This window comes from Mustela putorius, unplaced genomic scaffold, assembly GCF_011764305.1.
Source record: "Mustela putorius furo isolate JIRA1106 unplaced genomic scaffold, ASM1176430v1.1 tig00003909_pilon_pilon_pilon, whole genome shotgun sequence".
Taxonomy (NCBI): domain Eukaryota; kingdom Metazoa; phylum Chordata; class Mammalia; order Carnivora; family Mustelidae; genus Mustela; species Mustela putorius.
In genome coordinates, this window is record NW_025422057.1 from 5,421,721 (window position 1) to 6,575,153 (window position 1,153,433).

At 46.1% G+C, this 1,153,433-nt stretch overlaps 9 protein-coding genes, 5 long non-coding RNA genes, 1 other non-coding gene and 2 pseudogenes across 27 annotated transcripts; 10 read left to right on the forward strand and 7 right to left on the reverse strand.

Annotated features, from left to right (window-relative positions):
- The first annotated feature begins 215,299 nt into the window (after positions 1-215,299).
- CUNH10orf90 (chromosome unknown C10orf90 homolog) lies at positions 215,300-290,110 on the forward strand. Of its 2 annotated transcripts, XM_004751725.2 has the most exons (9): positions 215,300-215,516; positions 222,115-222,206; positions 229,513-230,593; positions 268,134-268,424; positions 271,475-271,674; positions 273,758-273,935; positions 286,710-286,773; positions 289,789-289,888; positions 289,978-290,110. In XM_004751725.2, the coding sequence occupies exons 1-9, from the start codon at positions 215,471-215,473 to the stop codon at positions 290,014-290,016; spliced, it is 2,091 nt and encodes a 696-aa protein (XP_004751782.1). In that variant the 5' UTR covers positions 215,300-215,470; the 3' UTR covers positions 290,017-290,110. The 2 variants fall into 2 exon arrangements, with proteins under 2 accessions (XP_004751782.1, XP_044924802.1); XM_045068867.1 differs by lacking the exon at positions 268,134-268,424.
- Positions 290,111-323,230: 33,120 nt separating this feature from the next.
- On the forward strand, positions 323,231-660,837 carry ADAM12 (ADAM metallopeptidase domain 12). Its single transcript, XM_045068602.1, has 23 exons — positions 323,231-323,932; positions 365,659-365,795; positions 419,985-420,058; positions 533,509-533,587; positions 550,028-550,104; positions 568,387-568,573; positions 575,646-575,711; positions 576,799-576,870; positions 580,844-581,013; positions 583,498-583,582; positions 589,037-589,185; positions 604,495-604,672; positions 609,348-609,437; positions 610,881-611,076; positions 623,683-623,791; positions 623,899-624,097; positions 626,189-626,266; positions 629,196-629,304; positions 632,543-632,678; positions 633,303-633,411; positions 635,224-635,403; positions 653,687-653,817; positions 655,836-660,837. Exons 1-23 carry the CDS (start codon positions 323,845-323,847, stop codon positions 655,894-655,896), a joined length of 2,760 nt encoding a protein of 919 aa, XP_044924537.1. The 5' UTR covers positions 323,231-323,844; the 3' UTR covers positions 655,897-660,837.
- LOC123388664 lies at positions 555,091-555,848 on the forward strand (annotated as a pseudogene).
- Positions 654,538-660,121, reverse strand: LOC123388665. Its single transcript, XR_006603145.1, has 3 exons — positions 659,987-660,121; positions 657,136-657,287; positions 654,538-655,470 (listed from the first exon to the last, which is right to left on the reverse strand). It is a non-coding gene; the product is annotated as an uncharacterized LOC123388665 (long non-coding RNA).
- A 3,115-nt stretch (positions 660,838-663,952) lies between the features above and the next one.
- Positions 663,953-766,848, reverse strand: FANK1 (fibronectin type III and ankyrin repeat domains 1). The gene is made up of 12 exons (XM_045068872.1): positions 766,836-766,848; positions 765,927-766,611; positions 694,481-694,645; positions 682,718-682,842; positions 676,058-676,139; positions 674,957-675,031; positions 674,070-674,135; positions 669,011-669,176; positions 665,147-665,290; positions 664,527-664,604; positions 664,307-664,351; positions 663,953-664,212 (listed from the first exon to the last, which is right to left on the reverse strand). Exons 1-12 carry the CDS (start codon positions 766,846-766,848, stop codon positions 664,159-664,161), a joined length of 1,698 nt encoding a protein of 565 aa, XP_044924807.1. The 3' UTR covers positions 663,953-664,158.
- On the forward strand, positions 760,897-817,516 carry DHX32 (DEAH-box helicase 32 (putative)). Of its 2 annotated transcripts, none has more exons than XM_004751735.3 (12): positions 760,897-761,043; positions 780,396-780,914; positions 792,310-792,503; positions 796,684-797,056; positions 801,910-802,155; positions 803,396-803,495; positions 803,583-803,741; positions 811,792-811,983; positions 812,613-812,762; positions 814,770-814,957; positions 815,858-816,039; positions 817,142-817,516. In XM_004751735.3, the coding sequence occupies exons 2-12, from the start codon at positions 780,633-780,635 to the stop codon at positions 817,311-817,313; spliced, it is 2,238 nt and encodes a 745-aa protein (XP_004751792.1). In that variant the 5' UTR covers positions 760,897-761,043; positions 780,396-780,632; the 3' UTR covers positions 817,314-817,516. The 2 variants fall into 2 exon arrangements, with proteins under 2 accessions (XP_004751792.1, XP_044924534.1); XM_045068599.1 differs by lacking the exon at positions 760,897-761,043 and adding an exon at positions 766,296-766,432.
- On the reverse strand, positions 814,069-817,209 carry LOC106005699. 3 transcript variants are annotated; one of them, XR_006603143.1, is made up of 5 exons: positions 817,125-817,209; positions 816,423-816,647; positions 816,170-816,318; positions 815,851-816,037; positions 814,069-815,453 (listed from the first exon to the last, which is right to left on the reverse strand). It is a non-coding gene; the product is annotated as an uncharacterized LOC106005699 (long non-coding RNA). The 3 variants fall into 3 exon arrangements; XR_001179263.2 differs by having other exon boundaries at positions 816,523-817,142; XR_006603142.1 differs by having other exon boundaries at positions 816,423-817,142.
- Positions 817,473-831,703, reverse strand: LOC101688359 (BRCA2 and CDKN1A interacting protein). The gene is made up of 7 exons (XM_004751733.2): positions 831,505-831,703; positions 827,452-827,526; positions 826,711-826,791; positions 822,346-822,435; positions 821,068-821,255; positions 819,398-819,572; positions 817,473-817,928 (listed from the first exon to the last, which is right to left on the reverse strand). The coding sequence occupies exons 1-7, from the start codon at positions 831,670-831,672 to the stop codon at positions 817,758-817,760; spliced, it is 948 nt and encodes a 315-aa protein (XP_004751790.1). The 5' UTR covers positions 831,673-831,703; the 3' UTR covers positions 817,473-817,757.
- Positions 831,704-831,716: 13 nt separating this feature from the next.
- On the forward strand, positions 831,717-861,939 carry UROS (uroporphyrinogen III synthase). 6 transcript variants are annotated; one of them, XM_013055713.2, is made up of 12 exons: positions 831,910-832,222; positions 841,096-841,267; positions 841,388-841,476; positions 841,670-841,753; positions 843,721-843,817; positions 846,548-846,622; positions 851,702-851,776; positions 856,718-856,798; positions 857,129-857,214; positions 858,192-858,290; positions 860,572-860,672; positions 861,623-861,939. In XM_013055713.2, exons 3-12 carry the CDS (start codon positions 841,414-841,416, stop codon positions 861,657-861,659), a joined length of 798 nt encoding a protein of 265 aa, XP_012911167.1. In that variant the 5' UTR covers positions 831,910-832,222; positions 841,096-841,267; positions 841,388-841,413; the 3' UTR covers positions 861,660-861,939. The 6 variants fall into 6 exon arrangements, with proteins under 6 accessions (XP_012911166.1, XP_012911167.1, XP_012911165.1 ...); XM_013055712.2 differs by lacking the exons at positions 831,910-832,222; positions 841,096-841,267 and adding an exon at positions 831,717-831,845; XM_013055711.2 differs by lacking the exon at positions 841,096-841,267 and having other exon boundaries at positions 831,912-832,222.
- A 2,140-nt stretch (positions 861,940-864,079) lies between these two features.
- On the reverse strand, positions 864,080-865,956 carry LOC123388663. The gene is made up of 3 exons (XR_006603144.1): positions 865,597-865,956; positions 864,724-864,856; positions 864,080-864,453 (listed from the first exon to the last, which is right to left on the reverse strand). It is a non-coding gene; the product is annotated as an uncharacterized LOC123388663 (long non-coding RNA).
- On the forward strand, positions 865,948-877,941 carry MMP21 (matrix metallopeptidase 21). The gene is made up of 7 exons (XM_045068601.1): positions 865,948-870,136; positions 870,665-871,127; positions 871,938-872,077; positions 872,326-872,467; positions 873,483-873,740; positions 875,605-875,777; positions 876,028-877,941. Exons 1-7 carry the CDS (start codon positions 869,975-869,977, stop codon positions 876,325-876,327), a joined length of 1,638 nt encoding a protein of 545 aa, XP_044924536.1. The 5' UTR covers positions 865,948-869,974; the 3' UTR covers positions 876,328-877,941.
- Positions 877,942-878,054: 113 nt separating this feature from the next.
- EDRF1 (erythroid differentiation regulatory factor 1) lies at positions 878,055-920,931 on the reverse strand. Of its 4 annotated transcripts, none has more exons than XM_045068597.1 (25): positions 920,627-920,931; positions 919,428-919,636; positions 917,631-917,697; positions 916,841-916,966; positions 915,760-915,884; positions 915,372-915,528; positions 912,050-912,151; positions 911,663-911,784; positions 910,849-910,960; positions 907,936-908,083; positions 907,751-907,859; positions 907,344-907,455; positions 905,565-905,825; positions 902,896-902,967; positions 902,473-902,623; positions 899,770-899,958; positions 899,228-899,428; positions 897,624-897,842; positions 895,491-895,714; positions 893,352-893,510; positions 893,043-893,192; positions 891,693-891,846; positions 889,631-889,746; positions 888,605-888,756; positions 878,055-878,899 (listed from the first exon to the last, which is right to left on the reverse strand). In XM_045068597.1, the coding sequence occupies exons 1-25, from the start codon at positions 920,732-920,734 to the stop codon at positions 878,743-878,745; spliced, it is 3,702 nt and encodes a 1,233-aa protein (XP_044924532.1). In that variant the 5' UTR covers positions 920,735-920,931; the 3' UTR covers positions 878,055-878,742. The 4 variants fall into 4 exon arrangements, with proteins under 4 accessions (XP_044924532.1, XP_004751794.1, XP_004751796.1 ...); XM_004751737.3 differs by having other exon boundaries at positions 878,055-878,902; XM_004751739.3 differs by lacking the exon at positions 912,050-912,151 and having other exon boundaries at positions 878,055-878,902.
- Positions 920,932-921,044: 113 nt separating this feature from the next.
- LOC101689392 lies at positions 921,045-934,446 on the forward strand. The gene is made up of 4 exons (XR_001179264.2): positions 921,045-921,263; positions 931,953-931,981; positions 932,373-932,577; positions 933,652-934,446. It is a non-coding gene; the product is annotated as an uncharacterized LOC101689392 (long non-coding RNA).
- A 75-nt stretch (positions 934,447-934,521) lies between these two features.
- LOC123388704 lies at positions 934,522-948,806 on the forward strand. The gene is made up of 3 exons (XR_006603196.1): positions 934,522-939,349; positions 939,821-939,944; positions 947,621-948,806. It is a non-coding gene; the product is annotated as an uncharacterized LOC123388704 (long non-coding RNA).
- Positions 948,807-953,200: 4,394 nt separating this feature from the next.
- Positions 953,201-964,091, forward strand: TEX36 (testis expressed 36). The gene is made up of 4 exons (XM_004751740.3): positions 953,201-953,604; positions 958,138-958,269; positions 959,098-959,178; positions 963,490-964,091. The coding sequence occupies exons 1-4, from the start codon at positions 953,554-953,556 to the stop codon at positions 963,784-963,786; spliced, it is 561 nt and encodes a 186-aa protein (XP_004751797.1). The 5' UTR covers positions 953,201-953,553; the 3' UTR covers positions 963,787-964,091.
- A 47,188-nt stretch (positions 964,092-1,011,279) lies between these two features.
- LOC101690545 lies at positions 1,011,280-1,012,731 on the reverse strand (annotated as a pseudogene).
- A 75,319-nt stretch (positions 1,012,732-1,088,050) lies between these two features.
- Positions 1,088,051-1,088,158, forward strand: LOC123388811. The gene has a single exon (XR_006603314.1). It is a non-coding gene; the product is annotated as a U6 spliceosomal RNA (small nuclear RNA).
- The last annotated feature ends 65,275 nt before the right edge of the window (positions 1,088,159-1,153,433 follow it).

A 1,153,433-nucleotide genomic window follows, 5' to 3' on the forward strand; every position in this document is an offset into this window, starting at 1 on the left:
CCCCCAAGTTTACAGATGCCACAGAAGTATAAACTCTGTGAACGGGAGGGATTTTCGTCTCTCATTCACTTGTCTATCCTTAGCAGCCGCAAATACCCGCACGGGTAGTTAACGCGCCTCAGAGCAGAGCCAGAGTTTAGACCCGTCCTTCCCTTCTCTTTCTGTTCCTATGTGACTGTCACGAACATCTCCCCCTTCTGCAGGAGTGGCTGTGTGGCTGGGTTAGATGCATTCCATCCCCCCCCAACCCCCGGCAGATGCTATGACTGAGAAGAACCGCACGTAAAGTGCGGATCCAGTGGGAATGATTCTGCTCCGGGTTTTGGACGGGCTCTGTTGCACAGCTGGCCCTGGAGGCTGGAGACGTTACTTCCTCACTTTCCTGGTGGTGACCCGACACTTGTGGCCCATCCTGACGACCCAGGTAACACAGAAAGTCTGCTCCCGACCGGAGCCCACCTGGTACCTGGCAAGGGTCCTGGATGAGCCTGGGGTGCATGGGTGCGCGTGCCACATGTGGCAGCTCCCGGCTTTTCTGTGCCCCTTTGGCCTGGACAGTGCCAGGCTGGCAGGTGGTGGAGGATGTAAGACTCAGGGGAAGGGTGAGCCATGTGTTTGGGGCAGAGTCCTGTCCTGGGTCCGGAAACGTGTCCTGACTGGTGGAATCCCTGAGGCCTTGGCACTGCCCCCTCTCTGGAGCGGAGAGCAGCTAAGCAGTTGGGGGTTGGGTGTGCAGCGTTCACTGGGCTGTAAGTGCGCAGCTCATTACCTGACCGAATTCAGAGGAGAGGGAAAGAGTCTTCACTGGGAGAGTCAGGTGAATGGAAACCCAAGTGATTTGCTTCCTGATGATACTCAGTAAGAGGCCAGGCTCAGGCATGCGGCCACACGGGGCCCCCCATAGGGCCGTATGGACAGCATCCTATCCCAGCGCTAGAGCTGCCCGGTCACCCTGACTTCTTGAGACAGCAGAGTGAAAGAGATGGGAAGGGTGCGCTTCCTCGCCTGTGTCCCGAGCACTTCGGGCTCCTGGAACACGCCGCCTGCAGCACGACTCAGGTCTTCAGAACCATCCACATGGGGCTATGTGTTAAGTGGGGCTCGCTTTGGAACACTTACTCAACAAGGGGCAACCTCCTTGGGGGGTCGGGAGCACACACTTGGGAGCCCGGCAGCTCTGGTTATAGTCCTCCCTTTGCCATCAACATCCCTGCCCCCCATCCGCCCGTAGTGAGGTAGGGGTAATACCAGTTCCTCCCTTAAGGGTCTTGTGGGGATAACATGAGACCAGGCATAAAAGATGCTTTGCTCCGTGGCTGGCACATAGTAAGCACTCAAGAAGTGCTGTCTGTTATTTTTATTTATTTATTTATTTTGGAAAATAATGGTGTTAAGCAATGTCATCTACCAATGACCTCTAAAGCTTCCATTATCATGAGTCATGAAGTTTTCAGACGTTGGATTTCACAAGATCTCTCCAACTCTTACACTCTGTGGTTCACTTAGAGTGTGCTCGGTTCTGAAAACCACCTTTGCGTTTGTCAAGCATTTTAGGAGTGTGAAATTCCTTAGCTCCTTGTTCTTTGGGAAAAGCTAGCGCCATACCCATGCCTCCCCAGCTTCTTGGAAGCCCAGAGATTTTTGAAGTTACATGGGAAGAGCTCCACTGGCTTTGCTGTCGTACCTATAGACCCAGAAGAGGCACATGCTGCTTGTTTACCACGCCGTGTGCCTATGGCATACAACTAATATTTAATCTTTCATTGCTTGATTTCTTTTGGCATTTTTAAGCATCTCATTCCTTGTGACTTTATCTGTGTTTGGGATTATTTTTCCCAGATGCTTTACCTGGCATTTATCCAGCTGGAATCTCATTTCCTTATTTTCTGACTCTGTTTATAATCTCCTTAGGGCCATGTTTCTTATTTGTCTTTCTTCCCTGGTGTTCTTCAAACTGCCCGATTTAGTTATAAGGATGCCACACATCAGCAGCACAGCATTTGAACTTCCATTTGCCTGGCTCTGTGTGGATTAAGCCCGCATGCAGGGCTGGATTTTCCTGCTCTGATTTCGTATTTTAAAAAATAAGCCACTCATTCTGTTAAGATGTTATCCCCAGCCCATCTGAGTCTTGAATAGTTTCGTATGTATCTGAATCTTGCCTGTAATTGGATGTAGCCCAGAATCAAGTTGTATCAATCAATGATATTGTTATGATGGACATACTGGTACACTTTGAATTATTATTTTTTTTTCAAATGGGTGCCTGGATTTCAGAATTCTATGAGTTCCTTCAACTTTGACCTCTGCTTCCTATCCCTTTGATTTTTTAAAAAATCAACTTTTATAATAACAGTTTTAGATTACCGAAATTTGGGGGGCACCTGGGTGGCTCAGTCATTTACCTGTCCGACGCTTGGCCTCAGCTCAGTTCTTGATCTCAGGGTCCCAAGTTCAAGCCCTGTGTGGAGCCTACTTTAAAAAACAGTAAATAAATAAATAGATTCACAGAATTAGTACCAAATAGTACAGACAGTTCCCAAATGCCCATATCAGCACCCTCTGTTGTTGATATCTTAGATTAATACAACATGTTTGTCACAATAATGCACCAGTGTTGCTATATTATTCTTGGTTAAAGTTCATTGTTTATTAGATTTCCTTAGTTTTTACCTGATGTCCTTCTTTTTGCTCCAGGATTCCATCTATGATCCCACATCACACTCAGTTGTTCTCTTTCCTTAGGCTCCTCTTGGCTGTAACAGTTTCTCAGATTTTCCTTGTTTTTGATGACCTTGACAGTTTTTAAGGAGTACTGGTCCTATATTTCTGAGAATGTCCTTTAATTGGGATTTGTCGATGTTTTTCTTATGATTTTAATGGGTTACGGGTTGTGGGGAAGAAGACCGCAGAGGTGAAGTGCTGTTCTAATCTTGTCCTATCAAGGGTACACACTATCAATAGGACTTGATATTGATCTTGACCACCTGGCTGAGGTCATTCTGTGTATCTCCATAGTTTGCCTTTTCCAGAATATAACTGAATTGGAATCACATAGAATGTAGCCTTTTCAGATTGGCTTGTCTCACTTAGCAATATGCATTTAGGATTAATTCATGTCTTTTCTTGATCTGATGGCTCTGAATAGTATTCCGTTCTATGGCTATCCCATAATTTGTTTATACCTTCACCTATTGGTGGGTATTTTGGTTACTTCCAGTTTTTGGCAATTCTGAATGAAGCTGTCCTAAGTGTGTGTCCACAGTTTTGTGTGTGTGTGTGTGTGTGTGTGTGTGAGAGAGAGAGAGAGAGAGAGAGAGAGCATAGGTTTTCAGATTATTTTGGTAAATACTTAAGAATGCAATTGTTAGATCTTACGGCAAGATAGTGTTTAGTTTGTAAGAAACTGCCTTCTAAAGGAGCTGCAACATTTTGCATTTCCAACGGCAATGAGTAGGAGTTACTGTTGTTCTGAATTCTTCCCAGCAGTTGGTATTGTCAGAATTTTTGGGATGTTAGCCATTCAGATAGGTGTGCACTGGTATCCCGTTGTTGTTTTACCTTACAATTCCCTAAAGAGAGATGACATTGAGCACTTTTTTATACGCTTATTTGCCATCTGTCTATATAATTTTTGTTGTGGTGTCTGTTCAAATCTTTGGCCCATTTTTAAATTGGGCTGTATGTTTTCTTACTGCTGAGTCTCACAGTTCTTTGTATATTTGGATACAAATCCTTTATCATATATGGATTTTGAAAATATTTCCTTCTACTCTGTGGCTTGATCTTTTCACAGCATGTTTTAGTTATAATAAAGGCCAACTTAGCAGTTTTTTTCCTTCGTGGATCATTCCCCTGGTAGTGTATTTAAAAACTCAGCACCAAACCCAAAGTCTTATAGATTTTCTCCAGTGTGTTCTTCAAGAAGTTGTATTAGTTTTGCATTTTGTGTTTAGGTCCATGATCCATTTTTAGTTAATATTTGTGTGAAATGTAAGGTCTGTGTCTGGGTTATTATTTTTGTATCTAGTACTATTGTTGGAAAGGCTATTTTTTTCCCACTGACTTGTTTTTGCTTCTTTGTCAAGGAGCAGTTGCTGTACTTGTGTGGGTCTCTCTCTGAGCTTTTTATTTTGTTCTACTGATCATAGTGCCTATTCTCTCACCAATATCATGCTGTCTTGATTACTGTAGCCCTGTAGTCACTCTTGAAATCAGATACTGTGACCCTTTGAGCTTTGTGCTCCTTCAGTATTGTGTATGCTACTCTAGGTCTTTTGCTTTATTTCTGTAAACTTCAGAATTATCGAGATCTACAAAATAGCTTGCTAATATTTTAGTTGTGATTAAGTCAAATCTATACAACACATTGGAAAGAATTCACATTTTAACAGTATTGAGTCTTCCATTCCATGAATGTGGAATCTCTCTCTCTTTATACAGATCTTTGATTTTTGTCAGTGTTCTGGATTTTCCACATGTCGCTCCTACATTTATTTTGTCAGATTTTTACCTGCATATTTCATTTTTTGCACAAGATTGTAAGTTACTTCCTTCTTCATCTCAAATTCTGATTGTTTTTGCTGTTATGAGGAGAGCAATTGACTTTGGTCTATGAACCTTATAATGTTATTATACTCTCTTACTAGTTCAAGAGTTATTTTCTGTTTTTTTTTTAATTGTTTTGCATTTTCTACTAAGAACAAAGAAGTTTTCTTTCTTCCTTTCCAATCTGCATACCTTTTACTTCCCTTTCTTATTTCATTTTGTTAGTTTACATTTATAGTCTGATGTTGAGTAGGAACGGTGGTAGAGAATGTCCTTGTCTTGTTTGTGGTTTAGAGAGAAATTGTTCAGTTTCACACCATTCCGTATGATATTAACTATATAGTCTTTTTTAGATGTTCTTTACCAGATTAAGGAACTTTCCTTCTATTCCTAGTTTGCTGAGGTTTTTTTTTTTTTTTTAATCATAAATATGTGTTGGATTTTGTCAGATACTTTTTGGTGTCAATTAATAAGACAGTGTGATTTTTCTTTAGTTTTTTATGTGGTGAATTACATTTATTGAATTTCAAATGTGGAACCATCTTTGCATTCCTGGGATAAATCCCACTGGGTTGTGGAATTTATGCATTGTTGGATCTGATTTTCTTGTTTTTTTTTTTGAGGATTTTTGAGTCTCTATTTAAGAAAGATACTGGTCTGTAATATTCCTTCCTTGTAATGTCTTTATTTGATTTTGTTCTTAAGGTAATGCTGACCTTGTAAAATGAATTAGAAAAGGTTTCCACTGCTTTTATTTTCTGGAAGATATTGTGGAGAAGTGGCATTATTTCTTTCTTAGGGCAAAGTTCACCCATGAAACTGTGTGGATCTAGTGCTTCTTTTTTGAAAGGGTATTAATTAATTGAATTAATTCAATTAAGGGTATTATTAATTCAATTTTTTTAAAGATTTTATTTATTTATTTGACAGACAGAGATCACAAGTAGGCAGAGAGGCAGGCAGAGAGAGAGGAGGAAGCAGGCTCCCTGCTGAGCAGAGAGCCCAATGTGGGACTCGATCCCAGGACCCTGAGATCATGACCTGAGCCGAAGGCAGCGGCTTAACCGACTGAGCCACCCAGGTGCCCCATTAATTCAATTTTTTAAAAAGATATGTGGCTACTCAGCTTGTCTGTATCTCCTTGTTTGAGTTTGTTTTTTACAAGGGATTATCATATTTTACCTAAATTATCAAATTTGTGGGCATAGAGTTGTTTGTATCTTCCTTTGTTGTAATATTCATGTTGATAATATAAAATATCCACATAATAGAATATCATGAGATATTCATGATATTGACAATTTGTGTTTTCTCTTTTTTTCCTTTGTTAGCTTGCCTAGAGTTTTATCAATTTTATTGATCTTTGGCTTACAGATTTTTCTTTTACTTTTCTGTTTTCAATTTTATTGATTTCTGCTCTAATTTTTATTATTTCTTTTCCTTTCCTCCTCTAGGATTAATTGGCTCTTCCTTCTCTAGTTTTTAAAGATGAATGTTTCGATGGATTATTGAAATTATAGTTTTCTTCTTTTTTAACAAGTGCAGTTCAATGCTGTATATATTCCTCTAAACATTGATTTCACTATATCCCACAAATCTTGATAGGTTGTATTCTCATTTTAGTTTAAAATATTTACATTTCTCCTGATACTTCCTCTGGGACCCATGTATTATTTAGAAGAATATTGCTTAAATTTCGAAGTTTTGAGAATTTCCTGCTATATCCAGATAGTTTAATTCCTTTGTGGTCTGTGATTTTTTTATTCTTTTAAATCTATTAACATGTGTTTGGTGGCCCAGAAGGTGGTCCTCTAGGCATTATTTATTTATTTATATTTGTTTATTTTTTGAGAGAGAAAAAGAGCGTGCATGTTGGAGGGAAGGGAGAGGGAGAGAGAGAAAATCTTAAGCTGGCTCCCTGCTGAGCTCGTAGCCCAACTCAAGGCTTGATCTCAGGGCCCTGAGATGACCTGAGCAGAAATCAAGAGTTAGAGACTTAACCAACTGAGCCACCCAGGGGTCCCTCCTCTGGATATTTTAATTACATATTTGTTACATCTTTTTAAATTGTGCTATCACTCTTAAGATATTCTACTTATCTCATTCTGCATGTTTTAGTTTGGAAAGCTTCTATTGACGTATTATTAAGCTCACTGATTCTTTACTTGGCCATATCCATTCTGGAGATGAACCCATCAAAGACATTATTCATTTGTTACAATTTTTGATTTCTTGCATTTCCTTTTACTTTTTCTTAGAATTTCTATTTCTCTGCTTACATTTCCCATCTGCCGCTTGTATATTGTTCATTTTTTTCCCCATTAGAACACTCAAACATTAATGATAATTATTTTATATTCTGTATCTGGTAACTCTAACAGCTGCATTATACCGGAGTTTGGTTCTATACTTACTTTTTGTCTTTCAGACTGTGTTTTGTTGTTGCTGTTGTTTTACCTTGAGTTTTAAGATAAAAGTGAACCATTTTAAAGCGTAGAGCTCACTGGCATTCCATGCACCCACAGTGTCGTGCAGCCATTGCTGGGCATGGAGAGGGTGGGCACGTGCAGGGTGCATGAGAAGGTGACATAAACGAGGCAGGAGTCTGCGGGGTGGGCTTGGCACTGCATCTCCAGGCCCAGCAGAACCCAGCATAGGGCGGGAAACAACTGAGTCTTGAGTAGATAAATGGAAAGAAGCAACATGTTTGCTTTTTTTTTTTTCCTGATATTTGGCTAAACTTTTTCAAGACTAGAGTGATGAACCTTGTGACTTAGCCTAGGGGTGTCTCAAACTTGATCAATCATCAGAGTCCTTGGAATTATTAAAACTGATTGCACAAGTCTGGACTGGATTCTGAGATTTTCTTCTTCTTTTTTCATTCTTTCTCTTTTTAAAAATTAACATATAATGCATTATTTGTTTCAGGGGTACAGGTCTGTGATTCATCAGTCTTACACAATTCATAGCGCTCACCATAGCACGTGCCCTCCCCAATGCCCATCCCCCAGCCACCCCCCCTCCCCCCCCTCCACTCCAGCACCCCTCACTTTGTTTCCTGACACTAAGAGTCTCTTACGGTTTGTCTCCCTGTCTGGTTTCATCCCGTTTGATTTTTTCCTCTCTTCCCCTATGATCCTCTGCCTTGTATCTCAAATTCCTTATATCAGGGAGATCATATGATAATTGCCTTTCTCTAATTGACTTATTTTGCTCAGCACAATACCCTCTAGTTCCATTCATGCTATTGCCAATGGCAAGATTTCGTTTTTTGATGGCTGCATAGTATTCCATTGTATATATAGACCACATCTTCTTTATCCGTTCATCTGTTGATGGATATCTAGGTTTTTTCATAGTTTGACTATTGTGGACATGGCTGCTATGAACACTGGCGTGCTCTAACCACTGCCCAGGCACTACTCATGCTGCATACACTGGGACCACCTTTGGCCTGGCTCTCAGCCCATTCTCTGGCTTTGTGCTGAATGCCCTTCAGAGTTGGGTGGTTTCCTGGGTACAGCAGCTGCCCCATGTCTAGTCACCAGGCTTTCCCAGGTGCATGTGCCCTGCAGTTGGAGTGGCAGCAGAATTAAGCATGTGTCCCCCTCCCCCCCACTTAGGCTGCAGTGGATTTCTTACACCCTAGGAGAGGTTATTAAAACCATAAATGTAAGTGGCTGGCACCCTGCTGGGGTGTACACTGCGAGTCCGAGGTCTTCCCAAGATCAGGGCGGTGTAAAGTCGGAGGATGACATCTGTGAGGCTGTTCCTCTCTCCACGCCCCGAAAGGACCAGCAAAAGGAATTTCACTCCATGAACTTGGGAAGCTGCATTGTTGTAAGAAGCAGCCTGGAGTCAGTGCGTCACGTTTTTACCCCTCTTCTCTCAAAAATCTCCCTCAGCAGCGGGTGTGTCGCTTAGGTGGTCGGTCCCAGCGTTTTGGCATCAGCCTCTCTTCCCCGTGACAGGGACCTGGACACGGCATCTCATCTTGAAGAGTCTTCTGGGTGAAAAGTTCCACTTCCCAGAAGGGATTATTCAAATCAGGTGCAGCTGTGATCACAGACAGCCGAGAGCGGCGGACCCGGGGGAGCGGGGCGTGAGCTGGCGGCCGTGGCGGGAGCCCTCCATGGCTCTTTGCCCCCCGCGCATACGCCGTCGGGGCTTGGAAGACTTAATATTCGAGAACAATGCTGGTAGTTCCATCAGGCTTGTTCTGGGTAAGAGGCTAAAATATCACATGTGCTGGCGAGAGGAATTCAGATCAGGAGCACAAGTCACTGGGACTGAAAATGCGTTCAGAAAATCGGAGCAGCCCCCTCCGTCCGTTAGGGCCGTTCCACCAAACGTGGACCGTGGGAGCTTTGTTCCCGTTGTCGCCGCGTGACTGTTCCACAGCCGCGATGCTCAGTGTGTTCACGATGGTCTTGTAAACGGTGAAAACCTTCACGCCCTAAGATCTTATGCTCCAAAGAAGCAATTACAATTTCTAACGTATATTTTATTAACCTCAAAAATGGAATATGTGACCTGTAGACTCTGGGCATTTGTTTGACAGGTCTGTGAGTTTTTATAAACACGTGCACACATGAACCAAACTTGCTCCTCGCTCCGGCTGGGTGCCGGCTTCTGCCCCCCACCTCCCCCGCCGTGGCGGTCTAGACACGATTCCACAGGCTATGCAGAGGAATCCGGGGGTGGGGCTGACTGGGACCACTGGTTTTCTGTGATAAAGGACTTCCCATGGAGTTCCAGGATACCTTCCGTGTCCCAGACTCCCCTCCCCACCTGCAACCCGGAGTCCCCCGAAGTGTCTAGCAGTGGGTGACAGTCATGGTTCTATCTGGGAGGCTAGATCAGGCCCACAGTCACGTAGGGTCTAAAAGTCACTTCATCTTTCTCAAGAGCCTGTGGGACTCTGGATTCCAAGTGCTTTTTGGAAGATTGAGATTCACCTGAACCCCTCTTCGCAGGCCCCAAAATTTCAGTTCGCTCTAAAAGCTTTAAAACACAACAGCTCTTCTCTGCAGGATTGAAAATCATTTTATGTTTGAGTCAGGTTCGGAAACTTGTCCTGTTTTAGAAAGTGAGTGACTCTTCTCGTCCCCACCCTGAGCTGTTAAATTTATTGCTTCTCTTTTCCTGTAGGTGTAAGGAATTAGCATACAGCTCTCTCCTAATTGCTTGATTCTAATTAATTGCCTTTGTGTGTCTGAGTGCTATCTTTTATGTTTGAAAGAATGACAGTGGAAATAAATGGGGTGGCTGCTTGGGATTAAAAAAAAAACACAAAACTTTCTTCGATGCTGGGAGGATCCAGCAGTACCCTCAGTGCTCATCACCACAGACAGTCACTGATGGCGTGGGTTTCTATACTTAGAAAACTCCCTGTGACTGGCTGTCTCGTACACTGTCAGACTGCCCTATCCAAAATGGAACCCAGCAGCTCTGTGTGGCAGTAGGCGCTGGAAATGAGGCTGCTCCCGGTGGAGCTGGGCTGTAAGTGTGAAATACACTCAGGGCTTGAAAGACTTAGTGGGAAAAGAATATAAAAATAGGTCATTAAGATGGTGTCTATCGATTACATGCTGTAAGAATAATGCTTTGGATATGACGGGTGAAATACAGTATACCGTTAAAATTAACTTTACCTGTTTCTTTTTCTTTTTTCTTTTTTTTAAAGATTTTATTTATTTATTTATTTGTCAGAGAGAGAGAGAGAGAGAATACAAGCAGGCAGAGCAGCAGGCAGAGGCAGAGAGAGAAGCAGGCTCCTGCTGAGCAAGGAGCCTGATGCGGGACTCGATCCCAGGACCCTGAGATCATGACCTGAGCCGAAGGCAGTAGTTTAACCAACTGAGCCACCCAGGCGTCTCTCTTTTTATTTTTAATTGTGGCTACTCAAAATTTACAATTATATGACTGAGATCACTTCCGTTGGACAGGGATAGTCTAGACCATTCAGGTTTAGGTCAATTCAAGCAAGGATATATACTCTTCCTGGGGCTTTCTCACATTCTGGTTGTCCACTGCGTAGGAAAGCTTCCCTGACATGACAGTTGATACGAAACTCTTTTTAACACCCAGCCTATCCTGCTGTTTGAAGAGTTCTAGCATTTTACAAAAGACTTCTGGGAATTTTCTAGTGCAGAAAGAATACAATTGATTATAGTGTTAGCTCGAGCTTGTACATGTCTAAGAGGGACTTTGGTAGTCAGTCATGAGTTTGACTGAATGAGCTGCATGTCTGTTTATTGAAGGCAACAGGTTGCGTCTCTGCTTTATGAAAGTAAAAACCTGAATTTGATTCGCTCATTGTAATAACTTTTTAAAAAAGATTTTATTTATTTGACAGAGAGAGATCACAATTAGAGAGAGAGAGGAGGAAGCAGGCTCCCCACCTAGCAGAGAGCCCGATGTGGGACTCGATCCCAGGACCTTGAGATCATGACCTGAGCCGAAGGCAGAGGCTTAACCCACTGAGCCACCCAGGCAGACCGTAATAACATTTTTTGAAATACATATTTAGTACTTGGGAAAAACTGGCCAAGGTTCCAAAATGTAGAAGACCTACATTAGAAAAGACAATGAGATTAAGACCATGGAAGTATTAATGTTGAAATAAGAAAGTATTAAGGGAGTTCTGATTGCAATTTATAAAATCAGTGCGTTCTGTATGTAGTGTAATTGCGATAGCAAACCTCTCCAAGGGTTTCATCATAGGACATTAGCTCCCTTGAAGTACTTCCCTTCTAGAGGCTGTGAAACTACTTCTGTGAGTTCCCCAGTGGTTTTTAGATTTAACAAATAGAAATACAGGACACCCTGTTAACTGTGAGTATCAGATAAACCATGAATCATCTTTCGTGTCAGTATGTTCCGTGTAGCATTTGGGTTTTGCTCTTACTGAAAGTGATTTGTTGTTAATCTGAAATGAAGAATGTCAGGAAGCTCCCCCTGATCTGTCACCCTGGTCTCCTATAGTTTGGGGCTCTGCTGCCTCTGCCCCTGGCAACACTGTCCCCTCGAGTGAGGTCCTAAGCAGGGCGTAGCTGTGAATGCTCCGTGGGGCCCCAGGGAGGAAGGCTGGGGTAGCCTGAATCATGTCACCAGGTGTGGTGCTGCCTTGTTCCCTGGACCCCATGAGTATGTTATCCTACATGCCACAATGGACTTTGCTAATGTGATTAAGATCATGGCCATGGGGAGCTTCCCCTGGAAAGCCCAACTGGCCTCAGCATACTCACCGGGGACCTCAGAAAGGAAAGTGAGAAGGTCAGAGTCAGAAAAGCAGACGTGAGGATGGAAATGAGCTTGTCGTGATGCAGCCGTGAACCAAGGGATGCTGGCGCCCTCCAGAAGGTAGGAGAGGTGGGGAAACTGAGCCTCTGGAAGAAGCACCAGCCTTGGTTTCCGCTCCCAAAGGCCCATTCTCGACTTCTGACCTGTGGAAATGGAAGAATGGCTTTACCTTGTTTCAGCCTACTAAGCCTGTGATCATTTGTTACAGCAGCAAAAGGAAACCAATACCAGGGATGAGCTGGCATTCTCCTTGGCTCCTCGGGGCCCAGACAGCACAGCAAAGACCAAGTTTTGGCTTTTAGGAAAATAGTAATGGTGGGTCCGTGATCATAGGAGGTGAAAGAATCCTACTGCAGAGAGCCCTCTCCCGGCCCTCTCCCTCCCTGGTTTCAAAGCTTATGTCTGCCTTGTCACTGGTGCACAGCCACAACTAACTGGCCCCAGACCCCGAGGCTAAGAGGATATTTTCCCCTTTTACCCTGGTAAGGATAGAAAGTCCATCTAGGTTGATTTCATCAGGATCATTGATTGGCCTTACCACCAGCCATGAGCCAGGAGTACCTTCTCCAAGCCAGAGTACTAGGTCATTTTTTAAAAAAATTATTAATTAATTAATTAGACAGAGATCACCAGTAGGCAGAGAGGCAGGCAGAGAGGGGAGGGGGAAGCAGGCTCCCTGCTCAGCCCTCCCAATGCAGGGCTCAATTCCAGGACCCTGGGATCATGACCTGAGGCGAAGGCAGAGGCTTTAACCCACTGAGCCACCCAGGTGCCCCCCAGAGTACCAGGTCTTGAATCCTACCTGCCCTCCAGGCTGGGCTGGCTGAGGTGAGCCCCCTGTTCTTCTGAGCCTCTCTTGGAGGGTGGTGATGTATAGGCTGCACGTCCTTCCTGCAAGCCTTGACACCCCATCCAGGCCTCCCCAAACAGTATGTGGTGGGCGAACTCCCGCCACTCTGTAAGAAAGCGCAAGAATGTATGGATAAAGGGCAGGTAAAATCCTTACTTAGGAAAGAAGCATTTTTCCATCACTAACACCCTTCAGAGTCAGCAGCTCTGTCTGTCCACAAAAAAATAACATCCTCTTGGAGGACCATGCAGGGGGGCATGGTGTAGCCAGAGCCACGTTTTCTCAAACCCTTTACCGGTGGAGTCTTTTTGCTTTGCAAATACTGAAGGCTCTTGGCTGGTTTCCCTTCAAGTAAGGCACAGACTACATCAATATGCAAATTCAAGCAACTCCTGCTTAGAAAGGAAGCTGCTCACAAATGTGCATAAGTTTTCCTGATTTCTCTTCATCTGGGTTCAGAAAACTTGAGTGACTCATCTCACATCAGGCTGCCAGGCTGTGCAGTTCTGGAGTGAAATGCACTTGGTTGTGGTCTTCCAGATCCTAGAGGGAGGACTCCTCCAGAAGCCAGGCGAAGTGGTTTTGGAATTGACAGGCAGGTAAGCCCTGGGTTTACGGAGCAGGGACCTTGGCCTCAGCTGTGAGTGACAAGTGTGTATGACTGGTGGTTAATTATGTGGTTTCGCTACTCCAGTGGGTGCATTTTCCCAATATTTTTGCCTTTTTACAGACATTTCTTGATTTCTTGCTAACGAGGGAAATAATTGCTTTTAAGCCAGGCTGCCTATGGGTTGGTACGTGACACAGCTGATGCTTAGAAAACACATTTGAAGTGGATGACGGTTGAGAGGGAAGGCAGGGGGAGGAGTGAGTATGTTGTAAGATTTCCGGTGTGTGGCTGGCGAAGAGGAGAGAGGGGAACGCAGAGCCCCGGGGACTCGTAACTCCCGCAAAGATGCCACCAGTGGCCATTGCTCCGGTGTCTTCTGCAGAGCATTCCCGAGAATTGGGAACACTGGCGGTCTGACCATCTTGTAGTCTAGTCTGTACTGAGAAAGGAGAGGAGAAAACACCCAACAGAGGAGGCGCACTTTCATTGTTTGTCCTTTATGTGCATGGCCCCAAGGAAAGCCTTTTGGGGGCAGGTTTGGAGTTGGGGGTGTCTCTGTTGAGAGTCATGCTGGATCTTCTAAATCAGGAAATAATAAGTATGGGAAAAAAATTCCAGGGCAAAACATTTTCTTTTGGAAAATTAATGGTAATATTAAAAAAAGAGACTTTCATATTTTTTAAATGATTTTGTTGATTGATTGATTGATTGATTGGGGGAGCGGGAGGAGAAGACTATGTATGTACCGAGCACAGAGCCAGACTTGGGGCTCAGTCCCATGACCCTGAGATCATGATCTGAGCCAAAATCAAGAGTCAGAGGCTCAACCGAGTCACCCAAGCGCTCCCCAAAAAGAGACTATTTATTTAGTTATATTTAAATTCAGTTGAATTAACATATAGTGCATTATTAGTTTCAGGGGTAGAATTTAGTGGGTCATCAGTTGCATATGACACCCAGTGCTCATCAGATGACCTCCTGAATGTCCATCCCTTGGTTACCCTGTTCCCTGCCCCACTGCCTTTCCAGCAAATCTGCAGTTTGTTTCCCGTGGAGACTGGTAAATGCAGGGGACCCCCAAGGGCCACCCAGAAGTCCACTCGTGCTCCCTCTTACAGCCCATTCACAACTGCACTGAGTCTCTGGGTGCATTCAGCTTTTGTCTCTGTCAGACCCATGGTCTCTCTGCTCCGTGCCGAACTGCCCCTTCCCTAGCTTTCTGCACAGGAGGCACTTGAAGGGAAGTTAGGGGGCTGGCACTGATTGGTAGCTCACAGGTAAGTGCTAACTGTTGGTCTTTGTTTTAAAGATGTGTTTATTTATTTTTTATTTTGAGAGAGCAAGAGAGCAAGTGCAAGCAGGGGGAGGCACAGAGGCAGAGAGAGGGAGAGACTGAGAAACCCTAGCAGACTTCCCATTGAGCCCTATATGGGGCTCTATCTTATGACCTATGAAATCATGACTGGAGCCGAAACTAAGAGTCAGACACTCAACCCACTGAGCCATCAGCGCCCCAACCACTATGTTCTTAAAAGCTTCAGGGACCTACTGTTTCAACCTCTCTGTCTCCTCTCCTTGGCCCCCTCAGCTTGACACATATTTTGTTGTCTTGTTTCCAGCCCAGTGGACAGTGAGTCTCCCTCAGTGGAGCATGGGGGTATCTTCCTAAATAAACAGAACAACCAATGTCCCTAAAAGAACGTTGGTGCTCCCATTAAGGTAATTTTAAAAGCCTCTCTATAAAAATAAATACCGATATCTGCACTTTAAAATCAGATATAACAAACTACATTTTTTGGTAACACATGTGAAAATTCAACCTTATGTTAAGGTTAGTAAAAAATTAATATTATTTCTATAATTGAAATAATGGATTAAAGAGATTCAATGAGAAAGTGCTGTAGTGCACCAGATTATCTTATTATCTTCGTTAAATATTTCCTGCGAAAGCAGTAATTACTGTAGTCAAACCATCAAAGCCAAAATGAACCACAAGACAAATATTGTAGTTAAACCCTCCAGTTCCTCCAGCGTAGGCAAAAAATACAGGTTTCTGAGTTCTTCTAATTAACAGAGGAGTTCGTTCTTAGGTGAGATGGAAATACGATCCCTCCCCAAGATACTCGATTTAAGAAACTCTCAAGTTGTGGATGTAAACTATTTATGGTCATGTAATATCATTTTCTAAAAGGGAATTAGAAACGTACTTCAGAAAACCAGCAGCCAGCGGCATGATTTGCAGTAAGGACCTGCTACCCTGGAGTATTTGTCAGCCTACTTATTAACATATATGCCAGAGACATTTGCATATTATAATTTTTAATTGGTCTGATAATTCCACATGCAAAGTTTCAGTTGAAAATTTTCATGGGAAATTCAACTTCCTGTTCTTCGGGATAGAAGAAAAAAATTCTGAAAATGCCTTCAGAGACTGGCTTACAAAAGAGAAAAGTGTCTTGTGTCATCTTTCCTAGCAAAGGTGAGACTTTCTCCGGGAGAGGAAGCGTTCCCCTCTCTGTCTAGCAAGTGACATTTGACTTGTGGTGTCTCGATGATGGAGCCACTTTCTTGGCATTTCTAGGTCTTCTGCTCTTCTGACCTCAGGGGCCCCAGGCCAAGATCAGTCATGTAATTTGTGGGACTTCTTATTCAAAAATTAGTAATTGCAAGATGGCTCTGGGAGAGCCCGAGAGTAAGTTCAGGGCTCCCTATGGCAGCCTGGGTCACACCCCCTTGAAGCTGGCACACTGAGATCTTGTTTGGCTCTCTCTACCCTGTCAACCTGTTCAGACTTGCCAAATCTACTTTAACTCCCCAAATCTTCTAGTTCAACTCTGGAAACAAAATCCTCTCTTCTCCTGGCCATGAAAACAGTACCCCCCAATCTTTCGGGGAATTGAGACATCAGGCGTTGTTCTCCTTGTATTTGGTTCAGTTTCTGTCAATCACTACTAATTCAGTATTCAGATGGCATTTCTTTCTTTGGGCATGTTGTTGTTCACAAACATAAACCCTTATGTAGCATTGTTATGTTATTCCGTACGAATCTCACATTATTACTCTTTAATGAAGTTGCAAAATGAATGTGTGGTTGCCAACTAAGCCCGTCCATCTAGATGATTGGGAATAGAAACCTCAAGTCTAGGGGCAGAGTTCTGAACATTTCAAGAGGATGAACATATCAGGAGGCAGCAAGGTTCATTTCAAAGGAGGTATTGAATCCACTCCTGGGGAATTTATTTTAACAAATGCATTTATCACAGCAAAGAACTATGGCATGCTATTGAGGGAGGGATGCTGTGTGGCCTTCATCAAGCAGCAAGACACAGCCTGCTCCCTAAAGGAATTCATGATCTAGTGGAGAGAGTGGGCATGTAAGCCCCTGGTTCTGAGAAAGGCAGCAGAAAAGCACATTCCGGGAAGCTTTCCTGGCAGGTGGATTGCAGCTGGGCTCAGATGATTTTGCCAAGTAGAGATGGGAGGTGGGGAAAGGGCTCCAGGAAGAGGAACCTGAGTGAACAAAGGCCCAGAGCAGAGAAAGCCCAGGCCGTGCTTGGCCAGTGGAAGATACTCTGGTTATGAGGGAAAGTGCAGTAGGTACAAGGGAGGAGGTGGATGAAGTAAAGCTGCCAGTGTTGGCCAGGACGAGGCCAGAAAGGGACTTAAATGCCACACTGAGCGCATTCAGCTCTACAGAGAGCAAGGTGAGAGGTGGCTGTGAGAGCCGGAGGCTTTTAAATTTGGAGTTGAAAAAAAAAATCTCTCTCTTTTTTTAAAATTTATTTTCAGCATAACAGTATTCATTATTTTTGCACCACACCCAGTTCTCCAGGCAATCTGTGCCCTCTCTAACACCCACCACCTGGTTCCCCCAACCTCCCACCCCCTGCCGCTTCAAACCCCTCAGATTGTTTTTCAGAGTCCATAGTCTCTCATGGTTCACCTCCCCTTCCAATTTCCCCCAACTCCCTTCTCCTCTCTAACACCCCTTGTCCTCCATGCTATTTGTTATGCTCCACAAATAAGTGAAACCATATGATAATTGACTCTCTCTGCTTGACTTATTTACTCAGCATAATCTCTTCCAGTCCGGTCCATGTTGCTACAAAAGTTGGGTATTCATCCTTTCTGATGGAGGCATCATACTCCATAGTGTATGTGGATCACATCTTCCTTATCCATTTGTCCGTTGAAGGGCATCTTGGTTCTTTCCACAGTTTGGCGACCGTGGCCAAGGATGCCGACTCTCACCACTCTTGTTCAACATATTATTAGAAGTCCTAGCAACAGCAATCAGACAACAAAGAGAAATAAAAGGTATCCAAATTGGCAATGAAGAAGTCAAACTCTCTCTCTTCGCAGATGACATGATTCTTTATATGGAAAACCCAAAAGACTCCACCCCCAAACTACTAGAACTCATACAGTAATTCAGTAACATGGCAGGATACAAAGTCAATGTACAGAAATCAGTGGCTTTCTTATACACTAACAATGAAAATACAGAAAGGGAAATTAGAGAATCGATTCCATTTACTATAGCACCAAGAACCATAAGATACCTGGGAATAAACCTAACCAAAGAGGTAAAGGATCTGTACTCGAGGAACTACAGAACACTCATGAAAGAAATTGAAGAAGACACAAAAAGATGGAAGATCATTCCATGCTCTTGGATCGGAAGAATAAACATTGTTAAAAGGTCTATACTGCCTAGAGCAATCTATACTTTTAATGCCATTCCGATCAAAATTCCACTGGTACTCTTCAAAGAGCTGGAGCAAATAATCCAAAAATTTGTATTGAATCAGAAGAGACCCCAAATCACTAAGGAAATGTTGAAAAACAAAAACAAAACTGGGGGCATCACGTTACCTGATTTCAAGCTTTACTACCAAGCTGTGGTCACCAAGACAGCATGGTACTGGCATAAAAACAGACACATAAACCAGTGGAACAGAGGAGAGAGCCCAAATATGGACCCTCAACTCTATGGTCAAATAATCTTCGGCAAAACAGGAAAAAATATACAGTGGAAAAAAGACAGTCTCTTCAATAAATGGTGCTGGGAAAACTGGACAGCTATAAGTAGAAGAATGAAACTCGACCATTCTCTTACACCGTACACAAAGATAAACTCAAAATGGATGAAAGACCTCAACACGAGACAGGAATCCATCAGAATCCTAGAGGAGAACATAGGCAGTATTCTCTTCGATATCAGCCACAGCAACTTCTTTCAAGAGATGTCTCCAAAGGCAACAGAAACAAAAGCGAAGATGAACTTTTGGGACTTCATCAAAATCAAAAGCTTCTGCACAACAAAGGAAACAGTCAAGAAAACAAAGAGGCAACCCACGGAATGGGAGAAGATATTTGCAGATGACAGTACAGACAAAAGGTTGATATCCAGGATCTATAAAGAACTCCTCAAACTCAACACACACAAAACAGATAATCATGTCAGAAATGGGCAGAAGATAGGAACAGACACGTCTCTAATGAAGACATACAAATGACTATCAGGCACATGAAAAAATGTTCATCATCACTAGCCATCAGGGAGATTCAAATTAAAACCAAAGTGAGATACCACCTTACACCAGTTAGAATGACCAAAATTAGCAAGACAGGAAACAACATGTGTTGGAGGGGATGTGGAGAAAGGGGAACCCTCTTCCTCTGTTGGTGGGAATGCAAGTTGGTGCAGCCTCTTTGGAGAATAGTGGGGAGATTCCTCAAGAAATTAAAAATAGAGCTTCTCTTTGACCCTGCAATTGCACTATTGGGTATTTATCCCAAAGATACAGATGCAGTGAAAAAAGAAAAAGTCTCTTAGGGAGACCTGCTGGGCATCTGGGTCAGGAAGAAGAGGTGGGAAGCACGGGGCTGAGCGGCAGGAAGGCTAGTGTCCTGAGCAAAGGTGGCAGCAGAAAGAATGGGGGAGAGGAGTTAATAGGGCTGGTAAGGAATAGGAGGGAGCACTCAAGAGGGATGCCAAGGTTTTGAGTCTGGATGACCGGAATAATGTTGGCCCAAATGTTGAATTACAGAAGTTTGAAGTAGGAGGTAGTCTGAGGAGGAAAGTGAAGATTTGGTTGGGCCTGGAGTGAGCATGGGTGTCTGCTGGGACATTGAGGTGCGGACACCCCATAGACGGTGACAACGTGGACCTAGAACCTGGGAGAGGGAGGCTCCGGGGTCACAGGGAGGGGTGAGCTGCAGGTTGGTGGACAAGGTTAAGGAAAGAAGACGTGGGGAGATGGGAAAGACTTGTGCCAAGAGATGGGTCTTCACTTAGGAGGTATGGGGTGGGGGGCAGAAAAGATGGAGAGAAGAAAACACTTCTGCTTGGAAGACCACATGATAGGAGAAAGTATTTTCTGCTCAGCGAGGTCTAAGGACTTCTGTGGCTCGGAGCTAGTAGAAAACAACCCGTGTGAGCTGGAGAACCACAGTGGAACAGGGAGTAAGTGCACGTGGGAAAAGATGCTGGCGAGGAGGCCAGGTCTACGGGAATGGTTGTTTGAGTCAACGCTCTTCTCTTTGCCATACAGAGGCCACAGACGTGATCTCTGGGAGATGTGGGTTAGATTAACGGGTGCTGCCATGGTAAGACTTTGCAGCGTATGGCTCTGTCCAACCATCAGACCTACCTGGTGAGGCCATCAGTCCCGGGGATGGCGGAAGACCAGCATCACCTTGGGGGAAGTCGGGGATTGCATCCCGTCTGGAGAATGGACAAATTTCCTTAATCCATTTTGCTTTCTTTTTGCTCTGATGCTTGATGTCTCTATAACCACTGCCCTGGCATCTAAATATGGATGATATTTTTTGTGTATTGGAGACTGTTTTACGTTCATAGTTCTTCCCCATGTATTTGCTCCTCATTGCAACCGGCGGTCAGGGTAATTACTGGTTTCTACTGGTCTGACCAGCAAGCCTGAGCTTGGAGACTGGGTGACTGACCGTGGTCACACAGTGACTGAGCTGGGGCCAGGAGGGGACTCTATAACATGACACGTGGGATTAGACTTTCCCAGCAGTCACTTGACATCTCTGCGATGCTCTGCTTTGAGATGGCAGAATCTAGGCCTTCAGTGTGAAGGTAGGGTTTGGGGTCATGCCTGCAGCAGCCCTGCTGAGTATGGTCTCTTACTGATTACTCCAAAGAGTGGGGCTTCTGCTTCTGGGGGTGTTCCGGTCCTGATGGTGTTGGGCAGGTTTTGTGGTGGTCTACACGATGGTAATCATACACAGGGTCATGGGAATGGACCATCGGATGCAAGAAGCCCCAACAAATACGGGGAAGGCAAAGCAGAGGGTGGTTGGGAAGAGGGAGATAAATTGTGCCAGATGTGTACTTAGCATTACAATAGGGGCAGTGCCGAGGAGTAAATCCAATTTATTTTTCTGATAAATAACTGCTCTTTTGTCATCCAGCGGTGATATCAGGTTCCCTTCATGCCTTCACTTCTTTATAAAGAATCCATTAGTCTTGCATGGATCTTCAATTATCCCGCTACACAGTCTGCAGGAAGCAAAGTTATTGCAGCTGATGGAAAATCTCCTTTTTACTCTTCTATTTAGACAGGGATCAGACCCTAGAACACTAATAATCTTTTCTAACATCACATGAAATATTGAAGAAAAATTTTTATGGATTTTCTGTACAATCAACACTTTGATGCCTGTGTGCAGGATCCATCCCTAGCCATTTACTCATTCCAGAAACTTCTGTAGAGTACCTACCATGTACCAGGAATTGGGATAAATCCTGGGTACTTTGACCCATTTGACAAGGGGTTTTTCTACCTTGTTGAGGAGATTGGACACGTTCAGGGCTATCAACCCTAACAAGAAGAGCCTTACTAATAATACCATGGTCAAGTTGCCTTTACTGAGGACAAGCCTACCAAAGAGCTTAGACTTTTTAAATTTTTAATTAAAAAAAATTTAAAATAATTACAAAGTTATAGAGAAGTTGCAAGTGGAATAAAAGAACGTATTTTTCCTGGGCGATTTGAGAATAAGATGCTGAGTTGATATTCAGCTTCTCTGAATACTTCAGGGAATTTTTTATAGAGAAGGCAGCATTTGACCTCTAGCTTGAAAAATGAAAACACTTTGGATATCTGGGGTGGGCAAAAGCATATTGCAGAGGGAGGGATTAGTTTGACCAAAGCCAAGTACCTGGAATATTACAAAGCACACATGAAATCATGAAAAACAAGATCAGATTATGCGTCACTTAAGACTCTTGTTCGGAAATGACGAGATCCAATGCCAGTCAGCTAAAGATCAAAGAAACCTATTGCTGGGGCGTCTGGGTGGCTCAGTCGTGAAGTGTATGTCTTTGGCTCAGGTCATGGTCCCGGGGTCCTGGGATTGAGCCCCACATCAGGCTCCCTGCTCAGTGGGAAGCTTGCTTCTCCCTCTCCCACTCCCCCAGCTTGTGTTCCGTCTCTTGCGGTGTCTCTCTCTGTGAAATAAATAAATGAAATCTTAAAACAACAAAAAAAAGGAAACCTATTGTTTCACTTAAGGGAAAAGTCAAGAATACCTTTAGACCTGGCTCAAAAAACAACAACAAAAACCCTGTTTCTCCACATCTCGTCACTTGGCTTCATTGATGGACTTCATCCCAGACAGGCTTGCTTTTTATGATTACAAAAGGGCTGCAACATCTCCAGACCTCACATTTTTCAGGAGAAAATAGTGTGTCTTTCCTAGGACACCTGGAAAAAGTCTCATTGCCCCTGACCAGTTATGTGCACATCCTGAACCAAGCGGGTGTCACAGAGAATGTGATTACCCACTGACTGACTTAGATCTTGTTCTTGGGCTTCACCATGGGAGCTTATCCCAGGGGATGCAGGGGATTTGGATGAGTACTGCAGGGTAGGACTCTTCTGTTAAATAGGTGTTCACTGAACTACAGAAATTGGAATTATTAACTTTGATGACCTCAGTTAACAAGTCCAAGGACAAACTTGTTCATTACCTTATTGGTATTAACTGGGAGTGAGTTGCTATTATGTCAGATTAGATGCTGAGGAGAAGCCCGGGAGTGCAAAGAAGAGGCTGCTAGCTAATTTTGATATTGTGGACAGCAGGGGATCAATAGGCAAAAGCTGTCAATGAGGAGGAATTAAAGAATTATAAAATGGTGTTTGTATAATGGTAACTACTTTTACAAAAATAATTCCTAATTTCCAAAAGATAAAGGACAGAAAGAAAAAACCAAAGAGAACACATACTGGAAGACTATTATATGTAATTCTGTTTGTGTATAGGTGTGTATACATGTGTGTAAATATACAAATACACAATATGAAGATGAGACAGAATTTGTTGATTATAATAAAAATGGGTTAACCTATTAAAAGAAAGATTTACAGACCTGGCTACCAAAGGAGAATCCCAACACTATGCCCATATAAGAGACACTCCTAAAAAAGATCTAGTGAGGTTAACAGTTAAGGAATGGACAGATGTATACTATGCAAAATCATGCATAAATAAAGAGAAAGATAAAAATGCCAGAAAGAAGACTTGGTATCTGGCGAGGTGGAATTCAGATCAGAAAGCATTATAGAAGACCAAGAAGACAGTTTATGGTGTTAAGGCTTCAGTTCATAATGCAGATACCATACCTACTAGTATCTGGGCTCCCAGTAACACAGCAACAGTGTTATAATTCAGAATCTAGGAAAGATTCAAAGAGAAGTCATCAAACATGTTAATATTAGACTTAACTCCTTTCTCTTGATTAAAAGTCTACCATGTGGACAAAGACTTAGTAAGAACATAGAAGCCCTAACCAGCATGAGCAATAAGCTAAATCTTATGTATGATCTAAAGAACAAGGTAAGGGAAAACACCTTATTTTATTTTATTTTTTTAAAAAAGATTTGTTTATTTGATAGAACAAACTGGGAGAGGAGCAGGCCGTGGGAGGGGGAGAAGTAAGCCCAACTCAGGGCTTGATCCCTTGACTCTGGGATCATGACCTGAGCCGAAGGCAGATGCCTAACTGACTGAACCACCTAGGCACCTCTATTTTATTTTTTTTAAAGACTTTATTTATTTAGAGAGCATTCCCATGTGGGGGAGGGGCAGAGGGAGAGAGAGAATCCCTCCAAGAGAGACTCCCACCAAGCATGGAGCCTAACACTGATTTGATCCTACAACCCAAAACCGTTGTAGGATCTGACTCAACTGATTGAGCCACCCAGGCACCCCAAGAACCCTTCTTTTATTTATTTATTTGTTTGTTCATTTATTTATCATGTAATTTTATTTTATTTTTTCAGTGTTCCAAGATTCATTGTTTATGCACCATACCCAGTGCTCCATGCAGTAAGTGCCCTCCTTAATACCCACCACTGGGTTTACCCATCCCCCAACCCCCTCCCCTCCAAAACCCTCAGTTTATTTCTCAGAGTCCACAGTTTCTCACGGTTTGTCTCCCCCTCCCAACACGATTTCCCCCAACACCCTTCTCTGTTCCATCCCCCATGTCCTCCGTGTTATTCCTTATGCTCCTTATGCTCCACAAGTAAGTGAAACCATAAGATAATTGACTTTCTCTGCTTGACTGACTTCACTCAGCATAATCTTCTCTAGTCCCCTCCATGTTGTACAAAATTTGGGTATTCATCCTTTCTGATGGAGGCATAATACTCCATAGTGTATATGGACCACGTCTTCCTTATCCATTCGTCCATTGAAGGGTACCTTGGCTCTTTCCACAGTTTGGCAGTTGTGGCCATTGCTGCTATGAACATTGGGGTACAGATGGCCCTTCTTTTCACTACATCTGTATCTTTAGGGTAAATACCCAGTAGTGTAATTGCAGGGTCATAGGGTAGCTCTATTTTAATTTTTTTTTTTAAGGATTTCATTTTATTTATGACAGAGATAATGAGAGAGGGAACACAGGCGCAGGAGAGCTGGAGAGGGAGAAACAGGCTCCTTACTGGGCAGGGAGCCTGATGGGGTTTGATCCCAGGACGCTGGGATTATGACCTGAGCCTAAGTCTGACTCCTAGCAACTGAGCCACCCAGTTGCCCCTCTATTTTTAATTTTTTGAGGAACCTCCACACTGTTTTTCAAAGTGGCTGCACCAACTTGCATTCCTACCACATCCTCTTTCTCCACATCCTCTCCAACATTCGTTGTTTCCTGTCTTGTTAATCTTTGCTATTCTAACTGGGGTAAGATGGTATCTCAATGTGGTTTTGATTTGAGTTTCCCTGATGGCTAGTGATGATGAACATTTTTTCATTTGTCTGCTAGCCATTTGTATGTCTTCTTTGGAGAAGAGACACCTTTTAAAGTAGATTTGTACATTAAGAGAATTGAAAGCATTAAGAAAATCTTATCCCACAAGAAAGATCTCAATGAATTTCGAGGAATAGAAATAATACAATGAGATTCTCTGACCACAAGCCGGAAATTGATAACATTAACAAACAAGAACATCCTTCCACAACAAGCTCTAGTAAGAAAAGCTAAAATCAGAGAGCGGGGCTACACCAGACTAAAGGAGTTCTGCACAGCAATTGAAACAGCAACCTACAGAATGGGAGAGAATATTTGCAAACCATATATCTGATAAGGTGTTAATAAACAAAATAAATAAAGAACTAAAAAAAAAAAGGGTGCCTGGGTGGCTCAGTGGGTGAAACAGCTGCCTTCGACTCAGGTCATGATCTCAGGGTCCTGGGATCGAGCCCCGCATCGGGCTCTCTGCTCAGCAGGGAGTCTGCTTCCCTTTCTGTCTCTCTGCCTGCCTCTCTGCCTACTTGTGATCTCTCTCTGTCAAATAAATAAATAAAATCTTTAAAAAAAAGAACTAAAAAAAAAAAAAACCATAAAAAAAATCCACCACCACCACCAAAAGAAAAACCAAAAATTCCTCTGTTAAACAACTCTTGGGTCAAAGGAAAAATGCAAACTGAAATTGCAGGAGTTCTTAAAAGTCAGTACAGGTTGGGCCACCTGGGTGGCTCAGTTGGTTGGGCTACTGCCTTCGGCTTGGGTCATGATCCCAGAATCCCAGGATCAAGTATCACATCATGCTCCCAGCTCCATGGGGAGTCTGCTTCTCCCTCTTAACTTCTCCCCTCTCATGCTCTCTCTCTTTCAAATAAATAAATAAAATATTAAAAAAATAGTACAGGTTAAAATATGACCCATCAGAACCTAAGGGATACAGTGAAAATAGTTACCAGTGAATAGCTTGTTAACATTAAATTCATATGGCAATAGTAATTAAAAAGAAATAAGCACCAATGCAAAAAGCTAGAAAAAGAGATATATAGCAAACTAAAAGGGAGGGGAAGTTTTGATAACAAACCATAGAGAAGTCAGTACACCAAGAAATAGAAAAGCAGGGGGCTGCCTGAATGACTCAGTTGCTTAAGCGTCTGACTCTTGATCTCATTCAGATCAGGTCTTTATCTCAGAGTCATGAGTTCAGTCCCTGTGCTAGTCTCTATGTTGAGCAGGGACCTACTTAAAAAAAAAAAAGAAATAGAAAATGCAGTAGAGATCATAAGGAAATTGAAAAGTGGATTTCTTTAGGTAAAAACCAATAAAATGGACAGGCCATTGCTAATCAACTTAAGACTTGGAGAAAGAAACTTAAGAGTAGAGAAAGCAGAAATTCACAACTTAGGAGTGACAAAGAGTGAAACTCACAAAAAAAATCATGAATAGTTTTTACAACTCTTTGGGAATAAATATGAAACCCTAAATAAAATAGAAAAATTTTTAGAAAAATACAACTTACTGAAATTGGACCTAGTAAAGACATTAAGTCTGAACAGATTGATTACCACAGAAGAAATAGAAAAATAAAGAATTGCCTCCCCAAGTAACGTCAGGTGTAACATGTACCTTGCAAGTTCATATAATCCCAATACCTCCCTAACTATTCTAGAGGGTAAAAAATGAAGAAAACTTTGTTATAAAGTGAGTCTGTCATTAATCCTCAAATGTGAAAAGATTTCATTGAAAAATAAAACTTCTGATTTGATCTGGCTTAATAAATATTGATGATAAATTTTAAATAAAAGTTATACGCAACTAATGAATCATTGAACACTGCAAAAACTAATGATGAACACGCATCAAAAACTAATGATGTACTATTTGTTGGCTAATTGAATTTAAGTTAAAAAAGGTTATCCAAAAGAACCCAATAGCATATTAAAAGAATGATGCATTAGGAGTAGGTGAGATTCATTCCAGAATGCAAGGATGGTCCAATATTAGGAGATATATTGACATGCCATACTGGTCATAGTATGGGGCTAAGTCACATGGCCATCTGCATAGATATGGAAGAGGCACTTGACAAGACTCCGCACCTGCAGTAGTCTGCTACAGGTGTCACCACAAGAACACCACAGTCTGGGTGGCATAAATGATGGATATTTATCTTCTCACAATTACGGATGCTGGAAGTCAAGTCCAAGGTCAAGATGCTGGCAGAGGGGGTTTCTTCTGAGGCCTCTCCCCTTGGCTTGCACAGTCACCTCCTTGCTGTCTCATGTTGTCTTTCCTGTGTGTGTGTGCACTTCCAGTGTCTCTTGGTGTGTCCAAATTTCCGCTTCTTACAAGGACAAGTGTCAGATTGGATTAGGACTCATCCCAATGGCTTCATTTTAACTTCTCACCTTGCTAGAGGTTTTTTCTCCAGATATGGTGACATTCTGATGTCTTTTACTGCTTCATTATATGAATCTTGGGGGCCACAATTCATCCCATAGCAACACTCACTCCCTTTATCAACACTTCCCACCGTGCTGATACAGGAATTGATGGATGCTTTCACCACATGTAAAACATCCTCAGAGCAAAGTTAGCTCATTACTTAATGGGAAAACACATGGGAATTTGCTGCCAGGAGCTGGAACAAGAAATAATGTCCACTCTCTTTGTTGCTGTCTAATATTGCATTATTAGCCAATACAACCAGACACAGTAAAGCACTTACAGAGTAGATATTAGAAAAGAATAGAAAAATATTTCTAGTTATAGATAATATGGTTATGTGACAACCCAGGGAATCAAGGAGAAGCTGTTATCATAAGAAACTTTGGGAAATTAACAAGTGATAACATCAACACACAAATCAGTAGATGCCCTATATATAAACAAAGACCAGCTCAGATAATGGAAGACAAGACTGCATTTACAACAGCAAGAAAGACAGTGCAATGTGTAGGTGTAAATCTGGAGAGAAATGTCTAAGACCTATGTGGAAAATGGAAACACCCCTAGATGATACAAAGGGGCCATGAGCAAATGGGAAAATAGCTGATGTTTCGAATGGGAAAAAAACAAACAAACAAACTCATTTTCACAAATATGTCAATTCCTTCTAGGCCAATTTGTAAGGTAAATGCTGTCTCAGAAAAAATCAGTCATTATTTTTTAAACTGGACCTAGGTAAGTCTCTTGTGAAGTTTATTTAGAAGAACAAGCAAGTAACATTCACTAGGAGAAGTGGCAAAAGGTGAGTTACAGAGGCGACGAGCAGAAGTTAAACACACTATGAAGTTTCTAGAATCAAAATATTAAAAGATGATCTAAAGCCTCTGTAACTAGAGTAGAACTGACACATGCATAGACCAATGGAACAGAGTAAAAAAATCTGGAAATAGACCCACCAGCACATGGAAATGCAGGGCTTGATTGAGTTGGGATCTTACGCCAGATTCCTCAAGGAGGACATATTTATGCTTTGGTCAGAAGAGTTTGCAGTTATGGAGTGTCTTAGGTTGGATATTGTTCCCCCAAATTTGTGTCCTTCCCCGAACTTCAGAGTGGGATGTTATTGAGAAATAGTCACATGAGTAGAATTCATGTAATTCGTTGAGCTGAGATCACATGGACTAGGTGGACCCTTAACTGAATGTGACTGGTATCCTGATATGAAGAAATACAGACACACATAGGAGAAAACGCAATGTGACAATGGAGGCCAAGACTGGGTGACATGTCCGCAAATCAGGGAACCCAAGGATGGCCAGCAACCACCAGAAGTGGGAAGAGGCAAGGAAGCGTTCTTCCCTCAAGCCTTTGGAGAAAGTGTGGCCCTGATAGCACTTCGATTTCAGGTTTGTTGCTTCCAGAATGGTGGGAGACCAGGTGTCTGTGGTTCCAGGTCACTCACTGTGGGGTGCCTTGTTACATGTGGCAGCCCCAGGACAGGAATGCACAGGGCATTGAGACAGACAGCCTGCTCCACGGGAGCTGGGACTTGCTAGCCAGTGGAGACCTTGGGAGGCAGCGAGTTAGGGGCATAAACACTCTGATCTTACTCCCTTCCCCTGTGCTGGTTGGAGCTACTCAGGATGGTGACCATCACCACAGGGACATGAAATCTGGTCAGTGGCAACTGAGATGCTGTGTGGGACATACACACGGGGTCTTGAAGACTTAGAAAAAAGATTATAAAATATTTCATTAATAATTTTGTAATATTGCAAATTGACATGGTAAAGCTTTAGATATGCTGTGCTAAATAAGATATATTATTCAAATGAATTCTGGCCATTTATTTTTACTTGCGAAAATGTGGCTACCAGCAAAATTGAAATCACATGTGGCTCACGTTGGTGGCTTGGCTTCCGTTTCTGTTGGACAGCAGTGCCGAGAAAGGTGGAGAGCAGGCCGTTCTGCTGAGATGTTCCATTGGGCCAGCTTCCTAGGCCCAGGATAGGGAGGCTGGGCACGGAACGAGATGGCATTGAAGAGACAAATACGAGTTATTGAACACAAGCGCCTACTATGTGCCGGGAATCATTTAAAGGCTGGGGAATAAAGCAGCAGAAAGTCCAGATGAGAGGTGGCATTGCCTTAGAGTGGGAGCCATGGGGATGGGGAGGAAAGGACAGATTTAAGAAGTATCTAGAAGGTAGAACTGATGATACTTGGAAATCCGACTGGCGGGGAGAGGGAAGCCAGGTTTGTAGATGGAATGAATAAGTGTTGATGCCATTTTCTGAGCCTGGAATAGCTACAAGGAGTGAGTTTGGTGCACGAGCAGAGAGACGCTTGCTGTTTTGGAAATGATGAGTTTGTTTGTGAAGCCTGGTTGAATGTATAGAACCAGAGCTTAGGGAAAAAGAGGGGCTAGAGATTCTGATTTGGGAATTATCAGCAGTGGCTACAAACCGTTGCAACTTTAATGCCTCTGACATTAGTTATGTGAGACACAGACACTGTAGCCTCAAACCACCCCGTTCTACCTTTTTAGTTGAAGGAACACTTTTTTAATAATCACAAAATTTCACTGTCTAAAGATACTCTGAGATTATTTATAGAACAACAAAATCACATAGCATATTTATGATTATATAATTATCTATAATAACATCTCACAAATCTTGGCAAGAGGCATCTGAAGGGTTCATATTTGTACCATTACACATTGTCCTAAATCTGGGCCCTGGGAAATTATGGGCCAAAGATGCTGTCGATGCTAATAGGCATCTCATTATATAGCAAACCAAATAGCTTGCAAGAAATTAAAGTGATAATGATGAAGTCAAATGAATAAAGGTTTCTAATTAAAATGGAATAATCGCAGCAAGTACTAACCACAACAACTCAGGACAGTGTTGACAATGCATTAATGACAAAGCATTATCCCTGAAAATTCCAAGGGCTTATTTGCACAGGAAGTAGGAGAGAGGCAATACTGTCAGGCAAAATCCTCAGTAAATTCTAATACAGAGCTGATTTTCGTTTAAGAACTCCAAATTTAGAAACACATTTCATGGGTAACTCTCACTCCTATAAAAATAAAAGACTTTGAAACTATGCGCCATTTGCCTATTAGAAAAGAAAGTGATTTGTATAAAGCCATTTGCACTTTAGTATTTTCAACCTGCCCCATCCCCTTCTGAGGGGGACCCTGGTGTTTGGTTTCTTGGTTTCTGCTGTGCTCATCTGCGTCGTGAGTGAAGGAAGGAGGAAAGCTAGATTGGTTATGCAAGAAAAGAGGGGAGAGATTTGTGGAGGAAAGATGGATCTCTAAGGCCAAGATGGGTGAGGGGTTTTTGGAGGAGGGTGAGGAAAAACTAGAGAAAGGGGGAAGATTCTCGGGAGGGTACAGTGGGGCCCAGAGGGGGATGGCTTTGAAGGAATTCAAATCGTCCGACACAGAGCCATGCAAAATTGTTCACTCTTTTGGCTCATGTTTGAGAAGCTTCACTAGCAAGCGAAATGGCTTGTCATGTCTTGGCTGTTGTCTTGGTTCTATTGCATTTTTACTGGGGTAACCAGAAGGGATTTCACAGCCTCTCAGGGACAGGTTGCGAAAACCTACTGTGGGTGGTGGTTGGCTGGCTGTGAGTTGATGAGATGGCTCAGGGTCAGGACGGAGCATAGAGTTCTTCTGGTCCACACACCCTCTGCCCATGGATCCTGGAGGACCACTCTCAATGGCTCTTAGATGTGGCATCTTTGGGAAGATCATTGTTCTCTCCGTGCCTTGATCAAAGTTCTTCGATATATAACTTCTAGTGTGTTATACTGACTCAGAAAAGGGAAGCCCATTTGGCATGAAATCTCTAAGTCTACCAACTTGTTTTCAGGGTCTCAACTTCTTCAAGAACTCAGCTTCGTGAGAGCTAGAACCTTGTTCTTGAAACCTGTGTGAGAACCAGCATCCCTGTATCTTTAGTGGTGGCAGGGCTGGTCGGGCTGAGTGTGGCATTGGTGTGTCTCAGATACTCCTAGCAATTGTTGTGAACTCTGAAGAACTTTTGTTCATTTGGGTTGTGTCTGTTGAGATGATCCACATTAGAACTTAACTGAGACATTAGAAATTACTTATTAATTAATTAATTAAAAATAAGAATAGACCCATTATATGTTAACATAAATAACATTGAAAAGAATTGCATCTCCCAAGAAAAAAACAATGAGAAGAGTGGCATTGTTTTATATTTTTGGAAATCTCTTTAATGTTTGGCTTCCTAGAAGTCAGTGCCATTCTCACATCTCCTTCCTCATGAAACATCTTGTGATAGGTTTGATAGGAGCATAGGAGGAAAACCTGGCCTCATACAGGTGTGTATTTTGAAAAAGGATGGGTTTTCTAATAGCCTTTTCAAGTAATTGTGGATATTCTTCTTCTATACAATATCAAATCTTGAAGGTAGTTTCTCAAAAGCTAGCTGCAGTGGAACATGGAATGATATCAATGAACTTTTCATTCTCTGTTATAATAAAGTCCACTTTTCTGTCTTGTACTTTAAAAGGATCTTTTACCTATGCATGATTTCATAACATTGTGCACTGGTTGCTTGGAAAATGTTGGCTCACCTCGTTAGCTCTGTTGAACATTGATGTATTTCATTAGCTGCTATCAAGAATTACATGTTAATATCAGCACCAATCACATCAGGAAAGTGTTTAAATATATTGAAAGACTCTCCAGCTTATGGTGGCATAGGCAAGTTTTCCAAAATGTAATTTTCACTTGAAAGCTTGAATGTTATTATTGGCAACAAATAGTATCCATTGCTTTCCTTGATGTGACAGACTCATTTCCTTCACCCGGGAGAAAGTGCTGCCAGTTACTCAACTTTGAATGACCATAGTTTGTTAGAATTTCTTTCAAGCAGAAACAGTGTTCATGAAAAACTGGCTAATTCTGTGTGTGACTCAAATAATTGCTCCAGAACTTTTACTGGAGACAACCATCCTACAGGATGCCGCAGAAATACTCTACGCGCAGGTCCCAGTTTGTCCCCATGGGGACCCATTTTAGATGTCTCTACCGGTTCTTACAGGTAGAGCCAAAAGTAATAATTTTTACTGCTTCACATTTTGGGGTGAAACTGGCTTGTTTTGTCTCTGAGTGCTGATGGTCACAAACACGGTGAACATGCTCTGGGTGGTGGCATTTGGTGCCACTCCTCACCGGTTGCTGACACACCAGTATGTTTTACTACTATTGTTGGCACCATTGGTGCAAGTGTCAATACAGACGAGAAGGCAGATGACCTCTTGGTGGTACTTTGCAAATTGTCTTGATCTCACGGACTCTCTGAAAGAGCCTGGACATGCTTTGGATCCACAGACCCCACTGGGCGAGCTATTGGTAGAGTCGGTCTTCGTTATTCATGGATTCCGTATTGTGGGTTCATCTGCTTCCTGAGGTTTGCCCCCAGTCGGCACTCACTGCGTGTTTGGAGCTGTTTGTGGGCAAGCACATGCACGCAGTAGCTTAAATTGGAGTAGCTCAAAGCGCACCTTCCCAGCTGGGTCGGAGCAAGGTGACACTGCCTTCTCGTTTTGGCACTCATACCGTAAGCAAGTGTCCTTTATGCAGTTAACTTAGTTCCACTTTTTTAGCTTTAGTTTTGTACTTTTTGTTGGTAATTTCATCATTTAAAATGGCCCACAAGGGTAGTGCTGGAGTGTAGTCTAGGGTTTCTGAGCCCAGGAAGGCTGTGATGTGCTTTTTGGAGAAAATATGTATGTTAGATGATAAGCTTTGTTCAGGCATGAATTATAGCGCTGTTGGCCAGGAGCTCAATGTTAGTGAGTTAACAAAATAGATTAAATAAGGTGTCTTTAAACAGAAACACACATAAAGCAAGGTTGTATATTGATTGGTTAATGAAAATGTTGCAACCAAAGAGACCAGGTACTTATTTGTGATTTAAAATAAAATTAATGGAAAAAAAAAAAAAACTAAAAAAAAAAAATAAAAAAAAATAAAATAAAATTAATGGGCACAATGTTCATGAACTTTACTCCTTGAGATACTTTGGATGGACTTGAGCAAGTAGGGTTGTTTAAAATAAGAATTCTCTGACTTTGAAGTAATCTGTAAGAGTTTTTAAAGGCCTGTTGAGGTCTGCTGGTTTTAGAATGAGGGCTAAGAAGAGTAGAGAGACTGAGGAGGGGAAAGTAGAGGACACGCATGATTATTCCTATCAGATTCTTCACATTGTTTGATTCCATCCTGAGAGACAAGAGGCCAGCCTTATTGCAACATCTGTGATTTAGAAATGTCCCTTGTTTCCTGCATTCTCCTCAAATTGCGTGAAGCATCTAAGACAATGTGTGGAATTACGCCATGCTTTAGTGACACTTGCCGTGGAGGGACCACACCGTGACATAAGCCGTGGCGCCCATTGTCTCGTTTGCTTGGACAACGACCTCGTGGAGTGGGATTTCTTCTTCCCATTTCACAGATAAGAGAACTGAGGAGCAAACTGTGGAAGCTCAGTGACTTGCCCTGTGTCCCTCAACCGGCATATGACCAAGCAGGGTCCCACACCCAGCTTCTCTGACCCCCAAGTCTGCGTTCTCCCAATGGGCATGCTGTTCCTCTTCGCGGCTGGGCATTTTTCCAACAGATCTGCCGAAGCCACCAGAACTTACACAGCCAGTTGCCTTGTCTAAGGTGCTGGTGCTGGGTATGACACGCAGGAGCCAGACCTGCACCTCCTAGTCACTCCCATTTCTACACGCTGGTTGCTCACTTTCAATTTCAGACCCGCTTCCTCTGGGCCTCCTGTTCCCGAGCGCCCTCCGCGGAATGGGGTTGCCTTTGTCTGGGGTGGGGCCGATTAGGGAAGTCAGCCATGGGGCAGTGCGGGAAACAACCGCCACCAGAGGGCACTGTGACCCTTAGCGGTCGCGACCTGGACGACAAATGGCCCCAGCCACGTTCCCAGCAGAGGAAGGTGATTTCTCTGAGATTTACATTCTATTTTGGCTCAGACAGTGCCTCATGAGGATAAATCACAGTGGCTGCTGCACGTTATAGAACCCTTATGTGCCTGCTGGTATATTGCAGTTGAAAGAAAACGGGCCACTTTGACGCATTTTCCCTTCCACCTAACAATGATGGATGAACATGGCTGAGGCTGCTTTATCCCAAAGCACAGATGTATTCAGTGGCGCTCTTTAGAACCCAGCATTCAATTGACTCCAACACTAAAATATAATGAGTGGTGTCAGAGAAAGGTCAGCAGATTGCTTGGGATCAGAAGCGAAATCCTAGGCCGTCCTGGCCCTTGTTGATTTTAGTTAAATGCCACGTTGAGGTGCCAGTCAGAAGCTCAGTCAGCTAGAAGGGGAGTTAGAGCTCAGGATGGGGAAAGATTCCTCTTTGTAATGGGAACTACAGTTACTTCTCATTTCAAGCAGCCCCTATGTACCTGGCTTACGTTCTTCTGGCCAAGTAGAGACTGTGACGTGTAAAAATATAATCTGACTTGAACATTATGGAAGGGAAGACAGGCATGGGGTAATGGGCCAGTGCGTTTACAGTTTGGTCCATTGGTTTTCACAGACTGTGCACAGGCAGCATCTCAGAGGAAGGAAATCCTTGGCAGGGACAGGACACAAGGTGACTGAAGCTGGCCAGCGCTGTATCACTGTCCATCCAAGAAGGAAGGCAATGCTCTTGGGCAGCCTCCACACTCCCAGCTGTGGCCTCGTACTCTTCCTGGTCTATAGGCAGGGGGTTGCCCCAGACAGGGCACCCTCACCCTGTGGCCTCTGCCTGGGCTCTGCCACCCCTTCTCTAGGAACATCCTTAGGCTGGTTCTCAGCAGATTGTGTAATAAATGCTCTGTCCCATGGCTCACCCAGGCTCCAGTTAGGATGCTGGCCCGGCAGCATGGAATGACCTTCCAAAGAGATCTGCATTTTAATAGGAGATTGAGGATTTTTAAAAATTACACAATTAGTCCATTCTAATAAAAGAATGAAAATCTCCTTCATCAGCTGTATTCTCCAGGTATATTCACTCTTCATAGTCTGTGTTCCTCTAGAACTTTTTCTGTTTACATGGAAACATCTATTATACCCCGGTACATAATCTTTTCCTTTGTTAACAAAGTTGTGTCTGGATGCTCTACAGGGATCCCCCAGTAACCAATCAGGCACGGGTACCCATCCAGGTGACACAAGCAGCTGCCGTGTTTAAGGTAGCTGCTGCACAGAGCTCCACAGCATGGGCGTGTCGTAGTCTATGGACCGATGTTTTTTTCCCGTGGGCTTTTGGAACGTCCCCAAATTTTTGCCATTATAAACAAGACTGTAGTGAACATCTTCTCACAAACAGCCTTGACTGCATGGCATCGCTCTTACTAGGTCTCACAGAAACAGTCCCAGTTTATTTCAGTAAAGGAATTTTGAAGAGGAAAAGTTTTAATGCCGAGAAAAATGACTATGAGACAGTGAGATTGGGGTTGCTGAGCGCCTAGACTGGGGGAGGCCGGTCCTGCTGGTGAGGGAGGCGTTGAGGGGCTGCTCATCCTGTCTAGGCCTAGAGGAAGGGCGTCTGTTCCACCGTGATGATGGACTCCACAGTGTGCTCCCTTTGTTTATGACGGAAAACATTACACATCCACACACACATCATCTAGCGCCTTGATTGGAAAAGATTCATTAGGAACAAAAGCAGCATCGAAATCCCCCTTCCTGGGGCTCCTGGGGGGCTCAGCCAGTTAAATATCTGACTTCAGCTCAGGTCATGATCTCAGGGTCCTGGGATGGAGCACAGCGTGCGGCTCTCTGCTCACCGGGGGGTCTGCGCGTCCCACTCCCTTTCCCCTTCCCCCTACTGGAGCTCACTCTCTCTCACACACATAAATAAAAATAAATAAGTAAAATTCCCCTTTCCATGTTTGTAGAACTCAGATTCTATACAAGGAAGTAGAAGCAAGGTAGGGAGAATTGCTCACCCCCACTGATGTGGAAAAGGTCAGTTCTTCTAGAGAAGGACAGTATTTCTGTCCTTCCTTGGTCCTGTCTCTTGCACACAGCCACCCCACCCCCGAGACTTGTACACACACATACTCTTTTTTAAAAATTTTTAAATTTTATTTTATTTTTTCAGTGTTCCAAGATTCATTATTTATGTACCACCCCCTGTGCTCCGTGCAAAGTATGTGCCCTCCTTAATACCCACCACCAGGCTCACCCAACCTTCCACCCCCCACCCCTCCAAAACCCTCAGTCTCTCATGCTTCATCTCCACCTTTGATTTACCCCAATTCACTTTTCATTTTCTTCTCCTGATGTCCTCCATACACTCTTGTTCCATCATTTCAAATCAACCATGATACTTTTCAAACCACACTTTGCTCTTGTGAATTTCTACAAAACATGCACTCCTCTTCTTTAAAACAGCCGCCTATTTTCTTTCCTCTTCCGGTAAACAGTCAGCATCCAGAATCCTACCTCATCCCTAATAAAAGGCCCAAGGGATGTCACATTTCTGCATTTTTTTAATTGTAAGAACTGCTGATGCTACAATTCTGGTGAACAAAAATGGCTTTCCAAGATGGCACCTCCCAATGGCATGACACCAACAGGAAAAGTTGAACGGAGAGCAGTCAGTTTAAATCGTGTCTGGCGAAGACTGATGAATATGTCAATGAAACCATTGATGGGACGCCTGCTCAGGGCCACACAGGGTGACGTGCTGGCTGGGCAGTGATGAAGACCGTCTGTGTCCTCGAGCAGACAGACAGACCACTGTGGTACAACACATTCCTCTAGCTGCGTGGTGCCCACCCAGTCTCTCTCGCACGTGCCTTCACCTGTACAGACAGTGCCATTGTAGATGGCGCTTGTCTTTGCATCTGGCAAGAATGTCTCCCGGTGCGGGGCCAGGCAGAATGTTGACTAGACCCCAGCTGCCTGCTCCAGCGGAATCACTGCATACCTGGGCTGAGGGAAAAGTTAACGGCGTGTGAGAACCGCCCAGTCAGGCTATTGTCAGGTGGGCACAGACGAGCAAGGACTAACCAGGAAGTCAAGTTGAGTGGTCGCTGGCCTCTGGCGGCCTCCGGGCTTGGCTGCTTCTCACAGTGTTCACCCATATGTGACAAACCCCAGGCCACTTGCGTACGAACCTCCCAGGACAACTAGTTAAACGTGCAGATTACCGGGCCCGACCCACGGGGCTTCTGATTCGATGGGTCTGGAGTGGAGTCTAGCCATCCATGTCTTGAACGACATCTCAGGTCACTCTTATTAAGGTGGCATGCGGTAGAGGTGTCCCGCGTCAGCAACCAACCCAGGGGCTGCTTGTGACCTCCACGTTCTTCGTCCCTAAATTGCCAAAGAATATAATAGAATTGACTTCATTACCATGTTAAAAAATCAGGATTTTGTCTTCCTGGAGTCTGGAAGTGGGGGAGGGGTGGAAAGTGACTGAAAGACAGTCAGAGTGCGCCCAGGGACCCCTCAGTGCTCAGGACTGGAAAGCCCCAGGCTCTGGGGGGGGGGGCACAGTGGGATATTAGGATTGACTGAAAGTCTGGACCAGAGCAGTTGGCTCCATGGATGGCTAGGAAAATCATTCTCTGAAGAAGCTGGGACAGAGCACATCTAGGCCACAGACGGCAGGACGGAGGCACAGAGCTGCACATCAGGGATTATGTGAAAGTCTGCATCCGGAGCCTGGACAGCCAGCTCCCACACTCTGCCTTTTCTCCAGAATGTCGTAGTCAGGATGTGTCCCCAGAGGGGTCCCTGGAAGATTCTACTCCAGGGACATAGGAAGAGCTCTGGAGAAAAGCCCCTGATCCCCTGGGCTGAAGCCCATCAGCCAACAATCCCAACCCCCAGGCAGAGCTTTTTCAGGCCTTCCTCTTGTATGAACAAAGAGCCAAGGATGACCAGAGCTTGAGGAGGAAATCCTGCCCCAGGAAAGTGAGAGAAATAAACAAGTAGAAGAAAGAAATCCCAAGGAAATATGATTGTAGCAAATAATTTCCAAGTTTATTTATTATTTTCAGAGAGATTGGAGGACACAGTGCGTCCAGAAACCCAGAGCAGGATGCTGATGGCAAACAAACCATCAGGGAAATAGAATGAGCTCTTGGAAATTGAAAATGTAGTCGCCATCAATAAGCTTGGAGGAATTGGACAATATAGGTCCAGGGAATATCAGAAAGTAGACGACTACTAAGAAACGGTGATGGAAAATATGAGAAGGTGGGAGAGGAGAGGGGGAGTCTTGGAGTCCGAGATCTGACTGGTGGGGATTCCAGGAAACAAGAAGAGAGGATGTGGAGAGAAGGAGTTACTGAAAATCCAACTCAAGGGGATTGACGGGGTGGCTTAGTCATTAAGTGTCTGACTTTGGCTCAGGTCGTGATCCCAGGGTCCTGGGATTGAGCCCCACATCGGGCTCCCTGCTCAGCGGGAAACCTGCTTTCCCTCTCCCACTACCTCTGCTTGTGCTCCTGCTCTCGCGGTCTCTCTCTCTCTCTCTCTCTCTCACGCGCGCACTGCCAAATAAATAAATAAAATCTTTAAAAAAAAAAAAAAAGGAAATCCAGCTTAAGAAACAAGTGTGAAGGACACAAACCATCTACTGAAAGCAGAAGCAAAACAAATAATGAGGAAGGTAGTATCATTAGTCATAAAACCTGATATTCTTTGGCTGTGCGCTCAGTGCCAAGCCCTGTTCTGAGGGCTCTGATGTATTGTCTCGTTAATCTGCACCCCACTTACAAGAAGGGTGCTCACGTCTGTTTGACGGAGGCACACTGTTAAGTTACACGCCCCAGATGGCGTGGTTCATAAATGGCATCATGGGGTTTTAGACACAGGTGTTCTGGTATCTGCTTTTGTCACCATAACGTGTCACAGCACCATGCATGAAGAGAAAACCCTAAAGGTTGCAAAAAGAGAGAAGCAGGACACAGCCAAAGGCATGTGAATCGGAGAGTATGGGTTTATCTAACGCAACCCTGGAAATGGGAAGACCATGGCGAGATGCTTTCAAAATTGTGAAGGAAAATGGTTGTCAAGGCAGAAATCTCTACCAGCCAAATTTCTCAAGCAAGTGGAAGTGTAGAAGACAGACATTTCCAACAGATGAGACCTCAAACCATTTACCTCTCAAGCAGCATTTTTAAGAAGCTCCTGGAGCTGTGTTCCAACAGAACAACAATCAGGAAAAACATGGAATCCAGCAAACAGGGAACCCAGCTCAGGAGGGGGCCTGGGAGTGCCTGGGCTGGGGGAGGGGGAGACAGAGGCTCTGGGCCGGGCGCGGGGGGGGGGGGGGAGATGAGCTAAAAAATCCTCAACCTCTGTGAATGCAGGAAATCAATAGGTAACTAAACTAACAAAGAACTGAATAGGCATATTTTTCAGTAATATAGAAGAAAATACCGGAAGAAATAAGGAGTTAAAAGTGTTACTTACTGAATGGGCCTAGTGCTTAGAGGGGTCAGGACAAGGAGGCGCTGTTGTTATGTGCCTTTGCTTTGTTTACATTTTTCTTTTCTTTTGATTTTTTTTTAAGATTTTATATTATTTTGTTTTGCATGGGCACATGAGTGGGGGGCAGGGCAGAGGGATCGTAAGCAGGCTCCACGCTCAGCACAGAGCCCAACGCTGAGCTCGATCTTACAACCCCTGAGATCATAACCTGAGCTGAAATCCAGAGTCGGCGCTTCACTGGCTAAGCCACCCAGGGGCCCCTTTTCTTTCAATGTTTTCGTGCAGTTTTAGGTTCACAGCAAAATTAAACAGAAGGTCCAGAGGTTTCCTCTTTACCTTCCCTTCTCACAAAGGCACAGCTTCCTCCACGATCTGTGTCCCCCAGCACTGGGTACATATGTTACAACTGGTGAAGATGTGTGGACCCATCGTCATCACCCGTGGCCCATGAGTGGCACCAGGCGTCGATGGGTCCACACATCTTCACGTTTCCATAGTTTTTCAGTCTTTGATTTTTCTAATGATATACATGCATTAACTTGATTGAGAAAATCAACAACTTTCACCTTAAAAAAAAACAGTAAATCTTTTGAAAACCCAGTAAATTCTGGCAGCTCGGTGCATACGGCTTTGGATGGAGCTCCACAGCAGTGAATCCTTTTAGATAGGATTTTCCCTTCCTAGTTTGCTGTCATCCCAAACAGGTCAGTTTCCCTCATTTCTTTACTTCTGTTCCGTGTAGGTTTCAAGTGTGTGCCTTAGAGTTGAGTCAAGACTCTCCTTTCATAGCCTGCTCAGCCATCAGCCTGCTAGGAGTCGATATGCAGAAGGGTCATTCCCCACAGGGACAGGTTCTCAGGTGCCATGGCTGAGGCTGACACTGGCAGTTCCCTTGTACTGGAGTCCCGTTCAGTACCCCAGAATAGCTTCTTGCTGAGTCGAGCCGTAGATTACGTAAGTGGGATTAACACTGATTTAGTGAAATCCCACATTGAGAGGCTCGTCTTTCAGGCGAATGCATTCAAGCCCAATACCTTAAGTGGGGGTTGTCTCCACTGAGCAGATGGCAGATGGCCCATCCGTTCTGCTTCCGGGAGCTTCTCCTACAGCAAATCCACCAGGATGACAAGGACAAAATCGTCTAGCCGGAATGTTGTCAGTAGGAATTATGAAAAGTGTATTTCATGCCCCCAGGAGTCGACACTCTGATTTTAGTGAAGTGCCACACAGATCTTTGATCTTTCGGTGTGTTGTTTAAAGGACGATTGTCATTCTCATAAGAGGAACAAGAACTCATGGAGCCCTAGATCAAGGCGGTCCTGGCATTCAGAAAGAGCAGTAGGGATTCCTTTTTGTTAAGACAGAGGGAAAGACAGGGAATGTTTGCACAAAAGAGCAGCTGTTGCAGAAGCCAGTTCAGTGTGTGGGAGTCTCCCTCTGGAGAGGTCTCAGGTTAGGAGCTGGTAGGTTAATTTCTCCTTTCAGATCCCTTGTCAATAACGCCAAGAAGGCTTCAGGCTAGAGGCAACTTTGATGGACCTTCCAAAGCTGCGAGCCCTTCTTTTAGTTAAGTCGGCTGCAACCAGCCATTCCACCTGGACATGAGTTTCATTTAGAAAATGTCAAGAACAGGAACCACTATGGGAAAGACTTTTAAAAGCTGGTGATGGGAACCCACAGCCCTGGGCATCCCAGTAGTGAGTCAGCGAGTGCAAGTCTCCCTGGTACCCCAAGAAATGCCTTCCACCAGTACACTCAGGAAATACTAACAAATGACAAAGTACAACCAAAAGGTTTGTCAAACTCAATATATTTTAAATAAACTTTTCTGCAATTATATCATGTCACTGGCTTAGTATTTGAGATAGTGGCTGATCACATCGACTTGGGGAAATTTTTCAGCCGCTACTACACAGGAAATTTCCCCACTTTTGAGCCAAGCATCCCCAGAGTTGTAGATGTGATCGTTCCTCAACTTCAGCTTTGCCTTGGATGTTTGGGAGCTGCTAATCATCACTCTTCTTCTGACTTTCTCTAACCTCCTGACTCTCCTTACAGAAGCCAGCCTGGGAGACAAAAGTTATGGTTTAGCCACACAGTGAGTGATTTACTAAAATTAGTTCACTTCTGTTCTGAAGTGCTGGTAAGGAATTTGTTGGGAGATGAAATAAACAGATGTGTATGATATTAACCTCATATGTCACGTCCTGTGTAATGAGCTGTGGGACGAGGAAGACTATAGCATTGCTCAAAACCTGGGAAGAGCTCACGCTACTGAGTTCTCTTTCATTTGGGTTTGTTTTCTCTATAAATCGATGCTAAGTATGAAACGTTTCTCAGGCACTGATCAGGTCAGAGGTAGCAGAGTGGGTGAGGGACATCCCTGACTGGAACCCTGCCCCCCCCCATTATTCAGTATTTTCCAATTTTTTTCTGTGGGACATCCACATTAGCATTACCTGTAGACTGTGTTAAATATTTAGACTGTGGTGCCCACCTCCTGTCCCCAGACCTGATAAAGGAGTATTCTGGGGCAGAACTGGGATATTTCTTCTGTAATGCATACATAGCGAATGTAGCAAACACCCCAGATGCTTCTCAAACATGTTAAAGTTTGGGAATCCTTGGATACGTCTGAAGGTTCTATGTGGTGTGATGCTGTACGTTGTGGGAATGATAAAGAACTAATAGCAAGTTCAAAGTATTCAGTGTCTAGTCTGGTGGACAGAGACATGGGGTCAACATGTCACCAAAGGCTGAATGATTGGAACCCTCAGACGTTTAAATGGTGAAAAACATGTATTTGTTTCTACTGAATGCCTCATGTTTCAGCTTCACCTCAATTGACATAAAACGAGTTATTTAATCTACTTCAAACCCAATTTTGTTTTTCTCATTAAAGAAGGCAGTGGTGGAAACAGTTGAATTTTAATCCTCACCTTCATTTAGTATGAAGGCCAAGGACAAGAGGGTCACTTTAAAAGATGAACATTTTGCTAAAGTGTAGATAATTTAAACGCAAATGCACAGCAACCTTTTGAGAAGAGAAACTCAGGTATGAGCCAAGAGTTCAATGGGGAAATGGATGAAATTGGAAGATAAGCAAAGCAATGAAGTGAAACTGTCAGAATGATGGGAACTACTCCGAGTTCTACCGCCTTTTCCTGCTCCTCCCGCTGTCTCACTCTCCACCAACCCGCAATTCTTCTCTGAACCCACTGGCATTTTGGAAAATAGACGTTTTGGAAGGGGGGGAGAATGAGATCCAAGGAGGGAAGTATGGGAGAAATGAATAGGGAGAAAAAGAGGCACGTGTCTGTGGGGCACAAAGCTCATGTCTCCAAAAAAGTGAATGGGAGTTAAGTGGTCAGCAATCCTTGGGCTGCCATCCTTCTGGCCCCAAGTACTGCGGACACGGTATGGCCTGAAGTCTCTTCACTATGAATTATTACCTGCTTTGTCCATGTTGGGCTGTTCTGCTTTAAGAACAAATTGGATGAGTAAAAATCCTCTGCTCAGGGTGAAAGAAAATGCATTTCTGGGGAATCTGAGTTCGTAGACAGCTTCAGTGACTTACCAGGTAACCCATGGAAACTTTGTTCATGAGTAGACTTCTGTGCTTTTGCTTGATAGGTTCTTGCCTTTCCATTTGATTTATGTATTCTTTCTCTGCAGAGAATAACAAATACTTGAATATTGATCATACATGTAGTAAGTACGAGAGTCAATATAAGGAATCTTCCCTTGCTTGATGGAGGCACTAACAAAATTTTGGGAGCAGTGGTGATAATGATTAGCCAAGGCCATTTGGGAAAATAAATATGCTTTGCCTATTTTTTTTTTTAAATAAGCATGTTGTTTAGCAGGGATTTCAGGAAAATGTATGTAATTAGTAGTTACAACAAGCTTAAGACCATTATTTTTAATAATAGATCTATACAACTACAACTCTTTTACTTAACCAATGAATACAAGTAGTAATTGCTCTTGCTGGAATGTCATCATGATTTTGTCAAGTACATTATTAACCTTCATGACAGCATGGGAAGTGATTATCATTCTAACCATTTTTGCAGATGAGAATATGAGTAATAGAGGTTAAATGACTTGACTGTTGAAGAAGAAAGCTTGTTTTACCAATCTAAAGACTTTTTCTATCACACCTGTCACATTTCATGAAAGAAAATCATTAGAATCCAGTATGGGGGTGGGGGTACCTGGCGGGATCAGTCAGAAGAGCATGTGACTCTTGATCCTGGGGTTGTGAGTTCAAGCCCTGGGTGGGGTGTAGAGATTACTTAAAAATAAAATCTTAAAAAATCCAGTACAGGGAAGTTTGTTATTTTTATCAAGTTATTATGGCTGAAACAATTGTCTTGGGGAAACTTTAAAATGCACTAATGCATGTGTTTATTGCATATCATTGATTTCATCTTGCTATCTGCTGTCTAATATTGAGAAAACCCAGTGAAAATCTAGGTCAGAAGAAACATCTACATCCTTTTGAATATTAATCCACTGAGATCCTTACCTAATCGAGGGAAAACACATAATGAAGTGTGCCTGATCTTTTTCCTTTCTTTTCCATAATGAGCTTTCATGATTCCTTAAAATAGAAGATAAATGTCTCTTAGATTGAATGTGTAGATAATGGTGTGTGTAATAGGGTATCATTGGGGACCCAGGACAAGTTTGATTTCCCAAGAAGAAAGACATCATTGTCCAGGTCTAATTCCGTCCATTTCTCATGCTACATTACTAGCCTGAGAAGATAGACATTTTCAAGTTAATGGTCTCGTACCCTAAATTGGGATTCAATATGGCAGTCACTTTGTTGATGCTAAGTATCAGCAGTGAGTCCTGGCCAGTAAGGGCTTAAGGGTGTGGAGGGCATGTGAAGCCAAACACATAGAGTCCAACTGGGTGCTGGCTACCAGGTGTGTGGTTTGGAGCTTCTCTGCAAGTGGAACACTTCACAAGGGGGTTCTTTCATTCCTTCTCAAGCTCTGGTCTTTTCCAGGGCTCTATGCTTCCATTCAAGGCACTGACACCCTCTGCACCATGCGTTGTTCATTTCTTATCCCCATACACCCGTGTGGTGTCTGACATGAAGTTAGCACTGAGGCATGTCTGCTAATAAATGGTCACATCCCTGCCACCTCCTGCTCCTTTGTCCCTAAAGCCTCCTGTGCGTACTCACATACTCTTGGTGCTGCCAGTAGCTTTAGATATCCCACTGTCCTGCCCTCTCTGTGCCTACTGAGTTCAGGCTTGTATTAACTCTCACTTGAACTTAACCATTCCAGAGCATAGTTGAGGACCTATTGTTGGCTAGGCAGTTTCTAGACACTCAGATGTCCAGGTATAGTAATGCTCAAGTTCAAATCACAGCAGCATCATGACAGATGATGTTGCTTTCCCGAAACTGACGTACTGGTGTTAGGTTGCCCGGTAAAAAGGTGCATTTTCATATTTTTCTGTTTGTTGTCTAAATGATCTTTAGAACATGTTTTCCATTGATCCCAGTGGGCCTCTTCGCACCCTACCCTGAGACTAGAGACATGGATAGCGTGTTCAAAGGCTGATGGAAATGGTCCTGCAGACAGAGGAGCAAGAGATCATGATTTATGTGACCAGCCCCATTCTAGTCACGCCGTAGTGAGCAGCCCAGGAGGCCCCACCTGGTCTCCCTACTTCTGGAGTTTTGCTTTCTCACCTGTTCTTCACATCGCTGCTGGATGACCCTTCCTTGAGCCCAGCTCTGATTACATCACTGCCTCTTTTGCTCAGAAGTCATTGGCGGTCTCACTTCAAATCAAGTCCTCATGTCTTAGTCAGCAGTCATGGTGCTGTCATCTCTGGTCCCAGTGGAGCTTTCTGTGGAATGCGGTGGGTTTGTGAACATGTCCAAGTTGTGTCTGTTCATGGTTCAGAACCACGCATCATCTTCCACAAATCCCTGTCCTTTACCCTGTGTCCAAGCCACTCTGAGCTTATTTCTGTCCTAGGAAGCCAGGGGACAAGTCCTCCATGGTCTCAGCTCCTGGTTTGACTTCTTTTCACATGGTGCCTCCTTGGGTGTTGGGGTCCTCAAATACCACATCCTATTCTATGTTCTGGAGCCCCTCTGCTGGCTGTTAACGGCTTTCTCACATTGCATCTGTTACGTGGGCCCCAAGCTGTAGGTGTAGTTTTGTCCTCCTTTTTCTAGACCACTCCACTCCCTCCATGGCTTGCCCAGTCTTGCACTCAGCTCAGAGTATTAACAGCGGAGCATAGCATCCATAGGACAACATGGTGCTATGCTCGTTGCTTCACGCATTATATAATTAGTCTTTGAAGAGCGTCCAAAGAAGGTGCTTTAAATGGAGGAGATCCTTGCCCAAGATGAAACATTTGGTGAGCAGCAGAGCTGGGATTGAGCCTGGGTGGGGAGCTTTCACCATGCCATACTGTCAGGTCTTTGTTGTAGACTTCCTGGATGAACGACTGAATGAATGAATGGTGCAAAGGATACCTGATTGGGAAATGGAGAGTTTGATGAAAATCATCATCTGTCCTAGGAAACAGCAAAAGATATGCCTTCTAATGGACGGAGAAGCTCCCGTGTAACGTTTTGGTGGCATGGCAGTAATGCTGTGGTGGGTGAGAGCTGCTGAAATGAGACAGAGGTCACAGGGCTGGGTTCTAAGGTGCTAATAGCTCACATTACAAATGTATATTCTTGCCCACTTGTATAGATCATTGAGTATTCTAACCCAAATATTCTGTAGAATTAAACACTATCCGGAAAATATTTCTTGTCCTCTTGGATACAGCATCTTCATTTTGAAAGAATCAATAGCCTTAAAATGAATTTTTTAAAAGACCTTTTTAAAAGTCAGTGTTATTTCAAAAGGGGAAGGTGTCCTGTCTTTCACCTGCAGATAAATAAATACAATCTGTGGTTCTCTGTGTTTCATCCATCCAGACTACAAGTTATCAAATGCTTAAATATTTAAAGCCTCAAATTAACTTCAAGATAACACTAAAATGCACCAATGTCCTTTACCCTGATAAGAAGAGCAATGAATGATTTTAAATTAATGCCAAGTGCACATGCTCGGAATATGTTAAGAAAACCCTGTAATTTGTATGCCTGGCTGAGCCTATGCTTGCTCTCTGCAATCAAGGAGGGCTGGTTGATGCTTATTTAACAATACTGGTGACAGACGGCATGGTGGCTTCCAAGCACAGGCAGGCAATGGGAGCAGGTGGGCTGCAGCTCTGGCCACCCAGCCCAGCGGCCCTCGAAGTCCCTTGTTGTGTCATCCCCAGTGTTGTGCCCCGTGCCGTGTGGTTAGCAGTAAGGACCTGTACTCTGTCCAGGTTGATTCTCACCAGCATCCTGGGGCGGGGGGCAGGAGATGGATTACTAATTACCTTTTTGTAAGTCAGGAAGCTGAGGCACAGGACCTTTGAATTGTTTACCAGAGTTGAGTGCTATTTGTTACTTCTGTCCTGTGGGATTTTTGGAGGTCAAGTTGATATTGTCTTTCAGAATTAAAATAGGCACAGACTTTGACCATGCAGTTGCTTCTTAGATCTTATCCTGTATATACGGACATGGGAAGGTCTTGCAGGCGTATTACGAAGAGGAAAACAAAAGGCAACAAATAATATAATGTTTACATAAAAAAGAATTCTGTGTATTTCCACGTGTAGAGATTTATGTTTGCAAGTGCTAAGGAAACAGAGAGCCGGCAGTTGTCAGCAGTGTTTACATCTGGGGAGGAGTGTGGCGGGGAGTGTTTCAGGGGAATTTACCTCTATAATAATATTCTTTCCACTGTTAGCAGAGGGAGTAGACGGCTGGGGCTTTAGTGCTAGTAGCCTCGTTGTGGGAATTCTCGGGTTTTTGATAGCGTGAATGCTGCAGCCGAAAATAAAAAAAAAGCTTAGTATATCTGAGCTTTGTGCTACTCTGCCATCCCTCATGCTTCAGAAACGGCCCTAGAGGAAGCAAGCACATGTGTGGGTTTGTATATCTTCAAAGGATCATGAGAGCTACTTGATGCCTGGTATTTAACCCAAAAGTCTGCAACTATCTCAGGTGTCCCTGTTGAGAGTCGGATGAAACCTTGTACTTCTTTTTTTCCCCCTAGTGCTCATTATAGTTGAAACCAGCTAGATTTCCTAGTGTGTAATTATTTCCTAAGTGCCTGTTTTATCCTTTGGACTGTGAGCTTCTTAGGTGAGGACGATGACTGACTGACTGAATGGCAGAAGGGATGAATGACGGAGATCTTGCCATTCGTTCCGCCGTTCAGTGTTAGTTTCTGGAGCTGCCATGACCAATTGCCACAATCGGGGGGGGGGGTAATATAACAGAGACTTATTCTACTGCACTTCTGGGGTCAGAAGTCTGAAGTCGGGGTGGTGAAAGGTCCATGCTCTCTCTAAAGGCTCAAGGGAAGAATCTTCTGGTGGTCGCTGGTGATCCTTGGGGTTCCTTGCCTTATAGGAGCATCACTCCACTCTCTGCCTCCCTCTTCCCATGAATTTGGGGGGAGGGGACATTATTCAATCCAGTAGAGAAGCTAGAAAGCAAAAAAAAAATTAGATAATTCAATGGATATTGGGGTCAAGTATTTCACTGTTGGAAGAGTAGAACAGAAAAGGAGGCTAAAGCAGAAGCAAGAAGGGAAGGACATGGACAAGGAGAGGGCGGAGGACACTGCTTTGACTGACTTTTATGGTTCCTTTAGCATCTCTGCAGTTTAGCCAAGTGTACTGAAATATTTACCTAAAAATTCATCTGCTTTGCTTTTGTCCTCATCACCGAAACTACCATTGCCAGCGCTGGGTTGAACGAGGCTGTCGGCTTGAGGACCCTGGGGATGCTGCATCCCTGGTGGGGGTCCCACTTCCCTTTCAGGGAATCTTTAGAACCTCAGCATTTCCAAGACAAAGCTACAGTTTGAGAGTGTCTCAACTCGGGCTGTTCGTTAGAACCTTCTGGAAATCTTATGAACTACAACATGGATGAGTGGGTCCCATTCCCCAGAGATTCAGATTGAAGTCATCCCCTAAAATGGCCACGGCGTCAGTGTGTTCTAAAAGTTCTCTGGGCGACGCTACAGTGGAACCAGGAGGGAGAACTCTGAGGGGAGAGATGGTAACACCTCAGGCACTCCTGGGCTGTGGAGACAGCTGAGGTGAAAGCAGAGCCGGGCCCACCTGTACCTGGGCTGTGGACATGGGGATTCTGTGAGCTGCTTGCAGACTTGTGGGGTTCTTGTCTCATGGAGCCAAAGAATAATTCTCCTGGACAAAAGGGTGAAGAGATGTGAAAAAAAATTTTTTTTGAGATTTTTATCTACTTATTTGCCGGGGGGGGTGGGGGGGGGGTAAGAGAACACAAGCAAGGGGAGCAGCAGGCAGAGGGAGAGGGAGAAGCAGACTCCTTGCTGAGCAGGGAGCCCACTGTGGGACTTGATCCCAGGACCCTGGGATCATGACCTGAGCCGAAGGCGGATGCTTCACCGACTGAGCCGCCAAGACATCCCAACATGAAAGTTTATTAAACTTTTAAGGGAAGGGAAGGTGAGAACAGAAAGGAAAGGAGCTCTCTAGAGTGAGACGGGTCCCCAGTGAGTTGTCACTGAGTGCTTTTCTGGTCGGTCTTTTATAGAAAACTGGCCAGGGAACTTGGGTAAATATCTTGTCTACAACATTTAAGACAGAAGGCGGATTTGTAAATATTACCAAAATATCTCATCTATATTTAAATAAATAGGGTGGGTTTGTTATGTTCCCTTCTCTCTGGTTAATACCTGGTCTGTAACATTTCCTCTGGATCTGGGATTTCTGTGAGCCTGGTTGTGCAGCCTTCTGTTTGAGCCTGGTCATGTAGTCCCCTACCTGTCTCTACCTAGCCTTGCCTGTCCTTTACTCAAGCTGACCCCACAGTTGGCTGAAGTGTGGCAGGAGAAGGAAGCTTGGGCTTCGGGCCGTGAGGCAAAGCAGTCTGCCTCAATACCAGATATCGAGGAGTGAGTGAAGATTTACCAGATACCAGTAGGTGATGCCCTCCAGGTGTGGGCAAAGAGCCTGTCTTCCTGCTCCCTGCAGATTCAAGTGAGAAAGAAGCCTTGCTGCAGAGAGCAAATGGATTTGCCACGGTGCTGGGGAGTGAGGTCAAGGGCACCAATGGGCCAGTGCAGGACTGGGGGTTTGTGGCTCTGGAGAGGGGTTCCAGACTCCAGCAGCTCTTTCAGCCCAAAGCACCTCTAACAAGTCCCCTGTTCGGTTGTCATAAAAATAAATAATAATTACCATGAGCAACAGCAAGAGCCCATAAGGGCTTAGGTGGCAGCCATTCTGCTAAGTGCATTATTTTGTGCATTATTTTATTTAAATATCCGTAAATGGTGTGATTTGGCTTCCTCTTGCTCAGATCAAATGCATGATGGGATCATTTTTTAAAATGAGATATAATTGACACAGAACAGTAAGTTTAAGGTATACAACCTGTTGATTTGATACCTACTGCAATATGATGACCACCATATTGTTAACTAACATCTCCATCCTGTCACGTAACTGTCACTTCATTTTTGTGATGGGAACATTTGCGATCTGGTCACTTAGCAACCTTGAAGTGTGTGATGCAGCACTGTTGACTATAATCACTGTACTCTACATCAAATCTCCCCTACTTCTTCATCTTCTAGTTACAAGTTTGTGTCCTTGGACAGCATCTCCCCAGCTGCCCCTGTTTTTAGCCCCTGGTGACCACACTGTTTCTACTCTGTGTCTATGAATTTCACTCTCTCAGATTCCACACATAAGTGATGACATGCATTGTCTTTCTTTGTCTGACTTATTTGACTTGGCAATGCCCTCAAGCTTCATCCGTGTTGTTGCACTGGCAGGATTTTATTCTTTCTCATGACTGAGTAATACTCCTCGGTGTGTGTGTGCATTTCACATCTTCTCTATCCATTTGTCCAGTGTTGGATGCTTAGGTTGTTTCTGTATCTTGGCTACGGTGAATCGGCTGCAGTGAATATGGGAAGGAGATGCCTTTTCAATATCTTGTTTTCATTCCCTTTAAGTACCTACTGAGAAGTGGAATTGTTGGATTGTATGGTAATTCTAATTTTAATTTTTCGAGGTGCCTCTGTACAGTTTTCCCAAGTGACTGAACCAGTTTACATTCCTGCTAACAGTGCACCACCTTCCCTGTCTCCACCTCCTCACCAACCCTTGCCATCTCTTGTCTTTTTGAGGATAATTGTTCTGATAGGTGCAGCACCTCCTTGTCGTTTTGATTTACATTTCCCTGATGATTAGTGCTGCTGAAGGCCTCTTCATGTACCTGTTGATCATTTGGAGTCATGCTTGATTTTCCTTTTACTCAGAGTCCTGACCTGATCCTGGGGCATCTGGGTGGGTGTCTCCTGGGTTTGAGGCCTGCATCAGGCTCCATGCTCATTGAGGAGTCTGCTTGATAGCGTCTCTCCCTCCGCCCCTCACCCCCTCTCTCAAATAAATAAATCTTAAAAGAATGAAATGAAATGAATTGAAATGAAAGAATCCTGACCTGGTCCATTAGCATGTTCTGTCAGCTTTAACTTCAGAATATATTCCCCTTTGGACTATTTCTCATTCTCTTCCCCAATGTTACTTGTATCTTTTGCCAAGAACTCTGTAATGATACCCTAGTTGCTTTTCTTATTCCCAGTCTCTTCCCCTTTCTTGTGTTCCCATCCATTCATTGCACAGCAGCCAAAGCCATTTTTCAAAGCATATAAAATTCATTGTGTCATTCCTTTGTTTAGCCCTACCCCACACTCTCTCCCCAACAGCATATCCTGTAATATTTCTTATATGTCAATTAGGACACGTTGATTGTGTTGTTCACATCATATATACAGGGTCCTCATTACAGTTTCTTTTTCTTTTCTTCCCCTATAAACTTAAAGAGCAATGAGTGGAAATTTTCCACTATAAGTTTAGATTTATCTACTTCTCTTTTAGTTCTTTACATTTACATTTTTGCTTTATATGTTTTGACAGTATGTTACTGAGTGCATATATATTTAGAATTGTGACTTGTTTGCCATTATGAAATGTGTCATGGGTTTCAGGACTTAAAGTTTGTTTTGATACAAAGAGATATTTGATATAGTATACTCCATCATCTTTCTTCTGGTTATTGTTTGTATGACTTATCTTTTCCCAACTTTTCTCTTTCAGCCTTCCTACTTATATTTTACTCGTGGCTCTTGTAAACAGCAGAGTTATTTTTTAATAATATTTATTTATTTTTAAAAGATTTTATTTATTTTTATTTGAGAGAGTGAGAGAGAGCATGAGAGGGCAGAAGGTCAGAGGGAGAAGCAGACTCCCCATGGAGCTGGGAGCCTGATGTGGGGCTTGATCCTAGGACTCTGGGATCATGACCTAAGCCAAGGGCAATGCTCAACCAGTAACTGAGCCATCCAGATGCCCCAGAGTTATTTTTTTAAAATTCTTCCTAACAAACTTGTCTTTTAATTGAAAATTTTATTCATTTATGTTTAATTTAATTATTGAATTTTGGGTTTGTAACTATCATTTTATATTTATACTAACATAAACAAAGCCCACATGTTATATATCTCTTTTTCTCACCTTTCTTGTCCTCTTTTGGATTAATAAAATATTCTTTATCATTTCATTTTTCCTCCTATTAATTATACATTCTTCTGTTCTTTTAGTAGTTATCTTAAAGATTCCAACATGAGTCTCGTCTTATTCCTTTCTAAAACAGATTTTTAAGTTTACTATTTCTCCAGTAGTGGTAGAAACTTAGAACACCTTGGCTCCAATTACCCCCTTCATCTTTTGCACTAGTGATTGTCATATAACATTACACATTTTAAAAAAAATTTTAAAAAGATTTTATTTATTCATTTGAGAGAGAGAATGAGTAGGGAGAGACAGAGGGAGAGGGACAAGCAGGTTTCTGCTGAATTCAGAGCCCAATGTGGGGCTCAATTCTGGGACTCCAGGATCACTACCTGAGCCGAAGGCAGATGTTTAACCAACTGAGTCACCCAGCTGCCCCTACACATATTTTTTAAAAGATTTATTTATTTTTATTTTTGTTTAATTTAATTTAATTTTTTTTCAGTGTTCCAAAATTCATTGTTTATGCACCACACCTAGTGTTCCATGAAGTACATGCCCTCCATTATACCTACCACCAGGCTCACCCAACCTCCCCCCCAAAACCCTCAGTTTGTTCTCAGAGTCCACAGGCTCTCATGGTATATCTCCCCCTCTGATTCCCCTGCCCAAACTCACTTCTCCACTCTATCTCCCCATGTCATCCATGTTATTCCTTGGCTCCACAAGTAAGTGAAACCATATGATAATTGACTCTCTTTGCTTGACTTATTTCATTCAGCATAATCTCTTCCAGTCCCATCCATGTTGATACAAAAGTTGGGTATTCATACTTTCTGTTGGAGGCATAATACTCCAAAGTATATATGGACCATATCTTCTTTATCCATTTGTTTGTTGAAGGGCATCTCGGTTCTTTCCACAGTTTGATGACCATGGTCATTGCTGCTGTGAACACTGGGTTACAGATGGCCCTTCTTTTCACTACATCTGTATCTTTGGGGTAAAAACCCAGTAGTGCAATTGTAGGGTCATAGGATAGCTCTGTTTTTAGTTTCTTTTCTTTCTTTTTTTTTTTTTAAAGATTTTATTTATTTATTAGAGAGAGAGAGATCACAAGTAGACAGAGAGGCAGGCAGAGAGGGGGGGGGAAGCAGGCTCCTGCTGAACAGAGAGACCAATGCGGGGCTCGATCCCAGGACCCTGGGATCATGACCTGAGCCAAAGGCAGAGGCTTAACCCACTGAGCCACTGAGCCACCTGTTTTTAGTTTCTTAAGGAATCTCCACACTGTTTTCCAAAGTGGCTGCACCAACTTGCATTCCCACTAGCAGTATAAGAGGGTTCCCCTTTCTGTACATCCTCTCCAACATTCTTTGTTTCCTGTCTTGTTAATCTTTGCCATTAAGGTGGTATCTCAATGTGGTTTTGATTTGAATCTCCCTGATGGCTAATGATGATAAACATTTTTTCATGTATTTGTTAGCTATTTGTATGTCTTCTTTGGAGAAGTGTCTGTTCATGTCTTCTGCCCATTTTTTGACATGATTATCTGTTTTGTGTGTGTTGAGTTTGAGGAGTTCTTTATAGATCTTGGATATCAGCCCTTTGTAGTGCCAGTTGTGAATATCTTCTCTCATTCTGTGGATTGCCTCCTTGTTTTGTTGATTGTTTCCTTTGCTGTGCAGAAGATTTTGATCTTGATGAAGTGCCCAAAGTTCATTTCTGCTTTTGTTACCTTTGCCTTTGGAGAAATATCTTGAAAGAAGTTGACTTGGAAGCTAAAGACCACCCTGCTTAAGAATGTTTGGATCAACCAAGAAATCAAAGAAGAACTTAAACAATTCATGGAAACCAATGAGAAAGAAGACACTTTGGTCCAAAACCTATGGGATACGGCAAAGGCGGTCCTAAGGGGGAAATACATAGCCATCGAAGCCTCCCTAAACAAATTTTGAAAAATCCAGAATACACCAACTCTCTTTACACCTTAAAGAACTGGAGAATCAACAACAAATTAAGTCAACCCCACATATAAGAAGGGAAGTAATCAAGATTAGAGCAGAAATCAATGAGATAGAAACTAGAGATACAGTAGAACACATCATCGAAAATAGAAGCTGGTTTTTTGAAAGACTCAATAAGCTCAATAAACTTGGCCAAAGTAATCCAAAAGAAAAGAGAGAGGACCCAAATTAATAAAATTATGAACGAAAAGGGAAAGATCAGGACTAACACCAAGGAAATAGAAACAATCATCAGAAATTATTATCAACAGTTATATGCCAATAAGTTAAGCAACCTAGATGAAATGGATGCATTCCTGGAAACCTATAAACTTTCAAAACTGAATCAGGAAGAAACTGACAACCTGAATAGACCAATATTGAGATTGAAGCAGTGATCAAAACCTCCCCAAAAATAAGAGCCCAGGACCAGATGGACTCCCTGGAGAATTCAGCCAAACATTCAAAGAAGAAGTAATACCTATTCTCCTGAAGCTGTTCAAAAGATAGAAACAGAAGGAAATCTTCCAGACATTTTTTTGTGAAGCCAGCATTACCCTGATCCCCAAACCAAGCAAAGACCTGATGAATATTGATGCCAAGATTCTCAACAAGATCCTAGATAATAGGATCCAACAGGACATTAAAAACATTCTCCACCATGACCAGGTGGGATTTATACATGGGATGCAAATGTGGTTCAACATTTGCAAATCAATGCAGTAGAACAAATCAATAAGAGAAGAGAGAAGAACCACATTGTCCTCTCAATTGATGCAGAAAAAGCATTTGACAAAATCCAGCATCCATTCCTGATTAAAACCCTTCAAAGTATAGGGATAGCTTCATAAAATCTATCTACAAAAAAACCATAGTGAATATTATCCTCAATGGGGAAAAGCTGACAGCCTTCCCTTTGAGATCAGGAACATGACAAGGATGCTCACTCTCACCACTCTTGTTCAGCATAGTACTAGAAGTCCTAGCAACAGCAATCAGACAACGAAGGGGAATAAAAGGTATTCAAATTGGCAGTGAAGAAGCCAAACTCTCCCTCTACATAGTTGACATGATACTTTAGATGGAAAACCTAAAAGACTCCATGCCCAAACTACTAGAACTCATATAGCAATTCAGTAATGTAGCAGGATACAAAAATCAATGTGCAGAAATCAGTTGCTTTCTTATACATTAACAATGAAAATATAGAAAGGGAAATTAGAGAATCAGTTCCATTTACTATAGCACCAAGAACCATAAAATACTCGGGAAAAAACCTAACCAAAGATCTGTACTTAAGGAACTACAGAACACTCATGAAATGAACTGAAGAAGACACAAAAAGATGGAAGACCATTCCATGCTCATGGATCGGAAGAATAAACATCGTTCAGATGTCTATACTGCCTAGAGCAATCTATACTTTCAATGACATCCCAATCAAAATTCCATCAGCATTTTTCAAAGAGCTGGAGCAAATAATCCTAAAATTTGTATGAAACCAGAAGAGACCCCCGAATTGCTAAGGAAATGTTGAAAAAGAAAAACAAAACTGGGGGCATCACGTTGTCTGATTTCAAGCTTTGCTACAAAGCTATGATCACCAAGACAGTATGGTACTGCCATAAAAACAGACACATAGACCAGTGGAACAGAGTAGAGAGCCCAGATAAGATTTATTTTAGAAACACAGAAAGAGAGAGAGAAAGTACACACATAAGTGGAAGGGGCAAAGGGAGAGAGAATCTCAAGCAGACCCTGAGCCTGACACAGGGCTTGATCTCACGATCCTGAACTCACAACCACAGCTGAAACAGTCAGGCCCTTAACCAACTGAGCCACCCAGGCACCTCTACACTTCTTTTTATTCTTTATATGTTTTGAAACCCACAAGAAATCACTATAGTTGTTTTGTACACTGCATTTTCAGTCAGCATTTGTATTTGTCTGCATGCTTACCTTTTCCCGTTTTCTTGGTGTGCCTTTGCAATTGTATGTTTCTGGAAATCATTGTCCTTCTGCCTGAAGGAATCTCTTTAATACTGCTTTAAGTGACGTTCGTCAGGTTTTATTTGTCTGAAAACTTTATTATTTCACCTTTGTCTTTGAAGGAATTTTTCCCTCTGAGTTTTAAATTTTAGATTGGCAGTATTTTCTTACAGAATATCAAATATTTTTTATTGGCCCTAGAATCCATGGTTTCTGTTTGTACCTCAGCTATTAATTTTTCTCTTGGTCTTTTGAACAAAAATTGTTTACCCTTCTCAATTGTTTGAATGATGTTCTCTGTATCTTTGATTTTTATTACTGTTATCATGATATGCCTTATTCGAAGTTTCTTAATATTTATGTAGGACATCTTGGATACTGGAGTTGATATCTTTCATCACTTTTAAAAATTTCTCTGCCACTCTGATTTCAGCTCTTGCTTCTCTCACATTTTTTTTTCTCCTCTCCTTCTAGGCCACTAATCATATGTATAATTAGATATTTTGATTGTGACCAACCCACATACTTAAATGTGTCTTTCTGTTTATATTCTGTCTCTGTTTCCTTTCCATGCTTTAGTTTGGACATGTTCTGTTGATCTGTCTTCTAGTATAGGTCAACAATGTTGTATTCTGTCATGTTTAATCCAACTAACAAGTTTGTAATTTCAAACACCATCCATGTCAGTTGAAGAATGTCCATTTATTTTCTCATAGGCTATAGTTCAGTGTAAAAATGATCTATCTTATCATGCCTGGTATCCATTTTTATTATCATAAGCTTGTTAGTTAGGGTTATTTTATAGAGTTTGTCAGCTGATTTCAGCGTCTAGGTCCTTGTGGGTATGATTCTCTTGTTGAGGTTTTCTGAAGAGTATTTTTCCCCTCTTGCTATACGATCATGTGATTCTGTCGTTTGAACTAGTAATTTTTCAATTTAGAGCACCCAAGTGGTTCTGTTTTCCTCTGGATAGAATTTAACCCTTTTCTCTGCTGGGAACATAGAGCAGTGACTGGGTACCCCAGTGTAGTCAGGGTCTGTTGGAGTTGACGATGGGTTGTAGCATTAGTAAGACTCAGGAAAGTTCTGAGTGCAAAATCTTTGTCTCATGGAACTGTGCTTCTCAGAAGTTTCCATCGAAATACCTGGTTTGCATTCTGCTTAGCTCCAAAATTCAGTGAATGTTCTAAGGAACCAGGCCCACATTCTTGAGAATGCCCAGAGGCATGCCAGAACTCTGCTGGGGATTTTTTTTTGTCTCCCTTGCAGGGGCCCTCTACCTCGTTTTTCACTGGTATTACACAAGATGTTTAGCCTCCTCTTTGTACTCAAAACTGGGACACATCCCACAGTAACAGCAGCCGGTGATGGAAAGCTTTTGTCTCAAATTCTTCCTTTTCTAGAATCTATTTCGAATTCTCATTGTCCTAGCAGCTTGCTCCTGCTTCAATCCCTTCCAAGGGATGCGGTGGACATGGAATGAGCCTCACACTCCTAGAGTTTCAAGGAGCCCATGTGACCAAGAGCCCAGCAGCTGACCTCTAAGACCCATCGCTGTTTCCATACCAAAGCTGTACTCTCCAGTGGCTACTCTTAGCCAGCAATGCAGGGTACCAAGGCAGATGCATTCCTGGGAGGCACAAGACAGCTCTGCCTCAAGACTTTGGCTTGATGGGCCGCTGCGGGCTTGGCCCAGCTTTCCTCTGCGTGCTCCACAGCCTGGGCTGTGTCCTTCTCTCTCTTCTTCCCTCACTTGCCTCTCCTTGCATCACAGTTCGATGACTCTTCCCGCCTTTTCCCAGCTCCCCCGGATTTCCTCGTAGAAAGCGTCTTTTCCTAATGAAGTCATTCCACAGTCTCATCTGGTACCTTCCTTTAGGAGGACTTGGACTCACCCAGGTCTTTTCTGGGTTTTATCAGCTTGTGGCTATTCTGGGGGAGCAAGCATAGGTCAGTCACCATTTACCCCAGCCCATTTGAAAGCTGGTGTGTCAACAGTATTTTGACTTATTCATCTGTGTCTTTTTTGAAAATCAGAGTTTTTTTCTACTCTCTTTAAATGTGTGGTCTTTAGGGGAGGGCTGGTAAGGTTAGTTTAGCCAAAATACAAGGTAAGGAAGAGAGGCAATTGTATTTTACTTCAGAAGTTGAAGTATAGATAGAAGAGAAGATGTGGAGAATTACCTAAGGAATCCGTGTCCTTGCTCTAGAGGAGAAAAGCTCTTTCCCTGGGTGGTACCAAGGACCTCCCTCCTCTTATTTGCTTGACATAAGATCAACTCCACTCCCCAGTTTAGAGGGTACCCTGCAAACAAGGGAGAAGCCTTAGTTGATCGGACTTACCTTGAACAATCTAAAGTCCAATTCCTGCCACTGGTGAATAGAATTTTAGAAATAAAGTTCAAGTGTGAAAAAACAATATTAACTGACAGAACCACCCAGGGATCCCTCTCGTGGAAATTTGTCTTTCTGCCTGTTTTCCCACTGAACAGAAGCCCCTTAAAGGCAGGAGCCCACCTGGGTCCTGCCCAGCTGGACTCAAAGAGCTCCTCAGCCTTCACCATCGAGTCTGGCCATTCTGTGTGGGAGTCAAGCCAGAGTTTTGAACCAGAATCACACATTTGGACTCAATATTTGGGTCCGTAACTGTTCCCTTAGGATCTGGAGGATCTGGTTCTCTCTTTGTCAGAAGGCCTGGCTTTGTTTATGCCAACAGTCATGCGTGGGGTCTTTATCTAGGCTGTGCCCAGAGCACAGGAGAAGTGAAGATGAGCAGGTCTCTATTTTAAAAGGGTTTACTTCCGTGGAGAGCCAGAGAGGTAAATGTTAGTAAGAAAGCTCAGCCAGCACGGTAACAGGATGTGCTCTTGGTTCCAAGGCAGCTCAGTGGAGGGAGCTACCCCTTCAGCCAGGGGAAACCCAGGTGGACTTCTTAGAGGAGAGGCCATCTGAGCTGGCCCTTGATAGCTGAATTGAATTCTCCCAGCTAGATATGGGGACAGGTGGAGAGGAGAATTGGAGGAGAGAAGAACGTGTGCGAGGGGACAGGAGGGCTTTGTTTCAGGAGTGCTGAGCCCCTGGGGCCCCTGGAGCCTCTCATGTGAGCCTGGATGTCTGAATCTGAATTGCCCGATGCTGGGGGTGGATTTCTGGCTCATGTTTTCAAGTGTCAGATAAAAGATATTAACTTTGTTTCTGTAATTAAATAATTATGGTGTGATTGCAGCCTCCTTGATTTTAACTCCGTTCACACCTCTGCGTATTCCCAACATCTGGTTTATGAAGATAGTGTGTATTCAGGCTGTGTAGAGTGTCTGTCTGTGGGGAAGCCCTTGGAAGGTCAGGAGCTGCCTCAGGCAGGAGAGAGGGAAGTTCTCTGTGACCTTCAGAAACTCTGTTAACACTCTTGAGTGTGAAGACCCGGGAATAGCTCTGCATAATGCCGGGTCTCGGGGATCCCAACACAGCAGATGCTTCCAAATCTGAGGGGTTTGGCTGTGTTGAGCTAACTAGACTGGGCCCAGAGTAGCAGGAAATCATGGGGGACCCAGAAATTCCTGCCTGATCTCAGAAGCAAGGTCCTTCACTGCAGCACCCCAGAGCCCCAGGTTCGTAAGGGGAGAGAGCATTCCCTTGACAAGTGTATGAGGAGATGGAGCTGCCAGCAGACATGGGGTGTGAGCGGCCCAGCGGGGGTTTTGAGGGAGAGCAGGGCAGATGACAGCCCTGGGCCAGGTCCTGCCACATACTGAGCATTGGCTGAGGGAGGCAGCCGGCAGGGGGCACCGGGGAAGCTGGGAACTTTAACTGGTACTGATTCAAGTACCTGGACACCCAGGGTTGACTTCTGGAGGAGTGGGATCAAAGGGGAAGGTCTCGGCCATCTGCTCTGTGAGCCTGGGTTGATGGAAGCAGGGGCGGAGCGAGTACAGTGCAGAAGGTCTCAGAAGGATCACCGAAGGAACACAAAGAAAGCCCCGGGCGCCGTCTCCATCCTGGGCTCTGTCTCATCTCCCCTCCCCTTTGCCCACTGGCCGTGGAATTAGTGCTCAGGACTGAGCTCAGGCTGTTCGCGTTTGCCCCTGCACTGTCTGAGAAAACTGTGTAACATTCCTGAGCCTGAGTTTCCTTCTGTGTGAAGGGGAGGAGGTAGTTCATAGGAGAAATAGCATGAACCAAGGTTTGAGTGTCATAGTCATTTATTCCGAGAAGGCTCCGCTACTCCTGTTTCTGCCATCTGTCCTCTAAGACAAGGGCCCACAGAGATGGGCTGAGCAGGTGGCTGTGGGTGCTGCAGAGGTGCTGGGAAGGTTAGAATGTTCTCCTGGTTTCCACACACCTTTTTCTGATGGTTTGCTTTGGGGTATTGCTGAGGAGGGAGCCAACAGATCTCCCCCTCGCTCTTTGCCTCGAGGTCAGCAGGGACAGGATGGCCAAGTATGGACGGGTACAATCCCGTCCAGAGCGCATGTGCACCCTGAGCTCTGCTCACCCAGATTCTTTCCTCATCATTCCCCACCTTATACTCTGCCCCTCCAAATCCCCTGAAAGATGCTAAGACACTTTTTACGCTGGACCTCTGCACCTGCTGGGATGTCCCCTACTCTCTGCTCACACTTCCGCCCTGTATCCCCAGGTCCCAGTCCAACTAAGGCCAACATGGCCTTCCCCCCGCACCCTTTGTTAAGATTTTATTTATTTGACAAAGAGAGAGAAATCACAAGTAGGCAGGGAGGCAGGCAGAGAGAGAGAGAGGGGAGGAAGCAGACTCCCTGCGGAGCAGAGAGCCTGACGTGGGGCTCGATCCCAGGACCCTGGGATCATGACCTGAGCCAAAGGCGGAGACTTTAACCCACTGAGCCACCCAGTGCTCTGGCCTTTCCACTTTGAGATCACCGCCTCCAGGAAGTCTTCCTAATTGACACCCTCCCTCATCCCAGTTACAAAACCCTTTTCTGTGGCCACACTCTCTGGCCTTCCCCCTTTGATGCCTTTATCACACAGACTGGCCTTGCCAGTTTCTCTTTTGTTTCTCTCTTTAAAGCACAAACTCTCTCGGGAGGCTGTTAGGGCTCTTCTTTTTCTATTTATTGAAATACGCATAATAGCATTTAAAGCATTCTAAAGCATACAATCTCCGGCATGTAGGATATTTGTAGTGGTGTACAACCGTCATGTCTAGCCGCAGGACGTTTCCATCATCCCAAAAGGAAACTGCACACGTGACGCAGGCACTCCCCACTTCTCCCACCACCTGCCCCAGCCCTTAACAGCCACCAGTCTACCTCCTGTCCATTCGGATTTGCCTATTCTGGACATTCCGCAGAAACTGGAGCATATGGTATGTGGCCTTTGGGGTCTGGCTTCCTTCACTCAGCATATCACCAAGGTCCACCTGTGCTGTGGCCTGTATTGGGACTCGATTTCTTCTGATGGCCGGATAATTGTCCGTCGCTGGCATCCGTGTTATTGACCTGCATCCGGTCGTTTCCACCTTTTGGCTCTGGTGACTAATGCTGATTCCTGTAGAAGGTTGTGCTTGAACACCTGTTTCCATTCTTTCGGGTGTGATCGCGGGAGTAGAATTGCTGTGGCAAAGGGTCACTCTGTGTCTGACTTTGGGAGGAATTCTCGACTGCTTTCCACGCGGCCATGCCGTTTCACAGTCCTCTCAGCGATGGACGAGGGTCCCCGTTTCTGGACATCCCTGTCAATTCTTCTTATCCGCATGCTTTAAAGAAAATTATAGCTACCCTAATGGGGGGATGGACGTGTTCACAGTGGCATCCCCAGGTCCCAGGACACGGTCAGGCAAGTACCAGGACCTCAGGAAGGATTTGCCCAAGAAACAAATCATTGTTTCCCTCACTTGGTCTATGAGAAGCCACCTCATGCTCTGTCAGACTCTGAATTGTGGGGGTGACTTGGAGGACAGCCACCTTCCTCCCCTCTGTCCCACAGCGCTCTGGAAGCCCACCCCCTGGTTCCCATGGGTGGGGATAGCTCTTACTGGGGTCTCCAGCCCAGGTGTCTCCTCTATTCTAGGTCCCGTCTTGCGGTCACCAAGCTGACATCCACCTGTCGGACGCGAGGTCTCACCCCTGTGCTGGTCTTTTGGTCTCTAATATGCCAACTGCTGGCAGAAGAGCTGTCCCGTGGTGCCTCGGCCAACGGCTGTCTGCTCTGTGCCCTCCTTGCTCTCTTAGCGGCGGCACACGTGTCACACGTGTCCGTCCTCGCTCAGCCTCTCTGGGTCCTGTTCGTCCTCTTCAAACGCTGCTCACAAGAGGCAGGTCTTTGCCTTCAAGGGCTGCGATTTCATGTTAAATCATCTGGAAGCAGCGTGAATATTAATAGCTGTTATTGTAGAAACCAAGAACATGACACTGGTAGGTTTTTCCCTGTTTTTTGTTTGTTTGTTTTTTGTTTTGTTTTGTTGTTGTTGTTTGTTTGTTTGTTTTTGTCCATTTCTATTTCGGAGGCAGTCCTTACTGAGAGGCCCTCTTGGCACAGACCTATCACATTCCTGTCCACGGTGCCGGAGCTTGGGCCCAGGTCCTGCAGCAGCGGTTCAGGTGTTTGTCTGTGAGCAGATGAAACTAACATCAGCTGGCATCAAACCGAGCATGGAATTTGCTGGAAGCGGGGCAGGGCGGCTCACAGACAATCAGAAAGCTGAAGAACCTGCCTCAGAGGGGCTGTGGTGCCCAGCTGGAGAGCAGAAACGAGGGGACGGTCTGTGCAGGGCGGTTCAGGGCCGGCGCCGGCTGCCGGGCCGTGGGGCTGGGAGCCTTGACCGGAGGCCCACCGTCACACGCCCTGGGTTGAAGGGGACGTCTGAAGGCCAAGTGCGGTGCTCCTGCAGCTGGAGGGATGGGACAGGCCGTCCTTGGCAGGTGTGACTGCGACTCAGAAATTCTTCAGCCTTTAGTGGGGAGCTCATGCAGCCGTCCCGCGTGACTTCTGTCAAGACATCCAGTGAGAGAGGACAGAAGGCTCATGATCCGGGGGTCTTCTGAGGTGGTCTCTGGATGCAGGCATCAGCGGGGCCTGGGGAGCTTGTGGACCCCGTGGAAGCAGGGGTAGGTGGGCTCAGAGAGAAGCCGGTGCGTTCCCCGGCATTTTCTGCAACCTTCGTCGGGACTCAGCGCGCCTTTCAAACTCTGTGATCTTGAGGCCAGCGCACGGGCTGTCCTCCAGCTGCGAGAATCAGGTCCCAGGAATCTTCACGTGTGAAGCAAACCGCATCCAAAGACAAGGAGCCACGGAGGCTGGGAGGTGAGATGAGGGAGGGGAGGACCTGAACCAGGACCACGCGCTCCGCAAGTCGTCAGGCGGGCCTGGAGGGTACAGACACGTTTTTCTCCATTAGCGACAAAAGCTGAGAGTCCTGTGTCATTTTTGGACTGTAAGAAAAGTAAAGACTTCTTTTAATGGGTAATAAATAAATGATACATATCCTTTATGGAAGGCTTCATCTTTGCATTTTATCCTGGCAGCTCTGAAATGTAGATGCTTTCTAACCTGCTCCTCGGGCTATAGGTCAGGAAAGGGAGGCACAGAGACATCCCCAAACCTGCCCCCGGCCAGGCAGCTGGTGGCGACAGAGCTGGAGGGCGTCCAGAGAAGCCGGCGGCAGAGCCAGGCTCTTGACCCTGTGCTGCCCCCAATTTGTTGACGCAGAACTTTTCCAGATGGTGAAAGATCTGCTAATGTGGCCGATGGAGTCGTGTCTTTGTGGTATTTTTTTTTTTTTTTCCAATTTCATTCTTTTAGGACACCACTGACTAAGGGCTAGGCCCTGGGGAGTGAGAGGTGGCCAAGACGCTGTCTTTGCCTTCAGATTGTCGGTTCTGGGGAGGGCTATCCCGAAACAAACCCACAGTGCTGAAGTAACAACACAACACATGAGTGTTTTCGGTCAGGGGCCCTTTCTGTGTGGCATGGAGCAGTGGGGAACAGGAGTGGAATCAAGGAGGGCTAGGGAGGAGATGACCTTTGAGCTGGGCCTTGCTTAATGAATAGGAGATCGGCACATAGGTTGGGAGAGGAGTGGGGAGGTCCAGGGCATGGCAGGCCCAGGGAAGGCAGGCCAGTGCCTGAAGCACAAGAACTCCAGGCCAGGTGGGTAAGTGGACATTGAATGGGGGGAGGGAGGTGTGAAATGGGGTGGTGGAGAGTTGGAGATGGAAGGGGTTGGATGCTGTCAAGCAGGCAAGGTATAGAGTCCTGCCTGCATTCCTAGGCAGCTTTCATTAGCCTGTGTGTACCTTTTCTATGATTACTGTAACAAATGACCCCCACTTAAGTGATACATTTTATTAGCTTAAGTGATACATTTTATTATCTTAGAGTTTTGGATGTCAGAATCCAAAACAGGTTTTTCTCAGCTGTAGTGGGCAGGGCTGCCTTCCTTCTGGAGGCTCCGGGGAAGACGGTTTTCTTGCCTCTCCCAGCTTCTAGAAGCTGCCCTCATTCCTTGCCTCCTGACATCCTCCTCCATGTCCAAAGCCAGCAATGGTCGGGGGACCTTGTCATGCTCCTCCTATCCACCTCTCTTCTACTTTTAAAGACTCCTGTGATATGTTTGGATCACCCAGTAATTTAGGACAAATTCTCTGTCTTAAGATTAGCTGATTAACAGCACTGATTCTATCTGCCACATTAATTCCCTCTGCCATGTAACTTAACATAGTCATGGGTGCTGGGGACCTGGATGTGACTATCCCCAGGCCATCGCTCTGCTTACGATGTCCTATAATGACTGGGGCTTCTTAAACTGAGCAGTAACATATCGGAGTTTGAGAAGGATGATCTGGAAGTTTACAAGTATGCAAATAGGATCACGGATTTCCTCTTTCCCTCATGTTGCTCAAGACATCATTTGTTTTTTTATACTCTCATTTTAATGTCACTATATGACATTTGCAGAGAAATATGGAATGGCAAATCTAGATGTTTACACTGTGATGTTTACTTACCTGTGTTTTGTCCATATTTTATTTGTATTTTGCTTCAGTCCACAGAGGATTTGCTGTAACTTCCAAAAATGTAAGTAATAGAAGATGTTGGAATCAGTAGTGAGGGAAAACAGGTAAGGAGAATTTTAAGTAGAAAAAAATGAAGCTAGGGAGTTTGTTCATTGCTGACTGAGTTAGTTCATGAACTTGGCCCCACATGTCTTAGTCCACAAAGCAAGGAAAGAAACAGTCACCCTAGCAGGAAGATAAATGCAAGTGAGTTGTTCAGCAGATGCCCAGCCTTTTCAGTGGCTGAGAAGACTTTCTACTGCAGGCCTTCACAAGCAGTAGTGTTAGTTGTTGCAAACTTCATCCTTGGGAAAGCTCTCATGGACACTGTCATGACCTTTGTATGACCATCCATTTCTCACAGTGTCCCTTAATGGAAGCAGATGACCATTACCAAAGCACCTGTCCGTGAGAGATACCACGAAGGGGATGGGGATGGGGGGAGTGTTTCAGTTATCTCTTGCTGTATTAAAACAGCCCAAACTCAGCGACTTGACACAACAACCACACTTTATTATCTCTCCCAATATGGTGGGTTGATTGGGTTCACGTGGGCAGTGGCGATGTGTGTCTCCTGGGGCCAAGTTGTCTGTGAGCTTGGCTAGGGCCAGAACATCAACGTGGCTTCTTCACACGGTTGTTGGTGGTGCAGGCTCTCAGCTGGAGGCTTAGCTGGGCTGTTGACTAGGATGCCCGGGTTCTCAAAACATGGCACCTGGGTTCCCAGAGAACCATTCTAAGAGGGAAGGGGAAGCTGTAGACATCTTGGAATGTGTAGCGCTCTCAAGGCCCAGCCTTGGAAGTTGTATAAAGTCATTTCTGCCACCTTCTACTGGTCAACACAGACCCTTGAGCTGATCCAGCTTCCAGGGAATGGGAAGCCGACTTCACCTCTTGATGGGAGAAATAGCAAAGAGCAAGTGACTAAAACGATGGCCAGGTGTGGCAGTCCCTGATCACCTGACTCGATGTAGGAGTGAAACTTGGACAAGCTTGAGGAGTGGATGTTTCAGCCTCTCTTTCCAGCATTCCCCCCAAATCTCAGTTATGGAAAATGGTGCTCTTGCTGAAAGTCAGAGAACAGAGGGTCGTGTATGTATGTCGCAGGCAGGATGTGGAATACAGTGTGCTTTGTTGCCGATTGATGGAGTTTTGTGGTTTCACAAAACCGATTGAAGGAGTTCTTGTGTTTCAAGAGCCAAGCAGTAGGATACTTTACTCCCTATCTGTGTTTGTCTACTCTTCATCCTGGATTTTAGTTTTGCCGGTCGCAAAATGCTGCTCATCTAACAAAACTGGGTCTAGTTAGTCCTAATAGGCCACGTGCTGTTGGTGATCATTCTGCATGCTGTCAACTTGGCCAGGATGGGGCTAGGTTTCTCCACACGCTGCTGTGTGATCCTGAGTTAGGGTTGGTCGAGGAACGTATGTGTGAGATTGGAAGGTTTCGATGAGAAATCCAACTCTGTTTTTTGATGTTTGACTGCCTCCAGAGTCTAAGCCTCATCCCTGCCTTGTTCCTCTGCTCAGTGTCTGGGTGAGCGGAGGAGAAAGCCACGTGCTCCCTCCTTGTGGTGTTGGTGGGAGATTCGAGCCACAGAAGCTGTTGCCTGGGCTCTAGAGCCCCCCTCAAGCCCAAGTCGGCCTCCCTTCTGGGTTCTCTCAGACCATGTCCGCCACCTCCCCCAGAGACCTCAGCGGTGTGAGTCCTCAGCCTCTCCACAGCCCCTTGGTGTGAACGGGGCCTCTCCAGTCTGGACATCTGAGTGAGCTCTGGGGGCGGAGGGTCCGTTCTGGCTGCCTTTGTTCTCTCTGCCCCTTTCCAGCTCTTTCCCCTGACTCCTGGACTTGTTGGCGAGTAGCAACCCCCAGCAGAGGCGGCACCTTCCAGAGCTTCTCTGCTTGCTCTCCAGGCCTTTGTGGCTCTCTCCTGGCAGCAGGCTGTGCCCGGATTCAGGGCGCTGGTGTGAGCACATGTCATCTCTTCTTTGCACGTGTGGACAGTGGAAGAAGCTCTGGTGTCTCCTCCTCTTCTAATGAGGACACTAATCCCATCACGGGGCTCTACTCCCATGACCTCACCTAGACCTAATTACCTTCCAATGGCCCTACCACCACACACCATCAATGGAGGGGGGGCTTCGACATATGAATGGGGGGGGGGCACAAACAGTCCATGACAGCTCTTCCCTTCCCAGGAAGGGAGATCTGAGACCCGTTGCTCTGTCACGGCCAAGCACGAAAGTCTCAGTTTAGTTTTTGTTTAACACCTTGAAATGCTGCATTCACATGGGACTGTCCTGTATTTTAACTCTTGGTCACATCCCCAGCCCGGTAACATGTTGGTGGAATAGATTCAAAACAGCATAATTTGGGACTTCAAGGCAAGAGGAAAATCAATTCTGTATTGTGAAAAGCAGAATAAACTCATTTCTTTCAGCATCTCGTGGAGCCTTCAGGCATTCATATTTACTCATTTTATCCACTTGTGATATCTCTCAGAGAGCAGCGTAATTAGCAATTCCAAATCACCAGTGGCCTTCTCCTGAGTGATTCGTTGTCTGCAGGTCATGAAAACACTGATATTCCTGTATTTGTTTGTTTCGCCCTGACTTATAAAAGCCCGACATAGCACTTTTTACAAAATTGGGAAAATAACATGAAAGTACGAAGAAGAAACTTAAATCCCTGATAACGTCACGGACAGATAACTACGGTCGCCTTCAGATTTCCCAGTGTGTTTGAAATCGGCACACCTTACTTTCTAAAAAAGCTGATTATTCAGAAACCCCAACATACACGTGAATTGTTGAATGTGAGAGAGGAAACGACCTTCAGGGACCTCTTGTCTCAGCGCCTAATTGTGCAGCAGGGTAAATCAAGGCACCGACTCAGGCTCTCTGGACTATGTTGTGTGTGTGGCACAGATTACACCACTTCCGTACTGTTTTCTCAGCATTATCAGAATCTTATATCATAGTAATCACTTCTCCTAATAGTGCCTTGTACTAAGATTAGAACATTTGCTCACGCACTGTCCCCAGTTCTCTGAGGCACCCTACCTTGTTCATTGTCCCCAGCAGCCAGTGTGAGCTGAATTAGGGAAGGATGTCTCTAGAACTCCCTCAGTCTCTTGCAGGGATCTCTTCATAAATCCGAAATTATGAAATGCATTGAGAAAATCGTACAGTCCTAGGATTCTCATTTTTTAACTTGTTTTTTTAAATAATTCCGAATGCACAGAAGGGTTGTGAAGACAAGAGAGGGTCCCCTTGACCCAAACGTCCTCCACGTGTGTCAAAACTAAGACATCAGCATCGGTACAATGCTATGATCTACGGGCTTCTCTGGGTCTCCTCAGACTTCCCACGGGGGTCCTCTTTCTGTCCTGGGGTCTCATCAAGAATCCCACATGGCACGGAGCCCTAATGTCTCCTCAGCCTCCTCCAACCTGCGACACTTCCTCAGTCTTCTCTTGACCTTCAGAATCTCCATTCTTCTGAGGAGTAACGATCTGTCGTCTTGTAACGGGTCCCTCAGTTGGAGCTTCTCTGATGTTTTCTCTTCATTCCATCACAGTGATAGATTTGGGGGACGAGAGCCACAGGGGTGATGTGCTCTCCTTGTCACACAGCACGAGGAGGCATGTGACACCACGTGTCTCATCGTGGCTGGTGCTAACTAACCTTGACCTCCTGTGGAGGCGGCGTCCACCAGCGTGTCCACTCTGCCTCCGCCGTTGTCCTCACTTTCAGGACTGCATGGGTCAGGTAAAGCCGAGGCACAAAGGACCCATCTAAGGTCCTCCTCGCTGCCTCCCTTGGTAATGTGAGACCCTGAGTAGAGGCACAGCCTCGAGTCTCAGGGCTGGCTGCAGACCCCGGGGAGTCCTCGGTCCTTCCTGAGAGCAGTGCTTCTCCCAGGGTGGTCCCCAGACCAGCAGCATCCATGTCACGGGGAACCTGTTGGAAATGCAAATTCTTAGGCTCTACCCTTGACCTTGATCGGAAACCTGGGGCGTCAGGGCCTGCCTTTTCACAAGCTCTCCAGGTGGTGTTGACGCACAGTGTGGAGAACTTCATAGAGTTTCTGGTGTCCTTGTGGCCTGATCACAGGAGGTTTTCAGAACTTCTCAGGTGATTCCCACGTGCGGCCCCGTTGAAGACTGACAGCCGGAGCCCTGTGCAGACTCCGGGCCTGTGTCTCAGGCAAACTGCCTCCTGCAGGCGGCTCTTCAGCTGAATAATGGCTTTTTCTATTGTTTATGGCAGAGTTTTCTTCATCTCTCTAATCTGTATTATAAAAGAGTCAAAATGTAATTTCCCAGTTAGCTTCTATTTTACATGAAAAATGGCTAGTTTGAATCAGACAAAAGGAAAGACATCTTTCAAAGGGTAATGACCCCTGTTTATTCAAATGGCAGCTCTCCAGTTTCATTGCAAGAGGAGGGAACAATTCATTTTCCCTCAATTGGTTTTCTTCAGGGGAGCTTCCCCCCTGCAAAGGAATACTTCTGAGAAAACCGTCTAGTGGGTAGAACAGGGACAGCCATCCCCAGGGCCCTCTGGAGAGTTGATCACTTTGTTCATGGTGTGAGGGGGGATCAGGACCTTTGCACAAGCTTGGCCCGCAGACCTGAGATTCAGAGCAGACACCGGAGGAAGGCAGACACCGTGGCGATGTGCAAACCGCAGAGAGGAACATCGCCACTGGGCACTGGGAACTTCTGGTTGTCGGGAGCCTTTCGGCTTGTGGGTCAGGAAAATCCTCAGGCGTGGCGGCTGTTCTGCACATTGTAGGATGTTTGGTTGTGTCCCTGGCCTCTCCTCACCAGATGCCGTGGCATGTCCTCCCAGCTGTGATAGCCACAAGTGTCTCCAGACATCACCAAGGTTTCCCCAGGGGTGGGAAGGACAAACTGGTCCCAGTCATGAGCGACTGGTCTCAGGAGACAGCGGTCATGGGGACTTGAACCAAGTTCCAGCCCCGAGGTCCAGCGGCCCCACCAGTGAGCTCCTCTGCTTCTTTGGGCCCCTCCTGGTCTGACCCTGGGGGTTCTGCCCCTGGAGCAGCCCCAGCTCCTGTTTTAGGCCCACCTGGCTCAGACTCTGTCTCTGCCTGTCTGACTCTGAATGTGGTGCTCACTGGCCGTGGACTCCAACCAGGTCACCTCTGACTGTGAGGGACAGCCAGACGGCCTCGCCAGTCTGTGGGTAGACTGTAATCTTTAGGCTTCTGGAGCGTGGAGGACACCAGACCCCCAGGTGTGGGGCCCTCGAGGAGTCCCCCCCACTCTGCGCAATGCTCTTGCTCTCCCCACACGGCGGAGCGTGGTGCCGGGTCTGTTACGTTCCCTGACTGCAGGGCCGTGGTCCTGCCTGCTTCCCGAGGGACAGGTTTTTTCCACTTTTGTATAAATATTTGTGTTGCCTCTTTTCAAAGCCAGGTTCCTTTTATTAGATGCAGCAGATTAATGGGATAAAGCCTTCAGTGTTCCAAACTATTCAAAAAACCATATCCCTCTTTTGTGCTGGTCTCTAGCTTCCCGGGGGACTTGGTGCTGTGGGACCAATGGCCACTGGCCTCTGCCGGTTTATTGAGTCCAGAGAGCACACATCTTTCAGTGGGTTACATGGAGTATTTCATTCCTGCTCCTCAAGGCAAGTGCACATTTCCTCTTTTGGCTGTTCTACATCTGGAAGGAAGAAGACTCTCCCCAGTAGGGAATCCCGGCCTTCCTCTTCCCAGGAGACAGGCAGGCAGAGAAGTAGGGACGCTGAGGCCTGGCTTTGAACACCTCCCATTTTAGCCTCAACACTAAGCAGGAGCCCTCCCTGTTCACATCTGAAGGCTTTGAGGGACCGTCACCTGTCTGCAAACAGTGGGATTCTGGAGGGAGCCTCCCAAAGGTTGACTGCTCTGACGGGTTGATTGGAGCGGCTGGTGTGACTTCCACGTGCTCTTGAGGGCTGATGCTCAGGTCATGTGCAGGTGGAGTGAGAAGGGGGAGTGGCGTGGGGGCCCTTCAAGATCCGTCTACATTCTGTCTTCTCAGAGAGGTCAGGGCACACGGATTTGGGCACTGCCAAGCTCCATTTGCTTTAGGTGAGAGAGTCTGGCTTCTCACCTTATTTGGAGAACCAAAGGGAAGGGAAGACAGGGAAAAGAGGTGCTGAAACATTGACTCCAGCGCCCACAGGAGAAACCAGGGTAAGGAGCTCTTCTGCCCCCCTGTCCAGACTCAGAATGACAACAAATAGACCTGCTCCAGAGCTGTTTCTGGTCCACCCGCGGTGTCTGCCTGGGGGAGGAATCGAGGATCCTGAGGCGGTGTCCTGGGTCAGTAGAACCTCTGCCTTGATTGACTCAAAGTTCTCAATAAGTCCTCAAAGGAAGCGGAAGAATATGGCGGGTGGGACAGAAATCACCACAGAACTAAACAGATGCAATGAGTTGAAAGAGCGGTTGCAGAATCGGACGCCCGAGTGAGTGAGGGCAAGTGTTGAGTTTAGGAGTCCCGGAGGACTTCACTTAAAGGTGAGATCTTGTTTTCTACCTCATGTGTCTGTAAGGGTAGTCCGCCGTGAGCGTGAGGGCCTCCGGAGTCTGTGATCATGATTCATTCCCCAGGGTCGCACCAATGGGCAGCCCTTTGATGTGCATGTTTGAGGAAGCAGAAGGTAGACGCCTTGGAGGGAAGAAACCATGTGCTCATCAGGCAGAGGAGGAAGGTCCCGGGGCTTGGCTGGTTCACCTCTGTGGGGTCTGTGTCGGGCCTTCATTGATCTACCCTTGGTCTGAGTGTGCATTGCAGGATGCTCCCTTCCAGGTTCCCTAAGTTCATGGGCTGCTCTACTTTGGGGCACATAGACAGGAGGCCGTGCGTGGAAGGAGGCCAGCCATTTGGCCAGGTGGTCTCTTTCCTAGGGATGTTTTCAAATCCGTGAAACAATTTGAAGTCCCCTCCCCAGATCCTGGCAGATAGTAAATAGCATCTTTAAAATGACTAGGAAGCCTTGATACACGATGAGGAAGGTCCTCTCAGAGTTTTCGTTTTGCTTTTGTTTTCTCCCAGACTGCAAGTGCAGGATTAGCACAGCCCTCCCGGGGCTGAACTCTGAGCCACATCCCAGCTGCACAGTGCGAACCCTCCCACCAGGCTCATGGGCGAGGGGCGGGGCCCGTCCCTCAGATGCCTGGTAGGACCAGCCCCCACCGTGGCCCACTGGCTACTTGGCCATTAGCTATGATGATGGTGCAAAAGATGAGCCAGATGGTCATAACATCACTGGCTTGTGAGATTTTGTTTTGTTTCGCAGAGTTTCCAGAGCCTAAAGCTTGTGTGCTTGGTTTGATTAGACTTGAAATGCCAACTGTGTGTGTGTGTGTGTGTGTGTGTTACCATCTATTAAACACAAATTATTTCTAAATAATTATCATAGCAAATGACTACAGGGGCTGGAAACATAATGTGAATCATTCTTTATGGCTCCCCCAGTGCACAGGTTATAGAGTATCTTGTCTGAGTCTTGTGGCTTGAGAAGACTCTACTTGACTTACCTTCAGGCTCCTCTGATGACTCTTTTCCTCCGGGTCTTGGGTGGCTCCTGCCCTGTCTTTGGGCTGCCCGGTCCCTCTTAGTGAGTATCTCCCTCCCCTTGGTATCTGACCCTTGTGGCCCGCCTTTGGCAAAAATCCTCCTGACTCTTGATGTCTCTCTTAGGAATTTTCCCCCCGCTGAGCCCCGCTCGCTGCTCCTCCGCCTTAATTCCCCGTGTGTCCGTCATGCTCAGGTGGATTGGATCTCCCCCTGCTGCTGTGGTCGTGAACAAAGTCTTCCTTCCTGTAGTGACAAGCGTCAGAACAATCCTTCTCCAAGGCGAGGGAAGCAAACAGGCCCCTGATTTACTGAAAGAGAACCCGGGGCCCCTAGTGCTGAGCTCCCTGCGGTTGACACAGGACAGTACCGGTCACCCGGACTTTTTCTGGCTTTGAAGACTCTACAATCTGCCCTTAGCCCTTCAAGCCAGAAATCTGAGTTTCCTTACTTGATTTTTCTCCGTGTGCCCAGGAAACCCCATTAGAACTATGTAGGGGAGAAAGGGACCCATCACAGAAAGGACAGGGAGGGAGAGGTTTGGAGGGTGGGCTCTGAGTCAGGCAGGTTCCCGTCCACCTCTGGGCGGGGCTCTGCCCTGGTGAGTCAGGTCACTCCCTTTCTTGCCTCACTTGACCTTGCTGTCAAGGGCAGGGAAGTGTGCTGTCAGCCTCAGGTGGTTGTGAGCCACTGCTCTGCTTTACACACCCTGTGTGGTCCCGGGCACACCAGCACGCCCAGTGAATGGGTGTTCATTCATGTTGAGTGTGAACCATGCGTGCCGTTGGCATGTCACCATCCGACTGACGCTCAGCTACCTTTCTTCACGCTTCAGTGTGATCTCTGAGGTACCTCTCTTCAGCAATGAGAGAAGTTATTTTGAAAAGTTTTCCCAAAATTGGTTTTCATGAAGAAGAATGCGTAGTCACTACTGAGAGGAAAAGCAGTAAGCACTGTGATCTCATCGCACAGACAGACCACGGTTCATGTTTTGTCATGTTCCCTTCATCTGGTTTTCTGTGTGTGTATAGCTTTGGTTTATGACTTATAATTTGATTTTTTTTTTTTTTTACTTAGATGTTCCAGGTTTTTTTTTTTTTATATTATAATTAGGAACTTTTCTATTGAAAACAGAAGTCTGTTTCCTCATTTCAGATAATTTCCTTCAGATGTCACCTCAGGAAGGTCTTGCTTCAGACCTAGCTAGGTGGGTGGGGGCAGTTCTGTCTGGGATCCTTTTGTATCTTCTTCTGTCTCCTTCAGTTTTGGTACCTGTAACTTACTAATCGGCCTTAGTCAGTGCCATTTGCTTTGAGAGTGCTCACTTTTATTTTTAAAATCAATACTTACCTGCCAATTCCAGAGAGTTATCAGTCCAAATTTATTCTTGAATCTACAGAGATTTTTCTGAATCAGCTCCATGCACCGTATAAGTACATTTTTATTTTTCTAGCTCTAGATGTTCCATTTTAATATTTTATGTACCTCTGCATTTGCTGGAAACTCAGGAGGTGTGGCTTCCTTTGTGATAATGGTTTCTTCAAGATACTTTCCTCAACTCTCCTGGGAGTGGGAGAAGTCTCTGGTTTTATGAGGAAAGAATATCTCTCTTGGACTCAAAGATGTCAGGTAACAAATTATATGTTCTGGGGCTTTCCTCCATTTTGGTCCCCACTGTTTGATAATTGCCAGGAGACACTTATAAGGGGAAATGGGGAGATTGATTGAAATTGATTGAGCTCCTCCTTTGTATCATTCTAGGCATTTCCCTGAGGTATTTAAAATTTAATCTTTGCCTGAGCCCTCTGTGGGAGACATTATCTTCCCACTTCCTTGGTAAGTAAGCTAAGCCTCCACGGTGTAGGCAACAGGGAAATCCACGCGGAGAATCCAGTTGTTCCTGATTCCCGGGAAATCCTTACCCTCTGGCAGTTTGATTTTTTGATCTATCCTTCGATTCCTTGAGCCATTGTGCTCCTCTCTTTGTTGATGCTGGTGTAGGAGGGTTTGTGTCATTTGTAGCCCCAAGGAAACCTAACACACTGCCCTTGTTTAACCTTCCACTAGATGGTGACCTCGTCAAGATTAGCTCCTGGGGCCCCACTTAGTCTCTGATCTCCAGCAGAAGAAGGAAGGAGAATATTTGCTGAAACAGAAATAAGAATAGATTGGCTGAACGTTGAACAGAATATTTGAAATCGGGATTATCTTGCAAATTGGGGCCATATGGTTCTTTAATATAAAGTTCCTTTCAACTTGAAAATTCTATTAGTTATAACCAAAGCATGAGTGCACTAAGCCTTGGACGTTCCCATCATGAGGACTTGGGCTTCTTCTCAGAAGATAATTGGCAGTGTGTCCCTGAAACCCTCTCTAGAGGCCGCTCACGACTAGCTGGTAAATTAGAAAGAGAGAAAAAAGGAGTCAGAGCTTGAGAAGCTGACTGCCTGGGAGAAGCCTCCGGTAGTGAGCAAGAGGAGTTGATGAGAAGCCCCTAGATACTCAGGCTGCATCCTCCAAAGCATCCCAGCCAGCGTGACTGCTCGATTCCAGGATGCAGAAGTCTACTCATGAGGGAGCAAGAGGGTGGGCTTTATGGTTAGAAATGTATTCCTTGGATCCTAAGTACAATAAGGACAGGCAAGCCTGAGTACAGTGTCCTGGTATCGCTTTCATCTTTGTTGCTGGTCTGCTTTTCTCTGCTCTATGCAGGCCAGCTTCTCTGGGCATCCCCATGCACGTGGTTCTGTCTGGCCCAAAATGGTGGCGCTCAATCCCATCACCTTCCTAGTGGGTCATGCCTAAGCAGTTGACTCTGTCTCCTTGTCCCGGATCACAGGGCTTCTCTGGGGAAACCTAATTGGCTAAGCTTGAATAAAGCCCTCATCCCTTACCCGATCATTATCTGCAGCCAGTGGGATTATGTGACTTAAAGAGCTCTCTTTGGAGAGAAAAGCTGTCAGTCAGCTAGAATCTGCTGGAGAGAACGTAGCAAGGACAGACTTGGGAGTGACGGTGGCAGGTAATTAACACTACCGTAAACATTCTTCACGGTAGAAAGCAACTCCCGTTTATTTAAAAGAAAATTCCAGGACCTTTTATGTGTTTCAAGAATTATACGATATTCTTGGTTTACAGTGGGTTTTCCAGGAAGACACCGGTGGTGTATGGTGCGGCCACCCTGAACTCCACCTGCAAGCCTGTTTTGTCTACAGTGGCTTGAGGGGCGTCAGGGGGCAGTATTTTATGCAAATGCAGCTCCTTTTCACAAGGTTGTATATTTTTCTAATTTAACACACGTGAGTGTTCATGTAATCCTCGAAGGAAGTCGGGGAGGAGAGAACAGCAAGATAAATGAGACCAGGATAAACGAGTTGGGGACGAATAAGCTTCTGTTATGTTGGTTTGATTTCTTTCTACACAGTAACGTGATTGATAGAACAAAAGCAGGACAAGACAAGATAACATAAAAATGGGGCTTAAGCCTATTAATCAGATTAAAGATCACAGGGTAGGAAGCATCCTGTGACCACACTTGGCTGAGATCTAAGAAAACGTAGAAATGGCCTGCGTCCCCTAATAGACAGGCGAGATAGGAAGACAATGAGTGAGCTCTGGGGACCTTAGTGACAGTAACAGGGATGCCTGGAGTCCTGGCGCTCAGCCCCACCCCCGCTCCTAGTAGATACATGTGGTCTTGTCTTCCCTTACTGTTGTCCCTTGTGTGCGGGCTTGGGTCCATCTGTAGCAAGCCGTGGTGCTGGAGTCGGAAGGGTCAGTGATGACAGCGCGATGAAGGACGGCTCCTGAGAGAGGGCGGAGCCCGGAGGCCGACGAGAGGGCGGAGCCCGGAGGCCGACGAGAGGGCGGAGCCCGGAGGCCGACGAGAGGGTGGAGCCCGGAGGCTGACGTCTCCCTCCTTACTGGAAATAGTAAGAGGCTGAGTGAGTTCCAAGGACGTTGTAGGCCATAAAAATGCAATGGAACCAAATCAAAGATCATGCAGTTGGGATGCTTTTGGGTGCCAATAGTGAATTCAAACGGAGGTTAAACAGTGTCGTAACTCGTCTGTGTGTGAGGCTGGCAAGTCCAGCGTAAGGTGGGCTCTCAGGATACTTGGATTTGGCTGCTCCCTGCCATCAAGGATCTCGTTGCTTTCTGTGTGTCCTTGCTGGGTTCCCTGCTGTTAGCTTGTCGCCAGGGGAGAGATGGCCACAGGAGTTCCAGACTTCATGGCCGCCTCCTGTTCCATGCACAAGGAACGAGTGTCTCCCGGTGTGATCAGATCAGGGATGAGCATCTCTCTTGGAAGCCTGAGAAATTCCTCCTCCCTCCAGGGTAGATCCGGGATTCACCCAAGACGGAAGATGGTCAGTGGCGGGGCCATGGACAGTCTTGAGGGCTAGCGGGAGGCTAGCAGGAGGTAGCCCCAGGCAGCGCCATCCACCTCATCCCAGAGGAGCATGTCACACGTTCCTTGAGAGTAGGGGCTCCAAGAAGATCAACCACAGTAGGACACCTAATGACAGGCTCTAATCCCGGTGGGGGGAGAGCCCATCCCATCACTTTGGGGCAAGTATGCAAGCCTGGTACCAGGACCAGAGGTGGTAATGATGTGGCAATGGCTCTGCTAGGCTCAGCTGCCCACAGTTTTGCAGAGTGACAGGCAGGCCCTGGAGCAGCAGCAGAAGCCCCCAGAGAGAATAATGCATGAAAGCTCCATGACTCCCCAGCAGAAAGGGGGGCGGGGATAGGGTCACTGTTCTTAAACCCTCCACTGCCCTTCCTGGTTGGGTTTGGTGGTCTGGGGGCCACATCCCATTTGCCACTTGTGCTTGTCAGGACAGTGTGGATTATTATCCTGCTCCCCCTTACCCAGCCTGAGGAAGAGAGAATTCCAATTTTGGGAAAGGTCTACCTGCTCTCTGCAGAGGTGCAAAAGCCCATCCTTGTAAGACAGTGGGCTCCAGGCAGCACCCAGTCAATCCGCCTCACCAGGAAGGAATTTTTAGTGCACTCAGCATAGACACCCAATTTTTGTCTACAAGGTGTAATCATGCACTATATTGTACTAATATAGTACTTTATGGAACCAGTTCTGTACAGATATTTCAAAAGATGAGTTAAAAGTAAGCACACCTGAAGTTGCCATCTTGTCTTTCATCCCCGCTGTGGACCAGAGAATAGTATTTGCAGAGGTGCCTAGACCAGCTTGGGAGACCACTGTCCCGGAACTGCCAGATTTCAACCGTCTCAAAAGAGGGGATTACTTTAAAAAAAAATATTATTTTTAAAAAGATTATTTATTTGAGAGAGAGAGTGTGTGTGTGTGCACATGCAAGAGGGAACAAGGGTGGGCCAGAAGGGGAGAGAGAGGGAAAGACTCTCCAGCAGACTCCTGGCTGGGTGTGGAGTCCGACGTGGGGCTCCATCTCACAACCCTGAGATCATGACCTGAGCCGAAACCAAGATGCTCAACCGACTGAGCCACCCAGGCACCCCTAAAATTATTTTTAATTGCAGTAAAATGTATCTAACAAAACGTACTATCTTAAAACCCTTTTGAGGCATACAGACCAGCAGCAGTAAGTCCGTTCCCACCAGGGGATGCAGTCACCTCCGTCCATCTCCAGGACCCTTCTCATTTTGCGAAGCTGGAACTCCATGACCGTTAGGTAATAACTGCCCTCTCCCGCCTTCCCCAGCCCCTGGAAACCCTCTTTCCACCTTCGTCTCTGTGAATCTGACTATCACAGGTACCTCAGGCAACTGGAATCCTAGCGTGCTTTTTGTTTTGTATCCGACTCATTTCACTTGGCATCATGTCTCCGCGATTCATCCTTGTCATACCACGTGTCAGAACCTCATTCCTTTTTGTGGCTGAGTAATATTCCACCCCCATTTCGTTTATCCGCTCAGCCATTGCCGTACACCTGGGCTCTTTCTGCTCTTTGGCTGCTGTCAATAATGCTGCTGTGAACGTGGGTGCACAGAGACGTCTCTGAGACCTGGCTTTCCATTATTTCGGGCGCGTTCCTGGAAGTGGAGTTGCGGGGTCACATGGTAGTGGCATGTTCAATTTTTTGAGGGTCCACCATATTGTTTTCCATAGTGGTCGCACCATTTTACCTTCCCACCAGCGTGTGCGGATCAGGAGCCATGTTTTGCCTGACTTGGAATTCCTACTGCCAAGAGCTGTGCCTGCCATCGGGGCGTGGGGTGGTCAGAAGTCCCGGGCATGAGCCCACGAGCGAGAGGCAGCACGGCCGAATTTCCAGTGAGCTCGAGGCTGTGAGGGGTGAGGCGGAGCAGGAGTGGGAGAGCCTGGACCCCGTCGTCAACGGGAGGCCCCAGGAAGAGCCGCCCAGTGGGACCTGGGCTTGGACGCTGAATGACGCCTTTTGCAATTAGGACGCCCAGAGGGCTGCCACACCCTTCTTCAGACGACCCAGGCTAGAACTTTTAAAACTCTTAGCTCTTCCACTTGGCTGGCAGGATGAATTCTTCATGCAAAAAAACCAAAAACTCTCAGAATTTCTATTTTCTTCTTTTCAAAGAGGGTACTGGCCTGGTCAGGGCCTGTATTCTGTGTTCATTTTGGTTCCCCAAGAGAAGGCTCTTCCCTTTGCTTAAAAATAGGGCTGTCATCCGACTTGAATTTTAACTGCAGGGTGAGGAACCCAGAGGGAAACCGAAGCCGGGTCAGAGAAAGCAGGCAGGAAACCTGAGGAGGGAGCCCTTGTGGTCAGCCCACAGGGAGGAGCGATGGAACCCGAGGTCTGTTCCCCTTTGGTGAAGTGTCTGGCTGGGGACGTGGGCAGGGCAGAGAGCCACAGGGTGAGAGCCCGGGGGACTGTGAGACCGGAGAGTGCGGATTTGCACAGTGCGGTGGCCTGGCCTCGTCCCGTGCAGGGTGCCAGGCACAGGAAGTGGGCAGGGGGATAACATGCACTGGACAAATACCGGACAGATACTGGACAGACTGGTCCCGCGGGTTCCACTCTCCTGCCAGTGAGGGCGCTGCAATTCTTTAGTGCTCCTTGGCTCATGGAGGCCTCTTTGGTGGTGTCTGGGAGAGGTTGGCCCACCGGGTGATTAAGAGGGAGCACCGTTGAGGGAGATGATGCAGGTGTCCTTGTGGGTTTCCTAGCAGGGTGTGAGATCTCCTCAAACATAGCGTGGAAAGGGAGTCCTGTTCTAAAGAGATGGTACTTTGCTGTGTTATACCCAAACCTGTTAATAGTCCCCAGTAAGGAGACTCCTGTAATGGGAGAGCGGTTATCCACTCAACAAACATTTACTGTGCCCCACCTTATAGTAGGCATGGGTCTAGAAAAGCCTCAAGGTACCCATGCTTGCAAGATTTGGAGAAACAGTAGGAGAGAGGAGCTCCCCATTAGGGCGTCTGTGTTTTTGCTGGTGCCCAACAGTGAGGTCCAAACAGTGATGGCCAAACAGTGGTCCTCAGGAGCGATGCCCAATACTGATGCCCCGTGATGCCCGACAGTGATGGCCGCAGAGGCAAATGCTGCTCCGTCTGTATTTACCTTTCCCTTCATCTGGTTTTGAATAGTGGCAGCGGCCTTCTACTCTTTTGGCATGTGTTTAAAAATAACCCCTTGGGGTGTTTTGTTAGACAGGTTGGAATCAGGAAAACCTAGAGGTTGGCGTGCGGCAGCTTCTTCGTGATCTGCGGAGTGTTTGGCAGTCTTCATTGGGGTGGCCCAGGGGAAAGACAGAAACCCTCAGGTGGGGCCCTGGAAGGTGTTCCTGGACTTCTGAGTCACCCCAGGTACTTTTCATGATGGTGACTCATGGCAGTATCCTTAGACACAGGATTTATCCCTTATTCCTGTATGTGGCTCGTTTGTTACTGTGCTGTTGTGCGTAACAAATGTTAATTGGGATTCAGTTATAAGCAAGGCATTGAGCTAGATGTTTAGAAGGACCTTCTGTATGGAGGTCCTTCTAAATGGGATCAGTACAGACTGATCCCAGTGAGAGTATAATGGGCACTGCCAAAGAGTCTGGACACTAGAGTTCAAAGTCCAGGGAGGGACTGGTCACTCAGTGAAGAGGTCCCTGAGCCATCTGGGGTGTGGTGAGGGGGCGCCATAGGTACGTTGGAGTTGGGCTCAGCCTGGTTCTCCGGAGAGCAGAGTCTAGCAAACCACTTGCAGTGGCAGCCGACCTGGACGGTGTACCCCAGGAATTAGAGCAAGTGAGGACCCGGGGTGAATGCAGCTGGGAAGCTGGAAAGGCCAGGTGAGGCGCGCTGGGAGGCCGGCCAGCCCCGGCAGCTCCCGCCGCACCATGGGCCCTGCTGACGGAACTTGCAGAAGTGCATCTTAGGCCTGTCCCTGGGATCTGCCCAGCCCCAGACCCTACCGGCCAGGTGGACCTGCTGACCGAGGGCCACATTTGGCTCACAGGTCAAAGTTTGCTGACCTCATATGCCTGGATGGACAGGTGAGATGCCTAGAAAATTCTTACATAAATATGAAGTGACTTAAAAGGCAGATTGTACTGGGCCCATTTTACTTTTAGAAAATACACAGAATATTATACATCTTTGTGTGTGTGTGTGCGCGTGTACGCATGCATGTACATACGCAGATGGTCATGGATATAGAACCATTTTTTATCACGTTTGGGAAGTAAGTAATCGGCCCCTACTGGCTGTTGGTGTCGGCGTTTGAAGATGACTCAACCGGCCACATGTGTGGGGAGGGAGCCACCTTCATACCGATTCAGTGGATTCTCCGGGGGCTCAAAGAAGGCCCCTCCTCTGCCTGGGCCAGGACCACCTAGGCTGGGACATGAGCCAGACTGACTGCTGGGTGTATAGGTAGAAAGCCATTGTCTTGAGATAAATGCCAAGTGAGGCCTGGGATCTGGGCCGCGTCTCCACAGGCGCCGGTCACTCTGCATTGAGCGTGACAGTCTGGGTGCCCCCCAAGCCGCCGTCTGCTCACTGCCCCACTGGCGAGGAGGGATCCAGGCTGAGCAGACCGGGAGGTTGGCGGACGCTACACCATGGGAGGCACTAGTTTTGTAGTTTCCTGTGGGGCTCAGGTATGTGACTGATAAATACTGCATTTTAGGGATTTGTTCAACCGGTCAATCTGTTTTCTTTCATTGAAAAATTAATCCATACCGGAAAGGAAACACGCTGGTGTGACAATGAAAGCATCTACGAGATGTGCACGTAGAGAAAGTGGAGCGTCTATGCTCAGGTCATAGCAGTAGACCTGCCACTAGCTGGCCCGGCCCCACCTGGCATCCCTGGTTCGTGGGAGGGCAGTGACTGGTGCCAACACTCCAGGGCTTCCTTCTGGGTTAAAACTGACCCGGGATGTTAATGGCAAGTTGAGTTTGATGTTTCCCTAAAATTTCAACCTAATGTTCACCCCTCTTTGCTTGCCAAACCATGGCTTTAGAACAAGGATAGTTTCTTAAAAAGTCATTGATTTTCTTTATTCAAAACCTGTTCACTCACTGGAGGGAAAATATGAAAATACCATTCATTGTCTTCAAATCGCACACTCCTTTCAGTGAGCTTGAAGGAGGGATATAGGATCTCTCCCTAAAGGTGTGTTGCTTTGGTCTTACAAGTGGCTTTGACTGTGTAATCAGAGTCGTTGCCGCGGAGCTGAAACCCCAGTGGGTGCCAAGTGAATGATGATCGATCACTTGCTGAGGGGGGAGGACCACGCGCCGTGGGGGTGAATTGACAACATTGTCTGGGCCCCCATCTCCAGTTTTCTCCTTGGTTTTGCCACTCCTTTTTGGAAAGCTGGCGGACGTATCAAATCATTGTAGTTTCCAGCGTTGTCTACAGAAGTAGAAAAAGAAGTTTTCCACTGATAGACAAGGGAGAGGCATGCCGGTAAGAGAAGCAGCCGATACATTTTCAATCATACACCGAACAAATATTTATTGAGTGCCTGTGACTGACCACAGAAATGACTCCTTCTCCGTCACTATAACGAGTGCACTAGTCCAGCACAGCTGGATGACTTGCAGGGCAATGGCATTCATCGAGCAAACTTGCGTTCTCTTCCTGACTGGGTTCAAGGGTACAAGATCCCATAATCAGCCCTTCTCAGCCTCCTGTATTGTCCTAGACCCCCAGCGGGTGGGAAGAAAGAGGAGGACACATACACTGCGTCAGTCCTATGTCCAACAGCCCTCTGAATTCCCCACTTCTGTTTTGAGAGGCTGATGGTTTAGTTCCACCTACGGTGCGCACGGTGCCTTTGAGAAGAGAGAAAACTTCAGCTCCCACCTGATGAGTGAAGCACCCATAAATAAAAATGCTGTTTCTCCTCCACCCCCGAAAGGAAAACCAAATTATGAATTCAGAAATTCATAGTCATCCGGTTTTATTGTCGCCTAATGCTTTTTAGGTCTGTGCAGGCCCTGCAGAAAATCAACTCTGAAACTCTGCATAATTAGGACATCTTTCATAGTTGTAAATGCTAATCCCATTGGAGAACATATTAAGAATTCACAGGTGTGAATTTCTGGCATCAGGTACCTGCAGTTCCTTTTCTTTTTGAATAATTCATTATTTAAATACTTCACTGCGCATTCTGTGCAGCCCTGCGTGTTGTGTCAGGGGCAAGGGAGAAATAAGAGATTAATTTCACATATATTTCATCACTAAACACATTCAAGCCTCGTTTGTGTTGATGTGGTGTCATTGGATAGCAATTGCTGATGATGTTACGGTTTTCGTCAGCCACCTTAGGGACCAATTTGGGGAAATTAAATAGAATTTCTGCAGGACATTAATAAGGTCAGAGATCTAACTTTTATAGTTGACTGAGTGATTTGGTTTAAGGAAAAAAACAGGAAAGGATTCAGAAAGTTGTTTTCCGTGGAGTGATGATTATTTGTAATAAATATGGTTTCGGTTAGTGCTTCCCCGTTTTTGGCCTGTGATTTATGACCAAATGTGTGAACAGAAAGGGGAAAGGGTGACTTTGATCCAGACATGGGGGGGGGCGAGCAGCACACCCCTTACCCTTCAAGACTCCGTGCCCTATCATTTCCTTCACAGGGTCTCTGGAGGTCATCCTCAACTTGGTGCAAACCTTCCTCCTGGGGGGAGGGAGGTTTGTCCCCATCTGTCCCACTGCTGAGCAGCGAGCTCCTCGTGAAAATAGTGTGAGTTTCATCTGTTTGTCTCTGCTGCTGGCAATGCCTGGTACCCATGAGGACTTGGTTTGTGTTTGTTTAATACACGAATTAATTTTCAATGACTTTGCCCAAACTCTGTTGGTCGTAAGAGACAGAAACTCCATTCAAATATCTTAAACCTACAGGACAAAGTAGTAGAAAGATACTAGAGTCTCTCTTTGGACCTATAGGCGGGAACGGGGCTCCGAGCCCTCAGGATGCTTCCAACCTCTGGCCTCTGCCTCACTCTGTGACCACTGCCCCCTCCACCAACAGTGACTGGCGTGCACCGTCCCGTGGCCTCCGCCCCTACTCTTGCTCAGTCCCAGGATGTGAGATCCTTCAGGATGGGCTCTGACTGGCCCTGTTCCAGCTGTGTGCACACTCCTGATCAAGCCAGGTGGGGTCAGAGACAAGGTGCTCTAATAAGACAGGCCAGCCTCCATAGGGTGGGGATTGGGGGAGAATTCACAGAACAGTGTTCCGTGTCCTTGGGTGGTATGGGCCCAGGAGATGGCATCCCAGTGTCCGATGCATTCTCTCTGATGGTAGATGCGACTGGCTTTCTGTCCTTGGGTGAGAATTAGCTCCGTGTGGATTTGTGCCTGGTACTTCCTCCTTCCACTGGGTTTTGTTTTGTTTTGTTTCTATCTCACATGAAAACTTGCATTTGAATAGTTCTTAAAAAATAGATACTTCATAAACGTTTCACATGCCCTGACCACCTAGCATAGGGCTCATCCGGGTCTGCTCTGGCAGCACGGTCTCCATGCTGCACCGGAATGCGTCAGGGAGGGCCCCAGACCCCCTTCTGGGCACCACTGCATGGTGGAGGGAGCCCTGGGATTCAGGTCTCCGGTGCCAGGCCAGTCCCTGTTTCCTCCGGCCCGTGTCCTGCCTTACTAAAGTAATGTGTCTGGGAGTTGACTACCTTGAGAGTGCTGGCCCTTTCAGGGTGACAATGGTTGGTGGTTGCCAAGAGTGCGGCCAGCGCCAGGCTGTCCCAAGCCCTTTACATGTTCCAGTTCCTTCCATCTTTATAGAAACTCAAGGAGCAAGGTCCTGTTGTCATCCTCTCACACACACGGGGACACTGAGGCAGAGGGAGGTTTCAGTTCACCCGAGGGGGCAGGGCCAGCGCTGTGAGCACCTGAGGGAGCAGGGGCTTCCAGCTTTGAGACTGAGCTTGGGTGATGCAGTGACTAGACTGTGGGGTGGGGGGTGGGTCCTGCTGAGAACGAGGAGCGCTGGTTCCAAGGTTGGACGGCAGGCGTGAGCTGCACGGCCCTACCGCCCCCCTGCAATCCCCCCTCAGTGGCCCAGGCAAGAGGAGGCCTCCACCTGCAAAGGATCTGCTACCTTTCCTGGGGAGGCCTGTCCTGGGCAGGGAGCTGCTGGCTGCTCTGTCCACATACAACCTGGATCGACAGGCCCGACAGGGAGCAGCCGGGAGCTTGGTGGCAAAGGAACTGAAGGCTAAAGGGAAGGGCTTGTCTGTACTCACATGCCAGTTTGGGAGTCTGTCTCCCCAGCTATGCTCTTTCCTTCCCCCTGGGCCTCTGCTTCCTGCTTCGTGGGATGAGGGAACAGGTCTTATCCTTCCAGGGCTAAGGACCAGGAATTCTGGAGACCTATGGAAGGTCACAGTATGGCTGTCTCTTGTGGCTGCAGTGGCTGCTTGGAGCCCAGATCCTGCCTGTGGCCTTGGGAGAGAGAAGAGCCACAAACAGCCGTGGGGTCTTTGGAGTCTCCCCAGCCACTGCAGCTGACGCAGCCTGTGGCATACGGCTGTCCCCAGCAGCCAGCCAACAATTAGTCAACCACAGGGTGGAGGCTGGGGGAGGGAGGGGACACACTGGCTTCATGATGGCTCTGGTCCCAAGCCAGCCATGGGTTCGGGTCTCAGTGCAGTGGGATGGGCAGTTCCACGGGCCCTGCATTATACAGTGTCCTTCTGTGTGCTGTGCTGATAGGAAAGACCTTCTCTTCCACCCACCCTTCCTTCCTTCCTTCCTTCCTTCCTTCCTGGCTTGAAGGAACTGCTGCTTGGAGACAGGCATCAGCAGGAGCCGGTTCAAATGGTGACCATCTAGACCTAGGCAATGGCCTTCACAGCCCCCAAAGAGCCAAGTGGATACCCTCTTCTCTTGGTGTCCTTGTTTAATCTTACTTCTTTATTGCTCCAATCTCTTCCCTGGCAGTCTTTATCACAGAGCTTCCAAATTGAAGATGGTGCCCCATGGTGTAACTCACTGGGGAGTGTCCAACATGGCTCTCAGGCTTGAATCCTGGTGGGCTGCTCTTCCCTTGGGAACCATACTGCCATCTGTTGGGTCCTGACGATGTCCTTGACATCCTGGGAGAACCACAGGGAGAACAGACTGTGCTTTGCTTAAGGAGCAGAAGCCCCACTTCACTGTGTGGGTCACAGCGAATGACTATGGGTCTCATGTCCAAACGCTGGAATGAGAGTATTGGCCTCAGTTCTCTCTGAAGTCTCTCCCTCTCCCTTGTTTTTGTTCTCAGCTTCAGCATTCCCATTGCCTCAAAAGGTGGAAGTTCAACATTCCCCGTCCAGGTCCTAGCTGCTGACTATAGCAGGAGGGGGTGTGGTTGTGGGCCAGGGGCTGTTGGCCTGTTTCAGGAAACAGATTTGGAGGCATTTCCTCATTTAGCATCCCCCCCACCTCCTCCCCAGCTTTCAAGTGGAGCGGGGGCATCGTTCAAGGGGCTTCCGTGCTGAGAGCCAAGAGGGAGTCATTTGCAGAGGAGAGTGCTGTGTGAGGACTCGGAACACGGCCACCGTGCCTGTCATCAGCTTTCTCCTGGCCCAGCCCTTGATCCCAGGCTTGTAATTTTCACCCTCTAAATTACTGGGTTAACAGATATGGTAGCAAAACGTGAAATGAAATGAATAGGAGCACATCATGCACCTGCATTTCCAAATGATTCACAAGCCAGTGATTCTCAGCATCGTGTCCATCCCTGCGACATTGTAGGTGTCAGGTGAACTGTGCAAAGTAGGTTGGGCAGAAGACACGCAACCATACCTTGAAAATGCTGCCTCTGTGATGTGTGACACACGGCTCTTTCTTTGCTATTTCACTCACCTGGCCCTCCTGATGTACCTGGGAGTGGCAGGTATGATTATTCCAATTTTCCTTGTGTAAGACTGAGGCTCAGCATGGTGACAGGACTTTGCATGGTTGTCTTGGGACCAGAGCCGTCACGAAGCCAGTGCGTCCCCCTCACCCCCGCCCTCTGGACACGGCGCTTCCTAACAGAGCCCTGCTTTCCATGCCTGCTTGCAGCCATCCCTCCTTTTGTGTCAGGCTCTCTTCTTCACTTGAATGTGTTTCTTATCTTCTCCAGGGCTGAGGTCACTCTTTGTGTCCGCGGGAGTCTGCACTCGCTCCTTTCAGCCTTGGCAAGAAAAAGCAGGAATTCTAAAAAGCAGCAGTGATCACTCCTGGCTCCTTTGTAGAGTCCAGTAAATAATTCATCTGGATTTGAGGGGTCTGACACTGAGAATGCATATTGAACCTCACGGTCACGGGCAAACTCCACGTGCAGAACTTGAATACAGCGGGAAGGAGAAATGGGCCTTTGAAATCAGAGACGACTTTGAGTGACCTGAGAACACAGGTAGAAGCACTGGAGACGGATGGACAGCAGCCAGACAGAGTATTTTTAAGGCACGTAAAGGTCATTCCTGGGGTTTCCACATATACACATCCCTCCCGGTTGACAGCTGGGATCTGGGAAAAAACAGCTCTGGACTTGGAAACCACTAGGCGAGGTCCTAGCGAGGGCCCTTCCCAAGTCCCTCCTGCTGCACTCGATACCTGAATTCAACAAAGAAAATTGTGTCTGCCAGGCTCACTGGCTGAAGTCACAAGATTCCGAGTATCATGCAGCACTCCGGAATTCCTGCAAAAACTCGTCAGAAGGGGTCCACTGGCCGCCACACGGAAACGGCTGTGCCCCGGACTTTTCAGATCAAAACATTTAGCACCGAGTTGAAAAACCATGTGATGGTCATGGATTTCGTGAAGAGTAACTGCTTCCCCTCCCAGAGAAGAGCCAAAGTCTGCATCATCCGTGTGTATCAAGGCCTGAAGACAGCTGAGCAGACAGCTAGCCGCTATGAGGTATGGCTGAACCCGGGCAGGGAGCGGGGGCACACAACCTAATTCAGGGAGATGGAGCCACTTCTCATCAGACACACCGTTCAGGTGTTGTCTCTGGTCCCGTGAATTAACCATCTGTTGGTCATGTTCCCCCAACAAATTTGGAAAGGACATTTTCATCTCTTCTCTCTGTTTTTGACATAGGGGATGGGGGAAGCCTGTCAGATGAATGTCATTTACACAGGACACACATGTGCATTTGCAAACATTCAATAGTGACTGCCAAGTTAATTTGTAGCCACATTTAGGAACAGCAGTATGTTTCTTGCGAGTTAAATATTCCTAGCTCTGTAAGTTTGTAATCATCTGTCTTTAAAAACAAATTCCCATTTGTTTCCAGACGTGTTATGTAGAAAAATTATCTAGGACTTGCCTTGATCGAATTAAAATAAGTAGGCCTGTAAGAATGGGCTTTTCTTTTTTGCGAGTGAGTTCTAATTCTTAAACAGAAGCTACTTTGTGGTGGTGGTGGGGAACTTTGGAGTTTAGAATGTCAAAGTGAGATAAACATATCACTCAGACATATTTGTATGCTGTGGCTAGGCTTTGTCACTGAGCAGTTATCCTTCAGAGTAAACACACATGAAATCTGACCAGATCTTTGTCGTATATGGAATAAATTATGAATGTCATTGTAATTGAGTCCTGTATAGCTCACTTACCTATCTCTTTGGAAAAATGTAGCATGTAAATTACTAATGTTTTTGAAACGGTAACCTTTTTGAATGTTGATGCTGTTGGGAGAGGCTTCGGCTTGAATGCTGGCAGAGACTCCAGATCTTTTGTCCCCCACCCTGGGCTTCCTTATTCCAGGGCAATGCGAGAACCTGTTCTGCAGGGTTCAAGGCTGGCTTCTTCCAGTTCCAGCCTTGGGATTGTGAATTTCCATGTTCACAACAGAGATATAAAGGCCACAGAAATAAGGGTGTTAATTAAATTCAGTAATAATTGTTCATTAGTTCATTGCCCAATCAACCAGAGCAAAAGTGTGCAATTAGAATATAATTGAAAGAAACCACAGATATTATTATTCACAAGTAATTAATCGGATGGGACAGAATTTTATCATTGTATAATTTCCATTCAGGTTAGTTTTTGATCCTCCCGAGAGAGTAAAACTTGTTGAATTATACCATCTTGCATTTTACAGGAGTGTTCATGGCTCCAATTTAAACCTTAAATGACAAAGAGCAGCTCTTGTGTCCTCATTTTTTTAAATGAATAAAACTTCATTTATTCCCATAGCAACAGTGAAGATGGCAATGTGGAAAAGTACATCTTTGCAGGAGAAAAAGCTTTAAGTATGCTGATAGTCACAGCTGTCCTTTTTTGGTGGCCCCTCCCCCACCCCCCAATTACCAGTTCTAGTCAACAAGTGGAAGTTGGGTGCCTGCTGCTTGATAGTAACTTGCAGTCTTAATTCTTACATTAAAATGAGTCTGAGACCCTCCCATGGCTCTCAGGCCCTCAGCTGGGCGGTCCTCTTTGTCTATGATTTGGGAAGTGGTCTAGACAGGGCCCACTTGGCTCAGGGGCAGGCCAAGTTGGAAAACCCAACATCTGCTTGTGCCTCCTATCCCGCTCTGCTCTTTTAGAAGCAAACATTTTAAAATTTAAAATATTCTGTGTCCATTGAGTTGTCCGTATTATTCCCACTGGGGCATGTCAGCACCATTTAGATTAGGAATTCCAGGAAGAAGTTAACTTCCTGCTCAGTTTCCAAGCTGAACTGATGATAGAGCCCAATTAACAGCCTCGGGGCCCTGTTCGACTCTCACTAGCTCCAAGGCCATGGGTTAACCTGCCCGGGCTGTGACCACAGAGAACCTGATGGGTGAGAAATGAACAAGGTCGCAAAATGAACTCTCAATGCACAGAGGTACTACTTAATGAAACTAGATGGTTTTTCAGTGAAAGTGGGTTTTGGAAATTTTGTTTCTGTAAAAACCTTATGAATTTCAAGTCCCTCCCAGGAGGACCTACAAATCTACTTGAGTTGAGTTTAATGTATAAAACCGGCATTTCTCTAATGTGGTGTTAGTCCTGGGCCCTGTTCACCGCTTGGAGATGCTGCTTCTCATCGGATGTGAGAGGTGATTTGGCCTAACTCTGTCCCAGGGGCGGTCCAACTGTACTCATTCCCTTAGCTGAATTGTCTTTTAGAAGAATGGCAGACCTTTAATGGGACACCAGGCCTGCTGTGTGCGATGTGAGTAGGACGGCAGAAGGCGACCAGGGCGCTGAAGATCTTGCTTGCGAAGCCTTGATCCCTGCTGACCCCAAACTCTTAAAAACACAGTGAGCTAAGGGCCTTTCTCTCCCCTTGCGGGTAGATATCTGATAAACTTCAGACAGTAACATAGCTAGAACTGAGTAATGGGGCTGAGATCTGTTTGAGTTCTGGCCGCTGTCCACATTGCATACATGGCCACATCCCCAGGGTCCTTCTAAAGCCGAGCAGGGATGGTGTCGCCATTGCTCCATGGAGCGAAACCACGTGGAATTCAGAGATGTGCTTGTGTCTTCCGGAGTGTGGATATGAGCCGGCACCTCCTGGTTGATTGCTGAGAACTTTCTGATGATGGGCACAGGCTGAGGCATGCAAGTCAAGTCTCACCCGCCGGTCTTCTCTTAGGGGATAGTTTCTCATACATTTCATCATTAGATGAGCCAGAGAAAGTTTCTGTATGTAATCATCACCTTTTAGCTGTGCTTTTTAACACTTTCCAGAACTTATATCATTTCTATCTCTCCTTCCTACTCATCCTTTTTTTTCCTCTCCCCTTTGGATTTGGCAGTGATGCTCTATTCTGGCTGACTGTAGGAATCATGGCAAACTGTTATTTTGTATTTTTTTGATATGCAAAAATTACACACATTTAATGAATACATTTTGTTGAGTTTGGCGTATGCCCTCACCCATGATACCATCCCCATAATCAAGGCGCTACACAGACCCATCACTTCTGAACATTTCCTGTGTTCTGTGCGTGTTACGTTTTTGTTTGTTTGGTTGGTAAGAATGCTCAACTGAGATCTGTTCTCTTAACATACTTTAAAGTGTGCAATCCCATGGTGTTAACGATGGGCACTTCTGTTGTACATCAGAGCTCTGGGTGTGTTAAACTCACATAACTGAAGCTCTACACCCACTGAGTGTAGAGTTCCCCTTCCCCAGCCCCTGGCAACCACCGGTCTATTTTTTGCTTCTAAGATTTTGACTAGTTTAGCTACCTCGTGTCAGTGGAATCATGCACTGTTTGTCCTTTTATGCTAGGCTTATTTCACTGAATGGGATGTTCTCCAGTTTTCTCCATAAGGTCACAAATAACAGGAGTTTCTTCATATTTAAGCCTGAATAATATTCACTGCATGTATATACTACATTTAAAAAAATGTCAATGGACATTTGGGTTCTTCCCTTATGGTGAACTTTTAAAACCGACATATGCCTACAGCCCAGCGAAGGCCATTGTGACCCAGAGCGCATGTGTGGTTTCGCTGTATTCCTTTAAAGAGCATTGAACGTGGTCCTGGCATGAGGTGAAGTTACTTGAAAACAGACTGATCCTTTTTGAGGCTGACTTTTTAACACTTTAGGGTGTTAGTTCTCTGTAGATGAAGATCTTGGCCCCAGGTGACGTTTGGGAAGTCAGGAGACCTGGTTGTGACAATGCGGGAAAGGCGCTTCCGGCACGTACTGAGGAGAGGCCCGGGTACTGAAGACAGTACCCAGGAACAGTACTCAGGGCAGGCTTCTGTCCCCACCGACAAAGAATTGCCCCACCTGAAATGTTCACAGCATGGAGGCTGAGAAGCCCTGGACAAGGGCTAACTTAGCCCCATTGTAGAGGCATGACCCTTGTGAGGGCTCTACTTAATGTCCCATGTATGTGAGATCTTTCCACCAGAGCCAGGGGAACATGAATTGTTTCCAGCTCTGGGCAAGGTCTCAGATGTGACTGACTTTCTACTTCCTTGTCGTTCCTTCTCTGGTCTTCTGCATGCAAAAATCAGTATTCAGCTAAAGCCTGAGGGACCCGTTGCTGGTCGCTAGGACTCTCTTTCACCCCTCTTCAGTATTTAGCCCCAAATTGTAGCTGGCTCAGCTTCTCCAGTTCCTGATCTCTGCCTTCTCTGCTCAATGAGACACCAGGCTCTCTTGATCTTCCCCTTTATACTCTGCAGCCTGAAAACTGCCTTTTGGTGGGGACAATTATAGGGCTCCCTTCTCTCACGCCCCCTCCCTCCAGGATCGCAGACCCCCGTTGCTTTTCATTTGGTTTCTGGACACCATGGCTTCCTAGCTTTCATCTGTCTGTCTCATCATAGCTGGAAGGAGAAGGAGCTCCCTGGGCAGGTTTGATGTCCCTCCAGGGTCAAGAGATACCACTCTGGGCTTAGCAGAATGTTTTCCTGCTGTTGGAGTGAGCAAGTGCAAGAGGCAAAAGATGAAATAACCACTCTCGGGTCTCGGTGCTGCCCACTGGCCACATTCTTCCAGCTCCTCACTGCCTGGGTCAGTGGGAGGCTGGACGTCAGAGGGCAGGGTTCTCAAGAGGTACAAGGGGGTCAGAGGACTGAAACAGGTTTTGTTGCCTCAGGAGGCACAGCTGGTGACTGAGGTCTCCAGATTAGCTGTACTCTGAGTGTTTTGTTGTGGGTGACCTTCAGCTCGACCCAGAACACTTGTAGTCTCTTGAGATCAATCTGACACTGTTACGGCCGGCGTCCATCAGCACGTTGGGCATGGGTGGGGGACCTGCGTCATCTTTCAGCCAGACCAAGGGAGGAGCTATGGCAGGTGAATGGTGGTGATGTGCCTAAGAGTGAGGGCATTGGGTTGCATCTTTCTGGGGTGAGTGACCCCGGTTGTTAGGTGAGTGACCTTGGAAAATTTCTTGACCACTTTGAGCCTTAGTTTCCCCATCTGTGTCCATGTGAACCAGGATGGTGTCTACCGCCTGGGCTTGGTGCAGTGATTAAGGGAGGGAATCTCTACAAAGGGCACAGCCGCAGGACTGGCAGAGGCAACATCTCATAAAAGTGGGCTGCTGCTGTTCAAGTTCCAGTATACCTTTTTCTGCCATCCCCAAGCCTGCCCTAATGCCGTGGCACAGAGACATGACCCCTGGGACCAGGCTAATTGTAACCCGGGCTTTAAGGATGCTGCTTCTGGACCTGTAGTCCTGTTTAAATTGGTGCGAATATCTGTCTTTCTCCTTTCTCACACTCAGAGTGCCGAGGAACAGGGTCCTGTGACCGTCTGTGCTCTTGGCTCCGGGTATTCTCCATTTCCCAAGCAACTCAGACATTAGTCAGCAAACTGGCCCTGAGCTGAATGCACGGTTCCCGGTTAGAACCCACCTAGTTCTTATGGTCAGCTGCAAAGTCCACCTTTGAGAAGGGACTGTTAAGAACATGAGTTTTTCCACATCTGGTTCCTGCCTGAGAAAGTCAGAGAGAAGGTAGGAAGTATTAACAGGACATTTTTTCCATGTAAGACGCACCCTCCCTTGGAAGACTCACAAGGATATAAAGGAGTTTACCGCCCCAGGAAGGTGTGAATGGCCCTCACACTTTAGTGTCCTTTAGAATCCTCAGGAGGATGGTCTAGGAATGTAGAGCCCTGGGCTCTGGGAAGGGTGGGATCCAGAAATTTCTGTTTTTAACATGAAATCCAGGTCATTCTGATGCAGCTCTAAAACCCCGATCTGGAGCGTCCAGACGGGTATTTTTCAAAAGCATGAACCAAGGAGGAGATGGAAGTGAAGCCGGAATGACGGGCCTGTGTCGAGAAAGCCAGAGCCAAGGGGCATGGGGAGGGGGAGGGGCGGCACGGTCAGAGAGGAGAGTGGCTGGGCCACTGTGTGCCGGGAACGCTGAGCGATAGAGATGGAACAAAAGGGGCTCTTGTTCGATCCCTGAATTGCCTCATTGATCCTCACCACAGCTGTGTGAAGCACATGAGCCCTATTTTTCCAAAGAGAAAGTTCTGTGAGGCTCGATCCCTGGAGCAGGCTGCATGGGGACGAGGGAGCGGCGGAACGAGGGTCCGTCTCCGTCATGTCCTCGTCTGGGGTTGTGCTTCCGGCTGGTGCTGGGGCCTGGGGAGACACGGGAGCAGCCCTGGTCCTGGCAGCAGCAACTGGGAGCCCAGGGCTGTTCAGGTTGGCTGTAGACAAAGCCATCTGTGCCAGGATCGGACGGTGAGAGGCATGATACCCCTGTGCTGACTTGTCTCTCCGTCCGCTTCAGGAAGATTTCCTTCCCGTAGTTCTTGCACCAAGCGCCTCCTCCTGGTCCTTGGGTCCCACCTGGGTGCTCGCTTCCCACCGTCGGTCCCACGTTGTCCTCCCTCTCCTGCGGAGCGGAAGGCTTAAAGCTGACTTATAAGAAATCATCAAGGACCAACTCTGTGCCAGGAACTGCGCTAGGTGCTGGGGACATGGAGGTCCTAAAGGCAGGATTCCTGGCTCTGCTTGTCCTCCGGGGAGGGAGGCCGGCATCCCAGGGAGTGCCAAGTCAGGGCGTCGACACTGAGCTGTAGGCCGAGAAAACTTGGCAAGGCTGCACAGGGAAGGGGACATCTGGACATGTTTTTCATAGAAGGTTGGGAGTTTTCCGTGACTGGGAGGAAAGGTGGGAATATGGGATACACGTGGAGAAGGAGAAGGCATTCCAGGCAGAAGGACTGGCAACTCCTGGGGGGAGGAGTGAGAAAACCATACCTAAGTAGGACCCAGTGGTCTCTAGAATTGCAGCTAACACTTGCAGGGAACCATACCTGAAAGGAGGCAGCCAGGCAGAGAAGAAGTTTCAGAAATTGGGTCTATGGCTAAATATTCATTTGTACCATGAGGCCAGACACAGAACAGCAGACAAAGCAAGTACAGTTGCTGGAAAACAATAAGGTGAACAATTCTTGGAGCTCACTCAGGGCCATGCATCGTTTAAGTTGCTCACCATCCAGAATAGAAAGATCTCACTGAGTAGAGGGTAAATTCAGTAGAGATTCTAGAAGGGTCACACCTTGGAAAGATGCTAAACGAGGTCTCAAGTAAAGGCTACTCTATATCCATCCCATAAGAATTTTAAAAACAATTCTTGAAAGAATCAGTTTCCTCCACAAGTCGTTTAATTGCCTGCCCAAACAATGTTCAACACTCTTTAAAGGATTACAGTGAAATTCAGCAAGCGATAATATAAAATTAAAAAAATCTAACATCCAGACCAAGTTCCCTAGACACTCAAAGGAACAGGAAGGTATGATTCTTAACCAGGAGAAATCATGATTAATAGAAACAGATTTATAAATACAGTGATGATGGAACTAAAAAGCAAGGATTTTTAATTTATTATTTATTTATTTATTTTTTAAAGATTTTATTTATTTATTTGACAGACAGAGATCACAAGCAGGCAGAGAGGCAGGCAGAGAGAGAGGGAAGCAGGCTCCCCGCCAAGCAGAGAGCCCCATGCGGGACTCGATCCCAGGACCCTGAGATCATGACCCGAGCTGAAGGCAGCGGCTTAACCCACTGAGCCACCCAGGCGCCCAAAAGCAAGGATTTTTTAAAAAAGCTGTTATAAAACTATGGTTTTCCCTTTCGATTCAGGGGTTTAAGGGAAAATATTACCATGATGGGGAAAGATATGGTTGATATAAAAATGAACCAAATAGAACTTAGAAGAAAGAAAAAGACTCTGTCTGAGGGGGGAATTTTACAAGATGGGATTAACAGGAGATTGGATGTTACAGAAGAGAAGGTCAGTGAAATTTCTAAATGGAAGAGAAAAAGAGGAGAGGAAGGGAAGGGGGAGGGGAGAGAGAGTCAGAGAGAGAACCGAACCCGAGTGACCTGCAGGACAACAATATCAACAGATCCAACATACATATAATTAGAATCTCAGAAAGTGAGGAGGGGAGGAGGGTAGAAACACGCTTTGGAGAAATAATAGCTGAAATGTTTCCGAATGTAATGGGACATAAGTCAAAGCATTGCTTGTCAAGTACGCGTAAATAGCTTGGCCCAAGCTGTGTTAAATAGTATATATTTCCAGGTTTCCCAGTGGTGGCCACTGGGTTATCAATCAGCATTCTCTGGTGCAAGGAATATGTTTGTTTCTTTGTGATCACACTGCATCATTAACTGAGGCAGTTTTTTAATTTCTTTATGGCTGAGATAATATCATTTTAGTGTAGGATTTTTTCAGCTCTGATGGACTAGGAGAAAAGGGGAAAGAAATCTGGCAGAGGCTCTCTGTATGATTTTTCTGTTCCTATAAAACAACTTATATAATTGGCTTACGGTGACACCTATTTATTATTTCACAGTTTTGTAGGTCAGAAATCCCGGTGTGGGGTAGCTGGCCCCTCTGCTGAAGTCTCCAGGCTGAGCCGAGGTGTCACATGAGGCTGTGAGGCTCAGGGCCCTCTTCCGGTATCACTGGCGATTGTTCACACTCAGTTCCTTGTGGCTGGGGAATGGGTCCCCATTTTGTAGGTGGCCTTCAACTGGCACTCTCAGCTCCTGGAAACTGTCCTCAGGTCCTTGCCGCGTGACTCCAGTCATAGGCAGGTCGCAACATGTTTGCTTAATTTTTTCATGGCCAAAAGGACAATCTGCTGCTTTGAATCTCTCGGACTTAATTTGGAGAGACACCTGATTATGTCAGGCCCACCTGGTATCATCTCCCTTTGATGAACTCAACATCAGCTGATTAGCATCCTTAATTATACAGGCAAAACCCTTCTGTCAGAGAATATAACTTAATTGTGGAAGTGAGAGCCCTCACGGGCTCTGCTCACACTGAAAGGAGAGAGAATGTATGGGGCATGTGCACCGAGGGGTGGGAAACTAGGGAGCTATCTTAGCATTCTCCTACACTATATTTAAATTTTTGTATCTGTGCAGAGAGGGAAATAGAAGGAGGCCTTGGAATTGTAAGCACATAGTTGGAACCTCTGTCTAGGAGGTCCAGAGGACAGGTGCCCTTAATTGCCTCTAGCTTACCACTATGCCCTCAGCACCAGGTGACCTTTAGGAGCATTGTGGGATGCATGTGTGAGTGGATGCATCCATGGATGAATATGATACACAAAAGTGTGAGATGTGTTTGAGATGAAAATCTGAAGCCGTTATGAGTGATGGTTGCTGACCTTGTGCACGCAAGGGATCAGCCTCTGATTCGATTCCATGCTTGTATCAGGCTCCCTCCAGACTCCCTCCAGCCTCCGTCATTTGCGGTGATCAACAGACAGACCTTGGCTTTAGGTAGCCCAAGTGAAGGTCCCTTGTTTCATTACCCTTTTCATTAATCAAATTCCAAATAGAGACATTATCTAATTTTCCCTCTGGGGTTCTAATTTATATCCCTTCTCCATCCAGGAAGGACTTCAAGACAGCTCCAAAAATAAGTACGTTGGAGAACATCCAGAGTTTAGGAATAATAATTTGTCAAGAGAAACAAATAGGGCTGAAGACAAATGGGGGAATTATTTTCTTAAAGGAGACAACAAATTGCTTGCCATTTTCTATTGAAGACAAGAAGCTTCTTCCCAGCAAAGCAGCCTGCAGCCAGCAGTGAGCTGGTCAGCCCCAAAGAGTTACTCTCTAACAGGACTCAGATCCTCTGATCCAGCCCTCTGGTCACACAGACTTTGTGAAACCCATGATTTTAGCTACAGAGGTGCTCAACTCCTCAGTAATGAGCTCTGGACACTGCTGGCTTCTAGGCACTTGGTTCTGGTTAGTGGCTTTGCTTTGCTCCCTGGAGTCGGAGGACACCTTCTGCGGTGATGGTGACCTGGGCCCTTTGTGCCAGAGGGATCAGGTCGTGACTGATGGATATGCAGAGAGGGCCCCAGGATCACAGGGGAGACTCAGTGTGCTCCCATGGGCGTTGTTTGTTCCTCACCACTGACGTCCTGTTCAGGGAAGATGCCTCATTGTATCTCCAGGGCCCATGTGCTGCCGTGCTAACCACCAGACACCCAGGAAACAACAGTATGAAGACTTTCTGGGGAAGAGTTCCACAATAAATGGCCACTTTCTCAGTCTTGGCTATGTAGTTTGTGGGGCCCAGTGCCAAAGGAACATGTGGTCCTTACGTTAGGATGTCAGGGAGATATATAGTCATTCAAGGTACTGAAGTGTCTTTTTCCCTCCTTCCACTGTCTTCTCTTGATTTGTCCTGGTGGTTTTTTTTTTTTTTTTAAGATTTTATTTATTTATTTGACAGACAGATCACAAGTAGACAGAGAGGCAGGCAGAGAGAGAGGAAGGGAAGCAAGCTCCCTGCTGAGCAGAGAGCCCGACGTGGGACTCGATCCCAGGACCCTGAGATCATGACCTGAGCCGAAGGCAGCAGCTTAACCCACTGAGCCACCCAGGCGCCCCTGTCCTGGTGGTTTTTAATGTGTTCTTTAATGTTGGCTTAAGTAAAGAAAAATTAAGATCTTAAATTATTATCATGAATTTAACGGTCATCTTTATACTTCATAATGCCATTTTAGCACAAATATAAAAGCATTTAACTCATGTGGAATCACTAAGATGGTGGTTTTTATTGCACTAATCCCATACGTGCCAGTATGTATCTCATTCTCCCTAGAACAATGGAAACACTGCAAAAATCAACTCAAACTTTTATTTCATTCCATGATATAATATCATTTTTTAAAAAAGATTTTACTTATTTATTTGACAGAGAGAGAGAGATCACAAGTAGGCAGAGAGGCAGGCAGAGAGAGAGGAGGAAGGAGGCTCCCTGCTGAGCAGAGAGCCCGATGCGGGACTCGATCCCAGGACCCTGAGATCATGACCTGAGCCGAAGGCAGAGGCTTAATCCACTGAGCCACCAGGCACCCCCATGATATAACCTTATTTGACCAACACTCTGTAGCTTCAGTTTCTTGCTGGGCAAGGAAGGGCTGAGAGAAAAAGGGGCTAAGAGGGTCCTTCTCTCCGTCTCCTTCTGAGGTGTCGTGTGCAGCGCATGCGGGTGGCTAACATGCATGCAGATGCAACATGAGTAAGAGAGGCTGTGGTCGGGTTGCTCGGTCACACGTGTTCCTAGAAATCCACTGCCTTCTTTCTGCATTTGAAGTAAGTCTGTTTCCAGTAGGGAGCGTGGCCTCTTGGGGCTGTCATCATTCAGCTTATTCGATCCTAGATGTGATTTGCTTACCCTGTATTCCCTTCGAGTCTGTTGAACTTCCATGCATGGTAGGCTCATTAGAATCCCATGAGCGAGGGGCACCTGGGCGCTGCCTGTGACCGGAGGATCAGGGAAATCAGCAAGCACACACCCTGCACCTGTCTTCTGCCCACAGGTGTCCTCCGCTGTCCTCTGGGATTCCACGTATGAAACACAAGTTCAAAGATAAGATTATTTTAAAATCCAGAGTCCATAAATTGGACTTCATCAGCATGAAAACCTTGTGTGCATCAGAGGACATTACCAACACAGCGAAAGGAAGACCACCTACCTGGTGGGTGAACCTGGAGTGTGTGAGGCTGAGTGAAAGAAGCCGTCGCAAAAAGACAAGTGTTGACTGACCCCACTTTCACGAAGTCAGTGGAGTAGTGAAATCCACGGAGACAGGAAGTACACTGGTGCTGCCAGAGGCTATGGGGGCAGGGAGAACAGGAAATGAGTGTTTAATGGTACAGGTTTGCAGTTTGTGGGGGTGGAAAAGTTCTGGAGACAGACGGTGGTGATGATCACGCAACATGATGAATGTACTTGGTTTTACTGAGTTATGCACTTAAAATGCTAAGTTTTATGCTACGTATATTTTACCACAATTAAAAGGAATTCAAGATGACGACCTCAGACCTGCTTGTTCCTCTGAGTATATGCTACCCTGTGCTGCCTGCATCTCGCACCTGTGAAGCTGGTCCTGTGCTAACTTGTGTTTATAAATGCATAAGGTGGGGCGCCTGGGTGGCTCAGTTGGTTGAGGCAGAGCTGGGGGAAGGTATTGAGTACAAAGGGCACCAGGGAATTTTCTGGGTTGTGGCTATGCCCTATATCGTGATTCGGTGCTGGTTACATGACTGTATGCATTTGTCAAAATAAAATGAATGGTACACTTATAAAATGTATGAATATTAATGTATGTAAATTATACATAAGGCTCCATGTTTTTAAATGTATGACTGTATGTATGACTGTCTTCGACTCAAGTCATGATCTTGGAGTCCCGGGATCAAGTCCCGCATGGGGTTCCCTGCTCAGCAGGGAGTCAGCTTCTCCCTCTGACCCTGCTCCTTCTCATGCTCTCTCTTAAAAAAAAAAAAAATGCATAAGGATGCATAAGGTGATTCTCTTTCACTAGATGATGAGATCTCTGAGGTCAGGGTCCCTGTCTTATTTCTCTCAGTAACTCTGTGTTGAATTGAAACTCTAACCTCCACTGAAGTTTGTTCATGATACATTTAAAAACATGGAGCCTTATGTATAATATACATACATTAATATTCATACATTTTATAAGTGTACCATTCATTTTGTTTTGACAAATGCATACAGTCATGTAACCAGCACCGAATCACGATATAGGGCATAGCCACGACCCAGAAAATTCCCTGGTGCCCTTTGTACTCAATACCTTCCCCCAGCTCTGCCTCCGGCAGCCACTGAACTGCTTTCTGCCACTTAACTTTTGCCAGGTCTGGCATGTCTTTAACTGAAATCATGCAGTATGCAGTTGCGTGTGTGTGTTTGTGTGTATGTGTGTGTGTGACTTGTAGTAAGTTTCCATTACAACTTTCGGCATCTTAATTAAATGGATCATGTTGTATTGGGACAGCAGAGAGGCGAGGGCTCAGGCCCTGATGCAGGTGCACGTAAAATTTTTATCTTAACTCTACCCTTTCTTAACTCTTACCTGGACTTTGCGTGAACTCTCATCTTCTCCAGGATCAATTGCTTCCTATACAAAGGGGAGTTAATAATAGTCCCCTGCCTTCATCCCGTGCATTTGCAGGGGTTGAAGAAAGTGGTGGACAGAAAGCGCTCAGGACAGAGCTGGGCTTATAGCAATAGCTCAGTAGCACTTAGCTGTTTATCATCCTATCATTGATGCCATCATGAACAAGAATCCCAGGCATGCCGGTTGCTCAACCCTAGCATGGCAATATCATGGTACCTTCCTTCTGGTGTTGCCATGGAGATTACTTAATGCCTGTGAAGCATTTTGTACAGTGCCTGGCACAAGGTAAGCACTCTCTCGAGTCGCTGCGGATATCATTCCGTTCTGTAGCCATTAAGGACCCAATTCTGCTATTCCTCACTAAGTAAAAGTCATCACCTTCTCTAATTGTGAGATGGTGTGAAAGGGCCCCATTTAGACTGCTTTCTGCCGGTCTAGGTGAAAAACACTGTTGCAAACAGCAGCCACGGGTATGAGATAGTAAGGTCTTTCTCCCACAGGCCCAAGGGAGGAGCTCCACGTGAACAGGGGAGCCAAAGAACAGGAAATACCCTAGTCCCTTTTTGTTTGTTTGTGTCTGTTCTATTGAAAGAAGAAAAATGGCAGCGATTGAGTTAAGAGTCAGAGGGTGGAGTGGGCAATCGAATCCTCCCGACTCCCTGAGGTGTTCAGAAGGGAAGTCGGGGTAGTGCTCAAGTAGTTTGGGGCTCTAACTGAGGGAGAGTAGTCAGAGACGGCAAACAGTTCCTGGGGAAAAAGGTTTCTACCTGGTACAAGAAATGGATTCGGCTTCTGGCCTCATCAGCTCACATTCGAGTAAGGAAAGAATGTTGCAAATAATAGGAAACATAATAGAACATGCTGAAAGGAATACTTAAGGAAGCAGGGGAAATCTACCTCTTTGATATACAAAATAGTTCAGCTCAATTTGACTTTGTGAGTGGGTAATTAACATGCCCATATTACGGCATTATTCCCCCCACCCCTCGCCTGATGTTTGCATAGACATCTCCAGCCAAGTGCCTCGTCATGGCTGTTCTCATTTATCCCTGCAAACAGACAGGGGCTGAAGTCACCCTAGCGGGAAAACGGAGAGTGAACTCTCCGTGGACCACTTCTCATTAGGCAGCTGGGGGAAGCTGCTTTCCAGGAGTCTCACAAGAGGAGGAACGATCAAAATAATGCATCTTCCTTACAGCCTGTTTTGCCTTATTTCCAAACCAGAACCCCACCACACACCACCCTTGACAGCAAAAGTGAAGGAGAAGCAAGGAGAGAGGGAGGCATCTTCCTGCAGATCCTAACAAGGGAACAGTCCCGCCATTTGCAATCAGATAAGGGATATTATCTCCATAATAAAAGGCAATTGAGAATCTAAATGAAAAATCTAAAGCTTTTCATGCTGATTTATTTTAGATTAGAAAAAGTTAAACCAGATGTAAACATGAAGAGATGAAGCATGAAGAGGGAACCATGGCAGAATGATACATCTCAGTTTTGAGTTATGCTAGGTGCAGAGCGGTGTTAACCAGAAAATACACTGTTGATCCCTAAACTGCTCTGACGTTAATTACTGTTGCAGAAGAGAATTCCTAAGATTGAGTACAAACGTGCAGAGCTGGCAAAGATCAATCATGCATCCAGATTAGCAACGGAGAGTATGTTCCAGCCCCCAAAGGCTGCGTTAACCTGGTGGCACTCGATGCTGGAACGTGCCCTGTACGGTGCTGTCTGCCTTCTAGTAAGATCGCCAACACTGGATGCTGAAAAGAAATGGCCCTGGTGTTTTTTGGAGCCCGACAACGTCTGCCATCATCTTAAAGAGAAGACCCAGCCAAAATCCACCCTTGGTCTTTGATCCTTGGGCTATAAACAGATTTGGCATCTCCCCTCTGTTTTCTCTGTAGACCCTGCTTGTGTCCAGCAGAGGCAGAGTGAAGAGGTATTGGAGGCAGGGTGCTGGGTAGACTAGAAGTTCCCGGCTGTTTCCTCTTTTCTCTTCTTTCCTTTCTCTTCATTTGGTCCCTATTTTACTTGCTCAGTGCTTTACAAAGCCCTGATCACCCCTACACACACACACACACACACACACACACACACACACACATGCATGAACTACGCACCCATGCACATGCACACCCACACCCCCACACACGCATGAACTACACACCCATGCACATGCACACACACACATGCACACACATGTGCTAACATGGGCAATGTTGAGAACAGTGTGTTCTAGTTGGAGAGGGTCCTGGCTCTGGCATTTCGTAGCTCTGTGACCTGAAGCAAATTACTGAATGTCTCCATGCTCCAGGGCCCGTATCCATAAAATGCAAAGATACCAACGATCTCCTGGGAACTGGATGAGGGACTAGATATGGAAAACCTGAACCCAGGGATCGGCAAGTTTATTAAATGTCTGTTGTACCAACCCACAATTCTCCACCCAGAACTCTTGGGGCCAAATGTGATTCAACAATGATTTCTTAATTTTATTTCTGCAGGTAACGCTGCACAACATTTCTAGCGGGATTTGAAGTAGCACCCTGTAATTAAGCTCACTGATGTTTTTGCAATATAATGTATGAATATTCACACTAAGTGGAATAAATTAATATTATAAATAGCCTCAGGTTAGTTCAGGTAAGGTTTGGCTGTCAGATTAGTTTCCTACAAACTCAGAGAAGAAAAACCTCTCAGAGTTCAGAGCTTTATGAATTTTAGAATTGCAGATAAGGGATTATGGATCCATAATGAGGACTCAGCTATCTCGAAGGGCGAATTGGTAAACAACAGAACCAGCAAAAACGATAGCCTATTTGCTCATTAGGGCCCCGCTATTATGGCCGGACTTGGGAGGATCAAGGAGGAAAACATGAGAGCTGCCTTGGAAAGGGTGTCGTCTTCTGTAAGTGGATGGTTCTAGTATTACTGTATCCATGATGTTCAGCTCTCGCTGGTGCTCCAGCTCCTGATGGAATCCGTAGATCCTTTTGTGGTCAGTGTCGTCCGTGTCCCCGTTGGTGTCAGACAGAGTTTCTGCTGGTAGTGGTGCTGGTAAGTCTGGACCCTGTACGGATAGCAAGCGGTGAGGTGGTGTGGAAGGACTGCCAGCCCAAGGGCCAGGAGGGCTGGTACTGGGGGTCAGAGCCCCGTTTTCTTGTCCGTGGGCACTGAGGTCTCTCACACTCTCTGGATCTTTGTTTCTTTATGAAATAAGAAGTCTGCGTGTTCTGCCCACCTCTCAGGGGCTTTGGAGAGTCAAAAGGAGGGAATAGGTATAAAAGAGCTTTGCGAGCTGGAACATCCCTTATGAGTGTGAGGGGTCATGTTTCTTTTAATGTCCTTGACCCTAATCTCAGTGTTGCGTTCTCAAGGAGTGTTCTGATCGCCTCATTTCCAGTCTGGTCTCCTTCCACTTGCTTTACTTTAACTGAACATCAAGCACTCACTGGCCTTGTTCAAAAATCACTAAAACTTCCCCATCACCTAGGAAATAATATCCAAGTTAGCATAGCATTCAAGGCTGCCCGTGACATGTTGTTATGGTCTGTAGCTGTGGAGACCGCAGCTCGGACCGTGAACACTGTTATCATGTTAATGGATGCATTAACACGTGTGCTCTGACCTACAGAGCTATTCCCTGGTGTTGGATATTTCAGGAGCCTCTGACGCTTAGCCATTATGAGCCACGCTGCAAAAATGTCTTTGGGGATAGAGCTTTAACTGTGTGTAGGATGGGTAAAAACTCAAGGATTTTAAGCTGGGAGGGACATAACCAGCTTTGCTTTATGGAAACATGGCTGGTGATGAGGTGGAGGCCGGAGGCCGCTGGGCTGAGAATGGCTGAGAATGGGGAGGTTGCGTGGTCTGGGCCTTTAGGACGGGGGGGGGGGGCTGGGGAGAGGGAGCTGGAGACCGAATGGAGAGGCATTTCAGGAAGATGACCAACCGGGGTTGTGGATACAGCCACGGAGCGGGCACTGAGGGGGCCACTGGAGAGCACACTGAGAAGCGTTTCAGGGACACAGATCACAGCGGCTCCGTCTAGATTGTGGTAAACTGAGGACGGATGGGGGGTGGGGACATGGGACGGAGTCAGTGTGGCCACATCTCCTCCAAGACTTGCTGTGAGTGAGAAGGCGAAGGGAGGAAGGTCGCGTGTGTGAGAGGGAGGTTTGGGTTGGTTTGTTTTGTTTTGTTTTTGTGTTTTCGAGGGGAGAGCGGGGGGAGAGGGAGAGGAGAGAGAGAGAGAGAATCTTAAGCAGACCCACGCCTAGCCGTGAGTCCGACGGGGGGCTCGATCTCACAACCCTGAGATCATGACCTGAGTAAAAGTCAAGAATCAGAGGCTTAGCCGCCTGAGCTACCCAGGTGCCCCTGGTTTTGTTTTTGAGAAAGGTTTGGACATAGTTAGAAATGTGAGGAGGGCAGAGTTGAAGACCGAGGACAGGATGAGGATCCTTGAGGGGTGTGACCTCCAAGAAGACAGGAGAGCAGATTCTAAAGGGCGCTGCACAGAATCTATCCCGGAGAAGAGGCTTGCTTTCATTCGTTTGTTTGGTCCTTCCTTCCTTCTGCCGTCCCTTTTTTCCCAGTAAATATTTATTGAGAGTTTACAATATATCTGGCCCATACTAGCAGCTAGGAATACATTGGCAAGCACGGCTAAATAATTTTATTCTAAGAGTGGTTAGTACCTAAGACAGAAGCAGACATCAATTATAGGTTCACATGAATTCATGTAGATTTACAACCCAAGGTGCATGTGCTGAAGGACGGGCGTGCTTCTAAAATCTTAAAAAACAGGAAACTGGTTTTGAGATGGGTGTCTACAGATACTCCCATGATCAGGTCATGTGAGCCAAGATCCAGAAGAGGACCAAGGAAACAACATGCTTTGCAGCTGAAGCAGCATGTGCAAAGGCCCTGTAGTCAGGGGGAGAGTTTGTATTCAAGGGGCCAAGGGAAGCTCTTACAGAGTGTGTGTCTAGAGAGAGGTGTCTGGTAATGCCACAGAGATTCCCTAGTGTAGACCACACAGGGCCCTCTTGTTACTTTGTCCTTGGGGCAAAAACTGTTGCTATTCTATAGGAAGCCAGTACAATGAACAACCAGCAGAAAGCAGAGTCAAAGCCAAGTCTTCCCAGGATGTCACTATTGGATTGAGACCTGTATTGATGACAGATTCCTGAATCCGCCGTCACTGGGAATTCTTGGATTGGTGGTACCCCGCTCCAGTGTACAGGGTCAGCCTATACAAGATGATTTCAGGTTTTGTTCCCCCTTCTCCCAAGGTGGGTTCCAGACCCACCTGCTTGATCATATTTAAAGCAACAGGGAGATGCTGCTTCTGCTGAATTTGGGGTTTAAATCATTTCTCATCTTGGCCTCTAATGTTGCTGCACTTTTACTTCCTTCCTGGAAACTTTTCATGGGTTTCCGGTATTCCCTATGACACGTCCATTATAAGAACTCATAGTTCATGTCGCTCCTAGGCAACCACAGAGCAGAGAAGCCCAGGGAGTGGCAGAGAACCGTGCCTGACTCCCCAGATCTTAGCCCCACTCTGCTCTGGGTCCCACCGCTTTTCTCTGTCCCCAGATCGGCTGCCCATCGGATGCTGGCGATGAGAAGGGCCAGCATGGGAAATGTACAGTGGAAAGCTTAACTCCGCTTGGGACTAAGAAGTTAACTGAGATTCAGAATGGGAGACGGTGCTTGCCGCAGGGGTTGGCCAAGCTACTCCTCGGCGCTAAGGGAGAGTCCTGGGGTGAGCCGCGGCTGGTGGGGGTGGGGCAGACCCAGGCTGGAACGAGGCGCTCTGGAGTCCGATTGTAGACTGGAAGCCCAAACCAGAGTTCTCGCCCACAGCCAGCTGCTTTCAGAATAAACGTACAAAACAAATCTTTGCCTTTTGGCAGAGAATGTCCGCATCATAATCATACTTGCAGAGAGCAGAACACTTTTGTATATATTAATCTTATTTTCATTGGGCCTTGAAGACTAATTCCTGAAATTTGATTGCTTGTGGTTAATCAATTCATCAATATTTATTGAATGTCCAATTTTAGCTCAACACCCATTCAGCATTATGATGGGAGAGAAAAGAAATATTAGATGTGGTCCTTTGCTCTACTGGCAAAATCCACGGCAAAATCTGCATTAGGTGATTATGGTTTTTCTCCCTCCCCTCCTCCTCCTCGTGCATTTTGAAATCGTCAGAAACCTACCCTTTATTCATTTGCAGAGTTAACACAGGAGAAAATGGAAATAAGTCTTCATTAAAACCCGAGTTCTTTCTTAGGAGATGGGAGAGATTCTAGAGACGTTTCTGGATGCTTTAAAAATAATAATGCACATTATTGAAGATTTTGTATCTGGCAAATAAAAATATAAAACTGGGAAGGATTCTGTTTATCTTCCAGATCCACAGTCGGCTCTTCTCGTCCCCCAAAGATCATTCTGCTTGGGAAAGAAATGAAGGTCTTTCAAACGCAGGTAACGAGCTGGGCTTGACCGGGTGGCATTCCCATTCAAGCTTTTATTTGCTGTCTCTCTCTTTTATTTTTATTAATAACGAAATGTGCTTTGGAGCCTCATCTCTCCCCACCCCAAGATGATAGCTCAGTGGCTCTGACAAGATTTGAAGCTGATTTGAATTTCTAAACACCCAGGCTTTTAGGTTGGCCGTCTCTGAAAAAGCAAACAATGCAGAAGAAATATCGGTTGCCTCAGGTAGTGCGTTTGGGACCCAAGATTGCTGCAGACGGTGGGGGTTCGGGCCAACGTGGTGCAGGGTTCCGCCAGGAATGAGTAATGGGACAAATACAGAATATTCTCGCAACAGAGCAGCCACAATTTAAGTGTAGGCATCGTCTCTGCGCCTTCATAAATCATTTGTCGGGAAGCTTCAGTTCACAGCCCCTACATGGTTCCCACACCAGCGAGGTGGTTACAGTTCATAACTTTTATTAAGTTTGTTAATATAAGTGGTGTGGAAACAAGCTTGTTTTTCGCGTGTCTGTGAGAGGAATCAGATGGTAGTTTAGGTCCCATTTTCTGATGACACTGTAAAAAGACTGAGCTTAACAGAGTATTTCAATTCAGGGACTCCAGCAAAAACCAAGTTCTAAAAGCATGTTCTCATAGACCAAATTTTATTTTTCATCCTCATCTTATTAATTTGTAAATGTGGTAGGTGACTTGGTTTCTATGAAAAATATCCATGTGTACATGTGCATGCTTGTGTGCGTGTGTGTGTGTGTGTGATTATACACATGCATAGCTTCTCTCTTCCGTTACCCCTTACTGCCCGCCCATATCAAAGGTATCAGGGACCTGATAACTCTCCGTAATGGACACAGTAAGCCCAAGACAAGGCTATGATTTGAAAGAAGCTTTCCTGGAGTTGATCCTTCCTGGAGCCCCAAAGCATGGTTTCTAGCTTATTCTTTAATAGTGTTAAAAATTTTGTTTGGGCCCTTTGAAAACCTAGCCCAGAAATTGCTTGTGGTGAGAACATGAGTCCCCTGGCAGGTGTTTCTGGTGGCCTGATGGCAGGCTTGTGAAGCGGGTCTGCCCACCCGCGCCCCACAGTGGTGGTTGGGGACGTTGAGAAGGATGTCGTATTTTCCTCAGAGCACTCAAGGTCGTGGAGAGAACAGTCTGTCCCGGGTGACCTAGGTGTGCACATGTCAGTCTGCTTTTCCTTAGGACGAGCTTAGCTCGAAATGGGCCTAACTGGGCGCTTCTGCGGTGGACGTCCCGCTCACGAGGTATTTAGCCGCTTAATGACTTAGAAACTTCACATGTGCTGGCCCAGGGGCCCCAGGTTAACGTCCGGGCTGCAGGGGAGGTGCCCAACACGCCCGGGCGAGGAGGCGAGGAGGAGATGCAGATGTTCGAGGAGATGCAGATGTTCGAGGAGATGCAGATGTTCCGGCTTCTCCCTCCTCTCTCCCTCCCTCTCCTCCCCGCTTCCCTTGCCTCGTTTCTTTCTTTTTCTTTCTTTCTTTTTACATCTGTATTTTCCAAGTTTTAATTGTAGAAAGATACTTAAAGGTTGTGATAACTCTCGGGCATTCTCGTATAGGAGACAAGCAGTTGTTAAAGAAAAAAAATCACTCATAACGCTGATTAAAGAGGGTGAAGGAGAGAGATCTTATTCAGGGAGACCACTACGTGGGGTCTTTGAGGAGGGAAGAGAGTCTGGCCCCGCCTTCGAATATAAGGAAAAGTAGGAATTCGCCGCCAAGGAGCAGGATGGGGGTCCATGGATGGAAAAAGTCTACAAGGTAAGGGGGGGGGCTCAGTTGGCTTGACAGGTGCGGGAGGAGGAACTTGATCAGATATCAGGGGTGGGGGATTTTTTTTTTTAAACGAAACCAGCAGGATTCTTTCTAAAAGTGGACTAAATAGGCCAAGGACAGAGCCCAAGGGTGAGGCCTCGTCACATCGAGTTCTCGGAGAAGCCTGACGCTGGGTGGATCAAGGCAAGTGTCTGTCAGAGTCAGGCTCCTGCTTCCCCGGCTGGCCGACACTCCGGGGGGCCGTCCAGGCTCTGTGTGTCTGGCTGCAAGGCCATTCCCATCTGTTAAAGAAAAATGACCCTGTTAACTGGTCTCAAAATGACCAGACTTGGGAGCTACTGCAGGACAGAATCAACCCCGGTGGAGAACTGAGCTCAACTCTGAAGGCAGCCGGGGCAGTCCGGGGTCTGCTGCCGGTCATTGTGGGGGACTCAGTGCCTACAACATTACCAGGGAGAGCTCGATCGGTGTCAGGGGTGCGGGAAAGTCCTTTAAACTGGCTCAGCGGGGTTCTCTCTAAATCTGGGCTCAGCAGCATTCTTTGCTAAAACTGGACTTGACAGGCCCCCGGAGGCTCAGAGGAGCCTGGCTCAAGTTAGGTCAAGGAGGTCACGTGGACACATTTCTTTTCTGAAAACTGGCCCGAGCAGCCACCTGTGCCCTCGGGGCTCTCTGTGGTCCAGTTTGGTGGCTCAGGGAAGAGCAGGAGTTTGCTTCGGGCATGAGAGTCCCTGCCCCACCGTCCTGAGAGGGGCCCGGCACAAGGTGAAATCTGGATCGGTCTTCTCTGTGGCCTTGGGGCCCCGAGAGAGCAGAGTTTTAGATCAAATTAGGTGTCACAAGGACTAGAAACACACACAAGAGAAACCACGGTTAGGAAACCAGTGAACGTAGTGGAAGGTGCTCCATCAGGTTGCAGAAAGCCCCAGAACCTAGGGGACTCCGTGGGTTCCGGCAGCGAGAATGTGTGGGCCCTCCCCTGGAGCTACCGGAATAGGGCTCGATGCCTCTTGCCTGCGCCTGCCGCTTGTGTCTGTCAAATCACCTTCTCAGGCTCTGTCCTGATTCAGTCACCTCAGGTCAGGAGCCAAGGTCAAATGTTAGAAACGTGGCTTCTGAGGATCTGATCCTCTGCGTACCTGGCTAGCAGGGCAGTTCTTCCAGAAGGAGCCCACGGGCCAGGCAGATATCAGCTCCCAGAATCTCAAGTCTGGGAAGGGCCAGTGGGTCCTTTTGTCCAGGTTCTTCCTGATGTCGGAAGCCCTCCTACTCTTTCCCATGCAGAAGCGGGGTCGTCTCTGCAGAGGAGGCTGACCCCATACAGCCCCACGGAAGAGGGGCTTACTTTCTGAAGGAGGCTCAGGACCTGCTCCCACTGCTAGAATTTTTAGAAAGCCTTTGAATTGTGTTGAGCTAAAATAAAATAAGTTATTATTTGTTTTCAATCTGTACTGAGAAGCCAAAGAGGACTCAGTAAATACCGAGTTCCTAGAATGCACGACCTGACCCACGTTCTAGGACGTCTCCTCGGTGTGCCGGTCCAGGCAGGAGGTGATGAGGGTTTTGTCCAGTGCAGGAGCGGGGGTGTTGGATCACTGGCGCGCTGGGGAAGTGACAGAACATTTGCAGTAAGGGGAGGTTGAAAGATGTTTCCGGGCAGAGAGTGCTGGCATTCGTGGGGTAGGGAATTCAGGGTCCAGGAGGTTCATAGAGTCGGGGTGGGGTGCTCGTGGGGGGATCCTGAATTTGTGGGGTTTGCATCCTCTCCTCATGAGAGGCCACCTGCCTTAGATGGCCAGGAAACATTCGGCAATTTCACGTTGTGATCTGAAGACGGGTTAGGGTTGTAGAGCCTGATGCGACCATTATTTCCAGGCAGGGTGTGAGAAGCCCTGAGAACAGCTGGGATTAATACAAAAGAAATTGTGTGAGCGGGGTGGACAGAGGACGAAGCTTCAAAACCTGCGGAGCCCACGTGTGTGGGGTGGCGGCTGGGGGGGTGGCAGCGGGGGACAGGGACGAGCAGCCGAGCAGCGCTGTCCTGGGACACACTGGTGTCGGGGGTTTGTTTTCTAAGGTGAGGTACTCCGTGCACGGCCGACTTTGTCCTCACTTCGCTTTGTCTTCACTTTATCTTTAGAGAAGTCTCTCTACTTGCTCAGGTCTAATTTTGCTCTCCGGTAACCGTGGTTCTGGGCGCCGCATCTCTACCGGCCACTCTAGCACTCAGCGTGTGGGGGGTACGCCCCTGTTGCAGAAGCTTAGGTCAGGGGAGTATCTGGTGCAAACAGGGCTGAAGTGCTCATGCACGAAATAGGAAAGGAACATCGTCTCCGGATTTTCCTGTTTGCTTCCTTCCTTCTCAGTTGCACGCTGCAACTACCCACGGTTTCCGACATTGGAAATTCCAAGAGTGGGAAGGGCAGGGAGCCGAGTTTTTAATGGTAAAATCGTCCCATTGGCAAGACCTTTGGCATCTGGTTGGCCTGTGTGAAACTTCAGATTGCAGTGATTAATAGGATCCAAACACCAAAAGAGAACAAAAATGCAGGAGGGGCGACGGTGTCTGCCCAAACTCACATCTGTTTTCAAAATCGGAGGAAGGTAGGAAGTCGCTTTGAAATTTCCCTTCTGTGTGTTATAAAAAGATTCCTTTCACTGGTTCCCCCATCACTGAGCTACCTGTCTGCAGACAAGGCTGCTTAATCTAAGGACTGAGCAGCGGTTGAAGGTCCAGGTGCTTCGTTAAGCCATTGCTGGGGCATCCTTTACGGGAAATGTATGGAAGGGTAATTGATGAAGGTCACCGGGAGATTTTAATTACTAATTCACTTGGCTTAGGAAGGAAGGTGGGACAGCATAAAATTTTCTTCCTCCTGATCAATTAAGCCCGACCTTTATAACTGGCAGTTTTTAAAGGGTGGGTCTTTGATTGATGAGTGGGATGGAGTCATTATATTTCACTTAAAACTCGAGGGTCACTGTTTCTCTTCTCCAGCTTTTATAAGAGCAGTGATTTGCTCCCTTCATAACCATACCTTTTCACATTCATTAGCATCGAGTCAAACAGCTCCCGACACAACACATACCCTTGACTATCCCTCAAGGAAGGGTTGGTCTGTTGCCCCTTAAAAACCACCTTGAGAGGTTGTGAGTTGTATTTTGTTTCTCTTTGCAATCTGTAATTGCAGTTTCTCTATGAACAAAGTCTAGCGGGGATACCATATTTATGTTTTACCTGAAAAACCTGGTTTTTATTCAGGCTCTAATTGTTGAGGCAGAAACATGTGTTTTTTGTTTTTTGTTTTGTTTTGTTTTAAATGCAGGAGGCGTTTTGATCATGTTGTATCACCATCTGCCTCATTCTTACACATCCCTCCCGGCCTGTGAGGAGAAGTCATCTAGGGGACAGGGTCTAGGAGTAGCTTTAATCAGGGTAACTTCTCTGCTTAGAAATCACACCAGTTCTCAGAGGGCACAGCATTTGGTGCCACTCCACATCCAACCCTACACTTGCCCATCACTCTCCTTGCCTATGGGGACTCTTCTGAAACCACCTTCTAGATCTTTTGAGTGTGAACATCCTTCCTTTTGTCAGATGCGTTCCCTGATGCAACTGGCCCATCCTTGGTGCTTACGGCTTTGTTTGTCCCAGAATTAGAGTCCTTCCTGCATTGTCTTGTTTCCCTTGTAGATTTGTCTCCTCAAGACTGTTGGTTTGGAGGGCAGGGGCCTTCTTTCACTCTATGTTCCCAAGGTCAGGGACCAGCACACACAAGTTCTTCACTGGCTTGCACAGGATTATTTGTCTGAAGGACCCATGTGGAGCCAGTTCTATCTCCAGGGACCTTCCTTGAGTTTCCCAGGAGAGCGTGCAGAGCAGCCTGGGAATTGGATCTTGTGACAGCAGTTGAGAGCCTGTGAAGGGAAGCAACTGCCTTTGGGTTTCTCTAAGACTCTTTCAAGTGCTTTTCCTGTTCTGCTACTCAGCTTCCTTTGTGGAGGGGGATGGAAGCCTCCCTCCACCGAGGTGGCTCCTACCTGGGCTGCGTGGTGCCCACTCTGCCCAGGGCCCAGGTGGGACAAGGCAGCATCGCTTCTCTGACCACCCACGAAGAAAGGACATTTATTCCTGTTTTTCTGCGAAAGAGGAAAGGGACACATTGGGGTCTGTTGTGCCGACTTGCGTAGAACATCATTGGGGCAAATAGAGAACAAGTGGCTTTGTCACAGGGGTGTGTCACAGTTCTCTGCTTGCTCCTGATGGAGAACCATTATGCTCCAGCCCCATCCTGAATTCTGCCTGTGGCTGCTGGGTCTTGGCCCTCCGTTTTGTTGTGATCACCTATACATAGTGCCAGAAGCAACTTTTCCCCCTGACATGAATTTCTGCCTCTGGCCCCATCTTTACCCATCACCTGGTTGTAAGCTAATTTAAAAATAATTGGGGGTGCCTGGGTGGCTCAGTGGGTTAAGCTGCTGCCTTTGGCTCAGGTCATGATCTCAGGGTCCTGGGATCGAGTCCCGCATCGGGCTCTCCGCTCTGCGGGGATCCTGCTTGCCTCTCTCTCTCTCTCTCTCTGCCTGCCTCTCTGTCTACTTGTGATCTCTGTCTGTCAAATAAAAACAAATCTTTAAAAAAAATAATTGGTAAAATAATGGGCTAAGCAAAGAGCTCGGCTGAAGATTTGCCAATCTGTGTAGCTCTGTGTCAGAAAGACGTGCACCTGGCCAGAGTTAACTGTCTCCTCTCCAAGGCCTAGAAGCTTAGTCATTGCCTCTTGGGTACCGAGAAGCAAGAGGGGCTCGTCTAGAAGTGTGGGAATCAGCTGCTGGGGGAGACAGGGGGTACCAGTAGGGGTCCGTGAGGGCCGCTGTTTCTTATTCTCAGGAGGACGAGGAGGACCACTCATCATGTCCGTTCACCTTCCCCGAAGCATGTGAGGCCTTCTGCCTTGGCTATCAGGGCGGGCCTCTGTGGGTATCAGGATTCTCACCTGAACCAAGGGACTGGGTCTGAGAGACAGGCGTCCAGCGTCCTGCTTCTGCTGGAAAGGAGCACCTGTCGGTGAAAGGGCATCCAGAAGCCCGAGTCCCGTGGCTAAGCAGCAGCCCCACCCTCTCCAGCACGGAGACAAGATTGTATGGAAATCACGGCGCGGGGAACATGCTCTGCTCTAGCAACGGTGCCCGAGTGGAAGAGGGCGTCCGAGGGCTTTGTGGAGCCTGAGCCAGAAACAGGTCTCTTGGCTCCCCCCAGGCCTGCAGCGGCGGAGTCTGTGGGTGTGGAGCCCAGGAAGCTGTCACCGGCATCTCATGAACCACCACTGTGGGTCTTTGGGAGTTTGCTGTGTTTTTAAGAAATGAACGGGGTTGTCCTTCCTTCACGTGTAGGGGTCACTCAGCACGGAGCTCTTTGATAAGGGCTGTTTTAATTGCCTCGACTTTGTCCTGTGGGTCAGGGAGGGGTTCTGGTCCCCGTGTGTTGGCCGGGGCCGGGCACAACACCTGACCCCTGGCAGGTGACTCAGTGGCAGTTCATGGGTCACATACAGCTCATAGCCCTGGGGCCCAGCATGCCACCTGTCACCTGCAGGGCCACATGAGGCTTGCACTGCAGGACAAAGTGAACGAGTGCAGGCCTTGTACTGTTGTGGGGGGGGGGTGACCCCTGCCTCCTGTGGGAGGCTGTAATAGGATAGTTTGAGTAATTCCATGAGTCGGAAGGGAAACGAAGCTACAGCTCAGGGACAAGCAGGAGCTGCTCCTGCTCCCCGTGATCAGGAGGGTTGTGTGGCCGGGCTCTTGTCTGTGGGAGCAGGGCTGGAAGGGGAATTTGCCATTTGGCCAGACGAAGCCTTCTTAGTTTCACCGGATGTCAAAACAGCACACAGTATGGGGTCTTAATTGTAGGCCTTACACCACGAGGGCCTGGCGTGGGGAGAGCGAAGATGTGGAGGACTGGCCAGAATGACATGGTCTGGGAGCTGGGGGGTTAACACACCTGCTGGCGCAAGGGAGAGCTTGGACTCAGCTTCTGAGAGTGTGGTGAGAGCCAGGTGCGGACTGTAGCTGGGCACGAGGTCAGTGTGGGGACATGCAGCTAGAGGACACAGTGTCCTCAGATGGAGGAGCACATCACGGTGCCTGGGAATGTAGGGCGGGGGCACGTGGAGAGAGAAATGGGCTGCATCGGACTCAGGGTAGGTCCTGCCCAGAGTGCCTAGGATCCCAGCATCAGGTAAGGAATCGGAGGCAAGCCAGGAACTCATTCCCCAGCAAGGCAGGAACTGAGGTTCTAGACTGGGTTCAGGTTGGGCACGAGATGCAATGGAGCTCTAATATCTCGCTAAGCTAAGACGGCTGTCCCATCTCGGTAATGGCACCGCCATCCATGTGGCTGCTCAAGCAGGAGACCTAAGAGTCTTTCTGCCCCTGCCACACCCCCATGTCCAGTCCATGACCATATCTTTGATTTACCTCCTAATCATCTCTGAGACACAGCCCTGTTGCCGTGTTGGTCTGGACTGCTGCAGTCGTCCACGCTTTCTCTGTCTAGTCCCTACTCACGGCCAGCACGAGCTGGGGGGCCCTGCTTTTCCCTCCTTTCAAGTCCTTCCACGTCCTTCAGTTGCTCATGAAGATGATTCTATGGTCTGAGAGGCCCTGGGGGCACCAGTCCCTGAGCTCCCTCTCTCCCTCTCTCCCCATCTCTTCCACGCCGTTCTCCATGTGTGCCTCCTCCGTGGGGCCCTGTGCAAGCTGATCTCTTTGCTTCAACCAGGCTGCCTTTCCCCTTCCCCCTAAGCGACCGAGGCTACAGAGTCTCACACATACGTCCAAGGGAAGAATCCCTGATCTCGAGACCAGTGCTACTCCAGGCACTTGGAGTCTCCCTTCCTCTTACTTGCTGCGCGGGTGATGATCACGTGGTATTTGTTTGTACTTGATAAACACCCGCTCCCCCATCCAGACCGTGAGCTGCTCGGGAGCTTGGATTTTGCCTGCCAGCCCCTGTTACCAAGCTAGGAGTGCCGTAAGCAGCTGTTGGGGGGGGTGAGCCAGGTGGGGGGAAGAAAGAGCTAAGTCACCTATGGAGCCTGGAGCGCCCTGGGGACGGGGGGTCAGGCACATCCCCGGGGCTGACTTAGAAGGACTTTAAGAGGACACTCTGGGACACTGTGTACGCGCCCCTTTCCGCCCTGTCTTCTTCCTCCTCTCCGAATTGGTGCGACGCTCCCTTCCAGCCTCGGGTTTCTGAGTCTCCTTCGTCAGACGTCACCCATCTCTCTCCTGGTGGAATCCCGTGCCTGCCGCAGAGCCCTGAGGCCGGGGGGCTGATGCACGATTGTTGGTGGGATGTTCACCTGCCTTAAGTTAAAGAAGCTCATCAGTTTCTACTTCCTTACTGTTACTTGTATGTCCAGAGCCCCCGAGAGAAAAAGAACATTTACAAAATAACTGTCTAAGTCCCACACTCCTTCCAAAGGGTTGATGTCACTAGGGAAAGGTTACAAATAAAAGGCCACCCCCACCCCCAGCTCCGTGGTCCCGGTCGCACCGAGTGCTGTGTGTTGCCATGAAATTGTGTGAAATTCTGTGAATAGGGCTTGGAGAGAACGGACCTGCTGAAGAGCTGACGTGTTACAGGTCTTTTGTTTTTTTAATATTTTATTTATTTGACAGAGAGAGAGATCACAAGTAGTCAGAGAGGCAGGCAGAGAGAGAGAGGAGGAAGCAGGCTCCCCGCTGAGCAGAGAGACCAATGTTGGGACTCGATCCCAGGACCCTGAGATCATGACCTGGACCGAAGGCAGAGGCTTTAACCCACTGAGCCACCCAGGCGCCCCATGAGCTGACGTGTTACAGGTTTGAGTAGCTTCGTGCCCAGCTGGCCATCTAAAGAAGAGATTCTTTAAAAGAAATAAGTACATAAATAAAGGCAGCCCAAATTGAAAGTGACGCGTGGAATTAAATGTGTTTTTGAAGCTTCTCATGTTATTGAACATAATGGTCATGTTAGTGTTCGGCTTTGCAGCACGAGAGGAGAATTTCTCTGGCAGCTGGACTGTGGCTGAGCGGAGGAAAGGGCCTCCCGAACAGAGCAACCCCATCTACCCCCACTGCCCGTTTGACCTCTTGGTACAGGCAGTAAATACACCAGTGCTGGCCATAAGATGGTTCTTGCAAAGCACCTGCTTTGGAACACAGTGTCTCCCGACTCACTTCCTCCTCTCCTGCTTCCTGCCGGCGGTCTGTCTCTGTTTCTGGGTGCGGGTGCAGGCGGCCCCTCGCCCTCAGGGCCGGTGGTACTGGGCTGGGGGCGGGTGGTCCATGCCCAGCTGAGAGGGAGCTCACAGTCAGAGGTGACAGCTGCTAGAAAAAGAAAATCCGCGCCACTACCCCATTCCAGCTTCCAGGGGAGTGCAAAGACGTGGTGTTTCCTGGTAAAAACTGCGTTTCTGTGTTGGAATAATTTGACAGGTAGGAGCTGGTTTCTGCGTTCAAAGAGGCCGTTGTTCTGGAAAAGGCCTCGGCTTCGTGTCATGTGCCTACCGTGGGCACAGGAGGAGACCTTATGTTTATGAAACCTCCTGGAACATTTCGGCCTTAGGCTGGCATCTGCCAGCGCCGCCTGACCTCTGTGCTGAGGAGCGAGCTCCCGAATCTTATTTTAAGAGCTTCCGAGGAGAACTTGCTGTTCTCCCCAAGCTACCTTGACCGCAGAGGGCTGAGTTTCCTTAAAGCGGCTCAGGCTATTTTTAAATGGGGCTCTTCCTTCAGATGGAACCTCGTGGGAAGCCAGTTTGGGAGACAGACCGAACAGAGGCACCCTGGCTGTGGGGGGTCCTGTCCCCCGGGAGGGGGTCTGCAGGTCCCGCCAGGCTGCCTGCCTCGGAGCAGGATTTGAAAACCACCCTCCGCAGGACTCGGGGGTGGGGTGGGGTGGGGGGGAGCGCACCGAGCATTTGGATACAGATTGATTGCTTCCTCTCTGAACGTGGAGGCTGCCCATCGTTAACCCGGAGCCCCGTGGAATGAGCAGGTTATCACCGTGGACAGGCCATTTCCACCCACAGCCCTCCCCCGTGTCTCTATCGATCGGCTGTCGCGTTCCTAAATCCCGCCTCCTGGAGGGCGCAGCTCTGGGTGCCTCTGAGCGTCAGCGGCTGCTTCTGCAGGTGGAGGGCTGGCCCCTGGCCCCGCGAAGGGAGAAGGGGTGGGAGTGCGCCCTGGGTTTCAGCTGGAAGAGGGGATGTGGCCGAGAGTATAATGGGTCGATGCTTTTAAAATTCCCTTCCCTTTCCGGTATTAAATGGCTTTGCTTTAGTGACCCTCAGCTCGTGGTTTCTTTCAGTTCCTTCATGCCGGCCCTGGCGGGACTCCAGCCACTCACTCAGCTGCCAACGTGGCCCTCTCTAATGCCTTGCGTGTGCCCCGGGTGGATTTGTTCTTTTTATGGGACTGAGGAGACAGTCTCAGGCGGTGATTAAACATCGAGACTGTCAGCCTGCCGAGGGGGCCGAGCCTCGTTCCCGGACAGCTCTGGATGCAGGCAGGGCCGGGGTCAGGGCGTCGCTTCCAGAAAGCTGTGCCCTGCGCCGGGATTGGGTAGGCGGTTTCCGAGCGCAGGTGTCTGAGGGTGAATTACAGTTGGGGTCAGAGGATGATGTCCCTGCCCTCGGGAACAAGATTGGAGTCAGCGTGGGGGTGGGGGCGAGACTCGAGGGCTTTGGGCGATCCCAGCTCCTTCCCTCTTCCCTGTTTGACATTGGACAACCTGACAGAGCTCTGTGAGACTCAGTTTCACCGTTTGTAATGGTGGCATAACACCTACTGTGCGTCGTTATTTCAGGGAGCAGTCATCTTAGATGGAAAACACTAATCCCAACCATTTGGTAAAAGCTTCTTTTACTGTGGTGAGAAGACTTAACATAAGGTCTGCCCACGCGACAATGTGTTAAATGAACCCTGGCCGAGCACTGATGACGGATACGGGGTCGCACAGCCGATCTCTTGCGCACACTGCTTAACCAAAACCTCGTGTCCACTGATCAGTAATTCCCCATCTTCCCCTCCCTGTCGCCCCTGGCCGTCACCACCCCTGGCTCTGATTCTAGGAATCCAGCCATCTCACACATGTTACAGACGTGCAATCGTGCAGGGTTTGTCTTTCGGGGACTGGCTCGCTTCACTCGCCTGGTGTCCTCCAGGTCCCTGCGTGTTGTTGCATACGGTAGGATCTCCTTCCTGCTGAAGCTGAGGAGAATCTCATCATGCACATTTCCCACATGGTCTTTATCTGTTCATCCGCTGATGGATGGGTCGTTGGGGCTGTTTCCACATCTCGACTTCTGTGAATGTTGTGCTGCGGGGACCATGGGGCTGTGAGTATAACTTCCAATTCCTGATTTCAGTTCCTCAGATAAATACCCAGAAGTGGGATTGCTGGATCCCAGGGTGGTTCTGATTTTTAACTTTTGGGGAAAAAACCCATACCATTTTCTGTGGTGGCCGCACAATTTTGCATTTCCAACAATGGGAGACAAGGTTTCCAGTTTCTCCACATCCTTGCCAGCATTTGTTACTTTTTTTTTCTGCTAGCTTTTTTTTTTTTTTTTAATTAACATATAATGTATTATTTGGTTCAGGGAAACAGGTCTGTGAATCATCAGTCTTACACAATTCACAGCACTCCCCATAGCACATGCCCTCCCCAATGTCCATGACCCAGCCACCCCGCCCTCCTACTCCCAACCCCCAGCAACCCTCAGTTTGTTTTCTGAGATTAAGAGCCTGTTATGGTTAGTCTCCCTCCCCGGTCTCATACTGTTTAATTTTTTCCCCTCCCTGCCCCCAAGAGCCCCGTGTCCTGCCTCTCAAAATCCTCATATCAGAGAGACAAGGGGGGGGGGTGAGTTTAGATCTCTCATTGTAGTTTTGATTTGCATTTCCCTGATGCTGAGTGACTAATGTTTGTTGTTGATATTTAAATGAGCATTGCAGACTCACAATGCCTACCACTGCTAAAAATATACTGGTACTTACAGGTTATGCTCTTATATTCTTTCTGGAGCATTCTATTTGAGCTGCGTGTTGGAGGAGGAGAGAGAAGGTGAGGCTGGGGGCCATAAGAGCGGGGGAAGGGTGAGGTAAAACGCAAGGATAGAAGGACAACCTGCCGGATGACCTGTGGGCTCACTCCAGGTCAGCCACAGCTGGACATCTCTATTCATAAGTGACCCCACAGTTGGTCGCCATGCTTAGCCTGTCCCATTGGCTTCCTTCTCCTTTATCCCCACAGCTTTATCCCAGACAGGGGGTGCTCTTCTCCTAGCTTATCCCAGAGCCTTGTGCCCTATACATACCTTCCTTGGCCAGGAGCCCTGCAGTGACCAACTTTGTCCCTGTCCTAGGCCATCTGGGAAGGCCACCTCAAAGATGGGTCAGGCTATACCCCTGGCCTGTGCTTCTGAACCCTTCAGCAGGTGTCTGCAGACTTCGCTGCCCTGGGTGCTGCTCTATCTCAGGCAGACACTACTGTACCTTCCCCAGGGAGTCCCCTGGCAATTTGTGGAACGTCCTCCATCTTCTCTTCTGTAACGTATCCTGTCCAACAGCAAAATTCCGTGTGGGACCTCATGGGTCTCATGGGTCTCTGGGAAATTATTGGAAGATGATGGAAAATGCCTGCAGAGCTGCGATGTTGTACCTTCCCAGAAAGGTTTTATCATGTGGGTGACAGTAGTGAAGGCCACATCTGGGTGTTGGCTGCAGGTCCTGGTGTCAGACCAGGCTCCATGGAGTTCCAGAAAGGCCAGTTTGTCAGAGAACCTAGAGGGAGAGAAGGTATAAACACCAGCAATAGGTTTCACATGCCCGTGACCATAGTCATGCCAAAAACATACCATCTCCAAGACTCATTGGCTCATAGAAGCATAAACATTTCTTTGGCTCTTAAAGCACTGGTTGACAATTCTGGCTCCTGGTTCTCGTCTTTGGCTTTGGTCTTGTCTGGGCCTGCTTATGTGGTGGGGGTCAGCAGGCTGTCCACAGAGAGGGTGGCTCAAGCAGGCTGCTTGGGAAAGCTCCCAAGGTGAAGGCCGCGGACAAGACAGAAACCGAAGTGCAGAAGAATGTCTTCAGGCCAGAGCAAGTCAAATGATGGAACTCAGAATCTAGAGGTGAGAACTTCAACTCTGAAAAGGGAGGGCTATGGGTTGCATGGACTTGGAACTCTTAATGCCATCCATCTACCAATGGTGCACCTCACAATCTAGCAGTCCAGCATCCATCCACCAATGATGCATGCGGCAGTCTAGCACTCTAGCATCCGTCTAGCAATGATGCATCTAGTAATGGGCATGGACAGGGTTTGTGCTCTTTTTTTTTTTTTCACTCCATGGCAAAGGTACTTTTCTGCTCATTCAATAGATAAGATTATTGCGATTCAAAGAAGTCTAGTTACATATGAGGTTGCTGAACTGTTCTTCCCTAAGATGGGGTTCTACTCTGAGTTTTGTGATGGGAGTTAATGCAGTGGGGCACATTCATGCTAAGTGCACCTGTGCCTGGCCCTTGGTGAATGCACGATGAATGCTGGCTGCCCACAGGTCTGGGGCCACACGTGTCTAGGGACCACACACATCACGTGTGTCATTGCAGCCCAGTGCCTGGCACAGGGTCTGGAACCCAATCAATAGCTGTTCAATAGATGCATGACAACATGTAGAGTCTTGGGAACGTAATATCTCCTGGTCAGTTGGCCAGATCTGGGTCTGAGTCTGATTAGTCATTGATTACCTATAGGACCGCTAGTTTTGGAGTCCAGGATACTTGATGTCTCTTCAAGGTCACCCTTGAAGGTTTCCAATCCCATCTCTTTCATGTGAATTTTGCCTGTTTATATGCCTTGGGATTCTGCTCCCTAGAATGTCGGCAATTCCAGCTCTGTTGGGGCCCCTGTAGCCACATAAACAAGGACAGTGTCTGGTCCCTCATGGACATCTGCCCCATCTGTACTTGCCACTAAGCAGGGGCTTAGTCCTTGGCCTGTGGCAGAAGCGCTACTTCGTGACAGTTTCATAATCTTCGTGCTTCTGTTTCTACATCTGCACCTTGGTCTTGGTACTTGTGCTACCTGTCTTCCATTTCAATCATTCACTGTTCAAAACCCTGCCATCCAGGAAGTTCAGAGATCTCAAAGGCCTGGAAGATAGAGATTGGATCAATCGGGATGGCCGTCCCCTTTACTGAGCACTCGGCATGTGCCAGGAACTGTGCTGGGCACGGGGTGTGCAATGTTGAACATGACACCAAGCAAACTTGCCCTCTTAAAATTTATATTCTAGAGGTTCAGGATGGACCAAAATCAAGTAGACAGACAAATAAGCAAAATTATTGCTTGATGCATAAACAATGAATCTTGGAAAACTGAAAAAATGAGACTGCTTCATTCAGGTCCAGAAGGGTGGAAAGGAGTCTGCCATATGGGGAGCTGCGGTGGGGACTGTTTCAGGTCGAGGAAGCATGATGTGCAAAGTTCCTGAGGGAGGGAGGAGCCTGACATGTTCAGGATGGGAAAAGGAAAGCTGGTGTGGTTTGGTCATAGCGAAGAAGTAGGGGAGAGGAGACAAGGTGGGAGCGGTGATCAGGCAGAATCTGGACGGCTGGCCAGCCCGGTGGGTTTCTGGGTACCACGGACCCAACCGAAGGGTTGAGCCTTACGCGTCCTGAGTCATTTGGCTTTGTGAGAAGGCCACCTGCATGTGTGAGGGCAGATTCAGGTGTCATGGGGCCACAGGGAGGGTGAACTTGTGTGGGACATAGAGTGCAAGAGTGTCGAGTACAAAAATGGCAGGACCCCTGCCGGAGGCGTGGACGAGTGTCACAGGGGCGAGGAGCCGGAGGCTTCTTCCACTCCTTGATGGCAGGGGAGGGGGGCAGCCTTGAGTGCAGGAAGACAAGTTCAAGGCCCACAGCAGCTGTCTGGAGAAGGGAGCATGTGATGAGAGTGGTGGCCTGGGGGCGCTGGACGTGGCCACGCAGGGCTTGGAGCAATGGAGTCTCCAGGTGGTGCCTAAGGGTTGGGGGCGGGCGGCGAGAGAAGGGAGGAATGGAGGAACGGAGGATGCTGCCTCCCCAGCGCCCCCTTTAATCCTCTCGTTCCTCCGCGGCGGTACTGTTGGTCACCCCAAGTCCAGACTGGGGAAGCGGGCCCTGGGCGGTTAGGAACCCGCCGTGATTCAGGACCACCTTCATGTCAGGGTTGAGCCCAGGCCGGCTGCCTGCAAGCTGGCCGTCATCGCGTGCTCGCGGGGGCCGCAGGGCCGGGGAGGCCGCTCACGGGGTTGTCCGCCTCAGAGTAGACAAGCGTGGCACCTGTCAGGTAGACGTGAGCAAAGGCTTTGCCCTTCCTTCTCCTCTTTGTCCTCGGCCTGTGTGCCTTCCTCCTGCCCATTCATCATCCCAAACCCCGGGACCCCTCTGCTCCTTCTCAGAAGCCTGCCAGGCCGCCTCGTCTGAGACAGTCACCTCTGCCTCCTCCTCGGCTTCCCCACCCCAGCGCCATCAGCCCTCGCCCAGGGCGACCACACTGGGGCCGCGCTGGGACCTCTGCATCTCAGCGTCTTAGACTCCGCACTCTGTGGGCACCCAGTCAGATTTTGTTGAATGAAGGTCTTTGACATAAAGGCAGAGTAGTGAACAGGTTATCTGCAGGGGGCCCGGGGAATTGGGGGCTCTTTGGCCAGTGTTCTTGTTACGGAAATGGGGGCAGTGTTAGTCCCTGCATAGCAGGGCCATTGAGGGCATTAAACAAGGTCATGTTGACACCCTCCATACCTAGTATAAAGTACACGCATGAGTGATTGCTCCTTTTACTATCTGCATTTGCAGAGGAAAGAGGCACAATTGTATGAAGGGAGTGTAAGATAGGACTCTGAGAAATATTTGCAAGTTAAAAGAGCTTGGTGAATGCAAAAGGAAGGCTCCCTAGCAGAGAGGTTCCTGGACCGTGTCTGGGGTCTGAGACCCCTCCCGCAGCTGGCACTCCTCAAAGCCGGCACTGCCTGGCCCCAGCCCTGGACAGAGCTCCGCAGGGTGGGCGGCTCCTGTCTTTGCTGAATACAAAGTACGTGCATTTACTGACGGGAAAGTGTGTCCTAGCCACACTGAATACCAAGCACGCCGAGCCCTGTTATTTATAAGCCCATTTTTCTACAAATGGCTTCTCATCCCTTGTGAACATTGGGTTTTCTGATAAGTTTAACGAAAATTTTAAGTATGTGGAATGTAAAATTACTTTGAAAACTTTCCCCCTTTCAAGCCATTGCATAAAGAAGGATCCCTTCAGATGTCTGCATCTGTCGGGCAGCTGGAAGCTGCCTCTCCTGCTCTTGCTGTTAACACCTACCATTTGTCTCTGTGCAGACTTTCCTTGATAACTGAGATGTGTTGTGCGCAAAGCAGGGGTCTTGTTTGAGGATGCCGAACATGGTCTCTGGCCAGATGTTTCCCCTTCATTAGAGTGTGTCCATCAGCCATCTTTGCTGGAGGGTGTCTGCTTCTGCCGTCCTAGTAGCTGGGATAAGTTGGGCTTCTCCTTCCTGCACCGAAAAGATGAAATTAGCATTTAAGAAGCTGTCATTATAAAAGTTTTCACCCTTCACAATTAATGCAAGAAGAGGTCAATGATGGTGAATTAATGCTGCAGAAATCAGCCTTCATCATTCATGAGCAGTTGGGGCCCTAAATGCCATCCCCGAAGGCTGCCTCTGCCTTCTAGTCTCAATGAGGGTGTAACGCTATGGAACGCTGGCCTGTGTGTGGAATCTTAATTTCTGTATCAGGAGCATCGCGGAGAACCCTGCTTAGACCGCAGTTTCTTCCACAAGGGCCACTCACAGGTCTCTCCGGGGGTCAGGGTGTAGCAAGTGGTAGGACAAATGTAAGAGACAGACGCTGCTACTTCTGCGGGTGAGGGTGGCCCGTGGAAGGAGCTCGGTGTTTGTAAGGAAAGATCTAGTCACAGCCCAGCCCTCCCTACTGAACTGGGATCGCCAGTCGCACTCCGGTGAGGATACCCGAGAGTGAGCGGTGGGTAGGTAAGCCTGGTCTCAGAGGAGCTGCGGGGGCCGGAGGAAGGACAGGAAGGGGACAGTACACGGCCAAGGAGACTCCCAGCGTAGCAGCGGCGACTGCCAACATTCGGAACTGTCCACTCGGCAGATCAGTCCCGAATTACTTATTATTGAGCGGTTGGTTCTCGGTGCTGAGAGGCAGGGGCCGATGAAACTCATCTTGAAGGCTGACCTCTAGCAAGATCAGCACCCCTCGCCTTGGCTCAGTGTTCCCAGTGATGGTCGAAACTCAAGCCAAGGGTGCATTTTGAGAGCTAGAAATCTCCACAAATAAGGAACAACTGAACGAGTGACAAAGCCTCCAATGACCCAACACCATCCTTTCCTTTCCCCCAAGACTCACCCCTCCCCCCCTTCCCCCCTCCCTCCCCCCTCCCCCCTTCCCTCCCTCCCCCCCTTCCCCCTTCCCTCCCTCCCCCCCCCTTCGTCCCCCCCTTCCTTCCTAGCTTCCCTTCTTCCTTCTCTCCTTCTTTCTCTCCATCCAAACGTTTGACCTTCCGTCCTGCCCCCCCCCCACCCCCACACCCAGCACTGAATAGGCACCTACTTTGAGAAAGGCCTGAAAATACATAAACAAGTAAGATGCAGACCTTGGGCATCTGGAGACGCCAAGAATGTGAAAGCCAAAGAGATCTTTTAGGGACCCCCTTGCCTTATTTGACCAATGAAACACCCAAGCAAAGACTTGATGAATGACCCGATCAAGTTGGGCTGGGACCCAGGCTTCGAAAGTGCCCCAGAAGGAGTTCTCGTGCATCAGGCTGAGGAGCCTGTCTTCGTGACAAGAGCCCACCTAGGCTTTACAGACTGGGTAAAATTCCCTGCATTTTCCTGAGAGACAACTGCTAGTTTTCACAAGAACAGGCAGGCCCCCTCTTCAGAGAAAAGTAGCCCGGCATGCTCAGAAATATTCATGAGCCGATATATTCTTGTTGACATGAAACCAGGCTCTGCCGAGGAGCTGGAATCGGAGTTTCCTCTTCGCTGGGGGTGCTGAGAGGAACGAAAGTGCATGACCTTGGCCCCTTGGACATCTTCTGTCTTACCTGCAACTGTCAGGCACAGACGTAAACTCGCAGTGACTTTTCTCCAGTCGTGGGTGTCCCTCTGCCCCACGCCTCACCTTCTGTTGTTTCACTTGGAGCAGCCAGAATTCTGGAGCTTCCGTCTGGCTTCAGAACTGGAGGCATGAACCACACGGAGATGAGAAAGGGCTAGACTGCCTCACGGCTTTGATTTAAGCAGAACTCCCGGCGAATCCCAGGCCCTTGTGTGGCCATTCCACGAACACGGGCCACGGTGAGGTTTTTCTAATCATCCACGTGGGGCAGTAAACTGGAACTATTCCCCAGAACTTAAAGTTTATCTCCATTATTTATTTTTTTTTAAATCACTGCTCTTCTATGGCCAACCTGGTTTCATTGAGTTTTATTCCTGTTTAGCAAGATGGCCTTCGTCATGGCCGCTGGGTGGGGATGTCCTTGCAGAGAGCCAGGGGAAAGCTTGGCGGTGTTGACAGCCCCAAGGACAGTTACCCTTTCACTTAGAAATCAAGGTTACGTACTCCTGGTGAGGCGGTTTTAAAGCCGGCCCCGTCTCTTTCATTGCGAGCACCAGCCCACCTGGGAAGCCGCAGCCGCCCCACTGATGCGGCTCAGTTATTGATCCCTGTGATTCAGTGTTTCTGCTCAAGGCATATCTCAGCAGTTTTAACAGATCAGCACAATAGTTCAAGGATCAATCATTATTTCTCCCTCCTGATCCATTTTAATTGTGATATCAAAGATGCAGTAATCCTTTCTTAAGTTGGAAGAACGTATCTAAAGCCAGGAGAAGATTTTATTAGCACAGGAATGAGCCTTTCCCATCACAAGTTGGGACGCTCGATCAGTGCCTGACCGGACGCCAGGAATCCACACCCCTGAGCTTACCTGAAGCTGCTGTTCTCTGTGACTCAGCCAGCCAGGTGACCTCTTTCCCTCCTTCCTCACCAGGGTGAGGTTGAGGTCCGCTTTCCATGATAATCTGTCTTTGCAACAGAGGACAGTGCATTGTACACTGGGAAGAGAAGGAAGTCTGAGGCCTTTCCATGCTTTGAGAAGTAACCCAGCATTCCGTGGAAAGGCTCTGATCTCAAAACCACCCACTGTAGGAACTCAACATTGCAGTAAAAATTCTGGTGAACAATGTAAAGGAATTAAGCGGCTGAATTTCAGTCCTCAAGTTAAAGTTTGCATTGCCTACTCTCTACCTCATTTTGAGTCCTTGACATCTTCAGGGAAATTAAAGAGTTGCCCAAATAAGGTCAGACTATTGAAAAAGGACTTACACTGTGTTGGCCTAGTACTGCTTCCCCCACACTCCTGCCCTCTGAATATCTCATCTTGCTCAGAATACTTGGAACCAGTCTCATGTGGGATGGATGATAGAGGAGACACACAGCCCAACAGACCACTGGGTTCTGGGTCAGGTTTCCCAAATGGTATTCCAGTGTTTACCATTGACGTGGGATGTCAAATACTTATTGTATTTTATAAAAACATCACTTGGTCAAGTCCTCTTGGGAAACAGGGGGTTACCAGGGTGAGGTGTTTTATTTAGGGTGCCCAGGGCATGTTTGTGCGGGTTCTGGAAGCCTGCTTGACCTTTGCATGATGGGCACCTTGTGGGACAAGTGTCAAAGGGAAGGTGGATGAGGAAGTGCTGCTCTGACTCCCTAGACATTTCCTGAATTCCTGTTCTAGAAGGCTAGGCCCTGAGGCCACATGGGAAGGGGTAGAACAGTGTCTGCTTAAATGTAATCTCTTTACTCCCCATAAGGAAGAGTGTCTGGGGATTCTAGGGTCCCATCAGGCACCCTCCTCAGAACCTCTGCCTCTCTCTGTGTCAGCATGGCCATTGGGCCCTTGAACTTGATGCATCTGTCAGCTGTGATTGAAGAGAAAACACTGCCAGCTCCTTGAGGGCAAAGGTAGAGTGGGTACTTGCCCATCTTTTGCTGCCCAAGGTCCTTTTCTGTCTCCTACCAGCATGCAAAGTTCTTTCCAGGGGATATTTATTCCTACTGCACTCAGCCTTGTTGGAAATAAATATGAATGCCTGTTCCCCACTGTGGAAAGTCAAGTGATCCCTAGGCAGATTTCCTGTCAGGCTCTTCCTCTTCCTGCTCCAGACTTTCAGCATAAATCCTAAATGTGAGCCACCAGAAGCTCTTTCCTAAAATGTTGGCCCTGGAATGAGAACCATAGGGAGAAAAGAAACCATCACAGGTGATGTGACTTAAAGTTCTTACCTTAAATGCATGTGTGGCTATAAGACCAATCGTGACTCTCTGCTGTTTAGTTCCCAGGAGCCCTCTTTGTTCCTGCCCCGGTTCTCAGTCTTCTCAGCAATTCTGTGAGCTCCCCCAGTGGGATTGATTTAGGTTAGCCAGAGGCAGTTCCTGCTAGGAACTCTGAATGGAAAACAAAAAAGGACCCAGGTTTATTATCTTGTAATCATTTTCCAGTGCCCCCGCCAGGGAAATACCTAGTAAGACTTCAATACCTACTTGCTGAGTTGACCAGTGATGTTCCTCATCTCTTTGTATCATGGGAGTAGACCTAAAAAGTGCAATGTTGGGGTTACTCATTAAACAAATGCTTATTAGATAAACACTGTATTTTAGAAACCATTCTAGGGGCTGGGACTATAGCCACAAGCAATCAAAGACCTTGCCACACAATGCTCTCATCCTACTTGGGGGAGAGGGGGGCAGGCAAACAAAGATATAGATTGCCAGGTGGTGGTGTGCTCTGCAAAGAAATATAAACTGAAGGAAAGGGGTAGAATGGAGCTGTTCTGCCTTGTATAGATGGCCAGAGAAGACTTCTGGGAAAAAGGGACATTTGAGAGACATAAAGGAAGGAAAGACATGAGGTATGAGAAATTTGGGAAAGAACAAAATTCCAAGTCTGGGATGTGTGGAGGGTGTTTGAGAACAGCACAGAGGCTAGTCAGGAGCTGATGAATGAGGGGACAGTGGGGGATGGCATCCCAAGGGAGAGGATACTGAAGCCATGGTAACTCACGGTGAAGTCAGGAGCCCAGGGGAGGTTTTGAGTAGGGGAAGGCATGCTCTGACTTGGGTTTTAAAAGTATTACTCTAAGGTCCACAGTGACATCCAGCTGTGAGCTTATCTAAGAGCACATAGAGTTGCTGGTCAGGCAGGCATGGGGGCCTGAAGCCTTGGGCTGTGCTGTTTGCTCTAACTTCTGTGTCTCCCACAGAGGACAATTGCATAGTACATTTTGAAATCAAATTATGTGGTTAATATTTCATGTGAGCCTTTCCAGTATTGCTACTTAATTTGTGGCAATGCTAAGTATGTATGGAAATATGTGCTTGCACATGTAAATTAAATAATTTTATGTCAAGTAGCTATCTGAAGGGTTGTTGAGGTTCCTTTGCATAATGGGAGTGTGTGCACCTTTCTAACTAGAGCATGGTTAGCACTGTTGGAGCCAAGGACCATTGCCGCCTGCCAGGGCACTCTGGCCTCCTCCAGTAAAATCCTCCCTTGTCAGTCAGTCTTCTGGGGAAACAGACTTCTGGGTGCTAGCTATTTGGGGTGCTGAAATAATTGGAAAGGTCTTCCTTGAGCAGGGTGGGTTTGTCCGCCTCAGCACTGCTGATATTGGGGCAGATAATTCTCTGTGGTTGGGGCCATCCTGCTAGAAGGGTAGTTGCATCCTTGGCTTTTGCCTACCAGGTGTTAGCAGCACCTTCTCCCCCATCATGAAAACTAAAAATGTCCCTAGACATTGACTTCTATCCCCTAAAGGTAAAATGGCCCCAGTTGAGAACTGTGGTTAGACTTAAAAACAACAGGAAGAGGAATCTGGATTTTTTTTTTCTTGGTCACAGGAGGAGTTGGCTGAGCCCACTGATGGGCAGGAATGATAAAGGGTGGAAAGTAGAGCTTGGATCCCTTTCTAAGCCTGATCAAATCATTCATCGGTTGAGCTAGAGAAGGTTGATATCCGTGGAGCTTATTTTAATTATTTTTTTTCACTCAACAATAAATCTGGTTACTGCTATTTCCCAGGGACTATGTAGGTTCAAGGGTGAAGTGGAAGTGAGTATAAGAACGAACCAGACACAATTCTGCAAATTCTAATATCTGAGGCAAAGTGATATTATAAGGAAAAATTTGGGGATTCTAGGAAGAAAATAGGGAATAACACCCCAATAAGCCCATGGGGCAGAGAGATGGGGAGGATGTTTGCTAAACTGGAGGTCGGAAGGAACTGAATATAAGCCAATTAGGGGATGGAGATGGTACAGGGTGGCAGAAATGGTGGAAAACATGTTCAAGGCCAAGAAGCCAGAGTGTAGTTCATTCAGAGGACTGTAGGTAGCTCAGTATCATGGAAATGCAAAGTCATTGTAGAGTATAAGTAGATGGGTCTTGATGAGTTAAAGCAAAGAGAGAGAATTTGCTCTAGATTTTCCTACTTTTGTTACATTAACTGTATGGAGGAATTTTTATTAATATCAAGAATGAGTGAAATGGTTTCAGAAAAAAAATCTGTAAGATTGCCACACTGAAATAACTAAATTGGGGGCTCTTATTCATGACAGATGCCACTAAAAATAAATACACCATATGTCATCATTATCATAATAAACAATCAACAGTTATTAATTCCTTCCATGCACAAAGCACAGATGGCAACAATAGATAGGGGAGAATACTTGAAACAAATATGACTTCATTCACTCAGCAAATATTGATTGAGCACATGCTGGGTGCCTGCAGCGTGTTAACCCCTGAACATACACAGATAAATTCCACACCATCCCCGACCTAAAGGAGTACAAGTTTAAGACAAAAGACAGCTAATATTTTTGTCACCTAGAGAATGTGTCACACAAATTGAAAAGGAAAATATTAAGACCTCACTAGGTCGATGCACAAAGGACAAAAAAGAAGGTGAAGCTAAAAAATATATAGAAAAATATTCAACCCCATTAAAATGTAAATTAATTCACAATGTGTATATTGAAACTGAACACTGCCCATGGTCATGTAAAGTAGTAAAACCCACTGGGAAGAAATAATTCAATAGAAAGAAAACAGCCATATTCTTGAAGATGTTCATTGTAGTATTATCTATCTTAAGAAAAATCAGGACCAACCTAAAAGCTCAATAGTAGGGAAAAGGTTGTGTAAATTTTGTAATTTGCAATAGAAGTTATGAATAGGTTACAATAGTGCAAAACATGTAAAGCATTTTCTATCCTTCTGGAGGGCTGTTCTGCAAGAGGTCAGAAGGGACCTCATTCATTATAGGCACTCAATAAATATTAAGCATAATACCTGGCACAAATTAAAAAGCAATGACTAATTAAGCACATGACATAAAGGACAGGGGGCGCCTGGGTGGCTCAGTGGGTTAAAACCTCTGCCTTCAGCTCAGGTCGTGATCCGAGGGTCCTGGGATCGAGCCCCACATCGGGCTCTCTGCTCAGCAGGGAGCCTGCTTCCCTTCCTCTCTCTCTGCCTGCCTCTCTGCCTATCTGTGATCTCTGTCTGTCAAATAAATAAATAAAATCTTAAAAAAAAAAGGAAGAAATAAAGAACAGGCAGGGATGCATTAAATTTGTGTTAGCAGTGTGCTAAGTGAAATAGATCAGATGGAGAAGGACAAATACTATGATGTTATTTATATGTGGAATAAAACAACAACAAGCAAACTCATATGAGTTGAGATCAAACTTGTAAGTGCAAGGTTGGGGAGGGGTAGGCGGTGTGGAATTGGAAGAAGGGGGTCCAAAGGTACCAAGATAGATAAGTACTAGTGATGTAATGAACAAGATGGCTATGGCCAACCCGGCTAAATGAAGCATAGGGATGTTGCTTAAGAGAGTAAATCCTAAGGGCTCTCATCACACAGAAAACCCCCCCCAATTTTTCTTTTCTTCCTTCTTTTCTTTGTATTATATCTATGTGAGAAGATGGATGTCTCCTGAACCTGTTGTGACCATTTCATGGGATATGTAAATCAAGTCATCGTGGTGTACGCCTTAGACTTACACAGTGATGTATGTCAATTACTTCTTGATAGAACTTGAAAGAATTTGTAATTGTTGAGTTCATTGAGAATATAGATTATTCCCCTCCTCCTATTTCCCGAAATTTACAAAATATCTATATGGGTTCTATAAGTTTAAAACCAAAGGAAATTAAAACAAATGATTAACAGTGAGTCTTTCCAGCATTTCCTCCCCCACAACCAGTCAAAAGAATCTGAATTTGCTGAATTGTTCTTCCCTCTGCCCCTTCCATCCTCCAGGGAGGGTCCCCTATCTTTTCTGACTTCTGTAATGGAAAACAGGGGAGTGGCCTGAGCTGGGGAGGAGGAAGGTGCTCAAGAAATACAAATAATGCTGTTGAATTATTTTAAAATTCCTTTAGTTTCAGCAAACTGTGTTCTTTTGATCAATACACTGTCCTGAGGATGAGTCACATGGGTGACATTTTTATAACATGAATTTTTAATGTGGTTTAATTTTTTTTATTAATTAAAGCAATAAAGCTAAAGTAGTCAAGACATTTAGAATTGGTAATGGGATAGAATACAGAGCCCAGACATAAACCCACCGTTGCCTGATGAGTGACAAAGGGGCCCCAGCAATGATGTGAGAAAGAACTTGTCCTGAAACATTTGGAAATATAGAAATTCCATCCCAGGTGGATTGTAAAAAACAAAAGAAGTAGGTTCTATTATTTTTTTCAGAGGTTTATTTATTTATTTGAGAGAGAGAGAATGGGAGTAGGAGGAGGTGCAGAAGGAGAGGGACAAGCAGACTCCAGGCTGAGCATAGAGCCCGACGTGGGGCTTGATCCCAGGACCCTAGGATCATGACCTGAGCTGAAATCAGGAGTTGGACACTTAACCAACTGAGCCACCCAGGTGCCTCCAAACAAGTAGGTTTTAGTAGATAACACAAAAAAATATTTTTAGGATTATGGGGTGGGTAAAACATAAAATGCTGACTATAAAGGAGAAGATTGCTCCATTGGATTATTTTAAAATTAAATTAAGGGCACCTGGGTGGCTCAGTTGGTTGAGTGACAACCTTCAGTTCTGGTTGTGATCTTGGAGTCCTGGGATTGAGTCACACATTGGGCTCCCTGCTCAGTGGGAAGTCTGCTTCTTCCTCTAACCTTCTGTGCTCTCATGCTCTCTCTCTCTCTCTCTCTCTCTCATTCTCTCTCTCACATAAATAAATTAAAACAATTAAAATAATACAATTAAATTAAAATTGACGATTGCTGCTCATTCATCAAAAGACACTGTGTGAAGCAATAAAGAAGCACTCCAGAGAGAGGCAGAAGGTAATTATGATAGACGGATAGATTGATAGATCCACCTAAGAAAGGATTTGTGTCTAGTATCAAATATATAAAGGATTTCTATAAATTCCATAAGGAAAAGCCACACAATTTTTAAAAGGGCCAAAGACTTAAAAAGATCCTTCACAAAAGAGGAAATCCAATAGCCAAAAAATATGTGAAGAGGTTCTCAAGATCACTAGTTATCAGGGAATTGCAAATTAAAAGTGCAGTGAGGTATTACCCACCAGCATGGCTGAAATGAAGTAGACACAACCAAGTGTTGGTGAGGATGTGGAGCAGCAGGAATGCTCATGCATTTCTTATAGGAACATGGAATAGCTCAGTGACTTTGGAAAACTGAGTTGTCAGTACTTGAGTTGAGCACACTCAAACCCTATGGTTAAGTAACTCAACCCTTATGTGTATTCCCAACAGGAATGTATGCCTCTGTGTCTTGGCAGACATGTATAAAAATATTATTTGTAAAAGGCATTAGTGGGGAACAACCTAAATATTCATCAAGAGTGAATATGTTGTAGAAATCAAAAGGAGGAAACCACTGCCACACACTGAGAGACGGTGTACAATGTTGAGCAGAAGAAATTGAACACAATGGATTATATACTGTACACTTTTCTTTACATACCGCTTAAAACAGACAGAATGAATCTCTGGCTTTGACTGAAGTCAGAATGATTAACTTGGGGGTGGGTGAAGGGGCAAGGCATAAAGGAGGCTCATACTTTTAAACAATCAGAATGGTGATTCTGCAGATGTGTTAATTTTGTAAATCTTACCAAGCTATACATTTGTTCATTTTTGTATGTGTATGTCATACTTTCTTAAGAAGGAATTGAAATTGACCTATAGGAGGAAAGACTAGGTGCTCAATTGTTGTCTTCAGGCAAATACAGGATTGTATTTAAAACAAGGACAGGAAGTCTAGCTTATATCCCGGTAAGTGGAAAATCAAACAAATATAAGTTAAAGCAAAAGAGAATCTGGCCAGGCAGGAAGAAAGACTTGTGAAAAATAAGGCTGATCAAATACAAACATGGTTTGTGGGAAGATGGGAAGGGTTTGTCCTAGAATCTTCTAGAAGAAAACAAATGGTGTCCCAACACCAAGGAGATTCCATGTCACAGTCATGAACAAAGCTAGATAAAATAATTATTTCTTTGATTCTAAGATGTACATTTTGTCACATTTTAACATCTCTGAGATCTAGATGTGTCATGGAGTCCATGGCACTTGGCAGTTAATGGTAGTATCTCTTTAGGTCCAGAAAATAATGGTGCATCAATATAAGATTGTAAGATTGAAAGGCACCTTCAATTTGTTGAAATATGGTAATAAAACCCCTTCCAGCTTTAAGATTCCCATGTGAGCCTCATAGTGAGGGAGGTTTATTCCCTTAGGAAAGCGTTTTTTATCCCTCCTGAGGGTTGTTGCACGAGAGGGTCAGAAGGGACATCATCCATTATGGGCACTCAATAAATATTAAGCATCAGCTGTGGCCCACAGCCAGCTCTGAATAAAAATTGGCATACGTTAACATTTATTGCTCATGGACTTTGTGACTGATGGTCTCTCTCTCTCTCTTTGTATAATCCACATTTGTAATGGCAAACCCCAAGGTAGAACAGAGGGAGAGCCCATGGTAGATGATACTTTCCTCTGCAGAGTTGGAGGCTGGGATGTGTGAGAGCAGCCTGTACGATACAGAGGTGCCCAGGACACAGGCAAAGACAAAAGTCTTGATATCAGAGCTTGTTGCCTTAGCAGGGATCTCAGAAGCCATTCCCATAAAAGAAGTGCAATGTTGGGGAGTGTTTCTCTGCAGGGAATGAATTGAGGGGCTTGTATATCAATGTGTGTCCATACCCAGAGACTGAATATCTGTCCATGACACATACACTTGTGAAGAAGACCGGCTCTGAGCTGGCAGAGTTTAAGAAGCCAAGCCTTGCTGGCAGAAGAATCCAAACCAGTCGTCATGAGTGGAAGGCACAGCATCTCTGTGTGGGTACGCAGATGGGTGGTGTTGTCTGGCTGAGGTGCTTGCTTTTGCCCATCAACCAGCAGAACATTCTTCTCACTTGCACCCCAGGGAAAGGAGTGGAGATCTTGTGTCACTCCCTGTTGGGGATCAAATTGGAAGCAATGCCCCAAGTCTCCTCATTTGGTGTGGGGTGTAGATGGATAGAGTGTTTGGGGGAAGTTCAAGAGGAGGCAGCTTATAGGAAATTAACCTAGCATACATCGAGGAATTTGTACTATTTGATTGCACTTTGTGTTTTTGACTCTCTCCTGCTCTGGGCTATCAGAAAGAGTAGATAGTTTCCATGGGGAGGAATTAAGTCATCTAGGTTTTCTCACAGCAGAGGATACCTGAAAGATTTAGTAGAACCACCATGTGGGGTTTAAGTCTCTCATCATCTTTCAAGCTTGATTAAATAGCTCTGGCTATAAAAGGGAGATGCAGGAAGCAAGGCACTGAGTCCCATCAGGGTTGCAGGCCCTGCTTGGCCGGGGCACTGAAGGTCACTGGATCAAGAAGGGGAGACTTGCTGTTATTTTTCTTCCTGCCCGAGATTTGGTTAGGAGGAGACAAGCAAAGAACAGAGATCAAAGGTTTTGCTCTTCCAGGGGCATGGATTGCCCCAAGATTGGCTTTAGCTGTGAATGGCCATTCATTTAAGGAGATGGATTGCACAGACTGCAGAGACAGAGCTCAAATACCTGAAAGCCCTGCCCTGCCCTCTAGAGTTAAGTTAGTGGATGAAGAGCCACCATGTTGCTGCTCAAGGGATTGATTCCAGAAGCTGCCAGGGGACTCACACCTTTGCTCTTTGGGCATAACCACAATGCCTCCCTGCCTCTTAAAATCCTCCCATGGCCCTGCTCCCCATTCACCTCCTACCCAAACAAATGCCACCTGCATGCAAGACTCTGGTAGATTCCACGGATGGGTGGGATCATATTAAAATGATTGTGTGGTGTGTGTCTCCCCCACCGCCTACCCCTATGTTCATCCAAGATGGGGCCTGAAAACCTTTCTCCTAGGACAGCTAGACATGAGTCACCTACTGCCTGTGGAAAGAGGGTTGTTACAGAAATAGAAGCATAGATGGGGGCGAGTACTTGATGACTGAGTTCAGTAGCCATTGGTTTAAGTGTGAGGCAGATAGATTTGGGTGTACATTTGCACAGCTAGTTTATTCCACTCCCAGATTAGATAAAAGACTGACAGGCATGGGAGGAGGGCACGCTCAGATAGGAACACAAAATCAAGAGATGATCAGCTTCTGGCCTACCACACACATTAGAAGTGTGTGTCGGGGGGTTGCTGTGTATCAGTTCCCTGGCAGAAATGTGCTCAGTCATGCTCCAAAACACAGCTCAGCCCCATATCCAGCCATCCTGGAGGACAACCCTCTGTCCAGTGGTCTGGGACATTCGGAAGTCCCCTATCACTGATGCCAGTAAGGGTGGTAGTGCCTGATGGGAGGTCTCCAGCACTTGGCCAAGTTGGAATTAGATGGAGGGTGTTTGGAATTTCATGAAGTTATAACAGTGAGATATACATAGGCCTGAGCTTGACTCCACTTGGACTTTCATCTGACTCTATTCTTGTGATGTTTTCTCCCCTCTTATGATAAATATTATAGTGATCTGGGTAGAGACTCTATCTCTCCTGGTGGGATAGAGATTATATGCTATGAATCTTTGGAGCTTCACAATGCTTTAGACATCATAGGTACTGTAAAAAAGATATTTGCAGAAAACTGGAGGAAATCTTAAGGAGATATGGTTAGAGAATAAAATATAAGTAAATTAAAAGTATGAGTCAAATCATATCTTTGTATTTCAGATTTCATACTTTGTGGTCTTGCTTCAAGTGCATCTTCTCTCACAGATTATGGTTGTTGCTGATGTCCTATTATGAAATATTACCATGAAGTGTAGTAATTTGGCTTAGATACTATTTCCTTCTTCTCTGTGTTTCATTCAACAGAAGACATGACCTTTGCTAGTTTATGGCACTCATCTCATCTGGAGTAATTTGTTATGGATTGCTGAAGACATGACCCCCAGTGAATTGTGCTTCCCCATAGCCATGCCCTAGTGCTGCTCCTCCCATCTGACTGTGGGCTGAGCCCATGTGACTTGCTTTGGCCAAAAGGACATTAGCAGCTGGAAGACAAGCAGAAATTTGGAAAGCCCGTGTGAAGTGGGGTTCATCCCCCCTAGTTTCTGGGAAACTTTGTGCCTCTGTATGAAGAAGTGCCAGCTAGACAACTAGAGGAAAATGCTTGTGGAGAGTCTCTCAGGATACCAGCTGAGAGGTGGACATGCTGGTGAGGCCCTTCTAGACCCTTGAGCCTCTGTTGGGCCAGCCTAGATAAGAAGCATCCTGTCCAATATGCAAAATCATGAGAAATAATAAATATGTTGTTGTTTAGGACACCCAGTTTTGTAGGACTTTGTGGTGCTATAAGTACCACCTGATACATGATTGAGCCTAAGAGTTGGCATAGAAAAAAGTATTTCTGTTGTTTTGTTCCACAGATGATTTCAGATACTATCAAAGCATGTGAATATATTAAATAGAAGCTAATACCATGTCTCTTTCTGGTTCTATGCTGCGCCTTCTAGAGGAATGATGGCCTTCAAGGTTACTGAGCAGTGATCCTCCCTACTGACTGATGGGCATCAAGTGTGAACCTTTACTAATGTTAGAAGGCTGAGTTGAGGATAGGAAACCATGGAGGAGTATCATATTGGGACCTACCTGATACAGCTGGTCTTCTATCCAAATCCCCCATGTCCACCCCACACGATAACCTCAGTTCCAACATGGGAAGGAAAGGGGTTGTCTGGAGTTAACACCTTAGCTTCAGGACTGAGCAGAAGGTGTTACAAGGCTCTCTGGACTTCTCTAACCCTGCATCCATTCCACAGAGACAAGTTATGTCTATCCTTGCCCTTGTCATGTTCTTGGAGGTTCTTGCCACATTTTGTGAATGTTTTTATTCCCTTTATGGTGAGCAGACACCTCAATTCTCATCCCACCCCAAGGACTTTCAGTCAGTCTTCCAATTTCTGGGGCCTCCTCTGTAGAGTGGGGATAAAAAGATACCACCTCCTCAAAAGTGGGCAGGTAGAGCTGTGGGAGTTCAGGGCAATGACCTCTACAGTCTCACAGCTTGTCTCTGTCCCTAAAAGATGTTAGATTGTAGCTGTTCTTGAACCTGCTCTACAATTACATCGACTTTGCCTGATACCTTGTGGCTGCTTTGGGGGCCCATGACACAAAGGAATGTGTGATGGCACCATAGGACCGGCCCGTGTATAATGGAGAACATACACTTTTAAGGAGAATCAGCTTCAGCAGAGCCCATAGTCTCCTTACTGCCTTTCAGGGAGCACAGGGCTGGGCTGCCCATTCACATTCACTGGACAAGTGGTGGGTGTCAGGCCATCACAGTTGGCAACTTCTCCCAGGGTACCACATATATTTGTTCAGATGTAAAATATTGAAAACCTTGGCTCAGGTATAAACTGGAGGCCCATTTCCAGAAAGAAGGAGTTCCCCAGGAATCCTTCAGTCTTCACTTAAAGTTCACATAGGTTTTCTTTGTCTTGAGTGAGAAGTTCCTTGTTGCTTCTTTAAAACAAGACCTGGCAAGAACTAGTTTGCCTACAGTGATTTAAAGGGAGAGGAAAGTTCTGTGAACAATTTTGACTCTTAAATTGCTTTATATAGTTTTTCAGAACTGAATTAGTTATTGTGAACTTTTATATAAGTGGATTGAAATGATCACCTGTAGCTTTGGTCCTTGGATTTCATTGAAATTGTGGCAAAGTATAGTATTATGGCTTTAGAGATAAGGCCAGTACCCATTGATTTATACTAATAGTAAGGAGCATTCGCCCGCCTTTCAAGGAATAATGAGTATACTCTTTGAATATTAATAGTCATAAAGATGGGTGAAATCCAGCATTTGGTATGCCTCACCAGATACCAGCCCCCAGAATTCCAGGCTGACTCTGCTTTAGTATGTAACACGCCATTTCTGCTTCGAGGGCAAGTTTTTCTCCTATGAGCCGCTTGGTTAACATTTTTAACATGCTGGAAGCTCAAAAGTGTTAATTGACTGCTAATTATTAATAGCACATATGCAGAAAATTCTTTGTTTTAGAAATGCATGAATTTGGCAATCCTTTAGAGAGGAGTTTTCAGAAAGGGATCATTTTAGATGTTAAATATTACTCATAGGAGGCATTGAGGTTTGGGGAGTTGGACTCTGAGGAATGCAAAGAATAGCTTGAGGTTGTTGAACTGACATGAAAACATAGTCATCCATCTGTAAGGTCTCAAGGTCGAAATCTCCATTTCTACACCAAAATACATACCCATCTCCCCTTTCCCTAGCATCACTGAGGATTCTGAGCGTCTTTGGTTGACTGGCAAAATGGGAGTGTATGTCATGGGGTGCTTGAGAGAAGGGGGTCTTGAGACAAAGCCACTCTGATGAACATTTTTCACAGGGTGGTGATGTGTAGTGTCTTCTTTTGTCTTTCCTCTTTGTTGCGATCCCATAGAACTTTCTACAGTGATGGATATGTGCTGTATCTGCACTGGCCAATATAGCTGTTGAGAACTTGAAATGTGATCAGTGTGACTGAGCAACTGAATATTTAATTTCTTTTCATTTTAATTAATTTAAATTTGAATAGACACATATGGTTAGTGGTTATCGTATTGGACAGGACAGCTCTAGAGTATGCAGAATTCATGCTGTAGTAGAATTTGTCCAGACTCTCAGTGTGCCACTTGGGGCCACATCTACTCAGTGCCCTTGGAACCTGGGTAGGACTCCAGAAATTGTGAGGTGCTGGGGAAGCACTTCCAGACTAGCCCCTTAAACATGATCATTTTAGTGAGAGGTCCAGAGAGCTGGTTGAAGCCCCATTTAACAAAAATCCTTTCCCTTGGAGTGTTTAAGACTTATAGAGCTATCATTTAAAAAAAAAAAAAGATAATAATATATGTTGACAAGGGTGTGGAGAAACTGGAAGTCTCATCCACTGCTGGTGGGAATGTAAAATTGGGCAGTTGCTTTTGAAAACAGTCTAGCACTTTCTCAAGAGGTTAGACGTAATGTTACCATATGACCCAGCAGTCTTACACAAGAAAAATGGAAACCTATGTCCACATAAAACTTGTACACTGTTTATAGCAGCATGATTCGTAAGAGCCAAGAAGTTAGAACAACTCAGATGTCCATCAGCTGATGAGTGGATCATGAAAATGTGGTATACCCATACAGGGGAATATTATGGGGCAATAAAAAGAAATGAAACACCGATACATATGACAGCATGGATACATCTTGAAAATACTAAGCTAAGTGAGAGAAGCCATTACAAATGAACACATACTGTGTGATTCCATTTATATGAAATGTCCAGGTAGATACAGTGGTTCCTAGGGCTGGGGGGCGAGAGGAAATAGGGAGTGACTGCCAGTGGGTGTGGGGTCTGTTCTGGAAGGGATGCAGAAGTTCTGGAATTGTGGGTATGGTTGAACAACTCTGTGACTGTACTAAAAGCAATTGATTTGTGCACTGAAATGGGTAAATTGTATGTGGTTTTCTGTGAATTATGTCTTAATCAAGTTGTTGCACTTAAACTATCATAAATTAGATGCAAATGGAAACAAAGAAAGAAAAACAGAACAAGTATAGAGACTCCCACCCCTCCCCCAGACACAAGAATGGTGCGGGGGCACATGTAGAGTCCTCGGCGAGATTCCAGATGGGGCTTCCTCTGAGCTCTCCTCTCTGCTGCCTTGTTAGGGGTCTGGTTTTCATTTAATGACTGTGGGTGGGTAGAGGTTTGATTATATCTATGGATTAAAATAATGACTAGGAGACACAATGAATTCCTAATCTAAAGTGTTTTGAAGCATTTGATTGAATATGTGGACAAAATTAAAATGGAAATTCATTTCTCATTCACTCCTCCAGCAAATATTTAGTAAGTACATACTGTGTGCCTGGGACACTTCTCAACCCCAGAGAACAGCAGTGAATAGGACAGAGGAGACTCCTGCCCTCCCAGTGAGCCATCTAAGCTCTAGGTGCTGGGTTGGAACCAGGCAAGTCCTTTGGTCGGGTCCGAATTGGAGACTGATGGCACACTCCATTTGAGTAATTTTAGAAGAGATTTAAAAGGGGCCATTTAAAACATATGAACAGGGGATGGTACAGAACCCCAGGACTTGTGTCAGCAGCTTCTCCCTGCTGGAAGTGGTGAGGCGAGGCTCGGTTACAGAGGGTGGAGAGTGGGGGGCTGGGCAGGGAGGGAGGACCACCTGCAGGAACTGAGCTCAGCCCATAAATGGCCCAAAAGGAGGAGTCCGGGGAGTCAGGACCCCAACTTCCCTCCTTTCTACATCCCACCTGTGGTCCCTTTTGGATGAACCCAAGTGGAAGCCAGAAACGAGGGAACCCTGTTGGCACAGTCCATGCGAGTCATCCTGCCAGGGTAGAGCACAGGTGGGGAAGGATGGAGTGGATCTGGAGAGGTGGATGGGCGATGTCAGGAAGAGGTGGGTACAAGCTTGAGAAGGATGAACTTCTAACCCACACACTTGTGATCTTTAGGACCCAGAGGTGAAGCCAACGTATTTCTTGGCTTCTGAGAAGACTCCAAGTCTGGGTCCAATGGGAGCAGTCCTTGCTTCTCTCAGCGGAATGTGAACACCATAGGGGTGGGGATCTTTGTCTCTTTTGTTTGCTACTGTTTCCTCAATTCCCAGAACAGTGTTGGCACTTAGTAGATGCTCTATGAGTAGTTATTGGGAAAACAGTAACAGCTAACACCCTCTGCGGGGGTACTAGGGGCTAGGTGCTACACTAAATTATTTACATACATTGCTTTGTTGTTACTCTCATTCTACGAATAAGGAAACTGAGGCACAAAGGATTAAGTATCTTGCCCAAAGCCACACAACCTGTCCATGGCAGAGACATAATCTTTTAAGCTAGTAGTTCTTTAAGATTTTGGTTAGGACTCCTAGACCCTCTTCAAAATTATTTAGGAGACCTTTGGCTGATGTAAGCTATATCTATTTGTATTTATTGAATTAGAAATGAAAACTAAGAAGAGTTTACAACATTAATTTTTGGGTTCATTTAATAGAGCAGTAATCTATCTATTACCTGTTGACATAATACCATTTTTTATTAAAAATACTATGTGGAAAACAAAAATCATATGTATTTTTGCACATTTCTGTCAAGTCTGGGTTAATAGAAAACAAGTCGATTTTCACATCTGCTTCCTGTGTAATAATCTGTTACAAATGTGTTGTTTGAATCAAAGTACATGAGGAAAATGAGAGGTCATACCAATACACAGCTGGGAAAGGAGGGATATTTTAACAGTCTTTTCATGTAATTGCGGATTTTCGCCCTTGATACTATGCTACAGCTTGTCAAGTGATAGTTTTCCGAAGGTCAGCTATAATATGGAATGTGAAACCCTATCTGTGAACTTTTCTTACTTTGTTACTTTAAAACTTACTTGCTGACCTGGCACTTGAATGGGTCTTTCATCCATGTTTGATTCTGTAATATCATGCATGGGTGATCTGGAAAATTCTGATTCCTCAAGTTATGCAGATCTTCTAAATGTTGGCACATTTTGTCTTATATTAGAGAAAATGAATTCACTGGTGTCACCGTCAATGTTATTGGAAAAGTCTTTAATTATTGAGAAGATTTCAAGGTCAAGGCAACATGACACAAGTTTTCAAAATTCTACTTCCACTTGGAAGTTCAAATTTTATCTTTGACAATGAAGACTATCCACTTGTTTTCCTTGAAGTAACAGGTTCTGTTTGTTCATTGAAAAAAAAAAAAGTCTGCCAAACACTCACGTCTGAAGGACTATAGCTTGTGAGTCAGTGGTTCATTCAAGTTAAAATGGCATATCATGAAAACAATGGCTAGTTCCATTTGCAGCTACAACAATGAACAGTTGTACAAGTGCTGTTCCGTGGGACAACCCATGGACTATAGCCACAGTGAGTTTCTCTTTTTGTCACACAGAATACTAAGAAGTGGGTCCCCAAGTATGGCTCTATGATGAAATCAGTCATTTCTCTGGTTTTATCAAAGACATACCAAAGGACAGTGGCATTTCTGTTTTGTTCCATACCATGAGTGTGCACTGGTGGAGAATACAAGACTGTTAGCAGAGTTTGGTGCTACTGCCTTGATTCGTGGTAAAGAAGCAGCTGTTTTATCCACCATTACTCTGACCATCAGTGCAAATGTTAGCTCAGTAGGGGAAGGCAAATAGCATTTTTTAAGATTATAGAAACAATTTAAACTTGTGGAACTCTAAAAGGATCATGACGATCCCCATATTTTGAGAACTACGATTTTGAGCGATGCCTCCTTTTGAATAGCTCCTCCTTAAACCTTTAGGTCATTGCCTTGACTATTCTCATGCCTATTGTCCCAGATTCTCTTCTTCATCATACCATTGAATACGAGGTTTAGAAAATGAAATTCTGGACCCATATTGCTTCATCATGGAAATGCAGTTCTCCAGTATTTGTACAAATAGTCCAGGATAAACACCCCAACCAAAACAGCTACATCGTAGAAATTTTTGAACCTGATTCAGTTAAGTTGTACGAACCTTACTTCCACTTCCATCCATTCCCTCACTCCCAGATTCTAAAAGGATATTATATTGCTGACCTGTCTCCTAACATTAGAACCCCTCAAAGTTCTTGGAAGTAATCTCTAGAGCAGGTGGAATGCCTAGACCTATTTGTTTCCCTGGTAGTAGGTTAGCTAATTTTACTTGCCAAGAAAGTTGATATTGGACAACCCACTCTAGGATAACCTTCAGAAGTGACAGAGATGAGCTGTAGTATCTTCTTGTTGTTCAAAGAGAAAAGAGAGATGAGATAGTCACAGGTCACGGCCAGTATGTGGCAGCCCACAGCCACTAGTAAGAACCAGAAGGACCAATGATGTTAAGGTAGTGGGCTATACTTGTTTTCTTCTCCAAGTGTTTTAAAACCAAACCAAAATCATTTATCATACTGATTATAACCTACAAGAGTGACATTATTCATTTTTTAATATCATTTTATGTCTCAAAGGACATTCTTTTAATCATAACATCAATACAATCCCTGATGAGTGTTCTCCTGTCTTGAAAGTTGCTTTATGTACTGCGGGCAGAACTCTTAGGAATCCGGGGGCCCCCTGGGCTCTGTCTTCACAGACTCTAACTTAAAACCGCATTGCCCTTGAAGAGCTACTCTGTAGTCTGAGCTGTTTCTTCTACTTAATTTCAAAGCTACTAATTTGGGTCTCAATAGTGGCCATCCTCTACTTCAATATATAGATGGAAATTTAGAGGTCTTTTTTATTTTATTTATTTATTTACTTATTTGATAGAATGAGAGAGCACAAGCAGGGAGAGGGAGGAGCAGGCTCCCCACTGAGCAGGGAACCCAACGCGGGGCGTGATCCTCGGACCCCGGGATCATGACCTGAGCCAAAGGCAGATGCTTCACAGACTCAGCCACCCAGGTGCCCCTATAGATAGAATTTTAAAATTAAAGATCTTATTTATTTAAAGTCTTTTTAAAATATATGCTGCAATTGAACGTTACTTTATTATTATTATTTTAAGTTTTCCTCTGTACTCTATTGTAACTCTGTTTCTTAAGGATCCCCATTTTCTGGGTTTCTCTAACCCCAGGCCCTAGTAATTTTTGGCTCTGGGTCCAGAGGCAGCCGTGTCGCCCCTGGCAGGATGCTCAGCAGGCTCCATCTCTAAGGGCAGGTGTTGTCGAGACACCAGCAGGAAACCAGGAGACCCGGAGGCCTACTTTGCTCCTTGGCTAAATAAGGCTTTAGGGTTGAGTGCTCTTCGGGGCTGTGGGCTAGGGTACGGGTACAGACCATCTTTTCCCTTCTCCTGGATGTCTTTCCAGGCCCATGGACACGGGCGGCTCCCAGCAGGGACCTGGGATCCCCATGGAATGGCTATTTTGCAGGGACATTGGGACCTTTCCAGAGTCTTCCACAGTCAACCCCCAGAGGGAACAGAGTCTCACCTTGTACCCCGCAGGGCTGGCCCTGCCCATCACCCCAGGCCCAGCGGCTGTGCTTTTCATCAGAGAGGCCTGAGCTCATGCCAGAGTCGGAGGGGAGAGGTCTGGAGTCAGAGAAATGCCTTCCTGCCTCTGCATCTCTGGTTTGGCACATCAAGGGCCATGCTCCTTAGACGGTGTTTACGCTCATCCATATTCATGACCCGTGGGCCCACATTCTCTCTACGAGAATAAATATGAAGCCATTTTCCAGAATGAAGCAATTTTTCCCCCCATGTCTTAGTTATAAGGTTAAAAATGGCCATTAAGTGATTAGCGTGACTGAAGTCATGGAGCAACATTCATTTGAAAGTCGAGTTCTCTTTAATGTGCGCAATCGATTTCATTATCAAGTGTCCTTTACAGCCAGTTTCGCCTTTTTTTCCCGAGCTTTCCTGGTGTGGCACCAGATCAAAAGGGTACGCTGGAAGGAAACATCTACATTTTATGCTGCGGCTACGTGACCAAATCCCAAGATCCATTAATGGAAAAATATGCATCCCTCTTGTGCCCTATTATGAAAATACACCTTATCTTACCTGATTAAACTGTCAGCTCTTATTAAAATGGATTCTTGTAGCTGAAGAAACTCAAGCTTGGTGGAACTTGCAGAGAAGTATAGAAAAATTGTTACCTCAGCAAACTCTGAGTTTATTACCACAACTTCAGCCTTTCTGCCCCTTCGGATGTTGAGCCATGTGGCAAAACCCCTTTGTCTCACTCTGTGACTTCTGAGGAAAATTTAAAAAAAAAAAGAAAGAAAGAAAAAGCCCTAAATGAACTTTGCTTGTCTGTTGTCTGGGGAACCAGGGAAGACTCCACATCTGCATTTTGCATTTCTGTGTTTTATAGATTATCTTTCTTATCTTGAATAGTAGAGATGAGATTCTCCGTGAAGACTAGGGACTTTTTGTTCAAGCAATTTCTCTCTTTTAAAACAACTGCATATATACAGATTTTTTTTTTTTCCCTTTCAACTAAAGATCGAGTCTGAGAAAGGAAATAAAGGATCAAGACAGCCAAACACTCAGGCAAAAAAAAAAAAAAAAGTATTGGATAAATTACCCGAAGGCTTCCTTCTTCCCCTGTGAAAATGTGGCACTGGAATGGGCTCCCGGGTAACACAGAAGGTCTGTGTTTTCTGTTGTGGCTCAGTTTTACTTAGATATCAAGGAATAATCAGGCAGAAGGTCAGGGCCAGGCTGCCACCAGGAGAGCCGGGAAAAGCCTGGTGGCTTCTCCGAAACTGCATTTCTGGAAAGAGCCGGGGTGGCTTCAGGAGGGGTGGGGAGAAGAACGTGAGGGAACGGAGAACGTGGAGAGCCACGTTCAGGGACAAGGAGGGCAAGCATTTCTGCTCAAGCTCATCCAGTCTGATTTCATCTCATTTGTGAGTGTGTCTCCCCCGACTTTGAGTCAAAAGAACAGGGCGACCCTGGAGCATCTTCTGATGTCAGGCTTCTTGGATGGCCTCGCACCCTTCCCCCACATTCCTCTGCTTCTGGTTCCTTTTGGCATCCAGCAGGCGCTTCCCCCACATCCTGATAATGTGTGGATTCAACCGTGCTTCCGGCACTGCCTTTTAGGTCTGGAAACAGTATAAGATTTTTTTCCATAGCTAAAATACAGATGAATGAACTTAACCTTCACATTAACCTGGGAAGTAGGTGCAACTATTAGCCCCCTTTACAGTAAGGGAAACTGAGCCCTAGAGGGCTTAAGCAGCTCATCGAAGGTCACACAGCAAGTGGGGGCAGCCAGCAGTCAAACCCTGGGATATTGTCTTGTTCAACATGACAGACGGCATGGCTCATGCCCTGACTTCCACCTCAGGCTGCGGCGCTCCACTGTTTCTTCAGCGTGATGGCTGTAAAACCTCATCCCCTACCCTGGAACCTGCCATCTTCTGTGTAGTGTCCCTCTTGTCCCCTCACTGTGACCCTCTCCCCGATTTCCTACTCTGCATCACTCCTAACACCCATGGTTTGTTATTCTGAATTTTGAAAACCACCCTGGGGAAAGCTCCGTCTTTCTACAATGGAGTAAGTAGACCTTACCATATTTCCTCAAATCCAAGGTCCACCGTGGTAAGATGCGCCATTGTTTTATGTGTGACTAAGAAAGACCAAAAAAAAAGAAAACCAAAAACCTGTCAACTTAACTATGACACCATCCCTCGGAAGACACTTCCTGACTTTGGAGAGGTTCAGCTGCCTCCAGAAATTTGGGCTCATTTGCTTACCCATAAGCATCTGCACCTTTATGTTGAAGGGCTCTGACAAACCAGGAAGACAGTGATGGGCACAGCCCTTACCCTCAAGGGGCCAGATGCTCCTGGGACCTGGCTGTGTACCCCAGAGAGCGTGTTGGAGCTGGAGGTCTGCAGCCCGACCACTCTAGGTTGAGACCCAGGGGTGGTGCCCCCTCACAGCTGCCTGAGCCTGAGGGGGCTTGCCCTGGCTCCGCCTCCCCAGGTGGGTAGGAGATGAGGTATTCTGAGACAAACACGGGGCAGGGAGCAGAGCAACGGCTCATCGCCATTTCCGTCAGTGTTTGTTGACTGTGCTCCCAGCAGTCTGCTCCCCAAGGCGGACGCTCAGGGCTTAAGGGAAGAGTTAGCCCAGCAGGTGCATACAGCACCTTCACTGTAGCCCCGAACCCAGGGAACACAGACTTGTATCGCGGCTAAAACGTCTGCCAGAACGTGATTCATCCGAAAGGCTCCTCCCGAAATGCGTGCAGATCGTCCAGGGGACATTGTTCCTGGAGCTAGGTCCGTGGGCCTCGTTCAGAAGAGCTCATCTGCTCTCCCGTTCAGGACGAGGCTGGCCGTGGGATGGACATTTGTATAGCAACCTGAAAAATAGTGTTTAGCAATGCATTTTCCTTCTGTGAAGTGCGTGCTCGTGTCTATTTCTCCTATAGGACATTTTGTGGCATTTGAAGTTGAAACATTTGAGGGAGAATTCAGTGTGGGAAAGTGGGCTGTTTTCCTGCTTCCTGAAAGCCCCCCAAGGCCATGCTCCCCACGTGGCGAGTGTGGTGCCCTGGCCTGGGCATCATCAGATGTCCTTGTCGTTCCTTAGGAGGGCAGTTTGCTGGCTCTGCTGGGTCCCCAAAGAGCATCTGTGCGGTAGGAGCCTCAGAACACGTAACTTTTTTCAGCCTCTGAATCCTGGGGTATAACTAGAAAAGTCATTTTATTTTATTAAAATTTAAAAAAATAAATCAGACGAGATAGTTGGTGCACACATGCACCAGAGGGGCAGGAGACTGGAAGAACTGGTTGGTTGAGGTCGGGCATCATATAGGATGCTTCGGCAAAGTGGAGATATACGTAACACATCCCTGGCTTCACTGCCCCTTAATTAATGTAAGATGTCGATTTAAGCACAGACACGCACATACACACTCTCTCTTTTAGTGTGTAGCTGGGCCTGCAGTACGTCTTGTAAATTTTCTGGTTTGAACAAAAAGGAGAATCTAGGTATCTTTCTTTTTTCTTGGTTTGCAATTCGGTGGGTGAGATGTATTTTCTCCCATCTGGGTGATGATGTGTTTCCTGCCTCTCCCAGTGCCTTCTGAGTCTCGGCGTGTGGTTGTCTTTGCTTTGGTTGTTGTGAGTTTGCTCATGAGCTTCTCGCTGCATCTGCCTTTTGTTCCCTGCGTGTGTCTTTCCTGCACACAGAGCAGGTTTCTGCACAAACCAGGGCTCAGTGAGTGTGTTTGTCCGAGGGCCACAGGAGGAGATAGTGGTGCTGCCCTTGGGAAGGTCTATGGCGTCTTCTCCATGGCGTCTCCTTGGGGAAGTGGGGTACCTGCAAAGCTCAGAAGGCTAGACTCAGCATGTCAGCTGTGGGGAAGCTGGCCACCTGCTGGGCCTCTTGGGCCAACTGGAGAGTCACCCAACTGCACACACCCCCCCACACCCACACCGTGACACCCACTAGCGGAGCCCGCTCTGTGCTTTTATCTAAATAATTTGACTGCAGTGGCCAAGGAGACAGTTCTTAGGGGAAGTGATTAGGCAGTTAACATCTTGGAGCTTTCAAAATATCTCATCTAAGGAATGGTGAAAAGAAAAGAAAGTGCTGTCCTCTTCCTCCTCCTGTGTTACACCTCCGTCCCAAAGCTTTGTTCTGAGAATGAAAACAAGAACATATTGCTTTCCTGGCTGGAAAACCCAAGCAAATGTTACCCTCCCAAGTCGCATTCCCTGGCTTGTCCTTTTAAAGGAGTATGAGTGTTTGTTGCATACTGAAGGAGAGAAAGCTCTTTAATGAATATTAACAATGGGAAAGGGATTAGTGCCCAATCCCCTATGATTCGTTTTTCGAATCCACCTCTAATTGTGCACAGCTATTCGTAGACCACTTAAAACCCTACAAAGCAGAGGGGACAACCAGAGGGTGGTGCTTCTCCCCGGAGTCTCAGAAGGGCATCCATAGGGGCTGTCCAGGCTCTGTCTCCTTATCTTTCCCTTAGGGCTGCCCTTTCATCCACTGACTGGCTCCAGGAGCTGCTTCCAGCCTTCCTTTCCAACAGTGGAACACCAGCGGGGCCCAGCATCGCATCTCTGTAGCACACAGAGTTCTGTTCCACGTGTAGGGGAGAGTTTTACCGGAAAGAGCAGAGATTGGGGAAGTGGGCAACAGGCTTAGGCAGAGGCCCACTGGCCCCAACAGACATGTCTTCATGCTTCCAAGTTATTGTCAACAAAATAGCAACTTGAAGTTTGCCAGTAGATACGTGTGAAGGTTTGTTTCAGAGATAGAGCAGCACCAATTATAGACGACCGCAGCCAGGAGATCCTTCATCATTTAATTAGAAGGAAGAGAGAGAGGAGAGCAGGGGGAGGGGAAGGGCGGGCGGGCGGGCAGGGATGAAGGCCGGAAGGAGGAAGAAAGGCAGGGGCAGGAGGAGAAACAGTAGGTTCCTGTTTTCATCCCCACTCCACACCCCAGTGCCAGAGCTGGGGACGCTCTCTGGTAAACTCATTAATTGCACTCAGTTTTGACAGCCTGCTTCAATCAGTTCAGAAATGCCACCACTGAATAAGCCCATCCGTGAGCCGATAACTGTTTCCTTCCTAAAGACCAGCTCACGCGCCAACTGCAAGGGAAATGGCGTGCTGACACAGTAGCTTAATTACAGGTCTGGCAGAGGAGGACCCAGGAAACGTGCAGGAACCGGGGAGAGTGCAGGCAAGGGGCGTGAAGTCGTGCAGGTGTGATGGATGTTTAAATTGTAACCTGTTGGATGGCGCAGCTGGAGAACAAGGTGGGTTTTGTGCTCAGTATCCGCTTCCAATGGACTTGGGTTCGAAGATATTAATTCCCCTATGGTCAGATTATAGGATATTCGGGAAAGAAAGATGTCAAGAGGATATTTGCTGTTTCTTTCTCTCTACCAAGAAAAGCACGCCAGATGGAATTATTCACCTGAGTTTATAGGCACCGCACAGAAGGGTCAAAGGTCAGCTCAGCTAGCTCCTCTCAGCGCTGGAGCTGCTGGAGAAGGGGCAGGAGTGACTAGTGCTCAGGGTCCTGGATGTGGGACTAGCTCTGCCACCGGTCGGTGATCGAAGACCCCAGCCAAGTCCTTGGAGATCTCTAAGGGTCTGGGCTGATTTCCAAAAGAGTAAGCCATGTTTTCCTCTCCTTCTTTCTCTGATGTGCTTCCGAGAGCTGCGGTTCAGAGGAAGGGCAAGTACTGTGGGTGCTCATGGGGCATCGGACCAGGTCCTTCATGATATTGAGGGAAGAGCAGAGAAGTGTGGGCTCCGTGCATTCACGGTGGAATAAAGACCATTGTTCCAGCTCAGCGTGGAGGGGAGAGTCATTCGTGCTATGATGTTCCTTGTCTTGTTTCAACATTTGTGACAATGACTCAGTTGACACAAGTAGTCACTGATCAGATTTGCAAGGAATGGCTTATGTGCTGGACGACGAAGCCAAAGGGAAAGGCAGAAGCTAAGACGATGGAGATTAACAGGGTAAGTACCGCCGTTTCTCCAGACCCAGTTAGTCGTTACGTTGTGCTGGAATGTTCTCTTAAAACAAACGCACCTGCCTCTCCGTCGTCAGCACATAACCCCAGCCACGGTCATCGGGTGCTCCTAGCCAGTCTCTCCCCTCTTCCCCTGCCCCTTTCCAGTTAATCTCCTCCTGGTAGCCAGACCGTCTCTTTCTTTTTTTTTTTTTTTTAAAGATTTTATTTATTTATTTGACAGAGAGAAATCACAAGTACACTGAGAGGCAGGCAGAGAGAGAGAGGGAAGCAGGCTCCCCGCTGAGCAGAGAGCCCGATGCGGGACTCAATCCCAGGACCCTGAGATCATGACCTAAGCTTAACCCACTGAGCTACTCAGGCGCCCCGCCAGACCGTCTCTTAATGCACATCTGACCAAGCTAGTCAGCCCCATCCCTTTTCCTCAGAACCAGTCCAGGATCAGCGCTCCCCAAGGCTGTGTGGCATCCGGCGCCAGCCTCCTCCCAGCCTCCAGGCTGTTGTCTGGCCTCTCTGCCCCTTGGACACACTGTGTTCCCTCACCTGAGCTCCTGAGCACTTCAGCCCCGCTGCCTAGAACACCCCCGGCTCCCTTCTTTACTGAGTAATATTCCATTCCTCTCCATTGCGTGGATGGACCACGGCGGTGATGAATGCAGTTACAGACACTTTGATACTGGATCGTTGTGTGGACATATATTTTCTTTTTTGGGGGGTGAAGGGACTGAAATTTTCAGTTGTGTATTAAACCTTTGTGGTTTATCCTTAGAAGAAATTGCCTTTTTCCCAAAGTGAACTTCACCGCCTCACGCTCCCCGCAGCGATCCGTGAAAGTTCGGATTTCTCCACACCCTCATCAACATTTGATATTGTCCGTATTTTTAGTGTAAACCATTGGCAGGTGTCTGGGGATATCTCATTGTGGTTTCACTGTACATTTCCCTGATAACTAAAGGTGTTGAGCACCTTTCCATGTGCTTGTCATTTATATCTTTTTTTTAAAAAAAAAGGTTTCATGTAGTTATTTGAGAGAGTGAGAGAGAGCGTGGGCATGAACGGCGGGGAAGGGAGGGGCAGAGGGACAGGGAGAAGCAGGTCCCCACTGAGCAGGAGCCCAACATGGGGCTCGATCTGGGGACTCCAGGATCGTGACCTGATCCGAAGGCAGGTGCTTAGCCGACGGAGCCACCCGGGTGCTCCTTATTTGTCATTTTTCTGTCTTTAAGAAGAGTTTAAATGGAGTTGTCTTCTTATCAAGTTAGTTATAAAAGTTCTTTTTTTTTTTTTTAAAGATTTACTTATTTGAGAGAGACAGCATGCATGAGGGGGGTGAGGAGCAGACGGGAGGGAGGGGGGCGAACCCCTCTAGCGAGAATCCCCTCCCCCTAGGAGTAGTCGACTACTAGTGGTAGACGAGGAGACTCCGCACTGAATTCGGAGCCCGGCCCGAGGCTGATCTGACAACCCGAGATCATAGACCTGAGCGGAAGCCAAGAGTCGGACGCTTAACCAACTGAGCAACCCACTCACCCTGTGACAAAAGTTCCTTATATAATGCAGGGACGAGCCTTTTGCCAGATATAAACGATGCCAATATTTTCTTCCAGTCTGTGGCTTGCCTTTCCCTTTTCTTCATGGTGTCTTTTAAAGGCCAGATTTTAATTTGGATGAAGTCCCATTATCATTTTATTCTTTTATGGTCAGTATTTTTGGAGTTCTAAGAAATTTTTGCTACTGTAAGACATTGAGATTTTCTCTTATGTTTTATTCTGTACGTTTTATAGTTTTAGCTTTTATATTCAGATCTGTAATCCATTTCAAATTATTTTTTGTGTATGGTACAAAGTAAGGGTTGAGGCTCATTTTTTTTTTTTAATCCCTATAAGGGGAGAGTCTGGTGGGTTATTTTCTAAATGGTATTGTCCAGTGAGCTTGAATACTCCCAGAGCTTAAGATTTGGAGCCATGATGGGTTATGTGTCCGTGGAAAGGTAGGTCTGGGGGATCTTGGATTGCCCCCATCCCAGCATGGCTCCTCCACTTTTATCCATTCTTCACTGGTCTTCCGCATAGAGTTTCATCTGAACAGATGGTTCCACATCTGGAAAGTGTTAAAGATCAGTCTGTTCCCTAGGGTATGAGATGGGGAAGCTGGGCCTGGGAAAGGTTGTGGTTTGCCCAGGTGAGTCTGTGTCAGGCTGGAGCTGGAGGCTGGGTCTCCCCTGACCTGCACATCACCTCCCCTCCTCCCCTGTGCAGCCTCTGGTTGAGAGCTGCTGGAGATTCCACAAAAACCCTTATTCGCAGTTTGCCTTTTTGGCATTTTAAACATCGAGAATGGGCAACCCGTAAAGCTAAATAATTTAGATCCTCTTTTTCTGATGCTGTCACTTGCAGGGGAGATAAAAGATGGGTTTGTCGGGAGGGGTGGCAGCCATCCAAAGGCTATGCAAGCACATTCTGCGTCTCGGTGGAAGAGCCCATCTATCAATCGGTGTGGAGCAGAGGTCCGCTTCGTGGGTATCAATTAGAATTTTTTGGTCCACTTTGCGCAGTGCAGCCTGACATTCTAATGATCCGCTTGGGTTTCCAAAGACTCTGCGTTCTTGCAACCTAACTAATGACCACAAGTGCAGGTGGAAGCCCAGTAAGGGCCGAGTTCCACGGTTCAAGAACAAGGCCAGAGAATTCCGGGAGCCCTTCACGAGGCCTTTTGGATGGCAGATGAGAACACGACCCATTCTCTATGTAGCCCACTTTGACCCAGATCATCTTTCTCCCACCACTGAACCCACCATGGTTCCGGCATCAGGGACGGCCGTGTTGTCATATCTCTGCCTCACTATGCCCCCGGCTCAGGGGCATCTGGGACAGCAGGTCACTTTCTCCCTTCATGAACTCATTGCTGCCCTAGGCTTCAAGGCCACTCTGTCACCCGCAGCCCCTTTTCTTTCTCTGTCTTCTTCAAAGGCTCCTTTCCCTTGCTCAGACTCTGTATCTTGGTGTGCACCTGAGCTGCATTCTCTTATCTACCTGCTTCATCTCCCCAGGTGATATCATCTTGCCCCATAGCTGGGATACCCTCTGGGGCTAATGAGAGCCTCTCTCGGTCTCGGCCTCAGTCTGAACCTTCTCCCATGGCCCACCCCTGCCTACAGGGCTGCCCACTTACATCTCTTGGGTGGCACCTCTGCTGATCTTCCCTCCAGTCTTGCCCCCACACCCAGTCTGACCAATCTCAACAGGGAAACCATCTTCCACGGAGTGGCTCAGGCCTTCCTTCAAGGGATACAGTGGGCCTTCTCTTTTGCCACATCCCACGGTGCATGCATCTGTAAATCCTGCCAAACTGTCCTTCAGAAACAGATCTTGAACCACCACCACTTGGCACCATGTCTACTGCCTGTCCCCTTGGCAAACCACGTCACTCTTCGCCTTGGCTACTGGAATATTCTCCTCATGAGACTGTCTCCCTGCCTCTGCAGGAGCCAGTGTGAACTTTCTTGGTACAAACCTGATCACGTCTGTCCTCTGCCACCTGCGGGCTCTCCAGAGTCTTCCCATTGTGCTTAGAATACAGTCCAAGCCCTTGACCATGCTGTGAGGCCCCCGCCTAGCTTGTGGGGTCCCTTTTCACCTCTTTGTTCACCACTCCCTGCCCCTGTGGGTCTGTGTTTTATCTCTTGAACATGGTGAGCTCTTCCTGACTGAGGACCTTTGCTCTGGTTGACCCTCTTGCCCAGGATGCTCTTACTCTGAACCAGCCGCCATCTCCTCTGTCACTTAGCTGCTCAGAGAGGACTTCCCCACCCCTACCTGCCACTCTCTGTCATCCTCTCCATGGCGCTGACCTGCACCTGATTTTACCCATTTGTGGGTTTGTTTATTGTCGCCTTCCCTGTGAATGTCACTGTCTGGAGGGCCCTGTGTCCACATCTGGTTCACTTCGTGGATGTGGCATGGAGAATGGTGGCCGGCCCGGATGAGGCGTTGACATGTGCTGTGGCTATAAAAGACTCAACAGTCCACTTGCAGCCCAGTCTTCCCAAGCTCCCTTCCCAGATGTGATCCTGGCACACATTTTCCTGCATTTCCTTCCAATACTTTGGTGAACATTTACATATGTATGGATGTATTTATATTGGACACACACAGGATTTGTGTGTTTTGGGCTTCTTTTCTTTTCTTTTAATGTAAATGAGATCTTTCCATTCATACTGTCCTGTAGCTTGGGCTTACCACCTACGAAGGTATGTAGAGGAAACATATCCACTTCAGCATGTAGAGACCTACTTCATTCTTGGTAGCGTCTGCTTCACTGTCCGCAGTTAGGATACTGTCCAGCTATCAGGGATGAATGGGTTATTTCTGCTCTCATGGTTCCAAAACTTCACGTGCATTTCCTTCCAGGGGTTCATGCTACTTTTTAGCCTTCATTTTAACTTTCCCCGGGTAAGCTCCTTCACAATATGGCCCTCCCTGCAGTCTTTCCTGCCCTCCCCATGCAGAATCAAGGCAGATGGTATCTTGCGCAGAATGCCAGGGATGTTATTTCTGGAACATAGTTATTGTAAAACCTCCTGGCCCAACACAGTGTTTGAGAACAAAAAAGGACTTTTTTGAAGACTATAGAGTAGCCGAGGATACAGTGTGTGGTAGGAAATAAGTATCTTGAAAATGACGTACATCTTAGAAAACACCATATTCCTGATGACGTTGAGCTACCCCTACCCTGTGATCTCTTCAGTCCCTTCTGAAACTCTGCTCTTGTTGTCACTTCCTCCTCCCTGGAAATACTGTGTCTGCTCCACTTGGCAACTCATCTCCTGTGCAGACCGAGGGCTGGGCTGTGACATGTGCAATTCACAGTCGCAACTCACTAGGGCCCTTCCTTCCTTTAGCTTCTGTAGCCTTCACAGCTTCAGCCTGACTGCTTTTCAGAGCTCTGTGAGATGTTCGGGGCCTAAAAAAACTCCACATTTTAATGACTCCAAAATGTGAAAAGAAAGAGCATAAAGTTCCTAAGTGCTTGATTAAATGTCTACGAAATATCACATGGTCTCAACTGATCAAGCACATCTCTTCTCAACTCTTAAGGTTCTCTAGCACCTGACTCACAGAGGTCTTAGGACACCCGGGATCTTATCTACGCTCTAAAACACTAATTATCCAATAAAATATAAATGTGGCCAGGAATGGTGAGGCCTCCCTGATGTCACTGCTACTGTCATTGGACTGTGACAACCCAGCAGTCATAGCTTGGTGGCTTCTGTCCTCCACAGGCATGCAACCTCACAGCTAACCCTTCCTCTCCCCTTACAGTGGCTTGAGTGAAGGGTGGAGAATTATAGAATCAGCTTTACAATCCTGTTGTTTCGATGGTGCCTCCTTTGTTCATCAACAAGGAGCCTTGTGGGGTCCCTTCCTACTGGCCTCTGAGAGCCACTTCCCCTTAGACTTTTGTCTCAAGGCTTGGGGTGGGAGGTGGGGTAATGGGACCTTGCCCAGGAGCAGAATCTGAGGTTACAGGAGGAAGTACAGATTTTAAACTGAAGAACTTCCTCTCTGAGCCAGTGTTTTGATCCCTGCCTTGATGTTTTACCCTCTCCCCACTCCTATCCAGGAGCTCAGTCTCCAGAGTCACCCTCCGCATCTGACACTCCCTCCTCTGGAACTCCCTCCTCTTAACTTTTGGGGGTTAGGCAGCCCAACTAAGAGAACAGCTCTATAGGCATTTCCAAGCAGCTTGGGCCATGTAAGCACTGCAGGGAAGAAACAGATGCAAATGACCCTTTGGAAGGATGGGTCCGGCAGCAGTCACTGACCTGGTGTGTTCTATGCTCTGTTGGAAACAAAGCAAAAGGCAAAGAAAGGCATCTCCAGCAGCTCACAAAGGCAAAGGCTGAATTAACCCACGAAGGGACGGGACGGGATGTTGTGGCTGATTTTTCTCTCACCTGACCTCCCCTGTCAGCGCCTGGCCAGGCTTCTTTGCGGCCCTGCTCCACCAACACTTTCTTTTGCTTAATGAAAGCGAAGGTCTCAGGGCCCCACAGCGTGCAGCTGCCGGCCCAGGGATGCTAAAGGCTCCGGTTTCAAGACTGTTCCTCACTTCTCCTTCTTTCACTCTTCACGCCTGGCTATTGCTCTGGGAAGGCGGTTTCCGCGCTGTCAACATTAGGGTAGCAGAGCTGTCCCTGAGACAGGAGAGGCCTGATGTTAGACGATGTGCTGAAGGCAAAGGTCTGGAATGAGGGCCTGGAAGCACTTACCCTCAGAGATTGCCGTTCTTGTCTGAGAGGCTGGAAGAAAGTGAGTTGCTTCGGTCTTTAGGACAGAGAGAAGGGGCTCGTCTGCCCAGTCATCTTCACTGATTCCCTGTTGCTCACAGCAGTGGGTCTCAGGTGTTAGAAAGCCTCAGAATTACTTGGGGGTTTTCTTAAAACTCAGCTGGCCCAGCCCCATGGTAGGGGTATCTGGAGGCAGGAGGAGGTCCCTTGAGAATTTGCATTGTAATCTAGTTCCTGGGTAGCAGTGCTGAAGCTGAGGCTGATGCTGTGGTCTGGGGACCCCGCTTGGACAGCCACAAGGACCAAGGACTTAGCTGGCACTGGACTCTCTCCCTTATCTGGCCCTAATATTCTTTTCCCAATGGTCCCCAACTCATACATCCTTTATTTCACTGGAATAAATGGAATGGAATTTTGGGATGCTCCCTGGTCTTTGTCCTTGCCCTAGGCCTGCGGATCCGGCCATTCCTCCTTCCTTCCCTTCCTCCCTCTCTTTGACTCCTTCTCCCTGTCTTTCGCCTTCTCTTCTTCCTTCCTCCCTCCCTTTCTTCCTTTTCCTCCAATGCTCAAATCCCACCTTCAAGATTAAAAGATCACTTTAATGCCTATTTTTGTTATCTTTGTCCTGAGCAGCTGGAGACTAGCATCCCAATAGGGATCCTCCTATTTGCCTATAATGCCTATAATTGCCTATAATATTTGCCTGTTTGCCTGTAATGCCCCCAGTTTGGTGCCCCTTTTCCATCCTCCCAGCTGCTGGGAGAAATACCTTCCAGACGGAAATCCCATACCTTGTGCTCCTCTGTAGCCTTCTCCAGAGGCTGTGTTGGCCATAGGCAACGTTTGCCATCCTGGGAGGGGTGTGTGATGTGTGTGTGTGTGTGTGTGTGTGTGTGTGTGTGCACCTGCAGGAGATGAGAGGGGGAGGGGACCCACCAAGGGAACTACCCAAACACACAACCATCATACTTTCTCAAGGACTGATGTGGATGGTCATGAAAATTGTGAAAAACTGTAAAAAAGGAAATAATATTCTAAAATCCAAAAAGCAAAATAAAATTCCAGAATTCTAAAAAGTAATAATAATCCTCAACCATCATTTCTGGGTTCTAGAACTATTAGCTACTCCCAAATCAGCTGGATTCTGAGAAGGGGCTGTGGGGGTCTCCTGTTCTATTACCACGAGGAGAGGGACAATACTTGGGGCAAACAAAAACCATGAATTCTCCTACAGGTGGACAGGTCCAGGCAGCTTCGTGGGGGCATTTCCCACATAGCACAGAGCACAGCCACAGCCTGCACATGGCTCCATTCACGCTCCTGGCCTCACCTAGTAGTTGGAGACTTTCGTTAGCTATGGCGGATGTATCTACAGGTGCTGCTATTGCTGCCGGGGGTGCTGGGGGTGGGGGTGTCCCTTCCAGGTCAGAGCACTGCCCGCTTATCCAGTTTGGTTGATGATTTCCATTAGCCTATGAGGCACTGGGGAGGTGAGCAGCTGGACTGTCTTTCCTGAGAGAGTAGGGTGGGTGAGCCCTGACAGCTGGAAGGGCTGGAAGAGTTGGAAGCGAGTCATTCGCAGGAACTCTGCCCAGAGGTGGTGAGTTTGGATGCAGAGCCGGTTTGAGGGCTCTGTCCTTCCAGGACTAGGACTTTGGCAGGGCACCGCTCCTTCCAAATCCTGAGAGAGACTGCCCACGGTGCCAGGCTTGAGCCTGAGCAGAATAATGCCAAGAAATGATTATTTAAAAGAACAGAACTGATAATGTTCAGCCTCATAAATATGAAACAGAATGAAATTCAAGAATATAAATTCGATGCTTTTAAGCCTGAAAGGTAAAGTTGGATAAGGGATCTTTTAAACAACCCAGGATCTGTTTTCGATATCAAATCTCAAATAGAGGGAATGACTTTGAGGTTGAGAGATTTTTGAGCTCTTTGTATTAGAATTCATAATGATTTTTCCTCTCTAAATGTTTTAGAGATAAAGGAAAATTACCTTGAGAGTTAACGTGTAACTCTTGAGTTTTTGACTGAAAAACATTATTCCTGAAGCTAAAACATTTGTGCGTGTGCACACATGCGTGCAAACACACACACACACACACACACACACACACACATTGCCATGCTTTGGCAAAGTGGCCTATGGTGCCCAGCTGCGGAGTTGTCGTTCCCAGGTAGGGGTGATTTTGTCCCCAGGGACTATATGGCAATGATGTCTGGACACATCTTTGGTTCTTACAGTTGGGGGGTAGCATCCTTGTGGGTAGAGGCCAGGGATGCCCAGGACAGTGCCCGCAACTGAGCGTGACCCAGCCCAAAATGTTGGTAGTGTCAGCCAAAGTTGGGAAACCCTCCTGCAGAATGACGTTGAGCTGTTGGCAGGAAGAGTCTCTTGATCCGTGATTTTGCGGCCTCCCCACCACTTCCTCAGTGTGGCGCATGGTACATATTTTCACAATTTAAGTAGTCCAATACACCTTTTAATTCAAGACTTTTGGCTCACTGCTTGAGATCATGGGAGGTATCGTGGGATACTCTGGGTTAAGCCATTTTTGTGATGTTTAGAAAACAGTCAAGAAATACTCATGCAGAGAAAATAAAGAGAACTGATTTGGAAGATACCCATCTCCTCATTCATTTCCATAATAAGTTGATATCTAGGTGCCCTCCCCTCTCCCATATGAATTGAGGGGCTTTGTCTCACTTGTAACTATGGAAATGAATATGGGATCTCGAGACACCTGCCCTGTTACCATTCTACAGCAGATCCTTCTCGCAGTGAATGCTGGTGTTGTGCGCATCCACATCCCGCCTTGTTTCACACACCTTCTATGTAGACCTAGTACGTGCCCTTATAGTTCATCAGAATTGTTGAAAAGGATGAAGAAAAAGGTGGTCGACCAGGGAAGCAGAGGAAGGTAGACAACTGCCTGCTTTGGATCAAACTAGACACTGTTGAGGGGTTGGGAGTCGGGGGGGGGGGGGGGGGAGAAGCCCTGTCCTTTGAAAGCGTCCTTGATATACACCAGCACAGACCTGGGGAATTGGCCGGTGTTCTTAGTTGCAGACCACAAAGCCCTGTCCTTTGAAAGCGTCCTTGATATACACCAGCACAGACCTGGGGAATTGGCCGGTGTTCTTAGTTGCAGACCACAAAGCCCCCTGCTGCTAGTTCAGGGGACGTATTAAGGGGCATCCCTGGAGGGGCTCTGGCAGCAGGCCTTAGGCTTACTCCAGGAACTGGTTCCCAAGCCTCTGAAGAACAACCTGGCCGAGGAGATGCCCCTGACCCAGGATTATGTTGCCGGTACCACAGCCAGGAAGCTGCTCTGTCCCCAGGCTCCCTTCTGGGAGCCCACAGTCCCTGCCGCAACCAGAGGTTGGCACTACAGCTGCCAACCGCAGAATCACATTGCCCTCTGAGACTGGGATGCTGCCCTTGTGTCCCAGTAAGAAGCCCCAAGAGCTTCCACCAGTAGTGGTTTCTGAACCAAGGTCCTGCAGGGGTGCCTCTGATTGGTGGATCTCTGAGTCACATGCCTGCACCCCTAGTGGCAAAGTATGCTGGGAAATGTAGTTTTGTCTGTTTCTGTATAAAGATTCTATGCTATGAGTTTAGGAGTCACAATGTGGGGAATTTTCCAAATTTGAAGGTGTTTATCGTATTTTATGCTGCTGCATGTGATAGCTGTCCACAAGTCCACAGCAAATGTGAGCTGCTGTTCAGTTTAAACCCTGGCCATCAGTTTTGTGCCTGTGATCCAACCATCCTATGAAAGAGCAGAGGGCAAAGTCGGTCTGTAAGGAGGGCGAAGGGAAGAAGTGTGGGTGACGCGATGAGGGAGCCCTGCAGAGAGACCTCGGGACCTCTGCAGGGCTTCATGGTGCAGACAGAAGGCTCTGGGGCAAGACAGGCTGGCAAAGGACACCACACCATGTGATGGACCCCTAAGATCTCTCTTCTGGCAATCCCGACTCAGGGATGTGCTCCTAGGAAGAGGGCCAGCGGGTCTGTCTGTCTGTTCTCCCCTGGTATGCTCCTGCTGGTCAAATGAACTCTGGGGCAGGAATTCTCACTGTAAAAAGGCTTTTTCCTTTCAGTTCCTTTGAGTTCTTTAGAACAAAAGTCCCAGCATGAATGTTCCTGCTGCTCTTATTTTGCAGAAGGAGCTAAGTGAGACAGAGGAGGGAGAAAGTTGATCCAGTATGGTCCTAGCTATGCAGCAGCGGAGGATGGAGCCTGTATTCCCAGGATTTTCACTCTGCAATGCAGCTAGTCTAAGTGGGTTATTTCGCAGCCAAGCTGTGAGTGAGTTCTTTGACTGGACACCTGAAGTTTTGCCTTGTTAGTGTAATTTATTTATTTATTTCTAAAAAAGCTTTATTTATTTATTTATTTGAGAGAGAGAGAGAGAGAGAGAGAGAGAGAGAGATGGAGAGAGAGAGCGCAAGCGAGCGAGAGCACACAAGCAGGCAGAGAGAGAAGGGCAAGCAGACTCTCTGGTAAGCAGAGAGCCCGATGTGAGGTTTGATTCCAGGACCCTGAGATCATGACCTGAGCCGAAGGCAGAGGCTTGACCCACTGAGGCACCCAGGTGTTCCTCCTTGTTAGTGTAATTTAATGCCTCTTGTAACAACTGTAAATGTTAGTCATGACTGTTGGAGAATTAGGATGGAGAATGTGGGAGAAAAAGGACAATAGAGCTAGCCCCTTATGGATGGGACAGAGCGGGGGTGGAAATCTGTCCAGAAACATGCACACACACACGCACACACATGCACTCACACGTTCTTGTTTGTACCATGGGCAAGAAGAAAATTAACATCTTGTTTTAGGAGCCTCTTTCTTGCTCTTCTCTTCTCTTCTCTTCTCTTCTCTTTTCTTTCTTTCTTTCCTTCCTTCCTTCCTCCCTTCCTTCCATTTCACTATAGTGAGAGAAACCCACTTGAGTTAGCTTTTGGAAAACTAGGTTTATTAGAAAAGGCATAATATCTCTTAGGATCTAAAGACAAGTTACAAATCCAGGTCGCAGGAAGAGAGTTGGGGCATCCTGAGACTCTAGCTGAAAGAATTCAGGTAGGTATTCACTTTAGTGCATCTCTCTCCCTCTCCTCTTACTTGGTAGCTTTTAGATCAGATTATGAATGCAGGCTAGCAGATGGATCAGTACTCACCAATCAGGGGTCTATACCTAGGAAATCTGCCGTGGTCCAAGGGAGACATGCTGATACAACACCAAGACCCACAGACTCATGTTTGTGGGTAAAGATCATTCCTGGGTAGAATCATGAGTATGGGAGTCAGGCACGTGGGTTTGATTCTCTTTGGCTTCATATAAGAGATCTGTGATCATCAATAAATGGTTTAACCACTTAGCTTCCCCATCTGTAAAATGGAGTAATGATAGCCCTGCCTTATGGGGTTGTCCTTGGGATAACTACATGTTTCTGCATGCAAATAACTGTAACTACATCTTCCATATGATGCTTGGTAAGAACTGACTCTTTCCCCCATTATTTCACCAATGTATATTTATATGCAAAATATTTTGCAATAAAATTATGGTAGATTTCAATAAGAGACCACTCCTGGAAAACTTCACTTCCATTGTTTTTGTCATTTCTAGCTACGAATAATATACATGCTATACTTTTTACAAGTTTCAAACAGTCTTTGCATTGAACACAGTTCAGTGAAATTGGCTTAGTGTAAAATTGCATCATGAAATACAGATGTGTGAAGCCCTTTCAGAATGAAATCTGCCGGAAACACCTGTATGCAAGTGGTTGATAAGACTGACCCGGTGGCATTGTCTCCTTAGAGAAAAGAATACTGGTATTCCCTCACTACCTGGGCAGTCAGCAATAGACACCTGCCAAGAGCAGAACTGACTCTTTTTAAAAATTTTTAATTGAAGTATACTATCTATATATAAAAATGCACATATCATAAGCATCCAGTTCCAGGCATTTTCACAAAACAAAACACATCTATCTAACCGGGGCTCGGATCAAGATGTAGAAACTGACCCACCCCCTGTAAGCTCCCTTGGGTCTCCTTCCTGGGATCAACACCCTGACCAGATGGTTGGCCTGTTCTGTGCCTTGTGCCAGGGGGTTTGCAGTACGTGCTTCGTGCGTCTGGCCTCCTTCATACGTTGTGTCTGTGAGTCATCCAAATCATTGCACGTTGTTGTGGTCCCTTATTCTCATTTCTGAGTAGAATTTCTTTGTGCAAATGTACAATTTACCAGTTCTGTTGTTGTTGGGCATTTGAATAATTTCCAGTTTGAGGCTATTACGGACATTCTTATACAGGTCTTTGGTGAAACATACGCAAGGATTTCTGTTGAGCATATACCCAGGAGTAAATGGGTGGCTCAGAGGACATGCCAAACAGTTTCAAAGAGTGATTTTACTAATGCACATTAGCAGCATCCCTGTGTGAGAATTCCAGTGGCTCCATGGCCTCTCCAACACGTGGCACCTTGCAGTTGTTTTCCATTAGCCATTCTGATGGGTGTCTAATGGTTTTGATTAGTTTTCCTTGTTGATTAATGACGTGGAGCACAGTTCCCTTTGTTTATTAGCCATTAGGATATTTGCTTCTGTGGAAAGCCTGCTTAAGTCCTTTGCCCATCTTAAATTGGGTCGTTTGTCTTTTTCTTACTAATTTGTAGGAATTCTCTATGTATGCTGGACGTGAATTCTTTGTTGGCTGTATGTATTATAAATACCTTTTTCTACTCTGTGGATTCTATTTTCACCCTCTTACTGATGTTTTTTCATGAACAGTTCTTAATTGAATATGGCTCAATTTATTAATGCTTTATGCATTCTGAACACATTATAAGTAATGCAGTTTTTTTTGACACTTTTTTGCCTACTCTGATGTCACAGAGATATTACTGCCTGCATTTTCTTCTAGAAGCTCTATTTATTTCTACCTTTCACATGAAGATCTTGACCATCTGGAATTGATTATTGTATGTGGTGTGAGTTAGGGGTCCAGACTTGTCCTGTCTCCTTGGATATCCATTTGATCTGGTCCCTTTCATTGAAAGAACATCCTTTCACCACTACATTATGTAGCGCAGCCGTCATATATCAGGTGATAGTCTGTTTCCAGACTCTTCATTTCCACTGGTTTGCCCATTCTTTTATCAATATCACACATTTTTTATTTTTGTAACTTTATGATGAGTCTTTATGTCTGATAATGTAAATTTTCCAGCTTTGTCCTTCAAGCTCACCTGGAATTTCCATATGAATTTTAGAATCAGCATGTCTATTTCTATAAAAAAAAATCTTGCTGGAATATTAATGGGATTATGATGAGTCTATGGGTCCTTTTAGGGAGAATAGACATCTTTGCAATAGAGGGTCTTCTATTCCATGGACATAGTATATCTCTCCATTTATTAGTGTCTACTCTATTTCAATAATCTTAGAAATTTTTAGTCCAGATGTCTTACACAGATTTTTGTTTAGATTTAGTCCTAGGATTTAAAAAGGGCTATTATACAGAACAGAATTTTTAAAAATTTGTTTTCTATTTCTTTGTTGATAGTAAATAAGAACACAGTCAAATTTTGTATCCTGCTCTCTTACACTCAGACACTTTACTACTTTCACTTATTAATTCTAATAGTTTAAAGAAATAGTAATTCTAATAGTTTTAAAAATTCTTTTGGGTTTCTAGTACATAAACATGTTTTACCTCAAAATAATTAGAGCGTGTTCTTTTTTCTTTCTAATCCTCTGCATGTTTTCTTTTTCTTGACTTATTTTACTGAGTTGGGCCTCCAGTACCATGTTAAATAAAGGTGATTGTAGGAAGCACATTTATTCATTCTGATCCTCAGAGGGAAAGCTTCTACTGTTTCACCATAAAGAATGAAACTTGCAGGGCCTTGGGTAACTCGTTCAGTTAATCATCCAGCTCCTGATTTCGGCTCAGGTCACAGTCTCAAGGTTGTGAGATTGAGACCCACAAGAGGCTCTGTGCTGGGTGTGGGGCCTGCTTTAGATTTTCTCTCTCCCTGTCCCTCTGTCCCTTTCCCCCACCTGCTGTTCCTGTGTGCTCACTACTCACTCTCGAAAGAAAGAAAGAAAGAAAGGAAGAAAGAAAGAAGTTTCCTCTGGATTTTTTTATACCACTTGGCACATTATTTTTACATCTTCAAGATGTTGTGTCATTTTTTCCTCTTTCTTTCCTTTTCTGATGCTGTATATTATGTAGATTGATTTATTAAATGTTCAGCTACACTTGCATTCCTGCAACAGACTTCACTTGATCTTGATGTATCGTTCTTTTTACATATCATTGCCTTTGATTTGATAATATTTTGTTTAAGATTTTTACATCTATGTTCAAGAGAAAGACGGCTCTTTAATTTTCCTGTCTTGCAATATTCTTTCCAGGCTGTCATAGTTTTTATTTCTTTTTTTAAACTGCATCTAAACATATTTCCATATGTTTAAGAGCCATTTCTAATTTTCTTTTTCCTGTGAACTACCCATTTATGTCCTTTGTCCATTTTTCTCTTTGGTTTTGAGCCCTGACTTATTGATCGTAGGGGCTCTCTATGCATTAAGGAAATTAATTTTTTGCCTACCAGATGAATGTTCAATATCTTTCTGCCAGTTTGTCATTTATCTTTTGACTTTGTTTGTAGTATATGATTTTGTCACCATGCAGCAGAACATTCTAATTTTTCATATAGTCCGAGTTTCAGTTTTTCATGACTTTTGGATTTGCAGTCTAGCAAGAAGGGTGTTCATGCTCAGATTATTAAAATATTCCTCTTTTCATACTCGGAAGGCTTCATTTCTTACTGTTGAAGTCTTTGAATACTAGCATTTGTATGGAACAAGGAACATAATGCATTTTTGCGAAAACAAAAATATATAAAAAAAAATACTTGGACTTAAAAAACTAAAAAATAAGTTCTCCCAGAGCAGGACTGAGCCCGTTTTCTTCATGCCCCTATCCTCATGCACTCTCCTTCCGTCAGGCAGAATTTGAACAAATCTTTCAAAATGGCAATCACCATTTATTAAGGGGTAGAAAGGCAATTTTTAAATTAAAAAAAATTTTTATTAATGTATCATGTATTATTATTCCCAGGGGTACAGGTCTGTGAGTCGCCAGGCTTACACAGTTCCCAGCACTCACCGTAGCACACACCCTCCTCAGTGTCCATCCCCCGCCCACTCTCCCCCTGCCCCCCACTCCCCAGCAACCCTCAGTTTGTTTCGTGAGATTAAGAGTCTCTTATGGTTTGTCAGAAAGGCAGTATTTTTAATATCCTTCTTCTGTTCGTGAGATGCTTCCTAGGTGCTTCTGAGCAAACTTGGTGTTGGGTGCAGAAGGCAGGCTGGGAAACAGCAGAGCTTCCTGGGCTGAGCTGCGGCTCTCTGGGGAATTCTGGAGGGGGTCGTTCTCCCTGAAACTCCTCAGAGCAGGAGTCTGCACGACAGAGGGGCCCCTGGAAGAGCGGTCAAGGCAGGGGCAAACCAGGGCTCTGGGAGGCTTCTGAGAGCTCAGAGGTGGGCCAAAATGTAGTGTGAATGTGGGTATGTTTCTGGAGCTGAGGCTGTTGACAGAAGAGGCCGGGTGGGGGTCCACCTCACAAAGCCCATCCAGGTTATCTGGTCTACCACCTCCAGCAAGGTCTTCCTCTGAGGGCTGCAGGGGGGCTGGCTCTTCAGCCAGGAGCACGCAGGCGCGACGACTTGTGCTGCAGTGTGTGGCTGGTGCCTCCTCGTTTTGGTAGACAGAAGCTTGAAACCTGGATTTATTTCTGCGTCTGGTCTGAAGTCCCTTACCTCCACTCTGCAGCACGGTTCCTTTCAAGTCTCTGGTAGTGAAGGGTCCTGCTCCTGCTCAGCGGGTGGCTGGGGTCTTGGCTGGGCTGCCGGGGGCTGGGTCCAGCCGTCTCAGGTCCCATCTCTCATCTCCATCCCAGGAGGCAGAGGCGGGGGCTCTCATTTTAAGCCAGGAAGAGAAATGGATACTTCCCTTATGTGGCTTAAATAGAATACTAAGAAGGGAGGGAGAGCCTGTTCATTATTCACAGGTTGCCTCCTACCTGGGCCTCCTCCCAGGTGGAGCCACAGGTGACTGCCCCACCCGGAGTCTCCGCAGCAGGGGCTGTGGGACCAGTCCCTGTCCTTGGTGGCTCCTGGGCTCCAGGGCTCCATCCCAGCCAGCCCTCCTGCCCTCCTGAGAAAGCCCTCACCCTGGTGAGTCTCATCTGCCCCTTGGTTTGCGGGAAGTTGTGGGAGCCCCTGTCAGGGTGAAATGCAGGATTTCTGTGTCTAAAAAGTGATCACTCACCATCACTTCTACAAGAAGTCTCAAGGTCCCCAGAAGGATGTCGCTGGTGGGAGCCCGGTGCATCGCCCTCACCGGCTGCATCTTTGAATAGTGTTTCCCTTTCCCTTTCTGAGTCTGACTTCTTTCGAAGCGACTGGCACCACACCCAACGTTTATTTCCAGGACAACCCCCTGCAGGCAGGCCCATCTATTTTAATGGAAGTAGATGAAGTTGCTCACCAAGGATGAGTTTGTGTCGAGGGAAGGGAAGGGACAGAGCCCTGAAGCTGTGGTCTGTGGGTTCACCACTAGTCATGGGCACGGGAGGATGTCCCTAGAGTCTTGGTACAGATTCTGTTAGGGCTCAAATAGTCTTACTTTTCTTTCCTTTTATTTTTTTTATTTTCTTAAAAGGTTTAATTATTTTAGAGAGAGAGAGAGAGCGCGCGCACGCGTGTGCACGAAAGCATGAGTGGGAGGGGCAGGAGGAGAGGGAGAGAGAGAATCTCAAGAAGACCCTCCTTCCTGTTGAGCGCAGAGCCCCACTGCCCAGGCTTGATCTCATGACCCTGACCGGAGATCATGACCAAGAGTTGGATGCTTAGCCAACTGCACCACCCAGGCGTCCCACTTTTCTTTCCTCTCAAATGAGATCAGGTTAGTTTGTGAGACTGGAGAGAAATGGGAAGTGTGGAGAGGAGCACAGACGGGTCCGGTGACATGAAACATGCAGGACGGGCAGGGATCTCCCCGGAGACCTTGGGAGGAAGATGGTAATATGGATTCACTTCTCAGAGGAATGGGCATTCTTGTCTGGTTTCTCATTTCTTTTCAGTAAGATGCCTTTGGTGCAACTGGGAGAAATAGCACCCTTGAGAATGATTTTTACAACAGCTCACAAAACCCTTTCTGGGATTTCCATGAGATAAATCTCAGGAATATCAGTGCATACTTCCAAGTTTTCAGAAATTCAGTAAGAATCCTATATAGTCTCTAAATTTTCCTAATTAAGTTTTAAAGTAACTCTTTTTATTGCCTAAAAAAAATCATTGAGCCTTACATTATAGTACCATGAAACAGAACTGTGCTAACTGGGTAATAATATATTAACTTCCGGGGGTCCATTTCAATGCATTGGATTTCTGAATCTTAAAGCACAAGCAGGCATGGTGGGAAGTTCCAGGAGGAAGGGAAGGCAGTGCATAAAGTTCCCGGTGCTGTTGAAAATGCACATAGCTCTCCCCTGATTGACACAAACCTTAATGAAGTCCCTGCCCTAAGGAGTTTCTGCATCTGCAGGCATAAAGTATGCTGTGCCCGTGAATTATAAGAAGGGAGATAATGCAGCATAAACCAGGGTCTCCAATAAAGTAGAATATGACTGGTGCCGAGCTCGCCCGGCAGGGTAACACCAGGAATCATGGAGAGCTTTCGCTTGAGTTAATTTTTAAAGAAATATTTCTTTTGGTTGCACGCTGTTGCCTCTGGTTCACAAGGGTTACCGTGAATCACTGAGCACAGTCATCACGCAATGCACTGGGTCACCATCTCCAAAGAAGCATCTCTTTCCTTCTGTTAGTTTCTTGCCTTTTTTTTTTTTTTTTTTCCCTCTTAAAGCCTGAAGGTGGCACGTATCTGCTTTCTCTGTGGTTCAGAAATACATCAGGAGTTTTGGGGTTCCTCCTAAAATTGGATTTCATGAGCCAAGGGTTGATTTTTGTGGGGACAATGAGGAGACTGTCTATTGTAATGTTGTTTTGGCGAAGCGTTTCTGACACTCGGCCGTTAGGAGGGGTTGGCCACAGACACCCCCCAGGCTGCGCTGAGAAAGAAGCCTTCACACCCCCCATAAACTCCCTCTGCTTGCCGTTTCCCAAGACACACTCTTCTCTCTGTGCACTCTGCCCTTTACGTCTAATTTTTCATATTTTCACGCCTCGTCCCGGACTCTTTGCAGGATGCATACGTGGTTCCTGCTCCTCTTGTGGTCCGTCGTGGTCTCATCGTTGCAATGATTCTCTTCAGGTCGGTTTGCATCAGGCTGTGGCATCCTCAGAGAAAGGACCAGAGTCTCTGTCCTGTCTGTAGTGGACACAAAGCATGGCACGGGTGGTGGGGGGTGCCCTTTCCAGGCTCTGAGGAACAGAGACATGTGCAAGTTCCTTCAGAGAAAGACAGTTTATTAAAAGAATTCATGTTACAGGAGTGGAGGCAGGGACCTCACTGGGTCGCAGGAAGAGCTGTTGCCTTGTTTTGTATTTTTGTTTTGCATCTCGTATAGTCCTGAGGACACTTTCTCTTATTATTCCAGAACCTTAAGCATTCCTAGCCCTGCTCCTTCCCATGGCTGCCCGTTGGCTTCTGCGCCCCTGCAGCCATGATTTTTCTCCTACACCGCTACTCCCAAGGTTAGAGGAGGTTCCTTGATCCCCTCTGTGCCCCGCTACTACCACTACTACCACTACCACTACTACTACCACTACTACTACTACTGGACAGTTTTTTCTTCCCTCTTTGCAAAGCCTGGCTGTAATGAAGTGCCCGCCACTGTGTTGGCCGCACAACCCGTTCCCAGCAGCCAGTAGCCGCAGCACCCATTATGCCTTCCAGCTTAGCGCCGCCCAACCCAGTCCTCCTCCTGCCGGTGGGCTGCTGTCTACCCTCTTCCATCTTCCTGAGCTCACCCCGCCCCCTCCCTTGCAGACAGCACGCCTCCTGTTGCCCTGGGAAACAGACACTGTGGGCTGCAAGACTGTCTCCCCCCTTCTATGCTCTGCCCTTTACCATCAGAATTCCAAGACTCCTGTCCCCTTGGATGTGTGCCCTGTAAGAGCCCCATATGTGTGGGCCAATCCTGAAAATGGGATGGAATATCGCTCCCATGATGAGGATACTGACCAGTTGAATCTGAGTGAATCAAAAGGAAGAGCGTCTAGATGGGCCTGGCCTAATCAGGTGAGTCGGTAAAAGGGTTCCTTCCTTCTAACACGAGGAAGGACGTTTGTGATGACTTTGAATAAGAAGGGGTGTTGTGGCGAGGAGTTGAGAGCAGCTCTTAGGAGATGAGGGTACCCCGCAGCCAACGGTGACCTCGGTCCTACCCCTGCAAGGAACCAGTACCTTTCTCTTCCAACCCGAGTGAGCATGGACGAGCGCCTCAGGCTCCCGAAGGGAACACAGCCCTGCCGATGGTGTGATTTCGGACTCGGGAGGCCTCGAGCACAGAGCCCAGTTGAGTTCTGCCCTACTTTCAACCTGGACAGCTGTGAGGTCCTAAGGGCTAAATTTGTGCTTGTCACACAGCCACCGACAACTAGCACATTCTGTCTCTGCCTGGGGCAGCTTGCCCACCCCCGATCTATGGCCAAGCCTCCCTCTCTCTCCACCCCCACCTTGTCAAGAGTGTCTTTGCTGGCCCTCTTCACACACCCGCTCACATGCCACTCCTCTTTTCTCTCCTGGGCTGTCTCCATCAGCATACACACATCCGTCGCGTTTAAAAAATATTCTGTCTTGACCACACATCTCTCCCAAGATCCACTCCAGGCTCTGCTTCCCTTCGGGCTAACGTGCACACTGCCCCCAGCCTCACCCCTGCCCCTGCTGTGGTCTGGGGTTTGCTCTTGGTGGCCCAGCAACACAGCCCCGCTCTGCCCGGAGCCGTGTGACCTCTTAGCCCCGAAGGACAGGGCACCTCCCTCTTCGAGCTGAAAATGCCACTTTCTTGGGTCGGCTTCCCCCACCCACCAGCCACTGCTTGCGGACCGGCTTTGCTGGTCAGTCCCCTTTATCCAACCCAGGCCTGACCCTGCTCTGCTCCATCGTCTCTCACACACTCCATGGACGTAAGGTCCCCTTTGTGCCGAGGCTTCCAGCGCCATCTGTCACCCCCCACCCCCAGCCCAGCAGGCTTTCCTCTGGGCCGCACTCGCTCAGTTGCCCACTCTATGTCCCCCTTAGGGTGGATAATGTGCATCTCGGTCTGCATGTGTCTGTGATGTCTCCTACCTTCAGTAGGGAATCTGGAGGTCATCCCGCCCCCACCCCCGCATGTGCTCCCTCGGGCTCTCCCTCCGTCGCTCCTCCTCTCTGTGCCCACTGAGTCCTCCCCACTGTCCAGCCAGCTCTTCAGAGACGCCAGCCCTGCTCTCACCCACCGGAGCTGTCCTGTATCCTGTACTTCAGCCCCTTGGGATTTCCATCCTGGAACTTTCGAAACTTAAAAGTAATTCTTAGGTTTCCCCCCATCCTTTTTTCTTTCCTTCTTGCCTCCTGAAGGGCATGGATTCAGTCCAATTTCATCGCTCTTCTATCTTAGCACAGAGCGCAACGCCTGACACACAGGGGCCCTCAATTAATATTAGTTGAATTAAAAAAAAATAATGAACAACATCAATTGTTGGCTTGCTATCTTTCAAGCACAGATACTCCATTTGATCCGCTCAGTAAGCCCGTCACGTAGGTATTATGATCATGAATATTTAAAAGGTAAAGAAACCAGACCCAAGTGGGTAAAATAATCTCCCCGAGGTCATGCTTGTGTGAGTGCAGGAGCCGGCGTGGGAGCCTGGTTCTGGGCTGCCTGTCCGTCCTGCGTCCGGCTGACAGGGTCACCACTCGCAGGCTATTGAGGGAATGACTGATAATGACCACTGAGAAGTTTGATAAGACATAGAGACGCGAGAAGGGAAATGGACTTCGATGTGGATATTGAGCTGGTGGGAGGCGCGGAGGGGCGATACTCATCCTCACCAGCACCTTTGTCAAGGTCACGGCCACAGTGTGGCGTCAGCCGCCCCTGCGTGCTGGATGGGGCTGTTGTCCGCAAGGCTGGATTTGCTCAGTTCCAAACAACCAGGGGAGCTGGGGGGACCAGTGTCTGGAGCTTTTAGGGAGGAATGTGACCACAGGGCCACATCAAAGGCTGCCGGGGCTCTGCTTCTCTCCGGAATGGAGAGTGCTGGTGTGAGGAGGGCTCCTTTCTCATCCCTTTGTTTTCTGTTTCCAATTTGTCCAAATGACAAGGAGCTTTGAAGTGCCTTCAACAGGCCCAGTGCAGGGCCTGGGAGCCCTGAGTGGCGAGAAGTTTCCCCTTTCGCTGGAAACATGCTAGCTTTCCAGATGCTAATACAGAAAGACGTTTTTTATTTTTATTTTTACTTTTTTTTAGAAAGACATTTTTTTTTTAAAGCAGAGATTGGGGCTCCTACAAGGGCCCTGTTTTTAGGGAGAGTGACAGTAAAAGGATTGATTTACTTAGTTTGGAAGATGTCTACATCTTTCGTATGTGTGTTTGTGTGGGTATGTGTGAAGACATATATATATTTTTTATAAATATTTTACATTTTATGTATTTATATATTATATATACTATATGTTTATATAAATATATTATATAAATATATATTTTAAGCATATATATATATTTTAAACCTTGAGTCAAGAGTCTTATTTCTAAATTTATTATGGAGTCAACACAAGGATGTCTTTGCTTTGATATTGAATTGGGTGACTTGGTGGGGGGTGAGGGCAAGTGAAGGCCCCTTCACAGTCATGCCACACACAAGTGGGAGGTGGAGAAAAGGAAGAACAAAGCCAATCTGCGTGCCAGCGTGGATGAGGGACGAGGCTGGCCATTCCTAGTGAGATGGGGGAGGTTGCTATGGTTTCCATCAGCTGACTCAGCTGACTTTTCCAGGCTGCGAAAGGCAGGCCCTGTCTTTCCAAATGTATCTAGAAGGTCTTTCAAGCAGAGTTGAGGGTGAGGGGCAGCTGGTGGTACACACCTAGATTGGGCAGCTTTCTGTGTCAGACCCTCCTGCCATGGGGCCGTTCTGGTCCATCCCCTCATTCTTCAGTGGGTAGTTACGTGGTTCAGGGTCAGGAATGTGGCCTCTGCTTTTGTCTCACATTCAGCCCCGGCTCTTTCTGTCTGGGGCCGTTGACAGAGTCACTTACACCGTGGGCAGTGGTGGTCCTCACCCCGTACCTGACTCACTGGGGGCCTGGGAGATGAGATGCAGTGACATTCTCAATTCTTGGCCTAGCCCCGCCCCTTGGCCAGTGCCTGGGGAGGTGGCTGTTGGGGGGGTCATTATTCTTTTCCTGCTTCTTAACATTGTCTGTGGCTGACATGTTCTGAGACGTTGGGAGAGTCCCTTTTGGGACCACAGTGTCCCCACCTGAGCAAGGGTGGGGAGGTTCATTTGAACAACAAGGTCTGTGTATAGTGAGCAGGCATTGGCGGGTACCTGGGACAGAAGCCCTGGTGGGACTCAGTCTCCCTGCTGCCGGGACTAGCCTGGGCCCCTCTGAGAGCCAGGCTTCTTGCACACTGACGGTCTTAAGGTTGATTGTTGGCTTGTGATTGGGACGGAGGGAGGGACTCTGTCCCTGCTGCCACCCCATGGAGGCCACACTTGCTGCCTGGGAGGCCTTGGCCTTTAGGACCCGCGTCTGGTCACCAATTTCTTGTTGGGCACAGGGTTGCTTACAAAGGCCAAACGACAGTAAAATGGTCAGTTTGGAAAGGAATGTCACTGCTGACACTGGGTGATGTGTTTCCAGATTCCTTCTGGGCTTGGGGCTCTGCAGACCTGGCGACTCAGAGCCCTGTCCTCACAGCCGCTGGAGCAGAGAGCCATCGGTCTCCACCACAGGTCTCCACCAGAGCCAGTGGGCCTCGTCTGGAGACAGTCTGGGTTGCCAGACCTAGGATGGATAGAGTGGGTGGGTGGAGGCCAGAGATGATGCTGGGTACCCCACAGAGTGTAGGATGGCCCCCCACAGCGAAGGCTCTGGCCCAGAGGTCAGCAGTGCTGGGCTGGAGAAAGCCTGTTCTAAGTTCTGCTCCTGGCTGGAGGGTAAGTCACGTGAAGGCAGGGACTGTGTCTGGCTGATCCTCAGCACGTGTCAGCAGAACGAATGATGCTGGTACGTATCCTAGTGTGTTTGCCGCGGCAGCGGCTTCTCTGCTCTGTGGACCAAATAGTGTCACTGCAGGCAAGTGCGCGAAGTCTGGGCTGAGTTTTTTCTGTTCTGCGCTCACAGATCGCTCAGCAATGCAGGCTCCCCTCCCCACAGCCCCCCTGCCGCACCCATTAAAGTGTCCTGAGCCACACTGACTCCTCACAGCAGTGCTCTAAGGAACTGGGATTGTCCGCCTTGTACAGATGGGGAAATGGGTTCAGGAGGTCGGAACTCTTCTGTCCACAGCTGGACATCTAGTGAGCATGAAAACCTACATTTGGGCCTATGTGGCTCCCAGTCAAAATCCCGGTGAAGCCAAGGCAGGACTTTACCTGTGCTGCCTTGGCTGGTTTGACTGTTCATTTGGAGTGAAGGCTGGGGCCTCGGGGCCTGTTCTGCCACAGGGTGGATGGTGGATATGGGGGTACGTGGAGGACATGCCATGGACCAGAGTCTGCCTCTCTGGCCACGTATGGCCATGTTGCTGGCTGAGCTCCGGCATGTGGGGCAGTGCCCAGACAGGTGCAGTGGTCTACTGGGTCAGTCTTTCCCAACAACCGGGGAGAAGGAAGGAGTCACCCTGAGCTATAGCTCTTGTCTCTTTGTGTGGTGCAAACGCTCCCATCATGGCCAGTTTCAAAGCATCAACGTGATGCCACGGGACCTAGAGTCAGGAAGAGGTGCAGACGCTGCCTCTCACGTGTGCTCCGGCGCACCCCTGCACGTGGCCAGGAGGAGTGAGCTGCGTCAGACACCCGCCTCACTGGAGGCTCCGTTTCCACTAAGGGAGGAAATGCAGCCTCACACTGGCAGATGGCATGACGTGCATTTGGTAGATTGCAGAAGGAGGGGTGTTCCTGCACTGCCCTGGGTGGGGGGCTCCGGCAGCTCTGTTCCCTGGGTGTTACTGACGCTCACATGGGTTAGGGGGCTCTCCGCGGCAGGCTCTGGCCACATTGGCTGTAACCACGCACAGATTCCCATTAAAGCTGAAGGTGACTTCGCAGGGGAAGGGACAGCAGCCACTGACAGCTCCTGCGAATGGCTCTCTGCCCCTTTGACAGGTGCGGCGTGTGCATGTCAGCAAGGTCACTTGGCCCACCCAGGGTGGCTCAGGCATTCCCGTCTGGTGTGTCTGGGGCTGTTCTGTCTCATGCAGAAACCAAAAGTGTTCTCTTGAGAAGACTGTCTCCCATGGTTCCAATCCTGGGCTAACGCTTTGGGCTTCTGGAAGAAGAATGCGCGGAGCATGAGTTAAAGGTGTCCCTCCCGAGAGCTCCCGGCTGTCCAGCTTTCCTAGCGTTGTGCTGGGGGCGGGGAAGGCAGTGGCCAGGCACACCCCTCAGAATCCAGCAAGCTGTGGCCACCAACAGAGCAAACAGTGGGGGGCAGGGCCCCCTTCCCTCCCAGCCTCTGGGCCGGCAGGGCTGTGCTCCGGGCAGTGCCGGCAGAGGGGCCCTGCTCTCCCTGCTTCTCCTGGGCAACCTGTCCTACTCAGAGGGGGCGAAGCCAGCCAGCACCGCCGCTGGGGGGCGCCTCTCTGGCTCTTCCCCTGCCAGGAACTCAGGCTGCCTCCCAGGCCTGAGGTCCTTCATGCCTGTCCCTGATTGCTGGGACTTTCCAGGGCACAGCTTTCACCCTCCTCATTCAGCTCTCAGTGGGAGTTTCCTTCTCACTTAACTTCCAAATTTACACCTCTCTGGTCTCTTATCTGGAGGTGTTGATGGGTGCTTAGCGGGCCCCTGCGGGAGCCTGGGAGGGGGCCGGCTCCCCGCATCCTGCCCCGGCCTCTCCCCCTGCCCCGTCTCCCCCTGCTCTCCGCAGGCGACCAGGCATTGTTTCTCCCAGACTGTCCCTGTTTACTTTGCAGCTGCGGTTCCAGAAGGTGACATTTGTCAGTCACAGCAAGCCTCATTGCCCTGCACCCACTGGGCGGTTCTCCGCAGCGCAGAGCGGCAGGCAGAGCGCGAACGTTTGCCTTTCTGGTTTTCCTGCGGCACCACCGGCACTGCCCCCCGCCCCCGGCCCCCCGCCCCCGGCCCCCCGCGCCCGGCTCCTGGGCCAAGAGCACATTTTAATGAACCGGGCGGGCGGGGCAGCGTGGGGGAGTGAGATGCCGCAGGATCACACCCCCGCTCCCTGGCCGGCCACTCTCACACCGCCCGGTGAGCTGGTCCAGCCTCACACGTGTTTGATGAGATCCGGTGAACTGTCGTCGGGATTCCGTGAGCAGAAGCCGGCGGTGCTGCCGGTACGATTAATTAGAGGGTGAGGCCCGTATTTTGGAACCGGGGCAGGCTATGAATTGTTCTTCGGGCACTTGTCATAGTCTTTCTTCCACATCTCCCATTTTTTTTCCCCAGCCGTTCTGCTATCTTTGACTACATACATTGACTCAATTTTTGTCCACTCCTAACACGTCTTTGAGAGCAGCCAGGGTAAAACCCAGTAGATCACGCTGGTGTCCTAAATTATCAGCAGGAGTTTCATTTACTCCAGAGGGCTGGAGGGATGCATTTTCCATGCAGACTTTGGACCATGGGTACAGTCCTCGTACAGGACCCGTGGATACTGTTCTAGAAAATTATTCTGCCTGTGCTTTTAAGCTCTCTGAGCTAAGAACTTTTTTTTTTTTTTTAAATTCTTAAATGGTGGGAAAAAAAATAAAAGACATATTTTGCGGCATGTGAAAATGATACGAAACTCACATCTCAGCATAAAGTGTTAGCAGAACACAATGTTAGGTCCATTTGCTTTCATGTTGTCTGCGGCCCCAGGTCTGTAGTAGGGGCAGAGTTGAATGGTTGTACCAACGACTGTGTGGCCTGCAAAGCCTTCGATCTTTACTCTCTGGCCCTAAGCAGAAATCATTTGCTGGCCCAGGTATGGAAGAACAGGTGCCTCAGTGGGCCTGGTCAAAGACCTGTTGTGCTGGTCTCTTATTCAGTGATAAGCTGCATTTTTGGTGTTGTCCGTGAGGTTACTCTGGTTTGAGACTCTGGCGCTCCAGTGTCACCGAAGGCCTTAGCAAGTCGGAGCCCAACATGGGAAGGCCACGTGACTGTGCCCATTAAAGCAAAGTTGAGAGGCCTCCAGCCAGGCATTGAGAGCACTGGCGGCTTATTATTTGCCATTTATCACTGTGCCTTGAACGTTCAGCAAAGTGAAAAATAGTTTGCCCATGAACTAAAGTGGAAAATTAATTTCAGTTTTCCTCCTGTTACACGTAAATGCAGAAATTAAAAATGAAGGCTCTACTCACGGGCATGTTTTCATCTTGGGCCGAGTCTCCCCCACCTTGTCGGGGGGGCCCTTGCTTCTTTCATTCAGAGAGTAATTCTTACTGGCCAGTGAGGACTGTCCAGTGAGAAGGAAAAAGTGATCTTTTATGTGTGGCTTTTTTTTTTTTTTTAAGATTTTATTTGTTTATTTGACAGAGACACAACAAGAGAGGAAACACAAGCTGGGGGAGTGAGAGAGGGAGAAGCAGGCTTCCCATTGAGCAGGGAGCCCGACACAGAGCTTGATCCCCAGGACCCCGGGATCATGATCTGAGCCGAAGGCAGATGCTTAATGGCTGAGCCACCCAGGCGCTCCTGTGTGGCTTTGTTCAAGAATGTTTGGGGAAACAAATGGAGTAGTAGTGTAGAAATATGACATTTATTGTTAAGAGCAAATTCCGAAACTTGACCTTCAGGCAGCCTAACTTCATATAAGCTGCTGTCATGAGAAGATCAGAAAAGAACCAAGAACATTTTTTTTTTTTACGACTTTGTTTATTTATTTGAAAGACAGCAAGCATGAGTAGGGGAAGGGCAGAGAGAGGGAGAAACAGACATCCTACTGAGCGGGGAGCCAGGTACAGGATTTGATCCCAGGACCCCGGGATCATGACCTGAGCCAAAGGCAGATGCTTAACTGACTGACCCACCCAGGCACACTGAAAAGAACCAAGAACTTTACAATCCAAATATCATGTAGTTCTTCGGTTTCTTACTTCACCTGGTTTGTCAAGTGGGGATAACACACGGCTGCATTTCCCCTGAAATTGCTGAAGGTCTAATTTCAGTCAGATTCCCACCACTTATTTTGAGTATTACCAGGAGCTCTTAATAAACTCTAAGAAAAATATCTCTGACTTGCTTACTCAAGGAAATCAGCTCTAGATTATGCTGTTGGGTTAAATATCCTAACTTTGCCAGTTGGCATCAGGTAGGAGCACGGTAAGCCTTGTTGGTGGGTTGGGTGGTCGGTTGGTTTGTTTTCTTAAGCCAGTGGGCTGGTGCTGAGGTACAGAAGAGAGGATTCACTGCGCCTTGTGCCCACCTTCAGATCAGTCCCACCAGCCCTGAGTGAGGGTGACGGTTACAAACTCCCAAGGTTCTGGGCAGAAGGCGGTGGTGGAGGGGACCTGCCGCCGTGCCAGGGTGGGCGGCGTTCCCTTGCTGCCCTCGGTTCTGTTCCCGTGGCAAGTCTGAGCAGCATAGCGAGAGGCATGGTGCAAGCACGGGATGTTCCCATGTTGACTGAGCAGTGACAGTGGACAGTGATGGCCATTGGCAGAAGGGATATCAACTGTCCGTGTCCAAGCTTGGCCGTAGGGGGCCCGTTGATGTAGGGACAAAGCCTCGGGTGGATTCCACCCCTCCAGGATGGATACTCGTGATAATAGAGCATCGGGAAATGATGGAAATCTCTTTATTGGTTACTTAAAAAATTCAAGGAAGCAAATAAATCAGGAGTGATTTTTCAAAATATTTAGCAAGCGTTGGGCACAGGCGCTGATGTATAAGAATCAATGTGGTTGGAGAGTATGGGTCCAGGTGTACCACGGAGTAGGGGCCAGGTATCAGTGGCATTTATCATTTTTAGAAAAATCTCCAAATAAATGACCAAATAAAAGTATTTCTGGTGCAGACAGATGAATTTCAGTTATGTAGAAATTTCACTGTTCGAGAGGGCCACGTGTCCCGATAATGCAGGGTCTCTGTGGGCACGTGGCCCTCATGTACCCTCGGGTGTGGGTTGAGCTGGGTCCTGGGGAGTCAAGGTACAGGGCACAGCCCCGGGCGCCCGGCTCTGTGAGAGCAGGGATCAGTGTGGGCAGCTGGGGGAGGCGACAGGAAGGGTGCCAAGGGTCACCGGGTGGGGGACCCCGCTGGGACGGAGTGAGGGGTTAGAGAAGGTGGCCCGTGGTGGCTCAGAGGGCTAGTGGCCAGCACTGGCTGGGCAGGGAAAGGAGAGCAGAGAGCACAGACAGAAGAAACTGTAGGAAAAGTGAGGGGTGTGCAGCCCGTCTGGAGAATTCCAACAGCAACTCATGGTGGATGTGGTGGGCGAGCGGCGGCGGGCCAGGTGGGCAGAGATCGCGTTACAAGGAGTCTCATACGTCATACTTCAACGTTTGGATTTCATCCCAAAGACAATGAGAAGTCGCCGAAGGATTTCTAAGGCAGAGGGGATGGTTTGATAAGGCTCAGGTTTCTGTTTTAGGAAGGTACTTCTGGCAATGAAACAGGGGGCAGGAGCCCAGTAATGCAGCTGGTAAAGTAATACAAGCACGAGAGGATGGAAACCTGACCCGGGATATTATCAGTTGGGGATTAATAAAAGTGGATTGAACTCGGGCAGAGCAAGGAGAAGGCTGGGCAGACACATCACCTCAGACCAGGTTGAAAGGGGATGGGTTCCTGATATGAAAAAAAGCGGGTTAAGCGAGGCATCTGGGGGCGCTAGGAGAAGCAGACCCCAGGCCTGGCCATCGGCTGGGGGGTTGGAGGATGGTTCTAAGTTCCAACACCGCTGTTCCCCGCGAGAGAGCTTGGAAGAAGGAGGCGTGGGAGAAGTCCCGAGGAGCTGCCTCCCCGAGCTGATCTTTGTTCCTTGTCTGATGGTGAAAGTCAGGCCTGTTGGATGTAGGAAATCTGGAAAGAGAAAACCCAAAGTGAGGGGAGCAGCAAATCGGTTGGAACTACATGTGTCAACAGGGGCAAATCTCAAAATATTGAGCAAAAAAGCAAGTTCTGGCTTGATAGAACACTGTCCACATACATTCGACAACATTCGAAACAAAACCACACTTTGCTGAAAGAATCATACATTTGTAGGAGCCTACGTCCTGGGAAGGCTGCGCATCAGCAGTTTATCCGAGAAGGGGGTGTAACTGGGGAAAGATATAATTACAGAAAAGACATCAACTGTTTTGATAACATTTATTTCTTTAGCGGTCGTATGTCATTGTACAATTTATTATTCATCATACCCCTATGTGTCTGAAATATATCACAATTTTTTAAAGGCATCAAAAGCCCATCACCCCCGTCCATCCTTTTAATATATTCCTAGGAATAATACAGCACTCCTTTCTCTCTCTCTCTCTCTCAATCTCGTTTTTTTTTTTTTTAAAGATTTTATTTATTTGACAGAGTGAGAGAGCACAAGCTAGGAGAACAGTAGAGGGAGAGGGAGAATCAGGCTCCCTGCTCAGAGCTTGATCCCATAACCCTGGGATCATGACCTAAGCTGAAGGCAGATACTTAACCATCCGAGCCACGAGGTGCTCCCTGCACTCCTCTCCTATCCAGAGCCTCCACAGAGATGTCCAGGTGCTATGGCCCTGCCTGCCCACCTCAAGGTCAGGGTTTCTGGCTTGTGCACAGGTGCCCTGTCTGGGGTCACAGGTGGGGTGCACCAGTGCGCCCATCCATGGTATTTGACCATCTCGGCTTCTTCAGGATCTCTCATGCTCTTCTTTTTAGATTACATGATAGGTTGAAGAAATGGGGTGTCTGAGTTGCCACAAGTGGTTAAGAATCCACAATCCATGATTCAGCCCACTGAGAATGACCTTGAAGACCACCTTTCCCCTTAAAGGGTTGTCCTGGCCTTGGGAGAGAAAACACACCGTCCGAGGGCCCAGTCCTGCCGTTAACAGCATGCCGCCGGTGCGTTGTGCTCAGCTGGTGTTCCGTAGACTGGCTTCTAAATTGGATTTCATTTTCAAGACCAGGGTGAAATGAAGAAATAATTTCACATACTGTACATTTATTGAAATCATATCAAAATAAGCAATGAAGGAAAATTTCTCTTGGTAATATAATTTCAAGGATCATTTCATGAGTTTGCAGCTAGGAAAATATTGAGGTGTGATAACCACGAGGAGAAACCGTCCTCGGTCTATTTAGAGCATAAACGAAGACGATGGGGTCACCTGGTTCCCTCTGCTGAGTCCGTGCAAAGTGTCGCCTTCCAGTCCCTGCTTCCTCCATTTTGGTACGTCTTTGCTACCTGCAGTTGATTTTTTTGGGTTGTTTTTTGTTTGTAATCTTCCATATCACGAGTCAAGTATCATCTCTTTATCATGCTAGGGGACCTGAAATGATTATTATTGTCACTTTGGCCCATGCATTGCTTTGACTAAGTGCCAGGTGGCCAGCTGGTTTTGATCATATCAGAAAGCAAAGATTCATTTATGATCCGATGCAGGCTGAGCCAGACATTTTTCACCAATTTGGGTTAACCTGAGGACGACTCACTTCACAAATTTACAGGCATTCACCAAAATTGTATAATTTCACAGGAGTTTTATGGCAGGTTAAAATGTGAAATTGACTCAGGCACAGGCAGAGTGATATCTTTGTGAAATGTAATCATTTCTCTCTAAGAGTGAGCAACTTCTGAAGTGAGCTAGCTGCTGAGGTAGAGAGAGACTCCTATCAGCTCGCTTCCCTCGCCGCCTCTCTGTGATGCTGATTTCACTGACGCTGACCCAAGTGTGAATTTGAAGGGTCTGATGAGCTTATTTTTAACAGCGTAGGATGCGACGGTAAGCTAATGTGTCAGTCTCCTCCAGTTTCGTTTCTGCAAAGCTGCTGTTTGGCTACTGCTGAATTTTATATTTCATTTATCATTCGTCCTCTCCCTCCCATCCCCAAGCCCAACCTGTTTATCCTGTACACATTCAAGGTTAACTCAAAGTCGGGTAGTGAATTAGTAAGAAATGAAAGGCTGAGAGCTAGGTGGGACGGGCTGTCACCACCCCGGGACAGGCTGTCACCCCAAGCTTCCTTCTTTAATTTCTGGTTCTGAGGCGGAGTTCCAGGGTCTTGCACAGATGACGCCACTCTGGAGAGGTTGCTTCTCTTGTGTGGGACACAATCAGACTGTCTTCCCCGAAGGAAAGGGACAGTCAGCGGGAGATTTGCCAGTATTTTAAGACTCCCGAGGCAGGCAAGCACTGTGACCAGTGCTGCTGCTGTTCCCAGCTTCTTAGATGCCTCTGATAATCAGAGTCTGCTTCCCTGTCTTCATGCCTGCTTGATTGTGCCCCACGTTTTGCTGACTGTCTCAGCGAGGTGCAATCAGCAGGAGTAGTCATTTACAATAAAGGTGTCTGACTTTCCTGCACACTTCGCGAGACGACAGGGAAAATGGAAGTAGTTCAAAATCTGCGATGTTAAAGCTTAAAACATACTGTATTGTTCCGGCAGTGTTTCTGAAGAAAACTGGTAGCAGAGCAGGGAACGGGGCTGGGGAGGAATCTCTCATTATGACAGTAAATTAACAGTAATTTTATGTCAATACATTTTTGGGTGGTTACTATGTGTCTTGCACTGTACCGTGTGGAATTTCATCATTATGTTTAACGGGCCGTCACAGACACGGAGCAGAGCGCACAGAGGCTAGGTGTGCAGCGTGCTCTATTTTTACATGTGTGTCTGCTCCTATAACCACCGCCCGCCGCACGATAGAACACGTCCAGCAAGTCAGAATCTCCTTCACGTTCCCTCCACAGCCACACATACCCCCTCCATACCTGCCTCGCCAAGCCACTATTCTGTCTTCCATTGCAATAGATTTCTTTTGTCCATTGAACTTGATGGAAAGGGAGTCAGGCATCCTCTGCCTTGGTATCTGGCTTCTTTTGCTTGATAAATGTATGTCTGAGATTTATCCACACCCTAGTGTGTTTCAGTGTCTTCGTAGTGTTGCCTTTAACAGCTACATAGTGTTCTATTATATGAATGGACCAGTGTTTATTTATCTGCTCTATTGTTGGTAGACATTGGGTTGTTTCCAGTGTTTGGCTGTTACCAACAAATCTGCCACAAGCATTCCTGTCCGTGCCTCTAGTGGACATGTGACGTGTTCATCCATTTCTCTGTGATATATACCTAGAGGTGGAATGGTTGCCTCATAGGTCGGCATAGGATTTTGTTTATTTGTTTAGCTTTGTGGATAACATCCACCAGTTTTTCCAAGTGCCTCAATCGTTGATCCACATATTAGTCATAGGTGGGGGCTGTGGTCGCTCCACCATCTTCATTAGCACTTGGTGCTGTCAAACATTTACATTTTAGCTTTCAGCGATGTTTTCCTAGTTTAGTTGTTCTGATGACTGATGGTGTTGAGCACCTATTCATAGGTTTGCTATTCCTCCTTTTTGAAGTACCTTTTGACGAACGTACTAGAATGTGGATAAATCGCAGACAATGTCAAAGTTCCTTGCCCAATTAAAAAAAAATTGTGTCTTCTGTCTTTTCCTTTTTGGTTTGTAGGAGCTCTTTATATATCTAGCACAGACACATGTGTATATAGACATCTTTTCTCCATCTGTGGCTTGATTTTTTCATTCGCTTAATGGTGTCTTTTAATGAAGTTCCTGATTTTTCTGAAGTCCAGTGTATCCATCTTTTCCTTTAAAATCAGAGTTTTTTGTACCTTTTTGTTTTGTTTTGTTTTGGTTTTTTGTACCTTTTTAAAGAAAATTTTGCCTGCCCCAAAGTCATGAAGGTATTTTCCTATGTTTTCTTCTTGAAGCATTATAGTTTGATCTTTCTTTTTTTGGCTTATAATTTATGTGGAATTGATTTGTGTTTATGGTGTGAAGCAGGGGTCAAGATTTGCTTGCTTCCCCTCCCCCAAACTGGTGTCCATTTGGCCTGAACCATGTTGGAAATATTTTCTTCCTTCTCGTACATGCAGTAGTATAGTATCCTCTTCCACACCTAGCTGTGCAACAAGAGTATAAGCCTTAGAGCCTCACTCTCTCTGCCTTTGCAAAACATGCCACATTTCTTTTCATGCTGGGTAAATGGTCTGGAAAGTGGGCAGGGAATGCCACTTAATCAGCCTGCAGGGCTAGTGGATTGCGTCACATCTCAGATGAGTGTCCTTTACCACAGTGTCTCTTGGCAGGGGTCAGTCCAGACTCAGGTCAAAGAAGACCAGGAGATTTCTCAACATGGGAGAAGTGAACAATGGTGCATCCTGAGGAAGAATCTGGATAACTGGGTTCCACCCTTACAAAGTGACATCTGGGTCGAGGACCAGTTGTGCAGGAAGACTTCCCGGACTAAACATGCCCAGTTCTACCGCAACTCTGTGTCCTCAGGTTTTATGAAGGAAGGTCCTGGACCAATGTAGAGATGTCAGGATGGAGCCTTCCATCCTCTGGCTTTAACAGAGACAAAGGCAGACTGCGTTCAGTGCTGCCATCAGTACCCCGAGGCACTTGGAGGTAATCAAGGGGAGCCCTTCATTTAACAAATATTTACTGAGTGTGTACTGTGTGTTTCCAGGGACTGGCGGTGAGCAAAAGGGATGGGAGTCCCTATTCCCAAGGAGCTTATGTTCAGAGAAGAATAATATTATAAAGGTGCTTCAGGCAGATGTACTGAGAGCTGCTTTCCTTCAAAGATGAGTTGACCTCCAGCAAATTCCTTCTCTCCTCTGCCAAGCTTCTCCACTCTCAGACATTTGAGAACCCAGTATTTCCAGGCTGTAACCATAGGCATCTTTCAATCCCTTACCTATTTTCTAGTAATTTCCACCTTATCTCCACTTGATGTGCCTTGGAAGGGTGGTGGGTCCTCTCTTGTTCTAGTGGATGAATTCAGGTGTAGGCATTGCTGTTTGTGCTTATCCCACTGACCAAGTGACTCACATCATCATTCTGGAGACCTTTTCAAAACTGCCTTCAGCAAGAGTACAAGCCTCTCCTTATTAATAAGGAAATCAGTTTTGGACTTAATTCTCCAAATCCCTGGTTTCTCTTCTTCTGGGCCTTTCTCCAGTGGACATTATATCTAATGATCTCAAATGCGTCCTGTGGCCCAAGATAGGAATTTAGACAAGTTGTGCCCGGTGTAGGAATCTTATGCTCCTTGGATCTGCTGAGATACAGTAGGTTGCATTTAACAAGGTTGTTTCCATTCTCTTATTGATTTTCAGTTTTTCTGTCACTTTTCCCCCCCACATCCCCCCTACAGTACTTTATTCCACGAATTCAGTCCAACATGCATTTATGATGTATTTACTGCATGATAGATGTAATATGTACTGGAGGAAAAATGACTGAATAGAACTCAGTACTTTGTGCAAGGAGTTTTCAGCCTACTGCTGGAGGAACTCCTGTATCATGAACTATTGCACGAACAAAACGGAATAAACCCGCATAGAGGTGCTGATGGCAGTAGAAGCATTTACTAGTTATTAAGCATTTATCATGCATGAAACACTCCATTTGCATGTTGCAAATATTCTCTTTAACTTCAGGGCAACCCTTCAAAGTAGATTTAATTATCCCTCTTTTACGGAATTGAGGCTTGGAGGGGATGAATGACACACTCAAGGTTTTGCAGCTGGCATATGAAGATCAAAGACTTAAATCCAGGACCACCTGGCTGCAAGGCTGGCTCTGCCCACCCCTTCCCGCCCCTGACCCCAAGAGGGAGAAAACAGAGGAGAACCAGATGAATTCTCATTTAAGGAAAGTCAGTGATATAGGAGATGTTTTTCATCGAAATTTTTTTTTACTTGGAAATATTTGGAGGTGCTCACATAGTTTTAAGAAATAATACAGACATGCCATGTAGCTTTTACCCTACTTCCCCCGCTAGTAACAGCTTACACAACTACAGCACCTGGGTGGCTCAGTCGTATAAGCCTCAGACTCTTGATCTGGGCTCAGGTCCTGATCTCAGGTTTCTATCTCAGAGTTATGGCCCCACATTGGGCTCCACGCTGGGTGTGAAGCATAGTTAAAAAAAAAAAAAGTAACAAAACAAAACAAAAAACAACCGACAGTGCAATCACAACTAGTATGATGAGGTTGATACAAGTCAAAACACAGAACATTCCCACCCCGTAAGGACGGGAGGACTTTTATAGCCCCGCCCACTTCCCTCTTGATCCCGCCCCTCCTTAATCCCTGGCACACACTTACCCGTTCTTCATTTCTGTCATCTTGTTGTGCCAAGAACGTTATATAAATGAAATCAAACAGCATGCAGGGACTGGCTTGGGGACTGGCTTTTGCACTCAGCATAATTAACTCTTCAGAGACTCATTCAGGGCTTCCATGTGTAAATAGTTCATTCCTTTTTAATGCTGAGTAGTATCCCATGACATAGAGGTTCTACAATTTGCTTTACTGTTTGCTCATTGAAGAACATGTAGATTTTTCCCAGTTTAGGGGCCATTATAAATAAAGCTGCTGGAAACGTTCATGTACAGTCATTTGTGTGTGTGAACACACGTCTTCATTGTTCTGGGATGAGAGCCCAGGAGAGCAATGGCGTGTTGTTTGGTGCTTGCATGTCTGGCTTTTCAAAACACTGCCAAACTGTTTTCCAGAGTGGCTGCACCGTTTCCCATTCTCACCAGCTAACGTATGGGTGATGTAGCTTTTCTGTTTCCTTGCCAGCCTTTGGTGTTGTCCCTGTGTTTTCATTTTAGCCATTCCAATAGACAGAGAGGGATGTCTCACTGTGGTTTTCATTTGCATTTCTGTGATGGATAGTGAAGTGGAGCATCTTCTTGCATGCTTATTTGCCGTCTGTATATGATCATTGGTGAAATATATCTTCATGCCTTTTGACCATTTTCTAATTGGATGTTTGTTTGTCTTACTGCTGAGTTTGACAGTTTTTTAAATATATTCTGGGTACTAGCCCTTTGTTGGATATGTGGTTTGCAAATGTTTTCTCTCATTCTGTAGCTTGCCTTTTCATCCTCTGAATAAGGTCTTTGCAGTGAAAAAAAATCTTAATTTTGATGGGGTCTGGTTGGTCAGTTTTTCCTTAATGGCTCATTCTTTTAGTTCAAGTCTAAGAAATCTTTGCCTAGCCCTAGATCCTACAGAGATCCTCTTACTTTGTTTTTCCTGTAGTACTTATAGTTCAAATTTTCCATTTAATTCACACCCCATTTTGAGTTAATTTTTATATAAGCTGTGGGACTTAGTTCAAGGATAATTTTTCAACCTTTTAGTGTCCAATTGCTTCTGCATCATTTGTTTTAAAAGATATCTTTCTTCCACTGAATTGCTTTTGCACCTTTATCAAAATCAGTTGGACATATCTGTGCGGGTCATTCTACTCTGTTGTTACAGGTGTCCAACAATCTGCTAGGACCACCTGGTCTTGATTATTGAAGGTGTATCATAAATCTTAAAATTGGGTAGATTGATCTCTGCCAGTTTATTCTCCCTTTAAAAAATAATTTTAGTACTCCAGATCCTTTATATTTCCACATAAATTTTATGATCATTTTGTCTGTATTTATAAAAAATCTTGCGAGAATTTTGATAGAAATTGTGTTAAACCTGCATATCATTTAGGGAGAACTCACGTCTTTACTATATTGAATCTTTCAATCCATGAACATGGGATGTCTCCCCATTTATTTATATTTTGATTCCTTTTGTTCATGCTGTGCCATTTTTAATGCACAAGTCCTGTGCATATTCTATTAGATTCCCACCTCGTATTTTATTTTTTGGAACAATTATAGTGCATGATATCATAATTGAACTTTTGACATCCATGTGTTCACTGGTACTGTATATAAACACAATTGATTTTTATCTGTTTATGTTGTCTCCTGCAGCCTTGTTGAACTTACGAGTTCTAGGAAATTTTTTGGAGACATTTGGGGGTATATTCCATGTAGACAGCGACATATCATATAAGAATAAGGACACTTTATTTCTTTCGTCCCAGTCTGGTTTTTGGAGTAGGGTAATACTAGCTTTATATAATAATGGGAAGTATTCTCTTTTCTGGATGGAATTGTGTAGGATTGATGCTAATTCTTCCTTAAATGTTTGGTAGAATTCTCAAGTGAAACCATCTGGGCCTGGGAATTTGGGGGAGCAGAGGGTTTTTAAAAAGATATTATTTATTTATTTATTTATTTGACACAGAGAGAGCGCAGAAGCAGGGGAGCAGCAGGCAGAGGGAGAAGCAGGCCCTCTTCTCAGCAGAGAGCCCAGTGTGGGACTCGATCCCAGGGCCCTGAGATCATGACCTGAGCCGGAGGCAGATGCTTAACCCACTGAGCCACCCAGGCGCTGCAGGGAAGCAGAGGTTTTAATTATATATTTCATCTTCTTGATTGCTATCAGGCTAGTCAAATTATATATTTCATATTGGGTGAGTTGTGGTAGTTTGTGTTTTTAGGGAATTGGTCTATTTTATCTCAGTTGTCAGATTTATGTGCATAGTTATTGGTAGTATTTACTTACTTCCTTTTTAATGTCTATAAGGTCTGTAGTGATATTCATTCCTGTTATAGTAATCTGTTTCTTCTCTTTTTCCTTATTAGAAGTTTGTCAACTTTATTTATACTAGCTCTGTTCTATTGATTTTCTCTATTGTTTCTCTGTTTTTGATTTCATTGATTTGTTTCACCTTTATAATCCCCTCCTTCTGCCTCCTCTGGGATTCCCTGGCTCTTCTGTTTCTAGCTGCTTGAGGTGGAAGCTTAGGTTGCCCATGTGAAACTTTGCCTCTTCTGCATTGTTTGCAGTTAGTATTAGACACGCATTGCTGGAACTATGTCTCACAAATGGTGGTACATTGTATTTTTGTTTTCATTCTGTTCACTTTTTTATTTCCTTTGAGATGTCCTCTTTGACTCATTGATTACTTAGAAGTACGTTGCTTAGTTTCCAAGTGTTTGGAGATTTTCCTATTATTGATTTCTCATCTAATTTCACCGTAGTCAAAAAACACTCTGTACGATTTCAACTCTTAAATCCATTGATGGTTGTGTTATGGTTCAGGATATGGTGTGTTCTGGTATGTTCCATGGCCACTTGGAAATAATGCATATTCTGCTGTAGTTGGGTGTGGTGTTTTATTTTATTTATTTATTTTTTTTTAAGATTTTTTTTTATTTATCTGACAGAGATCACAAGTAGGCAGAGAGGCAAGCAGAGAGAGAGGAGGAAGCAGGCTCCCCGCAGAGCAGAGAGCCCGATGTGGGGCTCGATCCCAGGACCCTGGGATCATGACCTGAGCCGAAGGCAGAGGCTTAACCCACTGAGCCACCCAGGTGCCCCGGGTGTGGTGTTTTATAAATGTTGATCAGATCCTGCTGGTTCATGGTGGTGGTAGGCTCTTCTCTGACTGTGCTGGTTTTGTGCCCATCTCTTCTATCAACACCTGAGAAAACGGTGTTAAAATTCTCTAAGTATAATTTCAGATTTGTCTGATTAATCCTTTCAGTTCTATCCGTCTCCGCTTCCCATGTTTTCAACTCTGTTGTGTGAGACATGCTCAGTTCTGATTCCCATGTCTTCTTGGTAGACTGACTCTTTTACCATTATGTATTGTTCCTCTCTTACCCTGGTAATTTCCTTTGCTCTGAAGTCTACTTTGTCTGATATTAATATAGCTACTCCTGCTTTCCTTTGATTAATGTTTCCATTCTTTTACTTTCAACCTGCCTATATTGCTGTATTTAAAGTGAGTTTTTTGTGATAGCAAATGGTTGGGTCATATTTTATAAACGAACATGTCTTCTCCTTTGTGTATTGAGACCACTTGCATTTAATGTAATTATAGATAAGTTGGGGCTTAAGTCCAACCCTTTCATTTGTCGCATTCTGCTTTTTCTCTCCGTTTTTCATTTCTCTGTTCTCTAGTTTCTTTTCCTGCCTTCCCATGGCTTGCCTGAACAATTTTTATAATTTCATTATGATTTAATGATTATGTTTTTCAGTATATCTTTGTATAGATTTTTTACAGGTTATTCCAGGGGTGAGATAACAGATGTAAAACTCTAGGCATCACATTACATACATACATGATATATACACACATAACATAAATATATATCATGCATGTACTATAAATGTATGTACGACATCATGTATATATACTATTTACATAAACATACACGAGATATAGACCATAATATACATGCATGATATATAGAACACATCATATATTTATGTGTATATTTATGTATTTATACATCTCATGTATGTATGTAATGCAAAATGTACAAATTAAAAGACAAAAGCTTGTGGATTAGATTATAAATCGTGACCCAGCCATTTGCTAGCTCCATGAAACTCACTTTAAATACAGCAATCGAAGCAGGTTGAATGTAAAAGGATGGAAACAGGGGTGTCTGGGTGGCTCAGTCGGTTAAGCATCTGCCTTCAATTCAGGTCACGATCCCAGAGTCCTGGGATCGAGCCCCGCTTCTGGCTCCCTGCTCAGTGGGGATCCTGCTTCTCCCACTCCCCCTACTTGTGTTCCCTCTCTTGTTGTCTCTCTCTGTCAAATAAATAAAATCTTTTTTAAAAAAAGAATGGAAACAGATATATCATACAAACATCAATTGAAGGAAAGCAGGAATAGTTATATTAATTATATATATATAATAATACTTGAACTAGTATATATAAACAAGTATATATATATACTTGAACTAGCAAAATGATGACAAGAAACTCTGATTATATATATAATTAAAAAATATATTAAAACTCTGATTTTATATATATATAAAATAGGTTTTATATATATATATATAAAATCAGAGTTTCTTGTCATCATTTTGCTAGTTCAAGTGAAGTACAGAAACTCTACCTCCCTGTACCTTCTTTTCCCTTCCCCCATTTATAGTACAGTGATTTAAAATACTTCCTCTATGTACATTTAAAACCATAGACAGTGTTGTGATTTTGCTTCAATCATTAAACATAACTCACAAAATTCAGGAGGGGAAGAAAACCTTTTCTGTTTATCTATACTTTTGCTCATTGTGCTCTTGCTTCCTTCCTGATATTCCAGTTTTTTTCTTTTATCTCTTCCTTTCCATTTGGAGAGAACTACCTTTAGCATTCTCTTAGGGTAAATCTGCTGGCCACAGATTCTCCTAGTTTTTTCTTTTTTCTATCTGATTTCCCCTTCATTTCTGAATGATATTTTCCCAAGGTGTAGGATTCTGGGTTGAAATTTCTTCTTCTTTTCCTCCCCCTCCCCCTCCTCCTCCCCCTCCCCTTCCCCCTCCTCCTCTTCCTCTTCTTCTTCTTCTTCTTTTTAAGCAGTTGAGAAATATTGTATCATTTCTTCTGGCCTCTGTGGTTTCTGGAATTGCAGTAAATGTACTTGCCAAAGGGAGAAAGAGAGAGAGAGAGACAGTGCTGTTTAAACATTGCGACAAGTTTCTGCCCCCAGGTTCCTCAGCCACCTTGGGATCCCAGGCAATGGAGAGATTCAGCTTGTAATAATCATAGCACATTGGTAAGAGTAAGTGGCTACTTTTAAAGGTTTCTTTATCAGTGACCATAAAGATTGAGGCACTGTTGTCATTCACTTGGCCAGTTGTAGAGGTCATGATGCCTTCCTTTACATAATAAAAGGTAAGAGACAAGGAATAAAGTCCACAGAGACAGTTGAACCAGGAGTTGGGGTATTAAAAAACCCACCATAGCTAGTACATTTTGTACCCAAATGGTAGTTTATGGGAGATTTTTACTGTGCTCAATGTGATCTCGGGTCCCGTAGGTCCCGTGGGTTCTTGGAGGGGGGGCGGTGCTGGCTCTGGATGAAAGAGGTCAGAGGGCTGGGGTATGACGAGGTGGAAGAAGGTAGAAATGTCGTCGTCCTCCTCCGTGATGTGGCGGGAGGGTGGGGGTGAAGGTATCTTGTGCTTGACTTCAGCTAGGCTGTGAGTCACTTTCAGACAGAGGATAACAGGCACGATGTCTTTTAAATAATGGGTTGGCATTTATCTCTTCTGGAAATGAATGTAGTGTTTAGAAGTCATTTGCCCTTGTCAGATATGGGAAATCTAGCCTAGAAATTGTCTTCAAAATCCATCACCCTGCCAGTGCTGATCAGGAAGGAGGGAAAGATACTGAAATCACCAGACAATCAAAGGTCCTCTGCTCTTCTGGCCATGCCTGCTGTGGGATCAATAGGGCAAGGCAGGGGCATTCCACCGTCTGGGAAAGAATGGGTTTCAGAGGAGCTCTCCCAGGCCGTGCTTTATGCCATTATTCACTCCCCTCAGTCAGGGAAAATCAATTCTGCTCTCACGTTGCCTGGTGTCTCTGTACTTTCCCTTCCCTGATTCCATCATTCCCTTTACATTCATTTAAGATAATCTTTCTAAAAGCTCCACTGACAAAGGGGAGGTGCCAAATGTCACAAATTCTGTTGACTTTTCAGGGGGAAATGAAGATAAAACTCAGTGTGCTTTCTTGGGAGAGATGGGTCTTGTGATTTACTTTTGTTAAGCGAGGCGTATGTGCCGCCATGCACGGAATGACAGGGGTTATTCGAAATGATGACCCCCAGCAGGGGAATGTGGTATGGATAGAAGATTGGGGCGGACTCCTGGAGGCAGATGACTGACAGGCTGGGGATGGGAAATTGACTCACATCCAACAGGGGGTTTTGCTGGACCCAAAGAACAAAGCAGATTGTTTTCCTACGACATCCACAGCCACGGTCTATGAGCACCTTCGGATGCCCGGTTTCAGACCCGCCAGGGCAAGTGCAGGCCACTTGCTGGGGCCCCTGGGCTAGGTTCATCCCACAGATTTGGTTGGGCCCCAGAGGGTCTTGTTGTTTACTTTGAATATTTAAAAAGAAATGGGAGGTTTGAAAAAATTCAGGCATAGAGTTTCTCTTTAAAAACTGGGTTGGGCGACCCAGTCCTGTGCTTCCAAACGGCTGAAGTGAAGGGCACTCAGCCCTGAGGGGAGGGCCTCGGGTTAGCCCAGCCCCACCCAGCCTGCCGTGTTCTGTTGGCCTGTGGTCTCTGGATGCTGGGTCAGGACCGAGGGAGAGAAGACAGGGTTGAGGCTCGAGGCAGCAACTCACTCAGTCCCACGGGGAAGGTCAAAGTGACACCAGGTTTTGGAGTGTCCTCTACCACTTTCATTTGAAAAAGGATTTTCCTGAAAGTAATAGTACTGCTAATGAAAATCAATTTTTCTTTCCAACAGTTTATTTTCTGGAGAACAAACACAGGGAATTCTTAAACACGTGTGCTAATGCTAGATAGCACAGGTGTGGAGAAATGAAATCCGTGGCCACCAGGGAAAACCATGTTCATGTTGGTCAGTATCAGGAAGTGGGTTCATAGCCAACTTTCAAACAGAGAGAATGGACCTACCCTCTGTGTGGTCAGCCTGCCCGCAGTGCTCCTGCTCTATTTCCCACTGTACCTGGACCCGCAGCTGCCGGAGCCCTCATCACACCCTATGCTGTACAGTTGTGATCTACCTCCCCTTCCAGAATGTCAACACCTTGACTGCCTAGAAACACCCCCCATTTACTGCATGCTGAAGATATGCCAGCTACGGCGCTGGGCTCCTTATCTGAATTAACTCCACATGTCTTCTCGGTGACCCTTTGAGCGTGTGTCGTATCCCCATTTTTCAGATGAAGGCACCAAAATGCGGGGACAATTTATTATTCACCTGCAGGAAGAGCTGGCAAGTTTGAATATTTACAGATTTGTTGAAGTGTGTCTAAGCAGTGTAGCACTTGAATGATTCAATTTTTATTGCAACTACTTTACGGAACTACATAGTATACATTACCGTGTAAATGACGTATTTGTACATTCTTATTGCTGTGCCGAGTTGTTTACACAAATCACATATATGTAATTTCTGGGTGATTTAAGGGATGTTCAAGGGCAATTTGAGACCAAATGGTGCTTCTGTTTTTTTTTCTTGGAGGCTCTCAGTAAAACCAACAGCACCCATTTGCCAGATTTTTTTGCTTCATTTTTTCAAACAACTAAACATCAGTGAACGTACACATCTTTCTTGAGACACATGTGGAACTGAATTTCATTAGTGAAACTGATGGGTCACAAGGTATATACATTTTAAAGTTTGATAGATATTTCCAAATTTCCCTCCCCAGAATGCTCTACTGGTTTACATTGGAGACAAATGTGTAGACAGAACCCACTTTCCCACACCCTAACACTGGATTTTTATAGATGTGTGTATGTATGTGTATGGGCGCGTTTGCCAAACTAAGAAAAAGATAAAGTATCTTGCTTTAGCTAGGTGAAATCCACATGACAAAAAATTAACCATTTTGAAATGTACATGGCAGCAGCATTTGGGGCATTCGTGATGTTATACAACCAACACCCCTGGCCAGTTCCAAAGCATTTCATCACACCGACTGAACACCCTGGACCCCTTTAGCCACTTCCTACTCATGCCTCCCCCCACAGTTCCTAGCTATTGCTAATCTGCTTTTCATCTTTGTAGGCTGATCTATTCTGGACATTTCTTATGAAGAGCATCAGATAATATACGGTCATTTATGTGTCAGGCTTCTTTTGCCCGGCTTGATGTCTTTATAGTTCATGCATGTGGTGGCTTGTGTCATGGCCTCACTCCTTTTGCAGCAGAATCTTTTCCAGGGCATGTATGTGCATGCAGATACAACCCATGGTATGACATAGAACTGCTTGTGGATGCATTCATTTGTGGATGGACATTTGCGTTGTTTCCACCTTCTGACTGTTGTGACTAGGATTGATACAAACATTTGCGTACAAGTATTTGGCTTTTTTCAATTCTTTTGTGTATATGTATATACATGTATATACATATGCGTGTACATATATGACAAGATGATCAAATGCTAATTATATTTGACTTTTTGAAGAACCACCAAGCTGTTTTCCATAGCAGCTGTACCATTTTGCATTCTCACTAGCCACGCTGGGAAGTTTTCTACTTCTTCCCGTCCTCACCAGTACGTGTTACTTTCTGGGTTTTTGGGGGTGTGTTTGTCTTGTTTTGTTTTGTTTTATATTTGATTATAGCCATCTTTGTGGGTATAAAGTGGTGTCTTATTGTGGTTTTGATTTGCATTTCCCTCATGGGTGATAACGTTGAGATTCTTCTCATGTGCTTGTTGGCCATCGTGTAGCTTCTTTGGAGAAATAGCTATTCTACTTCTTTGGCCATTTTATTTTTTTTTTTATTTATTTTTTTTTTTAAAGATTTTATTTATTTATTTGACAGAGAGAAATCACAAGTAGACAGAGAGGGAGGCGGAGAGAGAGAGAGGGAAGCAGGCTCCCTGCTGAGCAGAGAGCCCGATGCGGGACTCGATCCCAGCACTCTGAGATCATGACCTGAGCCGAAGGCAGCGGCTTAACCCACTGAGCCACCCAGGCGCCCAGTCTTTGGCCATTTTAAATTGGGTTGTTTGTCTTTTTGTTGATGAGTCGTAGAGTACTTTATATATGCAGGATTCTGGATTTATCAGATATATGATCTGCAAACATTTTGTTCCATTCTGTAGATTGTCTTTCTGCTTTCTTGATAATATCCTATAATGTATAAGGTATTATTTTATTCTATTAAATGTTGTTTTAATTTATACTTTCCAATTGCTCAAAAGCTCCAGAATCTTTTTAATGGGATATTATCCCATTGTATTTATTTTTCTGTGAAATCCATGTTCAAATCATTTACTTACTTTTATAAAGTATGTTCTTCTAATATCATCCTGGAAGTTACTTTTATATCCTGTGTATTTTTCCTTTTAATGATTTCTTTCAGTCTGTTGCTTGTCATTTAATTTTGCATGTAATAGCATTTGTCATATAAAAGTTACTCATTATTTCATACTTCAGTTGTTAATCTTTTACAGCCTCCAGGTATTTTGTCTTCTTTAAGAAGAATTCCAGTATTATACAAATTTTAATTCATTTTGTGAGTGGCTTTAAATAGGGCCATGAGATTATTTTATCCTTAAATGGGTTACCAATACCAATCCTATTCCCCTTGATAGGTAACGTCTCATTGATAGTAAACTCCGCAATGCACATGCGTGTCTTACTCTCTGTTCTATTTCATTGCTCTATCCATCTTTTCCTTAGCTGGGACCACACTGTCTGAATTGTAAGTTTTGCTACGTATTATGGCAATATCGCACTCTTATATTCTTATATTCTCAAAATTGACCTGAGTGCGCTTATGTATTCTCTCTCCCACATACATTTAGGAATCACGTTTTCAATTTTTTATTTAATCTTTTACTTATTTATGGTCCGTTTTGGTTTTAGATTAAGTTTGGAATTTATAAATGAATTCGGGCGGAACTGACTTTACAATTTTGACTTCTTCATCCAGAGATGCGGCATGCTCCCCCGTCCACTTGGCCTTTCTTTTGTTTCCTTCAATATAACTTCATGATTTCCTTGGTGTAAGCATAGCAGATTTCTTGTTAGATGCATTCCAGGGTGTTTCATAATTTCCTTGCCATCTTTAATTTTTTTCTTCTGATGATTTGTAAATAATTTTTGCTGCTCTTTGTGAAAATAGTTGCTCTTGGAAGAAGGTTTTGATGGTTCTTTAACCACTCAGCTCTGCCAGTGGTTCTGACCATTACAGCTTAGACCCCAGGGTTCCCAGGTAGACCATCACATCGTCTGAAGTCACGAGAGTTTTGTCTCTTCCAGGCCAATTGGTCTCTTCCTTCCGGATCTTACTGTGTCAGCGGCACTCCTGTGATCTGGGGAATGCTGGCTTTGTTCCCAGCAACCAGGGTTTTCTTATTTGGGACTTCATATTTTATCACAAGAAATCTCATTATTTTTTTTTAAGTGCAAAAAACCAAGAAGTCCTCTGATATGTTTAATAAGCATCAGCTGGGAAATTTTAATTTATAAGCTTTTCCAAATATAGTGGTTTAGACATTTTGCCCATTTTATAAAAACCACAAAATAAGCATTATATTTCTTTTGCTTCATGAAAACATTTTAATCAGATTTTGATATTTGATCATTTCATGTATGCCGCATTTATGGAGTGAATTTATATCTGTAGCATTTGGCTGAAGGTTTGTGTGACTGAAGAATCACTAAGTGGCATTTATTTATATGATTTGGCCCTTTAAATAATGTGGTAGATGGAGATGGCTTCTTTGATGGGGAACCTTTGTCAGGTTATAAGATGCTACTGCAGAGATTCCCACTAACCATAAAGATATTTCCACACCTCCCCCCACCATGGGTTTAGTTTTCCTGAACATCGTGATCTTGCTTATGATACCAATTTGCCTTCACTTGCCTGCAGTGATTTTAGCCTCTCTTTGTCGTGGAGCAGAGGCCTACGTGGGTTTTTACTCTGTGCATGGAAGTTTGCCTTCCCTGCTAAATGCATGTGTTGCAGACGTGAAAAATACCTTGTTAAATGCCTCCTGCTTTGCCATTGTGGTGGGAAGGTCCCTCTGCACTGCCTTGCCCAGCGCTATGACTTCAAGTCCCCCCCAGGCTCATTCTCTCCAAGGCTCTTGAGACACAGAGGTTTAATAAACTTCAAAGCTAACTTTGCTCCAGGCTCAGCTTGCTGCAGCAGAAATCTCTTGCCCATCAGCCAAGGACCAGTTCCTGGCTTGAGCTCAGCTGGCAAAATGCCTCCCATCGACATGTTAAATATTTCATAGCACCTTGGTTTTCGGGTTTCCCTGCCCTGGTTATCAGTCAGCTTTGCTGTTAGGTACTTCTGGGGGAAGCCCCTCACTGCGGGGTGAAGGAAGCCACCCCTAGAATGAGCAGAGGGAGACCAGCAAGGGGGTTAGCAGCGTGGTCTTTGGAGGACCTGACGTGACTGTGAATTTCAGCTCCTGCTCTTGGGAGCTGTGGGTGTCAAGTCACACCATCTTGCTGAGCCATGGTTTCCTTGGGTGTTAACCATGGTGAATCATACGTGGGGAGCTGTAGGGGAGGCTCCGTGAGAGAGGGAGTGACACCTGCAGCAACATATCACACGTAGGGAACGGCAGTGTGGGTTTTCTGCGCCCCCCAAACAAAGGACTGCACATCGGGTGGCTTAGACAGCAGAAGCGTGTTGCTTCTCAGCTCTGGAGACCTGAAGTCCAAAATCACAGTGTCCTCCGCAGGGTTGGTTCCTTCTGAATCCGTTCCGTCTTTCTCGTCCTCACTTCTGGGGGGATGCTGGCCACCTCTGATGTTCCTTGTCTTGTTCATGCATCACCCTCCCCTCTGTCTTCGTCTGCACGTGGCCTTCTCTCTGTGAGCGCATCTGTAAGGACACTCACCATATGGGATCAGGGCTCCCCCGCGAATGACCTCATTTCAGCCCAACCACCTTAGGACCTCCAACATGTGAATTTTGGGGAGACACGGTTTAACCCATGACCATATTCAATAAATCATTTTGATTTCAAGATTTCCAATACCAAATCGAAACCCAGAGAATTACCTCCAGCTGAGAGAGACTGCAGGTTCTCTGCTGGGCCATGCAATTTCTTGAGCATCCAGAGAACTCTTTAGACAGAAAAAAGTAAGTTCTGTTGAGCTGAGCTGCAGGAGACCCTAAGTGGGAAAGAATCTGAGGATCTTCATCTCGGAGGGAAACAACTAGGGAAGCTCAGACGTGGGGCTCTTTTGCCCTCTGCATCGCTGTATGGGAAAGCCCCTTGGGTGGAAAGAGGGGGTGCTCCCTTACCTAGTGCTTTGCTTTGGCAGCTGCAGGCAAGACCTGTGTCCTGTTAAAGATGTTCAGTTGTCACAAGACCCAGGTAACTGGCAGGAGTTTGGGGGGGGGCGGGGTTGCTAGGCAACAGCTTCCTCCCTCTGTGGGGAGGCCACGAAGCATCTCATTCCCCTCGTCCAGATGTCTCTTCTCTGGTAAAGGCTGCACATGTAGAGAATCGATGATGTTTAAAGACTTTTTGGGGGGTGGTGGTGAAGGGGGGCTGCGTGTGTATATGTGATCAGTTAACAACATCTACACAGAAAGCCCTCGTGTTGGAGATGACATGGCTGACATTTCCTTTGCTGCTTCTTGGTTCTTTTTCTTATTGAATTATATACGAGCATCAGGGTTGTTTGACTGTTGGTCCTCAGCAGAAGTGGAAGTTAAGGATCAATGGACTGCCAAGTTTGGTGTGATATCAAGCCTCGCTCCTTCTTTACTTTCAAATTTCAAGTGCTAGTGATAAAAAAGCAATTACCTGTTATCTTTTGTTGGGAAAAAAGATAAGCACCAAACCCACTTATATTTCTCTTTATTTTTATGCCCTGTGTTTGTTTAATCTTGGGCATTTGTATTCCAGCTTCTGAAGACTTGGCAGGGGAATGGTTGACTTGCCGAGTCCAGCCCTTGGAAGCTTTGTTTTAGGGGCAACACAAAGCCAGTGATGAAGGACCCCCAGCCTCCTTACCAGGTCCGACTTCTTGCTGTCGGATTTTCAGGGCAACTTTTGAATGGCAGGCATTTTTATCAGACTCAGGGCGCTGAAAGTGTTCAAGGGCATTTTTGTCTGTAAGAACACACATACAGCTTTATGCGTTGTTTTGTGGTGGACGGGCTCAGTATGGAGAGCACAGGTGGAAACTACTTCGTTGTAGCCAGGGCAGCTTGGTGGGGAAGCTTTGGCTTGGTGTCAGGCAGGACCGGCTTTGCATCCTTGCCACACTCAGGAAACGGGGGCGCTCTTTACTCTTTCCTGATCGTGGGTGGAATCGGGACTAGGGCAATGTGAGGGTCTCGGGCATGTTTGCCAGAGTGCGCTTACTGAGCCCTGCCTGAAACCACCACCACCCCAGGCGCCCCTCTCCCAAGTTCAAAGTAGTATCAAACCCTCTCATGCTTCTATAGGCAGAGGGTGTCCCGTGTGTTACAGCAGGACTGCTCATCCCAGATCAGAGACCTGGTTCTCATGTCAGGGCCCCCTGATGCCCTGGGCAGTACCACTGAAGAGGCCCCTTTCAGAACCCATAATATGCCAAGGGTGGGCTTCCTCCCAGCCACGTGCCTCCTGTACCCCAGATGGCTCTTTAGGGGCTGCATCTTTGTGCCAACCCAACAGGGAAAAAGAGTAGGAGTCAGGATTCTGCTCTACTTATCGCCTAATCGTGGTCCTTGAAGTGAGAGCTCAGATTGTCCTTGGAGAAGAGGAACCACGGGCAGGGATCATAGCATCCTACGGGGCGTGGGCACGAGCCGGCGGAGCCATTTGCTGTCCTTGCGGCGCGCGCTCCGGCCACTGCAGGACAGCTGTGCTGCACGCAGGGGTTGGTATAGAGCATTGTTTTCCGTGCCACGCTCCCGGACACAGAGGTTCTGAGGGGAAAGGCCTGACTGCGTAGGCAGAAAGTGGAGAGTGCTTGTCCGTTGAGCCTGAAAAAAAAAAAAAAAAAAAAAAAAAAAAGCAAGAAAGAAAGAAAGGAAGGAAGGAAGGAAGGAAGGAAGGAAGGAAGGAAGAAAGAAAGAAAGAAAGAAAGAAAGAAAGAAAGAAAGAAGCCTGCTTTTAGTTCTAATGGCAAGATCCAAAACACAGTAAGGGAAAATGAAAAAAAAAAAAAAGATCTATAGGATCAGAATCCCTGCTGTGGGGGGTTTCTGTTGTAAATATCTTTCTCCCTGTTACCTTTCCACCCATGGATTTCCAACAATGCACATGATTATTCCAGGTCTGTAGACCACACATCATGTTTTCCCATCTGGGTAGCGGGAATCTATTATGAATGTAGGGATATATTTGGAGATCTGTTTTAAAATTTCCTGCGCCTGAAATGAAAGTACGTGGCTCTTCTCATGAGCGGGCGGGACCTCAGAGGCTTCAAGCCAGCCACCTGGGCATCAGGTCCTTCTCAGCAAGGTGGGAGAGGCTGGTTTCTGCTGCCATGGGAAGTCTGGAGCTGATGGGGGCAACTGGGACCCCACAGACACTGGCCAAAGGAGACAACCCTGTGCAGACCCTGCCAGGGTGTGGAAAAACAGTGTTGTGTCCCCAAAATATGTGTGCCAGGTGAATGGGAGCCTGCTGGGAGTTTCCAGATTTACCGGTTATGCCCCATTTCTGTCGCTTTGCTGAGGGAGGAGGGAAGCATAACCAGAAAACAACAGCAACAAATAAACTGGGAATTCACTCTAGGGATTTTGATATTTATCAGTAGAAAAAGAAAGGTTGTGTAGACCCTGTGGCATCATAATCTTTTCTTCCCTGGGGAGTGAGCAAGAGATGCGGGAAAGCTACCTCTGTAGGCATTGCTAAAGACCTGGATCTGCTTCTTGGATCTTGGTTTGTGACACCAGTGATACTCCCTTGAAAGGGGGGATCGTGTATCCCGAACACTGCAGTAGCTTCCAGCCAGATCCAAAGGACTGGGAGATTAGGAGAGGAAAATGTCCTGTTACAACCATAAGAGCATGCACAGTGGGGAATGGAAAATGCAACACCCCATTTTCTCAGGCTCAGAAATTCTCTAGTGACAAACCCAGAGTAGCTGTTTGGAGTCCTGCATGGGAAGCACAGATTTTCAGATACCAAATGAACTGGGTTTTGCACAAGCAGGTAGACCTGGAATCTCACATAGATGGTAGGGGGCTCAGTGGGTGAATAATGAATAGGTCTTCCCCAAGGAAGCTGATCTCATGGGGCTAAGAAGGATACTCTCAGCCAACAGCGGCACCCTTACTCCAAGTAAGGGTGTAGGGAGGGAGAGACATCAGATGCCTCCTGTTCTCGAAGAATCCTTGCATTTTCTTCTCCCTTTTCTTTATTTGCAGATACACCTTGGGGGCCCTGGTCTAACCTAGTCCCAGCTCTTATGGGACTCTTAGCTCTCAGGGAAGGTGCCAGTGGACACACTGAACCAGGCCCACCCTTGCGGAACCAACACTTGCACTTCAGCCTACTTGAGCGAACTTTTCATTTGCTTTTATACTCATTGGCAGCTGCCATTCTTAACCTCTGCTGTGGGCTGGGCACTTGCAGTTAGCGATTCCCTAAAGTGAGTGGGCGCATATTCCCACACCACAGATGGGAAGTGGGCTGTGAGAGGTTAACTTTGCCAAAGTCAAAGTTGGTGTCAGGTCCTCCAACGTCTGAGTTCGTTTCTCATGACTCCCCAAGCGTGAGATTAGGCAGTGGGGATGCCAAGGGGGAGGCTTCTGTCCTTACGAGATCCATCCCACCTAGGAAGCAACTGCTGACCATGGCAATACGTTGGGGAGAATGCCCGGGAAACACCGAAGAGTAACTGATTTTTTTCCCCTAGGGGCAGATCTTCCAGAGGGAAATAGTTTGAGCTGGGCATTAAATGGTAAGACAGATTTTCCCTGAGTTGAAAGGGACTTACTCCAAAATGGCACTATTGCAAATCCTGCTGGGTTTAGCCATATAGTGGCAAGCAACCCCCCCCCCCGCAACCTTTATTAAAGAATGCTTGCTTTTTGCTCACTCTGCATATGAGTCCTGACTCCACTTATCGGGGTTTGATTTGGGGTCACTGTACTTTGATGGAGCCCAGTAAAGGCTCCAGGACCAAGGTCTGAGAGTTCCTAGGGATGAGGGAAATGCAGAGGCACCAGACAAAGAAGTAGTTGTGATGCCAGCCACTCAGAGCCCAGCCTCCATGGTTTCTTGGATAGGAACACCTACAGTAGCGAGTAGCACCTGCTCTTCCAGGAGTGACAACCAGAGACTTCTGCAGGTAGTGCCAGATGTCCCTTGGGAGGCAAAATTACTCCAGCTGAGAACCACTGATCCATGTTCATGAGGGATATTGGTCTATAATCTTTCTTTGTATATATATATATTTGTAATGTCTTTGTCAGGTGTTGCTGTTGATCTATGGTTGGTTTTGCTGGTCGCCTCTAATTTCTCAAGAGTTTTGCAGTATTGGCATGACTTTTTTTCTTAACGTCCATCTTTCCCATATATATCTACAGGCTGCCTGAGCTAAGACTTGGTTTTCTTCCATCTCATTCTATTCCTTGTTTTCAGGGAAGGCATCTGTGCCTGGAGTTTTCCTTATGAAAGGGTTTTTAATAATGACTGGATTCCTTTACTAGTTAAAGGACGCTTAAGAGTTTCTGTTTTATCTTGTGTCAATTTTGGTAAATTATACTTTTCTTAAGCAATTTGTACATCTTTTCTATGTTGTTGAATTTATTCCCATAAAATGAATTCATAGTATCTACTCATTATCCTTTTCTTCTTCTTCTTCTTCTTTTTTTTTTATTGTGTTCCTTATCCTTTTCATGCCTGAAATTTCAACATATTTCCTGACAGTGGCTGTTTGTAGGTGTTTCTTTCTTTTTTTTTTTTAAAGATTTTTATTTATTTGTTAGAGAGAGATACAGGCAGACAGAGCACAGGCAGACAGAATGGCAGGCAGAGGCAGAGGGAGAAGCAGGCTCCCTGCCGAGCAAGGAGCCCTATGTGGGACTCGATCCCAGGATGCTGGGATCATGACCTGAGCCGAAGGCAGCCGCTTAACCAACTGAGCCACCCAGGCGTCCCTGTAGGTGTTTCTAAAGTTTCTCTTGATTGATTTTGTTTTCCCCTCAAAAAACCCAATTTTGACTATGTTAAGTTTTTCATTTTTTTTCTGTTGTTTCATTAATTTCTGCTCTTATTTTGATTTGCTTTTTGTCATATTAATGACTGCACTATAGCTTGTTTATTTTCACTGCTGGATTGTTGAATATCTCTCTGCTTATAAGTTCTATATAAGTACATTTGGTTGTTTTCAGGTTTTTGCCATTAAAAACATTGATGCTATTGTCAGTCTGGTAAACCCTAGTGTCAATGAATAGGTTTCTTTTACATATATGCCATATTTCTTTTATCCTAAAATGTTTTTTTAATATTATAATACATCTGAAATCAGAATGTGTCTTCAAATTAGTGGCATCTTGGAATCTTTTTTTTCTTTCTTGGTGATACAGAAAATAATGGTACATCTTATAATCAATACGTGAGACTTTGATGAAATACTGTAAATAAGAGCTAAACTGTTCATCTTCACCTTCACTAACTGACTTTCATTGTGGTTTTATCAGCTGGTACTCACCAGCCATGTGCGGGAGTCTCTGTTGCCCCTTGCCTTTACTGATAACTAGTACTATTATTTTTTACCAGTTGGGTAGATATGATGTGATCACCTATTATGATTTTTATTTTCATTTCTCTATTTACTAATGAGGTTATTCAGCCTCATGAATAACTTCATGAATGAGGCTGAATAACCTCATTTCATACGGTGTTGAGTTGCTAGTCTTTCTCTAATTAATTTACAGAAGCTTTTAACTTTTTTATTTAAATTCAATTAGTCAACCTATAGAGTATCATTAGTTTCAGATATAGAAGTTTATTTAATTAGTTTTGATACTCTCTGTTTTGTGGGTTACAAATATCTTTTTCTAATTTGAGGTTGCTTCCTCTTTTTATCACAATGTTAATGGTCAGAAATTCTTAATTAAAGATACTTGAATTAATCAAACTTTATTTAGTAGTGTTTGTCTTGGGAACATTTTAAAAATAACATTTCTGACCTAAGATCATAAAGATATTAGTTATTTTATCTCTTAACAGTCTTTTTTTTTTTAAGATTTTATTTGTTTATTTGACAGAGAGAAATCACAAGTAGTCAGAGAGGCAGGCAGAGCGAGAGAGAGGGAAGCAGGCTCCCCGCTGAGCAGAGAGCCTGATGCGGGACTCGATCCCAGGACCCTGAGATCATGACCTGAGCCGAAGGCAGCGGCTTAACCCACTGAGCCACCCAGGCGCCCTCTTAACAGTCTTTTTTAAAAAGATTTTATTTGTTTATTTTTTGATACAGAGAGAGAGACAGCTGGAGAGGGAACACAAGCAGGGGTGGGAGAGGGAGAAGCTGGCTCCCTGCTGAGCCAGGAGCTTAATATGGGGTTTGGTAACAGGACCCTGGAATCATGACCTGAGCTAAAGGCAGATCCTTAATGCTTGAGCTACCAAGGCACCCCCAGATTTTGGATTTTTTTTATTATTAACATATAATGTGTTGTTAGCCCCAGGGGTACAGGTCTGTGAATCATCAGGCTTATACATTCACAGCACTCACCATAGCACATACCCTCCCCAATATCCATAACCCAACCACCCTCTCTCTACCACCTCCCCCCAGCAACCCTCAGTTTGTTTCGTGAGATTAAGAGTCCCTTATGGTTTGTTTCCCTCACGATCCCATCTTGTTTCATTTTTTCCTTCCCTACCCTCCATGACTCCCAGTCCTGTCTCTCAAATTCCTCATATCAGTGAGATCATATGATAATTGTCTTTCTCCAGTTTCTTATTTCGCTCAGCCTAATACCCTTTAGTTCCATCCACATTGTTGCATATGGCAAGATTTCATTTCTTTTGATGGCTGCATAGTATTCCATTGTGTATATAGACCACATCTTCTTTATCCATTCATCTGTTGATGGACATCTAGGTTCTTTCCATAGTTTGGTTATTGTGGACATTGCCACTATAAACATTGGAGTGTACGTGCCCCTTCGGATCACAACATTTGTATCTTTGGGGTAAATACCCAGCAGTGCAATTGCTGGGTCATAGAGTACCTCTATTTTCAACTTTTTGAGGAAGCTCCATGCTGTTTTCCAGAGTGACTGCGCCAAGCTTGCCTTCCTACTTGATAACTAGTTGTCCCAGCATCATTTATTATGGTTTGCTTCTACCCATACCACCTCATTAGTTTTCACATTTCATAGATGGGAGTGTCTCTTTCTAGGTTCCTTATTCTTTTCCACTAAGAATTTTTTTGTTTCATCTGTTTGTTTATTTGTTTATTCCTATAGTTACGCATTGATGTTTTCTTTACATCTTTAAATTTTTATATCTGATAAAACATATTCCCCTCTCCTATTTGTGTGTCTGACTTTCTCTAAAAAGCAGCCCATTGATATCACTGTCCTCCTAGGTTTGGCATATCCCCTCACACACAAAGAGGCTGCGGTCATCTGGGCATCCTGAAGAATCTCACAGTAAGCCAGGCGTCAACAGCTAGGCTATGCTAAAAGCCTCCCATCCCAGATGGAGGGAATGTTCTCTTAGAAGGACTCGAGTCGAACCTGCTGGATGAGGTTGGAATCCAGGAAACCATTTTGCAGATGAGGAAATCAAAATAAGGCAAGCAACTTGTTGGGTTCACGTGGCTAGTCCATGGTGAACCTGGCCTTGAGTACAGGCCTTCCGTGTGTTTCCCCTGACCTCCCAGCAGAGGAGGGTTTCCTGTGACCCTGCACCCATATTTGCTCAGGAAGGTTTTCCTTCCAATGCCCAAATGAACTCTCAGATGTTGCCCTTCATTTAGTTTCGGGTTCAGCCCCACTTGGCCCTACCCCACCTGTTTTTCAAGAAGCAAGAGCTTCTTGAAAGAGCTCTGGTGGCTCTTTCTGCCCAAGAATGCTTCTCATTTTCTTTGTTAGCCCATTTTTTAAGAAATGATCTGTTCTTAAGCTTCTAAATCTCCCTCAGGTGGTAAGTGTGTTATGCTTCTCTTTGCTCAGACACCTAGAAATGCTAATTCTTGGTGTTTGCTCCTTTTTTCGTATTCCTAAGACCTGGTGGACCCACTGGTGGGTGTTTTCCTAGGCATCTCTCCTTCATGTCTCTGTGCAAGTATAGAGGAAGGAAAGGCCCTTCTGGGAAGCTGGCAGGAGAGCTGTAATTACTGAAACTAATGCTTCATCTCACTCTAAAGTTCAAGTTCATTAAGGAAACTTTATCTTGTCATTCTAGTTTCTGGTTTCTGATGAGCTGGTACTTATTTGGCAATCAAGAGTAAAAATGTTGAATTATAATAATAACTAGAATCATTAACTTTTGCTAAAATGTTAAGCTGCATATAAGCCCCTCAGAGGCAGAAATTTTCTATTTTGCTCATTGCTGTGACTTCAGGGCTGTACCTCTCCAGGTTGATGCTATAGAAATATTCACTGAATAAATAAATAAATCTGAGAATAGTATTGGGAGCTTCCTGTACACTAAGCCACGTCCACAGGGTTTTCAGTGTGTCTTCTTTCTCATTGCTCGTTAACATTCCAGTGAAACAGACATCATGATCCCTGTTTTACAGTTGGGGAAGCCGAGGCAGAAAGAATTAGGTGACTTGTCTAAGTCAAAAACGTTTTTTGTTATTTATTTTTTATTGAAGTATAATTAAGAATATACAGTGTTATATTAGTTTCAGGTGTGCATATAATGATTCAACATTTAATTTTTTCAAGTTTTTATTTAAATTCCACTTAGTTAACATACAATGTACTATTAGTTTCAGGTGAGTCAATATTTCTATACATTACTATGTGCTCATCCTGGTGAATATACTCTTATTCCCCTTATTTTACCCCTATCCACCCTCCCACTTCATCTCTGGCAACCACTTGTTTTCTGTATTTAAGAGTCTGGCTTTTTGTTTCTCCCTCGAAGTGATGCAGTTTTTACACGGTCAAGCTAAATTCAAGCTCTTCTCTGCAGGATACCAGAGAACATTCTCTTTGCCTCCATGTAGCGATGCCCCTCTCAGTGAAGGTACATGGACATGAGATGCTGTCTTATGGGAGTCTGTGAATCACTGTTGTTCCGTTCACTCATCTGTGGGGGTGGGAGAAAGGGAGGCATCATTAAGCAACTTTGTCCTAGCATAGCTATAAAAAGACAAGTTTGCAATTGTGGCCGTTGCTGCTATGAACATTGGGGTACAGATGGCCCTTCTTTTCACTACGTCTGTATCTTTGGGGTTAACACCCAGTAGTGCGACTGTTACACTGAAATAAATAAAATTAAATTAAGATGTAAAAAAAAAAAAAAAAGACAAGTAACCCAATTTGAAAATAGACATTTCTCCGAAGAAAATATACAAACAGCCAATAATCACATGAAAAGGTATAAAATATTTTAGTCATTAGGAAAATGCAAATGAAAACAACAATGAGAAGGCACCACACCCCCACGGGGATGGCTCTAGTCAAAGGATGCGGGGGCGCCTGGTAGCTCAGTCAGTTGAGCATCTGACTTTGGCTCAGGTTATGATCTCAGGGTCCTGGGATTGAGCCCCGGGTTGGGCTCCCTGCTCACAGAAAACCTGCTTCTCCCTCTCCCTTTGCTCCTCCCCCTGCTAATGCACTTTCTGTCTCAAATATATAAAGAAAATCTTTAAGAAAAAAGTGGAGAGGAACTAGTCTTGGCAAAGATGAGGAAAGAGTGGAACCTTCCTACATTGCTAGTGGGAATTAAAGATGGTGCAGTTTAAACATGGAGTCACGGTAGGGCCCAGCAATTCCACTTCTAGGTATACAACCATGGGATGGAAAACCTATATCCACATGAAACCTTGTGCATTAACGTTCATAGTAGCATTTTTCATTAAAACATAAAGTGGAAACAATTCGAATGTCCGTCAGCTGGTGAACAGAGGCGCGGTATGTGCTGAGTCATTGGAGCGGGTTGCTATTCAGCCCTAGAAAGGAATGAGAGCCTCATGCATATAGGAAGTGTCCAGAATAAGCAAGTCCAGAGAAAGATTGGTGGTTTCCAGAGACTGGGGTGAAGAGGTGATGGGGAGTCACGGGTAGGGGCCTCCTCCTGAGGGCGATGAGCGCGTCCTGGAATCAGATAGTGGTGACGGGTGCATGGCTTTGTCAATATACAAAACCATCGACTTGTACATGGTAAAGGCTAAACTTCATGGTATGTGAGTTATAGCTCAATAAAGCGGTTATTTAAAAAAAAAAAAATCAGCTGCAGAAAGGGAAGGTCAGTCCAGCCGGGGGGTTGGGGGGCTGCAGTGAAAGACAGTGTGAGGGAGAGCCTGAGATCAGGGATGTCTCCTAGGAGCAAGCCTGGCTCCCCCACTGCCGAGCTGGAGCTGCTCCCGCAGGCCCTGCCCCTCACCCAGCCTCGGTTTCCTGTTTTTGCGAAGTGGCAGGTGTGGACAATGGGTATCCCTCCACGCTGAGGTGCCTCCACATTTCAGGGGGTGGTTTTCCTGGCTCTTGCCTGCGTTCAGGATCTGTTAGAACAGGAGGGACGAGTAGGGAACTTGGAACTCTGGATCTTCTCTCCATTAAACGAGCAACCAGGATAGCAGCGATGACGAGAACTCACCCCACTCAAAACCCGAAGCACACCCCATGAGCAGAGAGACTTTGTCTACCTGCCGCTCAGCTGTCGGAGGGGAGAGCTATGTAGGGAGGCCACCCAGACCCTCCCTCCCAGGGCAGTCTGGGCGTTTCCTCCAATGTGGGGCTCCCAGACATGGGTCCAGGCCAGTGTCTCTGTCCCTGGTGCTGCCCGAGGCCCTTACTCCGGAGGTTTGCAAAAATGAGAGATGGGCAACTAGGTGCCCTTGGGGGCAGCACCATTCGTTTCTGGCCAGTGCACAGGGCAGCCTGGTTTCCTCTCCGTGGGCTCCCACTCCAGGCTCAAGATGGGCCCAGGCTGAGTCCGGCAGTTGGCAGTGAGGAAGAAGTTCGCCGGACCAGAGTCACATTGCTCCTCTGGGAGGCAAGGAAATCCAAGCTGACATCTTATGAAAATCCTTGTTTTGCTTGTTTGCATAACGAGCTGGAGCTGACAGGTTCTGTTGAGGAGAGTGTGGCTTTGGAGTGTGTGGCTTTGCAGCTTGGCCAGACGTAGCTCCAGGTTCTTTGGCAGGAGGCTTCCGAGACGGCCCATTTTTCTTCCTTGCCTGTTGGTTGCTCTCCAGGCCTGAACTCAAAGGAAATGGTTCATCCACACTCATCCATCCTACAGAAAGCTGCCTTGGTGGTGAGTCTACAGAGCAGGTCCTGTGGCAGCCTGGGTCACACCAGGGGGAGTGTGGGGGTCTCTTTCTGATCCTCTTGTCAGTACCAGGGTCCCATTTTTTTTTTTTTTTTTTTTTTGCCACCACCTGTGAAGGCAGAAGGGACCCTCTGAAATCAAATCGCTCGGTGATTTTCAGTACCAGGTAATAATGACCCTTGTTCAGCAAGCTTGGTATTCCTTGAAGCAGAGGAGGCAGTGATGCTGTTTTCCATTCCACACACACACCTTCACATGTCCTCGACACCATGCAGCTGGCTGTCTTGGGACAGGGCCGCATGGCAGAACTAGATGGTGTCCCTGAGGCCATTCCACATGTCACAGACGGGGAAGCTGAGCCTGGAAGATGGGCTGACCTGCTCAAGGTCAGAGCTGAGTGGCCAGGGATCTGAGCCCAGTGTCCTTGCCGCCCGTCTGGACTCTGCCCTCCATGTCATGCTGTGTCCCTTTTAAAGCCAAAAGGAAGGAGGGAACACTGCATTGTTTCAGCCTCTTACACTGTTCCTTTGTGCTGCCCAGACCCAGACCCGCTGCTTAGGTGAGCCTGCACATTCCCAGGGAGCCCAGCAGAACCGCTGCCCACCCCCCACTTCCAGGCCCTGGTTCTCTCTGCCTGGGCTGCACACCTCCACCCCACTCATGGAGTTATTGTTAAGAGGGGAGGCGTGTTCTCTCCCTTTCAACTGGAGCCCACAGTGAAGGTATTTGGGTTTCATGACAGAGAATGCCTCTGCTTGCTTACTTCTGTTGAGGACTTAAAACAAGATCCCCCCCCCCCGCCCCGTGTCTCTCCCCACTGTGCATGTGGGTACAAAAGGGGAAATGATAATTTTTTGAAGATAATTTTTTAAAAGGTTTTATTTATTATTGGGAGAGACTGAGAGAACATGAGTGGAGAGAAGGAGAAGCAGACTTCCCACTGATTAGAGAGCCCATTTCAAGGCTTGATCCAAGACCCTGAGATCATGACCTGAGCCAAAGGCAGACACTTAGCCAACTGAGCCACCCAGTCGCCCCTCAAAGATGCTTTTAAGAGGACAACTGAAATGATCTCTCCATGCATCTCTTTGCCCTAGCATCCCTTCAAAAAAGAACTCTAGTGTTTGCTAAGAAAAGATTAGGTAATAAGATACAAGAAATCAGAATGAAAGGCAGGTGACCTTCAGAAAGAATTGAAAGCAGGAACTCGAAGCAATATTTGTATGGCCATGTTCATGGCAGCATAATTGACAATTGTTGACATGTGCAAGCAACCTAATGTCCGCCAACACACGAACAAAGAAACAAAATGTGCTCTAGACATACGACGGAATATTACTCAGCCTTGAAGTGGAAGGAAATGTTGACACCAGCTACGGCTTGCAGGAACTGCAAGGACATGTTCAGTGAAACAAGCCAGGTGCCAATAGACAAATGCATATGATTTCATGTATGTTAGGTATCTACAATAGTCAAATTTATACAGATGGAGAGTAGAATGGTTAGTTCCAAGGACTGGGGGATGGGGAATAGGGAGTTCATTTTTTTTGTTTGTTAGTTTTTTCATTTTTTTGTTTTTAAGATTTTTATTTATTTGACAGAGAGAGAGAGATAGATAGATCACAAGTAGGCAGAGAGAGAGAGGTGAAGCAGGCTTTCCCCGGAGCAGAGAGCCCGACGCAGGACTCAATCCCAAGACCCCGAGACCACGACCCGAGCCGAAGGCAGAGGCTGAACCCTATGAGCCACCCATGTGCCCCAGGAGTTCATTTTTTATGGGGCCAGAGTTTCAGCTGTACAAGATGAGAGAGCTCTGGAGCTGGATGCTGGTGGTGGTCGCACAACAGTGGGAATGTACTGTATGCCACAAACTGGACCCTACAAGTAGTTGAGATGGTCACTCTCTACCACTCTCTACCACTCACTCTCTACTGGTGTATGTCACACCAGTGCAGCAGTGAAAAAGAAGGCAGTCCATAAGAGGAAATGATCAAATCCACACCACATGGAAAGAGGTCTAGTTTGGGGTCTCCTCCTCCCACTGGGAGAGGAGCTTTTCAGAGATGGGGACTTCAGTGCCCTATCCATTTTTGTTACCCCCCACCGAACTCAGGCCCTCACAGATGTTGGGTTCTCATCAGACATTTGTGGCTCCGAGGTCATGGTGTGATTGTATGGATACCGTGCACACGGCTCACAGACAGGTGTGCACACGTGATCGTACTTGGTGCCCAGTCCTCACGCTGTGCACCAGGGAGCCAGCCCCCACCCCAAGGGCCAGAGAGACAGTGCCTCAGATTCCAGGCATCTCAGAAATCAGATACAAAATGGCTACAAAACCAGTGGGTAGACTTTGAAGACATCTTTATTACCTTAATTTTCTGAGATACAGCTTGTTCCCATTTCTACCTTTTCTACAGGTGCAGTGATCATTAATATTGCAAAGTCTTAGCTTGAGGCTTACTGAGTGGGTGACCCTTGCAGGTTATATAAATGAGGCACAGCTTCCTCACCTGTGAAACGGGGGTGATACTAGAACCTTCCTCCCAAGGCCTCTTTGATCATTGAAGGAAATTATGCTGTATCCAACGTCGATTGTCTTACAGAGCGGGAAGAAGAAATTTTAGCCATTAAGATGTATTAGTGACATTGACCAGACTCAAAGCCCTTTGGGATTATCCAGTGAAATGTTCATAGGTTTGGTGTTTATGAACAGGCTGACAGAGGTACTGTCCACTGCTGTAATGACTGGGCTTTCAGTGTCTTATCCCAGGGGATGAAACCACTTTCCTTATGAAACAGCATATTTCATTTGAAAGGCAATAACTTACGCAATTTATCATGACCCCCTTTGGCCTTGGCTGTTGCAAACACTCCCTTAAGTTGTGATGCATCACGCCAGTGTCATCTTTCGTCCAGGCCTTATGGGTCAGGAATTCTCCAGCTCATCACTCGCTTCTTTTATCAGTTTTTACCTTTTTAAAAAAACAAAAACAAAAACAAAAACCCTGTTGCTAATTTTAAGCTACCTCAAATGTGGTCGGGCATAAATTATAAAACAATGTTCATTATAATTTAGTGTCAAAGGTGTTTTATTAAATTGTATGAAAACCAATTGTTCTTACAATAGCTTGCATGGTAAACAGACTATCATATTGCCCAATATTCTAGATAATCTGGTCTGCAGAATTTGGTAACATATTCAAAGTGGGCTGAACAAATTAATATTGTGATAGTTTCTGAATGTATTTTCATACTTAGGGAAATTTTAAATAGTAAAAATGCGGCTTGGCAAGTATGCTTAGGCAAGCGTGATGAACCAGAATCGTTGAAACCAGGCAAAAAATCAAGTAGTGACACAGTGGGGAGGAAGAAGAGAAGTTGGTATCTCCCTGTAGGCAGGAGAGAGAAGAGCTCTTTGTCTCGAATCTCAGTGCTCTGCAGAAACCTTTTAAATAATGGTCCTGGGAACTTTTCTGACTTGTCAGAGAAGCCTCAGATAGAAATATCAAAGTGATGACTGCTGCTGCTGCTGCTGCTAAGGAGAAATGGAACCCAGAGGGGACTTCCTGCCCCCTGCCCCTGGTTGTCATGTAAACACTCTGGTGATGTCATCACAAGTAGAACACTTGGGTTCTTCAGCCCAGGGCCGACGGTGGGAGCCTGACTCATTCCAAGAGTACTTATAGATGTAAACTGTGCCTGATTTTTCCTCCTTCTCCTCCTCCTCTGTCTTCTTCTTCTTCTTCTTCTTTTTTTTTTTTAGCCAAAAACGTCCTTGTCATTAACAGACCTTTGGAACTGAGTCAAATGTCTTTGAAATGCCAGTGGAATATGATAAAACTGTCCGAGGAAGGTATGTTGTGATTTATTCCCCCGTAGATGTAACTCATATCAAAATATAAAATAATTGGTTCCCTTGGTCAACATTCCCGAAAAAGCGTCCTGGCCAGGTGCTGGACTAGGCACGGGAGGAAGGAGATGAATAGGGCGCCCCCTCCAGACCTCGGTCCACCCAGGGAGACAGGATTGTGAACAGTTAGTTACAGACGGGCGGTGACGACAGCCCGTCAGGGGCACAGATGCAGGTTGAATTGTGTTCCCCCAAAAGATATGTTGGAGTCCTCACCCCCAGTACCTGTGAATGTCACCAAGGAAATGGAGTCCTGGTAGATAGAGTCAAGATGAGGTCAGACTGGCTTAGGGTGGGCCTTAAATGCAGGGGCTGGTGCCCTTGTACAGGGGGATTTGCAGACACAGAGACATGTGACAATGGACACAGTTGTGAGAGTTCTGTTGCCATAAGCTAAGGGACACTAAGGACAGCTGGCAACCACCAGCAGCTCACGAGAGGTGAGGGAGTGTTCTCCCCTGGGTCCTTCAGAGACAGCATGGCCCTGCCAACACCTTGATTTCAGATTTCTGGCTTCCAGAACTGAGAGAGAATAAATTCCTATTGCTACCTCGTTTGTGATCATTAGTTATGGTAGATACACCCTGGGAGAGGAGGACAGGCACCAGCACAGACTGGAGGAGCCATGCTGGGTAGGGGCAGCCCTTTCTTAGCGGAGCGGCTCCCGAGCTGAATCCAGGGGTGAGGAGTGAGCTGCGCAGGACAATTGGAAAGGTGGCCCTGAGTTCAAAGAGACACAGAAGCGGTCCAATCTGGGATGTAGCAGCAGGCTTGTTTTAAGGATTTTTAGCCTGGTCTCCGGGAGCCCCAGGAGCCCGTGCACACAAGCGCAGGTTTTTATGTGTATGTTTCCCAGGCCCTGTTCGGGGGTCGGAGGGGGGTAAGGCAAGAGCGACATCCTTTCCTGAGATATTTCAACGGAACCACTAGGTCACAAACTGGGGATGTCAAGGGGATTTGGGGGAACCAGACATGAGACGGGGCTGGTGGGGTCACCAGCTTGACTGTGACCTTGCCGAGACCAGGCCGTACTGGGGAGATTAAACAGATGGATTGAGCAGAGCCTATTTCCTGAGAGAGAACAGGCCGTGGCTTTCCGCTGGACATTGGAGAAGAGAGAAAGGAGGGGCGTGGAAGGGGACACCTCAGTTTCTATTGTGGGTGACAGGACGATGGGGACCACTGGCCGAGATACAGGATGCAGGGTTGGAAGGGGGAGGGGTGGAAGAGTTCGGCGGTGGCGGCGACTTTGGGTGAGTCGGCTGCTTCCCTTTCAAACTAGCTGAGTTTGAGGCAGGTTCGAGCTGATGCTGACCGATGAGATCCGCATCCTTCCTTGGCATTGGTTTATAGATCAGGCAAAGGCCACGATGTGTCTGAGGTTTGGCACCAGAGCCCAGAAGGGTAATAGGGGGGTCAAGAAGAGAACCCACAAAGGAAAGCCAGAAGGGAGGAAGATGGAGGACCCATCCTTCTAGAAGTCAAAGATGGAAAGATCTTCAGAGACACTGGGTAGCTCACAGCGTCCGGTCCCACAGAAGCACTAGTTCCGTTCAAATGAGATGAGTGATTCTGAGAAACATCTATTTTAAAATATCTTCAGAGGGTATTGTACGAGCATGGTGAGGGCTCTGAGCCAACGGTGGCTCCCGTAAGTCTAGAAATGAGGAAAGGCACTTAGAGTCCCGGAAGTGGGCAACCGGCTGTGCCGTCTCTGTCCCTGATGCGTGACAGAGGAAGGCAGACTGGGTGCCCACGTAGCAGACGGACGACTGGTGCCCCTCGGGGGCACGTGACTCTGATGGGGTGACCTGCAGGGCACTGTGCGATGGTGCCTGTGAGCCGTGTCCACAGTGACGACTCGAGCATCACTGGGGGCTGTGTGGGGACTGGAGGGGGTCCCTCACTCCCACCCTGTGCCTCACCAGTGGGCCACAGGGCATTCTCCAATCTGCCATGTTTTCCTGCTCATAGACTTTTCCTTAAGCCACTCCCACTTCACGCTCTTTTGCCTCAGCTGGGTCTGTGTCACCTTCCCTCAACCCCACTTCCTCCTCTGTCCAAATGCACCCCATCCTACAGGGCCATTTCAAGTGTCCCCGTCTCAAACCCTGCCAGGGTCCCTCAGTGGGCTGGGCTCTCTCGGCGGCTGGCTGAGGCCGTGGGCGGAGAGCTGCTTCCGAGCTCCCTCGGCCCCAGTCCCCTGGGTGCTTCATCCATTCCTGCTCTGGGTTCCATGCCTGACGCACATCTTCCTCCAGAGAGGAAATCTGGATTCCAGGGGTTCCAGGGTTGTCAGGCCTCATGAGCGACCTGATGCTTGCGGTCTCTGGGAAGGGGCTGGGTGGCTTCGGATGAGTGTTTCAAGCTGATGGAGACAGAATCACGTACAGTCCCTCAAGCATCTCAGCAGAGAAAACCTCTCCAGACATGCTTACGTGCTGACGACTTGCTCCCTGGGGCCAGAGGACCAGAGCTCTGGGCACCAAACACAACTGATCTGTAAATCGGCAATGAATTGTTGGCTAATTGGGATGATTTTTAAGTTTATTTGAAAATAAAAGCATGCTGGCATCCTTGGTGGCTTCATTTTAATTGAAGCCATTGGTCAAAAGTCCACTTAGATCCTCTGGAAACGGTTTTCTAAAAGCCATGGGCTGGTTTGCATCAAAAGCATGTGGTTTTCTCCTGGGGCCTCAACGTCATCACTTGTAGAAGAGCTTGTTGGCCTAAGACCAGCAGTATTCTTGGACCTGAGCTGCATCGAGTGTTCTGTAGGGCTTGCTAAAACACTGATAGCCAAGACCCACCTGAGTTACTATTCAGTAGATCTGTAGGTCAGCGGGGGGCCCTGAGAAGTTTATTTCTAACAAGCTCATCCATGATGCAGAGACGGGTGGTCTAGTAGCCCCACTTGGAAAGCCCTCACTCTTGAACAGCACTGTGAGATAGGACCCCACTGGGTTTCCAAGAAGCAGAGCCTGAGGCAGGGGTTGAAGGGCATGTGGGAGAGGGCGCTGTCCAGGAAAGGATTGTGAGAGAATTAAGGAGCCCTGACAGGGTCTCAGGTACAGTCTGGCCCTTGGGTTATACTTGGAGCATAAATAATAGAGCTTCCCTGGCTTTTGTACCCATTTTGTGCCCTTCTCTGGGCTGCTGGGGCTGTGATGACATACGCCTGCCTGGAGTATATTTGGCAGGTGCTCAGGGCTTGCCCACCCTCTGCCAGTTTCCTTTTAACCCGGACAATTTCTTGAGGCAGAGTGGACTTCATCTGCACCTGTGAGAGGTCAGGCCCAGAGCAGCTCCCACTGTGGAGAGGAGGAGGAGACCGTTCTGGACTCCTCCCGTCCTTGCGCCAGGAGGAGGACCAAGGCCAGGCGCGATCCATTCTGGTCAATGCGTTTCCTGTATTAGGGTCAGGAATCATTTTCCCGTGAAACTGTTGTGTCCCAGCTACGGGAAAAGCCAAGACTGTTGCTCTGGTTCTTGCCGACCTGCTCCTAGTGTCCCTCTCGCCCCCGGTTTTGCCTTCCTCAGAGACGCCAGTGCAGGTCACCTGAGGATGGTGGCCTTTATCGATGCTGACCACTTACGTGGTCGGCTGGGAAGGCACGGGGTGGGGGGCCGTGTCCTCACCACATGCTGGGCGCTCTGCTTAGGTCTTGACATTCACCGTCTCATGATTTCTTTTCACCACCCTAGCAGACAGGTCTTGCTTCCTCTGACACGTGAGAACAGAAGACCCTGGCCATTAAAGTAACGTACTCCAAGTTACTTAAATGGACCAAGTGGTTAGTGAAAGAGACGGATTTGAATCAGGGTCTTCCTTTCCAGATTCTATGCATTTAACCATGCATCTCACTTCCTCATATCTTTTGAGGTCGTTATGTCAGGTACCCTCCTGTATGGCTTTAGTCCTACCTCATTTTCACTCAAAACTCGGTTCATGGCTCTGAGTTACACGTTTACTGGTTTTGGAAATTCTCACACATACTGAAAATTTTCTTTTAATGTTGCAATCATGTGGCTCATAAGTTTTTGTTTCCTTTCTTTCAATAAACAGCCCATTGTAAGTGCTTATACTTGTTTGCTACATAGACTTTATAGTTGTTGTTTTAAAGGCCCTACATTTCATCCAGTGCCTCTACCTCAGTCTCCCCAGGTGGTCTGTGATGGGCATCACAGTGGTGCCCCCAAATCTGTCCATGTCCCCGGAATCGGTGGACATATCACCTTTCATGGCAAAAGGGACTTTGCAGATCAAAGAACCTCGAGATGGGACAACTCTCCGGGGTGATCCGTGGGCCCAGTCGAGTCACAGTGGTCTCAGGAGGAGGGAATATGGAGGGTCAGAGAGAAGAGATGGTGGAAGCAGAGTTTGACGTGGGGCCGGGAGCCTAGGAAAGCCAGCTGTCCCTTGAAGCTGGAAAAGGCAAGGAAACAGATCTTCCTTAGAGCCTCCCAAAGAGTGCGGCCAGCTGAGACCTTGCCCTGAGCCCCGTGAGATGTGCCCTGGGCATCTGACCTCCAGAACTATAAGATATCACGTCTGTGGTGTTGAAGCCTTCAAGATGGTGACCACTGAGGCAGCAGCCACAGGCCACCAATGCACAGCCCCTGCTTTTCTGACCTCGGTGCCATTCCTCCTCCCCACAGGGGTGAGGCCACTTCCCTGGAGCTGTTGTTCACCCCATGTCGTCGTGCGCTGGGTATCATGCTGAGGGCTAGTGAGTTAGGCCTGTTCGTCTTTTCTAGCCCCTCTATAAAGGTGGCTTCCTTGTCATCTCCACATCCCAGCAAGGAGCCAAGGGATGCTGAGGGACTGGCCCAAAGCCACAGCTGTCGCTAGAGATGCTGCAACTGAGTGCGGTCTGCCACTAGTGACCCTCTGGGCCCGGGGTGGGAGGTGGTGTCACCTTGGTGATGCACACGAACAGTCACAAGCAGTGTGGTTTGTCAGGTATTAACCCCAGGTCGCTCCCCGGGCCACGGACTTTACCCACACGTGCCTCAGTGCCTTAGAGACAAGGCTGGGCAGGAGCAGTTCCCTGCATTTTGTGGCCGAAGAAACCCCGAGACGATGAGTAACCCACGAACTGCATGTGAACTTGGGGCTGGGCTGGGCTGGGCTGGGCTGTAGCCGGGGCCTCGCTGGCCCCTAGCCGGTGCTGACTTCAGAGTTCTTAGCACGATGCCACCTGACTGGAGCCAGGAGATTTCCATCTTCATCAGCTTTATTGTCAGCTCATCATGACATATCGACTCTGCACAAAATCCATGGGATCTTTCAGGTCTCGTATTGGCGCTTCATGGAAAGTAATCTGTGTCCATCATCTCGGATGCCGCCCGCTGTCAATCAGTAACGGGCAGAGGGAGAGGCACAGGCACACGTGCGGGGTGAAGCTGGTGGGGGCTCTGTCGTCACCCAAGGGCGAGGGGAGACAGGAGAAGCCTTTGGATGGGTCAAGAGGGACCCTTGAAATTCCCACAAGCCATGTCCCGACTCCTTGCAAACCTGCCAAACATAAAAATACTATAGCCTATCAGTTCTTCCAGAAAATGCTTTGAATTATTATAAAATGCTTTAAATTGAGTTATTTGAATCTAGGTAAAATTTTAATGAATATTCTCATGAGTTGATGAAGACAGAACTCTAACTTACGGATGTACTTCTTAAAGCTCCTTTTTGTAGGCTCTGGAAAATTCACTTTCCCCAAAATATCCATGTTATGAGGACGGCATTGTCACCAGGGCTCCAGAGAACGGGCCCCACAGACTCTGCTCTCTACCTCCTGTGTTTGCACACATCCCTGCATTAGCAGCAGCAGGTGTCCAGGCGGATCATAAGGCTGCTGGGTTGTGGGTCCTAGCCAGTGCTCCATGAGGAGTGCAAGGTGGGTTTGTTGGATCAAGGAGTCCACATCACCCATCGTTAGGAACTCGTGGGTAGTAGGGTGGGAACTGGAATCCAGGTTCATAATTCTTGGCCACCAGCTGTGTGCCCTTGGACCTGATGATATCCTGGGCATTCAGGGAGGCAGGTGTCTCTGTGGAGGGCTGTCCACAGGGTCTCACTTATCCCTGTAGTATGATCACAAAATTATCCCCAGCTCTTCCAAAGCAGCATCAATATCCACGTCCGGGCCACTCATGGCTCCTTCAAGTACTGTGGGATTAAGAGATTGGATGAAAGTTGGTCTTATGTTTCAGCCTTTCTTAATTCTAGTGGTGTCGGGAACCTCTTCGATGTGATTTTCTCTCCTGCTGGGATGAGGGAGAATGTGAGCAGTCCAAACTTGTTCAACTCTTACTGAATCTAGGAACATAAACAACTGTGTGGAAGAAGGAATCTTGCAGCTTAATTGTAAAATAATAATAAAATCAGAGAGCCCAAATCAGGGAGTGGAATGCATGAGGGAAATGTACGAGGATTCACCCCATACCTGAGTAGGTGACCTGAAACTTTATAGGAGAGTTATAGATTCCATTGTATCCTTTCTTATACTAAAAAGTAGCAATATTGTCTCCTTTTGTCTAGGATTACGGGACAAGCAGTACTGTACAAACAATCAGATTGCCCTTAAAAATCTTCAGTCTGATGTTACAGAGAAGAAATCTGACTTCACCGAGGTAACTTTTTTCTAACTTTTTCCTAACTTCTCAAGTAGTCAGCAAAATGCGGCCAACTATAAAACACAATCATTGGCCTGTTTATGATGTGTTTGCATTTTATTTTGTTTAGTCAAAACCGAATTAAGGCAGCAGAAAATCTAACCATCGATGACTAAGACTTGTTACATTAAAATATGCACTGTAAATTTAATTATTCTTTTAGAATCTTCATCAACAATTTGTAAATTTGCAGTATCGTACGGGAGCATGGTGATTGAATCTCAATTTTAAACTAAAATTAATCTGCTGGAGAGAGACAGAATGATGCCATGCAGCACTTGGAAGGTGAAGAAGAGATAATTGGAAATCTAACAAGCTAGTGTGCATTGTTGTAGCTGCGAAAAGCATCACTTGTCTGAAATAGGGAGAAAATTAGAGGTCATATTTATAAAAGGAAGAGTTTCTGATTCCAGAGAACAAAGCACTCTGTACGCAGGGGTTAGTATTGCCGATGCGTCCCACGCCAGGTTCTGGCGCATTGACCGCCTCATTGCACCCCTCCCACAATGCCGGGAAGGAGGTGTTATCATTAGACCCATTTTGCAGGTCAGAAAAGTAAAGCAGTAGCTGCAGTAGTTGACTTGCCCTGAAGCTCCCAGCTCATTAGCTGTCAGGCTCCGGAGCTTCTGTTGTGGTTCTTCTTCTTCTTAAGATTTTATTTATTTATTTATTTATTTATTTGAGAGCGCGCGTGAGAGAGGGCGGGCCAGCGGGAGAAGCGGCGGAATCCATCCCTCGACTCCAGGATCATGACCCGAGCCAAAGGCAGACCCTTCACCGACTGAGCCACCCAGTTGCCCCAGAGCGTCTGTTTGTATCTTGCTCTAAAGGGCTGGTGTAGAGGAAGGCTCATTCCAGTTAACAGATTGTGAAATGTGGACTTTCTGCCTGAAGGAATCATCCAGGGGACAAATGGATAATCTGCTGCCATCTTCTATGATTCTGAGAGATTGTGGGATTAGAAGAGTCGATGCCTCATGACAGATAAAAGTGGCAAGGATATCTGTAAAAAACTGTCCCCCCAAAATGCTTGTCTTGGGTATTACCCTTTGATTTAGCTCTGCATTTAGTGAAGCCCAGAGACCCCAGGCCTGAACTCCCACACGTTGCCGAAAAGATGCTATTCTGGGTGTGAGATCTAGTCATCAATACTTAAGATATTTCTGTCAAGCTCTTTCGTTGTGGAAGCACCGAGCTCACTGTCTGAAGACGTAAAGATGCCCGGCTATGACTCATCTGTTTCCAGGGAGCAGGAGCCAGACTCTCAGGTCGCGGGGGGGTGGGGGGAATGAGCAGGAGGAACAGTGGGCCCCTGAGAACCACCCCTGGAGGGAGGTACCCAGTTAAGAAGGGAACGATAATGATGAAGTTGATTGCTACTCTATTTTTTAAGCTTTTATTTATTTATTTGAGAGAGAGAGAGTGCGTGCAAGAGAGAGTGAGCAGGGGGAAAGGGAGAAGCGGACTCTCCGCTGAGCAGGCTTGATCCCAAGACTTTGGGATCACGATCCCAGCCAAAGGCAGATGCTTCACCACTGAGCCACCCAGGTGCCCCGGTTGCTGCTCTTTTTAAGAAAGATGCCAACTGAAGGTCTTTCCCACTTGTTTTTCACACTGAGCTGACAAGTTCCAGCATTTTCCTGTTGATGTTAAAATTTGGTTATTAGTGATCTAGATCTTTGGGGCCATGCAGCTGGGTCTCTCGAACACACACACACACACACAGAGTCATTTTCTGTGACTGAATTAAATAACTCCCAGAAAGCACACCTTCTAAACTTCTGCTTTGGAATGATCTGGACCATCTACTTCGATCGTGTCAGTACTATGACTTTCAAATTTCCCTCCTAACTTTGAGCTTTTAAAGCTCGTCCCCGTGTGTGTGTTATAAGGATGCTGTAAGATGATGAAGCGCTCGGAATGGATGCCCTTCGTTTGTAACTGCCATAAATCTCCGCCTCTCCGTGCAAGCCCGTGCACGATTGATCACTTTTTCTTTCAAAACTCTTCGAAGCTGTAGAAATGATATGCAGGCTCTTCTTCAACCAAGTGATTATTTAAAAGGGATGAAATATGGAACAGGGTTTTCATCTTTGCAAAAACAACGTTTAAATCTCCTGATAACAAAAGTAATGGCATCTCCACGTGGACACTTAGGAAAATATAGAAATATACAAGTAAGAAAATTTATATATATTTCATTCCCTTCTTTTTCCCATGCAATTTTTTTTACATAAAACTATAGTGTTTATCAACTTTTACAGCTCTCTTTTATTACATAACATTCCATCACAAGCAATTTCCCATGGCATTTAAATTCTTTGTAATCTTTATTTTTAATTTCTATGGAATACGATGCAGTTGTGCCTACCATGATTTACTTGCCCGAACCCCTTTTAAAAGACATTTGGATTCTTTCCAGCTTTTCACTGTTGTGCATGACACTGCACTGAGTCCTTTGGTTTCTGGTAAGTGCATGGAAAGAGACAAAAGTTTCAGAACAGAGATGGAGAAAAGCTCCAATTCTTCCATCGGTCTCAAAACGGTCTTCCCCTAGTGCTACGTATCAGAGTGAACTCACACATTTGAAAGCACTCTTACATGCATGACGAAATGCCACTAGGTTGACAGATTGCTTAGTAGTGATGATGATGCTGGACGTACTAAAAAGGAGTCAAGCATGCTTGCAGCTCGTGCGGTGGGGACTGGAGAGAGGATCTGGGCAGACAGGGGGCCAAGGAATCATCTGGCAAACATAGTTGTGGGCTGCAGAGTGACCACGGAAAAGGGAAGAATTGTCAAGTGGAGAAAAATATAGATTTCAAAGCCACAGGTTGGATTAGATGCTTATCCTTTCGAGAAATAAATTGCTACAGAAATGGATGCGTCCTCATCCCAGTGGCTCAGGATCTGATTTCTCCGACCATCCGCCGCTTATCTCTTTCTTCCTTCAATTTATGAAATGGTGCCTTTATAGTAAAATACCATAAGGCATAAATATAAAGTTAAAAACAGTCAATAAAATGCATAAAACTAGGAAAGCGGTTACCAGACTCACACAATCATGTCTGAAACATTTAAAAAAAATCAATATCTTAAAGCGGCATTTATGAGAAAAAATGTACATAGGCGAGTGCTGTATGAGGATGGTCAGGAAATGGGTGATTTATTGCCACGGCGAGACAGAAAATCCCACACTTCATTTGACCTTCTTCTGACCTTGAATGTTCTACGTTAAATGCAAGATTATTTTCTTTTTAAATCAAATCTTCTATCAGCTAATCTTATTTTAGATAAAAGATACCTTTCTTCCCCCCCACCCCCCCAAAGCTGTGTTCAGTTAACCCAATAGAAAGAACAGATGGAGGGGCATCCTGAAATAGCTTCATTGGGAAAGATATTTGATGTGAAGAAAGTGATCTCTCTCTTTTTTTTAAAGTTGCCCGGCTTTAAAAGTAGTGGGCCAAGTCGGGGACATCAAACAGATCCTCTGTCTCTTCTCTTTCTTGGCGTCCCAGCCCCAGAAGAAGAGCAGGACACAAAGTGCTACATTGTAGTTTGCCGTGGGCCATCTCCCCCACTCCGAATGCATGTGTGGATGTCCTGACTCCCAGCACCTCAGAGTGTGACTGTGTTCTGAGCCAGAATCTTTAAAGAGGTCACTCCGGTTAAATGAGGACATTAGGGTGGGCCTTATCCAGTATGACCGATGCCCTTACAAGAGGAGGACGTTAGGACATGGTCACACACTGAGGGAGAAAAATGTGAAGCCACGGGGAGAAGACTCAGAGGAAGCCAGTCCTGTCGGCTCCTTGATCTCCGACATCCGGCCTCCAGAACTGGGACAAAATAAAATGTCTGTTTTTAAGTCACCCAGACTGTGGCACTTTGTTCTGGCAGCCCAGAGTTTTAAGAGGTTGGAATTTATCTGTCATGATTTAATGGATTTTGATGAGAAAATAGGATCTGATTAACAGAACTTCCCCTACAAGAGTAGGATTCGTGTTTTGACGAGCAAAGCATACAGTGTTTCCTTTTTAATTTCTCTCAGTCTGTCGGTTGGGGCTTTTTCCAAAACCGAGTGTAAACATCTCAGGAAAAAAACCGCAGTAAAATGTAACCAGTAATCCCAGTCCTGACAATTTGGTTGCCTGCTTGGCGTTCTCTCCCACTTAACTCCGTGGGGCCAAGAACTTGCCTCCGTTTCCTGTAGTAGGAGCTCAATAGATCTGATGAGTTCATGGATAAATGGGTTGATGAGGACTCTGTGCTAGAATGACAGAATTTACATCTCGAAAGCTTCCGTTCACAATGACAAGATTTCAACGTCATTGGGTATGGAACAGGCCATTTCCATTTGTGTAATTCAAATAAACACAAATGTGTTCATTGTAAATACTCCCTCACTCACCCAGAGGTTTGAGTCCACCAGACATCCTCCGATTTCTGCTAAATCCCAGAAAGAGTCATACCCTGCCGTGACGTATCAAGTCCATGTTTTGGGAGGTACTTTTGCGTCCTTCCTAGTTTCTGGTTTCCAGAACTTCCTGGTAAGGTGGGGGAGGTAAACAGACTTTCCTTCAGGACTGGGCTTCTACCTGCATCTCCTCCCTCGGGAACAGCTTCAGGACTGAGTTCAGATGGAACTCAATTCCCCCGCTTCAGACTTGAGTTCAGATTCAAGTCCTTGTTGTTCTTCCTTCGTCTGTTTGCATGTGATGGACTCAAAGTCCGCTACACCAGCCAGGCCCAAGGCGATGAGATGGTGGGTGAATCCCTATCCTATCCTTCCGGGCCTCTAGGGCCTCCTACACTGGCGCCTGAAACCGCCAATGGGGCCCCAGGGCGTCCCTCCGGCGTGTGCTCAGGGAGAGACTCCAGGAGGTCTGAGTCCTGGCCTGGCATTCCTTCTTCCCTATCTGCAGAAAATCACCTGGAAGGTGGTTAAAAACAGAGCTGCTTGGCCTTATCCCAGAGATCCTGATTCACCCTAGGTCTAGAGGAGGGGAAGGAAGGGTCCAGAAATCTGCATTTTTAACTCTCCCTGCACCAGGTTTTTTTTACGCAAGTGGCCACTGGCCCAAACTTGGGGAAACATTACTATACAGTATAAAATAAGACCAACACAGCACACTTTCCAAGAGGAATATTTGCTTTTTCTTTCAAAGACCTGTGTCAAAGGAATTCCTACCAAGTGCAATTATGCACCTGGTAGGATACGCGGGCAAATTATTATCAGAACTAAATTTAACGAGTGAGGGACTGTGTACCGAGTCAAACTGCCTGGGGTAGATGCCAGGTGCCTTTCACTGTTCTCCATTGTAAAGCACAGCCGTGGAGAGCCTCCTAGAAAGGAGAGGGAGGTGCCTCAGAAGCCCCTGGGGCTGCTTCACCTGCCTGCTGTAATCACCCCAGAGGAGAAAATGGGATGCCTGGCCCCACCCCAGGGCTTCTGATGCCCTTGGTCGGGGGCTGAGGTTCTACAAGCTCCCACGTTGTTAGTGTAATGAGACACGCTGAGGGGAGACGCTCCCATCTTGAAAGAGGCTTCAAGCAGAGCCTGGCACTCGCTAGCCACCTGGGAAAGGGTAGCCCGTGATAGTCAGATTTTTTTTATAAGACGAAGGGACATTTAAGACGACTCTCTTTCTTCTTCACCCATCTCTGGGTATCTTTTGAATTTGCAACTTCCCATGTACCTTAAAAATCTCACCGAGTGTCAGGTGATAGGGATTTTGATGAAAAACAGGACAAAAAAAAAAAAAAAAAAAGGAAAAACTGAGAAGTTGACCACCTTCCCGTGGCTAGGAGTCAGAATGCAGTGCGCCTTGGCTGCTAAGGTCCCATGGGCCGGCCACCCATCACATGTCCAGGTGGAGGAAAGCATGACCTTAGTGGCATAAGTGAGTGCTAATCCTTCTCTGAAGAAAAGAAAAATTTGTGCTTTCGCATCACATCTAAGGAAAAGAGAACGATTATCTCTTCTCAAACACAAGCCCTTCCCCTCTTTCGAAAGACCAGCAGCTGGAGGTTTTCAGAGTGGGCTCACTGGACCGCCTGCATCTGAATCACCGGATCTTGGTTAAAACGCAGTTTGGAGCCCCAGCCACAGGCCTACAGGATCAGAAGCCCTGGAGCCCCGGGAACCTGTAGTTGTTAACATTCCAGGTGGTTCTCAGGCCCATTATGGAGTGAGAATTCCTTCATCCTTGCCGAGCCTCAGTTAAGCCTCCAGGCTTCTCCTGAAGGCTCTGCTCCCGGTGGGGCTCCTGGTGAGGGTTGAGCTGTTCCCCGGTTATTTCCGGTCTTGTGCTGTTCCAGGCAAGAGTTTGTTTTAAGCAGGTAGAATACTGAGATTCAAAATGGGGGCCTGCTACCCTGGGAGCATTCTCCGTTCAGCCGCCCGTGTGGCTTCCTGCAGTGTCTTACACATACATGTACAAAAAACAAAACCAGGAGGAAACAACTCGTCCTCCCGGTGCTGACCTGGTCAGAGGCTTTATTAAAAGTCTCAGCACACTGTTTTGGACACACTAGCAGTTTACTGTTAGGACACAGATCTGCTGATAAGGGAGCATGGAACACCTCGATCCCTCTACTGGACAGAAGCCGTGGCTGTGCCCCTGAGCGTTGAAAGGCAAACCACATCTGTCCCGTCCAGCTGCTTCCTGATTCTGATTCTCCTGGTCTCTGTGTTAATTTAGTTCAGCCTGGGTGTTTGATTGCCTGTGTGCCACTACCTCGGATTCGACCCCCACCGTGGCAGGCACGGGGAGCCACTGAACCCTACTGTGAATCAGCAAAGGTAGAGGATTGTGTTAGGGGGTTGGGGACGTAGGCAGAGAGGCCTTGGCTGACCTCACCACCAGTGCTATCTCATCTCCCACAGAAGCCCTTGTCCCAAGTCCCAGCCCTGCTCCAGAATTCCCCTTCCCTCCCCCTTGAGGCTGTGGACCTGTTTTCAGGTGCTCCCAGGCCTGGTGAAGGTGATTATTGGAATCTGATGGCCCCCCTCGACACAAACATCGTTAAATAAACCGAGAATAGACACCCAGCGCAGAGAACCAATCCCTGGGTCAGAAGAATGCTTCCAGGTGGATCCGGGTTTCCCGCCGTCCGAGCGCGCGGAGGTGGAGTCAGCTGCGGGGTAGAAGGCCTCGGCCGAGCACAGGGTTCTGGGACGTCCTCTTGGCCCTAGAAAGGGAGTTGGCTGCCTGCCTTGCGATAGGCCGTGTGCGTAACTGCCGTCTTTTCCCGTTTGCAGGGGACTCTGGCATCGCAAAACACAGAAATGATCTCCTCCCTAGACATCTCACAGCTGATTGATGAGAGTAAATCGAAGGTGGACCGGGCCGCGCTGCTCGTGCCCTGCACCCCGGCTCTGCACGCGCATCCGGCCCGGCCGTCGCGGGGGAGCCGCCCCGGGGTCTGCATCGGCCGCGCGTTCGGCCTCCTCCCGGGCGGGCTGGGCACGCCGACGCCGGCCGCGGGGCCAGGACCGGACACGGAGCCGCCGCGCAGCCCGAAGCCGGGCAGCGGCCCCCAGAGGGGCTTCGCGTCCATCACCATCACCGCCAGGCGCGTGGGCGCCCCGGCCAGCCCCGCGGCGTGGGCGGCCGTGCGGGACCCGCGGTGCCCCGAGTGCCGGGCCCAGGGCGCTCCGCGTCGGCACCAGGGACCGTTCGCCTGCGCGGATTTCTCCAGAAACGGCTCAGTGATGAGGCTGAGGGTGCCCGAGACGGACCCCCGGCTGTGCGGGGGTCCCCAGTACTGGATCGCCGATGTGGACAGCCGGGAGAGCAGCTTTCCTCCGGGCGCCGCGCGGTCGGGAGAGGGGCCGCTGGTGTTCAGCTCCTGCGTCCAGGTCAGGGTGACCCAGCCGTGCCCGAATTCCACTTACTATCTAGACCGGTCCCTCTCCGTCCCCGTGGAGCAGCCCCAGCTTGCGGGCCCCCAAATGCACAGGTCGGTCCTGTCGCTCAACCTCAAGTGCAGTTCACACGGACCGACAGCAGATGGCGCAGGCGGCCCGGCTAACGCGGGGCCCCGGAGCGGCGCCGGGGAGCCCGCAATCCCGGAGGGAAACCAGAGCCCTCTAGGCCCTCGCTGGAACCCAGGTCTGCAAGGAAGCTTCTTGCAGGAAATCCCGTCCTTGGAGCAGGTGCCTCTGGGGCCCCGCACCTGTCCTTGGAGGGGCTCACGTCTGTTGGAAAAGCAAGGATTCTCAAGTGCGGCCGTTCACCAGGTCACTGGAAGAAAAGGGAGAGAAGACGACAGGACCACTACCGGTGGTGGGGGCGGCAGCCAACTGTCCATCCACATTCCCGGCTGGAGTTACACAGCAGGTGAGTGACAGTCTTGGGAAGTGGGGCCGCCAAATACAGACCCCCAGCCGGCAGGTCGTCTGTGCGAGTCCCCCCCGCCCTGCCAAGGTGGACGGTGAGTTTCTTCTGCATGACTTATTCCAAGAGGCCGTTCTCAGAAGCATCCTCTCTCTGCTCTGCTCTGAATTGGCCATTGGCAGGTATAGATTCTGAGGGACCTTCCCTCAAGGTTTTGTTTCCAACAATAGCTCCAGATCCTGTAATGTCATGAGCAGGAAACTATGGCCCCACATGAAGTTCTTTTAGGCCCATATGACTCCAAAGGAGGGAGAAGAAGAAAAAGTGCTGTCCATGCCCAGAGGTTTCGTGTGTCTTGTCTGAACATCTGGATGTCTGGAAGGGTCCACAGTCTTGCTCTGCTTTGCCTTTCCCTCCAACGGCTGGCATTAGGGATCGCTCTTAGAAATATTGTGTAAATGGAGTTTACGGGTCTGGGGGGCGATGGTTCATAATTATGGGAAATTTTCAAAAAGAGGCGAGTTGGCAGGGAGAGCCAAAAAGCAAAACAGCAGTTTTCTGGGGCATCTGGACTAGAATTTGTTGCTGTTTTTGTCATTGCCAAGACAAGGCAGACTTCCCAGGGTGAGCAGCCCTGGGCACCCTTTACCTTTTTTAGGAGACCAGGATGAGGGAAGCAGGGCTGAACCTGAACCCAGGTTCCTTTCTCTGGATAAACTTCCAGTTTTCAGTTCTACTTTCTAGAAGAGACTGTGATTTATGAATTAGTGACTTTCCATTTGGGGGAAATATTTAAAGATAATAGCAGTAAAACTGGAAATGCAGCATACGTACAGTAATTTCATAGTGTAATTTTTGTCCATTAAGGCTTTATTAATTAATAAAAATGACTGTAAAACATTTTAAGCTATAATGTATGTAGAAATGGTCAGTGATGTAATTAATTTTAACAAGTGTGTATATATTGAATGCGCAGAGATTTTTAAGGCAATTTGACATGGCTTTCAGGTTGATTAGACCATTGAAATGCCTCGGAGTCCTACAAGACTTCATGCAAAAAAGGAGGATGTGAGCCCTTCTCAGTGTTGCAAAGATGGGCCTCAGTCTAGTATTTTTAAGAAATCGCTCAAGTCTGCCACTCTCTCTTCCTCATCGATGAACATTCTGGAAATGTACAACCGACATTGTTGTATGCCTACCACCCCCACCCCCACTGAAGCCTATCCTCATCTTCATGTTGGGTTCCATGGTGTGAAATAATCATTTGGATTTACGGCACTTTGACCAAAGGATCTTTAAAAATCACTAGAGTTGGGTCCCAAACATTGATTTCAGAGGAGAGGAACATGAGCAGAGAAAATCCCCACCCCACCCTAACTTATTTTGGCTTTGGTGCAGAGAATATACTTGATTTTGATTTTGTGGAACGACTGGCCATGTAACTGGTGTTCTTAGGCAGAGTACTGAATTCATTCTACTTCCCATGGGCCGACTTCCCTCAGAATCACTCCAGATCCCAAGGATTCCATGAGGAGGATTCGAGTGGTTCTGAATCGTGTGGGTCATTCTATCACTTGAGGAAAGATATTCACCAAGGCCAGGCCACCTTTTTGAGAGTTGCTGATGCATGATTTTCTCGTGCCATTAGGGTGGACAAGACAACCCTAATTCTCGGAGCCTGTTTCCTCATCTGGGCGGCTAGAGAACCAGTGTGTTTGGGGTTCTCGAAGGTCCTCTCTAGCTTGAAGAAAGCTCTGCCCCATTTGCCTGAGGTGAATCTGTGAGGGAGAGTGTCCGTGTGACGGTGGGTCCTCAGTCGTCAAGCTCAAGACCACGGAAAGCTGGAACTCACCATTTTGGGCACACGCCTCAGATGCGTTCGTACACACACACACTCACACAGCCCTCCCTGGACTTTCAGACCTTCTCACTCAGAAACTCATGGGCAATGAGATGTATTTCTTCCCGGTGACAAAAATGCCCTTTGTGTCCACACTACTGCATTCTTGCCTGAGATTTCTAAGCACGACTCCTGGGGTTTGACCACCACAGACTGTCCTGGGCTAACCTACCCAGCACTCCGAGGGTGAGCTTACTGACCTTCCGTCCTGACACAGCACTCTAGCCTTATTGCAAGTACTTTCTGGAAGGGGCCGTGCTCATTAAAACTCTGAGGAGCTGTTTGTGTTTCCTGTCTGGCACTGGGATCTTGTGGGAGACATTCTTGACAGCCTCCTGTGGTTACACATGCTATTAGCCATCGTCATATTTCATTGTTACTGAATCTGATTCTTTTTATCTGAAGGATCCCCAAATCCTGCATGAGCAACAGCCTCTCTAGCCGCCTTGCTGACATTCAGCCCCAAGGGAGGTGCAGTCTGGAAGATTCTACAAACAGAGGCAAGGCAGTTTCAGTTCTAGTCATTAGGTCACCAGACAGGAAGTCCTATACATCATATTCTAGAATGGACATGCACGCAGAACGGTCACTAAGATGAGGGAAGAGGGGAGACTTGCAAACAGTTGGTGCAGGGTCGATAGACCGTGTCTACCTCGGTCATGTCTACCGTGTCGCGTTCTAACGGACACACAGGGACCTGTTCTCTTTCTAGAGACTGAGCAATTGCTTCCTCCTTTGCCCTTCTCCTCAGTCCCCATAAGTTCATTCTTTGTGTCTCCACTCTGGGCACACCTCCCGCCAGCACCCACAAGACGGGCATTGTTCAGCTCCCTGGCCTGCTCCGAGGAAGTGTCACATTGTCTTCAGCACTCATCCTGCCAACGACCCCAGCAGCGATGGAGCAGGTCCTAGATGCCAGGCCCCGGCTGACGTCGGTCGTGTCCATCACTTGGAATCCTCCCTTCTGTAAAGACAGCCTCATTATCCCTACTTTGCAGCTAAGACAAATGAGGCTTGAAGATGAAATGATCTCCTCGAGCCCACATGGCCATTCAGTGCCAGAGCCGAGAATGGTCCGTGCCCTTGGCTCCGGCCATACCGTCTGAGTGATGGCTCTAAGCAGAGAAGTTTGATTGGTGGGGAGTCTCTCGGGGGTGGACCCCTTCTCCATGGTCACCACAATGGGAATGTTTGAAGACCACTCGTGGATGTATGGAGTAATAGTAGTCTCTGGTGGCCAGAATCTATCAGGAGAGTGATGTATACAGTGAATTTCTAATTAAATGTAATAAGCCACGTCCTTTAGTGTACAGTTAGGATTTATTGCTCGGAAATCCTTCCCAGCCTGAAATCCCATTCTTTGTGCTGTTCTGTGGGATGTGCAGTATTGGTCCAAGTCGTTCTCTCTCTGCCGGGTGTTGTGTGCCTAAAACAGCATTGACTTTGATACATGACTTATTGCTGGTTTCATCTGGCATCTGTGGCCTAGATCTGAAGCTTTCCCCTATTTCCAAGACATCCATGAAAGTTCATTAGATGTTTTTGGAGAAGAGACTTACGAATGCACTTTTTTGATTTGCCCCAAACATTGATGTTCTGTGATGGGCTCTCTGTCTCCCTGTGCCCCGGCCAGCATTTGGGCTGCTGGTGGCCTTGGTCTGAGAAGTCTCCAGTGGAGCTTAGTATCACTGGGGATCAAAGGTGTGCGTGGCTGGAGAGGACTCCCTGGAGAGGAGTGACGGGACCCCTGCAGGTTCACGAAGTGACCACTGTGTCTGCCAGTGTTCTGATGCGCTAATCTAATGCAGGTTTAGTGAGGCAGCTTTATGTCCTGAAGAAAGACCTTCCATTGCTCAAGGGAAAATGACAGACTCTCTGCATACACATGCCTACCAGAACAATCTGCATTAGGCTCTGCTCCTTCAGAACTTCTTACTAGAGGAACCAGAAGACATTTGAGGAGCCCTTATTTTACAAATAGGACTTTTCTTTAATGATCTAAAACTGAGGTCTGTGAGCTTTCTTTTTGGTAAAGAGCCTGATGGTTTCCATAGCAACTGCTCAACTCAAGCAGCCCCAGACAATGCATAAATCAGGGAGTGTGGACATGCTCTAATAAAACTTTATTCCCAAGAACAGGCAGTGGCCTGATTTGGCCGACTGGCTGAAACTGGCAGATTCTGAATCATTCATCCTCCAAAACAAACTTTACCCTGTTTGCCAGTTGCGCATGTGGGATCCTCTGGAAACCCAACTCTGAGGTGGAGGTTAACGGACATTTATTGGGGAGCAGTCTTGGCCTCTGTATATAGGGAAGAAAAAAAAAAAGCAGGAATAAGCAGAGGGAGAAGTACTCTGTGATGCAGGCGGGGGTTAGCAAGAAGTTTCTGAGGGAGAGGGTTTTAGAGCGATTCTTGAAGCACAAGTGGGGCAGCCTTCGTGTGCCAAAGCTTTGAATCGTGGCACTTCGGAGTGGTCGAGACGGTTCTTGCATCTTACCCCACGTGGTCAGTGGGGCCATGAGGCTGGGCGGTGAACTTGGATCACAGTTATGGTCAGGGTTAGGGGCTGAGAGACCAGAATAAGGATTTAAAACTTTATCCTAAGTGTAGCGCGATGCTGTGATGCAGCGTATGTAAGAAGATGGTCCTGCTTCTCAGAGGGTGAGAGATGGAAGCAGGTGAGGCCGTTGCTGTGGAGAACGTGAGGGCTGGACTGGAAGCTGGGGAGGGAGAAGTCCGATGGGGAATTCGCAAGCCTCGGGGAGTTGGTGAGCTCGAGAGGAGGGAGGCAGAGTGGGGGCAAGGTGGACTCTAGATTTCTGACTAAAGCATCTAGAGGAGGGCTGTTTCGTGTATAGACTATTTCTTAAAGCAGATTTAGGTTCACAGCAAGTTTGAAAGAAAGGTACAGAGATTTCCCACGTATCTCCCGTCCCACACACGCACAACCTCCTGCCTATGCACATCCCCACCCGAGCGGTTCATCTGACACAACCGGCGAACCTACGATGACAGGTCATCATCACACGAAGTCCGTCGTTCACGTGAGGGTTCACTCTCGGTGCTGGGCATGCTGTGGGTTGGAACAAACGTGTAATGACACGTACCCGCTGCTGTCGTATCAGAGAAGAGTTCCACTGCTCTAAAAACCCTCTGTTCTGCCTGTTCATCTCTCCCTCCCACTAACCCCTGGCAACCACTGATCATTTTACGGTCACCATGGTTTTGCCATGTCTGGAATGTTCTGTAGTTGGAATCGTTCGCTATGTGGTCTTTTCACATCATCTCCTTTCACTTAGCAATCTGCATTTAAGATTCCTCTTTGTTTTTTCTAGACTGGATAGCTCATTTGTCTTTAGCGCTGAATAACAATACTCCATTGTCTGGACAGACCGGCCTTTCTCCGCTCACCTCCTGAAGGACATCTTGGTGGCTTCTAAGTTGGGAGATTAGGAACAAAGCTGCTATAAACATCTGGGCAGAGGTTTCTGTGTGGATGTAAGTTTTCAGCTCCTTTGGGGAAGCACCAAGGAGTGTGATTGCCAGATCACGTGGTCAGAGTATGTTTAGTTTTTGTTGGTTTGTTTGTTTACTTCTACAGAAAGCTTTCCCAGAGTATGTTTAGTTTTGTAAGAAGCTGCCGCGCTGTCTTCCAGGGTATGACTGTGCCATTTTGCTTTCCCACCAGCAAGCAAGGAGAGCTTTCATTGTTCCAGAGCTCACTAGCATTCGGTGTGGTCTGCCTTCTGGATCTGGGCCATTCTAATGGGTGCTAGGTGATATCTCACTCTTGTTTTACTTTGCAGTTCCCGGATGACATAGGCCACAGAGCATCCTTCCGCAGGCTTTATTTGCCCTCTGTGTCTTTCCTTTGGTGGGGTGCCTGTTAAGGTCTTGGCCCATTTTTTAATGGAGCTGTTTGTTTTCTTCTTGTCAAGCTTTAAGAGTTGTTTGTGTATTTTGGATAACAGTGGAGAAGAGTTTTATCCAGATGGGGAGGATGTGAAGACAAGCAGAGAAGACTCGAGTGCCACTATGAGGTTAGGGTACGTTTGAAGTGCAGTGGGACCTTCCAGCACAGTCGGCAAGCTGGAGGTTGGGCCCGTGAGTCTAGAGCTCAGGAGAATGTTCTAGGCTACAGGTGTGGTTGGGAGGCTTCTTCCTAGGGCCAGTGTTTTATGCTGCAGGAGAGTTTGAGAGTGTCTAGAGAAAGAGAGGGACAGGCACTGAAAAAGGTCGGGATGCAAATATTTGAGGTCTGGCAGGAGCAGCAACATTTCCGCTCCGTGGTGGTGCTCAGACCGCCCCGATTTTCTGTGCTGGGGTCTTAGCGCCCCCTGAGCTGGGCCACGTGCTTCATGGCTTTCATCCCTTTACTGCTCCCTCAAGGGCATGAGGGGGAGGTAAACAGGTACAACAGGTAAATAGATTTGCCCCAGCCGCTGCTAGTTGTGGGGGAGGGGCAGGCTTCATGCTCACGCATCTGGCTGTGTCCCCCAGGCCTCCTGATGCCATATCCCAGACCACCGTTGTCACCGTTGCCCTCAGATTCCTTTGCTTCTGCTCTTGGTCATGGCCATCTCATCTCCTGGACCCCAGGCTCAGAAGTCTGGGGCCTCTTTGAACTCCTTCCCTGTCCCTTGCTGCCCTATTCAGTCACTGGCAAAACCCAGAGTCTCCCTCAGCCATCCGCTGTCCCCTACATCCACACCCCCTACCCCGACCCAGGCCTGTGTTGCCTTCATGAACTTCTGTGCCCAGATAGATTTATTTTCCTGACCATAAAACTAATACATTATGGGCAACTGGGAATAGTAAAATACAGAATAAAAAGTTTAATAATCATGGTTGATACTTTGGTGTATTCGTTCCATTGTTTTTTATGCATTTATGTTTTTTCTTTTAAATAGTTGAGGTCCTGCTACATATGTGATTTCCCTGTGGGTCTCTGCCACTTAGCGGTATGTCATAAATATTTCCTGGTATTAACAGTACTTTACAAAGAACATATTATTGACTGAGATGGTGTGTTTTCTGGACATGCCATGGTTTATTTAACTATTTCTTCACGCTTGGCCCTTAAAGTTGTTACTCCTTTTTCACTTTTTGGACCAATATTAATGTGGATACTGGTGTGTAAGGCTTTGCTAGGTTATTTCCTTTTGGAAAAAAATCTTTTAACTGGCATTTCCAGATCAGAGCATATCAACCTTTTTAAGGTTCTTGGGGCATGGTGCCAAATTCAACTGCAGGAGAAGCCTCGTTGGAAGCTGCTTTTCTTAGCGAGGGCCCTTTCCATATGTGCTTGGCCAAGACTAGATACTGGTCTGCTAAGTTTTGCTAATTGCAGTTCAGCCTTGCGGTTTTAGCTGACGACTCTGCGATGGCTGATGGGTGTTCATTCCGGTTTCTCACCTTGACCTTGGCTGTGGCCGTCCCGGTGACCCCGGCCCTCCTGTCCTCTTCCTCTAGGCCTCAGCAGCTGGACATTTGGGGGCTGATCATGCTCTATTGCGGGGGGCTGTCTGCACACTAACAGGTGATTAGCAGCCCCCTGGCCTCTGTCTCCTTGGTGCCAATAGCCCCCCTCCCTGTTGTGACCAAACCAGTATCTCCAGACATTGGTTGGTCGGGGCACATCAGAACCCTTTGTGGCTGAGAGCCGTTGGCCCACACTGTGCCCACACTGTGCCCAGACCTTCAGCCCGCGGCGATCGTGGACCAGCCGCTCAGCTGTGCGCTCTTTGTTTACGGACTGAGACGCAGCCTCAGTGCCAGGTCCAGCTGGATCTCTCAAGTGCTCAGCTCCTGGACTTTCACAGCCTGTTGATACGATGGGTTTGCTCTATGGCGTGGACTATTTCCTTCCTCTAGATTGCATGGCCCTTGAGGTCAGGATCCAGGCCTGAGTCTTGGCACTGACCTCTCCAGGGTCAGCAGAGAGTCCCAGAGCACAGAGCCCTCACACAGGATGTGTGTGCTGGGTGGAGGGCAGTCATTTTGGTGACCCAACAAAGCCTTGCTGATGTCAGGGTCACTTAAAAGCCAGCTGCCTTGTCTTCCCTCAAACCACCTCTCCCCATGGCCGTATCTAAAACCTCCCTGGCCAGGAAAGGGTGGGGAGCCATGTAAGATTCACTGTCCAGAGGCAGATTGTAAAAAAGCGAAGTGAGAACTATTATAGTCCCACTTGGTTTTAAAATTTAGCAGGAAAAAGTTTCCAACTATCGTTTCTCTCCAAGAACTCAATAAGAGTAAGTATTATCATGGAACAACTCCTTTATTATCCTTTAGATAGCCAAATTTAATATTAAAAGAGAAAACATATGGACAGAGTTGCAAAAACATTTTGAAGGGTGTGTGTGTGTGTGTGTGTGCGCGTGTGTGTGTGCGTTTTCATCTATCTCTTGGTAAATCTTGATAGGCTTTGGTGTTTTCCCCATAATCTTGACTGTGATGTTCCCATCATCTCCTAGAATATATGATCACTAAAAATTGTTCAGGTCAGCTACCCCAACTGAATTTATGGAAAAAAAGTCCCCGAGTAATTCCCTTAGTTGAATGAGTGGCTTATGTCCTCTTGTTGTTTAGGAAGTGGTCATTCTAATGGGCCACTGGCTTAGGTTTGCCTAAGGGACCTGGGTTCAAGGGCTGCAGCAGGGTGATGGGATACATGATCTGATCTTTTAAATTAGGTGACGGCAAAGCCAGCCTCTCTACCTGTCTGAGAAATAGGGATCATCAGGGGACCTCGTGGAAGAAAGACCACAGGTGTGCTGAGACCCTCTGTGTTTCGGTTCAGGCTGTGCTCGCTGCCGACCTGCCACAAGGAGCGCTGAGCGTGGTGGGTGTGCAGCGGGAACTAACTATCTTCAGACCTTAGTGCCACCTGAGCTGTCTGTGGGAAATTCATGTGGACATGATCTTGGAAAAAGGAGTGGTCATAATGGTGAATTCTGTAAGGTAAAAAGGTCCAGAAATGGATGATCCTGAAAAAAAAGGAGAGAAAAATATGAGAAATGGGTGGTGTGCTTAACTCCTTCGGCTTCATGGGTTTTGCTATTTTCCCCATTATCTTAAGGCAGAAGCTCAGGTCTTTCCAAAAAATGTAAATGTATTTCCCATGTTACCACCTAACTTTGGAAGAAGGCGAGGTGAGTGCAGACGGGAGGACCAGCCTGGAAAGTCATCTTAAGCCGTGTTGCCCCAGTAGCTTGTGCTAAATGCAGAAGCTGTTCCCACATGGTTACACGGGGTCTTTTATATCCTGGATTAGGTCAGAGCCCTGTGAGGGCGTCACTGTGGATGAAGCACCACGGTCCTCACAGGGGGCATTCTGCTGAGCTCGTGTGGCTTAGGGGCTACGTCACAGTGTGGAGAACGTGTTCCCGGCCAGGGGAGGGCATCACACACCCCAGAGATACTTTTTCCAGATGCCTGCCCTGGACTATCTACTGAAATCCAGTGTCTCCTGGGCTCTGAAGCTGTAGGGGAGGGAAGATAATTATCCCCGCACCCTCCTATGTGCTCTCTGGGTCCCTAATGAGGAAAAAAAAAAAAAAAAAAAAGCAGATTACCAAGAGAAATGCAAGTCAGCTTATTGACATGCATACATGGGAAAATGTGTGGGAAGACTGACTCTGAACTGGGGCTGAAGGGTCCCAGCTTAGATGTAGACCTTCAACAAGAGCAATGGGTCTGTGAAGAAATGCCAGAACAAAAGAAAGCCAGCAGTTTGGGGCTTCCAGAGTCAGCAAAGCAGGGAGGAAACCACTGGCAGATAAAGGCTGACGTTTGTTATGTCGGTTCCTCTGGTGCTGTCTCCTGGCTGATGGGTTTAAAGTTGTTTCTGGTGATTAACTTCTGTCCTTCCTGGTGGAGCAGGGAAGAGGGACACCTTTGTGTACATCGATGTCCTGCTTGTAGGCAAATAGGGAGAGGGCAGAGAGCTGTTCTTCTGTCTGTCTTAGTTGCTTTCAGCTCAAAATACTCCTCACGCAAAGTGACATATTTTGTGGTGGCATATATGCTTCTACCCTTCAGGAACAGTTCTGTCTGGAGGACAGCATGTCCCTTCTACTGGGCATCGTGATTCTCGGCTCTTAGGGCTAATGACCAAACTCTTCAAGTTTGAGGTTCTCCAAGGGGTCCTGAAGGGCAGATGCACAGCACAGGGGCTCTCTTTGCAAGAGCGGAGCCTTTGTCATGCCAGGTAGCGTGAGAACCCTTTTCCCCAAATGCCTGGCCTTGTCCACTCCCGTTCTTGTGATAAGTGCCCCGTAGGAACTCAGAGTAAAACTCAGTCTGGGTGAGGACTATATAAACTGGCCTGTTAAGTGGTGGTTTTCTATAGACTCAGCTATAAAAATCCAGGTTTTCTTAATTAGCTGAAACATTGGGGATACAAGGCCTGCATCGTTTTGATCTTCTGTAGAACTGCCTTTGTCTTCATGGTGCTTTGCTGTGTTGTGTCATGTGCCTACATGATGGGTATGGATCAGTCATCGGGCGATGCTATTTATGTGGGCCCCATGAGGAATAACACCTGCACGTTCCCTGCTGCCAGAGCTCTGTGTCTTCTGAGTGGCTCTTACGTTTCAGGGCATTTGGTCCACACAGCCCCTGAGGTTTTCCCTCTTTGGGCAGAAGACTAAATGGAAGGCCTGAGCGTGCATTGCAAGGCTGGCATGTAGTCAGCAGATGAGAAGCTCTGGTGTTTTAAGAAGATAGAGGCTTGTCCATTTTTTGCGTAAATATGGACTGTATGGCGGTGATTTTGATTGGATGGCCTGTGTAGATGGTGAAACTGACCTTGGGTTCCAGCCGCATCCTGTCCTGCACCCCCATACATACACACGTAAGACAGAGTAACCGGCTTCGGTTCAGAAGTGATCGCGAAGGAGCTGTGAGCAGCAGCGTGGAGGAGACGTGGTCCTTAAAACGCACTGACCAGCCCAGGGTCGTACATTTGGGAGATGTCGCTTACCTAGACATCAGTGGGAATTCGTGCTGAGGTACTTGGTGTGGCAAAGCGCACCCTCACTGTCTCCATCACAAGCCCTCATTGGCTGTTGGTATCGTTAGGAACTGGGTGGTTTCTCCCCACATCTCCCAGTGTCCACGTGAATGTTTAGAAAAGGCTGTAAATCTAACGTTTCCTCTTCAGTTCTTCTGCTGTTGTAATGTTTTCTTTCTCACTTGTTTAAAAAAAAAATGTGCACCAGAAAAGTTAAAATGTAGACAAGCAAAAAGAGGAAAATGAGCAGCCGTAGCCATGCTACCCATAGGCAACATCACTGAACGTTCTGTAGATATTTCCAAATAGATTACTTGGGTGCAACAGACTTTTTTTTTCTTTATTCTGTTTTTCTAGTCTTTCCTTAACTGAAAGGGGACCATGTAAATCATCATTCTTGGAGGCTGCTCCTTCTCAGCAGTGGACTGTGAAGTTCATTTTCGTGTCCTACAATAGTCCTGTTAACCATGTAATGGGTACCCAGGCTTTCGTTGGGTGGATTTACCTTGGTTTGTTGCTGCTATTGTTGTTTGGTTTTATTTATTTATTTATTTATTTTAAAAAGATTTTATTTATTTATTTGAGAGAGATGACAAGCAGGCAGAGAGGCAGGCAGAGAGAGAGGAGGAAGCAGGCTCCCTGCTGAGCAGAGAGCCCGATGCGGGGCTCGATCCTAGGACTCCGAGTTCATGACCTGAGCCGAAGGCAGCGGCTTAACCCGCTGAGCCACCCAGGTGCCCCTGTTGTTTGATTTTAAAACCTTGTTGAATAGATTGTCTCCATTTTTACATTTTTGTAACAACGTGTTGATAAGTGTCCTTGTATAGACATCTCTGTGGGCACATCGTATCATTTCCTTAACCTTGATTCCTGAGAATTTCTGGGTCAAAGGATAGGCAGAATTTCAAGGTCCTCTGCAACAGGTGTATGAAGTGACACTAACAACACTTAAACGCCAGCTTCCCTGAATGTGCATGAACATTCAGTGCTGGCATTACAAAAATTTCCATGCCATTTTGATAAGTGAAAAATGATATTTATGATAATGCCTAGTTTTTGATGTTGAACTTTTCCCATGTGACCTATCTATATTTTTGCTTTTGTTAATTGCCTGTATATTTTCTTTGTCCACTTCAGTCTTTTCTCTTTTGACTTTTTATTTTTGTTAAAATATCCTTTTGTGTTTTTGAATGTCATTTATCCTAATTTTTTCTACTTTGAATTTTGAGAGAATTTAAATGACATAAGAGTTTCAAAGGTAATACAGAGGGTTCCTGGATAGCCCAAGTATCTAGCTTCTCCTTATGTTACTCTCCTTCATAACCACAGCACTTTTTTCCAAGATAGCCTTTCTCAACCTTGACACTGTAGCAGCACGTACCCCCCCCCAGCTGTAAAGGGGAAATGTCTCTGGACATTGTCACATGTTCCCCAGGGAGGAAAATCACCCACAATTGAGATTCCCTGACCTAAACCAGGCAATCGATATCGCTACAACGCGATTAAACTCCAGACTTCACTGCGATTTCACCAGTTTTTCCACTAATGTCCTTTTTCTGTTCCAGGATCTCATCCAGGGTACCACGTTGCATCTAGTCACCAAGTCTGTTTAATTTCTGACAGTCAGTAATTTTTATTATTTTCCTAAGCTCATTCTCCAGCTCCTTTTTGTAAATCTATAATTCCTCTGGACGGATATCCTCAGATGGTGGAAGCTTGGCGTCTCTTTTCCCTAAATGGTTTGCCAATGGTCTGTGGACTATTGATGAGGTAATCCATTACATCTCTACTGGCTGGAAATGTCGATCCTGTATCAAATTTATGTTTATATGAGGATTTCCCTGACTCATGCAGTTTCCTTCTAGAAATTTCCATGCCTTTCAAATAGTATGTGTCTCACAGTACCTGCTCTGTTGCCATGTAGGGATTTGAGAGGTGGGGAATCTTTTCATATACTCCTAAGGGTAAAGTCCTGTTGACATTTGAGGTGTCATGTCACTGCAGGGGTCGGGTGTGGATGGGCTCTGGCTGCCATCATACTTTCTCAAATTTTGATTTTATATTTTAGAAAAAGCCCTCTCAGTTTGATCCCACACTTTGTTATTTGCTTTTAATCAGCTATATGGAGGCTTAACTTACTTACCTTAAAGTACACACCTTTACATATGTGCCCATGTATCCGGCACCACAGTGGGATGCAGAATATTTCAGAAGAACATTTGGCTCCTTCCCAGTCAGTCTTCCCCCTGCTCCTGTACCAGAAAACTGCCGATCTTCCCTTGGTCTCTGTTCTAGAATCTATATAAATGGGAGCAGATTGGGCTTTCTCTGTGGAAGGTTTCTTCCACTCAAACTAATGCTTTCAAAATTCTTCTACATGACAACATCTTTCTTGAATTTCCCTCCATGGTGTTTTGTAGTTTTCATGATAAAGATCTTTCATGTATTTTGTTAAATGCATCCCTACTTATTTCACATTCTGAATGCTCCCTAAGATGAATAATCGTGATTTTTAGACATTTTGTTTCCTTTCCTTTTTTTTTTTTTGCTTGCACATAGACACACACACATTGTTTTTTGTCAGGTGACCTTGAATCCTGCAATGTCATTGGAAGCACTTAATAATTATAACAGTGTTTTTTGTAGATTTCCCAGGATTTTGTATGTATACAGTGGTATTATGTCTGATTAAAATTTTACTTACTATTTTCCCATCTTGATGTCTTTACTTTCTTTTCTCTTGCCTTAACGCACTAGGTTAAGACTTACCAGTAAAATGTGGAATGGCAGTAATGGTGGTGAGCATCCTGATTTATTCCCTCGTCAGCTGTAGGGGTTTAAAAATATAGATAGGAAGGTAGGTAGGTAGGTAGGTAGATTCTGTCTGCCAGTTTGAAAAAGATTCGTCCTATTCTGATTTTTTCTCTCTTTTAAAAAATTCTGATAAAAAATAATACTGAATAATAGTCCGCTGTATGGACGGACCCCATTTTGTTTTAGTCATCTGTCAATGGACACTTTGTTGTCCGTGGACCCACCTTCCGGCCATTGTTAATTACGCTGCTGTGGACAGCGGTGTACAGATATTTCTCTGAGTTTCTTGTTTTTAACTCTTTTGGGTATATGCCAAGAGGTAGAATTGCTGAGTCATATATATTTTTGTGTTTAAATTTCTAAGAAACCACCATATCACTTTCCATAGCAGCTATACCACTTTATATGTCCACTAGCAAAGCACAAGGCTTCCAGTTTCTCTAGATCCTTGTCCATAGTTGTCATTTTCTGATTTTTTTTATAATAGCCATCCTAATGGGTATGCAGCAGTATCTCATTGTGTTTTTTTCTTTTTAAGGTTTTATTTATTGATAGAGAGAGAAAGAGAGAGAGAGAGCACAAGGTGGGGGAGTGTCAGGCAGGGGGAGAGGGAGAAGCAGGCTCCCCACCCAGCAGGGAGCTGGACCTGGGCTCAATCCCAGGACCTTGGGATCATGATCTGAGCCGAAGGGAGACACTTAACCCATGAAGCCACCCAGGTGCCCTCATGGTGTTTTTGAGGTGCATTTCCTTAGTGATTTCCTAAATGATGTTGAGCTTCTTCTCATATGCCTACCAGCTATTTGTAATGTCCCCTTTGGAGAAATGTCTATTTGAGTCTTTTGCCCATTTTTTATTCTGCTTGTTTCATTGTTTCTATTCTTAATTTGATAAAAGCTTTTATTATGGTGGAATACTTAAATGCTTTGTATGTACCTATTAGAATAATAATAGGGTTTCTCTCCTTTATTTTGTAATGGGGGAATTATACAAAATTTCATGACAAATTATATGTTCTAGGTTCAACTCTAGTCATGATACATTTACCCTTTTAAAAATAAATGTATTGCTGCATTCTGTTTGCTAATATTTTTAGGAATTTCTTTTAATTTGTTCTCAAGGAATAGTAATGTGTCCTTTTTTGAAATGTTTTGGTTTTGGTACCAGGAAAATACTTGTTTTATACAAAGAACTGGGAAGTGTTTCCTCAAAGTGTTTGGTAGAAATCACCAATGAAGTCATCTTGGCCTGAAGTTTTCTTTGTGGGAAAGCTTTAATTATGAATCCAATTTCTTTAATTCTTTGTAGGACGAGTCAGTGTTTCTACTACTTCTGGAGTCTGTTTGCTAATTTTGTACCCTTTGGGGAATTTGCCATTTCATCAAAGTTATTGAAATTATTGCCACAACGTTGTTCATTGTATTTTGTTAGTATCCTTGGATCTGTAATGATGTTTCCTCATTTTTTCCTGGTACTCATAATTTGTGTTTTCTCTTTTGTCCCTATCAGTCTAGCTAGAGGTTTATCCATTTTGCTGAAAATTTTCCAAGGATCTAGGGTTCGCTCCATTGATTCTTCTTGTTTATTAATTTTCTGTTACACGGATTTCTGCTTTTAGCTTTATTCTTTCTCTGCATCTGTTTACTTTTTCCTAAGTTTGTTGTTCTTCTGTTTACTTTTTTAGCCTAAGGGTGAGACTTTGTTCAAATGTTCCTATCAGATATTTTCACATAATTATTTCAAGATATGAATTTCCTTCTAATATTCATATACATTTTTCTCTTTAATTCAGTTTGAAGTATTTTCTGCATATCCTCCACCAATATCACTTTGTTTTATGTATCTTCATAATGGGATTTAATATCTAACATTTTTCCAGAATGTTATTGGCTATTCTTGCTTAAATAGAAAATGTGGGCCACTTACAATTATTTTGTAATAATTGTAACTTTGTAATTATTTTTTTTAAGATTTTATTTATTAATTTGACAGAGAGAAATCACAAGTAGACAGAGAGGCAGCCAGAGAGAGAGAGAGAGGGAAGCAGGCTGAGCAGAGAGCCCGATGCGGGACTCGATCCCAGGACCCTGAGATCATGACCTGAGCCGAAGGCAGCGGCTTAACCCACTGAGCCATCCAGGCGCCCCACTTTGTAATTATTTTGATTACTGGTATATGTGGATTTATTTCCATCATGCTATTTAGTCTTTCTCTTTGTCCTACCTTTTCTTTTTATCTCTTTCATAACCTTGTAATGAATTAATTTTTTCTATTCTAATTTTTTTCTCTGCTATTTGGAGGCTAAGCTACTTTTTATTTCTATTATTTCATTCACCAGCTGCAAGTTGTAACGTGAATTTAACAAAGTTGAAAGTTAATATTTTAATCCTCTCTTTAGAATCTAAACTCCCACTACCCCCTCCTATTATTATGTTTTAGTTCTTTTTTTTTTTTTTAATTTAAATTCACTTAGCCAACATATAGTGCATCATTAGTTTTTGGCGTAGTGTTCAATGATTCACTCTTTGCATGTGACACCCAGTGTTTTAGGTCTATTACATGTTATAGTTCTATCTTCGTTTGTTTTGTGACTCCTACAGATCTGATGTTACTTTTACACAGTGTTTGATTTACCTCATGGTTACCACTGCCTGGGCTCCCCTTTTCTTTATGTATGCCCGATCTTTGCTGCTGACATCAATTTTCATCTTCTAAAATACATATTTGAGGTGTCCCTTTTGGTGGAACATCAAAATGGAGGGACTTTTGGTGATAAAATCTCCAAATTTGTCTGGGGTTGGGGAAGGTGGGAATTCTAAAAACACCTTTATTTCATCAGATTCTTGAATGAAAACTTTGTCAAAGGTATAGGCTTCTACGTTAACAATTATTTCTTCTCATCCTTTTGAAAGTGTTATGCCCGCACTTTGGGCTTCCAGTTGTAGAAGGCAGCTGTAGGTCTAGTTGTTGATCTCTGTATCTTTTTTTGTTTTCTTTTTAATTTTTAAAGATTTTCTGTTGGTTTGGGGATTATGCTTCACCATGATGATTTTGGATGTGGATTTCTTTTTTGTCATTTACAGGGTTGGTTGTGTTCATGAATCCGATGACTCTTTTTATCAGTTTGGGAAGTTTCTCAGCAGTTTCCTTGTTTCTTCTCCTTCATTTCCTCTGTTATCTCCTTTCAGGTCTGCTCAGATGAATTCTGTACTCCGTCCATCCTCTTTTCTCCTGCCCTGCCTTTCAGTTTCCATTTATTTGACTCTCTATGATGCATTCATTAAACGTGCTTAGGCTAGTATTCCATTTCACTAGTTCTATTCTCAGCTCTATCTAAATTCCTCTGAGTCTTAAATTTCAATTAATGCATTTGTGTGTGTGTGTGTGTGTGTGTGTGTGATGCTTTAAAATTTTTTTAAAATCACTTTGGTCAGTTTAATAGTCTCTTATTCCTTACTGATAATTTTGATTAATTTTTTTATTCCTTCAAACATGTCAGTTATTTTATGTTCTCTATCTGATATTTCTAATATCTGAGTCACATATAAGTCAGAATCTGTAGTTCAGCTTATCTGCTGGTTTTTGCTAATGGAGGTTGTTTCTTGCATATATTGTGATTTGGGGTTCGTAGATGGGTACTATGGTAACCGTGGTCACCATACATGGTTCCTCTTTGGTTACTGTGATTCCGAACACATGTCCTTCAGAACTTTATCTGTGGAAATTCTGCATCCTAGATTGGGGATACGTTTCTTCAGGGATTTTCATGTTTCTTTCAGGTGGGCTCAGATTATGCTAAAATTCCAACTTGTGGTTGTTCATACTGGGCAGGTTGTGTGAATTTTGGCCCCAAGCCTGAGAGGGGATCAGCTTGGGATTATGTCTTGGTGTTTCATGCAGGACTTTCCACCCCAAATTCCCACAGTCTCTGTTTCCAGGTTTTGTCTGCTAGCTTGTTTGTCCTTAAATCCAAAGTTTTAGGTGACCAGAAATCAGCAATTGCCCTTAGGGAAGGTGGATTGGTCTCCAGTTTTCTTCTTGAGCTCTGAAGGGTTTCCATACTTTCCTGCAAGCTGAGCCATGTATATGTATTTGTGCTTATGTCCAAGGTTTTTAGTTGCTTTTTAGCATAAGGGTGTTTTGAGTATCTAGTTGCTGCAAGTAAAATATTTCACTCATTTTTTTTTTCATTAGAATTTTCTTAAGTTGGCCATCCATTAAAAAAAAAGTTGGGATTTTGGGGTATGTTTAAAAATTAAATTTTTAGACTAATGGTCATCATTACAATACTAATTTTTAAAGCCTGTTTATCGTATGCCTCTTCATTTACACAAGGAGACTTAAGTGGTGCTTCTTTTAAGTTGTTTTTTTTTTTTTATGACCTGATTAGGCTTTATCTAACATCATTAGTTTTTCTCAAGCTATGAATCCCAGTGACTTGTTTTCCATGTTATTAAAAATTCTCTGTAAACATATTAGTTTAATATTCAGATCATATAACTTTTTAACCATATTTCTCATGTTGGGCAGTTTGCTTGTTTCTTAATTTTTCACCCCTATAAATGATACTTAATACTTACTGTGTATCTTCATGTGTACATCTTTGGCCATACTTCTGCTTGTGTTCTTTAACTATATTCCTGGAGGGAGGATTGTTGGATAAAGTATTTGGACATTTTTAAGGCATTTGATACCATATTACCAGTTGTTTTACAAAATCTTGCCACAGCATGTAGCCATTGGCATTGCAGAACTGCTCTCCTTGTGTTCTCTTTAAAATTGAGTGCATATATATATATATATATATATATATATATATGCACTTTATATATATATATATATATATATATATATATAAAGATTTTATTTATTTATTTGACAAAGAGAGACACAGTGAGAGAGGAAACACAAGCAGGGGGAGTGGGAGAGGAGAATGCAGGCTTCCTGCTGAGCAGGGAGCCTGATGCAGGGCTCGATTCCAGGACCCTGGGGCCATGACCTGCGCTGAAGGCAGACACCCAATGACTGAGCCACCCAGGTGCCTGAGTGCATGTGTTTTTGTGCTTTGCTAATTTGCTAGGTGAAAGAGTATCTTAGTCATGTTTAATTTCAAATGATGTAGGATAGTTTATTGGCCATGTATATTTCCTGCTTTGGAAACTGTCTTCTATTCTACTTCCCCTTCAGCTCCTTGACCATTAGGGTTTTTCCTAGGAGTCTTTAAGGTACTAACTCTTTTATGTCACCAGGGACCATGATGATTAGCCTGTACCATTTGGGTCAGTGTAGAGTCACCCCTACATCATTTTGAACTTCCATTTTACAGTTCTACTACTATATTCTGACTTCTTCGTCTTTAGGGAATTGAAATTCTTGTGACAACACAAATAATGATGGGTTTTCAGAGAACAGGCATGTGTCTGAAAGACCTGAATGCAAAAATAACTCATTTCAAAGTTTTATTGAGAACAGAGTGTAGATGAATGACTGTGTTTGGTGCCATTGGTGGTATGGTGAAGGGAAAGAGAACTTTCTCTGTCTCAAGATGTTCACAGGCGAGAGGGAAAGAGAGGCATGAAAGAGGAGTCAGAGTCAGGCCCATGGGATAATCCACACCCCGTGCTGAGCTGGCAGAGTGAGGGGGGATGGATTTCCGAAGAGAGAACTAGCAAAGTTTCAGTGGCATCAGTGGGAGGGAGATGGCATCCCAGGGGCTGGACAGCAGCGCGCGGCAGACACAGACGTTCGGAAGATCTAAGAGAATGATGAATGGAACATGTGCTTCGATCCCTGAGGACTTGATGAGTTGCAAACAGGATATTAATGGAAAGAAGTCCTGGACCCCAGGTGGAGGGCTATCCACAGCAGGGATTTCAGGCCTCACTCTGGGGACACTGTGAAGCTCTCCCAGGCTGCAGGGAGTCACGTGGCAATACCTGCATCCGGTTGGAAGGGAAGACATGTTTGTGGAGCTGATGTAAAAGTCTTCTTCTGAAGATGGCCTACCTACTACCCTAGGATTTTCTTATAAAAACATACCCGATCTCAGCTCACAAACTGAAGGCAGGCATGTGTTTGACCAAAGCACCGGTAAAGATCATCCCAGGCTCACCTCTGTGCTTGCAAATGAGCTTTCCACTTTCCTCCTGAGTGTTGATCAAGTCAGCACGCAGGCACTGAGTCCAGGATTAGTAGAGAAAGGATTGGAAGGAGGTTTTTAACATGATGTAATTGGATGTGAATCGTTAATTACATCATGGAAGTTAACGTACGAAAAACAGTCTCTCTGCAGCTGAGTTGAATTAGTTACTCAACCAAAGGAAATTAGACTACAAGTCAAAAGACTAGCAAAGACCAGAATGCTAAGTGTACTGCAGTGTCTTTCACTGGGGCTCCACCTGCTAGCCCCAAAATGCTCTTTAAAGTGCAGCCCCCACCTGTGCTCACCTTGTTCACAACCTGCCAGCCACATGCCCTAACAGGTGGGTGAATGGTCCTGCTTTTTTTGAAGAGTGATTGAATAACCGCTTCATTGGGATTTAATCCACATACCATAACTGTCCTGCATCGTGTTGTCTCAGCTAGCAATATCTTCCAGACTGTAACTTTAAAAGTAGTGGATTTCTGCACATCACATATTGCTAGGTATTATTCAGCAAGAATAATGGAACAGGTGCCGGGAACTAAAAAGTAAGAGAACCAAAACCGAAGTTGTTCCTTAATTCCTTTTCAGAAGAGAAACTGCCCTTTAAAATTTGAACTATTTTTCCCATAAGGAAGTGCTCATCTCCTGCTAATCTCAGACAGAACCTGACCATCTTGCTCTCCCCGGGGACACACCAGTATTTACTGTCTGGTCTCTGTGGCCCACAAAGCTGATCAGCTGCTTCCTTCCTGAAAATTGCCCTCACGTGGCTAGACTGGTGGTCTTGTCAGAAGTGGGAAATGTGTAATTCCACATCATGGGGAAAGCCAGAGTGATGTCTTCTAGCTCTTTAGGACGTTAATGATTTCAGTCAAGGTGTAACGGAGCTCTCTGCTTCTCTGTCTCCACTCTTCTTCCAGCTGGCTCTTGTCTAATTTTCTATCCACCCGTGCTTCTGCTAAGAAAGTGTGCAGAAATCCTGAATTAGAATTGGTGAAGTGTGCCACTTGGTTTGTAAAAGTTTTGGACTAGAAATGGGCAGGAACTGTTGTCCATGATGACGTGGTTATAATAAGTTCTGTACATTTGAATTTAGCTAAAGTCCAGTTCCCGTCAGACAGGGACGCGCTCACGCCAGATTCTCCACTCTCCACGTCCCTTTCAACCAAATGGATTTGCAGTGCCCGCCAGTAGAGTTGTCCAGGTAAGGACAAGCAAGGCTTCCAACACCTTCCTGAGTGGAGTGAATGATTCAAAAAAAAAAAAAAAAAGAAAGAAAGAGAAAGAAAAAGTTGTAAGCATGCAGAAATGGCTCTATTCAGGAATTAGGCTTAGTCTCAAAACAATTTTCCTTTCCTTGAGGCCACTGGAATGGAAGGAACCCAGGTGCTTCTAGAATTACCTGGTTTTGTTACCATAAGAGTGAGGATGGAATTAACTGTCCTTGGGCTGAGGCATCTATCCTTTTGTCACAAATACCCCAACTTGGCCACTCTCTAGGGCCAAGAACTTTGTGTCTGTTTACAATCTATCCTTCATTCATAAGAATCTGGACTCTACAAGGTACCTAAACAATACTACTGAATTATTGAATTCTTGTTCCTACATAAGAAACCATCAGAACTCCCCTGACAATACTTTTGGGTGCAGCCCCTGTATCTCTTCATCATCTCCTCGTATTTGGTAGGCAAGTCTGTCTTCACTGGACTCCTCATGGACCATAAGCCCTTACTGAAGACCTGAGCCATTACCTAAATGATGTGAGTCAGGTGACAAAGGCTTAGTGACGGTGCGAGGTATCCTCTAGGTGTGTTAGGTGTTGCAGTAAGCAATGTGACGTCCCTGCCCTCAGGGACCTTACCTAGCGAGTGGTTAGAGACCAAGGCAAATAGATGATGCATCTGCATGAGAAATTCCCAGCGGAGAGAAGAGCTTTAGCCGAGCCCTGGAATCAGGTGGTGTGATTGGGTCATTGGCTTGGCTTGTTGGCTTCTTCAGATGGGGTGGTCTTAGCAGGCGTCTCTGAAGAAGGGATGTCTCAGTCAAGAGCTGTGTAATAAGAGCCTACTTTGTGGAGGTGGAGAGTCTGAGCACTTTAGACAGAAGGAACAGCTGGTCAGGAGCCCCTGATCTGACACAGAATGAAGCTGGTTCATCTGAGAGACAAGACCAAGGCCAATGAGGGAGTGCAGGGGGGCGGGGGGCGGCCACATGAGCGCGAGAAGGTAGGCAAGAGACAGATCGTGTTGGGAGAGTTTGTGATTTATTTTAGGCGGGGTGAAAGCTGTTGGAGAGATTGAAGCAGAGGATTGTCATGATGTGACTTATGTTTTTTCCAAGATCTCAGGTGGAAGCAAGACAGTCAGGAGCGCAGGAGTCAACCTGAGCAGGAGCTGAACGGTTCTTGGTGTTACAGAGTTAACACAACTTGCTGCTGGACTCCTTATGGGGTGGGGGAGGGAGGGAGGGAAGGAAGGAAGGAAATGCCTAGGCTTGGGAGTAATGGACTCACTGAATTACGGGGAGTAATGGACTCACTGAATTACGGGGCAGCATGGCTGGCTTAGGGCCCACTTCCGTTTCTTTTCAGATATATGAGACAGCTGACTGCTGTCCGGTCCCTGTTCTTTGGGGGGAGGCATCCATTGCCAGGCCCAGACTGGATGCATCTGTGGGTTCCCAAGCCCTGGACCAGACTGTCCGTGGAGGCGTGGCCGTGTTTCAAGATGGCTGCAAACAAGTGTTGGGAAAAACAAAACAAACAAAGGGTCCTGGATGGAAAACTAGAAATGTTCATGCCAGTAGAAGGCTGAGCAAAGGTAGCCAATTTTGGCTTATTAATCCTACACTTATGTGAGACAAGGCAGGTCAGAAGTTTATTTTCAGTTGTTGCGATTTTGTGAGATTTTGAGATTGGACCCTGGCACAGTTGGTGTTAACGTTGTATTAGCATCGTCTCTTTAAATGTGTTAACTTGAAAAGGATGTTTTGGAGTGTTTACGTTTTGAAGTGTAATTTTGTTCTATCCAAGGGGTATTTTTTTTTCATCCTTGCCATATGTAATTACATGTGAATAATGCAACTCATTAGGAAAACAAAATTCCCTATTTAGGAATTTCCTTTACAGCAGACTTTTCTGGAATGTAGGTCTTCTGAGTGTGAACCACAATACAGGACTGTTCCACAGTCCATTAACGAACAAAGACCTGCCGGTGTCCTGGTCCTCAAAGTGAAGACGGGGTGTAGTGTTCAAGGGATACAAAGAGCATTCATCAAACTGTGCTCACGTAACACATTGAGCAGGATTTCAGATGAGCTCGCATCCAAACTGATTTAAGGACAAGTAACCTCCCAGCCTTCTAACCAAGAAGGAACGGGACCTCTTGGACACTGAATTTCTCTGGTCCCTTTTTTGTTTGTGTTTCTACAGTCCCAAATAGAAACAATACATATGTTTCCCTTTTCCACATTTTATTTTTAGAAAAGCGGGAGAATGAAATGCCTTCAGTTCAGCCACATGAGTCCCATTAGCTTTAATAGGAGAAAGGCATCTTCATGAAGGAACAGAATCATCCAGAGTGTATAAATAACAGTGGGCCCGTGACCGCAGAGAGGCCTCACGACAGCGCACATCAGCTGTGTCCTCAGAGGCAGGTCCTGTCCAAGTCCAACCTTACTTGGGATGAGTTTGGACCGAACCATCAAGGTCCCTTGGGAGCTCAGCTCTCAGAGGCTCCGGCCCCGGGCAGAGTGGGATCGGCCGTGCTTGTTGGGAAACCCCGTGCATCACTGATTCTCAGTGCTTTCTCCTCCTCAGTTCCAGGGCGTACCTGTGTGAGCCTAGAGTGGGTCCCTTTGTGACTAGACTTTTCTGAAAAATACCAAATATTTTTATGCAGCAGTTGACCTTGAATGACTGTTGTTGCCCCTCAGGGCCTGGGTCAGGTGGAGGTCTGGGCACAGATCTCACTGCATGTTCCTCTCCCCTTTCCCCACCCCAGTGTCGACGTTTGTATCCAGCTCAGTCTGGTTGAGTGGTCAGGGCACCAGGGAAAGGGAAAGGTATAGAAGGGTCACGGGCTGGTCATGACCCTTCTACCTGCTTCTCATCTGAAGATCCCCAGAGGGTCTCAGATCTTCTCCAGTCCCTGCAGGTGGTGCCTGCACAGCATCTTCTCTGACCTGCTCCCCAGCAGAAGAGCTCCGGACATGGCATAAGGAGGGGAGGTGGCACGTTCAAGGGACAGACCAAGGCCAGTGGGTCTGGAGAGCAGAGTCCATCCCCAAGAGCCCTGCACACCCAAGAAGGTGGCTCAGTGTGCCCCACCAAAAGCTCATTGGTTATCCTGCCATATAAAGGGACCACAAAGCATAACCCACATTGACCTTCCCTGGCCTTCTAGTAAGTTTGGCACAATAGGCAGGAAATAGCAGTCTGGGCATGGGGGTGGGACATGGGTCAAAGATTGAGCTGTCTTCCTGCCTCTTTCTGTGCCCTTGGGTATATATTTTCCCCCTTGGATTTGAAATAAAGGACAAAGTCCATGCATATCCCTTTAAAGTTTGTGCCTTAGATGTGGGCCACCTTAGGGCCGGGTAACCAACAAAGGCTCCCCTTGCACTGTTTTCTGCGTAATTCTCCTTGAGTACGCACATTTCCCCGTCTCACCCTCACAAAGCAGAATGGTGCTCACTGGAGAGATGAGTGACTTAAGGCCAGATGGGCTGGGTCATCTGTGGAGTCACACAGTTCATGGGAGGCAGACCCAGGCTGGAGCAGATCACAGGTCTCTGGGGTGCATTCCAAATCCTTCCTGTCATTGGTATTCCAAAGGCCTGCCATCTCTCTGAAACGATACCGCCTTGCAAACTTGGCCAGCCTGGGAGAACTTAGGCCATGCCCTGCGGGACCATGCAGCTACCTTGTTAACAGAGCTGACCTTGGTGGGATTCTCAGCAGCTCATGAACCCATCTCCACTCACCAGCAGATTGCCGGAAACTGGAAACTGAGCTGAGATGCATCGGATGTTTTAATAAACACAGAACAGGATTTTACAAACATGCTTATGCCCCTTCTGGGACATCAACAAATATAGACATCGAGAGGCACATTGCAGAGTTACTGAGAAGTGACTTTCAACTGTCTGAAGGCGGCAACCCTGGGAGGAAGGTTTTTCAAGTTCCCACAAATGACCGTTTTTAAAAACATTCAAGTTTAAACTAATTCTAGACTTTTCGGAATGGTGTGGATAGAATACAAAGAGTTTCCAAGCACCCCTCACCCTGCTTCCCCAAATGCTCACAAGATGTTGTCCATGACCACTGAAAAAACGAATTTCTTAAATGAAGTCCCAGTGCACCCCATAGGCCCCTGCTTGAAAACCCACATTGTAAATGGTCCTGTAGTTACTCTACAGCTTAACCTTAAAGACTTCTTGGAAAGCCATCAAGATGAGAAACTAAGATGGCTGAGAGTTTGTAGGAACTGCATAGAACTGTGGGAAAGGCAGTTTCCCTTCCTAAGAGAAGCTTTGGAAAGCCCGATGAGAGGTTTAAAAGCCCAATGAAAACCAATCAAACGTCTTTTTTTTTTTTCCTTACTCTTTTGAAATCAAGAATGAGTTGAATATCCTGACCAAAAAAAGAGGGGGACGCAGTGGTGTGGGGAAAGAAGACATGAATCCTAACACTAATTCAGTATGATTCACTGCCAGGGTTGCAAGTTTATGTAGAACAATGCTCAGCTGCTTTAGCTGAAGACTTGAAATGGTCAGAAGGAAGTTACTTACTTTGCTGGCCAACACGAGACAGCTAGAAAGAATGAAAGTGCATAGGGTCTCTCTCTCTCCTTCCCCCAGGCTTGTATATTAGACATCAGCTCAGAAAAATCTAGTCATTTGTAACAATTTTGCCTTTCCCACTTTGCTCTAAAATGATGATTTTTAATAAGACAATGATAAGTTTATTTTCACACACACACATATATCCGCCCCCTCTGTGGCATAAGGAAGATGCTCACTAGCTACAAATCCTCCCTGTGGCTTTTAAAGACCAGTTAAGCGTATTTCCATTTTTCTGTACCTAAGTGATCTCCCGGGGCAAGCCCATAAACTAAATATGTTTTGTTTCTTATGAATTACTCCCAGAGACGAGAAATAAATAGCTCGGGAAATCCACATTAAATGGGAGTAATGGGAAAACAGAGCGTTTGTCTGGTGTGACACCACCTGTTTATTTCATTGGGCGATGATGGTCACTCGGGAGGGAACAGGGGAGGGAAGGTCGGGACGTGGAGACGCCTGGTACCTGTGAGCTGAGCTGAAGGCAGAGAAAGCCAGCCGGCATCGGGGTCTGTCCACGTGTTGACTGCGGTCCGCCCGGCCCGGATTCAGGCTCTTTGTGTTGCTTGATTTATTCTTCGTTACTATTTTCGGGTGGCATGTGCTGCTCTTCAGAGGCCCTGGGGAGCCTCTCCAATTCTGATTTTCAAAAATAGTTCTTCAAAGGGCACAGCGTTCTTAGAAGAAGACACACACAGGACCATGTGTTTCCGCTGAGTTTGGCTTGACATGATTGAGGTTTGTGCAAAGTCTGAGAAAACCAGAAAAATGATGTCAGCCAGGCAAGGAAGTGCCTCTGGCGGTCCCAAGAGCACTGGGAAGTAGAGCCCGGAGCCTTTTCCACGGGAATCCTCCAGCTCTGGTATTCCCTTCCCTTCCTGACATGGAACCCTTGGAGGTATTTATATCTTCCCCAAATGATGTTTCCAGATCTTGTCATGGAGACGAGTGTCTGACTGGGGTTGGAGGGAGAAACGGGACCGACTGGGCAAGGCAGGAAGCGGAGGTATTGTGTATCAGGCCAGCCTGTCTCCTTCCTGGCCCCAACCCCACTGAGGCAGCAAAGCAGGGATTCCTGACCGCCGGGGTCCTGGGAGCGCCCGTGGCCGTTGCCTGGGAGAACTGGAAAGCGTCTTGGGGAAAGGGGGATCCTGCAGGCAGAGCCCTCGGCCCTATTACAGGACCTCCAACCTCATACCCCAGACCTTCGGCCCAGGCTTTCAGCGTGTACGTTCACCACTTCGCACCGGCTCTTTAACTCGCTTATTTCCTTCACAACTCGGCACCGAGTCAATCCCTTTCTGGCTCGAGTCCAACGACCGCAGAGTGAAGGTTAAAGATTTGCTGCTTTCGGGACCCGATGATTCCCGGCTTCATCATAATTGTGTTAAATGAGTCCTAAGCAGGTTCAGGCAACTATTTTTAACTCCTTTTTTGTAAAGCAGGGATGGTGTGGCTGGCATATGTTTAAACTATGGCTGGAAAAGAGCAGTGCAAGCCGCGTGGCTATCGTGCTGGTGCCGGAGGCAAGCATCGCCCCGTGGGGTTCTGTTTGTCCCCTGTGGTGCCAACGCTTAGCCTGCAAGTGCAGACGCTGTTGAGGGGTGCTCTAAAATGTAGGAACGTCAGGGCACCTGGGTGGCGCCGTGAGTTAAGTGTCTGACGCTTGGTTTCCACTCAGGTCCTGGCGTCTGGCCCCACATCGGGCTCCGCGGTCAGCGGGGCGTCTGCTTGGGTTCTTTCTCTCCCTCTACTGCGGGTGCTCCCCCCCACCCTCCCTCCCTCTCTCTCAGACAAATAAATCTTTAATAAATGAATAAATAGAATAGAGGACTGTCAAGACCTGCCCGTGTGTGGACTGCCCAGGCGCTAACACCAGAGCTCTTGAAAGGGATTAAGCCCTAATCTAGTCGGAGGAGCCTTCGCCCGCTGGTTTAGCTGACATCCCCCCACGCCCCCTTGGACTGCCTGGAAGCGTTCGTGTCTTTAGAGGTGCTTCGTGTTTTGCTGCCTTTGGCTTTCAGATTTTTTTTTTTTTTCCTACATCACTTTGGCCACATTCACTAGCTGGAAGACCCTGCTGGGCTCTGTCAGCCAGCTCCCGCACATCAGGTCCTTGCACTGTTTGGTTGGACTTCTCAGAACAGGTGCTCAGTTCAGCACTGGCATCAGGACTGGCTGTTTACGGGGCGCCTGGGTGACTCGGGTGGTTAAGCGTCTGCCTTCGGCACAGATCGTGATCCTAGGGTCCTGGGATTCAGTCCCAAGTCGGGCTCCCTGCTCAGAGGAGAGCCTGCTTCTCCCTCTCCCTCTGCTGCTCCCTCTGCTTATGCTGTTTCTCATTATCTCTCTCATCAAATAAATAAATAAAATATTTTTTTAAAAACCTGGCTCTTTGGGGGGGTGTTTGACCTGTGGTCTACCCAAACACAAATCCAAGTGATGTCTGTGCATTCTACAGCAGGGCTCTTACTCCCTCCAGGCCCGAGATCTGTCCCTCTTGCCCTGGGTTTGGTTTCTCTCCTCTGTCTGACAGGGGCAAATGGGCCAGTGTTAGCAGCAAGGTCTGGCCAGACTGTCTCATGAGCTCACTAGAGTGGTTTCCTAGTGGGGGAAGTTCTCGGCTGAAAGGCAGGTTCATATGTGGTTCCGCTGGGTATTGCCAAGGTTCTCATTTTGCTGGTCTTTGTGTTGAAAGTCTTCTTCTTTTAATAAACAAATTAAACCCATTTTCATTTATTGATAGGACTGATATTTGAGTCCATCTTCATCATAATTTTATAATTATTTGTATTTTGTTATTTTTGCTGAATTTCTTTTTCTCTAAGATATACTCTTTGCTTTCTTATTTGTAATTTTCTGGGGGGATACTTAAGACGGTTTGTATCTTTGTTCTAGTGGTTACATTTGTACTTATGCTTATTAAAATTTCCTTGGTCCCTACTCTGAGAATAGTTGGGCAGGGGGAGGGGGGGCGTGGAAAATCTGGGAAACCAGGAGGCTGACCGTGGTTTCATCTTTAAGATATTGTTTCATGTTCTTGTTCTGATGGGCACATGGCTGGACTGCATGTCCCCCACTCTGACATCACACTTTGGCTGATGAAAATCCGAGTGATTGGAGGGCTTGTGAGTAAAAGCCCTGATGGGCCAGTGCGGACTGTCTGCCTCCGCAGTCACACAGCATGTGTCAAGGTCCTGAGGACAGTGATAGGCTGAGTCTGGTCATGAAACTTGTGCTGGACATGCTTGGGGATTGCTTCAGAGGCAGATTCTGAGTCAGTAGGTCAGAGGCAGGGTCTGAGGCTCCGTGTCTATAGAGTTCCCAGGTGATGGCGTTCATTGACCACATTATTAGTGGTAAGGTGCTGAGCTGTAAAACGTTGTCTTTGCTTTTTGTTTAACTAATCTAGTTGCTCTCAAAGTGTGGTTCCTGGAACAGCAGGCTCCGTATGATGGGAACTAAAAAATGCACATCTGGGCCCCAATCTGGACTTAGTGGGAAATCCTGGACCTGTGCCCCAGATTCTGGGTTTTAACACAACTTCCATGAGATTCAGAGACGGGCTACCACGAACCCAGCCACTCAAGATTCATGCCATGATAGATGGGCATTGTATCCTTTAGGACTTTTGCGTAGCTTTGAGTAACTAGATATCCATAAAGCTGTGGCTGGAAAATGTAAGAGTTTATTTTTGTTGTAAAAGAAGTCCAGAGATGGGCAGTCTGGGGAAGACACGGCCGGCTGACAGTGTCATCGGGACTCCAGGCCTCTGGTTTCCTGCTCTACTTTCCTTCAGATCTGACCCCTTATTAAGTTCATAGGATGGTTGCTGGGACCCCAGCCCTCACACCCCCGTCCCCAGTAAATACCAGCTGAACAGTCAGTCCTTCCTGAGACCTTATAGAAGTTCTCCCAAAGGAATTCTGCTGTTAGGTCACTGGCCAGATCAATAGCCTAGGAGACCAAAATCTTTGTTTTAGCTGGGCTCATGGCCATCTTGAACAAAATGAGGATCTTCTAAGAAAAAAGACAAAAATGGAGATTGGGTAGGGAGCCAGCCATGCCTGCATGGGGATGGTGGGGACTTGAGGTGTCAGTGATGAAGAATGAACAGCCTGGAGGAAGTAGCATTCTGTGAGCTGGGGGAGTTAGCAGATCGAGTCAGAGAGCGGCAGGTTTCCATTTACCAATTCTGAAGAACAGCAGCTCTGGGTGCAGATACATTCCAGGTATGGAATGTGGTTGTGGGAGTGGGAGCTCGAGTGGGGGTGATGTCATTAATTGTGGGAGTGGAGGTGATGGTCATTGGCACTAGGAGGGGCGTGGCAGTGGAGGTGATGGTCATGATCGTAGGAGGATGTTGTAGGGGAGGTGATCTCTTTCATTGGTTGCTAGGGTAGAGGGCACAGTGGAAGTGATGTCATTGGTTATAGGAACGGGAGGGGAGGTGACAGTCAATAGTTGCAGCAGTGGTCCCTGGCTATAGGCGTGGTAGGCTCTAGTGGGGGTGATGTTGCTGGTTATAGGCACGGAGGTGACTTCACTGGCTGAAGGAGCAAGAGTGATGTCACTGGCTATAGACGTAGGGGTGACGGTCATTAGGTTGTAGGAAGGGGGCTGACATGGATGGTCCGTGGCACGAGGGCAGGAATTCTGTTGTTTTCACTCTTGTATCCCAAGTGCCCTATGACAGTGCCTGGCACATAGTCGGTGCTCAGTAAAGTGTTGTTAAAGATCAAGAGGTCAGGCATTTTCTTTGAGAGGCAGGAAAGACCAAAAGCAAACCTTGCTTTCTCACTTTCTGGAGTACTAAAACCTCAGATGAAGATAATGGGGTAAAACCTAGAAGCCCCGGGCCGTGTGTCTCACACACACGCGCACATACACACACACGTGTGCCCATGTGGACCTACACACACATGCACACACTAACACACACACGCAAACATGCACAGACATACCCAGCAGGTGTTTCACTCTGCAGGAACCTTGACTAAGATTCTCCTCTCTCGTTCCCTTTAACACCTGGCCGATGGGCTGGATTTTTTTTTTAAATCAATTTTTAATGTGCGGTATTACCTGCTTGGTCATTGTCGGAGCAGCGAGGAAAACCAAGAGGAGGAGGTGAGATGAAAGTCTGCCAGAATCATCAGGCAAAATGGGAAGAGTGGCCATCACCAGACATAACGCTCTCCCAACAACAGCATGTTAAGGAACCCGGCTTTGATGCATTACTGGTGGAAGTGGGGGATCCTGTCTTGTCATAAGTGATATCCGTAATGGAAGTGAAAGAAATAAAGGGAAAAGTGGATTAGTCCGCAGGAAATGGGCCCTTCTTCCCAGAGCAAATCACTGGGAGCATTTTTGAGTGACAGCTTGTCAATGATTTTAATTTTGTATATGCTTTCCTGTATTTCAAATTTAATTATTTATTGCCTTTGTAATTTGAAGAGAGTTTTTTTGTTTTTGTTTTTGTTTTTTTTTTTTTAAAGAAAGTGCACCTTAATGAGAAAATTATCTTCCCAAATGCTTGCTTTGGGGAATGTTGGCATCAAGTTGTTTTTTTGTTTTTGTTTTTTTAAGATTTATGTGTTCATTATTATAGAAAAAGAGAGCACAAGTGTGAGGGGCAGAGGGAGAGAGAATCCCATGCAGCCTCCACACAGAGCCTGGTGCAGGGCTCATCTAACACTAAAACCAAGAGTCCAATGTCCAACCCACTGTGCCTCCCAGGCACCCCTAGCATCAGGTTTTAAGAAGAAGCTTAAAATATGCTTCTCCTGTACTTCAGGAAGAGAAGTCACATTTTGGGATCAAAGATTACGGACAGTGCAGTAACCTGGGACTGTCTTTCCCGAGGGTAAGATAGAAGGATCTGATCTGTCCCTGGACTTGTGTCTCTCGACCACCACTTGGAATGTGTTCATGGTAATCGCGTTACGGAAAACGGACGGGCGTACGTGTGATGCGTGCATGGCCGTGCACGTGTGTTTTAGTTCTGCCTTCCAAATACTTTTTGTATGTTCTAAGACTTTTGTTCATCAGCCTTAAGACCTCTAGGATTATGACATAGTTGGAAAAACAGCTCTATTTATCCAGTGTCCTTGCTCGACGGTCTCTGGGAGAGGACGGCTATCACTCATTTCTCTTCGCAGGAATTGCATATATGCACTTGTGTGCATTGCTTCCCACGTGGTATTTTGCAACTTGACCCTAGAACAATAGCAACGGAGAGACCGCATTTCCCCCTTGCTCTCTGAATACAGAGCTCTTCGGATCCCTGCACGGGTGTATTCGCGTCCTGACATCATCTAGACATCTTAACAGCATCACCACTCTCCCCTCCCCGCCGTGTGCCGACGTTCCAGAAAGGGAAGGCTCTTTTCGCAGATTTTTAGGGGAGAAATGGGGCTCTGGTGTCTGATGCCTATACCAGAAGAGCCCTGTTTACTGTCTAGGAAGGGCTGGCACGGGCAGGAAGTCTCATTTCCGGAAAGGGCTCGCTCCCCACGTGTTTCCTCTGGCCCAGCTGCCTTGGGGCGCCCTTTCATCTTTACCCTCTGATTCCTGGGTTGCCTGCCTGTTCCCCTGGGGTCGATCATTTCTTCCCTTTTCTCTTCCCCAGGGCGGCAGCTCGAGCTCAGCGCCTGCTGTGTGGCTTGGTTCTGGGGCTGGTGCCCCCATCCTCTCTGCCCAGAGCTGTTCATCCCATTTGCTGCGGCCCCTCTCCTCTTCAGACTCCCTTCCCAAGCGCCACAGCTCCTCATAGAAACCGAGCAGAAATATGCTGAAACAATTATGGGCTGATTTTAAACAGAAGTCTGGACTGGGTGGGATGCGGGGTCCCACGTGGAGACCCATTTCCACATGAGCTTTCACTGGCGGCCCAGAGATCAAGCCTTGACACGTAAAAAGGACAAAACCTCCACCGACCTTGCTCATCGCAAAACACTCTTCTTTTTTCTCTCTCTCAGTGGTTCCTGGGTGGGCTGCCAATTGACGTTCTTTGATTTCGCCTTCTGCATATGGTACTTGGAGGTGGTTGGAGGTTCTCTCTCTCTCTGAACAGAGCAGAGCCCTTGCTGAAGAAGTTCGGTGCCACGGAGCATCTGTGGTCCTGCATCTTCTCTCCCTGCATCAGCCTCCGTGTCCAGAAATTAGCATGCCTTGTGCAGAGCAGGCCCCGTCTTCCCCCTCGGCGGCAGCCTCCTGGCTCCCTGTGCCCAAACTGGGGACAGCGAAGTCCTGCCGGAAGCGAGGAGAATCTGCCGTTGACCCCAGGATGCCGCCGAGAGTGTCTTTCTGACTGACTGACACACACAGTCCTGTCAAGCTCACTTCTTTGGTTTCCAGTGAGATGCGGGGCTTCTGGGATTTGCTGGAAGGGTTAGGTAAACTGTACAGAAAATGCAGACGTGAAGGCTTTAATAAGGTGGTGGCGGGAGAGGGCAGTCAGGACTGCAGGGCAAGTCGCATCACCCTCTAGGAGCTCCTCAGGCTCGCCCTGTAGTTTAGAGACTTGTATTTATATCGAGACCCAGAAACATTCAGTTACTCTAAGACCCGGTCATTTGTAAGATGGTCCAACTTTCAAGGGGGGAGATCCCCAGCAGGAACACTGAAATGTGGGAGGAAATAAATGTATGCCTTGGATTCCGGGAAGCCGGCTTTGTTCAGAAATGTCTCTCTGGCTCATTGGCTGGGTTCGGTCTGTTTTAAGAAGGCAGGAAGGTGCACAGAGGTAGCCCCCACCCTCAGGACCTTGCTAGGAGCTGAGTTCCATCTTCAACGCCGAAATACCTAGAACAAAATCTAAGCTAATCTGGGGATAAATGACTCTAAAATGTATTCTGCCGGTGACTCGCCCGCCTTGGGCTCTTCAGCACCCCCAGACGACCATCCTCTCTGGCTCATGCGTGGGTTTCCCTGTTTTGCTTTTGTTCCCCACCCCCTCCCCCCACCCTGCTCTCCCTTGGCGATTCACTGACAGACTTCCGCTGCTGGGCCGGTCCTTCTTAGCAACCATTGTGCATTTCCTAGCTTCTGTTTGAGCCGGGTTGTCACAGGCAGGACTGGAGGCCAGAGGGGGGATAATGGCCCACTAAGAACATACAAGATTAGAGGGGCACCTGGGTGGCTCGGTTGGTTAAGTGTCTGACTCTTGATTCCTGCTCAGGTCATGATCTCTGGGTCCCGGGGTGAAGCCCGTGTCAGGCTCTGTGCTGAGTGTGGAGCCTGCTTAAGATTCTCTCTCTCTCTGCCTCTCCCCTTCTCCCCCTACCCCTACTTGATTCTCTCTCTCTCTCTCAAAGAAAAAAAAAAAAAAGAACATAAAAGATTATGCATTGCCTTGATATTTGGAAAGAATCAGTGAAATATCTTTTTCTATCAGATTGGTTCATTATATTTTCCGGCCAATGAAGGTAAAGTGTCTTGGGGAAGGGGTGCCTTGTCCTCATTTTGTGTTAAGGACCTAGTGGCAGCCTCGCCTGGTCCAGGTCCATGGATCTTGGTTGGCTGAGATGCTGTGTGTGTGTCCCGGAGGTTTTCACTCCCTTCCCTGCCCTGTGCTTGGGTCAGCAGAGGCCACATCTCACCGCAGAGATGTGTCGCGCTGTCAAACACGGTGAGGGCAGGAACACAAAGTCCAGAGCAGCCCACTCCCTTGGCTCTCTTCCTGCTGGCCAGCCCGGCCTTCTCCCCAGACTGTGGTCAGCCCCTTGTGTTCCAGACTCATTTGTGGCTTACCTCTGTCTTTCCCAGAATCACGCCCCATCAGCTCTCAGGGAAGCTGTGGTCGAGCCCGCCTGCTGACTGATCTCCCTCCTCCCGGAAGCTTTTGAGTAACAGGTGCAATGACATCCTCACCTGAAAACAACTAGCTTTGAGCTTGCTCTTGGTCTTGGAAATCTGTTGTTTATGGATACTGACGTAGATGGGAAAATTATATACAAGATACTCATTGGGCAGGATCTCTGATTGCTTTCTGTTCACCTCCCGGAGCATGGCACAGTTTTGGATAGGTGAGTTTGCTCAGTACTAGAGCTATAGAAGACCAACCCATAGGGTAATGCATTTTATTTTATGTAAGATTTTATTTATTTATTTGAGAGAAAGATAGAGTGCGTGTGCACAAGCCAGGGGGAGGGGCGGAGGGAGAGAGAGAGAGTAGCAGATCCCTTTGCACAGGGAGCCAGATGTGGGGCTCGATCCCAGGACCCTGGGATCATAACCTGAGCCACAGGCAGATGCTTCACTGACTGAGATGCCCAGGATCCCCCAGGGTAATGCATTTGAGAAGAAGCAACAGAGGGAACCTTACTATTTCAAGGAAACCTGAAGGGCTACAGCTCTTCCAAATTCAGGCTTGGGAAGGAAGCTTTGAGTTTGAGTCCAAGAAAGAAATGCCTGTCAGAGGCGGCTGATTTACTCACGCTTCTCTTAAGGTGCTCAAGACGGGCAGAGCCGGCAGTGCAATGGGCCATCACTGGGATGATTGAGTTTCAAATTGGGGGCACAAATGGAGAACTTTCAGTCCAACCCACAAACTTAATGGGGGAAATGATGGGCACATTTTTGCTTTGCGAGGCCCACCTGAGGATAATTTCGTGGCTGATGGTTGTACTTTTCAGAATCCACAAAAGGAGATCTGATCAATAACTTGTCAGGGAGTCCTTCTTGGACCGAGTATCTTTCTCTTCTGGAGCACACCAACCACGTTCTACTTTCTGGGAGTCGTTTTAACTCTTCCACGACATGAGGGGACCCATCTGACCTTCACCGAAAGCGTCACCTAAGAGTTTCTATGAAACCAGATTGATGGGTACCTGATAGGTAGGGCCGTAGGTGTGTCTCCCTTAAAGAGCCCAACACCAGTGTGGGAGGAGCAGACTGGGACTGCCCCACTGTTCACTGATTTCATTTCCGATTCTTAAAAAGAGAGCTTCTCATAAATCGAAGCAACATAGAAAGGAATAACTATTTTGAGACTTTTTGCTTATGGCATTTCATACTTAAACAGCATTGGCAGTTTCTGAAATAAAGGTTTAGAAAGATATTTTCTGTACAAATGAGCAAAGCCCAACCTTTACTGGAGGAGACCGTATGTCCTCTCCAAATGACAGGACCAAAAATAACTGCCATTTTCGTAGTACCCCCAATGTGCTGGGACCCACTAGGTGCTTTCCTTCATTTTGTCTGTTTGTTTATAAGAACATGGAAAGCCGGCTTTACCCCCTGTGGATTCCCTTGCCCCAGATCCCCGAGCCAGGGAACACACTTGAGAGGGTCCTCTGTGTCCTCTGTTCTTCCTACTGCTCTGCACCGTATCGCCACTCTCAACCTGTTCTCATTGTGGGGGACACCAGGGCTCAGGGACAGAGGGGCTGGAGCAGTGCAGACAGCTGAGGTATTTTAAAACAAGTCCCCGTTCTGAACAATGCCAGGTGCCCGTAGGCTCATTCCCTTGTTGCACAGGACATCTGAGAATATATTGCAAGTATCTTCTAAGTGTCCGTATTTATTGCAGCGGTCCTTAGGAGTTTTTTTCTCCCCAGTTACCCAAGGAGGTTGGGGACACAAGCTCCTGGCAGCAGGGACTCTCTCCCCCATGTGGGTCCCTACCCCATAGTGGGTATTAACATAGGAGATGATGCCTGGTGAGGAATCACTAACTTATTTAAAGTGAATAACCTTTAAACATTTATAGAGTATCCCCCCCCCAAAAAAACCCCCAAGAGTATAAAAGAGGCAAACAGTGAGAAGGAAGTCTCTCCCTCCATCCCAGCGCCTAGTCCTGCACTGCCCTCGAGGTCCCGAGGTGTCCAGCACCTTCTGGATCCTTCTGGGGATGTCCTGAGTATATCAGCACTTAGCAGTGGAAGCAGACCTGATACACGGTCCTGAATTTTGCTTTGTTCACCTGATAACACATCCCCAAGAGTACTCCACATCTGCCCAAGAGCATTTGCCCTATTCTGTTCTTTTGCTGCGGAGCGTGGGAGCCCTAGGATCTCGTAGTCTCCCATGGATGGGCAGCAGGTGCTTTCTAGACTCTTGGTAGGACAATGGGGCAATAAGCAACATGTTGTATACATTTTCGATCCACTGCTTTATGAGAAATCTGCACCGTGACCTCGTAACTTAACTCCTACCTCTGTACTTGCCGTAGTACAGACCCTCCGTCAGTATTTCTGCGTTAATAATGATGGGTAACATTCATTAAGAGCTTACTGTGTATCAGGTGCTGTGCTAAACACCTTACACAGATCATTGTTGTTTCATATTGCCTCAATTTTAATTGATATGTTATTCTGTGAAAATTACATAAATTATATGTGTTGCTACTTATATGAACACCTTATGAAAATAGACATAATAATAAATAAGTAATATTTAATGTGATTACCTCAGTTTTATAGATGGGACCAGATAACTTAGAAGTGGTAGAGGTAGGATTGGAACCCAGGCACTCTGGCCCCATAGTTGGTGTCTGACCCACCCACTCTCTTGCCTAGTGTTGAGAAAGTCATCTGAGTTTCTAAGGGCACTGGCGAGCACAGTCTTTAGACCGGATGCATGAGAGTGGTGTATACAGTGGAGCTCCTCAGTGAGCTGGGGGAGGTCCTACCCGGTATGTGATCACGTGACGAATGCTGCCCAAGCCCATGAACGTTGCCCCCCACTCCCCTGCCATGGATCAGGCCTTCTGGAGGAGTGCTACAGCCCATGTCCCATCTCCAGACGAGCAAGGTGTGCCAAAGTCAGGACCTTTGAGGTGCGCTCGTCAGATGTTTTGAGCACAACTCTTGTTTTATTTTTAGTAGAAGCAAAAGTATTTTCTGGAAGCAGTGAGAAGCAACAAGGAGAAGCATGTGGGACTTTGTCTGCTCCCCCAGTGGAACAGAAGCTGATTAAAGAGGTCCTTCCCGATGGGTATAGCTCTCCAAGCAACAGCTGTCAGTCTAGCAACTTCTCTGAGCTCTCAGAGAGTCAACAGCAAAGCTTCCTGAAGTCTGGAATCACTTTATCTGGGTTTCTTTGCCCCTTACAAGATTTATGCACATCTCCACAGGAAGACAGTGATGTTCAGATAGAAAGAGAGATCCCCACAGGTAAGGAGTGAGGGCGGTAGGGTGGAGGTGATTCCTCCTTGGTATTTATAGGGAAAATGGTCTGATGTCTTCCTGAGGTCTGGTTCCCACAAGCTTACCTCATAAAGCTGTCCCTTCTGGACCGCGTGAGTCATCAGCAAGCAGAACCTGCAGCATTCCGGGGTGGGTGAGTCCTCCCTCCCAGGCAGGGAGAAGATACCCCTGTGTGGGTCAGCGATCCTAGCTCTGCTGTGCACCAGCTCAGTATCCACCATGGCCAAAAGGAAGGCCACTCCCAGCCACATGGCAGGCTCCCAGGCCTACCTGAGGAAGGTTTGAGATGCTGGTGTGGCTGCTCTGAGGTCAGGCTGCCCGTGGTCTTCTGTGCCTGACTAGCAAGGATCACGGCTGAGAGCTGCAGGCCCCACAGTGTCCTCCAGGCAGGTCCCAGTCTGAGCCTCACACCGAGGAAGGAACCAAGAACTCCAACCCAGCCATCCCTTCTCTAAGGCCAAGCCCCTGACCCCTACTAATATTGCAGTGAGCACCGATATATAAAAGACTATAGAGGTAGAATAGAAAAGAGATCTGTGGTGCCCAGTTTTCAGGGAGAAAATTTAGATTTCCTGTCACTGAAGACTTTCCCAAACAGCTACGGAGGAGGACAGAAAGAAACACACCAGGTTATAGATCTTTGGGATACAAAGGTTAAAATGGCTATGGTACTTGATAAAACTAATTTCACTTGGGAGCCAAGTCAATTTTTAGCTCTTCATCCGTTAGTACATTAAAGAAGCATTTATTAAACACCTACTATATACATTCCTACTGTGTGTCAGTGACCATGCTTGGTGCTCCCTGCCCGCCAATGCTGGAGACAGCAGGGTCATACCTGTGTCTGTGGAAAGCTGTTAGGAAGCCACAGGTGGCCACAGGGGTCCCAAGGCGGGGCCGGACAGAAATGCCCTCGAGGAAATGATTCTGAGTAGGGACTTGAAAGCTGACTAGGAGCTTATAAATCAGACCTGAGAGCATGGAAGACTGAGTTGATAGACAGGGTACGATTGATTTGAGATCCAGAGCGGCCAAAGTCTTAGGAGGCTGGAGGGGGCTTAATGAGAGTCTGAGGTCATGTGGTCAAGTTGGAAAATCCTTAAAACCCGCTCAGGGGTGGACTAAAGGTGGGGCCGAGCCCTTGAGGGGCAGACCGCTAATTAGATTTGCTCTGAAGGAGACTCTGTCCTGGATGATGGGGCGTGGGGTGGGACAGAAGGGAGAGGCTAAGGCCGGGGGCCCAGGCCCTGCCCAGGAGCACAGGCTGGAGGGGAGGCCGCAGTGGTGAGACTTTGAAGACACAAGGGAGCACTGAGGGGAGCACTGGTGCACACGGGCTTGCCTACACCGCCCTTGGGTTGGGGGCTCTGGTGGTGGAGCGCAGGAGGGAAAGGATGCGAGGCACCGCGGTGTCCCTGCGGTTGAGGTAGAGCAGAGGGAAGTCCACGGCAGGAACGGGGGACAGCATGGTCCGAGGTGTGTAGTAACCTCTGGCTGCAGGGGACTTGGGGGCGGGTATCTGGACCGGCTGCGTAGGCTGGAAGCAGAAATTGGGGAGCAACAGGGCCACCCTCCAGAAAGAGCAAGAGCAAATGCCTGTGGGAAGGAGAGAGAACGATCTGGGAACCTCTACGTCGTATGTTGTTGGGCCCCAGTGCAGGGCAATAGCTGGAAATGGAACCGCCGCGGACAAGCTGCGGGACCACCGGGGCTGCCTGCGGGACCTGAGGGTCTCAGGGGACGGGGTGGACTCGTGTCAGAGCGAGGGCCGCTGGCTCAGGCCAGAGGGGCTCCAGGCATGGACGGCGGGTGCTCTAGCAGGGGCTTCGCATAAGAGATTCAGGGGACCACGGAGATGCAGCCCACGGGCCCGCAGGCCTCCTGAGGGCCCCTCTCCACTCCCAACAGAGCCCGCTCCTGGCAGGCTCCTGGGCTGCCCCCCTGGAGAGATGCACGGTGACTATGACGCGGTCCAGCCCTCAGAGGAGGACAGGCTTGCGGTGTCAAAGCATCCCGTTATGACCCTCTTGTGTAACCAGTGCTGCTGGGTGTGTGACGCGTGTTCTGCTGCGCAGACACACGGCAGGCAGGATGGAGCCTGCTTTGGGAAGAGGGGCACTTCCTAACGATTGGGGACTGGGGCTCAACCTGTCGGTCGGAGGACGCTGGGTCCAGGAATCAAAGGGGCTTTGTGGCAAGAAGAGGACATATGGGTGAAGAGTAAGATGCTGTTGAGTTTCAGGGCTGGGGGTGGGGGAGGCTGTGTTGGGTGATGGTGCGGAAGGAGGCAGGGGAGCTCACCTAGGGAGAGAGGGCCGGCCCAGATGGAAGGGACAGTGTGTTCCCGGCAGAGCAGCTGCTCACTAAGGGGTCAGTGAGTCTGTGTTAATCCATCCTTCCACACGCCAGAGGCCGCCCTGCCCAAAGTGCTGTTGATTCCATGTGCTCCCGGACCTTTTCCACAAGGGAAGGTCAGAATGGCATTGGGAAGTGGCCAGATCCAGCACTGAGAGAGAAAGTGAGAGAGAGCGAGCGAGAGAGAGAGAGAGCATTCCAATTATACACGTAAAGCAGGGGTGGCCACTGGCAAATGAAGAGATGAATAATGGAGCACCGTCCTTCGGTCTTACATCATCAGTGCAGCAAACGTAAGATAAATTAATATGTGGCCCCAAACAACTGAGCTGTAATAATTGTACAGGGCGCATGTAATAGGAAGCCAGGAGCAGAAAAGCTTCTTTTCATTGTGAACAAAGGCATTTTGAACCCTGGAAGCCGAGGGAATACGTCCGTGGCGCAAGTAGCCGGTCGCGAAGTCCAGCGGCCCACCGACATTCCTCCCCGTGACCAGGGGGCGGGGAGTCTATTGAGGCAGGATCTTATCGGCTTAACGAGGCCCATTAATAAGCCATGGGGGTTTCTATTTTCCAAATTGTCTTCTGTGTCTCATGGTACTGAGGAGCCGGGGGGAAAACCTTGCCGCCCCTGTAAATGGAATTCTAAATCTTCTCTCCCAGGGGACTACCAGGGCTGTGACTTGGTTGTAAAAATAAAGGAATGCAGGAAGAGTGAGGAGCCCGAGCCAGCGGCCCCCAAGCCAGCACCCCCCAAACCAGTGCCCCCGGAGCCGACGCCCCCTGAGCCACCAGAGACCCCCGGCCTGTCCGAAGACTGTTCTGAGGGTCCACGAACACCTGCAGGCTCCTTGACCTTGCAGGTAAGGCCCTCACCCTGGCCGGACCCCCACGGAGAGGGCGCCTCTCTGGGCAAGTCCACGTGGGCGTCATCTTGCCCTCACCTCGGAGCCTGGAGGCTTAACTCCCTCCGTAATGGCTGTGTGACTCTGGGCAGGTCCCCCGACCTTTCTGGGCCTCTGTTTGACAGTGCGAGTGACGGAGAAATGATGTCTACTCTGGCTGGGTTAGATTGAGGATCCTGTGGTATCCGTAGTAACCGTGATCATAGCAGGGCCAGCATTTCTCGAGAAGTGACGGGTGACACTGGGCATGTCACCTCATAGGCATCAGAGCCTTCTGCCCGCACCGCCCCACTCTGGGCCCCGGCCCCTATGATCCCCTCTTCGAGCGAGGATATTGAGTTTTGCAAAGATGAAGGAGGTTGCCCTCAATCACATGGCCATGAGCTCAAGGATATGAAATCTTTCACTTGGTGTCTGTTCCTGATCATAAAAGGAATATGTGCACATTCCTTAAAGTTCAGAATTACAGAGGTATATAAACGAGAAGAGCAGACAACCTCGAGAAAGCTCCCGCCAGCAGGATGTTGTATACTCAGGCGTACCGTCCAGGAAAGTCCCTGCAGGTGTGGACATGGTGCCATTGGTCGGTCCCTGCATCCCGGCGGTCCTCGGTCAGTCCCTGGTAAGAGACTCTTGATGCCCCCAAGGCAGCCATGCTGGGCCAGTAGGCTGTTCCCAGGGTCTCTGTGCAGCCCTAGTGTGTCTGGGACCAAGGGATGGTGCCATGGAGACCAGGTGGCCAAGAAGACTCCTTTCCTGGCGCAGCTGCCGAGGCCACTTCCATGACACAGGTGGAGTCTGTGCTGCCCTCCCCACGGGAACTCTGAGCTCCCAAAGGGCTGGGCAAGGAGTGAGGCTGAGGAACAGGTCTGCCATGGTGGCGTATCCAGAGGCCTTGCTAAGCACCTACTATGTGCAGGGCTCAGGGTAGTGGAGGGAGGGATACTGAGTGGATGGGCCGTGGCCCACGCCGTCCAGGAGCTCACAGCCCAGCATGGCTGTCAGTGTACATGAATCCCTTGTGCAGTGTGGTCTGTGAGGTACCACGAGGCTCAGGCTGAATGGGGAGCCCCGACAGAGCTCACTGGGAGAGCTGGGATTCTCACTGACGGGTGTGACTCGGGTCTTACTCCAGGCAGTGGAATAACCCAAACAGAGGTTTTCAAGGAATGGCGAGTTAAGACCACAAAAGGCAGTGTGGAGAAAACATGGGCGTCGCTCAGATCCACCAAACCACTACAAGGCTTGGGTTTTGCATCCGTCAAATGGGGAGAAGTATATATGCTGTTCAGAATCTAGGTGGAGATTCCCAGAGATGAGGAATCCACATAAGGCACGTAGCCCAGGGTCTGACACGGACTGGAATACCTCCGTGGTGGTTTCTCTTTATCAGTGGACCAGAGTATGTGGCTTAGTGCAGGGGTTGGGGGGGGGTGTATATTAAGGGACGTGGCTGAAGTGGAGGTCTGGCCGTGGAGACCTCCCCTATAAAGCTTGGAGAACCAGTTTGCATAGGCAAAGCTACTTGGCCAGCTTATTCTCCCTGAGAATAGACACTCCTGTTAGTCAGGATGACAGTTTCTCCTGAACAGGCATGAATTTCATGCTGGGTGTGTGATCCGTGTCTGCGTGAGGCTTCCAGCCCCCAGCAGAAGCAGGTGACTCATGATGCCTTCATTCCCTCCCCACCCCATTTCTCTGGACTTTGGAGCTCAGGGCACTCAGAGTTCAGGCTGTTGGAAACCGAATGGATGGACAGTGAGGAAGGGATGGGTAGAAGTTCGCCTCCTCACTGTCAGTGGCTAGGCAGTCACACTGCAGCAGGGCCCTAGGGGCTGGCTGGGACCACCAGCAGGACCTACATCATCATCATGTCCGTCACAGTCTCCACAGGAGGCAGGGGCAGGAAATCTTGGGGTGCAGGTGCACTGTGGCCGCTCGTCCTTAAAGTTTGTGCTTTTGGTCAGTTTCTTGCAAATCAGAGGGATGCATTACTTGCCCGCATCACTTCTGTTAAAAAATATCTTCTTGCTGCCCTCAGGAAGCGCTGGAAGTCCGGAGACCCCAGTTCATTTCTCGTTCCCAAGAACGGCTGAAGAAGCTGGAACACATGGTGCAGCAGAGAAAAGCCCAGCGGAAGGAGAGCCTGGGGCAGAAGCAGAGTCTCTTTCCTGTCCGTGCCAACAAGAAGCAGTTCACCGTTCCCCACCCTCTTAGTGGTAAGCCACAGGGGGCTTGAGAGGGCAGGTGAGACTGGGTGGGGGGTGTCTGCGGGGCTGGGACCTTCACCCCCGGCAGTGGTACAGATACCACCCCTGACATGAGGCAGACTTGGGTCACACCGCGCATCCGGATCTCAGTATCCCAAAGCCTGCCCCAGAAGCCCGCCATTGTGGGAGCTTACCGAGGGCACTGAATTCTCTAGAACTAGCTTGGGACACAAATTTACCACCGTAGCTGGGAAAGAAGCCATACAAGTGTAGCAGGCAGGGTAGCAAGTTCAAATTCTTGGCTCCTGACAGACATTTGCAAGAGATCCCCTTTGCCCTTTATAGATTGCAAAACAGATCTCAGGGTGAGAGGTTGACTCCAGCTTGTCTGTATCAACATTCGTCATCTTGAAACCCCTTTCCTGCTGCGAGCTCAGAGTGTGGCCGGTCCGCTCTCCCAACACTGTGCAGCCAGGGTTGAGCTGACCCCGTGAGGGGCCGCACGCATGTGCTCACTCGACAGGGAGTACTGAGGAATCTTCTCGGGGCCGGGCACCAGGCCAGGAGCTGGGGATAGCACCGTGAGCCAGACTGGCCTTGGTCCTTTCTTCATGGAGCTTATAAACAGACTATTAAAGCAGCAAGAATAACAAGAAGAGATGAGAGCAAAAATGGGGACATGGGAGCACATACAGACGGGCTGCCAACCCAAATCTGAAAATCTGGAGGCCTGGGGAACCTCCCTTTTATTCCTTTGGATAGAGGAACAGGATCTTTCTTCCTAGGAAAATGTTCTCACCCCCAGGAGGTGAAATCATAGGTATAAATCAGAATAAAAGTCCTCTAGGGAAATAACCATATTCAATAAAATGCAGCTTAGCAAACATTACAGACATTGTAGGGGAGCCTGGGTGACAGAGGACAAAGGGTGTTGTTCCAGAATTCCTGCTCACTTCCTTGGCCCGTGGGCTGGCTGTCTCCTCATCCACCCGTGGTGCTGCAGGTCAGAAGACCTTGAGCCAGGGAGCATCCTTCTCGTGGTGCAGGATTTGGCAGGACACTTGTTGTTCCCTCCCAGTGACATTGTCCAGTATGCTTAAAAAAATTTTTTTTAAAAAAAGGAAATCAACAAAATGAACATGCAAAGACTTTTCCTCTTTGAAAATGCATCTCACCAGTGTCTCGAGCTGTGTGGCAGATCCAGGCTCAAGTTGGGGTGTGTCTTCCTGGGGACTAAAGTCTCTTGCTCAACAACGTGCAGTTCAAGTTGTTCAAGTCACCACGAGGAACCATCGGTCACACGTGGGAGCCCCCCGGGGAACGTGGACATCTGCGCTTGTCCCGGGAAGGACTACGAGGGTGCTTATGATGTGTGGGCCCCTGGGCCTTGACGTTTTTGAGGATCCTGCCTGTTAATAAATGGTTAACAAATGGGCTGTCAACAAAACAATGCCGCTGTGGAGCGCCACGGCTCCACATATGAAAAATGGCATCTGATTAGCTTCCTTTTTAGTCTGATGCCTTTGTGTGGGAAGAAATGGGGACCCAGAGACACTCAGGAGCATCTTCTGTGTGGGACCGTTTCTCAGCGGCAGGTGCTGGGCTCTCCATCCCCCGGGCCAGCTGCCTTCCAGCTGTGCCCTCGGTGGGTGCCGGGTACTCCAGGATTTCCACCATCGCCAATATTAGAGAGATGCCCGGTGGTCCTCCCTAGGGCTGCTTTAGCAAGTGACCATAGGCCAGGAGGCTAAAATAATGGAAATTTATTCTTTCAGAGTCCAGAGGCCAAATATCCAAACTGAATATATCTAAATGGTTGGTTTTTTTTCTGGAGGCTCGGAGGGAGAATTCACACTCTGGCTGCGTTCTTGCTTCTGGTGGCTCCAGGTGGCTTCTGATGGCTCCTGGTGGCTTCTGGCAGCTTCTGGTGGTTTCTGGCAAGCCGTGGTGTTCCTTGGCTTCCAGATGCATCACTGCATTCTCCGTCTCCCCTTGTCTGCATGCCTTTGTTCAAATTTCAGTCACACGAGATCAGGGTCTAGCCTTATCCAGTGTGAACCATTCTAACTCACACACATCTGCAAAGACCCTGCTTCCCAGGGAGCTCTCCATCACAGGTTGGGTTGGGAGGTAAGGACTTGGACTTGTCTTTTTGGGGAGACATATTTCTACCCACTACATTGTCCAACCATGGCATTTCCCCTAAACAGATCTTAAAAGTTCACATTCAGTGACATCTTTTAATGAAGTTGACTTTAAATGGACATCTTCAACTCATCTATAACAAAGTGTGATCAGACCTAGTCAGTACTTTTAAATAACCGAGGTACCTTTGTAGGTCCCCAATTCTGAGGTAGCCCCAGCAGCTAGGGTGCTGTGGGTGGGACTCTATGGCCACTCTGCCCATCCCTGCGGTATTTATGTGTTGATGAGAGCTTTATGCTTCTGTTTGTTTGTGTAGGTCAGTGAAATCAGACAGCGTCTGGAGCCCGAGCCTTGTATGAGCTGTGGCAAGGGAGAAGGGAGCGTTTAGGGCCCCATTAAACAAGTCTGCAGTACACATCTTGTCTTCAGCCTGTCTGCTGGCAAGATGATAAAAGCGAAATGCAGATGTTTTTCTTACATGCTAAATTAGTTAATAAATCATACATGTGAATGAGCTCTGGCCACAGTGTCAAGACGTCAGTCAGGAGGAAGATGGGGCTGCTTTCCGAGTGGGGCTAGCTGCCTCCCAACATAGGGGTCTGCCCAGCAGTCTCGTCTTCAGCTCAGGTGGGCACTCTGGTGGCCAACAAATGCCTCGTGGGGCGCGGGCTGCTGGGACAGCAGGCACCCGCCCTGCAGGGACAAGAACAGCGAGGGCCATGGGGCCACCTCAGCTTCCTGTTGACTCATGAATTCTGAGCGGTTTTCAAGGCTCAGGGCAGGGACACGTGTGTACGTGTGTGCATGTGTGAGTTCACTGGGCTCCCTCTTTGTAGATGGGCATTTGCATGAACAACTGAGACTTCAGAGAGACTAGGAAGTAGCCTGATGAAGTTTCTGTCTACCCTACCTGCCCCACCTGCCTTTATGGTCTTGCCGCCTGTAGTTTGAATCCCCAAGGTCTGTCCACAGGGTGCCTCTCTTTCCTTGCCCGGAGCCACCCGGGCCAACCTTGCGTGCTCATGGCAGTGACCCGGGAGCCTTCTTAGCAAGCCTTCCTTGCCTTAGCAAGCCTTTCTTGAGAACTCACTGTCAGGTACAGTCCCTGGTCTCATGGACTCCCCCGCCTCATGGGGAGGCTATTGCCAGGAAGACCCCCAGATCGCGCTGGGATGAAGCTGTGCGGGTGCATCGTGGGGCAGGGTGGGGGGAACGGGATGGGGGGGGGCGTGAGGGTGTCCGTTCAGCTTGGACTGAACTGCAGAGTAGGGGCCAGAGAGGCAGACAGAGGGGCCACAGATGAGCCCCCGAGGGCTAACAGGGATTGTGAATGCTGCTTCCAAATGTAACCTTATTCTGAGGTCAAGAGCCGAGGCAAGATTGGCTCCAGGCTGGACCGGATGGGACGGGTTGGCATCAGGCAGGATGTGGCAGATGTGACAGGTTTTGTGGTTGTGGAATCAGTAGGATGTGGCGGCGGCTGCTGACTTGTGGAGGACAGAGGGAAGAGAAGGAGGAGGAGGGGGAAGGAGCGGGAGCCAGGGAAGCGGAAGGAGAAAGGTCGGAGGCAGGCTTTGCTGGCCTTCTCTGAGGTCAAGGCCTCTGCAGTCTGAGGGCCTGCCTCACGTCCGCACATGAGGGCTCTTCCTGCTCAGTCCACCACAGTCACTGGGCGGTAGGCAAGCCTTCCCCATCATCCCAGCACGGCTCCCGGGGTTCCAGGGGTTGGTCGTGATTAAAGGCCGCCCTGACCTGGGAATTGGAATGCTTCAGAGTTAGGCCTTGCGTCTGCCTTACAGAACGAGTCTGGGCGGGGTGAACGGAAAGTGTGGGGTACAGCACCCTCAGGGGCAGGGGTACAGACCTGCCGGGAGCAGATGGCTCAGAACCCACGGGGGTAGGCTTGTCCTCGCTATACCCCGCTGGCTGGTGTGTGGCTCTCATCTGCTCCCGCTGCCGCTCCCAGCCTTGCCCTCTTCATCATGGGGAGTCTAGCCCAGAGCCCCCCTGGCTTCCATCCCACCCTGTGACCTGGACCCCTCCCGTCCTGACTCTGCCCCCTCCCCTGGCCAGGTGGTCTCCTTAGATGTCCCTCCTTAAGTCCGGGTCCCTAAACCACCCGATAGATGCCTTATCTGTTCTCCTTGTCTCTGCCTACGGGATCCTGCCTCAGCTCACTGGCCCAGCCCAAGCCCAGCCTCTTCCCTCATCTCCTGCTCCCAAGGCTGTTCCTTCTGCTTCCCGTAGGGCCTGACCTGGACCATGTGGTGTTGGGGGCTTCGCCTTTTCTGAATCGCGGTTGCTACCGCAGCCCGTCCAGAGCCCAGCGATGCTCCAACGCCGCCCTCTCCACTGTGCTTCTGCCTCAGCTCTTTCTTCTCTGCCTGAAGGGATCCTCCTCGTGGCCCACCCAGGTTGTCCCCCTAACTTGCGAATGTGTAGAAAACCCGTGAAGGATATCCCCTTCCTCCAGGAAGCTCTCCCTGATGATCCCATCCTGTGCCCTGCCCCCTCCTTCTTCCATCTGAGCGCTCCTTACCCTTGCATCTCTCTGGATCCCCAACCTTCCTAGCTTCTCCACTTTGGATTATGGTCGGTGGGGAAGCCAGTCAAGTCTCCCCAGATTGTGAGTGCCGACGGGCACGTGCCGCACTACGCCGCTCTGGGCAGCCCTGCTGCACGGCGCCGCAGACTGGAGTCATCTGAATTGCATTATCCACACTTCCCAAGGTGATCCAGGTCAGAGCCATTCAGATCACGGACCAGTAGAGGAACGGAATTCTCCTGAAGGCACTGCAGAAATCCTCCTCCAGCAGATCTGCCTTCAGACTGATGATCTTGGCTAGAGCGAGTATTCAAATGAATTTGCATTCCCAGAGCATCGAGCCAGAGAAGTGACCCAGCAGATAGGAGATGGCAGGGAAGTCATCGCAGTAATAGAAATGTGGTGTGCCTCAGCCGCATTGTCCCTATTATTGCCTGGTCTGATCTTGGGAATGTTTTCCCATAAAACATCTGAATAAATATTTGGAGGTAGTTCTCCCATTATTACTCACAAAGGAATTTTTTAATGTGCTTATCAGATAAAAGTAATTGTAAATTTACTTCATCAGCCTGCAGAGAAAACAGCAGCATGATTTAGCTAAAAGACTGTTTCTCTGATTCAGAGTTATTTACACGTACACTGTTATGGTGTCCTTCACAGACTGATGATAAAGGTGTTTTTTTTCTAAGAAACATGGAAAGAAAAGACCAGTTTATGTCTGTTGATTCAAAGGACAGTGTTATTTCCAATTACAATCGTTCAAGACGGCAGCAGGGATTACAGAGTGGTACAGGGAAAAATAACGTGATGGGAGATTCCTTCTCCCAGTTGCCTGGATTCTATTTTCCAAATGATCTCCCTTTTATCTCGCAATGCAGCTCAGTAGTAAACCTTGCAGTGACACTGAGGATATAAATCTACTTGGCAATGAGAAGCAAAGTTTATTCATCATCTATAAATCACCATGTTTTGTGGTTCTCTTAAAAATGCTGGCAAACCCTGGAACTGGAGCAAACAATGACTCTCATATCAATAGTTAATCTTTCAAATTTTCACTAACTGTTGCTGTTTTATGGTGAAGTGGGTGATTTCAGCCATTGTTAAAGTTCTTTTAAATGAGTAATTTAAACTTGCCATTTAACACCCACACATTTTTTCAAAAATATGGGGAAAATACACCACATTTTCTTTTTAGGATAGATTAAATCTTGTTCTATAGCTATAATAGTAACTTTGAAAACTGATGATTATAACTGTTAAAGGCACTGATAAGTTGTGCAACCAAGAAGGCTGCTTACATTCATTTGACTGTGTTTGCCCTAAGATTTTTTGACCTTGGAATGATTTTATCCAATTCTTGAGAGTCCAATATTTGGAAATATTGCTGTAGGAATCTTTGCTTATGGAAATAGCTGCCATGCTTCCCTAAGGAAACCCCAAGCAGAGTTTAAGTCTGCCATTTCCCACAGAAACCTGGGACTATGGAACAGAGGTTTTACTCACCTTACTTGTATCCCTTTGGCCTAGAAGTGCCAGGAAGCAAGGGTTGAGGATCCTGGGCCCCTCTGGGCAGTAGATTGGCGCCAACTTCCTGGTCTTTGGTTGGGTTTGCCTCATTGGAAGCTTGTCCATTGATAGGTCCATTGATAACAATGCCACCATGCTGTACCCCGTACAAAGTCCATCAGAGGAAAGGAGCCAGTCACAGTTCCTTTGGAAAGTATGTCACAAATGGGACAGCATGAAATAATGGGAGAAGGAATGTCCTTGTCTATGCCAAGCACTTAGGTAGGAGCAATGCAGAGGAGAGGTGTGACTGATACAGCTCACTTTCCTTTGTGTCTTTGTGGCTTTTATGAGAGCTAGCAGAGAGGCTTGGATCCCTTCTTCCTTTGCTGGGTCTTTGAGGAGTAACCAGGTAATACAAGAAATACTAGCATTTGTTGTCTTTGGCCATAGAGATGGAGTGTGGATGGAAAGGAGCCAGGTGTGTGGGGTGGGGGAGTGATGAGGAAGCAAAAAAAAAAAAAAAAAAAGAAGAAATACCGCCCCTCATCCTCTAGGGGTTCCGTGCCACTTGGGAAGAGAGCTGGCCTGGCAGGTAGCTGAAAACCAAGCCTAGAATCACACAGGGAAAGACCTGACAGAGTGGGGAAGGAAGGGCTTGGGCAGCTGCTCTTGGTCTGATGGCAGGATAGAACCAGGGATTGTGTAAAGACTCCATTTCTCTCCAAAAATGTTGTTCATTGACCTGTGGGACTTGGGGACCTGGTTCCTCTAGCTGGGGTAGCTGAAGTGTCCGTTCCTGGGATCCGTTTGCCCCAATGGCACACCAAGGACTCTCCCATTATGAAGATCTATGGGGGGTGTCTCATGGGCTGCTAGTGTTCTTGACGGGCTGTTCTTACCACCAGCACCCCTGCCCCGGCCCTAAACTCAAGGACAACTCTCTGAGCAAGAGGTGAGCTCTCCATGGAGAGACCAAGTCACTTCCTGAACCAGGAGACTTCATACCTTGCTTCTCAAACTGAACATGTGAAGAGAGAAATCAATATCCCTGGGGACCTCTGGTTTAGTCTTCATTTCCTTTTTTTAATTTTTAAAAAATTTTAAAATTTATTAAATAGAATGAGTGGGGGTGTGGAGGGGAAGAGGGAGAGAGAAGCATTCTCTCCACTGAACAGGGAACCCGACGTGGGACTCAATCCCAGGACCCTGTGATCATGACCTGGGCCAAAGGCAAGCACTTACTGGCTGAGCCACCCAGGCGCCCTGTTCTTCATTTCTTCATGGTACATGCCTTCACCGGAAGGCTCCGAGAGCCTCCCTGCATCTCTGCCATCAGCATCTCCCTTGTGTAGCTGGATGGCAATTGGCATGAGCATCCTTTTCACATCAATGTCAACATCTCTGCCGTGTCCCCCACCTTCCAGACCCCAGAGTTGGCTGCCCAGTAGGTGGAACTGCCATTCAGAGCAGGATTCCTCGGAAGCCTACAAGTGATCTGAGAAAAATGAGAACGTTTACCCAGCACAAGATTTTACCATCGTTAAGAGCACATCAGAGTCAGACAACCCAAGCCTTCCCACTTGCCTTCGTACAGGGCAGTGGGTACCGTTTCATTTCTGGAGAGCTAATGAGTCCAAGCTAGACCACTCTGCGCTTGCCCATGTCCAGCAAATTCATGGTCCCTCCAAAGCAGGCTGAATAGAAATCAGGTGCAAGTTACTGGATTTAACTCTTGAAAACTATGATGTAATTACTCCGACGACAGGATGGTCAGCTTCTCCCTGGCTCTGAATCTGGTATAATGAACAGTCTTGTGATCTCAGAATACACAGATACTGGGGTCCTTTTTTAGGGGAAAACCTTTAGAAACTTTCCCCCAAAACCCACGCCCCATCTCTGTTCGTTTTGGGAGGCCTGGTCTTTAATAGAAGAGGCTGAGTGGTGTAGACTTGTTGACCCTCCAAAGTAGTTGGCTGTCTCCCTGCTGGATTCTGTCTAACAGGCATCTCTTGGTTTTGGTGTTTCTAAGGGCAGGGGGTAGGGGAAGTAAGCACTTGATGATTCTTCCAAGTGTTCAGGGTGACTGTGAGATTGAGCTTCTGGGAGGGCACTGTAGTTACAAATCCAGTGTGAACTTGATCATTGAGATGACTTGTTCAATAGGGAAAGGAAGCTTTGCAAGCAGAGCTGTAGATCGAGAGGGCTCTGTGGAGGGAGAAGAACCCGGGCCCCATAAACAAGTGATCCTACTGGCGTGTGGGTGACCCTTGCTGCCTCCTGGTGGCACCGACTGTGGAGGCCACGTGTGTGTGTGTGCGTGCACACACAGGACGTGAGGGTCAGTAAACACCCATGTGTGTTTACTGAGATCAAGGGGGTCTCCAAACTCAGCCTTTGCTCAGCTGCTCGCCCACAACAGCCTCAGAGGCCCTAAAGGTTTGGTAGCTGGTTATTGGCTGACCTTGAAACAGGCAAGGGCTTAAGCGTGTTTGGCCTTGCCAAATTAAATTATCAACAGGCCCCGTGGCTTGGATACAATCATGAACCAGACACACAACAGATTTGGGGGGGAGGGGGAGAAGGATTTTCCAGAAATACAGAAATGGGCAATTTACCTCTGTAATTTTATTGAAAACACTGAAAACCAACCCCAAACCTCCTCTATGCTGCATTTCCCCCCCAGGGACACCCTTCCTCCAGCCCACTGGCTCCTCCACCAGAGGGATGACCCCTCCCCCAGGAGCCCTCTACCCCATGCAGACTGTTGCTCCTGGCATCCAAAGGCCTTACTTATCTGGCTCTCACCCTGGGCTTTGAGTCCTTTGTCTTAGCAAGCTTTGTGTATCTACTGCAGAGCACCAAAGAGGCGAAAGCCTACCAGTCCTCAAATGAATGGTCCCTCCCGCTGCCTGGAAGTCATCCCGATCCTCTCCAACCCACAACTCGCTTTGCCCACAGGCAGTGTCGCTGAGGCTGGAGTCCCCCCACTTCACCCTCTGAACACTGCTGTCTCTAGGATCCCCCCCCACCCCGATGCCTGATCTGCCTCTCCACGGACTATGTGTAGCTCCTCCACCCAAGTTTGTGTGTGAACAGCCGCTGGTCATCTTTTAACAATGCAGATCGGCTCTCCTGTTTAAAACCCCACATGGGGGCACCTGGGTGGCTCAGTGGGTTAAAGCCTCTGCCTTGAGCTCAGGTCATGATCTCAGGGTTCTGGGATCGAGCCCCATATCGGGCTCTCTGCTCAGTGGGGAGCCTGCTTCTCCCCTCTCTCTCTGCCTGCCTCTCTGCCTACTTATGATCTCTCTCTCTCAGTGTCAAATAAATAAATGAAATCTTTAAAAAAATTAAAAAAAAATAAAACCCCACATGGCTCTCCATCTCTCTCGCTCTGAAGGAAAACTCCTTAATGGGCTTGCAGAGTTCCTTAAACAGGCTTACAGAACCCAGTTCAGGTGGCTCCCAGTCTTGGTGCCCAGTAGCATAGTCTAGACATTCTGGGTCACGTTTCCGGGGCCCGCACATGTGCATCGTGGTCAAGGTCCCCAAGCAGTTGTCAAATGTACCTGGGTGGAGGACGTCGCTGTCTTTGATCTGGTGTCACCTGCTGGCCTGACTCCGCCTTGTGCCGCGTGCCCGCCTTCCCTCGTGCTGCAGCCACCGCGGCCCTCGCTGGCCTCCGTTCTCCGCCCCCTGCCCCCAGATCCTCCCACACCTGGTCCCATGGTCATTTGGCTTGTGGTTTAAATATCTCCTCCCTCAAAGGGCCTTCCCGACCTTCCCAGTCCCCCTTTACTATGTGGCCGTGTTTCGGTTTCTTCAGAACACTTGCCTGATACGTGATAGCGATAGCCGGCTCTTTGATGATCTGATCCCCACCCTCCCCCCCCCCCCCCCGTAAGGAAGTTCATGGTGGCAGGATCTTATCTACTTTTCTTTCTTCTGAGCATTCTCTAATGAGCTGCTCATTAGATTCAGGAGGGAGTATAAAATAAAGAAACTGGGGGTCGGTCTCTTGGGAAGTGGACGGATGCCCGTCAGGGCCTCCAGATACAGATTCTGCAATACGAGTGGGGGGCCGTGGTCTGAGGTGAAGGGTGTGTGTGGACGGGGCTGGACTAACTCATGCTGAAATCCAGCTCTTTCACTCACTCTTGCGTTTTGTGAGCCTGAACAGGAAACAGCCCTTCGAGCTCAAGTCTCCCCAATCTTAAAATGCAAACAAATCATGCACATGTCCCAAGGTTGGTATGAAGATCGTGTAGGGAAACATCCCACAGATGCCAGGAGTATTGTTATAAGTAGTAACACAGACCCCTCAGGTCTGACATGCCATTCCTTCCCCGTAAGTGCCAGATAGGGTTCCGTGTGCTCTGAGGAGGTTGCGCACCATTGGCAAGACACTGCTTTACTTCAGACAGTTTCCTCCAGGAGGGTAAAACCACTGTCTCTCTTTCCTCCTCTCCAGAAAGGTCTCACTACTCATCAGATGGGTTTGGTGCTGTTACCAAAACTGGAAGCCAGCCACCAAGGAGCAAACACTTTCTGCGAGTGTGGGTGGAGCCCACCAGCTGTGGAGGGAGGACCTGGCCTCTTGCATGCAGACCAGCTTGCTTGGCACCTAATACGGGCTTTTGCGCCCCGAATTTAAATTTCTGCTGAGGCCCAGCAGGCCACGAAGAATTCAGAAAACAAAACAGTGGAGGTGCCAAGGAGCTTGCATTTGCTTTTGTTTCCTCTTGGAAATAAAACCAAAGCTTCATTGCCGTATCAGGGGCTCTAAAGAAAAAATCTTTAAAAAAAAAAAAAAAATCTAATGTCCCAGAGTAGACAACATACAATTGGATTAAGAGTTTTAAAATGTTACAAATATATTTCTTAAATGTTACAAACTATATTTGTAACATTTTTATTCCCTCGGAGTACCATTATCTCTCTGGGTTGGCGGTGCCCTGATTTTGAGTAGCTCCTGAGGAATGCTACTCCAGACTTGAATCTGATTTTTTTTTTTTTTTTTTTTTTTTTTTTTTTTGTAAATGTCCCTTCTTCTTGCCTGAGTAGGAGTCTTCAGGCAGTCACAGAACTGCTTCCCCAAGACCTGGCTGCCTGAAGGCGGCATCCTGTTTCTTTGGGAAAGTCATCAAGATGTTTCTGAGGCTCTCCACGCTGGGCTGGCCCTAGTGGGAGTGAAAGCCAAGGGTGGGCACTGGGAGGCATCTTGGAAATCTTCACGGTGGTGTTGACTACTCCTTTCTCTCCTGCCTTTCCAAACACTGAGGGACATTTCCCCTGAGCTGGGAAAATTCCATTAATTTTTTTTTTTTGTCCTCTCTCTTATTTCTCCTTTGAATCTGGTCTTTGAAGTTAAGTAATGGTCCCATTTTTTTTCTTTTATGTTAAATAATTAGGCAGAATACAAGTCAGCTGTTGTGATGTTTCCAGTGTGTAAATCGGTAGCTGTGTTTTGTTTCTCCAGAGAGAAGAAGTGTGTTTTATCTCTGTCTCTTCCCCGCCTTTGTGCATATTCGTGGATAATTCTGCAAGCCTGAGAAGCCTCGTGGGGCTCTGCTGGAGTGCTGAGTGAGGGCACAGGCTGACGTGGAGAGATTAATGGAAGTACATGGGGTCTTCACTGGGGATCACAGGGAGTCCATGTCAACTCTGTGATGCTTCGCTAGGGTGCTGGCTTGTCTGTCTGCTTATGTGCATGGAGGAGGTGAACTGGTCAGTGTCCAGGTGTTCCAGAAAGTGTGGCAGCTTCTCAGATGTACTCCATGTGACACATAGCCCCAAGAGCTTTTTGTGTGACAGACTCTTGGCTGGTCTTATAGGGCCGAGAGCCATGAGGGAATTTGAGTTATTACAAAAGGGTATACACTATTAAAAAAAATACATATTATTTCTGAGTGTGCCATCTGTAAACATCATTGTGGTTACTAATGTGTCCTTTCACTGGAAAACGTTCCAGACTCATAGTGATTTTTCAGTCATGCTATACTCTCAAGGGACACAAGACAGACATTAGTCCTGTGTTGCTGTCCATTGCATTTTCTGATTTGGATAGGGCTGGTCCCCCGTGAGAATGGATGTGGAGGTTGAGAGTCCCTGATGGAGGATCCCAGTTATAAACATCAACTCCTGCTCTCAAATTGCTCTCATGATAGCTGGGAGATGTCCTTATCCTCAGGAGCATCAGAAGTCTCGTGGGGAGATCTTCCACCTGACACCCAGGGACCTGCTCCCACGGTGACCGTGAAGCAGAGTTTGGTCACTGCCCTCTGCACACGATGACAGTTGCTGCCTGAAGCATGCAGAAGGGTCACTGTCTGCAAAGTATGTTAGATGTCAGCCTTGTACCTCTTGCCTGTGCTTAGACCTGTAATAGACCAATCTTGGTTGTCAGTTTCAATATAAGCGTTTCTGATGTATGAGTGTCTACTGAGTCCTGCACCGTCAGTGGCAGGTTGGGCCTTAGACTAAGGATCAATAACAAAATGCGTACAAAGTCCGCTACAGTGTTTCTCTAGAAATGCGTGATATCCAAACCTTCCCAAATTAATCCTCTTTCTATTTCATTCCAGATAACTTGTTCAAACCCAAAGAAAGATACATTTCAGAGAAGGAGATGCACATGCGATCTAAAAGGTACTTGGTTATTGTGTGAGGTCGAAAAATGTGGGGAGGGGGTGGCTGCTGCATCCATTCGCCGTCCAGAGGGGTCACTATTCCCAGGTCCACCTCTAATGTCTGAGGTCCTCTTGGCTGTGAATGTGGAATGCTGGCTAAAAGAAGTTGTTCAGTTGCACCTCTGAATGTTAATGCCGTTCTTGGAAAAGCGTTAGGAAAGTGGCGGGTCTTGGATTCTGAGCCGACCCAGTAATTGGTCTCTAAGAGATCCCCAGACTCATAATGGGAAAGCTTCTGCACATTCTCATCGTCTCTGTGGGCAGGTGCTCCTTGTCACTGTGCACCTTTGAAGGTGATTTTATGAGGAGGAGCGAGATGGTTTCTCCTGAGGGCCCTGCCAGTGGCAGAGCCTATAGGAACGACTCCAAACTTGGAAGCCCGTGGCATGTGGGAGCCAGCAAGCCTTCCTGACGCTCCATCCCCGGCGGGCTTGGAGGCCTCGCTGCCCACAGACTCTCCCTGTTCTGCCTGGCTGGTTGCTAGTCTCGACTCCAACTAATTCTCACCCACCTGATCACACAAAGGCGGCCATTCTTTCTGAGCCCTGGCCTCCTAACCAGAAGGTAATAACTCAGCGATGTTGGCCAAGTTCATGCAAGAAAATGTCATTAGTTTATAATAAAGTATCTAGCACTGGGAGGAATGGTAATAATTAAACCCAATTGATAGAACCCTTAGAGAAGCCACTGAAATGAGAAGAATATGTTTCTCCACAGTCCAGGCACAAAAATCTCTGCTTTTAGGATTGTTTCCATGATAATAGGCCAACTTTGATCATGGGCAAGGAGCCTCTTTGTAAGTCCAAGAGTGGAAGTGAGAAGGGGAGCATCCCATTACTGATCTGATTCACAGCATTTTAATTGGGAGTTCTGAGGGGCCACTGGGTTTTCAGACTTGCTGTTTGAGATGTGCAGGGTTGTGTGTCCCTCATGCCTGAAGTATTCCTTTCTCAATTTAGCAAAAAATTTCAGCTGGATTTTCCCTTTGCTGTCCGCAAACCCAACGTTGCTATTATGGAGACTGGCAGTTAAAGTACTAGATCTCAAAGCAGCATTCGGGGTCGACAGGATGGCCCCAGGTCTTTCCAGAAGCGGAAAGAGAGGCTCAGGGAGGATGCAGGAGCTAGGTCACGGTGCGACCCCGGATGGAGTCCGTACTTGGGTTTTCACTCTGCGTCCTGGGTGGGCTCTGACTCTGGCTCTCTCACTCACCCACAGTCATGCTGGAGCTTTCTTTTCTTCCGTATTCTTTGTTATTAGTTGTATGGTTGAATTACATTTTCATTTTAAATACTCAAACAGCAGAGATCAGGCTAAAGGCCCTCCTAGCTGATGGTCTTCCCTCCCCCACATTTCCCTGGGCCCGGTCCTTTCTCCAGAGACCCACAGTACTCAGCCTTCTGTGCATCCTTCCAGGACCTTCTGTCTGCCTGAAGATAGACTTACACCTGTACCTCAGCAGTTATCTATTTGTTAATCATAAATGGGATCATACTGTATATATTATTTTTCTGTAGCTTACTTTTATCACATGAAAGATACAGATAATAGACCATTTTCCTCATTGGTTTTAACTATTTGCTGTGCAATGTATCCTAATTTATTTAGGAAGCCCCTGTAACAAAATACCACATCAGGAGCTCCAAGAGTGAGACCTGGGAATTTTTATCTTAAACTGCCCGTATATAGTTCAGATGGTCAGTGTCAGGAAGATGGTCTCTGTGCATCTGGGGATTTCCACTGTGGAGTTTTGGGACATTCAGCTCTCTTGCTGATTCCTTGTGGTCCTCTCCCTGGCCCTTCCTGGAATAGTTCCTAGATATGGCAAGTCTGTGTTCATGGATTCATTCAAACCATGGAACAAGTATCTCCCAGACACTTAATACTATGGGGTTAGGGGGCCGTGTTGTGTTAAGAGTCCACGGTTCGAGCCCCAGCCCACCATGAGTCAGCCTGGGGACTTTGCAAGAGCCTCCTGACCTCGCTGGGCCTCGCGCTCCTCAGTCACATTGTAGAGGACACTACGTGCCTCTTCCAACTGCTGTGAGGGTTGACAACATTTATGCCTGGGGATTAGCCTCGTGCTCAGTAACCAAGAAAACGTCATCTGCTAACAATGTCATTTATATTTTTATACTTTGTTAATTATTATTTTAAAAGTAGAACCTATTAAACCAATTTTGTCTGGCTTTCGGATGTGGGCAAAAATGAAAAAAAAAAATGAGTTTACCCACAGGCCATGTATACAGCAACCCCACAGCTCAGGCTACTGTTCCTCCACTGTGTCTGTGGACTCCGCCGAAATATCCTTCAGCATCTGGACACAAACAGTTTCTATTAAGAGACAGGAAAGAAGAGTCCAGAAGAAGGTCTCTTTCTTGGGCCCTGCTTGTTACGTGAAAACTCCTAATTTTACACTAGGACAAGACCGTGATACCAACGTCTGAGATGTATCTGGAAGCAGTTTAATTAGGAAGGCAACAGGTTAAGAGGGAAACACACATTTACGCGTGTGTTATCCCCGTAGAGTTCCTGCTACTTCCTCCATTTATTCGCTGCTCTTTTTCTAAGTCGTAGGAAGGCTTAAAAAAACATGTAGCAAAAAGGCGTCTGGGCAAGTTTACAGAGTGGGAAAGCAGTAGGTATGGAATCTCCCACTTGATGTGAGCAAGTCATTAATTTATCTCCAAGAGTGGAGGGGCAGGGAAGTGCCCACCCAGTAGACAACTGGCCTCTGAGCTTTGCTCTGGGGCGGGGAGGGGACCCCTGACTGTTGGCGCCGACCCAGCCTCGGCAGCCCGTCCTGGAGACTGTCAGGCAGCCCTGGGTCTTGCGTCTCACCGATCTGGGATGACCCGTCTGCGGCTGGTCTTGTCTTTGAAATGGAAGAGCCTGCTGACAAGACAGGACACAGACCCACCCCAGGCACCCGCTGTCTCGCTCCCCTTCAGAGTGTTTTCTGAATCTGTTTCAGAATCTATAATAACTTGCCGGAAGTGAAAAAGAAAAAAGAAGAACAAAAGAAAAGAGTGATCTTACAGAGCAACAGACTCCGCGCTGAAGTCTTCAAAAAGGTAATGGCCTGGCCGCCAGCAGGTGTGACGTGTGTGTGGCACGCAGATGCTGAACCTGACCTTGACGTGTCTGTCTCCTGCCTCCCTAGCAATTACTGGACCAGCTCCTTCAAAGGAACGCTGTCTAACCACAGGCTGCGCGGCTGACCCACTCCCGGGACCTGAGATGGCTTCAAACGCTGGGTTCACCATTAAACTTACCGCTATCTTCATGATATGAAACACTTTCTTTACTTTTGATTTGTTTTGGTTTTTTTTTTTCGTTTTTTGTTTTGTTTTGTAAAGGAAAACACAGCTCCTGAGTTGCTTCACAAACCACACCGACACAGTAATCCTTGAGGAAATGGGCCAGCAAGCCACGGAGGGGTGACCCACGCGATGTAAATCACGAGGTCTAGTCCTCTCAGTTTTCCACGTTGGAATTTACCTTTTGCTTCTGATTCCCCCACCCGCTGCCACCATTTCCCCCGAGGCAGAAAAAAGGCCTAATACGTTCACACGGGCCCAGATCCCAGGGGGTTATTTTCATTCGTCAGAGTTTTGGGACGTACATCTGCCCCTTTTTAAGTATCAATCCCAACTTCTGCCAGTTCTGCAAACTCCAGACTTTGGGTCAGCACCCAGTATGTTCAAAAAACCCTCTGGATGTGTGGGCCAAGTGATGCTAGAAGCTGACCTTGGAAGAAGGTGGGCACTCGGGCAGGAACGAGGGAACGTTCAGTCTGGGTGTCCGCAACCAGAGTGGGGAGAGCTGTCCTCACGACCCCACCCCGCTCTGAGAGCTTCTCTTCATTTAGAAAAAAGGGTCTATGTCCACAGAAGCTGTGAGGACGGGATTGGTGGGAACAAAAAAACTACAGGCGCCTCAGTGTTTTCTGCAAAGCCCCTCCTCCCAAGCCAAAAGCCGTGCGGCTGAACGTGGCCGGGGCTCCCGCTCAGCCATGTGCTCTTCCAACTCCGATGACGTTCAGTGTTCATCAGTGTGGGTTTGGGAAGCAAAGAGCTAACTAGTTTTTATCAAAAATGGAAATAAATGCAATTATGACAAAAATGGAAGTTCCGCTCTGCTCTGTGTTCCGCACCGTGACTAAGGCAGCTGCTGTGGATAACAGTGAGAATGCCGTCCCGGCCCAGCGGGGGCCTCAGGAACCCTCTTTGGGCACCTCCTCACCACCACGACACCCAGGGCCAGAGCCCTGTGCGCCCCGATGCCCCGGAGAGCAGGCGTGAGAGAAGCAGGGAAACAGAAGGGCAAGGTTTAGGATCCTGAAGGCCTCCCGCTCACTAGGAATCGCCCCAGAATGAGAAGGAGGTTTGGGGGGTTCAGCAGAAGCCCTGTTGACACCTCTGTCCCCATCCCGAGGCTGTCACTCACCTTCCCTCCTTCCAGTGCTGCATACGCCATCCCTTTTCTGGAACACCTTTTGTTTATGTGTCTACCGAAAAACCGTTTGAAAACTCAGCCTGCGGGTTCTCTCCTGACACCTTCCCCGCGGCCCTGTCCTCCAGGATGAGTCAATGCCGTGCCCTTGGGGCACATGGTCTCAGATCCTGCGAGCTGGTGGTGATGGACAACGTGGTCCCCTGCAGACTCCAGATTCCGGTCTTGGCCGCATTGCTCCCCAGTCTGTGCCCGGAAGGCAAGGGTATCGGTCTGGATCCAATCAGGAGAGAGAAGCCGCATAGTAACTTGCCCTGGGAAGTGTGATGTACGTAATTATTTACCATACCGGGAGTGCGCAAGGAGGGATGGCTAGTGAGAAGGAGAGGGAACTCGAAAGCAAGCGGGTGTGGGCAGCACGGAGCAGCACGTGGGGAGCGTCCCGGGAGCCAAGATCCCACAGGATGGAGAGGGAACAGTTGTGGCTCAACAGGTGACCAGTGTTCCTGTGATCTCATTGAAAACCCACCCTCTGGAATTTGCTGGAAGCCAGGTCTCTAGGATGCTTTGGGCCGGGGGCACATAATTTTGCTGCAGTACCACCCGAGGGGGCAAAGGGGCGACCCCAACCCTTAGGAGCCTGCTGAGCAAACTGTCCCAGACCTAGGAAGAAGGGCCCTCTGTCCCACTGTGTCTGTTCCGTCTATCAGCAGAGCGTAGCCTTGTGCCGGCAAGCAGAGGGAACACATTTGGGGGCCTGGATCTGTTTCAACAGAGGAGGGAAGCAGGGCAGCTTTGCTAGGGCCAGATCATACCACCCAGCACTGGCCCAGCGGCTCCTTAGCCATGTCCCTGTTCCCTCGGCTGTACAAGGGAGACCATTCTAGCCCCTGCTCCCAAGGTTGCTATGGGAATGGAATCATCCGTGTGAATCTGGTGTTTGGAAGTGTGCCTGGCCCAAAGCAAGCACACCAGAGTGTTTCCTCTCACACAGACGCAGAAGTGGAGGCTGAAGTGTCTTCGGGAGCCCTTGGGCCCAGGGGCCGTGAGTTGTCCATTCCCGTCATCCCTCAGCTCGGCACTGAGAACACGCGCCCAAAAGACCATTGACCCTGTGGATGTTGCCGCAGAAAAATCCGTCCTACAAGCAGGATGCTCTGCAAACATCGTTTTGCTCTCGAGCTCTTCTCCCTCTTAGAAACAAATTCAACTATCGTTTATGCTTTTACCCTGAAGGTTAATCCCAACTTTCTTGAACTTCCGAGATGGTATGCTGAATTTCTATTCAGATTTTTCATGCGCTCTTAAATTGTTTAAGTTGAATCTATCATATGCGTTCAGGCTAGTCTTTCTCAGGTAAAGATCCTGCCACACATTTTCTTCACTATCTTCAGAGAGTTTCAAAGCTGTTCCTAAACAATAATTTAAATTCAGGGCCCAACCACTTCTAGACTGTCCTGTGATGCTTTCTAAGAAGTGGGTTTATGTCACCTAGCAACTAAATATCTCAGAATTCCTGGATGTAGTCACCTTCCCAAAGTTGCCCACGAAGAGCTTACCCCCGTCGCAAAGCAGATGCCAAGTCTTAATGCTGATAAGTGACTTTAGATGCCCAGCATTTCTTTTATCTATTTATAAGGTTATAATAGAAATACAATAGTGTTATAATAAATATGGAAGAAAAGGCTTGAAACGTATATTTCTCTCAGGAAGTGGTGGCCCAGTTGCTGGATTCTCTTAAAATCAGACTTCAGGAAAGACTTCAATGATTTTGAAATTCTAAGTAGAATCTACTTTTGTAACTTTAATAATCAAATTCACTCGGGAGCCGACTTCTCATCTGAGTGGGTTTGAGCTCCGGTGTTGGAATGACTCTCCAGTGACAGGAGCAGAGAGCGGACATTGCGGATTTGCCTTGGCCGCTCGTGAGCTCAGACCAAGCAACATTTGAAATCATTTGAGATGGGCAGCCGGTAACAGGACCGGCCTGTTTCACTGTGGTCTCCATGACTTCATGTCAAAGGAGAAATTCCTATTTTGGTATTTATCCTCTCTGCCAGCTGGTAATGGAATAATGGAAAAACAATTGCCTCGGTTTTCTTAGCCAGCACGGGTTGCCAACCAAACTTCCTGGAAGCTGTGTGCTCCCTGAGTGAGTCAGCAAATGCTTGCTCACATGAAACGAGGCTCTTTGAAAGAACTATTTGTGAAATACCAGTTGCTGGAGAGCGGTTGAAATGCCGTTGCTTAGGAAGTTCTCCCGTTTCAACGCCTGGCGTAGAGATTGTATGCTGTGGACCTGGTCTCTGCCTCTCAGATGACCAGCGGTCTGAGTAGGAGGCAGGCCAGATGCAGAAGGACGAGATGGTGTGACCGGCCTTCGGGAGGCCATCCGACAGTGGGGACCCAGGCCTTCTGGGTTAAGGGACTAAGAACGAGGTACAGAAATGACTCACGGTGGCTTTATGTGAGAGCGCTGCCATGCACATTAAACGTGAAGGAAATGATCTGTGATGTGATTAAAATGAGTCTATCAGCAGTTGCTTGGGTTCTGTGCTTTTTCATGCACACTTGAGAGGTGCCCATGAGGGCCATGCTGAATGGCAGCCTTGGGGAAGGTACTGGCCCCAAGCTGAACCGGCCCACACCAGGGACTCACATGCTGTGTCCAGCTCTCCAGGTTTTTCTCCTTGTCTGTCTGCCACAAGCTGCCAGGATGTCTCCCCACTCATCGGGAGAGCAGGCTGTCAGAAAACTCTGGGATTCCACGAGGGGCCCCCTTTCTCCTCGAAGTCGGGCTGCTCCTTGACGCAAATGTTTTCTCCACATGGAGCCTAGCAACAACTTTGGCAGGTCTCCCCGAGAATCGAGGGTTTGTTTTTTTTCAAGTCCGTCTGCTGCCTCAGGCACAGTTCTGATCCAGAGACCCCAAGAGACTGTCTGAGGTAGTTGTCTAGGGTGTGTGTTGGGGAGGAGACATTGAAAAAATGTCCAATTTTTCTCATGTCTCTAGAAGCTTCTTGAGTCCCCATGCTGAATGCTGCTGGTCCCAGCCAGGCTGCAGCCAAACCATGACTCCAAGCGGTGGCCCCTCTCTCTGATCTTAGCATGTCAGGAGCTTGAAGCCGGGGAGGGAGGGGAGAGCCTTTACTTGCCTCTAAGATCTTCAAAATGCTGCTTTATTCTTATCCAAGCCTACAGAGGAAGAGAATGCAGTTTATGGTCCAAATGGCAGCTGAGAAAAAACAATCATGAATTTCTTTCAATCTTTTTTATGAAGCCGCACTAAGAGTGAGAGGCACAGGAAAAGCGTCCTGTCGATGACGGGCAGAGCCTGATTCCTTTGTTCAGTGTCTTTGCTTTGCTGACCTGCCTGAAACAGGGCAACAGCTGGAATGACATCAGGGAAAAGATATTACAACCGTCACCCGCGTTAAGTACATTCGCTGTGTAATATCCTTTCATCAAAGCCAACAAGGCTGCCTGTTTACTGGCCCACTGATGTCAGGGAGAGGGAAATTATAAATCTTTTCACTGCTGCCGATTGGTAAGGAAGCAAACCCACGGCTTGTGTTGTATCCATTGTGGCTTCTTGTGACTGATGTTACTCCATGGATACCAGAGGAATTAGTGACGACGAGCCACTTAATGGTTACGTGTTGCCAATTATGTCCTTAACATTGAAATCTAGTGAGTGCACGTACAGAATTTTTTGTGCTTGTTTTTGTTGAAAAGTATGCAGTGAAGGCTGGTTAGGTGGATTTAATTATTATATGCCGATATAATTATAATTCCAAGTCTTGCTCGCTTGGCTGAAACCTTTGTTAAATCAAAATGACCAAAATGATTCAGGATAGTTTTCCGGGACTTTGGTGGCCTGTGACGTTTCATTAGCAAGGCCATGCCTCTGTCTCTCCAATGGACAGTGAATATTTTTGCATGGGCGACTGGGTTGTGTGGATGTTGGTTCGTTTGAGACGTGAAATCAGCTCAGATTGGGGGAAATACAATGAAGCCTTTTTTCAGATTGGGGTGTTTTGACCCTAATTCTCAGCTGGTGATTGAGTGAGATCTCCCCCACTTCCCATCCCCCTGATGGATGAAATGGTTTCTGATGGATGGGGTCAGGAACAGACCAGATGAGAAGCCCGGACAGAGACCTGCTGAGCCCAGGACCCAGTTCGAATGTCTCTAAAAATAAAGGCTTAGGGTTTTGTGTTTGTCTTGAGTGCTGGTCACATGCCACATGCTTGCCACGTGCTGTATACTGTAGGCATGGAGAAACTTTTCCTCTCTCTGACCAAGGCCCTCAGCTAAGGCATGAAATAAAGGACAAATTAATAAAAAATGAACATAAATTTATCGATTTGTGCATTTCAGGTCTCATCTGCAGACATGAGGCGAGGTCAGGGAGGAGTAAGACCGTTTGCACACCTGCTTCCAGGGTCCTGGAGGAGTAAGGCCGTTTGCACACCTGCTTCCAGGGTCCTGGAGGAGTAAGGCCGTTTGCACACCTGCTTCCAGGGTCCTGGAGGAGTAAGGCCGTTTGCACACCTGCTTCCAGGGTCCTCGAGGAAAGGTCCTGTTATGGATTAGGTGTTTGTGTTCCCCACAGATTCACGTGTTGAAACCCAACCCCCTCCCTATACAGCCGTGTTTGGAGGTGGCACCTCCAAGGATGTCATTAAGGCCAAGTGAGGTCATGAGGTCACGGCTCTGAGATCATGCCGTGAGTCTGAGGCTCCTTAAAATGCATAAAGAGGTCACATGAGCACGCAACAAAGCCAGTAGCTGTCTACAAGCCAAGAGCGCAGATCTCAGAATGAAACGAAGATTGCTGGCACCTCAGTCTTGGACTTCCAAGCCTCTGGACCATGACATCCCACGTGGATTATGTCTACAGCCCATGCACTCTCTGAACTTAATGACTTCCCTCTGGGCCACCTGGAGGAAATAGATTTCTCCTCTGGGTCGTCTCCTGGATTCTCTCTGTCCCTGGCATATTATCCCTAGGATCTAGCTCCTTCTGCAGAGTGCTTGATAGACTCATGAAACTCAAGGAATTTAGAACATTACTTCCTCGTCCCCCACAAAGCTTGGTTTCAAGGCCACTGTCTCATGGAAGACATCAGGAAGCTGAGGTTTAAGGCTCAGAGCTATTCAGTGGTCTCTTTTATTTTCTGAGATATTCCCTTTGTTGTTTGTTTTGAAGTCAGAAAGTCTGGACATTTACAAGTCATGCCCATGTCATATTCATTTCCCTCAGAATAGTGCACACAGGTGGAAGGTAGGTAGGCTCTGGACCGGCTTCCTTTTCATAAGAGCTAGAGCTGCGATGTATGAGCATAAGGGGGGATTAGAGCTTCTACGATAAGAACAGAATAGTATTATTTCAGAATCATTCTTGAAAACTGCTTCAGTACCATCTTGAGACAGACTAACTTCTCTCAGTAAAGGTCTGCAGCCTCTCAGTGTTTCCTCCAGCTCTGAAACAGATCAGCTGAGCGTCAGATGAAGAAATTGACATGTTTAGGTACTTGATGTGCCCCTGAAATTTCTTTTAAAGTACTAGACCCCATTCAGCACAGTGAGAAGGTTGTACTTTGAGAAGCAAGGGATGACAGATCCTACGGCCCCTCTGGTCCTCAGGGGCTTCGAGTGGGAAGAGGAGCATCCCTGAATTTCCTGCCGCCTGGAGGAAAAACTTGTCTCTGACCCTCTTAGGGTCCCTGGCTGGGTGCGAAAATCAACAAAAAACAGATTCACAGGAGACAAGCAGGCTCACCTGTTGATATAAATTTTCTATGACATGAGCTGTCATTAAGAAATGAACACTTAAAGGGGCATCTGGGTGGTTCAGTCAGCTAAGCATCTGCCTTTGGCTCAGGTCATAATCCCAGGGTCCTGGGATTGAGCCCCTCATTGGGCTCCCTGCTCGGCAGGGACCCTGGTTCTCTCTCTGTCTGCCATGCCCCCTCGTGCACACATACTCTCTCTCTCTGACAAATAAAATCTTTTTTAAAAAAAGAGAAATGAACGCTTTAAGAAATGTTTAACATGTTTTTTAAAAAATATTTTATTTATTTATTTGACAGATCACAAGTAGGCAGAGAGGCAGGCAGAGAGAGAGGGGGAAGCAGGCTCCCTGCCGAGCCAAGAGCCCAATGTGGGACCCGATCCCAGGACCCGGAGATCATGACCGGAGCCGAAGGCAGAGGCTTAACCCACTGAGCCACCCACATGCCCCTAACGTGTTTTTACACTAACTCTGGTGAAGATTGGACAGTCATGGGAAAACATGGTAGGACCAGGTATGAGCAAAGGGCAGGAAACTTAGGAAGTAGGACCAGGTATGAGCAAAGGGCAGGAAACTTAGGAAGTAGGACCAGGTATGAGCAAAGGGCAGGAAACTTAGGAAGGCCTGCTTACCTGTGGTCCTCTTGGTGTCCCTTTTCTCCGGAAGTAAGGAATTCCTTTCCTCCGAGCACAGGGAAGCACCTCTCGCACGAAATCTTACAATTGCTTCAGGGAGAAAGCAGTTGAGGGAGTCTTCCCTGCACCTGCATTTCTCAAATTCCTTCAGTTTCACATATGCTTAAAACATGGTAACACGCCATATTTGGGGACTGCGTGTTCTGAACTCCATCAGACTTAACATATGGACGAGGATACCTCAAGACTTAAGGGAAATAAAACGAGAAAATATTTGCCTTGGATACTTGCATCCTTAGCGGCGAGATGTCAGGGCTGCCGAATAAGGAATTAAGTAGGTTCATCAAGACGTGAGAATAATGGAATCCTGTGATGATTCAGCTAGACTGAGAGCCCCCTGGGGGCAGGCGTGATGCCGTGCTTCTCCTCCTCAGCACCTGGCAGGGAGCCTGGCACCCACGGGTGTCAGGATGTTCTCATTTCATGTCACCAGCTGCGTTTTCACTACATCTGGGCCTCACCAGCTGCTTCTCGCTTGTCTTCTTTTCCTGTCTCGCTCCCTCTGGGAAAGTGAACGTTGCGTAACTCGACTCTTCAAACTCAAAGGTAATGGGAGAGACAGAGGCTTTCCAGTTCTGAACAAAAATCATCTTTAGGCTGAAATCACATTCTGAGGTGAGATGAGTTCTTACATATTCACATAGTAAGGGCCATTCCCATGCCCCAGCTTGAGGCTTCAAAGCCCCCCATTTTGGCATTGGCGGTTCTCAGAGCCGTGGCCGAAGTGCGTGATGGGTAAGGAGGGGGCAGGGGTGCTGTCAGCAGCAATCTTAGCCAGAAGCAAAAACAAACTTCTGAATTCTGAACCTTCCAGTTTACATCAATGAAGAAACTTTATTCTCGATACAAAATAATGGCAAGTTTTCATCCAATATAGGTCACACAACTGCGCTGCGATCCAAAGATGTGAGATTCACGGTTTATAACTTTCTCTTCCTTCTATAGAATATATGCATTTCCCCAAACCCATATATTATTAATAGACCATAAAATATTAACTTCATCTAAAAATGCATTATTAACGGCATAATCCGTGCGGTACGCATACTGGTTTTCTCCAGAGGCTTTATTTCGAAAACTCAAGTTCCCTTTTCCTTGATGTTGGTGAAAGAGATGATTCTACAGATGTTGATTTGTAATGACCAAGAGAGTTCATGATCTTGTAGTCAAGGAGTCAACACAGAATCAACAATTCTGTCCAAAAAAACCCCTCAAGATTTCAAACAAGAGATTGCCCCCCACACCCCGCCCAACGTTGCAAAGGCTCAGGGCACTATGGGAGAAGTTCGTCTTTAGAAGTGTACCACATGGTTTTGGTTTTGGTTTGGTTTTCTGTGGGCACATTCTAAAATGAGGCCCAAAGTCCTGGAGCCATAAGGGGGCCCAGCACAATGACTTTGTTGTTGCCATGTATGTACTTAAAGACATCGTGAAAAGACTTGTGATAATTGTCACCTCCTGGCCTCGGGCTTGTGGACACTGCCTTCTACTTTAAAACAAGGCATTTGTCTTGCTCCTTGCAGATGAGCCCTGTATGACCAGCTCTATGAATTTTCAGAAATCATTACTGCTGGGAGGTACACCTCATCATCCAAATCTCGGAAGGGAGAAAAGGAAGACATTGACTTCAGCCTTCATTTGGTCCTGTTATGGGACTCCCAGGCTCTGGAAAGCTAGCTCCTGAGAATATGGTCCTGGGAAACACAGCCCCACATATGGTTTGAATTCAATTAGCCAGATCTTCTGAGAGGCACTAGGGTACCATTTAGGACATTGCTGCTTGAATTCTCATTTGCAGCCTTACATATAATGCTCAAAATCATTAGACCGTAAAGAATTTTCACTCTTCACCCTTCACTCAAGTCCACAGCAGCCATGTACTGATTGGACGCTTACTTGGGCTGCCTGGTAGGGACCACATAGGTAGGTTAAGAGGGCATGCGGTACAGAGCTCCAATGCCTGAGCATACGGAAGGCAGACCTTTCTAGCAAAAGCAAAGAAAGAAGCATTTCTATTAAGTGTTGAGCTATAGTGAAAAACAAAACAAACCCGCTTAGATTTGATGATACAAAGAGGAGAAATTGCCAAATGTCAAAAGGCACCGTAAATGCTGTAAAAAGTGAAATAGAAAATGGGACGGATATTCAAACTCTATGACCAAGGGTGATGTCCTTTATAAAGACTTCGTGCGTGCAGCTCAATGAAGGAAAAAAATGCTCAAAACATAGATGATGGAAGGACATGCACAAGCCTTTCCCAGAAGAAAGATAGTTGGTCAACAAACACGCACAAATACTAAACAGCACTAACACCCCAAGAAATGCAATTAATGAAATGTTTCAAACTATTAAACTTTCCATTTTCTCTCTCTCTCTCTCTCTCTCTATCTTTTTTAAGAGTGAAAGAGAACTGTGGTAAAAGGCACAGGGAACCGTGTGAGTTGGAGGTGCGGGCCATTGCCTCTCTGGTCCTGCTCCATTCTAAGACATCTGTGCTCTGACCACCCCACGCCCAACACACATGCTACCCAACCTGCACAAACCGTGGAGAGCTGCTCAAACTGCAAGGTCCAGAAGTGGGAGCCAGAGTGGACACCACAGGGAATCAGAGGCTCCCTCAAGTGGGAGTGAGGGAGGGGTGAGAACACAGAGCTTTGCAAACAGGCATTAACCGGGAGTTGGTTGGGGCAGGGGAAATGCTGCCCAAAGGGACACACCGGGTCCAAAATGCCAGGCTGTGCTTCCCAAGGCTGGAGCCCCTGAAACCCGCTGCAAGCCTGCGGGAGTGCCTGCTTTCCCCCTAAGCAGCTTTGAGCCAGATTCTGTTTTGGGCACCTGACAAAGCATGGCAAGTGGTAGAACGAATTAGCGCAACTTGTCCAGCAGCATTTGGCAATTTGCATTAGCAGCCTTTCCCAGTAAAGAAATTTCCCAAAGACATGTTTAAAGATTTGTGCCCAGGGACACTTACTGAATTATTATTTTTAATAGTGACAAATTGGAAACAACTTACAGGTTCCACAGGAAGGCGACTGCTTACATCCATAAGGGGATATACCAAGGTCAAGGCAACATATTTATGGTAGAGTGGGGCTATGAAGCTGCTGCTAAAAAAAAAAAAAAACAAAATAGTCTGAACACTTACATTAACAGGAAACAGTGTTTTATGCATAGGAAAAAAAATCCAAAAAGCATATTATCCAAAATCAATTAATGTTTTATTTTAGAATAGTATCCTATTTATAGGTAAGTTCTGAGAGTAGGACAAGGAATGCTCACGTACCTTCGCAGACCTTCACCCAAGACTCACCAACTGTGTGTTAACATTTTACCACATTTGCTTTATTTCTCTCTCTTTCTCTCTCCACACACACACACACACAAACATATACACACTATATATTGTGATTCTGTCCATAAAATAATATATATTATACGTAATATGTATGTATATGTAAGTGCATTATATAATCTATATATGATTGTATAGATGTGTGTATATAATATGTGTGATATTTCTGTTTCCTACATATGACATAAAATATGCATGTAGTATATATATATTATATACATATAAACACATGAGTATATATGTTATATGTGTCATACTGTATGTGTTATGTAAACCTGTATATATTATTTTTCTGAACTATTTGATATTAAGTTGCAGACATCATCTCCTTCTCCCTAGAACTGGTGATCTTCACACTTTATTTTTATTTTCTTTCACTTATATTTACCAAATTTTCTACCTTTGTAATTAGATTAAAAACAGTTTATGTTATCTTAAGATATAAATCACAACTGTTTACTTCTCAAATTTTTAAAGTGATTTTATTTTTTTAATTTAATTTAAAAATTTTTCAATGTTCCAAAATTCATTGTTTATGCACCACACCCAATGCTCCATGCAATGCATGCCCTCCACAATACCCACCACCAGGCTCACCCCTTCCCCAACCCCAGCCCTTCAAAATCCTCAGTTTGTTTCTCAGAGTCCACAGTCTCTCATGGTTCATCTCCCCCTCCGATTTCCCCCAACTTACTTTTCTTCTTTATCTCCCAATGTCTTTTGTGTTATTCCTTATGATCCACAAGTAAGTGAAACCATATGATAATTGACTCTCTCTGCTTGACTTATTTCACTCAGCACAATCTCTTCCAGTCCCATCCATGTTGATACAAAAGTTGGGTATTCATCCTTTCTGATGGAGGCATAATACCCTATTGTATATATGGACCATATCTTCTTTTATCCATTCGTCCGTTGAAGGGGATCTTGGTTCTTTCCACAGTTTGGCGACTGTGGCCACTGCTGCTATGAACACTGGGGTACAGATGGCCCTTTTTTCACGATATCTGTATCTTTGGGGTAAATACCCAGTAGTGCAATTGCAGGGTCATAGGGTAGCTCTATCTTTAATTTCTTTTTTTTTTTTTTAAGATTTTATTTATTTTGACAGAAATCACAGGGAGGCAGAGAGGCAGAGAGAGAGGAAAGGAAGCAGGCTCCCTGCTGAGCAGAGAGCCCAATGCGGGGCTCGATCCCCGAACCCCGGGATCATGACCTGAGCCAAAGGCAGAGGCTTTAACCCACTGAGCCACTCAGGTGCCCCTATTTTTAATTTCTTAAGGAATCTCCACACTGTTCTCCAAAGTGGCTGCACCAACTTGCATTCCCACCAACAGTGTATGAGGGTTACCCTTTCTCCACATCCATTCCAATACTTGTTTACTGTCTTGTTAATGTTGGCCATTCTGGTAAAAGGTAGTATCTTAATGTGGTTTTGATTTGAATCTCCCTGATGGCTAATGATGATGAACATTTTTTCATGTATCTGTTAGCCATTTGTATGTCTTCTTTGGAGAAATGTCTGTTCACATCTTCTGCCCATTTTTTGACATGATTATCTGTTTTGTGTGTGTTGAGTTTGAAGAGTTCTTTATAGATCTTGCATATCAGCCCTTTGTACTGTCATTTACAAATATCTTCTCCCATTCTGTGGGTTGCCTCTTTGTTTTGTTGACTGTTTCCTTTGCTGTGCAGAAGCTTTTGATCTTGATGAAGTCCCAAAAGTTCATTTTCGCTTTTGTTTCCTTTGCCTTTGGAGACATATCTTGAAAGAAGTTGCTATGGCCAATGTTGAAGAGGGTACTGCCTATGTTCTCCTCTAGGCTTTTGATAGATTCCTGCCTCACATTGAGGGTTTTTTTTTATCCATTTCAAGTTTATCTTTGTGTATGGTGTAAGAGAATGGTCAAGTTTCATTCTTCCACACATAGCTGTCCAATTTTCCTAGCACCATTTATTGAAGAGACTGTCTTTTTTCCTACTGTATTTTTTCCTACTTTGTCCAAGATTATTTGATCATAGAGTTGAGGGTCCATATCTGGGCTCTCTACTCTGTTCCACTGGTCTATGTGCCTGTTTTTGGGCCAGTATCATGCTGTCTTGGTGATCACAGCTTTGTAGTAAAGCTTGAAATCAGGCAACTTGATGCCCCCAGTTTTGTTTTACTTTTTCAACATTTCCTTGGCAATTTGGGTTCTCTTCTGGTTCCATACAAATTTTAGGATTGTTTGTTCCAGCTCTTTGAAAAATACTGGTGGAATTTTGATCGGGATGACATTGAAAGTATAGATGGCTCTAGGCAGTATTGACATTCTAGCAATGTTTATTCTTCCAATCCATGACTGTCTGGACAATAAGCTGATACAACTCTTCTGAAATCAAATTAGAAATACATATCTAAGCTATAAAATGTACGATTCTTTTGAACCAACAATCCTACTGCTAACATTCTAGAAACTTCAAAAGTTTTGAAAGTGCATATGTAAGAAATTAAATTACAGTTTTCTTTTTAAGAGGAAAATAATGTGAGGGGCACCTGGGTGGCCAACTGGTTAACCCTCCAACTCGGTTTCAGTTCATGATCTCAGGTCCAAGATTGAGCCCCACTTTGGGCTCTGTGCTCAGTGGGGAGTCTGCTTGAGATTCTCTCTCCCCCTTTATGCTCCCCCCATACCAGCTTTCTCTCTCTCTCTGTTTCTCTCAAATAAATAAATAAATAAATAAATAAATAAATAAATAAAATCTTTAAAGAAAAAAAGAGGGGAGAATATGAGTAAGGCAAATGTCCAAGAACAGAGAAACGGTTACAGAAGCTCATACATCCATCTGAAGAAATCTGACATGCCCATTAAAAGGTCATGTATTTACTACCACTGGAAAATAGATAGCAATGTTACGGACTGAAAGTTTGGGTGGGTGGGATGTGGTGTCTGGGAGGGGTCATCCTGAAAAAGCTGTAATGAAGCCCCATAAATAGGGAAGCCCTCTGGTCTATAGGCCAGCCTGACCTCTCCTGATGGGAAGAGGGAGTCTGGAGTCTCAAACACCATTTGCCAGAGGACACCTCTAATAGGGACCGTGAACACAGAGTGACTCCCGAGGAGTATTGCAAAGAGCACTTAACTTTCTCCCCATTCTATGCTCAATACCATTCCATAACCAATAGGTGCCTTCTCTCCTCCTAAGTCCACATTCAACCTAGGACTCACTCTGGAAACTATTGCACCACCTGGAAGTGACTATATGAATAAAGCTGCTCCCCTGAGCCAAGACTTGGGGGTAAAAAATATGCAAATGGAGATGCATGGGCCATTAAGCTTGGGGTGGAGCAGGTTGGGGGACAAAGGAGGGAGTGAGTTGATCACAACCAGAGCAACCAACACCTAATAATGAAGACTTACCTCCAAAAAGGTCAACTTTCAGAAATAATGGCCCCCTACCTGGGGAAAAGTGTCCATGTTGACATTTGGTGACTGGTCATTTTCATTGTCATATCACTTGAGGTCATGTAGACCCACAGCCTGTGCCTTTGGGCCAAGGATGACTGTCTTCCAATGTCCTGAGCATAGACTTCTGGTTTGCTTGGTAGAAGTTTTGCTCTGTGTGAACATGGCGGGACCTAGCATTGACCTTGAAAAGCAGGATGCTGTTCTTTACCAGCCTTCTTGCCAGAGTCCAGGATAAATTCAGGCTCTACCTTCTGAGCAGGGGACAGACAGAACTGATTGTCCCAAGGAGCAGGAAGACTTGGCTGGCATAAGTCTTGTGGACACCAGTCCAGGACAAGAAGGAACTGGTCATTCTCTACTAAGATCCATCCTATCTCACAGAAACAACCATTTCTAAGGTGAAAACAACCATAACGGCTGCTTGAAGAGACAAGCAAATCATTGAAAAATAGCCATCTTCTCAATGCCAAAATGCACAGTCACAGCAGTGGTACATCCTTGGAGATGCCTCTTTAAGTTCAGATAGGAGAGATTTAGAAACTACAAGAGATCCAGAATTTGCCTGAGCGCCCTATACATCTATGTCAGGATGTCAGACCCCAGGGCTGAGCCAGCTGAAAATCAGAAAGACACACAATCCCTAGGAATTAAACCTCCAAGTGCAAGTTTTAACTTTAAAACCAGTTTCATTTATACCAAATGAAATCTGCAAGGAAGTGACATTTTAAAGGTTCCAGTCCATCAGGGATAACAAAGACAACCATTATGTCCAAGGGAGCAGCTGTCCTTTGATGTTTTAAAGAGTGCCCAGGTGGAATTAGGGCTGGATTAGGAGGCAGGCGAGTTGAGAGAAGAGGCTGGGAGAAAGTGTTCTACAGTTTCAGGCTTTGGTCTGCAGACAGTGTGACACACGGACACAGAAAACACTCTCAGGCCCCAGAGAAAGCCAGGACCATGGCAACTCATGTCTATCTCCCTTGCTTGAGAAGATGCTTTGCTGGGGAAAAAGAGGAGGGCGTTGCTCAGCATGACTCATCCCCTCCAGTCTGGAGACAAGAGTGGGAAGTACTTCATTATTCTGGGATAAAAAGACTTGGAACCTTTGTGAGTAGACCCTGCTGTTCCCATCTTCTGCCTGGGAACAAACAGGGCAAGGTGAACCTCAGTGCTGAAGCTCTTGCCGAAGATGGGCCAATCTGGCCGGGGACAGAGGGAGTGTTTGCCAAGGATCCCTGAGAGTCTTACTTATGTCCCCGAGGAGGAAAACAGACTCCCCACACAACTCTCTGCTGCCCATTTAAGCAGCTGCTTGGAAGTCAAGGGACTTTTATAAGAATAGCCTGACCAGAAAATGCAGTTTCTGAATGTGTGGGGTGGGCACATTGTACCTGCTGAGGTCTTTCTGCCAAGGCTTATTTGTATGTTAGTAGTAATTAAATGTGTCTATTTCTGTGTCAGCCATTTCAGTTCTGCAGTGGGTTGCTGTCAAGAGATTAGCACAATCTCCACTTTCCATAAAGGCTTCAAGGTAATAACTATGTTGAAGCAACTCTCATTGAATGAGGTTTTCGGGTGTTGGAGCATTGTTCTAGGAAAATCCAGTTTGCATAAATCTTACTTGGAGTAACGGTCACAACTCTTTTCCAGAGGGAAGCCCTAAGTCAGTTGTCCACAAGGCATCTCCTTGAAAGAAACAGCGACAGGACCCAGATAAGAGGATGGTCTTTCAGAGGATGCTTTCCCAGAGGTTAGGCACATCAGTGTTGAGGGTCAGGGTCAGGGTCCCCTGAGTTCCCTCCTGCCCCCCTACAGCCCCTGCTGTACCCTCTGGACTAGAAGGGCAAGCATGCTTTGGGCTCATGTTTCCACTTCTTTGTCCCCACCATTCCCCCTGCTGGGAAAGTCACCCTAATGTCTTCACCTACCAAACTCCTACTCACTCTTCAAGACTCCCTGTCTTCCAGGAAGTGGCTCCTGGCCACTACTAAGTTCCCATATGCTGTGTGACCTCTCCAAAATCACTTCTAAGATCTGATTAAAATTCTGTTTTCAGGGGGCATCTGGGTGGCTCAGTTGGTTAAGCATCCAACTCTTGATTTCATCTCAGGTCGTGATCTTAGGATCTTGGGATTGAGCAGGCTCTGCAATCAGCAAGGAGGAGCCTGCTGGTCTTTCTCTCTTTGTCCCTCCCCTCACATGTGCTCTCTGTCCTCCCTCTAAAATAAATAAATGAATCTTTTTAAAAAATACTACTTTCAGGGATGGAGAAAATCCATCGACACAGGATACTCTCAATATCTGTTAAAAACAAAAAAACAAAATGAATTATAAAATATATGTCCAATATGCTCTCATATTGGGTTAAGATAGCTAAATAGATAAAAATATATCTCAAGTGAAATGTGGTTAGCCAGAGATAATAATAATATGAATGGTTTTTACTTTTTTTCTTTGTGTTTTTATATAGTTTCTAAAATTTATATCATGAACCTGGCACTGGTTTTCGACAAATAACCACAAACTTAAAGCAACACGAATTTATTATTTTATAGTTCTGTAGGTCAGAAGTCTGGTAGGGGTCTCAATAGGAGAAAATCAATGTGTCTGTAAAGTTGGGCTCCTTTCTGGGGGCTCTAGGGATGAATCCACTTCCAAGCTCATCCAGGCTGTTGGCAGAAGTCAGTTCCTTATGTGTGGTTTCCCTTGGGGTCCCCGTGTCCTTGCTGGCTGTCCACGGAGAGCCATCCTCAGCCTCTAGAACACACTAGCACTCATTGGCGCATGGCTACTTTTCCATCTTGAGAACCAACAACAGCGAGTCAGAGCTCCATGAAACCTCTAATCCCTCCTGCCACGTCACCCTGTGCATCTCTCTGTCTCTCCTGCCCATCCAGAAAATCAAGATGATCTCTCTATTTAAAGGTCAGCTGATTAGCGACCTTAATTCCATCTGCAAGCTTCCTTCTCTTCTACCTTGTGACTTAACATTGTCACATGCATAAATGCTGGGGGATCAAAATACTGCCTCCTACAAACATTTATTTTTAATTAATGAAGGAAAAGTCCCTGGCAAAGGAACCATTTGAAATGAAGTGAAGGACCATTCATCATCTCTTTTTAAAATAAATAATAATTGATCTTGGCCATAAATGACTCACTAGTTCTATGAGCTTCTCATATTCTTAGAAACCTCTGGCTTCTTGAACTCTTAACCCAAATTCCAAATCTTTTGACAAAAATTTCTTCTATCCTTTCTTAAAGAATGAGCTTCTTTCTTCCTGATTTCAAATGTTGTGTGTGTCCTCCCACATGGACATGGGTTTCCTCCCTGGGTGCCTGGCCTTTGCCACATGGGGCGGAGTCTCATCTACCCTGCCACTCTGGGTGGGCTTGTCACTTGCTTTGGACAACGGACAAGAGCAAGTGTGGTCCAAACAGAAGGTTGGAAAGATCATTAGTCATAGGACTTGACCTTTCTTCATGCTCTTTGCACCCCTGAGACCACCACACTCTGTTGGCCCACAGAAAATGAGAGCCAACTCCATGTAGAGATGTCCATCCCTGAAACCAACCAACTTGCCAATCACCAGAAATTTGAATTCAGTCACATGAGGCCATCCTGACCCAGCTTCACTGTCAGCTGACTGCAGAGACCCATCAAGCCAGCCCAGACCCAATGAACAGTCCACTGACTCACAGAATCGTGAGGAATAAGGTTTCTTGTCTCTTGTTTGAAACAGCTAAGTTTTGGAGTTTATTTCACAGAAAAGGCTAATTGAATATAATTTAAGAAAAATTTGAAATTGCAAAACATTTTAATAAGGAAAACAAAAGTAACCTACAGTCCCATCAACCAGAAGTGACCAATTGTGAATATTTTGGAGTATTTTCTATCAATGTTTATATTTAGTTGCATGGCTATAGAGAGGGAAATTAAATGATGATAGAAACACACAGAATTGAATTTAAATGAGTTAAAACAAATAAGATACAACACCAAGACAAATTTTAAAAAGAGAAAGAAACCCACAGAATTCATACAATAAGGATCTTAAATCTTGCTTTCTCCCCCCATCCCTACTAACTAGCATTACTTTGCATCCTTGGTTCTTTCTGGAAAATAGGATGTTCGTTGACTTGGAAACGTCTTTCGAACACGGCAATTTCACTCATAGCCAGTCATGTGTGCAGGTTCCTTCATCAACCTGTGTACCCATGAGTCCAGAGGCATAAATAGTCAGCCTCGTTGGGCTAAGATGAAGTAAGCCCAACTGCCCATCAGATGTTGTTCAAATTTATCTGAATGAATGACTAGGGCTTGTGCTTCGATTGGTCATGTGAGTCACTGGGGACAGAATGCAGTTCTTGTGAAATGGACTCTTTCCAGGGCTACAGAGCCAGCCTGGGTGGACAGGAAGAGCTGTTGGCTGAAGCCCTTCATGGATGTTTATTTCTGTTTCAGCTTCACCCCAAGCCTCACTCACTGAGGAGACACTGGCCTGGACCAGCAGCCTCCTGCACAGGACTCATCCTGAGGGAAGAGATAGCCCTCTGGCTGCAGGTCTACTAGGAGGGCCTGGTTTATTATCAAAGAGGATGGGCCATTCTGAGCATGCAGGCTGCCCCATTTTTACATTTGTGCACCTCTCAGTCCTAGGAAGAGGGGTCTTGACCTACTCAGGCCACCGCTGGGCTCACTCAAGGACCATGGTTCAAAAGACACACACAAATTAGTAGGAAGTCCAATCTTTTGAAAGGCTCCAAATCAAAACATGTAGGAACTTGCACCCCATTATTTGGAATCCCCATTTTTATTCATCCCACCTCAGCTGTTCTCTGCCCTCACATCATGCACCTGTTACTCTATCTTCCCAACCCCTTAGCTCTACCCTACTCTTCACCTTTCCTATGTAAATGTTCCCTAATGCCATCACCCTGGACTTCAAGAGAAGTCCTCACCTCTCTTGCTGGCCTTTCTCTGGTGTCTCCTCTGCACCCCATTATTTGGAATCCCCATTTTTATTCATCCCACCTCAGCTGTTCTCTGCCCTCACATCATGCACCTGTTACTCTATCTTCCCAACCCCTTAGCTCTACCCTACTCTTCACCTTTCCTATGTAAATGTTCTCTAATGCCATCACCCTGGACTTCAAGAGAAGTCCTCACCTCTCTTGCTGGCCTTTCTCTGGTGTCTCCTCTGCCCGTCCTCTCTTCCTGGATCACAAAGCCGAGGAGTCAGCCCAGCAGAAGTAAACTGTCCCCAGGAGGCCGGAGAAACGAGGGCCATCCATACAGGGCTTTTCTTCCTTGGGCCAACAGGGGAGGTATGAGAAGACTCCCATGACAATATCTTTTTCAGCTTGAACTGACAAGTACCATCTTTGCTAAAATTCCCAGGGGACATTTGCAAACAAGGTGGCCTGACTGGGGTCCCATGTCACCAGGCTGTGGGAGCCCAGTGCAGGTTATCTGGCCCTTGTGGTGGTCCCTTGTATGCAGCTTTGGGAAGATGGGGCTTAGGGCTGTGCCTAGCTGGGGAGGGAGACAAGGGAGGCCAAGGATGTCTGCACCCATCACACATGTGACAGTCCCGTGGATCACCTGGAAGTAAAGGGCTGAGTCCTACGCATTCATGGGCACAAGAGCCAGTTGAGAATGCAGTGGAGACCCAGATAAATGTAATAAAGCACAGCATCATCCTCACCTCCAGGCTGGTGTGACTGGAAGGAATGAAGCCTGGCGACATGAGAAGCACATCCGTTCCAGTCTCCTCAGTCTTCCTTGTAGCCCTGCTTCTGCCAGCACGCAGCCTCTAGGATTCCTATTCTCCTTCTGCAGCCCCCTCCACACACAGATGCTCAGGAAGTGTTCACCACTGAAGTTGCCGATGTCAGTCCGCTGATGTAATCATTTTGCGGAAGTCAACAAAAGCCTAAATGATGGACATTTTCCTTTAAGTGCTGGTGGTTATAATATTCACCCAGCAGTGGATTCTCAATCTTGCATCCATCCTAATGGCAACCTTTAATTTACATAGACCTCTCTGTCCAAGCTGACCCAGATAGCATCTCCGGGATCATTCTCCTCTTGGTGTGTGCATCTGGACCATGAGGTCAATTTGGAGAATTTCTGAACCCAGAGATGGGGTCAGGAGGGCTAGCGTTTGCATCTCATGAAACCTCCACAAAGAGAAGATTACTGGTCTTGGCAAGGACTGAAAATGTGAGCGTGGGAATGCTGTTTTCTGTGCTTCTGGCAATATGGTGGCCAGCGGGGAAGAGATGGACTTCTCAGGAAGAGATCCACACTGTCTACGCTTGGAGCCAACCCTGGCAGCTCCCTCTGGCCGCTGAGTCCTGCTTCTCTCTGTGCCTCCAGTCCTGCAGCACATGAGGACTTTGAGATGGGAAACATTTCTAATCCCCGAGACTTCTCTGAATTTCAAGCCAAACGGATTTTCTCTGTGTGTTACAGCCATTTAAATAGGTTCACGTGGTCCAAAGAGTTTAATTGTTCATGTAAACTGTGTATCAAGTCCTTCCAGGAAAGTAGGTTTTAGGTTTTTAAGAATATTGACTGACTGGTTCATTTATTCATTCATTCATTCATTCATTCATTCACTCAGTGAATCAAACATTGAACAAGGACTAAGCACCAGGCCCAACATCTTCTTGGGATATGGAGAAGAAAGGATACTGCCCTATGCTTGAGGGATCTTGATCTTCGTGTCAGTGACACCCAAAAAACAAATGGTCTCACAAAGGTGGTAAGGAGTTGCAACTGGGGGAGAAGATGCCATGCGAGCCAGGCAAGAGACTCGAATCCTGCAGAAGAAACAGGACACAAGCCCAGCCGATGACATTTATGAGAATGTTCGTTGATGGTTTACTCACAATAGTTAAAAACTGGAAACGTCTCGCACTCCCATCAAATAGGATGGATTCGATAATTTCGATAATTTGATAATTTGATAATTTCTTTCATCAAGGGAATAGTGTGCAGCACTAGAAGCTAGTCTACTGTTTCCTGCAGCAACACGTGTGAATCTCAGGGACATAGAGATGAATGAAAGCAGTCGACGCACAGACCACTGACTGGGAACCTGTTTGTGTCCATGTGGTGGGAGTCAGCAGAATCCTTACCCGGGGGCAGGGTCTTGATTCAAAAGGGGCTCGGGTGATGGGGTGCTGCAGTATTTTAGATCTTGATCAGGGCGGCAGGACTTAAGTGAAAGTTTACATAAATGAAACTCATGAAATAGTATACTTAATATTCACACACTGTGTGTAACTCAGTAAACATTTTTAAGTAAAAAAAAAACCCAACTAACAAATACACAAACAATGTTACCACTTAATGTCCCAGGATACGTAAAGGACCCCCAAGCTTGCAGGAATTATAAACAGATGCACTGGGGAAAAGAGTTTTGTTCTCAGATATTCTAATTCCAGCAGGGAGAGGAGTAGGAAGAGCCCTGAACTGGACAGAGACAAAGTGGAACCTGACCTTGAACTCAGCATGGTGACCCCAGTCAGTGCCTCCCTGGGCCTCCCTTCCTGCAGTCTTAAATTGATGCTAGTCACACTCAGTAACACCTGAGACAGTGTCATAATAGAGTGCACACGAAAGTGGAAAATACTGTTTGAAGAAAATCTGTGAGTTTCCTACAGTGATGCCAACTTTTTAAGCACGAGAACCTACCTCAAATTGTTTCTGATGAGGGTTTTTGTTTTTACGTATGAACATTTTCAAGCATATAGAAAAGCAGAGAGAAAAGCTTAATAACCAGCCTAATATATCCATCAATCCATGTAACAATTGTAACATTTTGTTATATTTACTGTATTATTTCCCCGAGTTAGTCCTTGTTTAAAAAACCATCTTATTATAGAAAGTGTGAAATACTAACAAAACAGAGAGAGAGAGAGAGAGAGAGAGCGCACACACGTGAATGGTGTGAGCAGCTCCCATGCACCCGACACCCAGCCTCAAGAATTATGAAGTCATGGAAATCTCATTTCTGTCATAGCCTCACTTGTTTCTGCACATCCCACCCCAGAATTATGTAGAAACAAATCTCAAATACTGACACCGTTTCCTGCCCAGTGTAGGAGTATTTTTTGCTTAAAGAAAGGACTCTTCAAAATACAACCATGAGACCAATATCATCCCTTCAAAAATTAACAGTGACTTCTTAATATCAAATATCAAGTCATGTTCACATTTCCCCATTTCCCTTATAAAAGATTTTTACAGATTGTTCAAATCAGGAGCCACACAAAGGTCACGGACCCCATCCAGAACTTTTCAGTGCATAGAGCTAGAAAATAAGTTTTTAAAATGAAATGTGTAATAAGTTTGCAAGAATACATTTTACTTAATCCCGTCAATCTGAAATCTCAGAATAACAGCTCTAGCCCTCTCGTCCATAATATGATCCTTAAAAGCCCTTTGTTTTTCCTTTAGTGTCTTCTTTTTGTTCTTAGCATATGTCTAAGGATGTACAGTCAAATGAACGTTTTGAAGTCACGTGGGATAGTTTCTATCTTTGTGGCAGAGCCATAAATCAATATATAGCTATATTTGTTTCATTTTGCTTTTTACTTTAAGGGACTGATTTTTAAAAATATTTTAATTTGTCTTATAAATGTGTAAATGTTTTCATGGTTTCAAAAGCAAATGTACAAACCGAGGTGTATTTGGAGAAATCTAACCTACTTCTCCCTGCCCTGCCATGATCCTTTCCTCCCCTTACAAGGAATGATTTTTAAAAATTATGGTTTATCCTTTTGTTTAAAAATCAATATAATAATAGCATAATATTATACACACACACACGTATTTTCATATCATATCTTCTTGGATAAATGGTAGCATGCTATCCACACTTTTCTCCTAGCTTTTGAGGCTGCTTTATATTGTCAAAAATGTTTACATTAAATAGATCCACTTTGGGAATTTATTAAGAAACTATACAAGGACAAAAAAAACTGCAATGCATTTCACTGCACTTTTAAAGAAACAAATTTAAATAAATGTGTTCATCCCGATGCGCTGACATATAATTGAAAATGTCAGTCCACGTCTCCATCCAGCCTACAATAAATACTTGGTTCAAATCTCGACAATCAGAGACCGCAGGAAGAGACCTACTATTTTTCCATTCTTTTCCTTTTATTTATTTAGATGTCTCTTTTTAAAAAAATAAAAGCTTAAATTTTGGAACAATTTCAGACTTACAGAAAAGTTGCAGAGATATTACAGAAAGTTCTCACATACTCCTGACCCAGTTTTCCCCACTGTAAACATCGAAAATAACATCCTACATTTGTCAAAACCAGGAAACCGACCCTGGTACATGACTATTAACTAAACTCCAGACTTTATTCAGATTTCACTAGATTTTCCACTAATGCCCTTTTCCTGTTCCAGAATCTGATCCAGGATACCACGTTGCATTTAATATCTTTCCCTTTTAATTGACCTAAAAAAAAAAAAAATATCAATGCTAAAGAGCACTCCCATTTTATAGGTGATAAGGGACAGAAACCAAATGGCTTCCTGGCAGGGGGATGATTGCAGGATTTAAAACTAAATGCAGACACTTTCATCAGGCAGACATGGTGGGAGTCCTTGACTGGGTTCTTTTAGTAGGTAGGAGGTTTTGGATAATTTAGCGTCACCGGGCCTTTGTTTTTTCATACGTGAAATGGGAAGCTAACTAAAATATGCCTCCCAGCGTAATAGAGAAGCTTATAGGTTGTGTAGGGGAGGTGTCTGGACCACAGGAAGCCGCGAACGGCGATCACTGTTACCGTCGCATCGTTGTTGGCAGACCTAGACCCGGCCCTGGGGGGCCAGATGCGGGTCATCGGCTACCCAGACGGTCTTTCTGTTATGAAACAGATACGTAGTGTTGGCCCCCGCTTACGGTGGGCGTGAAACTCGGGTGAAAGCGACGCGAAGCCGGGCGCGTGTTCGGAGGGACTGCGCGGCTCCACTGTTCGTGGCTCCTCCGTCAGTTGCTGGTTTCTGTGCGGACAAGGCTGTGTGCCCGCACGCGGGGGCAGCGCCCTGCCGGTATTTTCCCGGAGAACAAGCCTCTAGTAAATACACACACATGTATTTTTACATCTGAAAGGACTGTTGACACTTTTTAAAGTGCTGGCAAAGTTTTTTTGTTTGTCTGTTTTGTTTGTTTTGGGGTGTGTGTGTGTGTGTGTGTGTGTGTGTGTGTGTGTGACGGGAGAAAAAAGCTCCCACGTGACAAACTGCCGTGGCCTTGATTTGCAGGGTGTGCACACGTGTGCGCCTGTGCATGCGGCTGTCCTCCTGCGTGGGGTACAGGAGACTTCTGTGTCACTCTCCAAATTAGAACTCCAAAGTAGGTCGGTAGGAGAGTGGCAAAATAGGTCAGTTGCCACAAATCTAAGCAGAAGGGGGGTGTTTTCAGCTCGAGAGAGATTTTACATGTAGACCCTTGGTCTAAACCCTGTTCTCTTAAGACCTAAAGGACCATTCTTTGGAGTGGGGGGGATGGTAGAGTGACACGGATACTCTCTTGTGTCATTGTTGACTGCCTGCATTTTCCCTCTCTGGGACAGCCCCCTCTGGGGTGGAGACCACAGTTGCCAGGCATGGAGACCGAGCAGGCAGTTTTTTTTTGTTGTTGTTGTTGTTTGTTTGTTTGTTTGGATTTTTTTTTAAGATTTAATTTATTTATTTGACAGACAGAAATCACAAGTAGGCAGAGAGGCAGGCAGAGAGAGAGAGGAGGAAGCAGACTCCCTGCTGAGCAGAGAGCCTAATGCGGGGCTCGATCCCAGGACCCTGGGATCATGACCTGAGCCGAAGGCAGAGGCTTTAACCCACTGAGCCACCCAGGAGCCCCTCAAGTGGGCAGTTTTAGGCCTGATGTCATGAGGATGCCCAACACGGGACTGGGGACAGTGTTCTATGGGGGTATGAACCAGTGGGGTGGTTTCCTGCCTCCATGGAGAGGTGGACACGCAGCTGGTTTTGAAATAGCGAAACCCCACTATGGGTAAGGCTTCTGGTGTTCCAGTGCAATGCAGTTGGATATGGAGTCTTGTTGCAAATCTCCCCCACCAGCGCGCTGCTGGAAATGTGCCTAACAGGATTAGGCCGGAGCGGTGGCTTTTACCCTACTTTAATGGTCCCCTCTCCAGTGATACATTGCTTCCTCACCACTGTGGGTCATTTTTCCATATGGCACTCAAGACTGTCTGCATCCGCCCCCCAGAGAGACAGCATTTTCCTGATGGTGCAGGATTCTGATTTCCCAGTACTAGATTTCGTAAGGTTTCTTGGCGCTCTACCAGGTAGAAGGGGCTCCTTAATAGATTATAATTTTTTTAAAAAATCAAAGTTGATTTTGTGACCAGGACTCTTCCACGTGACTTTCTGAGTTATTACCAACACACATTTCTGGTTTCAGATTGTTCTGACTCATGTTCTTATTTATTTTTTCCATTGTTGGCAATATCTCCGAGGAACCACAATCTTCATCCATTGTCTGATTACCGGAATAAAACACAGTCTGAGGTTGTTTGGAGTTTTAAAAGAGTTTGGTTTTGTTTCTATTAAATTAAAAAAATAGTACCAGAAGTCACAGAGTTGGTCAAAAATGGAAGATTTTAGAAAACAAAACTTGTCCTGGTACAGATTGTTAGCACTGTGGAAATCAGTCCTAACTTGATTTGCACTGGTAATGGGCCTTAACAGGAGTAATTACAGAGGTTATTGGGGGAGTGGTCTGGGAGAGAAATGAAATATTGCCTACTTATCTTCTTGGACCTCAGCAATACATATGCTCACATGGAATCACTATCCTTGAGCCCATATTGGAAGGCTGTGTGGAGAGAAAAAGTTTTAAAGACCCAAGTGGGAATAGGAACACATTGGTTCGTTTATCCCCGGAACCAGAAATTGCTGTCCCTTCTTTTTGCCAGGCTCTGGGCTAGTCACGGGCATATCAGATATAATAGGTCAAGGGACCCAGCTTCCAAGGGGCTCCCTGTAGAGTTAGGCAGGCAGGCTCACACACCGATCCTCGGAGTACAAAGCGGTAACCCCCCATACCAGCCCTGGAGGCACAGAACTGTGCAAGTGAACAGAAGTCTCCAGTTTGTCTGGCGTCGTAGAAAAAGCCATGGGGAGGAAATGGTGTCCCTCTGGGCTTTGGAGGCAGGTCAGAAAGGAGGAGAAGGGCATTCGATGCTAAGAGAAGCATGGAAAAATGGCAAAGCATTGGACACTTTGCAAATGTCGAGCGGTCCCATGTGGCTAAAGGATGGGGTTGTACATGCGGGGGGAGAGGAGGTGAGAGATGAGATTGGGGACGTTGGTTTTGGTCGGTTCCAAATGGCCTTGTGGATCCCATGAAGGAGAATCCGTGTATCACGAAAGGCCATGAGGATTTAGCGAAGATTTGGCAGGTTTTCATTTTCAAAGTGCTGTTGCAATAGCAGTAGCTGGAATGGGAGCCACACAAGGTCCAAGGGCCTGTGACTGTCACCGAGGGGAGGCGTCATGGTGGCCCAGGCCTGCCGCTGGAGCAGTGGGGGAGGAGGCAGAGTCAGGAGCCATTCCTGAGGCCGAGGAGATGGGATTTATGAATTGCAAGCACAGGGTCAAGGGAGAGAGAGGAAGGGGTCGCCAGGGAGGAAATGACATGGGGGAGCTTTGGAGTCAGACGACCTGAGCTCACCTCATGGAGGAAATGACATGGGGGAGCTTTGGAGTCAGATGACCTGAGCTCACCTCATGGAAGTCTGTGACCAAGTCACTCCTCAGACCCTCCATCTCCTTCAAAAGAGGGAATGGACAGGATTCGCAGGGTTGATGAGATCGCAGAGGCCTGGGGCGCAGCGGGCAGATTCAGGACGAGGCTGTCCGTTAATGGTAACTTGAGGCAGGCTCCGATCCACACTCTGCATCACAGGGGAGCGGGGTCGGGAGAACAGGGGCGGTCGTCGGTTCCTCACCTCCAGCAGGGCACAGAGGGGCTCTGGGGGTGAGTGCTCAATTTCTTATGTTCCAGCTCAGTCTAGGACAAAGAAAGCTGAAACTCCTTGGGGAATGTTGCCTAAGACTATGCCGGGAAAGGAACGCTGTGGGTATTTCTACCCAGGGAGATGGGGGGCGGGAAGCCCCTTCCCACGGATAGGTGTTGGGAGGCTTAGGGCAGCCAGGGCTCTGCTGGGCCAGGATGTGGTGGTGATGACAACAAGGGTCAAATGTTTGGTCCCTGCTACAAAACCAAATCTCCATCACATTCTAGACCAGATCTCGGCGCGGGACCCCCAGGCCCTAGAAATCTGAGTTGGCTTTTCTGCCTGAGTCCTGTGAGGGGAGAAAGAGGAGAAAGGAGACCTGCCTAAAAGTGTCCCTCAAAGAAGCCGAGACCCTGAGATCCAGGGAGCGGGCTGAGGACGTGCCGCGAAGGAGGACTGCGTGTGTTGCCAGCGAGGCCGGGCCGTGATGGGATGGAGGGCCGGGCGCTCCCAGGTCAGAGCAGCCCACCTGCCCAGAACCACCCAGAACTGTTCCTCACGCCCGAAGGAGAACGTAGTCAGGCCCCCAAGAGGAGTTAAGAGTTTCAGCTGCAGAGAGAGACCCCACTGCCCGTAAAGCCGAGGCAATAAAGCAGCCTCTCCTCCCCGTGGCCCCGTGCAGACCCTTCTGGGAGCTCTCCAGCCACATTTTGCCTCTACAGTTTAAGAGAAATCAGGAAACTGGAGAGGGTCCAAAGGAAAGCAAAAAACATGATTAAAGAGAGCAAGAATAGGACCCAGGAGACGAGTTAAAGAAATTGGGGTTGATTTGCCTAAGACAGTAAAGACGAAATGGGGCCCGCATTCAAGTACATAGAGAGGGCGCAGAGTCTGGTGACTTCGTAATGTCACGAGTGCAGAAGACGACGCAAACGGCCCAATTCGCCGCCAGAGAGATCAGGTGAAGAAGGAGTTTCAAAAACATACGCACCTCTTGGAGTGGCCTTCCCTGGGGTTATTGCCAAATAGGGTTGGCCGCTCTGCGGGAGGAGAGCTGCTCGGGACCAGGCCAGTACATAGGGAGGGCCTGGCTCCCCCCCAGAGGTCCCGCCCATCCTAGCTCTCCCGGCTGCTGGGAGCCCGCGCCTCTTTTTGGAGCAGGACTCCAAGGAGGGAGCGGCTGGCCTTGCCAGATGGGAGCATCTTTGCTTCTGGTGGGTCCCTCCGTCCAAGGACAAGCATGGCCTTTAATCACATTTTTGCTTTGATGTGTTCAAGATACAGTCCACAGCAAATGCCTGTGGGTTCTTTGGCAGCTGGTGAAAAATGTATCACCGTGTCCGGAAGTGGCAGTTTAGATCAGATCGCTGCGTGACTGGCTCGCTGGAGGAGTGAAAAGACTCACAGAAAGCGCGTGCAAGTCCATGTCCCTAGACAGTTTGCTTGCACTGTGCTATCCAGGACCGTACGTTCAGTCCCATGTTCAACCAGAGTCATAGGAGGAACTGGGTCAAGATGTAGAACCAAGCTTGAGGGCTGGCCTCCTCCTTCTGCCCCCTAACACGACACAAAAGATGGTAACTTGCAGATAGGATAGTGGTCCAATTTGTTCAGAAACCGTGATGCTTGTGACAGTGAGTGGAGGATACTGCTGATAATTAGGCTGGTACGTAGCTGAGGCCTGTGGCCATCTACCTATAAGTTTTTTGTTTTTTTTTTTTTAAGATTTTATTTGTTGATAGAGCTAGAGCAGGGGAGGGACAGAGGGAGAGGGAGAGAGAAACTTCAGCAAACTTTGTGCCTAGTACAGAGCTGGACATGGGGCTTGATCCACGACTCTGAGATCATGGCTTGAGCCGAAACCAAGAGTCAGATGCCCAACCGACTGAGCCACCAGGTGCCCCCCCTCCATTTATAACTTATATTCGGAGTTCACACAAGAAGGCAGGTGGCCTTGATATTAGACTCCTTGGAAACTTTCCGGTGGAAATAGGATGTTTGCTTTGTTAAGTGCATTAGTTATCTAATACTGTGTAAAAATTACCCCACAGATCAGTGGCTCAAAACAATAAATATCATTTCATGCAGTTTCTGTGGGTGAGGAATTAGGGAGCAGCCTTGCTGGGTGGGTTGGCCATGGGGTCTCTTCCCGGGGCTGCCAAACCTTGACTGGGTGGGCAGCTCTGCTTCCAAGACGGCTCACTCCCATGGCTGATGGCAGCAGACCTCCACGTCCCACCTCCGCCCACCCCCATTAGACTGCTGGAGCGTCCTCACGGCAGCTGGTTTTCTTCAGAGTGAGTGACCTGAGTCACTCCTGCCTTTCGTGATTTAGTCTCAGAGCTCACTCACGGTGACTTTGGCCATATTTTATTCATTAGAATGAGCCTCCCAGCCCAGCCAACACGAAAAGAGAAGGAGATTAAGCTTTATTTCTTGAATGAAGGAGGATCTTCAAATATTTGGTCATTCTTGTAAGTTCATGTTTGTTTTTGAGATTCCCAGTTTGCCTTTTTCGGAGTACTGCCTGTTTATTCAGCCTGCCCCAAAAGACAGGCAAGTACAGCCAGTGGGGCTATCTCTGTGACTGGCATTCTGGCTGTGGGGTGGCTCTCTGTTCCTCCTGGGTATTGTCAGTCCCCTGGGACACTTAAGAATGGGCTCTCTTGAGTAAGGAGTTCCCCATCACAGTAGGTATACAAAGAGATATGGGATGGTCAGTTGATAGGGAGCCACAGGTGAGTATAGATGGGGTTGGAGGGAGATGGTCTAAATGATCTTCATGTCCCTTCTGATCCGGAGCACCCATGAGCCCCTGATTCCCCCAAAGCATTCTTCTTCTTTGGGTGCCCTTGAAGTGAGTACTGAGAAACCTCATGAAGTGAAGCACGGATTCTGGAAGTGAGATCTGTGAAAAGAAAATGGAATCCATGTTATCAAGGACTGAGTGGGTCATGAGTTTCAAGCCCCCCAAGAGATGGAATTAAAAAGATTTCCATGAATCTTCATCATGGAGCAGGCGATTGTGTTTGTTGACTTTTACAGCGAGCCTTGCTTAGATAGAGAAAAGCTGTTCCATGAGCCTGTGTCTGAAGCTCCATCGAGGGTCAAGCTGCAGAGAGGCTGACCCATTCCAGAAGTCAGGAGCGGCTACCTGTAAAATCCCAACTTAGGAAAATCTGCCTCCATTTCTCATCGGCTTGTCCTCAAAGTGGCTTGATGGAAATGTGAGCTGGGCTGAGCAGTAAGTGCCCTGCTCATGAATGCCCAGGCTGTTCAGCAAAAATAGCCCACAGGAAACCGTATCGCAAAGGTCAATTCTTCTGGAAAGGAAGGGACAACAAGCCATCTATCTGAAATTTTAATGAGCAGATCCTGGCCTCTGACCCCATACCATGACCTAACAATCCAGTATTGAATGCCATGTTAGCTTCCATTTCCTGTGCACGAGGAGGCAGAGCTCCCGTCCAAAGGCCAACCATCTGCCGGATGGAAGATTGTCTCTGCCTGGCCGTCTGTTATGGTTGAGCATGAAGTCTTTATGGACAGACTGTCAGTCCTGACTCCTTGCTTCACAGAGATGGGGAGTTAAATGGTTGAGGCACCAGGACGGTGGCTAGGATTTTCTTTCCTGCCTTATTTTTTCCCTCCTGCATTGGCTGTTTTCTTTCAGTCAAAAACAAACCAAGGACAATCTTGAGGTACATTTAATCCTTTGGAAAGAGCCTTGCAGCTTTTAGGTTAAAAAGCAAACAAACAAACAAAAAAACTGGACTTCCATAGTCAAAAGTAACAGCTGAATATAGAAGAGCAAAAAGAAATGGATCATCAGATGAGAAAGTAGGGAAAGCCCCCAGCCCAGTGTATAGCACATATGAGGTCCATTATGAGTAAAAAATTTGCCTAGTCAGAGAGATTCAAGAGGCCAGCAGCTAGACTCATCTCCAAACTAGTCTGTCCCACTGAGTTCAAAGGAAACAATTTTTTAATTCCTCTGCACAGTGTTGCTGAATGTTCTGGGAACCAAAGTATAAGAACCACTTGAGTACTTGTTGAGACTTCCCAGACCTTCCTAATAATAATGTCCGGTGCAAATACCAGGGGATTTGAATTCTTAACAAATGGTTGGGAATCCCGTGGGTTGGGGGCGGGGCACTGTATTAGCTTATTTAATGGTCTCTGCCATCTGGGAGGTTTGTCTTTTACTTTCACTTAACAGATGCTGAACCTGAAGCTTAGAAGTCAAGAGTTAAAGACACAGGCTGCGTTTGCTAAGATCTGGTGTGGGCTCTGACCTGCTCCTCTGCCCTGTGGCCATGGGGAAGCCTCTTAACCTTTAGACACTGGTTTCCTCATCTGTATATTCAGGATTTTAAATGGAAATAATGCACTGGCTACATTACTTTAGTACAATACTGCGATCCTATGAAGTCCCATAGTAAATAATGTGGTAGGTAACTAGCAACGCAGTGATTATTAAGTAGGTTCAGTAACCAATCACCCTGTTCAACAGGCCTGATTTACCAGTTTGTCCTACAAGACAGGAAAGACTTTGAAAGCAAAGGCTCTTCTCTTTCGTTTGGTTTCCCAAGGCCCTCACACAGCGTTGCTAATTGTTGATTGAGGAAGGAATGAAGGAATGGAGAAAGGCCAGGCAGAGGAGTGACGGGGTACACAGGGCCGGATTTAAACTGGGGCTCACACCCAGACCTTGTTTCCGGATGGAGTGTTGGGGTGCTCTGGCCCAGAGAAGGTGGGGCCTTTGGCCAGTGCCTCTGGCTTTCAGGGCTTTTAGTTTTTAAATGCCCATACTTCTGTGAGAGGGTTGTCCTAGTTCTTGAGAAGTTTGCAAAACCCGGGGTGGGGTGGGGGGGCTAGAAAAGGCGCTTTCCTGGACGTAGCAGAAGCCGGTAATGGGAGTTTTCTCACACACTGGTTCACTGGCCCGCGGAATGCGGGCTGTGTCAGGACCTGGTGAGAAGTCACAGGGCAGAATTCCGTGTTTGGTGGGTGTTGGCCACCGTCTTTAATACACCCCGCTCCTTCAGTGACCGTAGCTGCGTCGCTGTCAATCCCCAGGGTCTTGGAGAGGGCGACAAGTCCTGTTATCAAAACGGACATCATGGCTCTGCCAGGCTCTCTGGCGGGAAGGGCGGAAGCCACCAAGAACTAGGACTCAACTAAGGCAAGGCCCCCGCGGAGTCTCCAGCCACAGGGAGGGGCGCCCGGGAACCTGCATTTCCAACAGACGCACTCAGATGCTTCTCATGACCGGGAAAGTACACCCTCTCCTGGGTCCCATGCCTCGCGTACACAGGGAAAGAAACGCGAGCCAACCTAGCAACGTACACCCCAAAGCAGCACATCAAACACGTCCTGCCCAGACGTCGTCGCGTGCCTGCGAGTCCAGGCTTCCCTCTGAGGCCCGAGGTGTCCTTGTGGCGGCGGAGGGCACAGGCCCGGGGACGCGCGCCCGGGCGCCGGACCGCCTTTCAGACCTGCTACCCGCGTTGCGCGGGCCCCCGGCGAGCCGGGGAGCGCGCAGCCGAGTCATCATTTCCAGCCCCAGCCTGGAAAGCTGGACCGTGCAGCCGCGTGTGCTCTTGGCAGCCGGACGCCCGGGGCCCCGCGGCCACATCATCCCGGGGCGGGGATGTGTGCGCTCCGGGCGCCCGCGCCGCCACCGAGCCACGTCTGTGCCGCCGGGGCGCGCGGCCGGCGAGGCGCCCGACACCGAGCCGCCCCCCTCACCCCTACCCTCCTCACCCCACCACCCCCGGGAGTGGGCGAGCGCCGGCTCTGGGCGGGACCCTGGCGGGGGCCCCCCGAGCGGTCTCTAGGACCCGCGGGACGCCGCCGGCGGGCGGGGGTGCGGGGGAGACGATAATTTGTTCCGTGGTAATGAGAAGGGCGACTGCTGGCCGTGGATCCAGTTCACAGGCCTGCCCTCTCTCCCGAACGCTCTCCCTCGTCCCCGGGCCAGCTCGGACAGTTCGCTCCTGTACTGCAACGGTCAAGGCTGGCTCGTGCCAGCGCCGCGCGCGCGCGCACACACGCACACACCGGGGGGAAACTTTTTCAAAAAAAAATGAAAGCCTAGACTCGCTCCTCGGAGGCGCGGGCGCTGCGCGAGGGCTCCGGGGCTGAGTCCCCGCGGCAGGAAGTCCCCCGGGTCGCGCCGCCCGGCCCCCGCTCGGCGCCCGCGTGGGATGGTGCAGCGCTCGCCGCCCGGCCCCGAGAGCTGCTGCACCGAAGGCCGGCGACCATGGCAGCGCGCCCCCCGCCCGCGCCCCCCGCCCGCGCCCTCCTGCTCGCCCTGGCCGGGGCTCTGCTGTCGCCCCCCGCGGCCCGAGGTAAGTCGCCGAGCCCCGGCAGCTCCCCCGCCGGACCCTGGCCCTCCTCTCCCGCCCGCAGCCCGGGGCCGTCCGCGGGCTGGGGGTCGTCCCCCGGGGGCACCTCGCGCCGCAGGCACCTCGTCCCCCCCTCGTGCGGAGGGACGGCGAGCGGCGGGGCGGGGCGGCGCGCGGGGACCATCTGGGGGAGCCCCTCCTCCCTAAGGTGCTAATTCCCGGGGGGTGGGGGGGGGGAGGAGAGGAGGAAACGCTTGGCCCGGGGCCCGCAAGACGCCGGCGCGTAGCCCGGACGGCACAGCCTCGGGTCCCCTCCCCTCTCGGGTGTCCTTCGCCACGGTGTCCAAGCCTTGACAGTTACAAGTGTGCGTCGGGTCCTCTTCCTGACACCCTCCTTAGCGAATCCACTCCCCACTTCCCAGTCCTGGGGCAGCCCTGCAGGAAGTTTCCTTCCCACCGCGCCTCCCCCACGGACTTGAAGGAGACCCCGTAACCACACAGGTGAGCGGTCCGCTCCTGCACAGGTGCGCCTGCTGCGTTCCCCAGCGGTCTCCATTTTTTGAAAAAATGGACTCTTCACCTACTTCTTTAGTTTTCTTCCCCACTTTCTTTTTTTTTTTTTCTTCTTTCTATTCCGGATCGCTCCCTCGTTGTGTGTGGCGGCCAAGCTTGAGCAGAATTTTTCCGCCTCCCGCCACTTCGTCGTTTCTCGGCTATAAATAATCCTTAAATCAACCTGTGTAAAGTGACAACTCATTTCAAAGTTAAACTGAAATGTAGGTATTATAGCTGTTTTATGGGTCTAGATTTCCTCAAGTCGTATCCCCTTCAAATTGGGCACCTGTGGAGCTTTTGTTTTTTGCATAATGAGGACTCACCCAGCAGGTGCCTTTTTAAAAATTCAGAAGCTTCCCCAGGACGCCGTCAACGCGGTCTTTCTGCCGCTAGAGGCGCTGTCAGCCTACCAATGAATGGCTTGCCTTGGCCTCCCAACTCTAAATTTCTATGGTTCTCTGTAACAGGCATTTATTTTTCAACAACTGGCCTCAATCATGAGCCGTTACCACTTTATGGTACGTTTTATTTTGCAATTGCCACTGCTACCCTCCACCCCCACCACGTCTACTGTAATGTGGCTAAAACCCAGCTCTTGTTAAAATCCACACAACAATGAAGACCAATTGGGGAATTAATGATTAAATTAAAGCATCGCACAAAGCAGTGAAAAACAATGGGGAAGCCAAGAAAGAATACTGCTGACTGTTGAAAGACCTGCGTTGATAGTAGTAAAAAAAAAAAAAAAATAGTAGTCAAAAGTGCTTTTGAAAGACTTTTGTACAAATTGGTCTTTTTGAATGTTTATTGAGAAGGAACTTTTAAAAACTCAAACAATCTCAAAGTGTGCCTGTGGTGGTCCTTAACTTGGTATATGCTCTATACCATAGAAGTCCCTTGAGCATGGAGAATATTAATTCTTTGTTTTATAAGAAAACGTTTAGTAAATCAAGTTAATGGAAATTATTCTTGGAGTAGGGGACTTTTGGTGGAGAGAGATTTTCCTAGGGGTAGATCTGGCTCCAACAGAAAACCAGTTAGACCTAAACATTTTGTATGGGGATAGGTTGTGATATCCCAGCATTCACTGCTTATCTTTGGATTCTCAGTATCAATTCTTAAATCAATCAGTGCCCCAAATCATAGCATTGAAGTTGCTTAAAAACCCAAGCGTATGATAAAACGTGTCTTTGTGTTGGCAAGAGAAAAGGAGGAATTAAACTTGTTGAAGGCAGAGTATATCCTGGGGTTTTCTCCCTGTGTTTTACCCCTCTGACCCAAAGTGGTTGCCTACTTGGTACCTAACAGGTCCAAAACAGCACCCTAGACACCAACCCCTCTACTCTTCAATCCTTCCTCCTCCAGTCTTCCCAACTCAGTAATAACACCCTCTGTCTCTCCAGATGTCTCATGCTAACATAGAAAGTCATCCCTTTCTCTCTAAACACCACCAACCTCCAAGATGTATTCCCATCTGCCCTCTTCCCACCATTTTGAAGTATGCCTTCTCCAACCTAGCCCTCCTTTTTAATTTATTTTTCTCTCTTCCCTAGAAGCTTGATATCCCTGCTAGAGTAGCCTCCTAACCGGCCCACTGGCTCTCCCCCCTCCTCCTGCACACTGTATTCTTCCCAATACTACAGCCAAAGTCATCATTTTCAATCATGAGTTGGATCATGCTGGTTTCCTGTTTAAAACTCTCCAGTGGCTTTCTATGGCTCTTAGGAAAGAAAATTCAAACTTCTAGATAACTTCATCCCTGTTTTCTTCTATGATCTCCTTTCTTACCATTCCCCCACTTGCTCATTCTACTTCAGCCACACTGGCCTCTCTTCTCTCCAACTTTCCAGTATAGTGGTGCCATAATTTCTAAAAAACAATTCAATGTTTATACTATAAAGACTTTGCAAATATTGTTCACAGTCGAGCCACACAGTGTTCTATGATTCCATTTCATACCTCTTGCAACTTTTTGTTTTTCCTAGAGTTAATAATTGCTTTTTTTTTTTTTTAAGGCCTCCCCCCCCCTTTATTTCCTGTGTACCAATCTCTACCTTCCAGACTATCTGGGAGAACTGTTAAATTCCTTTCAACATGATCAAACACATCAGGTAATCTATCCATTATTTATTAATATTTAGTGTTCTCTCTCCTGGAGCGTGTTATCCTTTTGTTCCAATATAAACTACTTACTTTTTAGGATACAGTAACAGCTGTGGTCTCAAGACTACCCTTATTACTAAGATACTTGCAATTCATTTTGTATCCTTCCTCTCTGGGATCACCTGTTTTCTGAGCACTGTAACTTTCTCTTTCTTACTTTAGTTCCTTATTTTTGTGGAGCACATTTCTAGTAACTTCCTGAGGAAGGGTGCATGGGAGGTAAAACCACTTGATAACTTGCTAGGAATATTCAGCAGCAAATAACAGAAAACCTGACTACAGATTTTTTTTTTCTTTATCTTTATACAACCTGCAGTTGTGAAATAAGCCATGTAGTAGCTGGTGTAGTGGGTCCATGAGACCATCAGGGACCCAGGATTTTACTTTTGTTTGTAACTGGTATCTTTACATGTTGGCTTTTGCCTTTATGTTTCTGGCCCCTGATGTCATGACATATGCTCTACCTTTTAGCTTTGTACCTGAATTCTAGGCATAATAAGGCAGAAGAGGTGAAGAGCAGAGACAGCCAAATCTCTTTTAAGAGGAAAATATGATTACTTCCAGAAACCTTTGTAGCAGATTTTCTGTTAATCAGCCTGAGACACGGGACCACTGCTAACTACATGGGAAAATAGAAAAGTACATATTTTTAGCTGTGCACATTGGTATTTTAAACAAAACAGATTCTGTAAGGAAGGTCAGAATGTGTGCCTGCCAGACATTGCGTAAAAATCTGGGTATATGTTCCACGCTTGACTGCTAGTTTGTTTAGGTATAAAATCCCAAGGCAGAAGTCCCATTTCCTCAGGGTTTGATAAGATATTCCCTTACTATCTGTGTGCCCCTTGCTGCTTGAGAACTCGATAGCACTCTGTCAGTCCTTTCAATGTAGACTATTTTTTCCCCCATGGAAGCTATTATCATATTTTTACTCCTAGTATTTTTACGTGTCATGATGATTCACTTTAAGTTCTTATCAGTTATCATGGTGGGAACTCTATGGCCCTTTCGGTTTGAAAATTCATGCTGTGGAATTCTAGTCCATTTTCTTGTAGTATTTCTTCCTTCCTGGTTTTTTTGTCATGCTTTCTATGAAACTGCTATCAGCTGAATGTCTGTCCCACTCTCCTGGAGATATTCTCTAACCTCCTTATTTATTTTTCATCTCTGCATTTTTGTTCTATTTTCTGAGAGTTTAGTTTCATTTTCCAACCTTGCTATTGAGTTATTCATTTCTACCAGACAGTTAACTTCCAGATGTTTTCTGTTCTACGAATGTTCCCTTTCTTTTCTTTTTTTTTTTGTAGTTCTGTTGTTTTTATTTTTTGTGTGTAAAAAATATAAGATACTGATGAACTCTTAGAGTATTTTAATTATTTTTTGAGCATTTTTTGTTCACTTCATGGTCATCATTAGCCCTGAGATTCTTCCCTACTCCCATTTGTTATAATCTCTGAATTTTGGTTGTTTATGTTTAATAATGAGACACTAAGAGGCAGATTGAAAGGTCTGTGTGCTTCCAAAGCACCGCTCTGTTGCGGGGACCTTCATAATCACTGACCATATCCTCTTTCTTAGGCTGCTCCATTTTTCCCAGAGGAGAACTGTGCATCCTCTTGCTGAGGAGATTGAAGCCTGACTAGATGGTCTGTGAGCTGAGCAGAGGGGAAAAGGGTTATAGTGGATGTCTCATTCTGAAGTGTGCTTTGCTTTTTCTTGTTTGTTTGTTCTGTTTTAATTCATCCTTTTGTTTTTAATTTGGCACCTTGCTTTTCCTCCCTCCCTCAGCTAAGCCTGAGGTCCTTGAGCATGGAACTTCTCTGCTTCAGTGTCTCCAGAAAATACATCTCCTCATCTGTCAGAGAGGGAGGGGTCATCGCCTCACCATGGTGTCTTTGCAAGGGATCTAGGGCTCCTAACTTCTTGGATGATATTTCAGCTCAGCCTATATTAGCAGTCAGAGGTGGTGTTCGTGTCTCCTGTTCCCAAGCACTTTCATATTCTGCTCATCTATCTCCCCTTCTCGATAGCTTCCCTCCTCTCCAAGCAGCAGGGTTCCAGCCCTTTCTTCTCCACTAAGTAAGGAACCACTCATCTATCCTCCTTCATCTTGGAAAGCTTTGTTGTTCTCCCTTACCTGTTATCCTCTCTCCAATGTATTGTTTTAAAAATTATTGTTATTATTCCTGTTGTGGGGTTTCAAGAGGGAGGGCAGGTAAACACCTGTGGGTCTGCCATGTCTGTTAAGAAGTCAGCCTGTGCTTCTGGGCTTACCACTCCCTACATAGAGACATGCTTGCTTTCTTTCTCATTTGGCTCTTTCTGTTCCTTCCTTGTGGAAACAAAAATTACATCAATTTTTAAATGTTTTAAAACTTTCTTTTAAAATCTACAAATGCCAGAAGTCAATATATACCTAATTAGATAGATGTTGGAGCTGTGGAAACTGTGAAGAATTTTTTTTAAAGCAATACAGCTGCATCATGTAAAGATGCTAACCATCTTTCTTCCTGGTATGGATGACGCCTTAATGAACTCACTACAATTGAAAAAAAAATTTTTTTGTTTTGTTTTGTTTTGTGTTCCAAGAGCCGTTTTAAGCCGAACTGTTCCTGTGGTATCTATGATTTATAAAGACAGGTGTGAGAAACATTTTCAGATGTTTCTTGTATACCAAATGGCCAGCACTGTAGCCCTTTGGCTGTGTACCCACTGAGATCTGTATTAAACAACTCTGTGGTATGTACAATTCTTTAATTATCAACTCCCTGGGATTGAGAAAGTGAAGTTGATATGATCTAGACAGAATGTTTCAAGAAATAGTTTCTATGCATTTCAAGTAGCTCTTTCTTTATGTGTCTGTTTAGTATTTTATTAAACCCAAAGTGTTTATACCGGCACAGACTTACTTAAAAAGGCATTTACTGCGTGCGTTGGTGCCAGGGGCAGTTCTAAGCTCTTTGCTCCCACCATCTCATGAGTGTCTTGCAGCGGGTCGTGCTATTATCCTCGATCTACAGAGGAGGAAACCATGGTGGCAGATGGTGAGTATCTGCTAAGTTGCCAATGTAGGGCAGTGTTGGGGCTGTCTCATGATGGAGACTAGGTCTTAACCTAGCCTCGGGGAACATTTTGTAGTCCATGTGCTCTGCACTCTGTCTTTGCCATAATTTATAACATCGAGAGCAATGAGATTATAATTGAGCTTAGTTTTAAGCAGAATGGCAGTGCAGTTCAAATAGGCTTTGCCAATTGAAATGTGCCCATTGAAATTCATGCTGTCTGACAGGCTGCCATTTCAGTCTTCGTACTTCTTCCAGCTCATTTTTCCTTCTGCATCCTTGTGTGTTAATGCCCAATATACCTTGCCTCCAACTGACAGATAGGATGGAGAACCTGAATAACTCAGCATCATATTGACATTTTTTATCTTTTAAAATTTTATGTCCTCCCAAGTCTATATTCAGAGCTTAGCTTCTAGATGAGTGCCTAAAAAATTGGGCAGTCTCATCTGCTACCCATCTCTAATCAATATTCAGTATTTTTTGTATTTAAATATTATGCGAACGGTACCCTACTGTATACAATTGCCTTCTGCAACTTTGTTTTTAAATCAGTATTTTTAAAGTCTTGTTCATGTTCATACATGTGCTTTCTTCATTCCTTTTAATTGAATGAGCCATACATTGCGCATTCCTATTGATAAATCTGTTTTCTCCAACTTCTGATACTGCAGTGGAGCAGGGATACTTCCACTTGTCTCCTTAATACAGGCGCGAGTTCTAGGGAATCTATTACAAATGAATTGGGCAATATGTACAATTTTCCATTTTTACGTGTTTTGCTCCATTATTTTCTAAATTGGTTGTACCAATTGACATGCCTCCTTGTTAGAAAGTTCTTGTTACCTTTCTGCAAATACCTGGCAATTTCAGACTTTTAAATGTTGACAAGCTGGATGTGAACTATTTCATTACTTTTATTGTCAATATCCTGATTGCTAGAGACTCTGACTCTTTTTGTGTGTCCATATTGTTTCTTCTTTGAGTTATTTAGTCTTATCATTTGCTCACTTTTCTAGGTCTGGTTGAACATTTTTCTCTTTCCTAAGCTCCAACAGAGATTTTAAAATAATTTCTTCTAGGGGCACCTGAGTGGCTCAATCAGTTAAGTGCCAGACTCTTGATTTCAGCTCAGGTCTCAGTCTCAGAGTTGGGAGTTCATGCCCCACATTGGGTTCCATGCTGGGTATGGAGCCTACTTAAAAGAAGAGGAAGGAGAAGGAGAAAGAGGAGAAGAAGAATTATTTATTTTAAATTTTAACTTTTCAGTGTTCACTTTTAGTATGACTAGACTTTATTTTTTTATTTGTCATATGAAGTCAGCATCTATTTTTTTCACATATTGGTAGGATAACTAATCATCTGGGTTAAAATTTATTGACTCCTTTCTCCTTTCTGATAAATACCAAGTATAGACAGATATGCTTCTGGGTTCCTTGTTCTGTTGAACATTTATTTATCCTATTTCCAGCATCCTCCTGTGTTCAGGCTCCCATAAACTTTGTAATCAGTCCTAAGTATTTAGATTGGTTGGCACATGGTGGTGTAGAGGGCAGACACTGAGGTCAGCTTGTGAGTGTTTACATATCAGTTCTGCCATCCAGTTAACAGACATGTGACCTTGAGAAGGTGGTCAATATCCTATGTTGTCAGGAATTTCCCAGTTTTAGCACATTGAATCCCATGTTGCAGGAAACCCTTGGTACTGGGCAAACCATGAAGATTGATCATTCTAAACCTTGCACAAATCGTACAAGTTTTTTCCCCCAGTTTTTCCTTCTTTGAAATGGTGACAATAAAGTATCTGCCCCCACAGGAGTGCAAGGAGGAGTAAATGAGATAATGCATGGAAAGTATTGGACAGCTCGTGCTAAATGCTCAAAGAACATTAATTTCCCCTCTTACTCTTCCAACTCTACTTGATAGTTCTCTGGACTATTCTTGAAACATTAATATTTTATATGAACTTTAGAATAATCTTGATAATTTCTGCAAGATACCCTCTGGGGACTTACAGATTAATTTGAGGGAGAATTGACTAACTCACGACATCGAAGCTTTGCTTTATGAATATGGGCAGTTTTTTTTTTTTAATATTTTTATTTATTTATTTGTCAGAGAAAGAAAGAGCACATGAACACAAGCAGGGGGAGTAGCAGCCAGAGGGAGAAGCAGGCTCCCTGAGCAAGGAGCCTAATGCAGGACTTGATCCCGAGGACCCTGGAATTGTGACCTGAGCCAAAGGCTGATGCTTAACCAACTGAGCCACCCAGGCATCCCTGGTCACTTCCTTATTCATTGTTTTTTAATGTTATTCAGTAAATTTTAAATCATTTTCTTCTTTAAGCTCCTGCACATCTCTGTAAGATATATTTTGAGGTACCCTAGATACCTAATAGATTTGTTATTCTGAATGTTATCATTGTTTTTATTTTTAGGTTTTCACTTTTTAGTATGGAAAATTTAAAACACATACAAATGTATTTGTATGTGTCTATTTCTCAGCTTCTACAAATACGAGCTTATGGCTATTTTTGTTTTACTTGTGGAATTATGTCTTTTTTTAAAAAGGTTGTCATAGATGTTTTCTGTTCAGTGTAAATAAATATTACTGATTTTTGTGCTTTGTTTTTGATTTCAGTAAATTTGCTTGATTTTTATTCTGATAGTTTGTAAATTGGTTTCATAGAAATTCTAAAAGAATTACCACCAGAAAATAATAGTAAGTTCTGTTTTTTTTTTTCTTTACAGTTCTTATTCATTCTATCCCTCTTATTTTTCTTCTTTCATTGGTTAGCCCCTTCATTACAGTGATAAACAAAAATGGTGACTGAAGTATCCCTGGGTTTTTTTCCTCAACTTCAGTGAGAATAACTAGCTTTTCACAATTATGGTGGTCATTGTAAAATTTTGTTAGATATGTTTTATCATGTTAAGAACATTTCCCTGTATTGCTGGTTTACTAAACTGTTTTCTTTTTAACATATATATATGGTTGTTTAATTTTTTTTTAAGCTTTTCCTAAACATTTTTGGATAGAACACTTTTTCATGTGTTGTTGTTTTCCCCCTCTTTCTTCTGTTATTAGTGTAATGTATTGTGTTAATAGATTTTATATTGTTAAACCATCCTTGAATGGCTAGGATAAATCCTCTGTGATTTGGGTGCATTTTTAAAATATAATGTTGAATTCCACTTATTGATTTTATTGATACTTTAGCCACTCTAGGGCAATGCTCATGACCAACTTTAGACTCTAATTTTCCTTTCTCTAAATGTCTGTTTTATTTTCATTTCAGAGCTTTACTGTTAGCCTCAGAAAGGGAGCTAGGGTGCTGCTTCTTTTTTGATTCCTAGGACAGCTGTAGGTATATGAGGTGATTTTTTGTTTAATAGATTCTGGCACTTCATACCAGGGTGTGGTGCTTTTTCATGAGAAATTTGAGTTGACTTCTTCTTTCGTAGATCTCTTTTGTTTTGTTTTCCATTTCATGAAATCCTTGTCCTTTTCTTCTACTTTCTTGGAGTTTATACTGTCCTGTTTCTTACTTCTATTACAAGCTTAGCTCTTCCATCTTCAGGCATCCTCTAATGTTATAGTCACAAAGGGTGAAAGCACCCTCTCTGATTACTCCTTTCACTGTTGCACACATTTTGCTTCCAGTTTTGTGTTATCATTCCATCCCAAATAGTCTGTAATTTGTATTATGGGGTTTTGTTTTTGTGTCTTTTTTTTTTTTTGAAGATTTTATTTATTCATTTGGAGTGAGAGCTCATGCAAACATGAGCAGGGGGTGAGAGGAGAAGCAAAGGGAGAAGCAGACTCTCTGCTGAGCAGGGGGCCTGACATGGGGCTAGATCCCAGGACCCTGGGATCATGACCTCAGCCAAAGGCAGATGCTTAACCATCTGAACTATCCAGGTGCCTTGTGTCTGTTTTTTATTACTAAGTTATTTAGATATATCTTTTGATTGGTCTGTGTGTGTTTTACCTTTCAAATGCTGGAGGAAGGGTAGTTTTTTTGCTATTGGTATCTGATTTTATTGCGCTTATGTCAGAAAAAGTCATCTGTGTCCTATTTACTCTCATCCATTTAAGGTTTTCTTTATGAGCTCATGTATGGTTAATTTTTGTAAAAATTACGTATGTGTTTGAAAATAATGTATTTAATGTATTGGGTATAGGGTTCTAGATATGTAAATTAGGTTAGCTTATTAGCTGATGTCACATCATATTATGACAAATAGTTTTTGTTCAGTATTTCTGCTTCTAAGAGAGGTTTTAAGAATCTAATGGAGTCATGGGTTTTCCATTTCTCCTTGTAATTCTGTCAGTTTTTGCATTATTCATTTTGAGATTAGTTGGTTGCATCCATTCAACATGTACAACCTTAGATTTGTCTAAGATAATTTGCTATATACCACATTATGTACTCCAAATTATTATATCCATTTTCTTTTGGCTAGAGTTTTTCTGGTGTATTTATTCCTATCTCTTTACTTAAAAATTTTTCATCTTATATTTTACAAGTGTCCATCATAAAGAAAATACTCCTGGATTTTTAAAACTTTGTAATTGCTGCCTATTAACCAACTAATTTTACCCACTTACATTTATTGTGACTTTTGAAAATTTTGAACGCTACTTATTATTGATATTTTTAGATACTTTTAATTTTCTGTTTCCTATTATATTACTGAAGGATTATTTACACCTACTTCTGTCCAATTCTGTTAATTTGGAGGTTATATATTGCATTTCCACAGTTTTAGTAGTATTGCTAAATTTTTAGCATTTGCACCTCAGGCACCAAAGTATAAAGGTGGTCAGTAACTCTGGCCTCCTCTCAAACTGTACTACAGGCTAAGAGTGCTTAATGCCTTTCATCTCTTCTCTAACTGACTGTTGTTATATAGTATTTTATTCTATCATTTTGAAACACATTATCAAATAATGTCATGGGTCAGTGGTAGGCTTTTTTTTTTTTTTTTTAATTTTATTTACTCATTTGACAAAGAAAGAAAGAAAAGGGAGGCAAGCAGCAAGTGAATAGATTCCCTGCTGAGCATGGAGCCTGATGAGGGACTTGATCCCAGAACCCTGGGGTTGTGACCTGAATGGAAGGCAGATGCTTAACTGACTGAGCCATGCCGAGCCCCTGTTTTTGTTTATTATGGTCCTGGATTATTCAGATTGTTCCAGTGTAACCAGTTCCTCTCTTCTATCATGGTTTCTTACAAACTACTTCTGCCTCCTGGATTTAGTTTGCTTCTTTTCAAAGTGGTCTTTCATTGAAGATCTATAAGTAACAAATCTATGAGTAACAGATCTCTGCATTTGCCTGAAAAATGTTTGTTTTCGCTTTTTCGTGAATGTTATGTTACCTGTGTATAAAATTCCAGGTTGATGATTATTGCTGCCTAGCAGATATCATGTATTGTATCCTGGTCTCTGCTTTTACTTTGGAGGAGCCTTTAGTTTAACAATGATTCCTTTGCACTAAATCTGCCTTTTTCTCTGGTTGCTCTTAAGATTGTTATTTGTTTGTTTGTTACGTGGTTCTGAAGTTTTTTATCATGTTTTTTGATATGGATTTATTTTTAATTTGTGTATTTCTGCTTTTGACATGTGTCTTGACTCCAATTATTAAAAACTCTCCATCATCATCTCTTCAGTTACTGTCTTGTCTTTATTTTCTCCATTACCTTCTTTGGACTTTTATTATATGTAACAAGAATTTATCATTTAGTCATGCTGCTTTTAATTTCTCTTTGTTCCTATCACTCTGCTTTATAACTCTGGGTCGTATCTCTAGGCCTAAAGCTCATTGCCTAGTTCTCTTCCAAGAAATGTCATTTTGCTGTTTAAACTGTCTGTGGACTTACTCTGCCTTTCCAATGTCTTTTACTTTTCATTTATAGGAGCTTTATTTTTTTTATATATATATACATACATATACATACATACATATATATATTCACACACATATATATACTTATATGTATTATATATATACACACATATGTATGCAAATATATGTATACCTCTTAGATTATTCTATTATTTTAATTTCTTAGGGTGCTGAGTCTGTATAGTTATGGGCTGTCCCTTCTTGCAGTTTTGAATTGTGAACTCTTTCAGTTTTTCCCATCTATGATGACTGCTTCTATGGGGAGTCTTATGCACCTGGAATTATGAAAGGTCTAGTGGAGGAATTCATTTACTTGTGATGGGTGTTTCAAGGATTTCACTCAGTTGAGCTCAGTTTTTATGTTAATTTCTCATTTTGGGAATTATGTGCCATATTTTTTTTCTGTTTTGGTTTTTTTGTTTTGTTTTGTTTTATCCCATTTTTTAAAATTTATTTTCAGCATATTATTATTGTAATTTTGGTGTCTACACCCACGTGATGAAGGTGAAGTTTTGATTTCTCCTGGGAGACCCTCTAACACTTATGAGCTCTCTGAGTATACATGCCACTTTGCAGTTTCTCTGGAGCATTTGGTAGAGTTTTTCTAGCCCTTTGAACTTGGATCCCGCAGGGGTCTTGGCTGTAGTTCCCCATCTCCTATGGTAACAATCAAACTGCCCATCGTTAAACTGACAGTTCCTAGACTGCAGCCCTGTATCTGCTGGGTCTCGATGGCATTGATGGCATTGGCAGAGTGTGAATGCACTGGCTATGGATTCTTTTTTTAGTTTATGGGTCCTGGTAATTTCCTTTCCTTTCTTTCTAGTTTAGTTATGTATATACTCTAACCCCCCCCCCATTTTATTTAACATTTTTATGTGCTTGTCTTGAGAAAGTTTTCTATCTGAATCAGCTCAGTCCACCATGTTTTCAGAACGGGGAGTCCCCAACACTGGGTTATCTTAGTCAACAAGTTTATTTGCCTACAGCAATCTCATATTTGTGCCAGGAACTGGGGATATGATGGTGAGAAAAACAGACACAGCTGCTCACCTCCTGGCATGTAGAGTGAGTAGACCCTACAGATGTACAAAAAATGAGTTGAACCCACCTGGCACCCTGGTTCTCAGCTTCCAATACGCCAAAGCTTGGTCAGAAACGCAAGTCAGCTGCTTTCCTGCTGGCATGTTAGACTTTGCCTTGGCAGCTGCAGGGGTGAGATGTGCTAATGATGGGGCCAAGCTGAGCTTTGGGGGTGAAGCCGTCAGCTGTTCCCATCTTCCTCTGGCTGAGGTAGAATGTGAACAGCTGGGAAACAAGGCCAGAATATGCTCCCAGAAGCCGCTTTTCTGCTAGCAGAGGTGTCAACAGAATTCCATTCTTGTGAGCCTTCCAGGACGTATATTGAATTTGTTCCATACTTTCAAGTTCTAATATAGAGAGCAGATTGTATAATGGGGCAAGCCGGTAACTGAAAGACTCATCTGTGTATCTTTGTAACTCTTGGAATGAATAACACGATCTCGTACAGAGTGATTTCTCTACTGATTTATCTAAAAAAATCAGATGCCTGATTTGTCACTGAAATGTGGATTTAGTGTACTCAATGCATGGAGTCTTACTTCCAGTTTCTTAGTAGGGAAAGTCTGTTCCTTAGGGCATAGTTTACTCAGCTGGAGGAGGTGGTTCCCCGGAAGCTTCCTGTCCCAGTTCCGCGTGGTTCAGCATCTCTCCTCTTTCTTCGTATCTCTGCTCGCCCTGAGAAAGTGCTCTCAACCTTCTCTCTTATTCAGCCTTGCTTAGGGGTCACGGTGTTGATGACAGAGTTTCAGTAGGAGAGTGATTTTAAAGGAGTGGCAGAAGGGACCAGATAGGAAAGAGTTTGCAAGGCCAACTCAAGACAATTCTTTTAAAGCATGAACAAAACCCTAATAGAGGCTTCTGCTCCTCTTATGGGCACACATGACTTCACATAAGGAGGGCTCTTTAACTTCTCTCCCCTGATGTCACCTCCACGTGCAGTTAGCTGAGGGAGCTGTGTGTTCCCGTGCTGCAGTGATGACACTGAGGAGCGCCGGGGGCATGCTAGAACTCGGACTTGGACTGAGAAGGCCTGGCTTGGACTCTTTACAGCTTTGTGGCCTGAGGAAACTGCTGAATCTTTCTGAACCTTGGTTTCCTTATTTGTCAGAGAAGAATTAAGGATCCAGGGGTGCCTGGATGACTCAGTTAAGTGTCCAACTCTTGAGTCCAACTCTGGCCTTGATCTCAGGATTGTGAGTTCAAGTCTTATGTTGAGCTCCATGCTGGGCATGAAGGCCTACTTAATTTTTTTTTTTTTCTTAATTAAAAAAAGAGAAAAGCACACAGCCTACCTCACTGGGATGCTGTGAGCACTGAAGTAGGGGTATATTGGGCAGAGGGTTCTGTAATTTGAGTTCTTCCTTCTGATTGGGGGGCACACGGTAGGTACCACTGTCAGTTCAAGACCGTAGGTTTGGGCTCATGCCTTGGGAAGCCCAAAGTTCTCAGCTTCTATGAGCGGCCGTCCCTCCTGCTGCTGGAAGATGGGTGTGCAGGTCCCAGAGGTCAGCACAGGGGAGCAGAGATTTGGGGAAGTAGGATGGCTCTCTTTCTTTCCTCCAGCCTTTAATCTCATGTTTCACTCTTCATTTTTATTGGTCTCAGGCTGGAGTATCTCTTTGTTAACCAGGACCATTTGAGATTGTCCTAATAATGTCAGATATATTTGGTTATAGCAAACAAAATGATCATTAGTGTCCTTCTCCACTTACGGGACATGCTGTGGGCTCTGCAGAGGGCTGGAAAGAGCACGAGTGATGGCAGAGACTGAGGCCAGGGGTGTGATTTTCCCAGCCTTCACCTTCTACCGGCTTGTTGAGAAAGAGGTTTGGGAGGAGGCCACAGAGTAGAATTACAAGCAAAGTAAAATGTAAAATACAAAATGCTTATCATGGTGCTGGATAGGTGTTTTTAGGATTTCAGTAGAAATAGGAATCTTTTACGTTTTATGGATAGAACATCCATTTAGCTCTTTTGTGCTAATTACCAATTAGAGTATGGGATTTCTGCAGTATAGCTATTTAAAGGCTCTGAATCCTTGTGCTTCTAGTCAATAAAATTTGGAACATTCCAGACTCCAACAAAAATTTTCCACTCTAAGACTGAACGTGGATGTTATTTTTCCCTATTTGTAGAAAAAAAATAAGTGGAAAGATATTTTTTCCCTCACTACCAAGATTGTTTATCTCCTGAATCTTAAATTACTGATTCTGGCTACCTTTTCCCTTGAGTTGCAAAGAAGCAAGTGAATTTTCAAAAAATAACCATTTAGTCTTAGTTCAACACATTACGAGACCACACTTGACTCCTAGTTTTTACAGTCTTACCTGCGTGTCTGAACAACAGCCATATTTCCTGAGGGTCCTTGCTCTTACTTTGAGGATAGAATGAAGGAATTCCATAAAGGAGTGTTTGCTTTTGTAAATGTGTATCAGTGTTGATCCAAGAGCTTCTGAGCATCCTCAGGGCACAGTCTGGGAAGGAGATACTGTGACTGCTCTCTTTTCCTGATGTGAAAGCCACAGTTAGGAAGTTGAATGTGTACAAGGTTACACAAGCAAGCAGGTGGCACAGAAAGATTATGCCCAAGAGGTATGGTCCAGATAGGCAAATAGGCAGTAGAAATGGGCATTCTAGTACCAGTCATTGTGAAAACCCTGGCATGGAACCTACCATTCAGTGCATGCTGGACTCTACGTGAACCTTCTCCTTAAAACCTCACTACATCCTGGGACGGTCGTGCTCTAATTATTTCCATTTTCCAGATAAGACCACTGAGGCATAAGGCACTTACAATTTGCTTCAGCTCCATCTTATAGGAGGCTGAGCAACAACCAAACTAGAGGGTGGGTTTCACAGCCCACAGTGGCTCACTATGTGGGCATCTTGGAAGGAACCATGACTTCCAAGTGCCCTTCCAGATTTGGAACCCTTTGCAGCTGTCCCATCTTGTGTTGATCTAGAGGATTGAGTATTGGGGTTCGAGGAAAGAGCAGCACATCTTTCCAGAAAGATGCTGGGTAGAATGATACTTGAGATGTTCACTGTGTAGATCCTAGAACTTTCCCTGAGATGGGTCCTTGGCCCTCAGGGACTGACAGGAAAGAGAGGTCTAGGGACCCATAAAGAGACATGTGTGGATTTAGCTAAAATAGGTTTTCTCTGCCAGGGAAATGGTTGGTTTAATAATTATCTGTCCTCTGTTCTCTTTCACACATAAAATGTAGGACTTCCCCAATCACTTTTGTCCATGATGACTGTAGAAAATACTTAAATTATGAATGCACATACACGAACGCATGTTATCGATTGCTGTGTACCAAGTGACCACAGCTCAGGGGTCTAAGGTAGCACAGCCTATGACCTCGTAGTTCCTGTGGGTCAGGAATGTAGACTCCGCTGGGCCCTCTGCTTCAGCTTCCATAACAGGCTGTCATCAAGGTGACCCCTGGGCCACACGCCCATCTGAAGTTTGCACTGGGAAAGGCTCTGCTTCCAAGCTCACCTGGTTACAGGCAGAATGTTGTTCCCTGAGAACTGATGGCCTGAGGGTCTCCGTTCCCAGCGGGCCCTTGGCAGGAGGACTCCCTGCCTTCCCTGTCCAACATGGCGGCCAGCTTCAGCCAAGCCAGCAAGCAAGCTTAGATGGCAGCCGGGAGAGGCTGCTAGAAAGACACAAGGCCCAGGTTTTGTAATAAACTCATGGAAGTGTTGCCGTATTCTGTCGGTGAGAAGCAAGTGAGCAGGTCAGCCCCCTCTCCGGGGAGGAGATTGCACAGGGATGGCAGTCCCGGGCGGCAGAGGTCATCAGGAGCCACATCTTAGCCGTCTGTCTACCGCACGCGTTCATTAGATACCGAGCTTTGTTAGCACCTGGTGTGGCTCTGACAGCTGGCAGCCGGCTGGCAGAGGTGTCAGAATTGGTAGCAGCATCTTGTTAGGGAAGGTGGTTCTGTGTGGCTGCCGCTGCATTCCTTAACTGCCCATGTCCCTTTCAGGGCAGAGCTCTCACCTGAAGAAGCGCTCCAGCTGAAATGTCACTTCTGCAGGGCAGGTGGGTCTCGGTCCTTGTCACCCCCCTGCTAAGTGCTATCAAAGTGCCATCGCCCCTCCAAGGGCTCATCATGTTGGATCACTTGTTTGTCTCTGTGGCTAGTATTTAAGTGCCAGGATGACATATCCGTGTTGTTCGCTGTTGTCCCCTGTACTGAGCACATCCCAGCGGCTCAGTATATCCTGACACCGTGAGCCAACTACCCTTTGGTGAGCTGCTTTTCCTTTTCAACTGACCTGGTTCTCTAAACTCTACCCTCTACTTAAACTTTTTGTCGGTGTACAACCTCTCATGTAAATGCATCAGCATATTTGGAAATCTTCTTTAAAGAGACCATGTATCCTAATATTTGGTACAAAAAGTGTAGTTAATGTCTTTTTTAAAAAAATTATTTATTTATTAGAGAAAGAGCAGGGGGAGGGACAGAGGGACAGGAACAAGCAGACTCCATGCTGAGCACAGGGCTGGTCTGGAGCTCGATCCCATGACCCCCCAGACCATGACCTGAGCTGAAATCAAGAGTCTTTCGCTTCACTGGCTGAGCCACCCAGGTGCCTGGTACTTAGTATCTTTGAGTGATCCAAAAGAAACATCCCGGGAAATCTATGCAGTTCTACTTGGGATATTATGTTTATATTGGGTAGAAGATATGAGCTGATACTTTAAATAAGAAATCAGAAGAGGTCTCTACCAGCTTGTTCCCATGACTTCCCTGAGAAACAGCCGGTGGACAGGTGGGTGTGAATGAGTGTATGCTGCCTTGGGATGAGTGTTTTCTAGCCAGCACGTAGTGACCAGGTGAAAGTAAACTCAGATATATATTCACGGTTTTCTTTTCATTCTCTCTTGATTCCATTTTAAACCTTTGAAGTGAAAATTCAACAGGGGGAGAAAAATGACTCAAACAGAACTTAAGTGCAGCCAACTACAAAAAACATAAAACCGCCCATCAGGCTAATTTGCAATTCACAGATTTTACTTTGTTTCTTATTGTTTCCTTCTGTTGACCTTGGTTATCCTTTTACTTATGTTCACACTGGATGATTTCAGCAGTTTGGGTGAAAACCATTTTTATATACAACTGTTTGGGAACATCAAAGTTCATTGTTGATAAACTCACAGTAATTTTAAAGTACATTTCTTAAGATTGTGCCCTATTTATTTTTCTAATACATTTTTCTCTTGGTGGTTTGCCATCAGTCCTTTGTAGAAATAGCCTAAAAACTAAGCCCAGATCACGAAATACTGAAGTAGGTTATCAAAGGAATAGTGAAATCCACTTGGCTGAAGAGTTTTAAATAAATAAGAGCAGGGTGGCCTAATTAGGTTAGTCCTGGGAATATGGACAATTTAGATCCACAAGTGAACTGCTCATTCTTCTCGCGCGCGCGCGTGTGTGCGTGTGTGTGTGTGTGTGTAAAGAGAGAGTACTGGGTTTGATTTCCTAATATTAAGGATTTTAAGTCTGTGTTCAAGAGATATTGGTTTATAATATTTTTCTCATTATATTCTTGTCTGATTTTGGTATAAGGTTTAGGTTGGCCTCGTAATGAGGTTTAGGAAGATTTTTCTTCCTCCTGTATTTTGGGAAAGAATTAGTATAGGATTGTTATTATTTCTCTCTTAAATGTCTGACAACAGCCGTCCGGGTAGTCATCTGGCCGCTGAGAGGGTTGGGTGCGTGTGTGTGTTGGGAGGAGGGCATTGGTCATGAATTCAATTTTTTTAGCGGGTAGAGGGCCACACAGGTATTTCTCGTTCTTGTGTCAGTCTGGTCATTTGTGACTTCTAAAGAACATATCCATGTCATCTGAGTACAATTTATGGGTATACAGTATTTCATAGTGTTTTCTTATTGTGATACCCAAATTCTCTATAACAACGTCCTTTTCTTTCATTCCAGAAATTGTTAAGTTGTGTGCTCCTTCACCTTGCTAAGGGTTGAACAGTTTTACCAGTATTGCAAACAGCTTTAGTTTCAAAGACTTTCTCTTTTACCATCTATTTCCAGCCTTCTGCCTTTTTGTATTCCTTTCTATTTTGTCTTTGGTTTTGCTCTTCCTCTAGCTTCTTGTGGTGACCCTTAGGCTATTGGCCCAAAATCTTCTTTCTTTTCCCACAGAACCATGTAGGAATAGAAATATCCCCAGAAGCACATCTTTAGCTGCATATTGCAAATTTTTAAGGGCTGAGTTTGTATCATTGTGTAGCTAAAAATATTTTAAATTTCCCCGTCGCCTAATTCCTTGACCTATGGCTTACGTAGAAATGCATTGCTTAATTACCACATACCTGAGAATTTAAGAAGGTATCATTTTGTTTTTAATTTCTCATTTCATTTTGTGATCAGTTCTTTACATCTGCTGAGACTAGTTCTTCACCCAGCGTGTGGTCGGCATTACAAGTGTTCCACAGCCGCAGGGAGAGAGCGGTTCCTGCAGCTGTTGGATGAGTGCTCTATACGCGACAGCATTGATGGATGGTGCGACTGAATCTTCCAGAAGCTCACTGGTTTGTTGTTCGCCAGTGCTCTTGGTTGCTGAGAGAGTAGTACAACCTTAGCTAGAAACTTTTTCTGCCTTCAGTTCTATGCATTTTTTTCTCAATGTGTTTTGAAACTCTTACTAGGTTTTGCATCTCGTTAATGTCTGCTTATGTCCTTTCATCATTACAAAATCCTTCCGTATCTCATGTAGTAATTCTTTTAGGTTAACTTTGGTGTTCATTCAGCCAATTCAGCTCCCTTATGCTTAGTGATACATATGTATGCTTGGAGCATCTTTTTCCATTATATTATTATTATTGTTGTTGTTGTTTTTACTTTCAACCTACCTATCATAGTTATACTCAAAGTTCATTTCTTGTAAGCAGTAACTAGTTGGTCTCACATTTTAATCCATTCTTGGGGTCTCTTCCTTTAAAATGGAACATTTCATCTAATTACATTTAAACTAATTATTCACATGGGACTTAAATTCATTATCTTTCTATTTCTTTTATACATGCCCAATATAGATTTCTTTTTCTATTTTCTTTTGGATGGAGCAGGTTGATTGATGGATCAATTGATTGATTTATGAGAGCTCTTGCATCCGTATATGTGTGCATGGGGGAGGGGGCAGAGGGAGAGGGAGAGAGAGAATCTCAAGCATGCTCCGCATTTGGCTCCACCAAGCCCCTGATATGGGCTTGGTCCCATGACCCTGAGATCATGACCTGAGCCAAAATCAAGAGTTGGACGCTTAACTGACTAAGACACCCTGGTGCTCAACTTACGTTTTCAATGGTCATTGGGGTTTGGGAGTCTAAGAAACAGCACGCTCTTCCCTTCTTAGATTCAGAGTACATTGATTGCTCAGGAGCTGAACATTGGGGATCAAAGTACCAGCTATTACGTGGAAGCTGGTGGGAGAATTTGGCTTTTGTGGTTGAGTGGGCTTGCTTGAGGTGGGGTCACTACCCTTTCCGCAGGGCAGAGGGCAGGCCAGAATGAAAGTGCTGCGGGCAGATCCAAGAAGAGAGGGGGTTCCAGAGGGAACTGAGCCACAGCAGGCCGTTCTGCCTCCCAGTCTCCTGGATCACAGATGTTACGGTCCCTTCCCTGGGGAAACGGCAGGGAGGGAGGCCAAGCATAAGTTCCTGCTCAGAAGCAAGGGCGAGGGGCAGGTTGGAGAGCTGGGAAAGGAGACTCTGTAAATACCTACTTATGCAGTTGAATCCCCCCCCTTGTGTTTACCAACAGCTTATGATTCCTTTTTTACTCTGTCCGTTCATATCCTGGGGTCACCTTGTTATTGAGGCATTTGTCCTCTCTTACTGATTATGTGTCATGACACTACCCTGTTGTGACGCATAATTTTGGATGAACAGCATCATCATCCATTTCTCACAAAGGATTTTTTAGGGTTTTTTTCCCCCTCTTGGTTATTTTTCTTTTCATGTCATTATAAATGGGATCCAATTTTCAATTTTATTTCAGTAATAGTATTTTTGTATTGATTTATATATATACATCCTGGGACTGGCCTGTTTATTAAAATATCTTGCTGGTTTTAGTAGAAGTTCAGTTGATTTCCTTGGGTTTCCTAGGTAACTGATCATATCACCTATAAATAATTTCTGTTACACTTATTTCTCTGAATTTCTTTTCTATTGCTTTATTGCAGTCTCTCAAATATAAAGAAGTTTCAAAAACTTGTGCAAATAGTAGGAATCCCTCTTATGTTTTGGGCTTTAGTGGAAAGGCCCCTGGTGTTTTTGGCACTGGTTATGATATTGACTGTGGATTTAAGATGAAGTTTCATTATTTTAAAGAAGGATCTATTTCTCGTTTTCAAATAGGATTTTTAAAAGAAAAAATCAGCAATGGATATTGAATTTTATTAACTGCCTTTTAGACACTGAGGTACCACATCTTTTCCTTTTTTTTCTCTGAATCCTTTGATCTACTGATCCAAATATTCACTGACTTTTTGATGTCATTATTCATTGATGGATTTCCCAGTATCAAAACATCCTTGCATTTAATGGACATAGATTAACTCTTTCAAGGTGTATCATATTTTTAATATGGTATTGAATTCAATTTCCTAGTGTTCTAATTAAGATTTTTCACATTTAATTTAAGAAGGCAAAGTGGTCTTCCGTTGTTTATTGATACAACAATACTGCTTAATAAATTGGCCCCAAATTCAGTGGCTTAAAACCAGAAAGCAAGTATGGAATCTGTGTGTCAGGGATTTACACGGGGCAGTTCTGGTCTTGTGAGGCCCGTTCACACAGTGAGTGTGTTTGTGGGCACACTGACTGGTGATGTGGTGATCGGGTTTTCTCTGGGTGTCTGTCGTCCCTCCAGGAGGCTAGCCCAGGCACCTTCTTGTGGGGCCGGGAGAGGCACAAGGGCTGACAATCTCGAACGCTCAGACCCAGTTCTAGCCTCTGCTTGGGTCTGACCCTCTAGCCAAACCCAGGAAGGAGGCATGTGGGCTTGGCAAGAGGAGCTGCTGAGCTAAATCTCTGCCCTGAAGCGAGCGGCTCACCGGGGCTCAGACTGGGGAGGTAAAGTATCAGGGCCATTCCAGCAACCGACCATAATCCTCAAGTTTCCTGCGTCCCGCCTTGGAGTGTGTGTGTGTGTGTGTGTGTGTGTGTGTGTGTGTGTTTGGTGTTTGGGGACAGTAAAAATAATAAGAGAATAATCTGTCTTTGGGCTTTCAAAACTTTCCCTTACCGCTTTCTGGGCCGAGCATCTCTACGGAACATAAATCTCTTGCCGATTTTTCAGCTACTTACATGGCCATTGGTTTTGCTATTTCTTTATGGAGCCAATTTTGGGAACCTCTTTCCCTGGAAAATCTTCTACCCACGTTTTCAGACTTATTAGTATAAAGAATGTGGAGTACTTGATCATCATTTAAATCCTATACCTACAAATGTACCTACTTCTCTGTCTTTACTATGGATCTTTCTCCTTGTTCGGACAGATCAGAGTCGGGGATACGGACGGGCCTGTCTGACGAATGAAGCCTTGGATTTAGTCATTGAATCTATTGCTTTGATTTATGGCTTCTAATTTAATGATTTCTACTTTTAATTTTTTACTCCTTCCTTTTATTTTTCACAGTTAGCTTTTTGTTTTTTGTTTTTTGTTTTGGCTAGCTCTTTTCTGTTCCTATCTTTTGATGATAAACACACTTAAAACCATACATTTGCTTTTTAGCAAATTTTTGGCTCCCTCCCTTCTATTTTGATGTGTAGTATTCATTAGACAGAATTTAAAACATTTTCTATCTAAAAAGTAGTTCCTTTTTCTGCAGAGAATTTCTGTTTGAAGATTGACCTCAAATCTCCATGGGGCAAATTTTCTCTGAATGTGAATTCCAAGACCAGTGCAAGGTTTTCTTTCTTTTTTTTTTTTTTTTTCATTTTATTTCTTTGACAGAGAAAGAGGAAGCATACATGAACAGGGGAGGGGAAGGGTGCAGAGGGAGAGGCAGAAGCAGATTCCCCACTGAGCGGGGAGCCTGACACGGACTCGGGGCTCAATCCCAGGACCCCAAGATCATGACCTGAGCCAAAGGCAGACGCTTAACTGACTGAGCCACCCAGGGACCCCAGACCAGTGCAAGTTTTAATATAAATATGTGAAAAACTTCCATCTCCTCATGGTGCCACCACCCCAAAATGAAGAATGTAGATTTAAAATTTTACTGATTGACTATCTTTTTTGAATATTCCACTAAAAAGCAAAATGTCTTATCAATCGTGACTGGAGATCTTGCCTCTATTGGTTCTATGCCACTCACTTCACAAACAAACATGTTAGAAGACTTGGACATGCTGAGTAATTTTCTCCCCCAGAGACTCCTCCCACAGAGCTTTCTTTTTTTAATAGCCAACCAGTTTGTTTTCAGCATTAAGTGATTTTTTTTTTTCCATTAAGGACCTACTTTAAAAAAAATTAATTTAAACTGAAATGTTATTTGCATGTACCAGTGCTAGTAAGGTGCACAGAATACGGGATTTCAGAGATGCATGCAAAACTAGAAACTCACCCAGTTTATGGCCACTACCCTTTCCACCATCCCCTCCCCAGATGCTCAGGGAGTGCCTCCTGTATGCCCGAGACAATGTGTATGTGCAGTCCCTCCTGAGTCCTTTCTCTGCCCTCCTCCCAGAAGAAAGGACCACTAGTTACTCAAAATCCAAAGGTTGATGGAGAGCAGGAGGCAGGTGCAATAAACCAGCCTTATGATGGGACACACTCTGGGGATTTTCCTTTAATAAAAATGACTCCTAAAACCACAATACTACATTCTTGGGACTTCAAAAAGTGGTAGGGACAATCCATAAATCTGTCATTTTTCTGATGAAGAAGGTAAGGCTGAAAAGGTCAAATGACTTGTCCAAAGAGGGCTACAGTCTAGGGAAGGAGCAGGATTTCATGGAGGCACCGATGAAGGATCAATGGAAAATAAGAACGTACATGCATATCTTTTTAAAAAAACATTCATTTAGGGCGCCTGGGTGGCTCAATGGATTAAGCCGCTGCCTTCGGCTCAGGTCATGATCTCAGGGTCCTGGGATCGAGTCCCACATCGGGCTCTCTGCTCAGCAGGGGGCCTGCTGCCCTTCCCCTCTCTCTGCCTGCCTCTCTGCCTACTTGTGATCTCTCTCTGTCAAATAAATAAATAAAATCTTAAAAAAAAAAAACAAAAAACATTCATTTAATCTCTGTCCCCAACCAGGGGCTCAAACCCATGACCCCAGGATCAAGAGCCACATGTTCCACCGACTGAGCTGGCTGGGCGCCCCAGACATCTTCTTCTTTTAAAGAAGTTTTTTTTTTTTTTTTTTTTTTTAAGATTTTATTTACTTGAGAGAGAGACAGTGAGAGAGAACTTGAGCGAGGAGAAGGTCAGAGAGAGAAGCAGACTCCCCGTGGAGCTGGGAGCCCGATGTGGGACTCAATCCCGGGACCCTGGGATCATGACCTGAGCCGAAGGCAGTTGTCCAACCAACTGAGCCACCCAGACATCCCAAAGAAGGTTTTTTTTTTTTTTTTAATCAGTATAAAAATTACTTAAAATATGTCATCTCAGATTTACATAGACTACCTTCCTTTGATACTACATTTAGGCCTGCAGAATGTGCTGTGAGTCCCCTGGCTGGGCTTAACAATATTCTGTAGACTTGCAAAGGGACATGATCCCTGGGGAGTGTGTTTCCCAAGTAAGGGCAGCTGGAAGCCTAGGGCTGGCTGGCCCAGAGCAATCAACTGTCACAGAAGGCAGTTTCCCAATCTTTTTAGGAACTCTGGGTACGTTATGAAATCTCCCAAAAGATATATGAGCAGGGTCGGGCTAGAGCTGGGTTCCATTACCTTTGTCCATTCAAGCGTTGGTTAGCTTTAGAACTCAAGCATATCCTGTTCAGTTCATTTAGCTAGCAGAAGCCCTCCTAGAACTTGGGTCTTTAGTAAGCAGGTTGAGGTCCTCTACAGATGAAGTGAAAAGCATGACATGCTAATGTAACCCCAGGGCCTGCCCCGTTTCATCATCCATGTGACTACTTACTACATATGTTGCTTTCTCAGCCCTGGATGCTGTTCTGCATGCCACCCCCTTTGTGCCTGTGATCCTCTGTCCCTTGGGACAGCTCCTTGACTACTGTCATCCCACCTCTACCTCCAGTTCTTTTCTTCAGGTTGTGGTAGGCATTGTCCCTGGGTGCTCCGCCATCTTGTTCTGACACCATTGTCTGCTCTACTTCATACTGTGAAGGCTTTCAGAGTTGGACTTGTGGCCTTTGACTCTCATCCCAAGGGCTTGTAACATGGCTGGTGCTCTGTAAAGGCTGGCAGACTCAGTAAGGGCCTCATGATGTTGTGAGCTCATTGGTATTGAAGTTTATGTCTCATACTCCTCTACTTCTTAGGTATCGCTTCCATGTGAACATAGGGAGTGGGTGGTAATTCCCTTTCAATCTATGGGCTGTATTGTGTGTGTAGGATATGCTCGAATGTCTCATGGATGAAAAGATAGATGTTCTGGAGTAGTAGAACAAAGCCAGCTTTGATCATAGCAGAGATCACCAAATAGGGACATTCCTATCATAAGAGGAGACTTTATGCTTTGATTTTAGAGTGGTGGTCAAGGATTATTGATTCAAAGCCAGGGTCTCTGAGACTGCTGATCAACCAGATGGCCTGCATTGGAATCATCCACGGAGCTTGTTATGAACTCAGATTCATACCCCACTTGGTACTGTACCCTGAATTAGGATCTCATCTCTGCTGGGGTCAGGGCCTGCTTATTTATTGAGCCGCTTCAGTAATTCAGCACATAGCAGTGTGGACCAGCTGTGGTCTAAGCAGTCCATGTACTACCAAGTTTCCCACCTTGGCATTGACAACTCCATGATTTTTTCAAATGTGGATGTCACCTGTGCTATCATTTACTTAAGTAACATCTTTTCTTAATTTATCTTACATTTTCCTTTAAGTCAATACATACACATTCTACTTCAATTTATTTAAGGAGGAAAGTGTACTTCCATATTATAAATGGAAGGCCAGTGTCACTTGTCACAAAGAGTATAGAAACAAATAGAAGGAAAACACAGCAGGGTGATTACATTGTTCCTAGCCACTGGCCCCTGTCGATGTCCCTGAATGAGAGCCCTGCTCCCTTTATGCAGAAGGGTGGTCAGCAGAAGGATGGGGGCAGTGTTAGGTCTATTATACCAAACAGATGCTGCTCTAACTAAAAGACTTGGAAGGGGTCTGGGAAGGGAATACCATGTTTCCGTGATCAGTGTCCTGTCTGAGAGCATCTTGCCCCCCGCCAGAAGTGGTACTAATGAGCCAGGGTCCTGAGACCCTCGAGGTCTGAGTTCCTTCAGTGAAGATCCCAGAATAATTTCATGACCCTTTATCTAGAGGAGAGGGGAGAAGGACCAGAGCCTTCCAGTGACCTGTGTGTGCTTTCAACCATCCACTCTTAGGTATGAGTTCAAAGACCTGGTGAGGGTTAAGGCCTGAATCATGGGACATATGGATGACACCTGAAACCAACTAATGCCCCGGGGTGCTCAGTGCCCTGTTATAAGAGAGGATGCTGGGAAAGCAGTCCACATATGGAGGTGTTTTCTTGTTGATGAGGAGGTTGGCATTTTCCCTCTGGACCCAAACTGTTAGCTAGGCCATTTGCACACATCTCCCTTGACAATTTCTGGACCTCATCCCTTCTATCATATCTGTTCAACACACTTATTTAGCATGTGGTAGGTCCTGGAGGTTGGGAGTTGGGGCTCAGAATAAAAGCTTCTGTTAAGAGGCCATCTCCCATATGGCCCGGTCATGACCACAGGCTGTGGCATGAGATTCCACATCAGGAAGACTATACACAGTGCCTGGCCAGGGTGTATGGGGGGGTGGGGGCTCGAGGGAGGCTCTGGGCAGCTCTCTGGGTGGGACAGGGATCTGTTGTACCTCGAGGGAGCAGAGTAATTTCTAGAGAGAGGGACAACTGGCCTGGGCATCAATTTGGAGAGCCTGCTAACTTGTATGGGGCTGGTAGAGGGTAGAGCCGGCAGGAGCACTGGTTATAACTGGGCCACATTTGATGAGGTCTAAGTCATGCAGGAAACCTGAAACTGGAAGGGAGACCAGGGGACAGACTGAGGGGTCAGGGGGCTCAGTGCTCGGCACCAGCTTCTGCTGAGAGTGGGGCCTGGATCTCAGGATGCACCTTGCCTCAGCCTAGCTTCTGCTGAAAGCCTGGCCACTGCCTGCCTCCTAGCCCTGCTTCGGCTAACTGAAGCCCCTAATTCGGGCATACCCTACGGAGGGGGAGTGTGGTGTGAAGAGACCCTGAGTCTTAGGTGACCAGGGCAGGTGAAGCCCCAGATTTGAGCCAGTCCTCTGCCACCTGCTGGGGGGTTGAGCTCTGGCAAGGCTCACTCAAGGTACCTGGCCTCTCCAGGGCTCACTTCCCACCCATCCTGTTCCCATTCCTGCACATGGGGAGAATAGGGTGCGGACAGCCCACCATGGCAGTCTGCGTCGGGTAAAGCACTTTGTGAGCACCTGGGAGTTGTTGGCTACAAAACTGCCTCCAAGGACACTCCCGCTCCTTTTTGCACCCAAGCCACCGTGCAATGTCCTCCAAGAAATGCGCACAGTCAGGCCCTGGGGAAGCAGCTTCCTAAAATTCTGGTCACCTTGTGGGGCCAGATGAGCCTCGTGATGGGGATGACCCCACTAGCAGCTGTCCCTGTCCCCCTCCCTCTCTCAGAGTCTGTCCTCTAGAGCCCTAAGGTGTGCACATGCCAACGTGTGTGCGAATGTGCGCCCGTGTGCGGGAGGAGCGTTTCTCTCCCCGTGGCTCTGATTTCTGCTAATACTGTCAAGTCAAAAAACATAAATTGTATCATTTCTCAGAAAATCAATGTGATGACTTCCTTGCTCCCCACTCAGCCCTCATCAGAAAGCAATCTGCGGGAAAAGTTAGGAGAATTTCAGCAGGTGCCAGCGTGGGGACTGTGCTTGCTGACAGTTTCCATGTTTCCATTTCACTCTTGGGAGCGGGGAGGGTATGGAAGTATTTACGAGAACACCCTGGCCAGCCAGGGGCGAATAGGGTCTGCTGCCCAATGTGGAAGCTGTGTCTCCAGCTACCACACAGGCAGAGGAAAACTGAAAATGATGAAGACAGGAAAGTCTACAAACATGTGGCTGTTTGACTCTGAAGACAAAATATTTGTCTTTCCATAATTTTCAGTTCGATCTAGAAATTGGTCGTCAGGAAAAGCCACTTAGGGCCAGGCAGTACGCCTGAGCTCGCTCTCCTGCCTGGAAAGCCATTATGCTAAGTCTTTCTGCCTTGGGACAGCAGGAGCGAACACCCCATGTGCCCTGTTACAGAGGAGACCTTCAAGCATTTTCCTAGAGGGAGCGTGTACTCAGAACTTTTCAAACATGAGCTAAGTGTCCTTGGTAAGTTTCATCCCGAAGCTGGAGCTTCAGAGAGCAGCTCCCTCTTTGTGTAAGGAATTACGCAAATATTTAGCTTACTGTGGATGTGTGTGGATTCTGCTCCCTTCTAACAATTGCATACTAAAGCAGGCATCTCTGGCAGCCGCCCCCTCATACACTTAGCTTTCTTTAACATATTTAAAAAGCAAATAATTTTGGTATTGTGGTCTGCTGCAGACATTATTTGTAGTTTAGCCAGGATATGATCTGAGAACTGAAAAGCTCTCTAGGTATTACATCCGTATATAAACCATGTGTTAGAAAGATATAAATTCAGTTTTGAAATATTTGTTAGACTGCTTTTGGCTTTCAGTCCGTGCCAAACATGTGCTTCGGTGACGGATGGAGTCATGCGGACCCCTGAATGAAACTCTTTATTGTGTATAGATTTTGTCTCCCAGCAGCTGGGTTACACGAGCTTCGAGATTAAGAGGATCCAGTTACTGAAGAGGTGGGCTCTTGAGTGGGCATCCCATCTCTCTTTCCCCTTTGAAATATGTCAGCTGGGTTACTTGGGCCCCGTTCTGTGCCACAGTAAATGTGGTCGCCCACTCTGACTTGACGGAGCAGAATGACGTCCCAGGCATTCTCGCGGTCACCTCAAGTTCTGAAGCTAGAATGCGCTCCTACGAATTGATTGAAATGTTTTGGCTTTGTGGGCCAGCGAACTATTCGAGGAACCTGGATCTGAGGCTGCCAGATAAAACAGAGGATGCCCAGCTCAGTCTGAACTTCCGATCAGGGTCTCGTAATATTGCAGGGGGTGCCTTCTGTTGAAGACCCGTTGTTTATCTGAGATTCAGATTGAGCTGGACGTCAAGGTTTTGTTTCCTACGTCTGGCAGCCCTACACGGATCCTGATTTATTGTCTGTTCTCATAAATGGAGACTGTCAAAGAAAATTCCTCAGTGATGAAGGTTTTGTGAGTTTGAAATTCCAAGGGGAAGAGAGATGGAAGAAGCGTTTGTCTGTCCGCAGCGTAAACATTAGAATGTCTGTTAGAACGAAGTCTAAGAGCGGACCAATAGAGCACATGGGCTGCACTAGCGACTGGACCCGAGGTAGCACCTTTTTCTCCTGAGAGACATCCACGTCCTCACAGGTCCCCCTCTGCAGCCCAGGCACACCTGGGACGTGGTCCTGGCCTCCCTCCGTCCCTGCGCATGTGAGTGCCCTGAGCGCACCTGTCCGAAGCCTGCCACCTCCTGGACCATGTCAACTGCAGCCCGTTTCCCACTTGGACTCAGGTCGCTCTCGCAGGCGCTCAGCTTCCCGGCCTTCTTCACGGGACCTCGTGCTCTCTGAGGGCAGAAGCGAGTCTGAATGGAGGGGGAAACCGCAGCGTGGAAGCTGACGGGAAACGGACCCTCAGCGCAGCTCGCTTCCCTTCCTTTCTTCCCTCCCAGATGCTTACTTCAGATGGAGCTCAGCCACGGACTAGGTGTTAAGTCAAAGGCTTTCTCTCCACAAGTCATCTCCTATGGTCTCCTTGGCTCTCCCGGGGGTTAACTTTCGTGTACTCTGTTCTGTGCATCAGAAGGGACCCCGGAAGGCAGAGGCTGCCTGTGGTCTTGAGCCATGTGGAACCCTACACCACCTGCTGGCCGCTCCTGGGCCATAGAGGGGGGATCCCCCAGTGGAGGGGACAGACACCTCCACTCTTGGGGAAGATGCTGGTTGACTCAGGTGTTGTCTGGTGGCGTGTTCATTTTAGAACTAAGCCTGTTTAATATTCTTAGCACATAACATTTCGTAGAAATAAATTCGAAGAGTCAAGAATGGGCAAGAGATAGGGAATCATAATCACTGAATTAAGAAATGAAAATGATACAAACATGAAAAAGTTTAACTTCAGGGACAAACGCACACTAAAACAACAAGGAAATTTTTTTTTCTTTACAAATGCTCAAATTTTTATTTATTTATTTGAGAGAGAGTGGGGGGGTGGGCAGCGGGAGAGGGACAAGCAGACTTCCCACTGAGCAGGGAGCTCAACGTGGGGCTCTATCCCAGGAGTCTGAAGTCACGACCTGAAAGGAAATCAAGAGTCGGATGTCCAGTCCACTGAGCCATCCAGGCATTCCACAAATACTCAGATATTTTTGAGAGGGCTTTTAAAGAACTTTTGGCTACTGAGAACTGTTGGCTATGATTGGCTACTGAGATGTTGACCTGCCAGAGCCTGGTCCTGCTGAAAGGACAGAAAACAGTCATGCTTCATATTCTGCAAAGGGCAGGAGGGGGCCCAGCCCACTTCCTGCCCATTCTCCCCTGCCCCCAACATTCCATAGAGCAGGGAGGCCATGGAACCCCATGCCTCCTCTTGTGGATGCCACTGCGCTCCCCTGTGTGACCAGCCGGGAGAGGGAAAGACAGGGCAAGCTCCTGGGTAGTGACTGTGGTCCCCTCACAGCGATGGCGCTTGGACGGCTTATCAGCGCTAATTTTATAGAGGATCAAGAATCCATTTAAAACAATTAATGCAGCGCTAGCATGAATTTTAAAGCAGAGCAATGACACTCTGCCCACAAAAGCACTTGCTCTGGTAAGATGCTTGTTGGCTAGTACAGTATTGGCCAGTTCTGTTGTCTCATGGGACTAGATCAGAATAAAGATTTGTATTATTGAGAGGAAATTGTTTGAAAGTTCCTAACCTGGACAAAAACTGAGAATGAAAGTGTTTCTAATTGAAGTTACTAAAAGTGCTCCCTAGTCATTCTGTGTACCTAGTAAATATTTATCAAATCTCAGAGAAGTGAAACATCTCTGAACACAGGACTCTAGCACTGTGTCATAATAGTTTTGTTTATCCTATTGGACTATTGATGTTAGGATTCCCATTGGGGTCCTTCCAATTCAACCAGCAAAGTCAACACATGGAATATTAATTGTTGTAAAATACTCCCTGCCCCTGCCTCCAGAGAGCCACACTTTCCCCTGGGCAGATGTGTGCTAGCTAATTCCCATTATCCCCCATCCTGACTTCCTCCAGGTACCACCTTGAAGCCAAGGCCCCCAGTCCTGCCCGGTCCCCCCCCCCAAACCGCCAGAGCCACAGGAGTCCCCACAGTTGAGCGTCCGGCAGGTAGAGAAGGGGGGAGGAAATGCTCTGTAGTAGGGGCGTGAGGCATAGGTTATTCCCCTGGTGTTGCATTCTGGAATTCTGAATATATTTCCGCAAAAGCACACATAGGGTATCACGTCCATAAACTATTATCTGAGTTAAAACTCAAAGTGGGTTTTTCTCATAAAGAAGATGATGTGTCCAAATGGCGGCAGGAGAGTCATCTACACTACAAGTTACAAGGTTTGGGAGCTAGCCTTCACGGGCTCCTGGAGTCCGTAGAGTCAAGTTCAAATAATCAGCCTACGCCTGCTTCCTTTGGGTGTGCAGCACACCTGCTGAGGTCCTGTTCTACCTCTGCGAGCATGGCAGGTACACACTCTTGAGTGGAAAAGGAAATACTGGGCTTTCATGATCACAGTTTCTATTATGGTCCCTCAGTTCTCTGTCCTGATCTTAATTTGGCTTTTCAAGGAAGAGTTCCTGCTGGGAAGATAATGAGCAAAGTGCTTTGGTTGAGGGCTCTGGTTGACTTGCCAATTCTTTCTCATTAAAAGTAAGTAAATGGGACTCCTGGCTTATGAATAAGACACATGTGAGTTTGGTTCTGTGCACCTACCTGCCAGGGACCAGACATCGCTGGGTGAGCTAAAAATCACCTCTCAGAACCTCCACGCTGAGAACCAAGCCCCAGCTCCCTCCCTTATGTCATTATGATCACAACAGGCTGTGGCAACTTTTCATTTTTTGGTAATAATTCACTAAATAAATACATGTCAGCACATGAGGCTATAACAGTGAATTTGATAAACAAGGCCCCTACTTCTTGTGACTTTATCTTATTATTTTTATTTTTTAAAGATTTTATTTATTTGACAGAGAGAGAAATCACAAGTAGGCAGCGAGGCAGGCAGAGAGAGAAGGGAGGAAGCAGACTCCCTGCGGAGCAGAGAGCCCAATGCGGGGCTCGATCCCAGGACCCTGGGATCATGACCTGAGCCGAAGGCAGAGGCTTTAACCCGCTGAGCCACCCAGGCGCCCCTCTTCTTGTGATTTTAGATTGAGGGATAGAGAGGTGGGGACTGACAATAGAACGAGTAAGATGAGGTGGCCAGGGGATGGAGTTCTAGGAGTTTAGGACACAGGGAAGGATTCAGTCTTACTCCAAGCATCTCCAGGCCCGAGGGACTGTTCCTGTATCGTGCAATACGGCTGGAGCACAGACCCGAGAACTTAGCCATGGGGACTGGCCTCCTGGCGTCTTGATTTGCTTGGTCGTGGGCTGCATTTCTCTGGGCCTCTTTTGTCATGTATTAAATGAAGGTGAACTTCGTGGGTATAGTGAAGTTTAAACAAGTTAAAGATTCAAAGAGTTTGAGTGGGGCTTGGTGTGTAGCTGCCGTTCAGTTAGTGATCACCATTGTGATCAATATATGCTTATTGATTATGTCACCTATGATAATCATAATCATAATCTTTTTCAGTACAATTATTTTAGTTTTTAAAAAAGACAAGTGTCTAACATGCAGCTTACACATACTACTATTCTGCCTTAACACCAAAAGTAGATCACACAACACTTTCAGGAACACATCGGTTGCTTTTAAACAGCAAAATGACAGTGATGTACAACTACAGTTTAAGGCATGTCAGCAAATTTTAAAATTAAGAAATACACAACGTTCTAAGGCAACACTGCATTTGGGGCCTACGAATGGTTCTTGTTTTTCCATTCTTCTCCAGCCTTCATACTCTCCTCTCTCATACAGAGAATGTTTCTAATACGGATGATTTACTCTGCCTACGACCCCACTCCAGAATGTCTTCCCACTGCACCCCACACCAGACCCCGCCTTGGAGGCGCGCCGAGAGCCAGGCCTTGTTTGCCTGCCGTGCTTCTGCCCACAGCTCTCTCCGTCCCAGTCACCGACTGCACTGTAGCCCTACTGACCGCCACACTCGCTGCAGCCTTAGGACATTTACGCTATGTTCTCTTGATGGACAACAATGCTGTAGGGTTTTGCTCTTCTCAGATGGACCCTCCTTGAAGACCGGAAGAGGGAGAGCCTGCAGGTTCTGAGGCTATGGAGAAGGATCCACTTAAGAAGTAGGAGAGTTTTCAGAAAACGGGAGACAAAAACAAAGCACCATTAAAAGCTCCTTGGAGCTGTTGACCGTGGGTCATAAGACAAGGACTATGTCAGATCACCCAGCCACGTGACCATGTGACTTAAGGAGCAGGGAATGGTGGTGGCATTAGCAAGACAAGGGTGATACAGAATGCTCTGTTGTCTGACTGGGGAATGGAATGAAACCTTTGATTTTTGCAGATGCTGAGTCTGAGGTGATCGTGGTGACAAGACATAGGAATCAAAATGCCCAGTAGGTATTGTAATATAGACTGCTCTTGGGTGAGTGGGCCAGATGGGAAAATATTGATTTGGGCAACATCAGCTTAATGTTAATGAGTTCTGTGGGGGACAGTCAGAGTAGAGAGGGAAGATGACCCCGATCTGGGACTTGGGGGGCTGTTCCATCCCTCAGGGAGAGAAGGTCAGAGGAAGGGGGATGAGTGGAACAGGGCAAGACCTGGTCAGAGAATGGTCAGGTGCTGCTGAACCAGTGTTCAGAATTAGGAAGGGAGAGAATGTGCTTCCTGTTCTGCAGAAAGCAGAACCTCAGAGGTGGGCTTGGAGCACGGAGATCAGGGGACTCAAGGCCAGAGCTGAGTCTTGTGGCTCCAAGATGCTCATTGTTCACTGTCCCAACTAGCAGAGGTTGGTCAGTGGTGACAAATGGTGCACCAAGGATGTTAGAAATTGCCCTCAGATGGAACTGAGCTTCTAGTAGGGGAAAGTGGTCGCTCCCTCACTGTTGTGGACTTCCATTTGCTGAATTTATAATAGTGAGTGAAATAAATTCATTTTTATTCTTGTCCTTTTGCTGTTAACTTTCAAAAATGGATCCTAGAGTATAGATTTTAGTCATTGGTTCTATTTTTTCCCCCTTATATAATTTTTTTTACAAGGTAAATTTTGGAAAACTCTGACCGACTCCAACCCCCAAGAGTAATCAAATGAGTTCCTATAGCAGGACTTGGTCCCTGTAGTGAATGGCAAATTGACTGAATGTATTTGAAATGCAAAGCGCTTGGGTTTTGTCATTAATTCTGCCATTCGTTGTTAGGCAACATTAAGAATAACCCATATAATCCCGTAATTCAGGCTGGCCATTTGTAAAATGGTCCTTGCATTAGCTTCCACTTTCCACTGACCAGCAAAGGGTATAAACTTATTGTTAATGTTGTAAATGATTTTGCTCCCTGCAAACAGATACACTACGGGCAGGGAGAATTACTTTTCTGTGTAGTAGAGACAGTGGATGCTTGGGATATGAATCCATTTGAAACATTTACGAGAAGCCATAACCAGCTTTCTTTGAGTTTGGAAATGACATATAAAACATCTTTTCAAAATTGTAATTGTTCCATAGTGCTTGATTGCTTTTATTTCCAAATGGGCTCTGTCCTCCGGCATGCCCAAGTCTGGTATCTGTGATGCCAGGAAAGCTGGTAAGAAAGTAAAACATTCAAGCAGTTGGTTTGTTGTCACGAGTCCAAATGATTGATATTTTTTTAAGTTTATTTTTTATTCATCATAAAAGTTTATCCATCACAAAAGCAATATGTACTGATTATAGAAAAATCAGAGATACATATAAACATAAAGAAGAAAAACAATGAATTCATGGCCCCGACACTCAGAACAAACCTGGAAGAGCTTTTTCGTGTATTTCTTTCCAAACACTGATTCTAAAAAATCTAAGCTAAATGACACCCAAGGACACTTTACATCCATGATCTCACTTGGGGCCTCCTGCCAGCCTTGTGTAGTAGACGATGGTCCCATAACCTCCAGGACACAGAAAGAATCAGAGTGTCAAGCAGGAGGAACTTGCCCAAGAGCATCCAGAAATGGCCTGTGATGGGTGCAGGACGTGTCTTCTGACTCGACACTGTGGCGCCTTCCTTCCTTCGTCTTGATAATTCATCCTGCCAGTGTGGATAAGTAAAACCTTAGGCTCTGATAGGATCTGGTTCTGTTTCGACATCCTTTTATCGAACTGTTTATGTGACTGTCACTTGGTGTCACCTTCCTAAACCAACTTCTTACTTCTGTACTCCCCCAGAGCCTTGGAGCCAATCATCCCAAAATGTAGAAGTGTTTACAGCAATTTGTTCTTTCTTTGTCCTCTGGAGTATCTGGGGGCACGTAGGGGGCCTTTCAGTTGCTGGGGGAATCCTCTGCTCTCACACACCTCTGCCTTTTCCTGCTCTAGAAAACCGTATCACTTACTTGATGCTTTGCACTTGACTGCTGCCGCCCTGTCTTTTCTTCCCCCTGAATGAGGAGCGATGAGAGCAGAGAGGGGGAAGTCCTCCAGTTTGCGGGTGTTTGGAGCCCTCCGTGGTCACCGGCCATCTCCGAGCTTTGGATACTGAATGGCTCCACAATGACATTGCTCCTCCAAGATTCAGATTAAGTTTTAAAAGTGATTATCAACAGACTTTAAAGGACAGTTATAGATGTATAAGAAAATTGAGAAGAAAATATAGATCGTTTCCATATTCCTGACACCCAATTTCCCTTGTTAAAGAGCTTACATTCATATTATTCTTTTATCATAACTTATAAACCGAAGTTAACATTTTTTCAACCAAAGTTCATACTTCACTCAGATTTCCTTACTTGTTATCTCCTCTCCCTTGCTGTTTATCCATTCCATCAGCATGTGACCCTGAAGGACATTTGTCTTGCCTCCCTGGACTCCTCTTGACCGCGAGCGTTTCTTAGAGTGCCCTTGTTTTTGACCTTGCCTATTTCAAAGTCTGTTGGTCATGTGTACTGCAGGTCATGGCTCTGTTGGCATTTGTCTCAGGTTAGACTGGAGCCATGGGTTTTGGGGAGTAAGGCGGCTGAAGTAAAGCGTCATTCCTACCATATCCTTTGAAAGGTACCCACAGGCAGTGTGACATCGCTCTTCATGTTGCCTTGATCATCTGGCCAAAGTAGTATTTTTCAGGTTTTTCCACTCTGAAGTTACTCTTTTTCAGATTAACCATGGTTCTTTTGAGCATCCCAGAGCTATGTCATTTTAAAATCACATTCCTAATTTCCACCCGGGGAGTCTGCAGATGAAATGAAAGAGTGACAGCGTTATTTGGTAAGACTGCAAATAGGAATCTGAACCTAGGAAACACATCCGTCCTTTATGGGAGCACTGCAACCATATTTTCCTGAAATAAGGAGCAGTTCGGTCAGTTCTGTAAGATTGTCTTTTGCTTTCACATATGTGGGGCTAAGGAAAATGCTTTATGAGTTTCCAGAGCCTTGTCCCCAGATTGGTTTGTGGTTCATAATGGCTACCTCAATTTTTTTCCCCCCAGCTAGATTTTCAGAAGATTATTTATCTTAATCCTACTTCTAGTGCCTCAGATCGGTTCTCCTCTCTTAGGTCTGCGCAGGTGTTCATATTGGTTTCCCTTTAAAGCCAGAATTCCAGATGTGATGTGTAAGTTTTATCTTGAGTTTTTCTCTCATCAGAGTTTGCTTCCATAGTGGCCCACTGGGTAGCCTGAGTGGATACACACCAGTACTTAAGCCTGGCATTTTCTACTGATGGATGGACCATGGTCACATTCACACCATTAGTGTGGTTTGGTCAGATGAACCCTGTATAGAAGTTTGGGAAAGTGGATTCGAATATCCTAAACTAGTTCCATGCATTAAAGCTTCCTCTACCCTGTAAGAACTAGGAAGGGGGAGAATGTGCTTCCTGTTCTGCAGAAGGCAGAACCCCAGAGGTAGGCTTGGAGCAAGTAGATCAGGGGACTCAAGGCCAGCGCTGGGCCTTGTGGCTCCAAGGTGTCCATTGTTCACTGTCCCAGAACTCCACGTCGGTCTGTCTCTGTGCATAACTGATGCCCATCAATGGACATCATGTTGTTGTTCTTAGTAAGACAGGCAAAGGAGGGTTGGCCAGAGCAGGGATAGGCAGGACTTCCATGAGCAGCCAGGCTCTGGGGGGCTCTAATGGGGGGAATCCTACATCTCTTCAGGCAGGTGTCTTTATTAGTGGCTTTTCCAAGACTGTAAAGCCATTGCTGCAAAGATTCTTGCTTGCTTGCGGAATTGGGTCTTATACCTTCCCTGTTGGCTGGTCACAAGTCCAAAGGTAAAAAGCTCCGGCGAAGACAAAAGCAAAATAGACATACACATTTCCCATGGGAAAGTAAAGCTCATTATTATAGATGAAATCTTAATAGAAACCAAACTATCTAATATGGTTTTTTCCCCACTATAAGACTGAAGCAAACTGACCATTTTATCAAAATGGCAAGCAATGTATCTGGTTACCCAGCAGGAAAAAAAAAAAAAAAAAGCCAGAAGCTCCTTCCTAATATAAGTTATTCACATTTTTTTATTTAGGCAACTGAATTTTGTTGATTCCCAAATACTAGGAGAAACAAAATGTATGCAAACTGTATATTTTATAAGGTCGTATTTTTTCCCCTGGGCTTCTAAGGACTTAGATGTACACATCATTCAGGACCTGCTTTTATGGATTGTCAACAAGATCCTCCATAAAATACACTCTGATATCTCACAGCTGTGTATAATTTATTCTGTCTATCCATGCAGCACAAATGAAATTTTTATTTGCATCATCTAAAAGAAATACCAGTGTATAAATACATAAGCAGAGCTCATAAGAAACAGTCTCCTGACTACAGATACTGCTAGGGGTATTGTGCAATCAGTTAAAAAGCTGAGGGACAGCTTCATTATCCGTGTACGTAAATAATAAATACTGTATTTGGCAAACAGGGCAGTTACTCAGTTTCTTAAAAAGGTTGCACAACATTCTCCAAGTGCTGGCACAGTCTGCCTTGAAATTCTCCTTGGAATATTCAGAAATAAAGCCTCTTAGACAAAAAGAATTCAGCCAAAAAGGACTTCTTTTGGATTAAGATGATGGAATATGTAGGTGAAAAGGGGAGTGTTCAGTTCTTGGAACATTTTGCCTTCAGGAGAATAAATAACTCTAATTTTCTACTACCAAGAGTCTTGGAGGAAAAAGGTTCAGAGAACTAAGAACGTTCCTTGTCTTTGGTTTGTGCAGCTGCAGCCTGATTGTCATCTAGGAGGCCCCACAAAGGTTCTCCAGCTTCCCCCAAATCAAGGATATGAACTTGCTACCCCTCTCCCCTGATGGCAGAATCCTGCTAAGGATTCACCCAGGAGACCCGGACCTCTTAGTGCCATCTGCTTCCTTCTAAGACATGTGGCTTCTCAAGTGAGTTTAGTTGTATGTGAAGGTTGTTTTCCAATGTCTGAGGCTGAGTGAAGATCTCCTAGGTCTTTGAGAGCATGGCTGCAGTGCCCCTGGAAAGCCTCCTGTCTTCCCCGTGGCAGCTGAGTGGTGGGTGAGGCAGAGCTCCTGTTTTGGATTTTATAAGCCCTTGGACAACTGGATTTGTGGCTAACTGCTCAAGTGAATAATCCACTTGTGTTGGAAATTTAACTTCCAGAACTGCCAGGAACAGCTTAGAATCAAATTGGTTTGTTTTTGTAGAGAACATTTTTAAATGTTTGCAATCACTTTCTTAACAGTTTCACCCAACTTTTGAAAAGTGAAATACTGGCCAAGGTGACTCTTGGCCTGTGGTGTGGTTTTCATTGGTTTAGGGGAATGTTCAGAAGATCTCTAATTCTTATTCCATAATTACTGGTATTTCAAAGCCTTCTTGGTCCAATTCGAAGAACACACCTGCTCTCTGTTAAGATACACTCGGCTAATTGCTTTCCATAGTCTGGCTCTGCACGAGCTATATGGCTGGCTCAGCATGAACTTCTGGTAAATTCCACCATAGGAATCCCACTGAGAGTCCTGAGCAAGAGACTTGAGTCTTGGCGAGAATGATGCTGGTAAACCAGTGGACGCTGCTCTCTGCTTCACGCCTATTTTCTCTTGGCATCCCCACGCTCTGCCTCATTTTATGGAAGAGGAAAGCACTTGCTGTCCCTCTGCTGGCTCATTCTCCCTGTGGTTCTGTGTGGGACTGGCAGGTTCCCATCTTCACATCTGTGCTAATGGGCACCCCTCCCCCAACAAGTAGTGGTCTTTCCTGGCCTTTCCATCAAGAGTAGCCCTCCCCATGACTCTACTGTCACCTCGTTTTTCTTATTATCTTGTATTTAGAAAGTACTGCAGATTGACAGAAGCAGAACAAGGCTAACACTGAGCCCCCATAGCCCTGTTCTTTCATGGTCCTGACCGCCCTCCGAAATGGTCGCGCTAGTCCTCTTTCTGCCAATTCAAGAACGCAAGTCGTGAGGGCAGCTTTACCTGGGACCCTCTCTCAGATACACAGGATGGAGAGAACGGAGTCTTCTGGGGTTAAGCTGCATTTCCAAGATGAGGGTCCTGGCTGTGGAGGCAGAGGGGCTGTCTCCAGCCAGGTGACATGAGCGCACACTGACCCAAAGCAGAAAGGATGGGCTTTTTGAATGGAAGACATCAGAGTGCCCATCAGAAGGCAGACAGGGAATACATGGTTGTTGAATGAGTACGTGAAGGAGTGGACAAACAAGCAGGGGGAGAACAACTGGCTGAGAGACCCGCAGCTGACCCGCGGAAGAGCGGGAACAGGTGCTGGCCTGTGTCTCCCCCGAAGCCCCCACTGTAGTGATGGCGCACTACTGGGGAGCGCAATGAAGGCTGTGAAACCACGCCGGTGGTCAGGGCTCATCTAACCATGATCTCTGTGTGCCAGTGGCCACCCCCTCTGCAGCCAGGAGAAGGGCTTTGGCATCTTCCATTCAGATACCTAGTCTTCCCACTTCTATCAGGCCCTCCCCCAGTGTCCGCAGATGTCACGACCCACACGCATCCCTTCTGGTGACATGGCTAGAACCCTCATCACTCGAATGTGGGTTCATCCCAAAATGCTTAGCTAGTCCCAGGCCTGAGCCCCGCCCCCCACTCTCCTCTGCTTGTTCATGTGGCTCATGGTCCTTCCCCCCACAACGCTTTGCCCGGGCCCCTCGTGGCCAGTGGACCCACTCACCTCCTCTGCCATTGGCCATATCCCTAACTCTCTGCTCATCCCTGTTCCCGTGGTCCCTCAATAACTGGGAGTTTTAAATGCTTTGTGACCAGCTTGAGAATTTTCTGGAGCAGCTATGTCAGACAGTTAATACTCAAGGAGTAATCCTTTTGTAACCTGAACATAACGGCAGACTTCCACATCAAGAGTGATAAAATGGTGTGGATTTAAAAGTATTTGGGGAACTGTAAAATGTCTAGGATTAAAATTTCAATACCATTTGTGCCCAATAAATGTGAACTCCTTAGTAACTTAAAACTGTGCTATTATGACTCAGGTCTGAAAATTATGAGTCCTGGTTGAAGAAATGGGAATAACATGTGAGGGACTCTGCTCCCATCCTTGACCTCGAGGGACAGGCTCCGGTCATACCAAACAGCAGGAACGTGACCTCATAGGAGAGCAATCCCAGAGAAATTACCTGACTTGTTAGGAAAGCGATACACTGTCCAGAAGAGAAAAAAAGTTATACTTTCCATTAGGACTGTTTATGGAAATGGGGCTAAGTTGAACCTGTGTCGGGACATTAACTGGTTCGACAGGACCCCAAGAAACAAGATCATATAATAGTTTATTGAGTGACTTAATTTTTTTTTACATAAACCAGTCTAGTCAGTCTGAACTGGCCGATTAATTTTGTCTATAGAATCACTCAGTGAGGCATATAAAATTAGCCTCTGTAAGTACAGAGAGTAGAATTGGCATTGTGTTGAGCTGATTCACTGGGACTTAAGTAAATGGATTTAGTCTTAATACAGCTAAAGCCTTGAGATGTTTAAGAGAGAGCTGATTTAAAGCAAAGCATTAATTCATCATTTAAAAAGTTACCACTTGTGTGATTTTTGTTGCTTGTTGAGGACAGAATTATATACTTGGTCTTCCACATCACCCAGCACAAGCCATAGGACTTGAAGGGAAAAGTTAGCTTTTGTTTAAGTCACAGAATTCTTGGGTTGGATTGACAAGAGTATTCATCACTTCTAACCTTGACTGTGGCTTCATAGATAATGCTGTTTCTCTGGCTTCCTTGGCCTTCCAGATATTTTCACTGAGTCATTTAGGTCATACGTGTCTGATGCCAGAATCTTCCTGACAAGAATGAAGACCCGGGCTGTTTTCTTTTCGATGCAGCGCTGAGCCCGGGAAGCAAGTTAGCCCCCACCATGCAGCCGGCAGGAAGAAGGGGCCGCGGGGGAGCTTATGAAGTTGTCCGTGTTTCTCTCTTGAATGGAGATCTCTGGGACCCGATGGAGAGCGTCCACGCAAAGGTCAGTTGTTTCGTTTTCTGGACTTCTCGATGGCTCAAGTTTAAAAAATCACATTAACTGCATTCGTGATTTTCTGTACAAGTTTTGTTTTTATTTTAATGCTGACCTTTTTCTTCGAAAGTGAAATCTTGATTCTTAAGAAAATACATACCAGTTTTGATGTGACAGTCCTAATGAGGGGCCTCGCGTTATTTACACCTGTTGGAAGTTATTCGTGAGACACACACTGGGGCTAACATTTTCAGATACACATTTTCTCTGTGTGTTGTACTGGAGTGCTGGGTATTTTTCTGTTGCATCAATATTTTGGTTTTATTGATTGATAATTGGTGGAAATATTAATGTGATATTTAAGAAAGTCTGCCATGAGTTTTAACACAGTTTTGTGCTTTGTTTACTTTGATACATATTTGATTTGAACCTTCTATGATGTATAAGAATAACATAAAATAATTGCAATATTAGTGATTAAATTTAATACTTTAATGAGTTTTAGCTGCCAAATCTACATGACTTTCTTAAATTTCAGAACTTGTTGGAACAGTTGGAAAGTGATAAAAATCTATAGAAATATGAGCTCTTTGGAGAGATCATACAGATGGTTTTATCCTTGTGTTATATGGAACTATTTTTAGATTATTTTTCATAATAGAAAACAGATTTTTTTTTTTTAAAGAGCAGTTGAGATTGCAAAAATCCTCTGTAGCTTTCTGGAAGGGCAGCAATGGGCCACCTTTATGTGAGTAATGATAATATGATTTACATCATTATTTTCTAGAGACACTTTCAGTTGAAAGTGAGCATTCAGAATGGTTGGAGGTTTGGGGAAAGGATCCAAATGCTAAATCTGCACTTTTTGAATACTTGTGTTTCATGGAGACTGTTGCAAATTTAGCATACAAAGTATAAGTCACTCATGGTGGTACTGGTGGTGGTACCTGGAAGAAAGACTTAAGACCTTAAAGGATAGTCCATCATGTCCATAGAAATGATGTGATAGATGCAAAACAGAGAAGAATCCAATTTCAGAAAGTATATCTTCCAAATATTTATAGATGCTAATCAATGATACAAAAATATGGAAAAATCTGAAGTTTCTTGGGTAGTAGCAACAGTTATGGGAGCTTTCCCTGATAGGAGGGTTGACAAATTTAGTAAATGAAAGTCCAGCATGTCCCTTGAAACTCAGACTTCAGATAAAGGTGAAGCGGTATCTGGGAGATGGTTAATTATCAAAGTGCACATTTAACTGGTGTCCTGTGTTTTACTGGGCAACCCTACCCGGGAAGTGTATCAGAGAAACAACCAGATGAGGGTTCTTGGCATGCCCCTGGAATGGACCAGTTCAGGTGGGCTCTGGTTTCTGACCTCCAGCTTCAGCCTTCCTGCTTGCCAGCCATCTTGTAGACCACAAGAAGCATCTCACAGATATGTTTCTCGCCAAGCTTAAAACCTGATGACTATGAGTCACCAGCGCCGTCTTTATAGAAAACTTGGAAAACCGTTATTATCTGATGACTGTCTTAGCTCCTCTGGGATTTTGCCTCCCAGCTGGAACCATGCAGGTAGTAGGCACATACCTAGTACGCCAAAATAACTCCAGATTACTGATATTGCTTAAGGGAATGGGGACTTAGGTGATTTGGGGAACAGCATTTTGTCTTAATGCCATGGGGCTCATGACGTCAGCATGTCAACGTCTGTTAATGTGCTCGTACACGTGTGCCATAACCCTCCCGGAGGCAGATGCATTTGCCTGTCGTGAGAATAGGGATTCTGGCTAGTGATGTGTATGTGTGTGAGTCTTGTTTTCAAATTGAAGAGTCAACATTTTAATTTTAAACTACTTTAATGGGTATATCCTCAAGTATGCCTTACATTAATGACTATTTTTCCTACACAACTGTGCCTGCTGTATTTTAGAATACAGTTTTAGATATACTTTCTTGATTTTCTGCTCTACTATTTTATTCTTTGCTCTCCTATATGTTTCTGGTCAACCAGTCTTTTAAGAGTTTGATTTACTTTTGGGGAAGGCCCAGGCATCTTTCTTTTTAGAAAGTGCCCCCAAAACATTTTAGTGAGCACGCAGGAGTAGAACCATAGCAATGGCATGACTGGAAATTGCTGGAGTGCTGGTCAACCTGACTGAGCTGATTCAGGCAAAAGTACTGTCTCATGGTCTTGGATGCCTGGGTGGCTCAGTTGGTTAAACAACTGCCTTCAGCTCAGGTCATAATCCCAGAGTCCTTGGATCAAGTTCCGCATCGGGCTTCCAGCTCCATGGAGCATCTGCTTCTCCCTCTGACCTTCTCCCTTCTCATGCTCTCTCTCACTCTCCCTCTCTCTCTCAAATAAATTAAATCTTAAAAAAAAAAAATAAGTACTGTCACACTGTCACATAGTCTCTCCCTCTCTCTCGTTCTCTCTCTCTCTCCCACTCTGTGATTGTAATATATCTGGATGACGTATTATTAGGCCCTTTACAAACCAAGTTTCAAGCCTTCATTGTCGCCGATGATTTACTTGAAAGAATAGGGGATGGGAAAGCATGTCCTTACAGCTTCCAGGATTTTGCTTGTTTGTTTGCTGTTGTTTTGGTCTAGAACCTGAGGATAAGCTTATCTGCCTTTCTTCCCCCTTTCGTCCCTGTAAGAAGGAAAAGAAACAATGACTATAAAAATCCATTAGGAACTAAAACTCACCTACACAAGTATAAGGTGATATTGCAAGTTTAAAGTGTTTCAGGGACCCCCTCTCCAGTTTCATGTCTTGAAAAAACTCAGCCCTGGACCCAGACCCAGGGAAGACATGTCAGGACATGACTCGATCAGGAGATGATCTCTGCTGAGCCCAGCCTTTGAATGCTCCTGGAAATTTCCAACTTCCAGCTTCCTCCCAGGAGAATGAATGTATAGAAACAGTGTGCGAAATGGAAAGTAAAAAGGCAGCTGGATGAGAACATGAAACCAAAGCTTCCCTTAGCGTATTGTGGGTCTCAAATATCAAATATCAGACAGCACGTAGTTAAAATGGCAGAAGTAGATGCCCTGCAGGCATCGGAAGAAGCCCCACATTTCCTTCAAAGGACCATCAGCTTCAGCTTTTCCAAGGGGACTTGTCATGGGGTTCCCCACCCAGCGCTCCCTCGCTCTGCATTCCCACCCCCAGTAGCAACCTCTTCTCCCGGCACTCCGTCACAACAAAGGCCCTTGCCAAAGTCATAGGCAGCCTCCCAGCTTGCGAGGCCAGCCCGTGCCCTTCACCCCTTATCCCACTTACCTTCACACGGATTCACTCTCCTTTGAAATTCTCGCTTCCTCTGGCTCCTCAGACCCTGTTCTCTCTTGTTTCTCCTCATATGTTTTTGATTCTTGCTTTTCATTCCTCTTTTTTGGCTTTGTCTCTGAAATGTTGGTTTCCACTGAGTTTCTTCGGATGGAAGGCTCCCTCTGGCCGTGTCATTCACTTCTGTGGCCTCACCGTCCTCCAGAGCAGTGGGCGGTGGGGGGGCTGCTCCCAGGAATGACTATAGCGACACCAGCCACCATACCTGAGCTCCTGCCATGGGGAAAGTACCCCGCCAGGCACCTTTCATGCGGTGATCTCACCATCTGTCCTCCAACATACGTGGACTTAAAATCCACATCACTCACTGCGCTTTGATTTCTGAGACGCGCTCCTGCTTTCCGGGGGATTTCTGGCACCTCCAGCTGAAAGGTCCCAATTATTTTAAATGCGTTCCACTCCAAAGTGGACCCAGCCCCCTGTCCATCTCCTCTACTTTACTTAATAGCTCCTAGGAGATAAAATGGTCAGCCCCCTTCCCCCCTCAGATCATGAGGTTGAAGACGTCGTGAGGTCGAGTCCACCAGCCGGGTATGTCTAACACATGACCCTGTCCCACCATGCCTCTTTAGGCCTTCTAGCCTCTAGATATTCTACAAATGTAAGCAGGGCCGTTTGTCTAAGACAGATCTAGTCCGTTGCTTTCCTGCTTCCTAGCCGTCGTGTCTGACTTCAAAGCTGGGCTCCTTGTGTGATACTCAGGATACTGTATAGGCTGGGATGTCCTGATCTGGAAGGTCCCGCTTCTGTCTCCCAGCCACTGAGCTCATCCTGGTCCACTTACTGCCCAGTGACACCGTGTTCTTTACTGCTCTGTGCTGCGTGCCTGACACCTGAAGCCCCAGCTTAGATGGTACCATCTGTTGCGAAGCGCATCTTGAGCTCCCCCAGACAGCTCGGTCCTTCCTGTGTCTTTGTCCTCGTGGTCACACGCATCTCCCTGATGTGCAATCATGCCGGGCACACAGTTGACTCGTGCAGCTGGAGCCTGGTCACACGGCGCCGACAGATGCTGCAGACACAGGGCTGCATCCGCCCGACACCCCCAACCTCCCCCCCGAGCAGCAGGGGTGGGCGTGGGGGGCAGCTGCATCGGCCACTCCCTCAGGTCGGTCCACCTCTTGCCGGACAGGCTGCTTACGGCCTGAGAGCAATGCTCTCCGACTACCGTAACTTTTAGATGTTGCTGACCTCCCTTTAGCAACTACAGCGGCTTTTAAATCTCGTAGAAGTCTTTTATAGTTTAGTACAATGTTACATTTTTCACTTTTGTGGTTACTAATGTCTTACCTGGAATAACTGCCCACATTGCCTCCCCGTTCCGGGAGGGATGACCAGCCCTCTACAGAATGACTTTCCCCTTCTCTAAAAGATTATTCTGGTAATTGTAGGGTTGCTGCAGGCCAGCCCGTGTTGTCTGCTTCTTGGTTGAGTGAGCTCAATGGTTGGCCTTCCCGACTTATGGAACATGGAGCTTACATTAGCTTACAAGCTGACCCATAGTGCGTCCTCTTAAGAATATAATTATTAAAATACCGACTGTGAGGTTTTTCCTAAGAAACAGCTTCTTGGGACGCCTGGGTGGCTCAGTGGGTTAAGCAGCTGCCTTCGGCTCAGGTCATGATCCCGGCGTCCTGGGATCGAGTCCCGCATCGAGTCCCGGGCTCCTTGCTCCGTGGGGAGCCTGCTTCTCCCTCTGCCTCTGCCTGCCACTCTGTCTGCCTGTGCTCGCTCTCGCTCTCTCTCTCTGACTAAATAAATTAAAAAAAAAAAAGAAGAAAAGAAAAGAAACGGCTTCTTTCTAGACTGTACGGTCTCCTAGGAAGTCCTGTTTCCCCAGCCCCCAACCACTTAGCTCCCACTGGCCCCCCAGCCTCATGCCTTGCTTGACGGTCCCTCTGCAGCTACGTGGGCACATAGGCTGCTCCTGCTTCGGCCTCACACAACCCAGCCAGCCAAGACCATGCCCACCCTTCTGGGAGAGCAGGACCAGAGAGGGAAGAGCTGCCCACCCCCCCCCCCGGATCTTTGGGACCCAACTGCCTTCAAAAATCAGTGCTGAGTATAGCAGAAGGAGAAAGGTGTTGGAACTCGCCAAAATGGACTCAGACTCCTGCACCACCTCTGCCTTGCTGTGTACTGTGGGTCTGGGGACGGGCCGTGGTGGAGCCTGGTTCCTCGTCTGTGAAGGAGGTGGTAGTGGTCGCCTCGCTGCCTGACATCACACCCTCAGCACGCTCCGTAGTGTGTCAGCCTCTTGTCCTTTCTCTTAACTTACTCTGGACCTTCTGGCAGGGTTTCTAAGCTCGGCACTGCTGCCCAAGGCTGGCTCTCTCTGTGCTGTGTGTACAGTCAGGGGGCCGTCCTGTGTGATGGGGGCTGCTTGGCAACCCTGCCCTCTGCCCACCAGATGCGAGTAGGGCCCTCCCCAATATCTTGTCAACTCCATATGTCCCCAGAGAGGGGGAGGGGGGAACTTGACCCTGAAGAGCCATTGCCCCAGGGGAAAGACCAGAAAGGCTCCGTAGGGTCCCTGAGAACCTTGCCTTGACTTTGGGTGGAGCCAGACCGGAGGCTGGTAAACCTTCTCTGCCCAGAGCTCAGCTGGGCTTCATCACTTTGGGCCCAGCGCTGCCTGCCTTGGCCGCACAGCTCTGGCCCTTGTGGCCTAAGGGCAGCCACAGACAATACCCAAACAACGGGGCATGGCCATGTTCTAATAAAATGTATCTATGGGCGTCAACATTTGAATTTAATAGAATTTTCATGTGTCATGAAATAAGCTTTTATTTTTTTTAAATCATTTAAAGATGTCAAACCATTCTCAGCTCACAGGCGGGGTGCCGGACGTAGCCCGAGAGCAGGCTGTAGTTTGCTGCCCCTGAACTAGATGTCAGTACTGTAGAGACACCCCGCACCCGGGATGCCCCCCCCCCCGCCATGCGCAGGTGGAAGCCAGCGTGGGGCAGTGCCCAAGTAGGAACCAGAGGTGGCCACTTCGGCCACTGAGCCCAGGGCCATCACATTCTGAAGTCTTCAGCTCTTTCCGTAGTGCCGTGCTGCTTCCCAGGAAAATCTTTAGCTTTTCTGCCCTTGTGCATGTATCAGGACGGGCTCAGAAATCTGGACTGCAGAGGCATGGGCTGGAGGGCAGGCGTGCTGTCCCCGTCTTGCCGCCAAAGCAGTTCTTTCTTAAGCAAGATGTGAGTGCCTCTCCCATCCCTCCACGGCCTTTCTGTTCTGTCCACCTCTTTGGCCAACAGATGAGAAAGACAACACAAGCCAAGGTATTGTGCTGGGTTCAGCTGTGACCCCCGCTTTGGGACCGTGTCTCCCCATCTAGGAGGGGCTCTGGGGCCACATCTCCACGTGGCTCACCACTAACTCTTTGATTGCTTGGGACTTCTTAGTGAGGCCCTAATGCCATATATTTTAAAATTGGCTAGTGAATTAGGTCTCCCCACGGTTTCTGCAGCTCTGTCCCCATGCTCCTGCCCCACCAGGCCTCTAGCATCATCTTGGAACTGGGACTTTTAAAAATATATTGTAATGTCCCCAATAGCCAAACTATGAAAAGAACCTAGATATCCATCAACAGATGAATGGACAAAGAAGATGTGAGATATATATATATATGTGTGTGTGTGTGTGTGTGTGTGTATCTATATACAACTGTGTGTATATACACACACACACACACACACACACACACACAGTGGAATACTATGGAGCCATCAAAAGAAATGAAATCTTGCCATTTGCGACGACATGGATGGAACTAGAGGGTATTATGCTTAGCGAAATAAGTCAATTGGAGAAAGAAAGTTATCATATGATCTCCCTGATATGAGGAAGTGGAGTTGCTACATGGGGGGCGCTTGGGGGGGTAGGAAAAGAATAAATGAAACAAGATGGGATCAGGAGGGAGACAAACCATAAGAGACTCTCAGTCTCACAAAACAAACTGAGGGTTGCCGGGGGGAGGGGTGTAGGGAGAGGGGGGGTGGGGTTATGGACATTGGGGAGGGTGTGTGCTATGGTGAGTGCTGTGAAGCGTGTAAACCTGGTAATTCACAGACCTGTACCTCTGGGGCTAATAATACATTATATGTTTATAAAAAAATTATTAAAAAAAGAAAAAAGTGCCATGAGAGGGTTTTTCTCTGAGCTTATTTCAAAACAAAAGACATGGGAGAATATATACCAGCTTTTCTGGAAATGAAGCCATTTTAGAACAGAATAAAAATAAATAAATCTGAAATAGTTAATCATCTAGTAGCTAAATAAATAAACTTTTCCAAAAAGAAAAAAATATATATATTGTAAAATAACAAATGTAGGTAATGCCAGATCGAGTGGTTTGCAGTGTTTAAACAGAGTTATAATTTTTTCTTCTTTTTAATACTTAGGAGAGTCTCTCCACGTTTGACTGAGAAGGAGAGCATATAGTTGCTTGATAGTAGGAGAAAAGGAATCTAATGAATTCTGTTTTCAATTTCCCAAGCATTCATCTAAGCACAAGTGAGCACTTGCTGCATTTCAGGTCCTAGGTCAAGTTCCTATGGCACAGGATAGGTGAGCCTCCATCTACCCTGGAGAAGCTCACAGTTTAGTGAACTAATGATTGTAATAAATTTAAATAAGCACTTCATAAGAGACCTGTGTTTTTTAAAATAAGTGACTTTGGAGTCGTTTTTGATTTACTGATACATTGCAAAGATAGTAGAGAGCCTCATACACCTGACACTCAGCTTTCCCAGTTACTTTCATTTACAATAAAACAAACATATATATGGCACATTTGTAACAGTTAATGATACATGGTTTTTTTATATTTTAACCTGAACTTTTTCACTAAAAGAAAAAGGTTTGGGGAGTTGGGAATATTTCAAAGAATATAAAATTTCTGGAAAGCCGAATGATTTTTAAATCTTGGTTCAGAGGAAAAGAGCATACCTTCCCGAGAGAAACATAGTATGTATCAATGTTGCATTTAATAATTTCACATCCTGTGAAGGCCAGGGAAGCCCTCACCTATGCATTTACTCTGGAATTTCTCACAAGTCAACAACATAACCAGTGAGATGGGTTCCTTCCCTGTTGTTTAATAAACAGTCATGTTGGTGATGATGCTTCATTCAACCAGAGCTCAAAGTTCAGATTTTTTAAAAATTCTGTTTTTCCTCAAAAAGTGAGAAATCTTTTAAAATCTATGACAAGAGTTCCTGCAGCCAAGTATGTAAAATCATGTTAAAAACAGTTAAAAACTATAGGGTAAAGCCTGTGTAGAGCGCTTGTGTGCGATTTTCCTCCTGTATTGATTTAACATGTTCCAGACCCCCCCCCATTTCCTTGCACACTTCCTTATAAGCATAAGGTGTGTGTTTTTGAGCAGTGTACACAAGTATCTTATAGCCATGTTTTCATTATTGCCTGCCTTAAAAGAAATTTAACTTTAATTAATTTTAGTTAAATTTAAATTACTTTAAATTATATTTCTCTTTAGGGAGAAATTAAATACTAAGAAATAAGATTTGTTAGCTAGAGTTAAGCTCCAGAGGAATACAAATCATTGTAATATCTAAGAATTTTCAACCCCTCCCCAAGTACCACTTTTTGCCCCGTTAAGGTCACTATCCACTTCCTGAGAATGCATGACGGGCACCAGATGTAAACGGGCAGAAGGAAATGTCTATCTTCCAGGACTACATGTATGCGCAGAAATCTGCCTGCGGGAGATTTGGGGCAAGTATGAAGAAAAGTTGATTTCTCCCTCTCTCAAAGTCTGTTCTTACTAGATATTTTAAAGGATGTATTTTATGTGAGAACAGTTTGAGATTTACAGAAAAGTTGTAAAGCTAGTATGGAGTTCCCTTACACCTCACACAATGTCTCCCCTGTTGCTGACTTCTATTATGCTGCCTTTGTTGCCATTAGGGAACCAATGTTGGTACATTATAACTAACCAAAGTCCATACCTTATTTCCATTTTCTTAGTTTTTACCTAATATCTTTTTTCGAAGATCCCACCCCGAATCCCACATTACATGTAGTCATCATATCTTGCTACTTGGTTCTGACAATTTCTTCGACTCTACATTTTTGACAATATTGATGACATTGAGAAGTACTCATGAAGGATTTTGTGAAACGTTCCTCATTTGAGATTTGTCTGATATTTTTCTCATGATTGAGCTGAATTTACCTGTGTTGTGGAGAAGACCGCAGAGGTAAAGTACCATACTTGTTACACCATAGCAAGTACTATCAGCAGAACTCATCACTGTTGATGTTGACCTTGATCGTCTGGCTGAGGTCATGTTGGCCAGGTTTATCTCCTTTCCATCTGTGTTCTTGGGAAGGAAGTCATGGTGTACATCTCATGCTCAAAAGAGTCATGCTCTACCCCCTAGAGGATGAAGCAGCTACGTAAAATATAATTCTTTTGCAAGTAAGATTTTATCTACTCTCCCTCTGTACTTATTTATTCAATTAATTATCCATATCAGGATGGACTCATGGATATTTATGTTTTGGGTTGTTATCCAATACTATTTTTTAGTTTTACTATTATTTACTATTTACTATAAATTTTACTATTACTATAAATTTACTATTATTTAGTTTTGAAAGATTTTATTTATATTTTAGAGGGTAAGAACATGAGAGAGAGCATGAGAAGGGGGGAAAGGGGCAGAGGGAGAAGCAGACTCCCCACTGATTAGGGAGTCCGATGCGGGGCTCGATCCCAGGACCATGAGAAAATGACCTGAGCCAAAAACAGATGCTTAACTGAGCCAGGCAGGCACCCGCCCCTCAGTACTATTTTTTTTATGTTATTTAAATCGGCCACTTGGAACTCTTTCAGTTGGCTTTGTGTCCCTTTGACATACCCCCATGACGTGTATATAATCATTTCCTTACTTTCTGTCACTACAAGAAGCACCAGGTCCATTTTGTATATTTCCTGCCCCAGCCCTAAAATCAGCCATTTCTCTGGGGAACCTGTTTTCCTGGAGGTTGGTGTTAGACATCAAGATCTGAGTGCTAGCTGGGCTCACCAGCACTGCAACGATACTTCTGGGTCTCCTCAGGTGACAGAGTAAGGAAATATATGTATGTGTTCTTACCAGATTTGAGAGAAACAAACTTCAAATGCTGGTTCATGGCTGAGATACACTGTACATTTTCAAACAGTATTTTTTTAAAAAGAATTTATTTATTTGACACAGAGAGATCATAAGTAGGCAGAGAGGCAGGCAGAGAGAGAGAGAGGAGGAAGCAGGCTCTCTGCTGAGCAGAGAGCCCGATGCGGGACTCGATCCCAGGACCCTGAGATCACAACCTGAGCTGAAGGCAGCGGCTTAACCCACTGAGCCACCCAGGCGCCCTCAAACAGTATTTTTAATTCTAAAAATTCTAGGAAGAGAAAATATACCAGGAATTTGACTTTTTTATGGCTATACCTCAGGCAAATATGAAGAATGGCAATTTTCTGTAACCTAAATCAGTTCTTGAGAATCAAACCTAATCATTAAGTTCCTTTCCCTAAAATGTTATTTTAAAAAATTAATACCCAACTTTCCAGCGCTTGACCTAACTCTGGCTTTTCAGATTCCCTGAGTTGATCCGTACCTCCAGGCTGCCTTTCTGCTAATTACTGGAAATTAATCTGACCTTTTTCCTAAAAGTGGCACGCAAAAAGATTTTATTCAGCTGGTATAACCATTTTCCTACACAATTTTTACTCACTGAAGGTACTAAGGGTCTTTTGCTTGAACCTACTCATTTTCCGAGCATGTAATTTAAAGACATGGTCATAAACCCAAAACAGAGTTGGTGAGAGCAGAGAACTAATGAGACTAGGGTCGCACATTATGTCTCTGTTAGGATTCCCCGTTCCCACAGGAGCCATTAATTTGGCTCAGTTCCCTTCCTTGACATGTCTGAGCCCCATAGCATCCCACAGGGGGACACCCCTGAACGTATGAGGGAAGACAGCCCAAATTCGGAAACATGTCACATGCACTCTTCCCCCTCACTGCTGGCTTAGCAGTTTCTATATGCCAGTGACATAGTTCACATCCGTGTTTCCCAAACATCAGTCACCCAGGGTCCCCAGGGAAGATTTCAGCCTAATTATAGAAGCAGCTACACTTAATAGTTTATATGTGCTTGACATACTGATTTTTGCTCCAACACATAAAAGGAATATAAATGATGGAAACAAAATATGCTGTTTCCCTCTCTAAACGCATCTGTCATTGGGGAAGACGTTATATCATTTGGAATCAGCCCAAGACCTTTCAGGGTTTCTTTCTTTTTTCCATCCAATAGATGATCATTGAGTTGCTTACCAGGGATGCTCTGGACAGCTGTGCAAATTAATCCCTGCATCCCTTGGAGGGCAGGGTCAGTTGGATCCCCAGATGAGCTGTGACACTGTGCTCAGCCGTTGGGGGGGAGCTGGGGTGCCCCAGCCAGGACCAAGCGCTGTCCGGTAGAGCTCCATCTACGACTGGCGACATATCACTTTCCAGTGGAAAAGTTTCACTGACTCAACAAGACCCTCCTTTTCTTCTGACTTCTTTCCGCATGCTCATTTAAGCAGCCAGCAGTTACCGTGAGCCCTTCATGTTCCAGGCCCTGTGCTGGATGCTAGACATACTTTGCCCTTTTTAGAAAAATGCATAAAACCCAGCAATTTCCTTCCAGAACGACTTTGAAGCTTGCTCAGACAGAGCTCTAGGGAATGGCAGCTCCTGCCGTCCCAACAGCAGGAAGAGCCGAGAGCCCACGAGGGGCAGAGAATTCTAACGTGGGCTCTTTTGAAATCCGGTCCCTCCTTTTACAGCTGGAAACAAGACCACTGGGCATGTAATCTCTGGTGGTGCCTATTCAGCTAACAGGAATGTGTTTGCCAGATTCTTGCTGGTCTCAGTGTCTTCAGTGGGATCCGTGGGAAGGCGTCAGATCCTGGGTAGTTGGCAAGGGAGGAATTCCGGGCCTGTGGACCGCCTGGCCCCCCAGCCTCAGTCAGGGGACAAGGGACCCTTCGCAGGGCCATCTGCAGTGAGAGCCGCGCCAGTGCAGTCCCAGAGCCGAGTATTTCCAGCCTGTGTTTCACTGGCGGGTCCCGGGCCTGGTCTGCCTCAGTCTGGAAGCGTCTCTGGGAAGGCAGCTGCTGCAGGAAATGCCTGCATGGGTAGAACGCAAAGCAGGTGTCCCCCCCCCATCCCACCCCCGACGGCCTCTGACGCCCAAGGCTTCCGATCTCTGTCCCACGGACTGCGGCCCCCCAGCTAGGCCGAGAAGAGGCCATCAGGCAGGAAGGGCAGCAGCAGCATCCTGAAGTCGGAGGCAGAAATGTCGAGTGCGTTTTTGTCTGGGCCTAACGGACAGCAGCACCGAGCTGTTCTGGCCCCGGCCAGGTTCGCTGGGGGAGAGCCGGCCAGAGCAGTTGGCAGGTGGGGAAATGAGTTGGAGAGGCTTTAAAGAGCTTTTCCTATAAAATAAATGTCCAGAAGCCGTGGAAATGTATGTCTTTAGTTAAGTAAATACGCCTGAAGACAACACATGGACATTTTTCAGTGAAACGTTACCAGTTACAACTGCCTGTGTTTGCAGATTCCAGGAATCAGAGCGCACGCAGAACTGGCCTCTTACACCCATTAGCCTTGGGGGCACCTCCTCTCAAGAAACTCCTACGGCCGTGACAGCAAATTAATGTAGCTGTTTTATTTGAAGCAGCTGAGGCTGGAGAGCCCGCCGTTGGGTTTCCTGGCTGGCGTTTTGAATCCGACGGGAAGAAACGGGAAGGGATGAGTTCTAGCTCCTCTGCAACCGAGGCGGCCCGTTGGAACCCTCCCCGCCTTGGTGTCCTCATGTGCGAAGGGTCCTAGCTGAGATCTGGAGCCACATTCTGCCCTGTCCGCGCCCGGGGTGGCAAGTTGTAGTGTTGTCGGCTCGTGTTCACAGGGGACAAACACCTATGACGGCTAAGGCACTCTTAGGATTGGAGCTTTCTGGTAGAGCAAGGCCTTGAATATCACGCTAAAGGGTTAGAATTCCATTCCAAAGGCAGTGGAAAGCCACGGAAGGTTCTGAGAAGTGACATTTGTGGCAGTGGTTTTAGAAGCAATTTGAGATGGAGCATCCATTTTAGGAAGGGAAGTGGTGGCAGGGCGGTAGATGGATTATGTTAGGGATGGAATGTGGGTGTCAGGCCTGTGAAGAGACCCCAGCAGGAGCTGGTGAGGCCTCTTGTTTTCTGCAGACCCCTCTCCAGCACTGAAGTCATCAAAGCGGACTGCTCACAGAGGGTCAGGCCTGCACACCACTTCCTTTCTCTGTGACCTTTGGCAAGTTACACAACCTCTCTGAACCTCTGCTTCCCCATTAAAAAAGGGAACCCCAAAAAAGTACCTGTTTCAGAGGGCTGTTGCTAAGATGGTGTTTAAGTGTACAGAACATGCTGAGAATCACTGTTTATTACTGTTGTTACTCACACTCCCTGGGCCACAAAGCATTTCTCAGAAACCCTGTTTTTAACGGTGTCTTAGTGGATCCTTCCCTCTCTGGCCCCTCAGAGACACGCTTACTGCGCAGAATCGCAGAATGAGTCTTTCTTCAGCAAGTCTGGCCAGGTCTTAGAACTGTTTAAAAACCATCAATGATTCCCAATTTCTCTCAGAATAAGACCCAGACCTTGAACATGGGGCCTGTGCACCCTTCAGTGAACTAAACGCCCTCCGCCTCCCTCCTGCTGTGCCTCCCCCATGCCTCCTCTCCATCCCGCAGAGGCTCAGTCCCACTGCGGCTCTGCATGCGCTTTCTCCGTGCTCCTACCTTCCCTGGCTTCCCTCTCCCTCACCCTCCACATCCTGTCTCCGTTTTCCTGGGTTCACCCCGGAAGTCACCTTCCGTGGTTGGCATTAGAAACTGGATGTTTGTTTTCCCCCCAAATTTGCGTGTTGGAGCCCTAACCTCCAAGGTGATGGCATTTGGAGGTGGAGCCTTAGGGAGGTGGTTGAGGTTAGATGAGCTCCTGAGGGTGGGCCCCCAGGATGGGAGCAGAGTCTTTATAAGAGGAAGAGACCAGCGTTCTCTTTCTACCGCACGAGAAGGCGGTGATAGTGTGACGGTCTGCCAGGAGGAGAGCCCTCACCAGGACCCAGCCACACTGGCACCTTCAACCTGGACTTCCAGCCTCTGGAACTGTGGGGTACTCTGTGTGTTGTTCAAGCACTCCTGGCTCTAAGCAGACCAGGCAGAGGTTTTCCCAAACTGCTCACATATACCACCCCTCGTCAACATCTGGTTAGCTGCCAGGTAGCCAGTCATTACCTCCACAGTGCTGCAGTGGACCACCCAGTCAGTACCTCCAGTGTGGGCCATGCTGCCCGAGCACCTCGTTCAGTACTTCCAGCATGGCGCATGTTACCCAAGCACCCAGTCAGTACCTCTATCACGGCGGGTGTGATCCACACAGAACAGTTGATTTTCTTCTTGGTTTCTTAAGGAAGCTGCAGTCTTGAAGGGCAAATACCATGAAATGCTCACCTCAGTATCTTCAGAGTCAGTTGGTACTTGATACATAGGAGGTTCCCAAAGATGTCTGAGTTGATATTTATAATAATCCCTCATTTTTTCAGTTATTTCATTTCATTTACTTTTATCTTGGCTTTTGTTTTGGTCTAGTGCTTTTTCATTCAATTTTGATGAATGCTACAAAAAACTTAAAAAAAAATCACTTTCATAAATAGTTTCACAATCAAACATTTCCCTCAGGTACTTGCATTTCAAATTATTGAAAATGTTACTATAAACAGTGGGCTCTTGGGCAGATCTTCTTTCCCAGAGATATATATGTCATATCTTTTGATCAACTTGGGTGTGTCCCAGTTTGTAAGTAGACAGTGCTCCCAGTTTGTCCAGAATGAAGAGGGGAAACTTTCACTGTGCAGCCCCACTGAGGTGCAGCTCTAAGCAGAAGCCAGACTTTGGCCTGCAGCACCAGAGCTTGTCCGCGCTCTACCCTCTCTGCATCAGCACTTCCTTGAGAACACTCACCTGCCACCACATCCTGCCCTCACACCACCCTCACCTGCTTCCTGCTGTGCCTCACATGGGACATCGGACTGGCTTTCCCTCCATACTGCGGGGACTTCTGTTCCCACCCTCCTTCCAGGCTTGGCTCCTTCCCCACCTGTACCTCCTTGAAAGGCCCCAAGGCAATGTCACAAATGCAGCCCCTCTGTTGGGAGCTGCTTAGGACAGTGTTGGTGGTCTCATCTGCCACACTTCCTTCTCCTCTGGAATTCTGTCCAGAAGAGCTCTAGGAAACCTCCTGCCCGTTCCTGACTTCCATCTCTGAGTCCCTTCATTGCCCTTCTGATCAATGCTGGAAGAGACTTTCCTCAATTCTGCCTCAAAACCACCTCCTTAGGGAAGCCTTCCCTGGCCATCTCATTTAGGCAGGTACCGACTCTGTTGGTTACCACAATTCTTCTCTGTTTCTTTTACACTCTGCCTCACCATTTTATTTATCTGCTTGTATGTTTGTCTCCCCAACTGGACTATCTATTACAAGAGGATGGAGACATATCTCTCTTGCTCACCACTATTCCCCAGAGTCTAGCACAGCAGTTTGTGTGGTAAATATCAGTGGTCTCTGGGTGGGTAGGTGAGGGATGTGGGGTGGATGGCTGCAGGGTGAATGGATGGGGCAAGGCCCAACCCCTTGAAGCAGATGCTACTGATGAGGCCTCTGTGTTCTCTGCTTCCCTTTTGTGTGTTTTTTGGGGGCATTTGGCTATTTTTTATAAGATCTTAATGTCCTCCTATTTCTGGGATGGGAGACATTGCCCAGTTAGCATATTTTTGAATTTTCTAAGTTGAGTTTCCTAAACTGGTTTTCCGATGGCCCATTTCTTATATTATCCTGAATCCTCCTCCCAGATGAGTCAAGGTTAGTCTGTGCCACCAACAGAATAAGGCAGTAGAGACAGCATACGACTTTACACCTTTCACCTTGGTCTCATGGTTCTCTCACTTTGGAGGGAGCCAGCTCCCAAGATCTGAAAGTATTTAAGCCATCCTGTGGAGAGGGCCATGTGGAGAGTTGAGTTGTCTGGTTGACAGGCTGCACCAACTGCCGGGTATGTGAGTGCGCCATCTTGCCTGTGGTTCACCATCTTGCCGCGGGTCCTCCGGTCTCAGACCAGCCCTCAGGTGGTAGCAGCCTTTGCTGACGTCTGACTGCACCCTCGTGAGACACTCCAGGATAGAGCCCCTCAGCTAACCTGAGCCAAGTTCCTACCCGCAGAAACTATAAGCAAAATGGTAAGCTAAAATGCTGTCTTCAGTTGAACGAAAGTGGTTGCCTCCCACATAAAACAGAGGCAAGTAACTAACAAAATGCCAGCTAAAAGTAAAGGAAAGAAGGCAACACGAAGTCCAAAGACTTGACTCCAAGTGCCTGTTCCCCGACAGTGCCTCTCCACACAGGGGCACGTATGTGTGTGAACGCGGCCTGCAATGACGGGGCATAGTTCACAGTCTGTCGGAAACTAAGCTGTACTGATCTCAGGGTTGATGAAACTCTTGTCTGCTTGGCGAAGAGAGGGAAGTCACTTGTTGCTGAAGCAGGAAAAAGGCTAGAGTAACAAACAAACCAAGTGTTTAAGGAAGACAGCCACAATCTTGATCTCATGTTTGGCTTATGTTTTAGTTTTAATTACAAAGAATTCAGAATTAGAACCTAAGAAGAGGTTTCTGCCTGTTTGTGTTTTCTTCCTTCTTGAGGGCCTTACCACAGGCACGCCTCCTCCCTGAAGCCTTCCCTGACCACCCAGGCTCCACTGACCCAAGAGTCTCTGGATCCCTCAACTATGTGGTCAAGACCACCCAGCTGCACATAGTACTTCTCCTTTTAGTTTTTGTGTGTTGAGGAAAGACAATGACCTAAATTCAACCACATTCATCCAGAGGCACAGCCACGCTCTAACATCAGGAGTTGTGATCCTGGGGGTGGGAGAGGTGGGGGAACAGATCTATCCAACGACATGGGGTCCCCCAGTTGGTGTTCCCACTGCAGGTTTCTCAAATCTTCTCTCGTTTCTTCTTCTTATGGTCATAAGTGCACTGCTAGTGTCTTACCTCTGGCATCATGCTATTTTTAAATTAGCATTTTTGGAGAATGGGTTTAGGAGGAGTTAATTGTCCTCTCCACATCTCCTCCTCCAGATACACTTTTGCATTCATTCAGGAAACACGGATGGAGTGTGTAGAGTTGCCCCATAAACACAGGATGCCCACTGAAATTTGAATTTCAGATAAGGAACCAATAGCTTTTGAGTAAAAAGTATATCCCATGCAGTATTTGAATTTGCAACCCAAGTTTAACTAGATTTTATTTTTCTCTTTCTTCCTAAATCTGGTAACCCTAATTGTCTACTCTATTCCAGACTGTGTGACATAAAGATGAATAAATATAACCCCTGCCCCCCAGGAGTTGTCAGCCCAGTCTAAGAGACAAACACCTGTGTAGAGAAAGCACTTCCTAGAGGCGTGTTGGAACCACACCCAGCACGGGCACAGCAGGAAGGGCCCCACACCCAGTGCAGGTTGGGATCTCAGTATTTCAAGGGCCTAGTTCAGAGGAGGCTTCCTGGAGGTTTTATCTTGCACTGACCCTCAGTGTGGACTGCCACCCCTTAAAGGCAGGAGCCTCATCTTTTTAGGATCCACTATACACCGTACACAGTAGATGCTGGGCTAAATCATAGTAGTTTTCCTTTTGTCGCCCACAGTTTTATATTTTTGTCCCTTCTCACCAAACAGGTAATTCAGTTCTTGATAAATTTCCTGGGCATGTGCTACTTTGCATCATAGCCTTACACATTTATTTAGAGAGTCTGTTTTTAATAGCTTCCTTTTGAAAACAAGCATCCCAAGTGGTGATTTACAATGGAAGACAATTTCATGGCATTTATATATTTTTGGAGTTAAGCCCCTAGCTTCTGCCTTTCTACCCCTGCTTTATCCACCAGTCACCTCAAAGGCAGCTGATGGCTCCTAGGGTCTACTTTTTTACCGTGGATTTGATGGGTAACTATTGCAGCTTGTGTTCCACCCTACCACTTGCCTGGAACAGCTTTTGGCAAGGTCAGCAATAACCTTGGTGAATTCCTTGCCCTCCCCTCAGTGGGATTTTCAAGTTCTGGGTATTTGTCGTTGGTGATGTCTTTCTCATTTACCTGCTGCCCCTGATTTCCTGGTCCAGGTTTTCCCCAATTCTCCTCCTACTTCCCTGACTCTTACTCACCATCCCCCATTCCTATACTCCCCCACCAACCTTCTAAATCTAGCGAACTCATAAGGTTTTGTCTTCTACCTACTTCCTCTTATGGCATTCTCTCTCTAGACCCCTTCACCCCCTCAAGGGTTGCTACCCTCACCTCGATAAACATGACAAAATCCTCACCACCAGCCCTGATGTTTTGCAAGATTCAGGTCCATATTTACAACTGTCTTAGATCATTTTGGTGTGGACGTTATACCATTCTCTCCAGCTGCTAGTCCTTAAAAGTGTTTTTCTGTGCTTTTCTTTGAAAGCTGAATGGCTTATTCAAGTTCATATTTGGTTTGTGACACGACCAGTTCCTGAGCATGGATTCCCACCTCGTGTAATACAGTAGGGGCACTTTAACTCCTCCCCCCATCCACCAAGCTCACCAGGTGGCCTGTCTTAGAATGGACTCTAGCTAGAGTGCTGATCCATTATTGCAAATTACCCAGTGTCAAGAGACTCCTGGTTATCAGTGATGAAAACCAACTAGAGCCTACTTATGTTAAATAGGGATTTTTGCTTTCTGTTCACAAAACTGAAAATTCCTGGGGCATTTCCTGGTTTAGACATGTTAGGCTCCATCCAGGGACTCAACCGATGTCCTCAAGGCTGGCATTTATTCTCTACATCTCTTAATTCCTCCCTGTTAGCTCTGTTTTGAGAGAGGCCTTAACTTCATAGTGGCAAGACGGGTGCAATAGCTCCAGTCTTATACCTCCTCTGTAAGCCCAGCTGTAGACATTGTAGTCCTCTGCAATGTAAACAAGCATCCTCAAGTTGAGTCTCTAAGAACTAATTTTGCGTTACGTGTCAGCATAACAGAAGCATGGAATAAGTGTCTGACAAAGCCTGGGCCATATGCCCACCTTTGACATGGGGATGAGGAGAGAGTCAACCATAATTACAAGGACCAAGTGGGAGAGTGGTGATTCCCCCAAAGAACTCTGGATTCTGGGACTGTATATAAGGAGAATGGAAGGCGAGCAGGAAAAATCTCTACTCAACTGTACAAAGGCATCTCGGCAGTTATCCCAGATGAGGCTTCATGACAGCTGACACATGCATCATTCCTGGACTGCTAAGTGATAAGGTCTGACCTTCAGCTGGATATAATATCAAAAGACTTCAACATGTCACAGCTGTTATTTGCAGTTGCTAACTACGAGATGATAATGCTTCTTATCTGAAAAGAGATGTTCCAGTATCCTTCACTACAAAGCACACCAGGCGTCAGTCAATTTGCAGAGAATATTTTTAAACTTCTAGGATATAGTCTGAAGGCATTTCCTCATATAGAAAATCAATATTTTTGAAAAGTCAAAATATCGCTTACTCAAAACTTGAATTAATTTTAAATAGTGATTTTATGGAAGTTCACGTTTGTACTATCTGTTAAAAATATTAAGTAGGGGGTCCTTGGACAGCTCAGTTAAGCATCTGACTCTTGATGTCAGCTCAGGACATGATCTCAGGGTCACGAGATTGAGCCCCATGTTGGACTCCATGATGGGCATGGAGCCTGCTAAAATCTCTCTCTCCCTCCGCCTCTCCCTCCTCACCTGCATGCTTTCTCTTTCCCTCAAAAAATTTAAAAATAAAACCCTATGACCCAGCAATTGCATTACTAGGTATCCCAAAGATAGAGATGTAGTGAAAGGCAGGGGCACATGCACCCCAGGGTTCATAGCAGCAATGTCGATAGCCAAACTGTGGAAGGAGCCAAGATGCCCGTCAGCAGACAAATGGATAAAGAAGATATAGTATACAATGGAATATTACTCAGCCATCAGAAAGGATGAATACCTACCATTTGCATCGACATGGATGGAACTGGAGGGGATTATGCTAAGTGAAATAAGTCAAGCAGAGAAAGACAATTATTATATGGTTTCACTCATATATGGAACATGAAGAATAGCACAGAGGACCACAGGGGAAGGGAGGGAAAACTGAACAGGAAGAAATCAGACAGGGAGACAAACCACAAGAGACGCTGGACTCCAGGAAACAAATGGAGGGTTACAGGAAGGAAGAGGGTGGGGGATGGGGTAAGGGGGTTATGGATACTAAGAAGGGCATGTGTTGTGATGAGCATGTGTTGTGTTATACACAACTAATGAATCGTTGAACATTATATCAAACATTATATCAAAAAGTAATGATGTACTATATGCTGGCTAACTGAACATAAAAAGTTAATTTTAAAAAATTAAAGTGTTAAGTAAATCAGTAGCGAAAGTAAGATTTCTCTGGGGATGTTTAAAGTAGTGCAGAAAAGGTTTGTGTTGTTGAAATTTTCTTTGACTTCAGTAGTATACATTTACATATAAGTTCTGGCATAGTTCAGGAGGTTTGGGTGATGGGTTGGAAAGGCAGAGTGAAATCTTCCCGGTACTCATGTTTCTTGGAAGACAAGATGCAGTAAGAAGAATGAGGCTTGCAACAGTCACATGACTGTTTTCACTCTCATGCCAGATTTAAAATTTCATGGGTAAGGAAACTAAAGAGTAAGCTTCAGACCTCCAAAAGGTAAAACTAAACCTTTTCTGCAGTCTTTTGAATTGAGAGGACAGGGATCCTCCAGACTCTGCATCAGAAGCCTAGGAGGGTCACTCTCAGCTGGAGGGAGGCTGAGTCTTAGTAAGAATGCAGCCCAACCTTGACCCAGCTCAATTCCTGGCAGGTGAGGGACTGATTGCATTGATCGAATCTTGCCATAGAGGAAAGGCTGCCCTCTTCCTGGTGCAAATATCATCAGGAACCTCTATGGTACTTTCATATACAATGACTGTCATGAAATAAAAATTGACTATATGTGCAAAAAGAAGCCAGAAATTGTGACTAACAACCAGAGAACTACAACAACAAAAATATAGTAATAGAAGCAGTGTAACAAATGATCCATATATTGGAATTAGTTGAGAAGGATTTAAAAATAATTTGGGTGAGTCTTAATCTCACAGAACAAAGTGAGGGCTGCTGGGGGGAGGGGGGTTAGGAGAGGAGAGTGGGGTTATGGACATTGGGAGGGTATGTGCTATGGTGAGTGCTGTGAAGTGTATAAACCTGGCGATTCACAGACCTGTACCCCTGGGGATAAAAATACATTATAAGTTTATAAAAAAAATTAAATATTAAAAGAAATTTAGGACAAATAAACTGTCAAAGGTTACTAAAAATAATTTGGATTGGTATGGCTTTTTAAAAAGCTGAAAATGGAGAAATATATGTAGAATTTCAACAGTAGCTTGGAATCTACAACATAAATTAAGTGAACATCCTTTAACTGAATAAAACAATATCTAATGTTAAGTATTCACTGGAAAGTTTAGCAGCAGAATGTAAACAGAATAATTTAGGAATAGTGAACTTGAAGACAGCAATAGAAGAAAATAAAACACAGATAAAAACAAATTGAAAGAACATACTTAAGCATATGGAAGAGTCAGAAGTCTAACTTACACATACTTGGAATCCCATAAGGAAGGGGGGAGATTGGAACAGAAGGATCCTCTAAAGAAATAATGCCTGAGAATTTTTCAGAAGTGATGAGAGGCAGTCAGCTCATACTTTCAAGAAGCTCAATGAATCCCATTTAGGATAAATAGAGAGAAAATCCCATCACACTATTGAAAATTAAAGTGCAAGAAAATCTTTCAAAGATCCAGAGGAAAAAAGACATTCAAAGGAGCAAAATTAAGACTTACAGCTGACTTAGCAATGGAAATACACTACCAGGAAGAAAATGAGACGATAACTTGAAAGGGCAGAAAGTAAGAAAAACTGCCAACCTACAATCCAGCTCATTCATTCTTCAGAAATGAACGAGAAATAAAAATGTTTAAAGACCAAACAGGGGTAATGAAACTCATCTGCAACAAATTCAGACTCAGACTCTAAGAGCTATGAAGGGATGTGCTTCAGGTTGAAAGGAAATGAATCCATATGGAAGCACAGAACTGCAAAATAGAGCAAAGAGCATGAAAAAGTAAATATGTTGGTAAATCTAAAAAATATTGATTGTTAAACAACAGTAACAAGATGTTTAAGGATTTACAACATATGCAGAAGTAGAATATATGACCCCAATAGTACAAAGGGAAGAACAAATGAAATTAAATTGTCGTAATATTTTTGTATTGTTCTGAAAGCAGTACAGCTTCTAATTTAAGATATAGTGTAGTAAATCTGGATTGCAGATTTTAATCTCTAATCACTACAATAAATATAAAAAATATAAGAAGCTATTAGAGGAGAAAAACAGAATAGGAAAAATACATGATTTTTTTTAAAGGAAAGGAGAAATAGAGGAACAAAATATTAATGGGAAAAAAATAGGATGGTAAACTTAAACTTGGCTGTGTCAGCAATTACATTAAAATTAAATGGGCAAATTTAAAAAGAATGTCAGATGGAGTTAAGAAACCAAACTCTCTATATGTGATTCACAAGATCACTCTGTAAGTATCAATACATATAGAAATATAGAAAATTCTATAGAAATAAAGGAAAAGGATGAAAAAATATATATGCTATGCAAACGGTACTCGAAATAAAGCTCAGCAGTTGTAATAATATCCAATATACTAGATTTAAGACAAGAAGCATTAAAAATAAAGAGAGATATTCAAGGGGCACTGGGTGGCTTAGTCAGTTAAGTGTCTGCTTTGGCTCAGGTCAGGGTCCTGGGATCAAGTCCCACATCAGGCTCCCCCGCTCAGCTGGGAGTCTGCTTCTCCCTCTCCCTCTCTTCTCATGGCTCATGCTCCCTTTCTTTTTCAGATAAATAAAATCTTTAAAAAAATAGAGATACTCATAATGAAAAAAGTGTCAATTAACCTGCCATAATTTTATTTCTCTTCGATCTGAAAATTTTTATTAGAGGAGAGCATGTATTGCATGAAGCACTGGGTGTGGTACATAAACAATGAATCTTGGAACACTGGAAAAATAAAATAAAATAAATTTTTTAGAATTTATTCAAAATACATAACACAAAAATTAGTGGAACTTAAAGGGGAGATAGACAAAACCATATCAAAATGGAGATTGTTTTTAAATAAACTTTGAAATAAAACAATTAAATAATACAATGTACCTATTTTAAGTATACAGTTTAATGAATTTTGACAAATGTGTGCGCCCATCATCCCCCAAATTTACTTTGTAGTCAGTTTCTCCATTAACCCTGGCTCCAATCTATTCTTTGATCCCTAAAGGTTATATATTTCTTTTCTAGAAATTCATATCTGTAGAACGAAACAATATATACCCTTTTAGGTCTTCTTTTGATTAACATAATGTTTTTGAGACTTATTTGTGTTGTCATTGGTGTCATCAGACCATTCCTTTTTATTGCTGAGTAGGTACTCATTGTTGGATATGCCACAGTTTGTTGATGGACATTTGGATTGACTCAAGTTTTGAGCTGTTAAGAAATGGGCTGTTATTGGGACGCCTGGGGGGCTCAGTCCGTTAAGCCGCTGCCTTTGGCTCAGGTCATGATCCCAGAGTCCTGGGATTGAGTCCCGCATCTGGCTCCTTGCTTGGCATAGAGCCTGCTTCTCTCTCCGTCTCTGCCTGCTTGTGTGCTCTCTCTCTCTCTCTCTCTCTCTGACAAATAAATAAAATCTTGAAAAAAAAAAGAAGTATGCTGTTATGATTATCTCTTTATACATTGTTGTGTGGACATATATTTCTATTTTTATTTTTTTGAAAAATATTTAGGAATGAAATTCTCATTTCAAATGGTAAATACATGTTTGGATGCCCAAGTTGTCACATTGTTTTCCAAAGTGGTCACACCATTTTGCTTTCCCACCAAGTTATGTGTATTCTATTGATCTGACTCTCACTTTTAGTTGTGGTCATCCTAATGGAGGAATATTTGTGCTTGTTGTGATTTTATTTCCTTAACAGCCAATAAGATTGGCCACTTTTACATGTACTTATTGACCATTCAAATATCTTTTGTGGGAGTTTGGAGGGTAAATGTTCAAAATGTTTTGCCCATTTTTATTTGGGTTGTTTATGCTCATCTTCTTGGGTGGTAACAGTTCTTTTTGTATTCTGGATACAAAATCTTTGTATTGAAAGTATTTTCACTCATGCCATGGCTTAACTCTGTATTTTCTTAATGATGTCTTTTAAGGAGCAGAATTTTTAAAATTTAAAATCCAGTTTATGAAATAATAGCATCTCACTTTCTATGCCCTGTCATTCTCCATCCTTTGACTTTTAACATATCTGCGTCTTTAAGTCTACTTCTTGCTGACAGCATGTACTTAAGTTTTGCATTTTCAGTAGGGCCACCTCTGCCTCCTATTGCAGTGGTTGCTATTTATTTTCTACTTTTCTGTTTGTTTTTATGCTTATTTTCCTTGCTTTTTTAATGTAGTTTTGTTTTGGGCTTGTGTTTTGTTTTGTTTTGTTTCCGTATTCTGTTTTTTTCCTTCACTGTTGGTTTCCGAGTTCTTTGCCTTCATCAGGGCCTTGTTTATTTATTTCTGTGTGTTTGTGAGCAGCACAGTCTTTCTCAACCAGAGTTCTGAACCAGAGAAGACCAAAAAAAAAAAAAAAAATGACTTCAGTGTCTGTTTTCTCAATTCTCCCAGGAATGGCATATAACCAGCACTATTCTCAGAGTATAGAACAGAAACGAATCCATCATGTATAATGGACATCTTAAGGCATTACAACTTAATCTCCAGAGGCAATCTGATTGAGAAATCTGTGGAAATATCAATGTACTTCTTTAACTTATTCATAGTCCTCTGTCAAATAATATAGAGAATTTAAACCCATCCTTTGGCCTAGGATCTTTACCCTTTATGACCAAGCCACTTTGAGGTATAATATAATGGTCTCACAGTTCGGAGAAGCAAGGTGAGGCATTACCTTGGGGTTAATGAAGGAACCTCAGCCACCCCAGGGAAAGATGCTTGTTATGCAGTTAGTTGTCTCAAGCTGTGTGTGTGTGTGTGTGTGCGTGCGTGTGTCTGTGTGTGTGTGTGTGTGTGGTGGGGGAGCAATATTCAACCATACGGCTTGTTTCCCTGCTCTGCTGTATAGAAATAATCTCCCTTTACCAGTGTCCCTAGTTTTGCTCACACCATCATACCTTGCCTCAGAAGTTTCCCAAGAACTAGGAATAGGGTAAGACCTTCTTAATTACCCTGAGTTATCTTGAAGAGAAAATGCTGTATGTGAATTTTCTCTTCTTAGGGAGTAACCTAACAACCTGTCTTGGGAAATAACCTGGGACCCTTGTGTAATCTGTACATTATTCTTTCTAATCAGGTTTCTGCAGTTATTTAACTATTGCCACTAATCAAGACCAATTTAATAAAAAGGAAAATGAGAGTTTTGCTTGGGAAAGCTGTTCAAAGATGCTTGTATTTTTCCAAAAACAATGACAACAGCTGCTATTATATTAGGGACATATATAGGTTACTATGAGCAGCTGGAAATACCAAAAGGATGAAAAGCACATTGTGATGAATGGGGGTTTTATCAAGTGACACATGAAAAGGAATATCTGTGTTGCCTGAAGCAGCAGTGGGTCCCCATGTACTTAAAGAAACATTAATTTCACACTTAGCACATTAAATACAAGAAATGATCAGACCAACGCCCCTTCCCACTCTCCTATTCCTGCCCCCACACCAGGGTCCAGGCACTCAGCTTTCCACTTTGTCCCTCCCTGGGCTTCTGTTCTCCTCTTACCCTCAATGTCCAGCCCGTCCCACAGGAGTTCCTCCCTCTCCTTGTTCCTCTCTCTCACAGATCACCTCTACCCGAGCAGCTAGCAGAAATTGGAAGCCATGAGGATTTCATTGCATTAAGACTCAAAAATAATTTCAGACATTTATAATTCTGAAAACATGTATTATTTGGTAATGGTGTGGTGTGTATGGCCTATTAAAAGACCTTTGTCCTGGAGAACCTGGGTGGTTCAGTGAGTTAAACCTCTGCCTTCAGCTCATGTCATGGTCTCAGGGTCCTGGGATTGTGCCCTGCATCAGGCTCCCTGCTCAGTGGGGAGTCTGCTTCCCCCTCTCTCTCTGCCTGCCTCTGTGCCTACGTGTGATCTCTCTCTCTGTCAAATAAATAAATAGAATATTAAAAAAACAAACAAACCTTTATCCTTTTTTTTTTCTAAGAGTTACTTTTCAGTGGTGATTTATAATTGAGCATAACAGGATCTTCTTCATTGGTGGTTTCCTTTTTAAAAACAACTGGATACAAGCTGCCTTCAGATAGGAGACAACTGTGCTTTTACTTGAATTTATAGAGGTCATTTCAAACTCTCAAGACCTCTTCAGCCCTCCTGTACCTTGGGCCTCTACTCATTATCCTAAGTGTCCTCATGCAAGGGATGAATTCTTCCCATCTATTGGCATTCTGTTTTATCAAAAATAATTTCTGTTTTTGCTGAAACTCATTTGTCATTCTCCAAATTATCATAAAAGACCAATTATTTTCTAAAAAATGCTAACTTGCAGTCTTCAGCCCAGACTTCATAAGATTGCGTGTAAAAGGAAGACAGGTCCAGAAGCACATCTGCGATCACAAGAACAAGTTAGTGGGGATTAATCTGAGCTCCCATCTTACAGAAAGATAGTCTGCAGGCTGGAGGCCGAACTTTCCAAGTTTGGCTCAGGAAAAACATGGAGAAGCAGCACAAAGAGCTTAGAATGATGAAAGCATGTGGGGTTAGAGTCTGAGGAAGAATAAAAGAATTACGCCAAATGATTACTTGATTTAAGCATCAGAATTGGACGACCCTGAGAAACTCTCTGGAGAACATACTACAGACTGTTGCTTCTCTAGAGAATGTTGAAATTTTAGATAAGACCAGGATGTTTTTGTACACTACTACTTGTACTTGAAATTTTTCTTAAGTGGCTCAAGCTGTCCCATGGTCATGACACATGGGATCCACGTATGTTCCTTAGATTTGAAATAGATTAAGTGATTAATTCCTGGTCACAGAGTGTAAACTAGGATTAAAGAGGCACAGTATTAACTGTGCCTTGAAAGTAGGAAAGACAAGAGTGTATACAAAGGGCGATATTGTCCACTTGGATGATAAGAGTGGACCCCAGTGTATTTTCATCTTCTGAGTATTTATTTCTCGGTGGAACCCACAATGGTCCCTGGCTTTCTGTTGCTCAGGATTAAAAACAAACTTTTGGTGATTGTCCGCCAATCTTCCTGCCAAATGATCACACCCTACAAGTCTTGATCTGAAATAAAACACTTCTGTCTCCAAAAATCCACTCTTCCAAGTATATCAGCCACCCCACTCCTCACCCCCGTGTTCCTTTTGCCTGTCTCCAAGTTTCTGCACATTTGACTCAGAAACATGAAAGGTTTTCTTCTGCCCTCCCAGCATGCCCTGATCTTTCTTTAAATGAGAACTGAAGGCTATATCTTACAGAAAACCTCCCCCAATTAAATACACATTAATCTCTCTTCTAGTGTACTGTCATTTCTAGGGCTGAGTGAAACTTCGTTCACACTGATATAGATTGAACATAGCTATATTTTGGCAAGTTTTCTGCCATTCAAAGGTGATCTTAAAAATACATAACACATCTGTTTGCATATAGAAATAAAATAACGAGAAAGAGTGCTATGTTGTGCAGTAGGTTATTAGTACTTATTAAGCTATAGACCATCTGGTCAAATCCAACTCTTCATGAAGAAGACTTTAATACCAGAGTTTCTCAACTGTGTCACTGTTAGCATTTTGGACAGGATAATCCTTTGCTGGGTGGGGGGCGGGGGCTGTGTTATCCTTGGTTTTGTAGGATGTTTCCCAGCATCCCTGGTCTCTATGCACTAGACGCCAGGAGCACCCCTTACCTAGTCATGAGAACCAAAAATGTCTCGACACGTTGCCACATGTCCCCTGGGGGCAAAATCACCCCAGGTTGATAACCAGTGATTTCAACCTACTTATTGAAAAAGGCGCTTGTTTTGAATACTTGTTTTTTGTTCAGAAGATGAAAAGGGAAAGACCTGTTAACAAAAACCTCTGGGCTTCCTCAGAAGTTGGTCTTTCCACCAAGATATGGTTGCGGACGCTCATGAAATATACTAGCAATGTTCGTATGTGCGCAACACTTAATCTGTGGACGTGTGGAAAGAATTATACACTCAACCTGTAGAGACTGTTACATCAGGTTATTTTTACTTGAATGTTATTTTTCTGTTGAGAATTTTATTCTCTAGTCAGGTCAGGTTTTTTTTCTCCTTCCTATTAATAAAATATGAAGTCCTTTATTAATAAGTTCTGTAGTAACTAAAATCAGGGTCTACAGTACAGATAGTGTACAAAAACATCCTGGTCTTATCTAAAATTTCTACATTCTCTGGAGAAGCAACAGTCTGTAATATGTTCTCCAGAGAGTTTCTCAGGGTCGTCCAATTCTGATGCTTAAATCAAGTAATCATTTGGCGTAATTCTTTTATTGTTCCTCAGACTCTAACCCCACATGCTTTCATCATTCTAAGCAGTTTGTGCTGCTTCTCCATGTTTGTTCCTGAGCCAAACTTGGAAAGTTCGGCCTCCAGCCTGCAGACTATCTTTCTGTAAGATAAGGGCTCAGATGAAATCATCGAAGCAGTATTTCAATCTTATAAACCTATATCTTGACCATACATTCTATACAAACATGTGGCTGATCATTGCTCTATGAAAATAATCTTTCCCTCCACGTTATTAAATTGTGATACAGAGACGTGCTGAAGTTATTGTCTGAGTCAGGAGGAATAACTCGCAGCTCCAAGGTACTGAACTGGGTGACTGAGAAACAGGAAGGAGCCCCACTGATAACACCAGCACTGGCCTCCTCACCTTTGTATTTTACCAGGGCACCTGTGCCAAGGTTAATCAGATGGGATGGGGTCAGGCAAGAGAAGGAGAGAAGAAGCAGTTTTCTGCCATCCTCTCTAGGCCACCGTGGACCCTGACCTCTGCTCTCTGCCAGGGAGAGAGGACAGCAGCTGTGTATAACTGATAGGCATTAAATGGTTAGAAATCCCAGTGAAATTCTTCCAGTTAGAGAACATTGCATGCTGACATCTTAAACAGAAGATTGCACATTGCACAAATAAATTCAAAATATTTTATTCAACAAAGGCATAGGAAATAGTCAAGAGCATTAAAGGGAATAATTAGAAGATGGTGGAGAGAGTGATAGTGATACAGGGATATGAGAGAAAAAAGCTGAGTGTCGATGGCAACAAAACACGGGAGAGAAAGAATAACATGCATCAATTCCAGTTAGCATTCATATATGTGGTATTTTTAAGTAAGAGTCAGGGCTGCTTAGTAAAAAATTTATGGCAGAGAAATAGAACCAGAGTCCAGCTCTGTCCCTTAGAAGCCTGGTGACCTTGAGCAAGTTGCTTCATCTCCCTGAGGTCTTCTTCTCCATCGATGATGTGGGTATCTTTATCTCTGTGGTCCAGTACCCTACACAGTGTGAGGCATGTATTAACACGCTTAGTAGATTTGTTGAATAAACGCATGACAACAAAAAAATAGGTGTAGCCAGAAGAAGTCTGGACTATATCTCTACTGACCAAACTTCCATGTATAAACACGAGGACCTGGGGTCATGAAATCTGCTTCTTCCGGTTGAACAATACGTCTCTGGAAATGAAGTAGTTGAAACTGTGTAAATTCATTCATTGGGTTATATTTGCTTCCTGTCTCTTTTGTTATTGTTGTAACCTGCCTTTAACTTTCTTTTTTCTTTTATTATGTTCAGTTAGCCACCATGTAGTACATCATTAGTTTTTGATGTAGTGTTCAGTGATTCATTAGTTGCATATAACAACCAGCCTTTAATTTTCATTTAAAGGTTCCCACACATTAAATTTTATCTCTTCATTTCTTTCTGCATCTCCAAGCAACTGTCAAGGGCAATTTTCCTTTTGCCTGAAGAAGACCTTAGTATTCCTTTAGTGCAGTCTGTTGCTTTTGACTTCTTTCAATTTTTATCTTCTGAAAATGTCTTTATTTCACTTTCAATTTTGAAGGATATTTCATGCGATGTAGAACTCTAGGTAGGAACTATTTCCTTTAAATGCTATCATATATTCCATTGTTTTCTGTGATGCCATCTGCCAATTATTTTTGTTCCTTTTAAGATGCTCTATTTTTTCTTCATTTCTGTTTTTCAGAAATCTTACTATGTTAAGTCAAGGTGTGGTTTTTCCTTTTATATAGTGCTTAGAATGCATGGTGTTATAAATCGTGGGTCTTGATGTCTTGCCAATTTTGGAAAATTCCACATTATATTTGATTCAAATATTGCTTCCACTGTGTTTTCTCCTTTCTCCTTTTCTGTGCCTCTGATTGCAGGCGCATAGATCATTCACCAGATCCTATAGGTCTCCTTTTCTAAATTCTTCACCCTTTGTTTCTATGCTTTAGTCCTGCATATTTTCTTCTGACCTATTTTGCACTCTATCATTTTTCTGTCTTCAGCTATGTTAAACTACTATGGAACTTTTTCATTGAGTTGTACTTTGCAGTTGTAGAATATCCAGGAAATTCTAGTTCTCTCCTGAAAGTTTTGTTTTTTAACTTCCTGAACATATTAAGCATAATCATTTTCTAAATTTTTTTCGGTGTTCCAAAATTCTTTGTTTATGCACCACATCCAATGATCCATGCAATACATGCCCTCCACAATACCCACACCAGGCTCACCCATTTTAATGTCAGTTTCTGTGGGCTCCACAACCAAATCTCCTGTAGATCAGTTTCTATTGCCTGTTGTTTCTCCTTATTTACAGTGTCCTCTTCTTGGTGTCCACTTACACCTGGTTATTTTCTGAGTGTCAGACGTTGTGTATGAGATTTGTAAAAATAGTTTGAGACACTGTTTATGGCTCACGTCTAAGCTGGGACGCTCAAGATCAGGGACTGAGCTGGTTTCAGTTTCTGTGAGGATGAGTCTACTTCTGATTCTCCCTTTCTCCTAGAGGATAGCACATAAAATCCCAACCCAAAGTCCAGAGTCTGGGGTATTTATCCATATCACCTTTTAGCAAACTCTGGTATCCAGGTTCCCATCACCCTGTGAATCTGGTGGATGTTTGTTCAAGTTTCAGACTGAATTGCCTCTTTTAATAGCTGCAGATGTCATAAGCAGAAAAATTAACCTCCACTTCTGGTATCACCATGGGCTTCCTTTTCTACCGGAGTCATGGTCCTATAATTCTTCCTTATTTTGGAAACTCTGCATTGTCTTCAAATAGAATTTTTATACGTTTTACACACCTTCTCTAGTTGTTTTCAGTGGGAGGATGAGTACAGATGATTCAGAGCATCATCACCAGAAACAGAAATTTCCCATTACCATTCCAGCAACTTAATGACTTTGTATTATCATTTCCTGTGGTTCCTGTGTCAATTTTGTAACTATTCCCCTGGGGTAAACACATAGATATTTTCTGACTTTTCAATATGAACTATGCTAAGTGTCTTTCTGCTTATATCTGTGCATGCTTTTTCTGGTTATTTCATTTAGATTAGTTCTTAAGAGTAGAATTATTGAATCAAATATATGTACATTTTAAAGGAGTATTATAACTATTTCCAGATTGCTCCATGAAAGGCTGTACCAGTTTACACTTGTACCAGCTGCGCATGAAAGTGCCCATTTCTTGGCACTTCACCAACGCTGGAATATCATACTTTAATAAGCCTGGCACAGCCCCAGGTAGCTACCAGCTTAGGCAAAAGAGGGATGACTTTTAAAGTTCTCAATAATTTGAAACTATAGGTCAAAATTCATAAAATAAATCAATAAGTAAAATAACAAGGCCTGAAGTTAAAAATATATATATAAGTAAGTGGTTGTAGGATGGGGAATGTAATGTAAGAGCAGTTGATAGGGTAAAGAGGATGGGGAGCGCAGTGGATGAAATGAAATGTAATGTAGTCCTGAATCAAATTTATAGACCTTGATGGTAAAAATCAAGGAGGTCAAGGAATCTCACCAAACTCTAAATTAGGTGGCTTACATCTGAAATATTACAACCACGGTTGCATTTTAAGAACCTGACCCACTTGACATTCCAGAATAGAGTCGCACAATGGCGATTGGTCCCTAACCATATCAGGTAGAGAACAGTGGAAGGAGCAGGGGTGTGTAGTTCCTGCAAAATGTGTATTTGGGGGAAGGACCAATAATTTTGCCCAACTTTGAAAATGTAGTTTTTTTCAACAGGATATTTAAAATTAAGGAATAGGAAGTTACCTGCCAAGTATTTTATTTTCAAAATCGATTTGGCACGTTTCCTGAGGATTCTCACAAACAGGAAGGGATATGAGCCTGCTGTTCTCTCCACCCACTGCCATCATGGAACCTACCTGCCAGGACTTTGAATCATTTATAGCAGACACCGTGTGTAGATGTATGGTTTAACCATGGAGTGTTTGTGTTTTCACCTGTTATTCCCTGCTTTATCACTCTGGTTTCTTTTTAGCTTTTATTGTCAGATGAAAAGAGATTGGCTTGCCTTCTGTCCCCTCCACATTCCATGGTTTTGTTTTGTTTTCTTGACAAACAGCACCCTTCTGGATAGGTAGGTAGGTAGGAAAATAAATAAATAAAGCGCAAGTGGAATGGCGGTGGGAACGTGTGTGTAGTTTTGTGGGGAGGAAGAGTCCCCTAGAGTTATTGAGAAGGGATTCGCTAACCTTCCTTTTCTTAGTAAATAGCTGTGACTGACCATTTGGGTGAGGTTCTTGTGAATAATTATTTTTTTTCAACAATTCCAGTAGAAGAATGAAAATAAATACATCTCTTTGTGTGTTTTTGTGATAAGATGTTATGGTTTATATCAAAATGGAAACTAGATTGTAAGAACAGGAATGTTTGCTGCATTAGCAGGCAAAAATGTGTTTTTGGACGAAGGAAGCAGAAGTGTGATCAATATGAACGGCGGTGTGGTGTCCTCCTTGTCGTGCGTCACACGGGGTGCTCCCCGGGTGCCAGCCCTGTCCAGCTGTTGACATAAACCATGCCACTTAATCCTCCCAGCTGGCGTTGTTATGACTTACAAGCAAGGAAACGAGCTCAGAGAGGCTTCACTGTGACTAAGTCATGGAGATAGTTAGTCATGGGTCTCGGATTTGACCTCAGGACTTGCGATCCGAGTTTACTTGGGGAGGTGAGGAAGCTATAATGAGAAAGTGAGTTCTGCTCAAAGGGGAAGCTTCTGGTGGGCTTAATTGGCCACTTCCCCTTGTCTTCCACTAAACACAGATTTTCTATTTATAAAAATGAGCAGGAAAGCTTTTACCTTAAACCTGATAACTGTGCAGCAATTTTTACATTTCCTTATTTCAGTGTGCCTGAGTAAGATCTTGTTTTATACTTAAGAAAAATATAGACACACACCACTTTGTTTATACAAAATTTCTTCTAACTAGTAACTCCTCTGAAATCTTTTCTGAACTACTTTCTTTGAAATTATTACAAGTAAGATTTTTCAGCAGGACTTTGGGTATCCCTATATGACATTCTGTCTCTAGAAAGCAAGGGGATTTTGGCTTTCCTTGGTTAAAAGTCTGTGGGTCAGTCATAAATTATTCATACCTATGTGTTATATCGGTTTAGCTGAGTTATCTCTTTTTTTCTCTTTCACTTTTTGTCAGGTCAACATTACTTAGTTTTAATGCCCAGGTAAGTTGACTATTCATCCAGCTTTGGATAGTTGTTGTAAGGTAGCTGATAGTAGTGTAGCCACTCTTTCCTCTTCCCACAGGACTGGGAGGGGGCCCTGTGCACTCCTGGCTGTCCTCCCAGAGGCAGAGCCATGGCCAGCCCCAGTGATGGAAATGATAGCACTGACTGTGAACTTCATTTTCCATATCCACTTGAAGGCAGCCAGTATTGTCCTGGTAGAAATCCTACAGTTTCCACGGTGGCCCTCTCATTTACACTCTTATGATTTACTCTAAGATGGGCTAAGGGAGGCCCAAAGTAGATTAAGGATCTGGTGGTCATCCCTGTGTGATGTTTCCAGACTCATTCCTGGCAAGGACTAGGTTTTCTATTTTGGTTTGAAAATAGTGTGTATCAAGGATGAATTTAAATACCTCACTCTGTCAACACACTATCAACAACAAAATAGCCAATATATTCATTTGTTCAGCAAAATAAGGTATTTAATAAACTTAAGCTTTGTAGCAAGGGTCATGATCGGCTAGCAGGGCAGATAGCCTATACTTAAGACATGTAAATATTCGATGAAGGAGTGAGTCGGCAATGCTGTTTGACGTGTTGATCCGGGTAATCAAATAAGCATTCGTTTTGTATTTTGTGTGTTCAAGAAGGCAGTGCTCGAGGCATCTCGATGGGTTGAGTTGGGTCAGGCTTCAAGGAGCTTATAGCCCTGTGAGCATAAAGCCAGTGGACAGAAACCGCTGTACCCCAGGCAGAATGTGGATGTGTAGTCTCAAGTGAAGAGAAGAGGGTTCTACCTGAGCTGCCAGGTCAGGTGGATCAGGAGCATCTCAGGAACCCTAGGGGATGGGGCAGAGTTCAGCAAGTGGAAGGGAAGGCAAGAAAAGAAAAGGCGTGCTCCTCCAGCCTCTCCGTGGTTCCCACAGACGTCCTCTTTCTGTCCTCATCCTGTCTCACTTCAGACCAGAGACTCGAGTGAACTCGAATGCCACCGGGAGCCAGGCAGGTGCTGTGAACGAAGGAGGCCAGCCAGGCATAAGACGGTAGATTACTTCTGCCCCGTGGCCCCCGTGGCCCCCGTGGCCCCCGTGGACAGACACACTAGGGCATGGCGGGCTAGGAAAACTGGCAGCTTCTCTTTAGTTTCAGCCAGTTGTCGCCACCTGATGCGCAAGCTCAGGGCTGCCATTTCCCCCCGATTCTTCCCCTCCAAGAAGCTTCATGTCCAGATTTGTCTGAGAATTCTCCTGACTGTTAGATGTTAGCAACTAACTCAAACTGACGACAATGAGTGCGCATAGTTGGGGCCAAACCATGGAGAGTTGCCGGCTGAGGGGACCACGTGAATTACCACCCTGTGAAACCACCCTTTCCTAGCCCAGCGGTGTTGAAAACATGGTGCCCACATGGGCAGAGTCAGCATCACCTGGGAACTTGCTAGAATTGCAAATGCCAGGGCTTGGTCCCTGAACTGTGGAAAAAGAAACTCTGTGATAGGCCCTGCTGTCGGTGTCAATAAGCCCTCCAGGTGGTTTTGGTGCTCACTCAGGTTTGAGAATGTTTTTTTTACATTTTTTATTGGCTGGAAAAAAAAATCCAGAGAAGAATAATATTTTATGATACATAAAATTATATGAAGTTCAGAATTTAGTTTCCATAAATAAAGTTTTACTGGCATATAGCCTCGCTTGTTCATTTACCTTTGGTTTCTGGCTGTGTCTGCACTGCAACAGCAGAGTCGAAGCTTCGAGGCAGGGACCCTGGGGCCCATGGAACTCAAAGTCTTTATTTAAAATATGGATTCCTTATTATCTGGCCCTTGCCAGAAAATGTTTGTCAGCCTGCTCCTGCACAGGGAAGAGGTGTGGAGGTGGTGGGGTTTTGGAATCCAGGTCAGGTTGGTAGGGTAGATTCCAGACCAAGGACAAGAGAGAACTCTTGAGACATTGGTGCAAAATCGTGGTGCAGAATCGTGGTTTATTAAAGCATGGGGACAGGACAGGACCCGTGGGCAGAAAGAGATGCTGCCCGGGGTTGGGGGGGGGGCTGATTAGATATTATGCGGTTGGGGGAGGTAAGGAAAAAGGGAGGTTTCAAGAAAGAACTTTCATATGCTGAAGAAGACTCACTGGATACCTGAGTCCTGGCCATTGTCAAGTTAAGATTGTTTACCCCTCTAGGAAGGCATTAACAAGAAGGTAGTTGGGAACTTCCTGGAGGAACGTTACACTCTGTCCCTTCAAGAGTCTGTAGATGGGCTGCAGGTTATAAGGACATTTAATGGTATGTACGCTCCCTTCTGGAAGCTAGGTTATTGACGGAAATGCTTTGTTCTTGGAGATTGCTGAATTTGTAAACTGAGGGAGACTCGGGTCTTGCAGGGTTGTGGTCTCTATAGGTTAACTAGTTGTTTTTCCTTTCCTTAGATTAGGGCAGCCGGAGTGCAGGAGGAATTGGGGGTGGGGAGCGGGGTTGTGGGGTGTCATCTTCTGCTTTGTCCTCAGCTTGCCTTCTGTTCCCTCATCAGAGGGAGAGTCAGGGCTGCTGAGGAAGTTCCCCAGCATGTCTTAGTCAGGATGGAGGAGAGAAGTGTAATTAAGCCATGCAGTCCTAGAGCAGCCAGAGAACAGTGTGGACATGGGCTGTGGAGGGGGTGGCCAGAGCAGAGCTGGGTGGGGGCCACCAGCAAGCACAGAGTCACAGAGACGCGTTGGGGTAGGGGGGAGAAGCCCAGAGTTGGGCCACTAGCTGGACGTGGGACCAAGAGGAAGGAGGGAGTCAGAGGAGGGGGTCTTCTGAGGATGATCGCAACGGCACAGGTGGGGGCGTCACGGGATGCGGAATGCGCTCAGCAGGGGAGAGGTGAGACCAGAGTGGTTTTCTCTCTTGGACAAGACACGTGGGGCATTTGCAACCCATCTGGGCTTAAGAGAGAGGTCGGAGCCGGGGATTTGGAATTGGGAACCTTCAAAATAGAGGACAGTCGGCCATAAGTGTCACTAGATTGACGACCGGTTGGTTTCACTAATATTTTTAACAGGATGAGAGTTGGACTTGAATTTTCCTTCAGGGGAAAAAAAAAAAAAAAAAAAAGTGTACCAATTGAGGATCTCTTTGTCCCAGAACAGAGCTAAGTTGAGGAAAGAAAGCGATATCCTCCAGAGGATAAAGTCCTGCGCGCCCAGGGAAGGGAGGCTCACCTGGCAGTGCCCAGAGGCTACTTGAGTCTCTGGCTTGCTCTTCCTGCCTGCTACCACCCCAGCCCACAGCCCCGGCCCCACCGTCCTCCTCCTGACTGGGAGCAGCTTCTGCTCTATCTGACGCCCCTTTGCTCCTGCTGCTCCCACGCCCTCCTGATTCTGAGGTTCAAACACCCCAAGAATCTGTGTGACAGGCACGTGATAGGGAGATCTGCTGAGAGTCCCACTCCAGTTTTTTGTCTGAAGTTGTGAAATGCAAATTCTCCTAGATCGCTGCATGGCTTCCAGCGAGGGTTTTCATGGAGCACTTAGAGCGTGTTTTATATTTAAAAAAAAAAAATAGCAATTAGCTGTAATTCTGTTTGTAATGGAAAAACTTGTTTGCTCTGGGCTTTCGTTAGGACGCAGTGACTCTGCAGTGCCTCTGATCGATAGCAGGGTTATTTTTTAAAGGGCTTATTATATTCTGCTAATGTTTATTTGGAAGAGATTACAGTGATGCTTTATAAATGGCCCTCAGTCAACATATGAATGGGATATTCTCCCCGGAAGACAGCTTGCGTGCAAACAAACCAGCAACTTAAGCTATTAACTTCCTCTGACTGACAGTTTTGAAATGGTGTTGTAGAAAAATATGGTACATGAATGTTTCCAGACATCAAATTAGTTAGATAAATGAACTTGGAATTGAAAACCCAGCTTTCCAGTTAATAAACAGAGTGCATGTTATTCTACGGCTGTGTCTTTCAAGATGTGACAAGTCATTCCAAACAGCAGTGCTCTGTGCTGCTTTCTAATAGTATGCCCTGATATCAGTAAGCCAATCTCAGAAAGTGCTTCCTTTAGAATATTTCCCCTCAAAACGAAGGGCATTCAGTGTCTTGTGTGGTATCTCCGGGGGTCCTGCAGAATCTTCTGTCCCTTCTATACCTATGATCAGACAGGTGTAAGATCTTCCCAAATGGAACTAGGTCATACTGGCTTATAACTTTAGGCCCCCAATTGACGAATATATAATATTTATATTTGAGAACTTATTAACTTAAAAAACCTTACTTAGGGCACCTGGGTAGCTCAGTCCTTAAGCATCTACCTTCAGCTCAGGTCAGGATCCCAGGGTCCTGGGACCAAGTCCTACCTCACGCTCCTCCCTGCTCATTGGGGAGCCTGTTTCTCCCTCTCCTGTTCCCTCTGCTAGTGCTCTCTCTCTCTCTGTCAAATAAATCAATAAAAATAATAATAAGAAGAAAAAATAAATAATAAATGAAATCTAAAAAAAGAAACACCAAAAAGCCTTATTTAGATCTAAATTCAAAAGACCCAAAAGAGTTGCGATTTGGATAAATGGCAGTAAACAACACATGACAGGGCATTTGTCGCAGTCGCTCTGTGAGGGAGTGGTCTCACTGTGATGGATGTCTAGCGCAGACCAGTGCTTTCCATTTATTGTCCATGATGGTTTCCCAACAGACGTTTTCCCCTTGGAATCTCATAGCGACCTCTCCCGAGTCCATCCGATTCCTGGTGCTGCTGTGACAAACGACCGCACCTTAAGTGGCGCAGAGCAGTGCTCGGACCAGTTCTCGGGTCTGAGGATCAGAAGTCTGGTTGTGTTTATGCTTCAGATCTCGCCGGGGTGACAGCAAGCACTTCACAGGACAGCTGGTTTTGGTGGAGGTACTGGGGCAGGATCTGTTTCTGGCTCATTTGAGGTGTGGACAGAATCCTGCTCTTGGAGGCCGTAGGGCTGGGTGTCAGGGTTCTTGCTGGCTCTGAGCTGATGGCCATTCCCAGCTTCTCGAGGCCGCGGCACGTTACATCTCTCTGACCCCAGCAATGAGAGGTTCTGGGCTTTCAAGGAGCCTCATCACTGCACTGGGTCCCTCTGAGTAATCCAGGATAATCTTCCTCTTTCAGAGTCCTGCCCTTAGTCACATGAGTAAAGTCCCTTTTTCCAAGTAAGGTAACATGTTTGCAGGTTCCAGGGATGAGGACGAGGCCTCGTTATTCTGCGACTGGCCAGCGGTCCTTTGATCTGAGTGGCAGCTTGCAGCCAGTCCGAGGGCAGATCTCCAGCCCCTGCTCCCACCGCCCCACCGCCCCCTCATGTTTGCAGCTTCCTAGGTGGAAAAACACCATTTCTAAGATGAAATTAAATAGCTCATTTTTAATTTAAATTTATTATTCCTGGGGAGAGGAGCCAAGATGGCGGAGAAGTAGCAGGCTGAGACTGCTTCAGCTGGCCGGAGATCAGCTAGATAGCTTATCTAAAGATTGCAAACACCTGAAAATCCATCGGCAGATCGAAGAGAAGAAGAACAGCAATTCTGGAAACAGAAAAACAACCACTTTCTGAAAGGTAGGACCGGCGGAGAAGTGAATCCAAAGCGACGGGAAGATAGACCCCGGGGGGAGGGGCCGGCTCCCGGCAAGCGGCGGAGCAACGGCGCACAAAATCAGGACTTTTAAAAGTCTGTTCCGCTGAGGGACATCGCTCCAGAGGCTAAACCGGGGCGAAGCCCACGCGGGGTCAGCGTGGCCTCAGGTCCCGCAGGGTCACAGAAGGATCGGGGGTGTCTGAGTGTCCCAGAGCTTGCGGGTATTGGAACGGGAAAGCCGGCTACAGAGACAGAGCCGACAGTAAGCTCGCAGCTCGGGGTGACCTTGAACCGGTCGCAGGCTCGGTGAGCTCGGAGCGCGGCCGGAGGTCAGGCAGACGGGAGTGACTGGGCGCGGTTCTCTGAGAGCGCACTGAGGAGTGCGGCCCTGGGCTCTCGGCTCCTCCGGGTTGGAGACCAGGAGGCCGCCATTTGTATTCCCGTCCTCCGGAACTCGATGGCAAGCGCTCAGGGAACAAAAGCTCCTGAAAGCAAACCCGAGCGGATTACTCACCCCGGCCCCGGGTAAGGGCGGTGTAATTCCGCCTGGGGCAAAGACACTTGAGAATCACTACACCAGGCCCCTCCCCCAGAAGATCAACAAGAAATCCAGCCGAGACCAAGTTCACCTACCAAGGAGTGCGGTTTCAAGGAGAGCAGCAGAATTCCAGAGGAGGAGAAAGCCAAGCACGGAACTCATGGCTTTTTTCCTGTGATTTTTTTTAGTCTTGCAGTTAATTTAATTTTTTCTTTTTCATTTTTTTTTTCTCGCCTTCAGGTAAAAAATTTTTTTTAACTGTTACCTTTTTCTTTTTTAACGATTTTTTACTAGTTTATCTAATATATATATTTTTTCTTTTTTACATTTTTCTTAGGTATTTTCTTTTTTTAAAAATTCTTTTCTTTTTGTTTTTTTTTTCTTTCTTCCTTTTTGAACCTCTTTTTATCCCCTTTCTCCCCACTCACGATTTTGGATCTCTTCTAATTTGGTTAAAGCATATTTTCCTGGGGTTGTTGCCACCCTTTTAGTATTTTACTTGCCCCTTCATTTACTCTTATCTGGACAAAATGACAAGACGTAAAAATTCAACACAAAAAAAAGAACAAGAGGCAGTACCGAAGGCTAGGGACCTAATCAATACAGACATCGGTAATATGTCAGATCTAGAGTTCAGAATGACAATTCTCAAGGTTCTAGCCGGGCTCGAAAAAGGCATGGAAGATATTAGAGAAACCCTCTCGAGAGATATAAAAGCCCTTTCTGGAGAAATAAAAGAACTAAAATCTAACCAAGGTGAAATCAAAAAAGCTATTAATGAGGTGCAATCAAAAATGGAGGCTCTAACTGCTAGGATAAATGAGGCAGAAGAAAGAATTAGTGATATAGAAGACCAAATGACAGAGAATAAAGAAGCTGAGCAAAAGAGGGACAAACAGCTACTGGACCACGAGGGGAGAATTCGAGAGATAAGTGACACCATAAGACGAAACAACATTAGAATAATTGGGATTCCAGAAGAAGAAGAAGAAAGTGAGAGGGGAGCAGAAGGTATACTGGAGAGAATTATTGGGGAGAATTTCCCCAATATGGCAAAGGGAACGAGCATCAAAATTCAGGAGGTTCAGAGAACGCCCCTCAAAATCAATAAGAATAGGCCCACACCCCGTCACCTAATAGTAAAATTTACAAGTCTCAGTGACAAAGAGAAAATCCTGAAAGCAGCCCGGGAAAAGAAGTCTGTAACATACAATGGTAAAAATATTAGATTGGCAGCTGACTTATCCACAGAGACCTGGCAGGCCAGAAAGAGCTGGCATGATATTTTCAGAGCACTAAACGAGAAAAACATGCAGCCAAGAATACTATATCCAGCTAGGCTATCATTGAAAATAGAAGGAGAGATTAAAAGCTTCCAGGACAAACAACAACTGAAAGAATTTGCAAATACCAAACCAGCTCTACAGGAAATCTTGAAAGGGGTCCTCTAAGCAAAGAGAGAGCCTACAAGTGGTAGATCAGAAAGGAACAGAGACCATATACAGTAACAGTCACCTTACAGGCAATACAATGGCACTAAATTCATATCTCTCAATAGTTACCCTGAATGTGAATGGGCTAAATGCCCCTGTCAAAAGACACAGGGTATCAGAATGGATAAAAAAAACAAAACCCATCTATATGTTGCCTCCAAGAAAAACATTTTAAGCCCGAAGACACCTCCAGATTTAAAGTGAGGGGGTGGAAAAGAATTTACCATGCTAATGGACATCAGAAGAAAGCAGGAGTGGCAATCCTTATATCAGATCAATTAGATTTTAAGCCAAAGACTATAATAAGAGATGAGGAAGGACACTATATCATACTCAAAGGGTCTGTCCAACAAGAAGATTTAACAATTTTAAATATCTATGCCCCCAATGTGGGAGCAGCCAACTATATAAACCAATTAATAACAAAATCAAAGAAACACATCAACAATAATACAATAATAGTAGGGGACTTTAACACTCCCCTTACTGAAATGGACAGGTCATCCAAGCAAAAGATCAGCAAGGAAATAAAGGCCTTAAACGACACACTGGACCAGATGGACATCACAGATATATTCAGAATATTTCATCCCAAAGCAACAGAATACACATTCTTCTCTAGTGCACATGGAACATTCTCCAGAATAGATCACATACTCGGTCCTAAATCAGGACTCAACCGGTATCAAAAGATTGGGATCATTCCCTGCATATTTTCAGACCACAATGCTCTAAAGCTAGAACTCAACCACAAAAGGAAGTTTGGAAAGAACCCAAATACATGGAGACTAAACAGTATCCTTCTAAAGAATGAATGGGTCAACCGGGAAATTAAAGAAGAATTGAAAAAAATCATGGAAACAAATGATAATGAAAATACAACGGTTCAAAATCTGTGGGACACAACAAAGGCAGTCCTGAGAGGAAAATATATAGCGGTACAAGCCTTTCTCAAGAAACAAGAAAGGTCTCAGGTACACAACCTAACCCTACACCTAAAGGAGCTGGAGAAAGAACAAGAAAGAAACCCTAAGCCCAGCAGGAGAAGAGAAATCATAAAGATCAGAGCAGAAATCAATGAAATAGAAACCAAAAAAACAATAGAACAAATCAACGAAACTAGGAGCTGGTTCTTTGAAAGAATTAATAAAATTGATAAACCCCTGGCCCAACGTATCAAAAAGAAAAGAGAAAGTACCCAAATAAATAAAATCATGAATGAAAGAGGAGAGATCACAACTAACACCAAAGAAATACAAACTATTATAAGAACATACTATGAGCAACTCTACGGCAATAAATTTGACAATCTGGAAGAAATGGATGCATTCCTAGAAACATATAAACTACCACAACTGAACCAGGAAGAAATAGAAAGCCTGAACAGACCCATAACCAGTAAGGAGATTGAAACAGTCATTAAAAATCTCCAAACAAACAAAAGCCCAGGGCCAGACGGCTTCCCGGGGGAATTCTACCAAACATTTAAAGAAGAACTAATTCCTATTCTCCTGAAACTGTTCCAAAAACTAGAAATGGAAGGAAAACTTCCAAACTCATTTTATGAGGCCAGCATCACCTTGATCCCAAAACCAGACAAGGATCCCACCAAAAAAGAGAGCTATAGACCGATATCCTTGATGAACACAGATGCGAAAATACTCAACAAAATACTAGCCAATAGGATTCAACAGTACATTAAAAAGATTATTCACCACGACCAAGTGGGATTTATTCCAGGGCTGCAAGGTTGGTTCAACATCCGCAAATCAGTCAATGTGATACAACACATCAATAAAAGAAAGAACAAGAACCATATGATACTCTCAATAGATGCTGAAAAAGCATTTGACAAAGTACAACATCCCTTCCTGATCAAAACTCTTCAAAGTGTAGGGATAGAGGGCACATACCTCAATATCATCAAAGCCATCTATGAAAAACCCACCGCAAATATCATTCTCAATGGAGAAAAACTGAAAGCTTTTCCGCTAAGGTCAGGAACACGGCAGGGATGTCCATTATCAACACTGCTATTCAACATCGTACTAGAGGTCCTAGCCTCAGCAATCAGACAACAAAAGGAAATTAAAGGAATCCAAATCGGCAAAGAAGAAGTCCAATTATCACTCTTCGCAGATGATATGATACTATATGTGGAAAACCCAAAAGACTCCACTCCAAAACTGCTAGAACTTATACAGGAATTCAGTAAAGTGTCAGGATATAAAATCAATGCACAGAAATCAGTTGCATTTCTCTACACCAACAGCAAGACAGAAGAAAGAGAAATTAAGGAGTCAATCCCATTTACAATTGCATCCAAAACCATAAGATACCTAGGAATAAACCTAACCAAAGAGACACAGAATCTATACTCAGAAAACTATAAAGTACTCATGAAAGAAATTGAGGAAGACACAAAGAAATGGAAAAATGTTCCATGCTCCTGGATTGGAAGAATAAATATTGTGAAAATGTCTATGCTACCTAAAGCAATCTACACATTTAATGCAATTCCTATCAAAGTACCATACATCTTTTTCAAAGAAATGGAACAAATAATGCTAAAATTTATATGGAACCAGAAAAGACCTCAAATAGCCAAAGGGATATTGAAAAAGAAAGCCAACGTTGGTGGCATCAGAATTCCGGACTTCAGGCTCTATTACAAAGCTGTCATCATCAAGACAGCATGGTACTGGCACAAAAACAGACACATAGATCAATGGAACAGAATAGAGAGCCCAGAAATAGACCCTCAAATCTATGGTCAACTAATCTTCGACAAAGCAGCAAAGAATGTCCAATGGAAAAAAGACAGCCTTTTCAATAAATGGTGCTGGGAAAATTGGACAGCCACATGCAGAAAAATGAAATTGGACCATTCCCTTACACCACACACAAAAATAGACTCAAAATGGATGAAGGACCTCAATGTACGAAAGGAATCCATCAAAATCCTTGAGGAGAACACGGGCAGCAACCTCTTCGACCTCTGCCGCAGCAACATCTTCCTAGGAACAACGCAAAAGGCAAGGGAAGCAAGGGAAAAAATGAACTACTGGGATTTCATCAAGATCAAAAGCTTTTGCACAGCAAAGGAAACAGTTAACAAAATCAAAAGACAACTGACAGAATGGGAGAAGATATTTGCAAACGACATATCAGATAAAGGACTAGTGTCCAGAATCTATAAAGAACTTAGCAAACTCAACACCCAAAGAACAAATAATCCAATCAAGAAATGGGCAGAGGACATGAACAGACATTTCTGCAAAAAAGACATCCAGATGGCCAACAGACACATGAAAAAGTGCTCCATATCACTCGGCATCAGGGAAATACAAATCAAAACTACAATGAGATATCACCTCACACCAGTCAGAATGGCTAAAATCAACAAGTCAGGAAATGACAGATGCTGGTGAGGATGCGGAGAAAGGGGAACCCTCCTACACTGTTGGTGGGAATGCAAGCTGGTGCAGCCACTCTGGAAAACAGCATGGAGGTTCCTCAAAATGTTGAAAATAGAACTGCCCTATGACCCAGCAATTGCACTACTGGGTATTTACCCTAAAGATACAAACGTAGTGATCCAAAGGGGCACATGCACCCGAATGTTTATAGCAGCAATGTCCACAATAGCCAAACTATGGAAAGAACCTAGATGTCCATCAACAGATGAATGGATCAAGAAGATGTGGTATATATACACAATGGAATACTATGCAGCCATCAAAAGAAATGAAATCTTGCCATTTGCGACAACATGGATGGAACTAGAGCGTATCATGCTTAGCGAAATAACTCAAGCGGAGAAAGACAACTATCATATGATCTCCCTGATATGAGGAAGTGGTGATGCAACATGGGGGCTTAAGTGGGTAGAAGAAGAATAAATGAAACAAGATGGGATTGGGAGGGAGACAAACCATAAGTGACTCTTAATCTCACAAAACAAACTGAGGGTTGCCGGGGGGAGGGGGTTTGGGAGAAGGGGGTGGGATTATGGACATTGGGGAGGGTATGTGCTTTGGTGAGTGCTGTGAAGTGTGTAAACCTGGTGATTCACAGACCTGTACCCCTGGGGATAAAAATATATGTTTATAAAAAATAAAAAATTAAAGTCTAAAAAAAATTAAAATAAATTTATTATTCCTTTGCAATCAAAGAAAGAGAAATTGTTACCTATGTGCAAACTTCCAGAGTAGGATGCCCTTAGGAGAAGGACTCAGTGACCTTCTGCGGTGTTGGAGGTGGTTGGAGGATGCAGACGTGGAGCTGGGCCCTGGCACCCAGCCCGGGCCTTCTTCACCTGACAGCGGTCCCCATCACAGGTCCCATCGCTGGAGCTGCAGACACTGAACACTCATCAGGGGCCAGTCCCCGTCGGTGGGGATGATGGACACATGGTGCCGGGGCTGCGGATGGCTCTGCGAGTTGTTCGGGTGCAGGGCTGATGGGTAAGTCCCGTTGTAGCCACTGGCCTCCTGCCTCAGGTGTCCTGCTGTGCCGGCGCCATCAGCAGGCAGAGAGGTCAAGGATGATGTATTCCCTCCTTCAAAGAGACAAGTCTGAAGGCAGAAGAGGAGAGGGGACAGCAGAGATCTGAGGACGTGGTGCTGCAACTGGGTGGGGTCCGGCGTCTGCTCAGCCCTGCTCAGAGGCGAATTGCCGTGGTCTGATCTCACCACACTGTCACCCCATGGTTTTGTCCCCAGAGGTACCATGTCGCCACCCAGTCCTGCTCCCAGGCCGCCATGTCACTGCGCATCTGGAATATGGTCCCCACACCCGGGACAGTTAATAACCGATAAGTTATTACCAGCAAAACAAGTCTTCCTCGAATCCCTCCTTCTCGGACTTTGCTCAGCACCCGCCCCCGGCCTGACATGGCTCTGATTCCTGCCTCTCCCTGCCCCGGCTCTGATGGTCGGCCTCACACCGCACAGTGACTGACACTTGATCACATGCCCTCCTCCTCCTGCCACCCGCTCTATGCCCCTCTGCCCTGATTTGGATTCTTTATCACTAAGGTCCAAAGACACTGAGCAGGAGGAGCAGGAGGGTGCCAGGAACGAGACATTCTTGTCAGTCCCAAGGATAAATGTAAAGAATTCGGCTTCCAGGAGCCCTTTCCCCAGAGGAACGGAATGTAAGTCATAGTCAAAGCCCAGTTCCTTGTTCAGTGTACAGGGATCCTCTGTATGGCCACTTGGGCCCATGAGGGACATCAGCCTCCAGGGGTAAAGCAGGCAGCCCATGGGGGTCAGAGGAGCAGACTATAGGCTTCTGCTTGGGGATAGCTCCCACGGGGTAGGAGAGTCCTGATGTCTCTTTCATACCTTCTGAATTGACGTGTGTGGCTTTGGAGTTTCTTTGCGACCCCTCAGACTGTGATCCTTCTGCTACTTCCGATAGCCTCTGGATGCTGTTTCCATCATCCTGCAGATGTTTCTTAGTGCTCCTGTTCTGGGTGTTGGGGCCAGAATGTGGAACGAGGCCAGAAAATTCCCTCCGCCTGCAAAGTTTCTGTTTTCCTAGGCGATACACAGTCAACAGGTAAAATAAACACACCAATAAATGATCACAAATGAGGAAATCTAGGATGGGTGGGAGCTGGGTGTGCAAGAGCAGAGCCCCACTAAGATGGCCGCCACTTCTCTGAGGCAGTGATGTCCAGCCTGAGACCTGGCAGTGGAACCCAGGGATGACCTCCATGCACAGGGTCATCAAGTGGAGAGACCTGGAAGCTGGCCGGAGCTTAGCCAGAGCCAGCTCAATGATATGCTGAAAGTCTGGTAAACAGAGGCCAGATTTTTCATGGTCTGAAGGCCATGGTTTTATTCTAAGTATGATGGGCCACTGATGAAGGTTGTTTTTCTTTTTTTTTTTAAAGATTTTATTTATTTATTTGACAGAAAGAGCGAGATCATAAGTAGACAGAGAGGCAGGCAGAGAGAGAGGGGGAAGCAGGCTCCCTGCCAAGCAGAGAGCCCGATGCAGGGCTCGATCCCAAGACCCTGAGACCATGACCTGAGCCGAGTGCAGAGGCTTAACCCACTGAACCACCCAGGCGCCCCTGATGAAGGGTTTTTAAGAGAGAGCATTGTCACTGGGCTAGCTCTCCGCCAGAGCCAGTACTGATTTGATTTTCTCCAAATTCCTCTTTGGAATGGATGGAGGGGACATAAAATAAAAAATGAGTTTTAGATGTGTTAATTTTGAGAAACCTGCATTGTAGGGTTTTCCAGCTTGCTTTCTATTAAGGCATGTTGTCGCTGTCCTCTTAAACCTAGTAGTGAGCTCCAGGAGGGAACAGATTCTGCTTCAGAATTAGCCATTGTCGTCAGCCAGAGCGGAAGGTGCCCGGGGGACTCCGAGCCCATCATGTACAGATGCACATGGGGGATGTATGGATGAAACATGGCAATGTTTCAATGAATAAATAAGGCTTTTAAGATGTTTTGGCTAAAACATCTAGTAATGTAAATTGAAAATAAAAAAATTTTGCTGCAAATGTAAGCATTAGTGGTCACTCCAGCAGCCACAGGATAAGAACTCTGAGCGTCACACATGCTGGCGGTGGTGGGGGGGTGAGTTTTGTCATGGGAAGGCAGAAGCAGGCTGAAAATCTGTAAACTCCTCATGTCACGATAACTTAAGGAGAGTCCGCACTAAAGATAATCCAATATGCTGACCCTCAGAAACCTTAGAAATGACATTACCTATATTTCAAAACAGTTTTTACCTGAGATTAATATGGGCCATTCTGCATATTTTAACAAGGTGTTTGCTAAGGTCAGTTTCTGTCAGAAAAAAAATTGTCAATGACTCATGAATAAACATTATCATCATTTATGTAGTAAGTAATAGGCCCCAAGCCAGGGACACCCCATTATGGCACTGCAATGCCTTTGCCCCTTCCTGTGCTATCCTGCAGTTAATTCATTTTGCCCTCGCGCAGTTCCACAGTGTGCGCATCTTCCCGGCTGTGGAGCTGGCCACTCATATTAAAGTGGTAATCAAGATTGCCTCTAAATAGTCATAGCAATAAATGACTCCCTTGTGCCCCACGAATGCCACGGCTGTAGTCTGAAGCACGTATCTAGTGCTGGAGAGAGATCTAGTTATTTCAGAGTCCCTCCAATGCAGTTATCTTAATACTGTTTTTCTGCTTGAAAAATTAGATCTCTCTGAGCTTCCGGTATCAATGTCCGAGATGAGTGAGTCTGGGTCAGAACCGACTGTGATCTTTGAGAGAGTAACCTAGAAGCCAGTGTGGGAGTGGACTCGGCGGTGGACCCGGCGTCATATTTTCTCTCCTGTGATTCCCTTCCTTCTGGGGGCTCACTGCAACCTTATTTCAACTTCATGATCTGGTTCAGATTTTTTCTAAGTTGCTGAAGATGGCTGTTTTTGAAAGACAAGGAAACACCAAGGATATGGTGCTGTGTATCATTCCACCCATCAGAGAAGAAGCAGTCAGAGGCATCCCTACATCTTTGAGAAGCTATGTGGATTGACTAGAGAGATTTTGTAGCCAACATGGGTGAAATAATTTAAAGTCAAGTTTGGGGGACCCCCAATTACACAGATTAAAGGAAAGCAAGACAACATGAAAGAACTCGCAGCTAATTAATAAATCACTTTTACACATCTGCTCAGAATTCCAGTTAAGTAGAGAGTGCTGGGCAGATGGGCTCAGAGGGAGCGCAGGGCAACTGAAGGTCCCAGAAACGGGTGGTGGGGTCCTGGCTGCAGCTTTTCTTGGCAGAACTACCTGAGCACAGCCCCTGGGGGAGGATGCCCACATAGTTTCCTTGAGGAGTTCACAAGAGGAGGGGCCTTAGAAGAAACCAACCCTGCTGTACCTTGACCTTGGGCTTCTAGCTTCCAGAACCATGCAAAATAAATCTCTGTTCATTAAGCTACCCAGCCTGTGGCATTTGGTTATGACAGCCTAGCAAACTAATGCAAGGGACTTCTCAGATTCTGGTAATGTTTTGATTTTTCAGCTGAGTGATAGGTACTCTAATAATTATTATTTTTTAAAATTGTAGTGGGGAGCCTGGGTGGCTCAGTCAGTTAACCATCCAGCTTTTGATTTCAGCTCAGGTCATAACCTCAAGGTCATGAGATTGAGCCCCGTGTCATCAGGCTCTGCGTTCAGCAAGGAGTTGGCTTGAGATTCTCTCTCTTTCTCCCTTTGACCTTCCCTCCCATAATAAATAAATATGAAAAAAATTTCAAATTAAAATTGTAGTGATACATTTTGTACATTCTTTCTTGGGTTTACTTTCCCCAGTGAAAAAGGTGAAATTAGAATAGTGCCAAAACATTTCTGGCCTATTGATTAGCATTGAATTGACTAAGCAAATGCAGTTCTTTAAGCATTCAATAAAAGACACAGTTCCATTTAGGTAATCAATATATCATGTTTAAGAAAAGGAATGCTATATTTAACCAGCACTAGTTTATTATCTTCGATGTATAAAAATCAGAAGAAAATGGAATGAATACATGCATTTAAACTGAGCAATCTAATGTAATTAGTGGTTTTGAATGAAAATAGCTCTCTGTTCTTTTTCCCCATTGATTTCTCCTGTACCATTAAATCCCAACTAAAATACACAGATAAGATCTTTTTTTGCCTCCCTAGGGAAAAATGTATTTGTTTGAAAGATGTTGACTTTGGAATATTATAACAGGTCCTGGAGGGACTTCGTGTGGAATTAGCACAAAAGGTCATGTTTTGACTAGCTAAACTGGGGGCGAGAGGTACTGCAAATATTTTATCTTTATTCACTAATATAATTGCCAGGATTCATCTTTAAAATGTGATACATGTTTCAGTATTTTAAGCAAAGACAATTTGTAATTAAAGGAAATTATTTATACACACACATATATAAAACAAATTCAAATATGCATACATGTACATACATCAGGCACATCTTGACAAAATATCTAGACATTTATTTGTTCTAATATTTTATTGTAAACTTAATAATCCCATTTTTTTCTAAGAAATCATGGATAAGTACAAGTTGCAAACCCTGGAGAGAACATTCTATGTGTATTTGTAATTAACTCTCGGTCTCAGAAAATATAAGCAAATTTGGGCAAAAGTCCCCCTGACAGACTTGATAGCAAATCTAGGACTTATAAGCACTTCTATGCACTATATTAAAATTTAAAGACATAATGTATGTCTAATGTTGCATAGGATAGAAATAGTAATATTTGAAAAATTCAGCAAACACTCAGAAACCTATAAAATTCTTAGAAACATCAGATAGTGCCCAAATAAGTCAATTACGGTGTGTGGTTTTTACAAGATCGCTAGATGTTTGTGTCATCATTTGCTAGAATGAGTCCGTACAAAACAAGTTCTGTTTAAACCCAGAAAATACAGATAAGCGTTTCATTTATATGGAAATTTACCAGTTTAACTCTCAAGCTTAAGTAACTCCTTAAAAAATAATATCACTCATCAATTAAAATTGAGAAGAGTTTTCTTAATGTGCACTTAAAAAAACCCACTTGGGTTTGCACCTAATTATATCCCCTGAAGGCACCGATATTTAAAATAGTCTGTTACTCAGGCAGCAGTCGAATGATGCAAATCTTAGGTCTTTATTATTGACTCCAACCAGCTCAATGAAGATGGAATTGTCTGAACTTTCTGGGAAGGTAGGAATGTTGTCGCTCTACATTGCCCGACGGGGCTGCTTCTAGCCACATCTTGCTCTTGAGTCTGAAATGTGTCCAGGGAGACTGATAAACTGATTTTTAAATTTTATTTCAATTCATTTAAATGTAAATTCATATATGGCTAACAGCTACCATATTCGACATCAGAAACTATCCAGATGTGCAAAGGGCAGCCATGAAAATAAAAGAAGCAGCATTTCGCCCTGTGTGATGCTGTCCCAGTCCCATGGCTCAAGGACACGCCTATTTTAACCTTTTCCCAAAACTCATGTGACTTCTGTTGTTAGGATTTTTGCTTAAGTTTCATTTCATTTGGACTAAGGTTGGATGTTGGAGCTTACACTCCATCTTCTCTCATAGTAACATGTGATTAGTTGATCCATAGTACAGATGAAACGCTATGTTGTAGGAAAAGTCTCTTGAACTCTTAATGCTGGAATACTGGAACACTACATATGAACATCTTATTTTCACAAGGATAAATCCGAAAGAACTTTCAGAGCAAAGGCGGGAAAACCCACACCAGCTGAGGGGGGCAGCACTGATTTCCTGCGGTGATGACTTATGAGCAGGGCTGAGCCACTGCGCGGCTCTCAGATGCAGCGCTGACCGCGGGGAGCCGGGCGCCCTTGACTTTGCGGTGCCAGCTCCACATGATGACCCAGCTCTCTTCTACTTGGCTCCTTTCAAGTCCCCAAGGAGCCTTAATTCCTGCCCTGGGCTTTGATGGCCTTTGGCCCTCCCTTAGTTTGCATCATTTGTGAATTAAACCCTTCTTTGCCCTTCACACATCCCCTGGTCCGTCAGGTGGCACTGCCAGTCTCCTGCCTGAGTGCTGGGGGACTGTCTTGACAGGTCAGAATGAAAATGCAGCGTTGGTTTTTAAAAAATCAATTGTTTTTTTAAAAAACTGAAATTTTCAGTTCCCCTAGTGAGAACTGCCCCGTGGATACATAGAACCCTTATTTGACACATGCTGGTCTGGATAAGGAGGGGCTGGAAGTGACTGTTCCCAGATCACTAGGGGTACATAGCAGGAAAGGGGATGGGAGGTTCACAGAATACCTTGGAGTTGGCAAGTAGAGTATGGCTTGGGTAAGGACTCTAAATGATTGGGCTCAAAGGTAGGAGGGTGGCGCACATGACCACCCTGGGTTAGTGGGAAGGGAACTTGTGTAAGGTTGTGAGTTGAGGGACATTGTCACATAGGTACATTTTCAGGGCAGGGCAAGAAACTCATTGGGATTTCCACGGCACAGCAGAAAGTGTACTTGCCTGCTTCCCACTGACAGATGGGCACACATGAGCTGGGTTCCCTGGAGCTCAGAGAAGAAGGAGTATGTTGCCTTGCGAGAAGGAGAAGAGATTGGTAGAGACATTTACCCTAGTCATTAATCCCTTCATTCACCAAATATTAATTGGGCTTCTATTACTTGTCTGATACCTTTGTGGACATAATAAGCAAGTGGACCCACAAATCAACATACTTAGTTACCACAAGTAGGAAAGAAGTTCTTCCTTCCACGAGGAGGGAAAGGATAGGAGACTGGCAGAAAGCTTGCCTGGGAAGAGGGGTATGCAATGAGATTGAGGAGCAAGGTAAGGGTTCCCTGACTTACTGACATCAAAGCTGGTACTGAGTTAGGGGAGTCTGAGGGGAAGCATTCCAGGCAGAAGGAACAGCATGTGCAAAAAATGAGCACTACAGAGGAGCTCGGTGTGTTTGAGTTGCTGGCAAGGTCCATGTGAGTGAGGACCAGAGCCGTGTGGGCACCACTGACCACGTTAAAGGGTTGGCATCTTATCGCTGGATACCAGGGCAGGCTCCTTATAAGTGCAGTTGGGTTGATGAAGAGGTAGTTTTGATGTTGAACTTCTGCTGCCATTGGAGAACAAATGGGAGGAAAGCAAAGGCAGATATGGAGGAACCCAGCTTAGGAGGGTGTTGCGGTATTCCCGATGCGAGGTGACTGTGCTTGGAACTGGAGTGAGGTGGTGGGGTGTACGACGTGATAGGAGCTGTGGTTTTGACAGCGACACTGCAGGACCTCCCATGGATGGAGAGGAGCTGGAGAGGGAGCAGGTTTCAAGCAGGACTTCACATTTCTGACGTGAGCAGTTGGGGAAGCGAAGGGGCTATTTATAGAGACAGGGAAACTGAGGGAGGAGGTCATTGGGGAGGTGGGGGTAGTCAAAAAGGATCTCGGGGCTCTGTGGCCAAAGGAAAGGGGTACAGGCCCCATTTGTGCCATCTAGGAGCGTGGTGCTTCCTCCAAACTCTGGTCCTGGTTGACCTGGTCTCCTCTACCCGGGATCTCAGAATGGTCCCAAGAAGAAAACTTATTTTTCTCTCCCTCCATCGAATATGTCTTCAGAACATTCAGATGTTGGCAAGTCAATGTGAAATGTGTTTCAGCTGATTTCTCTTATTTATCTTTCAGAATCATCCAGAAGTGTTGAATTTTCGAATACAACTGGGAAGCAAAGAACTGATCATACATCTGGAAAGAAACGAGTAAGTCACATTAATTCTTGGATACTGTGCCATGGGAGAAAGAAAGGAGCTGTGGGCTCAAAGTGCTGCGTAATCTACATTGGCATTTAGAGAAACAGAATGAAATGCACAGAGTCATAATCCCAATTTGGGCCTGAGGCTGGAATTAACTTGAAAAAAATGAAGTGGAAAATGAAGAATTTTATCACTCTAAGAAAAAGCTTTGTAAATCAGCAGGTTTTTCCTCATAGTTCTGATGTTTCTCATTTCCAGAGCCTGATTTGTCAAGGATAGAATTCAAGCATCTTCTGTTCAACTAACAGCGTTCCATAATTAGTTGACTTCTGGCAATTCCTGGCTTATATAAGGAGAAATAGCTTCAAATGAATAGAACCTCTTTTTTCCCTGAGAAATACCAAGGGTTTATTTATCTTTCAGAGCTTGCCTCCAGTGGTACAAAGTATTTATTTTATCTTTTTATTTAAAAATTTGACCTTTTTTTTTTTGGCAAAATTATATGAATTTCCAAAAATGGTATTACTTTTTTTCCTGAATCAGATGGATATTTTTACATATTTTGTATGACTTTCCAGTAGAAAACTGTCTGCTTCAAGGCATAAGGAACACAAGCCCTGTTCCTGTCATCCTTTATACCCTGGCTAGCCCCCTGGGTTCCTTAGACTGAGAGGATGCAATACTCTTCTTTCTTATTAGTACCAAAAAAGATCTGTGTGCTTGTAATAAGTAATCTGTATTTAGAGATGTAAATGAAGTTACCATGTCCTGCTTGATTTGAAACAGGAGTTTCTCTCTTCTAGGTAGATAGATAAAACCTCTAGAAATTTCTAACTTCGGAACTACTGGTTCCTATTCCTCACCCATCCGTGACATGCTGACTTTTTCCTGATGTGATCTTGTAGAGAAGAGAGCATCACTGGAATGAGTTCTGCCCAAGAGAGATGTCACAAAACCTGACTGTGTCCATGTGGACAAGTCAGATCACACATGGTTTCCGCGCTTTGATTTGAGGGCCCCAAGCGAGTCCAATCGATGAGATTGTCATGGCCAGTTCTCACCTTCAGTTTCTAACACCGCAGCCAACAACAATTTTTAAAAAACAGAGAGATCCATCTCAATATATACATTTAAAAAATAAGTACACTTAACATGAATATATGTAAAATAGGATAGCAGCTTGCCTCTTCCTATATCTTGTAGTTTACCCCCGACCATTAAACGGATTAAAAGCTTTTTTAAGCAATAAATGATGTGTTTTTAGCTTTCCTCATGCCTTGATAGTCTTAAAGTAGAGGTCTCGGGTGCCCGTTTTAAATGAGCAGGGAGCTGAACAGAAACCTCTATGTTGCCTTTGGTATGTCTCTCTCAGCCAAGTAAATATATTCATGCTCTCTTTTTTTCTTGTTCATGTAAGAATACCATGGGGCATTTTAATTTTTGTAGACTGCTGTTTGCATGTGGTTTTGAAATATCTCAACAGACGAAACTGGATATTTCCTGAATGATCAAAAGGGACTAGGGTTTCTGGTGGAGATGCATGGCCTTGACGGTGCTTTAGGATTGCTACTGGATTCGGGCGTCCGCTCCTTTTGTCAGAGTGTTGGGGGATGTGGTAGACAGCAGGAATGATGCCAATTCCAGACCCACAGATGGTAGTCAGACAGCAGGTAGATGGATAGAAATCAACTTAACAAAAACCTTAATCTACTTGTTTCTACTCTAAAAGGAATACATGTCCAGTGCAGAAAACTGAAAATTGTAGGGGAAAAAAATCAAAGAGGCAAAAGAAAATACTTCTGTTACCAAACAACATCCTGATGAATATTTTAGTTGTGGTCCAAGGTCATGTTTTCCTTACAAGTAAGCTTTGCTTTTTTTGGTCTTCCTAGTGGATATTGGGTCTGTGCATTTGATAACCTGCTTCTTCACTTAGCTTTATACTGGACATGCTTTTCCTTATAGAAATGTAGCTCTTAGTGCCCTTCTGGTTCTCTGAGTCTCTGAAGTGGCTCAGTAGCCTCATTTCTGGTTCTTTAGAAAATGGTTTCCTGTCTACTATGGCAGATAGTATAATACACAATGACGAACAGTCATTCGACCGTGGCTCATCTGTATAAAAGATCCTTTTACAAGGTTAAAAGGTGCCTTAATTTGCTCACTTCCAATTCTGGGCCTTTCACAAAATAATCTCAAAATTAGAAAAGTCAAAAACATAAAGCTATCTCTTCTCAATTCGTTTCTCTCTTCCCAACCTCACTGTCAACCTTCATGTTAGAGATTGTATGGAGAGTGTTTGATATGATCCTACGACGTTCCGCGGCTTTATTTGAATTACACTACTTACACCACTGTAGAGATTCTACCCTGCTAAGGATAACATTTTCATAATTAGAGCATGCCAGTATTACTATTTTAATGTTGTACTTCTCCAAAATACTTGAACATAAAATTTAAAAAAAAAAAAAAACTACCTGCCTATTCCATATGGCTTCATTTTGGGGACCATGAATACCAGAATTCCAGAGTTTTATGGGTAGAGTGAAATGCTCGTGTGCTACCAGCTCTTGAAGCTGTCAAACACAAAATATAATCCTTTGTCCAGGAAAAAGTAGAACTTTTAATTCCTATAGCTTTTGGCCCAGTAGATCCAATTAGAGAATTTATTCAAATAAAGGTATTAGAACTCAAATGTTCAAGCAAGGTGAATGTGTATATTTAACCAGCACAGTAGAGATCTTGGCTAACCAGAAGGTAACCTGTCGGTGCCCTACATCATGCCTGCAGGTCCTGTGTTCAGGGATGTTCACTGCAGAATATTTTATCTAAATCGATAGGAGATTGATTAAATTATGACTTAGCCATATAGAGCCAATAGAGCTCTATTTCACAATTAAAGGGGATGATGGGGATCTTCATCACTGTGAAAAGCACTCATGATATAATCAATGTAAGCAGCATGTTAGATCATATTTTACACAACATTGAGTTTTTATTTCAAAATTATATACATATATATGTGTATCTCTGACTAGTAAGATTATGGAAGACATTTATTCATGTTTTAGAGCAAGAAAATATTGCTATTGAGATGAGGAAAACTTTTAACACTGAAGCAAAAAAATCTGTAAAAACTTAAAAATCATTGAGAAGAAGGATATTGGAGTATTTATTATTCATAAAAAGCAAATGTGTTTTAGAAGGACCTCCACCAACTTCCAGAGGGCTAAAGAGCTCTGCCCATTGAATACTGGGTCTTTAAATATCCAGAAATCTGTTTTAATTAAAAACCTGCTTGGAGATCATAACCAAAATAAAGGTGGCCTCATTGCCTTAAATCATAGGAGCCATAATCCAAAGTTAATGCTGAAAGAGGGTCACCTAATTAACCCTGCTCAAAAACTCATCACATACACCAATTCTTCTTGGAGCTGGATGGAATTTGTATTAAACAGTTGTTTCAGGGGCTTTCTTCTATTTGCCTCTGAGCATCCCTAATTTGTGCAAAGATCGGATGCTGTTCACTTAAAATCTGTGTTTGTATAGCCATAATTGAATGTTTAAAGAGACTCAAAGCTTCCCTGGAGAAACATTTTTCACAGTGTTGCTGTCTGCCTACGGAACTGCAGGGACCGCTTTATGACTTCCATAACTCTCCTGGGTCCCCATGGGCTCTCAGGCCATCCCTCAAACAGGTGCTCTGTGCAATTGCATCTTTGATCAAAATGCTTTATTAGACAGGCTGGCCAGCTCAGACATCCGTTTTTCCAGTTTAGGATAATTAGAAGTGATGGCAGTAGATCACACCCCCCACATCTCTCAAACCCACCGAGCTTTCTGTTTTCCAGCCTTGGCCCATCACTGACAGAAGGCGGGGGTTGGGGGAGGTCTATGGCCCGCTGAATTTATATTTGCTGGGTCTCTGCATTGGAAGAACTCAGGCGTTGGCTTTTATTCTGTCTGGGATAATTCCAGACATCTCTGAAGGGACAAATCTAATTCATATTCGCTCAATCGGTAGCAGAAAGGACATTTTAAATTGGTCAGACGTGGGCATCAGTATCTGGGGAGGTGTTTATTTGATGACATCTCTTGGAGTATGGTGATGCAGGAGGGATGATGTAGCTGGTGTAGAGATCGTGCTGGCTAGGTTAGGGTTCGGCCGAGTAACCACCCGAAGATATGAGTCTCTTGTTCGTGTTGACCCAGACTGTGCTGGACAACTGGACTGAGATGCAATCATTGGCCCTAGGGCTAAGTAAAAGGCCTTGTTATGGTCCACAATTTCCAGAGCCTTCTCTATAAAGACATAAAAGGTGCACCGATCACACTTCTTGGCAATGCAGTACTGGAGGGGGGAACTTGTCTGCGTCGCAGGATCTGGATTAGAGAGGTTTCAGCAGTCTGGATCAATGGGCCAAGACTAACAAGATGAGATTTAATGGGGATAAATGTAAAGTCCTGTGCTTGGGTTAACAGAAAATAAACGTTGTAAGCTCAGAAGGAAATTTCCTCGTATTTCTCATGAATGGGACCCACAAACTCAACATGAGCCCCTGAGGTGGTGCAGCTGCTAAGGTGACTGTCACCAGTGTGTGTGCATAAGTGCCCATAGCCCTAAACTGAAGTGGCTGGCGTCAGGCTGTGCAGTGACCCTGTCGGGCCATATCCAGAATAGTCCCCCTGTGCTGCTGCACACACAGTCCTAGAGAGCTGCTTGCCACAGTTCTCCTTCCCGCCATTGGACTTCCCTTCCCTCTTCCACAACAAGAGATGCCCGTAAGGCCAGGGCCAGGGTCTCAACTTGCCCTCCACCCACTTCCCAGGATCTGGCTGGTAGTAGGCCCTCAACAAGCACTCACAATATGAGTGAATCATGGAATGATGACAGCCTGGACCAACCAGAAATGAGTCACCAGGAAGTCGAAGGTGCATCTTGGGTGGTGTGAGACACTAATTGTTCAAGGAGAAAGCTTAACTCCAAATACAGGTTTGGAGTCAAGAAACGGGGCTTCAAAACCCGGTTTTGCTTCCGACAATAAGCTGTTTACGTTCTCTGTTTTCTCATCTGCGAGAAAGAATAGAAGTCCGTGTATAGTGAGTGCCGAAAGATTCGAGCTTGTGTTGTTTTTGATAATCAGGTTTGAATGACTCAGTGCTTTATACCTGTGGACCCAATGACATGTGTTGTTTCACCAAAGTATACCCTTGGGTTCACCAAAACTATGTCCTATTTCAAACTTCCTAAATTAGTGGAGATCAGATTATGTCTAGTCTTTGCCCATGAGTCTTGAAGATGGCCAGAGTAGAATTCTGAGAAGAGCTGGAAAGGATTAGCTAATCCTCTGGGTTCCTGTTGCCGCAATAGTCTTAGTTTCACAATGTTGACATCTTTAGGGATTAAAAATTTTTAAGTTTTTGTGTATAGAGTGCTATTTTTTTCCCATTTCTACTCTTGCAGAGGAATTCCAGCCTGCCTGTTAGAACCTCGAGCTTTCATCTCTCAAGTGGTTCTAATTATTGACTGAACTAGCAAGGACAAAACCACATCTCAGCAATTCTACTCTATTTCATGGTTTTGTCTCTCCACTTCCCTTATATCATCCACAAATCTCTATTACTTCAAATGATTAGTAATAAGTTAATCAGTAGTAATTCTTTAACCTTTATTCACTTAGTCATTTGTTCACGGATATTTATTTAATACCAGATACTTGTGGTTGGTGCTGGAGAGAGAGAAAACAAAGTCAAGTCCTTGTCTTCTTGGAGGTCAGTCAAGGGCCTCAATGCCAAACGGGCCATCACAAAGCTATAATGTAAGAGCTGAGAAGGACTAGTGTGAGACCCAGTCTGGCCTAGGGAAGGAAGTTGTGTGACGAAGCATTTGAGCGACACAGGAATCAGAGCGAGCCAGGTAAAGGACGGCGGAAGGTAGATGGTGCCCCAAGAAGGAGGAGCATGCGCGAAAGTCCTGGGAGAGGTGGAAGGAGCTTTGAGGTGTTTCAAACACTAAGAAAGTTGGTGTGCTAGTGTGCAGGAGGGGGATAGTAAGAGAAGTGGAAGCCAGCCCATGCAGGACCTCGTGCTCCATGAGGACCTAAGTATTTTCTCACTGGGACAATGGTATCCCATGGGAGCAGGACCTGTAAGCAGGGCAATGACAGGATAAAATTCAGTTTTTAAAATAGCATTCTGGCTACATATGAAGACAAGATTGGGGCAGCAAAAAGTGGGTGGGATAAGAGGCTCTTTATCACTGGTGCATAGGGAAGCACTTGCAATAGTTTACATGCTTCTTGCCACGGATGGCTGTAAACACTTCCATCATGGCAGAAAGTGCTGAGTGGTGCTGGGACTGGCTGGGAAATGCCACCCACTGGATCCTTCTAGTCCAGGGTTTCTGCCTTAGCTGATGCATTCCCTGTGGGAATGGTCTTTCTTGCAGGAAGTGACCACACCTTTTCAGGTTGTCTGATTTCTACACCAGGGTCAGCTCTGACCCCTTCTTTAGGACATTGGGTTGTATCAGCGAGATCACCTTTGATGAGGTAGGGAAGGACAGTTGAGAATTTTCTGAATGTGACTATAGAATGGGACTGTTGATGGACTTCAGCCATCTTCTAACTAGACCAAATCCCTTCTGAATTCAGTTATAGTCTCTTAACATTTAAGTTCTTTCTAATTGGGCTTAAATTTTGTTTGCTGAAGAGAACTGCATTCCCTTGAGCTTTCTCCTCATTTCAGTCTTTGAAGTTTATCCAGGCATTGGAAAAGGTCAGAATGCCATTTTTAGAGTTTTTGTTCCCCAACCTGACTTAACTTTAAAGTGCCTTAACTGGTTAAGATCAGCCTTTCCATAACGGTGCCTCTCTGCATTCCAGTTGGAGAGTATGGTGTCCTTGAATTGACTGCTTTAAAGTTTAAAGGGTTTGACAGGATCTTTGATATGGAAGTGGATTTCCAAGTCCAATTACATCACCTCCCATCCTTCATTTGGGTTTATGGTTTTCTGATGAAAATCCTGCACATCCTCAGTGCTCCTCCTCAGAACAATGCATCATAAATGGATAAGAATAGTTGTCCTAGCTATGTGTGGGTGGTCTCTGGTGCCTGGGGAGCAAGTCGATGTTGTCATTGTGGTTGTCATCTGACCACCCCTTCCTTGTGGTGTGGCTGCCACGGCGACACACAGAGGCTGGTGTTGCGTATGACAAGTCCCTTCCTTTTCCAGTTGTCTCATCCTCAACAGAAAGGCCATAGCGTTTCTGTTTGTGGGACGCTATGACTCTTCCTTGATCCGGTAAGATGTAAGACTAATTCTCCAGAAAGCTTGGAACACTTTTTGACGGTTAGATTACTTGCATCTGGGTATAAACACAGCCCCCACATTACATTTGATTACAGGTACGTCTTTTTTAATGGTCTCTCCTTTTAAATTCTGCCTTCTAAATCTTGCAATCCCTGTGGATGAAACCAGGTCGCTGCCCAGTAGAATTTTGGTGGATTGCTTCCCTACCATGTCACTAGCCCATTCCTCTGGCCCCTGTGTTTTCTATTAACCAGTAGTTAGAGCTACAGCCTTGAGCAGATTCAGGTTCTGGTTTCTTGGTAGGACTACATTGCGGTGATGCTGTGTCCTCTTGTACACACTGGGAGTTTTATGATGTGGGACTGAGCACTGGGTTTAAGAATCATCCTGAGGCTTCTGTCAGAAAACCCCATGTGAGACTTTACCTGCCAGGGTCAGTGGCCATAACAATGGATGTGTAGATCAGTTCTTTCTTTAGGTCTTGCAAAGTGGTGATATTCTAACTCTATTGTCCCTTCTTCATTGGTTAGATGGAATGCTTCTGCAGAGAAGAACTTTCTCTCATCTACTGTTGGTTACCCTGAAGTTTGAGAAAAAGACAGGAACACCTGTAATCATTGCTCTGCCGTTGCTCATTGGTTGCTACTGTGTTTCTCAAATTCAGCACCACACACTTGGGACTTTACTCCATGGTCCCCTGTTGAGCACACGCATTCATGACAGACTCTACCGGGATGCAGAGGTGTGTCAGAGCCTGTCTCTGAGGTGCTGCTAGAGTGCAGGATATAAGCCTGACTCTGAAGTCTCTCTACAGAGACCCTAATTTTCTTGTTCTTTTAAAAACACACATGTCTCTTCATGGAAGCGGATACTCAGGGGTCAGAATAGGAGGGCAGGAACGGGCCCTAGCCTTGCTGGTATGAAAACCAGGGCTCTGAATTGGAGTCCAGACATCACCTGTCCCTCAAAGACTATCTTCATGTCAATGACAATGGCAAGTTAAGGCAAGTGTTTTAGTGAGACTAAAAGAAACTGGCAGCAAATTCTTCAAAGACCCACAGCCCAAAAGGATGCCAAGGCCAGCCATCCTCATGCAAGTACACCTGACAAAAATAGAAGAAAGGCATTTATCTAAAAATGTTATGAAATAGTCACTTCTTTTAGTGCTGGTGGATTTCACTGTGGATTGAAGTGGGCTTAGCATAAGCGGAGAACAGAATTTCTTTATTTTTTAAGATTTTCTTCCTTATGAAAAACAGGTGGGCAGATAGACGATGCTGTGAGAGCAAGCCCCGCAGCAGGAGGGTTATTATGGGAGATGACATACTTATGCAGAGTTATTTTCACCGCACTTCTGAGGCTACCTCTTCAATCTTAACTGGCCCAGAGGGTTTTGTTGATCCGTTTCCTGGTTTTCTTTAAAAATCTGACAGACTCTAGGGGAGAGTCCCTCTATGCTGTTAGTGACCAAGCCAACACCCAGTGACAAATCTCAGTGCCACAACAGCTCCCTTAGGAGTTGTGGGTATGGCTGTATAGTGCTTCTTACAAAGCAATGAATTATTAACATTTTTAGTAAAGTCCTGGTGGTATTATGTATTCATATTGATAAAATACATATACTAGGAGGTTGGTTAAGTAGAAATATGTATATATATAAAATTTCACATATATATGAAAAAATGACATTAAAAACTTACTAAAAGTACTATCCCTACAATTTAATAAATATATTTAAAATACACTTAAATTTTGGGTCAAATTTATTATCATACCAAATACCATCATGCTTATGACTTGATTACATCACTTCTTATGCTCCATAAATACTTCTTCATTTAAAAGTCTGTATTTTCGCATTGGACCATCACTTACCTGCACTGGCATTACACAAATCTCTTTTTTGTTTAGAAAGTTATTTATTCAAAATTGATGCTTTTTCCAAAATAACTTTTGAGTGTAGAACCTACATGTAATATTGATGGCAAGTGGCCATATATTAGAAATTCGTTAAGTAATTGGTTTGTTCTCTATCATATCCCAGAAATGATTCAAGTTTGTGAAAAAAGACACACAAATTAATGGTTTTCCTCCAGATCTGTAGAATGTCCCCACCACAAACCAACTAAAGCGTCTATATTTTATTCTGTTTTCAGAGCTAACCCATATTGATCAAGTCCTGAGATGACCACTTAGGGAAGTATGACGTACGCTTGTCACTGCTCTTTAGTTTAGTTTAGTTTAGGGGTTTAGTTTATGGGTGAAGCATTGAATCAAGATGGAAACATGAAATTTCTGGTATTTGTAACCTTGCGACTTTCAGCAAATTAATTAACCAGATCTCTAGTTCTGATTTTCTCAATTGTAATCTAAAAATGAATGAAGGGGATAAAGACATACAGACTTCCAGTTGTAAACTAAAGAAGTCACAGGGATAAAAAATACAGTGTAGGGAATATAGTTGATGCTACTATATTATTTTTATTGTGGCAGACATTTCACAATGTATATGCTTGTTCAGTCACTGTGCTATACACTTGAAATAAATTTAATATACAGCGACTACACTTCAATTAATACATTTAAAAACAAGATATTTCCCAAATTAAAAAAAAAAAAAGAAAACAATGGCTTATCAAGTTAGGAACTGGGTTGGGTGGTTGTCAAGGGGCACACTTCCCCTCTAAGATGTATGGCCTCTGTAATTTCCTGAATTAGAATACATTCTTACTTGTCCCAGAGGAATTCTTGAACTGGTCATACTGGGAGGAATTGTATGTACAATACTACATGAGGAATCACGTGTCGCCTACTGTGTTTAAGCATCGAAACCAATCAGGCAATTCCTGTAAGAACCAAGGGTTCCATTTAGCTGTATTTTAGTGAATGAGGAAGCCCTGAGTGAGTAACTCCTTCCATGTGGCTCTGACCTCTGCTCTCTGGAGACCCAAGAATTCTGTTCTGTTGGGAGATTTACATATGTGATATTGTGTAAGGGAGATGTGTGTGCTCAGGGGAAGCTCAGAGCCAACACAATAAAGAAAACATGGGATACCACTCGTGGGAGAGTCACGACAAGAAGCATCAGCTCTTGACCTGAGGCATAGGTGGCATTTGTTAGAAGTTGGAGAGCCTTGATGAATCCCCAATAGTTAATTTTTTCCTTTGCACCCCAAATTTCATAGCAGCCATGTCCACAATAGCCAAATTACAGAAAGAATGCAGATGTCTATCAACAGATAAATGGATAAAGAAGATATGGTATAGATACACACAATGAACTGTTACTCAGCCATCAAAAAGAATGAAATCATGCCATTTGCAATGACATGGTTGGAACTAGAGGGGATGATGCTGAGGGAAATAAGTCAGTCAGAGAAAACCAAATGCCCTATGATCTCACTCATATGTGGCCTTTAAGAAACAAAACAGAAGAACATAGGGGAAGGGAGAGAAAAACAAAATATGAAAACAGAGGGAGACAAACCATAAGAGATTAAGTTTGGGAAAGAAGCTAAGGCTTGCTGGAGGGGAGGAGGGCCGGGGGATGAGGTAATGGACGATGGGCATTAAGGAGGGCACGTGATGAAATGAGCGCTGGATGTAACGTGCAACTGATGAACCACTGAATTCTACCCTGGTAACTGATAATATAGTATATATTAACTAAATTGAATTCGAATAAAGAATTTAAAAAGGGGGCACCTGGGTGGCTCCGTGCGTTAAGCATCTGCCTTCGGTTCAGGTCATGATCAAGGGTCCTGGGATCAAGTACTATATTGGGCTCTCTGCTCAGCAGGTAGTGTGCTTCCCCCCCACCCTCGCCTGCCTCATTACCTACTTACAAGCTCTCTCTCTCTGTTAAATAAATAAATAAATAAAATCTTTTAAAAAAAGGAATTAAAAAGTTGGAGACCCTTCATGACACAATGATACACGTGATCATTGCCTTAATCCCCTTCAAGTCTTTGAATATAATTTTTAAAACAAACACGGTGACAGAAGCAAGGAACAAGGTGTCTCCAGGATGCTAGTTATGTTCTATTTCTTAGACCCAGTGATGGGTGCACCAGTGTTCATTTTTTCACATTCTTAGGTACACGATAGGTCATAAAAATAAAACATCATCTTTTTCATGGCAAAACCTAACACAGTTTTTTTTGTCCACAAAGAGCAATTGCTCTAATCCTTTTGAACCCAGTTGCATGTTTCCTTCTTTCCCTCTGACCACCTTGGATAGAAATCCTGATTGATTTGCAGAGGATACTGTCATTGGAATGTGTTTAAGGAAAGTGAGCCCCTCTGGTTGCCAGTGAAAGGAGCTGAATAAATATTTCAATGAATCAACACCATTTTCTTTTCTAATCATTGTCATGGTATTCCTATAAGTGGAAATATCACAACTATTATATAAAGAATGGGATTTCTCAGAATATATTTGTCATTATATTTCTATATTGACATTAACACATAGAAATATACTTATATCTCCTAATGTATTATACAGTTACAGTATTACATAAATATTAGTCATTATAGTACTCAATCGTTCATTTTTGTTAAGTGGAACTAGTAACCTATATGCTATGTTTAGAAAAGCCTGTTAGTTCAGGTCATATTTTCAATGACTTAGTAAAAAAAGTTGACAGCAGCATAAACTTGATTTATGCCCTGAAAATCATCTACAGGTTTTGATTTAAACACAGAAAGTAGGGCTCCTTAGAAGGTAACATTTGAATGTCAATCCCTTCAAAATTTTCAAAGTGGAGCATTAAAAACACCCGATTAATAAAAAGGATCGCCAACCCTGCTTGTTCATTCATGATCCTTTTTATTCACAAAGAGCTTTTAATCTGAGTTATTTTTTGTCATTTTTATTTTTTGTATTTTGATATTAAGGTACTTGATTTCCATGTCATGGATCTGCTCTTTCGTTCATGTTTGCTCATCCGTGCGTCCGCTCTACAGACTGCGTTTCAGACTCTGTGCGGGTGGTAGCATGTGGAGAGAAGTCCTGTGGGGTCCCTGTTCTTCGCAAGGCTTAAACCAGCCCCATTTTCCAGAATAGCAAAGGACAGGCTTGTCTGAACTGATTTAAAACAAATACTCACAAAGGGGTATTGATAAGATTTCTGATTAATGTCTAGGGAAAATTAAGTTAATGATATACTTTTCTTCCACTTTCCATCTTTGCCCTACCTTCTTCTCCAAATTTATTTTTTGCCTTTTTTCTAAGTACAATCTAATTGCTTTAAACTCACAAATACATTTGTGTATATCTGTATATATGCACGGGTGTATATATCTCTGTAAATGAAACACACATCACATGTTACACAATTATCTGTTTCCCAGCGCGATCTGTGGATGGTCTGCTTCTGCCTTTGAGGTGGACTGACTGAGGCAAACATCGGCCCCACCACAGCTCTGCCATAGGGACTCAGTCCATCTTAAGACTGATGGTCCCCGCTGCTGAATGACAGCTCTTCCCATGGGGACTGTGGCCGTCATCACTAACCCTCTGTCAGCTTTCCATGTCACCGCCCCAGACCCCCCATCCTCCTGCCTGACAGGTTATCCAAACAATTAACCAGTGTTTGGGAAAGGGTAGGATTGTATCAATCTCTACGTGTTTCTGAATGGGTGATCCGCTGGCCTTTAAAGATTTTTTTTTTTTGCTTCCAATTTTTATTTTTACCCTTTTCCCCAGTAGTCCAATTTTTCTGAATGAGAAGCAGATGAAAAGTGGGCCTGTTAGTTCTTCCAGTCTCCTGTCTTCAGATGAAGTGTTCTTGGTTCCCATATAGAATTTTTAAGTGTTTGGGGCTCTCCCAGCAGCTCTTCCTTTGGACTCTGCTGTAAACACTGACTGTGTTTGATTTATGAGAATCCCAGACAGGAGCAGAGATCAGCCTTTCAAATGCAGATTCGCATCCAGGTTTGCCTGTAAGGCCAGAGGACAGCGCTGGCTGCTGGCCATCGGTCCCGCCTTCTCAGGACAGACCTGGAGAGCGGCGTGTAGAACGGCGCGTGTGTGGCAGACACCCCAGTGTCACCTGGTCACCTGGGCCGGTGGCTGGCCTCCAAGGCAGGGCCATCACCTCCGGGAAGGCGTCCGGGAATTGTACAACCAGAAGTTATCCAGAGGCCTGAATCGCAAGGACCAAACTCACTGCTGACGGACAGCGAATCCGGAATTTATTGGAAGGTTAGATGGGAGGTCCCGCAGTCCCTGTGCTTTGTGCCGTGCTAGTCCAACACTGAATTTCTCCGCGCCTCAGCCCCCTCATCCATAAAATGGGGATAATAACTCCTAGAATGGAGCGGATGGAATCTTTCCCTGTGCCGGGCCGGCAACAATGCTCAGAGCGTGAGCTTTACTCAGCGCAGGGACGAAGGACACGCGAACAAATCCTGCCCACAGCAGGCCCCGTTCTATGGAACAGGAACTTGGTGGCCTCCATAATCCATGTTTTCCTCTACATAGCTGTGTTAGATGAACCCCCTTACTCCTTGTCTGTTTCACTGACATCCCACTTCTGCCATCCATGGGGAGAAGCCCTTTCTGGTCCTAGCTCTTCCCTGGGCCACAGTCGTCATGCCCATTGGGCCCCTGCTGGCCCGGGATTTCAGCCAAGCCTCTGAGGTCTCCAGCCTCACCTTCCAGTTCCAGACCCTGGAGTTAGCGTGTTATGTAAGGGGACTGCAGTGTCCACCAAAATGCCTGTTTTTCATGGACACGACTGGTTTAACCTACAGAGTTAATGTCTGTTTTCTTTAGTTCTGTGTTCTTACAGGGACCCTTCATGGTGGCGGGTCCCCACTTCTACCACCATGAGTAGGCTGGCTCTGTTAACTCTCGGTTATCTTTAAGAAAAAAAAAATCAGTATTAGGTGTTTAGCCCACCAAACTGTACTATGAGGGTTTTGAAAACTTTTCTACAGGTAGATGTTAGCTAACTGGGTCACTTGTACTGACTTAGTCCTCAGAAGGTGACTTTATTCCCATAGAGGCTGAGGGAGACCCCCCTCCCCCGCCAGTGTAGGCAGTGCCCAGAGAGTACTCAGAGCCATTGCAATGGAGAACAGAAGAAACCAGAATGTCACACGGACATGTAAAAGACAAATGTTAGAATTGCATTTTCCCATAGTGGAACATTTAGCTATTTCAGACCAGACCATGTGTCTGAGAACGTTTAAGGGAACAACCACCAAAAAATATGAGTGACTTGCCGCTTTTGTTATTAAGGAAAGTGTGCGATACCTCTTTCAATAAACAAACTGTACAAAACTCAGGAACACCAGGGTTTTTGGAGACAGTAGCCACAGCTTATTTTATAAACTTATTGTTTGACTCTACAGAGCTTGATTTGTCCTCTTCGGTCTTCTGTGAGCCTTTTTAACAAAGTATTTCTCTTCCGTGTCCCATTTGCTCAGATACCCAAGAAGGCTATTTGTTTTACTAGATAAACTGGAAGCATCAGGCAGGATGTGATCATCTTGATGAAGGCCAGGCTGTGCTGTGTGAATTTAGGAATTAACCTCCGGAAGCCTTGGCTTGGTGTCGGCAAAATGGGGATCATTGAGACTATCCTGTTGTTTTTAGAATTAAATCAATAAGCCATGAACAGGGTTAGTGTAGAGCTTGAGGCATAATAAACATCCCTTAAAGCTAGCGGGTGCTGCTGCTAGTCATTCAGTATCTTTGACCTGCTACCGTACTGTAAGCACGGAGCAGACCCTGGGGTCCAGTGTGGGATGGAGAAGGCTTTGTGCCCCCCCGAAAGCTTGCAGTCTGATGAGGCAGTGAGATGACCAAGAGAAGAGGCTACAAACAATGCATTCTGTGGTTATAAGCGTTGGACACATCTAAGAGAGTGTGATCGAGAGGAAGGCTTGAGTGTGTCTCTGCCAGGTCACCTGTGGGAGGAGCCACGTGCAGGGCGGGAAGGCTTCAGGGAGCAGCAGGAGGCTCACAGGGACAGCGGGGCAGAAGCCATTGGCAGAGGGCCGGACAGAGGTTTGGAGGTTGACCTCGCCCACTGAGCACCCACAAAGAGTGCAGCCACCAAGCCTTGGATGGGTTTGGGGCTCTGTCCTGCACACCATGGGAAAAGAGAGGGTGAAATCTGCGTCTTAAAAAAATGACACCCTGATCACTGCACAGTGAGTGACGTGGGGGACGTCAAGAGCAGGCGTCAGAGGCCCCAAGGGACATGACCGAGGCTCACATGCGAGCCCGTGGCGCTCAGCGTGGAGACCGTGACCGCTGAGGTCGAGTTTGAGAAGTGGTTATAGGGGACGGTTGTGGAATTCTGAACTATTCAGATGCAGGTGAAGACACCGAGCCTGGAAAATGGTGAAGTGACTCAGAAAATCTCCCAGCAAGGACAAAGATTTCAAGTAAGTGTGTTGTGAGATGTGAGAATGGGAAAAAGGAATATTAATAAAGAAGCTAATGCAGTACATCTTAAGTATGTAACCAAACTAACAAATGCTGCAAGTGGACAGTTGACTCTTGCCACAATGTGTGCAGGTATCTATATAAATTGTATATAAGTAGATACATGATCAGAGAACCTTCTGGTATCTCTCCATTGTGACAACTGAGAAGCTGTTTTCTCTTCGGGAGTGCCTTTATCTTGGGCAAATATGACAGATGCCTCATTTCCTAGCTGTCGCAGGCACAGTACTCAAAAGGACATCTCCCTTTGCCCAGGAATCCGTGACTTCTAATCCCTGCTTATAAATGTCCAGCATCATTTGCTCAGCTGAGTCTTTCCTGAATCCTTGGAAGTACTGATTCATTTTTATTCTAACCTCTGCATTTATATATTTTTAGCTTCGTTCTCGCCTCTATAAAATGAGGACAGTTCTATTTCCCTGCCCATCTCCACAGCTGATGGATGAAAGTTATTTTGTGAAGCAGTTCTAGTGTTTTATAAGAGATGTAATTCCTAATGACAGGCCATATTTCCCCATTTTTCTTTTATTATTGTGCATAGAGTTTTATTTAAAGAGTCAGTAAAATATTTTTTTTTTTTAAAGATTTTATTTTATTTTACTTGACAGAGATCGCAAGTAAGCAGAGAGGCAGACAGAGAGAGAGAGAGAGAGAGAGAAGCAGGCTCCCTGCTGAGTAGAGAGCCTGATGTGGGGCTCGATCCCAGGACCCCGGGATCATGACCTGAGCCGAAAGCAGTAAAATATTTTTTAGTGCAGCATAGAAGTACGTTATCACCTCTCCATGCCTGAGAAATTTGGAGAAAGTAACAGTTTCTCGCGTACCTAAAGAAGCCTTCCTTGCTTCTAAATTTTATTTGGGTCAGAAAGAGCTGCTTTGTTAACATCAGTGCAGCTTCTGCTTCCTCTCAGCAGGGAAAAGGCCATCTTTATTCAAGTGGCCCCTCTTGATCCCAGAGCTTTGGCTGATGGAGATGTTCTGGGGTTTCTTACTCAGGAGGTTTTGGGGGGGAAGACTGGAGTGGGCACAACTGGCGTCCCGGCTTGAGGACAATGTTGTCGCACATCTGTCCTTGCTGGTCTGTCTGAAGGTTGACTATTGTGGGTCATTGCATTTTGCAGGCATGTTGTAGGTTAGGTGGCTGCTCTTGAGGACAGAAGAAGCCCTTCTGGGAGCACTTGTGCAGGATGTGGAATGTTGGGGGAAGAAGGGGCAGCGTGGGAGCTGTAGACGTGGGACAGGGACACACAAGCAGGTTGGGGAGTATGGGGCAGCCAGCGTGCAGCTGCCAAGAGCGGGTGAGTGAGCGCTTTGCAAAATGTGGAAAGTACAAAGCCACAGAAGTCCCTTTGTGGTCATGATTGTCATGCCCACCTCAAAGCCATGGGAACAGGACTTGTTAGGAATAAATACACTGAAATGGTACTTTAGAACTGGCCTTTGCCGTGTTGATATTAATAAGAGATTTCTGGATAGATCCTGCCTGCCCATCCCCTGTGGCTCCTACTTAACCTCATCTCTGTCAGCCCTCTGGGACTCAAGGGGACACTTGCTTTGGTTACTTTTACTTGGTATGACCTCTGCTACTCTGAACTGGGCTATTATCCAGATAAATGAAGTAAACTTCTAGATTTGGAGAGCATCCGAAGTGGAAAGAGAATGGACTACAAGCTCCTGGAGGGGCAGGTGCTGCTCTGGCCTCTGGTGGAAGCCCCGCCCATGGAAAAGAGCCGCACACACAGTGGGCACTCATGGTGTGCGCAGTGAATGAAGGTACCTCAAGGGTCATCTTGTCCAAGTGACCCATTTTGCAGATGCAGATGCCAAGAGCGAAGAGGCACATGCCCACGTTCACCTAGGTCACTAGAAGCTAGAGTTGGAATTGAAGCAAAGCTCTAGGTGACAAACCCAGAGCTGGTGTTGCTTCCTAGTTCACTGAACATGCCATTAACTGTGACAGGGTCATGTGACTCTGTGCTTAATGCCTATCCCTTCGTTCATTCAGACAATATGATTTTTGTATGCCAGACCAGTGGTTGTCCATCGTGGTGGCCCATTGGAATCACCTAGAGAGGTTTAAAAACAGAAACAAGAGTCCCTAGGTCAACTGATAGGATTTCTCTCTATCTGTGCATCGTTGTTTTGGTTCAGTGTCCCAGGTGAGCTGATGAGGCGGCAGGGCTGAGAGCCACTGGGGAGGGCCAGGCTGGTGTAAGCAGACAGTCTCCAGGAGATACTGACTGCAAAAGGGCTGCTCTTGGGCCAGGTGCTAAGTGCCTGGTAGAGCTTGCCAGTGCCCACCTCAAAGCCATGGGCCCTGCTCCCCTTCCATGCTCTGGACTCAGGAGGCCCTTAAAGCATTCCACACTATGTGGGTTTGGCTCCTGGTAGAGGTGTCCAAGACAATGCCACCATGCCCAGGCTCATGTACTCCTAGACATCTGTTGGCTGTGTGCAGACCTCTCTTTGAGCTTCAGGTTGGGTGGTTAGCAGGACATTGAGGGCTGGTGGGCCCATGTGAGTAAGGAAACAGGGAAGGCTTGGGACCTACCTCACTCATGTGTAAAGCTTCTCTCACCACCCCTGGACAAGCCCAGGCTGTGCAGGAACCATGGCTGTGCACGGCTTATCCCACCCCATATGGTGCCTTCACCCAGGAGCCCCTCCTCAAGGACGACCTGGATGATTGTGAAGTCTCTCACCATCCTTCCCCCAAAGATGTTCTAATGGAATGTGAGTCCAAAGGCTGTCAGAGGACCCAGAGTTCTCTCCTGAGGGTGGGCTGTCCCCTACTTATCCAGTCTACCCTGTGACAATAAGCAGGTGTAGCCTTCTAGTCTTCCAGTGGGTTCATTTGTGGACAGCACATTAGCCGGTTTCCTTAATACGAGGAGTTGGCTGGTTCATGATTATTCCTCCGTGGGCTGGTCTCGCTTGTAGCATAGCCTCCCCCTGGAGTACACGGGAATGATAAGCTAGAATAAATCATGCTGAAAGGAACGAGCCCTCATCGTGAGTCATTAGGACAGATGACACACTGGCAAGCAGATGAAAAACCCTTTGATGAAGACCAGTTGTAATAGCATGAGTAACACCACAGAAATGCATCGTGGTGACTTGAAAGTTTAATGTATGCATTCCCCCCTTTCTCTGGCTCTCTCTTTCTCTCTCTCTTTTTATTTGTAAGAAATTTTTATAGTAAATGTCAAGAGTGGTAGAACAACATTCCCAGTGCTTGGACCCTGGGGAGAGAGGTTCAGGGAAGGACAGACTTGAAGCGATACGTTTAATCATGGACTGTTAGATGTCGTTTGGCAGAGGACTTCTGGAATAGCATTGGAAACAGGAGTCAGTCCTAGCGAGGCATGTTCTGTGCTGAGAAAATAGCCCTAACCGAGTATCCACTCTGGACTTCACCATCTAGAAATACCCCAAAGAAGGGATTGTGGAGTCACAAACGTCACCTCCGCCCAGCTGTACAAGCTGTAAGAAGCAGTAAGCCCAGTGGCCAAGGCATCAGCTCTGATACCGGCAGGCTGGTCTGTGTCCACGCTCAGCCACTTCTCAGCCACGTGGCCTGGGCAAGCTCCCTAACGTCTTCAGCTGGCTTCCTGCTCTAAAGAGAGACTCAGGGTCCCAGCACACACTCCGTTGACGGGCTTGACTGCAGGAAACAGAGCAGCCCCTGCCCACTTTAGAAGGGGATCTACAGGAAGGCTGTGGAGTAGCTGACAGAAGAAAGGATGAAGAACCAGGTCTCAGACAGGTGGGGACAGGGCCCCTCAGGTCCTGCTGGGAGAACCAGTGGACAGCTTGTCAGGGTCTGATAAGGACAGTCCTTTCGTCCTCCTGCCAGGTGAAATTCTAGAGAGATGGTCCCTTAAAACATGTCCCCACCTCTTGGCTGGAGGAAAACAAGGCACTTCCTTTGGCCAGTGGGGGAGACAGAGTTTCTATTACCAGAAGGGAAGGCAAAAATGTCTTAGGGATTAACGGACATCAGCAAAGTAAAGTTCTTGGCACCATGCCTGCCACATGTTCAGAGCTGGAAAATCAGATGTGTATTAATTATAAATTGGGATGATTGATGGCAGATCAATACTACCAGCTACTCCAAGTAAAAAGCTAATGATGTGTGCACAGGAATGAGGACAGTTAAGACGGGAATTCTGAGTAGGGTCGGTGTGTTGCATCAATGTCACCATCCTGGTTGTGATGTTGTTGTACTAGAGTTTTGCAAAAATGTTACCACTGGGAAAATTGGGCATACTGTACAGAAAATCTCTCTGTGTTAGTTTTTGATAACTGCTTATAATTCTACAATGATTTCAATAAAAATTTCAGGAAGAGGAAGAAGAAGGAGAAGGAGAAAGCTAATCACTTCAAACTCCCAAGAAGTTTTTTATCCCTGTTGGAGTTTATTCTTCCAATTCCCCATGCACACACCACCTCCATCCACAAAAAAAAAAAAAAAAAAAAAAAGCAAAACAAAAAACGGTTTAAATGTAAGAGTCTTGACAGATTAAAAATTATTTTTAAGCATTTGAGTAAAAGATATGATACAATGAAAGTGCAAGGCCAGGGCAGAACATACCCTTTCTAAAAATACTCATTGCTGGACATTTGATAAACTCACACACACACACAGAGCCCCCCCAATAAATATGTGAACAAAATGTCAGCCTGGGTTGTCCCCACTGGTTTATCTTAGGGCTGTTTGTTCTCAAATCTTGTCTCCTAAATGTTAGTTTATTTAAGTAAAGGTGGGCCCCTTCGATTACAGTGGGTGCCAGCTCATGAGGACTGGTCGTTAGGCCTCTTGACTCATTAAATCCCCATTTACACATTCTGGAAATATGCTGCATGAAGGAATGTTGGCCGGAAACTTTGAAGAGCCCCTGGGTCCATGTGCTTGGCTTCCTGCTTGCTGTGGTCATCCTGGAATGGGTTGGAGCCCTTACCCTTATTATAGTGGAATCTGGCCATGCACCACTCTCTTGCTCATTCATTCTTTCTCTTTCTGGTTCCTCCAGCCAACATTTGTCAGTGATTTACTGTGCATGAGTCCCTGTGCTAAGCAGAATGGACACCAAGACCCAAGTCCCAACTTGAAGAAATATACAGCATGATATAGGACCATGATAAATGGCCCAGCGTCACCAGTCAAGGCAGACGGTCTCTATGTCCTGGGCATATAACAAAGTGCTAGATGAGTTCAGGAGGAGAAAAGCTAATGAGGCCATGGAAACATTTAGAGTTCCTGCAGTTTAAATTATGTTGTGGGCAAAGGCTACATACAGATAATGGTTTTCCAAAGCACCTCTACAGAGTCGTAAGCTCTCTATGTCCCCTTGCAGACAAACACGCCATGCCCCCACCCCCCAACCACCATGAACCCCCACTCAGAGCACCTTCTTTGTAGTTTAAAGGTGGTGGAAACCAGAGTGTTTGCGTTCGACTCTACTAACCATCAGATGTAGCCAGGTTTTAGGAGAGGAAATTGATTATAGAATAAAAAAGGTCTCCCAGAGCTAACTGGAAAGAGAGGAGGCAAGGACCACACTCAGGAGCTGTGTGGCCTCAGGCAGACTATTGAACTGCTCTGTGTCTCAGGTTCCTTAAACTGTAAATGAGTGAGAGTTCATTGGACTCAGTGGGTGGTTCTGCGAATAAACTAGGTGGACACTTGAGAATCACTTATGGAAAGACCTAGCTTGTGAAACAGACTCAGGAACGGTCCCAAACACTGAAAAGTCTTTACCTGTTGGTGACCCAGTCAGAGGACACAGGTGTCTGCCAATTGGCCACGGACAAGCAGCAATGGACCAGCAAGTGGAAGATAGGAAGGACAGGTGGGGAAGCCAAGGGAAGCATCCAAGAGAGCCTAGTGGTGACACAGTGGCATGTGTGTGTCCTAGGTGGGAGTGGCAAGCACAAGGAAAGACAGAAAAGATCATTCACGATGCACCAGGCTCTGTGTGCGTGCTCTCATGTGGGGAGCTTGGCTTGTTCCATTCATCTGCGTCCCAGTGCTGAGGTGAGCACCTGGCACATAGAACCAGGCCTTATTTTGAGAAGAATACATGAGTTATGGCCTTTGATTCTTTTCATAACCCGACAGCATGTAGTCTATGGTTGCCATCCTCATTTCGTGGATGACGATGTGAAGCTGGAAGAATGGGACTCGAACCCACAACAGATGCTCTCTCCTGCAGCCCTCCACCAGGGCCTGCTGCCCTCATGGCCCTCAGAGAACCTTCTGATTCTCAGGTCTTTGGTTTGGAGAGATTACCAACTTCCAAGAGCCTGTTGCTGAGCCATTGGACCCCTGTGGGAGCTCAGGAAGCGGGCCTCATTTTTATTTCTTGGAATTTTAGTGAATGGCCCGACGGAGGAGGAGTTGAAATTCTGGCCACTGTGTGCTGACTGTATTATTTCTTTGTTGCCACCAGGCTGATTTGGGTGGTATTTTTAGAGTCACATATTCATTATTTCTGGTTGATGTTTTTACAAGTACCAAAAACTAGATAAGAGCAAAGAATTCCTGCTTGATGACTTATTTTCAGCATCCAGCCTTGTCTTAAGTAATTCCCTCTCTTCTTGGGCTATGGAACGCCATCAGTTCCTTATGACTTGGGGCCAGGAAGCACATGAGTTTCTCAGGACTGATCCAGACGCCGTGATGGCCCATGCGTCGCTGACGACAGGCTCCCCCACCCTCCCGGTATCGCAGTGACAGGCAAGCGGGTGACGGCTTCCAAGTTCCTGCTGCTGCTGCAATCCGTGATTGGAATTTGGTTAGTGGGATTTTCCTCACTGCTGGTGTTGTCGACATTGTACTTGGGTGGAATCAAAGCTCTTTCGTCTAGGAGAAATGGCAAGAAGGGTTAATACAATATGCAAGCATTTTATGTGATGGTGTCTTAAAACCATCTCCCAAGATGGGAATGCTTAGAGCAAGCATGCACTTGATTCTTCTTGAGCTTCCCGATGTTCTGACTTCCTATGCAGCACAGTTGGCTTGAGATGGACAGTTTGAGGTTCAGCACTTCAGGGTTTTCTTAGGAACTGCGTTCAGATCTTTTAAAGGGTAATTGGAGTTATTTTCCAAGGAGAAATGATCTTATACAATTTGGAAAGCCTTTTCACTGAAATATTAAGTGGCATTTCTTCTTTCCTGTAGAAAACCAAAAGCATAAATAAGTATCTGCCGGGATGGCTGGATATCAGCAGAGTTTACCCAGGGTTGTCCGTGGGCATTTTCTTGAGGACAGAACTGTGAAATCTGGGATGTTTCCCAAGAGCTTCAAAATGAAGGGACGAGTTGAGCAATCACTCTCAACTTTAAATCAGTAGATCAGCAGCCTGCAGATGCCTTTCGGTCCTCCCACTTTCTAAGAAAGAGGGGTAACATTTTGTTCACTGAGCCATTTTATTTTATTTTACTTTGTTTTGTTTTGTTTTGTTTTTTTGCTTGTGACCGCCTCCAGAATTCCAGAATTTTGTGTCCCGGTTTATTGTCTTTTCCTTTACCATCTTTCTTAGGCTCCCCCCGTCCATTCCCTCCTTTCCGTCTCTAACACACTGTGATCTCTCCATTGTTAAAGAAGAGTCTATGTCCACCCTCCATCAGTTCTTCCATCCGTCCACCCTGCCCCAGGCCGATTTTTCTCCTTCGTCGTGCAGGCACACGCACAGAACGGTGGCCCCTGCCGCCCGCCTCTTGCCCCTCCATCCATCCCTCCTCGCCTTCCTCTTCCGTGGACCACCGAGGAAGGGCCATGTTCTTGTCGACTCTAGAACCTTTTTCCTCAGTCCACTTCCTCCTTGCCTTCTGGCTCTGTTGTGATCTTGTCCTCGAAGGACCCGCTTCTCTGGCTTCCGTGGCGATCCATACACCACTCATGTTCTAACGGACACCACCGGCATCACTTTCCAAAACTTCTCCTGATCGCTTTGCTCTCCCGCACCTCTCTGCGCCCTCAGCTGGAACTGTACCTCCTCTTTGGCTCCTTACAACCTGGTCACAGTCTGTGCATTCCATGGGGTCTGTTCCTTGCTCTGCTTGTATTTATGGAGTGGGAGCTACTTGGGGTTTGACACATGGTTTCTTCTCTGAATCCCCAGCACGAGACCTGTAAATCAATAGATGCCAATAAATATGGATTGAGTGACATGTTAAATGACACTTGCAGGGCTGGGTCCCTGGGTCTTGGCTCACCAGGGCAGACATTCCACCATTCTTACGGCGATTCTCCAACTCACTGTCGGCTCAAGTTCTCCGGAAAACCCTGGGCCCATTCACACATGAGGGCGTGTTCCTTGTGCCCGGTCTGCTCTCTGCCTCGGGAGCTCGTCCTTCTCCCTCACCCTCGGTCCCCTCCTCTGTCCCACGCGTGCGACGGTGACCGTTCACCTGCAGCCGGTTCCCTGCGCGGCTAAGTCTGGAGCGTGTTCTCCAGCTGTCTTTCACCAAATTTGTCTTATCTCCCAGAATCGTGTGTAAGCGGAGCGCAGACAGAGGCCATGCTGGACAGCTTTGGACCCCGCCAAAGCCGGCTGCCTGGCACGCACACAGCCGTACATCAAATACTTGATGCGTTGTTTAGATATCTCGTGCTCCGTTTCCAAGTACGCGAGACCATCAGAGCCACAGCGTAAATTCTGAACCCTTATGCTCTAACCCCAGAGCTGCCAAAACATGAGTAGGAGTCTGGAAATGACTAGAATTTGAGCAATAGAATCCTCTTGCCCCCAGCCTGATCCAGTTGGTGTACGGTGCCCTTCACGAGACTGTAGCCGAGCTGCAACCTCTTCTAAACTAGTTTGCTCTAGAATTTAAAAGAGCTCAGCTGTAGAGGACAGTCACGATACGGAGCCTTACATTATGCGTCAGCAGTGTCTGCACCAGGCTGGGCCGGCCAGAAGCCCTCTGAGCTCTGCAGAGCTGCCAGGGTCTGACGCCAGGACAGAAGATGTTAGAAGCCGCTTTCACTTGGCAGCTTCTCAGAAACGCCGAGATTTTTGTCTAAAATGCAGAGTGTTTTTAAAACCAGCATTCTTCTCTTCCTAAAACAGGTGTCTGTACAAAGACCACTTTTATTGCACCCCAAGAACAAGTCAGTAAAACTGTATTCACCCTGGAAGTAAGAAGCGCATCCCACCAATGTTTGCACTTGGCCTGAACAACCTCCCCCCACACGCAGACACAGAGAGCTGCTCCCCACTGGTCCCCATGGAGGGCGACCCTAGTCTCTGCCTCAGAAAGAACCAAGAGAGTTGCCTAGGATGAGGTACGAGCGGAGCTTAGCGCCATGCAGGGCTCACGGTGAGCGGTAGGTAGAGGCGTGGCTGGGTGACGATGACACACTCAGGACTGCGATCTTCATTACTCCCCGTCGTCCTTCCGTGTCGCTTGAGCGTCTTAGAGCTGGGCCCAGGTCTGCTGCTGAGGATCTGGTGCAGGGCGGCAGAGTCCGCGGGGCAGGAACCCCACGCCCGGGCTCTCCCGTGGTAGACGGTGGCCGGATGCTGCCTGCTCGCCCGCTGCCTGCTATGTCACGCGGTCGTGCTGGCCTCCTCCTGGGACATGATGCAGCTGTCACAGTGGCTCTGAGTGTGCAGATGGGATGAATGTCTAAGGGAAGAAGGAGAAGGTTGGAGTCATCTGCAGTCCCACACGGGTGGGTGAGTGTGGCCACGGCTTGGGCTCGCCCGTACGTCTCTGTGGGTCCCGGCCTTGGCTGGGTCACATCCCTTTGGGGGACAGCTTCAGTGAGGAAAGCAAAGGAATGTGCCCTTCTGTAAGAGCCTAACAGTCCACAGCGTTTGGCACCGGGTGTCCAAACCAGGCATGCGAAGGAGCGCACGGGAGCGCCTCCCCAGCAAGTCTAGGGCCGAAGCCGGGACACACTGTGTCTGCTCCATTCTTCCCGGACGTAGGCATCCCGAGGCACCTGGGACCCCGGAGCCGCTCCCCACTACACGGGTTTGCTGGGCGTGTTCTCGGAGGGCTAGCAGGGACCCACTGTGGACAGGGGCGGGCTGGGGGGGAGCCCCTGCTGTGTTCCCACGGTCTCACCCTTGCCCCTCCCCCACACGATGCCAAGCTGCCTACATTGTCATTCAGTCTACGTCAGTTTCCCTTGATTTTGAAAGCCTTGGGTGGATTCCATCGAGTAAGCGAGCCTGCTTGGTGTTTACTGCTGACCGGGAAGTACAACTCTATCCCCTGCTTGTGGGAAAGCCTTCACACTGAAGGTCTGATTTTAGAAAATAGGTGAGTGGGGGTTCCTTCAAATGTCAAGGGTATTTTAAAGTATGTTTTTACAACTTGACAGAGTCTGGGGAGAAAAGAGGCTTCAAACTAGAGTGTAGGGAGCTGCTGCCAATCGAAAACGAATCACAAATTAAGATAAATCACCCCTGAGCATAGAATGTGGAACAATGGGAAAATATTATCAGAATTGTAAAAATGTGATTTGCATGCAACTTCTCAGAAACACAGCTTTGCAAACATAACTGAAGCAAACAGATGGACTCACATAATGGGGGGAAAATCAGTCTAAGATTCCAAACATGTATGTCAGGAGATGGCTATTGGATTTGAAAAAGAAAAAACACTGTTTTTCAAAGTCTACCCCACCAGCTTTTTCTTTGCTGTGGGGGATTCCAGAGAGCATTTATAAAATGCACTCCCTGCCAGGATGCTGTCGAGTGTATCAATAAGACTATTAAAAACACAGTTTTGTAGGTATCTGTTGCTTCTGTGCGTTCCCTGCGCACATTACCTCTACTCCTCGCAACAGTCCTACAAGCGCTCTGTCCCCATTCTAGGGACGGGGACACTCTTCACAGTGTTTACACAACTTGGCCCAGGCCACATACATAGCCAATGAGGGACAAAGTCAACGGCCATTCATTTACTCTGCTCTAAAACATACCTGCGCCTCCTCAACTTCCCAGTGCCCCTCCAGGCAAGTGAAGGGCAGGAAGGGGCAACTTCGCCTTATGGCCTCAACCTGCCTGACAGACAGCAGCCCTGACCTCGGCCCGACCTCCGCGTTATACTTGTCGGGCCAAAGAGCTGTCAGGCAAGATAGAGATTCTGCAGGTCGGAGTAAAGTCACATGTTCTAAGAGATGGGGAAGAAACAATTGACCGAATGCCATTTTTTAAGAAGTCAGTTTCATTTCCTAGTTATGATTTTTTAATTGAGGCATAATTCACGTAACATAAAACTCAGCATTTTACAGTGTATAATTGCTATGGTTTTTAGTACATCCACAGTGTCATGCAGCCATGGCCACTGTGTAATTCCTGAACATTCCCATCATCCCCAGAAAGAGAGCCCATAACTAATAAAGTCACCGTCTGGTCGCCATGCTCCCTCTCCCTGACCCCCTGCCGAGCACTGATCCTTCTGTCTCTATGGATTTGCCTGTTCCAGACATTTCCTAAAAGGGAGTTATGTGTGGCCTTTCATGTCTGGCTTTGTTGCTTAGCGTCATGTTTTAGGGTTCATCCACATCACAGCGTTTGCAGACACCCTGTTCCTTTTTCTGGCTGAATACTATTCCACTGTATGGATATGCCACACTTTGAGTGTGCTTTCATCAGCTTCTGAATGATTTTTTGATGCCACTTGAAATTTCATTCCAGGCTTAGGTGCACGTGTTTGACCAACAAGGTCAAATCTGTCCCTGTCAAATACAGGCCTGATGGCCGTTTGGCTAGGCACCCAGTGGCTTCTTGTCGCTCGAGAAATAACACAGAAACTCCTGATCAAGACCTTCCTGGCCAGGGTGTCCCCCTGTCAGTCTGGCTCTCTCAGCGGTCTGGCTGTCTCGGTGCTCAAACAGGTTTCCTTTCCCACCTCAGAGTCTTCATTAGTTCTGTCCTCTGCCTAGAAGGTTCTGCCTCCTCGTCCTGCCTGCCTGGCTGCCGCCTGCTTGGCCTTCAAGCCTGAGCCCGAATGGGGAGAGAGCGTAACTTCTAGCCACCCCATTCTTTCCCCTAGTGCTCCCTTTCCTCCTGCTAACAGTGCATTTCTTACTTGTAACTGTGTTTGCTGTGTGGCCATGCACTTCATGCGGGGCTCCTCCACCTCCCTAATCACCATGGACAGGCTGCCTTGGGATTTGTGTTGCTGTGTCTCTGGGGCCTGTATGTGGGTTCAATGTCCACACGGTCCCCTTGCGTCAAGAGTAGTGCTACCCAGAGTGAGCTCCCCACACTAGCAGCAGCACCTGGGGACAAGTTGGAGATGCCAGTTCCTGGGCCCCACCCAAGACTTCCTGAATCAGAAACCCCCAGCGGATGGGACTCGGGAGTCCGAGCCCTTACGGACTGCTGGTGCACACTAGGTGTGAAAAGCACGGATGTTGGAAATAGCCCCACATTTACTCTTTTTACCGCACACGGTTGAGCCCCGGGGACCCAACAAAGGAGATTCCCAGAGATGTCTGAGCATCACCGGCCTGAGGGCCACACCGCTTACTAAGTGCACTTGAATGAGGTTTTACAAAGCGTGGGTGACTTGGCCATGTACCTTTCTTCAGCAAAGGAGGAGTCCTTAGAAATGCACACTCCAGGCGTAGGCCTGAGTGGGAGGTAAAGAAAACATTCAGCCACGTCTCTGTCCTTGGGATGTCCACTGGGCCACCAAGCATTGCATGTGCCACTGGCAGTGTAGACACATGGCAGAGCAGGCCCAGCAAGGGAATCTGTGTGGACTCAGGGCAGATGCTGTGGCAGGTGCTACAGAAGTGTGCGGGCTCAGGAGGACAGGGGTAGGGATGCTCGGCATAGCAGTGGACACCCAGTCACTGAGTATAAAGTCTTGACTTGAAAACTGCTCAAAGAGGAGCCCCCCAGGACTCCCACCGTGATATGGACAGTATGTCACCTGTCCACCATGGGTGGAGATGCTGGCCTTTCTTTATAAAGGGACCAAATACAAAAATTTGTATTATACATATAGCTTCCTTTATTTTATTGTAGTTTTTCCAGCTTTATTGAGGATTGACCCCCCTCACACACCAAAATATATATATTATGGTTATACAATGTGATGTTTTAAAAAAAAAAAGTGTACAATATGATGATTTAATGCATGTGAACATTGTGAAATGATGACCACAAGGTAATGAACACACCCAGCAACGCTTCATTCTTAAACCTATGTTTGTTCAGTTTTTTCGAGAAATGATTGACACACATCACTGTGTAAGTTTAAGGCACAGAGCGTGATGGCTTGTTTCCATCTCCTGTGAAATGATCACCAACAGGTTCAGCTGACTCCCATCTTCTGGTACAGATACATTAAAAGGAAAAGAATAAAGGCGGAAATTTTTCTCCTTGTGAGAAGAACGCTTCAGATTTGCTCTCTTAATGACGCCCCTATATGTCATCTGGCCGGGTTGGCCATTGGCGTCCTACCGTTCGTGACATCCCGGGTACCCATTCCCATCAGAGGACCACGGACACAGGATCAAGTAGTTCCTGATGAGGGGAATGGCTCCCTGCAACCCCCAGGCTTTCTGAGACCTCGTACCGAGATTTGTAATCAAAAAGTTGTAGTCGTCACTGCATTAGTCCTCGGGTCCAGCAGGTGAGGAGTTCTGCTTGCTGCTTCTTAAGAGGGTCTCTTTCTCCTCATAGAGAGAATGCAGAGCTGAGTAAATATTGTATGCTTTACATTGGTTTCCAAAAAGAACGTGTCACCCCTGCAGCTGTTTATTTTAGAAAGGGGGAGATCTGTTCCCTGTGAACCAGAGCTTTGAGCTAGCCATTTGTCTAGACATCCTCAGTGACTCAGAACACTGATGGTTAGAAGCCCAAGAAGTTGCTTTTTTTACAAAAAAGCAACAAGGAAGAGGGCTGCTGACCTTGCAGGGGTGACGTTTCCAGCCGATTCGCTGTTAGATCACATCTCCTAGAAAGGGTTGACTCCGCATAGGGCCCGTGATTACATCTGAGCTCCAATGGAAACAATGTGGTTTTTTTTCCCTGTGCACCTTTTACTTGAGCAGTTTTCATCCCCTACCTGTAGAACGGTATGTACATGCAATGCTCTTTCAATTAGTTCAGCCTCAAAAGTCAGTCTTTATCATGGACATTATTGCTGGAAGTGGTTTTCCATTCCTCCCACAAAAATTAATAAAATGTTGACACAGTTTTTACTTCTTAATTTTGGTTTATTTCAGCTCCCAGGGTGCCCACGTAGTCAATGTGATCAGACTCCTAGAACCGGAGACCTAAATATTTCAGTCCCTGAAACCTTCTCTTTTATCTCTTTGTCATTGAATAATTCATTTGTCTGTATAGCCTCTGCCGCAGATCCTCTTTATACAAGAAAGGGGGGAGGAGTGTAATAGAGCAGAATAAGTGGAATTTCAGGTTTGCCCTTGGAAACCAAGCTAAGATTTGAGAGAGAAAATGAATTTCTGGTTCTTGTGTCTCTTTAGCAGGCACAGAACTATGGATTTCTTTCTTTCCTTTTTTTTAAAAATTTTTTTTAATGAGCTATTGACTGGAGGTAATAATGACATAGATACTTAAGCATAATACCACATAAATTCCTATTCCAGAGATTAAATTCCGCCTTCTTGTGTTAATTTCTAGAAGGTTCTCCGTAGTTTTAGATTTATCACTTACAGTCTCAGGATATAACTTAAAATACCACGGTAGCAAGAGCTTGGGGGACCTCAGTTTACACAACACATGTACTCATCAGAGAGAATGAAATAATTCTTACAAATAAAAACTGTTTTAATCACTTTTTAAAAGACATGTTTTGGATGGTTTCTGCATCACCGGCGGCTGGTCTTTCAGATCAGCAAACAACCCGACAAAAATGCCTCTAATGTGGCAAAAATGCCTCTAATAAGAACACGAATAGGTTAGTGGGTTCCGTATCTCTCAGAGTCCAGAAAAGGAGGCATAACAGTTTTAAAGGCAATCTCCAAATTAAGGAGACCATGAGGGTACTTATTTAAAGGGCGCTGGGAAACGTGTTAATAAAGGCAGGCGCGAGCGGCCGAGGGCTGTGAGGTCGGGAGGAACGTGCTGTCCCTGGATCTGCTTATACTTTCTCACACTGGCTGGGGTCAGTTTCGTGCTGTTTCAGATTCTCTGCAGAGGAGGCAGCGCACTGTCCGCCCCAGGGAGGACACTCCCACCACCACCGCTGCTTCCAGGGGCCGGTCCCCTGGCCTGGGCAATGCCACATCCAGGGCTCTTGTCGGTCTCCTGAGATCTCACCACTCCTGACCTTCCCCGGGCGTCTCCTTGCTGGTGCTCTTCCCTCCCCACACGCTTCCACCCGACACACAGCTGAGTCTCTAGCTCTGATTGCTCTGGAGTTCCAGATCGGTCTGGTAGTTTCTAGAGACCAGAATGTCGATGCCCAGCCATCCCAGAGCATCTCAGACTCAGTAAATCCAAAACTAAGCTGTAGTCTTGCCCTCCTTAACGGCCGTTGTCTCTCGGGCTCCGCATCTCAGGCTCCACGTCTCCACCCACCCAGCAGCCGGAGTCAGACCCCGGAGAGTCCCCGGAATTGCCTGTGCGTTGTCTCCGTGCACCAGGACCTCCTGATGCTGGCGTTAGTTCATCTCCTGATCCCCTTGATTTTCTCACCTCCATTACCACTGCCCCGGCCCACCTGCACGCGCTCCTCTCTAGAAGCAGGACAGCCGCCTGCGGGTGGCCTCCACCCCGGGGCAAAAATGTTCCCTCCGATCACAAACATGTCCTTCCTCCTCCCTTGTGGAGGCCCTGCCCCTCTTAGGATGAGACCTACCCCACCCCTTCTAGAACAGCACTCACCCCTGCACCCCAGCCCTCCCCTCCCTGTCTGACCCTGAACTGGGGACGTCCCCTGGGCAGCTTGTACTCCCAAGGCCCCTGATCTGGCCAAGTCCTGCGAACACACAGGCGAGCCACCACCTCCCCGCACTGGCTCACCACCCCCAACACGTCTGCCTGGTCCACATCGTACCTCCTCCCGCCCAACAGAGGGCCCAGCCCTGGGGTTCCACCCTCATTCCTGAGGTCACCACCCTCTTTGAACATCTCCATTATTTCTCATGTAAACCAGTTGCTTTTGAACATTTTTAAAACAATGGAGTCCCTTCCTTCCAGAGACACCCAGAGCAGAACGTGGGGGAGGGGCGGTGACAGGAAGTGGCTGGGGGAGAGGAGCTAAATCGTACATGGCTGCATGTTTACTGAACAGCACCTGAGCTCTGGGCCCCGGCCCTTCAGAGCCCCCAGCCCCGTGAAGCAGCAGAGCCCATCTCCCAGATGACGACACGCTGTGTGGGAGCGGACAGAACCCGAGGAAGGGCAGAAGGTAAAGAGGGCAGAGCCACGGCTGCATCTCTGTGGCCTGTCACCTTGCCTTTGTCTGATGCTTCTTGCTCCCCGAGCTTGTCCCGTCTCCCCACCCCACCGCCCCCCAGGTATGTCTTCGCTTGCCTTTGACTGCATTTGTGCTGCTGTTGTGTGTCCCTCTCGAGGTGACAGCCTCCTCAGGCTTGCCCTTGGCCTGTCACCCACTGGGCAGTGTAGCCTGGCCTGGATTCAGTGGCCCTGTGGAGCACGGACACAGTCTTCGGTGCTTCCTGTCCCAGCCTCCAGCTCCGCGCTGACCCTCCTCGTCCCCCCCCATCCTTCTGGTCTTACTCACAGGAGCACAGCCTTAATGTCCCACACAGCCTGGTGCCTTGTTAACATCCCACTGCAGTGAGTGCGCCGGCCATGTGCCTCTGCAGCCCTGAGGCAGGGGGCTTCCTCCAGGGTACTTGTGGTCGGACTGTCCCCGGTTGTTTGCTGGTATGAACGTTAGTGTCATCAACCCTCCCATTTGGGGGAATTATTCCCGGTTTCCAGTGCTAGCTGGCTTACCGCCAGTCTTGGATCTCTGTCCTTATTTGCATGGATGGAGGCAAATGCAGATCTGGACATTGAAGACTAAGCATCCAGAGGGGCCCGCAGAAGCCCGGACACCTACGCATGTTTCTGTTTCCCCCAGGCCAGGCGTGTCTTCAGTTTCAATATTCTGCCATGTTTTTTATATCCTTTATGGCACTCAGCTCAGTCTTTGGCACCAGACTAAGCTACTCAATAAGCAACGACAGACCCATCCTGTTGAACTGTAAAGCTTGTCATCTCATCTGCTTTCTGAGCCTGTGTTTGCATGTGGGGTCATGCGGCTTACGTGCTGTGTAATAGTAGAAAATATTTATATTGGTCTTTGCCCCAGTCCCTCACACAGGCTCTTAAATGCTTGGTAATTTCCCATGTGATAAGAGCACTAGAAGCATCTTTTGTTATAATATTTTTTTTAAGATGTGATTGATCGATTAATTGATGAGAGAGAGTGAGCACGCGCTGGGGGAGGCGCAGAGGGAGAGGGACAAGCAGACTCCGTGTTGGCAGCAGAACCCCATGCGGGACTCCATCCCAGGACCCTGAGGTCATGACCTAAGTGGAAATCAAGAGCGAGATGCTCAACCGACTGAGTCACCCGGGTGCCCCTATAATATTTGGTCTTTGGCTCTGGTTCCTGGCATTGAGCTCCCAAATCCCTTTGGATTTCCCAGGTGAGGGAATGTCTCCTGTTCTACTGAGGATCTTGTGGATGGACTCCTGGGTTGGGGCTGGTCACTAGAAAAACTAAGCCATGATTAGAAGCCTGGAAATTTTAGCCTCACCTCTCAGGGGAGAGGCGCTAGAGATGGAGTTACTGATCGATCAATTGTGAGTACATGATGAAACCTCCGTAAAAGTCCCACCAGTACGGGATTCACAGAGCTTCTGAGTTGGTGATCACATCCATGTGCCAGAAGGGTGGTGTGCCCCAAGTACGTGGAAGGAGGTCCTGAGCTCCTATGGACCCAACACTGTGTACGTCTTCATCTGTCTCTCCATCAGCACCCCTCATCCTCCCTTTATTATGATCAACTGCTAAACGTATTTCCCTGAGTTCTGTGAGCTGTTCCAGCAGATAAATCACGGGTGGGGGGTTGTGGGAACCTCTGATTTGTCAAGTTGGACAGAAGCCGTGGGTAAGCTGGGGCCCTACTGCTCACAATCGGCCTCCGAGGTGGGTGGCGGTGTTGGGGGTCTGAGCCCTTCTACTGTGGGGTCTGCATTCACTCTGGTCACTGTCAGGGTTGAATTGAATTCTAGGACACCCAGCTGGTGGCTCCAAGTGTGGGAAGGGACCCACATATCTGGGGTCAGATGCGCTGTGAGTGTGGTTGTCACGGAAGGGTGAACAAGAAACAGGAGTGTATTTTTCTCTCATACATGCCAGTATTGGTCAAGAGGACCGCCATGGCAAAGTGTCCTCTACGTTTCTATATTTGAGACTTGGCAACAGCAACCCGACCAGCTTTCAAAGAAACACAAATCACCAAGCTACTTTAATGTCTGCCTAAGGAACAGTGTTGAGTTTCTATTGACATGTACATTTTGTCACAACTGCCATTATCTTTTATTGTAACTGTGACTCATGAGAATTATATAAACTACAGAAAACACAGATAAGCAAAAAGGAAAAGGAAATAAATGGCACCTAATGTCATCACTCTTTGCTTATTTCCTTCCAGTCTTTTTTCGGTGACTCACCTGAACTTCCAACTAGCGGTTTTCCTTGGGTAGGCCTGGCACTCGTGCTGATTAGCGGGGGAGTCTCTGCTCTGTGCAGCCTGCTGTGTGTCACCAACCCCGTCATCACTCCCCGCAGGAAGGACAGCTACAGCAGCTTCTGCTTTCTTTACTGCAAGATTGGTGTGTGTTTACTTTCTCATCTGATGCACGCAAAGGCAACAATGATTTATTACCCCTCGCTTCATCTCTTCTCGTTCCCTTTATGGAACCTGTGGGGTATGGAATTATGTATACAGAGGACGTAAAAGACCAGGTGCAATGTCTACATGCAGTCGCCACTTGCCTCTTTACCTGGGCGCGTAAATCAAAGAGCGCTTTCCTGCAGTGAGTGTGGTTCTCATAGAGGCGGCCGATGGCACCGTATGCGTGTGAAGGGAGCCCCCCATCTGGAAGCATCGAACTCACGAATGTTCAACAACGACAGAATGCGCCCCTTTCTGCCAGACTTCTGAGACTCTTGGGGGGCCGGGCTTCCTGTTCTGATACCTCTTGCCTGGTGGGTCTGGTCCCCGGGTCTCCGACCTCTCCCTCCTAACCAGCTCCTATGTGGCCCGTAAAATACACCAGCCTTGAAACTCCGCCTCCTTCCTCCGCCCCCCCCCGCCGGCCGGCCCCCCCCCCCCCCCCCCCCCCGGCCCTGGTGTGCTCACCCCCCTCCCCCCAGCCCGCCCTCATCCCTTCTCGTCCACACCAGCCCCGATCCTCCGTCTTTGCCACTTCCATTCCCTTGACCCCCATGACCTTTTCTGGTGCCAGCCCACGGGAACTGTGTTTGGCCTGGTTCCTCAGTTTCTCCTTCTTTAGTGCCCGCTGCACCTGATGCCATGACCTTGGGCTTTCCTAGCGCCCTCTGGCCAGCCCTCAGGCTCCTTTCCTGCCTCTTCCCGGGCTGTACCTCCTCTTCCTGGATCTGAAGTGATGGTCCCGTGGGAGCCCCATCCTCTGGGATGATCTGAACTCCTGCCGTTCGGCTATTGGGGCCCAAATCTGCATCTGAAGCTCGTGTCTATCCCAGCACCTTGGCCCCGGGCCCTGGAAGGGGAGTCTTGGAGGTCTCTGGCTGGGTGTCGTCCGCAGGCAGGAAGTGTCCAGTCTCCACGGCTTTGCCCCACAGACCCCTTCCCCTGGGCTCTGTGGCTCCACCACGGGACCCGGCCCCCACCCACCCACTCGGCCCTCTGACCCCCTCATTTCCTGACACCCCGTGGACTCTACATCCTAAGTATCTTTCACGTTCCTTACCCACCCCCCGCCCCGCCGTCCTCCTGCAGTTTTCCTAGTTGTGACCTTGGTCACAAGGGGGTAAGTGTCCCCTGGGGCCACGGTAATAGCCATATAGCGATGGGGTGAGCAGTTCTCCCATGACGTTGGCAGTAGGCTGGTCGGTGGGTGAGCTGCTGGACGGACAACACGGAGAGTAAAAGCCACGGAGAGCTGACCCCGGAGCCGCAGGGCAGCGCGGCTGAGGGAACCTGCAGGCGCTGCTTGAGATGAAGGAGGAGGAACATTTTTGTTTCATTTTGGTGGACGTAGACGCGTTGGTTTTGTTTCATTTTGGTGGAGGTAGACGCATTGGTTTCCTACTGCAGCTTGAACAAATTACTGTGCATTTAGTGGCCTAACGCACCAGAGATTCCCGCGCAGTTCTGGATGTGGAAGGGGGAGTCCTTTTTCTTGCTTTCGCCCGCTAATGAAGGGCACCTGCGTTTCTTAGCAGTTGGCCCCTTCTCCAGCCGTGAAGCCAGCACTGCGGAGTCTTCTCGCCTCTCTGACTTGGGCCTCCCTGCCCGTCTCGCTCGCAAGACCCTTTGGGATTGCGCTGGGCCCGGCCAGAGGGTGCAGGGCCGCCTCGCCCACCACAGAGCCCTTCATCACATCCACCGAGAGCTGGCGTCGGGGGAGGCAACATGTCCGCATGTCCCAGGAACTGGGACGTGGACATCTATGAGGGGCCTTTATTGAGTCCCTGACAGGGCAATACGGGGTGAGGGGCCACTAATACCATCGGGATCTTTTGTGCCTACGAAGCCCGCGGTGTCTGCTAGACCTTCAAGTGGAGATGCTGAAATGTCAGCCTCGAATTCAGAGCCTGAAGAAAACAGTTGGGGATCGAAAGAACAGAAATTAAGGCTAAATCGAGGCACTGAAGGAAAGAAGGTGCAGAGGAGAGGCCGGTCAAAGACGGAGCCCCGGATCCCTGCGTGGCGCAACATGTTGAGGTTGGGAAGAGGAAGATCTTTACAAAGAAGGAGAAGCAGCAGCCAGCAAGGTGGGAAGGAAATCCCGACGGAAGGCGGTGTCGCGAGGAGGAGGAAGAGAAGAGCCCCTCAGATTTGGGGGGGGCTAACGGGTGACCTTGGCTCCCTGTCAGGGAAGGCAGGAGTCACACCGCAGCAGGTGAGGAGAGAAAGTTAGGGAAGCAGATGCAACACACGGGGCGGAGTCCCTGGGAACCGGACGGCAGCCGGACTGGAGATGGGGCCGTTTTGTCTAGAACATGAGGTTACGGAAGCACATTTGCACGACGGGAAGGACCTATTCAGTGAGAGCTATTTTTTTTTTCCTACTCATCTCCTCTTTCTGTCCCCCTGTTTTCTCCCTCTTAAGATTTTTAAGTTTCCAGAAAAGCATTACTATTATAAAATGCTGGGAGAAGGAGGTCAAGATTTCTAACACAAAAGCAAGCGCAGTAATTATGTCACCTGCAAACATCCAGTGGCCGCAGTTTGGTGGAGCAGGACGTGCTCTTCCAGCAAACCTCAGTTGAAGGTTGAAGGAATCATTTTTTGAGCTAAAGCTATTAAGATATAGAATATGCAGATTTACTGCAGATGGCAGGCAAAAGTCCCCAGAGACTTGCAGAAGAATGCTTCCATTTAAGGAACAATGCACCAAAGAATCCCTTTTAAACTGATGTCTTACGTTTTTAATATAATGATTTTGGTTGCTAAAATTCAACTTAACAATCTTTTAAAATGCAATCTTTTGCAACTTACAGAGGACAGAATCTTCCAAGATTTTATGTATGTTCTTCCTCAACATAACAGTAAAGGAAAAAAGCAACTCTGAAGGGTAAGAGTTTAATATTAAATGAAATAAAAACTTGAAACTTACAGATATTAGAATATAAAATCCAAGGACAAAGAGCAAATGATACACTGGAAAAACTATGGTCAGTATAAATATTGTCAGTATAAAGTATTGTCAGTATAAATAAATACTATAAATAAATACTAGTTAATTATATATAAAGAACTTTTTTTTTAAGATTTTATTTATTTATTTGACAGAGAGAGAGAGGTAACACAAGCAGGGGGAGGGGAGAGGGAGAAGCTTCCCGCTGAGCAGGGAGCCCGATGCGGGGCTCGATCCCAGGACACTAGGATCACCACCAGAGCTGAAGGCAGACGCTTAATGACAGAGCCACTCAGGGGCTCCTATATAAAGAACTGTTCTAAATCCAGAAGCAGAAGATGTTCACACTAAGATAAAAATTGCTTAAGACAATCACAAAGCACAAATGACGAATGAATATGAAGAAAGACCCTTAAACTGATGTATATAAAAATGCATTCTCAAATGAGGGGCAAATTTTTCACTTATCAGATTGGCAAAAGTAAAAAAAGACTACTATTCAGTGTTGATGAGGTTTCTGAAATGTGGGTAGATTCGGACACAGTTCAGAAGAATGGAACATTGGGCACCGTGAGGTAGAACAGTTTGGCAATAAATATTAAACATATTTGTATCCTTTGAGCAATTTCACATCAGGGATTTACTCTAAGGAAGGTAGGTAATACATTACAAGGTATATATGCATTGCAGTCTGGTTATGATAGTCACTGAGGATATATTTATCGCGTATCAACTAAGAGGCAGAAGCAGTGTGACGTGCCAGGGGGGACCTGGGGGATGGTGTGAAACTGACTTAGCCCTTGCCCTTCCTCCCTCTGTCCCTGGTGTCTGAGGTACAGACAGGGCAATCAGCCAGGACAGCCCAATGCCACGAGTACTTGGAGGGCTGGAAAGAGCACACAGAGCTCATCCGCACCTACTCCGGGCTCGGAGGGACAGTTACATCTCAGTCACGATGAGAAGAATCAGGAAGAATTAGCCACGTAGAAAGGACAGGTAAGAATTGGCCAGACCCAAGGATGTAAGCCAGCATGTTGGAGATAAAAATGATGCTACAGAAAAGCTCTGGGATGCTGTGTGTAGGGGTGCCCCAGAGCCAGGTCGGGAAGGCTATGGAAGGCCTGCTTTCACCCTTCAGTAATAAGAACAAAAGAATGAAACCACTAAAAGATTTAAGATCATACCTCTGCATAGTTACTAGACTAGAAGGCAAAACTCCCCCCAACCGTGGGTCCGCGGGGGAGAAGGGGTGTGGCTCCCAAAGGAAAATGTGAGCTTGACAGTTGGAAGCAGAGAGGGTGAGTGGTCGGGGAGCTCGGAGAGGAGGGAGGAAGGAAGAACAGGCTCATAAATAGGAAAAGAAAGGAAGGAAATGTATGCAGTAAAGTGTTGAAGAGTGTTCTCTGGAGTGTGTTCTTAGGAACTTGAAATGTCTTTTTTATAATTTTCTGTAGTTAACATATATTGCTTTTCTAGTCCTAAATTTTTTTAAAGAGCCCTACTTATGAATTCATTAAAATGAATAAAAGTTTTAATGCATCTAACATAATCTATCCTTCAACATGCTACACCATTAAGAAGCACCCAACCAACCCCAAATTGAGGGCACGAAGCCACAGAAACAAGGCAATACTTGGATTTGGTTTCCAGAGACTTTTGCTCAAAAGGAAAAGTAAGAGCCTATGAATCAATTAATAGCATTTGGCCTCCACTGTGCTTTTCTTTCCAACCCCAAACTCTACCTACCTCCAGGGATGTGGGGGGGATGAACCAAAGACATCCACATGTATGATCACTTGAATAAGGAAACCTCTGGGCCCCTATGTTTCCTATGACCTATGGTCATCCTAGGTTGTTTTTTGTGTTTTGCTATTATGGTGGTGGTTGTTGTGGTGGTTTTTTTCTGGACAAACAGGGTAATCACAAGAATATTTTGGATTTTCTTTCCATCTGTACCCACCAATTTGCTATGGGTTCTGACAACTCTTGTATGCACTGCCAATATGATTTTTTTATCCTAAAAATATTCTATAAAGTCTCACCCCACATAGTCACTGGATTTACAAATAGATTTACTATTACTCAGAAGAGAAACAGTATTTTTCATTTAAAGAACAGAGGAGGCTTAGAGCAGAATAGACGATGCATGGGCGGGACCTGTCTTTACTAGAGATCATGATTTATGGACAGAGAAACAGATACAAAGTTCACCCTTCCTCTTGATAACCAGAACTTGGGAGTGCTCTGGGGAAGGGCAAATATGTCTAATGAAGTATTTCATTTAGTGCGGAATTGTCCTGCACCCGTGGAGTGTAAAAATACCTACCAGAAACATGATTTCCAATTATCTGGTTTCATTCTAGTATGAAATAGACTGGAGTAGAATGGTTTCCATTTAAGTATTTCTAAAAAACATGTGTCTTAAAAATTTTAACTAAACCTTCTTAGGGTTTAATAAAAATTAAATCCTTCTATCTGAGCCCAACATTGTACATTTGAAGTTACTTTTTGAAAATCTGTTTCGCTTCTGTTCCTCCAGCTGCCAGTTCCTGGGCTTGAATGAAATGATCTCTGGGAATCATGCCTTTCATAGAAGCTGAATGAAGGAGAAACCCTAGGGCGTACTTTAATGTATCAAAAGCTCTCCCATTCTAAGTGTTAAGCTTTTATTAATAGCAATTATTTGCAGGCACACTGGGGCACTCTTAAGACTTTGGGAACTTTAAGTAAATGTTGATTTGCCTTTGCCAAGAGGAACTGGGCAATGTTGGGGTGTGCACGGCCCCCAAGTGGCCAGCTGGTGGGCATCCCCCCATTAGGCATCCTTCTGTCTACATTTGGAGGGAGGACTGGAACTGCTAGGGCGGTCCTTGGCCCTCCCTCCTCTGGCCTGTGGAAGCTCCTCTCCTCCCAGACCACAGGCCCTGAGTCAGGGATGTCACCACAGGAAGGCGCCCACCCACACTTCCTCCAGGGACCTCAATGCTCAAGGCTTGGGGGAAATGCTGAGGGTGGGGTTCTGTGGGGGCCGCCAGCCCTCTGCCTGGGACTCTTCCCTCCCTGCTTCCAGCTTTCTTTTGGCCTCATAAAACTATTGTGATTTTTATTTTCCTGTCCCTTTGGTTTCTTCCTTAACTTTGTGAGATCATCAGAATTATATGGTGGGGCTCCTAGGAAGGAAGAGTGGAGAGTCACTTTTTACCAAGAGATGGCCGCCTTCATGAATCAGTGCTCTTCAAACCTGAATAAGCCTCCGAGTCACTGGGGATGTTGTAGGAATGCAGACTACCAATCAGTAGGGCTGAGGTAGGCCTGAGAGTTTGTTTCTGACAAGCTCCCAGGTGATGCACAGATGCTGACCCATGCTTTAACTGAAAATCAATGCAAGAACCCATGTAAGGGGCAGAGCAAAAGGTCTCATATGTAGTAAGTGCTTAATAATGAGCTTGAAGATGATGAAGAAAATAATGGTGATAGCGATGGTGATGATGGTGGTAGTAACGATGATGAAGGTGATGATGGTGGTGATGATGGTGATGGTGATGATGGTGACGGTGATGATGATGATGATGATGGTGGTGACAGTGATGACGATGCTGATGGTGATGATGGAGGTGACAGTGATGATGATGGTGATGATGATGGTGGTGGTGGTGATGGTGATGATGGTAGTGATGATGGCAACGATATTGGTGGCAGTGGTGGTAGTGATGGTAATTATGCTAAGAATAGCAGGAAACACTTATTTTAGCGGAAATAACATCATTGACTGTGCCATAGGATGAGGAGTTATTGTCAGAGAACAAGCATCAAAGAAAACAGAGCAAGGAAATTCATTCATGTTGGCTGATAAATATGTGCCCATATTTATACCAGGCATTTTGTACAGTTTGTGAACCAGCCCTAGTTCTTTAGACTGTAAGTTCTAGAGGCAGAAACGAAGTCAGTCTTTGTTATCCCTGTGTCCTAGCACCTGGCAAAAATGCCTGGCACATAGCAATGCTCGATAAATGTTGCCTACGATCTTCATTTGTTGAGCACTTAGTATTTGCTGAGCACCCTGTATGTATTTTGGTGTGACAAGACTTGGGAGGGTGTAAGTATTAATTCCATTTTCCAGATGTAGAAACTGAATCTTGGCCAAAGTTGCTCAACAGGTTGGGGCAAAGCAGAATTCAAACTCAGGTCCATCAGATTCTGCAGCCCAAACTTCTCCCTCTGACCATCCTGGTCCTGCTATGATAACATAAGGGTTTTGGAAGCAGAGCTGCTACCATGTGTGCCTCAGCCTTGCTGAAGGGGCCCTTAAAACCTTTGCCCATGAGACGCCTGGGTGGCTCAGTTGGTTGGGCAGATGCCTTCGGCTCAGGTCATGATCCCAGCGTCCTGGGATCGAGTCCCACATCCGGCTCCTTGCTCAGCAGGGAGCCTGCCTCTCCCTCTGCCTCTGCCTGCCACTCTGTCTGCCTGTGCTCGCTCGCTCTCCCTCTCTCTCTCTCTGATAAATAAATAAAATCTTAAACAACAACAACAAAAAAAACCTTTGCCCGTGTGGTCGGCAGGCAGGAAAACTTCCCTCTTCACATGGAATCTACTGGTAGATTCACTGGAATCTACCAGACCGCAGTGTTCATCACCCATGTCCATGTGCACCCTTTTCCTCCTCTTGCTGCTGTCCTTGAACTCATCCTTCCTTCCCACATGGTTCTGATTGTGTCCTGGAGAGCTGTGTTTAGGCAGACATCCAGGGGCTGAAAGAACAGCCTCAGACCCCCGGGAATCACACAGAGCTTATTGTTCCATTGTCCGGCTATCCTCTCTAACCCATCTGTACATGTGCACAGAGCATGATCCTGACTTGCGTGGATTGTCGGTATTGGCTGTCTTGGGTCTACAGCTGGTCCACAATAAGACGCTTGTCTCTGCTGCCCCCTGGGGGCACTAGGACCACACCCCAGGTGACCATTTCAGGTTTCAAGGGGAACTTTGCTCCACATCCTCATTTCTGGTAAAGTTATGAAAAGCTTCAACATCATTCCATTTGGGAGATAGCTAGAATTACGGTGCAGTGGACACTTACATTCTGTCGTAAGGTTATTTTAACAGTCACTTTGGGACCCTGGGAATTCCCAGTTGCAATTCCAGAGAGCTCAGAGAGGAGTGATGTTTCCAGCCATATTTCCATGAACTGTTCATATTGAAGTCCTTGCTCATTTCGGTGCTAAAAGATGAAAATGGTATGTACTGAAATTTCAGCTGGTTATCAGACTGGCAGCCAAGACCAGCCTCCATGGTGAAGGGGAGCTCCTCCACCCTCATTCTGCATCCTGAATGTGTGCTCATTCTGCAATCCCATGTCTTAAACCTACATGCCTCCACCCAGTAGTTCATAAAAGTCTGGCTCCCAGGTGAAAAGTAAAAGCTCACTGATTTTTCAAATGATCAGGCAAGATAATAAAAGGATCAAGGAGGTGCTCATGCTGCCCTTACACTAATTTGCTGTGACCCTGCAAAAGTCTTTTCACCTCTCTGGGCTTGTTTCCTCACCTGTGAAATGAAAGCATTTAACTAGAAAACTGTGCAGAGCACATTCAGCTTTGAAATTCTGTGACTGCCAGATTGTAGTCCTTGAGAGTGTAAGTATTTTTAAGTAATTCTTGTCATTATTTTGCCTCCACTTTCATGCTTTGTAACCTTGGAATGTGACCCATAACAAGGAAATGGTGCTTTAACAAATGCAGCCAACTCTCTTCCTCCCTTACCAAGGGGCCAATACATGTGAGTTGTGAATAGCTAGGAGTATGGTCCATCCCCAGAGAAGCATTCTGCCTCCGCCAATCAGAACAGCGACATGCGATGAGATGCCTTCTCCATCACCTGGGCATACTTCCCATAAAAGAGCTGCTTCTCACCCCTAAGCCTGACTCACAGGTGGCAGGAACCTATCTGTGCCCCCAGACAAAAGCCATCCTTGTGAAGAGGGAGGCTGGCGGGGGCCGGCTTGGCTTTGGTGCTTCCTTAATGCCCAGAACCCCCTCCCCCCAGCAATTGCTTCCTTATCTCCTGCTGCAGCAGCCTGCTTGGGACCTGGTAGGCATATACCTTTGTCTGGGCTTGACGTGGCCACTCTCCTACACTATAGCAGCATTAAGAAGGGAGCATGTGGGCTGCTTTTCTTGTATTTGTAGGGTGCAGGTTTCTGTTGCTGCTGGGGAAATTCTTCTAAAACCACTTTCTTTTATTGCTCTTTCTCAAATTTGAATTATGGTCCTTTAAAAATTTTACATACATACCCAGTAGGTTCTCAACTCTTACATTCAAGGACATTGAAAATGAAATGTTCTTCTCCATTGTAGTACATGTGATATGTCTAGCAAAGATAGACAACAAAGTGATTTCCATGGAGAAATAACACCCATCCTCAAATAGTGGTCATATTCTTGGTACTTATAATGTTGACTGATTTGAGAGAGCAGAAGAATGTGGCAGGCAGAAGCTGAAATGTGGAAAATATTTCTTTGAAATTAAGTTTTATCTCTGTTAGAGTATTATACTTTAGACATATTAAGGAAGTAAAAGCTACTGGATTCACTTACACAGGGTTATTTAGAATTTTGCTTATTACAGGACAAATACCTCCCCCTTAAACTTTATTCTTTCTAAATGGAATGGCTTGAGAGATTTACACAAGATGGTGGCCTAGGAAGAATCTGAACTCACTTCCTCCCATGAACACACCAAACCTACAGCTACACATGGATCATTTCTGTCTAAAAGAGATCTAAAAACAAGATGAGCTGTTTCCCCATAACAAAGGATCAAAAGACAACATCAAGACAGGTCAGACAGTGGTCATCAAAACCCTGCCCCCAGAACAGAGACACGCAATAGGAAGGGATCTCATAGACTAGGAGATCTAGAGGTGGGACAGGGGTCTCTCCTGGAGAAGCAGAGCAAGGGATGGATGCCCCACATCTCCAAACCCCTGGGATCTTCACCAAACAGATGAGCCCCTAAAACATCTGGCTTATGAAGCCAATGGGACTGATGTCCAAAGCTGTAGGAAACCAAGTAGTCTCACTTGCCCAAGAACCCAGCAAAAAAATAGAAAATTGAAGAGCACCTAAGACTGTGTGTAAAGGAAAAGTCATTTGCTAATCTAAAAGTATCTGCTGGAGAGCCAGGGAATGGTTGAAACTCTCCCTAGAGATGGAAGGGCTGGCAAACTTGGAAGTGGCACCCTCTTACCACCTTGCTGAGATAAACTTGGGCAAGTGGTTGCAGCACTATCCTACCATCTTTCTGAAACCAGAAAACACAAGTAGTTGTGATACTTCTCTGCTCGCTGGCCAGGGCAGGTTAATAATACAAAGAGTTGCTGCAATCTCCTGTTGGCTAGCTGAAGTCTTTTAGCTTGGACAGTTATGACACTTCCCCTGCTCCCTGGTTCCAGCTGACAAGTGGAAGCAGCGGTGGTCGCATCTTCCCTGTCTCATCTCACAGACCAGACTCTCTCCCGCTGCATTCCTAAAGCCCAGGGGTGTGCATGGAATCAAGACATTTATTTTCCCACCACCTTTCTGAAGGTGAATGTCCCCCACCTTCCACACTCTCCTGCTCCCCAGCTAAAGCTAGTGTGTGTATGCAGTCCTCACAGAGGATGGCCCTGGATTGCCTGGCCCTGGTGACCAAGATGGCTGGCATTCCTTAGCTCCCCTGGGAAAGTAATAATTGTAAAGATAGTTCCTGACAGTCCACCACCCCCAGGACACCAGACAGACAGCAGACTGAAACACAACCCCAGTCTTCCTGTGGGAAAAAAAAAAAATATTTACTTAGCCTGGAGCTTCTGCCTAAGGGACAGCTTTAGGTTTCCCACACATCTACAGGCTTAGGAGGCACTCCCAGAGAATGTAAACAGAGATACCATCCTCTCTCACTGCCTTGGCCTTGCTACAACTCGACAAGACCTCCCAGAAAGGAGCTTATACACTCATCTAGAGTGCTGATTTTTACAACTATCACTCAGCAGACACCTCTAGATCTCCTGGTATATAGGCCAGGAGGGATTATGATTATGACCTCACAGGACTGTATATATTTGCCTGTATTAAAAGCTGCTGCCTGAGGGTCTGGCTTCCAATCAGCCTGAAACTAGGAGCTAAATGAGGTTCCTACCCTTGGAACATAAACAAGTTTTGGCACATCCTCAAAAATGAGGACGTATCAACAATAAGTTTAGACAATAACAGAGGTGAGAGAGAAATTAAGAACTAGGGGAGGGTCTAATGAAAAGGTCCATGACCTACACAGGTTCGCTTTTTCAAGAGATAAAGAGGTGCCTCTTTTACCTATTACAAACAAAACATAGAGAATCAAGCAATATGAAGAAACAAAAATATGTTCCCAGTTAAAGAACAAGACAAGACCTCAGAAAAACAACATAATGGTAAGAAGATAAGTAATCTACATGAAAAAGAATTCAAGGTAATGATCCTAAAGGTGCTCACTGAATTTAGGAGAATAGATTAATACAGTGAAAACTTCAATGAAAAGATGAAAGACATAAGAAACTACTGGACAGAACTCACAGAGCTGAAGAATACAGTAATGAACTGAAAAATACACTACAAGAACTCAGCAGCAGACTGGATGAAGTAGAACAGATCAGTGAGCTGGAAGACAAAGCAATGGAATTCACCCAGAAAAAGCAGCAAAAAGAAAAAAGAAGAATTTTTTTTTAATGAATGTATTCCCAGAACTATGGGACACCACCAAGCCAAATAACATTTGTGAGAAGAGAGAGAAAAGCAGAAAACTTATTTGAAGAAATAATGGCTGAAAACTTCCTTAACCTAGGGAAAGAAACAGATATCCAAGTCCAGGAAGCCCAGGGTGTTTTAAAGAAGATGAGCCCAAAGAGATCCACACCAAGGCACATTATAATTAAAATGTCTGAAGTTAAAGATTCTTAAAAATAGGGAGAGAAAAACAAATTGTTATGTACAATGGAAACTCCATAAGACTCTCAGCAGATTTCTCAGCAGAAACTTTGCAGGTTATCATTCAGAATCAAAGGAGAGTTAGAATTTTCTAGGCCAGCAAAAGCTAAAGGAGTTTAACACTACTAAACCAGCCTTAAAACAAATATTAGAGGGACTTGTTTAAGCTGAAAAGAATTGGCAAGAAAACACAGAAAAGTAAAAATCTCTCTGGAAAACGTAAATATATTGTAAAGGTAGTGGATTAATCACTTATAAAGCTACTATGATAGCGAAAAGACAAAAGTACTAAAATTAACGGAAGCCATAATAATTAGTTGAGGGATACATAAAATAAAAAGATGTAAAAGGTGACATCAAAAACATAACATTGGGGGAGAAAAGTGTAGTTTTGGAATATGTTCAAATTTAAGTTGTTATTAACTTAAAAGGGACTATTGTATACATAAGATGATGTATGTGAACCTCACGGTAACCACAAAGTAAAAACTTGTAGTAAATACACGAAAGAAAATGAGAAAGGAATGTAAATTTAATACTAAAGAAAATCATCAAACCACAAAGGAAGAAAGAAAGAGGAGAAAGTAATGGAGAGAAATTACAAAAGCAGCCAGAAAACAATTAACAAGATGGCAAAAAGTACATACCTACCAATAATTACTTTAAATGTAAATGGACTAAATTCTTCAATCAAAAGACATAGAGTGACTGAATGGAAAAAAGGACAAGACACATCTATATACAGCCTACAAAAGACTCATCTCAGATGTAAAGACACATGGACATTGAAAGTGAATGGGGTGGGCAATGTGTGTCATGCAAATGGAAACAAAAAGAAAGCTGGTATAGCTATACTTGTATTAGATAAAATAATCTTTCAAAGAAAGATATAATAAAAGATAAAAATAAACATTGCATAAAGCTAAAGAGGTCAATACGACAAGAAGATATAACATTTATAAATATAAATGCATCCAACATAGAAGCACCAAAATAAATTAATCAAATGTTAACAGACCTAAAGGGAGAAAGTCACTGTGATACAATAATAGTAAGGGACTTAAACACTCCACTTATAACATTGGATAGATCATCCAAACAGAAAATCAATAAGAAAACATCAGCCTTAAATGACACATTAGACTGGATGGACTTAGTAGTTACATACAGAACATTCCATCCAAAAGCAGCAGAATACACATTCTTCTCAAATGCACATGGAGCATTCTCCAGAAGAGATCACACGTTAGGTCACCAAACAAATTCCAAAAAACTCAAGAACTTTGAAATCATGTCAAACATCTTTTCGAACAACAATTGTATGAAATGAAAAGTCAATTATTAGAAGAAAATGAAAAACTACAAATATGTAGAGATTAAGCAACATGTTACTGAGAATACTACTGGGTCATCGATAAAAATAAAAAAGTACCTAGAGGCAAATGATAAAAGAAATGTGACATATCAAAATCTGTGAGATGCAACAGAAGCAGTTGTAAGAAAGAAGGAAGCCTAGCATAAGAAATGAGAGAAACCCCAAATAAACTATTTGACTTTACATGTAAAGCCTCTAGAAAAAGAAGAACAAATGAATCCCAGAGTTAGTTGAAGGAGGTAAATTATAAAGATCAGAGTGAAAATAAACAAAAGAACTAAAAAGACAGTCCAAAAGTTCAATGAAACTAGACCTGGTTCTTTGAAAAGATTAAAAAGAAAAATTGACAGATCTTTAGTTGGACTCACCAAGAAAAAAGAGTGCTCGAATAAATAGAATCAGAAATGAAAGAAGTTACAGCTGATACCCCAGAAATGCAAAGAATCATAAGAGACTACTATGAACAATTATATGACAACAATGAACAACCCAGAAGAAATGGATTACTTCCTATAAGCTTATAATCTTCCAAGACTGAATCATGAAGACATAGAAAATATGAGTAGACAAATAACTAGCAAGGAGATTGAGTCAGTCATCAAAAACTTCCTAACAAACTACAGTCCAGGGGGCGCCTGGGTGGCTGGCTCAGTGGGTTAAAGCCCCTGCCTTCGGCTCAGGTCATGATCCCAGGATTCTGGGATCGAGCCCCGCATTGGGCTCTCTGCTCAGTGGGGAGCCTGCTTCCTCCTCTCTCTTTGCCTACCTCTCTGCCTACTTGTGATCTCTGTCTGTCAAATGAATAAATAAAATCTTAAAAAAAAACAAAAACAAAAACAAAAAACTACAGTCCAGGACCAGATGGCTTTACTGGTGAATTCTATGAGACATTCAAGGAAGATTTAATACCTATCCTTCTCAAACTCTTCCAATTAAAGAGGAGGTAGTGCTTCCAAACTCATTTTACAAGTCCACCATTACCCTAAAAGCAAAACCAGACAAGGATAACACCAAAAAAATTATAGGTCAAAACACCTGATGAGCAAAGATGCAAAAATACTCAACAAAATTTTGCCAAACCAAATTCAATGGTATATTAAAAGGATCGTACATCATGACCAGGTGGGATTTGTCCCAGGGATGCAAGGATGGTTCAATATCTGCAAATCAATCAATCATTGTGATACATCACATTAACAAATTGAAAAATAAAAAGTGTATGATCAGCTCAGTGACTATTATCAAAAAAAGACAAGAAATATTAAGTGTTGTTGAGGATGTGGTGAGAAGGGAATCCTCCTGCTCTGTTAGTGGGGATGGAAGCTGGTTCAGCTGCTATGGAAAACAGTATGGAGATTCCTTTAAAAATTAAAAGTAGAATGACTATATGATCCAGCAATCCCACTACTGGGTATCTATCTGAAGAGAACAAGAACACTAATGTGAAAAGATATATTCACCTCTATGTGCATTGCAGCATTATTTATAGTAGCCAAGATACGGACACGAACGAAGTGTCCATCAACAGACAAGTGGATAAAGAAGATGTGGCATATATATTCAATGGAATATTATTCAGGTATTTAAAAAAAAAAAGAATAAAATCTTACATTTACAACAACATGGACAGACCTTGAAGTTAGTGAAATAAGCCACCCAGAGAAAGACAAATGCCACATGATTTCACTTAAATGTGGCATCTAAAAAACAAAAGAAACAAACCAAACAAAACCCAGACTCATAGATACAGAGAACAGATTGGTGGTGGCCAGAGGAGAAGTGGGAATTGGGGGAGGCTGTGAAATGAATGAAGGAGATCAAGAAATACAGACTTCCAGCTGTAAAATCAGTAAATCTTGGGGACAAAATCTACAGCATGAGGAATAAAATCAATAATATATTAACTTTGGTGACATATTATGATTATTTCACAATGTTTACAAATATGAAACCATCACATTGTACACCTGAAACTAATATAATATTGTGTCAGTTATGCCTCAAAAAATAGATAAATAAGTGAGATTGTGATAACCGATAAACTGTAAATTGATCAGAAAAATGACAGAGGCAAAATGAAAATTGTTTTTTATTTGAATGAGACATTTGCATTCGATTTGGTGGAGCTGAATCTGAATGTCTAGGAAGCAGGAGGACAATTAACGAGCGTGATGAATCACTGGCAATGACTTTGTTCCCTTGGCCCTGTGTGAAGTGATGGAAAATTTCCTGCTGCCAGTCTAATTTCCCAAGAAATTGGAGTATGTATGGAAGAAAGGCTGAGGTCTCTCAGGAGAGTGAGAAATCCTTGGGAGGGTGAACACATGAAAATGGGAAGAGAAGGCCAGATTGTCTGCTGCCTTGGACACTCTGACAGTGTGAGGTTACAGATTCTCAACAACTTCCACTTCCAATGGCTGTTTCTGAAAATTGAAGTCACTACCATGATGACTGTTTTCTTTATGGTTAGAAAACAACGGGGTGCCTGGGTGGCTCAGTGGGTTAAAGCCTCTGCCTTCGGCTCAGGTCATGATCCCAGGGTCCTGGGATTGAGCCCCGCATTGGGCTCTCTGCTCAGCAGGCAGCCTGCTTCCCCAGCCCCCGCCTGCCTCTCTGCCTACTTGTGATCTCTGTCTGTCAAATAAATAAACAAAAATCTTAAAAAAGAAAGAAAACAACCCCAAAATGCAAGATGAGTCCTAAATGGAAGCTTTAGGGGAGTGTCTAGATCAAAATGCCTGACAGACCCATTCTGTGGCCTGGGCCCTGGGAAAAGCACTTTGCAAGAAGAGACTTCATGAGCCTGTGTGCTGAGTACTTACTGTGCGTGGGGCTGTACTCAGTTCTCCCCCCTAGCACCCAGAGCAACAAACGCTAGCCTTTTGCCCATTTTCACATGAGGAAACAGACTCACGGAGGCCTACGAGATTTGCTCAAGGACACATAGCTAAGACTGGGGCCACGCCTTGTGAACCTGCCAATTCAATTTCTTCTAAGCCTTCAGAGGCAAATTGCCCTGAACACAGTGCTTTTTATGAGGGAGATGGCCACGCTGCCGGGATTTTCAGACCTGGCATCCTCTCTCCAAGCTGAGGCTTTGTGCAGAAACCGAGAGCTCACCATCGGTAATCCAGGGGGCTAGCAGTCTGTGAGCTGTCTCTATAACTGAGTGCTGCCCCTTTGTTTAAAGAACAGCATGGCCCATGATTCCATCTCATGTGTGTGTTTGCATGTGCTGGGTGAGCCAGCATCACGGCTCAAACGAGGCTAAACTCCTCTGCTGAGGATCCTAAGAGACAGCCTTCTTCAAAGGGGACTTCAGAAGGATGGTGGGGGGGAGGGAACATCCAGTGGGTCGCCCAGGACAAGATGACCTCTTGAGACCCAGTCTGGGTTTCTAGCTCCAAGGGTCTGTGTGTGTTCCATGATTCAGAGAGGAAAGCTGGCGTCAAGAAGAGTAAAGATACTGCCATTTTTCACATTTGGTCTGTGACAGCTCTGCTGACCTGGTGTCTCGTTATATGATAGTTTCATAGCATCTGGGTCAGCCCACCTGCTCTTTGGGGAGAATGAGGGAGATCTAATCTGCCTTGCAAAGGGGAGGCTCTGGGTCTTTGAATTTCAGACCTGCCCCCCATTCCCCCACTAAGATGGATTTCGGCACCTCTTTTTCCTCCCGTTGGATGTGAACGATGAACAGCCACGTGTAGCCAAATTCCTTTTCCTTAAGTGAGAGAGAAAAGACAGATGGTGAAGAGTTTACTTTAGGTATTTTAACCTTGTCCACATGTTGTAACATTATAAAAAGAGTGGAAACTGGCACGTATTAAAACCGCCCATAATCCAATAACTTAAGCACAATAATTGTTATTTTATATGTCCCTTCCAGAGCTCACATAGAGTTGCGTTGCCCCGCCGTGTATATGAGTCGTAGGCTTGGTCTCCACGGAGGTTTGCAGACTTCCTACTTGGTATATGGCAAGGTGCTGTTTATTACCGCGGCAAATTCCAGAATTATCGAGCCCCTGTCTCTCCATTTGTTCGTCTTATTTCCAGTTCCTCATGGCCTAGTTTTGACAACTATGATCCAGGTCAATGCCCATTAATTATCTAATTTCAGTGGAAAATTTCCCTATAAGCTGACAAAAATTTTTCTGTCACCTAGGTTTTTCTGGTAATAGCAACAAGAAAGAGAGTCTATCAGAAAAAAAAAAATTTAATGGAGTTAATTATCAAACCTGTTATATTGATGATTTAACTGACAAGATGTATTGATTAGCTCATAGAACCTAGAGCTCCGTGAGAAAAGATGACTTTGAGAAACAGCAAACTGTCTGTTTCTATTGTGAGCTACTATATTTGACTAAGGTCATTCAGCTACACAAGGATTTTCACCAGACTCCTCTGAGTTGTTAAAATATAATATCATAGTAACACTTACAATTGGATTTATGGACATTCCTTTTCTCTATAAAACGTGGACATTTTATAGCTCTCCAGTCTTAGAGAGAGAGAGAGAGAGAAAGGAAAGGACCTATTTGCATCTCACAGTGCAAAGAGGTGAATGTATGTCCAGGTTAGCCAAGGCTCCGGGCCTGCCCGCGGGGGGAGAGGCCCGGGGGCTGGGGTGGGCTATTATGATGATAGTTCAGCCTGAGCACAGCCTCCCTGAAGCTCTCCAGGAAAGCCATGGAGAGCATGAGGGACAGCAGCAGGCCTGGACCTCAAAGCTACAGCATCATACCTGGGTCACATCTGGAGTGATAAATCCTTCTGAGGCTTGCGGCAATGGCTTTGGTATTGCTTCTGCTCTTTTTCATTCAAGGGCAACCCTAAAGAGGCTGGGCCCTTAGTGTTGCTCAGCTGGGTTCTGGAGTTTTCCGTACGTAGCTGCTGCATCCTAGCCCCATAACTTACCTGTGGCCTCTGCATCTCATTTTCCTCACCTGTGAATTTCCGATTCGTCTCATTTCTGATCGACGCAGGGTCGGGAGGATTGCCTGTAATGTCTGTAAAGCCTCAGGCACAAAGCCAGGCCTGGAGCAGGTGTGGAATTGATGGAAGGCATTGATATCAACATTTATGGCAAATGTCTGAACTACTTGCTTTTATTCATCACCCCCCAATACCTCCTCAGATCCTAATTCGTCAGATGCCGTTCTCTTGCTGGTGACATGTGAGAAATGGAAGAGAGCAGGATACTCCCTTTGGAGGATTCATTTCTGGGGTTGGCTTTTGGGCTCAGTTGGACGTTAGATGAGGGTATTGTTTGAACAGCGGGAAAAGAGAGCAGGTACAGATCCAGTGCTGCTGTGGGGTGAATGAACAAAGACTACAAGAAGGCAGCCCATGTGCCCAGTGGCCTTCATGCCCCCTGCCCATAACACCCATTCCTGCGCACTTTTACAGAGCCCGAGAGTTTTCTCAGTATTCTGCTTCAGCCCTTCTAACAGACACTAAGCACCAAGATACCCCCAGTGTGTCTCTTATTGTCTGAGAGTCTGCCCAGAAGAGCCAGGACCTTGAAATTAGTTCTAAACCCAGCTCCAGTACTTACTGGCTGTGTGACCTTGAGCAAGCCTTGGTGTTCCTGTCTGTAAAATGGGGATAATAATTCCTACCTCAGTGAGTAGATGTGGAGTTAGCAGGACGACACAGTGAGGGGGACCACATGTCTCCCTGGGGACATGTGCCTGGGACAGTCTGGTTTATACCTATCGTCAGGTCGTGTTTACTGATTTCACTCTTTAGATGTCTCAAATTGGAAGATGGTCACCCTAAAGATATAGGTACCCAGCAATCGATTCTGCTCTGATTGTTAGTAAAGATTAATGATTATCATAATATCACTAAACCAAAAGAATCCCTTTATATTATGCTTCCATGGAATTAAAAACTTCTAATTTTTCTTATAAGAAAATATAGTAATTTATGTGGATCCAAAAATATGCCAAATATAGAAGAAGCTCTTGCTATTTTCCTATGATAGCTTCATAGATTGGGGGTACTTCCTTTCTGTAGAGACCTATAGGACCGATTTTTTTTTTTTTTTTTCCTCAGTAAGCTAGGCTATCTTCTGGATAAAGTTTGGTCCATCATTTCCAAGATCACATTCATTTAGGACATTCATTAGGTACATAAAGTCTAGCCTTTTGTAGTCATTATTATAAATGTGCCTTTATCTTACCCCAGCTTCTCGATTGTGAAAGATACTTGCACTTACTGTCATTATCTTATTAATTAAGCTCCTCTAATGCACGAAGATGGGTTTGCTAGCATCTCTGATTCTTGCGCTCAGAGTCTAAAAACAGAACACGAAGAGAAGAGTGGGGGAAAAAAATCTTTTCCTTCATCATTACATGGGATTTCAGGTGAAAACCCAGTATATGGGAACTTATAGGGAAAAGGCACTGGGCTTGAAGATCCAGCATGTGGGTGTGGATGAGGACCTGGAACCCCTCTGGGGACATCTCCAGGATCATCTTTCAAAATCTGGAATTCTCTCTTTGGCCCAAGGCGGTGCCCTCTGGCCTCCCACCAGGGTCATCCTGGCTTCCCGGCTGGGATCCAGGGAAGGAGGCTGCCTCCCCAACCCACTGGGCCCTCTGGTTTTTTGATAAATGTTCAGCATTCCAAACGGTTGAAGCAACAGGCACTGTGACTAAAGGGCGGGTTGGAAGTGGCACTGGGAGCAGTGCGGTACCTTCCCATTATGGTAAAAAAAGAAGATTTATCATCCTCGGGGCTCAGCCCTTCCTGGGGCCACTTGGGCCTCATGGCTCCTTGAGGCTGAAACCAGGGGCCTGCCACCAGCCGCGGTTTATGGAGCAGGCGCTGACGGAGCACAGCTGGCCAGGGGCGAAGCTGGGAGCCCGTAAGTGCGGTCACAGCTGGAGAACAAACGGCTCAGCCTCAGCGGGCTGACGGGTGCTCGGGTAGGGTTTGTGTTTTAATCTTTATGAGAATCCTTTTAACTTCTGAGTGGGATTTCCCGCTTCAGGAAAGGCCGTCTTGTCCTCACTGGGTGGCGTCCAGGAGTCCAGCCTCCCCCCCACCCGCCCCCAGTGCCGTCCGGTGTCTCCCACGGGGTCAGGAGCCCCAGACTGCAGACCAGGAGGCTCAGCCGCCAGATGACAGGATACCTCGGTGTGTGACGGAGGGTGACGCTACCTTCTCTCTCATCATTCAAACTATTTAAAAGAACAAGCTGTAGCCAATGTTTTTAGCACTGAACAGCCCAGCCAGTACGGGAACGGGACAACAAAGGCTGAAATCTGACGACTGGGGGAGAGCCGTCACCTCCGCCGCCGCCGCCTCCAGGTGGGGTCCCGTCCGGACGCAGCTGCGGCTGTCCCGAGGGCATGCCGGCGGGGACACGTTAGCCAGAGAAGCAGGGCTGCTCGTGAGCTCTCTCTGGTCAAAAGATCGATGTGTTCACGGATACTGCGGCCCTCGGCTGACACACCTGATCTGACCCGTTTACACAAGCACTTTAGGCTGTGGTTGTGTGGGGGGTGACCAGTAGACAACTTGCTTTCATGGGCACACACTCTGCTCTTGAAGAATGGCCTCGTTTTCACAGTGGACTTGAGGCTCACCCCCAAGCAGAACCCTCTCTTTTGCCTTGTGAGTCCTACCCCTGCCGTGGGCAGCTCTGGGCTGGGCCTGCCGAGGGATGCCCCTTCTGTGGGATCCGTCCCACTCAGCCCTAACGTGTCAGCTGCTAGTGAAGCCTTCTCTAGCCACCGGGCCTCCGTCCCCCTCTCTCCCCGGTGACTGCCACGCAGTCCCAGAATCTACATCCCTCGGTCAGTCACTTCACTATGTGCTGTGATTTTAGGTGACCCTGAACTGAACTGCACAGCCTGCTAGGGGACGGCCCTGTTCTGGGATCCACCCCGCCCCCCCCCCGCCTCGCCGTATGTAACACATGGAAGTGAGTCAATGGAAGGAGAAGGGGGGAAGCATCCAGAGTCAGGCAGGGGGCAAGAGGAAAGACAAGCCCCGTGGGGCTGTCCCTGAGCCCAAGATACAGTGACTCTGCTCACCCTCCAGCTAGTGGTGCCCAGGGGTGGTGTCATCCCTGGATCCCATGGGGAGACTGAGGCCCAGGGAGGGGAAGGCACCTGCCCAGGATGCACAGCCAGACCTGGCAGTGACAGAGTGACATCTAGATGCAGGTGGCCTGGACCGGAGCTAGGGGCCACATGATCCCTCCCCGAAGGTGCTGGAGGGAGTGGTGAGGACAGGGGACAGGTGAGGCTGGCCTGTGTCAGAAGGGCAGGGCACATCAGGCTGGACAGACGGACAGTGGTCAGACATGCCAAGAGACCTCCACGGCCAGGTCCAGGAGTTTGCACTGTGGGACAGGGGTGTAGACAAGCGTTCTGAGCAGGGAGATGGCCCAGTGAGGGTCTCAGCCAGACAGGAGTTGGCAAGAGGAGGAGGAGGGGTGGGAAGTGGGAGGCCCGCGGAGGAGCAGTGGCCTCACCCACACAGCTGCCACGGAAAGTGGGCTCACGGCCCATGGTAGGGCTGAGGGCCCCCTCCCGGGAGTTTGCTCTTCCAGGGCCAAAAAGGGCCTATGCATGGCCACCTGCACTCAGCGAGGAGTCCAAGTTGAGTCATTATGAACGTCATAGACACTCATCTCAGAAACATTTGCTCCTGTCAGGGGCCCTATTTCTTCATTTTTTAAAAAAATGTAAGGCTTTTTGTTAGGTCACAAATGCACACAGTGAAAAGAAAATATCCCTCCAGACGCTCCAGAACCTTCTCTCAGACACAACCCCTATTTCCAGTCCCTCGAATACGTTTCCAGCAGCGATCCCTGTGCACGTTAACAGGTCTGTGCATGGGGATGAGCAGAGCGGCCCATACTTGCGTGATGTTTACAGGATGTCCCATCCGAAGTGCTTTACAGATACCATCTCATAGGAACAGCTCTTAGCAACCATCTACGTAAGAACTACAACTGTCCCCTGGTTTTCCAGATGGGGGACCAGAGGAGAGAAGGACTTCCTGAGTCCTGTCGCTGCTGCAGGGCGGGGCAGAGATGTGCCCGGTGCCGGTGTCTCTGCCTCTGGCTTCCTGCACTCACCTGCTGGCGGCCACCCTGTGACCAGCCACACACTGGTGGTTTTAATGCTGCACGGAATGCCATGGTCTGGATGAACTCAAATCCCCCTAGCCAGCTCCTTCTTATTAATGGGCATTTAGGCTACTTCCAGTTCTGTGATTTCATCATATTTGTGAAGTGATTCGTTGGTTCAAGTCATACATTTGGACTTTCATAGTCACTGTGCCATTTTCTTAAGAGTCATAATGAGGCATTTGTGAAGCTACTTATCACTGAACCTAGAATTCACCTGAGTTCAGAAAGCTGATTTTTAGAAGGAGCCTGCTTTGATTTGCTTTTGTTCTATGCGTGGAGAGGAGCAGCAACAGAGGGGCTGTGCTTTAAGGTAAGCCAGCAAGAGTTCATTCTAGTGTTTTGGCTGGGAAATTTTGTAACATTGTTGAAACACCATCCTGGGGCTCTACTTCCATCTGAGTGCTTTCGGCATCCTGGGAGCTTTTCAAACTATCGATTACCAATCACAACAATAATTAGCGTCAGTCACATGGAGATTTAATATTAAGAATAAATATGCAGTTTCATGTTGGCAGATAACTTAGCCTGCACATACTTTCATACTTGGCAATTATTCTGCAGCCTTGGTAGAAAAAATCTTTGAGTGTGATCAGTGGGCGGTTTATTTATTTATTTGGTAAAACCCAGCATGTTATTTCACAGTGTGCTGTTGAAACAAAGACTCGATCGATTATTGGTTGTTTCTTCCACCTGTCTGCCTGAAACACTTTAAAAATCAGTAACGTTTGACGAATTCCCTCCCGCCACTTCATCGGGACATCAGCTCTGAAGTGTCCTAGGCTAAAGTTAGCGAAGGAAACTGGAGGAGATTCTGCTAAGTGAAATAAGTCAAACAGAGAAAGACACTTATCATACGGTTTGACTTATTTGTGGAACATAAGGAATAACATGGAGGACATTAGGAGAAGGAAGGAGAAAACGAAGGGGGGGGGCATCAGAGGGGGAGACGAGCCATGAGAGACTCTGGACTCCAAGAAACAAACTGAGGGTTTTAGAGGGGAGGGGTGGGGGGATGGGGGAGCCCGGTGATGGGTATTAAGGAGGTCAGGGATTGCATGGAGCACTGGGTGTGATGTGCAAACAATGACTCATAGAACACTGCATCAAAAACTAATGATCTACTGTGTGGTGATTAACATACCATAATAAAAACTAAATAAAAAAATAAAGAACAAACACATACAAACACATCACATCATACACAGTCGAAAATTCTAAATGGCCAAGATAACCTATAGCATTTTATTTTCTGTCACATCCTGATTTGTAATACCATTGCTGGAACACCAAAGTTTCTGTATATAGTTGCTCTTTGAGCTTAGCCTGCCTCTACAGTCATGGACTATTTTTTCCACAAGTACTTACTGGGCACCTCCTTTCTGCCAATGTGCTGGATACTGTAGGAAGAAAAGGTAAGCAAAATGTGGATCTCGCAGCTTTTGTGGGGCTTTAAGGTTGGGGATGAGAGCTGACACATGTTGTGAAAAAGATCCCTTCTACAACTCTGCAAACATACTAAAATACCACTCACCTGCATACTTTAAAGAGGGTGAATTTTACGGCATGTGGATTATATTTTAATAATGCTATTATTTTTCTGCTTATGGCTGTCCAATTTTTCCAGCACCATTTATTGCAGAGACTTTTTTTCCATTGGATATTCTTTCCTGAGTTGTCAAAGATTAGTTGACTCTAGAGCCAAGGGACCATTTCTGGGGTGTCTGTTCTGTTCCACTGATCTATGAGTCTGCTTTTGTGCCAGTACCACACTGTCTTGTTGATCACAGCTTTGTAATAGAGCTTAGCCCCCAGCTTTGGTTTTCTTTCGCAACAATCCCCTGGCATTATGTATAACCAATGGCATATGACTCAGCCATCAGAAAGGATGAGCACCTACCGTTCGCATCGACATGGATGGGACTGGAGAGCATTATGCTGAGTGAAATAAGTCAAGCAGAGAAAGATGATTTTCTCATGGTTTCATTCATATTTGAAACATAAGGGATAACCTGGAGGACCACAGGGGAAGGAAGGGCAGACTGAATGGGAAGAAGTCAGAGAGGGAGACAAACCATGAGAGTCTCTGGACTCTGGGAACGAAAACTGAGGGTTGCAGAAGAGAGGGGCTTGGGGGGATGGGGTAACCAGGTGATGGGCAGGCATGTGTGGTGATGAGCAGTGGGGGTTACACACAACTAATGAATCGCTAAACACTACATCAAAAACGAATGATGTGCTATATGTTGGCTAATTGAACATAATAAAAAAAATAATGCTGTTATTTTAAAAAGTCCCTCTGGGTTCATACAGGAAAATACACAGGAAGCAGATGGTGGGACTGACCTCAGAGGTCGACATGCATTTATGAGTATTTGATCATGACCAAAGAAAAAATGTCCTTTGCCTACTATTGCAGTAAAATTGAAAAGAATCAATCTCCTCATAATCAAGACTGCTGTTAAGTTCAAAGCCCCCAAATGGTTATGTTCAGGAGCGACCTAGAACAGATCCCTGCGCCAGATACAATTCAATCAGAGAGCTAGCCTGAGGCCTCCTGGTACCGGAGACACCAGGGTAGCCCGATTCTCTTCGCATGTACAAGAAGAGATGGATGGACCAAAAAAACAAACAGAAACAAACACAAAAACAAAAAAGAGAGAGAAGAGCTGCCACTTCACTTTCTTTTCTTTTGAAGATTGTTACCAAAAATAAACTAATACTTAATCAAGACAAGTATACCTTAGTCTTTCAAGGCTGGGGAGTGGGGCACACGTGTGCTCAGAAAATACCTTTTATTCTGCAGCCCAAGGTAAAGTTGGAGAATTTAGTCACTCGGAAAATACAGCATCCTGATCATTATTAGAACAAATTATTTTTTCAAAATTCTAGGTAACGAGCTTGAGCTGAGTTATGTTAATATCGACACCATATTCTCAGAATGAATTTTCACATCTGTGTGAGCTTTTTTCCCAAGTCTGCAGAAGAGCACACATCGAAGATGAGAAAGTCCTCATTTGGAAGACAGGAATCTGAGCCCGAATCCTGGTCCGCGTCTGCGTCGTGCCTGCAGGTCACAGGGCTCAGCCAGGCTCTTGAGCTGCGTGGCGGTGGGGCTGGGAACACATGGGAATCAACTTCCATCTCTTAGGATGGTATTCAAGTCCCAGTAACTCCTGTTCCTTTCCTGTCTACTAAACCCGGCATTCCACATTGGACTTCACAACTGCTCCAGCCTGAGAATATTTGGTCTAATTTGTTTCAAATAATAGAAAACCTAACTTAACATAACTTATGTGCAAAGGGTGTTCACCAGCTCCCGTGGTCCCCCTCGTTCAGTACTTTGCTCTCTGTGGGCTTTCTCGGTCTGCCTCTGCCCACAGGAAGTGTGGAGGCTGTCGGCAGGTCCAGAGTCATGTGGTCTTAGGTCCCCTCCCCTTTGAGAATATGTCAACTCTCTTACACAATCTCTGTGACAATCAGTGAAGGAAAAAGAGCATAAGCAGGGCACCCATCCCTTAAGGACCACTCACTGTGCCCAGGAGAGTGGGGTGTTCTGCATGGCTGGCCTGGGTGTTCTGCATGGCACGCCCTGGGTTAGGTTGTGCACGGAGCCCCACAGGGTCCCTCAACCCTTGTCTAGAAGAGAAGTTAAGCACCTCCATCTCACCCTGCAAACAGCAGTGGAGAGGAAGCAAGACCACAGCAATAACCCCCTGGCCCCATCTATGAAAGGAGCTTGAGAGGAAACATCTTTCAGAGGTGTGGAGACAGTTATGTGATGTCACAGGGATGAGTCCTCCCCATTCTCTCCAGAACCTCTTCCTAGACAGCCCCATGTGCTTGCAAATCGTGGTAGCAGCTCCGTGCCTTCTGTTGTGCTATCACAGCTGCCCCGCAGGGAAGAGAGGAAGTCCCTCCTGTCAGAGGAAAACCGAGATCCACCATTGGTGGAGTCAGTTCCACCAAACCAACAAGACTGCGAATGGGAAAAGGGTAGTTGGCTGAAAGAAAATATGGGCCCACTGGCGGGAAACAGGGTCCCGAGTGCCACGTGCCTGGAAGCCATGCACGAATGTCCACGGCAACCTTTCCATGAGCTCCCAGACTGTCCAACCGCTCATGAGTTTTTTTGCTCCCTATCACCCTGTTCCTGGTTTCCAGAAGAGCTCTGATTGGGGATCAGCCTCATCCTCTGCTCTCACCCTCTGCCCCCCAAACGGCAGGGTGCCCGTGGAGAGAGATCTCTCCTCCCTGTACAGATGTCCACATCTCGTCCCTGGTGACCTCCATGACCTAGTCATCATTTCCCATCCCAACCATTTCAAATGTATGCCTCCTCCCACCATCCTCTTCACTTGACTCATTGATTCAGCCGTTAGGAGAGACTCGCCCACACATGCTGTCACCAGACTATTTCCCAGGATGCTCTCCCTTGTGCCCCTCCCTCCCCCATCATGCTTTGTTCTTTCCCAACTAGCATGCGGCCTGCCATGTGATATTGCCTCTCCACTAGTCTGGGATCTGCTGGGGCCAGGCGCTAGGTGACTCGGTGGGCCTGGCACCCAGGAGTTGGAGGGAGGAACTAGCTGCCTTTCTTTAGGAGTTGAGAGTAAAAGGCAATATTGTTTGTAAAACACCCAGCACAGCCCTGATACAGAGGAGACCATAGTCAATGTCAGTTGCCATTATGTTGGCTTTGTCATGTGCTGTTTCCGGAAGGATGAGATGACATTCACCAGACACAGATGAAGGGAAGGATCTTCCCTATAGCGGGTCCCCCAGGAGGAAGCTAGCAGGCATGGATGCACCCCTTAGACAGGGAGAAGATAAAACATTTCTGCTATAGCCACAGAAGGCTGAGAAGTAAGCCTATGAATTAAGTCAGTATCTGGAGACCCCCAAGATATAGTTTGTGTTAATAAAAATATCAAGGAATAAGTTACACATACATTATTTTGAATAGAATATCCAACAGTGAAGTTGGGTGCTCGGTAGGATAACTAACTGCATTTTGAATTTTCATGGACCCAGACCCCTCCATCTATTGAATCGTGCATTCTGCTGTTGAGCTCAGTGCTACCTGGATGGGAAGCTCTAGGAAAGGTTGTATGAAGAGCTTCTTGTTTTAGAAAATCCGTGTTTTGGAGCCTCTCTGGCTGAAAGCTTACATCTGGTGTAACAAGACAGTCCTTGCTTGATCCTTGCTTCTTAAATAGTTCTTGGGAGGAGTGCAACTCAACTATCTGCGTGATTCCGATAATAACACGACCGCGGTCTCCAACTCTACAGTTGTGAAATCTGACTGTTTCATTTGTCCTAGTCTAAGGCACAACAAGTCGTCATAGCATGATGTCAAATCCCAATAAATTCTGCATGAAAATAGACACCCCAGTATTTATCTTATCACCACAAATTGCCTTATGGAGTCTAAAGGGGAATCACAGCTAAAGGCAGCTTTGACTTTATGCCAAGACAAGAAAGGAGCAGTACTGTCCATCAGGTCACTTCTGTTCACTTCTATCAGTTTGGAACAATTTTCCCATGTCCAGCAGAATTCTATAGCGATATCTGAAAAAATTGCACCCAAGGCTGCTACCATGAAAGATTTCAGAAGCTGCCTTTTTCCCCCACTCTCTTCATCAAGGTGGGAACACCCTGCATTTTCTGGAAGTGGCCATGAGAAGCAGTTAAAGGATGAAAAATGTGCGTCCTCTGTTGATAGGACTCGGCTTCCTTGCCAGAATTCCTGACTGAGGATTGACAATGTTCTCGTCTTCAGAACTCCAGCTTTCGTTGCTGTCTCGCTGCTCTCACTTTTGACAGCGCTATAATGAGTAATAGGAAAGTTTCATTAATCCTTGAAAAGAAACGTTCTGTTATTTGACATTTCTCAGACAATATTCCTATGACAAAAAGTTGGCACAGAATAGAGGAGCGCTCCCTTTGTAGGGGCGAAGGGACGTGATCGCTGAGAACGCCGTGGGAGGGAGCAGTGAGAAAATCTCTCCCCTTTCTCTTCTCTCGAAGCTGCAGTGCCGGGATTTCTGACGGATGAGATTCAGAGAAGTTGACTCATCCCACTGGGCCTCATACACTTTCCTTGCAATGGTCAGAGGATCATTTTAGCCAGACTGCTCAGACCGTTCTCTTTTTCTGCTCAGTCTTCCTGTGCTGTGAGTTTTGATTTTTTTTTTATCTGCATTTGAGGTGTTGATTTTATCCACCCAATAAGCATGTATTATATTTCCTGTTGGCTGGTCACCTATCATGGAAAAGCAAAGAGAAATTCTATTTGATTTCTTTCTCTTTACTGTAACTTTTTCGAGAACTCTGTGTGTGGGAGCCTCACGTATCTATTTGTTCTGGTGCATAACTACATATGAATCTTTTTTTTTTAAGGTTTTCTTTATTTATTTGAGAGAGAGAGACTGAGTGCAATCAGGAGGAGGAGCAGAGGGAGAGGGACAAGGACAAACAGAGCGCAGGTCCCCACACAGGGCTGGATCCCACGATCCTGAGATCATGACCTGAGCCGAAATCAAGTCAGATGTTTAACCGACTAAGCCACCCAGGCGCTCCTGTGATGCTTTAAGAGCTCGGAGAGCCGTCCAGATGACCAAGAGCTACAGCTTGATGAAGTTGGGGCAGGTTTTTGGACCTCAGGACTAGTGACTTTTGCTGAGGAGGAGATCATTCCCTCCCTGACCCCTGCCCATCATCTGCCCTCTCCACTGTGACAGCCAAAAATGTCTTCCCAGATTACCAATGTCCTCTGTGGGGCAAAACCACCCCAACTGAGAACCACTGATTTAAAATAAGAATTTGAGAGCAGCATCTTCACATGCTCCATGGGTTTCCATTCCCGGTCTCGGGCAGCAGCTAGAAGTATTTCTTCTTCAGAGCAGCAGGAAGCCCACATCAAGAAACACCGAGTCCCACACCCAGGATGCAGTTCTGGGCATACTAACCGTCTTTCTGTAAAATGTACGTTACCAGGGAAAAAATGGACAGAGACCATTGAAATCTATTAGCTTACATGGAAGTCTTGATGGCCACTGTTTTTCCTTTTAGTGTTATTCGTGGTAAAATATGTAAGGGTCTGGGTATATTTGTGTAATCTTATCTAACAATAGACTCTGGGATTTTATCTCCGATTCCTGAGGGATGATGATTAGGAGATGAGTGGGATAAGACTATCGGTATTTCAGAAACTATTTAAACAACAGCAGCTCTTAGCATCAGTAAATAATCCAGAGTAGTATCAACTTTGAAAGGTTTGCAGCCTTTTGCAACTTTGAAAGATTTGCAGAATCATAAAAGGAATTACATGTTAGTTACCAGTTGTCATGTGAGTTAGTACAATTAGCATGGAAATGATCGATCATGGTTTGTATGGGGTCTGTTACTGGCAGACAAGAGCTGAGACCAAGTCCTCAATGCCAAGAGCATTTCAAATCCAGTGAAACAATGCCCACAGTACACAGATGTGTGTCGAGTGAGCTCTTCTCGGAGAACTGTTTCTTAAATTATCATTTTAATGCAATTCCATGTGCACTATCTAACTCAAACCGAGTTGTAATAATTTACGTATTCTGCTGTAACACAATTTAGACTGCAAGGAAGGATTTTAATGCATCATTATTTCTTACTTATGAAATCAAAAGTCTATCAACTCTGCTCGGATCTTTGGCCCCGCCAGCAGCTTTCTGCAGACAAAGAAGTGTCATCAACCCTCCCCCTTTTCTTCTGTGCCTTTGCCCCATTCCTCCTTTTCCCCAGGCTCTCTGATCCAGGGTCACAAAATGTCCATCTGAAGTGACTTTCAGTTCATATTCTTCATCCCTGTTTTCCTTCCTCTGTGTGCGCTGAGAATTGCAAACCCTTTGGGAGAAAGAAAACCCACATACAGCAACGCACTAACTTAGAGCGTGATTCTTGCATGTTTCTTTCTTTAAATATTGGTGTTAGTCAGAGAGTCTCATAATTGCCCCTGTCAGGTCTTAGCAGATAGAGACAAACATCCCCCAATAGAAAAAAGATACATTTTTTTGGAGCGCAGACAATTAGCCTGTTTGTCAACATTAGCTATGAATACGTATGTTCTGGAAGCAGGAGCCTGTGTTTCTCTTGATTCATGAGATGTTATGATTAACTTAATTCCCTGGCTGAGTGTTAAGGAGTCAACTCTTTTACTTTAATGCTAACATTTGAAACTGTTTTCCGAACTGGATTAGTCTGTCTCCCTAGACCAGTAGGAGAGTGTCCCAGCTGAGTGTAACTTAATGGCACATTGCTGGTTTTTGAATTTAGGGTCTTGAAGTCTCTTAGGCTCAGTATTTCTGGCATGTGTGGCAAGTACTTCTTGAGAGGGTAAAAAGAAATTCAAGGTCCATGCACTCGTTCTATAGACCAGTGGAAGACTTGCTGGATGGCCTTGTTTTTTACATTCCATTTTCCCCCGGTAAGGAGAGTTTAACAACATCACAACGCCAGAGATTTCTGAGGCTCAGTTATTTGAGTTCAAGTGTGACCCTGTTTTGCTGTACTTGTTTAGATGCTGCTGGAAAAAAAAAAAAAATTAGGCATTTCTCTAGACTCCTGAAATCTTGCTGGGAAGGCGAGATTATAGCCTTCCCACCAAAATTTTTAGACTATGATGTGTTGGTTTCTTTTTTTTTTAATGTAGATGAGTGTACATATTAGTGTGTGTTATTGGAATTCACCCAGATACCAGTGATGTTTTTACTCATAAAACTGATCATCTGGTGACCAGAATATTCCAAATTTTTTAAAGTATCAACAATAAGAAGTTATCACCATGACGTACTAAACAGCATTTCCCAGGGAGTAACATTCAGGCACATTCTAGGACCTCCAGCAAGAGTCGAAAATTGACAGGAGGAGCAGAAAGACAAGCGGTTTGCAAAGTCTGAGAGAAGGTATCTTAGCCTGGGTTTGTCTTTACTTCTAGAAAATACAGCGTGAGTTTGCTTCTCACCTGCCTGATGCCAGGAGTCCGCTTGACCTGTGAAAGCCTGTTCTTTTGAAAGGATTTTCTACTTGAAGGACAGGTCACGTTTAACAAATACACCGAACAGGCATTGGTATGGACGGACCTCAGACTTAAGAAGTGGGGTAACAGGTCAGTGGAGGTGGCTGGTCCCATCATTTCCAGTTTCATAGTTATTACTAACATTAACTCAAATCTTCAGCTATCCCATGTAAAGTGGGTTCTTGTGATTAATTTAATGTAAGAGGATGAAGCTGGTTCAAAGTACAGAGGGAGTTTGTTTCTATAGAGTTAGGATCTTCTGCTTATAAGTGACAGGAAGCCAGCTCAGACTGCTTGATGAAAATGTCAAGACATTTCTGCATCACATAACTGGGAAGCAAGGTACAACTTGCTTCAGGCCTGGCTGGAGCCAAGGGCTGAGAATGTCACTGGGGCCCTGTTGCCCTGGCTGTCTTTTGGTCAGGCTCTTTCTGTGACCGTCGAGAAGGCCATCGGCATCCCTTGCCTCATACACTCTGAGCTTTGAAATTGCAGGCGAAAAAGACCACCTCTTTCAAGAACCTGCAGCCAAATCCTGTGACGGTGTCCACTTGGCCTTTCATGATGTGCCTGTCCCCTGAGCTCGTCACTGTGGCCGGGAAATGGTGATTAATGTGGGAACTCGGTTTTTCAGGCCTATCCCCATGACTGCGGGTAATGTCTTAGCTAATCCCCCTAGAATGGGCTGTCCACGGGAGACATGACCAGACGGAGGGGGAAGAGCTGATAGACGGGCCGGGAGGGGGTGGGGGAGATGACAGGAGCAGCAAGGGGAGCCGCGTAAAAACAAATCTGGATAAGAGGCATTTAGAAGATCTTAACACTTACTTAAGATCTCTAATACAGAAGGCCCTTTCCTAGGAAGACAGACGCCTCGAAGATACTAGAAGTATCAGGAGTCGTTCCTCCCTCTTGAGAACTTGCAACCTAGTGAAGCCATTCAGCAGATGAGTTTGGGGCTCCTATCATTAATTCGCATTTCTGAACATGTATTCCCCAGGGCGGGGTGCTGCTTACACGGTGCTGGTGAGCGGAGCAGGTCCAGTTCCTGCCGTCATGGAATTGGGACTCTGCGGGGGGCGTGAGGGGGGACTCTCTTCGGGGGGCACTGACCACAGAGAGCAATCCCATGGTTCACCCTCCAGGCTAAGCCACTGTTTCTCAGACATGACCGCACTTCCCAGAACATGGTGCCTGGGAGCTTGTGAATTCGGATCGGGCTGCACGAACACTCCATACCGCTGAAGCCGCCTCCACAAGATCCTCAGGTGACCCGTTAGGTGACCCTCACGTACACACCGAGGTTGAAGAGCCTCTGGTCTAGAGCAGTGCGAGCCAGCAAGGACCCCTGGGCCAACTTCCCATCAATACAGTCTTATTGAAACACAGCCGTGCCCGTTCCCTATGTGTTCTCTGTGGCAGCTTTGACACCACCAGGGCCAAGTGGGGCGGTTGTGACAAAGACCGTGTGGCCTGCAAAGCCTAAAATACCTGCTACCCGGACATTTCCAGAAAAGATTTGCTGGTAAGCGGACCGGTTCCGGGAGTGTGCAAACGGAGGCCTCCCCCCGCCCCCGGGGCCCAGCCTGGTTTATGCTCCGCGGTTGTTGTCTTGAAATTCTTGATGACCTCTAAGCAAGGGGCCGCCACATTTTCCTGGGCCCTGGGGCCCACGAGCTCCGAGCTCGTCCTGCTGGCGAACACGAAGTCCTGTCCGCCTCGCGGGCCGAGCCACGGGCGTGCCCAGGGCGCCAGGGAAGGAGTGACCGCGTGGCCTCCGCGGGGCAGGCCCGGCTCCCTCGAGCTGCTGGCGGGTAAGGCCGGAGGGACGAGCGGGATTTCCGGGGGCCCGTGAGGGCCGGACAGCCCCCCGGGGCCGCGGCTCGCTGCTTCCCCCGGCTTCCTCCCTGCAGCCGGAGGCGACGCGGCAGCGGCAGGCGCCACAGCTTCACTGAGCAGCGTCCACGGTCACACACGAGAAGGAAGCCCTGTTGCCTCCCTCCCGCTGCTCTTCCCAGTGGAGGAGAAAACCTTTCCCGAAATCCTCACGGCAGACCCCGGAGCAGGCCTAGATCAAAGGGGCGGGGAGACGGCCACCTCCAGCCTCGGTGGCAGGAGGGAGCTGCACCACGGGGAGGACAGACAGAGGGACACTGGCAGCTGGAAGCTTGCAGCCCGGCCCGGCCGCCCGTCACAGGCCGAGCCCCATGACTGTCGCTGTCACCCACAGGTCGCTGTGGACTCCCTGCCGCGCCCGAGCAAACGGCTGAGGGCACTGAGAGGACGACTTGGTTCCCCAAAAATAACAATAACAAAAGCGAAAGTCTAATTTACTCGATTTTTCCAGGAACCCATGCACCACGGAAAAGAAGGCCCGTCGGGAATGGCCAGGCTCCCGCGGGAGGGCTGGGCCTGGCGGGTGGGTCAGACCCGCTCGTCGCCCGGATTAACGAGACTTTTTAAAGCGCTTCTGAATAGTTTCTGAGGAATTTGTGGAGTGGGAAGGAAAATGGTACCTGGAAAGATATTTAGTCAGATCCTGTCAGAGGAGTAAATGATATTCAGGGTATGTTTGTGAAAAAAAATGATTTCTTATCTAAAAATTGAATGGCTCTTCAGTAAAATGGTATTTGATGCTTTGATAGAGTTTATGCCTAAATCGTTTTTCTCACTGACTTCTGTGTTTCCGCATGTTTATGTTTCTATATTTGTTCAAAAAAGAACGTCTGAAATCTGTAAAACATAATTTTTCTTGGCTGAAGCACCCACATTCCACACAGGAATTCCACTATACTTGCTTTTTATAAAGTAAAGTTAAAACGTCTGTTGCAGTATTTACCTTAAATATGATTTTAGTTACAATTGAACGGAGGTATTTTTTCCTCCCTCAAACTGTAATTCTTTTGAAAAGACGTTGGAGGATGGCATATAGCATTCATATAGATATCAAACAAAGAACGCTTGCCTCCTCCTTCTAGAAAAGCACGACTGTGATTCCTCCAGATTAAATCAGATGCATTCTCTTGGTAGGTTTTAAGGTACAAAACTTTAAATTTAGACATGAATGTTCTGCATGGTTTTTCCACCCCATGAATGACTTGTCTGTCCATTTCCCATTACACCGATTCTCTGTGCTCGCCTCTTACCTGATTAAAACTGAGAACTGCTTAACACCTGAACTTTGGCAAAAGATGTCTACTTAAGGATGTCACAGGGGAAGAACCATTCCCCCGTGAGGTTTGAAAAGTTGTGATTTACCATGGCACATTTAAAAGGAACCAGGAGAAAAGCGGATACGTAGTTCCCTTGCATTCTACCATCTGCAACAATGGGAAATAAAAGTGTGTCGCGCAGAGACATGTTTTTCTTTCCAGTGGTTTGAAGATTGAGTGTCAAGGTGACCTTCGGGAAAATGTTAGAAAGGCATTTCAGAGATACCTAGGTATGCGAATCTCCCTCCAGTCGTTTGGGGACTTCATACACCCTGAAGCCACTTGAATTCTGCAGACACTTCGAGACGAGAATTCTGTTGAAGCAAAGTGCTTTTTCCTCTTGGCCCCAGCCAAATTGCACGGTGCGAGTAGCTTGTATTTTTAGTTGAAGGTTTTGCTTTGGCTTTCAACTGCAATTTTACTTTCCTTGTCGTCTTAAATCTGTAATTTTGAGAGAAAATTTTTAAAAATATCTTCTCTCCACTATAGCAATTATTCTGACTAGAGAATGACCTTTATTTCTTCTGGTTAGAAAAGCGAGAGAAAGGGAGGAGAAGAAACAGAGCACTTTGGGGTTTTTCAAGCCCTGGATTACAGGGAGGGTCACCTCAAAATGAGAAAGGAAGATTTTCAGACTTCGCAATGTCATTTGATAGTCATTAAATTTACACAAAATTATAGTTCCGTGAACTTAAGGGTGGGCCAAAAAAGGTGAAAGTGGCAATAGTCAGCTCGAAATCTGGAATCGCTTAACTGAAAACAAATTAACCAACAATTATGGTATGCCTTGTTTATTTTTCTAAAAATCTTTAAATAAAGCAAACGTTCTCCACAGGTACTAATAGCTGCAAACCCCCGCGAATGCATTCTGGAGCTGAGTTTCTCCACATGGGGTGGGTCCCTAGGCACGTGAGACCATAGCGGCCCCCGATGTTCCAAGGCTGTGATTTCCCAGGGGGGCAAGTCATCGAGAGGGGCAAATGTGGCAAGTCAGGGGATGCTCAGACATCGTACGGATTTGTTACTTCTCCACTGGACTGGATGAGTTCTGCCGTTACAAATAAAGAGCACTCTCCTTCTTCTCCCAGATGACCTTCTGGTTAATTCCGTACTTGTTAGACCAGTGTCACACCGCCACACCCAATGGGTCTCTACCCACCGCCCAGTGCAGCTCCCAGAAGCAGTGCTCTCACTCCTGGTCTTTCTTGACATTGACGGAGGCCTCCTTGGCCCTCTGTATCTTTACAGCTTCCCTCTCCTTCCCACCACATAGTTGTTGAGTCTCCACATCTTGCTGATTTGCCTTTACTCTGTCCGTTGTCACCACCACCGTCCTATCCTGTGATCATGCTCAGGTCCTGTTCTGCTCTAACATGCCTGGCCCTATGGTTATTCATTTCCCGGAGCTGCCATGACAAAGGACCACAAATTGTGCTTGGCTTTAAGTAACAGAAATGTATTCTCTCATCGTTCTGGCGGCCGGAACTCTAAAATCAAGGACTTCTCCAGTAGGACCATGCTCCCTCCAAAGGCTCGAGGGAAGAATCCGTGTTTGCATCTGTCTCCATAGGAGGACGCCAGTCACTGGACGAGGGCCTCCCCACTCCATCGTGCTGTCGGCTCCACTTGAGTCCACCTGCTACGACTCTGCTTCCAAATAAGATCACGATCATGAACCCTTGGGCTTGGAGCTTCCACATATCTTTCTGGACTGACACAATTGAACCCACAGCATCTAGCATGTTGTTCCCTCTCAAATGTCCCTTTTCCTATCACTCAGTTGCTCAGAAAACTTCTTGCCTGTGGGAGAGATTCCGGCTATGTTTGCTGAGGCTTCCTACTCTTCCCCAGCCCGGCCAAGCCGACTTCTCCAGTCTTCCTTCCCATCATCCCCATTTGAGAGCCCTCTGCCCCCCCTAGAATGACCTACTCATGTCTCCAGAACACCGCACATGCATTTGCAGGATCTGTGTCTTTGCTCACAGCACCTCTCCCTCTTGCTTTGAATTAACTACCATCCCCCCTTCCTCCATCTCCCCACATCTAAGTCCTCAGGCTCTCCAAGGTCTGTCTCAAAGCCACACCCTGGGGTCTCTTTCTCTGGAGTCTTCCAGACTCCAACCCGCTGGGAGACCTGTCTGTCTTCTGAATTTTCTGAGCCATTCAGAGCTTATCACGCAGTGTTTTCCTGGTGACGGTATTAGTCTTGCTGCGAACTAACGTTCTCGGAGACCTTACTCAGCATATACTGAGCACTTTGCACGCATTTTCTTGGGTAAATCCTATAACAGTTCCCCAAGGGAGGTTTATGTCCCTGCCTTGTGGATTAACATGCTGCAGTTCATTATTATTATTATTTATTTGACAGACAGAGATCACAAGTAGGCAGAGAGGCAAGCAGAGAGAGAGGAAGGGAAGCAGGTTCCCTGCTGAGCAGAGAGCCCGATGTGGGGCTCAATCCCAGGACCCTGCGATCATGACCTGAGCTGAAGGCAAAGACTTTAACCCACTGAGCCCAGGCACCCCAGCACACTGCAGTTTAGAGAAGGGAGCACTTTGCCCAGGATCTTACAAACCCTTGATAGGTAGAGCCGGGAGTATCAGCCAATTTCTCTGACTCCAGCAGCCTCGCTCTTGACCTCCACACTCCACTGTTCCTGCAGGTGTCAGTGCCTTTCCCGTGGGCAGGGCTTCGTGTCCATAATTTGAGCATAGATGTTTTGAGTGTTGATGCTACTCCAGAAGTGGTGGTGATTCAGGAGGCATCTGATCCGGCTGGAGGGTCAACATTCTGGCTATTAATAAGTTGCTCAGACTTTTCAAGGATGTGAACTTTGGGTTAGCCGAAGCCCCAGCTTAGGTCCAGTGTCCTTTCTGGGCTCTCTTTGCCCCCCACCACCCGATTCCCAGGGAGCCATACTTCACTCCAGCCTACACCTGGTACCTGTTCTAACCGCCTGTGGCTCAGGTTGGACCCCTCATGGAAATGCCAATTAGCAAAATATTGAAATTAATAGAACAGTGATTATTAAGGAGTGTCTTATGGGTGGTAGCGTTCTACTTGCAAGCGTATCAGCCCTACTGCTGACGGAGGGTATGGGTCATGATGGGTGTGGAAGACCTGACCGTGTATCATTTGTGACCCCGTCAAGTGCCTGTATTTAGTGCGAGGATCCGGTAGTGAAACTTCTGCTTTTATTCGTCAATTGTCTGACCACAAAGCCTCCCTTGATCAGATGATCACTGCCTATGTTTGTCAGTGGGACAGACTTTAATTCTTGTCTCAAGATCATGTACCATCTCTGTTCACTAGAGTGAAAGGAGCATAATTTACTTTAAAAGAATGCATCCTCTGGGGCATCTGGCTGGCTAGGTCCCGGAAGTGGAGGTCATGATCCCAAGGTCCTGGGATCAAATGAATAAATAAAATCTTAAAACAAAATAAAAGAACGCATTCTCCTTGTTTCATTATCAGGAAATATTCATGGCATGTAGAGAAACAGTGTTAATTTTTTTTTGTATTTCATTTATAATTTAAAATATTTCGTTTCTTCTGACTTCATGAAAAATAACTCCTCGAGGTCTAAAAAGGGAACGAGTCAGCTAAGCCCATCAGACACACCGTGTATGAAACCAGCTCTGCACTAGTACGTTTACGAAGTAAGTTCACATCGACCGGGGGATACTGGAGACTCGTGTGACAGCCTGTGGGGCAGAGGTTTTCTGTGGTAAAGAGGGTGCCCGGGGGCTGGCAGGGAGTAGCTGTGGGCAGGATTTAAAGCCACCGACCCTGGCGCCCAGAGGTGAGCCGGCGTGTTCGCTGGCAGCCAGGCCGGCCGTGCACCCGACAGCACGCCGAGCAGTCACTAAGGAGACTGGCGTGTGTCCTCATACCTACGCCTCCCGCGGCTGCCCGGGCAGGTGGTGTGACTCCGACCCGGGCTGTTTCCTCCAGCGGACTCGCTTCTGCTCCTCCGGCCGGCAGGGGTGAGCGGGTCGCTCTGCCGGTGTCGCTGGGCTGCCTCACCTCACTGACAGACAGCATCCCGGCCCTCCAAGTCCCTTGTTCTTACGTCCTTGCGTCCGACTGAATCTTCCAGATTCTGACCCCAAACTGAGGCTTCGTGGGCTCCGTCTGAGCACCGCGGGGTCCTTGGCCTGGCAAGGAGGTCGTTCCACAGGCGAGGCAGGCGTGGACTTCTTCCCAGGGCAGCAGAGCAGAGAAGCCCGCTGTGCAGAGGGACAGGCGCCCCTGAAGGAAGACTCTGGAATCTGCCGCCTGCCTTGTTGACTCCGTGGTATCAGACGGATGGTAATAAGATGGGACACATCTCTGATACACCGGGAAACTCATTTCTTCCCCTCCTGGAAACTGTGCTCATCTTTTCTCACCACAGCTGGGAGTTTTGAACGTGAATAAATCGCCAGGAATTTGGCAGTAACAGTAGATTCATAAATACACATGAGTTTTGGTGGGGTTTAAAGAAAAATAGGATTGAAAGAGCATATTGTCAGGTGGAAGCCCAGACGTACCTCGAGACCAAAAAAAAAAAAAAAAAAAAAGCAAAACCGAGTTTGTTTCTAATGGGTTGTTCATTGCTTTGCAAGGCTGGATGCCAGGTGCTGGGGCCCTGATGTGGGGGCACATGCGGTTTGGGGCCTAGGTCGGGGGGACTCTAGTCTTCAGGTCTGGAAACCCGAATGATGGTGGTAACATCCGGCAAGGGGGCTGCAGACTCTGTCTCGGCCAACCAGACGGCCCATCTTGGGCTGCCCGGGCCCCTGAAACCCAGAACATGTGGTCCCTCTGTGGCTTCCTTGCAGGGGCTGGGAACAGAGAGGCACGTGGCACACAGAGCTCCCCAGGGCCCTTCTGGTCCTTGTCCCGGTCTTATAGATTCTGTCATCTGACACCTCATCAGACCTTCCTCCAGATGGTGTGACTTCTCAGCCACCACAGGGGTGAGGTCAGATCTGGAAAGCGTGTCTGCCGCTGGACATGACATGGCATGGGCCCCAGCCCCCTCCTGTCCCCCGTTTGTGGGTCCTCTGGGCTCACCGGGGAAAGCCCCAGAGCCGCCCGTTCTCATCGGGTGCTCGGTCTGTCTTTCGAGCTGGTGCTGTCACAGGAAGGGAAGCTTCTTTCATATCTTCACGTTTCTTGTGAACCAGGCATGTCACATGTGAGCTGCACCTGCACGTGGAGGCCCCCGTCCCTTCTGCGTCTCCTCCAGTAACTCACGGAGGGTGATGTCACCTCATGCTTGGCAGAGAACTTCAGGGTCTTCTAGGTGCCCCCCTCTTTCCGAGGCTCTCAGGCTCATGAGGACTGTTCTTCTCCATTGGTATCCTCCCCAGCTCCCCAAAGATGTTCCCACCAACACAGCTCTGTCTGTAACTGCCCCCTACACGTGTACACACATCGCCCTGTCCCCTGCTCACCCCAGGTGAGCCCCTTGGCGCCTCAATCTCTGGAAGCTGCTGGCCCTTCCTGTTGCACCACTGCCCACATCTGGGAGGCCCTGCTGTGTTTCCTAGCCCTTCACCCTGTCCTCAAGCTTCCACAGTCTCCATCTCCTTGTCCAGCCCTACTTATGTCTTGGTCTGGAAGAGCTGCTTCCTTGGTTTGTGGTCCTGTGCACGACCTGTGCAACGGTCCATGGCCGAGCTGCCTGTGCCGAGTCCCGTCCTCTTCCACCTGCAGGACAGCCTCTCCACCCCAGCTCCCTCCAGCATCATCGGGTGTACGTTCCATCCTAGACAACCCCTAACGCTCTGAAACCCATCTTCTTAGAAATGAAACATCCCTTCCCTTCACCTCCACCGCAGCGACCGCTCCCACTTACAGCCTGCCTCCCGATTTGTCTCGCTCCTTGACGACTCCTTGCCTCCTCTTCTCTTCTGTCCCGGTCATTCTACCAAATTAGCTCTTCCTGGGTCACTGCTGACCTGTGGGTCGTTAAATTAAACAGTCAGTGCTCAGTCCTGACCTTTTATAACCACGACTCAGAAACACCTTCTGTGCTTGTCTTCTCGGCAGCCCGTGCGTCCTCGTCACCCTCTGCAGTGCACCTGCTTGTTCCTCCTGGGCACCCAGCCTGGGTCTGCAGGCCCATCATGCTGGTCTGCACCCTCACTGTTCTGTGACCTCCTTCAGTCCCTGCCCTGTACCTCCAGCTCATGGATGGAGCATACGTTGGCACCAAAGGTGTGCAGATGCCAAATAGGCAAGTAGGTTCTTGTGCCAGCCAGGGACCTTTCTGTGGCTCATCTCTGTCCTAGGGTGCTCAACAGACCAGCCTTTCTCAAGGTACATCCTGTTGCCACACTCCCCTGGTTCTTGCCTGACCTTCCTGATGCTCCTCTTAAGATCCCCAGGTGATTTTGCCCCCTCCTCACTCCTGCTCTTCCACTGAGACTACTCAAACTTCCATGACTTTCTGAGAAGAGAAGTCCCCTCTTTCCCATTGAAACTAAGGCAACTCTTTGTGCTTTTGCTAGTTCTTTCATCTTTAACTTTGGTAAAATTAAAATCCTCCCCCCACCTTTAAAAAAATTTTATAAGAAGCAACAGGTGCTCTTTATAGAACCTACAGAAGCATGGAGAAAAACCTTACTTATAATTTTACCTTGCAGTAACTAATTATAACTAAGCAGTCATGATTAACTATGGCATTCACTGCACACATTCTTTTCGGAACGCACACGACTGATGTATACTAGTTACGGAGAACCGGTTAGTTCTCCACGCTGTTCCATCAATGCCCATCCTCATTCACTTTTGTATCCTACATGGCTCCCTGTGTTAGCACTTCTGCCTAGAAAGGGCTCCGTTGGTCATTGGACCCGTCTGGGTTGTGCCACCGATTGAGTGTAAACAGGTGAGGAATGTGCAAGCGCACATTTCAGAAAGTTGAAGACTTGACTCAGAGGAAACATACAACGAGCATCTGTGAGAGGCGTGAGTGGCTGGTCAGCGAGGGGAGCAGCAGGGCGGCCGAGCTGGCTCGTGGGCGTGGGGAGTGGGGATGGCTGATCAGAGCCCTGGCTTAGACACAAAATCCAGTGTGCATCCTGCTGGGTGGTGAGACCCTAACTTTAGGGGATTATCTTTTCTACCAGAAGAAATTGCTTGTAATTTCTGAGCCTTCTACAAGTTAGCATCTAACTCTACAGAATGTGGTCCCTAATCAGGAACCAATAGTAAACCAACTGGTAGCATCCCCTAGTAGGAGGGTCAGCCTGTGCCTTCTGTGAAGGGCCCCAGAGTAACTGTCTTGGGCTTTGCAGGCCGTGTGGCCTCCGTCACGATGACTCGACTGGCAGAGCACAGAGCTGCTGTCGGGGACATGTCCATGACTGTGTTCCTCTAAAGCTTTATTTACCAAAAGTGGCAGGTTGCTGACCCCTGTCCTCATTAGCCACGGGATCCTAAGGTGGCCTGGTCAGTGTTCTGGTTTGACTTGGAGAGTGCACACAGCAAGCTTTGCGTCTTATTCTCAAGTTTAAGGTCATTTTTCTTCACAATTTCATGGACCCTCCATCTTTTAGATACCAGTTCCCAGACGTTTATCATTGGTCAATAGAATAGAGAGAAAATGTTTCCTTGGAGTGCAACAATATTTAAGATCAGTCCATGTTTAATGCAGATTTTCCACATGACAGTCCTGAAGCTTTAGCTTCCAATAATAAAGGGATTGGTTTCCACCTCGGGGACACAGGCGTGCAAGGACTGCTTCCTGGCAGAATTTCAGAGACAGATGAGGTCTGATTATCCGATTCAGGGAACCGAAGCTCTCAGGATTTTCATACCATTCTGTATCCCGTAAGTATGCAAATGACCGCTGTGTGCAAGGGTGTTATTAAAATCAAATACAGAAACATTACATGTAGAAACAGAACCAGGGTCACATATTTTGGAAACTCAATGGGAGCAATTTTGTTTCTACAAAACCACATTACCCATTAGGTTGAATTAATATCGTTCAATTGAGCCTTCTTGGGTTGGCAGTCCAGCGCTTAGAAATCTGCTTTGCTTGGGAGAAGAGCTAAAAGCAAAAGGGTATACCTTGTTTCATGCTTGTATACATTTAAATAGTATTAGAGTAAAAATAATTTGACTCAGCTTGGGGGGGGGTTGTCTTAAAATTAGGAGAATCTTTGCCCACCTGTGGGAGATGCCTCATCCGACTCTGTTTCCTCTGTCACCAGCTCCACAAAATTACCTGAGTCTCCTTCCCCATAAACGGCAAGGTGTATACTTCCATTTCTCCCTTTGCCTTTGATTTGTCCCTGAAAACTTAAAGCATTCTTTTCCAGTTTTCACACAGATGGCCTGACAGCCTCCAGAAGGCCTTTTTTTTCCCCCGGAGTGTGTGAGCTTCTTATTAGGTGCCTGCAACTTTTGGCAGAGACAGAAGCACCAAGGATACTTCCCGGTTGGAAACTGGGTCACTCTGATGTTCGATTTAACGTTTGCCCCCCCAACACTCTGTAGCATTCAGAGCCTTTTTTCTTTTTATTCTTCTCCTGATAAGCACCTAGGCTGCTTATTAAGTAGTTTTCTCTTCCTTTCACAAATGTAAATGCTTCAGGAAGAAAAGCACTAATTTTAAAGCATTCCAGCCTGAGGTACAGCAGAACCCCGGGCCCGCACCTCCCCCCTTTCCAGATCCATCTTTCCATGCTAGCTTTGTGTCTCTAGCGTTCCCCCGCATGCCTAAGACATGCTAATGCCATGGTCGGTCATTCCTTGGTGTTTTGAAAGAATCTGGCCCTTTTCTGGGTTACATGATTGAGTTTTGTTTTGAGTGTCCAGTTTTAGGGTGAGCAGTAAGTACATCCAGGAAGTGCATTTTCTGAAGAAAATTAAGCTGTGGCAGGAGTTAGAGAGGGTGCCTCCTTCCCAGCCCTCTGAGTGCAGCGACTTTGCAAATGAATGGGAGCAGGTCCTCTTGGTCACTTGAATTCATTGTCTTCTGGAATTTTATTCACCCTAACCCCAATGGTGTATGTTCTGCCTTCCTTCCTTCTTCTTTTTTTTTTTCTTTTTCTCAGTAAACTGTTACAGTCAATCCTTTGGCAAAGTTTGCCCACTGTTTCCTTTTGGAAGTGGGCGAATGTCCTTCCGTCTTGCAGAACCGCATGGGACAAACAGCTCGAGACTGGTTAAGCTAATGCCATTGGAGCAGGACCAGATAGTCCCGGGCTGAAACGGGCCCTTGTCAGATGGTACAAGATGCCACTGGACTCCTTGCTTAAATTTGATCTTTTTAAATGTTTCACGACCACTTCAGAAGTCATGAGATCAGCCGTGGGAGACAGGCAACCTTAACATTTCTCTAAAGAGGGTCGTGTCTACTGAACTGCAAAGGGAAGCTTTGAGGCAGAAGAGTAAAGAGCGGGGTGGTATAGACGGATGGGTGGCGTTGATTCCCTTGTCACGTTTGCTCGGGATCCTGATCATCTTCTTTGCCTGTAGTAAGTGGCCATCGGGGTTACAAGGTGGTAACTGAAGGTGCATCTAACACACTAATGTGTGTTTGGTGATAGCACGGAAGCCCCTTGGAGGTGAAGCCGGTCCACCCAGAACGGGGTGCCTCGTGCAAAGCGGGCGCTCGTCCTGTGTTTGCTACTAGTCATGGTAACTGTCAGTGGTTGGGTTGCTGTGTGTGTGTGTGTGTGTGTGTGTGTGTGTCTTAACTGTCAATGGTTGGGTTGCTGTGTGTGTGTGTGTGTGTGTGTGTGTGTGTCTACCTGGCACTTTTCTTAAGCACCTTGAAGATGTCAACTTATGTAATCCTCATAAGGACCACAAAAAGTGTATCTTTCTTTTTAAAATGAAAAAACCAGGTCACAGAGAAGTTACTCACCCTTCCCAAAGACACACAGCTTGTTGTTAGCAGATCCAAGGTTTAAACCCAGGCCGCTGGCCCCCATCACCCCCACCCCCAGCCTCCTCTGACTCAGGAACGGGTCATTACAATGTGGTTCCCACCAGAACATCGGAAACCCTGGGTGCTTCCTCCTTCCTCACACACCCCCCTCCAACCTGCAACAGCCAGCACACGGTGGGCACTTGGGTGGAGGCAGGAGTGGAGCAGCCCTGGTTCAGTCCCCTCCACCCCAACCCAAGCAGGCTGGAAGGTGGGCAGAGCATCTCAGCCGGGGCAGGGAGGAGGGGGATGTCAGGCTGGTGGGGGAGGCAAGCCCCGGGTCCCTGCACCTGCCTAGTGTAGCGACTGCTGTCCTGCAGCCATTTGGAAGAGAAAGCTGGCCTCCCTGCTCAGAATGCCGTGCCTTTAGCAGCCATCTGATGAGAGAGGGAGGGCGACAGGATGCTAAGAACTGAGGGGTACATGGGTCTGAAATACAGAGTGAAACGGGCCCCACATCTGGCCGTCAGAGGAGAGGAGGAGTCACCATGGTGCCATCTTCAGGAAGGTTCCGCAGGCGTGTCAGCCTCACCAGTGGCTTGCAGCAGGCTGGCTGTGGGTCGGTTCCAGGGCCACCGAGGACCAGCCGTCTGGCCCAGGACAGGGAGCCCCATCTGTCCTCACTTTGCCAGCTACGAAGTGAGAAGAAGTATAGGATCTACCCAGAGGTCACCGAGAGAAGCGAACGAGTAATGCACACGTAGCACGTGGCCGGCTCGGTCAGCACTTGAGAAATCGTCAGAGTACCGTGGTATCCGGAGCAGAGCAGACGTGGTTACGGCTGCTGATGTCATGATGAGAAAATTAGGATCCCGGAAGGGATAAGGAAGACCGCAGGGTGCAGACTGACCCTGGCCTTCGGGGCCCCCACATTCTGCCTCAACTTGTCCCTTGGTGTCAGTTGTTCCTTCCGCTGTGCACCGTGGCTTCGTCCCAGCTGAGCTCCTCCCCGTTCGGCAGATGCTCCCTGCTCTTTCCTGCTTCATTTCCATACTGTGTGCTGCTCCCGCCCACTCCTCTAGACTGGTGAGTCCTTCTCCCTTGTGACCTTCACTTGGCATTTGGTCTGTGGAGCCTTCCCGAATTTCTTGAGTAAGTTCAGGGCTTCCTCCTTAGTGCTCCTAAAGCATGTGTGTGTTGCTGCTCTAGGCTGCAGGCTTCTTGAGGACAGGGACCTTCATGCAACCTGAGCTCACACTGTACCTGGCATACAGAGTATGTGCCTGCATGGATGGGTGGATGAGGGAGGGGCAGAAGATGGATGGACGGATGGATGGATGGACGGATGGATGGACGGATGGATGATGGGTAGATGAGGGTAGATATATGGATGGGTGGATGGGTGATGGGTAATGGATGGATGATGGGTGAACAAAGGTAACAGAGACGACAATCCAAATGCTGTTGAAAAAAGGATCCGAAAGAAGTTCCTGGGTGGCTCAGGGGGTTAAGCCTCTGCCTTCGGCTCAGGTCAGGATCTCAGGGTCCTGGGATCGAGCCCCGCATCGAGCTCTCTGCTCAGCAGGGAGCCTGCTTCCGCCTCTCTCTCTGTCTCCCTCTCTGTCTACTTGTGATCTCTATCTCTCTGTCAAATAAATAAATAAAAATCTTTAGATAAATAAATTTTTTTAAAAAGGATCCCAAAGATGGAATGGGAGGTTAAAAGGTTATAAAGAGATGTCATGGGATCAAATATAAGAGAAATGCTTGCATACACAGAAGATGCTTATGACTGCTCCGGCTCCCTGAAGTAGAAGCTAGGAAACAAGAATGTTCTTTAGCACCAGATTGTGTGGTCACACACAGGTAAGGCTTCTTCGAGAAGAATGCCTGATACATACTTGGACTAAAGTAAGCCTGAGTGACAGATGCATTGACAGACTGATACGCCGATGTCCTATTCAGTGCGTTTGGATGAGAAGCTGTGATAAGCATTTTGTTGTGGGAAGTAGTATGAGATCACCCTGAATCCTGAAGACTTGTGCAACGGTGACGGAGCTGAGAAAACTAGGCTCGCACAGCGGCACATGTGGTGTCTAATAAAGGTCCACAGAGGAGGGTTTGATTTGGATTGTAAACTCAGAAAGCATTCAACTTTTGGTTCTCAGAATCTGCTTCCCAGAATCTGCTTTTCCTTATGAGCCAGCCTAGATGGGGGGAAGAAACTGAGTGTGATAGGGAGGCTTGGGTTGGGAGGAAGAAGGGGACAGAGAACACTGAGAACAGATCACGTGTTCATCAAGTAGCTCTTGCTAAATATAGGGCAGTGGCAGCTGGACTCACGGATCCCTTCAGTCTGGCTTTTTAAATGACGTCACTCTCAGAACTTTAAACCTCCTCTGTGGAGACACGATCCGCCTTGGTTAGGTGCCTGATCTGAGTCCAATAGGCTCTGAGGTAGACCAGATGGAAGCCTCTCCGTGGGTCCTCACGCTGCTCACCTGGCTGCCCCGGCTCCAGCCATTAGCAGGAACAATGGACTCCGAGCTTGGAGGACGGTGTCAGCAGAGACCCAGGTACAACATGGCTACCGAATGCACATTTACTCTGACCCAGAGGAACAGGAAGGGAGGGGTCTTCAAAGCGCCTTTAACTTTAGCTCCAGTAGGAACTTAAAACCCACGACGCCAGCAGCTGTGCGCTGTCTGCCTTACTCCCGCCTGCGCATGGGTCAGCTCCCTTCTCCGGTACATGGAGTCTTTGAAGTCACTTTCAAGTGACTTGGGCCCAGTGGTTTTACCACTGCCTCTAGGGACAGGAAGGCTGTTGCCTTGGGGGTGGAGCTTCTGGCTGGGGGCGTGCCAGGGGGACCCCTTGGGCACCTGACCCCAGCTCTGTGTGCAGCTCAGCCGCTGGCTGAGCCCCCAAATGCCTATGTGTCAGCATTCTGGTTTCCTCGGCTTTCAAAAGGAGCTAGAAGGAAGGTCAAAACCATTTACTGAAATGCCCCCAGCAGCAAAAAGACACTTGATACTTCGTTTCCTTCACAGTTGGGGAGAGCTTAAAAAAGAGAAGGAATGAGAACAATACAATCCTGTGGAGACTATCGCACCGAAGAGGGCCATTTCTCAGGGGACGCCTGTCCTTTGCTGTATCTGTAATTTGGGACGAAACAGAAAACGTTTATCAATGTAGCAATTCCCGTGATGCAAAAGATTTGTAAACGTCAACAGCACCTAGACATTGGGATGAATGAAGTAGTGAATCATGACATCACTCACATCATTAGCTTAAACACAACACGGGGAGCAGCCACCGAGTCAGGGAAGGTGCTGGTACTGAGAGCAGACCACACGGTTTGGCATCGAAGGTCAGGCAGGGATTGATCTGCCCACAGCCGGTGACTATGGTCTTTGTTAAGCATGTTTGCCCACTGAGCCTCAGTTTCCCCATCTATAAAACAAAGATGGCGGTCCCTGTGTCTCAGAGCTGTCTTGGAGACGAAAGGAAGACAGGACATGGATGAAGGTGGATCTGTGCGGTTGGTCCTATCAAAATGTCAGCTCATCTAACGAGACTGTGTTTGAAGCCTGAGGGATTGTGCCAGGGAAATAAACTCTCCCTCACTCGGATGGCTGCCCAGCCAGACACATCACTTGAACTTTTCCACTGACAAAGCACCATGTCACGGTTCTCCAGTCACAGCTGCTCGTTTGTTCATGACTGGCCAGATGACTCCCCAAAGGTAATGGTTGCTTAAATACGTCAACAGAATTTTGCTGTCCCGGAAGGACTGCCGCGTGGGGACCTGTGGCAGGCACATGTTACGTACTGACAGTTGGAAGAGAGAAGTCAAACACAGTTGCAGAGATGAGTTTCCTGATCCAGGCCTGGCTGGTGTCCACGAACAGACTCTCAGTGCTGCCAGAATCCAGGGGAGTGGAGGGCAGAAGCAGCAGCTCTCTCCAGGCTCCTTGTCCCTGGTGGGGCCCAAGCAGTAACATTCCAGACAGAGGTCACCGGCTCGCCATTACAGAGCAAATCCAGACAGAACATTTAAACACAGCATCATCGAACTTCAGATTTACAAGGGATATTGACGGTCCCTCAGTTCATTCCCCTGGCTGATCTTTGGATATCTTCGAAAACTTTCCATCCAGGGTTTCATTCGTCCCGGAGACAGGGAGCTTGTTCTCACTGGAGATGGCCTGTTTCATGAGACACTAACAATGCCCATAAAATGATCACTTGAGATGAATTGACGGGACCAGAGCAGTTCCCAGCCCCTGGTACCCGGCTGCTCTTTGTCACTCACATCGTCTGTGTTTCCCTCACCGTCCCTCACAGGTGGCACCTGGTGCCTCTGCCCTCCTAGATGCTCCCCTTCCTATGTGCTCCCATGAGCCAGTCGGACCACTTGGGAAGGCTTTCACTCTACCTTCCCCTTGCAGGCCTCACCTTAAGCATGTAATAGAGCACCATTGGCTCCGTTATGTATTTTCTAAAGACTACTTTCCTCCATCCTGAAAAACACACGGGACTAGACCCTAGATGTTCCGGCAGCCCTTGGCTCTTGCCAAGCAGGAGCACTGTGTCCAGAGAAAGGTGTTATTGTTTTCTTCTCTATCAAAGTCATTTCATTTAGACCACAGGGCACAGCCCTGGCTGGCAAACAGATGATCCAAAAACAAAAGCTCAGGAGTAGACTCAGAATTTCTCCATTTTGCACCACGGTTAAGAAACGTAGTATGTTTGAAAATGCGGTACAGTTGCAGCATCCTGCAACATCCTCCATCATCACCCGGGGACGCGAGCTAGCGCTCAGCTCTGCCTTGTCAGATCCCGACCATTGTGTCAGGCGGTCCTGAGTAAGAGGAAGGCTCAGAAAGAGAAAAAAGATGAGAGCCCAGCTCTGCTTTATTAGATAAGAGGATTTAATCCAATCGAAGATTATGTGCAGGCTGCAGTGTTGGCTTTTGTCTGTAAATCTTTTCCGGTATCCCTCCTTGCCCACGGCCCAGCAGGTGGGATGGTGTTGGTCGCTGGCACGTGTGTTCTGATCCTCACGTGACCCTGGAAGGACGGCAGGATGATGCCACCTTGGTACCCACTGCTGTGCCTATGCAGAGGGCAGGGGGGTGGCTGGGCAGGGCTCGAACTCTCGTCTTCCCAGATGGATCTCCTGTACTTTCTGCTGCCCAGGGCTGCCCTGGGGGTTGTTTTTCCTGCAGGACAGTTGTCAACACACAAAGCACAAATATTGGAAAAGATGACATTGATGAGTGGTGGCCAACAGAAAGGTCACTGGGTTTTGGATACTATATATTTTTTAAGATTTTTTTTTATTTGAGAGAGAACATGAGCAGGGGAGCAGATGGAGAGGTAGAAGCAGCCTCCAAGCAGGGAGCCCGATGAAGGCTTCGATCCTGGGACCCTGAGATCATAATCTGAGCCAAAGGCAGACGCTTAACCGACTGAGCTGCTCAGAGCCCCTGGATACTATATTTTTGACAAAACCACATGCTATAAAATTGAAGTCCCATGCTGAATCCTCTTATTCTAATCTAGAAAATGTCATTCCTAATTTGTGAAATATGATAGAGCATTTTCCATTTCTTCATAAAAACTGGGTGTACTTAAATCTAAATAAATCATATTTCAAAGACTAATGTAATAATGAATGTTTAAGCATGGAATCTGAGCAAGATTAATAAGCTTTGTGTCATTAAAAATTTGAGACCATTTTTATGTAACATTCAAGAGCTGTGGGTTTTCTGTAGAGAATAACTTCAATGCTTAGGAAAAATAATAAAGCCTGTGGTAGGTTAATTTGTTGGTATGATCTAAAAGTTGCTGATGTATCAAAACAGTTTAATGGCACAGAAATATAGTTGAGCAGTTTCACTTGTATCTGGTAGTTCGATTCTGCTATTCCTGGATTGGGGCAGGGGTGGGGGGAGACACTGGGGAGGAGGGACAGAGGATAAATCTTATAAAGAGCTGAGATGTATCCCTTCCATGGGACAGAGTTCTGGTTCTGAGATAGGTTTGGTAGGACTAAATCCTCATCCCCCAGCTCATGAGTTATGGTGTTAAATAAAGATTTCATGGCCTTTTTGGAGAAAAACAAGCATCATATAAGGATAGCAATAATGCAAGTCTCAAATATTCAATAATTCATTATGCTCTACAGTATTTCTTAAATGTGGATTTAGGAACATTTTGTGATGCCAAGTTTTTGAGTGTTAGTCACAGGACTCAGTACTAGATTTTTCTATAGTTACGTGTAAATTGTAGATGTAAATAACATCTCTGTGTTTGGATTTCAAAACCTGCTATCACTTATCCATTTTCCCATCCATCCATTTACTGAACTTTTGTTGGACGCCTGTCGTGTGGGTTCTGGGAGAACAGCTGTTGCCCCTGCCACTGGGGGAAAGATGAAACCACATCTTATTCTTTATCTTTGCCATGTCCTCAGCACTTAGGATAGTATGTGGGAACAGAGGAGACATCCAAGAAATCGTTGAGTATGTTAATAAAAGTAGACTTCTTAAAAGTATGAAATAAATGTGTAAATGTAGAGACTATCACATACTTGCCAGATATTTTAGTGTTTACCCCCAAATGCCTTTTTCGCTTCTATTTCACTTTGCTAACAGGGTGTTTCAATGGCCAGGCAAGAAACCAAACTCAAAACCACAACACTGTACTACCTCACACCTGTTAGGAGGTGCTCTTCTCAATGAAACAAGATCTCTGCACTCCGATGTTCATTACAGCCTTATTCCCAATAGCCAAAATACAGAAGAATGTAAGTGTCCCTCAGGGGTTGGGTGGATCAAGAAAGTGTGGTGTGTGTACACAATAAGTATTTTTCAGTCTTAAAAAAAAAAAAAAAGAAGAAGAAGAAGGAATTTCTGTCATTTGCAACAACATGGATGAACCTGGAGAAAATTATGCTAAGTGAAATAAACCAGACAGAAAGAAACAAATCCAGTACCACAGGGTATCACTCCTATGCGGGATCTAAAAACAAACAAACAAAAGGTCAAACTCAGAAACAAAGAGTAGAAAAGTGGTTTCCAGGGGCTGGGGAGGAGGGGGAAATAGGGAGAGGTTGCTAAAAGGATACAAACTTTCAGTTATAAAATAAATAGATGTGAGGATCTAATGTGTATAGGGAATGGAGGCAAGAGCAAATGCAAAGCTGCAATTCTAACCAGATAAGAAATGGGGATTAAAAAACTCCACAACCCAGCCCTCTCCTGGCTCTCTTCTACCTTGGACTGTCTCTTTTCTGACTCCCAGGTGTTTCACTCCCCAGCTCAGAGCCTGATACCCAGTGGCCGTTATTTAAAGTTTCTTGAATAAATAAATAAGTGGATGGATGGTCATACAAATGCCCACGTACTGATGAAACAGGAGCTATAGGTGTTATATAACGTAAATCAGTATTACTTTTGGAATTATTTTGAGGAATAAGGAGACCCGGAACACAATCCCAAGATAGCATAATCTGCTTTGATATTTATTAGATACTTTATTTGTTCTTATGTTAATAAGCTATGATAGCTTTGTCCAGGAAATAGTATCCACGAGTTAAATTAGCAGGCAAAAAATAACCTCTAAAATTTCCTCAATCAAACTGTATTTGTACTTCTTCCTCTTCCAGAATGTTTTTGGCTAACTATTCTATAATGCAAGCATGCTAAGTATAATTACAATAACAATGGCCCTCTCTCCAGAGCTATAATGCCACACTGGGAAATGAAAATCAACAGAATAACAAATTTACTCTTCGTTAACTTTCTTTTTGAGAGGCTGCTTTGTACAGGATAAGGTTTTACAATTGAATAGGGAAAAGGATCAATAACTTCCAATGCGAAAGCAAATTAAAACTTCATAAATATTTATGTGAGAATTACGAGGAACTTTGCTACTTTGCTTTAAATTCTTTGGGACCAGGTGCTGCACATATGAATACTTGGTTTGTTACTATTATTTGAAGAAAAGATTGATACATACTGCTATGGATATTTGTATCTTCACCAAATTCATGTTTAAATCCTAACCCCCAAAGGCGATGGGGTTAAGAGCTGGGGGTCTTTAAGAGGTGACTCGGTCATGAGGGTGGAAACTTCATCATAAAAGGAGTTTGTGTTCTTATAAAGAAGACCCCAGAGAGCTCCCTAGCCTCTTCCACCAGGTAAGGACCCGTGGAAAGGCACCAGCTATGAACCAGGAAGGAGGTCCTCACTGGACCATGCTGGCAAGCCTGGTCTTGGAACTGGACCCTCCAAACTATGATATCTACAACTTTCTGCAATTTATAAGGCACCGAGTCTGTGGTATTCCTTTACAGCCATCCAAACAGACTAAGCCCCATATTGTCAGAATTACTAAGCTTACCTTTTATATTCAGATTCGCCGTATTTTTCCTGTTTATCATTTCAGTGCTGTATCTTTGCTTTTTCCTGAGTATGAGAATCGCCTCACACGTCACCCACATACAGGCACACGTACACACCTGCAAGGGCCAGACCGATACAATGATGGCTGAGCTTGTTGCTGGCGTGTCCCTCCAGAATCAAAAAGCCTGGTTCTTGAATGCAGAACACTCAGAAAGGTTTTCCTTGCCTAAGCCTAGCTGTGACTTAGACCTTAAGCCCTGACGTCAACACAGTCATCTAATTTCAGCTGCTAAGTACAAGTATGACATTTACAATGCTCTTCACCTTTCCAAGCATACGTTTTCTCATGCAATTAGGATAAGATTAGTGCCTGGGGTTATTATGAGGATAAAAAATGCTTAATATAACACCTGGGACATGGAAATCAGCCCAAATAATTTCTTTTATTTATAGTAATACCCTCTATATCACATCTGTATAATTTAGATGGATATTATATGAACCTTATAGCCTAGAGAATATTTCTCCTTGAAGAATAATTTCTGCGTGGGGGATGGGGGTGTAGAATATCTTGAAAGAACTTCTCTGAAGGCAAACAGTAAGACCGAGGGGTGCATCAGGGTCAAGCTTACATCCTTGTCCCTATCCTACCCAGTAAGAGATGACACCTTCCTCTCCCAAACTTGACAATGTCCTGCCTGAGCTTCTAGCGTGGCCTCCACAACACCCTATTTGTCTATGTATACATCTAGACTAAAAGCATCCTTGAGTCCATGAACTTGTCTAATTGATCCTTGTATCCCCAGCATCCCCAGAGTGGCATTTGGAGGCACTCATTGTTTCTAGATTTAATACTTAAGGTCGAACATGGTCAAAAGACAGAGTATCTGTGACTCAACACTTTTTAGCATTCAAAGTATGTCCTGTTTTTTTTCCCACAAGGTCAAAATATTTCTGAATCACTTCGACTTTCTCTCCAGGATTGGTTTTGTGTGTTCTATCCCACAGTCCTTGCCACTCTTGATAGGTGGAAGACTGTGATTCTGACCAATTCAGCCAGCTCATTTTGAGGCCAATGGATAAAGAAAGCAGTGCTGATTGATTGTATCTTGTGGAATGACTTGATTACAGAAAAGAAGCCAGAAAAGAAACAGTTTGGGACATGGCAGATGGAAGACATAGTTACTTGCTGTGTAATAACTACTGTGGTGCCAAAGTAAGCAGCTGAGAGGAAAGAAGAGCTGCTAAACCCATTTCATTTGTTACTGAGATCTAATAGGACATACCACATTGTGTAAGTTTAAGGTGTATAGCCTGTTGCTTTGATACATTTACGTACTGCAATACAATTACCTCCATAGTCCAACACGTCACATAGTTATAATTTCTCTTTTGCAGTGAGATCTGGTCTCTTAGCAACTTCGAAGTTCACAACACAGTATGGTTGACTATAAATCACTAAGCTCCACACCAGATTTCCAGGACTCACCCATCTACTAGTTGCAAGTCCTACCCTTGAACAACATCTCCTCAATCCCACCCCCACCCACTGCTTTGTTTTTATGGGTTCAGCTTTTTAAAAATTCACACGTAAGTGAGATCGCGTGGTTTTGTCTGTTGCTCTCTGATTTACTTTGCTTAGTAGAATGCACTCAAGGCATGTTGTCACAAACGGCAGGATTTCCTTCTTTTCATGGCTTTCTCCTGGCTGAATGATATTCCAGTGTGTGTGTGTGTATGTGTGTGTGTGTGTGTGTGTGTACACCATACCTTCTTTATCCATTTGTTTACTGACAGACACTTGGGTTGTTTCTGTGTATTGCTATTGAGGATAATACTGCAGCGGATCTGGGAGTGCAGATGTCTTTTGCATATCCTGTTTCATTTCCTTTAGATATATACCCAGAAGTGGAATTGCTGGATCCGATAGTATTTCTATTTTTAACTTCTTGAGGAACATCCATACTATTTTCCATAATGGCTGCACCAATTTACATTCCCACCAGCGGTGCGCAGTGCTCCCTTTTCTCCACATCCTTGTGAACACTTACTATCTTACCTTCTGAGCAGTAGACATTCTAATAGGTGGGAAACAATGTCTCCCTGGGGTTTTGATTTGCCTTTCCCTGATGATTAATGTTGTTTTCGTGTACCTATTGGCCATTTGGATGTCTCCTTTGGAAAAAATGTCTATTTAGTTCTCCTGCCATTTTAAAATTAGGTTGGTTTTTGAGTTGTATGAATTCTTTATATATTTGGGGTATTAACCTCTTTTTTGATATATGGTTTGCAAATATTTTCTTCTATTCTGCAGGTTGCCTTTTCATTTTCCTGATTGTTTCTTTTGCTATGTGGAAGCTTTTTTGTTGTAGTCCCACAGGTTGATTTTTGCTTGTGCTTTTGGTACCATATGCAAAAAAAACAAAAAAACAAAAAAACCAACAACATTACCAAGACCAGGATGTCAACGAGTCTTTTCCCTATTTTTATCTAAGAGTTTTATGGTGTCACATCTTATATTTAAGTCTTTAATCCATTTCTAGTTAATTTTTGTGAGTGGTATAAGAGTCCGGTTTCATTTTTCTGCCTGAGGTTGTCTAGTTTTCCGACCACAGTCTATTAAGAGACTATCTTTTCCCCACTGAGTGTTCTTGGCTCCCTTGTCAAATACTAGTGGACCGTGTATGGGGGCTTATTTCTGGGTGTCTATTCTGTTCCACTGGTCTATGTGTCTATCTTTATGCCAGTACTAGAGTGTTTTAATTACTACAGCTTTGTAGAATAGTTTGAAATCAGGAAGTGTGATACCTTCGGCTTTGTACTTTCTCAGGACTGCTTTGGTGATTGGATTTTGGGGTATTATGGTTCCATATAAATTTCAGGATCACTTTTTCTATTTCTGTAAAAAAATGCCCTTGGAATTTTAATAGGGATTGCCTTGAATCTATAGATGGATTTAGGCAGTATGGATATTTTAACAATACTAATTCTTCTAATCCATGACAACAAAGTATCTTTCCATTTGTTTGTGACTCCTTAAATATCTTTCATCAAAACCTTATAGTTTTCACTGTACAGTTCTTTCACTTCCTTGATTAAATTTATGGCCGAGTGTTTTATTGTTTTTGATGAAATTGTAAATGAGATATTTCATTGTTAGTATATAGAAACATCACTCATTTATTTTATATTCTGCAACTTTATTGGATTCATTGATTAGTTCCAACAGTTTTTTGTTTGATTCTTTAGGATTTTCTACATGTAAGATCATATCATCTATAAATTTTACCTCTCCTTTTCTGATTTGGATTTTTTTTTGTTTATTTGTCCTGCCTGCTTGCTCTAGCTGGGACTTCCAATAGTACATTGAATAAAAGTAGTGAGGCTGGGCACCATTGTTTTGTTCCTTAAGGGAAAAGCTTTCAGTCATTCATCGAGTGTGATGCTAGCTATGGGCTTGTATATGACCTTTATTATGTTGAGGGATGTTCTTCTATACCCAATTTATTGAGGGTTTTTAATCATGAAAAGATGTTATATTTTAACAGGTTTTTTTTTTTTCATCTATTGAGATGACCATGTGTTTTTTTTTATCTGTTTAGTAATGAGGTACATCACATTTATTGATTTGAACATCCTTGCATTCCAGGGACAAATCCCACTTGGTTATGATGTATAATCCTTTTAATATGTTGTTGAATTCAGTTTGCTAATATTCTGTTGAAAATTTTTGTTTCTTTCTTCATCAGGGATTTTGGTCTCTGGTTTTCTTTTCTTACGGTGCTCTTCTCTAGTATTTGGCTTTGGCTTTGGTATCAGGGTGATGTTGGTTTTGTAAAATGAGTTTGGAAGTGTACCTTCCTCTTCAATTTTTTTGGAAGAGCTTGAGAAGAATGGGTGTTCATTTTTCTTTAGATGTTTGGTAGAATTTGCTGGTGAAACCATCTGGTCCTAGGCTTTTCTGTGTTGGGAGATTCTTTTTTATTAGGGACTTAATCTCTTTGCTCATTATTGGTCTGTTCAGAATTTCTATTTCTTCCTGATTCAGTCTTGGTAGGTTGCACATTTCTAGAAATGTATCTGTTTCTTCTAGATAGTCTAATTTGTTGGCATATAATTGTTCATAGCAGTGTCTTAGGTTCCTGTGTATTTCTATAGTGTCCATTGTAATGTTGCTTCTTTCATCTCTGACTTTACTTATTTGAGTAAGTAAATAGTCTAGTCTAGTTCAATTTTTGTCAGTTTTGTTTATCTTTTGAAAACTAATCTTAGTTTCGTTAAACTTTTCTATTGTTTATCTGGTCTCTATTTTATTTATTTTCATGTTGATTTTTGTTATCTCATTCCTTCTGTTGACTTTGGGCTTAGTTTGTTCTTTTTCTAGTTTCCTTGAGGTATAAAGTTCTTTATTTTAGATCTATTTTCTTAGTATATGCATTTATCACTATAAACTTCCCTCTCAGAACTGCTGCATTTTTAATGGGTATTTATGACAATTTTTGGCAGGACTAATGAAACATTTCCACATACACGCCACTTATGTTCATGAAATAAATGATACAATCATGTTGATTGGGTGCTTCCTAAGTAGATATTGACAGTTGCATGTTGTGCTTTTCACAGGCAATGGAGACATTTTCTCTTTTACTTTACTACAAGGTATCCACAGGAACATTCTTTATCAAGTGTTCTAATCTTTTTATTTCCTTTAATTTCTTTTTTCTGTCTGAAGCCTTGTTGTGTTGTGTTCTAGTACTTTTGATATCATGGAAGAACAATAAGAAATAAAGAATTATTTTTATGAGCATGCAAAGAATGTGTTGCCTTTTTGTATATTACTCTTGTACATAAGAGACTGACACTTGTGTAAGTTTTCAATTGCTGTTTACAGAAACATCTTAAAGATGTTTATAGGGGGAAAATGATCTTTCAGTAAGCACTCACATGTGCCAAAAGAGAGGCATAATGAGTATTTCTCAGGTTTTCTAAAATGTTTGATTAATTTGAATTTTAGATTTAAAAATCTTTTAAATCCATGAAAATATGAATTGATAACAGTACCATGTTCTCATGAACAAAAATCCTCTAATATGGATTTTTATTAGTATAACTACAGTGGTGTTTTTTCCTTGACTGCTTGAAACTATGTTTATTCTCTACCTAAGAGAGTAGATCCCGTTTATATAGAAAAGATTTTTGAAATATCTGTAGTGTTTGACTTTATCTAATATAGATGCTGAGATATTAGCAAAGCCATTTTCATGTCAGTGATAGTCATAAATAAGACACAAAAGCTTAACCAATTATTAATAGCAAAAAATTTTCCAAAATTAGAGACTAAATTTTTTTTCAAATTAAGGTTAACAAGTTAAATTGGATAAGCGCATACAGATTCTTCTTATTTAATGAATGAATAAAGATGCCGAAGACTTGATTGGCACATTGCTCGTATCCTAGTACCTCCAGGTTAAGTGCAGAACTTTTTTCCTATTGGCCAAAAGCCTGGTGATGAAGGAATTCTGCAGCAACTGAATCCCATCCCCTGTTACAGTATAATCAAGCATGAGGTAACTCTTGATTTTGATATTTTATTTCCTTCATTTTATCATCGTTTTGTTTGTTCACAGCTTTGTATCTAGGTTCTCCCCAGGCTTCCTTCTCACATTCTTAAGCCAAAATGGTGTTTATTTTTGTTTTTTTGAATTACCAGTTGAAAAAAACCTACTCCTATCAGAGTCTCAAATCTTCATAGGAAGTCTTGAAACATGGTCTGGAGTCAGACTGATCTTGGTCCCAATCCTATGCCTTCTATTCACTACGAATAAACTAGTGATCTCTCTGTTCCTTATTTGTCTCTTCTGTAAAATGGGCGGAATTATGAGACCTTACGGATCTTTTTAAGCAGTAAGTGAGAGTGCGCTTAGCACCCTTCATGACACATGGTGGGGGTTGGATGACTAGTGACCGGTATCGTTATATTAATATGTTAGTAATCAGTAATTACCATTGGTCCACACCTCACCAGCATCAGATCTTCAATCTTCTGATTTTTGCTCTTTTATTTTTTTTTTTTTTGGTATTTATAATCTGATGTTATTTTAAATTTTCCTCCCAGGTAATTCTACATTTTCTTGACAATCCGCCCTATCCTTTGTAAAGGGCTTTCGTAAGCATCTCCCGTAATGCAGTGGCAGCCACGTACAGACTTGAATGACAGACGCACTCAACCAGGCGGTCCCCTCTCTCTTCCCTCTTCCTCCCCGTCTTTCTCTCTCTCCCTCTGGCTTCCACGCGCCCCTCCCCCTCTCTCCTCACTTCCTACCTCCCTCCCCCCTTCCCTCCCTCTGTCTCCTTCTCTCCTACTCTGTCCCCCTCCCTCTGTCCCTCTCTTTGTCCCCCTGCCTCTCTCCCCACTCCCTCTGTTTAGCGCACCCCTGCTCTAAAAACATGATACCATGACAGATTCACTGTTGCATTATACAAGTAAGGCGGCTCTTTTTAAAATGAAAGGAGCCCTTTTCTAAAAGATTAGGAACCACAACTGCAGATTTCTTTCTGTAATTTCTCCTCTCGGGGGGTTTGCTCATAAATACTTGGAGGAAAGATTGTATGGTCCACTGATACACACTGAAGAGCCACTTACATTTAGCCGTGTAACCCTCCACACTTTAGGAGACAATAAGAGATTTTGTTAAAAGCCCTTATGAATTAAGTTTTTATTCCAGTTTCTTTTTATAAGGTCATTATTTTTAGACCCAAAGGTGATGCAATAGTTACACCATGGCTTCCTATGCAATAGAAACAAAAGAATCATATTACTCTGAAATAAAATAATATGAGATGTACTTAATTCAGCCGTTCACTTATTCTGAACACCAGGTAGAATGTGCCCCAGATCATGATTCCGAATTCTCCTCAGAATTGTCATGTCTCACCATTTCTGGTTTTATGTTCTTTCTCCCCTTTGTAGGCCTTACATTTCATCCAGTGTCTTTATTTAAAATGACAGTAAACTCTACTTTATGTCATATATAAGTGAATCCCCTACAAGGCCTTGTGATAATTAATCCCACGCTGAAGGGCAAGAAAGCCAGAATTTTGAATCATGGCTTTGGGCAGAGAGAACTGTTTATCCTTCTCACTTGAGCTGTGAATCTTTGACGCAAAGGGCAGAGGGGCCCACCGAGGCCTTGAATGCACATGAACTCATCATGCTCTTTCTGATGGGTCCCCGACAACTTTTTTCGCTTTCCTGGGATTGTTCTGCAATTGCTGTGCGTGACATCAGTGAGTGAACCCAGTGCGTGGTCTGTTTTATTCGCCACCCAGTTCCTTGACCCTAACCCTGGGGACCGCCGTGAGCTGACTCCCTTGGAGAAGCTCTCTGCGGTGTGTGGGGTGAGGGTGGGGACAGCCATTTCTTTGTGCTGAGCTCGCACATCGGGAGTGTGGATTTCCATCCCACAGCTTTGGGGAGAGACCCTCCAGGGCCCATAGGTCAAAGGGAAGGGAATAGACTCTCTTGCCTACTTCTGGGGATTGAACGCCTTCTGGGGTCCCTTACATGACGCCGCAGCCCCCAGGGAATTCTAGAATGGGAAGGGAGAGCCTTTCCTCTCCCTCCACTGCCAACATGCAGGGCAGCCAAGTGGCTGGGCTGGTTTTCCAGAATGCTGTGCGATGCGGTGCCTCTTCTGGGCGAGCTGGAGGGGCGCGTTCTCCTGACTGCCCCCGCCGCAGCTTCGGTCCGTGTCACACAAGCATCACTTCTCTCGCCCTCCACGCAGCGAAACGAGTAGATGACGCCTCAGAACTCCGTGTCCTGTTCCTCAATTGTTTTTGATGAGAGAAAAAGTTTCAGGGCGTTTATAGGCAGTTTCCAAAGTAAATCCTGTACACAGAAAAAGGAAAACAGACTCGACGCTGTGTTTTTGGCACTCCTCACGGGCTGTTTTAGGAACATATGTTTAAAATAAAAACCCTTAGAAATCTCCTCTTGGTGTTCCAATGGTTTGCCTGTTTTGGTTTTTATTTTCTGAGCAATTGTTATTGTTACAATTAAACAATAATAATATTTTTTAACGTTGCCCCGCGAGCAGGCAGGCCAAGGCCAAGGCCAGTTGAAGTTCTAAGCACCTGGCTGTGTGGCCTGATGGCCTCTGGGTAAAACGGCCTCCGGGAGGCTGCGTTTGTTCCTCGCCGGTGTTCGTCCCCCGCCTGTGAACACACCGTCTGCTCTCGTGTGCCGCTCGGTCTGCCCGTGGGGCTCCCTGAGGAGTCGTCGGAGGCCGGGCTGTCATGTTTCCGACCGTTCCCGCGGGACTCCCGCCCGAAGGGGGTCTCCAGCTCTCCCTGTGGCTCTGCCCGGCCCCCACCTCGCCCACGTGTCTTGGGCAGAAATGCCCTCCCCGCCCGGGCCAGGCCCTCAGGTCTGGGGCACTCGGTTGTGTCAAGCACAGCAAACAGGACGAGGTTTGCCTTGACCCTGATAGACCGCGAGAGCACGTGAAGCATCCGTTGTATTTTGTCCCCCTCGATGTCCTGCTCCCTGTTGGTCCATCAGAGGCTCGTCCCGGGCCCCCTTCCCACCCTGGAGGAGAAGACGGGCAGGTTCCCTAACGCGGCCTCCATGGCCTGTGGAGGTTCCAGGAGCCGAGAGAAAGGCCTGAAGCAGGGCCATGAGACGCAGCCGCTGCGCGGGTAGCTCGGGCCCAGCACGGCTGAGCTGAGTATCTCAGGGACGTGGACTCCGAGGCCCCCCGGCCGAGAGCAGCCTGGCAGGCCGGGTCCCCATCCCCACGCATGAGGTGCCGCCAGGGAAGGTGAGGACTGCCTTACTCCTTCCGGAAATGTGTTCTTTTCCTCGCTAGCTCTGGAGGGACTACGAAAATCCACACAGAGAGTGAGCCGTGCTCCGGGGACCAGGCAGCCAGCCTCGGGGTTGAATGGGCAGGACGGTTGGCAGGGCTAAGCCTGCGCCCCTCCGCCTCCCCGGGCAGGGGCCGTGCCGCGAGCAGGGAGGCGGGGAGCGCCCGAGTCGATGTTCGCTCTCCTCTCCTTGCAGATCGTGAGCTGTGAGGAGACTCGCGTAAATACCGTGTTCCTGGGATGCCTGGGTGGCTCAGTTGGTTGAGCAGCTGCCTTCGGCTCAGGTCCTGATCCCAGCGTCCTGGGATCGAGTCCCACATCGGGCTCCTTGCTTGGCAGGGAGCCTGCTTCTCTCTCTGCCTCTGCCTGTCATTCTGTCGGCCTGTGCTCGCTTGCTCTCTCTCTCTCTCTCTGATAAATGGATGAAATCTTTAAAAAATATATATGTATATCGTGTTCCTGGTCCAGATGTCCCCCTAGATTAGCACCCTGTGGAACTGTACAGTGCAGACACCCCACAGCGCCTCGGCCAGGTGATGAGCCTGGAGGGATAGACGGACAGCACGTGTCTCCCCCTGGGACACCCTGAGAGAGACATGCCATCAGGTGGGAGGTGGCTGCTTTGAGAATGGACCACTTCATTGAATCCCAAGGAAATAGCAGGCAAAGGCCACACGAGGAGAAGTTTATTAAATATCATAAAAGTAAAAGAAAAGCAGTAGAAATGTTCTAAATTCAACACTGTGAATAGCCTAAAACTGCCATCCTGAGTGGGTAGATCATACAGATGCGAATTGTTTCTCAGAACTGCTATAGTAAAAAGTGAAAACAGGTAAAGGGACATGAGCACCCAGAGCAATGTCTAGACAAGATCTTGTCCTGGGTGGGGGGGGGGGGCAGGGCTAATGCTCCAAAGAACATCGCTGAGTCCACGGACGACGTGAGGATATGAACCCAAGAGCGGGGTCGCTCCTCACGTGGGGGAGCCGCACCACGATCTGTGCGGGACCAAGTCAGCTTGTAGGAAATACACCACAGTGTGCATCAGGGTGAAGGGCCACCACCTGGGACACTTGCCCTCACTTGGTTTAGAAAAAAAATGTGGGGGGAGTGGGGAGGGAGATAGTGAGCCCCGGCCAGCCCATGTCGGCACAAAGGATAAAGCAAACGGAATACAACCTAACGAGGGACAGATGCTGCTTTTTTCAACGTACCTTCCTGGGCCCAGTTCCCCCGAGGGGCTAAATCCCTGACCTGAGGTGGGTCCGACCCCTTCACCCCCCACCCTGTGTGTTCAGGTCCCCCCGGTGTCTGCGTCCCAAACCGAGATGGCCATGTTCCTCAGGAATGTTCTCCAAACAGCCCAGGAGACTCACCTGGCACCATGATTTTTCATACTTTTATTCCTCCAAGAACTGCAAAGCCTTTCATTCTGAAACCTTTTAAGTGTATTCAGGAGCAGAGAAAACAGTATAATAAGAATCCTCCTGCATCACAGTGCTTCTGGGAATCCCGCCCTGCAGGGGAGCTGGGGCAGTGGCCGGCAGTGGCCGGAGGCAGTTTGGGTCCTCACAGCTGGGGATGGTTACTGTCCTGTGCAGGCCAGGGACAGCCTCCACCAGAGTTCCCCAGTGCCATCTGTCAGCAGAGCCGGGCTTGAGAGACCTGCCCACACTGCCACGACCCAGGGTCAATCGGTGTAAACATGTGGCCACACCTGTTTTTTCTACCAGGCCCCCCGCTTCTCAGAGGTCATTTTAAACCAACACCAGATACCATGTCATTTCGCCCCTCAACATGTCAGTAAGCGTTTCTGAAATAATGTGGAATTTTCTTATGAGACCACAGTGCCACTGTCACACCCAGCAAAATGAATAATAAGTCCCCAGGGCTGGTACAGATAACAGCTGGTCCAGATTCACAGGTCTTGGGGCCAAACAGAGACCCCCCAGGGAGCCGAGGTGGGATTGATTCCTTCTGGAAACACCCACACTTAAGGGGGAAAGTCAAGAGCACTGACTTGACATTTTACACATTTCCTAGTTTGATACATTTCTGTAGCTTCTGACATACAGGATGCATCACTGTTTTCTGACCCCGAGAAACGCTGATTAACTCAATAAAACTTGTAGGTGATTATAGTATTTTTTTCTGTGAAACTATTTAGGAAAGATTACTGAAGCAGATCGCCATAAATTACATTTTTTAATCATTAAGTTGTGCCTTCCTCCTCCTCAATATAGTCCACTGTTTCTTTCCCCAGACACATGGAAAGATTTCAGCTTTTAATGAAGAACTCCTTTCTGGAGCATGTTTTTAGAATATGAGTTTAGTAGCACGTATGATGTAATCCCAATCCCCAGCTTTGCGTGCAAGATTGTCGTGTAAAAACGAAACCATAAATCCCATGTGAATTCTAGTTGCCGGGTTCTTTATAGGAAGTATTCTTCTGTGTTCCTTTTTTTTTTTTTTTTTAAAGAAACCACAATACTGTCATCTGAGAAACAGATCCGTGACTGGGCAGCCAGATATGTTGGAAGTATGTTTGTCTTTTCTCTGCCCAAAGTCTGTCCAGAGAAGTGAAGTAATGGTCTGGGTCGGGTGCCCTGTGCCCAGGACAGCTTGGACACTCAGCGGTTACAGAGGTATATCCAGGGGAGAAGAGCTGTGTTAGCTGAGCACGGATATGTGTTGTCATGGCTCTGATGCCAACAGCCTTTTAAAAGAGCACCAAGCAGGTCATCCACTGGGAAGGCTGGTGGCTTATGAGCTCTGAACTTTTCCTAAATGTAGTGGGTCCTGGCTTCCATCAGATAAGAGCCAGCTCAGCACCCCCGTCGTGGTTTTTAACCAGTTGTACAGTTTGAGTCTGGGATGCTCGTTAAAGGCCTCTATTAGTCATGACCTAGGGTGCTAGTTTGCCATGTATGGTGTTAGCTAACGAAATCAACAAGGTATTTCCCGTCACCCCGTGGTACAACGATGGCAGGAACCAATATCCCCAGCCATGTTCTGACTCAACCACTTAAGTGCTCGTGGAAAATTAGCTGTTAGAATTAGCCAAACTCTTCATAAACCTGGAGGCTGCAGTTGAATAGGAATTAAGGCACCATGAAAACTGCTCCTTTACCCCTGGAGGGCCCACGTGGAGGAGGCAAGTAGTTCAGAGGCCCAGCTGTGGGAATATTGATCGGTGTGGCCTCTGTCCTGGAGAGAAATCCATCACTGGCCCATTGTCCCTGGGGTCTGCTCTTTGGTTCTTCCCTGGGGGTTCTCGAAGGCATTAGGTGAAAATGCAAAACGCTTCCAGATATTAAAAAAAAAAATTGCTAATCAGGTAAGTTTTGAGAGAATAGCTCCTGGGAATCAGAAGTATTCACCTTGAGTATTACAAGGACTTCTTATTGTGGTTGCTTTTAAAAAAAGAAAAAAAAAGTGGGGGAGAAGAGAATACTTCCTACGAAGAACACAGCGACGGGAGTTCAGATGGGACTTATGGTTTCATTTTACAGTTTCACATTTTACAGCCCTTCGCTGCCCCAAAGATCCGTTCTTTTCAACCAGATCTCTCACAGACATCGGTGCCTGTTGGTGCTGGCAGAAATCTGTGGCTTTTTCGGGATCTCTGTGACTCAGCCTCGGGGACGTGAGCAGGCAAGGGCAGCGGGCCGTCCCGGGAACGAGGGTGTGCTTTCCCTGACCGTGGCTCTGAGCACGCGGCTTCACAGCCAGTAGGCCCTTTTTAAAAAAAAAAAAAAAAGAGCAAGACCTTCATTTCAGAACCACAGCCTGTTGCTCAGCAAGAAAGTCTGAGGAGTTCAGTGGCTGGTGGAGAGAATTCGAGAAAGCGAGGGGTCTTTTCCCCTTGCCATAGGTCACTCCTGGCATCTCTCTCTTGGCACTGAGGCGATGGAAATTTGCAGAGCAGAACTGTCTTTGAGTAAGCAGAAAGGAACAAATTTGATCTAACACACATTCTATGAGCTTGGTTCAACGCAGGTCAGTTTTTAAGAGCGCCCAGCTGGCCAATCTGCGCGTCTGCCTGGGAGCTGGCTGGCCGGCTTCCTCTGGGGCCAAGAAAATCCCCTCTTTCGCCTCAGAGCAATTAATAAAAGTTCCTCACCGAGCAGTGTGGGTGAGGAAGACAGGCTGAGCAGCCTCCAGCTTTCTGCGGAAGAGCTTACGGGTCATCAGACCTGCAGCGTGGCCGGACTCCCCGCCTGGGGCTCCGCGGAAGGTGCCGGGTCCCACCAGCCGCCGCCTCAGACTCCCGCTGCGGTGGGGGGGCTCCGCGCGCACCGGAGTCATTTCGTTTTCCACTTAAAGCTCTATGTCCATGGAGGAAGAGGTGTTTTGATTTGGTGGTTCCGAATCTGGCTCACCTTTTTTTTTTTTTTAATATTAAAAATTGAGAAACTGATCTTTGAAGATTAAAAATAAAAAGCAATTTATTCGCTCCACAGTATGAACAAAAAGCCAGATCTGTTCTAGGTGATGGAACCTTTAAGTATCTTTTATCTGTTAGGTTTCATGTGGTTTTGGTGGTGGTAGGGTTTGTTTTGGGAGGTAGGAAGACACGCCTCCCACCCTAAAAAACCAGCAAATCGGTAATGACTGTATTGTCTATGAACATCTTTGATGTATTTTTCTCATTCTTGATTATTAGGTTCCTTCAAAAAATGTTTATTGAGAGGCACCTGGGTGGCTTAGTCAGTCAAGCGTCTGCCTTCGGCTCGGGTCATGATCCCAGGGTTCTGGGGTCAGGGCCCGCTCGGCCTTTCTGCTCAGCAAAGAGCCTGTTTTCCCCTTCTCCCTGCTCGTGCTCTCTTGCCATCTCATTCTTTCTCAGATAAATAAATAAAATCTTTTAAAAAATGTTTATTGGATACCTGTTAGGGTGTAGGCCCTAGTCTAAGGCTGAAGACACAGAGGGAATCAGAGAGTTGGGCCACTGTCCTAATGAAGGAGGCATAACGTCAAGCAAGTCATAGAGCCAATTAGCAGGGAAGGGCAGTGAGCATTATGGGAACAGGGCAGGTCCCTGCCAGAGGGGCTACGAGAAGAACCAGATGTGGAAAGGGGCAGGCAGAGAAGGCTGCTCCAGAAAATGTCATTCAGGGCGAGGGTTACTATTAGCTGGCCAAGCAGGGAAAGAGGGAAGAATGTTCCAGAGCAAGATAAGAAGGGCGGAGGCCTTGAAAAACCAAAGGAAGGCCCCAGAGCGTTAGTGAGGTGAGCTGGGCCTGGGGACCGGGAGGCGGGTCCCGGCCACGTGCCAGGATTTCTACTGCCCTCCAGGCTCTGTCAGAAGGGAGTATAGGCTTTTAAGTGGAAGAATGACATGATCTGATTTTTGTTTTAAAAATTTGACTCTGGCTGTTGTGTGGAAAGGGATGGGGACGGAACAAGAGTGAAAATAGGAGTGTGGTGTCGGAGCCGTCGTGGAAGACTGAGCCCGGGAAGAGGGTGACCTGGATCTGGGAGCCGGGGGAGAGTGAGACAGAAGCTCGTGAGTTTATGAATCCTAATAGTTGCTCCCATCTATCGAGCACATAATCTAGGCCAGGCATGTGTGTAAGCATTTAGTATATATTGTCTTCGCAAGAACTTTAGGAAGTAGGTCCTATTATCCCCATGTTAGAGGAGGAAACTGTAATACAACACAGGTCAAATGTTATCCCCAAGGTCACAAAGAAGAAAGAAGTGGAACCAGGTTTGCCCTTAACCACTGTTACCACACTGCTGTCAGCAATGTATTTTGAGGGTAGATTTGTCTCCTGGTCTGAATTTGTATTACTCAAAAATATATTAGCCAAAGCATCCTGCAAATATTGACTGGAAGCCTTTTGGGAGCCAGGAACTAGGCGGGAGACAGGACCTCCAAAGTCAATAAGAAGGACCCGCCCCAACCCTTGTAGCACTTGGAGGCACTTCCCTTGGCTTTCCTCTCCTTGCACACCGTATTTGGTTGTTCCATTGGGTCCTGCCTTCCTTAAAATCATTCGCCAAGACTTTTGTTGGGCTGGAGGAGATAGAAGCATGCGTGTTTTTCCATGTGCAGGTGATGGCCAAAGGCTGAGGATAAGGTGTGACAGCATCTAGGAACCGCACTCAATGTCTACTCGATCCCCCGTGACCTTGGACAAACTTCTCAACACCTCTGAGCCTCAGTTTCTACGTTTATGAAATGGTCACAGTAAAGATTTAAAGAGCCACTTGTTAGAACATGTCCTGCCCCATCACAGACCGTGTGGATGCTTGGGGAGTTGCAGCCATAAATACCACTGGCATTATAGGGCACGATGGGCAATCTGGACATGAGTCAAGACTGACTTTATTTCGGGTGTCAAACCTCCTCGACTGTTTTCAGATGATGTCTAGCACCAACAAAAAAATATAAATGGGCTTCATTCTTCATTCACTTACCTTACAGAACTTTTCACCTTTCCGTATGGACTAGTGACAACCTTTCCTAGGCCAGTACACATAAAACAGGAAATTATTCTTCAGACTAGAGGTGAACAGAACCCTGATTCATACTTCCCCCTAATTCCTCCTTTCATTTCAAATCTGTAGCAGTAAACGGGAAATAGACCCAAACTACAATTCCTTTTTTGGAATTGTAGTTTGGATCTACAGAACAAACTAACTACAAACTAACAAAACAAACTACAATTATTTTCAGAGTCAGGAATTGGCATATTAAATGGAATGTCCCTTGAAAGAAAGATGACCAGTAAAGGCAAATGAAAGCATAGCAATATGATCTTGGGCTCTGAAGTCAGACAGTCTGCCCGGTTCCGGCTGGGCAACCCTAGAACACGTCACTGAACCGCTACATGATCCTAGTTTCCTCATCTCAAAACAGGAATCGGCCCACTAGGATTGTTGTAAAAATTAAATAATGCATCTAAAGTGCTTTAGCTTAGTAGGAGTTCAAACGAATGTTAGCTACTGCTTCTGCTGTCACAACCAACTTAGTTTTCAAAAGAAGAAAAAATTTTAAAACTTTAAAAAAATTAGCTTTTTTACCTGTGTGGGCAGAAATGTTCGAAGGGGACCATGTAAGCTAACTTAAGAAATCTATTCTTGCAATCTTATCTGAAAAATGTGACTAAGTGTCTTTATTTACCTTCAGAATGGATGGTTTGCTGGGTTTCCAACTTTTCCTATTTAACAACCTATTTTTCTTAAAAAAAAAAAAAAAGGTTAATTAAACTGGGGGCACCCAAGTGGCTCAGTGGGCTAAGTGTCTGCTTTTGGCTTGGGTTGTGATCCCAGGGTCCTGGGATCGAGCCCTGCATCTGGCTCTCTGCTCAGAGGGGAGCCTCTTTCTCCCTCTCCTTCAGCCTGCACTCTGCCTATTTGTATTCCTTTCTCTGTGTCAAATGAATAAATAAAATCTTTTTTAAAAATATGTTAATTAAGCTTGATAAATCTCATGCTATGAAGACAGTCCTATCCCATCAAGAACCACCCCAAGCAGTTAATAAGCCCACATTCAAAATACATTGAGGGACGCCTGAGCCGCTCAGCCAGTAAGCATCCAAATCTTGACTTCGTCTCAGGTCACGATCTCGGGGTCCTGGGGTCGAGCCCCATGTCAGGCTCCATGCTCAATGAGGAGTCTGCTTGAGATTCTCTCTCTCCCTCTCTCTTTGCCCTTCCCCTCCCCCACTGCTCCTCTCTAAAATAAGTAAATAAATCTCTATTTTTTAAAAGATTTTACTTAGTTATCTGATAGAGAGACAGAGAGAGAGATCACAAGTAGGCAGAGAGGCAGGCAGAGAGAGAGAGGGAAGCAGGCTCCCAGCTGAGCAGAGAGCCCGAAGCAGGGCTCCATCCCAGGACCCTGGGATTATGACCTGAGCCAAAGGCAAAGGCTTAACCCACTGAGCCATCTGGGCACCCCATAAATAAATCTTTAAGAAACAAAGACCCACTGGAACCACAGGTAGCCACGTAATAGAGGAGAAGAGTAGCCTGACAACTCTTCCAGCCCAAGTAGAATGAAGCTGGGGAGCAGCAGCGGCAGGTGCCCTTCATCCTTCCCCTGCGCTTGTGTCTCACCTGGAAGCCACGCCTCCCTCCATCCTTGCACACGTCTCTGCCGAGTCTACAGCCGTCCCTGGTAGCTCATGTAATCCATTCACTCTGTGGGTGGATGGCGTCATCTGTGATGGGAATCACATACCTCAGAGTCAATGCCCCATGATTTGACCCAAAAGTCTGTGTATTTGTAACAAAATGGAAGCAGTACATTAAGGATTATTTTGCAAGGAACTTAATTGTCCCTTACAGTTTCTGAAATGCTGTCTCAACAGTTTTATTTATTATAGTTAGTGAAACTAAATGAGAAAGAGCTGGGGAAAGGGATTTTTTTATTATTATTACTCTAGGGGGAAAACGTTGCTTAATCATTCTGAGTATTTTTGCAAATAGAGAATAACAAAAGAACATCCGATGTAAATGCTTCTTTGTTCTTACAGTTGTACAGCTAGAAATAGTTAGGATCCCAAATACCAAAATTATAACCAAAAATAATTTGAATTTTGTAGCTAAATTGAATGAAGTGCTATGAGAAACAGCATAAGCCCCATTTTGTAGGGTGGAAACAATTATTTCAGGAGAAGATACAATATGATTTGCTGCTGCTTATTTTTCAAACCTTAAGAATCGTGTGCTGAGATTTCTTCCTGGCAAAGCAGGGTTGACCATAGTTAGGATGAGGGGGAATTTGGAGCCAAAGAGAACCAAGTTCAGTCTCCACTGGTGTGGCTGTGTGGCTTTGGACAAGTCCCTTAACCTTTCTGTGTGTTAACGTCCCTACACTACAGGGTCTCTGCCAACATAAAGTTCTTGATGAGCGAACATCAGCAGGGAGATGGCACTGCTGGTGAAGATGACAGTCATGAATGGCCATGCTGATGGGGCTTTTCTTCCTTTCACTCCCCAAATCAAGAACTGAGAGCATCATTTGTTTGCCAGGATGACTTTTCCTACAAGGAAAACAAAAAGCCTAAGTATTTGCAAGGACGAGGCTCTGAAGGACGTTCGAGCAGAGCTGAGACAGAAGATGGCAGGTCTTGGATTCTTTTTCTTGGTTTTCATTTTCCATCTCTTGCTTCATACCTCAGTGCACTGTCTTTATCAAGAATTATTCAGTTGTCTGATCTCTCCACCAAAGAGTCCAGAAGAGCCAAGGCTATGAGCATGGGGAGTCCCGTGACTCCAGCCACCGTGGGGTTTTCACTGAAGACTAGAAGGAGTTCTTTCCATGTCTGAAATATCCAGTCTGGGTACATATTGGTTTTCCTCTCGATCTTTTCTATTTACTTAGCTCTGGTTGAGGAATAGATCATTTTCAATAAAGGATATTCATTTTAGTAACTGGGAAGATCCTGATCATGGTTTTTAATTATGGTTTCTATTACGTGTTATATCCTGTTGAAGCTCCAGATGGTTTATTCCTCATAAGAACGTATTCAGAGCTGTATTTTCAAATTCTTGTAAAGAAAACCATTACCCAAATTTATATATGAATCATTTGGTAATTTGCAGAATAATAACTTGTAGCAAAGTAAATCTTCAGCAAAAGACCGAGTTGGGTGCTATGAATACCAAACGGGTTTGCTAGAGAGACCGCAAGTGCGTGTGCGATTTAACTGCAGAATGTCTGTGGTGCCTGCGAGTGCAGCCCACACAAGAGCTGTCTTGTGATGCTTTCGCATGACTATGCTGCACACCATAATTAAACCCTTAAACCGTATGTATAGTCTTCAAAGAAATAATAGAAAAAAGTTGACGTGTCATCAGCGGGTTTTTCATGTTCTAAATAATTGATGCCAATCTCTTAGATTCTCTTCCCTCATTTAAGTGGTCCTGAAATTGAAATTGGTGACAAGTTGTCAGGATTGGTCTTGATGACGTGACGGCATTTAGAGTTCTTGAAATAACAAGGGAGTGAGTGTGACTGTCCCTCACCCCAGACCCCCTCCAAGATCAGTTACCACAATTTAGAGCCATTTTTCTTTTCTTTTTCATTGATCCAATTAGTCTAAACACATTCTGTCCAAATGGGTTTCTTCTCTGTTCTAATGATTCTGTGTTTGCCACCGTTTATTTATTAAGTACTTCCGGTGTGCTAGGCTTTATGCTAGCTTAGGGATATAGTTTCTGCCCTTTAGCTCAACCCAAAGTGGGAGAACACGAGTCACCGAGAAACAAAGCTGAGCAAGGAAAGGCCCCTAACAGAGTCCCGGCGGAACACCGGAGAGATGTTATTGGAGGAAGGACGGAGAAAGTGATTCCAGAAATAAAAATAAGCAGGTGTTTCTTACTGCTCTCTTATGCTTTGGGGAATAAAATGTGCCATTTTGCTGAAATTCATATTATTCAAACTACAGAATTAAATTATATAATAGTAAATTTAGAGTGGAATCATTTCAATCCTAACTTAAAAAGGCAATTTTGGGGTAATTTTTAAACTTTCAATATACAAATCATTTCAGAAAGGTAAGACATTTTATAAGATCACTATATCACAGTGCTCTAATGTAAATCATAAGTGATCATTTCTAGCCAGATATACCCAAAGACTTTGAACTCAGAAAATAGAGTGCTTGGCTGGAAAATACAAGATTATACCCGTTCTCCGATCAACAGAGCATGTGCTGTCTAGGTGTTTCCATCTCCATCTTGGCTCCCAACCACTTCCTAAACCTTAGACTCAGGGAGTCAGCTGCTGGGGGGACATGCACGACCATGACTTGACATGGTCAAGACAGACCTCACTGTCTCCTTTCCCTCCTGCATGAACTACCCATCTCACTGGTCAACTCAAGTTCCTAATTCTGTGCCCTTGTCTGAATTTCCCATCCTCAAGTCTCATATCTTGGTCTGCTCATTGGTTTGATGGCTCACACTAGCTTCCTGCTGCCTTTGTTTCTTTCTTTCTTTTTTTTTCCCCCACGCCAAGTGTGGAGCCCAGTGTGGGGCTTGAACTCCCAACTCCGAGACCAAGACCTGAGCTAAAATCAAGAATCGAATGCTTGATTGACTGAGCCCCCAGGCGCCCTGTTGCTTTCCCCCAGTGGTATGTACATGGCTGTCAGAGTGACCTTTTTCTCCAAAGCTTGTGTCTGCTCAGATCACAGCCACTTGTAATGGCTCTCCGTTGCATGGAATAAAGTCAGCAACACTTGCAACTTGTAGGATTCGTCCCCAGCCTGCCCCTCGGAGCACAGGTGTCTCCCTACTACAGACTCTCCACCCCAGCCCCTGCAACTCCACAAAGCCGCTTCCTGTGCCCATCCCCCACTAGCACGCGCCTCCTGTGCTCTCTGTGCCCTTGCGAATGTGGCTGCCCGTATCTCCACTCGTCTCTTCCTCATTCCTCTCCATTTCCCAGGTCACTACCCTCTCGCGACTTGATTTCCTCCTCCCCATCTTCCCTGCGGTACCACCTCCCTCAGGCTGGCTTCTGGGTTGGAAGCCTTTCCTGGAGCTCCCCCAGTGCTTTGGGCGTTATCTCCCATCACCCAGCTCTCATCACTCTCTGGGTCTGTCCTTCACCAGATGGTGAGTTTGAGGGCGGTCTCATTCCCGATGTCCGGCACAGTACATATTAAATGCGAATATTGAGGAATCACTTATAATAGCAAAACGTATGGAAAATACCAAAATCAACTCCTGGCATTTTATTTTCTGGTGTAGGGAAGAACAGAATTCCATGTTAGATCAGTTCATCTAACAACCAGAGAAAAGGAACATTCTCATGAAATTATGCATTCGCCTTCTGTTTTCATTTGCTGACACAGAGCATGCATCTAATTGGATTTTCTCCTTGGGGAAATCTAAGGGGAATGGGCCCATTGCTATTGCATTTCCAATATGGCCATCGTCCTACTGTCTCTCTGTTTTCTCAAGGGACCTTTGACTTCTAGCCCTTTTAAATTAGACACACATCTTAGAAAGCCTCGAGTGAGCACATTCTCAGTTTTAGCTATGGTTCCTCAGGAAGTCATGGTCGCTAAGAAAGACATGAAACACAAACACCTGGGTTGGGTGGGGGTAGCCCTAGGCAAAACGACTGCCTGCAGCAGCCTCCTGAAATCCAGTCATTCGCCCGCCCGGCCAGCCGTCCGTCCGTCTCTTTTTCCCTTTGACACGCGCTTATCCAGCGCTCAGCCCAGCACCTGCGGCCGGTCCGTGCGCCGTCTCCAGGGCGGCCTGTGAAGACAGTGCCCCATAGTGGTTAAAAGCGCAGGTTCGCACCAAAACCAGGTGTGCTCCTGGGTGGGTCACTTAAACTCCCAGTGTCTCAGTTTCCTTGTTTAAATTGGGGTAAAAATGGGATCGAAACCACAGAGCCAGATACTAGGCACTATCAGGATTCAATGAGGTGCATATAGAGGGCTTGGCACAGGGCCTGGACCGGGGGACATAGACAAGTAAGGAAACCAGAGGCGTTCTTTGATGTGGGGAGTGGTGAGGATGGAGGCCACTTCCAGGGAGATGGTCAGGAAAGAACCCCCGGCAAGACGCTGAACTAATACCCGAACGATGAAAAGGAGCCAGCCCCGTGAAAAATCACGTGGAGGATGGTTCAGGCACAGAGCAGGACAAATACAAAGGCCCTAAGTGGAAGAGGGTGTGAAATGTTCTAGAACATGCCAGGAAGCAGCATTGCCTGGGGTAGACTGAGTCACAAGCAGTCACGGTGTGTCGGGGGGTAAGGTGAGAACTTGGGAGAGCGTGGAAGGCATGGGGGGGAGGCATTTCTGGCTTTAAGCGGGGGAGTGCATGACCCCAAAGTGGGCTCGGGACTGGCCCATCACTGCCCTCAGCTCCTCGCAGCCTGAGGGAAGCATGAGGTGGACGGTCCGGCGACGAGAGGAGGTCAGCACAGAGAGTGGGATGGGTCCGATTGTGCAGCGTGTGGCCCAGGGACACCCAGTTCCTCGAGCCCCATGTGGAAGCAAAGACCCATGGCTTGAGCATTGCAGAGGGGCCCAGAGGCCATGCCAGCTGGCAGCCCTCCATCTCCTATCCCTCCCTCATGGGAAACTGAGGCATGAGCCGGTCCCGCCCCCCCGAGCTCAGGGCGCCGGCCACGCCTGTGGAGCCTGAGCGTCTGCTCTGTGTGCCGCCCTCCCTTTGAGAAGGTTAACAACCACGGTGCTGTCCCTGCACCGGCACCGGCGCTCCAGGCCATTTCTTTCCCAGATTCTATGAGAAAAAACTCAGAAAGGAGGGTCATCCCTGTCCTAGCTTCAGGGGACATGCTTGGGCACGACTCAGCAGCCAGCTCTCCCTCTTTCAATAAAGGGAACCGCAGTGACACAGTTCAGAGCTCAGAGTACGACTGAGGTGGTATTTCCGTTTAAGTGACATCAGGACAATAAGGAAATGCAGTAGCATTTTAAAAAATTCTTTATATAAATTCAATTTAGTTAACATGGTATTAGTTTCAGGAATACAATTTAATGACTCATCAGTTGTGTATGACACCCAGGGCTCATTCCATCACGTGCCTCCTTCGTGCCCAGCCCCCAGGGACCCCATCCCCCACCCATCTCCCCTACAAGCCCCCAGTTTGTTCCCTGGAGTTCAGCACCTCTTATGGCTTGCCACCCCCATTTCATCTTATTTTATTTTTCCTTCCCTTCCTCTACGTTCCTCTGTTTTGTTTCTTAAATCCCACACATGAGTGAAATCATATGGTATTTGTCTTTCTCTGACTGGTTTATTTCCCTTAGCACAATGCCCTCTAGTTCCATTCACATCGTGGCAAATGGCAAGATTTCATCCTTTTTGATGGCTGAGTCATATTCCGTGGCGTAATACACCTCATCTTCTCAATCCATTCGTCTCTCGCCACAGTGTGGCTATTGTGGGCACTGCTGCTGTCATCACTGGGGTACAGGTGCACCTTTGAATCGGTACATTTGTATCCTTTGGATAAATACCTAGTAGTGCAATGAAGCAGTAGGTTTTTAAAGAGAGAAGTTGTTCATGGGCCTTTGTATTACTGTAAGGAGTCACGTTTTAAAAACCTTACAATTAATCTTTCTGCTGGTATACCCCCAAATCTCTCTGGTCCCCAAGACTGTTTCATAGACTGCTGTCTATGAAAAGCTCATCTTCTCCAATTCCTGGCCTTCCTGGCAGATTTTCCATGTCTCTCATACATGAAGTGAGTCTTCTCCTTGGACATTCATTCAAACCAGCTTTCGGTTAGAAAGCCTTAAAATTATATCTCTTTGGATTAAAAATCCCCTCTCTGCAAATTCCTATGTGTGTGACTCCTCTTAGCATTAGGTTCCTTCAAAATAGGGATCTGGAATTACTAAAATACTAACCAATGTAAGCAGAATAATAAAATGATGAGCAAACAGTAAATAATGTAAGTAATAATAAAATAACTTGAATTATATTATGTTTTTCTTTTTCTCCTCTCTCTGTGACTTGGAGCCAACCAAGCCCCTCCCTCACCAGGAGCACTAGGCTGCTACAGGCCCGATCTGAGGCCGGCTGGGCTCCTCCTCACTCACGCCTGTGCTCTAAGCATCTTCCCCCTGACTCCCGAGGCTTTGCTCTGCCTCCTCTCCATCCCCATTTCTCCAGCCCATCCCTTTAGATAACGCTCTCCCCTCAAGCCCCTGCCTCTTGACTTCACATCCCATGTCTCTGCTTCCCTTCAGAACTATACTCTGGAAAGATTCATTGACCTTTGCTGTCCCCATGCCCTCGGCCTCCCCTACAGCTCCTGGTCTAGGCCACCAGCCTCCCACAGCTCCCCCACCTGTCGCTGCCCATCCCAGCAGGGCTGCAGTCTCCCTGGCAGTGAGCCTGTCCAGAGGGTCCTCTGACAGCTCACAGGAGGGATACTTAGAGGATGAGGACTTGAGACCAAAAGCAGCAGGGGGTTAACCTCGCCCAGCATGATCTGTGCAGAGTAGGGGGTGGGGAGTCGGGGGGGGGGGGGGACGTACAGAAGGATCCACGTACCTTTGTCAGTGAGTGTGAGAGATCGTCTGTTTTGTGTTTTGGGCACACACTTCTCCAACATTCACTGGTAAGTAGAGCACAAATCAGACCACTCTATGGGTTTCACTGATTGAGGCTGGGCCTATCCTAAATATGTCAAAATTCACGTGGAACAGGGAGATTGCTTTCAGTTCTGGGCGTGGCTGTGAGAGAAGCTGGGGAGACGCACTGTGAGGAAGTGTTCCTCATCTGTTGCGTCCACAGCTTCTGACTTCTGTCTCTTCCCTGTTTGTCTCTTCCCCGTTTGCTCTGGTTGCAAACCCCAACTCGAGCCGGCTGAACCCAAGGGCAGGGCTTTACCGGGGAAGGGGAGAGACAGTGTCGGTCCCCGCACACCTGGAAAGCCTTCCCCTTTCTCCGCTTTGCCAGAGCCGAGTGATGGCTTGGTCCCCTGGGCAGGATCCTCAGAAAGCAGGGGACCCGGCTGAGGGAAGCCCAGTGAGTGGATTGCTGGAGTTTTGCGAACAAGGAGGTGAGACTGCTCCCCAGAGGCCCCGCTTCTGGCATGCTGTAGGGAAGTTTCCCGAATGGCTCACTTGGATCCCAGGTTTATCTCTGGACGGGAAGTGGAGTGACTCCCAGCACAACCAATGGGGCGAAGTGCATTTTCTGAAGGCTGGGGGGCAGGGAGACAGCCCCCCCCCCCGCCGGCAGGCACCGCACCTCCTGCAAAGTCCAGTACACACGACAGTGCTCAATCCTCATCACCCCAGCAGGTACCACCCAGGCTCCATGTACACGGACCCTTCCCCGTCTGGCACCGGCTGGGCTGGGCGGATTTCAGACCGCAGGTCTCCTGGCCTTGCCGACCCCCACCTGGAATCCCCCTGTCCTCCCACGCCTCCTTTGTCTGGGCGGCCGCAGCGTCAGGGCGTCAGGCTTCCTGTGCCAACTCTCCTGCGGCCGCACCCCTGCCATGTTGCGTTCACCCGGTGAGACTGCCTGCCTCTGCGGCAGCCCTTCCCACGCTGGGTGGTGTCTCCTCTGTCACCCACCAGGCCACCGTGTTCTTATTTACCGATGTACCCTCACAGCTAGCACAGCACCTCGCACACAGGAGGCGTACAGGGACTATCTGTCACAGTTCTGTTGAAAAAGAATAAAATAGCGCATATTACAAAAGAAATCGCTAAATAATTGAAAACCTAAAGAAACTCAGGCTTTACTCTCATCGATGAAGATCTAGCAGACCACGTACAATTTTAGTTAGGATAAAGAGGGCTTTTTCTCTGCCTTTCATTTATCTTAAAAATTCAATATTTCAGTGTGTCCGAAATCATTTTTCCTCAGCCTCTGTAGCAACGCTTTGAGCATTTCATTGTTGCTCTGAACTCTTCTTCTCTTCTTTGACATGTTCCCATCAATAGCTGTTTCTCTCGCCCCAGGAGGTATCAGCAGGCGCAGTATTGTGGACCCAGCATTATTTTCCCAACAGGTGGTGCCGCCATTGATTCTAGATGGGAGAGCCTGCTGGCTGCCAGGCAGGTTAAGTCCCCCAGGCTGGAAATCTGCACGTGTGATTTGCAGAAGAGTGTGTGTTCTGTGCACCTTCCCGCTGCGTGTGCACATGTGTGCTTCTGTTCCTGGGGATACACATGCCTGGGAGTGTTTGGGAGGAATGAGGTAAGAGAGTGAGGGCTCCCCGTGTCGTGTGCACATGTTGTTCCGAGCACATGTCTGGATCCCCCTGTCTGGGTCTCCTGACTCCTTCCTGCATAGGTGGAAGGTCCTTTGGGACTGCATTGGGTCATCTGTGAAATGAGGATGGGCCAGATGCCAGCCGCCCTGTGGCCTAGAAACTCACAAGCAACATACCAGTACGATGCTACACTCATCTTTTCCTGTTGTTTTTATTTTTCCACAGAGGTCTCATTGCCAGCAGTTTCACAGAAACTCATTATCTGCAAGATGGTACTGACATCTCCCTCAGTCGAAATCACACGGTAAGTCCAGCAAGTAGACCCCCGTGATCTTGCGCTATCCAATCTGGGTTTGCACTTCGCAGCTCTTTCCTCCTAGCAAAGTCACACGCCCGGATTCTTCACTTAGATCCCACCAAGAGCCTGTGCACCACTCAGGGTTTGGGCACTGCGTCCCAGCTCCAGGAAAGCTTGGCCTTGGCCAGCTTTGTGCCAGGAAAGGCCTATGAGGTGTTGCTGTCCTTGAAACCACCTTCTTACTCACCAGGGGGAATGCTCAGTTAGGCAAACCCTTTCTAGAAAGCCTCGCTTAAGTTCAAGGTGGCTTGAAAAGCCTAAGTTCGAGGTAGCCTGGGCTGAACTTCACTGTGTTACACTTTAAGTGTCTTCAAGACATTCAAAGGAAAATTGATTCTAGTGAACCTATAAATGTATCCTACTTATTAGAAATGTAACCTACCTCTTATAAGTGTATCTACCATAAATAAAGGTATAAGCCATTTATTTATATAAACGATAAATCCTCCATAAACAATATGGTTCTATATCATGATTCTTACTATAATATGACCTTTATCACCTTTTAGCTTCCCTGGTATTTGGAGTTTTACATGTAACTGAGACAAGAGGCTACTTCTATCTGATCCTTTAACAAGTGCTTCCTGGGTACCCTCTGTGCTCGCTCAGCCTGTGTGTGTGAGTATAGGGATTTAAAGAGAGTTGAAGCCTTCTGAGAACTAGGAAAATTACTTTTAAAAAAATCTGGATATTTGTTTTAAAAAGAAAGCTTAGAGGAAGGCTTTACATTTGCATTGAATTGTTGTCAAGCAGCCCCGAGTAGCGAGTAGCGGCAGGGATCTCTCCCTTCTGTGAACGATGCCAAGGCTTGTTTTCTTTATCACATGTTTGGCACAAAGCAAGTACAAATTGATACCTTCAGACTCATAGCAATTTGGTGGAATGACCTGATACTGACCTTCCAGCCCGAAGAAAGCACATAGAAGTCCTGGATAAAATATAGCCATCTATGAACTTTTTTTGAAACCTGGTCAAGCTTAAAAGAGAATCCTAGAAACCCCTGGAGGCAGAAATAAGGAGGGGACATGAGCTCGGAGCAGTAGGTTGGTGAGTTGTGGCGACCTGTGCTTGGAATTTGGGGCAAGAGAAGTGGGAGCACCTACAGCTGAGAGTCCCACAGAAGCTGGGCCCCAGAGAGATGCTTCCTCTGTGAAAAAGGGAAAAAGAAAAACTCTGGTCCAGAGAAGGGACAACAAAGAGAATTGTCTCAGGGTATCCCGAATTGAAGAAAATGCCCATAAAAAATAGAGAAATTAAAACCCCAGCTAGCCTTGTAAGTATATGTTTGTGGTGCAGTGGACTAGTGTCTCATTTCTAATACCTGTATGGAAATGTAGTTCCCAGTCAATATATTGACCTCAAAAATACAATGGAATCAGTTAGGCTACAATTGGCCCCACATTAGCAATCTGGGGTCCCCTGGGCTGAAGCCACCCAAAATAATTCTGTAGAGATATTTCTACAGCTCAGACCACGAGACCCCAAAACCAAAGAACAATGATGAGTCCCAAATCAAAATTACAAAACACACAGTGAGAAAAACCTCTGTAAGTGAGCACTGGTGAACAAGAGTAGCAAGAGAATCGGCACCTCTGACAATGCAAGATAATGGAGAAATCAGAGAAAATGCTAAGTATTTTAAAGACAACAGAATAGGCCTAATAGAAATTCCAGAGTGAAGGTGCACCTGGGTGGCTCAGTCAGTGGAGTGTCCGACTCTTGATTCTGGCTCAGGCTGGGATCTCAGGGACGTGAGATTAAGCCCTGCCTCCAGCTCTACGCCCAGGGCGGAGTCTGCTCGGGATTCTCTCTCTCTCTGCCCCCCTCCCACTCGTGCACTCTCTCTCTAAAGTAAATAAGTCAATAAAATCTGTTTTTTAAAAAAAGAAACTCCAGAGTGAAGATACAGAAAGAAAGAAAGTGGGAGAAAAGCCGCAGTGTTTAAACAGAGTGTGATGAGGGTGTCCTGGAATTGAAGAAAGATGTGCGTCCCAAGCAGGAAGAAGAAAAATAAATTCCCTCCAGGAAGGCTTGTGCTGAAACTGCACGCCAGCAAGGATGAAGCCGTAAAACCGCCTGAGAGAAAAGAGACGTTTGTGCGAAATGACAGTCGAACCAACAGCAGACTTGTCAGCAACGACAAAATTAGAATTCCAGAAAGCCGACGGAAAATCACAAAAATAATAGTAGGATGCACTTGCACACAAAAATAAGAGAATTTACTGCTCTTAAATTCTAACGAACTATCTATCAAAGGCTTTTGCAGGAAGAAAGAAATGGAACACAAGGGGTAAGGGTGGGACATCAGAGGCCACAGTAAGCAGAATGATCGAATGTGAGTAGATCTAAGCAAGGTATTTGGGATAAAAATTGCAACAATAGTGACTAAATTTGGATGTTTTAAGACAAGATGAGCAAATAGATTTAAAACAATTTAAGAATTTGTATTGTACTTGAGAATAATACAGATCCATGTTTACTTTAGATTTTGATAAATAACTTGCAAATTTAAGTATGACCCTTAAAGGAATGGAAAAGCAAAATATTTAATCCCAAATAATCAATGATGAACAAAAATAGTGTATCAGCTCAGTAGAGGTCAGGAAAGAAGCAAAAGGATTTGAAAAGCAGAGTAAATGTAAAACAAAATAAGTTTATAAAAATGAGCAAACATATTAATCTAATTATATGTAAATAGAATGAATCTGTTTGTTAAAGTAAAAACAGATTATCTGCTTAGAACTTAAAATCCAGCGACATAATTTTTACAAGATTCACACTCAAAATACAAAATGGTCGTGAAAGGAATAGAAAATAAATAGTAGGAAAATATTAACCTAAAGAAAGTTGCTGTTGTAGCAATAATATCTGATGGGCTAAATCCTAAAGCAAAAAAATAAAAAGGCGTTATTATGGATAAAGGGGTTGATTACGTAATGATAAAAGGAACAATTCCAAAGAATGGTAAAATAACTGAATAACTGTGAACTTATGTGTACTAATAAAATAGCCTCAAAACCTGTGAAGCAGTAATCAAAAGAATTATAGTAAACTGACAAATCCATAACTAGAGAGGGAGAGTTAACCATACCGCTCTCAGAAAGGAAGATTTTGAAGGATAGGTTTAAATTAATGAAAAGGAAGACCCTCCCCCCAAAATTGAGAGAATCAAGCCAAAAGATGGTTCTTTGAAAAATATTAATAAAATGAATAAAACACAAGTCTAATCAAGAAGAAAGAAGAATTCCCAAACAGTGGAATTAAGAACACCAAGACGGGCGTAACTCTTGCCATACAGAGATTTTTGAGAATCACAGGAATGCTATCAACATTACTAACCATTTTCTTAAAAATGTAAATTCTTAATGCTGTTCAAGGTGAAACAAAAATGTAAATATAACTATATAAAGAAAATAAATAAAAAATAAAGTTTTAAAAATCCACCCTCCTCAAAAAAACATCAGATCCAAATATTTTATCAGGTAACTTGCCAAACCTATTAACAAAAAATAGTCCCTTTGAACTTTTTAAAAAATTTTTAAGGGAGAAGAGAGGAACTACAAAAGTCAGAAAAAGACCATCCACAATATGAATATTATATTATGAACATAGTTGCAAAAATCCTAAATAAAATATTTACAGATCATATCCAGCACATATTTTGAAAACTACTTTGTGACCAAATGGTACTCATCTAAGGAATGCAAAGAGAGTTTGACATCTATGTATCTGATAATGTAATTTATTGTATTACTATATCTAGATGAAAAGTATTATTATAACTGATATTATTTCTTCAAATATAATCCATAATATATTTTACAAATATTATAAGAACTCTTATGGCTGGAGAATATTTCTTATATCTATTTTCTATTCCCATAGAGCCTCACGCAGCACCTTGCACAGACCAGACTTTCTAAAACATTCACGCAGCCACTGCAGCGTCGTGGTTGATGCCCCCAGAATCCGTTCATCCATTTGCCCATTTGCTCATTTATTAACCACCTTCTGCATGCTGACAGTTGGGCTTTGGGGACTTGGGTTGACTAAAACATATTTTTCAGCATATATATTCTACTATAGAGTAGAGTGCTTTAAAAACTTGGAAATACTTATGTGTTAATAAAATTGCTACCATTGGAACATTATCAAGGCCGTGGTTAGTTTTAGCTCATTGGAGGCCACTTCATTAAGAAAATGACATTTAAGTCTCTAAAAATGAGTACAGAAGAGAAAAGTTGGTATAAAACCCTTTGGTGCTAAAGAGTTTTGACTTGACCTTACAGAAAATTGGAAGCTTTAGAAGGTTTTCGTGCAGGGGAATGGCATATTCAGTCCTGTGCTTTAGAAAGGGTCTCTGATGGCCGAATGGAAGTGAGATTGGCAGAATCGCTGATAGACCAGAGGCGAGAAAATCTGTTAGGGATCTCAGGTAGCTGATGAAGGTTTTCCCCACAGAAGTGGCCTTGGAATGGATGGAACTGGCCAGAGTGAAGAAAACCTGAAGAGACAGAATAGACAAGATAGTGGATGAGGGGTTGTCACCAACATCAGGCCTTGTGTTGTCACCAGCACCATTAAGGAGCTGTTGTTGGTTTGGGAACGCAGAGGGGTCAGTGAGGACAGGTTTGTCCCCACTGAGTCTGTAATGGGACAGCCAAGTAAAGGTGTTCAGTCGGCAGCTGGGTATATGGATCTAGAGTCCAGGAGAAAGATGGGGGTCAAAATTGAAGACCTGAGAATCAACCTCGGACAGAAACGTGGGTGCCGTCATTTCACGCGTGACTCTCCGGTTTTTCCTCTTCTTTCCTCCTCGGATGCTCTCATTTAATACATGTTTTATGGTGATCATGAAGGCTATCTTCACAGTTGTAAGTGCTGTTCCAAGTAGAAACAGAAAGAAGAGCGTCACAGTGACAGGAGGCTTCAGTCCTCCCCTTCCCTGTTGTACGTGGGGGTGAGTGGCCGTCCCCTCGCACAGACACAGCCAGAATGTGTAAGATACACTCCCAAAGCTGTTCTGCCAGATTCGTGGTTTTGGTTTCAACCCCCCTTACTAATTTTCCTTTTCTTGGGCAATTTTTGTCCTTTTTTCTCATGTGGGAAGACAAATATGATAAGAGAGAAGAAGAGACAGAGTACTAAAGCAGCTGCTGGGTCTGTTAGGGTCTCGGACGGTGCAGGCTGTAGGCTACAGAGGTATCCATCTTAGAGACAAAGCCAGAGGGAAGCATGCCAGGGTGCTAACAGTGGCCATCTCTGTGTGGGGAGGCTCTGGATTTTTCTATTTTCTGTGATTTCTCTGTGTATATGGCGAGTGGGAGGATTATGTTTTTCTTTCTTCTTGTTTCTCTGCAAGGTCAGCAGATAGACAGGTGAATGTCTACTCCGTCCTTCTACTCATCCCCCACTCCTCTGCATGGAAGCGTCTTTTTTAGGAAGAAGAGGGCAGGAGTAAGCAGGCCCAACAACCCTAGTCCCTGCTTATTGGGGAGCGGGGAGATCCCATGCCCGGAAGGGCCATGAGTCGAGCCTTGGTGCCCTCCCTCAGTCAGTGGTGGCTGGGGCTAGCCCGCTGCCTCCATGGAGCATTCTCAGCAAAAGTGTTCTGCAGCCCCAGCCTCCCTGAGATGAGCCCCAAGGCTTGACTAGCAAGAACGGAGTGGTAGGGATGAAGGTTGGAAATTGCCCATGCCTCAGTTCTAACCAGACCTAAGTGGTAGCCTTTAACAGAATATACCAGAAACCCCTTTCGCTGAAGGTGTGTTATGATCTTCTTCTGACCCTGAATCTAGCTCCTGTAGGCAAAGCAGTTGGAGGGTAGGCTAACTGGCACCCCCAAGCCCCCAGAAGCAGCAAGCACATATCGCTCATACAATCAGAATGAGAACAACTTGTCCTGTACCCCAGCAACAACTTGGTCCCCTTCCTTTGCTTCCTCTGAGCCTTCGGCCATGTTACTATGAAGATAAGGAGTGAAGAGTCTTCCCCACGAGAGAACCCACAGCCCTGGACAGCCTGTCCTTCCAGCAGAAACCCCTTGAGCAGAGTCCATGACCTCGTCTTGTCTTTCATGGTGAGGAGACAGACTCAGCCGTTGGGGTTTTGTTTTTATTGAATCAGGCTGGAGAACAAAAAAAGAAATGTGCTGACTCATCTTCTTATCCCCTGAAGTCAGCACACAATGAATTTTCCTAAATTTAAGATTATATAAAAATAAGAACGGCTTTTGGCTATAGTACCTTCTTTTTAAAAAATTTCATCTCTCCACCATCAGTCTAAGCTGGTTGACAGGCTGAGTAGTGGCTGATTTTAATTTTGGAATTAATAGCTTGTCTTTTATCTCTCTATTGTCCTGACAGGCTGAAATATTTGTGGTTTTATCCTTTGCTGGCCACATCTGAGGGAAGATTATCTTTTATATTGTTACTTATAATAAGGCCTGTGGGAGACAGCGCACATGACATTTGTGCTACGCGCATCTCAGAAGACAACTCTAGGAGAGGCCAGCATAACCATCCAGAACGTCTCCCGAGTGTTTTGGGGGCTCCGGTGGGAAGGCCCCCATCTGCCGCCCATGTGCTGAGAACCGCCACTATGCCAGGCTCTGTGGCCCCCACTGAGGGTACCGCAGGGGTTGAATGTAGACGAGGGGCCCACATGGGGCCAGAAGGAGGAGACTGACATTTTTCCAAGAATCTCACACCTAGTCAACATCCGTGATAAGTGCGCTGAAGGGAAGGCTGAGGGGCCTAATCTGGTCTGAGGGATCATGGAGGTCTTCCTGGAGGAAGGAGTGTTTGAACTGAGATGGGAAGGTTGAGGAAGCAGGAACCAGGGGGTGGTAAGGGAGGGACAGTCCAGGCTGGGACTGAGCTTTGCTGGCAGGCAAAGGGCTGTGTTTAAATTTGACAGGGGCTGGAATGTGGAGGCTTTGGAGGCCATGGTGATACATTCAGTTGTCGGGGAGGAACACTGGGAAGGCATAAGAGGTCTCCACCTCGGGGGTGTCAGGACCAGTGTAGGCTTTGAAGGACCCGCCGGTGACAACACCAAGAGTAATCAGAGAAAGCAAGAGCAGGGATTTGGCAAGATCAGGCAGCTGGCTCTTCTGGAAAAGTCTAAAAGCCCAGGGGAGAGGACATGGCTGCTGAGGTCAGGACCATGGAGACGGAGAAGGGAGATGTCTGACCTTAGACGCACGAGCCATGCCCAGAAATTTCCATTTGTTGTATGTGTTTCTCTTGGAAAGACTTATGAAAACATTTGCTTGGCAGGTGCCAGTAGGAGACTAGTCAGTGGTAACTGTGGCTGACCATCAGATCGGTGTGAAATCCAGTATTCTGATCAAAAGTACTGTTTGGGTGACACCCCATCCATTTCCATGGCAAATCCTTCCTATCAAAAAGGAGTTGGGGCCACCTGCGGGGCTCAGTCAGCTAAGTGTCTGACTCTTGATTTCGACTCAGGTCATGAACTCAGGGTTGTGGGGTTGAGGTCAGGGTCAGGCTCCACGCGCTCCACAGAGTGGACTTGAGATTTTCTCTTTCCCTCTTCCTCTGCCCCTACCCCCCAGCTCTCTCTTCCTTTCTTTAAAAAAAAAGGTGGGCGGGGGGAGTCAAATCTCTGCAGTTGGCTTGGACTAGACATGTCAAGGCAAGTGGATTAGGAAGTCAACCTTATTCCTCAATGGTTAGCATCAGAAACGTATGAAAAGGTGACTCTGGATATAGGAGGAAATTCACAGGTCATTCATATCCCGTAAATTTAGCAGGTGGGAGCAAGGCTCGTAATTACACTCCTAAGAAATGCTTTAAACTGGGTTGAATTTCCCTGCCTTCACTGTGGTCTACACCTGTCCAACCTGTGTACTCTTCCCAGAAGGCTGCCCTGTTCTTCCCCTGACCGAGGCACCCCGGTACCCCACAGAGACACCGCCCCACTCCCCTTCCCTCTCTTCCCCTTCCTTGTCCAAGGACCCTTCTGAGGTTCTGCCGCAGGCCCTGCCTTCTGTCCAGCCAGAAGGCGTCACAGCCACCTGACCTCTTCTTTCCATTTCCAGTCTCATCTAGATTCAGTCCAGCCCCTACTCCTGCAGTTCTTCCAGAACATCTCTCTAGGTGTGCTGCTCCCTGTTGCCCTTATTCTGATTCCGATAAATCATCGATAGCTTCCTGAAACCCCCTCACTCAAACCCGGACTTCTTAGACCAGTCTGCACATTCCTCGGTGGTGCCACACCTCCCTGTTCATGTGTGGGGCACCCACGCAGATGCTGGCCCCACGACAGGGGTGTGCTGAGTGCCCGTATGCCAGCTTGAGTCAAGTCGGCATCAGCTATACGCAAGGCATGAGTAAAGTGCTTTTCAGACGTTTTGTTGTTTGATCCTCCCAACAAATCAATGTTTGCTATTTTTATACCCAGATAAGGAATCTAAGATAGAGGGTTAAATAACGAGAGCAAACCCACAGCTGATAAGATTCAAGCCTGTGTAGCCAGACTCTAGCATCAGAGCTCCTGGCCACTGCGATCCTGCCTCTGATCCACTCAGAACAGAACACGAAAGGGTCTCAGTTACATGTTCCTGGCTGGGGCATCTGTAGTTAGTGGAATTAGTCTAGAAAACTGTAACAAGCTGGATTAGGGAAGGGCCTAGCATTCGTCTGCAAGGAGGCCCCCAGCGTGGGCTTCTGGGGGAGCACAGGGCGCCTTCTGCTACCCTCAGTCCTGGAGCCCGGGAGAGGAAGCCCGACCGGCCCGCTGGGAGTTGGCTAAGCACATTGCTCTGGAGCCCAACCGAGTGCAGCTCAGTAACGGTCCCAGGCTTTGTGGCAGTCTACAGAAGGGAGCAGGACACAGCCCCTGTCCTCAGGGAGCATGCAGTCCAACTACAGATGACACGATGCGCCCATGGTAAGGAGACTTTAGGAGCCACACCATGGAAGCGCCAAACCCAGGTAGAATCTGGAATGAGTCCACAGAGGAGCGCAGGTCTGGGTGACTTCCCTTTTCCAAAGTTGTCGGGAAGGGATGGCTCTGAGTGAAACCTTCTGTCTAGAGGCAGGATCACAAGCCAGGGAGGCAGATGGCCCAGGTTCAAATCCCAGCTGAAGCACTTAACCATCCGTGAATGTGAACATGAAACGGACATCTGAAGCTGACACACACTGAGGCCTTTAGAAAGGCGAGCCAGCTTTAGCCACTGCCTACAGCAGTTCACAGCCGCCCGGGACCGTCCTCGCTTTGGAAGTCCCTCCTCTCAGGATGGCAGGATGAGGAAGTGGGCCGCGGCCGGGAAAACCGGTGAGGCGCCGTGCTGCGCCGTGTTCTTAACACGCGTGTGTCCTGGTGAGACCGTAACTGACCCACATCTGCTCTTCCGACCTGACTCCCCTCAGGCCCGCCCTGCTCGCGTTCACAGTCCTGCAGAGCCCCAGCCAGCATGCGAGCGGATTTGGAGCTGGGAGTTAGGAACCCACATGGGAGTGTGAGAAAATCAGCCCCCTCCTCTCCAGTGTGTCCGTTGCTCTCACACACTCACTTATTCAGCAAAACCACACGGAGCTAGGGTTTAGCAGAGAGGAAAGTTGAGTTGATGGCACAGTGGGTTTTAAAGTGTGTATTTTCATGCTCGGGATCTATGGCAGTGCCTTTCCCTGTGTGACGTTTCTTTGATCCCTAATGCCCTGGACAGTCAGGGTCACTCCCATTTCACAGATGAAAACCTGAGACCCGACGTCTCAAAGTCCAAGATTTCCGACGTGGGAGCCATGGCGCGCGCTCCCTCCTGCAGACATCCTGTGTCCAGGCCCAGTGTGCTGGGAGGTCCCCAGGAATGTGAACATGATTTCTTAAGCATGTGTTGCCTGATGTAGAATTCCAGCACAACGAAATAATGCGAATGGCCCCTGAGGCTCGTCCTTCACAGTCGTTTAACCAGACATGGTTCTCGTTAGAGCTGAGAGCGGAGAGAGCCCTGGGAGTGTGGGCGTGGTGGCGCGTTTCTCAGCCCTCCTGTCCCACACACTCTCAAGGCTAAGCGTAATGTAGCTCAGCCAGGGAAACATGCGGGGCTGCGAAATCACTTTTTCCTTGGCTCGGACGCACCACCACCGTGTTTCAGCCTCCAGCAAACCGTGCGGTGTGGGGGGCCTGAAGGGCCGTGGGAGGGAGCTCAGTCTAGACCACGGTCATGCTGGAATCTGCGTGCGGGCCGGCAGCTCACAGGCAGGTGCACACGTGCGCACAGATACGCTCCCACACACGCGCGCACGCTTCCATGCGGACCCACACGCGCGCACGCTCCCACGCGGACCCACACGCACGCACGCTTCCATGCCGACCCACACGCGCGCACGCTTCCATGCGGACCCACACGCGCGCATTCACCCTTGTGTCCCTTCTCTCTGCAGGGCTCTCTGCCGGCGTGGGCATCACTTTCCCGGGGCTCCCTGAGCGGCCTTGCGATAGGCTCTGTGGTCCTTGAGAAGGCATCCCATCTAAGTGTGGGTTTCACCTGATAGCTTTGGTTTCGGAAAAGAGAGACCCGTGAGGTCACATGTTTGTAGCAGCAGGGCCTGGGGGTGGGGGAAGCCGTCTGGCCCGGAATCAAGGCCTTAAATATTAGTCCCCGCTAAATGTTAGCCAACTGACCAGCTCTGTGACCTTCGACAGTCGCTTGACCAGTCAGGGCCCCGTTTCCATATCTGCTCGGGAACGGGGTTGCCTTAAAAGAGGAAGTTTGGCCTCAGATGGCCTGAGCTTCTCTCCAGCTAGAACATGGTGTGATTCAAATACTAAATCAGTTCGGCACGGTGCACGTGGTGCGGCTGGGCGTGGGGTGGGGGAAGCTACAAACTTCCCGAGGAGAAGCTGCGTCGAAAATAATTTTCGCTCGGCCTATTCCCTAACAGACTTTGTCTGCTCCCAGTCCTTTTGAATCACAAGGTCAGGCCGGTTTTGTTAGCAATTTAGCAGATAAAATTCCTCCCGTTCTAGTCCGTGGAGAGTTGGAGAACAGAATTTGTATTTGACTTCCCGTATGGCAGTCAGTGGAGGGCTCGTCTCGAGTTCAAGGGTTTTCATTCCATCTCCCTCTTCCCCACCATTACATTTGATTGATCGTATTAAACAGAAGGAAAATTTATTTTATTGGAGTGGGGAAATGCATTAGGTTAAGTAATAAGTATATAAAATACATGGTTAGAGGTTTTGCAAAGGAAAAGATGTAATTTTGTGGTTATGCATGTTTGGGACTGTTTTCTAGGTTATGTTTTGTTGGTAGAAATAGAATGTACTGGATCAGGAGGACAGGCAGAGTCAACGGGCTAACGGAACAGTGTCTTGTTCAGCAGTGCCTTTGCAGACATGGGTGTGATAAAAAGAGACAGTAGTTGACACTCTTGAGGCTGCGGAAGGGGATGCTTTGGGACCATTTGCAAAGGAAAGCAATAGGATCAGTAGCACAGTTGTGCCCTGGGCACACGACCTCCCTCGGCATGATGGACGCCTGTTGTGTCTCTCACTGGTGTGGTCACCTCCCCATCCAACAGTCTGGGCATTTGCAAGTCCACAAGGCCTGGAGGACTCCTGCCTCTTAGCATCAGTCCACGGGAGGTGATCTGGCTCTTGGGTGTGGTGGCAAGCCCTCGCCTAGAGACCCCAGAACGGGCGCTTCTCCCACTGCCTCCACCACCAACAAAGGGGGCAAAACCGCCCAGAGAGCGGGAGGCTACGTCTCTTCATAATCAAATTCCCCTCCTCATAATCAAATTCACAACCAATTATGTGGCACATGGTGGGATGAGTATGTCTTTCTGAGTTTGAGTTTATCCATATGATTGACTGTGTCCTAAAAATGAAATCACATTTCTGGAAGCATGCAGTGCCTCATATTGAAAAAATTAAAACTTTATGACATTTGAATTGTCCTGGAAAATCTGGAATTTGGAGTTCTAGTAGTTATGCTTGGTGATCTAAGAAGTTAAGAGCGAGCGGTGGGCTTGTTGGGCTGTTGGAGAATGAACCTCACGCAGTTTTAGCGCTAGGAAATGAGCTATGAACTCTGTTAATGACGGAGAGAGACGGGATGGCCTTGGGACCGTGACAATGAGGATCTCCCCCCCACCCCCGCCTCTGTTATCAGCACTCCTTCCGCCTAACTGGTGAACTAGAAATTAATTTTATACTAATTTGTTCTCAGCTCATGCTTTAATGAGCTTATATTTCTGGGTATTTAATTTGAAAGTACGTTTGATAAATACTCTATTAGAAATAAATTGAGACTGAGAATAAATGAATTTGAAATTTCAGAGGTCAGTAATTAAGATTTTTGTCACTATTTGGTTTTTCACTGTCTAACCAATACCCAGCTGCCAATGCAATATTTCATATTTCTCTAAAATGAGGCAAAATCTGTGATGCATGATGGGTACCAGACAAAAACCATGATTTTGAGCTCTCTGGTCAGCCTAAACTCTTCTGCTTTCTGGGTCTGTTCCATTCTGATGTGCCTGCTGGGCACCCAGGACTGAAATCCCCCCACGGGATCCTTCTGGTGCCCTGGGCCATTATGACCCAGTTATGTAGCCTCCTCGTAATTAGACACTTGTTATCACAACTCCCTTAAGTACCCCGGCCCCCTTATCTGGGGTGGGGGGACAAGGAGCCTTTCAAAGTAATTTCACATGGAAGCTAAAAAGGCACATGGCAGCAAGGTCTGGACACCTGACATGGCAGACTGGGCTTGTGTCCCCTGCCACTGTCCCGATACATCCCTTCCTGAGCCACATGCTTACTGGAGAGGTCAGCTTCCCGTGCCCTGCTCCTGCCATGGACTCCTCCAGCCAAGCAGAACTAACCCTCGTCCCTGAACTACCAGCCCCTCTCCTGTTGCCTCCCATCTCTGCACATGCTTCCCCTCTGTGAGCGTCCCCTCTCTTGCCTTCGCCCCTGGACAACAAGCCACCCTACTCCCTGACATTGCCTGGGGGCCAAAAAAGAGCCACAAATTTCTCTTGTTTGCAGTCAGTATAATCAACAACATAAACCATCCAAGATAGGCTACTAAGTTTGGACAAACTATAAACTAATCCGATAAGATGGTCTGCTATGAGATAACTTAAAAAAAAAAGTTTTCCTTTACATTAAAAATAACCATGTATAAAATGCTATCTGTGGTACCAGCAGACCTACCCAATACCTAGGAATAAGCCTAATGGAAAATTTTTTAATGGCAACATGAAAAAAAATCCAAGGCTAGGCTGAAGGACATAAAAATAACATTATTAATGGAAACATACCATGTACATGAATAGGAAAATGGATCTTGATGGATTATAACAATGGATTTTTACTTTTTTAAAGATTTCATTTATTTTATTTGAAAGAGAGAGAGAGAGCATGAGCAGGAGGGAGGGCCAGAGGGAGAAGCAAACCCCCCACCAAGCAGAGAGCCCAATGTGGGACTCGATCCCAGGACCCCAGGATCATCATCTGAACTGAAGGCAGATGCCTAACCGACTGAGCCACCCAGGTGCCCCTATTACAGTGGAATAGTAACCACATTCTTAATATAATTTCAGTGGATTATTACAAAGCTTAAAATTTGATTCCAAAATTCACCTGGAAGAGAAAATAGGTAACATTATCCTAGAAACATTTGAAGAAAAGAACAGAACCAAAGAACACCTGCCATCCACAGGGTTGCCAAGATAGCCCTTGAACAAATAGCTCTGGGTCATGCTCCTCAGCACATGCCCAAGAATGAAACTGGAATCCTGCTTCAAGCCGCAGACAAAAACTCATTCCATATAGACCGAAGATCTGAGTATAAGAGTTAAACTTGTGGAACTCCTGAAGGAAAGCATAGGTGGAAATCTTCAGCGCCTTGAGATCCTGGTTTCTTAGGTATAGCACCGCCGAAAACACAAGCAACCAAAGGGAGAAGTGGACCTCATCAAAGTGATCAACGTGTGTGCAGAAGAGATGCTTAAAAGAATAAAAGGACAACCCACAATGTGGGGGAGAATATTTGCAAACCCTATACTATAGCACGTACCCAGGAGAACCAAAACTGCAGGGAGCTGCATACGGTTGTTCACGGCGGCACTATTCACAATTGCTAGAAAGTGGAGACAACCCAAGTTCCCCTCGACTGATGAATGGAGAAACAAAATTGGGCATTTCCAGGCCGTGTATTATTATTCTGCAATAGAAAGGAATGCAACCTGAATGAGCCTTGTAAGCATTATGCCGAAGGCAGCCAGACACGAAGGGCCACGTTTTGTATGAATCCGCTGCCACGAAAAGAATGAACAGGCAAATCCCTAGAGACAGGAAGTAGCCGAGCCGTTGCCAGGGGCTGAGGCAGGACGGGTGGGTCCGGGGAAGTGAGGGCTCCCGGGGACGAGGTTTCTCTTCGGAGTGGTGAAAATGTTTTACAATTAGACAGTGGTGACGGCTGTACAACATTCTGAACCTGCCAAGTGTATGCTTTTAAAAGGTGAATCCTGTGGTGTGTGAATTTAATCTTAGTCAAAACAGAGAACATGTTCTGTCTGCCCTCCAAATGTGGGATGGAACAGGAGGAACTAAACAGTGCGGCGCTCTGGGCACGGAGATGGACAAACGCAGGCTGGTCTCACGTGGGACAGCTCCTGGAGGAGAACAGCAGAGCCGCGGGCACCCTGTAGGCGACACGTAGCACCCCCCATCACCAGGAAAGCGAAAATGGTGGCAGAGGACAGCCAGGTCTCAGTTTGTGGGGGACAGATTCTAACCTCGCCCCCTCAAAAAGTAAGTTCCAGGTCGATTAAAGAGCTAAGTGTAAGACTATGGAAATGGAATAAAATAAAGGACGTCCACGTAACCTTGAGGAAAGCCACCCTGAGCAGTGCGTGACATTCGTAAAGAGAAAGATGGAAAATTTGACTTTATAAGAATGGGAAACTGTACAACCAAAGATACCATAAGTAGATTTTAAAAAATCACTTCTCCCATAGTACGTACACCCTGAATTTTTGAAGAACTTCTAGAATTGCTAAGAAAAGTCAAAACAACCAGTGTCCAGAACTCTCCTCTTCCTCCTTGAGTTGCCTTTCAGGTGGCCCCAGAAGTCTGTCCTCCACTGAGGGACAGATGAGCTTGACCCCTTTACTGGGGGTTGTTGGATGCCACTGGCCATTCAATCCCATCCAGTCCTCTTTCTTTCTTTCTTTCTTTTTTTTTTTTAAGATTATTTATTTGTCAGAGAGAGAGAGAGCACACAAGCCGGGGGAGCGGCAGGCAGGGGGATAACCTGGCTCTCCACTGAGCAAGGAGCCTGACGTGGGACTCGATCCCAGGACTCTGAGATCATGATCTGGGCCGAAGGCAAACACTTAGCCGACTGAGCCAGCCAGGTGTCCCAAGCCAGTCCTCCTTCTTAGCAAAGTCAGAGCGGTCTTGGGATCGCATTTTTGTTGAGCAGAACGGCTGGGCACCAAGCTCTGCCCTGGGAAAAGTGAATTCACCAGCACCGCGTGAATAAAGGGGCCGTGTGCTGTCGGGGACACCGCAGGGATGGGCTAAAGCCCATTGCCACTGGCCCTGTTCCTTCCACGCCACCTCTGCTGCCGGACCACGCGGCTGGCATGCAGAGGCCATGAATGCGGCGAGCGGAACCCGCTTAGCATTTCTTGCCTGTCAGCCGCTTCGTGGGGGCTACCCTGTGACTCTGTTATGTGGATTCTGGACAGATCTCTGTCTCGGGGTGGGAAGTCTGTGCAGTGGGTTCTTGTTGCACGTGACCACCTTATTCAAGAAATGGAATTCTGCAGGCATCATGCGGGGACTTCTGTCGTAGACCGAGAGACCTTCCTATTTTTCTTTTCCTGCTAAGAGAGATCGTGAGCTCCCGACTGGGCAATTCAGGATGGTCCCCTCAGCTGCCGTCTCTGCTGTTCTGTTTCCAGAAGCCATTGATTTAGGCCTCATTCTCTTCCATTTCACAATGTGATTAAATACGCCGCGCGGGTCGTCATCTTGTTAGAAAAGACAGCTCGCGGGAGGGTAAGGTGGTGACGTCCCCGGGGTCTGTTCTGCCGCTGGGTTTGGGGAAACCCTCAGCATCAGAGCTTTTTTGAAGGGTGTCAGAGAGACAAGAGTGGGACCGGGACGCTTCTTAACACCGCATTGATCATCTCTAAGTAAATCAGACCTTCCTGCCGGAGGTCCTGGCCGGGTCAAGCCAGACTTGGCATTAAATATTAAGACCGCCGGTTCAATATTTTATGCCAAGAGGGAATCCCGTAGGTGAAAGCAGGAGAAGCAGATCGGAGGTGGTCGGCTTATTGTGAGCAGGCAAGAAGCTACGTGACTGAACCGACTTTCTCCTCTTTATAGGGTCACTGCTACTACCACGGACACGTGCAAGGACACTCTGGTTCCACCGCCAGCTTCAGCACTTGCTCTGGCCTCAAGTAAGTGACCCTGACGGGGCCGGCTCCGGTCCCCAGCATGACTGCCACCTCCTTCTTCCCCCCATTCGCTCTCAAGGATCAACAGTAAATGGTGGGGCCTGAGCCCCCCCCCCCCCCCCCCCGTGAGACAGAGAAGCCCCTCCAGACACCTCAAGGGAGCACAGCGTGCCCGGGATCTTAGCTTCTCTGCCCCAGCAGCCCTTTCTAGAAGGTTCTTAGGCCTGGTGGGTTGAGAGCCATGGATGGGGCTGAGCTTCTACATCCGAGGATTTTGTGACGATCTTTCGCTTATGTGGCTCTTGGGCTTAATAATCCTGGTGTTAAAAGGTAGGAGCTCGGGTCCTAGCGTTCAGGCTGTCGCTCGGGAGACACGCAGAGGCGTCCCCTGCCGGGAGGCGAAGCAAGCACCCAGCCGAGCCGAGCGAGGAGAGTGGAATCCGGGCGTGGGTCGCAGGGGCTTTCGCTACGCGGCTGCGCACGTGTCAGGAAACTGCTCCCTTCCGGGGCTGGACGAGCCAACCCGCGCGGCTCGCCCTGCCAGGTCTCACTCGTTGGCCACCAGCTGGCTCTCCTGTGTCTCCATGAGGCGCCTCAGCCTTTTTGCTGGATCCATTCGCCGGGTTTGTGAACCAGCCGCCTGCATCCCCCAGGCGCTGTGAGGCCCCAGGCTCGGTGAGGAGAGGGACGAGGGCCTGGGAGGCGCGCCGGCTTGAGTGAGACCGGGCCGCCCTCTGGGACCCGGGGACGCCGCGTCTCTGAGAGTCCCACGCGGGACACTGTACACTCACGACACACGGCACCGCACACAGACACAGTGTGCCACACACGCTACCACACACACAGACATCACCCACGCTACAGCATGCACAGCACAAACACGCACCACACACACAATATACTCCATGTGACGTACCACACACAGCACACAATGTACCACGCACCACACACACACTACAACATACACAGCACAAACACCACATACACAACAAACCACAAGTGACGTACCACATACAACGTACAGAATATACCAGACGTGACACACACACAATGTACCATACGTGACATCTCACACACACACACACACATCTCACACACACACAACATCCATAGCCCAAATACCGCACACACACAATACACCAGAAGTGACATACCACACGCAGACACACACACACACACACTCACACAGGTCAGTCAAGTCCTGCGAGTGTGAGGGGAGTGGCGGCCGCCCGGCCTCCTCAGCGTGTGAACGGCTGTGGACGAAGCCGGGCGCTCACCGAGCGCTGACGGGACACGGACTCCCAGATTCACGCTGACACGCGGCGGCCGTGGAACCCGCGTCAGTTAATAAGGAATCCCGTGGGCCGCACCTCCTGGGCCGCCCGGGCTCTGCGGGTCACCCCCCAGGGGACCGCGGCCCGGAGCGCGGCTGCGGGAAGCCCCCGCCAGGGCAGGCGGCGGGCGGGCGCCGGCTGCGGGAGCCCCTCCCCGTGTGGGGCCGGCGCCCCCCAGACAAGGCTCTTCCGTCAGCCCCTCCTCGGCCGCTTCTCGCTCTCGTTCCCCTTCTGTGGGCTCCTCTGTCTGCACTTGCGTGTCCCGGGCGCAGCGCAGGGCCGTCCCTCAGCCGCGCGCCGCAGAGCCCGCTCCTCCCGCCGCACCGACGACTCCGTCTCGGTCCGATCCGGTCCCCGCCCCCGGGGACGGGCCCCCTTCCCAGCTGCCGCGGCCCCGGTCGCCCGCACAATGTCCAGGCGTCAGGAGAGGAGGGGGACATCCCGCCCCGCTCGGCAATCTGCTTTTGTCTCGGGCGTTGTCTTGACATCCTTCCTCCGTGGCTCACGTGCGACTGGCTCGCTCCTCCGACGGCGCGCCTGAGTTCGCAGCGTCCTGTCTCGTCCCCCCTCCATGGTGCCCCTTTAGGCGGTTTCCAGCCTCGCTCATTTACAGACTGCGCTGGCCGCGCGGGTCCTCAGGAGGTCTCAGGGGGTCCGTGGCTCGGTGCACAGGGCCCGGGGAGACGGGGGAGAAGAGCAGGTGCTGGGTGGACGCCCCAACCTTTCACCAGCAACAGTTCTGCCACCTCCTCCTTCCAAGTGCTGTCCCAGCGCCCGCGCTGGCCGCCAAGCTGAGAGTCTCTCCTCACATCCTCCCCAATCCCAGACATCTGGCTTATTGTCAGTGTTTACAGCTGGAATCCAGCAAAATGTACAAAAAGCTAACCTTTCCCTCCTCACGCTCCTTCCACTCCTCTCAGGTGGAACATGGCAGCAGCGTGGGGGTCCCTCCAGCCTGCCTCCTCGTCCTGGGCACCAGGCCTGGGCAAGGCCCCGTGCATGTGCGTTTCTCTATTTTTATAAAAATAGAGTCACGTCATACTCTTCACTCTACCCTGATTCTTCTGTCTCTGCAAGTCAAGAGACAGAGACTTAAATCTCTCTGTGGTTCCCTCCCTTGAGGGTGTACGTGTTTCTGCACACTGTTGCTCTCATGAAACATTTCGATATCCCATTTATAGGACACTATTTAACTTTGAAACATCTGCTAATCCGGTATGTGAGCAGAGTGATCTCGCTGCTGATGGATTTGCTGCTCTCCTGTTGCTAAGGGTTCCTCCGGCAAACATTCCTTGAGCGCTTCCTCAGTGCGACACTGAAGGAGGCGGGGCGAGCTGTGCAGACGTCTGCAGGAAGCACGTTCCTGGCAGAGGGAACAGCATGTGCTAAGCCCCTGACACAGGAAAATGCCCGGGGTTGGCAGAGCAGCAAGGTGACCAGTGTGGCTGGGGCAGAGCAGGCAGAGGAGGCAGAGGAAGCTGAGGTCAAGGAGAAGGAGAAGGGCCTTGGCCTCTCCCTTGTCTATGACAGGGTCACAGGAACTTTGCGCTGAGGGATGTCTCACTTGACGTTGACAAGGTCACTCTGCCTGCTGGGCTGAAACTGGACAGTAGGGGGAGCAGGCAGAGGCGCAGAGCTCAACGAGACACCTTCCCAAGAATCCTGCCGGGTTACCGGAGCCTGGGTAGAGGGGGCACTTGCAGACAAGCAAGAATCCAGAAACTTCTTCAAGGGTTTAGAGATTTTGGTACCCCTGACATCTACATAAGCTTCTGACCATTGCCTTCTCCACCACAAGTGCTCTGTGTCTAAAACTCACTCCCCCAGGGTAGTGTGGGGCACAAATACACGAAGGGGCCAAGCTCCTGCCGCTGAGTGAGAGGTTACTGAGGAAGCCGTGGGAAAGCCCTTCAAGAGGCAGGGCCTCCCAGGCATGTGCGGGCCCAGCAGGCGTGCTGGGTGCTCGGTGGAGGAGGAGGGGGAGGAGGACATTGTTTGCAAGTGACGGTACACACAGAGAGGACATCAGCTCTCCGTGGACTGAGGTGCACGAGGGAGGGACTTGGAAAGAGTCTTTTGTCTTTTCAAAAGGCTGTCGGCTTACATCCTCAGAGACCAAGTAGAAGTATGAGGACCCCTCTTTCAAGTTCAGCAGAGTTCCTCTAAAATACCTCTGGTTGGCCCTGACTGGGTCATTGGTCCCTCCCTGAAACAATCACAGTGGCCAGTGGTGGGTGTGATGCTCTGGTTTAAGTCCCTGGGTCAGGCTGGGGGTGAACCCCACCCAACCCCAGGGATGGGAAGTGGGGAGAGTGAGTGCTCCAAGGAAAACCAGGGGTCTTTTTGCCAGAGAAAGGGCAAATGAGGGCCAAGACCGTAAGCAACAAACAGGCCTCTTCCAACAATGGCTTCTACACATCTGTGAAGAAGTTTTAGACCATCGAAACTGAGAACAGGCATTAAGGGAGGCATCGGGATTGGTTTGGTAAGTTTCAGGTGATTTTCATAGGCATTTCAAGCTCTTGGTAGATAAAGAGAAAGGGGTCTCTCCAAGGTATTCCATTTACAAACCAGTGACTTTAGTTAATTAGTTTTAAAAAATGAAGAGGAAGGGGGCACCTGGGTGGCTCCGTCAGTTAAGCATCTGACTCTTGGTTTTGGCTCAGGTCATAATCCCAGGGTGGTGGGATCAAGCCCCGTGTCAGGCTCTGAGCCCAGCTGCCATCTGCTTCAGATTCTCTCTCCCTCTTCCTCTGCCCCTCCAGGTTGTGCTCTCCCTTTCTCTCATACGAATAAATAAATCTTTAAAAAAATAGAAAATGAAGAACAATTGGATAGCGTATTCCCGGAGTAATATTCGAATAGGATAAACCTGCCTTCTGTGCTTGGCCATGTCCCTCGGTCATAACACCCACCCTTCCACCAGGGCTGTCCACAAAAGGCGCAGGTACCTGTCCTCCCACACGGAGAGGCCAGCCTCTCTGTCCGGTTTGAGGAGCATCTGCTTCTCAGCCTCTACCTCTCATCTCCAGCACCTGGACAACGTTCCGTCCAGGGTACATCACACAGACCATAATCGGGCAAAGGAAAGCTGTGAAGTTACTCGTAGCTGGGGTTTCAGGAAAAGTCAGAAGAGCACGTGCTGCATGTCGTCTGGTGTCCACCATCAAGATGGGTGGGGACGATGATGGGAGATCCCAAGGAGGGTGGCGCTCCTGAGAATTCGGACGTACCAGCTCTTTGTGCTGTTGTGACAAAAGCAGCAAACTGTGCATCCATGGAGAAATTCTGGAGTTAAGGAGTCAACCTCGTGACCTTGCAAGCAGAGAATCAGAACAGAGAAAAAGCTCTGCTGAACCAACTACCCACCGGAAGAAGAATCGATTGAGCCTGGAGATAAAGGGGAGAGTCAGCCCTCATGGCACCAGCCTAGCAGATTTAGGCATTGAAAATTCTGTTCAGCCGCCGGCGGAGCCCCTGGCCACTGCGCGACCGCGCTTGGGGGGGCGGTCGCTCCAAGGTGACGCGCGGCCGCCTCCGCCCCCTGGAGGCGGGGCTGGCGGGCGGGGGTCTAGGAAGTCGGACGGCGCGAGACGTGCCCCCGCCCCCGGCGCGTCCCGGCCGTTTCTGCGCATGCGAGCGGCCGTTTCTGCGCATGCGAGTGACGGCGGCGGGTCCCGGCAGGAGCCGCTACGGTTGTTTCCCACACAGAGGAGCTCTCTCATGGAGTGACTCCCTGGGTCTTCGTGCAGCCATGGAGGATAAACCGTCTGTCTGGGGCTCTCTGAAACAGCGGACCAGGCCTTTGTTAATCAACCTGAGCAAGAGGAGGGTGAAAACCCGAACAAGCCCCTAGGCCTACGGGCCAGGCGTTCCCTGGACCGCCACCTCAGCCTCTCTGTCTGACCTCTTGGAGGCTGAGGCCTTGGCCCCAGAGGGCAGGCCTTAACTCTGGGCCCTAGTCGTCGTACACCTCGGTGCCCAGCAGCCTGTCAACGGCGGGGATCTTGCCCAAGAGCAGCAGTAGCTCCTTGAAACAGTCTGAGGAGGAATTGGACTGGAGCCAGGAAGAAGCCGGCTACCTCCGTGTGGTGGAAACGGACCCCGAGGAGCCTATGCCTCTCCCGCCGAGGACAGGAGGCCTTCCAGCAATGGCATCCTGGATCTGCTGCAGAAGACGCCGGCTGGAGACGAGGCCCTGGAAGAGCCAGAGAAGCTGTGCGAAGTGGCGATCTGAATGCTTCTCTGACATCCCAACAATGTGAAGAACAATCTATGTTTGGGGAAGCCAGTGATGGCTTGAGTAACCTGCCCAGTCCTTTTGCCTACCTCCTCACCATCCACCTGAAGGAAGGCCGGAACCTGGTCATCCGGGACCGCTGTGGGCAAAGTGAGAGGGCAACTGTGTCCTAGAAGCTGGCTGGCCTCCCCATCCCCCAATGCAACTGCCGTGCACTGGTTGTCAGGCAACTGTTTACCTTAGAGGTAGAGCGTCCCCAAGGTTCTGAGCCTTCAGTTGAGACCCAGAGAACACTGGCCTTTGGAGGCAGAGCTAGGGAGCTCTCCACAGCCGTGGATGGCCTCCTGCCTGCCATTGATCCATTTCCACTTGGTCCTAGACCACCTGTGCGGTCCTCCGCTGGTGATTTCTGAACGCTGGAGACACGTTTCAGGTCTCCGTGGATTTCCCTGGGAGATCCTGGTATAAACTGTGATACTGGTTTTACCAGTGAAGAAACAACACATTTTAGAGAAGTGTGAAGGTGTCGGGCAAAAGGTGTTTCGCCCACGCTGAAGTCTGTGGAAAAGGCAGTGAGAATATGGAACCGCTGACACAAGCTGATGATGCCCGAGGTCTGCCCGGGGCGGAGGCCAGTCTTCCCAACTTAAAATCCTCGTGCTTATCAGCAATAAATACAGACCACTGTAGGCTGTCTCTTCAGAATACTGTTGACTTTCTGAAAAAGTTACTGAAGGGCCAGCCTCCTCAATCGTCTCAAGAGACTGGTGACAGACCCATCTTCAAAGCCTCAGAAGAGAAGGGAGAAGACTTTTGGGAGAAAACCCTGGGTGATCTGAATGAAAACCCTCCTGATCTCCAGAGTCCAGAACGGCTCGCCCAAGAAACTGCGAGATGGAAGCAGAGACTCCAAGAAATGCAGCAGGAAAAAGAAAGGCTTGAACAGTCAAACGCAGGATTCCAACAGGCCCTGAACGAGAAAGTCAGCCAGTTAGTACCGGTGGGTGAAAACTTGCTGAAGACCTTCCCCGGGCCCACTCACCTTGGAGATCATTTGGGTCATGTCAACTGTGAGGTCGAGGAAAAGAGGGAAACAGAAAATGATGATGGCCCCATCCACGGGTCAGAGGGTGATCTGAAGGGTGTCACTGATGATGCTGATTCCAACGTGTCCCTTCAAAGTGCTGAAGCGAAAAAGCAGGAACTAGCCAGACAATTGCAGGAAGGAAAGCAAATGAATGAGGAGCTTATGGGACAAATAACAGATCTTCAAGCCAAGGAGGCCTCTTTGCAGCGTGAAAATTCACAGCTTGAAGAGGAGATTCAGCAGCTGAAACAGAAGCTTCGAACTCTGCCTATATTATATCAAGAATGCATCAGCCCCATTGAGAGAAAATGGTCTGAGGCAGAAGAGCAGTGCGCAGACATTAAGTGGAATCTTTCCTGCACACGTAGAAACATCAAGGCCATGTCTCAGACTCGAGACTTCTACAAGGAGATCGCTGAAGACACCAGGAGACAATTGGAGGAAAATGCCATACACTATCAAAAGGGGATCCTCTTCCATGCAAAGAGAGCTCAGGAAAGCTGGATGGCAGCTGTGCTGACCGAGAGAAGCCTCAAGGAGCTAAAGAAAGAAAGTGATTACAACAGGCAAATGTTGGCCAAAGCAGAGTCCAACTTCCAGCTTTTCCCAAGTGGCCCTTTTACTCCTGCTCCTCCACCAGCTGCCCACAGAGGCCCAGTAGTGTCAGAGAACCCCTGGATCATCAGCACCTCCAGGAAGGAGAAGAGCCAGGACTTGAGGGCCCAGGCAGCTGGGCCACACCAACAGAGACCCCTGCGGATTTGACTGAGCTCACCACAGGCCAGTCCTGAACTCCCACAACCACAGCATAACATCTGCATGTGTTTTCTGTCTTTAAAGTTATTTTGACTTATCTCTTTTTAGTTTAGGTATTATTTAGATAGTTAGATAGTTATTTAATTGATAGTACAATTGCTTTTATTCAAGTAGATTTAGCATTATAGTTTTCAGATAGTATTTTTCCATTAAAGTGTCATTTCCTATAATTCTTACAGATGTATTATTTTCACCAGACCCTCTAGAACTAGAAAATATTAAGTTAAAGATTTAAGTTAAAGATCTCCAGTTACTTTAACAATTATCAAAATTTGGCATGGATACAAACATTTAAAATAATCAACCTTTTTTTAAGAACGTTTTTCTATGACATGAACATTTTTGTGTGCTGTTTTCATACACATAAGCTTGTATTAGACATCTGCACAAGTAAATTAATATGTATCTGAATAAATTTTGATTTGAAAAACTGGGGAAAAGAAAACCCTAAAACAACAATTTCCTATTCCAACTTCATAAAATTTTGATTATCTTAGCAGAGTTTAAAATTACAATTTTTTCTCCCTTTGTTAACTTTTTAAAACTCTTTTCCTTTTGTTTAAGATATTGTTTGCTAAATGTTTAGACAGTTCTCAATTTTATGTAGCGAAAATAAAAGTTTTTCAGAGATGGCAAGCAAAAAGACCTCCCCCATGCGGTTTACAAGGCACTTTTAGTCAGTTTGGCGGTAACAGAGAGTAATAGAACCGTAAAGAAAGCTGCCAATTTTTAAAACAATTTTAAAGAGAGAAAGAAATGATGTTCACACAGTTTGTATAATATGCAAAATATACCTAGCTCGTATATACACAAAAGGAGAATTGCCCAATATATCAGATAGATGCTCTGTTCCTGGGGGCTGTGGAAGCAGAAAGCAAGGCAAAAAGCAGAGGGAGACTCCCAGATGCTAACAACAGGGGGAGCTGTTCCCACTCTTGGGCCTGCCTGGAGGGAGGAGGGGGAAATTGGTGCCATCAGGGCCCAGGGCAGGCAGATTTAGTTCCAGGCCACCACAATAATGCAAATGTCACCATAAAGCACATAATTCATTAATTAATATTTTTTATGGAAATCATTTTTTTTCACGTTTCCCAGTGCATATAAAAGGTGTTTATCCCACGACACTGCAGTCTTGTGAGTGTGCAATAGCATTATCTCTAAACAAATAAAAATTAAGCCTTGTTTAAAAAAAAAAAAATTCTGTTCAGTATGGTGTGATCCAAAAGCATACTCAGATCTAGGAATGTGTGGGGGAAACCCAAATGTCCTAGGGGACACATTCATTAGAGCCCATCAGATTACAGCTTTGCAGAGAAAGAGCCGGGAAGGAACGTCCTGCACAGCTTCAGAAAGACTGGTTCACACGTGGGCAGCTAGGAAAAACTCGGTCCTGGAAGAGACAAGAGAGGAAGGAAGCAAGCAAGTCTGCCTTCTTCATTTGAAGCTTGAGGTGGAGAAGATAAGGAGAAAGAAAAGCATAAAGATCCCAGCAGGATTAAAGAGGGAACAGCTCTTTACTAGAGGGGGTGATGGAGTGCAACGTGGAAAAAATGAGTGCAGCCGTGGAGTCTGTTCTTACTTTGAGAGGACTCCAGGTCAAAGGCAAAGTTCAGGTGTAAGTTAATTTTCTGCTATTTCACACGTCTCTCCAGAATGCTCAGTCCTCATTAGCCTATGTGTCCCCAAAACGCTCAGTCCTCGTCACATGGTTCCAGTGCAAAGACACATGGTTCTCCTTTGACATTCTGGACTCTCATTTGCTCTCCCTGCTTCGTGCCTCACGTCCCCTACCCGTAAGCCCTTAACCCACACCATCCCCGCGGGCATCACAGACTCCCCCACACAGCACTGCACAGGGACCCAGCTGGGGACAGAAGTCTGCTCCCTCCCTAGAGGTGCCACCCTGCTGTGTTCGTGTTCTGTCATAGGACAGACGTCTGGTCCCACTTCTGGGATTAGCCACGTGTTCTCCCATCCCCGGCAGGCTCAGTGGTTAAAAGGAGGTGGAATTTCTGAAGGAACCTCTGGTGGTTTAACAGACTGAAGCCAACGTTCCCTCCATAGTTGAGACACTGGTATCTCGAGTTGTAAACTAGGACGGGTTGTAATACTGATTTCACTCTTAAATGGGGTTGAAGCTGCTTGAGCACAAAGCGTGCACGCACTCGCACTCACACCTCATGCCTGCACTTCCGTCCTCACGTGCAGGCACACTTACACTGTCGTTCACCATCGTCCCGTGGCTGGCACACTCGCACTGGTGGACTTACACACACATACTAACACTCTCTCAGATGCATGTACACACATGTGCACACACACGTGTCCCCTGGGGTAGTGGTGACACACGGTGGGGGCCAGACCTTCTTCCTCATCATCCTTACGGTTTCTGCTTCCCTGAGGGTGGGGCGGTGTTACTACCACCATGGTGAGAGCTCCTGACGGAGGCTCCGCCATCGGCAGCCTGGTCCCCACACCATGCGACGCTGTTCCAAGGCACAGCTTCTGTCTCAAGAAAGAGGCATCTCCCGCATTTACGCGCCTCTGCGTGTTCTCCTGTGATGCTCACCAGAGCCACGGGAAGGCACAGCTCTACCTTGAGGAAGCCCCCCCACCCCAATTCCACTGTTTTCTAGCTGTTTCCAGAGCATTCCTCATGCATCTCCTCGTCTTTGTCCCTGCTGTCCTTCTGCCTGGGACATGCTTCTCTCTCTGCCTTCCATTTGGCTTTAAAAGCTTCAACAAATCAAATGATGTGTCCTGCATGAAGGCCCGTCCCTGCCTCCCAAAGATTCTCCCCATGCAGATCAACCCTGCCTCGTCTGCACCGTCACAGGCAGCCCTTTCCTGCCACGGAGCAGGTGATTTATAAACATCTCTTCACACCCCTGCGTTAAGGCTCCTCGCTCTGTTCGTATACCTTGTTGTAAGGACCTTCACGATGGGGAACATTTCTGATACATTGCTTGTAGTGCCTGGAGCTCTCAGCACTCGCCTTCGATGTGAGAGACAGCACAAAATGTTTTCAGAAATTCAGGTGCATATAAATATTCAGATGTAAGTCTCTTTGTTACCCCAGTGAGGACATATATTATTATGTTCCTTTAAACTGTATAATAAACAAAGTTTGCTGCACCAAATTTTATATGATGAAATCAAATATCGCACAGAATGTAGGAATGAATACACTTGTCCCATACTACTGAAAAATAGTCAATTTATTTTTCAAAAGAATTAACCAGCGTTATGGTCCATGGAGTCAGAAATAACCATTATAATGAAAATAATCATTTGCAATTTAAGGGAAAGGCAACCATTGTAAAAGAAAAAAAAAAGTTCTGCTTTTATACTGTATTATTATTTTATTATTTACAATTTAACAGACAAGTTGAATTGACCCATTTGAAAAACTCACCCAGAAATCTCCGCTGATAAAGTAAGAGGAGGAAGGAACCTAGGAGGAAGAGCAGACAGAGGGAGCAAGGCAGGCTGGAAACTGAGCCGCGGGCTTCCCGCAGGCCCCCACGTCCAGCGCCATGGCTCACCGCCTTCCTGGCCCCTCACGCCTTCACTCCAGGTCCCTCACCTGGATGGGTGTGGTTTTTTATCAGATCTCACAGCTCAACCTAAATGGCCTGCCGCCAAGTGGCCTAACGGGCCAGAAAGTCAGGCGCACAGAGCTGACCTTGCATTCCCTTTCCTGTCTGCCAGACCGTGAGTTCCAGGCAGGCGGGGCACTGGGCTCAGCCTAAAACCTGGAAAGTTATAGGTGCTCAGGCAACCTCAGTGGAGAAAACATGCTCTCTCCCCAAGTCATTAAGTGGTCAGTGACAATCTTTGCCAGTCTGAATTTTTTTTTAATTAATTCATTTATTTGAGAGAGAGAGAGAGAGAGAATGGGGAAGGAGCCGAGGGACAGAGACAAGTAGACTCAGTGCTGAGGGCAGAGCCAGATGTGGGGCTCGATCCCACAATCTTGAGATCATGACCTGAGCCGAAGTCAAGAGTCAGAAGCTTCACCGACGGGCACCCAGGCATTCCTTGGCCAGTCCAAATTTTTAAAACATCTCTAAGGTCATATTAAGGAAGAAATGGGCTAGAGAGGAGGTAAAGTCAATTCGGCCTTGAGCTCTGCACTGAGACCCTCTGCTCCCTCAGCTTCTAGGCTAGGACCTGGCCTCTGCTACCTGCCCTCAGCCCTCTGGCCACACCTGCCACCTCTGGCCCTGCTTCTTGTCCTGGCCTCCTCCGAAGGAGGAGGAGACGTGCGTTCGTGGTCCTGTGGGAACATTGGTGGAAACCAGTGCTGGGATCACAACTGATCTGTCTGCTGGTCTGCCCTGGTGTCCATCCTGAAGGTCGCCCAAGGTCAAGTGTCAGCGCTCCCTGCCCCACTCTGCCTCAAATGCCAAAGCGTCCAAATCTGAACTCCTCAGTCCCCAGATGGGCTCTCCTCTACCGCTTTTCCACGGAAGGTCCAGCCCATCTCTGGATCCAAAGCTTGGCCCCTGGTGACCTTTGATGACCCCGCTGGTGCTCCCGCAGACCCCGCAGACTTCCGCGTTGCCCCCCCCCCAACCCTTGCTCCGAGACTGTTCAGCTGCCTCCCACCCGTGCTTCCTGCCTCCTCCCTTCCCTTCACAGCCATCTTGCACATTCCAGAAGGTCGTGTTTCAGAAACACTGCCTGCTCATAACAGAAGTCCTGCCCTCACCCCCGCACGCGGAGCCACAGGGCTTCCTGCAGCCTGCGATCAGAGCCTCTTGCTCCCTCACACCCGTGTGCCACCGTTCCCACTCACACGTGTGTGCAACCGCTCGCGGGCCGGCTTCTCGCGTCCCGATCCCCCGCCGGTCATGCCAGTCCTGGTGCCGGGCCGGGAAAACCACTGCGAATGAGGAAGATCCTCCCTGGGTGTGGAAAGCAGCCAGAAGCCATGTGGGCACCGTGTCGCGAGAGCTGCGACGTGGGCGTGCGCAGAACCGGAGACCCGCGGAAGGGACCGGGATGCCGGGCCGTCCTGAAGGTCGGCTGGGCGGAAGCTTGCATCGGCCTGGAACGTCGATCCCGCCAGGGGGCTGCGGCAGGAACGGTGCGAGGCCGTTGGGTGGGAGCCCGGAGGAACAGAACATGGCCCTAGCCTGGAAGCAGCTGCATCCCACAGGCCAGAGGGCCGGGCACCCCCGGTTCCACGGAAGGAGCCTGCGGATCCGTAGAGACCCCCCCCCCCCCGGGTCGGGGAGGGGAAAGGCCGAGGAAGGAGCGGACAGCAAGGGCAGAGCATGGGCGGCGGGAGTTGGAAGTGTGAGCAAGAGGCACCTTAAGTCCGCATGGAGGGTGTGGAGCCTGCAGTGAGGCCGCAGGGCAGCCAAGGCCAAAGCCAAGGTGAAGGGTGGAGACAGAGGAGGAAGCCCAAATGCTGTGCCCACCTTCCTTCCACGGCCCCCACCGGCCATTCGCCCACACCCTCGTGTGCGTGGGGTGTTTGCGCACTCTGCACTTTCTCCTGGCTCCTGCTCCTTCAAGGCCGCTCACCTGGACCTTCGTGCTCCCCACCCTCCAGGTCCCCATCCTCCAAAACTCCCCGCAGGGCCCCCCATTTTGCATGGGTGGTGGGTGATGCTCCTTCAGTCAGCACCGAGCTGACCGTCCAGCCCGTGGGCAGACTTTGCATTCAGAACTCAGCCGTGCCCTCCTCAGAGGGAGTCCTTGGTGCGGAGGAGAGAGGGCCCACCCTAGCGTGGCCGTGGAGGAGGGAATGGCTCGGGGCCGGGTCCACAGCTGGGCGGTCCTGGCTGTGCTGCTGACCAGCTGGGTGACTGTGTGAGAGTCCTAGAGCCACCAGAAGAAGTCACCACATGCTTGGGGGCCAAGAGCCACAGAAATGTATAGTCCCCTTTCTCGAGGCCGGGAGTCTGAGGTCAAGGAGTCCTCAGCATTGGACTGAGGCTTCTCCCCATGCCTGACTCCTGACTCCGAGTGGCTACTGGCCACCGCCGGCCTGCCCTGGCTGGTCACCCCGTCACAGGTTTCTGCTGTCACCTTCACGTGGCCTCCCCACTATGTCTCTGTCTTCTCCTTTTTCTCGAAGGGGGCACATGTTATTGAATTTAGGGCCCACTGTCAGCCCAGGAGAAGCTCATCTTGAGATCTTAACAAGACCCCATCTGCAAAGACTATTTCCAAGGGTCCCATTCACAGGGTCAAGGGCTGGGAGTCAAACATATTCTTTTGGGCAACACGATTTCACCCATCACAGTGACCTCGGGCTCTTAGCCTTGGTATCCTCTTAGTAAAAGGGGCTTATGATACCTGCTCTGAAAGGATTGCTGTAATTATTAGAGAAAACAGAGGATTCAGAAGCCGGGCTCATGGGGCAGGAGAGCCCATGGAGTGACAGATAGCGGGGACATGGTTTTTGAAGAGGTGATGAAAATGTTCTAGAGTCAGTGGTGATGTTGGCACATCTCATCGAATGTATTAAAAGTCACTGAATTGCCTGCTTTAACAGTGAACTTAATGGTATTTGAATCATCTCTCGATCAACTGTTCTTTTTAAAAAGGAGCCTGGCTCAGCGGGCGGTGCCTCCATAAATCCAAGCTGCTGTTATTATTATTATTAGTATTGATGTGCCAGTCCCAACTACTATTAGAATCTTTTATAATAGTCTAACATTTTACCTCTCTTGTCATATGCCTCCCAAATTACATTTGAAATGAGAACCGTGGTGAGATGTCTTTGTGGTTCTACCAGAGCCCGCCCAGGGCTTCCCACGTAGTAGGGGACAATGCAAATTTGTCTTGATCGTCCATGAGTCGTACCCATGGAAATTACTTGCTGGCAGTGAGCCCTCCAGTGCCTGCGTGTTCACTACTAACCGCCGCCATCGCTGTAGCCAGCGTAAGTGCGGTGGGAGATTATGTTTACCCCTGGGCTCCCCCAGGAAAGAGCTGAAATTAGATTTCATGCCAACCGCATTTCCAACTGATGATTGGCAGCCTGGTATTGAGACCAAAAGTCTTTTTTTTTTTTTTTGTAAGAAAATTCAATTAGCAATTGAACATGGAGCTAGTCCGGGTAATTCATATATTCTAATCATTACCTTATTACAGGTAGTCAAAATCCATGCCTCTCTCCAGCTTGCCTTGGGGTAGCAAGAAAAATTGTAATAAGGACAGCCACATTAAGCCATGTTATTGCCTGATGCACTGTTGCTTTGGAGATTAAAAACTGAATTTTGAGAAAAACAAAAACTTATCTCGAGGAAATACAGGCCTCCTGAGTTTTCACTTTGAAAGCTCACAAAGTCAATTTAAAATTTTAATAGATTCCCCTCAGTTTCTATTGAAGGAAAAATGATAGGATTTTACAATGTAAAGGAAGGCTACCTGTTTCCTCTGACTTTTTTCTCCCCCGTTGTGCTCCTCCTTGTACAGACCCCTCTCAGAAGAGCGCTAGGGGGAGACCGGAGCGCTGGATGGCTGAAAGGTGCAGGGCTGGGGCACACAGGTCCCAGCTCTGCCTCCAGCCTCCCACCAGCCTTGGACAGTGGGGACAATCCCCAGAGCTGCAACCGTGTGCAGATCCACTGGGTGATTAGTGCAAGGGGCACAGCCCGGGCAGAGCACCATCGGAGTGGCCCTCGTCACCCCCAACCCCCGTTTTCTCTTCTTCCACCATGAACTACACCCAGTCCACTGCCCGCCATGCTGGCCGGTCCCGTACCCTCCAGCATCCTCCCAATCCTCCCAACTTCTCCTAATGTCCCCCTAGAGAAGGTACCTGGGGTCTTCATTTTTCTGCCCCACTCTGGCAAGGGGAAAGAACCCCAACTTCAAAGTCTGCTGGGTTTAAATTCCATACTCTGAGATACTTCCAAATCTAAGTTTACAGCTAAATATCTTTGACATTCCACTTAAATTACACTCGCTTATCTAGCTTGGGGCCAGCAAGGGCTGTGAGAACATCAAAATTTTACATCTCAGCAACCCTGAATCCTTGAATTTTGTGTCCACTGTTGTTTCCAGCAATCTCTAGGGCTAAATGATTAATTATACCCACGACAGTCCAAAGCAATTATTTAATTAAGTTGTCCTACAGGCTGCCAATTGTTCTGAGCGAAGGGAGAGCCTTCACCCCAGTTTCTCAACATCTGGCCTTTGGATGACTTGAAAGATAAAAGGAGATATGAGAACATTTTTATGACTAAGTAACAATTTCTAAAAATTTTCCATTAAGTAGAAAAACTTTTTCAGTAATTTGTTTCTCATGATTACAACTTAGTGACATGTTTTACTGTGAGCGTCCAGCCTACTTAACGCTAACGCAAAAGAGAAAACGTTGCGGTATCAAATGAAATGTTGGTATCATCTTTGTTTTAGGACAGGAAGGTCGATTTTTTAGCAAATCCATATATTCCTTTCAAGGGTGTCTGTCTTCCACATTCCCTTGGCCTATCATTTTTAAGTACTCTTTCTTAATTGAGGCTATTTAAAATGAACTTTAATAAACAAAAATCCCCTGTTACCCATTCCAAACTGAGAAATCTAAGTCTTATTTCACAAAGAACTTTTTAAGAAGAGATACAAGCCACCCCAACAGAGTTGATGGCCAAAGTCATGTCCATGTGATCTGCTAGAGACACACAAAGACATGAGTTGGGGCACAGGCATCCCGGGCAAGATCTTTCTCTTTGCCTTTGTCTATAACTTCATTACATAGGACTGATAGAGCAAACCAGCTGAATAACAATGAACTGAGTAGAGAGGATTTGCTCACCATTTGTATTCCAAATACACACTTGACTCCTTACTCTTCCTTCCATACTATTTGAGTATTGAAATCCCATCATTCTATTAAAATTTAAGAGCAACTAAATAAAATGGGCCTTCAAGAAACATAGGACGGTGCTTGCTTCCACAGCACACAGGCTAAACTTGGAACGATAGGCATAACATGAGTGAATGACTGTAATAAACAATAATGAATGACAAGGGAACATTTCACAAGGTCCCTGTTTTGGAAAAAGGCTGAAATTTTCTGAAGAAAACTGATGGAGAAACCAACTTTTTCAGCTATGTCTTAAGGACAAAGGCAGGCTCAAGTCCTTGGGTTGATGCAATATAAATTATTTATTAGAGCTGCTGCCCTAAACCTGGAGCCCCTGAACCTCATCCATAGTTCCCAGTCTTCAGACATTATCTGCAAAATATTGCAATATACACACATGTGTATTTTTCAAGGGAGAGTGTAAAAGGGTTCATGTCTCAAAAAAGGTTAAGGTTTACTATGTTAGACATGTCGGCTTACAGTGCAATAAGTCTCACTCGAAAATGTGAGGCATTTCTCTAGTGGAGAGATGGTGGTTGCCTAAAGAATGGAAGTTCCCTAGAAGCTTCCGTTATTATGTGGGAAGTCTTAAAACTGCCAGTTTACTATTACTCAAATTGCCATTTCTCCAAAGAAAATCCATCTTTCAATATCAAAAAGAGCCTTTTAAGTTAAAATACTTTACTGTCTCACTCTGGAAAAGAGAGAGACAAAAACCATCAAGTAGGCCAATGTTCCCCATCACTTGAAGGAGGCTGACACCTCTGGGTTAGCTCTGCTCGTTTCTGGGAAGCAGACACTGCCTAGGTCAGACAAGCACTGTGGTCCATGGCCTGATACCACTGTCTGTCTCTACAAGGTGGAATGTTCAGCACATTTGTCTATTTTTTTAAAAGAACTTAAACTTTTATACCCAAATCTAAAAGTTACTTCAAAGGTTTTTTATTCTCATTCCAAGAAGTGGATTTATCATACTACTGCTCTGTTTCACGTCAGGGAGTCATGAATGGCTCGTCTGTGGGCAGACGTGTTATCAAAACACAAGATCTTCCTGAAATTGTCACGAGTTTGGTATTTGGAATAACATGTTAACAGCAGCCTCATCCATGGATGTGCCCTTTTTAATGACAAAGAGGACTTAAACTCCCATTTAAACACTGACTTATGGCCTCCACAGGCTAAAAGTTTTAACTGGATGACAGAGCAGCCCTGAGAAATAGGTATTACAGTCCCATTTTCCAGGTAAGGAAACCAAGCTTCAAAGAGGTCAAGGTCACGGACCTAGAGCTTACCCCCAGACTGCCAGACTCTGAAGGCTGCCTCGCCAACCTCGGGGCTGGGACATCTCCCAGTAGTCGTGGTTCCTATGTGGAGTGATCCAACTTTAACACAGAGCAGAGGGCAGAGCTCAGCCTTCCAGAAGCAGTTCTAATGCTTTGTGCGCCTACACAGCTTCCTTTATTCACGGCTCCCATAAATAAGTGTAGGTTTATACTCAACCTCCTATCAGAATCCTTTCAAATATTTAGGAAGCGTAGTTGATCGGGCTGAATAATTCACATGCAAGGATTTTCCTTTAAAGAAAAAGATTTCCCTTCCCATCTGCTAACTCAGATAGAGTTACTTTCTAAGCAGATGAAACATCTCTCAACTCTTTTCCCCAGAAATATATCTTTGAGAAGAAAAAAATTATAAATCAAAATTTAAAAAAAAAAACACATAGAGGCTAAACACAGTCAACTCTTTACAGTAAAATACTTGAAACAAAACATTTCCCAGACTTGTTTTCAAAACATTTGCAAGATGAATCCATGCAAACATGTGGCTCAGAAATGTCCTTCCCAATTAAAAACCTGAGAATATAAATAAATTGGCTTTTCTCCTTGTATTTCTTCTCTCATTAAGACCAGAGCCTTGGCCATAAACAAGAAACTACGCTTAAAATTATATATTTTTTTTCTTATTTCTTCTTCAACAGGGGACTTATTACATTTGAAAATAGCACCTATATCTTGGAACCAATGGAAAGTGAAACAAACAAATACAAGCTCTTCCCGGTGGAGAAGCTGAAGGGCACGTGGGGGTCCTGCGGGTCACATCACAGCACGTCTGCGCTCCCTGCAGGGAACTGGCTCCCACCACCCTCCCGGATGTGGCCAAGAAGGGTAGGGGGGAATCAGGGTCATGCTTCCGGGGAGTGGGGGCTCTAGCTAGGGGGCTCCAGGGCGAAGACAGCTGGAGAAGTTTCGTTGTCTGCATGTTGTGTGGGGGGATCTGGAGTGGGCGATATCTTGTGCGCACAGCATCCATCACTGTTACCGAAACCTCCATCACTGTTTTTGCAAATGGCTGCCTCAGACTCCTCAGACTGTGCTGCGTAAAGTCTGGCTCAGAGGCCGACAAAATTACCACTCACTGTGGTCAGTGAGAAGCTACTGTGGAATAGATCCAGGGTCGCACCACTGCACCCACAATGATAAACAGGACAAGAATGCAGCTCCCCTTCCTCAGCAGGAGAAAGACAATGTGGAGCCTTCTATATTAGCAAGTCCGTTGTACAGCTGGGGTCTTTGTTATGATTTGCATAACATCCCCAGTCTTTGCCTGCGTGCCCCTGCCGAGGTGAACGGAATCTTGGCCACACGGTGTGGCTAAGGAGGGTTGCTTACTGTCCCTGCTGCCCGTGCCTGTCCTTCCTTGCTTCCTGAGACTGTCCAAACACTCCCGTGTTTTCTGGCCACCTGCTCCTGGCTCTGCTCATCAAACTTCTCTCCTTCTGCCGCAGAAGGGGGAAGAGTCGTTGCCTGGTGAAGCCCGGGCCACAGATCTTCCTGCCTGCTAAGCAGACAGAAACACAGGGGCTCTGGTACTCTCTGGTACATTATCAGGAAACCTCCACCCCAAATGGCTGCCTGACCTTTCTATGTCCAGTATTACTTGGGTGCCACAGGCCACAGCAGAACACTCTTGTTTTTGTTTTTGTTTTTTTTTAAGATTTTACTTATTTGAGAAAAAGTGAGTGAAAGAGCTTAGAGCACACGCATGAGTGGGGAGGAAGGGCAAGGGATGAGGGAGAGGCAGGCTCCCCACTGAGCAGGGAGCCTATGTGAGGCTCCGATCCCGGGATCTGGGACTATGACCTGAGCAGAAGGCTGAGCCCACTGAGCCACCCAGGCGCCCCAGCCGTAGAACACTCTAAAAAAGGAGTGAGGGTAGCCACATTTGGCTGGGGGCCCTGACTTGGAATGAGTGCAACCAGATAGGAAATTCTGAACAATTTCCTGATTTTCGTCTCTGGCTTTCCTGTTCCTCTGTTGACAAGGCATCAGGATTTCATAGATACGATGTCAACTGTGCTAACACTGGGTGGTCTAGAGACATGTTCTTCAAGGTTCCACTTAAAAGACAGCACATTTCCTCTTTCCTGACTTAACACTCAGTACGGCGTACAGAGTATTCCTCTTTGTTCATTCCTCATCATTTTTATTCCGCGTTCAAACAGGAAACATGATCCTAAATGTTTTCTTCTCATTTGTAAAACTTCCCTCGCACCTGTGAATTGTGTTTCCCTAACCTTCAATTCCGTTTCGTTGTTTCTCCCTGTCCCGGCGATCTGCCTGCGTGACCCTGCTGTCCTCTATTTCCTACTTTGCTCACAAGGTTTCCGACGGCGGGTGCGCACTGCCTCCGTGCCCTTCACACGGGAGGGAGAGACCCGTCTGGGACGGTGACCCACCTTGACACAGATACTCAGGAGTGGAGACCCAGGGATCAGAGCTTGAACCCCCCCCCCACACACACACACGTGAACAGAGCTCGAGAGAGTTTCGTCCTGCCTTTCTCCCCCCTCCCACCCATTTTAGAGCGACAGATTGAAGACTTGGAATCACAGAGACCCGCCTCCACGGTCCCAGGTCATGTTTATTTTACTCTTCCAACACTCTCGCCTTCATCCCAGACCTCAGAGAAGAGGTGATCACGCTGTAGGTTTTCCACTCACAAACAAGGAGGACATTCGCATTTTGTTTTCAAGGCGCTTGTCTTGGATCACCTTGTTGAATGTGCGGGGCCCACGTTGTGAGATTTATAACTTGACAGTTTAAGTGACACCCGAATACGTTTGCCGTTTCACGCAGAAGTACAAGGCTCCGTGTCTGCTTGCCAGCCGTATTTTAGTTCCTTAACGAAGCCTCTGGCTGTCTGGGATGGTGGCTGGCACCGTAATTTCCAGTCCCGACTCAGAGAAGAGAGCGCAAAGCCTGAATAACAATGTTGTTTTGTTAATAACGCACATTGGGGTGCAAATGAACCTTTAAATTGAAAAGGCAAGGCAACAGCTCTGTCCTCAACGTTTTTCTCTAAAACTCCTTGTGATTGTTTCAGTGGAAGAGAAAAATATGACACAAAGTACAACTACACAACGAAAACGATATGAAACGTGATTCTTAAATAAGGGGACTCCTTGGGGATTGGAATGGGAGACCACATGCTTTGGGACAGCGACTCCAGTGAGCGTAAGGAGGCCACGCACCTGCCTCACTCCCACCCCCTGATTTTACACTCAAAAAAAAAAAAAAAAAATCAATGTAACTGCTGCGGCTGCTGCGGGCTCCTCCTGTTCCCGCGATGCAGCAGCCGTGCCCGCCTTCCGCCCGCATCTTCTGCCCCCGCGGAATGTTCACCAGGGCGAAGCCTGGTTTGCAGGCTGAGGTTTTTCTGCAGATATTTGCGTTTCCTTTCACAGAGCAGCAGGAATAAATCAGCGCTCGGGGTTTGCACCGGCAGTAATACAGGCTCGAGCTATGCTTTGTCATTTTTACAAGGCCCTACGTTGGGTTTGAGTGAGAACCCAAGTGGCTCCTGGAAGGGTGCCTGCGGTCACATGGCCTTGTAATGTGACCTCGCCTCTGCAGGGTCCCGGAGTCCCCCCTCCCCACCCCTCCCTAGTGCCCTGCCCCCCACCCCCAGCCGCCCTCTGACTCTCCATGCTCCTTCCTTCCATCAAGGAGCCGGGCCAGAAGGCAGACTGATTCTAACACTGGCCTGAGCCAGAGAGAGGCGAAGGCTTGGGAAATTCACTGCGGGAGAAAAATCACATAATGCCTCCCAAAGGCAAATGTAAATTATGTTTGAATTACCCCTTCTTTGGGGATTATCTGTGCTGTGGTTCCCCTCCATTAGCGTGGGTAATTATGAGTCAAATGGAAAAGGCAATACTTCCTGTAGGAAGCCGGGTTCGCTCCGGCTGCCACGTGTCCCCAAACACAGCCCTTCTGCGATGGGCCTATGCGATGGCTTCCGATTCCTAGACAGCCTCTCCCGTTCGTTCGGTGGAAGACAGTCACGGCAACGGGAGTCTACAGCCTGTGCCAAGCCTGAGCAGAGCTGAGCATCAGGAAGGGGCCGGAACCACGTGGCCTCCATCTTTCCAGCGGGCACGGCTGCCACCTCTCGCACTTGACCACCTGCGCGCCCACACCTGCCCCGAGCGCCCGAATCAGCTCCTCGCGCTGCCTTGGCTGCCCCTTCCCAGACCTTGCTCAGTGCCATGGCCTCTCTGGCCCTGAGCTCCGAGCCTCCCTCCGCGTGAGTTGAGCCCCCAAACTGTCCAGGTGCAGATTCCTGTTGACACTTACGTCCCCTGAAACTCTGAATCAATGAGTAACAGAGCTGCCGCTGCCATTGGCTTTGCGGACCACCCTGCAGTGTGCTGCCCGCGCCCCTGTTCGCACTCAGTCCGTCAGGCGGAGCCCGTCCTCCCGCTCACTGTCTCTCTTGCCGGTTGCTTGTGCAGCTCGCCCATCAGTGGGGCCCCGGGGGCCGTATCCCACGCGGGTGTGATCCGTGTGTTTCACCCCCACCCCACCCCCGGACCCCTGCACAAGCCAGTGGCAGGACGGCAGAGAGGGCCTGGCAGGCAAGGACCAGGGATCAGCTCATAAATATTCACAAAGTGGCCTCAGAGGAGGCCTCACGGGAGCCGACAGAGACCCTTTTTCACTCAAAGGAAAATCAAACCAAACTGGATTCATTTAATTTGCTGATCTGGCCACCTACAGAGGCATGGGCCCCGGCTTCATTGTTGCGGTCCTTGTGTTGCTGGTTGTATCACACCCAGCTGGAGTCTGTTTGCCGATCTCCACGGTTCCTGTCCCAAACTGTCACCGGCAATCACCCGCACTCCTGGCTTCCACTACTGTCTTCCCATGATCCGTTCTCCCAGCAGCCAGCGTGCTTCTGTGCAGGGGCTCCCCGTTGCGCTCAGGTCACTGGAGGATGCTTCAGCCTCCTTGTCCTGGCCACAGTTTCCCCATCCGTAGCTCATCTACACTCCTCCCTCCCTCCCTAGACTATGCAGCCATCATGCCTGTTGCCACGACACTCCAAGGCCTCCCAGCCTCAGAACTTCTGCAGCTGCTGTTCCATCTACCTGAACACTGATCCCCGCACACATCCAGACCTCTCATCCTCGGGCTGCAGCTGCCTTCATCACACGCCCCCATCTTTATTCTCCTTGCACACGCTGTTTATGTCTATTGTTGCCCCTTCTACAGACTAAGCTTTATTTTTGTTGATTTTTTTATTGTCACCCTGTCTCCTAACCCCTCCTGGAATGCGAGCCTCATGAGTCCGGGACCTTGGGTTTCTCGTCTGTCCCTCTGTCCCCAGCACCCGACCTAGTGCCAAACACACAGAGAGAGCCATCGTAGATATCTGTGGGGTGCATAAAAGATACACAGAGTCTGGTCCAGAGGAGGGAGGAGGTATGATAAGCGTTTATTGAAATCCTAATCTCGACTTGCTTTTCTGACTTGAGTTGGGCTGGGTTAAGGCCCCCGTGCCAGAGTTTCCTCTGCAGCCTGTCGGGGGATAGCCTGTCTTTGGGAACTTGGCTGTGATAACTTTGAGAGGCCTGGGAACTCGTTCCTTCTTGAGCAAGACTCCGAGAACGCCTCGGTCTCCGCCTTGGAACGGAGACCACTGGGCCATCCTCAGACGCTATTGCTCCTATCTGTTTGGGGAAGGGCTTTTGTTTATAACCCCAAAAATGAAAATTCAGTCAAGCCACCAGTTTCAAATGTTGCTCTGCATATCAAAAATTTTAAATACGATTTCTTTTTTTCTTTTTAACCGGACAGCCCAGATAGGTCGAAGTCATGTGGAGGTAATTTAAGCCTCTCTGTGTGCCGCTGATGGAAGAATGAATGTTCGCGGCCATGAGCCGGCCCCTCCCCCATGGTTTTTTATTATTATGTGGTTAGGCTGCTCTCTGAGCTTGCATTTCTCTGAATTCATGAGAAAGTTTGGACTTCTCTGAAAACTGCAGAGACAGGAAAATTGTGTTCATGTGTTTGTTTTCATTATCTGGAATTGTGTATTTTCTAAACGGTGATCCAAGGTCACTTGGAAAAATCCCCCAATCATTTATTTCACCCCTTCGTGGTCTGAAAGGTATAAACATCTAAACAACCAAGGCCCTTTCAGCGGGTTTTTCAAGGGGAGATTAATTGGGTTTTTTCTGCCACAGAGCTCTATGTTCTTTTGTATGATTAGCTGTATGTGTTCATGGTTAATCGGGAAGTTGGCACGGGGGGTGGGGAGGGGACAGACAGAGACATCAGCTTCTTTCACACCTCGAGAAGGAAAAGGGGTAAGATCTTCGCCCCTTTTAAAGGTGGCTCATTCTGTGGACACCAGTGGGTACCACTGGGGTTCATCTTTCTTCCTCTCTGAGTAGGCGGTTATCACCAGGAAGCAAGCCTGCACCACGTAGTCACTAAGCTTGACTTTTTTTTCTCATAACCTTGTAAAAGTATGAGAAATTATACCTTTTCTGGTGCTTTATTTTTCCCTTCTCCATAAGGTTTCCAGATTTCTTGAGGGATCCCTAAATTCATGAATCAGCACGGTTGGGCAGTGAACAGGAACACTGCTATGATACAAACATTTTTCTTGTAAAACTCTGTTTGGAAGATCCCGGACTGACAGGGATTTGTTTTATAAAAGATGTGTCCCTCAGGATTATGTGACTGGAAAGCTGATTCAAAGCATGCCTCGGTCATTTTTGCTTTTGTCTGAAAGCGTGGTTAGAGCATGAGAGTTTTAAACGTGAAACAGTGCCGTTAACGCAGAAACCAGGCCGTCGCCGGCGAGGACCAAGCCCACCTCAGCCCCCCGTTTCCTCCAACCACATTTTATTGCAGAAACAGAAGGCTTTGTTTTTTTGTTTTTAATGTTTGCTTTTTGAGACCACCCTCCATGAATTGCTCTTTTTCTCCTAAAAATGCCTTTGGGATTCTCCCAGTAATTCATGGAAGAGTGCAAATGTTTTTTTGAGGAAACTTGATTAAAATGTAACCCACTTCAGAGGCTGCCTTTAGTTCAGGGGGAGTTCGACATCTTCTCCATCCGTGCGCCTTGATGTGCAGCTCCCTCATTCCTCCCAACTGTCCCACTCCGCCTCCCGCCCGCCCTCTGCTCCCATGGCAAATAGTTCAGTCTTTCTAGTTTTTCTTGACTCTGTTTCTTTCTATTCTGTCTCTTCCCTTTCCTTCTGGTCTTACTGCTAGCACCACCTCTTCATCTGACTCTGTTCCGTTTATCAGCTTGGCTGTCCCCTGGTCTCCAGACCGCCATCGTCCTTTGCTCCTGACTTGATGTTTACATGATCGGCCACAAGAAATCAGCTGCCTGAAGCGGGTTAGTTAGTGTTTCCCCAGGAGGGTCATGCAGTCTCTCCTCAAAATACATTCTCTTTCACTTTCCTCAATCCCAACACTCGATCGTAAAGGGGAAAGCAACACAGAGAAGACACTGAATCCGTCATCTTCTGGAGGGATCTGCTCTGTGCCACGTGCCACCCGAACGAGCCGCCGTCAGCCGGCTCCTGTTCCAGAGGCTTTGTCTTGTTCGTCATGTGCCTGTTTCATTGACTAATGGTCTTGACTTGTTCTGATCCCACCGTCAGCAATTCAGCAGGCTCACCAGATTCCTTTCTTAAGGATTTCCCACGTGGAAAGGGAAACCAGTCACTCATGGGCAGGAGGTTTGACAGAGGTCGTTGGGGTTGGAGATGAACTTTTAGAGGGAACGGGGTTGGGGGGGGGGATGCTGCCGGTGGCGGTGGTGAAGATAGTCTCCCCTTGGGCAAAGTGCTGGGGTCCAGAGTTACAGGCAGTGTGCTGGAAGCCCCAGAGAGGTGTGAAGGGAAATCAAATCTGTGTTTGCTTTTGGCAGCATAAAAGAGAAACCCTCAAGATGACCAAGTACGTAGAGCTGGTTATTGTAGCAGACAACCGGGAGGTAAGAACTTTCTCAAACTTCTCAGTACAGTTGGTTAAAATAAGTAAATAAATAAATACAGAAACGAAAAATGTGTAGCAGGTTATTACTTGTTCTGATTAACTCCATATTCCATGAGCCCTTAAAAACATTGCAACAACCCATTGAAAAAAGTGGTTTTTGGTATTAGAGAGCACCAAATATGGTAAATGTATCTGATATTACCAAGTAAAAACCAGGACTTCAGGAAAAGCAGAGCTACTCTGTAGCTAAGGTCTCCAGAAGAAGTTACTTGAGGGAAATGGCAGATGACTTTAGAATATATTCTGACACATTTGGGAGGAAAGTTTGGTGCAAAATTGTCCATCCCTCCTGACCCAAAATGAATTGAAGAATCCAGGCCGCGGGGGTATACAGCAGAAAACCCTACCTTCTGAAGCCTGCTTTGATGCTAGGTTAGTTTTCTCTCCAGTTAGTTTCCAATTCCATGACCATCATTTTAGACGATCTTCTCTGCATTCGTTCCTTGCCTCCAGTCCATGTTGTGAATCAGGCCACTTCTTCTCGGGAAATCAGCCGACACCCGTGAATGACACCGGCTTGACAGTTGCTCAGAGAATCGTTCCCATGCAGGAAGGTCAGATGAGGGGAGAAGGGGATTCATTAACATTCCCCCCTTCTCCTCCTTGCTGTTCGACTCGGTGCCATGAGCTTCTATTACTTTTACTGTTTAGTTTTTAAAAAACAAATATAAAGGAAATTTCTGAGGAAGTTAAAATCAAGTTGATGATATGAAAAATGGCTTTGGACTGCCTTCTCATTGTCTGTTTTCTCTGCCAAAACATGTCACGGCCTCCATCATTTATGAGGCTGGAAAAATCGCAGAAGTTACTGTCTTCTGAGCACTTGGCTTGGGCAAATTTCAGGGAGTTGCAGAAAGTCCCCAGACAGGGAAATTACTCGTCAGGATGGGAACTCATTTCACCGTAAGCCGTGGAGGGTCCCGGGTGGTTTGGGAAGCTTAAGACTTCACGTTTCCAGGAGCAGGGAAGATGAGATTTGATTGATATTCTTGCTCTTGTTAATGCTGACATTTAAAATTATTAAGTTTCAGAGGCAAGGAAAAGATCTGGAAAAAGTTAAGCAGCGATTAATAGAGATTGCTAATCACGTTGACAAGGTAAGTTCTTTTTCGGGTAATTAAATCATTCAAAGCATGTAAATGTTTAGAAACAGGGTGGAGGGAATGGAACACACCTCTTCTGACTTGGCAGGGAGACCGGGTTCTGGTCCTGGGCTGGAACAATGACTTGCCCTTCCTCTGAGCACAGAATTCCCAGCCTGGAGCAGCTCTGGGAGATGCTAACCCATGCACACGGTCTGGACTGGGGTAGCCTTGGGCTACATCTCCCTCTAGGCTCTCTTCTGGCCAGAATCCCAGTGGTTTTTTTGGGGGGGAGGATTTCTCAGTATCCCCAGTTAGAGTCAAAACCCCAGTAGGATGAAACTGACCCTCTAGAGAACTCCCAAGAGGCCTCTTAACCCAGGTATCCCCGGGTTGTGTCCAGAGTCCCCCTGAGGGCAGGCTGTCATTTACAAGTGACACATCGGCTCCACCGTCCTGAGACACCAAAATTGGCTTTTGGTTCAATCAACTGTTGGAAGATTGCTCACCGAGAATGAGGAGATTGGGAACTCACCCTTGGCAAAGATGATCCAGACCAGGAGGAAACCCCAGAAGTCTGGGCTAATCCTGGGAGCAGGAAAGCAACAGCACTGTTTGCCTGTTTGCAAGGAGAGCGTGAACCTGTCTGAGCTGCTGGCCCCCAGCTGCACCCCCGAGGAACAAAGCTATCCGTCTGCCTGGGGCTGACCGCCCTCCCTCTAACACAGGGCTTCGCACACCTGCCCGCACGTTGGAGTCACAGGGAAACATTTAAAGGCATGGCTGCCCAGGTACCTTGGCAATCGGGGGGTTGTTAATAACTTGCACTCGTAATTAAAGGACCACATACTTCAGGAAAGACCTGATGGACTCCATAGAGTTTGCCAGCCCAGCAGTTCTTGCGTTTCTGGCCAAGAGAGAGCTGAACGGCCGAGCACACCCATCCAGCCACCCCCACCAGACCCTGAAGAGCGTGCTGCGGGACCCGGGCTCCTCCAGATACTCTGCACACCCAAGTCTGCCACCTGACCAGCCGTGGGTTCTGGCAGATGTTCAAAAGTTCACCTCTGTCTCTCTCCAAGTCGGAGTGTCTCGGCCCCAAAACAATGACGGTTCCAGAGGCAACTTCCTCATTTGCAGAAAGCTTGGCTCTCCTTGGCCATTGTGAAATAACCACTGCTTGGCCGGCTGGGGTGTCCTGAAAGGAAGGGGGAGAAGGACATCCCGGACTGAAAGACCAGGGAGTCATTGAGTACAAAGGTGACATTCTGAAGCATCCTGGAAACCACCCCCCCCTTAAGTAAAACATGGAAAGCAGGTCCGATGCTCATAGCCGGAAGCAAAGCTCATGCCTAGGAACTAGGAGGCGCTCCCGGGTCCTGATTCACTTGCAGGGTGGGGCGCTGGACGTTTGTGATCGCCCAGACTTCGCCGCTGTAACCTTCCACCCCCCACCAGTCCCACTTCATATCCAGTAAGAGCTTAACACCAGTGGCAGGTTCGCTGGCGCGGACCCTCTGTGACCTGCTTCCGAACAGGCTTATCTTCTGTGCTTTTAATTTCTTCAGGTATTTTCCAGCTCATGGGAGTCTCCTTTCTCCTCTCCCAAGCTGGTCGCCTGAAGGGTAGCGGTTCTCGTCGGATCCCACCGGGTCTGCTCTTCCCTCCACTCATTTTTTCTCAGACCCTCTTCTTCCAGAAAGGTTTCGTTGACCCTCAGCACAGCACCCTGTGAACCTCCTGTTCACGCCCTTTCTTGGTCGTTCAGTCTGTTGGAGTGGACTCTCTCAGTAGCTAGGTGTCCCCAGCGTTGATCCTCTTGCTGACCTCTGAGCATTTGGGAGCCAAGGACAAGGGTATCCTAATCCTTGTTCACGCTGCCAAGGCCAAGCCTGGTATACAGCAGGAGCCAAGCAAATGCTCATTGCCGCGGTGTCCGTGGGTGAATCATTGCCGCCGCTCTCAGGCTGCACCCCCACATTCTGGGGTGCGTGGGCTGGGCAGGCTGCTGCCAGGCCCCCGCCCAGCTTCCCTCCTGTCATTCCACCATAAGCTCCTTTGTTGGCCAGCACAGAGGCTAGCTCTGAGGAACAGTGCTTTTTTATAGACCTTAGTCAACCCGTCCTTGTCAGAGGCAAACTCAGTGTGCCCTTCACAGATGACCACGTGAAGCCCACACGGGGCATCTGGCTCTGAGTTAGGGCTTAGCGCGCCGGTGTGGACCTCGGCCCTGGAGCTCGGACGTTTCCGCCTCCTGATCACTGTTACCTCTGCCTGACCCAGTGCAAAGTGTGGTCTCCCGGCCAAAGGGCAGCAGCCGGACACGGGCAGCCAGAGCTCCAGAAGAGTCCGGGAGCTTCATTCTGCCCAGGAAGCCTAGGCTGGGAGCTTGCAAGTCCATACCACGAAGCAAGCAATTCTTGATTAAAAACAAGCTGTTGGGCTGCATGTAGGTCAGAGAATTGTCTCATTAACTTATTAATGTAATGCCTGTAATTGTGATCTGCTTGAAGCCTGGTGGGACCACTGCAACCAGCTTACATTCTGTGACGTAGTGTGCATTCCAGTCACAGCCTTGGGCTAACCTAATGCTCGCCAGATGACTGCGGGGAGATAGGCAGGGGAAGCGATGAGCCTGTCCCCGGTGGGTCAGAACGGGCGTCAGATGCTCGGACTTGGGGACCGTATGGCCCACTAACTCGCCACATTCAGATGGGACTTAACCACCCAATGAGAAGCCTCTGTGACTTTTGCTACTTGTCCCAGATGCGTGTAGCATAAAACAGGACCAGCTCACATCTGAAGCCTGACTTGGGCTGCTACATCTTTCTCCTGGGCTACCTGGAGTATCAGAAAATGAGGACATGCCCATTGCCCACTGCAACTCGCCTCACCCATCACAGGCACTCGATGAGTTTACACCACCCCGGTGATCCCATGTCCTCACCCCCTGGGCCCCGAGCGCAGAGCCACCTCCTCATTGTAATGCACATGGCGGGCAGCGGGAGAGTTGGAGGCAGTGGGTAGATCCTCCTTCTGTCCTGACCGGTCGTCTTGTCCCCGACCAGACTATCCCTTAGCCATCCGAAGAGCTGCTCCTCCCACCTCTGCCCCGGGATGATCTGCTTGTGGAGAAAGGGCTGTAGTTTGAAGTCAAGTCGGGAGTATATAAAGACAGGAGACACACAGGCAATGAGAAGATGCTTTGGTGTATATCTGAAGCTTGATTTCACAAGCCTATGAAACAGGAACTTCCTCTGGAAGATCCTTCCCGTAATGCCGCTGGTGAGCTAACTTAAGTCCGGCTGTGAAGAAGATGGTCACTGAAGTTCCAGAAGAAGGGTTCTGCGTATGGCTTTATTGTTCCAAAAGACTGATTTGTGCATTTAACTAAAACTTTCTAGGTAGATCATAAGTGATGGGATGTGATCACATCAGCCAGGTCTGAGTCTTTGTTGAAAAATTACTGCAGATTCATTTTCAGTAACTCCTAGGTAGAACATTTTGCTTTAAAGGAACATATTATTGTCCTTGGCAGAGTGTTCTGAAAGATTCTAATTCCCTCATTGTTTTCCCCACAGTAGTTACTCACGGGCAGTCTTTAGGTATAATGTAGCTACTTTAGGGATAGTACACATTTATCTGCACATTTTCAATCGCCAGCGAACCGTGTGAACTGCGTGCTTCCATACAAGTAAGGGCAGACATCAAAAAGCCTGTGAACTTTATGTGCTCGCTTCGGCAGCACATATACTAAAAAAGCCTATGAACTTTGGCATCTAACTAGTCAACAACATTGGAAATGCAATGAACACATCACTTTGCATCAGACACTGCAAATACTTCTTAAATTCCAGTGCCGCAGGAAAGACGGAGCACAGAGATCTTTTCTCACCCATGTCAGTGAAATTCAAAACATGCAAATACGTTCTACCCTGCCTTTTGAGCTCTCATGAATGTGATCCCCAGAGGGTGTCTGCTTGGTCAGTTTTACAGATCCCTGAACATTCGGATAGTGCTGGTGGGCGTGGAGGTGTGGAATGACATCGACAAATGCTCCATAAGTCAGGACCCGTTCACAAGCCTCCATGAATTTCTGGATTGGAGAAAGATGAAGCTTCTACCTCGCAAATCGCATGACAATGCCCAGCTCATCAGGTAGGGGGATCCATTGTCTCTGCTTTGCTTAAAGAGTGACCCCAGCAATCCCGTCTCCTCTTAGCATCACCTGGCAGTCCCCAAAACTGCAGAGCACCCTGACTTGTACCAGGGTGCTTTCCAGTCCACATCAGTGGGGCACTGATCCTGACCAAACTGGGGGTCCATCAGGAAAGCCTTCCTTTGAACCCCTGAGGAAACCTATCCCTGTAAGAAATCTCTTATTTTCTTTTTTCATCACCTGGACATTTTCCTCTCTGCAAATCTTTCTAGTCTTTGTCTTAATATAAAATTGTCCTGAGTAGGCTATTAAAAAAAAAAAAGCTCATTTTCTTTCACTATTAGTGAAAAATGTTTATGCAAGATGTGAAGATGATGCATTAGGATAATTATTGCCAGATGCCTGGAGAAAGGAAATGTTCATTCCTCCTCCTGTTTCGCCATGACTCTGGCTTTCTAGATCAGAGGACCCTAGGGGTCTGCGTTCTTTCAATCAGTGTGTATTGAGCACCAGTCAGGAAGCAAGTATGTTTTAGGTCCTTTGAACATAGCGATGGCCAGCACGGTAAGCCTCCCTACTCTCAGGAGTCCCCAGTCCGCTGGGAGAAGGCAACAGTAGTATCAGGTCATGAAGATAATAAAATGAGGGAAAGTAGAGCTATAATATAATATATTGGAAAGATATTCAAATACCTTTATATTTGAAAGAAAAACATTCTTATCATCATCCACATTGGTAAGGAATAGATTTTCCCCAAATTGAACAACTTTTTATTAAGACCCTTAAACAGTTGATGCTATTATTCCCATGTTCTCATGCAGCTCGTTTCACTGAATTGGAAGCTTCGGGGTCAGACATTTTTCTTTGGCAAGTTATATCTAGTTCCTTAAAAAATTATAGGAAGATGGGACACCTGGGTGGCTCAGTCAGTTAAGCATCTGCCTTCAGCTCGGGTCCTGAACTCAGGGTCCTGGGGTCAAGCCCCACTCCCTTCTTGGGGGGGGGGGGTCTGCTTCTCCCTCACCCTCTGCCCCTCCCTCTGCTTGTGTGCATGTGCTCTCTCTCTCTCTCTCTCTTTCTCTCAAATAAATAAATAAAACCTTTGAAACAAAAATTATGGGAAGTTAAAAACCATTCTCACCCCATCCTCACTTTAGAAAATGCCTACGTATGGGACGCCTGGGTGTCTCAGTTGGTTAGAAAATGCCTACGTATGAACTAAGGCTGTTGGCATTCCCTGATAATTTACTCTGGCCATTTTCACGGGGTTGTTTGTTTTTGTTCCCACCCTGGATATTTGCGGTTGCCTCATATTTTATGCATTGATTAATCCCAAACTACTTAAAGTACATTTTAGAAATTTTGAGTCAGAGTATTTTGTTTTAATTCTTTTTCCCAAATGGAGTCTGTCCAACTTGAACATCTGGAAATAAATTGGCCTCTTATTATATATATATATATATATATATATATACACATATACACATACACACACACATATATATATAATTGTATCTGTTAAAATGGTCTATATAAATGTAAATATAAAACCTGTAACCCCAACTACTGCACATATGAGTATGATAGGAAGGGATGGATGGATAAACATATACATATATACACAGATAAGATTTTATATAGACTTCCTTCCTTTTGTCGAACACTGTCAAAATAACTAACTTCTCAAACAGAGTATGTATAGGCTATGTATGTATGTGGTCAAGGTAACATGAGTAAGTCATTTAAAGGAGATTCAACAAATACGAACAATGTTTCATTTTTAATGCACGAGGGTCGCATATGAGCACTGGCATTAAACAGGGCTTCACGTTATTAGACTCCACATTAAGAATCCACATGGGGGAAGCCTGCACCTAAGCCACAACATCCCCTACTGGAACCTTCCTCCAGGGGTGCGGAGGCTTCCTCCCGACGTGGGTTTTCATTCTGCATGGGCTCCAGAGGATCAATCATTTCTCCACCAACATCATTGTTGCCAGCTATGTTAGCAAGACACTTGAAAGAGTTTGGGTTTCTGGATTAATTGTAATTGTCCACAGGAAACCAAGTTCAGCTAAAACAGAAAATCTAGTAAATCACCATGTGCATTTCATTTAGTTGCCAGTGATTCTCTGTGACTCTTCCTAGCACTTCCATCAGCACATGTTTCAAAGGAGCAGGATCCTCTAATCCGTCGGAAATAGGCAGGATACAACTCATAAGTACAAAGGTCAGGACTGGTCATGGCCTCAGTGTTGCAAACAAAAATCTGAAGGGATTATGGGACCACAATGCAAAATACATTTGAGAGGAATTACGGACACAAATCACCTGTAAACATGCCCCCCGTGGCTCTCTGCCTTTTTGCACGTGTCTGTGCTCTTCTTTTTGGAATGCAAGAATGACCAAAATGATTTCTAATGTTAGGAAATGTCCTCATTCTGTATTAATTTAAGAAAGTTGTTTTGTTTTTTGTTTCTCAGCGGGGTTTATTTCCAAGGGACGACCATTGGCATGGCCCCGATCATGAGCATGTGTACCGCAGAGCAGTCGGGAGGGATCGTCATGGTAAGTCGAGGGCACCACGGGGCTGACGGCAAAGTGCCACTCACCTCCCTGCAGTTCTCCAACAGCTCTACTTCTACCAACTTTGTAAAAGTAGGCCATTACCTTTCATGCTTCTTATATGTAACTCGACCTTTTTCTAGCTCTATTTATGGTCTTCTAGATCCCATAATATTTTAGGGACTATTTATAAAAACCAAACCACGCATCAAGTCGTACACAGGTTAGGTGAGTGTGTGAAAAATAACCCAGTGGAAGCCTGTCTACCCCTTTTATGGAGAAAAAGTTTCAAAGTTTTGGTCAAATCATTACAATCCAGGACTCCCCCCAGCACTGAGATGAACCAGGGCACTGGGGCACTGGGGTTGCCGTCATCACTCAGTTTCTTAGATGAACTGCGGTCTTACCAAACATTTCTACTAGAATGATTTTCCAATGGTCCTGCCTCCAGCCCCAGCAGCCAAAAGTCTGAGCTTTTTAACTATTTACCACTGCAAATGCTTGATCGACCTCCTAGCCGCTATCCAATTTGTCTTCATAATAACATTAACCTTGGAAGGCAGATACCTAGGTTTATTACTCTATAAGGATAATTTTTTTTTTCATTTTGGGGCTCTACATGTTAATAAAGGGAACAAAATTGGAAGAATATTTAGGACTTATTTCTTATGAATTTAAGAGGGAAATAGCTTTGATACACTGCCCCACAGGGGACCCCTGCTCCATTCTATCAATTAAAGAAGAGGTTTCACCTCATTCTGGCACCATCCCTGCTCTGAAAATGCAGTGTCCCCTTTGCCCCAGCCCTCAGACAGGGGGTGGTCTCGAACCTACTCTGGCATCTCCATTAAACAAACAGAACGTTGCCCTTCTAAGAAACCATGACCTCCTCCACAGTTTTTGCAAACGGAACCTGGCTGAGTACTCCATTGTATTAAGGAGCTGAAGGAGTAAGGTTCTGCTGACTATGGTTTTCTCTCCACATAGTACCTGACCTAATCTTCTTAGAGAATATACACAACAAATGTTTTCCTCTTTTCTGGTAAGTACTGGTAATTCATATAAACAGGCACTAAACGAAGAAGTGGGAGTGGCCGTCTGGGAGAATGGCACCCACTCTGGATTTCTGGCTCGAAGGAGCTGCCCTCTGGTTTTCTTTGAACCTACAAGCCCTCTATGTGATCCCCGCTATGGAAGTCATTGGAAAGATTGGTTTTTTTGCTGCCAGGTTAATTTCAAGTCAGATCCTGACTGTATTTTTACAGAGCAGCCTGTAAAACTTTAAGAGGGAGTAATTTTCTGTTTTATGGTTCCATGGTCAGTGGCTACTGACTTTGCCACTTAAAATGGGTGTAAATATTTTTTAGAGCTGAAACTAAATTCCTTATAAGTATGGCAGGTTCTTCTGTTTGGCGTGTTGAAACATTTTTATAACCATCCTGATCACATTAAGTGGCTTTCTTCGGTTCATATCCCTCATTCTGTTTCCATACAAGCACTTGATCAAGATTCCTTCTTTGAAAGCACACAGAGCATGTGCTGTGATGAGCTCTGGGTGTTCTACTTAACTAATGAGTCACTGAGCACTACATCAAAAACTAATTATGTGCTATACAGTGGCTAACTGAACAGAATAAAAAAAAAACCATACAGAAAAGGCTGTATTTTTAAGTGGGTGAAAATGAACGTGGGAAAATATAGGCAAATATGTGTACTGCGGTGGTGATCAAGTCAAGACCAAAGTTGATCGACAGGAAATATGTTTGACCAACTTGGCAGCAGTTAAACACATCCTTTGTCTATGCCACACACGAGAGAAGCATCAAGTAGGACACAAGTCTACAGCTCCTTTAATTCTATAAAACTCATGAGATCAATGAGATCAATCTCCTGACCAGACCTAAAACTTCTAGACTTCTCCTGTTATGTCTCTAAAATTAAATTCATGGGTGTTCATGTGACCATGCCCCATTCAAGGACTCACAAGTTAAGAGGAAGGAAATTGTGTAGCAGGGAAGCAGGAATCCCAATCAAATTGAAAAGATGAGTTCCTCTTCTGGTTCTCTATTTTTTTTAAGATGGAGCAAATATTTGCTTTAGTAACTTAAAGCCATGCCCTTGTATCTAACTGGACTAGAACAGCCTTGGTTTGGGAATAATACTATAAATAAAGAAGTATGGGGGGGGAAAGAAGTAGAGTTTTTTTTTCTTATTAGAAATGTAAATTGTTGATCAGCGTCTCTTGCGAGATATTCTGTTCATAATCACCTATCCGTGGAAGAATGTAAAACAATTTGGCAATTAAAAACAAACCCAAGAAATTCAGTAATACAAAAAATCAAATAAAGAATAATTTTTAAAGGATGAAGTCCTTGAATTTTGTGCCAAAGCATGCTAAATTCAACCCTTCACATTCTTAGGTTGGCTACATTCTGTTGCCAACCTGTGTTATTCTTGAGAATTGATTTCCTGAAACATATTTGTGAAGCTTCCTACAACAGGAAACTGTAAAATCTAAGCAAAGTAATTTATTAGGAATTTCATCTATTCTAAGAATAACTTCGTCCCTTGATACGCTATTCTCTTGTGAGACTCGGGGCTATAGAAGGAGTCAGCTGCAGCTGTAGCAAGCAAAAGCCTGTATAACCATTTATCTACATGCCTTTAGAAGAGACCCCACAAAGATGTTCTGTGTCAGGAATGATGCTTTCTCCAAAACCCAGGGTGACTCTTTCTTGGAAGTGTTTTGGAAAACCTCTTATCTCTTTCCTGGGTGCCTTTATTGCTCTGTGGTTGGCAGGCCTTTTTAGAAACATCACTGATAGCCATAGCTCTATGGTCAACTAATCTTTGACAAAACAGGAAAGAATATCAATGGAAAAAGAGATAGTGTCTTCAACAAATGGTGTTGGGAAAACTGGACAGCCACATGGAGAAGAATGAAAATGGACCTCTTTCTCACACCACACACAAAAATAGACTCAGAATGGATGACAGACCTATGTGTGAAGTAGGAATACATCAAAATCCTAGAGAACACAGGCAGCAGCCTCTGTGACCTCGGCTGTAGCCATGTCTTACTTGACACATCTCCAGAGGCAAGGGAAACAAAAGCAAAAATGAACTGTTGGGATTTCATCAAGATGAAAAGTCTCTGCACTGCGAAGGAAACAGTCAACGAAACTAAAAGGCAACCTGGATATTTTCAAATGTTGTATCAAATAAAGGGCTGGTATACAAAATCTGTTAAAAACTTATCACACTCAACACCCCAAAAATAAATAATTCAGTTAAGAAATGGGCAGAAGACATGAACAGACATTTCTCCAAAGAAGACAGACAAATGACCAACAGACAAAGGGAAAAATGCTCAGTATCAATCATCATCAGGAAAATACAAATCAAACCACTGTGAGATACTGGCTCACACCTGGCAGAATGGCTAAAATGGTCAACACAGGAAACAACAGATGTTGGCGCGGATGTGGAGAAAGGGGGACCCTGTTACACTGTCGGTGGGAATGCAAGCTGGTGCAGCTCCTCTGGAAACAGTATAGAGGGTCCTCAAAAAGTAAAAAATAGAGCCACCCTCCAACCCAACGACTCACTACTAGGTATTTATCCAAAGAATATAAAAATAGTGATCCAAAGGGGCACATGCACCCCAACATTGATAGCAGCACTATCAACGATAGCAAAATTATGGAGAGAGCCCTTATGTCCATCAACCAGTGAATAGAAAAAGAAGTGATGTGGGGCGCCTGGGTGGCTCAGTGGGTTGACCCTCTGCCTTCAGCTCAGGTCAGGTCTCAGGGTCCTGGGATCAAGCCCCACATCGAGCTCTCTGCTCGGCGGGAAGCCTGCTTCCCCTTCTCACCCGCCTGCCTCTCTGCCTACTTGATCTCTCTCTCTCTCTCTCTATCAAATAAATAAATAAATAATCTTTAAAAAAAAAGAAAAAGAAAAAGAAGTGATGTACAGCAATATACAATGGAATACTATGCAGCCATCAAAAGGAACGAAATCTTTCCATTTGCAACGACATGGATGGAGCTAGAGTGTATTATGCTCAGTGAAATAAGTCATTCAGAGAAAGACAAATATCATATGATTTCATTCATAGATGGAATTTAAGAAACAAAACAGATGAACAAAGGAGAAAGGAAGGAAAAATAAAATAAGGCCAAAACAGCCTCTTAACTATGGAGAAAAAACTAAAGGTTGCTGGAGGGGAGGTAGAGGGAGAGATGGGCGAAAGGGGTGATGGGCATGGAGGAGGGCATTGGATGTGGTGAGCACTGGGTGTTATAGGTAAGTGATGAATCACTAAATGCTAAAAATCACTAAATTATAAATAAATAATAATAAAATAAATATAATATAAAATAAATAGATATTTATTTATCACTAAATTCCAGTTGAATAAGTTATTTATTTAGCTGGAATTAGAGTATTTATATAATAAAAAAAGTATTATTATTTATTTATTTTTCACTAAATTCCTGAAACCAAAAAAAAAAAGAAAAGAAAAAAAGACCACTGATAGGCACAATCAATTTCTGCAAATTACCTTTAGTAATTAGTTAATTTTAGTTTGTTCAAGTTAAGTAACAATATTTTAATAATTAGTATTTAGTAATTTAGTAATAATATTTTAAGTAACAATAATCTCTAATATCTACTTAGCCAAACCATCCATGTAGTTCATTAAGTTAGGAGTGGCCGCACAGTGCTCCCTGAATGGAGAAACCACCTTCCAAAACCCATCAAAGAGTTGAGTGAGCCCCCAGCAGCAGCCGTCACAGAATCAGGGTGCTTCTACCCATCTCTCAAATTGACTTGACAAAACAAGGGACAGCAAGAGTGACACATAATTGGATTATAATGTTAATGCAGTTGAGTCTTCAAGCAGATTACTCAATGTGGCTTGCTTTTTTTGTGAATTATTGTGAATTTTCCAAGTATCCTTCTCTACCAAGTAGATAGGGCAGGGTGACGGCGGGGGGGGGGGCGGATACTCAGTAGCCCCTGCTCAGGTCTTACTGAGAATGTCACAAAGTATCCTTCCCCTGCTAACTTTTCATCAGCCTCATCTCCGTCTAGGGTAAAATAGTACTTTTTTGGAGCCATCTATGTGCCCTAAGAAAGATGTTTTGTAAGAGACTACAGGAAACAGAATAGAGATGATTGCCTTGAACATCTCATGTAAAGACATAAGGAGTGCTACATGTGTGCATTCCTCTGCAGAAGGGCCCATGAGCTGGTTTCATAAAATAGGTCACATCTCTGACTTGTGTTTGAACTAAATAATGGGGCTCTGTGTTTTGTTCCTTATAGGGGATTGGATTGGGTCAAATGTTCACAAAAGATGAATGGTGGGGGACAGAGGTGGACAGGGGCTGGGGGAAAAGCCAAGGAGATGTGAACTATACGTTGTGCTCTTGTGTTTGCTTTGAGGACCATTCAGACAGCCCCCTTGGTGCCGCCGTGACCCTGGCACATGAGCTGGGCCACAACTTCGGGATGAACCACGACACGCTGGAGCGAGGCTGTGGTTGCAGCGTGGCTGCGGACAAAGGAGGCTGCATCATGAACCCCTCCACAGGGCAAGTACCAACATTCCAGCTGCTTTCAGAGTTGCCACAGGTTGAATTGCTTGTTGGGAAATTGCTAAGCAAAAGTCTCCCTGGTTTTCTGACCAGACCACCCATAGAAACTTCTAGAAGGAGATCCCTTTCTAAGTAGCAAGAGCAGCCTGGGCTCATCTGAGAGGGTGGGTCACAGGCAAACAGACTGCACTGCCACAAGGCAGGAGGGCTGACCTCTTCCCTGAGAAGTGGCGAGTGGGGAGGGATGGACGTGTCTTTGTTTAGAAATTGCGAATTATCTTACTGTCTGAGCACTGGTTTTCTATTTCAGCCCATAGCCCAGGGCTGGGAAAACTCACTTGGCAAAGGGGGCAGGGTGAGATGGGTCACATGGCCTTCAGAGCATGCTGGCTGGGGAGAGCTTCTTCCATCGTCGGGGCTGGCCCTGCGGCCCGTGTGCCTGACGTGTATCATTAGCGGGGGCTGGGGGGTTAGCAGCATCCCCACTTCTGAGGCATCACCTTATCGAATTTGAGAGGTTTACGTGAAGTGACATCTCTATGTCAGTAAATCACGCTGTTCTTCCCTCTGAAATGCCTTTCTGAAACCCGAGACTCGTTCGTCCAGGGGAAAAGGAAGGTAGTTTCATTAAGGGAGCATCCAAATGAGGTGGGAAGAGATGGCACGTGGACTGATCGAGCACAGATTCTGATGAGATCCTCATGCCTCCAAGGCCCCATCCCAAACTAGAGGACTGTGCTCGTGGGGGGAGATGTTCATTAGGAAAGGAGAACACACGCTTGTTACAATTGTCTTTTTTTATACCTAAGTGAGTCCTTCCCAACGCTTCTCTTTGTGGTCCTTCCCAGGTGAAGCCTGCTCTCTGGGTTTGCTGGAAGGAAATGCTAGAGCAGGAAGCAAGTCCTGGCTGGCAGCCCCAAGACTGGCCTCTGTAGAGGACTGCTGGCAAGGGGCCGGCCCTGGGCGGGGCAGGTTGGGGGGCAGGGGCTAGAGGTGTAAGGGGCGGGCTGTTACGGAGGGAGGTTCTGCTTCTGCGAACAGCAGCTTTGGGAGGCTCCTATCGAATGGCTCCTGGGGCTCTGTGTTGCCCCTGAAACCCAGACTGGGCAGAAGGGCACAGCTCATATCCTGGACATTGCCATGCCTGAGGGATGTTCCTGCGGCACCTCCTTGTCACCTGATTAGCAAGTGATTGCTTGTCTTCACTGCCACCACTCACAGAGCCTTCACGGGCATCTTTTTTGCTCCTAGTTCCGTCTTAAACACAATTCAAGGGTGTTATCAAGACCCAGTGGAGGGATCTGTTCCGTGTCTGTGAAAACTGAAGCCAGGAACCAGAGCCCAAAGCGAGAGCATCTTAGGCCAACACCAACAGGAAGTGAAATATTATAAAACCCTACATGCAAACCAGGGAGCTCTCCAAAGGGAGGCAGGTTCCTCCGAGAAAGCGTGTCCTCCTTCTCATTTAAACTGTCCAGGCAGAGGTAGGATAACAATTTGGGGGGCATTTGGGACGAAGAATTCCTTCTTAGGGTGTGAAGTTGGGCCAGTGGCCGGTTAGGTGTCTTCTTTTTCCAGTATCCAGGCAGGCCCTACAGGGCCCAGCATCACTGGCCAGTGCACCGTGAGGGTCTCAGACAATGAGGTTTGTAGGAAGTTAACATACAGCTGAGTGGTGTTCGTGCTTTCTCCTTCTTGATGAACTCCAAGTGGCTACAGAAAACTCACTGCTTACTTAATTTCCTGCTTATCATATAGACACAAACGTATCAGCTTACATGCCTCCGGAAGTGGTTCCCAGTGACCGGTCTCGTGAACGTTTCGGCACTCTTGATAAAATTGGCAAATGGAAGAGAAGAAAATCTAGGATGGAAACACTAGAGTAGGACTGAAGTGCCCTGGGAGCCCCTATTCTGATACCAGTTGTTTTGGGTAATATAGGCGAGGGAGTAACCCCTCTGGCGTTAACCATTCTTCATCAAGAGAATGAGTGAGTTTGTCTTCTTCCTTCCTGGCTTCCGTCCATCTGTCCATGCACTGATTCATATTCACTCCGCCCAAGCACTGGCTGTTCACGCCATCCATCTACCTACCCATCTTTCCATCGGACCTTCTGTATCCACCCAACCTTCCCCCTACTTGTTCACAAAGTCACTGAATTGTTTGGACCCTCCCCCCACCCCCGTGCTCACGGTCCTGGGGAAGGCTCGGACGAGGAAGACCCTACAGCTCTAAGAATTATGTGATTCTGGAGGTACAATTTCTGACGCTCCCCGTAACTTTGTGTAAAGTCCTTCAAATTGGAAGGTCTTCGAGGCAGTGTTTAAGGATATGAGCCAAATTGCCCCAGAGATATTTGAAAATCATAGGTAGAAGCACTATTGTTAAGAGCTCAGCAAATCATTTCAAAGGTGTATTTTTTCCCTTTACCAGGGGTTTGCTAATAGCCTTTACTTGATTTATACCTTATTAGCAATTTCTAAGTTTTCTCTTTTGCTGAGTTTGTGCTTTTGTGTAAACCTTTTCTATTTGGTTCTCATTTATGATCTCACATTCCCATCCAGAGAGTGGTGTTTTTAATTTTCTCAGATGGAAAGAAACTTCCTAAGCAAGTGGGTGAATTAATCACAAAAACCCACAGCGAGGGGGAGGTCAGGCCGCCCAGGCAACCCTCAGCCATCCATCACCCACTGCAGAACTTCCAGGCTGCTTTTAATCTGCCATATTATCCCAATGTGGTCTCTCCCTTACCTCTTGGGGTCCCCTCGAGAGGGGTGAGTGGATTAAATGAGATCACATGTCTTTGTAAATTGTAAATCACTCCACAAATACACAGCAGCGCCAGTACTGTTGTTACTTAGCTTGCGGGGTCTAAATCGTGGAGGGCCTCTTCCAGAACCCCTGTTCGGAGTTGCTGGAAGGAAGCACTGCCAGTGCCACAGAACAGTCACTGAGCAATGCACCCACAGTCTCAGTGTGCACGGCTCGGCGTAGACCAGACGCCCGTCTTCCCCCAACTTCCTCCGTACTCCTGGCTTCAGGCATAAGGAGCAAACGTTCAAAATGTTGCTCAAGTCTTAGCCTCGAAGGGGACCCAAAAAGAGGTGAATCCTGATTGCTCTCATGATTTTCAGGTCTCCCCAAATCAGAAAGAACCGATTCTAGATGGTGGCAAGGAAGAAAGCATAGCCTTTAGCACGCCTTGTGTCTTCTTTATCGAGACTTCCCAGAATCCGAACTCCAGAACCTTCAGCACCTGCCTGTCGTTGACAGATGGGACCCGATGCCCGGGGAGAACCACGCTGGTGCCCACGCCGGCTTCAAGGCGGCGGCGGGAGGTCAGCAGCACCTTGCAGGGATGGTCCGAGGGGCTTCCTGACAGGTCGTACCGTTAATGACCGCGACGCCTGGAAAGGTCTGGAAGCGTGCGTGAGCTTGTGTTGTCTTCCCGTAGTTCACGTGAAGACCTGCCTTGGAAAGCAGTCTTGGGCAAAAGCAGTATCTGGGGGTTCGAGTGGGAGTTAGACTCTGGGGTCCACTGGCTCGTCAGCTGCTTGGAGCATTGGGACTAAAAGCGTGGCGGATGAAGCCACACTTAAGGGAGTCAGAAAAATGTGAGTCGTTTGAACACATGCAGAAAAAGATGTTTAGCATCATTGTAAATGTCACTTCCAGAGCGGATCCCCAGGAAGCGGTGCTGGCATTCAAAAAGTGCTCTTGGGGCTTCCTTTATTTTTTTGCGGGAAGTCCTCTGTTGGGAAGAGCTGGAGGAAGGGAGCCTGCCGTGGGGGGGAGGAGGCTGAGTCTGGGACACGCGCTAACCCGCAGCTGTGAGGTTTCACACGCTCTCGTAGAAGTGGGGGTGACGGCCAGCAACAGGACATTCTTCTCGCCTCGTGGAACTTGTACTCTCTGGGCGAGGACAGAGAGTTAAAGAGCTTTGAAAGACACAAAGAGGATGGAAAGGAAACACATGGGCGAGGGGCCCCACTTGAATTAGGGGCTTGGGGAGGAACTCTCTTGGAGGTGACCTTGAAGTGAAGACCAAAAGGAAGGGCGGGTCAGAGAGCCTGCAAGGGTGGGGGCGGACCTGGGTTTGGGCGGAGGAGATGTGGGGGCGGTGCTGACAGCAGGCCACGGGCTTGTTGGGGGCTGAGTCAGGATGGGGGTGGGGCCTGGGGGGCACAGGTTGCTGGTGCTGCTGGAGAGAAGGAGGGTTGGGAGGAGTAGGAGCAAGCAAAGCGCGGTCCACAAGGTTGGAAGGAGGTTTTGTCTCCAGGGTAGTGAGAAGTCTTTGGAGGGTTTAAGGCAGGGCAGTAATCTGATCTGACCTAACCTTTCAAGCTTTCTTCCCTTCTAAGATCACCAGTGTCCAAGCTAGGATCACTTGCCAAATTAAGGAGTTTGTGTCTATTTTTAAAAGGCAGGGTGTGCTTCTTATTTAAAAAAAAAAAAAAAAAAAAAAAAGACACCAAAGTGATAGGCTATAAATTCTAGTTCTATTTTTGTGTAATTAATAGGCATTTGGAAGTCAGTGACAAGGGTCTTGCTTCAGCACATGGGGCAGAGCACTCCCCCCGCCAACACCCTCGCTTCTCCAGCCTTGCATACGTGATGTACAAAGGAGTTCACTTTGCTGTCCCTACAGTAAGCATCCTTTAAGGCCTCGACTTCAAAGAGCCGTGGAAGAGCCCTCTCGCACTCCGTGTGTGCATGAGTGTATGTGTTTGTGTGTGCGTCTGTAAGGAATTACTGCATAGTTTTCAGGCTGATGCTAAGATTAGGGGTTTGGAGCTGTTTGGGTTTGTTTTGTCCAGACTGGCAAATGGCTCTGAGCAAAGAATGTTCCGCGGCTGCCAGCAGAGAACAGAGAGCAGCGTGTTGTGCGCCCAGGATAACACAGGTGAAGGAAATCAGAGGACGATGGCCCCTCACTCTTCAAGTGGTGTAAATAGTTTACATTAAGACGAGGTTGGACATTCAGGAGTAACATCTCCAACTGGATCAAAGATGCACGTTTAAGCTGGAAGCATCGCCATGCTGTGTCCTCCAAGGTTGATATCGTCGGTTCATTCAGTCCCATTGAGTTCAACTCAGGAAACATTTGTTACATACCTACTTGCTACACAGCTGTCTGGACGCGGAGCACATCTGGATGGACTCCACCCGGGTTCAGCCTTCTCTGATGAAAACTAAGAAGACATCAGGACTGCCTCTGACTCAGGACCAGCCCACTGCAGGAAGTGGGGTTAGGCAACCAGTCATCACAAAACCACTCATTTACTTAGCTCGTATTTACTGTGCCCCTGTGTGCCAAGTCCTGGGGAGCAGAGTGAGGGCACAGACACAGAAGGCAGGAAGCTTCTGGAAACTCATACTGTGGTGGGACGACAGGCAAGTAAACCGTGCTGACTATGTGCTAGAACCTCAGAACTCTGCCGGGGGACATTTTTGGGGCCATGAGGCTCCCTGCAGGGTCACCTAATCTAGTCTCTTTACATGGTCCTGGATTTCATAGCATCTCACCGATAAGTATTGCTGCTGCAAGATAAGGAGACATTTTTTGACATAACCATTATACCAATTCACACTTAAAAACCACGGTAATTCATCATGAACAAGGAGCAAAACATTGAAAGGGATGGCGGACAGGGAAGACGCCCAGGAACTCAGTCCGGTCTGAGCCTTGACGAACTGAATGGGGTTGGGCAGGCTGCCCAAGGTTTTCTAGCTCACGTTACTGGAAAACTGGTTTTCTGCTTGAGAAGACCTCTATCTGAAAATGTGTTTCAAGGAACTAAAGGGAGCTTTTCAGTGGAAGATTCCTCAGAGTTTGGGATGTGATTAGGAATAGATAGAAATTAGATGTATTCGGGGAGTCGGTACTCTTTGTAGACCTCGCATTCTTGAAGAGTGCAAAATACACATAATTAAAACTCACCCCCCTCTTTTGAACGCTGAGGAACAGAGGTCATGAAATACATTTATCATAAGGGGATTTTAAAAGAACAGATTCGTGGGACACCTGGGTGGCTCAGTTGGTTAAGCAGCTGCCTTCGGCTCAGGTCATGATCCCAGCTTCCTGGGATCGAGTCCCACATCAGGCTCCTTGCTTGGCAGGGAGTCTGCTTCTCCCTCTGCCTCTGCCTGTGTTCGCTCTCTCTCCCTCTCTCTCTCTCTCTCTGACAAATAAATAAAAAATCTTTAAAACTTAAAAAAAAAAAAAAAAAGAACGGATTTGTGGGAAATCATTTTCCCATATTAACTCTTCATTTAAAGATGATTATTTCTTTTTTTCAGTGAAAGGTTAAAGAAAAGCTTTGCATCAGTCTTCAAAGTGTAGGGGGGGGGTGGAAATCTTTATCCAAGGAAGGGACAGAAGGAGGGACTCTAGTAACACTTAAACACTGCTGCTCAGAATCGGCTTAATTATCCAGCCAGAGTTATTCTGTTGGCTATATCCTGACATTATCATAGTGGGGAAAGGAACTGGCAGGAGAGATTCTTGAAAAGAGTTCAAGAGAGCACACCGATACAGAGAACGTTCTTACTCCTCTCTATGTCAACAGCTGGTACTCTCTGAAAATATGGGCATTTGGCTACATTTAATGCAGTACCCCAATACTGAAAGTCACTGCCCAAGGGCATAGTAGAATCCTCCTCCTCTCTTAAGCTAGACACAAAACAGAGAGGTCAAGCTGGAGAGCTCCGTCGGCATAGCCCCTGCTTCTTAAATAACCCAGTTTGGGGGAAATGCCAATGACTTTGCCCCTAGAGGATTGCATTCCAGTGTCCTAGTGCGTTCGTAAACCATGTGGGTATTACTGGGTACTACCCAGTAAACTGTGCGTATGGCTATGTCTGTTTTAAAGAGAAGAGAGCTGGGGCTCAGAAAGTTGAATGAACTGCCTACATTTTCCAAAACTTCCCAACCGGAAGTTCCAGGACATAAGGCTGAGTCGCCGGGTGCGACTGAGCCCCTGCCTTCCCACTTTGCTATGACTTCCCTCAAATAAAAATTTGCAGCAGCTAAGCATCAGGAAGAGGAGAGGGCATGTGTCCTGGGGTAATGGTCAGAGGTAAGCATGCTCACCTTCCAGAGGGAGGCTTCGAGGGACCTCCTTGCTGGGCTGTATGCATTAAGGTTGAGGACGAGTGGTGGGGAACTGGGCCATTCAGCCTGTTTCTGGGTTTGCCACAGGGACACGGCCCCAGCCATGTTTGGGTTTCGTGTGAGGACTGAAGCCTTCTCGGTACAGATCAATGTCCCTGGATGACTTCTGGGAGGCAGGCGAGCTGCCCCAATTTTAAAACATTTAGTTCGTCAGACTCCCTTCAACTTATGTTACAACAGCAAAGAATTATTTCCTGTCATTGCTCGTTAACCCAGCATTTTATTTGTGGTAGAACATGTGTGAAAACATTATAGCTGAAACTCTGCCAATGCTTCCCTCCCCCTCCTACGCACACAGACACACACCCGTGGCCTCCTCCGCTCCCCAGGTCATACGGCACGGAGGCTCCAGGGTGAGGTCAAGGGTAAACGCTTAGGCCTCTCTGCCATCAACGATATCCAGCAGAACCCACCTCAAGCTCCGCTAGGTCAGAAACTCTGTGTATTTTGCCCTTGCCCAGGTCCCAGCCCCTAAAACAGTGCCTGGCACGTGGTGAGGCGCAGTAAGTACTTCCTGAACGAAAGGCTGGATTGCTGGAAGGACGGGTGCTTGGATGAGTGGAGCGTGACAAAGGGACAGAAGCAAGGACAGTGGGAGAAGGGATCGTGGTTGTGGACGGAAGGACCGGTGGATGGCTGGGAGAAGGATGGATGGGTCAGCGGATGAATCAAGAATGAATGGTGGGTGGAATGACGGACGGACGGACGGACGGACGGACGGTGATCGCCGCACAGTCAGATACACGCAGAGTGAGGCCGTCTTTCCCCTTTTGTATAATGGCTGGACCTCTGGAGAGAAGGCTCTGAGATGGCTGTCTATTTTAGAGTAAGAGCCGAGAACCCCCAGGGAAATGGGCGGTGAATAGTGACGGAGTCCACTGCTGCTTTTTCCGACGTACTCTGGAGAGCAGGGTGGCAGGAGCAATTCGCTTCCAAAAAGTGAAGTTCTTCTCAAAGCGGCTTCTCCTGAAAGCCTTTGCTTGACTTAGCTGCAGTGGGAGGAGAGGGCTCAGAAATATAAAATCTGAAAGTCGTGGCAAGAGGAAGGCCCTATAGACTTCACAGACCACTCCCTGGTCTGCAGAGAACTTTCTTATCTCCTTCCTCATTCAGTCGCGCCTATGAGAAAAGAACAATATAATCATCTCCATTTTACAGAGGAGAAAACCGAGATTTGGGGAGCCTACCGGCCCATAGGTAGTGTGGATCAGACTCCAGATGTCAGCCCACAGCTTCTGGTTCTCAGCCCGTTCCTCGGTGCCTCCCCATGGGTGTCTGAGCGAAGGAAACTTCGGTTCCAAATCACTGGGTGCAGGGGTGCAGGGTGGGGTGGAGCCGGGGCGGGCCCAGTGTCGGGAGCTCAGTGGGACAAGGACAGGACTCAAGCTTCAGTCCTGGCGGGGTGGCTTGGAGGTATCCGGCATGACTACTTCTTCTACCATAATTGATTCAAAGTGGCTTCCCCGTGACAGACTCTAAGAGGCAGCAGCGACTGGCAAAATCTGCCTGCCACGACGGGAAGGTCTGACTGCTCCGGCGCGAAGAGGCCAGCGTTCTCTCCGGCATGCATCCTGCCCCGACTCACCTCGGGGTCTGTTTGCATCTGCCAGAGCTCAGTCCCTGATGAGCCCCACGCAGAGACAGGGGCCTTTTCTTACAATGAAGCTGAGAAACTCACCTGAGACAGTCTCTGATGGGCCAGGTCCCCTGCCTTGAGCCCCCCCACTCTGCAGGCCTGGATTCAGGAGGAAACCGCCATCAGCACACAGAAGTGAGAGGTCTGATTTCTGGAAACGTCCAGAGATCTCCCCTGTACCTCTCAACGGACTGGTGGAGCGCAGTTGGCCTCTTTCCTTATTAAAAATTCTAGGAAATTACATTTGTGCTTTAATTGTTTTCCAGGGAGGAGGAGCAGAGGTCAAAGTTCACATGTAAAAACATGAATTATAATGTGCCGCAGATGGCTTCCTTCTGAATCCCAGGTGTTTGCTATTAACAATGGAAATGTCCTACTAAGGACGTTTTTGATCATTTGCTCCTGGCCTTGTGCTTTCTTTCGCCTTCTGCGGCCCATCTGGTAGGCCCACTGGGTCAGCCTTTGGCCCTAATGCAGTCACTTTCTGTTCCTGGAGCTGACAGGAGGAATTCCTTTCGGTCACTCCGGGTTTCGTTCTGGCGCACGAGCCGGGGTTCTCAGGGTCATGCCCCATGCCCCCACGGGTGGGCAGAAGGCAGACTCAGGGTCACTTCCGCCCCCATCCACACAACCTGGCAGGGTCTCCCAGCAGAGCCATGCTGCTTTCCAGGTGGAAGAGCTCTTCCTTCCTCTGCCCACAGCTTGTTGGGGCCGGAGCAGGCTCCCCGCCTCCCCCAGGCGTGTGCCTTCTCGATAAATCCCAAGACGAGGCCTCTGCTTCCCATTATACCAAAGACGTTCAGGGAGGTCCCTGAAGGTACGTTTGGGGTAACGTGCAGGATCTTGGGGTTTTGCTTCCTCCTCTACCTGACTTCAGGGAGCCCAGGCCTCAGGACAGCTACCTATCCATGCGCGCTGATGGTCCTGGCTCAGTCATCTGTTCCAGGTCCTGCTTGAGACTGCCTTGAGGCCGCCGCCCTGGGAGTAACTTCTAGAAGCCGCTCCCCAGGCCTCCTGACTGCCTTGGAGGCAAGGTGGGCTGCCCGTGCAGAACATGGGACATCAGGTCAGAGAACTGTGTTCTGTGACCTGAGGTGACTGTGCAGAGGTACATAAGCTCTCAGAGCCTCGTGTCCCTCTCTGCAAAATAGAAACGATGTAATCTGACTCGTGGGGGTATGGGTGAGCGAGAAGGCCCCCGGGGCCCCTGCCCACAGCGCGGGCTCGCTGACCATTCGTATCTATGCTCATTACCCCTGACCGGGGCGGTGGGGGGGAGAACGCTTGCAACGGGCCGACCTCCCTGAGCGGCACCTCCATCCTGTCAGGCGGCCGGAGACCAGGCCGGTCCCCACAGCACCGCCTTCTTGCTCCCTCGATTCCAGACTCGCTGATCGAGTTTTCAGTCCTGGGCACAACTGTGAGAAAACTAAAGGTTTGGGTTTTTTGAAGACGGTCCTAGAATCTTTGGTCTGAAACTTGACCAGGTTATCGGTGACCTCCTGCACCCACTTGCTGTACACAGGCCTCGGGCTCGGCTAGGAAGGGGCGCTGATAGCCACGCCGGGTTTGCACTCCGAGAGGGAGGAGGAACGCGGAGGCAGCAGCTCTGAACTGTTAACTAATGCGTTGTTTTTGAAAAATAGGTCTTCGGGCTCATTGTGGAGGGAATGCTCCAGATTGAGTCATGAGATGTTCCCTGAGCATGGGGGCCAGGTGTGCTATGTTCGGGCCTGGCCTGGGCTGTGGAGGGCAGGGTCAGAGGACCGGGGAGAGGGTGCTCCCGTGACCCGAGCTTCGGGAAAGCCTCGGAAGGAGCCTCCAGGGTCCGCGGCCGAGTGCGGCGGGTAAAAGGGGTCCAAGTGCGTCTTCGTTTGTTGCTGCCCCTCAGTCCCTGCTCCGGTCCAGTGAGAGAAAACCCAGCCCTTCCATTCTGGAGCTGGGTCTTTTCACTCCTTTCACACTGTGTATGCATTTAATTGAGGGAGCATACTTAACTGCCTCCTATCTCTTGGCCTCCTGAGTCATTTTCCTCTCAAGCTGACATGTACTTGTGGTTTTAAAGTCTAAAGATTGCTATGTTTGGGCCACAATTAGGATAAATTCTGCATCCTGTCGAAATGCTTCTAGGTCCTTGAATGTACAAGGCACTTGTAGTCAGTAATTTGAAGTAGCAAAGCAGCGATTCTAAAAAGAAATACACAGCTGCTTCCTATGAACACGGCACTCAGACTCTCTGCGTGCTCCGAAGGTAAGTGGAGGCTCGCCCCACTTCTGTCGGAAGCTCACTGACCCTGACCCGTGGCATGTAAAGTAGTTGTGGTACCCCGTTCCTACAGATGCGAAAAAGAGGCTCAGTTTTAAAACGTGGCTTTAGTTGTGATCGATGGGGTGCTCAGACTCCGTCTTCCACTTAAGATTTTTCTCCCGGCTCCGTGCAACATGCGCCCCCACCCCCAGGCCTGCCGAGTATGTCACTTCTCCTGTCAGGAGGAAGTAAAACTCCACTCTAGTCTGCAAAAAGAGACCAGCAGGAAGCAGAATGTCGGCACCACATTTTCTAGAACCAGCTATGCCTTAATCATTTATCAGCTGTGGGAGAAGTGAGGCGGTGGTTGTGGTTTTTTCTTTTCCAATCGATTTAAGCAAATCTGGAAGGCTTCCCATCTGTCCCAACTTCCTGCGATGCTGGCTTTTCCTGTCACACGGTTGTGTCACCTCCAAGGGGTTCCTAGCAGCTGTGCAGGCCACTTCCCCTCCTTCCTCGGGTCACTTCTGTGTCTTTCCTGCAGTCAGCACAGACTGATGTCACCCCCAGAGCTCGGAGCTGGGAACCCGGACACTGGGACCCAACCCACATTTATTAGAAGCGAGGACGTCTCAGGAAACCTGGCGCACAGTCCCCTCCCTTCCCCCTCAGTCCAGCCCGGTCACACCTGCTTTCCCCGGCTGCCTCGTTTCCAACAAGAAGAGCCATTGTCTCCGGATAATACCCGGAGAGCTTTCGCAAGGCAGATAACTGCCGACTTCTACGGTCAGGGCTGATAAATTGGCTTAGTGTGGTTCTCCCCACGAATATAGCAGGGAAATGCACAATAGGCACCTGCAAGCAAAGAATTTTCTGACCACATTTGTCAAAGTAAAAGTAACCCCTAATAATGTTTTACTTGGCAGCTTTGTGACGGCTACAGTAGGAAGCTGGGTAACATTTACAGTGAGAAGCCTTAAGCGGTGTTCCTCTTTCGAAAAGTGGGTTTTGTGTTTTGTTTTTCCCCCCATGTCTGCAGCTGCCTGTTTTGTCCACGTTTTATTTCTGACCTTGCACTCTGTGTGGTGAATTTGCTCCCAAGTGCCCTTGGTAGTGAAAAACTTGAGGCAGAGGAAGATGTAACAGCAGAGGTCACGTCTGAGCAGGGGAAGGTCACTCCATGTGGTGTCTGCCTGTGAGCCGAAGGCAGCAGTTTTTCTGGGTCCGACGTAGAATCGCTGGGAAGCATTCTCGTGTGGAGGACAGGTGTCTTGCAGAAGGCCTTCTTTTCCAAATAATGTGCCCGTCTTATTGCTTTGCACCCCTCTCTCCTCGCTATATGTGCATTCAATTAGCAGCTCTCCTGACATATTTGGCATAATTTACGAGAAGTGTTAAAAAGCACTTCATGGGGTGCCTGGGTGGCTCAGTGGGTTAGGCCGCTGCCTTCGGCTCAGGTCATGATCTCAGGGTCCTGGGATCGAGTCCCGCATCGGGCTCTCTGCTCAGCAGGGAGCCTGCTTCCCTCTCTCTCTCTGCCTGCCTCTCCATCTACTTGTGATTTCTCTCTGTCAAATAAATAAATAAAATCTTAAAAAAAAAAAAAAAAAAAAAAAAAAAAGCACTTCATGATGAGCTTCCCGAAAGCTCTGGAAGGAACTGAAGCTTGTCTTTGTAAGCCACTGACCCTGGGCTACAGAAGACCTCCCATGGTATGGGCAACAATGTAGCCCAATGTAGTGCTGTTTTCATCTGTGCTGCGGGGAACACGGCTCCCCCATGAGGCAGGAACAGAACCAACCAAAGGCAGGCAGAATTCCCACACTGCGGAGTTGGAAGCGAGAGGAAGGAACTTGCTTCAGACAGAAACCTCGTGTTCCATGACCAGAACCTTCCGTGGCACTTTAATTAGTATATAGTGATGATTGGTTCGTCATTCTGGTGCAACACTGAAGGATATCCGAAAATGTATTCATGATTTTAATTTGGCTTTAAAAGACAGGTAGATACCCATGGAATTTTTTAGCATCTTCCTAAAAGTACATAATGTTTTCAAAATGCTGTACATTTGGGCTTTTTTCCCTTAGAGAATGGAACCATGGTGTAAAACAGAACAATTTCTAATTTGAGTGCATGGAAGGTGACCTTTGATGCACCTAGATTGTATTTCTTATTTTCTGACCCAAGTAGATGTGGGTTTATCCCTATTACCTGTATGACCTCTCAGTTTTAAATCTAGGTCTGTTGTTCTCAAACCTTAATTTTGATAAATAATGCCAGAGCATGGATGAACCTTGAAAACATTATGCTAAGTGAAAATAGCCAGATATAAAAGGTCACCTTGCATGATTACATTTCTATGAAATGTCCAGAACAGGCAAATCCAAAGAGACAGAAAGCAGGTTGGTGGTTGACAGGGACTGTGGGAGGAGGGAATGAGAAGTGATGGCTTAATGGGTATGGGGTTGGTTTGAGGGCTCAGGAAAATAAATGTTCTGGAACTACTAGTAGGGACAGTGGTACAATATTACAAATGTTGTAGCAGCTACTACATGGCATTCTTTTAAATGGAGGACTCTGTTATGTGAATTGTACCTCTATCACCTGGAGGGCTTATTAAAACACAGGTTGCTGGGCCCCAACCCTGAGTTCTTCTGAATCAGTAGGTCTGGGTGGGGCATGGGCATTCGCGTTTCCAGTAGGTTTCCAAGTGATGCTGATGCGAGGACCACACTTGGAGAAATACCGATCCAGGCATATGGTGGGCAGCGGGAGGTTATGTCCTTCATGTTTAAATTAGCACATCAAGGGTGTATTGATCACTGGCCATGTTCTGGCCATCCCCTCCAGGTAATGCAGTGCGCACGGACCTCCGTCATGAGGAAAATGGGTTTTGAAATAACTGAACTTGGAATCAAATCCAGGGTCTTCCATCCCCTAACTGTAAACTCACAAAGCAACCCTTCGCCTTGCTGGCAAAATGAGAACAGTCCTACATGTCTCATTGGATTGCTTAGAAGTTTTAAGTCCAAAAGAAAAAAAGTATAAAAAGGAGAAAGAAATATTACCGAGAAAGCACCCAGTATGCCACCCAGCTTAAAGAAGGTTCTCAATATATAGTTATTTTTGAAAATATGTAGATATGTTAACCGAATATAATTATAATTTTTATATGAATCCTATGTTATATGGATAAGCATGCGTGGTATATTTTATGTATATGTAAATATGCATCCATGTTTTATTTCTATGGATAGAGAGGTGGTGTGGGGCATAGGTGTGTCCCGTACCTCCCTTGGCAAAGGCCCTACAGGGGGACAGTGGGAAGGGCTCCAACCATATTTGGGATCCTCCTCAGAGCTTGGATTATCATAGACTCTTAGAGACTCCTTCTTGAGTAACGAAGTGGGTAAGTGATACCATGAAAGAGTAGTGAACACACTACCCAAAAACTTTAATTCTGCTGTCACCCAAAGCTCAGAGGCAGAGTTGGCACCTAGGAAGTAGGGTGATGAGCTTGGCTGTGCCAAGCATCTTCCTGATGTCATTCTTTTCCTTGTGACTGAATTGAAGAAATCGCCATCTTAGTAATCACTGGGCTGATAGATACATCCTGTCCGTGGGTTCTTGACACCGTGCTGGGAGCCGCTTCTATACCTCGTTCCTGGTCCATTGGCACATTTTTCATCAAGATAAATGAACCGATCTTTGACTCCTTAAGCCAAGACCTCAACCGTTCACTGGACATTCTGCAACCAGTGGCTGTTTAGATGGAAACATTTTAAAATATATGTCAATTCGAATTGTATTGTATCAGAGGAATCTAATATTTGGTGCCATCAAATTCCCTTTGGAGATTTGTAATCATTTTAACTCACTGATTACTGTTTATTGGTGGAAGGGCCATTGAGTTAAGTATAACTTCAGATATTCTCTATTTGCTTGTCATTCAAAAATAGCTTGCTTGGGGCAACTGGGTGGCTCAGTCAGTTAAGCGTCCAACTCTTGGTTTCTGCTCAGATCGTGATCTTAGCAGATTGAGCCTCATTTTGTGCAAGGTTGTTAAGCCTTTGTTCCTGGAGACCAACAGTGGACATGTGGGCAGATTGAGCCTCATATTGTGCGAGGTCGTTAAGCCTTTGTTCCTGGGGACGAACAATGGACATGTGGGCAGGTGTCGTCGGCGGGTGCCACGAACACCTGCCCGCCCTGTGCCTTGACAGCTGACTGTTCCAGCTCTTTCCACAGGTTCCCGTTCCCCATGGTGTTCAGCAGCTGTAGCAAGAAGGACCTGGAGGTCAGCCTGGAGAAGGGCGTGGGGATGTGCCTCTTCAACCTGCCGGAAGTGAAGCAGTCTTTTGGGGGCCAGAAGTGTGGGAACGGCTACGTGGAACAAGGAGAGGAGTGTGACTGCGGGGAGCCTGAGGTAAGAGGCTCGCCCTGGGACCGTGGTCTTGCGGCCGCGGCTCACAAAGCAGTGTGTGTGCGGAAGAAGGATGCTGCGGACGGAAGTGCTAGAAACTCGGGAGGCAAAGTCCTAAACGGCCACCTCGAGCAGCCACACAAGCCAAGGTAGCACTCTTGAATTGTGACAATGGCGGCTCTGGTTGGAAATGTTAAAGAATCTTCTGTGTTGAAGGATACCATGTAAGTGAGGGGAGCTGAGGACAAGAACAATGGAGAAGCATTTAGCTTTGAGTTTAACAGAGAAGCAAGCTTAGGAATGCTAGCCTCAGATGGCTAATAAGCATCATTTCTTTCTCTTTGTAAGGCGAGGGACCAGAGGGGAATTTGAATAAGCAACATTCATTTTGAACCAAGAGCCTCCCTCCTCCCCCGTTACATCTCTGCCTGATGCGCGGCCACCTTTGTATGCACGACTCCTCCCTCGTTAGCTTTCAGAAGCAATAAGCCAAAGCAGGAAACAACAGATTTATCCAGCAAAGGGCTTACTTAACCCTGTTTCCCAGCCAATGTCAAGAAAATTTCTTGTTTCTGTAGGGCCCAAGATAAAGTTAATCAATGTAAAAATTATAACAGCCACTTTCTAATCTCTGAATGATCTTGAGAAGGAAAGAGACGGGATACAGTGAGACCTCCTGGTAAAAGCAAGTGCCTCCTGGAAGCTCGGAGGAGGTTGTGTTTAGAATAAATCAAAGCGAGCTGTTTGTATTGCAAGATTTCTGCATGTGGGATCCCCTCCCTGAGAGCTGATGCCAGCTGGAATGGCAGACGGGTTCAAGGCGGGCTTCACTGGATGGACAGACAGGCTTGGCGAGGGCTCAGGAAGAGCATGTTTGGGAGAGCTGCTCTGAAAGGGGGTGCTGAGGTGGAAGGAAAGGTGCAGAAACCTTGGATTCCTGGGTTTATCAGACAGGCAACTGGTTGTAAAATCTCCTTCATCTGCTTAATCTCCCAGTCTCTGTGGTTTCGCAAACCAGTGGGACCCATCTGGGACTCAGTCTGGCCATTTCTGCAAGAAGGTCAGGAGTGAATAAGTACCAGGGGATGGGGTTGGTAGGGCTGGTCCCATCAAATGCTGTGTGCCCTTTCCAAACCCGGGATTCATCTCTGAGAGCAGCTCTGGTCCAGAGCAGCAGGAATTGTGGTCACCAGGTGCTGGGGGGGATGGCTGTGCCGGAGCAAGACCTCATGCATGGGGCTGTAGAAACTCTTCTTCAGATTAGTGGAGGAGCACTTGAAACTCTCATGGGATGGGGCATGCAAAGGGGAAATTCCATAGGGATTTTGCTAATTACCTGAAGAAGAAAAACAAAATTAGTTTAAATTACCCGTGGTTCTCAGGAGAGGCCATGTGGACTTCAAACGGTTTGTCTTTGATTTGAACTCCTCGTAAGTGCTTGTTTAATCTAAGTAAATTCGACAGCTCTTCTTAGAGTCATGAACTCTCAGGTCTAGAATGACCATTAGCAGTCACTTGCTCCACATTCCAGTACCAACACCGGCCCTGCTGCCACCCTCCCCGTCACCGCCATGGCCACCGTCCCGTATCACCCTGCCATAACCACTGTCATCCCCGTCACTGTCATCCGTACCGGCCCCAGCACCACCGCCGCCCCCACCACCAGCACGTCAGCAAATGTTTGAGTGCCCGCAACTGGCCAGCCACGGCCGTGACCCTCAACGTCACCTCCATCGAGGAGGCGTTCGGCTTTGGGAGGGTGCCTACCGTCTCTCCAGGCAGGATGCGGTATCGCAGGGCAGCGCTGATCAAATCCGACTCCTTCCTCGTGGAGAGCCTCATTCCACCTGCACAGAGTTCCCAACTGGATATGTCTGGGGTTAGGGTCCTTACTTCACAGGGTAATTTCTTGATATTTGAAGAGAACTGGCATTCTCCTCATCCAAAATCCTCTTGTCCAAGAACTCTTTCAAAGTCATGGACGAGACTTTTGCTTCGATTTGCAGTGCTACAGTTTCTGCGTTTCAAACTGCGTCTAACACTGTAGCAACCCACAGTACCCAGTTTCCAGACCGCTGCGGCCAGAACTTACAGCCACAGCTGGGCTCAGTTCACTGGGGCTCTTTGTGTCCATCCCCAATGCTCAGGCACTGGAAGTACTTGTTACCCCCGTGCTTCTCTTGGCCCACGTACCCCCTCACCCATAGAGGGACTTGGTGTCTCACCACATCAGCGAGCAAATGGGATCAGAACAACTTCCCCAGCTCACAAGTGGACCCGGCTTCTGCCCCCTTGCTCCCAGAAATAACCTCCACTGTTTTCAAGAAGCAGCACCGTAGACACCCCAGTGCGCTGCAGTGAAGAACCGGGTCCACCGCCCCCAAACCGAGAATGACGGGGTCTTTGCAGCGTCCTCTAATGGCTTCATTATTCTTTTTTTCCTTTGGAGACCTAGTGTTCATTGGCTCTGTTGAACTTTGCTATTGAGTGCTAGGATAATACGTGTATCAGCAGAGGAAGAATGTTTCTCTTCTGATAAGTACAGTCCTGTGGAGGAAAGAGATCCTGGGTTGCGACAAAGGCAAGTGGCTGCTGAAGCCTTCCGTGCAGGGCATGGATTTACATCCACCATAAGGATGTCCTGACAACTCACTCCTTCATCTGGCTAACAGGGTTGGGAAAGCAGCCCTGTCTCCTTGTTTAAAGTCAATAGAATGCCAGTAGCCTGCAAATATCCATTAAACTTAGTTATCTTTCTCACATTATCAATCCCCTTTGAAGTCAAAGCCATGCCGCTTGGCTGCGTTTCCATTTGAGCGGCTGCTTATAGTATCTGGTGGTTTGATCGGAGGTGGGGGGAGGTAGTTCTCAACGAATCTTAGGATCCAGTTTTCAGAGGGCTGATTTAACTTAGAAGCTCGGGGAAATTTGTGATTGGGTTAGTGTGTCAGTAGAGCCATTTAGACCTTAATGTGCAGCATGACACTGCTGTATATTTGATGACACTGATCAGGAATGCAATCAGTTGACTCCTTTAAAAAAAAAAAAAAAAACACCCACTTCCTAAATATTGTAAGATTGTAAGTCCATGAGTTAGAAACCCTTGCTGTCTTGAAAATTACAGCTATGACTTCTGGTTGGCACTTTTATCTTACTGTATATGTTATATACTCCGGATGTTTATAAAGTCCTTGAACGAATTTAAAATTTAATAACTCTGGATGTATGTGTAACAGGGGCAAATGATAAACACCACATGAGAGCATAATTCACAGTCTTATGCAGGTTACAGTTCAGAGATCTAGGATAGTCCTAAACCTTCTGGATTATCAACAAAATGTTGTTAATTGTGTTTATAATCCTAACAATAAACTTATTTGCAGAAGATGGTTTTCAGGACTAAACGACTTTACTTTTAAAACAGTACATGGTTGGCTTCCCTCTAGCTAATAGTGTATACATTCTTCTGCTCATGTCATATAATAAATAGAAGGACATTGATAAATTAATCCAAAGACCCTATGGCCTCTTCCTTCTTTGTATTTTTTAAAGATTTATTTATTTATTTATTTATTTATTTATTTATTTGACAGGTGAGATCACAAGTAGGCAGAGAGGCAGATAGAGAGAAGGGGAAGCAGGCTCCCCGCTGACCAGAGAGCCTGATGCAGGGCTTGATCCCAGGACCCTGAGACCGTGGCCCGAGCCAAAGGCAGAGGCTTAACCCACTGAGCCACCCAGGTGCCCCTGACCACTTCCTTCTGATAATTCAATTTCTTCTAAAATGCGTGAAGTCCAGGTTATTGGGATGTCCTAAAGTCCTAGGACTTCATGCTTACCCTAGGCACTATGCGTAGAGCTTTTGTAGACAGCTAAGCAAAGATGTCCATGCCCTGTAGGGTTTTTGTTAGAAAAAAAAAAAAAAAAGCAGGTTCTTATGAAGAACAGCTAAGCAAAGATGTCCATGCCCTGTAGGGTTTTTGTTAGAAAAAAAAAAAAAAAAGCAGGTTCTTATGAAGAACAGCTTGGCAACGGAGGTTTTCTCTCATTTCAGAGAGAACAATGCAAGTAGTATTTGATCTAACTGTTTAAATCCCTTGCAAATCAGCGGGCACAGGACCTTCTGGTGATCTAGGTCATTGTGCATTTCCGACCTGCAAGGTGCCTTGTTGGGCCGAGCAGGAGTCTTGGCTACAGCATTTGGTGGGATCGCAGGGAACGGTGGTCTGAACACAACCGGGGGACTTCACGCCCTGCCGGCGTGCTCCAGATGAAGAGGGCCAGTCTTTGAAAGAGTTCCGTTGATGCACGTCTCTGTGTGTTTCTAAGTCAGCTCCAAGCTTGCTGGTGATCCCGATAGAGTTCGCTGTGGGGAGACCTGCCACATCTGCGAGCTTGGCCCGACGCGGTAGCCAGGCTTCCTGCAGGCTCCCTGCCCTCACCCCCCGCCAGAGGCACTGAGGGCCACGGACTCTTCCTGGCGGCTCACCCCATCCATTCAGAAGCACTTCCCAGAGGCTGGGCTTTGTCACAGATGAAGTCACTCTTGGCCACGCTGGTTTTCAGCTCAAGGGCCAGGCCCTCTGGTTCTTCCTTCCCTTTATGGGTCCCGCCTTCTGTGAGTAGTTGTCCCCTACGACCTGCGGCCGTGTCACACAGAGCCCACTCCCCTCTGCAGGGATGTCTGAATGTTTGCTGCAACGCCAGCACGTGCACCCTGAAGCCGGACGCCGTGTGTGCCCATGGGCTGTGCTGCCAAGACTGCCAGGTGAGTTCTCTTGGCCCGAGGCCACCCCCGGGCTCCGCCGGTTCCTCTCTGGGGCAGGACACAGGACACCTGGGCTGTGAGAATGGTGGCCCCTGACCGCACAAGCCGGTGTCTCCCACCACCTCCTCCCACCGTCACCCTGGCACACTTAAGGGCTACATCAGCTGTGATGAGTTATTTATTAGTGGGGCGAAAGCAACACAGCCAGAAAAACTCCGGCTCCGTGTTAAATGTGCCTGCTGTGCCATTGGAGGTGCGTGACGTCCCCAGTAATGGGACCAACTGGGGAGCCGGGCCCGACCCTTGTCACTCCACCCCTGCGGGGCCGAGAAGCCGTGTGGGCTCCTCCAGGGGTGCGGCGTCAACATCTGGATCCTGCGGTCCTCCTAACACAGGACACCAGCCGGCCGGCCCAGCCCACTGCACCCGTTTCCGGCTTTGGCTCTTCCTGCCACCAGGACTGGGTTCATTTTGGCAATTCCAGGGCCTGTCCCGTTACTCAGAGCCGAGATCTGGAAGCCCGAGATTTTGGTTCAAGGATTCCAAGGGTGGATTTTATATCCTTCCAAATTAAGCAATTGATTTTGGCTTTCTGCTTGCAGGAAACTCCGTCTTAATTCCCCCGCTAGAGCCCGGTGGGTCACAAGGGCGTGACACAGTCTTACGACCGGCTTGACATATTCCTCCTGCCCTTTTTACTTGTGACTAATTTCTGGGGGATTGTTCAAGGAAGCGGGCGCTCCTGGCACAGAGCTCCTGGCAGGGAAGAGTGTCCGGGACGAGCAGGGGGGAGGTCGCTGGCTGTGCGGCCTCCGAGCAGCCACTCTTCACCCTCGTGTCTTCAACCACATAACGGTGAGGCGGTGGCCGACGGTTCCCAGCCTCTCCTGTTGCTGCCTTGCTTCGTCCCTTCTCTCCTCCCCCACCATGGAGTCTGGCAGACAGGTTTCCAGCTCCGCGATTTGATGACAAAGTGAAACGTTATTGTGACTGAGCCCTTGGGATGTTTTCTGTCATCGGGGCACAGCGCTAACACCATAGGTGCCCACGTCATCAGAGAACACATAACAGTGTTGGCCACCAGAGATCCTCCTTCCAAACGAAGGAGCCCATCAGCCCGCACGCCCTTCCCGCCCCTCCTCTGAGAGAGCAGGTGCCAGCTAGCAGCCCGTCCGCTCAGCAGAAAACCCGAATATTGCGTGACATTAAAAAGAAGCAACTCTTGACTTCATGCCCCTCCACCCCCATAGAAGGCGAACCCCAGAGCGCAGGACGAGGTTCTGTTTATTTAATGACTCTCGGGGTCTCTCTTGCTTTGGAATCCTTGCCCTTTTATTGAGGCTTCATGAGGATGGCCTTGCTCCGTTCTGCCCCAGGGGCGCTGCTGGGCAGTCGCTCCCGCTTCCCCGCAGCGCACGTGCTATAAACAGCCTCTCCTTCCAGCTCAAACCTGCGGGAACAGCGTGCAGGGACTCGAGCAACTCCTGCGACCTCCCAGAGTTCTGCACGGGGGCCAGCCCGCACTGCCCCGCCAACGTGTACCTGCACGACGGGCACCCGTGTCAGGGGGTGGACGGCTACTGCTACAATGGCATCTGTCAGACCCACGAGCAACAGTGCATCACGCTCTGGGGACCAGGTAGGTGGCTGCCACCAGTGGGCTCAGAGCGGTGGGGTTGGGGAGCTCACTTGGTTTCCAGAAGCACCACTCCTGCCGTGTTCCATCTACAAAACTTCCTTCCATTCAGCTGCAGTGACTGGCTCCCTGGTAGGTCTGGGGCCATGCTAGGCACTGGGCAGGCTAAAATGGGTGCTTCCCAGAACCTCTCCTGAGGGCTTACTGTGGTCCAATGAGGAGAGACGTGTCAGCACTGACTGTGTGCCCTAGGGAGTGACAGGGGAGAATCAGCTATGAACCCTGGCCTCAGATAGCTTAACAGTTAGACAGCTAGACTGACAGCTAGAACCTTCCATCCACTCTGATTATGTGTAAGTGCTTCTTGGTGCTCAAGCAAGGACCCCAACCGGAGTCTGGGGGTGTCAAAGAGAGTCACTGAAGACTGGATGCATGAGTTGTCTGTGACTAGGAGGGACAGGGAGAGGTTGTTCCTGATGCAAGGAACCGCAAACTGGCCATGGGTTGGGAAGGGACACAGAAGGCACTGCTGGCATGGGAGGCCTGGATACCGGAACGCAGAGAAAGAACATGGACACAGGTGTTTAAGATCTTTGAAAGCCATTTTGGTTCTAAAAGCTGAGTGATGGACTTGTGTGTTCCAAAAAAGGCCCCCAGGTGGGCAGGTAGCTAGGAAGCAGCTGCTGGGGTAATTAGAGGCTGTTGACTCACTGCGTCCTGTGTAGGGGAGGCCGGGCTCGATGGGCAGTATGACTTGTCCCTTCTGACTCCCAACTTAGAGATAGGGACAATGGCTACAGTTTAGAGAAACCGAAGCCCCAATTCAGAGACTGGAAGACAGTTTCGTGAAGTAGTGACGCTGGGATTTGAACTGAGGCCAGATGACCCAAAGGCCACAGACAATGCACACATGTAGTCACACCAAAGACCAGGCCTAGAACAAAGCTCTACTGTCCCAACAGATGCTTGGATGCAAAAGGGAATAATCAGTCCCCGGACACGTCTCTCCTCTGTTGACCCATCTTCGGGGGCCAGAGGTCCAGGGCCCTGAGGGAAGCCAGGGCCCAGTGGATTTCCCATCGCAGGGTTTGCTGCCTCTGTCCAGCTCCAGGATTCCAGTAGTAAATCCCATGGAGAACACTTTCTAAGAGTGCGGTCCCCACCCTGCCTGTCATTGTCCCTCCCGCCTTGCAGACATGACCTCAGCACTGGCCAGGGACACCAGCCATGGCAAGATGACTGTGGTCAGCCAGGCAGGGAGCCAGGCAAGCTCCAGAGGCAGGGAAATCTGATATGGGCCTCTGTCAGGCGTTCATTGTGAGGTTTTGGTTTCAGGAGTGAGGAGAACAGTAAACTAGGACAGATACTCATAGCTTGGGTTTTCAGTGTGATGTGAAAGCCATGAGCAAGCCAGGAGAACGGGGACAGAGGTTTCTGAGGGCCAGGCCTGTCACGGAGCCCACTGCGCCACCAGCCAAAGATGCCCCTCCATACTTGGGCCTCCTTGAGGGGCGAGAGGAGCGGCACAGATGCAGCATCGAGGGCCTGAGGCGGCCTGTTCGTCGTGTCTGTGGGGCGTTCTCCCAGTGCTCCTCAGATTTCGTGGGTCCACGGGCACAGGAGGTGGGGGACCTGTGGTATCTGGGGCCTTACGCTTCATCTCTGGACCCTGCCCAGCCCTCTGTCCTGGCCTCCTCACTGGCTGGGCCAGGGGACCCCAGGCCAGGGTGGAATCTCTCCATCTCACACTGGGTGAAGGCCTTGCGATGACAAACACAAAGAAGGCACTCACTATACACCGTCAGGTGGCTGGATGGGCTCTGAATAGTTTCGTGACTTCAGACACCTTTCTGCCAAGTGAGGTCACTTTGGGACAGTGGCTACTGCTTTAGGCCAAGTCCTTGAGGCCTAAAGCCTCCCTCGGGGCTAGTCCTTCCTAGCCTTTCTCCGGACTCTGCAATCTCCTGCTTCTTGAGTTACAGGGGATGTTATAATGCTCCCTTCCAAAAAAGTGTTCTGTAGCCAGAGCACACACAGCACTTGGAGCTTTTGGAGTAAAATATGCTCTTTGGTGCCCTGCTGTATTACGGCGTCTGGCCCCGTTTCCCAAGTGAGGTCAGATGGAACTCCGCGGTTCTCTCCGCGCCACCGCCACTGTGTGACTCAGCTGGCCACATGCCTCAGATTCCTGGTGACCAAGGCTGGTATTTATTATCTCATCAGATTAGTCCTTCTCAAGCTGCTGGACCAGAGAGAGCGAGCCAGACGGGCAGGAACACTGACAACCTGAGTCATGCCTGAGCTTTTCAAAAGCAAGAGCACTGGGACGTTACCTCCTTTGAATTCTCAGCCTCCCTGTGGCGGCTGGTGAAGGGGGTAGCCTGACCTCCTGGGGGCCTGCACCAGCTGCTGTGGAGGGCTATGGATTCACAACTCCCAGCCTGCCTTTTCTCTCGCCAGCCTCCCCCAAGGACTGAGAGGGTCACGGCACATGGACTAAGCCTCCCTGGCATCAGGGGTGCTCAGAGTTCCTGGAAGTGTTGAGCTTGGGGTCCTACCTCAGCCCCGTGACTTCCCAGGTTCGCTGTACTTCAGCCAATCCTTTCTCGGTCCTTCATATCACTGGACACACTTCCTCGGGAAGGTCAGAACCAGTCGCGGCCCCCACAGTCCTCAGAAGGGCCTTTGACCACCTCCTCTGGGAATGCAGCGTGCTCTTTCCTTCTGTGTCCGTGCAGCTGCCCGTTGTCTAGTCCAGAGGCACAGTACGAGTTTCCCGAGGCTGCTGGAATGAATTGTCACAAACGTGGTGACATACACCAGCACAAATCTGTCATCTTCCAGCTCTGTGGCTTGGAAGTCCTCACATGATGGTGTTGGTGACGCAGTGTTACTCTTGCAGCCCCGGGGGGAGAGGACACTTCTCTGCCTCTTGCGGCTTCCTGAGGCCCATGCTCCCCCGGGCTCACAGTGCGCCTCCATCTACAAGGCCAGCAGCACGCACCTGCCGACCGTGGTCTCTCTCCGGCTGTTCCTTCTGCCGTGCCATCTTCTTCTCTGCGTCGGACCCTCCCGTCCCCCTCTTAGAAGGGCCCCAGGATCCTGTTGCTCTGATCCAGACCCTTCAGGAGAAATGCTCCTCCCCAAATTGTTAACTTCACCACATTCTCAAAGTCCCTTTTGCCATGTGAGGAGACATACTCACAGATTCTGAGGATTAGGACGGGGGACTCTTCGGGGGCCGTTATCTGTCTACCACGGGCGTTGAACAGACCCCTTGCTAATGAGGTGACCTTCAACAGACTACTTGACCTCGGGCCTCAGCTGTAAACTGGGGATTGTAGTCAAGCTAGCCCACGGGTATCCTGTTGTCCTCGAACACACCCCGTGACCTCTCGTGTGTGCGGCATCACACGCAGTCGCGTGTTCGGTGTGCGGCACCTCGGAAGTCTGAACTCTAGAAGGAGGCTCTGACTCTGCCCACGGAAAGCTCACGGACCAGTGAGCCAGTGTCCTGGGGCTGGCGTGAGTGCTGGGGAGTGGCGGGGCATGGAGTGGGGCGTCCTAGATGAGGTGGCCCTGGAGACACCGTTTGGCAGGGGTGAGAGGGGAAGGGTACTTCCTGCATGCGGAACGGCAGGGGTCAAGGCACCCAGAAACACCAGCGGGGTAGGGGGGGCATTCCAGGGAACTGCAGGCAGTTGGGCTTGTCCAGAGCTTGGATTGTGACCTGGAGAGCAGAGAGCCTCACTTCTCACCCCGTTCTCTCATTTATTACATATTCCTTGGTGTCCAGCTCTTACCAGATGCTGCTGACTCGAGAATGTGATTCTGCCAGAGGAACAGACTTCCCAGGGTCCCTCTGCGCTCTTGCTTGGACCTGGAGGAGAGTTGGGATGTGACCCTCATGATCCCGGGGGCGGGGGTGACTTCCGCGGCCAGGCTCCCAGCCAGCGAGATGCACCGGGCTGAGAGCCTTCTAACGCTGCGTTACGGTGCTTGGTTTAAATTAGCTTCCCATGATTCAGAGAGGGAGAACTTCTTGTCAGGAACACATTTGCCATATTTCATTTCCCCCACGGTTAGCAAATGCTCTGGGCTCTGGACCACGTTTGCTGGAGGGCCATTTTCGTTCCCCTCTGAGGCCCGATGACTCAGAGCTCTAGGGTCACTGGGCTCCTGCTTGCTGGCCCGTGCCACACGCGCCCCAGTGACTGGACCGAACTGCCGAGTCATCCGGAAACGTCCAGTTATGCTCAGGATGTCCGTCCGTCTCCAGGCCTGGCTGCCGGAACGCTGGCCGGACAAAGCCTTGCCTTCCAGCTCACTTATTCCCTTTTGAAATGGACTTTTCTCAACCCGGCGTTGGATTTCAATAAACTAATCCTGCTTCCAAATCTTTCTACAAATAGAATGATAGAAAATTCAAAACATATGCCTGCAACCAACTCTTTGCTAGCAATGTAATACCCTTTTAGAATACCTTTTGGGGTTTTCGTTCATTTATTTCTTTTCCTAAGTAGTGTTGATAATGTTCTTGTTGGCGAGGAGTTTAAATTCTTCCCCTCCCCACCGCTGGCCCCCCGATTCTTCTTCCACAAATGTTGTATCTCAAGGCCTTATGGGTTGGTGTCAGGCACAGAACTCTTATCTGCAGTTCAGACTGTGGCCTGTGCTAACCCCCCCTTAGTCCAGTTTGGTTTTAATAGCCACAAAGATTTTCTGTCCATGTGACATGACCTTTATTCCTTCTGAAATACAGCTGGATATTTTTCTTCAGGCAGAAAATTTACTTTTGCCAACGTTGTTTATCTGAACCATGGTTACTGAAAGCGTTACTTGGAAATTAATCTTACGGATAACTACATGTCTAGAGCCACAAACAATTTGCATCAGGGAAGTCCTGAAATATGTTAGTTTTATCTATTTTATCACTCACCAGAAAATAGTGTCGCTTGATTTATGCAGTGCGAGCCGACCAGACAGTTTTTATGGGCTGGTAAATATTCAGTGTTTATCTGCAAGGCTGGTTTAAATGAGTTTGCGTTATTATGATACACCTGGGGCAGTACATTTACTAATCAGCCACAACTCTGGTGACGAGCGATGGGAAGAGAAGAGACTTTTGCCAAGAGCCCTCTTGTCTCGAGGCAGGAGAGTCTCCCCTTCTTCCCGCAGCATGAGAAGGACGTGATAAAACTTGTTCATTTGGGCTTCATTTTCCGTTGAATGCAGAGGTCAGTTTGGAATAGAGAAAGGGAGAAGTACAACAACAATGGGACAGCCTTCAGTTGTGCCAAAGAAGGGCTTTGTCTGTGGGTATGAGAAGCGGGGGCGGGACAGTTAGTGACAGAGAGGGAGGAGCCCATGCGCCCAAACAGGAGAAGTGCATTTGCATAATAGAGTCATTTTAAGGAAAAGATTAGATCAAGTAAATTGTGAGCTTAATGCAAGATGTCATCATCTCTCTTTCAAAAGACATAATGACATTGGAACTTGCAAACTACAATTACAAATATAAGTTTTATCCCTCTGAAGATAAAACTAGTAATTAAAATCCTTCACTTTCTGTGTAATTGTAAAATACAGGGTGATGTCAAAATTCCCTCTGAAAGGCTAAATTTTATCTTTGGATAATGGCAAAACATCTAAGTGTTCTGTTATTAAGAATTCAAAGGCTGTAAATTGATGCGCTATGGTAGGGACGAGAACCCCGTTGTCATTTTTTCCAAGAGACAGACGTGAGGTCTCTTCGTGAAAACGTGAAGACAGACACTTTTAAGTGTGGCAACTTTGAACCCCAGTCTCTATGCATTCCTAACCTCTCCCCAGTGGGGAGAAGTCATTTACGCTTCTGAAAGTATCGACCATTCTGTCTCTAAGTGAGAGAGCCCCATGAAACACTTGGCTGGCCCCTGCTCCACTCTTGGAACTGGCCTGAGCCGAGGTGCTCAGGACTTGTCTCTGGGGGCTTGTGTCCTTCTTCCTTAATGATGTGTCCTTGGAATGCAAGGCTGTTTCTGCTCCCAAGGTCAGCGCCAAGCCCTCTTTCTGGTTGTCTTGCCCATACGGTTTCTTCCTTTGCCTATATTTGTAAAACCTGTCTCCTGATGACCTTCTATCTTCTTTCCTCACTGGACACGTGGTAAGACTTCCTTTGATGTAAGTGTGTAAGTGAAAATCCAGAGCCGTGGGGAAGATGAGCCAGAGGACAGGATTCACCTACCCAAGATGCTTTGTTCTACAGAAATTGCAAGTGGCTTCCTCTGGGGAGGGCAGCTGAGGCAGAACATGCTTTCCCCAAACTCTCTCCCCAGCGGCCCGTCACTTACTCATTCTTGGCACACATCTGCTCTGTGCAGGCCTGAGGGACCACCCCTGTCCACTGGGTTTTGACAGTGAGGCCATAGACTTGGGACATCACAAGATTAAAAAGAGAGAGAGAGAGAGAAGCTAGTGTGGTAAATACAAGGAGGGGACAGCCCCTACGGCATGGACAAGAGAAGGATGGTGGACCCCAGTCTTGTGGGATGGGAGTGATGGAAGCTGGCCCCAAGGGATGCAGTCAGCAATGCCAGGCAACACAGTCGCCCAGGACCCTCAGCCAACCAGCTTCAGCAGTCAGGCTCTGAGGGAAATGTGAATTTACCTCGCCCTGGGCACGTAGCCACCATGGACCCAGTCTATGGCCTGCGGCACAGAGCCCTCTCTGCCAGGAGCCTCTCCCACTGCACGGGCTGTCCTAGGAGGGGTCTGGCCAGAGTGCGGTGGGTTGGGAGACTATTATTCTCAGTCCTAGACCCTCGCTCTTCGAACTCTGCAGCCCGGCTGGTTATAGAGACCAAAGTGGGGGCGGGGAGCCTTCCAAAAGCACCTGAAGCGTGATGAACGTTCATTGTTTTCCTTAGATCCCGTACATGCCCGGATACAAAGCGTGGAAACCCCCAAAAATCTATGCATCAGAAAGAATGGCTTATTACTGACCTCTTAGTCTCTCGATCCTGCCTTTTGATTCTCACAGCCCAGTCAGAAAGGCACAGCGGACCTCATGAACGTCTGTCCATGCTTTTTAGAAAGTTCATGGAGGTTGACTGACAAAATTGGGTTTAAGAAAAGACAAGGGCGGGACGCCTGGGTGGCTCAGTTGGTTAAGCAGCTGCCTTCGGCTCAGGTCATGATCCCAGCGTCCTGGGATCGAGTCCCCGCATCGGGCTCCTTGCTCCGCAGGGAGCCTGCTTCTCCCTCTGACTCTGCCGTCCACTCTGTCTGCCTGTGCTCGCTCTCACTCTCTCTCTCTCTTACAAATAAATAAATAAAATCTTAAAAAAAAAAAAAAAGAAAAAGAAAAGACAAGGGCGTTTATCACCTGTTTAATTATGCCTAGGGTGTGACTTCATGCCTCCACTTTTTTTTTTTTTTTCATTCTGGTAAAAAAGCTTTTAAAAGATCACTTTGACAAGCAACAGGACGAATGATTAGGCTATGGAGATCATGAACATACACCTGCTGAGTGGATAGAAAAAAGCAAAATCAGAAGACTCCCTGTTGGCAGAGTGGGTAGTTGTACCTAAAAATAAGATTTCCAGTGACAGCATCACAATAGAATAAAAAGGTCAGCATTCTAATGAGCTAGAAGTACAGAGGATGTGCTGTGGAAACAGACTTGTTTTTAACTTTACTCAACTGGACTGACATACAAGAAGCTGTAGGTATTTAATACATACACCTTGATGAGTTTGGAAATACACACTTATCCAAGAAACCCTCACCATGGCCGATACCAGAAACATATTCTTCATGTCCAAAAGTTTCTTCCTAGCCTCTTCATGTGTGTGTGTGTGTGAGAGAGAGAGAGAGAGAGAGAGAGATAACACTTAACATAGGATCTACCATCTTGGCAAAATTTTAAGCATAGCATAAGAGTATTATTAACTGTAGACTCTGTTGTACTGTAGATTTCTAGGACTTTGTGTAACTGAAACTTTGCACTCTTTGACTAATGCCTCCACCAAGCACCTCCCTTCCCCCAGCTCCTGGCAATCACCATTCTACTCTCTGCTTTTATCAGTTCAACCTTTTCAGTTTCCACATATAAGGGAGATGGTGCAGTATTTGTCTTTCTGTATCTGACTGATTTCTCTTAGGGTAATGCCATCCAGGCTGATCCATGTTGTCTCAAATGGCAGGATTTCCTTCTTTTTAAGGCTGAGTCGTCTTCTGTTCTGTGTGCTTACTATGTTTTCTTTATCCGTTTGTCCATCAGTGGACACAGTTTGGCTCCATGTCTTGGGTGTTGTGAATAAAGTTGTAGTGAACACAGGAGTTGAGATATCTCTTCCAGATTCTGATTTCAGCTCCTTCGGATGTATATCTAGAAGTAGGACCACTGGTGATATGATAGTTCTTTTTTTTTTTTTTTTAATTTTTTGAGGGATTTCCATACTGTTTTCTACAAAGGCCGTCTCAGTTTGCATCTCCACAATGTACGGTACAAGGGTACAAGTGCTTCCTTTTCTCAACATCCTTGCCAATACTTGTTATCTTTTGCTTTTTTTATTTATACTAGCCATTCAGACTGATATGAAGTGATGTCTCATTGTGCTTTTGATTTGCATCTCCCTGATCGTCAGAGATGCTGAGCGTCTTTTCGTATAACTGTTGGCCCTTTTATGTCTTCTTGGAAGACTTGTCTATTCAGTTCCTTTGCCCATTCTTTAATCTGGTTATTTGGGACCTTTTTTTTTTTTTTTCCTATTGAGTTCTAGGAGTTCCCTATGTATTTTGTGTATTACCACCTTGTCAAATAGATGGTTTACAAACATTTCTTCCCATTCTGTAGGTTGCCTTCCATTTTGTTGATTATTTTTCCTTTACTGTAAGGAAGCTTTTTAGTTCAATGTATTCCCATTTGTCTATCTTTGCTTTTGTTGCCTGTGCTTTTTGTGTCATGTCCAAGAAATCTTTGCCAAGACCAATGTCAAGGAGCTTTTCCACTATATTTTCTTGAAACTCTAAGTTTTAAGTCTTATATTTAAGTCGTTACTCCATTTTTTACTTAATTTTTTGCAGCAGTAGAAGATAAGGGTCGGGCTTATTCTTTTGCATATGGATATCCAGTTTTCCCAGCACCATTTGTTAAAGAGATTATTCTTCCCCATTGGGCTTTCTTGGCACCTTTGTCAAAGATCAGTCGACCAAAGACCTTGAGACCAAAGAGAAATGTAAAGACGTTGAGCAGCTTTGTTTCTTGATATAGGAGAGTAAAAGAAAAAGTAATATTTCTTTATTAAAATGGGACTTTTCAATATTTTTCACCAAGTTAATGGATAGTATGTTGTAATACTTTGGACTCTGTCATCCATGTTGCTAAAAATTCACATATTCAAATTTGCCATCAACATTTCTGGGCCTTTTCTCTGTGGGAAAATGGCAACTCTCTTTAAGTGTGTTGTGACCTTCTACTGGGGCATGCACAACACTTCACAGTTATCAGAAAACTGTAATGCTGTTCTATAGCCCCTAGGGATTTACACACACACCTGGTTTTCAGGCCATACAACCCACTGACATTTGGGGCATTAGAATCCCAAAGTCCCCTGCCCTAGAAGACCCAATTTTGTCAAATTTCCAGGTCCAGGTTCCCAAGCAGTGACCTAGCATTGGTTTTCTCTTCTAAACATTTTATTCTTGCTTAAATACGATTTGTACCCCCTTGCTTGACTTCCTGTTTTAGCCACTTTCTGTGGTATTCCTACATAAAATGTGCCCCTTTATTTTAAATCGTGGTGGCAACCAGTCTCTTTCTGTCTTCGTCTTACCCTTCCACAAACTCCAGTCCAGCCCTCCTCCAGTCCTGCCTTCTAGCTATTCGCAAGCTCGTGAGTTTGAAACGGCTTGGAAATCTCTACACACACACACACACATAAAATCTCTTTTATCTCTACCAGGAAAACAAATTAATCAATGAACACATTCAAAGAGCAGCAAGGTTTGTTTGTTTGTTTGTTTTTTAAGTGGCCGCATTTCCCAGTGGATAAATTACTTGATAAGAACAAGCACGACAGACCCTATGAAGCATCAACCCAGCATCAGTAGCAGAGAGATACCAACTCTGCCTCCCCAGTTCCAGAGCTCAGCATCCGCCGGGACCTGCTGGCACTCCTTTATCCTGGCTGGTCTTCCAAGGCAGGGAAAGAAGGACTGAAGCCTTTTCCATTGGCCTTACAGCACGCAGAAGGAGCTCCCTATCTCACATTGGCCTAAGTCTGGGATCACTTGGGCGGCATGAGAGTATCCATTACAGCTCTTGCCCTGTCTCCCCACGCATACCAGCATGGCTCTCCACTCAGCAATGGGGGCGGATGCAGTTCAGGTCTTTTGCTCTCTATCCCCAAGGCCCATGCAGGACCTAGTCCAGGTGGGGCCTTGATACACCTCAGAGCACCAGAGAGGACAGGCTGAGCTCCAACCTCCGGCAGTCCTGTTGCCTGGCTTTAAGCCACATATTTAACCTCCTGGGTTCTAGTTTTCTTGTCCATAAAATGGGATAATAAGACCTGCCTCTTAGGATCCCTGGTAGGATTGAGGTGTGGAATTCAGCCCGTTGTCCCCCCTCTACGAGTTCTTTCCTGACCAGCCTGCTTAACACAACAGCCCCCTGGGCCCTCCAACTTGGTTGATTCCTTCATAACACTCCCCAACCCAGGACTTGAGAGGAAGATACCCATTTGCTTGCACTTTTTTCCTTGCAACTTGAGAGCAAGCAGGAGGCTTTGTCCACAGTGGTCAACCCCTACACCCCCGGGGCCCGGCAGACAGAAAGGGCCAAATAACTGTGTGTGTGAATGAAGTCTGCATCAGGATGGACGGACGGACGGACGGACGGACAGAAGGAAGGAAAGAATAGAAAAAGAAAAGAAGGAAAGAGAGAGAGAGAAAGAGAAAACCAGACAGGTAAGTAACAAGTACATTGAGTCCATGTGAATACACAATCAACCATTGAGTTGTTGGTATATTCTAGATGCCAGTTTTTCTAAAACTGATCAATTAGATCCAGGTATTTTGATCAAAGTACCATCAAACAGAAACAGGCTCGACACTGAGACGCGCCCTCCCCGTCTCTTCACCTGCAGTGGGTAGAGGAAAAGAATAAGGCAGGAGGACACGGAGGAAATGGACTGTAGTAGTAGGCAGAAGCTGTGCGGGTCAGTGGTGTACCCACGCTGCGAGCGGAAATAGGAACCCGGGGTGCCAGGAAAGGACTGTGATGCTCCCGAGCCAGAGACCTGGTTTTTTCCCATGATAGAAAACTGTGTCCAGTTTGCCGTCATGCCCTTAAAAATGAGTTGGAGAGGTGTCTCAACATGGTTTTTAAAAAAACAGAGAATGAGCAAGTGAGAGGTTCGGGACTCTGATACCTCACCGCAGAGGCCAATGGCTGAACCCACAGCCCATCTCAAGTGTTGCAAGGGTTTTGTTTGGTTTGATTTGTCTGTTGTTTTTTTAAATGAGAAGGGGATCGTGTCTGCTCCTGCCTGATGAAGAGGAATCAGGTGCAGGTTAAAGAAAGAGAAATTTTTAGAAATAAGAAGGTCTTCTGTTCCCTTGTCCATCGTTAGACTGGTATTTTAAATGAGTCAGTTGCCACCTTGGGAAGTGCAGGGAGCTTCCCCAGAGTTGGGTGCAGAGAAAGGCGAGGGCCAGAGTGAGGTCTGGGCGGCGGGCATCTGGCGGTTGGAAGGGTTACCGGAAAGAGCACCCACCTGGACACCAGTATAGGAAAGAAGGTGGGTCAGGCCCACACCACAAGGCACAGTTTATTCTGAAAAGTATGGACCGTTTCCCTGAACTTCTCACATCGTCTTCAACAGGTGTCCCTATGCCTAGGATCTAAGAACCCTCCAAAGCTTTGGCCGTGTGAATTCCAAAGCACAAGGTCACTCTTTCCCTGGCCAGAAGATGTGCTAGGAATGCCTATGTCCTCCGCTCTCTGGCTCTCACATGCCTCTCTACTGGGCACTGTCATTCCGTGCAAAATGACTGTGGGGGGTTGTCCCTCCCTGGCCTCTGAGAGCACTCTCTGCCTTGCTAACATGGGCCCTAACTGAAGCGAGGGCTTGCTCTCGGAGGGAGCTTTATAGGACTGAAGCTGCTGTGTAAGGTATCTCTGCTAACTGTTGGCTCCCTCCCTCTCTCCCTGCACCCCCCATAGTCATCGTTATTCCTTTGAGCCCGCTCTAGCGTGTGTTTTCTCACCAGAATTGTAGGAGATGCCATTAAAGAGAGCGCACTCCCTTGCACCCGAGGCCAGCTAGCTCCCTTCTTTCTGCACTGGCTCAGGTCTGGTCCCATAGCCAGGCCACATCTCCTAGAAGGCTGCATGCCCTTGGCCCGGAGAGCCGCCCCAGAGAAGAGTGAGCTAGCAGATGCAGGCTTTACCGCGAGTGACGCCCGGGGAGGGTGCTAGGTGGCCCCAGGCCTGCTCATTTCAGGAGTCAGCCAAAGTGCAGGTGTGATTTCTCTGCACACCAAACCCATCTCCCCTTAACCTGAAATCCCAGCGCCGGTCAGCGACAAACCTTAGAAATCCTTGCTTGGCTTCTGTTTCAGGTGCTAAACCTGCCCCCGGGATCTGCTTTGAGAGAGTCAACTCTGCAGGTGACCCGTACGGCAACTGTGGCAAAGACTCCAAGAGTTCCTTTGCCAAATGCGAGATGAGGTACGGAACCCATGGCCCGAGCACGTCATGGCTTTGAACTTCCCATGTGGCTCAGAGCTGGTTGCAGACTTGCCCTCTTCGGGGACTGTTTGTTCTCACCCTTGCAGAGATGCTAAATGTGGAAAAATCCAGTGTCAAGGAGGTGCCAGCCGGCCCATCATTGGTACCAATGCCGTCTCCATAGAAACAAACATCCCACTGCAGGAAGGAGGTCGGATTCTGTGCCGCGGGACCCACGTGTACTTGGGCGATGACCTCCCGGACCCCGGGCTTGTGCTTGCCGGCACCAAGTGTGCAGATGGAAAAGTAAGACCCAAATGTTCACTCGCATCATAAATGTAAGTCTGGAAGGGGCCTGTGGAGAAACGTCCTGTCCAAGAACTGACTCAGGAGGTTGGTTTGTTTTCCTAAATCCGCTCCTTCCTAGAACTTTGTCTCTGGAATCCAGTTCTTTGCACCTAGAAGGCAAAGTTAATAAATCCTAGATCCTGGCCTAACCATGGAGATGCAGATTTGGGAAAATCAAGCTCGGTTTCTCAGTCTTTGAGTGTTAATAAGTCATTTCTACACTCTGGGCGTCAGGAGTGTTTCCAGCCAGGAAATTACTTTGGAAGCAAACACAGTAGCCTATTATATTGTTTTTGGAAATGCGGCCTTGGTTTTTGGCACAGTGACGGCTTGTTCTCACCTGGACGGAACGGGAAGTCATATGTATTTTCAGAGACCCCCATAGAGAGAATAGGAGAGGGGAAGAGAGAGAGAATCAGCTTGAAACCAAAGGGAGGTCTTTTGGAGAGGAGGGGGAAAGCAGACAAGGATATTTGGGGGTTTAGAAAGAAAGTCAACAATGAAAAGTCAAAACAAGAAACTGAGGTTTCTTTTTAACATTCTGCCGCATTGATTTTTCTCAGCAGACTTTCTCGTCAGGCGAAATGAAGGCAAGTTAATAAAACATTTTAGGAAAGAGGATTAATCAGCATGCCTTTTTTTAGGACCCCCACCCTCAAAAGGATTATGAAATCATTCACCAACATGGAGGTCACAGAATAGAAAGTCATAAAATAGAAAGATAGATTCAGCTCCATGGCCAAGTCCCCAGGGTAAGAATTCTGTGCCCTCAGCCCCGTCCGGTCATATACTCTGAGCCACAAGTGCCTCGTCCCGAAGGAAATGGGAAGATGGTACGTGAAACACGATGTATATTCCTGGGGTCTCCTTAACCACACATGTCAGCTGCTCCTTTTCTGGCTTTGACATTAGAATGACACTGATATTTTAAACTGTAGTCTGAACAGCCAGAAGCCGGAACCGGGTGCGTCTAAACACTGAAATTCCAAGGCCTCGATTTGTCAATGAGTTTTTTCCTCTATGTGCAAGAGTAAATGCACTTCCCTCTCCGTTCCCGCAGAACATGGGTTCTTTGAAAGCTGTCCTTGGCCTTCATTGCTCGTGGGTTAAGAGGAGAGCGGCCCCCATATGCAGGGCTTCTGACCCGGGTCCTGCTGCGTTCTCTGTAGCCTCAGTTTCTTTTGTCAGCTGGAATGTGACAGTCCCCTTGGCCAAGATTCCCAGCAGCCCTGGGAGTTGTCCTGGGCAACTGGCACTATTTTCAAAGTGCGTCACTGGTGCAAACTTCCCGTAGGGAGGTTCTACTCGATCAGAAATGCTTCTGCAATCTAAAAATTAGACTTCTCTTTCTCTGCCCCCACTAATTTGTAACGTCTTAGAGGAAATAAAGGGCCTGATCCTTTGAGTCTGGAGTATGTTAGGCACCTTTAAGATGAGACTACACTCCTGCAACCAGCATGGTACGGTTTAGGAAACTACCACCCCTGCAAAGGCTTGATAAACACAAGGGAACTGTCTGTTTTCCTCCGTGGGGCCTTTCCGTTAATGGTATGTGGCAGTGACAGTGCTTGTGGGTCAGTAATTTGGAAACGTTCCCATGTGTCAGTATCTCCTTTAAAAGGTTCTTGGACCTGGATTCTTGGAGTCTCTGAGTCCGCACAGGCCCCAGGCTGAGGGCTGGTACATTTCTTCTCTCTTTATCTTTCATGGAAGGAGCAGATAGGGGGGTCAGTGCGGGGCTGGGGGGATGCCGCAATTCATAGGTTTTGTTGCAAGCTCTAAACAAAAATCAGTTATCCTCATCTCCTAATTGATGAAACCATATGAAGCACCACATTGACCTGAGTCCTGAAATGTGCCAAGTCCGTAAGCAGGTGCTCAAATCCAGGTCAGAGTTAGCTGGAAAGGGCATCGCTGTGCTGCCCCCGTAGCAGCTGAAGGAAAATCATCTTCCTCGAACTTTCTTGGCTTTCCCTTTTGAGATCACAGATGCGGTGCATGTGGTTGGAAAGGGGCTGAGACGTTCACCACGTTTTCCTTCTTCCACAGATTTGCCTCAATCGTCGCTGTCAAAACACAAGCGTCTTCGGCGTTCAGGAGTGTGTGAAGCAGTGTCACCAAAGAGGGGTGAGCGGCCCAGTGGGCTTCCTGTAGCCAGTCCCTAGCAAGCAAAGCACCAGTTTGTTCGTTTGTAAAGGATTCTGCAATCCGCAACTTCTAAAAAAATATAGCTGTCGCTTCCATGCTTTCTTCTAAAGACACTAATTTTCTCTGACCTTTACGTAGCAGGAGAAATGTGACTTTTATTTAGCAAAGAAAATCAGATGGAGCCATAATTATCTTTCAGATGAGCATCCTGTGATTTTTAAAAAAGGACTTTGTCATCTTCAAAGTAGTTTTAAAACACACCTTCCTGCATAAAGGATTTTGCCTTAAGGTTTCGAACAGAGCTGTTCCTCTGTTCGAAACCTTAAGGCAGGACCATGATTCTAAGGCAGTACCAAGAAATCTAAGGACCAAGATTCAGAGCATGGGTCTGAACGGAAACACTTCCAAAAGCAGTTAAACCAAGGGAGACAGAACATACTGACGACGTGTTCTTGAAATCTCACACAATGCATTTCAGCTAAAGAAAGTGGTTACTTTAGTTCAGAGAATTGTTTTAGGAGAGAAGAGGACTCTAACTGTTTAAAACATAATCTATTTTTTCTGATGGGCTTAATTATTTCCAATGGAATCATATTAATCTTGATTAGCCATGCCAGGGGTTCATTTGTTTTTCTGAAACATTCTCTGCAGAAATCATGCTCCCAATTCTATTTTTAAAACTCGCAGACACTCACCAATGATTCTAACATAGAATTATGGGGTTTTCATAAAATGGCGATTGTGCTGTAACTATGAAGGATTGCAATGCCATCTCTGGCCGGTTTGTTGACTGCAAGTATAGATAACTGTCAATATAAAACAAAATCCTTTTATGTCTTTGTTGGATCATAGATTTCTTTCTAATGGCCCTAAGAGATGGTCTGGTGCAGCTTCATTATGAAGGAGCCCAGGACCGAGAGGCAGTAGTGCCTGTCCAAGGTCATGGGACCAGGTAGCAGGCATGCTGGGGGGCAGACCCTGGGCTCCTCACCTTGCAGCATCCCTGGGCTCCCATCCACATGCTGGAGAGGAAAGGCCCACACTCACGGAAGAGTTGCCGTGACTTGGTGACGAGTCACTTGACCACAGCCCTTCCCCGAGTGAGACCAGGCTCACCAGCTGTGCCTCCAAAGGGGATAGCAAAGCTGCCAGTCTCTCTGCTGCCAGTGCAAAAAGGGCACCGGACTCCAGTTTGCATTGGGAGACCGTGCAAAATGGAGTAGGCAGTGCTGGGCCCGAATCCTCGCAGGTGCGTGGCAGGTAGTGGTCAGCAGCAGTGTCTTTGAGAGACAGGCAAGACACTCAGTGTCCGCACAGGCTGGGCCACTCGGTCATCAGTGCCGCAGGGGGTTAGTGTTACAGGAATATAGCTTCCACTTATCATAGGTTGTCTGGACTGTCGGTCTTATTTTAAGGAATTGGGGCTTTTTTTAAAAGATTTTATTTATTTATCAGAGAGAAAGAGAGAGATCACAAGTAGGCAGAGAGTCAGGCGGGGGTGGGGGGAAGCAAGCTCCCTGCTGAGCAGAGAGCCCAATGCAGGGCTCGATCTTCCTGAGCCTTGAGATCATGGACCCTGAGGCCCTGGACCTGAGGACCCTGAGATCATGACCTGAGCTGAAGGCAGAGGCTTAACCCACTGAGCCACACAGGTGCCCAATTGGGGTTTTTGATGGCTGGATCATCAACAACAACAAAAAAATCAGTGAAAGCAGGAAAACATCACAAATGAGACATCTACACCAAACATTTTATTTTTGCCTTAGAGAAGTACGTGTTTGGCCCCATCTAGCATAGTCGGATGCAGGGCTGAGGCCTTTGGGATGAGTGTCTGACTGTAGGTCTGCACCGACTTATATAAACCACACAAAGCCCATCACCTGCGATGCACAGTTCCTTTCTGTAAGCGGAAGAGAACCTGGGATGCTCAGAAGCAACCCGACTGCGGAATCCTTCCTGGTCCGAGCAGCCCTGCGGGGTCATTTGCAGGCGACCCATTCCAGATGGGCCAGAAGCTCTTCTTAGCTACTTGCCCATATTCAGTGTGCCCACGGCATGCCCCCCATTTTCAGAGAAACAATACCCTCTTGTTTCCTAGCTCCTGTGCCCCTTGCACATGCAGGAGCTCCGTAAGTTCCGTAGTAATGGCAGCGGGTCTGACAGTCAGCTCAGGCTAGGGGCGCCTCCTCCGTCGGTCACCGCTAACCAGGTGAGCTGGAGCTGGTCCTTCCCTGGGGGGCTCTGGCCCCCGATCCCAGAGTGAAGCCCATCCTCCGGCTTTCTCAGCACCCCTTTCCCGCCACGAGGACCCCAGGGTTTAGTAGGCTGTGGCCAGCCCGCGGGGCTGGGAGGCAGGGAGGGGCCGCTGGGAGACTCCCCAGGCAGGTGGGCGTTGCAGGCACGAGACGTCAGAGCAGGTCTGCCGCCTCTCCGAACTTCGTGTCTGCAGGAGGCACGGCTGTGCCCATGGGTCGGGCCTGGGGTGGCCGAGGGCTCAGATTCCGCAGCCCTGAAGCAGGGTCGTTGCTCACCATGGAGGGGGCTTCTCATTGTGGTTTTTTTTTTGGGGGGGGGGGATTCTGAATTGAAAAAGAGGACACCAGAGAAGGAAAAGGAAAAAAAGAAAACGAGGACCTGGCCGTTGATGGAGGGAAAGGGGTGGGAGGCAGGGGATGCCCCCCGTCCCCAGTACTGCCCTTACAGCAGCGAAGAGGCAGATTGTTACGTTCGCAGCCTTGGGCTCTGGTCCCACCTGTGTATTCAGTGCTCGAGGGAACTCTGACCACAGGGCCTTTGCTGCCGTGTGGCAGCCAATTAGAGCTCAGAGATTTAGCACCGCCCCACATGGAGGGCGGGCGCTAACGCTGCTCCTCTTTCTCGGTGTCCCCCTCCCCCGCCGCCCGGACAGGTGTGTAACAACCGCAAGAACTGCCACTGCGAGGCCCACTGGGCGCCTCCGTTCTGTGACAAGTTTGGCTTCGGGGGAAGCACAGACAGTGGCCCCATCCGGCGAGCAGGTGAGCAGGGACAGCATGTCCCCAGGAGTGGGTGCCGAGTGACCGGGGGGACTGTGGGAAGGCAGGTGCAGATCTTCCCAACAAGACGAAGGGCTCACCAGCGGTCCGTGGGTGTGCAGGTGTAACCACCCCCAGGGGGAAGCCCAGGCACCCCCACAAGGGCCCGACACAGTCCGAGGCCCATGTCCAGGCTCTGTCCCGTCCTGACCTTTGCCAAGAGTCCTCACTCCGCTCTGGCTGAGTGGCTGACTCTGTCCCTTGTTCACCTGTGACACTTTGCTTAGCCAAGGTCATTTCGACAGCGCGTTGCCAAACAGGTGCGAACTTGGGTGTGGGATGAAAGGACTTGGTAAAGCCCCGCGTCGGTGCATGGGCGACCAAGAGGTGCGAGGCCAAATGTCTCCTAAAACGCCTACTGGAGAGCCACCTCCTAGCCTGGGTGGGCGGCCCCGGCGGCCCCGGGGGGAGCAAGAAGGCTTCAGCGCGGAGCAGCCGAGCGGCGCCGTCACCGGGCTGCGCGTCAGCGGCGTTTGCTCCATCTCCTCCGACACTTGCCTCACGCCCAAGCCACTGTCATTCTTCCTTCTTTACAAATAAAGGACCTGGGGCTTGGGGGAGGCCAGTAACTTCCCCACAGCCACACAGCTACGAGTGAGACCAGGTCCCTCTCCCCCTCAGAAAACCCTCCTCGCACCAGCGCTTGCTCCCCACTGCTTCTCTCCCGGGGTGACCTTGACGCGTGGTCTCCGGGCGCCTTGCGGCTCTCGCTGAGCACCTGTCAGGCAGGGAACAGGCGAGTCTGAACGACGCCCCTTGTAAAGGGAAAGAAACAAAAAGGTGCAGAAGGCCGGCCCGAGCCCACTTGTGCTGACACTCAGTGCTCACCCGAGCCCCGGCACGCTCAGACGTTCACTCGGTGGCTCGTGCTGTACAGGGGACACCCCATGTCCTCACGTCCTGATGTAACTGGCGGTGGCATCACCACATCTTGAAGACGACAGACATAACGTTGCTCTGCGGGGCCAGGCGGTGACGGCAGTGCTGGGATGGGGGAGGGGAGCACCTGCCCCAGGGCCACATCTGCAGACAGTGTCAGGAGCTCCTGGTCGTCCTTCTCCTTAAACTGGGTCAGGTCTCAGCGTCCCTCTCAGAGACTCCAGGCGACCCCGCCCTCGGGTCCAGGCCCCGCAGCAAGGACAAAAAGGACCAGAAAGTCTTGCTGTCTAGTGAGCGGTCCTTCCGGGAGGTGTTGGGGGGTGGGGAAGCAGGTCTGGGCAAGTGTACCATCTGCTCGCTGACGTCTCCGCCCTGACCACGGCACATTCGCTGCCCCGCGGTTGACATCTGGAGCCAGTGGGAAGCGTGTGTCGTGCTCACCTGGCAGGATGCTAGCTTCTGCTCGGACAAGGGCACAGGCCCCCGTTCCCCCCACATGGGGGTTGGAGCGGATTGGCCAGGACGCTCTGGTACTGACCGCGGTGCTCGGGTGTGGGGGCTCCCCCACGCCTGTCCTTCACTGGAGCAAGGAAGCATCCGTGCCTCTGTCCCCTGCCGCCACGACTGCGTGAAAGTACACCTAAACGCACACAAAGAGGCAGGCATGGGGAGCTCTGTCCTGAGCCTCCCTGCCCCCACTGCCCCCCAGCCTGACCGTGACTTCTCGAGCACCTGCCACGCGCCAGCCACTCTTCCAGGGCCCAGAGACACGGAGCAGGCCCAGCGGGACCCTGCAAGAGTGCGGCCGAGGGAGGGGAGACCAGGGGACTTGGGGAGGTGGGCCAACGTGGCAGCCACATGGGGCCTGGTGTTTGCACCGGGTGAGGGGGCCAGGGGGCCCCGGTTTGCCAGCTCGAGCGGCATGATGGCACGCACTGCGACAGACCAAGGCAGGTGGCCCAGATGGTGCAGCCGAGTTCATTGCGGGGCCTAGGAACTATTGATCAGCTTAAGACTTGCGGATTGATTGCGAGGAGCTGGAAATTGTGGCTCGTGCTATAGCTGCTCACTTCATTCATTGGCTTTGTGAAGACACAACAGCACTCTAGCCAGAGCCCTCGTCTGAAAAGAATGACATTTTGGCCAGAAACCCAGAAGCAGGGCTTTTCCAGTAACACTAACAAGGGAATCAAGACTGTCATATGTTGATTGTCTTACTTAGGCTGAGACACATCCCTGATAGGACTTGTCAGTTGGGGACGAAGTCCAGAAACAGGGTGGGAGGCGTTCTTTCCCAGAGCGGGAGCGGGCCGGCGGGGCCTGGCGGTCAGCCCCTGTGAGCACCGTAGCCAGCAGCAGTGTGGGGAGAGCCGGGGGGACCAGCACCTGCACAGCTGTCCCCAGCAGCCTGAGGGGGCTGTGGCTCACCTGCCAGGGGAGGCACGCCCTGCTTGTTGCTGGCAGGGGGACAGAGACCCGTGAACCCCACATCTGGACTCTCAAGGACTCCACAGAGCAGTGGGAGCTGCCAATCCAGCCCCTCTTCAGCCTGGCAGGGTCATCCCCGGGGCTCTTTCTGTGGCCAGAAACCAGCCTGAAGCTTTGACTTTCCCTTCTCTTCCACACCCTTCAGGGGGGCTTCTCAGTGTCTTTGTACTGAACAAAATGGGAGCAAATCCCAGAAAAGGGATGTTCCCTTGGAGAAAATAAAAAGCCCCCTCCCAGAGAAAGGGCTTTGCTGCCCCAAACCTGTAACTTGAGTCCCTAACGTCACAAACACAATGAAATCTAACAGAAGCAAACCCGTGGGCCTTTCCTTTTAGCTATGGGTTTTGTGGGGTTTTCTCACTTATTTTGACAATGTCCAGAAGTAGAGTCTTGGTCTAAAGACAATAAACACAGACCCCAGAGTTAAAGAATGAGAGGGGGAGAGCACGGGAAGGAGCTTATCTGTGAGGGGGCTGGAGAGGTCACTGTCCAGGGAGGTAGCGGCTCCCTGCCACCATCTGTGGCCACCATGTCCACGGGGCAGCGGGAGGGTTGGCGGCGACATGTGGTCAGGGCTATGGTCCCACCCGCCAGACAACCTTCCCGTTTATCAAGAGCTATTAGAAATGCATCACTGGTGATGCAGACTGAACCTCAGACATGACCTTTGAACTAAGACCAACATATCAGTACGTCCCCTCACGGCATTCCTGCTCCTTCCTTCAGAGCGCGCGTGGCCGTGAGGGCCACGACCTGATACTTCCCGTATTTCATCATGACTCTCTTTGCCTGAGCAAAATGTGTTTTGTTTCAGATAACCAAGGTTTAACCATAGGAATTCTGGTGGCCATCCTCTGTCTTCTTGCCGCTGGATTTGTAGTTTATCTGAAAAGGAAGACATTAATTCGCCTGCTGTTTACAGATAAAAAAACCACCATTGAAAAGCTAAGGTACGCTGGGTTTGGGTCATCTTTTCCAGAGACGGCATTTGCCATCAACGCACGGGCAACGGCTCCTCTTCTCACTTTGTTTTCCTTAGCGAAGAAAGAGGTCAGATTTTTAGATAGTAAAACCGTTGTTTTGGTTTTTTAAAATCTTTGCCAGACCAGCTGCCTCCTTTCCGTTCCCGTCAGACTGTTTGCTGCTCATTGCATGAGTAAGCAGGCGGAATCACACTGATACGTTGGTTCCCACCCTTATATCAGTAATTTTTACAAGACACAGGATCTTAAAATATTTTCGTCAGCTGGGGTAGCTTTGGATCTAAATGTATTCGAAGACAATCTTGCTGAAATGCCCTCTTTCTACCAAATAACTCCCAGGGGTCTCAGAGCCACGTGTCTATGAATTGCAAAAACTAATTTCACAGAATAGTGGCTTTGGGGAGAAAAAAAAAATCAATATATATTTTTTAATCTCATAAGAATGTTAGATAATTTTTCCTTTGCATGTTTACCATATTGAGTTAAAATAAGTCAATTATTTTTTTGAGCGTGATTGTGAACAGATCAGAAAAAGTCGAGTCAACCAGAGGGGAAACGCACCTGTTCACGTGTAACGCGATTGTGTTGCAGGTGTGTGCGCCCTTCACGGCCGTCTCGCGGCTCCCACCCTGGTCAGGCTCACCTCGGCCCCCTCAGCAAAGGCCTAATGAGGAAGCCGCCACATTCCAGCATGTCGAAGGTAAGCTGTCGACAAACGTGAGAAGTTCGTGGGCACCTTGTGACATGGGTTTCTCAACAGAGCTTGAGTAGGAATAGATCCCAGAGATCTACAGATAGTTTGTGATGGGACCAGATCCCTGAAATGTGGAGTCCACCCACTTCGTGACGTAATGGCTGGGGGCTCCTTCCACTCCCACTGTGCCCCATGGAAGCTCTCCGAGATCCAGTTGAGGCGATGTCCCCGGTGTGATGTACTATGTGGTACGTCATGGGCCATGATCCCTCCAAGCACCCAGACCTAATTCCCAGGAGGCCCACTGGGTCTGCCTCCCAAGCAGGTTCCTGCCTCTGGGCCCCTCCTATGGTTTCAGACGCTGCCAGCAAGGTCTGAATCATCTTTGGCCCTATACCTCCCCATGCATTTCTAAGAGTTACAGGGAGCCCATGACTGGGCCCCTTTTGCTCCAGCTCTGGGCTGTGTAAGCTCTGTCTACTCTAGCCTGTGGTTTCAAAGAGCTGGTCCAAACCCCAAGTCCCTAACTTGCTGGCCGCCTCCTGGCTCTGACCTTTCCTGCTTCCTTGTGAATTATCACCAGAGTCCACTCCAATATTTAGGTGTCCCCATCAAGTATTTCTGCCATATGCATGAGAATTTTTGAATATTGGACTCATTCAACAAGAGTCCAAATTATGCGTGACAGTGTTGGTGTCAAGAAATGACAAATGATTTTAAATAGAACTATCACTTATTTGATAAATCATAAGCTATTTTATCTCCGTTGCTATAAAAAGTTTAGAGAACTGGGTTCCTAATACGCTTTACCACCTCTCAGCCCCAAATGTAGGACTATATAGCAAGAACCACCAGCTTTGCTGGTGAGAGCCAAAGACACAGCTTTCTTTCGAAGAGCCAAAAAATGGGAAATGACCCAAATTTCCAACAACAGGTAAAAGGATAAACAAACTTTGGTCTATTTACACATGGAATGCTATTCAGCAATAGGAGAGAATGAACTATTAATATATATGACATCATAGATGAATTTTGAGATAATTATGCCAAGTAAAAAGAAGAGTCCACACTCTATGATGCCGTTTCTGTGGAATTCTAGAAAATGCAAACTATTTCACGGTGACAGAAAGCAGACCAGTAGTTGCAGGGAAGGGGAGGCAGGGAGGAGTGGGAGGCAAGGGTGACGGTGGGCGTATGTCATTACCTTGCGCGTTGTGATGGTTCCACTGGTGTGGACACATGTCAAAGGGTCCCACTTCACCCGGTTCCACTATGTGCAATTAGCCGTCTTTCTGGGAACCTCAATAAAGCTGTTTCTAGAAAAAGAGAAAGGAGGAAAAGAGGGAGGGTGGGGGCGTGAGGCATCTGTTCTGATCTGCCCTAAAAGCAGGAGCACCATGTAGGAGGTGACCCTCCAGGTGCAGGCCCCTCACCTCAGCTGGCTTCCAGAAGCCTCCATCGTCCTTCCCAGGGGTTCCCTTGGTTCTCCCTGAGCCTGGAGGGCACCACCCGCTGCCTCAGTTCATAACTCCTCCATCCTTTCCTTCAGATGTGGTCTGTGTCGTCATGCTTGTTGGTGCCTGCCCAGGTGTCCTGGGCCTATTTGTTGATGAATTTGTTGATGAACCAGTTTTTAAAACTCCTGGAGAAATGGATCCCGCTATTCCAGACTGGGTCAGAGGGTGCTTCTGCTCCAGCTGTGAAGTTTGCACAAGTAGTGATGGGCTCCCTCTCGGGAGAATGGACGACCAATAAGCACCGCCCCCTCCCGGGGAATGGTGACTCCCATGACACCATGGCTTTTGCTCCCCTCTACAGGAAAATACCAGGAGATGGCCCCCATGTCAGAACGTGGACATCAGCGGGCCCCTCCGAGCCCATGACGCCCCTCCACCCAGTTCTCCTCAGCGAGTGCTCCCGCCTCTCCAGAAGGCTCCTCGTGCGCCCCTCGTCCCCGCCAGACCCCTGCCGGCCAGCCCTGCACTCCGGCAGGCCCAGGTATGCCCTCGCGGCTCTTGTGATAGATGTCATTCAAGTCCAGACCCGCCCACATGCTGACCTCTGGTTGGTCTGCTTGCCAGGGCCTCCGTGAAATGCAGATAACTCAGCTCCTTGGATGGTTAAACAAGATAAGCCATGGCAAGCATTTAGTACAGGGCTCGGTATAGTCACAATATGTGTGTTTTATCAGGAATATCTGTGCATTCAGAATAGCTGAGGCAGCTGCCCCACTTACCACCTAATCCAAACTCTCAGAAGAACAGGACGCTGCTACTAATAGGGCCTGCACAATAAATCAGAGATGGTCACCTCAGGGGTCGCAGGGTGGTCGCGGGTCTTCAGCTCGGGTCATGATCTCAGGGTCCTGAGCCCCACATTGGGCTCCCTGCTCAGTGGGGAGTCTGCTTCTCCTCCCTCTGCCCCTGCTTGGTTGTGCTCTCCCCCACCCCAAGTAAGTAAAATATTTAAAAACAAAAAGAGATGGTCACTCAGGAATATTGGTGGGCATACTTTCTTACCCTTTTTTTATTTTCAAAATGACTCACAAGACTTTTACCATCCATTAAGTCTCTCCCTCCCAGATGCAGCACAGTATTACATCCTCCGTATCTGTCATCTATCTCATTTTTATGCTGTTTTAGAAGTTGATGGTTTCTGTTTGTTATGACCATGAATAAGACATCACTTCGGGATTAAAATTTGAGGTGGGCAGACAGTAAAAACAAGCACATGAGAAACACAGAGACATAATCCCTGATAATTTTTCCCTATTATCATTGTCATACTTCTAGTAATTGTTGTATTTAAGAATTTCATGTATTTTTAACATAATTTAGATTATTATGTATATACATTGTTTTACAGACTCCTTTTTTGCCTGAAAATCATTCCTATTTACCACAGCACTAAAAATTCTTAAACATGTCTCTTTAAAAATAGCACTATATATGTAGATAGAATAGTTTTTTTTTTTTAAAGATTTATTTATCTGACAGAGAGAAATCACAAGTAGACAGAGAGGCAGCCAGAGAGAGAGAGAGAGGGAAGCAGGCTCCCTGCTGAGCAGAGAGCCCGATGCGGGACTCGATCCCAGGACCCTGAGATCATGACCCGAGCCGAAGGCAGCAGCTTAATCCACTGAGCCACCCAGGCGCCCGGTAGAATAGTTTTTTAAGCACTTGCCAATTAGTGGGCAAGTTTGGATGTTTTTAAGTTCTATTCTAAATAGTTCTGTTGTGAAGATGCAGACAGATAAATTTTGGGACACTTTAATTATTCCCTTAAGAGATCTTCCTAAAAATGAAAATATTGGGTTGAAAAGTGCTATAATCCTTTTAATCCTTTTTTCAGGACCCCTATGTATATTTGTATTTCCAGATTATTACAGAGCATCTCTATCTCCATGACTTTGCTGGTTCTAAGTCTTACCATTTCAAAGCTTTGTCAAATTGATATATAAAAAAAAAAAAAACTCATTTTTTTCTGTCTAGTGGTTCCGTCGCTTACTCAAAGGGGATGTTGATGTCTTCAATGATGAATGTGTCTCTTTTCAGTCCATCAGTTTTTCCTTCGTGCATGTTGAAGCTCTGGTGTTTGTGGTACACAGAGTTAAGACTGTTGTTTTTTCTTGGTGAATGGACTCTTTTGTCATTATGTCCTGGCCCTCTTTGGTTCTGGTATTTACCTTTGTTCTAAAGTCTACTTTATCTCATCCTCATATACCCACTTCAGTTTTCTCTTGATTCATGTTTGCAAGATGTGTCTTTTCCCACCTTTCTACTCTTACTTTTCCTATGTCATTGTATTAAAAATGAGTTTCTCAGAGACCACATGTAGCTGGGTCATCCATTCTGTCAGTCACTGTCTTTTAATAAGTGTGTTTAGATCATTTACTTTTAATGTAATTATGGCTGTGTTAGAACCTACCATTTTAATGTTGTTTGCTCCGTCTGATTTTTGTTTATTGTGCTCCTCTTTCCTGAATTCCTGTAGGTCGGTTGAACATTTTTTAGTGTTCCCTGTTGAGTGATCTACAGTGTTTTAAGATATGTCTTTGTGTAATTTGCCATAGGGCAGGCTTTCACAACCTCAGAATTGTTGGCATTTGGAGCTGGGTAATATTTTGTTCTATGGGACTGTCGTGTATGTTGTGGAACACTTAGCAGCATCTTCGTTTCTACCAAGATGGCAGTTGCACATGGAACCATGTCTTTGAACTTCACCAGATGTCCCCAGGTGGACAAAATCACCTGACTGAAAAACTGTCTCTCTAAAGGTTATACCATATGGATGTAATTTATCACAGTCTACTAGTATCGGTACGTTGTCACTTCAAGTGACCACCTTTGAGGTCTCTTTATCCTTCTCCATTTATCACATAGATGTCTTAAGTGTTGCCTTTATGTGCACTGAGAACCACTTCAGGTGCTATAACTTTGCTTGCAACCATGAAGCAGAGTTGCTTAAAACAAAGTTCTAAAACTGAAAACTGGTCTACTACCTCTACTCACTTATCCACCCGTTCTCATCTTCCTTTCTTCCTGATATTCTCAGTTTCTTTCTGTTATCAGTTCTTTCCTGTATGAGAAACATTAACTATTCTGTTAAAGCAGGTCCAATGGTGACATGCTCCTTTGGTTCTCCTTCATCCAAAGATGTCTACTTCACCTTTGCTCCTGAAGGATATTTTCACTGGATATAGAATCCTGGGTTGACTATTCTTTTTTGACATATGAAAAATGTTCCACTTCCTTCTCGCCTCTATGGTGATTGGAAATCTACTGAAAAGTTTAGCCCACAGTCTCTGTTCCAGGGAAGAGATGTGGCCTGTTATAGTAAGCAGGATTGGGAAGCAGGGCTCTGCCATCTCCAGGATGTGGTGACCAATTGGGGGGCAGAGGAAATGGCTTTTTCTGCTTCCCACCTGGAACTGGAGTAAGGTCGGGTACAGTCAAGATGTTTCGCTCTTACTGAGTTACCCTGTTCCCCAACTATTGGCTGCAGCCAGAAGGCCTTTTAAAAAAAACAAAAACAAGAGCTCACTCTTGGGTAGTTCCTTGAGTTCTGAGGTCTGACAGCCAGTCCATTTATTTTTTTCTCCAACTTTCAGAGTCTCAGTTGCTCTATGGACTTTCTCCAGACTTTTGTGTTGTAATTTGTGGGAGGTATGGTGTGAAGGGGGCTTATTCCGTCTTGTCCAGACCTCATCTCATTCTGTATCTCTCTGATTACTGGCACACTTAGACTGCGTTTTACATAGCTGTTAACTAATGGTGTAACATTAAATTGCCCCCTCAAAAAACAAAAAAGCCTTAATCTGTCAGTGATTTCTCTGCTGCAAAAAATCCCACCGTGGCCAATTTCAGGCCATCAACGTAATCTCACCAAACAAGGAGTAGAGAATTGGCTGACATGAGCTTGGACCAGCTAGCTCCAGCATGGAGCTGCTACTGACTGTATTTGTTCCGTGAATTGTTCCTGCCCTTGGCCTACATTCTTCTATTTGGGAGAGACTTGCTCCTCCCAATTCATAAGAGTTCATCCTCTTACCAAGAGCATTTTCCCTCTTGCGGTATTTATTGCAAACCTTTCCCTGGCTTACCTTTAAATTTTACTTATGATATTTTAGGGTGTAAAAGGAATTCCAGTTTTGCCTGTTAAATGTATTTGTCTTTTGTGTGAATTCTCCCCTTTCTTTGTGCTTGCAAAGTCCCCTTCCATTTCACTATCAGTCAAGGTCTACCTCTAGTCTCTTCTGTTTATTTTATTGGCTGTTGAGAGTTCTTTACAGTTGTTTTTCTGACCTGTCTCGGATTTACATTGGGGGAAGGCAGTAAACATGCCCTAAACTTTTCTAGGTGATGGACTTATTCGAGAATCTGATGAAAGCTATGAACCCCCAGAAAATGCACCCATACTCAATACTTTGCATGTAAATTTCAGATATCTGCAGAGCCTGCCAGCTCTTTTCCCATGGATTCCCTCATGCTGAGGCTTTTTATGTCTCTCTTTAAACAACTTGCCTATGCACCACGTCAAACTGGGACTGTCTTTAGCAGACCATGGGATCTGAGGCAAAATATTTCCACTTGCTGGTATCTTTTTTTCCTGACAGCAGCCAATGCCTACAGAAGTCTCTCCCTCAAGATTTCCTTTAAAAACAGGCCCCGAAAAAGGCCTTCATTCTGTTTTATGAAATGAAGGAAATGTTACCCTTTAAACATTAGGAACTGAAAAATCCACATTTCTCACTCCAGGCTGGTGTCTGTCTGGAGCTTTTCCGAGACATATGATATAGATTAAGCTCACGCTTCCTCCCCCATCGCACGTAGAGAGCTGGAATTAATTCCATGCAGGTGTGGGCTGTGTTTGGAGGTGGCTTATTCTTGGCAGCACAGATCGAATCCACTGACTGACACTGCACTTTTGAGTCCCCGTGCCCGGTCCCCCACAACCTGACAAACACACAGCTACATGGCTAGCCATGCGTCGTTCATCCAGACTTACCATCTGAACCTTCCAGAAGGAAAATGTTACCGTAAACACGATATCTACCTCACATCGAAAGGCTAAATGTTTGATCTTTCTGTCCAGCATTCTGTGTGATTTATACAAATCGAGGCCGTCTGACTCCGCTCCCCGGCTTGTCCACAGACGTCCCCTTCCCGGGTACCATTTCCTTTGCAGCAAAATGCCCCTTGGAACACAAACTTCTCAACTACCTCCTTGGCCTCGATCAAAGAAACAAACTCTTCATTTCCTTTTCATCCTGCCAGCTATTTTAGAGAAAACTTAAGGCAGTACGTCCATCTGGCTGCTGGCTGACTTGCCAAGTTCCCCCAGAGCATGAAAGGCAGAAGGCGGGCTTGGGAACAGGAGAGTAGGAGGAGGACACAGGGGGGTCACAGAGGTGTATGACTGCCTACAGTTGTGCCTTGTGTCGTTGGGGAGCATCACAGAATACCACACCCAGCGTGGCACTGACCCTGCCCTGCAGGAAGGCTCCCTTGTGTGTGTTGGGTCTGAGGGGAGGGCAGCAGGGATCAGACCAATCAGAAAGACGTTTCCATCTTTCAGGCCACTTTGGAAGCACCAGGTGCCTTTTTCCGTGGGTCCTGCTGCTGGGTGGTTCATCTCGGTCTGGCAGGAAGTGAAGAGGAAAGAAAGGAAGTCTGTGCACGGATCCCAGAAAGCTTTAGAGCCCTTCTGGGGATGGTCATTCTTAAGATATTCTCTGTTGTTTTTCTCCATGAAAGGGTTAAAAATCACTCAACTTTGCACCCCCCCCGCCAAAAAAGTCAATATTATCATTATGATCATTTTTTAAAATAGAATAATGTGTAGTAAGGGGAGAAGATACAGCACCTAGCAAGTGTGGGTCTTGAGCAGAAGTCTGAAAGGAAGTTCTTGGGAAGAAGCCACTTGAGATGGCAGGCTCCGGCCTGACCCCTGGGCTGGGACAGGAGGGACAGACACCTGGCAGTTGATGACCTGCACAGAATTCAGCCAGAGGATCACTGTCTGGACCACACACTTGGTTCATGAAGTCAACTGACCTGACTTCCAGAAGGGAGGGAGGCCCCAGAAACACTGGGTGAGCTAGGGACCTTGGAGGGGAAATATCTGTGTGCTGGTGCCCTCTGACCTACTTAAACTCTCAGGGAAGCAGGCAGACCATCATCACGGTGGCCTCCAGCCAGTCCCGGGTAGGGAGGCAAGGCTGATGTCCAGGGGGAGGACAGCGCCTGCAGAGTCAGGTCTGAGATGCTTGGAGAGGATCCCAACCCGGGTCGGGAAGAGGAGCCCAGGGGAGGAGGCAGGCAGCAGCCGGGTACACAGACGCCACACAGGGAAAATGACAAGAGTTTGGGCATAGACCGAGCGACCTCCTGTCACATAAGAGAAGGCCTCGAGCCACCTAAGCCTGAACAGTGAGGTGCGACCCGCCAAAGCCTGCAAGATAGGAAGACCACTCGTATTCTCAACTGCCAGGCATCAGTGTGTGTAATTTTGCTCCTGGAAGAGAAGAGAGCAAGATGGGGACAAACTTTTGGGGGTTTTCATTAGATTTCAAGGATGTCAACGACACAAGGTACAACTGTAGGCAGTCACACACCTCTGTGACCCCCTGTGTCCTCCTCCTGAATGCCTTTATGCAGTTTATTCTGATTAATTGGCTTAATGAAGTCATTTAAAGTTTAAATAAAAATGTGTTCAATGTCACATCTAAGAAATAGATATTTCTGTCAAAAAAAAAAAAAAAAGATTTCTGCTCACAGAAAATTATGTCTAGAGAGGGCTGTACTAAGTAGCAGCAGATTGCAATGCAATTTTCGGCTGTCAGACTGAAATGTGCCAGGATTCTAAAGGGAATCTAAGAGGCACCTTCAGTCCGTAGCCGGGCCATTCTTCTAAAGAGCAAAACCTTCATGCAAGGGTCCCTCTTTTATCTGTATTTTATTTTAAGATTTGCCCCATGAAATGGCATTTGAACTATACATGCTGCTGTGTGAGGATATTTGGCCCAGGGTCGTTTTTGTTGATTTCTTTAAGCCCTTAGTTTCCTGGAAAATGCTAGCAAGTGCTTTTCCTCTGAGCAATCTTATCAGTGAATTATAATACTGAACTGGCTGAGATTGTTTTTCTAGTCAGATTAGCTTCTTCAGGAAAATAAGAACCAAAAAAGGACAATTGGATCTCCTGAGAATGATTTTTTGCTGAATCAGAGTCTTTTCCTGAAAGAGCTGGTCGGCCCCTGAGAATGCTTGCCAGCCCTATTTCTGGCACAGCTTCTCTGCACTGCAGAAATGTCCTCAAAACGGGGGCGACAGGATTCATTGCTATTTTTATTCTCAAAACCGAATGGCATAGAAGTGTATTTCTGTGGGCATGTATGTGTCTGGGTGTGCGGTTTTACTAATTGTCTTGGTATAAAGAGCTTTCTATTTCTATTTTAAATCAGTGTAACACGGCAAACATTTACTGAACACCGATGACGTGGCCGGCATTCCTGAGCCAAGCGTCTTTATGGGCATTTCCGACCCTCTCCCGGAGCCTGGGAGCTGACATGCCCCTTGGCCCCATTTTGCAGAGGATGGAACCGGGTCCAGTGAGGCCGAACAGCTTGGTAGAAAGGCTCCCAGTGGTGGCAAAACCGCGTTCGCTGCCTGCAGTCTGGGACAGGTGGTAGCTGGAGAGGAGGGAGGCAGACACTGTTCTGGCTGAAGACTGTTCAGATTAGCCTAGTTCAGACCGCCGACCATCTCCGCCGTGTGGAACTCATTTTTGCCCCCATTTTGCTGCAGAGATACAAGGTGCTGAGGGGGAAGGGGGGGCGGACCTCCTGGCGTCCTGTAGAGGCGTGCGTCTGTAACATGAGAGTCCTGTATTTCTCTGTCCTTTGGCTTGCGATGCGAGCGAGCTCGGGTCCTTCTGGTCCTGACTCGTCTCTCCTGGAGCTGGTCCTTGCTCAGAATCAGAGCGGTCCTGGGGCCGCGTTTTCAAATACCAAGAAGTCGATATTTGAACGTGCATGTTCCGCAGAGGTGGAGATGGTCGGTTCCGTGTTTCTGACAGGCGCTTCTCCTCATCGGCGCCTTGTCTGTGTCTGTGGAACATACTACCAGCCATGTTCTGTCAAACGAGACCAGCTCCTCCAGTGCCGTCTCTGTGGACTAAGAGGGCTGCAGAACAACAGCTTTCTTCAGTGGTCTGGGGTGGGGGTGTGGGTTACAATGTCTGTTTCAAGGCGCTCCAAATCCCCACCCCCACCCCCAGCCTCACAGAAGGGGTGCTGAGCAGTTCCACCCCCGCACCCCCAGCTGTTCCTGGTAAACAACAGCTCCTCATTCCTAAACGCTTTAGGATATAGATGTGAGCAAAATGAATTAATCTGGACTCTGAGGCGGAGCCCTGACTTTCCAAGTCCTTTTCAACAGAATGAACTCGGCGTTGGAATGAATAAGGACTTGTACCCTTCTGGCCTGTGTGGGTGTCTGGTATTTAAACCAGCGCTCATGGGGCCTGGAAATCTGATGATTTAGATCCTTTCTCATCAGAAATGCTGATATGTAATGAGAAAAGGAAATCCATTTGTCAAGATGTTCTCCCAAGGAAGTGAGATGAAATACAACGAAGCTGATCTTTCTAAAAACCTTCGTTAAGCCAGGCAACCCAAAAGCTAATAGCTGAGCACAAGTGCTGGAAATTGTGCCCCCCTGCACCCCACCATGCCTGCTCGCTGCTTTCCAAATTTCCCCCTTTTGCCCAGATGCTGTCCGAGGCAGCCTCCTGTCTGACCTTCTCCGCCGTCCTCCCGTGAGCCTCCGTGCTCACCTGCTGCCTCAGGGGCGACCTTGTCATCTATTCTGCCCAATATCAGGAGGCACAGACTGGGTCATGCATCCCCAGGCACACCCAAGTCCAGTCCCTTGAACATAATAGATGCGAGAAAAACACGCCAAGTGAATGTGAATTTTAAGTAGTAAAAAATAAGTCTCATCCCATTATCGGTTATTCCCCTGTGGCCGTCACGTTCCGTGAGTCACGAATTCATAAAAATTTGAGTCCCTTCGTCCTGTAAATCTGAAATGTAGCTACCAAGGTCTTGGACTCCTGATGACCTCTCTTTGCCACCTGCCCAGTACTTCTAGGAATCTTAACTGAAATTTCTCTGGTTTCATATCCTATACCAGTTATTCATGTGACAAACCCGTGTGTTGTCTTTAAAAACATCTATTTCCTGTATCTCTCTGGAGAGAAGGAACCGCAGAGGAAAGCCATTCAGTGGTCACAGTTTTCTAAGGGATGTTTGCTTTCCACTCATTTAGAAAGTTATGAGAAACACGCAAGCCGTACTTGAGAAAAATGCTGATTTTACCCTTTATGTTTTTTAACAGGTCATAGATGCCCATGATTACCGATTCCAACAGAACAGAGGTTGCTTAGATTCTAACAACTGGTCTCCCTCCCACTCTGCCCCAGGCTTCCTTTGCCAGAAGTGAGCAGGATTACTAGGCTTTTGTAACTGCAACTGGGAATACTGGTGAAAGCCACTGTCTCTTTCTCTGCAGAGAGAAATTATTGAAAACTTGGAAATTTTTGAATGTTCAAAATTGGAGAAAAGAGTATCATGAAACACTGTCTGCCTCACACCCACCTTTAGCACCTGCCAGCTTGCCGGCCTCTTGTTTCCTCTGAGCCTCTTGTTTGGAACTCACGTGGCAGCCCACCCCGCCATCTCTAGCACGCTGGCTGTCCCCGAGCGGTGATATGGGGGTCCACCTCGTTCTTTCGGCTACTTTGTGTTTTGCTGTGGCGCCATCCCATAAATTACTTAACCTGTCCTTTACTGAGGGCCACGTGGGTTGTTTCCAATCATTTGCTGCATCAAACAGGCATGTCCTTGCTCAAGGACTTCAGGGCCTTGCAGAGGACATCTGTGGGGTAACAGCCCCGGGGAACACAATGATTGTCCAAAGGCCGTATGATCTGATGAGACGGAACAGCCTGGAAAGGAGTCCTGCTGATTTCTACTCCCCAACTCCCCAACAACACGGTATTCAGAGAGTTTACTTTTCTTTGCCCATATGATAGCTAAAAAAATAAGTGGTGTCTACATTTCTCTTCCCATAAATGAGGCAGAACCTCTTTTCAAAGATACAAGATCCATTTGTGGGGGTTCTTTTTCCTTTTTTGTAAACTCTCTTCCTCTCCTCTGCCACCTCATTGTCTTTAGAGAGGCCTGCCTACCCGAAGAACACAAAGGTTTCTGTCTCATTTTGTGATCTTTTTTTTCCTACCCTGGAATATTTGGTCCATCTGCCATTGTTGCTGGTGTGTAAAACGAAGTAAGAACCCAACTCCCTGTTTCTAGAGGGCCAACCGAGTACCTCAACCCTCTTTCTTGAGTCTGTGTGCTGTTTTGTCCCTTCACAGCCTGTGTTTTATTAGCGTTTTCTGGCCGCTTGGCAGCTCCCAAGGGAGCTGGCTGGGGCCGTATAAGCAACGCAGCCTCCCGGTCTCTATCCCTCGGCCACAGCCCCACTACCTTAGTCCCCCAGCACATCCCGGATGGCGAGGTGGTCATTTCATGAAAATATCTAATATCATGAGCCTGTGGTATAATGAGTCTCTGCTAAATGACAGCTCCTCGTTTTTCTAATGTCTGCTTTTCCACTTCCTCATCTCCCTCCATCTCTAGATTTTTTTCTCTAACTTTAGACCCTTACTTCATTTCTGTCCATGCTTCATTGTTTATTTTGTGCATACGTTACCAGATCAGTGCAGGGGTCTAGGAATTTCCCTCCAAACACTGCATTGTCTGTGCTCACTGGCTCTGACTGGTACTGTTCTATTCGTATTTTAAAATAACCTACACTTTCGCTTTTGTTTTTTCCTTTGGCCCAAAGGTTGAAATTAATTTCCTTTTGGTTGTCATGAGCTGTTAAGGCGTTTGAAATACAGAAGAGTGAAAATAATGTAGGACTCACCCACATTTACACTACACAGGTACAGCCCATTGTTACCTCGTGCATATGCCTATTTAAATCTCAGATAGGTGACATGCACAGTTTCCTTTTTTAAAAAAAGAAAAGAATCATGAGAGACTATGGACTCTGAAAAACAATCTGAGGGATTTGAAGTGGTGGGGGGGGTGAGAGGTTGGGGGAACCTGGTGGTGGGTATTAGAGAGGGCACGGATTACATGGAGCACTGGGTGTGGTGAAAAAATAATGAATACTGTTATGCTGAAAATAAATAAATTTAATTTTTAAAAAATCAAAAAAAAGAAAAAAGAAAGAAAAGGCAGTCCAGACAATGTCACTGCGACAGCCTCAGATACAATCACTTTTGTAGGTTGATGGGGATTTTTCTATAGAACCTTTTCAATATGTTTACATAGATACATATATCCAATGAATATATCATATACCGTGTTTTTCAATTTACGTAAATGGTATCAGACTACAATTGGCTTCACACAGTTTGCACTTACTTGTTTTCCTTTTTTTTGAAGGACAGCTGACACAGAATGTTACATTAGTCTCTGGTGCACAACACAGGCTCTGACAACTCCGTACGTGAGGCCATGCTCAGAAGCTTCGCTCCCATCTCTCCTCATACACTGCCATTACGATAGCATTGACGGTGTTCCCTATGCTGTGCCTTTTGTCCTCAGGCTTTAGTCCTTCCATAACAGGAAGCCTGCGCCCGCCATTCCCCTTCACCCCTTTTTGCTCATTCTCCTACTTCTCCTCCCACTGGCAATCACCGATTTTATTCTCTGTATTTATGGGTTGGTTTCTGCTTTTGTTTATTTGTTCATTCATTTGGTTTTTGGGATTACACGTTTAGACTCCACAGGTGAAATCACAGGGTGTTTGTTTTTCCCTGTCTTATTTCACTTTATATAATACTCTCTAGGATCTCATTCTTTTTTATGGCTGAGTAATATTCCATTGTATATCCACACCACACCTTCTTTATCCGTCTATCCATCGATGGACACTGAGCTGCTTCCACGTCTTGGCTTTATAAATAATGCTGCAGTCAACATAGGGGTGCATATATCTTTGCATATTAGTGGCTTTATTTTCTTTGGGTCAGTACCCAGTAGGAGAATTACTGAATCCTATGATATTTCTATTTTAATGTCGTGAGGAACATCTATACTCTTTTCCACAGTAGCTTCACCAACTTCTATTCACACCAAAAGTGCAAGAGGTTCCAATTCTCCACATCCTAGCCAACATTTGTTACTGCTTATCTTTTGGATACCAGTCACTCCGACAGGTGAGGTGGTATCCCAGTGTGGTTTTGACTCGCATTTCCCTGGTGATCAGTGATGTGGAGCATCTTTTCATGTGTCTGTTGAGCATCTACAGGTCTTCTTTGGGGAAATGTCTATTTGGTTCCTCTGCCCATATTTAAATTGGATTTTTTGGGTGTTGAGATGTGCAAGTTCTTTGTATATTTGGATATTAACTCCTTATTGGAATTGTCATTTGCAAATATCTTCTCCCATTCAATAGGTTGCCTTTTCATTTTGTTCATTCCTTTGCTGTGCAAAGACTTCATTTGGGGCTGGTCCCAATAGTTGACTTGTTCCCTTTGCCTAAGAAGACATATCTAGAAAAATGTTGCTAAAGCCAATGTCAAAAGGATTACTGCCTATCGTCTCTTCTAGGAGTTTTATGATCTCAGGTCTCACATTTAAGTCTATAACCCATTTTGAGCTTATTTTTGTGTGTAGTGTAAGACAGTAGTCCAGTTTTCCCAGCACCATTTACTAAAGATACTCACTTCCCCATTGTATATTCTTGCCTCCTTGGTCATAGATTCACCAGATAAGCATGTGTCTATTTCTGGGCTCTCTGTTCTATTCCACTGGTCAATGTGTCCATTTTTGTACCAGTAAAATGCCGTTTTGATTATTATAGCTTGGTAGTATATCTTAAAATCTAGGCTCGTGATACCTCCAGCTTTGTACATCTTTCTCAAGTTTGCTTTGGCTAATGGGGCCTTCTGTGGCTCCATACAGATTTTAGTATTATCTCTTTTCATTTGTGAAAAATGCTGTTGGTATTTTGATAGGAATTACATTGAATATATATATTCCTTTGGGCAGTATGGACATCTTAATAACATTAATTCTTCCAATCCATGAGCATGGAGTATCTTCCCATTTGTTTGTGTTGTCTTCAATTTCTTTCATCCATGTTTTAGTATCACCTCCTTGGTTAGACATATTCTTAAGTATTTTATTCTTTTGGGGGCAATTATGTTTTATTTACCTTTTATTTCTAGAAATTTTCCTTATTGCAATATGCTGACTTGGATTTTATTTCCTTAAATACAGAAAATGTGTTCAAATAATTCCACAATATGAAATCTTTAGGTATATTACTCCTGAGGTCTCTTTCACAATTCCTTGCTTCTTTGTGTGCTTGGTAATTTTTTTACTGAGCTGCTCATTTTTCTGGAAAATTATCTAGAAAACCTTCTGGAAGTTGAGATCTAGGATGAAGGTTTGACCCTTCAGAGAAGATGTATTTGGCCTCTGCCTGGTGCCTGGAAGCAGTACCAGTCTGAGACCCCTTTCAATGACTTGATCTGATTGATCTACCAATGTGATGTGATCTCAGCTTCAGGTCCTTGAGGGCAGTTTATGGTTAGAGCTTTATTTTCCTCCATTGGTCTGCCTAGCACCAAGGGAACTCCCCTTACAGTCTCCTAGTATTTCTAGAACATTCTTACAAGAGTTATAGTTCTTTGTAGAGCCTGGATTTATTGGGGAGAGGTTAGGAAGGGAGAGAATAGTGTCTTATTAAACTTGGGCTGGTGCTGACCTTGGACTCCTGTATCCCTCACCATACAAGGGTATCAAAACCAAAACTTAGGTTTCCGTAATTTGCCAAATGACTTCTCAGCTTCAGTAGATACCCAGCTCTGCAGGCTGCTGCTTGCAGTGAGATGTGGACCTGATATATCTTGCTATCTTGCAGTTCTTTGTTGTTTCAAAAAAAATAGTGTGTGTGTGTGTGTGTGTGTGTGTGTGTGTGTGCCTCCAATAATTTTAGTGGTTTTAGAGAGAAAATAAGTCAAAATAACCAGCCTGCCATATAACCAGAAATGGGAGATTCATCCTCCAGCTGGTTAGGTCTGTACTGTCTCCATTACCATGCTTTGTAACGTTCTGTTCTGTAGCCATGAACACCAGAGTTTGGACTGATGCAGGTCTATACTGAAAGGATTCAACGCTCATGGATGATCTTTCTGCCACACATTCATTCCTTGTCTGGCTAGCTGATGACATTCTATGGTACCTCCTTCCATGAGAGCCCTGCAGAGGTACACTCCCTGACTCTTGCATGTTCAAAGACACTTGGCTGTTACTTTTGCTTCTCAGCCACAGTGTGTATATAAAATTAAGGGGTCACACGTTGTTTTCCCTGAACTCTTATACATGGGCTTCCTCCATCTGCCCTGAACAAATCAGAAGCTGGCACTTTTTTTCTGTCCTTCTAAGTGAAATGATTTGGTCTCTTTGCTGTCCGGTAACTTCTGTAGCTTGTATCTTACAATTGAGGAGTCAAATTCATTCTCCTGGGGAAATAGGAGTAATCCATGGATCTGACCCTCTCACTGTTAGGAAAGTTTTTACAAGATAATTGTGGGTATTTCTTCCATCTTCACTCAGATCCCTTAAGTGACACCACTTGTACATATGTTGTGTTGTCTTTGCTGTGGTCTTTGTTGTACTGTGGAAATTTTCATCTCCCTCAGCTGGGACCCTCACAGCCCTGTGTTTGGTGCTATTTTATTCCTTCGTTTTCATGGTTTTATTTGAGATTTGCTGCCTCTCTTTTTCATTTCTACAGACAGACATTTTTGCAGGATGGGTTCTTCATTTGCCTTCCTTTTCCTAGGGTATCCAATTCCTCCTTAGAGTTGGGCAGTTCTTCCTGGAAATCCAATCACAAGACAGCTGAGGGAAAGGCCAGGCCAGTGCTGAGGGCTCTGAGGGAAGAGTGGTCTGGCCTTCCCTGCTCCCAGCATGGATTGTGCGGGCCCTGGCCCTGCTCCAGGCCTACACAGATGACTGGGCCTGTCTACACTGTTGCTTATGTAGCCCAAACATATCATGGCATCTGCTTTCTCCTCATACCCACTTCAAGCAAGGTTTTTCCCCTCTCCAATGTCAGATTGGCAATGGCAGACATCTGCTGCATCCCAGGACCTTTCTTCATGCTGGCCTGTTGGATAATTCACCTCCTTTTTGGGGTTGTAAGTTTTCCTTAAAGATGGAGTATTGTTCCTTTATATGCATTTTCTACACTGTTTTCAGGTAGTCTCGGAAAGAAGGGTCAAGGTCACCTTACAGACCAGTGTAAGTGTGTTCTTTTAAGAGAGCCAATTTGTTGAGACTTTTGCTTTTTTTGAAGGAAGAATAAAAAGAAATTGCATTTCCCTGAGAACTGGTTGTCCTTGGCATATATTCCTCACAGAGCCAGAGAGAGGCTGAGTATGGATGGGAGGCTGACAGCATCCCCTGACCCTGTATGAGCTCATCAGTGATGTCTGCAGCATCACTGGCATTTTCCTGTGATAAAATCTCCTCTTCCTGTGGAGAGGTCTCGGATAAGCAGGATGCATTGGCCGTGGCTTACACAGAGGTAGATAACAGTTGGTGGGGGCCAAGGTAGAGGACTCTGTTTAGATTTAAAACTGTATTCCCAACCCTCTCAAAATTTTGAAATATGTAGCTGCCACTAAAACACGAGCAGAACATGGACAAATGGGGACAGTTCTACCTGATGGCATATCTTGATTTTCCTCCAATATCTGGAAGTTGTAAAGGGAGAAAAATGGGAGTCTGAATTCCTGATTTTAATGGGTCTACAGGAATATGTATTGAGTATGAACAATCTGGCCGGGAGTCCTTTCTCGACTCCATTTTGATGACACTTTGTGGCCAGGCTGGACTTTTCTTGGAAACCGAGGTTTGCAAAGGCAGCGAGAAAAGTGGTGCCTGACAGGGCATGTGGGAACCCTACCTCTTCCTGCAAGGTCCTGCCCTGTGCAGCTAGGGCTTCCTCGCACCTGTTTGTAGGCTCCCCGTCACCATGCCTGACATCTGAGAAGGGAGGATGCTTCCTCTTTCACTAACTCCGCTGCTCTGCTGGGCCCGTTCGGACCTGGCAGGAAGCAGACATCTCACCTAGGCAGCATTGGTGAGTGTGACCGATTCACAGTGGATCGGGGTCTTGCAGATCCCAGGGTTTGACGTCAGAACTTTCGATCAACATTTCCACTGTTTGGGCTTTGGTCACTATGGTGACCGTACAATTTATCCTTTAAACTAGAACATAGCTGAGAGAGGTGGTGATTAATAATTAAACAGTGCCATGAACATAAATTGCAAATGTCCCCAACAAACTAGAATGAATGGCCAAGCTAACTATCTCCTGAGTTTCTGTGATAAATCCTAATGTATTATGATACATTATAACAGGGGTCTCACTTTTTCTCCAGCACTGCAATAAAAACCTGACATTATCTTTATTACCAAGACCAGATACTTATTCATTCTTAGGAGCAAAACCAGTATCATTGAAGAATGAATCACTTAAACCTCAAAGCTTTTCAGTTTTATAGGTGCGTGCATTCATTTTTACATCACAGGCTAATCTCTTGCTCATAGTTTTCCGCCAACTTCTAGGACATGGAGTTTGATTTATTCCCATAGTTTATTACCCAAAGTTTGTTGTTAGGATTGCGGTACCTTCAGATGGTAAATTTGCTCCTAATAGCTGTGAGACAGCTTACCCATAACTCATTGGACACTGCGTACTGGGACCTGCGTGGAGAGCTTTCCAGTTAATGGTTCTGTCCTCACATCAACCTCCTGAGGAAGGTCCTGTTAGCAACCCCTCTCTATAACTTAGAGTCTAAGTAATCCCCATGTTTGCAGAGCCTGGCTGACTCTCTAAACAGCCCATGCTCGGTGTGCAGCCTCCTCGTAGGCATGTTAGACTGTCTTTCTGCCGACTTAAGGCATTTGCTCTATTTGGTTTCCTTTAATAAGAACTGGTATAGAAATGGCTCTTTGAAGTCTATCCCTTGGTCAGTGGCCCGTTGCTCGCTGTTTCAACTTGGCATACTTTCCATACAGCTGTGGTTTCCAGACTTGCTTCCTCCGCTCACAAAGATATGCTCAATGGTGATTATACACATTTGCATTCTTTCAACTGAGCCCCATTTGCAGAGGAAATGTAATTTTAGTGGGGTAAGTACTGTGAGAAATTCAAGTCAAGTGTTTCAAAATCCTCTTAAGTGGTCTTGGAAGTATGGAATAGTGAGCCTATGCCAGGGAAGTAGGTCATCTGCTTATGAGGACATCCTGTGTCCCTTGAGGTTCTAACACTGTTTCCTACAGACTTGCTGTGCATTTGCGAGTGCTTCTAGGCTCCAAAGACCAGAGAAGAAGGTATCTTGGCACCCGTGTTCTCCGTGGGCCAAGAGGAGAACACGGTCAACACTTAACTGACCTCAACCCCGGGTCCCCACCCCATATCCCTTCTTCTCAGGGTAGCCAGGGGAAGGGGCCCCTGAAAACAAGTGACTTGTGTTTTACTATATTGTTTGTTGCTTTTCTCATATTTCCATTAAGCATTTAAAAATTTGTGGCATGAGGGAATGCCAATGGTATTAATAATTATCTATGTTCTGGGGGCTTCCTAAGCTTTTTTTTTTTTTTTTTAAGATTTTATTTGAGAGAGAGAGAGCAGGGAGAGAGGCAGAGGGAGAGGGAGAAGCAGACTCCCCACCGAGCAGGGAGCCTGATGTGGGGCTCAATCCCAGGACCCCAGAATTGTGACCTGAGCCAAAGGCAGATGCTTCGCCGACTGACAGCCCCCTCCCCAAGGGGCCTGTCCCCCACCCCCACACATTTTATGTAGTCTGTGTAACAATGCTTTCAGATAGGTGCTTTTGTCCCCATTTTACAGAGGAAGAAATTGAGGTTTAGACATATTAAGTGACCAGCACAGTCCCAAAGCGTGGTCTTCAGAGTGTCACTCCCAAGTCCATGCTCTGCTCAACATGACCTTTCCATTAGCTTCCCTAGAGAGTGACGCCTGTCCCTCAAAACACGTTCTTGGGTTTTCCTCCCCGTTGTCATGTTCTGTGTGAGTTTGTGATTCTTTGAATTAAGTATTTTGGTAGAAGAATTTCAGTGCATTTCACTCAGCAATCTGGATTGTGATGGGGTAGAGAGACCCCACGGTGGTGCGGGGAAGATCATCACTTGTGTTAGCACATTCATTCGTGGCTGGATGAATTGTTACACGATTCTGGAAAATTAAGATTTTTACCAACCTCTCAGTTTTAGGTCTTTACAAATTGAAAGGAAGCTTGCAGGCACAGGAAAGCTCACCTCCTCCAGGTAGCATTGGCCCCAAACGCCAGTGTGCACTGTCGCCCAAGGCCTGGGACCAGGGTGACCTCTGGAGTCCCTCCTTTGTAACTAGGCGAGGCTATTGAAACATCTTTTAGATATTAGAAGAAATGTTGGTGAGAAGATTAACAAAGGTAACAACTTGTATGGTGAGAGGACACGTTCAGCAAGTTTACTCCAGACGTGAAACCTGTGTAGCCCGGCCCCTGACCCCAGTCTCCGCTTCCGGCCATGTTGCAGGGGACTTGGTGACCCCTGAGGTGAGGGCCTGGTTACAGCTCACAGAGACAGGTGATCGCACCATCTTGTGGTTTGTTGCAGGGAACTCGAAAGCCAAACCCTCCTCAGAAGCCTCTGCCTGCAGATCCTTTGAACAGGACCAGCCGGCTCGCCAGTGCCTCAGCCAGGGCCCCAGGACAGCAGGAGGCTGGGCTCCGCCTGGTGCCCCTCAGGTCGGTGTAACAGCCTCTCCCTTTCTCCCCAGAACCATGTGCGGCAGCCACACTGACCCGTGCTTTCCCAGCCCCATCAGGACAGGGGCCGATAGTCTAAGGCCGGGCTTCCTGTCCCCCAATACCCGGGCACAGTGTAAGAGGGTTGCCCAAGCTGACAGGAACATTAGCATGAGGCACTCACAAGCCTGTAATCCCCAGGATCACCCAGTGGCTCTTGGTAAGCGCCCCAGTGTCCCTAAGAGAAACCAAGTTCAAGTAGCACTAGATCATGAGCTTGGGAAACCTGTGGCTCTTGAGGTGAGCCAGGCCCTGTCCCCCTACATGGTGAAGACAAACAGCTCCCAAGTGGTGTGATCCCGTGAAGGCGGATCGTACCCCCAAAACCACTGGAAACCTTCATAAACTCGGCCCCATCCCTGGGGTCCCCAGAAAGGAGGTGATTTTGGGGGGGGTGGTCACAGCTGAGCGAGAGAGGCGAGGTGAGGGGTCAGCTCCTGCACACCTGGGGCGACGGGGAGCTTCTCCATCCAGCTAACAAAAGATTCCACTTTCACGACTGTCGCCCAGCCACGGTCATCGCTTACCCTGTCCCAGAGGACAAGGGACCCAGGGAGGTTCAGCACCGGGCCTGGCCCACACTGGTTTTCGAAAGCTATCCCGTTTCCAGGAATTGTGCCAGCGAGGTGTCAAACTGAGCCACTATTATATAAACTCCTAATGCGTTTATATGAAAGTTACATGAAAAACGTAAAAGACTCAAAACTCCTTTTTTTTTTAACCTTTTACTATTACCTATGTTCTGGAGGTTACAAGCAGTTATTTCTGGTATAGTGCAAAGGCCAGGGAAGGGGGCCAGTGGGCAGCCCCTCCCTGCTCACACAGCCAGAGGAGTTATACCCTGGAAACAGACAGAGGCTTCATGTTGGCCGCCCGTCCCTCCCCGCCACGGGTAGGGTTACACCCGCAGCCAAAACACCCTTCTGACACGCATACCCCCTTGGCAGGAAGCTTGCTGTAGGAGCTCCAAGGAACCAAAGGTAGGGTGTTGGCCAGGCCCTGGGCTCAATAATTCAGCATCTCCAATGCGGAAAACACGTTCGTGATGTCATTACAGCTTTTGGGAAAAATGTTCAGCCTGTGAGAGCACAAGCAGCCTCATAAATCCCAGAGATAATGCCGGTCAAGGGGGCAGAGCTGTGGTTTCAGTCCCGACTGTGGAAATACAGAAAGATTGCAGAGCATGCTAATGATTTCTCTGTGGTTCGTATGCCAGTCTTAAAGTTACTTTTCTAGTTCAAAAGAAAAAGCACCACTTTATGCGGACGCGATTAGGGGAAAGCTCTCTTTTTAAATGCCACCAAGCCGTGGCCTGTCGTCCCCTATGCCGGCCACTGGCACCGGCACAAGCTGGTGTTGGTCTTGCCCTTGAAGAAGAAGAACTCGTTTCCGAGGGCTCCCACATGCCCAGCTCTGCTCCCCAGACGTGCACGCGCTCACCAGGTCATGGCAGGCGCACTTTGGAGAAATGACACACCATCAGTGTAGACCGCACGCAGGATGGGGACCACTCCGGGTCCCAGATGCCTAGTAGCTCAGGGGCTGTTCCCATGGAGACATCTGTACTGATACGTATGGCCACGATGGAGAGTTCTGTGAAATGCATCACAAAAATTGGTCTCACTTAGGTTTTGCTTTTTCTCATGTGGCTCCTAGAGAAGATTCCATGACCTCCATGGCTCCCAGTTTTTCTAGGGAGGGGCTTGGTTCTGGAGTCACCTTGCGAGGAGGAGGTGGCACTCCGGTGAGGGCTCCTCCAGGGGCCTGCAGGCATAAGCCGGCAGCAGCCTCCCCCGGAGCCCCGCAAGCCTGCCACCCGCCAGGGCCATCCCAAGCCCTCAGCATGGGGAGTGGGGTCTGGTTCCCAAGGCTCCGCAGAGGGCAGAAGAGCCCCTGGACCTGCAAGCTGCTTTCGGGGGGCTCCGCCTACAATCTCATTTTCTTTTCTCTTGCCACAGACCCGCTCCCAAGCACCCCCACCAAGTGCCCAGGCCCCCCCACACCACCTACACGAAGTGAGAAGCAAGTTGACACCTTTTTTTGACAGCGAAGACAGAAGTTTGCACTATCGTTCGACTCCAGTTGGAGTTCGTTTTTTTGTACCAACTTACAGAATTTTTTAAAAAATGTTTAAAACACCCGTTTTCTCCAAACTCGAGCTACTGCCGTCGGTGCTGTGCTGTGCTATGGTGCTCTGTACACTTGCTCAGGAACTTGTAAATTATTAATTTATGCCCGATGCTGGCTCCAGTGCAGTGCGCTGTGGGAGGCATTTTTTTTTTTTTAACCATCACTGAGTTTTCCACGGAAAGAAGCCTTGTGCGCTTTCAGTAGTTCAGTGAACTTGAAATCTCATGCTACATGAGATTCTGGACAGGAGGTTGTCTTTTTGATCGAGGCTTTATTGGCAGAATGGTTCTCCAACAATCTCTCCATGGCTGTGGTCATGGCACAGACCCAGCTCAGGAGCCCCCAGGCAGAACCTTGAGTGATTCTCTGGAACCCCTGATGATCTCAGCCCAGGGCCAGGGGCTTCACGTCCAGGCTGGGGCTGGGCTTTCAGGGAGCCCCTGGGCCTCAGCCCACCAGCAGCCACACCTTGAAGGTCCAGGATAGAAGGGGAGGCCCTGGCTTCTGGCCAGGAGGGTCTGGAGAGAACCTGAGCCAGGGCACAGACTGGAACACAAGGCCAGGCAGAAACTTGACCTTGAGCTCGCAGGCCTTGAGCACATTTGGAGAGCAAAGACCATTGCTTTATAGAAACACTGCCCTTCCCACGGTGCTGTGGCCTCAGCACCTTGCTTAGATGGGGCAGGGGGGTATTTGTGCAAGTGGGCTACACCCAGGCACTGCAAGCCTCCACCCGCCCCCCCCCCCCGGTACTGCTTGGAGCTAAGCAAATTACCACCTTATCTTTTCAACTGTAATACAATGATTCTGTGTTCGGACAGATAGATGAGGCTTTCCATGGGACCATAACTATTTTCAGATGTGAACCAGTAACCAGATCTAGTGAATCAACGTTGTAGATAAAAATCTCTTCTTGCAAAATTCAGCTTATTAAAAATTAGGCAGACTCCCTATGCCCACAGAAACTACAACCAAACAGAAGGCCGTGGGGCCGGCTGTGTCTACCATCCATTTAAGTGACTTGTCAGTTATTTCGGGGACATTCTGTGTTCCCAGCCTGGCTGCGGGACTCTCTCAAAGATGTTTTCAGCATGTCTGAATTCTTTTTTTTTAACGCTCGCAACCTACCTGTTGAGCATCACAGAATGTGATAAGGAAATCGATTCTTAATCCTAAATATTCATGAAATGTGGTCTTGGGCAGCGGCTCCTTCAACCTTTCGCTCTTCAAATGTCTGACTGGGGAGACGTTTTCACAACGAGATCCTGAAGTTGCCTGTACTAATGGCACGAAAATTACAAAAATCCTCAGACAAGGTAAAAATGCCATTACACCTCTGTGTTGTAGTCGGGTCATATGTGACTCCTTTTCACACTCGAAAGCAGTTGGCCACAGTTCTGTAATTCAGTCTGAGTGCTTTATGATAAAGACTTCGGGGGGGGGGGTCATTTCAGCAGTTTGCCTGGGCCTTGAAGCACAGAGACCAGGAACAGACCAAGAATCAGCTTGCCTTCCGGAAAACAAGACGGCATTTAACTCACCCCTTGTTCCCCACTGTATCTCGGCAACATAGTACTCATGGATCACGGATAGACTAAACAAATCCGTGCCACAAACACACAAAAGGGAGCCCAGATCTGATACATTCCAACCCCTATAGAGTATGTCTGTGTATCATACAATTATTATTTTCTTAAAAAGGCAAAGCCATGTTAGAAAGTATTACTGCTGATGAACATCTACAGAATTACTGTAATTGATAGTACATTGGTAACTGTATCAAGGCCAAAACACATGCTGTTGAAAAGTTTACAGAAATTTCATGGTGCGTTATGTGGGTACTATCTTTACAGATGCCCAGATTCTTAGATCTGTCATTCTGCCCCTCCTCCTATTATCAGGAAGAGGATGTGAATTTTGTCTTTTTTGTCTGTCCTTAGCTAGAATTCCTATGTTTCCATTTCAGACAACTGGGAATAGATTGGTATTTAAAAAAAGGTTAACGCTGTGATCTTCTGATGACACGAATCATCAGTGGTCATTTAGGGGCAGCAGCTGATGAGACAGCCCTCTCTCTGCAGCCCAAATTGCGTTTATAGAGCCATACAAGTTATTATTGAGTACGAACATGTTTAAACCTAACATCCCTTGACAAATATAGATATTAAAGGAACAATACTTCCAAGATACAGAATCTATCAACTGAAGCATTTTAGCATACGTTCCATTTTAATATAATTAAAAGAACCACAGGGATTTTTTTTTGAGGGGGGAGGGGGGAAGCAGTGGGGAGGTGTACCTCTCCCTTTTTATATGCCTTATAGATGATCAAAACAAAAAAAATCAATGCTTTTATTTCCATGGCAGTCTATTTTTAATATTTTAAATGTTTCATAGGCATGAATGAGGGTTGATTAGAGTTTATAAGGCCATCACTGAGAAATTTAACGTGCCTAGACCCAAAGCAGGCTCTGAGGGTTGTCACTTTCCTTCCCCTGTCTTGTTATCATTGTAGCTTACATGACCCCACTTACCGGGAAGTATAGGGCTAATCTTCCAGGCATTCTCTTTAAAAGTTTATCTCCTGAATTTTTTGGTAACAGTTTGTTTCCCTGACACATGGAATCAGATGTGTAGCAACCAAGAGAAACAATGCATAACATTTTCCATTGTCCGAATATGCATACAGAGGTTACACTTCCCAGTGTGAATTTTCCAGCTTACACATGTGGGATGACATCACAGAAACCACAAAAGCAACAAATTAAACTACATGAGCATAAATACTCCTGACTGGTCTCAGAGGGGACATTTTTATGCCTTCTTAACTTTATTATGAATTCTCAGGCTGAAACCACAGGCCATTGTTCTCTGGCAAATCAGTACAATGCCATCACTGCATGCCCTCAAAGAAAAACAGCAAAAACTCTGACCCGTGTCAAGCTGTGATCTCCCCGGTGCTGCAGAGAGCCTGGCGCTGGGCGGGCTGGAATGCCCCAGCGCCTTCCTCCCGTCTCAGCTGATGTTTACTAAGCATTCTGAGCCAATGCGACCCTAATAACTCAAAGGGCAAGATGCCTGGGCAGCTGGACTGGATCTTTCTCACGCAAGCTGACCCCTGGGCGGGCTTTCCTCGTGAGGCTGATTCCATTGAAAACTTCTGCAAGGGAGGGCTCCCTTCAGTGTTCTGGAAGCAGCAGGCCCAGGGCAGACACACTCTGGAGCCCTCTCCTCCCTGCTGTCAGTAGGACCCCGGGTAGCCACAAGTGACCCAGATAAACAGGGTACCAGCCCTCTCCAGGAGTCTCCCGGTGCCGTGCTGACCCCTAGGTCTGACTCCATACACTATGGCTGACTGGTGGGCGACACTGCAGCTGCCATCTTGTCCCTCCCCACCACCCCAGAGGCTGCCCCAGGCTGCTACAGTCACCCGTCCCCCCACCACGACTCAGGAACAGGCCCGTATACACCTCGGGACACAGCAGAGGCTAATACATCTATTTGCCTCTTATCACCGAGAGCCCAGCCGCTTTTCCACAGCAAACCCAGTGCCGATGTCCCTCATGTGACAAGTCTCTGCCTTCAGGGCTACTGTAGGTCAACCCAAGTGGGTGTGGCTGTGGCGGTGTGTCGCTACCCTCCCCCCAGCCCAGCCGCTGGATGCCCAAAGCCCACTCTTCTCCAGAGGGGCAGCTTGGAGGAAGCCCACCAGCGGTGCCCCAGCTTCGAATCCAGCATCATCCCTCGCACAGGCACATCCCCCACCCTAGAAGATCAGTTTACCCGCGATGGCACAATTTACCCACGATGGCACAGTTCCTTTGACTCACTCTACAGTTCCTGTTCACATCTAGTCCCTTAAAACCTTTTTGGAAACTCCGATAGTGATACCAGTGACACACTAAGAAAGATCAGTGAGCCCCAGGCTAAGATCCATTTCTGTGCCGTGAGGATGCTTCTAGAAGCCATTTGTATTTACCTGCATGCGGATGGAAACCCCCCCTCTGCTCCTGGGACAGCAGTGGCTGCTGACAAGTCCGGTCCTGAGAGCCTGTTTCATAGGAGAAAAACTAGGAGACAAAACACTGCATATGAAATTGTTACAACATTCAATAACGGGTAGTGATAGCCCAGAGATTTACCACACAGTGAAAGGGATTCTCAGTGGGATTCTGCTCTTCCAGGTTGAATATTCTGGAACCCATCCTGATTTTCTGTATCATCTGCAAAAGACATGTCTTACACTCCCCCCGGGAGTCTCCTTCCAGAAAATAATATATTCAGTCCTCAATTTAAGTGCAGTTTAAATCCAGACAAAATGATAAATAGCTTGTGATCTTTTTAAGTTTCACAAAGAAGTAGAATGACATGTATATCCGTGGTCTATAAGCAAACACTGATAGAAAAACGAAAAGTATCAAATTGGAAAGACGGAAAATCCTCTAAGAGTCCAAGGCAGGACGAGGAAGCTAATGGGTCTATTTTGCCTTCTATCAGGTCGAATTGGGAGGTTGTGGGGAAGACCCATGGTTTGAGCGTGTGCGGCAACTGTTAAGTAAAATATCTTGAACACTTGGCTGCAAGCCACTTAGCACAGTACACTTATAGCTACGAAACCGGTTCCTTACGTTCATCGTGCTTTGTCCATTTATAAAGCTTTCATTTGCTAAGTTGTTTTTTTTTTTTTTTTACACATTCCTTTTACGTTACAGTCTGTTGCTTTTGTACACATTTCTCATATTGGGGTTCTACGGGTAACCACCTGTTTCCGTAGAGAAAGCCATTGTTAAGAATATTATATCCAATAAATGGTATCCAGATAAACATAAAGATGTGTCTTGTTCATTACTGACAATGTCACAAAAATGGGGAAAGGGAAACCCCTTCTCTGTATTTTCCCCCATTTACAGAGGCAAAAGATGATCTGGAACAGTCCGTAAGAAACTAAAAAGAGTGGTCAGGGGGCAGGTGCTACCAGTCAGACGACAGTACAAGAAAGAAGACGCCTTTTCAGATATGCAAGAGTGGGGGTCAAGGGTTGGGGAGGGAGACTGGAGACGTCTTGAATAATGTAAATGTATAACCTATCCAAATCAGTCTTTTTTGAAAACTCACCTTATTTACAAAAAAGAGAAATTCAAAAAAGCAAGCATGTAGGGGTAGAAACATGGATATCAGTTTTCTCCAGAATGAAAATCTGAGTGTAGTGGATATTCACAGATTTTTTTAAAAGCAGAACCCAACTTCATAAGGAACTACAGAAAATACAAAGAAAAATAGATATATAGAATGGTAACAAAAGGTCTTTGTTCTTAACACCTTATACCCATGTCAAAACAAGTAGGCAAAAAATAGTACCTAGAAGACCCCAGTTAAGAGCATACTATATGCCAGCTAAATAAACATAATAAAGAAAATTAACATAATCAAAATGGATCCAATGGAGATACTTCAAACATATAGAATGTGCCTTCATTCAAAGTGCCTCTAAAAAGTTCTGTATACACAGAACTATCTATAAAACTACATATAAAGCCATGAAGTAAAACTCCAGTTCCAAACGGTACAACAGACCATGGGTTGCATCTTTGGGAAAATTAAAACACGAGTCAAATCACTGATCTCACTAAGGAAAGAGGAGGGAACGCACACACACAAAGCATCTGAACATAGAGACTCCAGTGCGGCCCCGTAACCCAGGGAGATGTCTCAGGACTCTAAGAATGGTTCAGTACTTTAAAATCTACTCATTCAAGTCACCACATCGACAGGTTTTCAGGAAATATGTCATATTAGGATTACCAGAGACACTGAAAAGACATTTGAGAAGATTCAGCACCCATTCCTGAGTTTTTAAATAAGCTGGAAACCACAGGACTCAAGAGATGCGAATGTCATTTGTGGAAAATTAAACTCACAAACCTATCACAAGACCTCATCAGCACTCACGGTTGGCTACCTTGACTACAACTGCAAACCACTCTTAAATTCCAGCGGCTTGTGGGGCACCTGGGTGGCTCAGTGGGTTGAAAAATCTGCCTTCAGTTCAGGTCATGATCTCAGGGTCCTGGGATCGAGGCCCGCATCGGGCTCTCTGCTCAGCAGGGAGCCTGCTTCCCCTCCTCTCTCTGCCTTTCTGCCTACTTGTGATCTCTGTCAAATAAATAAATAAAAATCCTTTTAAAAAAAAAAATTTCAGTGGCTTACCCCACAAGAGGATTGTTTCTCCTGAGTCACCCATCTGCGGGTGACCTCTGGCATTTCCGCGGGGCCCTAGGCTGAGGGAGCGCCTCCACTGAGTCACGGCTGGTCTTGTGACAGAAGGAAGAGACACGTGGGGATTCTTAAAGCTTCTGCTCAGAGGGGCAGGAGCCATTTCCATTACCATTTCGTTGACCAAAGTCACCCACTGTATGGCCAAGGCTCCCATCAGGAGGACGGGACGACACCGCCTGGATTTTGTGGACGAGCAGGGACATGCACTCCTGCCACCGATGGGGCTCGCGGATGGGATCCACAACAGACCGAGACATGAAATGAAGGTCCACATCGATCCTGGGGGCGGGGGAGGACTATGGGAAGTAATGACTATGCTCTGATTTTGAGAGAGATTTTAAAAATTTAATCTAGCAAATGTAGAGGAATAAGCTTAAGAATGTTTGGATCGACCGGGAAATCAAAGAAGAAACTTACAAACAATTCATGGAAACCGAGAGTGAAGACACTTCAGTCCAAAACCTACGGGATACAGCAAAGGCGGTCCTAAGGGGGAAATACAGCCGTCCAAGCCTCTCTCAAAAAAATTGAAAAAATCCAGAATACACCAGCTGTCTTTACACTTTAAAGAACTGGAAAATCAACAACAAAGTAAGCCAACCCCACACGCAAGAAGGGAAATAATCAAGATTAGAGCAGAAATAAAGGAATCTGTATTTGTACAAAAGGTAAAACCTATATGAAATGTGTAAAGAGAAGACAATCTATGACCCACAGATCCAATTCCAGACCTGGACATTCTAGAAACTGTATGGAATAAAGCTAAGAATTGCCAATATCAATAAAATCTCCTGCACTTTGTGCCCATCCCCCCCCCCCAGAGCTTTGGAGCTTTAATTACCTTTTAATCGGGCTTTTCTGGCAGAGAAAATTCCACTCTGGTGCGGACCTTTGTGGCCAGTCTTCTCCTGGGGCCGAGTTAACCCACTTGTCTCTGGAGACACAAGAGGCATATGGTCTGCTGGCTCACTTGGCTCACGGTCACGTGTGTCTGCGAGTTCAAGCTCCCGCACACGTGTGTCTAAGTTCCCAACCGGCAGCCCTCGCTGCGGTTAAGGCCTGCTTGCCTTCCAGCTGCGTGCCCAGTGTCAAAACCCCTTCTGCTCTGCAGCCTAACTTAATATACTTCTCTTTGGCACAGTCGTCAGCATGCCAGCAGGCCAGGTCTTCCTTTGTCATACAGATATGCAAACACATGCTCAGTTAGGTCTGTTCTAGAAAGACTGACCCTCCACCAGACTCCTCTAACAGAGCAGAATCAGAGTCTTGAAATACTTTTGTTTGTTTTGTTTTGTTTTTTTACTTTGATGTGAGGCCAACAGCTGAGGAGAAACCTTTTCACGGGGCCTCCTGGGCTTCCAGGAACGTCCCTCCAGAAGGGACCACCGGCCTGACCACCGGCCTGACCACCGGCCTGACCACACGGCCCGGAAGGCCTGAAGTCGCGAGCCGAGGTTGTAATTGAAAACACATGAGGGGAAGAATTCCCACAAGGTCCTGGACCGGCTTGGAGGACAGCTCAGGGGGCAGGAGCGGGAAGTGGGGGACCCGTGTCTGTGCAGCTCTAATACATAAATATTTGGCTTCGTGTCTAACTGCAAAAGGCACGAGGGCAAGAAAACATCCCCACGCGGCAGACGCCCAATGACGACACCACAGGCACACGTGCTTAGGTTAAAAAAAAAAAAAAAAAAGATGTATTTCAAAGTGGGAACAGTTGTACGTTACAAAAGTCACTGAATCTTCAATTAAATAAATAAGCAAATGTATGGCCCCCAAAGATGCGGAATTTAGTCTCTAGCTCAATGGCTGCGTTTTGACTGTGTTTCGCTTGGGCTTTCGAAATCAGTAGCGCCGCCCAGGTCAGCAGACGGACTACTTCTTGGCCATTTGGGTTCTTTTCCTTTCTTCTAATAAGGAGACCACGTTCTGGATAAACAAAAACAGGTGAACGTCATCCCCGGTTCGAGGTTCTTTAAAGTACCACAAAGTTAGCCTCGAGAATCAGAAAGAACATCCCAACCTGTCTGTCAAAAACTCTGGCCATTTCTAGGACACCTTTGCCGAACTGAAAGGGAAAACAAAAATTATATATATATATATAAAAATATACAATTACATACAATTAATACAATTATATACAATTATATGCAATACAATATTCTCTCTATATATATATACATATATATATTTTTTTCTTTCTTCTGCGGGGAAAGGCTTTAGATAAAGATTGAGTTCCTTACCTCATTTTTCACACTTGCATCTGCCCCTTTGCTGAGAAGTAACTGAACTAACTCCTCATGATTATTTAACACGGCCACCTAAAAAACCAATGACAGTGGGGTGTGAGCGAGTCTGCGCTTCCCACAGAGGAGGAGGCTGGCGGCCTGGGTGGACCCCAAGCATGGCAGGCCCGGGGAAACCAGCCAGAGGCTTTCCCAAGAAGGCAGAGCCAGCTAAGGCCGCCGTGACTTCACATGACAGATGCGTGCTCTCACTCTGCTGCTACGTTGAGTGCAAGGAAGCTGGAGCCCAGTCTGCCTTCCCCCGCACTGCAAGGACAGGAGAAATGCTAGCCCAGACCAGCACAAGAAAGCAGCATGTTCTTTGTTGGAACAGGTCAGTTTAGGCTGCTACAATGGCCCAGGAGACTGGGGCCAGTAATCCTTAAAGAAATAGATGTAAAAAGAACAAAAATATTGCAGTGACATTATCATGCCTTTATTAACAGGCCAGTGGGGAATATACAGAGAGCAAAAACCCAGGGCTCGTACAGAGCTGAATTCACAAGAATCGCCTAATTCTAGAAGCAGCTCTGACCTTAATCCCACAAAGCCAGGCTATGTTCTGGAGAGAGGCGTACCATGAGCGGGGTCTTTCCGTCTTTATCTCTCATGTTCACATCCGCTCCAGCTTCAATCAGCACAGATGCAACGCTCTGGTTTCCCGAGACCGCAGAAACTCTCATGAGGGGGGTCCATCCTGAGCCCGTGTCCACAGCATCTACCTTTATGCCAGAGAAGAGCTGCTCTCAGTCCAGGGTCTTTTTCCTTAAAAATACCCATCAGAAACTTATAAAGGAACGTTTCCTTGCCCAAATGCCCCTGAGCTGGATAGCCCATAAGGGGTGAGACTTGGGAAGGCTCAAGGGAACAGAGCTAACTCACGTTCACGTGCGGTGAGAAGCGGTGTTAGAACTTTATAGGGGCTGAGAGGCCCAGGACATCCGCCGGCAACTTCATCACCTACATTTTGTTCAAGGGGTTGAAAGATGGGAGCTCCTGGCGGCTCAGTGGGTTAAGCAGCTCAGGTCATGACCTCGGGGTCCTGCGATTAAGCCCCGCCTCCAGCTCCCTGCTCAGCCCCCCTCCCCACCGCTGTTGTGGGTGCGCTGTCTCTCAAATAAATAAAGTCTTTTTTTTTTTTTTAAGATTTTATTTATTTATTTGACAGAGAGAAATCACAAGTAGACGGAAAGGCAGGCAGAGAGAGAGAGAGGGAAGCAGGCTCCCCGCTGAGCAGAGAACCCGATGCGGGACTCGATCCCAGGACCCTGAGATCATGACCTGAGCCGAAGGCAGCGGCTTAACCCACTGAGCCACCCAGGCGCCCCAATAAAGTCTTTTTTTAAAGATCTTATTTTCTCGACTATCTTTCATCACCTTTTTTTTTTTTTAATTTATTTTGTTTCCTTATTAGTGTCTCTGTAAGCAGCTTTAACTCCTTTCTGGAACGAGACAGTAACATATACACACACCCTTACACTTATCAACATGGATTAACTTTAAGCAGGAGAACTACAGGTGGAATCAACACTAAGCATCCAGATTTACGACATAAATTCCAATCTGAGAGTTGGCCAACCTAGTACCTTCTCCAAACTCAATCGGACTAGTAATAAGATGGCCACTTCCCAGTAATCCAGGGACTGGGAGCTCTCGAGGTCACGTAAAAGCCGTATTCTAGAACAAGACTATGTGAGCGTTGCCTCCGCCCATTCCAGGGAAGACCTCACCGATCCCTGAAGAATGATACCGAAGGCGATAGGTGTGTGTGCGCGTGCACACACACACTCGCCCCTAATTCTGTTACAGGAGTATTACTCGAACATGTCAGTAAAACACCAGAATGCGGGAACAAACTAGGGACTGCCACAAAGTCCCTGGGACGGGTCAGGTTATTTGTACAGAGGAGATTATCCCCCTGAACATCATGAGGATTTACAGTTCTTTCTCATGCAAATAACAACTAAGCTCAGAGCAGCAGACTCCATTGTGTTTAAATAATAAAATCATCACCTTGTTTTATGGGGTGCTTTATGCGGACCGTAAACTTTCACGCTCATTTTCTCTTTTGGGTCTGAGGATTAAATGGGGTAGGTGCTTTGATTGCTGGTCTACCGGTGATGAAACCAAATCTCCGAGAAGTCAAACACCTTTCCTAAGGTCACGTGGCTCATTAAACGTAGAGACGGTTCCCCATGCCAGTCAGTCACTGTCAGTAGGAAATCGTGATACTCTCGAATGGTGGCCACAGTGCCCTGCTTGGCTCCCAGACCCTTCCTACCATCTCCCAAACACGGGGCGGCCCCTCTGCCGAGAACACGGAGGCACTCCTGTTGATATCCATGGTCTGCCACCAACCGACCTCACAGAAATCTTTAGTGGTAACGTTCCTGTAGCTCCAGAGCTACAGGAAAAGATAAAATTTACCCACAAATAACGCAAGCTGGTGCAGCTACTCTGGAAAACAGCATGGAGGTTCCTCAAAAAGTTGGAAATAGAGCTACCCTATGACCCAGCAATCGCACTACTGGATATTTACCCCAAAGATACAAATGTAGTGATTGGAAGGGGCACGTGCACCCGAATGTTTATAGCAGCAATGTCCACAATAGCCAAACTATGGAAAAAAACTTAGATGTCCATCAACAGATGAATGGAAAAAGAAAATGTGGTCTATACACAATGGAATACTATGCAGCCATCAAAAGAAATGAAATCTTGCCCTTTGCAATGATGTGGATAGAACTAGAGGGTATTATGCTGAGTGAAATAAGTCAATCAGAGAAAGACAATTATCATATGGTTTCCTTGATACGAAGAATTTGAGAGGCAGGGTGGGGGGCCGTGGGGGGAAGGAGGGAAAAATGAAATGAGATGGGACTGGGGAGAGAGAGAAACGGTAAGAGACTCTTAATCTTGGGAAACAAGCGGAGGGTTGCTGGGAGGAAGGGAACTAGGAGGGATGGGTGGCGGGGTGACGGACATTGGGGAGGGTATGCGCTATGGGGAGTGCTGTGAATTGTGTAAGACTGGTGATTCACTGACCTGTACCCCTGAAACAAATAATACATGATACCTTAATTTAAAAAAGAAAAAAGAATTTACCTACAAACAAACATGCTCGTATCTGAAGCCCAGAAAGTTTGTTTTCAAAATTACAGAATTTAAATACTCATGGCAGAGACCTGCCCTTCATTCAGCAAAGGTCAAAATTCATTTTAACTACAGACTTCTACTGAGACCAAAGCATGAGCCGAGTTCATCATAAAGCAAACAAGACAACCACGGCTCTTATCACCACCCAGGGCAGGTGCGGCCCTGCCCCACCACTGAGGCCCACGTGCTAATCCTTCCCACTTCTCGAGCATGTTTCTAAAAGAGAGAAAAAAAAATGTGATAAAAGGGAATTATCTTAGCTACTGAGGTTTTTCCTTCAAAGGGCCCCTTTCTTCAGCCCTTTGCAGACAGCAGTGGCAACCAGGGAGTCCCCACAATTGCAAAAGGCAAGGCTTTCCTTTAGTCACACTTCAGAGACAAGCCAGAACAAATCTGCTAACATCTTCCAGGAGACATGACTCCTCTCAATTTGAGTTTATTTTCCAGGTCATCAGTTTAATTTCTCCATACTCTGCACCATCTGGCAACCTCAATTAGGAGAGCATTTTGTTTACTATTCCTTATTTCCATGCCTTGAAATTTTTATTTAACTTCTTTCAAGCCTTGAACTTAAGTTCTCCAAAGTTATCAGCCGCTACCATAATTGAGCTAATTCTGTTGACTCATCTTCAAACAGCTACAGAAGCCCAACAACACCAGTTCTATTCACTAAGTCCAACCTGCACTGTCTGATAACACGAGACCAGAAGGGTTACCCACATGCCTGCTTCAAGGTAAAGGCACAAGCAGCTGAAATGCTCTGTTTGTGATATGGTCAGTTTGCTCTTGGGAAGGGTTTTGTAGTGGTTAATCTTTAAAGCAAACCACGAATAAAAACAGTCTCATTCTAAGAGCAGTAAAAAGCCCTATGGCTGTAAGAGTTCTCCACATCTCCTGTCTCCAGGACCTGAGCTAGCAACTGGTGCATGGCCGGTGCTCAGTAAATCTTTGTGGACAGATTGAATGAAGAGATAACGAACGAATGGACACCGGCATAAATAAGCAGAAGCATCATCAGATCCAGCCCTGGATTCAGCAGTTTCTTTTTGTCCTATTAAGACAAACCTTCATGACAATGTGAAGCCTCAGCTATCATATCGGTTCTATAAAGACCATTTTTCCCGGGTTTCAGGAACCTTCTTACTGGTAAGTCAGAGGGCTTTCTGCAGCATTTCTAAGTTCAGAGAATCAAAGGCATCCACATAGGGCTCTGCTTCTACTAAACCCCATGGATCAAAACCGCAAGGTCTTCATGACACGTGTAGTTGAGAAGGAAGATCCCGTACCTCACAGCCATCTTTTATCATCCAGTCGATGACATTGCAGTGGCCTCCGTCCGCAGCCCAGTGCAGAGCCGTGCAGCCCCCGAGGTCTCTGGTCTCCCAGGATGCGCCGTGTCTTCGGAGATATTTCACAACATCTAGGTGCCCCGCGTAGCACGCGAGCATCAGACTGCAACACACGGAGGGGGCGGCAACAGCTCTAAGTACAGTCACCACACTCCGGTCCCCGTTTTACCCTGCCTGGTTTAGACTAAGCAATCCTAATGGGAGTGGAAAAGCCATGAAAATTCTTCATATGAAATGTCGTGTCCGTCCACAGATGGACAGATTAACATAATGTGGCATCCCATACGATGGAATATTCTTTGGCCATAAAAAGGAGAAAGCAGCACTGATGTTATGCCACTACATAAATGAACCTAAAAACATCACGCTAGGGGCACCTGGGTGGCTCAGTGGGTTACGCCTCTGCCTCCGGCCCAGGTCATGATCCCAGAGTCCTGGGATTGAGCCCCGCGTCGGGCTCTCTGCTCAGCAGGGAGCCTGCTTCCCTTCCTCTCTCTCTGCCTGCCTCTCTGCCTGTTTGTGATCTCTCTCTGTCAAATAAATAAATAAAATCTTAAAAAAAAAAAAATCACACTAAGCAAAGGAAGCTGGACACAAAAGGCTACACGTTGTAGGATTGTTTACGTGAAATGCCCAGAGCAGGCAAATCCTGGGGACGAACTGACAGGGTAGCTGTTTCCAGGGACCGGGAGAGAGGAAACTGGGAGTGCCTGCCGGTGAGCACAGGGCTTCTTTCTGGCTGAAGACAATGCTCTGGAATTCGACCAGCAACAGCGGCACAGCGTCGTTAATATGTTCCTTAAGGACCAAATTTTAAAGGAGTGTGTGAATTACATCTCAATTGTAAAAAGGAATCACTGTAAATTGAGTAAAATATTGGATTTTAAAATATCCATGAGTCTGTGAAGATATTCAAAAAAGGCAGAGGGGAGAAAAAATACTCATTTGACATTATAGATGGGTATTAAGCCAATTCCATACTCTAAATATTTGTATTTAAATAAAAACATTTACTCTGCCTTTATAGAAGAAAATATAGTCCATCGTCGAGTGATGAGGGAAAGCCCTCTTCTCCGAAGCCTGCCAGCCAGTCGATATGGACGACATTGTGGAATTAGAAAATCACACTTTGGCAATTCCAATTAAATAACGGATCTGGGTAAGGCCCATCAGTGGGTGCTAAAATCGTTGGGTAAAAGTTAACAGAGAACAGGATATTCACACCATGATTACCCCATAGGTTATTTGCTAATTTCAGCAGGAAACTGTATCTTTACAAGGAGAGATTAGCGACCACACCCCACACTGAAATACTGAAGAATTTTGAGGAATCGGATGCCTATTCACCTTGAAATGGGCAAGGAAGGAGAAAAAGGCGAATAAAACATGTAGAAAGAGAAGCAAAAAAGGCAAAATGTTGACAACAGCCAAACCTAAGCGGTGAGTACATAGAAATTTACTTTACTCTTCTTTCGACTTTTCTAAATGTTTGAACTTTTCAAAACACAGAGTTGGGGTGGGGTGGCGGTGGGGGGCAGTGCCGAAGGAAGTCTTCCCAACAGGGAAATCCTACAAAGTCTCTGAGTGATAAACAGGACGTCCAGCTCTGAGGCTCAGCCCTGAGTGCGGCTGGAGTGGAAGCGGAGGCCCGCATCTCTGGATCTGCATCTCTGGACCCACTCTCTGGATCCTTACGAGGCCCGCAGGTCTCAGAGGCTCCCAGAAAAGAGCAAACGCGGCCCTTTGCTGGCCAGGCTTTGTGGTGCTTTCTTCCCATGCAGACTGCCAAATGCTTAGTGCAAACGTGAGGCTCCCGTTAGATGCGTTGCTTTCCAGGGCCCTTAAGTCCATTTACAATTGCATCGACTGCAACAATAAGGGTCCCTTTTACTCACTCTACCAACGCTACTATCCTCTTTTAATTCACAATAGGACAGTAAGTTTTTACTTTATTACTGGCACTTTTGCATATTAACTTTTTAATTTATTCTGCTATGAATTGTCTTCGTGTAAACTGCTCGTTTCTACTGTGTACCCCCACATTAAATACACCAGTCATTTGTCTATAATATATTTGCAAATCTCTTCCCAGGCTACCCTTTACTTTGTAATTAATTTTTAAAAACGTGTCATGTACTTTTAGTCTTCTCTTTAGTGATTTATTTCAGTGATTCTGCCTTCCTTGTTAGAAGACCAGACACATGCTGTAGTTTCTCTGGTTCTGTCTTTTCTATTTAATTCTTAATTCATCCGGAATTTATTTTTTTTTTAATTTTATTTATTTATTTGACAGACAGAGATCACAAGTAGGCAGAGAGGCAGGCAGAGAGAGAGGGGGAAACAGGCTCCCTGCTGAGCAGAGAGCCCGATGCGGGGCTCGATCCCAAGACCCTGAGATCATGACCTGAGCCGAAGGCAGAGGCTTTAACCCACTGAGCCACCCAGGCGCCCCATCCGGAATTTATTTTGATGCATGCCATACAAGGCCAGTATTTAACCTTTTTTTCTTCTGATACTCATTAGTTTGTGTTGCTCCCATCGTGGCGTACTAAGTTCCGACGTATATGAAGAACTATTTCTAGTTCATTCCACAGATTTTTTTTTCAATTATTTGTATCGATCTCATATACTACATTAATTACTAAAACTTTATAAGTCATTTTAATAACTGTCAAAAGTCTTTCCACATTTCTCTTCAATAAGGTTAGTAGATGGCGTCATCCCTTGGTTCTTCCAGGTCAATCAAAATCATTTTGACAGGCTCCCAAGAATAATTCCCTTTGAGGCTATGCTGGTCTATATACTCATTCAGGAAAACCTGAAACTTTTGCAGTCTTCGATCTGGCCATTCTGGCATATGATGTAGGTATGGCATATGGTATACCATATATGGTATATGCCATTCTTTTAAACCTTTTAATCTCATTTTTATAGGATTTTTAATACAAATTTCTCACTTCCATTAGAGATTTATTCTATTTCCCTCAATATACTTATTAACTGATTACTGCTGTTATTTAAGAAAAAAAAAATTGTTAAATAGTAGCTGACCACTTTACTAAATTTCCTTATTAAGTCCAAGTATTTGAAAGCTGACTCACTTGGGCACTGCAAGAAAGGAGCCAGGTCTCATACATTTCACCTCTCACCAGGCTGACCAGCACTCCACAATACCAGTCATGGGGCACCTGGGAGGCTGAGGTCATGATCTCAGGCTCTCTGCTCGGCAGGGAGCCTGCTTCCTCCTCTCTCTCTCTGCCTGCCTCTCTGCCTACTTGCCATCTCTGTCTGTTGAATAAAAAAAAATTTTTTAAAAATCTTTCAAAATACCAGTCATAAAGTGACAAAACAAGGAAACATGCCAGGCACCGTTTTCACTCACTTTTCTTGTAGTGACTTGTTAAACACTCACAATTCTGTAAGGACTTCTATCATCCTTACCTCGTAGATAAAGCACACAGAGGTTAAGTAACTACCCAAGGTCATATGACCTGACCACTGGCGAGTCTGGATTCGACATCGAGCTCTATGGCTCTCACCCACTCCTACGGGTTTCATTACTAACTTCAAAGCCATTTGTCAACACTAGGAATGACAGCTGGTCATCTGATATGATAACTAAGCTTTTATGATGCAATCAAACGATTCTCTCCATCACCACAGGCTGGTGCTCCTATCTCCAGAGGCTGTCCCCAGGACTGAAAGCATCCTGCTCTTTAAAAGAGTAAAGATATTTTAACTAGTGAAAGGTGTGCGGTTATACCAAATTACTGTTTTGCTTCTGCACATACCTAGGTTTTCACCTTTGGTCTACTGCGTTGAGAAATGTCCTACTCTAGACATCCTTACATCCTGCATGACCCCCTGAGTTAGGATGGAAGGGGCGTGACTGTCTGCACACATATGAACATACAAAGAGCTTTCTTTCTCCATCAGACTTCAGCAGTAAGGTTATGCTTGGTGATGGTCCAACTACTCCTCTGCTAAGTAAGTTATCTACAGTCTTTACCTACGCTCCTCCCAAGCGCATGGGCACAACAGGCCCCCACGAGTCTGTTTCAGAATCCCTTCCTAAGTTTTCTAACTGCTGGCACAGATATTGGTTGTGCTTGCACGGATATCGGTTGTTTCAGATTTTCTGTGTCTTGGGCTGGTTTTGAGGATTTACATTTTCCCAGAAAATGTACCATCGAAAAGATAATTTCAGTGAAATTATCCCATGTACTGGTGTAGACGCAGTGTACCACTTTCTTTCTACGTTTAGGTTTCCGCTATCACCACTGTTAGGCCCTGTTAGGGACCCTTCCAAAATTCTATTTTTTTCTTCCTAAATTTCCAAAAGATTTTCTCTATAGCCATGGCCATGTATTATTTCTAAATTGATTTTTTCCTTAGATTTATAAGGAATTGGTCCATTTTATTGTATAGGGTGTTTTACTAGAATACTGATCATTTTTAAGTCTTTGTAGAGCATTCTTTAATCTGTCTGAATAGAGTTTCCAAGTATCGTGCTCTTTCTGTCACTTTCTCCCGTGTGGCCCTCCACGCCTCCACCACGGGAAGTTCTTGGGCTGTAGCTTTCATCATGACTGCTTTGTGCTTCTTTGGAACCCCTAAGAGGCTTAGTTAAGAGAGTAAGGCAAAGTGTAAGGAGATCCCTGGAGGGGGCCCCAAGTGTCGCAGGCACAGCCAAATGCCCAGCACGGCCCTGGCAATGGTTACTATCACGGCTACCGGTCACTGAGCACTAAGCGTGTGCCAGGCGCTGAGCGAGGGCAGGTGGCGGCCGTACAAGGTATAGCCCACTTTGTGCCGGCGCGTGAAGGAATACAAGAACGAATGAATAAGCCAGGCTTTGTTCATCGACCTCTTCCCTTTGGGATACAGCCCTGTCAAAAGAAGCTGCTGCAAATATTTGGGTTAAATCAAAAACCATCTGGACACAAACCTGGTAACCGAAGTAGGGGGACATTTTGGGACATATCCCACCACCCACCTGTCCTTGCCACTTCCGTTCGTCAGATTCACATCTGTGCCATTAGAAACCAGGATTTTCACAAGCCTGCAGGAGACAAATCGGAAGGTCACTGGAGATGCAGCTTTGATGGATAGGAACCCACGGTAATGCGGGAACACACACAGCACTACATTTCAGACACATCTCCACACTTCCTTTCTACCTTCAGAGGCCGGCTGGCTTCAAAGGACATTATTAAACCAGAAAACTACCACTTCAACACCAAAAAAAAGAAAGGGGGGGGGCTTCTTCCTCACATGAATTATTCATTGAAAACAAATTATACCACATGAAACACATTGTATTGTCAAGCTAATTTGCTGTCACTTTAATGGCCATTTTAAATAGATTTTCAAATGGCAGCATTTAATAAAATATAGGTCTTTTTTCCCAAAATGGCACTTTAGTAGTTAAATATAAATATGGTTGTAAAATAAGCCACTAGTGTGTATGCCTCTGTGTGGCATAGAGATGATAGAGTGTATCGGGGAAAATTCTCTTAGCAACCTCTCGGGGAAGTTTGTTTTCCAGAATTAATATCCTTCCCTCTTTCTTTTTTTAAAGACACTCTTATTCCAATAATCAGTTTTCCTGGGACATGTAAAATATATTGTAAAATAGAATTTAGTGGCTACCTCTCTTCCTCACCATAGGATTCTACACGTTTACATTCTCTCCTGTGCGGTGTAGAACTTCGGGCTGCAAACAGCCGAGTTTGGGGGCAGCCCGCACGTGGTAGAGTTCTGGAAAGCAAGAAGAAGGGGAGTCCTGCCCACACCTTTTTCCCTCCCATCCATGTTCTGACCAGAGCCTTTGGGAGAAGGGAAAGGTTCAGGCACTCAGAGATACGAGAGGAGGAAGCCTACCTGGTGTAACCTTTCTGGGCAGCAACCATCAGAGCAGTAAAGCCAAACTTATTGGGAACATCAACCTTAACATTTCTTGGGGAAAAAACACAGAGAAAAGAGATTAAGATGCTCCACGTGGCTCTCCGCAGTCACAGCGGAGGTCTCTTGCAGGACACAGGTGACTAAAACGATTTATTCTCCCCGAAAATTCCGATTTCTTCTGGGCCACTAAGTTTCTGTTGTCTTAAACCACCCTGCCTAAATATTTTTCAAGGATTCAAATTCACAGGAAGGGAAATTGCTCTAGTTTCGCTTAAAACCAGCTCTCCATTCAACTCAAAACCAGCATGTGAGCAGTGGAAACACTGGGACGGGCACCACCGCCTTCCAGAACAGAGGGGCGCCGGCAATCCCACACTCCGCTCCACCAAGAGTCTGGGCTGGGGAGGCCTGCATTTCTCCCTGGAGGCCGCTGGAGGAACAAAGCAGAGCTCTTCAATACCAGCTCAGAAGCCTTGTTTTTTTGTGGGGTCCTTCTCTCCCCCAAGCTAAGGGCCCTGTTTGCAAAATGACTGGTCTTCTAAGGTTCTCAAAACTTTTCTGATTCAAAAAGAATCTACGTAACATCGTTCACCTTTCATTACGCGAGGGCCTCAAACATCCCATGGCAGCAAATGTATTTGCTACTTTTCTTCTAGTGTTTTACCGACTTTTTGAATCAGAAACAGCAGATTTAATTATTCCTTAGGTAGACGTGGACACTTAGGGGTGAAATTTGCCTAAATGCTATGGCATATAAGCAAGAGTCAGGAATTATTTCTGGAGTGCTCGCTTCGGCAGCACATACACTAAAAATAGGAATTATTTCTGGGAAGAAAAGAGGATACCCAGACTTCTCATTTTCATTTTCAATTTCCATTAGATATTTACAAAACCTAGCATTTCCATGGGGCTCAGAGGCCATCTTTATTGACTCTGCTGAACTCCCACCAGTCACCGGAGATCTATTTTGGAGCAATTTCAAAAGCATGGAAAATGGAGGGGAAATAAAGTTAAGTGCAATTCTATGTACTTGCTGGGCATTAAAAATTGTTTAATTTTAAGGCAGAGTTCTCTCACCCTCCTTGAAGTATTCGAACCAGCAAATCTTCATCATTCACATTGACTGCTCGATGAAAGTGTTCACTACTTATGGGTTCTCCTGAAGAAAGATGGAAAACAGTCGCCAAAGTCGAGTGAGAGAATATTCATTCCAGATACGCGCCTCCCGCGGCCTTGAGTGGGTGTTCACGGTCCCCTCCAAGAAGCCACTTGGCTATTCCGAGAAGTGTGGCTTACATTTCCTATTCCACTTCTTTTACTGAGAAAGGCCATGTTTCCATATATTAAGAACATTCAGATTGTCCTAAGGACTTGGGACATTCTCAAGTTATAAAAGCACTGCTTTGTGCGTGGTATTTTGATAGGTGAAAATAATCCTTCCAGATTTCCTAAGACTTACTAAATGTCTCTTACAAGCAAGGAAAAGCCCATGATCGTCGCAACATGCTGGTTTGGTTTGCCAAAGGACTCTAAACTACTTGAACAAACGACAAAAATAAATTGCTGTAACATTTGACATCCAAAATTTCAGTGCTTCCCAGGAATATAACATTCACGTTGGCCTGGTCTCCCCAGAGCTGCTGGGGGGCCGGGGCGCAGAAGGGGCTTGTTCACAGAGGGGGAGCACCGTGAGAAAGCGCGATGACGGGGGAGAGCCTGCCAGGCAGAGGAGCCAGGAGGGGAAGGCTGCAAGCGACTCCGGGAACAAGGGGAAGTGGGAAAGAAGGGAGGGCGTCCCGTTGCGTGGGGGGAACGTTAGGTCCTCGAGGAAGACAGAGTACAGAAAGGTGCAGAGTGTGACAATAAACGGCCAAGTGAGAGAAGCCCGTCTTCCAGGGCTTGCTTCACCCTCTGTGCGTCTCTCGTTGCTTGAATGGTTTGGCGTAAATGGAACACACGCGAAGCACTTAGCAGAGCACCTGGCATGTCCTGAATATCCAACACGCGTCCGCTGTGGAGGCCGTGGGAAGGGCAGCGGCCACTGTCCTTGTCCCCACCGTTGTCACGCCCATCACACCTGAGCCGACCTCGCTGACCCGGATAGGTCCTGAGTCTCTAATCCCCAGTTCCAGGCAGCCCCAAGGTCTCTTCCATTCACTCAAACGTTTATTACGTCACTCCCAGAGGGAGCAAGACCAGCGTGTTCCTCTCCTTTGCCATTTACACAGTAGCACCAGCTTCGAACCTGTCATCATCTGAAACCCTGAAAGAAAACACCCATCTCCTACCTGTCCTCCCACATTTGCCCCGAGACTGACTCCTGGGGCTCACCCACCCCTTCATCACCCTCCACCAGGCTGGCCTCCAGAGATCCCCCAGCTGGCCCCACCAGGTGGGGAGAAAGTTCCCTCTTCTGCACCTGCAGTAGAAAAACTCTCTGGGATGAGCCCATGGAGCTCACTGGAACTGGGAACTGTAAACTCAGTACCCATCCCGGTCAGCAAATTCCGCTAGGGAGAGCTCCTGGGCCCCGGAACCCCTGTTGTACTCGTTTCCTTGGAAGATTTTAACGGGGCACATTATGAATTGGGAAGCCAGGGCGGATGGGGCAGAAGAGTATATCGATCACTAGCAGAATGACCTCTAGCTGACACCCTTGTTCTTCTGGTAAAAAATAAAATAAAATAAAGCCAAGTGAAAACGGTTTTTGAAATCCCAACTTTGTCTGCTAGTGCTTGCCAATCTCCTGACCATTTTTCAGCCGCGCTGTACCTCCTCCTCATCTTTCCACACATAGTTTTAGACCAAACGCTTCGAGGAAAAGTATCACGATAAACCGTCCAAGGGCAAGGCCCCCCTTCTGTCCCTGGCCTTCCAAGGAAGATCACGCCTAGCCTGGTGGTTCCCCTGGGGGGCTACAGAAGGGGACCCCCACCCCAACACCACCACCACCAAGAGGACATTTGGTAAGACCTGGAGATATTTTTGGTTGTCGCACCTTAAGGGTTGGTGCTCCTGGCGTTTAGGGGGTAGAGGCGTGGGATACTGATGATCTCACCTGCACACAGTGAGAATTATGCAGCCCCCAAACATCAGCGCACCAAGGCTGAGGAGCCCCGGGCTAGACTAGTAAGGACTGAAAATGATCTGTTGGGTGACGCATCCCTGCTTTAGTGGACAAACTGAACCCATGGAAAGTTTCCCTTCCTTTCCCTTCCTGGGAAGGACGGACGAGTAGCATGGGGGTGGTACATACCCCGGCCAGCTCCCTCTTGTGACTCACAAACTTCAACTGCCACCAAAAATACAAAAACAACTAATTTGCATAGAATCATCTAGAAGAACATAGGAAGCTCGTCCTATTTCTACTAAATTTTAAAATAGGACATCCTAACTCGAAACTTATTCATTAAGCTCTATCTAGGACTCTACACAATCCTTTTTTTTTTTTTTTAATTCTTCTTCAGACCACAGAAGAGAGCCAGGAAGGCAGAGTGAGTTGTCTGAGACCAAGCAGGTAGGCGTGGGCAACGTCAGAGCTCACAAGGCCTTCGCAGGGCCACCCGCCGACCAACTCATCATGTGCTTCCAACCTTATGAAACTCTGAAAATAGGCAGACTTCGTCAATAAAAAACACGTTCCCCCGGAACAAAGTGGTAAATGAGAGGGTATGCCAAAGTCTAAAAAGTTTCAGAAAAGCACGAATTTAAGATTCTAAACAAAGTTCTAAAAGCAGGTGCAGCATCGCCACGTGTTTCTGCTCTGACCCACCTCCAGTCCATGACGACGGTCCAGCTCTCGGCTGGGGGGGAGGCAGCGGGGGGGCACTTCCTGGTCCCTCCTACCCAGGAGCCCCTGCAGCATGCAAATATTAGAAAATCAAAGAAGTCCGTTTCGTGCTTAGAGGCGTGAGGACGGTGCGCAGCAAAGACCAGGGTATTTTGATGGTAGGACATCACTGAAATGAATGTATTGCCCTATGTCAGCTTCTGATCAGAGGTGATCAGAGCCCTCATACCTTACTCAGAACAAAAGGACCTCTCACAGAGGGGAAGGAGCACAGCGCTATGGCTAACCGTTCCTTGTTTGCGGAGTTTCTGCACAAGGAAGCGATACTTCTCGTTCGGGGCATAGATGCTCTTTCTCAGCACTGACTCATTAACCCCGCTCACACCACTGCCGGGAAGGCAAAGAGTCCTGAAGATGAGCACCGGACCAGACGCGGATCAACCCGGGCTTGCAAAAGTCTCCGTTTATATGAATCGGAGGAGGAATAAGTGAAGGGGTCCTGTTGGCAGAACAGAGCGGAGCAGTTCTTTCTCCCACTACTGGCAAGAGTCACAAAGAGAGGAAATCCCAGGGGGAGCCAAATGGTCCACTCCTGCTACCCCTGAATCCTCAAAGACATGGTGGGCCTGGCCCAAGTACAACCGAATACAGAGAAGGCAGGCTGTGCCTCTGTGCGTTTGTTTGGCGGATGTTAATGCTGAATCAATGCCGCCCACAGGGAGGACGTCTGCAAGTGCTCCCCACCCCCCGCTCTCCTGTCCTAGCGCAGCACTGGATGGAACTTATCAGGCAGGGCCAGGAGAGGGGACACCCAGGAGGAGGGGAAAGCCATCGCCCTGTTCTGTAAGAGGGTCATTTAGTGGCAGATGTGCCCACAGATATTCCAATATGGCAGTAACACCTTTCTGGGCAGAATTCGGGTCTCTGTTAGAAGCAGTGGGTAAATGATGAGCTCATTGGAGGAGAGATTTGCCAATTAACAAGCAGCAGCTGCTTTTCTCTTTTTAAGGGCCCAACTGATTAAAATTGCATGCCTCATTTAAGCAAGAGTCTTGTGTACTTTACCTGGAATTAAAAAAATTAAAAAAAAAAAAAAGCTAAGCATCCTTTATTCAAACAAAGTGCATGCTTTTGGGATTCATTAAAAACACTTTCAAACTGAATGCAAGTGATCAACCCACAGAAGCAATTTTTACTTGTTTTGGAAAATATGCACATTTTTAATTCTTTGTTTAGCATGATCTACCTCCTTAAGGGAGTCTGCTTTGGGTATTATAAATAGAATAATAGTGTCAGGGAGCAGCAGCTAGCAGGAAGAGGGTCCAGGACCACTGCCACCCGGGAGAGCCCCCCCAAGTCTGAGAGCCCTGCCCACTGCAGCCCAGCGCTGTGACCAGACCACGAAAGGAGCAGGAAGCCCGGTATGCAGATCAACACCAGGAACCATGTCTCCATCACACCCTGGTCCTTGCAGGAGGTCTGGTCTAGTGACCCACGGAAGCCACGGGCTGCAGGGACAAATGCTCTGGATCCTAGACCACCTCGCTGTGGCTGCCTCTGGGAAGCCAGCTCCGCAGGAAGCCAGCACCGTCCTGGCCAGCTGATGGAAACCTACAATGGTTTCTGCCTTCCCGAAGAGCTCTGAATGGTAGACGAGCACCACATCAGCTCTGGCCAGAGGGTCCTGCAGCCCCTGCCCTGGCGTGGATGTGGCAGGAGCAAAGATGCCAGTGGCGAGCAGAGGCTCACCATGGCCGGCTCTGCATCCTGTTTGCCTCCCCCATGCAGGTCAAGGGGATGCTCCCCAGCCCGTAGGACACACGTGCATCTCCCCAGACAGGAGTGCAAGCTGAGAAGATCAGTGTTTCCCTCTTCATCCTAATTCTGCCTCTGGACCTTTCCATTCCCCATCCGTCCACCCATGCACTGTGATCTTCTACGCCAGACATGACTGACCCAGCACGTCCTCCACTTTGGAAGCACACAAGTCGGTGGGAGACAAAGAAGATGAAAGATACATAAAATAAGATGGGCTGGGTGCTATCAGAGGGGGTGAGACCCAGCCGGGTACTGGCGGAGGCACAAGGGACCACCCCCAAGCAGAGCTCTGCCTGGACAGTGGCAGGCAGAGGAGTTGAAGGGGCACTGGGAAGAGGGGGCTCCGAGGTGGGAGCTCCAGAGAAATGGGGCAAAGGCAGAGGAGTGCAGGAGGGGCCTGTGGCTGGCTGGGGCCGGCGGGACAGGAGGGAGCACCGTGGCCCAGCGTCCCCTAGAGAGTCTATTCAAACACTGGGTTCCCCTTTGCCGACTCTTCTCCTGCCCCTGTTCCTCCTGTCTCCGTGCCCACCCTCAACACAGAGGAGACCAACTCACACTCAACCGCTCTGCCTTTTCCCCCTAAAAGCTCCAGAGCGCCTGGTCTCCCAGAGGAAGGAAATGCTTTCACCGCCACCACAGGAAGGACAAGCCCTCTTGCCTGACTCACATCACTGTAACTGACCGTTCCACTCGGAAAGTCTCCTCTGAAATTATGCGTCTTTGCAGCGAGCGGAGCACCTTGGGACAGGGACACCGCTCCCAGCTGTCACTGAAATCTCAGTTTGCCAAATGAAGACCCAACTCCCCAGTGCCCTGTCTGCAAACTAAGAGATGACAGGCTAACTCAAAACCTTAATCATTTTTAATCCACATAAAAATCCAAATGAGAAAAACCTTGAGAGGCTCTTAACGCTAAGAAACAAACCGAGGGCTGCTGGAGGGCAGGGGGAGCAGGGATGGGGTAACCGGGTGACAGGCATCAAGAAGGCACGTAAGGTGATGGGCACTGGGTGTTCCACGCACCTGATCAATTATGGAACGTGACATCTGAAACCAATGATGTACTGTGAGTTGGATAATTGAAGTTAAATAAGAAAAAAACCTCTCCAAATAAATGCATAAAGGACACAATTGAAAGCCACAGAAGGAAAAGTGTATGTTTTATTCATGTATGTGTATGTGTGTGTCACACCCGCACATGCCAGAACCAATAGGGACTAAAACTTTAAAATGACTTTTACTCACAGGAGGAAGACTTCGTTGTGCAACTGAGAAAAGACGTTTGTGCTCTCAGCAAGCAGGCCACAAAGAGCGTTTCTGACCATTTTAATCTTTACCACATTCTAGACACACACACATCTTTAAAACACCAAAATACCGATCACAGAAAATATCTGCACCCTCAGGTGGGACCGGGAGAAGGACACGCAAGGTCAGAGGCGGTGTGGCCAGCCCCTTGCTGTGTGTGTGTGTGTGTGTGTGTGTGTGTTGGCCGGTGTTCATTCTTCCTCACTCACAGCCCCCACTGGAATCCGATTCATGTGTCAAGACAGAAAACTGAGGTGGTTCAAAAGGGACAAAATGCCTTCTAGGCCTTGTCACCCGAGGCACAGCCGGACAGGCAGACTGTTCCTCAGCCCACACCCCCGGCCCGCTTCCTAGGAAAGGCGACTCTACCTTTTTGTACTTTTAGTCCTGAATGTGCCCTCCCAGGGCGGGGCCGGCCCCAGCACCGCACTCCCCGTCTGTTAAAGCACAGACTTCCCTCCCACTGCGGCCTGGACGAGCCAGTAAACAGCTGCAACACAGTCTCTAAAACTGGAGGCATTTCAGGGCACCTGAGTGGCTCGCTCCATGGAGTGCCTGCCTTCAGCTCAGGTCATGCTCTCAGAGTCCTGGGTTCAAGCCCCACGTCAGGCTCTGGGCTCAGCGGGGAGGCGGCTTCTCCCTCTCCTGCGTGCTCACGCGTGCTCTCTCTCTCTCTCTCAAATAAATAAATAAAATTTTCTTTTTAATGGAAGGGTTTCTGCTTCCAGAAAGGCTCAGCAAAAGGCAGGGTACTTGTACCTCCATAGGGCTCACTGTCTTCATTGATCTCTGGATAAAGAGTGTGGTGTTTGTATACTCACTGGTTGTAGATACGGAGACCACTGGGCTGTACTCATATTCTCCAGAGGGACTGGTGACCTTCAGTCGGAATTTGTACAGTGTTCGTGGTTCCAGACCTTCCACAACATGCTTTGTTGCGTATCCCCTAGAAGGGAGGAGACATGCAGGATCAGGACACTCGGTGATCAAATCCGCACGCTCTGAAAGTCGCTAAGAGCCGGAGGAAGCAATGTGGGAATGCTGCCCATCTCCTGTATGACCCCACCTCGGCGGCTGTCAGTCCCCCACCCTCGGTAGAGGGTGCCCTGAGTGCGAAGGACAAGTCACACATCCAGCCTTTCCCACCATGCAGTTGCAGAGTCATGAGAAAACACAGGACTTTTTTTTTTTTTTTTTTTTTTTTTTTTTGCTTTAAGCACAACTACTAAGTTTGGGGATGGTTTGTTATGCAGCAAGAGATAACAGATACAAACTGATACATCACATCATCCACAAAGAAGAAACCAGCACAAAGACAGTGAAGAAATGATACCAGTGGCATTAAGAAAAACATCTGAGTTAAGAAACCAAGAAAACAGACGATTAAAAGTCAATATATAGGGCGGAGTCAAGATGGCGGAGAAGTAGCAGGCTGAGACTACTTGAGCTAGCCGGAGATCAGCTAGATAGCTTATCTAAAGATTGCAAACACCTGAAAATCCATCGGCAGATCGAAGAGAAGAAGAACAGCAATTCTGGAAACAGAAAAACAACCACTTTCTGAAAGGTAGGACCGGCGGAGAAGTGAATCCAAAGCGACGGGAAGATAGACCCCGGTGGGGGAGGGGCCGGCTCCTGGCAAGCGGCGGAGCAACCGCGCACAAAATCAGGACTTTTAAAAGTCTGTTCCGCTGAGGGACATCGCTCCAGAGGCTAAACCGGGGCGAAGCCCACGCGGGGTCAGCATGGCCTCAGGTCCCGCAGGGTCACAGAAGGATCGGGGGTGTCTAAGTGTCCCAGAGCTTGCGGGTATTGGAACGGGAAAGCCGGCTACAGAGACAGAGCCGACAGTAAGCTCACAGCTCCGTGTTACCTTGAACCGGTCGCAGGCTCGGTGAGCTCGGAGCGCGGCCGGAGGTCAGGCAGACGGGAGTAACTGGGCGCTGTTCTCTGAGGGCGCACTGAGGAGTGGGGCCCTGGGCTCTCGGCTCCTCCGGCCCGAGACCAGGAGGCCGCCATTTGTATTCCCGTCCTCCGGAACTCTACGGCAAGCGCTCAGGGAACAAAAGCTCCTGAAAGCAAACCCGAGCGGATTACTCACCCCGGCCCCGGGTAAGGGCGGTGTAATTCCGCCTGGGGCAAAGACACTTGAGAATCACTACAACAGGCCCCTCCCCCAGAAGATCAACAAGAAATCCAGCCGAGACCAAGTTCACCTACCAAGGAGTGCGGTTTCAATACCAAGGAGAGCAGCAGAATTCCAGAGGAGGAGACAGCCAAGCACGGAACTCATGGCTTTTTCCCTGTGATTTTTTTTAGTCTTGCAGTTAATTTGATTTTTTTCTTTGTCATTTTTTGTTTTTGTTTTTGTTTTCTCGCCTTCTGGTAAATTTTTTTTTAACTTTTACCTTTTTCGTTTTTAACATTTTTTAACTAGTTTATCCAATATATATATTTTTTCTTTTTTATATTTTTCTTATTTGTTTTCTTTTTTTAAATTCTTTTCTTTTCTTTTTTTTTTTTCTTTCTTCCTTTTTGAACCTCTTTTTATCCCCGTTCTACCCCCTCACGATTTGGGATCTCTTCTAATTTGGTTAAAGCATATTTTCCTGGGGTTGTTGCCACCTTTTTAGTATTTTACTTGCTCCTTCATATACTCTTATCTGGAAAAAATGACAAGATGGAAAAATTCAACACAAAAAAAAGAACAAGAGGCAGTACCGAAGGCTAGGGACCTAATCAATACAGACATTGGTAATATGTCAGATCTAGAGTTCAGAATGACAATTCTCAAGGTTCTAGCCGGGCTCGAAAAAGGTATGGAAGATATTAGAGAAACCCTCTCGAGAGATATAAAAGCCCTTTCTGGAGAAATAAAAGAACTAAAATCTAACCAAGTTGAAATCAAAAAAGCTATTAATGAGGTGCAATCAAAAATGGAGGCCCTCACTGCTAGGATAAATGAGGCAGAAGAAAGAATTAGTGATATAGAAGACCAAATGACAGAGAATAAAGAAGCTGAGCAAAAGAGGGACAAACAGCTACTGGACCATGAGGGGAGAATTCGAGAGATAAGTGACACCATAAGAAGAAACAACATTAGAATAATTGGGATTCCAGAAGAAGAAGAAAGAGAGAGGGGAGCAGAAGGTATACTGGAGAGAATTATTGGGGAGAATTTCCCCAATATGGCAAAGGGAACGAGCATCAAAATTCAGGAGGTTCAGAGAACGCCCCTCAAAATCAATAAGAATAGGCCCACACCCCGTCACCTAATAGTAAAATTTACGAGTCTCCGTGACAAAGAGAAAATCCTGAAAGCAGCCCAGGAAAAGAAGTCTGTAACATACAATGGTAAAAATATTAGATTGGCAGCTGACTTATCCACAGAGACCTGGCTGGCCAGAAAGAGCTGGCATGATATTTTCAGAGCACTAAACGAGAAAAACATGCAGCCAAGAATACTATATCCAGCTAGGCTATCATTGAAAATAGAAGGAGAGATTAAAAGCTTCCAGGACAAACAAAAACTGAAAGAATTTGCAAACACCAAACCAGCTCTACAGGAAATATTGAAAGGGGTCCTCTAAGCAAAGAGAGAGCCTACAAGTGGTAGATCAGAAAGGAACAGAGACCATATACAGTAACAGCCACCTTACAGGCAATACAATGGCACTAAATTCATATCTCTCAATAGTTATCCTGAATGTTAATGGACTAAATGCCCCTGTCAAAAGACACAGGGTATCAGAATGGATACAAAACCAAAACCCATCTATATGTTGCCTCCAAGAAACTCATTTTAAGCCCGAAGACACCTCCAGATTTAAAGTGAGGGGGTGGAAAAGAATTTACCATGCTAATGGTCATCAGAAGAAAGCAGGAGTGGCAATCCTTATATCAGATCAATTAGATTTTAAGCCAAAGACTATAATAAGAGATGAGGAAGGACACTATATCATACTCAAAGGGTCTGTCCAACAAGAAGATTTAGCAATTTTAAATATCTATGCCCCCAACGTGGGAGCAGCCAACTATATAAACCAATTAATAACAAAATCAAAGAAACACATCAACAATAATACAATAATAGTAGGGGACTTTAACACTCCCCTCACTGAAATGGACAGATCATCCAAGCAAAAGATCAACAAGGAAATAAAGGCCTTAAACAACACACTGGACCAGATGGACATCACAGATATATTCAGAACATTTCATCCCAAAGCAACAGAATACACATTCTTCTCTAGTGCACATGGAACATTCTCCAGAATAGATCACATACTCGGTCCTAAATCAGGACTCAACCGGTATCAAAAGATTGGGATCATTCCCTGCATATTTTCAGACCACAATGCTCTAAAGCTAGAACTCAACCACAAAAGGAAGTTTGAAAAGAACCCAAATACATGGAGACTAAACAGCATCCTTCTAAAGAATGAATGGGTCAACTGGGAAATTAAAGAAGAATTGAAAAAAATCATGGAAACAAATGATAATGAAAATACAACGGTTCAAAATCTGTGGGACACAACAAAGGCAGTCCTGAGAGGAAAATATATAGCGGTACAAGCCTTTCTCAAGAAACAAGAAAGGTCTCAGGTACACAACCTAACCCTACACCTAAAGGAGCTGGAGAAAGAACAAGAAAGAAACCCTAAGCCCAGCAGGAGAAGAGAAATCATAAAGATCAGAGCAGAAATCAATGAAATAGAAACCAAAAAGACAATAGAGCAAATCAACGAAACTAGGAGCTGGTTCTTTGAAAGAATTAATAAAATTGATAAACCCCTGGCCAGACTTATCAAAAAGAAAAGAGAAAGGACCCAAATAAATAAAATCATGAATGAAAGAGGAGAGATCACAACTAACACCAAAGAAATACAAACTATTATAAGAACATACTATGAGCAACTCTACACCAACAAATTTGACAATCTGAAAGAAATGGATGCATTCCTAGAAACATATAAACTACCACAACTGAACCAGGAAGAAGTAGAAAGCCTGAACAGACCCATAACCAGTAAGGAGATTGAAACAGTCATTAAAAGTCTCCAAACAAACAAAAGCCCAGGGCCAGACGGCTTCCCAGGGGAATTCTACCAAACATTTAAAGAAGAACTAATTCCTATTCTCCTGAAACTGTTCCAAGAAATACAAATGGAAGGAAAACTTCCAAACTCATTTTATGAGGCCAGCATCACCTTGATCCCAAAACCAGACAAGGATCCCATCAAAAAAGAGAGCTATAGACCAATATCCTTGATGAACACAGATGCGAAAATACTCAACAAAATACTAGCCAATAGGATTCAACAGTACATTAAAAGGATTATTCACCACGACCAAGTGGGATTTATTCCAGGGCTGCAAGGTTGGTTCAACATCCGCAAATCAGTCAATGTGATACAACACATCAATAAAAGAAAGAACAAGAACCATATGATACTCTCAATAGATGCTGAAAAAGCATTTGACAAAGTACAGCATCCCTTCCTGATCAAAACTCTTCAAAGTGTAGGGATAGAGGGCACATACCTCAATATCATCAAAGCCATCTATGAAAAACCCACCGCAAATATCATTCTCAATGGAGAAAAACTGAAAGCTTTTCCGCTAAGGTCAGGAACACGACAGGGATGTCCATTATCACCACTGCTATTCAACATAGTACTAGAGGTCCTAGCCTCAGCAATCAGACAACAAAAGGAAATTAAAGGCATCCAAATCAGCAAAGAAGAAGTCAAATTATCATTCTTCGCAGATGATATGATACTATATGTGGAAAACCCAAAAGACTCCACTCCAAAACTGCTAGAACTTATACAGGAATTCAGTAAAGTGTCAGGATATAAAATCAATGCACAGAAATCAGTTGCATTTCTCTACACCAACAGCAAGACAGAAGAAAGAGAAATTAAGGAGTCAATCCCATTTACAATTGCACCCAAAACTATAAGATACCTAGGAATAAACCTAACCAAAGAGGTACAGAATCTATACTCAGAAAACTATAAAGTACTCATGAAAGAAATTGAGGAAGACACAAAGAAATGGAAAAATGTTCCATGCTCATGGATTGGAAGAATAAATATTGTGAAAATGTCTATGCTACCTAAAGCAATCTACACATTTAATGCAATTCCTATCAAAGTACCATCCATCTTTTTCAAAGAAATGGAACAAATCATTCTAAAATTTATATGGAACCAGAAAAGACCTCGAATAGCCAAAGGGATATTGAAAAAGAAAGCCAAAGTGGGTGGCATCACAATTCCGGACTTCAAGCTCTATTACAAAGCTGTCATCATCAAGACAGCGTGGTACTGGCACAAAAACAGACACATAGATCAATGGAACAGAATAGAGAGCCCGGAAATAGACCCTCAACTCTATGGTCAACTAATCTTTGACAAAGCAGGAAAGAATGTCCAATGGAAAAAAGACAGCCTCTTCAATAAATGGTGCTGGGAAAATTGGACAGCCACATGCAGAAAAATGAAATTGGACCATTTTCTTACACCACACACAAAAATAGACTCAAAATGGATGAAGGACCTCATCCATCAAAATCCTTGAGGAGAACACAGGCAGCAACCTCTTCGACCTCAGCCACAGCAACATCTTCCTAGGAACAACGCTAAAGGCAAGGGAAGCAAGGGCAAAAATGAACTATTGGGATTTCATCAAGATCAAAAGCTTTTGCACAGCAAAGGAAACAGTTCACAAAATCAAAAGACAACTGACAGAATGGGAGAAGATATTTGCAAACGACATATCAGATAAAGGACTAGTGTCCAGAATCTATAAAGAACTTAGCAAACTCAACACCCAAAGAACAAATAATCCAATCAAGAAATGGGCAGAGGACATGAACAGACATTTCTGCAAAGAAGACATCCAGATGGCCAACAGACACATGAAAAAGTGCTCCATATCACTCGGCATCAGGGAAATACAAATCAAAACCACAATGAGATATCACCTCACACCAGTCAGAATGGCTAAAATAAACAAGTCAGGAAATGACAGATGCTGGTGAGGATGCGGAGAAAGGGGAACCCTCCTACACTGTTGGTGGGAAAGCAAGCTGGTGCAGCCACTCTGGAAAACAGCATGGAGGTTCCTCAAAATGTTGAAAATAGAACTGCCCTATGACCCAGCAATTGCACTACTGGGTATTTACCCTAAAGATACAAACGTAGTGATCCAAAGGGGTACATGCACCCGAATGTTTATAGCAGCAATGTCCACAATAGCCAAACTATGGAAAGAACCTAGATGTCTATCAACAGATGAATGGATCAAGAAGATGTGGTATATATACACAATGGAATACTATGCAGCCATCAAAAGAAATGAAATCTTGCCATTTGTGACAACATGGATGGAACTAGAGCGTATCATGCTTAGTGAAATAAGTCAAGCAGAGAAAGACAACTATCATATGATCTCCCTGATATGAGGAAGTGGTGATGCAACATGGGGGCTTAAGTGGGTAGGAGAAGAATAAATGAAACAAGATGGGATTGGGAGGGAGACAAACCATAAGTGACTCTTAATCTCACAAAACAAACTGAGGGTTGCTGGGGGGAGGGGGTTTGGGAGAAGGGGGTGGGGTTATGGACATTGGGGAGGGTATGTGCTTTGGTGAGTGCTGTGAAGTGTGTAAACCTGGTGATTCACAGACCTGTACCCCTGGGGATAAAAATATATGTTTATAAAAAAAAAAAAAATTTAAAAAAAAAGTCAATATATATATTTACCACAAAAGCAAAGCTCTAAAACCAAAATAAGTATTCAGTAAAACTATGGTTTTAAAAATCATTATCACCACCAGCAAAAACAGAGCTACCTAGCCCAAAGTGAGTTCAAGAGTAGGTAGATTTTCTTGTTATGTGAGTACGCGTCCGTATCTATTGTTACGGGACTCGTAGAGACCGAGCCCTGGATTTGTGGCTTCTGAAAAGATTTTGAGGAGCAAAAATCGAGTATCATATCCAAGCTTCCATGGAATTCAGTGTCAGGTGTCAAAGACCTAGCATCCTTTCAGAACACCATGAAACCAGAGTGCGCCAGTAAAGTCCAGCGTTGCTAAGGATCCTCCGGTCTTGCTGAAGCAAGCAGCCCCTTCGGCCCCGGGAAAGAGGAATCACACTTCTGTCTGTTCAGAAGACAGAAGTCACTGGCACAACTAGGGAAGGCTGGAGGCTCTCCCTTGAATCAAGGGGACCCCAGAAGAGTACCAGACCCACACAGGGGCCCTGGTACTCTGCAGCGATCGCCACCCAGCCATGGGGGGACAAACGGAAGCCATTCAGCAAACTCGTGGAGAAAGTGCCAGTTCTGGGGTGCCTGGGTGGCTCAGTGGGTTGAAGCCTCTGCCTTTGGCTCAGGTCATAATCCCAGGGTCCTGGGATCGAGCCCCACATTGGGCTCTCTGCTCAGTGGGGAGCCTGCTTCTCCCTCTCTCTCTGCCTGCCTCTCTGCCTGGTTGTCATCTCTGTCAAATAAATAAATAAAAAAAAAAAAAAAAAAAAAAAAAAAAAAAAAAGAAAGAAAGAAAAGAAAGTGCAAGTTCCCATGGCCTGGGCATGGTACCTAAATGAATGAGACAATCTTGGGACTTTTCCACAGTCGATCAGAGCCTATGAAAGTCTAACACACTCTGGTATTTTTGTTTTTAGTCCCTAAGCAAATATTTGATGTGGCCGCTGAACAAACATGGAACCTAAGAAACCCAATACTGGAACGCCTAAAGACCCAGTTGCCAGACTTGCCCTCTCTCTCTATGCTCCCTCCACCCCGGTTCCAATCCAGCCTTCTGCTGGGGACGGTCCCCTAGGCCAGTCTTGCCCAGCTGCTGCTCCCTGACGTCTCTCCTTGGCCACCACCTGATGCCCCCGCGGAGTCTCCCCTCCTCTCTTCACCCCCCATCTTCCCGTCGTTGTAACTGGAAATGCTCGGGCCCAGTCCCCTCACACCACCTGTGGAAGATGAGATTATTGTTCCCAAATATTTGGGGACAGAACAAGGGTCTCATTCCCCCTGCCCTGTCAAACTCAGACATGACCGTAGGACTTGCTTTGAACAAGGAAGCAGAAGCAGGAGTGAAATGTATCATTCTGGGCGGAAGCTTCTAGAAACAGTGTGGCCTGCCCTCTGCCCCCAGCCACAGTGACTGGCGACCTCCAGGCAGAGGCTGCTCCCTCAGCCCAGGCGGACATGGAAGACAGACACCGTGGAATGGAGCCACGGCCGACACACCGGGAGTGTCGTCTGGGAAACTGTCGTCCTAAAGCACAGAGATTCTGAAGCTGAGGTTGAATGCAGCCTGACTCGCTGTCCGGAAGGGGCGGGTCTGGATCGAACCCTTGATGCTCCTCTTTCTCTCCCATCTCGTATCGGAGCCACCAGCAAAGTCTTCAAGTCTGTCTTTCAAACCATCCTAAACTCAGCTACGGCTCGCCCGGTTCCATCCTCTCCACCTCACTCGCTGTAAAAGCAACGGCTGCCTTGTGCCTCCCTGGGCCTGTTCTCACCTCAGCAGCTAGAATGATCGTCAGAGAGCAAGAGCGTCAACCAGGCCCTGCCACTCCACAGCTTAGCAGTCGCCCCTGGCTTTCCTGCCACGGCTCTGTCCCAGCCACGGACCCCAGTGACAGCCTCACTGACCTCATCCCCTGCTGCTCTTCTCCTCACCCACTCGACTCCCCTGGGTTCCTGGAACATACCTGGTCCAGTCCCATCTCAAAGGGGCTTCACTTGCTATTTCTTCTACCTGGAATGTTCTTCTTTCAGATACTCTCCAGACTCCAGATCAGCCTCAGCTTCTTCTTTAGCCAGATGCGACCTTCTAGGGAAACCTTTATCTCTGTTCCAAACCCTCAACTTTTCCTATGTTTTCTCCTTGGTCTTCTCACCATTTGTATTTACCTACTCTGCATTTTCACTTATATCTCTTATTTGTTTTTCTCATGAGGGAGGAATTTTTGTCGGTTTGTTCAGTGCACAACCCCTGCATCCAGCAGTGTCTGCAACATAGCAGTTACCCATTAATACATGCAGACCGAATGAATGAAATACAGGATAATCGTGAGTGAATGAATGAAATGCACAGTTGTCATAGGAATTTAGAGGGGCAGACAACAGGTTAGTAACAAGTTTCTCGGTCGAGGTAGAATCCGACCCTGTGGAAGAAAGTGTGGGATGAGGGGACACTGTTCTGACAGGGAAAACAGCTGAACATACACACAGGAAAAATCAGGGCCTGTTCAAAGGACAGGAAACAGATCTCGGTGGAGGATTCCTGCTCAGAAATGAGAGAGACAACAAGGCGGGCAGGTTGTAGGTAGCCTGTGAAGGACATCATGGAAGGAGTCTGACCTTCATGCTTCCAGAAATGGAGACTCCCTGAAGAGAACTTGACAAAAGGATGATTAGCAAGACAGAACGGACGGCTGGAAGGCAAGAGAATTCAGCAAACGCGCTCCTGGAGCTCATCAGGGAAGGAGTCCGAAGATGGAGTCTGCATCCTCGAGGGGCATAAATGCCACGACCTCGGGAGGGAGCAGACCAGGCGTTTGCAAAGGGAGAACTCACAAAACCAGGGAAGGGTCTGTGAGGACATCCCTGATTCAGGATCGGCCGGCGGTGAACAGGGACAGAAACAGACAAGTAAAAGGAAGTTCTTAAATCCTGATTCCAAGGTCAGATGTTCTAAACCACTTTTTCAAAGGAAGGCGTTGCTGGTCTGGAGGCAACCTGGAGAGAGCAGGGGAAGGAGCGCCGAGTCGAGATTAACACAGTCTCATCCTGCCACCTAGTGGCGGGCCTCGGCAGCCTCTTCTCGGAGGGTGGCGGTTGGCAGGGCTTGCTACCAGCTCCGTGAAGCCAGACCCTCCTCCCGGCAGACCCCGGAGCAGGGCGGCACTCATGCCTCTGCAGAACGTGCAACACCCCCGACAGACGCCCCAGGCCGGAGGCCAGTGCATAGCTGCTCTCCAGTTGGGGGGCTGGGGGGTGCGGGGAGGTGGTCCCCAACCCCCCTCCTCCGGGGACTGCAGGCAGAGAAGCGAAGAGGAAGGAGCCTAGAGCACGGCCCCACCTGCAGCCCGAGAGCAGGGTGGGCGCCAGGGGACCCGGGAAAGAAACGATGTTTCTTCCCTTCCGCATACTCCTACTTCCAATGCCGTAACTCATGCTTTCAGACTTCAGATGGAAATTACCTAAATGGAGAACACCATGGCATGACCTCATTAAAACACTATTTTCGAGTCATGGGGCCAGAATTATTTGCAGATGGTAACTACATTTCAGATAAATGTATTTGGTTTTTTTGTTGTTTGGGGGGGGTTTATGTGTTGTTGTTTATATCTTAAAAAAACAAAACCACAACCAACCAAACGTTCATTAAATCCCCAGGATATTATCATTCAGGGAAGAGTGAAATCCTCTGTTAATACCCTCAAGATCATCACGATGCCACCTTGAGAAAAGACTGGCAAAATGCCGGAGATGCCCTGGGCCTTGACGGCATCAGCCCCAGTCCGTGAGGCCACCCTACAGCATCCGGTGATGTTAGTCCCCAGGGGACGTGGGCAAAACATACACCAGATCTCTGTCATTTCTTACAACCTGAAATGATTCTACAGTTATCTCAAGACTAATTAGAGTTCACACAGCTGTATTTGTATTGCGTTTTTGGTATCCCTAAGATAGTCGTTTCACACGTGGTAAAGCAGTCCAAAGGAAGAAAGGAGTTGGAAAAAAAAATGACTTCTTGATTACCCCAGTTACATTTATTTATTAATCCGTGGGACAAGTACTCAGATGGCCTGCGACGTGCCAGCACGGCCTAGGGGCAGGGGCATCGGGTGTTATGCAAACAGGAATCTTTCCTGCCTCTCTCAGAGTTTAAACACTAGTAGGAAGACAAAACAAACACGCCAACAAGACAGATAATTCCAGCAGAGCTGAAGGTTAGGAGCTCATGAGACAAAGTCAGGACAGAGGAGATGCCTGGGTGGGAGCGCGGCCATTTCCGAAGGCCTTTCGCGGAAGGGATGTTCCACCTGATATTTGCATAGCATGAAGGAAACAGCCACGTGAAAACAGAAGGAAACACGCTCAGGGTAACCTAATGAGGAAGACCCAGCCCTGAGGACCAGCACTGCCTGGGAACAGCTAACCGAGAACAGGAGTGTGCCAGGCGGTCCGGAGGCATCCTGGGCAGACAGGGGGTCCCCGTCCACATCTCTGAACACAGCAGCCTCCTCCAATCTCAAATCCTCTTGATTGTGTCTCTACATTTTAGAGTTTTAAAATATACCATTAGAACACTGCAGGAGCCAAAGAAGCTCTCGAAGGTAGAGGAGGCTTTGTTTCAGAGTGACCACTCATGCTGATTTTCCAAAAATTCTAATTCGTGAGCAGCATGCATGCAAATGATGCTGGCTCACTTCTTTCTTTCATTTCAGAATGAGTCTTGTCAGAGACAATAGAAACCATTCCAGCTCATCAGGAAATCAAAGCAAAGTGTTAAGCAATTCAACATTGCACCTACGTATAAATGATACCGTAAGTGTGCATTTTGGGGTCTTCTTCTTCGATCGAGAACCTGAACCACTGCTCCTGAGGTCCGTGCCGTTTTGCTCGCTTTTCCAGATCCCAGTATAATTCGATGCTGTGATGAGTCACTTTGCCCACAACAGGTGGATGAGGCTTTGGGGATGGTGTGATTTCTAAAAAAAAAAAAACAAAAAACAATACAGACTTTCAGGACTCCATTTCCAAAAGGACCCGAGACCAGCTGAATGCATTACCATAGGGAGAGATCAGACGGTTTCCCTCCGCGTCCGGCACAGACGGAAGTACCCTCCCTGCTGCTTGAAGAATATCCGAAAAGCTCAAGTGACAGAAAATCCAGCTGATGTGGTGAGCTACGACATACTTTGTCAAGAAGATCCTATCTTAACCCATCCCTACGATAGTTCGCTTGTGGATCATTGCAAAATGTTTTATGTATTGCAGATGACAAAGGATTGCTATCTCTTCTAGATTAACAGCTTTTGCAGACTAACCAAGGGAAAAACCCAAAGGCTAATAACCAACCAGACGAAAGATGAGCAGTGCACAAAGCATTGAAAACAAACAGCCCGAACAATGTCCAACAAACACAGAAATTGATAACAATCGTATATAACATCATGTCCAGACGCTCCGGACGAAAGAGCATAACAAGGAGAGATGACAGTGTAGGGAGAGGACGGTCTCAAACATTGCTGGCAGGGAAATGGGAATCCTAGCCTTCTTAGAAAGCAATATGGCAGCAAGCTTTAAAATTAAACATACCTATAGCCGCCTCTCCAGCCACCCCATGCCTGCAGAAACCAGAGCACCAAAGCACAGAGGGATGCCTCTACAAGGACAGGAAATGCTGCAGTTTTTAGCAGGTTACGGCAAACAAGATATTACATGGTCCTTTAAAAATGAACTGTAATATAACATAATAAAAAATGTATACATTTAAAAAAATGAACTAGTTCTAGACTAGATGCCTTGAAAGGATTTCCAGAAGGTATTCTTGAATGAGATGCAGAGAAAGATGTGGAGGAAAATACAGGTTAGTCTGTTGCTGTGGAAGAGGACTAGGGGCACAGCACACCACGGTGGTCAGCATCTGGCTGTTCTGTTTCGTGTTAGCTTCGCCTCCCCTGTGAGATGTTTAACTTCCTTGAGGGCTGGGTCCATGTCTTACACTTTTTTTTTTTTTTTTAAGATTTTATTTATTAGGAGAGAGAACACAAGCAGGCAGAGGAGCAGAGGGAGAAAGAGAAAGAACCTTAAGCCGGCTCCACGCCCAGCACAGAGCCCAATGTGGGGCTTGATCTCAGAACCCTAGGATCATGACCTGAGCCAAAATCAAGAGTCAGACGCTTAACCAACAGAGCTACCCAGGCGTCCCAGATGTCTGACACTTGTCTTTAAAACCCTCTGTATCTCACAGGGCCTTTCGGGCCTCAGAAGTTTCAGTGATTTACCAGACTCACTATTCACTAAGAAAGGGTCTTGGACTTCCCAGAAGCCCTGTCTTGGTAGCGGACACACAGACCACAGTCTACTCGCCGCAGACTCTGGGGCATCCTACAGTGTAGCCGTCCTTGAGGAAGGCAGGGCTGCCCTGATCTTGCCTGCTCCAGGCCAGGAGGACAGACAACCACCAATTTCCTTTACTTCCTCTGGATACACCAGGGGACAGCCTGCAAGCTCATTCTTCTCAACTTTATTTTCCTAATATCTACCAAAGCATGGCATGATGGAGTTGACTAAACCTGGGTTTAAATTAATGCTCTGAAACAGTCAAAAATATTCAAAGTGTTTTGTGATAACTCACTAGCCTACGGAGTCGCGAATTCCAGAGTCGTACAATGCTACCTTACCCAGCAGCTAAAAGGAGCTAGGTCTGCATGTAACCTAGGTAAATCTCAATGAGGAGGTGAAAATCACATGCTCAAAGGACCTGCTACATCGCACTGCTTCAGTTTTTACAACACAACACTAGGTATTGTTGGTGAATACACAAATATGCAGTAAAAGTTGAATACGTGCTGGGGAAGAACGCCCACCACCAGGACAGAGTTATCGCGAAGACTTCGGGGATGGGACGGAGAGATCATGGGGAGGGAGACTTGCCACTGTATTTGTAGGGTTTCAGTTCTTTAAGAATTTAAGACTTATTTGGCAAAATGCTTCATTTTAAATCTATGTGGTCCATGGGGCTACATGATTTTCAATACTTGAAATATTAAGAACTATAAAAATGACTAACATGACTCATGGGGCTGTTGGTTTCCTCAGAGAAACCTATTTCAATGTCCTACGTACTAATTAATATCTGTGGGGGAAAGAACACATGAACACCTCCTACCTGCCAGACCCTCACCTTGTGGAATCAGCACCTCCTTTAATCCCAGCAACACTGCCCGGAAGGTATTGGAGACCCACACCCTGACATTACGACACCAGTGCTGAGCAACCCTTTTTTCTTTTCTTTCCAGAACCTTCTAGAACCATCCAAAGAGCAGGACTAACAGACCATTGCAGATAACCCCCAATATAATTAGAAGGCAAGTAAACTCCGATTCCAAAGACGCCTGGCTGAGAATCTCAGTCAAAATCAAGACAGGCAAGGAACTCTAATTTAATGCCACATTTTACAATGGACAAGTCAAATGGCTCACCATGAATTTTTGTGAGGAATAAAAAGATAATGTTCCAGTCATGCTGGGTGACGGGCATTAAGGAGGGCACGAGATGTAATGAGCACTGGGTGCTATATAAGACCGGTGGGTCACTGACTTCTACCTCTGAAACTAATAACACATTGTATGTTAATTAATTACATTTAAATTAAAAAAATATTCCCCGTTATGCGAGCATTTCTCTTGCCTTGCTCTTTACTAATCATCGATACAGTAAATTAACGAGAGATCCCGGTCTGTGAGCTCAGCCCCGGACGATCAGACTTCGATGCCTGAACCTGGCACCAGTTCCACCAGACGTGGCAATGTGCCCACATCTGGCAGCAGTCTCAGGACAGTCAGGGTCCCCTTGCGCTATCACCCCTCCCCCTGATCTGGCCTGCCAGAAAAGGTGTGCTGTTTGGAAAGTTGATTTGTTGTTGTTCCTCATTTAATTTTTTTTTTTTAAAGGAGTGATTCAAATCTCCCTGGCCCATGGCCTCACCACGGTCTAGCACTCGTGAGTAAAGGTTTACCGAGCGCACAGCCATGGTAGCCGCAGACAGGCTGTGGCTGAGACCCCGTTCCGCACGGCAGTCATACCCCAACACTGAGGGTTTGTGCACAGACCAGCGAGGCTACCCTCTAAGTCTTCCTTACAGAACAACAAAGCTTCCCACGATGCGAATCTCCACCTGGGCAAGAACTGCTTTGGGTGGAAAGCTATTCATTCATGCCAGACAGGACCCTTATAGTCAGGACATGATCGAGCATTCTCATCAGGGAAGAGTTTTGGGGTTTTTTGGGGTAGACAACAAAATAAAACAGCAGAGGAGACCAAAGTTGTCTTCGTCTTTGGCAAACCTCCCGTCATTTGACAGGCGTGTTTTAACCCTTACAACATTGTACTTAGTTTGTGTTTTCTTTGATAAAGATTCTAGTATTTTTGTCATGACTTGCTATTATACACATTTTGGGAACTGGTTTTAGGATCCTAAAATATATGTATAAACAGTTTACAGGCCCAAGTCCAAACCTTAGGATGCCAAGGGAACACAGGCCCGGGACAGCACTGAGCCTCCGTGCGAGCCGACAGCAATGGCCGGGACGAGACCAGCGGCGAGGAGGGGGACAACAAAACCCCCGGGACGCCCGCTGAGCACCAGCGCTGTCATAGATGCTGTATGGTCAGTTACCAGTTCACCTTCCCTACAACTATAGGTGGAGATAACAAAAATCCTGCTACCCTTATAAAGTATCAGAGACACAAGAGAGGTCAAAGAACTTGCCCAAAGTCAGACCATAGTATAGGCAAAACCGGGGAATCTGACTCAGAAGTCCCTATTTTTAACCCTGAACTATACTGCCTCGTAGGAGCAGAGATCCAAAAGGTAGACCTGGGTGAAAAATCTTTTCATTCAATCTAAAGTTTTCTTCGAATCCTTTGTTTTATTTTAACTCCAGTGTCATTAACATAGTGTTATGTTTCCAGTGTACAACATAATGGTTCACGGGTTCCATATCTTCCTCGGTGCTCATCACGATGAGTGTCTTTCAATCCCCTTCCCTTTCCCCCTCAGCCCTCCAGCCACCTCCCCTCTGGTAACCGTCAAGGTGTTTTCCAAGAGTTGAGAGTCAGGTTTTGGGTTTTTTTTTTTTTCCCAAACCATTCCTTTTAAGTAAGTCTTGACTTGTGAACCCGCTTAAACCCCCAGGAAATTGAAAATGAGCATGACAAGAAAAATGGAGACCCCATTGTCTGAAGTGCAGGGCTGTTGCATACCGGAGGGGGAAGGGAGGGGAAGTCCCTCCCGGCCCTGGGGTCAGGGAGACGCTGATCTTCGGGAACTCAGTCCACCAAAAAGAACATGGTCTGAGAAGAGCACAGAACCCTTAGCAGGGGCCAAGAAGGCAGAGAGGCTTGGCTGCCGTTCACCTTGACACTGTGAACGTGGGTAGGAAGACAGCCAGGTGCCGCTTCGTGTCCAGCATGGAACGGAGGGAGAGATGGCGCTGAGAGGCCAAGAAACGGTGACTATAGGGTCTGGAGTAAACAATTAGTGAGAGAGAGAACCCCAGAGAAGTCGGCCAGGCCAGGGAGTACACATCATACTGGAAAAATAGGCTGCATCGAGTGTACGACCAGTACGGGCACAGATTCCTCCATTTTTCTATTTTGTCACCCCCACACTTCGCGGGGAAGCCAGAATTGCAGCGGGGGGGGGGGCAGGAGCGGTGGGGAGCGCATCGACCTTCCCAGCTCTGACTCCCTCTACTCTAGGAGTAACTCAGTGCCTGGATGACAAGTAACATATCTTTCTTAAGGTGACTGAAATCAACATTTTTATAAAAAAAAACTTTTTTTTTTTTTTTGAGAGAGAAAACAAACAAGCAGGGAGGAGGGTCAGAGAGCAAGAGGGGGCAGCAGGCTCCCCGCTGAGCAGGGGGCCCGCCGCGGGACTCCGGGCCAGGACCCTGGGATCACAGCCCGAGCTGAAGGCAAACACTTAAACGAACAAGCCACCCAGGCACCCTTAAATTAGTATTCTTAAAAAACTCGAAAGCTCACCTTTTTGCTATTTAACCAAGATGTTCGTATCCAGGGGCACCTGGGTGGCTCAGGGGAATAAAGCCTCTACCTTCGGCTCAGGTCATGATCTCAGGGTCTTGGAATCAAGCCCCGCATTGGGCTTTCTGCTCAGCGGGGAGCCTGCTTCCCCCACCCCCACCCCGCCTGCCTCTCTGCCTACTTGTGATCTGTCAAATAAATAAATAAAATCTTTAAAAAAAAAAAAAAGATGTTCATATCCATATTTGTATTTATCTTCTATCATAACCACTATTTGGGGAATTGCCTTTTATAAGTTTTATAAAATGAATGTACAACACACCATAAACATACACTAATAGATACAAATTAAGATGCTACTTTGTTGTTTTAATTCCAGGATAGTTAATATACAGTGTTAGAGGCTACTTTTTATACAGAACTTTTAATACTCTTTTTCCTGTGAGTATCAGATCTCTTAAAAGATGCTTTTTGCTTAAGTCTGGTAACCAGTGTCAAAATTTAGACAATCACAGAATCTCATGTCACAGGCTCTGGCTTAAAACTTAACTTTCCTCACGATACAACAAAAAGGAAGAAACAAACCTTACCTTCAACTTTGTGTGGTTCCTAAACAGTTGGTAGGTTCTCTCCATCGTGGTTAACTTATCTGAAAAGTTTTCCAATAGGAACAGGTTGGTGGTGTCTGAGGTCAGGGTGGAAGGGGAGGCGTGGGGGTAAAAGGGGCAGAAATGTATGAGCGTCCAGCTACAAATAAGTCAGGAGAATATAATGCACCATGGACATGGTAAACATATGTAAACACCATCATTCTACATCTTTGCAAGTTGATAAGAGCAGATCTTAAAAAGTCCTCATTACGGGAAGCAAAGAAAAATGTTTTGTAACTAAGTGTGGGAACCAATGGTAACTAGACTCCCTATGGGACCCCAGTGCCACACACACGGATATTGAATCCCTCTGTTGTACACCTGAAACTAATGTTATAGGTCAATTATAATTCAATAAAATAAATACCAAAAGAAAAGGTTTTCCAAATTATGAAAAAGGAAATACTTCAAGGCAGACTGCAGAAAGATGATGGCGTGAGGATTTATGCCTGTGTTGTGCACCACAGACATTCTTTGTAAAAAAAAGTTCTCATGCAAATCTGACAAATAGGACAGTTCCATGCCCCTCCCGCCATTTGCCAAGTAATAAATAATATGAACATAAAATAGAAGCCTCCACACACTGTCCCCATTAGTCCCAGTGGTTACAAAGATGGTAAAAAAAATATGGCTCTCAAGCACACAAGAAACCCACCTTTTAAAGAACTATCATTTACAAAGTATAGGTCTAAACACAAATGCTCTCAGGTATAAGTAAGCCACTGTACAACATTAGCACCCTAATTTTTAAATTCAGGTTGTAATAATATAATAAAACAGAAATGTGCCAACCCTATAAAAGGAGATTCAAAGGAGGAATTAGTACCAATATCCAATTATCCAGGTCTCCTGATGACGGGCACGTGATGGGATTTGAAAAGCTACGGAGGGAACTTGTGATCGCAGCCCACATTGAAATTAGTGGTGATGACGGTCACAGAAAGCACAAAATGATGGAGAAGCAAGTAGGAGTCTCATCGCTGTCGATACAGAACCACCGAAGCAGAATGGCCCTTTCCCTGTCCTTCCAAAGACACCTGCAGATTTATTGAGGTCAAATTTCATTGACAAGGGACATCTGCATCCTGGCCTCAAGTGGCAGATGGTTTGTAATGAAGATGACAGCACACTGAGGGGACATTATATAAAGGACAGTGGTGACTGCCACCTCGAAGCAATTCGTCATGGCTTGACCATCTATTTATAGCAACCATAAATCAAAACCATATTCCAAATCAATATGACAAGGAGATCATAACCGTTCCTACACCCTGGATTTTTATAAGTATCCCACAATGTTTGTCATGAATACGTACCGAAGAAGGAATTTTCAGTCAAATATCACAGTAGCCACAGAGCGAGGACGGCTTTTTCCTTTAACTTAAAAATGAGATGCGACAGCCAAAATGGCCTTAGCTCCACCAAACTATCCTAGTGTTTTCATAGAATGGGATCCTATAAAACCCCAATAGATGAAAGGACCAAGGATAGAAGTAGACAAGCTGGAAAAATTATAACCACCAGGAAATACAATTAAGAAAATGCTCAGTTACTACTAATCAAAACGGAGTGTTGAGAAAGCAAAAACAGATCCATGGACACGAGAACGAACTGGTGGCTGCCAGCGGTGGGGGAGGCGGGGGGGCGGACAAAGAGGGTGACGGGGCGCAGGAGATCCAGGCTTATAGTTCTGCACCAGATAAGTCAAGGGAATGAAAGGCACAGCACAGGGAAGACAGTGTCTGATCCTGCAACTGCATTTACAGTGACAGATGGGAACTACACTCGGGGTGAGCACAGCGTAATCACCGCGCTGTAGGTCATGCTGTTACAACTCATGGAACATTTTGTGCCAACTATACTTCAATGAAAAGGAAGCAGGATGGGGGTGGGGAGGGGATGCTAAAATAACTGAAGTACCATTTTATTTATAAAATTTGATGAAAATTAGCACAGGGTATTACCCTTGCATGTTTAAGGCTGTGACAAATCTGGTTTACCTACACATTGTGGGAAGTCCTGAGCATAACCCTTTACTAAAGCTATTTGGCCATGTTCCACAAGGATTATACAACATCCCACCTGGTGACTCTTCACCTAGCAACATGTCCAAAGAAAATAATCCAAAACCAAAAAATAAATATAAAACCTAAAGGGTTTTTGTATTGTGTGTACTTTTACTTCATTCTATAAAAAATAATAAAAAATAAAGTCAAACATTTAAAAAAATAGAAAAAATAGTGTAGTGTCCTCACACTCGGCACGCAGCTTCATCAATGATCAGCATAACCATGGCCACTCTTCATCTCTGCTTCCACCAAACCCACCACTCCCACAAACCTGGATTATTTAATAGCTAAATTTTAATGAGCATTCATTTTGTATCAGACCGTGTTGTAAGCAATTTGCATATCACATCTCATATATTGCACTCCTATATCACTGATACAATATATCACTTAATCTTTAAAACAACCCTAGGAAATCCTAGAAATTCCTCCATTTTACAAATGGACTATAGTTAGAGGACACATAGCTTGCCAGACTATTGGGGGCATCCAGTACGCAGCAGAGCAAGGCTTTGAACGCAGGCAACATGACACCACAGCCATGCCCTTAACCTCTGTATATACCACCTATGAGCTCCCTACATTTGACTACACACACACTTACATAAATAACAGAAAAACCAAGAAAATCACCTTAGCATTCTTGATAGCCATAAAAACTGCAAATGACCTATATGTTCAAGAACATGGAATTTGTTGTATACACAGTGGTATGCAAAAATACTTCGCCACTAAAAAGCCACATGGGAGAATATATACTAACGCCAATATGTTTGATATGCTAAGGGAAGAACTCAAATTTGCATAGACACTGATTATAATGGTATAAAATATACAGATGCATATACAGAAACCCTTAGAAAAATGAGAGGCAATTAGAGCAGGATTTATGGCTGATTTGGGGGTAAGTTCTATTGTCATTACAGCATTGGATATGAAAAAAAAAATCCAAAATTGGATTGCACATTTTCACGTATCCTTAATGAAAATAAAATTCAGCAAAGATCAACGATCAGCCTCGACTCTCTCTCCCTGAGCTTACATGTACCTGGATAAACAAGTCTGATAAACAAGTCTGATAAAAATATCCAACAAGTCAGTGTGGATGCTTTGTAGCCTGAGACGCCTCGGTTACACTCCGGCTCAAGTTACTGACCATGTTAGTGTCAAGCAGACATTCTGCATGTACTTCCAAGGGAGAAGTTTACTTTACATTGATTCATTCAGTCTATCTGTGGGACACCGCCTCCATCCCAGTGGCACAAGCATGACCCAGACAGAGAGGGCAAGGGCGCTAAGAGACCCGACACAAAAGCAAAACAAACAAAGGCAAACCAGAAGCACAAAGCAAGGAGAGGAGAGGCAGCAGGTGCATCTTGGGTTGGGGGGGCAGTGGCGGCTGGGAGGGGTGGTGAGATGCTCTCAAGTGAGGTGTGAAGGGTCCGAGGGGTAAGTCTAGCAGGGCCTGTAGGCTGAGAGGACACCATCTATTAAAAAGCATTGTCATTTTCTTTGGGGCTCTTGGGGGGTGCAGTCAGCTAAGCGTCTGACTCTTGGTTTGGGCTCAGGTCGTGATCTCAGAGTTGTGGGATCTCGAAGCCTGTTGGGCCCCATGCTCAGTAGGGAGTCTGCCTGTGACTCTCTCTCCCTTTCCCTCTGCACTTCCCCTCAACTCACTTTCCCTCAAAAATGAACAAATCTTTTTAAGATTTTAATAGAAACATTTTCATTTTCTTGGAAAATTTCCTTATATTTTTATTGCCAACCACCCTTATCTTCTAAGAGAAAATAATACAAAATGCAAACTGCTTAAACCTGCTTCTCTCTACTTTGCTAGAAAGCTTTTAGAGGAAAACAGAAACCACACATAAAGCAAAACTCAACAAACAAAAAACAAAAGACACAACCTCCCAGAGTAATTATTAGGAACTGTAGTCCCGTGTCCTGGATCCACCGCTTTCTCCTGCCTCGGGAAAAAGAGGATAAATCAGGAGGACTGCCTCCCTTTTCCCCTCCCTTGCTCCCTCCCAAATTTCCCACAAAGAAGAAGCAACAAAATATTGAAAAGTGATTTGAAATGTATAAGGAGCTTCAACATAAGATAGGGGTAATGCTTTGGAAAACATTCGCTTCGTCCTTTTTGCTATGTGGAAACCCTGCTTGGAATTCCATATGGGCAACAGGTAGTAGACAAAACAGGAGATGTGTTTCCACACTATTTCTTGCCCAGACTATTTTCTGCACAGGACACTCAAGCCACAGTATGCCTAGACCTCTCGATGATCTGATGACCTCCATATACAGATGAGGAACAGGGAGGAAGGGACAGGCTCAGACAGGTAAGGCAGCCTGTTCAAGGCTACAAAACTGGTCAGAGGGGAGCAGGAGTTGCAGCCTGGGTCTCTAACTGCAGAGCCTGGGCTCCTCCCCACGTGCAGCTGGTACAGGGTTTCTGAGCTTCTCAATGGAAACGAGTAATGAATCTGGGTAAAAATGACAGTCTTTCCAAACCAAATATGAAAAGTCAACTTGCTATTTATATGTTAATGCCACAGAGCAGGTCACTGAGGTTTAAACTATATTTAGAGTGAATATGGTGGGATATTTTAATAGCAGCAACAGAAAAGATGTTCCGTGCATCTGCTTAGCTTCCATCCATGAAGAAAACTGCACTAAAGAAGACGGCCAAATACGCAGCAGAGGCGGGATGTCAATCAAGCACATGCACCCTCCGATCATCAGGGAAGGACTTCAAAGGGGAGTTCACCATAATCAAGTTTATGAAAATCAAAATCTGCTGGCTGCAGGGAAAAGGAACAGGTGGGCGTTCTCGGACTGCCAGTGAAGTATAAGCTGGGAAATCTCTCGCGCGAGCCAGGGGCCAGGTGAAATGCCTTCTGCACCACCAGCCATTCCACTCCCAGCCACGGTCCCTGACGTGGCAGGGATGTTCACGGCAACTCTGCATTCGGAAAACCATGGAAACCACCTCCATCGCCAGCATAAGACTGAACCGATTATAAATAACCATACACTGCAATAGTGCACGGTAGCTAAGGTTACACTTGCAATTAATTGGGTCTAAATTCATCTACATGGATAAATCGGGGTGGAGGGTAGCTGAATTCCAAGAGCAAGTTGTAAAAGGATGTGTACCGAATGACACAATCTCCATAAAACTCGAGAAAACAAAACTGTATTGAGAAAAAGGAAGGAAAGGAAGAGCAGAGCAGAGTAATTTCATTGGCCGCGCTTGGTTTCCTAAGCTGGGCAGCAGCCGGTGGTAACTCCATGACTAAACTACTGAACAAAAGGACAGAACAAGGTGCAGCAGACCCAGGTGTGTTTCTATCCTTATTCTTGTCTTACTCACTGCCCAAGTGAATGGGTACCCAGATAACCCGCACTTCACAATCACCTTAAAATGTTATGCAAAAGTGGCTCTGTTTCAAATTCAGACACCCCCAGGAGTCGTGGGTCTTTAATATTCCCTACATTCCAATGATACATGCAATCCAGCTAGAAACCAGGCTCCCGGAGGAAAGTGGACCAAGCCAACACCACTTCATAAATGCTTGATTCAAGCTGTTATTCAAATATTCAGGGAATTGTCTTTTAACTCCTTAAAATAGGTTGCAGTTCATTCAACCATCAAAGAGAACTAGTCTGAACACAGGATGTTTTACTCTACAGCCATTGATGCTTGTCAGTGCTCCGCCTGTATGCTGCTGGCCGGCAGGTGTGAGAAAATCACACACAAGTCACTGTGTTGTCCGTCTTCTAGTTCACGCCTGGCATCCCATAGGATGATACTTTGTCTCTGGACATAGAGGTTTATCAGCTGCCTTCCACAGAGCCCCATAAAAACCAACTCAATCCAGTCTGTAACATAAATAACCATATTGTTTGAACCCTTCTTCGTCACATGAATATAGTGGAACAATGCATATCGACAAGAATCTGCAATCCTACAGCTTTTGAGCACATTTTGTGGTTTCAAGGGATTATACCAGGGGTCATCGTCTTAAATTTCTCTTGAAACTGCTATTTTCCTGCTTTGTTCTCTATCCAACCAATCTCTTTCTTCTACCTATTCTCTGACCTTTACTTTTCAATATCTTTTTTTGAATGTTACTGTGGGGTAAGCACTCTAAGTACCGAGAGGAGGGTAGGATGAGACAGACGCTTCTAGCTCCGAGTCCAGGAGATAGAAACACTACACAAAGACATCTCCCCCACCACCACCAAAAAAAATCACAACTATGGTCATTGCTCTACAAGAAACAGGCCAACGTGCTGAGAGGACTTTGATCTCATGTATCAAGGGTGCAGCCCGGAAAGGTCCATGACGACATTATAGCAAGAAAAATGATTCATCATGCCACTTAAGTTGATGGTTACATAAGGTGCAAACTTGCCACCATGCAAAATTCAAACCAAAAACTGAGTTGGATCATTTTAATAGCAACTGAGTAGTCTGACTAATAGTAATACCTCTAGAGAAAAATTTAACCCTCGTCATGGACATACAGGACTCTCTTGCTATCCAAAAATAGAACGTTCCTGCAAAACTTTTTATAAGCCAAAATGGCATAAACCAAAGAAGCAATTATCACTAATTTATATGGGGAAAAAATTGTTAGCATTCACAAACCCAAAAGACACTCTCGTAGGCTTTTCTGGTACCTTAGGACATATCTGGTTACTAGGCACACAATATAAATGGAGAGGAAGCACAGGTGCTGAGACACAGGTCAACTCTGGCAGCTGGAAGCAGAGATGCTGGGTGGAATCTTAAAATGAAAATCCTCTTTAGATTTCTATCAGTTAGCAAAAACAGGTACTAACATAGGTCTTTGTAAAAGTGCAGAGGCATAACATGAACATTTGAAATGAAGGGGATATCATGTACATGATAAACTGGAGTCCTTACGAGTTGTGATTAATGAAAACATCGTGGTTTTCTGTTACACATCAATCCATATTTCCCACACGCTGGCGCTCTTCCAAATGGGGTTATTTTGTAGCTTATAACCACGCCCCTGCTTCTCCAACATTTGCCTTTGCAATGGTTTACAATAAAAAGGATGAACAGAAGGGATGACCGAACTTAACATATACAAACTTTTTTTAACCATAACTCTCTCCAAAACTCACTCATTCTAAATAAGTTACAAGGGTCTACACAGGAAAATACATTGTACTTTGGCAGCCAGTATGGAAAAAAAAACAGGATCATAAATCCCACATTAATTATAAATAATGGTCATTGTTCTTTGCATTTTTCAGAATAATGTCCTGAATAAGAAATCCCCTGCTTCTATTATGGGGTTGTTTTCGTATTCATCAGTTTCTTGGCTCCCATCAGGTCTTGACAGCCAAGATTCATGATCGGACACTTTGCTGTACATAGTAACTAAACCTGTTCAACAAACAAAATTCAAAGGCAGCTACTATGTTATAGTTGCCTTCCAAAAAGTCCCTCTCCTCCAGTGTGTACAAAACAGTTTGAAATAGACTTCCTTCCCCCTCTCTGCACCTGTTACAAATGTACCTCTGTGATCTCGCTGGAAGCAAATAAATTTCCTGCATCCTCTGAGCCAGCTTGCTTCCCTTCCACCCTCGCCAGCTCCCTTCCTCCACATCCTTTCTTCTTCACACACTTACATCCTCCCCAACTCGTCCCTTACATTTCCAGAAAATGCAGAGGAAATGTTGACTTGAAATTATCCTTTAACCACAAGCTTTTATTTTTACTCTTGCAATCTTACGGTTGCATGGGGAAAAAAATATTGCTTTCTAAATGGAGACTATAAAATTAATCCTACAAATGAAAATTGGCACACATAAGCATTCAAACATAACCTCAATTAAAAGGCAAAGTCATTACCATCCAATCAGATGAGTTCTAAAAAGTATACTGTTCTGTCTTTAAAAAAAAAAAAAAAAGTATGTCCTACTGTTTTCAAAAAGAAAGATGGTTATTCAGATATTGGAAATTTTTAAAAAGAATTCTCTGGATTACACACACACACACACACACACACACACCGCCAAAAAAAAATGATGATCACTAGCAATTCAATGACAATTCAAAGATTTCTTGAGCATTAGTATAGCAGATTTTCCAGTATCAGGCTACTGTTTTCTTGCATGTTAATATATGTGGCTTTCACTCAAATTTTGAAAACAAACTGTTCTCTATATATGATATTCTTGTACAGTTAATACTTCAATAAAAACTGTGGTGCATTTAACTTTATGCAGTGATGCAAGTATTCTTATAAGACATTTCTAGATTCGGGCCATCTGGGTGGCTCTGTGGGTTGAGCCTCTGCCCTCGGCTCAGGTCATGATCTCAGGGTCCTGGGATTGAGCCCCACATCGGGCTCTTGGCTCCGCTTGGAGCTTGCCTCTCCCTCTCTCTGCCTGGCTCTCTGCCTACTTGTGATCTCTGTCAAATGAATAAATAAAATCTTTAAAAAAAAAAGATTTGTAGAAGTAAAATTATGGAGTCTTTGAATATGTAAAGTTTTCATTTTGATATATGTTGCCAAATTACCCTTTAAATGGTGCATATATCAATGTACCAAGAGTATGCAAGAGACTGGTTTCCTTTTATCCAGACAAATAAGACTTGTATCAACCCTCTTGCCCCAGAAAACAGGTTGAAAGTGAGACATACATTCCTGCACACGGGCAAGAAGACCTGGTAAGACCACTGTCATGTTATTAATGATGTAATGAAAAACTGGAAATACCCTTTTCAACAGGAAAATGGATAAACTGAGGTTTATTTGTATCACAGAATACATTATGTTGCTCTCTTAGGTAAGTAATGGTGCCTGTTACTTAGAAACTACTGTGCTTACTTCAGCTCATAGTCAATAACTTTACTGAGTATGTGAAATAATCTAATGTGTTATTTACGGATATATACAAGAACTATGAAAGCATTTATTCAGCAAATATTTAACTGAGAGCCTACTATGAACTATGCATTGATCCAATACTGGGGATTTCACAATGAATTCAACACAAACCTCTACCTCGAGGAGTTTATGTTTAGCAGTTGTGGGAAAGACACTAAACAAAATGAATAAACAAAATACATGAAAAGTTAGGACAAAAATTTACAACCACACATAATGCAAAGATTTCTTACACAAGACATGGAAAGCATTAACCACAAAAGGAAAAAAAAAACGGATAAATTGAGTTTCAATAAAATTTAAAACATCTCATCTTTGAAAATCACCATTATGAAAATAAAAAAAGATATATAGAGAACGGGGGAAAAATGTTAGTGATTCATACATCTGACAAAAGACACATGTCCAGAACATATTAAAAAAAAAATTACTCTTTTTTTTTTTAAGTTTTCCTAATACCATTTGTTGAAGTGACATCTTCCCCATTGGATATTCTTTCCTACTTTGTTGAAGATTAATTGACCACATATTTGGGTTTATTTCTAGATTTTCTGTTCCATTCTATTGATCTATTTGTATGCCACTGCTGTGCTGTTTTGATGACTACAGCTTTGTAATATAACTTGAAGTCTGGAATTGTGATACCTCCAGTTTTATTTTTCTTTTTCAAGATTGCTTTGGCTATTTGGTAAAACCAACAAAATGCCAGGAATAACTAAAGTAAAAAAGCCGAGAAATCTAAGTGTTGGCAAGGATGCAGAACTGTAACTCACACATTATTGGTGGAAATCTGAAACTGTGCACTTTGGATAACTGGCAGTTTCTAATCAAGTTAAATATAGAAACTGAACATTGAAACAACAGCTCCACCCAACCTATCTATCCAAAGTGAATGAAACATGTCTACAGACTTGGACATGAATGTTCAGTGTACCTGTGTTCAAAACCAACCAAACCTGAAGACATACCAAATGCCCGTCAGTGGGTAAATGGAGACATTGTGATAGATCCATACACTGAAATATCACTCAGCAATAAAAAGGAATGCATAGATAGTTCATAATATCCAATGAACAGTTACTGTACTGTTGACACATGTAGCAGCAGATAAAATTCAGAACCATTATGCTGAGTCACAGAAACCAGACAGAAGTGTTCACATTGAGTGACTCCACTTACATGGAGTTCTAGAAGACACAAAGATCCCTAGTGATAGTAATCAGAGCAGTGGTTGCCTGGAAATGTGCCTACAAGGTAGCACAGGGGCCTAGGGGGATATTTTTGGTGATAGAAATGCTCTGGTTACACAGGTGGATACATCTGTCAAAACTCCACTTACTATATACTTAAAATGGGTACACTTTATTATAGCTCAGTAAAGTTGGTTTTTAAAAGAAACAATATATAATATATAATATGATCCTTAACGCTAAGTAAAAATTTCAAGCAGGGAATGGGACTAGAGAGGGTGGGGTCAGTTGCGGTGTTAGATTGGGGTAGCCGAGAAAGACTCACTCCCCTGGGGGTGTGACTTTTTTTTTTTTTTTAAGCAAGCTCACAAATAGGGGCAAAGGGCAAAGAGAACAGGAGAGAGAACCTCAAGCAGGCTCCGCGCTCAGTGCAGAGCCCGGCACACGGCTCGATCTCATGACCCTGAGATCATGACCTGAGCTGGAATCAAAGAGTTGGATCAAGAACGGGTAGAGCTGAGAACACGGCCCTGGAGGTATTTGGAGGAAGGGCACTCCCAGAAGCGGGCACGGCTAACACAGCTTACAGGCAGCAGCAAGCCCGGCATGTTTCCTGAACTGCCACGTGGCGGTATAGCAGAAGATCATGAGCAGGACTAGGAGAGGGTGAGGGGAGAGAAGTCCAGGATGAGGTGGCGCAAAGAGGTGCACGAAACATCCAGGATGTTCTGGTCACTGCAAAATCCTTGACTTTGGTGCTGCAGGAGATAGAGAGTCATTCGAGCTTTCTGAGTATAGGACCGACACAATCTGATTTAGGTTTTAACAGGAACCCTCTGGCTACCATATTTTAAAGAGACCAAAGTGAGGTAAGGGCAGGAGGAGGGAGACCAGTCAGGAGGCCACTGCAGTAACCCCGGTGGGAACAGGATGGTGGTGAGGAGCTGGGAGGTAGGAGGCAGAGTCCTGAAGGGACCAGACACAGGCACCAAACCTGCCGGACTCTTTGAAGGACCCTCCAGTCCACGATGATTAGAGCTAGGGTGGGACACACCTTTTGACACACCTTCGGTCTTACAAAAGGCAGAATTATCATCCAGAGACAGCCCATCTCTTCACCCCTGTCCCAATTTTAAAAATACTGTAAAATGTGAGCAGGGTTCAGATCCATCAGGAACCAATGGGAACAGAAACCTGGGCTTTACTGTCTCAGAACAACCAGAAAACAGGAAAGAAGGAATTTGCTGAGGCAGAGAACCAGAGCCAGAGAAGCAGGGAGTCAGAGCACGGGAGGACCAGAGCTGGCTTCATCGGCAGGCAGCAGGGCCTCAAGCTGACGAGGCCAGAGCAATGCAGCAACCATGTCACTGCCGTACTGGACTTGGAAAGCAACAAGCAGCAGTGGAGTCAGACTGTCCCGTTCGAAGGGAGGGATCCAAAGCAGCCACGCTTCCTTTAAACCCCTCAGCTACCTCTGGGGCAGAAGCAAATTCTCTTTGATGGAAAGACTCCCCTCCAAGTTATGAACCACACAGTTTAAGATCAAATAAAGATTAGCAAACACAAAGGAAGGCAAGCTACCACACAGGAATATAGACCCTGGTATTCAGCATGCCTTTTTCATTCTAAGGTTTTGACATCCGGGGCCTTACTTACTCTGGGGAGACTGCCCCTCCCAGGGCTAGCCAGTTCCTAGAGGCCATGAATTTATCTTCCAGGGCACCTTTCATATGAAAAGTAGTCAACCCAAATCACACACTTCCTCTCACCTCCTACAAGATCTTAAACTCTAGACCAATAGCCACCTGTCCTAACTACCTATCAGATGCTAAACCAATTGGGACAGCCCCTATGCCCCAGAGCCTGCAGGAATTATTCAAGGTAGCCAGTCTTTTTTAAATATACTTTATTTATTTATTTATTTATTTATTTGAGAGAGAAAGGAAGAGTGTGCAAGCAGGAGAGAGGGGTAGAAAAGAGAGGGAGAAGCAGACTCCCCTCTGAGCAGGGAGCCCCATGCGGGACTCAATGCCAGGACCCTGGGATTATGACATGAGCCGACTGAGTCACCCAGGAACCCTCAAACTAGTCAATCTTAAACCTGCTTATTCTGCCTGTCTTTCCCACAGAAACCGCGGGGAAGCGTCCTGTCGGCGGTCACCCTTCCTCTTTCCTCTGCCTCCTGACTGACCTGCTGCTTCCCTGCGTGTCCTCCTCCCCACAGGGCATGGCATGCCCCCTGTTCCTACAAACTGTGAGTCACAAACTCTCTTTCCGATGACGTGCAGCTCACCATAACTGAATAACAAACCCACCTTAAAAATGCCCTCCAAGAACCGAAGACATTGGAATGGTCACATTCAGATGAACTAAGAGTTATGTACATAAGTTTTAAAGAAATAAAAGATTTACAAAGTTGAATATGTAACAGAAAACTATGAGGAATGCCCAGAAATATCTGACCAAAAAAAGCATATGGAAATTCCAGAAATGCAAATACAATTGTTGAAATAAAAACTAAGCTGTGGATTAAGTGGCAAATAAGCAGAAATATAAAGATATGTCTGAGGAACTCACCCAGGATGAAGCAGAGATAGAAAATGTAAAGTAGAGGTTAAGAAAAATAGATCAACATACAGTCCCTCTGACTGCCAGAAAGGAAGACTACAGAGAGTAGAAAGGCAACATTTAAAGACTAACCACTGAAAATGGACCGTAACTAATTAAAAATACAAATTCACAACTTCAGGAAGAAAAACATATCCCAAGTGGGATAAATAAAAAGATACCTAGACACAAACATTAAACTACAGAACATCAAAGGCAATGGCAAGATCCCAAAAGCAACTAGAGAGAAAACACATCCCCTCACAAAGTAAGGTCAGGAGGAGATAAGAATTCTAAAGGACAACACAGGAATGTCTCAGAGGGAAGAGAAAAAACAGTTGTCAGCCTGAACAGCACACTCACTAAAAATTCTCTTCAGGAACAAGAATGAAATAAACACTTTTATCAATTAAAAAAAAAAAGGGGCAGGCTTTTTTTTTAAGATTTTTTTTTTTTTTTTTTTTTTTTTTTTAGGGATGGGGAGAGGCAGAGGGAGAGAGTAAGAGAGAATCTCAAGCAGACTCCGCACGGAACAAGGAGCCTGACCCGGGGCTCGATCCTCCACTGAGATCATGACGTGAGCCGAACCCAAGAGTTGGACACTCAACCAGCTGCGCCACTCAGGTGCCTCCAAAAAAAGGGGGGGGTCATTTTGCAAATATTTGCAAAACCTATCAGATAAAGGACTTGTATCCAAAACATAAAGAGTCTTCTTAAAATTCAACATTAAGAAAACAATTAAGAAATTGGCAAAAGATCTAAATCAGTATCTCACCAAAATGACCTACAGATGGCAAATAAGCACATGAAAAGATGCTCAACATCACACACCGATAGGGAACTGCAAATTAAAACAGCATGAAGCCACCCAGCACCTATAAGCATAGATGATATCTGGACAGCAGACAATACCAAATGCTAGCCAAGATGCCAAGCAACTAGAACTCTCAATCACTGCTGTTGGTCTGGCTACTCTGGAAGACAATTTGGCAAGATCTTTCTTTGGCTGAATGCTGTTTTGTTTTGTTAGAGAGCTGAAAGTAGTCTTACCATATGACACATCAATCAAGAGCCCCAGTAATTACCCAGTTGATTTGAAAACTTACATCAACACAAAAACTTGTGTGGGAATGTTTACACAACAGCTATACTCATTGTTATCCCCAACTAGAAGCAACAGATCCTTCGGTAGGTGAAGAGACAGGGGATCTATGGTGCACCCCTACAGTGGGTGTTATTCAACAATGAAACCAATGCCCTGGCAAGCCACGAGCAGAATCTTACTTTTACATTGCTAAGTGAAAGAAGCCAGTCCAAAAAGAATACATCCATACCATTCCAATTATAGGATATTGTAGCAAAGGCAAAACTGTGGTGAGAATAAAAAATCAGTAGTTGCCAGAGGTTTTAAGGTAGGGATGGACGGATGAGTAGGTGAGACACAAAAGATTTTTTAGGATAATGAAACTCTTCTTTATGAGCCTCTAAAGGTCGATACACGATACTGTGAATTTGTCAAAAACCATGGAACTCTACAGCCCAAGCAGTGAAGCTTAATGCACATTTTTTTAATCATTTAGGTAGTTGGGGAACACCAAGGTGGAACCCACAATGTGATAAAACAATCTTTAATTGTTGCAGATGTATGAAACGACTTCGTTGACGGGGAGGGGAAAGGGTGCCACCCCAGGTAACTGAAATGTGTAGAGACTCAGATCAAGGGAAAAGAAACCACCCACAAACACTACTCCACTTGATAATGCCGTTTCCCACAGGAGTCCAGGTTAACAATTGTTAATTGTTGTGCATGTGTGTTGGAGATGAACAATTAAGTAAATGGATAGCAGATGGTGAGAACCAAACCCACCACTACTGGGGGGGAGACCTCACAGACAAGCAAGCAGGAGGCTAGAATGGCCCACATGCTAAATTATAGTTGGAGTCATCAGTATGAACTCATGTGTAGCTTAACCTACATACACATGTATGTACATGCGTGTCCACACTCCTGTATTTCTTTGCTCTGTCAACTGGGAAGTCCTAAAAGCAATGATACCCCAGTAAATAGCAACAAGCAAGGCCAGCACCCAGACCTTCCTTTCTAATGTTATTCTTCAGTTCAGAAGAAAGCCAGCCCTTGGAGAAAAGGCTGATTCTAGAAATGGGGCAGGAAGCACACAAGATGAGTTTGCAGCCTCTTACAGTGCCCGAAAGTTAATAGTTTTTTTAAAAAAAAAAAGTCCACAATGTTCAAGAGACATGGACACCAATTGAAAAATTCCCAGCGACTCAAGCTGGAACATGGAAGAGCAGAATGAAGTTAGTATTGGACTGTATCCTCAAACTATAAGGTACAGATCCAAATTCCAAATGAATGAATAAACAAATCTGAAAGAAGAAACAAATCCCCCATGCAGAAGGACTTCAGATAATGTATGTGAATGATCTGCCCTCCAGGAGGTAGAACATAATTGCTCACTCCTTCAGTGTGGGCCACGCGTCACATTCCATGAGGACAGGAGGAGGAAGGGACCTCAGCTGGAGAACTCTGACCAACACTACCCCTCCCTCTCCCACCCAGGGGGTTCAAATCGACATCGACAGTGCCTCATCAGTGCCATGAAAATGACATTTTTATCCCTGTGGTCTTCTACCCAAAACCCATGAACTCAACGTAATCTGGAGGAAAAGTTCCGTTAAATCCCATTGAAAAACATTCTACAGAACACCTGAACCAGCCTTTCTCAAAAGTGCCAAGGCGTCGAAAACAAGACATGTCTGGAAAAACTACCACCACTGAAAGCTGTAAGGGGCCGTGACCACTAAATTTAATGGGGTATTCTGGGTAGAATCATGGAAGAAAAAGAAAGGCATTTAGTAAAAACTAAGGAAATATAAATAAAGTGGAGACTTTAGTTAACAGCAGAAACTGGTTGTGGGTTACATAGAAACTATACACTATCTTTGATTTTTTGTGAATCTAAAACTATTATAAAAATAAGCTGTTTTAGGAAAAGAAAGCATTGGCGTGCCTGGGTGGCTCAGTCAGTTAAGCATCTGCCTTCGGCTCAGGTAATGATTCCAAGGTTCTGGGATTGAGACCCAAATTGGGCTCCCTGCTCAGCAGGGAGCCTGTTTATGCCTGCCTTGCCTTCTGCCTACCACTCCCCCTGCTTGTGCTTATATACTCTCTCTCTCTCTCTCTTTCTCTCTGTCAGGTAAATAAATAAATAAATCTTTTTAAAAAGAAAGAAAACATCACCAATATGATGCAGAAAATATTACGTATAAGGAGTGGGGGGATCAATCAATAGGAATGAACCTAGAAGTGCCATAGGTAATAGAATTCATAGACAAGCACACTAAGCTAGTATAAGAATGCTCTAGATGTTCAAGAAGATAAACAGGAACAAGATGAGGAAAGAACAGAAGACATAAAAAATGTCTAACTGGACCTGTTTGAAAGATACAATATGAAATGAAAAATAAACAGATTAGAATTTATAACAGATTGTACATGGTAGAAAGATGTCCCTAAATTAGAAGACCTAGCCATTAAAAAAAAAAAAAAAAAAAATGGTAAAATGGTGGTACCTGGCTGGCTCCATGGGAAGAGTATGTGACTTGATCTTGGTTTTGTAGTTTGAGCCCCATGTTGGATGTAGAGATTACTTAGATTAAAAAAAAAAAAAATCTTAAAAAATGGGAAAATGAAGCATAGAAAAAAACTTGAGAATTAAGACAGCATCAGTGAACTGAAGGAAAATATCAAACAGACTAACTTACGTGTAAGGGTAGTTCAAGAACTAGAGTAGAAAAAATAGGCAAAATTTTTTTGAAGAAATAATAGGAAAAATTTCCCAAATTTGATCAAAAGTATAAACCTACAGATCCAGAACTTCAAGAACCCCTAGCAGAAGAAACTTAAGAAAACCATGCCAAGTAGATTTTAATCTAGTTGTTGAAGTTCAGTGAAAAATCTTGAAAGCAACTATAGGTGGCGGCTTGGGGAACTAGAAGGGCAAAGAATACAGTGGACCTTTCTTCAGAAATTACGTAAGCGAACACGATATAGAAACATCTTTAAAATACCCGAGTTAAAAAGGGTCTACCTGAACACTTTACCCAGTGGCAAGCTCTTTAAAAAAATAAAAGCAAAATGGGGCACCCGGGTGGCTCAGTGGGTTAAAGCCTTTGCCTTCAGCTCAGGTATGATCCCAGGGTCCTGGGATCGAGCCCCACATTGGGCTCTCTGCTCAGCAGGGAGCCTGCTTCCTCTGCTCTCTGCCTGCCTCTCTGCCTTCTTGTGATCTCTTTCTCTGTGTCAAATAAATAAAGTCTTAAATAAATAAATGAAAGCAAAAGAAAGGCTATTTTAGACACATAAATGCTGAAATAATTCATCACCAGCAACCCTGAACTATACAAAATGTTAAAGAAAATTTCATAGGCAGAAGAAAAATCCTAGGAGATGAAAATCTGGATCTACACAAAGGAATAGAGTACTAAAAACAGCACATATGTGGGTAAATAGATCATCTGCCCAAAGTAAGCAACAATGTATCTTGAGGTTAATAGTATGTAAAGAAGAAACATCTCGCAATAGCACGGAGGACAGGTACAAGTGTAAGGTCACAGGGTTCTTTTGCATAATGTCAAGGGGTGTGACTTCCATGAGTCGCACCTAACAGACTTCGATGAGTTCTAGACCACCCAGGTATACAAATTTAAAATGCATTATCATTTCTCCTTTTTAACTGTTTACTAAACTATCTTCCCTCTAGTTTGTAAGGTGTTGGTTGTTTTGTTTTTTTTTTTAAGATTTATTCATTTATTTGACAGACAGAGACAAGTAGGCAGAGAGGCTGGCAGAGAGAGAAGGGGAAGCAGGACCCCGCCGAGCAGAGAGCCCAACTTGGGGCTCGATCCCAGGACCCTGAGATCATGACCTGAGCCGAAGGCAGAGGCTTTAACCCACTGAGCCACCGAGGCACCCCTGTAAGGTATTTTCTTAAGGAACATGAGTGGGTCCTTCCTTGGCCACTAAAACTGCTAAATGAACATACCCACAGATCATCATTCAGCTCTTGTAAGTTAATTATAAAATTTTCACTTTAAATTTATTTAAAATGCCTAACCATAACTTTTTTTTTAACTTTAAAATTACCATAATCATTTTCTACCACGACGAACACGTACAACAAATATATTACATCCCAGGTGCCTGTGTTGTATTTTCTACAAACCCAACGAATGCCTTTGGTCCAAAGTAAAAAACTTCACCTTGAAGTGGGAAAGCAATAAGAATAAAGATTATTCATGCTCATACGTAGCAGTAAATCTGACGGTGCCTTCCCATTTTCTATGCTTGAATAACTTGCATTATATATGGTGGCTGAATGGTGGAGCATGCAGGCAAGGGAGAGCTCCAATAAATTTTATTTTCTGTACAATCTTCGAGAAAGCCCTTGATTTTTTTTTTCTTTTCTAAAGTGAAATCCTCAGTAACATGTCACTTTGAATTCCTATCCAAACATATGCAAACCTCATCCTGGCTGTTGCCCTTCATCCCCCCAAAATATAATAAAAGTACTGGTTTTGCTTTAAGATCCACATGCATCAAATATTTGCATGCTTGGTAGGTAAAACAAACACCTTGTAGCCAAAGTGTTCAACGATTTTCTTTAGATCTCCATTTTCCTCCTGATTTGAACTTTAAAATGTGAAGAAGGAAGAGTGCCGCCTCACACAGCTTTCTGCCCTAGCCAGGGGAAGTCATCATAGTTCATGGAGATAAGCCTTGACAATCTTAAATTCCTCGAACATTCCTTGAGTTAATTGCCCCCACCACACCCCTGCCTGCTTGGCGCTGCTGTAGAACACACATTCTTTCTTTCTTGGAAGGAACTGGATTTTGTGTGGGAGCTATAGAATCACTTGAGATGAAGCATGTAACTGAGTTTTTATTAAAACATTACTTAAAAACTAAGATACTTAGGGGCGCCTGGGTCTGACTCATGGTTTCAGCTCAGGTCATGATCTCATAGGTGGTGAGATCGAGCCCCAGTTGGGGCCGCATGCTCAGTAGGGAGTCCAGTTAAAGATTCTCCCCCTCTGCCCCTCTGCCCATTCACGCACTGTCTCCAGAATAAATAAATCCAAAAAAAAGAAAAAACATAAGATACTTACATCAAATAAGAGTATTACAAGTGTTTCACAGAAATTCTTTGCCAAGCAAAGCAATGAACAAAAGGTACCAGAGTGATTTCTGCTAATGTTATAATTTTAGGCAAGTGTTTCTTTTAAACTTTTTGCTCTTCAATAAATGCTCTGTTAGTTTTCCTATCTTTTTTAACTAAAAATCCATTTTGCCCAATATGGTGGGGAAAGCCATTAACTACTGAAATTCTCCGTGATGTTGAATCCATGTTGACTTTATTTGAAATCATTTGACTCAAGGATAATTTTAAACATAATCTTTCATTTTAATTTTAGGCTTTTTAGCACGTAACAAAACCATCATGGCATTCCCAGTACTTATGTGAGCACTGACATTGCGCCAGTCCTGCGCTGGGTGCTGGAGCACAACCGTCTCATTCAGGCTCACCGACACCCGTGGAGGACAGCAGAATCCTTACCAGAAAGTGAGACTGGAACGCAGAGCCTTCCCAGAGGTAGGAGGTCGCCTGACCAGGAGTGGCTGAACCCTCCTCTGCCTGCCTCGAGTTCTTAACAAAGCTGTGTTGGATCTGGAGCTATGACTCCCCAGGAAATGGAAAACTACATACAAATCAGCAACCATGAGCCCCTCTCTGAACTATTTTTTAAAACAGCTCTATAGAGGTAGAATGGAAATGCCATAAAACTCATTTATTTAAAGTCTACAGTTCAGCGCTTTTCCGTATACTCAGAGTATAATCATCTTAAAATGTTTTTAAAGCAGCTTTGGGGTTTGTGGTAAGGACCTTGGGCAAGAGAGGGCAACTCTGGGCACACATGCCGGCCCAGGGCCTGACCATTTACCTTGACTGGTACAGAAAGTTCCAGGAAAGTGCTCTTTGCTGAGCAAGACCTTTGTAAATGCATGTATCATTAGCCACTGGCCCCAGAGAGAAAAAGGACAAAAGAATGAATGTCCGGCCAGAAAGTCTGATGCTCTTGATAGGACCTTTGCCTTCAGTGGGTGATGGGCTTCTACTGAGATGGGTGGGGCGGGGGATGGCGGGGTGCGGGGGTTTCCCCTGCTACAGAAAAATGCTTCTTCTTCGCCCCCAGACCCCAGGCTGGGCTGAGGCACCTCGACCGCACAAACACTTGGGCAGACGCAGGTGGAATCCTGCAGCAAGCAGAGGCGGCAGGGAGGAAGGAATTTCCCGGACTCAGAGGCTGGACCCACAAAATGTTTAGTTTACAAAGCAGTCTGGGTCGTGGTGTGGCCCAACAGACAAACGTTGTCCAACTGGACTTATATTTATTCAATTCTTAGGAGGGGGGTCCTATAGCCATGAAATAATTAGACCCAAAAAGAAATTTTCTACAGAGTTCATGAAACCTAAATTTTGGGGTTCTTAACAATGTATTCACATGGCAAAACATTTTCTTGTTAAATCTGCAAACAAGGTGAGAACTCCTAATTATTATTAGGAGAGCACCCTCTTCCTGCTCCCGCTCCAACTTCCCCTATGCCCCTCTCCCCCCACATCTGGCAGCACTGTGAGGACTGGTATCCCTACCATCAAAGGGGCACCGAGTTAGAAACACACCTACTTTGGGAAGGTACTGATACCTTCTGGGGCTCATGGTTGCTGATTTGTATGTAGTTTTCCATTTCCTGGGGAGTCATAGCTCCAGATCCAGTAGGTATCAGTACCTTCCCAAAGGTATCAGTACTCGAAGTTGCGCGAGTGTATTCCCGAGGTACTGCTACGCCCTCCTTCTGGAAACAGGTTTCCCGGGGTTCTCCCCATCATACAGGTTCAGGGTGAGCCAATCTATTGTCCTAGGAACACACCCTTCAGGGAAAGACAGTGAGATGGAGAGAGCCAGAAGCCAGTCTGTGGAGAATTCTCCCAAACATCAAATATTTATAATCTGAAGCAGAGGTTGTGGATCTCACTGATCACTAATTAAAACTGAAGTTTTCACCTGTCAGAAATATACTCTAGAGGTAGCGTATATAATTACAAACATACCCTACTTTTCTTTTTTTTTGCAGTAAGTCACATGAAATAAAATGTCAAAATTCTTGGTTTGCAGGACACAAACACAAAGCCTTCCTTCAAACAGCAAACATAACTGACGCAGAAGCTGCGTGTCTGCCGCGTCCTGAGGCACACCTCCGCTCAGCCAGGCATCTCGACCTCCCAGTCTGACAGCTCCAGATAACAGCATGCGGAACTGCCACCAGTGCAACCAAGTAGCCTGAAGAAACACATGTCCCCGCGAAGAACGCCCACACATACCCCATCAATGATTCACTCCGTGTAGCCTAAGAATAATTTAATTATACAATTATGGGGTTTTATCCAACACCGTGGCCACTTTTAAACACATTTGACCTGCTCTTGTGTTTGCCTTCATTTCAGACAAATTTTCTATTTTCTACCATTATTGATCCTTCCAAAACTCAAATATGCTGGAAAGGAAGGACCCTACTGGAAAGTAAAGAGGAAACAGGAAGAATAAACTGGCAGGACCTTCAAAGTGTTGGGGAGGAAAGATTCTCCCATTTAACAATGAAATTAAATCTCTCACGGTTGAAATGATGTGCAGAACCATTTCAAAAAGAATCATAATAGTCAAGAAGACACTGATAATAAAAATGACAACAGAATAAATAAGGTTACAAGGATCAAGCACAAAATAATTTCCAAAGAGAAAACAATTTGTCAGCATGGCCGCCTTTTAATGAAGGTGTTGACTTCCATTAAGTAGTGTGAGTGCTCCTCTTGGTCTGTTACACACTGTGTATGGGAGTTTTTCGCCTGCAAAATTGTGATCTCGGTTTACAGAGAACCAAAATGAGGGTTTGTTAAAACGCTTCTCAAACAAGTATTATACAACACATTTAAATATGAAATTATTTTAAGATCTTGGCTAGTCTGTTCCACAACTGAAGAATATATGTATTGGTTTGTTTGTTTTTTACCAATAGTAAATGTTTTTAACAAGCCCTACATCATATAAGTTTTCAGGTGGAATTAAATATATTAAGAACTCTCAGAAATCAGGTGTCACAGAACACAAGGAGATTGTGTTTACTTGGATGACAGATATATTAAGATGTACTTTACCATGGCCTGGAAGAACAGACAAAATACAATATTATTTTGAAGCATTAAAAGGAGTAGCTGAGGGCATTAAATTGTTAAGTGAAAAAGAATTACCCATCAGACAATAAAAAGCAACGCTCTTCAGAACTTCAGGAAATCGTCAGACTAACCACTAGATCTGATCCTTTTTTACATGAGTGCTTGGAAAACTGTCAAAACGAAGAGACTACATTGACTTATTGATCCAAAACGGCTCATGAAAAATTAATCAAACTAAGGGAAAACTTGAACAAAATGAAGTGAGAAATCAAAAGCAGACATCAAGCAAGCCTCTCCTGCCTCAGATTCTGCCGTAGTGAACTGCTTCGGATATGCCATGATATGAGCAATTCTAAAATATAAAACAAAACACCGGGGTATGCAAGACACCGTGTTTTAATTTTTTTGCCAAAATTGACCTGAAATTAAGGCACACACAAGAATCAGTCAAATGCAGTTTTGGCAATCCCCCAGAGTGAATGAAGTTTTAAACAACTGTGACCCACACTGCACACTTGCAATCAGCCAATGACCAGACTGTCCGGAGAGATGACAAAGTTTAAGCACCCTTTGAAAACCTTAGTAAGCACTTAAAAACACATTCTGGGTGCAACTCATCCCTGAATCACATCAAGAAGAGTTCCTTCCAGTTCCTGAAGTTGAAGACTACTTCAGGATTTTGCACCAATTATTCTTTCTTACAGGAGATGTAGTATTTTAAACACATACCAGGGGTGCCTGGGTGGCTCATGGAGTTAAGTGGCTGCCTCTGGCTCAGGTCAAGATCCCGGGTCCTGGGATTGAGCCCCACCTTGGAGGCGGGCCGGGAGGGGGGATCCCTGATCAGCAGGAAGTCTGCCTCTCCCTCTCCCTGTGTGTGTGCACATTCTCTGGCTCTCTCAAATAAATAAATCTTTTTTTAAAAATGCCAAATTGGATTTTTTTTTTTTTTAAGAGTCTAAGCATAGTGAGATGGTTTGCCTGTTACAGACAATGCAGTGAGATCTTACAGCATAACATTTTAGGACTTTTTTTTTTTTTTTTTAAATAGGCTCTATGCCCAGTGTGGGGCTCAAACTCACAACCCCCAAGATCAAGACTGGCAGATCTACCAGCTGAGCCAGCCAGGCCACAGCACATCTTGAAGTACAACAGCAATTTTAACTACTCTGAAATACATTTTCTATGGCGAGAAAAACTTGAACGTAAGTCATGTGTTTATTCAAAAAGTTAATAAAATTTGCACAAAGGGCCACATATTATAGAATTCTGTTGATAGGAGCCATCGAGAATAGGCAAATCCATGGAGACAGAAGTAGATTGTGTTTGCCAGGGGCTGGGGAACAATGAGAGTGACGGCTGATCGGGATGGGTGGGTCTTTTGGGGGCGATACATGAAATTGGATAGTATACTCTTAAAATTGAGTATCACTGCTAAACACTGGATGGTACAGTTTTTTAGAAGACATAGGTTATGATATATGGATTATTTTTAAACATTTTAATGCTTTAAAAATTAAGAAAGATTGACTATGCCATCTTAAGTAAAAGTTGGAAAAAATCCTTTTAGACTAGTTCACTAAATTAAAAATTTTAGATTTGGGGGCACCTGGGTGGCTCAGTGGGTTACGCCTCTGCCTTCGGCTCAGGTCATGATCTCAGAGTCCTGGGATTGAGCCCCGCATCGGGCTCTCTGCTCAGCAGGGAGCCTGCTTCCCCCTCTCTCTCTGCCTGCCTCTCTGCCTGCTTATGATCTCTCTCTGTCAAATAAATAAATAAAATATTTTAAAAAAATTTTAGATTTGGACATATAGGTAAGGATTTCAATCTATTAAATACAGAAGTGTAAAATTATTGGAATATGAAACAAACGATTAAAAAGGAGCAGTGAATTTAGTGGAAATTATTCTAACATCAGAAAACCAATTGTAAGAGGAAAATTTTCAGATCTCAGTAAAAGCAGTAATTAAATGGTAAGGGTAAATTTCAAATAAAGTGAGTAGGCTCTCGATTTCTGATAACCCAATGAATGAAGAAAAGTGGATCATACAAACATCAGGGAAATATTCAATATTTTGCTAGATTCTCATTAAAAATAATTTAAAGATAAATGAAACTCATAATTGCTGCTATTACAAAGACCCCAATGACAAACTGTTTAATACTATCCATGATTGCCCTGACCCATGAAAATGTGGATTATACAGGAAAGAAACCAGATGGCAATTACAGCAAAATTAACAGCAAAAATCTTTAAAAAGTACCTGACATTACGCTGAATGAGTTGCAGAGCTGAAATTCTGCCAAACATTGTTTTTAATGTGATCAAAGACTGAATTACCTTCTACTTTTCCTTTTGATACCCAAAGTATGTGATTTTATGAATGTACTCTATTTGACCCATTCCCTCTTGTAGGACATTTAGAATATCTCCAACTTTTTACCTATTATGAATAATGATGCATTGTATATCCTGGTCCGTAGATATTTTCAATCCCATAATAATGTGTCTGCAGGATACATTCCTAGAAGTACAATAGCCAAGTCAGATTATATGTTTTTAGGCTGGAGTAATAAGATACTCCTTCCATGCTCCAGCAAAAATTATGCCTACTTCCCTACCCTCAAGAATATAGTGTGTCAAATATTTAGATGATTTTAAAATGGTATCTCCTTGTCATTTTTTAAATAGATTGGTTTAGAACAATTTTAAGTTCACAGCAAAACTGAGTAGGAAGTATGGAGTTCCCACATAGCCCAACCCTACACATGTACCGCGTTCTCCGCTATCCACATGCTTGGCCAGCGGGGTACATTCGTTATCACTGATGGGCCTGCATTGGTCTATCATCACCAGAGTCCATAGTTCACATTAGGACTCACTCTTGACATTGTACATTCTCTGGATTTGAACAAATGTATAATGACGTGTATCCACTGTTAGAGTATCACGCAGAGTAGATTTACTGGTTTTACTGCCTCAAAAATCCTCTGTACTCTGCCTCCTCAGCCTTCGACCCCCAACTTCTCCCCCTAATCCCCGGCAACTACTGATCCATTTACAGTCTTGGCTTCTTCCATTGGTAACATGCACTCAAGGTTCTTCCGTGTCTTTTCATGGGTTAGTAGTTCATTTCTTCTTAGTGCTGAGTAATATTCCAGAGTCTGGATATACCACAGCTTATTTATCCATTCTCGTACTGAAGGACATCTTGGTTGTTTCCAAATCTAGCAATTATAAACAAAACTACCATGAATATCCACAAGCAGACTTCTGCGTAGCCCTAAGTTCTGAACTTCTTTAAGTACCAAGAACATGATTGCTGGGGCTGTGTAAGAGCATCTTTAGTTTCATAAGAAACTGCCGAAACGTCTCCCAGAGCAGTAGTACCACTTTGCTTTCCCAACAGTAATGAACGAGTTTTTGCTGCTCCACATGTGCACTAGCATTGGGTATTATCGGAGTCTTGGATTTTCTTTATTCTAATGGTATGAAGTGGTTTGTTTTCATTTGTTTTCTTCCTTTCTTGTTTTAATTTGCAGTTCCCTAATGGCACAGGACACAGAGCACCCCCATATGCTCATCACCATCTGAGTATCTTCTTGCGTGAGGAGTCCGGTCAGATCTTCTGACCATTTTTTAACTGAGTTGTTCATTTGCCAATGTTTGCTTTCTTGTCATTTTAATTAACATTTCTCTAATATTGAACTTTTAAGATTGAACTTTTTTTATGTTTAAAACCTACTTGCATTTGCTTTTAGAAAACATGTGGAATGTCTGTTTGAAACTTGCTGATTGCCTGTACTATTGTATAGTTGGTCTTATTAATTGCAGAATTTTTACATATCAAAGACATTATTTTTAAGATGAACTAACATTTTCCCACCGACACATTTTTATTCAGTTTTATTTTCCTCCTCCTTACATAGTCAACTTCATCTTCTGTGGCTTCAATAGTTTGAGTCATGCTTCAAAAGATCTTCCCCAGGCCAAGGTTATTTTTAAATTTCATATTTTCTTTTAGATTTACTTTTTTAAGAGTTAAATCTTTGATCCTTCTGAAATTAGGTTTTAAAATATGGCTATCTGGCTCCCCTAACATGTACTAGACATTCCCAAGTTCACCTCTGATTTGAAATGTTATCTTTATCATATATGAATTGTCTCTTGAATAAAGGGTCTATTCCTGCGCTTTGGTTTGCTTCATTGGCCTTTATGTCCATCTACCTACCTGTTCCAGGCAGGTTTACTGAAGCTTTCTATTCAGTTCTAGTCACTTTTATCTTTGTTTAATGATTTCTTTGCCTATACCCACATACTCATTTTACATACATGAATTCTACAATTAACCTATCTAGGCTGAAAATAACTTCAAAAATTTTATAAAATGTTAAATTTATAGACTCAAGGAGAATTGGTATCTTTATGAAATAAGTTTTTCTAGGAAAAAAATAGGTCTTTCCACTTTCAAGTCTCCTTTTATGGCTCTCAGTAGGCTTTCAAAATTGTCTTCATATAGACCCTGCAGATTTAGTTCCAGAATGCCATGTAGGAAGTTCCGTTCCTACATTGTAGCTTCTAATTCATTATTGTGTGTGTGTGTGTGTATACACAACATATATATCATAGTATAGGTTATATATATAATATATACAGTATATACAAATAAAATTGATATATCAAGGCTATTTCTTAGTTATTTTATCATTTTCATTATGACTCCTGCTATCACTAGAGTATGTAGAATATATAAGCCCATAATCAAGCAGGCGCTGTAAAGGACCACCAGCTGAAGACTGAGAAATGTATGTATACCAGTGCCTGTACTTGTGTCCTGTCCTCATCCTACTCCTTAATCCTCTAGAGAGACCACCACCAATGTGTGTTCCCTATTCCTATGATTTGCAAAAGTGGTTTAACATTGTATGTATGAGTCCCTACTTATTGTTCAGTTTTGCTGGTATATTAACTTTATAGGAGAATATTAAACTGTATTATCTTCTGAGACTTACTTTTTCATGAAATTTTGTTACTATCATTTATCAAGTTGTGAGTAGCTTTTCATTGATCCGTTATACGCTATCATGTGAATATGCCATAATTCATTCAGCCATTCCAGCAATAGGTGCATGGTTTTTGCTATTGTAAATAGTCCAGCTATGAACGTTCTTGGTCATACTAATTATCTGTAAGTCGTTATACTTTTGAGTCATTAGTATGTCTTTCAGTGAAGTGGTTTCCACATACAGGACTCACATGTTTTATTAGATGTAATCCTAGGATCCTTTGAATTTTATATAATAATGATATTTTAAAATTATGCTTCCTAACAATTTATTACATAGAAATGTAATAACTGATGTTTGCAAGTTGATCTTCTACTAGGCACCTTATGAGACTCAGATAGGAATTTGTTTTCAGTTTCTATAAAGCATGGTGTAATGCTATTTTGAGAGACAGTCATAACATGTGACAAAATAAATAAATCACCCCATATCAGGTCATGGAGATTATTCTTAAAAAAAAATTAAAAAGAAAAAAACCAGTTACGTAGCACTCCATTGTGTGGACATATGGGTGTATCACAGTTTATTCATCCAGACTTCTGTGTATGGAACATTTTCTGAAATCTTAAATTTCATGAATAAAATTTACAGGTCTTCCCAAATTTGACAACTATTCTGAAAATTTACATGATACCAAAAACAAGTTGCAAAGCAGAATCTTTTCTAAGCTGTCAATGCTTCATAAACTTGCAGTGCACATTGAAACCATAATGAAACGCCCCTACACAGGTGCCAGGAAATCTAACATTAAAGAGACAGAAAGCATGACCAAGGGCTAATGAGGAGGCAGAGCAATTGAAACTCTCATACGCTACTGGGGAGCGTGTCAGCCACCATGTCTAACCGAAGTTGGTCACATGTATACCCTAGGACCCAACAATTCCACTCCTAGTTACAGACACTCAACACGAACACATACACATGTTCACAAAAAGACAGGTCCTAAAATAATCATAGTGATATTTATTCACACAGCCAAAATGTAAAAATTATCCCAATGCCCAACAGTGAAATATGTAAGTTGTGGTATATACAGACAAAAGAATAGCAAGTAGAGTGAAAGGTTTGCTACTGGGCACGATGATACCAGTGAGTCTTACAATGTAGGGGTAAATAAGCCAGATCCAAACAAGTACAGATGGGATGGTTCCACTTAAAGTTCAAAACCAGTCAAACCTAGGGGCATCTGGGTGGCTTAGTCGGTTAGATCAGGTCATGATCTCAGGGTTGGGAGATGGAGCCCCATGTCAGGCTCCCCATTCAGTGCGGAGTCTGCTGGAGATTTTCTCTCTCTCCCTCTCCCTCTGCCCCTTCCACCCCACCCCCACCCCACTCACTCTTTTTAAAATATATATATACACACACACACACATATATCATATATATGTATATATGTGTATATATATATACACATTTTTTTTTAAATCAGGCAATAGTAAGCTACACTGTTAGAAACCAGAGCATGGAGCAGAGGCAGTGTGTGGAAGGAACTGAATGGAGACCTTTGGGGTTGGGGTCAAGTTCTGTTTCTTGCCTCCAGTTCTAGATATACAGCTATGTATACTTCGTGAATATTCAGTTAACCACAACCTGAATTTCCACATCTACAGTATACTTCAATTAAAGTAGGTTTTAAGTTCCAGTTAAGTAAAGAAGTAAAAGCCCAAATTCACCAAGATCAAGTAAATCTAAACACAAATGGAAGAACTAGAATGGAAACCAGATGACAACCTCATATCTGGGAGTGCTGAGGGATGAACTCAAAATCAGGGCCTTATAAAGTCTTGTGTTTAGGCTTTAAAAATTAATGGATCTTCCATTCTACTGTAGGATATTCTGGCTTTTATTTTAGTATAAAAATGTTTCATCGTATATACTAACAAGTAAAATTGATGCTCCAGGAAGAAATGCCACAGGTTCCTGGAGTCTGAGAAACCTTCCATCAACTGGGCTAGTGACCCCTGCATACACAGGATTTGCTCCGAGAAGTACGCAGACTTTATCCTGCTAGGGGCCCTCATTAGCGTTAAAATAAAACAAAACTGCTGTTATAGCAAGAATATTCAGCAAAATGCCTAATAATTTTAGAGTAAGAAGTTTAATAACCACATTAATGGAAAGACTAAATTATCTTTCTATTCTAGCCACAAAACTCCAAGGTCACTTGTTACTCAAAAGGGAAGACAATGGCACACAGCCAGAACATGTAGAAAAAAAAGAACAGAAATCAATTAATAAAAATGTTATTCTTTCTGGATTTCTGTGGCATTTATTTTAATTTGGGCAGCTTTTTGTGTTTTTAATTAATTGTGCTTTCTGCCATTCTGAGTAAGTATACACCTTCATAACCAATTTTACGTTCATAATTTCCATTCTTACGCTCATTCTGGCAGCACATAGACTCTAATTTCCCTTTTATCTCTTAAAGAGGACTCTTCAAAATGCTTCAGAACTCACAAAATCTCGGTCTGCCGCTGAATGGGATTCAAGTTCCTAGCAAGCCTGCAGTTTCTTACCACACTCAAGGCAGTTTGGAAAACAGGGCTGTGGTCTAACAACCTACATGGCAACTAAGAACTAAGAAACAAAGTTAACTGAAGGCAGTCTCATGTGTTCATTCATTGAATAGTATTGTTTTCTAGTTTCACTGGCCTTTAACTGACATAATGTAATGGCTTCAGGTGTACAATGAATATGTTAACCTTCATCATCTCCCATTATTACAATGTTTCCTGTGCTGAGAACTTCTCAGATCCACTCTCCTCCTGACTTCCAAGTAAACAACACAGTCATGTTAACTGTAGTCATCAACTATGCTGTTCATGAGAGCCCCAGGACTGAGAACTGAAAGTCGGTATTTTTTGACCACCTTCCTCCATTTGCCCAACCCCCATGCCTCTGCCAACCACCAATCTATTCGGTTTCTGTGAGATCAGTTTTAGATTGCACTATACATGGGATCATGTCGTATTTGTCTTCCTCTGACTTATTTCACTTAACATAACACCCTCAAGGTCCATTCATGTCACAAATGGCAGGATTTCCTTCTTTCTCAGGCTCAATGTTCCATTGTACATATAAATATAGCACATTTTCTTCATCCATTCATCTGTTATTGGGCATTTACGTTTTTTTAGATCTTGGCTGCTGTAACGCTATACTGAACATGGGGCACAGAGATTTCTTCTAGACAGTGATTTGGTTTCCTTCTGATATGTACACAATGGTGCGATTGCTGGATCACATCGGAGAACGATTTTTTTTTAATTCTACCCCCAACGTGGGGCTCAAACTTACAACCTCAAGATCAAGAGTCACAAGCCCCACCAACTGAGTCAGCAGGGTGCCCTGGTATTTTTGTTTTTAATTTGAGGAGCCTCCATACTGTTTTCCATAGTGGCTGCACCAGTTTACGTTCTCACCCATGGTGCACACAGTTCCCTGCTCTCCACATGATTGCCAGCGCTTGTTCTCTCTTGTCTTTGACAACAGCCATCCCAACAGGTCTGAGGTGCTAGCTCAAAAGGTTTTGATTTGCATTTCTGATGAGTAAGGACTCTGAGTATCTTTGCATGTACAGGCATATCTCCTTTTATTGTGCTTTGCAGATATTGAGGGTTTTTTTGGGGAGGGAGTGGTAATTTATTTTTACAAATTGAAGTTTTGCAGCAACCCTACACGAAGGTGGTCTATTGGTGCTATTTTTCCAATAGCATTTGTTTATTTCATGTCCCCATGTCACATTTCAGTAATTCTTACAATATTTAAAATTTTTCATTATCATTACACTTGTTATGATAATCCGTGATCAGTCATCTTTGGTATTACTACTGTCATTCTTTTGGGGCTCCACCAACCACGCCCATAGAAGGCAGCAAACTTAGTTGAGGTTAACCTGATGCTGTGTGGATTCTGACTGCTCCACTGACTGGCCGTTCCCACCCCTCTCCTTCTCCGTGGGCCTCCCTATTCCCAGGGACACAATGATATTACAATTAGGCTTATGAATAACCTTACAATGGCCTCTACATGTTCAACTGAAAGCCACACACCTCTCACTTCCAGTCAAAAGCTGAAATGATTTAGCTTCATGAGGAAGACGTGTTAAAAGTCAAGACCAGCACAAGAAAGCTAATTTAGCTTCCTAACAGCCACACTGTGAATGCAAAGGCAAGACGGTCGAAGGAAATTACGAGTGTTACCCCAATGAATACATGAATAATAAGAAAACAAAACAGCCTTATTGCCAATATGGAGAAAGTTTTAGCAGTAGACAGAAGATGGAACCAGCCACAACATTCTCTTGAGCCAAAGCCAAAGCCAGAGCAAGGTCCGGCTTCTCCAATTCGGTGAGGGCTGAGAGCTGGGGAAGCTGCCGAAGAAAAGTCTGAAGCTAGCAGAGGTTGGCTCATGAGGTTTAAGAAAGAAGTGGCCTCCGTAACATCCAAGTACAAGGTGAAGAAGCAAGAGCTGCTGTAGCTCTTCCTACAAGCTACAGCGGGTTATCTGAACATCAGGTGAGGGTAATAAAGGTGCCTGCAATGAAATTTTCAAGGTAGACAAAATAGCATTCTGTTGCAAGGAGTTGTCATCTAGGACTACTACAGCCAGCGAGAAGGCAGTGCCTGGCTTCAAAGGATAAGCTGACCCTAGCCAGTCACCAGGCTAACACATCTGGTGGCTTTGCATTGAAGCCAGTGCTCCTTTACTATTCCAAAAATCTTAAGGTGCTTAGGAATTATGCTCAGTCTACTCTCCTGGGCTCTACCGATGGAACAAGTCCTGGATGACAGCACACCTTTACAATATGGTTAATGGAATATTTTAAGCCTACTCTTGGGACCTAGTGCTCAGGGGGAGAAAAAAAAAAAAAAAAGATTCAACACGTTGCTGCTCATAGATAATGCACCTGATCACCCAAGAGCTTGTCTGGAGATGAACAAGACCTCACGACAGAACTTGAACAGATGAGGACTTGCTTGGGATGGACGAGCAGAGAGTGGTTTTTTGCAACGGACTGTAATCCTAGTGAAGATGCTGTGAAGGCTGGTGAAATGCCAGCAAAGGCTTGAGACGGTCACATAAACTTGACTGGTGCAGCAGCCCCAGGGTTTCAGAGGACGGACTCCGATGTTGAAAGTCCTGCTGTGGGGAAACGCGGTCAAACTTCACCACATGATACAGAGAATTCCTGTGTGAAAGGAAGAAGAGTCCACCAATGCAGCAAACTCCACACTAAGGAACTACCAGGCTCCCCGCCTGACTTTCAGCCGCCACCACCCTGCTCGCTCAGCACCAGAAACACGGAGCCTGCACCCTCCGCCAGCAAAAGGATTCTGACTCACTGACAGTTCAGATGACGGTGAGGGTTTTTTTAGCGATCCTTTTTCAACTAAAGTATGTATGTTGCCTTGGGTTTTTTTTTTTTTTTTTTTTTTAGACATAATGCTGTTGCAATTAACAGACTACAGTACAGTGTAAACATAACTCTTCTATGTACTGGGGAAAAAAGAACCAAATTTTTTTGACTTGTTTTATTGCGATGTTTGCTCCACGGTGGTGGTCTGGAACCAAACCTGCAAGAACTCTGAGGCAGGCCTGTAGAAAGAAAGAAAGAAGTGGCCTCCTATTGGCCACTCACAGATTTTCTTTGAGAAAATGTCTGTTCGGGTCCAATGCCCATTTTTTAATCAGATTTTTAAAATTTTTTTTGCTATGGAGTTGTTTCAGTTCTTTATATAATTTGGATTTGTGAATATTTTCTCCCATCCTCCAAGTTGCCTTTTTGTCTGTTGGTTTTCTCCGCTATGCAGAAGTTTTTCCTTTTGATATTGTCCCATCTGTTTCTTTTTATGCTCGGTGTCACATTCAAGTCATGAGTGCCAAGACCAATGTTAAGGAGCTTATGTTTTCTTTTTTTGGTTTCAGGTCTCACATTGAAGTCCTTTGTCCATCGAGTGGATTTTATGTGTGGTGTAAGATGGGGTCCGCTTTTCCCAATACTGCCGAAGGGCCCATCCTTCCCCCATTGTATATTCTTGACTCCTCTGTTGTCAGTTAATTAATCATACATGCAGAGGTAGGTTTTTGAGCTCTCCTGTTCCATCATCAATAGTATTAAAGACCTTCCAGGGGTCAGGAACTGTGTGAAACTAGGAAGATACAGTGGGGAGCAAACAGACGTGGCCTCTGCCTTCCTGAAGCTTGACGTTCTACGGAGCAGTGAGCGGAGAACCGGACAAGGCCCGGGTTGCAAACCAGGACAAGTGCAATGACGGAAGAGGACTCCGAAGATGATCTGATAGGACAGGAGGACTGTCAGCAAAGGAATGAAAGGGGTGGGTGGGGAGAGAGTGCCCCGTGGCAGGCTACCTCCTTCAGAATAGAAGGCAGTCCATGGTGAAATGAGGAGAGAGCAGCTCTGCCCGCACACACACCCCCCCGGCAGGGGACCCAGCGTGCTGGAAAAACGCTCTCAACCCAGCCGGACTCGAGCACTGAGCTAACGGGGAGGGGAAAGACCATGGTGCTGGGACCCACAGCTCAGTGAGCCCCAGGACAACTTGGCTGCAGGGCCGGCACTCATGGCCTACAAGCAGCAACAGACCCATGTGGCCTGGTGGGGAAGGCAGGAGTGTGAAGCCAGACGGGGATGGAATCCTGGTTCTGCCCCATTCCAGCTATTGGGTGAGCTGCCCAGAGCTCCGTTCACAATACTGAAGAGGTAAGATCCGCCCTCCTGCGGCCCTCCTTCCCCCCTCCAGTCAGTTTTGTTCCTTCCATCAAATTCTAGGATCAGCCTGAATTCATCCAGGACTGGAGTTCCACCCAGAGCTCCAACCCTCTGAATAGCCAGACATCGGCCTGCGCGCGCAGCCGCACTTCCTGCCTGTGGCCAGTCTCCCTCAGAGCCAGGCTCCTCTCAGCCCTTGCCCAGCGCTCTGCCCGAGAGAGGCTGCGGCTGCCCATGACCTTGCCCGAATTCACCCTGCCCCACGACGTCTGTTGACCGTGCAACCTGTCCCACCTCAGAAAGACGCCGGTTTCTTTTCTTTGGTGATCTACGGGAATGGGGCAGCCACAGTCTGAATGTCCAGTCTCCGCCCATCAAAGCAGTTGCCAGCTGTTGCCTCCAGTTGCACTGATAAGCCTTTAAATAGCCATTGTGGACTTCCAATTTTCTAAGGAAGAGGGAACTCAAGTCATACTTATTAAACAGCAGCCAGACAATAGCAGGAGGCGGAGAAGGAAAGCCTTGTTCAGGTAAGCTGACCAGTGTGAGAACCTAAACGTCTTTTTCTTTTACCTCCATATATGAAACCACATCCCAAGGTTGAGCTTCCCAGAAGCTCGACCTCCAAAAGTTAAAGTCTCCCTATGTCTTTTAATGTCTGCATAGGTATTTCAAAAATACTTCAACAAATATATATGAAATACCACATATAAGCCATTGTACTAGATCATTTCACTAGCTGTGGCCTTTCCTCTTCTCCTTAGCTATGTATCCAATCGGCCATTCTGTCAGTCTCTGTCCCATGCGGCCCGGACAGCTCTGAGCTGTTGTCCCCTGCCTGGTGAGAACCGACCGCCAGCACCCTTGCTTAGGTTTTCCATTGTTGTTCATCCCAGCTTCCTGTGCGGGCCCCAGTGACCTCAAACCTTTAACAGGTTAAAATGAGCTTCTCTTTTCCCCCAGATCAACTCCCCGTCCAGCCTGGTTCTTAGCGGTAGTCGTGGAGAGCTCCGCCTCCTCCTACCGTCCCACACTTGAACTCTTACCTAACTTCCCTGGACTACGTGGGCTGCTTCTTTCCCCTCATGCATGGTCAGGTCTTGTGGATTCCTGCTTCCTCCTCAGAGGCCGAGGACTGTGTGACCTGAACATTAAATGATAAACTCTGCTCCATTTACTGCCATAAAATGTACCATGGCCTGATGCTGTCGCTCTGGATGAGGAATATTCCGCCCAAAAGCTCCCTCTCCTCCTCCCCCAACTCTGGCTCTACGCCTGGCCTTTGGCCTCTGTCCTGTCCTCACAAACCCACCCTCCTAGCTTCATACTCCTTCTGAAACCGAATCCCTCCTCAAGATATAGTTCATAGGATCTACTCACCAGCTTCTCAATCCAAAACCCTCCCAAGCACCCTGATACTACCCTTTATCTTTCTGTCTGTCAGAGAAGACCAGACATGGATGGTATTTCATCTTGTAGCCAGAGAAATCACAAATGTGTTGACATTGAATTATGGGTTTCCCTCATCCGCTGAGTGGTGAGTAGGCACTCATGGCAGAAGAGTGGCAAAACAGAGACAGATTTCACCTTTTGCACAGTATTGTGTAGTTGCTCCTCCTATGCCAAAATGGTAACTTTCTTAGGGAGCAATTGGCCGTGACTGCAGAGTAGCCCTGACCAAAAGGAGGCAATGATAAAACCTCCTCTCTCATTCCCTAGGCCAGGAAAGGCACTATCTCAGGCCAGGTCATCCATACAGGCCATCTCCATCCCACTTCAAGTGTCTGGCATTCTACAAAGAGGAACTAAGTATCTACCACCTGCAAAACTGGCCAAAGTGTTCTTATGTTGGCTTGAAATTTTATGCTGTAAGTAAATGAAAAACTATGGTTTTAACCAATAGAAAATATTAAAATATAAAGTGATCATTTAAAAATGCTTGTCTTAATACCACCTAAAATGATGTTGTATACCAGATCTTAGGAACTACCAATGTAATGGAAACCACCTGGCATGAAATTTTTCCTACTGCTAGAAATTCTATCACTAAAATATAATTGGTCTTAAAAGCTTAAATTGAACCATAACAAAAACAGTACAGAATACATGTGGTATAAATGCCATTTTATAGCAAAGTTAAACTGGTAAAAGTAAACAGTGTATGCTTAGGGATATATTCACATATGGTAAACTATAAAGAAAATCCAAGTAATGAAACACAAAATATCTTTGTTATGAAAACAGTCTTCCTATGGAATTTCTTTACTAAAGTGAATCTTAACAGATTAATTCTGAAAACTTAAACATGAGCAGTTTTAACATTGTTTTCTTCCACACTATATTATGTTGAACTAAGCTACTCAACTGATTCCTACATTAGATTGTAAATACCTTTAAGAGTGGGGGGCTGTGTTTTATGATTTTATTCCCAGAACAATTACAGACAAATCAACTAAGGAGCTAAGAGGCCAGAGAAGCATCCATATGGCTCTCTGGTGTTTGATTTATAATAAAGGGGGCGTTGCCGAATGGTGAGAAAAGGAAGTCATCTGAAGTAATCTCTACACCAAATGTGGGGCTCGAACTCACAAGCCCAAGATCAAGAGTCACACGTTCTACTGAATGAGCCAGCCAGAAGCCCTGGAAAAAATGTCATTCTAATATAATTGTGCTAAGTCAACTGAATAACCAGATGAAAAAAGTCTAAACCATACATAAAAATCCAGATATGTGATAGATATAAACCTGAAAATATTTCTTAAAGGAAACAGAATATATTTATGACCTTAGATTAGGCAAAAGAAATCTATAAAGAACATTGAAAACATTAACCATAAAGGAAAAGATTGATAAATTAGACTAATTAGAGCTAATTATTTCTACTTATCAAAAGAAACAGTTGGGGGACCTGGGTGGCTCAGTCCTTTGGGTGTCTGCCTTCGGCTTGAGTCATGATCCCAGGGTTCTGGGATCAATCCCCGCATCGGGCTCTCTCTGCTCAGCAGGAAGCTTGCTTCTCCCTCTCCCACTCCCCCTTCTTGTGTTCCCTCTCTCACTGTCTCTCTGTCAAATAAATAAAATCTTTAAATAAAAAAAAAAAAAAAAGAAACGGTTAAGAGAATGAAAAAGCACTAACAACATCTAACCAACAGACTCTGATTAAGAATAGATGTAAGAACTCCCTCACATTAAAACTAAATAAGAAAAAAAAAAAAAAAAAAAACAACCAGCAACTCAAGAGAAAGTGAGGCAAGAGACTTGAAAAGACTCTTCCCCACAAAGAGAATATCTACATGGCCAATATCAAAATATATGAAAGTATGTGCAACCTCTTTAGGCATCATGGAAATTCAAGTTGAGTGAGATACTATTACATACCCAACAGAAAAACTAAATTAAAAATACATTAAAACTGACACAATAGTAAGTATTGGGAAGGATGGGATATAATTGATACATTCACATACCAGGTGTGGAAGTATAAACTGACATAACCAGTAGAAAAAGTTTAGCAGCATCTCCCAAAGCCTACCGTAAGCATGTTCTACCAAAACAACACCCCATTCCCAGGTACAGAACCAATAGAAACAGACACATGTGAGCCAAAAGAGATGCACAAGAAAGCTCGCAACCATATTACTTATAATAGACCCACATTAGAAACCGAATTTCCTACCACCAGCAGAGTAATTATATTATGGGATATTAGTAAAATAGAATTTATACAACAATGAAAATTAACTAACCATTGCTATGAGGAAGTCTCACATAGCTAAAGCTGATAGAAAGAAGACAGGCAAAAAAAAAAAAAAATCCATTTATAAAGTGCAAAAATGGGCAAAACTCCTCTACGAGTATAAGAAGTCAGGATGCGGAATTTCTCTGGGGAGGAGGGAAAGTAACAACTGGAATATAAAGGAATATAAAGGAATATAAAGGAAGCTTATAGGGGTACTGGTGATGTTCCATTTCTATCAACTAGGTAAATATTCACTCAGTTGTACTTTTATAATCTTAATTGTATGTTTCTTATACCTATATGCACTTGTCTATATGTAGCTTATATTTCGATTAAAAAGTTCCTTTTTTTAAAAAAAGTGTATTAGAATGAAATAAAGACAGCGTACAAGACACAGAAACATAGGGAGTTGGCCCCAGGAGACTATGACTAAGCAAATCCTAAAAGATGTAAATCAGGCTGAAGAAAGTGATCTTGAGTGATACAAGAAGAAATGAAGGATGGGGAGAGAAAATAGTGAATTTATGGCTACAATTAAGTGTATAAAACAATAAAATTACCCATGAAATAGAAAAACAAAAATGGTAAGACTAAAATATATCCAAACAACTTGAATAAATCTTAAGAGAATCAAGCTGAATGAAAAAAGTCAATTTCAGAAGATTAGATACTAAATAGTTTCTTTTACGTAATGTTCTTGAAATGACAAAATTATAGAAAGGAAGACCAGGTTAGTGGTTAGGGAGAGAAGCAAGCATCTGGGGCTTAAAAAGGGCAACACGGAGGCGCTTTCTTACAGAACTGTTCTCTATCCGGGCAACAGTAGTCCTATACATGATAGGAGAGAATAGAACTAAATAAACCCACATATGCATGCACATAAAACTGGTAAAATCTGAATAAAATCTGTGCATTAATGTCCACCTCCTGGATGTGGTGTTATATTATAGTTTTGAAACATGTTACCCTTGGGAGAAACTGAGTAAAGAATATATTTGTATTATTTCTTACAACTGAATGTGAATCTACCATCGTCTCCAAATGAAGAGATGAAAAGGAATAAATTTAGATACATTATAATAGCATAATTCAAGAGGAATTAAAGCAATTAAAATATTCTAAAGTTCTTGTAACACGAGGAGGTAAACTTTAGGCTTTTAGAACAAATACGCAGGGTCAGATTAGTATGATAATCACTGAAAGAATGTAAACAAAGACTTCTAAAAAACTAGTCCAAAGGAGACAGGAAAATGGGAGATTGTGAGGGACATGTAGAAAATATAAAATAAGATGATCAGACACATACATGTCAGATACACAACCGTATAGAGAAAATCCCAAAACATCAGGATATGTAATAAATGCAAAGTGACTAAATGATTCGGTTAGAAGTCGTTAAATTGTTAATCCAATCCCATGCTGTTTACAAGAGTCCTATCGAAAATATAAAGATACAGGGGCACCTGGGTGGCTCAGTCCACTAAGCATCTGCCTTCAACTCAGGTCATGATCCCAGAGGCCTGGGATAGAGCCCAGCATTGGGCTCTCTGCTCAGTGGGGAGCCTGCTTCTCCCTCTCCCTCTGCCTGCTGCTCCCCCTGCTTGTGCTCCTCCCTCCCCCTTCTCGGTCTCTCTCAAATAAATAAAATCTTTAAAAAATATATAAAGATATAAAAGGGTTGAAAGACACTATAACATACATGTAACACACACATACACACAGCAGAGGGTGACCGAAAATACTGCAGCTACATCAGTCAATCATCGATACAGCTGAGAGCATAGATAAATGAGGAAAGGATTTCAATAGAAATTCAAATTACAAAGAAGATACATGTTTTTTGAAATCATAGATCCCAATATAGCCTCAAAATTAAAAGCAAAAGTTGACAGAATATGAGGAGATAGACAATTCCACAATCGCAATGGCATGTTAACATCTCTCAGGCAATAGAAAAAGTTAAAAAAAAAATTAGGATATTGAAGATTTTAACAAAATTATGAAAAAAGACTCAATGGACATGTATACAACACAGTATCTTAACTGCAGAAACAGACTTCCTTTCAAGTAAATGTAAAATAATTTCAAAATATTAACCATATATCTGAGTGTTAAAGCAAGCCACAAATTTTAAAGAAGTGGAATATATCACAATCTCTAACAATAGCATAATAAGCTGAGAGTAAGAAACAAAGGATAATGAGAAAACTCACATTGTAGAAATTGGGACATGTACTTCTGATAACCCATTGATCAAAGATAAAATTACAAGTAAAATTCATTATCATCAGTTCTATCAAAAACTTGAGATAAAAAAAAAAAAAAAAAGATACAACTGTGAGATACAGTTGAATCCATTCTTAAGGCAAATTTATAGTCTTAAATTCGTACTATAGAAAAACTTTGAAAAATAAAATCAATGAACTAAGCTAAGAGTCAGTCAATAAATTAGAAAATGAACAAGATTTAAGGAGGGCACGTACTGCACAGAGCGGTGGGTGTGGTGCATGAACAATCTTGGAACACTGAAAAATAAGATTAAAAAAAAGAAAATGAACAAGATAAACTCAAACAGGAAAGACATAACAAATAAACAAAATACAAAGAAACAGACAATAGAATCAATCAGCTGAAACTCAGTTCTTTAAAAAGCATAATAAAATTCACAAGCCTTTAGCAAGAGTTAGTGAGGAAAAAAGAGACAAAAATTAATAAACAGCTTAAAATGAGGATTATACTTTAGACCTAAAGACTTTGAAAAAGCAATGTCAAAATGGACTCAAAAAGTAGAAAAACTGAGACCTCTTCTGCATATCAAACACTAGAACCAGTAGTCAAAATCTTCCCTTAAAATTTCTAGGTTCCTGGGGCTTCACCAAAATGTTCCATGAAATACACAAGTTAAATATCTGGGGCACCTGGGTAGCTCCGTCAGTTCAGCATCCAGCTCTCGGTTTGGGTTCAGGTCGTGATCTCGGGGTCCTGGGACTGAGTTCCACGTCAGGCTCCTTACTCAGCACAGGCTCTGCTTGAGATTCCCTCTGCCCCTCCCATCATGCCCTCTAAAATAAATAAGTAAATCTAAAAAAAAAAAAAGAAAGAAAGAAAGAAAGAAATCTAACATAAACTGTCTCGGAGAATAGAAAAAGAAGAAACACTCCCTGGTTTATTTCATGAGGTTAAGAAAAAAATATCCTTGCTACCAAGGCCAACAAGGCGACTGCAGGCAAAGATATTTACAGGGCAATGTTATTCAATGCGGATGAACAGGTATTTTTTTAAAAATGTGTTGACAATTTATGGTGCTGGCCAAGATGCAGTATTCATGCTGTAGCCAGTCATTCTCTGATTACAGCGAAAATCTCTGGACAAAATATAAAACGCAAGGACTCTAGGACTCTTAAAAGTAAATGGCAAGCGGAGTGAGATGAAGTCAGAACTTGGAAGAATGATCAACATAGCAGAAGGCAATAGACTATATTCTGGGTCATAAAAGTAACCCCAACGATGTTAAAGAATTATAGTCAAATCAAGTAAGTTTTCTGATAACAGAATTAAGTCAGAAATCAAACATTTGTGGAACATTGCCAAGAATGTGGAAATCAACGTACTTTTAGATGATGTGTGGGTCAAGGACAACTAGAAAATATTTTGAACTGAACGTATCAACTTTTCAAAAATGTGTACCAAGAGGAAAATTTATAGCACTAAGTTATTATGTCAGAAAAGTATCAAGTCAACCATCTAAATATCTACTCAGAGAAAAGCTGAGCAGGAGAATAAATAGAAGAGACTAAACCAATAAAATTTAAAATAGAAAAGTCAATGAAATCCAAAGCTGGTTCTTTGGGGGAAAAAATAAAATTAATAAAGCTCTAGGCAGACTGAGCAAGAAAAAGGGAGAAACACAAATCACCAACACCAGGAAAAAAAAAGGGTGAGCCCTGTGGGGGGACTAGGGAGGGCACGTACCGCATGGAACACTGAATGTGGTACATAAACAATGAATCTTGGAACAGTGATGTATTTTATGGTGACTAACATAACACAATAAAAAATTTTTAATTAAATTAAATTTTTGTTAAAAAAAGAAAGGAAGTGCCATTTCAAACCCTACAGACATTGGATTAAGAGAGGATACTACAAAGAAAGGATACCTCAGACCTTTGTTCGGAAATTCTACAAATTAAATAGATCAACCCCTTGAAAGACAAATTATTGAAGAAAACCAGAATAGGTCACCTCAAAATAAGTCTCTTTCACATAAAAATTGTTTTGAACAGAAGGCAATTAAGCCCCAGCAAACCTAGGAAAAGCTTTGCACTCCCTCATGTATGCCTGAAGGCAGGATGTAAATTCTTCTTTTACTGGAAAAAGGCTACCCAGTCCAGAGATGGCACCAGAGGAATCTGCAACCAAACTTTCCTCCCTTAGCTTCCTCATGCCATCGGTATTTTAACCTTCCCAGTTTGTTGCCCTTGGAAGCCTACACTGCTTGTCCTCTTCCTGTCATTTCTCTACAGACACTGGCCCTTTGCTGAAGGTGCTACAGAAGCAGGCTGTTGGAAAGCCACCACTCCGAGTTACTTTTCAGAGGTATCCCCGGTGTGATGTGCCTCTACACAGGTGAGTTGTTTTTTGCTTATTTATCTTTCTGTTACAGAGCCCCGGCTGAAAACATACGAGGGGTCAGGTAAAGTTTTCCCTTCCATACACCGGCACTCTCAAGAAGAAATAGATAGCTCTGACCCTCATGTATCTATCCAAGAAACTGAAAGGGTCTAACCACTTGGGAAAACAATTTGGCAGTTTCTTGTAAAGGCAAACATAGACTGACATCTATGCTGGACATGCCGTCCAGCAATCCAATTCCTAGGTATTTACTAAATTGAGAACCTATGTTCAAAGGCCAGTTTGTAAACAAACAGAGCAAATTCATTTATAATGCACTAATAAGTGAAAATATTCCATCCACGCCCCCATGGTGACCAGATAAACCATGCTAGATTCATACAATGAAATACTAAGTGTGAATAAAAAGGAATGAACTGTTGATCCAGACCACAGGAGTAAATCTCAATTGCATTATGTTAATGACATTCTGAAAAAGGCAACACCACAGGGATTTAGATCAGTACCTGCCAAGGGCTAAAGGGGGAGGAGTTACTTCAAAAGGGTAGCCCAAGGCAATTTTTGAAGTGATCTTCACTGTGGTAGTGGTTATGGATCTTCACTGTGGTAGTGGTTATGGGACTATCTGTTAACATTACAAAGCTGGATGCGGAAAAAGAATGAAGTGTATGCAGGTTTTCAAAGCCTACACATGTATTTGCAAACTAAAGCCAGCATTATATTAAAAGGGTAAGTTTTGTTTTATTCCAGGAATGCTTGATTTTAACATGAAAAAAACAAAGCTTAACTCATCAGCAGTTTAAAGGAGAAAAAAAAACCATCATCTCAGATGCATGAAAACTATCTGATAACATTCAAACCCATTTCATTTTCGAAAATTAAGCAAATTAGGAATGGAAGGAAACTTCTTTATTCTGATAAAGGAGATCTACCACAAAAAATATTCTCGATGGAAAATACCAAAAGCGTTCTCTGAAATTGGAAAGACAACAAAGATGAGCACTGTCAGCATTTCTGGTGAACATAGAGGTCCACCTGACTGGGGACTGTAGGTCCTAGTCAGTGCAATAAGGAAAACAAAAGCAAAAGAATTGGCAAGGGAGAAAAACCTTATGCACAGATGGTCTGGCTAACTGTACTGAAATTTCCTAAAGAATCTATATAAATAATGAGCGAGTTGGCCAGTCACACACCCAACAATTAAAAATTAAATTTTCACAAACTGAATAATTTACAATAGCACTGAAAATGCAATGAATCTAGTAACTGACCTGCGATCTGTGTAGGACCTTAATGGAGAAAATCATATTATAACAATGTTCCAACGACATAAGAAATGGGAAGACAAATGAAGCTTGTGGATTGGAAAATTCAAGACTGTAAACTTCTCTCCAGACTAGCTATTGATTGAATCCCCATGGAAATCCTAACAACTTTTGTGAAAAATATAAATTTTAGAATGGTCTTACCAGTTAAGTGCAAAAGGCCAAGAACAGCCAAGATCAAGGGAGAGGAAGCAGGGAGATGGACACAAATATTTTTCTATTAATGAAGTTATTAGATGGCCAGGAAAATAAATATGTAGCAGGACAGCAGGATAGTAGGCATATGTAATATCCTCCCAGTTGGCTTTAAATTAAACAGGGTGTTTTTAATATATTGAAAGCTGATTTTAAATGGATGCAAACCTGCCGAAACCTTCACCAAAAAGCCTGTGTATTGAAGCCTTGGTCTGCCGAGAGTCTGGAGGTCTAACCAGCAGTTTCCAAACCATCGCTGTGCGTTTCGTGCGGCAGCTGGGGTGTCAGCTGCCCAATGCTCACTCTGGGCCAACAGCAAACACAGTGCCTGAGCCCCGCTTGGTCACATTCACTATCTATGGTCATCATTGTGACAGCGTTGACCCTACTCATAAATCACGCAGAAAAATAGAAGTGTTTATGCAGCCTTCTCCAAAAAAAAAGAAAAAAATAATCATTCCAGAGTATTTACACTTATTACTAATACTACTCCAGGAAACAGAATAAAAAGTTTTTTACCCAAGGAACCATTTTCAGAAAAACAAACAAAAACGAAAAACCTTGAAATTTTCTACTTAATAAGTCTAGTGTATCGGTGCGCCTGGCTGGCTCAGTCAGTAGAGCGTGCAACTCTTGATCTCTGGGTTGTCTGAGCCCCACAATGGGTGTAGAGATGACTTAAAATCATTTTAAAAGGTTTTTCTAATAAATAAATCTAGTGTATTATGAGGAGCAACATTTCCATCTGGACACCTTATGAAAATGGTCGTAAGGAAACATTAGGTCCAATGTCACGTCTAACTTTTACAACTGGGCTAACAATGCTCATCACGTGCTGGGAGACTCCGAGGCCAGAGATTTCAAGGTTCAGTCTGCATCCAAAATCCAGAAAAACAAAAAGCAAACTGCATAGGGCCGCCTGGGTGGCTCAATCCAAGTGTCCAACTCTTGATTTTGGCTCAGATCATGATCTCAGGGTCAAGGGATCAAGATCCACGTTGGTCTCTGTGTACAGGCTGAGTTGGCTTGGGTCCCTCTCTGTCCCCCTCCCCCCGCTCACTTGCACTATCTCTCTAAAATAAGTAAATAAAATCTTTAAAGCAAACAAACAAAAAAAAGGCACAATGTGCAGGTCAGACGATCGCAGCTTTTCCTCCTGCATCCGATCTTGTTTTTTCCTCTGTGGTCTCCTGTCACTTTTTAGGTTTTGCCAGGGCCCCTCCGCAAGGGGAGAAAACATAAGGTGTTAAATAAAAATGTTTTTAAATGTCCAAAGTTTCAGTAATTTTGTACTATTTGATCGATTATGAAATAGTAACCTTAGAGATTTTTAAATAACCTTTTCAGATAAGAATGACAATAACTGAACAGTAACTCAAATTTCCCCCAGTAAGTGGAAAAAGTTTTTACACCTATTTTCATGATTGTTATATAAGAAAGGTAAAGGGAGTTAAAATATTTTTGAAGATTTTAGAGAGAGAGCATACGCATGGACACACACACACACACACACACGGGCGTGCTTGTGAGCAGGGGTGAGGGGGCAGAGGGAGAAGGAAAAAATCTCAAGCAGACTCCCTACTGAGTGCAGAGCCCCACTCAGGACTCCATCTCATGACCCAGAGCTCATGACCTGAGCCAAAACCAAGAGTTGGATGCTTAACCTCCTGAGCCACCTGGACACCCCCCAGGAGTTAGTTATTTTTTTAAGATTTTATTTATTTATTTTAGAGAGAGGCAGGGAGGGAGAACACAAGTGGAGTGAGGGACAAGGGAGAAGCAGACTCCCTGCTGAGCAGGGAGCCCAATGCGGGGCTCCATCCCTGGACTCCAGGACCCTGACCTGGGCAGAAGGCAGATGTTCAACCGACTGAACCACCCGGGCACCCTGAGAGTTAAAATATTTAAAACCATAGTTACCGCCTACCTCCATATTCTTCCCCTGCACTTTGAGATGTGGCCTCAGTGTCAACTGAGCCAGAAGGAAGCACTATTGACTGCAGCAGTCGCAAAATCTAAACTCTGGTCGTCATGAAAAGTCACAACACAATTCCAGAAGCCGTACGGGCAGAAACCAACGGGTCGTACACCTGCTACGTGGCAAAGCAAGATCAGGACCAAGTATTCCCCAAAGAACTCACACAATTATGACGGTAAAGTGGTTTTAGGGGCGGTTAAAAAAAAAAGTCAATTAGATGGAAGACACTAGAAAATAATCCAATTCAGTGGAAAAACTCATTTTCAGGTTTATGGTCAACCTCAGAGCATTTTCCACACACACACACACACCCAGGGTAAGGATTCTGTAGCAGCTGTGGGCAGGTGTACCCCAGGATCACAAAGGGAGACAGAAAGTAAACATACAGAGCCCCAGAAGAATCAGACAACCTCCACTGGCAAAGGACAGGGAGGGACAGCCGGGTTTATACATCTTTGACCCACTTCAGAGCCTTTGTGTCCCTCAGAGAACTGATCTCTTCTACAAGTTATGGGTCAAGTCCAACAATGGACTGGCAGCAATCACCATTAGCCGGAGGGGCTGGCTCATCTTCAATATTCTACCTGACCCCAAGGAAGGACTCCTCCTCTCATTCCTCAAGGTCTCTTAGGTCCTCCCAGGAGATTCAGAGGGGGCATTCCTACCTCCAGTGTTTCCTGGGGTTGGTTTCCACTAGACATCAAATAAATGCAGGCTAATGACATTTGAAGTTGGCTTTACTGCATATTCTCTGTGGCTAGCAGAAGTCGACTCCTAATTCTCTTTCGTGAGCTAGGATTCTAATCCAGGTAACTCTAAGGACTTCTAGCTCAGCTTGAAACCTAGAAATTCCTTCCCCTTCCTATGGATTCACATTTCAACTGTATTTAGACGAAATCAGTCCCAGCCATCTTTAGCTGGTCTCTGCTCAAACAATACGCATGTGTCTCTTACACTTGCAATTCTATTAGTTATTTTCAGATTCTCCACTGATATTTCTCCAGCTCTTCAGAGAGGAGTGTGGCAGGGCAGGAGGAGGGTGTGATTTAACATCAGACCAAGCCCATATTTATCAGCTGTGAGACCCTGGATGTAGAACTAGTGCCTCGGAGGTAGTTTCATCATCCTTGAGCTAAAGGGATCATGGTCACTGTGTGAGGTCATTTTAAGTGGAGATGTACTGAAAGCATTTAGGAGGTGCTCAAATGACAGGCGTTTAAAAAAATCTTTACTGTGGCAAAATATTTAACAAGATTCACAATTTTAGCCATTTGTGTGTGTGTGTGTGTGTGTGTGTGTGTGTGTGTATAAGATTTATATTAATTTGAGAGAGGTAGAGACCACAAGCAGGGGGAAAGACAGGCAGAGGGAGAGGGAGAAGCAGGCTCCCCACTGAACTGGGAGCCCATTGTGGGACTTGATCCCAGGGCCCTAGGATGGTGACTTGAGCTGAAACGAATGAGGTGCTTTACTGAATGACCCAGGCGCCACTACATGAGCAATTTGGTGGCATTATGAGCCCTCACATTGTTATACAACTACCAGTACTATCCATCTCCAGAACATGTTTGATCTTAAGCTAAAATCCTACACCCATCCATTAAACAACTCCCGCCTTTCCCTAGCTGCTGGCAGGCTCTATTCTGGTTTTTGTCTCTGTGGGTTTAACTACTCTAGGTAAGTAGTGAACTAAATTTCGGGGCCTGAGCTGGAGGCACTCCAGCGACATGTGCCGCATCAGCAAACCAAACTTTCCTGTTCCTGTAAATGCTCCAACTTGACTGGGAACACAGTATAACCAGTCAGCCAATCCCCAGATGCTGAGCCAGCTCTGGGCTCTACTTAGCTCCTCCTTCCTCGATCTTTCTAAATACCGTCATGTATGCACCCCCAGCCAATCAAATGCCCCGCCTCTGCATTGGTCTTCTAAAGCTCTGTGTAACTCATTCTTGACCCATATCCCTCAGCAAGCATGTTCCACTGCTGGTGAGACACAATATTCCCCCAACCATGGCTTATTTTCTCTTACATACAGGACAAGCATCACTCATTGATTTTTGTCCTCTGACTGTAGAATCATACAGTACTTGTCCTCCTGTGGCTGGCTTATTCCACTTGGCATATGGTCTTCCAGATTCATCCATGCTGTGGCCTCTCTCGGAATCCTTGCCTTTTTAAGGCTGAGTGGTATTCCACTGTATGTATAGACCATATTTTGTTTGCTTATCTGTTCATCTGTTCATGGACACTGGAGTTGTTTTCACCTTTTGGCAATTATAAATACTACAAGTGGCAAGCCTTTTAAACATTATTTTTTATACCAAATATTACACATGAAGCAATCAAAATAGTTTGCCCCGGACACAAAGTTTGTCTTCTTAGAATATCTTCTTCAGGACTGTATGTGGGGGAAATACAGACTACTCCTACTTTCTATTGATAGAAATCTTATTTAAAGCCTCTCATTACTTTTTCACAGCCAGAGGAACAAAATAGTTCAACTATAAAGAAACCGCTAATCACAGTTATTACAAACTATGAAGTTAATACAGAGCAATCTAAAATTGGAAAATGCCAACCATTTATGAATTATAAGAAAATACCTGTACGTCAGTGGGGAAAATCTGCATTGTTCACCTCATCCATTTTCAGGTTTTCCAGCCTAGCCTTGCACAGCTTAGGTCACAATAAGTTGAAGAGAACCAGTACCAACAGAGGATTCTGGTCTGTGCATATGCAAATGAAGTTGTCCCCCGGAAGGGCAGTTCTCCCCCATATGGCAAAGGCACTTTTGTGTCATTTTCAAGTTGAATATTCTTGGATGGATTCCTGGTAGAACTGGATCTACCAGTCTTTCCCAACCTTTCCCAGGGTTTTGCCAACCACTTCCAGCCTTCCAGGATCCCTCCACCCAAACCTCCCTCAGATGGGATGCAAGTTCATTGCCAGAAATTCTCTAATTTTGCCTCCAGGCCTCACCCAACCCAGGAATTCATAGCCCACACTTTTGATCACAACCACCCTCTTCCTCTCCCCTTCTACGGGCAATCAAATCTTCAGGAAGTAAAAGTAAGCCCATGGTGAGACCCACGCCTCAGATCATGGACCTTCCATTGGAGCAATGTTCCTCCAAATTAGTTCCTGAAGCAGAGAATGGGGGGGGGGGGTGGAATCTGAGTTACTACAGCGGCCTTTCAAACTCAACCATACATACATACTTCATTTCTCTTTTGAGTATTTCATTTTTCTTAAAGAGAATTTAAATTCTACTCCTTGGGGAAAAATATGGTAAAAATAAAACAAAACAAAGACACTGCCTTGGGTCAACATTTCTTTACCCATAGCACTGTAGGGTTCCCCTAGTCGTGAAGTTTTCGATCTTGCCCACGTTTTCATGTCTTCCATTTACTTATTCAACCAATGCCGGCGCCACAGTGAACAAGCAGGTGTGGTTCCTGTACTCCTGGGGGGTACCACCCAGCTGACGCAGAGAGTGGGGTATGGGAATCACCACAAAAGAGATTATGGAGATTTTTTCTTTTCTTTTTTTTTTTTTTTAAGCCTAGGAAAATGAAAAAGTTCGTGTAAGTTTAGACGGTTACCTCACAGAAGAATGAGGCCTGTTACATATTCAGTGCTGGGAGAAAAACACACTGACCATAGAGGCTGTTTTCCTGAGGGAAAAGAGTACTGTCCCCACACTGTAATGGGTATGTAGGAAGTTTCAAAATAGGAGCTCTAATGGTAATTTAAGTGTTGGTAGCATTATCACATTTTTGTAAATTGGTTCACTTTTATCTAGAAGGAATTCAAAGTAAACAGAGGCCCTTTGGAATTAGTGGTGGCAAGGATGCTTACCAGAGGGATGGCTTTGGCAGAAACAGCTGGAACAAACCATCCTGACTCTGGCTAACCAGCCTGACTCACTACTCCTGTGTCATCAAGATACTATCCCGCTGCTGATTAGCGAGGAGGGAAACGTGTCAAGTGCCAGGCCTTGGACAAATACACCCTCCTTTTGGCAGACGGCTAAAGGGCTCAAGTTTAGCAGAATGAGAGACCGTCAAAATGCAGACACACGGTCAGAAAAGGATGGAGACCCATGAGTCTATCTTCAAAGTTATTTGTTGGATGCTTGTTAATTATCACCAATTCTGAACAGCAAGAAGACAGAAGTCACATATTTTTCTTAAAAGCCTTCATCATCTTATACCCTTGTCAGTAACCAAAGAATTTTTATAACTGGGATCATTGGCAATAGATATGTTTTGTATTTCCAGGTCTTATTAAACTGAAGCTTTGTGGTTTCTTAGAAGGTTTGAAAACTCTGAATGTGTATACTGTTTGGCTTGGAAACTGAACACTACGTATTAAGTTTTAGCTAACAGCTAAGTGATTAAAAAGGTTAGAACTTTTACCAAATAATTTTTTTTAATTAGATTCCAAACCCACCAGGCTACATTACAAACAAAAGAAACGAATTTTAAAAAACTAGAAGTCTCCAATGTGTCCAGGAAAGTGGTAACTTTTTCTTTTCCCTGAAGTTTTAAGCTCTCAAAAAAGATGTTGGCAATGCTAAGAAAGAAGAAAACACAAGGAATGGAGGTGTAACCACTCTGAAGGTAAGAGAAGGAAGGTGGTGGAAGGTTCTACATATGTTTCATTCTTCGCTGGAAAGGCACAAGGTTACAGTTTGTGGTGCAGCTGTTAGTCCTTAAATAGGACACAAGCAAGTTTTTGCTCCTGAGCACATAATCAGTAAGGACTGGCTACCTCCAGGAGCCTGGATTGTGTTGCCCTTAATGGAAAAGCTCTGCAGTAGCTGTCTGGGGCAACAGGGGCAAGGCAAGGCCACGTGTTCTTTGGCCACGTGTTTTCTTGATCCCACCTTAGATCCATCAAACATTAGGGGGGAAAAAAGGCAGGACAAGCATGCCAGGCAACCATTCCTTAACCCTTATCAATGATTACAATTAGGATGTTTTTATCCAAAACGAAGCATTTTTATAACTAAAATTTGATGGTTATGTACATGGATGAAATGGATCCTACATAAGATTTCTTACCCACTCTTAAGAAGAATGGATGCCTTTGGGGTGCCTGGGTGGCTCAGTGGGTTAGGCCGCTGCCTTCGGCTCAGGTCATGATCTCAGGGTCCTGGGATCGAGTCCCGCATCGGGCTCTCTGCTCAGCAGGGAGCCTGCTTCCTTCTCTCTCTCTCTGCCTGCCTCTCAGGGTACTTGTCATTTCTCTCTGCCAAATAAATAAATAAATAATCTTTAAAAAAAAAAAAAAAGAAGAAGAAGAATGGATGCCTTTGGATATGTATCCCTTTACCACTTTATGGGGAGAACTCACTCTCTAGAAAGTAGTAGAAGGGAGGCAGGCAAACAATGTGGAATAAATAGAAACAAGGACTTAGTCCCAACTCTGAAGGAGATTCTAAAATGGTGTGCAGATAAGGAATAACAATTAGCTCACTCAAAAGATTACTGTTTAGCAATTACTATTTAGCAACTGAAAAACCCTAAAACCCTAAAAACCCTAAAACCCTACAAATCCAAAGTTTGGTTACCCACTCTTTGGAGAGGCTGGGAAAGTTGTTCTCACAAATATTACCATTGGAAGTGAGGATTAACCAAACCCAACACTGCCTTCGGCCCATGCCACATCTAGGAATTTATTCTGCAAAAATACTTGCACAAAATGCAGAATGTCCAAAATACAAGATAATTTAATACAACTTTATCATTGTTTGTGATAATAGCCATACCAGTTCCCTATGGTTGTCGTAACCAGTTCCCATGAACACAGCCGCTTGAAACAACACAAATTCATTATCTTACAGTTCTGGAGGTCCAAAGTTCACAGTAAGTCTTGCCGAGCTGAAATCAAAGTCTTGTTCTTTCTGGAGGTTCTAGGGGAAAGGACATTTCCGGGACTTTCCCAGCTTCTAAAGTCTTCCCACATTCTTGGATTCCAACCTTCCTAACACTCCAAATTCTGCTCATAGCCCCCTCCAGACTGATGTTCTTGCCTCCCTTTTTAAAAAGGATTCATGATTGATTACACAGAGGCCACCTGGATCATACAGCAGCATCATCATCGCGACCCTTAACTTAATCACAGCTGCAAAGCTCCCTTTGCCCTAGGAGGCGACACACTCACAGGTTCAGGAGATTAGGAATATCAGACATCTTCTACTCACCCTCCCTCAGTAGTAAGAGACTGAAAACAAACGGCCTATCAGTTGTGGACGGGTTAAATAAACAATAGCAAACCTACCATGGGATATTACGCAGGTGTTTAAAATAGGAGAAAACTCATGTAGTAAAAAGAAAGCAAAATATAAGGTTAGGTGAGAAAAGCAAAATACAGAACAGAGACAGGAATGTAGTACATGTAATTGACTTGTATATATAATATTTAAGCTCTCCCGGGAATGATCTATCAGGAGCAAAGAAGGTGGTTGCCTGCAAGGCAGGAACTGAGCAGCAGGATTACAAGAATGAAACTTGTCTGCATATACTCTGTTATAACTTTTTATTTTTGAAATTTGTAACTATATTACTTATCTAAAACCAGAAAATAATAGTCTAGAAAGAGGAGAAAGCAGCACAAAAGGAGTTATAATAGGGGGAGATCCATGCTGATCTTGGGGTCAGAAAGGCCAAGTTTCACAGCAACAAATACAAAATGGTGTCTGATTCCAAGGCTACACAACAAATGATCCCAAGACTTAGTGGCTTAAAATGACAAGTACCCACAATTGTCTCAGCTTTGGGGGTCGGGGATCTGGGAATAGCTTAGCTGGGTGAGTCACAGTCTCTTTAGAGGTTGCGGTCAAGTTGACAGCTGGGGCAGCTGTCATCTCAAGGCTTGGATGAGGCTGGGGAATCCACCTGCAAGCCTGTACTTGGCCTCCGTTCCTTGCTATGTAGGCCATTCCATAGGATGCTTGAGTGTGTCGATGACCTGATGTCATGACCACTGACGGGTAATCCAAGGAGGAGAAAAAGAGGGAGCAAGGGAGGAAGGGAACCAGAGAGAGATTGAAGGCCAGCCCCAGGCAGGAGCCCCAGGCTTTCATAATCTAATCTTGGAAGTGATGTGTCACCTCTGCCATATGTCACTGGTCACACAGACCAAGGCAGGGTACAGGTGAGAACACCAGGAGGCAGAGGGTTCATGGGGAGCCATCTTGGAAGCAGGCCACCACAGAGAGTGCGGAGCAGTGGAGGGCAAGGCTCTGGTGAGTAAACATGAGGCAATAAAAACGTGAGTGACTATAGTGGACGTGCAAGGCAAGAAGGAAATAGGCCTAAGTAGAATCATAAGTATATCCCTGGAAGCAGTGAAAACAGAAATATGAAGAGTGGGGTTTGCCTCCATTACCAAGCCTCTGATTGACTATCCCTGCCATGCTCACATCTGTGTTCTAGTCCTAAGCGGAAATGTTCTCTCTCTTCACACTGGAAGATTCTCTCATACGTGTTAGCTTCTCTCTTCTGCTAGGAGGACACGTCTTTGAGGGGCACATCGTTCATGTTCATCGTCCTGCCGCCCTCTATCAGTGGAAGGAAGCATGACGCTGTGGCTCTGTAGCACTAGTCCTGACAGCCGTGAGAAACGAGTCTTCTTCTTTCCAGGTTCCCCAACTCTTAACTACACTTCATACCAGAACATTTGTCTCTTCTTTTTCAGTGGCAGCAGTGACATTGTATCAAAATACAGAAGGGACATCAAGTGCCTGCTGGTAAGATGCAACAAAAAAGAAACAGCATCATCTGTGTGATATCACACCCCTTGTAAAAATATCGGACTTCAAACATCAGGAAGCAAACAATCAGACAAATCCAGCATGGAAACTTCTGTAAGACATCTGGCCTGGCCACTTCAGAAATATCCGTGTCACAGGGCGCCTGGGTGGCTCAGTTGTTAAAGCGTCTGCCTTTGACGCTTTATGGTCATGATCCCAGCGTCCTGGGATCAAGCTCCATGTCAGGCTCCGTGCTCAGCGAGGAGTCTGCTTTCCCACTCCCACTCCCCTGCCTGTGTTTTCTCTCTCACTGTGACTCTCTGTCAAATGAACAAATAAAATCTTTTAAAAAGAAAAAGAAATAGCAGTGCCATGAAAGAAAAAAAATAGAGACTATCCACATTAAAGGAGACTGAAGGACTATGACCTCTCGATGCCACATATAATCCTGAAGAGGGTCCCAAGCTTTTAAAACAAAAGAAAAAACCATAAAGGACATCATTAAGACAACTGGGAAAAAACGGCTAGGGATTACGTATTAGGTAATATTACTAGACCAATGTTAACTGTTGGGGTGTATTAGTAGTACGTGGTTACAGAAGAAAATGTCCTGGTTCTTAGAGGAGAAAGATGCTGAAGTATTTGGGACCATGGTGTCATTGTGCGTCACTTTCAAAGGGTTCAGCAAATAAATGTGCTTGTGTACATTTGTGAGTGTGTGAGTGTGTGGGCAGGAGAGAGAAAGGCAGAAAACAAGAGTGGCAAAGTGTGAACAGTCACATCTGTGTGAAGGGCATGGAGGCATTCACTGTATGACTTTGAGCTACTCTACAGCTCTGAAAAATTTCCAAAGAGAAAGTACGTGTGTCTATGTTTATGCTTCCGTTCTACATATGCACATGTACAGATGTGCAACAGAGAGCATAAACTTAAGACAAGTCGCATCTTTATGTAACTATAGTGCCCAAGGGGACTCTGTCCAATCTTGAACAGAACTCTTATTCTTTTTTTTTCTTTTCACTTTATGTATTTGTCAGAGAGAGACAGCGAGAGAGCACGAGCACAAGCAGGGGAGCAGCGAGCAGAGGGAGAAGCAGGCTCCCCCACTGAGCAGGGGCGGACATGATCCCAGGATCCTAGGATCATGACTTGAGCTGAAGGCAGACATAATGAACTGAGGCCCCCATGTGCCCCAGAACTGCTATTGTTTTAAAGATCTAGGGGCGCCTGTGTGGCTCAGCCGTTAAGCAACTGCCTCAGGCTCAGGTCATGATGCCAGGGTCCTCGTATCCGACTCCCTGCTCAGCAGGCGGCCTCTTTCTCCCTCTCCCATTCCCCATGCTTGTGCTCCCTTTTGCTCTCTGTCAAATTAATTAATTAATTAAAATAAAAAGATCTGCAAAGCCCTCCTCACAGTTCACAGGGGGACAAACTAACCCTGAAACATTGTCATTCCAAGGAGCGGAGCCACAGAAGGCCGCTGTAGGTCTCTGCATGTCTTACCCCACCAGAGCCGGTGACGGACAGTCTTCTGGAAGGAGAGAGCAGCCAAGTGCTCAAAGTGCAACGTTCTTCTGAGTCACGTGGTCCCTGAACTCAGACACTCTCAACTGCATTCCTGAAGTAAACTGGGAAGTTTTGTCCTGAATCTTGTCATATTTAGGCTTCAACGGTGAAAGAGGCAGAGGTGGCTTGTGACGCGGGCCACAGAGCGCCGCTCAGAGAGCCCTGGGACGTACAGGACGTTTCCCAGGCCGCAGGCTGTGAGTCCCCCAGATTCCTGTATCAGCCGCTTTCTCAGAACTCACAGAACACTGAGCCACAGTATTCTCCCTCTGCCCACCACAAGTGAGACTTCGGTAGCTACTTCATGTCTCTTAGAGCTCACCGTGCTGGCTAAATTGTTCCTGTTACTCTGTATAAAAGATTTCTTAAAGAGGCGCCTGGGTGGCTCCGCGGATTAAGGGTCTGACTCTGGATTGTGGCTCAGCGAGGCCAAGGTCCTGAGATCAGCAGGCTCAGTGCTCGGCAGGAATCTGCTTAACATTCTCTCTCTCCCCTTCCCTTTCCCCTCCCCCGTCCCGAACCCCCTACTCCTGCACCTGTGTGTGCACTCCATAAATAAATAAAAATTAAAAGTGATCTTGAAAAGGGAGGCCGCGTCTCCCTCTCCTCTGCCACCTTCCCAGCTCGTGGGCGCGCGCTCTCGCTCGCTCGCTCTCTTCCCCTCTCTGTAAAGGATTCGGGTGTTGGAATGATCAGACATGAACTTTGGAATGTCGGGTGTTGGAATGATCAGACTTGAACATAATACTGCCAGAAATCCTGGCAGTATTATGAGGTCCAGGCTTTGAAGTAACTAATGGTCATCCGTCTCCTGATCTGGGCGCTAGTTACGGGTGTGTTTACTTTGAGACAACTCATCAACCTGTATACTTAATACTGTGTACTTTCTTTGGCATATGTCATACTTTAATACAACTTCACACACACACACACACACACACACCTTGTGGAATACAGTTAAATCTGAGCTTAGAAGGCAATTCAGAGTCTTACATGCACATGTTTGCAAAAGTAGGCTGAAAAACAATGATGTTAGTATCCATCTCAAAGACTTTTTTTTAAAGATTTTGTTATTTAATGTTTATAAAAAATAAAAAAATTTTAAAAAATTGTTTAAAAATAAAAGATTTTGTTTATTTATTCAACAGACAAAGATCACAAGTGAGCAAAGAGGCAGGCAGAGAGAGAGGAGGAAACAGGCTCCCTGCTCAGCAGAGAGCCCGATGCAGGGCTCGATCCTAGGACCCTTAGATCATGACCTGAGCCAAAGGCAGAGGCTTAACCCACTGAGCCACCCAGGTGTCCCTCAAAGACTATTTTAAAGATTTTCTTTATTTGAGAGAGAAAAGGAGCGCGCATGAGCCATGGCAGAGGGAGAGGGACAAGCAGATGCCCCACAGAACAGGTAGCCTGACCTGGGGCTCTGTCCCAGGACCCTAGGATCATGACCCAAGCAGAAGGCAGATGTTCAACCAACAGCCACCCAGGTATCCCTCTCAAAGACTTAAAAAAAAAATAAATAAAAAAGGAACAGAAAACTTACGAGATGGAAACAATGAAGATAAAAGCAGAAATCAATGAAATAGACAACAAATGCATAATGGAGAAAATACAAAAATCTAAAAGCTGGTTCTTTGAGTGGTACCATTGACAAGTGCTATAGTGTCTAGTCAGCAACAGTTCTCACCTCCTGCTATTCCCACCTTGCAGAGCCCTCTCTCAGGCTCTCTTGTCCTGAATAGGGCTGGCCTGTGTAATTAAGGCAAATGACAAGAGTGTGACATCCAAAGCCAGATTATAAAAGACAATGCAGCTTCCACCTTCCTTTCTCTGAGCTCATTCACTCTGGGTAAAACCTACCACCAAGCTGTGAGGACACTCAGGCAACCCTTCAGAGAAATTAATGTGCTTCGTTACTGAGCTCTCCCACTAATATCCAGTACCAACTTGCCACCACTTGCGTACGCCATCTTGAAATCAGATCCTCCAGCCTCGGTCAAGCCGCTAGGAGGCCGAAGCTCTGGCCAGCATGAGGACTACAACCCAAAACAGAAGCTCTCAGCTACAGTATTCCTGAAATCTTGACCTGCAGAAACTATATGAAGCCACATACTTGTTTTCTATTGCTGCATAACAAATGACCACAAATGAACATTTTAGGAAAACACATACTGTATCACCCACAACGGTTTTGCTTTTTCTAATTAAACACTAATTGATACAAATATTAATACAGAATCAGAGCAAAAGAACAGAAACTTTAGGATGAGTTTTCTGAATTGATACTGAGTTATCTGGAATTGATTCTCCAGTCTGATTGAAAGCATTACTGACCCCCATCGGTAAAGGGGACACTGCTAGTCCATTGCTTACAGTGGCAAAAACTTACTTAAAACATAAACTAGATCCCAATCACCAAACACTACACAAGGCAAGGAAAACCACCCGCTGCTGTCTTAGAACTCTTTAGTAAATGTGAGTAGTTGTAGGGGCGCCTGCATGGCTCAGTTGGTTGGGGCTCTGCCTTTGGCTAGGGTCATGATCTCAGGGTCCTGGGATTGAGACCCACATCTGGCTCTCTGCTCAACAGAGAGCCTGCTTCCCCCTTTCTCTTTGCCTGCCCCTCTGCCTACTTGTGATCTCTGTCTGTCAAATAAATAAATGAAATATTTTTTTTTTAAAGTGAGTAGTGTAATAGAGTTAGTTGTTTTCTTCCAAGTGCTCTAGAGAGCTTCAGGAAAGAAAACAACGAGGAGCTCCTGGCTTCCCACTCCCACCCCCAGCTTTACTGAGATACATTGACCCAGAACATTGTATAGATTTAAGGTGTCCAACCTGATGATTTGATACACTTATGTATTAGAAAATAATTACAATAGGTTGGTTAACACCTCTATGAGCTCACATAATTAATTTTTATGCATATGGTAAGAACATTTAAGATCTATTCTGTTAGTGACTTTCAAATACAGAATTGCTAACTTTAGTCACCATGTACATTAGATTCCCAGAACTCACTCATCTTGTAACTCAAAATTTGTACTCTCTGGTGTTTCCCCATTTCCCTCAATTCCCAGTCCCTGGCAGCTGCCTGGCATTCCACTTACTGTTTCTCTAAGTTCCACTTGTTTGGTTGGCACATATAAGAGAGATCATAACCATTCAGTGTTTGTCTTTCTCTCTTTGGCTTATTTCGCTTTGCATGATGTCCTATGCATGCATCCGTATTGCCACAAAGGGAAGATTTCCTTCTTTCTTGTGGCTTTCCACTGTGTATCTATATAAGTATATTATAGATAGATAGATAGGTAGGTAGATATCTACACATAGATATATCTATCTCTCTTGGCTATTGTGAAAAATGCTGCAATGTGGGAGTGCAGATATCTCTTCAAGATCCTGACTTCATTTCCTTCAGATATATCCCCCGAAGTGAGATTGGTGGATCACATGGTAGTTTTATTTTTCAGTTTTTGGAGCCCCTCCACACTGGTTTCTATAGCAGCTGTGCTAATGTTTGCATTCCCGCTGACAGTGCACCAGGATTCTCCCTCCACGTGCTTGCCAATGCCTGTTATCTCTTCTCTTTTTGGTTATAACCATTCTAACAGGTCTGACGTGTTAGCTCATTGTAGTTTTGGTCTACATGTCTCTGATGATTAGTGATATTGAGCATCTTTTTGTGTACATTTTGGCCACTCGTACACAGCTTTCCCCAGCTATCTGGAATAGAACGTTCCTGTGAAAACTATCACAAACAGAACTGGTGTTTTTCCACAAAAATTAGCAAATTAATGGCAGCAGTTGCCATTAATTTACATGGAAAACTTCTTTTTTTTTTTTAGCATTCTCGGGCCCAAAAAATAACCTCTCTTAGGCTTTTCGGGTACCCAAGGACACACCTTGCTAACAGATTGCTAACAGATGCCCCAAATAAATCAAGATGAGGCACCGACGCTCACAGACTGCTCAGGGCTCTGGCGGCAGGATGTGGCGACGCGCGGTGTGGTTCCCAGGTTGGGCACTGGGCGGCGCCACTCTCCCTGCATGGGGTGCGCGGCCGCTGTAAGGGCTCGCGGCAAAACCACGGAGAACGCTATTTTTTTTTTTTTAAGGGTTTATTTTATTCATTTGAGACAGAGAGAGAGAATGAGAGGCTGCGGGGGCTGGAGCAGAGGGCCGAGCAGATTCCCCGCTGAGCACTGAGCCCGACGCAGGGCGTGATTTCAAGACCCTGAGATCGTGACTTGAGCCGAAACCAAGAGTTAGAGCCACCGGGGGTTCCCCAATTCCATTTTTGATTAGAAAAAAACAGGTACTAATATAGGTCTGTCATAAAAGCCAAGTGGGGGTAAATGTAAACTTTTGAAAAGTAAGGTCTGTCAGTGGCTTTTTGGGGAAATGTCTGTTCAGGTCCTCTGCCTAATTTTTAATTAGATGGTGACGATGGTGATGATGATGGTGATTGTTACTTTTATTATTGCTGTTGAGTAGTATGCGTTCCTTGCGTAGTTTGGATAGTAACCCCTTATCAGATAGATGATTTGTAAATATTTTCTCTCATCTGTAGTTTGCCTTTTTATTTTGTTGTTTCTTTCAGCGTACAGAAGCTTTTTAGTTTGATGTAGACCCACTTGTTGGTTTTGCTTTTGTTACTTGTGTTTTTAGCGTCACATCTGAGAAACCTTGGCCAAGACAAATGTCAAGGAGCTTTCACCCTGTTTTTCTAACAGGGGTTTTAAAATTTCAGATCTTATGTTTAAACTCTTAATCCAATTCAAGTTAACTTTTAATGGGAGAGTGGAATGGATGAATACATACTGATTACAGCTTGTTAGAATAATAAACGTACTAATTAAACGCAGACAGTAACTCTGATTTGGGCTGGAGGATGGTAAAAAGGCAAAGTTTCTAAGAGACGGTGATGTCCAAAAATTTGTTTTCATGGACAGACAGGCAGACAGGCGGGGAGTGCGCTCTGGACGGACCCATGGAGGCAGAGAGTCTGAGGAAGAGAGGACACTCCCGAGAAGACGAGGCTAGAGAAGGGTCCCTGACAGCCTGGAAGGAGGAAGCACACAGCAGAAGGAACTGGCACCTGGGGTCTTAGAGAAAGGAATGCCTCCTCCCTTCCTTCTGCCTCGCAGGGGAAAAATGCCCCCAGACCACAGACTGGAGAACCCCACGGATAAGCATCTCTGGCCCTGGCTTGCCAGCCAGCTCTGTGAGCACAGAAATGCAAGAACATTTCTTGCATTGTGAGTTGTTTACTTGTTGAGGCGTTCACACCACCTTCTGACCTTACTGAGTCATTCAGGCATTCTTGGATGCTGCTGGTGTGCCCAAACCCTTCCTTCCGTCTGATTGGCTAGCTCAGCTCCCGGGGTGGTTGGGCAGGTCCTCCCAGGGAAGCATGTCTTAACAGTGCTTCCTTTTCCCATCCAGAGGTAAAATCCAAGTTACCAGGAATGGACTTGGTCTAGGAATAATGCTGAGGTGAATGTGAGCTTCTGGTGAGACACAGCTGCAATCGTCCAGGCGTTTTGCCCCTTTCTGGGGCTGGCGGAGCATCCGGAGGTCAGGAGCGCAATGAATTTTCGTATTTTGATGGGGAGGTGAAACTATCTATTTAAACGATGTTGCTTTGAAATTTTTTTTAAAGTTTTGAACTTGACTTATATAAGCATTTATTTCTTAATGATAATATTTCAATTATAATTATTAGAATTAATATTCTTTAGGGGCTAAGACTACTTGAGAAAAAAACTGCAGATATTTTTAAAACATTCCTGGGCTTACATAATTACTCTTAAATTCCTACCAGTCTATCGGGTTACTAAAGCTGAGTATTCCATGGTAGTGCAAAGATTTTGTTGGAGCTATGATCTAGTGAGCCTTTGGTCTCAAAAATAAGATTACTTGCCTACTCATTTTTTTAAAAAGATTTTATTTATTTATCAGAGGGAGAGAGAGAGAGAGCAAGAGGGAGAGAGATCACAAGTAGGGGGGAGGAGTAGAGGGAGAAGCAAGCTCCCCACTGTGCAGGGAGCCATGCAGGACATGATCCCAGGACCAGGGGATCATGACCTGAGCCAAAGGCAGATGCTTAACAACTGAGCCACCCAGGTGCCCCTCCTTAATTGTTTTGGATAAAATGGATAAAACATCTCATTAAGCCTACTAAAAAGCAATGCCGTGTTTGTAATCTAGCTAACAGGTGTAAGCACCTGAGTTCAATGAACTTGACCTGAAGCACACTCCACAAGAGGCACTTGAGATTTCACCAGTACGCAGCCCTTCCTGTTGTAGGACAAAATGGCTTCTGATTTTAAGGATGCCCCATTCTCAAAGAAATAACATGAGATGAGGCAGTACCATCCATTCAGTCAATGCTTGTTTGGGGCTTACGTCTCTCCCATCGGTCAGGCTCTAGGGCCAAAAGGGCAGACAGGCCCTTTTCTACAACACTACCATCTGGTGGCGAAAATAGATTTTTTTTTAATTAACAAAGGAAGTGCGAATTGTCATCACTGCTAAGAGAAAAATGCAAAGATCTGAATGACGTGAGGAAGGAGGGCACAACCTACTTTAGAGTCTAAGTGTAGGACTCAATGGCGGGGAACCTTTCAACTAAGACCAGAGGGTATTGAGTCAGATCTGCCCGAACAGGAGGGAAAAAGCTGGCGCAAAGACTCACTGTCCTTAAAGGAGTTTAATATGCTTAAGGGACTAAAAGACCCATACACTTGGGGTGTCTGGGTGGCTCCATCAGTTAAGTGTCTGCCTTTAGCTCAGGTCATGATCCCAGGGTCCTGGAATGGAGCCCCATGTCAGGCTCTCCGTTCGGCGGGAAGTCTCCCTCTCCCTCTGCTTGTGCTCTGTCAGTCTGTCTCAAATAAATAAATAAATCTTAAGGAAAAAAAAAAAGACCATCATTTGAAGCGTAATTATCTAAGATCACACACCTGGTAAGTTTGAAGAGGCAACTAGACCATTATGAGAACTCGAAGGGCCTTTGGCAGAGGAGGAACATGATGTAATATGTTATTGTGAAAAGGTCACTCTGGCTTCCAGGTGGAAAACAGATGTGGCAGGGGACACGAACTGCAGAAATCAGTAGAGCCTCCAACCATGGCTTAAACAAGATGGTGGCTTGGAGTCCCAGTGATGACAGTATTTGGAGGGTGGAATACACAGGCGTGCTGGTGGGTGGGGTAAGACAAGCGGGAGGGAGTGGAGGAGAGGAGGGAAGGATGACTCTGATTTCCAGCTGGAATAGCCGGGGAGATGGTAGAATCCTAACAAAGATGGGAAAACCAGTAGAAAAACAGGTTTGGAGAAAGGCTTCAGTCCTTTAAGCGAATGCCTCACGCTCTGAGTCATTGGAACTTGGATCCCCATTTGGTATTCCTTTCTAAGCTGTGCGGGGCGGGGGGTGGCGCAGCCAATGGCTGCCTGGTCTAAACTAGACCTAGATTTTTTATAGAGAGAATAAGCAGCAATAGAGTTCTAAGTGGGAGCTGGGGCTTACTTTGGTGTTGCATTTGATTCATAGTTTTTACACCCAGATTGTGTGTTTGCTTAGGGTGATTTGGTGAGCTAGGGAAAGATCATGAGAGAGAGGGTAATGGCCCCCAAAGTTACCCCTTGGCATTGTCATTCACTAAGAAATTATGGAAGAGACAGTACTGTTGAACTTAAATATTTTCTAAAAACAAAAACCAAACAATTTTTTGATGTATATTTTCCATGTTGTTTTGTATGTTATCTTTCCAATAGTATAGTTAGTTTAGAAAGAAAATAATTAAAGCCAAAATCACTCTGAACAGCCCAAGGTTGTGAACTTACTTAATTTGCCCTTTCCCTGGGGAGTCATTTCTTGGCTCATTGATTTATTATTATTCTGTAAAATAGTGGTAGCCCTGTTCTCTGCCTATAGCCAGAGTATGAGCCTGCTGTGAGGTCTGAAGGTTTATGTTTATTGGATTTTAATGACTCCATTTATAAAGGTCATTCCTAAAAGTAATGGAAACCTAAGTGTGTGGAAACAGAATGGATAAGACTGACTCTAGCGGTTCCTTGGTGTTTTCCTTGGGTATATGTCTAATCCTTAAAGCAATTAAGAAGGATTCTTCCTTCCAATCAATTCACTGATGATATGTTCAACTACAGTTGTAAAATGTTCTTTGAAACCCGTCACTAACAAAAGGTAAACACCAGGCTTACAATGTGTTAGAAAATATTGGTATCACAATATACCATTAATAATATAATGATAACACTAGTTATAGATAATTATAATTCTTGTTAATATCATATCTAGTGTTCGTCAGTATTTTTGAGAGAATGAAATAACGTCGGTTTCAGGTAAAATCTGAATTTTGAAGGTTGGATATGAATTTTGAAGTTAAAAGGGACCTTAAAAATCACTTAATGGTATCCTCTAAATATTTACTAACAGTGAATGATTTAGTAAATATTTATCCAAAATAGTGCTCATTAGACTGTGAAAGAATTTCCGGGGGCATCTGGCTGGCTCAGTTGGTAGACCATGAGACTCTTAATCTTGGGGTTGTGAGCTCAAGCCCCACATTAGACGTAGAGATTTCTTCATAATAAAATCTTTTAAAAAAATTCCTAAGATAACTGGTGATTGTTTGGATCACTTGAGATTAAATTGATAAAAGCATTTAAGACTATGTGGAGTTGTCTCCCAGGCATGAATTAACAAAAATTTTCCACTTCAAAACCCAATGCGATGGGATATAAACATGTAATTCCTATGCATGATACTTTTTTCTTTTCTTTTCTTTTTTTTTTTTAAGAGGGAGCAGGGACGGGAGGAGCAGAGGGAGAGAGAAAATCTCAAGCAGACTCCATGCCCAGTGTGGAGCCCATCCTGGGTCTCGATTTCAGAACCCTGAGATGATGACTGAGCCGAAATCAAGGTCATTCTGCAGGCCTCCTCTTACTTCCTCCTGGAAGACTTCTGTCTCCTCCCTCCCAATCTCAGACCTGAGAGAGGTGTGGGTTGTTCTTGGGCAAGTCTCTGCAGGGTTTTCCTGGGATGGCCCAAACTAACACTATCCTATTCATTGTGCCACCCCCATCTCTAGAACAGTGTCTGGAACACAACAGATACTATGAATGGGTGAGTGGATAAAGACAGCGAGCACAGAATTAGTCAAAATCTATACTTAACACATTTAAACAATAACAGTCTGAAGGAATAAAGTTGCTGTTTCTGCAAGATATTTCACCTCTTTCTTCCATTAACAGAAAACATACACAGTCTGGCATCAGTTTGACAGGAGACTGTCGTAAGTTATAGTTTCTTTCAACAAATTGGATAAGATGTAGAATACAAAGAGTTATGAGACTGACGCGCCATCCACTGCACTAAAAAGGCTGTAATAATATCGAGTTATAATGCAAACAGCAGGATAGTGTATACATTCAACTCAAGCAACTATAACTCACAACTTGTAAGGTTCTCATCAGCAAATGAGTTAAAAGGAAGGAAAAAAGCCTTTATAAAGCCTTCTTGCCCAAAACTAACGACCCTTTAAAATGCCAGCATTTTCCCCAGAGAATGGATTGGATCTGAGTACTTCCATTTCTCAAATTGTCCAAGAAAAGCCGACTTGGTTTTGAGAGTTAAACTGCATCAGCTTAAGATCTTCTAAGTCTTTACAGACAACACTGTTATCATTTTGAGAACAAAAGGAGCAATAAGACGGTATTGGAAAACTCGGACAGGGTCCTACAGGCCTAGAGAGCTTTGGGAGCGGGGGGGGGGGGGGGGGGGGGAACCCAGTTAAGTTAGAGCGCATATTCGCTCTCAACTCCAGATGGCCCACGTTTTGCCAAACAATGTGGGAAACAGGAACATTACAGATAGGTCGATCGATCGATCTATATTCATATTTGGAGTGTCTTTGCTCGTACAGCCTCTAGCAATGAACCAAACGCGCCCGGGACAGAGCGGTTTTGTTTTCTGGTTTGTTGTTGTTTTCTGCCTTAAATCACACTGCGGAGTGGGGACTGGACGGGGTCTCGCTCAGACATTCGAGCCCCAGCCTCGTGGCTGGTCCAGCGGCTGACGTCGTGGAAGCGGGGCGGCTCTGGACAATGAATGGGCCAAGCTACAGCGACGAGGGTCCGTACACGCGCACGGATTTGCCCGCGGGTCATTTCAGGAAAGCGCACGGCGGGGGCTCTGGCGCCTCGGGGACTCAGTCCCGAGCTCCCGCGTCCCTCCGGCTCCCCGCGGACCCCCTCGGCGCCCGGACCCCGCCGGACGCGCCGGGCAGCTTTGGGCCCGTCTCCCCGCTCCGGGAGAGAGGAGAGCGAGCGGGAGAACCGTGCTTCCGCGTCAGAAGCGTTACAGCCCGCGGACCGCGCGCGGGGCGCCCCCCTGCTCCCGGGAGGTTCCGGCCCGCCCGGCCCGACCCCCTTACTCTGGGGCTCCATGGTCAGCTGCTCCCGGGCCCCCAAGGGCCGAGCCCCCGGCGCCGCCGCCGCCCCTCCTGGCGCCGCCGCCGCCCCTCCTAACGCCTCTCGTCCGCGGCAGGCGTCGCTCGGGTTGCCTTGACAACCCGGAGGGCGAGGAGGAGGGGCCAGAAGGACGGCGAGAGGGAGGGACCAAAAGCCGCGAGGAAACGCGGGCGAGCGTGAGGGCCCGCGCGTCGCCGGGGACTGGGAACGAGGGTGGTGGCCGGGTCGTCGGCTGAAGACTCTGTCCCTGAGGCCCGGTCGGGCGGTCGCGGCCTCCCCGGCAGCCCTCGCGCCCCCGGCGGGGGCCTGAGCCCGGGCCTTTGGGGCGGGGGCACGGGCCCCCCTCCGTCGCCGTCCCGAGGCGTCCGTCGGTCCGCCAGTCCGTGCGTCCGGCGAGCTCGGCCTGCCGGGCGGGGAAGGGCGGTCGGGCCCGGGCCTCCCGCCCCGGACTCGGGAGCCGCCGCTGCAGGTAAAGGCCGGCCGGGCCGCGGGAGGGGCGGGTAGGCGGCCGCGGCGCACCTGTTGCGGTCGCCCGGGCTCGGCGCGCCCCCGCCGCCTTGGGGAGCCCCGCTGCCCGCCGGTTGGCCGAGGGCGACCCCGCCCCGACCCCCGAAACGGCCCCAGCAGAGGCCGCCTCCCCGCCACTACCTCCCGGAGTCCGCGTGTCGGCGGCGGGAGCGACCCTTCGCACCCCAGCCCTCCCAGCAGGGCTATCCCTCGGCAGCCAGGGCGTCGGCCAGGCCCCGGGAGGGTGGTCGCTCGGGCGGCGTTTATGGGAGGCTCAGAAAGCAAAAGAAAGCCTCTTCTGTCGGCGGCAGTGGGCCAAATGCGTCTCCTGAATCCTGAAACCCGGGAGCATTCCGTTGCCCCACATTGCACTGTCATCCCGAGTATCACATTTCAGGCAGTGGGCCTGGGTTGGATCTTTCCGGTTGGAGTGTGTGTGTGTGTGTGTGTGTGTGTTTTGTTTATTTCCATCCTCCCCGTTTTCGGTTCAGCTGTGGAGTCAGCCCACGTATTTTGTACCAAAACTTTGTAGGGCTGCTAAACTGTAACATTAGCCCATACAATCCCATCATAATAATTGGCTGTTGAAATACGTGCCGGTCATGCTTTAAGGAAGCTTTGAGGATCGCAAGAGATTGAGTCTGGTGGGTTGTAAAAATGCAAACCACCGGGAGAGAGATCTAGCTTAAGAAACACGGGCCTTAAGGAGGAAAGAAAAATGGAGGAGAGAGAAGGAAAGGATTGAGGAGGAAAAGAGTAGGCGGGTGGGAAGTGCAGGACTGATTTGGTGCTCATGTCTGGAGATGATGGCCCCTCCATCAGTTCCTCCCGCTGCTCTAGACAGCACTTGAGGGAAATGATGAGAAGAGCCCTTTTTGGGTCATGCAAGCGATTACTCATTCTTCGCCACTAGAGAGATTTCCACTCCATAGATGACAAGGACACCAAGGAAAATTACTTTCCTGGTAGAAAGAGAATCGTTCAGAGGTTAATTGAACCTGAGAAGCATATATTCTGTGATGGAAACGGACATTTATTATGTTCCACCGAACTGGGCTTCCCCTCCTGGACTGTAGAGGGCCTTTTCAGATTACTTGTCAAAGCAAGAAGGTTTATGTGTGGATATTGACAAGCAGTGTGATATATACTGAACTCATAATTCATCAGCTAAAATATTGAAGTAACAACAAATTTAGAAAGTAAACACTTCACGGCACCTTAATTACCTGTTCCTGAAACTTAGGGCAGGGGGTACCTTTTTAGACAAACAGCATCTAAGATCAACAGCACTTCTGTAGAACAGTGTTTTCAGACTCGAGTTTTCCGTACCTTTAGCAAAATTGTGAGTTGGTCTTTTCATCCAAGAAACATAATGGTGCTCATTAGTGATGCCATAATCAAAGTGACAAGTTAGTGATAAAAACCTGGTCTTTATTAACATGTAAAAGAGATAGGGTTTTATTTTCTCAAACAGTAAAGGATTCAGCATTTGTATTTAAAAAAGAACAAGGGAACAATGTTGTCTCTCTCCAGTCTCCACGCTGAAGTTAAAAGGACTCAAGAATTTGGTTGTTGCATGCAGATTTTAAGGTTGAAAAGTGGAGGTATATGTTGGTATTTTAAACTTAGCAGTGTAGAAGAATGGTTTTATCAGTAGCAATAAACTTGACATTGAGGAAGTCTGGCATTGAAATATTTCAGGTAATAGGTAACTGGCAACTGTGGAAAGCAATATTGGATTTTCGGGGATAGTGTGTTTATGGAAGAAATGACTGGTTGAGGGGTAGAAGTGGGGGAAGGTACTAACATGTTTAAGGACAACATTCAGTTTCTCTTCTCCCTCAAGCAGCTGGTACCGTGTATTTGTGCTTGTCTGTTGACGGAGAAGAGTGTTCGAGAAAGTGCTTGAGATAAAGGGATATGCTTTCTTACTGGAGGAGCTATCCTGAGGACAGAATGTTGCTCATGGGGTAGGGGTTGAGATGAATGTCAAAGGTATTGGTTGCTCCTTTGGGGGATTTCCCACCATGTGTTTTCTTTTTATTTTCATTGGCATATTTAGGCGGTTACAGGTGGTTGGTAAAAATGATAAAGTCCGGATTTTTAAAAAGGTCTCTAAGTTCATCAGACTGGGTAGAATTATTACATTATTTACTTTGCTGGTGCTTAACTAGAGTAGTAAACCGAACCACTCTGACCAGGGAATAAGGTAGCAGTGAAGGAACAGACCTAGCCTTTCTTTTTCTTACTTAAGTCTTTTAGCCACATCAGGTTTCAAAATAAAAATAATTGCAGTAGAAAGCTAATATTATTTAATGCGAGTAGGATGATTTAAAAAGAAAGAAAGAAAGAGAAACAAATGACTGTGTGTTTCCTAGACTTACTATCCTAAGTCAGAGGAAGTTTTTGTTTCTGTTACTGGATTTTTGTTTGCTTTTTGTTTTGCTGGAGTGAGGGTACTTTTTTCTCTCTTTTTCACCACTACTTTCTGAAATTTACAAGGAGTTCAGTCAGGGTAGAAAACGAATGTCCATTTTTGCCTTGTTTCTTGTGTGGCCTCCAGATCTGGAATGATCTGCATTCAAATTGTTGGACTCCAGGAATGCTCTTTCAACATTGTACTCATTCTTAGTATAATTGGGCTGCAGGACCATGTTGCTGCCCCCGCATCTGCAAAGTCTTCCAGGATTTGGTCAATGCCCACAAAATGCACTGCTCTCTCCTACTGGGGACACTACCCAGTTGGGCACCTAGCCCCAACTCTACTCTCCTGTAGTTTTCTGCCATTTTATGTGCATGGGTCTGTGCCTCTAATTAGATTAACTATTTTAGGAACTAAGTCCAGTACTCCTTTTAGCTCATGGTGGGTTTTCAGTATCAACCTGATAATTTAAGTAGAATAATAACACAAGACAAGCTTTTAGTCAGGGGTGATCACATTAATTTCTAGCTATGCCACTTTGGAAAGTCAGGAGCTATTATTTCCTCATTGGAAACTGGTAATAACAAGATCTGCAGGGATTGTTTAACAGTCAAGTTGTGAAAATCAAAATCCGTGACATGTCATTTATAGATAGGAGTGAAAATACCTTGCATATTGTAGAGAACTTCTTAAATGGAGGTGCTAGTTACTGCAGGCATACAGCAAACTTACTGAGCATCCATAATATGCCAGGTACTTCTCGGGGGTTGCTCTCCACAAGGGAATAGGAGATGACCAGATGGATTATGTGTGAGGTCTTCCCGGGCAAAGGCACAGGGGCACGAGAGAACAACTCTGAGTAGGAGTCCACTGTGGCAGGAGCAGAGGCCACTTAATAGAAGAGCATAGAAGGAAGTGAAGCTGGGAGGCAGATATGCATTAAATCAGAAAGGACCAAAGGAGTGAGATTTGTATCTTGAAGGTAATGAGAAGGATTTGGGTCAGTGACGTGATCGGTTCTCCATTTGAAAGGGATCGCTGGCAGCCTGTGAATGACGGACTGGTGGAGAGCCAAAACTAGAGGCAGAAAAACCAAACCCGAGATTTTGTAGTAATTCCATCAAGAAATGATAAAATAAGTGTGGTGGTTGGGAGGGTGGGGAACAGGGTGGAGGGGGCCCTCAGAGGATCCAAGCGGCAGGTGTTGGTGCTGTAGAGGGTGAAGAAGAGGGAGAAGCCAGGGATGGTGTCCAGGTGATGGGGAAAGTGTTCTGTTCTCGAAACCCAGAACACGAGAAAAGGAAAGAAGTCTTGTTCTTCTTAGGGAGTGTGAGAAATGCATCCGTGATGAGTTCAGTTCGTTTGAAGTGCCTGTCATCTAAGTTGGGATTTCACTTAAGTAGGAGTTGGGACATGTGGGGTAGGAACTAAAGAAAGAAGTCTGAGATGAAGGGGGAAGTTTAGATGAAGCATTCGGAAACTGAGGCGAAATGTGAGTGAATAAATCTCTCCAGGGAGATTGAGTGGAATGAGAAGAGCGTCCGGGTTCGGACCCCGGGGGCGCAGTTACTTGGCATGAGGAGGTGGGTGTGGTGGGAGAACCCAAGGAGACTGAGGAGGAGTGGCCAAAGAAAGCTCAAAATCTGGAAAGATTAATAAAGTGGATTCCCTGCTCTTGAGGGTTCATGCATTGGCGTTCCTGAAATTATATTTTCTTCCACTTGCTGTGGAATGTACAACTTAGTTTATCAATCTGTTTCTGTGTTATTAAAGTGACTGCAAAATGACTACCCATTACTTTCTTAACAAGAAAGAAAATTTCCTGATATCTGTGGTTTCCCACCACCCCCATTTGGAACAATAATTCAAGTAAAATGTAGCTTTGGGGGTTATGACGATACCTGAAACAAATGCTGTCTTTACAAAAAGGTGGGCAAAAGTTCACTTTGTAAATGTTGGAGGTAAAATAACTATATTATTTTTCTAGGAAGACTTGCAATAATCTCTTTAGAGTTAAGTTTTTGCTGGATCTTAACTGTTGCTTAAATTATCTAAATGGAGCACGTAAATAAGCCAAGTTAATATTTTAGCAAATTGTATTAACTTTGCTTTTACTCAAATACTAGTTTTTAGAATATTCTCTGGTAAAACCAAACAAAACAATATTGAAAGGCACTGAATGACATTCTAATAAAAAGCTTGATTTACAAATATATATGTGGGCAGTCATAGGTTATTATGATATGTAAGTATTGATTGAGTTTGGGTGATCTTCCCGTATATAAGTCTACAGAAATGTCAATTACCAGTGGAATGTAGAATTCTTAAATTAATTATTCATGATTGGTTATTCCAGCCATATTTGTTATGAACAGATAATTATTGAGTTAAAAGTGAATCATTTTTAAAATTTGAGTGTCTTTAAAAAGCCACCTGATGTAATTTGATTAAAATCAAAACAAGTCTACTGGTTAGAAGTCTGGACATAAGAGTCTTTTAAAATGAATTCTGAACTTTTATCTTGTTCAAGAAAGATTTTAAGTAGATCTTGGAAGATGTGCTTTGGGGAGCTCTCAGCCCATTTAAAGCAGACTACAGGCTAACCGTCCCAAAGTCCTAGTAATGATAAGCCCATTGTTTCAGTTAGAGTATCACATGCCTGGGAGATAAAGTTTACATATTAAATATTTGACTGTAAGGCCACGTGGGTGATTACAACCATGTTTTTCAGAAAATCTCAAATGTCTTTCTTTTCATAAGAGAGCTGCGCTCTCACTCTCTGTTCTGTTTAATGGTATTTCTTCCAGACCACCCCTGCCTGACCTCTCCTATAACCTCAGGTATTCCTTCAACCCACAGTGTCTCACCGTGAGCCCGGGTTCGTTGATGCAGCCGGGAAGCGGTTGGCACAGTGTGGTTAGGCATACGCTGTACACTTAACTGGGGTTACGCTGAGATCAGGCTGCTTGACTTCAAGCACCTGCTCTCCCACAGACGAGCTATTAGAAGCTGGATGAATTAACTAAACCTCCAAAGGCTTAAATTTCCTCACTTGAAAAATGGAAATAATAAAGTAAACCCTCATGGGGTCTTTAAGAGTTTAAATGAAATAATCCATACGAAGCATTTAAAGCCGTAGAGCATCTGGCACCCAGGAAGCCCACTCTATAAAGGCTAATTGGCGGAATTACCATCATTACCATTATTGTTACCAGTTCAACTTTAGTAGCAGTAAGAACCATGCTTCTCGAATTGCGATCTGCAGACCAGTTCCAGTCCACACACTGTTACTGGTTGGCAGTGAGATAAGGAGCTTGTGCCAGGATGTAGACTGTGGCTCTAATCATACTGTTAAACTGAGCTGACATTTTTAATAGCAAGACTTCTTCAATGAAGGAAGCAATGAGTTGATTTACATTCGGTGCAAGCTCTTTATGTTGCCACAAAAAAGCATTTTGAATGGAATTGGCATGGAATGTTGGACCAGTGATCCTGTTCTCTAAAAAATAATAGCCCTTTATCCTGAAGACCGTTATTATTCACTTGTAATGCCTCATTAACCTCTGTTCTAAACATTATAATTATGGGTTACAGGGATATTGTTTATTAGTTGAGAAAATATTTATTGGTCACATGGTCTGTGAAAAACCCTGTATCTCACTTTGTAGAAGTTGTAAAGATGGCTCAGAAATGTATCTTGACTTTAGGAAGCGTGTGGTGAACGTAGAGCGAGAGGACAAAGTGAGAATCTGAATAAATGTGTTGAGTGCATGTAGCAAGTGTTTGCATTAGTCCCACAGTTTGGTTCCAGAGACAGATGTCTCCTTTTTCTAAGCTGCTCCCATAAATGGCCATAATTAATATTTTTTTTATTTTTCAGGACTTACACTGTCATAGTAGAGATCAGAGTTCACTTTATCGAGGGTAGCGTTTCTCCTGGGAGATTGGAAAATCTGTGACACGGGAATAACTGAGTTTGGGAATACAGATGACAAAAGTACAACTTTTTAATATTAGTATTTACAGAAGACTCATCCTTGGAGTTTTTTTTTTTCTTTTTTAGATTACTAATTCTGTTTGAACCTGTGTATAAATATTTAATATTAAATAATTTACTGCCATGCAGAATATAAGGAGACATTAAATAGATACTAAAATATTTGTGAAGTTTCAATACAAATTACCACTGATTCTTCAAGAAAAAAATTATTTGGTGAAACAATGTCAACCCAGTTTTGGGTGTCTTATAAAAAGAATTTTTTTTTTTTTAAGGCAAGATTGTGTGTGCGTGTGTGTGTGTGTGTGTGTGTGTTCCCTTTTCTCCCAGAACCCTTTCCCTAAAGAGTGGAGGTAAAAAGGGTGGGGCTGCGAATCCGATCCCAGAACAGACTGTTTTCACAGACCTATCAGAAAATGATTGAAAACACTCAAGTCAAGAAATGTTGTTTAGTTTTCATAAGTCTTAAGAATTTTTGTACATGAAAATGATTTTTTGCCCAGCTCGGTGAGCCGGCTCCGAACCCCACTATGCTTCATCCTGCCGTTGGCCTTGAAGTGTTACCAGCTCTCCTCAAACTTGTCTCACTAAGGACTTAAAGAACATTATAAGTTCTAGTATTAAAAAATCCCATAACATATCAAATCTAATAGGAGAATTGTAAAAAGAAGCGAAAAAGTAAAAAAAATAAGAATTTTGGTCAGAAAATGACCAGGCACATTAGACCCATGGCATTTACAATAAAACACGGTCTCTTTTGCATACCGTCTTTGGTGAGCTGGCCCTGTCCACTCTGCGAGTTCGTCTGTACCAGAACCTTTCACGTACCAGCCACCTCTTCCTTCTTCTAGTTAGTTGACCATGAGACTAAGTCCGCGTGTCATAGACGGTCTCTGTCCCACAACACCCCCCTCCCAAGTTTGGCCTCGCTGGACAGTACGCTCTGGGAAGACAGGACCCAGACCTGGCTGCTCGCTCTGTGGCACTGGCCCGTTCGCAGGGTAGCTACTTAGTGGGCGCCCCGGTCCTGGCTGAGTAAGTAAACGGAAGACCAGCAGTGTAGGCATGAAGATGTTAGTCTTAAAAGTGGAAAATCCCCAAAGAACAGAAAGTGATTCAGTCATTAGCTCTGCAGCCTCTAATTACTGATTAAGCACCCACGATATTCGGGCTCAGACTGTGGCACATACCAAAGAGGGAATCGCTCCATTAACAGTCTAAGCAGAGACCAAAACCGTGAGGCGAGGTTAATAGGTAAGACAGGTAGTTGAGTGGTTCCCTGGTATGAAAGGACATTGCTTTGTCTCTATCAGTTATGGAAGGTCGGCCGCCCGGGGCAAGCGTGGTCCGTGCCTCCCAACAGATCTCAGGGAAGCTCTTGTGGTTTCTGCCCTGTAACTCTGCTGAAAGACAGGGTGAACTGTGGCTTGGGTGTCTTCTTCAAGGCCAACCAAGAACCTGTACAAATATTTCAGTTTGGGAATCTGGGAATTCCCCAGAAGTTCAGGCCAGAGCCTTTGGGAATAAAAGGAGTCTGTCCTCTTATTCATGAAAGGGGACACAGAGTCACAGAAATCCCAAAGCATAGTGACAGTAGGTCATCACAAGCATCTTGGTATGAAGTAAAAGACCAGGGAAAGGAGAAGAACTGAGTCCTAAGGAGTTTGAGAAAACCTCGACACTGACACAGTGTAAGGCACACTTGGAAAAGTTGAGTAAAAATCTCTCTGAACTGCCAGCATCATCCACTCAACAGAGATTTCCTGAATGCGGAGTAGGGGCCAGGCTCTGTTGTAGACAGCAGTGAGCAGAAGAGACACAAATCCCTGCCTCATGGTGCTCGCCTTCTGGTGGAGGACACCAGCCAGAAGCAAGGTCAAGAGGTAAAATATATACTTTGTCGGCCCGTGGGGAGTGTCAAGGGGGAAGAACAAAGCAGGAAAAGAGGCTAGGAAGTGGGTCTGGGTTGTGGGGGGTGTGGGTCAAAGTGTAGACAGGGTGGCGATAAGCCCTCACTGGGTTGACTTTTTTTTCTTAAGATTTTATTTTTTTTTTATTTGACAGAGAGAGACACAGCGAGAGAGGGAACACAAGCAGGGGGAGTGAGAAGCAGGCTTCGGCTGAGCAGGGAGCCTGATGTGGGGCTCGATCCCAGGACCCTGGGATCATGGCCTGAGCTGAAGGCAGAGGCTAAGGCAGATGTCAGCCACCCCGACTGACATTTGATAAAAACCTTTAGGAGGAAAGGGAGCTAGCCATTGGGACACCTGAAGCAAGGACATTTCAGACAGAGGAGCAGGCGTGAAGTCCCCTGCTGGGGTGTCCAAGGAACACCCCGGGGACCAGGCGGCTAGAAGTGTGAGGAGCAAGGGAGCGGTTGGAGATGAGGCCAGAGCCGCGCCAGGTCCAGAGCCTCCGAGCTTGCTGATCCTGTTAAGTGTTTGGGGTTTTCCCTGGAGTGAGGTGAGATGAGGACCAGTGGAGACTTGGGAGCAGGGGACACACAAGCTGACTGACAGGGTCCTTGCGACCGGGTTGAGAAGAGACTATGGCTAAGAGTAAATCAGAAGGCCAGGCAGGAGGCTGCTGCCATGACCCAGGGGACCAGCTGCTCCCAGTGGTGCTGAGTGTATTTTGAAAGTAGAGTTGACATCATCAATTCGTTTTCTGTTGCTCCTGTAATAAATCACCGCAGAGTGAGTGGTTATTTTTTCTTACAGTTGTGTAGGGTAGAAGTCCGTCCAGATCCCCACTGGGTTAAGATCGAAGATTGGGAGGCCTGTGTTCCTTTCCAGAGACTCGAGGAGAGAATCCATTTCCTTGTCTTTTCAGCTTTCAGAGGCCACCCACATCATTCCTTGGCTCACAGCCCTTCCTCCACCTTCAAAGCCAACAGCACTGCATCCCTGTGACTGTAACTGGGAATGGTTGTCTGATTTCAGGGCTCTTAAGATTAGGCTGGACTCACCAGGATAGTCTCCCTAGCCGGAGGGCTTTAACTTGGTGACCTTTTAGGCCCTTTTGGCCTTCAAAGTACACATTCCCAGGTTCCGGGGATGAAGACATGCAGGTCTCTGTAGGCTGTTATTCTGCCTACTACCATTGAAGGATCAGATGTGGGATTTGAGGGCAAGAAAAAAAAATCAAGAATAATTTCAGTTTTTTTGGTCTGAGCAATTGAAAGGAAGGAAGTCATTGACGTGGGAGGACCAGGTTTGTGGCTTCAGGGTAAATATCAGGGGGTCAGTTTAGGACATGCTCAGTTTGAAGTGCCTGTTGTATAGCCAGTTTGGACGTGATGAGTTAGTAGTAGAACACAGGAGACCAAGTTCAGGAGCGAGGTGGACAGCACACGCAGGTGGGAGCCCTCACGAGGATGGCATCAAAGCCGTGACACCGCAGGAGACCACACAGGCCCCTCCATCTCCACAGAGTCCTCACGTCGTACATTTGAGAACTTGATAGGTGTGAAGAATGTATTTTTAGTAAACTGAACATGGAGAAAAATGCAGAAGAGGAACATTGAACAGCGAAACCTAATCCAGAGTTTCTCAGGACAAATTTCACGATCTTGGTTTACTTAATTCCTTGCAAACTTTACCTTTTCTGTGAACTGTGTTTCTAGAAGTAACTGCACCAGAACCGAGGATTGCAATGACTGAGACATAGCTCCCCTTACATCAACTTCTGATTCTTTCCTGTTGAGGTAGTTTCGTGTTACATTGGATCTGTATTGTTTTTCATAAATGCTTGTTTGAAAGTTGTGATAGACTCGCTTCAAAGGGCAGTCCTTCACATATTATGCAGTCTACAATTTATGTGTAAGAAAGCTCTGAAAAGGAGCAAATAACAGTCTTTCAGATCCTTGTAGAGGAATGTAACTGATCCTGCTAACAGAACAGTTTTTATTACATTTGGATTTGAGCGGCATGTCACCTACCATATTTGCTTTCCCTCACTGGTACTACTAAGTTTGCCAAAGGCCAACCTTGGATCTCTTGTATGTATTTAATTACCTTTAAGAAAATCCTGATATGGGTCAAGCCAGTAGCCGAATAAATGCGGAAAGGCATTGTCTATCATGAAAACTCCTCCGCTGCTCCCCCCAAATCTGGGCTTCAAACTACCAAGCAACAGAAAGTCCCTCTGAGTGGTGAACATAGATCGTCACAAACTTCATAGCGCTTGCTGAATTCAATAGAGAGCCCTTTGAGGGCTTAACCTTTACAAGTATTTCTGTCCAACAAGCTTAACTGGTTTCTAACATGCTGGGTAGGAAAGTGGGTCAGAAAAGCAGAGAAGGGCCCCACCAGGTAAGCACGCTGACCACAGGGTGCATGGGTATTGAATCCCTGCAGAAATGCGGGGCTTCAGACCAGTCTGGCCTTTGATCCCTGGACACTTCCGGGAAGTCTGAGGACATTGTTCTGTTTGGGAAACTGACGTAATGATGACCCTGAGTCACGAAGAGAAAGTTAGATTGCTTCAGTAGGCAGAGGTCTGGTTATCTGTTGCTGCCACCACCAACACCCAGGAACGTAGTAGCTTCCAGAAGCCATGACCGTGGGTTCCCTTTCACGGTTCTCTGGGTTGACAGGGTGGCTGTGGGTGCTCTTTCACTGGGGGTTGTATTGGCTGGGCCTGTGGTCATCTGGAGACTTGACCTGGCAACGACCATCTTCCGTGGCTTCCTCACGTGGCATGTGTGTGCTTTCTGCCAGTGGAAGCCCGGCTTAGGTCTCTTTCTGGTGACCTCTCCATGTGGCTTGGGCGTTTCCCAGAATGACAGCTGGCTTCAAGAGGGAGTGTTTCAGGCATGTGGATACCTTAGAAGTGGTTCATCGTCACTTCACTGCATTCTTTTGATGGTAGTGATTCACAGGGCCAGCTCAGCAAAGGGGAGAGGAAGTAGACTCCACCTCTCAGGGGAGCAGTGGCAGAGCACTGGCGGCCATCTTTAATCCAGCGGAACAGGTGATGGAGCTGCATATTGTAGGTGTGGTGAGGGGGCCGGGTGACCCTTCCATCTCTGGAAACATGACTGCTCAGAAAACTCAAGTCTTTCTTGATGGTTCAAAGTAGTCGATACTTAATAAATAAGGTTTTACTTTAATTACAAGATTATTGACCTTCAGGGAGTATCATAAAACTAAGAGAAACATTTCAAGGATGTTTATTTGGTAAAAATAGTAACTGTGTTTTTTTAGGTAAAATGGTTCAGAAATAGTACCTAGGGCAATCATTGATCATAATAACAGCAATTTAATTTACATGTAGAATGAGAACCTCTAGAAGGGATTCTAATCAGAATAAAGGAAAAATTGAATGTAAAACCAAACGTTAACTTCTCTTAAGCAGTGGAATTTTCTGATTCTTAGATACTGTCTTAAAGTCACCTTGTTCTGTGATCCCAAGCCAAAGTGTTCCTTTGGAGCTGCTCTGTAGAGCTGGTCTCATCCGCAGGAACAACAAAGAGCTGTGATGTCCTTTCTTCCACCCCTCTGGTTATTAATTTCTCCCTTTGGCCTATTTGTGTGTGAGTTTGTAAAGTCTTGGTCCTGACCTAAGAGTATCTTTAATGTGTGTTATTAACCAAAGCCCTGAGGAGGCACCCAGCCATTGTTTCCTGAGTGTTTCGGTGTTTCCCTGGAGCCTGGCTTGAATAGTGAAGAAGCCTTTTATTTATTCATTCATTTATTTATTCATTTATTTATTTATTTATTTAATATTTTATTTATTTGTCAGAGAGAGAGAGAGAGCACGCAAGCACAGGCAGGCAGAGGCAGAAGCAGGCTCCCTGTCGAGAAAGGAGCCCTATGTGGGACTCAATCCCAGGACACTAGGATCATGACCTGAGCTGAAGGCAGCCACTTAACTGAGCCACCCAGGCATCCCGAAGAAGCCTTTTTTATTACCTGGGTGAGGAGCTAGCCTGGGAGCCCATTAGCCGTCTAAAGCAATAGTTGTGGTAAACGAGGTTCTGTAAAAAGAGTAATTTGACAATATCATGAGTTACAAATTATGGTTTGCTCTTTTTTCCTTGAGTTTCTCTGTATTTTTAGTTTTGACCTGGCTAATGTGAAAAGGGGTTTATTTCCAGCAATATTGATTGGATTTTAAAAAAATCACTCAGGATTGAAAGATCACTTACCTGACATGTAGGGAATAAGTTACTGACCTCTTTTAAATTTGCCCTTGCTTGGGTAATTTCTTTTCTTCATTTAAAATATTTTCAGGGGGTGCCTGGGTGGCTTAGTGGGTTAAAGCCTCTGCCTTTGGCTCGGGTCATGATCCCAGGGTCCTGGGATCGAGCCCCGCATCAGGCTCTCTGCTCAGCAGAGAGCCTGCTTCCTCTCTCTCTGCCTGCTTCTCTGCCTACTTGTGATCTCTGTCTATCAAATAAATAAATAAAATCTTTTTAATAAATAAATAAATAAAATATTTTCAGGGCGCCTGGGTGGTTCAGTCAATTAAGCATCTGCCTTCAATTCAGGTAATGATCTTGGGGTCCTGGAATCGAGTCCCATGTTGGGCTCCCTGCTCAGCGGGGAGTCTGTTTCTCCCTCTCCTTCTGCCCCCTCCTACCAACTCATTCTCTTTCTCTTTCATGTAAATAGATAAACGAAATCTTTAAAAAAAAAAAATGTTTTCTTCTACTGCCACTTGAATCAGGTATTTTGGGATCAAGGTCCTAGAATCTCAAGAAATTTGCCTGAGGCTTCTGCTTGATTAAACCAAGACCTTATATTGGGCGCCTGGCTGGCTCAGTGGGTTAAAGCCTCTGCCTTCGGCTCAGGTCATGATCCCAGGGTCCTGGGATCAAGCCCCACATTGGGCTCTCTGCTCAGCAGGGAGCCTGCTTCCTCCTCTCTCTCTCTCTGCTTGCCTCTCTGCCTACTTGTGATCTGTCTGTCAAATAAATAAAATCTTTAAAAAAAAAAAAAAAAGACCTTATAACTCAAAGCTAGCTATAGCCTCAGAGGGAAGAAATAAATAAATCCACTTCCCTCACCTGTCACTGTGGACTGGCATAAGCAAATCTAAATGAAGTTTTTAAAAATACTCTCCTTTAAGCTAGAGGATTTCTTAATTAAAACAAAATAGACTGTCTTGTAACCAGTGTTAGGGCAGGATGCACTGGGTCCTCACGGTGTCCCCCAGTAACAGGGTCCAGTGTCTCTCTCATAGTGGGGCTAGAGACCACCTGCTAGAGCCTGACAGCCACCATGTCCCCGGCTCGCTGTCGGGGCCTGTGCTCGAGGTCAGGCCTAGAGCACCAGGTGCAGTGTGCATCCGTCCCCAAGCCGGCCAGGAGAAGGCGGCGGCTGATTGCACCTGAAGAGCTAGCCTGGCTTCTCAAAGACGAAGCAGAAAGCACAGGCAGTAACCAGTTTGCGGAAAAACACACACAAAAAAACAGTTAACGCTTTCATTTTGAACGCCTGTACTTTTGCTTTTGGACATCTTGTTTGGGTACCTGATTTTTTTTTGTTTGTGTGTTTGTAGGGCGGTGTACGGACTGTCACTGAACGTGCAGAAGAGCGTGAGCGGGCACCGTAGGTCACACAGCAGAGAGGCCCGCGTGCCGATGCGGGGAGCCCAGCTGGCTGAGACTCTGCACTGAAGTCTCGGATCGGGCCGTCCCAGCGAGCGACCGCAGACTCTCGGCCCGGTTCGCGGCGCGCTGCCGTCGGAGCACAGCGCCCGGAGGATGCCGGCTGCTTAAGCTCGCCCTCGGACAAGATGGAAGAGGCAGAACTGGAATGCCCGGACTCCACCTCAGAGAAACGCTATTTCCCCGAGTCCCTGGATTCCAGTGATGGGGATGAGGAGGGGATTTTGGCTTGTGAGGATTTGGAACTCAACCCTTTCGACGGATTGCCATATTCATCCCGTTATTACAAACTTCTAAAAGAGAGGGAAGATCTTCCAATATGGAAAGAAAAATACTCCTTTATGGAGAATCTGCTTCAGAATCAAATTGTGATCGTTTCAGGAGATGCTAAGTGTGGCAAGAGCTCTCAGGTGAGTAGCCGTTGGGAAACACCATTTGCTTGTTGCGTGAGGCATTGTACTTTTTCCTTACTTCAGTCCAATGTCGGAGCATAGCGTTCCGTTTTAGTAATCTTATCTAAACCAAAAAAACAAAAGAGAGTGTTAACAATTCAAGCACAACAGTTAAATTACCTGGTTTTATTTATTAGCTGCTGATGACAGTTAATTACACCCGTGTGGATATCGTGTGTAGTGTACCAGTACATTTTTTCTAGACTAGTAGATAAAAACGCATTCAAATTATTTCATGGCTCATATTCCATTTGAAAAGATGTGATAGGTGTTATTTGCCTGCCACAGATTTGGGGACTAGTTGTCATGTTTATGTGCCCAGCAGTCTAACAGTGGAGGTGTTTGGTCATGCGTGCTTCTTGGCGAAGCTGGGTAAATTACAGAAATTCAACAGCACAGAAAAGTTTGATTTTCCAGACTGTAAGAAATAAGTGAGTGGGCAAATATCATCCTGGCCCAAGGTCCTACACTTTGGGGTCCAGTATGGAGGATAGAATGAGGGTCGATAGTTAAGGAAAACATATGGTCCAGGCTGTTCTGACACCTGAACTTCTAGATTTGATTTTAGTAGTATCTATATTTTGCTTTTAAATTCCAACGCAAGCAGTATTTTGATTACAAAATTCATGTATGAATTCTTGGGATGTAAGAATTAGAATAGACCATAAAGATACTCTGACAGAACGCCTTCATTTCTCAGATGATGAAACTGGCCCAGAGGGATTTGATAATTTGTCTTACGTCACACAACTTCCTGAGCTGCCAGTACAAGAATACTTTCTATTTTGCATTGCCACTTTTCAGGTTGTTTGTTACCTCTGAGGCTTACTTGTTCTAGCTTGAAGAGAGGAGAGATGGACAATAGGTGGTTTTTCTTTAACTTAGAGCTGCCCATGTGGAGTGTTTACTATGAATTGTAATTGTTGCAGTGAGTTACTGTTACAACTAATGCTTTTGGTTTCTCAGCAAGAAGCTACTGTTGAAAACTGAATGGGTATAGCATTCCTTCTTTTCTGTGGACAAACAGCAAGTTAAAACATTATTTGAAATTGTTACTTTGCAATAATTTAGACTTAGGAAAAGTTGCAAAAGTAGGACAAAGATTTTCCATGTTTTCCAACCAACTTTCTTTTCTTTTATTTTATTTATTTATTTGACAGAGAGAGATCACAAGTAGGTAGAGAGGCAGGCAGAGAGAGAGAGAGAGGGAAGCAGGCTCCCCGCTGAGCAGAGAGCCCGATGTGGGACTCGATCCCAGGACCCTGAGATCATGACCTGAGCTGAAGACAGCGGCTTAACCCACTGAGCCACCCAGGCGCCCCCCAACCAACTTTCTTAAACGTTAATATTTTGCATGTACTTTATTGTTCTCTCTTTCCACGCAAAGACATACAGACGTGCACAGTGTTTATCGTGAACCCTTTAAAAGTTAATGATACAATGCCCTTTGCCTCCAAATACTTCAAATATTTACTAAAAACAGGGCACAGCCACACTGTAATTATCAAAGTCAGGAATGTAGAATTGACATTTCCTGATTACCTAATGTACAGACATTCAACTTGATCACTTTTCCTACTAATGTCCTTGATAATACAAGTATTTTTCTGGTCTAGAACCCAATCCAAATTACATTGTGTGTAATTGCCACTTCTCTTTCCTCACCTCTCATCTGAAACAGCTGCTGTTTTTTTCTCGTCCTTCATGACCTTGACACTTCGGAAGAGTACTGCTAGGTGTTTGTACGACATCCCTCGGTTTGACCCTGTCTGACGTTTCCTTAGGATTAGATTCCAGTTAACGCATTTGTGGCAGGAAGACCGCGCAGGTGCTGTGGTGTCCGCTGCCTACTGGAAGAAATAAGACACTGTTTTTCTCAGAGGCTGTGTGTGTCCCTTCCCCATGCTCTACCCTCTTTCTTCCACAGAGTAACTTGTATTAATCATTTCTTGCTTTTCTTTATAGCTTTACCATGTGTTTTGGTTAAAAACGCTGTTATTTTAGTCAGTTTTTCACTATTAAATGAACATATTGTGTTCTTCTGAGACCAGCTTGTCTTGCACAGGTGTTACTGACAGTCAGACATAATAGTGACGCTCTAACTTGGGGCTCACCTGGGGGCCTTCCAAAACCCACTTGCTGCCCCCCAACTACCTGCCTCAGTTTTTAATCCAATAGGTGTGGAGAGGAGGGCTCGCCAGGGTTACAGACCCATGGGTGATGCTGATGGTGGTGGTCTGGAAACCATGGATAAGCCTGATGCTTTGCAGCTGGGCTTCCTTTGTTTTTCCTTTTTATGGCATCCCATTGTGTGAATATAGTTTATATATCCGTTCGCTTGGGGATGGGCCCTTGGGTTGCTTCCAGGGTTTGGCTATTCCAACAGTGCTGTGATGAGCACTTGGGTTGTCATTTCTTTTTTTTAAGTGGGCTCCAGGCTCAGCCTTGAGCCCAAAGCCAGGCTCAAGCTCACAACCCTGAGATCAAGATCCGAGCTGAAATTAAGACTCGGATGCTTAACCAACAGAGCTGCCTGGGTGCCCCATGATGAGCACTTTTGTAGAAGTCTCCTGTTGAATCTTTTCAAGAGTTTTTAAACAATGGAATAAAAAAAAATCAGTATTTCACTTTTAAAAACATACAAAAAGATACGGGGAGGTACTTGGAGACTGTAAAGTGTGCTTCTCAACATGCGTTTGCCTACTAGTTTTAGCATCCTTAGATCATTCTTTGACATGATTACGCTGGGGGTAACCAGACTGGTGATTTTCCTAATTCTGACGTTCCTTTTACATTTAATATTTGGAATTCTTCTGAAAAACCAAACTTCCTCTTTGTTATTTACCTGTTCATTTATTTCAATGTGGGCTCATGCATTCTTTCTTTATTCTACGGATTATAATCCATTACTAAGCCCATTTGTTTTGTTGCTCAGATTGTCCCTGATGTGGCCTGTGGGCACCCGTTCAGGATGATTCTGTGTCCCTCCGACGTGTCCCCTGGTTCCTGAGCTCATCTTTGCTCTTTCCCCGTAAGACCTTAGAGGCTCTACCTGTGTCTCTGTTCCAGTCTTAGAAACAGCCATTTTTCTCAAGGAGCCCTGGTTCCTTTTAGTGGAGAATTGTACTTAGAAACCAAAATGGGGACACGAAGTGGCATTGCCATTGGCTTGTCATTGCTTCCAGGCCTTGTCAGCTAACATAGCAGGGAAGTAAATATTGGGGGGAGGGGTGCAGCTACCCCCACCAGCCGCCTCCGACTCTGCTTCTCTGTCTCTGGCTCCTTCTGTTTCTCTCTCTTATGTATTTCTCTCTCTCTCTCTTTTTCTCTCTGTATATATATATATATGTTTGTTTGTTTGTTTTTATTTTTCTGTCTGTGTCTTAAAAACCACAAATTCATGCTGATGCCTCTGGTTCCAGTTCCACACCACAGGGTTCATTCTTTGTGGCCGATTCCCATGTGTAACTCCCTTCTCTAACTGGGGGAAACCTGCCACTCATTATTCACAGTGGCTTGACTTGTTCAGTCTTAGAATACATGCTCATCATGTAGTTTCAGAATTGCTAACCCATGCTTTTGGTTAAAAAAAATAATAATAACATGTTCCCTGAGTTTTCTTTTAGAACTTGTGATCTTTTAGGGCAAGAATTATCATACATTTATAATATTTTATAACTGGCAGTGCTTTCTCCTGTCGTCTTTGACTTCTCAACCAGTTTCACAAATAATGCTTGTTTTCTGTTAGTTGGGAAGTCAGTATGTATCAACAGGGTGGCAGAAATCAAAATAGTCCTCAAATGATGGGAAAATGGGCCAGTTCTAAACTGATTTAAATATTGGGAGTGTTAGTTGTTTTCTCAATTCTGGAAACAACCTGGTTATTTTTTACAGAGCTTCCAGGACTGTCTTGTTCCTCAGAGTTCAAGCCTTTCAAACAAAAGTTCATCTTTAGACCCAAGCCTGCTAAAGAGGACCACAGACATTTCATAGGATCCTAAAAATTTAATCTCTCTTGGGTCCAGCTGGCATTTTGCGCCTGCCCTGGGGAAAATAGGACAACCTTTCATATATTTATAGAGGCTTTTCCTATGGCCTTTTTGGGGGGCAGCTTTATTAAAAAAAAAAAAAAAGCCTGAAAGAGAATGAAATATTTTTAGAGCTGTCTGTTTTATTTGCTTCTCCTTCTCTAGCTTTTGTCTGGAAATTTTCCAGGAGACAAGTGGGTTAGGGAGGTGGCTAAGTGCACTGCACTTAAGATCGCACCTAAAGTAAGAAGCTGTACGGTTTAGAACATCTGCACCCTGTTAACTGAGTAAAGTGCCGACCATGTTTCCTGCTGCTAGATTCTACCTTATTCACTTCGTGTCAATACATACAAATTAAGATAGCCAGGGCCGTGGGGCATGAAATTCAGAAGGGGCCCCACTCCTCCGTAATGTAGCCTGACCTAGGACTTCACCTGGGGTGGCCTCAGGAGCATGCTCAGGCACAGGCACTTTGCAGGGTGTTTTTGTGGGGAGTCAGACCTTTGGGTGAATTGGGTCTTGAAAGTTCCTTTCAACCTTTGGATTCCATGATTCTGGCACTGGAATAAGAGTGAGAGTCCAGAGCCTCGGCACGGGCTGCAGCCCCCGTGGTTCTAGAAAGCAGAAGAGGAACCAGGCTGGCACGGACAGAGGAGTGATGGAAAACGAGGGCTGGGGGACTTTGGGACTCGGACGTGCCAACAGGCGTAGCCTTGTGTCTCACGGATGACTTTGTCTCGCTTCGCTTGTGCACCTGTCCACTCAGTGAGCTGAGACCGTCGGTGGTGGTGCACGGACAGGGAGTTCTACACGGATGTAACTCACGTGGCTGTCCTCTGGCCCCAGGGGCAGCCGAGGGCCTGCACACGGACCCCGCCCCCACGATTGCTCTCCCGGATCGCGGCCCCCCCGAGAGCCCCGGGCCCCCCCCCCCAGAGCCCCGGGCCCCCCCCCCCGAGAGCCCCGGGCCCCCCCCCCCCGAGAGCCCCGGGCCCCCCCCCCCCGGCCTCTGGGCCTGTTGCCGGGAGAATGGAGCACCTTTGCTTCACTTTGAATTCGTACAACGTGTAGAACTCTAGCCCCTAATTAAAGTTGATGAAGCCTTGATAGAGGTCAGATTCGGGTTCCTCAGAGGACTCCTCTTACCGCCTCTCATGCCGCAGGCGGGCCGGCGTGCTGGTGATCCGCTGTCCGGCAGCAGATAAGGGCCGGGCCCGCACGGTCTCGCTGTGCACTCTCACACTGATTGCCTTGCACACCCCGGAGGCAGCCGAGCTGGGCTTTGGGACAGCAGAGGAGCGTGCTGCAGGCTTTAACACACTTGGCACTACACACAGTCCAGGAAATGGCATTTAAAAAAATGGGTTGAGGGAGGGCGCCTGGGTGGCTCAGTCAGTTAAGTGTCTGCCTTTGGCCCAGGTCATGACCTCAGGGTCTTGGGATCGAGTCCCGTGAGACTCGCTGCTCAGCGAAGAGCCGCTTCTCCCCCTCCTTCCGCCTGGCCCCGACTCATGCTCACTCGTTCACTCTCTCAAATAAATAAATCATTTTTTAAAAAAAAGAAAAAAATGGGTCGAAAGAGTTTGAAGCAATTGTAAGGTGAGTTCCAAATGAAAATATTTGCAGTTGTGATTTCTAGGAGGGAGAGTTTCTAGACCAAACGTACAAATTCAGGGTTGTCTGTTGCCTAGACTCCCAGATAAAATGTCAGTAGGTTTATTTTTCTCCTGTGTCAAAAGAGCAGTTTCTGCTCTTCCCTAAGCAGCCCGAGGTGACCTCTGAAAATGGTTCACTGTCCGCTTGACCCAGAAAACCCTACGAAATCGTGCAAATCAAGAGGTTCAAATCTTTGCTTTCACTTGAAGAACACACATGAAGCTGCCCAGGCCGTCAAGGGTATGCAGATCTGATAAGCCACCAGGTTTCTGAAGGACGTCACTTTGTAGGAGCGGTGGTCCTTGCAGAGGTGGGAGTTGGTCGGTGCGCCCAGGCCAGACAGTGAGGCTGTGCACAGGGTTAGGACCCCAGAAGAGTGTTGAATTTTTTACTGCATGTGCTTAAAAATGCAGAGTCATGCTGAACATAAGGGTTGAAATGTCAGTTCTCTGGTTGTTGAGCGCATTCAGGCAAACAGAGCCCCCCTGAGATGCAGGGCTCATGGTCGTGTCAACCCACAGATGAGCTCTCCCTGCCCCACTGAGCGATCCTGCCCAAAGACGACTGGACTGTCCCTAAACCAGAGAGGAGGTTGCACAGAAGAAAAAGCTATCCCTGAGGAAACTGAAGAAACAAAAACTTATGGCCTGGGAGTAAATTCTACTGAGAATCAATGAAAAATAAAAAATAATAAGCTGTTTCCTATTTTGGTCACCAGATTGTACAACTTTCGCTAAGTTTTGTTTTGTTTTAAGATTTTATTTATTTATTTTTGACACAGAGCACAAGCAGAGGGAGCAGGAGAGGAAGAAGCAGCCTCCCTGCTGAGCAGGGAGCCTAATGCAGGGCTCTATCCCAGGACCCCGGGATCATGACCTAAACCTAAGGCAGATGCTTAACCTACTGAGCCACCCAGGTGCCCTATTGCTAAGTTCTGAAGTGTTGTTTCAGGCACAAAATGGCTTAGAATTCAGTGTATCTCTCTGGGAAGAGTAAAGCCAAACGAATTAGAAAAAGTTGTAGGTATTTAAGCTCTCCAGGTTCTTGTAGTACCAACTTATAATACGTTCTGGATGCCAGGGGCAGGGGACCATCTTCTACGAGAAACTGTAGAGGGCAGAACGAATTCTCAAAAAGGCGCTTAACTCTTTGGCGAGAGGCGAAGGTATATTGGGACAAAGAAAAAGCTGCTCCCAGAGGAGACTCAGAATCAGGACACAAAAGGCCACGGTGTTTATCTTTGGCACCGAAAATGCGGGCATGCCCTGTGACACTGTAATCCTGGTCCCTGGAAATGACCAAATGTCCACATTTCTAGAAGTTGCTGAATCATGCTTTTTCCAGTTGATACTTTGCGTTTGTTAGGGTATCACACTTGACAATGGGCCTGAGCTGGCTTTGAGTGATTCGGGAGGTGCATAAAGCCGGAGGAACTGTACTGAGCGGGACGGATGAGTTCGTATTTCTTTTCTCGTGGCGTGTGCGTCGCTCACTGCTGCCGTCCGTGGGTAGCTGTTTCCGCAGGGCGGTGCGTCCCGGCCAGCCAGAGCCGCACTCAGCGGGCTCTCTGCGGGAATGCGCTGCGGCCTGTGCTCCGCTCGTCATTGGCTGTGTCAGCAGACATCCCCCCTTAAGCACCGCAGGCGCGTGGCCAGTCTTTCCCCGGTTACTTTAACAGATAGAATTTAGAAGAGCTCTTCCCACTTCTGAAGTAAATTTTTTTGCCTCGTAAGTGAAGTAATTTGCTCAGTTGGGGAACGGGGCCGATGAGGACTACTGGATTATCACATTTATTGCGCTGCCAGGCCTATCTGATATTTACGCCCTTATAAATGCGGTGTAATAATCTAATCGTGCAGCATTTGTTTCTATGAGTAGATAGAAGAAAAGAAATGCAGGCCAAATCCCAATCAGTAGCTTGGGAACATGGCCCGCAATTGTTTGAATCCCGTAGCATTCGAGTCTTCAAAAGCCAGCCGTCCTGGATCGCAGGACAAAGACTGCGGAATATTCTCCGGTGCTGTAGGCCAACTGGGTGCCCTGATTTCAGCAGCAGCTCTACGTCTGTAAAGCGGTGCGGTGCTCATCACGGTGTTGTGTCCACACCGCTGTTAGGCTGGAAAGTGCGATTAGAAATGTTGGCGGCTGAGTCTCGAGACACCCGTTGCCACCTTCTATGAGGATGCTCAGAAGCGCCTGGACACCTGCCGCGTGGCGGGCATCACGCTGGATGCGCGGCCGGAGGGTTTGGACCGGTTCGGGCTGGGCTGCCTCTGGCAGTAGGACTTGGGCAAGGCACTCATGGAGAGTGTGGCCAACGTGCCTTCCAGAGATTTCCTCCGGCTCTGAAATCCCGTGACTCCTCTGCCCGCCTCCTCCCTCCCGCCTGCTTGTCAGCTGCTCTCAGGCTCGCTGCCCCGGGCCTGCTCCCTGCACAGACCGGCCTGACACCTTCCTCACCGCCAGAGGCTTTCCAAGGTCGTCTCTCTCCCCTCCTAGCGCCTCACTCCCCACAAAAGCACCTTCTGCTGTTTAGCTTCATTCATTTAATTTTATTTTCCAATTTTCTATTCTTGATGGTGATACCGTGGCCCTACTATTAGTTAGAAATCGTAGAATCTTTGTTTCTTCTTAGGCATCTTACTCTGCTAGTGAGGACTGCCCATGCTGCCTTTGCAGTTAATGTCCCTTGGTTTTATTACTTCTAAGTTCGGAGTCCAAGCTTTTCCCTTTTCTTCCTTTATTATTATGATATCCTTAACCTTCCATCCACCCAAGTATTTATTATCCCCATTATGTGTCAGGTCCTCTGTTACGTATTGGGGAAACTATGAACCATACACATCCAGCGTAAGGACTCCCCAGTCTAGTGGGGAGACAAAAATTCAAACAAATCATTTAATTTAATGTATTTATTTTTATTTCATTTTATTTTTATTCATTTGAGAGAGATACAGAGACAGAGATGGAGAGAGAAAGCACAAGCAGGGGGCGAGGCAGAGGGAGGGGGAGAAGCAGACTCCCCACCGAGCTGGGAGCCCGACATGGGGCTCCATCCCAGACCTGGAGATCATGACCTGAGCTGAAGGCAGAGGCGTCGCTTAACCATCTGAGCCACCCAGGCGCCCCTAATGTATTTATTTTTATTTGAGAATCAGAGTGTGAGAGAGAGCATGAGCACGGTGGGCGGCAGAGGGAGAAGCAGACTCCCCTCTGAGCAGGGAACCTGACTCGGGGCTTGATCCCAAGAGTCCGGGGTCATGACCTGAGCCAAAGGCAGATGCTTAACCTCCTGAGCCACCCAGGTGCCCCTCAAACAAACAGTTTTAATATAGTTTTCACAAGAATGATATTTAAAATCTCAGCTAGACACCTAGAGAGTGGATCCTGATATGAAGGGAATCAGGTTAAAAAGGAAGGGTTTGGCAGGAATTAAAAAATTAGTTGCTAGGAAATGAGGGAGGCAGCAAATTTTATGTGAAAAAATACAGGATTGTAGGGGCGCCTGTGTGGCTGGGTGGGTTGGGCCTCTTCCTTCGGCTCAGGTCATGGTCTCAGGGTCCTGGGATCGAGCCCCGCATCGGGCTCTCTGCTCAGCGGGGAGCCTGCTTCCTCCTCTCTCTCTGCCTGCCTCTCCGCCTAGTTGTGATTTCTCTCTGTCAAATAGATAAAATATTAAAAAAAAAATACAGGATTGTATACTCTAATATTGTATATTATTAGATATATACAATATATATAATAGTATATAGTATTAGAGTATATTCTAATATTAAATACTCAAAATATTTTTGAAAAGTATAAGGAATTTGTTCATCCATCAAATATTTATTGAGTAAAATTGCTTGAGATTATTTGGTGACTGAAATGGGTCTCTGGTCTCCCAGAGCTCCTAGTCTAACCGGGTGGGCGGACCCCAGGAACAGACCAGCAGCTGCAGGAAGGGTGATTCGTGTATGGCCACTGGCTAGTGCCCTGTGGGATCGCAGTAAGCCTTGTGGAGCAAATGTCCCAGGAGCTTAGACTTGAAGGGTGACTCATCCCCTCTACCTCTTTTACAGAGAAGAGAAACTCTTTGTGATTTACAAATAACAAAGTAGTTGGGGCACGTGGCTGGCTCAGTTAGAAGAGCATGCAATTCTTGATCTTGGGGCCGTGAGTTCGAGCCCCACGTTGGGTGAAGAGATTACTAAACAAACAAAAAACGAACTAGTAGCAAGCCAGGCTACTGGAGGTCTGGACTTTGGTCCCTGGAGTGCCTTGTCGTTTCCTGCTGTGCCCTGATTCCACATTTCCTGGGTGCAGTACCCTAAACCTTCATCTTTCACAGAACAAAGTGGGTGCTGAATAAATTAATTACTGATTAGTTTTCAACCTGTTAACAAGGCTGACACCTGTCTTAAAATGAAGGAGCTACATTTGCACTATTAATCATTAGGGATTAGCATTTATAGCAGTAATGTTTTGGAGTTACGATTTCTGGTTGTGTTTATTCTTCAAATTACAGTGAGGATTAAAATCTAAGAGTTCTATGATGGGTTTACTAAATAGCAAATCTCTAATTAAACATGTTAAAACTTTTAAGTACCTTAGATCTATTTAAAAACCCTCTTGGGATGATTTATTTTAAAGACACATGTAACAGAGCATGGCTTACTGACACTGCCAGAACCTAGGGTTACAGCATACAGATGAAACAAGTACTTTCCACTTCCCTCATTCTTGCACAAATAAACTTAACAAAGCCAATTGCTCTATAGTACATTTTCAGTAAAAGGATTTTTTAATATAAATGATTCAACAGCAGCCTTGGAATTGACTCTTTCCAAATATGGATGGATTGGTTGACTAGCTCAGTGAGCCTATTTTATATTGTGTTTAGATGATGAATACCGATGTGTTTTAGCTTCTGTTACCAGGGAAGTAAGTAGGCTTATCCAGTTATTTTGTTACAATCCTTTGGATTTAAATGTGCATGCTTTAATTTGGAGTCACTATGTTTCATTGAGAGGCTATTTAATATTTACATTGCTTAAAACATAGTAGTTGATACCAGAAGCCATATTTAGTTTTGGTTCTTACTTAAATTCAACTTAGTTAACATACAGCTCAACCAGAAGCAATATTTTTGATGGCGCTTTCTTGTAACCAGGAAGAAAATAACGGTCTGTAAATAAATTAGTCTTTTCAGAAACACAGCTGAGGTTAAAAATATTTTTTTAATTTTGCTTTTATTTTTATCTGCTTTTTTTTTTAATCTGGAGGAAGTTCAACTTTCACAGTCCCTGCTAACTCTTAAACTTTTTTTTTTTTTAAGATTTTATTTATTTGTTTCTCACAGAGAAAGAGCGCAAGATGGGGGAGAGGCAGGCAGAGGGAAAGTAGGTTCCTGAGCAAGGAGCCAGATGCGGGACTCAATCCTAGGACGCTGGAATCATGACTTGAGCCGAAGGCAGACACTTAATGACTGAGCCACCCAGGTGTCCCCCTTAAACTTTTTAATAGGAATGACTCTGTGTGTAACACAGACTGCTCTGAGTTTCACTGAGTGAGAGATAGTGCAGCCCACTGGTGATATCACTGGTAGAGGAAAGATTTATAAGATGAACCCTTGTCTTTTGGTGGTTCTCTCCAAGGAAGCTGATCCTGTCTCATTCTTCCCCTGAAAGGTTCCTCAGTGGTGCGCCGAGTACTGCCTCTCCATCCACTACCAGCACGGGGGCGTGGTGTGCACACAGGTGCACAAGCCCACGGCGGTGCAGCTCGCCCTGCGCGTGGCAGACGAGATGGATGTGAACATCGGCCATGAAGTTGGCTACGTGATCCCCTTTGAAAACTGCTGCACCAGCGAAACCATCCTGAGGTGGGTTTGGGGGCTTGGGTCTGCTGTGCTTGAAGACGTTCAGCTTGTGTTCTATGATCGCACAAGAGCGTATTCTGGTGTTCTACGTCTTATAATGTGTCCTAGTGACTGGTCGCTTCGTCACCAGCCAAATGTGCGCTGGTGGTTTTCCTACACTGGCATCACCAGGAGTTTCTTCTTTAAACTTTTTCCGTGTCTCCCCATAATCCTCACGGAAAAATGACGACTTGTTAGGTTGGGCCCAAAGGCCATCAAGTTTGTGCTTCTCGAGCTTCTCCTCATGATGGGTCCATACAAGTTATGTGTGCGGCTGCCAAGTTGATACATGCATGTGGTTCTCCTGTGCCCTGTGCCCTCTGCTTGGAATGCCGATGCCTCTTCTGGACATGGCTGATTCCTTCTAGGCGTGTAAGACCCCATGCGAGGCTCACCTACTCCAGGAAGGCTTCCCTCACCCTCCTATGCTGTGCGTTAGAAATCACTCCACCGGGCCTCTCTAAAACTTGGCACCAACCTCCATCATGGCAGGTTCGATCAGTGTTTGTCTAACTCTGCTTTTCAGAGTCTTACAGGTTCCCAGGATCCTTCTCAATAACTACCACAGGTTGAGGGAAAAGGGCATCTTTTCTATCTCTGTTCTTAGCTTCACTGTGAGATGTCCTTTGCACAGAGGGTTCTAAGAGTTTAACATGCAGAGGCGAAGAGAAAAGAGAAACGTAATTTGAAAAAAGCAATGCTCTGGGCCAGTGATTCTCAGGAAGTTTTATATCATAGCTCACCTAGGAAATGGAATTATCTAACAGCACCTCAAAGAAATGGTCAAAGCTGCTTGGCCATCCCAAGGACTTTAGCTGCCCCAGGCACTACCTGACCACTCACTCAAGGGTTGAGGAGACAAGTGTCTTGGGAACAGTATGTCTGCACATCTGTAATTCCTTTGTGTGACACACCACTGGGGAACCTCTGCTCTAGTGTAACATGGTTGGTATATATGGTGTGCTGTGATAAGGTGTGGTATGTGGTGTGATATGGTGTGGTATGGTGTGTGATGTGGTGTGGTGTGTGTGGTGTTGTATGGGGTGATGTGGTGTGATGTGGTATGGTGTGGTATGGTATAGTATGGTGTGTGGTATGGTTTGGTATGGTATGGTATGGTATGAGGTGGTGTGGTTTGGTGTGGTATGGTGTGGTGTGGGGTGGTGTGGTGTGGTATGGTATGAGGTGGTGTGGTGTGGTGTGGTGTGGTGTATGGTGTGGTATGGGGCCATGTGGTGTGTGGTGTGGTATGGGGTGGTGTGGTGTGGTGTGGTATGGGGTGGTGTGGTGTGGTGTGGTACAGGGTGGTAGGTGCTGTCTCTTGCATCCTCATATCCCCAGGATCTGACATGCTTGTTTCAGAGAACATTCAACAAATTTGCTAGTGGAAGGAAGGAGTAGTGCCCGCTCCAAGCTAGCTGGAGAGCTTAGAGCCTCTCGTGGTAAAGTCTGGAGACTTTTCCCATTCAGAAAGGCCATGTGACTCATGGGGTCTGTATTAAGCTGCTTTCCCTCAAATGTTTACCTTCAAAAATGGAAGACACAGGTCTTTGGGTTAGCGTTTAATCATAGGGAATCTTTCCATCAGCAACTATAGGACTTGAACTTCTTGAAGATATCTCACCTCCTGCTTTTATAGCCACAGTGTCCCTGAGTCATCAAATTAGTGTATATGCATAAATTCTATTATACAAATGATCTATGAGTGATACGGATGAACTAGGTAAGAACCTCCCTGTGAGAGTTGGAGAGGACAGGACATCTGACCCTTCATAGGAGTGAAGGATCCCAACGCTTGACAGATTCATTCTTTATCCTTTACATTTTGAAGTGGCCTTTCAAATGGTCATGGTATTAATTAAGGGACAGCTCTGACTATAGTCTGAAGTCAGTATAGGTATTTTTATATCTTTAATGCCATCTGGACTTTGGAAACCATTTGGCAGGAACTCTTGGATGTAGTCAGTTTTAAAATGCAGTATTTCAGTATTGCTAATTAATACAGATCAAGTGTATACACACACACACACACACACACGCGTACACATTATTTTTTAGAAAGCCACAGAGAAATAATTGTGGAAAAATCTAATAATGTTGTCAGAGTAGGTCGAAGACACATCTCTCGCTGGGACTTGGCTTCCATGTGATTATTTTATGGGAACCCCACCACCACCACCACCACCACCACCACCCAGGTGTTCAATCATGACGGCCAAAGGAAGGGCTACAATTCATGTTGACATTGGTTTAGTTCTTATCTGCGCACTGCATTCGCTCTTTGTATGGACAACAGCTTTCTGCTGCGGGGTCACTGAGGCACAGGTACGCCTCTGGAGGCAGTGGGGCTGGGTGACCGGCCTTGGCCCCAGTGGTTCTGCTTCCTGCTGCCTTGGCTGGGGGCGGGGGCTGGCCCTCACACTATCTTTTGTGTCTGCACTTTGCCATTATTCTCGTTGCCAGGAGACTGTTCTTTCTTCTCCTGCCTGACAGCCCCCAGCCAGTGCAGAGTCAGCAGTGCCCTGATTTGTTGCTAACAGAGTCTGAGTCGCAGCAAAGAGGCTCAAACTAGTAAAAAGCCCCCTATGATGGAAGAAAGCAGCCCCCATCTCCCTCCCCGGATTCTGTGCTCTGAAGATGAGGCGCATGGCTAGGAGAGGAGTGTCCCCACCACTTGCTCCCCGGAGCCCTGCACAGGCCACCTGACCTCTGAGGGCTCAGGCTTCCTCGTCCATAAGATGAGGCTCTTATCCTGCCTGTTCACGGGGTTATTGTGGGGGCAACACGTGTGAGTACCTTGTACGTGTTAGCTAAATTTTGATAATCTAGGTAAATCAGAACCGGGTTCATTTTCTTAGAGATCTGTGCTAGCCATAATTTTTATAAAGCTCAGATTGAATAGCTATTTAAGTGAGACCCTTTAAAGTGACCTGTTGATTACGGAAGGCAGTGTTCTATACTGCCATTGATTGTCCTTTCCATTTTCTCTGTAGCCCCTTAGTATCTCATTTATAACGCACATAATAGACCCTTAGTAAATATAATCTTTATGCCTAGTACCATTCATTTTGGATGTTGTATGTAACAACTTAGTTCTCCTATAAGCTTTTTCGTGGTCTTTTTTGAAACAGTGGATACTGTTTCAAAAAAAAAAAAAAATATATATATATATATATATATATTACATACCTAAAACAGTCTTTCTGAACCAGGTGTCCAGACTTGTAGAAGTGATACATAAATTTCAAATAGAACACAGATTTTAAAAAAATGACTCCTGTTTTCATTCAAGGTCAAATTTAATTACATTTAATTTCAGAAAATATTAATAAAACTACCCTATATTCTATTTTTAGCTTTCTAAAATTCTGTTTTAGGGATTTGAAATATAAACTACATTTCCTGAAACCTTCACAATCTGTACTTTTTTTTTTAATAGTTATCAGGAGAGGCACTTTTTTTTTTTTTAAGATTTTATTTATTAATTTGACAGAGAGATCACAGTAGGAGAGAGGAAGGGAAGAGATCACAGAGAGAGGAAGGGAAGCAGGCCCCCCGCTGAGCAGAGAGCCCGATGTGGGACTCGATCCCAGGACCCTGAGATCATGACCTGAGCTGAAGGCAGCGGCTCAACCCACTGAGCCACCCAGGCGCCCCAGGAGAGGCACTTTTAAAAACACTGTACACATGATCTTATTAACACAAAGGTAGGAAATAGATCTCTGTGTTATGGAGAAAATTAGAGATATGTCTAGTTCTAGGATTAAGCCTTAGTATGGCCTTAGTGTTACGTAATCACCTGAAGGCCCAGGCCTTGCCGAGTCCAGTGGAGCCACCATCTTCCTCTTTTTAATGAAGCCTTGAAATATTTCCATAACACACCACCTCCTCCTGGCAGAGAACATTTCTCCCTGTAAGATCAGTACTTAGATGAGTTTTTGCTGAGAAGGGAATAGATTTAATTTCTCATGTGAAGGAAGTAGCATAGATTTAAATAATCTGTTTTTAGACCAGAGTTTATAGTAACGTGTGATTCTCTCCCCCTAAATCCCCCGTTAGAGGGCGTGGCCAAGACGTCTGTGGTGTCATTTGGAATCTATGGGTTTTCCTAAGGGCCTCTGACGTTCCTCCCGCCTCTTCACAGGTATTGTACGGATGACATGTTGCAGAGAGAGATGATGTCCAGCCCTTTTTTGGGCAGCTACGGAGTCATCATCTTGGACGACGTCCACGAAAGAAGCATTGCCACCGACGTGTTGCTCGGTCTTCTGAAGGATGTCTTACTGGCGCGGCCAGAGCTGAAGCTCATCATTAACTCCTCCCCGCACCTGGTCAGCAAACTCAGCTCTTACTACGGCAACGTGCCTCTCGTAGAAGTGAGAAAGCAGCACCCTGTGGAGGTTGTGCACCTGAGCGGCGCTCAGAAGGAGTCTTTTGAGTCTATTTTACGCCTTATCTTTGAAATTCACCAGTCCGGCGAGAAGGGGGACATTGTGGTCTTTCTGGCCTGTGAACAAGTAAGTCATATTCTGGACTCGTGGAGTCATCAGGTTCCCTAGGGAGAACCTTTTAAGCTCATTGGGAAACTTTTAATAATTAACATGCAGGTGTCTGTTTGCTGACTCACTGTTTAAATATTTGGTTCCAACACACCCTTTTTCTTTTAAGTTCTTGGGAAGCCATGTGGCATGGCAAATAAGACGGGTTCCGAGTGGAGGACACGGGAGGGCTTCTGAAATCGCAAGCCGTGAGAGCAGGGGACAGGGGAAGCGCTCGGGACTCCACAGCAGGGGGTCTCCAGAGCCCTGGGGCCGGCTCTCAGCTGTGCCTGCGTTCTCCGATGGTCTCGGAGAGAAGATGCTCACTGACTCCTGCCACGCTCTCGGCTGCCTCCCACCTGACCAGGAGCATTTGCTACAGAGGAGGACTGTCCCCTAAGCACTTGACCTAGGGCGAAGGAACAAAAAAAGTTCCCACAGATGGTCCTACAACGGTCGGTGGGGTGTGAGGCAGAAAGGCATCATTTATAGGACAACCAGAAGACTTTCTCCCTGCCCTGGGGCTCCTCTTCTGTAAGATGAATGAGAAGAATCTGACTGGATTCTAGAAGATGCGTTTTTAGGAGAACAGTGGGAAATGTATAACTGAGCATATGCTACTGCTTTTACATCCTCAACGTGCCCTTTGAAGTTGCATTGGATTTTGTTTTTAATTGCAGCTACTCAGTGGCCCTAATTCCTCTCTAGTACTCTGTTGGCCCAATCTGGAAGCTTCCAGAATCTCAAGAATTATACCTTTCTTCTTAGAGACTAATTTCCTGGCCTTTTTTTCCTACTCATCATCTTACTCAGTAGAAGTACCAGTTTTTAGTAGACCATGACCCAAATATGTAGTGATTCCAGTGACTAAGCAGAAACCAAAACGGAAATTGTTTGATACTGGCTCAGCCACCAGCTGAACAAAGACAAGAATCTCAGCTGTCCGTCAGAGTCTTAAGTTTCACTTGCTTTCAGAAATACTTACAGAAGTATTTATTCTGTCTTACGTTCAGAGCATAAAGGATGACTAACCCTCCTAGCTTCAGGAACTTTAGACGGATTTTACCTGCTTCCACAAAGTAATTTAGAATCTCAAATATATGTTTCTCCATTTTTCATGTAGAAAGTTTCTTTAGTAGGAGATCTTCTGCCTACTACAGTGATTTATTCTATTATCATTTCCTAATCCTGCATGATTCAAGATAGTTGAGAAAGTCCTGAGAAAAGTAAAAAAATGTTCAGCAGCGAGGAGAAGGGAAGCAAATGAAGGGAAGAATGGCAGAATTAGTGTGAAAGTCAGTCACCCGGTGAGAAAAGACATATCGTTGGGGGGAGGAGGGGCGTATAATTAAGACTGATGGAATGAGTAGTCCTCCTTCAAGTCAGAGTAAGCAAAAATTCCCAAGTGGATTTTTTTTAAGACTTTATTTTTAGGGGGGGTGGGAAGAGCAGAGGGAGCTCAGCAGACTCCGTGCTGAGCGCAGAGCCTGACAGGGGGCTCCATCCCGTGACCTGAGCCGAAATCAAGAGGTGGTGCTTAACTGACTGAGCCACCCAGGAGCCTCCAAAATGGATTTTTGAAAAATAAAGTTCCTAACAGAGTTGGGGATAGTGGATGGTCTTAAGAAAGGTATTTGATTCTTACAAGTTTAATATAAGCTATAATTAATGGCATGGTGACTTTAAATGTCAGACCTTAGGAGATGCATCTTGACCCAGGCTGGTAGTAGAACTCAGGGCTTACAAAGTCCTGTAATCTTTCTTGAAGTTGGACCTGAAGGACATTTCCTGTTAAGACACCATAGTCTTGTAGTGTCTGCAACTCTGGCAAGTGATGGTGTGATGAAGGCTGTGGGCCGGAATTTGTGATTCCAAGCTCTGAGAATGAGGCCGTGACGTTGGGCAGGGGGTGGGCTGCACGTCTGACCTGGGTCCGGGGATCTCTGAGGAAGGCCCTCCTCCGGCTTCCGCTTTCCTCACAGTTGAGCTCTGAACCCCGCAGCTGGAGTCTGCTTCTCCCCGCATCCCCCCAGCAAACTGCACACACAGTTCATCTCCTGACGGACATTACTCTTTTCTTCTTTACCACTTACATCAGCATTTCCTTAAGATATTCCTCTCCCGGGTGCCTAGGTGTCTCAGTCTGTTAAGCATCTGATTTCTCCTTAGGTCATGATCTCAGGGTCACGGGATGTCGGGCTCTGTGCAGTGTGGAGTCTGCTGGAAGTTCTCCCTCTCCCTCTGCCTCTGCCTTCCATGACAACCCTGCTTGTGCACACACGCGCTCTTTCTCTTAAAAAAAAAAAAAAAAAAGAAAAAGAAGAAGAAAAGATACTCCTTTCCTGTGATCTTGCAATCTGTCTCTTTGAAAGCCTCACCCCGCTCTGAAATCCATGTTGACAGCCACTGATCATTTTCCTCCCACATTATTTGAAGCTTTCTTAATTTCCATAAAAAATTTTCAAGTCTGCCATGGCAGTTAAATGTCCTAGGAATGTAGGCAGTTAAGTACATGACCAGAAACGTGCTGCTTGTCATTTTTTAGGTTAAGAGCTACACTTATAATTGCAGAAATGTTCTCCACTGTTTCGGGTTGGTGAGCACCGGGTACCTCCCTCGGAGCTGTGAGCACCGGCCCAGCCGCCCCCCACCCTGGACTGAATCCATCCTCACGGCCACCTGCTGCCCCAAGTCTTCACACATAATGGACTTTGAGCCCTCAGTGTTTCTGGTTCCTCATCACTTAACTTTTAACCTGAAAAAGTGAAATAACGTTATGTAGAGAACGAAGTTGAGATTTATGGTCCCATCAGCCCAATTATGGTGCCCCTCTAAATTGTTCCAGAAAGGCACTGTGAGGTTGAAGGTTTTCTGCAAAGTGCTCTGTACAGTTTCAGGCCTTCCGTTTGGGGCCTGGGGATCTCCTTTCAGTGCATCTTGTGCTTTCCATGGCTTTGCAGGGGATTCTAGGAAGGCCCCACATAGATCAGCACACTGTACCCATTGGATAAGACGGAAATGCATAAACGGTTGGAAGAACCAGATAAGTATGTTGAGCTTTTTTTTTTTTTTTTTTTTTTTTTCCCAAATTCTGAAGGCTATGGTCTCAGAGCCCCGTGTCAGCTGAGCCCGAGGAGTCTAAACCACACACTGCAATCAGGTTCTGTTTTGCTCCACTTTTTTCCTTTTGAAGATTTCTTTTATGCCTTTTTCTTTCTCCAGAACAAAACTCAACCTAAGAATCCACCTATAACCAAGAAAATCTAGCAACTAGAAGCAAATTAAAAATGAGTGGCCCAAATTACCTTTTAAATGGTATTCTAAGAGAATAAGAGAAACATTTGGGTGTGATTTGAAGGTTTATTTTGAAAAATAATTGGTCACAAGCGGGCTGCTGGAATCCATCTCCTTTTCCAACTCCAGTAGCCCCTGCAGGCAGCCTACTCGAGGGGGTCATCCGGGAGGAACAGGGGATGTCCTGGGGAGGCAACTGGTGGCCAGTGGCAGGGACACACAGCCCACTTTCCTGCTTTCCCTGTAATTTCCTACAGGCTGTTATCACATATGTTGAGGACATGATCAGAATTATAAGTTTGTTCCGATTGTCCTAATTGGCAAGTTTTCATTATGATCAGTAGTTACACTCTTTGCTTGGTAGACCTCTGCCCCCAGGAAGCCACCTCTGTAGGGACACGTACACAGAACGTGGCTGGACACCTGCTCACGCAGAGGCCTCTGGCCCACTTCCTGGGGCCTCTCCGCAGCTCAGGAATAACTTTCAGATGGCTCACCATGATGCCGTTTTTCCAGGCACATCTGTCCTACAAAACCCTCCTGTTAACTCAGCCCTCTTCTGCAAATGAACTGAAGGAAGGAGAGTGAGTGAGTGCGTGCACTAGAAAACGGAACAGGTCTTAAAATTTGAACAGTCATGGAAAGTCATCTTTTTTCTTTAGAATTTTAGTGAAATTCATGAGGCTTCTTCCATTTGGTAGTTTGTTAGTTGGGCCCCTAAGAAAGTAGAAATTTTAGAAACCTAAATGAAAAAGGTATAAGAATTAAGTGACATCTTTTTTACATGAGGTCCTAAAAAACTAGTTGTATTTGAGAAATAGAAAAATACTGTCTAAAACTCGCTGCCTATTGAGTGTTTTGCACCACTTACTTCTGTATAGTTTTAGGGGAAATAATTTATTTTTTCTTCCAATACATTTGGCAGTGAAAAATTTAAAAGGGTATTTCTAAATGCCTGAGTCATGCCAAGGTGTGTGAATTAGCAGTGAATATTTCCTGCCTATTTCATTGCTCGTATGTTGTCTTAAGGTGCTAATGGGTCAAGACAACTTTCAGAGTGATCCAGAGACCCTGATTACAGAATGTGTGTGTGTACATGCTTTTATTGGATACCCAGCGCTTGTTTTGTTATTCTTAACTCTGCCACCATTAGAGCATCATCACTGATGTGAAAATAACTTCAGTTTACCCATCATTGGTAATGGATTTGAGAAACTGCATCAAGCTAGAAACATAGGATAAGTGCATGAAGGCACAAATTGCACATTTCACAGGAGGAAAACCATCTTGGACTAAAAACAATGAAATTGTTTATAAATTATATTTAACTTCCCCAAAGAAACGTTCTCGTCCAGTTTTATCTTTTCACATACTGACTTACATAGACGACGACACAGGTTTCTTTCCTTGTATACGTTATTTAGCTTTTGCCTATAGTTTTATTTAATTAGACATTTTTTTAATTAGACTTTTTTTTTAAGTAGTAAAGTTGTTTGTGACATGTTTCTTCTCACAGATGATACTGTTTTTTACTTTAGGATATTGAGAAAGCCTATGAAATCGTCTGTCAAGAAGGATCTAACTTAAACCCAGATCTTGGAGAGCTGGTGGTCATTCCTTTGTATCCAAAAGAGAAATGTGCATTGTTCAAGCCAAATGATGAAACAGAAAAGAGATGCCAAGTTTATCAGAGAAGAGTGGTATTGACTGCTAGCTCTGGAGAGTCTCTGATCTGGAGCAACACAGTCAAATTTGTTATTGATGTGGGTGTGGAAAGGAGAAAGGTAATTACTATCAAGTTGGTAAACCCTCTGCTGGTAATAGTCCTTGGCTTCCTGCCACCATATCCACTGGGAAGTGAGGACAAAGCCTGTGATCTGGGAGAGGGGCTCCCTGATGGGGTCCCCTGTGCAAAGGGAAAGTACTGCAAGGCTTGTTTACCCGGTAGAGCCTCTCATTAGCATGTAGGTAATCCCCAAACCGAGTTGATTTCAGGTGCAATGGGAAAACGTCCTGAGAACAGACACAGCTACTAAGGCATAAAGGCGGTGGTTCTCCTTGTCAGTGGTTTTTCTTAAGCTCTGATGCCAGCAAGGCAAAGTGTCAGACTTCTCACCAGCCTTTCCCTGTGTACATCTCCTGAGTATTTTTGGTAGCCCCGTAACCAAAATGATTAAGGTCTTCCCTGAGGTGATTTACCAGAAATTAGTTTCAAGTACATGGACTTTCATCTTACCAAGTTTTAGCTTGAATGTTGATATAAAATTACTACCTTAAAAAAAAAAATTAGAAAAAAGGGAAGTAAATCTCAAACTCTCAAAGACACTAGAACGTAAATCCTAGAGTTTAAGAACTGAAAGAACCTCCCCAAGTACTGATCTGTTTCATGTTATCAGTAGTTAAGTAGCTTTTATCCCTGGAGGAAACAGACACTTTGGAGTATCTCACTGTCACTGCACAGAGCAGGGCCCCCTGATCTGAAGGTCCTCTTGGAACCCATGTGAGGTCTTACTGGATTAGTGCACCACTCAGGAACCCCACCACCCCACCCCACCCCCAGCCCCTGAAAGAGAAAACTGACTGTTGTTGCTATGGGCAGTTCCTGTCTGAGCCAGTTCAGGCCTGGGAGAGCTCAGCGGCTGTCATCAAGGTCAGACCGCTGAGGTCACGATTCATAGACCCTAGAGGAGACGCATAGAACCTCGAGGAGACGCACTGGCAGCCCTAACGCTTTTCTCCGTGTGGTGGATGCCTATCTGTCGTCACCACGGGGTCGTGCTTTGAGAAGTGACACTGCTAGTATTCAGGAGATGGTGCCGAGGTCCCATGTTTATGGAACCTTGAAATCCATTTGTTAAGGTGCTGGCAATTTCTCTGTCAAGACATGGTCTAAAGTAAGTCCAGACCAGAGAGGAGGGGCCTAACAAAGCCTGTCACAGGTGACGTGAGGGACCACATGCTGCCCTCTGTCCGCCTGGAACCCCCAAGTGTCTGATGCGACCCCTGCTGTCTTTCCATTCCAAGGTGTACAACCCGAGGATACGGGCAGACTCCCTGGTCACGCAGCCCATCAGCCGGAGCCAGGCCGACACGCGCAAGCAGCTTCTCAGCTCGTCCTCCTCAGGTAGCCCCATGGTCGCAGAAACGGCTGTAAATCCCTGACTGAAGGCGACCTAGGCGCACTCACACCACCCTCTTCGGTTTCTTCTAGGAAAGCTCTTCTGTCTGTACTCCGAGGAGTTTGCCTCCAAGGACATGCGGCCACTCAAGCCGGCGGAGATGCAGGAGGCCAACCTGACCAGCATGGTGCTCTTCCTGAAGAGAATAGACATCGCGGGCCTTGGCCACTGCGACTTCATGAACAGACCAGGTAGCTTTGCGCTCGGCAGGCGCAGCCCGAGGTGGGCCTCTTCTTCTCTGCCAGCGGCCAGGCCGAAGAGCAGGCGCCCGGGGTAGGCCGGGCCAGCGTGGGCTTGGGTTGTGCATGAGCGTTTCTGCCTTTAGAGAGCAGCATTCTCTGAAGGAGTTTGTTTAAAAGCTTCTAGAACTATCTGCCCTGACCATGGAGAACCGTCTGCTGTTGGCCCCTGGCGCCCCGGGACCCTGGCGCCTGGAGACCTGCTGTCGACTGAGAGTGGCGTCTGAGGCTGCCGGCGGCCGAAGGCAGGGGACTTCGGGCAGCCTTCAGGTCTCCTGGTGGGACACGTGTCAGCCAAACGTCCTTCCTCGTGTGTCGCACGGTCCCCTGGGAGTGCCCCGAAAGTTCCCTCCTTTGTAATTCAGGTGCAGCTCTTCCTGCAGGGCCGAGGCTCTGAAGCCGAGGTCCAAGCTCAGGGTTTCAGGCCGGCCATGGTTCTCCGGATGGGGGTATCTCCATGGAGGGTCCTGTCACCCGGAGGTGCCGCCTTCTCCCTCAGGGCCGCCGCTGCCCTGGGCCCGCGGCCTGAGGAGCAGTAGACGCCCGTGGAAAGGCCGAGAAGGCACGGGGCAGGCGGCTCCAGCGGTGTGTGGGGCGGCCACCGGCCTGTTCAGCTCAGGAAGGTGGGTCGGGACCTCCGGCCTTCTCGCACGTTCTGCTACCTGGCGGGCGAACGCTGCCGCCGCTCTGCCTGCACGGTCCGGGGGACGCGGCGGAGCCTCCGACGTCCGCAGTCCGCAGTGAGGAAGGTGGGCAGCCGCAAATGCGGTCCTTGTTCTCATGCATTTAAGCAGGCGCCTACCCTCCCCGGGGCAGCAGCACCGTCTCACACCCGCGCGGACGGTCGTCTGTGCGGCAACAACGCTCGGGTGGGGGGGGGGTATGTGCTCGGACTCACCCCATTTTACAGATGAGGAAACCGAGTCACAGAAATTAGGTCCCGCGCACAGACGGAGGGGACTCTGCTAGAGTCTCCTTGAACACACCGGAGCCCCGCGGGCCCAAACCTGTCTCCGGATCGTCTGAGGGAAGGTCTGGGGTGCTTCTCCACCGCACCGCACCCCGGAGCCCGCAGCGGCGGGTCAGACGCGGCCTGCTGAGTGCTGTCTGCCCTGGCTTGAGCAGGAAGGGGCGCCTGCCCTGGGTGACCCCCGCCCCCCGCCGCCTCCCCTACCCCCGGGAAGGCCCGCGCTAGGCCCCAGGGCGCCACCGGCCACTTCCTCGGGAGGCCCTTCCCGCCACGCGTCGGGGCTGTCGTCCCCATTGAAGCGGCCGCTTCGATCCCGGCCCCGGCCTGGCGTCGCTGAAGCAGCGAGGGCTTGATGTCCGTAAAGCTCCCCGACCGAGAGCTCTGATGCCTTCGCTGGTGCTTCAGGCGCACGAGCGCGCTCAGACGAAGGGACTCCTTCCTGTCCCGTTCGTTCCTGTCCCACGTGTGAGACCAGCGGTTGCGGTTTCGCAGCGACTCCGGGGAGGGCAAGCGGCGCCTGCGCACGTGCTGCTTCTGGCCACACGTGCACACCAGAGCGGCGGCGGGAAGGCCTCGCGCAGGGCGCGCGACCGGAAGTGGCGGCCAGAAGCCTCGCGCAGGGCGCGCGACCGGAAGTGGCGGCCAGAAGCCTCGCGCAGGGAGCTCTTCCGGAAGCCGCGCAGGCTCTGCCCTTCCGCGGAGCTTTCCCTCCGCTCCCGCGTTTTCCCGTCGCTCGGCCCCGCTGCGGCAGGAGGCTCGCGAGCGCTGCAGAAGCGCTTTTGGCCTTAGCGCCGCTCGGGTCCCTGAGGCCGGCAGGTCCCCGAGGCCGGCAGGACTCAGAGCGTCAGTAAGAGGAAGGTCATCCAGAGGCGCCAGCCTTTATGAAGAGGTGCCGAGAACTGGCGAGGGACGCGCCGCAAACGCGCCCACGTGCGGGCCGGCAGCTCGGGGGACTGCAGCGCCCGAGGCTGTGACGCGAGGCTGTGGCCTGTGTGTTGGGGCCTCAGCCGCTGCTGAAGAAACACGCTTCATTTGTCAAACTTGCTCTTCCAGCTCTGGCTCCGCTGCTCCTCTTGTGGGCCCGGAATCCCCACGTGCTGCCTCCCCGGGCATCTTCTGGTTCCAGACAGTAGATGTTTGGTGACCCGCCGTCAAGACGGAAGAGACGGAGCCGCAAAGCACGGCAGCGGGGAAGAACCCCCCGTTCTCCCGGCGGCCCCTCCGCGCTGCAGATGCCCAGAGCTGGGGCCGCCGTTTACTGTCGGCTCCCGAGGACACGCACAGAACTGTGTCTGCTGTGCTGGGGGGAAAGCTCACTGTGGATTCGCCCTGACTCATCAGTTCAGAAGGAAAAAGAGATGATGCTTGCAGCTGGTGCATTTAACTCAACTTACCACTGAACTACGCCAGCGCAGCCAACCTGTTAGCCCTTTCAGGATCCATGAGCCGTGTGCAAGTGAATTTGGCATAACTAGGCTACAGGCTATTCATTGAACTCTGTTGATGTAGAGCTCTTCAAAAAGAAAGAATCCATTGTTTTTTCTACACTGGTGCTGCAGGTTTATTTCTATCAGGAGCACCACAGTCACTGCTGATCAGGGTCAGGAGGCCCAGGGTCAAATGAGCACATGTTGCCCTCCTGGAAGCAATGGCACCTACACAAAAATTGGGGACAAATGTCATCTTTGCCTCTGGATGCAGAGTTCATGTGGCTGCGACGACTGGCTTCAGAATGACCTGGGAAGAAGGAACCCACACACAGACTTGCCAGACGCAGTGGCAGGATGGGACCGGGTGGTCAAGGAGAAGGGCAAGATGTGGGGACGGAATCGTGTCACAGCCATAGAGGCCAGTGTTGGAGTCACCAGAGAGAGGGATTAGAGATGCTGCAGGGGCTTAACCTGCCAAGATGTTGCGGGAGGTTCACCAGAGGAGAAGTCGGGACTCAATGAGTCCAGATCTTCTAGAATCCTGTCTGCCACATTCATGTGCACACCGGCAAGCACCTCTGCTTGTCTCTGCATCGCTGGAAATGGGATTTTGCTTTGGGGTTTGCAAAAGGGTCTTTAAATAGGACAATCTGTACTCAGAGGACAGAGAGGCAGAATGGGCCAGATGCCACGTGCACATGCTGGTGCACGCAGACAGCCTCGTCACAGAGCCCCCCTGCCGGCTGGCAGCTGCCCCCCACAGCCCCGGACGTGAGCGGAGGGCTGGACACCGCACAGGCAGGAACCCCCTCTAGATGTCTGCATCAGTGATGGTCAGGCTCACGGAGTGTATTTCTGTATTCTGTGGAGGGGGAGTGTGGAAAACAGGCACAAATACACTGGAACTGCTGAGTGAGGATCCTGGAGGGTCTCAGAAGCAACAAAGTAATTTTTCAGAAAGTGAAGAGGAGAAGGGAGAGACTGTAGAAGGCACAGAACGGAAGCATTTTCAACTCTTGATTCACCTTAGGCTCTTCATGGGTCCCGCATGCAGGGACCTCTTCTCCAGGCTGGGACACTGGAGGATGAAAGGGGACACTGTTGATGATAAAGCCGGGGCGAGCCACGGAAACCCACCATACTTGGCAAGCCGGGGCAGAGGGGCCCAGGTGAGGGACCGCTCCAGTCATGGCCCCCCGCTCCCCGTGTAACATCAGCATTGTCAGCCCCTCAGTTTCTTCATCTGAATGTGAGCATAATCAAAGTAATTGGTTCACAGAGTTGTCAAGATAAATCTGTTTACATGACTGGCATGTAATCAATCCTGTAGCTGTCCCCACCTGTGTGACTCTTACTTGAGCTCAGAACAGGCCTGTGGGCTGAGTGGCTGGGGTCCCATTCCCTAGAAGTCCCAAGACTTTAAAATCTACACTGTCAGCCCAGAACCATCTCCTGACTTGTCAGTCTCTCCCTCTGTGGACTCTGCACTGTGCAGACTTGGTGCCCAAGTCTCAGTCCTAAAACCAGCTGGGACCAGAAACTTCGTTTTTCTTTAGTCCTCTCAAGCTGTGAGTTCAATGCTATCTGTTGTCTTTCTCCGTGTGTGTGATGAATGCAGGTACGAGGCACACAGTGAGAGCTCTGAGGGCAGCTGTTCTTGTTCCTTCCAGAGGCCAAAGTGGCCCCTACCTTTTCTAAGCTCCAGTGGCACTTGGAGACACAGAATGATTCTGCTGTGGTGTATTAGAATTTCTCTTCAACACAGAGTGATTCTGCTGTGGTGTATTAGAATTTCTTTGGACGTGAGAGCCAGCCATGCGGTCCACACTACTGTAAACACAAGTGGAGGAAGATAAGGAGATTGGGGTATCCCATGAAACCCAGAGTGAGAAGGAAATCAAGCCTCAAGAACACGAGAGACCTGAACAACCTCGGCACAGAGTCTCATCTCTGTGTCTCTTGGGTCTTCTCCTTTGCTCTCTCGTCAGTCCTCATGGCAGAATCCCAGCTGTGTTCTCCAAGCCTTGCGATGTCCGAGTCAGCCCCTGCACACTCCTGAGCTTCTCTTGGTCCAGACTTTGAAACCCCCAACGTAGAATGTCATCAGCTCGGTTTGAGCAGGGTCCCACCCCGAGCCAGGCAGCTGTGGCTGGAGGTTAGTGGGAGTCTGGGAGGTTCACGGGCTACAGCATCATGCTTCTCGGAGTGGGGGCGCACTTCCTGGAGAAGAGGCCCGTGGGGTAAAATCGCATCTCTGTACATTGGAAATTGGTTGTTGGTGAATATGTGTGTCTCCCTCCTAAGACCTCCAACTCCAGAAGGACCAAGATTGGGCCCGTCCACGTGTGCCCCTACCGCCAGGGCCTCGCAGATGCCAAGAGCACAAGACACTCACAAGTGGCTTGAGAGGAAGTGGGTGAATGAGTTGAATGTTATCCTTAAAAGGAAATAAGTTCACAACAAGGCAGCCCCTGGAGCTGGACTCTGCTCCTTTCTTCCCCTTAGTCCTTTCCTAGGTCTGGGCAGTGCAAGTGACATGAGGTGCCTGTGGCTCTCAGGTCTGCGAGGGTGTCCCTCCAGGGCACGGCACGGAGCAGAGCTGGCCTGAGGGCACAGCTGGGTCAGCCCAGAGGGCTGAGTTGGTGACTGCCCCTGCCTCATGCTGCAGCCGGTGCTCTGCAGGTGGAGAGAGCGGCGCTGTTGCCGGCGAGCCCCGTCCACGGCAAGGCTGGGTACGAGAGGGTCCGCTCCTGCCGGGCTGGGATCGGGCCTTGCCGTGGGCGTGGTGGTCAAAATGCTTCTCTTCCGTTCACCCATGGAGGCCACCCGGTCTCAGATTCTTTCCAGCTCCAGCCACTCAGTTTGAACCTTAATCCTGGATCCTTAGTGGTTAGAGAATAGGTTAAGGAGTATTACCTGGTGGGGTGCGGTGGGGGTAACCAGGGACAGCTGACCAAGGGAGACCCTGCCCGGTTCTCCAGTGAGACGTTCGTTAGCACTGTTCCCACGGCTCACACTTAAACAGCTGCTGAGGAGAGTCTCGTCTAAACCCTTCTGCTTTGTAGCTAAGATGGTTTTATGAGCTGCTCTGGGAGGTGTCTGCAAGCGTGAGCAAACCCCGTTCAGTTACTTCTTTTGTTCCTTCACCGGCGTAATCTACATTCATTACCTTGTTCCTTCTGATATAAGAAAACCCAAGAACATCCTTTTTTCCTGACGTTAGGACAGGAACAGAATGATGAAGTTACCTCTCTTCGTAATCTTGTGTGCAGCCAGCTCAGCTGCAGGGCATAAAAACGAGGTGCAGGTGCCCTTTGGGGACACAGCCTGGCTGTGAAGCCAGATGCTTATGGGTGGTTGCCAAAGATCCTGTAAGTTATAACGCAGCAGGTTTGCTGATTTATAGAAATTGGTTTCTAAACAGTTGTCAGTAATTAAGTTTGTGCTCCCAGCCCCCTCCTGCTGTGTTTAATCTGAGATGCGCATTTCTGTGACTGCCTCTCCCACAGGTCAGCTGTTCTGTCATGGCTCACTGAGAGAACTCTTGGACTTTTTTTTTCCTGAATAGCCCATCTGTCTCCTTCCCAGGACTGCGGCTTCTCAAGGCCTCATCATTGCCCAGGGGGGTGTCCAAGAAGGCAGGAGGAGCGCACTGGTGCTCCGTGCGGACACCCAGGTGGGACAGAGGGGGCAGAACCTGGGCAAGGACAGGAATCTCCTGGGAGGCCTTCCCTGCTCAGTGTTAAATCTCTGAGAATTCAAAAGCAGTAGGAAAGTTAATGTTTTTCTCTCTCCTGGCTGGGGATTAAAGCTGAGCGCCAGGGCATTGAGCAGGTTTCTGGGGTTCAGGCAGGTTCTCGGAGGGGCTACTTCTTAGAGCCCCTGCAGTCCCAACACCTGCTTTTCCAGAACTGAGCTTTTGCTCATGATGGCTGTGTCTCAGGTTGAGATCATGGCTCTTAAATGCTCTGCTCCTCTTCACCTAAAGGGCTAGAGACTTGGCAAACTGCACATTGGCATCAGCGAGCCATTTCTCCCCCAACAGCTGTGGTTTTTCCCTGTGTTTTCATGGTGTCTTGTTAGCAAGGAGGGGTTCTAGCAAATCTGAGTTGGTGACTGGCTTTGGAGTTACACATTTTGCCTGAGTTTTGACAAGTAGCTTAGTGGTCAGTGTTTGAACAGCAAGTAAGGTCATTTTTATTGTTATATTGAACTCCCGATACAAGTAGGTAAAATTGCCCCTTGGGTCCCCATCATGTTCATCTCCTGCTCAGGGCACACCTGATGGAGTTGAGACAGTGAAAGCGATCTGGGGGTGCTCGGAAATCCTTCATTGTCTGGGGTGGAACACAGCAGCAGCTTAACGCTCTGCTTTGCATCTTTGTGTGGTCTGCATTGCTCTACCACCTGCCGGACAGTGAAAAACACTGTTAATCTCATCTTATTCTGCAAGGCCAAGAGTACCTTGCTTTGAATAAATGGATTATCTTTTTTGGTGGGGATTAGCATATATGATGAACACGTCATTACTGATCTATAAACTTAAAGAAGAAATACGGGTCTGGAGCAAATCAGCCTGCTGACAAGTAACTCTTGAACATCCTTGCCTACTATTTCTGTCATCTCTCCAGATTCTGGGTCAGTTTCAGTGGATTAATTTTTTTCCTTATTATGGGACTGTATTTTCTGTTCTTCATGCCTCATGTTTTATTGGATGCTAGACATTGTACATTTTGCTGTGATGGGTATTAGATATTTTTTATTCTTTTTTTCAAGATTATTTATTTGACAGAGATCACAAGTAGGCAGAGAGGCAGGCAGAGAGATGGGGGTTAGCAGGCTTGCTGCTGAGCAGAGAGCCCGATGCAGGACTCGATCCCAGGACCCCAAGATCATGACCCAAGCTGAAGGCAGAGGCTTAACCCACTGAGCCACCCAGGTGCCCGATATTTTTTATTCTTATACTTTTGACCTTTATCCTGGGTTGCAGGATGATCCTTTCAGGTCCTGCTTTTCAGATTCATTAGCTGACACCGGAGAGTGTACATCAGGTTGGTGGAGGTGGGGGCTTTTCCCTTCCATGTCTCCTACCCAGGGCCCCATGAACTGTGCGATTTCCCAGTCCAGTGGGTAGAAATGGGGGTTATCTTAGATCTCACTAGAGCAGCTGGCACTGTCCCTCTAATCCCCTGGATGGTTCTGGGACCCGACACAGCTTCTTCTGCACACTCTGCTGATGAGTTGAGACCTTCCGTGGATCTTCTGCATCTTCTCTCTATATGGCTCCTGTCAGGTACCCCACCTGCAAGCTCTGGCCACCTGAGCCTCCCTGGGCCCTCCACCCCGTCTTCATGACGTGGGAGTCCAACAGGCCCCACCAGGTCCCCTTCTGGCGCTGCAGCAGGAAACTGTCAAGGCCTTACACTGGGCAGTCGTGGCGCTCGCGTCATTAGCATCCCCCTCTCAGGAATCACAGTCCTTCACTGCCTGACATCCTTGGTCTCGCAGACCGTTTTTTGCCCACTGTTTGGAAGGGGAGGTCCAAGACTTGTCACACCATCTTGTTTCTAGGAGACGGTGATGATTTTTTTCCCTCTGCTAGCCCCGGAGAGTCTGATGCAGGCCCTGGAAGACCTGGATTACCTGGCAGCACTGGACAATGATGGGAACCTCTCGGAGTTCGGGATCATCATGTCGGAGTTTCCTCTTGACCCTCAGCTCTCCAAGTCTATCCTAGCGTCCTGCGAATTTGACTGTGTGGAGGAGATGCTGACCATCGCCGCCATGGTGACAGGTACTCCTCGGGGAGCGCCACTCTTTTGTGTCCTCAGTCTGTCCTGGCTCTAGAGTTAAGCAAGAGCCGAGAGCCTTCTGAAATAGTTTAAGAACCTAACAGAGACTTTGATCAATTCATTTAACCCTTTCAAGTGATAATGAAGTACTTTAACAGATCTAAAAGGTAGAAAGATGAATTATCTTAATATAAAAAAAATCAGTCAAATCCAGTGAATTTGTTCATCAGACACGGAAAGAAAAATGTGTCACTAGAAGTGTTCTTCCCTCACAGACTTATGTGTTGCTGTTTCCCATCTAATTACTTTGTTTTAATGTGTTCTTTTACTGGCAGCACAGGCCTAAAGCTGCAGCGTGGCCTCTGAGCAGCTCCGGGCCCCGGGTGTCCGCCTGTTCTGACTGTGCTACCAGCAGGGACTCGCACTACACCTGACAGAGGCAAACATAAATAGGGACTAAAACATGACAGCTCGCCCTAAATCTGATTTCTAAGTGAGCAAGAATAGCGTTTGTTAAAGGAAGTAGACACGCGCGGTTCCAGACACACAGCAGTGAGCCCCTCCCCTCTGCGTGTTGTGTTCAGGTCACAGGTCTCCTCTTGCTGACCTCGTGACCTTTTGTGTGTTAAAGCTCCCAACTGCTTCTCTAATGTGCCACATGGAGCTGAGGAGGCTGCCTTGACTCGTTGGAAGACGTTTTTACATCCTGAAGGAGATCACTTTACCCTCATCAACATTTACAAAGCCTACCAAGACACAGCTCTGAACTCTACCAGTGAACGTAAGTGAATGCTTGTGACCCTGAGAAACTCATTTCCACTTTTCTTTCCTCAAAGAAAGCCGAGGTGTTCCTGACCCTTCCCTAGCCTTGCTGGTCACCCGGGGTGGAATGGCACTTAAGACCCCAACCGCGCCCACTGCCACGCGTGTCTGTGCGTGTGGACCTCCAGCGCCCGGCCCGGCCTGCCTCGGAGTTAGCTTGAGTGCACATGACGTGGAGACACAGAGACTTGCATGGCACAGCTTCCACCCCCCAGGGTCGGGGAAGGAACTGCCATCTCTAGGGGCCCCGGGGTCAGAGCTGTGCTTCGTGCTTCCCCTAACATTCACATTCACTCCCAGGCGAAGAGAGGATGCAGACGTTTGGAACCAAACCGGCCAACCAGGCCCCAGATCCCAGGAACGAGTCAGCGGGTTGCCAGGGGGCTGGAGAGAACAGGACTGGGGCTTGGCAAAGGGGAGGGGAGGGGAGGTGGGGAGCAGGTGTGTGCAAAAGCTGAGAAGTCCTGGTGCTGACCGACAACGAGCATAGGAATCTCCTAGGAATCTCCGCAAGAGGGACCCAGGGGAAAGGGAACCGGAAACACCTCTCCCTGAATCTCCCTTGCCTGGCTTTAAAGACAGGAAGTGGATCCTGGAGGGCGGACGGGCAGAGCAGCGGGCACAGGCTGGGGCCTTCACAGGCAGCCAGCGAGGAGCTGCCTTCCTGCAAGGGAACCGTCATTCTCACGAAGCATCTTTTACCTCCTTTGCTCTGGTAGGATGAAAAGTGAGCTGGAAAAGATGACAGCAGTTCGCCTAGCAGTAGAATTAGAGAGCGAGGAGTTAATTTTTTAGAGCTGAGAAGATCAAGTCAGTGGAGCCAGAAAGGATAGGGGGAGCTTGGTGGCATCTTTTTAAATCTTTTTTTTTTTTTTTTTAAGATTTTATTTATTTATTTGACAGAGAGAGAGAGAGATTACAAGTAGGCAGAGAGACAGAGAGATGAGGAGAAGCAGGCTCCCTGCTGAGCAGAGAGCCCGATGCGGGACTTGATCCCAGGCCCCTGGGATCATGACCTGAGCCGAAGGCAGAGGCTTAACCCACTGAGCCACCCAGGAGCCCCCGGTGGCATCTTTTGAGAACAAGGAGGGTGGGTGCCATTGTTTGCCCAAGTACATGCTCTTTTTGCTCCGAGGAGGTCTGAGTATACTGGACAGGGTCACCCGGGGTCTTCGGCTTGCTGTGTGAAGGCCACATGCACTCCCAGCGCAAGGCAGAACTCTAGGTCCATCTTAAGTAACTACAGGTAGCAAGAAAGCGTTAACTTAACCAGGTGACTGAACTTTAATATAATATTTGGAGGGTGCCTGGGTGGCCCAGTCATTCTGTGTATGCCTTTGACTCAGGTCATGATCCCAGGGTGCTGGGATTGAGCCCCACATTGGGCTCTCTGCTCGGCAGGAAGCCTCTTCTCCCTCCTCCACTTCCCCTGCTTGTGTTCCCTCTCTCGCTGTGTCTGTCAAATAAATAAAAATCTTAAAAAAAAACCTACACAACACATATATAAAATTTGCAGCTAGAACAGATAGGTGAGCTTAACAGAATTCCCCACTCAGCCTAGTAGTGATCCTTTTCTTATACTGAGATATTTCCATGGCTTAAGGGAACTTGTACTGTACACTTTCCCTTCCTAAGTTGAGTAAACGTGGCCCTGGACATCCTCACTCTTAGTACATGAGACAAAAGACAAATATTGATCAGAGACCCCCTCCTCTGTCCCCTTCACAGCTGCTGACGAAGGGTGACACACCGGTCGGCACTAGAACATGCTGTGCCCACAGTTCGGTGGGCATCCAGAACCCCCACGGCCAGAGCAGGCCCCGCCAGGCAGCCCGTGTCCCTGCAGCCTCCTTCCCGCCGCTCACGTCCCGCTCTAGGAGAGGCGTGCAGAGGACAGAGATCACCCCTCCGTCCTGTCTGGACTCTCACCGCTTACAGCACATCAGCTCTGCTTCTTTCCCTCCAGACTGTGTTGAAAAGTGGTGTCATGATTACTTCCTCAACTGCTGTGCTCTGAGGATGGCCGACGTTATCCGAGCTGAACTCTTGGAAATTGTCAAGCGCATCGAGCTCCCCTGTGCAGAACCTGCTTTTGGCTCAAAGGAAAATGCTCTGAACATAAAGAAGGCTCTTCTGTCCGGCTACTTCATGCAGGTGAGTGGGGCTGGCGGCCTTCAGTGTGGGCTTTCCCGAATCTCACCTGTCCGCGATGGTCGGTCTGGAAGCTCTTGCCTAGGATTCTTTTTTGGTGGTAACTTTAAATAAAACTACAAACCTTCATTGTTACTAAAGATTTAGTATTTAAATATACTTCCCCTCAAGGGAATTGAAGGGCTAAGCCAGAGTATGTTCACTTTGTCCAAAAGGACAGGCGGCCTGTTCTCATGCAGCGGGCACGCTAGGAAAACACGCGCCGTGGCCGAGCTTCAGGTCAGTCCCTCGTCTCGCTGCTCTGTGAATTAGCTCACATTTAACTGGTGACACTAACTCTCAGCCAAGAACTAAAGGCAGTGTCTCATTTGTTTCATCCCCCGAATGAAGGCTGCCTCCTTATGCAGCCGCCTCAACTGAAGCACACCGCTGAGGCGGCCATGTTCTTCACGTCGCGGTCAGAGAAGCTGTGGTATTCCCTCGCAAACTCTAAAGTGATCTTAACAGAGAAAAAAATGACATTTTAACATGAGTTTCCTCATCATGTACAGAAAAAGTAAGGTTCCTCCGTTAGTGTTACTGTACTGACTGAGCTAAAACATGCGGCCCAGAACGTGGCAGGTACCACGCCAGCGTTCACGGCCCAAACGTTCGCCTTTGCAGCCGCGCTCTTCATGCACTGCCTGAAACTGCTGACGTTAGGAATGTCGTCACTGTCTCAAAGTTCTGGGCAAAACCTGTTTGGGGCTTATTTTTTAGGTCTGAAAATAGGAAACATACGTGACAGATACGTAATTTTCACGATTTTGAACAAAACACTTTGTGGAGTTTTTTTAAAGAAAACATTTTTGTCCATTATCTCCATCTTAACACAAATCTTTTTTCCCCAACGCTACCTGGTAGATCGCACGGGACGTGGACGGGTCGGGTAACTACTTGATGCTGACGCACAAGCAGGTCGCTCAGCTGCACCCGCTATCCGGCTACTCCGTCACCAAGAGGCTGCCAGAGTGGGTGCTCTTCCACAAGTTCAGCATAGCCGAGAACAACTACATCAGGATTACCTCAGAAATCTCTCCTGAACTGTGAGTTGAACAGAAAAAATGAAGTTCTTTTCAACTCATACTTGAGCAAATGACCCATTTGGCTCTTGGGACATTTTCTGTGAGCTTACGCTGGCCCCAGTTCCAATTTCTGCCGAGCGTCCCTACTTACAGCAGGTCTCTCCGAATGAGTGCATAAATGCCCCTCTCTTTGGGATCACAGCCCGCAGAGGGGCTTCCTGGTGCACTGTCGGTGGGGCAGGTGATGCCTGATCCCGGTCAGGGTCATGAGTTTGAGCCCCGTGTTGAGTGTAGAGATTACTTAAAAAAAAAAAAAAAAAAAAAAAAGTGAACTACAGAACAGAGCATAATGCCTCTTAAAAGATATGAAAAGCTGCAGAGAAATAGTGTTTGCAGGTGCAGACCTTGAGGAATGAGCTCAGCCCCCTCTCAGAAGAGATGTGCCACTGAGACCAGGGCTAGTGGGGAAGAGCAGAGAAGGGGAGGTGGGAGACGGGTGGGTACCAGAGGTGCAGGGCTTGTGGGCCACGTGAGGGCCTGGAATTTATCCGAAGCACAGGACAAGATGACTCGAGAGTCTTAAGCAGGAGTAGCATCCTCTCCATACACTCTGAAGGATGACTCCGTGGCTAGTGAGTGAACCACAGGGGCAGTAGTGAGAACGAAGACCAGACTCTTGGTGCCACTGCAGGTGTGGGTCCCCTGCACGTGCACTCCTGCCTGGACAGTGATGTTCAGGGCAGGAACCGAAAGTAAACAGAAGGTGGACAGGGAGTGGTTTTTGTTAATAAGACACACAGGCAAAGACACCCCCCTCTTACCCACCCAAAGCTCTCGGGAACACCTGATTGGCCTTTCCTGTGTTGTGCTGGGCATCACCCACTGTGTGGCATAACACGAGAGAAGCCAACATATTCTAGAAATGCAGTTGGATTAGTTCCATGAAAACCACATGAAAAAACCACAGGAAGTATTTACTCCGCAAAGGCAGACGGAGACAGAAGAGTTCAAATTAAACACCAGGTCTACAATGAGATTCTTTCGGGGTGGAAGTTCTCACATGTAATGTTTGTAGCTCTCCCCAAAAAAGAAAAAAAAAATCTCACCTTTATGTTTTCAACAGATTTATGCAGCTGGCACCACCGTACTATTTCAGCAACTTGCCTCCTAGTGAAAGTAAGGATATTCTCCACCAAGTAATGGATCACCTTTCCCCTCTTTCAACAATGAAAAAGGACCAGAAAATGTGTGAAAAGTGCCCTGAGACTACTGAGCCGAGATGCACCGTCCAGTGACTCTTCAGAACCTTCCACGGAAAGCAAGATGTGCAATAAGTCCCGCCCCTGCCCTCCCCCAGCTGGCCTGAACGTCGTTTCACCAGTGAGGTGCAGACATTCAACTTGAAAAAGGACAGCACACCCCACACGAGTCTTGAAAAAGTAACACTTTGTATATTATTTAAAAATAAAAAATAGAAGTTTTTATTGAGTTCTTTAAATTACGACTCCACGTTTTCCTTCTTACTGGAAAATCTGTTAATCCACCAATCATAATTTGACCAAATTTTTTTAAAAGCTATTTTGTAAATATGTCACAGACACAAGTGACAGACCCCTACTTTTTTGTAGAGGACCTTACTCTGAATAAAGTCTGGGTTTTTTTTTTTTCAGTAAATCTGAGCTGTTTTCTGGTAATTTTACAAACGCAAAACCACCCCATTACTGTCCATGGGAAACGGGTCAGAGAGAGAGATGCTCCTTCAGTTTATCCATGATTTCATTCATCCTGTCACCTGGAATCAACATCACGGTTCGCAAGGGCTTCATCGAGACGTCATCAAAGGACCACCTGCCTCCCAGACGAGTGTCACACTCTTCCTGCACTGAGTAGTTAAACTTCAGGACTGCTTTCTGAACCAAAGATGTAAGTTAAAAATTCAGACATCCTCAAGGCAAAACTTATTTACACAGCAGCCAGGAATACTATTTGACATGTTTAAGAATGACCGTGAACAACAACGAAAATAATAGTGAACAGAAGCAAACATGGAATGAAATAAGCTCAAACAGGATACGCAGGTAGAAGTTACAAAATGCTTACCAGATTTCTAACCTACAGAAGCATGGAGAGCACTGTCCCAGTCCTAAGAGGTGAACAGCAGCTAAGTGACCTATGCTACTACCATTTCTAAGCGTTTATAATTCTGAAGTCCCTCATATTCTTTCATATTCATTCTCATTTAATTCTCAATTTTTCAACAGAAAAGTCAAATAAAGACTTGCAACATTTGACAGTTAATGAAAAGAATGGTCTTCAAACACAGGTGTTTCCCCATTGTCTGGGCTGCTCCCTTGGAATCAAGCCATGTGAAAATGGGGAGGTGTGCATAACCAGGCCGTCTTAAAAAAAACCATCTAGCCTGCCCTGAAACACTCTGAGGGTGCTCAGGCATAAAAATTTAACTTTCACTATTTACTTCCTAAAACACAAGGGCAGTGCTGAACCTGTGGTACTTCAGTATTTAGTCAAAGGCTTTTTAAAAAGTAGTGATAGATGCAGGCGCCTGGGGGCCTCAGTCGGTTAAGCATCTGCCTGGGCTCAGGTCATGATCTCAGGGTCCTGGGATATAGCCCATGTGCAGCTCCCTGCTTAGAGAGGAGTCTGTTTCTCCCTCGCCCATGGCAGCTCATCCTGCTTGTGCTTACTCTCCCTCCCTCTCAAATAAATAAAACATTAAATTAAAAAAAAAAAAAAAAAAGAAAGAAAAGTAGTAACGATATTCTCTAATCCAGGAAAGTCAGTTACCCCTCAGATTTACTTAGCAGGTCAGGGTGAGAAAGTGTATTCTCTGGTATCTGGTTGTCCATCAAGGCACAAGCCACCTTTCTGCAAGAAAGTGCCAGGAATCCCACAAGTGGGAGGACATCCATGACCCAGGGCACAGAGAACCATATAAGTCACCACTGGGGACCAGGGCCTGCCCCAGCTTTCACATTAACCGCCTGCATGACCTCAGATAATGGCTCTCATCTCCCTCAGACTCAAGGTCCCCCATCAGTAAACCAGGACCAACGTCTCCCTTTAGAGTGGTTCTAGAATTATAGATCTTCTAGTGAGCGTGTTGAGTGCCTGATCACCATTCAACGTTCATGGCTTTTCTCCTCCCACGCTCTGCCCTGGGGGCTGGGGGGCTGGGGACGAACCTGCTGGGGAATGCACTAGGTATGGGGAATGCATCAGCCGCCGGCTGCCAGCAACATGGACACGGCCGCCGTCCTCTGAGCACTCTGCCATACACCGGGGAACAGTCGATCCTGCCTGCTGTCAAGAAAATCCTTGTTTACATTCAAACAAATAGATGAAAACAGGACAGTCTTACCTCATAAAAAAATTCTTCCTCTGCATTGGCAAACATTAATTCCTCTTTCTCTTGGTTATTCCCTTTCTTTCTGGAATTGTTTTTTCCAGCTTCCACAAATGTCTTGCTAATCAGAAGGTAGAAGTAACACTTCCCACATGGCTTGTTAGTTTTGTGTGCCTCTGCTAGTTCTTTCCTACAAAGTAGAACAGAGACGGTCTGCCTGCTGAGCCCGGTGAAACCCATCCACAAACCAGAGCACAGGGCAAACCAGTGAGGCCTCTGCAGGGGAAGGTCTGTTGTCTCGGGCTTGATGGACAGAGATCAGATCTGGACACTTCTAAAGCCATGAGTTTACCTATGTGGTCCCCTGCACTGTGATGGACTATGGCCGTGTTTTACGGACGCAGAAGGATGTATCCCTCAGGCGATGCTGAGCTGTGGACACACAGCAAGTAATCGAAGTCTCACATTTATCAACATCACTGCTCTGCCTCTACAGATATTAAAAATAGGTAAGAATCTGGATTTTTAAAAACAAATGTTTAACAGAGCATCAACCAATGTCATTAGAGCATGTGATGACCAGTCTCCAACCACTAGAGCCCAGAACTATGACGAGTCTTGGCATACTGCAGAAATGGCATGACAGGACAGATTCCCCTAGATTCTAGAGGAGTCCATGGAGTGGCAACGTAGCCTTTGGAAAACTGTGCGTGTCCCTCTGCATCTGGCTAATCAAAGATGTAAAGACTTCAGCTTTCTTTAACAGAAGACCTGAAGAAAGCACATCACCCTCCTGTGAAACCAAATAAACAGGAGCGCCAGTGAATCAGGAAAAGGGAAAAAAAGCAAACCGAAGAACGGCAGCTGGGCATCGGGGGAGGGCAGGGTTGAGAGTAAAACTAGAAAGCAACGAACCCATTCAGTGGGAACCCCGAAGGCTCGCCTGTCCTTACAGGCTCACCACCGGCTAGCGGACGCGCGGCACCACGACTCCGGAGCAAGGGCGTCCATCTGGATTTCCATCCTGCTCTACCCCAAAGCACGGCAACCCCAGTCCTTAGCTCTTCTTAACAATTAAAATGTAAACCTAAAACCCCTGCATTAAGTAAGTACAACAGGGGCACCTGGGCGGCTCAGTCTGTTGAGCTTCTGACTCTTGGTTTCGGCTCAGGTCATGATCTCAGGGTCATTTTAAAAATACAAAAAAACCCACAAAGAAGTAAAAACAGCAAACCCCAAAACACGAGAGACACAGTATCAGGACTACTGCCTCCTTCGTTACAAAACATCCCAGTGGAATTGAAGAGCTGTACCGGTTTGTTACTGGACTAACTGTTCGGCACTGTGTCCCTGTCACAGAAATCTGGCAAGGGGATGACAACTTTAGACCAGTAGGGGGTAAAAAGCCTATATAAACTCATCTGTGTTTATACCCCGCACACCTGGTAAGACTGTTCATACTGTCACAAATCACAAAGGAGCCCGCCGTCAAGGGACATGTCCCCGGGAGGAGGCGGCCTCTGCTCACTGGAGCCACAAGGCCGCCAAGACGGCGGGTGGCGCGCTTCCTGCCATCACTGGCTTGAAAGCCCCGCACGGAGCCCCCCACCCCCCGCCGCCCCACCCCCGCCCCACCCCCGCCCCAGCACAGCCACCGCGCAGAGGCACACAGCGCAGGCTCTTACTGGAGCTGCTGATGCATGGGCAGCGCAATCTGAGGAGGGACATTGATGAACCTCTCGCTGAGGAGCAAGCCCACAGGCTTGGAGGTGTCGTTCAGATGTGCGTCCAGCTGTTCCATCAAGCCCTTCCCACAGCTCTTCTCACAGGAGCTCAGGATCAGCTCTTTAATCTGCTCAGCACACTGGGTGCCCTAGGAAGCCAAGACAAGGTCGCTGTTCGGTACAGGCCACACCAGGAGCAGAAACCAGAGCGCTATCACCTTCTATGGAACCGTGAGGGCAGTCCCCTGCCACCTCCTTTAAAGCCCGCCTGTCCTCCCGGCTGACCGCTCAAGCATCTCTCAGAGTCTCTACACCTGGTTATTTACGGTCCCACGAGCAGTGGTGACAGCGAGACACCACACACAAGAATAGCAATTCCAGTCCGTCTTGTAAAGACAGATGCGAATAACTGGAAAGTTCACAAAAAACCTGAAGGTGAAGTTTGATATGAACTTCTTCTGATGAAAGTAAACAGCTGTTTTCCCCTTTTTATTAAAACTCATCGAGGGACGCCTGGGTGGCTCAGTCCTTAAGCGTCTACCTTCAGGTCAGGTCATGATCCCAGAGTTCTGGGATCAAGTCCCGCATGGGGCTCCCTGCTTCGCGGGAAGCCTGCTTCTCCCTCTTCTACTCCCCCTGCTTCTGTTCCCTCTCTCTCTGTGCCTCTCTCTGTCAAATAAATAAATAAAATCTTTAAAAAAAAAAAAATTCAGCGAGTCAGTAGAGATGAATGGAAACATGAGTGAAGGTCAGAACTTGCTGCAGGAAGCAACAAAGCCTCACGATGAAAGGGAAGAGCCGCAGGCCGGCAGAGCCACCAGCTCCGGGGCTGATACCAACACAAGGACCCCAGTTCTGGATGGTTCTCTACACCCCAGGGAGCCAGGACTTTCACAACAGAGATCATTCAGCACAAAAACACTCTCATGTTAAAAAAAAGATTACAGTGGGGCGCCTGAGTGGCTCAGGCAATGAAGTGTCTGCCTTTGGCTCGGGTCATGATCTCGGGGTCCTGGCATCGAGCCCCCTGTCAGGCTTCCTGCTCAGCAGGGAGTCAGCTTCTCCCTCTCCCTCTCTTAAATAAAATCCTAAAAACAAGATTACCGTAAGGCTTCACAAAAGCACACATCCTTGTTGTTGTTAACTTCATGGTCTGATCAACAGCACCACCACCATGCACTGAACAGAAGTGACTGGGGTCTGAGGCACAGGTACTCAGATGCCACCAGTGAAACCAACCTTTCTTTCGGTTAGATTTAAAAGACTTATGAATCCAAAAATCTCCTCTTCATCCACATCGCCATCGCTGTCTTCTGAAACATCCGTTTGCTATTTCAGAAAGAAAAAGAATGAAAACCGTCTGTCTGGTTGGGAGGAAGCAGAACACCAACTCACACTGCAGTTTTCAGACACTTTCCGCGGCTGCCATCGCCTCAGGGAAGCAGCGCACAGAGGACCGTGGGCCTTGACCCCACCGGCTCACCTCTCTCGGCTCTGCTCCCCCTTTCTACATGCAGGTGACTGCTTCCTGCTCCAAATTTTCTTTATGCTGGATTCTCAATATATTACCAAAGCAGATGGGATAAAACCTCTTGAGATCAACCACTCCTGCCTTCTCAGTGACCTGGCGCAGGCCAGCCCCGCTCGGTCCTCCGGGGGGCCTTCCACCCACACGCCCCAGAGCGCAGACCAGTCCTGAGCAGCGGGGAGAGCGAACAACGCTTGAGCACCACTTCCTCTGACCACGCGAACGGAAGAGGAAAAGAGGGCAAGAACGGGAATGAAATAGGAGCAGAGAACTAAAAATGAAATGCGGGGCTCCAACGTGAACTTGCGGACTCTACTGACAGCCCCTGCCCTGGGCCTTCCCGCTCCTTCCACCTCTTCCTCCACGTGGCCTGCCCAGGCTGGTTCGGGCTGGGCACTCTCACTGTGTCCCCAGCACCTGGGACGGCAGGGACCCACAAGTGTCCCGAGTGTGTCCCTGACACTCTCCCGCGAGAGGGGACTGACACGAGCTCTCGCTGCAGCACCACTGGCTCCCAGCCGGACAGCGGAAGGAGCAGGGGCGCTCTAGGCGGCTCTGGGCGGCCAGGACGTCAGGCCGGTGGCTGAAGGGGCCTGGCCTCACCGGAGAGACCTGGGGAAGTGGCTCCTGGATGTAAGGCGGCACAGCCACTGACAGGGGATTGGGCCAAGGGGCTGCCAGGCTCAATATCTCTGCTGAGCCAGGCCGTTCAAGACCACCAGTTTCTTCCTGCGGAACAAGGAAGGGCGGTGGCCGAGGAATGGAACTGTGTGCCAAAACGAGAGCCGCTGCAAGCGCCAGAAGCAAGAGGAGGCCCGGACAGAGCAGGACAGTAACGCGGCAGGACACAAACGTGACGCGTGAGAGCGCCAGGGTGTCTCTGCTCAGAAGGAGATGGAGAGAAGAGAACACGTCCACCAGCCCCTGTCCCTCAAGAGCAAACGGGAGACAGACGTCCTGCACCTCACAGGTCTCCCACCTACTGTAGCAAAATACGCGCAGCACCGGCAGAGCGCCAGGGGAGGAAAAGGGACCCCGGGTGCTGAATCCTAAGCAATCCCCCAAACTGGGGCACCGGGCTGGCTCAGCCGGAGGGGAACGCGACTCTTGATCTCAAGGTTGTGAGTTGGCTGGGCAGAGAGCTTAGTTAAGAAAACAAAGAAAGAAAAGAAACCCCCCAAATGGTCACTGGCTCACAAGCAGTGAGCACCCCCCAGGGCACGCTCCCCGTCCTCCTTAACCAGTGACCAACCCTCAAAGCAACACGGCAGGCGGCTGCCTCTCCGTGGAGTCGGGGTCACAGTCCCATCAGCCTCACCTGTGACCACCTGCCCCGCAGCAAGAGCCCCGCCCGCGTGACCCGTTCACCACCCCCTGCCACACCCCTGCCACACCCCCTCCCTCACCCCTCCCATCCCTCCAGCCTCTTGGTTCAACACAGTTCCGGGGACTTCAGGCCTGAGCGACCGCACCTCCCACCCCACCCCGGAATCTCGCTCTACACAACCCACAGGTGCAGTTCGGGGCCTCCCCCTGCCCCTCCCCTCCACAGCCCCAGGATCCGCCTTCTCTGCAAGAGTCCCAGAGGCTCTGGTGGAAGTTCTGGGGAGTCTCTCTCCTACGTACAGAGTCTCCGTGGCTGGGACCTCTGTGGAAGCCAAAAGCCATAACTGTCACGGTGAAGTTATTTGTGTCATCGTCCCAGTGAAGACCGAATCCCCCCGCTGACAGCAAAGCTCGTCCAAGAATAAAAGTGACAGTTTCTTACTGGGCGGTCTTAGGACACGATTAGAAGGTGGAAGAGAGGGCACCTGGGTGGCTCAGTGGGTTAAAGCCTCTGCCTTCAGCTCAGGTCATGATCCCAGGGTCCTGGGATCGAGGCCCATATTGGGTTCTCTGCTCAGCAGGGAGCCTGCTTCCTCCTCTCTCTCCTCTCTCTCCTCTCTCTCTCTGCCTGCCTCTCTGCTTGCTTGTGATCTCTCAAATAAATAAATTCTTTAAAAAAAAAAAAAAGGTGGAGGAGGGTCAGTCCCGACTCCTGCACACTGAGGCGGCACCTAGGGCGGAAAACTGAAGCCAGCCATGCCGCACCATTGTCACTCAGGCTGTCAGTGACAGAGGGATCGCGCGGGTACACGACCCCGGGGCTATGCAGCTGCTCTCCACGCTGCCCAGGACTCACCCTGCAGCTCTCCTGGAGCCCGGGGCACCGTGGGGAGGTCTCAGGGTACTTATCTAAGGTGGGGCCTCTTTAGGGAAGATCAGAACAAGCCTCCCCGCATTCTGGTCAGGGCATGCATTAGCCTCCCTGGGGCCCAGAGCACAGAGCCCACAGGAGGTCCCGGCACGAGCACGAACAAGATGGAGTCAGTGTGCTCAGCATGCCTACAGACACCATCGGCTGGAGAGGACACGTGTTTGGTGAAAAGGGGCCTGCTTCTCCCATGCTCTAATAAAAGCTACTAGTGGTGCTATTCCCTTCACTCTGACATTTCACGCCATGAGGTTTAGCAACAAGGATACTAATGACCCTATCCAACAGTTCCAGAACCTCAAGGGAGTACTGGTGCGAAGAGCCAGATCGGGGTGTTGAGGAGAGGAGGCAGAGGCTGCGAATGCCAACTTTCTCGAGACCTGCGGCTCTGACAACAAAGGAGGTGGCTCAAGGTGCGGCGGTGAGCACGAGCTTCAGACTGAAGGGCCACTGCTTTTGCACCGTGACGCAGACAGTGCGGGGCCGGGGCAGGCGGGGAGGAGACCAAGCGTGGGTGCTGTCCCTCCAGCACTCACCATGCCCCGAGGCTCGGAGCGCCCTGCGCTCAGCAACTCCTGCTGCTTCCGAACCCCGGCCACCGCACGAACAGGGACCAGGACCACCCTCATTTCCAGAGATGGATGCGGAAATGGACCAAGGTCACTGTGGCAGATTCTATTTTCCATAGATGACCGCTCCAGCTCCAGCTCCACGTTCTGACAAAGAACTTTGTCCCTCCTCCCTCCGAGTGGTGGGGTCCGTCCCTCTCCCCTCGAGCCTGTGCAGACCTTCATGTCTGATTACGAAGACAGCGGAAATACAATGCTGTGCACTTGTGCCTGGTTCTTTGGGGCTGCTTGCTCCTGGAACCCAGCCACTGTGTCGAGGGGCCCGCCCGCGGAGGAACAGAGGCCGCTGGCGCCCAGTCCCTGCGGGGCTCCCCGTGGACAGCCAGCACCAACCTGCTGGTCACGTGAGTAAGCCATCTTGAAAGTGAATCCTCTGGCCCCCCACTGACCCTCTCTAGCTAACGTGACATGGAGCAGGCAGGAGTTGCCCTCACTGAGCCGTGTCCAAAAAACCCAAAGAAGGGACCGTTGCTATCCTAGGACACTAAACCGAGGGCAGGAGGCCCAGAGAGAAAACCAACAGCATCATCAGGAGCAGCAGGGGCAGGACTCACCCTCCTGCTGTGCCTCCTCCAAAAGCTCCCTCTGGTGCTTAATGCCACTTCCTCCCAGGTCACCCCTGCCCCCAGCATGGCCACCAGCATGGCCCCCCGTAGCCCCTAACATGGCTCCTTTGCAGACTCCGCCCATAGACTTACTTGGGGACACTGCTATCAGCAGTGTCCGACCCCACCCTCCCTGGGTAAACCATCCATCGGCTGAGATGGCCCAAATCCAGCCGCTCGCTGCCCCCACCTCCCCGGTATGTATCACCTGCTACAAACTCAACGAGTGCACACCCAAACCCACGCTGCTTCCTGACCCCTCATCCTCCATGTTTGCTATCTTGGTTGTAGGAGCCAGACACGTGGGAGCCACCCTGGACTCCTTTCCCCTCAGTCAGACCAGTCACTCACTACGCCCCATCATACCTCATCTCCCAAATAGCTCCCTTCTCTTGCTATCCATTGCCAGCCCCAGGATTCCTACACTCAGTAATCTTGGAAATTACTGGAATGGCTTTCCAACCAGTCTCCCTTCCTCCAGTGACACCTCTTTCCAGTTTGAGCTCCTGGCCTACCAGCTAAACATCAGGAGGATCTTAACAGGACAAAAAAAAATTTAATCAGAACAAACATAACTGTCCCGCTTACCTTTATCACACTCCCAATGTGATTCTGTTGAATTAAGAGATCCGTTAGTTCTGACGTGTTCACAGGAGCCTTCAGGAAAAGCTAAGAGGAGGGAAAATAAAACTTATTTTAAATGAAAATCAAATCATAATTTTTAATAAAACTTCTAATATCCATACTCAAACAACAAAATATCAATGATGAAAAAGACACCTCAAAAGAGCGATTCCAGGAGGAAAAGAAAAGCCCAGAAAAATCGAAGCTCAAGGAAATCAAACTGAAGGGACAGTCAGGGGTAAGACAGGACGTGTGGGGGAGGGGAGGAGAAGGACGGACAAAAGGCCAAAGAATGTGGTGCCTGGACACTGGAAGCTCTGAAGGATAAGACCAAAGCCACCGTACAGGGGTGAGGACTGTGTAGAAGCAGCAAGCCCGATTCCGCAGCACCAGCTGGTGCACTCAGCGATAGGACTTCGGAAGAATTCTCCGGCCCCACAAAGCTGAGATAGGAGTGAAAACCAGTTGAGTAGGTCAAATAATTAGCACACGAAAAGGAAGGTATTTTAGGACACAGGGCACTTATTAACATATGAATTGGAGGCTCAACCGGGGAGTTAGCGGGAGAGGGAGAAGAAAAGAGAAACTGTCCTTCCTTCTCTGCAGGGTAGAGGGAATTCTAAAATAAAGGAGGAAATCTGACCTAGCTTGTGTGGAATGGCCTGGATTTTCTAAGAGATTTGTGCAGAGGGGTAAAGACCATACCTGCTGTAGTAACTTCTTAATTCCGTCATAATCCTTATCGGAGATGGAATAAGCTTCAAACTCAACATTCACTTCCTGTAAATAATGATGAGGAGAAACAAAGGCAGACAAAAATTATTAAATTTCCTTACTTCCTACAGCCTACTAACAAGTCCTTGAAACAGGCAGAGTGACATCCCTCTAGGGACTCAACTGCCTTAATACTTTGCTAAGAGCAACAGGCAATCTTAGCCCAAACCCCAGAATCCTGTAAATCTACTTTATCATATAAAAATTCCTTCCGAAACTTTATCTCTACCCTCCCTCTCCAAGATACACGTTGGCAATCGCATATGACCCACAGATATACATCTGAAGGGTATCGTGACTCAGGTTTTATTAGACGGCAATAAATGGCCTTTTCCCAACAACAGTTAGCCCCCGCAAGGTCCTGGAAACCTTGCTTCCAAAATTCCTGAGAGCCTCAGTATATCCCTAACCCCCTCCCAACTTGAAAGTATATAATGGGCCACTCCTCAGGACCAGCGCTGCTCTTTCCGCCCACAGGTCCTTGTCCTTCTGCTTCAATAAAACCACCTTTTTGCACCAAAGAAGCTGTTGGCATTTTCTATTCTCTGCTTTATGGAGAAGAAACAGAAAAACAACCAAGTATTTTGAATGGAACAAAGAGCAATAAAGCAGAGAAAAAATATGTAAAGATGTCTCAGGTTCTCCACAGCATTCTAGGCTCAAGGTCCCAGCCCCTTCCTGCCCTCGGAGGTCCAGGGTACCCTTGCATCCTTACCTCCAACTCCCCATCTTCTGAAGCTCCCTTCCAAGGGTCACTGTTACACACAAGAAAGAGTCCTAACCACATGGCCACAAGAACTTAACATGTCTAGTGCTTTTCTTCTCATCGTTTCAATACTCTGACCTATGTCTTGAAGTTCTCCTATCTACTTTCTATCCCCTTTCTGCCTGTTGCCGCAAAGCCAATCACCCTGTTTCTAAATCAGACTTCACACACACACACACACACACACGCATGCATTTCCTTCCTTATATACGTAGCATCCCTAAGGCAGATTTTGAATTTCAACTATAATTCTCATAGATTCATTCATCACGGTAATGAGCTGTGGGTGAGTGAACATCTCAGAAACTAAAAGCCCCATTCGAATAAATAATCAGGGTCCACCGAGTGTAGGGAATGGCCCTGAAAGCCCTAAGAATTTCTTCAGTCAAAAAAGTAATACAGGGACGCCTGGGTGGCTCAGTTGGTTAAGCAGCTGCCTTCGGCTCAGGTCATGATCCCAGCGTCCTGGGATCGAGTCCCGCATTGGGCTCCTTGCTCAGCGGGGAGCCTGCTTCTCCCTCTGCCTCTGCCTGCCATTCTGTCTGCCTGTGCTCGCTCTCTCCCCTTCTCTCTCTCTGATAAATAAACAAAAAAAAGTAATACATTTCACCGGTAAACACTACAAGAGACCAGAGATTACAGGTTGGTAGTCTTATTACCCACCCCCCAACTCCTCCTCTTCAGAGGTTACTATCAGTAGTTAAGTTAATCTTTCAAGGGGTTTTCGACATATAATCAAATTTATTTCCTGTTTTTTTCCCCTACAGAGACTACACTACATAGACTGTCTTCACTTAACCTGCTGTGTATCCTGTCTTAAATGGTGATAACTCTTAACTTCAGAAGGTTGATGTAAATATTAAACGACTTGGGGCGCCTGGGTGGCTCAATGGGTTAAGCCTCTACCTTCGGCTTGGCTTGGGTCATGGTCTCAGGGTCCTGGGATTGAGCCCGCATCTCTACTTAGCAGAGAGCCTGCTTCCTCCCCGCTCCACTGCCTACTTGTGATCTCCCTCTCTCTGTCAAATAAAATCTTTTTTAAAAAATTAAATGAGGGGCGCCTGGGTGGCTCAGTGGGTTAGTCTGCTGCCTTCGGCTCAGGTCATGATCTCAGGGTCCTGGGATCGAGCCCCGCATCGGGCTCTCTGCTGAGCAGGGAGCCTGCTTCCTCCTCTCTCTCTGCCTGCCTCTCTGCCTGCTTGTGATCTCTCTCTGTGAAATAAATAAAATCTTTTTAAAAAATTAATTAATTAATTGAATGAGTTAATACAATGTGCACAAAGCCTGGGAACATTATTATTAAGACTGAAGAATAAATTCTTTCCATTCAATTACTGTATCAGGAGATGTGCACATTTTTAGTTTTGACAATTACTGTCAAGTTGCCCTCCGAAGACATTGCAAATTATACTCCCACCAACAGTACACATGCCTGTTTTCTTACACTACAGTCAATGACCATTCTCACACTATTTTTTTTTAATTTTTTATTTATTTGAGAGAGAGAGAGAACAAGTAGGCAGAGCAGCAAAGGGAGAGGGAGGCCAAGAAGCAGGCTCTCTGATTAGCAGGGAGCCCGATGCAGGGCTTGATCCCAGAGTCCTGGGATCATGACCTGAGCTGAAGGTAGGCAGCCAACTGAGCCACCCAGATGCCCCCTCACACTAATTTTTAATCACTGGAGTGGGACAGACTATCCATGTCAACGAAGACTCTGATTTCTGTAATCCAAAATTAGCAAAAGAGCCCATTAAAGTTCTAAGTGAAAAAAGGTGAGATCACATTCAAGGTAAGGGGCCAAAGTCAAGAGCTGATTTCTAAGGGAAAGTTCTGTTCAAAAGATTTACCATATACCCACGCCAGTCTGAGCCCTAAGCCTAAATCATGTTTATAACGGATTTGACTTCCCCTCAGTTTCTCTTGCTTATTCTGTTGTGGCCACATTAGCTACCTTTCTGTCCATCAACCAGGAGGTCTTTGGATTTTCTTAAAAATAAAATGAAAAGTCAATGGGCTGTTCTGAACAGGGAAAAGAGAACAGACCTACATTTTAAAAAAGATCTCTCTGGAGGCACCGGGCCGGCTCAGTAGGAAAAGCACGTGACTCCTGTTTGTGCATTTGAGCCCCACACTGGCCTTAGAGGTTACTAAAAAATAAACTTCAAAGTACGGTATTTAGCATTCCTGATATCGTATAATAAAATGAAATAACAAGATCTCTCTGGCTGCGGGTGTAGAGATGGTACAGGAACAAGAATGGACGAGAGCAAGCCACTTAAGTGACTACAGGAGTCCAGCCAAGCTACGATGGAAGCAGGTACTGAGTCTGTTGGAGAATCCATGATGAAAAGTGTCTGGGTACGAAGGTAGAGCTAACAGATTTAATGACAGACTGTGGGATATAAGATGCAAAAAGGGAGGAATTAAAGTTAGTTACCGGGTTTGTGGTTTGAGCAACTTAGCGAATACGGGAACCATTTACAGAAATGGCAAAGATTAGGAGCTGGAGCATGAGTTGCAAATTCTGCTTTGAACCCATGAAGGTACCTACTGGGCACACAGTGCTCTGAAGGATCATTCAGTCCTGATAATTCATTCAACAAATATTAAGCACCTGTAAGGCCAAGCAGTATGGTAGGAGATATGCTGGAAAAAAGGATCCCGGTTTTCTAAGAACCCATCTCCAGGGTCGGTGCGTGGGGCTGGGGCTGGGGCAGTTGCCGGGAGGCCGAAGATACAGCTGAGCCGGGCTCTCGGAAGGACGGGAAAACACCGCAGCATCGACGAGGAGCACCGGGGAGACTCTCGACAAGGCGGACCGAGGCGGCCTTCGCACAACGGAAAGAGGGCCGCGGAGAGTGAGGCAGCAACAAGCACCTGGCTGCAGGCTGGGCTGAGACTAAACTGCAGCCCTTGCTGTACGGATCTGGGGTTTTCACAAAAAGCCACCGAGAAAAGGGCAGCGGCGGGCGTTCCCGGAGAGGTGGGAGGGGCCGAGCCCGCGGGGTAGGACTTGTGAAAACAGTGGTAAGAACTCCAGTGGCGGCATGTGTGAGACTCGGGTGGAACCCGAGCAGGGCACTCTATCATCCCAGTTTCTGCTCAGACCCCGAGGTACCGGCAGTCGCTCCTCCGAGCAGCTCACTCACCACACGGCTCTGGCCGCCAGAAACTTTTCTCCCAGACATAAACGAAACTGGGGCCGCGTGTTTTCTCACCTCGTGGATGCTCTCGTCATCTTCATCCTCTTCTTCGTCACTGTCTTCATCGTCTTCGTCCTCATCCTCCACTTCATCTTCCTCTTCTTCCTCGCCGCGGTGGACCGGGACGCCTGGGGCTTGCGGAAGCCCACTTCCCACCGCACGCCGCTTGGGCCTGGACGCCATGTTGCCGGCCTCACTGCGCCTGCGCAACTGCCACGAGCCCGCCCTTCCGGACACGCCCACACAAGCCGCGGCGGGTGTCAGACGACGGACAGCCTCGCCGCTGAGTCGGCGTCAGTCCAGGGCCCCTGATGGATTCCACGGCCGTGATGCCTAAGAGTCAAGTCAAGTTTCAGGTCCCATTTGCCATTTTCTTCCCCCCTCTCCATCCTCCCTGATTCCTACCAACGCTCCCGCTCCCCTTCGCTCAGTGGTTCGATCCATCTGGGCCCGCCCTCCCCGGGCCTGGCTGTCTGCGCATGCGCGCGCTCCAGCTGTAAGCCGCTCGGCTTCGGCAACCCCTGGTCTCCCGCCTGAGGCCGCGTGGCTGCGCGTTGGCTGTCTCCATGGCAGCGGAGACCACGTGGTGAGGGGGCCGCCCACCCGGTTCCTCTGTCCCGTCGAGGCACTGCGGATTCATCTGCACCGGGAGATACCGCCCCCGATCGGGCGCCCCCCGAGTGCTGGGAACTGGCCCAGCGCGTACCCTTTCTGGCCCCCGCAGCCCGGCGAGGTAGGTGTCGCCGCCCACGGGCCGACGATGACACTGAGCCCCGCGGACGCGCAAGGCTAGCCTGTGGCGCCAGCCAGAGCGTGACGAGTGGGGAGCGGAACCCCGAGGCCGCTGCTGGTCAGGGCGGGGGCCGTGGCCCCGGGGCAGCGACCGAACGCGGATGGCAGGTCGTCAGGCTCGCGCAGGTACCTGCAAGGCCGGGCTTGGGTCCCCCAGCACCGTCGGTAGCGTGGTCTGGTCCGCGGTTGAATGAATCTCACCGAAGCCCTGCCCCCAACCGACGCTCTTTAAGCTCATTTCTTGACAAACTTTAAGATAGGCAATAACCTTAAATGCTTCAGGTCCATTGGGGGGAAATCGGAACTACGGAGCAGAGCCTTCTTTGTTTGAGAGAACAGAGTGGAGGGGACTGTGGTCAGATAGACAGTGCAGCAGCCAGTTGTGGCTGCAGCAGCCAGTTGTGGCGGAGGGGACTTGCTGTCCCAGTGCCGTCAGGTCTTTATACTTCAAGAGATCCTGGAGTTCGACAAGATCGATCCCGATTTGTAACACCTGTGCCAAATAAAACTTAGTCCCCAGTCAGGTTTATCTCACGGGCTACCAGTATGCAGCTATTCATTGTAAAGGCTATTTGGAAGGAAAGTCCTTAATTAGAAGAAATCAGGTATCTGAGAAGGAGGCCTATGGTTTTGTTTGTTTTTTTTTTTCCTCTGTAAAATTAGAAAAGTGGGTTGGATACCTCTAATTCTAAATATGGAAGGAGCTGCCCCTTGTAGTGAGGGGGCTGCTGCCCAGCTTTAAGCAGAAGCCTGAAAAGCTCAGTGATCCTTCAGCAGTAGGAAGTGTAGTCAGGATAAGGTGAGGGTCCCTGGAGCCCCATGATTGTGTTCTGTGGTTTCATCGTTCCTTAGAGTCTCTGCTACCAGGCCACAGCCTAGATATTGATAGACATGCATATCAGGGATTCACTTCTGATGGGATAACTTAAAATGCCCCCTTTCCATCCACATACACAACTACGTAAAAACATTTTTCTGAAATGTACAAGACAGGAAGCTGTTAAAAATAAATAAATAAATAAATAAATAGAGATACCATAAGGCTAAAATTAAAAAAAGACTCAAAGGCACAGGGCCAGCCTATCAACAGAGTTGCACTCAGACATCATGGATAATCTTTTCGGTTTCTTTTACTACTTTCTTGTAGTAAAACAAACATAACAAAATTTATCATATTAATCATTTCTAAACATACAGTTTACTGGCATCAAGGATATTGACTTTGTTATGCAACAACCATCACCCGTTCCCAGACCTTCTTCATCTTGCAAAACTAGAACTCTGTCAAACAATAACTCCCGTTTCCTCCTTGCCCGGTCCCTGGAAACCATGATTCTGTTCTCCGTCTCTGAATTTGACTACTTTAGGGGAATCTTGTAGTATTTTTTCTGTGATTGCTTATTTCACTTAGCATAAATTGCTCATGGTTCATCCATGTTGTAGCATGTGTCAGAATTTACTTTTTAAGGCTGAATGATATTCCGTTATACATATATATATCTCATTTTGTCTATCCATTCGTCCATTGGTGGGTACTTGGGTTGCTTCTACTTTTTGACTATTGTGAATAACACTGCTGTGAACTTGGATGTACAAATACCTGATTAAGTTTCTGCTTTTACATTTTTGGGTGTGTATACCCAGAAGTGGAACTGTTGGATCATACGGTAATTCTTTCTGTGTTTGCTGTTTTTTGAAGGACTGTACTTTTTTGTAGTTTGCAAATTTTCCAGGGAACATGTATTGCGTTGAGAAAAGATCAAGGGAAAAACCTCACTTTGTGTCCTCAGATTAGCTCCCAGTGTGGAGTGTGAAGTAGCATAGAATGTCTTACAGGAATTCAGAAGTGGTGCGAGTGCTTAGGGAATGGGCACGGGCTTCAGACTGGGATTAAATCCTACCCCTGCCACTCAGTGTGCTGTGTGAACTTGGGCACATCGGAGTTTTGGTTTCCACTTCTGTGGAAGAAGGATAATAATACCTACCCTTTCTGGTTTAAAAGAGGATTGAGATCCTGCAACGTAAAATGCTTAGCCCCATAAATTGCTCAGAGTAAATGCTCACTAAAAGGGCAGCTCTTGGAACCCCTGGATGGCTCAGTTGGTTAAGCATCTGCCTTTGGCTCAGGTCATGATCACAGAGTCCTAGGATCAAGTTCCTCACTGGGCTGCTTGCTAAGTGGGGAGCCTGCTTCTCGCTCTGCTATTCCCCCTGCCTGTGCTTTTTCTCCCTCCCTCCCTCCCTCTCTAATAAATAAATAAAACCTTAAAAAGGGGGGGAAGCAGTGGTTGTTACTGCTGGAAGAGCAACAGGACTTTCTGCATTAAGTTATGGTTATCTTGTGTCCCCCCCAAATTCCTTAGATCGAAGCCGAAATCCCCGATGGGACTTTATTTGGATATAGAGCCTTTGAAGAGGCAATGAAGGGTCATGCCTGGTTGAGCATGACTTTGATTCAGGGTCATCAGTTTAAGCCTCATGTTGGGCATGGTACCTGCTGGGGGGGGGTGGTAAAAGGAAGAAGGAGAAAAAAGAGGTCATAAAGATTAAATGAGGTCATGAGAGGTCCAGCCCTACGACTCTACCCATTAGGTGGAGCCCTAATCCTAATCTTGGAAGACAAGGAAGACACCAGCACGCTCCTTCTGCACGCACACAGAGGAGAGGCCTCGTGAGCAGGCACCGAGACCACAGCAGGCCGGAAGCCAACAAGACAGCTCTCACCAGGAACCAACCGTGAGGGAACCTTGGTTTTTGGACTTCCAGGCCCCAGCACAAAAGAAATCAAGTCTACTGTGAAAGCCCCCAGTCTGTGGAATTCTGTTATGGCGTGACTAAGGCTCACCCCAGTCTGTGTTCCTTTTCCTTTGCTAGGGTCTCCTCTGCTCTCTGCTCACACTGGATCTGGCATCGCATGGGTGCTGTAGGGCTCTGTCCTTGTTTTCTCACCGTGGTCTCACCAGGTCCTCAGACCTCAGATACCCTGTATACACTGACAACTCCCAGATCTTTGTCTTCTGACCTGACTCCCCACGGAGCCCGAATTGCCTACCTAGTTTCTTCATTTGGACATTTAATGCTGGTACTCTCCAACTTTTTTAACATTACAGCATACCAAGAAAATGCTAATACTTATTAGACAGCACATTGGAAGAAACAGATGACCTGTGCAGTTTGCAGGGAAAGGCAGCCAGCCCTGGCCGGGGTGGGCGTGGGACGAGTGCACTGTGGTTCTAGGAACCTGGGCCCTACCAGCGGCCGCAAGGGCTGAGGGGATCAAGCCTGCAGACATGCCTAGAACTCATTCACAGTGCACAAATGGGCTAGGGCACCTTGGTGGGGAATAGGCGTCCTCAAACATAATATGGTCCCAAGTGAATTTTTGTCCCATCCATTCCCATCTCCTAACAGTGCTGCCATTCTCCCCATGGTTCAGGTTCGAAACCTGGCTCCTCTTTCCTCTACCTTGCATCTAGCCGAAGCAGATGCTATTGGCTCCGCCTTCAAAACACATCCAAGTACACTCCTCCCCACTTTGTCTGCCTAGCACACACCTGTACCCGCTCTCACCTAGACTGTTCTTTTCCATATTTTATTTATTTATTTATTTTTAAGAGGGCGTATGAATGGTCAGAGGAAGAGAGAGTCTTAAACAGGCTCCATACTCAGCGCAGGGCCCAACCTGGGACTTGATCTCACAACCCTGACATGATGACCTGAGCTGAAATCGAGTCTGATACTTCACGGACTGAGCCACGCAGGCGGCCCCCACCTAGTCTGTTCTGAGAGCCTCTCCATTCTTCCTCCTGCCTACTTTGAGTCTTTTCTCCTCACAGCTGCAAGTAACCTTACTGGAATAGAAGTCAGAGCACATCAGCCCTGTGCTTCCCCAGTGGCATCACATCTCACTCAGGATAAACAGCAAAGTCCTTAGCATGGCCGGAGCAGGTCTGGTGCCCAGCTCCGAGCTCCTCTTCTGCCTGGGGATGTTGGAAGAACAAGGCAGAAGGAGCACATCCCCTCTGCATGACGGGGCCACCAGGCAGCCGTGACACAGTTCTCTCCCGTTTCAGCCATTGTTCGCTTGGATCTCTTAGAGCCGCCAAACCACATCCTAACTGTGAGGCAGTGATGTTTACCCCAGCCCTGGAGGCCGAGTAGGAGTTGGCACTAGAAGCTCTGAGGGGGGCAAGCCTGAGGGATGCAGAGAAGTCGGGGGCGGCCGGAGTGCACAGGAGAGAGCGGAGACAAGGGCCTGGAAGACACTGGGCCTTCGCAGGTTGTGTTGGGGACTTTGCTGATCTTAACAGCAATGGGAAGGCGCTTGTTTATAAATTTATGTCTCCTGTCCTGTTCTCATGTCTGCTTTCCGCTTTCTCTTTGGGGTAACAGGAGGGAAGTGTGGTGTCACTGAACCAGCACAGGGCTGAGGGTCAGGGATCCGATAGTAGCTTTATTGTGCATGATGTGATCTTCTTTTCTTCCCCCATTAAGTGGGAATAAGCTCTGCCCTATCCAGCCGTAGGTTGCTGAGCGACTGGAAGGACATAGCAATGACCGCTGCCACAGTTACTGAGCACTTACTGTCCGCCAGGGACTGATCTAATGCTTTATTTGCATTAAGTCTACGAGGTTTGTCCTGTTTTAGGGGTGAGGAAGCTGGCCTATGGAGGACAAAACTCATCCAAAGTCCCAGAACTGGTCAGCGGCAGAGGTGGGTGGGGTTCCCACTCAGGCAGTCTGGCTCTGGACACTATTCCTAACCCCCATACGAGGCTGCCTCTCACAGACTTTGCACACCCCAGTGTTTGGGAAAACAGAAAGGCATGAAGATAAAAAGTACGACTCTGGTGCAAAGGGCTTAGTTCAATAATGCAAACAGTTGAAAGCAAACCCAGTCGACCCACTGCAAATAAAGAAAATGTGTCTTCTGGGTTCTACTTTGTGGTTGTCTTAGGTAATAAGATTGATGGCTTCCTGACAATTACCATTAAGAGGTTCCATGAGATGTGCTGCTGGACTTGGCAGATAAAAATCGGACACCCTTATTCTTTCCTGCCATTGCTCAGAGCACCTCTAATGCAGAGTTAAGAGGAATCCTTGCTGGAGACTCTGTGCCCTGCCAGATCCCCGTGTCATCAAGTTCAGTGAGAAAGAAATCACCTGATAAGTCCACAAAGATAATCATGTTCACAAATTACTAATTTTCTTAGTAACTGAAGATTTAAAGTTGATATTGTTTCGAGAATGTTTCCCCTAATTGACGGGAACCGTTCACTGTACTGTTAGCACATTCAGCCCAGGGCAGAATCCAAAGGCTCAGAGAAAGGTCTGCAGGTGATGGGGGGTGTTGGGGTCGGGGGGTGAGTCCCAAAAGGTTCTGCAGAGCCAAAGAGTCTAGCAAAGGCCCAGGGACTAGGTGACGGACACCGCCCTTAGCAGAGGAAATAGCAGCCAGGGGAGGACTGGCTCATGGGACAGCCAAGGTGCATGGGTTTGTAACGGCACAGATGTGGGTGACCTCAGCCAGCTGCCCTGCGAGTGAGGAATGACTTCTGTGCCTAGAATCCCTGACTTACATCCAAATGGCTTTCTCCAGTCACAGGAGTTTAGATGGTGGCATTACTGCAGCTTCTCACAGACCAAAGAAAGGCCCAGATATTGCATCCACATCCCAGCCAGCAGGGAGGCAGGGGGGAAGGAGTAGGGCCAGGGCACCTCCCTCTCAGGATGGGCCCCACAAAGTGTGCACATCACTCCCACGTAGATCCTGTGGGCCAGAGGCTAGTCCCCTGGCCACATCCAGGCACATGTTTTTATTTTGGGCAACCGTGTGCCTTATTACTAATGAGGGATTCCATTTCTATGAGTGAGAAAGGAAGGGTCGGCATCTGGGGGCTCCCAGCATCCTCGGCCCCCCACTCCAATTCAAGTGAGACTTGCCACTTACGCCTCCAGAGCACCGTGACTTGTTTTCGCGGCACGTATCACACTGACTCTGCCATCACTTTTACTTATTTGTAAAGTGTCTGTTTTACCCTCCCGCCAGTAGGAGGCAGGAATCATATCGTATCCCCAGTGCCTAGGACATAGTAATGGTCTAGAAATACTTGTTAGCTCACAGATAGGATTACACCGAACAAACCCAGAGTGTAGGTGGTATTCGAAGAAGAAAGACATTGTCACCTAGTCCCAGTCGTCAGGCGGTGGGCAGATAATTTCACCATGAATTACACCCCTGTGTCCTGTTAACCCTGTCTTTAGGGTGAGTCCCTGGGCCAGCCCCCTCCTAAGGGCCCCACTGCCGAAGCCAGCCGCCACCACTGCCTGCTCTGCTGGAGGCCTTTCTCAGGCATGAATACCATTGCTGCCAGTCCTGCTTACAGCTGTCCGCGGATTCCCATATCTCACAGTGTCCCAAGTCCACCTGCCTTCCCACCAGAGCCCTGTGTACCCTTCTCTCCCGGGAGCGTACCCAGCCCCTTCCTGACATTTGAACGCTTCTCCTCGTGGCTGTTGTCATTCAGATCTCAACTAAGATGCTGCTTTCTCAGAGTGCTGGCCCTGGACCAGCAACCAGCTATCAGCACCCAGTCATCTCTCCCACATCACCTCCTACCACTTGGTAGACTTGAACTTGTGCCCCACCCCCAATGCATAATGTGGACCTAATCTCCCCAAGACAGATTCCGGATGTCAGTTTCTGAGAACATGTAGAAACACTTGAGAGAGATTGGCTCTTGGAATTTGGAAATACCACTAAATGTATCCTTTGAAATCTTGGGGATACGCATCCCAGAACCTCAAGCCATGGTGGGGACATGGTGGGGCTGAGGTCTGCGGCCCGGGACCAACTGCTTCCAACAGCAACTTGCATCCACCTTCTAATCCTCACAATCCTGGCTTGTTTTGTGGGCCTGGAAACATGTATGTATTACCTCATAATGCTAAATTTTACCTGCCACTCAGTGACATACAGATTCCTGGAGCCCCAGAAGGAGCTCTTGGGATTAGTCTGGGTTCAACCAAGGATACAGAGCTCGTGGGGGATATGGATTAGGACCTGCTTCGAGGCACTGCCTGGTGCCACTGCGGGGGCTGCCAGGCGAGTCTGAGACCCCCAGTGCAGGCTGAGTGCAAGCTGCCAAGAAGGGTGGGCCAGCTCGGGCAGCAGAGGAAGCTGTGTCCACAGCTGTAAATTCTTTCCCAGCGAAGCCTTCGTTCTGCTCTTAAAGCCACTGACTGGAGGAGGCCCCCCCAGATTATCTAGAATAATCTCCCTGGCAAAAAGCCACCTGATGATAGGCTTTATCCTATCTCCAAAATGCCTTCATAGCACCACCTACGTTAGCATTTGGGAATAATTGCGGACTTGAGCCTCACCGGTTTGACACCTGCATGTGCCCATCTCAGAAAGGCCGGTTCCTAATTTCTATGTGAGACACATTCCAAGTAATTCCAAGAAATGATAGGAACAGAACTGCCCATTTCTCCAAATCCCCAGTTTCTCTAGCTCACAGCTCGACAGCAGCAGTAATTAGAACTTGATTTCATGATTATTATTTGTTCACCCAGGGCCGGTTGCTTAGATACAAAGCAATTCATTTTGAGCCAGATTTTTCTAAGGCGTCCCGTAGATATTTTAATGTTCCAGAAACCTATTCGGTAATAACTCACAAGTAATGGCTCCCAGAGTTAACCCATTCCTGCTTCACACAATACACGCTGACTATCAACCACTGTGTAATACTCGGTCAGTAACCAGCTGGTGGGCCTAATGCTACTTACAGGATAGTAATCCACATTTCAGGCGGAGTTTATTCTGCAGGTCTCTAGCAACATTTATTTTGAGGCCTTTGGGGTTGTCATATTAAATTCCACCCCCTTGATAAAAAAAAAAAAAAAAAAGAATGTTTATTGTAAAAAAAAAATGGATAATACAGAAAGAGGTAAACAAGAAAATAATCACCCTATCCTGCCACCCAGAAGTAGTTATTAGTATTTGGATGCATATTCTCTCATAAATATGCATATATAATATTTATAAAACCATACTATTCATGCATTATACTTCTTTAACTTCACATTTTGTGATTAAATAATCCATGTAACTAAAGTTACTAATATTTTAATAATTTTACATATCTACCTTGGCCTCTCTGTTGGACATTTACTTTGTTCCCACTATAAATACCAGGATACAATCTTGCAACTAGAAGAGGAGTACATCTTGGACACCTAATACACAACATAGTGATTACAGTCAACAGTAGTCTACTACAGACTTCCAAGTTTCTTAGGAGAGTTGATCTTAATTGTTCTCACTGCAAAAAAGAAATCATTATCAGGAGGCGTGGCAGAGGCTTTAGCTGAGCTGCTATGGTAGTAATCAGATTGTAGCAAATAAATGTATCAGATGAACAGCTGATGTGAGCTGAAACTTACACAGTGCTGTTACGTCACATATGCCAGGATCCAGGATGAACATCTTTATGTTAGTCTTTGCACACTTTTATGAATATCACCTTAGTACTTATTCTTAGAAGTGAAATCATAAGAAGAAAGAGTATAAAGTATACAAGGCTTTCGAAAGATATCAACAAATTCTTTTCCAGGTTGTTAAAAAACTTCTAAAAGAGATCTCATACTTGGCACCATTTATAAAACATCATTTGAGAAGTAGAAGGATCAATATAACTATTTCCTAAAAAGCTTATTAACTTCTTAGTACATTTATCTTGAGATGGAGTAATTCTTTATTTCTTTAAAATAATTTGTCTATTTGTTAATGATACAACCCCAAAATTTTATCAGTCCTCTTCAGGAGCCTTAAATATGTGGCCAGGACACCGGCTTTCCCTAATGGCTTTCATCTGCCTTTCCAAGTGATATCAAGTGCCAGCATGCTGTCCCTTGGCCTTATCAGTGACAGGGGCTTCAGAAGGAACAAGCCCATTAACGCCAAGTCATTGCGGATGAGGGATAGGTCAGTCATCTCAGCAAGCAGTTGATGACCTTCCTCCTGTGCTCCTGTCCCATCTGACATTGCTTAGGAAGAGTTCCTAAGATCTAATTAAGATCCATCTGTCTCCCTGCTCTGTCCCAGTGCCCTGCAAGGACTGCCGGGCCATAATGAAAGTTCTCTTACTGAAAGACGCCAAGGAAGATGACTGTGGCCAAGATCCGTACATCAGGGTAAGTGCCTGAGGCTCTGGGTCCCACCCAGCACCACACTGTCTTCCTAAGGAAGCTAATGGGGGGGGGGGGGACAGGTGGGGGGTCTGTGAACCCTCTGAGGAGCTGACACAGACTAAGTTGGTCCTGTGACCCTTTTCCTTACTTTCCAAACAACCCTAGCCAACCTGGAACTGTATTCTTGTATTTGCAGGAATTAGGATTATATGGACTCGAAGCCACTCTGATCCCTGTTTTATCATTTGAGTTTTTGTCTCTTCCCAGTTTTTCTGAAAAGGTAAGTTCTGTCGGTGTCTGAGTACCATAATTTCTGAGTCTTTAGACCCCTTGCCAACCCGAGCTGGAAGTATTTCTTCACTGCTCCCTCGTTTTACTACCAGACTTGCAGACAAGGGCAGCGCAGCCTCCCCAGGCTCCAGTGCACGGGGCTATGAGTCTGTCCCTGTGACAGTCCCCAGATCCTCCAGGAAGCCACCCTGATCTGGAGGCAGGGTCTGGGGAGGGGGCTCACAGCCGTGCAGGCCTTTCCAGTCCGTCCTCCGGTTCACCCACCTGTCCTGACCACGCACTTCACTATTTTAGAGGCCCCAGGTTGGGCCACTGGGGTAAGACCGATGCTCCCCCACAATGTCAGGTCTGCCACCAGGGGGAGCAGGGATCCGTCCTGCCCGACACTAATCTTAGTAAAGCCTTCTAGATGTTTGCCATCAAAGCTTCAGTGCTCAGGCAGCCCTCTCCAGCAAGCACCCTGTCCCAAAAGGGGAGCACCTTCAGGGCATCTCCCAGGAGCCCTGTTCTAGACACGTGGGGGAAGAGCCAGCTGGTTTCATGGACTAGGGGTGCCTAGCCATGTTCCAGGGCTCCGTGCCACCTTTAGCACCAGGTTCACCCCTCTTGCTCTTTAAAAATTTTTAATTTTATTTATTTATTTGACAGACAGAGATCACAAGTAGGCAGAGAGGCAGGCAGAGAGAGAGGAGGAAGCAGGCTCCCTGCTGAGCAGAGAGCCTATGCGGGGCTAGATCTCAGGACCCTGGGATCATGACCTGAGCCAAAGGCAGGGGCTTTAACCCACTGAGCCACCCAGGCATCCCCCTCTTGCTCTTTATAGAAAGCCTGTTTTCTCCTTTGTTTGGGGCCAAATACTACACGATTCATTCAGTAATGTGCCCGACAGACACTGGTCCGGCACCTGTTAACGCCTCATGCGCTGGGCTGTGTGCCGAGGGAACGAGGTTAAAAGGGACCCAGACCCACGTGCCCTTCCAGAAGCAGCCCTGAAAGGCCTCAGAGATCTCATTACTTGAGATCGCTTCTTGGACCTCGTGGCCACACAGATACTGGAGTTTCCACAGGAGCCTCTCCCATCCCCGCCAGCCAGCATGGCCCCTGAGGGCTTTTCTGGACTCTTGTCTAGCTCCCTATGCTACAGGAAGTCAGGGCACAAGGCACGTGTTCAAGTCCTGGCCCTGCCTCTCACCATGGCCAGTTCCTCAGCCTCTCCAAGCCCAAGTCTTCATTGATGAGAGGACAGGAACCTCACGCAGCTCCTCGGGAACTTCAAGTGAGGGACACAATATGTAAAAAGAGCAATTTTCAGTAAATGTTGTCACAGTTACTATCTTTGAAAATCTTGGCTTCAACATGGATATTGCCCTTTGAAGAGTCCAGTGGTTTTTTTAAAGATGTATTTATTTCCCTGGAGAGAGAAGGAGGGAGAAAATGTGAAGGGGAAGAGGAGGCAGAGGGAGAGAGAATTCTCTAAGCCAGCTCCCTTCTGAGCATGGAGCCCGATGCCAGGCTCCCTCCAGGACCCTGGGCCAAAGTCAAGAGCAGGCAGCTTACCCAACCGAACCACCCCAGCGCCCCTTGAAGGTTCCAGCTTTAGTACAGATGCAGATCCAGTCTGCCCTCCTGCCCGCATCCCACCCAAGCCCCGGCTGGGTCAGATGAGCCCCTCCCCCGCTCCTGCTACACTCCCACCCTGCATGCTCTTTCCTGGCTCTCCCCTTGACTGTGAGCTGCTTGAGAGAAATGCCATGAACAGTGAGTTCACACCCTGAAAGGCCTAGAATAGTTCCAGGCATCTAGTCAGCTCCCGGCAGGTGTCCATGGAAGAGTGGGTGGATGGATAAATGATGCGTGGATGGATAGAAGGAATTAGTTTTGTGAAGCATGTGGAAATCTGGAAAATGTTGAACTTGGCCGTCGTGTAAAATGTCTTTGTTGCGGTTTGGTGCATAGCTGTCTCATCCTGAAGGCTATGGAGGACTCATTTTTACCAGCCCCAGAGCAGTGGAAGCAGTGGAGCTGTGTTTGGAGAAAGACAATAAAACGGAAGGTGAGGGGCCTCGCCTCAATTCCACTGGACTTCCTTTACTCTGATTCTCCTGAGCAGGGAGACCCGATTCCAGAAATAGATTGTTCAGGCTTGAAACATCTCAATGATTTTGAGCTCAAAAAAGTATTTACATACCAAGCTAGTTCATGTTTGTGTAACCTTTGGAGGAAGCAGAAAATGGCCTCTCTCCTTATAAGCAGACTCTGAATGTCCCACACAGAATGACAGGTTAGCCTCGTGGTCTCTGACCAGAGCAGGCACCTGGTGGTGTCACATGACAGATGCTGCCTTGGGCAAGAAAAGACAGGGCAGCCCCGCAAAGTCCCCAGACCCTGAGGGATTCATCTGCCGGTGGTCATTTCTCTTCTCAGAATATATTGGTGGCAGTCTCTTAACTCGAAGAGATGATGAGAAAATCCAAGCACATCCAAAAATGGCTGGTGCCATGCCAGGCACTCAATGACACGATCATCTCAGTCCCTTCTTCCCACTTCCTCCCTCCCTCCCTCCCCCATCAAAACACAGGAACAGAGCCCAGGCTTCAGACTGAACAACTACATTAGTCTTTCAATCAAATAGCTTCGTTGCTAACATTTACAGAGTGCCTAATGTATGCCAGGCTCTGTTAAATACTATACATTCGGCATCTCATGTATTCCTGGACCACTGGCCAGAGGCATGCGTACTGTGGTCATCATGTCCGGTGTAGAGATTACTTTAAAAAAATACAAATCTTGGGCGCCTGGGTGGCTCAGTGGGTTAAGCCACTGCCTTCGGCTCAGGTCATGATCTCGGGGTCCTGAGATCGAGTCCCGCATCGGGCTCTCTGCTCAGCAGGAGCCTGCTTCCCTTCCCCTCTCTCTGCCTGCCTCTCTGCCTACTGTGATCTCTCTCTGTCAAATAAATAAATAAAATCTTTAAAAAAAAAAAAAAATACAAATCTTTAGGGACGCCTGGGTGGCTCAGTTGGTTAAGCAGCTGCCTTTGGCTCAGGTCATGATCCCAGGGTCCTGGGATCGAGTCCCACTTCGGGCTCCTTGCTCGGCAGGGAGCCTGCTTCTCCCTCTGCCTCTGCCTGCCTCTCTGTCTGCCTGTGCTCGCTCTCTCTCTCTCTGTCTCTGCAAATAAATAAATAAAATCCTAAAAAAAAAAAAACTATTAATCTCTCATTAAAAAAAAAATCTTTAAAAATAAATAAATTAGTTAATTAATAAAATGAAATTTCCCATGGGAGTGTAAAGGGTAGCCTAACACTTAAATGTTCGGGAAAGTTACGCTCCTAATCGGATTGTAGGAAGGGAGAACTCGTGTGTCCTTGTCTTCTCCAACAGTAGTGAACACCCGGTGGCCTCAGCGTGTATTCATCCAGCTCATTTTCACTTTGTATTTCTTTAATCCACAGTTAAAGCTGTTTGTTTGTGCCCTAAAATCGTAATGTTCTCTGTTAAATTGTGTTTGCTCGCGAACCGGAAAGTTATGGTCTTTACTTTGACTTAATGTATACATCCGAGATTATAGTTTCTTGACTGCTTTCAAATACATGTCCTGAATAAAACCAGTTGTGTTGCTCTATTAGACACTAAGTTGCTATTTTTATTTTTATTTTTCATTTATTTTTAAGTAAATTTATTTAAATAAATTTATTTATTTCAGAGAGAGAGAGATCGCAAGTAGGCAGAGAGGCAGGCAGAGAGGGAGAAGCAGGCTCCCCACTCAGCAGAGAGCCCAACGCGGGGCTCAATCCCAGGACCCTGAAATCATGGCCCGAGCCAAAGGCAGAGGCTCAACCCACTGAGGCACCCAGGTGTCCCTAAGTTGCTATTTTTAAAGAACAGTGACTTTTTCTTTAAAAGTCTGCATTTTTAGGGGCACCTGGGGGGCACAGTTGGAAGAGTGTGTGACTCTTTTTTTTTTTTTTTTAAGATCTTATTTATTTTACCGGGAGGGGAGAGAAGGGAGGGGCAGACGGAAAGGGAGAGAGAGAATCTCAAGCAGACTTCCCATGGAGCTCCACACAGGGCTCGACTCCACAACCCCAAGATCATGACCCGAGGCAAAACCAAGAGTCGGACACTTAACCAACTGAGCCACCCAGGTACCCCAGGCTTGCAACTTTTTTTTTTTTTAAGATTTTATTTATTTATTGGACAGAGAGATCACAAGTAGGCAGAGAGGCAGGCAGAGAGAGAGGAGGAAGCAGGCTTCCTGCGGAGCAGAGAGCCCGATGCGGGGCTCGATCCCAGCATCCTGGGATCATGACCTGAGCCGAAGGCAGAGGCTTTAACCCACTGAGCCACCCAGGTGCCCCCCCAGGCTTGCAACTTTTGATCTTGGGATCATGAGTGTGAGCCCCAATGTTGGGTGTAGAGATTACTAAAAAAAAAAATTAATAAAAGTTTACATTTTTAAACTTCAATGTCACCTGCAAATTCATTCTTCAAGTTATGTTTATTTTCTGGTACATACTAAAAGTGCTTCTAGTACAACTGTGGAATAGTTAATACTCTAAGCAAGGCATACTGAAACATTTATGAAGTGATTTTTAGAAATTTGACTGCCGAATATGAACAGAATAAAAATGGATTTTTAGTTTGAGATGCTGTTCTTTATACATGGTTATTAATAGTTTGCCTTGTTCACAAGTGTCTTAGGATGAACAAGGAGCTCTGGGCAGCAGTCCGGATGGCCACTGTGGTGTTCGCTGCTCTCATCTAATTCTATGTTTTACAGTCTGGAAACATTCTCTGAGAGAAAAATGGAATGCTAAGTCAGTGTATGTGGTCGGAAATGCTACTGCTTCTCTAGGTAAGCAATCAAGGTAAAGATAAAACACCAAAAAAATGACTGTGATGTTGTGATTTGTAATAAAAATGTGTATTTGGCTCTGTCCCTGTCCCTGGGACAAATCTCCTTTATAAAACTCTTGGTATTTGCTAAGTGATAAGAAAGATGAAGTTGCCCCCTTCTTTTTGGAAAGCTTTACTTATTTATTTGAGAGAGAGAGCTTTCACTATACTCTTACCAGCAGCATATTTGACTAATTATTCATAAATATAATAAGCAAAATATCATATTTTAAACTATAGTTTTTTGGGTTTTTAAAAAAATTTTATTTATTTGACAGACAGAGATCACAAGTAGACAGAGAGGCAGGCAGAGAGAGAGGAAGGGAAGCAGGCTCCCTGCTGAGCAGAGAGCCTGACGCGGGGCTCGATCCCAGGACCCTGTGATCATGACCTGAGTTGAAGGCAGAGGCTTAACCCACTGAGCTATCCAGGCACCCCTTGTTCTTTTTTAAACAAACAAGGTTAAGTCATTGGGGAATGAAAAACTATTTTTCTTCTTTTCTGTAGTCTCTGTTATTACCATAGTCCCCACAAATGTGGGTTGGATTGGATCATTTGCTCCCAGAATCAGGCACATGGTTTACTAACTATTGCCTGTGTGTTATGAAGGATATTTCAAAGGACAGGAATGAACAACAGATGGAAGAGGTGCCTAGAGTAAGGTGGGGGGGGGGAGGGATGCACTTCCACACCCCCTCCTGGTACACTGCCTACCCAGCACCTCTCTGTGGCACCATTTGGGTTTTTATGAAGGATTCATTACAGAGGCATGATTGATTAAGTCATTGGTCATTGGTGATTAATTCAACCTCCTGCCCCACTCTTCTCCTTGGAGGCAAGAGACTACCCTCTAATCACAAGGTTGGTTCCCCTGGCAACAAGCCCCCATCCTTCAGGGCTTTTCCAACACCACCATTAACATAAACTCAGGTGTAATGGAAAGAGATCTGTTATGAATAACAAAAGGCAATTTTAGAGGCTCCTGGGTGGCTCATTCAGTTAAGGGTCTGACTCTTGATTTCAGCTCAGGTCATGCTCTCAGGGACCTGGTCTCAGGTCCAGGTCATGATCAAGTCCCCAGTCGTGCTCTGCACTCAGCAGGGAGTCTGCTGGAGGATTTATCTCCCTCTCCTTCTGCCTCTCCTGCTTGTCCTGGTAAAGGTATGAGACAAATAAATTCAAATATTGCTAAATGGCATAAGAATTTGGGTCATATATTTTCAGAAATACTTGTTCATATGTATTCAGAAGTTCTGTTACATTGATGCCTGGCTGGCTCAGTCAGTAGAGCATGCGATGCTTGATCTCAGGGTTGTGAGTTCAAGCCCCACGTTGGCCATAGAGATTACTTAAAAAAATAAATAAAATCTTTGAAAATTAAAAAATAAGGCTCTAAAAAATAAGCTTTGTACCCTCTGGCCCACTAATCCCTTTCCTAATAATCTAGCCAAAGGTAATAATCCAAAACAGGAGAAAAGAATTGGTTTTTATATGCGAATGTACATCATAGCATTATTTATAATCATGAAAAAGGAGAGCCCCCAATAGGGGAATAGTTAAATAAATTATGATACATCTATATGATGATTATATAGTTTCTTCTTTTATATACTTTTTATTTTGAAGGAAATTTCCAGAAAACTTAAGTTACAATACAAAGAACTCAATCTTTCCTGGACCCCTGGAGAGTAAGTTGCCAACGTGATGTCCCACCAACCCCAAATAGTTGAATGTAGGTTCCCTACAAACGAGCACATTGTTCTGTATCGCTGCAACTTACCCATTCCAGAAATTAACATGCACATGCTAGTACCTCTTACTTCTCCGTAATGTCCATCGTGGCGGAAGGACAGCATTCAGAATCCTGTCTTGCCTTCGTCGGCATGTCTAGTTAGTTTCCTGAAGGCCAGAAAGGTGCCTCTGTCTGTTGTTGGCTTCGTGACTTTGACACTGGCCAGTTGTTTATAGACAGTCCCCTAATCTAGTGTGTGGGCCGGGTGTCCGTTTCCACTCTGAGAAACACTTCTGTCTTCTCTTTGCTTCAACTGTTCCATTCTCCTGACCTGATGTGCAGCTTTTGGGGGGAGCCAGAGGCAGCTCTCGGGCCAGAGGGCTCCTGCAGGATGGCCCCTGGTGACCTCAGTGCTCACACCACTGTGACATCCCCATCTCTTGAGCGGCGAGTTGCTTGACTAATGAAGAGCCGGTGCGTCACTTTTCAATACAGAGCAGCTTGTAGCTCCGGGCTCTGCGGACCAGTGAAGAGGGGATCGGGCCCTGGTTACCAAGGAAATCGCCCCCACTCTCCCATCCCCGCCCCAGCTCAGTTAAGAATTTGCTCACACCTTCCTTTCACTGTTTCTTTTTTTCTGGAGTAGAAGAGGAAAGAAAATTCTCGTGGCAACTTTGGACTTACACATCACTTCAGCTCTCAAACATGACACGTTTGTAAATGGTCCTGTTCTCACGCCACCTTCAGGCTCGTCTCAGTGACACCCCGTGCAGGCTGCATCTCATTGTTCTGTCAAATGAGAAGAAAACTGAAGAGCAAAAGTGGGGATACGGGATGAGAAACCCGGGACAGAGCCGGCTAGTATGGGCTGGCCTCCCGTGTGCTCCAGACGGTAGAGCCTGGTCCCGTGGGATCTCCCCTCTCTTGGGAGAGAGGTGCTTGGCTGGCTCAGCTGGGACCCACACTGCTGTGTGATTAAAAGTAATGTCTATTACTTTTAAAAAAGAAAAGGAAAAAACAATCTCTTAGGAGAAACCACATTCTACCTTAACATGAAAGTCAGTCACCCAACTTTTGGAACCTTCTAAGTTCACCTTCCCAGACATGGTGTCTCAGAGGACCTCTCTCTCGTGAACTGCTGGATGCTTCTGTTCATCCCGAAGCCCAGCAAGAGTATAGAAAGTGAGAGGAACTTGAACATGGACAGCTGGAGGAGTCCCAAGTCCAAGTGTTAGTCATCTTTTGCTGCGTAACAATTGCCCAGAACTTAGCGGCCAGAAACAATAAGCGTTTAATTTCTTATAGTTTCTTCAAGTCCGAAATCTGGGAATGGCTAAGTTTGGGTCCATCTGGCTCGGGGTCTCTCACCAGGCTGCAGATATCTCAAGGCTTGACTTGGGGGTTCTGCTTCCAAGATCATGTACGTGGCTCCACTTCCCAGCTTTCACATGGCCCTCTTTGAGGGCTGCCTTAGGAGACGGCAGCAGGATTCTCCTATTATAAGACAATCCAAGAGCCAGCACAAGAGAGCCTCCCAGCCAGAAGCCAGTCTTTTCATCGTCCAATCTTGGGAGTGACGTCCCATCACTTCCGCCATCTTCTCTCTGTTTGAATATCGTCAGTCCAGCCTCGCTCAAGGGATGGGGATGTCACAGTGCTGGGAGCACCGAGGTCACCAGGGGCCGTCCTGCAGGAGCCCGCTGGCCCAAGAGCTGCCTCTGGCTCCCTCCAGAAGCTGCTCATCAGGTCAGGAGAATGGAACAGTTGAAGCAAAGAGAAGATACAAGTGTTTCTCAGAGTGGAAACGGACACTTGGCCCAAGCCAGTGGTCTTGATGTCAAAGTCCATCAAGATTTATTTATTTTAAGAGATAGAGTGAGTGCACATGAGAGAGCAAGTGGACGGAGGGGCAGAGAAAGAGAATCTTCAAGCCGACTCTCTGCTGAGCGAGGAGTCCGACCCAGGGTTTGATCCCAGGACCCATGAGTCAAAACTCCAGAGCTGGATCCTCGTCCCACAGCCACTCAGGCAGCCCATAAACCATATCTATTTTTTGAGTATTTTTCATTGCTTCATTTCCGCATGAATTCTGGGAGAATACTGAGATCATCGGTGTCTGTAACCTTAATGTGTCTTCACATCCCACCTGTTGATTCTTATGATTTGCCTTTGCATTAAGCATTTTCTTTTAAGATTTTATTTATTTGTGAGAGAGAGCAAGAGTAAGCGAGCACAGAGGCAGGGGGAGAGCAGGCAGAGAGAGAAGCAGAATCCCCGCTGAGCAAAGAGCCGGGAGCCTGACGTGGGGCTCCATCCCAAGACCCCGGGGTCATGACCTATGGAGTACTGAGACCCTCCCAGTCCAGTCAGAGGAGGGGTGGCCCGGCCAGGGCGGCCGTTCACTGTAAGCAGGGCTTTGTTCCAGAACAGAGTTTACGGCGGCATGTGACTTTTGACTCTTGGGTTCGGGACGCTAGCAATGACCTGTAAATGAAAAGCTGACAGTGTTGATGTGAAAGCTGCAGTTTGTTATTAGCCGGCGGGTCTCACGTGAATCCTAAAGAGAATGGCCACAGCCCCTCCTCCGTCAGGGGGTGCCGCAGCCCGTGGACAGGTGGGGGTGCGGACGGCGCAGGGGCCGCGGCTCTCCTTCGGCATCATCTGCGGACGGGCCAGCCTCTCCCGTGTGGAGGAGTGCACAGGGCCCTGGGGTCGGGGGTGGGGGGGGCTGCTCCTGCCGCGCTCTTGACGGGAGCTGCTCACCCCTCAGCCCAGAAGGCCCGTAGTTGAGGTGCCGGACGTCTTTGCTGGCAGGATCCCGGGGAGCCTCTCCGGCCCTCCCTTCCGTTTCAGTCTGGCCACGCCAGCCCACAACACCCTTCTGGACGGGGCTGGCCTCATCTCCCCGACAGAACGAGGCCCCGCGCATGCCCTGTGAGACGTAGCAAATCCTAAATGCTCACCACCTCCTCACTGGCCAGTAAGAAAGCCGCCTTTCTTCAGCTCCCCCTGGATGGCCAGGGTTCGCTTTCATCATCTTGTAAAATCTTTAAAGCAGTCCCCTGTGGCTGGTGTCCTCCCCTCGTGTAGATGAGCTCAGTGGGGCTCGGAGAAATGGGCGCATGACCCAAAGCCACACATCTAGGAAGGATGGGCCCAGGGCCCAGCGCCCTCACGTCGGACACGGTGCCTGCCGTCATCCCGTACCAGCCTTGAGGAGGAGACGTCCCTGTGCATTCGCACATTAGCGAACAACCCAGGAAGGGAGATCTTTAAGGAAAACCCTTTTCTTTTATTGTTTTTCAGTGAACAAAATCGGCCTGGACACAGAAGGAGCAAACTCGGGAAATGCAGAAAAGCTTGCAGAATACATTTGTTCCCGTAAGTAGAAAAAGGTCACCCCAAGTGACGCCCATTTACTCTTTGTTTTTTGGCCTCAACCCCCCACCCCGGGAGAGCAACATTTTCTGGGTGCGTTCTCCGTGGTGATGCTGGTTGGCGCACAGTGTGCAGGTTGCTTGTGGGACCACAAGCTCCTCTTCCTGTGTGTGTCTGTGTTGCTGGAATTCAGTCTGTCTCTCTCCGTCCCCTCCACCAGAGGACTGGAGACAACAGGAACATGACACAAACGAAACATTCAGAGACAAATCCCAGGAGACCATCTGCAGTGATGCTGCCAGGAGTGGAGGCGGGCTCTTGCCACTGGGAACCTTCCCTGAGTCTGTGTCTGCTCCTCGCACCCCCCACACCCCGCTCCTCTCAGGGGCCGCCTCCTTCTCCAAGCAGCACGTCCCTGGGCAGCATGTAGCCTCAGACCTGAGATGGCACTAGTGTGGAGGGGTCTGCCTTTCATTGGGGTTTCAGGCTTGATTGAAGCAAAGATGTGGGGGAGCTCTTGGAGCAAGAGGCACGGGAGAGCCAGAGGGGTTCCAGCAGAGCGGTCCTCGCCCGTATCTCCCGTCCTCTCTCTGCCGGGCTAACCCGGCGGCAGACACTGGCTCTTGCGTCCTCTCGCTCCTGCCCATCAGTAAAAGTGAGTCGAATGATCACCGCCCCATCATGGGCTGTTCACGAGGTATTAGATACTCAGAGATCAAACACACACGATGCCAGCGTATGCCGGGCTCCAGACGGCCCCCTGCCCGTCCCACAGCACTCAACAGACATGCCTTCCCACTGCTGCTTCTGCCCCCACAGAGTGTCTAGGGCTGCGGTGGAAGCTGCTGGCGGGCCGTGGAGCAGGGCAGCTGGAGGGAAGGTGCTCCCTGCCCCTCTGGTCACAACCGCTACTATGTCCCAGCCCAGCATTTTGCTTTAGTTGGCTGATGTCTCTTAAGTTTTGAAAAATGCTCTTCTTACTGAGGGGGCATGTTTCAGAGACCCTCCAAAGCCCCAGGGACGAAGGAGGTCAGCCCTAATGCAGTGACCCTCTGGGCCCCATCCTGGCCGAAGCAGGTGCTGGCCTAGGCTGGAGTGGAAAACCGAGAACCCAGCACTGTGTTCCCATCCAGGGCAGCACCGCTGGGCCTCCTGCCCTGGCTCGTGTCCACCACTCCATGTGAGCTGCAGGGCCTCGGGGGCTCTTCGGCAGGACAGTCGCCTGGCCCACAACTCTAGTGGCCAGCTCCGTGGCACTTTGGCCAGCCACCGTGGCTCCCTGCACACTCTGGTTTCCCCCCCTCCTGCATGGCCGTCTCTGCTCAGCCTTCCTGTCGGTGCTGCCAACAGAGATTCTGTCCTTCACGTAGGCTCCCATGTGACAGGGACACCACAGGCTGCGTTCCTTCCACGTCCACTGTCCTGGAGACTGTGGTCCTCCTTAGGCCACCCCCACCACACACAGGCCCTTTGTGCCTCACCTTGTCGCTTAACCCACTCCTGCCTCATGGCCTGGCACACAAGTGTCCCCATGCAGTGTTTGCTGAGCACTGTTCAGCTGCTCTAGTGGGACAGGAGGGCATGTGGGGGGTGAGGCAAGAGAGGGCTTGGTCCCTGCCAAGAGGCCTAGCCAAGCTGAGCGGCCATTTTCCCAAGCATCAGCCCAGGCCTGCCAGGAGCGCACTACCGTGCAGCCAGGCGTCAAAAGCTGCTGAGAAGCCACAGGCAGTTATGCCGGGGTCCAGGGGTGAGCACAGTCCTGGGAGCCTCAGGGTCCTTGGGCCCATCGGACTGTTTTGAGGATCACTAAGCCTCAGCTCTTCCAGGACGAGAGGAACATGTGATTGGGTTTTTCCCCAGACTTTCACGATGTGGGATGCCTGTGTTCCAGAATGATCCAACGCCAGGCTCTTTATTTCTAATGTTCTTAGGAGATAATGGTCACCATCAAACAGTAACAAAGCCATTCTGTTTTAAAGTAGAAATCAGTGTACATGGTGGGGGTTTGATGGCATTCCCCGGGGGGTTCAGTGCCTCCTTGGTTCAGGAAGATGAAAGGTTCCATGGGCAGGACAGCATTTATCTCTGTCTCCAGGGCAGATGACCTGGCTGTGCGCACCACTGACGCACGAGTTCTAGAAAGAGATGGAAACGGAGTCATTTCCTCATTCTCAGGTCCGGAGGCTCCATGCTCTGCACACGCAAGCAGGAAGTGTCCGTGTCGTTCTGAGATCTCACACGGGTGTTTCCACTGACGGACTCAAGGCTTCGAGGGGAGACAGGGACACACTCTGCCTTATCTCCGCAGAGACTGGGCTGCACCCTTTGCGAAGCCTTTGTTTCTTTTGCTCATTTGTGACCAGCATGCCCGTGTGTCCTAATGAATCTTCAGTCGCAGTTAGAATATCCAAATACGAATCCTTCTTGACTGCTAATAGGGACTTTAACCTTGGTTTTACCAAGGCATCAATGATTTTCTCCCCCAGCAAGCTCTGAAACTGGATTTTAAAAGCTAAAAATCTACTTCCAGTGTTTGCGGTCAACAGGCCAATTCGTAGTTACTGCTTCTCTCTTCTACTTCACACTTTGTACTATGCGTCAGGTGCCGCTGCAGGCTCATAAAACTATTAACGCATTTAGCTCATTGTTCTGGCAGAAAATTCTCCCCTTCCAGGAGATCCGCTCTAATGGAAAAGCGAGCAGCAAAAAATGGTAGAAGGGGGCATTACAGCATTCTGCAAGAGAGGGGGTGCGCCTGAGTCAGGCAGAGGCGCGTGTGGTTATTTGAAATGTCCCCGGCTCGGGGGCTGCCTGCGGCCACCCCTGCAGCCTCGCCGACTTGCTTGGCCCTCCTTCCCTCGCCACCAGCCCTGCTGTCCGGATTCTCCACCATGAGAATCTCTGCATGGCCGCATCTCCCAGCCCTGCCTGGGAGGCCAAAATCAGTGCCGACCTGGCAGTAGATGGAGCTTTCCGGCCACAAACATGTTCTCTAGTGAAATGGCATTTTTTAAAAAAAAGCAGCCTTTTTACCTTAATTTCCACATTGACTATTTATGGAGTCCCCAGCCCCTCTGCACAACCCTCTCCTGGGATTTTCAGTGCTCTTGCTGGCCCTCACCCCCACAGCCCTGTTAAAGGAATGGGCGGCCTCTGAGCCCTGGGAGTCACCATTCTGAGTCATCTCTGTTGGGTGAGGCCCCTGCCAGGCCCCCATCTCTCTCTGTTGTTCCGGGAAAATTCTCACACCTCTGCAGAACCAGCCAGCATTAGCATTGGCCTGTGTGAGTTAAAAATCTGCAGACAGTAAACTTCTCCCCCACAAAAGATGGGTTCTTTGCCTCTGACTTCTTGAAGGGGGTAGGTCCCAGGAAGGATAGTTGTGGTAGATCTCCTCTTGGCAGAAGAGAATTCTACTGGGGCATTTTCAGGTTTTCCTCCTTTGCTGAGAGTGTCACGGGTTTCCACAAAGTCAGCTGGGTGGATTGGGCCTGCATGCGTGGCCTGGCTCTCCAGGCACTGATGGTGCGGTGAGAGAAGACAGTCATCTGCCTTGTACCAGGACACACATGCTAAGCTCCCATTTTCTGAGCTAGTGGCCAGCTATCCGAGAATAAGCACGAGCAACTCAATATTGGGCCAGATCTTCCGAAGAGATGCTTTGAGGAGCAAATGCTGGAATCTTCCAAAGGCCTCTTGCACACGTCTAGAGCTGGGCTTCCTGGACTGGCAGGCCCTTGGTTTTTCTGCTGGATTCTCGAAGCTGCCCCAGAGCAGGTGGCTGCGGGGCTCTGTGGGAGCAGCTCTGGCCCCAAGAATCCTGCATCCCCCACGCCTAACTTCATGGATGGAGGACACTGGAGGGACACCTGGGCTCTGGGTAAGAAAGTTGCACCTGAACATCGCTTTGGAAATTTGTCTCCAAGGACGGCATCTACAGCACATGAAACATTTCCTCCCATTAGAAGAGAGCAATCAGTGGGCATCTATTGTCTACATTCGAATTGTTCCCAATTCCTTGTGTTCTTTTATGTCCGTGCTGATAGTTACAGAACAGCTTAAATTAAGAACACATTGACCAATACGTAGTTATTGAATAACCTGGAAAAAGGAAGTTGCCCCTGTGGTTGGGCTTGGCCTTCGGGGAGATGGTGCTGGATGGGAAGAGCTTGGGTTGTTCCTTCCTCTGACTGCAGTCCCCACAGAGGCATTCGGGGAGATCGGATGGGGACAGAATAATGCGCTTGTGCGTGAGCAACAGCCACTAAGACTTCTTCCAACTGATGGACGGACGTCGGAGGGGAGTGGTTAGTTTGATCAAAATGTTCACATTTGGGGAGGCTTTGCTCATCGGTTTTGTTGGATGGTAACGTCTCAGGTCAGAGTGCAGACCGCATGCCATCTTCGTTCTGCAGAGAGCCTGGAGCTGGACGCACCCTTAGGTCTTCCTAGAGTGGAAACGGGGAGCTGGGTGGGAGGCAGGGCCCTTCTCAGCAGGCCAGGTCCCTCCACAGCCACCCATCCACCCTGTGGGCACTTAGCCGAGTGGCCACCGTCCTAAGGGGACAGTAGGCAGGCAGCTCGTCTCTCTCTGGGGATGGCTGCCCAGCCACATGTGGCTGCTGTTTCCTGCCACCTTGTGAGCGTGGGCCCTGGCTTCTGACTCCAGCCAGGTGCAGAGCGGCATGCTAGCTCGTGTCTGCCACCCAACGCCGCATCAGGACCAGAGGGGCTGGAGGGGCCTGGGGAACAGCGGCCCCGGCATATGGGGACCCCCATTTTCTGAGCTCCATGACCGAATCCTCTGTGATCTTCCTACAGCAAGGTCAGCTTCTTCCCTCCCACTCACAGTCACCAGGTGGGCTGGAGGTGCTGCTCCCCATGTCCCGGGCACATGCACCCCCTTCCTGAAAGGGCTAACAAAGTCTGGTTCTTTATCCACAGGGGAGTCACCGGCATTGCCCCTTCTGTTTCCCTGTGGAACCGTCAAAGGAGAAATCCTGCCGAAAATGCTCAAGGATAGAGGTGACGACTGTGCATTGGCTTGTGGGCACAGCCCCCCACTCTGCCCTCTCAGGGCTGCCGGGAGCCTTTGTGGTCCGCGTTCGGGGTTGGCTCCGTGTGGAGCCCCCAGGGGAGGGTGGGCCACCCCTTATGGTCATCTTTGGTGTGGGGTGCAGGCTGCTGTCCTGACCGTAGCTCGGAGCCCACAGGGTGTCACAGCCTTTGCCAAGAGTATGGTAGTGCTGGTGCGGACAGACCCTGGGGCAGGTCCCCCTACAGAGGACAGTCTCAGGAGAGAGCCCAGTGTTCACAGTGGAACAAAGCCTGTTTTCTGCTTTTGATTGTGCCCAGGGATCCCCATGGAGAGCATAACTGTCTATCAGAAGATCCCACACCCAGGAATCCAAGTGAACCTCAACAGCTACTATTCTAAGCAGGTGGGTGGTGCTTGCAGGGGGAGCTCGAGGTGGGGGGGGGCGGCTGGAGGGGGCAGGCACCTGAGTGGTGGAGGCCTGGGGACAAGATGCCCAAACCCACCATCCCCAGTTGCACGACTTCCCAAGGCTCCATCTCTGTATATATGAAATGGGAACAGATCCCTCCTGTAAGGTTTCTAGAAGGATGAAAGGAGATAATATGCATAAAGCCCTGTGGATTCCACCCCAGACCTAGTGGGCCTGGGCAGCTAGGGGCCCTCATGCGACTGTCCATCGTGTGGGGCACCGGGGGAGCCGCAGGGGCAGACGCTGGGAGGGGAGGCAGGGCCCGTACTGGGAAGGCCCACAGTGCCCACTGAGGGTCTGCACTGAATTTGGGAAGCCACAGGGGCCTCTGGAAGCTTCAGGCAGGATGGTGGGTGGTGCCTGTTCTAAGCTTTTCCACATCTGTCCTCAGTGGGCTGCCTAGCCTCCCTCTCCCAGGACAGGCTTCCGAATGGCCTGCTGGCTCTGGACATCCCGTTAGTGCAGACCGAAACAGAAAGGCTGTGCAGCCAGTGCCTCTTCTGTCTCCTGAAAAGGGATGCAGAGCCGACAGGGAGCAGGCCTGGACTGCCGTCTCACTCATCAGGGCCACTCTGGCCGTGTGAGCTCGTGGAATCGTCTGCTCGGCCGGGCATGGGGGTCCACAGTTGCCATGTCCTCTGCCAGACAGACTGACCTGTGGGCCAGCGGAGTGATGAGGAGCAGCACCCAGCTTCCCCAGAGGCACCCTGCCCTCTAAATGGAGCCTCACCTGAACTTGGCTTTGGCCTAGGGAGCAGAGGCGGCCACGTCCACCAGGAGCCCTCCTGCTGTGACTGTGTGGGGGCTGCCTCCTGGGGCTCCAGGGCTGATGGCACCTGGCTAGAAGAACCAGGGGAACGTTCTCTCTTCTTGGCCTGTGCCGACAGACTGGTCTTGTGCTCTCCCTGCAGGGCGTTCCGGCCAGCATCACGTTCTTCAGTCCCTCCGGCCTTATGTACAGCCTCAAGCACATTCAAGAGTTATCTGGTGACAGCATCGATCGAATTAAGGTGAGGTATTCAGTGGGCTTTTGGTCTTTTCAGATTTTTTAAAATTCTTGCCAATTGTCCTAGAGTTTCCGTGTAAAGTCAGAGCACTCCTGACCTAGCAGACAGCATGATGTCCCTGGAATGGCCGGGCTCTAGAACTCTCTAGCATCCCTTCCTGGCTGGTGCTCTTGGACAAGTTACTTAATCTCTCTGAGCCTGTTTCCTCATTTGTACCATGAGGATGATGATTCCTCTGTGGCCTTTAGAGACACACAGTCATACCTTATCTGCGGGGGATAAGCCCTCCGGGTGGATGTCTGAAACCACAGCCACTACCCAGTCCCGACGGGGTGTGTTCTTTCCTACACATACATCCCTGTGATGAAGTTTAATTTCTACATTAGGCCCCGTCCGAGATTAACCACCACTAACAATAAAGCCGTTACAGCAGTGTCTTGTGATCACGGTAACGTGATCTCTCAGGACGCCTTGCTGTGGTGCACACACCGTCTTCCTCCCGAGATGTGAGATGGGAACATGCCTCTGTGACGAGACAAGGGGAAGGATTGACGGAGGCCAGTGACGCAGCGTGAGGCTGAGCTGGACTGCAGTTGACTGCGGGGAACTGGCGGTGTGGACAGTGAAACCGCGAGTAAGGGGGCGGGGGCTGCTCAGGGAGCTGCAGTCGAGGGGGCTGCTGTCTGTGGTCTTCTCCGACAGAGGAGTCTCAGGACCGGATGAGAATTCGGGCCAGTCCTTGGCCAGAACCTGGCATGTCCTTTCCCTGGTTTCCCATTGAAACGTCTTGGCTTTATCTATTCTAAAAGCCATTCCCTCTTTTCATGTCTTTTAATTCAAAAGTTTGACATTCCCACTTGTGTGGGACCCCATTTGCTGGGCGTCTACAAGTAACGACAAGGCTTCTGGGGCCTGTGACAGGAAAGCTCTTGAAGTGGCTGCAGTGGGACGGAGGAGAGGGCGGACAGGCCACCAGCACGCGCGTCCTCATACACAATGAGTGCCCTTGCTTTACTCCGGGTGCGTCTCACGACCTGCGGACTCAGCGCCGGCTCCCGGTTCTGCAGGGGGTACTGGGCCCAGAGCAGTTGTGTGTCTTGCCCTGGGTCTCATGGGAGGAAGGGATTTGAACCCAGGAAGACAAGTGCCATGTTGTTAGCCGTGGTGACACCTGAGCCATGGCCAGCTGATGGAACATTTCTGGGCAGTCTTTTGTAGAATGCGCCCACCGGTCCAGTGGCAGGAATCAGGCAAAACTGGGACCACTGTCCTGACCACAGGGGAAGCAGCTCAGGCCCAGAGAGGTTAAATGACAGGAGAGGAGACGCTCAGGGTTGGAAGGATTGAGAAGATTAGAACCTGACGTGCAGGCAGTTAGTGACCGGCCCACAGTCCGCCCTTTCCTCCCTGGAGGCTGGGAGAAACCAGGGTGGTGGGCTGCCCCCAGTTCTCGCCGCTGTGACGGGCCCAGCAGCCTGGTAGCCGTGGTCTCCACGGAGCTGCTCTCTGGGCTCTCAGGACTGCCTTCCTCTGCTTATCAGCGTGGTGCTTTCAAGGCTCCCCCGGGCTGTGGCCTGTCGGGATTTTGCTTCTTTTTGTGGCCATGGAGAGTCTGCGCTGGGGCCACAGCACCACATTTTCAGCCGCTCCTCGGTGGCGCTGGGTCCGCTCCTGGGCAGGCAGGAGTGATGCTGAGCACCAGACTACAGTTTTGAAGCGGACGCGTGTTTCCATTTCTCTTGAGCATGAACTAAGGAGGGGAATTGCTGGGCCGCACGGTCCACTTTAGGTCTAACTTTGGTAATTTTGAAGAATCGGTGTCTTCCCGAGCGGCTATAGCTCTCCGCTTCCGCACCAGCCGTGTGGGAAGGTTCCGGTTCCTCCGTGTCCTTCGCAGAACTTGTCATCTTTGTCTTCACGCTCAGAGCCGTCCCACGACGCCGAGCAGCTGTCCCCGCGTGTGCCGGCCGTTCTGTTTGTCCTTGGGACAAGCGTCTGTTCACATCCTTGCCATGTGTCTGTGGCTGGTGCTGCTGGGCTGGGCGAGTTCTTGGTTCCTGGATGCAGGCTCCCTCACGATGTGCAGAAATTTCCCCATCCCCTGAGTTGTCTTTTCCCCTCTGTGATGGTGTCCTCAGAAGCAGGACAGTTTTTCCATTTTGGTAAAGACGCACTTACGTGGCTTTCCCTTTGCTACTTGGGCCGTGAGCGGCGGAGCTAATCCCAGGCGTGAAGACTCGCCCTGTGTCCCTTCTGTGTTGATGGTCTCCGCTCTCACACTTAGGTCTGGGAGCCACTTCGAATTCACGAGTGTGTCTGCTGTGAGGTGGGGCCCAGCGCCATCTTTTCCTCAGGGAGTTTCTCGAGGAACAGCTGCATCATGAGGTGGAGCCGGGGGAGGGGAGCTTGGGCTTCCGGGGGCAGCAGCCTCTGTCCTGTGGCTCTGACATGCCCCAGAAAGTGTCCTGAGATTGTTCCCTGCGCCACAGCTGGCCCCGGGAGGGAGGATGGGAGGGGGCGCCGGGTAAGGGCCACCATCGTCCCAGACCTTCCCCCGGGCAGGGGTGCGTGCACCCAGGGTTGGGGTGGGGTGACGTGCGTGCTCTCCCCGCCAGAGCAACAGGCCTTACTTCCCCCGTGCTAGCCTACCATGCAAGGGCAGCTGTACCCCTTCTATAGGTGAGGAAACAGGGCCAGAGGGGCTACGTGACCTGTGAGGACACCTGGGCAAGGGCCGGGGTCATCACAACGGAAAACCACATTCAGCCCCAAGCGAGGCTCTGCAGGGGACCATCAAACACACGATGTTCAGGGAGAGAGGAGTCCCGCTGACACGGCTCAGGCCACCAAGAGTCTCACTCGGAGTAACTGTGTTCCCCCGCCGAGCGCTCGTCGGTGGCGGGCCCTGGCCAGGTGCTTGCTTGCACCGGCCTCTCGTGATCCTCGCAGCGGCCCCTGGGGAAGGCTGTTACCCTATTTTACAGATGAAGGGACAGAGGCCCAGAGGCGGCAGGTCACTTGCTAGGGCCATGGTGCTGCAGGGCTAGGATAGTAACCTGACCCTCCGCTGCTGAATTTTCCTGGGGTGGGGGGGTGCGTGGGGGGTGCAGCCGGGGCCCTGCCACGCCCGGAGCACCTCTCACACTTCACTCTCTGCTCCCCGTGGCCCCCCCACCAGGGCAGAACCGTGGGCCGCTAAGGCTTGTGGAGAGGCGGCCAAGATGGTAGGAGGGAGGCCCCACGTGAGCCCCAGCGACCCGACTGGCCCCAGGCCCCGCCCCACTGTCCTCCTGGCCCCACAGGTGCGCTGAAGCTCCCCCTCTCTCCCCCCGCAGTTTGCCGCCATCGGCCCCAGCACAGCCCGTGCGCTGACCGCCCAGGGCCTGCGTGTGAGCTGCATGGCTGAGAGCCCCACGCCGCTGGCCCTGGCCAAGGGTCTCCAGGTGGCCCTTCAGGCCCCCAGCTGCTGAGACGGTGACCATTCCCGCTGCGCTGCTGTCCCCGGCCCAGGGCACCGTGCTGCTGCTGCAGGGAAGCGGTGAGCCTTCGGCAGGGCCTCCACGCCTCAGCCTCGTGCCTCCTCAGGGCCCCTGGGGCTGGCGAGAGCTCCTCCGGCAGAGGCAAGAAAACCAAATAAACCGCCTGGCTCCCAGCGCCGACTGTGTTGTCCCTCGCTGCGTGTGGTTTTGCACACAGAGCCGTGTCTGCGGGGGAAACAGATGCGCCCACGTTCCGAGAGCCGCCAGAGCCGGCAGGAACGAGAACATCTGTGTAGGAAGCAGCTCCGTTCATCTTAGAGAAGGGACCGAAAGTTCCTGCCTGTGCGCTGTGGGCAGTTGCTGTGCCGATAAGGAGAGGCCATCTTCCCTCCCGAGCTGAAATGCAGCTGAGGCCAGGCAGGGCCTCTGCGGGACGGGGAGGTGGGTTTACACAGAAGGCCTTTGTCTGCAAGGTGCCAGGCCTGCGGACAGGCTTGGGGACTCTGCCCACAAACTTTATTTCCACTTTTAAAATCTTGGCCTGGAACCTGAGCTGGGTAGACTGCAACCCGTGTCTGTCCATTCGGTCACGTGAGCTGGTGGGAGGAAGGAGGGGTGTCTGACCTGGCGGGTGTGTCATGCTGGCAATCCTGCCGCCTTCTTATTCCCCTTAACGATCTGAGGCGGGACGCCACTATGACTCCTGCCTAATGCCTTGCTTAGGGTCACCCAGCGAGTGAGTGACCAGCCAGGATGCTCTGCAAGGGACTTGGGGACGTAAAGCACAGAGGCGCAGACTGATGGCACTCCGGAGCTGCCTCACCCCCACATGACCTCGCAGAAAAGTGAGGACCTGGTGATAATTAGTGGTGTGACCTGAGCGGAAGTTCGGCGGGTACCGTGATGACCCCATACTTTTTGTCTGCGGTCCTGTTTCTGAGGGCAGGTCAGAATCCATCCCACTGCTTCTTTCTGATCTGAAAGTCAGGTCTGGATCAATGGGGTGTGTTTAGAATCACTGCTGCTCCCAGGGAGCCTTTTTCTGCTGGAGTCCCCTTTTCTGAGCCTGGGGAAGCCCCGTGCCCCAAGCAGCCCACGCTGAGGTGGGTGCTGCCACCAAGCAGTGCCCACCAGGCCAGGCTGCTACAGCAGCATCTAGAGGCCAGCCTCAGGACAGAATGTCGGCACCGGGACCAGAGATGGCTACACGACCCTCAGCGTCCAAGGGCTACAGTGGGTGCTGCTGTGTGAGGAGGGACATGCAGCTGTGCCACCCTGGGTGGTCGTGTGGGGCCGACGGGACCGGGGCTTGTGGAGGCGGTCCCCTGACCATGTGCCTGCAGGTCAGAGCCCTGCCGGATTGCTCCCGATTATGTCCCCACACTTCCGCTCTGCCTCTGACCCACCTGTTGCCCGCTGTCCCCTGTGTGCACATAGCCCCCGACTGCCATCACCCCTCCACAGGAGGCCCCACTGAGGTGTCCCCTGGGTGAGGACAGGAACCAGCCCTCCCACAGTGGACAGGGCCTGGGCTGCTTTGCAGGGACAGGGAGTAAGTGCAGTGTCCTGAGGGTTTGGGAAGCTTGGGCTGGGGGAGCATGAAGGCCAGGAGGAGGGGGTGGAGTGGAACTCTCAGAGCCCCCGTCTCCCTGACACCAGGGGGGTCACTCCTGCCTTCTGAGCTGCAGTCTACCCACCTGTCAAGAGCAGATGAGCTGCTGCCTCCAAGAGGTGTGCCCTGCAGCTCAGAAAACTACATCTAGAGCTCCCCAAAGCTGCCTTGAGATCTGCATGGAGAGCTTATGCTGGTGGGTAGTAAGCAGTGTGTAGCATGTTGTCATACACAAACAATACTGCGCAGCATTTACTGCTCTGAGCATGTTGTCATACACAAACAATACTGCGCAGCATTTACTGCTCTGAGCATGTTGTCATACACAAACAATACTGCGCAGCATTTACTGCTCTGAGCATGTTGTCATACACAAACAATACTGCGCAGCATTTACTGCTCTGAGCATGTTGTCATACACAAACAATACTGCGCAGCATTTACTGCTCTGAGCATGTTGTCATACACAAACAATACTGCGCAGCATTTACTGCTCTGAGCATGTTGTCATACACAAACAATACTGCGCAGCATTTACTGCTCTGAGCATGTTGTCATACACAAACAATACTGCGCAGCATTTACTGCTCTGAGCATGTTGTCATACACAAACAATACTGCGCAGCATTTACTGCTCTGAGCATGTTGTCATACACAAACAATACTGCGCAGCATTTACTGCTCTGAGCTGAGAGGTCTGTCTGGCGGAAAGCGTTGCCGGAATGGCAAAGGCGATGTTGGGGTCATGGCCCCGACACCTAATGAGTTCTGAGTACCTGGGGATCAGAGACAGCATAGCGTTTGCCCTGGAGAGGCCTGCAAACATCCAGAGAGAACAAAGTCAGGAGGCAGCTGAGTTCCACATAAAGAGCCTGTATTTCACACAACAGGCCTGTGGCCTGGAGATAGGGGGGCAGGCCACCTCTCTTTGGACAGTTGCCAGAGCACCGCTCTCTGAGGTTCTGTCGCTGGGAGCCTTACCGCAGGGAGCTGGAGACAGCAGAGTCTCGGGTTGGCCTTCTTCCAAACCAAGTCACCTGCCTTTTGTGTCGATGCCATCGATAGTCATATGTCCCTTCGGAGATTGTATAGTAAGCATTAGATTTGATTTTTCTTTCTTTTAAAGTAGGCTCCAAACCCAGCATGGAGCCCAGCACGGGGCTCGAACCCATGATTGAGACCTGAGCTGAGATCAAGATCGGTCACTTCACTGAATGAGCCACTCAGGTGCCCCCAGAATTCTTTTTTTTAAGCTCATTTCTTACAGCTGCCTGGAGGTTCTCAGCTGGGCAGATCTCGCTACTGACTGTACACACCTCTCCGCCCTCCTCCCTTTCCTACTCACTTCAGTGTCCTGAACACTTTGCAGCAAAGACAGAGGACGCAGCAAATCAGCAACCATGCGATAAGCAGTAAGCCGCAGCCAATGGCAATCATAACCTCCACGTCAGTGGCCATCGTCAAAGCGTCTCACACACCTGCGCAGAGAAGTGCGGGCGGGCGGTGACTGCGGTCTCCTTCCCCCCGGCCCCCTCGCGACCTCGGCACACGTCCTTCTGTGGGGAAGCAGGAGCCCCAAACCACAGAGCCTTCCACGTGTAAGCGTGTGTGACTGCTCCCGGGGAGGCCTGGGGGCCAAGGCTGGCCATGGGGAAAGGGGATTTCTTCGCAGGTGGAGAGTGAGTGAAATGCAAAGTCCTGAGTGAAGGAAATCAGAAGATCAGGGAGTGGGAAGACTTTTTCTCTCATTCACGGGCAGAAATGTGTGGCTGTAAGTCACGCCCAGGCCTGCCCTTGCACAGGTGGCTTCCAAAAACTTGAGCCTTTGAGATCAATCCATAGTCAGAGGCAGAACTCATCCCTGACTGTGTATCAGGCTCAGAAATCTCCCATGGGAATAATTAAGGGAAAGTCTCTTTCAAAATGTTATGCTGTGTGAAGCTGAGAATATGCAACCCCATATTGTACAGACATGTACTTCAGGGGGGCAAAAAGTCTTCAGTCCTTCCACTGACAACTGGATCATGCCATCTCAGCATTTAAGAAGATTCTAGAAGCTTCCAGCCAAATCCTTCCCCAAGCTCAGATGAGGAGTGCCCTGCACAGACCAGGAACCAGCTTCTCTAGGAGCCCCTGTACCTCCTGTCTGTACTGTAGACTACCTGCTTTTCTCTGCCATTTTTTCTCCTAAATCTGATTTCCTTAAAATCCAATTTACCTGGAATAAGCAATTTAAACAGTAGGAACCTTGTGACACCGGTCAGGCTACTCAGAGGCTTTGAAATAATCAGGAGAAGAATGTTCCAAGAGAAGGGTAGACAATCCCTGGGTCCAGGTGCCCGAGCCAGTTAGCCCTGGGCCAACCGCAAAACACAGCAGAAAAGACCAATGTTAGGGAACAAGACCCTTCCGTCATAAAGCCCTAGCGGGTCCCCCTGCCATCTTTACAGAGAGCTGCCGTGCACGTTTAAAGACCTGACTTTGAGAGGCGCCGTCTTCTGCCAGAGGTCGCAGGATGGACAGGCCCTGACTTGGTCTTTCAGACCCAGCAGAACTCAGGCTGTGTGACATCAACCCTCAAGACACCAGCACTCAACCACAGAGTTCTCAATTCTGCTCCGTGTTCGGAACGTTAGCCTCCCAGGAAAGATTGTGCCTAGGTGGCATCTTGAATAATTTTGTTCTAAATCTTGCACCTGTGAAGGTTTTGGTTTCCCCAAGAGAAAACATTTAGGATTATCTTCTAATCGAAACACAGTTTCAGGGGCACCACAGCAACTCAGTCGGTTAAGTGTGTGCCTTTGGCTTAGGTCATGATCCCAGGGTCTTGGGATGGAGCCCTACGTCGGGCTCCCTGCTCAGCGGCAAGCCTGCTTCTTCCACTCCCACTACCCCTCTCCCCTGCTCGTCCTCTCTTCTCTCTTTCTCTCAAATAAAATCTTAAAAAAAAAAAAAACACAAAACAGTTTGAGATTCCAATTAAAAAAAACAAAACAGACAACCCAATCATGTGGAAGGTGAATACGACCCTTAAACCTAAAAGTTGTACTTGGCTTTGGCCACACGGTGCAATAATTCTCTGTGGCCATTTCAGATGTACATGTCCGTTGACATGCATGCATACGTGAAGTGTGTTGCTAAATGCAGCTGACACATACACACTGTCATGATTGACACCTTTCAGAGTGCTTATATATATTATATATGTAAATGACACATGTCTATGACAGGTAGGACACAGGGCACAGTGGGAAGAAACTCAAGTAGGGCACCGGTTGTAGCCCGGCCCCTTTGGCCACACGGTGCAGAGAGCCTGCAAAGCCGACTCCGTGAGATGAGGGATGAGCTTCCCGGGCCTCTCACAGGAGTCCAGGTACACAAGCTGAGCAGGTCCAGTGGGCACGTGTAGGGACCAGCAGCCCCCCAGCACTGGGGCCAGCCCCTCTCTGGCTCTATGTAAATGTCGGGTGCCACGGTCACGTGGGAAGTACCACTGGGAGTCACTCGTGCTTCTCATCTTCATTTGGTTCTACAGAAAGTATTCAGGATGTCCCTTACAATCAAAAGCTAATTTAAAATGTGGGGGGCACCTGCGTGGCTCAGTTGTTAGGCATCTGCCTTCAGCCCAGATCTGGTCCCAGGGTCCTGGGATCGAGCCCCACATCGGGTTCCCTGTGCCCCTGCTTGTGTGGCCCCCTCTCACTGTGTCTCTCTGTCAAATAAATAAAATCTTAAAAGTAAATAAATAAAATGCAATGAAAGAGGCTGGAGTTGAAAATGTGAACTCCGCCTGGGTGCGCGTGATCCTGTCAGATGCTGTTGCTCAGTTTAAGGCATGATGATGGTGGTGTGCTTTGCTCTTTTTCCCCAACAGTCTATCCTGCAGAGACCCATACGGACATATTTATGCACAGGATTATATCGGATGCCTGGGGCTTGCTTCTGCAGCAGATGCGAGGCTAACGATGAGAAAATACATGAGCCACACCTGTCTCCTGACAGCAGCTGGCTAGGTGTCCTCTCCTGCCACAGCCCCAGGAGTGACCACGAAGCGCTCCCAGCTGGTGGCGCTGGTTTGGGAGCTAGGAAAGCACATCCACAGGAGACACAGTTGGGGGTGGGCGGTCTGTGGGTCTGCGGACACAGCTGAATGTGAGCGACCCTGCGGGGGGAAGGTCACCTAAAAGATGTGACTGCCGATTGTCCCGTGAGCTGGACTCGGGCATGCCACGCCAATGCTCCTCACCCACTCCCAGTGCTTGGAACGTGGGTTCCATTCGGCTTGCCTTTCCCACTCCCAGACGCTGTTCTAAGGACACAGCTTTGAAAGGTGATGTGGTGTCGAAAACACCTGCAGAGTTTATGGGACTGAGCCCAGATAGGGCCTCCTGATGAACCTCCAAGATCTGGCAGATGGTTGCAGGGACCCATTACACCTGGACAGCCCTGGGAGGGTTGCAACCCCATAGGCTCCCCACTCCAAAGTCATGCCTCCCTAACCCCACTCGTTCCTGTGTCCCCACCTGGTACGGGGCCGGCCCCAGATGTCTCTGAGCTGACAGGAACTGAGTGGGGCTGTGCAGCTGGCCTGATGAGCAGCCCAGTTCCTTGTGAGTGCAACACCCTGCTGTCACTGGGGCCGGCCTTGTCACTGCAGCATCGGTGTGAGGCCAAACGCCTGCTCCAGGGACATCACTAGGAATGGATCCCCCTGCGTCACAGCCTGGTACGGTGCCCTGTCCAGAAACCCAATATCCTAGAGACCCCTGAGGGATCGTAGGCTACAGGGCCATCAGGCCAACCTGGCACAGAAGGGCTGCTAGGGCACGCTGGAGGGACTGCAGTCTACACCTGCCTCGGGGCTGCACCCCCTTTTATCCATCTCCCACAGAGCAGCTGGGAGGATTCTTTTAAGTTTATGTATTTACTTAAGTAATCTCTACACCCAACATGGGATTTGAATTCACAACCCCAAGATCAAGGGTCTCCTGCTCCTCTGCTAATCCAGCCAGGCGCCCCAGGTGGATTCTTTAAATAATGAAGCAATAAAGTCACTCTCCTGCTCAAAAGATCCCCAGCGAACTTCAGGTAGAAACCAAATTATCTGACCTCCAGGTCCTTCATCATCTTCCCATCCACCCTCGTTTCCGTCCTCACGTCCCTCCTCCCGCCGCCTCACTGACATCCACCACACTGCCCTGTTATTCTGCAAGGGTTGGCTCCTGCCTCAGGGCCTTTGCACTTTTCTTTTCCTTTGCCCACACCACCCACGAATCCCAATCACATGTGACATTGTCCCTCTTACTTTTCTTTCATTGCTTACATTTCATCTTTGCGATAGTTCTTTCCTAGACCCCTAATATCAACTGCCCACCTCTAAGGCACTCACTTTCCTGATCTGCATTCTTAGTTCCTGTCACCATTTTAATTTTTCATTCATTGGCTTGTTTATTGTCTGTCTCTTCCACTTAATAGAAGTTCCATGCGGGCAAAGAGTGAGTGCATCGTGTTCATTTCCATATCCCCTGTCCCTAGAGGAGTAAGGAGCATTCGATGAACGAATGAGTAAAGGACAGCCCGCACACCTGCACCCTTGCTGTTGTCCGACCTGTGACACTGGCATTCCAGGCTCTCACCCGTAGCCATAGTGCCTGGAGGGCCTTACGCTCTTCCCCCAGGCTCTCTAGACATGACCAGTTACAACTTCCAGGCAGCTGAGCTAATGTTTTCTTCCTCTTTCCTTCCTCCAGTAGACTCCTTCAAGAGGGGGAACAGAGGGCAGTTCTAGAACCTCAGGTGATTCTAGTTCATCCTCGTGTAAAAAGGCCTTGGCCCACAGACTGGGACAACACACAGCCATTAACTAGGACTGCAAACACCTATATTCATGAACACAGAAAGGCGCCCATGACCTTCCCTGGAGTTTAGGGGAACAGCATAGAGAACACGATGCATATAAAATCATCTGAATACAAATCCTTCACTGCGCATGTACAGGACACATGTACCTGTGAGAATGTTCCCCGAAATGTCACCATGAGGATCACACGATTTCCTCCAGAATTTACTGTTGCCTAGCCTGATTATTCCTTTTATAAAAATTAGCAAGAACAACAAGAGCCGATCAGAGCAACAAAGCATCCCCAGCCGCAGCTAACCAAGAAGGAAAATGGACGCCAGCTACGAGCCAGCGCATGGTACAGCCGCGGGTGCCCTGGGCCCAGCAGGCTGCCGGGGGCGAGGCCCCGCGCCTCTGCGACCAGGGCCGGCGGGTGCTCGGCGGCCGGTCCCCGGCCCACGCGGCAGCAGCTCGCCCAGGGCCCGTCACCGCAGAAACAGCATCGGCAGGCGGCTGCCAGGTCGGCACGTAATGACCCGAGGAGGCCGCAAACATTCTCACCCCAACGAGAAGCGTGCTCCTGGGGTCTTCAAAGGGCGGCGCGTCCAGGGCCGGCCGGGCCTCCTGGTGGGCACACTTCGGGCCTGGGCGGGAAGCCTCGCCGGCGCGCGTCTCCCCGGGGCCGCTTATAAAAGCGCCGGGGGGCCGGCGCCTCAGGAGGGAGACGCGTGGCGGAGGCGGGAGCTCGGCCGGGGCCATGCTGGCCGCCTCCGCCGTCCGCCGGGCCCTGCTGCTCTGCTGGCTCGCGGCCCCCGGGCCAGCCCGGCCCGAGCCACTTTTCCACAGCCGGGACCGCTCGGACCTGGAGCCCGCCCCGCTGCGCCGCGCCCAGCCCATCGCGGACCCCCTCACTGCGCAGGTAGGAGCAGCCCCGGCAGCCCCCACACTCACGGGCGCGTGCACACCACACGCGGACACGCGCACGCAGGCCTGTGCACGCCCCTGGCAGGCAGCACATCCGTACGCGCACACGCGGACTCGTGCACACCGCAGGCGGGCACCTGCACACACAGACACGCGCACATGCAGGCCAGGGCACAGGCGGACACACACAGGCACACGCGCAGGAGCACACGCGCACGCGCAGGCACACGCGCAGGAGCACACGCGCACGCGCAGGCACGTACGCAGGAGCACACGCGCACGCGCCGGCACGTGCGCAGGAGCACACGCGCACGCGCCGGCACGTGCGCAGCCACACCGCCTCAGGCGAGGGCCTCCCACAGACAAGCGGAGACCACCGACTGGAAATGCTGCCCCACACGGGCAACCACCCCCGCGAACACAGACGTGCACGGGGACACACGGGCCTCGCGCGTCCTGTCTCCCCCACGTCCTGCCGCTCAGTCCGGCCCCCGCCCCGCGGTCGGTACTTCTCTTCCCGCAGCGATTCCTGTCCAAGTACGGCTGGGCCGACGCGCCGCCCGCGGGCCCCCGGGCCACCGGCCTGGCCGAGGCCGTGCGCAGGTTCCAGAAGGTCAACGCGCTGCCGGCGAGCGGGCGGCTGGACGCGGTCACGCTGGCGGCCATGAACAGGCCGCGCTGCGGCGTCCCCGACACGCGGCTCCTGTCGCGCCCGCCGCCCCCCACCCGGTCCAAGCGCTCCCTACGGCCGCGGCCACCGCAGCCCGAGGTCGCCACGCCCCGCGGGGGGCCCCGGGCCTTCGCCAAGAGGACGCTGACCTGGCGGCTGCTGGGGGAGGGCGCCAGCGGGCAGCTGGCCGTGGACGAGCAGAGGCACATCCTCAGACTGGCCTTCCGCATGTGGAGCGAGGTGATGCCGCTGGACTTCCGCGAGGACCTCGCCTCCCCCGGGGCCGCCGTGGACATAAAGCTGGGCTTCGGGCGAGGTGAGAAGGGCCGAGACGCTCCAGGCGGGCTGTGTCCCTATGGCCTTCCCCGCGGCCGGAGGCGCGGCCCGGTTCGCACAGGGAGCCCAGGGGGGGCCAACAGGCCGACTGGGGATCCCCCCCACCCCCCGACTTGGGCCACCTGCAGAGCCTCCTGGGGTGTCCGAGGTGGCACGTGCCAGGGGTAAGCGCACCGGCAAACCCTCGGTGCTGCTTTATTACAACTCACTGGGAAGGGCACGGCCTGCCTGCCTCAGCGATTTAGGGGTGGTGACGTGGGGACATTGGTGCGGATCCCTGTGCTTGTCCCTGAGCAAGTCAGCCAAATGAGCACTGCTGCAGAGAGCTCCAGTGCCCAGCAGGGCAGGGGCGCCCCCTCCCTGCCACTCCTGGGGAGAACTAGCCAGTGGTGGTCTGGGGGCCCCCACCAGCAGGCCCACCACCGCCTAGCTGGATGGGTTTGGACAGTATAACTTCTCTGCAGCCCCCTGGGAGCTAGGGATGCTGGTGTGCTGCGAGCGTAGCTGAAAACCGTACACAGGGGACGGACCTGACCATCGGGCAGCATTTCCTTCATGTCCTGTCCAGTCAGCTGGGAGGATCCAGCTCAGATCTTGTCTCCTCCCTAAGCATTCGGAGGGCACCCCCGCCTCCCCTCCGCCGGGGAGGTTTGTTGGGCAGCTGTTTCCAAGTGTTTAGACTCGACACCAGCCTGTTGCAGGAGTCCGGAGCTGTTGCTTCCGCTCCTGGACTTCGAGCCCCTGGAGGCCACGAAGACTCCTGTGTCCATGCTCCCTCTCCCCTGGCCAGGCCGGCACCTGGGCTGTCCTCGGGTTTTTGATGGCAGCGGGCAGGAGTTTGCACATGCCTGGCGCCTGGGCGACATCCACTTCGATGACGACGAGCACTTCACACCTCCAAGCAGTGACGTGGGCATCAGCCTTCTCAAAGTAAGCGGTCTGCAGCTGCTCCGAGCAGCCGGGCAAAGGGTGTGCAGCACGGTGGGAGTGCAGGACGCCAGGCCTTCTCGGGGGAAGTGTCCCCAGCCTTCTGAGAAAGCTCCCCGATTCTCCCCACCACTTGCCTTCTCCTTAACATGTGCATCTCCTCCTAAAGCACAGGCCTGCCCCCGGAGTTGGGGGGGCACGTGACAGAAACCCAGGCTTGACTCCACACCCGTGATTTGTGTTCCCTCTAGGTGGCCGTCCATGAAATTGGCCACGTACTCGGCCTTCCTCACACCTACAGGCCAGGATCCATAATGCAGCCGAATTACATCCCCCAGGAGCCTGTGTTTGAGTTGGACTGGTCAGACAGAAAAGCAGTTCAAAAGTTGTATGGTAAGACTGTTCTGGAAGGCCATCCACAGAGCTCACAGAGGACATTCAGTATTTCCAAGCATGACAGGACCCCACTCACTCCTGATCGGGAGGCTGCCCCCAAGGAGCACAAAATAGTGCCACTCCGGCCGCACGGGAGGGGAGCTGCCTTCTAGCTCTGTGACGGCAATTCTCTTCTTTCAAGGTGGCCGTGCCCAGACGTGGCCACCAGTGCCGAGCAAAGCTCTCCCATGGATGTTCTCTCTTCCCTGGGCTACGTTATGTCTCTGGGAGGAAGGAGGGGAATATGGCAGCTTCCTAAAGAGCAGTGGGCCACTCAGGCAGTGGCCTCCCACTGGCCCTGCAGGCACTTGGAAGCCCCTGGAAGAAGCTTCCAGTCGTCCCAAGGCAAAGAACAGCAGGAGCCTTGCCAGGATCAGCTTTAATCTCTCTTTAATTATAGAGTGCTAAGGGTTCACTGTTTAATAGAAGTGATTAATGACCTAGCGTTGAGGCTGAGGGGAAGAAAGCTACTCTCCCCTTTCCCATTTAGAAGAGAGAGCACCACTGTTTCTGTTCCACTCCAGCCATTCTCTGCGAAGATGCTCTTGGCACATTTGGATAGTGACAATGAGGGCCAGGATGGGTTTCTTTCCTGCAGAGGAAATCTTACTCTTGTGTGTGCCCAGAACTGAACCGCTTGCCTCTAATGATGTCAGATGAGCCATCAAGGGGCATCGGCTATGTATAGGGTGATCACACAGCCAGGATCCAAAACCGGGACCCTCCGGAGAGTCATCTCCTGCACAAAGATTAGCGAGAACGGGCCCTGTGAGCCGACACTGCCTCGGGGCCCCTCCGGCTCCTCCAGCTCCGCCCGGTGGGCCTGCTTCAGGCTTGTGGGGGAGGGTATCTTGCTGTGAGACACTGGACAGAAAACTCCAGCTTCGCAGTTGTCTTTGTTTGAGAGACACATGGAAGTAGCGATTGTTGGTTTTTGCAGCAGGTGACAAGTGGCTGGACATTTTCCCCTCAGGTTCATGTGAAGGGTCGTTTGATACCGCATTTGACTGGATTCGCAGAGAGCGAAACCCACAGGGTGCCGTGACGCTGAGGTTCAGCACCTACTTTTTCCGCAACAGCTGGTACTGGCTTTACGAAAACCGAAACAACAGGACGCGCTACGGGGATCCTCTCCAAATCCTCAGGGGCTGGCACGGAATCCCAGCACAGAACATCGACGCTTATGTCCACCTCTGGACGTGGGGGAGGGATGAGCGTTATTTTTTTAAAGGTAAAGGTTCTCATGGACGGCTCTGTTCCTTTTATTCCCCGGATGCACTGGGAACAAACATTTGAACCCCATACCAGGGAGTCATAGCATAACGCACCCGCAAGTCCTCACGTAATTTGTCTGTTCCATCGAACTGGGAGCTCTGTGAGCACAGGGACGGTGTTGTATCCTCGATCTCTGCAAGAAGGCACCCATGCATCAAAGGAACAGATGAGTGAATGAAGGACTGACTGACTGACTGAACGACCAACTGTGCCAGGCCCTGAGGTGATTGCCAAAGACTAATTCTGGAGAGAACAGACCTTAGAAGCGGCCCACTAGAATTATGTGGTGAAGGGAAGGATGAGTGGACAAGGTGGCCACTGCCCCTGGAACCAGATGCTGGAGCCACCCAGAATTCAGGACTTGCCCTAGCCTTGGAGGACACATAGGACCCCAGGTGCCCCGAAAGGGACACAGGGAATAGCGTGGTGGGGGCGGTACGGATGGGGGATGAGGGGGCAGTGAGACACAGGAGGCCGAAGCAGAGCTTTAGGGTTAGAGAGGGTGAAAACACAGAAGGGAGAGACAGTTGAGCCCATGGAGGTATGACAAGGCCCCCACATGGGATGAGATTAGGTTGGAAAGACCCGGGCAGCCTGAGCACCCAGAGCCTCCATGCTCGGGGGCTGGCTGGACCTCACCCAGCAGACAGTGAGGAATTGTGGTTTCCGAGCAGGGAAGATCTGTATTTTTGTGTTAGGCAGAAACTGAGGTGGGGGCCCCGGTGGTGGTGGTAGTGGGGGGGACACAGAGCAGGCTGGCCAAGGGTCTCCTGCAGCTTCCTCCCTTCACTCATAGATCGCCTTGCTCTGACCTCTGTGCCTGTCACTGAGGTGGGCTGCCTTAGCAAACCAAATACGTGGCATCTAAACATAAACAAGATTCTGCGGTTGCTGGTTTTTTCCCCCTTCCCCAAATGTACGCCCTAGCGAGAAGCTGTGTGCCCGGTCTCTACCCCACTCCCTAGTAATACGACCCTATTGCCTGAAACCACTCAGGACTCCGTGAGGCCAGAGCCCAGCCAGAAGGATGCTGTGTGCAGACTGGGCCGCACAGGAATTTGGTCTTAATTTTCCTGACATCGCACGAAGGAAGAATTGCTTTGGTTCAGTTACATAAAGAAATTACGAGGGTGGACTTCTCTGGTTTAGATCTTACAGAGTTAGAAGCATGGAGTTCCACGCTTGAGGAAGTCCTGGACTAGAACTTAGACTGGCAACATTCAAAGATTCTTAATTATAGAATTAGGTCATTGTGGGGGATTGCTATCATATGGCTGTACTTTATGCTTGGAGCTTTAAAAATACCTTAAAGTTAACTTGCTGTGAATACTTTGAATTCAAAAAAGTCTTCCAGTTAGAGTGAACCGCACCCCCGGCTGGACACACGTCATTCACTGTTCTAAATGGCAAACTTTTGGCCAGGGGTTGGGGGGGGGAGGGAATGAGGGAAAGGGAGCCCACATGGTTGGTGGCTAAGGAAGGTAACTGGCGGTGACGTGGTGTAGGTTGTGAGCACAAAATATTGAACCGGTGGATGTGTTCTATCTTCTGATGACAGTATGTTAATAGTCAGCATTAGGAACTAGTAAGGAGATCTTAGAATAATCCTATGCTGTTTCAGAGCCTGAAATTAGCATCTGGATCTTGAAATGAAAGGGAGCAAAATGACAAGCTTACAAGGACCGTGGGTGGAATCACATGGATAAGAATCTTTGAATGTTGCCAGTCTAAGTTCTAGTCCAGGACTTCCTAAAGTTACCTCCTCATGGCTCTAATTAAATGGTAGTAAGCCATATTAGCATTTTTTGTTTGGTCCTCAGGGAATCAGTACTGGAGATACAACAGTGACAAGGATCAGACCTACACAAAAGATGAACAAGGAAGAAGCTACCCCAAATTGATTTCAGAAGGATTTCCCGGCATCCCAAGTCCCCTGGACACTGCCTTTTATGACCGAAGAAAGCAGTTAATTTACTTCTTCAAAGAGTCCCTCGTAAGTAGGAGGCTTTCCAGCCCCGTGTTGCTTCTTCAGCCCTACTTGGAAATTCAAGTTCTTTGTTCAAAATTGTTCTCAGTTGCCTTAGGCCTCTATGGTCATGGCAGATCCCACCATATGGAGAACGAAGTTCAAGTCCAGAGAATCTAGTGCAAAGCCGTAGATTTACTTACTTCATTCCTAGAAATTAACTTAAAAATCAATGGTTTTCAGAAAAGCCAGCCTTACTCTCTTACTTGCTTTGCAGGTGTTTGCATTTGACGTCAATAGAGATCGAGTACTTGATTCTTACCCGAAGAAGATCACTGAAGTGTTTCCGGGAATACAGCCACGAAACCATCCCTTCAGGAATATAGACTCTGCCTATTACTCCTACGCACACAACTCCGTTTTCTTTTTCAAAGGCAATGCGTATTGGAAAGTAGTTAACGACAAGGACAAACAAAAGCATTCTTGGCTTCCTTCAAATGGCTTATTTCCAAAGCAGTCCATCTCAGAGCGGTGGTTTGACATCTGTGACGTCCATACCTCCACTCTGAACATGTAATGGGAGAAGTAGGCAAATGGAGTCAGAAGATTTCTTTCTCGTCTAAGTCTGGTTTCTTTTGCAAAGGAAACCAACCAGATTTTTAGTAACTAAAGTAAATAGGGCTAAAAGCCAATGGAAAAAGCATTACTTGAACTTCTAAAATACTTGATTTAGAAGGGAATTTCTCAGGCAAAAAAAGTAATGCATTGAATAATTTTGCCAATCTTTTAGGAAAGGTTAAAAAAAAAAGAACCCCGAGGAATCCCTGTCTCTCCACCACCCATCCCCGCTGCACCCCGATTTCATGGGTGGACAAAAATGTAGCGATAGCCATAGGATCCAGTCATGGAAAGGGTACACAGTTCCCTGGGAGCCTTCAGCGGAAAAGGTCACAGATTTCAAGTTGACTGCAGTCCACAGTTCCTGTCACAATAATTTATATTTTTCTAATACGTGACAGTGTATAGGTTTTCCCGTGTATTTCTCTCTTGATCTTCACAAGTCTGGAGAGTCCCAGGGAACCTACAACTGTGCACATTTCTAGTCGAGGAAACTGGAGTTCACAACTGTGTCCTTCTCAGAGTCAGACGTGGTGGCTGCTGGCCCCCCTCACCTCTACACCCCAGCCCAGCATCCAGGCAACCTTCTCTCCATCCCTGCCCTGAAGTTAACTGCAAAACAAGTCATCTCAGTGATCAGGCCACGGGTGGCACAGTTCTCAAGTAACAGCTGAAGACACGAGCACTTTAAGCAGCATGAATTTAAAGTCAGCAGATGACAAAAACATTGAAAAAGCCCTCTCTTCCCCTGTAGGGATGTTCATATTCTTGTTTGGACAAGGGAAGACAGCTACAAGTGGTATCTTCTTGCTTAAAAACAAATACTCCTCTGGACGAAAAGGCTGTTCAGCCAAGGAGAGGCCAGAAAACAGGACAGGGAAGGTCGGCGACATCCCTGATGCTGGCTTGCTTCAAAATCAGATCTTCCCCATGGAGGTGTGTAGATTTAACCCGCAGAGACAGCGGAGTGACCGCTGTCCTGACAGGAGACACGGCTGATTCTGTGCATCGGCTTCATGACTTAGTTAAAACTTTAAATGTCTCAGTAATTTTTGAAAATGGATGCAAATCTTTCCCAAGGAAGTATAAACTAAGTAACAAGGAAGTGGACAGACGGCCAGGGGCCAGCAGGAGCTCTGCAAAGCTGGGACAGGTGTCTACACGCTTACAAGGAACACATGAAAGTCCCAGCATGTGAGAAAGCGCCCCGTAAAAACTCAGCTTCAAACACCTTTCCACGGAGTTCAGATTCCTCCGTAGAGGTGTGGCTGCTGAGCAGAGGGGCTGTGCATGATCTGCCGGGAAAGGGGTCTGCAGATGGCGGAGGAGGTTGGAATGGACCTTGGGGGCCAGGGCAGGCTCTTGTCTACAAAGCCCTCATGCACCAAAGTCCCAACCATCTACCTGACAGGAAAGAGTCGGCTTGATTTCTGTTCCATTTCCTTGAAACGGATTTTAGCAGGACAGGACAAGCACAGCATCGCATGCTGTAGCTCGGAAAAAAATAGAGGCCGTCTGTAGGCCAGGGGACAGGAGCTACGCATCGACAGTGGCAAGTTGTGAGTGTGACTTTCTAGAGAGAACTTAGTAGCACGATTTTATTTTTAATGTTTTAATCTTTCCTTTGTAAAATTCACTCATTAAACCAGTTCAATCAAAGCGAAGAACATAAAATGGAAAAATACAGACATTTTAAATAAATAATTTATTTATTCAAAATAGTTTTCTTACCTTATTCACAGTTTCCAGTTTAAAATGAAAAAAAGGGGGGAGTAGTACCTATTCTTGATCAACTGTCATACAAAGTCAAAGAAGAGCGGATCCTTTCAGAAACATGCATTAAATACAGACACTGGCACAGCGGCCAGTCTCTACCATATCCCGCACCGAAGCTGGAGGAGGACAGGCTTTCTTCTGTGCAGCTGAGGAGGAGACCCTGCAGATGCACAGGACATTGCCTTAACCCATCTGAACCACTAGAGTCATCTGGATAAAAGTTCCCTTGACCAAAGTAACGTCATCCAAAATAATTATTATCTTAAACCCATGTAGCTTAACATACTTCAAAAATGTCTACAAGTGTACCGGCCACCACAGCAAGTCTGCAAACACGGAGGTACCATGTACTTCTCCAAGAAACAAGTGCCAGGAGCTCCAAGTCGGATTCTGGTTGTAGCACTTCCAATGGAGAAGTCCAAGAACTCAACCATGACTCGTCTGTCACGGGAAAAGAGCACTCTGAGTCTCCCCTGCCGGGCCTGCTCTAAGTGGATATTTCCCTCATATTTAATGACACGAAGCACCGAGTGGACAAACTTGCCCCCGAGAGCTGAAGGCACTAGAGCATCTCCATGGCCAGGGCCTGGGGCACAAGTCACTGCACCCCGCCGCCGCCGCGAGCGAGCTGGTCCAGCAGATGGACGAGAATGTCGATTCTCTCCAGAAGGGCTGCGTTTTTGTTAGCAGTAGCTCTCAAAAGCTGGGAGTAGATCTGCTTGTTGGTTTTGAGGACTGCGTCATCTTCGGTATTACTGCTGTGTTAAAACAAAAGCAAAGAAGTGAAGTGCACAGGGACGCCTGCCAACAGCTCAAGAAGACTCCAAACCATCCACAGGAACGGCCCGTCACTCTCCACGGGGAAGCAGGTGCTCTAGTTCTGTGCATTTCGTACTCACCTTCTGTATCCACCGTTCACAGGCCTGTGCATGGACACGTACTCCACTACATCCATCAGAACCAACGTTCCTTCTGTTTATGAGTCTCGGAGCACCTCCCGCGCATGGGGAGCGGCTCCCGGCTGCGGACAAGCCAGACCCAGCGCCCCCGCCCTCTCGGCACCACGTTCCACTCAGGTGGGAGCTGGGCTGGGGCGGGGGCGAAGACGCACAAGGAGCCAGAAGGGAACAGCGTGTCAGGTGACACACGCGGTGAAGAGAATCCGGCGGAGCCAGGCAAGGGAGGGCATGGAAAGCTGTCCCCTATGTCATCCCTTCTCTGCGCTGAGTGTGACCCCCCGAGATCAACCAGCGTGAAGGTGGGGATGCTCTCCGTAGGGCTAGAACTGTACCGGCCGGAAGCCCAGACTCCAGACTTGGGAGTTAGCCCACCTCAACGTATCTACACCGCCCATGAACTTCATGTGAATGACGCCCCTCGGGCACAGGGTCCGAGACATACTCAAGAACTGTTCTGACAGACTCAGCTGCTCTGAAAATAGGTCCCCCACAGGACAGAGCAATAGATTATCTTACCAGGAGAAAAGATTACTAATTACATGGCAGTTCACTCTAGCATCCCTTCCCCCACTTTTAAAAAAGATTTTATTTATTTATTTGACAGCAAGAGGCATAGTGAGAGGGAACACAAGCAGGGGGAGTGGGAGGAGAAGCAGGCTTTCCGCTGAGTGGAGAACCCGATGCAGGGCTCGATCCCAGGACCCTGGGACCATGACCTGAGCTGAAGGCAGCTGCTTAATGATTGAGCTACCCAGGCGCCCTTTTTTCCTTTTTTAAACGAGTCCAGATGCAATACCGACTCTCTGGCCACACGTGACCATCTACAGCTGACAGCAGATCGTCTCTGCAGAATGTGCACGTTTGCATCTGAACCACGTGGTAACCACTGCTTCAGAAGGACAAGGAAGTATTCATTCCTACCTCATGTATGTAAAAACCAAGGCTCAAAAGGGCTAAATAATTTGGATTCATGTCAAAACATATTCTGACTTCAAATGCCCTGTTTTCAGTTCACCAATGTGCCAATGTTCTGCTTTTGCCCGAGCGCCCATCAGGCCGGCCAGAGAGCAAACCAGCAGTCTAGAACCTCCCTCTGGTGTACATCAAGGCTTGGGCTATGAGAACGACTCCTCCTTTCCATGGCTCCACTCACTCTTCCTCACCAGGACCCACCTGTCCACACTGGGGCTGACCACGGGCCTAGGCTGGAAAGAGTGTGGGCCCCGCACACCCCTCTCTAGAAGCCTGTCTCTTCTCCTTCTTAGTCCTACTTCTTTTATCAATCCTTTCAAACCACCTGTGGCACAGTAAAAGTGATTGTTTAAAATTCATTCACTGTCTACAGTTTGGGCCTAAAGGGCTATGTTTTCATTCTGGGTGGGGCTGACTTTATAAAACCTCTGAGGACCTTATAAGAAATTTAAACGACCGGCAAATCAAGGCAGTAGTACTTAATCAAACCAGTGCTCCAAAAATGAATTCTCCCTCATGGACGATGATACCACATTTTAGCTGGTGGCCTGAAGATAACTGATGGCTGCTGGAATCATAAATTTAAAACCCTTTGAGATTTGTCCTGATCCTACTTCTGAATCTTAAATCTTAATCTTCCAATTTTTTTTTTTTAATATTTTTGAGAGAGCACAAGCAGGGGGTGTGGCAGGCAGAGGGTGAGAAATGGGCATCCCACCGAGCAGGGAGCCCGATGCAGGGCTCAATCCCAGGACCCTGGGATCATGACCTGAGCTGAAGGCAGATGCTTAACCAACTGAGCCACCCAAGCAGCCCATCTTCCAATTTCTACATATGATTCTCATCCTTAATCAACTCTCATCAATAGTGTCAATGAACCATGAACTCGAACAAGAAAGGTCCCAACATTTCATTGGCTTATCTTTTTTCCAAAGGTGACTACCATTCCTCTCTTTTTCTTTTATCTTAACCAAATATTAAATGTACATATTAAATGGCCAGGAACAGCCCATAAAGCCAAAAGATCTGCTCTCTGCACTGTGGTCAAGCGCTTTCCAAACCCTCAGAAATTACTTCTATTTTGCATAGCCTTTCATTCTACGAAACCCCAAAGCCATCAAAAGAAGATCAAAAGGCTCTATCTGCTAAAGCAGTGAATATTAAAAGTACAGCACAAGAGTAAATAAATTCTTCATCCAAAAAGCAAACACAACCCAACAGACAAAACAAGCATTTCTAGCAGGATAACGCTGGTCATCATAAGAGGAAGTCAGTTGTCTTAAGAACATTCTAGGAAAATTAAGATTTTTTATTACTAAGTTGTTTCTTTTTTTTAAAAAGATTTTATTTATTTATTAGGGAGATGGAGAGAGAGCATAAGCAGGCAGTGCAACAGGTAGAGGGAGAAGCAGGCTCCCCGCTGAGCAGGGAGCCTGATACGGGGCTCCATCCCAGGACCCCGGGATCATGACCTGAGCTGAAGGCAGAGGCTTAACCCACTGAGCCACTCAGGTGCCCCTAAGCAGTTTCTTTTTATTTATTTGTTTGTTTGCTTATTTTTTAAAAGATTTTATTTGACAGAGATCACAAGTAGGCAGAGAGGCAGGCAGAGAGAGAGAGGGAGGAAGCAGGCTCCCTGGTGAGCAGGAAGCCTGATGCAGGACCCTGGGATCGTGACCTGAGCCAAAGGCAGAGGCTTTAACCCACTGAGCCACCCAGGCGACCCAAGCTATTTCTTTTTAAAGCGGCGCTGTGGTAGGTAAAGAATAGTCAAAAGAAAACCCAAGCATACTATTTCCTTTTAAAGTCTAGTTCTGGGGCAGCTGGGGTGCTCGGTCAGCTAAGCATCTGTTTTTTGCTCAGGTTATGATCCCAGGGTCCAGGGATGGAGCCCTGCGTCTGCTGCTCTCTCTCTTGCTGCCCCTTCCACCGAACTTGTGCTCTCTCTCAAAGAAATAAATTAAAATACGATTAAAAAAGTAAAAAAAAAGTTCTGGTCTCCCTTACTCCAAACAGGAACGCTCACAGATTGTGGGGAGACAGCACGGGAGGCCTCCCTCCTCACAATAAAATCCCATGATTCCACGTGCGATCAGTGACACAGGAGAAACAGAGTTACTGACTCAGTAACCGGTTTCTCTAGGTTTTGAAGCCTATCAGCATATAAACTGTATAAACATAAATATCACATTTAACAGTCTTTTATTTAATAAACCTTGACAAATGAACACAAATGAGCTAAACAGGAATTGATGCATCATGCATGAAAACTTCAGGCTGCATTTTTCCAACAGTCTATTAATGACCTGAAAAAACAGGTTATAAGACTGGTCCTCCACTAAAATAAAAATCACTTAAGCTGTACACATGACAGTTCCTTAAAACTTTTATTTGTTTTTAAAGATTTTACTTATTTATTTGGCAGAGAGACAGACAGACAGCGAGAGACATTGGGAGTGGGAAAGGGAGAAGCAGGCTTCCTGCTGACTGGGGATGGGGGCCATGATCGTGATCTGAGATCATGATCTCAGCGTCCAAGGGAGACGCTTAATGACCAAGCCACCCAGGCACCCCCAACACTTTTTCTTTTTTTAAGATTTAATTTATTTCTTAGAGTGTGTGTGCAAGTCTGTGGGGATGGGGGAGAGAGAGGATCGTAAGCAGGCTCCAGGCCCAGGGCAGAGCTGGCCTGGGGGATTAATCTCAAGACCCCAAGATCACAATCTGAGCTGAAACCAAGAGCAAGACGCTTAGGAGACTGAGCCGCCCAGGCGCCCTGACAGTTGTGTTTGTAAAAGATACTGTAAGACTGAAGCTTCACCTGGTAGTGAACTGCTCAAACCATCAATTTATGAAAATCAGTGAATCACTGTTTCTCACATGTCCTATGTTTATGTTGCCACCTTGTGGAAACCAAGAAAAAAATTTAAAATTTACCCACTGTTGTTAAACAGGAAAGCCGTTAAGTTTTTCAGCTGTGTGTCACTACTCGCACTGTCTCCTCTGCCTTTTAGTTCTTCGCTTCTACAGAAGACAGGCGTCACCTGCTGAACCACACTCCCTGCGGGTATGGTGACAGGACACGGAGCCGACCCAAGGATGAACACTGGGGCCGAGATGGCAGCGCACCCAAGACTGAGCGCTCCTCCCCAAACAAAAGCTCTCCGTGGGCCACAGAGAATGATCTGAGAGCCTTTACTGGAGAGGGAATGTAGAGAGCTGAATGTACAGAATCTCAGAATGTAGAGAGCTGGAAAAAGTATCATTCTCACCCTTTGACAAACACGGCAATGCGAAGCAGGACAAACTACAAGTTCATGACTTTGCATGAATCTATCAGCTGGGATCCCTGGGCAAGCAAGGAGTCTGAAAACTAAGGACGGACGGGGAGACCCGGAAGTCCTTCCTTGGCTGAGGCAGAGGCAGCCAGATACCCAGATACTGCTAAGAATTTAGCTAAAACAGCTAATGAGCTAGAAGAGGCAGAGTGAGGGCTGGCGAGGGAGTGCAGGGTCTCTGGGGGCTGCAGACAGAGGAAGAGTTCACCTTGTCTCGTAGGCTCTTCTTCAAGGACCCCCCAAGATGTTCACATAAAAAACTGGTGAGAGCCCTAAGAAAGCGACTTTCATGTAGGCCGGGCAAGTGGACCAGCTAGAGCTACAGCACGGCAGGCAACCCCACCCAGACCCTTTGCTCCAAGGACTGAAAGCCTTCATCTGCAGGGTATAGTTGAGGGAGAGGAAGGCAAGGAGCAATGGCAGCCTTAGGGCACTAGTGAAAGTCAATGCAGACAAAGCCACTCTACCCTGCCGGTGGGGCAGGAACAGTCTGAGGCCACACACCTCGCACTTAGGGATACAGTGGCTGCTCAAGGCTGAGGTTTACTCAGACCAACTGAGAAGGCCTGGCCCACCTTCTCTGCCCTCCCTAGCAGCCTAGAAGCACTGAAGGACAAGCAGGAGTGGAATATAGCTGAGAGAACCGTGAGAGTGTGAAGACAGACCCTCTCTGAGGTACCACAAACCTTCCTTAGGAAAATCCTAACACTAAAGGTGGAGGAGACATTCAGAAAAACCCTCACCAGACTGGCCCCACACTAGGCACAAGCATGGCCTGAGGAACCTGAAGGCTGCAGACGTGAAAAGTTAACCACAGCGACACAAAGGCTCAACCACAGCTCGGCTCCAGACTAGAAAAACAAACTCAAGCCCCATACTAAAGGCCTAGCATGGGACAGGTGTAGAGCTTTCCAGGCACGATTAAAACTATTTTCCTCAGGCTGAGATGTCCAGTTTCCCATAACTAGGAGATGTAGAAATGTAAGGAAACAACATACACCAAGAGACAAAGAATCAACAGAAGCAGACTCAGATATGCCACTGATGTTGGAACTATCCGATAGGTGATTTAAAATGACACTGATTAATACACTAAAAGGCTCAATGGAAAATGTGGACAGTGTGCAAGATCAGAATGGTCGCTTCAGCAGAGAGATGGAACCTACAGCAAAACCCAATGGGAATACCAGAAATGAGGAACAGAGTAAACAGAGATAAAGAATGCTTTTTGACAAGTTCAACTGTAAATGACACAAAATCAAGACTCAATGAACTTGAAGATAGGTTAGCATAGGTAAAACTGGCACCACAGAAAGAGAAAATGGAACATAAGAAATAAAAATACCTATGAAGGAAGGAGAAAGCACAACATACCCAAAAACATCATGTTCAAACTGCTGGGGAGTGGGAGAGAAAATCTTGAAAGCAGCTGAAGGAAAAATGGCACATTAAATACCTAAGAATAGGGGCACCTGGGTGGCTCAGCTGGTTAAGCGGCTGCCTTAGGCTCAGGTCATGATCTCAGGGTCCTGGGACTGAGCCAGGCATCAGGCTCCCTGCTCATCAGAAAGCCTGCTTCTTCCTCTCCCTCTGCCTGCTGCTCTGCCTACCTGTACTCTCTAATTCTGTGTCAAATAAAAAACCTTTATAACAAACAAACAAATACCTAGGAACAAAGGTAAGAACCAGGGCGGGCTTCCTGTGAGAGAACACGCAAGCCAGAAGGCAAGGGAGGTACATCCTTCAAGTGTGGGATGAAAGTCTGTCAACCGAGAACTCTATACCCAGCTAATACCTCTCCGAAAGCTGAAGGAAGAATAAAGGTTTTCTCAGACAATCAAAATGGAAGAATTCTTTGTTAAAAGAAGTTCTTCATGCAGAAAGAATAGGACACCAAAGAAAATGTATCTATACCAAGAAGAGCACCAGAAATGGAATAAATGAAGGTAAAATAAATTCATATAAAAATAAACTGTTCTATTTTTAATTGCTCTAAAAGGTAATATCTAAAGCAGAAACAGTAGTGGTATAATGTGTGTTTATAACATATGTAAAAGCAAAATGAATGGTAACACAACTAATGAGAGGGAGGAACTGGGAGTGACTATCTGAAGGTCTTCATACAACATGTGGTACCACAAAATATCATGGGGAAGTGGTCTCTGATTAAAGCGGTGAATCTAAACCCTAGGGCAAACATCAAAACATTCAAAAAATAGTATAAATAATAAATCAAGGGTGAAATCTAATACAATCATAGAAAATGTTCAATTAACTCAAGAAGAGAGAAAAAACAGCTAGCTAGCAAGATGCTAGATTTTATCTAACTATATGAAATCACCTTAAATGTGAATGGTCTGAACACACCAGTTACAAGTTTGGATTAAAAAAAGCAAGACCCAGTTGAATGTCATTTATAAGAATCTTTTACTAAAAATGACATAGTTAAGTTTAAAAGAAAAGAAGACATTAACCAAAAGAAAGTTGAGTAGCTATATTAAGATAAATAGCAGATATCACATGTTATCTTGGGTCAATTCTCCAAGACAAAGCAATCCTCAGTGTGTGTGTGCATCTAAATGTGTCCACATCAAGGTGCCTGGGTGGCTCAGTGGTTAAAGCCTCTGCCTTCAGCTCAGGTCATGATCTCAGGGTCCTAGGATCGAGCCCGGCATCAGGCTCTCGGCTCAGCAGGAAGCCTGCTTCCTCCTCTCTCTCTGCCTGACTCTCTGTCTACTTTTGATCTCTATCTGTCAAATAAATAAATAAAATCTTTAAAAATAAATAAATAAATAAGAAAGAAATATGTCCACATCAATACAGAGGAAACAAAACTGACAGAACCGAAAAGAAAAATAGATGAATCCACAGCTGTAGTTGGAGAATTGCACTCCTCTCTTAGTAATCGATAAAACAAAGTCAGTGAGAACACAGAAGACCTGAATACCATAAACCAACTTAATTGACATTTCCATTGTCTCTATCCAAGACAGCAGGCTACCTGTATATTTCAAGTGCGCATGGAAAGACACACCATATTCTAGGCCATAACACAAACGTACACCAAAAAGAGAAATCATATGAAGTTAGGTTTGGTCTCCATGCACAATGGAATTATTAGTAATCCAAAATAAAGATTACCTGGAGAGTTCCACTATTTAGAAACTAAGCAGCAGCCTTCTAAATAACACAGCGGTCAAAGAGGAAGTTTCAGGGGATATAAAAAATTAATATTAAACTGAAAGAAGAAAATACAGTTGTGAGATGTAGCAAAAGCAGAGTGAAATTTATAGAAAATGCTTATATTAAAAAAGAGAAAGGGTCTCAAGTCAATAATTTAAGCTTCCACTTTAAGAAATCAGAAAAAGAGAATAATTAAACCCATAATAAGTAGAAGGAAAGGTATATAGAGAAATGTATAAGTCAGTGACAGTGGAAATAGAAAAACAATGGGGAAAAAATCAATCGAATAAGCCAGTTCTTTAAAAAAATCAATAAAATTGATGAACTCCTAATCAGACTAAAAGAAAAAAAAAAAAGAACACAAAAGTTGGCATTATCAAGAATGAAAAGAGGGCTATCACTACAAGCACCTTAAGATATTAACAGGATAATACAGAATACTGTGAACCTATTGATCTGACAACAGCTAAAATAGACTTTCATTCCTCAATAAGAAAAAGTCAACTTGAACAGTACTTTACCTACAAAAAGAAATAAAAGTCATTCTGAAACACTTTCAATAAAGCCAACCCTAGGTTAAGATAATTTCACTAGTAAATTCTAACAAAAGTTTAGGGAAGAAATAATAATAACTCTATACTTCTAAAAACTAGAAGAGGAAACACCTGCAAATTGATTTAGTAAGGCCAGCACTGCTCCAGTCCCAAAAGCAAACAAAACCACTACAAGACCAGAACCGTGACCACACTACAGAAGAGAACCATCCTCACAAACACACATAAAAGTCCTCAACACAGTATGAGCACACAGAATCCCAGGGATACCCAAGAATGACACATAACAACAAAGTGGGGTTTATCTCACAAAGGCAAAGCTGGTTTAACATTCAAAAAAACCGAATGAGCTCCAGCATACCAAGAGACTAAAGGAGGAAAACCATGTGGTCATTTCAACGTGTGCATCAATAAACGTCCGACAAAAATTTCATGTCCATTTGTGACAAAAGCTAAGAATAGAAGAGAACATTCTCAACTTAATAAAGAGCAGCTACAAAAACCCACAGCTGATGCTACACTTACCAGTAAGACACCAAGCTTTCTCCTTGAGATCTAAGGAATAGGAGCAGAGCAGGGGCTGACCACAGAGAGGCAGCAAGAGGGAATTTTTGGACTGATGGAACTGTTCTGTGTCATGGCTTTGGCAGGAGACACTTGTCTGTTTTTGTTTGTCAAAGCCTGAAGGACTATATAGCACCAAAAGTAAATTTTACGATTTGTAAACGAAAACAAATACAGAGACAAAGCACCTGAAGATTATAAATTGATAAAATACACATCGAATAACTAATAACATATATGTACAGTGATTTTTTTCCTATTTTCCAAATTTTGTAATATGGTCAGACCGTACTTGTATTTTAAAAAAAGACATATTATTTGTATTACCTTCCTGACCTAGTACTTACTACTGGAGTTTCAAGTTAAATTAATAATGCCAACATAATGACTCTGGCAGAACACCAGAACTGTACAAGCTGATACAGGTGTAGAAGAACGTTTTTTGCTGAGATGCTCCCTGTTTTCTCTTCACTAAGTTCTTGGGCTTTGCAGAGACTTCGATGCTCTGTCATCTCCTTGCTATTAGCACATTCGGGGCTGAGGATCAAAACTGTAGTCTTGCCTCCCACTAAAGACAACGGAGAGTTACTAGAAACAGCGGGCTCTTCATTGCAGGGCCAGTCATCTCTCAGGGAAAGCATTATAACCAGTAGAGTATTTACTCTTAGGAAGCAAGATCTGCTTCTCTAGTTCCAATATGCAGTAGGGCACATGGAGAGGAGTCTCATCTCATTCACCAAGTCAGGAAAAGCACCACTAAAATACCTGATCACCCACATAAAAGACAAGAATGAATACAACCTATCTTTTCATTCGGTCGGTAGAGATTACTTCCTTTTTACAGGTAAGGTGATACAAAAGAAACTTCCACAAATAACCACTGCATTTACCTTGTTTTCTTCTTAGTTGAAGACAGCAGCTTGATGGATTGAAGGAGAAGGAATGACAACCGGGATTCGAATATGCTGAGGAGCTTGACCACTTCTTCTCGATTAAGACTCGGAGAGGAATCAGCAGCTGGAGTGGACTCATCACTTTTAGGCTGAAAACAAGAAGTTACTTTACCTAAGCCGCCTGAGAGTGACCGCTTCATGGTAAAATGAAGGGACCAGAGTTTCAGTTCACTATGTAAACTTTTTAGCCAAAAACAAAACAAAAATGAAACTTTAGGTCATTTGTTTCTCTCCAGGCACAGCTTGTTGGTGGCAGTAGCTCTCCCGCCTCAGAGATCACTCTGACAGACTAAAACCTGAGAAAAATGTCTCACACCCAACAGGCACTTATACAGAAGAAATTAACCCCAAATGGAAATCTCCTGCTTTGCAACACCGCACAGAAAGGAGCAAGACGGAAATGGGCAGGCTATAGGGCTGGACAAACCAGGGCCGGATAAAGAAACAGGCTGGGGGACCATGGGGGCCTCTGGGAAGCTTTCAGCAACAGCAGAAGGCACCCTGAACGCTGGAATGCCAGGCAAACCGGAACTGCTTTCCAAGGAGCTTCAGCCCATTAATGGTTCAACTGCTCCCCTGCAGTTCCGGAGAGATTATAAAAGAGCTACACAACCCCTTCTTTCTTAAAAACAAACAGAAGAATAAAAAAGACCAAAGAAGCAAAAGGAAAACACGACAGAGACGTTATGCTACTGGGGTCTTACTAAGCTCCATGTGGTTAAAGAGAAAAATTTTAATACAAAACATATAGTTCCAACTTAAAGAGTTTAATAATTCCACCAAGAAAATACAACAGATCCCTGTTAATGAGTTTAGTGGAAAACACATATATGTATGAATGTCTGTATATACACATATACAGATGATATGAAGAACACACACATATACCCCAACTGCTCACTATATATGTTCACCACTTAGCTTAAGACACACAAAAAACAAATATATATTTTCTCCATTTACCTGGTCAAATTCCTCTACAAGCTCCTTTCTGATGAGCTGGAATGCATGCTTAGTTCTCACCATTATGTCAAGAGCCCCAGATAGTGTTTTTAATTTTCCAACATTGCTATTCTGACCTAAAGTGTTAAAAACACAAAAATTCATTTATTTATTTAAGATTTATTTATTTGACAGAGAGAGAGAGAGAGACAGTGAGAGCAAGAACACAAACAGGGGGAGTGGGAGAGGGAGAAGCAGCCTTCCCGCTGAGCAGGGAGCCTGATGGAGGGCTCGATCCCAGAACCCTGGGATCATGACCTGAGCCAAAGGCAGATGCTTAACGACTGAGCCACTCAGACACCCCAAAATGATCATTCCTTTAAATATAAATCTAGAAACCCATCCAGTGTCAATGTATTAATGAAAACGGACTTTCAAATCCTCTAACAGTTGCTCATGGGAATCTAAACAAATCAAACTCTCAGTAAAAATATTAAGTTAAATATTAAGTTAAATATAAGTTAAATATTAACTCTCATATGAAAATATTAAGTCTAGACAAAACAATAAATAACAACTGTCTCCCCGCGCCACCATTTACCTCTGTCAGGGTGAGAACATGACCACCTGACGGAGGACTCGAGCGTTAGGTCAAAGAAACCAGGTGGGACAAGTCTGGTCCAAAGGCCCCAAATGTTAACATTGCTTTTCTCAGGTACTCAATTTTTAAAACTTTCTTTTAGAAGGAAAATTAACCATACTTGTCATCTTAGCTAATTTGTTTCCAGTATCTATTTTTATGAAAATGATACCCACTCTCTTGAAGGAATTCAAACATGGCAGAAAATTTAAAGATGCAAATGGACAAAGTCATCCAAACCCACCCCCAGACAGAGCTACTATTAATCCTGCCATCTAGTATACACTGGCAAAGGGTTAAAAATACTTTCAGTATAAAGTGTGTGTTTCTTTATTTTTGAGAGGGGTTGGGGGAGGAGAGGACAGGAGGGAGGGAAAGAAAATCTCAAGCAAACTTCACACTGAGTGGAGCCTGACACGGCGCTTGATCTCATGACCTTGAGTCACAACCTCAGCCAAAATCAAGGGTCTGATGCTTAACTGATGGTGCCACCCAGGCACCCCAGTAAAAAAGTTATTTTTTAAAAACTCTTTTGAATAGGTAATAAGTTCTCAAAGTGTATAAAGGCTGAATGAGAAAACAGTGAGGGCCTTCCTCCTGGGACCCCAGGTGCCATCCCCAAGACAGCAATATCACTTTCTGGTGTATCCTTCTGGGATCCTCTACTCAAACAGTCATCTACCAGGGTAAATATTACATTTATTTTAATTTTATACAAGCAAACAACTGAAAATAAAATCAAATGAACAGCTGTACTTCAAAGAAACGTTTGTTTCTTTACCGCACGAGAGCTATTCCTCCAAAGACCCCTCCTGCAGAAGGGGAGCAGGTGGGCAGGAGCGACAGAACTCAGGAAGACACATTGAGTGTGGAGCAGCAACTCCTCCCCCTGCTGTGGGCACCCCACCCTCCAAGCCCGCTGCAGCCTCCCTCCCCACCGGCTCACGCACCTGTCGCCTGCCCCAACAAAGGTGGCGCTCATCCACCTGCCTCCCACCTTTCCCCTCCCTTCCCACTTAGCTCTACCTTGCTCGGGATCTAAGTTCTAGTTCCATAATCCACAGCTGCCAATGTCCGCTGTGGGTTTACAGGACTCCAATGGGACCACTGCTTCTCCCTTCCTGTGCTGTTCATGGTCATGTTGTCACAGATCTAATGCTCTCAACTGACTTATCATATTTTTTATCCCAAGAGAGCACGGGCTACATTTCAATATTTCTACAAAGATAAGTTGGTCAAAGAACATAACCAAATCCATTTCCTAAACTTTAAAAAGTTTAGAGACTTCTCCTGGCTCCTACCCAAAGCCATTAACTATGGGCATATTAAAAAGAAAATGACATTATTTAATTCAAGAGAGATCCCCAGGTCTGTCTCACTCAAAGAGGATCCAACAGGAAGTTAATGTGCACAGATCTGCGAAAGGAAAAAGTCAGGACTCACTGGTCATTTGGAATTCTGCAAACGCCACTCTTTCTAACTGCACTCGAAGCAGCTCACAGGGAGCGTCTCTGAGAAGCTGAAAGAGCTTAACAGCTTTGCTGTAGTGAAGGTCCGCCAGCACCCGGTGCTGCTTCCTCAGATGCTCGTCACCAACCTGCATGAAAAATCAAGTAAGACCAATCTTAACGCTTGGGCTTCACAATAACTACTTACCACGTCTCTGACTGGATCACTAACTGTCACTTAGTGTTGTTATTTTTTAGGGATCTTACAGTTTTATTACAGTCTTCTTTCTTTCTTTCATTATTAGTTTCTTACAGTCAGGTGTTTAATGTGCTTTTGGTTAATTTTTGTACATGAGGCTCTGCAGGAGTCCAACTCCACTGCCTTGCCCGGGACATCCAGCCGTCCTGGCACTATCTGCTGAAAAGACAACTCTGTCCCCATTGTGTTGTCTTGGAATGCCAAAGCCTGCTTTTGCCCTTAGGCTATTAGGCCATCTGGGCAAGCCTGAATCTTGGCGAGGACCTCCTGGGGCAAGGGGAAGTGTGTCCAGGGCCAGCTTAAAGTGAAAAGAAATCCTCTCTGATTAAGCTGCACCTCAAAGGACGACAGTGTCAGGGTAAGGGCACCCGGAGAAGGCCCATACCCAGGGGACTGCAAGCTAAGCTGTCTTGGTCCTGAGCTAAGAAACGGGAAACAGCAACACAAACAAGAAAACATCCCTGAGAAATCCCAAGATTCCTCAGCAGTAGCCAGGCAACCCCCCCGGAGGAAGGCACCTCTAACCTGGGCCTCTGTTTGTCCTCAAACACACACACCTGGGTGCAGGGCCTCACGCACAAGGCTGTTCACAGCACTGCTTCCCAAAGCCTTGCAGTGAAACAACACCAAAGTCCAGGAATCACAAAATGGATAAACTGTGACATATTAAATGAATACTAATTAACTAAGAAAATGCACCAACCAGGAGGAATCTCAAAAACACCATGTGTGTGAAAGGCAATAAACCACTGAATACGTACAGTATGATTTCTCCTACAGAGTTCCTGCCAGGCCGAATACTTACATGGTAAAACAGAAAAGGTACAGATATCCTGGGAAATCCAGGACATAGTTATTCTGGGTGGAGGGACAGGCACACAGGATATATGATTTCACAACATAATACCAATTATAGTAGACAAAAATATACAGCACTGATGAGAGAGGAAAAATCACCTCCACTGCAAGTTTTTCTAAATCAGTGAACAGAATAGATGACATTTAAATAGGTAGTAAAATATAAGAGAAACACCCAGCACACTTTGAAATGGACCTGGCATTGAACTTCGGCTGGACCGGCAGTACCTGATTTCGCAGACAGCTGTGGTACATGGACGCCAGCCTGTGATGGATGGTCGCGGCTCGATACTGGCAGAGAGGCTGTCGCGCGGACACGGAGTCCACATCACAGTGCTTCAGGGACTTCATCATAGCCTCGCTGACTTCTTTCTCAATCTATGTGTTTTTTTTTTAAGGGAGAGGAGAAGAAAATGATAAGACTATAATCTTAAATAAAAACATTCAAATACTGCTTGTTAAAAAAGATATACTTGATGTCTATTAAAGCATAAATGAAGCTGAAGGCTTCTTTTACAGCCCCACAAGTATTACTACCTGCTCCTGAGCTTTCCTAGATAATGGAGCATAATCTTGCTGTAGAGTTGCCATCGTGAAGTAAGTAGTGGACAATTCCCAGTTCACTGAATCCCAGACAGCCGGGTGGATGTCTCGTGTTCCCAGGGACCTCAGGGCTTTCAAATAGTAATCGACAGCCTGTGAGGGAGGGAAAAACCCAGGTTGGGCTCAGTCTACATCTATGCCAACAACACATGAAAATAAAACATACTTTAAAATAACCCAGATGTTAATCTGATGTGGGAACAGTTTACAGAAGGGCAGTGCTGTGAGGAAAGGAAAAAACCGTATCAATGAAACTAGTTCAGTGACGCGAGCCGCTTCAAGTGGGCTGCGGGCCCCGCCACATTTCCACAGTGGGTCTGGCACCAGCCTCAGCGCTCCCTGCCTCAGGCTCATGCACAAGGATGCACTTCCTTCCTTTGGTTTTTTCCCTTTCTAAATGAAAACGTGTTTATATAGCTAGTAAGCCAGAAGAAACTAACTTGATGAGCCTAAGGCTAAAAAATTGCTGGATCCGACTATAAAAAGCAGCAACCCCTTCCGCCCTTTACCACCCCCAGCCTGAAGGCCACGGTCATTCTATTGAAGCAAACCACACTGAATTGCATCATCTAGCAATAATTTCTGCATTTCTTGTGTGCATCACCTACTTCTTTTCTATGTATCTATTAAACATAAAAAAACTATAAAAAGGTCAATTTCATTTTAAAATCTCCATGCATGCAGCGCCTGGGGGGTGCATCTGCCTCTCGGTTTCAGCTCAGGTCGTTGTCTTAGTGCCGTGAGATGAAGCCCTGCATCTGGCTCTGTGCTCGGCAGGTGGTCTGCCTGCGTCTCTCTCTCCCGCTTCCTCTGCTTCCTCCTCCCATACTCACACTCCAATAATTAAATAAATCTTAAAAAAAAAAAAAAAGCCTCCCATGCCACAAACATTCTTCACAGCGCTCACCTAGCTGTGAAGTACCTGTTAAAGGAGAGCTCTTGGGTTTCATGCGTGGCTCAGTCAGTTCAGCATCTGACTCTGGGTTTCGGCTCAGACCATGATCTCAGGTTCCTGAGATCTCAGGGTCCAGAGCCCATTGGGCGCTACACATTGCACGGAGTCAGCTTGCCCTTCCCCTTCCCCCCTGCCCCTCTGCACCCCCTCAAATACATAAAATATTTAAAAAAAAGCAAAAAAGAACTCTTGTTCCTTGCACCATCTCTAACACTGGATGTTACCACTTGCCAGGATACCTGGCAATTAACAGGCAGACAAAAGAAACTCACTTTTTAATTTAAATTTTATTTTCATAAAAGTTTAGAATTTTAAATTCTTACATATTTGCCCCTTAATGAGCACTGGGTATTACATAAGACTGATGAATCACAGACCTGTACCTCTGAAACCAATAATACATTTTATGTTAATTTTAAAAAGCTTTTATGAATATATATTTTTTCACTAAAAAATACATAGATTTTATATATTCTAAACTCTTTTTTCTACTGGGGCAATTTATTTTCATTAATTATTTTTTATCATTTATTTTTAAAGTAAGCACTACGCACAAACGTGGGGCTTGAACTACAACCCCAAGACAAAGAGTCATGCGCTCCGGCAACGGAGCCAGCCAGACATCCCCCTCTTCAATAGTTCTTAATGTTTCTTTATATACGACCTCTGATCTGTCCTTTGTTATCAATATTTTCACTAGATTGGGGTTTGCTTTTCAATTTTGCTTTCTGTTGTGCATTTGGAAATCATTACTTCTCCACATTTAAATGTGTCCAAGGTTACTCTGTGATCCCTGCCTGTGGTGTGGTGCCGGGAAAGGCCTGTCCCATCTCATCACCTGAAGCTCCTCCTCCACTTTCAGTTCCCTTTCTCCACGTCAGCCTTTAATCCACCTGTCTTCTCTGCTTACACCAACACAACTCACTGGATAATCATCTTTCCAATACGCCCCCTCTAACACTAAATTCTCGCATTCTCGGGCCAGTCTGTAAGTGTTCTGTCTCCTCCTGGGCCATCACTATAGTTCTAGTTAGTTTTATAATATTTTCAGGGAGCAATGGCAAAAGTGAATGACAAGTAGGTATAAATGGATGGGGTCGGACATGCAAGCGTGTTACCTTATTGTAATACAAGCCTTCTTCTGGTGAGAACTCCCGCTTAAATTCATCGCCGGCACCACAGTGCGCCTGCGCACAAATCCGCATGAGTCTCCCAGTGTTACACAACAGAAGAGCAGCGTTTGTGGCATCATCAATTGACTCAAAGTTGTGAATTCCTTTTTCAAAACAAGAAAAGCTTTTTTTCCACAACTGCTGCTCCGCAGTAGACACACTTTTGCTCACTGCACAAAAGAAGAGAAAGAAAACCACACGTCAGCAGACATCCATGTCAACCCCCTGTGCATCCCAGGCAAGGACAAGGGAAGGAGGACAGGGACAGAACAGCTGAGGAACCAGCTGTGTGCAGCCACTGCAGTGCCCTGCTCTCATCCTAGATGGGGCGCGGTTCCCACGTCTGGTGTTCTTCTAGGAGAAACAGACACCGGGGCACGCACAGAGAGAAGATCAGGTAAGGACACAGCGAGAAGGTGGCCATCCGAAAGCCACGGACAGAGGCCTCAGAAAAACCCAAACTTGCTGGCTCCTTGATCTTGTCTTCTGGCTTCCAAATTGTGAGAAATATGGTTTCTGTTGTTTAAGCCACCCGAACTGTGGTTATTTTGTAAGGCGGCCTGAGTGAACTCACGTAATACTCCAACATGGCCCTCTTTCATTATGAAATGACAGATACGAAAACAAGCAAATAAAAAGATCTGAGCAAAGCCCTATTTTATAAAGATTCACAACACAGTCTCAGGGAGTTAAGAGGTATGGTCTGGGTTGTATCTAATTCTCCTAGGCTTCTGACTACCACTTTGCATGCTCCTTCACAGACTTCCTCCTCTAGAGACACCTTAAAAGCACAGGTTATTACCCAATAAAATACATATATTATACATATAACAAAACTTTTTAACAAGCGTGACCTCTTCGCACCCCAGGGCCAAGCACAGCTCACAGACTACCAGGCACTCGTGGTTCCTCAACTCACCTGCCGCCCTCCATTCTCCCACGGCCCTGTTCCTTCCTCCCACCGGCAGGTCTTCACATTTCCAGCATTCTCATGGATCCAGCTATCCCCTCCCCACGACATCTGAGTAATCTCCAACAACATCCTGCTAACCCAAACAGCTCTAAGTACAGGTTTCTAACCAACGACTGAGGCAGACCTTCCACTCACATGTCCACACGTCTCTCAGACTTGACAGAGGCCCAGCTGAATCTGTTATCCTCTGCCTGAATCACAAAAGACCACGTGCTGCTACTCTCACCAGTCACCCGACCCTGCATCTCTAGTCCTTCTCAGTGCTGCTTACTCGGTCTGGACAGCAACCCCTTCCATGTCTCTGCCTGTTGATATCCTACGTCATGTACCAATCTGCTCAAACCACACCTTCTTCCCAAAACCCTCGAAAAACCCCACAACTTCAAAATACATGTCCTTTTCCCACACTTCTACTATACTGCATCTGTGCTTATGGTATTTTTCAAAGATTTTTATTATTTTTTTTTAAGACTTTTTATTTTTACGTATTCTCTACACCCAACATGGGGCTTGAACTCAACAACCCTGAGATCAAGAGTTGCACCCTCTACTGACTGTGCCAGCCCAGCGCCCCATAAATCTGTTTCTCTCTCTGGCTTCCTGACATGAAAGAGAGCTATGCTATAGTCAATTACACACCCAGCACAGAGCCTAGCACAGAGCCTGGCACAAGCTGCTTGTGCACTTCACTTCTGATCAGATGAATAACAGAGGACACTGAAATGATGACTCTTAAAGGGAAATGTATTTTCCTATCTTTATTTCTCAAGAACTTAAGAATAAAAGAGTCTTCAACAGAGCACCCCTTTCTTTTCAAGATTTTATTTGACAGTGAGAGACAAAGTGAGAGAGAGAACACAAGCAGGGGGAGTGAGAGAGGGAGAAGCAGACTCCACTGAGCAGGGAGGCCCGATGCAAGGTCGATCCCAGGACCCTGAGATTATGACTTGAGCCAAAGGCAGATGTTTGACGACTGAGCCACCCTGGCGCCCCAGAGCACCCCTTTCTAGATCCAGTCAGTGCCATAATACTAAGCTCAGACATAAAAGCAGCGTGATTTTCTCTGAGAAGAGGCAATAAAGAGCGGCCTCCAAAGAGATACTCACCGACTCGCTCACTCTGCAGAGCAGCAGCCTGATTCATGTAAAACACACCAATTTCATTTCTAATGTTACCCATTCTCTTCAATACTTGGACATAGTGTTCTGGGTTCTGGCTTTTTAAGTCACTAAATTGCAAGATTTCATTAGCAGCTTCATAACATTTACAACTGACTGAAAGCTGACTCTCTAAGTCTGTAGACAAATCAGTTGCCCATGCGAATCCTTGAAACAAAAAAGGAAACATCACAGTGAGTCCCGAGAACTCTTCTTCCTTAGGATTCAAGTAATCTACTTTTAAGACAACAAAAGAAATCCAATATGGTATAAACCTAGTATAAGAGTCAATCAATATAAGTAAAATTTTAAGTTTTAAAGTAAAGATCTTTTAATTTAGAAAACTTCATTTTCCTGGGATATTAATGTTTGAATAAAGAGATATTCTCTTGACCAAAAATACCAAACAATTTCCATCAACTGGATTTTACCAAGCACTCTTGCTCATTGGTACAGACTTAAAGTTCACTGATACAAGGTAGATCATCTTTCTTCTTTTTAATTAATGGAAATAGTTCTTGAAATAAAGCTCTGATTGCTACAAGAGGCTACTTAACAGACATTATGGTCTGAATGTCAGTTTACCTCACTGAAGAAGTGCTACCTATGCTCTCAAAGACTTCAACATGCCATCCAGTGGGACTGGAGTAAACTTGGGTGCAGGGCCCAAAATTCAAGGAAGAAAAAAGGGAGCAGCTCCTGCTGCTCACCGTGGCATACGTGGGAGAACGTCACCCTCAAGCCCATGTGTTTTAAAGGAAACATGATGGGAGTGGTAAAAACACCAAGGATTTTCTCCCTGTGTCTATGAAACCGATCATCTGAGAAACTCAGAAAGAGGGAAGGCCAAGAAAGAGGGCAAAAGTGAGGAAATACTACATTCCCCTCACTGACTTCCCGAGATGGCAAATGTTCAAAAGTTTTAGGGAGGCAGATATCAAATAACGTCAACACTTCCAGAGCAAAATACAACAATGCCATGATATGTTACAAAGGTGGACCTCCTAGCTCATTTACCGCCCTGACTGCAGTGAGCTTATGGCTGTACTAAGGATACAGCTGCAGTGGACTAATTCTAAAATCGCACAACCCCAAAACAAAGTAATATATTCAGTATGACAGTCAGCCATGAACTAAGTTTTAAAAAAATGGTCTCTGGATGTGAGCCCCCAGAAATCATTCAGAAGGTAATTCATTCACTTTTACCCAACTGTTACTCCTTTACAAAAGGAAACCATGGCTTGGTTCACTGACTACAAAGTTACCGAGGAAAACCTCTTGAAAAGATGAGAGTAAAAAAGTCAACACAATTGTCTTAGAGCTTATTTTATCTTTAGTTCTAGTTGTATAATTAGTAATTATGAAATATTTCAAAATCACTTAACACACAAATACACCAGGGATCATGCTCAATTTTAAAACTAAGCAATCAATGAAACAAAACTGCAGTATCAAAACACTAACATTTTTGCCACCGTCCTGGCATACTCTGATAAGCATGAGCTGGACGGACTAATGCCACGTGCATAGCACGTCCGGTCTCACTGGCATACCTTGGCAACTGGACTCCCTATGGAGGCTGTGTAGTATCTCCTGATCTTCTTTCGTTTGATAATTAAACTCCTCGAGATGCGCCGCTCTGTTGTTCGCATTCTGGGCCAGCATCAGCTGGATGTCCCCACAGAGCGTCAAATACTGAGACAGAAACAGCAGCACTTCCGAAAGCATGTTGGTGCAGAGGCAGCAGTAAGTATCTAGGCAGAAGGGGTGGGAAAGAGAAAAAACACCGGGGTATTGAAAGTTGATGACTACAGTGAGTATTAAGAAAAGTTGTTACTAGCCGAAAGCTTTGTACCACTGTAGCTCTTCAGTTTATGTTACAGCAGCTATCACGTGTTAGCTTCGTGTATTTCAAAGGAAGAGATAACCACTCAGCACAAAATAAAATACGAAGTAACACACTCAAGACTAGAAAAAGTTATTTCAAAATTAAATTTTACAACAGAAACAGGAGTAAAACTTCACTGTGATTCAGATGCCTTTTCTGTTTTCCCCTCCCAATGCCTATGAAGTGTAATAGTTTACAGTGACTTACCATGGCTCTGCAAAGCTAATTTGATGTATCGTAACGCTCTTCCGTATTTCTGAAGACTCATGGCAGCATCAGACAAAACATAATAGGCCTTTGATGACTTGAGAATCAGCTGGAGTTTCATTTTATGTTGCCAGGAACCAGGGATCATTCCAGATTGACTGGAATAATTACCCTTCTGAAGGGAGCCCACTATGACATGGGAGGAGAGGAAAGGAAGCACATTTTCTTTGAATGCAAGTCTCACTATAAAAAAATAAAATAACGTTTCTTCATAGAAACAGTCCAGGCTTAAGTACTATGGCTACAAGACTGATGTATACTGCACTTTATTACTAAAAAACAGAGTAAAACGGCAGTGTTTCAACAGATCCTCACTGGGATTTCTGAAGGCGCTCTGCTCCCTGCTGTCAACTCTGTCATTCTCTTTCAGGGTCACTGACATAAATGCACTCATGACTGGCATGACCTTTCTCCAGTCTATGTCAACCTGCCAGAAAGTTTACCTTCCCCCGCTTAAAAAAAAAAAAAAAAAGATTTTATTTATTTATTTGACAGAGAGAGACACAGTGAGAGAGGGTACACAAGCAGGGGAGCAGCAGAGGGAGAGGAAGAAGCAGGCTTCCTGCTGAGCACGGAGCCCGATGTGGGGCTCAATCCCAGGACCCTGGGACCATGATCTGAGCCAAAGGCAGACACTTTAACAACTGAGCCACCCAGGCACCCCTGAAAGTTTACCTTCCTAAAATAAGCTTTAATTATGGTGGGAGCCCTGTTCTAGAACACCGAAATGGCTTCACACCACTTACAAGCACCTTAGCCCACATCCTATGTGATATTTTTGTCTTCCTCCCCAGTATTCCACTCCTACTACCCAGTAGCCAAGGTCAAGTTACAGCTTGTTGCCCACAAAGATGCCTATTTTTTCTAAGCTCCCCTCTTAATGGGCTGTTTCCTCCACAGGAACATGCTTTATTTAAAATCCAGCCTACTACTACCTTCTTCATCTAACAAACGATCACTTTTGTGCCAAGCACTGTGCCAGACGCCAGAAGCCGTGACATGAAGTTCTATGCGCTCCATCCTTGGAGATCTCACACACCAGTGGTAGAGACAGGCTGCTAACACAAACCATGGCAAATCTATTTTTTTTTTTTAAAGATTTTATTTATTTATTTGACAGAGAGAGATCACAAGCAGGCAGAGAGACAGGCAGAGAGAGAGGAGGAAGCAGGCTCCCTGCTGAGCAGAGAGCCCGATGCGGGACTCGATCCCAGGACCCTGAGATCATGACCTGAGCCAAAGGCAGAAGCTTAACCCACTGAGCCACCCAGGAACCCCATGGCAAATCTATTTTAAGTGCAGCTACAGAGGTGAGAACAAAATGCTGTGGGAATTCCCCTCCCTAGTCTCTGAGCCTCAAGATTTCCCATTTTTTTTTTTATTCGTGACAACACGAATCTTTCAAACCAATGAAAGGTACTTACAATCTCTTACAGTTTTAGTTGTGCATGTATTTCTTTTTCCTCTGTAACTGTTTTCTCTGTGTGAGGTTTGGTGAGAATACCAGAACTGCTTAAGACAATTTTTGCTCACAACTGTACTGGCGGGTGTGTATAAAACCATTCAACAAATCTAACTATGACATAGGCAGGCTTCAGTAAGTGCTCAAGGACAAAGTGGTAAGAGAATCAATTCTGACTAGAGAGAGAGAGGGGAGCATCAATCTCTTGAACATCAGCAAGATTTTAACAGCTGAGGTGGGAACAAAGGACGAGAGAAAAGGCATTTAAAAAAAACACCCTAAAGAAGGCAGAGATGTCTCAAGTCCTGGTGTTCTCCTCACTGTACAGAGGCTCAAGCTGGGCACACAGGAAGCAATACATAAATGCTTAGGGCAATTAAATTTACTCTCCTCCCCCGCAATAAACAACTTTTGTTTACAAAGAGAAAAAAAGTCAGGAAAGCACTTAGTATTTCTTTTCTTTCTTTCTTTCTTTTTTTTTAACCCTTGACCAGATGTGACTGATGCACTTAGTATTTCAAACATACAAGCTTCTGAACCATTTAAGCAACTGAAACCAATTTTTTTAAGAGTCCACATGTTCTTCACAAAGTGACTTTCCTGAGGAACAAATTAGACAATTTATAAGTGACCTTTCCAGCTGATTCAAAGACCATGTGGTAATGAAAGCCAACAATCCTACGGTGCTTATTATGTGCACTGTTCTAAGCACTTTACACATACTATTTAATCTATTAAAAAAAACTTTTAAGTAGGCACTACTGTCTCCACTGAAAGAAAGAGAGAGAGGGAAAAACAAAAGGTTAAAAAAAGTGGAACCTGCTTAGCAAAGCCATGATTTGGGGCTAGGCAGTTTGGTTCTCAAGTCTGCTCTTAAACACTCGACTGCTTTTACTGAAGCAGTAATTTCTTATGAGAACCCTACCGAGCTGAGGGCATTAGCTCCTCGCTGCAGGAAACTGGAAGAAGCGGAACTTATTAGGAATATCTATAAAGGGTCAAAATTATCCTTTGTTTTATATTTTGAATGAAACGGTATTTCCCCCTACTTTCCATTCACATGATATCCTTCTCCTGAATTCCTCTCAATGAACGCCTTAATTGACAGAAGTCTGCCGTTGATAAAGGACCAGTACACTATTCTATAGAAAAGTCCTTATTTGCACATCAATTCAACTTACTTTTGTCCAAAAACAAGGCCATCTGCTTCTCCAGACCCTCAGGACCCCCCCTTGTGGATTCATCTTCATATTTTAATGGGATTGGGGTGTTGGGGTCAGCTGCAGGAAGGTCGCTTTCTTTTTTAATACTGCTATCCACAGATTTTAACCCCTTTAAAAAAGGAGAAAAATTTACGAGGCACATAACGTCAACCAGAAACTAAATATAAAGCCATGAACACATTTAGGGGAATTTAAATGTTGAAAACAGACTTGAAAAGACTACATTTTACTTGAAACAGTTGGAAAAACCAATTTTCTTTATGCTTAAAGGGGAGAAAAAGAGCAGAATATCATTCAGAATAATGTTTAGACACCAGTAAACAAGCTCTATGTGCCTTCCAAGTACAGGTTTACTGAAAGTGCTACAAAATTAAGACTCACCTCCAGAACATAGCTCAGCACAAGTCTACAGCGCTCTTCTGTGTCATGGCAAACCGGGAACGTGCAACTGGGCTTCAGAAACAAACATTTAAAACGATTAATATGCTGCCCACATGACAAATTCCACAGCTCTCAGCTCCAGGGCATTATTAAAACTCTATGCATCAATAATTTCAAAATCTGCTGTGTACTCAGCTCTGTGAGGTAACTGACACCAAGGTTAATCCTGCTTTCACGCTGCAGATAGAAGCAGCCTAAGCATCCACAAAACCTTGCTAATAAGAAGATCTGCCAAAGTTACTTTAAATTCTTAGTTTTAAAGATAATTCTATTGTGACAAAAAAAGCAAGAATGTGAGTAATGCTTTGGATAAATGTATACCTAATCTAATAGGTGAGTTTAATCCCTAATTAGCACTGATACTTCATAACACACAGTTAACAATATCCACATAAGTTAACAAGTATCACCAGTGGTCTCACTGCATAATTTGTACAATTTATATGCTTAATTACGAGCAGAACCAGTTAACAACCTACATCTACTAAGTGATCTTATGTGTAAGGGCCTCTGCGAGGCATTTCACTTCTGGTGAATCCTGCAAGGCTGGAATGACTGTACTCATTGTGCATCGAGCACAGATGTTAAGTAACGTGTCCATGGACCCAGTCACTGAGCTGGAAATGTGCTGAATCCAGGCTGACTGTAGTTTCCAAAGTGCACTAATAAGGCGAAGCTAAATAGAGATGTTTATATGAAAACCAGGGCATTTTTCTGGGTGCTTCAGATATTGATAAAAAAGTGCCATCTCTGTAAAAAACTGTAAGCTAACATAGTACGACATCTCTGTCATCTACCTACTCCATCTACCTAGGGTCTGGTGTTACAGTGTAGTTCCCTAAATACACAGAACTTTTGATTTCAGTAACGTTGTTTATAATCAGAAAAGTTTTGTTTGTTTTAAATTCCACTGGTGGGGGTTGGGAGTTCAAGCTGAAAGTGCAGGAAAACTCTCAGATGGACAGTTAAGAATTTTTCCTGTAGTCATTTAATCAAGTATTTCCTTATGTGTCCTTGACATGGGAGACAGAGGAATGTCCATACGTACAGGGAGCTTCTGTTTTCATAAAGGGAAACAAACACAAACTTTAGATACAGAATATGATCTCCATGAAGGAGATAAAAATAGGGTATGCTCTGGCTAGAGTGGTCAGGGAAGATCTTCAGAAGGAGCAACATTTCCCATCAAGATTTAAGGCTTAAAAAAGGCAGCCATGAAAGCCTGGGGGACATGCGGAACACAAGCAACAGCACATGCCTCCCATGGGCATGAGCCTGACAAGCCTGAGGCAGGAAGAGGCAGTGTGGCTATGGTGAATGAGAGGGGAAAGTGAAGAGTCAAAAAGATAGGCAATGTTTTTGGGTGACAGGGGTGTCCTCTAAAAATCTATCTGGATATTAGGTTTCCATGTGAAAGTTAAACTCAGAGCTTACATTAAGACATTACCTGTATATGTGACCTGTATATTCAGTTCTAGGAATAGCCAGAATTTTTGAAGTTAACTTGGATCTGACCACAGGGAGATAGGACTGGAAAGTAATTAGGATTTAGCAAACTGAAACACAATTTTACCATCTGGAAAGAGACCAATTGGGAAAGAATAGTCAGCACCAGCCACGTCAACAGAACTTAAAGGGTAGAAGTTGTTAGAATCTATCTGACCTTGACCAGGCGAAAGATGTATCCAATGTAGCTGATAAGGCCCAGTCACTGTCAAAGTATTATCCTGCAGCGCTGGGATAAGGCAACAGCTTCCTCACAAATGAATCAACAAACCAGCCCTGGTCTGCTCTTATCCTGTGTTCACCAAGCAATCTATACATTCAGTTTCCAGTAACCCAGACTCTGAGAATGAACAGTCCAGCAAGGAGATAGGAATATACACTGGTCATTGCAAAAGAAAATCTTCTACGTAAAAATTAATATATTGATGTGTGGTTTACTCATTGTCTACCGTTGGTCTGCATGTGGATCAGTTACCCTGGGGCAATTAAAAAACAGGTTTTAATATTCATAAAGCTAATGATTACTAGCCCCTGGACCATGAAAGATCTAACAAATTTTTTTTTTTTTAAAGATTTTATTTATTTATTTGACAGACAGAGATCACAAGCAGGCAGAGAAGCAGGCAGAGAGAGAGAGAGAGGAGTTAGCAGGCTCCCCGCATAGCAGAGAGCCCCATGCGGGGCTCGATCCCAGGACCCCGGGATCATGACCCGAGCCGAAGGCAGAGGTCTTAACCCACTGAGCCATCCAGGCGCCCCTACCAAATTTTTTTTTTTAGAGATTTGAAAGAGAGGGAGAAAGAGAGCAAGGGAGAAGGAGCGAGAGCGCGTGTATGCACGAGTACACACAAATGGGAGGGGCAGAGGGAGGAGAGAGAATCTGAAGCAGACTCCACACTGAGCATGGAGCCTGACACGGGATTCGATCTCAAGACCCTGAGATTATGACCTGAACTGAAACCAGGAGTCCAACGCATAACCGACTTCACCACGCAGGCGCCCCAGTAATGCCATCTTTTGAGATGTCAGCTGTATTCAATTAATAATTGTTTTTAAACTGATAAAACTTTAATACCACTTTAATACCATTTTACCATGCTTACTCGGATTTGATGAATGGATTTGTATTTTTCTGGAACTGACAGTTCTCCAACAGACTTAATAATAGCTACTGCTTTGTTATCGTCTGAGGGATCCGAGCTGGTACTATAGGACCCATTTTCATCGCTGTCTGGCATCTCTTCCTCCTCTTCACTGTAACTTTCATCAGAATTCTCATTTAAAGGAGATTCTGAACTTTCTTCTTTTTTAGGTTCATCTAATTGAAAAAGTTCTGAAAGCATGTAATTGGCTGAAGCAATAATCTTATAAAAAAAAAAAGAAATACGTGTGATTGTCATCAAAACTGAACAATCTGAAGTGGAAAAAATGTTACTACGGTACTAACAAATTTTAGGAGGTCAGCAAACAGGCTGTTTCCACACTGTAATACACACAGAACTGTTCTCAAGTCAAAGTTATCAATACTGTGAAGGTTCCCCCGAAAATCTTCATGGGTTGTTTATTTCCTGCAATTATTCCATTCCCAGCCCTCTGTCTTAAAAAGAGGTGGCACGTGGAGGTACAAGTTTTCACAGAGAGTGTCATAACTAAAATATTAGCAAGACAACTCTCTATATTAACTGAGAAACCAGAATTTCTCTTCACAAGCTATAATTTACTAAGGGTTTGATAAGCAACTAATATTTACTACATGACCTTTGGTTCCGGGGTGGGGGGGAATCCCCCACTAGCTTAATGAAGAAAAGTCCATCCTGGCATCTCTTAAAATTAGCATTTACGTATTATATCATTATTTATTCTACTCTATTATCAGTAATTATTTTTTGACCACAGACATTTAATAGTTTTAAAACCGTTTTCTAACTTTCATGTAAACTATTCAATTTCTACCAACTGCCACTATCTCATAATCAGCAATTAGGTATTTAAATCAGAAATTATTTTGTTATTTTTCTCCAAAAAGAATTTTCTCATGGTTTGGGATCTAGGATAAACTTTTATATCCAACTGGATGTGGCTACAATTAAAATTAACTTGGATCTTAACAAATTTTAACTAATTTGGTTAACTAATTGGATCTTAACAAATTTTATACCTATGTTCCTGCCTACATTCCATGCTTTTCCTAATCCAAGTGGAACACAACCAGCATTACACCAAAAAGCAGCTGTCAGGTTCAGACAACTGAGGGAAAGGGTGATGTAAAACTGTGGGGCACAGGACTGAAAGATTATTTTAAGAGATGCTTTATATACTGAGGTATGGAGTGTGAACTTTAGTTATACAACAAAGTGACAACAAGGCCCATTTGTGTAAATGGATCTTTTAAGAAATACTGTAAAATAGTTTTCCACCTTCTAGAAGTGCTAAGAGGAAAAAACAATACCATTGTTAAAATCATATGAGTTCTAAAATTATAAAACAGTGTTATCTGAGAGAAATGTAATGTCAGGCAGCCACATATGAAATTTAAAATTTCTAGTGGCTAAAATATGGAAGGCAAAATCTGGCAAAATTAATTTTAATGTATTGGTTCAGTAACACAAAATATTACCATTTCAACATGCAATATGCACACCCAACCTTCAAAATCCATGTGTATTTTACACCTGAAGCACACCTCAATTCCGATTAAGCACATTGTAAGGGCTCAACAGCCACCAGTGGTCACCGGCTAACGTAACGGATAGGGCAGTTCAGACTATGAATTAAGAAGCTTTAAGTCTAGGCAACAATCTTTCAAAATGCTAGAATATTTTAATTTTTTTTTTTTCAGAATGCTAGAATATTTTTAAAGAGCATATAAATGTTAATCTTACTTGAGGATGTCTGCTTTTGTCCAACAACTTAACACAATTAAGAAGCAACGTTCTAATAGTCCCGTAGTGTTTCTTATTTTGATTCTTCTTCATCATCATGTTGCAAGCAACCCTAAAAAAATGTTTATATCAACTTTACACCCCATTCCTCATTCTCTGCAAGACTCAAGCATAACCATGCCCTTCTTACCTTCCAATAAAATAAAGAATATAAGAAACAATACTGTATTTTAAAATATGGTATTTACTCCCCCCTCCCAAGTTGACTTTGGTACAGCCTGTAAACATATGCACTATACTTTGCTTCTTAAGCCACAAAAACCTAAGAGGTATTTAAAAGCTTTGACCTGGAATGTGTGGCTGTGCACTTTAAAATTTTCAGTAAGACGACTTCTTCAAGCACTCACTTATATAAGAGAATAGCCACCGGCATCGTGAACGGGTTTTGGTACTTGTCTTCAGTTTCTTCACAAAGAGTAGTGAGGTCATAAAGCTTCACTATATCACTGCCACTTGCTGAAAAGGAAAACAAATTTTAGATCATCAGGACCACTCCAATCAATTATTATTGTTCATTCAAGAAGGAATTTACCTTTAAACAGCCAATAGGTATGTCCCTCTTTCGTACAGTTAGATTTTAGAAATGATAAAATATTCTGTGCAATGTCTTTTATGACTTTCGTAGAAAAGTTCGAGTTTTCCAAATTGGGAATCTCTTCGGTTTTTATCATTTCATACTTCTGTAAAACACAGAAAGAATGCAGCTTCAGAGAAAACCTAGGCAGCAACTCTTCTCTATTTTGTTTTTAAGATTTTATTTATTTTTTATTTATTTGGCAGACAGAGATCACAAGTAGGCAGAGAGGCAGGCAGAGAGAGAGAGAGAGAGGAGGAAGCAGGCTCCCTGCTAAGCAGAGAGCCCGATGCGGAGTTCAATCCCAAGACCCTGGGATCATGACTGCGCTGAAGGCATAGGCTTTAACCCACTGAGTCACGCAGGCGCCCCCCTTCTCTTATTAAGAAGGAACCAAACATATAAACCCTGCCATCAGAGATCTATGCAGCCCCAAAGAGCTTAAACCGCTGGTTTTCAATCTTTTTAGTGCTCTAACATTTCAAAGGAATCTGACCCACCTGTCAGCAATGCTGTCAGCTTGCCACAGGAACAAGTCTCAAGAGAGAATCACCACCAATTTTAGGCACGATCCTGCTTCTGTTCTCATGTGGAACAGCTCATAGCATACAATTCCTTCTGTTCTACCTGGTGGTTTTCACCTGGGAGGGTGGCAGATGAAGGCAGACTTCACCCAGCTGCTTTCCCCCAGACACTAGACTCACTGGGCACGTCTCCCCAGTAGACACTACTCTTCCCTTGAGCTATGACTTGACTCCTTTCCAGAAACAGAACCAGGGACTGGAGGCAGCAACAAGAGTAGAGGCCACAGGGAAACCACTGCCACTACTTTTTTTCCACATTTTTTTTTTCTCGTTTGTCTTCTGTTCACACTTCCTTAAATGTCTCTTATCGCATTTGCTGAAAACTCTAAAAAACTCCAAGTGGATTGGAAAATAAGACCAAATAGTCTCCCCTAAGGTTGGTTTTCATCCTTGTTGGTTCATAGAAAGTCCGCATCTTAATTCCTTCCTTAAAACACTCCTCTCCTGGATTTTATACTGCACTATTTCAGGTCCCCTCCCCTTTCACCCACATGGGGAAAGGCTCCAACATTTGAGCTGAATAGATTCCCACTGTGATGGCGTCCAACAGTACCCGGGGAGAGACAGCACTCAGGTTACTTCTCTATCCCCATCTTCTCCAAAGCCTGCGACATCAAAATGCTCACAGGGACATTTCAGTGCTTTCCTCAAATGGAACACATGATGAAGACAGATCACCTTCCCTGCCTAAACCATTTCCAGGTCCCCATCTCAGGCAATGATACACCGCTTTTCTAGACCCTGAGCCCTGAAATTCCCTGTAATGCTACCACCCCCTCCAGCCACAGCCTCTCATTAAATGCTGTTTAGGGTAATGGTACAAAAGTGCTTCCCAACTAACAGTGCAAATCAGAATCTACAAAGCCTTTTCCTTTTTTAATTTTCTTTGACTGATACATAGATCCCACCTATCCTGATATACTAGGAAGCCAACCCAACTGTTTTTTTTAGAGAACAGGAGTGATTCTGATAAACACTGAAGGTTTAGAATCACTGGGTTGGAGTACAATGGTTAGAAGCACTGCCTCAGCGAGATACAGGTTCGAATACTGGCACCACCACTACTAGCAATGTAGTCCTGATCTTCAAGCTACCCTCTTTATCAAAAAGGAATACTGGCATTCCAGCAGCTAAGAAGATCAAGTAAGTAATGCATGTAAAGCACTTAGCAAAGTATCTGGAACAAAACAAGCACTCCATAAGCACTAACTCCTCCTTCTTATCATTGTCAATTCTTAGTACTTCCTCTGCAGTTTAAGTCCATCAGGTTACAAAAGTAGAGCAAGGCCCTCCCCAGGCTTCTTGTCTTAGGAGACCTCCATGGCATCTCCAGGCTAAGACTCGAAATAGTGAATTTCACCTCCCAGATGTAAAGCCTTCACAGATTCCAGATGACCAACTGAACTAAGCCCACACTTCCTTAGCTCAGCATCCTGGACTGAGCTATTTGACTCCAGGATAGCTATTTGAGCTATCCTGGACTCTGCATTATTTGACCTTGGCTTTTCTAATCTATTTGCTCTTCTGTCACATGAATCCCGTGTCCCTAGCTGTATTTGTTATCAATCCCCCCTTTATTTACTTACACTAGTCCTCTAACATTCATCTCTTGCTTTTGGAGAGGCTATCATTCAAGATTCCATTGAGAGGTCGCTACTTCCTCAAGTCTCTACAGATTAAAACAGAAGCGATCGCACCTTCCCTGACCACCCAGCTTTCCGTGGCTGTCCTGCCCTTCTAACAGATGGTCTCCTATCTTTCTCTTTGCACCATTATTGCCCACTAGTAGTTTACTTTTCTGGGTAGTGACCAAACTTTATTCTGTTTTCCCCCAACATTTATAATGAAGATAAAGTGCCTCATGACTAGAACAAGCTCATTAACAATATGCTTTGCAAACTATCGACTTCACACATTATTGTTATAGCCTTCCCTTAAGACTGCATATCTGGAGTACATATTCCGATACTGAACAGACACCTCCACTGTAGAAATATTTTTAGGTAATTACTATGAATGCATGGCATTAAAATCAAAGTTCTGTGCCTACAAATGTAGGTTGCAGTGTATTTATGACCTTCCTACAAATTACCTATATAACTACACTCCCGTAACATCTAGAATTTTGGTATCACCAACTCAAATGTGCAATCACTCAAATTTTCAGTTTATTCACAGCAATCTTCCTTGTTAAAAAGCCTAGTCTTTAAGGGCCTCAAGAACTTTGGTGAGGTACTCTCTGCACTGAGTTTCATTTGGGAGAAAAGTCACACCGCAGCTTACTTACCTGTACAATTCCATTTACGTGAAAACACATCACAAGTTCTGGTACGTTGCATATCAAGTTGTCCAACCAATAGTCAATCCCAGTTAGCACGTTAATTGGTTTGTTGTTGTCCCTAAAAATGCACATTTCCTGTGTTAGGCAGTTTAAGATGTTCTGCAATAAACCATCTGAGACTTATTTCCACCATTTGACCACTTTAACCTATACTCCCCAGGTGAAAAATGCCACACGCACTTTCTGATGAAATATGCACATGTAACACACAGTTCACATGGTGTGTTCTCCACCATGTTTCCGTAAGTTCTGCTTGAGTTTCTAACTGGACTCCACAGGAGTTCTCAGTAAGAGTAGAAGGAAGTGGGAAAGCAGATTACTGTGAGCCCACTGCCTGCTCCTCACACAACCGAAGGTGAAGGACTGACCACGTGTGATAATGCCCCCACTGGAGCCCCCACTGGCCCCCACACACCAACAGGCACAGCTGCAGCACCAAAGCAGCAAGTGCTCACAGTCAGCTAACAGGAAGCTGGTAAAACATCCCCTTAACTAATTAAATTCTATTATATTCTCACACATTGTGAATTCCGACACAAGATTAAGCCAGTGCAACAGATCTCTGACTCCATTCATTAAGGGCCTGAATGAAAACCCAACCTCAGGGCTTTCAGCATTTGCTGATAATAGCCCCTTCCTCACTCCTGCATGGATTTCAATTCATGGGGCAAGGAGAAAGGTGAAAAACCCAGGTGATGATTAACAGATTAAGTGAAAGCAGATAAAACACGGACTCTAAAGAAATACCATTCTGGTTTACCTGAGACGTAAGCTGACTGCTGGATACCTGCCTCCTCCAAATATAGGCATGTTGGAGCCAACTAACATATGGATATCCTCAAATGTCCATAAGATATTCCGAACAAAATCATTTTTAAGACCCTTTGATTAAAAATAAAATAAGAGAGGTTACTATGTAATATACAGGAGATCCATAATTTCCCCCCCATGATTCACAGAAATTCTAGAAAAAGGAAAGACAAAGAAGACATAGTAAATTAAGGTCACAGAGCTATAAGATCACAGAGATGTTTAGAAAGTGATTTTCAGGATCAAGTGGACTTATTTTCCCTACAAGTCCTAGCTTTTAAATGACAAAGCAGTCTGGGGATCAGGTGTCCCAATTTGGACACCACAGAAAGCGTACCTGACTGTTCTCCCCGTCATTGAATAAAGTAGTCAGGTTTTGTTCTTTGGGTGCTGAGGCCACATGCCCCAGTATGTATGAGGGTTCAAGAGGCTCACTTCCCTGTGAAAAGTGCAAGGATAAGGAATGACTCTGCTGCCGTAATTTCTCACAAATGGCCTACTTTTCTAGTATCCCCTAAACATTCAAAGCATAAACCTCAAATCTACTTTCCTGAATTTAGGGCTAATGTGCAAATCATGAACTCTCATCACCATGTGGCTTACTTCAGCTCTTAATTATCATAGCTATTCTAATAAGCTAATCACATTTAGATCTTACTCAAATAAAAAAGATTAAAGATTTTATTTTTAAGCTTTCAAAGTCTTGATTTTTTTTTTTCTTTTTTGGTTAAATCTGAATACCACTGCTATTTCAGCCCATGCCATCTCTACTGAATTAAAAAATTTCTAAGACATCTCAGGCATATTCTTTTTAATTTTCCTATATTTTTAAAAAGACTATTTTAAAGTACTCTCTACACCCAACATGGGGCTCGAACTTTCAAACCCAAGATCAAGAGTCACACACTCTACTGACTGAGCCAGTTGGGCACCCCCTGCCGTATTATTTTTGAGACATCGGTCATTAGAGCAGCCCCGAGGTCTGCCATTGTCCGACATGGGCTTCACAGAACACTAGTCCTTGGGGTACTCGGTGAAGACCTTCCAGAGGAAGTTTTGAAACCCTCTGTTCACTACGGGCTTGCTTTTGGACAGTAACAATGCTTATTACATTTTTAAAAAAGCCTCTAAAAGGTTCTGTAAGAGAAAAATCAACTTCTCCTCTGTAAAATCCAATGATCTCAAATTTATTTAATCTCAGAACACGTTTTATCCTTAATACATTCTGTGGAATATATTCTAGAAAGCACTTAAGGACGGGAACCTTTGACAATGAGTAAACTCAGTCAGTGTACCACTCAAATTTCCAACCATCAGGGACAGTTGCCTTAAGAAACATCACTTTATGCTGTGAAGTGCGTAAACCTGGCAATTCACAGACTTGTACCCCTGGGGCTAATAATACACTATATGTTTATTTTTAAAAAAATTATTTAAAAAAAAAAGAAACATCACCTTAAACTTTCAATCCCAAGATCAGTATGTGTGTGTGCACATGTGCACAGCTAATTCCATCCATCTCTTACTTCCCAACCTCTGCACATGCTAACAGGCTCAGCCCCTGCCTGGGAAGTGAGCAGGTCGGCTGCAAGTACAGTGGGGATGGGGGTGGCGGGAGATCTCCAGTGCTTTTGCTGTCTTGTAGTCTCCTTAAAGAGTCCCACTAGAAAGCCAAGCTTTATTATTTTATTTCTTTGTACAGACAAGGTATCAACCTGTGGACCAAATCCCCAAACTGTACTTGTGAGGTAGCAGCTTTAGTGAGTCTGGGCTCTGGGTTACAATGTTGTCAGTAAAAGTCCGCTCCAAGGCCAACCACAGACATCTACAGAAACTGTTGCTGCTTAACACAGGCCTCAAACTAGCAAGGTTAGTTTTGGGAATAAGAATTCACGAGGTAACAGAGTGCACAATAATCTCCAAATCTGACATGCAAGCAGTATAATGTTATATAAAATACTCTGTCAAAGAAGATTTCTTTTTATGGCAGGCTAGCTCTGCTTAGGACCATGCCATCGCTCTGACAAGCCCACTGCTTACAAGGCCGTTCTAGACATGTGGGTGTGCATGGATGCAGTGGAGTACTGTGTCAGAAGTCTGGAAGCTCAGGGTGTAAATCCTCAGATCTCCCCAGTGGTGGGACCATGAGCAAACATCTACTCTTTGTGAACTTCAGTTTACTGACTTATAAAATGGTACTGAATACATATACAGACCCAAGGAGGAAAACAAATGTATACGTACACATATACACAGACACGGCTTAAAGTACGTGGCATAAAAGGCATTATATAGACACCAGCTTACTTCCTCCACATACAATTCTACAGATTCACAAAAGCCTCCTTTAGTGCTTTTTCATAGTAAGCACTAAACAGGATAGGAACAGAATAATAAGGCTGCAAGATGAGCAGATAGGTGGCAGGAGATTCGTATTTCTGTTATGTGGTCTTTTTGTAATACGTGGGTTTTGAAGTCAAGGAATACTAAATAAATTTTTTAAAATGCCATTAATGCAATATAATCACATACAGGGAAGTGCATAAAATGAATCATACACAGCGAAATGACTAATTACAAAGCAAATTATCCATGTGATCATCACCCCGGTCACGACACTGGACCCTGCTAGCACCCAGCACCCATGCCCCTTCTTATTCTCACAACACCCACCCCTCCTGGAGGTGAGCACTATGTGAACCTGCGTGGTAATTACTTCCTTCTTTTTCACTACAGCTTTCCTAACCTGGGAAAAAATTTAATCTCATTATATAGCTTAATAAGCTTTCTCTATCTCAAAACCTACTAAAACTAAAATCAAGTTAAATGCATTTGCCTCCTATAATCCTAGTTTGTGAGGACAGCAACAATCTGGACAAATAATGTTCAATATGTGAGAACACACAGCTAGAGGAAAAACACAATTAACCAAAGATCTTATTTTTATCTTCGACTCTGTCAATATGTTTTCCTAAAAACAGATATGCATAAATTTACATAGATTCAGTTACTTTACTCTTTGATAGACACAGTAAAGACAAAAACTAAACAAGAAATAAGAAAAAGACCAAGAATACAACAGACCAAACAGATATACTACTCTTTCTTCCTTTCTAAAAACTTTACAATATTAATGTGGGTTAAGTCTCAGACACTTCATCCAGAAAATCTTAAGGGCAATTTTAGGCTTAACAATAAAAAAATTAAGGTAAGAAGGTCAGTACTACGTTACAAACAGGCCTATGAGTCTCAGTATTTGATAGGCATTCACTGTAAGTCTAAAGCTTAAAATAGTTTCTATCACAGTATTATATAATAGTCTTATGACTTCAAGGAAATAATCAGCATTGATAAGAGGCATTAAATAGACACTAGCTTATTAAAAAGACACCACAGACCTGGTTAATGACACCTATTAAATAGACACCATAGACCAATGTGTTTACACTGGTAAGCTATTTTGAATGCCAGTAAAAATCTTTAAATACTTCAAATTAATTTTAAAAACATTATCTAGCTATTCATAATATTTTCTACAAATCCTATTTTGAAAATTTTTAATAACGTATTTTTTACTCCTATTCTTCCATTTTTAACAAGATCACTTGTTTTGTCTTCTTAAAGGAGTTTACTGAATTAACATCTAAGTACTAACTAACCTGACTGGAAGCACTGGGGTCTTCAGAAACTGAAGAAGGCATTTCAAAGGGGGCGGGCCACGAAGCCCCATCCGAATCATTTGTCTGATCTGAACTGGATGATTCCTGCTGTTCTGCAGCAGATGGGACAGGCTGAGCGGCTCCATCACCATTGATACTGGCCAAACCAGAAACAAAAACATCACATTGTTACTAAAGTTAACTTTATGTGACAGTCCACCAGTTTTTTAAAACTAAATTCCATATCAACTATAAATCTTATTTTAAAAAGGAACAGAAGACATTGAAATATCAATAGTTACACAACTTACTTTTACTAGCTTAAATTTCAATTTCAGAATAGAATTTCATCTTCCTAAAGATAAAAAATAAACAAGTAGCCAAGTACCTGTAATATAAAAACTTGGAAAGAATAGCTTTCTGATACCAGTGTTCTTTGCTTTTCTTCTTCCTCTGCCACTTCTGGTCAATGAGTCTTTGATAAAACTCTTTCAGCCATGTCCAATCACCAGTCTGAGTAACAAAAGAAAATGATAAATACAACAAACCTGTAATCAAAACATTTGTTACCCTCTCCTCTTTTACAAAAAATGCTCTATTTTAAAAATACTATTTCATAAACACATACTCAAACACTATCATTCTTGACTTAATCCCTTTCACCTCTTTGGGGAAATCTGTCTTCCTCTTCTCCTTGAGCCAGGCTAAGAGAAGTGGTTTTTCTTTCTAACATGTTCCTTGGCACCTGGAAGAAGCCCCAATATGCCTATCATATTGAAATTATCTGTGTTTATAACGCCAAAACTATAAGCTGCCAGGAAAGAAGGACTTGTGATTTACTCATTGTCACATCCTAAGAGCTTGACCAGTGACAAGCATACATACACTGTGACCTGCCAACACTCCCCAGTGAGAGTACAGAAATGGAGAGTAAGCCTTGAGACACTGAAACGTAGTTGTTAACACTTTTCAAAAAAGTATCCATCACCAACACACGGTGGGGAGGGGAGTGGGGAAGTCATTTACCAAAATGCAGTTTGAGAAGTTCTGCTTTAAGTGAACCAATTAATACTAATAACCATGTATTCACAGGAATTATTTCTAACATCTTTCACATTTTCTGGCAGTTATGTTTCAAGAGAATCTCTTTAATGGAGACACCGAAGAATTTTTCAAAAAAGTCAACAATCCCCTAAGATTTCTGATTTTTCACAACTTTCTCCATTGGTTTCATCCTTTTCTTTGCAAGAATCCTGGCTGTTGGTTAGAAATAAGTTTCTTCCCTACTCACTCTGTTTTCTATTTTTTTTAAATTAAAACTTCTTTATATTCCCGAGCCATCTAATTTCTCAGTTGCTGAACTGCTGAACCACGTTTCCGCTTCAGTCTTTCTTTGAAATGATATTTCTAGTCCCCTTAAGTTGTTAAAATAGTGCTTAAATGGTTGTGTTTCCACCAAAAGTTAGTACCTGAGATGATCTCATGAAGAGTTCCTGAATGTCTAACTCATCGAGTAAGAGAGTCCTTCCTATGCGGTGGACGGCCATGCTTACATGGGACTTGCTGTAGGGAATCTTCAGGAGCTTTTTTATGTTCTTTAAAAAATTAAGAGGAAAACCAGTTTAAAAAGACCTTTTTAGTGTCACCCGAACTCTTTCAAATTTTAACTTCATTCAATTTTAAAGCATAAGAAACTTTATTTTCCTAAGGTTATATAAACTACCGTACACAAAGAGCTAAACACAAACACATGGAGGACAAAACTTTAAAACCAGAATCACCTACACTTTAGCAGTCATCCTATTTTAATGTAAATGGTGGACACACATTTATTTTTACACTATGGAATTTCCTAAAAAGTTAAGTGTGTACAGGTCATTTTTGCACTGACCCAGGCTTTTAGCATATCAGATATCTAAAACTGACCAACTAAGGAGCAAAAGATTTTGCCTTAAGTATCATTTCTAATTCTCAATTGGAAACATTATATAAATCATCCCAAACCTTTCAATGACTTGTAATTGCTATTATTAAAAAACAACCACCAATATTAATTACTATCACTGCCTGTGTTTTGGGTGTCACTCCTTCCTTTTTGAAAGGAGATGTGGAAGAGTGTTACTTTATAGCACAAAAGGTATTCGATAATCAGACAGTTGAATCTTATTTCATCAGCAATTTTTTAAGACTCCAGAACAGAGAATGTTATAAATCCCTAACATAAACACCCCAATTACATTCTCCAATAAGCACACTTACTTCAGAGTCAGAGACAACGTCCACATCGTTTCCCACAGAATCAATAAAGTCGTATGCCATACCAAAGCTAATGAAGGGAACAAAGGCCACAAAGGTCATGCTCATAATGAAACAAGTAGAGTTTATGAATACACTATTCCATCAGCTCCAGGATACCCATTTTCCACATTCTTACATCTCTGCAATCAATATGCCTATCAACAATAGAGTTGAATTTTTTCTTTCTTCATGGTACAAAAATTTAAATCAATCACATCTTTAATTTGATAAAACAAATTAATAATCATTAGACACAATTAATAGGAAGCATCCAGAATTTAAAAATTAACAATTACTTTCTTTTTTTGTAATTACAAATCCCCCCCAAAAAATCTCCAAGAGAAACCAGTTTAAGATATTACACTTTTTAGGTGAAGAGATAAGAAAAATAAAAGCAGAAACATTTATCAGGATTTTAGTCTCTAGGACTGTGCTGCTAGTTCATATACTACACTTTTAGGGAAAAAAAAAAGAACATGACCTCAATTCAGCCTGAAGGAAAAAAGAAAAAAAATGTTGTGTCAGGTGCCACGTGAGGCATGTCTACAATCTCTAAGCCTGAAAAGTGGCTGATGTCACCATTTTCCAGTCAGTAAATGGCAGAGGATTAGAACATTTACCTAGGGCTGCCTCACTTCAAAGCATGCTCTGATGATTGCCCACGCAGGCTAAGCAAGTTACTTAGCTTTTCTAAGTCTCAGTTCTCCCACATGGAAAATTAGTTAACAGAACCTAACTCAAAGGGTTGTTGTGAGAAGTCAATGAGATAAACATATAAAGTACTTGGCACACGTTTGCACAAATGTAACAATGTAACTAAAATTTAAATGACTTTACAATATTTAATTTAGTTGACTGATAACTGATTAAGCCATTCTTCTAAAAGAAAGTATCTTCTAAAAGAAAATATCTGGACTATCTCCAACTTTTTGCTAGTATAACTAATGCTACAAACAACATTATGCAAATATGATTTTTACCTTTGGAAGCATTAGGAGAATGTCTAAGCTACTAACTCATTAGCTTTTAACCTATTTATGGCTCTTGCTAGGTTATGTGGACATATTTTAGGTTCAGTCATACAGAGGGAAAAAAAGAGTATCCTACACATTAAATCATCTACAAGATTATGAATGTTAGTATATGTTTCTCTGTAAGAACCCAGGCCACTCTCTCACACTTAAATACCACCAGCAGAACTTCCAGCAACTGTCTCAGCAAGTGTCCGAGTCAAGGGTGGTATAAGTCACTGAAAAATGTTCGGTTTCTGTATCAGGCTTTTTCAGATGAAATCATCCACCACCATTTAATGAAAAACTCTACAGGGCAGATTCCATAGTGTTAAGGTTCTCCTCCTCCTGTGCCACCCTGATTCTTTGTATTCATATACTCAAAAGATACCGATTGGCTAAAAACTGAATGATACCCGGATTGAATTTAAATGGTCAAAAGTGGGAAAAAAAAAAAAAAAAAAAAAAAAAAAAAGAAAAAAAAGAAAAGAAAAAAAAAAAAAAGAAAAAAAAATAAATAAATGGTCAAAACTCAGCTTTGTTAATAAACAGGCTGCAGACCTGAAAGAAGCACATGCACCTGACGTCTTCACATGAGAATACAATCCCACTGTGGGGGGAAGGGACTTTGAAAGTCAACCTTTTTCTCAAGAGAAATCTCACCAAGATGGTGAGCAAACATCAGAGTCTGGGGGCTGGCAGGGAGGCTGTCGCGAGTCAGGAAAAAATGTCACTGACGGGTATTTACCTTGAAAATGGCTTGCTCTTCTTACTATTGCCAAGAATGGTAGTTCCTGCCGGCCCTAGTTTGGCACTCTCTCTTAACCAGTTGGCAGGTGGGAGTTTCAAGTCTGTTTTCTCTTCAAGGCGTGCAAATGCTGTTCGAGGAGGGGCAGAAGAGTATTTCACCACAGCTCGGCTCTTCACTTCATTGCCTCCAAGAAATAAAGCTGATCCCTAATTAACACATTGAACGAAACTTTAATAACATTGCTAGAAATTTAAAATACCACCTTTATAAAAAGAAAAAAAAAACCCACATCAGGCTTCACAGGAATATATGCCACACCCTTCCAACAGCAATAAACGCAAGCATATACTGTCACATTTACTTAGCTCTTTTTCACACACGTTCAAAGAAAAACACGAGTCAGGAAGCGCAATGTTTATGGTGATCAGCTAAGACAGTGGACAAGCAGAAGCCAAGGACAGTCAATAGAATCCCCAAATGCAAAATTTGGCAAAAGCCTCTGTTTGTTATTAAAGATGAACTATTTTAATTTCAGTAACATATCATTTAGAATGTCTTTTGTGGTAGGATATCTGCGGCGGTTTTGTTTTTAAGCAACCTCTACGCCCATCGTGCGGCTTGAACTCACGACCAGGAATCCCTCGTTCCACTAACTCAGCCAGCCCGGCGCCTCTCGGGCGTTCCGGTTTTCAAGCAAACGATGAGGAGCTGGTTCGCTGGGAGCCTCCGCCTTCACTGCAAGGCGCTGGAGGCGCCTCACACTCCTCACCTGCACACCCCCGAGCAAGCTCGGTGTGCGAGTTCACGATCGCAGCCTTCCCCCCAGTCCCTTCTCGGCCGGGCAAATACTAGGAACCCTTCAAGGGTTACCTGGACCCCGTTTCGCTGGGCGCCCCCCGGCACCCGCTCTTCTCCCCGCAGCTCTGCACGACTGTGCCACACTGTGGAGCCACGCATTCCCGCTCCGGGACGGCCGCTCGTCGGGTATAACCGAGTGGGAAGCCAGAACTGCCTTTGACACGAGTGACTTGGATGCAAATACCCGAGCGCCAGGTCATCGACACGGGGGCTTCCCCTCCGGCTGGCGGACTGCCCGGGAGACGCACAGCAGCCACCGGGAACCGTAACATGACCCCCTCGCCGAGCGGGCCCGCAGCCCCCGGAGCCCTGCAGGTCCAGCCCCGGGACCGACTCACCTGTGCAGAAGGTTCCTCGGATTCTCCCTGGGACAGGAGGCTGAGCCCTTCCCGAGCAGCGGCCCCGGCCGGCGGAGACTCCGCTCCACCCTCCTTGGAGTCCCCCATCACCTCGGCCCGGGGCAGACGAGGCGGAACGGGATCCGAGGAGGCGCGACAGAAACCGGGCCCAGCGGCGCCGCAGCGCAGCGAAGCAAGCGCCAGAGACGCCCCCGCTCACGGAGCTTCCGGTCTATGACCGGAAGGAGGCGCGGTGACGCGCTCAAATCTCGCGATCTTTGTGCCAGAGGCCCGGCCCCGTCTTCCCCGGTGGAAGCCACCTTCGCGGCGGCGGCAGGAGGTGTAGTGCGCCTGCGCCTGCGCCGGACGGAGGCTCCTCAAGGGGCCACGTCTCGCGGTAGCTGATTCCCAGGCTCCACCCCTTGCACGCCTCCCCCCTTTGTTGGCAAACAGTTCTGGCGACCCGGCCTCGGGCACGTCTGCTTCGGCGAGGTCGTCGCAGCGCGGTGCACGGCGCGCAGTCCTGTAACCAGCCGTTCCAGTTAAATAAAGTAGCGAGGTGTGAGCGCTCCTGCCTCCGCAGCCTTCGGTGCCCGACGGGCTCGCAGCCCCAGGAAGGGAGCGATCAGGGGCGCAGGTGAGGGGCAGTGCAGGCTCCGGCGCGCCCCGGCTTGGCGTCCTGCTCGCGCATCACAATGCGGGTTTGGGCCCGTGGCCCCGAGGGTCGGACTGGCGGCCTGCCGCCTTTACGGAACCGACGCGTCTCGAAGGCGGTCGCACCTCCACAGGGTTTTTCCAGGTGCCGCGCTTGCCTAGTGACTCGGGAAGCAGGGGCGGAGAGCCTGCCAACTAGTCCGGCCCCAGGGAGCTAGCAAAGGGCTCTCTGGGTGGTGCTGGGGCTTGTCCGGCGTTAACGCGCGCAGGAGACACCTGGAGATCTAGTGGACTTGCAGATTCTGACTCAGTAGGTCTGGGATGGACCTGAGATTCTGCATTTCCAACAGACTCCCAGGAGATGATGCCGGTGCCTACAGTAGTAAGGACGTAGAGGAACAGCCAGCGCCCTGTGAAAGCTGGGGAGACGCTAGGATCTCTTCTGCTCAGAATCCGCATCTACTGCCATATCAAGCATAAATGCAGCCACATGCTTCATAAAAAGTTGCTTAGTTTTGTGGCAAGACATTGGAAACTTTTTGAAAAATTAATTTTGCCTTGCAGTATTTGGCTATCTCAACTTGTAACTTACATTGGGCTCTGATAACTGTGTGCATAGTCACACGTCCTTGTGACTGAGGAAGCTCAATTTGCAATTTGTTTTCAAATGTACGGAAACGTTCTTATGAATTATATTTAACAGTGAATTATACATAATAGTACATTTTGTAGACACTTCAACATGTATTGATTTTGATATTTTTTTAATATTTTGTAAAGTCTTTTCTTGCAGGGCAATACATTTATTGTAAAAAAATTGAACACAAATTATCTAGCATTAGGAAGATGATTAAGTCTTTTTTGGTATAGAATACCTTTTTTTTTCCTTTAAAAAATTTATTTATTTATTTGACAGAGATCACAAGTAGGCAGAGAGAGGGGAGCAAACAGGCTCCCTGCTGAGCAGAGAGCCCAACATGGAGCTTCATCCCAGGACCCTCGGATCATGACCTGAGCCAAAGGCAGAGGCTTTAACCCACTGAGCTACCCAGGCACCCCTGGTATAGAATACCATTAACTTGTGCAACTATTAACTTCTTTTTCAGAAATGTTCAAGAACATTTCAATTGCACATATGATGTTAAATGATAAAAATTTAAAAAGCAAATATGTATTATGATCCTAATTTTTAAAGCATATCTTTTGCCTGTGTCTGTGTCCATAAAAAGCCTCTGAATGGTAAGATGAAGTGATTTAAAATCAATTCTTTAAAGTTTAGTTTTCCATTTTTCTTTCTGATTATGCATTATTTTATCATAAAACATAATTTTTATTAAACTTATAATTTTTTGTAAGAAGGGATTTTCTGAGGTAGCAGTAATTTGTATTTTCAGGACTCAAATATGTTTCAGGCTTCCCGAGAAGCAGGTTCCTGAACCCTTGGTGATGTTGCTTAGTGGGAAAATGTGCCAGAAATGGCCTGTGAAAAGGCAGAGAGGGGGTGCCTAGGTGGCTCAGTTGGTGAAGCATCTGACTCTTGATTTCAGTGGCTTAGGTCGTGATCTCAAGCCCTGTGTAGAATTCCTCATTCAGCATGGAGTCTGCTTGAGAGTCCCTCTCCCCTCTGCTCCTTTCTCCCAACACTCTCTCTCTCTCAAATAAATATTTTAAAAAGAAGAAAAAGAAACAAAGAAGAAAGAAAGAACGAAAAGGCAGAGAGGAATGAAACAGAGCCAGAAATTCAGCATAGAAAAAGCAGGTCAGCTACAAAAAGGGTCCTGGGGCAGAGAGGGTCTTCAGGGTAGCGGGGTTACCAATGAGTGCCAGGACCTGAGGAAGACTGGTTTTCCTGAGGCCGCTCCCAGAACTAGAACCAGCAAAGTGTAGACAGTAATGGAGGGGGATTCCTGAAGGCAAGAGGAACTGGGTACATCTCAGTTATAGAGAGTTAATCCATTCTTCTAGCTAAGTGCTTGTTAATTGCTCTCTTTTCTTCTGTACAAACACTTTTAAGTGCTCTGTGTGTGTGTGTGTGTGAGAGAGAGAGAGAGATCGTGAGTTATCATTGTTTCTGATGTAAGTGATTGAAATTTAATGTTGTGGGTAACATGGATCCTTACTTTCAGAATTTCACATTTTAAGAAGCTTATTTATGTTTCTTTTTGTATAGTTTCTATGTCTGCCTTCTTCCTCCTTCCCTGTCCCGCAGCTTCCGCCCAGCTCAGGATGTGCTAGTCACCTAGGGCCTGCTCTGCTTTGTTGGTAGGTGTCCGTTCCTATAGCCAATCAGCACTCTTGGGTGTTTACCGGGCTCCCCAGCACCTGATGTTTTCACCACTTAGGAAATGTTTGTTGAATGAATCAACGGCTTACCGTTTTCTGCTTCAGCGGGTTGTTCCAGCAGTCTGTATTTCTGGTGTTTCCCCAGGCTTAGGACATCTTTCCCTTCCTCACCTGGTTTATTCCTCAAGACTCATCTCAGATTTTGTCCCTAATAAGTCTCTCCTGACACCTCCCCCTCCTTAACCCTTAGGGTCCCTTTCTTTGTTCCCAAAGTTTGTATGTCGCTTTACCCTGCACTTGCCGCTTTATAGAAAAACTAGCTGTATATATTTGCCTCTCTTGCCACCTGTGAGCTCCTCGAGGGCTAGCGTCCCATCTGATATCTGTTTTACCAACACTAGGCATAGCACCAGCCCATTGAACTGTTTTAGCCCTTAGGCAATGTAGGTAAAATAACTAGTATGACAGGCTTTTAAAATGCTTATCAAAGTGTTTGAGACATAAAAACAGTGTTGTTGGCTCCAATTTTTTTTAAATCTGCAAAATCAAAGCTGAAAAGGTTTAATGAAGTCTCTCCAAATTATTGTGGTGTCAGTCATTAATTATTAAAGTTAGTCTTCACAGCAGTTCCTTTCTGAAACAATCCGCAGGTTAGACCGCACTTCCAAATCGCATTCTCCCAGCACACGTTATGATTTCAGAGAAATGCCAGACATAAATTTGCTCCGTTATTCACAGCACACAGTGTTTTCCAGAGCAACATTAGAAATCTTGTCAAAAATGTTTACAGTCAAAAATATTAACTGCCTGGGTGGGTCATTCAGTGAAGCAGGTGCTTTTGGCTCAGGTCGTGATCCCAGGGTCCTGGAATTGACTCCTGTATGGGGCTCCCTGCTCTGCGGGGAGTCTGCTTCTCCTACTGTCCCTCCCCCAATCATTCTCTCAATATCTCTCTCAAATAAATAAATAAATACGTAAATAATATCTTTTTAAAAAATGTTGTGGTTCTATGCAAGGGAGATATGCCTAGGAACTGGGAGTTCTGCCCATGAAACAGAAAACATGCAGGGACCACTTAGAATGGGGCTCGTGCCTTGCAAGGTGCCCTGCATGACCTAGTGTTTACAGCTACCCACCTTTACTTGTTTACTTTGCCTACAGAACCTTGGAAGGCCCTGGGTTTCTGACTCCTTGTTCTGGACTTTTAGAAGAGAGACTGAGATGATCTGAGCCAAACCCATCCCTCTGTAGATGTGCAGTGCACTCCAGAAAGGAGGGCAGAATTGACTTGTTGAACATCACACAAAACTAGTTTAACAGCAAAAGGGGTTGAGTCCCTGACTCCCACGTAGTCTTACAGAAAGTTGAAATGCAGACACAGGCCACCAGACCTTTAGTGTGTCTCAGAATCCCCCAAGGAACTTGTTAAACCAGCAGATCCTCCAGCCATCTCCAGATTCAAAATTGGTATTCTAAGGTAGTGCCGAGAATCTGTATTTTTATAGCAAGATTCCAGCATCTGAACACTGCTGCTGGTGACCACAGTTTAGAACAGTGATCTCTACAGACATTCTGCTGGCTTTCGGGAAGCACCAGAACTGCTGCTTTTTAATCTGAAACCTAAGGAAAGATTAAGCCTCCTAGTACTTGATATGCAGACTGATGCAGGCACCCTTCCTTGGGCCATGGTCAGATGGTTTATCAGTCACGGAAGATTGGGTTTTGCAGCCAAAACAAGCAATTCCCAAATGCAGTGACTTACAAATAGGGTCCCCAGGTGAAATTCAGGATGGTAAGTTACATTTGAATTTCAGGTAAACTGTGAACAAATTCTTAAGGCTAAGGACATCCCAAATATTTAGTAGAAGTGTGTCCCAGGCAGAATTTGGGACATCCTTGCACTAGTCCACGTGATCTTTACTCTGTGAGCCAGACTGATGAGACCACCCTGAGCACTGCCTGTCGGAGTGGTACAACCAAGAGAGGTACAACCTGTAAACCAGTTCCCAAAGCTTCTGGTCAGGGACACACATACACAAACACCCCCCCCCCCCCCCCCCACACACACACACCAAACCAAACCAAATAAACAAACAAAAGGAGTGACAAACATCGCTGCCACTCACCTTTTTTTTTTTTTTTTTTTTTTTTTGCCAAAACGAGATACACAGCCAAGTGTAGCACCCATGTGGTAGGGAAGACATATGCCCCAGCAAGGGGCACTGGGTATCTGGGGACCACTCTGTAGTATACCAGTTTATGGTGGCTCAGATGGGTTATTAGATACTGTCTACATGATTAAATCTGGTGACAAAACAAGGCCTTTAGGACAATCTTTTCAGAATTCCGTGATGAGAGGCGACCTTGAAAATCTTATATGCCACACACAGTTTATAGATCATTGCGTGGCAAAGCACTTAAAAAAAGAATTGTCAAGCTTAGAAAATAAGTTACTATATTTTATAAAAAGTGTCCCACATTTCCTCATCCTTTTCTGTGGTGACAAGTAGCCATCATTAAGATGCTTTAGTTGGAAATTTCATAAAAATAGACAAGCTTGATCTGTCCCTTTGAAAGAAAGGTGATAGTTTAACAGCAAATGAGAAAGACTTTTTTTTTTTAACTTTATCTTATGGAGAGAGCACTTTTGAAAATAGATGTTTGCAAATCTTCCAACATTGTGTGCTTTTGTTGCTGAAAATGACCTATGCTGCTTATTAAAAATTAATGTCTACAGTCAACTTAAGAGCTGAAATGTCTCACCTCTTTTACAAATCTTCCGAATGGAGTTTGTTTTAAGTATACCGAGGAGAACAGGGATGCAGGCCTGGCTTACCTTGGGCAGCATCTATCCGAAGGGGGACAGCAGAGCTGAATTCATATGGAGACAGCAAGTCCCCCGTGGTTCTCAGCCACACTCACAAGGCTTTGGGAAAACCTATCCACATCTTAATTGTTTTCCTCAATACCACTTCTTGGCCTACTCAGAATGCCCAAACTGATCTCTTTGTCATCCACCAACTGATTTGTTTACCCCAAAAATGTGCTGCAAGCTTCACTCTCCCCAGTTGCCAGCAAGAGCTTTCCTCTCCCTCTCTCAATCTCTCTCTTTCTCTCTCTCTCATTCTGCCCGTTTTTAATTTTGTTCCTTGACAACAGTCTGTTGACCTTTCTTCCTCAGGAATGAACAAGTAAACACATTGCATGTAAGACAATTTATAATCTCTGAATTATTCCTTGAAACCATATAACTGGTGTGTAGGAAAGATGGATGGACTCAAAGAAGATGGAAATGTAACCAAATTTCAGCTACAATGTTTGCCTCATGTGCGGATACAGTTGAAATGACAGTTTGGCTTGGAAATCTCTGAGACAATGGGATTCTTCCTAGTTCGTTTATTATCTTTTGAGCTATTTTAAGTAATGACAATCATTCAAACCCTGTTTTAAAATAAACTGAACTTAGAAGGACACTTCAAGTTGTTCAGTCACCAAGTTTTCAAACTAGAACCACAAAAATAAACCTCTTTGACCACTTTACTCTCTTTTAAAGAATATTAGTAGAACAGAACTCATTTGCAGTTAATAAATTAAAATATGTTAAATATTGATTATTTTCTACTTTTGTGTTTTGATGTTAATGTATTACTGCTATGATGGAATTTACAAATTATATCACATACTTTGGGGCTGCGTGTTCAGAACATTTTGAAACTAATAACAGTGTGTGATAAGAAAGTTAGTAGAATGCTGTTTTTAGAAAGACTATTTTAGACACAGCATGGTACCAAAAACCACATGCCAGCTGCTCTTTAAGTCAAGAACAGTTATCAAATAAGTGATCTGTATTTTCCTTTACACTTTAATCTGACAAGAGTAGAAAAATTTTAAAGTGTAAGACAATGAAAACTTAGAGGTACATTTTACCAGTGTAATAGCAACACCCTCTTGGTGAAAGCTACACAGTAGCTTGTTTAATTTAGGTGATAATTATTTAATTGCTCTTCTGTAGACTAATAACATTTAAGCAAATTATTTGAAACTCTTCAGAAGCCATTTCGATTGCACTTTCAGGGGTTCTTTTTCTAGATACTGGAAGAACTGAAATTCCTTCGTAAGCTGCTAGCATCGACTTTCAGAACACAATGCAAGTGGTTGTAGGGACAGGTTGTCTGTGCTACGTATTACTTTCACAGCAGACGTGTTCTTAGCCTTTGTGAGTTTTATTCTCCGAAGCTGCCTGGAACCCTAAATGAATCCAAAGAACAGATTCAAAGTCACTAACGTCTGCTCTTAAGACAACTGTGGCTGGAGCCTGAGGGGTTCTTCATGCTGTGCACACTCCTTCGCACTTTCAAGGAAGAGTGAGAAGAAAGGAATTCTCAAATGAACTTTCAAATCAATCCCATAGTCAGGCACTGCCTGTGGGTCCCCTTTGCCTTTCTAGTTAAGGGTTTGACCTTTGCAGACCCTAATGAATCATTTAGCTATTAAGCAGTGACACCAGTGGACAGAACAAAAGGAAGGTATCACTTAGTGCCAAAGCATCAGATGTCAAAGTCACTGACTGGACAGACCTTTTAACTAAACATTTCTGTATTTGTCTTCTCATGGTCATGGAAAAGATATACTTTACTTTCTCGGTGTCATGCAGTCACAAGGCACCCAGTAACAGAATCCATTGCACGTGGACGTTGGTCTGAATGATAACCACTGGGTGAACCATGGGTGTTATCCACATATGACAATTTTTTACATATTTATTTACATTTTTTCTCCCTAGGAAATGGAGCCGGAATCCATAGATGTCATTAGCCATCTGCACACTTTTATTTACTACCCAGAAGGCAAGGATATTGAATTTTTAGAGTGTCTGGACTTTTGTTCTTTCTTATCACAAATGACTTGGGGAGCTCTGGCCATTCACGTTTACCCTGAGTTGAATGTGCCAGTCAAAGCTTTGCTTCCTGGAGCACTTTGAGATTCTGGTACAAAAGGCATTTTATAAACACAAAGTAGAAAAGCATCATTTATATTCATTTGCTGCTGTGGTATTTCTCTCTGGAATCTTCCTCCTGTCTGTCAACATTGTGCAAAAAGACTGGCCTCATCTACATTACAAATATCATTCTTTTAATGGTCTTCTGGAAGTAGGAAAGAGCTAGCACGAGAGTGGAAAGAGAAACTTGAGCTGTCCTGTGGAGGCTGTCAGGCTTGTTTATCCCTGAGACTGGTTGGACATCATCAGCGTGGCTGTCATGACCTGTTTAGGGAAGACTTGAGTAGGAAAGCACGATGGTGTTCTGTGCATCTTGGCTGCAATGAATGTTATGATCTGACTGTCGTAACTCACTGGAAAATCACAGCCAGGGAGATGATCCTCAGAGGGCTCCTTTAGAATAGAACTGGTCTTTCTGGGCGGAGGGTGGTCTGCACCAGCCTCCACTACTATGGGAAGCCTTCCAGAGTGGAGAAATTTCCACTGAGGTGTCTCCTGGAAACTGTGGCAAGTTCTTTCTCATAGGGGACTGTACTTGGTGTGATTTAAGAAACATCAAGGACTTTATGTCCCAGAAGATCTCCGTGTGTGACTTATCACACCCACGGGGTAGGGTTTGCCAACCAGATTGGCTGAAGTAGAGACTGGCTCCAAAGGGCTCTCGTTCCCGTCTAGGAATGTCCTAGAACGTGGGGCAATACTCAAGAGGCAGAGCCTGGGATGGCATTACTTGGGCCAAGGGTCTGAGCATGAGAGCCATATAAATGAGCGAGGGCATGTATAGATTTGGGAGGAGCCTGGACGACAGGGTGTGGCCACAGGGAAGGATGGTACCCGGAGGGAGAGAGACTTGCATCCCAAGCTTTCTCTCATACCTGGGCCCGGGGCCTCCTCTGTGTCTGCAAACCAATTGTTACTGCTTCCTCTCCTTTGCCTTCTTCTTCAAATATTTTCAATTTTCAAATATATACCTAAGTAGAGAGAGTGGGAAAATGAACCTCCGTGTACCCGTCACCATCATGCACCTTGAACAATTACCGACACACATCTAGTCCGCCTCCACCCGCAATCCTCCCCTTCCTCGAATTATTATTGGAATCAGTTCATTCTTCATCCCTTTTAATTTAATCTTCAGTGTTGCATTTTTCTGGCCATTTTCTTCTGTCAATCACTGTCTTAAGTCAGTCCACTGAGTTGGCACTGAAAAGACACATTTCTCAAGAGAGCCCTGAGCAGTTCCGACACAAGTGTTGGGATTGAGCAAACAACGTAGCTTCATTCATTTCAGACATTCACTGAGTCCCAGAAACAATGCTGGGTTAAAGACAGTCGCAGAACAGGGCTCCTGACCTCAAGGGCTTATGCTCTAGCTCTGGGAAGAGGACAAGGGCAGTAGCAAGTGCTCAGTAGTAACGGGTGAATGCGATTCCTGATATGATAAAGGAGAAGTTGCAGGTGTGGTAGAATTGCCAAGGTGTGAAATTACACTCGGCTGCGGGGGGGTGACTGTGGAGGGTGGTCAGGAATGGCCGTGGAGCCTGGGGTAGTTGGGATTTGGAAGGTTGGGCAAGGTGTGGGATGGTAAAGGAAAAACACTAGCCAAAGTGTAGAGATGGGAGCAGCCCGGGCAAGGGGGAGGGGACAAGAGCATCCCCTGTTGACTGGTGCGCACGGTGTGTGGTACTTGGTGGGAGAGATGAGGCAAAGGACGGAGCACGATTAATTCTTGCTAGGTGAATAACGAGGCCGTTCTTCTCTCTTTTCTTTCTTTCTCTTATTTTTTTTTTTAAAGAATTCATTTATTTGAGACAAAGAGAGAAAGAGAATGAGCAGGGGAGGGGCAGAGAGAGAGGCAGGATCCCGGCTGAGCCGGGAGCCCAACTCGGGGCTGGATCCAGGGCTCTGGGATCATGATAATGGCCCGAGCTGAAGGCAGATGCTTAACTGACTGAGCCACCAAGGCGTCCCTAGACCATTCTTATTTCTAAGTAAGGAAAAACAAAACTGGGTTTCTAGAAGAATGGGTATGAAAAAGAAACTCCAGACCATGATTAGGAAACCAAAAGAAATCAAGGTGGGCTTAATGGAAGTTGGCAGGAATAACAAACGGTCAGGGAACTGCCCCAAATCAAGTAGGCTCTGAGTCCACCAGCCAGGTGACACATTTTCTAAACCTAGAAATGGAGCTTATTTGTGACTTCCTGTTATCTACAATGTAAGATAAGCCATAGTCCTTTTCCACTGAGTTCTGAGAAAATACAGTTTTTGCCTCTGAAATTAATATACGGGCAAAAAATTCTTACTGTTGCTTCCATGTGAAGGATAGCAAAGATGGTGAGCTTTGGTGAAATGTTCATATTTTGTAAATAAAACAGAATAGTAACTTGATTTTTTAAAAGTAATATTTTCATTACAAATGTAAGCACTGTTATATTAGAAAATTCAAACAGTAGTGCAATGCAAAAAGGCAAGAACATGCATTGTCCTCTTGTCCAAAGAACATAATTTTTAATATTTCAGGGTCATATAGTGATTTTGAAACATGGTTTCAAATGGAATGACTTCAACTCTTTATCCCTGTTCCTCTCCCCTGGCCGCATTCATTGTGCTTATCACGGAGCTCTGACATTCAATATTTCTATCTCTGTTGACTTTAAGAGTCATTCTCCTTTGAACTCAGATTTCAGATGGGATACAAGGGATCATCAGGATATTAAGTGAGAGCTAAAGTTTATTTTCAGATATGCATGAAACCACTTCTGTGCCTGTTTTTTGGGGAGGGAGACTGGCAGGGTTTGGGGAAAACTATAAATGGAGTTCTGCATAGCATATAGTGAAATATCTCAAGTTATATATTAAACCAACAAATTATGAAATAAAACACATTCTATCCTCCTTCCTTAACTGTACACTTTTATCACAGCCACCCCTTGCCAACTATTAAAATACTTCTGTACTTTTTTTTCAGGGGGAGGGGCAACAGAAGAAGGAGAGAGAGAATCTTAAGCAGGCTCCACACCCAGGGGAGCCCAATGTGGGGCTCGATCTCACAACCCTGAGATCATGACCTGAGCCAAAATCAAGAGTTGGACGCTTAGTTGACTCAGACACCCAGGTGCCCCTAAAATATATTTTATCCTCTCACCTTTCCAACAGATGCCCCTTGGCCACCCCTTGGGCACAGGGGTGGATACACCAGGTGTTTTGGGGGACAGGCTTAGGAAGCAGCCTCCATGGACCCCAGAGTAGGCTTGGAGCCATTAGAGTGGGCTCCCTGGAGCTCCAGGTGGGCCCATCTCCCTTTGGGGAGGGGTGTAGCTGGAGGAGGGCCAGAGCAGGTGCCTCTCTGGCCCTGATCTGAGTGAGTCATTCCATATTTCCTCTGTGCAGGTGGTGTGCTGCGTGCTTGGGACTCACAGGTGAGTAAAATCAGTCTAGTGGGGGAATGCAGAAACTTGCAGGTAAGTACCCCCCAGATTCGAACTTGCCGCTTTGAATTGACTCAGCCAGAAAAGGCAGGGAAGAAGTAACTAGGCCAAAGTGGGGAGAGAAAAGAATTCCAGGCAGAGGGAAAAACATAGGCAAAGTCCTGGTAGCGGTGGGGAGCACGGCCAGGGCGGGGCACAGGAAGGTGGTGGGGAGGTTGGGGCAGAAGCCTGGAGAGCTGCAGGTGGCAGGTCCGGCTGGAGAGGCAGCTGTGTCTTGACCAGGAAAGGCATCCTTGGCCTCGCTAAGAATTTCTTCTGTATCCTCAGTGAAAGACTTTGAGCTCAGCCAACAGAAATTAAACCACCACGCTTTCCAATGCAGATGAGAACCTCAAGAATGAAATCACACCAGCGGTGAACTACACTAAGGAAAAACACCTTCCAGCAACTTTGCACATGACATTTGTCACGTGCACAGGCTTGTCATGCACAAATCACCTATAACAACAAAGAGGATTATGGAGAGTTGGTGGCCATCGCACGGGACCTTCACACGGGACCTTTTTGTGCTTCGGATTTTCAATCAGGTGCTTACTTGCGCACTATTTTGTGGGGTGTATTTTACATATATCCTGCTGGCATATTTTATGCTTCAGTTAATTGAGTTGACATCTAATTTAGTTGACATCTAAAAATAAAATCAATTTTGAGACAAAACACCCATAAAATAAGTGAAATGCTGTAATAGGTTTCAAGAAATTAAAATGTAATACATTTAGGCTTCTATTCTAAAGCAATTTCATGTAGAATAGTGGATACTGTAGATATATTTTTTTCTGAATCTCTGTCAATTATGCAATAATGAATGTTGCTACTAGATATTCAGAAATTTATTGCTTGGAATAGTTTGTCATGAAGAATGAAATTTTTGTTGGGATTTCCTTTACAATGTCAAAGAGCTTAAATATGAGTACTTTGTATGTTGATGTTCAGCTGTAATTAAGCCATGAAAATGATTATTACTTTGGGTATAAACACGATCAAATTTTCATTGGGCAAGTTCTTTTTTAATTAATGTTGAGTTATGTTCTGTTTATTATCCCGTTTGCTTATGTTTCCTGTCATTTTCCAGTTGTCTGCTCGAATCTTCTTTTTTAATAGTGAGTTAGCAACTGATAATGTGTATTGATTTCAGTTTTGCTTCTAATTTACATTTTTATCTCTTTGGTTGATGTATTTGGCTTAATCATTTTATTTTTATAAGCAGTTGTACAATTTGTTAATTTAGCTAGATGATTAAATTTGGCTTCTAAAGAGAGTTTGTTTTAGAAAATGGTCCCTGAAGTAAATTAGCATTTGGCATTTCCAACATATCAAAGGGTCTGGTCTCTCAAAGATAACTAAAAACCTAACTCTAAAGTCTCTAAAAGCGGACTCCTAATTTTGAAACCTTGGATTTTATAGAGCCATACATTCCAGTAGGTGGTGCAAATCGACTCCATTTCAAATGGAAATGTAATTTAAAATTGTGATGTAACTATTTTCACTAGAAAAATAGTATTTTAATGTGTTTCCTCAACTGCAAAATTATTTTCCTCTATTTCTAAAGGAAGCCCGATTTACTCTTCCGGTGCTCATTTTTCTTATATTTTATACCCCAGGTACCATTACAATGATCATCGTCACAGGAAAGGTAAGAAGGGAGGTGGGGGGGGGACTGCAAAAACTGGAGAGACCTGCTAAAAATCACGAATACAAAAGAAGGTCATTGGCATCTGTGCTCAGTTCTACTTGAAGAGGAACGTAACATCTACATCAGCAACATTCTTAGTTTTTATGTCGACAGAATGAGCTGGACACCCTGTTTTGTCTTTTATAAAAATTCAAACTATTTTACTCCTAGGAATCTGATATTCACATAGCAGCGCATAAAATACGTAGACGAGGAAATTCACTGCAGCATCTTTTGAAAATTAGTTTGCACTTTGATCACTTTTTAATGCAGGTGGCCAAGGGACAGCACAGTGGGCTGGCTGAGAACAGGGACACTGGAGGCACATGCCTCTTGGTGACCGGAGGATTAAAGAACATATGCACAAAGTATCCGAGTAAGCATCACTGTGTGAATTTTCCTGCTATCCTTTTGAAAGTTAAAACAGTGCAACAAGGACTTGAATGACCAGCAACTGTCTCTTACCACGCCCCTCCCCTCCCCTCCCCTCGCCCCGCATCCCCTCTTCCTGCAAGCACTCCCTACTCAGCTGTTTCTCCTGCTAGTTACCACCATAACTTCGAATATTATTCTTCTGCTGTTATTTTTTGTTAACCTTTTTTTAGTGGCATTAAGAACACCTGCGATGTGATGCAACCGTCACCACCATTTATTTCCAGAAGTTTCTTTTTTTTTCTTTTTTTTTTTTTTTTTAAAGATTTATTTATTTGACAGAGATCACAAGTAGGCAGAGAGGCAGGCAGAGAGAGAGGAGGAAGCAGGCTCCCTGCTGAGCAGAGAGCCCGATGCGGGACTCGATCCCAGAACCCTGAGATCACGACCTGAGCCGAAGGCAGCGGCTTAACCCACTGAGCCACCCAGGCGCCCCTTTTCCAGAAGTTTCTTAAAGAAGTTTCTTACCTTACCTCGTCTTACCATAAGACGATTCTGTACCCATCAAACAGTAACTCTCCACTTCCCTCTCCGCTCCCAGCCCCTAGAAACCTTGACCCTATTTTCTGTGTCTGTGAATTTGTCTCCTCTAGGTAACTCCTATCAGTGGAATCATGATATTCGTTGTTCTGTGACTGGCTTATGTCACTCAGCAGCATGTCTTCAAGGTTTTCCCACATAGAAAGTGTCGGGAGTGTCTTTCCATTTTAAAGGCTAAATAATATTCCACTGCCGGGAAAGGCCACACGTGGCTCATTGGTCCATCTGTTTGTGGACAGCTGGATTGTTTCCACTTTTGGCTCCTGTGAGCCACGCTGGCATGAATACTAACGTATAAATATCAGTCTGCATCTCTGCGTTTAATTATTTTGGGCAGCTGTTTCTTGACGTACCCATTTTTTTACATTTGATTTCCAGACGATAAATCAGACAGGTGAGAACATAATTAAAACCAGCTCCCTACCTTTCCACACACACAGTCCCCATCTTCACTCCCACGTAGTGTCTTGGTTTTGCTTTGTTTTGCATCAATTTTGTTTTAAGCAGGCTGCATGCCCAGTGTGGAGCCCAGCGTGGGGCTTGAACTTGCGACCCTCAGATCCAGACCTGCATTGAGATCAAGAGTCGGACGTTTAACTGACTGAGCCATCCAGGTGCCCTCCCAGCTTTGAACAAGTTACAAAAAACAAAAAAACAAAACAAAACAAAAAACCCAACAGTGTTTCCTTTATTATAACGTTACAAATATTAACTGCTGAGGCAGACATGCTCTTGTCCCCCATCTCTTTTCTGGAATACTCGTCATTTTTTTTTTTTTTCTGGAATTAACCATGGAATTGATTTCATATTTGCCAGTTTACTATGTGTCATCACTGCATTTCCCTTAATGCCCTGATCCATGTTCATCAATGACAACTCCCATTTGGGCAGGCCCAGGAGAGTTTTGTTTTGTTTGGTCTTTTCTGTGTTTCCTTTTTCCAGAAGTGTGGTTGCCCTTCTGCTGTAGCCTGCATTGGACGCAGCCTTCTTGTACCCCTGCGTCCTGTGGCTTCTCTTTCCCACCATCCCCAGCCTGCTTTTCTTCCTGGGGCTCTTTCCCGCATCCTGTCTTTGTTGTTTGAAGCATGTCTTTCGCTAGCTTCTTGAGTACATGGGACATAAAAATGCGGACTCCTTTCTTATGTCCAAAGTATTTTTTCCTGCCCTCCCTATTTTGTCGTTTGGTTGGGACTAGGAATCTGGATTGAAAATCACTTTTACTAAATATCCAACAAAGTATATTTGTTATTGGTTTTCACTTTAGTGTGGCTGTCAAAGGATTTATTCTACTAGGATTCTTTCCATTGTTGTTCTATTTTGAAAAATTTCAAACCTACTATAAAAACTGAAGAATGGAACAGTGAATACTTGAATACTCCACACCTAGTCTTATGATGGTTAACATTTTGCCACACTGGCTCTGTCTGATTTCCTCTCCCCACCCCCTCCTGTCCGACTAGTAGTCTATGTATACCTGTATGTATCTCTCCATCTATCTGTGTGTACATGGCATGCACATATATATCTGTATGTATAGAATTCCCTTGTTGGCTCTCTGAAAGGCACCACTATTCTAAGTGCCTTGGCATGGCTTGTAGGGAAGAGGATATTTGCCTATATTTTTGTACAATACCATTATCACAGCAGGATATTTAAGCAGGATGTTTAATCCTATAGCCCGCTATAGGATCCATATTTGAATTTCCCCAACATTCCCAACTTATACTTTATAGTTGCCTTTTTTCTTTCTCTGATCTAGAACCGAATCGGGGCTCCCACATCATATTTATTCATGGTAGGGGCCACAGTCTGTCCCTGCCTGGGGATTGGTCCTGAGACCAATCAGCGTGCCATGGCCCACTTGCAACTGTGAAAAGTTGCTTCTCTGGGCCTGAGGGTTTTCCCGAGAAGCTGCAGAATTAGATGCTCACCTGAGCGGCTTGTTTTTATTCCTGTGCTCTCCTTACCCCCATGCCTCATTTCCTCCCCAGTGGAGACCCTCAGACTCATTTTCTCTGGAGGAGAAGGCCCTGCTTTTCTACTGGTGGTGGTGTCAGAGTAGAGATGAGAAAAATCGTTGCTTGGCTACCTAGGGTGGGAAAGGGGCAAGGGTTGAGCCCTCTGGCTATGGATTTTAAAGGAGCTTTATCAGCCTCTGCCTTGTTGTGTCCCCAATGTCCACAGTATTTTTTCTAGGTCTCAGGGGCCCAGGCTCTCCACGACCCCTGGCTGACCTTCTTTCGGCACCTGGGGCCCAGTTGCTGCTCTTTGCTGCAGCAGCTACTATTTCCCCACTTATTTTTTTTTTAATTTTGTTTTATTTTGTTTACATTCCAAAAATCTGCTGAGGTCTTCTGCTATTGTCTCCTCTTTAGTTCTTGTTATTCTTGTCCTTTTGTGTGTATACCTTTGAAAAATCCCATCACTGGAGGGTTTCAGAAGAAGAGGAAATAGAAGCATGTGGTAAATCTGCCACGTTGATTCAAAAATTTCCTCTGCAGCATTTTTAATAGGAAAAAAATCATTCATTCAAGACCCTTGGGCCCCTGTCACATAGGAGGATCTAGGGATAATTCCTGGGTTTATGGAGTGAGTAGCCTGGGGTGGGGGTGGGGGCTGAACACATTACATACTACAAACTGTGACAGGTGCTTTGAAGGAGAGTTCAGGTTTTTACAGTTAACTGGGGGAAGGAACTTGATCTAGAGGAGTAATATTTAAGATCCGGAGGGTGAACAGGAGTTGGGTAGACAAAGAGGTCAGGTCGGTGTGGGGTAGAGCAGCGTACAACCATATGGTGGCAGAGAGTGCTGTTTGTGGAGGGAGGCAGAAAGGGAGGTGGAAGATGGTCTGAGACACAGCCAGACCCAGACGCAGAGGTCAGAGCAGTCAGTAGTTTATGGACTGCACAGAGGACATTGTCTTTATGCTGTGTGATGGTGGCCACCGAAAGGACTTTAACAGCTGACATGGTCTGAGTCACATTTCCAAACCATGAGGTTGCAGAATGGCCTGGGTGGAGAGGGCCGAGGAGATGCAGGGATCCCCAGAACAAGGCAGCCATCCACTTGAGAAACAGTGGTCACTTAAACCAGGTTGTTGGAAACTGAGTTAGAGAGGATGGATTTGAGAGATATGCCAGGACTTGGGGGTGGCTTGGATTTGGGGAATGGAGGAGAGAAAGGTATATGGGTGACACCTAAGTCTTTGTGGTGTGGAACTGGATGGATGGTGGCACCACTCATGGGGCAGGAAACTCTGAAATTAACTAGATTTAAAAACTATCAGACATTGGGGCACCTGGGTGGCTCAATCGGTTAAGCATCTGCCTTCCGCTCAGGTCATGATCCTGAGGTCCTGGGATTGAAACCCATGTTGGGCTGTCTGCTCAGTGGAGAGCCTGATTCTCCCCCCCTCTCTGCCTGCCATTCCCCCTGCTTGTGTGCTTACATGCACTCATGCGCAAGTGCACACTCTCTGTCAAATAAATAAATAAAATCTTAAAAAAAACTGTCAGAAACAACTGAATTGTCCATCAACATAACAATGATCAAAAAGACTGTTACTGTGGCAAACTCACAATAGCCATGGCTTTGACCAACTAACAGTCAGAAAGCTAAACAGACTAAGGAGGATGAATTTGGGTCATGTTTCTAGAAAATAGTCTGGGTTAAGATCATGGAACCAGCGATTGACAAAAGGTCCTTCTAATAAAATCCCAAACCCAGTTTTGAGAGGACAGGATTGGAGAAGGGGCTCGGGAGGAGGAAAAGTCAAGAATGTTGGGTGAGTGGCTCCTTTGATAATTTGATATATCCATTTCCAAAGGAAGTCAGTCATCCCTGGAGGACTGCATCATCCCAGATGACAACAAGGGAGAGAAAAATGTCCTCCAACACTGGATGGAGATCCATATGTGTTGTACATGATACCCCCTGTCTGAAGTGGGGGGTGGGCCCAGCAGAGTCAAGTGGCTTCTAAGTACAAAGGAGGGGTGGGGTGTTGGGCTTCAGTGAAATCAAGTGAGGGGCTGTGCTCTGAGTGAGCATTTAGCTGCCTCTCTGATGAACTCTCCCAGGTCCCCAGCCCCTGCCCCAACTTCATTCCCTTCTGCTACCATCTTGTATCCATCAAGATTCAGTGGGAAACAGCTCACCCCAGATGGTTTAATGAAAATACTTTAATGAAGGCACCACTCGTGGAGGTATGGGCAGGTGAGGTCCCATATAGGATGGTGAAACTCTGTCACCACCCGGAGACCGAAAGGATAAGGGGGGAATGGTGTTCCTGGAGCCCAGTGTTCCTGGAACACTGGAACCAAGGTGGAGATGGCAGAACCTAGAGATCACTGGAGAAGGAGTGCCAGAGCAGGAAGGATGCAGGAAGGGATGCCCGGGCTTCCTTTCCTCTCCTTGCTCCCATTTCCTGTCGTTCAACCTGCCAGGAAGCCAAACAGCAAAGGAGCCTACGGGATACCATCGGCAGGGGCAGCCTGGCAGAGCTGAGAAGCAGGGATGATGGGCCAGGGGCACACGGAGAGCCCCTGCACACATCCATTCCAAATGGGCAGTGTCCTCTGAGCTCTGCAGTGACCACAGCCTGTGCCACACTGGTTGGAGACGCCTTCCTCTGCACATAGCCTGATCTCAAGATAGGTATGTCCAGACCCCACTGCACACCCCAGAGCTGACAGGGAGGATTGCATACATCCACACTCAGAATGAGCATGGAGACTTCTCCCAAGGCCAAATGCAAATGACTTTTGGATTACCCACCATTTGGCCAGATTATTTGCACCATTGCTTCTGTCCATTACTGAGGAGAGCCAGGAGGGGTCTGGATTGTCCTTGGTGTTCCACGATGACCTTGTGGGGAGCTGATTACAGTCTGTGTGCAGAAAAAGATGTTTGACTGTCATTCTTTCCCTTACTCTGGTTCAGTAAAGCCCAATCTTTAGCCTGTGGCTAGAACTCACATTGAAGAGCCTGTCATTGCTGGTGATTTTTGGGGGAAGACCTGAATTCAGACTGAAGCAAGGGTTTCTGTTAGCAAAGCTGTACAGAATCCATATTTGCCTTTGAGCTTCCAGACTTCCCATTTGGTGCTTGGGGTCCTCTCTTGCCCAGGTTGCCTCCTGACCCCGCCCCACCTACAGGCCACCATCCTCAAGCCAAAGAAAGGACGGATGCCAACACAGCTGCGGGAGACCTGGGGTCAGAGAAGAGAGCAGAGGAAGAAACAGAATCCAAGGTCAGGGCCTGTGAGAATCCTTGAGAATGAGGACATCGTTTGGGGGGGGGGCACCCCAGATTGGTGTGGAAAGCATCTGCCTCTGCCACAGCCTTCTTCACCTCTGAAAACTCTGGCTCTGTGGCCAGCCCTCCAGAGACTCAGAGCGAGTCCCCAGTTCGGGTCTTGCCCATCTCGGGCTTTCTAGGCTCCTTCCTCCTTCCAGTCTCAGCTACGACTGGAAGGAGCTAGATCCCCACTTCTTGACAAAATCTGTGCATGTTGAGGAATCAGTAAAATATAAAAAAGAGCTCGCATTTATTCACACCTAATCATGGGTCAGGAACTTTTCTAGGCTTTTCACCTGTTAGCAATGGCTTTAATACAATAGCCCAAACATGTTGGTACTTTATTTACTTGAGAGAGAGAGAGAGAGAAAGAGTGAGCACTCAGGGGAAGGGGCAGAAGGAAAGAGTGAGGGACAAACAGACTTGGGGCTCCATCCCAGGACTCTGGGATTGGGACTTGATACAAAACCAAGAGTTGGACTCTTAACCTACTGAGCCACCTAGGTGCCCTCTAAAGATACAGGTGCTTAAAAAATGATCTCCATTTTGCAGATGAGAAAAGTGAAGCACAAAGGGGTGAAGAAAGTTGCCTGAGATCACACACCTAGGAAGTGGCAGTGTTGGGGTGCAAGCCAGCCTCCCACTCCTGAGCTGCATTCTTTTTTTTTTTTTTTTTAAAGATTTTATTTATTTATTTGACAGAGAGAGTTCACAGTAGACAGATAGGCAGGCAGAGAGAGAGAGGGAAGCAGGCTCCCTGCTGAGCAGAGATCCCGATGCGGGACTCGATCCCAGGATCCTGAGATCATGACCTGAGCCGAAGGCAGCGGCTTAACCCACTGAGCCACCCAGGCGCCCCCTGAGCTGCTTTCTTAGCACGGGCTGATGCTGCTGCCAGTGGCCGTCCTGAGGCCTTTTTCCAGGGTTCTTGTTGCTGCCTATACATTTGTAAGTGTTGGGATTTTTTTCCTGCAGTTCAGAGAAATACTGAGAATATTGAGAAATACAGAGAAATACTGGGGCGTTAGCATTTAGGTGCTTTTGCTTTCCAGGATGATTTAGAGAACAGAAAAAAAATGATTCTGGACGCACCATTTAAAGTTCTGCTTTACTGCCCTGGACTGGGTTACAACAGAGGTTGGGCATTTTACAGACCCAGGAGTCCAACTGCACTAAAATCCAGAAAACATGGTCAACAAAGATGCAGAGGAGAAGGCCTTAAAAAAAAAATTATTTAGGTAATCTCTACACCAAACCCAGGGCTTGAACTCACAACCCTGAGATCAAGAATTGCATGTTCTGCAGACTCAGACAGCCAGGCACCCCAAGAATGCCTATTTTTAACAGAAAAATATGTAACTTTCCATTAATGCTATTGATATGGTGGTCAATAGGGAAATAAATATGGAATTGATCAACTCTATTCAATGAAATTGAATGAGTAGCCCTTTTGCCATTTGCTCCTTTCAAGTTTTCGTGATAGCTTCCTTTCCCTGCTTGTCATAGCCCAGAACACAGAGCCTAGGGGTCACAAATGAGCAAGTTTTGTTAACAAGAAGGAGGCTACACTTAGAGCAAAAGCGATCATTCAGTCCTCGGGGTTTGCATCTGGGGCCAACTGTGCCAAGCGCAGGGAAAGCAGAAATTGCAGGTTGAACAGTGGGGCTGTCAAGGAGGTCCCGAGATCTGCCAAATCAGGGAGAGGCAGTTGGTGTTTTGGGGAGAGTTTGAGTCTAGAGTGTGTGGGGGCTGGGATCAGAGTCAAGTACTTAGAGTGATCGTGGAGACCAGGCAATGGGAATTCCTCCTTCCCACCTCTCCTCTGTCAGGGCTCAGCCTTCTACAGTATCCTTCTTGGGGAGAATCCATACCAAGAGATAAACTCTGCAGAAGATAAGGTGACAGGCGTGTGAGGCGTCCTCGGTAGCAGTGGACAGCAGGGGATGAGCCAGGAACATGGATGACAGGGAGGCATATGAAACGGCCCCCATCTGGGCAGCAGACTCCTGGGCTTTGAAGGTGTTTGCCAGGCCCCAGGGAGGGCCCCCGAATCCTGGAGGAAGTGGATTTGAGATTGTTTCCCACCACCTTCCTTTCCCATGGGTCCTCCCCTCCCCTCTGCCTGTGAGGTCAAGCCGTCTTTCTCTGCTTCTCCCTCAACCCTTCCTCCCTTTTCACGGACAGAGGGCAACCTTCCTGGCTCATGCACTGGCTAGGGCAGAGGCACGCTGGCTTCTGGTGCAGGTCAGCCTGTGTAGGGAGGCTCAGAATTCCCTCAGCCCCGCCCCAGGCAGGTCTGCCCTGTGAGTTGGCTTCCTTCTTGAGGTCCGAGGTGGGAAAGTGGGGGCAGGGATGCTTTCAGGTTCGAATTTGTCGGGAACGACTGAGATTCTTTCTCTGCTTGAGAATGGAATTTACTTTGCTTTGATTGGACTGATTTCATCCTGTGCCCACCCAGAGCCAAACAGTTGCACCAGGGGAAGGTGGTGCTCTGACTGGCTAGAGCTGGACTGACGGGCAGACCCCACCTTGCCCCATCCAGGTGGACTGATGGTCGTGAGGAGCAGAAATTGGAGTTATTGCCGAAAGAAAGGTGATGATGGATGCCAGAGAGGCAAGCCGCCAAATGTCTGTTATCCCCCAGATCCTCCTGCCTCCAAGTCTCCCATAAATACCCCTTTAAATGAACCTCTGTTCCCTCGGACTGAACCCTGGCTTGACCACTTGGCCAGTGTCCTTGGAGCCTTCTTTAACCCGTTTACGGAAGAATTTGTCAGATGGTCTATTTACTGTAAAAATGCACACTGGATAGTGAAGAAGTCATGCTAAAAGCTTTTCCATAATGGAAAGGATATATATCTTAAATTGAGAAAAATCTAGCTTTTTGGGGTCTGATTCCTGAGAGCGGAAGCTTTGAAAGTTTCACGGTTGTGTTCAGAGTAACCCACGAAGACATTCAAGCAGGTCCTAGCCTTCCTGCTTGAAGATCTCAGCAGGGATGCTGCTGGAACTCGAAACTTTGTTATTCCTCATTGTTGGACTTCAAGGTCTCACTCTCAAAAGTCTGGGTTAAGGCCAAGTGTCACGCTTCGGCAGACTTTAAGCTTTATTTGATTTCATTTTCCGTAATGGGAGGGCTTATTAAAGTACATTCCACAGAGACTGATCGGGGAACTTCTCTGCCCACCATGAGGGCGGAAGACGAGTGCTCCGGTGGACATGTGGACGCATTCCTCAGACAGGTGGTGAGCCTTCCAGAGTAGGGAACACCGATCATCTTCGGCACCTAATGCCACGTGGAGCATTGCCTGTGAAACACTTTTTCTAGAACACGTGCAAATTCATGATTTGACCAAAACCAGTCTGGCCTTCTTTGTTCTTCCTAGATCATCACTGTTTTTTTGTCGTTTAGTTTTTACACCCTCTCCTTGTCTAGCTCTTGAACTGTTACATCAGTCCTATGTTACTTGCTTTCCTATGCGCTCTTTGAAAAAAATCTCATTTCGTTTCTAACCACGATAGCAATACATGTTCATTTGGAAAAGCCCAGTGAAGAGAAAAAAGAAACTCAAGTAATTCTCAAACTTTTTGTGTAACCTTCCATTTTTCTATAAATATGCATACATATTTTTGCAAAAGAGGATTATTCTATATATGTATTTATTTTTCTTTTTTAAAAATTTTATTTATTTGAGAGAGCGAGAAAGCAAGAGCATGGGGGTGGGTAGGACAAGCAGAGGGAGGACAAGAAGATTCCCCACTGAGCAGGGAGCCCCACTGGGTCTGGATCCCAAGACCTAGAGATCATGACCTGAGCCAAAGGCAGACGCTTGACCAACTGAACCACCCAGGTGCTCTTTTTAAATGAACAATGTGATGTAAACCTTTCTGTGTCATTCTGTGGTTTTCATGACTGCATTGGGTTCAACTTTATGTTTCAATTTTTTTTCTCAAACACATAGTATCACGAGCTCGCTTAGGGATAAATCTTCATGCAAATATATGGGTCGTTTTTTGGGGTAAATTTTCAGAAGTAAAATTGCTGGATCATAAGATACGGATATTTTTGAGGGAGCTGTTGCTACCAAATTAGTCTTTGCTGCCAATAGTAGTTTCTTAATTCTGGTCCTGATGCCAGTCCTGCAATGGCGTCTAAAGAGCTCCTGGCTGCCCAGTGGGGCATATGCTGCCAAGAGCTGACCTTTGTGGATGAGAATCCCACAGCTTTGCTTTGTTCCTTACAGATGAGCTGGTCTTTAGGGTTCCATGTCTCCCATGGCTTCTTGCTGAAATGTGTCTTTTAAAATTGATGGTGACTGCAATTTCCAGTTTGAGATGATGGTTATTCAAGAAGGCAGCGCTGTGCTGTCTGCTGCTGGGTTACGGAGCTTTCACTCTTACAGATTTCCCACTGAACAAATCTAGTTGACTTCTCCCCCAAGGCGGGGGCCCTGTAGGTAAGGGCCCCCACTTCTCTGAGACTGAGACCTTGTCTCTAGAGAATAACTTTAGTGAGGGCTTTGCCCCATGCAATTATTCAGACCGCGGGTATTACTTTGCCTAGAAAATGCTCTGGTCTCCAGGGATGGCCATGGCTATTTTCCTAGGAAGTAAACTGAGGTGTTCAACAGGGCAGTTTCTAAAATCCATGGACTGACTGCCATTTGTGGCCTTTTACAGATGCCAGCAGCGACTGGCCAGAGTGGGGGATGCTCACTAGAACCTCCCTGGGCTGTCCATGTGCAGGTCACAGATGTTCTGGCCAATGGGAAGCGAGAGCTAATTTGCTCTCAGGGCCCTAATTGGCTGATGGGACAATCCCATGCCTACTATTTTGAGGCTGCGTTTCTAGCCCCAGCTTGGCAGGCTTGCTAGAGACATCTGGCAACAATGATCAGAATGCCTTTTCTTTTTTTTTTTTTTCAAGGAGGCTCACAATCAATTCATCTGTAGACTCACAAGGAAAGGCTCATTTAGTAGAGCCAATATGTTTCAAAGAAAAGTATATTTTCATTAACTAGCCTCAAAGCAGTAATTATATGTTCAGAGAACACAGTAAAAATTTATTTCTAAATATTTGGCAGTGAAAAGTTGAAGACAGTGTGTGCGTGCGTGTGTGTGTGGAGCGTGTGTGTGTGTGTGTCCAACATGTTGCATGTGTTTTAAATAAATTCAGCATCTTCCCCTCAAAAAGGAAGCAGGAAATGCAATTGTAGACTTAATTTTTAGCAACAGGATATGTTTCTAAATGCTGCTAATATATCAAAAGGAAGACGTGGAAAGGCTTTAAAATTGTTATCAAAGCAATTGTGAAACAAATGAGATATCCGTAAAGATAATTTTTTCCCCCCTTAGGGGCTGGTGGCATCTGAACAGTAAAAACCAAATTTCAACCAAGGATCAAAAGGAACGGTGGTGTCTTTGCACGAGATGCTGCTGAACTCCAATGCTCTCCCGATCTGATTCACAGTTTATAATCACAGTTATCACAGAGCCATTAAAAGCCTATTAACTTGAATTCCCACAATTCCTTGAGGGCAAGGGCAAAGAAAGAGCAAAATAACTTTGAATGTAAATGTAACACAACGTTCGAAAGAGGAGAATCTCTTTTAATTATGCCAGCAAAAGAAGATGTCTTAGGGATGCATCCACCCCAGCAGATGGCTCATGAAAGAATATACCATGAAGGCTTGGGATGCTCAGGATGTTATGAAAATGATTTCTCTGTGAAGAGACTGGGACAGCGTCCGCCTGTTCCAGACCCCTCTCTGAGAGGAGGATGAGCGGATGGCTTGTTAAAATGTGCTGACTGCTGGGTAGGCTGGCCGGACGAACACTGGTCAGGGGCCGATTGAATCAGCCTGAAAAGAAGCCGCAGCCTCATTTGGTGGAAGCGAAAACCCAACAAATATTCAAGCCATTGTCATAGGAGAAATTTGATTTCGTGTTTTCCACCCTTCAGTGCCTTCGCTGACATTTCCCCTAACAATGTTATTATGTGCCATACAGTAAGACAGTGCAGTCAATAAGCTGTCTCGAGAGCTCAGATAAAAATGCAGAGTTCTTACGCACACAGAACGGCTCCAGACGTCCCACGGCAGCCAGCTGTGTGCATACCAATGATGGCGTCTGTCCCCAGCAATCTGGGGCGTCTGTCCCTAGCTCTCTGGGGTCCCAGCTCTCTGGGGCCACCATGGCCAGGTCCGGCTGGCCCTTCGGGGGTGTACCGTGTACCCCTGGCAGGCTGGACTTTCAAGCCTCACCTCGTCTTTGTGAAGTTGCTGGAAGCGCCCGAGGAGGGAAGGCGCTTTCTCTCCAACTCGGACTCTGAAACAGCCAATTCCAATCAATCCGCCCTCACCTAAAATGAGTTCTTCCTGCATGAATTACCCACACTCACTGCCCAGCTTGATCTCGTTCCCGCAATGGATAAAGCAAATGGCTCAGTCCAGAGGGAGTGGGTTATTGACTAAGTGCTTAATTAGGCGCACGGCCCTGATGTGGTCATTCTCTTAGAGGCAGGACGACTGGACCGTGGCACGGCGGAGCCATGAATCTGGTTCACTCTCATTTGCCCGAGCCACAGTTGAATCAATGGGGCAGCAATCTAAATTAAACATTAAGACAACCACAGTGCAGTATGTTTATGTAACTGTGCAAAGAAACAGCATGTGTCTGAGGGTCCTCCGGGAAAGAACATCATTCACTTGCCTCCTTCCACGTCAAGCACTCTGTAGGTCTGTGTGTATGGCACCGTCTAGAAAGGGTTGGGGCACCCAAAGAAAAACCTGGGTAAATGTAAGCTCTTTAAGCCTCCTGTTTGGCTTCTGAATCTTTCAAAATCTCACAGGACAGTGGCCATTGTCCAGGGATTAGGCTGCAGTGTTTATCCGCAGGTGTGAGATCAAATGTGCCCGCAAGGCTTTCCGAACCCATGGCTCAGATGGGTCTCATGTGCGTCTGACTCTCTAGCGTGGCACGTGTCAAATTTTTACGTGCACACGAATCACCTAGGAGTCTTGTGAAAGTGCATATTCTGATTCAGTAGTCTGGGCAGGGACCTGAGAACCTGCATTTCTCATCAACTCCAACGTGAGGCCCGGGGCCTGGAGAGGAGTAGGGGAAAAAGAGATGACTGGTGTTTTGGTGACAAGATAGGTTGGAAGCCAGAGAGGGAGCAGGAGGATACGAGGAATAAGCTGTCCTGCCTCAGGTGAAGGGGTTTATTGACGATGGCTTCAATGCCGAATCCTGTCCGGTTCCTCCATCAGGGTGTCATTTACTGAGCGAATGAACAGGTGACACGTGTGCGGGAGGCGACAAGGCAAGGCTTCCTGCTATATGGATTTCCTGTTGGCCTTTGCAAGGCAACCCCTAGGGGCGGAAATGTCCCAGAATGTGAAGAAAGAGCAGGAGGAGCAAGGAAGGACAGATTGGTGGCCATCCACACCATTAACTGAGTTGATGAACCTCGGGTCCCCGCCGAGCCGAGGAAGGAGGGCCTAAGGCCAGAACCGAGCTCAAGTCTGTCTTTTATGACTTTTCTCTTCTTATTATCTCTGTAACAAGGCTCTTTTATTAGCTCGCAATTTCCTGCCAAGTTGATGAAATCTCCATTCTGTTTTATAGGACAGAAGAAGAGGATAAAGGGGATTTTGAAAAGGCCCACAGATCTCTTCTCCGGGTAGGGACCCTGCCTCCGCTGCTTCCCGCGCCGGCTGGGGCCGAGAGGAACTTTCCGTCGCGTTCCGAGACACTGCTCATTTTCTCTTCAGCTGAAAAATAGATATTTATTTTGCCGTTTCGCTCCACGATTCTGGAGGCTGGCATTTTCCATTTTAGTGCTCTCCGTTTTGAACCACGCTTGTAATTACTGCTGTCTCTTAGGCCGTGTTTCCGGAGGGCTCTCCCATGCGAAGTGCGAGGGGCCGGGAGCAGCTGCCTTTCCAGGGGGCGAAAGCGAAGCGCCTCGTCTCGGCGTCCACCTCTGCCAACCCGCAGACGCACGCGTGGAAACAGACATAACGGTCCCAACGAGGGGAGAGACGGGCTCCGAACTGCAGGTTTCCGCTCGTCTCTTTCAGCATTTGGAGGAAGAGTCAGCGCCACGCATCCGGGGCATTTCGGGCACGTCTCATTTCTAAGGTGCTCTTCTTTAAAAAGCCAAAGTCCTCAAGAGGCTTTTTAGGCTATTGCTGCCTGTTCCGTGGATCTCTGCCTCCTGGAGACGTTGGCTGTCCGGTCAAGGACAGGAGGGCAGGTGCCTGTGCGCCGCTCTGGACTGCCCGGACGCCCCGAGGGGTCTGCCTTCTGCTCCTCCCTCCAACCTCTGCTCCAACCGGTGGTGTCCCACGGGCACCGAGGCCACACTGGCTTCCCTTCCTTTTCCAGAGCAAGCCAAGCTGCGCCCACCACCAGGCCACCAGGATGTCTGTCTGTCTGTCCCTCACGCCCTCTTCCCTGGCCCGTTGCCCTTGTTTCTCTCTCCACGTCTTCCTCGCAGCCCTGGGAGCCTTTCACATTCACTCAGGTCCCTCTGTTACACAGTTCAGGGGCCCCCCGTGCCTCTCTGAGTCACAACCGATTGTTTGTGTGGCAATGTCTCTGTCGAGAGGAGGGTCGGCTGCATGAGGACAGAGGCGGACTTGACTGCGTCCGTCACCGTCTCCAGCACAGTTGCCAGATGGTGGCCCTTCTCTGAGTGACCAAGTCTCCAAAGTATCCATTACCCAAAAGCTTCTCTGGAAACCATTTGAAAGATTTATGGCAATTCATGTCTCGGCAAGATAATAAAATGGTTCGGTCCTTACAATGACAATGTCCCCTGTAACTTGAATTTGGGGTATCAGGCCCGTTAGCAGAGTCAAGGGTTTTTGTAAACGTTGCAGTGAGTTCGCATCTGCCTTTCAATTCCATAAACTTCCCAGTTGGTGAAGTTCTTTTTGTTTTTCAGAGAGTCTTAGCCGTCTGGATCCACTGAATTGTTTTCTTGAGCAGAAGGGAGAGAGATGCAGTTAATTTTCCAGAGACTGCAGCATAGGGTTGCAACCCAAAATGTGCTTCCATTACAGATGCAAGAGTGCTTTTCCAGACGGTGTGCAAACGTGTTGTGCGTCCATTAAAATGTCCATCAGTACCATACAAATCATGAATCGTAATAAAAAGTGTAGTCAAGTCACCTTGATCTGGTTGCTATCTGCAGAAAGAACCCAGATAGTTTACCTTCATGGGATGAAATGAAAATATGTTTTGTAATGTCTGGCAGATGCCTGAGAATTTCTCAGTGTGCAACATTTTACACGCAGACGGAAGTGAAGTTGCGCAGGGTTTGTGGATGTCGACGCGAAGAAGAAACATTCATCTAGCAGAGTGACACCGGAAGGACACCCCTATGGGCAGGTCTGAGCGTTTGTGGGGGCGTCTCAGGTGGACGTGAATGCACACATGCGTGAGAGCATGTCTGCAGAGCGCCCCTAGTCCCACCCCTTTCTCTCCCTCAAAAGATTTCTCTCCCGTCATTAATTTAACAAGGAATGGCCTATTGCACTGGAAATGCACGCAAGAGAGACTCATCTACCTTCCCCAAACTCCTTAACACTTCAGATATGCAAAATCTAAAAGTCAAAGTACACAACAACAGTTAAGTCAAAAAAAAAAAAACTTGAGCAGGGGCTCCTGGGTGGCTCAGTGTAGGTTAAGCCTCTGCCTTGGGCTCAGGTCATGATCTCAGGGTCCTGGGATGGGGCCCCGCATCGGGCTCTCTGCTCAGCAGGGAGTCTTCCCCCACACACCGCCCCCCCCCGCCTGCCTCTCTGCCTACTTGTGATCTCTGTCAAATAAAATCTTTAAAAAAAATTGAGCAAAACAATTTGTTGTAAATGTAGATAGTTTGCTGAAAATAGTTCTCAGTTCACCAATAATTGGGGGGTACTGATCCTTAGACAAACGGATAAATTTGCCATTTCCTGTATGTCGGTGGTTGCCTTGGTGCTATTCGGAAACAGGACTGGCATACAGTGGATGTCCGGTAAATCTTTGTTGACTGACGGAATAAATACGGTCACACACTCACTAGTGTCTGTGCGGAGGGTGTCTAGCATGCTCTTGGCCCCTGTGTTCCGGGCAGGGGCCCAGCACAGGCAGAGCTCAGGACAGGAGGGTGTGTGGATCGCTGCTGTCCTTGGCCCCAGTGACTCGGGTGCCTGCGCGCTCTGGGACCTGTGTGCGAACTGCAGAGGGTCACAAAGCTCAGGCCAGTAACTCCAAACTCTACAGATAATAATATCACCACCAAGCAGCAGCCCTGCCCCAATCTCTGACTGAGAAATCCTAGCTGAAGAGAAGTGGGATTTTATTTTTCCTGTCAGGGTGTTCTTTATTCAGTTTTGACTTCCTTGGACAAATCTGTTAGAATTTTGAGCAATCATTCAAAGGGAAAAAATGGAAACACACCTTAACTGGCAATCATAGTCCTTGTTTGACAGAGCGGATGACTGAAGACGGAGGAGATGCAAAGTGTATTTAGAAAGGAGATTCCCGTTCTAAAACATTTTCTGCTCCGTTGGCGGAGGCCGGGAGTGCCCGTGGAAGGCCGAGCTGGGAACGGCGCTGCTTCGGACGTTCGAACTCCAAGTCCGGCTTCTCCCGTCCCCCTCGCTTTCCTTTCAGGTCCCGGCTGCGGGAGCAGCACATTCCGCGCGGGTGTCCCCCCTCCCCATCACGCGTGCGGTGCTGCCTGCTTCGCTTCTGCTGCCCAGGGCCACCAGCAGCCCGTGACCTCAGCCCTTTGGCCTTGACCTCCAGAGGTCACCAGAGAGAGGCATTTGGCCAAGAGGTCGGAATTTCGATGGGCCTTGTTTTAGGCCAATTAAAGAAAGGGAGTTACAGCGATCCTCCTCGGAGTCACTGCGTAATAATTTGGCAGAGTCATGGACAAGCAGCCGAAAGAGCACCTGCTGGCGTTGAACTTGGCCTCAGGACATTTGGGGTCTAGTTCGGGCTCTGCCACGTATTAGCTGTGTGACTGCAGGGAGTCCCTCCACTTGTCTGAGACTCCGTCTCCTCCTCTGTAGGTGGAGGTTATGGCTCATGCCTGCGTGGGCCCCTGTCTGTGTCCCCGCAGGAACCAGATGGCCCACTCCAAGACAGAACACAGTCTCATGAAGGATCTCCTTCTAGAGACGTGGGCAGGTTTCAGGGGATGACAAGGACCCATGAGAGCCCAGAGCCTTGCCTGCTCCAAGGCCAAAGGGGTGGGGAGAGGTCGCTGCTGACAGCAAGAGCGGGGGCTATGGGAGAGGGGCCGCCAGACTGACCGGAGTGGTAGGTGTCCATCCAACAACACAGCTTCTTCCTAAGTGTGGCCTGGAAGGGAGGGAGCCTGAGGTCAATCCTTTGACCCATGGGGTGTCCTGGTGTTAGGTTAAAAATCACAGTAGAAGTATTTATACCATGGAAATTGATAAACACCCCTACAAATCAGACTTCCCCAGAGAGCTGGTTGTTAACCAGTGACCGGCACCCTGCGCCCTGCTCTCCTGCCCTCCCAGGTCCCACTGGTTCTTCCTCCTGGGTGAGTCCAACTACAGCCAAAGGGTGGGGACGGGTGATGTACTTTATGCAGGCCAGTGACCAGGGCATAGAGTGGGGGGCAGATGGGTGGGAATGACTTGGCGCGTGGAAGGCGTCCAGAAGGAAACCACCGGCACACATGCAACAGTCCTATGCAGCAATGACTAGCGGATAGGAAAATACTTAGTCAAAACTGATGGGCTTTTTGCATAGGTCCCTCCCTATTTTTGCAAAGTATTTTCCAGTTTACAAAGTGCTTTCATGGCGTCTACTGCCTTTGTCCCCGCCGTGTTGAGGAGTAGTCGGCACACGCCTCCTGCCTGACCTTGCTGGAAGTCAGGGCCGTCCAGATGACAGATCAGAGCATTTCACACCCATCCGGGTGGCAGAGGCCTTGCTTGTCCTAGGAGCTTGTTCTGTCTTTTCCTGGTGATGGAGCGCCAGCTGGAAGAATACCCCACCAGGACAAAGCCTAGGTGGCAGCCTCTCTTCAGTTGAGGCATGACCATGGGACGGAGCTGCGGCTCCTGGGAGGGAGCGTTTCACAGCAGCAGGTGGAACGCTTCCCTGGAAAGAAGCTGCCGAGCCAGCAAGGAGAGCATACCATGAACCCAGGGTCGGGACCGGTCTAGTCCCACATTCTGGGACAAGCCCTTTTGTCCACCCTGCCGCCTGGAGCCCAGACACCACCTCCGGGCTGCAAGCAGGCCAGCCAGCGGACTGGTGAGAAGCAGAGGGAGCCTCACCTCAGGGGCGGTCAGCAGATAGCAGAAACCCAGGGGGCCTGCCTGTCCCTGCGTGGCAGGGTTGTCGGTCTGGAGCTGGCACAGCGGATCCCCAGCACGGGACGATGCTGCCCTCCGTCTTTCTCTCCTCCACCCCTATTGCAGGACTCTGGCCTTGTGGCCACCAGAGAACGGTGCGACCCCAGGCCTCATATCCAGGAGCACACCTCTCTAGGCCACCAGCGCTGGCGGGGGGAGAGGTCCCGTGTCACCGACATGGCAAATCTTGTGCGAATGCCCAGTTTGGTGATTAGGGGATGAGAAGGTGCTGGACAGATTCTCTTCCAGATGTTTACTTTTCTCAGTTCATGGAATAGCCAAGAAAGCCATGAAGACAGAGCATCTCAGAAAGGAGAAAGAGGGCAAGAGGAGCAGAAATCACATTGCCGAGTAGGAGAGAGGCAGGTCTGGGTATCTGGGCTCGGAGAGAAAGGCCAGCTCTCAGGGGCAGCCTGTGCACCCCGGGGAGGCGAGCTGGCCCTGGGGAAGGCTCGTGAGCTCTGGAGCCATCCTTCGACCCGGTGCCAACTCTGTTGGCTGCGTGGCCCGTGTTTCATTTGTAAATGCCAAAGGTTCTTGTGCGGTGTAAATAAGACAGAAACACAGGAAAGCATTCAGTTCGGCCCGGCACCCAGTGTTTCACGATTGTTCACAACGGTTGCTTCCTCGTGGCCTCAGTGGCGTGTCCTAAGGTGAGCCAGCAGCAGGGGCCCTTGGGATGGAGATCTGAGCTGGGACAGGGAGGGAGCCCTGGGGCCTGAGTGTCACAATCCCGCCGAGGAGAAGGTCATCCCCTGCCTGGATTCAGTTCACTTCCCTGGCAACTAAGAAGTTGGGACAGATGGTTACTCAATGTCACCAGTTCAAGGATTCAGAGGGGACAAAAGTCTGCTGTTATCTTCAGGCTGTCTTGTCCCCACTGGCCTGACCTGTTAAAGGGGTTCCGCAGCTCTGCCTTCCACCTTGGGGAACAGCAAGTGTAAGGACCCTGGCAGGAACCCTCTGAGGGCTTAGAAGCCCCACCATCCTCCCCCATTGTGATGAGAGCTCTGATTCTATGGCAACGGTGGGTCCCCTGGACCCTCCCCTCCTGGTAGAGGCTGAAGGTCAGGAGCAAGGACGGGGAGTGTCTTCCAGATGACAGAGTTTCTGAGGCAGTGAAGACGTCAGGGAGACGACCTCAGGCACTTTCGCTTCCTGCAGAAAATGGCCAAAGGGAGACGCTTCAACCCAGCTTTAGATAAGGATGGAAGATGGGTAAGAAAGATGGTGGCTTTTCTGGCCTTTCTCAGTCCACGTGGGTGTGGTCAAGATCACAGACCCGAGTCTAGACCCCGCTGCTGCTACTTCGCGTGGCATCACTTGAGGAATCACTTCCCTAACCTCAGTCTCTTCAGCTGTGAAATAGACCCTCATAGTGTCTTTGGAAGGATTGCATGAAACAACTCTTGTGTGTAAAACACTCAGCGCTCTCGTGAGTGTCCACGAAGCCATCAATGTTGTGTGTTCTTTTTGTTTTTCTTTTTTTTTATAATATCTATCTTGCAGCATACCATGTAATCTACTGTATGATATCCACTCCGAGAATGTAAACTCCAGGGGTCCTGGGATCTTTGTCTTTTTACCTACTGATTGCATTAGAGCGGTAATACGTGGAAAAGTTAACACTCTTTGTTTAAAAAGAAAGGGAAAAATAGAAAACACCTCAGAACATTTCAATCTAAAGGCTTTAAAAAACTAACTTTCTGGGGTTCTCAGGTGGCTCATTTGGTTAGGTGTCCGACTCTTGGTTTCTGCTCAGGTCATGGTCTCAGGGTGATGAGATCGAGGTCCCAGTCAGACTCTCCGCTCAGTGCAGGGTCTGCTGGAGATTGTCTCTCTCCTTCTCCCTCAGTCCCTCCCTCTGCTTGTACACTCTTTCTTTCTCCCTCTCTCTCAAAAGAAATAAAATCTCAAAGAAAAAAAAACGACAAAAACTAACTTTACCCACCTGGATGTGATCTTGACTAAACAGCTTACTCTTAAATCAGTTTGTTTGTCTGTTAAATGGGAGCATAGTGTACCAAGGTTATAGGGCTATTGCGCAGATCATGAGACCATTCAATAGAGAGCTTAGTATGGTGCACACAAAAAGAGTAACCACTCAATACTTGTTAACTATTCTGTATATTAATATTATACATACACACCTATATTTTTTTCTTGTATACCCTGTTTCATTCCTCAAAGATTTACAGTAATGTATAGAAAATATTCACAATAAAGCAGGAAATCATAAAAAAATAAAAATTCAGAATCAGTTTGGACACATTTAAGAATAAAAGGCTGAGACTGGGAAGATATGTAATATACACCAGCCATCGGACTTACGTGACTGCAATTTATAAAATATCATCAGATTTGGCTCTGAGGTTCCTGGCAACCAAAGTAAAATGAGAAATAGGATGAACTACGTAACAGGAGTCAGTCTTGAAGAGAAAAATGCAAGTTTCTCAGACTAAGTAACTTCCTCTCTATCAGCGACAATTGTGTTTGAGCAGGAATCATAAAAAGCTGACCACAGTGAACCAAATAAGGGTTTGTATTTCTCAAGCAACAAGAAATTCAGAAGGAGGCAGTTCGGGGCTGGGACAGATGCTCTTGGAGGTTATCCGGTCCTTTTCAGCCTTCCTTCATGTCATCCTTGGTGTGGGGCTGTTTAACTCGGGGGGGTAAAAGAGGGGGAAGTCAGTGGACGAAAAGATGGAAGGCACCTGTTGGCTAATTCTGTCACTTTTCATGGGGGGAAAACAAGACTATCCCAGAGCCCTGCCCTACAGATTTCTCTTTGATCTCATTGGGTCACATGGTCAATTTCATTGCCAGGGAGTTTGGGGAGATATTGTGATCCCAGGACTGTGCCTGGAGCCAGGGCTTGGGGGCAAAGGCATTGCTGGCCAAAGCCTGATTTGAGTGTTTGGGGTGGGTCCCTTCTGTTGCCAGCAGCTCAGAGCATAAAAAGAATAGTGCTGATCATGAAGTTTCCCAAAGCAACTTGCAGGCCAGTTGGGAAAATTCAAGAAATCGTTGGCTTTGAGTCAGCAGCAGCCCACTGGGGATGACAATAATTGCCACATTAAAGGTGACAGTCATTTTGCAGTTGACCTTGCTGGTTGTAATCTGGCTGTTGCCGGGCAGGAAAAGCTTTTTTCATACACTTTTCCCTTCCTGTTTAATATTGCAGTCATTGTGTGAGTGAACGCAGCAAAAATTTCACTGCCAACTAGTTAAAAAGCTATATTTCATGGTTACAATATCCACCAGAAGGGTTTATTTCACAGTTATCATGTTATCACCATTAAATATATATTTTAAAAGAGTGAAATTAAAATGCTAGAGACTTTTTTTTCCCCTAGTGATTTAGTCCTTAGACGTCCAGCATACAAATGAACTCAAGTCGGCTGTCATTTAGCTGGGAAAAAGGCTCATTCCTGATGCTAGAATGACTCCCACCCCCGCCTGCTTTTCTGTAGCCGCCCAGACAGGAGTGTTGACATAGCCAGACCGGAGAAAGGGAGCAAGGAAAGGTTATGGGTCTGGAGGTGCTTTGTATTTTTTATTTACTTTGGAAAAAGAATTGTTTTAGAACATTACAAAATAGAACTGAATGAGTCAGAAACATATAGGTTGGCTTGGGAAAATGTCTAGGGTACCTTGTTAAGTGGGAAAGCAAAAAACCGCAGCACAGGACGCATCTTATGGTTCAACTTTTTAAACCAATTGAAGCCCGTCTGCAGGGGTCAGAGTTTGTGGACATGCGCCCTCGGCCGTGGATACTGTCATGCCGGGCGACCAAAGGAGGGAGAGAAAAGAATCAAAAGTTACTTTTCCATAAATCGGCACACATGATCTTTAGAAACCACATGTATGATATGACCCTATGTATGCAAAATGATCTCTGTCTCTACACACATCCATCCATACACAGACACGGTGTTCATGCCCACAGGGATGTATGAGAAAGACTTCCTTATGTTTCTATGTTGGAATCTTTTTAAACCATGAATATGTATTACAACTGTAATCAGAAACAGATATAATTATTTTTGTTGTGGAGAAGAGTAATGCACTTGGTTAAGAAACATTTGAATAGTAGAGCAGGATGGTGAGCAGGATGGTGAGCAGGATGGTGAGCAGGATGGTGAGCAGGATGGTGAGCAGGATGGTGAAAGAAAGCCTTCCTCCTTCCAGGTCCCTCCTCCTTCCCTCCTTGGGCAGGTCCCCCAGAGAGCCTGGGCGCTGGTTAGGATGCTGGTTGGGGCACTGGTTGGGGCTCCGGGTGGGTGCTGGCCTGGCACTGGTGTATAGTTTTTCACTGCCCTGATCCTCATTCCTGTAGTCATTCAAAACTGTGTCCTGGGAGTTTTTTCATCGGGATGGGTTCTGTAAATCAGGTCTTGTCTTGTGTGCATGGATTCTTTATTTACAGAAATGGTGTTGGGTTATAGGTCTCCTTCTGGTTTTCTTTTTTCTACTCAGGACTGCGTTTAAGAGATAGCTCAGTGGCTGCGTGTCACCTAGCCCCTTACTTCTCATTGCTGTGAGGAGAGCCCACCCAGGGCACCACGTGTAGGGTGTAACGTCTCCACCTTTTTCCAGAAACAGTAACATACTGAACACACTCCATGCAGGCAGTGAACGGAAGCCACCTGCATACACAGTTAGATGTGACGGGAGAAGGAACGAGGGAGAATGGCAGTGTTGGCTCAATTCCTTGTAATCCAGCAGGAAGGAGGGAGCAAGGGCCTGAAGTGTGGCAGGGGGTTAGGGAGGGGACAGGGAGGTGAGGGCTGTGAGCAAAGCTAGAATCTGCTAGCAGGTGCAGGGTACTCTCTGGTACATGCATTTTCCCTTTCAATCTCAGCTACCCTGTCAAATAAGTATTATTATTCCCATTTTACAGATAAAGAGATGGGGGCTTAGAAAATTCAGTGTCTCACATCAGGCTCACCGTACAGGAGAGAAAGCTGGGATTGGACTCAGGACCTTTGATCTATAGTGTGTGACCCAACCACCAAATTATACTTCTTCCCCAACCAGAGCCTCCTCTGTTTTTTGATACTAGGGCTGCCTTGGCGGAAAGCAGCCGCCTCCTCGAGGTCACCCCTCTTTCTAGAGCAACCCACACTTGGTGACTGATCCATGAGCAGGCAGGAAGGCCCAGGCCCCTCACCCCGGCTCAGGACAGTTCTGAGAGGTCATCCCATGCCCAGAGCTCTCTGTTGGGTGGGCGGAGGCCCTTCTGGGGAATTCCTCCCACTGCCCAGACCTGTTTCCTTGCCGTGTGTTCATGGAGAGAAACCAGCAGCCTCCCCAAATCATCTTTATTATTAAGCTTTGTATCCTATCCCCTATCTACCTTCTTAGTGGAGACTCGACTGGGTTTTAGCACCACCTCCCCCTGCAGGAGGCCGGCTGAACCCTTAGCCCCCAATTGGGGGGGTTCCTCCTCGGGGGGCCCGTGCTGGCGCTCACAGGCCACAGGCCCCTTACCAGGGCGGAAGCATTTCCAGGCTCGGGTGCAGTGGGGGTGGCCCCGGTAACTGGAAACAGCTGGCAGGGATGACCTGGGGCCATTACAGTGTTTTTTGTCTTGGAAAGAATACTTGAAAATTACAAAAATTATGCCATTTCCATTGCACACCAGAAGCACCCAAATGGCATTTTAATCACATCACGGAGGAAGCCCCGATACTTCGCTCTGAGACACAGTGTGTCTGGTTTTAATCATGGCGTGCGCTGGTTTTCCAGTTCCCTCAGATTGGACTAACACAGAAGACACCAGAATCCAGCACAAGCGCTATGCTAAAGGAGCCCCACCGCCCACGGTCGTCTCGGCAAGTGGAGGGGAAGCTACCACCAATCTACAAAGTTCGGGAGAAGGTGAGTCCGGAGTGCGGGCCTGGGCCGCCCATCCCTGTGGCTCTCCACGGGGGCAGCCCCACTGGCATTTCTGGCGCTTCTTCGGAAGGAACTACTCCTTTGTCACCCCCGCTCCCTAAATGCAGGTAGCATTCCACCTTGAAACCTGGTCCCTGTAACACCCCAAATACTCTCTAGACGAACTCCCTCCTGGTCCAGACAATCAGGTTAGGCTCATCTGTGGACAAGGAACATCACCTTTGGTTACACCTCACAGATCATGAACGAGCCCATTCTGCCTCCCCGGCCAGTTTGTGAGCAACTTCAGGGGCATAGAGTGGGCTAAGGGGAAGCCGGTGTGAACCTCACCCTTAGCTAATCCTCACTGCCTATTTGGGCTGGGGCTCTGGTCTACCAGAATCCTTATTGGTCAGATGAAGGAGTTTGGTCTTGATGGCCTCAAAGGTCCTTACCAGCTTTCAATTCCACAAACCAATATGCTTTTCCTTCTTTGCCTCCAAAGAAGGAGTTTTGAAAGAGGATCTTTAATACATTATATGTTAATAAAAATAATTAATAAAAAATTAAATATATGAATATTTAAAAAAAAGAGGATTCTTATGATTTTCTGCAAGGTCACCAATGACGTTGAGTTAAAGCCTTGAGTTGGTGCGCACCCCTGTGACCTCACTGCCCTGGGCCTTTTGCTCCTTTCCAGTAATGGGCTTCTCTCTTACATAATGTCCCTTTGCTTCCTCGGTCTTCTTTCCATGCTGCTGTGTGTTGGTTCTGAAAGCATGTTGGGGTCCTGATGTGTGTCTTTTCATCCCCTCCCTCGATCTTTTCCAGCAAGCAGTAAATAACAACTTCCCCTTCTCTGTACACGACAATCGGCACAGCCTGCAGAGCTCGGGGTGCTACCTGGACTCGGTGAGTATTGCTCTCCAAGTTACTAGTCCAACTGGGAGTGCCCTTGGGAGGCACAGTGAAGGTCGAGGACTTCCCTCAAAATTTGGAACCAGGTCAAAATTAATGCCTCGTAACAGGTTAAAAAAAATGCAGGAACCTCTCAAAGTTCTGTGCAACTTTCTACACCAGAAAGCATAGTCCTGCCTATGTTTGCATACACTTCCTACTTCAAAACGTGTCTTCTCATAAACTATCTCGTTCATGAGTCTCTTGTGAAGATCTGTCCTGGGAAGGAGGGGTTGCCTGTGTGTCTCTGGTAGGCAGCCCCACGCCCCACAAGGAGAGATCAGAGGAAGATCAGCTTACATAATACAAAGGACTTCCCAATCACTGGTGCTGTCCTTCCCCAGAAGTGGTGAGTTGCCCTCAGTGGAGAGAATAGAGTCTGAGAGCCCTCATTAGTGGTGGTGAACACAGCACCGTGCTGTGGAAATCTAGTGAGCTGCGTACGTAATTGCAAATTTTCTAATATGAAAATATAATTTTCTAATATGAATATATAATTTTCATAATATATTTTATTTAACTCAGTTATTCCCCAAATTATCAATTCAACGTGTAATTTATATAAGCATTATTTCTGAGATAGTTTACATTCCCTAAACGAAGTCTTTATAATCCTGATTGGTCCCCCTCCATTTGGAAAACCCACATTTAAAGTGTACATGTGGATGGCAGTTATCAAACTGGACAGGGCAGGGTTAATATATCTGAAGTAGAGGGGTGGACCCGGTGATCTCCGAGAATTCTTACCAAATCTGAATGTCCATGCTGCTGATGATGTACATAAAACCCACCATTTATTAAAAATATACCATATGTAAGCATCTCATACTATCTCATTTAATGGTCGTGACAACACTACTGGCTAATTACTCTTATTGTCCCCAATTTGGAGATGGGGAACCTGATAACAAGGAACCCAAAAACTTCCCCAAAGTTACTCTTTCTTCTAGGCTGCCGTATCTAAGCTCAGCTGAAGTGGTTTAACCTAAAAATTCTGATTTGCCCTTAGCAGAGTGTTGAATACAGATCCAGAATATCCATGCTGCCAGCCTTTCTAAATGGAGGGCTTAATATACGAATATATGAGGGCTTAAAATGGTTTTCTAAACTGTCAAAGTAATGTATGTCCTTTACAACTTTCAAACAGTACAGAATTAAATACAGTTGAAAAAAACTTGGCCCTCTTACTTTTCCTCCTCATAATGTCACCTTGACGGCTCACCAATAACGGTTTGGTGGGTAAAATTGGAGAACTTTTGCAATCTACATGCAAACATATATATAAAAGTGTGTATCTTGTTGATGTGATAAACAGGACTGTACCACAAATATTTTGTCAGAGCTATGTTAGTTTCATGGAAAACAATGGAAGCTTTCCAACTTTCTCTACATTTAGGAATAGTTTAGATAAAATGTGAACTTTCAGTTTAATGAAGTTAGATTTAGATAGAATTTGCCCATGAAATTATTTGGATTTAATACTTTTTTTAGAGTAATTTTTTTTTTTTTTTTACTGTTTTACCCTTTCCATTTCTCTGTTGATTATTAATCTATTCTACTGATTTCTTCTCATGTAGATTTTGCTGATATGTGTTTACCTAAAATTCATCTATTTCTTTTCAAATTTATTGGTGTAACAACTCCTAAAATACTCATTTTGCTGTTCTTTTTAATCTTTTTTGGTTGTATGTTTAGTTCATATACTTGCAAGTGTTTTTGTTAATAAACTTATTAAAACTATGAATATTCCTCAGGTTATTGCTTTGGCTCCATCCCAACGGTTTTACTAATAAAAGTTTCATTGTTATTTGCTTTCAATAATCTATGATTTAATTTTTAATTCTAAAAATAATTTAGAAGAATGTTTTGAATTTTCTGCATGGTTAGAATTTTTTGAGATTATCTTTTGTTCCTAATATCTAATTTAATAGGTTTAATTTTTATAGCATATGGATTCTGAATTATAAAGAATATCTTTGTTACCTTATACCTGATTAATTTTATTAAGTGTTTCATGGGTGTTTAAAAAGAACATATATTTCCCATCTGTTGATTACAAAGTTCTTCATTTTATTAATTAAAGTCTTAATTTTGTTATTCAAATCCTGCATAGCCTTTTCTTTCTTTTTTTTTTTTCTTTTAAGATTTTTTATTTATTTATTTGACAGACAGAGAACACAAGTAGGCAGAGAGGCAGGCAGAGAGAGAGGAGGAAGCAGGCTCTCTGCTGAGCAGAGGGCCTGATGTGGGGCTCAAGCCCAGGACCGTGGAATCATGACCTGAGCCGAAGGCAGAGACTTAACCCATTGAGCCACCCAGGCACCCCTTGCCTTATATAGTTTAATGCCATATCTTTCTACATAAAAAATCATGAGTATTTTATTTTCTTGGTGGCTTTTATTATTTATCAAAATGAAGTATCTCTCTTTACATACCTTATTGTTTTTAGCCATGAATTCTAGAGTGCAATATTAGCTTTGCCACTATTGTTTTCTTTTTGGGAATTGTCACTACTTTCATTATGGTTTATTCCTTTGTCCTTATACTTTTTAGTCATTTGGTGTTGCTTTTCTTTTTTTTAAATCATAAATAAAATAGAGCATGGTTTAAAAAAAAATCCAAGAGTCATTTTTTCTTTGTGTGAAAATTTCACCCATTCACACTGATATAATTTGTGTTTTGGGTGTTATTTCTGCTATTTCATTTTATGTTTCCTATTTACCATGTTTGCATGTTGTGTCTTGTTTTTTTCCCCTCCCTCTCCTGACTTTGTTAGATTGAATTTATTTGCTCACCCTGACTTCTCTTGTTTACTAGTGGTTACCCTTAAATATAAATGTTTAAGAAATTCATTGACACTATTACTCTATAAATATAAATTTTAATATCATAGGTTTTCCCTCCAGAATAAGGCAAGTTCTTCAGTGTACTGGGCTTCTTCACTTTCCTCTCTAGGTGTTCTTGTGCTGAAGGCCAGGATGTGCTTTCCCAGTCATGAAGGTGCCATTTTCATGGGCTCATGTTAAGTGGCACCTCTTGGGGTTAAAAGCAGTCAAGCTGAAATCCTGGGATTTCAATTCCAGATTTGTTTCTCTCTCTATCTCTCTTTCTCCCCTTCTTTCCTTTCTTTCTGTGGATTCTTACTTGAAGTTTCAATATATTTCATAGGCACATTATCAGTAAGTAGTTAGACTTAATTACAAGCTTTACTTGTTCCTTTCTTTGTAGCTCTTTCTCTATTCATTTTGTCTCTTTTATCTGGTTTTAGTTTTTTTCTGGAGTATCTGCAGGTACATTTTTAGAAAGGTGCTTGGGCAACACCTTCTGTCTGTGCCTCCAGAGTCAGTCTCCCCCTTTCTCTCTCCCCTGGCACCAGGGGCTGATCTGTGGGGACTACATTTCCTCTCAAGCCCCTTGGACCTGGAGCCTCTGTACTGTCCCAGTGGGGGTCCCCACAGATAGTCCCATTACTAAACTCTCTTCAAATTACCCTAATTGGGTCTGCCACCTGCTGCCACTTGGAATGATACCGGTCCTTATGAAAAGACAAACTCACTTTGCTACAGACAGTCCCTAACTTGCAATTTTTTTCTGTTTACCATGGAATTATCGGACACTGCTCCATTGTGAGTCCAGGATGCTCTGTAATGTAAAGTCTGGGTAATCTAATGTGTCTTTTCTCCTCGTCTTTTGTCTGAGCATAGTGTTGTCTCCTAATCATGATCAGATCTAAAGCCCAGTTCTGAATACAGCGCTGTTCTTAGGTTCATGTGTGAGGTCCTGAGTGTTAATGAGGAAGCCTGTGGGCAGATCCCCAAAGGTGTTGCTTCCTTCTCGGGAAAGAATCCAGCTTCTGTGGACTTCTTAGAGGGAGAACCCTCTATCCCATTGAATGCTGAGATGCTGCCAGGGCCCAATTCATGGAGGAGCCATCTGGGTGCAGAGAACCTGCCCAGGGTGCCCGGGAGCTCAGGCTGGCTAATAGGCTGTTTCCATCTGTGGTCTCTCTGGCTCCCCCTTCCCTGTCTCTGGAAGACTAGTCCCTTTGGTGGAAGTGGAAGACTGCAAGAATCGTCAACAAAATGCCTCCAGCGTACTCTGAGTGTTGATGTACAACACTTAGCAAGCAGGTAGAGATATACCTCTGGTAGTGGTTGCCATACTGTACATTAAGGCTAGGATGCCATGTAACTGGTTCCACTGAAGACCCCAGAACTTTGTGACCTTGAATATTTTTCTCATAATCTTTTTATAATTCTTTCCCAGGGCCTGGGACGGAGGAAGATCTCCCCAGAGAAAAGGCAACATGCTTCAAGAAATTTCAATCTCTGGGCGTGTGACCATGTTCCGTCTTGTCTTGACGGCTTTTCAAATAACCAAATATCATATGTCTATCGAGAAGTTGTGGTGCTCCCAATTTTCAGACGCTTCCCAAGACATTATAATGAGATATGGAAGTCTTTTAAATTTATTCCTCGGAAAAGTTATACAGAGTTTTTGAAAAAGACTCCAAAAGTAAGGTTTGCTATTGACAAAAAGGTTGGTTCTTCACTGGAGCCCTAATCCTTCCAGAAGGTTATGGATGAGTTTTGTAATATTGGTATCGCACTGAACATTTGTTTTCTGGTTCAGCCTACTAGTTGACATAGGATTTGTTTAAATTAGAGATTAGAGATTGTACATGTCTTAATGCAGAGGTGAAATATTCTTGCTGTGATAACACAGAGATGAAAGTCTTTATATTGAGAATCCAGAAAAGCTACACATTATGTTACCACTCCCCACTTTAACATATTTCTGTTTTTTTTTAGTAAGGTTGAAAAACATTCAAGTTCTTATAAAAATAAAGATATGTGAAGATATATACACTTGCAATGAAAAGTGCTTTAAGCGAAAAATGTATTAAAATGAACTTTAAAATTCCACGTTATCTTCTGGGGGGAGTTTAAAAAATTCTGTAATTGATATAGGATCACATTTTCCTGCTGAAAGTTCTAACAACACAGAGGTACCAGGAGTTCCCCTTGATTTCATCACGTCTTCAATCTTTGTCCTGTCCCCAGAAGTAAGTTAACCTTTTGTTTTTATTCTGTGCGCTTAGAATCATATACATATGTATCACTCCATATTAATTTTGGACATAAACTGTTCCACAGCCCATGGTGTGCAGGAACGTCCTTTGATATCTAACAATGTATCCTAGGAGTTTTAACCATGTCAGCATGAATAGACTGGTTTGGTTTCCAAACGGCTGCACTGCATTCCCTAAAACGGATGCACCATGTGTTTAGACATTATCTTCCTAGTGAGCGTTTGAATTGCTTCCACTTTTTTGCTGTCTGACCTGGTGCCACAAGAACATTTTGATCAGTCTCTTTGAATGCATGTTTGTATGTTCCTCAGGAGTAGAATCTGAGAAGTTACTCTGTCAGTGCCAGATTGGATGAGATGCACAGTTGAAGTTTTAAGAAATGCTCCCAAATTACCTTAGAGTACAGTGATCAGCCTCCTACCAATGGTATCTGTGCATTTCAGCTTGTCCCTCCTCAAATCATCGTTTATTTATTTAGATAAAGGGAGAGAATGAGGAGCTGGGGATGGGTGGAGGGAGAGAGAGAATCTTAAGCAGGCTCCATGCCCACCATAGGGCCCAGCGCACGGCTTGATCTCACAACCCTGAGATCATGACCTGAGCTGAAGTCAAGAGTTGGATACTTAAAGGACTGAGCCACCTCAAATTAACTTTTAGATATTTAAGGATATGTAAGGATAAAAACATGTTACTTGTTCTCTTATTTTGCATTTCTCTGATTATTGGAGGAGTGTCTTTTCCCACTCAATGGTCCTTTGTATCGCACTCCTATAAACTTACCAGTGTCACCAGCACTCAATACCAACACTTTTTATCTGTATTCGGATATACTTACTAAAGATGAATTTTAGAATAAGCTTGTCAAGTAAATCCACTGGTAATTTGATTGAAATCTCCCCAAACTTAGAAAATATTTTATAGGAGAATTGATATCTTATGTGACAGTGAATCTCATCATTTATTCAAATCTTGTTTTATGTTCTTTTGTAAAGTTTTAGAGTTTTCCTCACATGGTTCTGGCATGTTTCTTTTCTATGTTCATTCCTGCATATTTTGAACCTCTGTGGCTATTTAAATTTTTTTTTTGAAGTTACACTGTTAGGTTGATTTTGACTGATGTGTACAAAAGCTATTGATTTCTGTGTGGGAGTCTAGTTTTTGACATCTGGCTAAACTTGTAATAATAAATTTCCAAAAAAATTAAAATAAAGTTCTAATAATTTTTCAGTGGATTTTTTTGGATTTTCTATGCAGATGATTATATCATTTGCAAAAAGGATCATTTGTCTCATTTTTCACATTTATACATCACCCTCATTTTATTGCATCAGATACATTTTGAATACTGGCACAGATGGCGCATATCCTTATTTCTGAAAGTAACAAGGCTGCTTCGAATGTGTTGCTCTCAAGTCTGACTATTGCTGTAGGTTTTATATAGGTAATCTTTATCCAGTTAAGAGTGATCTCTTATTCTTTGTTTCTTGTTTTTCTTTAAGTTATTTTGTAAAGTCCATGTAATGTATGTACATAGGAAAAAAAAATGAAAAAGTGAAAATGGTTTTCCTGGTATCTCTGACTCCAGTCCCCATTTTTTTCTCCCAGCGCCAGCCCTACTGACTGACACTTTTTAATGTACGTCTTTTCCCAGGTAATCTGTATAGATTCATTCTCTCTCTCTCTCTCTCTCACACACACACACACACACACACCTTTAACAAACACCAGTGGTAGACACCATTCCACTGTTGCCTTTCCACTGCTCCGCTACCAACTACAATTACAAATGTATCTTTGAAGGTTCAAAGTTGTTCCTTATCAGTACTTACAAATCTTTTTTGAAAACACAGTTGTCTAGTGGTTCATTACACGGATGTGCCATAGTCCTGGAATCTTCTGATGGCCATTTACGCAGGTTTCTGTCTTTTCCTCCTCTAAACATCTGTATAAACATTTGCCTCCATCTACAAGCATTTCTATACGGTAACTCATGGAAATAAACTAGTTCAACCAAAGAATATGTGGATTTTCAATTTTAGTTCATATTAAATTAAAAAAAATTAAGGGGTGCCTGGGTAGCTCAGTGGGTTAAGCCTCTGTCTTCAGCTCAAGTCATGATCTTAGGGTCCTGGGATCAAGCCCCGCATTGGGCGCTCTGCTCAGCAGGGAGCCTGCTTCTCCCTCTCTCTCTCTCTGCCTGCCTCTCTGTCTACTTGTGATCGCTGTCTGTCAAATTAAAAAAAAAAAAGATAAAAAAATGTTAAGATCAAATTTCCTAAAAGGGGCTGTGCTCCAACTTACAGCTTTGCCAACAAGATACAAGATATGAAAGCTATTTCCCCACACTGGTGCATTAACAAATTTTTTTATATTTACCAATCTGTTAGCTAAAAAATGGTATTGTATTTCAATTTGCATCTCTTTCACTATATGCGTTGTAATTGAAAAGCCATTTGTGTTTCTCTTGCTGTGAAATGTTTATCTGTATCTTTCACGAATTTTTCCATTGGTTCATTTGTCTCATTCTTCTATTATTTGCATGATTTCTGGATATATTAAGATATTAAGGCTTTGTATCAAATGTTGGTTAGTCCCTCTTTGTTGTCATATATGTATTTTAAATTAATAGACTATATTTCTTAGAGAAGTTTTAGGTTCATAGGAAAACTGAATGGGAAGTACCCTGTTTCCATCTCGCTCCTCTCCGCTCATTCATCACTCCCCATGGCTCCCCCCATTGTTAACATCTTACATAGGTGTGGTAAACACCATGTTTTTAGTTCTGTGTGTATTTTCATGTAGTAAAATGTATGAATCTCCTATTTAAGGGCTTCTGGATTTTATGCCTTGCCTAGTTCCCCTTTAATTCAAATTATGAAATTAAGATTTGTTGTAGTTCTTATTGTTAATATGTGGGGTGACATTTTAGCCCATGACATTTTGGCAGTTATAGAGATGATCATGTACATTTTCAGTATTAATCTGTGAATGTAGTAAAGTATATCAATGGATTTCCTAATGTTGACCCATACTGACATTCTAAGGGACAAACTTTAGTTGGTTATGATATGATGTATTATTCTTTTGATGTATTATTCTCTTGCCTTAATATGCAAATTGTTAAAGGATCTTAAAATATACTGTATTAAAAGATTCGTTTGTTTATTTTAGAGAGAGCGCACAGGGCGAAAGGGCAGAAGGAGAGGGAGAGAGCGTCTTATGCAGACTCTGTGCTGGGCACAGAGCCAGACACGGGACTCAGTCTTGCAACCCTGAGATCACCACCTGAGCTGAAACCTAGAGTTCAACGCTTAACAGACTGCACCACCCTCGGTGTCCCTAAAGTCTACTTTTAAAAAAGATATTTATTTATTTGGGAGAGAGAGAGAGAGTGTGTGTGTGTGGGAGCAGGTGGAGGAGCAGAGGGGAACTGACAGGTACAAGTAGGCTTGAAGCTGAGAGCAGAGCCCAACGCACAGGCCCTGAGTCATGACCGTGAGACCAGGACCTGAGCCAGAACCAAGTGTTGGGGCTCAACTGATGAAAGCCGCCCAGACCCTCCTCTAAAATCTGTTTTTACTGTGCTCTGACACTGTGGACACTGCGTGTGGAAATTGCGAATATCTATAGAATTCGCCATGAAATCTCCTGGGCCGGGTGGTTTTCAGGTACGGATCTTGGAACATCTTCTCAATGTGTTTTATGAAAATTAATCTGTATTTTCTATTTCCTTTTTTCCATTTCTCTAATTTTGGTCACTTATTTATTTATTTATTCGGTAATCTCTACACTCACTATGGGACTCGAACTCACAACCCGAGATCAAGAGTTGCACGCTCCTCCCATCAAGCCAGCCAGGTGCCCCATCTAATTTTGGTCACTATTGTTTATAGAGGAAATCGCCTGTTTTGTACTGATTCTTGAATTTGGGATATTTCATTTAGTTATTCTCTTTAGTCTTTAACGTTATGTCCTGTCCTTTGACATGTCAAACGTTGTTCACATGTCTTTGCTCTCTTTACTAAATCTACATTTTTGTTGCCGTTCTTTGCTTTTTATCTTACTAATTCATGCTTTCTTGTTCACATATTCTGTTCTTGGGCTTGTTTTTATTTCTTTATGGCTTCTCAGGGTGAAAATATAACTCATTTATTTGCAGCCTTTCCTGTTTTCTTGAGAATGTAGGTAAGGCTGTTTCTTCCAAAGGCCATTCTGTAGATACACTATGCTTCTGTACATACTGTTTATTTTATTTTTATTTTTCCCCTTTTTTAAAAGTTTTAGTTTAAATTTCAGTTAGTGTGCATTGTTGGGTCAGTGGCTCTGGGAGGGCAGGAGGAACAATAGAAATGACCACCGGGGCTGCCATCTTCCAGCCTCCCCACCCCCCTTTCCTTAACCCTTGATTCTCCCGCCAAAAGGATGTATGCCCAGGTCATGTCTCCACAGGTAACCTGATACCTATGCAGGAAACAGAAGTATTAGGACCCCCACCCCATACCCTCTGATCCCCAAATACCCTACCATGTATGGATGTGAACCAATGCCCTGCCTTGGCCTGATAAAAGACCCCCACCAACTCCCTCCCTGTACTACTTCCCCGACTCCGCTTTCCAGAGTCACGGAATCTTGCCCGAGGGTGCCCACCTCCTCCTGGTGCGACTTTCCTGGCTCCCCTTTTCCTAAGCCCTGAAACTTCGCCGGAGAGTGGCTTTAATAAATCTTGCCTTGTGCCTACCTCACCTGGTGTCATGTTTATCTCGTCTCTAAAATCTTATATGCCTTTATCTGGTCTATAAAACCTTATATGCCTGTAGTGTAATATTGGCTTCAGGTGTACAATATGTTGATTCAAGCCTTCTGCACATCACTTGTGTTCATCACAAGGGCCCCCTTCATCCCCACCCCCTATCTCACCTGTCCCCCTGGTAACCATCCGTATGTTCTCCAGAGTTAAGAGTACGTTTCTTGGGGCGCCTGGGTGGCTCAGTCCTATAAGCGTCTGCCTTCAGCTCAGGTCATGATCTCTGGGTCCTGGGATTGAGCCCCCACGATGGGCTGCCTGCTCAAGGGGGAGCCGCTTCTTCCTCTGCCTGCTGATCCCCCTGCTTGTGCTCTTTCTGTCTCTCTCTCAAATGAATGAATAAAATCTTTAAAAAAGTTTATTTTGAAAGAACTATAGTTTCATAGCAAATTGTGGGGAAAAAAGTAGTATGGAGAGATTCTGTGTCCCTTTTACCCAGTTTTCCCTAATGATAATATTTGGCATAGTTATGCTACAACAGTGTATTCGTTTTCTGTTGCTTATAGCAAGTTGCCATAAATGTAGTGGCTCAAAACAACATCCGTGTATTAGCTCATGGTTCTGGGCACACTGGCTGGACTCTGCTTAGAGTCTCACAGGCTAAAATGAAGTTTAGTGAAGCCTGGGGTCTTCTTCAAGCCCATGTGGTTGTGCACCAACTCAGTTCCTCGTGCTTGTAGGACCTAGATGCCTGTTCCCTGTGGGCTGTTAGCCACGGGCCATTGTTAGCTCCTGGAAGTTGCTGCTTGACATGCTGTTATCACCTTGTCTGGCTTCAAAGTCATCAATGGAGTTTAAATCTCTCTTACTTTTTGGGATCTCTCTCACTAGGAAAACTCTGTTGTTATTGTTTGTTTGTTGTTTTTAATGGGATCACACAATTAGATCAGACCCACCCAGGTGGTGGTGGTGGTGTTTGTTTTAAGATCTTATTTATTTACGGGCGCCTGGGTGGCTCAGTGGGTTAGCCACTGCCTTCGGCTCAGGTCATGATCTCGGGGTCCTGGGACCGAGTACCGCATCGGGCTCTCTGCTCAGCAGGGAGCCTGCCTCTCCGTCTGCTTGTGATCTCTCTCTGTCAAATAAATAAATAAAATCTTAAAAAAAATAAAAGATTTATTTATTTATTTATTTGAGAGAGTCAGCACAAGCAGGGGGAGTAGCAGAGGGGGAGGGAGAAGCAGGCTCCCCATGGAGCAGACAGCCCGAACTGGGGCTCCATCTCAGTACCCTGGGATCGTGACATGAGCTGAAGGCAGACAATTCACCAATGGAGTCACCCAGACGCCCCAGATCCACCCAGTTTAACATCCACATATATTTGTATTTGCTTGTTAACAAGAAACCTTTATTTCTCATAGTTCTGGAGGGCTGGGGAGTCCCAAGATCATGGTGGGACAGATTTAGCATTTGGTGAGGGTTCACGTGGCAGGAGGACAATCTCTGTATCTTAAGGTCAATTGATTTGGGTCCTTAATTGCACCTGGACAAGTTCCCTTTTTCTCAATAACATGGCAGAATAATGGGAGTGATATGGAATCAAATTCACAGGTTCTGCTTACACTCAAGGGCAGGGGATCACACAAGAGTGAGTGTCAAGGGCCTCATCCTGGGCTTCAGCCCACCATGAATAGCAAACACAGGAAACTTATGTTAAATCCATAGACTTTATTCAGATTTTACCAGTACGTGCACGTGTGTGTGTGTGTGTGTGTGTGTGTTTGTGAGTAGTCTCTTGCTAGCTACAAAAAAATAATTATATATAGCTTGTTAACTGGCTGTGCTAGTCTAGCATTAATGTGAAATGCACCCTTGAGAACTGGGTGAGCTATTTCATTTTTTAAATCCTAGGGCTTTTTTTTTTTTTTTTTTTTTACTTTTTTTTAGAAGTCATAGAAAATTTTCTTTAACTATTTCTTTGATTTTCTCTACTTCCTTTCTCCTTTTCCTCTAGAATACTTCTTATATAGGTATGTAAATATCTGGACCTATCTTTCTCAACTCTGAAGTATTCCTTTATATTTTCCATCTGCTTGTCTGTTTGCACCCATTGCTGGGAGAAGCCCTATATTTCGCCTTCCGGTTTGCTTGTTGGTCCTTCAGTGGGTCCATTCTGTTATTCCGCCAAGCTACTGACAACATTTTAACTTCCAGAGTCTCTATTAGGTCTTATTAGTGGATGGAATGTTTAATTCTGTCCAATAATAATTTTGCTAATTCTAATATCTCATTATTTTTGTCCATTCATTTTGTTTCTCAGGCATTGCTTTATGTATTTCTAGCATGGTGCAAACATTTGGTGATTTTTGGTTTTATGCTCGCGTTGTGAGGATCCTTGCTCACTGATCTGTGAGTGGTATGGACGTCCTCACTCCGTCAGCCTGAGGACGGGTGAGTGGCAGTTTGCACTGCCTGGGACATGGCACCACTTCTGTTTCTGGGGAGGGTTCCCAGCTTGTCTACTGTCCTCTTCCGGGAGCACTGCCCCGACCCCGGGCCCAGGTAACTATTCCCCATCCTCTTGCCTTGGCCTTGACACAGATCCAGATCACTGCCTGGCACAGGGAATGCGATGGTCCCCATCTCTGGCAGAGAATCTAAAGAATCTGGCCAAGTGTCCTGGGGCCCCACCTCTCCCCAAACCCACTCTCTCCTTGGACTGGTTACCAGATTTGCTGCCCTGATGTGCACACTTGGACCCTGTCTTCCATCTTTTAGAAAATCAGGATAATCTGTCATAGATACAAAGTCATCTAAAGGTAATCACATTAGAGGGGGAGAAAACCCCAATCTGATGTGATGAATTTCCAGCCAAATATCGTTCTCCCCTCAAGACTTCGTGTCTGAGGTCTGCCCTCAGAGGCATTAGACACATAGTCACTGAACCCAAGGCTTTCTCCCCAACCTAAACAGAAGGCTTATAAATAGGAAAAGAAACAATTTTCTTAACATGTAAGCCAATATTATTTAATGCTGCCCCTCTCAACCAGATAGAAGTGTCTTCCACACCTCAGAAACAGGCACTAAAGGTTGTGAGTGAAAGTCCTCAAAGTTCTCTTTAGACCAGTCTCTGTACCTTCCGGTGACGTCCCTCTCCCTCATCCCGTGTTTCTCCGCGCTCTCATTTCAAGGCACATGTGTCCTGTGTGTACCGGTGATACCATGTAGAAGGCACACTCAGTGCATCTCAGTTGTAATTTGTGAGGAGTAATTTTTAAAACCTCAAATGTTGGCTTTTATTCTACGATACATGATTTCACATCAGGGCAGTCACGTGAGTAACAATTTTTTACCCTGAAGAGCACACGATGTTTGGCCAACAAAATATTCCCAACCCTTCCTGTTGGTTTTGAGGTCGTGGTCATTACTCCCCATCTTGGGGGCCGGGGTTCACCCTGGGCGCCCCTCCAGGACCATTCCCTGTGGATGACCTTCAGATCTTAGGAGAAAGATCGCAAGGAGACAGTGGAGTCCTAGTAATTCCTATCGCAGCCTTTACAAATTGTTTTTATATTCCCTGATTTTTAAAGAATGACACACTAAAATGGAGAGACTAGCCGGTGACATTTTATACACATTAAATCAGTCCTCAGAGAGGTTTCTATTTACCTTTCCTTTTTGGAGGGATTCTGTGTGGATGCTCCTTCCTGTCTCCAGTTTCAAAGAGATGCTTTGTTTTGGTTTTGGCTTGTTTTAATCAAATGCTTTATGTCAGATTTGATGACGTCTGAGCTGCTTTCGGTGTCCTGTCCTGCTTCCTGGCACCCCTCCCCCATTCAGACATTCCAAGTGCTCAAATACTTGGAAATCTTTAGGGGCTCACCCAGGGCACGACTCTCAGGTCCCTGCCCCAACACACGGGGTTATCTGTTCTTTGCAAATCAGTCTCTGACTCTCTGACTTCTAGGAATGAGGGTCTCCCCAGGTGTATTCCCTCCCATTTTCCTGTCTGCTCCCAGCACCCTCTCCCCACCCATCCTGCCCAAACCCTCACTTACCTCACCTCTGCTTCGCCTCACCTCTCTCTGCCCAAACACCAACAATCTGCAACAGGAGTGACCCAACATTCAACATCCTACGGATAAAATTCACAAAATTATCAACAAGGCGTGCAGAACTAAACCTGCAAGTATGTGCAGGCGGGACGAGGGATGGGGAAAGATCAGCCTCTGCTCTTGGGATGCAAGAGTGGACGCTATGTTTACCATCGGCAAAAACACAAATGAGATAACTTGCCCTTAAACCCCAATTTCTCTCTCTGTTTTCTACATAAAAAGTAAACACCAATGTCCAACGACCTCACACCTCACTGTTTGCTCTCAATCCAGAGAACCAAGAACAAAAGGACATAGCACTTGAATGGAAGGGGAGCCCTCAGGAACTTAGGCTGACCCCCCCCATAAAATAACCCACTTTACAGAAATAAAAGTCTCTAATAACTTGGCACAATGTCAATGATTTGCCGTTGTTGGTTCTTTGTTTGAGTGTGTTGTTTCGAACAGAGGAATAAACAGGCAGTTAAAGAAACCCCAACTTACTAATCAATTACATGCAGGTGTTTATAGATTTCTTCTGTTTTAATGAATGAGACTTGGACTTGTGCCATCCTAGAAATGACTGAGACACTAAAAGAACAGCTGATGGCTCAGTAATACTCTTTTGGAGAGATGCTGCCTAGTATCCATTCTAGAAGCAGATCGAGGAGATTCAGTTACTTACTGTGCATGTGGTAAGCATGTGCATAACGACTGGGTTTCTCATTTATAAAAATCCAGATCTAAGACCCTTAAATATCAGAGTTGAAAGAGCAGAGTGGTGATTGCCTGTGTGAAGCCGGCTCTGAAACACTGCCTATTTTTAGGCAGAAGAGCACATTCTCATTTGGTCTGTTTTGACATTTACGACTATTTTTAAAGATCGCCTTGTGCCGGCTCTTTGTTTTGCACATTCTGGAGCTGTCTTTGGCCAAAGCCATCCCTGTCCTGGAGGCTGTGCACCAGATTCAGTTGTCTTGGCCGTGTTGCTCCTGCCGTGGCCGGTAGAGCCATCCCAGGGACAATTCTGCTTGGCACTTCAGCGTTCAACCGTAACTCCAATCCGATGGTGGGACACAGCGCTGCTGTCCCATGGGTCAAGACCAAAGGACACATCACCCAATTGAATATTTTTTTTAACCTACAGAATTGGTACCATATTGAGGACTTTTGGGGGGGAGCTGGGTGTGGGGGAGGAAGGGCTTGAAATGACAAGCTAAGTATAGGTTTCCCATATGTTCCGCTGAGTTCACGGAAGAATCCATGCTGTTATGGTAACACCCTAAGAACCATAAAACAAGCAAGAAGAATCCATTTCCTTCTCTGGGCTCTTTGCTGCTGCCTACAATCTTGGGTCCTAGCGTGATAATGGGAGCCCGAGATTGGGGAAGAGCCCTGCTGCTGGGCTCAGGGTCTGGGGGCTCGGCAGCACTGCTCAAGCCTCACTTCGCTTTGGGTAAAGTGAGTCTGGCACTTCCCAAACAAGCAGGGTAGTCGTTCTCGAGTCCTGGTGCCGTGCTGAGGACTCGGAAAGCGTTGTGTAAGTGTGAAATGCTGTACGTTGCCTTTATAAGTACCTATCAAAACAAATGAAAACATCTCATTTAACACACCATATTTAAGTAAACACATTACGAATATACCAAAATAACCCCCCCCAAATATTAAACAACAAATCAACCCCCTGTCAGCGTCTTACTCACTGAATAAATGGAATGAATAAAACGGTAACTCACACGCTTGACTAGGCTCCATGAAATTGTTGACTTTGTTAGGTGTAGCGTGTGATTTCTGCACAGAGTAACTGAAATAACTTCCAGTGCTGTGTTCTCTCTCCCAGCCGAAATCAAACAGATCCGCAAGCTTCCAAATTGGGCAATACAGGCACAAGAGCACACATCGCATTTTCTTCCCGTCTTTCCCTCCCCCGGGACCACACAGGAGGCTGCATCAGAAGATCAGGTCCAAGAAGCCTTGTCTGGGCTCCTCCTGGGCGCCGGTCTGGCCGCAGGGTTTGCAGCCGACAACAGGAGTCCCCAGCAGGAAGAATAGTCACCTGGGGTCGTACTGTGCACGGGATCATAAGTGACCACTGTGGCATCTGGCCCTCCCAGCCCAAGAACACGCTGTTATTATTCCTTAGGCCGGAAGGGGAAACACGGAAACTGTCTCAAATAATCTGCTGTTCATCACCTCGGTCCAAGCTTCCAAGATTCTCATCAGCCGTGAGAGGCGTGTGCCGGCCTTCCTCAGCGAACACCACCGCCGTCCCAGAAGAGGACAGGCAAGTCTCCACGGCATCCCACGGGAGAAATTGGATTGCTCCTCTGAGAACAGACAGACACCAAGGCCTCACCAAGCCAATGCCCGAGGTCTGTCACATTCAGCCTCTTTAAAAGGAAGGATTTGGCTCTGCGTGAGCACAGTCGCAGAAGAGCTCGGTGTTTTCAGCCGATTGGGACGGTTTTTTTTTTTTTTTTTTTTTTTTTTTTTTTAGATTTTATTTATTTATTTGACAGAGAGAGATCACAAGTAGGCAGAGAGGCAGGCAGAGAGAGAGAGGAGGAAGCAGGCTCCCCGCTGAGCAGAGAGCCCGATGCGGGCCTCGATCCCAGGACCCTGAGATCATGACCTGAGCCGAAGGCAGTGGCTTAACCCACTGAGCCACCCAGGCGCCCGGTTTTTTTTTTTTTTTAAAGGAGTTTTATTTATTTACTTTTTAAAGATTTATTTACTTGACAGAGAGCACAAGCAGGCTGAGCGGCAGGCAGAGGCAGAGGAAGAAGCAGGCTCTCTGCTGAGCAGGGAGCCCGACACGGGGTTCCATCCCAGAATCCTGGGATTGTGACCTGAGCCGAAGGCAGACGCTTAACCGACTGAGCCAGCCAGGAGCCCCGGATCAGGACAGCTCTGATTAAAGCAGATAGGTTTGCCAACTCAGTCTGGGCTGATTTCTAGCTCATTCCTAATATAGCCCTGACCCCATCCCTGACCCCTTCCTCCCCCAACTGCCCCCTTCCCTTCGGGCTTGGCATAGGCACCCCCTCACGCGTGCCAGTGTGAATGCAAGTAAAACATGCCCAATACCTGGTGTTGACTCATCAGTGGTTGCTTCTCAAGCCCCTGCTTCGAGCATTGGGGAACGAGGGGGCGCGGGGTCCGACGGACTCACCCTCCTAGTGCACAAAGTGGAGACTCTCTTACCGACGGAATGCGGCAGCCGCCTCGCAAGACTCAAGGTTTCAAGCGAGGAATGCCTATTAAGTGTGGATCCGGCAATAATACTTTGAAAGGTCATAATTATAATTTTATTAAGCTATGATCAGGGAGATAAGATAAATGTCATAGAAATGTGCTTAATATTGGATACATATGATATTAAAGAACAATTATGAATTTGTGTTTCTTGTGTACATTAAAATTTGGATTTACGTAAGGGCAAAAGCTGAGTCTAATTTTTTATCTGCTGGATGAGAAATTGATTTTAATTCTTTCCCTGCTAATTAAAGGAAAATTAGAAAAACAAACTATTTGCTAAAGCACTAAATACATTTTGATTACTTATGGATTTATAAGCAGTTATTTCGGTTTTGTTTATTTACTTACTGAAAGCCTAATGATAGGTAAAATCAAGAAGAGGGTAATGGTGAGGGATAATGGGTTTATTCAGGCGGAATGCGGCCTATTTTCCTACCTTATGGTTGGGACGTGAGGTTTCTGCGCTTGCCCTCTTCACCTAGAGCTGGTGGTGCGGGGAGATGGCAGAGGCAACGGGTCAGGAAGAGGTCAGGACAGTGGAGGCAACAGGTTCCCATCAAAGTGTCTGGGGAGGCAGAGGAAACCTCCAGCAGAGAGCTAGGCACTGGGGTTCAGCTCAGGAGGAGGACAGGAAGGGGACGGGGTGGTAGCTTGATGGAGGAAGAGGGTAACAGAAGGACTTAATGTAGGTTTAAAACAACCCACATTTATTACAGTTTTGGAGGTCAGAGTCAAAATGGGTCTCAGAGGACAGAAATCCAGCTACGGGCAGGGCTGCCTTCCAGAGGCTCTGGGGAGAATTCATCTCCTTCTGCTGGGGCGGTGCCACTGACTCCTCAAGATTCTTGGCCATCAACTGTTCACCATATTGAGTCCCTAGTTATAATTCTGCAACATCAGTGGATCGCATTAGTACCCTGAGCACCAAAATATATTGGGCTGGTGATGGGTCTGATGTGGTCTTGACCCCTTGTCCTGCCTTGGGAAGGGACGACCTGGCCATGCCACCTGGTCCCCAGTGGGAAGTGACATTTCTTCTTTGTCCTCTGAGCTCCCTCACCCCCTGAGACCACTGGTATGTTAAGCATCAATTTCCCCTCCCAGGTGGCAAGCACTTTGGGGACAGAGGCTCACATCCATTCCTTTGACCTTGACTTTGGCTCAGTGCTTAGTTTACAATCTGACCCTCACTGATGATGTACAGTGCTAATCAGTGAGGGAGTGTTTCCAAACAGCCAACCACTAAAACTAGTGGTTTTTATTTTTAAACTTATGATTTTTAACAAAATGGACTTTTTCCATGCTAGAAGTGACAACATTTACTCTGCTTTACAAAGCCACAGCAGGTGAGTAAAGATGGTTCTACAAAGAGGACAACGTCTTCCTGAGGCCGTGTTTGTGGGAAAGAACTCGCCAACTTTTCCCCTCTGAAGATGGATTCCCTTTAGTTATTTATTGAATAGCTGTGATCGCAGGCAAAGAAAATAACAGCTTTTGCTCTGAACTAAATATATGAGGAAATGCATTTCATAAGGAAAACTGCATGCAGCAAAAATCACATTTCCCCCAGAACAGGTGGTCAAGACCCACAAGCCAGTGGGCTGGCCGAGGAGCGTGGGAGAACAACACAGCTTCTGAGGGACGCTGCGAGCCTCTGAGGGACGCTGTAAACCTTGCGGAGAAGGGGGGTTGCACCCCCTCATCTGCTGGGTGGGAAAGCGGGGAGCCGGCTTCCCTAGGCTCTACAGGGTTGACCACACCATCTGTACCAGAAGTGTCGAAGCAACTCAGATTCAGAAAATGTGTGTGTGTATGTGTGTGTTTTAGAAGCACCTATGGAATAAACAGCCTTTATCCTTTCCCTTAAAAGACTGTAGGAAAGTCAGTTTACCATTTTTTAAACATTTGGACACTCCTCTGCCCCAAAAGCCCCCAGTTTTTTTAAATCAAAGAAACTAATGGGAGCTAATGTCCAAGGAGCCGACTTGAACCTTAAAGGCAGCTGAGTGAGTCCTAATGGCCCCATAAAGCACCACCCTGCCCCCACCTAATGCTTAATTACTCACCGGCATGCCTTTGTTCAGCCAGTGTCTGCTTTTACAATGCAGTCAAACAAGGTGGAACTGTGTCCATTTATGGGAAAGTCAAAGGACCAATAAATAAAAAGTTTAATTTCCTGATTCCCTGAAGTCAATGGGGCTTAGAAAATACTCACCAATCCTTCCAACAATGGTCTCTCAAAAAACCCCGTGAGCAGCCGCCTCGTATCAAATTTCATTGCTCATAAAAAAAGAATCAGATAACGTTAAGCAAAAAAAAAAGCAGGATACAAAGTACACTGTGTTTACAACTCAAAAACTCTGCTTAGCGCTAAGGATGGAGCCCTCCGATCTCTATCAGACCTGGTGACCGGGACAAGATTCGGGAGACTGGTTTCCCTGTTTTCTAAATTTTCTGTTGCTGTATGAGTCCTACAACAAAAAATTTAAATGGATCAGCAAAACAATTAATTGTTTAACAGATGCTGTTACTCAGAGCAACATCATCCCACGAGGCTTCCAAGTCAAGCAAACGTTTTTATGTTTTTCGTGCTTCAAACATGGCCATTTATCTAGGGTTTTGTGAGCATTATTAAGATAAATTCTAATTTTTATCAGTATATCGTAGGCAAATGCATAATACAAGAAATCGCATTTGTAGACATAAATACAAAATTCAATCAAGTGCCATAGGCCTCCATATCTTAGCTGTCATCTGGCGGGCTGTTGACTCTCCAACAGATGTCCCAAGTTGCCGCCATTAATAAAAAGTAATCCCTCATTAGGTCTTTCCACTTACTGAATTCTTCAAGGTAATTAATGATATTTAGGAAACTTTCCCTCCATAAAGATGAGGCAACGAAGCGGGTGTGTGATTGCGTGTCCAGGAAGAAAGCGGCTGGGGGTACGGCCGCTGGAGGATTCTCTGGACTGTCTACAGGGAGCAGATTCTGCCGGAAATGAACAGAACCGGTTCTCACCCATTCCAGCCCACACGGTCAGTGTGAGCTTTTCCTGCACGGACCCTGTCTGCGGGGCTCCGTGCTGGGCTGTCACTGTGTCTGTTCGCTGGGGAGAGCTGGGGACAGTACACTAGTGGGGGGGTCTCTTGCCCCTCCCTCCCGTTCCTTCCCACCGGCTGCGCGGGCTTTCTGCTTCTCGACCACTTCTCAGATGGCCGTCCTCAGGGTGTCCCGGACCCTTTCCCTTCCTGTCCTCTTCCCTCTCCTCTGTCTTGCATGCGTTTTGTTGACCCATCGCTTATGTACACAACCGTGTCTTCAGCAAAGCTTGCCGAATCTTCCTGAGGCCCCGTACGAGGCACCAGGGATGTGGTGAGAGGGAGAGTCATGTTCCTCTCAGCGTGCCTGTTGCTGGGGGGAGGAAAGATTTAACGAGATGCGCCCTGGGCAGAGCCAGAGTGACCAGTGGGCCCAGAAGCACATACCCTGGGCAAGTCCAACTGCGAGCTCAAGGTCTCTCCCAGACTGACTCTTCCCCCTCCTCATGTTCCACGTTCAGTTAAAGACACCCCCATCTATCCTGTCACCAGAGCCAAAGCCTGGGGTCCACACCAATGCCTCCCTGACTCTCCTGCTTTGGAAAGTTCCCTCTAATAATCACTTCCCTTCTTTCTCTTCCCACCTCCACCGCCGCAGTTACCCCGACTCAGCTTCCTGCTGCTAACTTTTGGCATTTCCTCTTGCCCCTCAATGGCTACTGTGCACAGAGTGATTGTTCTAAAATTTGTCCAAATGCTGGTGCCCTTACTGAAAAACACTGGAGACTCACATCAACTGAGTTCAGCCTCCAGTCACGGCCCTTAACTACTCTGGTGCCAACTTCCACATACCACCCACCAGGACACTGGTACCTGCCATTTCCCAAGCATCCGGCTCTGGCTGACACCACAGACCCTTGGCTCATGCTATTCCCGTTATCTAGAAGGCTCTCCCCCACACCCCATAGAGGACGTCCTGGAGCCTGTTTACCTGTTGTTCGAGGCTCAGGCCCCAAGCCATGTTCCTCACATTCCCCAGCCCTGTCCTTGGTCGTCTCCTTTCTGACCACAACACAGAATGTTCCAGATCAAGGGGGAGTTGTCTGTCCTACAGTTAACTGCCACGCCTCGACAGCTTCTGGTTACACAGCTGTCCCCTGAGACAGATTTGTGGGTAGTGGTCTGATATCCACATTTGGTATTCCTGAATATGAAGCTATTTGTCTCAGAACCAAAAACACTTATATTTTAAAAAACGGAAAATCTGAATTAAGACTTGAGTTAGACTCAGATAATTATAGGCTGCAGTACGTTTTCAGATTAAATGAGGTTCCACTCATTGAGAAAACACTCTGACCCTTCCTACCTAAAAAAAAATCCCTTCAGGGTATCTGAATGTGGCTTCAATGTCTGTTTCCAGGGTTACTAGTGGAATTGAGGGTTTTTTTTTTTCCTTAAATGTTTATTAGTCATTCGTATTTCTCCCAGATGTCATTGATGGAATCTTTTAGCATGCAGCTGGGGAGTGGGGGTAGATGGGGGTCTGGCCGGGAGACTCCTTGGAAGAGAAGAGACAAGTCTCCATCCCCCCACCCGCCCAAGGTGGCACCACCTCCCACCCAGTCGTGCCAGTGTCCCTCCTGCACCTCCCTTTGCCCCTCCACAGCTAGAGCCCGGAAGATCTCGCCTTTTCCCTTGGATGAGTCACTCTATTTGGGACATCAGCCTCGATCGTTCTCCCACAGACACTCAAGCAGGAAGGAAAAGGGGCTTCAGTCCTACACGCTGGCCTGCGGACAGTTGAGAGCACGCCAGGGCCAGATGCAGGAGGTGAAGGCAGTCATACTTTACTGAAAACCGGAACACAGTGTAGCTTCATTATTAAAATGTGTGCATTCAGCCTTCAAAATGGACCCCAGTGATCTACACCTCCTTGTTCTCGTGCCGGTTTGGTTCCCTAATATGCTGAATCAGGGCTGCCCCTCGTGACACAGAACATGGCAGAGACGCCCTTATCTGAATTCTAAGGCTGCGTCACCAAAGCAGAGCTTCTGCCTGTCGTTCCTTCTCCTGGAAACACTCACCCTAGGAACACAGCCGCCATACTCTGAAGAAGCCCATCCTGGCCTTCATGCAGAGCCGTGGGCACAAGAAACTGAGGTCCCCAGCCTCCAGCCAGCCTCATCCATTCGAGAGTGAATGAGCCTTGAAATATTCCCAGCCACAGCCTTTAGATCTTCCACGTGGGGGCCCAGACAAACCATCCGTGGTCCGAATTCCCGACTCGCAGAATGGTGGTTTCGCCTCCTTATGTTCTGGGGTCATTTGTGATGCAGTCCAGAGCAAGAGAAATAGCAAAATGGATCCCACTCCAACATTGCCATCACCAAACGTGAGTGCGCCTTGGGGGTTTCAATCCCTAGCGGAGGAGGGTGTCGAGTACGTGCTTTACAGAATCAGAACTACGTGGGGACAGGGCTCTGTGGTGAGGTGAACACACAGCTACCCAGGATACTAGCTGGGACACCCTATTTCTAAGTCTTCAAAGTGCCCGTAGGCGATCATATAGAAGAAGACCACAAGAGGGCAGGTGTACATACTGAAATGCAGCTTCTTGGACTTCCCCTTCTTCACTCATTGACTTTTTTTCTTTTGCATTTCACTGATGATTTTGTTTGATATTGATCACTGCCCGCAGATCAGCTTTATTGTGAAGAAGTGAATCCACATTTCAAAACCCCACCACCCGGGGAAGGCATTCAGCCGGAGAGCTTCCCAAACAGTTAATTTAACAATGCCATATTTGTATTTCTTGTAAAATATATTTTTTGTAATGAAAACACCTACAATTTCATTACTAAGAAAAATTGAGCTGCTATTTTTAAATGTCAGTGGGATAAACATTTCCTGACTTTATATCACTGCTTGAATGCAGATGTGCTATTTACTCAATCTCATTTATTTCATAATGGGATTAAATAATGCTTCATTATTTCATAATGAACAAAGTAATATTGTGATCTTGAAAAAAGAAGCAATTACACTTACTTGTCTTTCACCTTAGAAACCCTTCCCCCCTCGGTGCATTCTGACATTAAAATGAACTAATTTGTCGGGTAATTTAAAGTCGTCTCTATTTCTCCAAGAAAGATGAGGAAGCAGGCTTCTCAGACCCTGGGGTTTTTCTGATGACAAATTATCTTCTCAAAACGTTTCTTCTAAACTCCAGGTAGCCCGGTGCCTGGAGTGCTTCTCACCCTCCCCGCGCACTGGGCTCCTTGTTTCTGGGCGGCGCCCATCCTTCCCGCCCGGTTCCACAGGGCGGCTGGCCGGAGCCCCTGGTGCTGAGGCATCGAGGCTTGATGGAGGGCCCTCTGGCAGTGTGCCTGGCACCAATCCCGAGCCACCGGGTGGGGTCGCAGAGCTCGGCGGTTGCCAGTTGGGACTTGTATGTCCTGTGATGAGGGGCATCTCAGCAGCCTCTCTGAACCTCGGCTTTCGCATCTATGAGATGCAGCCATGCTGTTGCCTCTCTCCGGAGGGTGCTGTGAGGAGGAGGTGACTGGGGACCATGGCGCCTATGATCAGACACGCCTGGTCATGTGCAATCGCTGCCCAGAAAAGCAGACACTGGCCAGACAGCCTACCTAGTTTGACTTTTTACTGCCCTGCATTTTGTTCTAGGACAATCTTTAAAAAGGACTTTGAAAACAAAGATGCTAGAACAGTGTGGTATCTCCCATACTAGCTGTGTATAACACATGACCTCCGTAAGATCTTCCTAGAAGCTTCCTCCAGAGTGGTTGCTCCTTTCCATGCTTTTGTAGGCATCTGAAGATGCAGGGAGTATCACCAGGGAGAAGGTCCCACGAAGGAAGCCTTCCAGCCCATTTTCTCACTCCACCTTGGTAGAGAAGGTCTACTACAACAGGTGGCCGCTTCTCAAGCAGCGTGCCTTCTGCCTTCCCCACTGAAGGTTTGCTGAAGGAAGGTTTAGCACAACTGCCACCAGCCCACGTTGGAGGCCACAGTCACGAATTAACTGTTGTGGATCCGAGGTGCGGAGGTGGAAATCTTTTGCTGCAGAGCTCTTGCTGTTTGCATTGAGTGGGCGGGTCCGAGGCTGGACGTCCACATCGGGTTCTTCCAGACTTTACTTCCTCCTAGCCGAGCACACCCAGTCAGAGGTTTCCATAGCGGAGAATTCTACAATGGCACACTTGAATTTTTTCCCCTTGAACATGCCAAATGTTTCTTATCATTACATGGCCTGAAATATATTTTGAGGGTTTTTTTTTTTTAAGGTACCAATAGCTTGCATAACTTTTAATGCATGATGGCAAGCGTGCTGCATTTGGACAAGCAGTAAAGTGTGGCTCTAGTTTGAAAGCCCCTTGGGTTAGCCTGGACAAATCCTTTAACCTCTCTGTGGGAGAACCTTTGAAGACTCTCTGTGGCTTTAACGGTCCAGGAGTCACACCTGGCACTTCCCTAATCCCAAGGCAGGTGAGGGAGCTCGGAGGGGCGAGCGCCTCTGCCCCATGAGGCTCTCCTCGCTAGCCGGTTCCACCCTCTATTGTGGGCTCGCCGAGGACAAGGACTGTGTCTTATCACCGGGGGATCTGTCTTGGTTCAGTTCTAACAGAATTTCCTGGCAAGTCTTAAACATGCATTTCCCACAGTCATGGAGGCTGGGAGGTCAGCATGGTTGGGTCCTAGGGAAGGTTCTTCTCCTCGCCTTCTTGTGCCCTCATATGGCAGGGACAGAGAGAGGACGCTCCGCACTGTCACTCTTCTTTAAGGGCACGATCGCCATCATGGAGGCTCCACACTCATGACCTCCCAAAGGTCTCACCTCCAAATACTGTCACACTGTGGGGGAAGGTTTCAACATTTGAATTTGGGCAGGACACAAACACGCAGTCCACAACAGTGTCCCAATAGCCTCACACAAACCCAGATCAATTTCTGACATCACAACATGAGCGGCGCCCCCTAGAGTCATTCAACGTGCTGGTACGTAGTATCATGTATATAAAATACTTACTGAATCAAAGACATAATAAATAATGACGTTTCTGATCCTAAGATATTTTAAATATCTAAAAAAATTTTTTAAAAGGTTTTAATTATTAGGTAATCTCTATGCCCAACGGAGAGCTGGAACTTGCAACCCTGAGATCAGGAGTCTCATGTCCCAACCACTGAGCCCGCCGGGCGTTCCTTCAATAGTTCTATGAAAATTTTTTGGTGTTGTTTTAGAGTAACGTAAAATGCAACACATAAATAAAAAATGACATTTTAAATTAAAGATATGCTTTCAAAGAACTTAAGTTGATAGATTTTTTTTTTTTCTGAATGACTTTAAGCATGACTTAAATATTCTAACAGGCCAATGGTTTATTGATTAGAAAAACTTAGGTATTAAATTACTGGCTGAATACTGCCCTAAGAATCCCATTTGTCTTTAGATTTTAGGGTGATTAATTTGATAAATAGGCACGATATATTTTCATTTTTGTAGCACTGAAAAGCATAGTCTCATGTTTGTTTTCTAAGCAGTGATGTTCTAAGAGTGTGTCTGACCCCACAATTAAGCATTTAAATTTTTTTTCAATCATCAATATGCCCCAAATTCAGATCAGTGAAAACATCTCTTTTCACATGTTTTCTTTTTCTTTTTCTTTTTTTTTGTCTTGTTCTCTCAAAGCTTTTGCCCTCCTGGAGATAAAAACTCAACAAATCCTGTTGACTTTGGAAAGTAGTGAAGAAGGATTTCAGTTAATCCAGTGCTTGAAGTGGGACCAGGGGCAACTTGCCAAGATCATGCTGTCTCTGGTTTGGATCCTACCACCCACCGCTCTGTGCCTCCAAACTCTCTCCTTCCCCACAGTCTCCCCTCTTCTTTCCCGGCTCAGTTGCCTGGGCCGCAGCGAGCAGCAGGAGTGTGAGTTGAAAGGCCCTGGGAGTTTGCACGCGGGAAGCCAGAGCCCACGGGGCCTCTCCTACTCCCAGCCACGCTGGGCTAAGTCCACGGGAACCTCAGAGACCCTGCGTGGGCGTGTGGCCTATGTGGCTGCTGGGGCTTGGCTGCCTGCCTCCTCTTGCACCGTGTGGTCTCCCTGGTGCCGCCCTGCCGCTGCGCACCCCGGCGGGGAGCCTCACCTCCCTGGGGGCCTCACCTCCCCAGCTGCCAATCTTCTCCCCTCTTCTCGGCTTGTCCTGTCGTGGCCCTTGGCACCCAGAGAATTCTGCTGTGGCATCTGCTTTCTGTACTGGGCTGTGAGCTCTCAGAGGGAAGGGAGAGGCTTACTCTTCACTGTACGGTCACCCCCGGTGTAGGGCCGGAGCGTCACGGATGGGCCGGCGGAACGAGTCAGTGAAGGAGCAGACGGCGCAGCGAGAGCGTGCGTGGAAGAGCTCCGTGATCCGAGAAGCAGCATGGGAACAGTGAAGCCCACTAATGACCTCTTTCTGCATATTCTCCAGCACCCCAGGCCTTCCCAGGACGGAGCCGGCTCTCAGCGCCGCCACTGGAAATGAAAGCTTGGAAGGCGAGGCTAGCCAAACTTGGAAGGCTAGCCATGGCTGCTGCCGGTCAGGTGCCCAGGAAGCAGACTCAGGTGGAGTTCGGAGCGAGCCCTCAGGCCTGGACTAGGAGCATAGGGAGGACGTGGGACTGGCCGGGGGCTGCCATGCTGGTGACCTGAGGACACCCCCACGGGGATGGTCCCCATGGGGAGCCCTGAGCTAAGATGGTCCTTTAGATGGGTCCTGACTTGGGCCATGACAGCTTGGCCTTTATCGCCTGCCCTGATCAGATGTTGGGTGTGGGCTGCCCCAGGAAGGGGTGTGATCTTCGGTGAAGGTGTGTGCTAGTAGTGTCTGGGCAGCGCGTGGTTCTTATGGAATCCGTGGCCCAAGAGAGCATGTTCAGAGCCCAGGAGGATGGGCTTGCAAATCCTTACCTATAATGAAGACGGGCTTCGGTGAAGTGAACACATCCTAGTGTATACACGAGGGGCGGCCACCAAAGTGGCTCTTGGACAAGGCCAGTGGCCAAGCCCTTCAAAAGTCTAGGTCAGAGCCTCTGGGGTGCTGGCAATGTTCTGTCTCAGTGAGCACACTGAGCTGTGCTCTTGTGACACAAAGACTTTTCTATATACGTTATTTAAATTACATCTCAATAATGCTGTTCGAATTATTTTAAACGTGTGTAACAAATGTGTCATGGTTAACCTTCCCGCTGCCTCCGATTTCTCCTTTTAGGAGCGAAAACATCAGTGGGGTTTTACTACATGCAATTCTGGCAAACCCCAGATGGAAACAAGTATTTCAAAACTAAACTATGAACTGAGCCAGGATGTCAAAATTATCTCTGGACCAAACCCAATGTTCACTTTAAGTGTGGACACCTCTCTATTCTCCACATGAGTTCATTATTAGATTCTCTGTCCCTTGAAGGAAGATGCGAACACTTTTTCGGGGAGGTGGGTCTGAACCATTTCCAGTTCCTCTCCCCACGCCCTCGAGGAGCCCTTGCTCCACCAGGTGCTGCGTCTGGGACAGGGGAGTCACAGGCGCCGCTAGGGAGGGGTCCCAGCCTGGTGGGAGCCTGCTGCACACAGAAGAGCTAAGTCAGTGGCTGAGCTGGACGCACAGAGCAAGGATCGGCATGAACATTCTGGAAAAGGTGCTCCCTTGCCAGATTTGGAGAGATGACTATCTCGGTGCTTGGCGTGTCTCCTGGAAACCTCATTTTGCTTGTGCTTATTTTCCTCCACAGGCCAGGTCACCTGGGCCTCCTCCTGGGCATGGCCCCTACGCGTCAGGCTCTCACCTTTCTCCATGTGTCCCCTTGTCTTTGTGCTCTTTGCCTTATCTTCCGGCGCAGAGATGGCCACTCTGAGACGGCGGCGCTTGCCGTGGGCAGGACAGAGGCTCTCCCGCAGCCTCCGTGCGAAGCCTCCTGTCACAGAGCCCTGTGTGCCCTGTTTGCCTGCGTTCTCTGGATGTGCCCTGTTACATTCGTCCGCTGTCTGCTCCTGCTTTCTTGCCTGTTTAATTTTTATCTTTTCTTTTTTAGATTTTATTTATTTATTTGACAGACAGAAATCACAGCAGGCAGAGAGAGAGAGAGGAGGAAGCAGGCTCCCCGCCGAGCAGAGAGCCTGATGCGGGGCTCGATCCCAGGACCCTGTGATCATGACCCGAGCCGAAGGCAGAGGCTTTAACCCACTGAGCCACGCAGCGCTCTTTCTTTTTCTTTTCTTTCTTTCTTTTTTTTTTTTTTTGTTTGTTTGTTTTTAACCCCAGGACTGCACATCTGGCTATCTGGCCTTCCTGCAGAGGTTCATTCCCTGCTCCACCCCTTTAAATCTTCCAACTAAGATTAGCCCCTAACAACAAGGTGGGCGGCGATAGCCGGGGCACCTCAGGGCCTGCGTCGCACCCTCGGCCTGGCTCCCAGCGAGCCGACCGCTAAGGACCCCTACCTTTTCCCTTCTCTCAGCGCAGTGTTGAGAACCAAATCCTTTGGTTCCGTTCAGGCCCCAAACAGCCCGAAGACCTCAAGACTTTCGATGACCTGCTTTTAGGTTTCTCACTTACGTCTGGTCACTGCCTGCTCCCTGCCCGGCCCCTGCCCGGCCCCAGCTCCTGGGGAGGTGACAGCCCCGCCAGTACTCACATGGGCCCCTGGCGCCATCCCCACATCCTCTTACTGTGGTTCGGGAAGATTTGGGATGATACCGTGCAGCAGAGGGTCCTGCGAAGAGAGGAGGGGACTCGACCCCCAGGATAGGTTCCGCGTCCCCAAACGCTGGGGTCCTGTGGCTTTGCTGAGTCTGCAGCAGCGCGCTCCGGGAGGGGCGTCGCAGGACTACGGTTTCCCCATCTTAGAGTCAAAAAAGTTGCTGCAGAGAGTTCTGGAAGCTGAGACTCAGGAATTGTTGGTACCACAGCGGGGTGGTGGTGGGGGGAAACACCTTAAGAAACCTTGCAGCCTGTGTGCACACGTGTTAGTGCAACCAAGGCTGACGCGTCGGCTCTGAGGAGAACAAGAGGCCACCTAGAGCAGGTCCCTGGGCCCCATCTCCAGAGCCAAAGGGACGAGGCGCCTGATAATTTGTAAATTCAAACTGCACAGTCTGCCGTTCAAAACGGTTGACCTCCAGTCCTTTCTTCAGTGTGTTACTAACTTCTCGGGTGCGCACTTGCGGATAGAATGTCGCAGTGCGGGGCGAGGAGGGGACTGGCGAGAGGTCCCCAAACTGACGACGCTGCTCCAGACCCTCCCACCTTGGTGCGTCGGGAGTGGGGGGGGGCTGGTTGATCAGGACGGTCCCCAGGCTTTTCTCTCATTTAGAAACTGGCTAATCACCGGGAGGACTTCAAGTCAGCTTCCCAGTGAACAAATGATGGGAGCCGAGTGCTTTGCTCCCAATGTCGCTTTGCTCCGCGCAGACGCTCAGTCCACGTCAGAAACCGCCCTTGCGAGATATGCAAAGAGCCCAAGACCCCTGAGAAGATGCTCACCATCTTTCCATGCAACCAAAACCACGGCCAGACGCCGCCTCGCACCTGTCAGGACGACTACTATGAAAAAGAAAATGCAAAAGACCAGAAAGTAACAAGAGTTGGCAAGGATGTGAAGAAACCGAGCCCTTGCGCCCTGTTCATGGGCCGGCAGAGTGCTTGCAGGACAGCATGGCAGTTCCTCAGAAAGTAAAAATAGAATTACTTTATGATCCAGCAATCCCACTTCCGGGGATAGATCCTACAGATCTGAAAACAGAGTCTGAGGGGAGCTGTTCGTATACCCAGTTCACAGCAGCGCTCCTCGCAACACTCAAAAGGTGGAAGTAACCCGAGTGTCCATGAAGGCACTGATAAAGACAAAGTGGGACAGATACATACAGATAGAGACAGAGATAGAGGCAGAGATAGAGATACATCTCCACATACCTGCGATGGAATATTATTCAGCTTTAGAAGAAGGAAATCCTGTCATATGCTCTTACATGAATGCACCGCAGGGACATTAGATTAAGTGATATAACCCAGGCACTTTATATGATTCCACTCATATAAAGTCCCCGGAGTGATCAAAAATCACAGGGCCAGAAGGTGGAACGGTGGTTGTCAAGGGCTGGGAGAGGGGACCGAGGAGCTGTTTAATGGGTATGAAGTGTCAGTTTTGCAAAATGAAAATTGTGGAGATTGGTTATGCAACAATGTGAGTACACTTAAAAATGGTTAGGATAGCAAATTTTATGTGTATTTTACCATGATTAAAAAGAATTATGCGTGGTCGCCTCCTCATAACATTTGTCTCCGGCTGTCCAGAGGTCCTCTGCTGGGCTGTATGTCACCCCAGGGGTGCTAAGTCCTTGACTGTGTCTTCCTGACCGCGTCCACCATGGCCCCCGGGCAGGGTCTGGCCAACAGATGCCTCCGCACAGTTTTACTGAATGACGGACAGAGGTAGAGAGAGGAAAGAAGGAATGAATAGAAAATCCACAAAAGATAAATTACAAATGGACAGTAACCAAATGAGAAAATTTTCAGCTTCACTAGTAATCAAAGAAAAGCCCATTAAAGCAACAATGAGTTTCCATTTCTCACTATGAAATGAGCAAAGATATTTATTATTATAATTTAAATACCTAATGCTAGCAAGGATTTGTCAAGATGGACATTTTCAGACAGAACTGGCACATTTCTGGAAGGAAATGGAGTAGTACCTATGAACAGCGCTATAAAAACTCCTTCTTTTGATCCAATAATCCCCCATCTGAGTAAGAATATATGCTAAGGAACCAACAAGAGCCCTAGGCAATGTGTTAGGAGCAAAGATACTTTTCACAGAGTTATTAATAATAGCTCAAAGACCAAATCTAAATATCTGGCCAATGGAGAAGGCTCGGTACAAGATGGAAAATCATATAGCTACTAAAAAATCACATTTTAGAGAAATATTTAACTATGTAAATATTTAACTATGATATACGCACATAGGTTACGTATATAGTAAGACAGGTTTTGTGAAAAACCAACGAACCTCAGGTACAGAGAAGAAATACATCAAAATGTAATCTGTGGTTTCTGGATGAAGTCATTAGCCTGTGGCTTTGTCTTCTAGATAACCTAGAACAAGCATTCGGTATTTTTGTGAGTCGAAACAAAATGTGCCTTGAAAGAAGTAAAAATGTTGCCACTATCTGAGCATGTCACAAGGCTTGGGGAAGGCAAAAATAACAAGACATGGTCCCTGTTTTTAAGGAGCAGTCGCCGGGTGGCTCAGACGACCGCCATGATGCTTGGGGAGTGCTGGCGTAGGGGGTGACAAGGTGAGACCATCTCTGGAGAGGGGGCTTGCACGGCCAGGAAGGATCCGAGCCCTTGTCTCTGCCTCCCCTGGGCTTGTTGGTAGTGCTTCCTGTTTACTTGGGCCTTTCCTGGCATCACTCGACTCGGACACTCTGCTCCTGTGATCAGCTGACGGTGCCTCATGGTTTGTTCTCTCCGTGATCTATGTAGGCTCAACTCAGCCAACATGGGACAGTCTCCAAGGTTTATCTCCTTAATACCTTCACTGCAGCAGGCTTTCAGGTCTGAGCTTATGTAAATCATCACTTGGCTTGCATCTGCTCTGGCAGGGATGTCTTTCTTGCCTGGAGATCAAGGTCTGGGAAGTGCAGGACCCACAAGGCCCAAAGGGCCATTTCTGCAGAAGCCAGGAGTCCTAGACTGCAGAGTTGGGAGGCAGGTTCCTCGGCTGGGAAGTGGGGAAATGGGAACCATGGAGGGACAGTGATTTGTCCAAGACAGGGCACCAGCCTAGGGCAGAGCTGAGAGTGTGTCCTAGCTTTCCAGATACCCAGGTAGTGCACCTGTCCCTGGCGGCCTGCTGCTGGAGGGGACACAGGACCCTTGTTTCCTGCAGGAACACCGGACTCACCACAGTGGAGCAGTCTGAGGGGGGAGGCGGGGCACGGGGGCTGCTGTGCATGGCCACTTTCAGTGCTGATATAAGAATTATAAAAATTTTCTTTGTGTGCACATCAGGAGACCATCTGGCTAGCTTTTGAAATTTATAATTGAAAAAAACTACAACCTAAGTTCAATCTTCTTCTATTTTGGTTTTATACAGTCCCTCCCCAGCCCTCCCCACAATACGAAAGAACTGCATGTTCTGGGAAGTTTTAGCCAATGCAATAAACAAATCAAAGATGTGAATTATGACTGGTAGAAACAAGACAGACTAAATTATTTTTAGATAGTAGGTTTGCCTGCTTATAAAGCCCAAGGGATTACCGAGTGATCTACCACAAGGAAGAAGAGAATGGTGTGGTCAGATGAGCCCAGGCTGGCCCTCAAGGGCTGGGGAAAAAAAAAAAAAGGCTGAATAGGATCCAACTGTATAGCTATACATTTATGTACATATATATGCGTGTATATATGCATATAATCACTTGTGCATATAAGCTGAGCTAAATAAATAGACAGAAGTAAGGACTCACGGACACAGGATTCCTCAGGTGCTCTAAACAAAGCCAGAGGGTAACACACGGGTGGGTGCAGGCACCTGGCATTTTGACAGGTGCTAGGAATAAAAGGATGGAAAAGTGACTCCTGCCTTCATGGGGCTTGCATGTTACAGCAGGACACAGACATAAGCCAAAGACTCACACACCTGTGAAACATTACTATTGTGAAAAGTGCTCAGAGGGAAGGAAGTGTATAGCAGGGGGATCGTACCTGGCGGGAGAAGTCAGTTGCCACCTGAGGGCTGAGTGTAATGAGCAAAGGAATTAAATAGTAAAATGTAAAAAACAAAATCTAAAAGAACAACAACAAAAATCCATACAGCAATCATTTTGGGATAGGACTTATTTATTTCTTTTAGTATAATGCTAAAGGAAAACATGGCTAGATCCTACCATGTCAACATTTAAAGCTTCTGCACACCAAAAAAAACTTCATAAGCAAATGTAAAAGGTAAAATGTAAATTGCCAAAAAATGCGATGTACATGTAAGAGTCGATGTTATTCATACATAAAGAGCTTTATCAATCAATAAGAAAAGTGCACCTACACATAAATGGGCTCAGACATGTTAAAATAAGTACAAAGGCCCATAAACATATAAAAAATGTGCATCTTCCGTTGTCATCAAAGGCACATGAATTACGATGATAGCATGTTAGTATTTTGCTTATGATATTGGCAGGGATTTAAATGCTGAGATATTAAAATGTAAAGGAAGGCAGCAGGAAACAGGTAGGAATAGAAATTGGTACTATTTCTCCAGAGGGCAATTTGGCAATATTTATCAAATGCTTTAAAAATGTGCCTCCTTGGTAATTTCGTTCAGAGAATTTATCTTAAATCAACACGCGTGCGTGTAAAGATTGCGTGAAGGATGTTCCCCCCACCGTTATTTACAACAGAGTAAAACCCAAACAAGGAAACTTGAACAGAATGAAGGACGGCGGAGTATGAGACAGCCGTTCAAATTCACTGTCGAAGAATCTCATGACGGGTCAGATTGAAACGTACGGGGGGGGGGGGCGCTGGTTACCCAAAAGAAAAATGTGAACGGGAGACCAGAGACGTGATCCATGTGTGTGTGCAAACTTGATTTACAGCCGGAGCCTGGGGTAGCATGACAGATCCATAAGGAATGGATGATTAATTCAGTGGACGGCGCTGGGATAATTGTTACCCACACCCAAAAATAACAGGAGAGCCTTACGGGACATCCCAGACAGACAAACATTCCAGGTGGACGAACAATCTGTGAAAAGGAAAACTTTAAAACTTTTAGAAGAAAATACAGTGCGATATCCATATGCCCTCGGGCAGAGAATTTCTTAGGGGACAGACAATAAATGAAATTTTGGCAAATACTGCAATGTTAAAAAGTGTTTTAAAGTCTATATGTGAGGGGGCGCCTGGGTGGCTCAGTGGGTTAAGCCTCTGCCTTGGGCTCAGGTCATGATCTCAGGGTCCTGGGATGGAGCCTTGCATGGGGGCTCTCTGCTCAGCGGGGAGCCTGCTACTTCCCCGCCCCCGCCTGCCTTTCTGCCTACTTGTGATATCTCTCTTTCTCTGTCAAATAAAAAAATTTTTTTAAAAATTCTTAAAAAGTCTATACATGAGAAGACAGAGCAAAAAAAAAAAAAAAAGCGAGGATGGGTACAGACCAGGAAAAGTGAATCGAATGCACATGAAAGATGACGAATTATTACTGCGGAACCTGGGGAGGACCGCTTCCCAGACTTCCCCCAGCATGAGACTCACCGGGACATGCTTACAAAATGCACGGTCGGCCCGAGCAGTCTGGGCGGGGCCAGAGACGCCGCATGTCCAACAAGGTCCCAGGTGAAATTTACCCTGCCGGTCCGCAGACCAAATTTGACTAGCAAGGGTCTAAAGGACTCCTACAGATAAGTGAAAAAAAGAATAAACGAATCCATAGAAGTTCGGCAAAGGGTCCCAGCAGGTCATCCTCAGAAGAGAGAAATGGAATGAACGCGTGTGACCGAGGCTGGGCAGCGCCGTAAACACCAACAGGAGAGGCTTCTCTCTTGCTCATATAGACTCTGCTGGGGAGAGGAAGAGGCAAAGTTCTGGTCCTCACAGCCCCGCAGGGTTCCAGGCTGCTGGAGGCTCTGCCATCTTCACCATGGGTCTTCCAAAGTTGCCTGAGGAATGGGGCAACTGGTGGGGGGGGATGGGTGGAGGCGGAGGTTTTTATGGACGAGACGTGGAGATGTGAGACTCTCCAGCTCCCGTTCTCTCCATTGGAAGCCCACCCCAGGCTGCAGCCAACTGCACAGGAGGCTGGGAAATGTAGTCTAATTGCACCCAGGAAAACGAGGAACCGTGTTTGGTGACCAGCTGGCAGTTTGCCACACACGTAAAGAGACACTCGGCTCCCCCGTAGCTGGAAAAATGCAATTAAAACCAGCACCGTTTTGCACCATCACACTGGCAAGAATACGCACCAGGACCGTTAGCTGGTGGCACCAGGTGGTGCCATTCGCAGAGATGACTCCCTCCGCCGCGTCTTGCTTAGTTCTTTTCCCTCTAACATACTATATTACCTTTAGCAGACCACAGACTGACTGACTTATAATGTTTATTGTCTTTCGTCCATCTTTGGACTCTCAGCTCCAGCCGGGCAAGGATATGGGTCTCCCGCGCTAACGGCTCCACTCATAGCCTCCGCAGCGGAGCCCGGCGGCATACAGTAGGCGCTCGCCAAGGATGTGCGGAATGGAGAGGCTGAGATGGAGGTGCTCCAGGGGCATTCTGGCCTTCTAGCCACCGTAGCCCAGAACCCTGGCACCAGGGGCCTCCATGTGACCCCACCTCGGCCACTTGGTCCTTGTCCAGCCTGGAGTTCTCCCAGCCGACGCCTAGGTCTCCTGCTGTGTCCAGCCCTGATCCCCCCTCCGCAGCGTCTGAGGGCGTAACCAACAGTTATTGTCGCAAGTCTCTAAGGGTTTGGGTTCAGTTTTTAGTTTTTTTAAAAGATTTTTATTTACTTATTTGGAGGGGGAGAGGGACAGGGTGAGGGAGAGAATCTCAAGCAGACCCCACGCTCCGCGTGCACCCTGACGCAGGGCTCGACCATACAACCGGGAGACCTGGACGGAAGCAGAGAGCCCCACGTTCAATGGACTGTGCCACGCAGGCACCCCTTGTTTCAGTTTTGAAAGGCAGCTTATTAAAGTATAACATAGACTAAGTAAGATCTACCCTTTTCAGGTGTAGTTTGCTGACTTTGACAAATGTACAGTCACGAAGCTACCATCACAGCCAACATACAGAACACTCCCGTCACCCAACAAAGCTTCCTCCCAAGCCACCAAACTTCAGGGTGATTTGTGGCATAGAAACACTCATCAGAACCACTTTCTCCTTTCTCTCTCGTGTACGCATTCAGCTCTATTTTCTCTGCACTGGGGATCTTCTTTCTTGGGAGCAGCTGCTAAACATCTGTTTTCTCATTAGACTAGAAGCTCTTCGAGGGCCAGAAGATAGTTACAGTACTGCATCCGAAGGCGACAGTCACAGAGCTGGTCCTGAGAATTCACTCCATCACATCTCAACGTCTATCAAATATTTATTGAGCACCTATGTGCCAGGCGTGGGCATGTTCTAGGCACTGCCCTGGGTGCTGAAAATGTGAAAGTGAACATAGGCGACAGGGTCCTCATGCTCACGGAGGTCACCGTCTAGTGGGGGAGGGCACATGTGAATACAGCATCACACAAAATTACCATGGTACCTGCCTTCAGACAATCCACCTCCCCCGTCTCCAGCCCCTGGGTCCCATCCGGAATGCAGCAGTCCTATAATGGTCTCTGGCACGTGAATTGTCGTGTTTTCTTGGAACTATTGCTCAGGTGGGAGAAAACATTCTCCTACCATGGTTATTTGCTATCAAGGTTAGACATGTTCTGAGAATGACCTGGGTTATGACAATCGTGGACCCTTCCGAAATAAACGTGTGGAAACAGACAAAACCACCAGGTGGTCTGTGTCCTCTAATAATCCATGACTTTAAGGTGACAAAACAGATCTTTCAGGTAAACTGACCAGCCTCACAAACACTGTCCAGAGAATTCAACCCAGGGACACTTGCTTGAACACTGGAAATTTCAAACGCCCTCATCGTACTTCCCCATCAGTGACTTTATGATTGGGAAAAAAGCATACTGCCTTATAAATATTTCCCATTATGGAACTTTTTGGTAAGCTTCTAAAGCAATTTTAGATCTCAGCTAGGTTTGCTCTCCCTGCTGCCCAAGACAATATCTTCCAGGGCTGTGGCGCAGAAGCGGTGGAGAGAAAAGAGAAATTAAGACAATTTCCCAGCATTCTGTTAGCATTTGCATGTGAATGCAGGCTGCCCTGCTGTTTGATAAATCTGATGTGTAAGAAAACCCTGAGAATCAAAGTTCACATCCAGTCGGGCGCTTTATATGTACGTTGCGAAGGCTGCTCCAAAAATGTGATAATATCCTTCCAAGTATATGACTAATGAGAATACGTATAGCACATCGGAGACGGCGCAAATGTGTAATTATTGTGAGGATTTCACAGACACATAAATATAATGATCTTCAGCTAAGTAAATTGCTAGCTACCAATGAAATAAATAGGGTCCCTTCAGAATTTGAAATAATTTGGAATGGTAGGTGGTGGGAAATGATTCACCTTAGCGGTTATCTCTGGAACAGTAATATAGAAATATATCTGCCAACTTCGGTGCATTTACAATGTTCTTCATACCCCGTGGAGTCTGCCAGAAGAGCTCTGGGCCCCGCCGCCTTCCACCCTCTTATTCCGAGAAGCCGGGGCGCAGCAGGGCTCAGCGCCGGGCAGGAGCAGCGGATGTTGTTTACCTCGGTAGGCCGCCCAGCCATAATATTTCCCCAAGAAACACTGATGCGTTTAAAGGTCAGGTTGATACTGATTTGACGGAATAACATAAATTCCTCTTTCCAGGAGTAAAATGGTGTACATGACTTGGTTTAAAGGTTAAACTGTTTTTTGTGCACTGGATAGGTCAGAGATAGAAGACTTTAATACACAAAGTATAATTACCTGTTTGGACAGACAGGGAGATGTGGTCCAGGATTTAGATTTTCAGAGAGATGTTGGAAAACTCTGGGATCTACTGACATCTCATCATTGAATACATTTCATTACGGGGGGTTGGGGGGGAATCCTACAAGGGTGGCCAGTTAGAAGGACTGTCTCTTACTCCTAGTAGGGAGGGCGGCTGGGATTGTGAAAATGGAGTCTTAGGGCACTGAGTCTAAGAAGCATCTCTGATCCACACTTCCCTCAGGGCCCATAAACTCCCAAGTACAGAAATTTTACAGTAGGTGCTAAATAAAAGGTTGGTAGATGAATGGTTTGAATTCATTTTTTTTTTTTTTTAAGGCACAAAGTTGGTTTGGATAGATAAGACGAAATATGGAGAGGTGTTTTTTTCCGGGGGGTGGGGGTGGGGAGTAGGATTAAGAATAAACCCTTCTTCGACCCAGAGCGTTTCTTTCATTTATTCCTTCATTCGCCTGTTTGTTTCTCATTCAACAAAAAAATCCATTTAAGCACTCACCTGTCGTCCCTGCTTCTACTGGCTACTGAGATGAGCTGGAAGGACCTGGTCCCACCCCAGAACGCACAGCCTGTCTGGGAGAAAATACAGGGTGAGCCGCGGAGGAGAAGGAACACTGCCCGGCCTGCGCGAGGGTCTCACCCGGGTTCCCGCCAGGGGAGCCTTGTCTGCTGCCCCACTTACCAACTGCGCTCCCCGACCCTGGTCCCCAGGCGCTTTCTATGCGCCACCAGGCACCGGCCGGTCTCGGCGCTCCCCACCCGGCCCCCAGTTCTCGCCACGCTGCGCGCTCTGCGCCCCCCTGCGCCCCAGCAGCGCCCCCTTTCCCGTCCACTCTTCCCCCAGGGTCCTGCTCTCGGGTGGTCTCCCAGGCTGGGCGGAGGGAGGGAGGGGACTGTGGTTTTCAACACTAGGATGTGGCGGCGAGCCCTGGGTACTCTGTCCTTTCAAGGGGAAGGAGGAGACAGAGGCCGCCGGCGGCCCAGAGGCCCCACCGCCCCCGCCGTGGGCCGAGATCCGAGCAGGTGGCCCTGCGCCCCCGCCTCGGAAAGCCCCTTCGCAGCCGCTGGGCTCGGGCTGCGGCTCAGCGGCGGGTCCCCAGTTGGGCTGCGAACCCGGTGCCCACACCGTAGGGGCAAGGAAGACCGCCCAGGCCTCTCCGTGCAATCTGCGCCTCTAGTATGTGTTTGGGGGCCGCGCTCAAGGAGAAAAACTGTGCGCAGCAGAGGGGCGCGCGAGGGTGGTGCGGGCCGGGGTGGGGGGGCGGGAGCGGGAGCAGGGGGCGGGGGTGGGGAGCGCAGGACGGGCGGCTCTGCACAGCCGGGAGCCAAGCAGGGGAGCGGAGGGGGGAGTGGAATGGGAGGCAGAGAGATGGGGTGGGGCGGAGGTTCAGAGGGTGGGGGTGGCGGGGTGGCTTGGGGCGGGGTGGGGGGGGACAGGCGGGAGGGTGGGCCGGAGATGGGGACACGTGGGGGTGGGGAGCCCGAGGGCTTTCCTGTAGGCCACCTCGCCCCCACCAGGCTTCTGGCGTGGGGGAAGGGGGCGTCGCATCCTTGGACGTTGGAGAAATCCAGTGGAAACCGTCTCTCCAGTAGTTTCTAAGGGGGAGCGGTGGGGAGGGTGGGACTTGAAGTCTTCTTAGCGGGAGGAGTGGGGCTCCTAGAACAGAAGCACGCTAGGCCCTACCCATCGGCGGTCCTTGGAGTGGAGGTTGTCCCAAGTCCCTTTCTGGCCGGGTTTGGCCGCATTTGAGATCCGCTCGCAGCTTTCCCGCCCGGCAGGGGTCGGGCGGTGGGGCCCGCCTGGCCGGGGCAACTTGGCGCCCCGCTTCCTTGCCCCCCCCCTCCCCCCAGCGCAGGGCCTCCGCCGCACAGCGCGCCAGCCTCTATCTTTAATTCCTCGGAAAGGACACGCAGGTGAATTTTAAAAGAAGGAATGAAATTCGATGTAGCCTGGAAATATAAAGCCGAATTTAAAAACCGGGGTGGAGAGAGTCGGGACGAACGCAGGCTTGTGCCCCCGTCTCTCCGGGGGGGGGTGCCCCCTCCGTGGGCGCTGGGTCTCTCGTCCTCTTCTCCGTCCCCCGCGGAGCGCCCGCGGGCAGAGCCGGCGCTCAGAGCAGGTTTGAGGAGTGAACGAATGATTCAAACGCGAGTCAGAGCCCTGAGAGCCTCGCTGGGGAGCACGCAGCGGGGCGCAGGAATCCGGGGGGAGGGTCTTCCAGATGCGGGGGGCTTCCCGGGGGGGGGGGCTGACTCAGGCTGAGTCCCCAAGGAAGGGCCGATGGAGGGAACCGGGTGAGGAGGGGCAGGAAGTTGTAGCATTGAGGGCAGGAGTGCAGGGTAGCCGTGTGGCCCGGAGCTGGGTGGAGGGGTGAGGGAAGAGCACTGGGTTCCAGGTTGAGCTACAGGCAGTGGGAGCACTAGATGCAGTGGGGACCATCTTTTTCCAGCACCTTCTAAACCCAGCAGGCAAGCTGGCGAGCACCACCGTGCATAGGTAATAAGTCAGCCGGACACAAGTGCCATGATTTACGTGGCAAGGCTAATGTCTGGCTAATATCCCTCAGCAGGGATGAGCAATTACAAATTCCTGGATTATCTTCCCTGCCTGTACCTCAAACAAACAAGCAGTCATCTGTTTCCTTAGCTCACCGTGCTGGGGGGATGTGGCTGAAAGGCTGGGAGGGAGCCTCCGGGTTGGAGACCTGGCTTGCCACTGCTGGGTGTGCTCTGTGGGGTGGGGCCGGTTCCTGGGAGGTCCCCATATGATAATTAGTGCTGTTTCTAAAACAATAGACTTGTCTCATAGGTTACTGTGAAGATTAAACATGATTATTGGTTAAAAGTTTCTTACCAACACACACAAAAAGAGTTTCTTACTCATAGAAAGCACACAGTAAATGTTAGCTACTATTCTTAACTGAAAATTCAAACCCCAAATATTAGGATGTGGGACATTAACAGATAGAACACGTGCTTAGATTTCCCAAATATGTTTAATGTTCCCAATTCTTCTGTTTCAGCCAGACAGACAAATTGGGTGAACAGTTAGTCATGCCGACTCCTCTGGCCAAATGGAGAAGGTAAAACCGAATTGCTTTTAGACCTGGCATGTAGTATTCTCTAACGATCGCCCTTGCTGGCTGAGGTCATCAGCTAAGTTCTTACCTTGTGAGGGTCCAGGTCAGACCCAAACAGAAAGGGGCCATGGTGTCCAGCATCTCACATGTACAAAATCCAGTCTTACTTTTCCATAGATGGTCCTACCCTTGAAATGCTAATGAGAGGATGCCATGAGATTTTCCAGTCTTTCGATGGGGTTACATTTAGAAACAGAGTGACCTGTGTTTAGCTTAGCAATGGAAGCGTGTGCATTCCCTCTTCAGTGCTGTAATGCAGAGAGTGTCGGTCTCATGGAGAGTTGTAACTGGGCCCCTGGGCGTCCCTGGATGGCTCGGGGAAGTTCTCCTTGGCTGCTGTGGTGCCCGGTTTCCACGCTTGTGGAATACGACTTAACATCTGAGCGCTGCCTTTTCTCTCACTCTAAGTCATTCAGACAGAGATTGAAACTCAGCCGTAGTAGAGGAGTAAGTAAAGGAAGGTCCTCTGTAAGCGTGGCCCAGGTGGCTCAGGGATCGGGCTGCAGGGTAGAGCAGTTCTCATGGGAGTGGGAACAATGGTGGGACAGCCCTGCCATCTTGCTCGGGACATCTCTCTGTCTCTTTCTGCATCTGCCAACACCTTGTGCTTCCCGGTCATCGGCCACACATGGCTCAGCTCACACAGGCCCCTGGTTCCTTTTCACCCACTTGCCGTCGGTTCCCACAGCAACTGCCCTCCTAGTGTCTCATGCCAACCTTTTGAGAAGAGAGTTGACATTGACCCGTTCACCTTATCAAACAGATGACACAGGTCCAAATGACCAGCGAGCCTGTGGACACACTCCTCTGAGATCAGCCGCCTGCCCATGGGCCAGTCAGCTCGGCCCAAGATAGGGAGGGGAGGGTGCCTGGCCCTTGGCAGGCCTGGGCACCGGAAATGCCCATGGGGTGGGCAAGTGATATGAAGCCCAGCCAGAAAATAACAGACCAGACCCGCTTCAAATCCTTTCCACCCTCGCTTCCCTCCTCCTCCCCACATGCTGAAAGGTGTTGACACTCCCAGAGCCTGTTACCTGCTCCTTCTTGGCCCCATGGTAGTAGGTGAGTCCTGCTGTCCCTGCGGGAGCAGGAATGACAGGTGCACAGGGCCTGCGTCCCGCGCTGTCTCTGTGCCCAGACTTACAGTGAGCAGAGGGGAGAGCCAAGGAAATGCCAAAACGGGGTGGCGGGGCCTAGAAACCCTCGGAGGGTCAGAAAGCCAAGCGTGCCGTGAGCAGGACTGCGGCTGCCCACCTTCTTTCCTCTCCGCTTCCCCTCTCTGCCCTCCCGGCCTCCCTTTCCTTCCAGCACAGACAATGACCTAGAATCTATTACGCGCCAGTTCCTATATTAGCCGGTGAAGATGCCGTGGTCTTTGCAATCCTCTCACGGCTGTCAAGCTATTTATTTCAAACACAGAAATACGCAATTACAGTACAGTGGTGGTTCTCAAACACGGTGAGCATCAGACCACCCGGTGGGCTAGTTACAACCCTGACTGCTGGGCCACACTTCCAGAGTTTCTAATCGGGCAGTCCAGAGGGGACTTGAGAATTGACATTTCTCACATGCTCTCAGGTGCTGCTGCGGGTCCAGAGACCAGGGCCAGGTAAGCGCGATGCAGGAGAAGCCCTTATCACACCTGCTAGGAAGTGGGGGGAGGGAGTCAGGACAGGCTGCTAACACTTCCACCCCCCAACCCCAGCCGAGTCTTGAAGGCTTGAAGGCGGAAGGTGGGGCCAGGGGAGGAGGAGTGGGAAGAGCAGAGTCTGGCGGAGAGTCTGGCGGAGAATGTGAAAGCCAAAGCTGGGAATACGGTGGGCGGGCGGCGAGGGATGGGGTGAACATGGACAGCTCAGCGGACGCCAGATCACGGAGAGACCCCTAATCCCCTAGAAGGCAAACCACTGACAGATGTCAAGTGAGTGGGGGACAAGTCGGGTTTATGTTTAGGGCAATTGCCTTGGCTGGAGATGGACAGTCCTGGAGAAACATAGCTGTAGAGAGCCGGGGCTGGAGGCTGGAAACAGGGCGGTGTCCTTACGTGGAGAGAACATGGAGTTGACGGGATTGGGAGGCAGGGGGGTGGGAGGAGAGAGGAGTTTGCAGTGATTCCTGGGGACACTGTAGGTTCTCTGCTGGGATGGGGACCATCTTGGTGTTTGGGGCGGAAAGCAACAAACAGAACATCAACATCATTCACACTGGCTACTTCGCCCGGGTTCCCAGGGAAGGGTTCCACCTTAGACATGCTGGACAAGGCCCCCTCCCCTGAAGGGTGGAATGAACGGTGAGGACGTCAGGGCCTCTTAGGGCACCGAAGCCAGGGATGGGGCCAGTTCCGAGGAAAATTCCAGAACATGACACAGGGGAAGGTGGCTGCCTCTTACCCCCGTCAGCTTCCTTCTCTCTGCAGATCAAATTCCTCTCTTCTCTCCCTCCCTGGTGGGACCTAGCTGCCCCACTGTCACCCCAAGTTATTTCTTTATAGTCTTTCTGAGCTGTGGGTTCAAAGTTCTGTGATGGAATTTGATTGGTCTACCTTGGGTAGGGTGACCAGATGTAGCAAACAGAAATAAAGGACGCCTAAATAATTCACGGTGGCACTTATCCTGAAGGATAACTCACTGTTTACCTGTAATTCAAACTTAACTGGGCATCCAGCATTTTTCTGGCAATCCCGACCTGGGCCACATTCCCCCATAGGCCAGTCAGTTATGGCAGAAGGGGCTGGACACGGTGGCTGCTGGGGACACTGTCCCCATGGGCAGAAAAGAAGCTCAGAGAATAGGGTCCCAGCAGATGCTCCAAAGTGTGGGCATGTTTCCAACTTGGCCCTGCCCCGTAGCCTGTGGGGTGCTCAGGATGCTACCCCTGGAGTGTTGGGGCTCCCAAGGAAGGGAAAGCCCAGAGTCAGGGAGGCTGGGAGGATTGAGTTCTTAGAAATCCCTGCGCGTACCCCCAGACTCAGCTCAGGGAGGAACTCTTAAGATCTGAGGAAGAGAGGCTGAATCAAGTGTCAGAGTGTGGTGTGGGGTGGCTACTAGGTCCACAGGTGCAGGATGGGTCTAGGCTCAAGATCAGGGACCCAGCAGATGTGCTCTCTGGGCTGGGCACTGGTGGGCGCAGGCCTGAGAACCGTGTTGTGCTGTGCTTTGCGTCCCCTGGGGCTCCTGGGGGTAGGACGAGTACCACTACTCTGAATATTCTGGAGCAGGGCCCAGCTCTAAGCGGTGGCTCATTTGTGTTTGCTGCCTAAATAAATTGGACCCATGCCTGGCTTCCTGGACTGGGATAGGCACATCAGGACTGGATCACAGGGCAAATCCCAGACAAGGGGTTAAAGTCTGTATGTCCCTCTGCCTCAGGTCAGCACAAGTCCTGGAGTCCAGGGCAGGGCAGAGCCAGGGATGGGGGGAGAGGTCTGTCCATCACAGCACCCTTACGGGAGGCTGCAGTGGCCAGGGAGCCAGCGAAACCTCCCCTGAGGGATCCTTAGAGACCGCCCAGATTTACAGATGAGGAAACCGGGGCTCAGATCTTTCATCACTTTTTTTTTTAAAGATTTTATTTGTTTATGGAGAGAGAGAGAGAGCACAGAGGGAGAGTGAGAGGGAGAAGCTGACTCCCGCCTGAGCAGAGAGCCCGATGTGGGGCTCGATCCCAGGACCCTGAGATGGTAACCTGAGCTGAAGGCAGACGTTTAACTGACTGAACCACCAAGGTCCCCAGACTTATGAAAGATCACAACTAGGACCTGTTGACACTTTCAGAGCCCTGTCCGGCCCCCACCCTGAAATACTGGGCTCCAAAGTAGAAGGGGTTTTATTGCTCACTGTCTAGCAAGTAGCAGTGAAGCAGTGACAGTTCGTTACCCATTTCGGTGAGGGGCGTGGCCTGGGGAGCAGGACCATCTTCCCCTGAGCAGAGGGTCACTGCCCATTTGCTGCCTCTTTGTGTGCTCTTGAGTGTGTGAAACTCGAGAGCACGTGTAACAAAAGACGCGTCTCTTAAAGAAATTGCCCTGGAAGAAAATGCAGAAACAAGGTCAAACTGAAAACGAACAGGGATGAGCAGGAACACAGGCAACGCAGAGGGGAGAAAACACACGCCCGCGCGCGCTCACACGTGTGTGCACAGCAGACGGCTGCCCCTCTGGGGGAGGGCACAGTGGCCTGTCCCGCTGTCCGGCGGTCCTCAGCCATCCTGAAGCTCCACTCGTGATTCTCCACAGTTATACACAGTTATACACAGCAACTTTGGTCTTCACGCCATCAAGGAAGTGGACAAAGCTTTTCAGCTGCCTGGGATTATGGGTGTTTCTGGGTTTTTTCTTTCTCTGCTTACCAAATGTTCCTTACTGTGGTTACATTTTATAATGAAAGAATTTTTTTCCTTTATTAGCATTATTTTTTAATTTAAGTAATCTCTACTGCTAAGGTGGGGCTCGAACTTAGGACCCTGAGATCAGGAGGCACATGCTCTTCTGACTGAGCCTGCCAGGGGCCCCTTTTTCCAATTTTTTAAGAAGAACTATTCAAGATGAGTATAACTTTCAGTTGGTTTCATGAGTGATTTGGGGGAAGAGCAAAGAGAGAGAGTGTGGGAAGGGGAGCAAAAGTCATGGTTTGTTTATTTATTTATTTATTTATTTATTTATTAAAGGTAGGTCATGGTTTAAAAAAATGAAGACTCCATAGGAGTCCGCCATCTATGGAAACATGGCTGATCTGATCAAGTTCACCTTCAGCTTCACATTTATTGTGAATGGGTTAGTCATTAGGACCAAAGATATAATTTTGGACTTGCGGTTCCAACAATGGTAGGGAGGTTTCAAGAGCACTCAATTTTAGTCATTCTTTTCTTACAGGAAAGGTGTGGTTTATTTCAGGAGCGTAAGTCATTGCTGAAACAGTTCTGAGCCTGGGCAATGATGAAACAGAGCTGGGCTTCTGTCTGAATGGACTTGATTCCCTATGATCAATCTGCTGGGTCTCTAGAAACCTCCAAGTCAAAAATCAGTAAAATCTACTGATTTTTGAAATATGGAATTAAAAGAGGCCCCAAGAAGGGCAGGAATGCACCTTCTAGGTTCATTTTTCTCAGCATGAAGTAGGTCAGTTCAGCTATGCATGCTCAGCTCTGGGCTCCGTGGGTTTGGGGATAAGTGGCTTTGCCAGGGCCCGAGGCCTGGGCTTTCCCAAGGACCCACTTCCTCTAGGTCAGGGGAAGTGGCAGCCGAGCCCAGCAAACCCAGCTGAAGGCAGGGTTGAAGGCAGAAAGAGCACCGGGCTGGGCGTCAGCCTGGTGACCGGGGCATGAGCTTAGCCCACGCGACCTGGTTTCCTCCACTCTCGCCACACCCCAGGGTTGCTCCAAGTTTACACAAAACAGAGGGGCAGGGCCCTCCGTGGGCTGTGACCTCAGCCAGTGCTCACCATTACTGTCATTGTTAGATTATCACGGGCAGGAGGCTCTTCAGAGTGGGCTCACGGACGCCGCGAACAACCACACGTGGGAAATCCTTGGGTCCTGCTGATGCTGGGCAGGAGGCGGGAATCACATCAGCAGGTGGCCCAAAGCCTCAGGAGCTGTTTGGACTCGGGCGGGATGTCACGGATGGGACAGTGGCTGGACGTCACCTGGTGGAGGGAAGGACGGTCTGTCCGCGCTGAGGCCCGGACGCCCACCCCCACCAGCTGGAGTGTGGAGCTGGATGGCAAAGCACTCGGCAGTTCTGGTGACTGTGAAGTTGACAGTGGGATGCGGTCACCCCCCAACGCCGGCAGGGCACTGTTGGGGGCGGGTGGTCATAGAGGGTCATGCTTGAGCATTCCCTGGGCACAGCAGCCCTAGCAGATGGCACGGGCCACCACCCCATGTGACCCAATGGCTCTCTGAAGTAGGTACTCTTCTTAAATTATTACTATTAGTATTTTTTATTTGTTAGAGAGACAGAGCACAAGACAGTTGGCTACCAGATGCTGGAAGCCGGAAGTGGAAAATTTAAGTTCCTGTGGGCCACAGTGAGCCAGGTGACCACCCCCTCACCCCCGTGTAAGCCAGCTGGCAGCTGGGATCCCTGCACACTCCCCTCCCCCCCCGGAAATCTGGTTGTGTGTGACTCTTGGCTTCCGGAGCCAGGCTTGCCTCAACCCTGTGATCCTCTTCTGCCACTTTCCTGTGTTAGATCCACCAGGAAGACCACAGTTTAAAAAAAAAAAAATTCAGGTGAAATTCACAAAACATAAAATGAATGATTTTAATAAGCGAGTGATTCCGTGGTGTTAGTACATTCCCGGCGCTGTGCAACCACCACATCTTTCTAGCCCCGGGTTGCTTCCATCACCCCACGTTCAAGCCCACACCCATCAGCCGGCCAGTTGCCCATCCCCCTCCCCGGTGCCCTGGCCACCTGCACTGTATGGATTTCCGTCCTCCAGGTAGTTCACAAAAACGAACTCATGCAGTATGAGGCCTCTGTGTGGGGCTTCCTGTACCTGGCACCGCGTGTTTGAGGCGCTTCCCTGTTGTGGTGTGTTCAGGCTCACATCTTTACTGATTTCCCCAAACACCCACTCATGCACAGGGGCCGTATGCCTCCGGGACGGTCACCCGACATTCTGTGTGGGGTTGGGTGCTCTCATCGCCAAGCAGGCGGCCTCCGGCCTTCTTGCTGGCCTCACCCCATGTGCCCGTCTTCCTCCTGCACTTCCCCGGAGAGCAGACACACTCCTCATGGGCCACAGAACATTCCCGCTCATGGGAGTTCCAGCTTCTGCTCTGGGGCGTTCATCCAAGAGCTGCGTCAGAGTGACTGTCTTCTCTCCCCAGAGGCTGCTTTCTCCCCCGGCGTAGGACAGAGAGACAGTGAGGGAAGGAAGCGGCTGGCGTTTTATCTGGTGGAGCAGCCTCGGTGGAGCAGGACAGAGAGACAGAGCCTATGTTCTGGCTTTCCTGGGACTGTCCCAACTTAGGGCTAAGGTCCCCCTTTCTCAGAAGCATCACGTTTTAGAGGATAAATTATATGGTCATCCATGTGTAGGAAGTTTGTGTATTCCTTGTTTTGATTACGACCGCTCGAAGGAAGGGAGACTCTTCCGGGCAGAGGGCACAGCCAGCCCCGGGCACGAGGTAAAGGGGAAGCGTGAGCAAACATTGCCTGTGTCTGTTCAGGTCTGTCCACGGAAGGAGCGATTGCTCTGGCTACGGGACCCGTCCCATAGGCAGGCCGCTCTTGGTGGAGGACACAACACCGGGGGTGGTCATCAGTGGACGGGATAGTGTCACTCCAAAGGTACAAACATAAATACCTTCTGATGAGGTTTTGGCTTCTCCTAGAGTCTGGCCATAGAAAGAAAAGTTATCAGACCCGTGGACACAACTCTTTCCGATGATCTGTAAGTTAAAGCCCTTGTTGTAAAGAATCCTGTGTCTCCCTAAACCATCTCTTCATTTATTTTTGTTGGGTTTTTTTTTTTTTTTTGTATTGTGGGAAAACATGTATAACACAAACTGTACCATTTTAGCCATTTTTAACTGTACCGTTCAATGGCATTCAGTACATTCACATCGCTGTGCCCCTGTTGCCACTGCCCGTCCTCAGAACTGTCCCATCTTCTCACACAGACGCCCCCATTCCCTGCCCCCCACCACCCCCAGGTCACCTCCATTCTACTTCCGTCTCTGTGAATTTGTCTACTTCCGGTACCTCATGCGTTTGTCCTTTTGTACATGTGCCCATTGTCTCAATTTTATTTTCTGTTTCATCATCTGTTTCGTAACGGGAGCAAACTTCACATTTAGGGTTATGACTTACATTTGTGATGCTTTGTGCCTTCTAAGAATTTTCTAACGTATTTGTGTGTATGAGTCTCCTGGCCGTTCGCTGAGGCAAGCACAGACCCTCATGAGACTGAAGTCCAGAGAAGCTAATTAGATTGTGTAAAGTCACACAGCAAGTGGCTGAATTACAACGAGAAGCCCGGGTCTGCAGACTCGATTACTTTTTCCAGAGTCTGGCAATTTGTCAGAAGAAGGGGACGGTTTCTTTCCTCTGGAATCTAAGCCTAAAGCTGGGGTAGCTGCATTTTGCAGAAGCAAAGAGAGACTCATGTTGCATTTGTGAGCATGTAATTAGGGGAGAGCCGTCATGTGGCGGGGCAGAGCCCACTGGCGGAGAGCCGATCTGGGTGGGGGTCCTCGTGCGTGTTCATCTTTGTGGGAAAGGTCTCCACGTGCTGCCTCTGGCTTCATGCTCCTCGGGCCTGCCGTCACGACCTGGGTTTCTTCCCAGCGGGAGGGTTTAGGATACACAAGATACGCTCTTCCAAAAAGGTTGGGCATTTCTCCAGGAGCCAGAAAAATCACCCAGCGCTCAAACAGGCTGGAAGACAATTTTGTTTTTCCAAGCTCTGAAATAATCAAGATCTCACTGTGTGCGTGTTTGCAAACAAGACGGAGACAATAAGCTCATTCAACACGTAGAGTTTTATTTGCAGTTCTGCCGTGCAGGACACTCGCTTGATTTGGGAGGACTTAATTTGCTGCGGTCACTTCGTGAAAAAACTGTTGAGCCCAGGGTCCGACTCAGAAGTGAGAGCCTGGGATCCATGATGGGCCAGGGCATGATCTCCCTGGGCATTAACAGTTCTCCTGATGGCCGGGAGATCGGTTTGTTTATATATTTAGCTGTATTTTAAGTAAGCTCTCCATCCAGCCTGGGGCTTGAACTCATGACCCTGAGGATCAAGAGTTGCGCGATTGCTCAGGGAGGTTGATGTAAAACAAAGGAAAGCTGACCAGAGCTGAGGGACCAGACCACGGTGAAGGCATCTGCTCACCAATCCTCTGAGCTGGAGGGGTTTCCACTTTAACGTGGCAGTTCTGTGAACACAGATGAGTATTCTAACTACACTTCTAACGTTAAGACTCAGATTTGCTTTGCAACAGGAATACTGATGTTCTGTTGACTTCCGTAACTGGGAGTGTAGGGGGAGAACCTTGGATGACGCAGGGGTTTGATCAGTGAGGTTTCCCAGCCTGTGTCTGTGCACAGAGCGAGGGCCCCCTGCCAGTCACAGACTGCCTCTTGGAGAAGAGGTCTTCTCGATAATTCTGTGCAGCGTGCGGCCTCTCACCCCTGGGTCCTGCTGCCTCCTAGTCACCCCAGGTAGAGCTAAATGGCAAGGCTGTTGGGGATATGGAGACTGGGACCTATGACAAAAGCCAGCGTATACAATTTCTCAAACTTCCATCACCCACCACCTGACTTGGTTCCTGCGAGAATGTGGTGTGTAGAAATAAAAGTGACATGAACGACAGCACACTCTCCTTGTGTGTGGCCCTGGGGTGGGGGGCAGGCACGATTCCAAACATTTCACCTGCTGTAACTCATTTTTGAGTTCTCACAGTTCCAAGTGAGGTGGTTTCTAGCATCTTCATTCATGGTTTATAGGTAAAAACACAAACAGAAGTTACTTGCTTGCCCCGAGTCTGCCCGGAGAGTTGACAGAGATGGCACTCAGACTCCAGCCCCTGCCCAGGCCACCCTGCTGAGGCTGCCTCCCTCCGGGCCATGGGGCGGGGGGGGGGTGAGTAATGGTATCAAAACCACTAATGTGAACGAAACTGCCGAGACATGGTGCAACTAGGCACTAGAACAACTTTCTGAGCGTTTGTGCAGTGCACCTCCTGATCGCTAATATTTCTGTCTATTGAATCTCTGTGCTGTGTCACAGTGTCTTCCTGTTAAACCACATCGTTTAAAAGATGAGTGCGATGTGAACCATTTCTTGATCAGACAATATCGCTCTGATGGTGGCTGACGTCATACGCAGCATTTGTTTCCCATGGACGTGCCAGTGTCGCTCAGCACTCAGCGAGCACTTTCTGAGCAAGTACGTTAGGGACGTGGACTTTCGTCAGATGGGGCTGGTTATCAAGAAAGGCGTCCTATCTGCTACACTGGGAGCCCTTACTCTTGACATTGTGCTAAAGCCTCTTACAAACACTATTTCTTTTAATCCTTACAAAATGCTGCCACCACGAGATAGCACTATTATTAACCCTTCCCCTTTTTAAATAAAAGAGAAGAATAGGACAGAGAGAGGGGGGGAACTCCCCCGAGGTCATGTGATGCCGATAAGTAGATTCTCTGGCAAGGTTCTGTGGATGGGGTGGCAGTTGTGAGAAAAGAGATGTTACTTACATGGAAGAGACGTTACTAACATGGATTTGAAAAAGCAAACTGACGCCCGGAGCTGAAGCTTCATCAAGAGCCACCTAACAGATCATGATGCCCAGACTTCACAAAGGTATTATTAGAAAGAAGACCAGACAGTGACTTCTCATATGAATATATGTAAGAGATGCTGAAATCCTTTATTTTCATTTTTATTTTTTTAAAGATTTTATTTATGTTTTTGTCAGAGACAGAGCACAAGCAGGCAGAGAGATAGGCAGAGGGAGAAGCAGGCTCCCCGCTGGGCAGAGTCCAATGTGGGACTCGATCCCAGGATCCTGGGATCATGACCTGAGCTGAAGGGAGACCCTTAACCGACTGAGCCACCCAGGTGTCCCGAGATGTCAAAATCCTAAACAACATACGAAGCTATTGAGTCTTGCACTGTATTGAGAAGGAATACACAGCCTTCTGGGAATGCAAGGGTAGTTTGGAATTAAGAATCTATTAATATAATGTATTAAAAGATGAAGAATAAAAAATTATGATTATCTGCATATATTCTGAAAATATATTTAATACTATTTAATATCTGATACTGATTATATTTTTGGAAACATTATTTTTGGGGGGGGGATGGGCACAGCCAGCTGAAGCTTTATTTGGGACAAGACACTCGAATTAGCTTATAATTGGAGGCATGGACAAGACGGGGTACCCAGGGCAGTAGACTCCCCCCAAGGGCAGGCTGAGTCTTAGGTGGGTCTCCTGTTCCCAACGCTCCCCTGCACAGCTCCTTCCCCCAAAGGCTCTAGGGCAGCCACGAGAGTGGGGAGGCTGGGCGGGACCACGGTGGTTGTTCACTTGGGCAGGACATCACATGACTCGGACACCAGCTTCCCGTCACGATGTCAATCTTCTTCACTACCACAGCTTTGGAGGAGCTGCTACCGCTGAAGGACCCAGCGGGGCCAAAGTTGGCCTGGAAGGAGCTCAGGCTATAGTTGAGGCCAGGGTTTGGGAGGCCCCCATGGGCCGAGCTCAGGCCACACGAGTAGCTGCTGGAGGTCTTAGTATGGATCCTTGTGCTCAGCGTCCCAGACTCTAGCCGGCTCTGCTTGCCCTCCAGCCTCTTGCGGTAGGTGGTGATCTTAATGTTCAGAGCCAACTCGACATTCATGAGCTCCGGGCACTTGCACAGATGCCCGGCCATGTCCTGTTTGGCTTGCAGCAGGGTGGCCTCCAGCTCGGCCACCTTGGCATTGGCGTCCTTAATGGCCAGCTCCCCGTGCTGCTCAGCATCGGCGCTGGCCGCCTCCAGGGCAGCCCCTGGTTTTGGAGGGCCTCGATCTCAGCCTGGAGTTGGCCGATGCTCCAGTTCAGCTCAGAAATCTCTGTCTTCGTGCGACGGAGGACATCCCCGTGCTTCCCAGCCAATGTCTGCAGCTCCTCGTGCTTGATCTGGTACAGAGTCTCAGCCTGAGGCCGGCTACGGTTGGCGAAGTCCTCGTACTGGGCCTTGACCTCGGTGATGATGCCGTCCAGGCGCAGGGAGCAGCTGTTGTCCATGGATAGGACCACAGACATGTCCGAGATCTGGGATTGCAGCTCACAGATCTCTTCACACGTCCCCCTGAGGAAGCGGATGTCGTTGGTCAGGCCTTCCAGGCAGGACTCGAGTTCTACCTTGTTCTTGTAAGCTTCGTCCACATCCTTCTTGATGAGGACAAATTCATTCTCCACGTCTGCGTGCTCTCTGAGCAATTCCTTGCACTGACCCCTGAAGTCCTCCTCCGCCTCCGGCTTCAGCTTCTCCGGCCCAGGGTGTCCACGGCCACCGGAGGTTGCTGATGCAGCTCTCCAGCATGTCTGGGTTGCTCCGCGCGGTCTTCTGCTGCTGCAGGAGGCTCCGCTTGGTCTCCCGAATTTTGTTCTGCTGCTCCAGGTGCCTCGCCGTGTCGGGGAAGGAGGCGGGTTTGTTGTGAGGGTCTTGACCTGCTCCTTCTCCTGGGTGCGCACAGCTTGGATGTTGGGATCCGCTTCCAGCTTAAGGGGGCTCAGCAGGCTCTGGTTCACTGAGACGGCCGTGATGCTCCCCATACCCTCAGCCCCGCAGCCGTAGCCCCTGACCACACTCCTGCTGCTGTTCAGGCCCCCCCAGAAGCTGCCGACCCCCTGGGAGAAGGCAGACGAGCTGATGTGGGAGCCAGGCCCTCTGGTGCGGGAGCAGCTGCTGCAGGCCCGGGGCCGGCGGTGGACATCTTGTAGGACTTCTAGGTCACCCCGACGGACATGGTGGAGGCCAGAGTGGAGGCTGGAGTGGAGGCAAGTAGGCTGAACCTGACAGAGGTTCTATAAGGAGCCGAGAAGCTGCTTCGAGTCCAAACACTATTAGTAAGTAAGCTAGGAGTCGAGAGGGCACTCCGCTAAGAGGGTCCAGGACGTCTACCCGCGCTGTCAGCCAATATCTCACCACCGGCTAATGAAGTGCAAGAGGCCTTCCCCTGAAAGGAAGGTAGAAGACGGGAACCAGCGCTGTGCTGGAAGCTGTAAGTCTCGACTGGAAAAGACACACAGAAAAAGACAAGAACATCATATGGGACTTTAAGAAAGGAGAAGAAGGAAGTGGCATTCTTTGCGGGTATTATACCTTCACTTTTTTAAGAGATTGTGTTTATTTCAGAGAGCGGGAGCACAAGCATGCGCAGGGAGAGGGGCAGAGGGAGACGCAGACACCCTGCTGAGCAGGGAGACCAACATGGGGCTCCGTCGCAGGATCCTGGGATCGTGACCTGAGATGAAGGCAGACGTTTAACCGACTGAGCCACCAGGTGCCCCAGTATTAGACCTTCTCACCAAGAGTCAATGGACTGACTTCTGGAGCTCAAAAGAGAATCCAGTAAGCCTGTGCTTCTTAAACATACAACACACAATCTGATACAATAGGTAAAGAACAGAGTTGGGTAGTTCTCAGAAAAGGGGATATAAATGGCTCTTAAACATACGGAAAGAGATTGAGTCTCACTCGTAATCACAGAAATCACATGAAAACCTCACTGAGACGCTGCTTTTCACCTATCAGACTGGCAAAGACTGAGAAGTTTAAAACCACCCTGTGATGGGGCGAGAGACTCTCTTGTTCTTGCTGTTGGGATGTAGACTGATGCAGCCTTGACGAAAAACAAGCTAGCCTCACCCACCCGTGTTCCAGATGTCCGTACCCCTCGACCCATCAATCCGTCTCATATTTGGAATTGATCCTACAGAGAGACTCACATGTGGGTGGGTGAAATGATATGTTTACAAAGTTGCTTACTGCTGCATTTTTTGGAAATAGTAAAAGATCACAACATTTCAAGTGCCAATCAGCAGGGGATTAGTTAACTATGTCATGGCGTCCTTACTATGATGGAGAGCTTAGTCAAAGAGGAGGGTACTTTGCATAGTCACTAACATGGGGGTTATCTCCAAGTTACATGTGAAGCTAATGAAAGCAAGGCACAGAGCATGGTCACAACATGACAAGGAGAACGCCGCATATTTGTTTGCACCTGTACAAAAGGCCTCCAATGCCTGGCTGAGGAGCCCATGCTATTTCCAGGGGTGAGGATGTAGGTGCGAGACTTTGTACAACGTCCAGCCTTTGGGTCACATGAATGTAACAATATTTTAAACTTAAATCAAGAGATGATTATACGAAGACAAACATCTTTTTGATGAACCATCATACTCATTAACGAGGTAAAAGACATATTGGAATAAGATCCTATTCACAACAGTCACAAGCACAAAATAAAATCTTTTTTTTTTTTTAAAGAGCTTATTTATTTATTTGACAGAAACAGAGACCACAAGTAGGCAGAGAGGCAGGCAGAGAGAGAGGAGGAAGCAGACTCCCTGCTGAGCAGAGAGCCTGATGCGGGACTTGATCCCAGGACTCTGAGATCAAGACCTGAGCCAAAATCAGAGGCTTAACCCACTGAGCCACCCAGGCTCCCACGAAATAAAATCTTTAACAAGAAGTGCACAGGACTCGAAATGACAAAATATGTAATGGTGGTTCTCTGGCTGACAATACTGATCAAAATCCTCAACACAGACCCAACAGTTTCACTTCTACGGGTTTATGCCGAGGAAATGGTCCCAGATGAAAACGAGGTTAACTGGTGAGAATGTCTGGCCCAACCCAGCTTGTAAAGTAGCACAGTGGGAATAAGCTGCACGGGTAATGTTGGGAGTGAATCATGGGTTGAGTAAATTACTAGATACATGCAGTGGACACAAAGTCTGGGCCTCTTCAGAGTCCCTAGGAAGTCTGCTGTCTTCTGTCTTCTGGGCTTCACGCCTCGCCCACGCAGTCACCCTCTCCTCCCCAGCTTAGGCAGAGTCCCAGGAGGTAGGGCTTCCTGAGCGAATGGCGGCGCACTTCACAACAGCACTGTGAGTGTGGGAGAGTCCGCTCCTGATGGGGGTGACCTTCGACCTGTTGGAAATCCGGCAGATACACCCCCATCGTGCTTCTCCCCTTGGGGAACTGTGTGGCCATCAGGTTCCTCCTTGCACCCCTTCTGGGGGAGGCTCCCGAGGCCAGGGGATCGCGTCTGTGGCACGACCTGTGTGTCTCTCCCGAGCTTGTCCTAAAATCGCTGCTGGCGTGCTGACTCATCACAGAGCACTGCTTTGTGTTTTTCCTTGGATTTTTTTCTTTTCCTCACCATCTAGGTTCTTGGCCTGCACCTCCCAAATACAGTCTCAGCCCTTCAATTCTTGCCCGAGGCTGTCTATTCTGGAAGATGTATGTGAAGACATTAGACACTAAGCCATTATTTAAAACGAGGTTGAAGACTCTATTGTTTATATGTATTTTTCATCTTCTCTATATTATGATAGGTTTTGACATCTTAAGAACATTCTGGCTGGGGAGAGACTACCCCTCCCTGGCCTAGCAAATTCTTAGAGACTGGCAGATGACTCAGCTGGAGAATCCCCTTCTCGTGCAAACTAAGTACTCCAGAGCCCCACCTCTTCTCTCTGTCCAGCAGACCCCAGGAGGCACCACTCCCTGCTCTCATTATCCCAGGGCTAGGTACAGACAACCAGAGGACACCCCTGGAGCCCAGAGCGGACAAAATTATTCAAACTAGCTCATCTAAGCTGCTCGCCCTGTCCTGTCTTCCTTTTCCCAAGGAGAATCTGCGTGCCATGCTGTGCCTCTTGATTCTAGGACCTGATAGCATATTAAACTTGGCTTTCCTGAGCCTCTCCTGTGTCCTCTTGTGACTACACTTGACGGACCATTACCCAACAGAACACTAAGCAAAGACTATTTTATGACACACAAAAACATTCACAAAAACAGCGCGTTTATAAAACAATATGTTTCCATTCATGTAAATAAACAAACATACAAGAAAACATTTGGAAGAAAAATATCAACATATTGATGGTAGCTAACGTTGGAGGTAAGATCATGGGGATGTTTTTCTTTTTGTACTGTTACTTCTGAATGGTCTACATTTATTTAAAAATTGTACCTGTTCTCTATTGCTGCATTAAAAATGACCCCCAGACTTAGTGGGTTCAAACTGCTCCGTGGCGACCATTCTGCGGGTCAGCAGTTGAGGCGGGGCTCGGCTGGGTAGTTCTGCGCCTACCAGGTCTGGCTGTTGGTGTTGGTCTGCTGGGCCTCTCCCTTCAAGCAGGCTGCCAGCTGGGGCTTTTTTACATGACAGTGGCCTTCTAAGAGGGCCGATCTAGAAGCCAGAGGCCTCTTAAGGCCCAAGCTCTGTGCTCACCCAATGCCACTTCCTCCCCAGTCTGTTGCTCAAAGTAAGTCACAAGGCCTGCGCAAGGTAGGGGAACAGGCCCTCCTCTGGCTGGGAGAAGTGGTGAAGGGCCAGGGCAAGGAGGCTAGAAGACAGGGATGGAGGGCATGATCGGAACCTCCTTGTAGACATGGACAAACGTGCAACCCTGGCATTCCAAAAACTTTTTCAAAGTTTCTTCTAGTCCATGTACCTGTTTTTGAGACAATGAACACAAGTAACACTTTCGCATCGATCATTTTGGGCAGGACTCAAGATTCTAATGGGACTTGAGAGGCAAATTTTAAAAAGTATTAAGTGAGTCCTAGGGTAGAGATTATATATATATATATATATATATATATATATATATATATATATATGTATTTTTTTTTTCCAAAATCGATTGGCTCTTCCTTCTCCATCAGTTTGAATTACTGAGATTTACAGCATACGTATCAGGGAAAGAAAACTTCTTTAATTTAGTTCCTGGCTGCCAGACAGATTGTCAGATTTGTGCTAGTGATTAAAAAATGGATTTCTCACAATTCTGCAATTAAAACCCTACCCACTTTCCATTCCTGATTATGTGATAGGAGAGGAGACCTCTCTGAGTAGCTTCATATTATTAGATCAGCAAGAAGATGTCTAACATGACTCAGTGTTGTTCTTGAGAAATAATTAGCTACTCAAGTGGAACAGACCCCCACGGAATACAAGTCTATCTCTTTTATAACATTTAAATTTGGAGGCTTAATTATCCAGTGAAAAATAGTCACTTTAGCTCTTTAGTCCACTTGGCTATATATTGACATTATTAAAATGCTTTCCTGGTCTTTATGCAAATTGGCTTTTTTTTTTTTAAAACCAATTTATCTCCTAGCAACCCAAAGTGAAGTAAGCACTGAAAAATGACATCCCAAGAAGACTTGGGGCTCTTAATCCAAGCAAATTCCTTGGGTTATCTGTTGATTGTCTAAATGAACAAATGGATTTGTGCCCACAGGTGTGTAGGACACAGAGTCACTTCTTTCAACTCAACTTTTAAGCGGCTAATTCAATAGTCAAGTTCACACAAATAGACAGTTAAATCTACTGCATTTGGTCACCAGTTCCGAGCTGTAAGTCTGCACTTAGTTGAATGAGAGAACCGACATGCACCTGAGACTTCACCATGCCCTGGGTATGCAGAAAGTTTCTTCTCTCTCTGCCCCTCGGCTGTGGGGAGCTGGAAGCCACCTCTCCTCCCAGAGCTCAACTTCCTTCTCTGTGAAATGTGCATGATGGGGCGCCCAGGTGGCTCAGTTGGATAAGTGCCTTCAGCTCAGGTCATGATCCCAGGGTTCCAGGATGAAGCCCCAATTGGCAGGGAACCTGCTTCTCCCTCTGCCCCTCCCCTCCCCCTGCTCATGCTCTCTCTCTCAAATAAATACACAAAATCCTTTTTTAAAAAAATGTGCACCAAGTCTGTGCTCCAGGCTTAAGGCTGAGAAGGTAGAGTTAGACAACAGTATAAACGTGCTGTAGAGACAGCATAGAGATGCCAGCCATGGCTTCTCTCTTAGATGATGCAGCAGTCGAGATGGAGGTCTCGGGCCCAGCAATGACCCAGAGGGTACCACCCCCTTCCTGCCAGCCCACCTTCCTGGCCTGAGGCTGTGTCCCTTGGCTTCCTGATTCAGTTGCCTTGCCATTAGAGGGCACTCAGACTCACTTCCTCCTGCCGGTCCCTTCACTCCATCCCTGAGCAGGAGAGCTGGGCTCCCAGTGTGGGGAGATCCCTGCTTGCCCTGCAGAGCAAGTGTCATCATGGCCTTGGGATTGGGGCTCAGGCTCCCACTCCTGTTGTTGTGGCCACAGCTCCCCCTGATGGGAGGACAGAGGGTACCCCTGATGCCCCAAGCCTCTGCTTGGCCAGTGGCACTCCCAGGGCTGCCGCTTTTCAGATACACTCACTTCTAAGAAAAAGGATGCATGAGCCTGGACAAGGTCAGAAGCCCACCACCCCACAGCCCCCAGCAAGCAATCACTTCCCTCACAGCATGGTATCTGTGGTGACTTGCCCACCATCTGTGGTGACTTGCCCACTTGTTCTTTTCCAGGACTCTTTGAGTGTGACAGAAGCCCCATTCAAACCCACAAGTTTAAGCAAAAAGATATTTAGGTTTAGGCAAGCTTCTCCATGTTTTGGGTTGTGCTAGCTGGAGAAGGCACAGGTAGAGAAGAAGCAAGCTATGGGGACTTGAGGCCGGTAACAGACCCCAGCTGCCTCTGCTGGAGAACCCAGGTGGACTTGTGCCACAGTGTGGACCCCAATGTTTTCTGCTCTGGGCCCAGATTGTCCTGGAGACTATCTCCTTGGTCTGCCTCTGCTGGTTGTTTCACTCTCTCTGACAGCAAGGGGGTTTTCTTCTGGGAACTGGATCCCTCCAAGCAGATATCCGTTCAGATCATGGAGGACTCTTCCCTTCCCGCTCCCTCCAGCAAAGTCCCAGGGCAGAACTCTGATTGGCCTGGCTGGATCATGTGACATCCCTGGACCAATAACGGTAGTCTAGGTACTGAGGATTATGATTGGCCCAGAATGGGTCACTTGCCAACCCCTGATCAGAAGATCGGGTGTGAGGCTTCAAGGAGTGGTTGGGTGCATTGTTCATCAGACATTGGCCAGGACCAACCCAAAGAGCTGGACAGACTTAAACCAGGGAAAGGAAGGTGTGGGGTCTTGATCTTTCCTTCTCAGAAGGCTGCTGGACTCTAAATTTAAAATTTCCCCTTTCTCCCTATCTGTGTATCAATGATTTCTCTCCTCTGCCCTCTCTGCTTTTACTTCTAATTCACCAGGCACTGTGAGTTCGAAGGGCACTTATACCTCCTAAGCTCCATTTAGCTGGGTGTATTTCATGGTCTTCCAGGAAAACCCTCTTCCTCCATTCATCGGACATGAATATAATATGGAGAAAAGTTCTGACAAAGGATACTACCACCAAAGAGCAAATGGAGAATTTTAAAATATTTTTCACACCTTAGGGCAATTGACATTTTAGATTCATGCTTTTGCTCTCCCTTACTAGAAAGAAGACTTTCACTTGCCTGACCTTAATGAATGTTAAGGGAATTCTTCCATCACTCAAAGGCAAGTGCAATATGTAGGAAGCTAGTGGTAAAAACCAGGGGATCACTGACTGGTGTGCAACTGACACTCAAACATATCACCGTCCATGCCTAATAGAAAACATGTCTTTTTAGAATCGAATGTTCAGTCACTCTTTCATTCAACTAATATTTGTTAAGTACCCAGAAGGTGCCTACTAAGTAGTGTTGACTAAGATCAACAATATTCCGGCTTTGCAGGAGCTTACTTGGAGTGGGGAGATAGAAGACAGACATGCATGAATGAAAAAAACAAGATCGTTCCAAGAGTGAATGTGGTAGAAATGTAATAAAGCAGAAATTAGCCAAGGAATCCTCACCGAGCAAGAGCTTGACTTTGGTTCAAGATTTTGGGGTTGCATGTGTGGGAGCCCTGGGTGTGATGAGCTGGAGAGAAGCAGCTCAGGTAGAGGCAGGAACCAATTAGCGGTACTGGGAGACTAGAAGGGAGACCTGAGTGGCTGAGGTGTGGTGTGTGGGCAAAGGGAGAGAGGGGGTGTGTCAGAAAGGGATTGTATTTGTAGAACTATGGGACATGGTGAAGAGTGGGGATTTTGAGTCAGTGCAACAGGAAGCTGTGAGCAGGGGAGAGATGCTTGAGGTTTCAGTCCTTGGAAGATCCTCCTTGCTTTCATGAGTGCAGGTGAGAACTGAGCGTGGTCCTGCTGCAGGTGGAAGCAGAGGAGCATCTAGAGGTAGAACAGGCACTTCTTGTTGATGGAGAGGATAAGCAGGATGACGAATGGAAGGGGATGGAGGTCAAGGCACCCCTCCTTCCTTCCGGGCTGCTCAGGGAAAGCTGAGCCCACTGGCCGCCGAGTAAGCCCATAGCCAAACTTGGCTGCCTGTGGCAAACTGAGTTTTCTGAGTCACTGACAGTACCTGAGTTCTGTCTGTGTTATCTTGGGGAAAAAAGAAATCCAGGTCAGAGAATGAGATAAAATTTGGTTTGGTTACATGAAGACAACTGAATTCCAGTTGAAATGTCATTTCTGTGCCAGCAAACTCCACTCCATCACTGTCCTTGTGGGACCTGGGGATTTATTCTCACCATCCGTAGTAGTCAAGTTGAGCTAAAACAGAATTCGGTTTGGATGTGAATTTCAGTTAAGCAGCTTCAAAGCCCACGGGTCTGGAAGCACGTATTATCAGCAGCTTTCAGAATAGCACCCCGTCCTTACCTGAAGATGTTAGCGCCTTGCAAAAAAATCACGTTACCACCCATAACTTACAAAAACTGTATGGATTCTCTGGGAAAGCACTCCTCTCCCTGCAGGACCCTGTATTAGGAGAGCGTCACCCTCCACTGGCACTGGGACTGTCCCGCGAACTTGATTATTTAAAAACTTGGGCTGGGCAACTGCGTTTGATGGTAACTGACCACTACGGATAGCAGCACATATCCTGTGTCAGCTGTGTGTCTCAGCGGCTCTGCAAGGGTCACAGAGGCTTGTGCCTTGCGTCCCTCTTTCTCCTCTCTGCTCAAATTCCCCTAAATCAAAACAGCCCACACTCCTTCCAGTTAACTTGTACAGGCTACACATTTTTCTGCCAAAGAGCTGGAGTGGGAAAGGAAGTGGATTTGTGCAGGGCACAGAGTCAAAGGAAATAACATGAGAAAATCCTTCTGTTATGATTTCAAGTAAAAAGAGCAGGATGCAAAATTGTCTATACGATATGGTAGGACTGTATTCAACATGTGCATGTGCCCAGAAAAAAAGGACTTGGAGGAAATATTCCACAGTCTTAACTACAGTTGATTGGGGGATGACAGGATGATGGGTGATGTTTTTGCTCTGAATTTTTAACATCTTTCCATGATTTAAAACAATGAATATTTGTAGTAGATATTTCTTGTTTTGTCTGTTCAGAAGAAACTAGAAAACTTCTTTCTCTGCTTCAGCCCTGTGCCTCTGCTGGGGGCTGCCCATCACTGCCCCTCACTGCTCTGAGTTGAAGGGATGGAGATATTTTTGACCCAGATAGAGCCAGTAACTCTACCCCATTCCCTGACCCCAGCTCAGGAATGGGCATAGGACTCAAGCCAGGTTATACGATGTTCTAGTAAATGCAGGAGCAAGGCAGGCAAGAGAGTCAAAGAGTTACCCAACGTGAGGAAGACACAGCACAACATTGCTGGCTTTGAAGATGGAAGGTGTGTAGCAGCTTCTGGAAGTCTGGAAAGTCAAGAAAATGGATTCACTGAGGAGCCTCCAACACCCTGACTTCAGCTCAGGGACTTCTCCGCCCCAGAACTGTAAGATAACACACGTGTTTTGTTTTCAGGCACTAAGTTTGTGGTCATTTGTTGCAACAAGCAGTAAGAAACTCATACAGAGGAAGAGAGGCCAACTCTAGATGTGGCATATTGAGCTTGGCCAAGACATTAAGGCACAGCTGCAAGCTGGCTGCTGAGTCGATCTTGGGGACATCTGGGGGGGAGCCCTCCAGGCCCACTGCAGCCAGTGGATGCTGTTGGTTATGGTGCTCCAAGCACACATCTCAGTTCTGTGGGTACTCACGGGGCCCCTGAGATTACTGGGGAAGTTGCGGGGAGAGGCAGTCCCTCTGGGGTGGCACAAGTGGGCCATCTTCTAACCATGGCCTGTGGGAACAGGCCAGCTCTGTGGGAGCATCAGAGCACAGGAGGCCAGCTGAAGGGGCAGGTACTGGGCACCCCACTGACATCTTGGGCCCCAGGGGTCTTCGGGGAAGGCCAATGCGAAGTTCTCCTCCCACCCCCCTTTTCTATCTCGTGGATAGCTGAGTTAAAACCAGTCAAGGTGAGGGGTGCCTGCGGGGCTCAGTCTGTTGTTGAGCATGTGACTCTTGGTTTCAGCTCAAGTCATGATTTCGGGGTTGTGGGATCAAACCCCATGTTGGGTGTAGAGATTAATACTTATAATTTCACATAGAGTAAAGTTTCTCTAATGTGAAATTAATAGAAACTAGGAATTCTAAAAAAACAAAAACTAGGAATTCTGATTACTCAAGAAATGTCTAATTTGACATTATTCCATAGGATAAAGTATGTGAGAATTTTTATGATAAAGGTATAATTAGTGATTTTGATGAAATTAAGTCAGAAATACAAATTTTATGGAATAAGTATATACTTTATGAATTATGGATTTCACCTATGCATTACTGACCCATCGGTAAAATATGTGTATACATTCACAATAATAATTAAATATGACCATCTTTGATATTTTGGCCAATTTTCTGTCATGTAAAAACTAGAGTCAAACATATTTTTACATAGTTTATTTATTTTAATTTGTTAATATTTAACATACATCTACATTTTTAACATATTTAATCATTTTTAACTCATTCTTATGAAATTGTTTAAGTTAAATGTAATTGCTTGAGTGGCATTTACTTGGCATTCCCATTTTAAGTCTTAGAGAAGTTGTAGGTCAGATTTGATATATGCTTGATCAAACTGTTCCCCTTTTGGGCAGATCTAGAAAGCACCCTTGCTTAATTATTCTGAAGAATGCACCACTAGCTAACTTGAGACCGTGTGTCCCAGTAACAAAGTCAAATTATGAGCTATACATGCGATGCTTCTAACTTTCTGGCCAAAAAATTGGGGGCCATACACTTTTTGCTTACTGTGTTTGATGCCATTTTCATAGACTTATTCTCAACAAGCTTTTAACGTCTTTAGATGTAATCTCTACACCCAATGTGGGGCTTGAATTTGTGACCCTGAGATCAAGGGTCACATGCTCTACCCACCGAGCCAGCCAGGTGCCCCCTTAGCAAGCTTTTAAATCAGTGCCACAAATTGAAAGTTATTTTTCCAGTTCTTAAATAAAAAACTACTAGGTATAACAGCAGTGCAATAAGTTCTTGTTTTCTTCTTCAACAATACATATAATCAATGTTTGCTGTTCAACACGACTTTTGTCAGTGATACATCTAGTTGCATTGAGTAATGTTTATTTATGGTTTTATTGTATGTAGGATTGATTCTCTCACTTTCTTACCTACTGAATTAATCATCTCATTTTGAATTATTCCATCCCGAGTAGTGATTGTTTTATGACTTTCATCCATCTAAATTTTTGGCCATCCTAGCCTAAAAATTGGGATTATTTCTATTAAACCTGGAACATTTTTATTGCTTTCTGTAAATATTGGGATTTCAGTACCGTAAAAAGCACCATAAATCTTGGACAAATACTGAGCTCAGAACGTATCATTTCAGAACATCACAATAGTGTTGTAGAGTGGCATGTGCTTGTCATTGTTAAATACTGTTAGCGGTGTGCTCTTTATTCACCATTCTTAAATTTTTAGTACTTGCATGTGTGTACTTTTTTCTTACATGTGCCAATGACATTTTGTTTTATTTTGATAAAAAAATTCCAAATGTTTCTGGCTACAAATAACATCTTTGGCCAAAGCTGATCTCGAAGGTCGGCTGTGAATTACATAACACATGTAACAAAATACTTGGTCTTTCCCTTTGGATTACCAAAACCAGCTTTTAGAGGTTCCTTCTCCATTTGAAAGAATGTTAGTATAAAGTGAAATACTTCGTTTTCTGCCGTGTTCATGCTCATCCCATGAAAAACTGGATTCGCTAATTTGAATCGGATTGTGTTTTGTTAGAAACATTCTCGTGCTGTCAAAGAACTTTTGATGCCATTTTTAGGATTGTCCTACCATAAATGAGTGAAGCTCCAGAGACTTCTCTTTCGCATCCAATTTGCTAATTTCATGAATGGATTTTTCTTCGTCTTCCAATGGACAGGCCAGAGTTGCACTTGCTGCTTCTGAGTTGTGAATTTATCACGAACAATCCTCTTTTTCATTCTCACTGCTTTGATCGGTAATTAAATCTTCATGTAGTGGGGAATATGAGGTCCCAGGGATTTCCTCTGACCTCTTGAAGTTGTGAATTTGATTAGAATAATTTTCTCCCTCATTTTCATTGTTTTGATCAGTAATTAAAACTTCATTAAATATAGAATTTCTAATGTCTTACTAGCAAATTTTATGTGGGTCGTGTCTGACAGAGACTTCTCATTTTGTTTCTAGCTTTAAAAAATTTATGCAAATCACTTATTTGAAGGTGTTCTGTTTCTTTTTTCTTTTCCTTTTTTTCTTGTCTGAGCTCTACATTCTATTTTTGATTCTCATCATGATCTTGCCTTATATTTGCTCTCAGTGATTTAAAGATTTAAAATAGAATGTAACTGTGTCTAAAGTAAATACAATTCAAATATTTTTATATCAAAAAACAAATGAAAGCTAATGTGACCCCTCCAAAAATCAACGTTGTTTTTCATGTTTTTAAAAGTTACTTTCTTTTAAAATATTACTATCCATGAAATTTAAAAGGAAAAAGAAAAGAAAACATCGTTAATGGTATAAAAACTGAAACCATTTTTTAAGAGATGAGTTTCTCTGGAATCTTGAAAGTCAGGCTAATCCCATTAAGTAGTTGACAAAAATAGGACTACTTTCAGTTGTAGTGTTTCCAGTCTATCCAGCTGTAACCACGGGAGCTGCTACCATGCTTCATGCCTGTCATATCTAGATCCACATGTATGCAAATTTTAGAGCAATATGAATTATTTAACTACTGCTAAGTGTTCTTTAGTACATCTGGGCCACAAATTGGAATACAAAGAGAAGCAAGAAAATGGACTCTCAGTATCACAAAGAATGCTTCACTATGCGAAAATCTCTTCTGTTCATCCTTTCTGGGAGGATGGGTTTGACAAGGGAATTAATTAGTCATTTATCTTACCTAAGCACTTCTGCTGCTCAGATCCTCCCCTATTTTGAAGCTCTGTCTATTTCTGACATCCAGAGGCACAACCCACAAGACTTCACAGCATCTGGGCTCAGATACTTTTTGTTTTGAGGACGTAAAGCAGGAGCCGTAGAGAAGTGTTTCCCTAGAGCGTGAGCTGTTTTCATCTGAGCAAATGTTTGGAGCTGGAGGGCAGGACAGCGGCACCTGCGTGTTCTCTGAACTATCACTGTGTGTGTGTGTGTGTGTGTGTGTGTTGAGGGGGGGGATGTGCGGACCCCTCAGAAGTCTGGAATCCAGAACTAAGATCTTCTATCCACTGATCCAAACTAAACTCCATTTTTTTTAAAGATTTTATTTCTAAGTAATCTCTGTATCCATGGTGGGAATTGAACCTACAACCCCCAAATCAAGAGTCTCATGCTACCTGTTGAGCCACCCAGGCGCCCCTAAACTGAACTATTTTTTGAGTAGCTCCCAGGTTCCAGATTCTGTGCCAGGCGCTGGAGTCACAAGCTAAGGGCACTGAGAGTCCTTTGGGGGGTGGGGAAGAAACCTGGAAAGGTGTGTGGACAGGGCACCAGTGGGGCTGTTCTTGGAGAGCGAGAGAGCACCAGGGAGAGAAGAGGGAGAAAGAGCATGTAGAGGCTATAGTCTGTGCACACACAGATCGACAAAGAGCTGTGACGTCTGGGAGACAGGGCAGCTGGAGGACTGTGCTCCAGGAAGCCAGAGACACACACCCCTCCTGAGAGGTCCGATGCCTAGTTTTGTGGGGCCTTGTTGCCTGGGAAGGAATTGGTACTTCATCCTACAGGCATCAGCCTGACGTGAGCAAATGTGTCATGTGGGGCAGGAAAGCTCTCTTCTGCCTTCTTAGAGCAGTGGTGGGGACCAGCAAATTAAACCAACAGAAGACAGACTAGCAGGAGAGGAAACCAGGTTAAATGACGCAACAGCACGGGAGTGCTCAAAGAACGTGAGTCAGGAAGTGGTCACAATCCCAGGCTTCTGTCCCATTCCATAGGGGATGGGGAGGGCAGGGAGGCTCTTCTGAGAAAACGAATGCCTTCTCAGAAGATGGGAGAGAGGGCACTGATGGAAAAGCCAGTGACATCTTGGAAAGGAAGCTGGCCCCTTAAGACGATAGATGGGAGAGGTGATATTCAGGTGCCAAAGCCTGTTGGGGTTCAGAAGATTAGAGGTCAGGTGGGGAGGGATATATGCGCATTGAGTTCTTTGGGGAGGCTCCACTTTCAGACGTTGTAGAGATTTCAGGAACACAAATGCCTTCAGCTCAAGGTGATTTTACAGTAGCTTATTCTGCACGCCTTTAATAGTATGAAGATGCCCTTGAAATGAGGGAGAATAGAGAAAGGAAACCCCTTGGGAGACCATGGAGGAGTCTGGGCAAGAGAGCCTGGCTGAGACCAAGGCCAGTGCTCCTTACAATTGCACACTACACAGCTGGGGGTCTGGTTAAAATGCAGGATCTGATTCAGAAGCTCTGCGTTGGGGCCTGGGATTCTGCATTTCTCCTGAGCTCCCAGATGCTGCCGATGCTCTGGTCCATGGACCACACTGGACAACGGAAGGCTTTGACCGAAGCAGGAGGCAGAGCTGAGAACAGAGGGGAAGGTTGTTGAATTTGGCTGCACAATACCATCATCTGCCTGTACCCAGAGCCCTCACCTTCGAGTCTTTGGAGACTCTGAGCTCAGAGTCTTGTAAGGCTGCCCAGGTGGGTTGGGCGGCAGGTCTCAGAGCCGGTGGCAGCTGAACTCAGAGCTTCCTATAGCCGAGTCACTCGGGATCACAATCCGGATGTCTGAGCTGACCCTGGCATGGTGGCTGGGAATGGCCTGGGGAGCTGAAGGACAAGCAGGAGACACACCTGGCCGGACCGAAGTGATGAGCCTTTTCCTCTCCATCTTCTTTGTTGTTTTCCATTGTGCTGTCTTCCTTGGAAACGGTCTTCAGTCTTCGTGGATCTCAGTTCTCAGAGTCCGAAAGCAAAAGGGAAAATCTGCTGTTGTTTACCACAACTGGGTAAATAGCCTTGAACCCTGGGCCGAGACTGCCATCCACAGAAGACGGAAGACAGAGCGAGGCAAAAAAGGAGTGTGAAAAAAGCCCATTGTTTTCTTTTGTTTTACAGAACGCCAATTGCTTTTTCTAATTACAAAAATTACACAGGCTCCTTGTAAAAACTTTCAAACACGATGATAGGTGAAACCAGAAAGGGCCGGGCGCCAGCATCAAGTTGTTTTATCTTAATTTCCATTACAAAAAAACCCCACAACCCCCCCCCCCCCCGCCCCCAGCCTGAAAGCACAGCCGCAGAGCGCGCGCGCGCGCACCCACACACACACACACACACACACACGCACACACACACACCCACACACACACACACACACACCCCACACACACACACACACACTTGGAACGGAGAGCAGCCTTCCCGTCAAGCTCTGCTCACATCAGCCACGTGCTTTTTGACTCCGGACTTGCGAAATGTGAAGTCGCTCTCATCTCCTCACCTGGAGTGATCACTGCTTAATGGTAGTGATTAACCCTCCCGCTCAGAAGGCAGCTGGTTATTAAATAACAAGCTCCTGCCACATTACCCTTCTCCAAAACAATGGCGCTCCCAAGCCCCAGGGTTCTCCTGCCTCCAGTCGGGCCCTGGCTGCCGGGGCAGGGGGCACCAACAGTCTCCCCGGGGGCGGGCGGGCACCAGACCCCACCACCGGCTTCTCTCACGCGGGCCCGAAGGATACGTGCTGCACCGAGACCATTTCCAGCAATCCAGCTTGCTGCTTCTGGTTCAAAGCCCACAAGTCTGCGCTGATGATGAAATGTGAAGTCATACCTCTGTGAATGGCGCTAATGAAATAAAATATAGATTATTTTAAAAACATTGTATTGGCACCACCGTGGGACCTCTGGGGAAGATATTAAAATTCCGTGAATTCTTGAAGGCGCCAGAGGAAGGGCGGGCAGGGCGGCAGAACGAGGCAGCAGGCTTCTCCCGCTAGAGACGCAGGGAGACGGGGACCGGCGTCCACGCGGGGCTCAGGCACGAGCACCTGTAAGAGGCCTGCCCATTCCACCGGAGCCCCGGAGGAGACGCATCCTTTTGAAAGAACCTATTGCAAAGGGCTTGCAGCGAATGAGTGAAGGGGGAAGGAATGAGGCCTGGGGGCTACTTTAGCAAGAAGAGGGTAACTGGGCGGGGTGATGGTGAACATCACCACAGGGGCCTAGAGGTGGGACATTCTAGCCAGAGAGAGATCTTCCCATTTTCTCATCTTGTTTTAATTCCCTCCATAAGGTCAGGAGGAAAATTACATCAATTGAGATAATTTAAGGTTAAACCCTTTTATTTCTCCGTAACCTGCCTCGTTTCCTCTGGTGCAACTCATTCACCTCCACCGTGTGTCCGAGCGCCCTGGCTGACAGGCAAGATCTCTGCTCAGGAAGAGGCTGCCTGCGGTGACCAGGCGAATTTTCAAGTTAATGGTTTCCCACAACACATACCCTCTTGCAAGGGGCCCTCTTTCCCTTTTGATTAGTGGTGCCATTTTAATAATATTTTTATTTATTTATTAGACAGAGATCACAAGTAGGCAGAGAGGCAGGGAGAGAGGAGGAAGCAGGCTTCCCGCCTGAGCAGAGAGCCCGATGTGGGGCTCGATCCCAGGACCCTGGAATCATGACCTGAGCCGAAGGCAGAGGCTTTAACCCACTGAGCCACCCAGGTGCCCTGAATGGTGATGCCCTTTTGCTTGGAGGAGCTGATCGAAGATTCAGGGTCTGGCAAGCCTCAGGTTCCGGTGAAGGGGCTTCGCCTTCTAGGTGCTCCCCGTGTGCCCTTCAGAATGTTCCATGGGAGCTCAGATCTATGACATGGCTCCCACATAGCTGCTTCTCATCTTTCCGAGTCACTGCCTCCCATCTGGAGTGAATCAATTCAAGCCACCACCCAGAAATGCTGATTTTTAAAATAAGTTGGGGTCAAAATATGATAGACTATGTCCCTGATGGGAAATGGGAAAGGGCTGCATATTTTTAGATCCACTCTTATCAACCACAGTTGCCTGCGTGATTCAGATAGAAATAGGGTCTCCTGCCACCCGGATGAGCCAGGGAGTTCAGGCTGTGAACTTTGGTACAGGCTGGTAGGCACTGATTGTGGAGGAGTCGCACGGTAGTCATCAGGTAATAACCAAATATGCTGCAAAAATTACTCCCATCAGAAGTCTTGATCTCTTCGTATTTGTGATGCTCAGAAACTCACCACGGAAGCTCTCCAAATATGTTGCTAAGTGAATAATGCAAGGTTCAGAGCAATGTGTATGCTGCTGTCTATGATGAAGGTAGAAGAAGGTATATTTGTATTAGCCTGTAAGTGCTTTCAAGTCTCTGGATGGAGAAAGAAAACAAAACACAAATAAAAATTTAGTAATCCTGGTCCCCCTGTTGGAAGAGAAGGGGAAATTAACATCATTTTTGGATTTTTCAGTTTTTGAACCATATGAATGAATGATCTGGCAAAAAAAAAAAAAAAGTCAAATAATTAATTTAAAAAACCATGGATTTTCATGGTTTTTTCATACCATGGATCAGGGATTAAGGGCTAAGTGAAGGAAGGCTATGTTTAGATGGCCCACCTGTTTCTAACTTTAACTGGAGAGAAGGAACACTTTGAGCAAAAATAAGAGTTGATGTATTTGCCATCTCTCATGAGCAACTCAAGGACAGCACTTGACTATCCAGCCTGAGGTCATGGAAGAAGCCTGATCACTTGGAAGATTGCTGGCCAGTCAGTGAAGTGCATAGCACAAAGCCCCAGTGTGCACTTAAAAATGGTTAAATAAGGGGCGCCTAGATGGCTCAGTTGGTTAGGTGTTTCCCTTCGACTCAGGTCATGATCCTGGAGTCCCAGGATCAAGTCCTGCCTGGGGCTCTTCTTCTTCTTCTTCTTCTTCTTCTTCTTCTTTTAAGAGATTTTATTTATTTATTTGACAGAGAGAGAGAGAGAGATCACAAGTAGGCAGAGAGGCAGGCAGAGGCAGAGGGAGAAGCAGGCTCCCTGCTGAGCAGAAAGCCCGATGTGGGACTCGATCCCAGGACCCTGAGATCATGACCTGAGCCAAAGGCAGAGGCTTAACCCACTGAGCCACCCAGGCGCCCTTTGGGGGCTCTCTTCTTACCAAGGGGTTTCGCTTCTCCCTCTGTCCCTCACCCCACTTGTTCTCTCTCTCTCTCAAATAAATAAATAAATAAATAAAATCTCTTAAAAATGGTTAAATTAGCAAATTTCATGTTGCAAGGATCTTACCATAATCTCAAAACACTTGTTATTTTGAATTTTGTACTATATATCTGAACTGAGATATATCTCAATAAAGCTGTTAAAACAGATCAGACCCAAATTTGCCTTTTTCTGAGTTGTTGTAAGCTCTTTGGAAGCAGAGGCCAGGCCTTTTACACACTCATCTCTCATCTTTAGGAAGGCTGGCTCAGACAGGTGCCACTACTATTTGATGGCTGAAGGAAGAATCCCATTAGCCATATGGAGAGTTCAAAGTAACCTACTAACCCAAACTGGCCTATATTGAAAACCTCCTCTGTACGATCTTCATTTTCGTAGTCTAGTCACTTTTTCTTTTACAGTTTTTATGATTAAAAACAAAACATGAAATCTTCTTTATGTCTCTACTTAAGAAGAAATCACAACTCAGCAGTGACAACAAAAAATAAAACAACTCAATTTAAAAAAATGGGGACAGGACCTGACTGGCGATTCTCCAGAGATGATGTACGAATGGCCAAGAGGCACATGAGAAGCAGCTCAACATCCGTCCTCATCAGGGAAATGCGAATCAAAACCACAATGGGATATTACCCCACACCCATCAGTAAGGCCACTATCAAAAAACCCAAAGAACAAAATAACAAGTGTTGGTGGGGATGGAAAGGTATCAGACCCTTGCACAATGTTGGCGTGATGCTAAACATGATGGATTGCTGGGGAAATGCCACAAAAAGTTAAAAACAGAACTGCCACGTGATGCAGCAATCCCAATTCTGGGGCTATATCCAAGAGAACTGAAATCAGGATCTTGGGCATCCAGGTATCTGGACACCCATGTTCACAGCAGCACTCTTCACAATCGCCAAAAGGTGAAAGCAACCCAAATGCTCATCCACGGATGAATGGATAAACCAAATGTGCTCCATCCCCATAACGGAATATTACTCAGGCTTGAAAGGGACAAAATCCTGTCACGTCCTACAGAATGTGCTAAGCCTTGAGGACGTTATGCTAAATGAAATAAGCTAGTCACAGAAGGACAAATACTATGTGATTGATTCCATTAACATGAGGTACATAAAGCAGTAAAATTCAGGGGTGCCTGGGTGGCCCAGTCAGTTAAGTGTCTGCCTTTGGCTCAGGTCATGATCTCCAGGTCCTGGGATTGAGCCCCGATCAGCAGGGAGCCTGCTTCTCCCTCCGACTGCCTCTCCCCCTGCTCACACGCTCTCTCTCTCTGACAAATAAATAAATAAAATCTTTAAAAATATATATAAAGTAATAAAATTCAAAGACAAAAAATGGAATGGTGGTTTCCGGGGGAAAGGGAAATTGGGTGTAAGTCTTCAGATTTACAAGATGAAAAAGTCCAGGAAATCTGTTTTACAACTATGTGAATATACTTATCACCGAACTGCACACTTCAAAAGAGTGAAGATGGTAAATTTTACGTTACATGGGTTGTTTTTTTTCCACAATAGAAAAAATCAGCCATAAGATTGATGAAAGGTTGCCAATCATGGAAGCTGGTGGGTACGCTGGGATTCATCATGCTGCCCATTTTAGCAAAGGCTTGAAATGTTCCGTAATATAAAGTAACTAAGAAAAGAACACAGCTCTTTTAGCACAGGCCACAGTGAGGAAGATCTACGGGGCATCTGGATTTCTAAAACATCCAGAGGGATTTCGGATGCATGAGTTTGGGCGGACACACCATTTTGCACATGGAGCATTTCCGGCATCCAAGAGGGAGAAGATTACTCTGGGCTGCCCATCAGAGTCTAGACCACAGTTGCCAGGAACTTAACGACTGAAGGTGGCACGTTTTGGCTCCTCAGGTTCCTCTAACACACTACAATAATCTAAGCATTATCCTTATTATGTGTGTAATTCTCAGCTGGAGAGATGCAAATAACTCTGATTATAGGACATGTATTTCTGGTCTATTTTATTTACATTGTCTAGTTACCTGCCTGATACCTGATTAAACTTCTCTGCCTACCTTCCTGGAATCAGCAGTATCAACACTTTTAATGTTTTATTAAGCTTCTCAAACACACCATCGATCCCCTAGCCAGAATACTCCGCTTTGTTACCATGGCTTTAGTCCCAAAGCAGCTTCTCAGGGATATTTGCCAAAATATTCTTGGATTCATTCATAATCCACTTACTAACTTACATTTGAAGGATAATTGTTTGTGTAAAATATTAACCACATTCTTATGCCTGTGGCTGGCTACCTATATGAATCAGGAAATTATTTAAAAATAACAATAAATAACGATATAATGCTAATGCTAACCAAATGTGGAAAATTGAAAGAATAGGCTAGCTTTCCTCCAAGAGATCTCTGCATCAGGCTGAAGTTCCAGAAGAAAACAGAAGGAGACACACAGCCGGATGTTTTATTTACCTGCTGTCAGATACCTACACACGTGGACAGATCAGGGATGATTTTCAGTGCTGTGGATACAGATGTAACCACAGGCGACTCAAGGAAGACCAGACTTCAAAGGTGATAAAGATGGTGTCGAAGAGCAAGTTGGAGGGAGCAAAGCCCGGGGCGTGTGGCTATACTATGAGAGGATAAGATGCCGCAAAGTAGTAACGATGGAAATTATGTGACACAGGCACACAGAATCACATGGTATCCAGCTCAGGAAAGGCAGTGCTCCCGGGCATCAGAGGGTTCTACCATATTATTTACAGAGATCTAGTATCACCTTCTTCATTAGGGAGAAGATAGAACAAGTTCCAAGGGCAACATATGCCTCACTGTTCAGCCAGCGGACTGATCTCTCCTGACACTGGCTCGTAAGTCTCCAAACCTTGAGTTATGGGCCTAAAATACAAGTTATGCCTCAAAATAATAACAAAAATAAAGGGTGAGCCATTTCTTGTGGTATTTCACTTCCGAGGCTAGCCTTTGATCTCCCAGCATACTGAGAAATCAAGTCACTCGGTGTTTTTTCTCCACTCCAGCCATTTGTCAGCAGATGCCATAAAAATCCGAGTTGTCCCTCTTGATCTTTATCAGAGATCGAAGTTTCCTTTGATCTTCTCTGTGTGTGACATTTGTGCATGGTTTCCCTGCTTAATTGTCTGACTTTTAGTTGCTGTTTTAGTTTAAAAGTTAACAGTAGTTTTTGTTCTTTTTTTTAACTCCTCCGATCCTCAAGCCAAGCGTCTGGATGAAGTACTCGATCTCCCAATGGCACCTTGTCCGATTAGCAACATGTGACTCAGTTCAGTTCTGCGCAGACGTGAACTCTCTGCAGTGACGAGGAGCACCTCGAGGGAAGGTTCATGAGGTTATCACGACTCCTCGTTTGCCAGTGTCTTTGTAGAAGGCATCCGGCTGGTTTGCGAGGAGCAAACCTCAGTTTCCCACAGTGGGGCCCAGTCTCTCCGTCAGCCAAGGTCCTCAGTTGACTCCCCCATTCCCTCCCTTTCATATGACAATCAACGGTGAAGCAGGAAGCAGAAACAGGTGACCCCTGTTGTCTGCCCTCTCCACACTGTCCCCCCCGTCCTAAGGTGGAGGTCTGTGCAGATGCCCCTGCCAATGGGGGCCTCCAGAGCCCATCATCTCGAACACTAAGGCTTTTTGTATAGTTTCCCACATTTGTTCGTGCTTGTGCTCGGTTCACAAAATCTACTTTTTTTTTTGAGAGAGAGAGAGAGAGAGACCTGCAGGAACAGGGGTGTGGGGGAGAGGCAGAATGAGAGGGAGAATCTCAAGTCCCAGCGTGGATCCCGATGCGGGACTCGATCTTACAATCCGGAGATCAAGCGTCGGATGCTCAACAGACTGCGCCCCTCAGGCGCCCCCACAGTTGGGACTTCTAATGGCATGTATCTGGGAAAGTAGATGGGCATTTAGTGGTGCAAACAGTGTGTGTGATGCTTCGGAGATCTCTCTGCGCTATGGCTATCCCACGGGACACAAGGGAAAGTGGAGGCTGAGGATGTAAGTTAATGAATTTCTTCTCTTTGTTCACTGTTTTAGTGCCACTCGCAGTTTTTCTGCATTCTCTCATAGTACAGGTGCCTTCGGGCGCTCACAGCTCAGTACACACACTTGTGTTTTCGAGTTCACAGTTGCGCTTCACCCCATGTGGACACAAACAGCAAGTGAGCAAGTGCCGGGAGGAGGCAGTGGTCCCGTGTGGGAGGGAAGGCTGAGAGAATGTGCTCCTGCTTCATTTGAGAGCAAAACACTTGAGAACACACTTGAGGCCACTCAAAACACTTAGATGTGCCAGCACACAGGCCCAAACCCCCTCCCCGGGGGAAGGACCACAGCCCAGTGGTTTTCACCATCCCAGTTCCTGAAGAGTCCAAGAAGACTGGAAGGCCATGTCTCCCCAAGAGGAGGAGCCTGCCTGCATCCTCAGGGCCTGGACATTCTCGAAAGCAGGAGCAGCAGCAGTGAGTGCCCATTGGTGCCTGGGGTCCTTACCAGGAAGTGAGCGCAGAGGACGTGTATTGATCGATGACAGACTTACTTTGTGCCATGTGTGGCCATCGTGATGACAACTTTTGGTAGACATTAGCTCAGTGCGAGTTTCCCTGTGGGGCTGCAAGTGCCTTGTAGGCTGTGGTCTCATTAACCACAGGCTTCCTCGTTCTACAGAGCCTGGTTGCTGGAAGGTGTTCAAGGAGCTGTTGAATGAGTGAATAAGGCCTTGACTCAGAGCAGTGCTTTTGTCCGGGGAAGCTAAGAGAGAGCTTTGGTGGAGGCCGAAGGGAGGCAAAGACAGACCTCACATGGAGAGGAGGGGCTCAGGCAGGGAGCGGCACCTCCTTATCAGGACAGAGGAGGTTAGAAGCGGTGGCTCAGTGCAGGCAGGAGGGAGGCCATCGGGCGGGACCTGGGTTCAGGCCGGAGGCCGGGGAGGGACTTGGGGCGGGCGGTGTGGGCAGGCAGCCGCAGGTCCAAGAGACGGTAGCTTCGCAGGGCAGAGTCGGGGCATGACTTCCTTGTGGGAAGCCTTCAGGGGCGGGAAGGGGATAAAGGAAGGACAAGAAAAAAGAGGAAGAGAACCTGGGGAAGGAAAGGAGCAGGAGAAGAGGGAGGGAAGGAGGCGAGCGAAGCAAAGAAAAGCCCAGGAGAGGAGAAACGTCCCCTTCTCCTAGGAGGCAGAGAAAGCACGAAGGCCAGGCGGACCTGATTATTTCATAAAACATCACAGAAGGTGAGGGAAGACAAATAGTTGGGGAGCGGGAGCAGCTAATGTGCGCCGCGGAGCATTAGGGAGACGAGGCCCCTGTATCCATAATGAGAGGGCGAGATTGACAGGGAGAAGATGGGCCAGGCAGGAGAGTATAAATAGTCGCCCGGCTTGTTTGTAACTTTCATTTTTAGGTAAGGATGATTGGCACCTGGATGGCTTGGATGAAGGGAGCCCCCTGATCTTTAACTTGCAGGTCACATGGAGAAAACTTTGAGAAAATGCTCCGACATGGAGATGTCAACTTGAGTGACAGCCCCGAGTGAGGTGCCCTGCACTGGCTGCCTCCTTTACACGCATCACTTCACAGAAATGATGACTGCCATTGGAACAGAAGAATATCCTTGCCGACCGGGGTCAGGAAACTGACAGGGCCCACCCATTAATAGAAATAACTGTCACTTAAAATAAAACGCTTGGTGGAAAACTTCAGAAATCTATTAGATAACGTGGGGCCTGTGATCAGGGCCCCCATGAATCACTGGCGCTCCGATGGGAGCTGATTACATCCGGAGCAGCCGCCTCCTCCACCCACGTGACTTCTTCACGCTGGACGTGTGGGCTCCAGCTCCCCGTTTACTGGCCACCTATATCTTAATCAGGAGCTTTCCCTGCGGGACCACACGGGTGGGGATCTAAAGGAAAAGACGGATGGCAACATACTTTGTTATGTGACAACTTCTGGCAAAATCTCTCCTGGGGAACTTTCATGGGATCTTGTTTTTGGTTTTCGGTTTTTGATGCAAATAAAATGTTGCATTGAGATATTTGGCTCCTTAAAAGGACAATATAACATATAGGCAATTTTTCTTAGAAAATTCAATAGATTTCTCAATTAGAGGGGCCTGCACTACCCAGAAACAAGAGGGCATGATGATAGGCTTGCAGAAAATTGCCCTTCATGGCCTGTTCTTGGGTGTGTGATGTGTGTGGTTTGTGCTCAGGCTGGTGGTGTAAATAGGAGAGGTCGATGTCATGCCAGGCATCCACTGTCTGGTCTGCTACGATCTTTAGAACCATGATATAAGTATTAATGAGGTCCTTTTAACAAGGAAACAGCTGAGGTGCAGGATGATCGAGGAGTCTACCAAGAACAGCCCCCTACCCAGACTCCGGTGAATGAGATGGCCTTGAAAGATAGGCATTATCTCCCTCACGTTATAGGTCAGGAAACTGAGGCTCAGGGGTCATGCAGCTGAAAAGAACAGGAAGTAATTCATCCCCAGTCCATAGTGTTCCAAAATCTATTGCAAAGAGCTTTCAAAGAAGACTGTATCAGTCTTCTGTTGCTGGGTAACAAATAAACACAGATGTAGTGACTTCAAACAAGAGCCATTCTCCCACAGTTCCACAGGTGGAAGTCCGCTGGGCTTGGCTGGCCTCGGTTTAGGGTCTCACAAGACTGAAATCAAGTTGTCAGCTGGCTGGGCTCTTCTCTGGAGGCTCTGGGGAAGAATCTGCTCATTGAGGCTGTTGGTCGCATTCAGTTCCTCGTGGTTGTAGGACTGAGGTCCCCACCCCCTTGCTGACTGTTGGACAGAGTCACTCTCAGCTCCTCCAGGCCACTTTCCAGGCTTTGCATGTGGTCCTCTCCAACTTCAAAGTCAGCAATGATGCAATGAATCCTTTTTCTGCCGCAAACACCTCTGATTTCTCTTTCTGTCACCAGCCAAAGTCTCTGGTTATGTTAGGCCCACCTGGGAAATACCCTTATCTTATGGTCAACTGATTAGTTGCCTTAGTTACAGCTACAAAACCCCTCTTCCACATCATGTACCATGACTGCAGGAGTGATGGCTTATGATGTACAGGGGAAGGGATTTCAGCGGAGCGGGAGTCATCTTAGAATTCTGCCCACCAGAGACCATGGGTCAGGAGTCACTGGCCCTTGGGTGCACACCAGTACACTCTGGGCTTGAGGGAATCCACTAACTCCTTTCTCTCAGGGGGGAGTAGGGAGTCAGCCCATCAGTCAGAGTCCATAGACACAGCTCCCCCAGAGCCTCTGACCTTCCAACACTCAGCCAACAAGCTCTGTTTTCCTCAGAACTCCTTACCCCTACTCCAAATGTCTCTCAAGAATGCTTTCTTCCCATGAATCTGACTGAATTACAGTTTATCACCTCATGTCCCCTCCCTATGTCACTCTCATTGTCTGGGCTGCTGGAACTCATCTTCTACATGCCAAGTGTGATCAGGCCCTTCCCGAATATCTACAAAGCCATGGAGGCTTGGGGGTAACATCAGGGTCTGAGTGGAAATGAGAACACTTACTGTTTTATGTATTTGTTTAGAGAGGGCGAGAGAGAGCACGTGTGTTCATGTGCAAGGTGAAAGGAGAGGGGGAGGGAGCAGGAAAGGGAAAGAATGTCAAGCAGAATCCACACTGAACACACAGCCCGAAGCAGGGCTTGATCCCAAGACCCTGAGGTCATGATCTGAGCTGAAACCAAGAGTTGGATATCACCTGACTGAGTCACCTAGGCTCCCCTGAATGAGGAAACCTTTAAAATAGATTCCAAAAATTAAATCTCCTAGAGTCCACTGGCCATGCCCTTCCCAGGGTCCCCTTCTGGCTCTCTCCCTTCTTAGGTGTCCTTCCCGGATGGCCACTCTCAACAGGACCAGCCACCTCCTCCCAGGAGTGAGGGGACAGATTTCCTCTCATCCCTTTAGCCAGGGCTGATTCAAAGCCATGCCTCTCCTCAGCCCAGAGCAGGAAAGAAACCCCTCCTCTTTGTCTGGTTTCCTGAACAAGACAAAACTCCTTGCCTTGGAGAGATAGCCTTGAACATCAGCACACAGTGTTTGCTCATGTTGTGGCCTCAACCTCTCCATCCCAGAGCAGGCTTGGGGCTCTACTCTCCATGACAACAAGGACACTGAAAAGTCCGTCCCACCCCCACACAAACAGACCAGCAGTCTTTCCTCAGGGGCAGGGTCGGCCTCCATCTTTAGCTAAGGAGGAAACTGTGAGCAACTTGAAATCCGTAACTTCATTTTTAATCATCAAGATTTAAAAAAATAAGTATGATGGTGAGTTCAGCCTCAGAGCACCCAGTTAGAAAACAAAACAAGACACAAGGTGCCATGTAGTGTCTCAATTCAGATTCCCCAGAGCAGACTCTGAGAGGGAGCGCTGCAGGCAGAAGGTATATGGGGGAGGTAAGCCTGTGAGGAAGTGAGCACTGAGCAGAAGTGGGTCCACAGTGCAGGTGCAACAGGCATGGGCCCAGCTGATCCTCCAAGAGCTCTGAAGCCAAGATGTGCCTAAATCTTGGGAAATGGACTAGACTCGGTGTCCCTGCATTAGCCAGTCACTGGCTGCTGGCTCCCCCGATGGGTCTAACCTTGGGCAAGTAAGTAAGTCTGTTCCCTGTGGCCAAAGGCAATTGCCATGGAGGGCTGCAGCTCTGAGCAGCAGGGAGATGAATGCTTTCATCCTAGAGATGGAATCTGGGCAAAACAACCCAGCATCCACCTGGAAGGAGGCACTAAGACAGGGCTGAGAGCTGTGGAAGGAGAGTCCATCCTAGGAAGTCTTTCTGGAGAAGAAGCACATGAGCAACCTCTGGAGGACTGGGAGGACTGGAAGGAGGACCATGTTACAAACAATGTGGGACCAGGATCTGTGCCTGCCTGATTGCTGCTGGAGTTGTGGAACTTGCCAGTCATTCCCCCTGGCTCTGGAAAACAGGAGGCGTAGGCTCTGTGAGTGCTGGGATGCCCACGGCTCTAGCAGGGTTTGACCCGGGGTCTTCTATCCGTCAGAAAAATGCACAGGGAAATAAAAATAATGGAGAGGTTAATTAATGGTGCCTGCAGACTTCTTTCTAACCTCCTCCACTTCGCTATGTCAATAATAACTCAAGAGTAGACTTTCCCCAGGATATTCCAAAGCGTGACTAATTGCAATAACACTGAACACATTTCCCCCCTCCATGTCTGCTCCAATTTGGAAAATGATTTTGCCCTTTTCCAGATAAATGATGTGAAATGGGTGAAGCATTTGAGGCTATTTGCATAGTAAAAGCTTAGATGCTAAGACCTGGGCACGCTTAGCAAATCCTAGGCACTTCTTCAGAAACCAGGCCCAGCAAATAGCCTGACAGGTGGGTGCTCCAATGTGGGCACAAGGGCAGGGACCTAGAGAATCCCCCACTTCTGTTTATAACAATGCTTTTGGAGAACTAATCTCCAGAATCACATGGGCAAGATTTCTGTTTCTGGAGGTAAATGTTGCTACTAAGAGAGTCACCTCATGGTGATCCCAAAGATTCCCAAAGGTCGTGACATACATTTATTTTGTAATTTTTATTTAATGCCCGAGACAATGAGGCTTTGAGATAGATCTGAGTAGCAAGTCTAGTGAGGACAGGAAGTTTATGTGGCCATTGTGAGAAGGGATCTGCATGTCTGGGACAATCAGGGACATAGATGTCTTGCAGGATAAGCTTACCACATGCCTGTCAGCCCCAAGTCCTCAAAAAGGAAGTCTGCCACGTGGCCACTGTGTGCCCTGAGCCAGGTACTTGCGTCGGATGACCAGAAGGGTCCTCGTTTAACCTGTTCTCTCTACCCGTCGGCTCATTCCCTCCTACCCTAGCTCCGGGTTGGCCTTAGGTCTTGCTTTAGCTCCTGGGACATTAGCGAACATGCCAACAAAGCAAAAAATGTGCCTGAATATTGGGGCTTTCTCTCTTGCTGCCCTATTCAGATATAAACAAACCTTTATTTGTTATATAGATATATAGATACAAACAAATCTACATCCAGATATAAACAAATCTAGGCTAGGCTGCCCAGGATCCCTGTCGCCCAGTCAATGGCCAGTCAACCACTACATAGGTGCGTGAGGCCATTCCAAACCCCCGCCAGCCTCCAGCCCACCTACTAGCTGATCACTGAGGCATCGTGGTCTCAGCTGAGTTCGCCTCAGCGAGTCTGACTAGCCCAGCTCAAACTGCTGACAGGCAGCACTGTGAGCCACCTAAATGGTGGTGTTCAGATATAGACACGGTTTGGGGTACTCTGTTATACAGCAAAAGCTGACGGTTCAAGCTTAGCCCTCAGTCTCTTCATCTGCAAAATGGGTTCATACGGTTTCTTGAAACTGAAACGTGTCCTAGTCCAAAAGAGGTACTCGGAATTTGTTTGTTTCATCCTTTTCTGTGAAAGATGGGGTGTTGTGAATTGGCCCTAGTTCTTTATCGTCTCTCTCCTCACATCTTGCCAAGGCCTTTCTGGGGGAGCACTGGCTTTGGGCTTGGCCATGTGATTTGCTTTGGGTGGGGCTACATGGGCAGAAGTGGCAGTGACTGGGTTTGGAGCCTAGAGTTTGAGAGAGCTGGAGGGCTCCCCATGGGCCCCAGGAGCCCCTGCCACCGCCCTTCTTCTGGAAGGCCCCTGGTCGCAGGAGAAGGTTGAGAGATGAGTCCTCACAGAGATGAGTCCTCACAGAGCTACCTCCAGAAATCCCCCAACCAGAGCGGTCTGAAGCAGAGCTCAGCCTGGATTGTTGACGCCAGCTGACCTGCACGGCGGTGAGAATAAATCCTCGCTGTCTTAAGCCACAGAGGTTTAGGGTGGTTTGTGGCACGGTGTTATTGTGGCAGTGGCTAACTCACACGGGCAGGAGGCAAACTCACTGACCACATTTGAAAGTCTGAGTTCTGGATGGTTCTCGAGAGGATCTGAAAGCAAGGCCAAGGGAGAGAAGGTACGAGCAGGGGCTGGTCCCTTACTCCTGCCATGTACTTGCTGACCATGAACATGCTTGTTGACCACTGCGACCCTCTGTGGGGAGCACAGGAACAGAGAATAAGCTCTTCCGCAACTGATGGACAATGTGCCCAGTGTCCCGGGCCAGTTAAACCCTCTGCATGCAGCTTCCTCCTCAAGGCAGCACTAGGAGGAGGTGTTGTGGTCATACCTGCCCGCCGAGTTGGGAAACAGCAGCGGGTAAGACTGAGGAACATGGCCAAGGGCGCGAGAGTTGAGAGTTAAAGCCCGAGGTCTAAGGTTCTCTCACTCCACCACCCCTTGCAGCCTATTCCCACATGGAAGGTCCAGATCTCCCAGGTTGGACTGTCACCAGCCTCAGCCAGTGCTTCGTGCTTCTTGTAGAGGTCGGCAGCACTGTGGCCTTGAAATACCGTATTTCAGTTTACGGACTGAAGAAGGTCTTTGTGCAGAAAATCAGTTCCTCATACCAGAGTCTGCCTTCATGATGGGGAGGGGGCACCACAAATTACAGTTTTCTCTTTTGTTGAGGGCCCGCTGTTGCAGACGTGCAGCCGTGCACCAGTTTCTGCGAACGCACTTGAGGTTCACACTCGGGCTGGCACCTTCACAGGGAGAAGGGGTGGCCCGGCGGGAAAGAGCTTCCGCCAGCCGCTAGCAAGGGACGGAGCCACCAGCTTGGAGCCCTGGGGCTCCTCTTGCACTTGCTCCTGCACAGGTGACGCTGCCCCGAGGGGATCCTGCCACTGGTCTGCCACAGGGGGGCACCGGCAGCAGGGCACTGGGGCTGGGCCAACAGGTGTCACCTGGGACTTTTCTGGGCAAACCAGGGAATGTGTTGCCCTTTCCTGTCCGGGAAGGTTACAAAAAGAATGAAAGGTCACCTTCGCGAAGGGCGTTCTTTCACGGAGCCCCTTCTGCTCCTCTGCGAAGCAGTATCAGAGGCTCAGTTTCCGGCTGGGGAGCCTGAGGCCGGGAGCTTGAAGGGCGTGTGACAAAGGACGTGTGTGGCACAGCGGTGACTTGAATCTTGGCTTTTCTAACTCCAGATCTGATTGCTTCTTCCACAGGATGTCGGTGGATCCTTAAAATCGTTTTCCATGACCTGTGCATGAAGTCACCTGACAAGTATTTGTTGAGTGAATGGGCGAACGTAACAGCCAGAACTATAATGAGGGACTGAGCAGCGCCGTATCTCGGGGGAGTTCGTCAAGGATGTGGTTTGTGAAGTACGGGAATGGCTCTGTTCTCTGGGAACTTCTCTGAAATCTCCTAATACCTTAATTGCTCCTTAATATGAAGGGATTGTGCCAATATCCCCTTCTTCTGTTCTGGGGTTGCTAGAAATGAGTACTTTGTTCTTTCCTGCGTGGGAGGATTTGGTGGAGCTCTATAATCAGCAAAGTGGGAATCATGTCTTTTTTCATGTGTTCTCTGCCCCCCCCCCGCCCTCCAGCGATCCTTTCCTCCTTTTGAGTTTTGAGACGCTCTTTTATTTGTTGTTCCCCCTTCCACCCTGTGTCAGAGGGGGTGCTGCTGCCTTTTATAAAAGCTTTGAAAGGCTCCCTCTTTCCCTCCAAAGTTTCCACGGAGGCTGTGTTGCTGGAAACACTTGGGAAATTAGTTAAGTGGTGTGATTCCCCAAGCACTTCTAACATTAGCCTTCGTTTTTCTGGAGAAAATGCTTTCATTCTTAAGAACTGGAAATGGCAGGGAGTGAGGTGCTCGCAGTATGTCCTACTCAAGTACCGTGGTCATGGCATCCGTGAATATAGCTTTTAATGATGTTTTTTCAAAAGTGATTCTTCCTAGAAATAAACTCAAGCCCAGGAAGGAAAGTGTGCTCTGATCTCTCTGTGCTCAGCCCTGAGGCCTCCGTGACTGCCTTCTCATTCATAATCTCCACCTGTTTGCCAGAGAGCTGAGGATAAGCTCTGATCTTCAGGAAGCACTTTCTCTGACTTCTTGGATTAAGAGAACTACCCCTGCTCAGCCCTAACACAACAGGATAAAACTGTTAGCAAAGACACCAAGAACACAGGTAGAGCCCCTCAGAATTGCACAAGGGAACCCGTATTTGGGCTCAGCCCATGTCTGTGGCTTCAACCCCCACTGTCCAGCTGGAGGCCGTGGAGGCAATCCCCTGCTGAGTGTGGCCCGTGGCGTGTGTCAGTTAGACACAGACTTCCAAGTCAAATAGAAACAAGGCCCTTCCCACCCCCAGGGCTCTTGGGTATTCCTATCCCCACAAGGTGTAGATGTTCCTCCCAGATCTCCAGCTTCCTGGCCCTGGTCTCTCCTGGCTTGTCCCTGCACCAGGGATCCTTCAGAGGCCCCAAAGGACTTTGGAGGTCCTATTCCCCTGGGCTCAGCTTCAACGTGCTGTATTAGGGATCTCAGAGAAACAGAACCAACGGTATAGATACAGATGCAGATATGAGGGGATATAGTCTAAGGATTGTCTCATGTAGTTACGGTGGCCAAGAAGTTACCCGATGTCCTGGAAGACCCAGGGAAGCCGGTGGTGGATTTCAGTCTGAGTGCAAAGGCCTGAAAATCAGGGGAGCTGATGTTGTAAGTCCCCACCGAAGTCTGGAAGCCCGAGCACCTGGAGTGCCAATATCTGAGGGCAGGAGACAATGCCCCAGAAGGGCGAAAGAATTTGCTCTTCCTCTGCCTTTTTGTTCTACGGAGGTGCTCTGCTTATTGGGCGATGCCCACCTGCTTTGGGGAAGGCAGACATCTCTTACTCCACTGATGGGAATGTCGGTCTCTTCTGGAGACACTGCATGGACACGCCCTGGAATCATGTGTGGACAGCTTTCTGGGACCCCTTGGTGCGGTGAACTGGACACAGATCATAAAGCATCTCAGGTGTAGTTCAGGCTGCAGAACTTTCCGTGGGATCAGGCTGGGACTGGATTGCTCCTGAAATTACCGCCATTCCCACCTGTGTTTCCAGGAGCACTGCCTGCATGAATCACTCACACATGAACGCTTGTCCTGGAGGGACCTAGCATACGACTCCAGCTTGCAAGAAAGGAGCACCTGAGCAGGAAGCAGGTATTACCACAGGAATTCCTGTCATTTCTCTGCCACAGTGTTTGCTCAGGGACTCCAAACCACAAATCACTTCGTCCACACAGCTGCCCAGCGGGATCATCAGCAAGTTCTCCCTGTGACAGTTGCTGGGAAGGTAGCCTCCGGGCGGTGATGCCTCCCAGACCTGCACCAAAGCTTCGTGGCAGGTCCATGTGTTCGACCGCCCACCTGCTCGTGTGTTCACGGAAGGCATAGGACTGTATGGGCTAGAACCTGTGCTCTGGGTGCTAGAAACCCAGGTAGGACCTTTTGCAGGACTCCAGGATGCACAGCGGGGACACAGGCAAGTAGAAAAAGACAACTCCAGGCAGTGTCCTGTGTCCACGACCTCACTATTCCAGGGACAGGGACTGTAAGCTTCCTGAAGGCTAAGAGCATGTCTTGCTTGTCTTTGTGTCCCGGTGCCTGCACATGGCCAACACACAGGAGGCAGCCAACAGGTGTCTGCTGAATGAGAGTCATTACAAAGAAGGGGCTCCCCCATCCCCAGACCATGCCAGAAGAGGGCGGTTGGAAAGGCTTCCCAGAGGAGCTGATGCTGAGCCGAGTCAGCCATGGCTGGATGAAGACAGGGGAGGGAACAGTGTTGTACTCAGAGGAAGCAGCATGGGACAGTGGTGGGGTGCTCTTGACACGCCAGAGAGCCTGAGAAGGAGCAGCACAGACCCAGCGAAGCCAGGGAGCCTCTGGGTTCGGGATGGCTGCTCCTGAAAGGCCACTAGGAGGGGAGCAGCCTGATGGAGGGACTGGGGTGGGGAGAAGTGGGGAAATAGAAACCAGCCAGCAGGACCCTTGCATGCCATTCCCACACGCGTCACGCTCGGAGAGACCGGGGGGCACCAGCTCACACTCCTTGTCTTGTCTGCACTCCATCGTCATGGCTTTCCCCACCAGCACGTGCTAGGGGGCTCCCTGGTCCACAGGCATGTGCAGTGGGAACGAGATACTCATGCACAGTGCCTCCACCCTGGGCCCTGCCCGCCCCCATCTCCCAGGCTCATCCTCTCTTCCTCCTCTGTCCTGGTAGGAGATAGTGTCCTCTCCCCACATGCGGCCAGACTTTTGAGATACAGACCTAGGGAAATGAGGGGGAAGACAGCAGGGGACCAAGAGAAGGAGAGGACTTAAAAGCCACAGGGGAGGGGCAGCCTCTTCAGGGAAGCAGAATTTTGAGAGTGAACTGTCTTGAGTCCGAGAGTCCCTACAGGATTTGCATAAGAACCGGAGGAGAGAAGAAAGAAGGAAAAGGAGTTTCCAGAAGTGTTTCTAGAGATTAGAATTCGGGATTCCTCTGACATTCTTCTAAGGAGACTGGAATCTGTTACCCGTCCTTGGGATGTGCTCTGGTCCTGCACGGTTATCCTGGGAAAGGTGGGAGGAGTTTCCAGGGTTTCTGCAGTCACTTCGCTCCCCAGCACGTGAGGAGCTGTGTGCCGAGTACCGAGGAACACTCGAATGCCATGGCTTGCACTCTATAAACAACCACCTCCCTCCTGCATTGTCTCTGTCCTCAGAGACTAGGCCGGCTCCTTCTGAGCTCGGTGCCCGTTAGCATTAGCTCAGCATACCTGCAGAACACGACCTGCTCAAGAAATCCCCAAGGTCAAGTATGTCATCTCCGGGATATTTCCAAGACCCCTAGGGAAGGAAGAAAAAGGGAAAGATAAGATAGATGTTAAGGAAAGCAGGAAGAAAATGCGTCCACCTACTTGGTGCCAGGCACTAGGCCTGAGGCTCTGCACACTGATTTAGTTCCCCACCGGCCACACACCCCATGATTCACTATCCCCAATTTTTGAGGCAACGGAGACACAGAGAGATGCAGTAAATTACTCAGCCAGTGAGTAGAGAGATTAAAACCCAGTTCTACCTGCCTGACAAGCCTGGCCTCTTTGAAGCAGAGTATTTGCCTTTCCGAGATTTCTGTCCTACTGCTGGATGGAGTTGCTCCGAAGGACCCAGCCCTCCCGATCCAGGGTTCCATGGACTGAGACAGATGAAGGATGGGTGTCTGTGAGCTTCTCCAGGTGAGCAGCTGGTCCCAACTCACTGCACCCCAGCTGGAACCGACCCACTGGGACATAAAAACAAGGCCCTAGAGACATATCCAGTATCCTTGCTCCGCCTGAAGACTAGGTGGTCCGGTGGGAATCGTGGAGGGTGAGGATCTGGGCTCTGCTCTATGACCTGACAAGTCAAACTCAATGCACCTTAGTTTTCTAACCCTGTTAAATGGAAAAGCAGTATTTACTAAACCCTTCCAAAGCTGTTAGAGAATGAAATCTTCAGGAGAGTAAGGAACAATACAGAAAGAATATATATGCTTGCTTCAGATGTGCTGATATCTCATGTGGTAATAAGGTTTTTGTTTTGTGGGGCTTCCCATTCTTGGGAAGTAGGCAGGGCAGGCATTTGTATCCCCATTTAGCAGATGTGGAAACTGAGACTCGGAAGCCTATGTCACGTGACTGGTAGGTGATGGGGGAGCCCTTGCCTTCTGAGTCCTCATCACCTGCCTCTCCCTCCCTGATGCACCCCATGCCTGCCTTCCGTCTGGGCCCATCGCCCACCCAGAACATCCCTGTGTGCCCATGGCTGGCAAGGCCATGGTTTGACCTATTCATGGTCCAGAATGTCACCTGAGAGGCTACTGACTTGGCCAGGCATTACTGGGCTCAAATCAGGAAGGGAGTGTGAGCCTGGCAGGACACAACCCGTCATCACTAACAGGGAGGAAAAGCCACGGAAAGCCTGGTGCCGCTGGTGGCCAGGCGCCGAGTGTCACCTTCAGACAAGAGGGGGAAGTGACAAATGTGAGTACCCCTCAGTCAGTGCTCAGCAAATGAATTTACAACCTCCAGTCTCAACGTGCTGGTCTCGTTCCTATGGAATAACACTTATTTCAGTTTGATGGATGAGACATAAATCAACTTCTCCGTATTTGCTGGGTGTGCTATACTGTTTCTTTAAAAAAAAAAAAGAGTTTGAAAGGTAATTCCTCCCCGAGCTGGATTGATGACTGTACGTCTCCTATTAGCAGGATTTGTAAGAACAGGATTGACAGCTGTTGTGGTGTTCCCCGGCTGGGAACGGTTTGTTTAACAAACACGGCAGGGCACATACATGTTCCCCTGGCTGCCCGTTCTCATTCCCACCTTGTAGAATGGCACTGTGCCCACTCATAAGCCGTCAGCTCCCTGCCCTTGTGCAGAGGTGCCAGGAATTAGGGCTGTAAACTGGCATCGCGCAGAACACAGAGGATGCCTGGCTTCGCCTCTGTCTGAAGTCACTCGGTGACTTCAGCAGCCCTGCGTCTCTCCATCTGCATGTCCTCAGTCTGGCACCTGAGTATTATGACAAGACTCTGAACAAATGATATGATTAGCAATAGTTGCTAGCATGTACGGAGTGTCTGTCTTGGGTCAGGCTTGGTGATAAACTTTCTAGATTCTTCCTCTCATTGAAAATCCCACAGCTCTCCCAGACGCTCAGATGGATAACCTTATCACCCCCATTTTGCAGATGAAGAAACAGAGGTTTGGAGAGCTTGTATAGCCCACCCACCACCTGGAGTTTGTACATGGCAAAGCTAGCAGAGACCCAAGGGCAGGAACAAACAACTCACAGGTGGGAAAATTCAAGGGGCAATAATCATATGAAAAAGTTGAGGACTTTTTGGAACGAATAAATTATAAGGAAAGCAACTTTCTTATCTAACCATATCTTATCTTTCGTATTGGCAAGCAAGTAAATATTTCTTACAATAACACTCAATGCTTTTATGTTGAATTAAATGTTTGACATTCCTTCTGCTGGGACATAATGCCTTGGTCCCCTCCCTGGAGGCTGGGTGGGCTCTGTGACTACTTTGACAACAGAATATGGCAGAAGTGACACTCTGCCTTCAAATATGGGCAGCTTCCACTTCCTTCCTCTGGAAACACCGGCTCACTTGTGCACCCCAAGCCACCCCATAACAAGTCTGGATAGACTGTGTGAGGAGGTCCCAGGACCACCTGGAGAGAGGAGAGATTTGATGGAACCAGGATGAAACCATCCCGGACCCTCCAGACCAGACCAGCTGCCAGTCGAGCCCCTGCAGAAAACCCCAGTCAGTGCCCCTTGGGGCAGAAGAACCAGGCAGCTGGGCCCTGCCTGAACTCCTGACCCACAAAATTGTGAGAGAGAATGAAATGTCTATAAATTTAAGCTGCTCACTTTGGGGACAGTTTGTTCTGCTGCAGTCAGTCATGAGAAGAGCTGGTGAACAAGAGCGTGGACAGAATCAAACCCTCTGGGAGCAGGGTACACTGAGGCCAACTTTCTAGAAAGCCATTTGGTAATATGTATCTAATTAGGATCCTTCAAATGTTTGCTTCCACTGATTCTACAATTTCCTTTTGAGGAACCTATTCTAAGCAAGTAACCCAAAATGTGGGCCACATTTTTATAAAGATTTCATTTCAGCTTTATTTCTATTAATGTAAAATTGGAACAAGCCACATGTCAAACACATTGAAAATATAAGTTATAGCATGAGCAACAGTGTCTCATGCCACAGTGCTTTAGAAAGCTGTTGAAGAGTTTTACTGACAGTGGAAAGTACTCTAAACTGTGTTTTTAATAGTGCTTATCAACGTTAAACACACACACATATGTAAGTGCTGTAAAAAAATATGCCAAAAATAATAACCATGGTTGCCTTTAGGTCATGGGATTATGGATGATTTGCCTCCTAATTCTTCAAACTTGTCTCCACTTTCCAAGTTGTTTACAAGATGGCACTGCATTTTTCTTATGAGAAAATAGAGCAAAAACAAGCAAACACAAAAATAACACAGGAGAAAAGTCTTGGAAACTAATACTAAGTTAGAGAACATGGAATGCAAGTGGGCACTTGAGTAAAATATGCCTTTCACCCAAATACAAGCCGTAAGCTAGGCAGGTTGACATTCTAACATCTTTTCCATTAATTCATACTCAATCTGTAAAGGTTTGAACAAAGACGTCTCGTGAAGTTCTACAGATGAGTAGGAGCTGCTGGGTGCAAACGTTTCTTTGTTCAGGAAGTCCCACCGCAAGCAGGAAGTGATCCACTCCCCAATTCCAACCCAACTCCAAATTTCCAAAGCGCTTGAGGCTTATTGTTCATTTAACCATGTGAAGTGAACGTTGGCTCCCCGCAGACCGTGGACTTGGTGCAGAGATAGAAAAGAGCAGGTTCTTGCCTTTGAGGTGTTTACAATCGAGTGTCAAAGCCCTTCGTACCTTCTAGGTTGTACTAGATTGTGTGCTTATGGCTTATCTCGACCATCCGACTGCAAGGTACGGGAGGGCAGCAGCTTCCACGTCACAGCCTCTTCTCTGTTCCCAGGCTGGGGTCAGGCACAGAACAGGCACCTGTTAGGATTCTGTGGAAGGAATGATGCATAGAATGCCCGGCCCATTTCTCTGGATTGTTAGAATAAACTGTGCTGACGTATAGGAAGTGGTGTGTGAGGCAGCAATCCAACATAGAAGCAGGAAGTATTAGAGTTATTAATTACATGCAATGAAAGTCACTGAGCATTTTCACGTAAGAGGGAAAGTATTCCCTTGTCTGCATTTGTCTGAGATGCGATTCTGCCTTCTAAGTAAGATTTTCTTGTCCTAAAAAGTGGGAGCAGAGGACACAGACCATCAGTCTCCAAGATCCCAGGTCCCCCCATGTAAGCTGTTTGGGGCGCACAGATGTGCCCTCCTTGCTCCTACGTTGCTCTGCTGTGGCGACCTTCCCTGCGGCCTTCGTGGAAGGGGGCAATGCTGCAAGCAAACAGCAAGATCAATGAAATTCCATAAGCATTCCTGAATGCCAAAGAGAACACTTTGTTTTCCTTCCTATCTGCGAATGTTTTTCAAAGACATAATCCCTTTTATAGTTTTAAATCTAATTGTTTATAAGGAGATCCCTGAATCATCAACATTAACAGCAGGGCAGATATGGAGCCTTGGTCCTCCGACTGCCATGTGCGTGGCTTTCAACTCCAGTAGCTGTTGACACTGCAGATACCAGACTCCACCTGGAGAATCTTACTTAGAAGGTCCAGTAGGGGTGGGGGGTGGCCATGAGATTTCTATACACGTGGCCTGGAACCTCAGGCTAAGGAACTGTGATGTGGTGGTGAGGGGCGCGCTGACTGGGGGGATCTCCAGAAGTAAGCTGTTAGAGGGATGGGAAACAGAGTGGGGAGAAATAAGCTGAGTTTTTCTTAGAAGATTTTCTATATTTATTTGTTTATATATTTTACAAAAACATTTCTTTAAAGTCCAATATGTGCCAAGACAATGGAGATTACTGGCAAGCCGAGGGACCTTTCTATGGGGTGATGGGACAGAAACCAGCTCACCATGGGCTGAGTAAGTAGGTGAGGAAATGGAGCCCATGTGTGCTGGTGGCTTTGGCATGAAGCTTGGTTTTGAACTAGAGGACAGGAAAGAGTGAGAAAGAGAATGAAGGGGGAGTGGGAAGGAGGAGAGGAGGGAGGAAGAGAGGCAGTGGGAGAGGGAGAAGACAGAAGGCGACTGAAGAGATCTAGGACTTCTTGAAGATGCGTAGTTGGGTGTATTTAATTACTGATGGGAAAGGACCAATAAGAAAGGAGAAGCTGATGATCCAGGGAGGTAGGGAGGGTTGTTAGAGTGAATCCCTCAGAAGGTGGGAGGGAAGGGTCTCCAGGCTGCAGAGGAACTGGCTGGAGATAAGCAGCTGATCTCCATCTTAGCAGAGTGGCTAAACGGTGGTCACATCCCGGCTCCGACACAGCTTACGTGAGTGGCCCCGGCAAGTGCGTCAGCCTCTCTGTACCTTCTTCTTCATCTCTAAAATGGGGATGAGACTAACGCCTACATCACGGGGGTTACGAAAACTAAGTAAAGGATTGTGTAAAGGAGCACAGGTAGAGACTCCATGGTAAACGCTACAAAAGCATTATCTGTGGTTGCCATAATTATTTAAAAAGAGAAATGAGGAGAGGGTGGGTGTGGTCAGGTTAGTTTACAGGGTTGGTGATGGTCCTGCCTGAAGGCCTCTGTTTTCTGTTTCTGTAAACTGGGGAGCAAGGTCCTTTGCTGAGAGGAGGGGCCGCTTCGGGATAGCTGGGCAGACTTTTGAGGAGGGCCAGAGATTCTAAAGGGTCTTCAGGAGATTCTAAAGGGTCTTCAGGTCTCCAGCTGGAGAGATAGTAGTGTTGAGGCCCTGGGGTACAGGCTCCAACCGGTGTGGGAGCAGCCGAGGGCCATGCAAGGACATGGCATGCAGTGGGGTCCACCCAGAGTAGGGTCTGTGCCAGTGGGCATGAGGGACAGACGACTCCTTCTTCCTCACCCCTTTTCTCTTGGCCTGCTCTGGGCTACAGGTACACCTGTTGGCCCCCGAGCAATAAACCCCCAGGCGGGTCACTCAGACTAGGCATGCAGATGGTTTAGCCCAAATCCTGGATCCTGTCAGACAAACGACTCATGTGCTCGGACCATGGTCCTGTGTTAGTAGCATTCACCAAAGGCTTGAGAAAATGTCCACAAAGTGAGTCAACAATCACGTCATGATGCCAACATGAAACTCTCATTCTCCTAGAGGAGGTCAATCCAGACAGCAGTCCTGTTGCTTTACATGAAATCTTTTATTTAATTTCTCTTCCTGGGGAGCCCCTGCTGTCCGTGCATGCTGGCTGCTCCTGGGTCACCAACACCCAGGGAAATGTCTAGGACACTGGCTCAGAGTGATGGGACGCAGACTGACAGCTACAGAGCCGAGGAACAAGACTCACTTTGTACACACAACTCCTAAGGGCCAGGATAAACACTTTGTCTCCTCCAACATGGAGACTCGAACATCTGCTTAACAAAAACGTCTGATTGGATGAGTCTTAAGCAACAAAGTCTAGGATATTAAGCTCCGTTTAAGTAGAGCTTTTTCACTGCTCATCACTTAACATTAGACTAATAACATTCAGTATTTGTATGGTTCATTTCTGTTTTCAAAACACAGAGAAACATTTAATTAAGCAGTAAATATCCATCTTCTCCTTTCTAAAAGAGCTCAACCGTAAGGTCCATCAAAACACGATTTTAATTTGATCACCTGCTTTTTGAAGTCAAATCTCCCCGACTCCGGCAAAGTGTGGGGTGGAGGCAATTATCTAAATTATTCAGGAAGCAGAATTTTGGCCTAAATCATCACATTCCTAGAGAACAAAGAATATCTGTCAGTTCAGCCGAAAAAGGCAGAAAAATGGAACACATTGCTCTTTTTCTACATGAAATAGCACATACGCTGCCTTATTTTCTCTGAGGTAATTGGCTAACAAATTCTATTTGACCCTGTCCAAAGATGGAGAAAAATCCTAAGAAGGTGAAGCCAAGAAGTTAAAGATTCCTTCTCCTTGCACAAGCCAGAGAGGAAAGAGCTGTATTTACTGAAGTTTTTCTGCTGTAAGTTTTGGTGCCAAATTGGACCTTCCCGAGGAATGGTGCTCCAGGGGTTTTAGCCAACCCCCCTCCATTCCTAGCTTTCCTGAAAAGATTCCATACTTGCAAAATGAACTGTAAAGAATAGTTTTATATTCAATTTTCTATTCTTTACAAGTGATGTGGACTCCGAGCTAACACCACACTCCTGGAGCTAACCCTGAAGTTTACGAATTACACTGCTTCAACTGGGGCAACTAACTTAGGAGGAAAACCAGCTTTGTGTAAAAAGCCTCTGGTCCTGGAAATGGTGAGTTTAGCCAGAAGAACTGGATATTCTATTCTGTTCATTAAGACAAAAAGTTTCCTCCTGACCTGGAAATGAGTTTGGCTTTGAATAAAATCAAATAAACTCAAGTTGACTGGGTGAAAGGGGAGATTCAGGGGCGGATCATGTCCCCAAATGAAACAGATCACCAATTAATTAGGATATGAAAGAACAGAAGTACCCTTGGATTTCTAATTTTGAAATTCTCAAAGTGTATGTCCCTTTCGACTCACAAAGCTTATATGATAACACAATATGTTTGGAATGAAGTCTGGGTGGAGTCTGGGTCTCTGTCCTGGAGTTCCTCTGAAGGAAGGAGCGGGAGGGCGCCATTATGTGCAAACTGGAGCCACGGGGGCTTGGTCAACGCCTCCTGCAGATGACGAGCCATCAGCTGATTCATCTTGATTTCGATGCTGCTGACACCTGCTCTGAGAGCCTGTCCTGTTTCCATGGTAACCAAGGGAAAGCATCCTTGTCCACATACTTTCGGAACCTCATTAAATCAGGCAGCAGGACAGCAGCTGTGTTCTCCATGCGTTACTCTGACAGCCATGGACTAATTTTACGATGCTCAGGTGATTCTGGGCCCTTTCGAGGCCAGACTGTTGAGAATGTGTAGATAGTGAGACAGATGGCAGAATAAATAAATATTGCCAAAGTGTTTAATGCACACAAATTTTCTGAAAGGTGCGAACCAACAACGGTAATTTTATTGACTGAGGTAATTTGAAGCCAAAATAATAAATACGAAGGGGATGGGAAGCTCTTGGAAAATGTTAACTTGAGACACTCTTCTGATGATAATAATCTCTTGGAAAAACAAAGCTTCACGGTGTCACTAATGTGATTCTAAGGCAGTGTGAGATGTGAACTCCAGAACTTTCTTATCCCCACCATCTTATTATTTGCTGGATTCTGGAAAACCCAAAGGACGTTTCCTTTACACACACTAGGATATAGATGTTTGATAAAACCAGAAAGTCAGTTCAAAGCCCATTTTATACCGTGACATGGGGATTTAACAAACGCTGAGGAAATAGCCAGATTATTCCCACGGCTGTTTTCCCCCAAGGGTGCTTGAAGATACATGTTCTGTCGAAAAGAGTCTGGGATAGCTTGCCTGTCCCAGAACAAACTTGTCCTGCTGATTCCCAAAGATAATCCAAAAATCTCTTCAAGCTGAGGACCGTAGAGCAAGCGTCGAATTCATCACTTTTAATGGACATGACCAACAGGCAAGAGGAGAGTCCCAAGGGCTTCTGTCGTTCTCACGCAGCACAGAATGGAGACTTCTTCCTCCCATCTGGAGCTGACTTCTTGGGTCCAAGCTCTGCCCTGTTGCTGCCAAGGGCATGGCCTTGGGCAAGTTGTCTCACCTATCAGGGCTCTGGCTTCGCCTCTAAACTAAAGATAATAATGGTGCCTACCTCCTGAGGTCAAACTGAGAATGTAATGAATTCATACCGGGCAAGAGCTCAGAACAGTGCCTGGTGCATATTAAGTGCTACTTAGGGCTTAGTCAATTGGGGGTTTTCCTTCTATTATCATCATATTGTATGAGTATTGTCTATTTCATATGCTAATTCCAGTTTTCCTGTGAAGCTGTTACCAATAAATGGTTTGACTTTGGAGAGAGTGAGACCCGTGTTTGAAACCTCAGGTTTTGTGTGTATTTATTTATTAGCTATGCCATCTTACACAGTGACTTCGCCGACCTGAGCCTCAGCTTGTGCACCTGCGATTGCAGAACCCATCAACCAGGGGGATTCTGAGGATGAAGCAAGCAAGTGACAGTCACCTGCTGTCTGGCTCAGAGAAGGAGCTCAGTCCAGGACAATTATTAGGATCATGTCACTCTTGGTATTAAGAAATCATTGTCAAAGCTAAGTTTAAATCTTAGGGAAGCTAAGCTTTATTTTATCTGACAGAGAATTTAAAAATAACACAGAAGTAGTGGCCAAATAGATTCTGGATTGTACATGATTTTTGAAAGTAGGAAAGAGACTTCTCCATTCCTCCGTGAAAAATATGCTCTTGACTTTGCCTGTATATGTGTGTGTGTGTGTATTCAGCCTTTAGAGGAAATTCTGTACCTTTAGCTTTCAAAAATTACATAGCAAAATGTTCTCTGTGTTGGAAGAGGTCAAGAATTATGGAAACTGTAGTATAGTTAATTAGAATCAGAATACCATTAATAAATATCTCAAGAATTGGAGTTGTCACTAGTTACCTCAATTCTCTATCTCTGTTAATGAAAAAAGATGTCCCTTACTAGGTCATTTCCGATATACAGAATTTTACTGTTACTCTGAAATTGGGTAATAGTCATATGTAATCAATTAAAATTATATTATGCAAAATAGAAAATCTCGACTTTGAATGGGGGAGTCCAAAGTCTACGAATAAACAAATTTAGAGGGAGAGAATTGGGAGTGGCCTCAGTGACTATAGAGCTAATTGTTCCTCTAGCGTGTGTTCTTCCTGGAGCCACAGAATTCTTCTGCTTCCTTCCTCACTCTTTCATGCTGAGCAGGACTGGTCTGGAAGCATGTAAGAAAATAACACCCCTTACATTATATTAGAATATGAAAAAACATTTTTTGACATGTGTCATGCCTAAAGCCCCGTGCTAATTACCAGAGGGAACTCAAAGGTCCATCAGACACTATCTTCTTTGGAGAAGCCTAAGGTCCAAAGGGAAAGACAGTCATCTACAGTTACTACCCTTGTAACTTGGGATGGAAAAGGAGAGGGTCTGCGGGGTGGGGAGTACATGCTGTGGCAGCCTGTTTTGCTAAGTTAGAACCTGGTGTTGGCATTGTTGAGAGGCTGCTCACACTTAAATCCACGCCATGGGGATGCCCTTCCATGGGCAGGAGGTAAAGAGTATTACACAGAGACCCTGGCACCCACCCACTTCTGCTAGACAGTCTTCACTCTGCCCACAAACTTTCACTTCCATGGAAGAAATTGGGGAGTTTCTATTATTTTGATAAGGCCATTTTCCCCAGACAAGGAAGCAATCCATGGTTGTAGAAACATGGGGAGAAAAAATAAACCCAACCATCCAAGATGAGTATTTGAAATTTTGTTTGATTAACTCCTTATCATTTTCTTTGTTTTCAGTTTTTTGTTTTTCGTGTTAATGTATGTGTGATGACACAGTGTATTTTTAACCTGATTTTTCACTTGACATTAAAAAAACGCATTTTCATGCCTTTATAAAATTCTTGCGCACAGCAGTTTCTGACTGCATGATCTTCCATTTTCCCATAATTTACCTAAACATCCCCCTCTTGTTTAGGTTGTTCTCTAATCTTTGCTGTTATAAATAATTTGCAAGAAACAGCTTTGCGCTTACAGCAGCATTTCCAAAACTAGTATCTCTTTAAAGATATCATGTAGGATGTTTTAATAGGTAAGCTTAAAAGAATGAAATGTCTGTGCTCAACTTTGGAAAGCCTGGGTTGAAGAAATAAGCTTCTTTACAGTAGGAATTTCCAAAGGCTTTGTACCTGGTGTACTGTGAATCTCTAACAGGGGGTATGAGACCCAGACGTGTCGGATCATGGAATCCTTTCTTTTCAAGAGCTGGCTGGACTGACTGACACTTTTCAATAGAATTAAGATGTAATTCATATTTTTTTTTTTGCAAAAACACATTTGGTGTGTCTTTCAGACCCATTTTAAGTGACTAACATATTTCTGATATAAAAATCAGACAAGGACAGCGGAAGGTAGGAAAACTAAAGGTCATTTGCTCATGAACAAAAATGCAAAACTGAAACAAAATATTAGTAAATAAATTACAACAGGGTATAAAATAAATTAAGAATGTAAAAGCTATTCACTTTAAGAAATCTATTAGTGTAAATCATTACACTGAAAGGTTAAGAAAAAGTCTTGTGATCATCTCAGGAGACATTAAGGCGTCCCACAAAATTTCAGATTTATTCTGGGCTTAAATAAAAAGAAACAACTCATAAGAAATAGCTATAAGACAAATATCTACAGAACAAAACCTTAAAAATGATATAAAATACATGTTAGAATATAAAAATTAATATTTAAAGATGTTTAAATAAGAATATTTGGGCTAAAGTTAGGGTCAAGATAAGAATGTCTTCTCTAAGAACTGTTATTCTACACTGTGGGATCTCTAGCTAATGTAATAGAGCATGAAAAGGAAAATTAAAGAAACAAGTATTGGAAATCATCAATATTAATAGGTTATATCATTGTTTATCTAGAAAATCCAAGGAACCAAATGAACAACTATTATAATCGACTTTAAAATTTGTGTCTAGTATACTAGACACAAGATGAATATATAAATTAAGTTGCAGGGCGCCTGGGTGGCTCAGTGGGTTAAAGCCTCTGCCTTCAGCTCAGGTCATGATCTTAGGGTCCTAGGATCAAGCCCCACATCAAGCCCCGCCTGCTTCCTCCTCTCTCTCTGCCTGCCTCTCTGCCTACTTGTGATCTCTATCAAATAAATAAATAAAATATTAAAAAAATAAATAAATTAAGTTGCTCTCCTTTATCATAATGGTAATTATATATTATATACATTATATATTATATATATTCTATTAATATATGTAATATAGTAATACATATTAATATATTATAGTGGTAATTATTATAATGGTAATCAGCTAGAAAATATAATGGAAACAGAGATCCCATTTAAAATAGCAACGAAGGGGCACCTGGGTGGCTCAGTGGGTTAAGTCTCTGCCTTCGGCTCAGTCATGATCTCGGGTCCGTGGGATCGAGTCCCGCATGGGGCTCTCTGCTCAGCAGGGGGCCTGCTTCTTCCCCTCTCTCTCTCTGCCTGCCTCTCCATCTGCTTGTGATTTCTCTCTGTCAAATAAATAAATAAAAATCTTTAAAAAAATCATTTAAAATAGCAATGAAAAGTACAAAATTTGGAAAATAACATATGTATAACTTTGGTATAAAAAATTGACAAAGTTTTTCTGAAGGATATTATATCCTAATTAACAGAGACAGAGCATGTTTTCAGATCAGGAAAGTCAATGTTTAAAAATGCCACTACTCCTCAAAATCTACTTAATGCAGTTTCTATCACAATCCCAATTTCCTTTTTAGTTCTGAGTTTGTTAATGTTTCTAAATTTTAATAAATCAATGCTAAAACTTACCAAAATAAAATTTCAAGGATAACCAAGAACATCTTGAAAATGGTTTGACCTTACTGGGATAGGGTAGAGGAAAAAAGAAAGCAATGCATCTTGGTGGGGTAAATACCTAGTATCTTGACTGAAAATAAAAACTTAGAAATATGTTTCTGTGTAAGAGTTCTTGAGAAAATCCAAGAACCGTTTATTTTTTTAAATTTTTTCTTCAATTTACTCATTAGCAAGTGGCAGAATTGGAATTCCAGGTCAAGTGGTGGGTTAAATTGTAACAAAGAGTATACACCAAATAAGAACTGAGCAAGGAAACCAGAGTGACTCTCTGGGGAAAGAGATTGCTGTGATGTAAAAAATTTGAGGCAAAGATCCTAAGATTTGGATTTCATAGGCTTATACCTTTCCTTTCTAAAAAATGTGTTTATTATTATTATTATTATTATTAATTGGAGGAGCTGACATAGGATTGCAAGCCTTAAAGTTAAAAAAAAAATCCAACCATGTATAACTACCTTCTCTTTTTAATTAAAGGAAATAATAACACCAAAAATAGGAAGCATATGATTTCAAGATAAAAAATTCCAATAACCATTTATTGAAGATAAATGTTCAGTTAAAATTCTGCATTAGCTAGGGGAAAATAAAATGAATAGTAGCTTGACTAAACAAGAAAATTTTTTAAAGGAGAGAGAGAAAATAATAATGAAAAATCAAAAGTAAGCATGGACACAGAACAGACACAAGAAAAAATGCTCAACATCACTTATCACCAGGAAAATAAAAATCAAAGCCATAATGAGATACCACCGCATACTGATCAGAATGGCTAAAACAACTCAGGAAACAAGATGATGCAGAGAAAGGGGAACCCTCTTACACTGTAGGTAGGAATGGAAACTGGTACAACCACTCTGGAAAATAGTATGGAGGTTCCTTAAAAAGTTGAAAACAGAACTACCCTAGATCCTAGCAATTACACTCATAGATATTTACCCAAAGGATACAAACATAGTGATTGGAAAGGCACACACACCCAATGTTTATAGCAGCAATGTCCACAATAACCAAACTATGAAAAGAGCCCAGGTGTCCATCAACAGATGAATAGATAAAGAAGATGTGATAGATATAGATATATAGATATAGATATAGATATAGATATAGATATAGATAGATATACGTAGATTATACACACACACACACACACACACACACACACACACATATATACCATGGACTATTACTCAGCCATCAAAAAGAATGGAATCTTGCCATTTGCAATGACCTGGATGGAACTAGAGGGTATTATGCAAGCAAAATAAGTCAGGCAGAGGAAGACAAATACCATATAATTTCACTCATATTTGGAATTTAAGAAGCAAAACAGATGCATATAGGGAAAGGGAAAGAAAAATAAGATAAAAACAGAGAGGGAAGCAAACCATAAGAGATTCTTAACTATAGGAAACAGGGCTGCTGGAGGGTAGATGGGTGGAGGATGGGCTAACTGGGTGACAGGCACTTGATGTATTGAGCACTGGGTGCTATATGCAACTGATGAATCACTAAATTCTACCCCTGAAACTAAAAACAACAAAACCATTAGAGCATAACAAATAAATAAATAAATAAATAAGCATGGGCACAGAAGGATAAAAATAGATATGTAAAGGCCATATTATGCCAAAATTTAAAAAAATAAATAAACACTGACCAAAAATCTTGTGAATTTAGAACCACAGTCCTAGTTAATCATTAGGTTGAATAAAAAAGTTAAAGGGAAGCCACAATGCAAAAGAATGAAACCATACACCAAGATTAACTCAAAATTACACACTTTAATGTAAGACATAAATCATAAAATTTCTAGAAGAAAATATAGGCAGTTAGCTCTTTAACATCAGTCTCAGTGATGTATTTGTGGATTTGACTCCAATGACAAGGGAAACAAAAGCAAAAATAAGTAAGTGGGACTATATCCATCTAACCTTTGCACAAAAAAGGAAACTATCATCAAAATTAAAAGGCATCTACTGAATGGGAGAAAACACCTGCAAATCATATATCTGATAAGGAATGAATATCTGAAATATATAAAGAACTCATACAACTCCATAATAAAAAAACAAACCCAATTTTAAAATAATCAGAGGATCTAAACAGACATTTTTTCCAAAGAACATATACAGATGGCCAACAGGCACTGGAAAAGATGTTCAATTATTACTAATTATTAGGGAAATGAAAATCAAAACCACCTCCCATTTGTTAGAATGGCTAGTATCAAAAAGACAAGAAATGAAAAGTATTGGATAAGATGTGGAGAAAAGGAACCTTCATGCACTGTTGAGGGTAATGTAAACTGGTACAGCCACTGTAGAAGACAGTATGAATGTTCTTCAAAACATTGAGAATAGATCTACCATATGATCTAGCAATTCCACTTCTGAGTCTTTATCCAAAGAACACAAAAGCACTAATTTGAACAGATATATGCATTCTTATATCACTACAGCATTATTTACAATAGCCAAGATATGGACAGAACCTAAATGCCCATCAATAGATGCATGGATAAAAAGGATGCGGTATGTATCCACAATGGAATACAGCCGTAAGTAAGAACGAAATCTTGCCATTTATGCCAACATGGATGGACCCGGAAGGTATTACTCAAGTGAAATACGTCAGATGGAGAAAAACAAATTCCATATATTTCACTCATATGTGGAATCTAAAAACACACAACTGACAAACAAAAAATACAAAACAAACTCATAGATACACAGAGCAAACTGTTGGTTACCAGAGGAGAAGAGGGTTGGGAGCTGGGCAAAATGGGTGAAGGGGATCAACAGTACGGTTATAGATGGTAACTAGACTTTTGAGGAGGATCACTTTGTAGTCCACACAGATGTCAAATTATCATGTTGTACACTGAAACTTATATAATGTTATATAAAATTTTACCTCAGTTAAAACAAAATAAAATCACTAAACCATGAACACACAAACAAAGAAAAATTAAAGGTAAATAGCAAACCACTCAGAAAATAATGAAGAAGGGGCTCAGTCAGTTAAGTGTCTGACTCTTTGATTTTAGCTCAGGTCGTGATCTTGGGACTGTGGGAGGGAAGGGAGTCTATTTGGGATTCTCTCTCCCTCTTCCTCTACCCCTCCCCCTGCCATTCATGCTCTCTCTCTAAAATAAATAAATAAAATCTTAAAAAAAAAAAAGGAAGAAAAGAATGAAGGAAACATTTGATTCTAAAAACAGGGTGCACACTTAAAAGCTTTACAACATCTCTATAGATTTAAGTAGTCCTCAGAAGATAAGGAAAAAATAAAATTTTTAAAAAGATAAAATACTAAAAATAAAGAAACCAGGAATTAGAAATGAACTGTAAAATAAATAAAAAGCTGAAAAGTGGACATTTGTTCATTTAAAAGACAAAATTAATGAAATAGAAAACCATAGCAACAAAGACAGTAGAAGGATAAATTAATCCAAAAGCTATTTCTTTGGAAATAACACTTAAAAAGATAAATTCCTTTCCAGTTTGATAAAGGAAAAGAGAGCAAGGGCAAAAATATGCAGGATTAAGAATGAGAAAAGAGACAGAATCTCAGATAAAAGAGAATTTAGAAAAAACATGATGGAACATCACATGTATTACTATGCCAAAAACTTCAAACATGTAAAAGGAAATACCCCAAACTTACCCTAAATTACCTAAGTTGACCCAATAGAAAGTGGAAACCTTGAATAGGCCAATCACCAAAGAAGAAATTATAGATGTATCACTTAAAGATGTATCACTAGGAAACAAACAGAACAAGGTGAGTTCACAGCTGAAATTTATTTAACTTTTAAAGATCAGATAAATAATCCAATTATGTAAACTATTCTAGGCCAGAGATTTAAAAAGAAATCTTTCCAATAAAAAATTATGAAGTTTGCATATATGTAATACCAAAACCTGAAAAAGAGTTGCCAAAAGAACTATAGTCTGAGTTAACAGAAAAATCAATGTAGGGGCACCTGGTGGCTCAGTTGTTTAAGCATCTGCCTTCAGCTCAGATCATGATCGCAGCATCCTAGGATTGAGCCCCATGTCCGGCTCCCTGCTCAGTGGGGAGCCTGCTTCTCCCTCTCCCTGCTGCTCCCCCTTGCTTATACTCTCTCTCTGTCAAATAAATAAATAAAATCTTTTAAAAAAACCAATGTAAAAATTCTAAATAAATCTTAGCAAATAGAACCCATCAATATATCAAATAAATAATAAATTTTTATCAAAAAGAGCTTTTTACAGGAAAGCAAGAGAGATCCAACAATTCTACAATTATCAACATAATCCATTACATCAATAAATTAAAAGAGTAAAGGTATTTGATCAAATCAACAGATGGTACAAAGACCATTGATAAAAATGTAGCAGTAATCTTTTTTTCTTTTCTTTTTTTTTTTTGAGGATCGGAGGTCTATTTAACACTGGGTAGGGGGTGGACGTAATCTTATTCCTAATGAAAATTTTTGTCAAACAGAAAAAGAGAAAATAATTTAATAACTTGATAACAATGTTATTTGTTTGCTAAACTATCTTTGAGTAAGTTTTTAATAGATTACTTACCAAAAATCAACAGGAAATATATCCTATAAGAGGAAAACTGAAAATAATTTCAACTAAATTAGAAATTAGACAGTGACCCCTGCCATAGCTGTTATTAATAAGTACTGTCTTAAAGGAGATAGGACAGGTGTTGTGGGTTGGACTGTTGAATTGTGTACCGCCTCCCCCCATCCCCTGCAAAAAAGTGTTCTAATCCCCAGTACTTATTTGGAAATCAGGTCTTTGCAGATGATCAAGTTAAAATGAGATCATTAGGGTGGGCCCTAATCCAATATGACAGATGTCTTTGTAAAACAGGGAAGGCACAGGGAGAATGCCCTGGGAAGGTGAAGGAAGGGATAGAGGTGGTTCACCTATTAATCAAGAAATGTGCCAAAGATGACCAGCAAACCCCCAAAAGCTGGCGGAGGGGCACCAAACAGATCCTCTCTCAGTTTGCAGGAGGAGCCAGCCCTGAGGCCTCCTTGATCTTGGACTTCTAGCTCCCAGAAGATGTATTGGGGACAATACATTTCAGCTGCTTAAGCCCATGAATTTATGCGACTTTGTTGTGGCAACCCTCACAAACTAATACAAGAGGAAGATGAATTGACTGGAAGAGAAGATAATCCCCTGTTTTAAAGAATGATATCATGGTGCAGCCAGAAAACCCAAAGGGATTCAATTTTTTGTTGTTGTTGTTACTAGAATTAATAAAATAATATGTAAAGTGGCTGAATACAAGACAAAGGCCAAAAAATTTGTTAGCTTTCCTGTGTTCTAAATTTGAACGTGGTACTGGACAGACTCCATTTGCCTTCCTGGTCTCCCCTTCTCGCCCTTCTCTGCTCTGTGCCTTCCAGCTGGGCTCAGCCACTGGGCGGCACTGGCAGGAGGTGGGAGAGACAGGGGGTTCCCTTTCTGCTGCACCCAGGATGCGCCCCAGCTGCCTCCTCTACCAGAGGCTCCTTTCCAGCTGTCCTTTCCTGCTGCTGCAGCTCGCTCTCCAAGTCTGTAAAGTGCTCCCTGCCAACCTTCACTGTCCTGCTGGGTCTGCCCTTGTATGATTCTCCATCATTGTAGATTTCCCTTACTCATGTCCACACTTTTACAAATTCTTTCTTTTAAAACTCTTCTCACTACCCCATTTGTGTATATCATGTGTCTCCTGCTGGGACACTGGCACAAGCACCTGGAAGCAAAAACTGCCATTCACAATGGCAACAAAAGCCACAAATACTTATACATGCATTTAACCAAAAAGTGTAGTCGTCTTTTAAAAGAAGAAAATCTAAGACCCTAATTGAATGTATAAAACCAGATCTGCACAGATATTCTTCTTGGATTGGAAGACATATCATAAAGAAGTCACTTCTCCCAAATTAATATGTAAAAGTAATCTAATTCTGATTAAAATCTCAAAGAGTTTTTCCCAATTAGAAGGAATGATATTGAAGCTTGAAGAATATGTGTGCTCAGAATAGCTAAGAAACTTATGAAAAAGAACAGTGGATATACTTGCCTTACAAAATAGTAAGTCTACAATCAAGTCATTGCAGATTTAGGAAGAAACAAATGGATCAGTGAAACTGAGAAGAGAATCCCAAATCAGATCCCAGTAAATACAAAAGTATAATAAATGACAAAGTTTCACGTCAATGGAACAAAGATTATTTAATCAATGGTGTCAGTACAAGGGCTATCTGAAAGAAAATACAATTGGATCCTTATTTATATCATACTGAAAAATAAATCTATACAGACTGAAGATATAAATTAAAAAAATAAAATTCTAAAAATCTTGAGAAAACCTAGAAGTCAGATTAAAAAAGAGAGAAAGAGACATATATGACTAGATGTAGTTTTTTAAAAGATTTTATTTATTTATTTATTTGACAGGCAGAGATTACAAGGAGGCAGAGAAGCAGGCAGAGAGAGAGAGAGAGGGAAGCAAGCTCCCTGCTGAGCAGAGAACCCGATGGGGGCTCTATCCCAGGACCCTGAGATCATGACCTGAGCTGAAGGCAGCGGCTTAACCCACTGAGCCACCTAGGCGCCCCTAGATGTAGTTTTTAAACACTTAGAAGACAAACTGGGCCCTGTACAAAGTCAATGGACAAATGATAAATTTGGGGGAAAAAGATCTGTAATGAAGAATTTTGGGAAAAAAATTGTAAAACTATAATGTAAAATATTACAAAAACTATTGTAAAATAATTTGTCATGTAATTAGCTGCTAGTTTTGCCAATAGAGGCACTAGAGAAAAAATGGGCCGGAAAGGGGTCTTTCTTCTCGGTTCAGTGTGTTCTCAGCATGCTCCTGCTGTGTACAGTGACCAGCAATGCACAGGACACCCGGTGGTGCCACCCCAGGGAGTCTCAGTGGTACTACCTCTAAAGTTGGCTTCCACAGAGCTCTGAGGAGTAGAGGTGGAGCTCCCCACCAGCTGCACTGGCCCCTTGATGTTCGTTCCAAAAGCCAGGCCAAATATGCACCAGTCTTAGGGCCTTCACTGGCTGTCCCCTCTTCCTGTGACCCAATTCCACACTTCTTCCTCTACTCTGAGGACAACTCTGAGATACCTTTCCTGAGCACCCTGTCTCAAATAGCGCTGCCTGCTTCACCACCTCTGTCAGTCTTGTCCCATTCTTTCCAGACCCTCTTTGACTCTCAGCGTATTTGCTATCCATTTACCTCTCTAGAATGGAAGCTCCAGAAGCACAGGGACTTGACCTATTCTGTTCACAGCTGCATAAAGCTGCCAGCAACAGTGTCTGTTATGTAAAAGGTGCTCAATAAATGTTTGTCAGATGAGTGAGTGAATCATTGCCCCTGACCTACAAACAAGTTTAAATAACTCAATATTAATTCTTAGTATTGTTAGGAATCAGCATAAAAAGATAGGCATACATTGTAAATTGTCACGGCCTTTTCTAAGATGCCATGTGCCCATTCCTAGGAAGCCAGTCCACTGAAATAAAACCAGAAAGACATAAGACATAAGACAAAGATGATATTTATGGGTGCATTATTTGTACGAAAAAAGGAAATTAAATTAAGCCCTACCAGTAGGAGGATGATTGACTAGATTATGGCACATCCACATTATGAAATAGTATATAACACTTCAAAATGAATTAAACTTATACCAGTTGTTTCAGAGGGATTTCCATGAGGTTTTGTTGAGTTTTAAAAAACAAGATTCAGAAATATGTATGTAATATGATCTTTTATATGTATATTTTAAAATATTAATAAAATGAAATTTTTACTATGAAAAATACTGTTTGCTAACAACATGAGTACATACAATGCACTGAGGAATAATGCAAACATACCAAAGAAATAAAAGTAATTGTCTTACTCAAAAGGTGTTACATCATTTATTATTCATACAACTACATTGTTTACTTTCTTATAGAGTACCATAAGGATTATATAACACAACAGGAGTATGGAAAAAATTCCAAGGCAGTGGAGGGGGGTGGTAGTGACTCAGTGACTCAAAGATTTTCTCGAGGATATAACATAGTTTTAAGAGAAATGATAGTTTAAATCAAAAAGAAGATAGTAAATAGCAAGGCACCTGGGTGGCTCAGTTGGTTAAGCATCTGACTTCAGCTCTCATCATGATCTGAGTCCTGGGACTGAACCCTGTGTTGGAGACTGCTCATGGGCAGTCTGCTTCTCCCTCTGCCCCACCCTCCACTCATTTTTCCCCTTTCTCCCAAATAAATAAATAAACCTTAAAAAAGCAAAGAAGATAGTAAGTGGCTAGCAAATCTGCTTGCCAAAAATTTTTACTCACTAAGGACACTAGGCTTGAAGACTCATGTACATAAGTTCCAGGAGCCAGGAGAATTTATATTAGAAGTCCTATAAATCAAGATGATAGGCCCATTCATAATGGTGTAATTAAATAATTCGCATCATTAGTATATCATTTTTCAGAAAAGATCATGTTGATACATCTACTGAAGAATTATATTCAGTGTCATATGACACATTCATTTGGATGTGATCACTAGCTTGAAAACTTCTGCAGTATAGTGATCCCTAATAAACAGAGAGAATATAAGATTAACAAAGGAAATCAAGGGCAGATAGTCCAAGGTGGTGGAGGAGTAGGAGAACTTAGTTTTTTCTGGTCCTAGGAATTGAGCTAGATTGCTATCAAATCATTCTGAACATCTAAGGATTCAAGCAAAGATCTAAGAAAAGAATAGCTTAAACTCTACAAATAGAAAAGCAAGCACTTTTTAAAAAAAGATTTTATTTATTTGAGAGCGAGAGAGCATGCACATGAGTGGGAGGGACAGTGAGATTCCTCAATAAGCAGGGAGCCAGATGCAGGGCTCATTCCCAGAACCCTGAGGTCATGACCTGAGACAAATATAGATGCTTAACCAACGGAGCCACCCAGGTGCCCCCAAAAATGACCACTTCCTGCAAGAATGACAATATGGGAAAACTCACCTCAAAAAAGAAAACAAGAAGCAATACTGACTGCCAGGGACTTAATTGGTATGGATAAAAGTAAGATGTCAGAACTAGAGTTCAGAATAATGATTATAAAGATATCAGCTGGGCTTGAAAAAAGCATAGAAGATACTAGAGAATTCCTTTCTGGAGAAATAAAAGAACTAAAATCTAACCTAATCAAAATCAAAATGGTTATTAATGATATGTAATAAAAAATGGAGGTTCTAAGTGCTAAGATAAATGATGCAGAAAAGAGAATTAGTGTTATGGAAGACAAAATGATGGAGAAAAAAGAAGCTGAGAAAAAGAGAGATAACTAGATCACAAGGGGAAAATTCAAGAGATAAGTGATATCATAAAACAAAACAATATAGAATAATTGGGACCACAGAAGAGGAAAGAGAGGGGCAGAGGGCACATTGGAATAAATTACAGTGGAGAACTTCCCTAATATGGGAAAGAAATAGGCATTCAAGTCCAGAAGGCAGAGAGCCCCCCTCAGAATCAATAAAAATTGGTCAACATCCCAACATATATTAGTAAAATTTGCAAGTCTCAGAGACAAAGAGAAAATCCTGAAAGCAGCTTGGGACAAGAGGTCTGTAACTTACATTATACTGGCAGCAGATCTAGCCACATAGATCTAACCCTACACCTAAAGGAGCTGGAGAAAGAACAGCAAATAAAGCCTGAAACCAGCAGGAGAAGAGAGTTAATAAAGATTAGAGCAGAAATCAATGAAATAGAAACCAAAAGCACAGTAGAACAGATCAATGAAACTAGGAGCTGGTTCTCTGAAAGAATTAGTAAGATTGATAAACCCCTGGCCAGACTTACCAGAAGGAAAAGAGAAAGGACCCAAATAAATAAAACTATGAATGAAAGAGAAGAAATCACAACCAACAAGGAAGAAATACAAACAATTAAAAGAACATATTATAAGCAACTATATGTCAACAAATTGGGCAATCTGGAAGAAATGGATACATTCCTAGGGAATATAAACTACCAAAACTGAACCAGGAAGAAATAGGAAACCCGAAAAGACCCAACACCAGCAAGGAAATTGAAGTTGTAATCAAAAATCTCCCAACAGGGACACCTGGGTGGCTCCATGGGTTGGGCCTCTGCCTTCAGCTCAGGTCATGATCCCAGGGTCCCTGGATCAAGCCCCACATTGGGCTCTCTGCTTGGTGGGGAGCCTGCTTCCCTCCCCCTCTCTCTCTGCCTGCCTCTCTACTTGTGATCTCTCTTTGTGTCAAATAAATAAATAAATAAATAAATAAAATCTTTTTTTTTTTTTAAAGATTTTATTTATTTATTTGACAGAGAGAGAGATCACAAATAGGCAGAGAGACAGACAGAGAGAGAGATGAGGAGAAGCAGGCTCCCTGCTGAGCAGAGAGCCCAATGCGGGACTCGATCCCAGGCCCCTGGGATCATAACCTGAGCCGAAGGCAGAGGCTTAACCCACAGAGCCACCCAGGCGCCCCAAATAAATAAAATCTTAAAAAAAAAAAAAATCTCCCAACAAACAAGAGTCCAGGGCTGAAGGCTTCCCAGGGAAATTCTACCAAACATTTAAAGAAGAGTTAATACCTATTCTTCTGAAGCTGTTTCAAAAAATAGAAATGGAAGGAAAACTTCCAAATCAGTTGCATTTCTATGCACTAGCAATGAGACAGAAGAAAGAGAAATTAAGGAGTTGATCTTATATACAATTGCACCAAAACCTATGAGATACCTAGGAATAAACCTAACCAAAGAGACAAAGGATCTGTACTCAGAAAGCTATAGAACACTCATGAAAGAAATTGAGGAAGACACCAATAAATGGAAAAACATTCCATGCTCATGGGTTGGAAGAACAAATACTGTTGAAGTGTCTATTCCTATACATAGATCAATCTATACATTTAGTGCAATCCCTATCAAAATACCATCAAGTTTTTCCACAGAGCTGGAACAAATAATCCTAAAATTTGTATGGAACCAGAAAAGACCCCAAATAGCCAAAGTAATGTTGAAAAAGAAAACCAAAGCAGGTGGCATCACAATTCTGGACTTCAAGCTCTATTACAAAGCTGTAATCATTAAGACAATATGGTACTGGCACAAAAACAGACACATATATTAATGACAGAATACAAAACCCAGAAACAGTCCCTCAACTCTATGGTCAACTAATCTTCAACAAAGCAGGAAAGAATATCCAACAGAAAAAAAGATAGTCTCTTCAACAAATAGTGTTGAGAAAATTAGCTGCATTCAGAAAAATGAAACTGGACCATTTCCTTACACTATCCACAAAAACAGACTCAAAATGGGTGAAAGACCTAATATGAGACAGGAATCCACCAAAATCTTAGAGAAGACCTCGACTGCTAGACTTCTTGCTCGACACGTCTCCAAAGGCAAGGGAAACAAAGGCAAAAGTGAACTATTGGGACTTCATCAAGATAAAAACTTTTACACAACAAAGGACAGAGTCAACAAAATCAAAAGACAATTGACAAAATGGGAGAAGATATTTGCAAATATCTTTTTTTTTTTTTTTTTAAAGATTTATTTATTTATTTGACAGACAGAGATCACAAGTAGGCAGAGAGGCAGACAGAGAGAGAGGAGGAAGCAGGCTTCCTGCAGAGCAGAGAGCCCGATGTGGGGCTCGATCCCAGGACCCTGGGATCATGACCTGAGCCGAAAGCAGAGGCTTTAACCCACTGAGCCACTCAGGCGCCCCTATTTGCAAATATCTTAATAAGATAAAGGGCTAGTATACAAAATCTATAAAGAACTTATCAAACTGAACACCCAAAGAACAAATAATCCAATCAAGAAATGGGCAGAAGACATCGACACACATTTTTCCAAAGAAGATATACAAATGGTCAAAAGACACATGAAAAAAATGCTCAACATCATTCAGCATCAGGAAAATATAAATTGAAACCATGATGAGATACCACCTCACACCAGTCAGACTGGCTGAAATTAACAAGTCAGGAAATGATATATGATAGAAAGGATGTGGAGAAAGGGGAACCCTCTTACCTGGTAGTGGGAATTCAAGCTAGTGTGACCACTCTAGAAAATAGTATGGAGGTTCCTAAGAAAGTTGAAAATAGAGTTACCCTATGACCTAGCAATTGCACTACTAGGTATTTACCCCAAAGATACAAAGGTAGTGATTTGAATGGGTACTTGCACCCCAATGTCTATCACAGCAATGTCCACAATAGCCAAACTATGGAAAGAGTGTAGATGTCCACAGATGAATGAATAAAGAAGATGTGGTATGAATGCAATACTACTCAGCCATCAGAAAAATGAAATCTTGCCTTTTGCAATGAGGTGGATGGAACTAGAGGGTATTATGGTAAGTGAAATAAGTCAATCAAAGAAAGGCAATTATCATATGATCTCACTCATATGTGGAATTTAAGAAACAGAACAAGATCATAGGGGAAGAGAGAAAAAAATAAAACAAGACATAAACAGAGAAGGAGGACAAATCACAAGAAACTCTTAATCATAGGAAACAAATTTGCTGGAGGGAAGGGGGTTGGAGGGATGGGCTAACTGGGTGATGGGCATTAAGAAAGGCAAGTGAAGTAATCAGCACTGGGTGTTATAGAAGACTGATGAATGCTGACCTTTTCCTCTGAAAGTAATAATACATTATACGTTAATTAATTACATTAAAAAGATAAAAATAAAGGAATTTACACCTCCCTGAAAGGAGACCTCCACCCTTTCCCACATGATAAGTTGATGACAAAAACCTGATTGGGTGACAGGTGCACAGAGGGTTAATCAGATTAAAACAGAGCCAACAAGCCCCTCAAACCCCTAGGCTTAGAAACTCTACTCGAAACTCTTTAAGGGCCCCTCCATCTTTGGGAGTTTTGTGCTAATGATCAATCATCTTTGCTTTGCTGCCCATCAAAAATGCCAAACAAACAAAAACAAAAACAAAATGAAGTATCTGTTTGTAGTAAGAAGAAACTGAATTTTTTGATCTATTATTCCTAATGTTTCCAAACTCCACTTTTTCCTGGAACATGTATATTGGAGAATGTTGGATTGTGCAAATCCTGACAAGGTTAACCATGCCAATTGCTTCGTGAGAGTCAACATCTATTGATGAGAGAAGTAATTAACTGCTTTAAAAAGTAAACAAACTCAAACTACGGAAAAATTGCAACTCTGGTACAAAGAATGTTTTATGAACCACTTTGGAGAAAGTTGCCTACATGATGCCCCAACATTCCCAAATATTTATTATATATTGTGTATTCCTACAAACAAGGATGTTCTCCAACATAAATAAAATTCAAACCAAAAAATGAGGAAATTAATACTGATATACAAGTATTATATGACCCTCCATCAGTATTCAATTTCTAGTTGTCCCTATAATGTTCTTCAAAAGAATCCAGTTCAGAATCATACGTTGAATTTAGTTGTCATTTCTCTTTAATCTCTTTGGTCTTTCCTAACCATGACCTTGACACTTCAAAGATTACAGACCAGTTATTTTGTGAAATTTCCCTCCTAACAGGGTTTACTATCTCCTTGTGATTAGATTCATACCACAGACATGATGTTCTATTCTTCTTTGGGATGCTATGGGGGGGCACACAACCTCAATTTGTCCCCTTACTGATATTACTTGTTTTGTTTAAGGTGGAATCTTCCAAACTTCTCCACTGTATCAGCTCTCTTTTCCTCTTTGTAACAAGTATTTTGTGGGGAGGTATTTTGAGACTACATAAACATCCTATTCCTTGTCATATTTTCAATTTACTCATTCATTTATATCAGTGTGGACTTCATGGTTTCCTATTTTATTCAATAGGCTATAATTCATTACTAAAATTATGGAGTTTGATACTCAAATTGTACCCGATTTGCCCGTGAAGAGCCTCTTCACTCTGGTTCCTGTATCCCTTTGGCAAGTCCTCCTCGTTGTTCAAGCTCTTTCTTACTTTGGGGCACAAAAACAAATTTCAAATTCATTTTGTTCTCTCTCTGCGCCAGCCATAGAAACAGACATTTCTCCAAGGATCCCTGGTTTCTTTTAGGAAAGTTAGGAAGCAGTATCTGTGTGCTATATGTGTTCAATGCAATTGAGGTGTCCCTGCTTCCAGGTCCATATATATAACCATGTGTTCACAGCACGACTCATAAGGGTTTAACTTCTTCTATTCCATAACTGCAATTCCTTTCTCGAACAATGAGAAACCTAGCTCCCAATATCCTTAACGTAAGCACTTATTAAATCAGAGTCCAATGTCAACACCATCCTCATTCACACTGGCTCTTTCTTCATCAGCCCCCTCACCTTTCCCCCAGTTTCCCCACCATGAACATACCCTTCTCTCCCCACCCCCCAAATCCTGCACTGGGCAGCTACCTTCCCCAAAGCATGGACACCCTAATCAGACCAGTCAGGGGCGAACTCAGGGCCACTGCACCTCCCCCTATTCCCTGACAGAGGGCTACATCACTCAAGCCCACTGACCAACTCTTGCACTGGATTTCCATCAACTTCTTTAGCAGTTCATATTGTCCTAATAAGATATTGTAATCCAAAAGGACTTTCTGGGGGCTCGGAGTCTCCAGAAAGTGGGGGGAGGGGCCACAAGTCGAGCAGAGCCTCCTAATATGGCCTGCAGGAGACGGTCCACTCCTTTGCTGTACGTGGCCTGCCCTACTGAGAGCTGTCACCCAGCTACAGATACAATGTAAATGTGGGGAATTGGCTGTTTCCATGCACTGGGAAGTCTGCAGTAAGGGCCTCTGCAGCCTTCAAAACCCTTTTTGTTGTACATCCTGACTTTCCCCAAGCCATCCTTTCTTAAGTTCAGCTCAAGACAGAAATTCCAGGGCGTAGCTGTCATTGGTGCCACGAAATGGAACCATCCTCTCTGCCCGCTGCCACCCTCCCTGCTATTTTACTGTGCACCGTTCAGAGACCAGGGGACAGAGAAGGAAAGTCCTCTATGAAAGAGTCTGCTTGACTATAGAGCTAATATTTCAAATGTGGCTAAAGATACCATGGTCTTTTGCCATTAAATGCCTGAAGGTGAAACTGAGTGAACTTAATGTATCTAAGAGAGTAATTATGAGACCATTTTGATTGCCAGATCATCCTTTCTAAATTAGAAATTGTTCAAAGCAGAGTCATGCTCATACACATTTAACATTTTTTTGTTGTTGTTGTTAAAGATTTTATTTATTTATTTGACAGAGAGAGATCACAAGTAGGCAGAGAGGCAGGCAGAGAGAGAGGAGGAAGCAGGCTCCCCGCTGAGCAGAGAGCCCGACGTGGGACTCGATCCCAGGACCCTGAGATCATGACCTGAACTGAAGGCAGCGGCCTAACCCACTGAGCCACCCAGGCGCCCCCACATTTAACATTTTATACTAATTTTTATTTTATGCCTATAATAAAAATGATTTAACTGTGTTGTTGTCTTCTATTTGAAAGGTTTGGAAATGCCCGTGCTTTGACTATTACATTTTTACCTCTCAGACACTTATTCAGAAGGATGTCATTTCTCAGTTTGCTTTTTCTTACATTTCAACAATAATGATATGGTTAAGAGAAAAACTTGCCACACTCTGGGAACTTAAATAACTGTGAGAACATTCCAGTCACAGGTTTGGATTTGTTCATATGAGGTGTAAGTTTGTCATAGTCTTTGCAGGTTTCTGTTTCTCAGGAATCATCTTTTATTTTGATAACTGTCACACAAACTCCATCTCCAGAGGCTTCCAGGGAGGAGCTCTAGTCTTCCTGTGGTGTCTGAGATCGCTCAGATATACAGAACATTCTAGCAACTCCAACGTGGGGCCCAGAGATCATGTAGGTGTGATTGAGAACCCAGACAAATTATGTACTGATACTACAGGGCATTTCCCTCGTTAACAATTTTTTTTTTTCAGTTCCTCAAATACAGATCATTTACATTTTTTGTTTTATTTTTGCCTATTTGTGTCAGCTGTAAAACTTTTTTAACCTGGCTGGCTGTGAGGGGAAGCAAATGCCTAGAGCACAGCCACAAGCAATGCTGAAGCATTTTCCAGCTCCCTTAGGAACCAACCTGACTAGAGGAAGTAAGAGAAAATGATTCTTCATGCTTCTTCAGCTCAAGTTGGGATGCCTGCCCTCAGCCGCTATGTATCTCAGCTCAGAGGGCCTTCAAAGGTCTGCATGGGTGCAGGTTCCTCCGTGAAGACATCTCTGATCCACCACAGCTGGAAGCAACCCTCTCATCTTCTGAAGAACTGCTGTCCTTCTGGTGCCTTCTGAGTGACCCTCACCAACTCGAACAAATTGAGATGATGACCCTGGTGCTTTGTGCCATCTTCTGATCTCTCTGGGTAATTCTCAGCAATCGAAGCCAGGAGCAGGTATAGAATTCAGCCCCAGATCTCTTGCTGTGCATCAGTAGCATATAAACAGTTGTTGAATGAATGAGGAGAGAATCCAGAGTTCTAGAGATGAAAACCTATGTACAATGGAGTTACTGCATGGGCAACTGATCTGCGTCCTTCATATCTTGAGAGTGAGGAGCCTGAGCTAATGGAGAAGAGAATGTCTGGGCAGGCAAGGATATTCCTATATTTTCCTGAAATCCCTTCAGCTTGAAGATGCCCATGAAAAATTAGAGAAGTATTCTCTGCTTCACAGTCTGGACTCAGGACTGGGATGTGAAATGTTCAAATAAGAGCCCAAATCTTGGACAAGGAAATAACAATAGTCACGTTTGTTTACTAAAGACCGCAACAGGATGAGATGCAACAGAATGATTAGAGAGGAGGGCCTGGGGCACTCTGATGGAGGCACCCCCTCCAGCCCCACCTGGCCGCCACACGCTGACCTGTACAACGTCAATAACGCACGCACCTGCCGAGCGGCTCCATCACTTAGGTTGTACTCACCGTCCTGAGCCTGCTCTGTCATGGTCTGACTCACTGTGATCATGGGGCTCCTTTGTCTCTCCTCCCAATTGTGTGGAGTGGTTCTCTGGCCTCCATTTCCCGGAGCTGGCTTTGGATGCTCTCCAGCGACTCTGCTCCCTGCTTACAAAGAACTGGGCTGAGAGAGCAAATTGGGACCAGAGAAGTTTTTTTGGAACTTCTTTTGGCCACAAGCCTAAAAGGCCATTAAACCTAAAAGCCATGTAATTTTTCTGCTGGGCAGAGAAGGGAGTAAGGATCTGGTTCTACTTAGGAAGTAAGATTCCTGCTTTTGTGGGAAGTTTGTGGTAGAGACAACCCGTTCTGTGTTTTTAGTTTAAAAATGATTTCCTCTGCTCTGCTAGGTGAATAAATAATTGTGCTCCATTATGACGGAAATAGTCATTTTGTTCACATAAGAAAGCCTCTGGCATCTTGGAAATGGCAGACAATAAAGCATCCGTGCTGGGTATCAATAAGTCTTAACTTTTCCAAGTGTGTATCTTTGAAAAATGTTAAAGAATAAAGACATCTGGTAAAGGTCAAATTCATGTTCTTATTTAAGGCCTCTGTTCATTTGACATTTTGGTTGAGGAAAGACAGTTTCTCTGCTACTCAGAGAGGAAGTAAAAGTTGTCTAATGGCAGATGTAGTGCCGCTGTTAAACAAAACCCTTATATTAATTTCCTCTCTGTTCTAAATCACTGGGGGTTGATGGGACAGCTTAGTCTTTGCCAGATGAAGGAAGACAAACAGTAAAGAAAATAAAACATTTCCTTATCCCTGAAAAGACAAACACAAAAATCATATTCAATGAAACATTTTTGACAGACGTCATTAGTTTTAACACACACACAGAAATACGCAACCTGAAAAATGGTGTTAGAGAAAAAAGGCAACAAAATGTTGGCCAAACATCCTACAGATCTCAAGTTTTGTGCTGACTTAGAGAAAGAGAGGATCTGACAGAGACATTTCTGAGTCTGGACAACCTGACTTAATTGCTACTATATAATGACAGTCACTTAGACTAGTTGAAGACCTCAGAGGGAAAAGTCATCGTCAAAAAGTACCTCAAACTGGTTTCTACCTCTCCTCCTCCAGCCACTCAATCCCTGGTACAGAGTTATTAAGGTGTCTGGAAGGCCCGGTCAGTTGGATTGCTCTGCTGAGACACTCTGCTGGGCCTGCTTGGGGTCGGGTCTGGAAGTCCCGACCTCTGATGGCCTCTGGGCACAGGCCAGCATCACTCCACCTGCCTACTTGCCAACACAGTCAGTCCTGGCATGCCCTACACCCAATGCTCCCTGCTTCTCCAGCAGCCAGGGAGCAATCATGCTTCTGCTGAGTTTAATTCATCTTCCTCTTACAGACGGTGTTTAAGACTGGCTGGCAAAGATCAATGCCTCTCTTGCGTGCTTTAGACCAAAGAGGAAATGAGCAGAGATGTTTTTAGTTTACTGCAGCTCTAACTGTCTTTGTACAACTTTGTCTTCCCCACCTTGACCCACAGCAGTTACCTCATTTGGATTGAGTTCTATTGAAGAAAAATCACCTGCCCAACTGCCTGGTCCTTGACATGATTATTCCAGCTGAGATATTCTGTTACTCACAGGGCACTTATTGCAAAATCTTTATTCTCTTTTTATTGTATTTACTACATGTTCAAGTTGCCAGAAAAAAATTTTTTTTATATAAGGCCACTGGTGTATGGTGTATCTTTTTTTAAACAAGAATGATCTAAAATTTTATTTAAATATTTATGGAAAGGGTAAAGGAAGAAATGATCGTTGCAAAAGTAATGACTTTCAATATAATTTTCAAAAATTTGGTTTACTACATTTTAAGAGTGTATGCTCTGTACCTGTTGTTGATATATATAGAAAAGAGGGGGTTTTTCATGAAAGAAGGGAAAGAACCAGAAAGAGTCCAGAATGCAGGGTTTTAATGAGCAAATACTTGGAAGTTGTGAGCATCACCATGTGTTCAGAGGGGAAGGGGCAGGGAATGGAATGCCTTGCCTCAGCTATAGAGAGAGGAGAATCAACATTTTCAGAGTTTTGCCTGAAAGGGTCACCTATCTTCATTGTCACTGCGGAAATTGTCTTCCCATCAGGGTGCAAGGATCCTGGGTTGCCACCACAAAAGACACCTTTGTTGAAGGCTCTTAATGTTTTATTGGGATTTTTGAGAAGCACACGTTTTGATGAACTCCATATAATATTTCCCGACTATTAACCACTAAATATGTCAGGGTTGATGACACAAGAGAGCCCTTCCTCCTTCCCCCAACATCTCCCTCTCTCTCTAAAAAATTCACAGGCAAAGCCCTCATAACTGTGATAGGCCATGTTTTTTTTTCTGTTTTAAAGCAATGCTGGGACGGGGGTGGGAGCTGGCCTACCCAGGGTGTATTTTAAGAAGGTCATGATTTCTGTCCTTAGAGAAGCACCTCATTATAAAGAAGAGGCAATTCTAGAAAACATATTTGGAATGCTCTCTAAGGTCTCTCTACCTCTAACATGCCCAAATTCATTGTGTAATTTATTATTGTTTGCTATTTGGATACCCTTCACTGAGTGGTGAGCAAAAGAGGCAATTTTTTATTCTTTTTTTCAATAAGTCAATAATAGAAAAAAAATACTATGAATTCTAACCTATTTGATCTCCCACAATGTCCTTTAATTTGAAAGAAGATGAGGAATTATTACAGAAATTCACCAAAAAATATTTAATGCCAAATGAGCAGAGCTGTTTTGTTTCTGCTAGTGGTGCAATATTTTCTCATGGTTATATTCTTGAAACATGAATCTGTAATAGTTTAAGAGCTGAATACATAATTTAATACTGCCCAAGGCCAGCATTAGCTAAAGCAGATGTTTGTGAAAGATGCATGTCTTTAGTGGAGGGCTGAGCTGCCCTAATTCGGTCCATTTCACTCTGCCTCCCTTTCGTTGCTCTCTTCTGCAGTGATGAAGCCTGAGAATGCCCCCCTTAAAGGTACCCCAGGAGGACCCATTACACACAACATAAAGCAGCCCAAAATGCAGAAGCTGGTTGTCTTTCAGGGTTGTTTTATGTATCCAACTATTGATGTGTCATTGAATCCCTGGATCTCGCAATGGGAAGATTCTCAGAAGGTTACTGGTTCTCTTCATGCCTGCAACCTTTACAGTGTCCCATCAGTGACAGGAAACTTTCAGAGCCATACACTTGTTCTGTGACAACATAATCCCACAAGGAAGCAGTTTGACAGTGGTGACGAAGAGCGGCAATTCTGGAATCCTAACTCAACTCTGTCTTCACTGTGTGGACCCTGAGCTAGTTAATGTAACTTCTCTGAGTCTATTTTCTGATTTACCTCACAGGGTTGTTTTGAGGCTCCAGTGAGATAATGGATAGAAAATCCTTACCATGGTGTCTGAAATACTGGAAGAACTAGCTAAGTGGAGGCCATTACCACAGTTTAATTTTTAGTCAATGTCCTTTCCCCTGGAATTTTCCCCCTGGATTTTAGTTGTGCCCCTGGAGCTAGTTAGCTGCAGAAAGCAAACCTGACCTCTCTCCCACATACCTGTCATCGCAGTATTTGAAACGTTCATCCTTTCCAACTCTTTTCCCTCCATCCTTTGGACTCTTTATTCCCATCACCCCAAATTACTCTCATCTCTCCGCCCACTGTTCTCAGTCATCCCTGGGCCTTTGCACGTGTTCTTTCTCTCAGCCTTGTCTTCCTCCTCCATGGCTTCCCCCCTTTTGGCCTCATCAATCCAATTCAAACTTCAGGTCTCAACTAAGGTGTCCCTTCTGCAACAGGCCTCCCCTGATCCCTGACACATTTCCCAGTACCAACTTCCCTTCACTTCCCCGAGCACTGCTTCAGTTTTGTAGGAAGAAGATATAAGGAAACGATCAGGCAGAGGTGGAGGAAAAGAAGCATATGCATCATCACTTGGAATTGAACTACCCTGCAGCAACATGGAGACTGAATTAAAGGCCCTACCTGAAGAGAATATTTATAGTGATTTTCTATCTCTGGAGGCTGTGACTTTACCTCTCAGTGGCTGAAAGCATTGGTCTCCATGAGGCAGGGTGGTGTCATCTTCATTTCTAATCTGTAGAGGCTGGCAGTGTCTGGCACATAGTTTGCTGCTCACTAGGTATTTCATAAACACATCAGTAGACTTCTTTTCTGAGAGCTTTCATATCCCTTTTCTGATCTGCCCACCTTAACAAAACTGGGAAGCCCTCATAGCATTTTCACTATCAACTTCCTTTGCAGAGGAATCAACTGAGAACTAAGGAGTATTGGCTTATGAATGACAAATCAAATCCTAAGTATTCAGAGGCCTAATCCAAAGGTTCTTCCATGACATGAATGTCTCTCCCTTTCCTTCCCCAATTGCAGTTGGAAGGCTACAGACCTATAGCTCAACAAACAAAAAGTTAAGCTGATAAACAAATGTCTGCATAGGTCCTTTCTCTCTTGAAGAGAGGAAGGATTATACCCACCATCTTTATTTCACACATAGGGAAAGCCAGGAAGGCAGATCTCTGGTATCATGAAACGGTAAGAGGTCAGATGTAGTTTGTACCAACCCAGTTTAGTCTAATTCTGGACCTCATTCAAGTATTATATGGTCACTTGGAAAACCAAAGCTTGATTTTCACACAGTATCTGATATTGGTTATACCAGCTAGTGCCAGCTATGTCCTTCTCTTAGCTAGGATGGTCTCATTATTCTGTGGGTTCTTCTAGGAAACAAACAAAAGAAGGGGACCTTTTAAATTTTTTTAAATTTATTAGAGAGAGAACACACGTGTGTGCATGCACACGAACAGAGAGAGGGGCAGAGGATGGAGGGGGGAGGGAGAGGGATAAGCAGACTCTGCACTGAGAGTAGAGCCTGATGTGGTGCTTGATCCCACGACCCTGAGATCACACCCAAGCCAAAATCAAGAGTCTGCCACTCAGTTTCTCAATTGACTGAACCACCCAGGCACCACCCTTTTCTGTTCTGAAGGCACCTTGCCCAGCCAGCCTGAAGCAGGTGAAGGTTTTCTTACAAACCCTGCCTTGAAATTAGGAATTGGTCTTCATCTTCCTTTGTCTTTTGGAAAGACTTGAGCCTGGATCCTGAATACTGGATACCTAGAATCAGCTGAATTCTGACCAGGGCCAGAGAAACAAATGTTTGTTCCTTCTTGTTGTCATATCTCTGGGCTTTCCCTCAGATGTATTAAGCCCAATCCAGCAACATCCCTGGCCAAATGACAGGCTAAAGCCCACAGCTGTCCTTTGATAGTTCTGAGATCCAACTGAAAAACCGTCATGAAGCTGGCATAAGGAGAAGCTGGGAGATAGACGTAAATTGACTGCAGACCTAGTAGGAAGACTGAACTGTTGAGCCCAGACTCACCAGCCAAGAAGCCTGTTTGGAGCTATGGCTATCCCAGAAGCCAACCAGGACAAATGGAGGAATCCATTGTCCCAGCCATACCCCAGTGGAGGAATGCATTTAGCCCAGCATAAAGGAAACATGGGAGGATGGAAAAGGAATCAACCGTGTTGAAGCAGAAGGCGCCGCCTCACAATAGTGTGGCCCCGACGGGTTATGAGCTCTTATCTCAGGAAGACTAAAATCAACATTTCAGAGGTGATGGCATCTGACCCCTGCGCCAGAAAGGGAAAGAAAAGACCATGGGATTTGGGGAGTGGAGAGGTGCAGGGACCACCATGAGACCTACTTTTTATGAGCCTTTGCCAGTATGGTTTGGGAACGCCACCTGAGCATTAAAAAAAAAAAATAAATTCAAATTTAGTCACCCGCGTTAGACTACAAATCAGAATACGGTTTGATCTTTGGTCATTTGTCAAGATCACATATGCACTGACCTGAAATTCTATGTAAATACTGTGGCCACTGAACTACAGTAAGTGTAAAAGCTTTAACTGATACATTGCTTGACAATAACTTATAGCTTAACAATGTAAAATTAAAAATAAAACAAAACCCAAACCCTTCTTAAACCCAGCTACGTCTAGTTATAAGTAGTTAAACTCATGCTTGGTTTAAGTAAGTCTCCTTTCACCTCAAGAAGCAGCTTTGGGCTTTTTTGGACCACAGAAGAGACAAGGGCAAGCCAAAATGAATTGGTTGATGGCACACCACGTTGGCATAAACTAAACAAAGAAAGCAAAAGACTCACAATTGAGTTTCAGGAAAATAAGTGCTATCACTTGCAAAATACTGGGATGCTAGATGTCAAAATTTGATCTGCAAGGTTCAAGGGCTTACAGAGAAGCCTGTACATGTAAAAATATGATCTCCAAAGTGTAGCCAGGATTACAGAGCTTGCTGTGGAAGTGGTAACATACTCCCAGCTTCCTCTCTCTGAGAAATAATTTTATGTTATGACTGTTTGTGACTAAAATGTAGTTCTATTGCATAATGTCATCATCAGAGCCATCTTCCTCTGTGTCCAGGCATCTGAATTACATCTGCAATATGCCTTCAGGCATATTACATACAATTAGGAAATCTTCTTTAGTAGCTCATTTTTCCCCAAATATGTAATTTTGGCTGAATGATATTAAGGGATTTAAAAAAAAGATATCATTACATTAACTGAAATTATTACTATTTTAATTTGCCTGCAAAGCCTTTATTTCAAGTATCATTTCTTATAACTTGTAACTCAGTGGGTATCATAATCCTGATAGAATTTTAGCTACTTGATAGCCTGAGACATTTTGGGGGAATCATTCCCAACAGAAAATCAGTTTAATGAGCACTTCTGGTGTTAACTGTGAACAGCTATTTTCCACACTCTTAAAGTACATGACTAAACCAGGGACTCATGCCACCTTTTGTAATGTAACACCTGGTGTTCTGTTCCTCCCCCTCCTGACCCTAACAATCATCCTCTAGTAACGCCTAGCCAATTTATGGAATTGATGGACTCCAGAGAAAGTGGAGGAGCTGAGCCAGCTTCCTGAAATAGCAAGTTTTAAGATGAATTTCTGGAACAACCACTTTAAAGTGCAATACAATGAAACTTTCTCTTATAATTTTCAGCCAGCTAAGCCTTTGCCAAAAGGGTATTATTTGTTGAAGAAAGTGACATCCCTGGGAATGCAGAAAGCAAATCACTGATAGAAATAGAAATATCTAACCACTCACTATATTTTCTCTTCAGCTAAAACAGGGTGAAAACCTGGGACATGGTGTTCTGTGAAATGTTAATTCTATATCTGAGGTACCTGGGTGGCTCAGTTGGTTGGGTGTCTGACTCTTAATTTTGGCTCAGGCCATGATCTTAAGGTTGTAGGACTGAGCCCTGCATCAGGATCTGGACTCAGTGGCGTGCCTGCTTCAGATTCTCTCTCCCTCAGCCCCTTGCCACTCACCCCTGGCTCATTCGCTCTCTCCCTCTGTAAAATGAATAGGTAATTCTTAAAAAACAAAACCAAAAAATCATACAACCTACATATTGCAGTCTTATGGTCAAGGTAATGCTTGGAATTTCCCCCCTCTGCTCTAAACACAGCAATGACAAAATATGCGACCAGCATTTTGTATGCATTTTATAAATTACATTATATATCAAATATATATTATAAATTGAAAAGTATGGCTATGCTAAAAAATAAAATGAGCTAAACATCCTGATGGACCAAAAACTGAACTACAAAGGAGAAAGTGTGTCATGAACCAGAGACCTGCAAAGCTTTAACACTAAAACAGACATGGGAATAAAGACCTGATTCCTGTGGGACAGCCTGGACAGGAGCATCCTGTGCCAAGCTGGGACCAGTGCTTTACTTCCTGCATACAATCAAGGGCTAATCATGCTTTCTAACATGTGAAACAAGCCAGATAGAGCTCCAAGTGCTGTTCCCTGACTGTGGCAGCACTTGGACCAGGCTTCCCACTGGTCCCCTTGGCTAACCTTGGGATAGCACCAATAGAGACTAGACATGGAATAACCAGGTTAAAACCTAGGGTCCCAATGAGCTTCCTTGTGTCCACAACCAGGTTGACAAAGTGAGGCAAGTACACAGAGCAGAAAACCCTACTCAAGATGAACCCACAAGCTAAAATGTCAAAGCTCATGAGAAAAAAAATATCAGTGAAAAGGGCAGCCAGCAATCTTAACTATCAGCTGTGTTGGTTTCTTAGTGCTGCTTGAACAAATTAGCCGAAACTTAGTGGCTTAAAACACCAACTTGTTGTTCAAGTTTGTAGTTCCGAAGTCTGAACTGGCTCTCAGTGGGCTAAAATCTAGGTGCTAACGGGGCTGATTCCTTTCTAGGGAGAATCAACTGCCTTGCCCTTTCCAGCTTCTAGAGGCTGCCTATATTCCTTGGCTCATGGCCCCTCTCCATCTTTAAAGCCAGCAACAGTGGGATGAGTATTTCTTACTCTGCAACACTCTGAACTCTTCTACCTCCCCCTTCCACATTTAAAGACCCTTGTTATTACATCAGGCCCACATAGATAATCCAGGATAATCTCTCTGTCTTAAAGTCAGCTGATTAACAACCTTAATTTTACCTGCGACTTTAATTCTCCTTTGCCATGTAGTGTAACATACAGTTTCCAAGCATTAGGCTATAAACATCTTTGCAGAAGGACATTATTCTGCTTACCACATCAGGACCTATTTACTCCCGACAATTGGAAGTGATAGAACAATCTGAAATGACTTTAAGAAAACTAGTGTAAGATCTCCAAAAAGATAAAAGAAGGAATACACTAATTTTTTAAAAAATGGGAAACTATGACGAACTTTATGCATGGCTAACCAGTAGTAGAAAATGTGTCTCTGGGTATTGGAGTAGATTTGGTAAACTACCTCAACTCTGTTCTAACCTCCTATTAGCATGCTTTCCTGGATCGGAAAGACTAGAAAATTAAAACAAAACAAGACCTTCATTTCCCAGGCTCCCATACAGCTAAAGAAGCCATTTAGGTTTGGCCAATGAGATGCACGCTTGTGGCACTTGTACCTGGAGCCAAGTTCAGGGGAGGGAGAAGGGGTGATGCAGGAGACCTTGATTTTCCTCTCATGGGTTGAATAGGCACAGTATGGCCCTGAAGCGGCCTCCTTAGTGGACTGCAGCCTTGGTGGCAAATTCCTGGAGCCAACAACTGCGGTGGTGGCCTCCTGATGCCTGGAAAGCAGCTGAAGTCCAAGATCTTCAGTGATCCTGGGGGTGGCACTGCTGCTGCAGCTTCCTAATTCAGTGCCCTTGGAAGCCTGGGTCTGCAAAATTGTCCTTGGAGTTGTTCCTGGAGGTCAGTGGAGAGTCTGCTCTTCTCAACCTTCTAATGAATATTTAAGTCTGAATTCCCTGTAAAGCACCTTTTTTGGCCTAAAATAGTGAAAATTTACAATAGAATCCTGACTGTTATATGCACAACATACATTTTCCAAAACTGGGGACAGGATGCTATTAATTGTGCTTTCTTTGCAAGACTTAGTGGTACTCAGTGATCTTTCTCCTGTCACTACAAATTTGCTACTAGGTACAAGTAAACAAGGTGTGCAGTAACTAACTTTAGTTTAAATAATTATAAACAAGTGAATGTACAAAGTTAAAAGTATGTCACTGAACAGCTGGAAAAAGATAAAATGACTTTCTAGGGAGCACCATAATCCCATTTTTCATTTTAATAAAACAAACTTCGTGGAATTGGGTAGAATGAAAATAGACCTTAAGTAATAGATGGGGGCCACGCAGCATTTGGCTGACAGTACTGACAAATTATTTCTTTCTAGTCTCTGGATGGTATCTGTCAGGTTAGCAAGAAAGAATCCATTTTTCTGATGACTTCTTTCTTCCAAATGGGGCGTTGCAAAGGGAAAAGCTCAGGACTTATGCATTTTCAATATTCCATCATCAGAAAATGAGTTACATGGTTATTTGGGGAGGGCTTATTGGACAAAGTCCCTCTTTCTTTGTGGACTGGCCAGTGCTGTCATAGGAAAGCTTCGAATTCCTTCACTCAAAGAATTCTTCATGAGTGTCAGTGCATCAAGATAAGAACCTAGTCCAGAATGTTGGTTTTCTTTCTTTCAGTCCAGCTATTTAGAAAAATAATGACAGTTTCTTTGACTTGTTGACTAGAATCAAGATAGCTAAGAGCTACTCCTGGGGAAAATGCTCTGGTCATTGCTACCACTGTCATCTTTTCCCAAAGCAAATTCCAAATTTTGAAGTCTACATTTACTTTCATAGCTTTCTCACATACTTCCTGAGATCATAAGCTAAGACATATACCACATCCTGTGTCTTTTTATTTCAAGATCATGATATGAACTCAACCAGAGAAGAGACTTCCAATTACTTTCCGGCCTAGCAACTGTTTCTGTTAAGAATATTTTGTGTGCTATTTTCTTTAAAATCAATTTTTCAAAAATAATATATGTTGCCAAAGGATGATGAGTCAATGACAATAATGACTGAACCAAAAAAAAAAGATACTTTTTTAAGAGAGAAAAATCTGAAAAAAGTGCCAATTATTTCACTGAAAAATGATTTCTTATATCGCAACTCTGTAGCTCTGTTGTAGGCCAGTCATCTTTAATAGATGCAGAGCCTCCCTATCACTAGGGACATCATGATGGCACAGATGGTACTGTACTGTGAAGGGGGCGATGGGGTGCCTTGGGTTGGAGATTGAAAATACATGTGCCCATTGTATACCATTCTGAGCTCCTTCTATTACCTCTTAAAGTGAGAAAATGGGTTTCACTGCCTTATTCTTATTTGGGATTTTGATCCAAAATGCATTCTATATCTCAAATTTGGCCACGTATTCCTAGGACAGAAATACGCAGAAATTCTCATTTAGAAGTACTGAGCAGGGGATCAGAAGGTAAGAAAAGAATAAGTATGTCTAAGCATAGAAAATCAAAATATAGTTGAGCACCTAATTGGCCAACTGCCTTCTACCACTTCAACACTTGAATCTTCCTGGCTACTTGCACAGTATTATTAAGGTAGAATAAATCGTCTGACATGACTAGGTTTTAGGAAAATATGTGAAAGTCATTCAGGCAAAAAATCAGTTTGAAATAGATGAAATTTTCCATCTGAGTGGCTTCTACCAGGAGAGAATGTTTCTAGGAGTGCAGTATTTTTAATCTTGTTTTAAAATAAATACTTTAATGTATAAATCACACAATTCTAAAGGCACTTCAATTTTATTTTCCTTTAGTTTTGAGGTTTTGGAATTGCTCTGTGCAGTTCCAAGTAAAAGCTCTTAGATAAAACTTGCATGCCGAAAACCACCATCACAAATGCGCAAGTACAACTATAAATTTATACAACACTCAAGCTGTTTGTAGTTTGCAAAATTTGCTAATAAAATGCAGAAGTAGGGTTTCCATTTAACATTCTCTGGCACTGGCACTGCATGTATATCTTGGGTGCAGGCAAAAGATGGAAAATTCCATGCATAGAGAATCTTTTGTGGTTGTGACAGTTTGCTAATATCTTAATGAGTGAATTATGATAATTATGAAAATCTTAGTTTTACATTATTTGTGAAGAGCATCTCTGTGTGAGAGAGAGAGAGCCAGCCTTTCCAGGGAAATACAGCATTCTGAATCAGCAGCATTCAATGAGGAACATTTCATGGGCTAATAATACAAAATGGATCTTAAACTGCTGCATATTAATCAAATTCATTAAAGTACATTCATTAATTTGTGTGTATAACAGCCAAACCAGGAATGTGGAATTTGCTGATTTTGCACAAAATACATACATTAATGAATACTAAAACTTCAACATGAGTAATAGCTTGAACAATATTTTTATAAAGCAAAATTCTAAGTATTCTAAATACCTAATTGTTAATTATTTTCTTTTTAATAGTTCCACTTTCATTTCATTTTGTTATTTAGCTGTAAGTAGAAGAACAAATATGGAAGAAGAAAACAATTAAGAAATAAAAGTTAACCCCAAAAGATTTTAAAGAAAAAAAAATAGACGGGGCGCCTGGGTGGCTCAGTGGGTTAAAGCCTCTGCCTTCAGCTCAGGTCATGATCCCAGTGTCCTGGGATCGAGCCCCGCATCGGGCTCTCTGCTCAGCAGGGAGCCTGCTTCCTCCTCTCTCTCTGCCTGCTGCTCTGCCTGCTTGTGATCTCTGTCAAATAAATAAATAATACATTTAAAAGAAAAAATAGAACATTAATATTAAATTTCCTACCTCCCCTTCCCGTCATTTAGTTTAAAAATTGGTTCAGGGCACCTTAGACATGGTCACACTTCTATGTAGAGAGAAACATGACTTTGAAGCTAAATTCCGAGTCTTTCATTCCTTTTATGGGACTGGAAGCTGGGAGGGCAAGGCAAAGCAAAACACAGCATTGTAGGGTGTGTACTAAAATGTCTATAATTAATAGAAAATTTTTACATTTCTTCACAAATCATCTCTTCATAAATCAATTTAAGACTTGTGCCAACAATCAATGACTACTGTCCCTGCAGCAGCATCTATATAGATAATCTGTATCTGGAATGATACAGAAATTATTTAGCATGGCCCTGCACAAGGATGACATGCAAATTTGTGGAGTGTTCTATATTAAAAAAAATAAAAGGTAACTATGTGATGTAATTGATATTAATTAACTTGATTGTGGTGGTCATTTCAAAATATATACTTATCATTTAAATATAAAAACTTGTATTTGTCAATTATTCATCAGTTTGTCAAAAATTACCTTGGATGTTAATTGCTCTGAAGGCAGGACTCCCTTCCTTGCCCTGAATAGCATTTAACACAGTGCCTGGCAATATTTAACATTTAATATCCACTGAAGTTTTAAAAAGGTATAGAGGTGTCTTCAAGACTTCTCAGACCCCTTGATATGTTCATGTACATATGAATTGCCACCAGCTCTGGACTCTGTGTCTAACAGTTGCTTAGTGCAAGACCTTCAAAGTGGAGAAAGTCAGTTAAACAAAGAAAGGAAGGTGGGTACTTGTAGGTCATGCTGGGTAAGTGAAAACAGCGGGGCTAGAAGAGTCTCACCCAAAGGACTAGGGTGTTATGTAGAACCCCATTCCTGTGTGATGTGGGGTAGGGAAAGACTAGTATGAAATTACTATACTTGATTCCAGACATATTGAGCTTTCTTCTTAATTAGGAAGTATCTGCCAATTTTCTGACTTGCCTAAGAACATTGCTGTACATCAGCATTTTCCAGAACTCCAGTGCTTTGTTGAGGTATGAAAGGGAAGGGAAAAAGTTCTTTATTTAGCTGTTTGTAAAATGCTTCTGATTTTCTTGTGCTCTCGGCTTTACACTGTACATGAACATATCAAGTGGTCTAATAAACCTTATCCTGTTTTTAAACTGAGTCAATTTTTATTTATGACATAGAAGATAAACAGTTCACAAACTTCAGTACTTTAATTATCAGTGGAAATAATTGTTTTTCATCTTCTAATTCAGAGACAGTATATCTAAAGAAGACCAATTATTGATAAGCATCTTGACTATAATATTGAAATCAAAAGTTACCTTAGTGGGGGAAGAGACTCAATAGGAGCCAATGAAAAATGGAAAATTAGTTAAGGAAAATAAACTGCTTGGGCTTAAAATGGGAAGTGTTTAGTGTAACAATCAGAATTATAACATTCAACACCCATCTGTGATTCAGCACTTAAATCTTCCGTGTGGCAAGTACGTTCAATACTGGTCAGATGTTCACCGATGAGCTTTCTGAGTTCTACTTTTCTTTCCTTCTGTAGATCTAAAAGCATCCCAAAGTTGAGTAAGAAGGAGCAAAAACAATTTGGGAAATGTAAATCAAACCCACAGAGATATCACCTCCCATCTGTTAGAATGACTATTATCAAAATGAAAGCAAGTAAGTGTTGTTGAAGATGTGGAGAAAAAGGAACCCTCATGCACTGTTAATAGGAATGTAAATTGGTGCAGCCATTATGGAAAACGGTGTGGAGTCTCCTCAAAAAATTTAAAAAAGTAGATCTATCATATGATGCAGCAATTCCACGTCTGGAAATTTATCCAAAGGAAATTAAAATACTAACTGAAAAAAGATACATGCACCCCCATGTTCATTGAACGTTATTTACAATAGCTAAGACATGGAAGCAATCTAAGTGTCTATTGTTGGGTGAATGTGTAAATATACAATGGAATACTACTCAGCCATAAAAAAGATGGAAATCCTGCCATTTGCAGCAACAAGGACTGACCTTGAGGGCATTATGCTAAGTGAAATAAGTCAAAGAAAGACAAATACTGTATGATCTGGCTTACAAAAAGAATTTAAAACAAAACAAACCTCAACACATAGATACAGAGAACAGACTGGTGGTTGCCAAAGGCAGGGGATGAAATGTTCATCTTGTTCATGAATAAAAATCGACTCTGATAATATCACCCTGTGACCTGTACTACAATATGCTTTCTCAAGTGGGGAAGAAAGGGCCAGGTTTACAGGTGAGGATTACACACATCTCTAAGCCTTATGCAGTCAATGACCTTGGTGAGCCACAAGACTGTGATCCAAAGGAACACTGTCACTCACTTCAGCTGCAGAAGGACAATGTTAAGAAACACTCATGCTCTACATAAATTCTACCTCATCCTACTTGGATGTTAGAAAACATCCTGAGCATGTTTTCTATTGTTATAGACAGTATGAATTAAGGGGAAAAATATGAGTCAGAGCAGAAGATTTGAGTCCAAGTCCTAAACCTAATCACTCAATAATTATGTGACAGGGGGAAAATGAATTGACCTGAGTCCCTGTTTTCTTATCTATAAAATGATATCACACATATAATCTGTAAAATTTATATCACACATATAAAAGCCCACTACAAATGTAGGGCATTATATAGGACAACAATTTCCAAACTGTGCTCCAGAAATTCTAAAGGTTCCATGGAAGGGCTTCAGGGCCACTGAAAGTGAACCTAAAAGCTGCCTTTAGGCCCTCCACCCCCATCTCCAGCCCTCACATAACTTTGATCAAAGCAGAGTGTCAAAACAGAATGTCTGTTTTTCAAATTGGGCTTCCCAGAATTCCTTGAACGATTCCACAAGAAAAAGGGGGGAAAGGATGAAAACCAGTAATACAAATTATTAATCCATGTAACACTATACTTACAAAATGATTATTTCAGATTTGTACTTCTACTGTTTAGATCTGTATGTGTAAAATACACATAATCTATAGGCTTGTACATTTGTGCATGTGATGTACAAATACTAAAAGTAGGCCTCTGTAGCATGTAAAATCTTTTGCTTTTCATACCATCACCATGAAAACCTATGTTTTAACTCTCAAAAGATGGTAGCTTGGTTTTCTGTTCTTCCTTAATAAACACATCAAGTGGTACTGTTTATTAAATTGCATGGTACAAAACAATTTGTATACAACACATATACATGACCAACAAAACCAAAGAGTATGCTACACAACATGAGTTCTCTTAATTATTGGCTGTCATATTGAGATTAAATTGGGCATTAAATTAAGTTTAAAGAGGGATTAAATTGTGACATGAAGTAAAGACACAACAGGCATTAAAAATAAAAGGCAATTATTCAAAATAAAATCACAGTATTAAGGATCTGAATAGTTATCTGCTTTTGAAATTAAATCTAAGTTCATTTGAGTCTACAAATAGAAATTAAAGGTGAATTTCATTATCTTAGTTCCTCAGTTTTGGAAATCTACAGTCTATCATTTATTGCCTAAAGTTGAAGTCTTCTAATGCAATGTTAATTAACTTTTAATTCAGCAATCATTCAGCTAGGAAGTTTCCATCAGTTTAGACCCTATTTTATGCTTTCATGTGACTGTTTTCTCTTCCTCAGTCCCTTCTTAGTAGATACATTCTTTCTTTAAAAAATTTTTCAAAGATTTATTTATTTATTTGTTTGAGAGAGAGAGAGAAAGCAAACATGCCAGCAGGGAGTGGGCCAGAGAGAGAGGGAGACAAGCAGACTCCTGACCCAGCCCCAAGTTGGGGGGAGACAGATGTGCTCTATCCCACAACTATGCAGATCATGACCTGAGTTGTAAGAGTCGGTGGTGAAACGACTGAGCCACCCAGGTGCCCCAGTAGATACATTCTCTAGACCAGCTTAATATTAAGAAAGTTTCCCAGTCTTTTTTATTTAAATTAGCTTCCTTTAATTAACTTCGCTCTTTAAACCTTGCATATCACCCACCAGCCAAGCTTTAACTTCTCTGTTTCATGAAAAGAGTCTGTAGGAGAGTCGTTCTTCACCACACTGCTCTGAGTTTACCCTAAAAATTCCAACATTGCCCCTCCCCTTTTTGTCACTCCTACTTGAGATCAACACCTTTAGGGAACATAGGATTAAGAATGTGATGTACACAACCCTGAAACAACATTGTCCGGCCCGCTGTTCTGTCTGTAGTGGTGGCTCGGAGACCAGCCTTCTTGAGGGGTGGAGCTTATGGAGTTCTCCTTCATCTTTTTTCATCCAAAATGCCTTCTGGGGAGGGGCGTCACGGGATAATGAGATAGAGACCCCCCATTCCAGCTCCACGCTCAGAGGGGAGTCGGCTTGAGAGTCCTTCCCTATCCCACTTTCTCTGCCCCTCCCCCTCTGGGGCGACGCCTGCGCACAGGTTTTCCCTCGCTCTAAAATAATCTTTTTGTTGTTGTTAAATGCCTTCCAAAAATGTAAAAAACAAAACACAAAAAACTGACCTTACCGAACCGAGGTGTATAAACAATAAGCAGTATTTTCTTTCAGGGATGAAACAGTGACGCCACCACTTTCCTTGCGTTATCAGTTAGTCCTGGAACTATTGTGATAAGGTGGTGACTCTAATGTTTCGAGCCTGGAACTTTAAGCTTCCACGATGAAATTATGTTTCCAGAATGGAACTGCCCTATTTTGCCCAAAACCTTTTTTTTTTTTCTTCTTTCTTTCTTTCTTTCTTTCTTTCTTTCTTCCTTCCTTCCTCCCTCCCTCCCTCCCTCCCTTCCTCCCTCTCTCTCTCTCTCTCTCTCTCCGTCATCCTAGGACATAATTCCAGGCTATGATTTGTATCGAGGTCTGGCACAAAGTTTGAAATTTCATTAATAGGAGCAAACCCAGTTTCTGTTGCTTTCTTCACGGAAGTCTTCCTAGCCCTGCAGACTGGCTGGCGACCTCATGCTCAGGGCTTGTTAATGCGTGTTGCCTCGGAGCGGTCCCCGGGCGCCGAAACCGAAGTCACCCACTCTGCACAAGCCCTTCCGCAGCAGGAGCCGGTTTAGAAAACGACTCCCAAAGCCCGCAGTCTGTCTGCCAGCGCCTGCCTGTCAAACGCCCAAGTTCTGAGGTGCCACAGCAGCTTCAGCCTTCCACGCGTCACGGGCCCCACGGCCGGGGAAAGAGCCACATCGCCAGTCGCAGAACAGACGTCTCAACGCTCTGCCCCGACGCTCCTCCCAGTCCGCCGCAGCTGCTGCAGGGGGACGTCGCCTGCCGCTGAGATCCTCACGGGTGAGACGGAGCGCGGCCGGGGCCGCGGTGGGCCGAGCGCAGAGGACGGGGTGGGCAGGCTGAGGGCACAGCTCTCTGGGCCAAGCAGAAGCTCTTAGTTAATCCTCTCCCTGAGGCAATTTATCTTACATCAGCATCTTCACGAAGTCTCCCAACCCCAGAGCGAGAGGCGCCGTCGTAAATAAAACTCTCGAATCCAGGAGAATTTTAGAAGGATTCCGGAATGTCCAGGGGCGCCTTGGACAAGAGTCCACAAAGGCAGGCTTCACTCAGCTTCAGCCGGTCTGGGTGACGCGCCAGACAGCAGGGGCCGGAAGTGCCGGGGCGCGTGGCCGGAAGCGCCGGGGCGCGTGGCCGGAAGCCGGGTGGTGCATGGCAGGAAGCCCGGTGGCGCATGGCCGGGCACTCTGGCTGCAGAGCAGTCCTGGACGGGCGAGGGAAACTCCGCAACCAGCTTCTCCCGCGGGAGTGCGACTTGGGCAGCAGTGGCTGCGGCTTCTTAGTGGGTCACTAAGGAATGACACACGATGGCTGCCAGATAACATCGGCCGGTAACGACCTGCGAGGTAATGGGAAGGGTCAGTGGCCGCCGGGCAAAGCCTGCCGGGTAATGGCGGTGGCCTCTGGCTCCTGGGTAATGACCGTTAGGCACTGGCCCAGCATCCAGGCCTGCTTCCAGGCCGTGGTGAGTGCTCACTACCTGTGAAGGCCTCACTGAACACATGGACACGTTTGGTTCTGTGAAGGAAATGTGGCCCTTGTCTAGGCTGCTAATGACCCCCCTCCCTTTTTCCCGCCATTTTCATCCCCAGCTTCCCAAGCGTCGCTTCGCTGGCGCTTGTCATCCTTCCTTGGGCCACCTGAAGTAAAAACCAAACGGAATCCTGCAGACATTCTTCAACTCTAACTAACTGTAGTCTTGTCAATGAGGTTTAAAGTAATATATGTAGATGGTGCACAGATAACTTCCCGATACACTTCATCCCACTCAGGAAACTAAATGTCAAATGAGGAAAGAAAAATATAGATATTCTGTCAGTACAATTTCTTGTATGAATTTTCACTCGACCCAGTCTTATTTGTTTAAAAGAGAGAAAGAGAGAAAGAAAGAGAGGTGGGGGGGTTGGGGGGAGGGGAAGGCAGCACGTTTTATTGTAAAAAGCAAATATTTAGCGTAGGGTAAACACATAAAATCTAGAAGTGATCGCCCAGGGATAAAATGATTTGCCAAAGCTTGCATAGCAAGGAGTGGGCATAACTAGAACAATATCGCATGTACTTTGTTTGTTTCCCCACTCAGTGGCCTCATTTCCCCTCTTAGTATCTGTCAGAATTCATATATACCAACTCTAAGTGCAAGCATGATTTTCTAAATCAAAGAAGTGAAAACTTTTAGAGAAAGCTCAAAGGCTGTGCCTTGATTAGCATAGACAACTAGATTAGAATCAGGGGCAGCATCTCCCTGAGCAAAATCTTCCAATTTTATTCTTGTCACTCCCTGGGGAGCACTTGCAATTGTGGGTGCATTAGGCTCTCTGGCTTCCTTTGATCTTTTTATTCAGATCTCCTGTTTACTGTATTAGCACGATTCACTCCATTCATCGGCCAGTCTTTGTTCATCAAATCAGATATTTTTCACCTTTGTTTTTATCCAGTGCACAAGGGTGCATTTGGCCTTGTTTATGAGTTCTTCGACAAAGACTACATTTTATTTTTCCCATCTTTTGAAAGAGTTGTGTAATGGAGATTTTCTAGATTAAGACAAATATTATCTTTCCCCTCTCCCTCATCCCTTCTTCTGGATGCAGAGTCAAGTTTCCTTGCTATGATTCTTGTTACTGAAAAAGCAAAGATTATCTCTTTGGAGATGTTTGGAGAGGCTGGGCACTCCATTTTATAATGATGGGGTCAAGATGTTTGGATTTGTGACAACCCCTGTCTGTCTTGTTCTGATTCTCTCTGGAATAAGGAAGATTGCCTTTTCTTTCTCTCCCTTGCTGTGCTGTTATTTGTCAGTCAGCCCGAAGCTAGAAGGTGGTGCTGTTTAGCATGTAAATAAACCAACACTTTTTCCAGTAAATAGCTCTGTCTAGCATTATATGCCAGGAACTCTCATCCACACAATGATGACTTCAATTCCTGTATTGTGCCTTTCCTTTCCTGTCCTTTCAAGGAGGGAAAGGTGACCACTTTGTAATTATAGAAGTCCTTTTTACTTTATTTTTTTTTTATCGGGCCTTTAATTTTCTAGTATCCTAGTAGATAGCATTTTCCATTGCTAAGATAAAATTCCGAAGGCAGCCTTTTGGAATTCATTTACTTCCTATAGTCCAGTGTTTTATAGATGATGTAAATGAAGGATGTGGCTTACAGATCTATTTAAAGAGACGTGCTTATACTTCACTGTTCTGGCCAGATGAGTGGGCACATGCTTTTGCATTTTTATTTGAACCCCACTGAAGTTGGTCATTATATTTTGAATGCCACAGCACGTCTATACCATTATTTAAAGGATCTTGTTCATTCATCCATATGATGATTGGCATTGGCTATAACTTGATGCAATGTTACACTATTTTAATTCTTTCTCAGGCAGTGTTATCTTTGATCACTTCCTATTCACTGGGGAAAAAAAACCCCACACAATTGCAGTCCCACATTATGTTTCAGTGATGATGCCAAGTACTCCTTGGAATATAGCTATTCAAGACACTTTCTCCACCCTCAGGCTGCTCATTAAAGGGATGGCAGTTTCTAACTTTAATGAATAAGGTAGAGTGCAAATTCTACTTTTCTTTCAAAGAGACTTCATGGTTTAAAAAAAAAGTGTTTTCTACTGCCTGTTTCTTTGTTTAATTGGAAATGGTGTACACTCCTACATAACCATGGTCACAACTCAGTATGCAAAGTATTTCCTTGTCACATTTTCTTTTTTTGTGTGATTCAAGTGTATATTTCATCAAATCATTCTGAGAAAGTTCTGTATCTTCCCTAAAAAAAAAAAAATACACACACATTATGCATAGTGTATCTAGATTATCATCTTGTCTATGGGTAGAGTGACTCTTACATTCTTTGGTTTTTCTCCCTTCTTCTAACCAAGCACTGATTTAGTATGTTCTTTTTAACTCAGGGATATTTGTGGTGGATCCAAAACCTCACTGAAAAGTTCAGCAAGAAAGAGGCGAGTAAGAAAGAATGACAGAGACCAGTGTTTTAGAAATACTGTCTTCTTTTCAAAATCTGGTAGCCTAAAACCCAGCAAAACCTGAATTAGTTTCTGCATTTAAAAGTGCAAGTTGTCTTTCTTTTTTGTAAGGAATCAAGTAGAGTAGACTTGGAAGATTTCTGTTTATCTCTTAGTGAATCCTAACCATGTAACAACACTCAAACAGAGTATAAGAGGAATTTAAGGTTTTAAGCTGAGTGTGGGTAACTCAAGCACCTGAGTTATATGGTATGTGAGCAAATAGGAAAGAGCTTAGGTCCATTAGTGTCATCTAGGTTTCTGGAACCTTCTTTCCTTAACTTCTAGAAATGGGCATGTGTCTGAGCTCCTGAGCAGTAGTTGCTACATAGGTTCCCAGGGCAGCCTGAAGAGAAGACCTTGTAGATATTAGGAAGTTTAGTCAAGCCCTGAAGTTAAAGACACCCAAACCAAATCCTTGCTCTTATCATTATTTATTAGTATCTGTTATAATAATGTTTGAGCATCCTGTAGCATACCTGAATAATAGGTAATCATACTTGTTATCTAACATGAACGTATGATCTGTATTCCCACGGAGCTTTCAGAATAGTTGGGGAAATGCACCTGATTTATTTGAAATGAGAGAATAATAGAAAATAGTTAAAATTAAATGTAAACTTGTGCTCAGTTATCATGATTCATTACTTATACTAAATTTTTTTTCATTGCTTACCTAAAATTCACATTTAACTAGGCATCCTGTATTTTATCCAGCAACCATAGCCCTGTCATGGTGCATTGAATTCAGGAGCTGAGAGTTATGGTCCCACTACAGCTTTCTACTGGCTAACACATTCCATAAGTAGTATAATAACAATTTACACATTCACATTCTTACTGTTTACAGTGTTCTATACACATGTTTATCTTATTTATTTATTTTTTAAGGAACTTCTGCACCCAACATGGGACTTGAATCCATGACCCCAGATTCAAAAATCACATGCTTTACCAACTGAGCCACATGTCCCTTATACACATGTTTAAATTTGATCTTTCAGGGGCCTCTGGGCAGTACAGTTGGTTAAGCACTTGACTCTTGGTTTCTGCTCAGGTCATGATCTCACGGTTGTGATCTCAGGGTGGTGAAATCCAGCCCGCACTGAGCCCCAGGTCAGTCTGTCCACTCAGCATGGAGTCTGCTTAAGTTTCTCTCTCCCTCTCCCTTGGCACCTCCCCCCATGCTCTCATGCTCTCTCTCTCTCTAATAAAGAAATAAATCTTTTAAAAATTTTTGATCTTTCACCAAAACCCAGTAAGATTGATACCATTAAACCCATTTTTCAAAGGAAGAAAATGAGGCTCAGAGAAGTTCACTAATTTTCTAACTCATTCTCAATGGGAATACCCACTCCAAATTTCAGGACTCCCAAATCTAGTATTCCATTACTACACCACATTTGCCACCAGCGGGTTGGCTTTCTTCACTTCACAAAGTTTCATTTGTTCAGTGCTCCCACCAAGTTTCCCATTGGAATGGCAGCTTCCTATCCAAAGCTAGTTATTCACTGCTCCTTGTCCCTGACTAATGCCACCATCAGGCTGCTCGGAGAATGAAGGACTAGAGAAGTTTGTGAGAGAGATTGTGACGATTTTCTGTGGGGCTTTTCTCTTATTCTCATTGTTGAATGTTCTTTATGAATGAAGTAGCACTCTGGCTGAAAATTTGAGATTGCTTATGATGTTTAACTCATTCAGCTGGCTTATCAATCAAGTTGATTGCCTTTTTTGTTCTAGAATTTTTCATTTTGCTAATAAGTACAGAATATAAAAGTGGGAAAAAGACCTTAACAATTTTAAAATTATTTCTGAATTTCATATTCCTATTTTTACTGGTTATATGATACAAACTTTAAAACATCCAAACTATACATGAACGTAAGAAGAATAAAGATGTCTATACTTCGCTTTTTTCCCACTTCTTAGAAATCATCCTTGTAACAGATTGATGTACATTCTTCCAAGATCCTTTTCTATAATTATGCAACTATACATATTCCAACCATTTTACAAAAATGTGACCGCTTTGCTGTGTGACTTTTTTTCACTTAATTATCTTGGAAACTCCCACGTCACCGTACATATAGATTTACCTTTTCATTTTTGATGGTTGCAGAGTATTCCGTTATATGGATATACCACCATCTACTTAATACTCTATTAGTGTACATTGGATTTTTCTAGATTTTTTTTGTTGTTGTTGCAAAGAACACTCCAGTTTTTATGAGTGAGTCTAGAGAATTGAGTGGAACATCTCGGCTAAAAAGGGCACACATTTTGTGTGAGGAGAAATTGCTCTGTGGCACTAAATAAGGACTTTCCCTTTCCCTTTTTATTGCTTCCTTTTTCTAGTGCATCTTGGGATTTTTTTACATTTTCTTATTTTTCTACAAAGGATCCAAATTTTCATCCTATACACGTGGCAGACATTTTCCCTAGCTTATCTCTTATCTCGATTTTACTTCCAGTATCCCTTATTGTGCAAAAGTATTCTTAGGGAGTGTAATGGTGTGCTTTTTCGTGGTTTCTAGTTGCCTCACCCTATCAGAGAAGCTTTCCCTTGCCAAAGATTATACAGGTCACTTATGTCCTGTTCTAGGACTTCCATGGCTTTAGATTTCTGCATTTAAATCTTTGAGACACCTATAGTCTATTTCAGAGTAAACAGTGTGATAGAGATTTAACTGAATGTTTTCCAAATGCCTAGACAGCCTGGCCCCTCCCTCATTTGCCCATTGATTTAAAATGTCACTTTTACTATACAATAAATTTACATATACTTGAGTTCATTTCTTGACACCATAACCTGTTGACATTTCCATCTATTCCTGAGTCAGTAGGACACTTATTAAAGCACTAAGATTTATAACATATTTTACTCTCAGTTTAGGGCAAGTTTTGTAGTCCCCAACCATGTGCTTTTCTATTTGCACATGCTTATTTTCACAAATGAGTTTTACACTCTTTTAACCATATGATCATATCATATTATCACATCAAAATTTTTTCATTGGGATTTTGATTCAATTGGATTGAATACATCTCTTATTTTAACCAATTTTTTTTTAAAAAAATAATAGCAGATAATTGAGAAAAAGCTCTCCTTTTTAAAAACAAACTATGGCTCTGGTTTTTGTTCTCTCACCCTTGTAAGCAGTATGATCTGTGTCCTTCCAGATCCTGGTCTACGTATTTACTCACTTGAAAATACAGGAATGCTCAGATATATAGCATAAATGGGCTTGTACTGGGCTCACAGTCAGCTAGAACATATCAGAAAATCTGTTAAATATTGAGTTAGGTCAGTATTAGTAGATAGACAGCATGACTCCCTGGCTCTTGTGACTCACTCCAGCTACCCTGACTTTCCCCAGCATAAAATTTGTTATTACATCAAATTTAAATGTGCATTCACAAATAGCATTGGTTTATTGGGGTGTGTGTGTGTCTGTGTGTGTGTGTCTGTGTGTGTGTGCGCGCGCGCACGCACGCATGCATGCTATTTTTTTTATCCGTTTGGTGTCAGAATTATACTAGTTCTATAGAATGAGTTGGGAAACTTTTGGTTTTTCAGTTTTTTGTTTGTTTGTTTTTAATTCTCTGTAACAGCAAAAAATGTCACAGGCATTGTTGATTCCTTTGGAAAAACATGTTTATGAAACCATCTGGGCCTGCTGCCTTTTGGGGGTTGGAGGGAATGAGGAGGTGGAGGTATGCAATTTTGCAACCTGTTGCATTATCTAGGCTTATTGTATTTGGTTTGTATTCTCTTTATTAAGAAAATTGTGATGATTTTTAACTTTTCTAGAAAATTACTTACTTATTAACAGTATGGACTGTAAAGTCAGGCTGCTTTGTCCATACCCATTTTTTTTCTTTTTAACAAACTTGGTGTTTTGCTCCAGTTTTAGGTTTTCAGAAAAATTGAACATTCCCATATACCTGGCACCCAGTTTCCCCTATTGCTAATGTCTCAATTAGTATGGTACTTTTGTGATAATTAATGAGCCAACACTGATACATTATTAGTGAAGATCATAATTTGTTTAGATTCCTTTGGTTTTTTACCTAATGTCCTTTTTCTGTTCCAGGATTGTATCCAGGACACCATATGACATTCAGTCATTTTGTCCTCTTAGACTCCTCTCAGCTATGGTGGTTTCCCAGGCTTTGTTTTTCATGACCTCAACAGTTTCGAGGAGTAATGGTCAGGCATTTTATAGGATGCCCCTCTACTGGAATCTTTCTGATGTCTTTTCACGATAGGACTGGAGTTCTGGGTTATTGGTAGGAAGGTCATAGAGATGAAGTGCCATGTTGATCACACAGATTAGAAATACACACTATCCACATGATGTCTGATAGTGGATGTTGTCCTTGATCCCATGGCTGAGGTAGTGCTTCTGAGCTCTCTCCAAGGTAAAGCTACCCCTGCTTTCCATGCTGTGCATTTTGGAAGAAGTCACCACACTTAGCCAATAACAAAGGAGTGGGAGTTATGGTCCCCCTCCTTGAAGGCAGAATTTCTACATAAAATATTTGGAATATTTCTACAAGCAGATATGTCTATTCTCCGCCATTTATTAATCTATTTAATTATTTTCTTATACCATATGGACTCATGGGTATTTATCTTATACTTTGGGTTATAACCCAAAACTACATTTAAAAAAAATATTTTTTAAGTAATCTCTACACCCAACATGGGGCTTGAATTCATGACCCCAAGATTAGGAGTTGCATGCTCTACCAAATGAGCCAGCCAGATGCCCCAATCCAATACTAGTTTCTAAATTTTTCTGCTCAAACTGCTCTGTCTTTAGTCCTTGGGAGTTCTTTCAGTTGGCTTCTGTGTCTCTTTGACACATCCTCATCCTTGGGGGCTTTAAAAAACATATATATCTCTTTAGCAGTATCTTACTTTTTGGCCCTACCAGATGCTCCTGACTCATCTTTTATATTTTCTGCCCCAGTCCTGGAATCAGCCATTTCTCCAAGGAACTCTGGTTCCTTTCATTGGAGAATGGAATAAGAAACCAAAATCTGGGCACTTTGCATGTTTGTTGCTACTAGAGTGTTGTTTCTCTTCCAGTTTTCTTTTAATTTGGTATCTGCCCTTGGCTATGTCGACAATGTTATATTCATAGTAGGAAATTTCCAACTATTCAGTGGGCTCTTCCAGGAAACAAAAGAAGGTGGGGTCCTTTTTCCTGCTCCTGGCATGCCCTTCCAGTCCCTACAGTGGTGTGGAGGAGGGAGACTGTTGGCTTCTTTAGACTTAGGAGCTGATCCAGAACACAGGGCCCCACACCCTAAGAGTTTCGTGTTAATGTGATCAGTTTTGAAATGTTTATGCATACCTATAGGGTCTAAATTTAAGCGGGAAATTCAAATGCTTGTTTTTTTACCAGTGGAAATGACTTTATTGAGGTGAAAATGGAATGCAGATCAAGCTTCCAAGTTCTGCTGCACATGGCAGTGACAGCCACCACAATATCCTCCTCTGCCTGGCAAGGGTTACACTATTCTCAACATAATTTATAGGATTTATTAAAACATCTTCATAGAAGGGAGAAAGTATGCAAATCTTCTCTTATTAAATTTTTCCCATGACTTTGGTGATGTCTCGTTTGTCTTTTCTAATATTTTTATGTATGTTTTCTCCATTTTTTTCATGGTTAGAATTACCAGAGATTTGTCTATTTTATCAGCTATTTTAAAAGAAGCCACTATTGATTATGGTGATCAGGTTTACCATTTTGCTGTCTAGTGCAGAAACTTCTGATTTCAGCCTTTCCTTTTAGGCTATTATTTCCTCCCTAAATTTCTTGTAGTGCCCTAGGTTTTAGAATTAGACTTATTAATTTTCTAGTTTAATTGAATTATAATCAAAGGAACTGGCATTTATGTTTCTACTTTAAGGAACTGAGATTTCTTCATGATATATATATGTTTATATACAATATGGTATACCATATTGTATATAAACATATACCATAATATATATAAACATATATATATATGTAAACATTTTGGAATGTTAAGCATTTTCTAATAGAATGACTATTTTCCATTTGTGGAGTGTCCATTTCTGCATATACCTACTAAATTAGGATTGTTCATTGTGATTTTCAAATCCTCATGTCTTCATTTATCTGTCCATTTCTGAGAGAACTGTGCTAAATTGTCTCACTAGTATTTTCTTTTTATTAATATTGTTCTTATTTTTCTAACAATTTTTGCACTACACAATTCAGTACATTAAAATTTATAACTATTTTATTGTCTGAGTAGATTGCTTCTTTATCAAGATCAAGTATCCCTCTTTGTTTATTTAGCATTCTGCTTCATGATTTTCATTTGGTTTACTTTTATGTTGCCTCGTCAGCTTTCTTTTGTTAAAATTGTATTGAGTTTATAGTTCATAGAGAAAAAACTGACACTGTATTAGTCATTACCTTTAAAGAACAAGTAGATTTTCAGAGTTTAAAGTCCTCTTTTCCTGAACATCTTCCTAGTTATTTTATCAATGTTTCTATTATAAATAGGATTTTTTTCTTCCATTATATTCTCTAATTAGAGATTATATTTATATAGTAAAGCCTGTTTATTTTTGTATCTTAATTTTATAGCCAGCCACCTCATTAAGTTATATTTTTAATAGTGGATTTTAGTTCGTTCATTTGGGTACTCCATCAGTCACAGCATCTGAAATCATGATAACCTGCCTTCTTCCTTTTACTCTTTCTATTTCTTATTTGGTTCTCTTGTCTGTTTGTATCGGCTAACATGGTAACGGCTGATATCGGCTAACACTTCCAGCATAAAGATAAACAAGAGTAATAATAGTGGCATCCTTGCTTTGTTCTTGTTTTTAAAGTAAATGTAGGGTGCTTTTTCTGTCACAGTAGCAAAGTATATGCTCCTGTCAGAAATGCATTTTGTTGCAAATAACAGAAAACTTTAGTAATAAAGATTTATATAAAACAGGAAGAACAGGAAGGCGGAAGGGAGACTTTTGGCCTCAGTCCGTTCTGCCGTTCAGCCCTGCCTTGTGTCTGTGAGTCTCCGCTTTTCCCTTATGGCTGCAAGGAGACGGCAGCGGCTTTGGGAGTCAGGAAGAGCAGGTCCTGGTGCACCCATGTTTGTTCTTAGCTGAAACACACTTTTCCCAGAGCTCCCCCCGCCCTACCCCACAGATACCTCTTCAGCAGGGGAGGCTGGGAAACTGGAGAACAAGAATATAATAATTGACTTTTCAGCCAGATTTTCAGATGTATTAGGTAGAGTTGTACAGAATACTGCTTTGAATTCTTTTAACTCCTTTTGTATCTATGGTTATTTTTCTCTTCTTTTGTGTTTTTGTGATTTCTCACTTTTTTCTTGATTAGTCTAGCAAGTGGTTTATTTTACTCTGGGTATTTTTTGCTTTCTCTTTAACCGGCTCTTGATTTTATGGAGCAATTCTGCCAGTTTTGTATGCTAATTCATTTAGATCTGCCTTTATCTTTATTAATTACTTTTTTGTTTATGTTTATTTTAGTGCTATTTATCTAAACTTGATTTGGATGGTGAATTCATTTGTTTCATTCTTTAATGATTGTCAGTGGAAGAATTTAAAACCTGTTTTCATCTGAGTACAGCTTTAGGATTTAATGTGTATTATTTTGTATCATGAGCAGCTACTCTAGGCTTATGGTTTTAGTTTCTTTGTTGGCTTAAGAGTAGTTTAGAAGATGTTTGTTCATTTACTTCTAATGGGGGTTTTTAATTTTTACTTTTTTTTCTTTGCTATTTAATTCTAGTTTTATTGACTTGTGGTCAAAAAACCTGCACCATTTATATTTTCTTAGAATTGACTGAGACTTTATTTGTTATCCAATTTTTGTAAAATATTTGGGCACTTGAAAAGAAATTGCTATTAATTATATTAATCAGATCCAGTGGGGTTTTTGTTTTGGGTTTTGTTTTTTGGTTTTTTTGGTCTACTTACTTATTTACCTGTTGTTAGTTTATTGAAGTCATTCGTGACTAAGAGAAGTGTTTTAAAGTCTCCTCTCACTACTGTGTTTCAAATACTTCATCCTTTCATTTCCTGCAACTTTTACTTTTTATCTGTTTTGATACTATATTGTTTGGTGTATAAAGATGAATGAAATGTGCATTTTCATTATGAATTTTATACCTCAGCATTATAATGCTTTCCTCATGAATTCAACTGTGTCTAATATTCACACTGCAAAACCTGCTTTTTTTTGTGGCTGCCTGATGTATCATGGGCCATTCTTTTACTTTCAAAATCTGTCCCTAAGTGCAAATAGATGACTTTAGTTTTTGACCCCATTCGCACTGATTTTTGTAAGAGCTGTATTTTATTTCAACTTTGTAATTTCATGTAATAATTTTTGGGTTTTTTGTTTTCTTGATTTTTGTATTCTTTCTTTTACTGTGTATTTTGGCTTGGTTTTGATTATTTATTGTCCTGGGAGGCAAATGGAAGACATACAGACCGTTTTCATTTCCAACTAATGTCTACCTTTACAACTTTAAACAATATTCTTAAATCTTTCTCCATTTACAAAATTAAACATTATGAGGAAATTGGGACCCTTATATTTCTTTTTCTTTCCTCACCCTTTTTCTTCCTAATTTTAATTGATATATTCTGGTATATTTAATTAAGATATATTAATATCTCAATATCCTTATCTATTGTCATAATGTTTTTGTTTTTGCACAAAACATTTACATTTTCTTTGTCATAACAAGTTTTGTTAAATTTTTTAATTTTTTCATTAAAAATGTAAAAATGTCTACATATAAATTTATATTCTATTTTGAACAACATAACCACCATAGTTCCTTATCTTTGTTTATGTGGATTCAGTGTTCATCTCTTATCCTTTAGAACAATGGCTTTCCCATTTTCTGTCCTCTCTGAGCTCCTTAGATGGCTTCATTAAGACTTTTCTGATTTACAGGTAAGAGCAATATGCCCCTTTATTCCTTGCACACTTGCAAATGTCTTTTAATTTTCCCCACTCAAAGAGGCTTATCCTGTCTTCCTAGCTATGTGAAGCAGACATTATTTCTAAAACTCAATACATTTGCCAAGATATATCTTACTGTTTAAATCATTATTCACTTGATGAATTTGGTGAGCCTGTTTGATGGGAAGTGTGATGGTTAATTTTATGTGCCAACTTATCTGGACTAAGGATATCCAGATAGCTGGTAAAACATTATGTCTGGGTGTGTATGTGAGGTTTTTATGGATGAGATTAACATTTAAATCAGTTGACTCAGTAAAGAAGATTGCCCTTACCAATGCCAGTGGGCATTACTCAATCTGTTGAGGAGCTCAAGAGAACAAAAATGTGGAAGATGGGCAAATTTGCTCTTTGGTTATCTGGGACATCCACTTTCTCCTGCCTTTGAATATCAGTGCTCTTGGTTCGGGGGACTGCAGACTGAGAGTGGGACTTAACACCCTTGCTTGGTTGGCACCCTGATTCTCAGGCCTTTGGATGCAGACTGAATTCTACCACCAGCTTTCCTGGTTCTCCAGCTTGCAGACAGCAGATCATGGGTCTTCTCAGTCTCTATAACCATGTGGACCAATTCCTATAATACTATATCTCATCTATATCCCTATAGATCATATTGGCTGTTTCTCTGAGAGCCTAATCAGGCAGATGCAGTTTTTTCACATCAAAAAAGTTTTTTCTATTATCTTTTGAATAAATTTTTCTGCTCCTTTTGATATGTTCTCTGTTTTAGGATGTCCGTTATTTTGAATATTGATCTTTGCTGTCTGTCCTCCATATCTATCATTTTGCCTCTTATTTTTTAATGTTTCTTTCTGTATTCTCTTTGACTTTCTCAAATCTCTTCTGCATGTCTCTGACTCAGTTTTCTACAAAACCAAATTCTCTTCTCCTTGTTTGTAATGGATTGATTCATTCTGCATTTGGATTTATTTTGCCCTCAATTTCTTGTTTTCCCAGTTCACTTTTCATATTATTCTTGTGTTTTATCATCTCACTGTTGATCTGGAGTTTCATGAAGATCCCGTTTTAGTTAATTTCCTCAAGAATTTTTATATTTCTAACAATGCTATCATGAGACCAATAGGATAAGAACGTGTTCTTTGGGTGAAAGGTAGGGGCTTAGGAGAAATAGCCTGGTAAAAGTGGAAGAAAGCTTGGGAAATGAATGAAACATACAGATAGAGTGATGGTTGCTTATATAACTGGAAAATGGTGAGTGAGGGATAGAGTAGCACAATTTGGGGCTTGAGATGTAAGTAGGAGACAGATGGTGAAGGGCCCTATAGCTCAAGTTAGGGAGTTTTTAACTCCAATAGAAAACCAGTGAAGGGGGTTTTAAGAGAGGGGATCTACTCTAATGTACATTTTTTAAAAAAATTAACTCTTATTGAAAATTGAGGATGGACTGGAGAGGGCCATGAGAGATGATGTAACCAGTTGGGACACAGACACAGGTAGGGGTTGGACTAGAGTGGTAGCAAGGAAAGGAAGAAAGTGGTGGATTCAAAAGAGATCTCGGTGGCAGCATCAGTAAGATTCAGTAATGGATTAATGAGGGAGTAAAGTGTTGAAGTGAATGCAAGAAAACATATATAAACAGATTTTAGAAGAAGTTGAAAAGAAGCAGAAAGTCTCATACCTAGTAGATGAAGGAAAATATTTGATTGGAAGAACGACTGATGAACACTGGGGAAGACTGATATGTCAACAATGTCTTGGGGCATCTGGGTATGGAGCCTGCTTAAGATTCTCTTTTTCCTGGGACACCTGGGTGGCTCAGTCAGTTAAGCCACTGCCTTTGGCTCACGTCATGATCTCAGGGTCCCGAGATCAAGTGCCTCATTGGGTTCCTTGCTCAGTGGGGAGCCTGCTCCTTCCTCTACCTGCCATTCCCACTGTTTGCTCAGTTTCTCTCTCTCTCTCTGACAAATAAATACATAAAACCTTAAAAAAATTCTCTCCCTCTGCTGATCCTCCCCCCCTAAAAAATGTCAACAATATTCACATGGAAGACAAAAAGGGAAAAACAACCAGGCTCTACATTAGAAACATAGCAGTAGGGGGCGCATGGGTGGCTCAATGGGTTAAAGCCTCTGCCTTCAGCTCAGGTCATGATGCCAGGGTCCTGGGATCAAGCCCCACATCAGGCTCTCTGCTCAGTGGGGAGTCTGCTTCCCCATCTCTCTCTCTCTTTGCCTGCCTCTCTTCCTACTTGTGATCTCTGTCTGTCAAATATATAAATAAAATCTTTAAAAAAAAAGAAAGAAAGAAAGATAGCAGTGAGGACATCAAAAAAGAAACAGAATAGACTCAAAGAAATTTTGGAACTTGACACCAAATCAGATGTAGGCAAGGTGGTATTATAATAGACAGAAATGGAGAAACTAAGAAATAAGGGAAGATGGAAATTTGGATGGGGGATTGTATAACCTGTTTAGTTAAAACATTTTCCAGTTGTCTTGAAAGCAAACACTGTTGATCACAGTGGTATGCACAGTTTACCAAAAGTTAAATTTCATGATGTATTTTTCTGCATTCATCAAGCAAAACACTAGCTGCATAATAAGCAGCTGAAAAGTTGCTCCTTAAAATGCGTGTGCTCCCGATTCTTCTCCATTCACAGGTCCTCTCCTCTTCCAGCCCTCCCCACCTACCACGAGACAGGGAAGCTGACCATATCTTCAGTCTTACACTAAGTGTTTTTAGGTTACATTTATCAAAAACGTACACCCAGTACTGGCTAAATGGCCTGTCCTATATTTAAATCCCTAAAGAATCAATAAACATGTTGTCTAAGTCTGTTTATGCTAAATGTTTGTTTCCTTTATCTCTGTTGCTTCCTCAAATTCAAACAGCAGTATTTTCACGTGAAGGAAGATAACAAAGTCACCATCACATCTACAAAACCAGATTGCAAAGTCTTTAAGTCTTTTACCTTGGTGTTAGCTCATTAAAGTGGCTGCATTCCGTCTGTACATTCCTTGTGGTCGGTTAATAGCCCAGCCTGGTTTCTAGGAGGGAAGGCACCCCAGGGTCCTTCTGGCTCCCCTTCAGGTTATCACAGAAGTCCCACTGCCCTCACCCTCTCTGAGAATCTTTCAGGTTCTGCTTCCTGTTTCCACAGTCTCTGTTCCCTCTCTGCCACCCCACCTATTTTGAATGTTTGTTGTTGTTGTTGTTGTTGTTGTTTTCCTGAACCAGCTCTTGCCTAAGATACAAAGTCAAGTAGTCCCTCCCTTACCACACACACGCTTCAGAAGTCCTGCTTTTATACCAAGTCCCAGGCTCCCACTTGCCTAGAGGTGACGCCATTAGGAACAAGGCAGGATAGACAAGCAAGGTAACAGCCACGCAGATTCCGGAATTCTTCGGTGACTCTCATTTTTAGTATTGATCGTGGTCTGTGGAGTTGAAAGAGTTTTACAAGTGTTTGAAAGCACATCCCAACATCCATCTCTAGGTTTCTTGATTCAAAATCATACTTTGAAATAGTTAAGCGAGTTTGAGACTCTTGGTGATGTAGACTGATGAATTCGCAGGGACATGGTCTGCTCTGATACAGCTGTGCTGCACTCAAGACTCAAATCCCACAGGAAGAATTGCTGTCAACAATATAATTTTCTGAAATAGTGAAAAACTCATGATAAAATGCACAGTGAAACAAAATGCAGTTTTCCCTCCATTTACATCACTGTTGCATTTTTGGAAATTTCAACGTACATGGAAACCATGCAAAAAGTATTTTGTGCTTTTATGGTGAACAGTTAGGTTCTAGAGTTGAACGATAATATGAAGTAGGACATTCCAAAGTTATACTAAAGGCAGGATGATGCTTTGTTGTGGAGGACCGTCCCATTCGCTGCAGGGTATTAACCAAATAGCTACCAGTGATGCCCACCAGTCACTGTAACAACCAAAAATTACCTCCGCAAATTTCAAAAATTCCCCCTAGGGGGTGGTACAACTCCCTTGAGAACCACTGTTTAAATAAACTGAGTCTTCTTTTAGGATTCCTTTTAAAGATCCCAGGATAGATGAGCATCAAATGGGTTAATACAGAGTTTAGAACAATGCTTGGCATGTTTTAAGCTCTGTGCATGTATTTATCCTATACGTAAACAAATATCAGTGACAATCAAAATATGTCCACCTTTTTTTTTATATTAATGAGGAGACAATTATGAGGGCTAAGCTTATGTGACCTGATTATCTTTTCCTAATGATATGAAATCTACACAGCTTATGGTGGGTCATCATTTGTGTAAAAAGGGAGAAAGAACAATCTGTACATTTAATCTATCTATTTTATCTATCTATTATTTATTTATCTATTTATTTATGTGAGAGATAGAGAGAGAGAGCATGAGCAAGTGTGGGGGAATGGGAGTCTTAAGCAGACTTTGCTCTGAGTGCAAAGTCCGACCTGGGGCTTGATCCCACGACGCCGGGACCACAACTTGAGCTGAAAACAGAGTCAGATACTTAACTGACTGTGATACTCAGGCACCCCCATGTATTTACTTTTATAAACAAGGATACATAGGAAACTAGGAACATTGTTTACCCCTGGGGTGGGGAACTAGATGCCCAAGAAAGACTTTTCATTGTACACACACTTGGAAATTTTTGTATTTTGAACAAGGTGATTGAAATGCTTAATTCAAAATAAATAATAAACACATATTTTAAGAATTTATTCTGTTTAATTTAACTTATATTTCAGGAATAACAAGATTCTGTGTAGTAATGAGATACAGATTAGGGGTTCAAGTAAATGTATTATTTAGCTTTTATAACCAAATCAGCTTTTTATAGTTTTACTTTCTTACTTAGTCCTCCATTTCCTGTTACCAAATCAGTGTCAACAATATTCCCTGACACCACTGTTTTCATTTTGATTAAGCTAGAAATATATTTATGTCATTAACATTTAAACCCAAGTCAGTCCTCCAATCCCTATATGCCTGGGACTTTGAAGGTTTGTAGACAGTGAAAACTGTGTTATTAATCCCAACTCAGTGGACCTTCCTGGATGGCAGGCCCATGGTCATCACGCCACCAGGAGGCAGGAGGGATGAGGCTGGCAGGACGTAAGAGAAGTAGAAGGCCTTGCAGACAAGGATGGCTGAATCTGGAATTTCGGAGCTGGAGACACAAGTCTGGAAGGAAGTTTTAGAGACTGCCCTTCTCCTTCCTTCACCTCTTTGGTCCTTCCATTTTCACCCTCTTTCCTATCCCCTTCCCTCCATCCTTCTTTAGCAGATGGTGAGACAGAGCTTCATAGAGGACTTCTTTCTCCAAGATCACCCAGGGAGGGAGTGTCTGAACTGGAATTCAGACCCCAGCCTTCCTTCCCATAAAATAAAGGGCAGGTAGAAGAGGCTCTTTCCTTGTCTTCTTGATCTTTCTCCACATCTGCTTCTCCCCCCTCCCACTGTGGAGGGCAGGGAGGGCAGGGAGAGAAAGGTAGGTGAAGAAGTTGGATAGGGAAGCTTTTCTGTCCTGCATCCAAGTTTTAAAAACTCTTGGGTGGCATTTATGGGACTGTAATTCTCAAGTTGAGGTAAAAACCCTTCTTTGCATGGTCAGGGTCCTTGGAACAAAGAGTAAAATTGAAACTGATATCCCCGTATCAAATTCATCACAGATTTGGAAGGATCATTTGCTTCCCTTTCTGGTAGGGGGAGTGGAGACATCAGAAATGATCCCACCGGGGCGCCTGGGTGGCTCAGTGGGTTAAACCGCTGCCTTCGGCTCAGGTCATGATCTCAGGGTCCTAGGATCGAGTCCTGCATCGGGCTCTCTGCTCAGCAGGGAGCCTGCTTCCTCCTCTCTCTCTCTGCCTGCCTCTCTGCCTACTTGTGATCTCTTTGTGTCATATAAATAATAAAATCTTTAAAAAAAAAAAAAAAGAAATGATCCCACCTTATCTGAGGCTTTTCTTTTTTTTTTTAATCTGTCTCCTTCCTTTCTCTACAAAAAGCATAAGATGATTAAAAAGATTCCCGTATCTATTTTCAAATTATGTCAGAAAAGTAGATTAAAGGTTTTATGCTTAGGAAAACTGGGATAAATATTCAAACATAAATTATGGCAGTATTAATAATTGCACATTTGTGCTAAGTAACTAGAAAATTATTTGAGCATTAATTCCATTTACATATGTTCATTCAGATTTGTATCCCTGAAGCATGCAAGTATTTGGGGTTTGAAACATTTAATCACTTAGTAAGCAGCCCTCAATGGGATTGCCATTTATTTATTGTCTTTATTGATTTTCCTGCACAGGAGAAAAAAGCTGGCAGTGAATAGGAGCAGGCTGCTGAAGGGAAAGAACTCTATCTTTTCTAGTGCAGAACAAAAGCTCCTGGTTGGTTTTTTTTTTTTTTTTAAGAGCAACCTGTTTTCTTCAGATCATCCCAGCGCGAGGCTTCATTCATTTGTTAGGAACTCCACTCCCCACAGTGTGGATCTTCATTGTTTCTAGACAGACAAATTGCATAATACTTGGTTTTCTGTTCAGATTGAATTTTTAGAGTAAGTTCTTACCTGGACCATGGTGGAGAGTCCAGCTCCCAGAAGTTCATTTCTAATTTGATACATGATAACAACCCCCACCCTCCACCACAATGGGATTTTTTTCTGAAAAAAACCCAGAGCCTGGTTCATCAGTCTAGACATATCCTCCTCCTCCTTAATCTGTCTTCAAAGAGATCTCCCTGGTGACTTTATTGTAAGGGCTTCAGTAACAAGAGGACCTGAACTCAGCATAGCAGTCCTAAGAGCAAGAAAGGACCCTGAGGCCTGAGAACATTCATCAGAACTGTTCAGGATTCCTCAAAACCTGACTCAGACCAGCCAAAGTGAAAAACAAGATGCAAACATTCAAGGACAACTGCTCCGGTTGGTGGAGCATAACCACCAGCCCAAGAAGGTTGGCCACACCTTGTGACTTCCTTCCAGGAAGACAGTGTGGAAAGAGCTGGAAAGTGACCACACGGTGGAGGGACTTGGCAATATGGGTGACCAAGGTGAGCACTGAGAAGGAAAATGCCCCTGACGCTCAGAGGCTGGTCTGGCTCTCACACCTAGACGGCGTTAGTCTCTGACAAGATGCCATGTCATAGATAAACCCAAAGTTCTGGTTTTGTTTTATATGATATACATCAGTGATCTGCTATTTGTTATCAGTTGTACAAAAGAATTTGATTACTGGAAAGGGCAGGTGGGGGCGTTTATGCTACTCTCCTCTCCCTATAGATGAGATTTATTAGAGATACCAATCATAAAACTGCCAGGTTTCCCGACAGCAATTGAAAGGAAACCCCCAATTCCTTAGACCTGCCTCCAAATCACCCAGTCAAAGCCCAAAGCCTATCATAGGTTGTTTCTAACATCTTCCTGCAGAGTCACCCTCCGCTTCCCATGGCGTGTGTTCTCCCTCAGCACAGGGAGTGATGGGGACAACTCATTTAACTACAGTTGTGTTCTTGGTGGTCTGTGATGAAGGACAGTCACAACCTTGCCAGTGATAAATTACGTATCCTTGATACTATGCTATGAGAATGGTGCTTCCGCCTACCTTTCTGCCTAAGCCCATTACCCTGGTCCAACCACAAGAAGAGGCTCAGATGGACCAACACCGAGGGACATAGTACAAAATAACTGACCAGCACTCTTTAACACTACCAAGGCCAATGAAAGAAATGGGAGTCTGAGAAAGTGTCACAGTCCAGAGAGGTCTAAGGAGACCTCAAGGCTAATATAATGTGGCATCCCACATGGGATCCTGGAACAGAGAAGGGACATTAGGGGCAAACTCATGAAATTGCAAAAGAGAATGAAGTCAATAATAACAATAACAAACATTTTAAGAAGTAGAGTTGGCTTCAGGCCACAATTAAATTATGTTGATAACATTATATCTCTCCATCTCCTGTTTCCCTGTGCTGGCTGGTCATCAGCGGATTTGTCTTACATGGAGCAATGAGGCCACTACAGCTCAGACCCATGTGGTCCTATGAACTTAAGAACCCAGGGAGTAGTAGGTTCTCCAGTTGACCCCTCCTCATCCTGTGCTCCAAGTGGCCAGCTGGTTCATATGCTGCTTCCTGGACTAGGATTCAGAGGTCAACTCCTCTCAAACCCATAGCCTCAACAAAACTATTAGTGATTGAGGGAGAAGGAATGTTTCCCAGCAGAAGGAATATTTTCAGGAAAATACATGTACATAGACTAACCCTACCTTCTGGCTCAGCAAGAATGCTCTGACAGCCATCTCTCACTCCCATCCCTAGCCCACTGAGGTGAGGGGCAGGAAGGGCAATACACATGGCCTTGGGAAAGCCACATCAACATCACCCCTGCTCCCATTCCCTTGTTTGTGAAATGGGAACATATCTAGCCACAAGGAACCAATGGGAAGATTGAGATCTCATTTGAGTCTCTCAGACACAGTAGGGCTCAGTGAGTGTTAGTTTAATCTGAGCCTTTCTTATTCAAAGAATGAATATGGGAAGGGGCGCATCTGGGTGGTTCAGTGGGTTGAGCCTCTGCCTTTGGCTCTGGTTGTGGTCTCAGGGTCCCGGGATTAAGCCCCACGTCTGGCTCTCTACTTGGCAGGGAGGCTGCTTCCCCCTCTCACTCTCTGCCTGCCTCTCTGCCTACTCATGATTTCTCTTTCTCTGTCAAATAAATAAATAAAATCTTAAAAAAAAAAAAAAACAAAACAAAACATGAGTAATTCTACCTCTGAATTCTTCAAGCAGTTATCATCAGGAGGCCACACTAGTGCATTTATAGAACTGCATTTCTGCCATGAGTAACAATGAAGAATCTTTTATGCTATTAACCCGTGTAAATTTTAGATTTTTTTAAAGTGGGAAGTTATATAGGTCACTCTGTTGTACCTGTAGCTAATTGCAGCATTAGCTATCAATTTCTCATTGTTGGCTAATTTATCTTCAAAGACTCAAGAATGCAATTTGAGTAATTACTACCTGTATGCTGTATTTCATTTATGACATCTATGAGTCATGAATCTTCTTTTTCTTACTGAAAACATTGAATGCATTTAATTCAAGAGGTCTGCCACATATGTTGTAGAACCAAACTTAATGCAAATTGCATAAATGTGTGTTGTATTTTATGACTGCGTCCTGGAGTTCTCACACGGAATATGGCGTCTCCTAGTAACCCTGGTTGAGGGGGTGGGGAGGGAAAGAGAACTGTGTTCTTCGTTCGTCATGTTAACGAAGGTTTCATTAATTTTTTTTTCTTAAACTGGAGATAGAAACCCTTGAAATATCTTTTCAATACGTTTCTCAGTGTTTTTGAACTACAGAGTTATATAAACACACCTTGCTTCTATTTGATTTTGATTGCTTTCTTGGCCTAGTTTCCTTGCAAGCATTTGGTATGATTGAATAATTTTTAGTTGTGTTTTCTCGCCATGCCTATGCTAATCTACTAACAGTTGGTTATTGAAGCATCGCTACAATCTACTGTCTTTATCTTTTGCCGGATTTTTAAAGGGGTATTTTATTGCCTGTCATTACTATTCACAGTAGCTTCTGGGCACTGTCATTCCACGAGCCTGAGCCTCCCGCGTATTCCAGTGTTCTACTAGCTGGGCCCTCTATTCTTACAGAGTCTCGGCGCCTTCCCCAGGAGCCACATCATTATTCCTCCAGCAGCTCTGCTTTTTGGCACACTTTTGATTTTTCATTTTAGACGAGTTGTTCAAGTTTCAATATGAGAGATAATGCCATTTACGATGAGGATAAACTCCTTGATGCCTGCGATGATTTAATTTGCACAGTACATTCCCAAGCCTTTGGCTGGGCTGCAGCAGGACCAATAATGTCACATCTTGTGTTTGGGTGGCTTTGTGGCACCTTAGACACCCGGTGGTAATAGCATCCAGATGTTCAGGGACCAAATCTGCCTCCTCACCCATAAAAGAGGGTGACAGTGTCCTTTTGTGGAGCATGTATTAAAATCTTCCCACATAAGATGTCTTAATTTGAGTCTTCATGGTGGGATATGTGCTCGTGTTATGCTTGGATACAGCTGAACGGGTGATCATGGCCACCAGATTCAGTCAGCACACCTGCCCAGAGGGACTTTGCTACCCAGGAGACACAGGCAGAGACCTTCCATTCAGATGAGTTCCACAGAAGTTTGCTGACTACCTACTATGTGCCAGCTGCCAACCACAGAATTGGCTGTGGCACAGAAATAAAAGATAAGGAACGGACAGCCTAATCTATTTGCTTGGAAGTTAGCATTTCTGTCCTTGTTTGTTCATTTATTCATTCAACAAACATCCATTAGGTGCTGGCAATAAGTCAGGCACTGGCATAGGTGTTATGGATACAGGGATGAGCAAGGCACACAAGATATTGTCCCTGTCCTCATGGAATTAATTGTCTCGCCCTATCTCCAGATTAGGAAAAGATATAGTGAACACGAGTTTAATTTACTGCAAAAACCATGTAGCCAGTATGCCGTCATAAAGAATATCTTGCTGCAGAAGAATCAAAATGCCCCCCTACACCTCAGATATCCTGGTGACCATGACAACATTCCTGATGCTTCCGTGTCTCTCCCTCATTTACAGAATATATCCGCTTTCTTTTTCCATCTTATCAAGTAGGGAAAGTGTTGAACAACTATTTTGCTGCTGTGTCATAAGAGGGAAACTATCTGTGACCAAGTGGTGCTCCCTACATGAATGGACAGGAGACCAAAGGCTTTTGCCAACTGTTTGAAGGTAGAATGAAAAGTCAGCAAAGAGATTCTTCCAGAACTCATGTAAATTAGTTATTTTACACGACTGTTGTGCTCGCTTCGGCAGCACGTATACATGACTGTTAGGTTGCACTCCAGATTAATTTGGTGTGCAGATTTTTTTTTTAGCTAAAATTACCATTTTATTATAAGTGATGCTCTTTAAAGGATGAAGTACATATGATTTGAAGCAGAGTAATTCACTAGAGTAGTTTATATTGTTGCTTTCTCCATTGGGGACAGATCTTAGCCCCCGTGGGGACTTTGGCAATGCCTGGAGACATTTTTGTTTGTCACAGCAGAGAGAACAGGTGCTCCTGGCATCCCAGGGGGTGGGGATGGGGGGGGGTTGAGGCTATGGACACTGCTAAACATCCTAGGAGGCCGACAGAGGATGACCCCAAAACAGAGAGTGCTCTGGCCCCAAATATCACTAGTTCCAGGGTTGAGAAACCCTCTTATAAAAATGATCCAACTGGAGAGAGAACGCTACACGCGATGTGCAGGTAAAGTTGCCAAAACCAGAAGAATTTTGTGAAAGCAAGTCCGGCTTTCTCCTCCTGCACTCTGATTATCTTCTTTGTCTATATACTCATCATTTAGTTCCCTTTTGTTGCAAAGCTTTGTGTGTGTGTGTGTGTGTGTGTGTGTGTTTTAATGGACTCAATACTTAACTCTATGAGCTTTTCATTACCCATTCTAAAATCGTGACTGGTTGTAATGTAAATTGTATAACACATCTTTCTGCAGCTTCAGATTCTGCAACTTAAACCTCGAGGCTGCTTATCTGTCTTCCACCACCTACCTGCGTTCTATGCACTGCTCTTGGCATTCTTGATTGTTCCTTTCATATTAATTTCAATGGTGCCCAGAGGGTACATCTCACCATATAATAGGTTGCTTTGTGAACAATTCCAGTAAGAGAACCATTCTGCCCAAACAGTGAGATACTCTGGAATGTAAAAAAGATACCCCTTAGTGTATCCTTCCCATTTCTGGTGTACCTTGGTATTCTGCAATCATACTGAAATTAAAATGAAGATAACTTTTTTGCTTCCCCTCTCACTTTAAAAGTGCCCCCACCCTTGTGGGTAATACTCTCAGCCACATAAGATGGTTAGAACTTGAAAGTTACCAGTTGGACATGGATGAATATTTACCTTGTACTTAAATTTGCAAATCGTTAAGGATCCCTTGTCCCGAGATCATTATTTTCATCATAATGGACTTCTGTTACATTCACGCTGTTCCAGCTTTTGATTGACCGTTTGGAATATGACGGTTGTTTGTCGCATCTCATTTGGCTACAGCTTCCCTTAGTTCATTTGCAATTGTCCCTCGAGCGTAGTTTGCTTTCTGTGAGGTCTAAAGAAGCTCGCCTCTGTCTTTTCAGAAACCTTTGTCCTGATGGGAAAAATAAAAAGATTTTCTGAACACGGTGATCTTAACGCCTTCAGCTGGCAGAGAAAATGAGATGTTTCAGACTTTCAAAGATGCTGGATTTGAGCTGCTCACTTGAAAATCAAGTTTGTTACAACATGAGAGCCCATGGGTGTCACTGCCCTCCTATCGTTGGATTAAAAGAAGGCACCATGAGAAACTAGTTTAAAATCAACAGTCGTATTTTTAAGTTGAGTCTTTCTTTGCGGAAAGTCTCCTTTACCATCTGAGTTCGTAGTCCCTTAGTTCAAGCCTTTGCAATGAATTTTAACTCTGGGGGCATCACTGACCCCTAACCTCTTGGCTGCCCAATGTGCCACCAAGTGTCTAAGCAGTGACAATGCTTCCTCTGGCCCCACTCTAGGGCGGACACACTGACCCTCGCTGCTCTCTTCCTTCCTTGCACCATGTACTCATTCCTCCTCTACTCATGAGGATTTGAGTGGTCCTCTCAAAGCTTGCATGGCTTCACCTCTTTACCCAACTCTGGCAAAGCCCACCAAACTCCCTAGTTCGGCTGCTCAGGCCTTCTGCAGTGGGGCACCAAGATTCTCTCTTACTTATTTCATTCACTTCTTGCCAAATACTTGCCCCCAGGCAAGCATCTGTATTCCCTGTCCTACAAAAATGCCTTAGCCCTTCTTATCTGTGTCTTTCACCAGCAATGGACCATTCTTTATGAAGATCTTGTGGAAATTCAAATGTAACCTTCATGAGCCTTCACTGCCCACCTTAGCTGGAAGGAAAACCTCCTTCTCTGAAATGTATGGGTCAGTTTTTCTTACCAGTTGCTTCACTGGTTCAGTTCTCCCCTCCAATGGCCTTGCCTCAGAGAGGCTTCCCCTTTACAAATAGCACCCCAGCCATTATCTGTCCCCTTACCCTGTTCAAGCTTCCTTTGTTGCTCTTACTAATTTCTAAGATTACACGTATTGATTTATCTGCTTGTTGTTTGTTTTCCCACAAAAATGTAAGCTTCGGGAAGGGGGGGGGGTCATGTCTGGATCATCACTTCACCTCCCAGCAATTAGAATAAGCTCTCAATATATATTTGTTGAATAAATGTTTCCATATCCTTATCTTCTCTGCAGTATTAGTTACCTTAACTCTGGTCTCTGACTGTATCTTGTTTTTCCCCAACCAGACTGTGAGTTCCTTGATGGGGATGATCATATCTTGTCTCTTGTGATTCTGCCTCCTTTCCCTTCCCTAATGCCACCTCTCAAGAGCAAAACCCTAGGGAGCCATGCAAATAGTAGACGTAGTGCTTTGTATATAGTAGATGTTGAATAAAAAGTTGTAAATAAAAACGCCTTCCAGAAAATATTGATTAGACTTCTACTTTGGCTAGGATGAACAAACAGTTTTTACAGATTTACTGTTGCGCCAGAAACAACTAAAGAGCAAGACAAACTGTATGAAACAATGACTTTTAAGACATTTCACATCAAGCAACAAAGGCAAGAGATTCCTGAGAGATGGGGAAGTAATGAGATGTGTCCTGTAATTATTTCTGATTTCTGCCTAGAGAAGTTTCCCAGTTCACAGGTCAGGAACGGGAAATACAGACAGAGCCAAGTAGACTCCCTGAGTTCTGGAGATAGAGCAGTAAGCCCTGGGATACCAGGGCAGCTGAGAGACAAGGAAGAATACTGTAGAGGAGAGAACTCTGGAGGTCTGCAGAGGGTTCCCCTTAAATATTCAACTGAGCACTGATTAGTACATCCATATGAGTAAACTACTCAAGGCAAGGGAAAGAGTCACCCAAAAGGATTAGAGAGAATAGTGCCTGAATTGACAGAGGGCAGAGAATAGTGTTTATATGTAATGGCTAGAGTGGAAAACCTCATCATTCGTGAAGTATTAGAGTACTATGAAGACTCTTGCCTCAGTGGTGGGACCATTAACCTTCAACTAAGCACATTTCTGCTTCTACCTAACAAAGCTCAAAAGCAAGACCCCAAAAGATCAAAGTGTTTCCAAATAACTGAATCCCAGATCAAAGCACAAGAATATTTTTAGGAATGAATGACCAATAAAAAATTACCAGACATGCAAATCAGCAGAAAAATACAACCTATAATGAAAAGTCAGTCAATTGAAATTTACCCAGAAATAACAGCAATAATACAATTAGTAAATAAAGACATTAAAACAATTACTGTGACTACATTTTACACTCTCTATCAAGAAGCTAGGAAAAAGCTGACTATGTTAGAGATATGGGGGGATTATATAAAGGAGAACACAAACCAAACTCCTAGGATTGAAAACTACTAAGATTTAAAAATGAAATAAATGAGGTTAATGGCAGATCAGGCATTTCAAAAGAAAAGAGCAAACTTGAAGATATAGTAGTAGAAAATATCCAAAAGGTCATATGCAGAGAAAAAAAAAAAAAAAAAAAGACCAGAAATTGAGTAGAGCATCAGCAAGGTGTGGGGCAACCTCAAGTGGCCTAATTTATCTAACTGGAGTTTCTGAAGGACAGAAAGAAGAGGAAAAGAAAAATAGCCAGAATCTTTCCATATTTGATGATAACTATAAATCCACAGATAGAAAAAGCTCAACAAACATAAGCTAAAGAAACATAGAAGTATACCAATGCACATCATCATCAAATCACTTAAAAACAAATAACAAGAGAAAATCTTAATAAGAAATAGAGAAAAAAAAGACCTACCACATACAGTGACAAAGACACATATGACAGCAGATTTCTTAGTGGAACTACTGCAAGCTATGAGACAATGAAGCATTACCTTTAGAGTACTAAAGAAAGAAAAAGAAAAAAAAAATTTCAACCTGGAATTCTTTACCCAGCAAAAACATCTTCTAGAATAAAGGCAACACATACATAAGCATACAAAAGCTAAAACAATTCCTCAGGAGCAGACCTGAACAATAAGAAATACTAAAAGATCTCTTTCAGGCAGGCAGAAAATGATACACGATGGAAATCTGGGTTTACACAAAGAAACAAAGAGAACCAGAAATAGTAACTACATAGATGAAGAGAAAGGATTTTTTTGGTTCTATTTTAATCTCTTTAAAAAGTAATCAACTATTTAAACAAAAAAAATATGAAGTTTTATGGGGCTTATAATATTTGCAGAACTGAAATGTATGAGAATAGTAGCACAAAGGCCAGGAGGAATAAAGAAGGATAGTCTTATAAGGTTCCTATAACATATGTGATGCAGTAGAGCATCATCTGAAGGTAGACTGTGGGTTTATTATGTATGATATAACCCTTAAAGTAAATACTAAAATAACAAAATAAAGTGTAATAGCTAATGAACCAACAAAGCAGATAAAATAAAACTTTAGGGCACCTGGGTGGCTCAGTGGGTTAAGCCTCTGCCTTCACTTCAGGTCATGATCTCAGGGTCCTGGGATCAAACCCTGCATTGGGCTCTCTGCTCAGCAGGGATCCTGATTCCCCCCTGTCCCTCTGCCTGCCGTTCTGCCTACTTGTGATTTCTCTCTCTCTGTCAAATAAATAAATAAAATTTTTTTAAAAATAGAATTTTAAAACACAATTCATCCAAAGGCATAGAAAGCAGAAAAGGAGAACCAAAACTGATGGAACAGCAACAAGACCATCAAGATGATACTTCTTTTTTTTTTTAAGATTTATTTATTTATTTGAGAGAGATTGTGCACACGCATGTGAGCATGGGCATGTGTGCATGGGAGGAGGGGCAGAGGGGGAGAGAGAATTGCAAACAGACTCCCTGCTGAACACAGAGCCCAACATAGGGCTCCATCTCATGATCCTGCGATTGTGACCAGAGCTGAAATCAAGAATCCGACGCTTAACCAACTGAGCCACCCAGGAACCCCAAGATGGTAGTTTTAGATTATGAATGGGGTCTCAGCAAATCCTCTCCCTAAAAAACAAAACAAAGCTAGACAAAGCAGTCAAAAAGAATCATTCTGGAACTCTAGAAATTGAACAAAGGCAGACAACAGATTGAGAAATGGTCATTCAGAAAAGCTACTGAACTGGGAAGGAAACATGGGAGCCCACGGGATTTTAGTGAGGTTGGCTGCCTTCCTTCTCCGCCCCCCAACTCCATGGTGCCATGCTTCTCCCAGAGGGTGACCAAGAGGCTGACTTCATTTAGGGTAGATCGCCGAGAAATCTATGCTTAAGAAATACTGAAGGAAGTTCTTTAGTTTGAAAGGGAATGACAACTGTCTATAACGCAAGTCCACGTAAAGGAATAAAGCATACCAGTAAGGTTATTATGTAGGTAATTATTAAAGAAATACACACTTTCTTCTGATAATTAGCTTAAAAGACAGTTGCATGAATAATAATTGTAAAACCGTGTTATTAAGCTTATCATATATAAATTTTTAATATACCTGACAATAATAGCACAATGGAGCAGGTAGGGAAGGCAGGCATATTGGAGCAAAGGAATGATCCCAAATAGTAACTCCAATCCGTATGAAGAAGTGAAGAGTACTGACATGATAAATGTGTAGATTAATATAAAAGACTCTACACATACAATTTTCTTCTTTCTTCTCTTAACTTCTTTAAAAGAAAATTGTAAAAAAAAGCAACAGTTACAAAACTGTACTGTTGAGTCTGTAACATGTAGATGAAGTGTGTATGGCAACCACGGCTCAAAGAAGGGAGGATGGAATGGTGCTATCCTGGAGAAAAATGTCTACATTTTTCATGAAATTAAATTGTATTAATCTAAACTACTTTATGATAAATTAAGATGTACATAGTAATCCTCAGAGCAACCACCGAGAAAATAGCTGGAAGTAGTTACAGAACCAACAAAGGAATTAATATGGCATACTAGGAAATATCTATTTACTACAAAAGAATGCAATAAAGAAGGCTCAGAGGAACAAAGTAACCACGAAACATAAGAAAACAAAGAGCAAAATGGCAGGGGTAATTCCAACCACATCAGTAATTAACATGAAATGTTAATAGAATATATGCTCCAATTAAAAGGTGGACATTTAGGGGTGCCTGGGTGGCTCAGTCATCAAGCGTCTGCCTTTGGCCCAGGTCATGATCTCAGGGTCCTGGGATCGAGCCCTGCATCAGGCTCCCTGCTCAGCCGGAAGCCTGCTTCCCCCTCTCCCACTCCCCCTCCTTGTGTTCCCTCTCTTGCTATATCTCTCTCTGTCAAATAAATAAATCAAATCTTAAAAAAATAAAGTGGACATTTGACTGGATTTAAAAAAAAAAAGCCCAAGATCCTATTATATATGTGTTTTTCTGCTCTTCAAAAGACAATAGTAAGAGAATGGAAAAATGAACTAGAGAATTGGAAATCATCTTTGAAAATCACAGATGGCTAAGATGAAAAAGAGTGACAGTAAAAGAGTATCGGAGAGAATGAAGGGCACCTGGAACTCTCACCTCCGGGCGGTGGGGGCAGAGGGTGTGGGGGGGTCGGGGCTTGTCACGTGGTACAACCGATATGGAAAACAGCTCAGCAGTGTCTTAGAAAGGTAAACATACAGCTACAATATGACTCAGCCATTGCACCACTATGTAGTTATTCCAGAGAAGTGAAAGTTTGAACCTGCAGAGTCTTGTACACAAAGGTGCCCGTCTTTACTCGTAATAGATCCAAACTGAAAACCACACAAGTATCAGCCAGTGAAGAGAGAAAGTAAGTTGTGGTGTGTCCGCATCCCAGGCTACTACTCAGAAATAAGAGGAATAAATGACTGATACATGTAACAACATGGATGAGTCTTACAATAATGATACTGAGTTAAAGAACAACAACAACAAAAAAAACAAGTACATGCTGTGTGATTCCAGTTATATGAAATTCTGCAAAATGCACACTAATCTATAGTGACAGAAGCAGATCAGTGGTGGCCTGGGGCAGTGGGGCTGGGGGCGGGGGTAAGGAGAGGAGTGGGAGGAAGGGATTACAAAGAGGCTGGAGGACAGTTTTGGGGTGATAGGTTCATTGTCTTAATTATGATGAAGATTTCATAGGTGTATATACATGTCAAAATGTATCAAACTGTATCCTTTGTACCATTTATTATGTTAATTATATCTCAACAAATGTATTTTAAAATGATCCTAGTCAGTGAAGTATATTACCTCCAGCTTACCTGTACCTTATCTCCTTTCCCCACACTGTTAACCTACGGGCACCAAGTAACTATCCCAAATTGTTCCTTGAACTTAAGCCTGAGTAAAAGAACAAATAGATCAGTCCAGTTACTGACCTGTTATATGTCCTAAAATAAATGCCTCAACATTTTCATTTCCCTCGGAAAAATAGGAATGTACCGTTTATTCTTTGAGGACAATTTTCTTGTGTGGCTGGACATTGATCCCAATTTCAGAACACTTAAAGAATATGGAACACTAAGTAGCTTTAAAATTTATGGCTCTACAATTTGTAGCAAACACAAAGTGGGTGTCACACTCAGTAATTAGAGCTATTCATTTTGTTCTATGAAGGTATCCAAGAATTGCTTCTGTCTCCAACCCTATTTCTTAAATCAATAAATTGATATCTTTTAGACTACAGTTCACATAAAATTAATCCAGATGATTTGTGCTTTTATAATATTGCTGTAGTTACCTATCAGAATTTAAGGTTCCCTTCCAGATATTCTCTTGAAAATAACTAATTATGATGGTTATAAAAACTAAAACTATAGGACAAATAACTAGTGAGCCTATGAAATATTTATAAACCTTTATTGTGGGTCTTTCCAACTAGATTCTAATATCATTGTGCTACATTTGTCCAGTTTTTTCCAGATACTGGGTTCCTGCTCTTTAGAGAGTAATAGACGATATGTGTCCAAGGTGATTTATGCAGTAACTATTAAGTAATCAATAGCATTTCACTTTCTCAAATGGCTCCTAAGCTTAGTTAGTTTCATAAAGCATCACTTTCATATTACAAAAGCAACATCCTCCTTGATCAGAATTAAATTGCATTGAAAGGCTTATTTGTCAATGCCTTGATGATGGTTAAGTTGAAACAGGGAGTCTGATGAGGGGCAGTGTACATTTGGAAAAGAGCATGAAACTTGCAGCCATGACCTAGGTTCAAATTCTGGCTCCTCTACTTGTGACCTTGGCAGATTCCTATCTGGTTTCCTCATTGGTATAGAAAACGGGTGTAGATTATAAATACCTCCCAAAGTCCTTGTGAGGACAAAATAAGATAATTTTTATAAGGGCGCCTGGGTGGCTCAGTAATTAAGCATTGCCTTCGGCTCAGGTCACAATCCCAGGGTCCTGGGGTTGAGCCCCACATCACGCTTCCTGCTCTGCAGGAAGCCTGCTTCTCCCTCTCCTACTCCCCCTGCTTGTGTTCTCTCTCTCACTGTCTCTCTGTCAAATAAATAAATAGAATCTTTTAAAAATAATAATAATTTTTATAAAACACCAGCACCATGCTTAGCACAAAGTAGGGACTCCATAAATCAATAAATATTAGCTTACTTATTTTCATGGGCTCTTCAATTTTTAGACTGTGTCTAAATCTTAGCTCTACCACTTCAGCCATGACCTTGGGTAAGCAGGGCTTCAGCTTCAGCATCTGAAAAATGGGAATAGTAATCTTGTTTTAGGATCAAAACTAGATAATTTGCACTCAAGAGTCTGGTCAGTTGCAGAGTGTGTATAGCTTGGCCAGACATGCTATTTGCTGGGGATGGGGGAAGGTTGTAACTAAATGCCCCCTCTGGGAGGGATTATGTGCTGAGGGGACAAACTTCAGTAAAGATTTTCACCAAAGCTATACGAATCATTTGGCTTGGGTCTGGGTCTGTGCTCGGCCCTAGGATCCAGTGCCAAGCAAGTCAGACAAGGTCTTGCTCAGACTGAGCAAGGCAGGAGCCCAGGCAGTGAGGGACTGGGATGGGAGAGGGGGCAGTGAGGGCAGTCAGATCCTTTCTGGAGCTCTGTTGGTTGTGCTGCTTCTAGATCACTCTCAGCACACTATCATCTCCACCCACTCCACACCTCTAGGAAAACTGCCCTTGCTGCGTCTTTGCTCTTATTCACACACATGGGACCTGTGATCCATTTGGAAATAATCTTTATAAATAACATGGAACAAATTAAAAGGATTTTTTTTTTTACCCTCATATCCAAAGGTGTGGGTTTTTTTGTTTTGTTTTGTTTTGCTCTGCTTTGCTTTTTTTTTTTTGTTGTTGTTGTTTTGTTTTGTTTTGTTCTCTTCCATCCTCAAATAGTAGTTTCAGATGTAATGCAGTACAGATAGCAAAACTGACTTCTAAGATTTCTGCTTCGGGGACAGTTGAGATTTTAATTTCAGCAGAATTCACCTTTAGTTTTTGTGACAGCTTTATGGATGCTTGAAGAGGATATTTAGTCCCTATTTTGGGTTAGAAAATTCTATAGAGTCGGATCAAGTTTATAAATTGTGCTAGGCCACTATTCCAAGGCCTTGCTTCTGTTTTTGTCTGTTTGATCTGTAGGTTCTGAGAAGGGTCTTTCTGTGCCGTGATTTCCTGTACTCTGGTTTCGCCACGAATCCTATCCCCTCTGCTTCCTTTTGTCCAGGAAACCACTAACATTTCTTTTTCTCCCCGTGTGGTAATGGCAATATTAAATTTTTTTTTTTCCCAACTGTCTAGAGCTTGGATGCGGGAATAAGAGTAGATACCTATACCCAGTCACCCTGTCTTTGGTATGAGTCTTTGATGGGTGCAAAAATCCATATTTTAGAAAGTGCTTGTGTTGGGGGGCAAGGAGGTCTTCACAAGAATTCCAGGGGTTCTACCTGCTCTGCAGGTCTGTGGTGTACTCGTGGGGTATGGAGAAGGGAGACTGGGGACTAGAGCATGGTTCTCCTCCCAAGTCTGCCCTCATCTGCTATCTTAGCAGGCAAAGTACTTCATCTCCTCTGCTCAGTTTGCTGATCTAAAAATGGGGATACTAATAAGAATGGCCTGAGAGAGTTGTTGAAGGATTAAAAGAAACAATAAAGCACTCAGAAGAGACCTGACATGGTATAACCCCTCAGCAAATATTTCCTAGAGGTCGTCACAGCTCCAGGGACTGTTTCCATGAACATAAGCCACCTCTGAAACCAAGGGAATGAGAGGCCAGGCTGAGCTCTGAAATCTCTCCGTGTTTGCCTCGCTCAGCATTAGATACAATTAGGTACTTAATAGATATGTCTGGTTATTAGGCTCAGTAGAAATATGGTTTTTACACCGGAGGAATCTTTGTTCTAACAGAGAAAAGAGAACACAAATTCCCAAGAACACAAATTAGATTTATGTAAATAGGTACATCTGTGGTTCAGCAATTTCAGGGTGAGGAGTTGTGGAATAATTAGAATTACCCAAACCAGAGGTGATTGGTTCCATGAATTTAGCTCCACCCGAAAATCAGTGACAGTTTCCTTTGAAATATGCAGAAGAAAAAAGTCTGTCTATACAATGTAATTATATATATATATAATTATATATATACACACACACATATACACATTTAAACTTTTATAGTGTGAAAGATAGCAGTGATTTGATAGATACTAAAAAGGTGCAAATAAATACATTAAAACTAATTCTTCATGAGCCTCATCTGAAGGATGCTTTGTTTAGCCAATATTCCTTCAAATTTTTCCTATTTAGTCTTACACCTGGTTACGTCTCACTTTCATGTCACCTGCCTGGTGACATTTGAATCTGTGGCCCCTTCAGAAGAGTCTAATAATGCCTTTATAACTTACAGAATTCTTTTGTTGGATATATTCAGTTTATCTAACTTAGAGGATATATTTGAGCCTTTCTCTTTTTTTTAAACCAGAGATCTTTCAGATCAGATCAATTGTGAGGAATAACAAGGGTGATCAAGATGGTAATTCATTCTAATTTGAAGTCAAAATGAAATGTGAATATATTGTAATAGTAAGAGCTACTGCTTCCATCATGCTTACCACGATAAATGTGCCAATTATACAAATATGCCAAGCACATATATTAATCAAAACATCATCAACTATCTTTCTATGTACTGATTTAATTAATCTCACCAAAGAGCTGTCCAAGTAGTAGAAGTGGGATTGGCACAGAAGCGACATGACATAGATTCCATGCTCTTACCCATCATACCATGGGGCCATTTGTCAGTCAATGGACTGGTTTCCTTGTGTGACTCCCAAACTGGTTGGAACTTATGGCTACATGGGGATTCTGCACAGCAGATGCCGTAAAACAGATACACCAAGTGACTGCCTCAGAACACTGGAAATTTGAGATGGAGATTCATACTGACATGTTAAGTGCGACACAACTGTGTTTCAAGATTATTGGGTTTCATTTCTACTGTCTATTGGGCTTCCTTTGGGAAAATTGTTTGTTTTTTCTCTGGTTTCCTTATTTATAAGAGGCAACCAGCATCTGCCCACCCCCTATTTTATGATGATGTGAGGAATAATTACACATTGTGTGCTTAGTTTTGCAGAACACTGTTAGAGACATGATATTCATTAATTATGTATTGGCCTTTATTGCATACTTTATGCTCCTTCTGAGGCTATATTCTTGACTTCTTTCACTAATGTTGTTGTAACAAACACAGTGGAATTAGTTTTCTTTGATCACTGCCTGTAGTGATCAGATAAATTTCTTTCCCGAAATATTCCTCAAGGGACACTTGTTGGAAATGGAGTGGCATACAGGGTTGGCTGGAGACCTGCTTACTTCCCAGAGGGAGACCAAACCGAGGTCATAGGAGCCCAGTCACCCCTGGGGAGAAGGGAGCTTGGGGAGGACACGTAAAGATAACAGCCAGGCAACCCCAAACAGTTTGTCTGAGAGGACAACCATTCTCACTCATCCCAGATTTTGGAATCTTTGGATATCTAGCCAGGATGATGGGATCCAGAGACAAATTGGAAGTCCAGGAGGCAGAGTAGTCATTGTTGCAGAACATCTGACGATAAGCTCAAGGGTAGGATTAGGGCAGGATTCAGCCCCCGTGGAAAGAGTTTAGCAAGAGTTAGATGAGGCAGTGGGCTGCGGTTCCATCCTAGAATGATGAACTGGACTGTGGAGGAGGGTAGCCCACTATCACTAAGTAGGAAAACTGAGTCAGAAACCTTGTCAGAGATCCCTGAGCCAACCAAAGCAGTGGAGGTACAAACACCTTGACTCAGGAGCTGCAGAAACACAGAGTTCAACCCAGCTGCAGGGAGCTCTAGGGGCTGGATGCTCTGAAGGATCCCTAGTAGATTTGGGGTCATTGGAGAGAAGGAGCCACAAGGCCATCCATGTCCCAGAGGCCAGCCAGAGGGATGGGATAAAGCCCTGCCTCTGGAGGGGCTGGTTCAGGGCATAGAGTGTACCACCACATAGGACAACTCCAAGGGCTCCCATCTCACTGCTGTCTGGGTGAATTTTGTCCACCTTCCTTCCGCCCACCAGCGGCCACTGTGCAGTCCCTAGCCCTCAAGGCTATAGGCAGTGTTGGTGGGCCACGCCTTGCTGGGGGAAGCCATCGCAAACTTATATTCTGGGAACTGGGAAAGCAAGCCAGGAGCCAGTCACATCCATCCATCCACAGACCCCCGCTGTGCCGAACTGCCAGTTGCCATCCTCACTTTGTCTCTTCTTGCCAGAGAGAGAGAGGAAGAAGGAACTACGTATTTGGAGCACAGAAAAGGAGGGATAAAAAGATGCCTTGCCTTGCAGATATGGTTTTCTAACAAACTACTTCCTGTTGCGAATTTTTTTGTAATACTGATTTCCAATACACAAATATAACACTATCTGTTTACCGCTGTAACAGAGGTGTAAAGAACACTTGTTACCGTGGTTCTTTTTATTCTGTACTTAGACTTTCATTTTATTTTTAAAATAAGTCCTTGAACATGAATGGTCATGGAAAATTTACTGTTGTATAATTGCACATAATCCCCAAACTTCATCCAAAAACAATTCCTGGGTAGCAGAGAACTGTCATATTCAATTGTGTTTCTTCGTAACAACAACCTTTGTGGGAAAAAAAGCAATTTCGTTTGCTTCATTTTCATACAGAGTAGAAGTCCAATTGTGCTTTTGTAATTAAGTTCCCTCACATCAAGAGAAAAGAATATGTCTATGAAATGTGCATTGAACCCAAATGGGAAAGTTAATTCAAAATAAAAAGCAGTGATTATCTTGTGTTTATTAATGAGATAAATATTTAATAAAATATCTCTGTTTTCATCTTTCTATTAAAAACATGGCAATTTAAAAGCATTTTTGGACGTAATAGCACATTAAGGGCTTGAGTTACTGTTTGGATTAAGTTCTCCAAACTTCTCAACAAAGTGCCTCTGGGCCGTATCTTCATAGACACCATGTAGGAATTTGAGTGACAACAACCTCATCAAAGTCCCTTTTTGCCTGACTCAGGATCAGGTTTTATCTGAATGTTAGCGTCCACAGAAGGAGGCTTCACATGTTGTGCTGGGAAATCAAAGGATATTAGGATGTCAGATTTCATCAACTCATAATTTAGTTTTTAAATGTTCAGGGTTTTAGCAAGATTTTTTTACCCACTTGCAACCCTGCCAGAAATCAACACCGTCATCCCTCAGTGGGCCCAGAAAGTCTCATCAGGAACTTGACCGGCAGATTGGGCCCCCAGAAGGATGGAGCCTGGTCCCGATCACTTCCACCACCGCAAGATGGACTCACTCTTTGAACCTCTACATGTCTTTATATCTCTCTTGCTCATGTGCCCATTTCTTCCTTTTTGTCTAGGAAGGACTGTGACCCAGTGGAAAGAATGCTGAAGTCCTAGAAACCAGTAGTTTGAATCCATTTCCATCCAGAATGGGTAGGCCAGCAAGCTGGAGACTCAGGGAGGATTTGTAGATTGAGTCCAAAGGCAGTCTCTTGGTCAGGGGAGGTCAGCCTTTGTTCTATTAAGGCCTACAGTTGAGGGGAAGAGACCCACCATGTGATGGAGAGCAATGTTTTATTCAAAGTCTTCTGATTTAAATACCAATCTCATCTGAAAAACACATCCACTGAAACATCCAGAATAATGTTTGACTTGATATCTAGTCATCGTGGCTCAGCCAACTTGTCCCATAAAATTAATTATCAGAGAGTGATAGACATCTAATAGTTGTGATGTCACAGGCATCCCAGGCCAGACCTGGACGTGGGCCATAGCCCAGTAGTACTGCCAAGGCCAGGGCTGTCCCTCCTCTTCCCTGGGTGACCCTGAGCAAGTCACTCGAGCTTTGTGAGTCTCAGTTTCCTCACCTGTAGAAGAGGAATAACAACCTCTACGTCCCAGACTCACTGAGAGCCTTGTATGAGAGAGCTGGCTCAGAGTTGAAGGGCACCTGTGCTCCTGTCCAGGGCGTAGAGCCCATGTTTTACCTCCCACGTGCTGTAGTTGTTTCAGTTATGGTTACTGTTCCTTATGCGGCTGCGGAATTCCTGTGCTATGGAACACATGGTTTTAGGCACATACTATCTGCCAAGCACTGTTCTGGATGGAAACCTAGCTGCGAATAAAGAAAACAAATCTCCACACTCTGGAGCATATGGCCTAGTGGGGCAGGAGAGGACAGGCAAGGCAACAAACAAAGGGAGTGAGGTCGGGTCAGATGCTAAGTACCAGACAGAAAGTGCACTGGGTGGGAGAACAGAGGCAGGACGAGGTGAGCTGGTCAGGGAGGGCCTCGGGGAAGAGGTGACCTCTAATCTGTCCTCTCAACAGCAGGAAGGAGCCAGCCCTGAGACGTTCAGAGGGCTGCACATTCCCGGTAGGGGGAACACGAGGTGGGGGACGCGAGACAGCCAGGAGCTTAATGCTTGAGGAAGAGAAGAAAGGTATGGTTCTAGAATGTGGGCAGCAAGGGGTAGAGCATAGGTAGCTGGCCAGTGGGTGGGGCATTCTTGGCAGCGCAGGTCAGGTCTTGTTGGCCAGACTCTAGGTGTGAATTTCATTCCCAGTGCGGGGGGCTTCGTTTGGTGGAGAGTTCAACACATGGCAATGACACAGCAAGGATTTTGAAGAATGCCCTGAGCCACTCTGTTGTAATGGACATGGGGTGGGGGTGGGGGACTGGTGAGGGGGTTGACTGTCTCAAAGGGCGTCAGAAATGAAGACATCCTGGATGAGGTGAGAGCAGCGAGACGGAGCCAGGTGAGCGGACGCAGGAGCGGTCTGGAGCCGGAGCCCCCTGTGTGGGAGTGGCAGGAATCGAGAATAAGTGAAGGGGGTCCAGTCCGAGCCGGTGGTGGCTGGTGGAGCAAGCTCTTGCTGGGAGACAGGCTGGAGAAGAATGCCCACGTCTCTCCTCCCCAGCTCACGACTGTGCGAGGTGAGGAAGGGCAGGTGACAAACCAAGAGTTTTGTTTGGCCGGATGATGTTTGAGGTGCCTGCAGATGCTCGGTGAACAGCTTGTTGCATGAGTCCAAGGGAGAGGCGGGGCCTGGACCCAGAAACGGGGGTCTCATCAGCCCCCCAGTAGCACTGAAATGAAATGAAGAGACTGAATGAAATTAGTAAGAGGGGGACGCAGATACGGGTAAAGGGGCAGCTTGCAGAGACCAGAGGAGGAGAGGCCAGAGGTGGAAACTGGGAACAAAGCCGCCCATGAGGGAGACAAGCTGGAAGCCAAGACCAGAAGAAAAACACTTTCAAGGAGGGAGCGGTTAACTCTCGGACGTGGCTAACAGGTTAAATGAAGTGAGGACAGGGGAGGACCACCGTGTGGGGCAGCTTGGAGGGCTGTTGGCGACTGCTGAGAGCAGTGTAGGGGAATGCTGGGGCCGGAGTCCAGGTGGGGAGGTGGCGGGGAAGAGGAGGGGACAGGAGGAAGTAAAGACACGGGCCAGTACCTCCCAGAGCGGAACAGGGGGTCTGGAGAGCCGGGCGCTGGAGTTTCCAACGGTAGATGTTCGAGCTGCTGTCGTGCTCCCAGAGATGAGCCCGAGCGGAGAGGGACAGGAGCTGCTGAAGGCGCGGGGTCGTGCGGCCGGGCCCGGGGCTGAAAGGTAGGACACGAGGTGGGGCTTGGCTTTGCCCAGAAGCAAGGACGCTGCTCTCCAAGCACAAGCGGGGAGGCTCAGAGCATGGGGGCCACAGCAGGGAGCTGGGTGCATGGGCCGAGGGGCCCAGGAGGGCGTCCAGTTAGGAACTTCATGTATTTGGGGAACAGAAGGAACGTCTGTGGGGACAGAATATGGTCAACACGTGGGAGGGCGTCGGTGGCCAAGGCCAGAGTCATGGAGGAGGCAGATAGTGACGAGCAAATGCCGATGGCGAATGGGGAAGGGTGGCGGGGGGCCTGGGGAAGGAGGGAAGGACGGAGCGGCTATTTTGAGAAGAGGAAAGGGGCCGTGCCGAGGACGTTTGGAAGGATCATCACACAGTGTTATGTGCTGATTTTGACGGTAGAACTCACTTCATTTCAGCAGCTTGGCTGCTGGTCTGGGGTGAGCAGGCAGCTCCGTGTCACCAGAGTTAGTGACTGGCCCGGCAGGTGGTGATTGGACGGTCCCATGACTCTGAGCTGGGGGAGGAGGCATATCCGCCCCGAGGAAACAGATGAAAAAGTCAGAGGAGTCCGCTGGAGGAGAGCTTCATGAAGGTACTCTTTGCAGAGATGGTACATGGCCAAGCGTGCAGGGACCAGCTGTGGTAGAAAGCCATTCCCACCCCTGGAGCTGATCAGGCGAAGGGGAAAACTGCTGCTGCCAGGGCCCGGCAAGAGCTTTGGAAGCAGGACCTTCAACAGCAGCGGCAAGCACAGAAGCCACCAGAACTGCGACGGGGTGAGCAGTGGGGTGCGACCTCTGCTCCCTCTACCACTCTCTAATCTGTCCCTGCTATGCGTGGACCCAACCCCAGATCAGGGGGCGGGGTGCCCGGGCAGTGCAGTCCCCAGAGGTCAGACCTTTGGGCCACAGAGCAAAGAATGACATAGAATGGATCAAGAGTCAGGCGGGGGTGCAGGGGACAGCGGGAGAGAACCAGCCCCAGAGGAAAGAATGGGCAGAAGGAAGGCGACGGACTGTGCACAAACCCTCCATCGGTGACCCCCGGCAGGTAGAGAACGTGCTGCTTGAGGTCAAGAAGTGTGCCATCAAATCTCTTCTGCCCACAGTGCTGAGCACAGGCTCTCCGTGGGGGTACCCAGCCCAACGGTGAACCCCATCAGGGGCTCGATGTGACAATGTGCTTCTGTCTATGGTTAGTCATTTATGAGATACAGCTCCTGCCACTGGCCCAGAAGTCTCCAGAGCCCTGAAATCTCACTCCCTTTGAAACCCAGGAACCCTACACCTCATCCTTGAATCAAGCAAACAACCTAAAATATATGTATCAAACCCCTTGATGCACAAGCAAGTTGCTGTGTAAGTTGAATCAGAAAAAAACAGTTGGCAACCCAAGTCTGAAGCAATAGGGGAGTGCTCAGGTAGACCAAGGAGCAGCAGCTCCAAGGAGTATTTGGAAATGTAAATAACGATATTCATGAAAATTACTAAATAGAATAAAATCATATCTGATGATATTCATTGAAAATGCAAACCTGCGCACACAATAAAATATTAATTGTGGAGGAAAATTGAGAAAAGGTAGTGGGGAAAACTCTCCACACCGGAATTACGTGTTTTCTTTTTTTTTTTCTATTTTACTGCCTATTTCAAATCTTCCATAACGAGTGACTTACTTTGTGATAAAAGAAATAATACATTTTATTCCAGAAATATGTCCTGAGGGAACAAATGGGAATCTGGAAGCAACAGCACCTTTTGCAAAACAGTCTCCTTGAAATTTAGCCCACAGGTGTATTCCAGCATTTTCTCTCTCTGCCTCCATCGCTGGTGTTTGTATACTGCCTTTTTTTGTCCAGGACTGCACTTCGGAGAAGCTGTCTCATGCACGTTAGAACTCAGTTGAAGTGGTTATGGATATCTGGGGCTCCAGTACTTTGTCGCTCAGACACATCCGCCCCAACAGGGTAGCATGAGGCAAAAAGTCTGGAAGAGGTCGGAGGCTGCTGAAGGACACGATAGCCTTGCGGGTGAATTTCAGTGGATAATGTCACTGGGTATTTCAATTATAACTTAATATGGAGTAAAACAGGGACAAGATGCCAACTTGTTTTTTAAAACAACCTCAGGAGGTGCCTGGTTGGCTCAGTCAGTTGAGCGTCTGACTCTTGGTTTCAGCTGCGGCTGTGACCCCGACGTTGCGGGACGCGGGCCTGTGTCTGCGGGAGGTTCTCCCCCCCCCTTTGCCTCTCCTGCTGCTCGTTCTCTCTCTCTCTGGAATAAATACATTAAAAAAAATGTAAAGAAATAAAAATAAGTAAAACTACCTCTTCTGGCTCTCGATTCTGGAGGAGACTCCATTCAGGCTGCTCTAACGCAGTACCACAGACCAGGGGCTTATAAAAAAACGGTATTTATTTCTCACAGTTCGCGTGGCTGGAAAGTCCAAGCAAGACCAAGGCACCCGGGGCGCCTGGGTGGCTCAGTGGGTTAAGCCGCTGCCTTCGGCTCAGGTCATGATCTCAGGGTCCTGGGATCGAGCCTCGTTTCGGACTCTCTGCTCAGCAGGCAGCCTGCTTCCTCCTCTCTCTCTCTCTGCCTGCCTCTATGTCTACTTGTGATCTCTCTCTGTCAAATAAATAAATAAAAATCTTTAAAAAAAAAAAAAAAGACCAAGGCACCCACAGAGTCACTGGTGAGAACTTGCTTCCGGGATCATCGATGACGTTTTGCTGTGTCCTCTGGCGGCAGAAGGGGCGAGGGGGCTCTCAGGAGTCCCTCTCAGAAGGGCACTATTCCCATCAGTGATTAGGTGACCTCATCACTTCCCCAGAACCCCACCTCCCACCCCCATCACACTGAGGGTCAGGTTTCATTGTATGAATTTGGGGCGGTTGGCGGAAAAACACATTTAGTCCATAACAGACTTTCTTCCAAGAAGCAGTGAGTCTGTCACACGTTGGACAACAGGAGACGGGCCCCTTCTCAATATCAGCTTTTTATGGGCTGAGAAACCCACCAAATCCAGGGGGGTCAGTGCAGTCCATTCATCAGACCCCAACAATCTTGATACTCCACATGGCACAGACTTTTCCTTTGGGTGAGGTGGGGCGGGGGTTGGAGAATTTGAGCCGGTGTCAATTTGAGCTGGAGAATTTGAGCTCGCATAAATTGGTTGTGCCATACGCATTACTGTGGAGGTAAGTTCTTCTGAGGCACGTACTAGACGGCGCACAGGATCATCTGGAAGGGTTTTCAGACAGTAGTAATTGATCACGCAGGAATTCAGCCATCTGAAAAAAAAAAAAGACATGGTCTTAAGGTTTAGCGGTAGCCTCCCATGCTCGACATGAGCACCCCTCATTCTCTCTGTTACGAACCTATCTTTTTTGTATTAGTCGAAAGAGTAAGGCTTTCAGGGTGAAGGGTGCCTAGACTCCCAGAAGATTCCATTCATATGGTCTCTAAACTAATGTTTGGAAAAATCCCAATTTTGTTTACTGTGTAGAGCCTTGTTTCACGGCCACCAGACGTATGAAGAAACTCGAAGCATGATGTCCCACTTCCCAGGCGTGGCGTCCTCGCTGTGCGCCGCATGCAGAGCTCGGTCAGTGCGTTCCAGCATTTTGCCCTCGTTAACAACCCCAGGTGGAAGGTGGTATCATCCCCATTTTATGGATAGGGAGGCTGAAATTAAGAGAGCTCGCGTAACTCTCCAAAAGCTCTCCAGCTGGTCGGTCATAGAACTGGAGCTGAGACGGGCTGGCCAGCCCCCAGGCCCCACAGAGTGTCCCGCTCCTCAGCGTTCGCGCACCGAGGATGTGGGAGCCACCGGCCCTAGACCAAGGACGCTCCTGCAGTCAGCAGCACTAGGTCTAGGCCTGTTAGCTTGATGCAACCAGGGAGGATGTATCCCCAGGAACTTTGGGATCATCTCAACAGGAAGAGGGGGGTTCACGCTCGATGGTCTAAGGAGGGATTGGGGGAAAGGAGACCAGCTCCAGTTGGACGCGGTGACGACTGGGGGGCAGATCAGCAACTGGTATCTTATTAATCCTTGTTTAGAGGTGGGTGGACTGAAGTGGGGTGGCCTGTCATCAGCAAGAGAGCAGCAATCCCCTAGAATCATCACACAGAAGTCTTCTCTGTGCTCAAATATGGCCATGGATAGAAAATGAATGCAATATTGTCGTGATGTTAAAAACGCGGCTTATATTTCACTGGGAACATCTTAGTCTGCCCAACTGCAGGGCTGACCTTCACGTTCTTTTTTTTTTTTTTTTTTTAAGATTTTATTTATTTATTTGAGATAGAGCGAATGAGTGAGAGAGAGCACACGAGCAGGGGGAGGGGCGGAGGGAGAGGGAGAAGCGGGCTCCACTGAGCAGGGAGCCCGGGGTGGGGCTCGATCCCAGGACCTTGGTTCCCCCAGGTCCCCCCTGCACTGCCATCCCCAGTTCCCTCCCATCCGCACGATGCCTCCAGCTCACACCCTTCTCCCTCTGCCTAGAAAGTTCTGCCTCAGACAGTCTGCCTTGCAAAAACAGCTAATTATTTTCTTCAGACCCAGAAGTGCCTCCTGCCTGTGCCTGCCCCCTGGACCTTTTCCTGCCAGCACTGAGCAGCCCTTCGTGTTGGCTCCCCCTGGACCGTTTCTAGAGGAAGTATTCAGTAAACAGTAGTTAATTATTATGACTTTTTGTGAAGCCAGCTCACCAGTCTCCCTGCATTTCTACCCTCTCCCACCCCACCTTCCCCAAACATACCAAACAGAACGGGGTCTCAAAACTGCAAATCTGACAGACCACTTGGCTACCTAAAACTCTCTCGTCCCCAGAGCGATGCTCAGAATCCTTGAGTTGGTCCCTGGGGCTGTTTCTTCTCTGGTCTCTGCTCAGGACCAGCCCAGAACCAGAGCAAGACTTTCAGAAGCTTAAAACCCTGGAATGCTGGTGGTGCGTGCTTGCAAAATGGAAAGAAACACAAAGATAACACTAAACCACACAAGAAATGTACGGACACTCAGTAAAGTTCTGATTTTTCACAGAACGGTCACTTTTTTTTCAAATATAATTCTTAATTTTTTTTTCTTTGGTGGCTCTGTGGCTGTCACGTGTGTCATCATTTCACAAAGCATCCTCTGGCTCCTTGCACTAGGACTGACATCCTGTACCACGGACTCACCGCCCCAGCCACAGTCATCAGTAAATAACTATATGATCCTTTGTCTCATGTCTGTGTCTCCTGCAGGACACCTGTGCCCCACGGACACAGACATGGTCCAAGTCATCCAGTGAAGTCCCCAGTGCCTCACCTGCTCAGTGATGCTTGTAAATGAATGTCCTCCAGCTGGTCTATTCATCTCCCCACGGAGACATACGCCACTTAAGAAGAAGGAGCTTAGGGGTGCCAGAGTGGCTCAGTCGGTTGAGCATCTGACTCTTGATTTCGGCTGAGGCCATGATCTCAGGGTCGTGCCATTGAGCCCTGTTTCAGGCTCTATGCTCAGTGCAGATTCGGCTTGTCCCTCTCCCTCTGCTCCTCCCTCCTCCCTCTTTCAAATAAATAAATAATAAATAAATAAAATTTTAAAGATCTTCTTTAAAAAAGTAGAAGACAGCCCCTGTATTTTTATCTTTACATCTAGAAATTATCCCAGGACTTGTAACACAGTGGGGAATCAATAACTATTTGCTACAAAATGAAGGGATGAACATATTCCCCCTTGGTCACGTGGCAAATCATCTTAGAACCATGAAAAGGGAGCAATTCTGTGTTTTTTAATTTGACTTGAATAGAAATTTTAATCTCTCCAGAATGTAATCATTCTCAAGTCTCAGCAGGCCTACGACATTTTGGGGGGACGCTCTACACTTTGACTTTCATCACGGTTCAAATCACCGTGCTCCACGGAAAATGGAATTTGTATGTTTCCATCCACACGGGGCCTTGGGCTCTCGGAAGAAAAAGGCAGCGTTTCTCAGCGAAGACACTTAGACCCCACATCTGAGCAGAACCACTTCTCTCCTCTCTGAAGGAGTCTTTGAAAAGAAGTCATTGAAGTGATTGACCGAGCACATAAACGGAGCCACTCTCGACTTAACCTTGGGCGCAGGGCCCGGGGAGGCTGCACACCCGATTGTCTGGGGAGCCTGGCGGGATGGAGATGCCCTACCAGCCGCCCCTCCCGACTGCCTCCCGCACGCAGGTCGTCCTGGACAGGTCAATTACCCGGGCACGTGAGCACTTTCTCTAACAGCCGCTGGCTGCAGAGAGGCTGACACGGAACCCGGGGCCGTTCCAAGGGACCTCGGCAGATGTTTCAACATGACATCAGGTGAAGATGTAAGTGGCCTGAGTCGGAGGAGCCCGCGGAGTTAGCGAGAGGCGTATCTGAGCCCTCTGGCAGGTGACACGCCGGTGACACACACCTGAAGGGAGCCCTCCAGGCATGAAAAATTACTCTTTTGAAGATTTCTCTTTTAGGTTTTTCCTCATTTCTCTAAGACCCTGGCTTTCCCTTATCTGAGAAGTTAGCATGGCTCGCGGTCAGACGTTATAATAAAGTGATAAAGTAAGCTTCTAAAAAAAAATGGCGTTTTGGTTCTGTGGCTGATTTTCTCTGCTTTCTTTGTGCTGTTTGAGCAAAACGGGGGCTCACGTTAAAAAGATCACAACGGGGAGAGCAGAAGCAGCAAAGGAATTAGAGGGCATTTTCATACCACTCTTGGGAAAATGCAAACCTTGTGGCTGCTTTTTGAAGAAGAAAAGTCTCAAAGTCATTGCCTTTCTCAGTAAGGTGGAGAAGCCTGAAACTTCTCATCCTGGCTTAACGACCAGAATCCGTGGCTTATTCTCCTTCAGATCTGGCTGCATTCTCAACCAAAAGAAACAGACCAGAGTTAAAGCAAGGAGAGGTGGATTTGTCTCAAGCTGAACCCTTCTTCTCTTTCCCTTGGGTATGAAGTTCAACCATGAGCCTGCTGGGCTGCTCACTAGTTCTGCTGGTGGTCACTGGGATCTCTGTAACTGAGATCCAGCAGAGGGGTAGGATCTGAGAGACAATAACACATCCCCAAATCCGAGAGAGGAAGCCAAGGAACCACATACATGTGGCTGTGTGTCTTCATGGCTGCAGCTGTTGGGGCAGGCAATCTATGGACTTTCTCAGTGGTTCTCAGTTGGGTGACACTTTGTATTTTTGCTGTGTCAGTTTTTCCTGCCATTTCAGTGCTGAGCTGGGGGGACACAGGAGCAGTCCTGTATTGTTGCTTTCAAGTCAGTGAAATAAAATATTTATGGATTTCCAGTTACAGCTTTTTGAAAACACTGTAAGGTCAACAATGATTTTAAAATAAATTATTGCTCATTCAGACTTACTTTTGGAAGAGGGGGTGCTACAGCAGAGCAGGGAAGTGATATTCATGAGCACATTTCAATAGACATTCCATAAATACCTGTGAAAATGGCAGGCCATACCTGTCCTGTTGTACCTGATGTGTACAGAACAAGCCTCAAATATAGCTCAAGGCAACCCCCAGTCCCAGGTTAAGGCCCATTTGGAGGGAGGAGTCCATACTGAATTTTCTCTAGCAAATATTCCATTCCCCACCCACTGGACCCACATAAATTAAGGGCTTTTATTTTTTTTATTTTTTTTTTTTTAAGATTTTATTTATTTATTTGACAGACAGATCACAAGTAGGTAGTGAGGCAGGCAGAGACAGAGGAGGAAGCACACTCCCCACTGAGCAGAGAGTCCGATGCAGTGCTCGATCCCAGGACCCTGGGATCATGACCCAAGCCGAAGGCAGAGGCTTTAACCCACTGAGCCACCCAGGTGCCCCAAGGGTTTTTAAATACAAATAAAATAACTATATATATTATACTTGAATAATAACCAAAATAACAAGTAACTCAATAAGTATTTTCAATCAAAAGCTTTAGCATTATTATTTACTAAAAATACCCATGCAGAATTTATGTTACATTGTGCCATTTTATGGAGCACAATAAAAGGCTATATTTTTATTAACGTGAGTGACCTTGCATACTCTTTGAGACAGTCGATCTCCTGTCCAGGATGTATAAAATTAATAGACCTTAAGGGAAGAGGTTATTAGTATGTAGCTCAGATGATGCAGGAAAATATAACTCGTCGAATATAATGTCCAAAAGTCAGATACCGGTTAAAAACAAAATATAAAAAAAAAAAACATGCTTCTAACATTTAGCTCAAACACAATAATACATGCTGGCTATGTTTTCATTTCATTTATCTTGCGTGGAAATGAGTTTAAAACCAAATGGCGTGGGGGCGGGGAGAGCAATTAAAGAAAACCAACATATTAACAGATACCTACAATGAGGACATTAAAATACATTATTCAGTAGCAAAAGTCAGGGAGGCTGTGTTTGCTTCTGAAGTTCTCACCACTACCAGAAAGGAGGTCTTTTTCCCTTAATCTATTTTCCTACTGCCGACTTTACCCGAGCAGTTCTGACTTATTCTACTGATCAAACAGGCCGAGCAAGAGAATTATCTATGCATGGATGCTTGGGCGCAAAAGACATCTCGGGGGTAGTTCAACTTTCTTATTTTTAAAAAACAAAAGGGGCAAAAGAGAGGAGCGACAGAGCTTCATACACAACTAATGAAAAGCTAATGTGCACAAATGAATTTCGAAAGAACACAAATATTGCTTTGAAATTAATTATACCTCTCCCATTGTCTTAAAAAATGGAAGATTGAAACCTGTTTCGTGATGTTTACTATGTTTAATTTTCAATTGTTTCTTTGATGTTTCCGATGGAAAGGTTTGCACCTGCAAAGAAAAAAGGCTCTGAACAGCTTGCAAACACTCTGCAAACACTTCATCAGGAATGTTAGTTGTCAGCCTCCCCCCAGCACAAGGGAGCCTTGATGATATCTTGTGTGCCTTTGACTCCTTTTGATTAATAAATGCAAACAATTTTTCTCAGTAACCTCTGTTGCAATCTATGCATGACAATTAGGGACAACCTCTGGTGAAGGGATGCACTGAAGTCGGTTTTTGCTTCTTCTCCTGAAAAATAAATAGTTGATGTTTAATGCTTTTTGACAATTAGAGAATGAAATCTCTGCAGCAATGCCGTTTCAGCAACTGTTTATTATTTCTGTTCCCTGCAACGAAGGATCAATGTTTATGACAATTTTAACTCCACTCTGGATGGACAATTTGATTATTTCTTTCCCTGAATTTCATGTCCTATTATTGAATTCTTGGGTGCAAATATCATTGGCTTTCATAAAATGGATTTGTGATGTTTCCATCAAAACAATGTATTGAATGGGCATTATAAGGAAGCCAAGTGTGACTCTCAGGGAATACTCCATCACTTTCCAGGGGAGAGACAGCTCTGAAACTTGAGGAGAGCCAAGGTCGGTCCTGTTCTGAGCCCTGCAGCCTTCCGGAGAGGACCGGCTGGCGGAAGCTCAGCGGATAGGTCCGTGTGTAGGAATGAGGGCACTGAGGCATGGCGAGCCTTCTGGAATGGCAGGGGTTAGACTTCTCTGCTGCCAGGGAGGCTTTGCGAAGCATGGAGGTAGCAAAGGGAGAGTAGGGCTGTCACTTCGCTCCGCTCTAGGAGACACCAGCCCCGTGGGATCTAGGGTGGACGGAGACCTGTACAACACACCTGGAGCTGCGTGGGTCTATGGGTGGCCTAAGAGCTCACAGCATGCCAAGGGGGCCGGGGTGCAGAGAAAAAAGCCCAAACCTTAGAGACTGACAATCTTGGACTAGGTGTGAACTTGGGTGTCGGCTGTGCTCTCCTAGGCAGAGCCCAAGATTTCTGCCCATCTATTCCCTCTCTTAGTGATTTACTCAGTCATTCAATCCATGCTCTGTTATGTCTCAATAAGCAAGTCCCCCAGGGGCAATGGTGGAGAGCTGGTGGTCCCATGGAAATGGGGAGGGATGGACAGTGTGTCAGCTGGATCTGCTGCAGTAGAACACCACAGACTGAGTGGTTTATAAACAACAGAAATGTGGGGCGCCTGCATGGCTCAGTCGGCTAAGTGCCGGACTCTTGATTCTGGTTCAGGTCATGATCTCAGGGTTGCGGGATTGAGCCCTGCATCCCGCTCTGTGCTCTTTGGGGAATCTATCTGAGAGTCTCTGCCTCTCCCCTACCCCACCACTTGTGTGTGCACATGCAGGTTCTCTCTCTTTCTCAAATTAAATAAATAAATCTCTAAAAAAAAAAAAAAAAAAAAAAGACAAAAAACAAATTTATCTCTCAAAGCTCTGGAGACTAAGTCCAAGATCAGGGGGCCAGCACAGTCGGGCTCTGGTGAGACCCTTTTCCAGGTTGCAGACTGCCATCTTCTTGTATCTTTACATGGCCAAGAAGGTGAGAGGTCTCTCTGGGGTCTCTTTTGTAAGTGTACTGATCCCATTCATGAGGGCTCTACTCTCCTGACCTAATCACCTCCCAAAGGCCCTCCTCCTAATACCATCCCATAGGGTGTTAGTATTTCAACACATGATTGAGGGTTTGGGGAGATACATGGAATAAGGCAAGGCTATGGCCGGGTGGTGGGTTAAGACCAAGGCCTACTAGGATGGAGGCCAACAGGAGGGTAGTCTGGGTGCTGAGAATCAGGTCAGCTCAGAAGAGGCATGGGAAGTGCTAGACAGAACCGTCCCGTAGCCAAAGGAGACAATGCTAGCTTTATCTCAGGCCAGAACAGGAAGTGTGGCAGCCTCCAAAAATGGCAAGGCCAGAGGAGTGGCCAGAAGATAAACAAGGGGTCCCAGGAGATGTTTTAGCCACAAGAACAGGCAGGGGAAGGATCAAGTGGTCCAAGAAGTGGAGTCTGGAAAGGCTGAGTTTCTGGCATGTGGGGGACAGAGGAGAGTTTTGTGAAGCTTGTATAAGCCAATCCCACAGTCAGAACATTCTTTGGCCTTCAGAAGTTGAGGGACCAGGCAAATTACTGTCACCACTGATGGGCACGCCATCCTGAAACCAGGGACAGAAACACCCACCCGCGAGCTGGCTGGAGGGCTTCAGTGAAATAGCATATATGAAGCAACTGGGACAGAGTATGTGGTAGCAAGTGGCAGGTGCGATGACCGGCACCGTAGTGATCCATCACCACTGGACCTCGCACTTTCAGGAGGCTCTCACGGGGCTGAGTATCTATGTCCCTCTCCACGTGGACAGTCTTTACATTTTTTTTACTTGTCATATGATCTTGGCGTCTGTATATTTGTTACCATAAATCACCTCCAACAGTTTTGGAGATGGATGGAGGTCCCTTATAAATAAATATACTTACCTGAGATAATAAGTAGATTTCATGTCCTACTGATAAATTCATTCATTATTTTCAAGGTGCTTTCCATTCGGAAAAGGACACTGTGTATCTGGGAGAAAAATAAGATGGAAGAGAGAATCATTTCCCTTTTAGGTTATTATTCTTAGTTGGATGAGTTGAGAGGAAAAATTCCCCAAATCTTATGCAAAATGAGATTTATGTGATATGAATGTACTGCTGTTATTAGATAGAGCCATATTCCGTTCCAGTCGATAATCAACATGGCAGGAGTTCGATGTGAAGAATGATTGCAGATAATAAATACTCCACCCATCATACCCAGAACTGGCCCTCCAGGCTCTTCAACGCTCTGCTCGGATCCACTAGCACATTCTGACCCATGGTCTCAGGACTCCAGGTAGCTGTGGGAAGTGAGGGGCCAGCCTAAGTGAAACCACGAAGGATCATGGCCGGTGAGAGAGGCAGACGTCTCCCTGCACAGCAGATTCGGGAGGTGGTAGGCAGGAGGCAAGCTTCAGCCTGCATCCCATCTTGCTGCTTTCCAGCTTCCTGACCTTGCAAGGACTTTCCGTTTCTCCGGGTCCTGGTTTTCCTTACCCGTAAAATGGGTGAAAATAACACCTACCTTGCAAGGTTTTACAAATGAAGAGTACTTGCCCTACACCTCGCTTTTTGCCTCATACACCTTGTGTACAGTTAAGATGTAATTTTAAAAACAAATTTTTAAGATTTTTAAATTTTTTTATTTGGGAGAGAACAGAGTGAGCGAGAGAGAGAACATGAGTGGGAAGGGAGGGGCAGAGGGAGAGGAAGAAGCAGACGCCCCCCCCCCAGCAGGGAGCCTGATATGGGGCTCAATCCCAGGACCTGAGCCCAAGGCGGACACTTAACCGACTGAACCCCCCAAGTGCCCCGATAATTAAAAATATCTTAAAGAAAGATAGCAAGAATAATACTCTGGAATTTGGTCTGGTTGATACCAGATTTCTATTGATTTTATGAACCATGGAGATGTTTTTAGAAAATAAACTTTAAAGATTAATGAATGGATTAATGAAATGAAGGGACACAAGCCTAAAAATCATGTGGGGTCTGAATTAGTGAGTGAATGCCCACACTCCCACACTCCAGAGACCAGCCACATCTGGCTGGTGCAGGTTTGGCCTTGGGTCGGGCAGCAGCAATGGTGGGTTGTGAATTTTGCTGGGCCACTCCTGGTTGAGAAGGAGGCTAGAAGAGCATCAGATGGGACTGACCTGTGAGATGTGCCCCTGGGGAGAGAAACCCTTCAGTCTGACCCACTGTGGTAAGACCTACGCATACAAGGTGCTTACCTGGGCATCTCGTTCTATCGTCAGGATCATCCCGGCAGGAGGAGCTGTTATTATGATTCCCATGTCCGAGATGGAATGGGATATGGGCTCAGAGAGGCTCAGTGTCACCCACCAGATGGCCTGAGGTGGACCCACAGGCCACTGAACCCCCGGGGCGATGCTCTTGGCCACTGTCCTTCCCCACCTGGGTACAGAACCTATAAAGGTATGCGGGGAAGGTACAGACAAAGGTAGCATGCCAATGAAGACGTTCCACAGAGCAAGCTAGATCACCGACGTTATATCATTTTTACGAATGTCAACATAGAGGGAAAAATATTAAATGCCCAGCAATAGATTCGAATACCTTTTGAGAAGAGAGGTAATTAAAAAGCAAGGGTGACAAAGGCTGGGTTACTAAAAAGAAAAATTATTCTCAAGAAAGGAGATACCCTCAGAGCAGCCCACAGAAGAGTGTGGAAGACCAAGCAGTTCTCTGGGTAGGAAGGGAACGTGCAGCTTTTTGAAAGTGCTGATTCGAGACACGCTAGTCCTAGAAGCGTCTGCGGTCATTATGGATGGAGCCCGGCTTCGGCTCCTAGAGTGAACTTGTTATCGGAGTATTTTATAGTCCACCTGACCGAAAAGAACAACTGGACTGTGAAATGATAGAGCAAATAAAAAAAGCCGTAAAAGAGCCAGAGTGATAGTAATGGGAGATTTTAAGTACCTGAGCACAGAGCAGAGTGCATTAAGTGGATGAAATAAAGCTTGAAGCGTGCGTAGAAGAGGCTTTGGGGAAGGGAGAGCGGGAGGAGGGGCCGCTGCGGAGGAGGGAGAGGACCCTTTAACTCGGCATCGAATGTATTAGTGTATAACACGGAACTTACCATCGTGGCGGGAATCTGCATTAGTCCTGTGACCCAGTCGGCCCGACTCTTTCTCTGTGCCTCCACACCCCAGGCAGTCCCTCTGCGCAGGCTTCTGCATCCTTCCAAGGTCCCCCGCACAGTTCCTAAGCTCACCACATCGTTGCCTGGTTCACGGTGCACTGTTTCGTGCGTTTATTTAAAATTTAAATTGCATTCCTGGATGATGGTTTTAAGACGTGTTTCTGAATAAGTCTCAGAGTGAGAGCTTCCTGTACCAATAAATTGATAAATGCATGACTTCGAGATGACTGCCAAGCCAGGGCAGCTTCTGGGCAGCGATGCGTCAAGCGCTGGGGTCCTGCCCTGGCGGCTGGGGTTGCAGGATGGATGCCGAGCTGAGCACCCACGTGCTCCTAGGGCAAAAGAAGGCCTGGGAAGCCCAGCAGCAAACCCACGGTGACCCACAAAGCAATGGGTGTGGAGCCCGTTGGTACCCATTCAGCTGCGAGCCAGGGGGCTCTGGTGACAGGAAGGTCACTGTCATTGGCTCTAATTTCAGGGTGGTGTGGGAACCAAGCTTCCCCTGGCCCTGGGGTATGACTAATCCAAACCCCCAGTCTGGGTGCCAAGAAATGGTGTCTCAAATTATGGGCCAGCCCAAAAGTCCCGAAAAATTCGATAATGTGGGTGCAGTGTTCAGCCCAGGGGGTGGCTGAGAGTGCCATGAACTAAACAAGTTGATAATTTTCCAGGATGGCTGAGCTGCCTGATTCTGGGCTTGCAGGCACAAGAGGCAAAACGGATGGGGGATGATCCACAGACCCAGCCCCACACGGGAACACCTAGGCAAGGTGCAGGAGGCCGGGCTTCCCCTCGAAAGGGCATGATAATGACCCAATGCCTGGAAGGAAATGCGGTCTCCACTGCCAAGCCCCTCCTGCCCGCTTCAGTTCAGTTTCCTTTGTTTCCAAAGAACTTTGTTCTGGCACACCGAACTCCAGGAGAAAACGGAGAGAGAACAGCCGCTCAGTGTTCCCTCTTCACGACGCAAAAATAAAACCCTGCCACAATATTATTTTAGCTATTTGTTCTGAGATTATGCTTTCCATTTTCAGGATGTTAATAATGGGCTCTGGGGGGATTTTTTCTGGGCCCAATAGCAATGTTATAAAATTAAACATCCATGTGAGTGAGGGAAATTGAAGTAATTATCCTGCAGAGTAGAAGAAAGCCTCTCCCATTCCCCAGCACCTTCAACCTGAGCGCAGCAAGAAAGCTCAAAAAATCACCACGCCGAAAGGGTAACTCCTCTCCATGGTGGGCCTGAAGCTTCCTGTCCCTAAGGCATGTGCTCAGGAAGCACTCTGGCTTTCCCAGGCCCCTTCAGTGTCTCATGGACAGAAGACATTGCAGTATGGGGACACCCACACCCCTGCTGCTAGCACCCGGGGTCATCTTGGCAAGACTCCTACCGCCGCAGGTGCTTCCGCCCCCCATGGGGGGAGCTAAGGCTGCATCTGGGTTATGGGGTTTGGCGACCAGGGCAGGCAAAGACGGGGAAGGAGAGGGGCTCTAGGGAAGGCGGCCTTCCTTGTCCAGCTCAGCGGCTCTCGAAGAATGAGCCGAACATCCCGTGCCCGGAAACATTCAGACTGGAGACCAAAGCAAACTGAAAGGCTTCTGAGAACCGGGGGACGTGGACCCAAGGTCAAACACGGCACAGCGGTGTGTCCTGACGTTCGCTCACACACAGGGCTGTGGTCCCTGGCTGGACCATCTGTCCTTCATTCACTCCTTCAGAAGCATGGCTCACTCCGCTTCTCACCGGCTGAAATCTCGGGCAATTTACCCCATCTCTCTGTTCCTCCATCGCCGCTGGTAGGTTTCCAGGAATCGGCTGCGGACCTCGCAGGATTGGAGAGCTCGCCGGAACCACGGAAAACTCTCAGAACGGTGTTTGGTGGGTCATCAGCGCTCAGGAAATGCTGGCCATGATGGTGATGACTAGGGCCATTGTCTCAGCAGGGGCCCAGTCAAGTAAACGGAAGCGACATCAGTGACTGTAACACAGAGAATGTAGGGTGAGAAGCTGTCCGAATCAGCAAGGGAGAACAGAGGCGAAAGGGGGCCCAAACAGAAACTGTTGAAAGCAACCACCTCCCAGGTAGGGCTGCGGGAAGATTGACATTGTTAAATATGTGGCATATATAAAAAATACACTGTACATCATATTGCATATAATATATATTTTATATTTATATTACATATTATATATTTATAATTATATAATATGTGGCATTATACAATAAATACCAGATGATGTATACTACATAATATACGATATATTAGATATTATATGACCCATGGTCTTGGCAGGGATACCCTACAGAGCTGGGATCTATGCCTCTTAGTTGGGGAGTGAGGGCCCACAGGGATCAATGAGCAGGTGGAAAGAAAAAACCCCTGGAAACTGCTAGGGAAACTTTGGCAGGAAGAGCAGCAAAAAGGGGTGAATCTCTCCTCCCTGGCCCTGCCTCCCTCCCAGGCTGCCTTCCTGCACCCAACTGGGACCAGCTGGCAGAGGAGCCCTGAGTTTGCTGAGACTCAGCCCCCATCCCTGGAGGAGGAGTACGGAAGGCTGGGGTTGGGGCCCAGAAACGGAACTTAATAACAGACACAGTGCAGAGGGGCCACCGACATGAAGTAGGTTACAGCGGGGAACAAACCAGAAAGGGCCTCTGACCCACGTGCGGCTCAGGGCCCCTGAGGTAGGCAGATCTTAATAAGTAAACACAGAGACAAATATGTCATTGCAGAGTTTTTAAGGTCTGAGAAGGACATGAAGAGTAAGACAAATTTGAACGGGGTGCCTCTCTGGAAATTTTGCTTAGGCTGAGATGTGATGTTCTCAACCCACAGAATATGGGGATGGGGTGGGGGAAGGGTGATTTTCTAGGCAGAATATGCAGACACGTGGTCAAAAGGGGAAGAATTTGCTGTCTGGGTGGAATGCTGGGAGCTGGGTCTCCTGCTAGGTTCAGTCAGAGCCAAGAGGAAGAGTGGGGGCTTCTGCCCGGCTTGCCCATGCCCCTAGACCACTGAGGCCAAGCTGTGGAGCTTCTAGAGTATCGGTTTTCCATCTTCACAAGAGTTGACAAGGTCTGTCCCACTCTCCTCCCAGAGATACTTCGTGTGAAGACAAGATAGAGGATAGAAACGCTCTTCAAATAAATGGAAAAGAGCGTTGCCACTGTCTGGAGCTCAGGTCAGTCTGGTGTTTTTAGCCTAGTATTAGGTCTACACCGGAAAAGTATAGAGGGTAGTCTTCTGAGCTAGAAGATTCCAGCTGGATTTTAGCACAGTCATGACAACTGGAAGCTGTTCTTCTCGTGCGTAAGAAATGGCAGTGTTTGTTGATGAAGAGTCATTACACCGACGAATCTCGAATCTTGGTGTCCACAAGCACTAGCCTCTGCATGAAACAAATGTTTGTGGCAGCTCTGTCCCCAGAGCCCTGTATTTATTTGCTTCGTGTGGATTAGCTTTTGTCATATTTCTGCAAAGAAGGGCAGTTTGAGGGCACCTGGGTGGTTCAGTGGGTTAAGCCGCTGCCTTCGGCTCAGGTCATGATCTCAGGGTCCTGGGATCGAGCCCCTCGTCGGGCTCTCTGCTCAGCAGGGAGCCTGCTTCCCTCTCTCTCTCTCTCTGCCTGCCTCTCTGCCTACTTGTGATCTCTGTCTGTCATATAAATAAATAAAATCTTTAAAAAAAGTTTTAAAAAGAAGGACAATTTTAGTATTAAGAGGGAATGCTCTCCCTGACTCCATGGTAGCATGTCTGCTCTTGGGGTCGGCATTTACTCACTCACTTATTCATTCAATAAAGCCTCAAGCACCCACTATGTGTCAGCACAAGTTCCGAAGTATGATTCTCTCTTAGTAAGTCTTATGGTGTCTATATTTCAAAATATTTTCTGAGATTCATATTTATAAGACTCAAGAAATCCACTCATCAGGGAAAATTGGGGGAGTGATTGCTAGTCTTGTCTTGGTACCATTCATGGATCTGTTGGACAATGTCCCCAAGTCATCGGGAACCCCCTCTACATGCAGGGTCTCACTGCTCACTGTTCAACTGCATCTATCCTCATGCCACAGGTTTTGTCTTGCAACATTTCATGAGGGCTCCTCTCCCCGGAAAGGATATCTGACAGCCAAGGGGTAGGTTGGTTCCCCCTTGAACCAGACCTTAGTTCCCAGACATTCGGTGAATTTTGAGTCTAGATGGAAGCTGGGAAAGCCATTTGCTAGATGCCACCAAGATGGACTGAAACTCAAGGACATTGTCATGTGGCCACATCCCCAAGAGAAAGCCAGGCTGGGGAATGAGGCGGGGTCCCAAGATCCAGCATTCGGCAGTGGGGGGCTCAAGACAGGACATTGGAGCCCAATACATGGTGCCGGCTCACCATCCTTGAGACTTGAGTTAATGAGAGGTGTTTATTTTATTTACTGCTATGCCCTGAGCCTTTTACAGCTACCCCATGCATATCTTAATGAGCCAGTGGTCCCTGCCTAAGTACCTCCTGACATTTAATGCATCCTGGTGACATTTTTCCCAGCAGTGACCAGATCCCGAATCGTTTTAATGAACCATTCCATTTCCCCACCATGCCACTGCCTCACCTGAGTTGTAGCCCAGATGCAGCCTTAGCTCATCGGTTTGGCTCAGTGGGGACGAGTCAGCACCACGCTGGTTCTTTGTTTTCCTGAATCCGTGCTTGGGGCATCGGCAGATTACCTAATGGAGGGTACTCTGTCTTGCCAAATGTTAATGGTGTAAAATGTGATCATTTTGCTGACAAATGTAAACAGGTTTCATTCCGACTTGCAGTAGAAATAATCCCTCAATTTTGCAACCTGGGAACAATAGATTTTGTTGATGTTGATTACTCCATTTCTCGCCTCTCCCAGTGATACAGTGATGCTTTCTGGTGCAGCTTTCGGGTGATGCGTGTATGATGTTTTCTCGTTAGCACCTTAATGATAGATACGACCGATTCCGTGTCTGTTCCGCCCCATCTTAGAATCGCAAATGAATTTGCCAGAGCCCTTGCTGCAAACACATTTCTGTTTCACTCTGGCCGGCTGTGAGAACTTCCTTTCTTTCTCCTCTTCACAAAGTCCCGAAGTTCAGGGGTCTTTGCGGGGACGACATCCCCTCGCGCACTGCCTCCTACCTAGTTCAGTACCACTCCTGAAGGAAGGGACTTCCAGGTTTAACCTTGGGTTAATATTAATAATCTGGGAATTGGGGCCGAAAGAGTCATTTTACATCTCCCCGTTTGCAAATGTGTGTAAAATGTACCCCCCCACCCCCCTCTCACTATGGCGTTTCTCCCCAAATTTTAGTAAAAGAACTATTTAAAATTACATAGGAATTTGGCATTAAATTCCACACTTAAGGAGCCCACTGGTAGGTCTCTGCTTGATGGCCTCTAAATTAATAATGAGGAATTCATTAATTTATATTGCGTTTCTACTACTGTCCTAGACCCTGGAGGGACCCGAGTGAGCAAAGCATTCCTCAGGGAACCTCGGAGCTTGGTGACAGAGACAGAATGATGGCAACAGTTGCAGAGACTGAGGAGTGAGTCAGTGTGGGGCAGGCTACATGGGGATAGGGAGCTCTGAGAACCTGTGACCGACCAGGTCCCCGAGGCCTCCCTGAGTGGGGGGGGGGGGGCTTTCCTGTGGGAGCGCAACAAGAATGGAGTTCTGAAGGATGCGCTAGAGTGAACGTGGGGGACAGAATCTCCCAGTAGAAGATGCTCAAGGGCTTGGAAGGATGGGGGCCTAAAGGGGGGACAGAGGAAGAGAGTGTAGGGACAGGTGGAACCGGGAAGCTGGCATCACACAACCTTTTCGTCCTGGCGAGGACTTGGATCTTCGTCCTGGGATCAGACAGAAGCCGGAGAAGGGAATGAGTGCTGCAGCCACGGCCAGATTTCTAACTGGAAAACAGTCACTCTGGTTCTGTGCTGGGTTACGGACTGGGAGAGTTCAAGATGAGATGTGGATGGCCCCGTCAGGAGCTGCCTTAGGAGTCCAGGAAAGATACAGGTGGTGGCTGGGGCTTGGGGGTGGTGGGAAGAGGGGAAGGTGCGCACGGACTGAAGACATTTCGAAGATAAGGTGGGCAGGGCTTGGGAGTGGAGGCCCCGGGCAGGGGGCGGGGGGAGCAGGAGATGTTAAGAGAACCTCCCATGGGCTTGGCTGGTACGACATTTGCTCCAACAGGCCACACGGAGAGCACCTGGTGATAGAGAAGGAGCATGAGTCTGAGGGACCTTCAAGAAACCTCAGTGCATCCTTGGGTCTTCTGTGCAGAGCTCTGACTCATTGGTGAGCCCTGGGAGCGTTACCCACACACACCCGCACCTGACACAGAGCGTCAGGGGCCTTGACAGCCAAGACGCGGGGTTGGCGGAAGCAGCAGGCAGGAATTCCCAGTGGAGAAAGAGCTTGTAGAGAGCAGTAAACCCTATGCTCCCCACATACCCGGGGAGGACAGAGCAGAGCACATCATTTTAGGGGCCTTCTTCTCCCCTCTACATGTTCCCCAAGAGAAGTCACTTCTGGGTGGTGGGCAGGGGGGAAGCTGAGGAGGAGACTGGGGAACAAGGAGAGGCCCCCTCTGGTTTCCATTGCCTTCTCAAAGCAAGTCTGCTCACCTGCAGGGGTGATGCCTGGGCAGGCTCTAGCCCCGAGGAAGAGGCCAGCAGTTTGGGGAAGTAAGTCTACCTGGGGTGGGGGCATGTAGGGAGCCAGCTGGTGACAGAGGACTGAGCTACACTCTCAGGAAGGGTACATCAACCCTCGAGCTGGTGTTCGAGCTACATGGCCCCCTTCACAGCCAGTGACAGTCAACTCCGTCTGGTTCTGGGCTTCCCTTGGATCAGATCATTTTTGCCTCCGTTCCTTAGTTGACTGGCATGACCTTAGCAGTGCCCCCTCCTCATCCCAAGTCCTCGGGGCCTCTGCAGCCTCCTCTCCCTCCATCTCACTCGGGCCCAGACTCCGGGGCTGTCCCTCCTGAGGGGTCTCTGAAGCTCTCTGTATCTATCGCCACCCCATGCTACCAAGGTTCTGGGGGTATCTCTGCATCACCTAGCCCTGTGCCTGGCTCCCAGGGTTTGTCAAGTGACAGAAGATGGTCGTTGCTGGAGACCCGAAAGCAGAAAGTCCAAACTTAGGCCAGTTGCTTCACCTGCCAGCGATGCCCAGAAAAGCATCGTTG

Coding starts and splice junctions, on each gene's coding strand:
- CUNH10orf90 (XM_004751725.2), top strand. CDS start 215,471: ATGTCTTTGAAATGCCAGTGGAATATGATAAAACTGTCCGAGGAAG. Junction 230,594..268,133: donor CGGCTGGAGTTACACAGCAG/GTGAGTGACAGT, acceptor TTTTATTTTTAG/TAGAAGCAAAAGTATTTTCT. Junction 286,774..289,788: donor ATGCACATGCGATCTAAAAG/GTACTTGGTTAT, acceptor AATCTGTTTCAG/AATCTATAATAACTTGCCGG.
- ADAM12 (XM_045068602.1), top strand. CDS start 323,845: ATGGCAGCGCGCCCCCCGCCCGCGCCCCCCGCCCGCGCCCTCCTGCTC. Junction 568,574..575,645: donor CCCGGATGTGGCCAAGAAGG/GTAGGGGGGAAT, acceptor TGCTTTTGGCAG/CATAAAAGAGAAACCCTCAA. Junction 583,583..589,036: donor AGTCGGGAGGGATCGTCATG/GTAAGTCGAGGG, acceptor GTTTGCTTTGAG/GACCATTCAGACAGCCCCCT.
- FANK1 (XM_045068872.1), bottom strand. Junction 694,646..765,926: donor GCTGACCATGGAGCCCCAGA/GTAAGGGGGTCG, acceptor TTTTTTTTTTAG/AAATCACACCATCCCCAAAG. Junction 664,352..664,526: donor ATGCAAGTGTGAAAAATGAG/GTAAGGAACTCA, acceptor TTTCCCTTTCAG/TTCGGCAAAGGTGTCCTAGA.
- DHX32 (XM_004751735.3), top strand. CDS start 780,633: ATGGAAGAGGCAGAACTGGAATGCCCGGACTCCACCTCAGAGAAACGC. Junction 792,504..796,683: donor ACCAGCGAAACCATCCTGAG/GTGGGTTTGGGG, acceptor GCCTCTTCACAG/GTATTGTACGGATGACATGT. Junction 811,984..812,612: donor CATCGCCGCCATGGTGACAG/GTACTCCTCGGG, acceptor TGTGTGTTAAAG/CTCCCAACTGCTTCTCTAAT.
- LOC101688359 (XM_004751733.2), bottom strand. CDS start 831,672: ATGGCGTCCAGGCCCAAGCGGCGTGCGGTGGGAAGTGGGCTTCCGCAA. Junction 827,527..831,504: donor ATGACGAGAGCATCCACGAG/GTGAGAAAACAC, acceptor CATTATTTACAG/GAAGTGAATGTTGAGTTTGA. Junction 819,573..821,067: donor CCCATGCATCAGCAGCTCCA/GTAAGAGCCTGC, acceptor TCTACTTTGTAG/GAAAGAACTAGCAGAGGCAC.
- UROS (XM_013055710.2), top strand. CDS start 832,383: ATGGCAGGTCGTCAGGCTCGCGCAG. Junction 841,754..843,720: donor TTCCCAGTTTTTCTGAAAAG/GTAAGTTCTGTC, acceptor TTTGGTGCATAG/CTGTCTCATCCTGAAGGCTA. Junction 858,291..860,571: donor ACAGCATCGATCGAATTAAG/GTGAGGTATTCA, acceptor TCTCACACTTAG/GTCTGGGAGCCACTTCGAAT.
- MMP21 (XM_045068601.1), top strand. CDS start 869,975: ATGCTGGCCGCCTCCGCCGTCCGCCGGGCCCTGCTGCTCTGCTGGCTC. Junction 870,137..870,664: donor CGGACCCCCTCACTGCGCAG/GTAGGAGCAGCC, acceptor CTCTTCCCGCAG/CGATTCCTGTCCAAGTACGG. Junction 872,078..872,325: donor TGGGCATCAGCCTTCTCAAA/GTAAGCGGTCTG, acceptor TGTTCCCTCTAG/GTGGCCGTCCATGAAATTGG.
- EDRF1 (XM_004751737.3), bottom strand. CDS start 920,734: ATGGGGGACTCCAAGGAGGGTGGAGCGGAGTCTCCGCCGGCCGGGGCC. Junction 899,959..902,472: donor GGCCTTGTTTTTGGACAAAA/GTAAGTTGAATT, acceptor CCCATGTCATAG/TGGGCTCCCTTCAGAAGGGT. Junction 895,715..897,623: donor TCTGCAGAGTGAGCGAGTCG/GTGAGTATCTCT, acceptor TCTTTTGTGCAG/TGAGCAAAAGTGTGTCTACT.
- TEX36 (XM_004751740.3), top strand. CDS start 953,554: ATGGCCAAAGGGAGACGCTTCAACCCAGCTTTAGATAAGGATGGAAGA. Junction 958,270..959,097: donor TCTACAAAGTTCGGGAGAAG/GTGAGTCCGGAG, acceptor GATCTTTTCCAG/CAAGCAGTAAATAACAACTT. Junction 959,179..963,489: donor CGGGGTGCTACCTGGACTCG/GTGAGTATTGCT, acceptor ATTCTTTCCCAG/GGCCTGGGACGGAGGAAGAT.